Source organism: Sturnus vulgaris, chromosome 1 (genome assembly GCF_052056855.1).
Source record: "Sturnus vulgaris isolate bStuVul1 chromosome 1, bStuVul1.hap1, whole genome shotgun sequence".
NCBI classification, from domain to species: Eukaryota; Metazoa; Chordata; class Aves; order Passeriformes; family Sturnidae; genus Sturnus; species Sturnus vulgaris.
The window spans coordinates 6679318-7832750 of NC_142243.1; the positions used below are offsets into that span (position 1 = coordinate 6679318).

Consider the following 1153433-nt stretch of genomic DNA (forward strand, 5'->3'; position numbering starts at 1 on the left):
ATTGATACAAGGCCAGAAGGATCTGTAGGTGACAGCTGCCCAAACATCAGCCTGGGGACCTGTCTGCAATGTCATGTATTTCAGTATGTGTCTGTAATTCCTGCTACATGTGACAACACCTATTTTGGGATGTTTCTGTCTTTGGATAATAAAAAGAGTTTTCATTTGTGTAGCACTTTACCAAGAGGTGCCAGCAGCAGCTCCAGGGGTGAGTGTCAGGAGGTCCAGCAGAGTGTGAGCAGCTGGCCTGGCGTGTGCTGTCGTGTGCAGCACTTGTTCTCTCCCTGTGCCTTGTGACTTGCTCTGTACCTGAGCAAAAAGCTGAATATCAGGATATTCCAGTACAGCTGGATGGGAAGTCACACAAGTAAAGCACTTGTGATGAACTTTCAGCTAAAACTTCATACCTTTTTTAAAATTCCATTTATTCATCTCCCATCTTTTCTGCCTGCATATTATACACCGCTCTGTTTCTTCACCATCTTTCCCCCCGTTGCTCTGTGCCTTTTTCTTCCCAGATGAAACATCCCTCTTTTTTCCATTGACTGCCCTTTGTAGGTTCTCTCCACATAGCTCATAATTTCTCTCCCTCACCTCCCCCACTCATCCCAACATCTTGGGCAGGAGTGATTGAAGGCATGGAGTCTGAAAGAGCAAACCAGTCTCTAGAGAGAGAAACACTGCAGATCATTATCTTTCTCACTCTGTTAATGGAGAAACAGAAAATATGTGAAGTCAGCTGATAACATAATAAATGTGTGGATGAAAGTCCTTTTGCTGCAAGAGATATCATAAATATAAGGTACCTACAGGTTTTTGATCTGAGCAAAGTCTTCCTTGACTCTCAGTATTCCCATTCTAGGTCCATGTGTAGCTGATGTCTGTAGGAACACGCTGGAAATCCAGATCTGTACATTAATTAAATGAGTGAGGTTTTAGCATGGAAGGTGCAGGAAAGCATCTTTTATCTCTTCCAGAGTGGTGAGCACACAAATTCCAATAGTTTTTGTGGTTATTGATACCATGATAGAACTGATCTGCCCAAGAGCCTTTTTCTGACTCTTCATGGATCAGTTAGTTCAGTCCTCACAGTGAAAAGGGCTTGAACTCTAACGTTACCATTTCAAATCATTTTCTAACCGCTCTCTGAAAATAGAAGAAAAATAAGAATACAACAGTTGAGACCCCTTATAAAATCTTCCTGGAGGAGTCCAAGGATACTCACCATTGGTCTCAATGGAGCTTTCACACATCCTTGAAAGGAATTCATTAAGCTGGAAAAGCTGGCTAGAAACCAGTCTTCCTATAATGTCTTCCATAATTTGCTCCAAGGGACACATTTATAGTCACTCAGCCTTTTTTATAGATCTTGTGCAAGATGAAGGGCTGGGTCACAATTGCAAGACTTTAATGAATAGATGTTTGTTACATGCCACAACCCAAATAATTTTTCAAGCACTGCACAGTCTTTTCAGTCTGGACTTCCCCAAGGATATGGGATAGGATGATAGCTGCAGCCTCTGGAATCACAGGGAGATAGTGACTGGGTTTGTTCCTTCTTCCACATTGACCCATTGAGGTGCAGAGAGAAAACACCCAGCAATTGCAATTTCTACTCTTGATTTTGTTTCCAGAAGATTTGAAGATCTCAGTTATTTCTTTTTATTCATACTAACTTCTCTTTATATAGGCTTGTATGGAAACAGATTACAATAGGAAGGCTCCTCCAATTAGCAAAACTTTACTAAAAATTTAAATATCTATCAGTCATGGCCAGATCTCAGGATAACATTCTGCTTTTCAAAGAGTCCCAAGATCTTCTTCATGAATTCTGTTTAAGAATTGTCTGTCATTTCCATTCCACCAAATGCTGCCATTTTGGGGTGTGAAGCTCACTGGAGTTTTAGAATAGTATGACCTTTGATTACCAAATTCAAATTTAGTCAGAAACTTCTTATCTAAGGAAGCCCATATTAAGAACTAACTCTCTTCCTAATTGTCCTTATCTTTCTGAGAAAACAGGGCACATGGACACTGGACTTTTTTGCTGGACATTTTCCACCTGGCCACAAACACTGGAAGTCATGTCTTAGCATGGTAAATCAAGTAGGTGTTGCACAAAGAAACACTGAATATATTCGTATATTCCACCAGAACCAGCCTTGAGTCACCATATTGATATACAAAGGATCAGATAGTAAACTTTCATTAGCAGCCAGGAATTTCTTTTGAAAATTACTCTTTTTTTGACATGCCTACATATGGCCTGAAGGATGCTGGTACTGTTCTCCTTCTATCAAAATAGGATATAATGTGTGACTGTGTTCTAGAAAAGTGTTACCTTTTTAACAGATTTATAATTTTTTAATGTCAGACCACCACAGAGCTTTCAAGTGATAGCTGCTGGCCAAACCTACATTAGGAGAGTGCACATTCTGCTCCATTTCCCTCAAGGAAGGGGAGGTAAACACGGGCACTCTGGACTGGGAGGGCCAGAGCAGAGGTAAGGAGGCAGCCAGCCCCCCTGGCTCCTACCGTGCTCGTCCTGGGGCAGCTGCTGGATTGATCCGTGGCAGCTTCAAGGAAAGATAACAGAACCTTTCCTGGAATTATCAATCCCCTGCTTTCGTGCCTGTATCCGTATTTAAGAAAAAAGTTGTCTTACTTTAGCTACAGTAGCTGTGCCTGGGCTTTCCAGGGCAGCTGTTGGGCTCTGTGCAGACACACGGAGGCTTCTCAGCAGGAGTGTTGGCTTGGGCACTGAGCCACCTCACACAGCCCCGTGGCCCCTCCACAGGGGCTGGCACTAGTCTGCTGGGCTCGGAGCAGGGGCAGGGTGAGCTCACATCTGTCCGTGCTGACAGAGTTAAAAATGGGGGTGGAAAAAGAAACAGGAGCAAACCGCTGAATCCACCTTGCGCTCCAAGCTGGGGGTGCTGGGCTGGATCCTGCCTCTGCAAGAGACACAGGGACAGGCTCTGAGCCTGCTGCTTCCACACTGCCTGCAGGAACACAGCGGGAGCAACAGCTCTTGCAGAGTTTCTGCCTCTGCAGGCAGCCCATACACCCATTTCTTCCCGAAATGTCAATACAAAAGTAACAATACAAAATACCGAAGGAGGGATATTGTGTTCTGCTGGATCCCAGCTAGTCCGAGAAATGGGAAGCACAGTGGGATTTTGTGCCTCCTGATGGGGAGATGGAGACAATATTTGTGGTGGGGGGAAAACAACATTTATGGTGAATTAGCACTGCTAATATCTGAGAGAGATACCTGGTACACAGGACTGGTGGAGGCTGTTCTTTCCATCTGCAGGGGAAGGCAGTGCACTGTAAAGCTCAGTGGCATTTTGAAAAACTTGTAAAATCCGTGCAGCACAACCTGAAACTATTATTAACCAATTAGTCACAGTGCTGCTAATTGCGAGTCACCTTAAACCAGGGAAGCTGGGTAAGGAACTGAGCTCAGGAAAAATGACCACTTACTTTAGGCCCCCATTAGCTATTGCTGAAATTAGGTGACTTGACTCCAGCAGGATGAGCCAGGTCACCTTGGTTGGATATTTGGGCATCACATGCAGAGAGCAAGGCAAAAAGCCAGTCTGCTTTCCTAGGGAAAGGAGGTGTTGGGGGCATGTAGACAGTGCTAAATGCTGTGTTTGCTTTCACTCTCCTTCCTGAATCCCTGGATCCCTTTGGAATCTTGGCCCTGGAGGAACTTCTGTTGGGCACTAAACTGACCTGGGCCCACTCTTTGTTAAGAAATAGTCAGTGGTGCTGGGCTGAGCAGAGCCTGTAGTGCCCTTTTCTTGCTTCTGTGGGGTGCCCAAACTGCTGTGAAAGAGACGGGCAGAGATTTCATCTCATTACTGTGTTTCTGTTAGCATCTGTCAGTGTTTTCTGAGAGTGCCCTTCCAGTGATCTTTCAAGTTCTGTGTAGGATTTGGCCCAAATCTGGGGTGCAGGAGGTTTTAGGTGGGAGTCTGACCAGGGCCCCTTGGGGATCAGGCAATGATGGTGCTTAGGCAGTGCTCTCTTTGGCACTTCTGGAACGAAGGTCTCTAAATTCTGTCCAAATCCAGAGGTTAAGGAGCAGGGATAAACTCTGAGTGTCCTTCTAAAAAAGCACTCAGTATATAAATTGCTCCTGCCTACAGACAGCTGCATTGTTTGGGTCTGTGGCAGAAGGAAGCAGGGTCAGGTGTTTCTTTTGTGCTTGGTGAAATGATATCTCTGAACCTGAGGAGCTGGAAGGGATATCTGAGGTCACCAAGTTCAGCCCTTCACTACTGCAGACAAATATGATGTAATCCCTTTCATTACATGGGCAAACTTCCATTCTAAAAGTAGTTTTGCTTGTTTCCTTTTTTTTTCTCCCCTTGTTTTGCTCTCCTGTCCTCCTGCAGTAAGTTATACCCAGCCTTACTTTTAGTTTTTGAGCTTGTGTTTATTCCCAGCTAGTTTTCCTGTCATACTCTTATGTTTAGCCCTTGTCTCCACATTTTTGGTATTTCTGGTGAGTGGAAATGGAAGATGATTAAATCCACAGGAAGAGAGTTCAGTATCTCTATTTGTGCTTATTAACTACTCAGCCCACTAGTGCTTGATTAGACAATTTTGAGATACAGGCAAATGATAATTACATTGGTCACAATACATTTAACTGAACATCTGAAGTATCCATTAAAAAGAAAGCCCTTCTAGAACAAGAACTTGTATTTTATTAAACGATTTAGAAATTAGTCATATGGCTCTTGAAGATACTTATAGCTGAATTATAAAGTAGTTTATTTCACTTAGTGTCACTTTACATTTTACCAGTTGGAAGATCTGCAAAGTGTTTCACAAGGCAGACATAGGTCCCCTGGAACCTTCTGATTCCATCTGAAAAACCTGGGTTCCTTTGCTCTCCCTTTGTCATTCCAGCTACCAGCAATGTCCCAGTCAGCCAGAGCCCCCACCAGCAATCTGGCATCACTTTGCTCTTCATCTCTCAAGTCACTTGGGACTTGGGGGATGGTTTGAAGCCAGTTTTGTAATGGAGGTAGAACAGAAAAGCAAAGGCTTGGGAGAAAATGATGAGGGTAGAAAAATGTTCTCTGAGTGTGTGCAGGTGACTGTGGTTAAAAGGAAGTGTGAACATTTGCTGGCTTGCCTAGCACAACAGAACACTGCAAGCCACCTTCCCTTGCGATACATTCAAGGCAATTTTATTCTGAATTTCTTTCCAAGTAAAATTTTAAACTTGTTTTCTGATCAGTTTAACACATTGGTCCCTGGGACATTCTACTCAATGTCTGTAGGGCTGCTTCTTCCTCCCATCCATGCTCAAAGCTTGGCTCTCCCTATCAGCTATAAAATAAAAAAACTTGGATGGATCTAATCAGCATGATGGATATCGATTCACAATAACACAGGACCAGTTGGAATTTCGATCCATGCACTATCAACATATACTGATTCACAGTCACATGAAGCCAATTTAAATTTATATATATGCATCATCAGCACTGCATGTATTGGTCCACAGACACAGAACCAATTTGCAAATACATCCTTAACTCCAAGTGGCACATGGCCATTTGGATGTCTTGACTCCATTTGGATATCTCAGCTCCATTTGGATGTCTCAACTCATAGTTTTGACAGAGTGGTCTCCTCTTTAGGCCAGTTCCTTGAGTGGTTACACAGGTACACACAGACCTGGGTGCACTGACTGCCTCTAAGACCATTTTCTCTCTCTGAAGTTTGGCCAGTGCTTCAGGCCAGCACAGATGTGCTGTGGCTGCAACCTGGGAGCAGGCTGCTGGGAAAAGACCGTGTGGGAGGAGCTGGGAGAAGTCCCACTGGCAGCTGACTCCTTCTTCCAGAGCTGCTCTCCAGCTCCCAGCCCGAGTCTGTGCCTGAGTGATGCTGCAGCTACATCTGAGCCTGGCCTCATCCCTCGGTGACCTTGCTGGATCTGAGAGCAGCCTCATCCCACAGCCACGGTGCTCCCTGACCCCGTGCACAGTGTGGTTCGTGTGCCTGAAGCCAGACAAGTGCTGAAGTGCTCCCCTTGCCTGTTTTGGGGCAGGGAAGGCACGGACACATCTCCCTTGCACTCAGGATGAGCAGTACTGGGCCCCGTTCCTGAGCAGGCACCTGAGTGCTGTGGTCATGTACCTTTCTATAAATAATTACTTCACTTCATCACTTGCAGCCTCTTTTCATCACCTCCTTTCCCTCAGACCGATGACTGTTTTGGGATGGAAGGGTTTTTTTCCTCTCTAGCTGGACCAAGGCCATTCAATGGAGTGAGCAGCAGGAGGTACTGAAAGAGAGATACTGTTAGCACTGTTTCCACATGCCCAAAGACTGATCTTTATGCAGCTGAGACTACAAGGGATATCCCTTAAAATAAAGGCCAGCTTATTACCCATCTTCTCCAACTCCTGTGGAACTAAATATCCTGAAGTTGAGAGAAGCTGCGGCACAAAGCGTCTTTATAGCTCTCAGTGTGCCTTCTTTGCTGGCTCCAGCTGCCCCTACACTCTGTTTTTCCTCAGTCTTTTCTTCAATATTTTTTCCAGTTGACTTAGTTATTACAGTACATGGACCAGACTGAGGAAAATACACTGGAGGTTGGAGCTGGCAGCGCAGGGCGAGCTGCGAGGGAAGCGCTGTTGCCATGCCATGACATCACCCGTGCGATAATTGGTGGCATTCCCGCGGATGGGAGGCACTGCCCGCTGTCCTTGGGCTCACTTCCGTGATACAGAACAGAGACACTGCCTGTCTCCTGCCAGCCTCTTTCATTGCCAGCCTTCTGGCAAAGCTTAGGACATTTATAAAAACAGTACAGTACTTTATTTAGCCTCTAGTGAGAAAAAGTCACTTCACAGCTCCAGTTTAGGCACAAGGCACTAACAAGCAGATTTAAAAAAAATAAATCCTTTACATAAAAACATTTCAAACAAATACATGAAAGTTGATTTGTATTCCAGATGACCTTGCAAACCAGGAGATTGAGCTGTGCCTTTTATCTCCAGAGAAATGGTTTCAAATCCTGATTAGCCCATAGAGGAAATTCCATTTAATGGTGTAATTTTGGTGGGCTGAAAAGCTGTTCCCTGCCTAGAACCACCACCTATTATGGCATGATTGGCAGTCTGTGTTCAAGACAGAACAAGAACTTCACCTCATCTCTACTCTTATTACTTCAGCCTGCCATGAGCTTGCAGTTCCCAACCCTCAGCTCCCACAGAGCCTGAGAAAAGAGGGGATTTATGGCATGAACAGTGTCCCCACAGCTGTGTCCGGGCAGGGCAGAGCCTGCCTGCGGCAAGTGGGGGCTGTGGTGGGGCCAGGAGAATGGAGAGGTGGCACAGGGAGAGCCTGAGAAAACAGGGGAGCTGTTGGAGGGAAGTTTCAATGGAAGGAGATGGAAAGTAGGCGAGAAGAGGAAAAAGAGGAATGAGGATGGACAGGGAAAGGATGCATGGATAAGCAAAGGGTGGGAAGAAGGTATGCCAGAGCTGAAGGCAGTAAAGCAGAATGGGTGTAACTCTGTCTAAACAGCAGAAGGAAAAGTCAGCTGTGGGAGGGAGTCCCACAGGGTCATGATGTCACTGAATGTTCTCACTGTGGCTGGTGGTCCTGGTGTAGAAATGCCCTTAGACCTCACAGAATTGTTGTTTTCCCAAGTCTTCATTCTTCAGAGCACAAGACTGTTTTGCAGGGGAGCAGAAAATCTGCAAGACAGATCAGCAGCCAGCTCAGGCCTCTATCATATCTTTGCAGAAGCCGCAGTTTAAGCAAAGAAAGGCTCATCTTCAGTCTCATCAGTGCAGTATATCCATATTGTCTGGCTGTATTTCTCCTGGCAGTGGGGAAAGCCCATATGGGTCCTTCCAGGTGTTCTCTGTAGGCAGAGCAAGTGGAGGAAAGCAACAGGAATTTTCACTGTGACACTGGTGAGCCTTGTGACCTGTTCAGTGAAGGGCTGTGAGCAGACACCAAACTTTGTCACTCTGAGGTGGTGTAGGAGTGGATGAGGACCTGTAGGTGATGGTTATGAAAATATTGCTGCCACACCAGGACAGCTTTTCAGCCAGACCTCAGTGTTCTCCTCTCTGTCCTCTTCATAACCACCTTGAGTGCGAGAACAAGGGATATGCTCACAAGAGACCTGTTTGGGGTGGTGTTACTCAGGACAACAAAATTGAGTTTACAAGGGCATTGGTAATGAGGAAAAATGTTAAAAAGTCAGAAAGCTACAGCACTCTGGGAGGAGAAATACAAAAAGGATTTCCCAGCTGGGCAGCAGCATCAGGAGGGACTGAGGGTGCAGAGGGGACAAAAGGCTGAGGATAAGGACAATATCAGGTTTCCTTTCCCGGCTGCAGTTTCACTCCAGCTGTGAAAGCCGCTGTCCATCACCCTGTTGCTCATCATCTCCTCCCACCTCAGGTTTCAGCTTTTTCATACCTGTTTATCCTCAGCCTCACCTGGGCCTGCTGAACTGGTGATGAGGAGAGCCTTGGTATTTGAATTATTGCCTCTAACCTGGACTGCTCACCCAGATTGTGTTCAGAGCAATCCCCCGGCAGTTACGCTGCTGACCTGGGAGGGGGAGAGCCTGCAGCTGAGGGGGGGTGATAAGCAGCTGGAGTGGGTGAAAAGAAATAAACTTTTCACCCAGCTCAGCTGCAGGCAGAACAGGATGTGAGACTGCAACCTAAGACATAGGAGATAATTATTCTACTCCACTTGGCACCGGTGAGGCCTCAGCTGGAATAGAGTGTCCAGTTTTGGGTACTGTGCTGTAAAGAAAAATGTAGACAAACTGGAGAGAGTCCAGGAGAGAGACACTAGAAATATCAGAGGCATAGAAGGAACAACCTAGGAGGAAATGTTGAAAGGATTGTTTGTTTAGTCTGGGAACAGCAGAGTCTAAAGAAGAGCTGTGATAAAAATCTTGCAATATGTTAAAGTTTATTGTAAGGAGGATGGTGATAAATCTTTCCCCATGCTTGCTGGGGGATAGGGAAAGGAGGAACCAGATTTATTTGCAGGTAATAAAATTTAGGTTTGACATTAAGAAAAACTTTCTAGATAAGAGGGTGATGCAGTAAAGCCAGGCAGGGAGTGCATGGGTCTTGTTAAAATTCAGAAGGGTGTTTTGTTTTAATAATGAGCATCGAAAGAATAAAGATGTTTCTTGTTTAAATAATTCTCCTGGGCTAACGCCTGGGTTTCCACATGCTGAGAGTCCAACCATGTGGATGCACTTGGAAGGAACAGCTCTTGGTCTGCAAGCTCCAGGGCAGACACTCTCCTTCGTGAGCAGCACATACAAACCCCAGCAGCTTGTGACTGATCTCTTTTTCTGCGTGTTCCTGCAATACAAATAAGCCATCGTGGAATACAAGGATCTGTATAAAATTTTACAAATGCAGGAATAACCTTTCTCTTATGATCCCATTTCTGGCCCCACTGTGTTTCTTCCTTGCAGGTTCATATGCTATATCTCTAATCCCTTGTTTGTAGATTTGGTATGTGTGCACAGCCAGAGATATATCCCCGATTGCTGTTAATCCTTTGAGTGTTTTTACATTATACAGCATATGTCCAGGGAAAGTTCTGTCTTGTGCTTTAATGATACTCCCTGATCCTCCCAGTGACACTCCTGGAAACAGAAAATCACACCACCCTGTTTCCATCCCAGGGAGTTCTAAGGCTGTGAATTGGGTTTTCTTCCATATCACAGAAACAAAGAAACTCTGAATATTTTCAGAAGTTGACTGGTGTGTTTGCAAACCTAGAAAAGAAGGTTGGTCTAGAGGCTGGATGTGGAGGAAGGAAGTCATCACAAAAAGGCCCCACACTGCATCTTTGAACTTGCCTATGACATTGAAGGGACAAAATCCAGGGCTGGAGCTGGTCAAATTTTTTTTTTGGTGGGGGGTTATGATAGAATGTGTTTTTCTCATGAAGTATAAGCTACCAGAGAATAAAAATATTTGCTATTTTGAGGGTGGTGAGGCTCTGGAACAGGTTGCCCTGTTTTTGAAGTTTTTTATGCCCTATTCCTCAAAGTGTTCATGGCCAGGCTGGATGGGGCTTGGAGCACCTGGAAGGCATCTCTGCCCCACAGCTGGGGAACTGGAATGAAGTGATCTTTCAGGTCCCTCCTAATCCAAATATTTCTATGATTCTATGATTCTATATTAATTGGTTTGGATTTTAAGTCTAACTTCAGGAATGAATGCTTTGGATTTTCTGCTGCAGAGTTTTACTTTAGTTGCAAAATCTATCAGACGTGTTTTACTTTATATTCCCAGTATATGTGCTTAACCTTCATTGCACCTTGAGGTAATTTATCTGTAAATGAACACTAATCAAGAAACCTGAAGTCATGTGGGATGCTTCTAATATTTTGAAGATAAGTAATATTAAGCCTAAATCACATTTAAAGAGGATATTAATTGAAGTAGTAGAGCAGGACAAATCAGTAAAACAGAGCAGCCAGTCAAACTGGGTTATAGTTGCTTTGCTTTCCACAAAAGCACGAAGTACCCATGGGGTAATAATTACCATATTAATTACTATTTCTTACAGTTCTTTGCAGAAGATAGATGTCTACAGCATGTGCTGTGCAGAACCAAGAAGTGGCCAGTCTTGCCTATTAAAAATAAACTGGGAAAGGAAACCAGATGCCAGGAACCTCCTCTGCTGGGAGATTGCTGGTTCACAGGAGAGCTGCTGGAGATGGTTTGAGCCCACAGCTCCATGGTGAACCTTCAGCCCCTAACTCTTGGCAGTTCTGCAGGGAATTAGGATCCCCTCTGTGCTCCTAGATCTTCCTATCAGAGCTGTGGCATCATGAAAGGTTTACTGGGATAGAAAGAGAAGACAGGAAAGGGTTGGAGGGAGGAGAGGGAGGACTCATCATCCTTGATGTAGATATTGAACAGCTGGACCTCAAAGACTGCATTAGTCACCCCAGGCTCCACATAGTGTCAGTGGAGAGGAAAGGGAACTCAAGATATTTGTCTCAGGACAGGAAATGCCTGTTTCCCTGCTGCCTTTAGGAGACATTTAGGTACCTGGATGCTGGAGAAGTTAGCTGAGGTCACCTTGCATGGCTTATTAGTCATGGCAGTCTCCTGGGAGGAGAGATCCTGAGCTCTGACCTCTGCTTCAGGGACTTCTGATGAAGTTTGTGCAGATTACAGGTCACCCAGACACAAGCATTAGTGAATGCAGTGTCCCTTCTTCTTCCAGCTGAGGAGAGTGCATTATCCCAGGGATTGAGGGCATTATCCCAGGGATTGAGTGCATTATCTCAGGGACTGAGTGCATTATCCCAGGGGCTGAGGTACGCTGAGGAAAGTGGGAGATGCCTGTTTGAATGTCCTTTTACAGGAGAAGGAACTCGGTCCACGTGCTGCTTCCAGGAGAGTGCTTTGACTGGTAAGCAACTGAAGGTGGGAACCATCTCCTGTACAGCCCCTGCTCTGTGAGGCAGAAGTAGCTGCTGTTACCTTCTGGGAGGACGAAGACCTGCCAGGAGGTCTTGCCATGACCCAGCAGCCTGGACAGACTGGTTGCTTCAGAGGTTTTAAGCTGAAGAGCAATTTCAGAGCCCTGATGGACTTGGCAGTGAGCTGAGTGCTGAAGTTTCAGGCTTGTCAGGCCTGAGGCTCTACCTAGGGAGGAGCATGAGATGTCACAGTTAAAAAGATTGGTCTTCACTGTCCACACCTGACATCTGGGCAGAGCAAACCTGAATCCCTCACAAGGGTATCAAACCCAGCTCCTGTTGGCTTCCCCTGGGTTTCTGGCAGCCCTTGGATGATCCATGGTGGATCACAGGGGTCAGGCACCAGCTGAAGGGCTCTGGGTGACAGCTGCTCCAGGGCACTGCTGTTTTTCCCAAGCCTTGCAGCACACCCCAGTAAAAGCCCTGCAGGCAGAAGGCTGTGCTGCAGACCAGTGGGAGGGAGAGCAGGAGGAGGAATGACACAACACATTACAGCCAGGGAAAAGGATTCTGCATCAGGGATTATGTAACTTTTGACATGTCCTACATATCACAATCCAGTACCAGGGAGCTCACACTGTGGCCTGCCACGTTAGCAGGGCTCACTTTAGACAGCCACTGTTAAATGACATTCCCGTCCTGTCAGAGCTTCTCCAATTTCATGTCTACCACGTCCTTCTGGGGCAGCTCCTCAGATCCCGTGTGCTGCGTGGCACCAGGCTGGAGCTGCACACTGAACGTGCCTGTGCCCGGCCAGTGCCAGGGCAAGCTGCTCTCATCTCCTGCTTCAGCTCCCTGCAGAAGGACAGAGGTTTAGGAAGAGCCCTTCTCCCCACTGCAGGCCAGCACCCATTAGGACGTGGTTTGCATTTAACTGCACCTCAGGAGTAGGAATCCTTCCTTTGGGAAGCAAAATCCTTTGGCACTGTTAGCAGACCAAACCCATCCCTGCTGGCTTTACAGCCCCTGATGGCTTTTCCACATTTCACATGGGACTGAGCTCTCAAATGCATTTTACAAACTTGACCAACTCCCTCCAATGTCTGCTGGGGTTCATTTTCCCACTGATATTTTGCTTATTCCAAATGAACTCCGCACCTTGGTTTCTTTTTCATTAGGTTTTTTTTTCTTTCAGCAGAGAAAATGGGCAAGTGAAAGTGGTGAAAGTGCATCACACGTACAGTCTGAGAAGAGCACAGAGGCAGCCAGGCAGCCATTGCAGGGGTTTGGCACCTTGCTCAGGAATGAGCACATGCAGGTAGAATGTTATTCCGCTGCTCCTGCTGAGCACTCAGCAGTTCAGTCTCTGCTGAATCCCAAAGTCGAGCAAAAAGCAGCTGGTTAAGGTGGAATTTGAAAATCAGTCATAAGATAAACAGGTTGCAACATTAAGCACTCTCCAAGGGAAAAGCAGTATGCAGCATATGTTCTTACTTTGGAAGATATTTAAAAAAAAAAAAAAACAACTTTAATGGACTCTTCACTGGCTTATGGTAGTGGAGCTGTTAATTAATTAAATAACTATATGTGAATGGCATCCATTGGGAAAGAGCCTCACAGCTTCCAGATGCCAGTTATTGGCCCCATTACGGGCCTAAAACTATTACAGTAAATCATTACATGCTCCAAGATGAACTGGCACACGATTGCTGTGAGAAAGGATGGAGCTATTCTCACTTGTGCCATTTTGTGCCAGTTTTTATCTAGTGAGATTAATTAGTACTTTTAGAAGTGCAAGTCAGAGCTATAAAATATTAAAGAATATTCCATCAATGGAGTGGAGACCTGCTTAAGCAGTGCTTTTAAAACTTTTGGATGTTCATGGGTAGATAGGAGTTGGAAGAGATAATGAACAACATCTGATTTTGATTTTTTTTAAAGAAAGGTCAGATTTACAGCTAGTGGGACTGCATGAAGCCTCCTTTGTGTGCTATGGGAATACTCAGAGGAGGACATTAAAGTTTATCACTGAAGTTCAGGTGCCAGGTAAGCAAACAGTTTCTCAGGCCAAAACCAATCCTTTAAGGCAGTTATTCAAAATAGAAAATCAACTAGAAAGTATTAAATAACCTGTTAGCCTGGATCCCCTGCTGGGAGGGGAATATTTTCTGACATTGGATGGCAGCCTAGAATCTATGATCTGACCTAGAAATGGCTTTTTTTTCTTATTCTTTTTAAATTAATAAGCTATAAATTTTCACCCCAAATGACCACTATGGACCTTTCCATATTTTTAGGCTGTGAGAGGGAAAACCACTGAGTCACCTACATCATTGCTTGCCCAGACAGAGCCTCCTTTGAAAATCCTCTTGCCTGCTCTGTTTTGAAGCCCAAAAGCTGAGTACTGAAGAGGCACTCCAGGGACTGTTTATACAGTTTACCCAATAATTAGTTCTTAGAGACATTAATTCATGGATAGACACTTCCTCTGAGAAATTATTCCATAGCTGAAATTCCTCCCACAGCTGGACAAGGCAGGCTGAGCACATGGGGCTGGAGATTTTGCAGTCCATCAGCCAGAGCTGGGGAAGAGCAGTGCCAAGGGATCTGCTGCTGACCCTGTCCTCTTGCTCCAAGCCCCACTCTGAACCACGTGTGAAATCTCTCGCCTGAACCTCAGTTCAAGCAAGGTTCAAGTGGGGCCAGAGGGGCCAAGGGAGCTACAAGGAGCCACATTTTCTGGTGCTGGTAACCAGCCCTCCCACGCAGCCCTGCCGGGGCAGACTGAGAGATGCCAGCACTGATAGGCCTCTCCTGCTTAACACAACAACCTGTTTGTCCAGAAGGACAGACAGGATCTCCCCTGGCTCAGTGGAAAAGTGTCCCAGACTGTTCTGGAACAAAATGCCTCCACACACCCCTGGGACACAGGTCAGGGGTGGCAGTGGGGCTGTGGGTGAAATGCTCTGCTGCTCAGCCATATCCAGGTCAGCCTGGCTTGGAGGACAACATCCTTTCCCTACATCATACTGTACAGGACATAGGGTAGACCACGTGTCCAATAGCTGTTCATCATGGGTAGAAAAATCAGGTGTGTATTGGGTGGGGGGATTCACAAGAGAATGGATATCTCAGGAAAACCAACCTCATCTCATTGCTTTTCCTAAAGCAAAGGTAAGGCCACATTCACATAAATCCTACAGGGAAGTGAGACTTACTGTATGAGAAAAGCATGAGTGAGGGTTTGCTGACTAACCCCTAGTTAAAGGAAACAAATTGATTTATTACATGAGCATGACAAATTGAGGCACCGGTCTTGCAAGTTGGGCTGTGTGAGCAGCTCCCCGTGTCCACGTGGCTCTGATACAGCCCAGTAAGGCTGACAGCTGGGAGTTGTAGTTGCCAAACCGGGAATATTGCTGGCTCGATCGCAAAAGGTTGGAAAGTTTGTGGTTATACTTTTCTGACGCACCCAAGATTTGGGTGGGAGCCATGGGAGCTCCAGCTCCTCTGCTGAGGCACAAGGACAGGCAGCTGCTTTGTCAGCCTTCCCCGGTGTGTGTGATGGTAAGAAAGCACGGCTTTTTTTCCTGTTTTTAAATGAAAACAAATTGCTTTTAGGACCTTGGATCTGAAGAGGGGAGTGTCATCATGTGTCCAACACAAACAAAAAACCGAGCTGAGCCAAGACCAGCCCAGTGCTTCTCTCCCATCCTCTGGCTGTAAACACAAGAGACTCCTCTTGGCTTGTGTGAGAGTGGGAGGGAATGCAATCCCCAAGCAAAAAAATGTTTTTTCTACTTGATAGTTTAACATCATGTATGCAGGAGTTGTGCTCTTCTACTGAGCACACTTTTCTACTCCATGGAGTCTTTGACTGGCCTGTCCTTGTAGTAGAGGAAAATAAACCGAGATAAAATGTAGCAACTTTTTTTCTGCAATACAGATTATTACACTTTGTTGGATTTTTTTCCTGAGTGGAATATACATACCAAAAATACTGGTGTGGTCCTAAGCCATCAACACGATGACTGATGTGTTTGGTGGGAAAAGACTCCAAGTCACCGAGGCATGGAGAATACAGGGGACTGGGGACAGATGTTTAGATGATGGATTTTGATCCAGAACAAGGTGGAAGTGAGTGCCAGTTATCACAGACTGGGAACAAGACACTCCCCTGTGTGCAGTGGATACCTCTACAGGCCTTGGAATCACAATGTGAGACAACAGCCACTGTCAGCATGGCCTGATGTCCTTCTCCAGCCAGCACCACCTGGCTCTGCCTGTGCATGTGCTTTCCTAGCCACCACAGTAATTTTTTTCATGCCCTATGTTATGAGTAATTTGGGAGAGAAGCAGGAAAAAGGAAGAGAGCCATATATAATGATCGTAGAGTTAATGGTGGATTCCAAGTTTCTGGGTGGAGGAATAATGGATTAGTGTTGGAAGTCTGGTTCAGTTATGTATGTTCTGGCAGACGCAGCTGGAGGAAACCTTGAGGTGTAGATGAAAAGTCCATTTTCACTTTGTAAAGATGTATGCACACCCTTAACTTTAAAGGTATAAATTTTCCCGTTGACTTCCCTGGAACTATTCATGCATTAAACATATGCATGAGCCTTTCTAGAAATAGGGAATATAAATGAGGCTACCAAAATAGTTAACCAGAAATACTTTTTGTATAATGGAATAGAAAAATTTACAAGAGGTGTGCATATAGGAGCTCTTAGGAACAGATAAACGTAGGCCACACTGTTAAAGGACAGGGCATCATTGCTTGTGTATGAGAGGGTGTTTTCAGCTACCTATAGAGCAGACTGGAGTGCAGTTTGCTTTCGTTACGTTAATTAAGCAATTTACTGGAATTTAGCATGTGGCAGATTGGCAGGAGGCAAGTTTAACTTGGGTTGTGTGGCTGAGATCCTTTCATTGCGTTGACAGCCTCGAGTCCTGCCAACAGAGCAGCACACTCAGTGCATTTCTGCTGGTGGCTTCTGTGCTAAGTCCAACTTAAACAATTCCATTGGGGCCTGACAAAGGGGATGGATAAAAATGAACAGGATCTACATTACTTGAGCAGTCTGTTGTGGGCAAGATATCCCAAGTCTGTTCATAAGTAATGAATTTTCATTCAAACAGTAGCTTACCTGGGCTAGCAAGAATTCTGTTAGCTATTAGTCCATCATTATTTTTTAATATCCACATGGAAAATGTTTTTATTTTTATTGTCTGGAGTTGTTTCTTCCCATTGTTTTTCTTAATAGGTTTATTGTCTGGGTTATGCTGTAGTCATTAGCATTTAAATCTATAGGTTGTTCTGGAGTTACCATGGCCTGTTTGGGAATGTAAGCTATACAAACTTCCAGCAAATAAGCAAAATTGAGACTCAAACTGGTGATTGGAGAACAACATGAACCCAGCCTACAGCACAATCAAAACCATTAGAGGCCAAAGGCAACTTGTTTGTCAGAGCTGCCCCATACTCAAGCCTTTTAGACCTGTATTTGTTGAAACACCTTAAAACAACATTTAAGCTTTGCTGTTTTATGGTAGAAACCTGGGCAAGTCGCATCCTCGACCATCTTCTATGTTTCCTTTGATGAAATAAAAATGACAATTCAAACAAGACTGTCAACTAAAAGTCTGCAAAAAAGCAATTCCTTATTCAAGAGTACTTAAGGCTTTTATACAGTTTACAGGATTCAGGGGGGTTGGGTCTTTGTATCAAGACTACGCTCTGACCTCTCTTTTCTTCTGCATTCAAAACCAAATGTCACCCTGCCCAGGATTATCCGAATCTGCTTTTCAGTATCAAGACCAATTAACTGGTGAGAAGGAAAGCTGTGGGGAAACAAGGCAAATCCAAAATGAGATGAGGCTTCAGTCTCTACTCTAGTCTCCACTTGTATTTATTCTGGTTTCCAGCAGGCTTCTTTTGGCAAAGAGAGATTTACTGCTTGAGCTTTGGCACAGTGTTTCAGACAGGGAGGAGAGCTGGGACAGGAGACCACACTGTAAGAAAATGTACCTCGCACTCGGTTTTCATTAAACAAAAAGATTTCTCCATTGCCTTTGAATGACCTCTTTCGTGTCATGATGGCTTTGCAAGATGAAATGCCTTCTGTCCTATCTGTGTTGCTGTTGTTCACAAGAATCCTGGAGGCAGATAAATATATGTTTTAGTCTGTGTACGAATTAACATTTTAGTTTTAGTACATCCTACCCCATAATATACTGAATTGGTTTTGGAGAGTCTGAAAGCCTACCTGCTTCCCAAATATAATGGCTTTGGCTTCAAATAAATGACAGGACAACAGTGACACTGAAATCATCCAGAGCAGAGAGCAGCCAGGACCAATTCTACGTATCACCAGGTTTTGAAATTTTGCTCTGGTATTTGATGATTTCTTACCCTAACAGAAAACACTTCTGTTTGTGTCACCTTTATTTTTCTAGAAGCTAAACCTTGCTCTTGGAGAAAACAGGTTGTAGGATCAAAAGATCTAGAAAACCAGCCTTGTTATTCTGTGTCTGCATTTCTATCATCTTCAGGCTCTAATTCAGCTGTGCTGTACATGTAAAACTGCAAATTCAGAAGGAATAGTTCAGTTTGACTTTTGGCTTTCAGATCTGCAGAATTTTCTTCCTAGCCAGCGAGTTCATTTAAACACCTGTCTGCAGCTCCGCCTACTCTGTACTCCTACTTTTCCCATTGTCCATGGTATCTTTGATGAATACATGAGTGCAGCAAGACTGGGTTGAGGAATGCACAGCCTAAACTGGAGTATGGTTTTAGTTCAAAAAAATAAACCCAGAGAATGTCCTGTTCTTGCCTTTGGGGTAGGATACCACACACACTCTGTCTTACCAGAAAAGGAAGTATTGGGAAATTTTGTTTCCTAGAAGAGCTATTAGAAACAGTAATAAAACTCAAACCAACACAAAAAGAAAAGCCTGTTTTGTAACTTTGACACTCTGTTGTGCTGCTCTTTCTCCTTACTATTTGGTTCATAGCCAGCACAGCCATGAGGGTGGGTAAAGTGTCACTGAGACTGGTGGATGCAACCTCTGTCCTTCACTCAGAGCAGGAAAACCACTTGAGCACAAAACAGAAGTGATTTCCACACAAAACACAGGCACGAGATCCCACCAGAGCAGAGCCATGAGCAGAGCTATGGAATTTGATCAGAATGAGAGACTTGGGTTTCCTTTAGCAGTGTCTGTAGTCTGTGACAGTGGTCGAGTCACTGCCAGCACATGTGAGCATTGTGCAGCTCTAGAGAGGAGCAGAGCTGGCTCTCCCTGTGCCAGGAGGGATGCCAGGAGCAGTGCCCTGGTCCAGGAGCTGTGCTGGACCTCCCAGCAGGTGCCCCCAGGTGAGTCTCCTTCAGGCTGTGCTGCGGTGCTTGGTCACAGGGGTGAATTAGTGACATCAGTGTGAGTTGATCTGCAACCAGCAAAGACCTGAGAATGTCAGAAATTCCCATTTCCACCACGGAGAAAGGCTGATTTGCTACCGTGGCATGGTGAAAATCAGGCATATTAGGATTTTCCTTCTCAGTGCAGGGGGATCTCACTGGCTCCTCTGCCATGGTGGGAGATGGAACCTTTCCTGAGCACTTAGCAGCCGGCAGTGGATCACGGGCACTCTCTGGCAGGCACCAGGCAGCTGAGCCCTGCTTGCCTGCAGCTACCACTGACTGCTCCTTGATTTAACCACACCTGTGGGAGCAAAGGAAAGAGCTCAGCCAGTTGTTAGGATACTTAGGGAATCCCATAGGACATTTCCACAAAATTGACAACTGTGCTAGTAAGTACATTTTTGTGTCTGCTTGAGGGACTGAAATGTCTAAGTTATTATCTGCAGTAGGGACTTCAGGCTTAATAGGCTCAGAGTGCTTGTGCAGGCCATACAATCAATGGGAAGGGGCATGTAGTGTCAGCCTGCAAGATTTGTTGTGAACAGGATTGCAGAATAATCATATTTGGAATGCCTCCATGGATTTTAAAGATGGTGAGCCCTTTCCTTTAACTGTGTGGGCTATTCAAATTCCTGGCTTCACTGGCTTCTGTAACTTCATTGCCTATGCAACTGGTCTATAGCATTTGCTTAGAGGATTAATAATATTTTTTTAAAAGCATAATTTTTTTTCTGATGGATGAAAATACAAGCACCTGTATAATTTCACAAAATGTGATTTTATTGTCAGAAAAGTGCCACTGATGCATATGGTAACTGAAATGCAAGCAGTAGCAGTAGTATCACTGCAGAGCCACTAAGTTAAGGCATTAAAATAAAGAATGAGGGAAAGTATAGCCATGACCTTGTAAGTGAATGCTCTTCATCATAGGCAAGATTGCTTAGCAGCCATGGGGGACAGGGTGGCCTCCCACAGCTTCCTGCTTCCCAGAATGGGTTGGAGGGTGTCCCATCTCCAGCTGTGACAGGAGCTTCCAGTGGCACTATGTCCATCAGGACATGCTCACAGGAATTCGGAGGAGCACAACAGCAGCTCTGGTGGTGTCTCCTCTCCAGCCAGGTTTTCTTCTTCATAATGGCTTCAGACTGCCATGAGAGTGTGCTGGTTTTAGCTAAGCCATTCTTTGCTACTGTGGGCATTTTTCTACAAGCTCTGGAGAGAAATGGAGCCCTTTGGCTGCCAACTTTTGATGACCAAATGGCTCTCCTGTTTCCCATACTTCAGCAAAGCCTTGAGGAGTTTCCCAAACAGCCTCCCCTCTTCTCAATCCCCTCCCCTCTCACTTCCCTTCTCACAAAGATATTGGGATGGAGACAGAGCTGTCAGTGCTGGAGCCTGAGATGTGCCTCAGAGACAGCACTGCCCACCACAGGATGGTCTTCTCCATCAGCAGTGTGAGAGCGTGCAGATATTCTAAGTCAAAATTCCTACTCATCCCTTGACAGGAAATGTAGAGTCCAGTCCCTGACCTTTGCCAAGCCACTCTGAGGCCTTGACTTCTGTCTGCTGCTGCAGGAACCTCAGAGCCTTGCTTGGCCTCTTTTAGGAACAATGGCCTAAAATCTTGTCCTTACATTCAAATCCCAAGATTTCTTCTTTCCTATCTCCCCCACAGCTAGGAGGTCTTTAGCACAGGCCCAGCGAGATGTATGAGAAAGAAACCTGGCAAAAGGTTTAAATTAACTCTAGTGGTTGTGCCAACTCCTGCAGAACGAGCGTGCCAAGATCCAAACATGGCTGTTCACCAGCATTTGGCAAGGCAGTGACATCTTGTCACCGCTATCCTGGAGCACTGTGGCCCACACAGGTACAACGACCAGCTGGCTGGGGCACGATGCAAAGCAGGGTGGGAAAGCAGAGGGAAGAGTGCCAGACTTTTCCCAAACGAAGTCAGAGCCCCGTTTCTTCAAATCATCTACTCAAATGTGACATTGCTCCTGATTGCCAACAGAATCAAGCCTCCACAGCTACTTCCCAGTTACACTGATGTGTCACATGGGTTCAAGCTTCCCTGTCTGGGTAGCCCAGTCTGTGCTGGTAAAAAAGAGTGCACATAAACCCTCAGCACCAGAGAGAACGACTCACTTTCAGTGAAGATTGCTCCTGCCACAGAAAGCTGCAAGAGTGCTCTGGAGCTAAGTTCTGACTGTTGGGAAGGTGCCTAAAGCTGGAGGGAAAAACCTCCAACATAAAATAGGAAGTCTGTTTTTACACTTAATTCCTCCTGAGTCCAGAGTTTTACATTTTCATTATAAATAAGCTATAAAACATCTACATAGTGGAATCCATATTCCCAGATGGGAACAACTTACAGGGCCACTCTAGTCAACCTTCTCTTTGAAAGTATTCCCATGCTAGAGAGGTCTGTGAACAGTTCCTGGGCACTTGTGTCACACTCTGTGTTACTCACAGCCCAGTGCCACTCTGCTGTCTTCTCTCACACACAGGGATGGCCAGACCTTTGATTTGAGAAACTGCTGCAGGGCATCAGTTCTCCATCCAGATCATGCACATGCATTGTACTCATGCTCCTTTACCTGTCTGAAATTTTTTTCCATTGCCAAAGATTTCCAAGCCCTTCCAGTGCCTCCCCTTCTTTACGAAATGCAGGGGTCCTGTGCTACTCTGTAGTTGTTGGATACATTGCACCTGTCTGCAGCTTTTACACAGGTGAGAATTCACTGCAACTTCCTACACCAGTTGGAGTTTAGTGCTGTGGCTTAGCTTTATCCCAAGGTTTAAGTTTGGTATCAGGCTTGGTGATGGCAAAATGATGTTGCCCATCGCCCCAGTATGGTATTTGCATATTAAAAGTACATTTGAATAAAGTGGTTCAAGAGACATTTTATTAGAGCAGCCACAGAAAAGTAAAAAGTCATGTTCCTCTTCAGACACAGCCCAAAGCTTCTATGCAGCTGCCATCAAAGTGGTATTTCTTCTTCCTCTGTCCATTACTCTCCAGCAGAAATACAACTGCAGGTATGCTTCCAAAGGAGAACATTTCTATTCTGCCATTTCCAAACTCCAAGGAAAATTATGTTTCCGAGTTTAGTTATATAAGAAAAAGGAAACTTGAATTTTATGTGCAAGTGCAAACTTCAACCAAGCAAACTGTTATTTGTATTTTATTTGCTCTATAAAATGTCTAGGAATACAAAGAACTTTTAACTGAATATAAAATTCAACATTTTCTTTCCAGGTGTCCATAGAAATACTAGTTTAGTAGAAAATAAATATAAAACCTGCAAAATACCTTAATTTGGTTTTGTTAAGAAGACCTCTTGTTATGAAAAAGATGGGGGAAAGGGTGAATGAGTTCCTCTTTATTTCAAGCTTGCTGCTTTAATTCCATGTTGCATATGAAACAACAAACAAAATTCTAAGGAATGTAAAAAGTTCCTGTGCCTACAAAAGCCTTAATAATACCACCCTGAGCTGAAGAATAATGGCACTGACATGAAAGGATTTTCATTTCTAAGAAATACCTGGCTAAATCAGAGTTCAGGAATACATGTATTCCACGCTCTTCTGCAGGGCTGATTTGGCACAGACCTACTAACCTGAAATGTGTTTCCTCCTGGGAGACTGAGCTGCAGCAGCTCAGGGCACCCCAGGTGAGACAGTGGGCTGGAGACAGGGTGGTACTTCAGGTCTAGGTGAAAGAGGAGGATCTGCATTAAAGAGAGAATTCCAGGTGTAATGCTGCATTTCATACACTCTTCCAGGCTCACAAGGATGGACTACAGTCTCCACTAACTACAATCAGGACAAAACCTTGAGAAAATTCTCCACTTAAAAAATGGCCAACCCCATGTTTAATACCCACAGAGCATTAAGGTACAAACCAACTTGCTGCTTCCCAGGTTCTTTATCACTGCATCTTTCTGAGACTTGTATCCTAAAGGTTCATTTTTCCAAATGGCATAATTTTGGCAGAGGATGAGGTCAGTGAACTCCCAGATTATGTACTGCCTATCCCTCCTGCAGCATTACAGGGATATGCAGATGCTCAGCACCTCAGAAATTCAGGCTTGCTATACAGCTAAAGCAAATGTACAGAGCATGAATATTACAATTACCAGAGAATTAAAAAAATCTGTCTGCATTCAAAGTAAAAATAAAACTGGGAAATTTCAAAATTTCCTGAGGTGCTCTTTTTGATCAACTAGAACTCTGGCTTCATTTCAATTTAGACATTTCTTTTATAGTACAATGCAAAATACAAACTACATTGTGAAGAATATAAAAGCTTTTTTTCCAGACGGGAATGCCAGAACATATCCATTGTTTTTTTTTCTCAAGCGTATTCTTTAGCAAGTATGATTTTATGAAGAAGTTAATCATCAGTGGAGCTGTATTGTCCAATGGAAAGGGGGGCTGTTTGGTTTTCATTTTTTTCTAATAGAAATTACATTGTCCTAGAATTTTCCAATTTTAAAATTCTCTAGTTCTACTTGAAATTTCCCATGCTTTTTTACAAAAAATTCAATAATGCCCTTTATCATAATTCATAGTGAATGTGTCTACTCATGGTAAACTATCTAACTTGGGTTCACTCTAGGCTGAATGGTTGTTATATATTTTTTCATGGATTTGTGTACTTAGGCAGGTTTTGAGATGAAATACATATTGGTGCTGATGGATGAAAAACACAAATGAAGTGACATTCTATAAAATTATCAGCTCAGGGGAGATGTTGAAAAGGCAAAGTTTGCTGGTGTGTCAGAGTAAAAGAACTGATGGGTGTGAAGAAGTGATCAGATGGAAGGTTTAAAATGAGAAGGGAAAAAAGAAACTTTTCCCAAAGAAAGAGTAATTAAACTGAACTCATTGTGAACAGCCACAGTGGAACCCAGGGGGGAACTGAACTATACACAGCTGGGATTCCAGACATATATTCAGCTTGAAAAAGCTGCTTCAGAAGTCAGGAAATTCAAAGGTAAGTGTCTCACAACAGAGTTTTTTAGGCATTTTCCTCAAAAAGATACAGAGCTAGATACTTCTTAATGTGCATTTTTGTTAATAATCTCTTCAATCTAAACTATAAAATGTGCTGTGCAACATGACCGAACAAACATCGCTGTGAGAAGTATTTCCCCCTTGTTTGAGTAATTTGAATTTGTAAGCTAATGTAAGTTTTTGTATTAAATAATGTACTGTGTGCAATTTTCTTTCTTGTAAAGTACTTTGAAGCTTTCAAAGGGCACTCTAGGTTCATAAATAATGTGGTGTTCTTTGCCAGAACTGTAGGGCATTTCTCATAAGTTCTGAATCTTCCTTGCCAGAATTGCAACATGTTACATGGCAAATCCTGCACACAAATGTTCTACATGTGGCAAATACATATTGGTAAAAGACCAGAGGCATGGCATTCCTGGATTTCTTAGAGAGAGTGGGGAAGGGAAAGAAGTGGGAAGGAATAATGAGGGAGGGAAGAGAAAAAAGTCTGTGCATCTTTAAAAAATTATAAATAACAACAAAAAAACCCCACCTCCACTCCCAAAACAACCTGTAACTTGCACTTAATTATTTTCAAAAACTAAATTGTTTGCTGCATGCAGCACAAACTCACAGGTATCCAGAGCTGGGTCTTTACTTTTCCTTCAGCTATGGAAACCAGGCCTCTATTTCTTTAATAGCTGAAGATTCTTCAATGGTAGATGTTTGTAAGGGTCAGAATACCTGCAATCCCTGCTCCTCTGAGCACTCACTAAGGTAAGTGGAGAGGCTGAGAGCCAGGAATAGCAGCACAGTCTGGATCACCACTATTTAATAGGCTGTGAAAATGAATCCCCTTCTTCAGGCAAAACCGGCATTTCTTATGCCCAAAGCTACATGGAATTAACCAAGGCCAATGTTTATAAAGAGTGAACTCTGGTCTCTCTGCAACCTCTGCCACAGACAAGGAGGCTCCTACTTCTGGAGCTTGGAAACAAAGGAGTGTAAAGCAGCAATATCCAGAAATTCCAATAGGCATTTGGCCACATAGGTTACACTGCTGAAGGATACTAAGACTTTAATGTGTCTTTGGTTACCATTTTCTTGATTAAGTACAAACAAGTAATGTCAACATTCCTCTATAGTTTGGACTGAATTGCTGAAGTAATTAAAAAATATTACCATTCCCTGCCCTTCACTGAATTTTGAGAAAATGTTGACAACAATTATTAAACACCCAGCAACAACTAGCTAGTTGAAAAGTTACTAAAAGCTACTTAGACCTAATCAGGCCTTAAGCACCAGGATTTGATAAACTTTTATAAAAAGAAACTGGTGTTAAAACTGAACTCCACATTCTGCAATACTAAATGAACGTTTTACTATCTGGTTTCTTTTGAGGTGGCAAGAAACTACAGTAAAACCCTTGCTGTTGCCAGAATTACACTGCTTAGAGAAAAATATCCTGTGGGTTACCATTTGCTGCCATGATTTACAGAGATAAGGCCTGTAGTCTGTGTCAGTTTCATGTGGAAGTTTTGAAGGTAAAAAGCTTTCGGCAGAGCTTGCAAATTTCTGCATTAGTGTCTGTGTTGTTGCAAAGAGGATCAAGTGGTGCTGTGTCACAAGCTTTTCAAGGAAGTTAGCACATTTCTTCAGGTTCATCTCCTGCAAGGTAAGACTCTCCCCTCCGTTGCTTCTGTCTATCCAATAAAAAGCTGATAAACTGTCTAAAAGCAAAACACAAAGTGAGGGGTGAGCACAGAACAGGTTTTCTAGAGAGTAGAGAGTGAGGAGTAACTGAGTGCTACTACTGCAGCTCACAAGGAAAAGCCTTCCCAGGCACTGCTTGATCATTTCTTCTGTCCCTTGTGCCAGTCTGCTCTCAAGAATGGTGACCAGCCGGAGCATATCGAAATGGTAATCTGTGTCAACAAACATGACTTCTACTCCCAGTCCTCCTTCTGCTTTGGGAATGATGCAGCGGGCTATCAGGTGATAAAGCATTTCTGTTTTCCCCGTCCCTTCTGGACCATGGAATTCAATAACATCTCCTGTTCAGAAACAAAGCAGCACGTTGTCAGGTAAGAGCATTTATAGCCTAGAGTTGGTTTTCAGTGTTTTCTGAACCAATACTCACTATTCCAAAAATTGGGGAATGCATTTTATTGACTGTTAAAATTCTGGTTAGCATCTACCAAAAGATATTTCAGTTTTCAAGAAAGGCTCTAAAATGAAGTTAACCAACTGTGAACAAAGGTTGAAAACCTCTGCCAGCACCATCTAGGAGACTTCCATCAATAAAACGTTGGCAACTGGATTTCATCTGTGTCATTAAGGCAGATGGAGGCAGAAGAGGAAGCTGCTATAAAAAAGTGGCTAAGAAACCATCTACATTATGCAGACACAAATAAGAAAAAACAAAGTAGAGAACAAAACCAAGAATCTTTGACATATTAGAGGTCATTTCACATAGATGTCACATGCTGAATGCCACAAGATTCCTCTAGGAATCTGTGACTGAAGAGAAGACCAGAAAGTTTATTTGGCACTTACATTCTACTGTAGTGATAATAATGTGAAACTGCTTCTTTTGACAAGAGAGACTCAGGGATTCCTTCAACTTCAGGCAAAGCCTCTGTCTGAAGCAAAGGATCTCTGTTCATAAAAGGATTCAGCCTAATTACCTCATCCATGTGGGTCATAAAATATATATCATAAAAATTTTAAATGTTAATTAAAAACAGCATTACGCTTCATTAGGAAACCAGTTCTTTTGTTGGATGTGAATGCAAGATACTCTAAAGCCTTATCCAAAGTCTTCTGATGTCTTGTATCAGAGCAAGACTCTAGAAAAAGTTAATTTATTAGCTGCTCTTTATAAATTTCTAATTTTGGGAACTGGATTATTTATTTATTACATTTTGGATTTTATAGGCAGAAGGATAACTACATGCAGTATGGAGAATCACACAACTGTAACTGCAGGAAGGTGAGAGATTTCCACAGCCTTGGCAAGTGCAAATGGCATAACAGCTTTCCATAGGGGGACGTGAGAGTAGAGAATTAACTGCAACTTTCCTTAAACATGTTTGTGCCTGCCTGAGTTAACAGGGTTTTTCAAGTCACTGCTCAACTTCCAGAGGATGTCCTCATTCACAAGTGCCTACAACATCAAGATGCAGTTTGGGATGAGGGGAGGAGAATGGTAGGGAAGAAACCAAGCTCTTCTCCCTTTGCAAGTGTTAAAAGCAATTTACACCTGATGTGCCAAGTCTGTCCATTTCAGTGACACTCAGAAACACCATTTCTATGAATTTCTGATACTTTGAAATTTATTAAAAAGTTTGATTGCCTCTCAAGCCCTTACTAAGCTGTTTTGAATGGCTCCCTCACTTCTGAGATGAAAGATAACTACACTTCCCAAGACATGAGTTTTTATTTTCTCTTCCTGTCCAGAGGTCACAGTGCCCTGCTCTGAGACTTGCAGCCAGTGGCTCTGTTGTCACACAGCCTGTGCCAAAGACATAACCACACCCTGGCAGAGTGAGATACCAGCCTGGAAGAACTCCTAGAAGTGCTGGGTAGGTCATTCCCTCATATTTTGTCTCTTGAAATATTTTAGAACAATTGCGTAAGGCAGCTCTTGATAAGGAACAAAGTTTATCTTTTGCCACTGGCTGTGGCACAAAATTTCTGCCACCCTGATTGGCATTTCTGAATCCAGACCAGTAACTGAGTGGGGCCAACAGGCAATAGACTGCTTCACCTGCCTTTAGAGCAAAGTATGACCTGCTGGATTCAAAAATTATTCTTGGAAATAAATATTTCACTTTTTCCATTTGAAGACATTCTAGCAGGATGTCTGTATGCTACAGAATGAGTAACTGGATGAGTTTTTTTTTTATTGGCAGAACTAATAAAACTAATAAAACTTATTTAAGTAAAAATTCTAAGTTGAATTACAAAAATCATTCTCTGAGGTTTTTGTGGTGGTGGTTTATAAATGTGAATAGCAAGACAGCCAAGCACCCCTCAAAGTTTGTTCAACATTGCTGAAAGAGATACACAGCTGCCTTGTAGTTTGACCAAGACACTTGAGTTAGTCTGAAAACAGTAACAGCTTGGACTGCAAGAAAACCTCAAGAGAGCCGGGGATTTCTGTGCCTTCCTGATTATCCAAGAGGCTGCCCACAAGAAGAACGGGTGCAAAACAGGAGCCATTTATAGCAACATCTATAAATGTAGGGTTTCATTGAATTAACAACCAGGCTGTTACAGTAAGATAAGAGGGCAAATTCATTTCTCTGGATTAGAGAAGACAAACCGTGACACAGCAAAGGAGGAAGTGAGGCCAGCGACATTTTCAAGAAGCCTCTGACACGCTGACAATAGGTCACAGAAGAAACTGAGTGATCAGGACTAGCATCATCCATTAATGTCAAAACAACTTTGAAAGGAGGATTAGTAAAAAGATACTGTCACAGGATGAGAACAGGCTGAGAGGGAGAGCAGGAACAGCAATTTAACATTGAAGAAAGTTAATGGGAATTTTTTCTATTAGAATTGGTGTTGGCAGACATTAAACATATCAGTAGATGAATGTTCCATTAGCTTGGCAAAACATGTAGAAGACAAACTAATTGGGTTAATAAAGACTTAAGTTTGTGAAGATTTAACAGATGGAGATGGATGAGCAGGGTGATTTCACATGAAATTGAGCACTGGTGAATTCAAGAGTTAGGTTTTAAGAATTCCTCCAACACACTGCCTGGCTCAGGGCAGCCTGGACTGGCCCATTGTGGGCAGACTAACAATATTCCAGTCCTATGAACGGGCATGCAGGTTAAACTAAATTATACTGAAGAAATGTGAATGTTTATGTAAGATTAATATATTTTTAACTGAAACACCGTGCTCAGTCCTGGTCATCAGTTTGGTGTTATATCTTGAATGAAAAGAGCTTTATTTTTGTCTGTAATCAATCCACCAGCAAATGCTGGTTAAACTATTTCCTGACACTACAGATACAAACAGGCTATTGGAATACTCTGCAAAAACTTTGTGTGTTTCACATTGTAGGCTACCTTGAAGTTCCTGGGCTGGTAATTTACAACACTGTGCAGAAGCTGTCACTAGTATTTATACCATTTGTAAGTGAAGTAGAAAGGCCTAATATTTATTCCAAGTTAATGTTGGGTGTCATGCAATTGGTGAACATCAGAGACTTCCACTGACACCCACACCTTCATGCCAGTGGCACAGGGGAAATATGACCGGCAATAGCAGAAGATTATTTAATGCTTGTGTCACTTTTGCTCCATTGCAGAAGAGCTTAAATGGTATGCAATTAATGTACTTATGTGCTCTTAAATATGCAAGTCGATCATAATTAGAAGCAGTGGTTAGAATATCACATTAATACCTATATTACCTGTCCCTATTTTACAGTACCCTGACATGCAAGTTATAAACACTCAACTAAAATGCAACCTTTGGAAAGTTTATTGAAACTTCATATTTGTTTGGTTTAAAATCCATCAGAAAAAAAGAGTAATTTAGGTCTTTGCATTGCTTTAATCACAGCATTTTAGATGAAGAGCTGTTCAGTATTGACTTCATGGGCAACATATTAAAGAATTCCACAGTGACACACTAAAAGTCAAGTTCATGACAAATGAAGAGGTAGGCCTTCAACAGGGATTTAAGTCTGAATAATGAGAACACACATCAAAATAACACATGGGCTCACATGAGTACTGTGGTATTAAAAGACAAAGCAAAAACGTAATAAAAGGTGAAGTCCATTTATATATATACAGCTAAAGAGCTGTGCTAATATGTTAGGCAGCTTCATTAATGTCAGCCAAAAAGCATGACCAGTATGGGTAATAATTGATACCATTTGTTCGAAGCAGAAGAAAAATACAAGTGCTTCAAAAGTTCAATGACTCTGTTGGCACAGAGAAACCAGTGATGAATTTGAGAAGGTTTCCAGCCATCTTAAAACTGAGGTTCTGGAATAGTCTTCAGACAGATATGAACAACCTATAAAGCTTTAAGAGCAAAGCAGATAATTTGACATGAAATTATGTAACACTATGGACTGCAGCAGGGGCAGTCAGTGATCCCCAAGAAAACTTCTTAAAATCTGTTTGACAAGTACATAACCAGTTTAGTCTCAAACATTTGTTGTGTGTAAACTTGACTAAAAAAAACCAAACATCCAGACTAAAAGATCATTTAACATTTATGTTTTGAAAAAAAATACAGTAATATCTCATCTTCTTAAAAAAAAAAAAAAAAAAAAGAATTTAAGAGCATTGTGAAGCATACACCAATTTCACTCCTGGCCCTTAATTCTTCTTGTGAGTAACACAACAGTTCAGAAATGAGAGTATTCAAATATTCTTCTGTGCTCTACTTGCACAGGCTTAGCAGTATTTCTCTGCCCTTTATCATTGTTATGTCACATTGGAAACTTTCAGGGCAGGAATCACATACTGCTAAAGCCCACGTGTGCTCTCTAGTGCTGCAGAACAATACATAAAGGGTCTCACAGTGATTGTGTTTGAAGACTAAGCATCATCTCTCATCCAATTATCCTGATTTTTTTTATTGCTCTTTCTGAACCTTCCGTATTTGTGGGAATTCAAACTGCAGACAAGTGTGCTGCTAACCACTGAAGCCACGTACTTGCCCTATGAAATCCACTCACTCATACATAAACTCCACAGCAGTAGTACCTCACTACTGATTTTTACAGTTTGCCACTCATATGCCTTTTTTCATATATATATTTTTAGTCTTGTGTAATCAGTTGTCTCTTCCATCATGAAATTCATGAAATTTCACACCATCTGGAAAATCAGTCTGACTTCCTGAATAGTGTGTTAATTGCTGTTTAGTTCACTAATTTCTTTCATTAAAATATCAAACCTCGATCTTAAAATTTCTTGTACTGGTGTCATTGAAAGGTTACCTCACTTCTCCAATCTGAAATTCTCCTTCATTCACTGAAGGTCTCTATGAGTCATGTTGATCCTGACATTGTGAACTCATTCAACTAATTAGTACCTATGTCCATAATGGAATTGTTTATGAAGTTCTATCTAAGCATACTTAGGATTTTTCAAGACTGAATGGCTTGATGACTTGGCTTCATTGAAAAACACTGTTTGTTCATGCCCCTTTATCCTAACTGACCCAGACAATTCAGTATCACTGAACTCTTTGCTATTTACTGAACCTCATGTTCTTTGCAAATTTCTGCAGTTATGACTTTGTGGTAGTTGTCTAGACCACTGATTAAAAACAAACAAACAAATAGGTTTAATGACAGACTCTAGAACAAATTGCTGGAAAACTACTGACACTGATCAACGTGCTTGGTATTTGCTCACCTACATCTGTGTTTTGATATGCATAAAGTAGATTTTAAGGCCTATTTAATAATGTTTGGAAGGGTGACGTTGCATTATTCCATTTTACCTAGTTTGCATTGAACTATGGCAACAATTAAAATTCTGATCTAGGGAAAATAATTTACTTGTATGCTTATCTCTGAGAAAACTTTTACATGAACATTTTTCCATAAATGGGATAAAGACACATTTTTACCATGAACAGGAGATCCTTCCTCAGCAAACAGATAAGGTTCAAGATTCTTCAGAGAACTTCTGCCCTCAAGGCGTGCAAGCAGCTTTTAAAGACAAGACAAAGAGCCATGCTGTTAACTTAAAATAATGGACCTCAGGAAACAAATTTAAATTAGGATTCTAAGAACTGACAGTTTTCCATGACAGCTCTATTGAAAGATTAGCCTGATTTAAAAAATGTTTTCATAAATACATATGGAAATCTATAGTCTGGACTACAGCAACATAAGGTCCCATCCTTATAAACAATAAGCGCGCAGAACCAGTGGCTATGAGGAGAAATAAAGTTTAAAGAGCAAAGGCTGCTCAGGGACATTAGTGAGAGGAATCACCTCCGGTACACAGCAGTGCTGCCATTCCAAAGAACAAAGGGAAAGAACATCATTTGTAACAACCATCACCTCCAAAAAAAAATACTGGCAGAGAGGTGAAACGTTACCCATCATCAATCCCCTGAGCCAGCCTCTCTGAGCATTTATAAGTAAAACCATGTGCATTTCACTTGAAAACTTACACAGGACTCCTCTGGGCTACAATCCTATTATACCATAGTTACTTGTTCAAACAGAGTATGGATTAAGAATGTTCAAAAGTAATTAGTCACCAGTGACTCTGCAAGAACCTTCCTAAAGCAAGCTTGAATTTGTTAAGCAAGTTCTCCAAAGCCCCTCTTAAACTAAGTCCATTGTAAAACTAATTACTTCAAGGATCAAGGACAGTTTCTTAAATTGAGAGGTATTTGCATAGCAAGCAGACAGGTATTCACAAATCTTGTATTATTAGTAGTTCTGGCACACTGTGTAAAGCAAGAGTGAACATTTTCCCTGGTACTAGAGCTGTTATTCCCTACATGTATTAGCACACATGGGAAAGGAAATTATCAGGATGCTCAGCCAAATACTACATCCTCCAAGACACCCAGCTGTCATTTAAAGATCTGAACAAAACAAATCCTGTTCAGTTTTATCCCATCCTCAAGACCAAAAGAGCAATAAGCACACACCTTCAAACTGCTGCCTTATCTTGTTTTCCTCCTTGTCACATCCATGAGCAACATTTGCTCTGAATGATCTTAAAAGTTCTTTGAACAGCTCTGTGTGTGTTCGCCTTTAACAGTAAAATAAAACTCTATTAAATGGCCCTGAATTTACTTCAAGTGGTCACAATGGGAATCTAAGTGTGACATTTTCATTGACATTTTAAGAGTCCCTTCCATTAACAAAATGTCAATGTGTTTGCCTTGGCCTCTTCACACGTGTCCAGGAGTTTTCTGACTCGTCCTCTGAAGGGCCAAAAAACCACTCAAATTGACCTTGCTCTGGATCAGCAGATCCTCCCATTACACTTCACACATTTGTGCAGCACAGAGAACACACAGCGAACTCCTGGGAACCAGCAGGGTTCCATAATCTGGACAAAGCAAAAATCCAGATGGACATATGTATGTAAGAATACAGGAATGTAACTTGGGGCACATAAACCAGCAGCTCTCAGCTACCAAGAGGGCCTTGGCAGACCCTACATGTGCAGCACTTCTGTGCAAGCATGTGCCAGGTCCACTGGTGAGGAGAGGCTGCACCCACTGGGGAGAAGAACCAGGAATTTCTCATCCCTTCATTGGCAGTGGGAGTTGAGGGAAAGAGGAAAACCACCACAGGCTGCTGCTTTCTGATGCTCTTCACTTCTCAGCAGAGGAAGCACCACTGTGGCACACGGATAACAGGGGCTCAGTGATGGGCACTGCTGCTGGCCTAAGCACATTGCTGCAGCCTCCTGCTCCTAATTGGTACACTAACAAATATATCCTCTGCAGTTTATTTTTGCTGGAGCAGTGAGCCCCTGTCAACTATCAACTCTTTAAGTTTACTGGGAGAGCTCTGGAAACACACAGTAAATGGATTGCTATCATTTAAATACGAATCTGCCGTTATTTAAGTGGCAAGTTTATATATTAATTTTAAATAACTACAGGTGCTTTCTCTGAGCACTGCTCATGTAGGTAATTTATGGTAATTTGCTGATGATAGTGCACCTGTGTTTTTATCAAGCTTGTATTTACTTCCGAGTTCTGAAGCAGAATCTCCAAAGGCACTTGCCTCATTAGTGCCATGCTGGGAGCAACGGGGTTCCTGGCAGAAACAGCCAACAATTTTCCTTCAACTCTCACAAAGGTTTGTCCACACAGCAGCAGAAGTGATGGAAGCAAAGCTGAGATGAGACACTGCACAGGTATCCCTCACCTCTGCCCACGTTACAGACAGAGAGAGCACGAGCTGTTCCAAATAAAGCAAGAGCCACCTTGGCTCTGTTCCAGAAGAGGCATTCCCATTTTGCCTCCTCACATGTTCTTCTGGAAAATGGGAAGGGGGAGAAACCTACAGCATGTAAAGGGTAATCTGGAGGGTGGATGTCAGGTATCCCAAGCTTTATCACAATGCACAGAACACAGCAGTAAAGCACCACTGGAGAGAGCCTTGGACTGGGAAGATCTTAGAAAAAAAATCCCAAGTCAATTTCAAATCCCATATTAGAGACTTCAGATTCTATAATCAAAGTATAGGTGCTCATTTCTTCCTCTATAAGCCTCTCTTCATCTTTTTTTACACAAAACACCACCCTTTAGCAACCTACTAGTGGTAGCTCCTCACTCTTAGGTGTTCTTTGAAAATATAATTATGCCAGCAAGAAACTGCATAAATGTGCAGTTACATGTAGAGAACAAGCTCTACAGCAAAAGTTCAGCAGCAGCTGGGTTAAATGTCATTAATGACAAAGCTGATGGGACTCAAATATTCCAGCTATGCCTTTTATAATTTATTATCCTTTTAATAAACAATATGCATATGGACAGTCCCACTAATACATGACATGCTCGTACTCTGTTAGTTTCAACAGAGCTGTGCATCAATGGAAGCACATGCGTAGGCCTTGTCAGGAATGAGAGATTACTTCATTAAAATGTTAAAGAAATTCAAATTAAATACTCCAGCTCTGGTAGAGGCTGTGAGCTAACCTACAGGCTATTTACACATACAAACCTATCTCGAGTACTAGACAAAATTTAATTCTCAACCACTATAACCGCTCTGACTGAGCTTTTGTAAACTTTGGGCATGAAGACATATATATGCAAGCCATTTATCATTATTTTATTGTGATATACCAAAGGTGTTTTGCAAGAAGTTTTAATTTGTTGTATTAATCACATTCAATAATAAAAGCATAATATTGCGCTCTCAGTATAACTCAGTAAAATCTGACTTTATGCATGAGACTATTTAAAGAAGTATTGTTTTAAATTAAGTGTTTTCTGTTTCAAGTGCTTTTACTATTTTTTGTCTGGACACTGTATTCATACATTGACTTTTCTTAACCCATTGGTTGCCAGCTCCTCCCTTGTTCCAGGTTGGATATCCATCCATTGCAGGCAGTTGATGCCATGTGCATTCCCTGTTGGCACCACTCATGTGGACAAATAAATGCATTTACCCCTTGGACAAAGAGCACAGCTCATCTCCTTAATTCGTGTCCATTTGCCAAGAGTGGACATCTGGTACTATTTTTTTTCTTTAAAGTGTCAAAAGGGCTTAAAAGCACAAGTCCCACTAAAAACCATATAGGGCTCTAACAATAAATATATATTATCACACTTTTCTGTTTTATGTAAACTATTCAGCATATTCTGGTACACTTACACGCAAATCTCCAAGCAATTAAGTTGCTGATTGCAAGTGGAAGTTTCTATCAAATAAAACATCCAGAAATGAAAAATCCCCTAAACTAATGAAACAACACAACAAGATCCTGAAAATCAAACCTCTTTTCTCCTAAAGAGGAGGAAAGCAATTCCATCTTGCATAATGTTAATTTATAGAATCATAAATTTGGAAGAGTCCTTTAAGATCATCAAGTCCGAACCTTTAAATGAAACCTTCCTCACAGGTATTCCTTAGGCATCCCCTCCAACGCTGGGGAGGGGACCGCGAAGGGAGTATTTATAACATTTATAAAGGAATTATCCAAACACCTGAACCAACCTCTCTCCCCGTGCTGCAAGAAGCGCCCACGGCAGGAGCCCACCCGCACCCCGACACAAAGGCAGAACAGAGACCCAGGAGAGCCTCAGCCCTCCCGGATCCGCGGGCAATCCACCGGGAAAGCCTCGGGGGGCGGAACTCCCTCCCTCCCGCACCGCCCCCTCAGGAGGCCCTGCGGGGTTTGCCCCGCGGGGGCGGGAGCCTCGGAGCTCCTCTTGTCCCCCGGCTGCGGCCTCACCCGGCCCTCCCCGCCCGTGTGCCCGGGCCCGGGGCTGAGGGGAGCGGGGCGGGGGCCGCGCCTCACCTGCGTGCCCGACTCCGCCCCGCCGAACGCGTCACCCATGGCGGCCCCGCGCCCGCCGCCGCCACCGCCCCGCAGCGCCCCCGCCCGGCCGCGCCCTCTGCGCCTGCGCGGCTCTGCCCCCCGGCAGCGCGGGGTGGAGCCTGCGGGATGCGGAGCCGCAGGTTCGAGTCTCGCCTCCGGATCCAGTCACGGCCGCTCACCCGTCCGACCCTAGTAAGCGGCTTGGGGTTCCTTGGACGCGGCCGGGAGAATCAAAGGGTGAAATAGGTTGGAAAAGAGCTCTGGGGTCATCGAGTACAATTTATGACGGAACACCACCATGTGAAGCAGACCACAGCTCTGAGTGCCACGTCCAGTCTTTCCTTAAACACCTCCAGGGACGATGACTCCATCACCTCCCTGGGCTGCCCATTCCAGTGTCTGATCGCTCCTTCTGTGAATAAATTCTTCCTAGTGTCCAACCTAAACCTCCTCTGGCACCGTTTTCAACCATGTCCTCTCGTCCTGTCCCGAGTTACCTGAGAGAAGACCCTGACCCCCACCTGGAGACAAGCTGTTAATTTATTTTAAGGACTTGCCTTTCTATAGGTGTGTGTGTGTGTTTTCTGCTCCTGCTGGAAAGGGGCAGGTGGCTGTGCTGGTGTGACTCAGGGGATGCTCCTTGGTGACACTGTGACTCAAGGGAAGCTCGTTCACGTGGCTGGGATTAAACTCTTGACGCCTGTGAAATTGCTCTTTGCCAAAGCCAGCTATCAATTATGGCTTCAATTAAAAGGGGTATAGAGTATTTTTAATAAGTCCCTGGGCTTGCGTGGTGCGATGCTCTGAGGCAGGAGCTGATGGTCGGTGGCTTGGTCACGTCAGCAGCCGTGTGCCCGTGGCCAGCAGCAGGACCTGCTCCTCCCGGACCACGGCCCGTCCACTGCGCTTGTGCAACCTGGGCAGGCGAGAAGGATGGGCACGGGGAGAACACAAACACAGGAGAACCTGTTTGTTCCTTCCACAGGCTAAATGCAAAACCAGCAGGATAAGAATAGCAGCTCCCAGTATCTGCATATCAAAGAGCAGGAATGATATCCTCCCTTCGGGTCTAGCGAGGTTATCGGTGATACTGCACGTCCTTACAGTTAGGGGGAGAAACTGGTGGTGCAGTTCTCTCTTTCTTCAAAGAAATCATGTTTGTCTATAAAAAAGAGTTTCTACTAGCATGTACCACAATAGAAAATCTAACCTCAGATGCAAGGCATTAGGTTTGTTTACTCTTTCAACCTTCTTTCAGCCCAAAATACATAGCTCCACTATAAAACACAGCACACTGTTGCTGCCACTTGACTAACTCTAGATGGATGCCATTAGATAGATTTAACCCAACTCAAACCTCTAGTTTTGGTGTCCAGTACTAATTCTGCTCATTAAAATACAGAAGGGAGATGGTCATGGCACAGCCTGAGTTGTGCTTTTCTTTTTCTGTGTATGGATACACGTGCCAAATTATCAGGAGCATGGTTCTCTGGTGAGAAAGACTTGGATGGGTGTAGGGAGGGCACAAAAATGCAGCCATAATGCTTTTGGTTTCATTGTACTGAAGGAAGTTTCTGCTTTGTATTTTGGAAGAAGTCAACATAAAGGACAGACAACTTTAAGAGCTGTGTGTCTGAGTATTCTTACAGTACCTCAGTGGTCTGGGCCACGTTCCCTGGAAGAGTTTAAAAGCTTTGTTAATTAGTAGTGATTGCCCTTGAAGCTCACTGAGGGTGACCTAACCCAAGAGCAGAGTGGACTTGCTGTGATGACAAAGACACCACTCACTGCATCAACCACATGATTTTTTTAAAAATAATTATAGGTTCTTTGTTGCTCTTGTCCTCTAATTAAAGATGTCGCACTAATTTTTAAAAAGTGATTGCTACTTGAATTTAGAGCCATAAAATATACAGCACAGATAAATGCCAGTCGACTGAAGCCCACTCCTACCTCATCACTTAGCATTGTGAGTGTCCCAGTAGGGTTCTGTGGGAGCTCTTCTACTGCATGGCTGAACACAGCTTTGGCATTACCATCTAATTCAAAATGAAGTATCTCAGTTCAATGGAAATCAAGCAACAAATATTTGTTTGAGAGAGAGGGTAACAACACAGAACTCAGCAGCAAAAAAACCCAACAACCCGATATTAAGGATATTTAATAGCTTGAAATAGTACATAATGATTAGAAGTGTGTAAATCAAATACACTGGTCACCTTGATAGGCAGATTGCACATCAGCAGTCACCATTGCTGGCATCTTAACACATTTTGTAATATTTTATCAAAGCTGTCTATTTAGTTCTCATAGTTCATCTTTATTTTTTTGTTTGTTTATTTTTCTCCCTGCATGTTAAACCTCTTCATTGACCTTGCTTCTTAGGAGAAAAACAGTAACATAGGTAAGGAGAGACATTCTTTACCGTTGGTTTCAGCAGAGCAAGAATTTTAATTGCACCCTTTATTTTTTGGGCTTCTGGTGAGCTTATTTATTTATTTATTTGTCATTCTTTCATATTTTCTGTCACGTTTCTGAGTGATAGTGGGTGATCCAGGAGTACAGCATCCTACCCACCCCTTACTCTTCCTTCTTGAACAGCAGAATCCTCCTTAAAGCACTGCAGGTGTAAGTAGCTCGTAGTGTCCAGGGTCTCCATGCCCCAGCACACCTGTTTCTACCTGCTTCTACAGGCAGAAAATTAGTGTTCCTTTGTTTGGCATGAGGGGAGCCTGAGGGGGCCCCTGGAGCCACAGCACTGCTCGTGTAGCAATTCAACAGCAGGAACGAGGACTTTCCTAATAGCAGAAAGATCAGACTCTAGGGGTGAGCATCTCTGTCTTTATGAAATGTGTATTTTGGAGAAAATTCCTCTTTCCTAATCTTGATTTTGAACATCTCTCACACTGGGATCCTGTATTTTCCACTGCATGTGTTTAAGACCTGCATTGTTGCAAGGAAAAATGACAGTGCAAGAAAGGAAGGTATTTAAAGTGGATTTGCAGCCCTGAGCAAAATTATTTTTTATTGTATTGTTTAAAAAAAATATTTGGTTATTCATACATTCACTATTGTTAATTTCAGCCAACACAAGGAGCCTGGGATGTGTTCTAGAGAATGAAGGACTAGCTCAGGTGGCCCAGGGCTGTTGAGAGTCTACTGTAAATATAAACATTTAATTTATTTTTAAGATGCAAAGCCCTAAATTTAAATTGCCAGTTGGTCTACGGTCGTCCCAAGAATTAGATTATTAGACTTTAGATGGCAGTCTAAAGAACTAACACCCTGTTCTGCAGCAAGGCCTGAGGTAAGAGCTTAAACAAAAGGGGGAAAGCATGAAGAAAACCAATATGTTGACAAGAAAGTTACACTGTGTGAGGATGGTTGCAAAAAAACACATCAAACTTTTATATTTAATTAAGAAATAGCTAATTTAGAAACTGAAATGTATGCTTCCTCCTTTGAACGTTTTTTTTCCCAGTCACAGAGATTTTGCTCCAAAATAAGCTTCATAATTTTCAGTGTATTGTCACTTAAATGTTCCCTCACAAGATTTGTGTGGGTGACATTCCAGCACAGACCAGCTCCAAACATATCTTTTAGCTTGAAAACTGTTTGTTCATATAGTTGAACTAAACTCTTTTGGTAAATTGTTGTCTTCCTAATTAATGACCAGACTCTTAAATACCTTCATTCCAGAGGTGAAAAGTTGACTCTTCCAAAAGTCATTACACAAAAGAATCACTCCCAGAAATAAAACAGAAAGGTTTTGAGTTGAGTCTTACCTTTTGTGTAGTAATGCTCAAACCCCAAAAGGTTTATCAACTAAAGACCATCTCAAAGTTGTAAGCAGACCTAAAAAGGATTAATAATAATAACAACAGAAGTAGTAGTGGTAGTAAGAATTAAGATTTAAAGTATGTGTTGAGTCTCCATGTAGTGAATGCCATCAGATTAGTTGCAACCTCTCTGTTGTGTGACTCCTCCAGTTTCACTGAGGAGCTGATTTCAGCCTCACTGTTCCAAGTTTCTCTCAATGAGTGAAGTGATCTGTCACTGGGTTTTATTAGATTTTTGCTTTTATTTTTTAGAGCAGATGGCCGATTCTTTTTACCTGGAGAGCTGCCACTTTCCTTAGATGCATTTGGGCTTTATGGTAGTCTAATTTATCTGTTTATTTGAGAAATAAATAACCTAAATTGCAAATGTGTTATAATTTCACTGACCTCAGAAAAGCTGATAGATTTGCTGCATAGATTTCCTGAATTTTTATTGAAAAAATAAAAACCACCCCACAAAGAGAAAATAATTTAATCCACTGGTAGCTGGACTGCTAGGCATGAAAAAGCAAGTCCAGGTCTTTATTAATTCTGGCATCTGTGATCATAGAATCATAACATGGTTTGGGTTGGAAGGGACCTTTAAGCTCATCTAGTTCTTGTCCCTTGCCATGGGCAGGGAACCTTCCACCTCTGTTGCTCAGAGCACAATCCAACCTGGCCTGGAATAGTTTCATGGCCAGTTCCTGGATTTTCTGCTTTACCTTTGAGCTTGCAGCCATACATCAGAAATAAACTTGCTCTGTGCAGCTATTCATCTGTATTTCTATCTAGGTTTCTTATTTGCCTTTTGCTTGTATTCCTGAGCTGGAATTACCACATTGTCCTTTCCCTGCAGCCACTTCTGTCCTGCCTGAATGATTCTCCACTGGTCACTGCAAAATTGCCAGATACCCCTTGCTTGGACTGGGTTTGTATTGGTGACCCAGCCAGGGGTATTTTCTGGCTTGTCTGCGGGCACAGTTTCAGGTTAGCAATAAGTAAGTAAGGCTTACAGAGAAGAACATGTGATTTGTAAAGCCACTTTCATAGCCAGCAGGGACTACAGATGAAGTTTCTCTTTGAGTAGTTGAGCTCTGACCTGCAGCCCATGGAGAGAGAGGTCTTGTGTTTGACCTTGTGAACCTCCCTCTCTGCTCATACCCCACTGATGGGAATAAAGCAAATTTTGCCTCAGTCAGATGTGCTTGTCCTCTGCCTTCTACAGTGCTGTTCAACGAAGTATGAATGATCTTTCTAAATTCTACTCCTGTGGCTTACCCTTTGCTTGAGTGTTGATGCCCTTACAAGCCCCAGAGTTTACAAAGAATCCATGCAGGCACTCTGACCCTGCTGAAGAATTCTCACAAATCCTAGGCCTGTCAATAGGAGTGAATCAGTATCTTAATTAATTAGCTGTTTATGATCCCCTAGGCACACTGCTAAAAGGGCATCCTCTAGTAGGGTAGTTGGCACTGAGTTCAAGCTGACTGGTATTTCTTGGTGAAAACAAACCACAATTCGCCCGTGTGGTACAGAGAACTAATGGTACATTTCAAGTGAAATGTGCAAGCAAAATAACTGTATAATCCAGGCCATTTCTTTCCCTTTTTTTTTTCTTTTTTCTTTTCTATTTTTTAACTGACTAGGGAATCCCCATTTTATCCTTTTTACACAAATTTAGCATTAAAGTTTCTGTTTTCTGTAATCCCCATGGACCTCCTGTCAGCATGGAATATACATCTATTTCTTTTCTTTTTGATCTTAACACTTGTAAGTAATAAATAATTGATTGCCCAAGGAATTCTGGGAATATATTCAGCCTTAAATTGAGCACTAAACTATTTGCAAATGTGCTTAGGCACTAGCCCAAAAGATACATCAAAAGAATGTCAATGGATATTAGGAAGTGAAGTGCCATCATATGTTGGAATTAGGAAGCATAAAATATAAGTAGAGAGATAACACTGTCAGATCTGCTGCCAGCAGTAATAGAAAAAGGTATGTTTTTATAGAAGGCTATAAACTGTTGTTCAAGCTATACCAGACTCAAGCTACACCAGACTTTTACCTCACTTCAGACCCTATTCAGGGAATGCCTTGTTTTTGACTGTTGTCTTAAAAGTGGGATTTGACAGTGCTCTCATCCCAAAGATACTTAAAGCTGAGCCTGAACAGCCTGTGAGCTCCATCTGTCAGAAAGACCTGGGGTACGTTTCCTGCAGTGACTGCCCATCTTTGGCACTGCAGACAGGTTTTCTGATTTCACCCTGGCTCCAAGCCCCCACAAAAGCTTGCTCAGTAAAGTCACCAAGTCTGTTCTACTGTGGGTAAACTGTTTGTAGGGTCTGAGCTAACCTCACTACACCTGCACTGCTGTGCTTCCAGCAGAGTCATATCCCAATATCTCGATATCTGTGAATAAATTTGGGTGTTGTGTGATGCTGGCCTTGCCACTACTCCTGAAGCTCAAGTCTGCTCTTCATGGAGCACATCCTTTGGGAAATCCACTTAAACACACAAATGACAAGATGGTAATGACAAGGAAGAGTGAGGATGAATTTATTTACCAATGGTTAATTTTTCTTGACCAATTGGTGGCATTTTATGGTGAAATGTCTGGCTAAAAAGATGAGAGCATGGATGTAATACATTATCTCTTCAGTAAGGCTTCTACAGCATCCTTATCTGGAAGATAAGGAAGTACAGCTTGGATGAACAGACTGTTAGATCAGTTGAAAACTGACTGGACCATGAGGTTTGAAGAACAGTTATCAGCAGCCCAAAACTCAGTAGTTTTGTACCCCAGGATTGGTGGTGTTCAATATTTTCATTGTGTTCAGTGAGAATGCAAATTCTAAAAACTTGTGTGTGATGCTAAACTAAGGGAAATTATTAGCACCCTGAACAACAGATTTTCAGTCCAGAGGGACTGAAAACACCTGTGGATTGGACCTTAAGACATTCAGTAAGGTGTGTGAAGCCGGGTACCAGGAGCAGAATAACCTCATGCAGCAACACAAACTGGAAACTTATTGTGAAATGCTGAAACTCAGAGGAAATTTGAGGGCAAGGGCCACAGTTTTCATCTTGAGAGAATGAAACTGGACATTAGCAGAATTTCTTCAGCAGGAGGACACTACAGCACTGAAATGTATATTTTGGAAGAGTTGAGAAATATTGATCCTTGAAGGTTTTCAAGATTCAGTCAAATAAATCCACAGCTGGTTCGATTTATAGTTGGTGATAGTCTGGCTTTGAGTGGGAGGTTGGTTTAAATGGCCTTCAGCAGTTTATTCCTGTTTCTGAGATTCTGCAGTCCTTGTTTCCACACAGCAGCTAGAGGAATCTCAGGTGAGTTTGTCTCTGACCTGCCTGGGTCTGTCGGGTTTTCCTTGCTTGGAAGTTTCTCGGAAGTTCCAATCTGTACAAACTGGACATCTGTGACCATGGCTACGGATCAAAGATGGCTTTGCAATGGTTTTTTCAGAGCCTTTTCAGTCTCCTGGTACTGTGGAAAGCTGCATTATCCATGGTGGATGTTACATCAGCCTCGGACAGTCTCTTGTGTAAGGCAACTGGCAGTACCTGCTGTGAAGTTGCACATGTGGAGAGTTGCACAGAACATCCTGCACCTTAACATGCTTGTAGTTCTTCTGTCATGACGATGGAAGATGGTCATGGGAGCAACATAGAATTGAGTCAGTTAACAGTTTAACAATCTGTAGTTCTCCTATCAGAGAATGAAGTCTGGCAGAAAACAAAAAAAATTTGTGGACTCTCTTGGCTGAATAAAAACAAGTTGAATGGATATCTCATCTTCAAAATTTCCAGGTAGAAGTGTTATGGAAATTGCTGAGACATCATAGGTTAACAATTCGAGTGTGAAAACTTCCCCATGAAATATTTTTTCTGATCTTAATGTTAAATACACTAAGATATTAGAATGAAAGGAGGCCATAGTTAAAATGAAAGATTTAAAAATTGTTCTTGTTAGCTCAGCTCACTGGTGAATTAGAGTACAAGATTTTGCTCTTTGGGTTTTGAAGTACTGAAACTCCCCTAGGATGGGAAACCTCTTCCTACTGGTTGTTAAATAAAATAGCCATCTAATATTCTGTTAGGTTAGATGGCTTGTTGTGGCCTAGGAATATTATCCTGTGTTTTGATTTCCTATATTCATTGTGTTCTGACACTGCTGCAAAAATTCACTTTGGGATAAGTAGCATTTCCCTAGTTTTTAAATGTATTCACTTTGCTTGTGTTCATACCTGTTTCAATGCTCAATTTTGTCCACGTGCCCTCACAATAAAGTGCTGATAGGAATGTTCACTGCAGCAGAAATTTGTAAGGCATCATTCAAGTATATCTGCAGAAAATTAATTCTCAATAAATAATTCTAAATAAATATATAGAAAATATATAAATCACATTTTTTCCCATCAGCTGTATGTTCTGTGTATGTATGTAAGCAGTGATGGCTTGAATCTTCTGATGATGCACGTTCATAACAAACTTGCTGAGGGATAGGTTACAAAAAGAGTTCCTCTTACAGAAACATTTAGAAAAAAAGTTAGAACTGCAATTTGGTAACAGTAGTCTCTGGGGGGAAGAGTATATGACAACATCCTTCCTCTGCAAATGGGGTTTTCTGACATGCTTTCTCATCTTATGTAGATCATGAAAACATGTGCACCTCTTTCACTGCCATAATCTGTGCTAATCAGTGCAGCAGTGTTCTACTGAAACATTAAGCACTTCACTAAACCACACCTGAGTAATTTAAAATTTTCAATGTGCAGGCTAAGGTGGCAATTGCCTGATTGCTTTAGAACAACATAAACTCAAGCTGCTCCAGGAAGATGTGAACCCTCTCTTGGCTGCACGTTCTTGCTGTCTCCTTTGGGCTGTGCTGGCACTGAACCAGGTCAGCCTTGCAACCCTGCTGGGACGAGATGGAGGTGAGAGGGAGGAGGGTACCCCAGTTTTGGTGCTCAATTCCCCGGTGCAGAGATGGTATCATGAAACCAGAAGTGAGAGAGGCCAGGCTGTGCCTCTGTATTTAGTGTGGTAAAAAGTGACTACAGCTGCAGGGAGATCTCAAAGCACTGTTAAATCTCAGATATTAATTTATCCTTTGTGAGATTTAGTCTCAAAAACAAAGCCTGGAATTCTGAAGCACGCAATGAAGTGTCCAGAAGAAAATACCTTGTTGCCAGACCATCTGGAGGTGAACCAAAATGTTTTTTGTGCCTGACCCAATACAGGGGAGTTTTTATTCTTTCATTTGTGAGAGAGTTGCAATAGATCCTCAGGCTAAAACAATTTCTGGATAAATCCTCTGATGGCAGCAGAATTTCAACAAGAATGATTTCACATATAGCAACAACAGCAACAGGTGTGTTACAGTGCTTCCCCCAAAGACCTGCATTCAAGCACTTGCTTGGATTGATTAAACAGATGGTCAATAAAAAAGGAGATGATCAACCTGGAAGGTTGGGAAGCAGCAGCAGACTTGTGGGAGCTGTACAGCCCATGACCATGGATTTCTGAGAACTTCTCTATGTCCAACAGGTATTTCAGAAGTTAACTGAAATATTAAAAATTACTACAAGGATCCTATGCAATAACAGCAAGCTTTCTGACACCTCTTAGCCATCAAAAAAGGTCCTGGTTCTCTAAGAGATTTTTCTGTGTGTATGTTAACTGGAAAATCTGCTTCTCAGGATGCAGTTGTAGGAGAATGGGACATGGAAACATCTGCAAAATATGTGCATTGCTTAAGTGGAATCTCTGGTCTGACTGGTACTGAGGATGCTGAGAGCAAAGGACTAGGAGAGAATGGGGCTGGTTTGCAACAGAGAGGAAATGGGGGCTGATGTGGTTAGGGCTCTGAGATTAACACCACAGCTTCTAAATGAACATGACAGCTCCTCATATTGCTGGGGTTTTTCCTGAAATTAAGGATAACAAGGATTATTTAGAGAGCAACAGAGTTATGGGAGCCCAAAAAAGCTCTTCTTATCCCATAATGTGAAGTCTTCAGCGACTATTGTGTTTGCCTGCTCTTCTAAAGTGAACCTAATAATTCCTTCAAAAATAAAATAAAATAGCCAGAATCTTTCTCTCTATTCCCTTTTCCCTCTTGGCATTGGCAAAGTCCCAACAAGCCAAAGCTTTCACTAAAGCAATCTCCACAAATTAATGTAAAGGTAGCATGGAGATAAAAAATAAAGGCATGATTTGGTTGATTTTACCCATTATTATAGCTGCAGGAGCAAGTGTTCTCCACACTATCAAGAGATGAGGTGCCTCTGAGAAGTTAAATAAAGTTACCTTAGGAGCAGTGAAAGGGAACACAAATAGGTTGGTTTGCTTGCCTTGGAAGCAACTCTGCTCATATTTTAACACAGACATAAATGAGGGGCCTGGAGAATGATCAGGAAACAGTGCTGATAAGTTGGAGCGATTGGGAAAGTATCTTTTGAAGGTAGAATTCAAAATTTATCTTCAATATTGCTCTTTTTCTGTTGGGATCCTGTCTTGGGAAAAAAATCCCACTTCACATCCAAGGGAATTAGCAAAAAAAAAAATTAAATTGTTAATTACAAGCATCTCTGCTTATATATGACCATGATTGACCTATATATGGGTAAATGAACTGTGCCACTGCTTTGTTTTGCATTTTATCACCTTTTATTTTCAGTCCCTTTTGTCCTTAGGGTGTGCTGTCTCGCTGTGCTTTGCCTGTGGGATATTTCAGTCCAGGTAGCAGCCACATGCTGCCCTCCTCACTGGCAGCTCTTTGACTTGTGTCCTTTCCCACTGCCCACTCATTCCTCAGTGGCAGCAGTGACTTGGCACAGAAAATGATGCTTGGAGGATTACCAGAGCACAGTCTTTGCAGGGGCAGCCAGGTGTTGACCACAGCAGGAGAAATAAATGCCCATTTTCTTTTTCTCAGGCTTGCCCACCCCTTTCAGCTAAACAGGAGGTGAACCAGGCCCAGCCAGGGCTTCAATGCCTGCTGATGTTCTCCAGCTGTGCATTCCTCATCTGCCTCTGTTCTGCATTTTCCCCTCACCTCCGTTTTGAAGGATGGAAGTAATGACAATGTGGGATTCTAAATATAACCCAGCCACTTGCAGGTTCTGTGACTGCACTGTGGGCTGTGTGAAATCCGAGGCAACAGAATGCCTTGCTTACAGTATTGCTTTAGGTGAGAATCTGTTTAGTGCCCTAAGACAAGGCTGGAGACACACAAAAGCCCAAAGGCCAACACACTGAGGGAGATGTTGGAAATGGTTGCCTGAAACCCTCTGTCTGTTCCAGGTAATGTCCCCACTGGAGAATGATGCATTCAGTGGCAGATCTCCATTACAGCAAATTAGGTATTTGCTAGTACATGAAGATTCATCAAGTGGAGCATTTCAGGGAGTGAGCACATCCATCCTCACAAGGGCACCCCAGGAGTACTTGATCCCAGTGAGGGAGTTATTTTTTCAGGCTGCAGGCCTCAGAGCTGAAGAAGTCCCTTCTGCTCCCTCACCTCCTCCTACTTCCAGCCACTTCTTCCCACTCTCTTACTCCTCCTTCTGCTACTCTGGCACAAGCATTTGGGCATGTGGTGAAGTGCAAAGGGAGAGCTAATCTGACTTAAAAAAACTCTGGCTGAAAAAGAAGAGGTGGGGGGTTATCTAGCTCAGCTCCCTGCTCTAATTTATTTGCAGCAACCTAGGAGGTACAAGGAGGAACAACGTAGGAGCAGGGACTCCTTTAGCAGACAAAGCTGCTCAAAATAATGCTCATCAGGCTATGATAGGATTTCCTTTTTGTGATGGCTTCTTCCTGCCACCTGCAAGGAGGCAAGACAGCCCTGTGGCAGTTTGCTTGATAAGGATGGGGAGGAAATAACCTGCTCACAAGTGCTGGGTGCCAAACTGGGCATCAAAGGGGAATTTGGAAGAAACTGTCAAGTGACAGTCAAGATCTATATTCTACTTTGACATATAGTTCAGTTTAAAATAAAAGTTTTTAACTAGTGAAGCTCTTCATGGTTTGAACCTCACCACCTCCAAACAGAGGAACTACCATTTAGTTCAAAGCACTGATAAGAGAAACCGCTGGACCATTAGAGAATCCTCTGCTGAAAAGGAAATACATCCTTGGTTTATATCAAGGAGTTTTTCATCTGTTTCATCCGAAACGTAATGGTTTATGTAATTTGTAAAATACCTTTCTATGAATTTTTCTTGTGATGTTAAATATTATCATTGTGTACACAGATAGATTTATATATATATATCTTTTACCTCCTTTGTTTTTCAGTCTTACTCACCTCTTGTCCTCTGGAGATAACTGGAGGGTGTAGAGTGTTTTCAATGAGTCAGTTTGAAAGTGACTCTGGGGATCTGAGGTTGCACAAGTGCTTTTGAAAACACAACCAAGGACTTGATATACCCAGTAGCTTCAGGCATTAGGTTAAAGTGAAATAATGCTTCAAAACTAATTCCTGGCCATCAGGCAGTGATTCCAAGTGAAGACAGATAGCTCAGAGGCCATGTCAGTGTGCTGGAGGCAATAACTCTCCTTTTGTTTGTAATGAATCTATGGGATGATGAAGCCTGTGGGCTGAGGAAGAAGCTCCTGGGATAGATGATGAGATGAAGATGTGTCTGAGACCAGGTGCCTGATTTGGAACTGCCTGAGGGGTGTCTCTGTCCCTTGCAGATCAAGAATACTGAGCTCTAGGAAGGTAGATAATGATAGGTGGACTCTTAAATGGAAAAATACAAGCAGCCCCAGAGTGGGAACCAGATTCCTGCCTTCCAGAGCTGCTCATAATTAAGAAGTCAGATTGATGCTCAGCTTCTCACTGGCTCTTTGAATGTTGTCACCTTTGCAGCTCCGGGAGCCACTGTCATAGGAGATGCACAGGAAGGGCACTGAGCAGTTTATATTCTGATGGCTGGAAGATCTTGCTGGAGAAGTGGGAGCTGTGGGAAAGAAGAGTCTGGGTCTTTTAACACCCTGGGAGTGTGCAGAGACTGAGTTGTCATCTCCACCCGTGTTCAGCAGTGAACTCCTGTGTAAGGCTCACTTGGATATACTAATATCATGTTTTATTTTACTTTTTTTCCAGGGAGCCTCGCAGAAAGCAAAATTATGAGACAGCCTTTAAGGGCTCACTATGTTTCTTCTTTTTCAGACCTCAAGTAAGATTTATTCCAAAGTGATGACAAAAGTTGATATTGATGTGTACACACACACACATGTATATGTATACAATAAGTTCTTCTGGGAGTTATTTGGTACTGCAGTAAGTGGCCAGAATCACTATTTTGAGTTCCTCAAACTGCCTGATTTGCTGGTACTGTAAATGGGGAGGATCTGACCTCCTGGCTATTCAATCATCAGACCTCTTTTTTTTTTTTATTATTCTTTTTTCTTTTTTTTAAACTTAATTGTATTAGAGAAGTCAGTATAGCACAAGCCCCTCGTATTTCACTTTTATTCAAATCCCAGCAGAAATGCTGGTGTCTGGGGCATGGTGCACAGAGATGACCCATGACATTGTCATTAGAAAGTAAGTAAGGGTTCACAAAGTGATGATAGTAACTGTGTCCCTGCAGTGTGCCCAGCAGACTGTGACTGCTGGATAATCTTTATTGCCTCATTCTATGGAACTCTCAGCTCCTGACTTACATTAGAATCTCATATTTCATCTACAAAACTGTGAAGCAGATACATTTTTCAAACAGTATGAACATTTTTCTTTCCTATTTTTTCAGGCCAATTCCATACCTTTCCTGAGAGAGCCAGAGTGCCTGGCTAAGTGGAAAAGTAATAGTGCATCTGCAAAGAATAGATAAGATAAAAACTTGCTCTATTGTAAAGGGTGCAGCTGCTTGATTGCATCTGCTTATTTTGTCAGTGTGTGATTCCCACTTTCCTCTTGTCAGACTTTGAGATTATTAGTACTGAATCTTCACTTCACTGGTTGCATCTGCTGATACTCTTCCTTACTTTGAACCTCATGGCGTGATAGCCTGGGATGCTGTAATGACAATTTTGTATGCAAAAAAACTCTCCACAAACAACAAAACTAAACCAGCTGAGGAAAGGCATGGCACCCACACAAGTCCCAGAGAAGTACTTCCTTAGCTGCTCTGAAGGGTTGCTACAAGCCTTTCTCAGAGTGGGAGTATAGGCAAGAAGAAATCTGATATGCAAGGATTTACAGCGTAGTGGCTGTGCATGTCTGCCTCAGCTGGGGGTCTGCTTGTAGTGGGGGTAAGTACATTTAATTTAACTTTGATCTACTTTGCTTGGGCAACAAGCAGGGTGAAGAGATCAATGGCAGTGCCACCCACTCGGTTAATCACCCCCAGCCCTCACTGCTGCCCTTAGCTGAGATACAAAGATTACGAATGGTTTGCATATGTTTACAGGTGCTGCAATTGTATTTTTATTTCCAGTTGCAGAACAGACCTGTTGCACTACGGTGTATGTGAAGGTGGTGTGTGAAACCAGGCTTCCACAGACTTGAAAATCTTTGTTTTTGCAAACGCTGATGCCATGATACAGGAGTCTTGGAACAGGGGGTTGGCTCTATACAGCAGTAGTATCAAAACATTTTGTTATTCATTAGCAAAATTCTGTACTTTGTGGAAAAAGCCTAGTTCATCTGCTAGTTGATAAATATGTTGGTGCCTCGAAACAAGTGGAGCTGGATGGAGGGAGGTATGAGTGGAAATTCAGAAGCTGAGGAAGAAGCAGCAGCACAAAGTATTTGAGAAAATTATCTTTGTCCGTATAAGAGAAGGTGAAAATTCTGTTTTGGGAAGATGGATTTCCCTTGATATATTATGTAGGGAAATAATAAGTTTTGAAAGTGACTGAGCTTATATAACTTCAGAATGCTGAGGCTTGCATAAACCTCTATGATGCTTGATATAGAGAAGGAAAAAAAGGTATAAATCAATGGACAATTACCACAGGTCTGAGCACTTTGAAGTGAGTGACAGGTGTTGGATGTTGGACCTGTGAACTCAGAGACAAAACAACACCTCATACTCAGCATTTTTACTACTAAATGGATGAATACTTGCAGGGAGTTAAGTCCAGTTAGAGAGTCTGAGGAATTTTAATATGCAAATGCCCAATAAAGATGTATTTGCTTAAGTTAGCAAAGGTCTAGCTCCAGTTTTTGAGAATATTTTTGTGGGAAGGCCTTGGAGAATGAGGCAGCCCATTTCACTATTGGCACAATGAATATCCCAGGATTTTCATGTAGCTGAAGAGAATTAGCCCCTGGTCTCTGTGGAAGGCTGGGTTTCCACCTCCATGTATGCCAGTACCAGCCTCAGAGCCCTTCTGGTGCGTGACTTGTTGCAACCTGAAAAATTCGCAAGTTTTTCCTCAAAAGCTTTTTTAAAAATAGTTCTGCTGCTTAGGAAAGTTATACACAGACTCAGAGAGATAGCTGATCTGAATAGCAGGAATTTAGGAAATGAGGAATGGCATATTGCTCTTAATGGTGCTTCACACCAGCTAGTGCCCTACTCCAGCAGCAAAGCTTGGTCAAACTCTGTTTTGTGCCTCTGGGGCTGATCCTGTCACATACAGTCTGGATGTCTGTGATTTTTGAACAGCTGTATTCAGCTACAATAAATGTTTTCTTAAAGCCTGACTAGATCAAAACGATGTTTGTGTTGTGTGACAGCACTGTGGTGACTTTGAGAACCAGAGACTTCGTCACAAAGAGGCTTCACTGTATCTCTGGTTTGGCTGATTAACAAATGCATTTAGTAACTGGAAAAATATGTTGTTGCTTTGTTGATGTGTCGACTCATTTGATGTATTTTAAAAGAAAACAAACAACAAACTGCTTGTCCAAACGAGTCTACTGACATGTCTGCAGAGGTAGGCTGGGCTGGAGGATGTCGAGATCGTCTCATCAGATTATTGTGATCTCTTGTTTGCTTCATGGTCTGTATGAAGAAATCACTTCTCTATTACCATCAGTTCTTCTGGGCCTCAGAGGAGGTTTCATATGGCATCATTGTGACAAACACATCTACGCTTTATGAACAGCACGTCATGGGAAACTTAGCAAACCACGAAACTTGAGCAGGTTTGATATTGATAAAAACTACATTGCATAAAAATTATCTGAGTGGTATTTTAATGACTCAGCCAATAACAGGAGAAAATATTCCACTTGGTGCACAAAATGTGCAGCTGTCAATATAAAGTAACAAAGGCTCAGTTCAGTTTGCAGGCGATTTTATTTAAGGATGGAACCATTGGACAGGAGGTTCAGCACACACATACAGGTGATGCACTTCTCAGAGTGGGGGTGGTTCTATATCATGTGGAGCTGGGTTATTGTTTGCATCCTGGACTAGCCCTGCAAGATTTAAGATGAACTTAAATCTCTGTCTTGGTGTTTTTTATTTGGGTGGCCATACATGCTCCAACAGTGACAAAGTCATCACTGTGTTGCTGTGTTCTGTGCCTTTCTGCTGGGTTTCTGTAGCTATTTCAGGCAAAATAAACAAACAGTCCTTTAGACAGTGGCACCTGGGAAGTTGCCTCTGCCATGTTAATTTGTTAATTTGTTGTTGTCTAATAATAGAGCTGTGCTGATGCTGCAGTCTCTCTGTGAGGGAGACATTGGCCTTTCCCTGTAAGATTCTCAGCAATCTTCTTTACACAACTCCTGAAAATCTTTCAGGCCTCTACCCCTGTCACAGCTTTGGTTGAAATTGCCCAGTAAGTGTGTTGGAGGGAGGGAAGAAACAATCAGATAATATAAACTTTTTTCCTAAGAATATCAAACTGAAAACCCAAAGGAGGAATCTGAAAGTGAACACTGCAATTACCATAAAAACTTGACAAATACAACTGACTCTGTGCTATTCCCATGTTCAATACAGGCAGACTTATTGTTTCTTCCTTAAATTTACAATTAATTAGTGCATTGCTGGGATTGTTAAGCAAGATAGGATGATAGAGTAGTTCAGACCTTTCCCAGGTACTGGCTAGACCTTCTGTTGTTTGTCAGAATTCTTAAGAAGTGCAGGTGTAGAATCCCCTGATGTAAAAATATGGCTTCTGATGTACTCTCTTTAAAATTAGAGCTGCAATTTTTTGCAAATTTCATGGTGCAGCATCACAAAGTGCACAGAACTGAGTATATGGAACAAAATTCATTGTTCTGTTTTAAAACCATGTGACACAGTTATATTATTATGTATACATACACACCTCAATGTATATAATTGATATAAGTCTCAATATGCAGACAGACTGTACAGTCAATAATTGGATTTTGAGGTAGATGAGCACATTAACATAGGTGAAAGTGATCATGATTTACTGCAAGTCTCCTGGTTTTGCTCACATTTAAGGAACTGCTGCTTTAATTAATTATGAATGTTCTATATCATAATATTTATCTTTGAATATGAGAACTATCAAAATATAAATATATTATTTACATAGGTGTGAGAGTTGGTGCAGCTGATATTCTCAGCTAACACTGGGTCCCAAGTGCTGGACTGACTTCAAATTACAGATGCAAAGTGCAAAAGGGCAATTTCTCAGCTGGGGTAAGATGAAGTTGTAAGAATTCAATTTTAAAGACAAAGAATCAGGGTGGTTTAAAATAGGCTTTGCATAGCCTCTACCTCAAAGGCACTTTCTAAGGCATTCAGCTACCATGGTGATGAATGTGGTATAAATAGAAAATAGATTAGATAGAATCCAAAACGTTTCTGAGTAGATCTAAATTAACAGTGGCCATTCAGGAAAGGGAAGTAGGAAGTCACTGTGCAAAATTTAAGAAAATACACACCAATAGTAAATCTAGAGTGGCTTATAGAGACAGGAACATATGAAGTAGTTGATTATATCATGGCTGAGAGTACAATATCAACAGGAGCATTGGATTCTGATTCTATTCAACCCTAGCACAGAAAAAGCAGACACAGGAGATGTTTTATAAACCTGAGAAGCACTGAAAAATTTTTAGCTGGGATACAAAAACTTATTTTGAACAGACAGGTGCCAGTAATGGCAATATTCCCCCATGGATCTATGAAACACATGAGATCCCACAACAGTGGGATACACAACTAGGAAAGACACTCAGAAATAAGACACTTATTCTGCAAAATACATCTCTGACCCCTGTCAACCAAACCCTCTTTAACTTGTCTTGTATCATAAGACCCTGATATAATTTAAAGACAGCAAGTACTTTTTTAGACCATTTGCATAAGCAGCTTGTAGTTTTTTGCCACAGCATATTAAGGTCTGTTTGGCAGGAATTAAAGGCCTTGATTTGCAGACTTATTTAAAGGACATAGAATTTCAGGGACATGGATGGTTCTGTTGTTTTCAGTGGGAGTACTCATGGACTTTAAATTGCAGGTGGACTGAAGTACCCTGCTGAAGAATGGTCCCAGAAATAGCTGTGCACAGGTATAAATATGCAATAAGCTAATGTTTGCTTTACATCTTTGTATGAATAGTTCACTCTGCTCTTTTTGGGGGCTTTGCAGCCAAGGGGAAGATTTAGCTTCTTCATCCATTTACTTTCTAGTGATTGAGCAACACTCTGATTGCTGGTGTGCGATCATTACTTGGTGACCTTTCCTAAGTGATTGTATGATGACAACTGTGTAACAGCTGCTCTTAAACCAGTCTCAAGTTCATGATGATCAAGGGATTAAAGACCTGTTTTTTGTGCTGCTGCTGCTTTCTGAGCTTCTGAAGTGAGTCTTTTTTGTTGTCATCGCTTCTGATAGTTAGGAAACAAGGCAGGAATTCAATCATGTATTTGTGACTGAGATGTCAGCACTGATTTTGGCTGGTACGATGAACAAAATCAGAGGGGATAGTTTATCTAACTCAAAAGCAATTCACTGAATATGATAGCAGTTCTTCACATCAAAATTCAAAGTTTAAAGGAAGAATGCTGACTGGACATGTATCTAATGATTGAAATTTTAGATTTGAAAGTAATTTTAAAAAGACCCCAAAACATACTTTGGATGAAGCATGAAGGCTGGACAGCACAGAAACTTCAGGGGACATGTGACAGTGCCCTCATCTTCAAGTTACACAATTCAAGATATTGGTGACCTCTCTGTGAGGAGGTAGAAGTACAGGAGAATGTTCTCAGGGCCTCTATGAAAGTGTCCACTAAATAAGATGTATGTACACCCTTTCAACTAGAATCTACCGTGAACATGTGGCTGCAGGGAGGTTGTTTGGGCAATGTGAGGACCTACGGTGCCAGCAGCACAGTCCTTCAGCAGATCTTAGGTGTTATCAGTACCAGTGAGACAGCAGAGTGCTTTACAGAGCAGTTCAGCAAGGAGGAAAAGCTGACTGAAGCCGATCTCAAGCAGGGGAGAGGTTATGTAAACAAAGAAAACCTTTTCTGTAGTCTCATTTCTTTGAGCGTTTGCAAACACTATTGGTTAGCCTGCTAATTCATTTGGGGATGGCCTTGGACTCTGAGCTGCTACTAATCTTGTGCATCTGTTTTGTTTAAGGACCCCTGTCTCCTCCTGGCAGATTAGAGATGGAACCAAAGCTGGGTTTCCATTACCCCTTCCCTGAAGCAGCAATGGGATATAGCTGTGTATGGTGCTATTACCTTTGGAGATAAATGATCTAGAACACAATGTGCAGTTCATTTTAATACAAAGCATCACAAGCACGCCTCACATACTGGCTTCTAGTAGCTAAGTGCAGATGTGCATTTTCAAAGTTATCTGAGTTTCTTGGGATCTGCTCTGTAAGTGCTGAATAAATTCTCATGGGAGTAAAGTATTATCAAAGCTACACCACCTTCTACTCCCTTAGATTACTTTCTTTGTTGTAAACATACAGTAACATCAACTCTTTAAGATAAAACCTCTAAAATAAAAAATAAACCCCCAACCCTCTCCTGCCTACACAGTTCTGCCTTTGAGTCTGAAATGAAGGAGTGGCAGATATTTAGCCACTCATTAGATAATATCTTTTAGATATTATCACTTAACACACTCCTGGAAGGCATTTGGATCCTGTAGTGAAAAGAGGTATGAAAAAACCAACATAAGACAACAAAGCTCTAATTATGTAACTCGTGGCAGGCACTACAAGAGACCTCCTTGGGCGCCCATTTCCCTTCCAGCACAACTTAAACTCAGCAACTGTGGTGACCTATACAGTGTTGAGAGCAGAAGGAGATAATGATGTCTGTGGGCTTAAAGCATGAAATGAAAATTACAAGGGCTGTGTTCCGAGGGAGAGGTCAGGGTATCCTCCAAATACCACATGATGATGGATTTGGAAGAATCGATAATTCCCTATATCTTAGATCAGGTGTCTCCTTATTCCTTTTCTACCTGAGAAACTAGTTATTGTTATTGCCAGTTAAATAATCATTACATATTGGGTTTCTAATATAGCACCAGAATGAATGAATGTTTTCACATTTCCCATTGCTGTAAGACCATCAACTAGCATATATCATCACAGTTTCATGGCACAATTTCTGTTCCAGGTACTCCATGGACTTGTCTCTATGTTATTTAAACTACAGACAGATGTCATCATCTGAAGGAGCTCAAGATGTTACTATGCCTTACCCCTCCCCTCACTTCTGCTAACAAAGCAACTTATTTGAGTTGCTCCCTAACCCACTTCAGGCACAATCAACACAGTTATAATGTATGGCTCCTATTTAAATTGTTTGAACTCAGCTGATTCTGCTTGAAGTGGGTTAGGGAGCACTCAAACAGCTGGGAGAGCTACCCGGGTAGTAATCAATGCCCAAGGGACTCTATAAACAGCTTGAAAAGAGAACGGCAGGGCACAAATGTTTCAAACCTCTGCAGCTGTGTGCAAATTGAATGTCTACAGAAAGCCTGTAAGCTGCACATGAGCTATTGCAATACCCGCTTTCCAGATGAGGTGTTCTCTCTCCTCAGCTGTAACAGCTAGCAGCTTCTTAAAAAAATAAAATGAAATGAAAGTTTAGAATTATAAGAAAGTTTATGGTGATGTGCCCATATAGCATACGAGCAGATATTCTCTGAGCCCAGCGCAGCATATTGTGCAACAGCATGGGAGAGGGGAAATTTTGGCCAGGAAAGTCAAAGCATATTCTTTCTTTTATCTGTTGGATGCTAAAGCAGCGCCTTCCATGTGCTGTTTGATTTCACTGGCCAGACGAGGGGGGGCAGACAATTTCCATCACGCTCCAATCCCCAGCTCTGGAGGTACTTATTAAGAGTCTGAACATTCGCTGTTCCAACCCACCGATAAGGGAGCCCATCCAACAAGCAAATTGGGCTCCCTTCCATCATGCTCTGTATCTTCCAAAATCTCCAAGGGGAACAGAGTGAACAAATATGTTGAGCGAGTGTGCTCAGTTTGTGGCAAACGGCAGAACAACCCCCCCAGGACATATGCACAGTCTATAGCCATCGCACCAACACTGGGTATGAGGACCAGAGGATGCATCTCATTAATTATCTTCCACCAGCCTTTAGTCAGCACGAGCTGCTGGTAAAGTAACATGGAGCTGGGGGATAGGAAACTGCCCCTTCCTCCTGGGAAACACGCTTGCTCTGTAGTTCATGCTCAGGCCAAGGCATCTGGAGGAGCTATTTCTGGCATCACCACGCACTCACTCGCAGTGTGACCAGGGCTGAGTCACACATCATTATCCCGTATGCAAATTAGATGTCAACAACTTTGCAGGTGATGTTTGTTGCAGCCTATTTTTTTTTGTTTGAAGTGCTCAAGTGTACCAGGATAAGGTATTCTGGGCTGACCTGGTGAATCTGTGGGCTGTAGCGCAGCCACCTGCACCCAAGGAAACAGCGTTTTGTGTTTTTACAAGTGATTGGTTCCACGTTGGTGTTTTTTCCGGGGGCAAACCCCACCTTCACTGAGACGTGAACCGAGGCAGGTCTTGCTCTGAGGGGCAGCAGCTGAGAGATGGTGAGCCTTTTATTCCTCCTGCAACATGCATTGTAGTAGCCCTTGCCATCATATGTGGCTTGGAAGAATCACAGAATATCCTGAGTTAGAAAGGACCCACAGGAATCATTGTAGGAGAGCTCTCTCAGTATTGAGGCTGGGAGAGAAGTTTTGGGCTAACTTCACGGGCTCCAGATTGGGTGGGGCAGTGAGGTTAGTACTTTACAGATACAGATTGGTGAGTTCGACAAAGAAGGGCCACAGGCTGTGGAAGAGCGCTCTCAGTATTGGAGCTGGGGAGGAAATTTTGGGCTTACTTGGCGGCCTCCGGATTGTGTGGGGCAGTGGTCGGGTGCTGTTGGTTGATGGCGACAGGACAAAACAGCTCCGGTAGTAAATACATTCTTTCCACTATTTTCCTGACCTGGGAACACTATTCTCAGTTCTAGATGTTATTTGGGCTCGTTGTTTTCGGGGTTTTTAACTCTGCATAGTGTCCCATGTGCACTTGCAGGTGCATATCGTTTAAATGGGAACCGGGAGAAATAGGGGAGGTGGGCGTGGACACCAAATATAGGTATAGGAACAGGCAAACAACTAGGAGCATTATGGCTGGGCATGGATACAAGGTAGGTACCAGGAAAGGACAAGGACAGTCAACTAGGGACATTTACAGTTTACAAAAACATAAAGCATTAACAAACAAACAACAACCTGGTAGACACAAATTAGGACAAACAAACAAACAGTTATCAATTAACAATTATCCCCAACTCCACCCCAAACATTAAACTCATTTATAACAATCATCAAGTCCAACTCCTAGGTCTGTACAGGATATCTCCAAGAGCCACGCCATGAGCCACATGCCTGAGTGTGTTTTCCAAACATTTCTTGAGCTCTCAACTTTCCTGGAGACCCTGTTCCAGCATCCAACCACCCTATGGGTGAAGAACCTCTGCCTAATATCCAACCTAATTTTTTTAGTATCTAATTTAAGAAGGTTTTAAGCTGATGAAATCCATCATGTCAGGCCATGTAGCAGGGGCCCTGGTTGACGTGGATGAAAAGAAGTGTTCTCACAAGCAGGAGAATGAGTGTGGGACCTGTGCATGATGCCAGTGGTGTAGAGTAATGAGGAGAACGTATTGGCTTCAGCTGGGGTTATTCTCTTCACAGTGTCTAGTGGCTAGCTGGGACTTGTGCTGAGCACAGGGTTCATAATACAGAGATGTCTATTTTGGAAAACAGGAGTTCAGTTCAGAAAGGGCAACCCAGGCAGGTGGTGGAGTCACCATCCCTGGAGATGTTTTAGAAAGACTGGACATGGTGTGGTCGTGCTGGGTGGTAGGCTGGACTCGAGGACGTCCGAGCTCTTTTCCCAACCACATTGACTCGGCAGTGCCGAGTTCATCCCCCAGCCCCGAGCACGAATCTCCGCCACAGACACAGCTCCGCACCGGCCTCTCCCTCACGGCGGCCGCGGGAGGCCCTGACCCGACATGGCGGCCCGGGCGCGGGCGGTGGCGCAGGCGCGGGGGGCGGCGCTGGCGGCGGCCGCTGCGGGCCCGCCCGCATGGAGCCCGCGCCGGGGGAGCCGGCGGCCGCCCGGATGGTGGCGTAGGGCCCGCACTGCCGGCCCCGCAGCATGGCGAGCTGCCTGCCGCCCTGCGTGATCGACGGCGGCACCGGGTGAGTGCGGGCAGGGGCGACCGGCTGCCGGTCCCCGTGCTGGGGACGGGGGGATGTCTGCGCGCCGCGCCCCTCCGCCGTCCCCCGCTGCCGGCGAGCGCTCCTCGCACGGGGCCGCGCTCCTGCCGTGTGTCCCGGTGTTCTCTCGGCTTGCTGAGGGTTTCTGTCCCCTCCGGCCTTCAGCGGGCTGGTGCCCATCGCTCTCGTCCTCCCTTTCCCCCTCCTGCCCTTCCATCCCGCTGGAGCGCGGAGCGGGGCAGCCCTGCCATGTCCCCGCCGTGCGTGTTTCTGTGCGCCCTGATCGCCTCTCGGGACCCGTTTTCGTCTGTGTCCTCTGAAGTATTTCATGATGCAAGTGCTAAAACAGGGGACTCGTTTCAGAAGGGGAGCGGAGCCGGGAGCCCGCAGAGAGCGGTGCAGAGACGAGAGCCGGGAAGGTTCACGGCGATGCCCCGGGCGGGTGCAGCGCTGTCGGTGCCGTGCACGGCCACAGAGCCCGGCGGGCACAGCTCCCCTGGCCCCGGGCCGCTCTCGGTGCGGCTCCTGCCTCCTCTCCCCGTCTGAAACCAGCCGGCCCCAATTTTAGCATTTGCGGCTGAGATGGGAGCGCGCTGCCTTGCTCCAGTGATGCGCTTGGTCATCCCTTCGCCTCTCTCGCATCAGCGTGAGATTTATTCCGTACTTAACCGAACCACAAGTTTTGTAACTCAAGTCTTTGAGGGCAGGAGTGACTCTGAATTGCAGAGGTTGTGCTTGGGAGGCGTTTCAGGTGCGGGTCTGTCCTGCCTCTCTGTGCTAGAGAAGATCCATTCAGCATCCAGTCCTGCTGTGCGTTATGGGGGAGATGTCACAGGGAGCTGTAGTGAAGGTAATGCTGAATCTGTGCTGTGCTTTTGCTAATTAATACCTTTGCTTTGGCCCAGCAGTTACAGACAGCTCTGAGGAGAGGAAGTGAAGCACCGGTCCATGAGTAACTATTCATGCAGTAGCTGTACTTGTCAGACTCGGTATCACTGATTGCATTAATTCAGCCTTTCCTCTGCAGGGAACTTGCAACACTATTTTAATTTCTTTAATACTTGGAAAGTTATCTTTAGAATTTCCTGAGCTGAACAATCTTTAAAAAACCAAACCCCAAACTAATCCAACCAGATGAAACCTCAATCCCTGGGTAACTACAGGAAGCACTTTCCAGTGTTGTGGTGCCACATTGCCTTCTCCTGAAAAAGTGTGTCACATTTTGAAATATGTCTTTATAAAAGTGTTGTGAAATTTTAGAAATCTTTGCCTGTTTCTGCTTATACCTTAGCTTACCAGAAACCAGCTCTGTTCCTTAGTGGGGAATACTGGAGTTCACAGATGGGCACTTTGGAAGTAGAATGGAGACCAAGTTCTACCTTGTGTGTAATTCTGCTTCCTCTTTAGATGCTTCTTGGTAGTTTCCCAGGTTTTTTCTATATATTTGCTGAAGATACTGTAAGTATCGATCATCCACAGATCTGTTAATATTACAGGATTACTACTTGATAGTTTTGAGAGAAATGAAAGGTCTAGGCGGATCCTTTAGAAAGGCTTCAGTAGAAGCTCTTAAACCCAGAAAATACATTAAATGCCAAAGCTGCATTTTTCAGGAGACCCCCTTGGCTTTCAGTTTTTGGAGTAATTCCAGTGTTAAACCAGCAGTAGATATTGCTGGCCAACAGTTATACGAAATAAATAAGGATAGGACATTGCTTATTATGTCTTTTCAAAGAAAAACTAATTGAAGTAGAATTTCTAAGATCTGTTTAGTGCTTGCATGGGTAAAGCTGATGGGTTTTGTGGGGGAGGGACATGTATATTGTTTTGTTTCAGGAAGGGTCTGGATAGTCCCCAAATGATGCACATTTATTTTCCAATGCCTCCAAGTGATGTTGATTCACAGGAGACAACATGATATCTCTGCTGGTGGGACTTGTGCTTGACTTTGCTGTAGGGCACTCAAAAATGGACGACTTTTCTGCAAAGAGACTACTGAATATGAAATAAATTATTTTGCAGAATTCAGGATGGTATGAGTCTGAACAAAAGCAGCCAGAAGAAATAGCTTGACTCATTGATACGCAGTCTCTGGAATTTTCCTCTGTGTGGGCTGAAAACCTTCTCATTGTTAGAATGAATCTACTTCGGGTTACAAGCTTCAAACAATTCATTCAAATTATTCATGAAAGGGCTTTCAGATGAAAAATTTGGAAGAGCATAGCAGGAAGGGAAAGGTGTATGCAGACATGCACTCTGTATATAAAATACACTTTTCTACTTAAATCTCTGGTCATGAATGAGGTGTTCTGTCCAGCCACTAATCCATCTTTTTTCATGTAAAGGGTTTTAAGAAGTTCGTTAAAAGAATGGTTTTGTTGTTGTTTTGTGCATAAGGAGGCTGGTTAAATTACTGTTACTTGCAGCCACATGCCTCAGTCCTGTAAAACGCCAGAATTTCTCAAAAAAAAGAACAGGTATATAAAAAATAATTACAGACCTTCAGTGAGAAACACATTTTTATAGCAGGACAGGATAAAGTTCTTTTAGTCTGTTGGATATAGATGACTTGAATTTCCTTATCCATAAACTGTTCACTATTTATTCACAAATCTTGCAGAAATAGTTAATAATTTGCTATAATCTTTTCCATGAGTATTTGCAAATGACTTGACGTAGTGCAATTTTGATGCACTACATCTTGATTTTCTCTGCATGAGGTTCTCCTCGTGATCAGTTTACACATTGCTGTCACTCTTTGTGGAGAAGGGCATGCTATTTTTAGTTCCTTAGGACTACCAGGCCTTTTTGTGTTGCTGTTTTAAATAGCTTTAAACTTCATAACAAGTTTTATTAATTGGCATTTAACTGTGGGACATCAGAACAGTAGTAGGTGGGTGGGCAAAACAAAGATATCTTAAAATATCTCTCTTTAGTCTATTTGCAGACACTGAGGAGTGCTTCTGGTTTGGGTGTATTTTACTGAAGCCATTCCTTTTTAGTAAAGAAAAAGCACTTTGGCAAAGTCTTGCAGATGAGTTTAGAGGTAAATACTTGATTTCTGGGAGAGGTGAGCTGGACTAGGTCTTAAAACTTGAAGCTTAATGTGTTTTTTGATGATGTTGCTATTAAAGGTAGCTGGAGCCTCAGAACATGCTATGTTTCCCCTCTCTTACTGTATTTCTGATTCCTAGTGAATTGCTTTAGCCAAGTATTACCTCTGCTCTTCTCACGTGAGGCATGTGAACAGGCATTGTAATTGTTGTTCTGGGTCTAAGGAGCTTGAGTTAATTAGTTGTTGTTTATAATCACAGGCTTCAGTCCTGCAAAGTGCTAGACTTCCTCAAGAAACCCAATGGCTCTACTGAACTCTTTATTGTTATAGTCGATGCTGGTGCTCTTGGGTAAATTGTGCAGACAAAATAGATTTTTTTTCTATTTGGTATTTTCTCCTTCATGACTTCTTCATTGCCATTCCTTGATTTCAAAAGTGCTTTTCCCAGTCTTCATTAGGAACTCGTGTTGCAAGTTCCTCAGACATTCTTGTAATAATGATAATAGAGTCTGCTGTGGCAGCCTGGCATCACAGGTGTTCTGGCAGCATTGCCTGGTTATTCAGCCTCTTAGCTGTCAGAGAAAGTGTTCTATTTACAGAGGCTATTTGTTTGTTTACAGGACTTTCTCAAAGCATTCTGCTGTTTTTAATCACATCATATTTATCTTTTCAGAGGTTTTTTTGTGTGAATGTAACACATTGTTTTAAAGATGAGGACCAAAAAAGCAATAGGGAGTGTCCAAATGCTAAAATAGTTGCATTTGGGCATTGCTCTTTTGCATACTTGCACAGACAAAAAAATTGGATGTCTTGTGTTTTCAGATGGATGAAGCAACTGCTTGAGTTTTTGATTTGTTCTCATGCTTTGGGAAGAATTTTCCAAAACATATCTTCTCTCTAAAGTGATTAAGGGTGCAGCATCTGCTTCCAAGTGCAGTCCATTTGTATATCTTTGGAGTCAATTCTTGATGTGAGTTTTTCCATCTTTCCATGTTGTTGGGACTTCAGAAGAGAACAGTGTTAGGGTGACCAATCCTCATGCAAAAGTTTGTGAAACTGGCTTATGTACAAACTCGTCACCTGGTCAAAACAGTATGAAAGAGAGCCACACTATTTTTAGAAATTGCTTGTTTCAACAATATGTAATTTCCAGAGATTTAAAAAGAATGAGTAGTCCTCCAAATCTCCTTGCATGAAATAGCCTTAGTCTATTGGATCAGTTTTCTGCTAATTTTTAGTGCAGTATCCTATATTTTGGCCAGTTTCCAGTAGGTTCCTATCTAACTGGCAACAAATTGCTGCTTTTAATGAAATTAAGTTGGAATACTGATTATCTACACATTCTGCTACAGCTGTCTCTGTAATTTTACAGATCACAAGATGTTGCATTACCATTAGTCTGCTAGGCTGTAACCCAGGAGAAAGAAAACCGTGTTTTAGATGCTTAAATATTCATTGGAGAAGGGGCTGGAGACCAGGTAACTTCTGTAACTGTTTTAAGTGCAGAGCCTTTCTGGTCAGTGAATATTTAAATAGCATGACGTAAAGGGAGTATTTTCTGTAGGAGGTCCTGGAAATGGGTCACCCAAACACTTCAATGTACCCTTGAGAGGTAGAATGGGTTTGGGTCCTGCTGGGCAGAACAGAGATCTGGAACCAAGTCTGCCATGTCCTGAGGCTCCTGGACAGCAAAGAGCAGCACTCCTGCATAATATGTTTTCCTTCTCTTCCTGAATGATCTTGGGAGAACTTGGAGTTTCCCTTCCATTTGGTTTTGTCAAAAATACCTGAAATGTGGCTGCTTGTTCCAGTATGTCTTGTTTCATCCTAAGTAGATTTCTTTTTTAACAGATTTTGTTTTTCTGCTTATTTGCTTAACCACTGAGATGAGAATTTAGTTGTTCTCTTAGTTTTAGTGATAATCTTACATGGATTCATGGCTTGCAAAATAAATCTTTCCATATGTTACCTTCTGTGAGATGAATTCTTTGAAGATTTTTTTTTTCATTATGCTGAGAAATAAACTTATTTGGTAGTTTTTTCACTAGGTGAATTAACCCATCTGTAAAATACTGAGCTGTAGGGGTTTGGTAACTTTATGAGTTACTCTCGTAGGGGGATCTGATCCACTCTGGAGAGAGAAGGTAAAGCTCTTGCAGACTGGTAGCCCAAATTGACTTTTAGATGTTTTCTTTTTTTAATACTGTGAGTGGGAGTGACTTTAGCATGTGTGTTGAGGGGGAAAAGATGGCAAACTAAACTCACCTCTTGGCCAGACTTTAGTTTAAGAAATGAGTTCTGGTTAGACTGCAGGAAGCTTTTAATTTATTCATGCACTCCGATATATAAAAACTGTGTGAAAATTATATGTATATATTTACATGTATGTAGATACTGTCTTTGGGTTTTGTCTCTGAAGCTTGAAGGGTTTTTTTCATTATGTTTCTGCCTAATTGTAATTTCTAAGTCTTGAAAGTAGGTCTTTTAAACAAAAACGTGTTCCCCTTGGTTTTCATTATGTTCGTTTAGTCATGATTCATTTCAGAGAGAGAAATAAGAGGAAGTGGCCTGTACTGGTCTTAAATCCCAGTGGAACTCCTGTTGTTGCTTGTTATGTTTTAACAATATTCCCTAGGTAGGCCTCATTCTGAAATGTGAAGAATCTATGCAATAATAATCATAAAAAGGATTTTTACTAGTAATGTCCTTCTTTACAGTCAGTCTAATTTAACATCCTGATTATGTTTTTCTGAGAGCCACAGCAAGTGTGCATAAACAATTTGGATTAGACTGAAAGCATATGTCTATAATGATGATTAAAAACCCAACAAACCCTTGCCTCCAAAATATAGTCCTTGTCTTTTTAGCCTTGGGGGGAATGGCTTTTTAACTATTGTTTGAAGTCTATTAAAGCTATAGCTTTGAAGAGAAGTTGAAATATAAATATTTAAGTTCCAAGGTCATTGATAATTCAGTTTAGATTAATTCCTTTATCTAAGAAAACTGTGATTTTAATGAGTATTTTTATACTAAATACTCTGTCAAGGGGAGTCTACTTTTCAAGCTGCTAATGAAGATGCAAAGCCTGTGCTTTGGCCATGGAGTGATATTGTTTGCAAATATTAGGATGCAGATAAAGACTTTAAATTCACTTTAGGACCTAGGCTGGGATTGGTCTCATTTAAGAACGTCGTGGCTTTAGGTTTGTTGTGTAAAAATGATGTGAACAATGCTGATTCCCTCAAATCATGCTGCTGTTGTACTTCTGTTTCAAGCTAATGGCAATATTCAAGAATGACATCCGTCTCTGCAAGCATTCAATCAATTTGGTTGGGTTGGTTTTTCTTTTAACAGTTTCTGATGTGGGTTTTGTTATTGTGGGGTTTTTTCTTTTTTTTTTTTTTTTTCCCCCTAGGAAATAGAGCTGTTTTTCATAGTCTGGGATGTTAATTATTTCTAGTTGCTAAAGACCTGGAGTAGCTTGAAGCCACTAGCATCTGTAGAAATTTTTAAGTTTTATGTTAAAATTACTTTGTTTTTCTTCCCCTTCTTTTTTTTCTTGATCCTTTCCTTATTAAAAGAGTTATTATATGTATATTGAAAGAAATGATTGATGCTTTGTACCATCTGCTGCCCATTTCTAAAGCATTTAATCAGTGCAGGCTTGCTTTGGTGTAGTATTTGTCTTTTATCACACACAGATACTATACCTGTGACAAAGTGAGTGGTTTGTTCAAGGCCTGAAAAGGAGTTGTATCAGGATTGTAACAAGAGTTCTCAGCTGTGGTTGATACTTGTGACACTGTATTATTTCTTTTATTCCCCTCTATTTGAGAATATTAAACAAATATGTAAAGTCTAAGGCTCTCTTTGGTCATGGTAACTGAAGGGTAAAATCTGCACAGCCCTAATTTTTACCTAAAGGTGCAGTGTGACCTGCCTATCCTTTGTCATAGCTGGTCAACAAGATGGAAAAAGTAAGAGTTGAGTTCTCATACTCGATAGTTCTGAATAACACTAGAAAAATCCGTGAGCTGAAGTTGAAAAATAAATTAACATGTAAAATATTTACCACTTTGAGTTTTCTTTTCAGCAGGATGATACTTGAAAGCAAAACCCAGAAAATGTTGTCATGGCATGTGATACATGCTTCACCTTTACTTTTAAGGAGTGGAGTGAATTTAAAGTATTTTTTTCTTCATGTTTTCGCATCTAAGTGCATCTAATGACCCGATGATTTTTTTGTTTTTTTTCCTAGGTATACAAAGCTTGGCTATGCAGGAAATACAGAACCTCAGTTCATTATCCCATCATGTGAGTTGATTTTGTTTCAAATTGTAATATACACTGCTGTCACTGAGCACTTTCAGGATGAAATGACGTGCTTCCAGCTCCCAGCTCAGCCGTCACCGTCCCGTGTCCATCTGGGAAGTGATATTCATCGTGTTAGCATCCTTGGCTGGAGTGTAGCTAAACAGAGCTCCTTGTTTGCAGTTAGCTAGGACTGTTGCTCATTAAACCAGCTCTTGGTTGCTATGACAAAGATGAAGAGAACTCCAATCCAATTTCCTTTTTATCTCCATTATTTTTTTGCCAGGACTCTTGAGTAGACAGAATGCAATTTACCTCCTGTCTACCTGACACCATGGTTACAGCCTGGATAATCTGGGGAAGGCTCCCAATCAAATTAAGCACTAAAGTGCAGGTGGTGTCTGCCTTATTTACATTGTCTGGGACTGTAGACAGTTTAATATTCAAAAAAGTTGTTCTTATTAGAAAATGTTCCTTTTGGGTGTGTGTTTACCAATTAAAATGTTCTTGCACGTTTAACATGCTTTTGTTGAACAGATTTACTCTTTAATTTTTTTATGTATTAAAGTTGTTTAAAATGTTACACTTTTCTGGTGTTCTTGATTTGAATTGATATCTTACTAGTTTCTCTGAAATGCTGTATATATTTATTTATAAATAGTAGCACTGACTATGTATTTATAATGTCATCTGCTACCTCCATTTATGTTAAACACTGCTTTTGAGTTTTTGTAAACTTTGCCAATTAACTACTTACTAATGCACCTAGACCACCTTGTAGCTAGTCATGGTAGGAAGTATAAAGATAAGGAAATTATAAAGGTAATTGGTGGCCAAAGAAGTGAAGGGGACACGTTCTTCACCAGGTGTAGCTGCAGTACTGCATACAGTCTCACTGTTTTAAGTATTGTAAGATTTGAAACCTAAACCACTGGTAAAGATTTAAATGTCTTACTTTAAAGAAGTGGGATAGCTGGGATTTCCTGTGAATTTGCTATAAATCCTGTTTTATACAGCTATAAACCTGATGGGGGGTAGATATATTTCCAAAAGAATCGTTTGTCTGTGAGTAATTTTTTTGGTGCTAGTAGTATTTGGTGTGTTTGTGGATGATGCCTGCTTACTCTGCATTTTCTGCTGTATGTTATTTAGATCCTGATTATGACCTATTAAAAGAAAACTATATAAATAAGGTTACGTTTTAGCAGTACTTCATTCCATATTTATTTTTAGCTTGCCCCAGATTTGATTTTTGCTGTCTCATCTTCTTGCCTACAGCAGCCATCATCTAATAATTTTAGTGATAGTTGCAGGCTGCTAATGGGAAGCATAAGTGTCTCCAAAGATTTCTCTGTAGCACTGCAAATTGATTTCTCCCCTCCCTCTTTCCTCTTTCTCACCAACCAGGATAATGACTCCAATGCTTATTTTTGAATACACAGTTTGTCTTCTTCTCTGGTGCTTTTCCTCTTTATTCTAGTGTTAAAACTCAGAAAATCGTGTTGCTTACTGGAATGCTGCACTCGTACAGGATTAGTGACTGCTGTAGTCTGTAACAAAACGCATTTTCAGTATTTTCTGTGAATTATTATGTGCAATAATGAGGGATGGGTGACCAGAATCCTGCAGGATGCACTGAGAATGACTCAGCTCTATTGGCTTGTCAGTAGATCACTTACATGATTTCTACTTTTTATATCCCAATTTTTATTTCTGGAAAAGAATCCTTCAGTAAATAAATATTCATCACTTGGTATTTAGCTGTTTCAATTTTGTTTTGATTTGTTTTTTGGGTCTATTTTAAGGTATTGCAATCCGAGAGTCAGCCAAAGTGGGGGACCAGGCTCAGAGGAGGGTAATGAAAGGTGTTGATGATCTGGACTTTTTCATAGGAGATGAAGCCATAGATAAACCTACCTATGCTACAAAGGTGAGCATTCAGGAGACCTAGACAGCCTTTCCTAAGTCTCACATTTTTATGATGAAATGTTCTAGGACTTCTGGGTAGCCATTCAAAACACGTTTGCTTATTTTGTAAAGTATTTTTATTGCTTTTTAAAAACTGCATGATTTGGTTCATGGCTTTACCCTTTTTTAGATATCTGTTTTACTAGTGCTGTCTTGTGTGGTTGGTGTTTGTGTAAATATTCATTGATACAGTGCAGCTGTTCAGTTTTCAAAATTCTGAGCTATTAAAATAGTCATATACACTGAATATTTAAATTCTTGCTAAAGTGTACCCTTTTAACATGGCATACGAACTAGGAAATGTGTTGGATACTTTTGCTTCAGGGAATGTCACAATTGTTTTGTGAAGGGCTGTCTTCAATCCAGCTTTTCTGTGAATCATATTTTCCATACCCTAGTAAAGGACTTCTTGTACTTACAAAGTGTTACTGGCTTATGAACTATGTGGAAAAAAATCATATTTTATACATCCTTCTGTGTTACTTAAATGTCAGCTGTGTTCTTAACATTGAACAAAATGTAAACATCATTCCTGCCAGAAATTTTCGTTGAAAAATATATAGCCTATATGGTTTTTATTTATTTTTATAATATGGAAAGGCATATTGAAGCCAAGTATGATTCTCAACTTTTTAAGTGATAAAATTTATACAAAAAGAGGTTAAAACACAGTTGTGCAACAGAGTAACAGGAACAGAGTCTGGATTCTGGCTGCTAGTCCTGCATGGTAGAATTGGGCTTGGAAATACCTGGGAGCAGGAGGTAACTTTGAACTGTGCCTCTGAATTCAAGTCAGGATGGAGGGTTTGATAAGATAGCTGTGAGATGAGGTGTCAGACTGTTCCTGCTGTGCGTTTATTTGTCCTTGCATGATCCAGTGCTGACAGGTTTTGCTGTTGCAGTGGCCTATCCGACATGGAATTGTTGAGGACTGGGACCTCATGGAGAGGTTCATGGAGCAGGTTATTTTTAAGTACCTTCGAGCTGAGCCCGAGGATCACTATTTTTTAATGGTGAGTTTGTGAGGCCTGGTAAGGAAATAGTTTTGTAAGAAGAAAACCAAATACCATTCCAAGCACAAGTAGCTCTGCTGGAGGATTTTTCTCTGTATGTTTAATTTCTCTGGCAATGACAGGGTTTGGGTTTGGAGGAGAAAACTAATCTTTAAAGCTGCATTATAACTATATTCTGTTAATTTTGTGATGCAGGCTACTGCAGGTCAGCTGTTGCTTTCGAAAAGGTTCAAATACGGTTTAAATTCTGTTTGAATTTTTTTATTCTGAGTGCACTGAGGATTTTAAAAGTTTGATTACCATACCAAGCTAATCAAGGCAGGATCCTGTTGAGGTGCTTTTTCAAAACTCTTTGTTTTTGCAGACAGAGCCTCCACTGAACACACCAGAAAACAGAGAATACCTTGCAGAAATCATGTTTGAATCATTTAACATCCCAGGACTTTACATTGCTGTGCAGGTGAACAAAATGAATATGCCCTTCTAAAGTACGAAATAACTGCAGTGTTTTGGTCTTTCGTAGGCACGTGTCTAAAATGTTAGAAACAGTGTTTTTTGAGAGTGTAAATTAGAACACTCTGCCTGCTGCTAAATATGAACTCCCTGTGCTGTAGGCAGTGCTGGCCTTAGCTGCCTCCTGGACGTCACGGCAGGTTGGGGAGCGGACTCTGACTGGAATTGTCATCGACAGCGGTGATGGAGTGACCCACGTAATCCCCGTGGTGAGTGGCAGGGTGCACTTGGAAATCAGCAGTGCTTTGGTTACTATAAATCTAAGTAAGCTTCAAATGAAACCTTATTTTTACATTTTTTGTGTCGTTTGGGACTTCTTTCCTTGCAAAAGTATGTATGTCATTATGTGTTAATTTAGCTTGCAGACTACAGGAAGGTCACAGTAAGGAATCATCAGTCCTGCTTTTAAAAGGCTATTTCTGTGTAAAACCTTGCCTTCTGTTACTGTTCTCAGTTCTCTTAAATATCAATGATTCTCATGGTTTTATGTCTCCTGCATGCCAGCAGTGGCTTACAAGAAATGTCCTAACTTTTTTTACGCCCTGCATTTTGACTGTTTAATGTATCTCGTAATATGTACTTTTTATATGGCTTACTTATTTTATTGTTTCCACTCTGCTTATGTGGAAACAGCTACAAATTTATATAAGTACCTGTTTTTATATATAATCAATCTCATCAGTTTAGTTATATGAGGATGGTAAAAATAGAGAGTTACCTGTGCATACTAACATCCATTGGTGGAATTTTGTGTATTTTTGACTCATACTGTGTCCTTGAATGATCAGATATATTAGAAATGAAAATTTTATTCCCTTTAACTTCATCTTGCATTTTGATGTTAACTTGACGATCTCAGTATTTTGTCATATGGGCAATACTGAGAACAAACAGCATTTACTGTGTGAAACTCTGAAAAGTGCAAAAAAAGCAAGGGAAGAACTAATGTGCAACAATACCAGTGTTCTCAGTAAATGCATCCTGAAAAAATTCAGCAAGTAGATTTCTTATTTTTGTTGTGCTTATTGTAAGATCCTACTTCTGTTTGAGTTTTCTGTTCCTATTTGTTTTTTCTTGTCTGAGAAATTTAATTTTATACTATTTTCTATTAATTTTTCACTCTCAAACAGAACACAGTTAGTTTGTTTATGTTGCCTTATGATGATGCCTTAAAGGAACCATTGGATCTGACTAATGTGTACAAGACTGTTTATCACTTGTGTATCTATTAGATAGTCAGTATTTGTTTATATGTGGTAATCAAGGTCTTTAAATAAAAATTATACCCACTTTGCAGTGGGGTGCACATTTTTAGAGTGATTTTACAGTTCCAAGTTTTTAATTTTAATAGAAAATCAGAGTATTACAAAAATGAATGTTAATTACTGTTACACAGTAATTTTTCCCTTAAATATGTCTTTTCTTCTCCTCCTACATAGGCAGAAGGCTATGTAATTGGAAGTTGCATCAAACATATTCCTATTGCAGGTAGAGATATTACTTACTTTATTCAACAGCTTCTAAGGGAAAGGGAGGTAGGAATTCCTCCTGAACAATCTCTGGAGACAGCAAAAGCCATAAAGGTACACTCTTCTTTATCTCCTAATAAATACATAATAAATCTCCATGAGCTAATTTTTTGGCTCTAGCAAGTTGCCAGTGGCTCTCTTAAAAATGCAGATGTAGGCAGTGTAGTATAATTACTCCAACTTCTGGTAGTTTATCCAATCAAGTGTGGGGGAAGGAGAAAGAGGAAGAAAATATTCATACTAGACTGTTTGGAGTATGTTCCACAGATTAAACCAGCATTTAAAGCTCGGAGTTGTTTAAAATTTGCTTTGTAATAGAATTTAAAAAAAACAACCCAAAACAGTAGGGTGATTGTGTGGGCCTGCTCTTGCAGTGAAAGCTTGCCCTTGAAATTCTTTATTGTCACAGACCTGCTTTTGGTGATTCATTTTGAGAGGCAAATGTAGCTGAGCCTTGGGAAGCCAAAGAGCCTCGTGCCTTGTGGGGTTGAGGCTTCAGTAGTGGTTTGGGTGAGAAAGTCCCTTGGGCAGCTCCATCTGTAAAAACTCTCATTTTTTCTTTTCTGATTTTGTTGCACTTTAATTCAGTGCTGCATTAATTATTTCAGCTGTTTTCCATGCCGGGTGTTTGTTAACAGGAGAAATACTGTTACATCTGTCCCGACATCGTGAAGGAATTTGCCAAGTACGACGGAGACTCTCGCAAGTGGATCAAACAATACACGGGCATCAACGCCATCAACAAAACCAAGTTCGTTATAGATGTTGGCTACGAGAGGTTCCTCGGGCCCGAAATCTTCTTCCATCCCGAGGTAAGAGCAGGGAATAGCTGGGTTAAGTTGTGCCATTCCCGGTGCCTGGGCGCCATCCCGTGGCAGCGAGGGGCCAGTGAGGCTCCTGAACACCAGCCAGGTGCACTCACAGGTAACTTCAGAGCAGCAGAAAAGTATTTTTTTCTCCAGTCTAAGGTCTATAACACCTTGTTCTGTTCCTTTCTGAACTTGAGAAGTAATTGTTTGAATTCACAGTTTTTTTTACAGCGTTTCCCTCTTTCTTTCAGCATCACTTTAAGCAAGTCTGCCTTTATATTTTGTATTTGTATGCTTCCAATCCCTTTGGACACACTAAGCATGGCATTGATGATATTCTAAATATTGGGTGCAGACTTTTGATACTGAGTCAATTTGTAAGGCATGGGTGATAAATGTATCCTTGAAGGAAGTCTATTGAAATCTATCTTGATGTGGTCATAAGTAGTATGTACAATTCTGGGAAAGATTACTGTATTTTATCTGTCTGATTTTCGTAGTTCAGTTGAAGTGAGTTTCAGGATATTGTGAGAGGAAGGAGTCAGGTCCTCTCCATTCCTTGAACTTTTGCAGGCACCCATAGTCTAGAATACTGTTAAAAACTTTTATTAGAATCCACATCAAGACTGATGAATTTTCCCTTTTTCTACCCTCCTCCTAGGAAGAATATTAAAAAGATTCTCTCTGCCACCTTTTTGTCTAAATTCCAGCTTTAGTCTTCTGTGGTCCGTTTGTAGCCATCTGATCTTCTGCCAATATTAAATCTCTGGGCTAAATAGTTTTTCTTCCCTGCTGTTTACCAATGTGATGTAACAGAGAAGCATTGAATTCCATGTCAGACATAATTTTAAGAGTTCCTCTTTCCATGGTCTCTAAAACCTGTTAGGAACCAGATGAAGGACTAATAGCCATTTTTTTCATTTCCTGGTAGTTTCTTGAGTCTGTGTTGACAAAACCATGCAAACCTGAACTGACTTTCTAGACAAGAAAAACGTAACAGATGATGTGTTCTGCATCCAAAGAGAACTTCTTGTTGTGTTTCATTAAATCCTCACTTGAAAGGGCAGCAACTTAGCTAGGTAAAAACTGTCTTTGGTAGGGCTGTCTTGTAATCTTTTCCTATTTTCAGTTTACAGAATTTGTTCTGAAGTCTTTAATACTCCTGAAGTTAGGTCTTGGGGTTTGTGGCTATCTCGGTTATCTCTCTACTTTTTAAATTAGGTATTTTATTTGCCATTCTCCAGCCATATCATATTGGCTGGCAGACTGCAATTTTATATTTAGTTCTCTTGTTCCTGTTCTGGGATGATGTTATACCCTACCTCTCATTTCTACTTACTCCTTTTTCCTTGCTGTTTTATCAATATCTTCGTGGAGAGCTCAGGAGTTTTCAGGCTCTAGTTCATTCCGATGAAAACTCAGTGTGCAGCAGTTCCCCTTTTGATTTATGTGGCTTAATATTTTTGCTTCTTGCATGATTAATTGTTACTCTGGAAGGCAGCTTGAGTTCTTCGGGAGTTCCCCCATTAGTCTTAGGGCTCCTGAGCTCTGAGACTACTTCCTTTGCTCATTTTCTCTCAGTTCAGTGTATACTTGTTATGTTTGACTGTTGTTATTTGTTCATCCATGTTGATACCTCATCTTGTTTTGAATGTAAATCCCACGTACTTCTGCACAAAAGCTTTCAATATATCTAGTATAATATATTATTATGTATTGGTAATTAATTTAATCTCTGAAAGGAAAAAAACATGGGCTATTACCAGTTCTCTTATTTAAAGCTTCTGTTTTTAAGTGGAAAATTTCCACTAGACTGTTTTCTAGCATTAGCATCTTTTGACTCTCTAATTTTATAAATGCAGAAATTTACATTAGCACTGTGTTTATGTTTGCACTGATAGGGGTTTTCACTCAAAACATTAGACTATGCTTTTTAACCATTAGATACTTCCTGGACTTGGGAAAAAAAATCTGACTTTGTGGTGGGAGTTTAACTGAAATATTTTAGTAGCATTAAAATATTTTTGCAGGGAAACACTCTGATTTGCAGGGAAACACTCTGATTTGCACACTGGTGTTTTTAATCTCCCTTGAAAAGAAAGGCAGGACCGCAGTCAGTGGTAACAACAGCGTGTTTAATATTGCAGGAGAACTCAAACTCACCTTGCAGGCAATAAAAGTGCATAGTGCATAAATTGTCAACAGTGAATTTATGACCAAAGAAGAGATTCTCAGTTTCTCAGCAGAAAAAGAAATTATCATCTCCCTTGTAGAGAAGTGTTTGTTTTAATGTAGAATAAGTGGTGAGCAAGACTTGAAAGTCCTACTCATCTCCTATTATAAAGTCTCTCCACAGTCTTATTTCTGCCTTTTTATTTCTCTGTTCTTTGGATGAAAACCCTAATGCCTGTTGTGTTTCATTTTAGTTTGCTAACCCTGATTTCATGGAATCCATTTCGGATGTAGTTGATGAAGTTATACAGAACTGTCCCATTGATGTCCGGCGTCCATTATATAAGGTATGGCCTTTCTCCTGCAAGACTCATGTGATTTATTTAAGCACTAAATACCAGCATCATGGCTACCACTTCCTCCACAATGAGAAATGTGAACTTTGGATAGAAATTAAACAAAGTGCCACTTCTGAAGGCCACTAGATATTTGCTGCTTTTTAGTTTTGAAAGAAAAGTTTCTGTAAAGGCTCGATACCAAGGTAAGTATTGTCCCTGATGAGCTGTGGCAGAGGGATGTTGTTTGTATCTAGATTTGTAATGGGAATTCTTGTACATTAAGGACTTTTGGTTTTGCCCATTTTAAGGGTTATTCTGGGGTCTTACCCCTCTCACTACTCTCCTTCACCTGCTTTATTAAGTAGTGGTTTCCAATATTTTTTTATGGTCTTGTCTTGTACCTGCCTGTTGTCTGCAGGTTAGACAGTGCTGCATCACTTATAAAGTACATGAAAACTGAAAATATTTTAGGAGATAATAATTAGGCTAACTTAAACCTGCTTAAACCCAGGTGTAGTCCAGAGAGCACTTTCAGTTCCTGATTCTTTAAGGAGTGAAAAGTGGCATGCATAGTCCATGGCAAGCTCTGTCCGTGTTGACAGCACATCCCACATCCCGTGGTTCCCTTTTTTCTGCTTGTGCAGGAGCAATACAATTTTGGAAATAACAGCATAAAGCTATAGCACACAGAGATTTGTCTGCTCATGTAAAAGGTGGTAGTGTTCCTCACCTGGTAGAATTAGCATTAAGTTCCAACTAAATCATGTCTCAGGATAATTTGTAACTCTTAAAATTTTACAGTCTCTTCTCCTTTACTGGTAAACACCCTCTGTAATCTAGAATGAAATGTAGCACTCCAGAGCAGATCTGTGGGGCAGGATAAAAGGGGAAGTTGAACTACTTAACAGGCTCATATGTCAGTTCTGCAGTAGATATCTTCAGTGACTTCAAGCTCAGGTAGCAGCAGGGTTTAGGAACCCCTTCGTGTGTGGTTGTGCTTGGGGTCTCTGCTTTTCATCTGAAAGACCAAAGCTTCCTCAGCAACAGATTCCTTGCTTTGGTAGAGTAGGGTTTGCTACGGATCAGAAAGTGATGTTTAAAATCTGAGGCTAAGTTACTTTTGTCTCATCATAATCAGTAGACAAATAACTTTCCCTTGGCTTTCCCCTGATTGAGACTTTGTTTTCCCTTTTCCTGTTTTTCATTATGCTTGCTTAATTAAAATAATGTTTCACAATTACATGATGAATGTACTGAGAGATGTCAGGAGTTATTAATGGTAATGGTTGTCGTCTTGTTTAAGCAAGGTCACTTCAAAGGGACGAGCATCTCTTGTTCTCATTATTTGAAATAATGTATGGATGCAGAAATATTCCACTCATACTTTCTCTCTGAGGTTTAGCAGTTTCACTTGCCTGCAGTGCTGAGTGGTGGCCAGCCAAGGCCCTGTGCTTGGAGCTGAATTTCCATCAAATGTATTTGGATTCTTCCTTAGTGTTCCTGCAGAAAATACCTAGCAGTACCCTTAATGCAGGTTTTATGTGGTATGTAGCCTTTGAATCATTGTTCCACAACCCATCTTTTGATGTCCTGTGGTATTTCTGAGCTTTATTGCTGGTATCCCTGTTTCCTAAGCTGATCACCATCTCTCTCACAAGCCCAGTTATCTTACCTTATATTGATGTTTGGAGCAGCAGAACCTTGATAAGACTTCTTCAGCCAGATCTGTGACAACCCAGTCTAAAGGGAAGAAAGCATCTAAGATTTGTAAATGCTCATTGCTCAGAAGAAATGACAAAAATCAGAGAGTCTGAAAGTTTGATTGATAAATTACACACTTGGCATGGAAATTGATCTGTTAGTCTCTGACCTACTATCTAAGCACACAGCTGTAGGTTTTGGGTAAAGGGGTAAGGTGGAGGGAAGAGATGAATTAAAGAAAGAGAGAAAAAGAGAGCACCAGTCGTGGTTTCAGTGTTCATCTAACTGTATCAGTGCAGCCAATGACATGTCCAGGGTCCTGGGGACACACCTGGGCTTGGGGTCAGGGTACCTTTTTATGGACAGGTTTCTCTGCCCCAAATGCAGGTTTCTTCTTTCCATATAAATTAGTTACCACGTGCAGTCTGTTCTTGCAGGCCTTCCTGGAAATGGGATGGAGGGCTTTGGGGGCTTTTGGTGGTAGTAATCCCACCCCATAGTCCATGCCAACTTCATCCCTCTCATTCCTTGTACTGTGTTGTGGTTTGTTCTCATGGACAAAGGTCCTACGTGTGTCTGGCCCCTCTTCTCCAGCCAAATCCTGTTCTTCCTCACAGTGTGTTAATACCAGTGCTCCCTAGTTCCTACCAGCAATTCTTCTCTGCTATTGCCAGCAGTTCTTGGCTGGCTCCACAGTTATTAGGTATTGGTGTTTGAGACATGCACATGGGCCCCTTACTTTCTGGGAATTGAGAGCTCAAAAGGATTTCACTTTGGACTGCTGTTTACAGGACCAGTAGAGAATGGGCTTTAATAATAGTATTTTTCCATCCTGGCCACAATTTGAGTTGGTAAGTTTCTTTGAAAGTGCAATGACAGAAATATTATTTCACTTGAGTTGTTATTTGGGCAAGAAAAAAGTTTTGAAGGCTGTTGGTTAAAAGACAGGTTACACTTAACACCTCTGAGTTCTGGGAACAGACAGTGTTTCTGTTAAGCTGCAGAAGGGCTTAGTCCAAATGCAGTTTGTCAGGGCTGGGGGCTAATGAACATTTCTCAGATCCCACTGGGGCCTGGAGTGGGGGTGATGCACCCCTAGAAATCCATCCCACAGCTGAAGTGAGCCTCCACAAGATCCCATCACCTTCAGCCATTCAATACTGAGCACAAACATCCTTTCACATGTGATGAAGCCTTTTTTAATTGTGTAATGATTGCCAGTAATGCACTCTCTAATTCCCATGATTACATCACCTTAATGTGATTGCTTGGAAAAACTGATTTGTATTCTCTAACACAGAGTTGAGAGATCTGGATTGCTTGGAATTAATTGCTTTCTGCTAAAACAGAAAAAGATAGGTCTGGGTTTGAAACCAGGGGGCTTGCATTGAAATTTGAAGAAATGAGGTGGGTTTTGGTGGTTTGGTTTTTTGGTTTTGTTTTGGGGTTTTTTGTTTGGTTTTTTTTGGTTTTTGTTTGGGTTTTTTTTTCTGAAAACCTAAAGCTTCAGAAAGCAAATGAAATTTAAAATGAGTGCTCAAATGAAATGAGAACTGACAGAGGAGATAATTTTTGGATCGTACCACATGGATGAAACAATTTGGCATCCTGGCTAAGTTGGTCATTCCTGTGTGTTGAATTCCACTGAAGAATGGCCCATCCTGCATGCAGCTAAAAATCCTACATTAGTGGGGCTCAGTGAGATATTCCATCACTCTTGGTGTTCTCTGAGAAGAATGGTGTATGGTTCGTCTACTTCTATTTTTTGAGAATTTCTTTGCTTCCTCTTTCCTTGTTCCACAACCTTTCTTTGTACTTACCTCATAATTACATGAAGACATAATATAACTGATATCTCAGAAATGGAGAGAAATTACAGGGAGAGTGCAGTAGCAATATGGGGGCTGTGGTCTGCACAAAAATGAGACCCTTTCCCAGTTTTCAGGTTTCTGTGAGCACACAAGTGAACTCTGTGTAAATACTGCACACTCAACTTGGATCAGTGATGAACATCTGCTCCTGTGGTACAGCCACAGCAGATGCTGGTGTGGAATGTTTTCAGCACTAGTTGGTATTTAAAAGTCTCTTTTCAACCTGAAAGTGCTCTGAAACTTGTCTTAACATTTGTTAGTTAGGACATGAGTTTTTGGCATTTAATGTCAAAAAAGTCTTCTCCTGAATGTAGTTATAACAACTTCAGAGGTGGACAAAGGGCTTTGAAAAGTTTTTAAAACTGCTTGCTATCCTAATAAACAGTATTTTTTGTTAGTAACAGGTTTAGAAACTATCACTTTTATTCCAGGCTCTACTTCATCTTTCTTTTTCCTTATCCAGAGTCTCTCCCCAGGTACTTCCAGAGTTAAAATGAGATCAGTATTAACAGTTCTGAGGCCTTTGCCTTCTCCCAGTACAAAGGATAGAAGTGTAGGGTCACTGTCTGTCCCAGCAGTTGATTTCTGTCAGCTTTTCTCTACTGTGTTTTTAGCACAAATATCTAAGTGAAAGAGTATAAGATAAATGATATCTGAAGCCAGGTAAATTCTGTCAGAAATACCTCTGAAAGGTCCTAGCCAAACATGCTTAAATATTCATTATTCAGATCATGTTGAATCAAATTACAACATCCTTGACCTCAAACTTCTCAAGCCAACTTCTCAAGTTGAAAATTTTGCATGAGGTAGGGGACTGTGGGATATTGGCAAGTATGGTGTTTTATTTGAGATGAATTACTCAGGTTTTCCATGGAGACACAGGTACACTGTGAGAAGATTTTGACAAATTGGCTCTTTTCCTTAGAGAAGGTGACTTCTTAGCTGGGTGTGCAGCTGTTGTGGACTCAGATTAGTCTCTCTCAAAATGCAAACTTAGTGAAATAGTAAAGTCAAGCTCGTTGCTGCAATTAAGACTTTGCACTGTGCTTGTTGTGTCAGTGTTAACTCTGCAAGTTAAACTGCTGAGCTCACAAGAGCCCATCCTCAAACACTGGAGAGGTCTGGGGTGCAGGAGCTGAGGGGGTGGTAAAAACCCCCTGACATGACTTTTGACTTCAGTTGCTGGTAAATAGAAACATGTGGTGTGAGAGCAGCTCCAGCTGCACTGCATGGTGGGTAGATGGCACTGTTGGACTGGCTTTGCTGCTCTGAGCTCCAGCATCACAGAAATTCATTGTCACTGACCCACAGCAGAGTGGGGAGGCTCTGGGGCTGAGGGAAGGGTGGAGAGATTGCCAGGCCATGGCATCTGCTGGCACCATGACAGGACATGGGAAAGGAGCAGCATTCCTGCTGTATGAGAATGGGAACCCCAAGAGATTAACTCTTGTCAGTGTAGCACAGGAGTACTGAGGAGAAGCCCTGCTTATTCCTATCAGAGCTGTAAATAAATTTCTAAGATTACTCCTCCTAGTTGGTTTAACAATATCTCAGTGCATCTGCAGGATTTTTGGGTTCCTTTTGTGTCTGAGGTGTATTTCTGCTGAATGGCACCACCATAAGTCATGCTGAAATCTTGTGCTATTACTTGAAATGTGAAATGCACATTAAATTCATTATTTTAAGGAAAAAGAAATGGTTTCTTCATTACTAGAAGTAAATGTATTTTTAAAATAGTGTTTTTCACAATAAATTTACTTCTTTGTGCTATATTTATCATTTGGTATGAACAATATTTATCCTTATACATTCCATATTGTGTTGGCAAATATTGCCCCGTTTTAACCAAATTAACAGAGACATGTAGCTTAATTGATTCACTTGATAATGAAGTGCTTGGCTTCAGCTTATGAACCTTCCTGGTTTTACCCATAATAATTTTTATTAACAGTCATATATTGATCATACATGTTTCTGGTGGTCTGGTCATGTCATGTTAATCTAGGGTATCAGCTGGAAAGAAGGGAAAATGGGATATGTTGTTCTTACTTGCCAGAAAAGCAGGGGATACTTTTCAGTTTGGTGCTGCAGAGTCTGATGTGTCCAGCTGAGAGTGTGCTCACACCATGATGCAGTGTGAAGGTGCACAAGCCAGTTCAGCACCTTGTGTTTGGTAGTGCTGAGTTCTTCAGGAGCTAGTTTCACTCTTTGGAATTTTTATGTAAGCCTGATTTAGTCAGAAATTTCTGTTGCAGGAGCTGGGTTGCTTTGTTGGGTAATTTCATATCTCTGCAGCATTACACTGTACAGGCATAGTACCAGAAATGGTACAATGAGAAACTCAGTACCACAGAGCTCATAAGAGAAGCAAAAGGTACAAATGAGAAGGGAGAAATTTTTTGCTGGTCTTCTGAGGTGATCTTGATGATCTTAGAGGTCTTTTCCACCCTTAATGATTCTGTGATTGGTATCCATTCCCCTGGTCTCCTTCCAGAAATAGCCTGCTTCCGTTTATTTGCTTGTTGTGGTTAACTTTTTCAGGTGTGTGGAAGGGTTTAGTTCCTCTCTGCCAAGGCAACACACTCTTTCAAAACAAATGTTCAGCCAGTTACCTATAAAGGTAAAAACCAGCTGGAGGTTCTTTCCATCAGCAGCTATGATAATTGGTGTTAGCTGCAAAACACTTGGGCTGCTTGGAGCTGTTAAACCAGCTGAAGTGTGTTTGAGCAGAGTAAGATCAGAAGAAATCTTCTTTAAAGGAATCAGCTGGAAATAGATACTTAAAGACAAACTTCTCTGATGTCTTTTTCTGGGAGGCCAGAGGATTCCCTGGCAGGCTGAAAACTCAAACATCACTAGTAAGCTTTCTCCACAGGTGTATTTAGCATGCTTTATTTTTATGATTTTTGTTAAGTAGTTATTGGAATTATGCATATTTATTCTAGAGAAGATATTTGAGAGGTCAGGGTGCAGGGAGGTAGGTGGTACCCCCTTGGTTGTTTCCTGGAGTTTGTTTTTGGTTTTTTTTTTAATCTGACCGTATTTTCTCACCTTTATTATGTCCTTTGTAAGTGGTGGGTGTGGTGTTTGAGGGGTTTGGAGTGGATATGGATTCTGCTTGCATGGTGAGGAGTACCTGGCTTCTGACCTGACCTGCTGAGTTGAGAACTTGCTGAAGGCTGTAAGATAAGTCTTCTTCTAAAGAGTTAGCATGGATTTGGTCTGCAGTGGCAAGAAGTTCAGGGAGCAGGAGAGCTGTAACTGTATAATTAACCATCTTTTAAATGCTGTTGGTGTCACCTAGTTACTTATATCCAGAAATTTGTTTAGTCTTGCTGGTCCACATGTGTGATAATGAGGTGTGACTTATCTTTTCAACATTTGTACCTTGGTGTTTCTTTTCTCCTTGGGCAGTCTTATTGTTGAGCTGATTTCAGTGTGTAGAAGTAATTGAATAATCGTAATTTGAAGAAGATGTAACTTAGCCTCTAACCCTGGAATGGTAATTAGGTGGAAAGATCCTCCCAATGACACTGCTAACTCTGTAGTTACATGAATTGGTCTTGGATGTATTAAAAAAATTATTCTTATGTTTCTTCTGGAATCTATTTTTAGTGATAACATTGTCCACTTTATGGAGTATGCTTGAAGTTTAATTTGCTTTGAATAAAATTATTGCTTTCACATTCTTCGCCAACTTCATTATCTCCAGGTAATATTTTCTGATGGCATCTTTTTAATTGCTATTTCATCACTCAGGTTGGTTGTTGTCTCTTTTTGCCCATTAGCAATTTCCTTTTCCCTAGTGCAGTGATGACCACTTTGATGCAGGGGAAGAGATGTTCTTGTGTATGGGGAGAGTAGGGGGAATCCTCCCTCCTGCTTTAACTTTAGGATCAGCTGTGATTTCTGGCTCCTTTCCTCTTCTCTGTCCTCTTTTCCTTTTGGAAATGTTTCAGTAATGTTATGGGGACTAGTGCTTTTTTTTTCTTTAAAGCACATCTGCCTTGTTATGCATTCTTTTATACTGTAGATAATCTGAAGCTGTGAAGAAATGAGTTTTTCCTACTGTAATGGTTTTTATGATGTGCAGGAATTTTTTTCTCATGAATAAACAAACAGCTTTCTTCTCACTTTACAAGGTACAAACAAGATTTCCCTGGTTATCTGTTGCTTAAAATCCAAGTACTTCTGCACCCTTCTGCAAGTGTGAACACTTATTATGCCTGTCTTTGACTCTTCAGATCCACATGCAGGCTGAAAACAGTAGATCAGGGATTCTTTTATTATGTGCACAGTCTTGGTCTGCAATGTCAAAAATTGTTACTGAGATAATCCTTGGACCTGTGTACAATGAACTCCTGATCCAAGTTCCTTGTGGACATGTGCCAAAGGCATGTGAGTGGTTTTAGCACTGTGCAAAGGCACATGTGCAGTTTTGTCACGTTGAGGGGTTTTTTTCTGATCATTAATAGCATTTTTGCTGCCACCAATGTTTTGTTCTTGGGGTCCTGTTTTGAATTCCCCACCTTTGAATTGACTTCTGCCTTAGTCTGGGATGCTGCAACGTTATCAGAATTAGGGATTGGAGATTCTAAAATGTCTGTTTAGAATCCAAGTACACGTCCAGGCTGAAAGGCATTTATTTGGTTCTGCTCTGAAAACTGAGTAATACCAGACAGGCAAGGGAAGAGGCATCATACCTTTCTCTGTGCTGCCGTTCTCTGTGAAGGTGTGGTGCCTTTTTGAAGAACTCTGTAAATTAAAAAAAGAAAATCGAGTTCTAGATAATTTTGTAGCTATGTAATATGAGACTTGAACCTTATTTAGTGTCAGGGCTAAAACTGCTTGCTGTGAACATCCCCAGAGAAACTTCTTGATGGAATGTCTTATTTCTGCTGCTTTGCATATGTAGGGTACTAGCTCATGGGTTTAATGGAATCCTCCTTTGTAATAACCCATTTTACATAAATATATTTAAAGGAGAAAAGTAGGGGAGCCATGAACCTCCTGTGAATTGGGGGTGCTTAAGGTGCTCTACCTACCTTGGCAGCTTCCTAATGACACTGAGATTTAAATAGTCACCTCTGCAGTGCTGGCTGTTGGGAAACTTGCTTGAAGATGGATTTACAGAATGTGTCTTTAATTTCTGCACAGAATGTGGTCCTCTCAGGAGGGTCCACGATGTTCAGGGACTTTGGACGACGACTGCAAAGGGATTTGAAGAGAGTGGTGGATGCGAGATTGCGGCTCAGTGAGGAGCTCAGTGGTGGTCGGATAAAAGTAAGTGAGCATTTCAAGTACATTAATTACATGACTAGTGACAGAAATCATGTTCAAAGTTTTCACCTCACTGGTGAAAATACACTGTGAAGTCAGTAGTATCTGTTCATGTGTTGTTGAAAGCACTGGTAGCCTTGCAGTTTATGACATCTCTTTATAGGAAACTTAAAATTACTGTGAGCAGTTCTGGTTTTCCTTCAAGGAGATGTGTGAGCAGTAGGCAAGAGGGATTTAACTTTGTGTCCTTCATCATAGTTATCATGAACAGATTTAGGACTTGTTCTCCTAGGGGAAGCATGTTTGAGTAATAAGTCTGGTAGTGATGTGAATGGAGGGTTGAAGGTGTCTGGTTCTGACTATGTTAAGTTTGAAAACCAACTAAATGGGAATTGTTGTCCTTAGCCCAAACCAGTGGAAGTTCAAGTGATAACACATCACATGCAGCGTTACGCAGTTTGGTTTGGAGGTTCCATGCTGGCTTCAACAGTAAGTCTTCATTAAAGTTGTTCTTAATTTTTATTGCATGTTGAATTCTGAGTGAGTTTGATCTGAGTACTAAGTTTTAAACTTTTTTATTGTGACAGCCTAAACTGTATCATGTTCTGGAACTCTTACCCAATTTTTATCTCAGTAAAATTTGCACAGGGCAAGTAGGAGCTTTGCTCAAGTAAGGATATCATGAGTTGACATAATTCTGAAGTAGTTTTGCTATGATAGTTCCAATATAGTGCCTTTATTCTTTAAACCAGCACTAGGGATTAGTTAGGACTTCAGGAATATAGAATCCAAGTCAATGGTCTTAAATGCAAGAGAGAAGCAAATACAGGAAAATGGGAGCAATTGCTCTCTGCCAAATGGGATTTCTTACTGCTGTTTTTAAAAGCAGTCTTATGACCAAAATTCTCTTTATTAGTTGTATTCATATCCTAGTATTTCTCATTTTATTATATTTCAAAATGAAATACAATATTGTAAAGCTGCAATCTACAGGAATTCCAAGATGTAATTTATTTGTTGGTTTTTTTTTCTATTTATGTTCTTATGCTTTTGGGGGGATTTGTTTTTTATTTTTATAGCCAGAGTTTTTCCAAGTATGTCACACCAAGAAGGACTATGAAGAGTATGGCCCTAGTATTTGTCGTCATAATCCCGTTTTTGGAGTCATGTCATAATGCTCATCCAATGGAAATAAGATCTCTGGTACTGTGCTGGTGAAGAAACTCATGCAGTGCAGAGGAAGGCAGCAGATACTGTAAATACTGAAGCAAGATGTGGTTAACTCTGAGGCATTTGGATCACCATTGTGCACTAAAGCACAGCTTACAGCCCCAAGTCATTTCAGTACAAGCCATTTCTCTGCTGACTACTCAGAGCCTTTCCTTCTTTCTTCCTAAGTGTGAGGTAATTGAAAAATAGGTAAGTCTTGGTTTAGGAGGTTGTGCAAATACTACTGAAGCTGAATCTAGAAGAATAAGGCAGTGTTTTACTGCTTGTGGAAAGATCTGAACCTTTCCCACTTGTGCCCTGAGTTTGCAATCAAACCTTTAGCAATGGAGCACTAAATACCACATTGCCTTTAGGGGAGTCGAAATGGATACAGGTACCTACCCAAATGGAATAGATTGCAGGATTGGGACAGTACTTTGTAAATGTAGGTTTTCATATAATTTTGTATTTTATGATATTGGTAGGGTGAATTGATGACTAGTTCTAAGCACGAACAGCTGTCAATGTCATGGAGTGATGTTATGCATTTCCAGGTGTGCGGCATGTATTGGGATAGTGCTGGTATATTTTTTTGGGAAAAAATAAGCCATGTATGATAGAAGCTGATCTGTTCATGTTTGGATGATACAAAGTGATTTACAGTATTGTATGGAGTTTATTATAGCCACTGTTCCTTTGTTTTGAAATTTCTGAAACTGTTTTTTAGGAGATGATGTTTTGTTTTGCTGTTGGTGAGTGGTGGATGACACACGGGCCTTGCACCAGTGAAATAAAAGCTGTTAACATCTTTATGAATGTTTGTGGTAGTCCTGATTTACTCCCTCACTTCATCTCATCGGGTTGACTTTGCATTTGTATGTCAGTCTATGTGGCATCACATACATTGGATGTAAAGGGAGCTCTGGAGATTTCTGGTCCAGAAATTCTGCACTCTTGTTTAGTGCAGGGCTCACTTCAAAATCCTCTCTGTTTGCTCAGGGCCAGTCAGGCTTCTGTGAATGGAGGCTCCTGAACACCTGGGCAGGCTGTTCCAGGGCTTAACTCTTCTGTTATGGGTACATGTTCTTGTGTTATGGACAGAGCTTTTATTCTTCTATGGTTTAAATCTAGCAGAGTAGGAAATCTTGCTTGCCCAGTCCTTGCTGATATTTATCCTAACTCTATCATCAGAGGTTTTGTACAGTTTGTGTAGCCCAGTAAGAATTTTATAAGGCAAATCAGTTTGATTTTAGCTTGCATGGATGGATTGAGACCAAGCAATTATTTCTTCAGCATAAATTAGAAATTAAACAAAATGAGACTGCTGGACTCAATCCTGCTTTTCAATGCTTTTCAACTTCAAGCTCAGTACTCAGAGGAAAAACATTGAGGCATAATTTGCTCAATCCTCTCACTAAGAAAGAAATGGATATTCTATTACAATGTTTACTGTTTCAGCTTGTTCCAGTATCACATCAGCTTATCTGTGTTTAAATCTACATTTCAAGTTTGTCAGTGCACTGCTGCTAATTTAGGATTTTGGCCTGTACAGCAGAATCCAGAGCCATAAGCACAGCGTGGCTGCAGGCAGGCTTCAGAGGAAGACTCAACACATTTGATGCACTGAGAAAGTGGTTGCTGAGGCACCAGCACACTCACATGGTGCTACAAAATAGGGAATGCTGGGCAAGTAGTGTGAGAAGTTACATGTGACTTGCAGGCATTAAGGCATCTTGACATTTGTAGGAGGCGAGTAATTTTTGATTAAAATTTCTGACACAAGGCATGGGCACCCATTTTGTCTTGAGGGGGAAAAAATAAAAAGCTTTCAGAAAGTGAGCAAGACTTGCATTGAAAACAAACCAGGAAATGTGCTCCTGCTTGCTCTTCCTGAAAAAATATAGACAGTAGAAATGTTTAGGATGTTTGAATGATCTGAAGCTGAATTTTCCTGTTCTTCAAATTTTTGGAAGGCTGAACTACCTGCCACACTATAGACCCTCTTGAGTCTAAAACAGTCATTGGACTGAAAAAAATCCAAGGTGAGATTAGTCAGGGGACCAGTGGAAATGTGAGTTCATTACCCCTTCTGTTTTTCTGCTGTTGGGATAATTCGAGCTTCAGGGACAGTAAGCTTGCCATTTCAATTACATTTTATGGATGTCCTGCAAATGGTTAATGAATACTGAAAATGATCCCCTCACCTTGTGTTTTGGGTGCTGCCCTAAGAAGGAGCAACTGGTTTGGCTTTGAATTCTATTGGACAGAGAAAGGAATTGAACCCAAGACTTGTAAACAAGAAGGAGCAGCAGGTTCCTAATCCAGTTCCAGGCACGTACACACCAGCATGGTTTCCTAAGGAGTGCTCTCTCTAAACATAATGCATTTCTGGAGCTTTGAGGGTAAAGGTTTGCTGCTCTTACAGCTGTTGTCAAGGAGCTGTGATCCTGCTTTGTCCCTGGTGATCACAGGACACTTCTGTGAGATGATTTGAAGTGTTAACCTTGCAGTCAACTTCACCCCACCCGTTTTCCTGAACATAATGATCTATTAGAATGCTTCACCGTGTTTGTGGGAACTGCAAGTTTATGAATAGAACAATGAACCTGGACCTAAACTGGTCTTGAGCTTTGCTGCTGCTTTTTAAATGAGTCTTGCGAAATTGGGTCTTCTGCTTTGTTTGTTTCTTTGGGTTTATTGTTTGGGTTTTTTAAATTGGTTTGTAGAATTCCTTGAAAGTCTTTTAAAAAGCTCTTCAAAGATCTAGATCAGCATGGCTTAGGTGGAAGGCCATCATGGAAGCAGAGCACAGGAAAACTAAACTGTAGGAGGAAGTTCAGCCTGATCTGCATAGCTGTAACTGGGACTTTTAGCTTTGTTGAAGGTTTATGATCTGTGTTCCCATTAGAAAAAGGGATTACCTGCCCCCCCCTGTAGCCATTAGCAGATCTGTGTTCTACCATTAATTAACTTTGACTTGATTTGAGTCAATGCTCTAGAGCTGGACGGTGTTGTTTCCTGCTATCAATCTTCTGAGCCTTTCCTTTTTTTTCCAGTAGTATGTAAAAACACTTGAAGCTTTTATGAACCTGAAGAGCACTGTGCATATGTTCACTTTCAATTAACTACAATTAATGAAGTCTTGATGTGTACTGGAGTACTGATCTTTCTGTAAATAATTCATTCATTATGATTGCTGGGTTCTCTCTCATCTGGAAAAATTGCTGTTGTGTCAAACAAGTGTTGGAGATGGAACAAGCAAAAACCTTATTTAAAAACATCAGGAATACTGAGCAGAGATACACAGCCTCCAGCCTAATGGGAAAGTGTGTTGCATGATATTAGGAAGTGCTGTGTGGTGCCTTCAGATAGTTACAGAAAATGAAAGCTCAGGTATAACTGTGAAAAAACGACTTACCTCATTTTCATACACTGTCTCTAGCAAGAGCATTTTTGCAAAAGGTAGAGAAAAACAAAGTAGTGAAGGGGGGGAGTGTTTGTATAACTTTCCAGCTTCTTAGGTTTCTTTTCTGCAAGCAAAAGATACGTGATAGAAGCAAGAATCAAAAGGGTATGTATTCATGTCTTGCTTTTGTAGTCACTTTTGTTCTTGCTGTTTCACCTCTGATGATTCTCTGTCAATATCCAGGGCCTGATCCAAAGTCAGTGGAAAAGATTTCTGTTGGGCAATATTGATCCTGTATTGATTTTGATACTATTCTTCATTCTTTTCCATTTATTACAACCACTGGCCATATCAGTCTTGCCCATGCTGCATCACTTCAGGCAGGTCACTTCATTTCTGTGTGCTTTTTCCTGACCTTTCCTAGGGACTCTTAAACAACAATACCTTAGCACCCAGTGTGTGTCCTCTGACATAAATGACAAATCCTTAGGTGCAGATGTCTGACATGGTCACTTGGGCTTCAAAAGTAACATAATTACATTCTGAGGACAAGTCATCTCATCCTAGCATGTAAGCATCCAAAAGAGGTTGGTTCATTCATCCTTTGGCAGTGCTTTTCCATTCAGTTAATAAAATACTATGATATGATGCACAGATGTTGGGTCGAATTCTTAAAGGCTCAAAGTTGGAGAATAAAAAACCCCACCCTGATTTTGGTCTCTGGGCACTGTTGGAGGAAGTGCAGCTGAGGAGGGGCTGCTGCACTTTTCTGCACTACACCCAAGAAAAATGCTGAAGGATGCTGCTCTACTTCTTTGGCTTCATAACAACCTGAGAATTTTTACCTTGATGTTGTTTAAATAAACTACCTGTGTGGTCCTGCTTGTGTGTCCACAGTTTGGGTCTCACTGTGCCAACCTGTGCCAAACGGTGTTAAACTTCCTGCCTGTTTTTATGGAAGGGTAACTCCCGTGAGCTGCAGCTTTCTCTGGTGCAAGGTAAGGGCTACTAGCACAGCTATTCCTGTGTGCCTGGGGACAAACACAGCTGCTGTGGTGTCATGTCACAGCACAGAGCTCTCAGCAGCTTTCTCAGCTGTGCCAGTGCTTGTCACATTGTTCAAGAAGGAGGTTTCATCCACTGTAAGCACTGCTTGTAGAAATGGCATTTGTGCCTTGCAGCTCTCTCCTGCTGGGCAGGTGAAAGGCTCTGGAGGAACCTGAGAGCCCATCTGCTGCCTTCAGCTATTGCTGAAGTAGAGGTCAAGGTAAATCAGGACATTTGGATTATTTTTCAACTTTCCATCAGGTGAAATTGCGAAGAAGAAGGAGAATTTGGTAACTCTTCTAGGTGTTTAAATGAGATTTTATATTTTTACCAATATGTTACAATAAAAGCACATCCTACTGGGGAGAGGCATGGGGTTCATGTAAGTACCTGTAAGTAAACAAGCTTTTCCTGTCACCTCCTGCTTTCCTGGTGCTATTTCCCTTTAAGTCCTCTTGAGTTCAGCTAGTGAATATAACCAAGTCATATTATTAGTAATTGTTTCTTACTTAGGCTTACCTTGAGGTTGGGTGCTGCTTTGCTTCTGATTCTGGGAACCCGTTACATCTTCCCAATTGCTTAGACTATTCTAAAATTAAAGACTTATTTCCCAACAACCATGGTATCTTGTATTATTAATGAATATATGGAAAATCCTGAAGGAATTTCTCCCTCATTTTCAATTCATCTTCCAGTTTAATCCAGGCAAGGAAGTGAAAGAGCTGCCACTCAGGGGAGGTGTTTCTCTACACAGGAAACAAAGAGTGGATGTGGATTTAAAAAGTCAGTAAATAGAGAGTATTTATGAGAATAATTGCCTCCATATATATTGAGTTTATGATGCACTTAAGGAAGTGGTGCCTTGTTATGTGTGTTCCTCTCAGTAAGTAAAGGAGCAGAATGGTGTAACTGGGAGGTTGTTCCTCACAAGCAATTTTTCAGCAGTTTGCTGTGCAGTTGTTTTTTCCAGCACCATGTGGGGTAATGACAAGAGTTGCAGCCATTTTTACAAAGGGAAGATTGTTCACTGCCTTTGACAGGTGGTATGAAGGAGAAATATATTTTTAATGTAAACCTGTATTGCTTGTAATTCTGTTGCTGCTGGTAATCTGCAGTTGGGTGCAGGGTGTAGTTGGGTTAGTTGCAATGAGGATGAGTTAAAACACAATTGAAGATGTGTTGCTGAGGTGGTGGGTACCTCCCTGACCCACAGAGGAGCACAGAACTGACAGCTGGGTGTGTGCTGGCTGATGTGAATGGTTTGTTGTGGTTTCATTCCATTTTGGACTAGGTCAGCATCTGCTGCAGTGTAAGTCCTCATAACTTCTTCCAAAGAATTGCTGGAAATCTATTTCTGCCCTTTTCTGGTGGTCAAGTGACACAAGTGACAATTTATGACAGATTTTTTTCAATAGTTCTGACTTGTGTTTCTAGTCAGGTGCTCTTGGACATCAACTACTGATGCAACAAATCTTCAGAATGAGAGTAGAAATCCTGGTGTTTCTAGGTTGTATATTCTGATGTTTATCAATTGTTCCTTGTTTAACAGCCTGCATCTCTGGCTCTGCTGTTGCTTTTGCTGTGGCTCTTGCACAACTTCTCAGCACATTTGCTCGTGTGGTTGTGTGCTATGTCTGTAATGCATTAGATGATATTGGCAATTAAAGGATTACAGCCAGGATCTAATTATGGCCCTGTGGAATTAAGTTTTCAAATTATTCTGCTGCAGTCTGTAATTACACTGTGTGTGCCCTGATGCCAAGGATTAATAGGGGGATTACAGGCTGTTTTCTTGTAACATGCAGTTCATAGATATGCTCTTCACAACTCACTGGCTTTAAGGAGCTGGTGACCTCTCATGGGGAATATTATTAAAGGATACACTCCAGGAGAATGTTTTGTGTTATGTTATGCTTATTTCCTTCCCTAACCCTGAGTTTATCATGCAGACACTGGTCAGAGTAGCTCAGATTTTCAGTAGACAACCCTGAAATTGAAGTATTAAGGGAGTGAAAGCAGACAAGCTTCAGTAGCCAACCCTGCACTGTTAAACTCACTCCTCTTTTGCACTCTTCCTTCACACTTCAGCAAAAAGCTGTGGATTCCCCATTGCTGTGGGATGGAGAAGAGAGCTTTCATGATAGATTGTTGTGTATTACACAAGTAGTAGGATATAAACGTTTTATTTCTGAATATCTGGAAATTATGTACTCTAAGAACCTCTGCAATCAACACTTCTCTGAAGAACTGCAGTTGTTTAGTTGTGATGAAGATAAACCAATGCTGATGCTACTTGAAATGGATGAGAATGTAACCAAGGATTCTTTGGAGTAGCAGAAGAGTTGAACTGTTGTTTGGAAAGCCTAGTCTTTCCAACACATAAACTAAATGCCATTTGACTTCATGAACTTGGATGACTCTCCTAAAGAGCAGTATCAAACCTTAGATTAATTTTGAAATTTTGAAATCATCTTCCTTCCCATGTCAGTTCTGAGTGGTTGAAGCAATGCCTGTAAACTGAATGTGCTCAAAGCCCTTCTTTGGGGCCCTTCTTTCCACTTTCCTGATCCTACTCAGCTGCCCTGGCTGTGCCAGTGAAGTGACCATGTCTGGGCTGCTTTATGGGCTGGTCTCTGCCCTGTGTTGATTCCTGAGCTGTGCTCTGCCATGACTTGGCTCACTGACAGCTGGCCATGGCCAAAATGGTGCTGTGGATCATGGCTGCAGTTTAATGGTGTGGTTGATGGCACTCCAGCACCTGGGAATGTTCTTTGGCAGTGTTTAATTTACTAACATAAATCAAACCAGTATCTTTTGAGTAGAGGAGTGATGCTAAATATTTCAAACAGGATGTTTTATTTTCCTAAGACCCCATATCTTTGTCATGCTGGTTTTTACATGATTCTGATTTATGTTTTAGGAGAGTGCTTTTACTATAGTTGCTGAAGAAATGTGAACCTTGGTCTGTCTGATAACACTGATGAAAAAAGACTCTCCAGTTTGTTTTAAAAAATCATAGTTTTTAAGACATTGTTACAGTCCTTAATGTCAGAATAGGATTTAAATGTTTAAGTTGTACATATGTAACAATACAGGCCAGTTTATACTCCTGACTTTTTGTAGCTTTTGCAGTTTTTCATGGTTAACAGGATTTTTTATTTCGTCTTTCCATTTCACTGTTTTGCATGAGTTAGCATCGTGTAACCTCATAAAGCTGTCATTACAGAGACGTATCTAGCATCTAATTTGTCTTTGAGAATCTTTCCTCCTGATGGGAACATGTGAGAAAGGAAGAACCATCCTCCCCGACTTTCACATTTCTCTGGATGGCTTTAGAGAACTATCAATTGAACAATTTGTTCTGGAGTATTGCTACAAATAAGGCCTGGCAGCTGGAGCCAGCCTGCTGTGTGCATGGCATGAACATTAAAGCTCTTCTGTCTCCCTCTTCAAGCAGAAACTGCTTTGAAACTGTAGTAAAAATCCTCCTTTTTCCTTTTGAGTCTGTATGGTATTTTCCCTGTTTCCTCTGCCGAAGTTTTCTTCTGTCTTGGTGCTAAGAAATTGCCGTGGATGTTTTGATTAAATTAAATGATTAATCATTAAAATGATTAATTTAATGAAAAAGATTAGCTGTGACAAAATGTGACTTCAGTGGAAAGGGAAAGACCTTTTGGGCAACTCTGCTACAAATAGTAATTTTTGAGAATAGGGAATACAATTCTCTGTATTTGGGAAGATGCAGTCTTTTGAACCTATGCTTTCTCAAATGGGTCCAATTTAATGAAATTGTAAAGCAGAGTTAAATAACACTGCTAGATGCAGTTGCCATTGTGGTTTGCATAGCAGCAGAAGAGCAGTGAAAAATAAACTGTTAATATCAGCAGATGACAAGTTTAGTGGTGTCATTCTTTTCAAAGCTAAGCCTTGTCTTCTCTTTCACAGGTTAGGCTGTATGCTCATAATTAAAGCCCAAGAAAGCAAATCTTTCACAGAATAGTAATTTAAATCCATCCAGTGAGTTAGAGACTCTGGGCCATGAGTACTCCAAAGTCTTAATAACTGAAGGTAACAGTGAAATAAATTCCCCTTTCCTCTCCTGGTGCTGAGTGTAACTGGGCAGCAGCTCAGTAAAACCATCAGTTAAACTGCAAAGCTGTAAACACCTGAAAACATTAAATGAAGTAAACTGCAGCACAGCCAGCTCAGTTCTTTCTGAAGGGAAGGTCTGCTTGTTAAATCGTGATTTGGGCCACAGGCTTTTATAGCAGCACTGCAAAGATCTTATAAAAATTGTATTAAAGATCAGTCACCCTTAAACATAGTAGGCTTCCAGCTGTGAGCAGATTTGTCACAGAAGCCCAATGAAATTTGTGTGAGGTTCCTGATTTTATCTTTCTTTAATTGTGTCTATTATAGTAATAAAGCTATTTCTTGCTCCTGGGTGTGTACAGAGCAACCAGCAACTTGCTATTAAATGCATGTTTGGGTCCTGGCTGTAGCACTTAGTGATTGATGAGGCATCGTGTCTTCAGAGACAAAAAGAAAACTTTCCTCTAGAGAGCACACTTTAATTGTTCAAATAGGTACATTAAACTTTTACACTTGAATAATAAATTACATGGAAGAGGAGCTGCCTCTGCAGCCACTTTTTGCCTGTTCCAGGAATCAGGTCAGGCAGACCAGCAGCTCCCTGAGACCATTCAGATACTTTCTGACCTGGGGGTTGCTGTTCCTTGTTAGGGATTTCTCCCCCATCTGAGGAATGGTCTGTAGCTTCTGAAGGTAGCTGTTACTCTAACCAGACACCCCAAATTAAGTACTAATATTTTTTTGTTGTTTTTTGGTTGGTCGGTTGGGTCTTTTGGGTTTGATTTCAGTTTTTTGTTTTGATTTTGCTTTTTGTTTAAAGGAAGGATTCATGGGGGGCTGCTCAGCATTTTCTCAGCCAGAATAGCTTAATCCAAAACCAGTTTTGATAAAACACGTTTTCGTGAAAGGCATATTTTTTTTTTAAATGAGGAAAATAAATTATTTCTGTCCCCAATCTGACATTGTTCTTTTCCAAATGATGCTAATAAAAGTATTACACATCAAATGATGATTAAGCTGAACTTCTACTATGATTGGCTCTGGTCGGGATTTTCCTTTCCTTTTGGACTACAGGCAAGTGCTTTCAGGATTTCTCAACTTCTTTTTTTTGTTTTATTTTTTTAAACGAGTTTTCTTTTCATTTGAATCCTCTCAGGAGTTTGGTCAAAGTGCTATTTTGTTTTTGTGAGCTCCAATAAATCTAGTGTTTTGATCAATACTGTGTACTGCCAGAGATGCACTCAGCACTCTACCAGGCCTCCACTGTGGTAATTAACAACAGATACTAATTTTCTTCAACCCAGATGATCTCTGATACCATCATGGGAATGGTGAGTGCTGACTAGGAAGGCAAACACATATGGCAGCCTGGCACAAGTGCTCAATATGAGCATCTCTTGCTCCAGATCTCTCAGTTTCTTGGTCTTGTTGACCATTCTGTTGGGTTTTTCAGCTCTGTGAAGGGCAGCAGAGTGGAGCTAGATGTGAGCAAATCCTCCTGGAAGCAGGGAGTATTATGAAACATTTACTTTATAATTTTTCCTCCTCATGAAAATGTCAGCTCTTCTGTGAGGGAAGGCATTCATCACATTTGAGATTCCTGATTCCTCAGTGGATATTCAGGTAACTCACTGTTTTGTTCTGAGCAAACAGGGTTATAATCCTGACATGATGTTTTAGGACAGAGTTCATCTGTTCCACTTTAGGATTCTCAGATACCTGAACCTGGGCTTATCAGTGTTGGGTCTCTGTAATCCAAGGAGGGAGGAGTGTGCTGAGTGCAATTCACACAGGTCTGAAATAGGTCAGAGGAACGACTCCATGGCACTGCCTGTTTCTTTCCAAGACATGAAGGAGAAGGGTTTTCTTCAACTCAAATCTCTGTCACAAGCTTGGGTTTAAATCTTCTGGTGGTATATCCAGTCTCTGACAAGGAGAGACATTTATTTGCTAACCCTTCTTCAGAAACAGCAAGCTTTTTCTGAGTCCTGAGAAGATCAGGTTAGGACTAAAATCTCTGAAAGGCTGAGAAAAGCTGTTTACTTCTAGAAGCAGGGAAAGAAACTGCATTCCCTAATGAAATTTCTGGTGATGTTTTCATGCTGCCCTGAAGTTTGAGTCAATTCAGACATCCATTTACCAATTACCAGCTGGTGATAGCACGAAATTGACTGTAACCGTCATGATCAGATAAACTGTGAGTGTTTATTCTTTCCATGCATCCTTTCTTCATTATTCAGTGGTACTTTTTGATGCTGTATTTTAGCTGCCCGATGTAATTTGTGTGAGTGTGAATATTGCATCTTTTCAAAGGTGTGGGGTTGATGTGCAGTGTCAGAGCTGAGAAGGTTCATTTCACATTGTTGTTGTGACAGTACTGCTTTTGTTTAAAGATCTCCTTTTGATGTCTTTGAAATCATTTTCCTGCTGGACTGTAGCTATTCTTGGGTCCTTCTGTATTTGTGTTTCATGAATCTGTTTTTAATGTTATTTTGCTTCTTATCTTCACTGAGCTGTCAGCATCTCTTCCTTCTAACAAACAGGGCTACAGTGACTTGCTATATTGTGATCTGTCGAGGCCTGGGGACATCAAACAAGGCATTTATTATAGCTTTGGAGTTCAATAATAAGGAGTTCAGACACAGGGATTCAGCCTTCTTATCCTAAAGGCTGCTGTTAGTTCATCAGTGACTGAAATTCCTCTTTCTTGGTCTACATTTCTTGCCACTCAAAAAGAAGAACAAACTCCTAAATAGCTTTATGAATTAATTTCATATGATTTGGGATGGCTTAAACCTTTTCCAGACCATGAATTTGAGCTTCTAAGAAGAAGCAGACAGACGAGGAGGAGGAGAGTAATATGTTAAACTGAGCACACTGAAAGAAGACTGGGACTAAATCCTGGCCACTCCTTGTGGGGAAGGAGGGCAGACAGTGGAGCCTGTTCCTTCAGCATTTGTTTGCTAAATGGATGTTAAGACAGGAGGTGCCAAAGGGATACTGTTACCTTGAACCTAATCTTTTGCTGTTATGATAATCTCAGTGGGAATTTCAAGACCTGAGACAGCCACTCCATAGCTTTGCTACGCCTTTTGAACAGCTGGCCTGCTCCTTTGGACATCTCTGGTTACCTATGGCATTGATGAGGAATGTGACAAGTATTGGCAGGGCTTTGAATGACAATACCCAGCTCAGTGGTCCTTCTCTTGTCCTTCCACAAAGGTGATTGGTGCTAAGGGTCATGGTAAAAAAGCTGTGCTGTGGTTCCTGTGGTGTGGGCTAAAGTCCCTGTGTGATCTATTTGTCCTTGGTGCAGCAGGAGAAGTAAAGAACTTGGAACTCACAAGCATTACCTTCATGTAAAGTTTAAATATATAAAGAGTGCCCAGTCCATTGGCCAGAAGTTCAAATAATCCTTTTTAGCCAGTCTGAAGCATCACTGTGGTCAGTCTAGCATTGCTGTTTAGGACATTTGGACAAGTCCAGCTTGGTGGTGTTTTCATTGGTGCTGTAAAACAGAATGTGATGCTGTTCCCTGCTCTCAGTGCTGTGTGATGGCTGTTATTATACAGTGCCCATCTATCATTCCAGCCATTCAGCTGCACAGTATCCAGCTATTTGTCTTGCACACTGAAAATTACTGTCAAGTGTCCCGTTGTATCAGCCAGGTTTGCTCCTCTGCAGTGAACAACAGCAATTGCCTTTGACATCAGACATTGTGTGTCAACTGCCTCAAAATTTTGAGGTGCACTCCAAGTCCCTCAGATGTGATTCAGCAGGTGAGGGTAAGTTAACCCAATAAGAATGACTTCAAAGAAGCAAAAGGCAGGTGCTGTTACCTTCAATTATTTGTACTGTTCTACCTGCTTTTCAAGCCACATCATGAATTGTAAGGTTAAAAAGGGCAAGCTTATAGTAGAGAACAAATTGTGTGTCACAGGAATGACACCCTCCACTTATATCTGTTTTTTTTTTTTTTTAAGTCAAGAATTGTGCAAGGTGACTAAATTTTGATGGCCTTGGGTTGGGAAGCAAAAGCAGAGGACAGTAAATGACTTGCTGTAGGAAGTACAAAGGGTCACTGGTGGTGGTAAAGTATCAAAGTACCTTCTCCAGTCCCAGACTGGAGCATTTTCCTGCTCACACACAGAGCTGTCAATATTCTCTTGCTCTGGGCTGCCATTTCCTAGGACATTACTCTTAGGACAGCTTTCTAATTAAATTGTTTACAGACAAGTGATTTGCTGGGCTACCTGCACTGTTTTCTGCTGCACTGACTAGGAGTGCTGGGCACATCATAGGGCCTTTAGGTTCTCTGTGAGCACACCAGGGAAAATGCACCAGCTCAGTCTGTGCTGACCTTCCCTGAATCAACAGAAACAACATGAGCAGATCAACTGTTGGTCCTTTTGACTATATAGGGTTGCTTTTCAGGACAGCACCATTTTCTACGTCTGGAAATCCATCACATGGATTTCCCATGTGCTCTAACAGTGTCTTTTGAGTGTGTACAGTGGCTATGGGATGTCAGTGGCTGAAGCAGAGCAATATTTCATGGATGACTGCTCCTGAATAATGTTCATTTATTTGTTTATTTGTTGGCAGCTTTAGAGCAAAGTTTATGAGACAGCAGCCTGCATGCAGAGGCAAATGTCTCTTACCCTTGACTGGGAAGAATCTTGACAATAGATGTTCTGACAGCAAGGCCTGGGATGTTTGGGAAGGAGTCACCTATGGAAAGCATGCACTGTGGAGAAGGGAGCAGCCAGGATCAAGCAATTTGTTTTCTCTCACCTAAAAATGAAGAGCAGCAACAGTGGCTGAAAACAGGATGTCCTGTCCCTCACTGGTACTGGGCAGGGTGTTTCAGCTGATCCTCTTGCTTGGGGAGCACAGCACAATCCTTTTAGTCATGCTCTTATAATAGTCAGGTGTAACTGCAAGGGCTTTCTTAGGGAGTCAAAATCAGTGTTAATTCACTCCAAATGGGTGCATTAGTCTGGATTGTGCTGACTTTTGAACACAAAGGGTTGTGGGGCACAGAGGGATGGGGAGGGTTGTACTGACATTTAATCTAAAGCCCATGACATCTGATGCTGTTTTGGTTGCATGCCTCTGCTCCACAGGTCCATGTGCATGCTCTGCCCATTTTCTTTTAGAGATTGCTAGGTTTGTCATAGCATACCTTGTGTCCTGCTGATTACTGCAGCATTTCTGGTGGTCCTCAGCAAAGAACCTGAGCTGCTGTGCAGATTCATAATGTGGGAGAAGATACACTGATTTATCCTGTGGGATCCATAGAGAAAGTATGTTTATTGCTCTGTAATTTTCTCTAAAGAAGTTGCTAAATGTTCAAATGTTTTTTTAAAGCTGAATTACTCTTTATTGTGCTTAACTTGGATAAGAATGTGAAAACATTTGGTTTTCCTAATTTTGATGAAAAAGAGTTTATATGAAGAATTTCCCAACAGCCATCCACCACTACCATCATGAACAGTCTGCATTAACCTGTTGGCTGCTGCTTTCTAGTCAGTTTTAAATCCTACTTGTAGTGTTAGGATCCTTGATCCTAACTTGATAATGTAAAGAAATTCCAAGCTTTTGGTCAGTTCATTGCATGAAGTTTTAACTGATGCAAATTTATTATTCCTCACCTAACATTTGTATAAGCAAATGGAATTGTACCGCTGTAGTTTGCCTACAGAGTGCAAAGTCAGATACTGATCATCAATTTCCTTCATTACTCTGATTTTTGTGTAAGTAAAGTGCTTCTGGTATATTGCCAAGCATTTTTTTTACCAAGGTCATTTCTGTTTAATGTATCATAGTGCTTAATTCTGCTATAGCTCTGTCCGAGTTGAATTAGGAATCCTTATATGCTGTAACAATTTCTTTTGAAAGGATACCTTAGTAATACTTCTCAGAAGACTGAAATGTCTGGGTATTAATAGGTACACTTTTTCAGGGATTTTGAAGATAGTAAAAGAAAGCTGTCATACACCTCAGTGATCTTTGCTGAAATTTTACTGGGGCACTTGATGGAAGTGTGGAGACAGCCCAAAGTCCTGGACTTGGTTTGCTGTCTCCATTACAGAAGTGAGTGGGAAACAGCAGAACTGAGCTTTCAGGAAATGTCAATAATTGGGAAACTGATGGACAGATGCTGCCATTTTTATATGCCTTTATGGAGTGAAAATATGTCTCCTATCAGTCCTAGCAGGATCCCCAACTCTCAGTAATGATTTCACCTGTCACTGTCCAGTGCTTCCTGTCCCATTAGAGATCAAATACAGAATATAATGTTTGGTAGTGATTTAAACTGGGTCTGGGAGGGCTGCTTGGTCCTCATCTTCTAATTTTGCCATCTTCAGAAGAGCAGGGTTTAGGAGCAGTGATGGGATAAGAGGATTCAGTATCTGAGGGAATCTTGCAGGTTGTCTGGGACAGAGTGGTCTCAGTTCTCTGCTGCCTGTGTAGAATCCTGAACCTGGCAGGTGTTAATCAGCAGCTTGTGGCCAGTGCAATCAGGAGGAGCTGGAACACAACCCAGTGTTTGATGCATAACTACAGTTCACATCCCATTTAGGTCACATATACAATAACACTCTATGCATAGAAATGCTATAGAGCACATAGCCCACTGCACCTTTTCCCAGCCACAACAATGACTGCATAGCTTTGTCTTCTATAATTAATATTTATGTCCTTGGTTAGGACACATCTTTTACACATTTTTTACCTACATCTTTTCTCCTCTAAAAGTACTAGATGTCCTAGATGACAATTGTAATGGGTTTAATTTCATAAGAGAAATATTCCATGTAGCAATGTTTGGCTATCACTGCAACACAATGGTTTACCTAGTTGCCCAGATGCTCATTGGTAGATCTCTGGCTGTGTGAATTAAAATAAACTATCAGCCAGCCCTAGTTAGTTAGTCATGGAAAGGGAATTAAGGTACTAATTGGAAATGGAGTGCATAAATTTGACTGGCATGAGTAGGAAATGCCTGAGGAAGCTGAAAATCCATCTCCACAATGTTGCTCCTCAGAAATTCTAATTAGAGATAGCAATTGGGTCCTTTGAATTTTTTTCCATGTGCACTCTAAGCAACATGAAACCAATTAACTTCCTCATTGCATTGATACATTACTTTATGTACAGAACATAGTGATAGAAGACATTTCCATTTGAATTCTTGCCTTTTGTCCTTTAACAGAAAATCAGATAGTTGCAATTTATTGGACAATTATAGATTATATAGGAACGCCATTTTTTATCTTTTTTCTACCAGAAAGGAAACCCTGGACCTTTCTACTTCTATAAATTTTTTTTTTGCACAGAGCTTGTGATTTCTCAGCAAATTTCTCAAACCTGATAAGGATGCACATTAATTAAGTTTAGATGAAGGAAACTTCTTTGCAGTTAATCTTGAAGTCTGACTGCTATTCTATACAAAAAGCTCTCCTTGGCTGACAGTAGGTATTTAACCAGGATTTTGTTTGGAGGCAAGGCCTGAATGTGGGCACTGTGCACGTTCAGACACAGGATGAGCTATTAACTAAAAATAAGTGTCTTGATCCAGCTTGGATTAATAAATTCAGATTTTCCTGTTATGGCTTTCTTCTGTTTAGGTAGGACTTATTTCTGAGGGAAAGTTCTATAAAGCTAAAAATGAAAGTTTTATGGTGATTCCAATTATATTGCCATAGCAAAGTGAAATACTGAATTGAGGCTGGTGGGGCATTGGGAGGAGGCAGGATCAAATCTACCTCAAGACATTTACTCCAAGTATTACTTCCATTAACTTTCTTTATCAGTCCTTCATTCAAGGCTCATAAATCAAGAGCATGATTTCTGTGAAACAGTGTCTGTCTGGGGAGACTCAACAAAGGTAAAAACTGTCAGAGACTGAAGTACCTGGCACTGTCTAAATGTGGATTTATGGTGTTAGAGACTCTCAGTCACTCCCATCATGGCCTCACATGGTGCTGCCTGTGCTCTGTGATGCAGAAAAGGAGGAAGAGGCTTCCTGCTGCCATTCCTGGAAACTTCCCTGTTGTTACCACAGCTCTGTCCAGCTCTGACAGATATCCAGACCCAGCTTTGTTCAGACAGCACCCCCAGGCAGATGCAGCTGACTGAGAAACCAGTTTTCTATTGCTCAAGAAAGCAGTGCAGGGCAGCTGTACTTTATTTTCTGCATAAGCTGTGCTGAGGTCCTTGGCAGTGAATGAAAGCCCAGCATGAGCCTTCAGCATTTGCAGCAGTGTGGTCCAGCCTTTGTAAGTGCTGGGTGTGGGGAGTGTGGCCCCATCCCTGTGATCTCCAGGGGTGTGACCTGCTTTGCCCTCTGGAAAATAAATTGTTTTCATCTCCTCCTGGTGAACCTGCAGAGCAAAATCAGCTGTATTACATAGATTGGAAAAACGGTATTGAGAGCTGAGATTTTTTTTTTTTGTAAGATTCTGAGAGAGGTGCAAAAAGGGGCAAAAAGTCTTTTAAAGCCAGATTGGATTTAACATTAAGGAAAATGAAAGTCTTGGGAAACTGAACTTGGTGTCTTACTGGTTTGTATTTATTGTTCTCAATCCTATGGGAGTGACGAGAAGTGGATTTCATAGTGCATAGACTCTGTACTGCAGTACTTTTCTGTAAATCCAACTTGCATATGTGCAGCATTGCTCTGTGATGCAAGAAATCGTTCTGTGGCACTGAACACTCTTTGATGAGCTAGAGGGAGCTCTTAGACAAAAATATGTGCTATTTCAGCCTTGTTTTTTCTCTTCAAAACAGTAATTTTAATATCACCTACCTGTCATGACTATTGTTTTCCAAACTTATGACAACACTTAAAGACTTGGAATAGGTTTTCTGCATAAGAAATTGGGTTTTGTTGAGCTTCTTTGCCTATCTGACCTCCAGGAAAAACTTGGGCACCCTGATAGAGGAATATTTCAGCTTCCCTTACAATGACTTCCTGCTACAGTGGAAAAGCAAATATCTGCTTAAAAAAAAAAAATCTCATTTTTAATTCTGAAGTCCGTAGAGCTATATGAGCTATTAGAGGTGTTTTCCAGTGAGAAGCACATTTGCTCATGGGATGCTCCTGTGCTCAAGTGTCTGCTCCTTAACAGCCTGACCCAAAGCTCTTTGCTCTCTGTGAGATGACTTTTATTGACTTCAACAGTTTCACCCCAATTGTTTCCTGCTGGATCTGTGGTTTCACACAGGAAGAATTCTGTTGTCTTGAAAAGTTTGTGAAGTCTCTGTAGGTTTTCTCTTATCAGAACCTCTCCCTTCTCTCACGTCTGGGCTTGGTAAAAAGGTTTTGGTGCTTCATGAATCTTAGAACTATCACTTTCCCATGTTCAGATTGCCTTTCAATACTTAGTGAAATAAACCCTGCAGGATCTGACAAGCCCAGCAGTGCTGCTTTTCTCAGTTTACAGGTGGAAGAACTGAGGTGCACTGTGAGCCATCTGTGTCCATGGAAACATGCAGGATTTCTGTGGCAAAGCCACTGAGCCCCCAGACCTTCCTGCCTTTGCTGTGTGGCTTGGGATATAGGGTTTGCTGGCTTTTAGGTGTTTACACATGTGCCAGTCAAGAAGTTTGCTGTTTTATTTCTGAATATCAGTACTTCCATCAAATTCAATGCCCCATAGCTCAATATCTAGTTTCTGGAACCAGAGCTGTAGTGAGATGTCTCAGCTGGGTGTGATGGATTCATACCTGTATGTTTTTTACAGCGAGCTGGTACCTGGGTACAAAAATGTTATCTCTTGAACCTGGACAATTGGCGTTTGTAATTCAAGACAGGATACATTTTTATGTGTGGAGATAATGGAGAGCAGGTCTCAAAGATTCCTGCACAAAAGCAGCACTAAAATCAAGTGGAGCATGGAGTCCTTTTCAGTACAGATGAAGTCAATGGCTCTTTCAGCTCCAGCTGCCACACGGGATGTCCCAGCCAGGTCTGTCTGTGCAGGAAGCTGGTGATGCTGGGAAGACTTTCACAGACAGAGGGTTAGGTCAAGGATCCGGTTTTGTACCTGGAGGGTCAGGAAGAACTGCCTGTGGAACTTCACTATTGCCATGACCTTTCATTCCCAGGGAACAATCTCTAAGTTTCCATTTCAAAATAAATACATTCAGGGTGAAAAGCAGTGAGAAAAACCCCCACGGTAAATAGTTTTAAAAATACTTTGGTAGCCTTGAAAACTGTCTCACTTTTCCATTTCAGGACGTGTCCATTCAACACCACTCCCTGGGCCTGGCCTTCCAGAGAGTTTTTTACCCAATGAACAGAACACCCATCCACACCAAGGGAAGCCAGTTTCTCCAGGAGAATGCTGTGGGAGACAGTGTCAAGGGCTTTACTATAGTCCAGGCAGACATCCACAGCCTGTCCCTCTCCCACTAAGTGGATCTAAGGTTGGCTGGGCAGGACTTTCCTTTCCTAAACCCCTGCTGGCTGAGTCTGATCCTTATTTGTCCTTAAGTGCTGTGTGATGGCACTCAAGATGATCTTCTCCATGACCTTCCTTGGCACTGAATCTGTAATTCCTCCTCCTGGACCTTCTTGTAGATGAGCGTCACATTTTCTGACTTCAACTGAGACTTCCCCAGTTAGCCAGGACTGCTGGTAAATGATGGAAAGTGTCTCAGTGAGAACTTCTGCAGCTCCCTCAGTATCTGTGGGTGGATCCCATCTGGCCCCATAGAGCTCTGTGTGTGTCTTTAGTGATGTACCAGGTCCCTGAGCTTTTCCCCTTGGATTATGGGGGCTTCATTCTGCTCCCCATCCCGGTCCTCAGGGGAGCTTCAGCTTAAAGCAGGGGATGCTGAACCTCAGCTCTGAGAATCAAAATCACAGTTTGAAATATTTGCTCTGAAGAGCCTGGAGAGGCAAGGTGTGGTTTGCCCTTTCCTGTTCCACAGGTGGCTGTAGCAGGACCTGCTTTTTAGGTGCTCTTTAGGAAAGTCAGTCAGGTGCTTTGGTCTGTAGGGGAGCACAGATGAAAATGAAATTTTCTTATCTGCAGTCAAGGATGCTTCAGTTGGCAGCTGTTGCTGAAGTCACTTCCAATCTCATCTTGCAGAAATATGCCAGTTAGCATGCACTGCCTTGCTTCTCTTCCCATTACAGATGCAGCTGCCAGGAGCTGGGACCAGTCCCAGTGGCTAAACTGGCCATGGAGCCTGCAAGGTAATGTGTGTATAGAACAGGAAAGGGAGAGTGAGGAGATGCAGGAACGTTTTTTCACATGTGCATCTCAGCCCAGCCTGGAGACCCTGGACCTGGCACAGTTTTTCTCTCTTTGTTGCTGCTGAGTCTGTTTTGCCTGTAATGCCTGCCCAGGGTCTGCCCCTCTGTGTGTTTGTGCAAGGCTCTGCATTTCTGCAGCACAGGAAGGGAGGGCAGCAGTCTGGAGGCTGCTCAGGTTCTGTGGGTGACAGCATCCACATAAAACCCTTCCACAGGAGAGAAAAGCTGTGACGTTCCTCAGAAGTTGACATTCCTCAGAGCTTCGTCTGGGGATAAAATTTACAGGGGACAGGCTAAGATCCATTTGGATCAGCACCAGATGCTGAGGCATATTCCCACATTCCCTGATGAGGACACAGTTCTGTAGCTGTATGGTCCTCCTGCTTGTAACACAGTGCATCCGGCCCTGTGGAAAGGTCAGGAGGATTGCCAGTATCACTATAATTGTTTTCAGGCTGGTGGAGCATTGAAACTGCTCCCCAGCCCCAGATGTAATCTTTTCAAAAATTCCTAGGCTGGGGATATGTGCCATTAAAAAATCCATGGCTGAAAAGTTCCTGCTAATTTAGTGTTTTCAGGTCAGTACAGGAATCTTCTGAATTGTTTGTCTGAGCTATAAATAACTAATTATACAACTCTGAGGTGTAAATAACTAATTTTGGGGAAAACTCTTAGAATGCAGTCGTTGATAGATAAAAGCCAAGTGGTGAGGGCTTGAAGTTGCCCCAGAGGCTTGAGTCCACCAGTTGAGTGGATAACAATGAAAATTTTATGGGGATCATTTGATATCTGGTTTAGATTCCTAAGATTTTGTGGCTACAGTGTGAGCATCTGCAGGCAAAACAGATGTCTAAGCTCTTATAGCTGATGAAGATGAAGAGAAAATAGTCACTGGAGATAGCTGCTTTAAGCTGAATAAAATAATTCTCTAAATTCTTGTTTATTGACTGTTAATTATATTGGGATCTTAGACACCTGGATTCCATGTATAGAGCTATAGGTAGGGACTTATATAGGGGTTCGTTCTCTGGAGCTGAATTCTACTGTAAATTAACAGAAAATATAACCTGGAGAGATGGAGATCAACACTTGCTCAGCCTAAATATGAAAAGAATGAGAAGGAGTAGTTCTAATCTTCAAATACACAGAGGTCTGCTACCAAGAATAACTTGTTTTTCAAGTTCCTACAGAATGTGATGAGAAATTATGGATTTTGGCAACAAGGAGGATTTAAAATCGACATCACAAAAAACTTGGTAATGAAACACTGAAAGAGATTCACTGAGAAGGACGTAGAGCTGTTGACACTTGAGGTATTTGTCAACAAATATCTGGCAGAAGAGGTTGGTTTGGATTCCTTACAGTTCAGTAACTGAAATATAAGATCTCTTTGCTATTGTAGTATAATTGGAAGACAATGTATAATAAACTACATAAATCATGGCTTCATTTACAGAAACATTTCCTGCCCTGGAATTGAGGGTGTCACCAGACTGGGACGTTCCCCATATGGAGGTTATTTTCCTGAGGAGTCACTAATGTGGCAGCAAGAACAAAATAGTCTTAACTGGAGCAATTCAAAAGCAGTTTTGTTTTCAAAGGTTTAAGCTACTTGTAAAACAAGTGGTATGAGCATTTCTGCAAGCATTTTGCCTGTTAAAGGTATCCCATCCACCATTTTGAACCTATCAAAATCAACCTTCTGCATGTCCTGCAGAAGCAGCTTCTGAAAGTGCAAGAGTCCTGTAGCAAAACCTGTGTGCTCTAGAACACATGGCACCTTTTCTGCTCTGTATTAAGACTGAGAAATTGCAATAGACACATTATAAATGCTTGAGTACTGGATTTTTCTGGCAAAAAATGGGGAGAAATGAAATCTTCAAAGGCAGTTGACATAAAGTAGTTTAAGCCTTGTGAACTGCTGAAACAGCATGTTTGGGTAGGGCTATCTACTGTAGCTATTATAAATATCAAGCACTACATTACTGTGGCTGTGTTATCTCTGACAAGATTAAGTGCATTCCTGTCAGAGAGAATTTTCCGATAAAGATTTCATTGCCTCTTCCTCACATACAAAATGATAAGTGACCCTGATATTTCTCTGCTCCACTTTATCAATAAAAATTGTTCTGCTTGGATTATTTCTGTTTGTCTCCTAATGAAGTGACGTTTTGTGATGTGTCAGTCAATCCTGGACTTGAGAGAGACATATGAACTCAAACCCACATCCTAGAAGCTGTAACTATGCACCACACCCTGAAATATGCTGTGCTAGGCTTTTAATCTGCTTTGCCCATAAAATCATAAATCACCAATTAAAAATAATTACTGAGGTGAGGAAATAGATTATTTGATGCACCAGATTGCTCACTGTGAATCATTTCATCACTTGCTGAAACAGACATACAGTGGCATGGACTTGGAGACATCGAAACTGATTTAGGAATAGACACCAGCAATGTTAAATCAAAGTTACTGCTTATAGAACAGAATTTATAGTTTGCTGGGTAGACATCCGGAGGACCACATGGAGTCCCATGAATATTAAATATTCCATGCTGAATGTGAAAAGTGCAACACAATGGTCTAAAATGTGCACAGGGACCTGAATTGATGACAGTGCTATCATGTCCTTTTCTTCACTCCCTCATCCTAATACATCCATTTCCAAGGAATCTCAGCTGTGCTGGGGTGAGCCCTCCACACTCAGCTGGGCCCTGCACAACCAAGGAGTTGGGATTTCCATGTTGGCACAGGTGAGCTAACCCTGAATAAAAGTTGTCCTTTGGCACTGTGTCAGGTGGAGAAGGTCGTGATGGCTGAGGCTGCTTTCCAGAGCTTCCTGGGAAGTGTGAATGCCATTTTAAGAATATTTTTATCAATGGAGGTGTCTGTGGGGATGATAGAAGGAGTCAGTGGTTAAATAGGAGTTCAGAATACCTGCCCATTCCTGGCTTGGAGTGTTAGGGAAATGCTGCAGGTGGGGTCTGGTGGAGATTGAAACCAGTTCCACCTACACTGTGAACAGACCAAGGGACATGTTAGTCCCCAGGCATGAGTGAAGAAAGGGGAAGAGCATTTAGGAAAGGCTGAGGTTGGTGAGATTGCATCGCGTTTAGAGTGTGGAATTTGCTATCTGAACTGAGGCAAAGAGCCAAGTGAAGAGCCAGGAAAATGGAGAAAGGAGCTGTGTCTAAAGAACTGACACCGTGTCATGGGTGGATCATTGATTCTCTCCATCCCAACAAAGAACCACTGGTTCTTCTTACACCCATGGCTGTTCTGGTGGCAGAACAGCTGAGTAGCAAGACCAGACACTGGGCAAGCTGATGTGAATCTGCAGCAGTCCGTGCCACTGGTGGTAAAGGATCTGCAGCTGTTTTCATAGGTGACATAGTTTTCATTGCCCATTACGATGTCAAGTGTGTTAAATTTACGAGGCAGTGTGTTTATTTTAATGTGCAGTGTCTGCATCTCACCAGCCACATATATTTCAATCTTTAATGCAGCCATCTCTTTGGATTATAACAGTCTTGCATATTTACTCACAGTCTCTCTGAATGGAGAATTGAACAGTATCTCATGGCATTTTACTAATTAAATAGATTGTGTGTTTTGCTGGCAGTGTGTTGTGAACATTAACTTCTGAAAGCTTTTTCATTTGTCATTGTCTCATTCCTTGGCATTATGATTACTGCAATTTTATATGTGATAAGACTGTACAGCAAGTTAGACTGTACATCAGAAATTCCTGCTTGCAGCAATCTGCTCTGTGAGATAGAAGTGTAATGGGATTCATAATGTTCACTCACACTCTCTTCATCAGCATTTCCTCCCTCCTCTTGGCTGGGTGTTTTATTTGTGTCTCTCCCTGTTCTATTTGGGCTGTGGGTAGGGGGGAAGTGCTCTTTCTTGATTTTCTGCTTTAACCTTGACTGTGAAACACTTTCTTATCAGGAAGCTGTTAGATGGGGTTTCACAAAGGCCAGGATGCTGGAGTAGCATGTGGCTGTGAATAGGATATGTGTTCTCACAGGTACTATCAGCTCCCCTGGCTCTTAGGGTGTGGAAGAAGCTGCTCCATCCCTAAACCTCCAGCTCAGTGGCACTACTCTGGCAGGGTGTGAAGTGTAAAACCCCATTGCTGAGCACTGGCTTGCTACTGGCACTGAATGAGGTTTACAAATCCCTAAATTTCCTTTAGGTTTGGGGTTGCTGTTACAGCACAGTGGTGGTTGTATCTCTTTGGGCCCATTTTCTACTGTAGAAAATCCATGGCCGTCAGTGTGAATGATGTTTCTATCCCATAATTTAAGATGTCTCCAGTAATTTTTCCAGTAAATAGTTTATCTTTGGAAAAAGAGATGGATTCTAGTCCTGATTTCAGAAACTGCTGGTGAGATGCAGACTTAAATTTAGGGATTGTTAAGCTCTCAGATTGAGATGCCTGTGTGTGAGCCATGTGCTCACATTTTATTCCATGAAGAACTTGTTGATGGAGAGAGCAGATTGCAGAGTTGTTCAGCTCTGCATAAATGTAGGATAAGTTTAATACTTCCTAGATTTCACTAAGTGGACAGGGTGGATTTCTTTGAGATATAACGTGAGGTCACCTGCAGATGTCTTTGTGTAGACACTGGCAAGATGTGCCTGGAGGTGACAGTGCTGGATGTCAAAGCTTCTATGATGTCTGTCCCAAGGGATGGCAGGGACCTTGAAAATTGCCTTCTCCAGATTCCTCATCTGAAAGAGACCCCATCTAGAAATGCTGTTGAAGTGATCCCAGACTTGGAAATCTCCTTTCTTTCTTGTTGATGCTTCCAACAGCCACAGGTGCCTCCCACCTGAGCAGTGAATTGCACACAGCAGTGCAAGTGCTGTGCTGCTGCTTCTGCAGGATTATGGTGCTTGGTGCCTCTTCTCAGCTGCATCTCCTGGAGCCATCAGTCTGCTCCAATCTGATGAAGTACATCCACCTTTCTCCATCTCCTGGTGGCCTCATCTCCTGATGACAATGCCTGTTCTTTTGTGGGTGTGTTTTGGAGCTCCTCTAAGCACACTGATCTCAACACTTTTTTAATGCTTGTTAGGCTCTTCTATTTCTTTAAGGTAGGAAGCTGCTCTTGTAAGTTATACCTTTTGAATTGATCTTTTTGCTCAGGCAAAATAAGATCAATCAAATCATATGGCTAATAAAATTGATAAAGAACCAATAAAAGCCCAATGACACACCATCTGGCATGCTGAAGATGAATGAGAAAGCCAAGCCACTGCTCAAATCTTAACCTTCCCAATCACATTAGAAGCTCATTCACACTTCATAATAGCCCAATATTTCATTTCAGCTACTGAGATTAATGCCAAAGAATACATAATCAGACAATAATTCTCTGTATCTTTCCATCCAGATGCATTGAGTGGAGTCATCAAAATAAACAGATCAACTGTTTATTCCTTCCTACCATATTCACTAGCACTGTAACAGCAGCAACCAAAACAGAACCTCTGCAGGAACTGGGGATCCTGCTGTTAAACAAAAGGCAGCTGGAAATAACAGCTTTTCCAAAGCATCAAAATTATTTAGGAGGAGAGTCCCTGTTAAAGTCCACAAAATTTCAGGTTGTAACTCATGGAGCCTCCTGCTGTAGAGCCATCAATGGGCTTTTGAAATTTTTACCTGACCCTGCCAATAAAGGTGTTACCTCAGAATATAAAGTAGAATCTCAGGTGGAGAGCTGAGGTGAGAGTACCACAGTGCAGTCAATGGAATTGTATCTTACCAAGGCCTTTCAAACCTCAGAAAGAAACTGAAATGCCAAATAAGGGTTATTGGAGGACATAGCATTGAACAGCCACATCTATAACACTGAGTGACCTTTTAGAAACTGAACATACCCTTAACATGGATTGTGATCCTGATGCACCCTGAAAATATGGGATATTTTAACAAATATTGACATATTGTCAGTGTAATCATACCAGACAGGGCTGGAGATTTAACTGCATATTTGGAGTACAGATTGCTGAAGGCTCCTGAGCTCCTCCTGCCCCACTGCTGTCCATCCCTCTTGTAATTCAGGGTATCTTGTACACGTCTGCTGCAGCACTGTGAGCTGTTCACAGTCCCAGTGGCAGGCTTTGGTCGTCTATCACCTCAAGTCCTAATCAGAGTGCTGCTCTGCCCGTGATGTGTTGGTGCAATACATCTGCCCAGAGACAGGGCTGGATATTGCAGACCACACATCTGGCAAAGGCACACACCTCGTGTGTTTATGGATGTGTGTAGAGGGAGTTTGGGCACACACACAGAGCCTTTGCTCTCTTTGGTGTTAGATTAAAACTGTATTGATGTTTACAGGGTAGCTCAGGGCTCCCAAAAGAGAGATGTGCATCTCTCAAAATGCTTGTGGGCCAAAGTAATCCTGGTGTATCTGCCCCCGAGGGATGACATGAATCAGGAACATTGGCTTTGGTGGGAGGATTAGAGCAATTGTGCTCGGTGATATTAAATGACCATTAAACCATCTATTAGGTCCCACAATAAAAGGCATACTGAATCATCTGAACCATGCAAAATATCTTAAAGAGCTGACTTACCAGGAGAACTCAGTGGGTAGTTACACACAGGGTGTAGCTCAATACAATACATTTATTAATGATACAAAGGAAAAGATAGGATCATTACTATCAAGGTTTGTGGTTTGGAGCAGCAGCTGGCAGTGGTGAGTAATGGTGAGGGAAGGACAGTTATACAGGGTTCTGTGATGTGGAATGATTTAAAGAACCAGCACTTTTAATGCAGCCAAGTGCCAACATGTTCCTCTGGGACGTGGAGTTGTGCCTGGAGCTGGCAGGATGTGGGGCTGCCTCCTGGAAGTCATGGGCTTGGGGAGGGGATGGGAGGTCGTGGTCAATAAACAGTGTGCAATGGTTGTCTGATATAATTGTGTGGCTCAGAGGGAGCCTCTGAATTAAATCCAGGGGAAAATGGAACAAAAGAAATAAAGTGATATTACTGCTGTTTTCTGCTGTAGTGTGGTCATAATTATTATCTTATGGTCATAATTCATTATCTTGGAGTCTGAATGAAGATCAGATGCAGTCCTTACTACTTACTTACTAAGAATAGGCCACTTACATTAAAAAAATTATCTGAGTTTAGGCAAAAAGCCTAATTATCAGAGGAAGGTTACTCAGAAATAAACACGTATCTTGCTCATAGACTGTAAGCTCCTCTGTGGGACAGAAAATTACTGAAGGCAGAGGGCTGGGGAAATGAGCAGGCAAAGATATGGTTCTGTACCAGAACTTCCAGCTGGATATATCCAGGGTAACGACACAAAACTTTTTACAAGCTAGCAGCCCTGGTAATACTCCATCTAATGATTTTGTGGATTCTGCATCACTGCTGGATTTCTCCTGGTAAGCTTTACTCAGTTCAAGCAGAAATTATGCAGGAATTACCAGGTGAAATGTTATGCCCTGTATTACGGTGCTGTCATACTCACTGATCCTAATGTTCCCTCCTGGCATTACAAATCTGTGAACCTAAGAAACACATGACTGAAGGGCAGCCGTGGTGCAGCTGCTGCATTCTTAAGTGGAGAAGGCAATCTGGGTCATATCTTGGGGAGAGAGATTGTGCTGTGCTGGGGAGACAGGCAGAGGTGAGGACTGACCTTTGGCTTGTTCTCAGTGACAGGAATTGCAAATGCACATTCTTTGCAAAAATACACTTTCCCCTGCCAGTCCTAGGCAGCCTTGCTTCTGCAAAGGTCTGCTACAGACAGAGCCTGGCTGGCTCTGCATGAAGCTTTGGGAGGGGTAAGAGGGGAATATTTTTTCAGAGGGGGCCATACTTAGGGCTTGTTTCTGTGGCCACAGAGTGAGCTGGTATGGTTCTCCCCATTCCAGCAACAATTCAGACCAATATTACCCATGTTTAGCACTGTGCCATCCCCAGCTGTCAGTGCTTCTCACAATGCAGCCCAGGATACCATTTTCCTTCTTGCCTACAGGGGCATATTCCCAAGAAATTACTTGTGCTCGTTTTTTGTGCTCACCAGGAACCCCAGGGCCTCCTCTGCCAAGCTGCTTTCCAGTCAGTCAGCCCCCAGCTTATCCTGGTGCCTGGGGATGCTTCTCCCCAGCTGCAGGACTTGGCACTTGCCTTTGCTGAGTTGTGTGACATTCCTGTTGGCCCATTTCTCCAGTCTGCTGAGGTCTCTCTGGATGGCTTCACTTGCATCAACCACTCTTCCCAGTTCTGCACTGTCTGCAGATTTGCTTGCCAGTCAGCTGGCTTCAGTAGCCAAGCTGCTGCTGGACATTCTGCCACACGAAGCTTCTGTCAGGATTTTCACCAACACAAGGGAGGCATCGTGCCCAGGCAGCCCAGTGTGCCCAGGGCTGGGAGCTGAGTGCCACATTTGGGACACCTCTATACAGAGCAGGTTTGTGTGACAGCACCCCTTCACTTACACCAGTAAGTGACAATCAGGGGCACAGATATCTAGGTTGGGTTTTTAGTAGAGGACTGATGTCCCTTATGCTTCATTTTTCTGTCAAAATTGTCTCTTTATCCCCATGGGTTCCCTGCTAGTGCACAGCTACACTCGGAGACCGTCACTTGATCTCTCCTGCCTCTAGACACATCTGCACCTTACAGCTGATTTCACTGCAAGCATCAGCGAGTTAATGTGGAGTTTTCTGAGGGAGACACAGATCATGTGGGCTATTGAGTCATGCTAGATACTAGATCAGACCCCAATAGCTCTTTGTCACTCTTAGCACAGCAATAAACCCACGCTGGTAATCTCTGTCTCTTAGCAAAACTGATGCACTCAGAGGTGGGGCTAGGCTGCTCTGGAGCCTGGGTGGCCATCAGTTGCTCTGGCATTTCTGCTCATTGTGGTGGGACATAGTCACACTCAGATACTTTTCAGACTCACTAAATCATGGCAGTTTCCAGGAACTGATTGAGAAGTTGTATTCTCAGCTCCCTGGAAAATTATTGCTATTACATTGTCACATCAAGAGTCAGACAGGCATTTTTAGAGGCAAATAATACCAGATCAAGTGGGGAGATTAATAGGTGTAACCAATAAAAAGGACAAAGCAACAGGGATGAAAAATTATTGCAGTGCAGATTAATTGCAAAGCACTTACAGATGTAAAGTGTAAGTCATATAAGTCAGGAAGGGAAGAGAGCTTGATAGACAAGGAATAAAATGCAAAGTACAGGAACAAATGCAATTTCAACAGAAAGTTTATGAGGAATTATTGCTCTGAGGTAAAGAATCTGAGGCTGGAAGAAATAGCTAATAAAGCAGAAGGAAAGTAATTTATTATTTGAAGAGGTTAAGGCTTAGGAGCAAAATCTGTGACAGTCCTTTAATATCAGCAGAGATCTAAATGCCATTATTCCCTTGGATAACCTTGACACCTCTGGAGCTTCTGAAAACTACAGAATGAGACCAGCATTAGCCTGTCCTGTTCATGAAATAATTGTGAGTTCTTTCTCCATTTTTCAGAGGAAAACTCACAGGTAGCAAATGTGAACCTGAAAGCTGAATTAATTTAGTGAACACTTAACTTGTGAAATGCATTGCCCTGGGCTGTCGTGGAGCTCCCCACATTGAGACAATTCATTGAAATAATGGTCACAAGGACAAGGCTGCACTGTGGTGAGAGTTTGGCATCACAGCTGAGCAAGTCTGGCCAAGTGAGCTGGGAGAGGCAGCACACACCAGTTTGTTCAGCTACCAGGCAGCAGCTCCTGCAGCATCCACAGGTGACACTTCTGTCACTGAGGCTGCTTGACAAGTCCCACTACAAACCTGTCATGTTAGGCTGGCATAATTTTGCTGGACATTAACAGTTAAACTTTCTTGTATGGACAGTACCAAGAAGAAGGGATTGATGATCTTTGTCTTCCTCAGCTTCTCTCAGCCATGGCCAGCTCGAGGTTGGGAATGTGACAACAGGCTGGCTCTGGGGTCCCCTTGGAGCAGCCAAGGCCAGTTCTCTTCAGCCATTGGCATTGCCTTCAGCTTTCTTACTAATGTGCTAATTTTCCTCATTGGTGCAAAGGGTTCCAGCACACAGCTCCAGATGCTGTGTGTGAAGTATTTGTGTTTCTAGGGAAAGAAGAATTTGATGTCTTTTCCCCTGGTAATTAATGCAGAAGTTTGAAACCTTTCACCTATCCAAACTTCAGTCTTTTGATGAAAAGTGTTTTAAAGGAAGGTGTTTGAAAAGCCTCTGAAAGATTGTCAGTGTCTTGCAGACTTCATGCTGTCCTATACTAGGTGAAAGTCCCTGGAGAGTTTACCCAACAACTCCATCATTTCCTGTGTAAATGTCTGCCTTATGTACAGAAGGGCTTTCTGGGGAAAAAAATAATTTATAGCATTCTGGTTTGTTAACTTGATCATGTAATAGGAGGAAAGCCACTCAGTCTGAAGGGGGATGAAATCGTTTCTACTGAATGAACAATTCAAAAGAGCATAAGAATGACCATACAAGATGAAATCAAAATCCATCCAAGCCTGTGTTTGGCACAGGCAACAACGTGTCAGAGGGAAAATGTAGAACAGAAGAGCAAGCAGACAATATATCCTCTTTACCACCAGCACTCTAGGGTTTCCTTTTACATATACTTTTTTTTTTTTTTTTTTTTTTTTTTTTGTGATTTATTCTTCTGGCTTCACAAACACAGATCATAATCCTGAAGTTAGTAGCCATGCTATAGATTTGTGTAAATGCCTGGTGCTCTCATCAGGCTGAGATCAGTAATGGAAGTTATGGCAGAGCTGCTGATCCAAAGCCCTTTCTGCTGGAAGAGCCCAGGACTGGAGATCTTGGTGGTTTAAAGACCAGATAGGATTGACTTGATTTCTGGAAACTGAGATTCTCATCTGACATTCTGTAAGAGTGAAGATAGACCTGGGATTGTATTTCACTAATAAATAAACCTTGGTAGTGAATTCCCTCAAATAGCTGTCAAAGGTTCACATTGGTATTTCAGTAAAAATCAGAAGCCTTGATAGTACAGCAAAGCTGATGCACTGAAGAAAATGAAAGTTTTACCAATGAATGCTTGAAGCTTAATTAATCAGTTCTTTAAAGTCATGAACATCTATACTTTTCATTACTGAATTTAGTCATATTATAGCAGTAAATACAAAAATACTGGCTATAAATTTTACTGGCCATGTATGGTCAGATTATTTGTGGGAATAATTGCTACAGGGACTAGAATTGCATTACCTCAGGTTATTGGATTACATATCATGTCCTGCTGAATTGTAATATCATTTTGTTTAAATGCAAATGCTAAAATAAATGATAGCTTCTGCTTTAGGGCTGTGGATTAGTTATTCAAGATGATCTTACTATTAACTCTGCAAGGAAGATAAATCGGTTAAAGGAAAAACTTGACATCTTATCAATTTTTTCCATATAGAGGTTTTAGTGGAAAAAATGCTTGTTGCAGCAGTTTCATTTTAGTTCCTTAATCATGTGTTAAGTAAGCCTTTACTAGGAGTTTATTATGGAATTTTTAAAGTCCTTGGACCTAATGAAACCAGGCACTGACGCTGTGGCAGCAGCAGGATAAGTTGTCTTAGAGTAGGAATAACCCAAATATGTCATATTGATGTTCCTCCTTCCCATAAAAAGTTTACCAAAGCTTTTATGGTGCCTAATGACAACAAATTTGGGTACCAGAGATTCACAAGAGAGGCAGGTTAGAGCTGTGTGCTCCCAGGACCCCTTTCAGTGGCATTTCAGTACTTAAAGGAGACCTATAAGGAAGACACGGGCAAACTACTTAGGAAGCCTCTTGTGATAGGATGAGGGGGAATTGTTTTGAAGTGAAGGAGGGTAGATTCAGACTAGATATAAGAAATAAATGCTTTTACAATGAGGGTGGTGAAACACTGGCACAGATTGACCAGAGAGGTGGTAGATCCCCCATTCCTGGAAACATTCAAGGCTAGGTTGGGTGAGGCTCTGAGACACCTGGTCTAGTGGGAGGTGTCCCTACCTGTGGCAGGCAGGTTGGACTGGATGACCTTTAAAGGTGTCTTCCAACCCAAACTGTTCCATGATTCTGTAACTCTGTACAAAAATTTTGAGACAGAAAACTGGGGAGATGATTGGAAAAAACTAGATGAAAGGCAATTTAAAGAAGAAAAATTCTGCAAAAACTCCAGATTCAGAGGAAGGACCAAGCACATGAGGAGTAGTAGGAAGGGCTGGGAGAGAAACCATGGCTTGGAGCAATGGGATGAGGAGGCAGTGACTTCACTCTGCCCAGGTTGTGGGCCTTTAATCTTCTGGTCTTCCTGAGCAGGTCACAAGTGGGACATACTGATGGACAGGATAGAATTGAAGCACAGGTAATAATAAGGCTGTAGAGCAGGATTTATGGAGAAAAGTTAAGCACAAATGTGCACAGTTTGTCTCTGTGACAGCCTGACATTAGAGCAGTGTAAATACAGATAAAAAGGAAGAGGTGTCATTTACCATAATAGAAGGATGCTGTGAGCAAGGGCTTTGCACACATCCTCACTTCAAGGAAGTCTGCACATTAATGAAGGCAAAACTCAACCCCTTCTGCATGCTTGGCTGCTGAGATTCCCACCCCCTGCAACTCCTCAGCCTGTGCTTTATCCCTCCTCCGTGGAGGGAAATCAGTCACTCCCAGCCACAGCCAGGTGTGATGAAGAGGGATTCACTCTCCTGGGAGTCAGAAAAACTCCCTTCCCTTTTCTCCAGAGGCTCAGAATAAATCCCCTCAGTTGAGGATGTGCTGCACATGGTCCCTGCTCTGCTGACAGCCAGACCTCAGGTTAGGTTGGAGGTGTAGCTGCTGAGGTTCCCTGAGCTCTAATCCAACACTGCTCACTGGGGCACTGGCACACCAACACTTGGCCCTGAGGAAGCACTTAGCCAGTGAAATGGGTTACAAAGCTCCCAAACCTCAGGAGAACTTTGGAGATCATCAAGTTGAAAGAAAGACCAGTCCAGAGGAGCTGTCTGCAGCTCTTTTCTGGTTCCTCACTCAAGGATAGCAGCTGTCTGAAAGCTCCTACAGCCCAGGGCAAGGCAACCAGTGCTCAGCTATCAGAAAAGCATCCAGAAGTAGTAATTTCCCATTATTTCTTAGATTGCATTTTAATTATTGACAGGCAGGCAGCCAGCATTGGATGGCTATGGCTGCCAAGAGCCCAAAGGCCCTCTGTATAAGGGATTAAATTTTGTTAATGATCTGAGTTTCTGCCAAACTCACTGCCACATATCAGGAGTGACACTAAGTAGACTTGGAGGCTGTTTCAGTAAAGTGCTTGTACTTTATTTACACGAGCCATTTCATATACTGCTGCTCAGTAAATACAGAAGGGCACAGAGAAGAAACAGGGATGGGTGAGTACCTCTGGATAGCTGACCAATTTCCTTCTCCACATTGTTATTTTTCTGCAGCTGGGGAAGAAATTGGTCCTTATACTGTCATATTGATTAAAGAAAACTCTTCTTTCCAGTCCTACCTGCCCTTCTGCCTCTCATTCCAGGAAAGAATTTTACTAGGAAGTTTGGAAATTTTTGTACAAGAGGAATGTTGTGATTTTTGGGATCCTTTCTGAAGTGCTAACGTGTCTGTTTTATTTTTCTTAGTGCTCCAGCTCAAGCAGTCACACAGAGAGTTTAGATTCATTACCTTCCTTGAAAAAGTCTTTCATGACCTTCAGCTTCTCTCCTGGCTACCAAATCTGCATGCCCCCATCTTCCCCCTGATTTTCCTTAAGGTTGCAGATCAGCTCATCTGTATTTCACTTTTGTCCTTACCCCTGGTGTATTAAATTCAGAGACTCATCTACCCATTTCAAATTAATTTTCATCCTTTCATGTTCTACTTCCTGACAACCATCTCTCATGCACTACCCAGGGGTTTCCAGGAAACCCTTATGCTATCCCCTCCTCCAAGAACTCTTGTGGCTCCCATGCTATAGAGGATGGTGCTGTTGCCATCAGAGGATTTCACTGCTACCACCAATTTCTTGGCCATGACTTTTCAATATGTTCAGCAGGTGACCTGAATGCACAGGACTGGTATTGCAACAGGAGATGATGCTGACAGGATGGGAATTTCAGCTCTGGTGCCAGGGGCAATGTCAGACTGTTCCCTCCTGTGCCAGCCTTGCTGTTAGAGCTCCTTCCCTGAGCTCTGGACACCTTTGCAATACCTTGTAAAGTGATTGCTTGGAGACTGCAGAACATCTGAAATGTGTGCCCACTGCCTATACTCACACAGCTTCATGACACACACAAAACTTTTAAGCAGGATTTAGGGCTGAGAAGTACACGTTGTGTGATTCCCTACTGTTAAGCCAAGAAAGCAATCACCTGTCAAGGCAATCTATCTTTCCTGAGAAAGAAGAAATGCATGGCTGATAAATTATAGAAATTAACAGAAGCATGTTATTTTAAAGGAAATATTCCCTTCCCTTCCCTTCCCTTCCCTTCCCTTCCCTTCCCTTCCCTTCCCTTCCCTTCCCTTCCCTTCCCTTCCCTTCCCTTCCCTTCCCTTCCCTTCCCTTCCCTTCCCTTCCCTTCCCTTCCCTTCCCTTCCCTTCCCTCTTTTCTGTTTCCATTTCTTATATAAATAAAATTCCAAGTGGAATGCATCTCATTAGTGATTACATTTCATATTAATTTAGGTTCACCAGGAGAGGACATTGTATAAAGCACTCAATGGAGCAATAGGCTGAGTACCTGGATATGTTGGATAAATAGGAAAACAAATTCCCAGAAAGTTCAGTGCTTTGTGTTTAGCTCACTACCCTGCCCAGTTCTTTGTCCTGGCAATGGACTCCCAGTAATGTAAAATAATGCTTAATAAAACTTACACTTGAAAAAGTAATTTACTTGGACTATTGATTTAATTAGATTGAGTCCATTTGTTGGAGCACTGTGTGTTTTAAATGCACAGCACAGAACCCACAGAAGAATGTTCCTCACTGCAGTCAAATACTCTATTCCTTCCTGCAGTGAGGTAAGGGATGGCAAAGGAGTTTCCCTTGGCATGTGCCCTGTTGAAAATCTAAATGTGGAGGGTTAATAATCTATCAGTGACCTGGTGCTGATGTCTGTGGACTGGGAGCCCCTTGTGTCCTTGGTGCAATGGGGTGGGGAGTTACATCCCTGGGGATTTTGTCTGTGATTGATTTTCCTTGTTATTCAACAACAACAAAAAGGCCTTAAAATACCTTAAAACATGTTAGGCTTTGTAAACCTGATATCTATTTTAGCCACTGCCTCTCTTTTTTTTGTAAATTTACTCATCTCTATTATTTTGTAATGCCAATATCCCTCCATTATCCATGGGTCACACGTGGTGAGAGTTGGAAAGGTTCCTTCATATTGGCATTTGTAAAGTGCAGTTATGCTTTTCTACTTGGTTTAGTGCTGGGCAACAGTCTACATGTGGAAGAAACAGCAATGAACAAGTAATATTAGGAAACAACTCTTTTGTGTAAGAGTATATAGATAAATTGCCTTGGATCTATGATTGCTAATAAGGCATGAGAAAATGTCAGGAATTTCATTATTTTGTGTGTTTTTTTAAGGATGAGATGTGGAAAGTGCTACTTTCCACTTACTTATTCTGAATGGGGAGCCAGTAGTGTTCTGCAGAAGTGTCTCTAAGAACTCTAGAACTGATTAAGAATAAGATTTTGAAATATTTGAATTTTTTTTTTCTTGTACAGAATAAAAATGTCTAATTACAACTGCCTATTGAATTCTGTGCATCACTCTTGTGGGCATGAGAATAAGGAATTGCCATTACCCTAATTACTAAACTTTGTACAGAGAACAAAAAGTCAGGAATATCCTCTTCTTCAAGCATTAAAGAACAGGGTATCACAATTCTTTCATCTGGGGACCCTGACAGGGCCCCAAAGAATGGCCACATCACTGAGTTTTTGCCTGGAAGGCTCATCAGCCTTAATTTTCACAAAATCACTTTTCAGGTTCACACTCAGATTTTGAGGAATATGGGTGGTATGAGAACTGAATGGGATGGAATAAAAAAAGAAATCTTTTTATTGTTTTGTGTTTAGTGCACCGTATTCTTCATAAAGCTCAGAACATATATTTGATTTTCTTCTAGCATGATATAATTGTGTATTTTGTCCTGACACTTCATTTCCCTACTCAGCCATGGTGCTGCCATTTTATACCATCCACTAACTGTTCATTATTGCTGAAAAGGGGAGAGGAATTTGACACTCCAGAGAAATCCAGAAGTCACTGGGTGTCTGTGATTGGGCTCCAGCAGCCAAGTGTAACCTCTGCTCCTCTGCTAGTCAAAGGAGACATTCTCCATTAAGCCAAGGAAGTAAAGTAAATAAACACCCTCTCTAGGTTTTGCAGTGAGGGCCTCATCACTTAAGTTACTGATATTTCAATTAATTTGGAGAACTCTCAGGATCCTTGCTGACCTTCAGTCAATTATGCTCAGTTAATTATGAACATGTTAATGCCCAGTTAGTTATAAGCAGGATCATGCTCTTTAAAAACTGCTAAAGTGTTTGCTGTCTGAGAAATGATTAACAGTCAGAAAAGGTATGGACAGGAAGGGCTGTTGGTATTATTCCTCTTCTATATTTAGTTTCTCCTGAGTTTTTAAAGTGTTTTTATTACTTTATTTATCTCCCATTATTAAATATCTCTGTGTCTAAAGAGAAGAAAAGCAGCAAGAAGACATTGTGATTTTTTGTATCTATTTCCTAGCATGAAAGATGTGTCAGAAATTTTTAAGACTGCAAATCCAAATGTAAAGAAATTAGTAAATCACAGCCATAGCTCTCCCTCTGTGTGCATCATTTAGACAGACACATATGGGAAAAAACATATGAAGGTGCAGTTAAAGAATCATAAAACTGTAGAATAGTTTTTGGAAGGAAACTTTAAAAGTCATCCAGTCCAGCCTCCCTGCAACGTGCAGGGATGTCTTCAGATTGCTCAGAGCCCCATCCAGCCTGACTTGAATGATTCCAGGGCTAAATCCTGATGCACAGAAATCTCCTTGCTTTCTGTGGAATTTCACAGGGCTTTCTGATCATAAAGTTCCCTGTACAACCACTGGCATGACATCCATTCTTTCTTCCTCCTGAGCACCTCCCTGTCTTCCTCTGAACCTTGGAAATCCTGGTAGGTGCAGATACTGGGGTTTTGTAGCAGCATAGCAAATATATTGTATGGGCTTTAATAAAAGAGCTGTGTGAGGTGCAATATAACATTACAAATTCCCTCAGCCATTCCATGTTCTGTGATTCCCTCTGCTCCTCACCAGCCCAACTGTGAAAGCACCATTCACAATGCTGTTGAGGGAAGCATCTGTCTTGAAACTGTACCAGTGGGTAATTAAAAAGGGAGCTGGGGGGCTGTTGGAACCATATTGATTGTGTGAAAATCCTTCTCACTGCTTCTCAGTTCTCACTCTTGAGAAGAAAGTAGCAGCTTTTCAAAAGTTATTATTTATTAATATTTATATTAACTAAAATAATATTTATATTAATTAAAGAATATTAAAACTAATGATAGCTCTTTTGTTTTTTGTTTTATTATTTATTAATTTTTAAACAGACTTTATGATCCAGCCATGCAGGATTTTTATGGCTTTAGTGAAAGCAATGATAAAATCCACAATGTGCCCCTTTCTTTCCCATCACCTCCTTGTTGAGCTGTCCAAGAAACACTTGTCCAGCTACTGCAAGAGGCTGATGCTTTTAAATCCAGGCCATCCATCTTGCAATTGCTTACAGTTAGTGATGTCAAGAAAGTTCTGCAGAATCAGCTTTTTTAGTCTCAATACAGGTAAAAAAATTAAAAGCCTGTCGTTTTTAGCTGAAGAATTCATTCAGTATATTCTTCATTTAATCACAATCAAACCAAATTACTGTTAAAACTCACCATGCACTTGACTTCCCATGTAATAGGAACCACAGCAAACAATGAGATATTAATTGTCTTTTTTCCTTTCCTTTTCCTTTGACCCTTGAATCTGTACAATATCCATGGAGTGCAACTAACCACAAACTCCATATTTCATCCTAAAACGTAATTAAAACAAAGAAGTGTGAAATAAAAAGCAATCAGACAGAAAATACAGACTCCAGTCAGAGCACTTCTGTCTGTTTTAGGAATATAAATTGGACTGATTGCATATTTGGATCAGCCTACTCAAAGTAGTACTAGAAACCCAAACCAGCTTTTGAGGAGAAAATACCAGAAATAATTGTTAAATTTTTCAGTCTATAGTATATACATAGTATATTATTTTTATATACAAAATCCAACCAAGATTACAAAAGTCTTGTCCAGCATTGGGTCAGGTCAGGAATACAGGGATGAGCCTGTGCTGGGAGTCCATGGAAAGCCTCTGGTGGTCAGATCCCAGGGGAAGTAACAAGCCCTGCTAGTTTTGGTCATCACTCTGCAATTGCTGAGTCAAAACTGGTAACAGTGGCCATGCACTCCTGGCCAAATGGACAGCAGCAATGCCTGCTTTGGTTTGGCATCTTACTCAGGGCAGTTCTTAGCCTGATCCTCTTTTGTATTTCTACCTTATCTGATTGTCACTGAGGAGGCTTTTCTGCCATTGAACAAATAGTTTAGTGCTTAATCCTGTCTGTGTCAGCATTCCCAGCCTGCAAAACAGAAAAAGAAAGAAGAAAGTGGGAAAAAAAAAAAAAAAAAGAGAAAAGAATTCCTGTATTTGGGAGAGTTTCATCCCACCTCGACTATTTTTATGTCACCAGGATCCATGTAATGAACAGTTTGTGGCCATGCTGTAGATCAGCCCATTTAACCCAAAAATTAAATAATATTAGTATGAATATCAGGTACCAACAGTGAAGATCTTAATCAGTTTATCCAGGGGTGCTTTATGGTGGTGGCCAGGTACAGCAGTAACCAGTCTGCTCTCTTTCTCAAAATTACACCCATTGGTGTCCATTTGTCCTCATCTCTGTCCTTATTATGAATTGGCTGAGATATAAACTGTATTAGTGGCAAATTATTTTTTCATCAAAGTTACCTACTGTTCCACAGTGGGAAAGAATCTCATAATCCTACATAAGCGGTTTTAAAACAAACCTATTCTGTGTCTTCTCAAGAACTTACAGCTTTGTCAGGTTTTGGTCTATTCACTCTGCATTTGGCTCATATCCACCATCAGTCTTTGGCTAAATTAGGATTAGTTCAATTTGCTGTACCTCTTGGGTGGACAGTGCAGGAGAACTATCTTTCTCAAGGGATATTTTATCTCTATTTGAATCAGGATTGTGAAAATTCTCACCAGTGTGTTGTCTTTCCAGGCTGCAAATCTAATTAACATGAGCCCAAGAATCTTGGATATTAATCCTGCATTTAGCCATTTTTAGGAGTTGAAGGTAAAGTACAGAGGGCTGTGCAGCAGCAGGGAGAAGGAAAACTTCCTCACCTTTTTCAGGATGGTACACCTTGGTTCAGAGAGGACCCTGGGAGGGAGAACTGCTCCTTCCCAGCCAGTACCAGACCTCACTTAACTGGGAAACCCTGCAGGAACTGGCAGACTGAAGGAGAGGAGGTGACCAGGAAATTCTGAAGGGAGTGGAAGGAAACAAGGAAGGAAGAAAGGAAACAAGGAGACATTTTCTATGAACTTTGAGGGATTCAGAGTCCATTGATCTCCAGAAGTCACTGAAGGTTGCTCAACTAAGATCCAGTTGGGAAAAATGGATCCAACAAGTGAGGACTGGGACAAATCTTTTTACACCTCCTTATTCTCAGTCATTGCATCTGTAAAACCCAAGTTTCACCCACCTAAATGTTACCTCCTTCTAGAGCATGCTTTGAAAAGTGTAGAACTTGAGTTTTTGATGGGGAAGATTGAGGCAGAGGGCTCCCTAAGCCTGACAGCTCACACAGCACTGGAGAGCCTGGCCAGGCTTGTGTTGGGGCTCAAGCCACACTGCCCAGCAGTGATCCCACCCTCAATCTCCCCTGCACCTTTTTTTTTTTTGAGAACACCACGTGCCTGCAAAGGTTTGGGAAATGGTTTGGTACAGCCAAAGTTCTGACCACAAAGCCAGACTTTCCCCAGGAGCATTGAGTAGAGACAGGGAAGCCCTGAAAATTATTAGTGGTGCTTTCCCGTTATAATTTCCACTGTTTAGCAGGAAGATCACTCTGTCTTTCTTCATGGTTTCAGCATGAAGGGAGGAGAAGAGCAGGAGGAATCCTGTGTTGAATGGAGAGCTGCTCATCAGCAGGGCATGAGCCACTGATAAGAGGAGAGGTGAGGTCTGTGACTACCCACCACTCCAATCTGGCAATAACACAGATGTCCCTCATTCTTCCTGCTTCTGATAGTGCTCTTCTTTCCACTCTTCATTTTCCCCCTCTTTGATACTCCTCTCAAACTTTAATTCTCTCAGTGTTTTCCTCTCTGCACTGCCAGCACTCTCTCCTAATTTCTCCTTTCGTGGCATTTCCCTCTTATCTTCTTTTGAGCCCAAACTACTTTTGTTTTGTACCACCCAGTTTTCTTTCACCAGCTCTATTCTTCCTCTGCACAACCCAAACTCTGTTTTCCCAGGAGGTCTGGCTTATCCCAGCTCTTTGAATTCAATTAATTGATCTTCATCAGCCAGATTGCCATTGGCAAAGAAAACCAGCACGCTGGCTGTCTTTGTGCTTTAACTTCTGTTTTATCCTCATTTAATTTGTGCCCTTTTCAGCTTACTGAGCCCTAATTACCTCTGCTGCCACCTCACTGTATTCAATTATAGCCTTCATCTCACTGACCTGACGTCCCTGTCCTCATCAAATCTCACCTTTCTGACTTTGCCCATTATTTTTGTACTAAGTCAGTACCCTCCATGGGGAGCTCAGTTCTTCCAATCTCACTTCATTTTCTTGACTGCTCCCAAGCACTTTTGCTGCATTCCCCTGTCTTCACTTCTCTAAGCTATTATGGGATTCACCAGAGCACAGACAGACCAGGCACTCAGGCAGTGGTTTCAACCAGGACATCTTGACCTGGCTTGAGGAAAACTGATCTATACACCACATCTCATGGTAAGCACAAAACAAATCTCCACACCCATTGCATAAGCCTTCAGATGCCCATACAAAGCTATTTAATAGATTTTTTGCTAACACTTTTCTGGTGAAAACGATCCCTCTGGTGCCTGGGTACCTCCTCTCCTGCTCCTTTTATTCCTTTTCCTATTATCTCTTCTCCCACCATCCCATCCCGTCCCACCACCAGGTCATGATCCTCAGATATGCCTCTTTCAAATAGCCTAAATGTCCCATATCCTTCACTCCCTGACCTACTTCTGTGCTGCTCCTGCTCTTTTCCTTCTTACAAATCTGACCATAGTGTGGTGCTGACCACAGCAGTCATTCCTTCACTCTTCCTTCACTCTCTCTTCATTCTGCTTTGTTTCTTTATGCCTGATTTTGTTAACTTCTCTGGGAAGGCTATTGCTTTCATCCTTTCCCTTTGCCCTATTCTAATTTTTACCTTTATTTTCCTATTTTCTCTCTCCTATGATGATGATTTCTGAGTGATATATGGGCTGTTGTTTGGAAGTGGGGATGGTTCACCACTTGAAAAACTCTTAGCCACAACACAGAAATGCCCCTGAAAGTCCATTTCTCACTGAGTTGCTCCTTCAAAGTGCCAGAGTTTGACCTTTCCAGCCTTTTTTGCCTCTTGCTGTGAAGTCCCTTCATATGGCTAAGATGGCTCTGGGTGATGTCTGTGATTCTGTCCTTGTCCACCAGCAGGTTTATGGTGAGCGCTTGTATCCCCGTGCCTCACCTGCATCAAACTTCATGTACTGATGGCAATATACCATGCTCCATGATGCCTCTGATATCTCCTAATTCCATTCACCTCACTAGTGCTTCTTGAAAAAAAAAAATTCTGGCAACAGCTGCCATAGTGCCCATGTCAGGGGTGTCATGCAAGAAGGTTCTTGGCATGAGGACTTGCTGCAGGAGCCCCAACCCGTTAAAAAAATGCCCATTTGTGTGATTTCTTTCTGTTTTGTAATCCATCTCATAGGTGGGGAGGATCTGGGCATTTGCCCTTTCTAGGCTGCATGAGTCCCAAACTCATCAGTCAGAGTTCTGATTCCTCCCAATGTTCTGATTCCCATTTCAGCTTTTTCTCAGTTGGATGTTTGACCTCATCATTGATCCCAGAGGCTGCACTGCTCTGGTTTGGCTGAAATTTTGACTGTTTCTCACAGTGCTGGTACTGAGATGTGGCCTTGAGGAAATTTGCAGACCATGGGCATCGAGTTGTACATAAAATATACCTGCCCCAATCCTTTGTTGTTCACAGAGAGACAAGGTCCCCTGTCCTGCAGCTGAGCCCCACTCAGGGAAGGTCTCCAAAAATGACCTTGATCTTTCCTCTCCCACAGTGAGATCTATTGCTCTGGGTTAGGAGGGTGGCTCCTGAAATTATATGCAAATTCCCCATCACTAGTGCTGCCTCAGATGAATATTTCCCTGTGAGAGAACAGGCTGTGAGACTTTCCCTGAGTTATTTTCTCACCTGAGGCTTGCTCCAGAGGTAATGAGCAGAGTTACTGCTCGATCTCTCACTCACAAAAGAGTGAAGCATGGCATGCCAGGTTCCTCCTCTGACCTTATGTTAGAAGAGAAAGTACTTTTTTCTACTTTTTCTTTTTGACATGCCTGTACTCTTTTATCTTCTTCCTATTCTTTCTGAACATTAAACTCCCTTCACAATCCCCTTCCTAACCACTAAGTTCCTTTTTTCCTTCCTCCCTGTTTTACTCTGCTGTGTTACTAGAGAGATACACGAGAATAAAACAAAAGAAAGTATAAATTTGGAAAACCCAGAGCTGTTTCAATTATCTGGTTGCTTTTATGCCATCCTTGAAAATTCTATTTCTTTGTAAGAAATTCTTTTAAAGCAGAGAAGAACTTTCTGCCTTCACTGCTCATTAAGATTTTTTGTGGTACACACAGGTACAATATGACAGCAGATCTTCAGGTATGCTGAATGATTCCCATTTATCCCAAAGCTTTGCACGAAAGCAAATTATTATGAAATCATTGAAGTCTCTTTCTAAGACTCCCAGAGCAGGCAGTCTGAACCCAATCTCTTCCCAAGGTACAATGAAATGAGATCTTCAGCTCTATTGTAATATTTATCCCAAGGCATCTGATGGAACAACAGAGATTAATACTGCAAGGAATTACAGTAGCATTTTTTATCATGTCCAGCTTATATCTCTGCCTTGCTTTCATTTACTTACCCTTAAATTCAGTGTATCTACTCTTCAAATGTGCACTGTGACTGTTTCTGCCTGGTAAAAAAAGATAATGTTTGTGCCTACAGCTTGTTGTAAATGTGTACAGAAGCACATTATGGGGGTCAGATTTCCAGGAAACACAAACCAACACTATTTCTTTAATGTGTTTGTGATATCAGCCAACTTTCACTGCTTAGAACTATTTACAGCTGTTTTCCCCTTTACACAATGCATGGGTTTCAAGGTCACACTTACCAATAAAACGGAAGAATTGGGTCAGACTGGAGTGTCTGCACCTCCTGTAAGACGAATTAACTACTTAAAATTGGTGGTGGTGCTACAGGCCCTGGCTGACATATAAACTGGTGAGTGTGAAGTGTGTGGAGTTGGGAACTTGGTGTCTGGAAGGAGGAATTCAGAGTTTTACGGCCTTATGGGTGGGCTGTAAATGAAGCAGAATGATGTGATGATGACAGCACCGGGTGGGTTACCCAAAGTAACACATCCTTCACCTGGACACACTCTCTCTGCTCACTGGGGTGAAATAAAGGTGCTGCTCCTCTCCTCTGTACTGAGAGCCTCAGAGCAGAGCAGCTTTTATTCTCTAACATAAAGCCCTCATTGAGAAAGACAGGTTGTATCTGTAGGGATGCATTGCCTCTGGAGCTGAGCACTAGAGCTCCTCTGATTTGATGATGGATCATAAACACTCCCAGCATTTTTTGGGTTCCCAGGGCAAGCAGGTAGAGACAAATCTCTATGACTTCCAGGAATACTAGTGTTTTTATGAAATCTGCTCCTTCCCTAGCCTGGCTAAGTGAGGCTCTGCCTTGCTATCATGAGAGACACTTTTATGTGAAAGTGCCTTTTCCCTCCACACTCCTGTCAGTTTCCTTTCAAAGCTGTCTCAGAGTGGTAATTTGGGAAATCAAGCTAAAAGTTTCCAATTCCTCTGTTGACAGACCTCTTTTAGAGTCCAGGTCACTTATTTAGTGGTGATTCACTTTTTGCACCCTGAGCAGTAGGTTTCCTATTTCAGAAATTTAAACTTGTCTCAGAATGAGACCTTCTGTCCTGACATAGTGGTGGAGCTACAGCAGTGAACACAGCAGCAAACCCCAGCCTATCTCCTCTCATTTAGGGTCCCTGCCATCCTTTGGAGCAGGTAGAAGGGCGTTCCTTACTTTTTTTTTACACATCTGCATTTTAGGCATCTGTCATGCCTTTGGACAATTTTCTCTCCTGTTTCCTTTTAGGGTGGATGCAGGGGAGGGGGGTGCAGGTGTGCTGAGCATGGGGTTTTACTGCTGGCATTGAGCTGGGAGCAGTAGCTGCTTGTTTCTCTGGAGCTCAGGCTGCAGTGGAGGCAAGATGGGGAAAGTGGGTGTTTGGAGATGCTAAGGATGAAATGTTAAGGAAGGGAAGGGGTTGTTAATCAAGGAATGTGGTCCCCCATGTAGAGCTTCTCAGGAAGAGCATTGCACAGGGAAACAGACTGTAGGAAATATGAGAAAAATAGCTTTATTTTTGAATAGAAGACTTAAGGAGGATATGAAAGCCACTGATGAGTGAGAAGAAAACACTTTAGTCCATTTTTTGTTATTTGCATTAATTATCTGTGCCTTGTGTCTGCCTAAGGCAAGCATTCTGTCTTGCTTTTGTGCTTGGAAGGCTGCAAGAACCTGAGAGCCAAGACCTCATTACTCAAGATTCCCTGTGGCTGAAGGACAGCTTCATCCATGCAGGCAAGACCTGGGATGAGATTTTTGGGTATCTCATGTTCTGGGTCCAGCTGAGAGGAGTTTGGATGGCATCACCATGTACAGGTGAGTTCCAGGTGCCTACTCTGGTCTCCCTCCCTGGCTTCTCTTTGCAGGTGGCTCAGAACAAAGGGGTTACTGAGCCAGTTTAGAGCTTGTTCGTGCTTTTTCTGTGCTGTTACCAATAATAATTGTACAAATTTAAAAGCTAACATGAAATGGAAGAAGCTCTTCCTGGGAGCTTTGTTCCAGGACCAGAGGTAATTTCTCCGAGGCTGATAATGTTGAAAATTAATAATTCCCCATTTGAATTAATTAATGTATTTCGATTGTCTTAGTATTAGGAATGTAATGAAGAAAAAGTGGATGTGGGGGAGGTGAACCCAATTAAAATGTAATAGTTTCATTCAATTCACAATCTTGCATTAGTGAATCTGTGAAAAGAAGATTTTATAATTAAAAAGAAAAGTAGGTTTGATGATGTCCATCACCACATTTGGAGTCGGTCTATATACAACAAAAAGAAATTCAAGATGTTTGTGTCTGGAAAGAGCATCTGGTATGTAATCCCTCCTTTCTAACTAAGTTTATTAATCATTTACATGAGAATAGAAAAAGGCATTCAAAAGAAGAAAATATATAATGATCCTTTACTGCCACTTCTAATACTGGAAATATGAAACATATCGTAGTGGGACCCTCCTCCAGCATGGTAAGGTTTATAAGCTTGATTAAATTACTACCGACTAACTAAATTCCATCTGTTCCAGATACTCCAGGAAGCACTGTGTTGCACTAGATTTTGGCAAACTGTTATATGAGGTTCAACCCCATATTAGCATTTTAATTGCTGCCTGATTGCTTTTATGTTGCAAAACTCAGTTCGAAACAGTGTGTAAGTTGCAATTAGTTTTTACTGTGTGATTCATTAGTTCCTATAAAGCATGTCGTGCTGCAACATTTGGAAGGTAATTTGCTAGAAACATTAGCACTGGCATTCAAGGGTGGGGAGTGGCCTGGAAATGGAGCAGTCCTGCCTTCACAAACTGAGTCCAGGTTTACTGGCAGGACATCTCTCAAGCGAGATTGAGCTAGCAGCTGCTGGTGAAATTGTCTCACAGAGGCAGCTTTTCCATGCAAACAGCATCTTGGTCCTGCAGCCTGCTCCGAATGGGTTGACATCTGCCTGGAATCTGGACAGAGTGGAATGGACACAGGTGGGAGAGTTCCCTTTCTGGGGGTTTGGCTGCTGGGCTCAGCCTGCTTTGTGATATTCGTCTGGGGGAGTTCCTGACGTCTTCTTCATGCCTCAGGAACCTCACACTGCTTTTGGAGATGCTGTCATGTTCACATTGCTTGTGATGGGGATGTGTGTGTTCAAGTTACATTAATCAGCTTTGCCTCGAGAAAGGGGAAGAAATTCAGCACCATCTTTAAAACTCTGCTGCCTCTATCATTCCTTAGGTTAAAAAAAGGAGGTATTTTGGCTGGATTTAAAACCAGCCAAAACTTCTTAGACCCATTCTTTTAAGAATAGTGGTTCATTTTACCTTCTTCCATCTCTTTTGGAAATTGTTGTCTCTGGCAGAAAAATATCAACAAATAGTGCATGAGGACATGATTAGTGAATTTTCTACTGGTACATGCATGGTGTGACAGCTTTTTTGAGTATCCTGTCAGTCATGTTATCTTCCCTGACTGGATGGAACTATCCTGGAAAGGTTATTCTGCATGTGGCTGCTGGCAGTCCAAATTCTAAATCCTCATTATGAATGACCTGTCTGGGATACACCACACCACACATCACACTTTGCATGTCTCTGAAAGAGTAAAGATCAAAATCGAGTCTATGGTTTTAAAGAGGAATTTAAATTTTTCTCCACTGATGAATAAAAAAATGAATGCAGAAAACAATAGCTAAAACATCTCTCGTCTGAGCAATTTCCCATAGGATGTTCTAGGTTTCCTTTCTTCTGCTTTCACAAGCTCTGAAGATTTGAAGTCAAACTTTTGTGCATCTTGGCTGTCAGGAGTTTTGCATTGGGAGCATTTGACAAGTGAAGAAAAACACTGCTCAACACTGCAGAAATACACTTAAGTCAAATTAAACCGGCACATTTGTAATTATACAACAAATTAGGTAAAATATAAACTTTCAGCACTTCAGCTCAGACTGTAACAACTCACTCAATTTTCTAGCATATGCTTTACACCTGTAGAGCCAGACACACCTGCAGCTGTTTAGGCTTCCCCTTTGGTTTGGTATAAGTGGCAGCTGCCTCCCAGCCTTGGTTTTCATCTCTCACTTGAGGTGTCTTGCTGCTCGCACCAAATTGTAATGCAAAGCGTGGGCTGTGCTGGGAGATTTGAGATGCATGCTCTAGTTGTCTGTTGGTAACTCGGATTATGGAATAGGAGTTTATTCATTTCTTTCAGCTCAAGCTGGACAGCATGTTCTCTGTTGTGCCAGGACATACTGACTGCTGAGAGCATGAGTGCAGAGGTCAGCTGCCAGGTAAAGGTGTGTGACTCCAAAGATTTTATGTTAGGTGTGAGTCAGAAGTGTAGGATTTATGCCTCTTTTTGTGTTTCTGCTGCCTGGCAAGTGAAAACCATGGGAGGCTTACTGACAACAGCAGAGGTAATGTCAAAGTGGGAAAGATGGAAATCTTTCTCCTGCTGCCTTTTCCTATTTATACAGCTCGAAGTGCATGGAGCCCAGCCAGCCAAAATGTTCCCTGAAGGCTTAGTTGGTAGTCACTGTTGGGCTGCTGTGCCAGCACTGCCTATGAATAATTTCTGTTTGAATTTCTGCAGAATGGGAGCAGGTGGAATTTCCCAAATAGAGGAGTTTGCCTTGCTCAGGTTTGAGGACTAAGTCCCACTGACAGGCATCAAGCAGCTGCTCTGAGAGCAGTGAAATATGAGTGACTTTCCTGTGTGCATTGGAAGTCTTGCTCCAAATATAACAAATGTCACCAATTCCTTCTGTGAAGGAAGGGCCAGGGAAATCAGGAGCACCATTTGCTCTGCTCATCCACTGCTGGCCCACAGAGGTGGGCAGTGCAGGGCAGGCAGTGTGTGTAGGGAAGGGAAAGTGATGGGCTGAGCTCTGAATGGTACAAATGCTTATTTGGTGTCTGATGTGCAGGAAAGTGGGCACTGAGTCTCTTGAACTCTACTGAGCCTGTCCAGTTGCCTTGGCTTTAGTCCTGCAGTGTTTCCCAGACTCTCCTGGGGATGGTGATTATTCAGCTCTCAGCAGAGCTGATCTCCAGGAGTGTGGCTAAGACTTGGGTATCATGAGAATGTAACCATGAAAATATAACTCCTCTGTTTCTGTGGAAATATTTTTCTTCAGCCCAACTTAAACTAGTTAACATGATAAGCTGAGCTGGAGGAAAGCCCAAAACTCTGTGTTACACTTGAGTGGGACTGTCTGTGTGGTGTATGTGTATAACTGAGAAATATATGGGGCATTGTAGTGATCAAAATTTACTGCAGAGGCAAATCCTTAAACCAGAGTCAGTAACATCTTTGTTGGACAGTATGGCTGGAATTTTTTTCCACAGGCATTTTTTAAATGTATAAGCTTTAAAGGAAAAGAGTGACTTTTATACATTTATATTCAAGAAATAAGCTAGTAAATTAAGACATTTCTCTAAATGTAGAATTATTAGTTCCACCTTCCCCAAATATTTATTTGGTGAGAAAGGGTGGGATGATAGGGTTGTCAAAATTTTTTTCATCCCAGCACTTTCAGTGTGTGGTGTTTAATTTCAGAGGTTTCCTCCTTCTCTATCTGCTATTAGAGCTGACCTCAGAGACTTCCTTTGCCCCTGCAAAAAAAAAAAAAAAAAAAAGGAAGACTTCTGGAGATAAAGCAATTGCTTTGTGCCTCCAATGGGTAAAAAAGGGAATAAAAGCTGATGACAATATAGGTCTTGGTACATACTTAAAATAAATATATGGCAGCCTAATGCTGTTCAGATTTCCAGCTTTCTTCTCTTATTCACTTTTCTTTTACAAGCACAAGCTGTAGGTGGGAGAAGTTTGAATGAAGTTGGCAGAGGCATTTTGTGCGAGACTGTGCTGCTTTTAACATCCCCATGTACCACTGGCAGCATTAGCCAGCACTGCTGCTTCTGTGAGACTTTTGATGGTGCCATTGTGGTTTGCTGAAAAGGCTCTGAAATCCTGTGGAGAGACTGATTTTCTGTTTCACTGTGTTTTTATAGATTGTCTTTTGCAAATGTGTTTTACTCTGGTGGACAAATATTTAAATCACATGACATTGTGAGGGGTGAGGGTGTGTGTTCCTAGTCCAGCTTTTCAAAAGGAAAGTGGATGCAAAATGTCTATGGGAGAAGATTTGATCCTTGTTTGGATAGCTGTGGGCTGGAGGAGAGGAGATTAAGTCAAGCCTGGAGTCAGGCTGGCATAGGGGTAAGAGAATGCTGATGTCTGCTTTCCTCTGCAGGACCATGCCAGGTGCAAGGAGTGGAGACATCTTCACTATGGCAGCATCATGGGAAAATTCAGTGTAACAGCCAGCCTGATGCTCACGGGGCCAGCAGGAATCTCCTGCTCTCTCAGAGGAAATGGGAGCAAAGGAAATTGTACCTTAAAGGAGAGTTTTCCTGCAGGAGTGACAGATCAGAGATGGCATTGAACAAAGGTGTAAGAAACCCCCCGCATGCACCTGGCTTTGGAGTGAAACCAGCCCTTTTCTTTGAGATGCACACAAGTGCCTAATGATGGCAAAAGCTGATGGTAAGACAAAAATAAAAATATGGTGATCACTTTCAACACATCAAGCTAGCTGACATCAATGCTGCAGCAGATCAATCAATGGCTGATTTATTTATCCATGTCTGGCACACCCAGCCCCTACTTCTGAGAAAAGGCAAACGTTTGTGTGTTTCCATATTGTAGTTGATTTGTCAGTGCAGCTGCTCAGGATGTTGGTTAAGTGAAAAATAATTTTGTGTGTTTTAGTAAATGCAATTCATCAGAAGCTGTGGAGATTAACTAGGTAGAGCTACACTGAACACAATGGCATCTGCAGATAAAAAAAGATAAATTATGATATTACTCCTGCTCTATGATTCATTAGGAAGAATGCAGAAGCCAAGAATTTCCTTCAAAGAAATTAGTCAATGAAGACTGAACAGTGACTATAAAACAACAAAACAACTCCTTTGCAATGGTTTTAAATATTGTTGTACATAAAATCTAATTTATATGGTATTAAAGGCTTTTCTTTGGACTACAAATCATCTTTGAAAAATGTATCTTGTAAACGGTTCATCAGATGCATCTCAAATACTTTTATGATTATTAGTAAATGGAATTAGAGCACCTTGTAGTAGTTTTATTACATTTTGCACAGCTGTAATGGATTACAGAGAGGCTCTCACTGCTGTAGCTCAGGCTGCATAGCAGCTTCTAAGTCAATACACGTTTTTCATAGGTTCTTTGTTTTTTGGGTAGATACACCACTTTGCTCTGAAATGATCCATGCCTGATGCCAGCTGAAAGTGGGAGCAGTCAAATGGAGCTGCCTCTGTTCATTAAGGGAGCCCACGATGTGTGTAAAGGACTGGCCCTTACCACCTGTTTTTGTTTATTGCTTTGTCTGGCAGGTGGAAGGAGATGTGCTGCACCCCATGGAGGGGTGAGAGAGGGAGGGGCTCACCCTGGGTCATGTTGGTGTTAATTGTGGGGTGTTCAGGGTGCCACCAAGCTCCCGTGGCACTCAGTGGTGCTGAGAGAGCCACTCCAGACCAGTGTCATTCTGGGATGGCATTTGGGGACCATCTGTGTTAACACACAGTGCCCAAAGCAGAGCTTGGCCCTGATGTTTATGGGGTTGGATGCAGCCCCCTCTCTGCAGCTGACCGAGTCAGTGTGGGCTGGGCTGGAGAGAAATGAGTGTGTTTAGGGCACGAGTTATTTCAGCTTGGATGCCTGGCTTGTGTCTAGTTAGTGTGCAACATCAATATCTTCATTAGTACAGAGAGGTAGCTTGGGTGGATACTTGAATTTGGGCAGATGAAACTCATGTGTTTAATCTAAATTATTTGTGTGGGTTGATTCATCCTAGCCTTACTGAAAACCTCCACATGGGATGGATTCATAGAATCAGTAAGGCTGGAAAAGACCCCTACTCCTAACCCAGCACCACCATATTCACCCCTAAACCACCTCCAGGTGTCACATTCATGCATTTTATGAACACTTCCAGTGATGGTGACTCAGCCTGGTCCAATGCTTGGCAACCCTTTCAGTGAAGACATTTTCCCTAACATCCAATCCAAACCTCCTCTGGTGCAACCTGAGGCCATTTCCTCTCATCCTTGGTATCCACATGTGCTCTCCACTGATTGCAGGTAAATCCTGGGTGAATTGTTTGGGCAGCAGAGCTTACCTGGGGCCAGCTCAGGTCAAATAAGATAAATATGAGCTTTATAGGCCTGTAAGAAGATTTCTGCTGCCTAAAGTCTGCAAGTTTTATCCAACTGCATACCATACAGTAAAGAATATTAATTCCTCCAGAACTTGTGTAATTTTGTCCTTAACTTGCCTTAGTTACAGCTCTGTGCCAAGGTCCATCTAGAAACTGGTCTTTGCTTCTGATTTATAAAGTTTATTTGAAAAATATAAGCAATTATCCAAATAATACAGTGTCTTAACCCAGTAGTGCCTGGCCCAATAGCACTGGTGAGGTTCTTACTGCTCCCATGCTTTTCCTTGTTCACAAAAGGACCCATGTGCTTGCTAGATGAGTGTTGAAGTAAAGCACCAGCACATAAGTGCTTTGCTGAACAGGGATTGATTAAAATACATACTTTGGGGCCTTACTTAATTATGTGTTGGGGACTGCATAATTGGCACCGTACTGAAGACATTTAATAGCTTTCTTCTTATAAATCTGTACATGCACAGCAGTCCTGAACTGTAATTTAGCATGATAATGCCAGCTTCATCAAGGCCTGTGGAAAAAAGCAGAAAGACGTTTGGCTCTCTGCATGCTTGTGAGAGGTCTGAATTAGTGATTGCAGTCTCTGATCTGATAAAAAGCAGCTTCAGTGCATTTTTCCACTGAAATAGCTTCTTACTTGAGCAGAATGAGGGAGGCACTGCATGATGGCAGAGACTGATCTTCCTAAGGTAGTAAGGAAGATTTTCAGCCACTAGTCAGAGTCAGGCTGACAAACAGTGGCACAAGATAAATTCACTACAGGACTTGAAGAGATTATAATGCCCTCAGTAAGTTTTAAATAGTAGTTCAGTGTCTGATGGGAGATGCTTGATGTGGTAAAAGTCTAAGCCCTCTGCTCTGCATTTTCAGGCTTAATAGAAAGCTACACTACCAAAAGCTTCACAAAATGTGCATATTTAGTAAGTATTTTTCTTTATGAACTTGTGACTGTTTGTTGCTTCTCTTTGTTCGAATAGAGAGAAAAAGACAAATTCTTGTGCTGTCAGAGTGCACACTGCACACAAGCAGAAAGAGACAGGAGAGAGACCCTTGAGGAAGGTGCAAGCTGTGATCTAAAGGCTGCATGGATCCCTCTCCAAATCCACTCCTGGCTGGGGCTGCTGGCTTGTCCCTCCCAGCCATGGTCAGGGCTCACGACTTCTCTTCCCTGCTGTGCCTTTCTTCTCAGTTATCCTGCAGGGCAGCTCCCCTGTGTCTGTGCTGGTGAGATCCTTGCTGAAAAAAAAGCTTGTCAGATGTGTTGTACTGGGAAGAAATATGTTTTTCTTTGCAACAGAGAAGGCATTGAATTTTATGTTGGAGCTTCCCCGTGTGTTTCTGGAGCTCAGGTGTGCTGTGTCGTGCAGGGAAATAAACCTGTGCAATATTGGTACCCCTGTGTGCAGGGCATCCAAGGTGGTTGCAGGGTCCTCTCTATCTCAAAGAGTCTCCAACAAGGAGACAGCTGAAGCAAAAAGTCATGAGATGTTTAAATTTAAGAAAATTGGCAATTTGACAAGCAAAGCTTTGGAAGATGCATCATAGAGCATGAAACATTTGCTCTGAAAGGAAAGTTTCCACCAGCCTGTGCTTCACAGCTCATGGGAAGGTGGGGGTCTGCTTGCCCTGAGGCCCAGCTGTGGATATTTATCATGGAGTTCATCCCACCAGCCCACATCCAAGACCTTGTTAAAAATGATTCTCTCCACTGGGGAGAGCTGATACCTTCAGCAGGTATTTTTTTACTGTTCATTTACCAGAAATGTTAAAAAAAGCCAAGTTCTGCCCCCCTAAAGATTATAGAATTATGCAGTGGAGGATTTTACTACATGCATTTTATTATTCTGCAGCAGTCTTTTCACAAAATGGTCTCTTCCCTCTCTCAAGCTTATACTGAAATATTTGACTTATTTTCAATAAATCTGAAGGCCATTAAGTAGTGAGGTATTTGGTTTATTTTTCTGGTGGCTTCTCCAATGTTATTCTTGCATTGGGTTTGTACATTGGTAGTACCAATGCATTAGAAGAGGTTAAATAGCTTTTATTTATTAACATGCTGCTGACATAAACATTTTGATATCATTAAGTTGCTTCTCCTCTTCACGAGAGTGCTAAATATCCTGCAATACTGAAATAAATGTTACATTGGGGAACTCTAGGGAGCAGTAAGAAAAATAGTCTTTAAAACAGGAGAACTGTAATTTATTTAAACGGATTCTGTTTCCCATGAAATTATCTGGTTTTATAGTCTAAAAAGAGTGATCGTGTCCAAAGGGGAGGCATATTTTACTAAATTTTGTCTTACCTTAAATCAGGCCTTAGAACAGCCTAAAAGAAAAAAATCTCTGGCTGTCCCCTGAAGTTAAGCAAACAGCAAGCAATTGTTGAATGTAAGAAATGGGAAATAATTTTCAAGAGTGGCTTCTTTAGGGGTAACTCCCCCTAACAACGAATAAAAAAACCTCAAGAACAATTTCAGAAGGTTTGGGAAGGTGAAAGCTACAATCAAAAGAGATGTAGGTGTTTTAAGGGTCCTTCTGTGACTTCTTCATAGCCAAGAGAAACTCAGACGTACAGACTCAATCACCATCACAGTATCTACAACAAGAAAGACAGATTGTGTTTGTAAGGTCCTTCCATGGGGGAGGAAAGGGACTTTAGGCTAAGGCCTCAGATCCAGCAAGTTACATCTGTAGATAGATGGGAAGTTTTTGGGCTCTTGAGAGTGTTCTTGGAATAGGAATTGCATGAAGGTGTGTAGGGAAGGCACAGGGATGTCTCCATGTCCTCCTCATCCGACAAAATTTCCCAGGTCCCAGCATTCTGCATTGTTGCATCTCTCAGCAGGAGCACACAAGATGAATGGCAGGCATTTAAATTTAATGAAGGGTGTACTGCAAACAAAGTATGAGGCATATTAATTTGTTGAGAGCTAAGGAGCTATTAGAGAATCAAAAAACTTCTGGGAATAGACAGAAGAGGATTAAAGAGTTGTGAGTTATTAACTTACTGCCATGAGATGAGAGAGGCATGATCCTCTCCACTGCTCCTTCCCTGCTATGTGTGACTTACACCCATCTCAGGTTAGAGATTCTGCCATAAAAATTAAATCACACTGCATCCCAAGGACAAATAAAAAACATTGAAGGATGCTCCCACCCCTGCAGATTCTGGTGCTCCATATATTGACTCAGCAGTTCAGATTTTGCTGCTGCAGGTGGGGACAATCCCATTGTTCCCTTGATCCCTGCATCTCCCTTACAGAGTGTCCCTTCTGATGCATTTCTGTGAGGACAAAAATCTGTGTAAATGAGCACAGCTCCACCAGTATGATGCATTCAGCTGTAGCCAGCCCATGTGAGACATTTACAGCTCTCACACAACCCTTTGGCTGTCCAAATTGTCCAATTGTCCCTCTTCAAGTACCTGGGTGATGTTTCCTTCTTGCCAGCCAGATGGGATGGTTTTGCACAGCTTGGCCATGAGAAGGGACCAGGTGCTGTTGAACAGATTCATCCCCTGCCTTAGCTGCAAGAATTTAGGGTACAAGAGAGCAACGACCCAGACCTGTCTCTGCATCTCAGCTGCCTGCTGTGCTTGTCAGAAGGAGATTTGAATCCATGAATGACATACGACCATTTTATTGCCAGATGAAGTTTCAGCTGTCAGTACATCCTGCTGTAGCCTGACCTGCTGCTCCCAGCCTGGCACTGAAATGCCCAGACAGGTGCTGCAACCCAGGACTCACTTATGGGATATGAGCTTGAGCTTGCATGACTTTGATTTTTCCCCTGGCTCCTGTGCAATACCTTCTCCTTCATGCTTCTGTTACCAAAAAAGAGGAGTCAGGGATTGCTCTTGCAGCAGATTTTGGGCTGAAAACAGCCCATTGATCAATGGTTCACAGTCTCACAGAGCTCATCTGTGTTCTGCTTTGCTCAGCTGTGCTATCAGCTATCAGTTGTTTCTGGTTTCCTCATTATCAGGCTGCTACAGAGACTTTAGCATAAGGGGCAATGCAAATTAAAGACAAAAAGGTGTACCCAATAATTCACTGCCTTTTTCGCTTCTAATTTGGCATCGAGAGAATATCACTTCCGGATACAACATTTGGCACCTGGCCAAACACTAAATTTAGGTATTTGTTGTCCCCTGTTTACCATTTGCATGAGGAAATAAATATTGCTCATTGAGTCACTGTTATTACCTTAGAAGTAGCTCAGCTGCCCTAAAAGCTTACCCCTTAATTGAAATGGGTAAAAGGTGTGTCAAGTACAGAAAGCAAAGCAGCTACCAGAGGCGATGCCATGCCCTTTCCTTGCATAAAACTTGATTAATTCTTGTTGTTTAATGCCTGGAGGAAGCTGTTGCAGATTACTTCTAGGTAAATGTTGTAGGGCATGACTTAATTTTTAATACTGGAGGCTATGACACTGCATTTATTATCACTTTCTTAGCTGTTGCAATTTGTTTTTCCTGACAGGCACAGATCCCAGGGTAGTTTATCTCACAAGGACATTGATAATGGGGAAGCATTTTCTTGGGAATAGGAACTCTTTGTGGGAAGATGAACAAAAGAGCTTCTCCTTAGCACTGTTCCCTTCCCTCACTGACTCTGATAAGACAAAAGCAGGGGTGGATCACAGCTTGTGCACAAGAGGTTGTCTGCAAGGTTCCAGGGAGCTGTGGGGCCAGCAGGAGCCTAGTTGTGCCTGTAACACAGCCAGCTTGACAGGAATATTTGCTCTGGTGCTTCATTCTCTATATCTTCATGTGTTGAATCCCAGAAACCTGTTTTTTTTTAGCTTTCTGTGCTTTCTGGTACTGGCCCCCAGGAGAACACTGCTTTTGACCTGAAGCCTTGGAAAGGCCTCCAAATTTGAGGGATGAAGTTAAAATCACTGGTGTGTAGTTAAATAGAAGTGTGTGCTTTCACATGGTGAAGGGGGTTAAATTTGAGGTTTTTATAACATAGTAATGGGGATGGGACAAGATGGAGGATTTTGGGTGGTGTTTCCTTTCAGTGTTCATCATCTTCTTCCTTCTTCATGGTTTCAGGCAGTAGTTTCTGGTTGAACAGTCAGTGCTGCACTGAGGGTCACAGGAGTTTGGTTATTGGGTTAAAAGTACAAATAATATAGGTGTTAATTCTCTATTGGACTGTTTAGCTTTAAGAGACCTTGTAGCAGCTGGATTCTCCTCCATTTTGCTGACTTTTAGCTGGTGGCTTGAAGTGCTGCAGAACTTTCTGTGCTTTCTGATAAGATTTAATAAACAACTAAACCTGAACGTGAGAAAATTCATTGCCTTTGTGTATTGTTTATAATCCTGGCTCTGAGTGAAGACAGAAGAAACTTCAGACAAATCACTAATCAGGTGGTGCAAAAAACACCACACCATTACATTCATGCACATGTACAGATGTCCCCAGCTTGTGACTAACATTGCAGTATTTATATAATGAGGAAATTGTGGATTGGCCCAAGAAGTCAACACAGTTGTGAGTGAGGTTCATAATGAGCAGCCACTGCCAGTCTTGCTGAATCACTTTGGGTCACTTCTGCCTTGTACTCCTGCATCCATATGTACCATCCCAACTCCACACAGCACACACCCCTTGGAAAAGACTCCTGTATCCCATTGCAAGGGCAGTGTTTTGGTTGTTTCCTTGGTTTTCCTTCAACGTTTTTGCCTGTTTCTGTGCCTCACACTATCTGCCAGGCTGGCATTCCTCCAGCAAACAATGCATCACTTCCCCCAGCACCCTTATTCACAAGATTTACCTCCTGAATTCCTGGTCAAAGCTTTGGGTTTGGGTTTTTTTCCTCTTTGCCCTTCCAGTTTTTCCTCGTTGTAAGGATTATCTTTGCTCTGTGTTTTTGCAGAGCCACAGACAAGGAAGGTTGGTTTGACAGTGATTTTGGGCTCTTCTGCATGTGGGTGAGCCACAAGTGGTCCCTCCTGGAGCCAGAGGAGGTGTCAAAGCCCTGAGCTGGTGTATAAATTCACAGCTGAGGCTGTGCTGTAGCCCTGATATTTCTTTCCCTTGCTGCTAATGTGCAGGAACTCTGCTAGGCAGATAATGCAGCTTTCATATGGGGTTCAGCTTTTCAGTGGTTTGTGCTGCTCAGAGCTGTTGGGAAGCTGAAAAGTGAATTTTGTTTGCAAACCATGTGAGCGTCTTGCTTGTTTTTCTGGCAGGTGCAGGGAAGACACGGGCCACTTGTTTGCTTCCTCTTTTCCATGCAAGAGCATGGTGACATCTGCTCTGCTTGACATTGTCTGTGCTGTGTGCAGGATGCTGAAACATGGATTTTATGACTGCTGCCTCTCAGGGAGCTCCAAGAAAATTAGATATTTGTCTCATGAGGTTCATCTGGTGGGGAAAAACGTTTAAATAACTGCACGAGGCTGCAATGATGCTGTTCTTATCCTTTAAAATGAGAAAGCAGATTGCTTTGCTTTTGTGCCTGGATTTTGTCTCATACCCAGGCTGATGCTTAGCACTGACAAAAAGAGGACAGGCTGATTTCCACAGAGCTCTGAGCAGCATTTATTCCAGTGCATATATACCAGCATGAATACCCAATAAAAGCACTAGATAGAGATACTTAAATTTATATGAGCACCAGGGCTCTTTCTGCACACACCTGTGCTGCTGCACATAGGCCTGGAAATGATTTGCCTGAATTTGACAGAATTGGCTGTGTTTGTGTTAGGAAAGACCATTTAGAGAAGCTGATGTTGAGTACCCCCTTTAGCCTTGTACTATGATAGATTTTATTTCCAACCAAACTTAACCTGTTGCTCTGGAGTGAGTTTTTCCACTTTATGAGTAGCTGGAAGGTGTTCAAAGGAATAGCCCTTGTTTTGGGAGTGGGATTTGTGCTGCTTTTGGTGAACACCTGGGGAAGAGCTTCTGTCATAGTTTTCTCCAGGGGAGATTTATTTCAGACATGCCAACACTGTGCTGCAGACCAAAATAATGGGAATTCACTTGAGAATTTCCTTGCTGCTTTGAGCCAAAATACCCTACTGTAGACCCAACCAGCATGAGTTAGGTGTGACTGGGACTTTTTCCACATGTGCCCTCCCCATACTAACTACAACAAATCCACCTGCTCCCACCTTCCCTGTTCTTTGGCTGCAAATGGGAAAAAGTAAGTTAAGAAAGCTGTGGCACTTAGGAATTGTACTGGAGGTGAGTTGTAAACACTTTCTTTGTGACTGGGCTGGGTGAGCTGTGTTCTTGAGCTGAGTCACCTTGAAGATGCAGGGGATAAGCAGCCAAGTCTGGGATCTGGCCCAAGTACCAGGACAGAAAAAAAAGGCACCAAAATCTGCCCTAGAAATTGCTGAACCACATTAGAACCTGTATTTCTGGGCAGATTTTATATTTCTTTCTCTTTCTCTTTCTTCCCACCCCCATCCCCCTTTTAATTCATAGTGGTTTAGGTTTTTCATTTAAAGTTTGAAATTATCCTAAGAGAATGCTTTGAATGAGTACCATTTTCCAGTAGAAGGCCTTTATTAAACATTTTTGATTAGCCTTTTTGATTTTTGAATTTTAAAAGACTTCCTCTTGGCATGGTAATTCAGGCTTTAAGAAGGAAATTTCTTATGAAAAGACTCAGTGGTTGGTTATGAAAAAATGCAAACAGATGTAGTTAGCAATAAAATCGCACCATGATGTCTTTTAATTCCATATTAATATGTAATTGAGTAATAAAATAGTGGCCTAATGCTTTGCATGCTGCAGTTTTACATACCCAGAATTTATCCTGTAATGTTACCTGGCTTTCTTAATCTCATCACAGTTTAAAATTGGAATTTCATTATTGGAATTAAATTCTATTTCTGCTATACTTTATATCTGAGTCTGCCAGGCAGCACTGAAAACCTTCAGGACAATTTACTAGAAGCTAAAATTGCTGTTATTCCTTCAGCATAAGACACAAATTAGACAAAACTGCATCTTCCAGTAATGTGGCTAATGTACAGAAGCTGAGCTCTATTAAAAAAAAAAAAAAAAGATTTTATTTATAATTAGAGTAGGATAACCACTAAGCCTATAAAGCCATCATCCAGAGTTGATAGTGGGATTTTTATGCCACAGATATTCTGTGTCTTTTAGGAATCTGTAATCACTCAAAAGTCGTGGAAGCTCTCTAGGAGAATTTGCTTACCAATCTATTTTGAATGCATCTGAAACAGATTTAATTTACAGTGATCTTTCAGCAAAGCTTCTCTATAGATTCAGTTCCCTCTGGCTCACTCTTATATCTAAATCTATCTTAGACAGCAATCTTCCTGGCTTTAATGATACCCAAAATAAATATATAATTATACTTGTTCCTGTAAGTCACAACCATTTCCATAGGATGAAACAACACATGTGGGATTTGTTTGGATTTGATGTTAACACAATCACTGTTGCAACTCCAAGTGCTCTGCAGACAGAATGCTTTTGACTTCAGCAAAAAAATTATACCCACAAAATAGAGAGCATCAGATGATTCCAAGGCTCTTTTGTTATCTCTAAGCTGGGCTTTTTTGGAGATGCCTCAGTGGGACACAGGGTTTCTGAACTGTAGATTTTAACCAATTTTCAACAGCACATTGAAAAAAACACAGAGCAAATGTAATATGGACACTTAATTTGTGGATCTAGCAAACCACAAATGTTGCATTTAAAAGCGGAGGTAGATTAGTTTTTTAGCAGGAGCTGGTGTTATCTGAAAAGTTTTACTGGAAAATGAGATTTTCTTTTGAAAATGCTCCTTCAGCAAAGCTGTGCTGGCAGAGGCAAAGGCTTTGGGGAGCACTGTGGGCTCTGTGTGTAGCACCAGGGGATGGATCCTGGTCTGATGTGTCCTCCAGAATTTAACCTGTGACCTCTGGGGCCTCACTGGCTTTTTGCCAACAGAGCATAATGAACATCATAATGAGAAAAGGCCTTAATTTAGACATTCTCCCAGGAAAGCAGCGTTTCCCTTGGTAAATCACGTGTATTTTATCTCAAATGTATTTTTCTGCTGCTTTGAAATGTACTGTCAGTCACCACAGGCCTCAATTTATTGGTGAAAATGCTGTGTGTTATCAGTTTTTATATATTTCAATACATTTTGTTTTTGTAAACCGAGTCATAAAAATCCATACCTCTTCCACTGACAGTTTTAATGGAACTTCAGCCTTAGCAGAATCCGTATTCAGCAAGATGCTACGGCTGCCCTAATCCTTTCATAGAGAAAAATATTCTTTCTGTGGCTGCATTAGAGATAGGAAAGGATGTAATAAATTCCACATGTTTTAAAAAAGTTGGAGGAAACTGATGTTGAAGGTTCTGGAAGATTGTGTGTACTCACTGTACTGAGCCAGTAGGTATAAAAAACCCCAACATATTCAGATCCAACCTTGTATTAAGATTTGGCCTCTCAGAGTTCAGGACCTTAAAAGTCATTTTTTTTTTCTTCCCAGAGAAAAAGACTGATTCAGGGTAAGTTTATCTTATTTGCTATGAGACTGAATGTTCAGGAGTCAGGTCATGCCACAGAATGAAATAATTTTTGAGATTTTTTTTCCCTGAGATGTTTTTAAATAAGTTGCACATCTGACTAAAGAATTTATTCTGTGATTTTGGTTTTGTTTTTTTTTTTTGGTCATAATTTGCTCTTCACTGAATCCTTTGTGTCACAGACTCGAGCACATCCCAGATGAGACTGTTCTACTCCTAAGACAGCACCTTGAAATTTTTAGCATGCAATTTTAGCACATAATTACTATTCAGTCAAAAGTGTCTTTCCACTGTGTTCATCTTTGCCACTGTGAAGGAAATGTAACCCTCACCTTGTCTCTATAGAAAGAGGTAATTTTGGAAAATATTTGAGATCCTTTCGATATATATGTAATTATCTGTGTGGATGTGCCTGAACAGTTTGCTGTGCTGAAGGCTGACAAATGGATTTCCTGTAATTTTGAAATTCCCCTGGCACATGACAAGTGACTGAAAAGTGAAGTTACATAAACTTCCAGATCAAAGGATGCTTCTCTCAGGGTGCTCTGCTGTGTGTCACTGTATGAGAATGAAGCACCTGACTGGAAGCCAATATTTATTCTTGTTTTCCTTTGAACATTAGACATGTTAAAAATACTGGCTCCAAATGAGGCTATATTCTTGAAGTCTCAGCTATTTATTTGACTGTAGTAACCTTTTTACACCTGCAACTATTCTAACTGAAGTTTCACTGCTGCCTGGCAGATCACTACACAATGGATTATTTCCTTTTGAAGCACAAAGGAACAAGCAGTTTTGGGAGACATTTTTTGATATCCATTATGCCAAGGATTGGTGACAGTAGAGAAAGAATAAGCTCTTTTCAGCCATTTATTGTATTGTTTTTTTGGGTTTCTTGGATTAGAAATGGTTTATATACATGTGTAAGGTATATGGAGGAAGAGCTGATAGATTTTGGCACAAAACTGTGAAGATGCATCCTGTCACCTTTGTGTTCTCCAAGGTTCACACTCCACCTTTGCTGCTGCTCTTGGGGTATCCATATGAGTGACTGTGGGTAATCCAAAGGACACTTCTATCCCTTCTGTAGCCCTGCAATTTTCTGTCTCCTCCAAGGACCTTGGCAACAAAGTGTTTCAACTATTTTGCTGTCAAAAACTGTAGAAATTTTTAACATCTGCCCTATTTGCATGCTGCCTTTTGATGATCCACCACAGCACCTGAGAAACTCTGCCTGCCTGAACTGCAATAAGCCTTAAGGCAATTATTGCTTTCCTCAGCGATCCATGGAAAATCATATCTCTGCTCACTTAAGAAAATGCAAAGCTTTTCCTTCTTTCAGGGCTTATGTCTTGCCTTGCTGATGGGATGGTAACACCACTGGTGTTGTTCATAAGCCCTTTAAGGCTCTAATGCAACCAAGTGTAAATACATAAATAATCCACTGACTTGGCTTCATCTGCCTGTGCTCCCTCTGTGTCAGCTTAGAGCTTCCCAGGCACTCTGGACTGGTGCTCACCACGGGCAGTCAGTCCACGGCTGAAATAATTTTTGTAAAGTAAAAGAGCATATGCATATGATAATATTTATGCACTAATCTTCTTTTCTAGCCAGGCTGAGGCTACTCTAAAAAATTGTCTCACAGTTGAGTCTTGTTTTTTTTTTTAACATGTCAGTAGTGGCTGAAATGTCATCAGTTTGAAGTTCCTAGTGAAGTTTATGATCCATTGTTGTTTAAAGTGTTGCATGAATGAATGATTTTGCTTAGAATCTAAAATGGTGAACTTGATATTTGAGCACTAAATTGTCTTAGGGGTAGATTTCAGTCTTCTTTGAAGTCCAACTTTCTATATGTGATAAAATTATCAGATGAGTAATTCCTTCTGATAGTCACCTATGCTGTATCCTTTGTTGTTTATACATCTTATATTTTCAGGTTTTTTTGAAAAGTATCAGTGAGCTTGTTTTGTTGCCTACAATGTATTGAATAAGTCTAGGGCACATGCAGGAGTCATCTGGAGAGGTGGACACTAAAGAAGGAGTCAACAGTGTTCCCTTCCTGGCAAGGCACAATTGCTACTTCAGGAATGTTAACTGCAAATTGAATGTCAGCAGTGGATGCAATCCAAAGGGATATTCTCCTCAGCTCCCCAGATCCACAGATGTTTCCATCTCCTGATGCCACCAAAGGTTTGTTAAGAAGGAAATGCCACAGGTGAAAAATTCTCAGAACTACTGAAGTGGTTTCTTGCTAAAAAATACTTTTGGATGTAATAAAAAACCTGGGCATCAGGAGTCTAATGAGGGAAATTTCATGGAAACTGAGATGAGCTGCAAGTTGGTCTCCAGCAGGTAAGCTGCAGTACTTCTTTCAGAAATAAAATGATTACTTGTAAAGGCAAGCTCTAGTGGACTGTTGGGTAAGTGCAATAGATCAGATGAGGATGGACAAGTGAAAAATAACTTGGTGAAGTTGACGGGTGGAAGGATTCCTACTGTCCCCCATATAAATACTGCAGAAATTTTCTGTCCCAGTAGTTATTAAAATTTTACATTAAAACAAGAAAAATAAAGCCAGAATACTGTTAACATCAGCAATATATACACTGCAACAGAAAATGTTGCATTCATCAGAAATGAGCCCTTTGCTAACGTCTTCCTAACTCCACATCTCCCAGAAGGATGAGTTGAAGCTTCACAGGTGAGAAATGGCATCTAAGATGATCTTGCTTTGAAACATATCACAATTATATCTTCCTTTTGCTAAATTCTCAAGAGACACAAAGTAAAATAGTTCATCAACCATACCAGAAGTACTAATAAATTATTTGATTGATACCATACGTAAGTACAGGTGAAAAAAAAAATCTACTGAAAGAACATCTTCTGCTTTCATTTGCTCTGGTCACTAGTATGGTTTTTCTAAAAACAGTGGAGCCATCATTCTCTGAGTAAATTAATGAATTAACTGTACTGTTCTACAGGATTTAGCTATTGAAACTCAGAATTTGTTTCATAACAAGATGTTGTGTTTACAAAAAACATTAATCTTGTGTGTTTGCTACTCCAGCTCTGAGCAACTTAAGTAGAACAGAGGTGGGTGTGTGTGGGTGTTTATTTTACACTGAGCTGGATAACTCTGTTGGTTTACTTCTTTACCTGCCTGTTAATGCTGGAAAGAGTAAACAGAGAAAAGTCAACATCACAGCACTGTATCTGCAGAACAGCATTTAGAGAAATACTTTTGCATTTCTGCTTTACAGATACCAGAAAAGATTGCAAAAGCTGAGAAGGAGCAAAGGATCTGCATGCTTATATGTATTATTTGATGGTTATGGGTCTGTCCCACTTATTGAACAAGTGTTGTTGAAATAAGTGCTGTCAACAAGGCATTAGGAGAACGGGATGTTTCTGATCATTAGAGCTCCATGAAGACACAGAAAGTCATAGAATTAATGTGGTGCTCAGTATTTACAAGGAAATATCAATTAGAGATGCTGAGAAATGAGAGGGGATAAACATAAACATTTATTTCAAGAACACAGGTGCAAGTTACAAATCTCAACAACAAGTCAAGCCCTGTCATGTTGTAGTTAGAAAAATGGGAGGGGAAATGTTTGGAAAGATGCGGTGTCAACATCCTCTATAGTGCTTGTGAGCCCTTCTGATTCCAGTTAAGGGGGAGTACTGGAAAGAAGGAGAACTTCTACCCTGTGGCCTGAGGACTCGTGCTCCAGTGGTGTTCTCCATGTGCTGTTAACATCTGGACATGGATTCAGGACAGACAATCAGTGCTGGAGAAACAGGCAGGCTCGGGCTCTGCCTTGTGTTCAGCCACTGCCTCGTGTAGTCAAAGTGGAAAGAGACTTGGACAGGATTTATTGATGTTAAAGAATTCCCATTCTATTTTTTTTTTAACATGGAAAATCCTGCTTTTCCTGCTTGGCTTTTCAGGGGACTTAGATAAATGGGACATTAGCATAGACTTTGCTGGTGAGAGAGCTGATAAACTGAAAAACTTTTGCAATGCCAGTGTCAGTGACTGCCTTTACCAACCCTCCTGTGCCAAATGGTGAATGTGACACTGATCACCCTGCTCCTGCCTGTGGGGTGTGCAGACCCAGGCTGTTCCTGGCTGGAGTGGGCATGACACCTGCACTGTGGATGCCAATGGAAATTGCTTGGGTAGGTCAAGGTAGCCGGCTGCAAATCTTCCTTGGATACTCTGAAATGCATCTCTCTCCGTTTTGGACAAATCAGTGATGCAGGTGCACTGGCAAAGCACCTGGGGGTGCAGTGATGCACAGGTATTAGCAATCAAAAGGCTGATGCTGAAGAGGTAAAGAGCTCATTAGATTATTTCAATGAATAAGGTAACACAAGAGGGAGGAAGTGTTTGAAGTGTTTATCAAGTGTCTTACAAGTGCCTTACCATATGTCTGATAGTCTTTTATCAGAAAAAAATACTGGGTTATGCCACTTAAACAAAAGGAGTATATTATGAATTTTTAGTTCTTTGTATGTATTAAACCTCTCATTTTGAGTAATAAGCACTATGTTTTAAGAGCAAAACTAAATTTATTGCAAGATTAAAGGTTATCATTCAAATCACCATACTGCTTCTGAGCTATACTTCAGGGAGGGACATCTTACCTAAATCTTATTTGTGCCCATAGAAAAATCCAAAGAGCATTCTCAGAGTTGGCCTGAACATGTAAAGTCATAGCAACAACTAAGTTTCCTAAAGTGGATTCACTGGTGATCACCAGAGTTTTCTTTCTGTTGCATGGCGTTTCCTTACTGAATTCACAAGTATTTACTGGGAGCAAATCAAATTTTCAGAAGCCTTAGGGGGAAGCTAAACCATTATTTCTTAGTTTATGCTGTCAATTCAATGAAGAATTGTCTAATTGTACAGAATTGCTGAATTCTGTAGAAAAAGAGCTTCCCCTTTTTTCTCCCCATTACCTGCTGTTGGAACATGGAGTATATAAATTTACACATCATTTACACATTTACAGATTGTAAATCTGCTGGGAATGCCATGAACTTTTTTTTTTTTTTTTTAATGTGTGTATGTGTGTGTTTTAAGCATTTCTGGAGTTCAATGCACACTTCCAGGCTTCGGAGGTTTTTTCCTGTCTCACTGGAGTCAGTGGGTGTTGTGCTATTGAATCCCAAGAAGGAAGGCTGAACTGTCCAGAACAGAGCTCTGGGTCAGCCCCTTTGCTCTTTTCCCAGTGCTGGCAGAGGGATGATGTGGATGAGAACAGAGCAGGTGGTGTGAAAGCACCAACTGAGACATTGATTTTAGTTTTAGGTGAAAAATTACTCTTCCCTAGGTATCTAATGAGAAATCCTTATATGATGGCAGGCACTTAGCTGGGGTTTAGAAGACCATCCTCACTGAGGAAAAATACAATGCACTTCATAAAGTGTATTCCCTCTGTAGCTCCTGCTGAGTGAAATGGGATTAAGGCAAATAATTAAAGTTTCTCTTTGTAGCATTTTTTTCATCCTGACCAATGTATTTGGTGGCTACTAAAAGTATTTCTTCTAGCATGGCATCCTAAAAGGTACAACAAGTTTTCATCTCCTTGTACTTCTGAGAGCACCTTTCCCCACTGTACTTCAGATGTGTGTGAGGAAAGCCTCTTTAATTTGGCAAGAGTAAATATCTGCAAAAGTATTTTCAGATGAGTTGTTATGAAGGTTTTGTCCCAGTCTCCTTAGGGGTTTTTTTTAGTTCTTATGGAGACAACATTGTTCTTTTACCTTGAAATGGAGAACAGAAAGTTTTGGACAGAAATAATGAGCTTTTTTTTCTTTTTAGTTTATTTTCTAAGCTTAAATATTATTGTAGTAGATACTTTCCATGGCACTGATAATAGCAATGAAAGATCAGCCACAGATCATAGAATATTGTGAAGTAATGGCTAATGAATTAAATGCAACTGCACTTTCCTTTATTCTGAGTCAAGTTTAAATTACATGTGACATTCAGATCAATGAGAGGATTTTGAATTAAATGTCTCATTATCTCCTAATAGAACAATAAATACTAATGCAGGACTTCCTAAGTATTAACTCTCTTTGGAATATGGTCTGACTGTAGAATGCTTTAGTTCATAATAACATTTAATGTGTTTCTGTATTAACACTGACAGAAACAAAGGTGGGGCAGTCCACAGCTGATGCTGAGGTCTGTGTTAATCCTGGGTTTAGCCTAATGTTAACCCAATCCTCATTTGCTGAATGAGATGGAAGGAACTCAGCTCTGGTCAATCCAGTTAAACCCCTTAGGTATGAAGGGTTTTGTATGTGAGTGTTGCATTGTGACAGCTTTAGTCAACTAAAAAGGAACATATTGTAAAAGCTGTTTGTTCCAGGCAAGCACAAGATTGTCCCTGAGAGTGTGCAGCCTCTGCTGGTGCCTTTAAACCACACTGAGCCACTGGCCAGTGTCACATCTGCTCAAACTTAGCTCAGTTCATATGCTCAGACCTTTGCTTCCCTTGTGCATTAAAAATGTGCCTGGCCTGCTTCAGGCTCTTGTCACAGTTTGATTAATGAGTGCATAAACTCACACCCTGTGAGACAGTGAGAAAGAGAGATAGCAAGAATGAGTGAGTTTCTGTCAAAATGTGTAAAGCAGAGCTAAAGAAAATTTGTATCTAACTCTGAAGTCTTAAATGTTTAAAGAAACATATGCACAACATCTGTTAAGAATCAGTGGGGAAAGCATCAATTTCAGCTGCATGCATGGATCCAAAATGATTTCTCTTAATAAATTAAGGGCTTGGCTTTGCTAAATTGATTCCAAATATACCAGGGTGAAGAACAGCATCTTGCCTAATGAAGTTGTGTAAATGGCTGAAGAAAATTGTCACTGGGACCTTGTTTAAAGAAGTGGAAGAAGAGTTTGACTGAAAATCTAAGTACGCACCGGGATATGTAATTAGGAGAAGATGAGTTAATGTTGTTTCTCTTTTCTTACTTTAATTTGGATTACTTATAGCTAGGGAAAGCGGGGACAATTTGTGTTTTTTGAAAAAACTGGAATGTACCAATGGGAGGTTCTGATTCCACAGAAACAATTATTTTCCATTGGAGCTGGCATTTTGACTGTCTGCTCTGGCTGTCAGTTTGTGCTGCAGCTCTCTATGTTTGCCCTCAGTGCAAGTTTGGTGTTTAGGTGGTCCTGTCTCCTCACTGAGTAGCTCTGAGTGTGTCAACACTGACTTTAATCCACTGTTGTTGAATCGATGGCCATCTTAATCCCCTTTGTGCTCAAATTGAGGCCAATGGATTCTGAAATGAAGAAATCAATGGGCAATTGATGTCTTGGAGGAGATGAAAAATGAAACTTGACTTGTGAAACAGTGTTACAAGATATACATAAATATGATGGTGAAAATGGCCTTAGGCAAAGCAGCTTCAAACAATTTGCTACATCTTTACATGAGAACTGCTTGCATGTTTGCTAGATCAAACCGAATTTGCTGATGGTTTTGCACTATTTCTTAGGTCATAATCTTTGCCAATATTTCTGTCCTCCTTTTCTCAGTTTGATATGTTTTCGTATTTTTTTCCATTAAATTTTATAATTTGCCTGTTTTTGTGAGACTGCATATTGTTCTGAGCCTGCCAACATCTCCCATCTCACAACTTTCTCTTTTTATCTTTATCTTGCTTCTGGCATCCTTCTACCTTTTGTGCAGTACTCTACACTTTTTGAATCATTATCTTGTGTGCTAATCCTTCTTAAAATACTTATCCTTCTTAAAATCTCATATGTTTTCTAAAGGTCTAATAAAAATCCTTTAGGCATTAACCAAACCTTTTAAGATTAGTTGATGACTCTTGTGTTGACAACGGCAGCTTCTGGATGAGTTTTAGCTGCTTTCCCTGAATATTATAATTCATTAAACTTGAAGCTATTGCTGGTGAATACCCTTCTTGTGCTCTAGCCTACAAACCCTAAACATTACTAAAATTGGCTTATGAGTTGGTGTGAGTTAATTCATTAGTGCTGAGCCCACAAGCCTTGAGAAGAGCTGCAGAAATGAGATCCAAGAAGGTTTAAAAATACAGCAGTGTGCTCTGTGACTGAGGAACCCAAAATCTTGGTTTCCTGCAGCTTTATACTGTGTGGTTGGATTATGTTCCAGCAAATTAAGTGCTGAAACTTTTCCTGAATTTCTAACAGTGTTTGTAGCACTCTGCACTCAGGGGGATTCTCTGATGTCTGACTCCATAATTAAAGTAGTGCTGATCTAATTTCTTTCCTCTGCATTGGAACCTCTTTTCACAAAACTTTCAGGATCTAAATGCATCTAAGCCTTCAGTTCCTCTCTTCAAATTTTCACTGAATCTAGCTGAGTGATTCTGGTGTTAAGAGAATGCACAAAGGCAGTGCTATTGCCCAACCCATTTTTGTCTCAAATCAACCTTACAAAAATGGTTGGAGCAGGACTCAAGGTTCAAATCTTTTGAAAACTGATGGCTGTTTCTTAGTTCTGGAAGTGGGTGGAGGTTGTCTACAAAAATCTCTGCTTGTGTTTTGGTGTGAAGAGTGGGTAACTCTCAGTTATCTCAGGAGATACTTTCTGGTAGGCATGCATTTGAAAACACCTTGGTGTGTCAGAAGGTGTAGAGAACAAGGCTTATTCTTTTTTAAGTGTAACATGTTTAGACAGTTTAATTCTAAGCAAAAAATGGGAAATAAAACTTTGTAGCAAAATTAAAATATACCTACCCTTTCCACAGAGACTTACTTTGTAATTCCTATGGAATTATTCCTTATAGAATTAGAAAGCATGGCAAGTTTGTTTATAAATGATGTAAGAAAGCAGGAGCATAATTTTGGAAATTATTGGAGAGAAATCCAGATTTTTAAGCAGCCAGAGGGCACTTGTATATTTGATTTGAAAGAGAATCTGCTTATGTGTGTAGAGTTCACACCTGGCTTTGATAGTTACTGAACAGCACAGAGGGGCCTTCTCACTTTGATTTAGGAGCTTGCTCCAAATGGGGAAACCACAAAAGGGGTTTGGCAGAGTTTGGGCACTGGCAGAGAGTGGGAAGAATTGGGTTGCTCTTGTGTGTAGGTAGGAAATAAAATACTCATGACTGTCCATCTAAGAATGATGACTGTGAAAATAATTTTACACTCTTTGATGAACACAGTGCAAAGTTAAATTTTTCCCTTTCCTGTGTATTGGACTTGAATGGGCTTTGAAGCAAACCTTCCAGTGCTGAAATCCCAGCTGATGGCTAATGCCATGGCTGCTGTGGGGAACCATTTGGAAATCAATTTCTGAGGTGTTTTCTGGACACAGCATTATTTTCCTCTACAGAAACACAGAGAAAAAGAGTGCTTGTAAATGTGCATTGGGATTTGGGCAAACTTGTGTTGCATTAAGCCTCCCTGAATTAATGCCATTTTTCCCATACATTGCATTTTAGGAATATTTTTTACTTGGAAGGGGTAGCCAAAATATTTTGGTAATTTTTAAGCATCATATAGTGATTCATTATTCTCTCCTAAAAATTTGCTTTTATTTCCCGCTGGAATTTGTTTCACTTTGACATTGGACCTTGCAGCCTTTGTCTGCTGACATAAAGATCCTGTAAAGTCAGAAAAATCTCTTTCTTAGAGTAGGTATTTATAGACTAATTCATCACTTAAGCCAAACTGAGTATTTTTAAAACTCTTGGTGGAAAGTTGATTTTACAAACCTTGAATCATTTTTTTCTTATCCTTTGTGAACCCTTGCTTGACCTCTGCACTCTGAGAATGATGACAGAAATGTAATGGACTGATGTCCAGTCATGATGTCTCCATGGTCTCAGAAGCAGGCAGTTGTATATTCCCATGGGATATTTCTATTTTTAGATTTCACAGTTCTACAGTTCTAGATGTTAACCTGAGTTATACAGAGATGTATATTCTTTTTTGGCTTAATAATTCAATGCTTTGGTTCTTAAATTTCACTGGTACTTGAAGGTAAACTAAAGCATTTTGCTTTTCATTCTTGCCTCTTGCTTGTTTATCTGAAAATTTCACGGAAATTAATTTTTAAAGTGAGCAAGTACATGCTTAGAGATAGAAAAATATCCCAAAAGGATTTGCTTTCTACTCTTTGTCCTAAAAGCCAGTGAAGGAGCAGTCTCAGATTCAGAAGAATTCAGCAGACAAATACTCATTATGTCATTATCTCTTCCATATTCTGGTATTATCAGGCAGAAGAGTTGAGACATTTTTTTAATCTTCCTTTTTTTCAGAGCATTCCAGCCCAACACACTCCAAGGAAAGGACCTCAGTAACAGAGTTCAGGGAGCTATCAAGTTTTTCCTCTCTCTGGGTAATAAGCAAATGTATTTTCTCATTATTTCTCTTTGTTGTTTGCACATTAATCTGAAACCAGAAAGAAAAGACCAGCAAGTACTGAGGGTGATAAGGCATTTGCTGATGTTTCATGAAGGCAACTAGATTGCAGCAATACAGCTGGGAAATAGCAATACTAAAGTCTACTCTAAACTCTGTTTTACGATAATGCCTCATAAAATATCAGTTCTTTGCTTTAAGATATTGTGGCCATATAGTAACTATGCATTTCTGCAGAAAGTATCTCTAAGTTGACTACTAAGACTAACTTATCAAATTGAGAGGAAATGAGGGAAAGAGATTATTTTTCTTAAGCTGAAATGTGATTTTTCTGGCCCCAGATTTTTGAGTAAAAATTGAAGATAAATCTTAAGGAAAGAAAAAAGTGTACTATAAATGTAATAACTTGCTAGAGCCTTTTACAAACCCTCAGTACAAACAATATTTCTTGTGATAGCTTTGAAGATGGAATTTGGGTCATATTTCATGTGCTGATGCATACAACAGTGGCTGTAATACATGACAGATAATTCTCTTTTCTTTTTTTTTCTTAGAAAACCTACATCCCATCAGTACAAAAACCTACCACCTAGAACTCCTATTGCACTTTTTCTTGCTCACTGTAAATCTGCAAGTATTTTGTTGAGGGGAAACAAAGAACAGCGGAAAAAAAAAAAGGGATAATAATCTTTCATTTTAATTGGGATCTTTGTTGTACTCATTGCACTCCAAATGGACTCCAGAAATGCTCTTTGTAATGAGGCCATGTCAAAGAGCCTGGCCTTTAATTGGTGGGAGTAGTGATGCTCTGCAGTGCAGCTCCACAGAAGGCAGCAGAGCTGCTCAGACAGCCCCAGAGGAGAATCTGCTTTATCTGTTTGGTGTCAGAACAACTTAACACAGGGTTGGTATCATTCCTCCCAGGTTCAGTCTGCTGTGCAGTTATTAAGGTATTTATCTCTGGATGTCTGTAATCAAGCCATTTGCAGCCAAACCCAGACAACCCATGCTTCTTTTGGTCAATAGGTCAGGTGAGATGGACCCTAAAGCTGTTTGTTCCATGGAGCTGCATGAAGCAGGGCTCTAACCTTTGAAAAAGGGGGCAGAATACAGAAATGTCCAGTCTTTTGTAGATGTCTATCAGCTTGTTTTGCTCTTGATGTAATCTGAAAGAAATGAACTCATGTTAGTGTGAATATATTCTGCTTTTTACCTGAGATATACCTGGTGCAATGTATGGATTGCTGTATTATATTTGGCTATCACCAACCCCACCCCTGCATGGACCCACCATGAACCCGTGGTGAACACAGTGGTGTTGGGTTAATTTTGGACTCAGTCATCTTAGAGGTCTTTTCCAATGATTCTGTATTTTTTCATTCTGTGATTTACATGTGCTGATAAAGCAAGCTGGGTGCATGGCTGAGCCTGCACTGCCCAGGCTGCCCCTGAGCTGTGCAAATGCACAGTTAGGTACTGTGGGATATGAGAAAAGCTGCTGCAAAAGGACATTCTGGCTATTTTGACCCTGCAGAGCACATTTGTGTTTCACAGGCAGAGACTGGCACTGGAGCCATTTGAAGCAGGGATCCAAACGGGGGAAGGGGACGCTCCATGCAGAATGCACAGTCCCCAGGACTATGACAAGGACACAGCACACAAACAGTTTTTATTTACTCCACATCTTTTCCTTTCCCTTTTTTTGCTGCTATGGAAATCCAGCTTAGGGAGGCTGCCTGTGCCTGTTGAGCCTTCACCATCTAGACAGCAAAACTGGATTCGGGTCAGAAAAACATGTTTTGGCTTCTTGTAATTTCTGCAGCCCAGTGAATGGAGATGTAAAAGAAGAGATTACAGGTGACCTGGCCCCTGATAAGTCACAGTTGTACTAATTACCAAAGAAGAGGAACAGCCTTGCCCTTAATGGGTCGCAGCTCTGACTAATAAAGATAAGTGTGATAAAAGGGGTGAGTTGGCTGGTCAGGGGTATCTTGGAGGAGGACCTGGAGGAGGTTAGAGGAGGCCTGGAGAAGCAGAAACAATCCAGAGAGACACAATAAACAAGGAAGAGAGTTGCTGCAGTAAAAGATCTGCTGTGAGGTCAGTCTGGGTCTGATGGGGTCAGAGCTGCTGTTGGAGGCTGCAGTCAGAGCTGAGCCAGGTGAAAGCTGTGTTCAGTCTGCAAACCAATATTTGCAGTCAATAGCCAGCAGTCAGAGTCTGCAGCTGGACCCTGCAGTAGGAGCTTGCTGTAGCATGGTTAGGCTGGCTAAGCTGTAAACAGGAATAAACTGGGACGCTTTTCGTGTTGTTAAATAAGACTCTGTGTCTTGGCTTATTTCTACCCCTAACGAGAGGTCTGCTGCAACAAGTGAAAAGCCAAACAAGCCTGGAATTTGTTGTCAATGTGAGGGGAATATGAGTGAGGTCTGCCAGCTGTCTTACCATTTCTTGTCATTTGTGCTGTTTTATTTTGCTACTCCTCCTAATCCACCTCACAGTGGCTGCCCAGTGAATGTGTGCAAATACAACATAGAGATCTAAAGGAAGGAAAGGAATACCAAAAGTGACTTTGTACAGCAACAAGGAAATTACTGCTGTGGGCCTTCTAACTTTTGATGATGGGCAGCATCAGTGTCCTTAAATTTGACTTCTCCTTCAGAAGGAGATCCTGGGGAGAGGTGACTGCAGAAAGCTTTAAAGGGAATGGGCAGGGTGGCAAATACTCAGCCAGAGAGTGACTTCTGCACAGTTCACCCTGACACCTTCTCTGTCCCTCCCAACACAGCTCAGGAAGGGTATGAAGGAGAAGAAATAGCTGCATTGTGGGGATCTGTGTCCCTGCCAGGGCTGTGGCCTGGGACAGTGATTCCACTGCTGAAGGAGCAATGGGAGGATGATTTTATAGGGACAGGTTTCAGTAAATTATTGCTGGTTCTGCCTGTAGTCTGAGCTACTTTGAAACCTGAAATCAGAAGTGCAGAGGTGCCACAAACACAACCTATCCCCTCCTGTCATCTTCCACCTCATACGGACTCTTTTTCCAAAATTTATCACTTAGAGAAAAAAAAATCCCTTAAAAAGTCTTTATATATATCCAGAGATAGACTAACTTGTGCACTAATAGAATTTCTGCCTTAGGAACTGGACAATAATCTAAATTGGTTCAACATACAGCAGTAAAATAGGGAGGAGAAAAATGTACCTTTTTTTTTTCCTCAGCAAAGACTCCAAGAACTCCAAGGTACTGATAACATTTAACCTTCTCTCCTCTTCTGTAAATATCTGACCCCTGAGGACCCTGGCAATGGCTAAAACCCAATTGTTCAGTCCACCAGAGCTCTAGAGACATCCTGCTGTTCTAAAATTGTAACTGTGAAACAGGATGGCAACGTCTCATTATAAAAATTCTCTCTGATCCCATTTCTAAGGCAAGTTAGTATGCAAGAAGTGTCTTGGAGCAGAAGAGAGGCTTTCCTGTTTTTCACTCCCCTCTGATATTGTCTGTGTGGGAGGCAGCTGTTGGAAGGCCTGCAGGAACTTGAGAATTTGACTGAAAGCCAAGAAATTGTACAAATACATTCAAAAGATTTGTACAGCTTCTATTGACATGTGGGTTGCAAATTTATGGTGAAACCTGAAAAGTTCATCTGCCTATTATCTTTCATGATGTGAAAATTTTGCTATGAATATTTTGGGACATCTAATTTGAAATATTAAAATATATCTGTAAGGAAGAGGTGTAAATACTTTTCTGGAATCGACTCCCATGCAAGAAATTAATTACAGAAAATAATTCTCTTCAACATCTATGTCTGTTTTCATCTGGGGCTGCTGTTCATTGCTATTCAGAGGTGCTTTCCAGCTGTTTTATCATATTGTGTTAATTAAGATGATGTTTTCATTAGTTTCAGTTCACATATTGTTAGAATCTAGATTTTTGAAGGGAGATTTTAGCAGGTAATGGAATGTGGGCAGCACAGTGGAGGCCACAGGGAGCTCATTACCCTTTTCTCAATTCATTGTGGTTTCATCAGTCATTAATTCTGCTCTAAGTTCCCTGTTGTTAGAATGTACATTGTGAGTGGCTTTACTTTTCATATTCAACAACGTGCCACTTTCCACACATAATACAAAGGTAGACAGTAATTACTGGCAGCATTAGAATACTTCAAAAGATTTAGAGACGTGGAAGAAGGCTCCCTGAGGAGGGAGTGTTTGACACAACAACACAACCTTGTAAGGCTGGAGAAAAAGGCAATGAAGGGAAGGGCTGATGTTGAACTTGCTCTTATATCACAAAGTGATAGAGTGAGTTAGGTTCAACTCTCTGGTCTAAGGCTCTGCTTAAACCAGGGCTGACTTCACTGTTGAGTGATATTACTCAGGGCCTTTTCCAATTGTGTTGTAAATGTTTTTGAGGACACTGATTTCAGGCTTGACTACCCTCAAAATGTTGAGTTTTACTTATATTAAATACACCTAGCACCTCTTGTCCTGTTGTGTTTCACCTCTCTGAACATTTTGTGAGTCTTCTGTCTATACCACCCCACTTAGTAGTTAAAGACAGTAATGAGATCCTCCCCTGGACCCTCTTTCTTTTCTGGGCAGAACCAAAATAGCTTTTTCAGCCTCTATGGTACTTTATGTGCTCCAGGCTCTGGAACATCTGCTGTACTTTCTCTTGCATGTCTGTGTCCCTCCCATACACAGGAGCCCCAATGAGACACAGTACTCCATATGCTGTCTTGCAAGTGCCAAACAATGATGAAAAATCACTTCTCTTGACTAATTCTCTATGCTTTTGCCCAGTATTTGGTTGTTTATATTTGCTGCAGTGGTGCACTGCTCACTTGCCCTCAATTAGCCCACCAGCACCAGTGGATCCTTACCTGTGGAGCTGCTTTCCAGCTTCTTGGCCTCCAGCCTGTGCCAGTGTGCAGATATTCCTCCCCATGTACAGAGAATTTCCTGAACTCTGTCAAATTTCTGCCAGCTCATTTCTCCAGTCTGTTAAGCCCCTGCTCCAGCTCCCTCTTGCCATCCTTGAAGATGCAGCTGATGTTTGTCTTGCTCAAGTCATCACAAGCCTCTCCATTCATCATGACCTTTCAAAGACAGAGAACAGATCCTTAATGCATCAACCATCACCCTTGGGTGCATCCTTCCTGCTCTCACATATCTTGGTACAGGCTTGTGTAGTCTCTACTTTGATCTTCTACCACGAGCAGTGCTTCACTGCCCTTGGCTTTGCCTCAGCACAGGGGTGTGAGAGGAGACCTTTCAGTGACCACAAAGGCAATGAAAGCACCAAATACCTCTTGTAATTCTGTGTGGAGGATCAATGTGCATAGCCATTAAAATTTACACACTCATGTGGTTTATATCCATCACACACCCGTTTCACACACATACAAAACCTTGTGCCCTGACATCCCTGTCTCCTTGTACAACCGTGAATGGACCATGTGCACACTAAGGCTTTGCTGGAAGCAAGCTCCCCAGAATGGATTGAGGTGACTTATGGCTGGGCTATTGCCCAGTTAATAGGTTTACTATCCTCTTTTGGTTGCTTACTAGGTGCCACAGCTTGGGCGGATCCAGAAGTGAATGCTCTCCCTAGAAAAGTGAAGTGATGGCTGGTTATAAGTCAGCTCTCAAGCAGATCTATTCAGAGAAAGGTAGGACAGGGAACTACCAACTATCAGGAAAGCTGAGTATAATCCTGGCACAGTCTTATAACTCATAGAACATATTAGGTGCTGAAATTCTTATTCCTCATTTTCTTGACAAATGATGCAACAAGAGCAGAAAATGGCTAAAATGAATCTTGTCTCAAGACTGTGATTACAGTGGTAATAAGGAATGATATAAACTTAACTTTTCCTGTTACACAGTGCTAAGGAGGGTGAATTGGACTGCAAGAGCAGTGTACAACCAGAACAGAAGCTGGCTATGAAATAACTGTTTAATAACCCTTTTTTCATGATTTTTGAATCGGGCAGGGTTCTTGTATGATACTCAAAGCAACAGAAAACAAATGTTTCTTGGGTGTGCCTCTTGACCCCCAAAGACAATTTTATTTCTTTATTATTTTGTATATTTATTTTTATTAAGGTAATGCATTTTGTAAGGAATTCAGGCTTACAGAATGGTTTGGGTTGGAAGAAACCTCTAAAGGTCATGTGGTCCAACCGCTCTGAAATGAGCAGGGACACCTTGAACTCCATTCGATTGCTCAGAGCAACATTCAGCCTGGCCTCAAATGTTTCCAGGGATCATTTCCACCACAGCCTGTTCCTGTGTTTCTATGAAAATTATTGTAAGAAATAAAATTCCAAATTTTTCTTCCTTATATCTACTGTGTATCTACCCATGCAGGACATGAAATACTTCTTCACAAATGCCATCTTCTAGCCAGACTCTGTGTGGGTTTGCTTTACTTGAACATGAAATCTTGCAGAAAACACAATACATGGTACAGAAATCATGACAGAAGGAGGCTTCAGTTCCTGGAAATCTCTATTTACTGGTCTGGCTTTTGACGCCTTTCTATATTTTTGAAATAAACTATCATTAAATTAGCAAGCTCTGATAAATCCAGTAACTGGTACAGCCCTGTAGTTTGCTTTAAGGCAGCAATGACATATCTCAGTGCCTTAGGAGGGTGCACAGTCTTTCCAAGCCACTGTTTTGTAGCACTTTGCTCAGCTGTCAATACATAGATTATCAGATGCCTGCCCCTTTCACTTCCTTCTGTCAAAAGGCTTCTCTCAAAAGCCTGATTCCTTTAAAAGTCTTGTCTTCATCTCTCCTTAGTGACCATGATTGAAACGATTCTTTCTGGAACGTAATAGCTTGGTTTAGGACCATCAATTTTATCAAATTCTTGCTATTTTAAGCTATGAAAACAATTTTCTTCATCTATTTTACTTTGACATCTCTGTTCTTTTGGTACTTTAGTGTTTCTTTAATGCCTCCATTTATCTGGGGCCAAATGAGAGCTATCTCATTTTATTGGGATTTTCTGATTCTGGTATTCATTCTGACATTTTTCTTTTAACTGGTATAGAAGTTGATTTGTTCAGCCCTGAAGAGCATCCCAGGCAACAGTGTTAGAATTTTGATATTAGAAACATGCATGCAGACTGATTCTTTTCTATTTGCAATGTTTCTTCTTCAGTGATCTGTTTCTAGTTCATCTGCAGACTTGCAGATTGGATGCAAAGCTTTTTATCATGTTTGCATGCAGGTTTACTGCTGGTTTCAGATCATTAGCTGCTCCTGCAAGTGTTTGTGGTATTACTAATGGGACCCAAGCTGAACCTTAGTTGTGATTAAGTACTTCCATATTTGCAAAATCCTCTTTGGTGGTATCTGTTAGTTTCTCTTTTGGATCTTACAACCAGTGCTCATTGATTAGTTTCTGCTTTGAAACTGCAACTCCAGGGGAAGCTTGAAAATGTTATTCATAGATACTTGCTTGGGTCAATATAGCAAGTGCACCATCTATTTCACTTTGTGTACACATCTTCAAGTAGCTCCCAAACCTGTGGGTGTGTAAGAGGCTAATAAACAGCCTGCTCTGTGATTCTGCAGCAGTTCTGCTCCCAGCCCTCCCTGCTGCTTCTGTAAAGAGAGTTTGATTTATTTCAATAGGTCAAAAGTTGGTGCTTTCTGCTGATGCCAAGAGGTTTTCCTTTTTTGGTCTCCTCTTGTGCAGTAGCCTCCATGGCAATTTGGTTCCGTGGGCTTTGCAGGGGCTTACATTTTTGTTCTGATTTTTGAACCATATTATTTTGGAATCTTGGCATATGCAATATTACTTGAAAATGAGGTCATGGGGAAAGGCTGTTTTGCCCTTTAAAATAATATGGCTCTTGCTTGAGACTTAAGTCTGGTCTTTTATGGCTTAAGACTCTTTGCTTAAGTCATTCTTAGTGTTTACTACAGCTCATATCCTCAGGCCATCAGCCTGCCCTTTTACATTTTTAGATGATTTGTCTGGCTTGCTGTCTGGTGACATTTTTAATAGTTAATTTTAATATAATATTAATTTCTACTTTACCATCATGAGTTGGAAACAGATGTAAGGGTTTCAGCTCTGCTCATAAATGTAGCACCCTGCTTTACCAGTTTGCTCTGACATGGCACAGAAGATAAAGAAGTGTCATTTTGGATCCTTTGCTACATCCCCTGGCATTGTCATGAGGAAGGAGAATGCTCAACTTCTCATGTCATTAAATTGACACTTCTGCATAATTTTGACCAGCTGCATCTCAGAACCAAAAATTGTGCAATCCAAGATAATGGCCAATTTTCTTCCAAGGTGCAGACAATGGTTCCTACTGCAATAGAAAATGCAGGGGGAATGTCCAGGAAGGCCTCCTCCCTCTGATGGGGTTGTGCAGGTTCCCAGGATATCCACGTGTAACACCTCTCCAGCCTGCCCTCAGAAACTCCTGTGTGAGGAAGGCTCAGTAGATTCTCCAGGAGGTATGGAAAAGAATTCTGTAATTCCAATATAATGTTACCTTTTTCCTTGCTTTACTGGTAACCAAGGATAAATCAGATCCATTAATCGGGTTTTTCTCTGAGTGTTGTTTCCTGCTTTTGGATGACAGATGCCACGTGTTTTTGTGTCTTTTCTGAAGTCCTGTGATTTTACTGGCACATGTTGTTTGGCCATATTTTTATTTTGGGCTCTGTATAGGATACTCTTTTGGTGAAATTTAGTGGTTCCCACTGTATTAATTTGATCATTTTCTTTAGCTACACTTGCTCTTCTGTGTCTGTCTTGTGTGTTTTATTAGGATGCTATTTAATGAACAAGATCTCTTAAGAACAATGATTAAATATTCTTTACTGTGTTTAAAACACACAATCTCACTGGCTTTTTGGTGCACTGGAGCATAAGTTTTACACATCAATACAGCTTTTTTTCCATTGCCTGTGCAGTTGCCTGAACTTTTTTTTCTGTAACATTTTTTTCCCTGCAGTCATGCTGATTGCTGTGTTGTGGCACTGCTTCCTGTTTTGCACCATTTTCAAAATTCATCTCTGTTGCAGTTGCTTCCCAATTTTGCTTACAGATTCTTATCAATATATCTTCTTGGCCTTTCTCTAGAATTCTGTGTAGCCATTTCTTTTACTGTTTGATATATGCACATCTGTATATATCTTGACTATGGTGGTGTGAAATCCATCCCTAGAGCTCACAGACTTGCTTTTTAATAGTTATAACCTGTCAGGTTTTTAATAAGAAAGTCTTTTATGACCTCATCTTCAGAGGAAAGGATCCTTAAATTTGCCTCTTCATTTTGTCTCTTCCACGTTGCAGTTTTTTAATAAGTAAAGGGCAGTGCTCTAGACTTGCTGTGAATTTGTAAATGCATTTCCATCTTTGCTGAGTTTTTGTATTAATGTTCATAAAATATATAGAATTTAGGATGAAGGAAAAAGAGTATGTGAGACTTTCTTCAAACAACAGGCAGAACAAGCCTTGAACCTCATGGTGAACTTAAGCCACGATGGTATGTGCTGGAAAGGCCCAGCAGGACAGGCAATGCAGCAAGTTTCTGATGATAACACTGATCAGAGCTCCTGCTGAGTGGGGAGACATTGCTGGACCTCCTGCTTACAGTGCTGGGCCACGTGAAGTTTGGCAGAGACCTTGATGACACTGACTGCATGAAGGTAAAAGTCAGGATTATGAAAGGAGGCCAAAAAGCAGGATCACAGCCCCAGACTGCAGTAGAACAGACTCTTCTTTAAGGACCTGGGTTTTGTTTTGTCCAGTTTGAAAATCTCTAAAGCCAGTGATTCTCTGAGCATCATTTTCCCTGTGAATGTCTTTTCCCCTCTTCCATTGTCCTGTCTTCTATCCTTTTATGGTGTAACTACTGGATCATCCTGTCTCTGTCCAGCTGCTAAACTCCTTTCACTGAACTGATGAAGTGGATTGATCTGCTGTGGTCAGCCGTGTACACACAGCTTTCTGTTTCACTGACCTGTCCTGGTTTCCTGTCTTGTGGGGTCTTATTCTCTTCAGTGAACATTTCAGTACTGCGGGTCAAAGTGGTCATAAGGCTGCTGAGAAGGGGCAAGGATGAGAGAAGGGCACAGCTGGTGTTATTTTCAGCCCATTCAGTCTGAGATCAGTGTACAGGGAGTGACAACACACATCTTGGAAGTAAATGCATGGCTACATACCTGGAGGTCTTTGTTTTCCTCACCTAAGAATGGTGTTTGATAAAGGGATGAGCACAAATGGAGGCCATGAAGATCTTTGACTTGGAACTAATCAGTCCAGAAGTAGCATAAAAGATGGTGACTTAGGTGCACATAAAAACCAGGCTGGGCTGCTCTTCACAAAGTCATAGGAGTGGAGAGCACTCACTGTAATGCAAGCAGGATGATGAACAAGCAGAAGGAGCTGTAAATCTTAATGCAGGTTCTTAGTTACCCACATATCTGTTGTAAATGAAATATATTTCAGAGAGAGCCTATTCAGCAATCGCTGTGAATGTGTTTCTGATGGACTTTGGTAAAGTTAATTAAGATAAGTAGAATAGAGTGAACTTTGATTAAATACTGACTGATAAAAAAAAAATCTGTAAGACAATATTTAGACAAAGATCATGTTAAATGAAAGTGATCATGAAAGGATACATTTATGATTCACAGAGCTTGAAGGAACATAAGCAACAAAACAGTAACAATGGATTTCAAGTAGGAAGGCTTCAATACTCTCAAAATTGGTAGGTGTTGCCTGGGAGGCAAGCCTGATGGAACATGGAATTTAAGAAAGCTGGCAGTTCCTTAAAGAAGAATATTAATAAGGCTCTCTTATTGTGGAGGAGAGATAAGAAGTCAGTAAGAGATCAACTTGGCTAAATTATGAGCCTTTCATTGACTTCAAACACAGGAGAGAAGGATACAGAAAGTAGAAATTAGGTCAGGTTACTAAGAAGGAGAATGAAGGGAAGGCATTGTGAGAGGTCTCAGTGATCTAATCAAAAAGGCTGAGACATGAAGTGAGATGAAATAGCAAGGCACATTACTTAGGAGAAGTCCAAACGTTGACACTTAATAGACAGAAGATTTGGAGAAGCCTAAACTGATGAGTGTTTTATTCTGTGCTGATCTTCACTTGCCAGCAGGTAGACAGCACTGCTAATACCTGTACACAAAGGAGTGAAATGACAGCCAGAGCAGGAGAGCAAAAGAGCAGAGGGAGTTCTCAAACTGATCATGTAAAGATTTTCTGTCAAAGGAATTTTAGCAGCCCTTAGCAACTTTTTTTTTCCCCATGGGAGTGCCTGGAGTTAAGTGAGGTACCCAGTGGGTGTGGAACGTGGATGGACACTAGGGAAGTGTGGTCTAGAGGAAATGACAGTAGACTGATTAGTCCTCTCAGAAAAACATAACACAGAAGCATTTCACCTTGAAATGAAGGATATAGTCAGTGAAGTCCTTCGAGGTTTCCTCAGGGTTTGGCTGTGACCAGTGTTTTTGTTAGTGACCTGTACAATGGAGAGGATCCCGAGATGAGAATCCACATCAGAGTGATACAGACCATAATTCAAAATGATCTTGACAGAATGGAAATATAACCTGAAAAACAGAACATTATTTAATAGGGAATGATTGCACTTATGAAGGAATAATCAAGTAGATGAGTATAGGATGAGAAGAAAACTCTCTGGACATTCTGAGATAGGGGAAGAGGCTATAGAGAACTGCAAGATAGACAGAGATGAATGGTGGCAAGTTTGCAAAGTACTTTGTGTCACAGGGAAGGTGTGAACAGGAGCACAGGCTGCCCTGTGATGTAATTACTTCTGTGTAGCAAAAGGATGGCCTTAGACAGAGAGTTGTGCCATTTTTAGTGCTGTCCTTCAAGACAGAGATGATCTATTCTCTAACTGAGAACAGTTTGAAACATGACCTACAAGAAAATATTGAAAGAATTTGGCTTGTTCAACTTAAATTAGAACTCTAATAAGAACATACTATCTTCCTTATTTAATTTTCATGTTACTTTTTACTTATTTTCCCCCTATTTTCTCTAGTTAAAGAGAAAAGGAGAGTGTCTTCTCTAAATGAATTTTTAAAATTGAAAAAGGAGAAGACCTTCAGCAAGGAAATTTCTATTTGAACTGTAGAAACTCTGTCATTGGGGCTGACTTTGTTGACAAATATTCATCAGGAATTTCAGGAATACCTTAGGCAGGGAGATGGTAATACCAACTTGGATTTCTTCCAGCCTGATTTTCTGTGGTGTGAGTGAATGAGATTTTTATTTGCATTACTATTTGGAGGCAGTGACCCTTCTCCCTACTAATGCCACACTGGCTTGTGAGCAGAATGACATGAGAATGAATGTGTATTCACTTGTTGTTGCCCCATCTTTGCTTTCAGACCTCTAGTCACCAAAAGGAGGGATAATATCCCATGGCACAGCTGATTTTTCACTTTATGCAGACAGAGAGTGAAATTCATATATAAGCCTTTGATTGAAAACTGTTCATTTCTGTGTGATGTGTAAATACCACATTATCACTTCACAATTGATGAGTGAGCAGAAAAATAAACATCTTTGTGATCATTTGTTTGTAATACAGGCAAATCTGTTCACATTATGAAATGAAATAATTTTGCCAGCTTCTAAATATCTCTTTTTCATTTTCATTGTGGTGCCTCAGAATGGAATAAATCTGCAAGAACATTGTAGAAAGGCAAAATATAATTGCTGAAGAGAGAAATTGGAAAAGAGTTAGGACTTGTCTATCATTTATCATCTATCAGTTGCAGAGGAGGCAAAAATGACTCTTGTTAGACTCTGAGATGGTTTGTATTGAAAGTTTGTTGTGTTTAATGGCATTTAAACCTTTCATAAGACAATGAGTTTCAGCCTTGTGTACTCTCAATTTTAGAAAATAGTTGTAGACAGAATTTCCTAGAAATAAAGGATGCTGTGGGTTGATTGATACATGTGAACCCAAACCCCCCAAAGACTGTTGGCAGCTAAAAAAAAAATCACTGAGGAGACAAGGACGAGAGTAAGACTTCTTAATAAACTTGTTCTCGTGAGCCATAAATAATTCTGATATCTAGGACATTTTTTTCAGGACAGAGAGCATCATGTTTTGGTGTTTGATATGGCTACACTTACATGTCATTTTTTTTCTGTACATAAGAAAAAGCTGTACTGTGTTGAGGGATCTGGCTTCTATACCATCAGAATGTGTAATCAATGGAGTTTTAAATATTCTTTTTTTAAAATTTTTACTTTTGGGATGTTATGCATAATGCAACACGTGAGAATACCTTTAGCACTGCTGCTAATGAAAATCCATTTTTTGAAAATCTCAGGCTTTAATGAATGCAGGAATGTGTTATTCCTTGCAGACATTATTTTGAAGATTATCCCAGGTTATTAGATTTGATTAAAGGATTTTATGCTTGGCTTGCTTGAGAGCTGAGGATTAAGCAGTAAGGAGCTTTCTCCTGTGCTGTATCTTTGGGCTTATCATTTCAGTACCACAGGGCTTTGATTACTTACCCAATTTTGTAAAACATACAGATTTTGTTAATTTACAGCTTTTCAGATCAGTCAGAGCTATTAAACCTGCTGGGTGATATCCTGCCTGACAAGCCCTATTACAGGCTAGGTTTGCTTTGGCTGGCTTGAGCAATGTATGTCCTTTGTCAATACAGAGCACTCAGCCCTTGTAGGGATCCCAATCCCTCCATACAGGGACTCCAGTGTCCTTGGGGATTGAACTTGTCAACTGTTAGCAAAGTTTTGGGGATCAGAAGCTTTTTTAAAAACTTCCATGGGGAGTGTGAGGTTCTTCAGCTTCATTCAGAGAAAAGGACAGATACTAAGATGGTTCAGGGGATGCCTGTCTGCATTGTTTGTCTACTTTACTGTAGAACCATCCCTGATCTGCCTTTGCACAAGACCAGGCTTCATGTGGTGCTTTATCCCAGAGTCTTGGGAGGGAAAGGTGAGGAATCCAGATGCTCACTTCACTGTTACAAGAGGACAAATGCATTTTCACACCATGGATGCTGCAGACAGAGGATATAAGTGTGTGTCTGTATGACCTCTCCTGAAGGCAGTGCAGAGGTGTCAGAAGTGCATGAGCAGGGTCAGATCACCGTGAATTGCTCTCTTAAGGATAAAACCTCATTCTGCTCATGGTTCTGCCTCCCACGTACCAGGAGTTAGGACTATAAGAAGTTTTCTCTGCACCAGGGGTTGTGTCTGGCTGTTGTGCTATGTCTGTGCTCACCCACAGTGCACATCCCCCTGTGCACTGGGGATGTCCAGGTGGGAATGCTGTCACTCACTTCCTCCAGCCAAACTTGCAATAGTTTCAGCAGATGAACTGCTGCAAGTGCCTTTGTAGCCCAGTCTTCCCATATATACACTGTCAAAGAGCAGGTCAAGTTCAAGGATGTGGGTTTGTGTTTTGGGTTGATATTCAATACCAGTAGATGCACCTCACGTAAATATGGTCTTTGTTCATAGCAAAAGACTTTCCTTGTCCCTAAACAGCTGCCTGAAGGATATAGCTTTTATTTCTAACACACTCTGTTTTGCTGGTTCTTCAGCTCATTTCCAGTGTGAGATGAAGAGCCTTGGAATTTAGAACAAAACAAGACCTGTAATTCTTCAACCCAACTTGCCACAGACAGATTGCCAACAGAACAAGTCCAGCAGACTGCCCAGTCTACTTCTTGATACTTCAAGACCCTATATGTGTATAGATTCCTCAGATGTTCTTTGAAATATGTGGGCTGGTGGTCACTTTAGCGTTAAACTTCAGTGTACAGCAGCAGATAAATACAGTTGCTGAGCTTTCACAGCCTCTAATGCATTTAATTGTTACTGCTCCATCTGACTTGATGTTCCCACTTTGGTCTATGATTTTGATTTTTTTTTTCCAGCCTTGACCTCTTTTCCATTATCAAAGAGCTGAAAAACAGACACCATTCCTTTACTTTTTATTCCCCGGGGTCAGTTCATAACTTATTCAGCTTATTAATTGTGTGTTTCACCGTGCTTGGCTTATCTTTCTTCAAACAACTCATTTTCAGAGCTGCAGTTCAATCTGGTTCCAGTTCTTGTTTGAAAGAAATTAAACTTAGATTGAGCAGAAATCAGAGTCTGTAGCTGTTAACCCTTGGGACTTCAAGGAAAGCTCTGTTCTGCATAGCTTTTGTCAACTTTTAATATGTAAGGTGGTCCAGGTGGTGATGAACTCAGAATTCAGTTACAGCAATGCCAGAGGAGAGGTATGAAAGGGAGCCAAGACATTTCTAATTCTGTTGATGATGTATATTCCTTTGCTTTCTTTATTTGCTGTTTCTTGGCAGAACCCTCCTTTTTTACATACTGTCCTTGATTAGAAGCATTTTGGCAGGTGGGATAGTACAAGGGTGAATGGTTCAGAGTAGTCTGCTCAGCTAATTTCCTCTCAGTTGTCCCTTTGAAAGTTTGGGAGGTGTGGACCTGAGCAACATTAGGGAACAGTAAAAAAATTCTAGTGACTAATAATTCAGAAACCCTTCCTGAATGAAACACACCATTTCTGTTTTGCTGTTGTTTTAATCAATCAATTGAACTTACTAAAATATGAGCCATATTCAGATATTAAAAGCCTTTCACCTAAATTAACATTTGATAGGACCATTTTATTAGTGTTCTTAGACCTCCAACATGGAGTAATGATGGTAAATCATTAATATATATGCTGCCATTTTAAAAATTAAATCTGTGCCCTGATGTGTTTTACTGTTTTATAGCTATTATATGAAGCCCCTAGGGATGTTCTCATAAAAGGTGCCCCATAAATTTTATATAGCCTTGTACTGCCTTATATTTTATTGCAATATTCCAGCTTTTCATAAAACCTCCAAGGCATCATTTTTTTTTTTCCTGAAGGCCTTCATGAGAGAAAGACATCAAAATTTGTGTTGGCAATTTCTAGTGAAAACACCTACCATTTGCAATTGTCATCTCTGTTCTCAGTGACATATTGCCTTCTGTAATTTTCAATGGAAAAAGCTTAGATGTAAAAGATACAAATGGAGGTGGATCTGTAGGAATAAGAGGGATCTATTTTGTAGGTACCTCTTCTGTCTCTGATTACATACCAGTTGATTTCTCTTTGATTGTTTTACCCTCCTGCTGAGCTTTCAAAGGCTTTCCTGCAGTTTGGCTACCTCTGTAAAAACAGCCAGGGCCACATCCTGCAGGGGATGGCAGAGGCAGGTGCTGGCTGGGGTCCATATGCTCCCAACTCCTGATGATGTTCCCTGGGGATAAGGAAAGGAACCCTGGGACAGCATCCAAGCTTGGGGACATTGCCCTGTGATGCCCATTGAGAGAGATGCTGATTTTGTCAGACCTCTGGAGACCTGTACAGAGGAGAGAAGGAATGGTCTCCTGCATGGTAGCCTGAAATTTATACATGAGCTTAATTCCCATATGTGCCACAAGACACTGTCAATGCATTGGCATGATATTAGAAGAGAGCAGGTTTTTAAAGTGATTTTGGAGGCCTAAAGATGCAAATCCTCTTTGTATATGGGGATCTGAAATGTTCTGGGGTGCTTAAATGATTAAAAACTGGAGATGGGGGGTGTGGAGAAGACTCTGGGACAGATGTCACCTCACTCTGTGTGCAGTGCCCAAGGCTGTGGTGCCTGAAGGGAAGGAGTCCTTCAGGAAAGCCATACTGCTGTTCCAGAAACAGCAGCTGCTCCATCTCCAAACTCCAGTGAGGAGGGATTGCAGAAACCCAGCAGCTCAAAATAGAGTGTTGCAGACATTGGGGAATACAGAGGAACTTCCTCCACACTGTGGATGTTCTTCAAAATCCCATCAATTGTTTCTTAATGTGGAAATGATTTTGCTGCTACTGCTTTGCTCATGGATTGAATTTAGTCTTTGCTTGAATTGCTTTGGGGCATACAGAAAGGAAGTACTTTCCATGTCTTTGAATTTCTTCAAGGGCCATCAATGCTTTTCCTTCAAGCCTTACTTGCAATGTTTCTCAGTTATCAAATAAAATGCTCTCCTAGATTCCAAATTAAGATAAGAAATACTTAAAACAGAATGCTTAAAGCAAAAGATAATTTCAGACAGGTCCCATGAGTTTTCAGGCTTGTGATGTTTCTGAGGATTTGTCACCCTCTTCAGTTATTTTTGACAGGACCAGTGATGTGCCAACAAATTCTGCCCATCAACAGATCTGACATATCAGAGTTGCTGCCTCTGAGCAAATTACTTGAGAGCTAATACCTCCAAAGTTGTGCCTTTTGGATGATGCATGTATCTTCTATCCCCTTTGATGCCCTCTTCATCTATGATCTAATTGAATGAGTGAACTTAACTGAGAAAAGGAATGAACTTTTTGAAAAATGGTCACTTATAATTTTGCCTACTTTGTTTTCCTCTTGGGGTCAGGTTTTGTTCTTGTATTAGGTGTGCTGCTGGTCCTAATGCCTCTATAAACCCATTTACTGTCTCACTCCTTGCTGTTTGATTCTGTTCATCACTATTATCCACCCTTGTCTGCAATTTTAATCACAGTGATGAAACCAGATTAGAACTACTTAAATATGCTAATATGGTGACAGGCAGTTGAAGGGCTTCTTATAAATGACTGAGAATCAAACATAACTTCCTGTGCTTTGCTGCACCTTATTAGCTGTGATGTTTCTGCTTGTCAAATATGTTATACTGCCACTTACTTTCTTTGTGGTCTGACTTACCCTTTCGATTTCTCTCAGTTTATTTCAAATCCATCCCAAATTGCATTTATGCATTTCTCTCCTCACCAAGGTGGTTTTGTAAAACTGCACCACAAATTGCACCCAATTGCAATGGACCATAACCTACCAGAAAAGCAGGTGGTCAGCCAGGAACAGTTAAACAGTCACTGGAGAACTTCAAAGTCTGAATCAGGAATTCTTTTAAACTATTTTGCAGCTATGAAGGCAGGAGGTTAAATGTAAGCTTTAGAAACCACTGACCAGCACAATGTAGGAATAGAAATGTATCAGAGAGTTGTCAAATTTCCTGGTGAAGGGTTTTCAGCACTGCACTTTCTGCAAGGCACTTTCTGCACGGCAGATAGTCATAGGACAAGGGGGAATAGTTTTAAACTAAAAAGAAGAGATTTAGATGGATGTTAGGAAGAAGTTCTTTATTCAGAGAGTGATGAGACACGGGCACAGGTTGCCCAGGGAAGTTGTGGACACCTCTCACATGGAAAAGTTCAAGACGAGGTTGGACAGGGTTTTGAGCTTCCTGCTCTAGTGGAAGGTGTTCCTGCCCATGGCAGGGGAGTTGGAATTAGATGATCTTTTGTGTCCCTTCCAACTCATACCCTTCTATGATTCTATGATTGCTACACAACTGAATTTATTGCCAAGCTGAATTTGGTCAGCTAGAAGTATAACTTTATTTAATGCTTCTGACTAATCTAATTATGTTAGCAAAACATTGAGATTAGCAGTCTCCAGTGTAACCCTAAACGAAAAAGACAGCCCAGATCCCAGTAGAGATCCTGGCCTGTGTTATAATTCTGGCAGAGTGGGAGGCAGTGGGAATAAAAGAGCAGTGTGTCTGTTTTGTGGTTGCAGCTTGTCCTACACAGTCTTACATGGGAGATAAAGACTTTGCTAGAGGTCTCTAGACAGCTTTCCTCAGGAATATGTGGGTTTTTTCATGTTTACAAACCAAGCTAGTAAAGAAACTGTTTGCAAATTTGAACAGAAAAATTGAATAAATGGAATTTTTTTTTTGGAGAGGTGTCTAAATTGCATGTTAATGAAAACTAATTTATGGCATTCTAAAGGGAAAGTTTTTCCAGATATTAGCATTCCAGAAAAATTAAGAAAGCCTAATTTTATGCATTGTCTTTTTCTCAGATCTTCATGACCTTTGGTGTACTGTGCTGTTGTACACTCACACGTAGGGCTGGGAGATGTATGTGCAGGTGATTATTTGGGAGAGACTGGAGATCCATATATGTTGTAGCCACCAGTGGTGAGATCCAGCTGAGGTTTATAGACAAATATTAGTGAGATGTTTAAAGCAAATCCTGAGCAGCTGTAGAGACCCTGAAAAATGAACTCCAGAAGGAGAGGACTAGAAAATGTAACCTAAGTCTTCAGTTTGCTAAAAATAGAGAATATGAATTTTGCAGTGCCCTGGGAGTTGGATGAGAAGTAGTGAGCTTAACCCCTAGAAAAGAAGGTTCAGGTTAGAATGACACTGAAGTTAGGAAAGATCTGTGGAGCTGTATGGGAGATGTACAATTTCCACCACTGGAGGTCTTTCAGAAGCACTCAGGTCAGCATTGCTTGGGATGATTAAGGCATGGCAAATCCTCAGCTGGGACATAGCTAATAGATCTGCTGGTGTCACTTCCTTTCTATTTACTGCATCAAAAGGAGTAATAAAGAAGTAAAAACCCACAAAATGCCATGATAAAATAATAAATGGACTATCTAAAAGGCTAGAAACTCTTCTACCAAGTGAATTCTCAATTCTAGACTCTGGATAAATGAATGTTAGATGTATCCCAAGGTAAATTTGGAAAGTGCTAGAGAGATTAAATCACATACATGTCATTCTTTTCAAAGCAGTATGTCATTTGCATGTTTTACATCAAAACAAATACTATAAAACTGCAGTGATTTGCAAAGCCTGTCTTCCCTCAGACAAAAAGTCTCTTACTGTCATGTTTTCCCAAGTAAACTCCTTGAGAGGGAGCTGAGGGAGAGTGAGTGACCTTCAGCAGAAGAATGAGGTCACTGAGGATACTTTGGGATGCCTTGTCTTGTTACATCACCACTGCACACAACGAAGAAAGCTGTTCAAGAGGTAACAAAAATTCAGCTCTTACAGGGATTTACAGTCTAACATGATAAATCACGTTTTCTACCCAGGCATGAGAATAGTCTTGATGCTGTTTCTACTACACATAAAATCAGAACTTGCTTTATGTAGGAGCAGGCATTAAAACTGAGCTGATAATTCTGCCCTGATATGCATAAATATAGCAAAAATATTTACGTGTCCAGATTTGTCCCTGAGTTGAAAAAGCTAATGGAAATAAATCAATGTATATAAAAACCAGGAGAGAAATGTAATTAATGCCTCTCAGTGCACTCTTCTCCAAATAAGAATCCCCTGGCAAAAACTTTATCTGCAAGCAACTGGGTAATGAAAAGTGTCACTTACAGCTGTCACTAATGGAGCTCTCAGTACATAAAATGATGAGCTCCCAGCCACAGGGTTTATTGAAGATGTTAAATAGTTCAGAGCACATAAACACAAGCTAAGCTGAACTCTCAGCTCAGCTTTGCCAAGAGATCTACAAGAGGAAGATTGGAATGGGAGATGGCAGAAAGCTGCTGCTCTGGATCCTCTCACCCTCTCCAGCCAGGGCAAGGATCTTCTTTAGAGTCTGTTTTCTCGTGGTTGTCCATAATCTGTGATTGGAAGGGACAGATCTGAAGTTAATTATGTGGTGTTGAGTGCTGAAATGTTGTTTTTCCTTTGTTGAGTTATTGTTGTCATGCTGAGTTGGGGAAGCCAGAGGTTTGCTTCTCTTTGTCACATAGATTTATTCTGCAGTATTCTGTGATTAGAGCAGGGGCAAAGATGCATTTCAAAATCTGCCAGAAATCTTAATGTAAATGGACTTTAAAAACATTATGCCTTTTATCATCATTTTACTGAACTCCCCTGAAATTATCAACTTCAGCTTTGAATTTTTCCACTTCATTTTCACCTATTGATGTTCCAATATGTAGCCTGAGTAAAACAAACCAGTGATATTATTTTTCTTTTTTGTTCTTCTCATTTTGTGCCTCCCCAAAATTTATTGCCAGTGCCCAGCTAGGAAACATGGCCATAGGTGAAAGTTCAGTTCCCTGAAAGATAGAAGGTGGCTGTGATCTCTAAGATCTGCTTCCCTGAGGTTTGGTTTCATATGTTGGAGGAAGCTCTTACTTCTCTAGAAATGAACAGCACTAGCCACAGCAGAGTCTTTAGGATTTTAGTAAAAGTAAATAATAATTAAAAAATGCTAAGAAGAACATAATTACAGAGCTAATAATCAGCATCCACAATCAAGTACTTTCCCTAGCATCATTGTTAACAATGTTCAGCTAATCCTTTGGAAGAGTTTTAACTTATACTCAATGCAATTTATTTTCCATTTTCACTTCTATTTATCTGTTTTTATGATAATGAATGCTTAATCCACCATTCATCACTAGTCTTACTGTGATCCATTTTTGACCATTTAAATCTGATTATACCAGTGATGTATCTCAGGGAATTAGCACAGCAAAGTGTGAGCAGCAGGACATTATCTGGCTTTTTATTTTTGTGTGGGTAACATTTTTCAGGTGGTGTTTCTAAATTTTTGTAACAAAAATAAATGAAATGGCTGTTGAAGGGGAATGTAGGAGAGGGGAGGATTAGGCTTAAGGTTAAAATGAGTTAATAACAGCCAGGAAGAGTAGTTTTGAGTGAGAGCTTATCAGCATCCCTCTCTCCCTGGATGTAAGAAAAAGCCTGGAAGGAGCCTGGATACTGCAACAATTCAGCTGGGGATGGCTCCCCAGTGCTCTGGTGATTCATTTTTACTGGTTCTGTATAAAACCACAGAATTCAGAGAAATTTAAGATGATATGAGTAATGCTGTCAAAAGTGATAAGCAACAGAAGAGACCAGACCTGTTTTTGATGCTACACCAATCCAAAACCCAAGTCTTGTTGATTTCCAGGAAGAGTAAGACCTGAAGGTTGGTGGTTGTTGGCCAAGGTGATGATGGGTATTTGCAGGCAACTTATGCTGGGGAGGAGAGGTTTTTGCTGCCACAGCTTATTCCTTCCCCTTAAACAGCACAGCAGTGGTGTCACATGTGCAGCCACACTGCAAAGCTTTTGTCAGCACAGCTGCTGGTCACAGCTTACCCAGCTGCTGGGTGAAACAAGAATTGTAGCAACAGCTGGTGGCAAAGGTCTCTGCTCCAGGCCCCATCCCTCAAAAAAACCCAAACCCTCCTGCTTTACCAATTCTAGCAAAACAAGAAACTCAGACCTCTGCTTACACCAGTGTTGTTGCTCTTAAAAGGTGTTAGTTAATTACAGAGCTATTTCATTATAAAGTTGCTCCATTAAGTTGTGCTAGGAATGAGTTTGCAAAGTTCCTTTGGACATAGTTGGGTCAGTTCCCGCCAGAAATTTTTAAGCCTTTCCCGAGCCTTTCTTTGCTGTTCATTCTTGATAGTGATGTGAGGTGTCAAGCAATGGAGGTTTATGAGAACAGTATTGCACAATACAAGAACAACACAGGATAATTACCCTGATAATACTAACAAGGTGAGAATAATTACTTGCTACACATGGAAATTAAAATAATGGCCATTTCCCTGAAAAGCATTGTAATTTTCTGCTGCACAACCCAGTTCAAATGCTGCAGGCCTTAAGGAGAAATCTGGGACAGGTGGAAGTTGTGTGGAGTGCAGGAGCATGAGAGAAATAGTAGGGAAAGAGATCACCTTGCAGGCAGATTTATGTAGGACATTTAAAGAAAAAGGTGGAAGGTCTGGACTTGATCTACGAGAGAAGAATATCTGGATTCTACTCTTGGACAAACAGTAGGAGAGGAGATTTATAGACCTCTCTGGGCAATGCTCAAGACCGTGGCTTGTTGTATGTCACTCAACCAGCCTGTTTCCCCTGCCCATTCCATACTGAAATATGGCCCTGCTGGGAAGGAAATGGAGAGTGGCCACAGAGCCTGCAGAGAAGGTGGAGGGCAGCCTGGGTGAGGCTGATGTGAGAGTGGGTAATGGAAGAGGCAATAACAGAGGTGCTGAGATCTTGAGCCAGCTAATCAACACCTTTTTGTAAAGCTAAAAACTCTTCAAAAACAGTCTTCATTTTATAGGCAAAAAGAAAGAATCCTGCAAACTGATTAATCTTTCCAAAAGAGGACTAACAGCTCATACAAAGGCAGAATTATGTCCCAGCTCTTCTGCCACGAGCCATTGAACTTCTAGTGAAATATGAAGGTGCCATTTTTGGCCAGATTGGATTAGTAAAACAACCCCATCTATTAGCAAAACTTAAGGCACTGTGAGATATAGTTATCCTATAGAAAAAAATCTGCTGCAATATAAAAGGTAGGTTCATTTGGTATTCTTGAGACATAAAGTCATTGAAACTGCTTTTGTTAGAACAGCACAGGGAGAGGGAGCTTATGAATAGGAACAAAAATGCTTTTGGCTTATATTAACTGTGAAGTGACTTAGGTATCATACAGAACACAGTTTTTCCTTCCTTTCTTTTCTTATTTCTTCTTTTTTTTTTCCATCCTTCTGAGTGAGCTTCTTCCTTCATTGTGATACTGAGATAAATAGAATGGAAAATAAATGTTAGGTGAATGGACAACTTATATTCCACCTCTGTCTCATTTAATTTTACAGTGACCATATGCCCACCTCGGACAGAGTACAGAGATACCTCAACTCAAATTTTCAGAGTAATTTGGTAGAAATTGAAAAAACCCTTTTTTTTTTAAAAGAACACTATTACAATCTCATATTTTTACATGAACAGGCACAAAAGCATTTTCATCCATACATTAGAGATGGGTACCCAGCTCTGACTGAATTTACCACAGCAGGTGGCTTGCTGGGGTAGGGCAGGGAGAGCTGCCTTGAGCAGGTGGAGAGGCTGGGTCTGCCTGGAAAGCTCCATGGGGAGCCCCAGCAACAGCATTCCCTGTCAGCACATCACAATGGATGCTCAGATCAATACTCCTTTGCTTTGCATACTTGTAGGGCTGAATGATTAATTGAGCAAACAAATGTAGCAGAACGACAATTCCCTACTGGAGATTGTTAGAGGAGCAGCATGATTCCCTTTCCAGTAAATCCAGAGGTTTGTGTGTGTTGTTACCTCTCATTTACAGAGAATGCTGCTTAAGTCTCTGCTTGATCAGCTGAACAAGAGCTGATGGGAGAGGGACTCGTGGTGCTCACACATGAGAGATTTTGTGACCTCTCCAGTCTTGTGTTTCCACTGGATAAGAAAATGGGACAGGGCTTAGCATCTCAGTGCTCTGCCTGCTGAACCCTTCTCTGGATGGTTGGAAGATTAGAAATTCCTGTGCCATATTCATTCTTTGGGCTGATTTTCTCTTTTTGCACAGCTTTAGACACATTAGTCATTGTTCAGCTGTCCTTTGAGATGGTGAGTCCAGAATTTTATGGGTATTTTGTACTCCCCATTCTAAATGAGGTCCATATTTATAGTATGAAATTCACAGAATCATAGAACAATTTGGGTTGGAAGGGACATTTAAAGCTCATCTAGTCTAACCTCCCTGCAATGAGCAGGGTTGCCTTCAAATACATGGGGAACCCTATCCAACCTGACCTTGAATGTTTCCAGGGATGGGGCATCCAGCACCTCTCTGGGCAACTTGTGCCAGTGTTTCACCATCCTCACTGTAAAAAATCTCCTCTTTGTTTCTAGCCTGAATCTATCCTCTTTTAATTTAAAACCATTATTCCTTGTCCCATCACAACAGGCCCTGCTAAAAATTTTGTTTTTCATGTAGTCCCTTTAGCTACTTGAAGATGCTCTAAAGTCTCCCCAGAGCTTTTTCTTCCCAGGCTGATCAAGCCCAACTGTCTCAGCTTTTCCTCACAGCAGAGGTGCTCCATTCCTCTGGTCATCTTCATGGCCACCTCCAGACTCACTCCAGCCTGTCCATGTCCTGCTTCCTTCTGCCTTAAACATCCCATTCTACTGTCAGAAATCCCTTTTCTCTGTGGGATACAAGGCTGACACAGCCACTCTCTATGAACCAAAGTAAACCCACACCAGGATCCCTGAACTAAGTAATTTCAGCTGTGCCCGCAGTTGACCTTGTGAACCTTGGTTCTCAGAGGTGGCAGCTTTGGCTTTTTGGAGCTTTCAGTAGGTGACAAAGTTGAACCTTTCCCTAGAAACCAACTTAGAGCCATTTTCCCTTTTCAGTTTTTTCCATGGGGTGTTGTCTCCCATAACATCTCCTCCCTGGACATGCTGTCCATCTGGCAGAAGCTGCTATCACTCCTTCCCACCACACCTTGCCCTGGGCTGCTCCTCAGCATCTCTGCTGTCAAACCCAGCTGCTCTTAACCTTGCTGTGGACTTTGGAAGTACAGACTGAATACGGCCACACAAAGGCTGTCTGACACTGAGGTGCATAATGAAGTGATGACTGGGGATTTGCATTTGTTGTTGGTTTCATCCTCTGCTCAGGGTGACTGCAACCCTTATGAAATGTAATTCTTGGTGTAGAAATTGTAAATACTTCAGTGGCATGCAGTTTTCAAGAGGAGAAAGGAAAATGGTGGTATTTGAGGTACTTGTTATAGCAAGTTCTGCACTCTGCACAGAAATGAGAACACAGCAATATGCTTGTGTATTTATTTCCTCTGGAGGCTGAATGGAGCTTGTACTTTGGCAGAAATAGGTTCAAATCCCAGCCTTGCCTAGCTGATAACAGTGCTTCCTTGTCCTTGTCATCCTGGATCTAGTAGAATGAGAGCTGGATTTATGTCTTCACCCATCCAACTCTACTAACATCTGTGTTTTCCTCTCCCAGCCTCTGGTGTGAGCTGCAGGAAATGGCAGAACTCGTGGCAAAGCTTCCTTGTGATCAGTTCTGTACAGAGGAAATATTACAGAGACATCATTTCCTAGGCATGTGGAGAAGTGGAAATAGTACTTTCTAATTAAAGATCAAATTGCCACTTTAGTCAGACAGGCTAAGCCATCTTCTGAGCTCAAGGAACTGTCTCCATGTCAGAAAGAAGGCATAAATCCCCTGAGAATATGAGCTTGAAGTGACTTGGTGGATTGGTATATAGAGAACAGCTCTTTTAGCTGTACTTGGTTAAAAAAACCAACATGAATTACTGAAGGGGTGAGACAAACACTATTCAACTTGATGTAGGAGTGTCTTCAATAAAAGCAAGAAAATCTACGTGCAGGTGACACAGGAGGTAAGAGCTGATGTTATAACTGGTCTCAGAGGATGTTACTGCCAGGGAGGGAGAGAAGAATCTACATGAAATTTGTTTTGGGAGACACCAATCCATGAATACCAAAACTTAAGGCAAAAAATCAAGAGTTAAATTCAAAACAGGAAAATCATTTGCATTTGAAATATTGTTCCTTTCCATACTTCTCCTTCTCCAGTTAATTGCTATAACTTTATTGAAAGATTCAGAAATACCACAGGTCACATCTCTCTCACTTTGCTAATAAAAAGACTATTTATTCCAGAAATGCTGCTATCATGAGTCACCACCCAGTGATCTGCTCTGTGGATAAGTCCAAGAGAAATCACAATATACCAGTGGAGGAAAGTAGGAACAGAAATGCCAACAAAATTGGGCTCAAATATCTGAGGGATTATATCACTCATGACCTTAAGTCCCTCACCTTATCCTTGGTGGGCAGTGCCTCCTGTATGTGTGCTCCCAATAAAACCAGAGGTGGTTTGTTTTCCCTTTCTGTAGGCTGTGTGGAACACAATGGCATCTGAAGCAGCTCCTGGGCTCTCCCATGATCAGGCTGAGACAGTAAGATCCTACCTGTATTTTTTTTTTTTTTTGCTCAGTGGTAGAGAATACCTTCTTGCAGGCTGTCCAGAGCCATTAACATTGATTTCAGTTGTATCAGTGCTTCCTTCGTGCAGGTGGTCACAGCCATGGCCACTGCTCCTCCTAGACTTGGTGAGAGGAAGTAATTATCAAAGGGAGAAAGGAGACATCAAGGTCAGGATTATACCTGAGTGCTTTGTATTTCAGACACCAGCAGTGTCACAAACCCTGAGAGCCTCCCCCACCTAAAAATAAATGTTGTGTTGGTGGAGCATGACTACACGTTTCCTTCATATAAGTAGAGGAAGTTCAGACAATGGGGTGAAATGAACCCTTCCAGGAATTTTCTCTGCTCTTTAAACAAATGTGTCTTTCAAGGAATTGGTGGATTTTCTGCAAGTAGGGTTTCACTATGCCCTGTATGGGTTAGTCAGATTAAAACTTGCAATTTGATGTGTATTTCTGTAATTTATATTTCTGTGATTTAAAAGAAATTATCAGGTAAGTAAAATAATGTTTCATTTGTCTTGATTTTCCTGTTTGGGGCTTTGCCCATTTTTTTTATCCTCTGGAAAGTGGAAACAGACTTCATTATTCTAAGAAGCACTTGGCTCTCACTTGCCAGCTGCAGAAAAATGATTTATAGAGGAGGAGAAAATTTATAGCCTTAAACCTAATGTATGGTCATGAAATAGTCTCACTTCCTTCTATGACTGCTGCACAAAAGGGTGTGAGAGCCTGTTTTTCTGTCACCATTAAAACCTCCTCCTTTTTCTATAATGCTTCAGGCTGGACTTTCCCTGGGTGGTTGTCTGTCAATTGCTGTGCCCATTGCCTTTTAGTACATATTTTTCTCTTTATATGTCAGTCAGAGGGATGGGAATTTTCAGAAAAAGCAAATGCTGGAGGAATTTTTTGGTAACTTTTTGTGGACTTTTCCAAGCCAAAGTCTTTATTCGTTCCCTTCATCTGAGAATCAATGAAGGTTGCCGTGAAGATCTGTGGTTGTTTATGGTAACCCTGTGGAATAGCAAGGCTTGAAACTTCACTGGTTTTGCTATCACTGTGCTCCAGGAGATGTGCTGTGAGGATAGGGACTTGACATAACATTTCTTCCCCTGTCATCTCTGATGATGCAGATGCACAAACGAGGTTCTAGTTGTTTACTTGCATGTTAATTTTAAGCTTAATTAGTAACACAAGGGGTGCAGGGAATTAGTATTTGACAAATAGAAGAAGACACATTTGGAAGGAGAATGAAGCAATGTTTGTTTTTAAGCTCCTAAGGGGCTCTTGCAAACTATGAAGAGAAAAGGAAAACAAAGTTGAACTACAGGAAAAGCACTTAAGAGCATGTCCTTTCAAGTACTTCTTCCTCTAATTTAAAGGGCAATGACTGCAAATACAAAGAGAAGAGCAAAATTTGTCCTGTACTTTATATTCTAAAGGAAGAAAAACCAGTATAAACCTGGCTGTTCATTCCCCAGGGAAAACATGGGATTAAGTTACAAAGGAAACGTCGAGTATAGCCCATTTAGTTTTATCCACTGGCCCCTCTGTGATTCCTGCAGCCCTTTAATAGCTTTATTCCAGCCTTGTGTTGGTTAAACAATCAACAGAAGAGACTGTTTTCTCATAATTATCTAGCCATTGTTGAGGCACAGGGAGAATGGCTTTAAGGACCCCTGCCAATTTGCTTTACCCCTAATATTTCCCCTTCCCAGATTTTGTGGAGGATCCCACCTTCTGATATTTCTAAACCCTGTCTTAGAGTGCAAAATGGCACCAAGGGTATGTAAAAACTGTTGGAGAGTCAGGACCAGTTCTGAGGGCTGTGACCTGTATTACAAGCAGCAGCACCAGTAGTTCAGGAGGTAAGATTTACCCCTGGCTCAGGCTGTGCTGCTGTTCCTGGTGTGTTCAGAGGCTGTGTCTCCTCCTTTCCTGCTGTGCCTGCCATCGCTCACCTGGAAACACAGAGCAGCAAGATCAAAGCACACGAAGCAGCTACACTGCTCTTGCAAGGTGCTTTAAAGTCTTGTGCCTCTGTTCTCGGTGTCAGCTGAACAACCTCAGCAAAACACGGTGTCCTGGCTCCACAGCTTTTGATTCTGAGAGTCTCTGGAGGGCGAGAACTCTATTTAGAATTGGAGGAATATCAGTAAGAGCAGGTGGAGGGTGGGAATTACTGTGCAGCTCCTGCATGAGAGCTAAGGGGTCACAGTTCCTGCAGCATATCAGCTTTGAATTATTATCTCTCCAGAACAGTGCTTTGCACAAGAAGCTTGTCCCAGGTCCTCTCAGCAGCTGGAGACTCTTCTGGTTTTGTTTGGTATAAAATGTCTTTTCAGCAGTGCTGATGAGCAAGGGCATATAGAGAGGGCACAAACGCTGTCACCCACGCTGCAGGTCACGAGAAACAGATCAGCACTTCTCACCCCCAGAGAGGATCCATCCCTCCATCCATCCCTCCATCATCCCTCCATCCATCCCTGTCCTCCAAGGGTTCTCTCAGTGCATCTGTGCTGTGGCAGGGGCACCCTGTAGAGTTGCTGTTTCACCTGTTTTGCTGTTTTACCTGGACTGCACTTGGCTTTTTCCTGTAACTGTGCCAACTGTGCAGGGAGAGGGAAGCAGAGCACCTCCTGGTTTTGAGGGTACCATGGAGAATTCTTTAGAGACACTGGGTCCTGCTTCCATTTCCCCCACTCCATCCTGCTCTGCCATCAAAATTCCAGTGGCCATTTATTGCCAACATCTACTAAAAACTTTGGCATTTGGCAAAATTTCTCCTTGCATGTACAAAGAGTTGGAGGGCAAAGTGTGAGTCTCCACCAGGTATGTTGGGTCTTGTAATTGCTTTTTTGTTGTTTTTAGTTTAGTTTAGTTTTTTCTCCCCTAGAAAATTACAACTCTGCCATTGGGCTCTCTTCTGTTCCCTGCTAAATTGGTGAGCATTTAGAGAAATTTCAGTGTGACTGGTAGTAAACTGAATTTACTCTGGGATTTCTGAGCAGAGCAGCTGGCCCTGCATAGATCCATCTTCAATGCCTTGCATGAGCTGGTCTATACAATTTAAATTGTGGTTTTTTACACATCCCACGAGAAACCATTTGCTGTTCCTTGAAATAATGAGTGCAGTGGAAATTGGATTGGTTCCCAAATGCCATAAATCTTTTTCCTGGTTTTAGGAGAGACTTCCAAAATAATTGACTAAACTATAAGCAGAATTAAATATATATTATACACTTACAAGAAATCTACCTTTAATATTTTCACTATGTCAGCTATCTTTTTTTTTAAACAAAAAATCTATTACAACGTTTCTCAGAACTTTGAGTTGTTAGTGAATTCTGTAGTTATTTATGGATAAATGTAGTATATGGTAGATGTAGGGAAATAGCAACCATCAACAGCCCTGTGCTCAGTTGCTTAAAAGGAAAAGGCCTGTTTCACATTTTAAATTTATCAGCTTTGATAAAAGTAAAAGGCATAGAGAGATTTCTTCCTCCTTCAGACTGAGTTGAAGCCAAATATTTTCTGTCTTCCACCAAGGACTAAGTGAAGGATGCTCAGAGCTTCCTCAGCAAGGTTTCCCGAAATCACAGGAGAGGCTCTCCTCGTCAGGAATTCAATTCAAGGCATCAGCAAAAACCCTGGTTCTTAAATCAGCACACAACAATACTTTCCTTTTGTCAGCTTTCTCTAGATCGAAGAGGGATTTTTTCTAGAACTAAGAGGCATACATGTTCTGGTTATATTTTCTATGCACAGATTATCTGAAGTTTTTCCAAAATATTTCTGGACTACTGTTGCAATATTTTTATTGCAGTCTTCTATTTTTCCTTTTCTTAGTACTCTCAATCAACCTGGCTTGTTCAACAAAATATTGAGATGAAAATTATAACTTATTTTCTTCTTCTACCAAAAAAATAAAAAATGGTGGGGTTTGATGTTTAGTTAATCGACTATTTAAAAAATAATTATGTATCAGGATATAACTTCTATTCTGCTGGCAAAGTTTTGGGTTGCATTCATTTTTTGAGTCCATGGCTATCATAACTGAGTTGAACCTGACAACTTTTTGGCAGTCTTCTGCAGCTGAATAATAATTCCATTGAGGTTTATGTAATAATTCAATCCTGCTTCACCTGCATTTGCCAGTCACTCAAAATAAATCTTATTAATAGGACATAATGCTCCAGACCTGTGCTGGCTTTGATCCTGTTCTTCTTTAAGGAAAACTCCTGCCCCTTTCCCTGTGATATCAGTTTCCTGTTCTTTGTGCTACTACAAATAATATACTTCATATTTTTAAGTTTAGTCTTTTGCTGTACTTTGTGTATGTGCTGTTTTTTGTAAAATCATTCTGCCCATCAGAATTCTGCTCATCATTCTGTGATTGAAATTATTCTTGCAAAATTTCTCTGCTTGGGCCTCCATGCATTTTCATGAAAGTTTGTATTGCTCCCCTCAAAGAGACTTTTGTCTCCAATTTACACAATCATTTTCCTATGCACTTAAATTTTTCTCCTAGAAAAGGAATTAATAGACTCTCTTGGCCTATGTGTTAAGATTTTTGTTTTGGTTAATCCATTTTAACTTGGAGAATGAAAAAAACCCCATAATTTAACTTGACCCAGATGGAAAAAGACGAAATATTTGAAATCCAGAGGACATTTCTGTCAAGTTTTTACCAAAAAAATCATATTTATTAATGATGTTCTAGTACCTGAGTACTCATTTAGGGAGTATGTTATGTCCCCATATTTTATAAAATAAGTGGAAACAACTATTAATTCCCTCATTGGTGAATGTTATGCTATATTTAATTTTGTGCATTCATGCCTATTCCTTAGCATCTTTTAAAGTTATTTATGGAACAGGATTTCTACCTACTTTTACTAAAACGAAAGTGATATTTTCTTCTTTCTTTGACAGACTCCTTTGGCACTTGATGGAAGCCTAGATGTTTGCACTACTTTTCCTGCAGGAATTGTTTCCTTTCTCAGTTCTTATTTTAAGGGAGATTTGCTGGTTCTCTTGTCTAACCCAGTAGTTTGGGTGCCTCTTGTTAGGCTGGTTGGCTACATTCCTGTCTCCATATGTGATGTTATAGCAGTGCTTACCAAGATGAGAGATTAAAATCCTGGCCCTGTGGGATTTAATAAAAAATACTAATATGTGGAAGGGAGGATAAACAGACTAAATTCAATTAAAGAAATAACTTCTAGAATAGTGATGTTTCCTGCTCTGCATTCTGTATGATATTGCCCTAATAGTGAAGACATTACTGTCCCATATTTCTCCTCTGATATCCCTCCTTTTCCTCTTCCCACTGAGATGCTGTGTGTCTTTTTCCTGTGAGGCTTCTCACAAAGACCAGGAGCAGTGGGTGTTTTACAGAGTTTTACCTTGCAGAAGGTTGTGAGTGGGCTGAATTCCTCTGTCTGGTTAGAGAGGCTGTGTGTGTGAGAGAAAGGGCTGGCACCAGGGTGGGATAGCAGAGCCTTCCCTTGGGATGAGGTCTTTTGGGAGGGAATGATAAAAAGAGAGCAGAGTCATGCAGCTGGAATTTTAATTCCCTCAGGATAGAAGATGGTCAGAAAGAATGACAAGTTCTATGTTAAAAAATCCATAGAACATAGATCAGGCTGCTTTTTCTATTTTCCCCTGCCCTGACCCACTACAGCACACTCACCATCTTCTGGACCTGCGTACTTTATGGTAATGATCTTGCTTTACCCTTTGGCATCATACCTTCCCTGGGGCAAAGTAAATTTGCATTCACTTTAGCATTGCTGCACTGCTGTTTTTCCTGATCATGGAGGAGCCGTGGTTCTTCTCCAGTGTCTCTTACCTGGGTGTGTTGAGGAGACCTAAACAATGCCACCTCTTCCTAAATCTTCTGCTGTCTCAGGTAGTGCTCCAGAGGCAGGCATAAATCAGGCCTGATGGCTTTTCCTTCTCTGCTGTAATACACCTAGCTCCATTAACTTCTCACATGAGGTCCCATCTTTCAGAAGCCATCACTGCTTTGACATGCTCAGGGCCTGGAGTGAAGAGCCTGGTGCTGAGGAAGGAGGGGAGACACATCCCTCCCAACCTTCACACCCAGTTTTCTTCCCTGAAAACGCTTGTGTTTGCTGATGCTGGACATGGGCACAGGGCAGCTCCAAACAAGGAGCTCAGTATGAGCTGGAAGAAAAGCAATTTCCAGCAAGAGACAATTTAGAGCAATCAGCAGCAGCCCTAACATGAAACTCATGGAGTCAGTGCTCCCTTCCCATGCCATTAGCACCAAGGGCAGCCACCATGTGGAGACAGACACGATGTCACTTTGCTTTCCAGTCTCCCCCCTGTGCATGAGGGCTCCTTCCTGCTTCTCCCCATTTCATAGCCGTGACCTGTCCCAAACAGGCTGGAAAATTAACACAGAACCTCCTGGTTCAAAAGTTGCCACTGAAAAGGCTGCTACTGAAAGGACTGCTGTCCTTTTTGTGTCCTTCTCCAAACGTTGGGTTTGATGTTTTTCTAGGAAATGCTGACTAAGTAAGCATTAAATAATGAAAAAATGCATGCATGTCTTGCTTTGTAGTGCTAAAAGAAATACCTTAGCACGGTAGTTCTTCCTCCTGTTATCCCCCTTCCACCTCTGTTATCTGAGGATGTTGTTATAAGGCAGTTCAGAGGCTGACACACACTTTGCAAATATAGATTGTCTTTCCCTGCAGTGCTGCAGTAAAATGTTCTTTTGGGAGAAATCTCTTGGTTTCCTCTGTGATCTCTCATTTTAATCTTCCCACTCTTCAGCTCTTGTTAGCAACACCTCCAAGCTTCAGAGGGGACTGAATGGCCACCAGAGTTACCTGCTCATATATTCTAAAGTCTTTAGACAGAGATCAGAATTCATTGAGCATTCCAGCATAAAGACTCTTTGCATTTCTGTGCTTTCTCTCAATATTATTTTGGCATTGGGACACAAATAAATGTTTTGAATCCATCTGAGGACTTTCAACTACCATTTGCTGATGAGGACATCTCTGAATAATAGCAGCAGGGCACTTGTATCTGTGCCTTCTTCACTGCATTCCTGTGCATGAGCTACAGCAGCTGAATGAATAGTGACAGAGCATAGATGGAGCAGTGTGATCAGGACACAATAATTTGGGTGCACAGCTGTCCCACGGGGCTGATGTGATGTGGTGTTGAGTAAGAGCAAAAAACTGTCTGATAAACCCTCAAATACTTCTTATGTACTAAAATACCTCTGGTTTTTCAGCCCTAGAAGAAGCATCTCCAAGTCGTTCCAGACTCACTGATGACTGAATCATTTAATTACAGGAGAAGACCACAAGCACATCTCCAGCAGTACTCTCAGCACTTTTGTCAGCAAAAGGACAGCAGTTTCACAGTCAGACCAATTTGCTAACACACAAAAAAAAAAATACTACAAAACTTGAGTGTTTAAAAATGATAGCCTAAAAAAGAGAATTTAATAAAAAGTAAATCGAGTTTAAACAAATGAAATAGGATGGTCTTTTAGTTTTTGACTTCCCAAAATCCTGTTAATTTTGGATCCTGGTCACTTAAGTGTTTTACTTAATGAGATCACTAAAAAACAATGAGGTACATGTTGCTGATGTAAAGGAAGTTCCAGCAGCGATTGTATAGAAACTGATAAGGATTTGCTGCTGGTGGAATTCTTGGAAATAGGAGCTGAAAAGAGGATAATTATTGCAGAAATCTTATTGACTTTAGTCAGTGGTTACATAAAACTGTCTTAATATTTTCCCAAGAAGGGTATTGTTTGGCGTTGCTGTTGCTTTCCATCAAAGAAAAAACATATTCCCTTCATAGGAGAAAATGTAACAGGCTTCCTCTGTACATATGGAGCTATAATTTGGATAGGACTCTGTGTCAGGTAAGATAAAAAGCACCTAAATAATCAAAGCTGGGCTCATGGTTATGTGCAAATTCTTATCTTTTCCTGCAATTATCAATAGTATGAAAAGTGCCTCTCAATTCGTGTCATTTACAATATAGCAAGGGGCTGGTGGCAGATCTATGGGGAGCTCTAGGGTGTGGCCCTGCACAGACAAAAGGCCAATTCTCCATGGTGCCCGGTTTGGGGCCACCACATCCAAAAACCTCAAAAAAAAGATAGATTGGATAAATTTTCCCTGCTAATGTTATTTCAAACAGCTGTCCCAGAGGTTGATTTACCATTATCCTGGACTTTCCTGGGGCTGAGGATGACCCAGGATCACCCTGCATAAGGGCTGGTATCTGTCAGGTGAGCCTCTCCATTCCTCCTGTCCTGCTTAGATGCACAATGAGCTGAGTAGTTTTCCCGGGATTTTTGGTGGAATTTCCAATTAAGGCACGGCTGCTCTGCCTGGGCAGAGGAGCTGGGCAGTAGCAGCTCTGTGAAGGAGACACCTGGAGACTCCATGGGGCAGGAATATCCTCATGGGAATTGTTGTCTCCACGAGAGGGCTCTTCCCTCTGCTCTTGGCTGCTGCCAGCTGCTGATCTTGGTGTGACCCAGAGAGTTCTCAGTTTTTAGAACTGCACAAAGGGCTTTCAGTCCTGCAGTCTGCTGCACAACTGTTTTCCTGTGCTGTCAGCTTTCACACAAACTGGTAACTTCTTGCTGGTTTGAAAGCTGGAGTGCTTGATACTTCAGGAGGCTTAGGTTCACCTTGTAGCAGATAATTGAGTCTCAGTGTCACTGAACTCCAGATTCTTAGGACGATTCAGTTTGATTCAGTGCTCTTCCATGCATTCAATACTATGCTTTTGTTTGTTTCACCTTTGCCCTAAAAGCTTGCACACCTTCAGAAGCAAACTCCAGGTAAAACACTATAGTTAGAGTGGCAAAATGTTCTGTTCAGTGTGGGTGTTAAAAAGATATTGCAAGCAATTCCACTAGCACTAATAAGAGTACCTGGAATTGTTTGGCTTAGAAGATGCATGGTGGGGTTAAAAGCCTAAAAGCTAAAGAATTCTGTGAATAGAGAGATCGTTCTCAATAGGGAATGATTTCATTTATTATAAAGATATAAACTCCTAGTCTGGACAATAAGTGCTGAGAACAGCAGGGTTAGGAATGTTACAGCTTTTAGAATAACTGGCCCAATAATTTGAGTCATAGAAGAGGCTGGACTTTTTGAATCCTGGTCTTCAGAAAAGCTTTGTGCAAATCTTTAAAAAAATTTCTGTTAAGTGTCCAGTTACGCTGAGCTCATGCTTAAAAGGAAAAGAGGAACATGAACTGAAATCTCGATTTTAATAATAATAATATTTTGATTTGCTTAAGAGAGAGAAATTGCTTCTGAGACTTGTCTTGGGAGAAGGGTGATGTGGTTTACAGTTATTCTAAAAAGAGATTTCTTGTGTAAAATTAATACAAACTGTCAAAAATGTCTTTCTAAAAACCAGGGAAAAGGCTATTGGAAACTGGTCTGAATGCTAGTTCATAACTGTGGCATAAAATATTACTCTGTTTATCTGGAAAGACAAGAGAAGAATAGCAGAAACAATCATATTGGGAGCACTCTAAGTCCTGGTAAATATGAGATAATGAGGCTTAAACTTCTTCTACTGAGATTAAAATAAATTGTATTACACTGGACTTACTGTGGGCAGCAGTGCCTGTGGATGGTTATCAAGGCTCAGTTAGCCCATGGTGGCTCTTTCTCAATCACCTGAATGTACAGGTTAAAAGAAAAAAAAAAAAAGGAAATAAAAAAAGAAAAAAACAGGTCTGAACATTTCATAAAGCACCAGAAGTAGTGGGACTGGGATTTTACTTTACCATTATCTGGAAGATCAAAGCTGCTGACTGTCTAGTTTGTGTTTCCCTCTCATACCATGGCAAGCAGCCCATTTACCCCATAGGTACCTAAGAGATGATCAAAAGATTTTTAGGCTTTTTCCGACTACATTAACAGTCTAATAAAAATAAAGTCATCTTTCCCTATATTTCTTTGGATCCTTAAAAGCCTACAGCATAGCCACCACCATATCCTTAACACATTAAAAATGGGGGGAAAACAGATGAGAAATGGGGAGTTAACCCTGTGTCTTTTGTGTCTGATGATAACCCTGTACCATTCCTGCCCAGTCAGCTGGAACAGTCATCTAATAATTCTGCATCTACTTTACTGTTAGGAGTATTCAGGTTTAATTGGGTGAAGTATTGCCTTTTTAATATCTCTTCCTTTGCTCTGGTCTGATCCACAGAAGTCTGAAGCTGACTTTATCATGCCCCAGCTGCTCAGAATTGTCAGCAGTTCAGGTAGGAGACACTCCTGTCTGTAAATATTGACTTTCTCCTTCAAACCCTGCTGTGGCTGACATATGCTGTTCTCTGTTCCCTCTTTAAAGCCCAATTAATAATACTGAGGAGCTCAACATAATCCTGACTCCTTTTGTATTGCTGGGCCAGTGACTCCTTTTCGAATGTTGAGCCAGTTAACCTCTGATCTATTAACATTAAACTGTAAAATTCAATAAGTGAGAGCTGGGCTTTAAATAATTGAGAACAGGCCACAGGGTAATTAGATATTATGAACTGGGGTTGAAGAAGATCTAATAATCTGAGGAGAGATGCAAATCCATAGTGAAAAGTCCTCTGGAAGATTACTACCTTTTCATTTAGGGGCTGGTAGGGAGGCTGGGCAATACATATGCCTGCAAACCAGTTTGTCAATATTGAGTGGGTTCAGGAAGAAAATAAGTATAATGCTGACATGACCAATATGGAATATGTGACAGAGTCTAGGTAAGCTGGATGAATATTTCTTAATTAGTGTAGGAAACATGTTGTAATTCAGATAAATGAACACTCCTAAGCATCTTCATGATTTATTCATGGCTATTCCTAGCTGCTATGGAAGCAAACCATGACATACTGCAGACTTCTGTTGATAATAAAACCAAATCCTCTGGTAAATAACTCTAGAAAGTCCTGGTGTCCCATAGGATTTTTTTCAGGCAGCACTGTGGGAAAAAGGTTCAGATCCCAATGGATCTGATAGAGTTAGAACACTTACTCAGATTTTATAGGATCACTAAAGACCCTAAAATTTAGGGTAGGGACATAAGGTCCCTTGACAGCCACCAAAGAGCTCCTTTTGACGCAACTGGTTTTAAAATGAAGTTTTGTGTTCATGAAAGTCACTGGTGTTTGAACATTTTCAAGAAATCTTGAGGAGTTTTGGGAAGGAAACGCTTCTTAGTATTCCCTCCTGATGCTTGCAAGCCTTGCAAGAGTTGAGTCAGATTGCCTGTGCTGTGGAAATTGCCTATGATCATCCACCAGTTTGCAGCACTAACTCAAAATGTGACAGAATAATATTTCAGTATGACTAAGTCAAAACAGAATCTTACTGGGCTAAGGCATTTTGAACTCAATGGGACTGCTCATGTGGTTAGATTTAAGTTACAGCTCCAAAATTAGTCTGGATTTCACTATCAGTTTATTTACCTCAATTTTTAAGGGCAGGTGCACAAATTTCACCTCTCAATAAGGTGCCATGAAGGGCACACTCAAATAGTAGCTTTGAATCTTTGTCAACACTTCATTAAAAAAAAAGGATTTGAAAAAGGGCTGTTTACTGCTCCTGAAAAAAGCAATTCATCTTCCTGAGTACACACTGTTCCTAAAGTGTAGAGAATATCCTCCAGACAGTTGAATTATTGACATCTATCACTAAACCAGTCATCCTGTGCTCCTACCACAGAGTCTGAGCTGAGGTGCACTGAATATCTCCAGTCTACTTCATGTTTTTGAGGTGCTACAAATGCTCATTCCTATAGCCAGCAGCATCCTGTGAACTGCTTGCAAGGGAAAGCAAAGGAGAATTCAGGCTGATATAATTTCCTGCTTTCCTACAAACCTCTTTCTATCCAGGGTTCCACAAAACAAATGGGGAACTCTTAATTTTCAGCAGAGAAAGCACAGCTTTAATGCCAATATAGCAGTTAGTCTGCTTCAGGTGGGCGATTTGGACAATATTTGTTCACATTCAGAGTGTATTCATGACTGCCTTGGGATCTCAATAACCATCCTGAATCTCCTGGGTAGCACATAGGGCAGAATCTCTTGTCTTAAATTAATTCTATTTGAGGCTTCCTCTGGAGCCCCAAGTAAAATCAGAACGATGCCAAAGTCCCTGGAAAGCATGAAGAGACAGCTTTGGAGGTAAACTCAGGATCTCAGCTCAGCTTTGGCATTTACTCATTATGTGGCAATTCCCAGTGAGGGTCTGAAATTTTCTGCCGGAAATACACGCAAATGGAAATCCTCTGAAAGAGGGAACATAGATGCTGTTTATAGATTAAAAGTAGGTTATCAGGAAATTAAATTATTTTAGTGAAAATTTGGCTGAAAATCATCAAAGTCTCTTGGGTTGAGATAAAAATAGAAAAAAAATTGCACTAAGTTATTTCTATCAGTAGTTTCTGATGACTTCAGTGTCTATAGAATTTTGCCCTCTCTGTCAACAACATTGTTATAGAGATCCAAATGAACACATAGTCCTCACTTTTTGAAAAGCAGACATAAATGCTACAAAAAAAGAAAGAGCACAGAGCATAAAAGAAATCTCCCTCTTTAATCCTCTTTGTATCTATGCTACAAGCTTTGCTGCAAGATGCTTCATAGTGATGATTTATATCCTCCTTTCACTGCTAAAACAGAAAAATGAATAAATGATTCAGCTTTTACTCCCTCTCCAAATACAAAGCTCATCTGCTAGTTTGTGAATCCTTTCTTTGCTCCCTCTTAATTGCATCCTTGTGTATCAGCAATCACTAATGTCTCTAATAATGAGGGAAATCTTGTAAAGGCTGAATGAATGCTGAAAGTGGCAAGTCTAAAGTGTAAGTCTGCTTGTGTTCTTGGTTTTTGTTATGAGGAGGCAGGATTTAGTTTTTGCAGTGTACTGCAGAAGTGGCACCCCTTGGGGATGAAGAAATTGCTTCTTGGAACCCCAGCCAAAAGAAGAACCAGGAGTAAACAAGAGGGCTTTTTCTTTCTATTTAAAAAAAAAATATTATTTCAAAGGTTGATTTTATTTGAAATAAGAAAACTTGCAGTATGTGTTTAATGTTATATTTAAACAGATAAACATGTCAGACGTTGCAGTTTGGGATGATAATAGGTGACAATTTACTTATTTATTCATTCCAAATTTCAACATGCAAATTAATGGAGCATCTCTTCCTGGATGTAGGCAGCTTATCAGATATATAAAAATCCAACAAAATCAAGACAAGAAAGAACACTAACAAACTGAGAGAAGCCTTTTTGGACACAAGAATAGCTGTCTGCAAAACTGATATCCTTCTGATCCATTCTTCTGTCTGATTCCTTCTTCCCACCTTTCCTTCAGATCTTCTCAATCCCTATGTGCAAACAACACCCCCTGAATCTCTGAAACCCTGTAAGGGCCATCCCCAGTGGGATTTTCATGTGCCCTCAAGAGCAGACATGAGGTCCTTTGGAAGCTAAGATAATGAGGATTACAATCTGCAGCATTCTCAGAAAATATATTCCAGCAGTATTTTCCTTTATTTTCCTTTCTGATGTTCAAAGCAGGGTTCAGCACTTCTGTTGGTCTTATTTGTGGTAACATGGGGAGAGGGAATGCACTGGGAGTGCACAGAAAAAGTTGTGAAGAGAAAGTACACTGCTACAGAGATGTAGAAGTGATGCCAAATCCTGAAACAAAATACTTCAGACTATGTAGAATTACAAAAATGCACTCAGGCATCTTAAAATACTTATTGGACATACTTATTTTTTTTCTTTTTCCTTGTTTTTTTTTTTAAATAAGAAACCATTCAGAACTTCCACTTTACTTGTATGCACACACATTTAAAGCTGCTCAGTTTTCAAAATCAATGTCTCAAAAAGTTAAGACATGCCAGTGTAAAAGAATTATATTTAGTCTTTTCATCACTTTGAGCATATGATGCTATGGTATGGACTTTAATAATTTGTAAGCATAGTTGATATTTTAATTTCCACAGGAATTTTACTTCTGTGTTTCAAGATCAACAGCTTTCCCATTACTTTTTCTCCCCTTGTGTCATCTGGCTGAAGAAGGAACAACAAGAGGAAAAGTTCTGCTCAACTCCTGCGATCTTTAGACCCTTCTCGGTACAACCAGTATATTCAGAAATTAGATGCATGTAGATGCCTGCACACCAATTCATGTTCTAATCTCTAACCAGATTCAACCTCTAAATTCCCATGACCATCTGAGGTGGAGTGAAGTAAAAGTGAGTTTTTCACTGACAGTAAGGGGAGGCTTTGGGAAATATGTGCCATAGACGGATATCCTTGGCCGATGCCTGAATTTTTCATGAGAATGGTGATAAGTATACAATGCCATCTGTATGGCTGCTTTCTGAGGCACAGAGCCACTTCCAATCCAGGTGTGATTTACAGCCTGCTCCTGCTTTGTTCCTGACCAATTGCATGAACTCTGTAATAATTTGGGCTAGTGTGTTCTTATATGGTAAAATAATCCCCTGTATTCTTGTTTTCACTTAAAGCAGGTAGCTTTTCTGTGCAGCTCTTTAGTCACAGAGTGAGTGAGAAAGAGGAAAGTGACATGCAGACACACCTGGTGGCCCCATCACAGGGTTTGCTGGTGGCTGGAGAGGGGGTGCAAAGAGCAGCCCCAGTTTGCAGTCACCTAATTAATGACAGCAGAGCCCCATGAGAAGAAAAGCCTGCAGTGGCCCAAGAGATACAAACCTGCAGCTCTCAGCTGATGGTACCGTGGGTGGGCTGCTCCTGGTGCTATCTACAGAATGCCAGCTCCCTGCAGAGATTAAAAACTGGATAGTTTTCTTATTATGGACCTTAAATATCTCTTTGATAGCTGGTCACTGAAGATGATGAACTTTGCACAGGAATTAACAGGGAAAGAGGGATTTAAGGAGATCAAACCTACATGAAGGTGTCGCAGATGGAATTGGATATCAAGCAGAAGTTCTGGCTGGTGTTGTAAAAGTAGCTGGAAAATATGCTGTGGTGGTAGCAATGTCAGTATGAAGAATGCAATGAAACTCATAAAAAAAGAAGCAGAAGATGAAATCACAAATTATCTATCCTGAAATACTCGGAGGTATATGAGTAGCAGACTGTGAGAGTTACCTCTCCAAAGAAAAACAATCTTAAAGGACCACCTCTCCATCAGCTGGACCAGAAAAAATATGTATCAGAACATCCTAACTCAGTTCACCTTGAACCTCTGGTTAAAAAGGTAATTTTGTTTCTAGTTCTCTGCCCTACTACAACCCAACAACTTTCTTCCCCCTGTGATCAATAATTGGATCCTGCAGCTGGAACACTGAGACACCTCATGTGGAGGCTGCTTCCTTTGTCCAGTAAAGACCTGGATTGGGCAAGAGCAGCTGGATACTAATCATGCAGATGACAATCTTAACACGTCTGTGCAACAGAAAGGTGATTTTTTTTCCTATTAATTGCACCTGTGTGACCCCCAGCCCCTACAAAACTGCCCTGGATTTCCAGCACAACTCACAACTCAACCTATTTGGTTTTGTTCTCTTTTGCTTTTCTCTTCGTTCTATCTGCTTTTCTCCATGCTCCAAGCCCACCTTCAATTTAGAGTAACTTGAAGTGTTTCACAAATGCAGATTAATTAGCAGTTTCAGAGCAACCTTTACAAATAGGCAGGAGCCTTTATCTAACACAAGACTGGAGTGGTTTGCTCTGTCTGCTTTGGATCTGAGGGATGATGGCTCTGCTGGACAAAATGGCATGTGCTTATTGAAGTTGAATGATATTTTTTCTCTGGTGCAGGGTGAACCTTAGCTCCCATTTTCTTAAAAATGTCTAATGATGACAGCCCAAACCCCTCCTTACCATCTATTCCAGCTTTTGAATATCTATCTCCTAGCTACAGCAGGCATGAAGAACACCTCATTACTGTCTTTTCTTTTTTTGTGTATCTCTTTTATGTTGTTGTTTGTTTTCTTGGTCTCCTTTTTCCAACTGAACTGAGCCCCAAGTCTTTCCCATAGGTCACATTTTCTAGAGGTCTTGTTGTTTTTCTCTACTCTCTTTGATCCATGCATTCCTTGAACTGTGATGCTCAAAGCAGAAGAGTGTTTTCTTAGTGATTTGGTCAACTTTGAGTTGCAAAGAGGAAATTCTGTTTGTATTTCAGAAGTTATTTTATGTTTTTTTCTTTCTTTCTTTTTTCTCTTTTTAAAGCAGTTTGGCATTGGCTTCTCTTCACTCTGAGATCCTCTAAAAACCCCAAACCCTTTTTGTAGAAGAGCTGCATAATCAGTTGCTTCTTATCTTTTATGCTGTGATTATTCTGTGGAGTTTGTACTTGTGCTCTGCATCACATCCATTACAGGCTGCTTCTCCAAGGGGACAGTCTTATCAATTCTTCTCACTGAAAAGCAGAATATACTTAGTTTATAGATAGGTTAACCTATTCATGGCAATTCTGGCTGGTTTAGTGTCCAGGGAGAGTTTGACTGTATCTGCAACAAATTTGGAAAATCGCATATAATTTTTCTTTTCTTTGGGCATCTTTTATCCCAGTCATGGATAGGACATGTACCTGCTGCTGAGTACTGTCACAGAACTACTTTGGAACAGAGCAAAGTTCAAATCTAAAAAGGATAAGGGATAATGTAGTTCATTGGAGCACTTTTTTTTTTTTTTTTTTTTCTAGGAGAGTTTTATAAAAACATTCAGGATCTGATGTTCTGGTATTTCCTGAGGCTGAAGTCACAGACTGTATTATTTCCCACCAGCTCTGAATCAGAGCTGAGTTACAGCAGGGCTCCTTTCACATGCCAAGTTATATAGGAGATTTAGGAACTTCATGCTGCCTCTTTGCATGAGCCTAAAGATGCTAAATAGTGGTAATTAGTAACTAATGGAAATTAATACTTTACTAATATGGGGGAATAATTTAGGTCCTACTTATATTCTTCTGTAATGAGCAGCATTTGCACTTTCATGGTTGCTATTATCACAGTGTGAGCTCTGACAGAATAAGAGAGCTGGGAGTATAGATCAATTTGCAATAATAATAAAAAAAAATCAGTCTGGAGGAAACCAATTCACTGATTGAATTAATGGAAATGCAGTACTGTTCAGTCAGTGACTTAGCCAAATTGATGCTGTATAAGTCAAATGTCACAGTGATCATTGTCTGCAACTTCTAGGACAAAAACCTTCAAATAAATTGTCCGCCATCTGCGTGGTCTGTTTCTCTCTGAATTTTCACTCAGTTGTGCCCCCTTTCTTGGATGTGGCTTTGTGCTCTGATGTACTGCAGCTGCCCTGAGCTGGTGGTTTCAGCCGGTACAAATCTCTTCTGTGAGCTCACAGGGAGCTGTGTGCTGTCTGCTGGCAAAGAGCAGCATCAGACCGAGTTACTCCAGCTCTCGCTCAGGCGCCAATTAAGAGTGATCCTGAAATGTGTTGTGGTACATAGCCTGAGAAACCTGACAGCTGCGTTATGGAAAGCAGGAAGATTAGCTTTTCCCCCTAAATCACTGGGAAATCCTCAGTGGCACAGTGTTTGTGAACAATAAATATAAATAATATATGCGGTTTTTACGCATGTTTTAAAATAGACAAATGGTTTAGGAGCTGGAATTACATCTCTAAAATCCCAGTGAACTTTGCTTTACTTCTTCCCATCTCAGTAGCATCAATCTTGCCTTGGGGAACCATTTGGAAGCTCAAGCAGGGGATTTCAAGCCTGTGTGAGCACCTCCTGCCCGTATCACAGTGGATCAATCAATACCACAGCAGCACGATAATGCTCTGCATCAAAAATTCTGCAGAAGCCTTATCAACACCTACCAGGGAATGAAACCAGAACATGTTATGTTGAGTGCAAAGGCTGACCACACGTTTTGAGACTGAGGTTGTTCATCTCAGCACTGTCAAAAAGTGCGGCACCTGGGGAAGAAATAAAATAATAGCATCTGCTTACTTTTGTTTGTGTATTTATGGCTGGATAGTGCAGCATTTCCTTTTCTTATTCCTGCTTCTGCCTTTCTCGACAGAATTCCCACCACTGTGAGGTCTGTAGGTCAAGTTAATAACTAAAAATGCCACTTGGTTTGACAAGAAGTTGTCATAATTTTTTTCCTGTCTTTCTGTATATTTTTGCATGTCTGTCCATTTGTGATATTTATCTTTTGCAGATTATCCTGCAGGACTTGGCTCCCGAGGCAGAAGAAGGACAACATTATTATGGAATATTCATATCAGCTATGCACATTTTGAAGCTGACTCTCCAGCATCTTCTTGTGATGCAGCCACTTCTCCCCTGAAAACCAGCTGTAAAGTGCCTACTACAAATGCAAATAGCTGTAAGAGCATGCAAGGCAATACATTATCTTGCACTAGTACTAAAATTTTGAGGGGTAGGAAGAAAAATTGCAATTTAACCCACAAAGCATGGCTTGCTCTTGCTTCTATTTGAGAAGATATCATCATAATCTCTTCCAAAACCACTCATATTAATCTCACAGCATTTATGTTAATCACAGCCATTCATGCAATTTGTGTAAAAATCAAGAACCTATGATGTCTCTTATCACAGCATCAGTGTGATGGGTAATTAAAAGCTAATCAAGTGGTCTCCAGGAGTTCTGGGCCATCATTTACCACTGTAGCCAGCATGATGGATTGAAGCAGTAACTCAGCCTGAAAAGACAGAATCCATGTTATTTTTCCTCATTTTAATTCAAATTGTAGAATTTCATCCTTTTGGTAAGATAGATGATGCCATTTCAGAATATTGTATGTTCATGGGTGGATTTAGGAGAGAGAGTTTAATAATAAAGAAAAAGGAGGATATAATAACAGGAAAAAGAGAAACAAGTTGTTGATTGAGCAATAAAAATACAGACAGCACAGCAAGGTGGGCAAAATAACAATCCTGGAGCTCAACCCCTTTTGAACACAAGCTGCAGATTGGTGCAGTTCAGCCTGTGGATCCTCATGGATGCTCTGAGAGCTTTGCTGAGTTTTTTCTCTTTCTGACAGAAGGATTCCAATATACCTTCTTTCTCTTCACCTCCTAAATTCCTACTTCTTATTTCCTGCTTCCTTTCCTCTGGGAAAATCTTGATCATTTGAAAAGCAAAAGGCCAAAGCTCAGAAACTACAGGCTAGCTGGTGTAAATCATTAAAGCACCTCTGGAGATTTTGTTAGCCATTAATGTGCTCTGTGATGTGTCTGTGAATTGTAAAACTCTCTGGGTTGATGGGGACACACGTGAAGATTTGCACTAATTATTCTCTCCACTCAGTATTAATTTGGTACACATGGCTGTTCTCTATTAACACAATTGGAAAAATAGAGCTAAACCCTTGAGCTCTCACATTCAAGAATCTTCTCCATGAGGTAAAAATCACACAGTGTAGACCAATCATGGGAAGCACAAAGTTTTAAGAATCCTAGTCTCTCGAAGAGCTTTGTGAAGTGCAGTCTCTGACAAGCACATGTGTTTGCTGTCTCTCCACAAAGCTCTGTCGTTGGGCTGGTTGTGTCAGTGAAGGAAAAACCACTTTCTTCTGTCAGACTGTGTCAGTAAAAAAGATGCACAGCACTGACAAGTTCAGGGTGGCATCAGTACTTGTTTTCACTAAGTGGTGTGAGCTTACATTTGCCTCTATGACATTTGTAATCAGTGATAATTTGGTGTGTTCTGCATCCCATAGCTTCCAACTTTTCTTTCCCAACATTTTCCTCTTCATTCTCCTTCACTGACTGATTTTCTGGAGTCCTCCCTAGACCACATTTCACCAGACACACATTATTATTTGTACTCAAACTTCTGCTTGTATCTGATGAAAAATATGAAGCACATTTTTAGCTTAGATTAGACTGAGAATGATCAACTATTAAACAGCTGTAGGCCAGAGCAGAGGTACATCTTGCTCAGTACTCTCTCTGAGTGGGCAATAGTAGAGGCAAGAAATGCAGGATATTTCCCAGCACATTCTTCCAGCCTCTGATATGTGACTCAGCAAACGCCTTAGCCAGAGGTGATAGATCTTTGCATTTAGCACCCCTTTCTCTGCTAATTTGTATTTTTGATTTGAAATGTGTATGCCATGTACAATGATTGATTAAAATTCCAAAGGCTAAACAGCTCCAGGTAGTGTTGGGTGCTGACCCCTGTGCTCTGCATTACTCCAGGAGAAAAGACTATCTCCTATGGACACTGACTATATTAGATTTTGTATTTACAGTGAGGGAATTGAGGGTAGCTTTCTCCCTTCTCCAGTGCTGTGCCAGCTCTGGGCAGCCTTGCATGTTGGTCCCCAAGGGATTGACTGTTCTCAGGCTTTCACCTGTGTGGAAAAAAAAAAAGCTCTGCATTGCTCCAACAAACTGCACACTCCTTTCTCAAATAATTTATTTTCATTTGGTTCAGTGCTGTACTGATTCTGCAGTATAGATGATTTTATGCCCTTCTGTAGCAGTGGCCAGTCTCTTAACAGGCAGCAATACAATCTGACCTATAGCTCATTTTTTTTCCCCAAATAGTGATTATATTTTAATGTGGAAGGAAATGTTCTCATGGAATATATTTCTCAAAAGGAGCAGTAATACAAAAAATAAAAATAAAAAGGAGACCAGAAGGAATGTAAAGAAAATGGGATTTACTCTGCTTATTTGCTCCCTGTGACCTGAAAATAATTTATGTACAGTATTAAGTAGAGGAGAAGTTACCATAAAGTTTCATATTGCCTCTCTCTTAAGGGAAGAATAATTTCAAAATGGCAAAACCCAGACCCCGTTTGCTGTTATAAATGGATTGAATGTATGAATAGCTTCTGGAGGTAAGTGAAGCTGTAGCTTATGAAGGTGTTTATTTTGTATTACTTTTGTGTGCAGGGCAATCAGTCTCCACTTGTTTGTGATTTTTATTAAATATGATGCCCTCTCATGTTTTAAGAGAAATGTTTATGCAAAGTAATCAATTTTATTTTATGAATTTTATTTATTACGAAATTTACCTAATGAATATATATTGCATATGATTAATCTTCTTATATTTCACTGTTCCAAGCATTTAAAAAAAGCAGATATAACCAGAATGGACAGCTTCATGCTATCCAATAAACTGCAAATGAATAGAGGCTTTTAGTAAGGGTGTTTGAACTTGCAGCTCATGGCTGGCTGGCAATGGTTTGCTTTCAGACAAAATGAGTTTTCTCAAAGAATCTTTCTCTTCTTTTTGTTCTGACCTAAACTGAACTGAAATGCCTGACTCGCAGTTTATATGATTTAAGCATTTGAACTATCTAATTAGACAGGGTCTGCAATTTGTTTCCATCCTTCGGTTGTGTTTGTCTCTTCTTGTTCCATCAGATGCTGCAGAGGGAAACAGTATCCTTCTTCATAGTGAAACAGAAAGCACCAAAAATGTTTACAGGTTTTAGCACTTCTAGCAAAGCCCTTTTGATTTTTAATATATTCTTATAAACTAAAATGTCCCAGAAACTGTTTTTTTTTCTGTCTGTTTTTTAGGGAAAATGGTGGACTTCCTTTAATACACACTGGGATTGTCTGTTAATGACTCTGTCCCTGGAGGTTGAATTTTCATAAGCTCTATGGACAACGAGTGATAAGTGACACTTTCTGTGACCCTTGTGCCTTGCAATCAAAGTTGTCTAATGTAGCTTTTGATCTGTTTTCCTTCTACAGCTTTTGATGCAGGTGGCCATTACCACTCAGTGATGGACTGACTGTCACTGATGAAATCACATCTTGGATCTTGGGGTCAGTTTTGTCCCCTCACTACCAGAATGACATGGAGCTGCTGGAGAGTGTCCATAGAGTCAACGGAGCTGGTGAAGGGACTGGAGCACAAATCCAATGAGGAGCAGCTGAGGGCTGGGGCTGTTCAGCCTGGAGAAAAAGGGGCTCAGAGGGACTTTCTCACTCTCTACAACCACCTGAAAGGAGGCTGTGGCCAGGCAGGGGTCAGGCTCTTCTCCCAAGGAACAAATGATAAGACAAGAGGAAATGGCCTCTTGCTATGCCACGGGAGGATTAGGTTGGATATCAGGAAAACTTTTCATCAAAAGTGTTGTCAAGCACTGGACCAGGATGCCCAGGGAAATGGTGGAGTCACCATCCCTGCAGGTGTTTAAAACGTGTAGATGTAGCTTTTAAGGACTTGGTTTAGTGGGGACTTGGTAGTGCTGGGTTAACATTTGGACTTGATGATCTTGAAGGTCTTTTCCAACCTAAATGATTCTATGAGAATTGAAGACCTTAATGATATTTTTAAAACTTAAATAGAGAACAAAAGAAGATGGAACCAAAGGGGACACCAAAGAAGGGGGAGACCAAAGGTAGAAAAAGGAAGGGACAAGGGGACAACCACTTAGAGGCATTTATGAGCTCATATATAATTTATGGGCTCATATATCCTGGGTGCAGGAGCCACCCAACCAGTGACCACCATCCATGCCACATAAGACCCAAACTGCTTTACTGGAAGGAACTGGAAATACTGATTGGGGTGGACGGGAAAGAAGGCAGAAAACCTGACCTGGGAGATCTGCAAGAAAACAATCTTTATTTTAACTTTACCATTCACGAAACAGTTTATGTATTTTGGAGCTGGATTGAGTTTCTGATATGGTTAAGGCCATGCAGTGAATCACTACTGACCAGCAGGGCATTTTTTGTTCATGACCTACAGTCCCTACATTGCCAGGCAAGCTGCCAGCTTGGAACAATTGAGCCTGTGGCAAAGTCAGGGTGATGGGGAAGCAGAGATGCTGATTAAGATATGGATATTATCCCTATGAGTAGGAAAGTGAGGGAAATAATCCCTTTTTCCATAAGCTGGAAATTTGGAGCAGTATGTCCCATTATTCCCACATCTTCCCTAGTTTTCATAGAAATGTATGGCGTTTTGTCTTGCAGTTTGTTTTTCCTCCCCCCCCCCCCCCAAAGTAGGTAAGAATATTGTTATTAAAAATATGAGAATTCTGGGCTAGATTAAAACCAGGTAGGTCCAATCCTCTCTCTGTTTGTAATCAGTGATTTCCCTGGGTGAGGATTAACAGGTTGTATGGGAAGCTATTTTTATCTGGTATATTCTACCAGCTCCTGGCAAGCAGCAGTTCAAGGAATTTCTGATCCACCATTAATCTGCAATGACATATTCTCTATCAGTGAGATTAAACATTTTTTATAAACCAGATTTTGCTTTTATCGCTACAATTTCCTGTGGCAATGAGTTACACAATTTAATTATGAAGTGCATACAAGATAATTTCTGTTGGTTTTGAGTTTTACCTTCCTTCTGATCATTGCATTTCATACTGGCTATTTCTTGGGCATAATGAATAATTATTTGCAGTCTTTCTTGTCTGCACAGTTCCTATACAAACCTCTCTTATCCTTTTTTTCCCCCCTCTCTCCAACTCCTATAACCTATAATTTTGTATGTGTGGAGTTTTTTTTTCCAAATGCATTACTTTGTATTCATTAGTATTGAAATTTAACTGCAATCTTATCACCCTGTCATTCAGCATTGTGAGCTCCTTTTGTGAGTCTTTGAAATCAGCACAGAATTGACTGTTCTGAATAGGTTTTTGCTATTTATTACTTTCACTAAGTCATTTATGAATATGCCAAGCTGAACAAACTCTGGGACAGATCTTTGAGGGACTTCCCTGGTAACTTTGCCTCCCACCCCCCCCCCCCCTCTCTCCAGGTTTTTGTTATTCCTTTTGTTTCCTGTATTTTAAAGTGTGCATTAATCTGTAAGGACATATTTGTTTTGTAGGTCTGTCCAGGCCTGTGGTTCACTATATTATTTCCCACCTGTATACACATGCTCCTCCTCAAATGAAGATTTTTTTCCACAAAGGCAGACCTTCCCCATTGATTACACAGCAGTGAGCTGGGAGCAAGGCCAGTGGAGTTAGGAGCAACACAGCAAGCCTAGAAATCCCACTGATAAAAGAGGCTGGGATGTGTTTCTTTCCTTCATCGCCACTGGAAGGGAAGAAGAGCTCCAGCTACCACACTAAATGCAGCTCAGTGAAGCATCAGGAGAAGGCAAGGGGAGAGCAGCAGACCTGGCTGGCCATTAATTGAACCTAACAAGTGTTTACATGAGGAATCAGACTGGCACTGCCCTAAATACACTGATTTATAAGGCTATTGATTAGCAGTGACCAGCCAGGAAAAGCAGTGGCAAACTGCTGCTTCAGCATTGCCCTTAAGAGCCAAGATCAGTGCAAACAGCCCATGCCTGTGTGTTTATAGCACTCATTGCTATCCCAGGCTTCCATTTACATATTCATATATCACAACATCTGTGCATTCACCAGACCCAACCCATGCTCTGTTATCCTTCATATTGATTAGGTTTTTACACACATATTGAGACAGATGTACTAGATGTACTTGTTTTTAGCTGATACATATTTATAAAGGAATACGACTAAGTATGTGCCTGTGGTCACAGTTTATCTTGTGCTGCTTTCTGAGGGATACAACACAGCTCTCTTCAAGATTACTTCCCTTTTTATTGGTATCTCATCTTCCACACTGAAACAGTCTCTAAAGTCCTTCAAATTATAAATATATCTTAACGCTCCCTGATGTAGTGCATCATATTTATGCATCTCACAACCCAAGTATGAAATAGTCTCTTAGTCTGCTCGGGTTGCTGTACATGGAATATTTTAACATTGTAAAAATCAGCTTTTCTCAGAGAAATATTTTTTCATTGCCTTAATATTGGAGTATGCTTTTCAGATGTATGAATAAAATTTGGTGCCTTAAAATCCTCATTTATAGTAATGCTTTTGAACTTAAGATGCAAATACAATGGAAAATTAAGTTTACCATTTGCCCTTTCTCTGTTAGTACAGAGAAATACTATATATCAAGCCCAGTTTCAAATCCAATGAGCTTTCTCACTCAAATGCCTTCTGTTCTGATGAACTTGCATCTCCTGAGAGGACAGAAGCCTCTAAACAGAAAATTCCCTACCAGTTCTCCTGACATGCTCTGTGACTGAAGCCCTGCAATTTCTTTTCTCCATCTGTGCTGTGTCTATCTACCCACCCAGAAAATGATGAGAAATATTGTGGATGCAGGACCCAAATGCATTGGAGCCCTACGGACCCTTCTCAGTAATATCAACCCTTCTCATTTACAAAGTTCATTCATATCACTTGTTATTAATATTTATTATTTTCCTTCCTCCCTTTGATTAGCTTGGCAATGCTCCACAACCCTGGGCTGGTGGCTGTGGAACCTGGAATAGCCAAAGGGAGCACCAAGAGATGTAACTTCCAGGTTACCCCTGACCATGCCTCACACAGGAACTGCTGCTTCCCATAACTAGGTGAAGGAGTTTTTTCCTTTCTGCTCCTCAGGTGAATCAGAACTGACTTCAAGAGACCAGATTTCCATTGCCATTTTGTTTCTTGGTGTCTCTTGGAGAGATTTAGCTGCTGGCAGGTGCTTCTGGAGAGATGGTGGCTGGAAGTGGTCTAAAATCTCAAGATCTTCCTTTGAGCAGTAGTGTTGTGGATATTGAAGTCATCCAGAGGCAGGGGAATACCCAGTGCAGCACAGGCACACTTTGTTCCCTGGGCAGTTTTGGGAACATCTGCAATTGCAAGCAGCTCACATGTCACCACACTGTCCTTTCAGCTTAGCTGCATCACCTTGAAACTTTGCTTGAGGCACTCAGAGGGATCTGCTGGTTGAGTTTTTTATAGGAGCTTTTGGGATGGGTGCTGCAAACTGCAAAATGAACAATGCCCTTCAGCAAAGAGCTGAGAGTGCAAAGCAGGACAGCCATCAGCACAGTGCCATCAATGCCATCTAGCAAAACCAGCCAAAGTTTAGGTCTCTCTGCTAAATAAATAACTTAGAGCTTTTGGTTACCAAAGGCCTCATCTGCACAGAAATTGTTCTGGCCATTAGCGTGATGTTTGCCTGGGATGTTGCAGAAAGAAGTCATTTAAAAGACTGAACTGTGCAAATGATTTTTAGAAGCAATATTATCTGTATTTGTAGAGATCAATATTACAGCAATACTTGTAGCTGTACCTTCACTGGGCTGCTCAGAGCCCCCGTAACAAACCCCTGCTTTCTTTGTCCTGCTTTGGTCTGTTGTGGCAGCTATCACAGGTCCAGATAATAACATCCATCAGCTGGGTTAGCCACCCCTGTGACCGAGGTAAGACTGACCTGTGAGCTGTTCCTGGGTCCACATCCCTAATTCTCTTCCTCTGGAGAACTAAACGAGCTTTCTAAGGGACTGGCAGGAGCCAGAGTTGCTCATCCACGAGCACAAGGACCCTTTTTCTGCGTTTCACACTTCTGCTACTTCTACAAGAATCTTTGTAGGAAGTTGTGAGTTCTGCAACTCTATAAATTGTCCTAGCAAGAAATCAATAAAGACTAAAGCCTAATGAACTGGGTTTCCGTGAATGATTTCATTAAAAACCCCAAATCAGCCAGGTGCTTAGATAGACTTACCTTTAAGCATCTGATCGGTCTTACTTGTAGTCAGCTCTTTGCTATTTTAGCTCCAGGCATGCGAGCAGCTCAAGTAAAGATGTCTTGATAAAAGAAGTTTATGTGCATGATAAATCACAATAATGAAACATGTGCTTTCTGCTTTTCTGAGCTTAAAAAAAAAAAAGAGAATGACAATTTCTGGTTTGTTTTTGCTTTGAAAATCCTATGTATAATGAGGCCTGCTATCAACTTTCGGTATTATTAAAATTCCCTGGGCTGTATGAAGAGAGTAGTAACTAGATGAATTTTCTAATCCAAATTAACTTTACTGCTGGGTAAAGTTTAGGGACTACAGCGTGGCTCTTCAAGCATCTGTTGTGAATGCTGTTCTGAACACTTGTGATGAATAAGTTTCCTGGGTTTCACCTCTGCTGCCCCTCCAGCTTGAGAGGATGATGGACAGCCATAACTTCTGGTCTTAGAGGTCATTTTACACTTATAATCCTTTCAACCTCCAGTATTATCTAGGAATCACAAATTATATTTCTTATTAGTGCCCTCAGAGTGCCTCAGTTTCCTTGACTGAGACAGAGTGCTGGGAAGAGACAGGATTTAAATGAATAAGATCAACGGAATTGGAATACAAAAACTTTCCTAGTTTGCAAAGTACATTCAGCTGTGACTGTTGTTTTGCATATGTCATTCTTGGTTTGCAGATAAATAGCAGCACAAATGGATTCACATGTAAATTTGTCCTATGATGACAATGTGTAGCAGAAAAGAACATGACTCTCCAGGGCTTATCTGCTTCAGTTCAAGGGGCAGCCAGTTCCTCTGTAAAGCTGGCTGATATGCTCAGGAGTGAGACCAGGGGAAGGAGCTGGAAATTCTCTTTTTGCTGTCAACTTTGTGCAATTGCCAGCAGCAGACACAGCACACATCAGTGTGTGTGAAGGGGTAAAGGGGCAGATTTCTGTTAGGGATTTCCATCAGAGCATCTGCACTTCAGAACCAACACAGTCCCCACCACTGTTTGGTTGCTGGGGTTCATTCCCCAGCGTGCAGAGGGCAGGCACTGTAACACTAATGGGAGCAAAAAGCAACTCCGTGTTTTTAAAACCACACTCAGCTCTCCTGGGCTGAGTGATGACACACTTCTGTCTGCAGGATCATTTAGTCAACTCCCCCTGAAACCAAACTGTTTGTAATGGAAATGCTGATATCTTATCTTCAGTGGCAATAATGGAGGAACCATAAAATATGCCCAGGGAGCCCCTTTATTGGCTTTAAAGTGACAACGGAGGCACATTCACAACTGTAATCTGCTCAGGACAGAAATTTGCTCCTTGTTATCTGTGGGTCCAAATTTAATGTGTTTTTAATTGCCTATTCACTGCACCTACCAATTAAGGCAAAATGATATCTCTTCATTTTAAAAATGTATGAGCTTTACAATTAGAAGTAATTGTCCTTGTTAATTGAAAGTGCAGCTTTATTTTCTGTTGATTGTATTTTATTTTTTTTTTTATTAAAGGATTGTAAAGGCTTTTGAAATCCCATTAAAGGGCAAATGCTATCGTGTTCTTCCACTGCAGTCACAAAGGACAAACTAGGGGGTCAGCTCAGCACTTGGGGGCTCTTTAAACTCTGTGAATATTCAACATAAAGTTAGTGATGTTTAAATATGCTAAACTGTGCCAGAGGGTAACTTTCACACTGGACATCTTTTTCTCACTGCTATCAGTAGCAATAAGATTCTTGCCTCTTGGGACAATGGCCATCACTGCATTATGTGTAAGTGCTATTCCAAGGAAAATAGGGCCAAGCTCTTGTATGCTGCTGTTTGATGAAGGAATGTTAAATATATCTGTACTGCGTGCAGAAGAAGACTCTTGGGGAACACCAAGAATTTTGGAAAGTCCAGAATATTGGATACAGGGTCAGCAAATCCATTGGTGAATCAGAGAACCAGGCAAAAGAGAGCACACAGCACAGGAACCATAGCTGGTGTTCACATCAAGGTTGCAGGAGATTGCTCTGACCAATCTGTATTTCACATGATCATCTCATTCATGGGACAAGGGAAGTCTCCTGTCTTTTGCTCTCATATCTCATGCTGAGAATGTTCAGAGTACAGGAAACCAGAAAAAGTGGTGAGCTCGGATGAAAATGCTGAAGAAAATGTTGGGAATGGAAACACCAGGGCAGTCCCTTTCCATTCTGCACATCTAATTCCATATAGAAGGTTATCTAGCTGCATTATGATTTTGATAATGGCATCACACCTTCAGTAGTGAAATTGGGGCATCTTCAACATCCAGGCTACCCTGCCTGTCAGTAGATGCCAGAATTAAACTTCAGTGCATGAAATCAAGCCTCACTGCTGTGCAAAGATCCTGCCCAGGAGTCTCAGAGTCCCTATTTCCCCTTCAGCTGAGAGCTGGAGCCTGCAGAGATGCCCTGACTGACATACAAAGACATCTTTCATCTTTTCCTGTCCATGCTTTTGCAAATGGAAGCAAGTGGACACAGCCAGCATTTTTTTCTGAAAAACCTCTGTCCTATTCTTCACATCACCTTTAAATTACTGGATTCTGTGTTCCACAGAGCAGCTCAGAAGAAAGACACAAGGCAACTGCTTCATTTAACACTGCTTGACAAAATGATCTCTCATGACCTCCCAGCAGCAACCTTCTCACTCATTTTAAGCACAGTGTAATTGCTGGGTGTCTGACTCACCTCGCTGTTTTTCAAGTGCACATCTATGGCTACATTTTTAGGCATGACTTCAAAATTCACAGTTAAATGCTGTCTGTTCATATTTCTGTATTACTTTGGTCTTCTGGCTGAGATGTGTGTCAGTCAAATGCACATTTAACCTTTTCTTCAGATGGAAGAAAATACTGTGGGATTGATTGGTTTGTGTGAAATGAGCATTTGAAAGCTGCATGCCTCTGTGTATGTATTTGGTTATAATCAGATTTAATGGGACAATGCTTGGATTGCTTCTCCCCAGACCTGGCAAACAGCTCAACCCTTTGATTTGTGGGTTTTTCAGTCAGGGACCAGTTCAGCTGGAGCGTTTCACTGCCTCTCTGACACAGGACTGTGTATTCTCAGCAAGATACTGGAGATATAAACCCACTGGCAAAAGGAAAGCTTGAACCATGGTTATATTCCACATTAAAGCACAAACGTATTGTTTGGGCTGTATTCATGTTCAGAACCTCTCAAAATAATGGTCCTGCTTCCTGCTGAAGCTGGCGGGGAGTGAGAAGCATCCAGAGATATTCCATCCTGTCTGAACAGCAGTGTCTGAGCAAGGGGCATGTGTTACTCTCAAGGCTCACCTCTCTTTCCTTTAACTGTAGTGAAAAGCCAGAACACCAGCAAAGCTAAATAGCTGGTATTAGCTAAAACCAATGCCCATCATTCTCTCTGTATAATCACAGTGTGATTAATATGTTGGAAATACCTTATGTAGATGCCCATATTTATTCTACAAAGGAAATTCATGCTGATTCTTCTGGCATTTATCTTAAGATGGGCTAAAGAGCTCTGCAGAGACCCCCCCTCTCCCACCCTATTCCAAGAGTGGAATTCCAGATACCCAGAGTAGTAAGAGTCCAGCCTGGTGAACCATACTTGGCCACCTATTCCTTAGTTTATAGTCTTCATGTATTGTTTATTTTTCAATTTTTTTTAGAATGCATCTAGAATTTAAATATAATAGTGGAAAACTAGACTTTACTATAACAAAATCTAAAAACACATGGATAATATGCCCTTACTTCAGGGCATTACAGGTTGTGCTACAATTTTGCACTAAAAAGATTAATCTTTAAAATCCATTGTTACTTCTGGATTCTGTTGAGGAAACTGTGGAATTAATTTGGATCTAAGGGACAGAATCTCGATGGGTACAAAAGGGTGCCTGATCCTGTCATCAAGTGTCTGTTGTTTTGTCTTAATCTTGAAACTAAAATGCTTTTCAACCCCAAGAACAAGTAGTCCAATGCACAGGACACTCAAGAGATGTCTTTTCTTCTTGTTTTCACTGGTCTGCTGAGGTTACTTGGATGCTGCACTTTTCTCTTATAGCTCTTCCAGGCAAAATAGACCCATCAAAGGCTTTGCCACTCAGGGTCCTGTGGCTTGTGGGAGCCATGGAAACTAGACCCAGCTTCAGTGGCCCCACAAGCACTGGGTGTGCTGAGTGCCCTCCAGCAGGGAGCTTTTAAAGAGGGCTTGCCTCCTTCCACAGGTCCTTGCTGATCTTGATTTTCCCAGTGTTCCCTCCTTGTATAAATAAGACTTGATCCCTAAAAGCAGAAGAGAGTTTTGCAAGACAGTGATTACCCAAGGTCTTGTTTGCCTTCAGAATTGTTAAAGTATGATGAGAATTTGGAGTGAAACAGTTGTGCTACCTGCTAAGTCTTGGATGGTGTCTCAGGTGAGTTTATATTAGCTCATTCCTATATTCTATAATTCATATGGAATTTTAATTAACCTTCAAGAAACATATCATGATGTGCATTTTTTATCTTATTTGTGTCTCCTGCCATTCCCAAGCTGGTAGGTGGGGAGAAGATCTCTTTGATCCATAGGCTGGCAATTACCACATCTCTGTGTAATTTAGCCATGAGCAGTGGGATGTGTCTGACTCGGTGCACACACTGCAACACAGAGGAACACTTGACTGAAGCTGCCCAGGCTAATGGTGTGTGCTGGTTTAATTTTCCTCACAGTAGCAACATGGGGCTGTGTTTTGGCTTTTAGAGATTGGGATGGAAACATCCCTGCTCTTGAGCCTTTCCCGGTAGAGTTGTGAGGACTAGGGAGAGGTTCATTTATTTTTAAACTATTTCTCGAGAAAGTTTCTTCATGTCTACATTCTTGCTCATTCTCATTATCTTTTACATGCTGAACTTCTTCCACTCCTCTTACATTTCCTTTCTCTGCTTTTCTCTGTGCTACACATCTGTTATTCTGCCTCTTCCTATTTATTTACTCTTCCTACTTTCTAAAATCATTGAAATCACCCCCTCTTTCCTCTTTCTTCTTTTCCAGAAACCCTCAGGCTTTCTGTCTATTGATCCATGATCCTGCACTTTGTCTTGTTTTATTTTGTTGACTTAAAAGGGAAGCTTAGCTGTGCAGGGGACTTGTCATCCAGGAAAGCATTCCCAGTGCTTTCCACTCCAAAGCACAGGACAGTTAAAATGGTATGAGTACGTTTTGCAGTAATAATCACCTATAATATTTATGTTTGCATGGCAAAATATTAACTAGAGTCAAGTTAGAGGCATAAATCCCGAAAATTGCAGAGAGCTCTAATTATGTGGCTACAGCAAAGACTTAAAAATATTGATGACAGTTCTGTTCCTCTTGTGTACGATGTAAGAAAAGAAGTAGGAGAGACCTATTACAGGTTTTGCCTTTTGCCTTACATTACTCTACCCTTACCAGCAGAAGCACCACCAACCAATTCAGCACCAATTGTTTTTATCACAAATTTCTGAGATCAGAGCTGTGCAGCATCTTACAAAGGATGAGTAGGTTTGTAGTCATAGTATCATGTAGCAGAATAGCAATACAAAGGCTAGAGGTAAGAATTCTTTCTGTATATTCACCACGTAGAAAACTTGAGCTCTAAAGGTTTTAAACCAGCATTTTCTTTTATAGCAGGTGCAGGTTGAGCAGCAATGGGTAGATCTCATGTTCTCACTGGGTGACACACATCACTAGTGAGGTTTTTAAATGTGCCTCGGGAATAAATCTTTATGAAAAGCAGACTCATAAACATTCATGTTCTGCTAACATAAAGTCCAGATGAAGTTTGTGTGGACACACATGGAAGCAAAAAATTTAATATCATAATAATTAAAAAGCAATTAATATAATAATAATTTCATTGACACTTGAGTATCTAAACAAATCACTGAGGTGTTTTTTTGCTAACAAACAGTCTCAGCACCCCAGCATAAAAAATTCTGCTCTCATGCATGCACACATGTCTGCCTGCACTGGCATGAACACAGGAGGGAGGAGGGAGAGGATGGAGATGAAGAAGATTCTTTTAGCACCATTACTCTCAAAGATGCTTTGGAGCAAATTCAGGAAGCAGTTAAGCTTTGTCTGCCACATTAAGTCAATGTGTATTAAAGGCACAATAAAGATGCAAAGATGTCAGTGAACACAACAGCCAATGCAGTCAGAACTGTCAGGCTGAGGTCTCTGGAATATGTGATTTCATCCCTTTAAAGGTTTTTTGAAAAGTAGCAGTGAGCATAATTAACTGTCCTAGCAAGATATAAATTGTTTTCTGGGAAAAACACTGAGCTTTTGCTGCCATATTTCATGCAACTGTGATTATAGAAAAGGAGGTTTTGGGAGACTGGCCTCCTCTGATTGCATCCTTGTTATAAACGTGTTCATTTCCTTTTTTTTTGATTTTTAAATTTTTTAATTTTTTTTTTGTTACAGCTGTAGAGGCATTTTGCAATTTAAAAAAAATCGATTAATAATAATTTTTTAATCAAAACAAATGTGTCATAAGAAAGTGATTTATTTTAAACAAGTTTCCTTAAGCAAGTTTTAGAATTTTAATTGTTAATTTTCTCTCTCACCAATGAATCTTGCCCTGATGTTCATGATGGAGGCAGACGTGTCTGCAACATACAGCAAGTGGTAGGGGCTGCTGAAATACGTTCAGATATGGCCAGATGAGTCTGTCTGAAGCCTCTGAGGTCTGCATGTACCTTTCTAAGGGTAAAATTAGGGCTTTGCTATGTTCTGCATGGAGCCAAGGCTGGAAATGGTGTGAGTGGCAAGATGCACAGAGCTTCAGCAAATGAAACACTTATTTTCAGGTCACAGTGTCAAGGATCACAAGTTTACAGCTTACAGCTTGGATACATTAATTTCCTTCTATGGGCCATAAAACTGTTACAGCAGCCATTACTACAAGAGATGCAACACTGTGAAAAAGCCTGGCAGCTTTTGCATCTCTGGGTCAATTGTCAATTGTTTTGCAATCCTCTGCATCCACAGCTGCTTCTTAGGCATGGCTAAAACCCTGTTTAAACCTTTTTTTTTAACTGATAGGTGTGATATTACTATTTTCCTATATTCTCTATAATTATTGATACTTTTTTTAGGATGTGATCCGCAGTTTGTTGCTGATTCTGAAGTTGAAATGAAGACTCATGCTCTACTTAGCAACATTTTCATAACAGTGCCCTTGGATAAGTAATTTAGAGCTGAAAATACACATAGCTCTTCTGTTTTTTCCTAATGGGTTGGGTATTTAGTTACAGTACAGATTCAGGGATCTTTCATTTTGAGATAGCCAATGGGGAAGTCAAGGATATACTTTTTATTATCCCCCAAAAATGGCAAATCTTGAAGCCTTGAAAATAAATTCTTGCTAAAAGAAACATCTATGACATGGAATCTAGGTGCTTTCTTAATCTGAATTCTTAGTAATGTTAGCATAAGGCATCTATTGTGTAGGGAGATATTCAGAAAAAGCGAATCAAACTTTTGCTCCAGACAATCAAAAAACCATTCACAATTCACTCTCTCTGGACAAACTGAGTCATAAAATAAATTCCCAGCTTGCAAGAACTTCCCCAGAGGCAAGGCATCATCTCAATACAATATGGCCAATATGGTCTTTCTTCAACACTTTTGCATTCAGAGAATTTATAAATACAGGTGGGACAGAGTGTTTTAGAGCCTCTCACAGTAAGAGTAGAACAAAGCTGTGTCCTTGCCAGGTAGGTAGACAAAAAATGTACCATTGTTTAACACTATGAAAATTAGAAAAGACTGAACTTGGGGTTTGAGGGATGTTCTTAGCTACTTCTGGCTCTATTCATTTGAGAAATAGCTGTCTTGCAGCTCCTTGATGGGAAAAGGCAAGTCCTTTCTGGAAATGCTCCATAGTCTGAAGAGATTTGGCTGGTTTTTCCAACAGAATGAATGGTAGTGAGCAGATCTGTGCTGAGAAAAGAATGTCTGCTTAACTGTAGTAATTAAAAATTTTGTTCCTTTTAAAAATTTTTCTTTTAAGCTGAAAAATTCATTCATCACAAATATAAAGAAAATATGAGTAGGGAGTGTAAGCCTCTAGCATATTTTTTAGTACACAGCTATACCATGGGGAAATATTGTAAGAAAGGTCCATTTGTGTTCCACTTACTGGCTTTTACTCCTTGGAAAGATCCTTTAATGATAAATGTGTTTAAAAATCCATTACAACTGGTACATTGGGTTGTTTTCAGTTGGAAAGGGAGAAAAATCAGCATAAACAACTTTATATTTCAAATGCATTTTGTGCTGAAACATTCTGCTATGGCAGAATTTAAACTGCAGACAGATTGGAACAAATAATGCAGAACTGCTTTGTTTTAAAATATTGGTACAGATAAAAATGTATTATTCAAGGGAGCTCTTTGGACTAGTTCTGAAATAGCAAAGAGTGAATGCAGATGGTCTTAAATACATATGCAAGAGAGAAATTTGAGGGAGACATAGCACATGGGACCCAGCTGTGATCCCATCACATGCTCTGCAGGGATTCTCTCTGGCTTGTAAAGTTTATTTTTCCTTCTTCTTCCTCCAAAGGCTGTGATAAATACTTTCCATCTTGTATCTTTTAATCTGCCCACCTTATTTAATCTTCCCTTGCCTCTTTCTTCTTAAACATCTTTTATGACAATATGATCACTGATCAGTTTGCTTGTAATTTTATTTCTTCTCTTCATTGTCACTTCCTTTGAGGTCTTCATCTGAAACCTGTCTTGCAAGGCCACAAGGAAGATACCATCTCTGTACCCTACTCTAGCCACGTCTGTGCTTCATTAGAGTTTTTTTAATTGCTTGGAAGGCATTTGGGACAGAGTCTGCTCTGAAGCTCTGCAACACCCTCATGCACTGGGTTGATGGGAAAGGATCCAATCTCCCTCATAATACCATGTAATTCCAAGGTCTCCCTTGTAATACCATGACATTGTTTAAATTTCTCGATGACCAGACAAGACAGGTGGCAGAAAGAGCTTTTGTGTAAGAAACAACCTCAGGCATCTTGTGTTTGCTCTCAGTGAAAAGTCCATCAAACAGGTGAAGAAGGTGGAGTTTCTCCATTCTCAGAGTGGTGTCTTTCAGAGCTGTGGGGATAACTCCTATTGCTCTCACAGACTTCAAAAGTGGTAACTCTACAGCAATGACACCTTATATTTCTACCCTGCAAGCAGCTTGACCTGTTGCACCCCATGATTTTTAAAGCAGGGATCAAACAGTGTTTTATTTTGCAGCATAAACAGATCATACTTTGTGCCCACTCCCAGTAAATTTTTAGCCCAGAGCTGATGGAGAACATGTGTTAGTTGTTGATGAGGAATGCGCCGAGGTCGATGCTGTATGGTCAGAAAACAAGAGCCAGGGTGTCTGAAGGGCTCTGCAGTGCTCATGTCCCACCTCAGGCCAGCCTGCTGCCCAAGAGGCTTCCTGGCATTGCTGGCTGCCAGGGGAATGGCAGTGTGGGGGTTCCAGGCTGGTGAAGCTTCCCTGCATGGCTGAATGCATTCCCTGCCTGGAGCCTGCCACAGCTGAGCCCCTTCTCTGACATCCATCCCCAAGCACGTTCCCCTTCCCATTCCCTGCACATCCTGGGGAGGCAGCTGGGGTTTAATCTTCTCCATCACAGGCATCAGATCACTGCAAACAAACTGTCAGGGCTGCACTGGTGGCTGCCTGTAAAGAAGTTGTGAGGCTGGCATGACAAATGAGGGGGAGTTGGAGACAGACTCAACCCTGGGCATCAGATGCCTCCACAGAGAAAGGCTGAGGTCAATGCTTCAACAAAAAGTGCTGTGTTTTTGCATTCAGACTCCCTCTGGGACATATGGAAGGCGTCTGCCATAAGGCTGGCAGGTATCTTTTCTACACTTTTCATGGCCAGCAGCTGTAGTTGGGCAAAATTATCTCAAAACCTAGAGCTTTCTCTGCCTCCAGCCAATTATTGATCTGTTTGTGAGTAAATCAGCAAGGGGTTACCCTTCAGCAAGTGCCATAGATGCCCTCAGGCAAAAATTATAGTGACCCACCAAGGGAAGGATCAGTCATCACCCTCTGTGGTAATCTGAGTTCTAACTTTTCTATCTCCTGGCAATAAATGGCAGCCAAGGTTTTCTGACCACTTGAGATGCTCAGGACTAAATTAATCCACCTGCCATTACAATCAGTCTTGAGACCAAAAATATAAGGCCCGTCCTTTATCCAGAATAAGAATGGAAGATGCTCTAGTTGTGACTCATACCTGTTGCCATGTACATGGGATGAGGCTTAATTTATTCTGGGCTGGTGTATTCTGCAAACCTGGTATGCACAGGGGGGTCTCTGTCTCCACAGTCAATATTGTCATATTTGTAACTAACTGAGAATCTCGTGGTTCTACTGATGTGAGAAAAAGAGATGATGTGGACTGAAGTACTGGTGATAAAAAAAATCAGTAGGCAACACGACAGGAGGAAAAGAGTATAGTTAACTTTTGTGCTTGAGAGAGCTGGGGATGGGAGGGACACTTGAAAGCAAAGACTGAAAAAGATATTAAATTATTTTATCTCCCTGATGAGTTTTGCTGTACATTTTTCTTCTACCCTTTCAGCCAAGGAAGTTGTATGCCAGATGACATTTAATATAAAAACAGCTAAAATAACCAGATAAGATTGAGGGATATCTTTAATATCAGCAATGTGCATAAGTACATTTAATAAGCATGGCATTAGCTGTAGAAGTGACTGCTCCTTATGAACACCTCAAATTGGCATATTCTGTAGGATCCTTTTGATGTGCAGATCTAATCTGTCTTTGAGCAGTAATTGTGCAGCTCACACAATGGTATTAGAATGTAGACCATGCAGCTCGACTCTGTAAACATGTTCTGCTGCAGCAGATGGAGTAGCAGCTTGTTTTTGAAATTGAGATAAAATATAAAAAACTAGAAGCAATTTTTTCAAAAAAATTTTTTGAGAGGAGGGGTGTGTATGTGCTGTAATTTTGGAAGATGTCAAGATAGCAAGATCAAACACCTGGACCCTCTTTAGCTAAAACTTTTATCACCATGAGATACAAATGTTGATTTATTCTTCATAAATAAATATCAGCATTTTCATTTTCAAAAACAACTAGTTATTTCTGGTGCCCCAGTTTCTAGTTTCCTTTTTTTCCCACCATACAGAGACCTATTTTTGCAAAGTGACACTTCAGAAATCAAGCCTCTTCAATGAGATTTAAATTGGACATGCAATCTCCCTAGTTATTAGGAAATAATTTGAACCCAGATAGTTCTAATGTAAATATCCACCATTTATCCATATCAGAATCAGTTAATATCAGAGAAAGAGTTGAAACTGATATCAATTCATTAATGTTTTCTGTGTATGTGAAAGGAAGGAGTAAACTATACTCCCTGTTCACACAGGGCAGAAAGTGATGGGATTAAAACCAAAAGTTTAGCTTAAATCAGAAGAGCAGCTGCCTATTAGCAAGACAGTCAGCCTTGAACAGTTTATTTGAGAGGCTGAGCAATCTCTGTTGTTTGAAGATTTTGTGAAAACCTTAGATATCTATCAAGAATAATCTGTTAGATCTGGTCCAGCTTTGCAGAAAAATATTCACTGGGTGAGATCACAAGGTCTTTTCCAGCCTCATATTTTTTGTCAATGTATATATCATGATATATGATATATATTTTTTTAAGAACTTCACGTATATGATTTAATAGATACAACTGCTTCTGTCCCCACATACACCCATATACAACATACTAGACCAATATATATTGATAGTTTACAGACATGGCCTGATGATTTATATTTAGATTTCTAATTTTTCACACTGTGGAATGAAAAGCTAATCAGTCTAATAATAATGAAGGCTAGCAAGTGCACAGCAGATGCATAGGTTTTCCTAAGGAGCTCGTTCTTCCTTTTCAGCTCCAAGAAAACTCTGCAGATGGGCCACAAGGTGGCAGATAAGCTGCAAAGATTACTGATTACTAGCTACAAAATAAAAAATAAGATTGCAAATGACAAGTTTTAAAAAAAAGCAACAATTAGGGATGGAGTTGTTGCTGTGCTTTCGGGTGCTTTCCTTGAAATTCAGAGATTATTCTCATTTTCATCACATAACAAAATAAACCAAATATCCCATTCCTATTGCAACAGGTTTGGGTTCTGATTATACTTGATGGTAACAAAGTCAACCACAGTAATTTTTTTGGGCTGGCTCCTTGCCTTGAGCAATATTAAAAAAAAATTACTGATTTTGACCTTTCATCGGTGTTTGTACTGAAGCAGCTCAAGCATGAATTATTTTACACCTGATGGTTTGGAACTGTAGTGAAGAAATTTCCTTGAGACTGGAGCGTAGCAAATGCAACGTGTGTTCGTGCTGGAACCCTCACCTGCTTGTTTAAATGCCTTTGTGTGTCTGCTGAGTGTGGCAGAAGAGAGAGGAGTGATAAAAACCTGGCAGCATCTGTTTTCTGCAGCTCGGAACTGGTGATCAGAAACAGCGAGCAGGGGATCCTGGATCTGGTCTGTGGCTCATCCACTGTCTGGAAGATCATTCTCCTTCTGCTGGCTCACCAGCTTATTATTTTTTCTGAACTACAGTCTCTGTAACAGTTACAACCAATATTAAAAAAAAATCCTCCTGAACTGCTATAATTTTCCTTCTAGGATGGAGTAAATTATAGTTATTGTGTGAATCACTGCCTACCTCAGCAAACATGCAGCAGACAGGAAACAAGTTCTAATTAATTTCATTCTTCATTTCAAGAAAACTCAGTTCTCCTTCAGTTTTGTCTCTGAGGCTGATCTGAACCTGTTCTTGTAAGAGCCATTTGAAGCACAGATTAGCCCTCAGAGAGTGACAGCCCCTCACTAGCAGCAAAAACCCTAATTGAGGTAAAGACATGCTGCTTGTTAATGGAAATAATAATGGCTCCATTGCTTTTGTAGTTTTAAATCGTTTTGCTGGATAATTAAACTGAAATTTATTCTTTTTGTTTTGAAAGCAGTCGTCTCATTTTTCAGCTTGTGTTTGTTATGTTGTTGTTGATTTTCCTGTGTTTGATCTTATGTTTGCTATAAGGATATATACTGGAGTACTTTTAAAATGTAATAAATGAAATTGCTGGCTGTGGTCTTACATAAGGCTTTGAAATTATATGAGTGAATATTTTGTTATAAATAATTCAGCCAGTATTAATCAAACATTCTTGTTTAATAATCGCTTGGTTCCATCTCTTCTATTTATTAGTTTTCTTCTCATTAAAATAGTCTCTCATAAGTTATAGGAACTCTCTGAGTATCCCAGAGAGATCCAGTGACAGTCAGAGTAAGTGGCTGAAAAAAGATTCCTGTCAAAGTTTTTTCGAAGGCTTATTGTATTTCTATTACTTTTCTTACATCATTGTCCTGAGAGCAAGAATGGCCAGATTTTCAGAGTCCCCAAGAAAGATGCTTACAATGTTTTTTGCCTTGTGGTTGGTTATGGTGGCATAATCAATCAAGACTATTTAATCAATCAAGACTATCCAATGATTAAATTAATCATAATTCTGCAAAGTCAAGATTTTTTATTTTCTCTGTTTCAAAGGAAAAGTACAAATTAGCTTCTACTACAAATTCAGCTTATAGTCAGAGAAGGAAGGTAAAAAGGTTTTATGAGATTATCCTGGTTTCGAGTGGGAGAGTTTCTTCCTAATGGCTGGTACAGTTCTTTTCAGTTCTCTACAGTTAATTTTGAATTTAAAATGAGAATGATGCTGATAGCACACTGATATTTTAGCTGCTGCTGAACAGTGTTTACTTTAAATCAAGATCTTTTCAGCTTCTCACACCAGAGGAGGCTCAAGGGGCACAAGAAGCTGGGAGGGGACACTGCCAGGACAGCTGACCCCAACTGGTTAAAGGAATATTCATGGCATCACAGGATATAAAGTGTGGAGAAAGCTGACCAGGGGCTGCTGCTTGGGAACTGGCTGGGCATGGGTTGGTGGGTGGAGAGCAATTGCACTGTGCACCACTTATGTATTACAATTATTATTGATCATTATTATTCTTTCCCCTTCGTTTTCTGTCCTATTAAACTGTCTTTATCTCAACTCAAGAATTTTCTTTTTTTCCGCAGTTCTGTCTCCCATCCCACTGTGAGAGGGAGGGAGGCAGTGCCTGTGTGGTGTTTAACCATGACAGACAGAGTTTTCTGGAATCTCTAAGCTGAACAACATGATTGGTGAATTCCTAATCTCGTGGTTTTGTGAGCATCCTTCACTTTGTCTGGCTTTGGGGGAGCCAAAGGCATTCAGAGCCTCTCAGGTGCGGGCACAAGTCCTGGAAGGATTAGCAGAAGGGTGTAAAAGGCTCCTTGCTGGAACTGGCACAGTTGATTTTCTGATTTGGAAGTGCTGATTTGCTCTCAGCTGTAGCACTTACACTTAATGAGACGAAATAATTTGATTCAGGTAATATTGTTCACTCTTCTCCTTTGCATATCCCGATTTGTCTTGGTTAGTTATTTCTTTCCCTAAACGGTGGTTCCAGCAAAGCCTCATCACTGCAAAGGAAGTGTTTTTTACAACTATCACAAACCTTATACAAAGTGTTCTCTTTTAATCAGGTTTTCTGGTATTTGTCATCAAAAAAAGAACCCACTAGGGTTTGCCATTTAATAAACTCTTTTCTTAGGGGAGAATCACGTATGTTTTTAGCTGTACTGAAAAAATTTAATATTTAAAAGTTTAAACAGGGAAAATGACAGTTAAGACGTTGTGAGGAAGGCGTAGTTTGTTAAGCCTGTTGGACATTTTCAGTCTTTTAAATCATGTTTCAAGTTTTGTCTGATATCCTGGATAAAGTGAATATTCTTTTGGAAAAACTCAAGCAGCAAGATTTTTTTGCACATGGATGACTCCAACTGAATTAATCTTCCTTGGCTTCCTTTACAGGCACCAGAGTCAAAACATGGGACTCATAGGGTGCTATTCTACTCATCCTAAAATAATTTAAGTAAATCACAGGCTTGAATCATCTAATTCTTCCTGATGACCATAAAGAGACACTCAGGTGTTTGCTTGGCAGCTGACATCCTTTCTGTGGATGCTTAAAGTGAGGTGAGGTGAAATCCCACCCACAGAGACTTTGAGATAAGGCAGGAATATTTTGTATAATGTGGCACTGTAAGAGCTGAAATGGTGTAAAGCTGAATTCACTGCATGAGTCAATGATCCAAGGTGTGTGGAACAGCTAAATCCATGCAGTGATAACAGAATCTGACTTTTTGCATATTTTTAGTTACAATACCATTATTATCTATGCTGTTATGCCATAGTTTCAATAGTAATAATATAATTAGGAGTTATTATGCTGTGATGTATTTCCTAGGCCAGGAAAAGGAGGAGAAGCTGTCTCTGGAAAATTGAACTGAAATGATTATTAACTTAAAAGTATATGTCCTTTCTTTATGGATTTAGTTTAAACATAATGTTTATAATTTAAAATGGACACTTATGAATTTTTACTCAGTCCTGTCTGGGGGATGTCAGGTATTTTGTATACTTTTTATAAAGTACTAATACGAGAACTTGAGAACTAAAGTGGAGAAGCTCTCGTTTTGTGGTAGCTGTGGCTGAACATTATCTCTATTTTATAACCTACTTTTTGCTAGTTACACACTGGAGTAAATGAATGTTGTACTTTGAAGGGAAGTTTTTTTCTGCCATTATAGACCTGAGTGTATATAAAAACCTGGTTTGCTGATGGACAGTGGAATAGGGTGGAGAGAATACAGAAGATGGGATTGGAAATAATGGCTCTTGACAATCTTGGTAGAAGATATCTTGAAAATTAGGGTATTGCTAAATCAAGGTAGCATCTGCATTCCTACATCTGCTTACTTAGAAATGAAGGCATAAGTGTAGGAATCTGTGAAAGGAATGGAAAATGTTGTGAGAGACACTTAGTAAAAGGCAAGGTGGAGTTGATGATGGGTTGGGAATATATTCCCACTGATCCTGACAACCTGCACCAGGCAGAATCCATCATTAGAGAGAATTTCTTCCCTCAAACACCCATTTATCTTTCATGTAAGGAGCCTGCAGGAGAATACTCATGGTATATTGCAGCAGATGAAAGATTGCCAAAGTTGATTCGCTGGAGTCAGCCTTCTCAATATAGTTTTTATTGGAGTTCTGAGATTAATTTTATGTCCTTTGGTATTGTTATTTCTGTCTCTTCCAGTGACAGAAAATACAAGGGAGGGTGTTTTCAGAGATGTAGGGTATGTATACTTTTTCTTTGTTATCTTCTTTCTGAATAGTTCCTCCTTGCAGTCAGTAATTTTTCACCCAGGTATGAGCTGGAAAAGCTCTACTTGAGTCATTGTTGTACAATGCTGATAAGATGCTATCAAGAGCTGAAGCAGCAGCATATTGGTTTCTCTTCTCACATTCTATGCTACAGATAAAAGATACATGTCAGTCAAAAACATGTCCATTTGGAGGAAATGTTATTATATAAATCTTTATTATCTGTTCTGTTTTTTTTCTTTTTTCTTTTCTTATTTTTTTATTATCCTTGCATCCAATCCTTTCACCAAAACTTCTTCAGACTGATGTTTATAATACAAGAAATATAGACCAGCAATTGCAATATTTTTCACTCTAGTGCACCTGGCCACTCTTCAAAATGCAGAAATGTTACTTGGAACTGATTTTTATAACAGTTTTCCTCTGGGTTGGATGAAGTTGTGCAGGGAGACAGATTCAGATCCTTTGACTCCAACTGTTTGGCACTGGCACAATGTCCCCGTGACACAAACCAGTCCATGTGCATATTGCCAGGTTCTCTTCTGTTCCAAAGTAATCTACTGGGAGTGGTCAAATCTGGCAAGGAATTTTGCTAGATTCTGGGAGATATTAGTCTAATCTGCCCTTGGAAGCCCTCTGTCAGTGTACCAGGATGAGCAGCATTTCAAAGTCAGGGGATATTGCCTGGCATCTTTCAGTTTAGTAGTAGAGATATGGCTTCTGCAATAATCAGAGTTACATATATTTTGATATCACAAAGGCCAGTACTCAAAAAGCCATCTCTATCAGCAAACTTAGAGTTATGTGCCAGTTACATGTGCTGTCAATAAAAACCTGGGTTTATAGTCTCTGAAGCGAGGGATTAGAGAGAATACATGATTAGAGAATTCAGAAACTATACTTTTCTATTAGATACTATTCCTTTTTGACAAATCCCTCTAAAAGCCAGAATTCACATCATTCCATAGCTGTCTCCATACACAGGCTCAGCTGCCTCTCTTTAAATATTCTGGCTATTGGTGGGAAGTGAATCCATGACTTTGTGGCTATTGGTGGGAAGTGATTACACGGAATCACTTGACCTTTGATACCAAAATGTGTGAGTTAAAGAGTAAACCTTTCAGCTGTAAGAAATCAGTAGATTATTGCAGACACTGAGGCTTGCTCTTAGATGAAGACATGATTATACACTAAGCCAGTGTATTATTACACTTTCATTTTCTCTGCTGAAAGGTCTATTACCCTCTCTGTAGCATGATCTAATATCTGTTGAAGTCAGTGTGAGCTTTCCATTGAGTTTAATCGGCTCTGATTCATGATCTAAATGTGTGAGCCTGTTCATACCAGCTAGAATTAAGCAGGATATAAGAAGTGTGAAGAGGTAATCTTTAAAATCCATGTATTTATCTCTAGATCTGCCTCTCTATATACATCTGTTTTCCATGCAAACACTTAGACATAACAGAATATCTATCTGAAGATGATAACATCGTGTGAAGGAATCCAGTCTAAATTTAATCAAATGGTTTTAAAGGGCAACTTAGGTAAAGCTGATAGGAAGAAAAATGAGATTTGTGAGTGAAAGGAAAAGAAAAGATAGGAGTTCTTGGAGTAATCTTCCCAAAGAAGGGAAACTGAGATGCAGTTTCATGGTGGATGGTTTTCCTCCTGCTGCTCTGAAAAACTCAAATATCCTAGATCTGATAAACACATTCTCTCAGAACAGTTTTTTTTTATAATCGGGTTTTTTATCATCAGTGTATATTTGTTTTATTTGAGATTAATTTCCTACTTTTTCTTACTCTGTGACTGCAATGAATATATTTTTGGAGTTTTTTTTCAATCAGAGTATTTTTCACAGATATTTTGGTCACTGTCATTAAATGTTGGTTCTCCAAAGGCAGAGTGGGCCCAAGTCAAATCCATCAGCAAGGAATCAGCCCTCTGAGACTGTGCAAATAATATAGAAAATATTCCCATATTTTTAATCTTGAAGCATGTGAAATAGGCCCTACAGTCTGAATTTTTAATTATTTGAAATTTTTACTAGAGGAAAATGGACAATGACATTTTGGACAAGGATAAGGACAGGACTGGAGCTTTAGGGCAGTTTCATATTGCAGGAAAGGGCTCTCAGTCATCTTCAAGTACTTGACCTGAATCTGTTAAATGTCCTTTTACTATTTTGCACATGAATGGCCACACTGATCAAACCAAAAGGTCGTCTATCACTTCATCTTTTGGTTGATATTCAGTGGGTGCTGATATTCAGGAAACATTTAGAAGACCAACATAAGCTGAGCACAGAGCTGTCCTGCAGTGTGTAGCCCTCATTTCTTAGTCAGCAGCTCAGCACCTTTCTGAGTTTCATAAGTGCTTAAGTGTATATAAGTGTTCTGTTTTACAGCCACTCTCAGTCCTCCCCTCTGGTGCTCTAGGAAATTTTCTAGCAGAATAGGGGATTTTGTAATATATTTCTTTCTTCACAACTCCAGCTCATTTACATATATTTTAATGGCAATTCATTCATGAGCAGCTAAGTTAGACTCTAAAAAGGATTGTATGTGCTACAGTTCTGCCCACACCTCACATCTCCCCACTGTCACTAACTGGTACTGCTGCAAAATGACAAATCTTCATTGTGACAGCCAAAATTTCCACCAGTGGGAGCTACCTCTATTGGAAAGCAGGCAAAGATATCCTGGAAATTATGGTTGATTGCCATAAGACTGTGGTTGATTGCCATCCAAGTTGTTTGGCTGCAGCAGTAGATGGATCACTTTAAATCTATAGTATAGACAAGGGTAGACTATAAATCAGCAAAAATTCTCAGTGGACAGCTATTTCAGCCACAATTACTTATTGTGGTGGAAATTAAGATACGTTTGATGTGTGTACATATAAGGTGACAGGATACAAGGACTGGGAGAGCACTACATGGGATACGGCTGTGGGCTGCAGACTGCTGGGAGAAAATTCTGCTCCCTGAAAACTCAGGGAGAGACTAACACCACTCAAATCTTCCACAGTTTGTCACTGCCAATAGTGAAATCACCTGGTATTATACTCTCTATAAGCAAAGGAAAACTATCATAAATCAACCACTAACTTTTAAAATAAAAAATATGTATTTTAGTAATAACACAGTGCTGACAACTTTGGGCTCTCTGAAGGGCTCACAGACACTTACATCCAAAACCCTCTGCAGAGAGTAGAAATAACCTAAGGATTTGGGACCAAGCTTACTGAATTTCCCAATCTCCCCGTTTATCTTCCAGTCAACAGGCATCAACATCAATTATTGTGCATCCTGTAGGAAATGAGAATGCTTTTCATATTGTTTTATTGGCCTATAAATCACACTTTGATTCACTTAACCTACAAACTCAAAACGGAGGCTGAATCATGTGTTAGGTAGCAAGAAGGCAGGAGTAGAATGGGGAGCACTGTGGCTTGTGTCTCTATTTTCTCCTGCCAGAGGAAGGGAGTGGTCATGGCACAAACCCAGAAATCTTTCCCCCAGAGGATCCCCATGTTTGCACAGGCACTGCCAGAAAACACGTTTGAGGATGTGGCTCCATCCCACAAATTCCCTCTTTGCCATCTTTCTATCTCATGACTCCTCACCATTTGGTCCAAAGAGGCAGCAGAACAGAAAGCAGTGAAAGGAAGCTGGAAAACAATGTCTGGAGGTCCAGGACATGTTTGTGTGACACAAACTGTGTGCCTTATGGGAACCCTAAGCTGTAGGATTTATCTATGCTCTACATTTGTTGATCTTAGATGTCTTTTCCAACCTAAATGATTCTATGGTTCTCTGTAGCATATTCTGCTTGTCCCACAAACAGCCAGAATAACTGTGATTGTGGCATGGCTAACACTAAACCTCTGGATGAACATTGCTCTTTGGAGAATACCATGAAGTTTTCACTGCAGAGAACCAATTTATTAATTAAAATTTCTCCTGTAACAATGTGACATCTCTAGGGAGCTGGTTCAGACAGGAAATGAGGTGGAAAAGGAAGGAGATAGAATTTAGTGCAACAGTAATTTTTTTTGACATTCCCATTTTGATGCACTTAGCAGGAGTGGGCAGGTTGTCTGATCAAATTTACATTTGACCTAATGACCTCAGTCTGCCATAATATCAGTGGAGACAAGTAGGCACTGCAAAGGCATGACTCACCTCCTGAAAGCAGACATCTGAGTCAAGAGAAGCCCCCAGAAGTGCCTGTTTCATTGATTATATAGGTCAGATATAAGTGCTCACATTACAGGTGTATAAAGATGGGGGTTGTGAAGACATTGTAGAAAAGCACTTTCTACCTGTCCATCCACCAAATATGAAATTAGCCAATCAATGACATGATTAAATTGTTTGGGCAAGAGACATCTTCCTGTCATGCTAGTGCAGGCAAAAGTCTGGGAATAGCAGAAAAAGGCTCTCAGAAATATCAGAAGAGAAAAAATAATCATTTATATGTCTTATTTCACAGGGTGGAAACTCAAGTGCTACACTGAGACCTGTCATGGGATCTATGAAATATGACTGACATTAAAAGAAAGTTTTTTAAAAAGGGTAATTTGGTAACCTCATAACTATTCTGGGTTAAATTAGTTTTTATCATTTCAGAGGATTAGGTTTCCACATAAACTTTTATTGGCTACAACATCTTTATTACTTGACTCAAACAGGGTCTCGTTTTCTGGATCTTATTTTGGTCTTGTAGAGATACTTAATTTTATTAGATTATTTGATCTTGCCTAAGTGCAGCTGTTAATCAGTCTCTTTCTACATCCTCCTTTCTTCCTCTGCCTTTTCTGGTAAATTATTTCTGCCATTAAGACAAAAATCTGCTAGTCTTAGTAGAATTCATTTTGCCTATTGCTATAATAGGAAAACTTAACATGATTTCCAGAAACCCAGGTGCTTTTCAAAGGGCATCTATCAGGTATATCAAGGAATACCTTGGTTGTTTTGGGCAGCCTTGTTTCACTTGCCACTGTGTGTTTTTTAATATTCACTGGTCAATAGTCCCAGACATAATTTGCACTGGATTTCTGAGGATTTGGATCTTCTAGCTTTGATGACATATATAAGAATATCAGATTATCACAATTTTTTTTCATACATTGCACTAAAATATAGGTAAATGCTGTCAACAGGAAAAGTTGTGAGATATTTTCTATTCTTCTCATATAAAGATTCTTTTCTGAGTTTACCTTGTCTCAATTTTGTTGAATCTCAAAGATTTTCTAAATGCTTTTTTCCCCTGCCTTTTTAATGCAGAAATAAAAATAGCCTGCATAAAAAAAAAAGGAAAAAAAAGAAAAAAAAGAAAAAAAAGGAGCAGATATTTGTTCTCTATAAATAGCGAAATAGAAAGTTGTTTTGTTGTTTTCCAGATTGCTAGCTAACCAATTCTACACAGCATAGAAAGATATTGTCAATTTATGCAGAAAATCAAGGAACAAAAATTAACGAGAATGAAAAGAAAACTGGTGTTGGACTGATCTTTTCTTTCAGCATCTACACTCCAATCTTACAAAAGTCTTAATTTATTTTTTCACCACCGAGGGTATAAAAAACTAAAAATGGAGTTAAATTAGCTATTGTATATAGTATAACACACTATGTGCATGTATAGTTTTTAAAAAACACAAATGTTCAGCATATACACAAAGATTGAAAGGTACAGTTGAGAATCTGCTGTCCCAAACTGGATTAGATTCAAAGGAGATAATGAGGTGACACGAAGGATGCTCTAAAGTTGTTTATTTTGTATTTCTTGTGAACCTCTAAGGACCCCCACAGGGCATTGTTAGTGGATAAGCAGTCAGTCCACATCATCATCTGCTTATAATATTGTTCTTTGCATCAGTGAACCCAAAAAGTGACTGCAAATATGTAATGGGTTCAAGAGCTGCTGGAATTCGTGGCGGGGTTATGTAGTGTTTCTTTTCTTTTCTTTTCTTTTCTTTTCTTTTCTTTTCTTTTCTTTTCTTTTCTTTTCTTTTCTTTTCTTTTCTTTTCTTTTCTTTTCTTTTCTTTTCTTTTCTTTTCTTTTCTTTTCTTTTCTTTCCTTCTCTTTTGTTTTCTTCTCTTTTCTTCTCTTTTCTCTTGTGTTTGTCTCATATGATGCAGTTTCAGCAGACAGGACATAAATAGCCAGACTTTCTAGCTTGCCCCTCAATAAAATCAGAGTTTTTCTCTACCACCTCTGTATTGGCCTATGGGAGGTACTGAAATCCTCTTTGTATACCTGGCTATTTCCATGCCTTGTTTGGGGAGGGTTGTGTTGAGCTAAATAACATTAACTGGGTTCACCAGCAACACCCATGCTCTTAAGCTGGTTCATTCACAGCTGTGCACACTTGGGCCCCCTGTGAGTCTGGGACAGCAATTTCCCCCTGATTTTGGCTGTTTGCAGCATGCTGGCTTCTAGGATGGAAGAAGTGATGCTGAGCTGCAGTGACCCAGCACTGTGTGCTCCTCTCTCAGCACTCTGGCAAGTAAATCATCCGAGAGTATCTCTCTCTTCCAGAGTTCATCAGCCCATGGGCTCTTGCAACCCCTGGGTCATATGGTTTGTGCACATAATACACTCTTTGCAGCTAAGAATTGGGCCTGAAAGGAGAAATTGCTGCAGCAGCTCAGTGACATTTCTTCTGTAGCTATATTTTTCTTGTTCTTACCAGTTCATTCCCCTCCAGAAGTTTAACAAGCTGAGCAGGACTTTGAGTTAGAAAATCTCAGTTGTGCAAAATGCGGTTTTACAAACTCCCTACAGCACAGAAACAATATTAACAGTAGATGATAATTAGAGCTATTGGAGCCTGATTGTTAATTGGGTTGTTACAAATGAAACACATGGATCATTAAAAGGACATCTAACATGGTGGCTTGCAGTAGGGACATCAGGCTTTGGCAAAGACAAATTGTTCATTAAGGCCATATGATGACTGTAAGTAGCAGTTGTTAACACCAAACCTCACTCTAATGGGATGCTCTTTGGTGCCTGGCTAATTTCCCTTCTTATCTTCTTGTGCTACTTTAATGGGCTTTTTCTTTGCTGTGTGTTATCTTTGGTTTTGTCACTGTCAGCTGTGTGCACTGGCCCTGACAGAGTCCTGACAGGTTTTCTGTTTGCCTGTTTGTTTGTGCAGCCATTTCTTAACTAAGTCACTGATGTACACCAGACTCATCAGTCCTTTTTAGCTTGGTAGGAGCACTCCAGTGCACATGAGAGTCTCCTAATTTCTCTTTATTATCCTGCTTGTGTCTCTTTTCTGTCCCACTGCTGTTACCAGCACAGCCAATGTGCCAGACTTAGAAATACCTGTTGCTCTTACACCCAAACTGAGTGAGCAGAAGCAATCCCACCAAAATGATAGAATATAATATCAATATATGAAAAAGCTGGAGCAAGGGCTCAGTAAAAAGATCCTCCACATGTGCTGAGATGATATCATAGTGCTCTAAGAGAAAGTTGGTTCTGGAAAAAACTTTCAGCTAGAATATCTTAGGTGTTTTCAGGATAGACTTTTATTTTTCTAGTATTTAATTTGCAGGGGAGTTCTGCACTCAGCAGCATTTGGCATTAGTACTTGGATGGACAACAGGCAGCCTGCTCATTAGTCCTGTATTTAATTGGTTTTTAGTCACACTCTCAAGCTTTCCATCCCCTCAATTGTACAGATACTTTTATTGAATTTCACTTTTTTCCCCAGACCTTTCCAGACTTTTTTAGCCCTTGCTTGGAGAGAGGAAGCCTAAAAAAATTCCTGAGGCCATGGGGCTGGCCAAGAAAAGGGTTAAAAGATGAGGAATTCTCTATTCTTTTAACACAGCTTTGTGTCAATTAAGTGAGGGAGTATCTGAAGGTGCCTACAAGAAAGCTGGAGATGACTTTTTGCAAGGGCAGGTAGAGATAGAACAATGGGGAATGGCTTTAAACAAACAGAGGGCAGGTTTAGATTAGATATTAGGAAGAAACTCTTTACTGTGAGGCACTGGAACAGGTTGCCCTGAGAAATTTTGTATGTCTCATCTGTGGAAGTGTCCAAGGCCAGTCTGGATGGGGATCTGAGCAACCCAAGATAGTGGAAGGTGTCCCTGCATAGACAGGGAGGTTGAAACTAGATAATCTTCAAGGTCTCTTCCAACCCAGATTGTTTTAGGATTCTATTCCATGACTTCTGGGGCTCATGGCAACACGCTTTCAGTTTGATTCACCCTTGGTCAGTATCTTATGCTGTATTTTCACATCCAGTGGGGCCTGGCTGGGTGCAGCCATGCCAGGTGATCACCTGCACACCCAGTGCAGGTAACTGTGAATTGACAAATGCTTTTGTGCTTGTGAAATCCATATGAAGCAAAATAACCAGGTACTGCTCTGGGGAACAGGGCTGCCAGTTTGTCACGCATCTCTGCCTGAAAAATTAGGCTGAATAAAGTCATGCAGATACCCTGTCAATCAGCTGCTGTAGCTGTGTGGTTCTGAGGAGTCTGAGGGTCATTTGTGTCCTTCAGAGACAAGCCTACAGCAGACACATGGAGTAATAATAGCCTACATCTCCACACAGAGCTTGATGCTGCTGCTGATTTTGTCAGCAGGAGGCTTTTCCCAAGAGAAAACCCTCTGACATAAGGATTCCCCAGGCTGGGCAGGGCCATCTGAAGACAGGTATTTGTACCATGGTGACCTGTGGAGCTAGAAATGGGGATAGAAATCTATGGGGATAGAAATCACTTTGATAAGAGACTTACTTTCAATAAAGAAAAAGCCCTCTCTTGTTGGTAAGATTAATGCATCATATGTATTCTAAACACTCTCTCCTAAACTGTCTGGCTTGAATTTTGGGTAATGCAAATGTTATTTTTTTCTTCCTCTGCTTACAGTACCCTTCAGTTGAAGAAATAGCTTTTCAAAGGAGAGATCACACTTTGTAATGCTTTAATCTTTGTAAATGTGGAAATCTGATCTTTATAATCACTTCCAATTATTTCTTATAGCAGACCTTTCTAACCCTAAGAGGTTATTGATGTAATTGTGTTTCCTTCTTGTTAGGCAAATGATATCCTGTAAAGTGTCTTGAGCAAAATTAATGGCTCCATTTTTTATCGATCTGTTTGGCTCATGCAATTGATTTACCTTTCAGTACTGATTGGCTGATGATACTCACAGTCAGAGCTGATAAATAAATGCTTTTCTAGTGCAAAGCATCATGAAAAAAAATTGCCCACTGAAGTCTTTCTCTTTTCAGTAGGTGTTTAAGTGATGCAGAAAGGAGATTTGTCACAATTAAAAAATAAAACAAACAAACAAAAAAACCCCCCAAAAAACTAAAGTTTTTTTTTTTTAATAATGGGAGAAGATAATTCCTGACAATTGAATCTGCTTTTTCTTGTCACAGGGAGATTATTCCCTATAGGAAATACCCTTCTCCCTAGAATATCCTTCCTTTGTAATTTTAACTGATCATCAAGTTCACTCAACCAGTCAAAGATGAAAGATGGGCAGTGGCTGTGTAATGATACAAGATGTGAAGCTTCTCTTTTCTATGGTGTTACCAGCAATACCGTGGTGTCATCCAGCCAGGAGTCCAGTGTGGGACATTTCTAAATCAATCCTTACCCCCACTGAAAGGGACCTACAGCCTGGAAATGCAAAGGCAAATCTTCTTTAAGACATTAGAGAACCACTTGCTCTTTCCTTTTCCTCTCTAATCATCTTCAGGACTATCTTTTAAATGCTGAAGATATCAAATGCATACAGATATGTACAAAGTTTTTCCAAAAGTGTCAAAGACTTAAAAACACAAAAGCAAAGCCTGGAGTGTCATTGTGCAACACGAGTTCAATTGTGAAATGTTCTTGGATCCACTGGCCTGTGCCAGTCCTGTTTTGGGGGCAGAAAAGGCCTGGAGACCATTGCCTCATGAATATTTTAATTGTCTCAAGTAGAGGGTTTGGATAGCATGTTGACAATTTCTAGCACCTCTGAACATAAACAAAAGGTGTTTGTGTTCAGTACTCAAGCTGTTGGCAGTTTTTACACCTGTACAGCATCACAGGGGGTCAGAATCCCAGAGCTAAAGAATTAGGTACCATTGACATGTGATTTTAGGGAGTGTTATTGTAAATCCAGAGACAGTTATACTGTCCCTAGAAACATACTGGGACAATCAGGACCCCAAACCACCTTCCTCACGCTGAAGTTAATAGCATGACACCTTTTTTGGAGGAGCAACACGAGAAATCTGCTTCCACAAGAGCTGCTGAAGGTTGGAAATGATGAGATAATCAGAATTGGGCCCTTTGATTTTCTCTGCTGTTCTGTTCTAACCTTCTAACCTGCTGGTTCTTTCTATCAGAAAGTGCAGAGCAATATTAATTTCTCTCACACAAACCACATGCTCTTGTTAAACAGACTCCTGCACCTGGCTCGTGGCTCCTCGAGAGATCCTTTGCATATCCCACTCTCTAATTGCCAGCCACAGTGACCTTCAAGTGCTTTGTGCAAAATGCTGGAGAATGACCAAGAGGAATGTTTTAATAACTTCACTAGCATGTTAAAATGAAGGGGGAAAAAATCTACTTTATTGTGTAGAACAGCTGGTACTCATTTCAATAAGATTTACCAAAAAACTTTTTTGCTTCTGGGTTTAGGATGACTCATAATTGATCCCATGAGGAGAGCTCAACTAATCTCTGAACAAAACATAATTATGATAAGTATTTTGGAAAATTTAATTATTCTGCCCTTGGGAACTTACAGCCTTTAGAAGAGATCTGCTTCTTACCACATTTATTTGGACTAGTGATTTGTAAAGGGACAAATAGCATTTAACTCCCATCATAAACAGCCTTAAATTTGGCCTCATTAAAAAATTAATCAAGGCACATATAGTTTGCTCTGAATGACATTGGTGTGGCCAAGACCAAGGTCCTCAAAGGTATACAACTGCCCAGATAGGAATTAGCCATCTAATACTCAGTGATTTTGATGGAATTATTTACTTAACAGCCATTGTGGGTCTGAGACTAAATCCTAGTGGGGAACTGGGTACCAGCTGGCATATGTGATGCTGCATAAATGCTGATGTAGCACAGCAGTGACTGAGATACTGAGAGCAGCTCTGACACTGTTGGCTGATAAATGTGGATATGATGGTTTGGAAGCAGAGGGAGAAAGGGAGCAATGTCAATGCCATCAGGCAGACAAAGGAAGTTTCACACAAAGGGAGCAAAGATCCCACTGTTTCAAGCATAGAAAAAATGTTTCATAATTCACTATTGCTTGTCCTCTGATTGAGGTCATATTTTGTGGGTTCAGACATTCTCTGGAGCACCTGCCAAAAATATATCAAGGTAAAAATCAGAGCTAAGGGGTTTCACAATAAGTAAAACAAATTTTTGCAGTCAGATAACATTTGGATTTTGGTTTCTATGACTCCTGTTGGAGAAGATGTGATCTCATCAATTAAAATTTCATTTTACCAGCAAATGGTGACTAGAACAGTAAATTCTTGGGTTTTTTATAAGAGTGAGCTCTCAGAGTTAAATATGGTTTCTGCTCCTAGACTCCAGGAAAGACAGTATAGAAATGTTTTAAGTGAAAAAAAAATGATTACTTGATACAAGAAAAATCTTTAAAATGAAAAAAAAAGCAAAAACCCCCCAAACTTAAGTCCCATAACCAACCAAACCACCAAACAAAACAGAACAACAGCAAGGGGAAAATAAAGACATTTTCTTCTGACTTCGATGAGCATTCATTCCCTCTGTCTGTGATAAAACAGTCAAAATAATTGAAAGAATCAATCTTTGCCCCACAAAAATAATGTCTCCTTTATTTAAAGAGTGTAAATACATTTTTGCTGGCAGGAAAAAATATAATAGTCTAGACTATTTTCTCAATTCTCTGAGATACCCTTAACAGGACCCTGAAGCTAAACAAGTACTTACACTTATCAAATTTATTTTCACTGCATACCTGGCACAGTAATGTTTGAGAGTGGAAATAGGTTGGTGGGTGCCAGCTTGTGCAGTCTAATGAAAAGTGTGCATTTAAGTGTTGCATCACTAATTTCCACCACACAAAACTTCAGGGGCTTATATAAAGGATAACACTGACACCAAAAATATTTGGAGTCAAACTTGGATCCATTTGCATCACTGGTGCTGAAGGGGTGGTGTGTGTGAGGCATCAGCTGCAATCTGCACATTAATGGCAGATCCAGTTCAGGGCTGCTGATGTGGGAAGGGGCAACGTCTTGGTTTGAAAGTCAGGTGTCTGCTAAGAAAGGCAGGAATTGGAAAATGTAAACTCCCCCTCTCCAAATTATTATAATTTTGAAATTAAGGAGCTCTAAGGCAAAGATATGGGAATAGGAATAACAGTCCTTTACTAGGAAAACTGAAAATAAAAAAAAAATACAATAATGCTAAACCCCAAACGTTGACAGAGTCAGAATACAACCTGACATCCTGTCAGTCAGTCAGGGTGTTGGTAGCAGTCCCATTAAATGGTGGCTGCATCCTCCTGCAGTGACAGCTGTGGTTCAGTTGGAGCAGTGCTCCTGTAGAAGGGCACAATTTTCCTCCAAAGGTCCAGTGATGATGTGGAAGGGTCTGGTTTTCCTCTGGAATCCAGTGGAAAGAGGCTGCTCTGATGTTCCAAATCTTAGTTTTTTTACCTAGGTAGGAAAGGCTTGGCTCCTCCCCCTGGGTGGAGCATCTCCCAATGGGATGATGTAATCTTATCAGTCGTGCAGTGGCACCCAATGGCCCATTAACAGAAGATATCTCCTGGAGGAAGGATGGGTTGTGAGAACACTGCCCTACTTGGTTTTAAAAAAAATGACCCATTAAGAGAAGGTATCTCCCAAGGAGATAAGAATCACTGCCCCACTTGGTTTCAACAGATGGTGATAGAATACATACCTTTGGTTACATCCTGCTTTCCAACCCAAGACAGGCAATTTGGGGCCAGATGCAGGAATCTGTCCTCACTCAGAGATAGAAACTGCACCTAGGACACTTTGTCATAATCTAGAGGGTGGAGATAGAAAGGCTCTTCAGAAAACCAGGCAGAACTCTTGATTCCATAAAACATGGAGCCAATGCTCATGGATCCCCCTGGCCTCAGGACTGGGCAAAGCAACAACTGTCTGCATGTGGAGGGCCCTGCAGTATCTATCAGCCGTGGCACTATTTGGGCAGCAGGTGTCCCAAGGAGTTTTCCCAGCAATGTCACTGCTCAGAGCATTTTAGAGATGGTTCACTGGTAAGGTGTGTATGCATAATCTGCTTGTGTGACTTTTTGATATGACTATGCTTTACTGGGGAGGGCTAAACCTTCAAAAGGCTCCATTAAGTACTGCTTGCTGTATTGTGGGGAATACATTATCAGCACTCTGGAGAGCTGGAGAAAGTGTCCTGCAAAATAGAAATCCATGCGTTGGTGCTCACAAACCTCTCAGTGAATTTATTTGTCTTGCAAGTAAAATATTAATCTTATAATTTTTGCCAAATATCAAATCCAAATTCAAACTCAAAACTGGAAGTCAGCTTGAAGACCCCTTCATCTTCATCATCACCAATAACAGAAGATTTTGGGTCAAGATGCCCCTGTACAAACTCATTAGCCTTTAGCTGGACTGTAGGATTTCTGCAGCTGAGCTCAGTGCATTGTTTGCAGACTATAGAGTTATACAATAGCAAATGTACATTCATGTCTGTGACTTCTGCTGTTGATCTACAAGATGATCTTTATTGATGAGCTATCTTTTTTCCTAATGTTTATTTTCTTCATTGTTTATGAGCATTTCAAACAGCTTTCTTTGTTCCTTTCTTTCTCCATCTTTTCCAGAGCTTTTTATTGACACTAATGTTTGGCAGTTGTTTAAATGAATAATTGAGTGTATTCAGGTTTAAATATTGATTAATTTGTAAGGAGTCTGAGTTCAAAGTGGTGGCTGTACAGAGGGCTGGCACACATGAGAAGGGAAATACACCAGGAAGGAAAAGACCATATATATTGTGTGTTTTGTCATAAATTACTAAAAAGCTTAAAAAATTATAGTTTTTTAACTATAATTTAAAAATAAAAATAATTTAAAAATAAAAATAATTTAAAAATGACAAGTTTTTCAGCTCCAGATCTGATCTTGCTGAAAGAAGAGAATAGAATTTTTTACATTACACTGCTATAAAGAAAGAATGTGTGACATGCCCGTGCATACTGGCAGAGAGGCAAAGAAAATCCAGCCACATCCAGATGTTCTTCTAACACCATTGTGGTGCCTGATTGTACTTGAATGCTGGTGGTGTTTGAAATCCAGATCCATTTCCCAAACTGTACATTCCTTACCAGCCAGATTACAGTTCTCCCAAATAATCAAACCATGACTGATTTCTAATATTCATCCTTATTAAAGCTTGGAGTCTTTGAATTTATGGTGCAGTTATGTGGTCCTAATGGCAAATCCTCAGCTGAAGCAAACTGTTCTGTTAAAATCAGGAAAGTCACAGAGATTTAGAACAAAATTGGAATAAATTTTATTAGCAGAAGCAGTTAACAGAAGACAGAAATATCCTGTAGGATGCTGCATCCCAATGGATCACTTATTTTAGGAAGAAGCAGAAATTCTTAATGGCAGATCTCCCCTGCTATCTCCTGCATCTTCGTTTCTTCTATCAGCAGGTGGCAGCTGTGTGACAAGGGCAGTTACACTTCAGAAATCAGGAGATTTGGTTTAGATTTACTATGGCAAAAGTGGGATCAAAATTTGGTTTCCTCTTTCTGTACCTTAGACACGTGTCAGTGTTTGTTAGATCTCTGCCTAGATGGAGACTGTCCAGGGACAGCTGGGTTGAAGAAAAGAGATAAAACCAATTCTGCCAGTAGGCAGGAAGAAAAAGCAACTCTTCTACTTGCTGATCCATACAAAAAAACCCCCATTTTTGTTTCGAAGAAAAACCCAAGGAAGTGATTTGTCATTCTGGGTGAAACTGCAGAAGTGACATGAAAAGTGCTTTTTCCAAGGATTTTTCTCCAAGGCAGATGCACCTCGCATCCCAATGATGGCAGAGGGCTGGTGTGCTGTGCAGCCCCCATGCTCCAGAGGAGGATGGGGTGTATCAGTCCTGAATTACAAGTGAACAAACCATGTCTGAACAAACCATGTCCTCCTGCTACATTCAGACCAGGGTGATCTGTCTGTCCATCAGTCTCACCAATGGCCCATCGTCAGGGTATGTCAGCACTTGTCATGCAAAATTCACTGGCAATAGCAGTTTTTTACTGTTCCATTATAATTCATTTCACTATCAGGCTGCAAAACCCATGTGGCTGAGACACTCAGAGAGAGAATTAAAGGAGCCTTTCTGTGGGAAATAAGCAGTAAATCTCTGAAGTAGTCATCTGGTGTGCAAGCCTGGACATTCTGTTTCTGGTGGCATGAATTTATTCTATCAAGAGCTGTGGTGTCACTATCAGAAACTCCAGATGCTTCTGTGTCTGCATGTGGAAAGTCAAAACAAGGAGGAGATTCTGTCTTTGATTATTTTTTGTTGCACATTTTTGTTGGAAATCGTGATCTGAGGCATGAATTTTAAGAGGAAAAGTGAAGTTGCAGTCACCAGTGCTGTAGAGAATTTCAGCACTGAGTTATACATTTCCACAAGCCAGCACGTTGGCCTCTAAGGGAGGGGAACAAACAGGACTGTAAGGATTTGTTTTTCTTCCAGAGAGCTGTGCTTGCTGCTTTGTAGGCAGGTTTGTAACCCTGTACAGCAGTTTTTATTCCTCACTTGGCTAGTCCACGACTGGTATCAATACCTTGCTTGCTGTAGCTCTGTTCTTTGTGCCATGAAAGATTGGCACTGCTGGGGTGAGAAACAGGCAGCAGGCTGGAGGAGACACAGCTTTGAGGAGGATGACCACAAGGAGATATTTGGTCTTTTCAGCAACCAGACAAAAGCCCTTTGTGTTTGTGCTTTCAGATCGTGTCCCCATGTCTTGTGATTTGATAAATCAATATCTCCAGAAACAATCTGGCCATGCCTGGATTTCAAACATCCCCAAACAGGAAACTACTTCAGAGCTGTGCTGCATAGCAGGGGTGAGTGGAGAGGTCATTTGTTTATATTTCTATGATCAAGAAGATGTGCCTTAGAGCCCTACTGAAAGTCTTAGCACGAATAAACTCTCTAATACCCAGCTGAGAACTAAAAAGCTGCAGTGAAGCTTGACTGGTTTTAAAAGAAGCAGAATCAGACCAGCATTAAGTGCTTCCTAAAACTTTGGCTTCCCTTGAGCTTTTTTGACAATTCAGATTCATTCTTTGATGTGCTACTGGCAGAAATACTTATATCCAGTATTAATTTGAAGAAACAGCAATTTTGCTCTCATGAAAGAAGCACCAAGATAAAGGCTTGGACCTTTGCAGCAGCCAATGCAAGATGTCACAAGAGTGTTAACAACGTGAGAGTGACCATACCAATTGGGATAAAAAGTCTATTAATCCCAGCAGTGCATCCTGCTGCTGTTTATCAAGCCTCAGTGCTCAGGTCCTGCAAATTCCTCAGGTGGAGGGACTGGCTCTGAAAAAGCTGTGTGAGGTCTGTACTGAGAGCACTGAGTTTGAGGGGCTCAGCCAGTTATGTTGTGTTTTCCAGCTCTTCCCTGCCACATGGACAGCAGCCACCTACAGCCACTGATAACTCAACTAAGGTTTAACTATAACAGGAGTCAAATCTGAAACAAATCACACAGTCTAAGATTAATTTGTTTTCTTGTACCTTTTAATTACTTGACTGATGAAACTACCAGGCTTTCATGCTGTTGCTATCCCAGGTCCCCTTGCAGTGCTTTAATTTTCCACCTGTTACATCTTTCTGATCCCAAGAGAGCTTTAAGGCAAAAGTTAAATATCGCCATTGGTATTTTGGCTATTCCATCACTGGGCTCCCTTAGGAGGAGTGGATGGTCTGGTCAGTGGCTGGTATTCACTTTTACCATTGTCCCAGCACCTCTCCTGTGATTATTTAATCTCAGACAGACCTATAGGCTATACAAGACTCCTCTCAGCTTCTTCTACAGCTAACACCTGCATAAAGAATTTATTAACTGCCTTGTCTTTCCTGAGTGATCCTTGTCCACTGCGGTTATCACTTGGCCCTACAGGCTGCCTAGGCAGGCATTTTGCTCCAGGTGTTTTAGAAGAAATTACTATTTGTTTTAATCTTTTAGTCAGTTTCTTGTCAAATAGTTTTTTCCATGAGGCTGATTTTATTTTGTGTTTACTCTAAAGAATTTATGGCACTTCACTAGTATTTTTATTACTATTATTTGTTTTGGGTACAGTTTCAGTTTGTGAAATGATGCCTTCTTAATTCTAATAACCTCTTTTTTTTTGCTGCATCACCATGCTGCTTTCCTGCTATCCTTCCTCAAGGTTTCCTTAATGGTTGGTATTCACTGTGCTTCCAGTTTCACATCCTTCAGTAGCCTTCAAAATTCCTAAAAAGTTTTATTCCCTCAGCTGGTTGATTTAACTTTTTAACAAGCTTCCTCATTTTTACCAAAGTTGTCTATTGGAGTTTAGCTCTACTACATCAGACTTTTGTCGTGGTGGTAGGGATATTGAATCTCAGTTCATTTTAGTCTCTGTTAAAAGTGGAGCTTCCATTGTGTGGGTGTGAATCAGACCTAGTGCATTTCTCAGTGTGAAGGCAGGGGTTGCTTTTCATCTCACCATCTGCTCCAAAGAACTGCTGCAGATAACTAAAATCCCTGAATATATTAAAAAGATAATTCCTATTTCACTGAGATCATTGAAATCACCACTTTAGAGGATCCACTCGGGGAATTTGCCTGCATACAAAGCTGAAACCTGAAAGCTCCTGAAATAATCCATTCACAGCCAACCTTCACCAACATAGTGGAGAACAAATTGATGAATGGGAGCTACCCTCGAAATTTGGACCATAATGTCACACATAATTTCACCTTACACACATTTCAGTTCATCAACCTCCAGTGCTTGGTCCTTGCTTGTAGTGGGAACTCTGATGCTTAATTCACTCATTCACCACTGGTTTGCCAATCCCTTCCAGACTGACTGGACCTGCAGGTGGCTGCAAGGCAGGAGAGGAGGGGATCTTATCAGAGACACAGAAGGAAAATCCCCTCCAACTGCAAGCCAAGCCCAGTCTTTGGAGGTGTGTTTGTACCATATGGCACCACTCAGCTCTGGAAAACAAACCTGACAGAGCAGGCTCTGAACACACAACCTAATGTTGCATCTTGCTGTTATTTCACACCTCTTAGGGACAGCTCTGGGAGGTCTTCAGCATATGCCAGCATAACCCAGATATGTACTCCACTTTGTCTTATTCTATTTTTTTTTTTTTTTGCTAGGATTGGTAGTACTAGGAAGAAGCTTTAGAGTGAGGAACTAACTGACATCAAATATACCTCATTCTCCCCTGATATAATGTAATATACTAAGAAGTCTTTTCCCTATTTTGTATGCATTGCATTCTCTATTGTGTATGCATTTATGTCTGTAATGAATTTACACGTGTTTTTCAGAGGATTACTGAACAGAGCTGGAGTAGTTTTCACAGGAGACAAAGCCACGTTTCTAAATCATGAATGCAGGGATTCACCATCGCAGATGGTGGCTTTTACTCCTTGCTATTAAACCTTGCTACAAAAGTGGATCCACATACAGCTGAGGTGAAAGCAGACTCCTTGATGCCTGTTCAGATTCTGACTTTTTTGTTCTTGCACTGTGAGTATCTTTAGATGAGATGAAAACTTATCAGGGACTAAAGTCTGGCAAAGTCCAGAGCAAGAGGAAGTTATGTAGGTGAAAGGTGATAACTGAGGGCACACATTATTTTTCTCCTGAAAATTATTACTTTTTTTTTTTTTGGAAAGCAAAGGAAAAAAGCCCACACTCCAGGCACAACATAACAATGATGCATCACAAGTTTTCCCAAGATTGTGTAAAGACAATTCCTGTCACTGAGTGCCACTCCTGGTGGTTTTGGATACAGTTTGGCAGTGGTGTCACACTATTGGCAAGATCTCAAATGAAGAGAAAACCATGGAGATACCTAATGACACATTAAACTTCTGATTGTGTTTGTCTAGTATCTTGTGCATTCCTAATTATTTCTCCTGCTCTCCAGATCTCAGCACTGACAGCCTTTGTTGTATCCTTGGCCTCTCAAAGGAGCATAAAGGAGTGCAGAGATCTCTGAAACACAACGAAAACACAGATTGAATTCCCACTGTATTTCCCCGGGCTGTCATATGACAAATATTTAATTGGCTGTAGATCAGTAAAGCACATATCCCACCTGCCAACATCTTTGTTTGGAAAGAAATCATTGAGAAGTTTGGCCACTGCAATGCAACTCTTGCTAAGAGCAGGTAGGACTGGGACAATATGTTATTATGGCAGTCTTATTTGCAGGCTCTTGTAATTTCATTAGGATTTGATTGTTTCTCCTAGACAATTTTATAAGGCTTTTTTTTTTTTTTTTTGACTTGCTATAGATTGTTAGAGAAGATGACACTGCTCCAGCAGGTCTTATGGCAAATGCTCTTATGAAGTCTGGATGCCATGGACACTACTGGGAGCTTTTCCCTTTTACAGTGAATTACAAAGCTGAAATGTGAAAAAAACAAGTTTGCTCCCTTTATTGCTTCTTTGTGATCCATAAGGGCAGTTTCAGCTTCTATTCTGCCACTGGCCTTTCAACACAAATATCAGACTGAGAACCTGGATTTGTTCGGGAGCTCTGGGGAGAGCAGGTTGAACAGGACAGAAATATCACAACAGACAAAGCAGAACCTGTGTTTTATTCCTTATTCCTGAACTGCTGTGTGACTCCAAACTCTACCTTACCTTTTCTGTGTGAGGGTCTACCTCTTTGCCAAGATTGATTTCACCCAACTTTAGGCATCACCCTTCTAGTTAATGGCAAAGAAATATGTATATTTAGGGAGTGGCTCCTCTGACCCATCTTAGATGTCATCTCTAGCTTGAGAAGAATCACATCATTGATCAAGACATGCTTCACCTTGTCATACATAAGAGGTCACATGAATCACTTAAACTTGCAAGAAAAATCACTGACAGGAGAACTTGGTGTCTCCTTATTCTTATTTCCACATAAACACTTCAACTACACAACAGAGAGAGTCATTAAGGCCACAGGGGCCTTCATCTGTTTCCTGTGATCACATACTGAGCAGCACTATCTGATTCTGAGGGCACAGTTCTGCTTTATTTATGAGTCTAGTTATTTTAAGGCAGAAAAAGAAATCAGAGCTTCTGAAGAAATCCTCCAGCTTTTCATCCTAGAGTAAGAGGCTTCTTGTAGGCAAGGAAAAAACAGCTTGGGAGATGGGATATGACAGTACTTTCTGACTATATTTAGGCATAAGGAAAGCAGTTCTGAATGTTGTGTGGATGGAACTGGCTGACAGTACAAGTCATGGTGAGCTTAAGCCCTTACTTGAGTAGAGATAGTGAAAACATCCTAGAAATAAATGATGAGTCTCACATACCACTTGTGTTTCAGTCTATTTTGATTTCCACCAAATAGGCCCAAGGCTAAAAAGAAGCAAACTTACTTATTCCTGGGAGATAACAGGAAAAAAGCCCCAACCCCGTTGTGATTAAAGGACTTGAAGGGACACGGTGACAGGCATGTGAAGAGATTGACCTAACATTTGATCAAACATTTCTAATACGTTAGAAAATATATTCCTTCTGAACACTGATGCTGATATGCCCTTGGGACACATAGCAGGGATCAGACTTGAATATAAATGTGTGCTGGAAAGGTTGTTCACTGAACAGGGGAAAGCTGTGCATGGTGAGTGCCTCCCATGCAGATCATAGCAGCTGCTGGGGGCAATCTGCTGTAGATAATATTAATATATCCCCAAACCAACCTCTTATGCAGACCTATATCTCCACCAGTATTTTATATTCCTCCACTTACTCAGAGAAGGGGAAGAAGTGTTGGAGGGTTGGTGTCATCTTTGTCAGATACCAAGTGTTTGACCAGCTTCAAGTGGCTGGTTATGCTCCCAGTGGCTATCTTTTAAGATAATTGATTCCACCCACAGATAGATCATGTCTCAGTGTGAAGAAAGGCTTGAACATTGTTTAAATTATACAGGTAGAGAGAGATCAGTCTGAGCACTTGAGCTCTTCCTCCCAGAGAGAGAAACCATTTTATCTCACTTTGTTTCCTTTTTCAGTCAATTAACAGAAAGGAGTAATTTAGAGGATGATGTATGCGATTGCTTAGCCATCAGCTTTAGAGTGAGATAATTCATAATACAGATTCTCTTGACTGGGCATGGAGACAAAGGTTGAGTCATGTTTAAGTGAATGTGAGCCAGACCTTACAGAATCATTTCTGCCCTGACTCTTCTTCCTGCTATGCATTTCTTCTTGCCATCTCAAGGGCAGTAGTTAATGCAGTACAGAACAGGGTCAGACTTGGAAAACAAGCAGCAAACCCAGCAGTACTAAGGCATCACCTTCTAATACAAAATTGGCAAGCAAGCCTGAGGAACAGGGCTGTGTGAAAGATACCCATCATACTGAATTTAGGAGGCAGCACTGGAGCATAGCTGCCTTGGAAAAAATAAAATATATGTACTTCAGATTTTAGATTTGGGTTGAAAAGTCAACATATGTATCTGCCTGGAAGTAGTGGCTTCAGTTTACTATGTTCACCTCTGGAAAATTGTTGCTCATCCAACTGTGAATATGACAGAGAGCCAGGCTCCCCTGAGGGAAGCTCAGGAACAGGCAGTTTCAGTGGATAAAGTATATCATTGGCACACACACACACCGAGCAAGGACGTGCTGGGGACACCCACTCCTGAGTGATGGCAAGTAAGTCAGAAATAATATCCTAGGCCAAGGGACTGCAGCTTTGGAGGTTGTTGTGATATGGTTATGTGGACAGAAGGTGAAAGTGAATGGCCTCCAGATGCAAGGACATTTGGGGAGGTATGTGGGGTAAAGAGAGGCAGCACTCCAAAGGCCCAGAGGGATACAAACAGCAGGTACAAACTAACAGGCACCATGGAGATAGGATCAGTGTGCTTGGAGGGGAATTAGACCCGGTTTTGTGGCTCTTTGGTGCTTTTGTGGCTGTTTCATGAGAAAGGTGTCTCTGGACATGCAAGAAGCCAGAAGTGAATGGTCTGTGCCCTGGTGACAGCAAACAGATCAAGTGGAGGAGAACAGAGCTAAAGACCCACTCACAGCAGGAACCCTGACTGGTTGCAGCAGCTGGACCTGGGAGTGAGGTGTCACTGATGCAGAGGTGCCTGTGTTCACCCAGGGAGAGCCACAAAAATGTTCAAAAAGGAGGAGAGCATGACTGGGAGGTGACTGAGCCCCAGGCTGACCCAGCTGCCTGGATGGCTACCATGGGGAGTGACACTCTTTATTCATTTCAGTGGGGCATTTCCTTTCCTTCATTCTTATCTACCCCTTCAAAAGGCTGAATAAAGGCTTGTCCCAGCAGGCAAGTCTGGAAAAGCCAGAGTATAAACCCAAGATTTAGAACTTGCTTTCCCATACTGTTGAAATACTAGTTAAATATTACTTGACCCAGCCCAGCTAGAGTGGCTGTTGGAGAGCCACAGGGGTGATACACTGCCCAGGGACCCTCACAGGGCAAAGCAGAAATTGAATTAATTAATTCAATTAATTAATTGAATTAATTGAATTGAATTAATTGATTAATTCACATCCAGCCCTGACCACAGTCCCAGCCAGCACATCCTAGCATGGACATTATATCCCATTCCAGTGGAGCCAATGAATGAAGCCTCTAATCCCTTTCTGGTACACTTGGCTGCATGTTAGACACCCCATGCTTCTCCAGGCTCCTTCACAGCAGAGGTCCAAGGAACCACAGCTGATGCCCTGCTTTTGTCACTCCCTGCAATACCTGAACAAACTAAATAAAAAACAAAAAAAAATCACCTGTATGTCAGGTGAATTCCAAAGATCACTGTGTGCTGGGAAGGGCCTGAGAGTGGAGGGGAGCAGGCTGCCTTCATACAGACTCATCAGGTCCACAGCAGCCCTTTGTGCCCACAATGAGTTGTGTTCAGCACATAAAACCAGATATCAAATTCATGTGAATCCAATAGGCTAAGCTATAAAATTCTTAATATGATATTGAGGTGTTACTCTGATGTAATAGGCCATTTAGAAAAAAATGGATATAGATTTTCTGTCTTTTACCTGATCCATTTCCTTTCTCACAAAGGAGCAGCTAAGGAGAAAAGTGCTGTTCTCTTGTTTCATAACCATTCCCTCGATGCTTATGGTGATGCTTTAATGGAGATGCTTTGAATCATTTGCTTTATATTGCTGTTACCTGTTATTTTCATATCCGCTTTCCATTACAGTTAAGCCAAGCACCCATTTAGTAATTCTTACCCAAGGCCACGAGCAAACAATAGCAAGATATTTAGTATTACTAAAAAGCCTCAGGAACTCAGTGTGTCCATAAACTGTACAAATATTTCTGTGAACCAAATGAGTCTGCACACATGGCTGGGATTTGTGCTCAGAGCTGTAGATGTTGTAGTTGTGCAGGGTTCTTGGCATCTGTGTTCCAGGAGTGGGAAATTTCAGCAATTTTCTCTAAAAGGCTGCATTGCAAAAAGCTTGAGTGCTTTTTTTACTCAAAAGATGGAGTGCATGTTGCATCCTTTTCTGGCACCTTGTCTGCAGGGAGGTGTGGCTCACAGCAACCACAAGAAGAGGCAAATCCCTTGACGAAGCAGTAAAACTCCTGGATTTGACTCTGTCAGTCCCTAATACCTGTGTCAGAGCCAAGGAGTGATGGGGCTGCTCCCAGAGTTAATTGCAATTCCTGTATTATGATAGTCTCTAAAACATTTGTGAATTTACCCAAATATATATATATATTAAAAGCAAGAACAACAAATATCTATCATCTTCAAAAACATTTTGCTCAAAGCAAATAAAACTCTAAACCTCTCTGTCTCTTCCTGTCACACAGTCTCCCTCTGCCAACCTAAAGAAAGAGAATGAAGGCAGCAAACCATTCTACTTTTTCCATTTTCTGAATGCATAATTTTTCACTGTGAAGTCATTTCATGCCTTAGAATTTGCTAAACCTTTGACATATTATAAAAACCACAACCAACAGCAAACGAACAGCAGCAAAGCAACACCTACTTCACTGGAAACTTTAAATAAAATTGTTTTTTCCCATTTTGTCTTGCAAATCCATTGACTTGATTTGTTCCTCTCTGTTTGCTCTGTAATGCAGGGGGTTTGGGATTTGGGAGAAGAAATGGTTCTATTGGTGATATTTAACTCAATCTTTAATTTTTCAGCTTCTGGTAGGGATGCCTTTAATAATTTAGTTCTTCAGACATGCCATTGTGGATATATGTGTACCATTGTCACTTACCTGCCTCTTACAACCCTGGGGTGTCAGGAGTGGGAGCCTGAACAATAATGGGAAGCTATATAACATTATTTTGTCCAGAATATTGTACAAACCAAGGGACAAGTTCACTGTCAGCCATTCTGAGGGCAGAATCTGTCATCTGGGTGCTGTGGAAATGAATAGGTTGCAATCCCTTGTTTATCTGAATGTACCTTTTCACTTACACTAAATTGAGTGGTGAATGCAGGCCTCTTCCCAAAGTTAGAAAAGAGTAAATTTGACACAGCCAAATGCAACCTGAGCAAGGCAAGGGAACTAATGATTTGTAAAGTCTGTGCTTAGTAAAAGTAACAAAGCAAAAATTAAGGGACCGTCAAAAAGATTTGGTTCTAAAGATCAGTAAAAAGATTTGGTCCTAAAATCAAACTCTTTGTGTTCTGCTTATTGATACTTAACCATGCTTAGTATTCATTAAGTATCCTGTGGTTTTCCCACTACCTTAACTGTTAATTCAGTGAGACAAACCTAGTAGGTGACTGATTTGGTAGTGGTGTCATTAAAACGCCATAAATCATACTGACCCAGTGTTTAACACCTTTTTGCTTTCAGTCCTTTTTGAAAACCTTTTACTGAAGCACTGGGACATGACTCAGTGGAGATGAGGGATTAATCTTCCTTTACTGTTCTTGCTTTAACAAGATTGTGTAAAAAGACAAAAAATATCTGAATCACATTATAGCTAACACACACATTCCACCCCCCCCACCCGCACCAAATGCAAAAAAAAACCCAAACAAGAAAAACGCAAGAAAAACTATTCTCTGTGTAATTGTTGGTGAAATTCCAGTGCTGGAGCCACTCTGTTTCCTGTATAGCAGGAAAACTGTGCTGGAGACCTGAGATACAAAATCCTACTTCCCTTAGCTGTGCCCAGTGAGGATCACAATGTACTTGCTCCCTGATCACTTCTAAAAAGGGTTTTTCAGTCTGATCCTTCAGATACTTCTGAATGGCACAGCCTGGATTTTAGAGTATCCTCCAACAGTTCCATTTCCACCAAAACTTCCCCCTGAATGGGGAAATGTGCTGTTCTCCTGAGCAGGCTGAAGATTGCTCCATACCCCAAACTGAGCACCGATTTAGGCCATATTGAGAAAAGCTCTTTCTTTGGAAGAGTTTGGAGCCAGTGGCAGCTCTGGATGTCCCTGGGACATCCTTGCTCCTGTGGCCTGTGATGGATGGGTGGTACTCCCTCTGACTGAATGCTTCCCTTGTTGCAGCTCCTGAGGAGTTTAAGGATTGTAAAAAAGCAGAGGGGGATAACTTGCTTCCAAGAATTTTAAAGGAGACAGCCAAAGTACTCTTAAATTCTTTAAAACCGATGGTTAGCATGACCATGAAACTGCAGGAAAGTAAATGCTGATGTTTTTAAAGGGTAAATAGTATGACTAGGGTAATTACAGTTCTTTCAGTGTGTCATTGATTTCAGAGAAGATAATGGAACAGTCAATCTGGGATTTGACTGATACAGGATTAAAAGACAGTAATGTAATTAATGCTAATCTACCTAAGATTATTAGCAGTAGATCTTGCCAAACTAAAGTGGATAACTTGATAGCTTTACAAATTATGCTGATAAAGAGAAAAGGATAATAATATCCCTTTGATGGACTTAGGCTTTGCTGAAAAATTTTCCTTAGTCCCACACAGAAAAGCAGAAAACCAACATGGATGGATTGGATTGATTAAAAGCTGCTAATGGGAAGAGCTCAAAACATTCCTGTAAATTAGAGATCATTACCAGACAGGTGACCTGCTACTAAAGACTGCTATTTAACAGTTCTGTCAATGCTTTGAATAAAATCCTATCTGATAAAGCAAGGTGATGGCAGTAATATTGGGGGAGTGAGAAGTAATGAGAGGAAGAGATGGAGGAGGTGATGGAGATGGAATGATCTGCATTGATCAGCAAACTGAGCTTGGCCAAGCAATGTGCCTTTTGTAACAGCAAATGCAAAGTCATAAATTGAACAAAGAACAAAGGAACGGGTGCTGGACAGAGGCTGCTGCTTCCCTGGAAGTTCTGGCCAAGAGATGGATGGAGCTGACTCACAGCAGACTCCTTGTTTGGGGGGTCTCACCAGTGGAGTGGAGAGGTTTTTTAGATTGTCAGCTAGGGGACCATTCAATCAGTTTTGTGAGGTTTGAACATTCTAAATTAAATTGGCTGTTGTAGTAGGATGTTTTTGTTTAATCATATGTCTATACATAACTAAAGTCTTCATTTAGCAACTTACCCAGGACCATTTCTTCCATTAAGTATATGCTTAAATAGTTTGCTGAGCTGGGGACCTTCACCACAAGATACTCTTCCATTATCTTGTGCTTGTTTTTTCCCTTTGTTTTCATAAACTCATTTGGATGCAGTGGTTTTCTGTGGTTTAATTTACTTTCTCTGTGTTATTATTGTCTCCAAACTGTGTATATTTACAAAAGGAATTAAATGAGTACTATTCATTTTACAGCCTGTAATGGTCCTTTTGGAGGGAAGCCATTATGTAGATACTTAGAACATATATCTTTTCGCATTAGAGAGCTCTCATGACATAAATACAAGAAAACAAATATCAGGCTCAGTCCTGGGAACAATTTATCACAAAACAGGCTTTATTTCCAAGAACAGCTCTGTAAAAAAGCTGAACTATTCATTCATCTGGGAGTGTCTCCTTATTTTTCCCCATTAAAGCACAAGTTTTTTTATAGATGTCTGGGTAAAATTGTCATTAAAAAATTAACGTGCTTGTTTGTGAGTAATTGCATGTGCAGAAATCACAACCAGTTTCAGTAGGGCTGTTTCTGTTTCTCCCAGTTTCAGCTCAGTTAAAAGAAGGAGATTTAAAAACCCTTTTGTGTTGCATAGTCAGTACAGAAAACTTAAGCAGAAGCTGAATCTGGACCAGTGTAATGAGTGTTGCACTAGAAAGATGAAAGGGCATATCTGGTAATGGAGAGGAGAGGAGAGGGAGAGGGAGAGGGAGAGGAAGAGGGAAGGGGAAAGGGGAGGGGAAAAGGAAAAGGAAAGGGAAAGGGAAGACACAGGAAAATATTTAACAGACGGAGAGAAATGCATGAACTTGCTGGTAGTGTGTGACTTTCTCCACTGCCTTGTGTCAGGGACAGTGGTGACTTCTTTTAAATTTTGTTCAGGGGTGGTATTATCCCTCTTTTGTCCAAATGTGTCTGCTTCAGCCTGGATGAAATTGTTATTAAAAAATGACTGTACTAGAGAAGTTTTGTGGAGTATCTTCTGCCTACAGTCAGGTTTGAAAATAAATGGTGTGTGCTTAAATGCAATTGGTCTACCATGGCTGAAGCCAAAGAGTCTTGTATTAAACATAAAAATTGTCTGAATGTATTGACCTTAACAGGGCAGCAATGATTTATCCCAGCTGAGAATCTCTCTCTGCATGTTTATTTATTTCCTTTGTTTTCCTTCCCTTCCTCACTGCTCCAATACTTTGATTCTCTCATCCCTCCCTGCTCCTTCTGCATACAGAAAAATATATGCATATAGACTTGATTTTCATTCACTGTCTTTTAAAATTTTGCTATGAAGTTTAAGTCTGATTTCTGAACAGAGCCAGAAGCACTTCAGTTTTTAAGCTTAAGAATTTTTTTTCTCTCTTCATGCTAATCAAATCCAGCAATTTGAAAGAGATAAAGGCAGGCTGTGACTAGCCAGGCTCAAAGATTATTTATTGACAATATATTAATGCCAAAAATCTCAGTTGTTTTCTTCTGGTCTTTGCTGTTCTATGGACACAGGAAAATGGTTTTATTCTTTTTGTATGTCCTAGACAGTCAGCACAATTTTCTTTGAAAGCATCTCTTGCCAGAATGTATCCCTCTGATGCAAAGCCTGGTATGTTGATACTGTGCCTAACTCACAGTTTAGATGAAAGACCTTGACTAAATGACTTCAGAATTTATATTAAACCTCTTTATCACCTATTGAACTGATACTTCTTGGACAACAAACTAAATTTTTTTTTCCTTTTCCAATTTCAACTGAGCAAACCAGAGAATGAGTCAGTGGATAAAAATGTCATATTAGCTGTGGTAAATATTTCTTTGCAGTCATACTGTTGGGAAGCTGTAGCCTTCTGTATTTTGAGCAAAAGACTGAAGTCTACAGCTATAAGATTGTCAGATCTGTGCTTTTGCCCTTCCTCTGAGAAAAACTGCCAGCATAAATAGAAAATAATAATATTTGAAAAACTGCAGTTTGTACCTGTTTCTCATTAGGTTCAGAGATCCAAGGTCATAAGCAGCAGAGTGGAACAAGGATCGAGGGTGATGAAGGGAAAGGGGATGGGAGAGCCAAGGAGTCTGGATGGAGAGGGATCCAGTGATGGGGTAACTGAAATGATTCTTTGTGAGGAAAAGCAGAGGGCAGAACCATAACCATTGCAGTGCACTTGTCAGCTTGCAACCCATCTTGCAGAGAATCAATAATCTCAGCAAACAATTGCCAAATCTAGCATTGAAGTGGGCACCTGAACTGCATTTGATGCTGAGTCCATACAGGTTCATAACTGTTGATTTGGGTAATGCAAAACTCTGTTATCTGACCAGTCACTGGCAAAGGTTTCAGGGGAGATTTTATCTGAGGTCCAAATTGATTGTCCTTAGCAAGCAGAAAGGTAAAAAGGTAGCCAGGAGACTGATGATTTCAGAAAGCACAGATCAGGGAAACTGTTCACTAAATCTGAAATAAAATGTCATAGCAGAAAGCAGTATAAAAAGAGTGAGTGAAATGGAAGAGCCTTTCTGTCATAGTGATAGAAGGCCAGAAGTGAGAGAAAAGCAATAATATTTTAATCACTGCTCTCTATTCCAAGGCCAGCAAGTATTTGATGATGGTTGACAGACCTGTCAAGTTTCCACATGTTATGTGGACCCAGATTATTGCCAAATATTTCTTTTAATGGCACCATTCATTCAAGACTTCTTTGCTTCATGCCCTTCCAGAATGGGAAAAGCAAGGAGATCCAAATTTTGCAAACCCAGGCAAGTTGTAGGCAAGCTGTCATCTTGGAGACAGGAAACAGACCAGAAAATCTAAAGTCTTAAGGGTTTTGTCTTCTTCTATCTGTTTCACCTTCACTTAAATCCTTGTATAAAATATATATAGTCCCCCATGCTTGTAGATATTTCTGGCTTTCATCTTTCTGTCAACAGCACTGACACCTCCATTTCCTTCATGGCCAGACAGATGTGAATCTGGATGATCAAAAAAATTAACAAATATAACAAGTTAACAGGGGAAATGGTGTTTTTGCTGTCTATTACAACTTTCAAATAAACACTGGGAGCTATTGTTCATCTCTCACAAACAATTCCAGTAGCTGTTGATCATCTGCCTGGGAAAGGGCTTCAAGGCTCCCAAATTTATCTCCTGCATACATTTCACTCAGCTTTGAAGTGGAAGAAGGGGTGTCTAAGATGCAGGGATTGGGCTGTGGATTTAACAGGCAAACACAAGGAATGGCCAAATCTAAAGAGAAGGCTTGGCATGAGCTTTGTTAATTATCACCCCTCTTGTTTTGTTTGTGAAGTCCATGCCCAGGTTGTGGTTGCTCTATTGTGCTTTGTAGGGTAAAAAGGTACCTGGCATTTATAAATGCCTGATGGAAAATCAATAGTTACTTTTTATGTTCGAGGCCATGGGACTGGGATGTTGGAACCAACCAGCAGCCAGAAGCGTGCCCTCAGCTGAGGAATTTTGGAAAGCTTTGACAGAAAGGTTGGAATGCCGTTTATAACAATTTCTGGGGGAGCACCCAATCCTCGAGCAATAATAAGAAATGCTTCTGCTGTTTTGTTTTTGTTTTCTTTAATGTATGCACTGCAAATTAGCAGAGCCTTCAGAATTTTAGGGAAAACAGTCATTAAGAGGTAACCACCCCACATTTGTAGGATGGCTCGCTGGCAGCATTTGCTCTAATTAACCCATTCAGGAGAGTTATGTTGGTCGTGTGCACATAATGGACCCACAGCAGATTATTATTTCTGTCACAGTGCTTCTCTGCAGATGTGATAGGAAGTAACTTAGGCAGGAGCTTACGGGCTTCAGAGAATCTCATCAGCCTTCAGCAGTACAAATACTCGCATGCTACTGAGATAAACATGAAATACAACATTCATAAATACCAGGCCCTTGGGCTCAGAATACCTAATGAATGTGGAATGTGTTTCTTATATTATAGTAGATGTGAGGGAATGCTACATAGTAACTGAAAATAGAGTACTATTCATGAAATACTCTTCATAAAAATATTTATTATGTTTATCTTTAATTAATACATTGCAATAACATCTGTTTAGATAAAATTAGGAAAATTGTTGAGTCAAATACAAGTTATTTAAGCAATCATAATTCTCTGACTGACAGCTCGCTGGAAACATTTGAATTTTATACTTGTATCTTACTAGCCCATTAATATTTAACAAAATGTCAAATAATGTCCTTGCTGGAAGATTTTTTTTTATTTTTGTTGTCTATCATATAGAAACTAAACCTAAAATTAAGTGAGACTTCATTCAATTTGCCATTAAAACAGTCTACCTATAAAAAGTGAGCTGTAAATGAAATGTACTGGGGAGATTAATTGAATAACATCTCAGTCTCGGACTTAATTAAGTCCTTTCTGAAATCCTGGTATGCCTATAATCCTGCATTTATGGTGGTGGTGGGGAAATACCTTCAGTGTTACACTACTAACAGATTTTATAGAAGCTGTGGTTGGGCAACAGTTCCTCAAATCCTGATTGTATTCTCTTTCTATCCACCATTAATACATTGCTGGGAGTTTTTTGTATTTAAATTAAAAATTAAAATACATCATATGCAAACTGTAAAGTAAGCTGGCATATGAATCATTTAAATTGCAATATCTACCACTGCAGAAACTAGTTTAGATTCATTTCTGAAAAGAAAATTATTAAAAAACCTGCAGCCTCTTATCCATAGAGTTGTGGTTTCTTATGTTAATTTCAAGGAGGTTGCCTGGTTTTGGTGACAAATGCACTTTTTTACTGTTTTAGCCGGGACAACTGTGCAGCAAGAGGAAACAAACTGTACATTTGATTCTTTGTATGTGTTTGCATCAAATTCTCTTTCTTTAGTCCAAAAATTTGTTCCTGTGCAAAGACACTGAAACCAATGGCTTTAAAAAAAAATGCTCCTGAGAGCATTCAGTTAAGGCTGAAAAGCTTCTGTCCTTTCTACGAAATTAGTTTGAGATTCCCAGCTTTTCCATCAGACCTTGCACACACCAAATCTACAAGATGGAATTTCAAAGAAAACCATGTCTTTATGGAGGTGTCATGGACACACCTGAAATTTTGCCACTGGCAAAAGTTTTAGGCACCAAGTTTTGATGTGAGATGTGAACTATGGCAACATCCAAAGGGGAAAAGGTGAAGTAAAACAGGAAGGGAAAAAGGGAAGGGAGGTAGAATGAAGGCAAGACACATAATTTTGAACAGGTGTACCTTTAGGCCTGGAAGGAAGGGACTGTAAATCTTTGCATTTGCCTGCATATGAGATAAACATGAGATACACATGACACTGAGATATATGAGATATATGAGATGAGAATATGATATATTTATATGAGACAAACATGACACTGCACAGCCAGGCCTCCTGTCTCACCTTTGTCTCACCTTTTCTCAATCCTCCTCAGGCTCCAAGGAATCAACCAAACCCATCCTGGGCCATGTGAGTTGCAGGTGTTTTGGGATGAGGGATGCTTAGCTATGAGAAATGAGCTCTTGGCAAGAACACAGGGGATGATGAAGAGCCTGGTGAGTGCCAGACTTGCCCAGATGCAGCCCCTGGCACCTCCTGACCTGTGAAGGTCACCCAAGCTGTGCTCAGGCACTATCCCCTTCAGCCCCAAAATGCTTCCTAAGAGAACGTGTGTGAACCTCCCTGGGTGGCACCTCTGCACACAAACAGCTGGCTTAGCCAAATCTGTGATGAGCAGGCAAGCATGCAGCATGGAAAGACAAACAGAAACTCTGGGATGTTGGTCTTCAAAACCTCCAGCATTATTTTTGAAGGATTCAATTTCTCTTGCATTTTATTTGATTCTCTCATCAGACTGATACTTACATTTATCTGGACTCCAGAATATTGTACTCATTCTTGGGAGGACTGTTTTAGTTCTGTGGAGTTTGAGGCTCCTGCAGGAGGATCTTTTGAGGTTTAAAGACTTCATTTACATCTGCAGAACGGCACATGACTGCATCAGCTACACACTTTACGGTATTTTGCTTTTATTTTGTCTCCTTCAGGAGAATGTGTTTGACTGGAGTAGTCCCATGTGAAAATTACTCAGTTCCTGAATCCATTTAATTTGGAAACCACTGAGAAGCATTAAACACAGAATTTCACATTGCCATTAATGCAAACCCACTGTTTAGAGCAAAGCTGACATTACCAGGTGCCGACTGATGCCTTGTAAGTGCTACTTGTGGAGACTCTTCAGCATATTAACAGTGTAGAGAGCTAGAAAAAGGGTTGTCTTGTTTTTATCAAGTTATTCAGCATAAAAACATCACTTTTGCTTCTCAAATATTGACTTATTCCTCTTGTTGCTGCTTAACTGGAACAGATTAGGGCAAATTTGTCTATGGTTCAATTTTGACTTGAATTAAGATAAAAGCCACTTTTAATCAAGTACCTCGCTCTCTTTAGCTTCTCAGCCATTCCTTATCTCTTATTGAGCACATAATTCACTCTGTCATTTTGATTTTGTATCAACAATTGTCAAGATTGGTTGTCACTCTCCTCCCTGACCAGCAGATACTTGATCAGAATAGATTTAGGATGGTCAGACTCTTTCAAAAGAAGAAAGCAAAGATACAGAAAATTTTCTTAGTGTTTAAACTGGTCACTAGAGTTTTTTTTGCACATGAACAGAGTTCTGGTTTTTTAGACAAACTTCTAATTTTCCAGTATGTTTTCTATTTCCATATGAGTTCAATGTCTTGGCTGATAAAGTGACAGAATTCTGGAAATGTTTCTCTAGAGAGAGTTGAGAACATTCACAGTTCATCCTTCAGAATACCCAATAGAAGACCCATTTTTTCAGAATGAAACAGAGAAGGGATCAGTCCAGCCAACAGCTAATTAAAAAAAACCAAACCAAACAAAATTAGGCAAAAAGAACCCACAAAGAAAAAAAAAAAAAAAAACAAAGGAAAAAAAGCATCTTAGCAGCTTTGAGCTGTTAGATGTTCCAACCAGTTCTTAATAAATGAAACATTTCTGATTTTGAAGTACAGTATTTAAACTCTCTGATCCCTAAGTTGTTACTTTAGGAACCTGTTTTGTTCTTGACAGGTTTTCAATGCATTTGAAACAGGCTCTGAAAGTTGGAGGGCTTCATTTAGATAGAGAACTATAAAGAGTCTGGGCTGGAGATGCACAGAAATACGTGCACAGCCTGATTTTCAGTCTGTGGTCTCCTGGAGGGAAGATGAGGGTAGGAGGCTAAATGGGAATCTGCTTACTTCTTAGGGATCCTGAAGGAGAAATAAGGAAAAAAAATGCATAGGTTAACTTACTGTCCAGGGGTTCCTGCCTCTGTGGAAATGCCTAAAGGTCTGCCAATTAGAGGAGGGGAAAAAAAGAACAAAAAAAAGAACTGAAAGCTATTAAAATACACTGGAACAGCACAGCATTTCCAGACCTTCCTACGAATTTGCTTGCTTCCAAGGGATGTCGAGTGAACAACGTGTAACAAATAATTTATTTGACCTGTATGGGTTTTTTTTCTTCTTTTAATCCATCTATATATTAATCACAGTTTTCAAACTGTGCCTCTGGGTGTGTTTGCAAAATGAGGGCCCCAATGCTCCCCTACTACAGAAGGGTCTGAGTGTGGCTGGGTGAATTCTTCTGTGTCTGATTGAGCAGCCCCAATGCTGCAGGCTCTTGGAAAATTGAATGAACTTCAGTGTGGAAGAAGCCAAGTGGGATTTTCTTCACAGCCCCACTCCAGGTCTGAAAGGCTTTTGAGAATGTTACAGTGGGCTCTGTGAGTGTAGATCCAGCTTGTACAGACTGAAGGCTCTATGCAAATATTTAGAGCAGCTCTATTTGCTAGGCTTTGTTCATTCACTCTGTGAAGTCCTTTTGAAGGATTAAAGGTGTTACCAGAATGTGTGATGAATTCATAAGAAATGTACCTAATTTTAAGTCTTTTAATACTCTGCACATGAACCTCTTTATGTAGCACCTCTTTATAAAAAAACCCAAAACAACCAAACCCAAAACAATGACTCATGCTTTGTAGACAGGCATATGCATAAAGACTGCATATTATTGTCAAGTCATGTAGAAAGTGTCCCAAGGTTTTCTTCTGTATCTCATATAAATAGGACTCCTGGGCTACTTGCCACGGGGTAACAATTATCATGGCCCATATGTTGTCTGCTTCACTTATTGACAGCTTGAGAATAAGTTTATTTGAATAAGCAGAGCTCTTCCTGATGGGAAACCTATGGCAGGAGGCTTACATTCTAGATCCTAATAGTAGGTTAATCAGGATAGTCCCAAAGGTCTTTGTTCTGGGAGAGTTCATCATCCGATTTGGATGTCCTCCACTGTGCACATGACTGTAGTGGTGCAGAATCACAGAATCACAGAACTGTTTGGGTTTGAAGGGACCTCTGGAGATCATCCAGTCCAACCCCCCTCCCAAGACAGTGTAACCTGGAACAGCAACTCATCCAGGTGTGTTTGGAATTTCTCCAGGGAGACTCCATTACCTCGCTGGGCAGCTGTTCCAGTGCTCTGCCACCCTCAACATGAGGAAGTTCTTTTCATTGAGGTAGAATTTATTATGTTTTAGTTTGTGGCTGTTGCTCCTTGTCCTGTTGCTGAGCACCAGTGAAAGGGGTCTGGCACCATCCTCTGACACCACCTTTGTGATATTTGTATTGATGGGATCCCCTCTCAGTCTCTTCTCTTCTCTTCTCTTCTCTTCTCTTCTCTTCTCTTCTCTTCTCTTCTCTTCTCTTCTCTTCTCTTCTCTTCTCTTCTCTTCTCTTCTCTTCTCTTCTCTCTTCTCTCCCCAGGCCCAGCTCACACAATGTTTCCTCATAACAGAGATGCTCCAGACCCTTTATCACCTTCATGACCCTCTGCTGGACCCTCTTCAGGTACCCCCTGGTCTCTCTTGTGCTGAGGAGCCCAGAACTGGACAGAGCACTCCAGATGTGGCCTCACCAGGGCAGAGTGGAGGGGCAGGATCACCTCCCTTGACCTTCTGACCACACTCCTCCTGAAGACCCCAGGATACCATGAGTCCTCCTGACCAGGGCACTGCTGGCTCATGGCCAGCCTGTCACTCACCAAGGCTCCCAAGTCCTTCTCAGCAGAGCTGCCCTCTAGCAGGTAGGAAGACACAGTGTCACAGCTAATTTTAGTTACCTTTCAAGGGCTTCCTTCTGGAATAAAGCCCTGAACAGCAAATGTACACTTTTTCACTTATAACTAGTTTTATGCAGAAGAGACTTCTATAGGATCAGTCCTCAAGAAGTTACACCAGAAATTTCAGAGGTCTTTTCTGAGAGTTTTGATAAACTTTGGGTCTGCCTAAACTGGCTACATCATGATAACAATCCCTCTGAGAGTGCTTTTTATTTAACCATAGACAAATCAAGGGCTATAATTTAAAAAAGCATGCAAGTCCACATTGGTTTTAGGTCTGGCTTTATTCCTCCTGTTGGATACAGGCCTGGGTGCTTCTTGGCTCTTATCTGAGCTATTGACAGCTACCAGCCAAAGACTGCACTCAGCTGATGGATTGATTTATTAACAGAAATGACAGAGGTCTGCATTTGATCTTATGTCTCAAGTTTAACTTCTCCTGACAATCACTCAACTTTTTTCTCACTGTAAGTGAGCCAGTTCTAGTCAATATGTCTATCTCTCTGAGGAAAAATATTGCAGTTTGTTCTCTGTGAAGGAAATCCTGCTACTATTTTCATTGGGGGAAAAGAAGTCCTGCATAACATAATGTGATTTATCTGGGAGACATATGATGAGGATGCTATTTTTAATGATAGCTCAGCTAAAATATAATGTGCAATGACTCTCAGAGGTTAGCATTTGAGAATCAGAGTCTCACAAAGACAGAAAAAGGACAACATGAAAAATTGATCATAGGAATGCCTAATTTCCACAGAAGGCACTTTCAAAGGGAAACACCTTTCATGCTTTCAAAGGGAGCCTTACCACCTGAAAAGGCATTTATCAGAGACAGGAAACAAGACTCCTGTGAAACTTGCAGTCCAGAACTGGAAACTGCAGTAGAAGGTTCCATATTTTTTTGTGAACTTGCAGTTCTGGCTCTATTCACTGAAAGCTCTGGGTAAATGAGTGACTCTGGGTGTGTTTACAAGTGTCATTGAAGACTAAATAGTGGCAGTAAGAGAATATTCTTGTTTTCTGGATCTTGAAACATCCTCCCCAATTCACAGATCTTCAGAGAAGTCCTGGTCTTAGCCCTGATGTTTGAAAGGGTCTTTGAGAAGTATTGGAAGTACTGCTCCTTCTCTTTTGTGGAATGCTGGGAAGTACTAAAGTGGCTTAATTTTTACATGCTATGCCCACTGAAATCCATAAAAGCAGAAAGCATTTAAGAACCTCAGAAAAGAAGTTTTCTATTATTCACATATTATAAGTCTTCTTTAATTTTGATAAAATAAAAAAGGTAAGATGGACTATACTTCAGATTTCATTCCAAAGCCAAAGACACCCAAGTCTATTGTGCCTCAAGTATTGTTCTGTTCCACTGACCCAAGTTGTTCAAATCTTTTGGTTCAAGCTTGAATTTTTAATCTTTAAAACCCACTTAGATTTTCCTCTCTGAACACATTAGCAGTTCTGCCAGTCTGGGCCCTAAAACTTCCCAGATTTTATAGCATTGCTGCTACATGTGCTGCAAGGTCTCCTGGAGATGCTCCTAGACAGAGGATGTATCTGTGTAGGATTTTAAAGGCTGTTATCAATAATGTTCTGGAGCTTGCTGTGAGCACAGTTGGCTTCTTATGCTTGTACACTCATTCTGTTTTTTCTGTGTGTTTGGTTTGGACTGGTAGACCAACATTTGCTGATTCTGGTGATTTTTTTTGTGTCAGGCTAAAGATGCTGGAACTTGTGTGTATTTCATAAATATCTGAGACTCTTTTGCATTACAGATAGATCAACACTACCTCAGCAAACACCCCAGGGATTCATATCTCTATGCAGAGGACAAGTGCTTTCTTGAGCCAAGCTCACATTCTGACAACTAATAGAATTAATGTTTTTGCTTTGCACACCATTGCCATCATAACTGATGCAGCACACGACAGTGACCTATAAGTTGTTCATTCATCAAACCCTGAACTGCACAAATTTGTGGTGTTCTCTATATGGCTGGATAAATGCCTTGGTCCAAACACCACTGGAGTCAGTGAGAAGATTGTGTTAATGTTGCTGGGATGTAGGCTGAACTTAGAGATTTTAGGGATTTTTGGAGGGCAGGTAATTTTGTATGGCCTTTTGAAATCCGTGGTTTTAGAGAGATATCCTACATAGAGTGTGTGCTAGAGGATTAACAGTACAAATTATCACAACTCATTAGGACCATCATATAGAGATTCATAAACTTCTGTAGGGTTTGCTCAGCAGATCTACATATTTTATAGTTTTTAGATTCTAGATGGGCAGTTTCTAACACCTGTACTGAACAATTAAAAATCCTGTGAAGCTAATGTATTCCATTCAGAGTCCCTGGCAGTCTGCATCCTGCTGAGAAAACAAATGCTTTGCAGTTGTGCCTGTGCCTCTTGCTCACTGCCATGTCGGGAAGTGAATGCAGATGGACTCATTTGTTGACAACCAACAACATGATTTTGATAAAAATTGCAGCTATGACACCAATTTCCTTTTGCATAGCAATCCAAACTTGTTGAATATTTACAAAAGGCTGAATTCACCTCAAGGACAAATTTAGCAAAGCTACAGAAAAAACAGGAGCCAGGATACACGACTCCTATTTATCTTTTTTTTTTTTTTTTTTTTTTTTTTTGGTGCGAAGTCTGCAGATCAATCCAGATCTTCATACAACATACAGAATCTTTGAAATCCCAGAATTTCTCATTATGGAAGTTAGTGTCTTTTATTTTTGTGGTCTCATTCCATTGCTAGAGTTGTTTAGAGGGAAAACATCACCTCATTGTGAGTGACTGACTGAGGGTGACTGCTTCTCTAGTCAGCAGTAGCACCAGAAAAGCCATGTAAACATGGAATGCTGAGAACCAGAGTCAGGAAAATCACTGAAGTTTCTCAAAATCAACCAGGCAGATGACCAAGGGGTTGGGGCAAGGTGAGAGCAAACCAGGTCTCCAAAGCTACAGGAGAGGCAGCAATCAACCTTCAGGCTGTTGGGGCATCTTAAAAACTAATACATCCAGGAAGAACTTTTTCATTCCAAAAAGTTGATAAGGTCAAATATCTATTTATACATACGGCATAGATCAGACATCTGTTTTCTTCTTCACCTGCATCTCAGAGTAAGGTCAGTTTTGGACCTCAGTCTAGTGTTAGACATCCTTCTGGGAGCACAGCTTCAGACTGATGGAAATTGCCTCATTTCATAGATTCCTAAAGGATTTTATTTTTATTCCACCATTGTTTAGCTTTTTATTCTTCCAGCTTCCTTTAATGCATCTGACATAATTTTTCAACTTTATGTGCTTCATTCTAATCTATAGTGACTTCCTCATGTGCATCACTTGCAGCAAGAGTGATGTTTTGTAATTTTGAACTGTATGGAAATGTAGAGAAAAACATAGTGAGAAGAAGCCAGAAGTGTCTGGCTCATGTCAGAAGCCTCCAAAAAAATCTGAGACAATCCTGACTCATTTTTGAAAGTGATTTACACATTTTGGAACTGGAGGATAGCAATGCCAGTGAACAGAAGCCACCTCTCCAGGCTCCTACCAGATGTAAATCCCTGTAATACCAAATTGGAGAAAAGAAGAACTGGTCTTAATCCTTTCTGAAAAGGTAGAGAAGAAAATTGTTTTGCACTTTAAATTTGTTGCTTTCAGGCTGTTAACTGAACAGAGAAATATAGAGTTATTTAAGCAGCATTTTCATTTTATAAATGACTAGACTATGTGTTCATTTCCCCAGAAAGAAAAATGAGATGCTTTCTTCTCCCTTTTTTATCCTTTGGAGAAAAGATGTGTGTGTATGTTGCAGGAAACTTGTTGCCTGTTAGCGTAACAGAGGAGAAAGTAGAAGTGAGGAGAAAGAACAGTTTCAGCCAAAGGTCAGAATTGGAACAACACAAAATTGCTATAAATTTTTCATGAATTAGTTTAGACTGCTCCAATTCACAAAACTACCTTTCAGGTAGTTGAGGAAGGGCAAAGCAACCTGTCGACTCTCAAAGCAGAGCTCAGTTGGCTGGAAGGACAAACTGCATGGCTTGGTGACTGCAATGGGAGTTCTGCAGCAGGGCTGCAGCTGGTGGCATCTGCAGAGATATTCCTGGGATATTATATATATATTATATATATTATATATATCCAGAGATATTCCTGCCTGGCAGGGACAGCCTGCAGCATGATGTGACTGCTGGGCACAGAGTGCTGAACTCCTTTCCCTGGACACTTGTGGCACCAAGCTGCTGCTGCTGCTGTCATTGCCCCTGTGAAAAGTGGCTGGAGACCTGGCTTGTCTGAAAATGTCATTTGTTTCCTTTTCCTGCACACATCATGGGTCAAACACACCCGGGGCCAGCTGAGGTGCCCAAGGATCTCCCACCCAAACATTGTCACTACAGGAGGCAAATTTTCTGTAGGTCCTGTGTCTTGTCTGCCAGACTCATGTCCCAGATTGTCCCAGATGCCCAAGGACATCTTGCAATTACATTTAGAAAACGAATTATGGCCCCACACAGAGGTTTGTCTGAATAAATCTGAGTATCTACAACACTCAATATGTCCATTGACTACACCATGAGTGAATCAATTGATAATTAGTCAGTGTAAGTCACTGGTATCTATGGTGCAATTTATCTCATTCTGAAGCAGACACCTAAAATTAGTCAAATGGTTCTCACCCTAGAAGTGCCAGTTTCTGTCCATTGACTATAATGTGAGCCTGACACAAGATATTCTGATTTAACCCTTCATTTTTTCAGATGTTAAAGGTTAAGTGAGCTCAATTTATTTCTAGTTATATTGGTCATGAGCAAAGCCTGACGAAACCTCCCCAGATCCAAGAGTTTCTGGCTGGAAGGAGGAGAGGTAAAGCTTTAGTAAGTTATGAAGCAGAGTTTTGTCTGAATGATAGAGTCAGCTCAGCCACAGGGATGGTTGGCAGTTCAGTGACTCAGTGCTCAGCTCAGGCCAACTGCAAATGTGATCCCCAAAACAGCTCCTGTCACTGCCCACTTAAACCACCATGGCTCAGGTGGCATTGTCCAGCTTAGAAATCAGAGTGAAGAGAATTATTTACTAAATTGTGCAGGAGCATTATTTTATCTGTTATTAACATTTGTGGTATTTGCAGTGTTAAACACTCTTCAATTTTTTCCCCCTAGGCTATCAGAGGAGAAGAGCTCTGTGGACAGTGCTGTTGCATGTTTTCACCAATTTACCTGAGGACAGAATTAACTGATATAAGCAATTATGAGACTTACAAGATTCATCATTGACCTCCTTTGACTATATGAGATAAATGGATATGATGTCACTAAACTGCCCTCTGATTTTGCTTTAAGATCACAAACTCTCTTGCAGGTAACACTTGGGATGTCATGCAGGAATATAAATGTAAAATTCATTGATGGCGTATTGATTTCATACAGTGACTCAAAGCATTTATCTTAGCTATACTTATTACTTATCATAACTCCAAGAATGGCAGCAGAATCAGCTTCTCACTAATGGAAAACATTGTTCAGGTTTCTCTGAAGAGAGATACAAATTATTTGGTAATAGTGTTTTGCATAATCACCTGTTTAAATAATTACTAACATCCTCCTCCTGCTGATGTTCTATAATAAACCTAATGATTTCTGAAAACATTGTATAGCCTTCTCTAACTGCTGCAGACATGTCAAGGTTTTCTGCTCTAGCAGTCAGCAAGAGGAAGAAATTGTGCTTAGCATGTGTAAGACTTTTCCCTCCAGTGCCAGAGCCAAATGTTCTGCCAAACTTCTTGCTCATGTGCAGTGTTTTCTGCACATATCCAGCTGTCACTGCCCTGTGCCACAGAGCATGTGGGTTTCTTCTCAGATCAAGAAGAGAGCAAAACAGTTTGTCTTTGGGACAAATTTAGTCATTAATCTCCTGAGTTTTCTTTTTTTTTTTCTTTTCCCAGATAGAGTAAATATGGTTACTTGATGCTGCTGTTTGAATTTCTGATATTTATATAGTCTTTTCCTGTTGGGGAATTGGGAAATTGACTCCTCAATAGGGTTGAATGTATGCTTAAGTAAATAGCTGTGTGGAATGCAAAGCATGTTGTGATTTTATTTTGCCATTCCTTTCAAAATGAAAGAAAGTTTGCAAAATACATTTCAGTGGAATAATTTTTTTTCTTTAATTATGGTAACATTTTACCCTGATGCAAGCCAGTAAGTTTCTATAATAACATGCTGAAGACAAGGATGCTGACAATGACATCCCTTGTGTCTTCAACAACATCAAGCCATGGCTCCAGATTTGACATCTTGTGGTGACAGTGGCATTTCCCTTATTGGCTCTGCTTGCTTGTGTTCCAATGTACTGGTACTTGCCCTTTAAATTGAACAAAGATAAGAAAATTTAATTATCTGTCTCAGTTTAGTGGAAGTGAGGTCATTATTTAACTGTTTAATATTTTCCTGCATCAACATCATTATTTTTGCCAATAATGTCTTTATTGTCTCATGTCCTTTCAAATTCCTGAGGAGATCACGGGTCCTTTTAGAATGAACCTTTAAATATATTGACATTAAAACACACAGATACAATGAGCCAGGATTAATACTTAAAACTCAAGGGCTTCCAAATGTCAGTGAAAGGGAGCTGTGCACAGAACTGAGCTGAAAATTCTCATGAAATGTTCCTGTCGAAAAACACCGATTTTCACTTATTCCAGGCAGTTCACTTGAAATTCTCGTTCTCCAAAGTTAATATTTAAAAAGTTAGACATTACTTCAGTTTCTGGGAGGATTTGTTCCACCACTGAGTGCAATTATCATTCCCAACCTGTTGTGAAACAAAGTACTTAATGCAAAAAGCAGCAGGGATGCTGGGCGTCAGGGGCTCTCCGTTAAAAGCACATCGGTCTGTTCACACTGGAGTTAATGCAGCCTGCTTTCCTCCAGGTTACATCTTGTGGTTGGCTGTCTGGTGTCTAATGAAGTGTGTGTTCATGTTGCATCTTTTAGTACTTTACAAGCTCTCTTTGTCAGCCAATTTTCATGAAACATCTCTGTGATTTCTGCTCGTGTTGAATTTGGTTTTGTTATAGCAGGACTGTCACACAGTTGCTTTGGCGTGCATACACACATATAGAAAAGAGCTGCTTAATCTCTATAACCTTAGAAAAAGAGTTTAAGATATCTCGGCTGCAAATAATTAGGCTAATTCTGAATTTGCTTGTGGGGTTTGCTTGTGGGGAAATCACTGTTGCAATGGTCATGCTCTGCATTCACTGGGTGTTGCATGAGTCCATGCCTCAACCTTCCAGTGACCTTCCTGCAGAAGAAAGTTGCCTTGGGATTGTTTGCATCAGCAACATGTTATGGCCATGAATGCTATTGAAAAAAGAATGTAGTGGTTTGAGGGTTTCTTTTGTCAAATGAATGCCAGTGGATAACACTTTGTAGTGTACCTGGTGATTGCAATGAAATTACAGCTCGTGGCAGAAACAGATGATGGCTGTGTCAGAACATTTGAGGTTTTAATGAGGCAGAATATTGTTACCCGACCCTACATCCAGTAGCTTGTCATCTAGTTGTGAGCAGAATAATTACCAGTGATAAGGACTCATTAAAAAGGTAATTCTCTTTTAACAGGAACTGCTGTGTGAAGCTCAGCCTTTGGGCTATCAAACTTCTGAGTGGCATACAGGGGATGGCAAGGAGCTGGCAGTCAGTGTGCAGCTTGGGGGGCTGGGATGGAGCAGAATGCTTTGTAATGTCACCCTCCATTTACAAAAAAAAAAAAAAAAAAAAAAAGCACATTGGCTAGAAGTTAGAAGAATGCCCTTTTGTAAGAACTGCAATAGGACTTATGATTCCCAACCTTTTTAACAATAGAAAATATGAGAAGATCTGCAATATCTGACTACATAGATGAGCACAGCCCTCATGGCAGGGACAAAGGCAGCAAATTCGGTCTAAAATGAATCAGAGAGGAAAAGCCTTTAGAACAACAATGACTCCAGGAACATCAGGCATGAAGAGGATTTTGGGGAGATAGAAAGGAAAAGGAAATCCTTAGTGCCTTTTAGGGACAATATCTTCACAGTTTTTGTACCCTTTGGGCTTGTGAAGGAGTGATTTGGCTGACTAGCAGAAGAGACAGGGCTGTGGAAGTTTGCTGGTTTCCATGTGCCTAAGAGAAGGATCAACATCACATTTTGCCCTCCCATTGAGCTACTTGGTGAGAGACTCACAGCTAAATGCCCTGAGATAGAGTTAAGATCAAGTATGGGAATTTTTGAGACTGGGAATTCATCTTCCTTCTTGGCTGGATGAGACTGATTGGAGGAAGGAGGCTGTCATTTGAAAAGAGGGCAGATTCTCTTCCCCACAGTAGCAAATGGGTAACTCAGGACAATGCTCATGGTCTCACAACCTGGCTGGTTACTGCAGTTAGACTTTTCATTTTGTGATTATTTGCATGCACTCATAAAAGCAGTCAGAGGGGTGGGTTTATCTGACCTTGCTCAACTTGGTTCAGAGATCATTAAAAATTATCTGTTGTGTGACTTCTTGTTCTGATCATTCTTTCCCTTTGTAAATCTCATTTAAGGACCTGTTTTTACTCAGCTTGCCAGTATGTCCACAGAAAGCACGGAGGTTATATTGAGAAGATAATGGAGGAAAAGCTTTGGGGTTTTTAGACACTTTTCTACAAAAAATATCAATTTTCTCAAGCTCAGATTCACAATAGGCATGGAGAAAGACTCAAAAATTGTAATACTATTATTATATACTATGTATTTTTTGTATTAATGTAATTTTACTTTATTAGCAGGTTAAGTGAACGGCTTTTTAGTAATTCTCTAGGAAAAATTCTCTTCTGAGCTCAACATAGTTATGTTCTTTCCTTCTCTCTTTATCTGGACTTTTCATGTAGCTCATTTAGGGAGGAAAAGGGCACCCTGTCATTCTCTGCTCTGGGGGCTTTCCTGCACCTTGGAGTCACAGGGTCTCTTCTGCTGTGTTTACTGCTTTTACATCCCTTTTTATACCCTTCCATGGCATGTGCAGCAAACTGGAGGTGCCCAGAAACAAGGATGACAGATCTTCATTTAAATTTCCTTGTGTGCTGGATTGTCCTACCTGAGACTGCTCAATGCATTTCATTTCTGTTATTTTAACTATTTTGCAGTTAAGGTTGAGCAGTAAAGATGAAATCCCCCCTCTCTCTCTCTCTCTATTTTTTGTGGCACTGCAAAGCATATTTCAAGGCAATTTTTTGTGCTCTGCCTTAAGAACACAGCACTGTCCAGGGGCAAATGGTCCCTGTAGCTCTATTAATGTTAAATGAGGCTTTTCATAAATCATTACTAAATTTCCTGTGTTACATTATGCCAGAAATTATTTTCTAAATGCTCAGTGAAACCAAAGTAGCACACAAGGATTGACATTTAAGTTGCATATATACCTAAAAATATTTTACACACTCCATTAAATGTTGAATATAATTTAAACACAATAATTCATATTAATGCCATTAAGTAGAAAGGAAGTATATTTTCAAGGCTGAAAAAGTTATCTGTCAGATTAATCAAATATTAGAACAAACAGAAAAGTCTGAGGTCTAATTTTTGAATGTTGCTTGGTCATGTTTGAAAATGGCAAATAACCCTGCATCTGTCTGCTTTTCCAAACAAAAAGGTTGTTAGCTACCAGGGATCAGTAGAAGATTTATATGTCTCTTTTTGTCTTTCATCTGCCTAAAGCAAATAAAATTCATGCTGCACCTATAATGATAGAAGTAATAAGGGAAATGGTAATCAAGCAGAATTAAACACTCTGAAATTGTCTAGCAATGGATTACTTTAAGTGAATGTTTAAACTGCATAATCATTTTACTGGAATATTGGAAAATCTTGTCAGGCACTGCAGATAGATGGAGAGCTAAGGATTCTCCTTTCCCATGAGTACAGTCCCTGCTGATGAAAATGCTCCTCCACTTGTTGCTGTGACTTGTCCCCCTCATTCTGCAAGACTCAATCCTTATTTAAATCTTTACATTTGAAGGCTCATCGTGTTCATTCCATTTTGGGACTGATGTCTGCCCAGCCTTTTCCTCTCACTTCAAACACTGGGTTTAGAAAAATTGGTGCAATTGTCCTGGTGCTCTTGTCCTTCCCTGTCCCATGCCATGTGTAAATCCTGGTTCCTCTGTGAAGGAAAGGCAGCACAGAGGTGAGTGCTGGAGAGTTTACAGGTTTTATTTTCTTGGTCTCAGTTGAAAACCTCTGCAAGGGGCAAAGCTGGAGGGTACCTGTGAGAGTGAGTGAGCCAGAACCATTGGATTGAATGGAGGAAAGCTGTGCCTTGATTTTCCTTAGTTCTTTACAGTCATTTGCACATTTATCAGTCAGTATGGGAGGACTCCACAACTCTTCAGCAGAAGATGCTGAAAAGGCCCTTTTGTGTCTTCAGACTGCAAATAGGGCAGGAGTGTGTCTTAGTTAAACCTCCCTGGGTCATTTTGGCTTCTGCCAGTCTGGTGCAAGATAAGGATTAGCCCTGAGGTGTGAGAAGAACAGAGAACTTCTGCAAAACATGGGGGTCTCTGTCCTCCCTTCTGTGACAGCCACTGTAGGAACTCATTTTAGTGAAGGAGAGCAATGTGGCCTTCGAAGAAAAGCAGTTATTAGTAGTTGCTGTCAGCAGAAGTGTTTTCAGTCCTGAGTGTTGGTAATGTTCTCAGCCAGCTCCAGCTGACACGTGGCTGAAACTTCTCCCTGTTCTTTGTGCTGCCTGTTTCTGAGAGCACTGAAGAGCCATCCCTGATGGAAAACTGCTCAGGAACACACAGCTGATTTTGTCTCTTCTTATGGTAGCTGAACATCTCTGAGGGAAAGATGCTAATTGGCAATATCCAATTCCTGTCATATGCATGTGGATCCACAGGACAAAGCTTGCAGCAGAGGCAGGGCTGCTCTGAGCTGTGGCTGCTCTAAATTTTGGCTGACCCAGAATTCTGGCTGACCTGTTGTCATCTGAGACATCTTTGCTCATTTCAGCCATTCACCTTAGGCTGCCAGACACAGAGTGAGCCAGAAGCAGGATCTCATTGTGCCAGACAACAACATCCACGTGTGAACAGCCTCTAATAAAACATGGGGCAAGATTTCTCCAGGAGCACTGGCTCCAAAAGGGAGGTTCATACGTATTCCAGAGTTTCCACACCGTGACAGTGCACCTGCTCCCATGGCACCATCCCAGGCTGTGCAGTGGGGGTGTATTTCTCTGTTTCCAAGCAGTAGATTACTGTTTGGAAAAGCTCAGTGGCCATATAAAGAAATGCTTGGGTGAAATGTCTCTGACCCTCTGTTATTTTTGTACTCACCAGCTTTCCCTGTGTGGGTGAGTCTTTCCTCCCCTCATTCAGAGGCTTAACAAAAGTCATTAAAATGGCCACAAAGTTGTCTGTGAGCAATTCCTGTATGTGAAAGAAAACAGATGGGAGAGTATTGGAAGGATTGTTTAGTTTTTAAAACCTCTTTTCATTTTTCTGATCTCCTTGTCCTCTTCAATCATGTGAAGCAGAAATAAGCATTTAAATAATAAGACATTTTGTAAAATTACTTTTTCCTTGCCCTTGTTTTATATTACATGAATATATCCATTTTCCCTGCATAAACAAACAAGATTAATTATTCTTGGATGTTTGAGAATATTTCTGCCTCTTATCATCAAGCCCACTCAAATGATTAAAAGGAATAATAAAAACAGCATTTCATGTTGAATAAAATGTCTTTTATTTGGTCATTAATGCACTGTGGTCCTTATGTACCAACACCCTAAGCAATTAAATTCTCATGAGGTAGATTAGCCTTTGAAGGCTAATCAGAAACCCAACAGAAGCATATTTGAAGGGGTACATATTTCAGCAACTGGCTGAAGGATGGATATTCAGAGGTAGCTTTGAATGCTGACTGCTCATAGCAGAAAATGGTTTGTGTCATCAGAAGTGAGTGTGAATCCATATTCCTGTCTTGTGAAAAATGTTGAAGCTTTAAAGAGTTCTTTGTGCCAAACCCATGTGCATTGGAGACCTATCAAAATGACTGTGCTTGCTTATATTTTTTTTCCTGAGAAATGAGGAAGGGGAGGTTGAGGAACAGAGCAGTCTTAGGAGAGCAAAGTTTGATAGTCAAGACCCTCTCCTGAACTCCCTGTGGATGCTCTGCTAGGAGGGAAAGGGCATTTTCAGTCTCCCCTCATGGTCTATTACCACTCAGTAGCAACTGCACATGAGCACAGGTGGGAAGAGAGTGATTTGTGTCTCCCTCCTCTACTCAGATACTGATTGGAGATCTTGATTTCTCATCTTCAATAAAAATTAACAGGTTTTGAGGAAGAAAAAAAAAAGACTAAAGGGTCTTGTTGATTCATCAGTTCCTTACAAGGAATATCTTGCTGAACACTTTCCAATCAATTAGCTCTCCTGTTTTATGTATCCAGCTCAGCCCCTAAATTTTTTTCTGACAGAAGTGATTGCCCTGCTGTGGAGCAAAGATAAATGTACTGCTTTGCTTCTTGAGACAAAGTGGGGAGAGACTGAGGCACAAGCAGCAGCAATTTGTTAAATTGGGATGAATATTGAATACCGACTTGGTGTCTTGAGAGAGTGACCACACAGGGAGGCAGAGGACAGATCCTTTGAGTCTTCTGGAGCTGGGCCCAGTGAGCTTAGTCTGTATCAGCACCATTCCTGGCTATGTGAAATATTCTGCTGTACGAACAGGAGGACAACCAGGCTGCCAGCAATGGGAGGAAATCAAGATAAGGCAGAGTCTTCTCTCCCTCTCCAGACCAACCCTGGCTCCACAGCTTGGAGGTCTGAGTCTCTGTTCAGAGGGTGAACCTTCTTGGCAGCAAAGCATCCTTTTGATTAGCTGTGAGAGAAGGTACCAGCAAGTTGATACATGGCTGAGCAATGAACTTCACTGAAAAAGACCACTGTGACCATTTGACCATTAAATAGACAATTTTCTGCTATTGTGAGAACACTCTGTGGATGTCCACATAGTTTGGGACCATCATCCCAGTCAGGCAGGGATGAAAACATGTTGAGATTTATTTATTCCTACGTTTTTCTTCTGTCTTACCCTCCACGTTCAGTATTTTAATACTTCTGGAAACCTGAACTGAAGAACTCACCAGTAAATGCTGCTGACTGCAGTGTCCCAGTGGCACTCTACAGCTCACTTTGATACATTCAGAGCTCAAAACATCTTTGTCCTTTGTCATACTCCTACTGGACTTGGTCTGAGTAACAAAGTTGGTGTCTTTCGCTTTTAATTTATTTCTGACTCTGTCTTTTGGCTTATGGTTATGGAAAATATTTTGAGTTCATCTTCAGTTCAACCTCCACTGATAAACACTACACATGTCATAAATTTACCAAAGAAAACTTATTCTGTCAGCAAAAACATCCACTCAAGTCAGACCTGCTTGGACAGGTGGATGAGGGGAGCATTACGTGACTGACTTCAGAAGGGTTGTTCTGGCAAGTGTCACGGAATTGAATTTAAAATGTCACACACTTGCTCCCGTTATAACTCCTGCTGGGCACCAAAGCCTGTTGAAAAACCCTAAAAGACAGCTGGAAAAGGGAGCATTGTGGCAAATGTCACTGTGTTTTAATTGACTGGTCTGAGCAAGGAAAGCCACAAAGTACTGAGAGGCCAAGTCCTTGCCCTCGGGTAGTTGGCTTCAGGAGAACTTGCAGGTGCCTTCAAAGTGTACGTGGTGCATCCCTGTTGTCTGAGAAGAGAAGAGTCTAATGCAGCTGGTGAAGTTCAGCTTTGAGTTTGAGAGGTGTAGATCTGTGCTCAGCTCCACAGGTCAGGGGTTCAAACCTTGCTAACGACTTTTGAAGAAGCAAATCTCACACGTCTATGTCAGAAAGCAGCCCCAGAAGTTTAACATCTGTGAGTTCTCAGTAATCTATTGAAAAGCAATGATAGGAAGAAGGGAAGCTCTTTGCCTTTGAAAATGCAGTGTCCACACCCTGCTGTACATGAAAATGTGCTTTAGCAGTGGTAAAAATGTCACATTGCCACCAACGTGCATTGGACAGATCTGCTCACAGCAGATAGGGCTCATTTGGCAAAGTGCAGTAATGGTAGATATTCTCAGCATTCAAAAGACTTCAGCTGAGCTAAAGTTGAGCCAACCCATGAGGGAAGGCTGCTCTTATTTTCCTTAGTCATTGCTCTCCTCAAACTTGTTCATGATTTTCTCCTAAGAAAAGTAGAGAGACTGGGGAGGTGACTTTCTCTGCAGGGAGAAAACGGGGGTGAATACATATCTCAGGTGTTAAGACGTGCTCTTAGAGAGCTAAAGCCATAGTCATGGGCATGTGGAACAAGTCAAAACATCTTGACTTGCCTTTCAATCAAAAGAAATGTGAAAACTTCTGGAAAAAAAATCCCTCAGGTATCACCTTATCTAGCATTACAACATCTTTTATATGTAACTAAGTAAAAATAAGGCCAGTGTGCAGTGATTACTTATTGCTCTCATGCTGAGTTTTTGGTCAATTCCACACATAGGAAAAGAAAAGTGCATCTGAGCTTTATTTCTAGTAATGATTTTAGGAAGGACTTTCTAATATCTTTTAGGGCACTAGTAGTTGCCAGAGGATGAGAAACATCAGCATAGGTGCAGCTTCCCAGGAGCTGGGACATGTGTAGCATGTTGTGATGTTCATTGGTAAGACAGACAAAATGGGAAAGGGCAGCATCAGCCAAGGGATTTTGGTAGCAGATTGAAGGGGCTTAAGCAATTTAGAGAGAAGATATGAATACCTCTTCCTTGTGAGAGTGAGAAAAACCTACTCTACTGTAAATCCTCTGGCATGATGCTGAAAGAAGTGGGTGCTGTACCTCAAGGCACAGTCCTTTAAAGAATAAAAAAGATGCTTTTGGTCTGCTGAGGTTTAGTTCAAGTAAAGTTCCAGTTCCAGTTTGGGCTCATGAAGGATCCAGCCACTTTGCTTCTTTGCCCTGCTCCCACCTGTGTCACACACTCCCAGGTGTGCATCTGCTTGTGACAACACTCAGGACAGGAATAGTTCAGCTTTCATGTAGTAGTGGAGGATTAAAACAGAAACAGAACCTGAGTGGGTTGGTATATTTTTTTGTGTTGTGAGAAGCATCAGGCAACAAAAAGAAATGAAAGAAAAATCCACTTCTGTCCTTGGAGATTCAGCAGATTAAAGAGACAAGGTATGAGAGGAAAGGGATGCCTGGAGAGGTGAAAGATTGGCCCGAGGTCACAGAGCCAGGGCAGGGTTTGCTGAGGAGTTAAAGCTTTCCCAGATGCAGTCTATGATTTGTCTATTTGTTGGATGTTCTTAAGATGTCATTTTCAAAGCTGATTTAGCAGCTGTAATTGCACTCCAGACATCTTTATCACTTTCTGATGGTTTATTCAGGCAGCCTCTTAGGCACTGCACTTTATGGGCAGGCAGGTGTGTGCTGTGAGGAGCTCAGTTTAGGCTGCACTCAGCACTGCAAGGTAATGGCAGACAATAAAGCAAAGCAGACAGGTGGGAGGGCTGTAACACTGAATGTGCTGATATATCAAAAGAAAGGTAATGAAATCCTGGGTAGATCATCCCTCATCTGTAAAACAGGACAGTTCTCAGCAAGAGGGAATTACATTTAAATGTAGCTTTGCCTTCCTAACGTTTTTTTGGACATTGTCCCTTCTCTTCTGTCTGTGTTGTGATGACCACTAGACTTTCCCTTGGATCTCAAGTTTAGCATGGACAAGAAAAGAAGAAGGTTGCAATAATATTTAAGGATAAAAAACTTCCATGGATTAAAACTTAATTTTTTTGCTTAGCATCAGCTTTCAAAAACGTGGACAAGGCTGGACCTGGAAGTAAAGGTGTGCTGGCCAGTGAGAATGCATTGATGGAAAAAAAGTGCTAAATGTGAGGTAATAGTGAATACAAGGAGATTAATGTTCTTGGACATTCTGGAGTATCACTGTCCTTCCATACCAAAAGTCAGAAGGGTGAAATTGCACTCACAGCAGTAACTCCATAATGTGTGTTATGACTGTTGGAGAATACTAGTGTCCTTGGAGAAAGAAGGAAAATAAAAAAAAAAGGGGGGCAGGAAAAGTGGTAAAGACAAACATTAATAATCTGATTGTAATTGTATCAAAAGTAGTTGAGTCACTGTGAAAGCAAGGAAGTCAGAGATGTGGAGGTGAGCAGAAAGCAGACTAAAAATCAACACAGGTTTATCAAAGGGACAGCATATCATTCTGCTTGATACCTTTCTCTTATGGAGAGATTTTATCCATGGGATTTACCTAGTACAAAAGAAACCTCAAAAAAACATTTGAGAAAGTTCCATGTGGGAAACTGCAAGTAAAAGCAGAAAACATGAGGACCAGTGCAAGAACTGTACAGTGAAAGAAAGGAAGCTGTAGTAGTGGACAGGAACTTTGTCAGTCTTGGGGAAGTTACTGACAATCTTTTCCAATATTCCCTGCAAGATCACTTAATAGACAAATAAAGGAGAAATGGTGAGAAAAGATAAATATCTTCCTTCACAAGGTGGCTAGGAGCCACCATGGCCATGAAAAGATAAATACCTTGGTAGGCTGCACTGGCACAAGCACACCCAGTAGAGGTGGGTAAGAAATGACATCACTGTGTAGGGCATTGGTCAGGCATCAGGAATTGTAACATTTTTCTATATAAAATGTAAATGTAAAATTCTGGCCATCTACATTCAAGTGAGATGAATAACAAGGAAGCAGGAAAGCAGAGTGGGTAGGAGTAAGAAAATGTCCTTTATGAACAGAGAAATGAAGAGTAAAGCTTCTACAGCCTGGTAAAAGAAAGATAAGCAGGTGTATGGCAACCATCAATAAGTCTGTGATTGATGAGCAAATGCACAGGATGGAGACTCAGCTGAAAAGAGAAAGAAGAGAAGAGAAGAGAAGAGAAGAGAAGAGAAGAGAAGAGAAGAGAAGAGAAGAGAAGAGAAGAGAAGAGAAGAGAAGAGAAGAGAAGAGAAGAGAAGAGAAGAGAAGAGAAGAGAAGAGAAGAGAAGAGAAGAGGAGAATATTAATACAGGTGAAGGAATAGATACACAGACTAGCTGGGGATACTCTTTAGTTAGAAATTTCTAACCATCAGAGGAGCAAGGCTCTGGATGGGGTCAGAATACAAAACCAGACTATTTGGAAGATGTCACATAATTTGCCCGCAACAGGCAGGGTGAAAATACAATGACCTGGGAAATCCCTTCCTGCCCTGCAGTCCTCTACATTAAGGAGGAATGAGTGCATGTAGGGAACTAATCTCCATATGAATTCTTATTCACTCTCCTCAGCTGAGGATTTTTTTGGCTCTCATGGCAGTGTTTGAACACAGGCTGACTGAGTTTTGAAGTAATCTGCAAACCTTTCTCCCCAGCCCTGAAAACATGCCATCCATCAGGAAGTACATCCCTGAGCATCCTAGCCTCAAAGGATATGTCCCAAAGAGGTGAGTGTCAATGGGGGAAGACAATGAATCACTGAGACTGTAGTTGTGAGAGATGCTCTGGTTTATGTGCCTGCTGTGGGGAGGAGGAGGTGTGCAAAGTAGAGAAAATAAACTGTGGGACAAGCACGGCTTTTATGATTACTAAAATCTTCACACTCCATCAATTCTAAGACCTCTGGTCTTTAATCCAATATCTGAGTCTTACAAACAACTTGCTACCATAACTCACTAAACCTTCATGACTCTCTGGGTCAGAAATGCAGCCCTGGTGATTAGAATTCAATAGATCTCCACCTCTTTACACCATGCTTGGGTCTGGCCACTCAATCATCCTGGTGGCCTTTGGCTTGGACTGTGTATTAATTTAGGTACAGCATTTATGCCTGCAGTTCAGCAAAGTTATTGGTTATCTGAATAATATCATATGAAAGGGAAATACAATTTCATTTAGAGATCTACAGGGATAATTCAGTGTTCCAAATAGCTCCTTGGCAGATCTGCAAGTTAAAGGTTACTTTCTTCCTTAGCTTAATATCAGACCTCTCCTCGATGCATCTATCTTAGTAAGGTAATAAAAAAATTCAAAATCTAATTTAGCAACTGCCCACATTGTACTGGGATATTTATAAGCAAATGATATCTGAATTATTTCAGCCTTTAGTAAATCTGTAATTTTCACTTACAGAAGTAGACACTGAGGCTTTTCCTTCTGTGAGCTGAAATCAGTGGCCCATTCAAATGTTCCCAAACATCCCCTAACAGTAGGGCTTCAGAGATCTCACTACAGAGGGAGCTACTAAGGATGGTCAAAGCCAGGTTCATGATTTTAATTTATTTAATTTCCTCAATTTTCATCTTAATTGTTGTGACATAGTTGCATTTGAATGATTTAACCCACCATTGGGCTAAAAAGAAATAATTTGCTCTTAGTTCAGAAGAATACTATGTGGTACTACAGATCAAACCCCTAAAACTTCATTAAGTGTTGCCTTTTTTTTTTCCCTTTAAAGCATATTTCTGTGTATCAGGCATAGTATATTTTTAACCACTTTGCATAAAAGTTGGGATTGGTTAGACTGCCTCAAAACACACTTATTTAAAGACATTTTCATTATCCTAAGTTAATAACATGCTAATTTATTATAGGATACAGCTCTCTGCATTCAGGAAAATGAGGACGGAAACATAGTGCTGCTTCCTGCCTGTGGCATTTCCTTTCCTCCCTGGGATGTGAACTCCTCTGGGTCACTATCAAACTACATTTCTGCACTCTTTTGCTTCTCTGCTTAAAACTGAGTTCCATTCCAGATCCCAGGAAACACTGAACATTTTATATTCCTGTTGAATAGGACATGCACAGTGAGAGTCTTAACACCTACTCAGGTCAGGTACTTCTTTGATTCTGCTACAAAAGATGGAAGCTGTGAGCTTCAGTTCCCACTGAGTTATTCAGTGTTTATCTCCAAAGGGGTACGACATTTGGAGTGTAGTAACAAGCGTTTATCCTCCTAAGAAGACAAAGCTAAATGCAAATTTCACGGCAATGAAAATAGAGAATTTCCATTTCATGCTTGGAAGAAGGGGCAGGCTTTGTATGACCTGATCCAATTACAGAGACTTCCTGAACTGATAGATCTGATCTGATCCAAACTAGCTGCTGCTGCCCTTGAGTGCCTGCAGTCTTTGCTGTCTGTTTCTGTATTTCTTTCCTGAAATTTGCTATTCTGCCCATCCCTGTCCCCCAGCACTGACTCCATTTTAGTGCTTCACAAAGTTCCCACTTTTGTCACATGTGGGTGCATTTAGAAACCCTCATTTCTAGTTTAAACTCCTACATTTGACCACTCCAACCTCTCCAAATTGTCATATCTTCCTATCTACACTATCAACCCCTCTGTTGACCATACCGTGACAAAGTACTTCCCATGGGGACCATCCCTGCTGGCTGGTAGGAATTACCTGGATAGTTGGCTGTAGGAAAGACAGCAGCCATGTAAACTGATTGATTTTTTAAAAAATTGTGGGACCTTTCCACTGTTCTCAGCACAAGCTGCTCCCCTCACTGATGCAGCTGCTCTGTGACACCATCAGTGCTGATCTCTGCAGGGCCAGCAGGAGGCTGTGGGTTTGCCCCTTTGGTTTTGGTGACTAATTTTTTTCCCCAGATAAAATTCCTATCTTGCCTTTCCCTTTCCCTTTCCCTTTCCCTTTCCCTTTCCCTTTCCCTTTCCCTTTCCCTTTCCCTTTCCCTTTCCCTTTCCCTTTCCCTTTCCCTTTCCCTTTCCCTTTCCCTTTCCCTTTCCCTTTCCCTTTCCCTTTCCCTTTCCCTTTCCCTTTCCCTTTCTGCCAGCAGGTACTCACATACAGAATCTGTTGGCTGGGGCAGGTCCCTGATGGTACAGGACAGCTACCCTGGGCACATAGGAAGTCTGTGGTAGAGCAGGAAATCAACCCTCCACCAAAATTACGAGATTTTTTCGTATTCTTTAAACTCAGAGCCCAGGCAAAATACCAGGCCCCATGACTGGTGCTGAGAGGAAAGGAAGGGACTCTTTGCTGATTTCATATAGGTGTTGCTGTCCTTAGAGCAGAGAGTAAGCCTGGGGCTGTCACACAGGGATGGATACAAGTGACCCTCCAAACCTGCAGCTGTAAATTCTTGGGACCCCTTCATCCTCTAACAGGGACACAGAGCTGCTGTATGGAGCAGTGGGGAGCTATCTATCAATGATGTGCACCAAAGTGGGGGATTGAAGCTTTCCCAGCCCCTGATTACCAGTCATGAAAATATGGCAACCCCAATCTCATATTTTCCACATTTTCAGGCAAGGATATGATGTGGAAACTTCCTCCAAGGCAGCACCAGATTCTCCAAACCATGGGTTTGGGATAAGGGAAAGTAGAGGAAGGGTCTGTCCTGCCCAGAGTGGCTCATGTAGAGCAGTGTGAAACTCTTCCCAGACTCTTGCAAACCTCTGCCTTTTCTTTAGGCAGGACAATGCCACAACCTTCAATCAAACACCTCCCCAAGCAGCCATGAGTGCAGCTGGGTCCTCTCACTGCAGTGCATCTGTTCCCACTAAGTGTGAGGTGCTGTCTTGCAAACTATTCCTCTCTTAATAAATTATTGATGAAGCTTCTCCCTGACAGATTGCAAAGCCAGCGAGCCTTGGGCAATTCTGCTCCTCCCCCAAAATGTTCTAACACTTGTACTTATCTGAAGAACATATGCTTGCTGTTCCTGATGACTTTGCAGCTTTTTGAGTTGTTGTCTTCTTCAGGAACACAAATGCTTTGGCTTCCTGCAGACAGGAGAATCATCTTCCCCTCCTCTACACTCAATTTTTCATAGCGTTTTTGGAATTTAATAGGAAAATACTCTACTGGGGATGAGACTAGACAGCTTACTGATGGGTTATGAAGTTTTAACTTTAGATTGACTGTTGGTATTGGTATAAATGCTCAACAAAGAAGCAAGTTAACACAAAACTCTATTTTGTATTTTGTGAGTTTCTGTACAGCTTCACATCTGAGGAGCCAAAGAGCTTTGGATTGTTCAGGTTTTATAAACACAGGAGGCTTTTAGAACAGTAGGAAAACATTATTTCAATTGAGTTTTCAAAAATACAGACTCAAATTGACCACCTTAGAGTCAGCATGGCAGATATGAGCTTCTTGTCACCGTGCCTGGGGGGACTTGTCTGCCCTGAGTCATCCTTGTATATCTTAGACCACTAAAAATTTGAGGCAGAGCCATATCCCTGCTGGAAACTGAGCTCCCCAGGCATGCTCTGACTACAGCAAGTTGCCTTGAGGGTATGTTAGCAGCCAAAACCTGGCTTATCTCTACAAGCAGAGTAGCCTCCAAACGGCAACACAAAATAGATTTTACTGTGGGTAAGCCACATGCAGCCACTGCTGTCCCAGCCACAGCCAAGGCTGAGCTGGGCTCAGGGTTCTCTTCACAGTGCTTGAGCCACACAGGTGTGCTTGGGGCAGGTAGGTCTGCTGGGGTCATGCCCATGCACAGGTCAGGCCATTTTTAAAGGGCTTTGCTGAGTGCTGGAAGTTGGATTGCAGCTTTTAGAAAGTGGGTTAACCATCAAACTTCACTTGCTTCCCAATTCCCCTCAAGTCATCTTTCTAAAACTTGGCACCCTTTTACTGTGCCAAAAATATTTAGAAATATTCCCTTTTAAGTCAGCAGAATCTCCTGCTATTTCCATATTTAACTTCACCATTATTTTTATCTGCTCTGTTTTGTGCTTCTAGAGTCAGGTAGAACTTTTTTGTTCTCTTTGAAAGCTGCAGATGCTCACCTAGCAGTCTGCTTTTGTGTTGGCTGCACTGGCTTAATAGAGAGGGCCCCTCTAAATTCCCCAAGGAAAGGGGTGTAGAAAGGAGGAGGAAGAGTTTGGGCATTGGACAACACTTTTCAACAGTGTTTGTAAGTAGTTACATATATTCTCCTTGGAAGCATTCAGATCTGTCAGTCCCTGCATGGTAAGAGCTTGAATTTTAAGGGATTTTGTTTTTTAAATTTGACATTATTTTTAATTTCCTAAGCTATCAGTTATCATAATCCAATGGCCATTGTTTCCTTGCACCAGAAAAAAATACAAGCTAGTTTTCCTTCAGTACCTTTGTCCCAGTGTGTCAATCCTTGGTTTAGAATATGAAGTATCATAAAGTTTATGTAAGGCTGTTGTTTCCACTCTATTTTTCACAATTACTAATATAAACTTTCAAGAAAAGGACATAAATACTAAAAAAAGTTTTTCTGCTTCTTCTATCTGACCTGGTAGTCTAGCTTATTCTTGATTTGTGGGTAAAACTTAAGGGTACAATCTATCAACCTCATTTTGTTTCTATGTATCTCCTTTGCTGCCTGAGACTTGCATTTAAAACATTCATCCATTGTGAAAAGCAGAAAGGAAAAGCATTGACTGCTGGCTAAAATGGATATTTCTAACCATCAGATAAAATGAATCTCTCTTTCTATGAGATTTCTACATCTTCATCAAAGCTACCCTCAGTCCACCCTCCTTAATCCTAAACTGCAACCATTTTCTAAACACTTGGGAAAGATGGATAACACTGTAAAGAAACTACCTGGAGTGTCCCAGGGCAACATCTGTGGCAGCAATTACCTCCCTGGTGAAGCAATCCCACCTCTCATCTCTCAAAGGTTATAGTTTTCAGTGACAGGATCTTTTAAAGCCTTCTGTCAAGGTTAGGAGTTTTTAGAGGTCTTGCATTCTAATTGGGATCTCTTTATGCAACTTTCTTTTGCATCACCAGGGAATGCTTTTTAAGTCACTTCTGAAATGATCATGTGAAAGGCAATGACAGAAATGGGACCACAGATTCACCTGTTAGAGATCTGGCAAAACACTGTCTCTAACTGTGAACACAATTTCTGGGTCCTGATCTTGGGAACAAGAGGCTTATTTCTGAAACTCATATTGTAAGATTAATCTGAAGTAAATCCTCCAGCCCAAGCATCTCAAAATAAGATATTTTCTCATTTATTGGACAGAGTTTGGAGAAGAGTTTCCAAACTTTCTGGACCACAGGAAGGTCTCAGTCCCAGGTGTACTTCACTCATTCATGCTCCTGGTGGAAAGTTTGCAGAGGCAGGGACGTGGTGTCCAGGACCTGTGGGACCCTACAAACCATAACTGGGGGATATTTGTGGCTGGGCCTCATGGACATGAGCTGAAAAAACTGAATACAAGCAAACATTGAATGACAATCCTGGTCAAGATTTTGCAGCCTGAAACACAGGTGCTCCATTCCAGGAACTTTTTCAAAACTGGAAGAGTGATTTCACTGCTGGTTTTGTGCTTCAATATCCTCAAATTTGGCATGCTAAACTGTGGGATAGGATGGAAGACAAGGGCCAGCAGTGACCCATGCTGGCACCACACATGGCACAAGGCAGCACTGGGGGAGATGCCAGCTGTGCTCTGGCAGCAGTAAAGCTGCTCAGGCTGAGGTCCAGCTGACCTATCTTATATTCCCACAGGATTTATTAACTCCGGTTGTAACAGACCTGCACAATTTCTTTTTTCTGGTACTACTTTGGTCAAACTCAGGGCTTGAGGGGTCACTTGGTGGACAGCACTTTTGAGGATGATGTCCTTGAAGCTCATGCTCTTGTCTGGTAGGTGTGGAGTGTTATTTAGAAAGGATGACAAAGAGGATTTCTAGAAACTTCTAATTCATACAAAAACAGTGCCACTGTGTGTTTAATTTCCACACTGAACTCCGTAACAACTAGTTACAAAAAAAAATTTGGTTGGTTCTGGGTCATCAAGTCCAGACACCTTTTATTTTGTGAACATTTAAAATTCTGTTCATAATCTGACAAACTCTATTTTGACATCATCTAGATTGCCTTTCCTCCATTTCAGCAAGGCATTCAAAATCCTCACTCTACTAACAGAAACTGCCATATGATTCTCTGCCCAAATTTACTGACAGCTAAGTTCTTGTTCCAGCATTTCTTTTAATAGTCCTCCCTCTAGGGTTTATACCCAATCCATCATCTCACATTTTACAGAATGATCATCTCTCTTTCATTTTTTAAACCAAACAAGTTAAACATAAGATAAATGACTTTAGAGTGAGAGGACATCAGAGTTATTGTCTCATAGAATTGCACAGCAATTCTTAAGCACCTCTTTCAAATAATCTTTTTGTTCTAGAGTGCTGTGGTCTGAAGTTATGTAGTGAAGTATTAAAGACAGGAATTTGTTTATTCCTGTGGGAAAATACCTGCCATGCTGTGCCATTATTGGAAATATCACATCCAAAAAGTCCCTGGCTCACAGTGATTATTTTCATGCCGACTTCCCTCTTCTCCCCAGCCATGCTATTTTTCTTGTGGGACTATTCCCAATCCAACAAGCTTTTCATAGTTCCTGCTGTCAAGGTTGGATTTTATGTGCTGGGTTATTTCCCCAGCATTCTGGGCTAGGGATTTTTCAATACCGGGAGTATACTGAGATCCCTGGACTTGGCTTTTACCTGGGATGTGACTTTAATCTTCTACCCATGCTCCATTACTCTGATTGCCTGGACTTTACAAGCAATCCTGCCTCTTTCTTCTTATTAAAAGAAGAAATGTAATGCTTATTTCATATTTTATCTGGAACTTTAATCCCCTCTTAATCCGTTCTGGCTTTGTCCCTTTTCTTCTTCTTCCTTTTGGTAGGTAGGCACCTTTCACCAGGAAGAACTGTTTGACTGCTGGGGTTTCTTATCCTGTTGATTAACAGATCATCCAGCATTAACAGATTGATGTTTTGCTGATGGTTCTGAGATGATGGTCCCCGTTTATTTTTCCTGTTTGGGTTGGGTTATGGGAGACGTTTGGTAAAAGTGAATAAACAAAAACTCTTTACCCGTAAGCAGAATTTAACTGGTAGTGGAATAATTTAGAGATGATATCACAGTACCCTTCTGGCACGGGATGCACCATCACTTTCATGATCATTGATCCAGTTTAGTTCCCATGGCCTGCAGACTGCAGCTTCCACCAGACCTCTGGAGCTCACCATGCACAGGTCACTGTATCTGACACGTGCATTTCATTTAACATCCCTCACAAGTGGCTGTCCCTTGGTTACTCGTTTCCCTGACTCCCACCTTCTGTGACACACAGGCACAATTTGGTGGGTGGACAGAATCCAGCATCCTACCCAGGTGTGCACCTTCCACAGGGCTCTTACATGTCACCATAGCAAAATTAAATGGTGCTGCTTTGATCTGGTTTAATTAGGTGCCTCAATTTTGTGAGCATTAGAACCATTCAAAGTATTTTCATGTAACTCTGACTGACACCTTTTTCTGGGCTTTTTTTTGGTGATTAATGAAAAGAAGTAGGGTGAAATTAAATACCTCTAAAATGTTTTGTCAGTTTCCCCCCTATGTTCCAACTCTGCTTTGCACTGACTGACAAATAAGATGCACATGAAATTAAAATCACCAATGAATAAGGCATTTCTCCAAGAGAGCGTGTAAAGCCAGGAAGATTGTCTTTCCCATTTATGAATTTAAAGCATGAATAATTTAGCAATGTACTGGCACACTAAATATTTATTTGTGGTGCTGCTCTGAGCAGAAAAGATTTAAAAAGGCACAGAAGACAAACTTGACTTTGACCATGAGGATATAAATAGGAGATTTACATGCTGACTTAAGAGGTTTAGGAACATGTACCTCAGTTGCAATAGGATTTATGCTACTAAATCCACATATTTCTTCCAGAAATGTCCTCTAACATCCTCTGTGGTTCCTAGATATTGCCTTGGTTTGTCAGGATGTGCCTTCTACTTCTGGCCCTTTTTGAACACAATATGTCATAATACTCTGGAATCAGCACTTCAGCTGCACTGGTTTTAATTATAAATACACTTCATGCAATTAAAGATTAAATCCCCCATCCCTGACTAGCTTTTCTGAAACTGGGCTAACAATCAGAGCACTTGTTTGTGTGCAAGGCAAATCATGATTGGCCCTCCCTGGAATCAGCCTCTGGAGGGAATATGGGGGTGGAATGAGAGGATAGCAGAATCTGTTTGCTGTAAATAGAGATGAAGGAATCTGGGGATGTGTTTTCCACTGTCCCATTTCCAAAGATGAAAAGCAAGCAACACCTAAAATCCCTCAGGCAACTTGGTGTCTCTGTTTTCCCTCTCTGTTCTCAGCTGTCGATCTTTTGAAATGGTTCTTGGGGTCCTACACCTCTGAGTTACTGTTCTGAATCAATTTACAGCGAGGCATGAAGGGACAGGGTGGAGTGGACAAAATGTGCAGATACAGACCAGCTTTTAGGTACCTGGCTTTGTAGTTCATACACCATGATTTTAAGAAGGAAGCTACATGTATTTTTAGCTGGAGACAAAACACAGCTAAAGCTGTAACGAGACATGATATTTTAAATATGGAAGCAGAGGATCACTGAGCATCCCAGTGTTTGCATTCTGAGTCGTATTAGAAGTGTCTTTCCAAAATACTTTCTTCATATTTTTCGTTTTTGCAGTTTCCTTTTTTTTTTAAGAAGCCAATCATATTGTTTTCCTCTGCAGAGTGGTAAGATGAACATTGCATTTTCAAGCTGGTAAATGAGCTGAAATGCTGCATTTAAAACCACTTACTGCCAAATCTCCCACACAGGAGAAATACCTCGTGAGCCTAATAGTCTGCCCAGAGCAGAGTCTGGGCAACTCAGGCTTCAAATGCAGCTCGTTCCCAGGAGAGGCAAACAAAATGTGAAGTGTCAATGAAATGGCTTTCTGAACGAAGACTCACAGCTAAATGCTGGGCTGTGCATGCAGAAGGCATTGTCTGAAATTCTCAGGTCTGTGGTGCAGCAGATGGTTGGAGTCAGACTGGATAATAACAAAGGTCTGTTGAGGTTGCATAAGTCATAAGCAGGAAGATAGGAATGTGTGTTTGTGCTAACCCTGTGAAAACCTCTTTGAAAACATCAGTAGCATTACAAAATCAGGCAAACAGAGGCTAAGGAAAGCCAGAATTTGGAGAAGACTACTAATTTATGCACAGCCACTGTGATTGCCTTTTGATGTGGTGATTAATGATGCACGTTTCTTTGTGGTGTGAGGATTCAGCAGGAAAAAGAGCTCTCATCTGACCTGTCCTGACCAAGCCAGTGGGACACCAGTGTCATAGGACTGCTTGGAACCCCTGTCCTTGGGTTTGGGAGCCCTGGGAACACTTGGGCATAGGGCTTCCCTCTCACAGTGGGGTACAGAGCAGAACCTCCACACCAAATCAGAGAGAACAGATTTAGGCTTTCTTCTCCAATTACTGTTCCAGCTGGTAATACTCTGAGCTCCATCCCTGCAGACAGGGGTATGGTAACACTCAACCTGCAGTGCCCCAGCCCATCAGTGGACCAGACCTCAATCCTCAGGTCTCAGCTGGAATACAGAGGCAGGAGCATTTCCTTGTTGTGCAGGAATGCTGTGAGCCAGGGAAGGCCATTACTGACAGATTGCAACTTGCTCAGACAGCAGGTTAAATAAATGGAAAATGTCTTGTACGAGCCTGTCAGCTCCTCCACTGATCTTCTCCAGAGCAGAGACTGGTAATTATAGCACTGCACTTTAAATTAAATAGTGAGTTTGTCCAATAAAGCGTAACTTAATTATTTTTTTTTCCTTATTCTCTATAAGATTTGTACTGAACATATGTTCAGTGTTTTCTAGTCTGATTGTTTTGTTTTAGCTACAACCAAACCCGCCTCACACTAAAGCTTATATCTTCCACTGGCCAAATGTGTAAAAGCTGGGTTATTTTCCCCACTTTGCCTAGTGTAGGTGGCCACATATCTGAAATAAGAATCATGGTCTTAGTTTACTATTCTGAGTATAAATTTTTCCTGCTTGAATTCCTGCTTTATTCTTGACAAGACTTCAAGCTCATTAATTATTTGACACAATGAGTAATTTCATCTTTACTCCATAACTCTGTATATTTTAATTTCTTTCGCCTTTAAAAAAAAAAAAAGTGAGTGATCATTTGTTTTGCCCATTTGGAACAAGCAGTCTCCTGGGAGCTTGAGACAGTGCTCATCCTTCACCTTTCATCTGTAGCTGAAAACAGGAGTCTGCCATGACCCACTCAGCAGCACAGTGATGATGCCAGCAGAGTTCACAGTGGCACAGTTTTCCACTCCCCTCCTCTGAAGCCTCATTACTTCCTGCACAGTCATCTCTTCAGCTGGATGAGCTAAAGGCACTTTCCTCAGCATAGCATGGCATTAGCTGGATGTTGTTTATGGATTTCCTTGCAAGGGATGCTGTGGCACACACCAGTGTGGGAAGGTGGCCACAGTCACACACACCAGGGGTTTGGGCAGCTCCTGGAGGGATGGGGTTATGCAGGGTCACAGTCACCTTTTGGGGGAAGAAGTGTTGTCCACACCAGTTTCCCCAGGACCCACCTCCTCCCACTTCCAGCTGTGACCTTTCTCTGCCCCCTCCCATGGCAGCAATAGCCTGGCCCGAGTGATCTCTGTGGGATTAGGGTGGGAAATGCATCCTGTGTTCCCTGTGTTCCCCCTCCTGTGCTCAGCCTGCCACTGTTTCCCGTGCTACAGACAATGCTGAAAATCCAGCCCCTAGCTGCTGCTGGTTTTACTTATTTATCTGTGTTTCCCAAACTCCATGTCTCACAGGAATGACCCTTTTAAGGTAGGATATTCTATTTTGTCAGACTCTGGATCTGGTCTCCAATACGTGCCCAATAACAAAGGAAAATTGGGATGTTTAATACTTAAATATACATGGAGAAGCCAGACTTTACAATGCATTGCTCCTGGTGAGAGATCATTTCCTTTGAGAAAAAGAGTCACCTTTCTGCCTTTTTGGATATATCAATCTTTCTTAAGGGCAACCTGGATTTTGTAGAATGGATGACTATAAACACATGGAAAACTAATATATGCAGTGTTGGGTCAAGGTCCAGTCAAAGTGAATTCAAATGTGAACTTAAACAACAGATCAATTCCTGAGCCACAGTTCATAACTACCTAAACAAAATATAGTTACTCCTGCCTATATAGATAAATGTACTTTCCCCTTTACACTGATTCCCTTTTACACTGATAAAAAATGTATTGCAAATGGTTTATCTACATCAGAGAGGTAATTTTTTTTTTCTGTGGAGGGAGAGAAGTAGTTAATATGCAGATTTTTATGGCTTTCTGGGATTAAAAAATGAGGAGAATGCTCTAAACATTTTAGTGAAAGATGAACCAATGACAAAGATGTAAGAGAAAGCCACAGCCCACAAGCGCCTTTCATCAAATATTGCTCAATAAATAAAATGCTAAACAAAATTAGACAGCTGGGGTAAAAATAACATATACAAGATCAATTTAAAAATTGAACTAAAAATAAAGATTAGGATTTGTCTTGGGATTAAATTGTTTAATCCTTCTTTGTGTTGGATTTTTTTTAAATTGAAGATGGTTTGTTGGTTTTTAGTTGCAGATTGTTCGTGGTCCTCTGTGGGAGTGACATGTTAAAAAAGGTGTTAATAGCAGGGGACCACAGAGGGACAAAGAGATCCCAGCACTGCAAAAACTTCCTCCAGCAAACCTTGCTTAAGGCAACAGGGTCATGCTTTTGGAAAGAGCTGGAGACCTGAATCTTCCAAATGTGATATGTTTTCCATGTGCTGTAAAAGCTGTAACTTTTAAGAGATGTCCAAAAAGCTAAAATTAATCTGGCGATTTAGTCACAAGCTAAAGAAGTAGCTGGGGAAGGTTGGTGGGAAGCAATGGAGTGGATGAACTTGGCTCACTACTTCCTTGTCCATGAACATGGAGGTTGTCTCCTGCTGGATTAGCTCATCAGAAGGAGTTAGAGCAGTAAAAGTGCACTGGTTCTGACCCTTTCCAGTCACCCCTGTTTTGTTGCATCCCAAAATGGATGCATTAGCTAAATCTGATTCTCTTACAGTCCTGAGAGTTGCAATGGGTTGGCTGCTTTAAGGACAGCAGAATTTGATCCTCTGTTGTGGCTCACTACCCTTCTGTGGGTAAATGCTAAAGAAAGTCAACTCTTTTCAAAAAGATTTATGTCTTTTCAACCCACATCCACTAATTGATTGCTTTCTATAAATTGTTGTAGTGTTTGTACTATCTGCTGAGGTTTCTGATTCACTGCTTTATTTGAAGTGGCACTTTCTATTTCAAGACACTCTGATTCAAGCACTTCTGAGCTTATATTTAAAAGGTTATTTTGATCATCACTGCCTTCATGGAAGTCACAGTGCTGAGAAGATGCTGCACAGGTTGGGTTTGTGCTGCTGCTTTCATCACCTGAACCATGTTCAAGCATTCCTATTTGAGAAATGTCTCAAAAGTTCAGAGCATCCAAATGTCTTCCTGTTCCCTACAGCTTCTGGAAGAAAAAGTTGTCTTTGTTTACATGTGGAGGTGGAGAGAGGCTCTCAGCAACTTCTGGCTTCTGCCTTTAGAATGGGGTGGAGGCCCTTGTCTGGAAATACAAAGTGTTCTGTGTGGGCAGTGGAGGATAATGGGCCAGCTGGGGGACAAATGACATTGCTCTGGTGAAAAGTAGGCACTGGGCATGCTGAGAATAGACACTGAAAAAGATAAGAAAGACAGTGAGGATGTTCCTATCTGATGGGGAGAAAAGTAATTGAAAAATGCATAAAGTGAAGAGAAAAACAAACGGTGGGCAAAACGTATTGTCAAGATCTTGTGGGGATTAAGACTGGGCAAAATTATATTTGCAAAGACCAGAGGAAAGGGTGTTGGAAGGACCATGTGGTAAGAAGCAGATATCTGTCACTCCCCTGTAGAAGCTCCTTGGTTCTGATTATTTTTCAGTAACCTTACAACCAAATGTTTCTTGTGACTGAAGTCCTCCTTCTCTTCTGATAGATAGAAGAGTTGTGGCATAGTTACAAACTGTGGTATTACTGAGGAGAAAAAGAGGAGGTGAGTTGCTATTAGAATGGCATTAGGGTGGTGCTAAGGTTTCTCAGCATTAGTGGTGCTCACTTGCACTGTGTGAATTGTGTGCTGCACTTTTACTGTGTCCACAGAGTGAAAGGAAGACAGATGAGTTACAATTTTCTGCAAGGAAATTGAGTGGTAAGGTCTGTCCTAAACTCTCAGGAGGAATCACTGAGAGAAGCCATTTGATTTCTCAAATTCATAGCATTGTGGTATTGGAAAACACCTCCAAAGGTCAGCCAGTACATTCACTGCCCAAGGCAGGACCACCTTTATCAATGTTATTCATGTCAAACTTGCTCTTGAAGATGTCCAGTGCTAAGCACTCTTACACTCCCCAGACATCCCATTCTCATGCTTATAAAGCATCTAGAAATCTTTTTTTCCTGGTTTACACTTTGCTGGCTACTAGTAAAATATTTCAGTTGCATGTTTTGAAAGTCATTTTGTAGACTTGATGAGATGATTTTTCCTCACAACTGCAAGGCACAGCTCTACCTCCTGTTAAAACACATTGCAACAGGGGCTCTGCTGGTTTAGGGGCCAGGGTTTAGCAGTGTGCCCATGGTGGAGTCCAACACCTGCATCTGGCATCATGCTGTTGTTTTACTGCAATCTGGGACCTCAGCAACAACATCCCAGCTCTCATATAAAGACCTGGGATTTTGATTTTTTGTTTCTGATAAAAACAAAGCTTGAGGCTCCATTCCTGCTTTTTTAATGCAGAAAATAAGGATTCAAATGTGATTTTACTTGGGCTGCTGTTGGGTTCCCTGAACCAGCCACATTCTTTAAACTGTTACAAAGAAAAAATCTGGAAGAAAACTCTGTAACTTGAGTCACCTGAACTGTGAGAATAGTTGTTTTGAATTTTTATAGTATATATTTATGGGAGTAGAGTTGATCAAGTCCTCATGCTTCTTTCTTTTTATTTTATAAACAGTACTGTAAAATTTCTTAAATCTTTCTTTATTCTGTTATTTATGCAGAAACAAGACATTAAGTTCAATAGATTCAATAGATCCTGAAAACAGTCTCTTCAGCATAGAAAGAAATTGGAGAAATAATCCTTTTGGATTTGTCCAGTTATAGGAAGACATTACTTGTATGCTTCAAGAAAAAGGGAAAAAAGGCAGGGGACAAATACTGATCTTTAGTTTCCATGTAAGATGTAAGCTCCTTGCATCAAGAACTCTGATTAACTGCTTGTTTCTACAGACATGCTCTCATGCAGAGCAGCATTGCTGTAAATGCATTCTCCTCTCATATTAATAATGTCTAATAGGAACCATAAAATTGCTGTTGTATCTCTCCTCCATGATCCAGTGCAGACACATGAAAGGCAAAATATCAGAGCTATATACATATTTAATAGGCAGCCACTGCTTGTAACCACTGAAAGGTCCTTCAAAAGCATGAAGAACTTAATGAATGTTTCAAACACAACTGGTCCTTACACACTTGCCTTGAAAATTTGACCTCAGTGGAAAAGTTGAAACAGTAAGAACTCCAAGACTGCACTTTGGGTGAATTTTGAATCAAGAAATGATACAAGCACCCAGGTAACAGGCTAAGTATGGCTTATATGATGTCCATGGAAAACCGTTGTCATGCCTCATTTTACCCAAGAATAAACAGAAATATTAATGCTTCCCTTTCTTTTGGCAAACTATGTTGTTTGCTGATGAAAGAACTACATAATATTAGTCCTTTTGGTTGTTATCAATGTTATTACTGAAGATTTCACACGCATTTTAGGGAGCAAGAAAATAAATATATGCCCACCAAAAATCCCAAAGTCTGTCTTTAGGAGCTGGATTGCTGTGAACAGGAGGATGGGGAGCTATCTGAATCTGGTTGAATGGAGCTCTGCCCTCCTCAGGGAGAATTCTCAGCAGAATTCTGTCCTCAGCAGAACCCTGTCTGCTGCCTGTGGCTGGGACAGAATTCTTCTTTCAAATGGACACTGAGCACTACCAAGATATTTCAGAAGTGTACTGAGACAGCTCATCCTGGAAAATGTGATTTCACAGCCAGTAAAACATTAGACATGGTAATAAAAAGGCTTAATATGTGTTGTTTGTTTTTCTGGCAACAGTGATTTTTTTTTTTTTAATTGAGCTTTTGAAGCTGAGCAAAATGAAGCCTCTACAGGATCTTTGGAGCAATTTGGTTCAGATTTTCATCTGGAGGATTATTGTTTCCTTGCAGACAATAACAACAACAAAAAATCCCACAAAAATAACTGCTTCTCTGGGTTTTGGCAACTACAAGCACAAGCCCCAGACACTCCAGTCCTGGGGAAACAATCTCTTCAGGCAAAAAGTGGTGCCTTGGTGCTGGCCTGTAAAATGATCAGATAAGGACTGTAGTTTAATTGCTGGTTTAAGACAGCCTAAACCTGCACTGCTTTCTGCCCCAGCTGCCTGCCATGCCCCGAAAGGAGAGCCAGAGGACCTTGATGCAGCAGACAAATGAGGCTCCTCGCAGAGTGGATTGCACAGCCCAGGGCAGTGGGAGGGGTGGAACCAGCACTTTCCACAGTGATGTCAAACTACATCAGCGTGCTTTCAGGCTTGCAGGCAATTAAGTCAGGTCTGCTGAAGTCCAGGGCATTAATATAAGCTTTAGCTATGGTGATTTACATTAATCTGGGGGCTGTGATTGTGGCAGTTCAGGGGTAGCTCCAAGCTCAGTTTGGATACCTCTGTGAGGAGAGAGACAGAGAGCCTAAACATCAGCAACCCTTAAATGGACTGTGAAATGTGAGTCAGAGCCTTGATTTAATTCTTTATTATGGTGGAGAGGTTCAAAGTAAAGCATTACATTTTACCTTGGAGCTCTCAGCAGTGAAGGCAACAGGTTGGCTACAGCAAAAGGCAAGCACGGGTCAGTGGCATGAGAATGAGTGACTCAAGTTTAAAATTAAACTTTTTGTTCACCTGCAGAGGGCCAGTTATCTTCTATGATGCTTCCTATGTTTTCCAGTGTCTTGTTATTTTCCCTGAACATAGGGGTTCAAAGCTAAGGAGAGTTTTATGCACTGAAACTCTCAGTACTGTGACTGTGTGGAGGCAGCACTGGGGCAGGGGAAGAGACTGCAAGCACAAGGGGCTCTCAGGAGCTGCATATCCCCCTTGTTCTAATGTGTAACATTTGGGATCCAGTCAATGCCATCAGAAATGGGTTGGGCCAAAAATAAAAACAGCAGGTGAGGAATGAAGTGGCCAGAGAAGCAAAGCTGGGCTCACAACCTGCTTCTTTAAAAGCATCCCTGAACAGGTGGATGCCCTTCTTGCAGCTCTGAGAGCATCCAGAAAATGAGGAGGGAGCAAAGCTCTTCAGAACCAGTGGGAAGCAAAAATATCAGAGAAAAAAACCCCAAAGATCCCTTGATCAAGGGCATCAAAGACAGAAGGAATGTCTGAAGGAACGGGAGCAGATGTGTGACCGCAATCCATCACCAAGAAGATGCTGTGACTCTTGGAATGCCATCATCTGGGAAAAGACTGAAGTCTCACCTGTCCAGCAAATTTTAGGAGAAAAAGCAAGAGACTCTGGAATCACAAATGATTTAATCTTTTAATCTTAAACATATTTTAACCTTTATGCTTAATAGCCGTCAGTAGACCTGCCACCCATTAATTCGGCTTATGACTAATTTGTTTTTTAATCCATTTATTCTCCTGGCTTCTATGATATATCATAGCAATGAGTTACAAAATTGAAGTGTGGTAAGGTGTTTGGCAGGCTGCTTATTCTTGTGGCCTATTTGTCATACTGTGAGAAACAGTCAACAGCTCACTCTCTAAGTGCAATAAGCCTTCCTAGCTCTTTTTTACTTGTCACCTCAGGGCTAAAAGAACTTCTGTAGGGTAGGAATTGTGGGAAAGTTGGGATCTTTCACCTGTATTTTCTATTCCTTTGAGGTTTTTTCTGTCCTTCACTGCACTTTCATTTCTTTTGCTGCTATGCACAGCCTTCAGAATACAATAAATCACATTTCATTTATGTTTCTAGCTGGCTTAAATACATTTCAGTACTTCAGACTCTCCTTTAGAGTTTTGATTTTGTTCTCATGTTGTTCATGAGTATTTCCTGTCACAGAGGCTCACAAAATAAATTCAGGTTGATCATTTTTTAACATGCTCTGTGTAAGCAACTCCAGCTGGCTCAGCACACAGTCCCTGAAAAGTCCTGAAGCCGGACACAGTTTTTACGTGGACATGAGAAAATGTGAATAATTTCACTGTTTACCTGCTTGTAACTTATCAGCTTCAGGTGACTTGCCAGTGTATAACTTTGCCACTTCATTTATCTCTCCCAGCTACTGCATATAAAGGTTTCTCTTCGTGCCACCCTGCAAAAGATCTTTATCTGCACCTTTGCAGAAAATATCTTTCTCGGGCATCTCCTTCTTTAAACCAAAGCAAAGCAGTAGATTATTGATTCTCATGAGAAGCATGTCAGCAATACACATTAGGTGAGTGTGGACCTGTTGGAGTGAGCCCAGAGGAGTCCATGGAGATGCTCAGAGGGCTGGAGCACTTCTGCTATGGAGACAGGGAAAGAGAGCTGGGTTTGATCATCTTGGAGGAGAGAAGACTCTTGGGAAACCTTATAGACTTTGTAGTACCTAGAGTGGCTACAAGAGAGCTGGAGAGGGACTTTTGACAAATGTGTGTAGTGATGGGACAATGGGAAATGGCTTTAAACTGAAAGAGAGGAGATGCAAATTCAAGCACTATTCAGATGAAGGTATCAGCTATGGACACAACAGACTGTGCCTCTTCTCTGAGTGATGGCAAAGTCCCTCATTATGGATTGGTAGAAAAGTTGAGAGATTATTTAGAAAGTGTACAATGAAAGTGTAGGTGGCTGTATGCTGATCAAGGCTCAGGCCTATTGCTTTATGACGTTTATAAAAATTGAAATGTTACTTACTCTTCAAAATAATACCCTGAGCAAGCAATACTGCTAATTCTAAGAAATGTACATCTCCTAATCAGATATACTCCTCATATCTACACTTCTTACATAGCTCATGCTTCTTATAAGGCTTATTTACACTCCCTCTAGCCATCAAAGAAAATGCATTAACTTTGAGCTGAAAAGAGCTGAGTTATTATTTCTTGTGTCCTAACTTGGGGAGGCCAAACAGGAAGGGAAGGAAGGCAAATCAGAACTATGTAGTTTCTTGCATTTGTGTCCTCATTGTATTTACAGAGGCAGATCTCTGACAGTGCTGCTGTGTGAACCATCATGGTAGCTAGCAGTACAAACTAAAGTTGCAGATCTGAATATATACTCCTTTAACTGACAGGTCTATCCTAAATAAACTCTCTCTTGGCAGGGAAGTGGGAAAACTGAACCAGGTTAACATTTTTATGAAGAAATCTTAGCTCTGCATCCATTGAAATAAATAGAAGTTTAATGCCTTATTTTTTTAGTTGTTTTTGTGTAACTATGGAAACCTGAGATCAGTTGTTCAATCAGTGCTCTGTAGTCTTTTCAGTCCCAGTGTCAAACAGGAGATAAAAAATACCTCCCAACAGAAATTTAGTCTTTGTGAAAATGGTGATGATGACATTGCGTGTTTAGAAGACCGTCTTGGGAAAGTGCTTTAAGTTATTGCAGGGAAAAATAGTTTAGTCTGGCCCACTGGTGCATTATTTACAATGTGATAACTCTGATGTGCCTGTCCTTCCAAATGCTTAGCAATGGAAAGGTTTGGGCATGTGAATGCTTTACTTGGGAGCACTAAATCACTCTGTGGCAGCTGCTTCACGACCATTAGCCAGGTACAGGCACTCCTCTAAGGGGATCTGACAGTAAATGTGAGGGACCTGGGGTTAAAACGCTTTTAAACTTCTGTTCATTGAGGCCTAAAAGCATAAACGCAGGTCAGTGGCTGAAAAGTAACAGTTAGGTGTTGATTTGTTAAATTAAGAAAATTATTCGTATTTCTGTATCTGTGTTTGTAAAATTATTTTCTAAAAATCAGGGTTTCATCTGAGAGCAACAGTACTCTGCAGTATATAGTAATGCACATCTCAATGTTAGGAAATAGATTTTTTTCCTTAATGATCAAAAGATGTATAATTTTGTCCCTGCTGAACTTTCAGATGGAGAATTGTTGCTCTTTGCCTCTAAGTGTTTATGGGTGTGATCTGTGGCTGTTTTTATGGCTACCATGTCAAAGGTATTTGGTGACTGCTATTTTGATACCCAGCTCTAAAAGCTTCACAGGCTCCTCATCTGCATAGTTTCTTGAAAACCAGACCATTGAAAAATTCGGGGCAGTTTGCCAAAGCTATTAGAAAATGGCAGTGTCTGTAGTGGGCATAATCTCAGAAAATTGATAATACAAGAGTGGAAATGTCAGGGGAGATTGTGACTAAATTAGACACTGAGCTGCCAGGTGTTTAGATGCCAATTTCTTGCCAGCATCAAGGAGATGTCAGAGCAGATGTTTTACACCCAGAGTGGAGCTGTGGTGTGCATCCACTCACTTCAGCCCTCTCTGGCTGGGGAATTGACCATTGGTGGGGAAAAGGAGAAGGCAGCACTACTGAGAAAGCTCCTGCTGCCCAAACCCTGTCAGAAAGAGGTGTCTCTGGGGAAATGGTTGCTAAATCAGGTTTGTTCTGGGAGTGGCAGGCAGTTAGTCAGGTCTCTGCTTACTAAATGTGTTACTGGGATTTCCAATAGAGAAGAGAAGGCTTTTAGTACCTCTCTGTGCTCGTTTCTGCTGCAGTGTAAGGGAGGCACCAGTTGGAGAAGTTTGTTCCTCTTTCTTCCCTCCATGTTACATCTGCACTCTGTTCCCTCAAAACTCCTTTTCTACCACTGGGCTTTTGCTGCCTTTCACCATGCCCAGCCTGACAGCTCTTTGGTTTACTTCCCAGCATAATAGAAGGCTTAAATGTGAAAACCTCAAAGTAATAAAAGGTCACAAGCTGGATGCTAGACATGGCTGCTCTGCCTATGCTATTCTGTGTTGCTTTTTTTCTTAGGACAAGGAGTAATGGATACAAATTAAAAGAGGGGAAATTTAGGTTAAATATTAGGAAGAAATTCTTTCAAATTAATTAGCAGCAAATGCATTTCCAGGAATAGATCACAAAATCTTGATCCAAAGATCACATGGAAAATGCACCTCTTCTCTCTTTTTCACTCTCTTTCCTTAGTTATACTGCAAAAGGAACTAGGAAAATGCAAGGCAGATATATTGAAATGTGATGAGACTAAGAATGTGTTGAAACTATTCCCCTTGGAGATATGAATTCAGAGCACGGAAGGGGTTGAGCCCCTCTGACCTGCACCAGACACCCAGAAACATTTCCTTGGCTGCTTGTGAGAGATGTCTTTTAAAAATATTGCCCCATTTAGAGTTTGTGAGCTCAAACAGTTTCTGAGCATTGAACTCAGTGTAAATTAAGACAAAACATCCCACAGCTCACTTCACTACCAGTAAACTTCCATGCAGATCCCATTACCAGATGCTGTCTACTTTGCTTCTTTTATCAGCCATCACCTGCTTTTATACACTCAGTGATTAATGTAGGCCATCCCCAATCCTCAGGCAGAAGTTTTTGCAACTAAATTAATATTAAATACTTTTGGCTTATTAAAATAATAATTTTGCTTTTGCATAATTAAGATTTTTAAAGGATTATCTATACTTTTTTCCTCTCCATGTGGCAGTCCTAAGAGCTCAGTAGTTATTGATCACCACGAATCCTAATGGAACCACAAGAGTTTGTGATACAGCTCTGATCTGTCTCTGCATTCCTAATGAAGGCACTTTAAGCAAATAAGATTAGCCTCAGCTTTATGTAGCTCATATAGAAGCTTTGAAAATATATGAAATAAAAGTCCTCCTGATAATTTTTACATTACTAGAGATAAAAGTCTTATCATGACCTGAGGTAGCATCCTAATTTTTTTTGAAAGCTGCAAGTGTAAACCTCTGTCTCTCTTCCAAGTCAGCACTCCAGGTTTGTTATATTCTGCAGCAAGGAGAGATCAGCATGAGAAAAAGGACCATGATACCAGCACAGCCCCAGGCTATGGGGCAGTGGAAATAACAGCTAATGATGATCATAGAATCATAGAATATTAAGGAGACACCTTCCACTGACCAGGCTGCTCAGAACCTCATCCAGCCTGGCTTTGATCACTGCCAGGGTTGAGGCATCCACCACCTTCCTGGGAAACCTGCTCTGGTGTCTTAACATCTTCACAGTAAAAAAATTCTTCCTCATATCCAGCCTAAATTTCCCCTCTTTCAATTTGTGTCCGTCACTCCTTGTCCCATCCTATCCCATGAAAACATCTGTGTCAAACTCAGCCCTAGAACATTCTGCATTGTGTGTTCCATTTCTTCCTTTGGGAAATAAAGCACTGTTCACTTCAAAAGTGGATTTTTACTCAGAAAAGTAATACACTTTGTTCTGCTTCTGAGTGGAAGGGAAGATTGGAAATAGTGGCTCGACATATATTAACAGAAAAGGAAAGGAGGGTTTTGCAATTTGCCTTTCTAAGTCACTTCAGGAGGTTCTCTGGAGTGGTAGATACTCAAAAGGAGCCTTTAATTACATTTCCTATTTGGCTATGGTGAGATCAAGCCCAACTGCTCTGCAGACAGGGTCTGGGAGGCCAAACAAGCAAAATTTGTCAGTAGAAGATGCAACAAGGCTTCTTGGATTGACTCCTCTGACAACTGAAACAAATTCCTCAGGCCCCAGATTGGAAAATTGAAGTTGGATAAACATTTCTGACAATGAGAGCTGAGTGATGACCTCTAGTGTGGTGGCAGTTCAGAATCCTCTTGATACTGCACATGATCTCAGAGCCTGTGTTAAGAGCTTGCACAGTCCATGCATTTTTTCTTCAACCATCACTGACTCAAGTCTTGATTTTTCACTACTACATCTCTAGGGCGATAAAAGGCAAAAAAAAAAAATCCTTAATGATTATCTGGTCTTTGGATATTGTGGTAATAGAGCTATATCAGTCACCAGAGAATCTGTCAGTAGTTGGCTGAGGTGATGCAGCGCGAATTGGACGATAATTTATTTCTAGGTAAGATGTTTTTATCCATTTTAGCAACATTTCACACTAGTTCTCTCAACCCTGAAACTCTAACAAGGACCATTTCAGAAATTAAAAATGTATGGCATGAGGCTATTTGATGCTACCATTAACGCACTTCACTGCAGCTTTCCTGGATCATCAGGGGAGGAGGAGGAGGGGTGCCCTTCAAATTAGCAGAAGCTGCACATTGCACAGCTGCATGGAGGAGCCTGAGTGCATTTCACTCAGGGAAAAGAGGCAGTGGTGGCCAGCAAGAATTGCCTTACATAATAGAAATGGCAAACAGCCTTTGGCTGTGCAGTCAAGAGAAGGGAAGAGGAGACAAGCCTCTGGCCATGACATGTCAAAACTCTTAGGAGGTTTTGCCACTGGATCCCAGTCATTCAGAGAGCCCAGTGGCAGCAAAGACATCCCACCACATAAATTTAATTTTCTTTACATGCTTATCCATTCTTTGACTTTGCCTTTTCATTCACATCACTTTGGCTGTGTCCTGGTACTGTACAACCTCTGACTGCCTGAACAGATGGCTTTTCTCTGGCTTTTGTATCATATATGAAGAATAGTGTTGGCAAGGGCTGGGATAATAATACACTGCTGTTGTGTAGGTGTGCTCATCACCTCCTTTAAATTCCTGCTGGCTAAAGGGTTCAAAGCCAGCTGCCTGGAACAAGGGTATTAACCCTGCCTTTAAACACCTAAATGCAAATGGCCTGACTCTTGAGAAAGGGTGGACACCCAAGGAAATTTCCTGTCTTTCTCTGGACACATTTGGGGAATTCTTGTTAAAAAGCTACAGCACTAATTCCCACATCTTCCAGCTGGCTAGCCCTGAGGGCTTGGCTAATTCCAAAGGACTGAGCTCTGTGACCTTTCTGCTGAGTACAGTGGTTATCATATGTGAGCTGGAGCAAAGAGCAAGAGGGTGTCAGGATAAAATTCACTCATTAGAATCACAAACAGAACCGGGAAGAGGAAGAGAACACAGCTGTAAGAATTTTGTTTCTTGCTCTAACTCTCCTTGTGGTAAAACATGGCTGATTATGGGGTTTTGGTGCTTCTTATTGCCATTATTTTACTCTACTTCTGCAAAAACTGCCACATTCATTCTTAGTGTGACTGTCTAGAGGAAGAGAGGTCAGAGACCCAATGTAAGACAAAGTAAATAACCTTTATTTGTCTGCAGGTGCTGGAGCACCTTCTGGAGGAATGTGCAGCTCTGGGTGTCCAAATGTCCCACCTGATGGCAGTGGACTGGCTTCTCTCAGGGTTTTGTAAATATTCCTCAAGACTTCATTTATGAAAATTAAGCTTCTGCAAGTACTACTTGCTGTTGAAATCACATGCTGTTATCAGAGGCATTCCCAAATTAGTACCCTGGGTTTTGACTGAAATGTTCTGAATGGCTTGGCCATTTCCAAGAATGGATTTAGATGAAAGAAGATGAAGTTTGTTATGTAAAAGAAAGACAAGAAAAGTAGCTCTGCTGTAGGTTTCAGTAGGAAGATTCTGATTTCAAGAAGATAAACAAAATATTTCACATATTAAGACCTGACTTCAGTCCATGTTTAAGTGAGGGATACCTCACTATGATATGACACAAAGATCATCTCTTCCCAAATCACTGTTGCCCTGTGATGCTTCATACAAAGTTCCTTAATAACACCTGGTGTGCACATTTGCACCTCAGGCTTGAGCTGGCTTAAGTCCATGAGAAATTCTTCTCATACTTGAATTTGTCCCTGAGATTTGGAGCTGAAACAGCTTTAGATGTTTCCATCTGTGATGAGCAAGACACAGAAGCTGCATTTACTTGGAAACTTGTGATATGGTGCTGCTTAGTCCAGAGAATCCTAGGATGGCTGGGGTTGGAAGGGACCTTAAAGATCTCATTGCAACTTCCTGCAATGAGCAGGGACACCTTCCACTAGATCAGGGTGCTCAGAGCCCCATCCAGCCTGGCCTTGAACACTTCCAGGGATGGAGCATCCAGAGCTTCCCTGGGCAACCTGTGCCAGGACCTCAGCACCCTCACAGGAAAGGGTTTCCTTCTAATACTTAATTCAAGCCTGGCCTCTTTCAGTTTAAAGCCATTTCCCCTTGTTCTAGCACCAGGTACCCTTGCAAAAAAAGTGCCACGAAGCCCTGAAGGATGGGAAGGCAGCAAGGGGTGTGCTGTGACTGCAGAGCTGTTAGCACTGCTGTGACAAGCAGGTCATACTTAGTTAAGCAACCTCTTAATTTTCACTCTGCCTGAACAAGAGGTCAAGAGAAATTCGGTGTAATTAACAGTAAAGAGATACAGGGGATGGAGAAGTATGAGGCAGTGTTTATTTAAAGAGCTATAAGCCTAGTGAAATAAAAAAAATTCCTACCAGAGAGGGAGCTATTAGAATCAGCTTTCGTTAGGGATACTTCTGTAATAAAGAGCTGTGACTCCATAAAAGGGTGTAAAACTGTCTGAATAAATCCAAGGAACAGATTTCTGGAGCCCAGGAGCCACAAGGGTAGGAACATCCAGCTTTGTTCATAGCTCCCATACCTTGAGCTCGGGCATGTGTGGGAAGCTGCATTCCCACAAATGCTTGGTTCATAATGATCCACTATTGTCCAGTGGCTGAATTGGGAATTTAGGAGTCCCAGGGGGAGCTGCTGCTCCTGCAGGGCTTGTGTAAGAAATACTGGAGAGCTTTTACAGCTCCTGGAATACCTCAGCACACTGCCCTTCATCACTTTGCTCTGGCTGCAGATGTGCCCCGTGGTAAGTGTTAATAACTCTAATGCCATGGCTGATAATGGTCTTTGATGTGGGTTTGACTGATAATGGTCCTTGACATGGCTTTCCCAAGATTCAAATGTTTTTTGTACTGTGTGGCTGTCCTGTGCAATGGGCTGTTCCTCCCCTCCTCTCCTGGGAACAGTCTGGAAAGAGGGGAATGAGAAGGGTCAGAGCCACAGAGCTCAGAGCAGCAGAGCTGGGCCAGCACTGAAACCAAAATGGGCCTAAGGGGGGATGCACAGAGACTCAGGGCTTGTGGGGCTGCTGTCAGTGCTTCCCCTGGATCTGACAGATAGGGCAGCAAGCACACAGGAAAGGACAGCACCTAAAATATATTTCCTGCTTTAAAGCACCAGAAACTAAAAGTAGTCATTTAAAAAATGTTGAACTGAAATTATGATTGGAGTAATGTGATAAGTTTGCATGACAATGTTTTGGTAGCAGGGGGACTAAAGGGGTGGCTTCTGTGAGAAGCTGCCAGAAACTCCCCCTATGTCTGATTGAGCCAAAGCCAAGTATCTCAGCTTGTGAAGAACTGCAGCCCATGGAAAAGAAGTTTAGGGATGACTGTCTGCCATGGGAAGAATCTCATGCTGGAGCAGGGAAAGAGGTGAGAGCTTGCCCAAAGGGAGGAAGGAGCAGAAGAAACAACATGTGATGAACAGTGACCCCTTCCCTGTCCCCCTGTGTTGCTGTGGGGACAAGGCAGAGAAAATTGGGAGTGAAGTAGAGCCCAGGAAGGAGGCAGAGGTGGGAAGAAAGAGGTAATTATTTGTAAAAAGTTATTGGTATTAAGTTATTACTAATCAAATGAGAGTAGGATAATGAGAAATAAAAACTAAAGTCACTCCTGTAGCTCCTCCATTACCTAAACCTTGCCCTTCAAACATAACACAAGTAATCATATCTCAAGCATAACATGGGCTGAAAAATCATTAGCCATCATGTAAAGGTGGATCAAAGGTTCTTTCTAGTTAAGGAATTTGTCCTGCCTTTGCTCCTTTGAAAGTGCTTACCGCAAATTTTGTTTCTGTAAAAGTAATAATTATAGCCATCTCAATCAAAGGTCACCCAAATGTAGGAAGTAAAAGTTTTATCTGAAAAAGGACACCTAAAGCTGCAGGTTTGGGCTCACTGACAAGAAACATTTTCTATTTCACATCATTATATGAGCTTTTGGATTTGTGAGGAGAGTACAGATTCTGAAATAAAACCCTTTCTCTCTAAATGCTTAGATTTCACACACTGTTCTTTATCATTATCGCTCAGTGAGATAAATTTCTAGTTAAAGTTTACACAGCATTTTATAAACCTCATAAGGTATTTTCTACATGCCAAAGTCCTCTGATCTAAGGATAAAAGGCAAATCATGTAGTTCAGGGAATATAGGAACCTTGTCACCTGAAAATAGACCTAAAACCCACCTTGCATAGAATCCTGTCCCTGCCACCAACACAGAGACAGTGCTTCAGAGGGAAGCCACAGAACCTGGCAGGATACAGGTGGATTTGCTTCCCCACAACAGCCTCTAATCACAGGTGGCTGCTTTAAGTCCTTGTGGGTGAGGTTCTAAAATCCTTGAAGCTCCCTCGGGATGGAGGAGATGGATGGAAGGGTAGGCTTGAAGCTCACAGGAGTCCTCTGTAGGGGAAGGATCCCCCATCTAAGCAAGCTGGTGGGGAGGTGGATGAGGAGCAGACACCAAGATTTTCTACTAATTCCACACAGACACTGCAGGAAAGACACAAATTTATCATCTCAGGTAGCACTGGGATTCTTTTTTAAAACCAGATGAGATCTTCTGGTGTCCACTTCAAGATATGTCCTCCGTACAGGACAATTATTTTACCCCAGACATGAAACCAAAGGGAAGTCTTGCCCTGCTCTCAGAATCACTTCAGCCTGAGCCTCAGCAGGGAATGCAATCACTGACATGTTTAAGGTAATGAGAATATTTATGTACTTTGGCAGATGAGAGTGAGAGTGCTCAGCACCAGCCAAAACTGGGTGCTTACATGAGCTTACCTTTGTGGCAGGGATTTTTTAAGCTTAAAAACAAAAATTCTCTCAGAGACAGTTAATTACATTTTTTTACCTTGTGGAAATATTTACACAGGTTTACCGTGGGGAGTCACAGTATCCTGGGTTTTGTGTATCTTGTACTCTTTTAAAAAGAAACAGTTTGACTTTGAAAATAACATTTCAGAATGTTCACATCAAATTCTCATTCCTTTGAGGTGCTGCATGAATGGTTGCCAGGTAGGGGTGCAAAGGCTTTAACACTGGTGTGTAAAGAGGAAATCTCAAGTACACTATTTTTTTTTGGAGGAAAAGTTTTCTCCTGTATTATCTTCTTCTGCTGGGTTTTATCCTGGAAAGCAACGACAAGAACCAAAAGCTTTCCATAGCTGAGTTCACACTTCCATTTGTAATTGCAAGATCAGAGGAAGATGGAGCAGAAAAGTTTTAAACCAGAACCATATGGAGAATTTCTATACTAATGGACATGTTCATTCTTCAATATTTGCTTGCATATCAGAATGAAACAAGCTTTTGTTTTAAAATTTCAGAAGTCCTGCAAAAAGCTGATTCAAAAATTCTGGAAAGGAACTCTATGTCATGATTTCTGTAAAAGTAAACTTGCTCTTTAGAAATGTCAATATTGCAAAATATTGATTAATGAGGAAGTACCTACTTTTCAAAGTCTCCACCAGAAAACATAAATTATTCTTATTTTCCCTAGAAAGAACTCTCCTCCTCTGTTGAATCCTCTGCCAGCCTCCCTCTTCTTCTTTCTTCACAGTGTAATTGAAGGAATAAAATTAATTGAAAATTAGTGGTCAGCTCCACTTATTACTGATCACACACACCAAATCACTGCATTTCCAGTGAGCCTGGGGGATGTGTCCTTCTCAGGTGCTTCTGGACTCCACAGAGCTTCCATCCCACAGTGCTGATAGAGCTTCATGGGTGATAAGTGTTTTAAACCTGAGCTCTTCTTTACCTTTTATTTTGCCTCCAATGAGTCAGTGGGAGTTTTACAATGGACGTAAATGCGAGTACCTCCCACTTAACCAGAATTATATTACAGCAGCTCATTGTTTCTTTCATTCTAAAATATATAAATGTACATTTCCCCCACAATTAGGCTATTGTTGTATGATCCTCCAAATAGGCAATAGCTTCTATGACTGTGCTTATGAATGGAATAATTAATATTTATGTAGTTCTCAGCAGACTGTGCAGTTGCTCCTCTGTGGTATAAATGACTTTATATTGGTCATTATAAAGCACACTGTATTTGTGCTTTCTCTAGGAGTCATAACTGTTGTGGAACATCTGAATCACTGTTGCAGAGGGTGTATTACTGGTGATAACTGGATGATTGATCCAAAACTAGCTCATTAAAAAAGAATTTGATGTCTTTTTTAACATTGGCTCCAGTGCTGCTTTCTCTGAAGTCCTGCTTCCTTTGAAGTTTTGTCACTGTCTTCTTCAATATCGTGATCAAACACTTCTTCTGCATAAGTGTTACCATTCAGGGCAGCTCTGTGTGTGACCTGTTTCCTTGATCAAGATTTTCTGGTGACCTATGCAATCAATCTGTGTCTGTTGTGCTACTGAACATCCAGAGCTCAGCCACACAGCCTGCCAGATTTTCATGGGTTTTGGTGTGGGTTTGGCATTTTTAATTCTTTTTCTCTTTTTTGTCTTATCCTGAAATGGTTAGAGAAGTTGGAGTTATAATCTGAATGCAGCTAGAATGGATTTTATGCTTTACATCCTTTATTCTTGTACTGTGCCATCATGACCTCCCAAGAAAATCCCCAAGTGTCTTGATTGCAGTTGACAAAATATAAATCACTTTTATTTCTCTTTGGATTCAAAAAGCAATAAGAATTAGCAGTCTTATTTTCTTCATAGCCTTTTCTCCTTGTCACAGAGATCAACTTCACCTTTATCAGACTCCCTCCAAGTCATCCGTGTTGCTCTGCTGTTTTGCAATTTCATCAGTTTATAACGGAACACTTACATTAGTGTGATTGTTTCTTCAATTTTTCCTTTCTCTGAAAGTATTCCTCTTTTAGATACTTATTATTATTACTGCTATTTTTTCTGCACGTCTCTGTTCAATCCCCTTCTCTGATGAGGGGAGCTCATCACCAGTAGATATGAAAAATACAGGAGATAGATCTGTAGGTGGTAGTAGGAACAAGGAGAATAAATGTGGCAACACTTCAAGTTATGCAAGTCTAGGAACTTACATTCTCAATTTTTTTAAATGCATTTTTGAAAAAAATTCGCAGATTTAAGGATCTGAGTGTTGGAAAACTTCATTCCAGGCACTTTGTCCAAGGTGACATGTAAAGAGTTTGTGTAAGAGCTGGAACCAAATATCTTGAGACCTGATTAGCTGAAGGATTATGAGCCTTTTGCTTATTCCCTCTCCTGTGGTCACTGCAGCATCACACACTCCCCTCAGTCACATTCAGCTAATGGAAAAGTTGTCATCTAATATGCTGAGGATATTGCTTTGTCTCTCATATTTCAAACATCCCAAACTACAAAGCTAAAGAAAAAGACGTCTTCAGCTCCTCATCTATCATTTCTACTCTCACAGGATCTGCTGCTGCAGAATTTGTTTCCAAAGTGAATTAAGGGAAAAATCCCTCCTAATTGCTAAACTTTTCTGGTTTATCTCTTATTAGTTGCAATTAAACACATGAATTACTTAAATGTCTGTTATTCATGGAAGATTATAATGAAGTGTATTTTAAAAACACTTCAAATTTAGTGACATTTTCCTCCTTTCAGATATATTATGATGACAATATAGGAGGAATTTGCCAAAAATGCTTTCTGGGTGAGGTTATATTGATGTACCAACATCAGCTCAAGTGATATGAAAGGCAAAAGCTCTATGGAGTTTTGCCATAGGTAGGTGTGTTCTCCTCATGCATGCTTTGTTTCTACAGCTCTCATATTTCATTGCCAGCACTTTATAACCTAAATCATTTTGAGACAATAAAACCAACAGTCACAGTCATTGCCTCCAAATACTTCACAAATTACTCAATCCATTTTGCCATTTCCTTGGAAAATCAATTCCATGTCTCTATTTTAGCTCTGGTGAGCACAAAGACCACTGTTTGGAAAAGTGCTGGTGTGCCAGAATAATCTGTGGCCAAGTGGGATCAGCACCTGTCAAAAACACGATGTCTTTCCTGCCTTAAGCTTTGTCTGTGAGCACACCTAGCAAGGAAATGCAAGTATTTATTGGTCTTTGAGGCAAAAGATGTGATGAAAACAAAATGTGGTTACTAGTTTGCAGGTCTATGGTTAAAACAGACACTGAAAAATGCACCTTCAAGGCGTGTTTTTTTGTTAGTGTTGTTTTTGTTGTTGTTGCTGTTTTTAATTTTGTTTTGTTTGGTTTTTTTTTAGTAGCAAGAAGTAATTTCCTCTGGGTTGGCACATGGTGACTTGTGCCAGTTCCTGCAGCAATGGCACACAATAAATTACACAACTAACACTTGGCATTTCTTGTCATCTGAAGAACCAAGTTATAGGTTGCAAGATTTGCCTAATTCAATTCTTTACAAATATGCACTTTTTAGCTTCCACCAGACACTGAAATTATTTGTCATAGTTTTAAGGCACAAAAAGAAGCTAAAGAGAATTTTGAGAAATGCTTTTTGCATCCTTGGAGTCCTCTACAAATGTTAGGCAAGTGTTAAAGCTGTACACAACACCTTTAGTATGAACTCATTCTCATTAGGCTTGGGCAGCTCCTGTGCTTTCCAACTGAAAACCTTCTCTGTCCAAGTACAGATTCTGCCAGGAATTTCAGCTGAAGGAGGTAATTTTCTTTCCAACCAACTAAACTCTGTTATCAGCTTCCTTTCTATTTAAAGCAAGGAGTTAGACCCACAGACCAGCAGGAATACTCCAGCAAACAGCAACAGTGACCCTCCTCTGCACACCTTGGGGTGCAGCCAGAACTCAAAACAGTGAGCTATGACCCCCAGTTAAATTCCAGCCACAGCAGTAACAATATTTACGTTGTGGATTTAGGGCTGAAAAAGTGAAATATTTGAGCAGAGGACCTAGAGTTTTCCATCAGGCTGTCTACACTTGTGTCCAGGAGAGGACAGCAGCTCCCAATGCTGCAGAACACCTGGCAGTGTTGAGCAGCATGCAACAAATTCACGGGCACAGGCAGAGATTTAACAGAGCAGAAAGTGGAGAAGGACAAATGGAAATAGAAGATTTCACCCTCATGGCTCCATTGTCCTGAGCATCCCCACAAACACATACTGAAGGCTGTTAGGCTTGGCAGACCTCTTTTTCCTTTCTTTTTGTTGTGATGGAGTCTGGTTTTGTGGGCATCTACTTACACTGTAATCAAAATACTTGTTTTGAAATATTTGGTTTCATTTGGGTGGGCTGTAAAAGCCTCCTGTTTTTCCTCTGCTTCTGAATGGAAAATGAGGCTTCAAAGTGACAAACTCAAGAGCTTCATTTTCGAAGCTGTTAAATTGAAATGTTCCATCATGTTAGAAAGTATTTATTTTTGAAACTTGAAAACAAAACGCCAATATTTCTAAAATTCTTCCTTTTTTTTTTTTTTTCCCTAACAGAAACAATCTGAAACCCAACAAAAAACCCCAAACTATCAACAATCCTGTTCTGGAAATTAGATATGAATCTACTGAAGTTTCACTTGCATAAAGCTGCATACTTATTCCCACTGAAATTCCTTTCTTCATTCCATTTGGTGGTTAAAGGAAAAAAATAAAATAGCCCTCTCCCTGTTGAAGGAGACAAGCAGAAGGAAATGACAGCAGCGTCCCTTGCAGGCTGGGCCAGGGTCTTAGGAAGTGCCAACATTACCAGTCTTTTTTCCATTTCTCAGGGGACTTTGGGACATGGGACTAATGGGATTTCAGCCAGCGGGTTGAGGGGGCCAGAGATATCTTTGAAATAAAACCAGCCTGATTTTCAAAAATACTCAATGCCTGTCTTTTTCTGGCTGCAGAAGAACTTCACTAAACTGAAAGAATGGACATGCTAATGAAGGTGTTTAGCCAGCTGACTCTCAGGTTACTTTATCTATGAAGCACAATTTCTGGTGGTAATACACAGTGATCCCCTATAAACAGTGATGCAAGTGTATTTTGGAAAAGTGGGCAGTCTCTCAGAAAAGAATATGGTATTTTCACATATGCTAAAAAAAGAATATTATTATTCTCTGTGTACAGATCTTGTTCGACTCAGTACTATCCAATCAAATTCTTGTAGAAACTTGACACTGAGGTAATTGTGTTATAATGTTCTTTTTACAGCCAGATGTAACAGTTATTTCTTGTTTTCCTTAATTTGTATTGGTTAATTGCTTTTCAAATGAAAATGAATAGAGGCAGAGCTCCTGTGAGACGCTGGGAGTGTGCTGCATGTTGTGTTACATCTTCTCCCTTCACTTTGAATTGCATCAGATTTTGGAGTGTAACAGACTGTTAGTGGGTGCTGTCACACACACTTTGATGCAACCATATCTCTCCATTCTGAATTTTCAGCCCTAAACTTGACTCCACTGGACTCGAGAAGAGTTTTAGTTCCCTGTTCAGGGATTTCTTTTAAATCCATGCCAATGCATTTTGAAATGTGCTCTCAGACTATTCTATTATTGCATGTCACTGGACAAGACTTTGTCATCATCATAGGCTTGTCCCAAAGATGCCAAAGTCAATGGCATATGAATCCATCTATTTGCAACTGCAGATCCCTGAGTGCTAGTGAAAGACCCAGCTTGCATCCCTGAATTCAAAGACAGTATCACTAACAAACAGCATAATCATGTATGTGATTACAGTGTGTAGGAGCAACCCAAAGACTTAATGAGACACAAGAGGCTTTAGAAGAAATCTTGCAAAGGGAGAGGGTTAGAATAGTGAGTGTGGAGTAAAACAGAGGGAGAAACAGGAAAAAAGGGCACATAGTGTAAGGTTTTGGAGCCTCTGGGTGCTCTCAGGCACCCACACTGTTGGGTTATTTGTGTTCAAAAAGCCAAGCAAATTAATAGTTATTATAAAGTTATTTATTACAGAAGCACATCAGTCTCAAAGGCAAAAACAAAGCAAAGCAATGGCAAAAAGCAATTGCATAAAGCAATAGAAAAATGCAAGTGGCAAAATGCAGTGGCAAAATGCAAGTGGTAAAATGCAATGGCATAAAGCCATGACATAGAGCACCAGCTTTCCCTAATGCATGTTCTTTTATAGAAACTTTCCAACCAGCTGAGACACAAACTCGGACCACTACTCCTTAACCTATTAGAATTCTGGTTTCTTAGCACGCCAGGCTACATATAAACTATGTACATGGCCTGTCTTGTTCTAACTGAAAAATGTAAGCAATATTCTTAACTCTAACTCTATTATGTCTGAAGCTAGGTTCTTGGAGCCTCAAAGAAACACTAGTATGTTTTTCATCTTTTACTAGAACATGTACTACTTCTCAGGCATCTAAGATCTTTTACTTACTAAAACACTTAAAACTTATTCCATTTACTTACTTACTTACTTGCTCCATCTATTCACTTACTCATTCCATCTACTCACTCATTCCATCCACTCACTCATTCCATCCAAAGGCTTTAATTAAATCCCTGCATTCTGATCTCTCTCTGAAGGATTCAGAGAAACTTCTGATTTACTGACTCCAACACACAGGGCTGGAGTGAAGATACAAGGGACATGAGGTGAAGTTCAGTGTGTTCCACAGGAAAAGAGAGAAAGCAGATGGTTCCCAACTATTGCAGCTACTGCAACTGCTCCTGCATGGGGGAGTCACATTGGCAAAGTTGACTCCAAGGTCTTGGGTGATGAGCAATGGAATGGGAGGAAAATGGCAGGAAAGGATCACAGGAATCTTTAGTTCCCCAGGTAGGGAAAGGTCTCCTCTGCCTTTAAGGCTGTTAGTCATAGTAAGGTTTCAAGGATACTGCACCCATTTGCCCTGAGAAATCTTTGCTCTCTGAAGATGTGCATGGATACAAGAGAATACAAGCTGACAACTGAAACCCTCGATTGCATTTAAAAAGTGAATTATCTATTTTAGGGAAGTGAAAGCTATCCTTGGATCAATCCATTCTGGAGAACATTGACCTAGATGTGTAGATCTCCAGGGTGAGATATTTGGTTTGAGCAGAGAGTTGTTCATTCACCCTGAGAGTCGTGCTAGAGATTTACAAAGTATTAAACTTGCATCTAATACTTATGCAGTGAACCAAATTCTTGCCTTCAGCAACATCAATTTCGTATTGGAGTTAGCCAGTGGAGTTGCTCAGAACTCCAGCTAATGGAAATGAGAGGCACATCTAATCTAGAATCTCATGTGGAAACTGGCAATATAGATTGAGACATTATTTAGAAATATTTCATAGTCAATACTGTGACTTCAAAGCTCAATGTGATCTCAAGTCTTCTGGCATGGATACATGACATTTATTAATAGAGGTGCTGAAGGACTGGCATCCAGTTGATGTCATCAGACAAATTACTTCTCTATTACCTATTGATTACTGCTCTGCCTGGCAAAAAGGACGTGCTTACTTCTTATACCAATGGGAAAGAGAAAAATTCAATAGCTGACCACTTTAGGTAATTATCCAGCTCTTGTAATGCTTTAACTATGGACAAATAGAAGCTGTGGCTTTTCCAGCACCCAGGAATCTGTTTTCTCAGCAGAATAATCCAAGAGAACATATTGCTTTTGGGTTACTCACAATTCTCTGATTATTTTCCACTAGATGACAGGCTTAATTCATGCTCCAGTCCTTATTATCCACAAATGGGACACAGTTAGTCAAAGATGACTTTACTATATCTATTTCACAAGATAAAAGAGAATCATTAGTAGGGTTTATGAAAAAGTTTGGATCCAACAGATTGCCACAAAAAAAATCACACTTATTTCAATAGAAATGTGTGTAAGAATGTGTCAGTTTTCACAAAATAGAATGGGAGAAAATCCAAGTGATTTTTGTCTCATTTTATTTTGTTAGGAGTAAAATGCTTTCTTCTGACTCTATTGTCGAGACTCATTTTGTCTAGACTGCTCTGTCCCATGCCAATATGTACTTTTACAGCATTGCAAAGGCATCACATAAATTGATATATTATTTCCTTATCTCTGCAAAACATTTTGGCACTGCTGAAATGAAATACTTCTGTAGTCTCAAAATCAAACAATAGATTCCTGTGTATGAAAAGACTTCTGTTTTCATTTTGTTTTCCCTCTTTTCATGAAACTACCTAATATGACCACAGATGTTGTGTTCTGGTGACAGAACAGTAAAATCTGCTTCCTAGTCACAGTTGAGATTATGGTTAGAAGATCCAGATTGGTTTGTGTTCGAGCTGATTCTTTCAGAAAAAGCCCCCACAACTCTCCTTCCTGTGAAATAAGTCTGGTGTTGTTGTGTTGTTCCATCTCTGCAGAGGTGTTGTGGAGGTGACTGTTCATAGACTTTGTAATAGCATTTGAGATGGGATAGACACAGCACTGAGACTGGAGAGCTCAAGGGGAATTCATCAAGATGGGAACGTGATAGATAAGTTTTCGGAGTGAAGCCCATGAAGAAAGGATGGAAAAGAACCAAATGCCCTTAGAATGGTGATGAAGGAAATGTTTCTCTACTAGCTCCAAGTCAAAAGGGGATTTGTCTTGTTCAGGTCTCCCAACTCATTGCTAAATAATCAAGAAAACTCACCAGGCAATTGTGACTAAACTCAGACATTTCAATCCTGCTGTGAACCACAAGGAGGGTGATTTGGGATGAGCACTTGCACTGGGGTGGGAAAACTGAAATTCATGAGAAATGTGAGCACAGATAGCTTCTTGGTGGCAGATTTCAGCTCAGGAGATCATTATTGTCAGCATTTTAGTCCTTCCAAATATCTCTTTAAGAGTAAGGAAGTGAAGTGTCATTGCTGCTGGAGCTAAGGAACAGCTCCCCAAGAAATCACAGAAACTCCCCCATACCTCAGCAGCAGTGCCAGCACCCCTAGGGTGCTCTACAGCTCTGAGCAAGAGCAGGCAAGCTGTTAAAATCCGTAAAAATTGCATGGAAAAGACTTTGACAAACCTTGCCCTGATTTACATCCCTCACAACTTCAAAGTTTCATCCAGCTTCCACAGAGAGTAAATCAGAAAAGGGTTTATCTCACCAACTGTTTGATCTGTCTGTGGCTGTTTAGCAGCTCTCTAGATTGGCACACCATGGCCAGGGAACTTCAGGAGCCCTTGTGACTTCTTGCAGAACATAAAGTAATTAATAAAAAGTCTTTAATCTACATTCTCAAGGTCAACATGGTTACCTGCTGGAAAAACGGTGAGTGAGATGGATTTCAGGATTTCATCATTAAAAAAAAAAAAAAAAAAGAAAAATGCAGACCCACAGGCTTTGTTTTCTAGATTTCTTGTAACTACAGCTGGGAGAAGATTGAAACCTTGCACTACAACATTTCAAATAAATAAATAAATAAATAAATAGAAATATTAAAACCCCAAATATATTGTTAACGTTTACTTCATAAAGAGGATCTCAGTGTCTCTGATTATCCTGCAGCATTCTCTTTCTCAGACAACAGTGAATCCATGTCCAACTCCTGTTTTGGTGTTTCCCAAAGCAAAGAGAAGAAGTACCTCAGCAGCCTGCAGGGAACATCTTGGTTATTTTGTAGTCTCTGCTATGAAATCCTCACATGGATGTCTGAATGCTGTCATTATTTGTCAGGATTGTGAATGGGAAAACAGCCATAAAAATCTGAATGAACCTGTGTGAGAAGAGGGTGAAGGGGCAATTGCACAGCAATTGCAAAAAGGTGTATGTTTGACAGGGCTGTGCTTTCTTCATTTGTGAGTAGGATCAGGATGTTCTTGCTCTGCTGCCTCCAACCCTTTAAATAGGGTGACTTTTCCTCAGTTAAAAGGACTCAAGTCCTGGCCCTTTCTCATTTGGACAGTGAGCTCTAAATGTCCCTACTGCATTCATGTACAATTGTCAGTAATAAAGAATAATACATGTATTTATTTGTATCTGTGTTTGGGAGTTACTCCTACCTCCCAGTGCTGAGTGAGTTAGCACTCAGTCCATCTTTCAGAAGATAAATAAATGAACAGACATTTGTTTTTTATTACTTCTGTGATATATGTAAGTGCTTTTGGTAAGTGACTGCTTCAGTTTTAACAGCTGGGAGTTAAGCAACCTTTAAAGAGAGTGCAATTTTGTGTTCACTGAGGTAGAAAGGATAACTTTTCTGGCATGATGGAGGTTTTTGAATGTTATTACATGCCCTGTGAGCAAGTGGGGTTTTAAGATTACAGTTCCAGAACTGAAACCTATTGAGTGATACATCAGGGACTTGAGAATGAAACATAAGCCATGGGTAGGTCTGTTATCAAGGGTGAGGAGTGTATGGCATATAATCAGTGTCCAAAACTGAGAGAGAGCATAGCTGGGACAGATGACTTGAACAGTATTCCATACCATAGAATGCATGTCCAGGATATAAACTGGGGAAATTACCTGGAAGCAGAGATTGATATGGGCTGAGGAAGGGGGATCTGGCACCACTCAGTGGGTGGTGTGCAACTGTATTGTTGCACCACTTTTTTTTTTTTTTGGGTTGTTTTCTTTCCCTTTCTATTATCATCATTACTATTATTATTTACTTTTTTTTTTTTTTTTTTTTTTTTTTGTATTTTACTTTGTTTTCAATTATTAAACTGTTCTCATCTCAACCTGCAAGCTGTAGTTTGATTCTCCTCCGCATTCCATGGGGTGGGGAGGGAAGAGAGGAGGGCTGAGCAAGTGCCTTCATGGTGTTTAATTTCTCTAATTCCAGCTGGGTTGAAGCCACAGTAGTGGTCTGTGGCTTCCCATTGCCGTTGGCTTTGTCAGTGTGGTGACACCCACAGGCTGATGCTTCCCAGTTTTTCCTGTTCCTCTTTGGATAGGGTACATTGCACAGACATTCCCACCCTTGTTTAATAGCACTTTCTGCAGATGACTTCCTTGGATTAACATCTTGCCTTTGTTCAGCTGTCAAAAATAATTCATGCAACAGTGCAAAGCATATTTGAGGCAAATAATAGCACAATAAAGAATATAAACCATGTAGCAGTGCAATGCAGATGAAACAAATAGGGAAGGAGATGAAAGAATTAATAACTACAACTACTGGAAACAGATTCTCTTTTTAAAGGTAAACACAGAGAGATAAACATCAGCCTAAAAAGTAAAAGTGTGTGCAACCTGGAAACAAGGTGTAGACAAGCAGAACACAGCCTCCCCTTAAAGCAGCACAAAAATAATCAAAAAATGTCTGGCAAGAGAAGCTAAGTAATCTCTAAAGACTGCCAAAAAGTAATACATAATGCATTTGACTGCCTGCTTTCCTCTTTGCATACCCAGAGCTTTTGGTTGTGTCAGGGAGATCTGGCAAAGTCAAAGAGGTGAAGTCCTGAACAGGAATCCAACACATGTTTTGCCTCTTTTACATCCTTCCCTGCCCTACATAGGCTTATATGATTTCATCCCCTTGTAAATTATCCCATTATCACTGTAACACCTGAAAGCTGATCTCAAACGAACTGATCTGCATAATGTTACATCTGAGCTTTTTTATTTGGAGCAGCATTGCAAGCTTGGTTGATTTTGGGGAGATTTTTTTGTAGTTTGTTTGCTTTATTTTTAACATACATTGAAAATAGATATAGTGTTCACTTTGCAAAAGAGAAAATCTGAAGATTTGTGAAACTCCATGAAAAAGAATTTCACAAAATGAAGACCTGACTTGAGGACATTTATGCAAGTCCTTAAATCCCTCATTGTTTAAATCATCACTGAAGTTTGTGCACAATGCAAAGGATGTTCTTCCAGCCCATTGACCACAAGGTCTAGAAAATGGGTTTACCTAGGGATTTCTCCTGGTGGCACAAAAGTACATTTTATTATGCAAAGTTTCTACTTAAAATACTTACTTTCTACTTTTTTTTTTTTTTCTTAATAAGAAGTTAATACAAGTCAGGAGGAGGAGTAAAGATAGGAACATCAGAATTTATACAAGGGAGGGATCTGCCAGTTGTCATGATCCAGAACAATGATACACCCTTGTCCACATCCACCAGGGAAAGAGGGGAGATGCTCAGACCCTGTTTAATTTCATTGATGGTGATGGTGAAGGCAAGCATGAGGGGGGCAAATCCCATCAGGCTGGTGAAAAACAAATACTTTTTTCTATAGAAGTCTAAGTAGCATGAAAGATTCTCCAAAGGAGGTAGTCCATTTTGCTTACAGAGCATTTTTAAAATAATTGTATTTTAAATGAATGGAAGTAATTTTGACCCAAGAACTTGCTTAGAAAAACAAAGTAAAATCCCATTATTTTTTTTGCTGTCCATGGAGATCGTGTTTATGCCATATTAACCCTTTGATTTGGGACTTCTCCTGGCTGTCTCAGGGAACAGGAAGGATTAATTTTCCGTATTTTTAAGACAAAATTTGTCTGCTAGCAGGGGAGAACAGTGGAGAATTTTAATGTTAGAGATGTCATAAGGAGGATGTACTGAGTATTCCTAGTGGCATCAGGCTTTTTAGCCCCTTTTATTGTGGTTTTTCTGCATCAAGGTTCTAGAAGGGATTTTTCTTTTAGGATTGTTTGTAGGAAACTGGATCACTTTTCTCTGAAACATGCACTGCATTTCCTTTCCTATGGTAGGCAGAACAAAATGAATAGCAAAGGAGAAAATGTACTTCACAAATCCTCTGCTAGAGGAGGTACCTAAAGCAGGGAGGCAGTGGCCACACTCCACTGCTCATTTCTGAGGTGGCACAAAACTGGTTTGGGTTTCCCACTCCATGTCCTTGGACAGCATAGGACGGGAGGAAGGGTGAGAACAGATGTTCTCTGAGCCAGCTAAAGAAAAAATCAGAGTGTGTCATATAGAAAAAGTGGTTTGCCTCTTTTTTCTTCCCACATGTTGTCTTTTGGACTACTGGACCCAAATCCACAGATTTGGGTGGGGAAAGGGAAATGTTGTCCAGTAGTTCATTTATGTCTTCCTGACCCACAGAGCCATTCAGAAACAAGAAGTTCTGACTCTTTTTAGAAGCAGGTGAAAATAATTTTCCACGAAACCATGCCTTTCTCATTTAAAATGATTGCATGTATTTTGTCTCTGTCTAAGACAATATGCAGGGTAGACATTAAAAAGCGTTTTTGCATGCTGGTATTGAATAGGCTTTGTAAACCTTGATGGCTATTTATCTTTCATTTCAATGCATGCCAGGTGATTCAGAAAATTCAGATAACTGCCTCTCTTATCTTTCTATAAATATCTTTAAAATCTCTGACCAGCATGACCCAGATAAAAGCAGACAACACAGCAGCAGTTTGGATGCTTTGTGGATGGTAAATGATCCACATGAATTATCTGGCTCCTCTCCACACCGGAGTGTCTCCTTCCATTGTGGCCCTGAGAAGGACATGACTTTCTAAAGTTAATTCAAGTTATAGGCATGAGTAAGGAAGTGGAACTGCTCAGAGGGAGAGGACAGACTTGTCTGACAAGCAGGAGGAGCCTCCAAATATTGTAGAGGTAACCTTGGAAAATAATTGCACAGGTAACAGTTCTTGGCATCTTCTGGGTCACTTAAACCACAACTGGAAATAGGCAGGGCCAATCTAAGCTTTTCTGGAAGAGGAAATGCTGGGAGTGGGTTTTTTTATCCACATGTCCTGCTCTTATCTCAGACACACTGCTAAATTCAGGCCAGATATTTATTTGTATATGGATTTGCCAAGGTTTCAAACAGTTTCTAACACATCATTTGAGGATGCTCAGTTAATGTAGAGGCTGTCACCACAATGGGATCACATCCTGCTGCAGAGGGAAAGACTGTGCATGCTTCTTCAGTTTTGTTCTACTTTTTGAGACTATCTTAGAGCATAAAAGTTTGGGAGTTCTTGGACTTCGGGGAATTGTGGAACTTAGGAACTCAGATTACAAAATCCTCCTCGAATTCTTTAAACCCGTGTGATTATTTCCTTTGCTATTTGATGTTTTTGGCAAGATTGATAGAAAATACCCTTTGCTCTGTCAAAAGACAGGAAATATCTTAAGGAGGACTGAAAGGGAAATTGCATAAAGAAAACTTTTTTGAGAGGCATCTCCAGTGAAGACACTTTATTTAATGTTGCTTGAAAAAAAAAATACATTTCTCTCAAACTCTTGCTCCTTTTTAACCAAAAAATTACACTTGGGCACTGCCAACTAAATCAGGAGGCTCCTGTCAGGCATTATTAACATTTACATGCCCTTGAATGTTTCAGGGAGTGTTTCCTTGATACCGTGGTGGGTTTTTTTTTCTTGTTTGATGTCCTACCTTGTAAAATTGGTGAGAGCATCCTGGAAGAGGGTGAATGCTTTGCTTTCTTTTTAATTCCTGTCTTCTGTTGTTGTCAGAAGCCATATTGTTGAAAGCCAAATGCCTCAGAACAAAAGTGGAGGTATTTTGCTTCTTCACATTCTTTTTATTCTTCTGCACTGCCAGCTCGTGAGTTGGTCTTTGATAATTGTTCCCTTCAGCACAACTTTTTACAGATCCTCTCAAGATTAAAACTTTTCAAAGACTACCTCTAAATTTTCACTGAACATGCACCAAACTGTACATCAACATATAATTGTTCCTACCATTCTAGCTGTTTTGGAGAGAAAAACTGAAAAAGAAAATGAGGAAAACAGAATAAGGAAAAGGAAAAAAAAAAGAAAAAAAAAGAAAAAGGGAAGAAAAAGATTGCTCACAACTCCTGACAAATCTTTCAGAGATCTGACTTTCTGTCCTTGGACATCCTTATGTCCAAATAATGAGTACTAATTGTGGCTTTTACATATCAGTATGGGAATAGTGAAGCAAAATAGAGATAAACAAGAGAATTAAAGAAGCTGAGTGGAAAAATGTACCATAGGTATGGCTCAGGATGTCAGAAGTGCTCTAGAAATCTTTATGAGCTGGATAATAGGAAAATAAGGCTGATTCAACAGGTAAAGATGTGCTCCAAAAGCCAGTCACAACCCCAGCTATTAGACACCTGGCCCTCCACACCAGATTATCCCCACAGGGATCTGTTTGCATTAATAACCCTCAGTGGATTCAATGCTGAGGTACAGTGGCTGGAGAAGAGAGAGGGTAACTCTGCTGCTTTGAGCCTAGGGTAATCCAAGCAGGCTTGTGTCATTCTCCTGGAGCAGAAGGAAATGGGTCCCAGAGACTGTGGAGCATTAGGAACACTTCTCAGCAAATTAATTCCTATTTTGAATTCTCTATACAGCCCTACAAAATAAAGATTTTCATTGACTCGAAGGGTGGGTACAAATGCCATCAGAGGAGCATTTTACTGTTTCACACAGAGGAAAATCAGTTCTGTATGTGACTTCATAGATGAGTCTGCTTTGGCTTGTGGGAGAGTGCAGCAGGGCTTTTATTTCGGTGCTGTAATAAAATATCTACAATAAACTCTTAATTATCAGTGCTCTGTTTCATCATCAGAAATGCTCAACATACCTGACTTCAAAAGATAAGATTCTTTAACAAGTAGACTAGGTCAGTTATGTCTTGCCAGTAAATACTGCATCTAATATCACATCTATTTTTACTGAAGTTAAAATTATTATTTTAATGCATTATTAGTTGTTAATTTTCACCTGAATGCGTCACATTAAAATTAAACATTTTGGATCCAAACAAGGATGTGAAGAAACACAATTTCACCTGCAAAAATCAGAAGAACAGAACAGGCCCAGGAACTTGCTGACAAAGGCTGCCATGGACAGGGAGCATCCCTTCCCTCTCTGCTGCCCTCACCTGCATGGTTCTTCTCCTCTTCATGGTTCAATAATTTCACTGAGTGAGTGAAATTTTCAACCAGCCCAGTGGAGATGGCTTGTGACACTTAATTTGACATTACCAACCCAGCAGAGCTAGGGCACATCTTCCAGCTCCACGTATTTAGATCTGTGAGCCACAAGGGAGCACAACACACTGTGGTAGATCCCCATCTGGGCACCAGGGCTGCAGAACCCTGATGGGGTGGTCAAGGCACAGAAAAGGAATGCCTGGCTTTCTAAAATGAGGTACACAAACTCTCCAGAGGCACAGCTGGAGGTAATTCTCTTAAATACCAGTCAATAGTATCAGTCACAGGGCCCTGAGATGTCTTTAGCTATTAGCACTGGCCTGAACTCTGTCTGAAAGAGACAGGATTGATATGGCTGTGATGACTTTTATGCCAGTGAGCCAGCTTGGCCAGAGATCAAACTGGCCAGCTGAATATCACTGTTGGTGAGTTATGGTTTCCAGATGTCAATGTCTTTTAACATTCCTACCACAAGAGTAATACTGGAGTGTGTTTTCTATTATCTAATTGGGTGAAGCCCATCCTTGTTTAACATTATTTAGAAGTTTAATGTAGTTTGTCTTTTTTAGGTCACAGGACTCACAAATCAATATATATTGAGTTAAACAACCACAATGAGATAGTTAATTCTCATCCACCATTGAACAGTACCTGCATCGACTAGAGAAGGCAGAGCTGCCTCCTTACACTGAAAAGCAAGGAAAAAAGCACTAATGACATTGCCAGGTACTAACCTTAAGTTATTGAAGTTGGAATTTTTGCTGAATTAAACTATCAGTTCACTGAATAATGACTTTGCCAAGCAAGCTCATAGGTATGCATTTGAAGTTTCTATCTACACTGTAGGTTTTATACTCTATGGCCAATTTCAAACACATTAAAGGTAAAAATGCCACAATCTGACTTAAACTGACACCCAGGTTCTTTCTCTGATGTATAAATCACCTTTTTTTTTGCATTTCAGTAAGAAGCCTCTGTATAAAACCTGGTGCCACCAGTGAAAGTAAATTTACTGCAGGATATTTGGCAAATAGAGAGCACCATTATCCCATCTTTGCAGCTTATTTTTACACATAGACTTTAGCAGCTGGTGGCATGTGGTTCTCCTACCTGTAACAGTATGAAAGGGTTTAACTCTATAAAGCACTTACTGTCAATGACTTTCTTTTTCACAAAGCTCAAAATACTTTGCATTTTTCTTGAAACCCTGGTGTTTAAGTCTCTGTGATCATGCACAGCTCTTCTCTACCTCTGATTGAGTGTAAACACATTAATGGCTTTATGATTAATGAGAAAAGCCTGGAAATGTCATAATTCACAACTTAAAGCTCAGAAGATAAACAGTAATAATCCCAAAGCAATTGGCTTAAAATTAGTAGTTATATGCAAATAATTATAAGTTGAAAAAAACCCCCACAAACAAAAGCAAATTTCATACTGGCAGTTATGAATGGCCTGGAAAGACAATTTTGTGATTCACTGAGAGGGTGGAGGAATGTATTTTTCTCAGGTCCACCATGGCAGGATCCCGAACCCAGGTGATGATTTCTTAACATTGTTAAAATACACACAGATAATAAATTTTTCTAAGGGCAGTGTTCAGAGCCTCAGCATTGTTTAGTAATGCTGAACAGCAGATGATGCCTCAGGGAACTTCCAGTCTCTTGGGGATTAAATGGACTATTGCCCAAAGCCCAGTGAAATCATTTCTTTGAGGATACCCACCAGGTATTTAGAGACTAGAAATAAATCCTGCCCAACCTTGGTGTAACATCCTGTGCCACCCCAGGCAGGGCAGAGCCGAGGTGTGATTGTTTAGCAGTGAAGACACCCAAACCATGGCATGGTCATTCCTGACCTGGGACAGGTCCAGGACCTGCTTTTCCTGCTTTTGGAACCTGCTCCCACGACCAGCACTGATGGAGACATCTGACAAAAGAAGTGTGTGGGTTTTGTTTCAGCTATCTTAAAGCTCCACTCCTTCAATAATTCTTTACAACCTTTTTGATCCAAATTTTCTGTGTTCAGTTTTGCACTAAGTAGTTCTGCTCTTTCAAAAAGCAGAGGTGAGGAATTACCTCAGCCAGCTTCTGCTGAGACAGCTCAATATGTTCAGGTAACTTCCTTTGCAATCTGATTTTTTTTTTACTGCCTTTTAAAATTTTTTTGACAGTCTACAGCCAGGCAAATGCCATGTGCAAAAAGAAATGAAGGTTCCTTACATCTGCCACTTCTCCAGATTTGCTAAATATGTAGTGGTGGAGTATTTCCTGCCTCTCTTTAGGTTTATGAACAAAAAAGCAGTGAAAATCATGTTCCTGTGACATGAGACTTCATCATATTCCTGAGAAACAACATTTGTGATGGAATCAAACCAAAATTATTTCTAATTTTTTTTTCCTCATAAGAATGCTCAGTCAGGGAAGAGTGTAATCTTGCTGCTATTTTTTTTCCAACATCCCAGTATGTCACTATCTTTCTGTCTTTCTCCATTATTATAGTAATTCCAAATGAATTTTGTGTGTCTCAAATATGACTGTAGAACAGTTTTCTGAAAAAAATCTTCTCTCCCTCGTATCAAACTCTCTGAAGAAGATGCTGCACTCACATCTATTCAACCATCTCCTTAGACAGAAAAAAAATAAAGTCTTTCTAACTCTCTAAATAAATGCCTTTAAGGCAAGAAGCTATAAACAACCTGTTGATATTGGTAGTTAGGTTACAGTGACAGCATTAGCACCGTATATATATATGGCTATGGCCGTGTATTAGACTATTTTATTTGTAAAATAAATGTATTATACTATTACAGCATTAAAATACATGTATTATAGTATTTTAGTTACTTTTTGTGCAGAAACAAAAGGTGTGCAAAGACCTCTACCAGCCTTACCTCTCATTAAATATTCTTAATACACTACTTTATGTGAAACTGTCAATACCTGCAGAGAGACCTTTTCAAAAAGAAGTTTCTGAGTTGATCAAAGCTATTCTAAATGTTTGCTCCTTTCTCTTGGATTTGGTACCTCAGTTAATACCCAGGTGTTGCATTTTTGTTTGTTTGTTTGTTTGTTTTGGGGTGGTTTTTTTTTTTTTTTTTTAGGGTTTTGTTTTGTTTTGTTTTGTTTGTTTTGTTTGTTTTGTTTGTTTGTTTTTGGTTTTTGGGGTTTTTTTTTTTTAAGTTACCTTTTTTGCTGTTTTATTTTGTTTCTCTTTGGTTTTTTTCTTTTTAGGCTACAGTTAAATATAATTTAACAGAGCCAATGAAAAAAAAGTTTTAATGTTTTGTGCCTGTCTCTTTTCCTGAATATATTTGTGTCCCTCTCATAATCTTTTTATAATTTTGTAACTAAATCTGCAAAATTTGAAGGTACGTCTTGCACTTCTTCTACTTTCAACAGAAAGTTGTTCTCTTTAATGCATCTGTTTCTTGTTTTAGTTGCAGAGAAGACTGTGTATTTTCCTTAAAAATGCTGAAGACCCTTGCAGTGCTTTTTATCACTCTGCATCTTCAAATTTTTGACAGGAATAGAATCTTTGCTAATGGCTTTCTTTTATTATGCACTGTTCTCTTTGGTGTCAAATATGACTATACCCTTCAGGGAGACTTTAAAAGGGATGGCCCACTCGTTGTCCTAGTTCATAAAGAGCAACTGAAGTGGAAGAAAAATTATCATTAAAGAATTTTCCTGGAGATCTTCCAGGGAAAGCTTCAAGACTGAGCAAATGAGAAAAGCAATCTCCATCAGTTACACCTGATTGTTCAGGGAATTAAGCTTGTTACAGAAATCATAACAAATGCATTTTCTGTCATTGGGAGGTTTGCTGGCAAGGCTAGAGCTGGAGGAAGAACTTTGGGCTGTACCAAAGTTATTAAATTTAGTGATGTTACAGTTCACACCTGCTGCAGCTTATTTTGAGCTGCCATTCATGTTTCTTTTCTGGTGCTGGCACTCCCCTCCACCCACAGAAACAGGGAGTGCAGTTTCCAGGGTCCAGGCTGGTCCAAGCCCACCCAGCAGTTCTGGTCATGTCACTGATCAACTAAATAAGGCAAACCAAGACCTGCCTAAAGGGGACAAAAGCCATTTAGAGACAGTCTTGTCACACTGTGGAGAAGAGAGGGCAGGTGTGTTGTGCAAGGGGCTATAAACAGAGGTAGAAAAGTAGATTTGTATCTGAATAGCACACGATGATTGCAGCCTCTAGTGCTGCTATAATACAGCTGAACCACAAAAGTATCTGAGCACAGCTAATTTTAACCTTCATGGTTATTATATCTGGTTTGATAAACAGCCATAACCAAAGGCAGAGAGCAGCTTTTTATTCCTGTGTCCTGTGGCTGGATAAATCCTGCTGTATTTTGCAAATACTGCAGCTGCATTCTGGGATCAGCTGGCAGAGCTGTGGTGCACCACAGGGTCCCACTGACCCAGGACTGGAGAGCTGCAGGGACAGGTTCACACTGTGGCCTGACATAACCAGAGTTTCCTCTGATAAAGCCCTAACTCTGGATGTTAGAGATAGCAGAGGAAGCCAAAAGAAGGGAGATTGACACTTAGTAAAACTTCTGATCTAGCTACCACTTCTACAGACAAATCATCCAAACTCCAAATGGATGGAATCAGAAACAAGGGCACCAGAGATGGAATTTTTTTCTCTTTCTTTTTTTTTTGGTGTGTTTTCCACCAGTCTCTGCAATAGTTCTTATATCTTCTGTCTCCCTGCTATGTGGGTCACAGACAGACTTGTCTGCTCCTAAAAAGTCATCCTGTTCTTTTATCTGCCATCAGGGCCAGTCAGGCTGCTGCAGATTTACCTGCCCCATGCCTTGCTGTGGCTCACGACTGTGAATTGTTCCAGCTCATAAGATGTGCCAGAAATCCCATTTTCCTACAAAGCAGCATTGTTATAACAGTTATAAAATAACTAGAGGGTAGGCAGTGGAAGCTGCACATGGATGGGCAGAAGGAGGCTGTATCTCATTTTTCCTTCTCAGTAATTGCTCTGTTTCCCCTAAGGGCAAATCTGCCTCCCTCTGCCTGGAGCAGGGCTGGGCTCACCTCTCCTAGGCAGCACCAGCCCAGGTCCAGTCCTCTGCTTTGCTCCCACTGGGAATATTGGTTAAGATTTTTTTCCTAATTATCTCCTAGAAGGGAACAGAGAGTGTGGGAGCTGAATTTTTTAGGGGATGGACACAGGTAAGTGTGTGTATTGGTGCTTCCAAAGAGTGTGCAGTTTACTGTAAGGACCAAGACTACTAGAGATGCCTGCAATTCTGCTTATTCAATTATTAAATCAGTGCTCTTCACTTTTAAAAATACTTGAATGTGCTTGGAAGAGAAAGATGCTTAATTTGCACATTAGCTAGAACAAAAGCTTTTGTTCTGAGTTGATTAAATATGTTGCAATTGCTCCCATCTTTCACATCCCATGTGAGCAATTGCTCACATCTTTCTCCAGGCAAGCACCCTAGAATTTGTGTACTGAAACACATCAGCAGTGGTGATGACTGTGCACAAGAGGATGGGGATAGAGAGGATTTTGCTGCCTGTGTGTCTGGTTCTTTTGCAAGACATTCCTTCTGATTCCTGTCTTCTTCAGCCTGCTTTCCTCCCAGCAGGGGAGAATGCTGGTTGAAGATTTGGGCATTGACCTCCAGCTGGTCCAGATCAGAACCCAGAGGAATTTGCTGAGGAAGAGAAGAAATGACATTGAAGCCTTTCAAAAGCTGTTCATGCCTCCAGGGCTGATCAAAATGTCTGAGAAGTCATTCTGGCATGTCACTAATAAAGAGGAATCCAGTCAATCATGTTGCATTTGGGGTCCTTTGCCTAGACAGGGAGAAAAGGCTGAGAGAAAATGAGCAGTCAGCAGAACCCATCCCAGTGTGCCAGCTCAGCCATTCCTTGGTGCAGCAGAGGTCTGGCCTGTCTGCTGGAGGACAGAGCTGCAAATATTTACACTTTGTATGATCTGTTACATCAAGCAGCTGCAACTCTCACCACCAGTAACTATTAGAAGTTAACATCTACACAAACCACCTGGGTTTGGCAGTGATAGTCAAGGTGAGAGAAGAAAAGTCTTGGCCAATCCGTTCCATGTCCAAAAATCTCCATGGCAATGTGGGTCTAAGAATATCTTCAGTGGCAACAACACACTCTGTAAAATTCTCCTTGCTCCTCTTTATACTCCAGACATCTTTTGAACTAAGCCTGTCAACAGCCTCTGGAGCTATTCAGAACCTTTTCTGTTGGATTTCAAACTTCTTTTTATAGTGCTGTTCACTCTTTCTTCCAATTTGCACAGAGGCAGTAGACACATCTGAACCCTTAGGATATTTTTGGGAAATTAAAAAGAAAAATATTGTGTTTATTTCAAGAAAACAAAGAAGGCAGCCCGCTTTTTGAACAGGGCCAAGGTGGCTGTTTAAAATATTGATGCTGTTACAAAAGGCCTGGTGACAGAATGGTAGTTCAGCTTTGTCAGTGTTTGTCTTTCTCTTTGTTCTCTCATGAGACAAGCCTGTTTATTTATGCTGGGGGCAGCTTGCAGGGTGCAGATGAAGGCAGTGAGAATGAGCAATGAACTCCCTGGACAGGAGAGGAGCTCTCAGTAGCCCTCCTTAGCCTGAGACTTTAATTCAGGATGGTGCATGGGGATCACAAATGCTCAGGGTGGAAGAGCTGGCTCTCGAGCCTGCCATGCTCAGCTGCTTAGGTTCAATAAATCAGCTGGATTCACTCTCACAGAGCTTTAGACACCTCTGGTATCATCCTGGGCTTCCTTTACAATCAGTAAGAGGAATGGGCACCTACAGCAGTGTTACAGATGCTTGTTTCAGAGGAGATGCATTCTCCAGATTCTGCTCACTCTCTTGCTGAATATCCAGTAACTCTGGTGGGATCCTTGTGGGATCAATGTGGGTGAGAATATTTAAGTGCAGGGAGCTACATTTAGCCATCTGAATGAAATCTTTAGTGGGAAAAAAGCTTTTTGTTTCTATCTCGTAGAAGCTTTCTATACTTTAAATATATGTATTCTGACTTTTTATCTGCAACCACTCCCTGGTGGGAGGATGCATGTGTAGCAAATTTAAATCTACTGAAAATAAGCTTGTTTTTCTTATTTACCTTTCTCTGACTCTGTAGGAATAGTTCTCTCACTTGCCAGACTCCATGGATGACAGAGTATAAACCACCAAGTTTTAGGAAGTGTTTTGTGAGTGAAGCTATGAGAATAACCTTAGTGACACTGCTGGTGGCTCATGAACCAGTGAACCACCTTCAGAGAAGGAAATAGCAAATTATGGGGGAATAAGGAATAAAATTATGCTCTCCCTACACTGATAGAAATATGGGAATACTTACCTGGCAGCTCTCATGGTGAGTTTTATCAAAGCAGTTGCTGCTAGCCTAATTCTCCTGCAAAGTAAGCCAGGTTTTGACCTTTGTGACAGCAGAGTTAGGGCAGCCTAAATGTGTGCTACTGTTCCCCACCACCCTGGTCTCTGGCACCAGAAGTGTTGCAGGAGTCCTAGTCCTCATGGACAGTTTTGCTTCCCTTAGACACAGTTCCACTCTCTGCTTGGGAATTATGTTGTCTCCAGGTGCAGCCTCTCATGGTGGAAAAGAGACAGCACAGGTGTTTTCCCTCGTGTTTGGTACTTGTAAAGAAATACTGCTTTGACTGAAAAGTCCACATTTTTTTCTGGGATACTCTGAAATCCCTGCATGGCCTGCTGGAAATGAGGAGCAGCTGCCCATGTGTTTTGCAAAGAGACAGAAGCATTCTGTTGTTGCCCTGTTAAAATAATGACTCACATAAAGGAAAGGTTTTGAAAAATCAAGCAGGAGGAGTGAGAGTGCATGTGACTGTGTGTGCATGATGCATAAAAGTCTGAGTGAGGATTAATATTATATGAGAAATTTAACAACTCTGAATCACTGCAGTTTTCATTTAATGTTTCACCAAATGCCTGTAACCTTAAAAGTCTAATACATGACAGATACACTTAATTACCTCACAGTAAGGAAAATAATGATCAGGACTGTTAAGTAGGAGAAATGAAACATGACTAAGGTGGCATTTGTTACTGTGCCTAGTTTTAGACTTTTCCAAGCCATTTGATGGCAAGGCAAGTCTGTAAGCAGTGGGTGGTTACTAATGCCTTTCCATGGTCAAAGTAACACTTTCTGTGCCACTCTCCACACTGAGCTTCAGGTGGCCTGGGTCCTCCCCAGGATGCTCTGACAGAAGAAACAGAGGGCTAGGATCAATAAAGGGGATAGAGCCTGAGGGTTCCAATCTGCCTGCACCACTGACACCATTGGGACTGGGGGAATCATCTCCTCCAAGCCAAGGCCCAGTGTGCGGTGAAGAAGAAATTAATAATTTTGTGAGCTTTAAACTAAATAGAGTGATTATTAATTTCAAAATTATTTATTATGGCAAAATGCAATAGCCAGTGCTGGGTTCAATATTCAAGTTTCATGAATAAACAGAACATGTTGTTTCAGTGAAGCAGACTTAGCTGTGGGCATAATATGGAGTGCACCACCAGAAAGGAGAGATGATTTTTGACATAAATTGAGTTCATCTTTATCTGTTGAGAGTTAGTTTAATTTTTAAAAAAACCAAACCAACCAAAGTTGATATTAATGATAAATCCAGCCATAGTCTTAAAAAAATATACCTTGTGAATGTCCTTGGGCACCAGTAGACAAAGCTTCTGACTGGAGCCCCTTTTAATATAGTATTTCTTCTTCTTCTTCTTCTTTCTTCAAATTTTTATTCATTACAAAGTCAAAGACTGTTGAGCTGAAAAATGATCACGTTTAAATTTCTTTTATGTTAAACATGTCAGTGAAGCAGTAAAGTGCTTTTTGTATTTTTCCATTGCTTGAGGCATTTCTTAAAGCCTTTTCTCATTATCTACTTCTACCCAAATGCCTCGGAAAAGAAAAAATTCTTCTGAATGAATTGATTTATGAACACAGTTATTGGTTTATAACACACTTTTCATTTTTTTTCCTGTCTTTCTCTCCTGGATGAAAGATCTTTAGTCTATGAATATTATTGGTTCTAAAAATTCTTTCTCATATGTCTCATACAATCACAGAGATTAGAGAGAGAGAGAGGCTTTTTTGGTCTTTTAATTCATCCCCTTAGTATTGCAGGACTGTCATCTAAAGCATATCCAGTACTTTGTTTTTTCCAATTCAAAATCATTTGGTAGATGCGGGCTTTGAAAATGCCCAGAAAACAATTCCAGTGTCTCATCAGCCCCATGTTGATGTGGATCAGTGGAGACAGCCCAGCTGGACCAGCAGTGTCACATCACAGCTGTTTTTTGGGAACAATTTCAATGATCCACTGGTGCATCAGCCACTTGTGGCTGCTTCCCCAGCCCGTCCCTTCCTGCACTGCTCAGGCTGGGGCAGCTTCTGATGTGAGTCCACAGCAATGCTCACTCTGTGTCTTCCACCCTTCCATCTCCTGGGGACAGGAGGGAGGGTTGTAAAACCTTCCTGTCCTAATTTCCAAGGGCTCCCTGCATACCAGCTTCTTCCAATCATGGTGCTTAAAAAGTTCAGAAATGCCTTTCTGGGTGGTATTTTAGGTATGTAGCTCCTCTAATGAGAGTTTCTGGAGACCTGCACCTTTGAATCCCATGGAGCAGTGTGGCAGTGCCTTGTTTGTAGATGGAGGATGCACACCAGGGTATACACACTCTGTGTATCAGGGACTTTGACTCAGTTGCTTGCTTGTGCTAAGAATGTCCTAAATTAAAACTGCTCTTTGCCTTCTATCCTGACTGCATCCTTCAGCCCATGAGCTGGTTTGGAGGGCAGCTGAGATCCAAGTTGGAGCATGTAATTGCTTTATTTTGTGTGAGTGCCTTTGACATATTAAATTAATTTTAATTATTAATTTATTTTTTTAATCAAGAGTGTGTCTAACATCCTGCAAGGGCCAGGTAGGCAATTTCTATTTGGTCATGACCAATTTTATTTATTTCTGAGCAGAAAATATTCCATTACCAAGCAACATAATGCAAGCTAAGGTCATTATATTGAAATTTACATAATTGTTACAATTTTCCAATAGCAAAAAAATTCAAAGATAAGCTTTGAATGTGCTGTGTTCTTGAAGGGACTGGAGCCAGATCCATTTGCTAGGTCTGTCCCTGGACTGTTTTCCATGATCCATGGGGCTGGGGTGCAGGTCTTCTGCAGAACTGCTGTGGTTGTGTTTGAGCTGAGAAGAGGGTTCTTTTTCTACAAGGTGTGGCACCATGCAGTGATTAGAGACCTTACACCAACCCAGGCCATTTGTTCAAATATCAACTAATTTTTAACATTGGAAGAACTCACAGAATCATTTGGGTTGGAAAAGACCTCCAAGATCATTGAGTCCAATCTTGGACTGACCTGCACCTCGCCAACTACACCACAACCCTGAGTGCACATCCAATAGTTTCTGGAACACTTCCAGGGATGGTGAATCCACCACCTCTCTGGGCAGTCCATTCCAACTTTCAAAACCCTTTCCATGAAGAAATTCTTCCTGATGTCTGAACTGAACGTCCTCTGGTGCAGCTTGGGACCATTTCATTTTGTTCTGTTGCTGGTTGCCTGAGAGGAGAGGACAATCCCCGCCTGCTACACCCTTCTTTCAGGGGGTTTTAGAGAGTGATGAGCTCCACCCTGAGCCTCCTTTTCTCCAGGCTAAATTCCTCCAGCTCTCTCAGCTGCTCTTCACAGGACTTGTGCTCCAGACCCTGCTCAGTTTCCCCTCTCAGGACACCTCCAGCCCCCAATGTCCTTCTTGCAGTGAGGAGCCCAGAACAGCACTCGAGGTGTGGCCTCACCACTGCCCAGTACAGAGGACAATCCCTGCCCTGGTCCTCCTGGCCACACTATTGCTGATCCAAGCCAGGATGCCACTGGCTTTCTTGGCCACCTGGGCACTCCTGGCTCGTGTTCAGCTGGCTGTGGACCCAGATCCAACATCACTGGTTGAGGGACAAGAGTAGAAACAAAATCCTTCTGACAAGAGGTCCTTCGGGCAATGTTGTGTTGAGGGTAATGAATGGAGTGCTCAGATTTTCCTGCTTCTCTGTTTGTTTTTGCTTGCTTGTTTGTCAGTAGGAAACAAAAGGCAGCTTCCACATATCTCAGGAAAATCCAGGGGATGCTTTTAAGCAGAAAAGCACTCACTGCTCTTTTTCAGCAGATGCCTTTCACATCCTTTAGTGCTTATTGCAGTAATCAATTAAAGAGACTATGGTGAGCATTTTTTAACTAAAACTCCTAAACACATATCCAGGAACCAAAGTATGTGCCTGGATTTCTATGTGCCAATGCCCAGGAGATCACATGGACACAAGGGCTTTGGTAAAAAAGGAAAAAGAAAGTGAAGAGGAGGAAGAAAAGGAAATGAAAAAGGAAAAGCAGAGAAGGAGGAGGAGAAGGAAATGGAAAAGGAAAAAGAAACTTCAATTTTATAAAGTTGATTGATTTAATTTTGGAAAAATTATGACTTAGAGACATCAATATTTACTTACATACACTCAGGCAGACTTTTAAAGCTAGACATACCTGTAGCTCTGAGCTGTGTGTATTGGGAATGTGCCATCCATTGTGGGGACGGCCAGGTTCCAGAAAAGTTTCTCTTCAAAGGCAGATCCCCCTGAAAGTGATGCTTCTTCATATCTGTTTCTCACCAAGGCATCACTGAACCCTGACCCAAACTCTCCATGATTGTGCAGCAACAACTCCAATTTTTATTATTGTCAGTTAATGGCTCCTCACTGCCCTTGCTGCTCACTCTGTTGAAATTTTGGAGATAGATCCACACCACTTATTTAATTTTTGGTCTAGGAGACAGTGGGTGAGGGTAGGTCCCAGCACAAGCATTTAGTGGCTGACTGTGTTTTTGCTGAGTGCTACTAAAGGGACAACTGCTGGATCCAGACCTTGCTTGATAAAGATATGGTTTGCTTTAATTTTTAAAGAACAGCCTGCAAGGTGCAACACCCACTCATCCTCCTCCTGCAAATCATGCCTTAGAGATAAGCAAATATCTGGAAACAAATTAATTGAAATCTACATTTCTTTCTGGCTTAACACTTGCATTGCTCTGTGACCTGGAAGTGAAGTCATAAATCCAGTCTCTCCATGTGCCAAATGCTATGGCAGGAAAAGGAATTTTGGGGAGTTGTTACTCTTTGCTCGGGTGTGCAGAGTCCCACATCCCTGTTCACCCACCTTTTGGGCAATTTTAGCACTTTCCCAAGCAATTGCTGCTATTTCTTTGGAGGATAGCCTTGGTTGCAATTAATTTTGGCTGTTTTAGATACTAAATTAAAATATCATTATTAGTCTATCTAGGTCTATCAGTGATTAGATCCTTGGTATTGCCCTAAAAATACTGTGTTCTTTGGTCAGCCCTCTCTAAATGAGGGTGGAACAGGGGGTCACCAAGTAGGAAATCAAAGGCAAAATCAGCAGTAAGCAAGATTAACTAAAAGGATGAACTGAATAACAACTAAGCAGCATAAAGCTGATCTCCTGGTAAAGGAAGATAGTCAATACAGTTTTTTCTAATTATCTTCATTGCTTCCTAAGAATTTCCAAAGAGGCTGAGGAAGGAACAAATATTGGAAAAGCAATGTTTTCAATCCTGCTTGAGGGACAACTCAAAATTCTACTCCTTCGTGTAGCTGGTCATCAGTAGAGCACAGAACTCCAAAACTATTTTTGTAATTCAGCCTTTCCAACCTGATTCCAAGTAGGGCTCTGACAATATCTGGGTAATTGCAGACTACTTGGAGATATTCTCTTGTTCCCAGTTTAAGGTCTCTCTCAAAAACAGAAACAACAATAAAATTGCATAGATTGTTACTTCAGAAACAGTCAAAAATCACTGGTCTGCTTTCCATTATGTTCCCTTGAAGCACATTACCATTTTTGTGGGGAAACACAGTGAAAGCCAACAGTAAGTGTTGCGGCACACATCTGTAGTGGCAAAGTTTTGAAGGGAGGTATGGGATGTGGTAGGAAAAAGAGAGAGAATAGTGCTTTCTGTAGCTCTTTGTTGCTGTTGTGAATAGCATCACAATATCTCTTAATGAAGCAGATGTTCAGATAAAGAGTTTCAGGCTACAGGCACCAAAAAATAGAAGTTTCCACACAGCTTGAGTTCCAGCTCTGTTTTCCTTGTTAACCAGTTGTCATGCTCTGCCTGGCAAATCATAAACTCAAAGGCATCTGTTTGATGGAAAATATATCAGAAATATTTCCATTACAGTTTCTTAAGCACATCTTGCTGTGCACTCTTTCATCGTGTTAGATGGAACTTTTTCAGACTTGTGATCCCAATTGCTATTACTCATTTCACTCTCATGTGAGGCACCATGGCCCTAATGCACTGCTGTTTTAAAATGGGAAATAAGTTTACATAAAACAGATGAGTGTTGATTTCATTGCTTTTTACTCTTATTACATGTTAGTACTTGCTAACTGGAACTCTGTCAAATAATCTCCAAAGTCTCATGAGAAAATTGTTATGTTAACATCCACGTTTGGTAATACTCTAACACCTTTGGGACTCTTGCTCATTTTTGGATGTATAAATGAGAAAATTGTAAGGGGAAGGGGAGAAGATGTTTTGGAGGACAGGTCTGGTTCGTATGTTAAGTGTGGGGTAAGAAAGTCACACCTCACTTTGGAAAAACCTGGATCACTGGTGGGTATTACCATTCCCAGAGTGAAAGAGATTGGAAGACTACTTTCAAGCATGAAGTGGCTGCTAAAAAGGCTTGGTGAAGCTAGAATTAGGTGCAGAGCAAAGACAATCAGACTGCTGGGTCAAAACCAGCATTTGCACTTGGAACATCTGCCCTGTGTTTGTGTCCAGCCTCTCATGACCTCCTGCAAACCAGAGGCTGTTGAGTGTCTACTGGGGAATGTCAACCAGAGGATGGACAAAAGAACAAATCCACCCTTTGTACATGGTTTAACAGGATGTGATTATTTTTTAGCTGCCATGGTTGATGTTGAAGTGGCCTGCTTGGCTCCTTGACAAGGAGGGATTTGGCAAGTGGAAGCATAAAGCTGGCTAATGGGAAAGGTGCACAAATCTCTGCAAAAGCAATAGCTGGCTCTGTGCAGGCTGGAGGCCAAGCCAAAGCCATCATGTGTACTGAGGTATAAAATGAACAAAATAAAAAGAAAAATAGAACCATAAAGGGCAACAGCAGTGACTACAGTGTAGTCGTGCTGCTGATGGCCTCCCACAGCCCCTGTTAGACAGCACAGATGCTGTAACCACTGTCTAACCACTCCTCTCATGACTGGGAGACAAATACTGTCCTCATGCTGTGGAAGAGCTGTGTTATGTGATGGTGAAGACCATCTGCCAGGACCTGTGCAACTGCCTCCACCCAGCACACAGAGGGAGAGTGCCTGTCCTTGCTGTGAGAGTGATACAGAAGGACACAAGTCCCCTGGCCACCGAAACTCAACTCAGATTACAAAGTGGTGAAGTCTTGAGTTACAAGAGCCCTGCAGTGAAACCTCAGTGGAGGCAGCTGGAAACAGAGTAAGCCTACAACAACAACAATGGGTGGGAGTTCAGGTTAAAGCTCCTGAATGCAGCAGCATTTGTGCAGACTGCATGAGCACAGCTGTGCTCAACCCACCCGACCCCAAATCTGCTACTCAGTGTGGGTTTGTGTCCATAGTGTGAGTCCCGAGGTGTGGGAATGGCATCTGCCCTACAGGGCATGGAAATGATGAGACAAACAAAGCTCAATTTATCACTCTACAAGACAGAAAGGAACCTGAATGTGCAAGGTGGTGTAGAGGGTAGAAATCACATGTTTGAAGAGCTGGTGTAAGGTTTTCATGTTTGCTAACACATATGGATGCTTGGTGGTCCTATGAAGACAGACTCATGCTGTCATTGTGTTATGGACAAGTTTCTTTTCTCAGTCTCAAGTACAGAGTCGTCTGGAATTCCCAAATTCAGGAAAAGGGATTATCTGGCCTGAAAGTAAATTTTTTCCCTATGGCTTCTGCATCTTCAGGCTTTTTCTTATAAAGATCACGGGCTAATCCTGGGCTATGCTAAGATGCTTCAAGGGAGATGGCTTTCCTATGGGAGTCTCTCTCAAGGACTGCAGCACCATATTCCCTTTGTTTATTTTAGTTAATGGCTTGAAATCACTCCAGAAAAAAGAAGGGATGTGAGTAAAATGGAATTTGTCAGACCTAAGTATGATTACAGGGGAATCAAAATAGCTTTAGCCCTTCAGATGTATCATGAAGATCTGCCTCAATGGGACTCTTTGTTGCCAATGGATTTAAAAAGGTAGTTTAAGAGAGCAGGTCAACTGACCTGTTTCAGAAGTCTCTGGCAGTACGATGGTTTCCCCCCACCTCTGCCCCTGTTCACTGGACCTCCACTGACTTTAAAGGCAGCCTGCAGTGACTGGCTCAACTACAGCCACCTCCATTTAGTCAGCTAAATCCACAAGCTGATACACAGAATCTGGGTCAGAGATGTCAAGTGGAAAACCAGGAAAGCAATGAACAGACACATTCATCAAACTCTTCTATTGGATGAAAAGCTGGTGCAGTAGCAGCAGTTCATAGCTACTTCTTCTCTTTCATTAAAATGTGCTTAACTTGGATTGCTATTCACTTAAACGTTCTCCTTCACATTTCACCTTTTCCCTTAGAATTAGCCTTGGAACTCACAGCATTTTCTCTGAATTTCACAGCCACAGCCCCCAGAGTTAGTTATTTTTTAGCAAAATTTCTCTTGCCTAAGCAATGCTGTATACTAACCAGAACTATGTCAAAACATTAATTCACTTTCCTAATTATTTGGTAAGGGGAGGGCATTTGGGATATTTAAATAATGTTGTAAATCTAATTAAGGAAATCTAAAAGACTCTGGGTTTTCCCAATTGACATAATTTCCTGCATTTCTTCCACTGACACTGATATTCCTCCCAATCACCTCTGGATTCATCAGGAGATGTCAGGATTTGCAGAACAAGTTGTTTACACGGGAAAATTAAAAGTACTCAGTGCCATGCGAGTCTTCTGATTGATAATATGCCCAAAGCACAGTAGATGGGCTTCTTTCCCTTCTGAGGCTGGGTTCTGTGTGCCAAGCACTATGTGAAGTCTGCAGTGATTTATCTGTGCACCTCCCTGCAGTTGCAGGGGGGATGGAAGGATGTTGCCACTGTCAGAGTTGGCAGTGCAATAGCAGACTGCTGTATTACTGTCAGTCCAGGCTCTGTCTGGAAGTGCAAGTTAAGACCTCTTCCAGTAATTTATGAGATGAGTGAGGAGCCAGCAATGTGAAGGAGGCTGCCAGGGAAAATCCTTAATAGCATGAAATGCAGGGCTAAGACAACATGGAGCCCTGGAACAAAGTGACATGTCTTCTTCACTTTTGTCAAAGTACTGCAATTTCCTGAAGGCTGTGAACAGTTTGAGAAGCCACATGAACCACACCAGTCCCAGGGTCAGCTAGCTGTCCAGATCACAGAATGTCACAATGGAACATTTGTTTTCTCTTCAGTGACAATTTCAAGACAGTCAGAGCTGAATGACTCCCAAATTTACTAAACTATTGCTTCTCTTGCTTATCAGCTCAGGTTCCTTCTGACAGGTCATAAATCATAAAGTTGCCCTGAATATTTGTACAGTGCATAGGACAGATGGAGCTGTGACCCATGGTTGAGGTCATTAAGCTCCTATAAAGCCAGCAGTAATAATAATAACAAGAAGTTTGAAGAAGTCTGTGCCTTCCTAGAGGTTCTGGGAAAGACATCTGCTGTAAGCAGTTCCTTCATACAAGATGCAAAGAAGCACTGTGAAAACCATTCTTGTGATCTGTCACTGATTTCTGTGCCATCATTACCCTTTCTCTAACCCAAATATTTGCATCTTCAGTTGTTCCCATATTGTTAATCCTTTTATTGTCATTGTTGTTTTCATGGATACAATTTCTCCTCATAAGTGACTTTTCATTGGTGCAAGCATTGTTTCATTGCTGTATTGTGTTGTACAGCTGTTATTTTTCCTAGAATTGCATTCTTTGCCTGTAATTTCCTGCTTAGTACTTAGCACAAAGACCTGTTGTCCTTTCCTGTAATTTTTGCTTGTTTCCCTCCCTAGTTCAGTTTTGCTATTGTCTGTGATTCAGCCTGCACAGACTTCTTTCATGGAGTGTCCTTTTCCCTCTCTGTAATTTGCATCTTTTGCAATATTATGTATTCCTTTCTTGTTTCAAAGGAAAGCTGTGACACTATTTTTCAGATTCTCTTTTCCTATGTGCTGTTCTGCTTCAGGTTCAGCAGTCCTTTCTTTCCCTCTAATTTTCCACTATCATACTAATATAGTGAATTTCCACTACCTTCCAGAGCAGTCTGTTCTAATGTTTGAGCACCCTTTCAGTGATGAAATATTCCCCAGTATCCAATCTAAACCTCCCTTTCCTTTCTCACAGGAATCTGATGACTGAGCGCTGCTTCTCAACTGCCCCCTTATTCCTCCCTCAATCTTTCTGTCTTTTCCTTCCTTTCCTCCACCTTTCCCTTATTGCTCTCTCATTGAGCTACAATGTGTCTATCTAAGCACTCTGAATAGTAGGATGTAAATAATTATTTTGCTGTCAAATGTTTCATTTTTGTTTCCTTCTCTGGACTATAATTCTTTCATGCGTGGTCACTGCATAGTTAAACTCAATTCATTACATGGCTGTCAGAAATCCCAGCCATAGCTTGATATATTCAATCAGTGCCCTTGGCTTCTGTGCAGTGGGCTTTAGATTAAATTGTTATTGTTTGTTAACAGCTTATGCACCTTCCAGTGCAGTCCTTGCGGGGTCTTGGGTTGTTTGGATGGAGAAAGAACTGCTCCTGACTGTGACTGGAAACAGAACAGCAGCAGTGGCTGAACCAGGACTGGTGGCAGGAATCCACTGCCTGGGAGTTGTCTCCTATATTTTGTGGCCAGGCAGGGCTCAGGGATCTTGGTCCAGCTAAAGCAGATGGCACTGCTTTGAAAAGTCATGGAAATACTCAGTAAGCTTTGAAGCTTGTTAAGTTGAGGCTGTAAGTGAACCAGGTTTTCTGGAGAGAGGTAAAATAGATTTCTGGATTGATTTTTATCCCTGGCTAAAATAGGGAAACTGTTACGTAAACAATCCCTTCTTCCAGGCCAAAGTAAAATCTGTCACCTTCAAAGCTAAATTAACTTGATGGTGCAGCTCAATCTACCTTGCTGCTACTGCCTTGGTCATGATGTACACTGGAATTTCACCCTTGTGGGCAGAACAGCCTGAGCTGGTGCCTACAGCCTGCACTGAGGACTTGTCAGAATAAGGCCAAGCTGTAGGCCAGCCTAAGTGTACTGCCAGCCCAAACACAGTGCCAAGTTCATTTTGTTATAGTCCTTGCCAGCACAGCTCCTCCTGACTGTATGAACAGGAGTGGGCACCAAAGTGTCTCCACACTACAACAGCTTCATGGAGCAATGCTGAAGAGAATCAAAACCCTACAATTTAAAGTCAACTTTAGTCAGCATTTTACCTGAGAAACACAGGTGGTACCTTTGTGGTCTGGGCTGAAATTTTAGAATTTCAGAATTTTAAAATTTTTAAACCTCACTGGTTTCTAAGAAAAATTGAAGACACTTCAGTCTACCATCAAGCTACCCCTTGAATTCTCTTCTAGCAGTATTGAAGTCCAGCAAACCATGGTTATCACAAAAGTTATATCCAAAAAACTGTGCTATATAAAAATGTGCAAGTCACACCCCAGTGAACAGAACCCTGAAGTCATCCAAAACCTACTAAAAAAGAGACAATAGGCTGTCAGGTTTTCACCACCATCACATCTGTTCTAAGGGGATGCACACCCACCTTGACAGTCTGAAGAAGATGCTTGGAAAGTAAATATTTTCCACACAAAGCATTCTTTTCTATTTTATCTGAAGCTTGCTTCAAACCCTTAAGCTGCACCATATACCACCAAACTAATCATTAAAAGGAAAATACCAAAGATGAGTGCATACCAAATGGAATCATATAATTCCTTGAATAATATGTAGGAAAATTGTCAATATGTTCCTCGACTTAAAAATATTCCTGAATCCTTTGCCTAGGGCTCCTCCCAAGGCATAATATACTTCAGCTACTACACAACATCCTCATGGAAGTTTTATGGATGTAACAACCTCCATGAGACAGAAAAAACTCAGAAAAAAAGCAGAATGGCAAAAGCACACAATTATTAGTAGACAAAAAACTTTTTCAATGCAGATACTCAATTACCACTCTCTCAGTCTCTGCCCTCCAGGGGAAGCTACAAAACACTTCCCAAAAGTGGCAATCAAAAGACATTACTCATGGTAAGAAAAAGTCACAGCATCAACAGAAACAAACATTCAGGGCATGTTAAAATTCTCCCCTTTCAGCACCACTCCAAATTGCTTCCCAGTGAAAGTGCCCATGTACCATGAGCTGTAAATTCTTGCTCTCTCCTTTCTCTCTGTCTATCTCTTTCCAGTGGTAGATACTCTCATGGCACCTTTCCCTTTGCAATATCCTTTCTTCTCTACTACAGCTATCAAACCTTTTCCCTTACACTCCCGCCACAACTGATTAAGAGAACATAATTAAATTCCATCCTTTGTTCTCAGCTCATGCTCACCTTTGAATTTTGGCCCACTTATTTCTGGCTCAGCAAAGCGCTTTTAAGCCCTGGTATCTGTCTATTGTTTCGAAGTAAATTCGTTAATGTAACAATAGGTGCTTTCTTCTCCTTACAAAGTTTGCCTAGCTTAATACATAACTTAGATCAATGCTTAGAAAAACAACACTTCCAAATCTATTTTGTTGCACTCATATTATTCAGACTTGATTTCCATGGCTCAAAATGAAATTTTAAGGGATTTTTTTTTTTTTTATTATAGCGTAGGTAGGAGTTTTATTGGTCTACTACTGCCCATCTTAATAGGAATTATATGAACTGACTTAAACTTTAAAAAACTGTGTGTAGATCTATGCAAGTAAATTTATCTCTGCATCAACCAGGATAGTTTGCTGCAGCAACACAGCTCTTCTTGCTCCATTTGTAATGCATATTTAACTGCCTCAGCACCTCCATGTGAAATACCTGGCTTTTAGAGCCCCATGTCTGTGTTGAGCTGTGAGATGTGCTCTGTGCATCACCTGCTAAAGGAGACTCTGAGGCAGGGCTTGGTCCCTGAGGCTTCACTGCCCAGGCAGCTCCGTGCAAGGCTTCATCCTCCCATCCCTGTGGAGTGCTGCCTTGAACTAAAAACTGCAGTGGTGCCAGGCACAATGTGGGGAATACAGGCAGGGCTGGGCTGAGGATCCTTCTGAAGCACAAGGACATGGGTGAGAGCAGCACTGGGGTCCCCATTGTAGCTCATCACAGAGGGAAAGCCCCCAGCTGATTTGCACAGTCTGGTACTTCATGGTGAGCAGCAGCTTTGAAACTGGGAGGGTTCTGCCCTCTCTCCCATTGAGCACAGCTCGTGACATGAGTGCAGGAACACTCCTGCTGCTGTTTAAGGAAGTGGTTTGGTAGTAAAATAGCCAACAGACATGAACGCTTGAATTCAAGTAACTCATTTATACTGCCTTTGAAATTTAAAAATATCTCCTCCTGAATTATTCTTATCACTCCATATGAATCTGTGATTATATTTTAACTTTTTTTTTTAAAACTTGTTTTCTTTCTGTCAGTAAAAGCCTATCAGGGACTATTCTTGTACCCCTTGTGTCCCTAATAATGACATATTATCTCCTAATCTCTGTGCACAAGAATGCACTAGGGAAACTCCCAGGGGCTGAAATTCCAGGGAAATATTTCTCTAGGCGAAGTGAAAAAGTTGGGGTGGCAGATTTTAATGAAACATTTACCATGAGTGACTTTTCAGTTTGGACAATATGTTACTCGGCCTCTCTCTGGGTTACATGCAAGCAACCTGTGTTGCCAACCTGCCTGGTAACACATTCAGTCCTGCTTTCTTTAATATTAAATTCGTCCAACAAAGCCTTTATATGTATGACCCTGTGGCAGAGTCAGTCACCTGCATGCTCCCAAACTGCTGGAAACACAAGGGAAATTTAAATTCTCAAAAATTAATGGTGCTTTGATGTTGGTAATTTTTTAATGTCCTTTTGACATAAAATAGCAACAAAAAAAAAATCCTAAAAGCTGTGAATGCATCTTTGTCAGTTGTTTATGGCGGGACTTGTTCCTCTAAAAGCTACAAAGGGGATGCTGTTGGGAATTATGTATTTATAAAAATAGACTAGGTTCAGTAACTCAGTAAAGGCAAGTACCTGGTTCCAGTTAGATGGAGGTGATCTGCACGAAAACACTGGCTAGGGAGTGTTGGGGTGGGTTTTGGTGCTGCAGAAAAGACTTTGGATGTATGTGCAGGTGCTGTGGTAAATGGGTCAGTGGGGTCATGGAATTAGTTATGGGATCCTTAGAAATGAAACCTTCCATTCCCTGCAGGAAAAATACAGATTCAGCTCAACCACAGCATTCAGTCCAGAGCACACCAGTAATAATGCAGACCACCTGTGGGAGTTTGGAGGAGTTAACTGGAGGTGTTCAGTAAAAGATGAGGGACAGTAACAGCATTCAGAGATGCAAAAAATGTAATTAACATCAAGGAATAAGCTGCTCAGCCTGTTCCTTGTGGGTAGGAGAGAAAGAACCAGCATTAGACAGCAGCAGTGGAGAGTTTTGTTAGGCATTAGGACAAACCTTTTTAGTTGCTGAAGCTCCAGGAGGGCCCAGCATCTCTGCCTTTGTGGGTTGTTAGGAAGAAGCTGTGCAGGCACCTGTCAGCAATGATCTGTTAAGGATTCTGAGCAGAGCTGACCTCTGAAGTCTCATTCCTATGAATGGGAAGCCAGTGGTTTGTGCAGATCCCATATATAATTTAGGAAGCCCACAGCTACTGCCTATAGGCTTCCAAAAACAGCAATGTTCAAAAGTCCTTGGCAGAAGATGCTGTCTTTCTCACTGGTACCCAGGGGTATTTGTGGAGGCAATTTTTTTTTTCTGCCTGAACATCAGTCTTCCATTTACTTGTCCTTGGAAAACACTATGTGACCATTAGTGAGGTAAAAGGAAATAGGTACATTTTAGGAAGTTTGATCACTTGCTTTGTTTCAAACACTGGCTTGGAAAAACAGAATTTTTTCTTCGAACATGGCCAAACTTTGTTTTTTAACAAGATATTTTATCCTGATTATCTTAGCCATCCTGACTTGCCTTTTTTCTTTTTTTCACCTCAAGTTCTATATTTCAAAATAAAATACTTAAAGAACACAAAAGAATTGTACCATGCCATTTTTCCTATTGATCCACATCAGCTTTAGAAGCTGGCTAGAAGGAGAGAAGTCAAAGTATATAACTTCAGCTACTTTAAGGTGCAAGAAAACATCTGAAAATCCCATTCAGAACCTTTTCTGCAAGCTATTGCCTTACACTGCTCATTTCTCATTGATTTTCCTATACAGAAAGTAACTAGGGAAGCAGGGTGCTCAGGCCAGGTCCTGCATCTCTCTTCCTATGAAGAAATTATTAGATTTAGATTTGATTAGAGAAATGCTTTGCTCTGCTTTACTACTGATTCGAGTACTCTCATAACATCTTAATCCATCTTTAACTTGACATCACCAATCTGATGAGCTTGACCATACTTAGCAGAAAACAATACTACAGGACAAGGAATGCATCAGTTTTCTGTCTGATGGAGGGCTAAGAAGTAAACTACTGAAAGACACCTCTAACAAAACTTATTTCTAGAGCCAGCAGTGCTACCTGAAGAGCAGGGTGTCCTTGAAAAATTATATATTCCTTGCTTAGCCCAGTATGTGCAACATTTGCAAGCTCATTGAGTAGTTGCTAAATAATGTATTCAGTTCCTAATTATTCTTGCAGATGGGAACAGCTATAGCACAGCCATCACAGAGCCCAGCTCTGCTTTTCTTATGAGCACTGATGTTTGCTTAGCAGGTTTGCCAACTGTGGGTGCTACATTTCCCTTGTTTTACTTGCAATGAGCATGAACCTGGAAGACCTTATGATCCTTTGGCAAACCATGAGTTTCTCTGCATCCTGACTCATTTCTGGAGCGAGCAGGAGGATGGAGCCCCTCACAGGGTCAGACTTGTGCACAAACAGAAAAATTTAGCATGAAAAATGCTGTTGTATTCAGCAAAATATTTCCCTCTAGGATTAGTGAATGTAAGAGGAAAGCAAAGGAAGTTAGTGTTTGCCAGAAGGGAAATAAGATCTCTCCCCCAGTATGGGGCTCAGCTGAGCAATCAATCTTGAACATGCAGCCCAGCATGCCCAGAGACAAACACCCTACTCCTTCTCCCCTGCAGAAATGTATTAGTTCGAGAAACTTTCCACAGCTTGCTCTCTGTACTCTATTTTCATAGCTTACAAGTGCTCCTGGAGGGCAGGAAACCCAAAAGTGTCTTTTGAGTAATTGTTGCATTGCTCCTTGAGAACAGCAAGGGAGAAGCCACAGACATCCCATTCTCCAGCCAGGGTGGTTGATGTAAAATTCTATTTTTTTCAGCTGAAGAGAAATGCAGCACACAAACCTCTAGCTCTCAGCCTGGTATCCCCTCAGTTTGGAGTTTCTCCCAGTGGCAATGTTGAGTGTGGTGAAGGGATTTTGGGCTACAGACAAGGAGAGACTGGACCAGCACTGCTATTTTAGGCTCATTCTCCCTCATCCCCCTGGATCTATTGCAGACCTGTCAGTAAAAAATCTCAATCTTCCAATACAGCACAGCAGAGATAGGAATTGTTGATAACTGTGTTCACTACTTTCTTTTCACTTGTGAGCAAGGGAATGGTGAACAGGAGTCTGAGGGAAGGACTCATTGCAGTTACAACTTCCTCACGAGGTGGAGAGGAGGGGCAGGCACTGATCTCTGCTCTTCCATGGCCACTGGATAGAACCTGAGGGAATGGCCAGAAGTTATGTCAGAGAAGGCTTAGGTTGGATGTTAAGAAAAGGTTCTTCACCCAGAGGATGGTTGGGCACTGGAACAGGCACTTCAGGTCATAGCACCAGCCTGACAGAGCTCAACAAGTGTTTGGACAATCCTCTCAGGCACATGTTGGGATTCTTGGGGTTTTCCTATGCACAGCCAGGAGCTGGACTTCGGTGATCCTTGTGGGTCCCTTCCAGCTCAGGATATTCTGTGGTTCCCCTGGTCATCTCTGTCTCTGTTGATGGGATGGCAGCCAGTGAGACTTGCATTCACCTCACTGACTGCCTTGGGATCACCTTGCTTGCCTTGCAGTGTCTGCAGTGAAAGCCTGAACCAGTCATTCCCATGGTCAGCATGGGTGGGTAGGCACAGGGAAGATGGAACTCACCGGGTTACAGCTCTTCTATAGGTGACTCACTCAAAAAATGTGTATTTCACCAATGTCTGCAATGGATGTCAAGGCCTCTCCATGACTCCAGGCACCTGTATTTGGTCAGATGCAGCCCCACCTGTCAACTGGTGCCACATCTGGAAGATCTCTGGGGACAGGACACTGTTTCTGCCTGTTATGCAATCCTTAGCCTTCCTTGTGAGGAACTGTATTCCTTACCAAGACCACCAGTTCTGACATAAAAGCTCAATAATTACCATGCTGTTGCTATAAAATTGTGGTCAATAATAAAGATGCTATTTCTATCATCTTGTTTTCCATTTGTTTTCCAAAGAGCTATTCCCAAGGCAGTAGCAAACTGACTAGAGGTCAGATTAGAGACATTATTGACATCCATTTGCAGGTGCCACCACTAAATCTTAAATAGCCATTACGGATAAGACCATGAAATTATTTCTAACAGCTACTGCTTGATTTGAATGATGCTGTCATTTTAAAATCTCATTTGCAGTGAGTGTTCTCATCCTGACATATCTTTATTTTGTGGAGTTGGTTAAAGATTTTGAAGAGCATTTTTCAGGAAGGGATTGCTCTGATGATATACTTTACACATAATACTTGAACAATCCCCATCTGAAAGCTGTGTTGTTAAGATGTCATTTTACTCCTGGAGGAAGCAGGGAAGTGCTGATGGATTGTCTATAAGATACATGAGCAGTGTAGGCAGATTAAACAGCAGGGTCTGAAGGAATAATTATTCTGTGTGTTTATCAGAGGAAATTGATTATCAGACATTCCTGATCAATTCATTTTCCCTACATCTGCTTTTTTACAAGAATGAATGCATTTCACTTTACTAAAATGTCATGGTCTAAGGGAGCTTTTAATACTATAAACCAATACTGCCAATAAGCTGTTAGTACAAACGGTCCAGCCCAGCAGTGATGTGCAAAAACCTCAAATATGGAAGCAAAACAGTTGGGAAAAAGAACAAAACCAGGAACAGCTAAATTAAATGAAAGAATTGTGTGGTAAAATTATCCTTTGCCTTTTCCTCGTCGTGTTTATCCTTCATTAGAGTTTTGTCTGTATCTCTGTCTAGAACTGTCTCTTTTCTCTAAAATATAATGTAAAATATAATATAAAATATAAAATACAATTTTCTGTAAAATAAAATATAGTTCTAGATTACTTCTTCACACATAAGGTGAAGAAGTAATCTAGAAAGTCAATGTTATTTTTGAGACTGGTTTTGCAAAGTTAATGAAATCTCCCAGTGCTCTTACCAAAACTCCGGGCTTTGAAATTTATACCTCAGTGTTTGGAGCCCGTGGAAAGCAGCAATATAAGCCAAGAATTATGTAGGGAGGGCAGGGGACAGACGTCTAGGGCTGCTCAGTGCAGTCAGGAGCCATGAGCTCCTCCATCTACCCATATGCTGTGGTTTACTCTACCTAGAGTGGTGACACAACTCTGCATGAACCTACGGGATTGAATTACCCTCTTATTTTCTTCCTGACCCTTCTTCTCTCTTGTAAGGACCTAAAAAGTCCTTGCTTGGTCCGAGACTCCCCAGCTGCACAGGTGGAACATAACAGGGATTGATGTTCAAGCAGTGAACCAAAGCAGCTGAAACAAAGGGACTGAGTTCACCTCTTGCCACTTTTCATACAAAATATTTATTTATTCACTGTAACTGTCTAGGTAGGAAATTTGAACTGTCCCGATGGCTTCTCATGTGTTGTACCTAGAAAAATTTTTATGCTTCAGAGCATTTTTTTTCATTTTGATGTGTTGATTAGTACCCTGGATGGAGAATCTGAAGTCAGTCAAGTAGTTCTCAGTGCAAAACTAATCCAATTGTATACAGACAACAAACACTAAAAAATTCTCTTGCAGATAGAGTCTCAAAAAGGACAGTTTTTTGTTATTTTGTTTTGTTGTACTCTTTTACTAAGATGGTAAATGTTTATCTATGGTATAAGGCAACTGAGACCTATGGAATAGTGGTCATGTAGGAGCTGGATGTCAGAACTGCACTTTGGGGATTATCATGTAACCCAGATGGATCTCCAGATGGAGATGGGCACCATCCAGGCAGCAACCAGACACTGTTCACAAGCTTTGTTTCCTCATGGATGCCTTACCTTTCACAAAAATGTCAATTTTTGTCAAATATTCTGTTGATGCAATAGTTAAGTGATGGAAGGTAAATGAGACTCTCCTGTCTGAACAGAGAAAAACAATTTCTACTATAGTAAATCATCTAATCAAGAATGCCATATAGTATTTAGGAAAATTTATCAGGAGACTGCAAGACACAGAGCTTTGCTGCTGAAAAGGCCCTCTGTCAGCTCAGAGTTCTGCTTCTAATATTATTTCCTCCTCTAGGAAACACTTTCTGCATCAGTCTCAAAAGTAGGAATGTTTTCTTCATGAGCTGTAGACCAGCTGGTCAAGAGGGAATAACATCAGGGATGAAAGTAATGTCCTTGAATCCTTCATACAAATAATTTAGATTCAATCTGTTTACAGAGGTTAGATGCCAGTACATAATTCAGATCCTATTAGACTAGAATATCAGGAGTGAGATGATATTTAGATAGATCCTACAAACACAAATCTCCTTTTTCTTAATCCAGTTAACCTAACACAACTCACCTCACAATGCAAAATAAGCACTCTGAAGAATCAGAAAAAATCAGTAATTTAAAGTAAAATCACAGTTTCTTTACTAATTTTAGAAACTAGATTACTGTTTGCATCATTACAATTATATTGCATGGTTACAATGGTCAGGACTCATCTGACTTTCCAGGTTAAAATCACAACAATAAAATAAAAGGAAATTCTCTCCACCGTGGACTATGAAGGACAGGAGGGCAATCAAGAGACTTAATTTGAAAATCCTTGTTGACTAGAATATTGCCTCACTGTGATCATTACCGTGGAATTAATCTAACAGAATTTAGACACATAAAATGCAGACTCCTGTGTAGGAGCTGCTAGTTATCCTGGGCTCCCTGTGTGGCCATTGGAAACTCAGCCAGGGAATGTTCAGAGAAGTCAAGATGCATTTAATCTCATCCTAAAGATGCTTACAGTCCTGACTTTGAAATGTTTCTCTCCACAGACTGAAGAAAGCACCTTGGCAGGCTCACAGACTGTAGGAGTGCAATGTCAGCTTAGGTGGAGCACACACCCATTTATAAAGAAGAAGCCAGAGAAGCACATGAGAATCCTGGCTGAAGCTGTGAATGTTAAACTGGCTGCTCTCTTGTTGGCCTAGTTCTGAAGAGAGGGTTCACAGCACCCTGAGCCCATGAAATTCCCGAAGAAACCTCTAGGAATGAGAGCAAGAACATATCCCTGTCTCAGGGAACTCTCATAAAACCTTGGTCTTGCCTCACAGTGTAGGACTATGAGGAGGGGAAATGTCATTCTTATTTTCAAGTTGCTAGAAACAGCAGAGCTGTAAAACATTGTAGGAGAAATTGGAAAACCTCTGAGTCTTTGTTAACCAGTGGGAGCCAGGGAGCAGCCTGACCTTCTGGAAATGGTTCCTTTTGAAAACTGATGAGCTGTACCCATTTTTATGACAGACCTTGTTCAGCAAGTCCCTTTTGCTCAGTTGTAATTTCTGCTGGAGTAAGTAACTAGATTACAATGTTATAGTGTACATATGGTCCTTACAGCCGGTGAATTAAAACTTCCCAGATCCTCCTCAGTTGCTGCAGCTGCCAAAACAAAGGTATTTTGCATTAAACATGAAATCTATGCTTTAAATCTGCCTTGCTCCAACAGCCAGGCTCACTTAAAAAACAATGGCTCAGCCAATGACCAGCCTGTTAATTTGCTGAAGAGGTTATTGAATCTTGCCAAAATGCAAAAAAGGAAAAGAAGAGCTGGGCTTTCCCATCATTGCTGATAAAAAAAAAAAAAAAAGTGAAAGTGATGAGACAAACTGTGTGTACAGGAAATTAAATCTTTGGGACAAAACAACCTGGTTAGCTAGAAAGGGAGCCAAGCAGCCAGGAGACAGTAATACTGCAATCATAAAATATATGCATTTTTGGCTGCCAGGATTTTAATAAATGCCCCCTTTTCTTCAGTATTTTGCTCTCTGCCTTCTGTCTATTAATTTTCTTACCTTGGAATAAAGCTTTCCACTTCAGTTCTGCTTTGTAATTCTGAATTCCAGCTTTCTCAGAATTAATCTGTATTGTGCTGTGCTGTGCTCTCTGTAGGTGCCAAAGTCTCCAACTAAACTACTGCACAAATTTAGGAACAGCACCAACTTCCTCTACCAAATGTTTTCCCAGGAATCACAACAGAGATCCATGGTAGAGCTCCTAGGTCTTGCAGCAGACAGGTCCTGTCTCTTCTCACAGCCAGCCTAATTTGCTGTAAGGTTTTGACTAACAGAGTAAGAACTTCCAAAGTTGGTAGCTGAGATTAAAAATGAAGAAACAAACTAGCAGTAATGAGAAAAAGACATCTTAATCAGGAGGATAGAGTTCAATTTAGATTTTTTGGCTCAATACATAATCTTGCTCCTTGAAGATCACCTTTGGAAAGAAGAAGAGCCCCTGAAGCTTAATTTCATGAAGTCTGACTTAACATTGGCAAGCAGAGATCTGAGAAACTCTTCCAAAGCAGGATGGTGTAGGAATCCTCCAGTCAACGTGATTTCTGGGAAATCGTGTAGTACACAACATGCATGTATGTAATCATGGACCAAAACCTTCCAGGATCACTGCACAATGACAAAAAATCTTCTGAGCATCCAGCTAGCATAGCAAGGCCTGTGACTCTCACAAGATATGGTTTCTAAAACTCAAACATTCACAAATAGTTTGAAGACTGGTCACTGCTGAATGCTCATTGTTACAGTATTTTTAATTATAGGGCTTGTCATGGTGAAATGTTTATGGGCTCCCAGCTTTGACTGACTGTCAAAGAGAACTTAGTCCCTTCACACCACTGGAGAAACTGGCACAGTATAAACCCATCAAGTGGAAACAAAGAATTAAATGTCAGTGGTTTGCCAGAGCTTTGGTGACAGCCTTCTCCTCCCCTCTTTTCATTGCCACGCGAACAGCTGAGAGATGCACAAGAAAAGGCAAAAAGAAAAGAAGCCTTTCAACAGGAGACAAAAATGAATCACTTTAGAATAAACACAATTCCTCAGCCATGAAGGGCAATTAAACTAATTTTACTAGTGAAAAGGAGAGCTTAATAAAGTCATGAGTGTTTTAAAACTCATAAAAGCAATTTTTACATTCCCCCTTCACGGATGAGCTCTCACAAGTCACAAGTTTGTGAGCTCATTATCAGCTGCCATTCAGGGAGCTGCAGGCTGTTAAAGTGCTTTGTCAACTTTCCATCTCCAAGCTTCACCATTAATTCAAGACTAGGTTTTTTCCTTCCATCCGAGGAATTAGAACCCAATAACAATTTTGATTAGAACAAGATAAACAGTACACTCATTTGCCCATATCTTCGTGCCAGCTCTGTAAAATGGTCAGCCAAATAATTGGTAGAGCTTCTGGTTTTTGTTTCTCCTCAAACAGCTGTTGAAAACAGATAGGTGAAAATACATGATAGGAGGAGCAAAGCAAGGCGCTGTGGTGGCTGAAACATAGGAGTGATAAACAAATAGCCAAGTTTAAAGAAGGTATTTGAAAGCCTGGACAATTTAACCCCGGTTCATCCGTGAGCATAATTGTCACCTTCTGTGCAGATCCATATCACTTTGAATGTTTACATCCTCTCTGGGGTTTTCTGCATTATTTGGATTTTTCCTCCCCTACTCTGGATAAACTTATTTTAGTGATTCTGGCTTAGAATTGATTTGGATTTACAGACCGAAATTGCCTTCTCTTTCAGTGCTGATACAATCACATCTACAACAGGGGAGAGGGGTGAGCTGGGAGGATTCTTGATTTGTTTCTGGTTCCTAAGGGCTCACATACAATAGAAATGAACCTTGCTTGTGGTCTGCTGCATTGAAAATTCATGTATCTTCAAATGTTTCAGGAAGTTAAAGCAATTCCTAAAATAATAGTGAATGAAAGCTGTAAGCAAAACTCTTGTCTTTTAACAGCAGCTACTTTGTGCTAAGCAAAATAAAATGAATGGTGAAGGAAATGTAGAGCTTTATTTACATTCCCCCTTTCTGTGGCAAACCAAACAAAATGTACCACCTCAGATGAAATTTCAGGCACTTAATAGCACAAAGCAGTCACACCCCAGGTGGTGTTTTCAGAGGAGTCACCATATGAGCAGATACAAGGAGTCTGCCCAAAACTCACCTTTCACTCAGGCACCTCTGTGAGTGGCCACCTCTTAAAAGTAATCTGCTTTGTTCCTCTGCATAAAACATTGAAAATGTTGAAAAATTCAGATGTTATTTATCAAGGCAACAACAGGGCAGGAAAATCACACTCCCTACAAAGCTCTTGACCTTTTGTTCAATCCCACTCTCCTGCACATTTTAATGCATGATTTTAAATGCTTTGCAATGAAAGGGAAAATAGGCTGCTGTGACAGTAGTGGTGCAGTTATTTACAGTTGTTCATGGAAGCTGATTCAGAAATGTTTTTGCTGGACCATGCACCATCAGGTTTCTTTGAATATTCTCCTCAGAGCTCCCCAGGATCCGGACATTGTACAAGCACAAGTGTGATGCATGCACATGTATATTTTAAGAAGCCACTCCTCTTTGAACCTCAGATGTCAGGATTATGAGTAACATGTTTGATCTCTGGGACAATCACACCATGTGTTTCTTAACATAGGAAACAATTTTTGAAAAAAAGGTGAATAAAAAAGGAAAAATCTATCAATTATAGATTTTGACAACCTTAGCTCTGCTGAAAGAATAAAACTGTATCTAGACCTACCCACATCAATATTCTCTGCAACTGCTGGCAAGGGCATGTAGTGATAGGACAAGAGGGAATGGCTATAAACTGACAGAGGGCAGGTTTAGACTAGATACTATGAAGAAATTCTTTACTATGATGGTGGCAAGGTGCTGAAACAGGTTACCCAGAGAAGCTGTGGATACCCCATCCCTGAAAGTGTTCAAAGTGTTCAAGTCCCGGTTGGACAGGGCTTTGAGCAACCTTCAATGGAAGATGTCCCCTCCCATGGCAGGGGGTAAGAACTGGATGATCTTTAAATTCCCTCCAATACAAACCATTCCAGGAATCTATAATTATAAATTTCATGGACCAAAGAGGAAATATCTGAATATTCACCCCTCTTAAATGGTCATTGCTGAGTAATTTATGGATCAGGATCACTTATAGCACCAAAGTCAGAGAAGTTACTGTAGCACACCAGCTGTGTGCTAGCAGAACAAACTTCTGAAAATAATATTCACTTTTTGCAACTTGCATTGCTCAGGTTTTTAACAAATTTCTCATTCAGACACAAATTTAATAAGCCCTTGGTATTCTGCGGTGTCCAAATATAATATCATTATGTGATACAAACCATTTTACTGTTTTCTAATGTAACAACTCTCCAGTGTGAAATACTGTTAACAACCAGAGTAAAATAGCGATCATTTTAGTACAGGTTATAAATCAAAATTTATTTTGTACCTGACCTGCCATGAGGGTATGATTAACTTTTATAAAATGGGCTGGATTTGGGGAGCCATTTGATTGTCCAATATTAGTTCTAAGCCACAGATATAAATCTTTATGACTAAACAGGTCGAAATTCATTAGTCCCGTGCCCCTCCTTCATCTCATATTGCTGTAAAGTGGCAAGGAAAAAAGTACCAGTGGAAAAAAAATGCTTTTTGTTCATTCACTGATCTATTTTATCCCAGTAGAATGAAAATATACTGTGGATTTTAGGTCCCACCTCGCTGCATGATGATCTCTCTCAGTTACTGCCACAGGCTGGCATCTGTGGACAGCTCTGTGGGGTTGCAGAGCTTGGAGGGGCTTGTGAGAGCCAAAATCCTGCAGAAGGTGCTCACCCCTCTCAGCCAAGTGCTGGAGCCATCCCTTATCCCTTCCTGTGTCCAAGGCCAATGCTGAGAAGTGTGAAGCCACCTGGTGCTGCTTGGAGAGCCAAAACGAGGAGGAAAACATGGCATGGATTAAACAGAAGTCCCTGATGTGATCGACTCTCAGCTCAGTCGTGTCCTCCATGGCCTGGAGAAACCCTCTGTGCAGATTCTATTTAAATGGAGACACTTAATCTCACACTGCTTGTTCATTTTCTTTTTCCCTTCCTCCCAAGGGCACAGACATCAAATTCCACAGGAAACAGGATTTCAGGACTACAGCTCTCTCCTGCAGGTGCTGCTTCCCTGAGCCATCACCCCAGCACAGCTGTGCTGGAAGGGAAGAAGAACCTGCTTTTTGATTACTTTGCTGTTTTCCACCTCCCTGCCCAGGCAGGTGTGGATGCTGAGCCACCTGGTGCACGGGGGTGAAAGAGCCCTGTGAGCAGCTCAGCCCAAAACTGGGGTGGTGAGGAACATGCCAGCACCAGCCACTGTATTTCTCAGAGGCTCTCATGGAGCTGGAAAGTATTTCAGTTCTGTGCCTCCCTCTGGGTAGGCATAGGGAAATAGATCCAAGCCTTGATGGAGATATTTGATTTCCTGCATTAAAAAAATAAGGAAGATATCAGAAGCCTTCAGGTGTGGGCTCTGAAGAGGTTTAATTCTGCTGGAGACCTTTGCAGCTGGGGAACTGTCCCCATTTATCCATCAGACTGGGGAGGGGGCCCCAGGAGGAGCAGCACCACAGGAATGTGTCCCAAGAAGCAAATGCCCACACCTGCAGGGTGTCCATTGGTTCACACAGAGCTCATGGCTAAGTGCAGGTGACAAGGACACACAGAGAGGCTGTGCCAGGCCCAGCCAGCACCTTTGTCACTCCTCTGCACCATATCTCTGGCAATAAATCTATGAAAATTGTCTCCAGACAGTTAATGATGTGTTTATGTACCAGAGTTTCTAACACTTTATAAGCGATTGTTATCATCCCCTTAATCATCTTCCTTCAGCCATTTTAAACTGCTGTTCCCATGAGATCTATAAATGAATATTATTAATCAGTGAACAATGTTAGTGAAGGAATCCAAACAGAATCTGGTGCTTTATATGTGGGAATTAGGCGGCTTTATTATGAAAACTCTTCTGCAATATTAATTACAATGGCTGTTACTTTTGACTGGGCATATTAAAAAAAAAATATTTATCTCTGATAAATGCTTAAATAGTGGCTTCAAATATGACACCAAGAAACCAACAGAAAATACATGGTGAAATATTTATTATTTTGTGTCCTTAAAGCAGTCAGGGCATGACTAGTGCAAGGCAAGATCAGGAAAATAGTAAAACTGCTATTAGATGGGAAAGAGCTTTCTTTGCCTAAAGGAAACTTAAACAGATTTCCCCACTCTTAACAACAAATTTAAAAGGAAGCTTGATCAAAACTGGAAGGACTGTGCATGCAAAACTTATTAAGCAAGGAGGACTCATTTCCCATCTGTATAGTCAGAGATTTATCGAGTCTATGAAGCAAATATCCTCTGCAGCAGATTTTAGCACCTTCCTGACCTGGTGGCCAGAAAGCACAGCCAAGCAGGCAAAAACTGGCTCTTCTCTTTCCAAATGCTCACTGCTTCTTGTTTAGATAAGAAATGAGTCATCTGCAATCTTAGCAGGAGGCACTGCTGGCCTCATTGCACAGATTTTTTTTTACATCAGAGGGTACTTCCCTGTCTCAGACTGTTCCTTCCAAGGCAGGATGCAGTGCCCCATGTCTGGAACAGCATCAGGCATGGCACAACACTTTGGGTACATCTGGGGTTCTTCAGAGCGATTTAGCCTGGTTTGATTTGGTTGCTGTTAAAAGAAAACAAACAGATTAACATCTATGCTGAAATAAAAAAGAGTTCCCCTAACAGAGGAATATTTTGGGGGCAGAAGAGGCTCCTCTTTCTGAGGATGGGACACATTTAGCCTCTGAGATCCAAGGAGCTGCCTCTTAACTGGGACTCATAAAACCACGCCAGTAAGAATTACTTAATCCCCAGCACTTCTTCCAAATGGCGTGTCTTCTCCTTTAAGGCCGATGGCTGATTGCAGGCTGGGCAGACCTTTAAATGTTCTTATTTGACTTGTGCCCTCCACATCCCGGGTTGATTCAGAGTCTTTAGTGCCTCGGTGCAGCCATCTGTTCCCCTGGCCAGCTGCCCGGGGACAACCTGCTCCTGCCCTTCCCTGGACAGCTGGTGCCAGTGCTGAGCAGGGCAGCCTGCACCACCGGGAAATTCTGGGAAATTCTCCTTTCTGTTTAACCCCCACTCAGCCTCTGCTCTGATAGGGGGGAAAAAAGGGGCAAAACCAGGCGGAAAAAACATAGATAAGGAGCCTGAGGGTCTCCTGAGTTTCTCTGGTTGCTTGTGCTGTTCTCAGAAGACCCAGAGCCAGGCTGGGGGAGACAAGGTAGGAGACAACCTTGGAGCAGTTTACCCTGAGGTTCCTCGATAATCTGCAGAGCTTTTCGCATTTCCAGCCATCTGACTTGCTCCAGGCTGTGTTCAGATGAACACAGCGGCTCCAAAGGGAGCTGGGGAGGGCTGGTTCCCGTTAGACACCCTGCCTGCAGACATCTCCCTGCAGGTGAGTAAAGTCCCTGCTTCCCCCAGGCTTCACAGCTCCCACAGGATGCTGCAGGGAAAGGCATTCTTGGGAGGAGCAGAGTCCCAGGGCAGCCACCCTTTAAGGCTGGATTTGCATTTGGCACAGATGGGTGAATGCCATTTTAAGGTCTGGATACCACAGCATCAAAAACACAACTGCAGCTCTCCTGGGTGCAGCTTGTGGAAAGCTGCAAACATCAACAAAAACAACAAAAAAACCCCCAACAACAACAAAAAAATAAAATAAAAAATAAAAAAAAACCCCAAACCCCCAAAAACAACAACAAAAAGCCCCAAATCCAGCCTGCTGCTAACAACAATTGGCAAAAAAAAAAATCTGACTGAGAGTTTCACTACTTGTTTGCAGGTCACTCTCACAACAGGATATCATCGCTGGGATAATGAGCTTTTATCCTTAGGGATGATTAGAGCCATAGAGCTCTCTCAAGGGAGGAGTCATCCGTAGGGGGATAGGACACAGCAGGTCTAAACTGACGGGGCATTAAGTCAGCATTCCTTGCAGAAGATACTCAATTTGCCGTGATTTGTCACGTATGTGCAATTCAAAAATTAATGTGCAGTTCTGCTCCTTCAATAGTGCCTTCTAATGAGTTTTGGAAGGATTTATTTGCTACGGCTTGTTGTGATATTTTATTAATTTTATTTCAACATTTTATTACAGACAACAAAAGATGAGAAAATACTTTGAAATATTGCAACCTCTTATTATATTCATAAACTACCCTTCACTGGAGAGGGAAATACTTGCTATTTTATAAAGGAGTGAAATGAAATTCTTGCTTTGTGGTTCACTACAGGTTTGGAAGACTCCTACACCCAAACTCTGCTTTACTGTTGCAGAGTTGAAAAAGGTGGCTTGAAATGCACCTGCAGTGTTAATTGTAAAGCTAGATGGTATTAACTCAAGCATTCAAATGGTATTCAGATATGAAATTGGGGAATCACTAAGTATTGTCAAATTGAGCCTTCCTGTGTAAGCAATGCAATAAACACAATCTCAGTGGCAAATATATTATTACCCTTTAAAAAAGCTTTAGGAGTAGTGTGAGAATCCAAAGATTAGTGATTCTGCCTTTCACACCAGACCAAAAAAGTGTAAGATACAAGTAAAAAAGAATTAGAAAATAGGGATATGAAACCGTGATATATTGAAAAGAATTAACAGGATTTTAATTAAAAAAAAAGAAAAAGAAATTATGTCCCTCGCATATCTCAGGATTATTTGCAAGGAGCCAATGAGCATGAGGATAATGGTTTTGTCATTGCAAAGGAGCTGAAGTTTAAAAAACTTAAATATCTCGACGAAGACTGTTAAGGAAACTAAATTCTGGAGGGATAAGAAGGAAACTCCTACTCCAGATTAATTACTGAAAGCAATTAATCAGGCATTGCTTAATTAATTAGATAGGAACAAATAGTTTGTTTTCACACTGGACAGCAAGGTCCTACATTAAGGATCTCTGGTAAGGTTGGTGTTGTCTGTGTGTTCAGAAATGATCCAGGAATAGGGGAAGACACTTAACCAAATCAACCCCTGGCTGATGAGCTGTGCCAGAGTCTTGTGCTATTCTGCATCCTCAAGATAAAAAGATGTGCTTAAATAATTTCAGACCTATGTCCCAGCACTCACCAGCAGGTATGTCATGTGGAAAACTCAGACATCTTCTGTCAGTAGTAGCAGGGAGGTCTGATGTCTGTGATGTCTGTCCTGAAGGAGTGCTCCATGGCATGTGGGTGGCTTCTGAAGGAGAGGTGTCTTTGGAAAATCCTGTGCTTTGATCCCAGGCCTCTGGCCAGTGTGTGATGTGTCTGCAAGTGATGTAGTGCAGTTTCCTTGCATAGCCTGTGCCAGAGTGATGCCAGAGGCAGTGGGAAAGAGGAGTAGAGGAAAACACTTGAGTTTATGACTGAGCCTCCCACATGCATCCCACATCGGTAGTAAAATAAGTCAAACTAGATGGAAAAGGTAAAGCAATGTCACTGTGGTGAAAGTGACAATAAGCCAAGATAGAAGTGATATGCATATATCAGAAAGAATATTTGTGAAAGTTGATACTGCAGGTCCTTTTAAATCTATCCCAGTTCTTGATAAAATGGAAATCTGCCCTTTTGGTGGCTCACTGTCTTAGTGCTGCACATAAATCCTCCTGGGAAAGAATTTTGCTTGGCTTTTTTTTTTTTTTCCTTTACTGTGTAACAAAAATAAGTCACTCCCTGTGCTTAATTTGTAAACAAATTTGTAAAGTGTTCCGATTATGAGCTGAAAATTAGACCGCTTGACAGCACACACCATGTAAAGACCAAAGAGAGGAACTTTCAGCCCAGAGGAAGGGGAGGAGGAGGAGGAGGCATCTTCAGTCCTTCACTACCTCATGTTCAATCAATTTTCCCTCAATGCTGAACCAGTTCCTTTTACTGTTTCCTGTCTTTCCCTTATGCAGGGCAAATCAGCCCCATCCAGTATTTATGGCAGCCCTTATTTCATATTGATTATTTTTAGCTCTTGGTATTCAGCAGCAGCAGAATTCTCTATTGAAGTTCAATGTAAATTCTAACTACAGCAGCACTCATGCAATAATTATTTTATTAATTAATTACAAGTAAGTGTCTGTACATAAGGCCAATTGTAATTATCTGCATCACATGGTGAGCTGCAAACAATCACACTTTTGAGCTTGAATATTTTTCCTTTGCCTTTTAAGAATAAGCCCATTGAGTCTAAAAGTGCTCCTTGCACTAGAATTTGGCTGTGTTGATTGAATGTAATATTTATGTCTTAGGTTTGTGGGTTTTTCCCCTGAAGAATCTATTAACAACTTTTTCTTTTCTATATCCTTGTTCAATTGCTGTGTGATGTGAGTTCCAAGGTCAGGCAGCATCACTATGGGCCTTCATTCCAACACCCCTTATTTGGGCAGAAATCTCATAAAAATGAAGCAGGAAAGAGTGTGGAATTTCTAATACTGCTCACTCTTTTCGGGGGGGATTTGGCTGAGCCCTGATTAGTTATGTGGTGTATCATGCCTGCTGCTGAATCTTTCAAGAAGTGTATTAAGACTGAAGCCAAACAATCATGAAATAATACAGATAATAAATTCAGGGCTTACACACATCTCACCTGCTCACTCACAGCAGCATGTCTCAGAAATCTTTATTGCTTGCAAAGGTCAAGAGCAGATGAGCTGGGTGCTGCTGGTCCATGCCAGCAGGAAGAGGTTCCTTCCCCATATCTCCTTAGGGCCAGTGTTGGGACTCAGCTGGGATAATCTACAGGAAACTTCCCTGGCAGGTCCTTAGCTGAAGGTGCCTCCAGTCCAACCTCCTCTTCCTGTAGTGCCACACCAAGCTTGGACATTGTTTACAACTATTTCTCATTCTCAGAGGTACTCAGCAACCTTGACCATTCCTCTTTGCTCCCCACATCCCTTGTTCCTTATCCATTATTGTTCTGGGCAGGATTCCAGAGTCACAGGGGCATTTAAGCACTTAATTCCAGTGTGGAGCACAGAGATACAGCCACCATTGCAGATTTTGGGTGAAGGAAACTCCTTCCCCTCACTGTGAAGATCTGTAGGGAAGACATCAGAGGTCCTTGTGGGTACTCAGAAAACAATACCTTGCACAACCTGTCTGGAGTGTTGGCACAGGTATGGAAAGATTTCAGCTGATCAGATGGGTGCTATCACAGCACTTGGGAGGTGGGCAAGAACATTGCTCTGAGGGCTAAGGGTCCCTTTGCTCTCTCCTTCTCTCATGGGGATGTCTGCACACATTCTGTGTAGCCCACTAAGATCAGCACTGCTAGGAAAATATGTTTGAAATCACAGAAGGTTCTTTGTGTGGGAAGAAGAAAAGATCAAAGACTAATTAACTTTCTTAGGAAAGGAGCCATGGCCCAAACAAGAAAGAAACTAGGAAGATAAGAGAGATCTCAGGCTGCAGAATTCAGTTCTGGAGAGCTGGAGCAGCCTGCCCAGTCTGCAGTGAGACCAACAGGTCTGGAAGCATTTCAATAGCAAAGGTGAGACACGGTTAAAATAGAAACACTTTTCTACAAAATTGTTCACAAAACAGTCAAGGAAAGCTAGCAAAAGCATAACGTCTGCTAAATGATCTCAAAAAAAAATTTTTTTTCCAATTTCAAGATGTAAAATATGAGGAATAGAAGCCACTGCCTCGAAAGTAACTTTGAGACCATTTTGGTTACCATGCTGGAAGGCACCACATATTAATTTCTCTTCAGCCCTTATTCAAGAAGTTCTGAATACCTTCAGAAGGCAGTAGATCTGTAGCTTCTAAACAGCTCCAATTTTATCATGTTTCCTTTTTCTGTCCACTGTAAAGCATTTCCATATAATTTCGGAACTCCCAGAGGAGAAGTAGCTAGTTCACTTACCTTTATCAAGGAAAAACAGTTACACTTTCTTTCTCCCCAAATTCCCCGAGCTGAGCTAAATAAGAGAATTTTTATTAGTAAAATGCACAAGAAGGGGTTAAAAACCAAGCATAGTCTGAAATCTGGCCCTGTTGAATCATATTTAAATATTCCATTGACTTCCATGGGGCAGAAAAACACATCTACTTTGGAGAGGATGAGTTTAATTTTATGATAGCTGCTTTGAAGGAGGCTCACTCAGCCCTAACTGCTTCCAACTTTCTGACAGTTTTGCAGCCCTAATCTTTGATGTTGAAATGGCTCAGAGGGTCAGAAGTCCAGCTCTAGTTCAGATCCCAGCCTTGCTGAGGAGATGAACTTTCATCTATAAGAGAAAAATTAGGAGCTGGATTTACCAGGATGAGGAGACTCTGAGGACAGAGCATTTCCCATTCTTTTTGCAAGAAGTGTTTCAATGGATGTCCCTGCCTGGATGTATGTACTGAGGGAAAAGTGTCCTGAAAGTACCAAGGTGACATTTTTCATGAGCTCTCACAATCTCATGGTCTTGACAAGTCAAAGGGTTTGAGAAAGTCATGCCACAAATAGGCTAAACAGCAGCAATTTCCAAACACCTCAACAGGCTTCTGACATTCTGAAAAATTGGGTTTAGATTCTCTGAAAATGAGGAAGTGAGACTAAAATTCATCTGCAGTGTAGACATCCGTATCTGAGCAGGGTGATGGAGGCTTTGCAGGGCAGGGAACAGCTGAGCAGCCTGGGATTGTGAATAAAGGTGATAAATTATGTCCCCAGAGTGCCTGTGGTCTCCCAGAGACCATGAAGGGTGGCTAGCTTGGTTCTTTAGGTAGGTGAGATGAATCACAACACTAGGGAGCTAGAAAAAGGGGCAGTGACTTTGCTAAGTTGGTCCTCAATAAAAACATAAATTCACAATTTGTCTCCTGTAATTGGTGTAGAGTCAGAACAACTACTGAGTCCAGGCTGGAGGTAGTTCTGCCCTCAGCCCCTAAAGACCTGAACTACTCTAAAAGCACAGATGAATGGTGGTTTCCTGAAGAACCTGAGACAGAAAATAAGGGGACATATCACTTGTCTGTGCCATCAGGAAATGCTGCAACAGTCAGGGACTAAACTGTAGTTGCCCTTGCTCTTCATTTCTGTCTCATGTTTACTCATGAAACCATTCTTTCTACTGTCTAGAATAAGTGACAGGATGCAGACTCCAAAAATGTATTTCAGACTGCTTGCTGATTATAAATCACCTTTTATTGTGAAGGGTGGAGGATTGATAATCTGGTGTGCAGACTTCTTAACCATTTTTTCAAAGAAAATTTCCACAAACTATTTTGAAATGTTTCTTTAAATACTGGAAACAAGTGTCCATGTCCTGGTTTAAGGCTGACATGGACACTCACACAGCTCCTCCCAGTGGGATGGGAGAGACAACTGGAAGGGCAAAAAAAAGAAAACTTTTGGGTTGGGACAAAAACAGTTTAAAGGGTAAAGCAAAAGCCATACAGAAAAGCAAAGCAAAACAAATAATTCATTCCTGGCTTCCCATGGGCAGGCAGGTGCTCAGCCACCCCCAGGAAAGCAGGGGTCCCTCGGGCATAAAGGGGACTTGAGAATACAAAAGTCATCACTCTGAATGTTTTCCTTCTCCTTCTCCCAGCTCTGTGTACTGGGCATGATGCCCTATGGTGTGGAACATCTCTGTGGTCAGTCAGGGTCAGCTGTCCTGGCTGTGTCCCTTCACACCTTGTGCACCCTCAGCCTCCTGTCTGGAGGTGTCAGGTGAAGAGAAATGCCCTTGGCTATGTGTAAGCCCTGACCAGAAATAACTAAAACATTCCTGTGTTATCAATGCTGTTTTCAACACATATCCAAAGCACTGCTCCACGCAAGATAATGCAAAGAAAATTAACTCCATCCTTACTAAAACCAACACGATAATAAAAGATTTATTTACAAAGAAATAAATTTTACTTTTGTCCCTAGACAAACCCATAATCTTGTCTTGTACTATGGTTGAAGCAAAGTTCAAAAGTGATGTGTGGCCAAAGACAGGTTTATGATTGTTTTCCTAGAATCACCTATTTTTTTTTATGAGCTAGATTAGCCTGGTTTAAGCAATATATTTGGCAGCCTCAGTTCTTTTGTCAGGAATATAAAATACTGTGAGTGTTTGAGAAGTTGATTCCTATTAATTCCCAACCCTTCAAAATTCAGTTTTACTGCAGTCCTTTCAGGTCTTCCTCTCTAAGACTGGGTGCTGACTACATCAGGTGAATTTTCTACATCAAAAATGTTCTGTGAATCACCCTGGGAGAAGGCACAATTAATAGTCAGACCATCTCAGATGCTTGGAGATAGACAAAATTACATCTCTTCTACCTCCTTATACTCCTGGGTTTGAGTGACTCCCGTATCTCACCTTAGGTCACCTCTTTACTCAGGATATCATGAGGGGTTCTAGTTGGTGTCCCCACATGATCTTGGGGAAGCCACCTAGTCATTTATGTCTGTAAAACCCACTGCAAAACTGAATTCTGCAGGGACTAAGCAGTATGGGCTGGGGTATCAGCAGAGGCAGAATATGTCTCAAATGTGATTCTTTTACCTGCCCTTTTCCAGGTTTTACACACTCTTGTTAGCAAATCACCTTACACACCAGAGGTTCTTTACAGAGTTGTAAAGTGAAATATCATTCCAAGTTGCCAATTTCTGCTCTGTTATTTCACCTTTCCCTCCACACAGGTGAGCACTAAAGAATCAATTCTCATCTTCAAAGATACTAAAGCAGTTAATGAGATTGATAGGGTTACCTTCATCTCCAGGTAAAACTGTTCAACTTTTACTCATTGCTCTCTTTGTCAAAGATTTTTTACTCCTCCGTTGGAAAAAGAATGTGTAAAATTCATTTTTGACCCATACCCTATAAACATTTGCAATCACAAGGAAGGGACTGGTGACAGAACTAATTTTTCATTGTTTTAAGATTTTTATGAAAAGGGCACCCAGAGTTATAACTTTTGAGGGATTTAAGGCTTCCATGTCTCTCAGTTACAAGATGTGTTTATAGCAGTGAGAGATCTCTGCTGTCAATCTGTATTTCATATTTGACAGTTTGACTTTCCAGTAATGGTCTTTTAATGACAGTTTTGTTCGATATTAAGGCTCCTCCATTCTGATTTGGTTAAAAACCCAAACAGAACTTCATTACCACCCAAGGTAAATCTCAGCATGTGATGTAACACAATTTAGTCCATCTGCCACAACCAGCAGAGCCTTTGGTTGTGGTCATTGGGTCAGTGAATTAGAGCAGGGGTTGGTCACTACTCCCAGTGCAGACTGGCACTGAAGAGCAGGGCATGTGGCTGGCCAGAGGGTTTCATGCTTTTCCATCAGTGGTGGGAGAATCTAATGAGAGTTTGAACCTCTTTTCCTTCCATCATACTCAGAGGTTGCTGCCCAACAACACCAGTGCTCCAGGTGTCTCTCCCCTTCTTGACTGTTTGCTCTCAGTTTTATTTCACTTTCCTTGGCCTCTCTTCTACCTCCCAGTTCTCATCTCTTCATCCAAGCAGTTTCTTCTAACTTCCTTTCCTTATCTCTAATTTAATTACCTTTTTAACCAGACTCTCTCTCTAGCCCTGCAAGTCCCTTCTTCACCATCATAGTAGCAGCAAAGAAGAAAAAGCTGTGTGAAGCCCAGAAAGAAACTGGCCAGCCCTGATATTGAGGAGCTGAAACTTGTTACAAGAACATCTGGGTCTGCCCTAGAGCTGTGAAGAGCAAATTCAGTCACTGTCCCCATGCAAGCAGAGTTCAGGATGAGTAGGAGCTGAAAGGCAGAAAGAATTCCAGTGAAAACCCAAGCCTGGAAGATGTTTGCTGTCAAGCTTTCAGAAGTCTCTACTGATTCAGGAAAAAAGTTGACTTCCAGAAACAACTCAACAAATCTTCTAGGCATTAGCACAGTTATCCTTGGCATAAATGTAACTTTCCAGCCATACTTTCACCTGGGAAAGGGGTACTAAAGCTGCTGAGAAAAGTCTCAAGTGTTGCCTGGCACAAGCAGTGCAGTGGTTGAAATGCCCTGACAGAGGCCCTGAATCAAAAAGTCATGGAAAAGTCACAGCACATAAACCCCACCTTGCTCTACAAGTCTCAAAGCTGTAGGGCTGAATAGGAATTGCTTCAAGGGTTAATTCAGGCAAGCATCCTGACACAGCCAGGATACACGAGTCCTAGCTGATGGGACTCGGAGTGGGAAAGGGGTGGAAACAGGCTCATCTTGCAAACGTTTGTTAGAAAAGCAGTGCCAGTGAGCAGCCATGGAAAAAAATAATAATAAAAAAAAGAGGCAGCAGTAGCAGCCGTTGTCAGGATTTTCATACTCTGCTCAGGCTGCACATTTGATTCGTCACAAAACCCCCAAAGCCACCTGAATGATGCCCTATCTCCTGTGAACAGATCTGGTTTAAAGGAGGAATCTGTTTTTAAAGGACACAAAATGTGATCCAGGCTCATCTTTGGAAAGCCCACGTGATTTCATAAAAATAAAAGGGATTATGCTTCACTGGCTTGTTAGAACATGAGTTTTACTGTCAGTGCAAAGGCTTCTGTAATGAAACCAATCACTACATTGGGTAGGAAATTCATAAAGCTTTTAACCCAATTCTTTGGTTCCTAATTAAAATAACATCTAAGAAGCAGAGTTATACAGGCATGAGATATTAGTGCAGTGCTTAAAATTAGGTTAATTCTAGAAACCACTTCTTTTAAAAGAAAATTTAACAGCCATGAGAGACTCTGCAAAAGCCAGCTGTGGGATGTGAGATTTGTTATTGTTTATATTAACACTGGGTATGATGACACTGAAATAAAGGTTTTCTGGTTTTTAAATTATGCTAAAGACCCACAAATGATAATGGGTTTTGAAATTGGACTCTGAAGTAATATCAAATAGTGAATGTGATTAAATATAGATAAACAGAGCACAATCAGTCATGGAACAAGAAACCAAAAAAGCAGTTGTGAAAATGGAAATACAGTGCTGCAAACTGCCAAGAAAAGAGATTTTTCAAGGAAACAGAAAATGGTTCAGAAAATGTCTTGAGTTTGGGCAGCAACTTTGCTAATGAATGCAAACAGGACTTTGGACTCTAGGGAATATAATAATTTGTAAATTAAAAGGAGAGGTAGTACAGTGTTTCTATACAATGTACTAGTTAAAGACCATCTAGAGTATCTGTCATTGTGTTTCTGAAACAACCTAATTTCTCTTAATTGGGAAAAATAGAGATGAAATCTAATATTATGTATCTCAAATATTCGTAGTATGAAAGAATTTAATATAAAATTAGACTTTTCCTTCAGCGCCTGATAAAAAGGCTGGTTTTGTAAACATTCTCACATCGGATTGGTAACATTGCTCCTAAGAAAAAATACACATGGAGACGTGCAAGAGAGAAGAAATATTGCCACTTCCAGCAATATTTATCCAAATTCCCTCCACCCATGCTGTGCCCTGCCATAGAAGGGGGGTAACTGCAATGATGCTCTCTGAAGGCGCCTGCTGAGGAGGGCTCTGCTCTCTGAGGGGTCCTTGGTGCAGCTCTGGAGGTGACACAGATGTCCTGGACACCCAACCACTCCTGTTTCATTCCATTTATAAGAGCTTTCCATGCCCACAGAGGAAACACAACTGGGGAAACAGAGAGGTTTATAATAATTTAAGTGGTAGGAGTAGAAACAGCATCCCCACACCCCACAGTTTGGTGGGCTTAGAAGTACACCACTGTGTGTCTGAGGTGTAGACCATATTTGCAGTGAAAATTAATTCTCCAAGTATTTTATTTTTGTTTCTGACCCTCAGTTTCTAGATCTGTCTGACCCCCTTTCCTCTGTTGATGCTGCTGTAAACCCGAGCTCTGTAATGCAGTTCCTACATCCACCCTGTACAGCACAGGCTGTTGTCAGGAGCTGAAATAGTTCATGCCTCAGCAGCTGTTCAGCATGGATGTATTGCTGCTTGCTTGCCTCCCTTGTGCTCCCATGACACTGTTGTTGACAGGTTTTGAACACGTCACACACACAGGGGAGGGGAACAAGAAATGAATCAAGCCAAAATCCCAGGCAATGAGATTTCTTGCTTCTAAGACCTTGTTTTCCCCTGTGGCTGATAAGAAAGTTCATTTATTACCCTGTTTTTAAGTGAGTTTCTCATTTTACCTTCAGGATCCTAATTGCTTTTCAGATTGTGTATATCATTTATACTGTATATCTTCATTTACTAGCCTAGGTAATAATTGAGCATTCAGTCATTGTTATACTCACCATTCTGCCAAAATTTATTAAAATGAAGCAATTAACTATTGTCTTAAATGGAGTTTAGAGGTGAGGCTCATTAATTTTTTTAGACCCAATACAATTAAGTGGGATGATAAATGTAAACTTTATCTCAGCTTTGTACGGAACCCTTTTCTTATTATATAGTGTCAGTGTTCACTTTGTGCTCCATATTTTTTAGTTTGTTTGGCCTCATTTTACGAAGACACAAGTCATTACTGCATTTGACACTGGAATTTCTCTGAATCAAACCCAGAGCAACACTATTTGCACCCTCGTGGCTGGTAGGCAGAAGGCAGCACCCTCCTGAACAAGACCTTCAGATGCAGAAATCCACGGCTAAGGGCTGTCACACAGACTGACTTGATTTCAAAAGCTGATTTCTTTCCTGCCCTCAGCTCAGCTATGAACCTTTCAGATGAAGTCCTTTTCTAATTAAGGTCCTTAATGCAGATGAACTTGATGATGTAGCTACATGTTCATGATCAAGGTCAGAGAGATGAGGACTCCTGATGAAATCCAGAAGGAGCACTCAGGAGCATAATGTCAAGGCACACGATTAAGTGCATTGCTGAATGAAAGCCTCAAGATCTAAATATACACAACCAGGCTCCCCAGAGGCTCCACAGCACATCAGTTCAGACCCAAAGATGACACGAAGGTTTAATTCCATTAAATTTTCTTCTTTAACATACAACTTATCCATATTCCTTAGTTGGGCTTATTTCTTCTCTACTAAAGCAATACGAAGGGGAAGAAATATGAATAATAGGTAAGACAGGAGAGTCTGAGGAAAAAAAATCATGGTTATGGTGTTTTCAATTCTCAGAGACTGGGTACTCTTGTCCAGATATCCAAGTATAGTCACCTTGCAGGACATGTCTTCTGTTAGAGATTTTGTGTCATTTGAGATGTAAATTACATCACCACTTTGCTTACATTTATTTTAGAAGAGTGAGGAAAACCATCAAAATAGGGAAGGATCTGGATCTGGCTGTCTCCACATATCACTACCTTCCTCCCTTACCTCCACAATGAGATAAAAGGGGGATAGTTGGTAAATGGCTCTTTGAAAGAGAAAAAGGAAAGCTCTGCCAGGCTTTCCTTTTGGTTCATGACAGCTTTGAGAATCCCTGGGCTGGCTGCAAAAATGCTGCTTTTGTAACCTTCACTCTGATCTGCTCCTAGGGGTAAAGGTACAGCACTAAAATCAAGAGGAGTTTGGCTTCTACCTGCAGGGAGGTTGTGATCAAACACCCAAGAATCATCTATTCCAAATCCCTGGCAATGTGCAGCAACATCTTCAGTTAGATCAGGTTTCTCAGAGCTCCATCCAATTTAAGATAACAAAATGAAATCCACCAATTCCAAGTAAACAGAACGACTTGATCTTCTCAAGAGAAAAATATTTCAGTAAGCACAAGTACCTTATTTGAAACTATTTTTTACTAAAGGAAGAAAAAAAATAATCACAAATAAACAGCACTGAGTTTGTGTTTTCACTGTGGTACCAGATTAAATTTCAAATATGAGAATGTTTCTTGGGTCACAAATTTTGGTTTTCATTTTGTTCTCATTTCCTGGGGGAGTTAGAGAGGTAGCAAAGGAGACTCCAGAGAAGTCACAGATATGTCAAGACCTGTGAGTAATATTTCAGGAAAGGTCCTTTGTGATTTTGTCTGGGTGATAGCACTTCAATGCAATCAACAAGAGAATTTGTGCCTTTCTGAGGATCTTTCACAAAATCAGTTGCAGGCATTTTTTAGTGTCAAATCCTCAGGAGCCAACAGTTCCATACTTTCAGCAAACAAATAAGATCAACACTAAATTATTAGCTTCAGCAGTAACCTTCCAGTAGAAAGCCTCATTTCTCTAGTTTGGATAGGGAATTTAAATTAATAAAATTCAAAGCGTTCAGTTTAGAGTACCAGTCACAAAAGGCCCTTCCTTGAAATCATCCTCAATTCCCACCTTACCAGAGAGGTTCTACTCATGATACACCCACTCTGGCTTTATAAATCTTCTTGCTGCAGTGTGGGAAGCCCAGGTCACCCCCGGGTCACCCATGGCCTGTGTTTAGCCAGAGAACAATGGCAGCAGGGCACTGATGTACCAGATTAGACATGACCCCACTTCCTGAGCTGCACAGAAGAGCCTGCCTGTGATTAGTAGCTATCTGTGAAATGTTCCAAGTGAATTGAGATTTAGCAGCCTCATCTGACTCCCTAAAGGTCTGTAATCCCTCTGCATGGGGGCTCAGATGAGTTGATGTGACGTAATGTGTAATTAGGCAGCTTGAATAGCAGAGAGCCTTTAGGCAGCTGGGTAAAACCTGCTTCCTCCAGGGAGTGTGTTCTACACAGAGAAAGGGGAAAAAAAGCTGCAAGACAAACACACAGCTTCCAGTAAAGCCAAGAAACAGCCACTCATGCTGCCCGTGGCTTCTTGGCTTTTTCCTACAACCAACCTCTCTCCTGGGAGGTTCCCTGTGCTGGGTTGTTTCCAGAAACAGTGGCTGCTGCCTGTATTGGGGATGTGAATATCCCAGTTGTGGCCCTAAAGAAAAGGAAAGCAATACTATAATCATTCAGAACCTCATTTCATGCCTATTTAGATCACCACTGACTTCGGTAACCCTGAAAGTATTCTGTTCCTGTCTGTGGCAGATTTAATGGTTGGTTGTCACTTTATTTTTGACATTAATACTATGTTTTATTTCTATAAATAGAAGACTCAGGTGTTTTCTCAGGATTAAAAGGGCTGGTTTCTTGTCTTCGTTACCTTTAATTTCCTGCTTCAATTCAGAGAGAGCTGGATTCTACAGGCCCTGACTCTAAATCCTTGCTAGAGTACAAGGAGTCTGTGTCAGGGGTCCTGGCAAGGACAGTTTCATATTGCAGGTTCATTTTAAGTCACTCTATTGCATTTTCACTGTTCAGCCTCCAATCCAAGATTATCTTTGCCCATCTGTTATTTATCCTACTGGTTACATGACCTATGGATTACCCAGCTTTTCTTTTAAAATCTCATTCTGCTTATGTCCATTCATTACTTGCTGCTTATTTGTCAAAAAAGTTGCCAGCCTGCAGTTTTACCTGAGACAGTGGTGAGATGCATAATGTACAGCTGAAGGGTTTGTGCACACATCTGTAGCTATCTGTAATAGGGATGGCAGAATTTGGGAGAAGCACACAAGTATCCACTGCACTCTCTGAGGAAATCCAGATGGCCACGAGGGGAGATTTTGCCTGAGTGATGCTTCTTGAGGAAACATGTACTCATCAGTGTGAGCTGAACACTGTCATTTGATATTTCCACTGATTGTTTTTTTCACTGACCTCTGTAATTTTTCACTCACAATCACCAAGTGCTACCTGTGCATGAGCACCAGCCTTGCAGAAGTAATCTTTGGACTCCAGTTGACTTAGGGAGCAGCTTTGCCATCGTTCCTGAATTGCTATACTGCTGCCTTTTTGGGTTCCAGAAGGGTTTTGACAATGCCCATTCTTGCTGAGGCATAGTATGGATGCTCTAGCACTAAGACTGAAGAGAGATGTCTCCTCTCCCAAGTAAATTGGTGCATTGGCTGGGAAATCTCAAACTGGAGACCCAAAACCACTACATGATGCAATCTTTGACCAAAAAGAAAACCCTCTTTCCCCCAAAATAGTTCTAATCCCACTACAGCTACTGCACCTGCATCATGAATTAATACATGTACCCTGGACTCATGCTACACAGAGGTCTAACAAGAACAAGTTGCATGCATTAAGCCCCTACTGATTTAAAAGTTATTCTTCCTATCTGTTTTAATAATAAACAATTTTTCAAGAGGGATACCGGGAATGTGATATTGCTGCTACTGCACTTTGCATCATCCTGCATCTTTAAAGCTTTACTCAGGGCTGTGTTATGTTGGGAGATGGAAAAGCAGAGGGAAAGTCACTGCTCACCTTAGGGAAATCAGCTTTAAATTAATAGCATAAAACAAATAGCTGTGAAAACTTGGAGCTGGCAAGGCCTGGGAGCATGTTGTACAAATAGAGGGGAGAGACTAATGGGAATAGTTCAGACAGGAGGGGAATATATAGGAAGTTAAACCCTGATTTTTTTTTCCATTCTATTGCCTCTCCACTGCAATCCCTTGGTGTGAAAGCAGAATTAGTCTCAGCTGTTTTGTTGCTGTTTTCTTGTAAAATATATTAATTATCAGGTATAAAATGCTTTGAATTCTTTAAATTGTCTGTACTTGTAAAGTTGTTGCTATTACCTGTTGCTACAGCAATCTTCCTAGTCACAGTATGGACGTACAAACTAGTGGCACTGTTTGCAGTGGAGTTGGAACAAAGTGTCTTACACCCAAACTCAGCATGGTTTACACCAGCTGTATCTCCTGTTGCTCCCTCTTATGTTTGTGTACAAGCTTTTGCTACCTAAAGGACAAGTAATAATAGCCATAAGGAAAACACAGAGGTGCCTGGCAGCTTCTTTGCCTTTGAGTGACAAAGGATAGATGTATAGGGGGGAAAAAAAGCTAGGAAATGGTGCTGAGAGCTGTTACTGATGTTACAAGTGGGCTCTGACTGCTGAGCTCAGGGCACATCTTTTTCTATTGCTCATAAGGCCAGTTATGCTCTTGGGAAGGAAGCAGGAGGCCAGGACAGGATGCTGTCTTTTCTCCAGGCATGGTTTCCTCCATGCAAAATATTTCCTCCATGAAAAATATTGTCTGAAAAATCATGGTTTGTATAGGTTTTATTGGGCCACCCATGGAAAAGAAAGTTGAGCTGGCTCTGCTTGTTACATGGTGTGAAGAGAATGGAGATACTTTTTATTCTGAGAAGCCTTGGGATCCTACTGACTGAAAATAAGGAGCTGTGATTTCAACCTCACAGCCAGAGGAGGATCCAGAAAAAGTGACTGCCCTTATGTTCCCTAAACCCTTATTTTCAGGGATGTGTCTTAAAATGCTGATTTATTGCTTGTGGAAAGCAAAGGGACCTCCCATGTTCCCTTGCACTAGTATCACTCATGTCTGGGTTCTGGTTGCCAGGTGCAAAAACTTCTAAATGGAAGAAAAATAGATTTTCCATAATGCCAAACTAAAGGCGAGTTTTTTTTCCTAAATAGAATTTACAAGCCATTACCCATCACATCCAGAATATTACAAGAGCTGTCAAGAGAAAGAAATCAGTGTGGAAACAGCATTCCACTGGGAAATGTGAAATGGCAACAAGCTGGTCCCTCTACAGTATGTCCAGCACTTAATATAAAATGATGTACAACTAATTTGCAATGAGTTCTTCACAGAAACTCACTTCTGGGATGCCAGCTTATGATTTACTTGCTTGCTCAGAAAAATAACTCATAAAAAATATAATTCTTTATTTCCCTTCTTTTTTTTTTTTTTTTTTTGGCACAGACTAATAAAGAAACTGAGTAATTCAGCTGTTCATGTGATCATGAGGGGGATATGTTTCAACAATTATGATAATTCTGTGATTATAGCTCTTACTCAGTTACTTTCCATGCCATGCTCTCTTCAATATGAGCGGCTTCAGGCACTTCTGTGGAGGATTAAGTATTATCTCAGTGATGAAGTCTTCTCCTCTCTCATCTGCTCTCTGGCCTTAATGCTTTATGTAGTTCTCTTCCATTTGCTTTCCCCTCACATGTTTAAGCTCTCCCCCAAAACTTAATTTTGCATTCCAGCTTTGATTAACCTGTACCAGTACATGGTTAATGGGCCAAGTGAGGGCTCAGGGACACTGGAGGAATTTCCTGCAAGCATTTGCCCTGTGCTCCTTCAGTCATGATTTCAGCTCCTAGATATAATCCCTAGACTAACAAACTGCAACAAAGTGGCTCAAAGCTGCAGCCCCTTCCATCTTTCTTCATGATTTTGTCTTTCCTTCCTTCATTGTCCTGTGTTTTTCTCACTCTGACATCTCTGCTTACTCTTTATTCCTAGATCTTTCCTTCATTAATCAATCCTGCATTCCCAGCTATTAGCTGCCTTTATTTCCTTCATAGCTTCCTTTCCTGAAGTGGTCCACTCCTTCACCATGAAACATTTGTGAGAGAAAAAGCACTAGCTAAGGTGATTTTACAAGTCATTACCCATCACACCCAGCACCTTGCCAGGGCTGTACTCACCTGCTTCCCGTTAATCTTCTCACCTCCCTGGTTTCCTTCTCCTCTCAACTAACTGCAAATGCTGATGAAAACCATTAATTCCATTTTATATTTTCTCAGCCATTTTTCTGGCTTGTTTTTCACCCAATTTTAGCTGCTCCCTGAACTCTCACTGACAACTCTTTTTTGGCCGTGTCTCCAGATCTTAGTTCCCTCTCATCTTCCTTGATGCTCAGGCTTCTTCTTATTACTCACTCCTCTTCATCACTTTATGGCTTACTGTCCCCTAAAGTAACAACTATCTTCTAACTGTCCTTGTGTCCATGGGGCTTTTTTCTGCTTCTTTTTCACAGGACTTCCTCTTATTGCTTCTGTTCTGTAAGTGGTGCCAACCCCATTCCTCTTTCCCAGTCCCAGCAGTCATCCACATTTAGCCCTGCAATCAGCTTTCTCTGTTTCTTGTCATCCCAGATGAATCACGGTCACCCTCAATCTCCATACCAAAAAAATCAAACTGATGGCTGAGGAAGATTTTTCCATGGGAGTGCCTTGGTGTTGAGCAGCTTTCTGTGCATTTTGCACTTCCATGTAAATTCAGATGAGTTATGTGTAAATAAATATTGCCCAAAAGGCATTTCATGTGCTATCCAAGCATTTGTAAAAGCTAGGTCATAGGCAAGCACATCTTTACACCATGGCAGAAGTTTTACATGAGGAATTTTCCAGGGCCTCCTAGACACTATGTCCTATTAAAATGATCTGTTGTAACTGCTGTTTCTCCCTTAGGACACAGCAAAGAATCATTCCTTATATATTATTTACACAGAGCTCTAGCCTAGGTAAATACATATGGTAATGCTGACTGTGTCATTTTGCACCTTGTTGTATTCATGCTCTTTTTCTTCCTATGGTAATACACTTGTTTGCAGCAGTTGTTTCATCAGAATATCCTTCAGCAGGGTTACTAGTTTCTCTCAGACTGTGGTGTATACATTTGCTGAGGGATACAGAGAAAATTGAAATAGAAGAGATTATTTTTTAAGCCCCAAGATGTTTGTCACTTAGGCTGTAAATCAGCTGTGCATTATACAGATATGTTACTGCTTTTTAAAGTGTTTGTATTTGAAAATCCACTATGGTTGAAGCTGCAAATTCCCTCTGGACTTTCTGCCATTAGATTATTTTAATTATGCAGCAAGTTCATCCTCATTTGAATACAAAGGGTCTGATTTTCGTTGTGTTAAAGACTCTCAGGCACTTTCTAGCCAGACAAAGGAGTGTGAGCAGGAGCAGCTCAGACCTCTTCACACTTGCTCCCACCAAGCTGCCAGCTGCCCTATGGCTGGGGAGAAGGGCACAGTTCTGGTGACCAGACATCCCCAAGGACAGGGGAGAGAGAGGCTGCACTTCAGGGGGTTCCAGATGAAAGGAGTGGCTGGAAGCTCCTGGGAGCCCAGCCCTGAGGAGGGGCTCACACTCCCCAAGGGTGGGAGCAGCCCGTGGTGACAGCCCTGCTGTGGGCACCTCCCAGGGCTCAGAGAGTGAGCTGGGCAGGGATGTGGGTTTGTCCATGCAGGAGAAGGTGGCAGGGGCTGAGCCTCTGCTCTGGTTTTACTGAGATGTGAGAGGTTTTGCTGAGTTCTTTTCTACTCAGCTTTCCCAGCAAAACTATCTCTCTGACCCAGACAGTAACTGCACAACCTTCCTTCTTTTTGGGGTGATATGAAGAAAGAATTGTGCCTCAGGCAATGCCTTTTATCCTCTCTAAGACACGCAGAAGAATGTATTTGATGCCATTTTTGAGTGCTGCACTCACACAAGTAGAGAGGAGGGTGTGGACAGGCAGCTGCACCCACCCAGCCTTCCCCTGGTCCAGGGGAGCCCTGGGACTTGGCTGACTCCTCTGTCCAGCAACCCTTTTTCTCCCCTGAACTTGTACAATAATTTATTTAAGTCTATGCAAACTTTTAGCATTTACAACGCAGCTTAAATATTCATTTTGCAAATAATTACCCACTCTTTTATTGGTTTTGTTTTAAACTTGTCTCCTCACATCATTTCTTGATGACCTCTAATTCCTATATTATGAGGATGAAGTGCTATCACCACCTTGCCTCCTCCACTCTGACATTCACAGCTTGTATCTTTGCTGGTGGCTCTATTCAGTCTAGTGGCTTATATGGAAATAATTTTTTACCTCTGTTCACCTTTGCAACTTCCTCTGAGTATTATCCAATTGTCTGTATCCTTTTCAAGAGGAAGGATAAAAATTGCATGCATTACTTCAAACGTGGGATTATTTAATGGGTTCATATAATGGCATAATGATGTTTTCTGTTCTATTCTCCCTTTCTTTTGCTTTTCATTTTTTTCATTCTTTGATCGTCAGTGAGCATCCAGCTAATAGAAGCACGAAAGTGGCTTTTCTAACCTGAAGATGTTTTTCATGAGTAGTAATAACTAGCTCACAGCCCACAGTCATGTATGCAAAGTTAAGATTGGGGGTTTCTGGCACTTTTAGAATGAAGTTCATTACTTCATACTTTGGTGTTAAATTTCATCTGCCGTTTAATCATGAAGGCACATAGTACTGTAATTCTTCTGCCATTCTTTTCAGTTCACTTGTCTTTTACTAATCTGAATAATAAAATATCAGCAAGCCTCCTCACTGACAAGGCTCTTCTCCACATCTATTGAGCATAATTTGAAAAGTGTGCATGCTGGAACCCTCTGTAGGATGGCACTGGGAACACCTTACACACTCCTGCCCTTTTATTCCCACCTTCCAGCTGTCTGCTCATCCGTGCAAAGATTTTTCACAATAATATTCCAAAGCAACTAACTTTTTAAGAATTTCTGGTAAAAAATTTTCTCAAAAGCCTTCAGGAAATGTGAGGAAATACTTCATCAGGCTATAGTCTTTTGTGCACAGACAAGTTTCCTTCAAAGTACTCCAACAGACTTGAGGAACATTATATTTCTCTTTTTCTACAAAAGTCTCAGCTTTTCCTAATATATGCCAGATTTGGTCAATGTGTCTAGTTTTTGACATGCTACAGCTTCTACCAATTTAGCCAGTGTGACAGCCATCCTGCCCCAAAGCTTCAATTCCCTGATTGCTCTGCCACCATCCTTTAAACCAGCAGCATAAGGACATTTACTCCTTGGTATTAATACAGTTTTAAGCAAAAGGCTAGATATTAACTTGTAGCTCATTTATTTTATACTTTAGTGTGTACAAATATGTATTCACCTACTTTTTGGTGAATACCTTCTAGTCTATGCTTTTTGTTATATCTCACTTTTTCAGCTGTCTCATCTGGCCTTACTCTTTCTCCCATCTCTTTTTATGCCTGATCATCTTCTGGCACTCAAGCTTTTTTGCAGATGGGGCACCTGGAAAGGATATTCAGAGATTTGAACAATACGAGCCTTGGTTTGCATTCTGCTTGTGCATTTAGTCTGATAGGAAAAATGATCTTTTTTTTCTTTTATGCATAACTTCAGCTACCAAAGAAGTGTTTTTTTCCCCTGCTTCCTCTACCTTGTTCTATAACCACACTTTTTTCTTTTGAAAAAAGCCACAGAAACATGCATTTTATCTGTAGTTGAGTATGTTATTTTTTATTAATTTAAGCATTCTCTGTGCTTGCCAGCTTTTTACCTTTTCAGATGAAACTAAAAGCTAAGGGAGTTAAATACTATAGGTAGATTGAGGATTGAGTATTCACACAGGGTATTGATTAGCTAATTTTCAAAGCATTAATTTTCTAGGTGACTATATGAGGACTCTAAAATCTAGACAGGTTATGAATACAATTGAACAGAATATACTAATTTTTCAATTAAATTTAAAGATCTCTGAGAGAAACTTTTAATCAGTATGAAGTTGCTGAGTGGTCCATCCCTCTGCCTTTAAAGCCTATGCTCAAATCTCTGTTCCATCCCAGCCTTTTTGTACAGATGATGATTGCAGCACATAAAAATTCTGCTCACATGAAAAAGCAGAAACGATCCCTTCCCTCCCATATGTGGCCAGAAAATCAGGTTTTACTCTGAGCTCTAGCAGCTGAGTTCTATCTGCCTCACCAGCACTTCACAACTAAGTCATTCTCTCTCTCTTTTTTTTTTTTTTTTTATCTTCATAGAAAATCTATGCTTGATATCTCTAGGAGTGATGATTTGGGAGAACTAGGCAAGTAATACCATTCCGTGATCTCAGAACTTTCACCAGTTTGCTGATCCATTTAGTAATTTTCCTTTGTACTGCAAAATCCATGTATTGGAAATGAAGGGTACAGCTAAACACTGCTGAACCACAAAATTCCTGAATGCTTCCTAAAATACTCATGCTCCACTAAGATTAAAAGTTAAGTGTTTCATAATAAGCAAATTATCATCTGAAAAATATAGCCTTCACTATGTCAGCCTTCTGGAGGTGTGGAAGATCTGTAGGTAATAACTCAGATAAACTAAGGAGCAACAGGAAAGCTTTGCTGCCTGGTCTCATTGTATAAACACTGGGTGCTTAGTGGGGCTTGTGAAATTAACTTTTGTAATAAGGGCTACATCTGAAGGTCTCCTCTGGTGCAGGGTCACACTGTGCTGAGGACTCTGAATATAAAACCTGTGTAACAATGGAGCAGCAGGAATTAGTAAGATTATAAACTCAGTTATGAAGTACTTATCTTAAACCTTCTTTGAAGTCAGAAGGATTTTAAATGCAACAGTCCCTTGACTTGAAATTCAATCCTTTCAACCCTTATTGCTTGCTTCTTAAAGTTGCTATGGACTATTGGGTCAGGTAGTATTCTTACATATTGGAGACAAAAGAATTTGATTTAGCTGTTCACACAGAGTCCATGCAGGAGCCTGAATTGTAGATAATCCTTAAGCACCTGTGAAGGAGCAGTGTGTTTCTCCTCTGATGCCATTGCTAAAGTTCTTCTGAATAAAGCACTTGGAGGCAATAAACTTACAGCACCAAGTTTCATTCTCTTCCTTCTCAGTCAGCTCAGTAAAAGTCTTCCTATGGCAAAGAAGTTGAGGGAATAAATTTAGAATTTCCAGACAGTTAGGATTAAAAATGGTGAGTTTGACTTCTTTACAGTAGCAAGAATGACTTTGATAATCTGACCTGCAAAGGGATGAGCCATGTTGACACACAAGCATGGCCATGTAGATTGCAGACACCTGTACATCTGCTGAGCTACAGAGGGCTGAGGTGAGCCCAGCCAAAATGTGGAAGCAGGGCTTCAGCAGCAGCTGAGGGTCCATATTTCCATCCAGGTGATGCTGAACAAATACACAGCTTGTTTCTGGTGCAGTAGATGCAATATGCCCAGCACACACCAGAGCCTTTGTACCTGTGCCATGGCACAGCTGATCTCTTACACTTTAGAAAATACCCAAATGTTTTGAAAACATGTTTTTTTTTCCACTAAAGGAATATTTCCCGAAGAGGAAAAGAAAGTAAAAATATGATTATAGATCCCAAGTCAGAAAGCAAATTCCCCATCTACTGAATTTGCTCCTCATAGCTCTTAGTCTGTTTTTCACACTGCATTAATTTTAAAAGGTTTGCAAGTGAAAGGTACAAAAATTGTTTTAGCATTAGAGAAAGATGTCCTAAACCAGGATGCTTTGGTTCACCCATGCAACTAATGGAAGAGATTAGAAGCCACTTGGATTGCTGTTGTGGGAGTAGTAATGTACAGGAAATGTCCCTTCTGAAAGGGTTCTTTAGCATAAAAAAGGATGACAAGAACCAATGTCTGGAAGTGAAGACAAATCTAAAGTTGAAAAAAGGACATGTTTTGTATTAGCATGATGGTAACTGCTGGAAAAATTGCTAAAGGAAAGGATAGATTTTCTACTTGTTTGTCCTTTAAGCCAGCACAACCTTCTGAAAGAAATGTTATGATCAAACACAAGTTTCTGGGCTAAAAACCATCTGTTTGTGAATTGGAATAATGAAGGACACCAAAGAGGACAAAATAGGGGATCAAATGTTTCATTTAGCATTTAAAGTCCTCCAGATTTCTGAAGCTGCTCTTATACCTGGTCTGAGTAGGGCTGTAGGATGCAGGATTCACTCCAATATATTATTTATTGTTACTATATGTTTGCAATTTATTATTATTTATTTGCAATTAGAAACATGATCACTTTCACCTTAATATTCAGCTGCATATTGCATTTTTAGGGAATAGGGTATTACCTTGGAGGGACAATGTATTCTCAGTGCAGTCATGTTTGACCTGGTAATGATATGACCCCAACCAAGGGCTTCAGCTTAAGCTTCCTGAAGAAAAAGGTATCAGAGAAGAATTTCATTCCAGTTTGAACTGAGATTACTCAGGTTCACTTCCAATATGATTGCTTTCTCTTTCTAAAACACATAAATCCTCTAATATTAGGAGTGTTTTCTGCATTAGGAGTCAGGGGTACTGTCAACACAACTTTGCCAAGACTGTTTTCACTTCATCTCGATTTACTTTAACAAGATGCCACGCTGAAATGAGATTCATCCTGGTAATGTAGGATTTTACTATCTAACCCTTTGAATATTCCCTTCCTCAAAAAGCATCCTCTGATTTTCTGAGCGGAAAAGGCATTTCTCCTAGAAATCAATAAACTTTAGAGGAGATAAAAAGTACCATTGCCTTTTTCTTTTTTTCAATTTAAATCTTATGAGAAAACCAAAGCTAAATTATTATTATTATCTATTCTCATGTTTTTTGAAGTTTATTAACAAAAATGTTGTCTAGCTTCTTTCCACTAGGTTGTAGTAGAAAAAAGAATCACAATCCAGTATCAAGAGGGAAATTGGCCCTAATTCAGCACTGTATAAACAACTGCTTATGATAAATTTGCTGAAGAATTATATATATGCTTAAATGTTTAGCTGAATCAGGACTTTTTCATGTCCCGTTATAGATTACATTCAGCCCTTTTTGTCAAGCACAACTAGAGATGTTTCAGCTCATATTTAACCCTTCCTTACATTCAAGATAATTGATTAAGATGCCTAACACTGTTGGTAGCATCTCTCTCCTCTTGGCATGGGCAGCACAGGGGTACAAATGTCCCCAGACTGGCTCACCCCACTGTCCCCAGGCCCCTGGGAGTGTAACCAGCTGTGTGCCAGCACTGGCAGAGAGGCATGAACCCCACTGGGCTGATCCACAAACACCAGCAAACATCCAGTGCTGCTGCTCCTCCTGGCACTCCCAGCACTGCTAACCCTGCCTCTTCCCAAAGGAGGAGTCCTTGGAAACCACTTATCCCAGCCCCTTCCATCATCCTCCTGTCTTATTAAGGAAGTTGCTGTTTTGCCTGTCTTTTGTAAGGATATGTGGTGATAAACTAAGGTTTTCTGTCTTCTTATCTCTCCATCTATCTCCACTAGGATAACAAAGATACAAAAGCTTAATGCTGGGAGATGAAAATTGTGAAAATGAATGGCAACTAAACCCTCTCAATCTAATTTTATCTCACACTCTCCCCTCCTCTTTTCCCTGCTTATTCTTGAGAGTGGAGTTCTGCCAATTATCAGGCATCAGTCAAATCAGAAAATAATCATCGAGGTATGTCTATCTGCAGATTTCCTTGTATTGTTTTCTCTCTTTTCTCTGTGCAAACCACTGGCAATTATTTTTTGCTACTCTTTTCTGCCACTCTCCATTTCTTATTCACCAGTTTCACAATTAATGCATCTGGAAGTCATGCAGGATGCTTCAGCTACCACACAGAGAGCACTGAGCTCTCAAAAGTGAGGGTAGCAAACACAGCACAGGAAAAAATTACAGAATACGATTTCTTCAGTGACAAGCTTTGCTCACACTGTGAAATCAATGACCTTCTTTTTTCATTTTAGATAAAATATTTTATGCTTAGAACTTCCCCACAGGACTTCTCTGCCTGGTTCAGAATTTAGCTTATGGACATTTAATTTCTGTGACATGTAGCTCCATTCAGAGCACATCACTTCCCTTCTTTAACTGTATTTTGAGTTGGCCACAGTGGAGCTGCAACTCTGGTGCTCACTCCATGAGATACAGTGAAGGGGTGAGACACATACAAGGGACCTATTGCCCAGGAGTCCTAAATTTCAGAGACCAAGAATGAATTTCCCACGGGAATGAAATGGAAGAATTCATTTACTTCCCCTTTCATTATCATCAAATTCACAGGAGTGGGGAGAAGGGATGACATCCTTTCTCCTTCTTTCAGTTATCCTCCCATGAAGGTTTTTTGTTCCTGAAGAAAAGAATTTTTTTTTTCCTTTTTTTTCCTTTAAGGACATTCTCACTATTACTTTAAGATCTATGCAAGGAATAGTGCCTAAGAAACATTCCTTTAGCTTCCTCCTCTAACCTATACATGATAAAGGGAATAAAGTGTGAATAAAGACCAAGCTCCATGTAGGAGTATGGAGTAAATACATTTCCTCTGAGTCAGAAAGTCTGAGAGTGGATATTTTCTGAAGAAGCTTGGCTAATATTGCTGCTATAACGTGTAGAAGTAGATGGGTCATAAATCAACTTCATCATAGCTGAGGAAAACTGCCTGGAAAAACAATCTAATGCAACCTCACAAAGGCAAAATTTCATGAAAAACCTCAGGCAGCCCAGCCATAACTTCATAAGAAAATTAGATGTCTGTGTTTTCTAGACCTGGCCCTTTGTCCAAAGTAAAAGTTACTACTTAAATTATTCCTTCAATATGACTTGTAAGCGTAAAAGTGGATGCACACATTTTGATATTTCTTCAACAAGGAAAATTTACTTCTGTGCTGCTTGTATGCAGATGAAGATTTGCTATTGAACATGTTTTTAGTAGAAAATTAATTGATAAAATGTTTTTGCAGTGCACTTGGCTTTGTGAGGCACCTTACTAACAAAATTTATTTAGAAAAATGCAGTAGGCAAAAAGTCCATTGCAAATTTACATTTTTAGACTCTAAAATCTACTCATTTTCCTAACAAAATTAATCTAGAAGGTAGAAAGAGTAAAATGGATGGTATGTTTATCAGAAAAAGCACATTTCTAATCTGCCAGAGATTTACATGTAGTCTACATCGATAGAATCTATCACGTGAATTGCTAAATGTGAAGCTGAAGCAGCATCTATTTATTACTCAGCTTATATTGTAATTAGCAGTGGAGATTTGTGTGGTTACAACCATTATACCTCATTAGCTAGAGTGTCACTATGGCACCACAGTCACCACTCCATCACCCAGAGTGCTGGCACATTGGAATCCTCTGGAAAAGAGCAAATCCCTGGCAGCACCCTGGCATGGATGGTGTCATTCAAGCTTATGTGATGTTTCCTGCTGACCCCAGGCTGTGGCAGGCTGCTGTGTAGGCACTGGCACTGTGTTCTCCATGCTCTCTATTCCTGGGGAAATCAATTCCAAGCCAAGGCACAGTGTAAATATGTGGATTTCTTCAAATCCAGCATCCAATCCACAGCCTGCTGGAACCCTGAGGCCTGGGATTTTTGAGCTTTCTGTGCTTTGTGGCACTGACCCCCTGGAGAACACTGTTTTTGTCCTGAGGCCTTGGAGAAGGCTCCAAATTTGAGTGATGGAGTTAAAGTCACAGGTGTGTAGTTTGAATAAGAGTGTGTAATTTCACATGGTGAAGGGTTTTGAATTTGGGGTCTTAGAATTTAGTAATAGCTATGGGACAAGATGGAGGTTCTTGGGCATTGTCTCTTCTTCTTTCTTCATGACTTCAGGTAGCAGTTTTTGGCTGGACAGAGAATCCCATATTGCAGGTCACTCATAGCCTCAGTGTCCTGCACGGTTATCTTGGAGGTGATCCTGATTTTTCGTCTTGGTGATTTTTTATCTTGGTTGTGATTCTTAGCAGGAACCAGGAAGACATGCCTTGATCTGCCATGTCCAGCCCAACCTGAGTTTGTTGAATGTAGAACTGTACAGGTTGTGGTCCAGATCTCAGCCCAGCCAGTTCTCAGGGGCAGCACCTGTGTCAGCTCTAGATATATAGAGTGACTTTTATTCCAAACAGCTTTTAATTCAAGTTGGCACAGCCTAAAAATGGATGGCCTTATTCTTTCCCTGGAAACAATGGAGCTGAATCTCCATGTGCTTCCTCAAAGAGCTCAGTTAGAGCTGAGTCAGCTCTGAAGTTCTGGCACAACCCAGAGCCCAGGTAGCCAAGAGCCAACTGCCCTCAGCAGTGCTTTATCTTGCACAAGCATTTTTCAGGAGGGCAGGAATTCTGTTAAGTGTTGGCACTGTAAACCTCAGGAGAAGAACACCTTTGATGTCAGCTGAGTAATTAACCAAATGATATCCTCTGGGAGAGCAGACCAGGTAGCTAAAAGCAGCAACACGAGGTGAAACCCAGAAAAGCAATCTTCTTAGATTGAAACAAAAGAAATACAGATATTTTACAGGTACAGCTGTTGAGCTCTGCACACCTACAACTCCTACTGACATCATGGTGCAAATATTTACATATGGGTGGTGGGATTAAGTTTGTGATCATCTGAGATTCTTTAAGGGGGAGCTGGCTGCTTTTCTCAGAGGAAACTGAATAGTGCACAAGTCAGCTACTCTAATGAAAATGTTCATCCTCACATCATTAAAAAAAAAAAAAAATCACTAGAAAATAGTTAATCAAACCCATGTTTCCAGTACAGAAATGTTGACTCCTAAACAGAAGGTATGAAATATTTACCTCTATTTGGAGCAGCCTATATCCCAATGGTCCAAGCTTCTTGCAGTCAAAGAAACCACGGGGGAATGGTACATTGACCCAAGTGGGAAAGTGGGTCACCAATATTCCAGGTTTCTAATTATTCTGAGGTTTCTCTGTTGAATTTTCCTATGTAAGATTATAATAATAATAAAAAAATCTGATCCCGAATAAAACCTTCAAATCCTCTTTTTGTGTGTGTAAAGTGCACTATTTTGTTTCTTTTCTGGCAAGGCTGTCAGTTCTTTTGAGGAGCAGAAAGAGGGAACCCACACAGCATATGGTGATAGTTGCCTGCATTGCTGTTCCCAAAGAAAGCTGTCTGGCTGTCCTGAAAAATAGAGAGCCAAAACATGTGAGGAGAAAAGCTGCAGATTAGCACCTCAGACACCATAGGTTTTTTTCTCAGAATATGTCATAAAGACTCAACAAAACAAAGTATTTAAATATATACTTAAAATAGTAAATATTCTTGTGTGAATCACTGAAATTACTCAATCTAGTGACCTCTCAGATTCTATATGCTAAATAATGCAGTTATACTAGAGATGCTGGTACATTCTCATCCCCAAGATACCTGGGCACTTGTACCACAGCCCTCAGTCTGAGTCCTGACCTGGTTAATGCTCAGGGCACCACCTAGAGCAGTGTCTCAACTTCCCCTAAAACTTTTTTCCTCTTTAGGATCATCATCAGATTTATATGCAGTGCAAATGTACTTGAGCAGGATTGCCCCAAGCAATCTCCTTCAGGTGTGCTCCTTCAAAGGCTGTGCTGAGCTGTGCTGCTTATGAATGGTCCCTGTCAAGAGTATTTACCAGCAGCACTTGTTTCCAGCCTTGCTGGTGGTCAAATTCCTGAGAGGACACCAAGAAACCAAAAGCTCTGCAGCTTTAAATCAAATGCCATTGGAAATTATCAGCAGCCTCCTTACCTCTGGTTATCAAAAGGCCTTGGGAATGAATAGTTTAGTGACAGACAGCAAGACCTGTCAGAAGAGCCTCATTCCCTGCCCTTTCTCTTTGCTATGACTCACATGGTGACCACCGACCCTCTGATTTAAGAGTGGGAGTTGTTAATGTAGCAATTAGTGCAAGAGCTTAGAGCAGGGCGATGTCTCTGCCTAACAGCATGAGTAGGGTACTTGAGAATTTTGCTTATCGTTTAAGTGGATTTCCTCTGAGCCTGGTTTTCTTGGTTCTCAGGCAACCTTAGCTGCAGGTGCAGATTTAGATAAATTGACGGGAACTACAAATTTTCAGAGATGATTCATCTGATATATTTTAGATGTATATTCTACAGTGAGTTTATCATGTCTTAGAGTCCATTGAGTGACAGATGAATTCTGCATTGACAAGGAAGTGGACCTTTAGTGTAACTCACAGGGAGATAACTCCACTGTAGCTACCTCCTGCTAGGCAGACGAGCCTTAGGCTAAATACCTGTCCCAACAAAATCATTCAGTCTGAGTCCCAGGATTTTTGACTCAAGCCAAATATAAAAGGTTAATGTGCCTTAAACCAACATTTTGGGATTCTTCTTACATTTAAGTAATATTGCTGTCAATAGAAAGAGGGCTGTTTCATTTCATTAAGCAATTGAGTAGCTGTTCTGCAGATTTTATACAGGGGGAGAAAAGCAGTTGGGTATCCAAGCACTATAAATCTGTTTAATCACTCTACTTATCTTGGTATATGGAGTGGCTACAACAAAAAATTTGGCTGATCATCTTTCTTCAGCTGTCAGCTGCTCTGAAGCAGCAGAAGATTTCTATCCTTTACAAAGAGCTCTGCAGCCAAACGTCTAAAGCAATTCAGGAACCTGTCATGGGCTTTCCTGTGGCAGCCGTGAGTGAAGTCTCACTGCAGAGGGAAGGAAATGAACTTGCCTTGCTGCTTTAGTATGGATGTAATCAGCATCATTACCCAAGGGAATTGAGCTGTAAATCTAATGTCAACTTCAAGGTTAGTATCATCCAGAGGACTTCCTAGGGAGAGACTGTTGGCTGTGATGAAGTATTTTGACTTACTACTGTGGTGTTGCTTTTGACTGTGCAGCCCTGCAGCTACACAAGCTGTTACCTCAGTGGACATTTCCTGCCTGTGGCCCCTTAGGAAGGTGATTTGGAAGACTAGGACTGTGTGCACTGAAAATCCACATGTCAGAGGAGAGACTGAAATGTAGTGTTGAGGACAGAGTGTTCAACTGCAGTTCTCCTTGGCCTTCATGGTGCCAAATCTGAACAAGAATGTGTCTTCATGGCACAGCAATTTCAGGATGAACCTTGGGGTGGCCCCTTCTGTACCTGCAACACCACCTTCTCCAGGTGGTATTCAATCTCCAATACCAGCTCTCCAGCCCAGCCTGTGCACAGCAGTGAGCCTCATTTCCACATGTCCTTATAATGAGATTTAAGTTACAGTGTCCAGAATGGTGAGAAATGTCAGGGTAATCTGAGCCAGTGAATTCCTTCAGTCTTTCTCCTTTGCTATGCCAGTTCTTTTGAAGAATAACCTTCTTCACCTGGGACTTCTTCAAGTTTCTCCAGGAAGTCTGAAGTCAGAAGTGCCTCCTTCCCATCTCGAGATACTGGTCTGGGAGTGGATGTGTGTTTTCCTTTTTTGTTCCTGCAGTCCTTCAGGGAGTGTTGTGGTCCCTTAGCAGCCCCAGGGCTACAACAGTCTGTCACCAACACCACAGCCAAGCAGGGTTCACCAAAAGACCTCACTCCTTTTGGCTACAATCTTTCCCACTTGACAGAGCCTTCAGCACTCCTCTGCCTTCTCTATCTGCTGCCTGCCAGCACAGTGGCCTGATGACAGATGTCTTGAGCTGACTCTTCCTCAAACAATCCTCAGGATGGGCTCGTACACAGCTCCCAAGAAGGGTTCAACTTTTCTCATAACCTTTAAGCACAGTTTAATGGTGGCAGACAGATAGGAGTTCAAACACCTGTTAAAACTAAGTGGACCTTGCTGCTCCCTGTTATATGATGACTGGTCATGGATTCTACAGGAGTGGTGGTATTTCTGAAAGAAACCAGAGTGATTTCTCCAGAATTGCTACTCCCAAAAGCTGCATTCATTTTTTTTACTTTCTTTCTTATGAGCCTGAAACCACACTTTCAAAATGCCTTTCTGGTGAAGGTAGGAGTTTCAGCACTCAGAGATGTTATGGGCAGTGGCCTCATATTTATCTTAACAAGCACTGAGGCACTCCACTGAGCACAGGCTGAGAGTGGCAACAAATGCAGAGAACACAGGACATGGTGACACTCCCCATGGAACATGGTTTTACATCACAGATCAAAACACAAGAATGAAAAATACAATCACAGCATAACCAAAGGTGCTGTTAAGCAGCAAAACCTCATGAAAGACACATGAGAGGGTTTTGCTTCCTTTCCCAAGACTGCTGAGTGTGTTTCATCTTTAAGTATGAAATCTGGTTTATTTTATTAACAAATCTCAATCTCAAATTGGCTTCAAATGTTCTTTCCCCTTACCAATGTACATTCCCTTTCCTTTCTTTTCTTTCCTCTCTAACTAGAAAGTGAATATTCATATTTAAACACTTGTGATTGAATATTTTTTCTGTCTAACTCAAATGAATTTATTCCCAATGCATTATTTTATAGCCTGCCTTCAAATCTGATGTGGAGTGGACATTATAGAATCCTCTGTTGGAATTTCAGCACATTTTCTAAATTATCAGAATAAATTATCACAGTAATTCCTTTTTAATAATAATAATAATAAAAATAAAAAATTCTAGGAGGACAATTTTTGCCCCTGTTTTATTCCCATGTAAACCGATGGGCAAAATTTCAGTCACAATACTTCAAAGAAAGATCTGGATAACAAATTTTCAATTTTGCAGAGCTCACAAGACCAGATTTCTCTAATCTGAAGCCGGGCCCTAAGGCATATTTATGCACATGGAGGTTCATCCTTGTGCAGTCAAATCATGTAAACTTCAATTTATAAATGATACAATTTACACATGCAATGTAGCCCTTTATAGTTGTTCTTGTAAATAAAAAGCTTGTGAAGGCACTTACAATTATCTACAGGAATAGTGGGTCTCTGTTCTGGCTTGATGGCTTTTTCTACCATATTTAGGTGAGCAATAGATTTCAGCATGACTTTTGTATAACCCTTTTTATCATAGCTGCATGACTCCTACTGTCTTCAGCTGAGATGCTGACTGTGCACTTCGAGATTTTGGACTATTAGCTCTGCTCTCTCTCTCTAAAGGAAGTTTAACATCCTACAGTTAGGCTGAAAAATGGGTAGCATGCATGTTTCACTGTACCCTCCTAAGTTCAATTTCTGCAATATAGATTCAATTTCTACTACATAATGCAAGCCAATAAGACTAGAAACTGCTTTTGTAGAAAACCAGATAATAGCTTCTCCCTAGATTGCTTCTTGGCATAATAACCTTATTTGGTGGCATCTCATCACAAGACTGATGAGGCCATGCCTCTTTGTGGAGAATGGGTAATGAAACACTGCAACAAGGCCCTGACATAGTTTAATTGGGAATAAAATGCATTTTATGCTAAGTCATAACATACAGGACTGGAAAAAGATTTGCAATGTAACACAGCTCCTTCTTTCTTTCCTGTTACTTTTTTTAGCAGAGAAATTAATAATCTGTAACATACAATTATAATAATTGGAATTCTAGTATGTAACAGGCATGAACACAATTTAAAGGAAGCAGAGCTGCACAGTGACAGCATGAAGTCTTGACTTTCATGGCCAAGTATAATTATAACAATCATCATGAGCATGTTTGTGTGAGCTCCTGGAGTCAGCACTATCCTGATATGGCTCGGTATATCTGTATTAATCATTGATGATATTGAGCTAAACAAATATTGATGTGTCTTTTATCAATATAGTTGCCTTTGGAAGGTTTGTGTTGCCTCTTGCACTGAGTCCTTTATGGAGGTTGAATAGTGACAATGCTGACCATGTCCAATTTCTTCCTTTGGAGAGGATGTCTGGAGAGTTTGGAGCAGTCTAACAGTCTCTCAGGCCCACTTGGCCCATGAAGGATCTGAATGCTTGGCCCTTGTACTGCTAAATGGCCTGGCATCATCTCAGTGCCCTGTGCAGTGCCTCAGAAGGAATTTCACAACCCAAGCAGGAAGGTGTTTGCACCAGCTGGTAAGAGACCAGCAGGCAGATGTGTTCCTTAAATCCCTCCCTCCCTATGATCCAGGCTCTTAATGCATCACTTTCCTCCATTCAGTATTAATTCCTAAGCTCTATTCTTTCCTTAAGAAATACAGCAGAGATCTATACTGCCTTCCAAAGGAGACTGCAGTAGGTCCAGGCTTATGTATCATGTCCCCTGTGTTGGATAATTCAGTAACCACAAAGGTTGAGAATATGAAAGCCTTTAGTGTTCACTGTAGATGGTGGGCAAGCCAAAATCCTCCTGCTTCTCCTCAACTACTGCCAGAGAGTGCCTAAACCAAGAGCTGCTTGAGCCATGCTGCTGGATCTAGAGGATTTTGATCCAAATGCTGTGGAGCAGCTGCAACAGGAGCAAATGAGAGTGACTCTCGTGGTTCCCAGCCCTCCCTCCCCTAAAGGAACCCCATACACATCCCAGGTTCACCTTTGGCCTCAGGGTAGGAGAGGCACCCATAACACCTACAGTGAAATAAAGCTGGACCCAGGGCCCCCAGGTCCCTGTGGAATGTATTAAGGAGCTGGTTATTTCTGAAAGATGGAGACCACTTTCCTTCATTTGAAGGAATGCAGCAACCAAAGGTGGTTTTGTGCAGGACAGCCTCAGCAAAGTGCCCATCAGCCCAGGGTGTGAGAGGCAGATGGACAAACACAACCTTCCCCATGTTCTTCAGACACTTCTCCTAACTCTCCCTCCACTGAGAATTGGGATATTTGGGGACTTTTAGCATCCAAATTAAACATATTCATTCTTTACCTTCCTGATGAAGTGAGGGCATCAGTGAGAGCTGAGGCTTTCTTTGGTACTAGTCTTGTGTCTCCCTGTGTAACTAGGGAAAAAAAGCCTTTTTGAGTGTAAACACACTGAAAATTGCAAGAAGCATAGCTAGATGTCATGGTAATTGGAACAATGACTCAGTTGGGCAGAATCAGATTCCAGGAAAATCTCCTTCCCAGAGAAAATCAATCTGAAGCAAAAATCAAATCAAAATCATGAAGAAAACAGAATTACAGTGGAGAAAATTCTAGTCCTCCACTTCCCAGAACCTATAAAAAGAACAAAACCTATTTGACACTGCATTGAAATGGTATTACCTTCTTATCAAACAAACTGAAAGAGAATGAAAAGCCAGCAATTTTACTTTTATAATCTACATTTGTACCTGTTTGGATTTTTTAGTTATTGGGTTTTTTTTTTTTTGATTGTTTTTTATTTTTTCCACAAAGGGTGCAAGCCCAGCAAGAAAAATCTCTCAAATTTAAATTTTTCGCTGACTGAAATAAAACACTGAACCCCTCTACTATTTTACTATTTATTTTTCTATTCAGAGACACTTCTAAGTGATAATTTCTGACTACCTGAGTTGACCTAAATCAGGTTGCTACATGTGTTTAGCTTTGTTTTTCCGTATTCTAATAACCTTTACAGCACAAAGAACTTCCTGTTTAGTCAACAGATTCTTCCCTATTCAATCAAGCTTACTGAGTTCACAGAAATGCTGGACATTGCACTCAAGCTGTCACAGATGACAGCTAAAAACTGCTTAGGTCTAAAATCTAAATTAAAAACTGTTTCAGTAGGAAACTTGAAAACTAGCCAAAGACAAACTGCAGTTCACATTTTCTAATCTATTCCACAATTACAAAGGTATAAGTCAGTAAGACTAAAAGGTTTGATTAGTCTCTGGAGATCAAAATGAGTTGGACTTTGTTATGCAGAGAACAAATACCTCACTAACAACTTAATAGACTGGAGTTAGATCACCCAGTTGTAGGCTCACAATAAATCCATATCATCATCATCATCATCATCATCATCATCATCATAATTCATCTGGCATTAGCGTCTTCAGAAGAAATTAAATAGGTACTGGCAGACGTGAGGTTGATCCTTCAACTCAGTTTGCTAAATATGTAGATAAAAATATAAATATAGATATAGATAGGCATGATTGCACTGTGAATGTCTCTCTTAATGAGTATACATTGATCTGTTTACCTTGTAAACTTTCTGCAGGAACTGGGCATTTTTAAACAGATTGGATGGAGCATTAAGAGTCTCAGAGTTATTATGTGATTCCTGTAAATAGCTGGCCTGGGAGAAGAAGGATCAAGACTGCAGCAATTCCTTATTGAGGAGAGGGATGCAGCATGAAGCCAAATTGTAGTGGAGAACCTAAGTCAAGGACAACTGTTACAAACATACCAGCAGCAGAAAGTGCTTCAGTTGAGCCTTGTCGTGTTCTAGAGATCAGAAAACTCCCTTCCTAAGAGCCCAGTTCCCATTTCCTTAATGTTTCTGTTGTCTCTCACCTGAATCCCCCATATTCTTTTTCCACTAATAAGTTTTGTATCTTGGTTGTGCTGCATAGTATGAGAGAAATAAAAAAATTAATTACAAACAAGGGAAAGAAAAAAGCTCCATCTGGATGTAGATTCATGTTTGAGGTTTTGGAGGTTTGTTTGGGTTTGGTTGGTTTTTTTTGGTTTTTTTTGGTTTTTTTTTTCAGTGAGCATCACTTCTTCTGTTTCAGCATTTTTATTTTTCATAGTGGCATTTTTTTGGACAATTTCTAATGCTTAGTTTGGGATCTCTGTTTCCAAGAACTTGGTGTGGCCCTCAGTGTCAAATGGGTGATTTTATTTATTGTAGTCAATACCTTAGAACAAAAATTAAGAGCAGTTGTGTTGCTGATTGTAACACTGAAGGAATTTATGTGCTGAGTCACTCTTAACAGTCTTTGTCCGTATAACTCAGGTGAGCTGGGCACTCTGCTGACTCAGCTGGGCACTGTCAGCATCTGGATATTGTGAGCTCCTATCTGCTCTGGACAAGGCATAAGAAATTTTGATCCCTCCTCTGCCTTTTACCATCCCATAGACCCATCCTGAGCTGCCTTATCAGAAGTTTTTCTGAGAAGAACCTAAAACCAGACCCAACAACTTTAAAACAACAACTGGAATCTAGTTCCTTTGCAATAAACAAACAAACCTGAACTGGCAGAGATTGCCAGTGCTGGGTGCTGTTTCTGTCTAATTTTTAATGAAGAAAATAAGAGTTTTATATTTTTAATATCTTAACAACATAACTCCCAATCAGTCCTGCACTGGTTAATTCTAAATGTAGCAGGTCAGCAAAAGCACTCCAGTGGCTTAATTTATTTGTCAGATTAAGACTGTATGTGTGTTGTTATGGAACCTCCCATGTGTAGTGCCAGGTCAATGTGTGGGGCTTGACTGTAATGCCTTGGTCAATTGTTTAGTTTTGGTTTTTTTTCATTTTGAATAACTCATCATTAATAAGATCAACTTAACTCCCCCTCCCCTCCCTAGACAGACTGTAATTAACACAGACCACAACACCCCTAAGAGGTTTTACAGCTTTAAGTACAAAAGCCACAATATTTTTTGGTTTACAAGTCTGGATGGTATTCCTCCAATATTAGTTAGAATTAAGTAGTGCCTGCTTGTATTGCAAGCTTTTTCATCTTATTAATTCTTTAGGATGGTATTCCTGTCCTGATTTCAACTAGGAAAGAGTTAGTTTTCTTTCTTCTAGGAGCTGTAGTGTTGTGTTTTGGATTGACTATCTGCTGTATCAACATCATTGCAATAAAATCACCCCAAAAAATCTAAAATTAATTTTGGTGGTAGAACCAGATAAAAACAGTGGTGATGGAACCATAACTATCTTCAGCTGCAACAACCCAACACTCTGTATATCATAAGACGAGAAAGGTGATCGTGATTAATTGGGAGAAACTGGAAAATGTTGGACCTGGGCATGATAGCACAGCATAGAATAAGGGGTGGACACTGGTTGATTCTGGCTGGTTCTGGTTTTGGCTGGGATAGAGTTAATTTTCCTTCTGTGGCTGGTCCAGTGCAGTGTTTTGGAATACTATTGGTAACTGCACTGAATTTGCATGGCAAGGGTTTGGTAGAGGAGACCAGAGATGTGTGGTGAGCAGAACATAACCTTCATTCCCTGTGCCCTTGAGACACTTTGGAGGAGGTGGTAGAGAATTTGAGACTAAAGTTAAACCCAGGAAAAAGGGAAGGGTGGAGGGCAGGTGTTTTAAGATTCATTTTTTATTTCTCATTATTATATTCTCTTTGATTGGTAACCAGTTAATTTCGTCAAGTCTGTTCTGCCTGTGAAGGTAACTGATGATCTCATTTGTTTTGTATATTCTCTTTTATTATTATTATTATTATTATTATTATTATTATTATTATTATTATTATTATTATTATTATTATTATTATCCTTTCTTGTTCTATTATATTAAACTGTATTTTCTTAATCTCACAAGTTTTCTCACTGTTACTCTTCCATCACACTGCTGGGGGAGTGAGAAAGTGGCTGTGTGGTGTTTAGTTGCTGTCTGGGATTTGACTGTGTCATCATCATACTGCAAATTATTCCTCACTGATCTCTTATATGGAGGTGGAGGGAGAGTCAAGACACATTCTGTGTTTCAAAGTAACTGGCTGTTAAATATTGATTCATTTAAGTTAACAAGCACTTTCTTGTCAAGTTTTCTCTAAGCTCCTATGTGATTTTCACTTTTATTTAGAAGTCCTTATAGAAAAACTTATTTCTGTTAAGGGTTTGATAAAGACATCGGGAACAGCATGCAGGAGGAAAGAAAAATAATAAGAAAAGGCACTTACACCTGCACAGCAACGCATGATTAGTTTTTCTGGTAGCTGTTATAGCAATGATTGCTTCATTTGCTGCCCTTGACGCAGAGAGAATCTTTCATCTCAAAGGTTTTCTCCTGCTGTCTATTAATTCTCCTGAATGTATTTGCTGTGGGATATGCCATTTTTTCTTCCCTGGCAACTAAAATTTTTTCCCATGCAATGCCACAATAAATACCCCTAGAGAGATAATATTATCCAACTTAAAAACAAAAAAAAAATCCTGAAACCCTAAAACAAGCTAAAGGTAAGTTCCAGCTATACCATAACGTGTAGGGGCTGGAATGCCCTTTAAATAGAACAGGTTATAATGTGTATTTTCAGGATTTGTACTACCAGGGTACTTTCAGATATAATGGATTTTGTACATGTCTGATGTCCCTTGGCAGGAGGCTTTACAGGCACTATTAACCCAGACTTAATTTGGGGGGCCTGAAAATGCCACCTGATTGAATTGACCTAAGGCACCATCTAAGGTTTAATTGAAGCAGTTTTTTGGGGGCTCACAGACCCGACCCAGCCATCAGGCCTTCCCTGAAGCTCGTTGGGTTGGATGACCTGCTGCAACTTTCTGACCTGTTGTAACTTTCTGACCTGTTGTAACTCTCTGCTCACAGGTGGGAAGCACTGGGGTGAGATGGGATTGCAGCTGAAGAGCAGAGGAGGATCCAGGAAAACAGACTTAGGTGAGCCTGAACTAAGAGTTCTGAGGCTAAGATGAACGAGAAGATGCTCAGAGCCCCATTCAATCTCAATTCAGGCTGTAACTAATATGCTGCTAAAATCAGGCTTCAGTACGAAACTGTGGTTTACAAGATACAGAAGGGTGTTTTGTTCAGTGTATAAAAAGCTAAATCTTGCTGCCAAAACCTGTGCTTGAACTCTTCTGAGGCCAGCCCTGAAACTCTGGAGCTGCAGAGGTTTTGTGAGAAATGAACCAGAAAATGCAAAAAATTGGTGGCTGATGTGAAATTGCCATCTTCATCTGCCTTTCAGAATGCACCTTTGAGATCAAATTTGGCCTCGTAATACAGAGCAGGAGCTGCAGTCCTGTGTTAGAGGATTCCTGATCCCATCTTGTGCTGGCTGCTTTGTCCAGGAGCAGGTGATAAACAAAACTTGCCCCGAACTGAGTATTCAAGGCTAAACGCTGCCTTCTGGTGCTCTGCTGCTGAAGGGGTAAAGAAAACTTGAAAAACCTTCATTTACAAAATTAATGTACCTCATTTACTCCTTGTTTTCTGATATGTATCTTTGAGTACTTGCTGTGTTTGGGTTGTTTTTTTATAAGCAAGGTAAAATGCTTGAGAAGTGGTAGGATGGAAGATGAGATGGATTCCTCCATGGATGGATCACTCCAAACCTTATGTGACAGTTTGAGAATTTCAGTGCCATGGTGCTTCACGTGTCTGCTACAGAGCTCTCTAGAAATGTGGTTTTTTTAGGCTCTTTGACTTCTTCAGAGCTTGTGGTGGCCATGATGGAAACAGGACTCCAATGTGGGGTCCCAGCCCAAGGCTTCAGCCAGTGATTTGGGTTGTTCCAAAGTGTTGAAATGAGGGATAATGGATATTCCAACCCTAGCTTGCCTCTTACCACCCTCATCTGTATCAAACCTCCTCAATCAACCCAGCCTCACTAGAGAGATACCACAAAAAGGGAACACAGATTGATTGCTTCTGTGCAGCTCTTACTATTTAATGTCACCTTCATCAGCTTATTTGTGTTTCTGTACACCTGACTGGAGTTTATTTCAGCATCAAATTACTTTTTGTTTTGGCTTGTAAAAAATGAGGTTTGAATAGTGGGTCTTGCAAGACAACAGGCAGTCTTTACATAGAGTGAATAGGGGGTTTGTAATTGCCCTAACAAATGGGCAGACAGCCATCCATTAAATACATTGTATTGACGTAGTTAAAAGAGAATATTTTGCAGAAAACGGCATTATCTTAGAGTTTGGAGTTGAAAAGGTTTTTGAATAATTTAGTTTTTTTAACCTTCTCTTCCTTGTTGGGAACAGGAGGGTAAAGGGAGGGCAAAGCCCAGCCAGAGGTGTGGGGGGCTGATTACCTGCTGGGGGACTGTGGCACAGAGCACTGCACTCTGGATGGACCTGCTGCAAGCTGATGGGTCATAGGTTTCTCATCCTTTGTCTTGATTTCCACTCCAAGCTGACCAAATAAGCAGCTAAAAATGCAATTCAGAACTCAGAGGCTGCTACGTGAACTCTTCAAGAGCCTAATGCAATTCTTCTTAAAAGCACCCGATTTTAGGGAGTGAAGGCTCATGGCTCAGCACTTTGTGAAAATGAGGAAGGTCTTTTGGGCTTGTTCTTCAGTAACTGAAGCGTTCAGAAGAACTGATCTGGTTTCAAGAATCTTGGCTTAAAACATCTTTTTACTATTCCTTTTCCATCTAAGCTAATGCTTTAGTTGCCTTGGGGATACTGCGTGTCTTTGTTGTGCATCCTCCATGCTAAAAAGTAGTTCACACAGAACAAAAATGAAAACTAAGCCTGCCTGGGAATTTTCCATCAAAACTGACCGTTGAGAAATACTGTGTTTTCATCCCAGGAAGGGCAGTGTGGATTTCATCACCTCCTCAAAGAAAAAAACAATGTTTTTCTTAACTACTGGGGGAAGAGTTTAATATTTTTTGCTGAACAGTTTTAATGTTTTAATTTCAAAATATTATTATCCCTTATTAAAATTCTTATTTGGTGGATCCAAGTCTCGTTATCCTTCTCTGATGTCCATGATCCACTGAAGACCTGCATGCCCCAATCTGTGTTTTTAGTGCTTCTCCAAAAGACAACTGTTCTGCAACATGACAGGTGAAGAGCCACTGAAAAGGCCTGGGAAATGGACTTGGATTACTGCCCCTATGAGCAACTCTGAGACAGCCCTTCCACCTACACTTCATTTATTTTATGAAATGTTGTGGATCTTAAAATTTTAATTTTTTTTCAATTCGATGTTTTTCAATTTTTATTTTTCTTTTTCAAAGATATTCCAAAGCAAAAAAACCTCCCTTCAGTTTTCTCTAGAGAAACTTGTGTAGTATTTAGTAAACTTTTTTTTTTTTTTTTTTTTTTTGCAATTAGTATGGACTTTGTGCATTGTTTGGCAGCTGTCAGAAGTGACCTTAACTTTCAAAACGTGTAAGTGGTGACCAGTGCAAGGGTCAGAGATGCTCTTTGAATGTGTCACCCAACTCAGGCATGGCCAAAATGTTTCACTGTCTCATGGTCAGCAGGATTACAGCACCATTGCCAAAACCCCTCTCATCCATGTGCAGGTGAGCTTTAGCTAGATAGATATCCTTCATTTTCAGTGCACATATACCAATCTTTCATCTGCTTCACACAGCTTGCTTCTTCTGCAAAGGTGAGATTTGAATAAAATTATTTCTCTTTGATTTATTAAATTAAAAGGGCTCATGTAGCCTTAATCTAGCCTGAAGAACATTTGATGGCAGGTTTTATTGGATGATTTTTCTTATGTTTATAATCTATATAAATTATGCAATATTTTTGTAACATGTCATGTATCATGATGTGATTTAATATCCCATATATATTCTGGTGCCTGAAAGTAATGTGGAGAGATGTCTTTGAAAGGCCATTAAGTATAAATAAATTAGAGTGAGAGCTAGAGTACTGCTGATGAATAACATTCCTCGATAAGGAGACCTCATAGACTAAATGGAATGAGTAAATTATTACTTAATAATGCCATGCTTAAAACATTCCTAATAGTTACAGCATTCACCTGGGAGTGTTCATGCATATGGCCAAAGAACTGCTTATCCAGCAGCTGCATAGCATAAAATAAAATGCAGCTCCAGAAGCAGGCACAAACCCCAGAAATACTAAAAAGAAAAAAGCCCTTAGAACCAAAACTGTAGATGTTCACCCTGGACGTGTCTTCTCTGGCTTTGCCAACCCAAATTTTTCCACTGGGCAAGTTCAAAACTTTCAAGGGATGCAGGTTTAGTACCTCAGCTGAGGCTTTCTGGTACTCAGTGAATTTAGAGCCTGTTGGACCTACAAAATACAAAAGTGAGGTTGGCTGTTTTCTAACTCACTTGGGTGTTTTGCTTCCACTGAATTCCTTTACCAAATCGAGCAGGTTGCCTCAAGGTTGTTAGAGCAGCCACTTGGCTGACTTGGATTTGGAATAAAACGTGGATGATCCAAGGAGCTGAAAGGACTCAGTGGATCAACAGCTGAGCCAAATGTAAAGCTTGGATCCCACAACACATGCTTGTGCTCAAGTGTTTGAGAAACCCCTTGCTCATGAATTATGATAGTGGGATGAAATAGGCAGGCAGGAAAAGGCAGGAGGAATATTGTGGGAGAGCAGAGGAGTCCAGCATTGTAGAATTAATTGTCTTTTTCTTTTTAAACTCTCTTTTGCCTTCAAATTTTGGGGGAACAACAGGCCACATCAAAAAATTTGGAAAATAACTGAGGAGACAAAATGGACTTGGTTGAGATGAGAGCTGATGTCAGTACACTGAGAGAAACAAGATCAGAAAAGTGTGGAGTTTTTTGGTTCTCACACCCTTCTGAGATTCTCACTGGGTCATCTTCTTTCAGGGACAATTTTGCCACCAGTCACACCTGCAGGCTGCAGGGGCTGTGGAGATGCCATGAACTGGCTTTGAATGCACAGAACTGAAATCATCCTTCCTGGGGAGAGGATATCGGACCAAGCTGGGCTCTGTGCTGGCAGCAGCAACTTGGGTATTCTCCTTCTCACAGTCAGCATAGATATGTCATAATTAGGGTCTGCTGAGCAAAGATTTCGCTTCATGATCAAGGTTTTGGGGCACTCAAAACACCTCTTCTTCCCTTCCTGTTGACAAATCTGGAAGTCTACAGAGATGTCTCTGTTCTGGGGAGTTTTAGTGTTCCCATCAGTGTTACTCTACACTGGCATTTCCCCCATCATTACCTTCTCTTTGATTAACCTCCGCTGTGGTAGCAATGAAAGGAGAGTGGAGTCTGTCTCTCTGCAGTTCCACAGCAGAGCCACAGAACACAGAACAGAAGGCAGAACAGGTCCAAGTGCTGCTGGGGTCATTCCTGTTTTCCAGAGTTTTGCTGAGTTCACACCAGTCCCAGAAGCACAGCTGCAGTAGGAGGTGCTCTTGTCTGCAGGTATCACTTTTCCATTGTTAGAAGAAAATTTGAGAGTGTGCTCCCTGTGTGTGCTGGTGGGCTTTTACCCATGCTGCTGTAGTGGAGAGTGAAAGCTCCTGTGAGCCTCCTCTGTGTTGCCATCATGAGAAGAACTATCAAACCAAACTCTGCATTAACTCTGTCCACTTGAGTGGATTCAAAAAGCTCAGTCAGGCTCCTGGCTATGACTAAACCATCTAATTATAGCCTTCCCGTGCTGTGCTTTTTGTGTTCGTTCCTGATCCATCATTGCATTGATTTTTGGAATTGTGCTCTTTAGCACTCCGTGGTCTCAATTTTCACATCCTCCTTGTCTCCCGTGCTCTCGATTTCTCTGCCCTTTCTGCATGTTGACTGCTCATCTTTTTATTTTCCTTAAACCAGCCTTTTAACCACATTTCTCTTCTGAGGTGCAGAGCAAGGTGAACCTTGGTGGTTCCTGCAGTACTTTGAACTCTGTACAAGTGCCAGTTCACATTTCAGTTTCTGTGTTCCTGTACTGTGGCTTTGACCTGTACAGAACGGATGTGCTTTTCTGGTTACATCACAAGTGATGTCAAAAAATTACTGAGTGATGAGGTATTGGACTAATCTCAGACAGCTTCCTACTGAAAATATTTGAGAAGGAAATCAGCAGGGTTTTTGTCTTTGCCATGTTATTGAGAAAACCTCCAAGCCCCTGGAGTTCAGAGAGCAGTGTTACCATGCCCCAGACAGCTCAAACTTAGATCAAAACAGGTTCCTGGAAAGAACTTAAAACATTAAGAAATATTTCAAAACTCCTCATCTAAATTTAACCTGGAACTTGAAACTAGATGCATGTAATAGTCTTGGCAGTCCTGTGTTTTTTCTTAGAGTTTTGTGACACTGGATATTTCTTCAAAAGATTCAGCTGTTGGAGTCAGGATAAATATGTAAAACTCTAGATTTCAGTTTTGATTTTCACTCAGCTTTACAGAGTTCATCTGTAAAGTATGAATTTGAAGAACTCAAAAACTCCTCCACACATTATTAAATTCTGTGACATAATTTTGGATTTAAAATTTTGTTTTGTTTTTAAGTCTTATGTCATCATTGCATGGATTTCCTTGCATTCATTTTGCATAGCTTTAGCTCAGCTCCAAAGACAGATTACTAAATGTTCCCAAAAAGTATGACTGAGATTCCTTTTTAATGCTCTTCTCAGCCAAGCTTATGTATAATCCTTTTCAAAGTGTAAAATGCCAAGGGATGTTTATATGCTACAGCTTATATGACAGTATATTGTTGTTCCTTCACATTTCACTAAACAGTCTATGAATACTAATCTATAAATCACTTACTTTTCTCACAGGCACTGGAAAACTGTGCTGTTTGTGGCATTGTCTGTTCTTTTCTAGATATATATAAGCCACTCCAGTTTAAAAAACAACAGGGTGTAATGATTTCACTGTTGGTTTTCTGCAGAAATTAGGGGCCTTCACTGAAACAAGGGCCCAAAATGGTGGTGGACACTGCAGGCTTGCACAGGTATGTCCTGCATTGGGGAATTTGGAAGTAGATTGGCAGAGGGAGGATCTCCCTCAATGCTGGAGCTCTGAGGGGCAAAGAAGGATGGTGGTGTTTTTTTTTTTCTCCCAGGATCATGTAGAGCAGCCTTTGTAGAGTTTGAAATTGAATCAATTTCTCCCAAATTTCAAAGGCTGCATTTCCACCATGCGTTCAGTAGTCTCCTTTCAAGAGCTAGTAAACATCAACATGCTTACTCACATTTTTGAAAGCAAAAGCCTTTTTCTCAGTTGGAAATTGTTCTTTCCTATAAAGAAAGTGCCATAAGTGCCATTCCTTCAGTACCATAAGGTTTATTTTGGTTTTAGGTGAGAATGGAGATGCCCATGAGTGGGACAGGCATTAAGTGGAAAAATGTGAGAGAGCAGGAGACTTTCCTTGTGTCTCTTTTGCTAGAGAATAAGATAAAATGTGTCCTGTAGTGAAAATATACTCCCTGCCTGCTCTGACTGGTTACAGAAGGGAGAGGGGCCTTCTGCTCAGAAAAGGCAGTGAAGTGTCTTCTGCTTTGCTTCAGAACAAAACTGACAAACCCAGTGGGACAACACTCCCACGATCCAGCTGTGTAATGCAAAATATTTTTTGTGAGACAAAGAGAGAGAAGAGTACAGATTTTTCACCTGCTCCATATAGTGGCCAGAAGGGTTTGCCATGGATTTGAAATCTCTTTGGGCAGTTTTCCTTGCCTATTTTCTTTTTTCCCAAATTTCTTCTGCTCACTTGTACAATTGCAAATAAGTCTGGGGACTTCTGCATATCTCTGTGCAACAAATCATGGAGAGAGAGTACAATGATACCAGGCCCCATCAAATATGCAACTCAAAGTCTGTAATTGGATTTATTAGCAGACATTTTGCTTGGGAAGGTGTGAAAACCAAACCACTTGAATGGAGAGGTCAGAATAGGAAACTTCAAATCTTAATTAGTGAAAAAAAAGTAAAAGCCATCATAGCAGGGCATAGTGATGATGTGCTGTCTGGGACTGTGCATGCTTGACAGATGAGCCAGGGTGCCAGCACTCACTGGAGATTGGTGGGACACTTGTCCCTGAGGGAGACTCACTGGCAGCACTCTGAGCTGCAGAAGAGCTGACACTGCAGGATGAAGGAGCAGAGTGGTCATTACGGCAGGACAGCTGCCTGAGGAGGAAACACTGACCCTGACAAGGTGGTTTGTGCCCCGAGGGACTTGTTTCTCTGATAAAACCAGTCCTGAGATGGCCACTTTCATCTCAAAACCAGTGTGCTCTGCTGACAGGGAGGGATGTTTGACCACACAGAGTGGCACTGGGTCCTCTCTCCTGCCTCTGAGCTGAAGCCAGGTGCCTCTAACTAAATTTAACTTTTTAGCTACATTTTATTCTGCTGTCAGCCTCCATGGTGGGTTCCTTACATCTATTTTAGCCGCAGGGCTAAAAGGTGCAGCCAGTCAAAGGTGGGCTAATTGCCCTTCAGAGAAGAGGGAGCTGGGCTTCTCCAAAGTAGCAAGGGCTCTGGGCAGGACAAGCAACTATTTTTGTTCTTTCTGCAACATCCAGAACAGGTTTTATTTGTTTAAAGGTTTTAAAGTATGCTGTAGGAACTTAAAAAATACTTGAAACCATCTATTTGGATAGATTAATCTCAAGACAAAAGAAACCCTTATTTGATAAGAGGAAGTGTGGATCTTTTTAGCCTTGGCTATCCAGATCTTCTTACTCAAACAAACTTTATGTTGGGTTTTTGTTTGTTTTTTTTTCTTTTGCCACTCTGAGAACTGAAATTTGCCATATTTTTGTTGCAATAAAAGAGGAGGTGATGTCTGACCTCATGGGATGAAGTGGAAGGGTGGACTGGGATAGGAAAAATATCCCAATAATAATATCCCAAACATGGATATTTTATGTTTGTTTGTTTAAAAAACCCCACAAACTTCAAGCACCAAATTTTTACCAGCAAAGCAGAGTTGCTTGTGCAGCTCTTATTTCATCAAAACGAAAAACAACAAAAAAGCCAAAACCTAAACCCTGAACTCTAGCACACCTGGAAAAGGAACTGCTCAAAAAAAGTAAGACCCAAACCCTTCAGCATGGTCGTAAGGAAACATCTGCCCAGCATTTCTTTCACTGCGAAGGGCTGGACTCGCTACCCCGAGCACCAGCGGGTCAAACCCCAGCTCTGCGGGAGCCCGTGGCATCTTTAACGCGATTTCGCGCTGCCCACGCCGGGGGGTGGAATAGAATAACGCCGAAGGAGTGAGCGGTGCCCGGGCCCGGGAGTGGGGAGCCGGAGCCGAACCGAGCGGAGCCGAACCGAGCGCAGCCGGGCTCGCCCTCCCCGCTGCCTCGGAGGGCGGGGGGCGGGCAGAGCCGGGCTCGCCTCGCCTCTGCTTCGGAGGGCGGGGGACCAAAGCCGTGCCGGGGCCGGGAGGGTGTTTCGGGTTTGCTTTTGGAGCCGGGAGCGCCGCCGACGCGCAGACCCCGGCGGACGGGGGCAGAGTCGCGGCGCGGGGTGACAATCCCGGCGCAGGGTGACAATCCCGGTGCCGGGTGAGAATCCCGGTGCGGGGTGACAATCCCGGTGCCGGGTGACAATCCCGGTGCGGGGTGACAATCCCGGTGCCGGGTGACAATCCCGGTGCGGGGTGACAGACTCGGTGCGGGGTGACAGCCCCGGTGCGGACACAGCCCGTCCTCCCCTGCCTGCAGCCATCCCCCCTCCGCCGCTCCTCGCCGAGTCGTGCCCGAAGCCCAACTTTGCAGCCCGCCCGCCGGCCCCAGCATGAACCAGACGGCCGGGGTGAGCAACCACGTCCGCTGCTCCGGAAAGGGCTCCAAGGTAGGACCGAGGGGAGCGGGGCTCGCTGGGCTGCGGGGCGGTGGGGATGCCCGGTCCCCCGTGCTCGGCTCCCGGGGATGCTCGGTCCCCAAACCTCCAGCTCCCGGTCCCCAAACCTCCAGCTGCGAGCGTGTCCCCCGGCCCCGGGGAGCAGCCCCTGCGCTCCCTGCTACCCCATCACTTGGCGAAGTTCAGCATCTCTGCCCGGCTCCCGCCGGCTCCGGGCTGTGGAGCCGCCTCCCCGCAGGGTGCTGGGCAGGGATGGCTCTGGATGCTGGATGGCCTCCATCCCTTCGGGCTGGGGTGACCCCTTCGGGCTGCGACCCGGGTGGGTGTGCTCAGGGGCTGCGGCCTCTCAGCATCAAGTGCTGGAAAGGTCGGAACTCGTGCACCTATTTGGAACGGGATAAAATGCTTTGAAGGTAAGGGTTTGTGTGGAGTTGAAGGTGGGATCAGGTACAGGCTTTATCCGCTGCTTTTACTTCTTGCCACGGTGCGTTTGCATAGCCAGCATTAAAAATAGATAACTGAGATAAAACACTTTGTTGTGCACTCTGCTGAATTCAGTAGAAATGTAACTGGGTGCTCGTACCTGATCCAGGTAAAATTTGCATTAACCTTTTTTAGGTAGTGATGAACATAGCCCTTATATCTACACAAGTACTTTATATTGCAGAATATCAGTGCTGTAAAGTCAGATGCATGTGCCCTCTTACCGACAATTCTGTTGATGTTGTTCTTCTGCAACTCTTGGAAGTTTTTCTCTGTTTTTAAGTTTCTCTGTTATGGTGGACACACCACCTTCCCCAAGATTTCACGTGCCTTTTGGAGCTAGTATTTGGTAGAGATAAATGATTCTATAATACCTAATGGGATGCACCTTAAAGAAGTGCAAAACTGACATTTCACCAGATATGGTGCTGTGCCAACTTGTTTTTTTTTAGTTTATTTTACCTCTTAATATTGGCATTCTGTTCCATCCTCCAGACTTGATGTTGTGGTGTTGTTTGAGATGCTGGTGCTCACCTGGTTGTATACTTCATGTCTAGTTAGTGTAGACCTGACTCTACAAACTCTTAGGCACACAGGTTTATTTTATACCTCCCCTTCTGTGAAGTGAATACAGTTGTTTCTCCTTTTCTCATATAGTCTTTTTAGGATTAAACTCACTAATCATAAGGCTATGTGAGTATTAAAAGATGCAACATGATGAGGGCTGTGGAAGTAAACAAACAGATTAGATGAGTCTGCTGAAATTATTTACTTAGCTCCATGACTAATCATATATTTGAAGTTGAACCTGTACCTAAGCTCTTTGCATAATTCAAGGGCCCTAAATTAAATGTCCTCCAGATCTTGCATGTAATTTCAATGTTGGGCCTCCTTCCTTTGCACTTTCTTGTTTTCTTTGAGTTTTGGGTCGAACAGCTAAGGTTATTGCATATCAGTAATAATTTATTGTATCAAGCTGCTGACCTAATACTTTAATGCAGAAGAAAGAGATAGGACTCAAATGTGTATATTCTTAGCACATGATAATTGATACATTTTTATTTGCCTTGAAGGCATTTTCATCTCATTTTCAATGCTGAAGGATCTGGATATTTTTTCCATTGCAAATAAATACTTTTTTTCTTTCAAGTCATAAGATTGAAATGATTGATGATTTCAGGATTTAATTAAAACACAGAAAGCTCCATGCATGACTGATTTAGTTTCAAGGAAGCCTTGAAGAGTTCAGAAATGGGATTTTATCAAATGGGGCTGAAAAATCAAGTAACTGATCGGTGAGTGGTCTCTGATGGAGTAGATAAGAGGTAGAATAGCTAAGTTTTTTGTGACTCTGACTTCTAAAGCATAGAAATTAGAAATGCTGGTGAGATGTTTAATATCTGTGCTTCATTTGTTTGGATTTTCTTTTTTTCTGAACAGCGAACAAAACCTCAATGGAAAATAAAACAACAGAATCACAAACAGGATTTATCTGACTTTCCTAATCTCCTAACTTTTGAACTCGCAGCCAGTTTTAACCAAAATTGACAGAATAAGAGTAATGTTGTGTCAGCTTTCTTCAAGTATCATGGAAATAATATAGAAGGATTATTCAATACCTGAGTAAAGGAAGCAGCAGGGAGAAATCTGTCCCACCCTGTCCCAGTACCTCAGCCAGCACATGGCTGTTGCTACAACAGTCTGTCCTTTGCCCACCACAGGCTGTGCAAAGACTGGGAGGGAATGGGAGAAAGGAAGGAGCACAGAAGGAATTCCAGAAGAACTGGAAGGTTATGGAGATGAAGGGGCAGCCATGGGTGAGGTCTGGGGTCTTCCTAAGAGGGAGTGTGTTGAGCAAATAATTTGTCACAAATCACTTTGTTGTCACAGCTGACGAAAGAATCTGTTAGATTTTTGTTTTGTCCCCTCAAAAAGTTGTTATGTTGTGTCAACTCAAATGCCAGCTCAGTGATGTAAGGTCACTCTTCTTCCTGGCTTCTCCTGAGCTTCCCTCTTGCTGGGCAATGGGCACTTAGACTTCACATTTCTTTTGCAAGATTTACAGCTTTGCTCAGTTGTGGTGAGCAAGGGAGGTAGCATTTCAAAGAAGGGATACAATTAGAGCCCTCAAGTAGATAGGCTTGATTGTAATTCCAAACTCTAGTAATGCATGCCCACTAAAAGGTGTATATATTTTTAACATTTCTATGTAATGTTTTATATCTGTTTCTAACCAATAGCTAGAAGCTCTAAGCCACTTCTGAGTGCTATTGAAAGACTGATTTGTTGTCTAGAGAGAACTATTTTTGAGAAATAGTTTGTGTACATGCAGCTTCTAATGCTCTTTTTTCCTGCCTGTGACTAATCCCTTTGCCTTTCCTAAGATAATTTGAGGGAGGAAAGCAAAAGGATTCACCCCAATGCCGTAACAAAAAGCTATGTCACAGGAAGATTTCTGCTGTGTTGGGGTGGTTAGGGTGATGAGCAGCCTGAATTGTACAAAACCCACCCACCTCTCTTGTGTGGGCTGGGAGCAGGCTTTAACTCTGGCTAAGGAAGTGCACTTCACTGCAAAGTCACTCAGATCCTGCCAAAAGAATTTGGGGGTCAGTTCCAAGCTGTCATATTTTGACAGATTTCTTGAGCAATTAATGAGGGCTAAGTCCATATGGGGATTCAGGATTTTTCAACACTGCATGTTGCAGCTCCTGGCTTTTGGCTTTTAGTCAGCAGTCCAAAGCCCTAGACCAAACAATACATGATACAGAAATTATGTCTTGAATTTAGCTTATTTTCTTATATTAATACCAAGGAAGACACTGTGAGAAGGCACTTTGTTTCATATTTGGACTCCCAAATTCATCTGCCTTCAGGAAGGAAAATCTATAGAAATCATTTGGGGTAATTTCTTTCTTTAGAAACAACTATACTTGGAGTCTTTCATCAATGGACCATCCTCACCTGGTGAGAAAGGAGGTGTCCCATACAGCAGGATTTGTGGATCTGGTGTCCTTTTAAGTGTTGATGAGGATTCAGAGACCCACTAGCTTTCATCCTTCTGGGGACCATTGTACCCATCAGGAGACAGGCTGCTCCACAGCAGGAGCCCTCCCATCTCTCCTTTTGGAGAAGGAGCAGAGCAGAGTTCAGGGCTGTTCTTTGGAGTGGGTAAGATGGAAACTCACTGTGTCTCCTGGGGACAGGGGGATGCACTGTCTCTTCATTTTGGATGAAAATGCCTTTATTCAAACCATTGGCTGACATGTACAATTTGGAGGGCATGGTCTAAACCCCCAGCTCTGTACAGCAACCTCAGCAGCACATTAAGACATGTTGTTTGGCACAACCCTGCTGCTATTCAGTCTCTAATGACATCTCCCTGACTGTATTTTTTGACAATTGAAACTGTTTTAGCTGTTTTGTGTGGAGTCTTGGATATGGTCAGTGCATGTCTTCTGGATCAGGACACCCAAATCTGATTCCTGTTGTCTTGTGAGATGTCAGTCTAGCTCCTTTGCCACCCTCATATGCAGTTTATGGAGCCACAGATGAATACCCAAACTGATTATGTGTTTGGAGGGTTGATTATGTGTTTATTAGGTATTTATATGTTTATTTTGTGCTGCTAGGCTTTAACCTCTTCATTATTCAAGTCCTGATATGTGGGTGGGAGACAAGTGCTTTCCTGCCTCAACAGCAGTGATAAGAGTCTCTGGTGAAACGGAACAAAGCTGCATTAAACCTGAGCAAATGAGGCTTTTTTCCATCATAAATTTTGTTGCTGTCAACACATGTCACATTTTGGACTGTAGCAAATACTAAAAACCACCTTTCCTCTCTCAGTGTTATGTAAGCATTATAAAAAGCTTGGTGAAAGTTTGAAAGTTAGGACATCCACCTGAATATCTGTAACCTCACTTTTAATCAGCAATAATGAATGCTCTAGAATAACAGCAAATCATTTGGATAGACTATTTTTTTCTTTCCTTTTAAAGGAGAAAAAAATTGTCCTAATTAGCAGTATTGGTATGTAAGAATGCGGGTATGAAAACAACTCAATGCAGTAATGTAAAGTGCTTGTTAAAGCAAAGTACACTCAATTAAGCTGAACTGAAAATGCAGTTATGATTGTACCCCTGGTTGCTGTCTCTCATTGTTTTGAAAAGAACAAATTTAACCTACAGGAAAAACAAGCTGGTGATGTAGGATGTTCTGGCTGCCCTGATCTAAAGGGACTCTGCAACGTTCCTACAGCTGTGGGCAAGAGGTCTATAATGTCCTTTTAACAGATTAGGAGGGAATTTGTTTTTATAGTTTATTCCTTAAACGATTAATAAGAGATTATTGCATCTACACTGGGTAAATCTAATTATCTTCTCTTTTACATAAACTATTCCCCTCACGTGAATTCCACTGATTTCAATTGAATTACTGCTTATTTATGTTGGTTTAATTGCAGAGAGATTCAATATCTCCAAAGTTATGGAAGCAATAGAGGCACAGCATTTCTAGCACTCTTGGATGGAGAAAATTAAGATAAGAAAGCTGTGCTGGCTCCTCTGTGTTATTGCTGAAGCGGAAACAAGTTCAGCTTTACTTGCACATTGTGTTTTACTGTGAGTGGTAAGTTACCCTGCATGGGCACAGCTAAGCAGTGTATTTTTGAGTTTCTTAATTTTAATGCTCTAGTGGGAATGCAAGGTCGACTTCCACACCTAATAAGTACTAAAGTAGGACTCGATGTAGCTGCCAGGGCTTTAAAACATGATCAGTCAGCTATCTTCAAAATCCAGCCTTACTCAGAGGGCAGTCCCTTTGAAATTATACTTCCATCTCAAAACATCAACCTTTCAGAGTAGTCTAATATAGCATTGTATGAGAGAAGCAGAAAAGATCAATGCTCCATCCTCATGTGACCTCACACAGGCAGAAATGGCTTGGCCTTCAGTGTATTTATGGTTTAAGTTGATAATAAGAAGAAAAAATCTGAGAGAATGGGAGAATTACTCTGGTTTTGCAGGCAGTGAAGTGCCAGGAGTAAATCACCAAAAAATTTCAGACTAGGTAGAGATGACAGACTAAAGTTGAGCTTTTCTGCCACAGAAAACAAGGAAATGCTAATCATTGTCCATTTAAGAGCCAGCAGGCTCATCAGCATGTGCTCCCCATATCCCAGCAGCACATCCCTCTCTATGAAGCATGTTGTCCCTTGCCCAGGTTAGGTGTCAGCAGGAAAAACCTGTGGGCAAAGAAGGGAGAGAAAACTGTAGACTTGAGTCCTCTGTCCATTAGGGATCTCGATAATAGTTTGGCTCCTTAAAGAACAAGATTTCATGTTGCACAAGCAGTGGAACTGTGTAGTTTTGATTTAGCTCTTTCCCTTGTACCAATTTGTGAAGATCCTCTATCTTCTAAATCCTTTGGGAAGAACTTTCACAGAGCGGCAGAGGCAAAACCCATCAAAACTTAAGTGGTGAACTCTAAATCAAGAAGGTGTGCCAAGGAATTTAAGGGAAAGTGTTTGAAACGATTTTTTATTAAATTCTCTGACTTTCTTGTAAACTATAAGTTTCAGTGGACACTATCTGGTACAGGGGCTGAATTTAGTGAGAGAAGTTCTGCTTCTTTTGATGTAAATGGAAAGATGATTTTAGAAATTTCTATGGCTTTAACCAATGCAGCCCTAAGGATTTTAGGAGTAACAGCTGTGGGAACTTCTTGATTTGATCTTCCTATTATTTCAGACAGTGAAATCTGCTTTCTCTATAATTCTACCTGTAAACCTGATGGCTTTTGGCAGTTAATTCCAGCCATGTTCCCTGGAGCACTTCCTGTGACTGTATGAGTGTCAGCTGTCTCATAAAGGTCCCCTTAACATGAAATTTGGCAAGAAGAATGATGCTGGGTCAGGACCAGAAATTCCAGTGGAAGGCTCAAACACCCCTTTGAAGGATGGGAAGATAAAGGGAGATGGTCAGGCTGATGCTGTAAATGTCCAGAGTGACCAAAAAACCTCCTGGCAGGGCTTGTGCTTTCCCTGACTGGAGGGAATCCATCCACAGGATTCAACCTGAGGAACAGCAGGCTCCTCTAGCCCTGGTGTTGATGGATCATCCTGTCTAGGATATTTTGGGTGATGGGGAGCAAAAGAAGCTGTGTTTTTTTGCAGCCTTGGGCATATATGCACCAGCAAGGGTGTACTTTACCTACAACAGAATGGAGAAAGACCATTCCTTCCCCATTAAATATTTGCCTGGAGCTTTATGGAAGAGCTGTGTGGAGCTCCAGGGGTTCCCAGCAGTGTGTGGGATTTCGTGCTCTGTGTCCCTGCAGTGTCCTCAGGCACAGGAAGCCCAGAGCCCTGAATCTGAATGAGTTCTGGGCATCAGCAGCAACAGAACCATCCCTGTTATTTGTGGGTGCTGCTGTGCCACTGTTTTTCATCTTTAATGAGAGTTGAACACACCATAAAATTTTATTGGGTGTTTATGCTAACAAAATTAACTAACAGTTGGTGCTTTAAAAATGCAGCCAGAGCTCTGAACACTATAACTGGGAATCTGCAATGGCTTTTTAACTGGTGGAGGACAGAGCAAATGTGTAAGTGCCAATGTCATTTAGCAACAAACCACTTTATATTAACTTTTCATTGACCAGAACTGATTAATTGACATTTCCAAAATAAATCTTAGCACGATATGTGCTTAAACAAAATCAGATTTCCAGACATTACGTAGCTAGAAGCTCTGTCAAAATTGTGGGGTTAATTTATAGTACCAAGACTAATGGGCTGATAATCAAAATAAATTAGCTTAGCCACTTCAATACTTCAATGCTTAAATCAAATAATAGGAAGAAGAATTATTTTAGCATTTTGATTATTGTGTTTCCCAATAAAATAGATATAATATCATGCTGTGAATGCTGTATGGATTACTTGAGGCCACAATTTCAATGAGAGTACAAAGGACCCCTAGGCTCCAAAAAAAAAAAAAAAAAAAAAAGGATTATCTTGAGACTCAATTTCTTGCTCAGTATAATGTATTTGGCTTATTTCTATAACAGCACTGTTAAGTAAACCTAGGAAAGGGATTTTTACTGCTTTTCTTTATTTTCATGCAGTTTGTCCATGCCTAGTCTGGAGAGTTTGATGTTTATGATCTTTGCATTATACTGGGGAGTTCTATGCTGGTTTTAAAATAAGCAGGTTGACATGCTAGTATTTTGTTTTATTTTATTTTTTTATCAGTGAAATAGTTTGATTATCAGGTGGCACTGCTTTGTCATGTATTTATCTAGGTATAGTCCAGGAAGATTTGCATTACATGGCATTTACATAAATAAAGTTTGGCTAAAACACATGAGGGGAATGTCCTGATTCCTGCATTAAGCCCTGAGTTACATTAGGATAACACCTGAGTGGTTTAGGGTTTACATTTTCACAGTGCTACATTGTCATAAGTGGTAGCTGATTTTCAAGGTCAGACACTGCTGCCATCAAGAAAAACTTTTCTAACTTGCTTTTAACCCGCCAGTGTAAGCATGGTCTTAGGGATGTGAACTCACAGAAGTCAGCAGTACTTCCACCTCACTGAGACTGGGACAAAGGTTCTGCCCATGCTTTAATTTTTTAGTGAAAGTAAGGATGAGCACTTCCCTTGCATGGTCTGTGAGCTCTTTGGTGGAGGAGGATAACTTGGTAATCTACTAAGAGGGGTTCCCATCTTCATTTTTGGCCTTGTTACTCTGCTTAAAATATGAGAATATAACACATTTTGGTGCCATTCATTCCTTGGAATTAAGGAAAGAAAGGTAGAGGGGGGACAGAGATATATTTATTTGCACAGGCCCTGTTCCAGGTCATCCAAACCTTGCTCTAAAGGACAACCTTGGAGGGAAGTCTATCCAAAAGACAGAGTGGTGTTGCAGGCGTGGAGTACATGGAGGATAAACAGGGACCACATCAATTTTTCAGCTCACTTGAAAGGAAGGCTGTTAAAATTATAAAAAATTGGGTAATTTAAAAAGAGAGAATGTACAGCTCTCCTAGGTGTCATGTCTTCAACTAGGCAGAATAAAATCCACTGCAGCAAAGTCAGGGCTTGTCCTTCCTGAGAGCCCCAGAGAGGAGTTTGGGGTCTGACAAAGATGTTGGGCACTGAGCCCCTCTCAGCTCTGCTGGAAAATGGAAGAAGGGCAGGACACCAACATTTTGAAATCAGCTAATTTTCTTATTTGCAGATGGCATCTAAAATTGGAATGCTAGGAAGAGGCTGAAATTATGGCAGACAGATGTTTGCTGCTGGTAATTTACTGTTACTCAGGACGACAGACACACCATACAATTTCTTTTTTTATACATTAGTTTATGCTCCTAGGCTTTTGCTTTTTCTTGGACTTTCCCTTAGCACCCAAGCCATCCTAGTGTTTGCAGATTTTTAGTGCAGTTTTATATTCAAGTTCGATTTTGCTAGATAATGACCTCACACAGAGCCTTTGCCACTGCTTTAACTACTTCTCCTAAGTGGAGGATCAGAGAGTTTTTCATAGGTACAAGTCCAGGAAAGGGCCAGCAGCAGGGACTAGCATCAGTGTTATTTCTATTGCAGCACTCTATAGGAGCTCTGGTTGCATATTGGGATTTAACTGAACAAGAGGCTCTCCAGCCAGATATCAGAATCCTGCTTCCTACATCAAAGAACTTAGACTTTTAATTTGTTCACTGCTTAATGGTCATCCCTCAAGCTTAGGAACTTTATTCCTCCCTTTTTATTCTGGGTGCTTAGCTGTGATGTGTGTGTGTGAGCTCACTGGTGCTCAGGGGGCTTCCCTTACACTGTCATCACCTCTCAGGCTGCACCTGGAGCCACTGGGAGCAGGCAGTGAAACACATTTCCCTTGTCACGCTGTGCTGCCTCACTGCCAGCCCCCTTGTCTGACCACCCGTGGCACCGTTAATCTGCCAGCAGAGGCCACTGAAGGTTTTCTGTCATTTTCTCCACTTTTAGCCACTCTTTACTGTCAGAGATCTCTCCTCCAGCAGGTCAGGACTATCCTTCAATTTCCCATTTCCTGATCTCTGCATGCTCTGTACATTCACATTTTCCGACTTTTCCCAAATTTAATCATTTGAGTTATCTCAATATTGTTAGAATTCCCTAAGGCTGAAGTGGTATTACAGAACATATCTGTGCCCTGTCTGTATCTTTCTCAATTAGGGTTCATTCCTGCTTCCTTCCTATGCCTGCTCTGCTCCTAATGTTTTGGGTGGGTTTTTTATGGTAGGTGAGGGCACTGACTATTCCATTTTACAAAGTTAATTCACTTTTGGTAAATAAAACCAGCTGGCTTTCCTTTACATTAATTGACAGGGGAAATTTGCCTGTATTTTTGGTGTTAATCTGTGTATATTTTTTTGCCTGTACAGAGCATTTGTAGCACTAAAAATAAACTACCTTGCTGGTTTGTCCAACTCAGGGGCACTAAAGGGCTGATTTGTTGGACTGAAACACAGAAATCTTTAATGAGCCACTGAAAAAGCAGTGGTGGCTCTTATGAAGGTGTTCAATCTGCCATTCAGAAGCTACATCAGGAATTTCTAGCTATTTATGGTCACAGTGGAAGTGGTGAAGGTATTAGCAAAGGAAGGAGGGAGGGAAGAAGTTGTTTATGAACCCTCAAACTCTTTAGTTATGACAGGTTTGTTTCTTTTTTTTTCTCTTTTATCCTTTTTTTTTTTTTTAAGAAAACTTCAGTGCTTTTAATGATTTTATTGGAAAGTGATCAATGTTGTGCACCATCACAGCATTATGATCCAAAAGCTAAAACTATCTTTGGCTGCAGAATATTGTAAGGGACCTCCAACAGTTAGCCTTCCTCACATACTTTCCTGCTGTATCTTCATTATATTTTACAACATGTATTTTTCACCAGAGAAATTCTAATTGGCAGCTAATATGGACTAAATGAAAGAGAGAGAGATTGTCCTGGTTTTCTTTAAGAACAGGAAGGATATCCATGTCTAACTTCTAGTAATGCCAGCAGAAGCAGCATCCCTAAATCTCTTGTGTGCTGATAGAAGAATTGCCTCTAAAGCTTTTCCAACAAAAAAAAAAGTTTATTGAAGAATTGGTAATGAAGAATGATAGTTCCTGGTGCTTAAAGTTTTAGTGATTGTACAAAAATGAGGCCTATAGCACTTTAAATTATAGTTTGTAGAGACATTACTACAAATTACTTATTCTTTCTTGAAAGATCCTTTCTTATTTCCTTGTTAGTATTTGTTAGATTTGGATTTTGATGTGGACATCAGTCAGGGAAAAAATATCAATATTTTATTCAATGGAAATTGTCACTTTTATACTCTCATGGTTTGGAAATAGAAGTTAAAAAGAGTTAGGAAAAGGGAGCACATTGCACTGTGGTCCTACCATTGTCATTACCAGACTTAGCAATTTAACTAAGACTGTAACAACATTCGTATGAACACTGATTGTATTTACCTGAGAAGCAGCTGTACCTTGCAGAGGCTGAAATGCACAGATGCACCCAAATATTGCAATAAAGTAATAAAATATAGATGTTACCAGAGCAAAGGTATATGTTTACATTGTGTGGTAGAAAAGGTATTTACTGTCCTGTTTGTCATTTGAAAACTAGCATGCCTGATCTTGCCAACAGCACCATGGAGTCCAGGTGATAGTGTTTGCCAAACAAAGAGGTTTTTGGTTTTTTTTATGAGTGAGAAGAGTATTCTGGACCATCACTGGAGGGACACTGCCTTTCTGATGTGGAAATATGAACATATCTTCACCTTTTGGCTCTGTGTCTCTGTGTGCTGTAACAGAGCTCCTAAGCACTGCTACAACAGCATTACTAAGTGTGAGATTTCATGGGTTTTCCAAGATGGCCAATTTCATTTAATAAAACAAACAAAAAGCAAGCAAACAAACAACAAATACCCAGAAACAACAACAACAATGGAAAAAAAGAAAAGTAACAAGTTTATAGTCAGTATTGAAGCCGAGATGGAAAATGCCAAAGTGCTGCAAGGGTGTTGACTTGAATGAGTCTTTAGACTGAAATTCCCTCTCTGCACTAATTGGAAAACCAGTGTAAGGTGATCCTTGAAGAATAGGACTCAGTTTAGGATTACAGCACCAATATTTAGAAATTTATTTCTGCTCACATATAACTTAAGAGCAGAATTTTTCTGCACTAGCAATGCGTGAGACGTGCCATGTATTCTTCCATCAGTGGTTCCACGGGGACATGAAGGTACCATAGGTCTTGTCTTGTGTCTGCCAGCACCAACAGTATGTCTTGGAGATGCTGGGATGTCTCAAATGATGCTAGATATCTTCATTTAGGCAGTGGAATTGGACAGGCAATACCTAAGCTCCCATTATAGTCAGTGGGACATAGTGGTGTCTAGGGAGTGATGAAACTCACTGCAAGGTTGCTGTGGGCTGGCTGCTCCCTGACTTGCTGCTTATATTCCATTGATTTCCTTTGACTAGATCCCTGTTGACTCTAATAGAAGTTTAGACACCTGGTACTCATATAAACACCTGAATGTAGACATCCTAATCTCAAATTGCATCCCTCTTGTAGCATCAGCCTCGTCTGCTGTGTTATCAGTTGTCAGTGTGGGTAAGAAAAGCTGGGAAGAATTATGGTATTAAATCCTTGCCTGCCATTTCCCAAGAGCCAGGACATTTCTTGTGTGTCCAGATGGATGGCTGAATACCAGAGTGTAATCGGCAAAGCTGAGAGTGATTTATCTATAAAAATACAAGACACAGTACTGAGAGCTTGGGGAAAAAAGAACGGGTCTGTTTTCCTAAAATTCAGATTTTAGAAAATCTTTGTTTATTCTGATCAGGGTAATTGTGGCAGCAGATTTAGACTGATGTCTGCATTTCAATCTTGATGAACCCTTGGAGAGGCAGCCTGTTGTCTGGACCAACAGACAAAAGCTGCTCATGTGAATTTGAAGATACCAGTTCCCTTGAAATAGGCAAATAAGGATTGCAAAAATTCTGATATCAGTGCACAGAAGATTTATGAATCTCTGCATGGAGCAGGAGGCAGATGTAGATAAAGCAGGCAAGGTTCAGTCATGTTTTGCCAGAAGTTGTGAGCATGATATCAATGTCGGTGTCTCTGACTGCTGGTTCCTTTGAGAACCCTGACAAACATTAGTTAGTCACTTGTTACTCAGGCCCTGCCTTACTTTTCAGATTTTGCTCTAAATAAAAGTAATCAATAATGAGATCTTGTGTTGGAAAATACACTGCATTCTGTTGGTACCGTGTATTTTTTTTCTTTTGCACAGCAGATTGCCCCCCCCTCCACTGCTCCAAGAACTAAAAATGGGGAATTTACTTCAATGTCCAAAGCCAAGGCTCATTCTCCACGCTCTTAATGTGGGTTAAATGCCAGCATGGTGACATTTCCCTCACTCCTCTTGTCATAACCTCAGTGTGCTTAATTCAGCACATGGCTGATGGTAAAGAAAAATCAGGCTGTCTCAGTACTGCCAACAGCTCTCGTTATACCCACAGTCTTAGCACTGTTAAATATCTGCATTTAGTGCTACCCTGGTTCTTTAATATTTAGGAAAGAAGATATAAAATATTTATACCTCTGAGAGAGGCAAATTCGGGAAGGTTATTTTGGGGGAAATATAGTTGGTTGTGATGGGTTGACTGGTAGTCTTTTTTTTTTCTGGTGGGTAGCTCTGACTTATTGCATTTAGAGGGTTTTTAAATTTAGTTGTGTTTTTTAAAGAAGGTATATTTTTCTATTACAAAATAACTTTATGGCCAAGTGACAGAAAAATTTGTAAAAATCTGTGGGGAAAACATCAACTGCTAAGGGAAAACATGCACACGTTAGAAAATAATTTTCAAAACTCTACCAGAATGTAGTGAACTGTGTTTTAGATGCATTATCCTCAGAAGGGAGGAGATAAGGAGTGAAAAAGAGACAGTCATCAGCTAGGATATGTCTGTGGGCTCCATTGCTGTAGTGTTTTAGCTCCTCAAAGCCTCTATTGAGATTTGCTACATATAACTACTGATTGCTGTAGATTGGATTGAATTACATTAGATTAGTATTACTCCAGTTTTACAGACAGTGGAACTGAGAAACAGGGACAGCAGGGACTGGATTTTGAAAGATATTTTTCACTTTTGTATTTAAACATGACATTTGGTAGTCCCTGCACAATTGTCTTCCACTAGGTGGGAGATATTTTAGGGTCTCCTTTTTCCAGCTACCACCTCTCTGGGCAATCTGTGGCAGTGCCTTACCATGCTCACAGTAAACAATTTCTTTCATATATCTAGCCTGAATCTGCCCTCTTTCAGTTTAAAGACATTACCACTTATCCTATCACTACATGCTCTTGTAAAAAATTTCCTCTACAACTTTTCTGTAGGCTCCCTTTAGGCACTGTGAGGGGCCCAGAATTCCTGAGGGATAAATACAGAACACTCCTAATTGTTCATTATTTGTAAGATCACAAGCCTGCAAAGGGAATTTTCTAGGATCTCCTGTTTCATCTGGTCAGTTCTGATGGCTTTCTGCATGATAAACCCATGATATGTATAAACAGAAAAATCCTTCACTTGGCTGGCGGAAAAACTCCTCTATGACATTTAATTAGCCTCAATTTGCAAAGCCCTGAATAGGATTCCCTGAGAACCTCCCTTCTTTGATTTATTCCCATGTTTGTTGCATGCAGAGAGCAGGAGCAGGGGGCTGTGTAGTGACCTGAGTGTTTTAAGTCATGCTTTTTTTTCTGAATGCTACTTAGTACCTTTGCACAGAGGATCTCCATTCCCTAGCACTGTTTATGGGTGGGGAAGCAGAAATACCTCTCTCAAATGGAGCTCTGAGCTCTAAGTTCTCCTCACTCAAACCCTGGTTTTTGTTAATTTGGACTCATACATGCTGTGCTAATCACTCGATTGCTCTGCTGCTCCTTAAAATGCTTTGATCATGAGGTTTTGGCATTTTTTTTCTCTTAGTAACATCCCTGCTTTCCCAATTCCTTCATGACATGAAGGAAAAAGGGCAGTGGAAGTTTTTGGAATACATGCATGCTTAATTTTCTGTAAGCTGACTTGTATCCTCCTTCTTTGCTGTGGCTTGAGGTGAATTTTAGATTTTTAGAGCAGTGATATAAACGATTAAAAAGTTTTGCTGTCTAACCAGGCACAGTGCTTCTACAAAGCTGCCTCTTCCATCAAATAAAGATGAGAAAGAGATCAGACTGAGGAAATCACACTCTTTAGGAACGAAGAGCATGTTTTATTGATCCAGAGCAAGGAGGCTGCAGTGCTGTACTGTTGGTGTGCATCATCTTCACTTGGGCATGGGTTTCACTCATGGATTGATAGCCAGCAATAGCTGGCTGCCAGGTTAAGGTCATAGTCAAGGCCTGTGCTTTACAGCAAAGTTTCAGAAGAAAATGTGAGTGTTACATGGGCAGTTAAAGCATATTTTGACATTGATCTTTTGGCATAGCCAAATATCACAATTGAGGAGAGCATAGAAAACAGAGGTGGCTGTAAGGCTGTTCAAGCAGGCATTAGCTGCCAACATCCCAAGAAAATACTGCAAACAGACAGAGAACAGTGATGGGCCAGTTGGCCAACACTGTTATGGTGCTGAAATGTCTGAGCTATGTTGGAACACAGGGTACTGAACTCTGACATGACATTCCCAGCATAAAGCACCTCCTTTTTCTCCTCTGTGGGGTCACATTGGAGTCAAACCTCGAGGCCAAAGAAGAATTGCAGCACTGTGTTTTTGCAGCCAGTACAGCTGTTTCAGCAGGGCTCTTTCACTCTCTGTGTGGCTGCTGAACATTACAAAGCCCTCATGGCACAGGGCATGTCCACACATTTCCAGCTGAATAAGATCCCTCAGCTCTCTGCCTTTCACAGCACCCCAGTGATGGAGATCCCATTTTCCAGGGGATCAAGCCAAGAGATCCTCACGTGCCAGTGCAAGTACAGGCTGCTTCCTGACACACATTGTTTATCACTCTGTCCACCTTTTGTGCTACTTTAAAGGCTCCTTCTCTCTACCTGCTCTGAACAGCTCTTAGGCCTTGCTGAAAATCAGGATTGTTCTCTGCAATTAGGTTTTATCTTTTGGCAGCACATTAATTATTTTGTAATGAACCCCATATGTAAGTTGCCAACTGAAATCTGTGCCTTTCTCTTCTTAAACTTCTATAACTTTTGTTGTGTTATGGGGAAGTTACATGAATTTTTTTTTCTCTAGGTAAAATAAACATTGTTGGTCCTGACTATTCAATTTTTGCCTGTCCCTTGATTTTTAGACTGTTCTATAGTTTAATTTCAGTTTGTGCTGATCTGTTCAGTGCTTGTGGTGGGTTTTCATGTTTTCAAGATGAGAACCAATATAAAGCTATCCTTTTTTTTTTTTTTTTTAAATTCTCTTCTCTTTCAACTCAGATCTTGGCCTCTGTTTGGCAGGTGAAGAGCCAGGATTTGTACCTGTTGTCTGCTGTCTTGGCATCCGAGGAGTTTTTGTTTCCAACCTGAGATTCTCTCTGTGAGAGGACTGTTTCCAGAAAGGCTTTAGTCCCCAACAGAAGATTAATGAGGCCATTTATTTGGCAAAGTTAGATACCTACATACCACTTTTTAAAAATCCTAACCAAAATATATATAGTGATCTTTTTAAGAGTGGAATTACCAAATTAAATACTTTTTTTTTTTATTTTACCATGGCTTCCAGTACATCTGCCCTTTTCCATCTGAAAATGCTCAAGTTGCGACCTCCTTGGTTTTCAGTTACTTCTGTAATTCTCTTTAAAAGTTCATTTCACAGTGCACTGCAGAAATAAAAAGAAAAAAGACATGGAGAGACTTTATATGCTAAGGAGGCTACTTCAGACAGAGGCAATTAACTGGTGCTGTACAGCTCATACAAGAAAATCAGGAGATGTGAACTGAAGAGCAGTCTTTGAAAATGTGGTTAACAGGCAGAGCTTGAAAGCCTTCCACTGCAGCAGACTGGGCTGAGAGCACTGGGGTTTGATCCTGGGTCCTAAGCAGCTTCCTTACTGCAATCCAAGGTGAGGAACTCGGTTCTTTCTATTCTCAGATTTACAGGGATGAGATAATTTTGCTCCATGCTGGATGAAAGCAGCCCAGAAGGTTATCTGTTATTATTCTTAATTTTCTTTTTTTCTTTTTTTTTTTCCCCAGATCTCATGTATGGAGTAATGTACTTCACTCATAAGAGACAAGCAGCAATATGTTTATTGATATAAACCAACAATTTTATGAAGTTTAATTGTACAAATTCAGTGTCAAGGTACACTTGATTGTTTACTGCATAGAGGATAGAGTTGAACAAAACTGTCAGAGAGACCCTTCCATTAAGTAATGAGATTCAGGAGAGAACCCCTTGCATTCTAAACTCCTCCTCAGAGCTGGGTTTAGGTGCAACTAGATCCAGACTTAGTCTCAGACTTGGTCAATGGTTTATGTCGAAGGGATTATATGTGCATAGTCAAGCCTTTATCTCACTTAGCTCAGATTTCATAGATTCAGGGATCTGATTCCCAGTTTACTACCAAGAGTAACCCTGGCTGTGGTCCAAGTACAGATGGATGGATGGATGGATGGATGGATGGATGGATGGATGGATGGATGGATAATCAGAGGACTTGGCCCTCCCTTCCTTGTCTTAGAGAAATTTTGATCTCCTCTGTTATTTGTATTTTCTCCTTTGAAAATGTCTGATGTTTCAAAAACTCTCTTCTTCTCACTTTACTAATTTTCCTTCCTTCCTTCCTTCCTTCCTTCCTTCCTTCCTTCCTTCCTTCCTTCCTTCCTTCCTTCCTTCCTTCCTTCCTTCCTTCCTTCCTTCCTTCCTTCCTTCCTTCCTTCCTTCCTTCCTTCCTTCCTTCCTTCCTTCCTTCCTTCCTTCCTTCCTTCCTTCCTTCCTTCCTTCCTTCCTTCCTTCCTTCCTTCCTTCCTTCCTTCCTTCCTTCCTTCCTTCCTTCCTTCCTTCCTTCCTTCCTTCCTTCCTTCCTTCCTTCCTTCCTTCCTTCCTTCCTTCCTTCCTTCCTTCCTTCCTTCCCTCCTTCCTTCCTTCCCTCCCTCCCTCCCTCCCTCCCTTTTCTGCCTTTCCTCCCTTTCCTTCCCTGTATTGAGTGTGGATTGCTGACAGGTCCAGATCTGGTGATCACAAGAGCTGCTTCTCTGAACCAAACCTGTTCTCTTTGTTTCTACAGGTGGAATTTGTGGACCAAAGGCTGGGGGTTCAGTCCCTTTTGCAGGAGCTAGTTTCAAGCATGTTTTATTAATGGATTTAGATAGATGTCATTCATAATAGAAAAATTTCAGTATCTGTTTGAAAGCTGCAGGAAGAAATCAGGAACTGCAGGATTTGTACTTGTACCAGAGGCTGCCCATGCATTAGTAAGTCCAATGAAAGGACAGGGGCTCTGTGTCTCTGTAATAATGCAGTGCCTCAGCCTGTGACTCAGGGTTGGCTAAGCTGGAACAGTTTTGTTTCAAGTATTTGCAGGCAGAGCACTGACCATTCTCAAAGTTTTTTCTTCTGTCAGCATTTCCCTTGCTCTAAGCACACTGGCATGTGTGGAATCCCCCATGCCCTGCCATGCTCAGACATTTCATGCAGCAGTAACACAGAGAGGGTTTTTTATTGTCACAACATTGAGAGAGAAACATTTCAAGTCTCATACCACAGAATGCAGAAATGATTAATGGTGTCATTGGACACAGCTCTTTTTTTTGTTCATTCAAAATGTTTTTTTATGTGAGGAGCCAGAATATGTGAAAATCTATAGAGGATGAGGTTTCAGTTCTGCACGGTGTTTGTTCCTGAGTCAACTGCTGAGACTGGAGCTGATAAAAAGTCAGAATTTATCTTTCCTCCAAAATTCTGTCAAAATTTTTGTGATTGCATAAACAGAGCTGGTTTTCTTAATCAGGCTTTTCCTGCTGGAAATCTATTCCAGTGGAAATCCTCTGCCAGATCTTGTTAAAGAACATAAGGATCCTAAAACTACTTTGACTGAGGAATGAGGCAATTGTCTGCTTGTGCATTGAAAGGAAAGAAAGAAAATTCCCCATCAACAATAGGAAATGCTGTTTTGGAACTTAATATTTATCCATCCATCCATCCATCCATCCATCCATCCATCCATCCATCCATCCTCAGTCTCACCTCTTGGTCTGAGCAAAATGCCTCAACATTCCTGATCTTAATTTCTGGTAACAGAGTTTTAGCACACATGTAGCCATGTCTATCTGAAGCAAACAAAGCATTAAACAAAACAAAATTCAAGAAAATAAATACATTTATTGCCTGTGATGGAAAGCTGTAGGTGTGTGGCAGAGGCATATTCAATCTCAAAATGCAAAGCCTGCTATCAGGGAGCTGAATGTGCTGTCAGATAAAGAAAAAACACTGTAGAAGACAGCACACTCATAATAACATTCAGAAAGATAATATACTACAGATAAAAGACAAGCATCCTGATACAGACAGAATTATGCTTCCTTGCAATGAATATGTCTTTTCTAGCAGCAATCCTGAATTTTCTGTTATTTTCACTTGTTCGTGTGAAAGCTATTTCTATCGCAGTTAATTAAGCAGATTAGGATTTGTGGGGTTTTGCCAGGCTCTGTGTTGTTTCTCCCAGCAGAAGTGGTCACTGGCTAAAAATTCTCCAGAGAGTGTCAAGAGTTGGCAGGAAGAAGTCACTGGGGCCTCGAGTTAAAATGGAAATGTCACTGATTTACTGCAGTAAAGAAGCAAAGATGCTTTTTCCCCAGTAGTGACATCCCAGATGTGCTCCCACATTATTTGAAATTCATGGAAATTAGATATTTATAGCACCGTGCTCATTAATTCAAATAGAAATGGGTCCCAAATAGTAAGCAAATGTTTTCAACTTTCATGTGTTAAGCTGCAAGAGCCTATTCTTAGCTTGTTCGTTTCAGGTTGTGATCAAACTGGATTAAGATATGAATTTATACATAGTTTGACACAGTGTTTGAAAGGTGGAAGGAGAGTTTAGTAATTTCCATGGCTATCAAAGTATTTGCTTGTAATTAGCAACCAGAAGCATGAAAGGATTTGTTGCAGCAAGGCTAAATCTTTAAATAATGCCAGAAGTTTTCCCAAACTTCATCTCATTCTGGCCCCTGTGGTTAAGGCAAATGAGCAGGAATAGAGATGAAGCAAAGGAAAAAGTGGTACTGGAGAGAAAGAGGCAAAAATTCAGTATCATTTGAGGAGATGCCTGTCAGAGAACTGCTTTGTGTTTGAATCACAGTAGCCTTGTATTTGAGATGTGTGCTAGACATCTCTACTGCTCATCATACCCCAAAACAAACAACAGATAATGTGTGGAACGTGGGATCAGAGATACAAAATGTTTTGCTCATAATCTCTCTGCAGTGGCAGAAGGAGGGGTAAGGGCTTGTACACCCCAATTCCTACTGCTGGGACAGCACTGGCTGTGCTCAGTGTCTCTTCTCTGGAAGGGCACAGGCAGAGCCCACCTGGCTTTCCCTAGGGGGATTTTGATCTGGAGAGTTCTTGCCAGTGGATGGCTGGGAAGACCCAGATCCTTCCCTCTAGCTGCTGCTGTTGGACTAAGAAATGGCAGGGAGATGCAGCTTGGAACATCCAGGCCTGTTTTAGGAGATGTGCTTGTGCTTGATGCCCTGAAACAGCTTGTTAGGGGAGGTCTTCTACACCTGACTGCCTCTTGTGGTAGGAGGTTTTTCTATGCCAGGAGGGGACTTTTTCCAGCTGATCATAAACTGCAGAGGAAAAAGTCCATCTGAGTGTGCAGAATGGATTTCATCTGTGCTCTGGAGAAACATGCATGCTGCTACCTGGTCCAACTGAGGGTTCTGGCATGAACCAGGGTGGCATGGCCCTGCCTCAAGTCTCCAATGTGCTAGGCAAGATGATGGCCATCAACTTAAATGAGTTCTGATCCGTTCTGGCCCAAGTCTGTTAGCTCTCTGTCAACAGGAGACTGAATAATCTGTTGTGGCCTGAGATCTGGGTGCCAGCAGCTGGCTGGAAGTCCTGTGCTCCTGCAGCACAACTTGTTCCTTTCCTGGCTGCTCTCCTCATGTGAGAGCACTCTTCCAATTGCTACCCTGTAAACTGCCAGAAACAGCCCTTGGATTGAGTGTCAGTGGGACTGATTTTACTGTTCCTGGTGTCCCCAAGCACAGCTCTGCCACTGCTTCCCTTGGTGGAGTCTCTCCTGCAATGCCTGGTGCTCGTGGGGAGGCAGCAGGAGAAGGGAACGTGATGTCCCCGTGCAGAACAGCCTGCACACTTCTGTTCACTGCACTGACACTGATGGGCTGCCTGGATTCCAGCAGATTCAGGGTGCCTGGGACGGTTCTGAGGCACTGAAGCCATCTGGCACGTGCTGCCTGCATCTCCATGCTGAACCTTGAACATTCTGCTCCTCAGAAAGGATGGCAATTGCTTTTTGGCAATGGGCCAGCACCTGTGTTAATTCCCAATGCAGCCAGCAGTGGAGAAGCACTGGTTGTCATGGGCCAAAACCGTGCAGGTGATTGTGTCAACAAATTAAATTTGTAAAGGCCTCAGGACCAGCACCCACGAATGGCCCTTCACTCTGGTTAGTTTATGAACAGAGACATGTGGCTCTTTCCCTTTTCATCTCTAGGGGACCAGTCTCACAGCCATGCCCAGTGCTGCTGGGGGCACAAGGGGCAGGAGAAGCCAGCATTTGTGAGGCCTTAGTGAAGAGAACTATCCTTCTTAAAATCATGACATTTCCTGACTCGTCTATATGGCTCCAAACTAGGACTAAAATCCAGAGGAAAACTCCTGAAGTGTTTTACCGACTCTCACAAGTAAGTAAGTAGTTTCATGGTCTCTTTAGAGAATGGCAAAATGAAAGGACTGAAAATGAGCTCTTTTGTCCCAAAGGCACCCCAGCTTATTTCCAGTGTCTTTTCAAGGTAACCATTCTGTTACTTAGATGTTGCAGGCACTTGGGCAAAGCTTCTTCTTTAAAGACCCATGAATGGATAGACTGTGTGTCAAAATGCAATTTAAAAAGGCACATAATAAAAACAATATCATTCCATAACTCTCAGTACCATTAAGCTAGTCAGCAGGAGATCCAGAAGTCACCCAGGAAAGAAAAAGCATGATAATTTTTCAGAAGAACATAGGCTGCTAAATTACTTTGCAGCTTCCAACCATCTGGGGAGAAAAATAAAGTACATTCATCCCTGCTTGAACTGATGAATAGAAACTGCAGAAAAGACTGGGTTTTTGTATTGCTGGTCTGCATGTTAATTCAGAGCCTGGAGCTGGTGGATTCTGCATTGACTGAGCAGAGAGAACGTGCTGAGAACTTGTCTCTGTGATACAGTGTGAATAATTTCATTCTGTTGGAAGTGTTTTCTCAATGACCTGCACAGAGAGGAAGATCTCTAGTCTGGTTTCCTGTGAAATTTAGGTGTTATGTGACCACAATGTGTGTATGAGTGCACAATTTCTTCTGCTTCTCTCCAGTAGCTTTTTTGATTCAACCGACCAGTATCAGCCAGGTGTGAAGAAAGGTCTGACAAACTTCATGAAAATCAGTGGCTTCATAAAGGAGAGAAACTCTTTTTGTGCCTCCACCATATTAAAGCCTGCAGTATGGATTTACTCACTGAGATACTGGGGGCACTGTACAAAGGAGACATAGGAATGCTCTAGTCAAGGAAGAAGCATCAGCAGGAGCTGATATCTTGTTAGATGTCAGAGAATCTCAGCATGAGCTACAGAAGATAAGACTTCTGTAGTTCCATTGCCTGAGGATCCAATATTTTCCCCTCTAGTTTCTCTCTGCTCTTCCAGACAGTGATATAATGTTATTTCAGGGGCTATGAGTAACTAACAAATAAAGAAGTTATGGCATCCTGCTTCAAACTTCTGGGAAACAGCCCAGCAGAGAAACTGCTAACAAAAAAACTTCCATCTAGACCATTCAGCCTTCCTGAGGCAACAACGTCATGGTGAAGCATCTGCTTCTTTCTTTGAACTTGTGGGCATTCTTTCTTCAAGGAAATGTTGGTTCCTTTTTGGGGTGAGGAGCAGCTATTACTGTGAGGAATGGCTGTGCCATGGCAGGGTTATGGACCTTTTGGATCACAGCCTGTCACTCATCCCTTCAAGACCAGAAAATTAAAGGGAAGTGATTTTATCAGTTTTTTCTCATTTTAGGGTGAGCAGGTAATTTGTAATGTTTCTTGAGTTTCTCTGAGGGCTGGAATTCCTTGGGGAAATGAGCCCTGTACAAAGCTCCAGGTGTGTGAGGATTGTGGTGACCCAAAGGAGGCTGAGCTAACACCCACTAATGACTCCAGTGACAGCACAAGTGGCAGTGGAATAAAAGCAGCTTCAGTAGAAGTTGGGCAGAAAAAAATTTATATCTGGGTTCAGACTTATTGTTCTTCAGTGCCTTTCAATAGTATTGTTGTGTGTGCAAGAATTAGAAGAGAAAGAGCAATGAAAAGAGCTAATGAGCAGTTTGAACCATCCCCACAAGATGTGATTGTACATTTGGGAGCCGTTTACCCTTCAAACAAGTACTTACTTTCTTCCTTTGCATGAGAGGAGCCCCATTTAAGCATTCATGAAACTATTTCACTATCATCCTTTATCATCCTTCAAATTATTTTTCTGTTTGTTCCTTACCATCCTTCATTCCTTTTCCTGTTCCTCTCCTGTCTGTTTGTTCATGTCTGTGTGCTGTCTCCTCTCTGAAATTTGGGATTTCTGGTGCACAAGCTCTTTCTGCTTTTTAAACAGCATGTTGCAAAATGTGTCAGAGCCCATTATTGAGAAAATACTGTATTACTTCTTTAATAATCATACTTTACACACACATAGAGATATTTACTTCTTATTTATTTTTAAATTCAAAGAGAAATGTGAACTCTCTGACATTTTGATAAAGAATATCCTTGGTAGAGTTGCTTATGGATTTTTAATTTTATTTTGTGGTCATTTTTTTCCCCAACTACAAGAGACTTTATCCATAATTTTACAGTCTTTTTCATTTTCCTGGACCCTGGTTGGAGTTTGGCTAGCACTTTATCAGGTCCTGGGTCCTATTCTTGCCTTTTTTCTTGAATCTTTTCTAGAATTTGCACGATTTTTGTCAGTAAGTTTGTCAGCCATATCCATATGACAGAATCCTCTCCCACTTCCAAGAGGTACCTTAATTAACAGCAGCAGCATTTTACCCTTGATGCAAAACCCTGGTTCTCTTTGCTACAGGGAGTTGTGTGCTTGGGTTCATCCAACCTTGCTGACAAATTTAAGTGAGAAGTCTGGTCCCCTCCAGGCTCTCTTTATAGTTGATGGAGTTTCATAAGACGTGCCCAAAAGCAATTTTCCCCATCCAATATATGAAACATTCTTCACAAGCCTCTGTCTCAGAGCTTCCAGCCTTGGCCTGAGCAGTGTGAGTGTTTGGTCATTGTGTTTCTTGTGCTGAGAAGTGTTACAGAATTCTCATGTCATTCCTAATGGAAGATAGACTAGTGACTTCACTGCAGTTTTGATTTCTAATATAACAAGAAACAAGGTAATGCATTTTTATTATTTATAGCTGTGGTTTATGACTGCATTGCTGCAGTTTATGTGGGTAGCTGTATATTTAACAAACTTAGACACGAGGTCAATAGATCAATAAATAGGTGGGCAATGGGGGTACAAGAGTTACAAATGAAGATGCACAACCCCTGGTCTTTGGAGTCACCTGAAGCATGGTGAAAAAGGAAGTTGGTGAGAAATGACAGCCCAGGACAGAGTCTGGCCAGCTGGAACAAGGCACTGATGATGGAGTGGTGTGGTTACAGTGCTGGACAGAAACTCTGTCTTGGCAGGAGGACTGTAGATTGATCTCTTTTGGAAAGGCCATAGCTGAATTCCTTAAGGCAGAGGATTCAGGAACATAGACTGTAGTTAGAGGTATCTTCATTCTCAACTTCGTGCCCTGAGTCAAGAGCCAAAATTCAGGTGGGAAGACACTGCATAATTATTTATCTTTTTCTACACATGAGAAAACTAAGAGATGTGTCCCACGACTTTTACATGAAGCATCCATTCCATATTTTGCATCCATCCAATATTTTTAAAACCTGTCAGAGTATGTCTGGGGTGCAGGGGAGAGAGAATCTGCCAATATGTCTAGAGAAGTAGTGCTTTATTGAAGTTATTCCACTGCTGTTTAATGCATTCTTTGTCATCTTAGTCCTGGAAGGCAGGAAAGTCCTTTCACCTTTCTTTAATTGGAAACCATGTCGTGAAATTCTTTGTCCAAGGTATTTCAGGAGGCCTCTGCTGGAAGCATCAAGGTCCAACACTCACTTCTGAATGTGTATAAGATGAGATCTCACTTGGGATCTTTACTGATGGGTTGGGACTAATTACAAAAGTGGGTTACTCTTGACCAGGACACATTCAGGACTTTGAAAGGGCTTCTGTTCTACCCTCAGGGAGATGGTGGACAGGCATGGATAGGAGGTGTTTGTGCAGCTCATTGATTTCAGGAAGGGGCAAGAATTTAATATCCAAACTTTGGGGCTGACAGACCCAAGCAGATTTTTTTTTTGGTCAATAGTACTCAGTGTTCAGACTCACATCTGTCAGCCTCTGTCTTTTGTTGTTTGTCAGTTTCTCTTGCAAACTCTATCTGTAGTTAATAATTTAAATTTTGCAGGCTGGCTGTTCACTTTGTTTTGCTCTGCACTGCATTCTTTGAAAACGCATGAGAGCTTTCCTCGATATGATAACAAAGACTAGGTATAATACACCCAGAGAGGTCTTATCACTTTCTTCCAGTGTATAGCAATTACAGTAGTGCTTTTGATTTATGTTATATCCTCCTAGCAACCACACATTTTGCTTGCCACCTTCATTTCAGCTGCACATTGAACTAACTGATTTGGGATTTTTTTCCTCACAGTGAAAGTCCTTAATCTCTTAAATAGCTCCAAAACACTTTCCTGGTCTCTGTGCTAAAAATTTTTGTAATTCTTTTTTTTATTAGTATTACTTTTTTCCCCTTTCCTCTAGACCTATTATTTTCTTCATTTTTGCATGAACTTTAAGCTTGACCATTTTATTGATTTAGTACCTGACTATACATTTTTTAGATTTGAGGCATTGATATATAGGTACTCTGTGCCTATTCCAAGCTGGTATTTGCAAAATTATCAATACTATTCAAGTCTTCAGTTCAGAGTGAATGTTGGCACATGGGAAAGTGTTTACTCCATCCACAACCCTTCTAATCTTTGTGCTGCTATTGCATTTTTGCTCTGAATGCCTTCAAGGGAAAAAAACACTTCCCCCTCCAATTATCCACTGGGAAGAGAAGCACCATTCAGAAGAGCTCATTTCTGTTGAGTGGGTGCTAATTTATTATGGTGTTCTAAATTTATATATAAACAAGTGTTAATTTGAGAGCAGGTGGCTTTTATAGTGACAGAGCCATCTGTAGGGGACTGATTCTACTTTCATTTCTTTATTTCAGTTTCTGTTTCTAGAGCACAGCTATCACTCGGTCCATAGCCAGGGTGGAGGCAGGTGGGGACAGCACAGGGAGGATCCACTGGCTGTTGAGATGCAGCTTCACTGGGGCTGATGTGGGAGCAATTTCCTCACATGAACTGCTCCCAAGGGATTTCTCCCAGTCCTGACCTTTCTGTGCCATAGTTAATTCCCACAGACTCAAACTTCAAGGCTCCATCCTAACAAAGTGTATCCAAAGAAGGGCAATGAAGCTGGTGAAGGGTCTGAAGCACAAGTGTGATGGGGAGTGGCTGGGGCTGTGGGTGTTTAGTCTGGAGAAAAGGAGGCTCAGGGGGAACCTTATCACTCTTTACAACTCCCTGAGAGGGAGGCCAGGCACGGGTCAGTCTCTTCTCCCAGGCAGCAGGGAGCAGGGCTAGGGGAAATGACCTCAAGTTGTACCAGGATAGGTTTAGATGGTATAGCTGGAAAAACTTCACTGAAAATGTTGTCCAATGTTGGAAGAGGGTCTCCAGGGAGGAGGTGGAGCCATCATTTCTGGTGGTATTTAAAAGATGTGGCACTGAGGGAGGTGGTTTAGTGCTGGACCTGGCAATGCTCAGTTAACAGTTGAATTTTATGATCTTCAAGGTATTTTCAAATCTAAAACCTAGTTCAAACTTTTCAAACCTAGTTCTTAAAACAAGCAAACAAAAACATTTGAAAGGTTTCAAGCAAATAGGAGATCAAGTCCTCTTGAAAATGCATATTTAATTTGAGAAGCAGTAAAGAATTAAGCATATGGGTACCACTGGCTATTTTAGCACAGCTTACAATCCAAAAACCTGCATCCCTCATCTGGAAGGTTTTGAAAAGTTTTTTTCTTCTAGGGGTCTCTCATGGAGTAGGAATTATCCCTTTACAATGCCATTTGTAGGGTATGCCCCTTGTCTTTTATTTTAAGAACAGTAAAAAATTTGGTAAATTTAGAACAGGACTTTGGAATATGTTGTCTTATTCTGCATGTTTCATTCTGTATTTACTTTTGCAAATGTTTTGGATGGATTCAAATCCATCCAAATTGATGCAAGAAAATAAGGAAGTCAGCAGGTAAAATGTAATGTTAACACTCAGGAAAACACTGATAAATGTCTATGCTCTATGAGAAAGCAAATAGTTTCTGAACTTTACATGTTCATGTGCATGTGGCAAGAGGGCTATAAAAGGTCTAGGCAGACTGATCTCACGTCTTTGGAAATTAATAATTTCCTTTTTATACCTCTCATCTGAGTTTATAATTTTTGGCATTTACACTATCAGGAAGAAGAGCAGCTTTGCAGTAATTATACTGAATTTCAATTAGAATTGAACGCATGTTACACTAAATTCAAAAGAGCAACCATTACCTTTATATTTCATGGGACTATCTTTTCTCCTGTGACCTTGACACCTTAGATAGTGCCCCAAGACATTTTCTCTCATCATCTTGGTTCAAGCAAGATGATTATGGGGATAATTCTTTGATTTACATGAAAAGAAAGGAAAAAGAAAACTGTATAAAAACTTTGGTTTTTTTCTGGCTCAATGCTTATTACTGCTGAAATAAAATGTACTAACAGAGAAGATATTTGTGAAAGATGGGCATGTGAAAGATTCTACCAATTCCACCCCAGCCATGATGCTCTGTATCACAGCTCAAAAACTTACAGAAGGAATCTCAGATGCATTGGAAATTGATTTGGAAATGTTTCCTGTGTTTCTGAACAGAATAAGCTTTGAAACTGTATTATAGGAAGATCAGATGTTGTGAATTTGAAATAAACAGCAGTAGCACAGTTTTGAAGAGACAGAGCAAGAAGCTGACAGAGTGAAGGGTGCTGCAGAACTCACAGCTTTAATTTGTAGATCATTTCCTTGGAGAGAGACCCTTTCCAGTGGGTATTTCTGTGTGCTGCAAGACCTCATGCTTCACTTCTTCCTGCTGTCTGATGGCTGGATTCATTCAGCCCACACAGTTTCAGCATCAGTGCAGAGTAAGACTTAGTATTGTTTCAACACCAGTGGAGTCCTGAAGGAATATTTATCCCACTATCTTTGTTGTTTCCTACTAGAACTGACCCTGAAATTCATAGCCCAGATTAGAGGGGTTAAAAACCAGGATGAAGAGGAACATCAGGTGTTCAGGTGAAAAGATTCTTTTCCCTCTTTCACCCACTCAGCCATTTTTGCTCTGCCCTTTTCTTCTATCAGCAGGAAAAAAGTACAGATTTGTAAAACATTTAGTTGTATTCATCTCCAGGGAAATTGCATGTGTCTAAAGGCCCAGGAGCCCTCAGGGCTTTTTAACTCATGCTGTTTCTTGGTACAGTGGAAGGATGATAACTCAAGATGACATATTTGCAGGGCAGTGATTATTAGTTAACTGAAATGAGTTTGCTTTTGGCAAGAGTCAGGTGACATCAATGGTACATTTGAAAATCCCACCCTCTGTCTGTACCAGGCATAGCCTTCAGGTGTAACTGTCATAGGCAGATAAAAGTCCTGAAAATTTCAAACCACTATAGTAGCATAAGCTTTTAATTTTCACCTTTATAATTTTGATGGTTTCATTACAGTTGAAGTGTTTGTGAGGGTTGTGACTGAAACTGTGGAGGTTCAAGCACATACTGAAGAAAACTTGGATTTGGCCAGAATGAGTTCATAAATTTGCCAGTCTGACCTCAAGCTGGGAGAGACTCTGGAAGGAGCAGTGATGGATGCTGCCCTGTTATTTCTCTTGAAAGGAACAGACTCCCAGTCCCAGGCCTGGACCTTCTGCTGTGCTCAGCAGAGCTGCTGGTGCTGTTCTGCCATCCTGCCAAAGGATGGTGGCAGCACTCCAGGAAAATGTTTTGTGATGATCAATGCTGTTTTCTGAGTCCCCTGGCCCTCTCTGGATTTCCACAGTGCCATAGTCTCACCCTCCTCCTGAAAAGCTCAACTCAGTTGTCCCATGAGGAGGCTGCCCTGTTCCAGTGACAGTCCTGATGTCACCTCTAATCTCTGTCCCTGCAGCTGGGGAGTGAGCTGAACCCAAGTACCAGCTTGGAAAAAATTATATCTGTAGGAAACTTTCTGTTTTCCTTGAGGACTCTTTTATGTTTCACCACTGATTAATTGTCTTCCTTTTCACTTGCCATAGGAGAAACCACCTTTCTCACCCTGAACTCTGCAAAACATCCCCTTCTGCTTCATAAGTGCACGCTGCCTTTTCTCCAAGACAGTCTGATTCAGACAATTAGTAAATTCTGAAGAGCTGTTCTTAGCTTGCACTTGTTTTTGAAGATGGGTGTTTCTGTGCCAGACCTGGAGAAGCTCACTGTGTATCCAAAAACCTGAAAATTTTTCCAACTTTATCAAGCCTTCTACTAAAATATATCCTCTCTCCACAAACAGAGAGGTGGACAGGTAAAATCTGCAGAAGGCTCTCTGACAGAATGCAGTTTCTCCTCCTGGCATACTTCAATGGCCTGCAGTTTTGAATGCCCCTTCCTAAACATTTCACCAACTCTGAATGACACACAGCAAAGGAAAGTGAAAAAATACACACTTTCCAGTTTCTGGGGATCTATGTGCCATCTTTTCCAGAAACAGTGCAGGCTTGATGGTTTGGTTGTACACTAAATGCTTTCAGTACTTCAGTACTTCCCACTTCTACTATTGCAAAATACTTTATCTGACCTTGAAAAGAATTATGCTTTTATGCCCAGACCAAAAAAAAAAAAATCATCTAGTACAGAATGGAGCTGTAAGCCTCCTCAGCTACATGGATTACTGAAATCGCATCACCTCTGTGCTCTGCTCATTGTACTGACTGCCTATATAGAGCAGCAAAAGGATTATGCAACTGTCTAATAGATTGGCTGTCATAATAAGACCCAAAATCAGGTGAGTTTGGTCTAAATTTAGGTTGTTGTGAATGCTTTTCAGATAGCTGTGTGTATGACTCCAGGTGTCTCAGTCTGAGAAAAATAGGGATTCATTAAAACTCAACATCAAGCTTTCTGATCTGTTTTTAATAGTTATATTACACATAATTACATTTAGACTCCAAATCCCTAGAAGTCTCTTTTATAGTTTGTCTTAATTAGTATTGATCTGGACATGCTGAGCAAAAGCCAAAATTTTAGCTTTGCCTTATTCCATTCTTTTCTTTACTAGAGTAGTTTAAAGGATCCACTTGTCAAAAAGAATAAAAGACTCTCTCATATCGAGAGTTCTCATAAAAGGCCCTAAGAGCTTCTATGGAGCCATTACTGTCTATTGTGCACAGCAGATCTGTAAAATACTGGCATGGGGTTATATTTAATGCACTGAACATGGTTAAAATCAGTGGGAATCAGCATGTTTTCCTGTGGAACTGAGCATCTTTTTCCCCTGTCTCCAAAGAAGCCCAGTGGTTTTGCACTTTCTATTAATTTCTTTATTTCTTTGAAACAGGATGCTTTGTGGGGGAAGAAAATAAAAGGTAAAAATATAGGGGAAGGAAGAAATCACTGGCATTATAAGTATGAGTAAGCTTTGTGACGTGACAGTGTATGTATTAAAATGATAGCTGAAGGAAAATTCATTCCTATTAAGAGTGAAAGAACTGAATGTGAAGACCCGAATGAAATGCATAAAATTTCTAGAGACAGAGTAAATAGTGGGTGTCACAAAACTGCATCAGCCTGAAAAAAAAATGCACAGAAGGCAATACTGAAACTTTGAAGAAAGATTGATGTGACAACAGCTGCAGGTAAATACTGTGGGGGAAAAAAGTAATTTCCACCCAAAGTATGGCAACCTCGCCTTTTACATCTGTTTATGATGGCAGCAGTGCATCAGTATGTACAGGAGGGAAAGAAGAACATAGAGGATTTGTGTAAAGGTAATTAAGATAATTAATCATTCTCTTTTGGTAGCCTTGATCACCAAAAACTTTGACATTATAGGAGAAATTATCCTTTGGTATTACTTCTGCAGTATTATATATACAGTCCGTGGAACCCTGACTACCTCAAAAAAGACATAACAAGGCCATCTCCAACATTCTGAAGTCTTGACAGTTTTTGCAAACTGCTCCCCCAGCAATCTATCCATAACTGCAAAAAAAAAAAAAAAAAAAAAGAAAAAGGAAATCAGTGCCATTAAAAAAAAAATTCCTGCATCAAAAAGACATTTTATCAGCAAAAGGAAAGTGGGTAAAAGGCCATTGAGTCCATTAAGAATTTTGCTATTAATGCCAGTAGTTCAAGTCATGTTCCAACACTGTGTGAAACTAAGAAATGTTAAAATATCTAAGTGTAACTAGAGAAGCTCAAAACAAAGATTAGTTTTCATGAGGCTAGTGAAAGTGCCCACTGTTAATATATGAAACGCTACAAGCTCCTTCTCATTTCTTTGCTTGCTTGGAGTGTAATTATTTTCTCCTAACTGAGGGCTGAGAGAACTAATTTCTGTGGGTGAACTATCCACTGAAGGGACAACATTCAGGAAGGGACACCTCTCAAGGACTGCTTTGCACTAGCTGAGACATTTAGATGAAATCTACTGGAAATTCCCATTTCTCTCCATTGGCAATACTGGACATGGATGCCTGAGTGAGGTTGGGGTGTCAGAGGAAATGAGAGAAATACTTATATTGACGTTCATATTTAATCTTAATCATCACAATGTTACACTTGTGGAATTTATAGTGGGCTGTAGTTTGTGCTGCTTTCTGTGGATTTTATTCCAGCCAGGTTCATTTTTGCAAGGGTGTTAACTAAACTTGAGTAACTTGCCTAGAGCATAGTGATGGTGAGAATCAGGTTCAGTGTTTATTGGAAACAAGCAGGGAAAAGACCAACAAAGCAGGATCATGGTTAGAGTCTGTTATAAACCAGGATGAGAAGGCAGATGAAATATTCTATAAGCATCTGGGATAAGTCTTGCTATTGCTGGCTCTTGTTCTTTTGTGGGACTTCAATTACCAGATATCAGCTGGAAATCCAGTACAGCAGAGAGGAAATTAGCTGAGAGAGTACCTTGGGAGACAGTCCTGAAAGGCAAAGGGATCCAGGAAGGCTGGACATTTTTCAAGAAGGAAATTCCCATGTGCTGTAGGACAAGCCAGCAGGGAAGACAGCCTGGCTGAACATGAGGCTTTGGGAGTTTATGACCTTTGGAAGAAGGCTGAGGGAGCTAGGGATGTTGAACCTGTGGTGATTGAGTGGTTGAGGCACCAACCCTGGAGGAATTTAAAAACTGTGTGGGTGTGGCACTGAGGCACCTGGTTTGGTGTTGGGCTTGGCAGTACTGGGTTAATGGTTTGACTCGATGATCATAAAGGTCTCTTCCAAACCTAAATAATTTTATCATTTTAACTTAGTGAACCTTGCCATTCAACCATAAAACTTCTCACATACCTTTCTGATTCCTGTGTCTTTGCTTTGGGTGCCTCTATAGTGCTGTGCTGCTGGTGGAGGACCTCCCTTGGAACAGGAGTTTGCCCTGTGGCAGTGACACAACATATTGCAGATGATGTACGTGCTTCCTGCCTTGCAGCCAAGCTGGCCAAAGTGGGATCCTGATTTAGCAAGGGGTGAACAGGAAGCAGTCAGGCAAAAAGACTGACTGCAGATGCAGGAATCTGGGCCTAGTTGCTGGTTCAGTACCTTCCCAGTGTCCAGAAATAGGCACAGAATAGGGGAAGAGAACTACAGCATGGTCTTAATATAAGCAAAATATTATTTCATATAGGTTTTTGCCAAAAAAGGGAGACTCAGTATTGTTAGCAGAAAAGTCTTGCTTTGAATTCTGTTTCAGGACATTACCTTCTGATGGTGTTCCAGGAAAAAAAAAAAAGGGATTGTGTGAAGTTTTTTTCAGTGAATAAGCAGAATAATATCAGGGAAGTATCTGACTGTCATCTGCCAAAACAGAACATCAAAGGCTGAATCAGCACTTGGATGAAAAAGAACTTTTAATTTCTTTGGGTTTGACCTTAAAACTTTTATAATTGGTTTCTGATGTTTTTGTCTGCTCTTATCTAAATTTCTATCTCCAGTATTGTTGTCTTCATCTCCCAGTATTGTTGAACTTGTAAATCAGATGTTGGCTCCTGTAACAGCTCAGCTTCATTCATTTCATGCATCAGTCACTGTGTTACTGGAAAACAGCTGGAAAAACAGCTTATGCTTTTGCATTATCTAAACGTAGCTGTTTCAGAATGCATGCACCTACAGCATGAAGAATTTGTTCCTTATACTTTTTTTTCCACTATTTGATCAATTTATGTGCATAAACTTGAAATAGCTGGCTGCTCTGTTCAGAAAACTTGGTCTCTTTAGTTCACTCATCCACATAAAAAGTTGTCTTCAGTTTCACTTGTCTTTACCTTGCACCTTGTATTTTTATACTCCAATAGCATATAGTCCATATCCATGAAGATTCAGGACCTTCATCTATTTGCAGAACCTTCTACACACACTGTTACCTTACTAATTTTTTCAGAAGGATAAATATAACAATGTTGGTTGGTTTTTCATAAATAGTCTATCAGGAATGCTTGTCCCTGTGGAGAAGTCCTGTTTTATGAGTGCCCTTTCATGCTACAGGAATTCAAAATCATCTGTGATTGCTTTCAGATTTTTTGGCAGCACTGCTGTCACAATGCTGTAGCCAAAGTAACCTAAATTAATTTACGTCTGCTGGATTTAGGACCAATTTACAGTAATTGATGATCTGTCCTTTATGGTTAATGCTTTTCATATGTGCTTATCTTTACAGGCTGCAATAGCTTGGCACTCAAATCAAAACAGGCAAAGTTGCATAATTATGTCAAACTTGGCCTTTCTATATACTGGTCATTTAACAAACTACTAGATTTGATCTAATCAGCCTGTCATTTGCCTTGTTAATGCATAAATACTTTTTTTCTCTGCTTCCTAGCCTTACTACAGTTATTCTCTTGCTTCAAAGTGTTCCCACTTCTAAGAATGTTACCCCAAAATCTATAAACCAAAATCTTGGTAAAAACCTCTTCCTATCCTCAGTATGTTGAAAAGTGCCACATATTCTTAATGTTTTCTTTTTACCTAGTTTCTAATTTGTGGTATTATTTTCTTTCCCAGCCTTACACAAGCCACTGAAGCTCTTGTGAATATCTTTCTGTTGCTGTTGGAGGGCTTTGGATTAAACCCAGCATTTTTTCCCATAGTGTCTTCTGACAGATTTTCTAAAAAAACCGCAAAAAAACAAAACCAAGCAAACAAAAAAAAAAAAACCCACAAAAACCAAAATTGCTATGATATCATTGTTAATTTCCTTTGTTTTGGTAAAGATGCAAACTTCTGTATGACTACAGAGGTCTCACTCCCCTCTGAAATGCCTGATGATGCTGAGGTGCTGAGCATTTCCGTGCAGTGAACTGCCCAGGGCCAGGGCAGGGTCTGCCAGCTGCCTGTGGTTGTCCATGGTGCCAGTCTGTTTACAGAGTTTCTGGCACAGTTTTCCTCTGTTGGTGCCCTCAGAAGTGTTTGGGCACAGCTCCAGCCACAGCAGAGGCTAAAGAACATTCCCAGTGGGCTGCCAGCATATGCTCCCTGTTTTGGAGGAGCAAGGGACTGCAGCTGGATGGCTGGAGTTCTACTGCTTGGCCTCTGCACAGAAGATGTTCAGTGGGTTGTTTTATCTTTTTACATAGACATAACTGTGCAAACTGGTAGCAAGACAAGCTGTTCTGAGCCATTTTTTTTGTGTATCACACTGGGTTGGTGGAGAAGGCAATGTTGTGGCTGATGCACAAACTGGATGCTGGGAAATTGAATGCCCCTGGAAAGGCTGGCAGGATTTCCACTGATTGTAAGGTCTGAAAAGGTGCAGAAGGAAATGGGAATGAATTTTGATGTCCTGTCTTTCAGTGTTTGTCCCGAGGCTGGCCTCCTACCTAGAGCTCAGTAGGCACAAAGTGTCCTGGGCTGAGGTCATGATGGGGTTGTACTCCAAATGATCTATGCAGGATGTTCAGTGGTGTTTTTAAATCTGGTGATCACCTGTTAAGTTAGTTGGACATTATGTGTAGGCAACTGGCTGCAAGAAAGATTATATCCTTTACATGAATCCTTTAATGATATACCTATTCCACCTCTTTCACAATTTAACTGGAAATATTGAAGTTCACTCTCTAGTGGTTCACATGAATAAAAAACTCACAACCTGAAAAACCCTACTATTTAAAAACTTCAAACTAAAAACATGGCATTGCAGCCAGTTTTCAATTGTACAATTTCACTTTGCAAAACCCAAAGTACCAGGGTGACATTTAGACAACAGACTATCCTTGCCCCAGAATAACCCTGTTTATGAAGTGCAATTTTCTTCTGCCCTTAAACACCTCATCTGTTGATATTTTTGGTAGTACCTTAACTCACAAAATATGAGTTTTCAATTCTCTCTGAAAGGGATTTACCTTTAAACAAAAGCCAAACAGAAATGCCAAATAAAACAAAAGCCAACTAAAAACGAAACAAAACAAAACAAACCTCTCCAAACCAAAAAACTATCCCCCAAAAAACCCTCAACCTCCTCCCCTCAAACCCTGAAAACAGTGAGAGGCTGCACCCTGAAGGCAGGAATGTGCTGGGCATTTACGAATACACAAAATAGCATCATCCTCCTCTTGAAGATTTCTCACCAAACCTGCCTAGATCATTAAATTATTTTCTCTGGAAAGGGATTTGGGAAATGAGAAATTTCAGTTCACCAGAATCAAGTTTTGGTAAAGTAGTCATTCAAGCGACCAAAGTGTGTTTCCATTCCTTAAAATAAAAATAAATTTTAAAAAACCAAATACTGAACGCTGAAAAACAAACTAAGCCTCCCAAATAATTTATAAAATCCCTATTAGTATGTAGGATGAGAAGTTCATGGACTAGGTGTCGCTGTATTCTTCTCCTCTGTACATCTTCACAAAAACATCAGCACTTATCAAGGCAAAGGCTGGTACAGCCAAGGAAAAAATGTCACCAAATGAGAGGCAGGAGGAGACCTGACTTCTCAGGTAGCTGGAAATGATGAACAGCCAGGAATGAGTAATCAAGAACAGCCCCTGTCCTCCAGAGGGCCACTTATCTCCATCTCCTTCACTCAGAAATTTATGAACCACCTTAGTTCACAACTTTGCTTAAATCGGATCGAAACACTCAGTGCTTGGTTTATAAAAGATGAAGCAATGTTAAGATTAAGAGTTGTAGGTCATGGTTTGCTTCCTGCTCTTGCCTTGGCTTACCTTTGTCTACCCCTCCACCCCTTGTGCCCTAAACTTCTGAACACCACTTGCTTGTGCTTAATGTGGTGCACGTCTGAAAAAAGCAAACAAACCAGAACTCCTGCAAACAGGGATATTTTTTGGTGTTTGGAAGGTTATGTGCATGTCAGTGGCATTGCATAATGGAATCACTCAGGAAAAAGAAAAACTTGGATTTAGAAACCGTCATGAGATGCCATTCAATAAGGAACTGGATTAATACCTTAAATTACTTAGAAATTTGGGGCTGTAAAGGGCATCTGGGGCTGGGGCCAACCCCTTGCCATAGTCAGCTTCTGTCAGATAAACCCTTTCATAAACCAATTAGCTGATCCATCTTAGAACAAATTAGGTCATTTACTACCATTACTCCCACAGGGAAATTGTTCAAGAGCCTCACTTCTCTGTTGCTTTGAAACGTTCTTCTAATTTTCAGCCTCAATTTATTCATGGCCAGTTTGTATCCATTTGTTCTTGTGCCAATGTTGTCCTTTAGCTTAAATAGCTCTGTTTCCTCTCTTATTGTATTCCTTGATGTATTTATAGACAACATTCACATCCCCTCTGGGCTTTTGTTTCACTAGGCTGAACAAGGCAAGCCTTCCTTTTCTGCTAGCACAGGCTCTGTGTTGGTGTGATCATCATTCTCCTCAGAACCTGATCTTATTTGGGTTTGTTTCACCTCTGTGTGTATGGTGGCAGCTACAAATAATTGAAAATAATGGCAGTCATCTTTATTCAAGATCCAATAAAGAAGAAATAATCTACATTAAAAATGGGAAATTATACCTCCAGTAGAAGAGGTAGCAGCATTCTCTATTTTTGGTAGCATTTATATAATTCTGAGCTTATTTCAAAAGCGAAAGAAAACTCATTTCATGCTCTAGAAAGTGTTGCTTTCCTCCACTATCAATAAGTATAAGGTTATTTGACACTTGTGGTTGATATTTTCTCCTCCTAAGCAGATTTTTAGGCCACTGTTCACTTTTTAGGGTCTGAGGTAAATTCAGAGGGAGAAATAGGGGAACTTTTGCATCCATGTGGCCACATGGCTTCAGTAGATTTTGAAAGGACATTTCCCCTTTCTGCCCCTACTCCACGTGCAGTTGTGCCAGGGAAGGAGCTGTTTCATAGTTCTGCACTGCCCTGGGTCACTGCACCTGAGGTTCCCCCATCCCAGTGCAGAGGTTGGTGGCCAGAGCCCTGCCCTTGCTCAGGGAGGGTTGGGAAGCTGTGAAAAGGATGTGCCACATGCTTTGGGACATGTGGCATGCCAGCAACAGGGCATGGAGGGCACCTTGGACCCTTGAGTAAAGCCAAGCCTGGGCACTGGCTTCATCTTTTGTCAAACAAAAGGTACAGCTCTCTTCCATGCTTTCACACACTCCCAAAAGCATGTCCCAAAAACTTCATTATTTATTATTGCAGTCTCACACTGTGTTGGATTTAGAGCAAAAACCAAAGATGCTGACAGCAGTGTGTGGGATACATATGAAGATAGTTTCAGGGAGTTTATATTCAGATGCTTCAGTGCTGCAGAGATTTGAGTATCTATTTCATGTCAAAAAATATACATCTTTTTAAAATGAATGTAACATTTAGAAATATACATTCATCTGCTTCAGCTTAAGCAACTGTGAAAGCCTTTGAAAAGCCAGAGCCTAAATGAAACACAGAGCTGAGGTTTTCTGGGAGACACAGAAAAGGTGCTAACACAGATTTATTAATTCAGTTACACAAACTCTCCACGTGCTCATCTCTTTATACTAAGAAATGTGACATTTATGGGCCTCACTGGTAAAGTAAGACTCAAGCAGAGGCCTAAAACCTGGTGCTTTAGGTGAGGGAAATAATTCAATTTGTAGGAGTTAATGAGAAGGAATATAAAATATTTCACAAACATTTCTGAAAACATGTGTTATTCCTCCCTTTCTTCATATTCCTGGCACAGGTTGTCATCAAATGGCCATTTGACATACCTACAGACATCCAGTCACATTTTTCTTTCTCATCTAAAATATTCCCTGTTTTGAGCAGTTTCTAGACTTTTAGAGCTCTCTCAATTAGAGATGATCAAAAACATTTCAAATTTAACAACCGTCAGCAAATACAGCTTAATCAAAGTAGGCACATTTTGCAGGAACAAATTAGTTTCAGTTTTGATGCAAGTTTAAATGGAGAATGAATGTAAATTAATTGTGTCAGGTTTCTTTCACTTAAATATAGTAAATATTTTGATTTTACTTTGCCGTTTTAATTAATTTTATTTCACCTGTCATAGTCAAAACATTTTGTATTTCTGTTCATTATTTATCTATTTATAATTCATATTTCATTAAAATGCTTTAGACTTGAAACTTTCCTGTAATTTGATGGACTTTTTTTTTCCCCTTCAGAGTTTTGTGTTAGTGAGAAATTAAATGGTAGGTTTTTTTTTCAAATTCAGAATTTACTACTTCCGTCAGTAAAATTGGAGTGAACCCCTTTTCTGTATTTCTTATGCTGTGGGGGAATAAGCTTCTCCAGATTTTGATTTTTTTTTAACCACACCAGTTCTTCTCAGCCAGCTTTTGGCACTAGAGGGTCCATCCAGATGCCACTGAGTACCAAAAACTGGCTTGGCAATTAGAGATGTGCCTTTCTTGAGATGATTCCCCTTGTGGAGAACTGCAGAGGCTTTTGGAAAGGGCGGTTCAAAATCTCACTCTAAGAAATGAGGGTACAAAGAGTGGAGGATGACAGCCCAGGTGAGTCACTGGCTATCAGACAGTTCCTTTACTGATAAAAACTGAACTATTGTGGTACACAAGTTTTGTAGTTGAGAACACAGCACAGAAGGCTGAAACAGCATTCATTACCCAGGTCTGGTTGCTTATAATATGGATTTAACTGTCTTTGACATCCAGTGCCCTGTGAGCAGTTTATTATCTGGAAAGTTTTAGAGCCCCGTGTTTCACTGATGGTTATTCATCAAGTGTTGTCTTTGTTCCCAGGCTGTGCTCAGATGTCTTTCAAAATTATGGTAAATATTGATTTAGTGCCCTGCTTAAACATGCATCTCTGGCACAGACTGTTCAGCAAGTGTGCCTGTGTCAAACAGGAGAATTAAATTCACAGCCAGAGTTCACTATAATAGCTGTCTTATTCATCTAGTGCCTGCCTTCTTGGAAAGCATCATCCTGTCATGTGTGTCTCTGAAGCACGTAAATGAAATAAATCTATTAAAATGTTAAGATCTTTGACAGTGAAATATACTCAGACCCTTAATGCTGGAAAAGTCAATTTTGAAAAGTCACTGCAAAAATGTTGTGTTTGGGCTGTGTGTCTCAGCTCCTGCAGGAGAAACTCCCATCATCCCCTCTTCCATTCTCAAGCAGTATTTAGTTTCTAGTGTAGTCCTTCCTTCTTGAGAAGTTGTGCTGTGATGACCATCTCACCTCACCCAGTGTCAGAATTAAAATGGACACCCCTTGAAGAAACTAGCAGGGAGTTTGGGGTTCAGCACTGGAGCAGAGGAGATGAGAATGGGCAGATGGATGTTCTTTTGTGTGTGGTGCCTCCTGTGGAACTTCTTCAAAAGTGGTGGGCTAAGTTTATATCTGTGGGTAGAGATTGACAGAGAACTCTGCAGGGATTTAATTGTCTGCTGATCCTTGTGCAGAGCTTCCCTGTGACCCATTGAGAAGTGCTCCAAATTGGGATCTTTGCCAACTCAGTCTAATATTAAAACGAGGCTCTAATTCCTCAGGATCAGCTTCCTTGACTGTAGTGTTTACAACAACAGAAATTGCTAATGCATGTAAAATGAATACAGCAAAATAGAAAAGGGTTGAGATGATTGTCAGATGCATAGGAAAGGTTAAGTGCACTCAAATAAAAAAAAAAAAGAATAGTGAATTTCTGCCTTATAAGAAACCATGTTAAGTTGTGCAAACCCCATCTAATTTGGTTTTTTCTCTTTAGTGAATACATGAAACCACTAATATTATTCCTTTTGATGTTGCATAAAGCCCAGCCACTAGCAGTATTTAATCGTTAGACTCTCTAGGAATTCATGCTACAGGAGGAATTCCATTTTCTCCATGAGAAATGTACTGTTGGCTGTCCTGGATGTTGTCCCGTTTCTGGCTATGAGGACTTTTGCTCATGACCAACGTTGCCTCAGTCATTAACTGATCCTATCAGCCCCAGGAATTGCTGCAGGAATGGCAGAGCTCTCAGCAGAGCCATGGGGATGTTTAAGTGAAGGTGTCTGCTGCTCTGCTTGCACAGGACCTTTCCTTTTTCCATGTCACCTGTGACCTGCATTTACCTGTCCCTTATTGCTCTTTCCTAGAGCCACATCTTTTGCATTCTACCTACACACAGTCAAGTAAGAGTCAAGCCTTACTTCTTTTTATTTTTAAATGTAAAATGTAAAAATATGAGGTTTTGAGATCCTTCATTCTGCAGAAAACTCACCCATGAGAAAGGGATTGTGTGGCTCCTGCTCTGGTGCAGTATTTTTTCTGGGAAGAAGAGTTTGATTCCATTATTATTTGCATTTTCCTGGAGAGCAGCTGGGTAGATATTGGTCCATTTCTGTGTCTAGGAGGTTAACCTTCTCATCAGTCATTTCTTCTCAGTTAGACTTCACACTGAAAGAGCAGAAAAGAAAACTGGGCTGATACTGAGCCCTGCAGCAGCCTTTTTCTCCTATGGAAAAAGATTTAGATATTTGTGGTGATTACATATCTTTGTCTCTTCTCTTTCCTTTGTGTTCACTTTCTGATTTTTGATGTCTCTGTTAGACATCTTCAGGGGAAAACATCTGTTTTGTGGGAGACATGAGGCAAGGCAGCTGCTGCTAACTCTGGGGAAGGGAGAGGACATAACTCTTAGTGGTGTCAGTTTAAGGTGCTGATGGATTGGATGGCAGATTAGGATGGACAGGTTGGTGTCCCCAGCAAGATCAATGATGTGAAAGGTTAATTAATGACACGTAGCTCATTTAGATTAGGAAGGGCAGCAGCTGGGCAGACCATGAGATGGATTTGCTGAAAGCATCACAACTGAAATGGGTTGTGTAGGGTCTGCTCTTGCTGAAATGAGCTGATTTCAGGTGGACATTCCTGGATTTGCTTGAGAGTAAATGGTGTTTGTGCACGTTTGTACGTGTGCTTTACATACATGAGTGCATCCCCTCTTTAGCTCCCTAAAGGTCCCAGAGGAGATAAGAGACTCCCAGGAGAGGACACCATTGATGGTTTTTGAAGAGCCAACAGAAATCTGATCACACTGAGCACGCTGGCACCAGGCCAGGGTGGTGTTTAATAATGTGCTGACATTTTAGTCTGGGGATAGTCGCTGTAGGTCAGAGTAAAAGCATAAGTGGTTGGCTGGTCTGAGCCAGGTTGCTCAGCTTTCAACAGGAGGGAGACTCTAATGAGTGAGACTGCTCACAGTAATAGTGGCATTCCCCAAAATTCAGGCATGAATTCAGTGCTTTTCATCTCAGCATTTTATATAGGCTGCCAGTTTGCCTTATTGCAGTAACAGAAAAGCCCTTTTACTCAAGATTTACCCATCAGGCCAGTGGCAGCTTTTCAAGTAAAACTCAAGTGTCTTGAGTTGTAAGACTGTTGGGGAGTAAGTTCACCTGAAAGGGAAAGGCACACATGTGAAACAGACTTTCAAAAACAAAAATGGACCATTCAATTCTTCCGGCCAGGACCAGGTAAGGTATTACTGGGAAGGCTGTGGACAAAGTGCATGGCCAGTAACAGCAGCATGATTTTGTACTAGAGGCAAGAGGTTATTCATGAAAATATTCTCCAAAAAATTCTTGTGCTTCTTCACAGCCTAAAACCCCATATTTGAAGCAAGTGTTTCTGTTTTAGACAGCATCTAGCTCAAAACAAATCTGCTTGAAGCAAGTGTTCTGATATGTATGATTAAGAGCATAGAGGTGAATTCTTCATTTATCTGTTGTGTATGTGGGCGAACTCCAGAAAATAGGTGTGTAAGTACTGATTAATCAAATATTGGAGTTAATGGGATAAAACAGCATGTAAATGGAAAATATTCAAAGTATATGTTGTTCCTTATCAGTTTGTTGATTTTGTAATAAACATTGACTTGTCTGAAGAAGCACTGAATTATAGGTATGATTGAAGCAGCTTCATCTTATAAACACTGGTGCTATAGGTTGCTATATATCTTTGTAGGTTATCAAATGAAAGATAAACACGTCTGAACATCAGCTGTGCACTGTTTTAGGAACACTTTGAGAATATATAGGCTAAGTTTGCCCTCTACTGGATTGCAAAATTACATCACTGGTTTTATTACTGGCCAGATACTTCCCAAGTTTCCCATTACACGATATACACACCTCATCCTCAAGACCTGTATCATCTTTCCAATCAGTCATCTTTGCTGTATAAGCTGCTCCCTGAATTATTTTATTAAGAGTTGTTCTTTTTTACAAATGTCTCTACCCAGGGCTACTTTCAAACAGGGCTGTTTTGGTGCATTTTTCTTTGGATGAAAAGTTTCTGCAGTGGGAGCAATTCTGAACATCAGGAATAAACCAAAAACTGATCGACAGGAGCTATCTGCACAAACAGATCTGCTCTTTTCCCTCTGACAGCTTGTTTCTAGCAAGGCCTGGGATCTCCAGCAAGCTGCATTCACAGCCAGGAAACAGCCCCTGAGGGGCTGCAGCTCCTGCTCTTTCTCTGCCAGTCAGGCTCCTTGCCACATATTTACTGAGCACTTCTAGTATGGATGCAGCTACTTGCAGTCAAGGCATGAAGCGATGCTACATCCTAATTCTAAGAATGTACTGGGATTTCAAGGCTCATTTGGTGTGTGCTTGAAATAATAGTTACAAACATATACATCTGTGACAGACTGCATTTGACATCAGCTCTACAAGAGTGATCCCACAGTTAGGAATTCATACCCACGAAAGTTAAATCTGTGAGATGAATCATGAGGTATATGAGGCCAGGTGCTCATGTAATGTAAATCAGGATGAGTTCTCTGACCTGAACAGAATTGTGTTGACTTTTCTGGCTGAAGCACTAGTCAATGTAATTTCTTTGTTTTAATGTGATTTCTCGTTTGTTGTTTTCCTCTGTTCAGGTACACTGGTAAAGAATGTTTCTTGGCCTCACCAAACCACTTCAAATTTCTGTCCTTGCTCATAATTTTTAGGTCTGCCAGGCTCTGTTTATAATCAGAAATACTGTGTCAAAAACACATTAGCTCCAAAAAGTAAATCAGCGTCTGACTGGACATTGCTCAGCAGATCTTTGTTCTGTCTCTGTGTTCAGATTTTATCTGTACTGAAAAAAGACCAGACAGCACGGTGGGGCACTATTGTCTGTCCCTCTGACAGTGCCAAAAGCATGTTAGGATCATCTGATGGCATTTGTAAGGCTCCTGTTACAGCTCTCCTTTATTCTTCCCTGGATCCCCTGGCAGCAGTGTGAACCTGAAAGCTGCTGAGAGCTGTTGAGCTGACAAGGTTCAGGTTTCTTTTGCTATGAAGCTGTGTATCCACACCCTGGTGTGCTGGAAGGTTGTGGTGAAAACCCCTGAAACTCAAAAAGCTCTTTCCAATAGCACTATAGTTTCCCAGAGCCAGCAGGTTGCTGTTTTCATGCTGGTTTTATATACAGATAACCTGAAAGAGGCATGGAGATTGAATATTATCTGAGCTGTTCCACAGTCAAAACTAAATTTGGAGGCAAGGAGGAAACCAGCATCTCTTAGAGCATCAGGTAATAGAATCAGGCATTCAGGGAGATATTTCTGGCTGGGTGATTTATTTGTCTATTTATTTCACCATCAATTTTGGAGTTAAAGTAAGTCCCTGGGAAAATGGGGTAGGCAACAAATGACCAGTGGTGAAAAGTATATGATAAATTACTGTGCCCATGGCTCTACAGTTCATTTCAGGGGCAGCACCTCCAAAAGAGCCGGAGAAGAGTCAGCTGCTTGAGACTGGGAAGAAATTATTTTTAAAAAATGGATATTTGAATGGTATGTAGGCAGAAAAGGAGGACTACTGTACCAGTGGAGAGCCCACGATTGCTCTGACCATGGAGGTTGTTCCTGAAGTCTAGGGAAGTCTACCTCATCAGCTTTTGATTTCAGAATGTCCTTGGGAAAAGTCAAATCCTGGCATTTGTCCCAGTAATTGATGTCTTGTAGGGTCCCAGCCACTCTCAATCTCTGTGGGAAGAGTATGCTATGGTGTCTTAGACTAGACACAGTCTGGTTGCACTGGGAAATGTGTTTGAAGGCAGAAGCTGGTGCAAAACTCCTCAGACAGGAGGTATAATTGCACAGAGAACAGCTCTGCTCAGTAAGGAGTTCCTGTGATTGTAGGTTGAGGGTTTTTTAATAATTCCCAACCAGCCCCTCTGTGCTGAAGTAGAACTGCATCGAAGTCCCATCCTGAATGGGACCCCTAAACCAAGACATTTGAGATTTCAGGATTCCTTGGGTGGCACAGAACTCCTCCACAGAGGAGATGCTACAGCTGTGCTTTGAAAGGGTGAACAAGGCTGGGTGTGGGAGGCAGCTCACTGGACCCTGCCCAGTGGCTGGAGGAGCTGGATGGGGATTGATGGGTGCAAGCAGACCTGCAAATTCTGTTATTTGATTGATGCAATTTTTTACCCATTTAATTAGTGGATATTCAAGAACAAAGTGTGAAGGTTAAGACCTTAACAATTTTAATATTGCTGGCAAAGCTCTTTCCTTGACTGTAACAACTTTTGGCTTTTAAGTGATATTCTTAGGACAAGTCCTGAACATCACAACCTGTTTCCTAATGATAAGCCTATAATAGAGCTAGTAGTGTCCTAATTTTTCCATGGACTGGTGCACAGAGAAGCTGAGATCTGGGTCCTCATAGGTTATTTGTGCTTAACTCCAGTGTTGGAGTGCACCAATAGGCATGAATTGCCCTGACCAGCCTCATCTTACACCCGTATCCACACTCTCTGGCCATGTCCTGGAGCTCTGTTTCAAATTGTTCTCAGGTGTCCAAGCCTGGATTGTATTGCTTGTGTCCCTGAGCCCAGCCCAGGCTTCTGCTGCCCTGGCACTGGCTGGACAGGCACTGCCCTCCCTGGATGTACCCCCAAACCTTCCTGGAAGGTAGCTTGTCTCAGGCTGCTCTCCTGGAGCTCACTGAATAGAGCTGCATCTGATACCCCATTTCACCTGGACAGAGCTCTCATCACCACAGCCCTGCTCAGGTCTGTGGGGTGGTGCCCTGTGTCTCCCTCGAGGAGCAGCTCTGCTTTTGCTGCTCCCTGGCACTCAGCCCTGTGGAAGACATTAAGTCCTTTATAGACATTTCAAGAACTAGCCCATGTCTTGCCTGAGGCCACAGAGCAATATCAGCAGACATGACAAATCTTCATTGAACCATCTTTCTTTGGTGCTGCATCAACCCCCTGTAATTAATACGATTTACAAACTTACATCCATTACTTAATTGCTTCTGTATTCATAAAAATGTCACAGCATTTTAGTTCCTTTTACATTTAAAGACTAGAGCTGTGCAATCTACAGGGCAACATGCAGATTTCCACTTCATTATGACACAAATGGTAAGCAATTGCACAAATGGCTTTGTTGTTGGCTCAGGCCTGAGAACTGAGTTCTAGGCCACTGTAGAGCTACTTTAATAAAAACATACTTTTGATAGAGAACATGGATATAAGCGATGGAAAACAGTTTGGGAAAATGAAGGGAAATATGAAGGGTAGGTTGATTGTCTTAGAAAACAAGCCATTTAAAAGGGTTTGGGAGTAGATGGGGGGAAAAAAAAGAGAAGGGGGCCTGGATCATGAGCACAGGAGGTTGTGCAGCATCTCTCACAGAGGACTCAGACCAAGCCATATTTTCTGTAATGCACATGAAAGAAGAAGAAACACCCACGTCTGTTTTACCTGTGCAGGAGCCAGCCTATGAATTCCATTCTCTAAGCATTACAGAGGTATTCTGTTAACTCAACTGGTAGTCTGCCATTTTTAATTTCAAAAACAATAGCTATGGTGCTAGAACTAATCTGTGGGGGTTATAAGGAAAAGAAAATAATTTCTCTTACGTTCCTTCATCTGAGCTCACATCTAATTTATTCACTTCATAGACGCATAAATTCACACAGAAGTCAGACTCAGCTGAAACCAGAATAGATGGAGTATTTATTGCACAGGCAAGAGCAGCCTGAGGAACATCAGAAAGAAAAGAGAGCACCACAAGACCTATTCCAAACTCCTGTCTCATAAGAATCTTTGATTTCAAATTCTTTTACAAAGGGGTAAATAGTACCAGAGCAACTGCTTTAACAGACTGCATGTGGCTAGGGAGAAGTTGTATCTCTTGTACCAAAATCTGCCTGCTTTTTATTTAATTAAAAAAAAAAATTAAAAAAGCAATTATTTCAAGAGGAAGTAAGGCATAAAAACTGTAATGGCCAATCTCATGCAGCATTTGGAGTTACATCAAATTGCTCCACTCTGACTTTGGCCCAGATTTGTAAGACCTGTTTTGAGTTCACAAGTTATTTTGTTTATATTCTATAAAAACACAGAACACTTGAATTTCAAGGAGGTAGCAAGGATTTGTGTGGAACTGAATGGGAGACAAAAGAGAGTGAGTGGCTATCTGGGGTTAGGATCTCAATCCACTTCTAACTACATCAGCAGACACAGGAATATAAATTTTGTCTCTTAGTAAAATTTTGAGAAAATAATGTCTTTTTTTTTCCATAAAAACTGCTCCCAAGCTCTTCTCCTCAACTTTTAAGGGTAACTGCATGTGTGTTATAGCTCTTGGCCCTAGAGGTGTTGGGGATCCACCTCTTTGCTCATGGAAGGGGCTGAGGAGAGGACACCCTTCCCCAAAGCAGTGGAGTGGGTGCTGGTGTTGGTTTGCAGGCAGCCCAGGCACACAGATGAGCTGAGGAGCATTGTGGCTTCTCAGACTCAGGAACTTGCTTGGGGTAGCCCAGGTCTGTGTGAACCCAGGACAACTGTGCAGGTCACAAACCCCAATGCCAAGGGAGCTGAAAAGGTACCAGAGCGAGGTGTGGGCTCAGCTGAAATTCTTATGATTTCATCTGTAGATCCAAATGTCTGAATTCCACCCACATCTTGCTTTAGTGCTCCAAGTCTTCCACTGGCCTTAATTCCTTTTGTTCCACATATTTCCATTTCAGAGCCACTGTGGTAATGTTATTCTGACTTTTCCCATTTTGCTCTGTGCTTGATCTCTGTGTCCTTTTACAACATGGATTGATCAAAACATGTTATTTACATTTTGCATTTGCAACTAATTCATCCTTGAAATCAGTGATTCCACTTGCTTTTTTTTTTTTTTAACTTTATAAATGACAATTGAGATGGGTTCAGTTGGTAAAACACCCTGCAGATAGGTATTACAGAAGTCAATAACTTATAAATATTCAAGTTTTGGTTACAAAAAGTATTTTTAAAAAGCATATTTTAGACTACTTTGTGAGAAATGGTAGCCTGATTTTTTTCCAGCAGTCTGTAAAACTTCATTTGATGCACCAGTTGTTGGGGGCTTACAGGACTCGGCTTCAATTGATATGAGTGACTTAGTAAATTCTTAATCATCTATTTTAAACCTAAACAGTTTTTAGACACAATTTTCATATTTTGATAGATAAAATTTTCATGTTGAGAATTCCCACAGAAACTTCCACATTTTCTCCTTGCTTGTGTAGGCAGAAGGTTTTGCTGTTTTGTAACCAGGCTTTGCCTTTTCATGCCCTTGTTGTTTCTGGTTAACATTCCTTGTGCAAGGCTGGTTGTCCATATCCATGATGTGCATAAGACACCTGGGAAAAAAATCCAGTAGTTGAAAGCCAAGATCAGTTAACCAAGGATGTATCCTACAGACAGGGTTAATGTCTTATGAACTCCCATGATGTAAAACAGCTGCGTTTCAAAACAAAATCACGAAGAATAGCTTTTCCTTAAAAAATTTTAGCATAAAAATGTATTCTTGTCTGTAAGAGAAGATTGTAATCCTCAAAATGTTTCCTCTTGTTGTATTCCAAACACTGAACTTCATCTCTTCGTTTGTATTGGTGTTTAATAAATTGGTTTTGTTTTTCAGCTGCAACAAGGCAAGATGAATTTTATGGAAAAGGGCAATCTAATGGAGATGTGGTGTGTAATTTGAATGATGAATTATCAGAGCACCAGAGTAGCCTGTGTTGTGGTCATTTTATTGTTCAGTGCAGTAATAGAGTTAAGTTATATTTACATTTTCTAATTATATTCTGTTATGCAAAAGATTATATGTACGTAACCTCTTGCCAAACCAACCACTGAACTCTAATTCTCTCTCAGGAAAAAAAAAAAAAAAAAAGAAAGTGAACAACTGAGACTGAAATAGAAAACAAAATAGATAATGAAAGCCCACTGAAATCACGGAGAGGCTCCACACTGAGTTCCAGACAAGCATCCTGCATTTCATCATGGCCAAGGCTGCAGCTCAAAGTCTCCTCCTGCCAGCAGCCTTGGCCAGCATCCCCTGCTCAGTGCTCCTCTGGAAACACATCTGTGAAACCCCTTGGTTTGGGGATCAGCTGGGGAATGTGCTTGCTGGAGGTGGTGGCACCCAAAAGACTGAAATTATTCTCCCCTGTAAACGTGGCTCCCATCGAAGGAGCTGTAATGGCAACCCAGTGATCAGCACACAGAAAATGGCATTTTTCCCCCAGACTCCAGGCAAAAAGTGTTTTTCTTCAAAGAGATGGCTCAAGTTTGGTTCCCCTTTCATGCAGGGTGGTCACTCAGGAGCCAGGTGAGCTGCCTGGACAGTCACTCCATGGAGAGAGAGATCCCAAAGTTTTGAGCCAGGGTTTTTTTTTCTCACACCTTTCTGTAGAGTATCCAAATAACCTGCTCTCTGCATCCCTGTATTGAACCAAAACAATGTTTTTGTTCATCTCCTTGGACACACTAAGGGCCTGTCTAAGTTTATTGAGAGTCTCCAGAGGTTCCTCTCCCCTCCCCATAATGACCATCAAGAGCTGAATTTCCTGAAAAACCATTTATGTGTTTTCATAAGTAAAGGATGGCATAATCCTTATTTTTTTATAGGACTTCTAGAGCTTTTTGTTTGTTGCTTTCCATGCATTTGTTGCAATGAACACCATTTTCCTTACTTAGCTCTTGTTCTTCTACCTCAAGGCTGGCAACCTGAACTAATACCTAGAAAAATAATAACAACTTTTCCAAAGTTCCTTCTGATTCCATTAAGCAAAGTTCTACCTCCATATTAGGCAGCACTTTCTTTAACTGAAGGTGAAATGATGATGTAAATTATCATTTGCATTCTATATACCTTGATTTGGAGCTGAAAATGGAGAAAAGTAATAAGATACTTGACTATTCTTCCTAAATATTTTAAACATTCAGAGATAACTCTTGGATTCTACCCATCTTACTAACACTGGAAAAACAACAATTCTATGGTAATATTTTATATTATTGGATAGATGTCAGGGCCCTGTTTGCTCCAATATTTTATAAATGTGATAAAGCGAAGGCCCTAATCTAGAGACTTTGCATTTTCATAAACTCAAATAATTAAAATTGAATGATTGTCACAACAGATTAACTAAATCCTCTACTTTGGAGAACTCCAAAACACCGTTCTAGCAATTGTTTCACACCAATAAACAAGAAGATTACTTGTAGGCACGATATCAGTTTCTTCAAAAGGAAGGAAACTTAGATACCTGGCCTCAAAAAATTAAGAAATTAGCTTACAAAGTACACTTAAGAAGAATAAACTTCGTATTAAAATGCCTGTACAGCAATATTTGGTCACCTAATGTAATAAAATTCCACTGAAATTCCACTACAAAGTAGAGAAAAAAGAATCTGCTGGTATTGTAGGAACATCATCCAACAGCAAAAAAACATTATCTTTGCCCTCAAGGTGGAGAAGAGCTCAAAGTGAATTGACAGGCTTATATCAACCTCTCATCATTAAGAACAGGAGTATTGCAATTAAATGCAGTCTTATTTTGCTGAAATATTTTATGTCAGGCACAGGGTGTTCTGAGGTGATGCAGATAATTAGCAGAGAAATTTAATCATCCATATGACAATGAAAGAAAAAAAACCGGGCTCTTTAATCAAAAGATAGACCCACCTGATCTGAAATTAGAATGTTTCAGTATGTCTTCCAGGCTAAGAAGCCTAGTTAAAAATTAATGGAAGTTGGCAAGCATTAAATTATCTACCTAAAAGATCCTATACAGCTTCAAAAATTAAATAGATATCCATTGATATTCACAAAATAAGTTATCTGCAGGATTAATGCATTGGAATACTGAAATTACATATACCAAAGGCAGAATGTCTTCTGAGCAACGTGCCATCACTAGAACTTGTGCTAAACACAAGGTTCATCTGTGGGTCCAGGTTTTCTGCTTGGCTTGAGTGGGAACTGTGCTCTTTTATACCAGTAGAGCCTGACTCATGGTGGTGTAGAAGGAAAAGCTATGGCTAGACCCTGGCTGCAGCTGTGGCTTCAGTGGCAGGACTTGAGTTGATTTCAATGGGATGAGCCTCCTTGGCTCTTAGTGCTTGGCATTTTCTTGGCAAAGTGTGAGATCCTTCTTGGTTCTGGGATTTGTGGTTTTGGTATCTTTCCAACTTGGCTGGAATCACTGTCAGGAGTGAACACTTGAGTGAAGGAGATTTTGATGCTTTTTGCATTCTCAACATAATTGTGATTAAAAAATGTAGACTGTCAGAATGGTATTGAAATAAAATGAAACTTGTTTCAGAGGATAAAATCTGTTGCATAACAAACTTTCAAATGTTTACCACAAGTCTGTCTATATTTTCATTTCAGTGGTAATGAGAAAACCTTAGCACATATGTTGTTTTCAGCATATTATATTCTAGCTTGGCTTTTGTGTGGATTTATGCATTTGTTTTTAAAGCTCTGCAGTCTCCACTTGTACTGGGAGAAGCTTGGTGGCACAGGATACTCTTAATTTAGCAAACACAATGGGATCCATTTGCTAGGCACTGGAATTGAAGTCCAGATGGAAATCCAAAGTACATTTAAGGATGAGGACGCTTGCTAGAAGAGATTAATGAGGAGTATATAATTCTACAGCAGAACTTTTGGTTTTTGAAGTATAAGAAAACTTTAGCTCTGATTAACCAGAAGTGGTACTTGCCTGAAAAACAAAGTTCCATAATGCTTCTTATTAGCATTTTCCTGTTACTACTCATGATTCTAATGATGCTGCCCCTATTTTCCTAGCATCCCCATGCATTTAAATTTCATACTCCCAGACATGATGCAGAAATCATATTCTGAATGCTTTTCCTCCTACTCTGAATCCCTTAGCAACTTCAATTTCATTCATGGAAAATTATTTGAACTCTGTGTACTTTTAGCTTTTATTAATGAAGTTTAGAAGCTGAAAATGTGAAAAAAACGAGAAGCCTTAAGGGAGAATCTATACTTCTAGTATAAATCCTCTAGATTTTGCCCTCCTACAGCTGTCAACATCACTTCCTGCTTGTGCTGCAGTAGAGTTGATCTGCTGCTTGTCTTAGGAGGAAACCTTGTGCTCAGTATGGACTGGTGTTTCCCCTGGGAAACTGGTACACAAGGAATAAACTGTCCAATTATACCCTTGGGAGAATACTTTTCTGTTGGTGTAACAAGAACATATTAGTCTTTTCTCAAAGACAACAGTGCTCAGCTGTTCCACTGGTTCCACTGCAAATTCCCTGAACATGTGAAGTTTTAAAGTCCAACATTAAACTGAAAGGGATGAGAAGTAAATGAACATGCTGTCAAAAAAAAAAAAATAAGGTGGAGAACAGGTTGGTAGTAAGCCGACAAAAATTTAAGAATTAAGGAAAAAATCAATATATATATATATAACTCTAAAATTCAGAGGTTTCTATCATATTCACTTTTTCTCAGGAAACAGAGGATGCTCTCTGAGATAATATAATCTCTTTTTTTTCAGACTCTCCCATTTATGTTAACAAAGATGGCTTAAGCACCCTCTTGCAGTAAGAGCTAGCAAATATTAACTTTTTAACAGCAGCTGCTCCGTGATTATTCTAATCTCTTGAAGAATTAGTGATAGTCAGAAGTAAATTTTAAATTTATTTAACAGTGTATTTACTTTATCTTTCTCTCCAATTTCTTCTCTGGAAGACAAACCAAGACTTCCTTAGAAGACAAGACTAGAAGCTGTAAATACTTGGGCAAAGTTTTAGGATATCAGGAGTGAAGATTTTTCAGAAGAGACATGTATCTTGGCTTGAGCAGTGAGATTCTCAAAATTGATCCACTTAGGAAGAAAAAAATTGTTCCTTGCTGTAATTCTCTGAGGCATTTTTTCAGTGTTGCATTACTCTTATGGAATATATTTACTATTACTTAAGCTGTTTCTGGTTTATTTAGGATTGCACAGTGTAACACAACAATTTCATTTGGGATCCCACCAATCCTGTTCCTCTTGAATATTATAATTTAATAACAAAGCAAGTACTAGAGATGATCTTTGCCTCAGCTGTTGTCTCCTTTTCTTGGCACTCATCAGACCACATCTGTGGTTCAGTTTTGGGGCCTCACTACATGACTGATATAGACTGGAGCAAGTTCAGCAGAAAGCCCCCAGGATGGTCAGGGACTGGAACACTTAACCCTTGCAGAGAGGCTGAGGGAGGTGGACTGGTTCAGCCTGGAGAAGAGATGGGTTTGGGGCACAGCAGCTTTCCAAGTTTTTGGGGAGGTTTTTGAGAAGATGGAACCAAGCTCTTCACAGTGAGTTGTGTCAGAAGGATGAGAAGCAACAGGCACAAGTTGAAACAAGAAAAGTTCAGACTGAGTGTAGGGAAAACCTTTATCCCTGTGAGAACAGTCAGCCACTAGAACAGGATGTCTAGTGAGGCTGTGCAATCCCAATTCCTGCACGGTTTCAAGACATGGCAAAGCTGAGAGCGACCTGGTGTGACCTCAGAGCTTCAGTAGGAGGTTGGAGTGAAGACTTCCTGAGGTCTTTCCATTCTGAGTGATTGTCTGGTCTCAAGCATTTGGGACGGGCTCCCCTCAGCATTTTTCCTGAAAGTCACCAGCTTTCATGGATGCTTGACAGAAAGTGCAAATCAGCCTCTCCCCCTGCTCAGCTCAGACTGCAGCCTCAGTGAAGGGAAGAAGATGTGAATTACATGGAAAAACAGCAAAATGTGCTGGGGGCCTGGTCTGGTGGGATGCAGAGGATGGGGAAAACTCAGAGCAAAAGAGTATTATGGCTTAGCCCAATCTTAGAGAACACAGTCTTGAAATCAGGTTGGACAGAAGCCTGGGCATAGGCTGGTGGCATCAAGCTGACAGGTAGAAGACAGGATCCTCACAAAAGGGTCTGACTGAGAAGAAAAAGCCATTTGTTGTATTTTGAAAACCCAAATACTTTTATTGGAGACAGTAAAAGGTAACCTTAAATTAAGGAGAGGAAGTGGAATCCTGATGCTCTTAGAACCGACTCTTAGAACAACAGCTGCTGTATTTGTCTGTGGTCTTACATCCTTAAAAGATTTTTCTTTCAAAATATTGAAAAAATGAATGTCTGTGCTCTGCAGCCAGCTAATACTTTGTGAAATTAATTCTTTCCTTCTATTCAGAAGGACTGTTCCTAGGCTTGTTTGGAGAGTGAGGAGAGCCAGCATCAAATGCATTGAATGGGTTTTATTTGATAGAATAAATTCTCCTAGTCTCTTATCAACATGGCTTTAAATAAAGTATTGTGAATAGGATGTAAGTATTGTAGCCTGTGTTCCTTCTCAGATAAAGAAAGTCAGCCTCAGAGTACTGAAATCCACAAAGAATAGAATATCTATGAGGCTTTATTTTTTTTCCTAGGTCTCATTCTGTGAGAAATGTAAGAAAAGCACATTTTCTCGAAATGGCCTATAAAAGTATTGGTAGATGAAGATGCCATGTTGGTTTTGTCATAGTACCTGAGGTACAGAGGCGATCTCTAGATCAGATTTAAAATGAAAACTTTCTGATTTCCCAGGGTTTTCCTCCTGTTATGCACCTTAGATACAAATGGACAGATAAATGCAATAAAACCCCTTCTTATACAGGGGTTTTACTTCAGACTTTCTGTTAAGATGCAGCTGAGTCTGGGCCAAACCTTCCCACATTCATATCAAAAGTAAACCTACTGGCAAAGGAGGTGCACTGAGACTAAATCAAGGAATGCAAAAGAAATGAATTTTCACATTTTCCCTCTGAGGAAAACCCTGATATGATGAAGGAATATTTTCATGTTTTATTGAGGTTTAATGGGCTAGATCTCTGGTCTTAAATACAGAGGCTTTTTAGCTACTTAAATCGTACTACTACTTTGGGTCTCAGGGTGATTGTCTCGTCCTTCCACATCATTCAAAGGAAGCAAAAAAAATATGTTCCCTGCAAAAATGTGGAAGAAAGATCAGATCATCTCTCTGCATTCACCATGTCACTTCCAAATCATAAAAACCTTGATTCCTTGTTCAGTGAGAGTATTTGTTGCAGCTCCAGTGAATTTCCATTAAAATGACATGGAGAATATCCATCAAGAAGAAAAGCTCAAAAGGTGTCTGAATGGTGGATGACAGGGAGTCCAGTCAGATTAATGCACTTGAGGGTGGTATCACTTGAAGCTGTGCCAAAAGTCCCAAATCTGAAGGACAGTGTCATTGACTGTTTGCAACGGAATCACCTGGCCACAGCCTGAGGTACAAATCTGCAGCACGGCTTAGTCTCATGCTTATGGATCTGAGACCAAGTCTTAGCTGTTCCATCAGCCAAGCAAAAGCGGCTCAGGAGTGAAAATTACCAGCCAAGGTCACCAAGCATCACCTGAAGTCTCTGGGAACATGAGAGATGCAGTTTTGGAATCATCTTAGAAAGCAACTGACAAGTCATTTGTTAAAGAGACGTTTTGCTGTGTAACTAAAAGGGTCACTCTGTCTGGGGTGCCACGACCCTTCGGGCTGGAAGAGGCCTCAGGAGTCTCTGGCCCAAACTCCTGCTCAGATCATGGTGACCTCTCCCATCAGAACAGGATTACCAGGGCTTTATCCACTCAGCTTTGGAAACTTCCAAGGGCGGACTCTGGTCATAAAACTTAGTAGAGTTTTCACGACATCTTTTCTCAAAGTGTCAAATGAGTCAGAAAATAAGAATTAAAAGCTGTAAACAAGAATTATCTCTCGTAATGTGTTTGGCATTTTTGCCACAACATCATCGGTGTCATTTTACACAACACTTCAAAACACTTTTTTTCCCGTTTCTGGAAGTCTCTGGATTATAGGGTCAGCGTTCAATTGCAGAAGTGGAAACACATTAATGTATAAATTCCAGCCAAATGGACCCTGGTTGGTGTTTAATAAAAGAAAAAGCCCTGGATTTTGTCAGTGGTAAACTAAGAACTTTGCCAGTAATCTCAACTTTAAACAAAGCTGTTTTAATCAAGATAATTGCTACTTTTATGCCAATAGTGCATAAATTAAATATGAAATGAAAATAAGAGATAAACACTGCAACTGCATTATGACAAAGCTGAGGTAAAAATATCCAAAACCCCACTACTGCCAGAGTTCAATGTATGGTAGGTATTTCTATTGGTGTTTGAAGTAATGCAGGAGGCAAATGGAGCTACTAACAGTGAAATACAGGTATATTTTGCATTTGTACATAATTAAAACACCTAAGGATAAAAACTGAGATGGAATGGGAACTACATGATAAAACACTAAAATCAAAGTAAAGAAATCGAGACCAGAGTTTGAGGAACATAATGAAGAACTTCCTGCCCAAAATGCACCTTGTATGAGGTGCAAGCTATTCCCAAATAAAACAAGGGAGAAAGTAGACGAGATCTTCAAGTGAGGGGTGGCATTTTTGTAAAACAAAAGCTCCCACAGGTAATCCTCAAAGGTACCAGCATTAAGTGGCATTGGCACTTCCCACAAGTGTCTTGGAGTCTCACTTCTCCTATTGCCACCATTTCTGGGATACCTGCTTAATGTCTTAGGTGAGATTTTGTATGTAAATCTCTTTCAACAGCTGGGTGACTTAAAGAAAACTAGAGTGTGAACAACACTATGAGATTGCACAAGTTGTGTCCTATTTCTAGTAGACACCCATTGCCTATGAAGTGAAGATGCTGCAAACTGTGAAGGAGCAGAGTTCAAAGTGCTACAGATTGGCATAAAATAAGGACGCATGGATATATCTGCAGTTCCCTTGCCGGAAAAAGAAAAGAAAGAAAGAGAGCTTTTGGTTTAGCCATTGGCTTGGTTAAACCTTGGATGATATGAAGAGTTCCTGCTTTTTCTTCTTGGTTTCCCCTCTCAGATATTAAGCAAATCACTTCTCAGTTTCCTCTCTCCTTTTGAGTGAGCAACACGCAAAGCAGCCCTGTTCCTGTGAAATCGATGGACACCTGATTCTCTTGAAATGTAATTACTTCTGGTGCATCAGGGAGAGACAAAAGACACCACACTCCACAAGGATTTTTTTTTTCTGTGTGTAAACTGAGGTGTAAACCTCTGGGATGTATAGCTCTGTCCCTGGAAAGCTGCACCAAGGCGAGGAGGGACCGCGTTCTCCCAAGGGCTGCAGGATAGCACCGTGTTCCAGCGGCTGCTCCGGCCACCTGTGGGACAGCTTGGGAAACCTCTCACAAGTGTGGGCACCGCTGGGAGGGCACAGAAGCCGCGGCCGGGCTCAGCCGCCCCCGGTGCGGGCAATGCCCTTGGCTTCGCATTTTCCCGTGTGCGGAAAATCCCGTTCTTGCGGCGTGCGGAGGGGCTCGCTCAGATCCCAAACCCCGGCGTTGGGACAAGCGCCTGGAAGAGCCCCATGGCCCGACAGCGTCCTGCGGGCCGGGAGCGGGAGGGTCCGGGGGGCTGCGGGTCCTGCGGGCCGGGGCGCAGCCATGGAAACGCGCCGAGCATCCCCCGCTCCCCGCGGCAGCGCCTGCTATTCCCCACCCTGCCTGCACCAGCCGTGGCCTGGCCGGGGCCGCCTCGGCTCAGCCGGTGAACAGTTAACACCGGAGAGGCGGCTCCTCTCCCCACACCCTCCCTGGCTCCTGTTGTAAAAAGCGTGTGTAACCCCCCCCGGGAGAGCGGCGAGCCTGGCACGGCTAGCGGAGGGGGCGACCGCCCCTCCGCCTACACCAGCTCCCCTCTTTTTTATTTATTGCCCCCGCCGACCCTCCCTTTTTCTGTAACTGGACTGCGGGGTGGGTTCGGCTCGGCGGGACCGCCCGGGCCCGGGGCGGCGGCCGGGCATGGCCGGGGCGGGGGGCGTGTGTGCGGCTCCCTGCTGCCCACCCCGCCCCGCCGGCTCCCGCAGGGCAAAACCTGGAGCCGGGTGGTGACAGGGCTGGGTGCCCCCGCTGCTGCTGCCTCGCCTCGCCCTCTGACAGGGGCTGCTTTATTTTTATTGCCTTCCCCCCCCCCCCCCCCCCCGCCCTTTTCGGTCAAAAGGAAAAATATATATTGAAAAGGGTGGGGAAGGAAAAGATAGAAAGCAGGCACCCACCCCCTCTGCTGCTCGTAGTCCCCTCCACTCCACACCAAAAAGAGCCATCGCAAGTGCACGCCAGCTCTTCACTAAAGTGATCCAGCCGCTGGATTAAGTAACTCTCGGGGAACAGCACACGCACGCACACACACGGCAAAAATGAAGGAAAAGGCAATGTTTCAAACGGCTAAAATGCAAGGAAACATGCTGGTAAGTGGCTGCTGCTGGCGCCTCCAGTGACTGTAAGTAAGTGTCGGGGCTCCCTACTCGGCTCGGCGCTGCCAGACCCCGCTCGCCGCCCTCGGTGCGGAGCCCCCGCTGCGGGGCTGGCTGGCCGGGGACACAGGAGAGGGGCTCTGCTTGCTGTCCTTGCCCCGCTTTGGTGTCTGTTTCCCCGCCGAAGGGGGCCGCGGGGATTTGGGGGAGCTGGGGCATCCCCCTTTGCCGGGGGAATGGGGCTGGCTGGGCACCGCGCCCCGGCACGGCCAACTTCGCCAAGTTGATGACCACGATGTGTGTGCGTGAGCTGGGGGCTGTGCGGGCTGCCTCGCCTTTCCTCCGGCATTACTACTGGAGACATTTGTCTTCATGCCATTAAAAAAAAAAAAAAAAAAAAAAAAAAAAAGAAAGAAAGAAAGAAAGAAAAAACCTACTCGGGGTGCCTTTTCAATAATCCCCCTCCTCTTAAGGAAAAAAATAAAAATCATCCAGCTGCTCTGCCGGAAGAAGTGCTGGTTGCCATTTTGTGCTGATGGAAATTTATCGGTGTGTTTTGCCTGCTGGCTTGACCCGCTGGGGGCGGCGGGGCTGGGGGTGCTGGGGCCCCGCATGCGGCGGCTCCGCAGCCGGGAGGAGCTCGCTGCGGTGGGGCGGGGGATGCTCCGCAGCCCGGGAGAGCGCTTCGCCGAAAAACCAACTCGTTTCAAATAACCTCAGGCTCGTAAAGGGTACCTGTTGGTCTCCTGTCCCCTCTCTGCTGAGGCAGAGCTCTCCTGTGTTTTGTCTCTCCTGTGAAGGGAAATGCTAATATTTAATACAAAGGTAGTATCTGTTTCTCTCATGCCTTCTGTTGACGTGTTCAAGAAGCAGCCAAAGTATTTGCTATCCTTTTAGCAAGTTCTGTAGCAAAATGCTTTGCTGGCTTTTTAAGGAAGTGCCTCCTTTCCCAGCTCCAATAATACTGTTTTTTCCAGCAGTAGTGTTTAAGAGGAAGGTGCAATGCTATGTGACCTGTGAATTCAAGTAAGGGAACTGAACAGGAACTTCTACAAACATTTTTTTTTCAGGAGAATTGCACAGCCTGTGTGATTGCAGTGTGCTCCTTTTATTGTGCTTTTTAAATGCTGGAGAAATATCTGGTGCTGGAACTTTTTTAATGTACGAAAATTTAGACTATTATCTGCTTAAGCTACTCATCCTTGTGGTCATTATAGCCTTTGGTTACGATGTTCTCTATCAGTAAGAAAAAATAATCAACCAGCTGAGATGACATTGTTTGATTCAAGTACAGGGTGAGCCTAATTCACATAGAATGTGTAAAATTACAGAATAAATAAAAAACCTCTTGCATATTTTCCTTGCTGGTCTCTGAAGTCAGAGAATGAGGAGCAGACAGGGATTCCCCACTGCCACTCAGCACAGGGCTGGAGCTTCTGCTGGGATTTCTGGCTGGTGCTTCTGAGTGTGGTAAAATGGATCCACATATCCTCAGCTCTGCGGGATGAGCAAGGGCTGGGTGATGGATCTGCACGCAGGGCTGGGCACCAGGGACTGCCCACAGCTCCCACCTGCAGCCAGAGACAAGAGCTTGTGCCTCTGACTCAGACAGGAGCTGGATCTGGCCCCTCAGGCTGCTAAGTCACAGTTACTTCTGTCACATGGGGCTGTCTCCCTGGACTTGAATGCAAGGTTTTTCTTTGGACATATCATTTTTGAGATGGTGGGAATCAAAGATAGGCAAACTGTTACATTTGATTTTGGTGGGGGGACAGGTAGTTTATTTAGATAAGGTCTGCTTTTATGGGTCACCTAAAGCACACACACCTGGTTTCTGTGTTAGACTGGTCAGTGGTTGCAGCTGGATCTGTAGTTTATTTAAGCAAGAATTAAGTTTAGGTGGATATTTGAGCTCTAAGATACTTGAATAGATTTTGTATTTCTTCAAGATAGTATTTAGCTGACCTAATCCTGAAAACTGAGGTACACTTTGGATGGAAGTTCCAACAAGTTGAGCCTACTACTTTATCCTTTTCCTTAAGCTGTTTTGATATAAAAGCCTTTTGCTTTTATATCACTTTTTGCTACAATTAAAATTAGAATCCTGAACTACTCATGTCAAATCCTATGCTGTGGATGTCCTCCCTCACATATCTTGCAGTGATTGAGAATACAGGGTTAGGGTGTGTGGAATCCCAGGGGGTGCATTACAGTGTACCCTGCATTAAGTGCCTCAGCAGAATTCAAAAGTCATTGAAAATTCAAAGTCCACCATGCTTTTTTTTTTGTTTATTTGTTTTCTGGCAGTTTTGCTGTTGCTTAGAATCCTGACAAGCTTCTAACTATGTATTGATTTTTCTTCTCTTTAAAAATCTTTGTTAAATTGAGCTATTTCATTCCTAAAATGATGTGACAGCAAGTGATAATACTGACACACTGCTCCCTGGCCATGCAGTGGACCCTTTTTAAGTGTGGTAATAGCTCATGGAGTCACTACACCTGTGATTTCTTTATTACCTAATTAGACCAGCAAAAAACGAAGCCATTCTTGTGACACTGAGATAAATGTTTTTATCCCTGTGGCAGTATTTTATCAGGGCTTTGTTTGGTTTTTTTTAAACAACAGCATTTACCTGGAAAGGTGCCTATTTTTATTTTACTGCTGTATTTCCCATTCATCATTTGAGTCAGGGGAATGCAACTTACAGAAATAGCTCAGGCTCTTACAATGGGATTTCTCTTAATTCTACATAAAAGCTGTAGGGAGTGATTAATACACAGTGGTTTCTCCTAGTAAGAACTGATGTACCCTTGAGTTTTCCACAGTTACTTGACGTTAATATGCAACAACACAGTATGGAGATAAATGTTTATCACTTTTGGAGGTAGATTCAGTGCACTTGCATTTTTTCCTAACTTTAGGTATGGCTATATAATTTATTTCATTAAAATATACCATTTCTTACATATCCATTTGTCAGGTCAAGGGAGAATAAAACAACTGCATGTTTTATTCTGCACTTCCCTGTGTCTACCCAGGGACTGATCTGTCATGTACATAGGCTTTTTGTTTGTTTTTGATGGACTTGAAAAAAAAATGTCTCCAAAAGAGCTGTTTGGAAGAGGGCCTTTACTGTAGTGCCAGATTATTCTCTTAGAAGCACTCATGAAAATCCCAGTTTGTTAGAGGTACAATTCTCTGCATTGAGTTGTAGACAGGTGATTGGGAACATTGGGCTTGGGGGAGTACAGAGGGGTCTTGAAGTGAAATTAATGTGTTGTGTGTGAGCAGGCTGTTTCTTTGGCACACTTAGTGGTCAGTGGAAGCAGTGAGCACCCTGCTATATCTGTGTGCTGGAAGGATGTTGCTGTGAAACTCGTGTTCTGAATTTCAGTCTAACCTGCAGATGCTCAATTGTTTGGAAACTGCCAAGAGAAACTGTGGTGGATGTGCCATGTTTCTGCTTTACTCTGATGAAAAATGTATGAATAGGGCAAAAGAGATAGTTTGGGTTCATTGAGAGGAATTGAAGGAGAGTCTGGAGATTTAGATTTTCAGTTTGACCATTTAAGTTCCAACTCTGATAGCTGCAGTTTTAATGTACATATAAAAACCTAAATTATATAATCCCAGTGGCAACTGTTATCTCCTCAGAAATCTGCTAGCACCTCTGAGGCCTCAGAGACCCAAGGGTACAATTGACATGAAGACTAAGCTACTCTGTCATCCCAGGAGTGCTCCTGCTCTTCCTTGAGAAACACAACTCTGGTGCCTCTCAGGAGCAATAAATTCTTACTAAAATAAATAAGACTTTGGTGTTTCACTGCGATTTCCCTTATTTGCCATAATTTACCTACAGCTGTGTTTCTTTCAGTGTTCAATCACGTGGCACTGAAACAGGATGAAATTCTTCTCAGCCAAAAATACAGTTGTCCTAACAAGGGCTGAAGAAGCTGTGTAAAGATTAATTTTTTTTAAACTCCACACTGAAGTAGAGGAGTTTGTGATCCAGTGCAGCTCTCTGCTACTTTAGCCTTCCCTATGTCTCAAATTCAGCTTGACTTAGAAGCCAGATGCAATCCAGATTTTGTGTGCTATTCCTTAGTTCTCTACTACCTGAGCTAAAACACAGGGAGCTCCAGAACCGAAAGCAAGGGAACTGTGGTAGCAGTTCCCAGGTGAGCTATCATGAGTTCAGCTGAAGTTTAAAGCCAGGCAGGAATCCAGTTGCTGATACAACAGCAAGAATTGCAGCAAAAAAATCTTTGAGACTGCGGCTGCTTGGTGAAAGGCAAGTTGTGTTTTGAGGACTGTAACCTTCTCCTATCATTTCTGGGTCAGGCATAAAGGGGGACAAGGGTTCTGCTTTGTTAGGATAATATGTGCAGCAGACATGCAATCCATAGGAGGTGCTGGAATTGCTGCATTGGGGAAAGCTGTAACATATGTTGAGACTGTTCTTGTTTTATGTTGCTAGTTGGTGGACATGAGGAGTCTTTTTTACATTTAAGGTGGGATGGCAGAGAGTTCCACAAGGTTTGTTGGATCCTAATATTGTCCATGTGATGTAGTGTCCTTTTAGATATATCCTTACTTAGGGGATAGAGAAGTTCAAAGCCTGGAATTATAAGGGATCCACTAAAGTTGCAGAAAGTGAGAAATACACGGTGCCAGGCTGTCTCAGAATAACTTTGGGACCTGTGGGAAGCACTCCACATTGCTAGCTTGCTCTTTAGCACTGTGAGATTGAAGGAGGGCATGTGGTCTAACTTTAATTTTCACTGTCAGAATGGTTCAGAATCTTGAATCTGATGGTTCTCCTCACACCTGCATCTTTTTCTTCAATATTCCACAGCAGCCTCTCTGGTTCTTCTTACTTGCAAGGAAAAAGGTGCACTTTGTGTTAATTTCTCCCTTGCTCCTCTGAGTTGTCTGACTTTTCACAGGACAGTCTATCGCCTCCCTCTCTTTCTGAATCTTTCCACTGCTTTCCCAAATAGTAGAAGAGGACAAGTTGAAGGGACTGTTATGATTTTAGTGAATGACAGCTGAGTGGGTGGCTGTAGAGCCCTGTGCAGCAACAGAGCCACAGAGCTGTCTGTGCAGCTGGGAAGACAGCATTTGTATTTGAGAGGTTACATTTATTCATTAATGAAGTCTGGATTTGCTTGTTAAGATAAATGTAAGTTTTGTAGATGTTGATGGCCTGAGGCTTTGTTTGATGGGGAGAATTTCTCTGTCTGCACTGTGGAATGAGTCTTTCAACTGCCAGCAGATACTACACAGCACGTTTAAAGTGTCACTCTCGTATATCTCAGAGGTCTCATTTCTTGGCAGAGCTTTGCACTCTCTCAGTATTGGCCTAACTGATGATGTAAAGGAGAAGGCAATAGAGAATCATGCCCCAGGAACACCTCTGGTTTGTACACAACCATTTATACCAACAGGGTTTTAACACAGCTGACAAAGACAAAACAAGATTCAAAGCTGGAAGTTGGAGTTAGAGCATTCCAAACTAGAAGATAAAGTGCTCGGTTTTTACAGTGAAGGTGATGAACTGCTGGAACAGTCTCTGTGGGAGTGTGGTAATTCTTCATTAGAACAAGATGGGCATAGGATTCCTCTGACTAAACACTGGCTTCTTCAGTATAGACATTTATATCTAAGTTAGTCAGGCTGGGCTCAGTCTACAAATTAGTCAGTGGAGTCTGGGGCATGATTCATCCCATCTTCATGTAGATGTGTAAAATGGACCAGAGTACCTGCACTCCTAAATGCCAGCTTCTCTCCATTGACTCTAGGAATTATGGGGTACAAACTGAACCATAAACATCTACCCTGCAGATATCTAAGTGATGAGTCTGTCTGTTGCTTAAACATAGTCATAGATATTCCAGAGCATCTTAAATGAAACTAAGAAACCTTTCCAGCCTCCTTTGTTACATCAGACAAAAACTGCTCTGCATGTCTGCCCAGGGTTTGTCAACTACATCTGCAATAGCATGTGAAGATAGATGAGCTCCACATTTGGAGCTTTGCTCTTTCCAGGTCTCTGCAAGCTTGTGCAGAAGCAGATCCAATCTCCCAGCAGCACAGCCCAGCTGTAGCAGGAGAGGGGCTCCATCTCAGCAAGATGCCATCCTGTAGCAGAAATCTCTTGGGTGGTAGTTTGTATAAACTGAGCTGTCCTAGAACATTATAATGCACCCTCGGCTTTAAAATTATTTAATCCAAGTGATTTAATGTCATCACAAGTGCAATACGAGGATTTATTCTTCTAGGTCTATGTTTGCATGTGTGCTGTCTGTACAGTATTGTACTACACAGTGACTCACGTGAGATTAACAAGCAAAGCCCATTTATTAAATTGTTTTATGTACTCTAAATCTCATGTAATCCACTAATGCATAATGCTGTCACTTAGTAAGCTTGGCATTCCTTCCCAATGAAACATTGCATTTAGCGAGTTCCCATAGTATTCAGTCCTTGTGAAAAGGCTGCAGTTGAGAATGCAATTTTTAAAATAAATCTAAACCATTAGAGCCTAAATTCTTACAATACACAGAGAACTGGGACCCAGCTGTAGCATACATTCACCTGTAGATTCCATGGATTTTCTATCCTCTTAAGGACACTGTATGAACAGAGCTTGCATTGTAGCAACCAAGTTTGCTTTAGTAGTGTCTTGTTGCCCTTGGAGTGGATTATCAAGATTATGTCCAAATTCTGCAAAAACTGGCTTTGTGTGTCTGTGGAGATATTGGTGAGGTCTTGGGAATTTCTGGAGCACTCATGTTGTAATGTTTATGCTGTGCTCTGGGAAGAAGTGTGTGCCTTGCTGGCGGTTTTTGAGCACAGAATTTTCCCTGTGGGTTCTGTATGCCCAGCCATATCTTTCTCATTGCTATGGAAGTAAAGAGTGGGAGCAGAGACAGTGGAATTGCCTGTCATATCTTGATCAGGGGGAGAATTATTATGTCTGTAACTGGATGTGAGTCTAACCTTCAGTTGTAAATAGGTGGTCCCCCAAGTTGCACACTTGCAAGACACGATAGAAGAATTGCAAACTCTGTGAACCTCCAGCAACTAGTTCAGGATTTTGTTTGTGAGAAGGCCTTTTTCATAGTGTGTCTCTGTTTCTATGAAGTATTCCCACCATCTCATCCCTAATTACTGGGGAATGATGATTTAAGGGGTTATCCTGAGATGCACACAAATGTGCAGTGAAAGCAGGTATGAGAAAACAATTCAAGACAGTGGGATGAGCTGCAGTGGGGAAGATCACTGCATGCCCAGGTCAAGCACTGGATGGCAAACAGACTGGGCAATGCTGTGGAAAACCCCTCTCAAGTCACAGGGAATACCGGCCAGGAGATTTTGTCAACTCAGGCATGTGTAGACAGACTTGGCATGAATTCCAGTCACATACTGCGTAGCCTCATTCTGTAGTCATTATTCAGCACTTACTCAAGCAAAACTTTTGCCAAACTTAATGGGTTTACTACTCCTACTGAAATGAGTAAGACTTTTGTCTGAGGCTCAGGTGCTTTCAGATCTGAGTCTCAACACATAACCCCACCATGTTCTGTGTCACCACGGATTTTCAGTAATTTTTAAAAGGTAACAACAGTGAAATATACTGCAGTTGACAAGAAAGAATTAAAAAAGGTGAACTGCATGGTAAGAAAGCAAGCAGAAGAAAAGCAGAGTGAGGTGGTTAAGACAGGCACTCTGTATATTTTATTTCTTCTCATTTTATAAGTTGTCCCCCATGGAGAGCCCCATGAGCTCCTCCATCAGCTCTTCCCCTGAGCATGCTGTGTGCCTGCACTTCTGTTTATGTTTGTTTTCACTGATGATGTTAAACTGGGAAACATGCTGAAAAAGAAACATTTTTATTTGTTTATCACTTGGGACTGACATTAAAATGTGGAGAAAAATTGAAATTATAGCTTGCCATGTTTTCTGTAAATACTGAGTAGTTCTTCTGCAGCCTATGATATAACCAAAGTAACCTAGAAATAAGCTTGTATTGCTTTTTTTCTAGTGCCTAATTATAAGGATGTAAAAAAATATGCTCATAATAATGCCTTCTCATCTGGCTGTGAGGGGGCTGAAAGTACCACTTATGAAGATCTAGTTTGTAAAGCAAGTGATTGTAATGCAGGAGTATGACTATTCATGAGCTTTGAGTTTATTGACTCTGTTAAAAACTGGATCTGTGGTCTACATGAAGGATGTAAAAAATCCTGTGGGTAGAGCAGTAATTCAGAAATTAATTGCAGTTCATAACAGTATGACTGAGCCTTTCCCGATCTCACTATTTAGAGTTTTTCTCAGGGAAGAGAAGTTAATGTTATATTCTCTGTTGATCATGTGTTATTCTCTGTGTTTTATTTCATTTGAATTAACCATGCACATCTACATTTGTAATGTGTTAAAAATGTCGTTAAGAATGGTCCATTTTGGTTGGATTTGGCCATTCCTGTAGGAAACAAAAATCTGTAAAAGATTCTAGAAAGTTTAAAATGAAAACTTGCTCCTCTCTGTTCCAGTATCTTAAGTTTTACAGCTATACCTTGATTTGTTTTTGGTGGGGTTTTTTTTGTGCCTTTTTTTTTTTTTTTAATAAAGACAGTATTTCTCACTATTTTCATACTCAAATTTTAACAGAATTGCCGTCTTCCTAGGGAAAGGAGGCCGTTGGTAATATCTAAGGGTAGCAAATAAATCCTATGCAACAGCAATTAAAGCAAAAATCATGTCCTCCAGAGCCGTGCTCCTTGTTATGTTCCCTGTTCAGCAGCGTACCTAAGTACCTGTTTAACATTAATGGTAAGCATATGCTTAAATGTTTCTGCTGACTTGGGAGTTATGAGAAGCCTGCCTTGCACACACAGTGGTTGAACAGCCCATTTTCCATCTGTGTGTGAGCCCAGAGCACGGTGCTAGCTGTGCATTTTCCGGGTTAATTAGATTGGCATAACAAGATCCCTGGTGGACTCTGTGCAGTCATCAGCTCTTCTGTGCTCTCTGGCTATCGGGAGCTCTGCTTCGAGTTGTGCATCTTGTGCTGGTAACTGAAACAGAATATTGCTCTCTATTTCACCAGTGTGTTCAAATGGAAACAGAATTGAATGGATTGCAAGTGCACCATAAATACAAATTTGCCTCTATATTGCTAGCATGAATATGGTGCATCCTTCAAATGCACAGTGTCTACCAAGGACTATTTATTCTACCAATAATGGTTATGCTGTCATGAATTATACATGTGTGTGCCCTTAAATCTCACCTGGCTGTGATGTGGAGTGTTTACGATTTGAAGCTGGCTGTATGTATAAATTGCAGATATTTTTCATAAAATACGAAGTCCTTATAGACTTCTTTGTGATATTAGAATCTGCCGTGCCTGTGTCTACAATAAAAAAAATAATAATGCAAAAGAGGAATCAAAAGAATTCTAATTCAGTACAGGAGAAAAAAAGAGAGCTTGATGCTCAAGAGTCTCTCAAGGAAAGGCAAAATTATGTGAAGTCAAAGGTGATCTATTCATCTATTCAATAAAGCAAGCAAGATGAGATGGAGGCAGATAAATCCATCCATGGAAAAATAAGGGGTTATTGTAGAAATAAGGGAGTTGTTATTTACCAAATGTAGGGGTATTCTGACCCCACAGAATGCCTAGAAGCAACTTGTCAAAGTGTAAAAATGTAGCACATCACATTACCTATTCTGGTCTTCTGATGGATTAAAATAAGGAGAAAAGGCACACACTCTCAAGAAGTTGTTAAATAGATGCAGAGGAGTATGATCATTTTACCTGAAGTCAGTGGCACAAAATTTAGCTTTTCAGTATTTTCAGAAAGAGGCTGCCTTGGTTTCTTCTAAAGTTTCCCTTATTCTCACCATTTATACAGTTCTATTGTGTTTGAATTTCTGGTTTCTAGACAGTTTCCTAGTATTTAACTTTCACATTCAGGTGCATTTGTTTGTTTGGTTTTAGCCTAACGCCTTAAGTTCTTAAAGAGTTATATGCCAGTGAAACATTATGTATTAACAGTGCCATCACCAAAAACATTGAGACAAAGTGGACTAATCTGAAGAATAGTGACAAATGGCTGTAGTGCTCTCCTGAGCTCTCTGCTTCCTCTTGTAGTGAAGAAGACACATTATGAATAGATGTGACTGCAGAAAGGCTGAACAATGGAAAGACTGGGAGGCTTTGGGCATTTTGCATTTGTGTAAGGGGAAGCTTTCAATCTTTGAATCCATCCTAAACTGATAGTTATTGATGGCTGCTAACATTCATTGCCTGCTCACTCATTTTTGGGTGCTGTGGGAGGAGCAGAGCTCCAGCTGCATAAGGAATTGCCATGAACCAACCACCTTGTGACCACTCGGGCACTCTCTGGAGGTGACTAATGCATCCACGTTGCACATCACTTGGCAGGAACCTCCCTTGTTCCCAAATGACTTTGTTGTTACTGGAATTGAAATAAATTCCATGGGTTTTTTTCAGCTTGAAGAACAGGATTCAGTCATGAAAGATGATTGTGTTCTGTAATGTGTGAACATATGTTTGTTGCATGCAGTGGTTGAGGCTACAAAGCTGCCTGAGACAAGGCTACAGCAGAGTAGGAAGGAGATGTGTCCTAGTGTGCACCATCTCTGTGGGGAAGGCTCTGGAATGGGCTGTCTTTGTGAACTGTGCCTTTTTCAGGGAGCTAGCAGCATTGCTTTGAAGGCAGCTTGGAGGTGGAATTGCCACGTGGCAGATGCAGATGCTCAAATGCAGGCTCCTGGAGTGAAATAAAGAGCGAGTTAGATTTGTAGTCAGGACACGTGCAGTCTCCATTTGTGGGTAAAGTCCCTATGTCAAGGTATGTTGCAGTTGAAACACATCAAGAGCTTGCAACTCATAGGATTGGAGGATACAAAGTCTACTTCCAAGATGTCTAAAGTAACCCTAGCACAGCATCTTTTTATTGGTGTACACTGGAGAAATTCTGCTTGAGGCCAGGATAGTCTATTGAATCATGCAAGCTAAGCCCAGTAAACACATTTGCTATTTGAAAAGTTAATTCATTTATTTCTCTTGTGCCTTTTAAATGTATCAAACATTGCACATCCACTGGCACATCTACTCTGCTGGATTCTGTATCTTGTGCTTTCTCCTTTTGGAGATTCTCATAGTAAGCTGGTTTGCCTCTCATGTGGATACTTGTAGCAGAAATACTAACATTGGTCTGAATGAAATACAGATGCAAATATGTCTCTGTAAACACTGGAAAAAACAGTGAAATAAGTGTGAGAAGAGTAACATGTGCTGATAATAGAGAACATTGTTACCTACAAGAAAACTGAGCAATGTGCTGTACTGTCAAGCCCAAAAAGTCAAAGTACAGACATGTCTCCACCACAGAACCTCACTTTCTAGGGACACTAAAAGGCCACAAAGCACTACTACATTGTGTGTGTGATGACAATTCTTTCCCTGTTATGCCAACAGGGAGCTACACCAGCCAAACGTTTATTTTTCAGATATACTCCATATATACAAAATCAGCTACTGACCTGCAACCTCACTAAGACTTAGGAATGCCGAAGTAGGTGAGATTTGGAAGCAAAGGACCACCTGTTCTCAACTGTTGACTCATTATATAAAAAATTATAAAAGATATGCCAAAAACTAGCCTGTCATTACCAGTCGAGAAAAAAAAAAAGAGTGTTGTGATGGGAACTTAATAGTTGATACTCCTTGTCCGCTGTGACATGTACAAATCATCTCAGTCAGACTACCTGAACACACATCTTGGTGCACTTGACAGTGTGATGGATGAACTCTGAGAGAGAGAGAATGAGTGAGCAGATAAAACAGCATATTCAAATTTTGCTAGTAAATACCATTTTCTTCCATGTGGTATTGCACTGGAGCTTGTTAGGCACATTTCACACATGCTCAGAAAGAGATGTTGGTCATTTGCTGCATGCTAATGAGGATCTGTACATTGTGATAGGTCACACATGATATGGGAATGGGGGAAGGTCACATCTGATCGCCCCAGCCATGCAATGGCACTTGAACAACTGAAGGATGTGACTGGAAATGATGAGAGCAGGGTGTTTGGGGGCTGTGAAAATCCAGTGATGGAATGTGTTCAAATAATGAAGCCAAGTGCGTTTCCAAATGTCTGAGTCTGTCATGCCTACACCATTACCTTTATCAATCAAATATGTAATTTCATCAAGAAATTAAATTGGATTTGTTTGACAGGACCTATTTTCCAGAAATCTGTATGGAGTAACATTAATTATACTGCTATCCTTTAATTCTTTATTAATTTACTCCCATTTCAGCTCTACTACTTTTCCATTCTTAGGCAGAGTCCTTCTAAAGGGAGGCTAACTAAGCCATATAATTTCTGTGGGTAAATAGGGCATCAATTTTGGAAAGGCTGGTTGTAAATGCTATAAATCATGAGAGTAAAATCAGCAAGGGTGAAGAGGAGATGCAGGGAGACACTTTATGATACGAGGTGAGACAGAGCACCATCAGCAAGAAAGTTCATTTGAGAATCTGCAGCATCAGTTAAATGGAGGCGCGCATCCGTGAGAGGACAGGAGAGTGTGAAGCAGAGAGGATTGTTATTAGTGAAAGTCCTAAACAGTGGTATTTGTTGCACACTGTGTTTGAAAGCAGTAGGAATGTATGGTGAAGGTGTGAGGAAAGGCAAATATGGTATTGGTGATTCTGTAGAGAAACAAATCCATGAACAGAAGAAAAGCATTAACAATTAGCTACAGCAAGGACAGACTGGGGCAAGAAACAAAATAATATTGATGGAGTTCTGTGCTGGTCGTGTATGTCATGCAATGTGACTGAAAAGCCCGTGCCACATTGCTGTGATATGGAGCAACTTAGGAAGTTGTTAATGCAAATGTGTCCTGCCATGGGGAGAAAAGTAAGTCTAGAGATTTGACTATAAACGAGAGTAAGGACTAACCTATGGTAATGAAATGCTAAGTGTCTGATCAAAATTCAGCATGTTAATCTGAACAGTAAATCTTTTATATGAATGTGTCACTTGAGCCCCATAGTCTACACAGTTTTCTTCTCACAGTGTATGTTGCCCTTGATGTCCATTGTGACTGCAGAGTGTGCTAACATTTCACTGTTCCCACTTTGTTCGTCTGCCAAAGCTGCATGGAGTCAAATGGCTTTAGAAGTTTCCTGACTACTAGACGCTCCAGGATGTGCCAAACAACTTGTTGAACTGTAGGGCCTTTGCATGGGATTGAGAGGGTGAGATATTTAAACAGTGGCCAGTGCATTTGATCTAGTCATAAAATAAGAAATTTAAAGGAAACCCCACGTTTGAATGCCAACAGGTGCAGTTCTCTGTGCTGAGCAGGGGCACTGTGGTGTCCTCAGCTTATCTCCTTCACGCAGGCTCTGAGGCATCTCATGGTTTCTGGGGAGAAGTAGTGTCCTGCAATGAATACACTTGGATTGACACACAACAAATTTGAATTTAGAGGAAATATTATAGTGATTTCCTGTGTGACCTTGGACAAATCTCATGCTGCTTCCTTACACAGGATAGCTGTGTCCCTGCAGGGCAGCTCTACCACCTCATTCTGTGAGAACCACATCCTGCCTGCAGCTTCTCCATTTGGAGAATAAAGTTGATAATTCCTTCCATTCCCTGTCTTTCTAAGCTTTTACTGGAGTTTAAACTCCCATAATGTCCATCTGTATTTGTTTAGTACATAAACTGTGTCTTATTATGCTAAATTTAAGTAGTTTTCTATAATTAGCATTGCATTAAATGATACAAATTTCATTGATCTATTGAATATACAGTGTTCAATAAGAGATGATAGGAATCTGTAAATCTGTACAATATCAGTTAGACTACACTTGTAGAACAGAAATTACAAAGAAAACTGAGGATAATGTATTCTATTCATGTCCATGTTTGAGGCTGAATCAGGGTTTTAGTCTGAACCAAAGCAGAATTTATCACAGGGCACAGAAACTAACTATTGTAACTGAATCAGATAATATCCTACATATTAATAAATTGATAATATTTCAGTTGATGAGAAATTTCTGGCAGATAGTGGATTCTAGTGTAAATTTTTCTAATCAAATATTTCTTTCTGTATTTTTGCCATTAACCTCATTTAGGAACTTTATGGTTTTGATAATGCAGTGCTTAGAAAAAGATGAATTAGAGTACTCCATCAAAGTCTGATATCTAAAAAAAACCACTTTGAAATGTAATCCTTGATGGTTGTTTGCTTTTATGTTATATAAATAATATGTGGAAAATTAATTATTTCAGTTTTAATAAAATGAGGGTTTGATTGATGGAAACTGAAATTTTGTTTACTGGGAAGTTCCAACAGTCATTTTTTTCATCTTGCTTTGGAAGGCAAACAAATATTGAAATAATTTTTCTGCTAAATGAAGATTAAATTTCCTCTTCTCACCTCAGTTTTGCTTTTAAGCACATAATTTTCCCATCCATCTACAGCCTATCAATGCCATTAAAAATGTATTGTAAACTGAAAGGACTGAAAAAAGCACATTTAGACATAAACTATTACTCTGTTCTTAATTCATCCTTTGATTATGCAAGACCACAATCTGCATTCACAACCACTTTAATATTCAACATGGTGTTTGTAGCCTGATTTGACTCCTTTCAGGTTGTTGGTAGGGATAAAGTGAGAAGGATTTAGACTGGAGCTCTCTACAGCATGGAAAGTTTTTGAGAGGTGTTTTGAGAGGTGTTTCTCTGTCTTCATCAGAAAGAGATCTGCTGTTTGAGATCTGTAATGGGTGTGTGTAGCTTTCTTTGTGTTGAGGCCCCAGAGAGTAATTACAGCTTTTGCAATAAGAATGTGATAGCTCCTTTGCAACCATGAATATTCCTTTAAAAAACATGCTTTCAAAGTCACTCATTTCAAAGTCACTGATGAGTACTGCAGACATCCCTAAAGTCCTTGGCCTGCATCATGGGTTGGTTTCAAGCAGAGCATTCTAAGATCTCCAAATGGACAAAACTTTCTAACATGCTTGGATGGATCCAAATCCTGTCTGGAGTAATCATTCTGGTACCAGTACCACTCATCTAGATCTTGGTTCTCCATGCATATCATATAGAGTTGTGTCTTTTAAGATGAGTGAAGAGAGGGAAATGATGCCCAAGGTGAAACCAAAGCATATAAAGGCACTCTTTATCCTGTTTTCAGGTAATCAGTGGCAGTGAATCTGGGTCAGGCAACTGCTCTGAGCACCATGCTCCTGTGACTAATCTAATATCATCCCAGACCTGCTTGGATAGATCTACCAGAGCTGCTGTCACGCCCTGACTACATTTAAACTTGACCTTGATCACAGTCCCCACTCTGTTCACTCTTTCTAAATACAGTTTATTCTGTCCTTGTTTGCCTTGTTAAATCTGCTGAGATGTGTTGGCTTTAGACAAACAGCTCGTAAAGAAATGCTATCTCTTAGGGTAATCCTTCCTCCATAGCAGATTTGCCTGGGTGGTGAGGCGTGGTGTGTGTTTGTGGTGAGACATCCCAGTGTCCCAGGGTAGCTGTCAGCAATCTACAAGAATGGTACCAACTGACCCAAAAAAGACTTGTGCACGAAAGTTGGCCTGGAGATTTGCTGTTTTTCATAAAGGACACCCTTCAAAGTTTATGCTATATGTTATGTGAGATCACTCAGAAGGAAGTAAAAGAGAAAAGAAGAAAAATACTGAAGCATAGCACTCAATCAGTTATTTGGAGCTAATATGCAAAGGACTAGTGGTTTAAATACTCTTTCAATTCTTGTAATGCTGTTGCTCTTTACATGGACTGTGTGCTTCTAAATTGTTGTTTAACATAACCCTGTGAAAGCATCAGTAACAAAGTTTTTAGCTGTAGTCCTAACCTGGTTGTTTTTCTCCCCAGCATGGCAGATCTAGCTTCCACACTCTCCTTTCTTCAGGCCTTTTTTGTGATCACAAATGTGGAATGAAAGTCATGCTCTCCTCATGGTTTATCTTTCTGTGTCATTACAGTGCTATGTTATATGTAGGTCATTGGTTTATTTTGGTGGGAGAGGCAGACAGTCTTTTGAACTTCACCAGGAGAGAATTTGGATGTTATACCAAGGTGTTCCCATTTTTTTTATTTTTTTTTTCCCCCTTTCACTCAGCAGTATGGCCAGGAGCACTTCAGCACATATTTTTGCAAAATGCAATTGATAAATATTGAAGCCAAAGCACTGGATTTAGCTGTTGGCAATGTAGATGCATATTTCTGTACACTCTATCAGGAAGTTTGGATGCCAACTGCTATTTGAGAATGAGGTGATGGGGATTTTTTTAAAATCAGAGCTGATACTTTATCGCAAAGCTGCAGTGCATAAGGACCTTGTATTTCTAGCCATGCTGTCTGCCGTCTTCTCTGTTGTAATGACAAGAGTTCCTGGCTATTAGCAGACTGACCCAAATAGACTAAAGGATGGTTTTGTTGCAGAGAAGGCTTTTGTTTCCTTTAGATTTATCCTGCCCCAGAACTGCACAGCACAGACTCATGGGGCTGTGAGTATGGAGGTGTGATCTATAAATGACCCTGATTATCACTTTCATAAATAACTCTGAATTTTCCAACCAAATTGCCAATGAAGTGAAAGGCATTGAACAAGATTTTTAATTATAACAAATTGAATCCATGCTCTCTAATCAGATTGTTGTACAGGTGGCTATTATTCATTGCTAAAAGTTAGAGCAATTAAACTTCAGACAGTCATTGGGCAGATTATATGAAAGAATCACTTCATTTGAAGGTTTGGGTATTGGTTTGGTTTTTTTTAATTACTGTCTCTAGTGGAAACTCACAGTATATTGATTTTTCAAATCTGCCTAAAGGTGAAGTATTAATACTTGTGCCAAAACAGCTACTACAGGCGTTACTGTTATAGACTTGCAAACTTAAACAAAATTAATGTTGTGTCTTGATTTTGTGGGAGAGTAAAAGTAATAAAAGTAAATATGGAGTTTTCTATTATTTTTTTCATCTTAGTGTGTCTTTCTGGATCTGAATTTTCTGTCTACCTCTGAGATGACAATACCATGTCCTTTCTCCTTGTCATATATGTCAAAGCTGACTGCTTGCCTGTAAGACAAGTGTGGAGGGGATATCTATTCTGCCACTTTTGGAAACGAGAGTATTCTGGACCAGCACTGAGGGTAGATATGGCTTCTTGGTTCAGTTTGCAGTTGGCTGCTGATGCAGTATAATCCTGCTTTGAAGAATAAGGTATATGGCTCCTTTGTAACTTATTTGTGGCAGGGATTTGCAGCCACTTTGGCGCAAAAAAAAAAAAAATTCTCTAGTTCTGCAAATTTTCTCTAAGGGGCCTCATTGTGTCTGTGTTCAGCCATTTGCAAAGTGTGCAACTTAATGTTTGTTCTGTAAGCGGCTAGGGAGCTAACTTAAGAAGCATTTAGAGATCTTTGGACGACAGATGCTATAAAAAACACTGATTCTTTGCACTATTTCACTGCTCTTCTTGTCCATTTTAAGTCCATCTCAGCACTTACAGCAAGATGTCAGCACTCTGCTCCTGTACAAAAGCAGGTTTGCTGCCTGTTTTTGTGGAGATATAGTATTTGTATTCATCATGCATGCACAAACAATGATCTTAGAAATTAAGACTAAAGCAACCTAATCCTGGGTATATTTAACAGCAGGGAGCACCAGGAAGGTGCTTCTACATCCAGGTCGAATATTACAAGAATGCCTCCTCAGCCCCTACTTACAGAAGCAAGGAAGAAACCCAAAGCTTTAGTGGTTCCCTTCAGACCTTGGAACATTTGGAATCACAGAATCAACTCATTACTTAAGTGAGCTTTGAGTGATGAGCTTTGAAGGATGAGCATCCTTTTTAAAGGATAACAGTTGCTGCTTAGTGGAACATTTTCCAAAAGCCTTGATGAGATTTGAATGCCTGGTTCTCTGGAAATAGAATAATCCTCCAAGTGGCCTGGAAAAGCCCAGCCTGAACACCACGCCTGCAGAATGACCTGTGCTGTGCTACCTTCCCCACTGAATCTGAATTCAAAGGCATTTGGATGGGCTTTTGGCAAGGCTTAAAGTCCTGTGGGAGGGAGCAGTGAGGGATCGGGCGCTGTCCGCGGTGCTGGGCGCTGTCCGCGGTGCTGGGCGCTGTCCATCCGTGGTGCTGGGCAGCACCTCCTGCAGCGACGAAGGCTGCTTATCCTCAGCACATAGCTGGGCCAGTGCCTGTCCCACTCCCTGGTTTTTCGCCCACAGACCTCAGCCCTGTTCTTGAGAGTCAGCACACGGTGCTTCATTTGACATTACATTAGATTGTAATGAAATACTGTGTGCAAAGAACTACACAGTGGCTTGCTCCAAAAGTACCATGAGAATGGTATCTTCTTAAAACGTGGCCATAATTAGGCATGCAGGAGCCAGGATGAAAACAAAACGCTACTATTCTCTGCCTTGTTCCTTATCAGCATGTTGCAAGCAGGGAGGCACATTTATACAGGACCACCTTCTTATTTTTGCCTCTTCTTATTTTTGTTTGGCCACTGTCAAAGACCATCTATGTGGGGATCTTCAGTAAAGTTCATCTGAGAAGTTGTGAATTCTCTGTCCCTGGAAGTATTCAAGGGAAGGTTGGATGGATCTCTGAGAAACCTGGTCTAGTACAAAGTGTCCCTGCCCATGGCAGGAAGGTTGGAACAAGGTAATCTTTAAGGTCTCTTACACCCCAAGCCATTTTATGATTCTGTGATTCTGTGAATTAAGTAAAAAGTTTTCAGTTGGCTATTTAAACCTCATAGAACTCTCATTCGGAATTAAAGTAGCCTTCATTTCATGTTGTTTATTTTACTCATGAAGTGGATTAAGCTAAATTAAATCAAAGGCATTTAATTCCATAAGGGACTGTCTTAGCAGATTCTTAATGTGTCGTAACTTGTCCAGCTACAAAGTAAATTTACATGTAGCATTCCAAGAATCTCAGGGTAAACAACTCTTTAGCCTTTATATAAAAACTCTTTATTTGCTGTTTAATAATATACTTTGAAAGTGTTTAAACTTATAATGAACAAGGGTACCAACTGCTCACACTGGGGGAATTGACATGGAACAGCAAATGGACTGTGAATTCCTAGTTTAATATGTTGTAGTTTTCCCTCCATATAGACAAAGCAGGTTCTGTTGAGGTCTGTAAGTATTTTCTGTGGAATTCAAGACCCTCAGTTCTGCTCAGAAGCATGATAGTCACAGAAGTGGGAATCTGAGGCCTGATTTAGCAGGAAATACTGTGCACATGCTTAGCTGTAAATGCAGGGGTAGTTTGATTGACTGGTTAAGAATTGCCCTGAATCGGAGCCAAAGTGCTGTGGCTTTTTGTGACATTTATACGGCTTCAGGATATGGATGTTCAATGAAAACTTCAATGACAGTCTTCCTTAATAATTCAGAACTCCCGATTTTTCTTCAGAATTAATATCACTCTGGGTGATACCATCATTCTGAAAATTTGAGTCTTGGCTCTATAAGGATTTGTTTGCAGGAAGTAGCTTACAGATAGCAGCTTTATTACAGGCAGAAGAAACAGATTTTTTTTTTTTTTAATTGAAGTTGCTTGTCTTTTATTAAAGCGATTTTAAAGCTATTTTTTTTAGTTTCCTGGGAAAACAGTGGTGTGCTTTCCAGCAATCTGTATTTTGTAAGGCCTCACCTAGAGTACTGTGTTTAGATCAGATCCTCAGCACAACAGAGATGTGCAGCTGTGTTGTGAGTTCAGAGGAAGCCACAGATGCTCAGAGAGCTGGAGCACCACTCCTGAGAAGACAGGCTAAGAGAGTTGGAATTGTGTTGGAGAAGAGGAGGGTCTGGGCAGACCTTAAAGATCCTTCCTGTACCAGGGCTACGTAACACCTAGAGAGGGACTTTTGATAAAGGCATGCAGCAGTGAGAAAAGAGATGATGGACTTAAACTGGAAAACCACAGGTTTAGATTGGCTATTGGAAAGAAATTATTTACTGTGAGGGTGGTGAGGCACTGGAACTGGTTTCCCAGAGAATCTGTGGGTGCCCCATCCCTGGCCAGGTTGGATGGAGCTCTGAGCAACCTGGTCTACTAGAAGGTGTCCCTGCCCATGGCAGGGGAATTGGAACAAGATGATGATTTTTAGGGTACTTCCAACACAAACAATTTTGTGATTTATGCAGTATTTACTACAGAAAGTCTTTCTTCTTCATTAGATGGTGAAAAACATTAATAGCAACACTATCATGAATAATGCACAGCTGTTGATTTACTTTATTGCAGTCACAGGTTGCTGTTTCCTGGGGAAATAAAGAAACAGAAGGAATCTTTGGGGACAACTGTGGGAAATCAGACAGTACTTCATGATTCCTGTGAAATTCACTGGTTTTTGCCACTGCAAAGAAATCCTCCTCCACTAATCCTCTTATTAGTCTTAAAATGAAAAATAACATTTTTTACTTTTAAAATCATGTTTTGAAATATGAAAAATAACCTAATAACTGTAAGAACTTACCTAGACATTTGAAAATGTCTAGTATGAATGACTGTTTCTCTTGAGAGTCATTGAAAAAGCATAGAAAAAGTCTTGCTTTGTTGTCCCAGTATTCCTGCAGAATAATGGAAAGCAGATACAAAGACCACAATTACCTGAGATATGAGAGTTCCTCCAGCTTGGCTTTAGGAAACATGAAGTGTACCTCAGTACTTTGTTTAATGTATATATATTATTCACTACGGTTATATGCATTCATTTTTCCAAGTGTGTAGACTGAGGTTACAGACATATTTGAATATGCTGAAAAGCATCCAACAGCCTGAAGTTAAAAACCTACAATAAATTTATGTCAATATCTAAATGGGGTGGGAGGAACAGACCACACAAAAATGTGTGTCTTCTTAAGTTCTTGAGAAGAATGAAATTCTGTCCATGTAAAATGCTGTCTCTTGATTGTCTTTGCCAACTGCACTGTGGCATATGTAAAAAGAAAGATTTAGAAAGGAAAATACATTATATGCATATATTAAACCAAAAGTCTATTTTGCAAGATAATATTTGCTTGCTGGAAAGTCAAATATGCAGTTGGAACAGTTTGGCCTTGAGCAACCATAATTTCCCTCATCTGAGGCCTAGGGGGAAGTCAAGGCTTTGAACCTGTAAATGTTTAAGTGCATGAGCAACTTGCATCTGTGTTTTGTACTTGGAACTCCCTGGGGACTGTGTCATGTGCACAGATGCTCATGTGGGTGAGTGTTTGCCAGCCAGGTCTTATCCAATGCTGATGCAGTGAGTGCTGGGAGCTGCACTGGTCCAACCCTGCCCTTTCTCAGCTTCAGGGATTGTGGGTCTCCCACAGCTGCTTGTGTTTGACACAAAGCATGTATCAAATAATTTTTAATTGTTTGTAGCCCTGTAAAAAACGAGCTTCAGGCTTCACTTTTGTGTGTCTGGAATCCAGTCAATAGAGATCTGGTGAAACAGGACCTCAAGGTCTCGAGACAAGTTTGGGATTAATGTCGAGCTATGCCTCTAGATCTTGCTTAAGGCTCTTTATTGTGTAAGATAAACCCTACTCTACAACCTGTTCCAAACTTTCATTGTTAAGCAAATTGATGTAACGTTCATGTCCTTTCTATAAAAAAATTCTACCATGGGAACTATTACAGCTTTTTCTTTTAACTACTCTATTCTGTGTTTTAGTACAGGACTATTTTAAATTAATTATCCTCTAATTTGTAGTTGAGGCACTCAGTGGCTGTAAGTGATAACATCTCCACTGTGCAGTTAGTGTTATGCTTCTCTGTGTATATAAATTCTTCACAAATGCATTTTTCTGTGATGTAAATTGAAATCTAATAGTCTAAACAGAACCATGTCTATATAGTGTTTAACAATTCATTCCAGGTGCTTGAAAGCAATTTCAGAGAGAGTGAAAAAATTTCCACAGATTCTTCATATCTTAAAATTTCTGTCAGCCTCTGCAGTAGACTTCATATCTTGTTAATAGTAAACATTGAAATGTTTTTGAGCGTGGGTTTAGCATGCATGCAAAGATAGTGAAGCAATTTAGATTTTCTGGATTTTTGTTTGAGCTTTTTAATGGGGGTTCAGTGGAGAAATTACAATGAAAAATATATTAAAATTTGAAAAAAGTATGAGGCATAGTTATTTTTATGTTCTAATATACAATCTTTTAAACTCTGATGATGTGAAAGCAAGAAATACAATAGTGATTTCTCTAGGAAGCTTTCATTTTTCTAGTGTTTGAGAACACACATTAAAGATTCTTGGTGAAGGATCTCTGCATTTTTGGATAAAAAAGCCCAGTAAGGGGCAGGTTGCACTGGAGAAAAAAATTATGGTCTTGAATGTCTTGGGTTTTGGAATGACAATCTTCCATTAAAAAAAAAAAAAAAAAAAAGAAATGGGAAAAGGTGTAGCATTTGCTGGGATTCAAAAGACTTGTGAGATAAATGAATAGTACAGAGTAAATGTCATATTGGCACTATTAATACATTGCTTTTATTAATCCATTCACCAGTCAGAAAGAAAAAGAGACATGGTTACTAGGTGGGTTTTTGCTCTTTTAGATAAAGCCTTAAACTTTTAAAATGCTCTCTGATACACTTTTATGCATGTCTTGATTTCTATCTCTCTGTCATTTATGTTATGATGCATTACTGGATGATCTGGAGTAAATTTAATTTCCTTACCAGCTGCAGTCTTTTTCTTTTGGCACAGAGTGATTGTGTTTGGCTGTGTTTAGAATGAGAATAGAAAGAGTTTTTCACAGGGCTTCTTAGACTTGTGGCATTGTAGAGAGATCTGAAGTAGAAACTCAGTTCAGTAGAGACCCTGCAAGAAGAGACTTTCAGCTACAGCAGCACAGCTCCTATTCTCCACTCTGCAAGAACTCTGAAGGAAATCACTTCTTTTTGTCAATACTCAGAATATAAACCATATTAATACTGCAGGCAAGATCACTGAAACTCCAACAGTGAGGGCACAATCTGGGATGTTTTTTTATTAATTTTTCACCCAGGGTGATGTAGTTAAAAGAGAGCAAAAAGCTTGATCAGCAGTTCAGGGACACAGATGTGATTACCAAAAGTGTCAAGCTTAGCAGAGCTCTTGTTGAAGTCAGCATGCATTTTCTCAATGACATTATGGGTATGGGGAGCTCATATGTTTTAAATAAGCAAATATGCAAATGTACATCCCGTGGGTGCATTCCAGAGTCTCCATGGATCATCTTGCTCTTCTCATAATTTCTTTTGATTATACCAAGCTGATGTTCCTATGATGTGTGGGATAGGTACACACCAGTGTTGCTACTGAGTCTGTTCCCTTACCAGTAAGCATTTACCCAAGTCCCCAGTGTGACTGCATCTTCAGGAGTGCACTGAGAACGTTTGTCCTCCTGACCTTTATGCACTGTAAAAAAACCCCTCAGAAAACAGACCAAAAGATAAACACAGCATGATAGCAGTAACAACTCAGCAAGCTTCATTCTTTCCTAAATGCAAATCAGCGTAATTAAATTCTACAGTTAATGACAGACTATACAAGCCTGATTTAGCAGATCTTCTAATGAAACCCTGGGGACTTGAAAAACAGAAGAGTGCTGCCCTCTGAGGTTATTAAGGCACAGCATCCCCCTCACCTAAGGTTCTGGAGCTTCTGCTGTGAGTGGGCGGCCAGAGCCCTTGAGATAGCCAAGCCAGATTTCCCAGAGCAAGTAAGAACTGAAAAAAAAGCAGAAGGAAAGCACAGCACCCTGACATTTCTCCCGTAGTTATTGCTTGCTTACTTGAATTCTTCAAGGAGCAATAGGCAAAGTGTTTGGGCCTTTTCCAGTAGGTTATGTAACAAAAGATTCCTGCTTTTTGTCCATAATCAAAAGGTTAATAATAAATGTGATTTCACGTGCATTTTTGAGCTTTGAACATAGTTTGTATCCTGTTTAGAGAAAAATAACTTGATTTATTTTATTTCGCCATGACAGAATTTGGTGTGATTTGTCAAAGATCTGCAACCAGTGCCATTTTTGGCACTGTACTTCAGTGTGTAGTCAAAGAACATAACTGTGGGGAAAGAACTAGTGTCATTCACTAGGGTAGAATCTGGTGCACACTTCAGCAAAGGCCTTGAACTTTCAATTTGAAGTCAGGGTTGACACTAATATCTGCCAGCTGTGAAATAGCTGTGACACGGAAAAGTCCTTAAGGGATTAACATGCAAATAAGGGCACAAGTCTTGTGGTTTGATTCCAAATTCCCATATTCAGTATACTTTTACAATTGACTTCTGAAAGTAGAGCAGAGTTTGCCCACAGGACAGGTTTATAAGATCACTGAAGAAGCTTATTCACTGCTGTTAGATCTTATAACTCTCATGCACTGATTTGACTTCCATTCTAGGATGTAAATTCTCTTTCAGCTCACCTCCAGTTTTACAGGAAAGCAATGCCAGAACTCTGTGGAGTGTGAGGTTTGGGGCAAAAATGTGGCTGGTTTTGTTAGCTGTGTGTATTTAGAAAAAAAACCAAAAACAAACAGCACCCCCTCCTCCCCAACTTAACAATTGGTTCATTTGCTTCTAAGCAAAGACCATCTGAACTCGGGGTAGACCCTGGTGTCATGTAACCCCTTCATGAATCTACACTGACAGCCTAAGAAGTTTATTTCCTGCCAAGTTTCCATAATCTGCATCTGTGAGGAGGTGAAGTGGGTATGTGCTGATATTCCATTCCTTCATTAGTGCTAAGCATCCCCAAAGGGTCGAAGTAAGTGTTTGTTCACGTTGGCAGTTTTTCACCAGTCTGAAAATTCTCTTAACTGGTGAGCCTGACTAAACAGCTAAGGAAAAGATACTGTGAGATTTGGGACATGATAGAATCATTACCCTTAATTATGAATGACTGAGTCTGACTTTAATGCCTGTGAGGCCTAAGTTACAGAGCAGGGCTCCCATGGTGCTCAGATCAAAATGAAACTAACAGTAATTGGCCCAAAAAACCCCCCATAATTTAAGATTTACAATCCAACTGGTAGAAAAATCTAGTCTCCAAAATGACTATGGTGTCAGATAAAGAATTCAAAAGGACACGGGAAATCATCAGTATGAAGGCGGATAAGAAGTGAGCAAATTTGTGTCTAACAAGGAATCTACAAGCCTGAAAGTAGTCATCTGGGTCTAAATTATTTTTTTGAAGTGTGTTTCATTAATACAGTGGTTGATTAAGTACTCCTCATGTCTGGTCTTAATTTGTTGAAAATACTTCTTTTCTTTTAAGAAGTTTTTTTCCAGGCTAAAACTTATCAAAAAATCTTGCAAGTTCAAAAAATAATCACATCATCCTGTCTATTACCAAAATGAGTAATAATTACTTACATTTGGTGTGTTAGTATCAAGATCTGCTTTCATAAATGGAAAATATCGAGAATTACTTTCCTATCTCTTGAAAAGTTTAAATATTGATTTCTGGGGGTGTATGTACATGGATTCTTTTTTGGTCCATTAAAACCATGAAACCACTTCAGTATTTCAAAACCAGTTTTTCATTTCTCAGTGAACTGAATGATGAGATTAACTTAAGTTTGATGTACATACAATGCTAAAGAAATACATAATTTCTCTAACACAGCATTAATGTCTAATTTTCAGCATTTTCAAGTGACAGTTGAATTTTTTTACAGTGCAATCTGCTTTACAAGGTTGAGCCTCCTGCTGGGGAGTAAAGTGCTGTATCACTGAAGGTAGATGTCAAAGCAAAGTGCTTTTAAGTTTTTTTCTTTCTCCTTCCTTCCTGATAAGGCACAAAGCAGCCTTAAGGGCCTATCCTCCACTGGGAAATCTAAAAGTGTCCCACTTGTTCATCTGCAAGTGATGAACTATCAGCTGACACCAGTGTTTTAATCCTCCATCCTGAGTATCCCTGCTGAGAGCAGGTCTAATGTGCACAGCTGTAATGGCCCAGAGGTGATGGAATTTCCCAGGTGCAGTCAAAACTAAAGGTTAAGTGGTGTTCTCTCATTGTGTTTTTTAGGACTATCAGAAGTTTAGTTTTTCTTTCTTTGGCCTCAAGGGCCTTGTTTATAGTTCAGGTATTAAGTTTGTTCTGTGCTGCAGCCCTCTAAAGATGCTTGCGGCTGTATCCAGAAAGGACTGAATGAGGATCTGATTTTTTCACAAAAATAAATTCCAGCAAACCAGCATTAGCTTTGAAGATGTCTGTTCTAACTGGGAAATGTTATTACTATTCTTTCATAACTTTCTGAAAGTATAAATTGAGATGAGGTAACTTGTGAAGGAGTCTGGAATAAAGGAGACATATAGAACAAAGTAACCAATTCCAAAGCTCAGAATTAATTTCTTGGGCCTGGATTGCCCCAGCTGCACAGGCAATGCTGAGAACTGGCAGTGGAGGAGAAAACATAGAGTTTATTTGCAGAGAGGAGTTAATGCAGACTTCCCACAGGGGTAGATATAAACCTTACTCAATATTATGTAGTGATTCTCCGTGTGGCCAGACCTGTTCCATAATTGAACTGTAATTGTGAGACTTTTAAGAATTAGTGTCAAGGTTCTCTTCACCCAGGAGAGGCTGGGATGGACTTGAGTGAAAAATGACAGGCAAATTCATAAGAATGATGTAGAGAGGGCGTTTCGGAAGCAGGACATTGCTATTTCAACCTGAAATTATTTACCTAAACTGAGGGGAACTTCTTAACAAAAGCTAAACAAGGTGAATAAAACACAGGATTTTTTTTTACTACTCTCCTCTTCTGCTTTGTATGTTTTTCCCTTTTGAGACGCTGATTAAATAATGCTTTGTACTGAGGTTCTAGAGCCACTTTAATAACTGGCTTTTCAGATATTCCTTGGAAGAGCTTGGAGATGATAAATGCAGTTACTCTTATTGAGTGCTGGAAGATGGAGGAGCACAGAGAGGCAATGACTGATCCCAGCCTGGTTGAAGCAGGTGGTTCTGCTCAGTGTGGTGCAGAAATACTGGCCTGTCATCTCAAATATAAATTAAAGGAATATTCCTGGGGCTCTCTGGCAGAGGTCTCCTGGGGGTGTGACACTGTCTCTGTCTAATAAAACCCAGTCCCCAGGAGGACGAGTGACAACTTATTTCTGTATTCTTTATGAACTAGACTTCTAAAACCTGGTACCCTTTCTCATTACAAGATGCAGAGTTTAGAGCAGAAACATAAGCATGGATTTTCTTTCTACATCAGAAATTACTTAAAGGCCATCAAACTTCCATTTGTGATTTCAGCATTCAGATATGGTTTTGAACTTTGTTCCATTTCAACAGGAGTCACTCAGTTCTTACTCTATGTGATTACATGTGAGAAACAACTTAAACGTGCTGTGGGCCAAGGGTCACCAGACTAACAATTTATGAATATAGTTTAAATCATTCCTGTGATGAATTCAGTTTAGATTTCAATACATTATTTTCTTTTAACTCGATACAATTAATTTTTGTCCATTTGGTAAAACAGAAAAAAAATTTCTTAAAGGAATTTAAATTCTGTGATATTTCATGTCCACAGAGATAAAAATTGCTTTTCAAAGGGAAATAAACAACTTCATGCTAGTTATTCAGGAGTGAAACTGAGCCACCAAAGAGGTGATACAAGCAAGACACATACAAAAAAGTCCTCTACAGTGTAGATGTCTTTATTTCTACTGCTTATTCGAGACTTCCTTGATAGTGAGTGCAGAGCAAGTGGAATGTTTAGAGTACAATTCCTTTGACCTATTTGAGATATCTACATTAGGAGGAGAGGAAACCAGCCTCACGTGGGGGTTGTTAGCTATCAAACAAGATGAGAATGGTCAGCCCAGAAGTCAGATAGTCAGAAGCATCTACATTTGATCAGATAATTCCCATCCTTAATAAACATTTCATTTTCTGGAGTAATGCATTGTACTACTTTTCCTTTGTGGACAGTGACCATGTAGCCAAGGCCCTTAAGATTGAAATCTTGTATGGAGGAAGGCTGAAAATAAAATGTGGTAAAAAGCAGAAGCTGCCAAATGAATGATCAGTGAGCCTACCTTGGCAACAGCCAAGGTGAATGCTGACACACATATCAATGGTTAATCGATCATTGTAGCAATGCAGGGTAATAATCAATGCTGCAAGAATTTTCATTTTCCACTAAGAAAAGCAATATAAATAGAAAAGATTAATTGCACTTCCATTTCTATGTAGGTCTTAATTTCATAGTGAATATTATTTCAGAATAAAAATTATTTTATTTAAGATTAGAGTGCATGCAGTAGAACAATATCAATTTATCCATAGCCATGTACTTTTTTCTGCTTTGTAGCCACAGCAGTTAATTTTCCCGTGCAGCTGAGTACTGAAATGGGTTGGCTTTGAAGCCCAAATGCAGCTGTAAGTGAGATGTGATACATTGTGAAAATTGATCTGAATGTCACAGCTTGTAATAAGAGGACACCGGTTCTTGTTAGTACCTGTAATGTCCTACTCCTCAGCCTCCAGCACGATGGAGTAATCACTTTGAAAATTATCCAGAGTAGAGGGCCATCTCAGACAATTTGCTGAAATTCAGTTCCTGTGTAGGTGTTCCTGCTAAGCAAGTACCTCATTTAAGCTTCATGCTGATTAAGGAGGTCTTTCTATTTACAAAGATATTAAAATGAGGTTGTTCATTTTTTTTCCCACGTAGATTTAACAGATATTTTGTCTCTGGGGGAGAACTTCATTATTATCTCTTTCATTTGTTTGCAAGTAATAAAGTTGCATTTATTGCCAAGTAACCAAGGAGAGCTCCCTGGCATCTCAGACACTGCAGAGACCCAGAATAGGCAGCTCTTACCCTAAAAGTGTGTGGTCTGTGTGAGGTACCTTAGTGGGTAAAAGGCTGGGAGTCTTCATTTCAGACCTCATACAAGCACAAAGGCAAATCTTTGTGCACAGAACAGGGCAGGGCACTTTCACATGAGCTGCTGGGACATTTTACTGTGGTTCTGCTTGTTCAGCTGGGACTCAGCTAAAAGCAAAGCAATGAAGCAGCTGTGAAGCCTGGAGGCAGAAGATGAGAAGCAGAGGTGGAGAGAGCTGGAGTGCTCAGTGTATTAGTATAGTGGTGGGAATCCAGGCAGCACTGCAAGTGTTTCTGTGAATAGTCAAAGGCTCCTCATGTTTGTTTCCACAATTGTTTTTATTTTCTGAGGTGTCTGAAAGACTCTCTGCAGCTTTTCCCGATGCTCTTTGCTTGAGTGGAGACACTGGGCGGGCTGCACAGCAGATAAATGATTCTCTGCTCACTTTATAGATCAGAGGAGAGAAAAGCTGTCCTCATTGGTTGTCTCATTATTTTCCCCATCTCTCTCTGATCCACCTCCCCATCTGGTAATATGAAGAAAATCTCAAGTAGAATTGCTACAGGTTTTCTGGTAATACAGAGGTTTTCTCTTTGTTCACTGTAGCACAGTATTTTAGCTTTCACTCTGTGTTGCCAGGTTTCATGTAAAGATGTGGCTATTGTTGACAATAATATTAATTGCATCTAATTTCATGGGGAGCATCCTCCCCATAGGGATAGCAGACAAAAGAAGGAAGTTGGAAAATAGACTTGTGAGTGTTAAGTGGAATGAAGGCAATCACTGAGGTGTCCCAATCAAAAATGACAGCATTCTGTTTTAATTCAGACTGTCACAACACCTTATGCAGCCCTGCTGGCAGCACATGCTGTGAAACGTGCAGCAGGACCAGGGCTGATTCTAGGATGAGATTGTAAAGCAAGAAATATTAATCCTGAGTCCCAGTTCTGAGAGCTGTTCCCAGGAACCTGGAGGGTAATTCCTGACCTGCCACATTTGCTTCCTTCTAGGGCACCTTGTGGCTCCCAATGGCCACACACTGCCCCATACCCCTGGGGAGATCACAACACTTACTGCTGGCAGCTCTAAATAAGAAACTGTTTTACTGGAAGGAAGGGTGTGTTAGGTGTGGCATTTAGTCACCAGCCCAGAAAACGTTGCTTCCTTCACTCCAGTTTAAATCATCTACAGGAAAAAACCCAAGGCATTGTCATTAACCTCTATATCCCTATTCCCACACAGTGGCAGAGGAATAAAAGTGGAGGTTTTTAGACAGGTGTATTGCAGTAATATTTATTACTTCAGGACTCCACTTCAATGCAGATAATAAAATGCATATCGATATTGGCCCACATACAGCTGTGCCTAAGAAAACTCTGCTGTGGGAAAAGGGACAGTTCCTCATTCTTTTCTATAAAATGTCAACGAAATCATGAGGATAGTGAGACCTCATATGTATGGCTGTAGTAAAAATTATAAATGTTAACAATTAGTGCTGTACTTAATTGAGCAGAGTTCCTTTGGTATTTAAGTACAAAGTTGTTCCATGCCAGTGACTGTCACCACAAAGGATCCATCTCGTTTGGTGATATTATTTCTGAATAATAGATCCCTTAGCAATAAAGAAAACTGCAAATATCACTTTAAATCTTTGAAATGGGAGGCAAACCTTAACTGATGTGAGCTTTAATTCTCTCTTCCTATTACAACCCAGGGAACCAATAGGTAATGCCACAACCTACGTGTCAGCTCTCTGTTAAAAGCAGCTTCTGATAGGAATCTAGCAAAAAAATTTTTTATTTTCTGGAGAATATGACATGGAAGAGATGTTCAGTACTACTCTGTATACATGCCTTTCTAAAGTGCATTGGTCTGGGGTTGGATTCCAGCGTTTTTATATGACAAAGAACATCTGGAAAAAAAAACCCCAACAATCACATATTCAGTCTTTTAATGGTTGGATCTCTCAGTGATAAACCTCATTTCTATTTTCAATGCTCTCTTTTAGAAGAGTATATTGAGAAAGAAGCAAAGATTTGATTAACACACTTAAAACACTACCTTAAAATCTCTTGCTGAAGTATCTTATTTCTCTAGAGAAACTCAGGGACAATGAACATGTAAATTTATTGTTATTAATGGAGTTTGGGGTTTGGATAAACATTAGTTGAAAATTTAAAGGGATTGTAACTGAATATGTAGCTTACTTTTACATCTATATTTTGCTCCAAGAGCATGCTTAGAGAAAGTCTGTGCTGAGGAGTCTGCTCAAAAAGTGATTCCTCATCTTTAATGATGATTTTGTTTTTAAACAGTACATATTGTCTAAATCAGGACTGCCTTTGTTTACCTCTACAACTATAAAATAATTGTGCCAATGAAAAATCAGAGAAAACCCTGACTCCATTAATTTTCTTAAGCAAGTTGGGAAATGGGGCTATCTACACCCCCACAATTAGAACTTTTTATAAGCAAAATATTAAATTAATTAATTAATCTCCTTCCTGATACAAGCAGATCATCAGGGTAAAATTGTGCAAAGGTTCCTGTAACAGAGTGCAATGATTGTTAACACACAGACTCCTTGATCTGGCACTCCTGTGGTATTACAACAGAAATTACTTGGAATTGTAGAATTCAACAATTCTACAGCATTATCCTGTCCCTCAGAGTTCCATGTGCTGAAGGGAATAATTAGGTCAGTAATCCAGAGCTGAAACTTTGTTGATGGATAATAATCCACTTTCTGGTAATGGCTGACTCCTGTGAAGAGTTGGCATGAGTTGCATTGATTAATAAGATGAGAGACTGCAGCTTGACAGGAACTTACACTTGTGACTGTAAAACAATAGACTTATTGTAAATTACACAGACTAACAAATAAGACAGCAGGAATAAATTGCTACCTGGGCATTTTGAGATCTCTTGACCGAAATCTCTCTCTAGTGTGAGCAATAAGCTACTCCTCTTCAATTCTGTCTCTTGAGGGAAAGGAAAACAAAGCAGTGTGGCAGAAAAAAGGCAAGGGATGTTCAAGAAATGGTTTGTGATGGCACACATTGGTACCTAAATTATGAGTCTACATAAAGAATTTATGGAGTGGTGACACAAGTCATAAATAATGTGCTTGGTAAAGAACTGAACTGCTAGAACAGATAAGAAATTCAATAAACTGTATCTGGTAAGATCATATATATACTTAACTTATTAAAAGTATATCCAGAAATTCTTTGAGTAAGGCCTGAGAAGCTTCATGCCAGACTTTATGCTTCCACTGTTCTCAGAGGAGGGTAACATCTCTGATACTGTATATTGTAATACTAGCAAAAATGCTTTCAGGAAGTCTAGAACAGACTTTAGAAGCTGTTAGGTTGCTTCCTTGAAGCCTGGGTACCACTCAGCTTTTCCTAGGCAGGACTGGGGTGGCATCCCTGTGTGGATTTAATGCCAGAGGGGATGAGACCACAGTGCCATGATTGTTGCAGTTTTTTGTGTAGACTGTGGAGTGGGTGCCTCATATTTGTAATGATTTAGAGAAAAGAAAAAAAGAAAATATAGAGTTGCTGGAGTTTTTACAGGCTTTATTTCTAGACTGTCATCATAAAGTAAATATCTGTGGCAAAAATAATTAAATATTGATTATGGGAAAAATGTAAGAATTACCCAATTTTGCACTGTTTTGTAACTGGGACAAACTAATTCCAGGAAGAAAAATTGTAATATAAAAGCAAAACAAAATTAGCAATTACAGATGAAAGCAAATAGAAATTTAAAAAGTCACAGAAAAATCCCTAGCAAAGCAAAATGTTGGCATTCATGATAGGAATTTCCTGCTGACTTCAGTGAAACAGGGTTAGGAGCAAAGGTGCAAAGTTTGACAAAAGATGTTACTTAAACTGTCAAAGCAATTCTGATGAGCCTGTCAACACTGTGTGGATGCCTCATCTCACGTGTGATGCCAGGGCCATAAATCTGAGCTAATTTATTCATGGAGAATTAATCTGCCAGCATCAAATATTTATTCTGAGATCTCCTTTACTGATATATGGCCTTAGTACAAAACAAAAATCTACTCAGTGAAAATGTTTTTAACACATTTTGGCAGTAAATGCCCACATTCAATCATAACCATAAAAGCGTCCTCTTGGTCCTGTTGTGAATGCTTGTTATTGATCAGCAGTGCTTCTTCAAAGGTAAGAAATACAGGTTCAGTAGGGGTGAACTTTCTTGATGCTTTCCATGTCCTCTGTAAATCTGCCACGAGCCCTTGGTGAACATGGAGGACTTTGACATTACAAATCATGCTGTGTGTTATGTTGGGCTTTAGGTGGGAGGGCTGTTTAATGAGAAGCTTGATGTGACCTGGCAACGTGCACTGGCAGCCCAGAAAGCCACCTGTGTCCTGGGCTGCACCACAAGCAGCGTGATCAGCCGCTGGAGGGAGGGAATTCTGCCCCTCTCCAGTTGTGTGGGACCCCACCTGCAGTGCTGCATCCAGCTCTGGGCCCCCAACATAAGAAGGACATGGAGCTGTTGGAGGAGTCCAGAGGAGGGTCATGGAGATGGTCCAGGCACTGGAGCACCTCTGCTGTCAAGACAGGCTGGGAGAGCTGGGGTTCAGCCTAGAGAAGAGAAGGATCTGGGGAGACCTTAGAGCACCTTGCAGTACCTAAAGGGGCTACAAAAGAGCTGGAGAGGGACTTTGGACAAGGACATGCAGAGATCAAACAAGATGTAAGAGTTTGAAGTGGAAAAGGGGAAGGTTGGGTTGGATATTGGAAAGAAATTCTTTCCTGTGAGGGTGGTGAGGCACTGCAACAGATTTGCCAGAGAAGTGTGGATGTCCCACCCCTGGAAGTGTTCAAGGCCAGGTTGGATGGGGTTTTGAGTAACCTGGTCTAGTGAAGGTGTCCCTGCCCATGGCAGGGAGTTGGAGCTGGATGGTCTTTAGTGTTGCTTCCAACCCAAACCATTCTGTGGTGATTCTTTGAAAACTGGGAAACAACTTTTTCATTACTCCAAAGAAAGAGTGCAATTAGATCTGATACATCATAAGTCTCTTTTAAACTCTTCTATATCACTTCGGTATGGAGAAACAAATCCCATCATCTGAATCTTTGACAATCAATTTACTGCAAATTCCAGTAGATAATGTTAAATTTTGAAAATGGAGAAACTTAAATCAAGCTTTTATTCCCAAATCAAACAAGTAAATTCAAGTTTGATAAAAAATCATCTATGCCATCATTTCCTCCTTCTACTTTATTAATTTTAACACACAGAAAGAATTAATTGATTCTGTAATAGTAGTTGTTTCCCAGGGATAAGGATTATGGTGAATGTGTTTAGATGAATTTTAGTCAGTCTCATGGGTATCTTTTCCTCCTGCTTCTCCAAATTTATGTTTTGTGAGCAAATCTAGAGAGATTTTGGGTTTCCCTGATCACACACATCCTCTATTGAGTATTGATTTCTTGTCCCATTTAAATATGGCATTCAACATTCAGGTGTTTAATTGGGACGTAAATAAAATGGTTTACTTGGCTAAGCCAAAGGAACTATTTTCCAGGGAGCTGCTGTAGTTTATGGTAAGCTTGGTACCAGCATTAATATCATAAATTCATCATCATAACAAAATGGTGAACCATTTTGGACTCATGGAAGAAGGGTTGTCCCAAAGAATGGAGAGGAGAAATAGGAACTGGTTGGGATGAGGGTTTGAGGCAGCCATGCCCTGAAGTGGCTGTGACTGCATCAGCCCTGCTCACTGCCACTCACAGCTGCAGAAAGGAGGATGGGCTCCTAGAATGGGGATAATCACAGAATATTCTGGGTTGAAAGAGACCCACAGAGATCATCAAAGTCCAGCTCCTGGCCCTGCACAGGACAGCCCCAAGAATAATGGTGGCTTTCATTTTGATGATTGATTTGAGCCCTGAGGAAGGCGATAGGAGGCTGATGAGAAAACTGATGAGGAGACTCCAGGGTGCAGGGACAAGAGGCATCCGCACCTTCAGCTGTAGAAGGGGCTTGACCTATCTGAGGAGGGGGATTTTACTTCCCTTTCTCACTGGCTTTGCCACAACATCAGTGATGATTTCAGCTGAGTGAGTGACCACCACATCCTCCTCCTCCTCCATGGCCTCCACAGCTCTCAGTGAGCTGGCAGATGTCCTGCCCTCACAGCCCAGCCATGAACCCCCCTGGATGCTCACCCCAGCTCTCTGCAGCTCTCCTGGGGCTGGGCATGCCCAGTCTCCCACTGGTTTTTCTCCCATGAGAAAAACCTCCCAGGGCTTTGCCTATAGAAGAGCTTTTCCCCCCAGCTCCATCTCAGTGCCAGGGCAGCTGAGCCACCTTGCTGTGAGGAGCTCCTCAGGGAGCTGGGGAGGGGGTGAGTTATGTTGACCTTTTAAATACAGCAGTAAGAGTGTGTGTTGTAAAACAGAAGCATAAATTCATCTCCACCATGCATTTTCAGTGTTTCAGCAGCCTACCAATTACTATGGAAATTGTATTTCTCAGAAGTGTCCCATCCCCCAGCTCCTGGTTCCCCTCGGGCAGGAAAGCAGAGCTGAGAAACCGGTGAGAAAAGTGTGGGGAGAGGAGAAAGGAGTGGGAAGAGGGAGGGAAAACCCCCACTGATTAGGGCAAATCCCTTCTGGTTTTCAACAGCCTCCCTGTGTTTCCCATGCAGGGGGAGAGGGGCACACAGCAGTGGTTCAGCCTCTCATCTTGCCCAGAAGGGCACCTTCTGTGCCTTTCATGGAGAGAAAAAAGGCTTAAATCTCATCCAGCGTGCTCCTCTAAATCCCTGGGGGGAGGGGGAGTCAGTTTTATTTCCAGAGAGTGATCTGGAGCTGTGCACAATGCCAAACACTCAGGGATGATGTGAGGTCGGCTGGTTATTTATTTGCTTTATGGATTCTTCTTGTGGATACCACTCCCCTCCATCTTTCTGATGCTGCTGCCAGACTTTGTAATTTTTGTAATTACTGTATGTGAATGGCTTTTTATTATTAAACCATTATACTCCATCCCCCATATTTCTTGCTGATGCTTGTCCATGAGACATGTGAAGACAGTGGAACCTAAAGTCAGTCCTAAGATTTAATTTCTCACCTGCACATCTATAAGACCAATCACTTGAATGTCTTTAAAGGAAAGGCAATTTTTTTTTTTTTCAGGATTAACCTAAAAGTAGCCTGGAAACCATTCCCCAGGATAATGTCTCTGTAGTGCTTTGCTCGGGTTAAAATGCTGATGTTTTTCATCCCTTAAGCACTTGGCTAATAGAAGGTAATAATTGGGTTGATTATAATGTTTATTTTATTTTGTTGGTTTATTCTGTTTCCTACTGTGAGAAGCATATTTAAAATGGCTTTGAACTGTTTCATTTTGTGGCCTGAAATCAAAGTTAATCATAAGCCCCTTTTTTCTTCTTAATATAATGAAGTGTTTCAAGTTGTAAGATCCAGCCTGCGTTTTGCACCATCTCATATAAGCTGCATGCTTCACGGAGTTAAATAACAGAGTCAAGGCTTTTAATCATAAGTAACAGCAAAGACAGAAGCATATTAGGAGCTTCAGGCAGGCGTAGAATAATGTGTTCTGGTGAGTTTTGGGAATTGATGGATTATATGCTTATTTATACTGCAGGAGCACCTGTGGTCTTTGTCCATGGAAGAAGGGCCAGGTGTGGTAGGAACAGATTCTGCAGGATGTTCCTGATGGACAACAAGAGGCAAAAATGTGGGTGAAATACAGAGATGGAGAAGGGTGTGATGCAGCAGAAATATGCCCAGTTATGGTTTTAGGAGAATAGGTGTAAGAATAACGTAGCTCTGTGGCAGTTACAGGCACTTGGCAGCAGTCAGGAGTGCAAGAGGTCCAATAATGGCTCCTGAGGGAGTTTGGATGGTGTGTGGAAGCACAAGGATATAGCAGTGTGTAAAAAGCAGTTCCAGAGTGCAAGATCTGCAGAGGAAAAGGTGTTTAAACTCACAGTGTCTGGGTGATATGAAGAGATGGGGAATAACTTCATTCTAGGCAAGCAAAGCTCATTTTGAATGTGACATCATACTTCAAGTTGAATTTTAGCATAATAAATAAATAATGAAGAAATAAAGAAACAAAATTTCTGGCAATATTGCTGAAGGTGCCAGCTCTTACCCATGAGGTGAGCACACAGTTACAAAGCCCTGAGAAGGGACTTGCCAGCTGAACCTTGCTGATATTTGCAGATTTGTGAAAAAATCAATGCACGCAAAACAAATTGATAGAATTTCAAATAGTAAGAATTTATATTAATATTTATTAATGTACACCTCTATCAAAATCTGCTATTTCAGTGCAATTGGTTCATGTTTGGCTGATTTCTTGACTTGTTATCATTTCCAGCCTGCCTCTCTAACGCCTTGTGCTTGAGGCAGTCATTAACAGCCTGGGCAAGGAGGAATAGCCCTCTGCCAAATAAATATTGTCATGATTTACTCTCCCTTTGCATGAGTGGAAATAATTTCACTTGCTGGGAAATAGCCTGAGAGGATTTGGGAGTCCTGAAAGTAAAATGGCCATAGGTTAAGGGATCTTTTTTTACCTGATGTGATAATTTGGGCTCATGTTCACTCCATATAGTCCAGGAATAGAGAAAATTGCTGCTGCTGCTGCTCTAACTTTCCTCCTGCAACCTGTGCTGCACCATGCAAGTCCTATGGAGTGCCCTATGTAGTTCTTGAGGTTGCCAATCTGCAGTACATTTTTGATTTGTCTGTTAATAGCAAGCCCTTTGGTAAACACTGATCAATCATTTCCTGTTATTACTGGTGTTGCAGAGGACTTTGTTGCTGACTGACACTGTAGTGATCCTTAAGCTTGAGTTCTGCCTCTTCAACATAACACAAGCAGAAGTCTTTTTGCTTGCCCTGATCATCCCTTTTGATCCATTTTTTGTGTTTACTGCACAGTTACCTTCTTCACTATTCTGTCCCCACCCCACCTCCCCAAGACCCTAGCTGTGGAGGATGCTGTGTCCCCTACTGCAGTTTAGCTCATTTCCTTTGTGTGGCTGTTTCAGAGCTTGAAGCAGACCAGATATTTTGTTTCCAATGGCTTTGTGCTCTTGGCTTCTTTGCTTCAGTAGGATGCTTCCCTGGTCTAAGTTCTTTCAGCTGTTTTCTTGGCTTCATGGTCATTTTTCTCCTAGGCTGAAATTGCCTATTCTGAAGGGACCAAGCAGAATCCTGACTTTCTGTCTGCTGGAAGGAGATAACTGCAGTGTTTCGATGTTTTTGGAGCCATATTTTCCCCTCTTGCCTTTGCTGCTTAGTCTCTTGGTCACTTGGGCATTTCTATCTTGCTCCATGAATAAATGGGATGAACTGGCACCACAACACTTCTATGTTTCACCACATTTGGATTGTGTCTACTTTTTTTGTGAGTCTGAACTCAACACAAAAAATGTGCTAGTCATGAGAAAGTTTTCTCTTGTGTTAACACTCCATACTTGAACATCTGCAGACCTCTCAGCTTAGAGAAACTGGAGCAGTAACCTGTGAGCAGACACTTCCCCATGCAGTGCTGTAGAAAGTGAATTTAAGTCAAAGTTCTCAATTTTTGTAAGCTCCTTGTTTGCCACTGACAACCTTAATTCCATAATAGTTTTAAACTACTCCCACATATTCTGTATTTCACTCTCTTCCTGAGATATATGACATGTTATTCCTAGTCCATTGCCTGAAAATACATTTTTTAAAAAAATTTACTGCAATGAAGCATAAACTCTGTTGTGGCACTTTCTATGCCTGCATCAGTTCAAATTTTCCTAATGTTTTACTGTGATTAAATCCATAGCCTGTGCTTCCCAGGCCTGTTCAGTTCTGCATGTCAGCTGATGTGAACTTTATGCAGTACTTGCTCTTGGTTTTTTGTGTCTCCTATTGACACCTTGCATTTGGCCATTGGACTCTACATGGTTTTATTGTCTATGGGCAGCTCTTGCTCACAAGTATTATGGTCTGCTGTTAGTGCCTTGTCAGAGCTGTAGGGATAGCATTGCAGCTGGCTATTCAATCCTGCTGGAACAGAATTGGTCATTGACCTAACAGCGTTACTGCCAAGGTGGTGATTGAATTGTTGGCAGTTCTTTCCTATGGAGTCTACACACTGATGGCCCTTGGATTTACTGAAGTGACTTTGTGTGTGACTCTGTTTAATTGGAAATGTCTTCAATAACTGCACACATTGCCTTCTTTCTTCTCTAAATGGTTGTGGTTTTCAAAATTGCAAGATAGTGATTTTCAGCACGTGACCTATCTTTAGCCTCCTGCACCCCCACCCCTTCTGTGTATCTTGGACCCAAATGCCTCTGTACTGGTTCTGTTTCTTGTTTTCTTTTAACCTTCACCTTCAATACTTGTTCTGACTCTTTCTGTTTCAGATTTTTTCCTGTCAGATCACTTACCTTTGCTGTTTGCAACGACTTCTCTAAGATCAGGTGCAATTCAAGCCTTATTCCTACATGATAAAATCAAATGTCCCAAACGTTTCTCTACCTAGGAATCTCTGATGACAACATGCTGGTTGCAGTAAGGCCCCACTTACTGCAGCAATAACCAACCACTCTGTTCCATTTCTTGGTTCTTGCTATAAGAAGAAAGGTGTTTCTCTCTGGTTTATTTTTCCTTTCCTTTTTGCCTTTTCCTTTTGAATGTTGGTACTTGCTAAACACTCTCATTAGCTGTTATTGGATTTGAGGCATTATTCCTGACAAGTCTGTCTCATAGGTCTTTCATTTTTTTCCACAAATGAATTGTAAAAGTTCTCATCATTATTCATGAGGACTGTTAATACAAATTGTTCTTCCTTTCATTGTCTCCAAGTTTGTGCAAAGGTTTTGTGTAGAAAACCACTTTCTTCCAGTTGCCAGCCAGAATCTCCATCTGGCTGCTTTAGTAGATGATGTTCTATCCTATTGCTCTCATTGTTCTTTGCTACATTTCTGTGTTATTTCTATCAATTGTTAGGTCATAATAATTCTCATTTTTAAATCTGTACTTGCTTTTTTTTTTTTTTTTTTTTTTTTTTTTTTTTTTTTTTTTTTCTTCCCCAGGGAAATGCTTGCAATAATATAATATGGTATATGAAAGCCATGTGAAAATTTTCTTACATCTTCACCAAACTCTTTCAAGATCTGCTTTATTCTCTTCTGTCTTCATGGTGTTTGGCTAATGTGGTAAACAAATGTTTCAGTGATATATGAGGTGATGGAAAGCTTTATTCAATTTCTGGATTGAAATTAATTCATTAAGATTGTCATCCACCATTAAATATCTGTATTTTCTGGGTACTTATCTTTCTGGTCTTTTGCAATTGATCATCTCACAGTTTTTCACTCCTTTAATGTTTTCTTTTGTTTTTTTTCATGGTTTGAGTGATAATTTTGTAGTCTGCACTTCTGGTTCTCTTCAGTCCACCCCAGTCTTAATTTTTACACAGACTAGGAGTAAAGTGATGGTACAGACAGGTTTATTGTAGGGAATGAGAACTTAATCAAAAACCAGGATACAGCTGACTAAAGCTGAAGCTGTCAAGAATTTAGTCATGTAAATTAAGATTTATAGTCCTGGAACTCTTGGATTAGCTATAGCCTAAAACTCAGAATATGTACATTGGTTTAATATCTTACTTTTTAATCTTAGCCTGCACTGTCTGTTTTTGTGTGCTGAGGTTTTTCTCTTTTTCACAATGGAACAACCTTCTGCCTGTGCTGGGTCAGGAGAAATTTTCCAGATCCTTACAAGTTTGTTCCAGTAGGTGCTGCTACCCTTAACAGGTGTTCATCAACTCTTACTGAAAAAAACATGCACCTGCTGCTTCAGAAAGAATGGTGGAGGAGGAGGGATAGTTTATATTTTAATAGAGCAGGGATAGTTTACATTTTTTTCTGTAAAACCTCATGGTTAGAGTTTTCACCTAAGCATGAGATCCTTCATCTGCCTAAGTGGCTCAAGCCCATATGTCCCTTCCTAGATGTAGAAGAGCCTTTTCCCTTTAGGTGTTGAAATTTTAAGTTGAATGCAATTTGGGATTCATGGGGCACAGGATACTGTAAGACCCACTGGGCAGTTGATTAAACTACTTATCTTTGACTGGGGAGCCTTGGGTTCTCATTCTTGATCCTAGGCCTGTTTATGCATTTTGAATTAACCAGTTATTGGAATTCAGACTGACACCGCTTGTTTCATTGTATTTTTAAATAGCATACCTGTCCTTAAAAGCCAGGTTATAAACTGTATCTGTCCAATCAAAAATTAAATAAATGTAAATATCCCTTAGGCCAGAGAAATTCACAGTTTACTTTGTTATTTTTGCAGTAATAAAAACACTTACTAAAATCAGCACCTCTGTTTCAAAAGGAGTTTTATCCAGGAGAAAAATGAGCACAGGAGAGATGTGTGGAAAAGACATTGTCTTGCCAGTGGCTCTCTAAAATTCTCCTGTTTAACCTTTATCCACAATATACCTTTAAAAAGTACTCTCTTCACGCCTGATTTAAGAACCCTTAATCAGATCTTTGTCACTTGAGTGTCTAGCAAATAGAAATTGGAGAGAAATCACAAATGCAGTGTTGTCTGAACACAGTAAATAACCTCCAGTGAGGTGCCTTGATTTGACCATGCTGGCACTGACCTCAGTGACCTTAGCTACTCCTGGAGACTTTGTGTGTCTCTTGCTACCTGTAAAATAGAAAGAATATATTTTGTAAAAGGTGTTGAGAGGCATGGAGTAACATAATGAGATACTTTGCTCTGCTGCAATTACTTGCTCTGTTACTAATGCTGGGGTGGGGTTTATTCATCAATGTGCACATTCTGGATTAAGAAGTAATTAACATTTATTTCAATGAAAATGCATTTTCTGTTTATGCCATGGTCTTGTTATTACTTGTTATTATGTTCCTCTCCTATCTTTTTTTATTTGGCTATTACAATCTCATGCACATCAAGGCAATAATAGCCTTTGTATTATCAGTTTTTATGTCTTTGAGAGTATGTCAGTATATAGTGCACTGTCTCCCATCTTACAGCCTTGCAGTCATGTGTTTAATGGAAAATCTAATATTTAATTACAGTATTTATAAAGGCAGTTGTTGTCCATGATGCTTATGAAGGAACTTGCAAATGGAAATCTCTGTCATTTGAAAAGCAAATGGCAAATAAAAGCACTAGGAGCAAATAATTATTAGATTTCATGATTTTTAGACTTCTTGAATTATTTAAGGAAGTTCAGCACTGTAATTAATTCATAACTGCTCAAAACTTGCAGTCTTGGATTTCTGGTCTATGGTTTTATCAGGTATTCTGTGACACCTCTGTGTCCTTCTTGGAAATATAATCATAGAATCATTAAGTTTGGAAAAGACCTCCAAGATCAGGTCTAACCTTTGACTGAACACCACCACATCAACTAAACCCAAACACCAAGTGCCACATGCAGTCATTTCTTGGATATTTCCAGGGATGGTGATTCCACCACCTGCCTGAACAGTCGGTTCCAAAGCTTGAAAACCTTTTCAGTGAAGAAATTCCTCCTATGTCCAATGTGAACTTTCTCTGGTGCAGCTTGAGGCTGTTTCTTCTTGTCCTGCCTCTTGTTACTGCTGAGAAGAGACCAACACTGTCCTTGCTACATCCTCTGAACCACCCCAGCTCCCTCAGCTGCTCTCCATAGGACTCACTCTCTAGACCCTTCACCAGCTTCTTTGCCCTTGCTCCAGCACCTCAAAGTCTTTTTTATGAGTTGCTCAGAGCTGGACACAAGACTCCAGGTATGACCTGACCAGTGCTGAGTACACAGGGACATCCCTTTCCCTGATCCTACTGGTCACACTATTTTTGGTGTAAGCCAGGATGCCATTGGCAGATGTCCAGAACCTTCCTGCCCTCTAGCAGATAAACACTCCCACACAAATTAGTGTCATCTGTAAACTGACTGAGGGTGCATTGATCCCCTCATCCAGATTATTGATAAGGTGTTAAACAGAACTGGCCCAAATCCTGAGCCCTGGTGGACACCATTAGTGACCAGCTGCTCTCCCAGGAGACCTTCTCTGTTTGTAAACATCAGATCTTAAAATATTATCTTGTATTTAGAAAATAATTATTTAAATGCTTATTTTGTTAATTTAATGAACAATAATAGCTTGATAAATCGGGCAAACTATAAAAATATACAAGGATGTCCTATACAAATGATAGGACAAGGAGTAATGAGGACAAATCGAAAGAGGGGAATTCAGGTTAGATTCTAGGAAGGAGTTCTTTACTGTGAGAGTGGTGAGACACTGGAACACGTTGTCCAGGAAGGTTTTGGATGCCCCATCCTTGGCAGTGTTCAGGGTCAAGTTGGATAAGGCATTGAACAACCTGATCAAGTGAGAGTTGTTCCTTCCCTTGGCAGGGGGAGTTGGGACTAGAGAATCTTTAGAGTCCATTCCAACTCCTTAACATCCTATGGTTCTATGATTCTGTGTACACATAGATGGGAGAAAACACTGGTAAATAATTTTTAGGGTTTTCTCCAGTCTCAAAATCCCCATATGAAAACACACTTTATGAAAACATAATAAATCTTCAGTGGAGTTCTGAAACTTGACTGCAGCAGGTGCTACCAAAAAGATAATAGATCCTGAAATATCTTCTCATTAATTCCAGGTTATTGCATATTGCCATATGCACTAGACATATGGCACAACATTAGTAGAATTTTAAAAAGTGCATTTAGGCAGAGAGTGATAGTTTATCTACATTTTCCCATATTTACAAGGAAATGTTCATCCAGCATAAAAAGATACTAATTCAGGTTGAGTAGTACCTATGAGCCCAATTTACAAACCAGACTTTGTCTGGTGCTATGCAAAACCTGCACAGAGTTCTAGTCCAGGTGCTCTGGAATACAAACACATTCAGTGTTGTCCTTCTCTGCTTGGATAACCACATGTATGGGAAAATCCATGCCTGAAATAGGTTCTTTTGTCCAGAAATGAGCCTTGATGGAGTTGCTGAAAATACTGAGGGATCTTCTTGTACATCAGGACCATCTTTAACAGGTGTTATTTTTCTCTCACATCTCCCTGGTTGTCAGATTCCAATTGATGTTTTATTTTAGCCTCTTAAAATACACCCTCAGTTGCAACTCATTTTAAAATCTACCACTGTCATAACGAATAGTATTTCAAAAGTACTTCATAAAGGATGGAGTGCCTGGCTGTCTGCTTGTGTTAGTGAGATGTGGTTTTTTATATAGGGCTGAAGATCAATTTTAGTTTTAGTTAACTGCCAAAGTTCAGATAGTGCAGACTGTCATTTCAGATATCTAAACCTCTTAAAACAGAGTCAAAAGCTACAAATGCTCCTCAGTCTCCTGCTTGTGAAAATACTCCAGGAAAAAAACACCATCCTGATAACAAATCATGTCAGGTTAAGGACATTTTTATTGCCACACAATGATGTAAATGTGACTGTTTTATAGGGTCTGTCTGTGCGATTTCTGCTGATGACTGAGTTATTAAATAGTTTATTATGCTTTTGTTTTAAATATTTTATTTCCCCTCAAAAAATGAGTGCAGCCAACCAACATTTAAAGCTATGCATCATTGACGAGGTAGAAATATTTGAACATTCTGATTTCCTCCAGACTGTGGAGAGCTCAGTTCAGTCTGTATTGAACCCCTGTAGTTTTTTTAAAACTCTCTGTATTTCATGCACTCTCAGAGCATCTTGTGGGTGTGAACAGAAGTGGTGGAGCTGAGTGTCATTGCTGTGCTGGAAATGGAGAAATTCTGCTGGGCCTGCCTTCCAGGAGAGACCTGGTTTCAGACTGCATGCAGCCATACCTATCTTACACCAGTATTTTTGTATGTACTGTCAAAAAACAGTATGATTTTCCAGTTGCAAAACTCATTATTCTTTAAAAGTTTGCATGTGCAGAGATAGAACAGTTTTTTTGCCTCATTGGAAAATGAGACTTTTTCATGGGTATTACCCTCACCAGAAACAGTTGTTTCCTGTCTGAACTCTTAACAATTTTTAACGAACTCTGAAAGCTAACCAATAGCTCAGTCACTCAAAAGCCTCTGAAACAGCAAGGTGGATACTATTTCTAACTCTCCTCTTTTGATTTGTATTTCTGAGGTTCTGTTAGAATTGAACTACCCAGAATTTTTCTGAAACGCTGTAAACAAAGCCATTTTTGTTATTCTGTGCTGTGATCCAGACTTTGTCTTACCCTGTATTGCTGCTGTTTGAGCTTTTCAAACTCAATTAAAGTTTGAGGCCAGTAGAGATCTGTGGGGATAGACAGGCCTATCTGTGCTCTCTGGAGAACACAGAAGCTCTCACTTCAAAACCATCTGTACTCATCTGTGGACTACTGGACCACACAGCAAGATGAGCTGGATCTAATTTGGGCTTTGGCACATGCCCACATTTCTGTCAGCTCCTTTGGCTTCCAAGGCTGCTCTGGAAGGCAAAACTATACTTGATTTCACCAAAAGTCTGCTGGTACAACCTCAACTTGTCCATACTTCTCTAATGGATTTAGACCAGCAGAACAAGCTTCTATTGGACATCCTTGTGTGCCACGTAGCTAGAAATTTTTTTGATCTGCTGCTGTGAGCCTTACAGACAGGTTTTCTGTATTACTGAGCTTTGGTCTGAGTAAAGAAATGTGAGATTTAGAATTTCTTGACTACTTAGCTCTGCTTGTAAATAGAGGGCAAGGACACACTTGTGCAGTTTTTGTTGCAACAGGAATTTTCATAAAACAAGTTCTACTAAAAATTGTCTGGAAAATTTCAGATTTATGTTGATAGATCTGTCTTAGAATTTTCATAAAATAAGTTACATAGAAGGAGAACAATTATTTAAAAAGTAAAATAAATGTGTTTCCTAGAAATAAAGAAGCTAGAGATACAATACATTTTACAATACAATACTAAGATTATGCTTACCCATAGGGATTTTCTTTATCTGTTCCAAGTAAGTCAGCTAAATAACTTCTACCTGACTTGCTTTAGAGACTTCTCAGAGCTGCAGCTTCTCCTTTCTTTTTGGTTTTAAAAATGAACCTGCTTTCTTTATGACAGAAAATAGAATGGTCTAGCCTGGATCAGTCAGACTTTTTAAAGACCACATTTCTTTGCTACTTGTGATTTGACACTGGGACTCACAGATACTATGACAGTGTTGAATTACATCTTTTCCCTGTCCTTCCTATGGCTGATGAATTAATACCTTTATGGCATATCTGGATTGGATTATATTCCTGGTTTTAGGCTTTGAGCAGTCTGCCACATACTACAGCCTTTTTAAAAGATGCTGATATAACTTTGGAAAGTACATTATGGGACATATTAGCAGTGTGCAGTAATCTAAACATTTGTAATATGTAGCTCACCACAGGCTTTTCTCAGGAATATATGGTGTATGTATATATGCACAGGTAAAAATTAGATTTTCAGTGAGTATAGAAGGCTAGAAAACCAAAACTTAGTAATGCTTCACTTTCTTTCACTTGTACTTTGTTAGGTTTGAATTTCCAGAATTTCCATTGCAGGAGTCTAGTGCTATACTGTGTGTTCCTAGGCTTATTTTAGAATCTACTGGGCTATTTTCTGACACAATACCTGACTTTAAATGGAGCAGCTGTGTGTCTGTTGCCTTCTGTTAGCTGTATGTGTCATGCCAATTGCTATTGCTCAGCAAAGATACAATTTTAAGCAGATATTCCTGCTTTGGCTCCCAACTCACCTTAAAGCTAATGCCTGCATTAGATTGCTTCATAAACTTGTGTTCTGTAGCCAATCAATGAGAAAAATAAAGGAAACTGAAATATATTTAAATCCTTAAAGAACACCTCCAAAAACTTTGGTCACTTTGCTTAGGGACAAAAGAAGTTTCATCTCTTTGGATGCAGTTGCACAATTTCAAGCACTGGAAGATTGTGATGAGGTCTCAATGCAACTTTCCCTTCTCCAGGCTGAACAGCCCAATTTTATAGTCTTGTTCTTTTCTATGGTAAAATCTCAAACCACCCCCCTCCTCTTTGATGCTTTGGGTTGGAAAATTGGTGTGCATTAAAACATTTTAAAAGCTGTAATTGTTTTGCAGAGTATTTTCCTCCAATACACCCATCAGTGAGAGAGTTAATCAGGTCTGCTGAGAAGACTCAGCCTGACTGTGAGGTGTTTACTGTGGTTGAGGAGCTGAAGATACCAATTCAGAATTAGGAACACATTTTTCACTAATCCTACACGTTAATAATATATATAATATATAATTATGGGCAAGACAATCAGGTGAATTTCTGGATTTTTTTTCTTCCCCACAAAATTCAGTTATCCAGAAATATCCAGAGCAACATGGGCTATTTTGGAAACTGAGGCTGATTTAATGGCTTGTTTTAGAGCATTCTTGCTGCCCTGTGCCTGTTGCCTTTGCCCTTTTGCAGTGAAGAGCTGGGGCTGGGCTCTGCAGCTTGTGTTGGGCTGGGAGGGGGTCCAGATGCTGTGCCAGTAAATGTGCTGAGAGCAGGCTGTTAGACTGTGACTGATTGCCTAATTTTTACTGCTCCTGTGTACTGATGAGAAGGAGCAAGGAGCTTTAGCTTATCCTTTTCTGCTAGTATATGTTTATTTTTCAGTAGGTGGCTCTTCTTTCCTGGCTCTTTAATTGATGGATGGTGTGGCCAAAAAGCCAGAGCTGTGCAGGATGTGCCTCACCCTCACTTCACTTCCAAGCCTGATGTGATGGAGTGAGTCAAAAGAGATTATCTAAACTTTTTATCCATGATAAGGGTCCTTAGAGATGAATGTGTACATTTAGGACCTCTAAGAATAAAACCCAGAGGAAGATTGAATTACATCATTAAATTAGCTGATAACAGGAATGCGTCAGGGAAAGCTGGTGTCTTGCCAGCTGGGAAGTTTACTGATTTGTTTCCAAAGCAGACTTTCTGGTTCTTTGAAAAGCTATTGAAAAATCTACTCCTGCCCAGGAGGTTTTTAGGGAAGGTTGGTGCTATCAATACATCCTAGAATTTTCCCTTGGATTCATTACTAAAAGCAGTAAGATTTTTAAGAGCAACTGTTAGCTAATGTTAGTTAGGCCAAAGAAACTTCAGAGAAATTCAGAGGACTCTTGTTTGACTAAGCAAATAGACTTGATACTTGCCCTAAGTTCTGCAAATACTACAGTCTGTTACTGATGCACTAGATACACATAAGGACTCTAAGGAATTTATTTTAATGTTCCCAGTATTGATCGAATAGTAATCTGAGTTTCTCTAATGTTGACATCAGTTTACAAAATTATCTCTGATAATGTGCTGGTTCAGAAAAATAGATTTCGTGGCCTAAATCGGATCATTATGATAATCTAATCAGAGCTTCTATGCAACACAAGTCCACAGGGGACCTGGTAGAGCTTCTGTGTTAGTTTGGCTGGCAAATTTTACTTGCAGAGTGTATTGCCTCTTACCTTACATAAGACTGGAATGTTTCCTGAACGTTTTTCCACTCTGTGATAGTACTGGGCACCAGCATATGACAGTGGCTCAAATAATCTGGTGAGGAAGGAGGAATCTGGCAAGGTTTTTTCCTTTTATTTTTGCAAAACCTTGTTCCTGTTTGTTCATTATGCCAGAGAGTTATTTTGACCTCCTACAAGAAGTCAAGTTGATAATCTTAGAGAAGCCTAAGACAGATAAACAATACAGATAAAGAAATTGAAATCTTATCAAAGTGCTTATTGGATAAAACAAGTACTTGAGGTTTGGACTGAGGTTCCTTGTTTAAGAAACTTTGATAAGTAATTTGGAATGGTAGAAAGAACAGTCTTGTTACAGAGGGAAAAAAAAACCCAACCAGAATGGGAAACCTTAGGTTTTGTAATTGGGACACTTCAGAAGACATTGGGCTCTCTCTTAAAAACTCTTGGTAAGAGAGAATATAGGTAATCCATCTTGTGTGATAGTCCACAGTTCCCTTGCAGAAAGAGTTTGCTTTTGATTCAGAGAAGCTTTCCAGGGTCACTGTGTCTTTTTCTTGGGTCTCAAAGGAAAATTGCCCAGAACTGAATGCAATTAGTCCTGCTTGGGAAGCACAGAAAGTTCATGGACTCATGGAATGGTTTGGGTTGGCAGGAACCTATAAAGATCTTGTAGCCCAAACTGTATTCCAATGGCAGGGCCATCTTTCACAGGATCAGGGTGCTCAAAGACCCATTCGACCTGACCTTGAACACTTCTAGGTGTGGGACATCCACAGCTTCTCTGGGCAATCTGTTCCAATGTCTCAACACTCTCACTGTAAAAAAATTTCTTCCCAATTTCCAGTCTAAACTTACCCTCCCTCAGTTTGAAACCATCCCCCATTGTTTTGTCACTACAGACTTTGGTGGGAAGTCTTCCTTTCTTACAAGCCCCCTCTCTTTAAGTATTGAAAGGCTCCAGGAAAATCTCCCTGGAGCTTCTTCTCCAGACTGAACAACTCTTTCAGCCTTTCTTTATAGAAGAGATGTTTCAGTGCTCTGACCTCTCCTCTGGACCTGCTTTAACAGGTCTGACCCCAGACTTTAACAGCTCGGACTCCACAGTGCTCCAGATGGGGTCTCACCAGGGCAGAATAGAGGGGGAGAATCCCCTCCCTTGACCTCTTGACTCTGCTTCTTTTCATGCAGCCCAGGATATGGTTCTGGGCTGTGAGCACACATTACTGGGTCATGTCCAACTTTCCATGTCACTCTCAATCCAGTCACAATCTGTGTGCAGGACCTTGCACTTGCCCTTGTCAAACTTCATGAGATCTGCACAGGCCCACTCCTCAATCCTGTCAAGGTCCTTCTGGATGGCATCAGAGTTACTAAAGGTTATGTCAGAACAAAATCCAGATAAAAAGCTGTATGAATTGTGACCTTTCATCTTAAAATAGAAGCAAACTCCAGGTCTGCTGTTCAGAAAAATTTGAGCATACCCTGATTGCTGCACTCAGGACACAATTTCATTAGTGGTAATAAATGGTGAATGCCTACCAAAGCAAAGCATGCATTGACACTAAGGGAAACTCGAGTTCCCAGATGTAGCCGGGGGAAGTTTTATTTTGTCAGTTGATTTCTCCATGGTTTTGCTCTTGTAGTTTCAGTTCTCTGAGGTTTTTCCTGATTTCCCATGCAGTGCAAGTGTTATGAATTTCTGATTGATGCCACCAGACCTATATTTCACATTATTTCCTGAGTAGCTTCTTGCAAATCTTAACTTTGAAATAGTTTCAGAGATGTAGTTTTGCAATACACACAGATTCACTTAAACTGCTTAAGGCAACACACCGTTCCTGCATTCCCAAACAGCTTCACTCAGCTCCCATTTGTCAACAGCACTTCTCTTCCTCCAGGCTATTTTGGGTAGGAAATGTCATTCAAAAGCAGGACATTCTAGCTATGTGATTATGTGAATAGCTTCAGTCACGTATCACAGCGCCTCCCTATTGATTAGGTCCTTGTTCCTCCAAGGTGATTAACAAACCAATTTATTCTGCTAATTGCCAAAGGACTTGACCCTTGACCTGGAGAATTGCCATAGTTTTGAGGCAGGACAATGCTCAGGATTTCTTCTGCGAGTGGTTTGTTAGAGATCCTCTGAGCTGTTGGCAGCCTGCACAATCAAGGGAGCAGTTCTCTCCTGAAGTGTCTTCCCAGCAATGGTGCTCTGTGTTAGGAACAGCAGGAGCTCTTTGTTAGGGAGCAGAGGAGGAGCCTTTCCTTTGGAGTGCTTGTCTTGATTGATGAGCCACACAATGTTCAAGGCATCCTCGGTTAACCCTGGCTCTGGATTCAACATTGCTTTCCAAGTGCTGGGTTTTATGGGCTTACCTCCATCTCAGGCACTTTATTTTTACATCTTATCCAGGATTCTAGGACCTTCTGCTTATATTATATGCAGAAATCAGAATTTGTCCTCTACAAAAGTCACCATAATGAATTCTTTTATGAGAAAGATGTTAGTAGTGTGGTTAGGTAGGCAGAATTTCTATGCTGTGGAAGTAATGAAACTATTTTCCACCCAAAAACTCTTCTACCTTACCTGTTTTTACCTACAAGGGAAGATAATTTTGGTGATTGTCAGCTCTGTGGATTTCCTCAGGTTCGACTTTCATGGAAGAATTTAGCAAACAAAAAAAATGTCATGACATAACATGGCTCCCTAAAAACCTTCAATTTTCCAGTTATATTCCTGGGTAAAACAGAGTTTGGGAGGGAACTTAAACTAGATTATACTTGAATGAGAATTGGACACTTCAGCCTTTTGATTCTTTAAAAGACAGCTTTGTTTTGAGAATAACAAACTAAAATTTACCTACTGTGACTTTCCTAGAGCCTTTAGAGGTTAAGTATATTCTTGGATGTAAGAACTATTTACTTTTAGAAGAGTATTCTTGGATATCCTTTATCCATGAAGGAGAGTCTCTCAAACTACCTTTGCCAGTCCAGTGTTCTTTGAATAGATATGCCCCTATTTTTGGGTATATGCTCCTTCAGAGTGTACTCCAAGATCAAAAGAGGCAAGTTCTCATTCATTAACTTGTTGTTCAGATCTTACAAGTTCCAGTTTAACTTTGTGAAGCTGGATAAACTTTAGGTCTGAAAAAATGAAATTTGAGTTTGGAAGATGTCCATAGAAGCACTGATGTGGCACTGCTGGAGATCACCAGAGCTTTGATATTGAATGTCATTTTAGAAGACTTAGTAAAATGGAGTTTCAGAGTATTTCCAGTTTAGTTTAACTTGCAGGTCATTGTACTTATTGTTGTGGTAATAATGTGTTTCCTCAACTCCAACCAGTGTGTAAAATATTGAAAGGTATTAAGGCTTTTGTCTACAGGTGGACTGAGATCTAAAAAGAGCACTGGATTCTCAATATTGCTTACTTCATGCTGCTGCATTCATGAACTCAGAAGTGCAGTTTACCAGGAGCTGGAGTCCCAGAAAGTGAGTGGAAAACCCAGCCTTTTGAGGACGCTTGTCTTATCCAGTGAAAATTTTGTTACAATGAGATGAATCTGCTCAGTCACTTCTTGTATTGTTTTTAAACAGACTGCTGCATTCAGCAGCTTGCTGGAGAGCTTTTCATGTTACCTGTATTTAAAAACTGCTGGATTGAGTTACAGATCAATCTCGCCTCAGCTTCAGGGTTCTGCAGGGGTTCATCTGTCTCCCTGTGCTTATGGAAGCAAACACTGTCTTACACAAATACATCCCTGCCACTGCCATCAAAGAGGCAATTTATAGATATAAAGGAACCTGGAGGATAGTAGTAAATGGCAGAAAATACCCAGAACTTTGAAATTGTGTAATGCTAAACCCATTTTATTCATTTAGGGCTGGGTCTACCCTCATTTGGTGTAGTGAGTGTGAAACCAGGAGGAATTATGCTGTTGAAGTCAGTAAAAGTGCTGCCTTTTAAAGTGAGAATAGAATCAGATTATAATCAAGTGAGAAATATGGAGTATAATGAAAATCATCTTTAAAATACCTACTCTGACACATGATGGTTTCAAGGCTCTGAAACTTTATTGTGGAATTTTATCATTTTGAGTGTGGATACTTTCCACAGAATAGAAAGATTTTTTTCTGTATGCTTACACCCTGCAATCTCCTGTCAGGTTCTGAAAGCCAGACTGTGGACATTCTGCCTTGCTCATCCACAGGGTAAACAAAACAAGAAAGAAACAAAGCTCATCAATAAGAAAGAAAGAAGAGCTAAAGTGGAATATAAGGTTTTAGTTATAATGCTCAGCTGCAATCTAGGCTCATGCTGCCTTAGTCACTCTTGGGATGCACCTGTTTAATGTTTAAAAAATTCTAATGGGGTAGGTTTCCCACTCTTCCTGGGTGATGCTACAGCATCCTTGGAAATCTTTTCCCTCTCTTATCTTCTTATACTATCTGTTCTGTCCACTACAGACACAGCAATTTTTGCTCTTTATAATCAGCTCTTACAAAGCTGTTGGGGTCTTACCTTATCCCCTCAGTTACTTTTCCTTCTGCATGTTCCTCCTTGTTTTTCTCCATATTCTCTCCAAACTGATCAGCATTTTGTGTCTCAAAATGGGCACAGAACCCTACATGCTAAATTTAGTAAAAATCTTACTGGAAATGTATTTAAAGCTCTTCTGTCTTTCACTGACTCCATCATAGTACTTGCACTTCCCAAAAGTGTTGTGTTATTGTCTCATATCAAATTTAAGAACTATTTTAGTTGAAAGTTCTTTCCCTCAGAAATTCCATCTATCTGTAAATTCCCCAATCCTTATTTTTATACCTCATTATTCTCGTTGAAATGCAGTTTCTTGTCTTTATTGTATTATTTTTAAAAAATTTCTCCAGCTTAAAATGTGTCTGAATTTTGATACCCTGATGTTGACTAATACTATAATGTGTTGGTCAGCTTTTTCCAAAATCAGACACGACTGCTCACTGTAATGGTCTGGGTTCATTTACGGGTGGGGCACCCACATTTGCTGACTTGGCAGCAGGTAGGGGGAGTGCAGTTGTGTCCATGACAAGAGTAGATGGTGATTGTATAATATAAGTCTGCCTCATCTGGGACATTATGATCCCCTTTCCAAACCAAACCTTAGTGGCTCATTTTATAAACTGCAGAGTTAAGGCAAGCTCTGATATGGAGAAATCCATCACTTTGCAGAATTATACCTAGTTATATTTTATAAATAAAGTGATACTACAGCATTTTCCAAACACCTATGAATATCCAGGAGATACAAGTGCTAGTGATAAAAATCACTGCAGCATTACCAGTTTCTTCACAGGGAGAATGTTGCTGTCATTCTCTGGCTGAAGGCAAAGCAAAAGAAATTCATTTTTTCTGTAATGCTTTTACCCTCCAAAGAAATCAAGGTGAAATTAAACCCATCATAACTGTACTGAAAAGTAAAATTTACACGAGGAGAATACAAATGCAGTTTGTGGGCAGACTGTTTTCTGCCCCTAGGAAATATAATGAAAATACAAACCAGCTGGCTGAAATTGGTTTGTGAGTGTTTTTGTAAGGCTGTAGGCAGGCCTGACGAGCCTCATGCATGAACTACAAGATCACACATTTGGCTTCCACCTCACCCTCTCGAGCCCCTTGGCTTGTGCATCTTGCATTTGAAGCACACGTGGCTTCTCCCCTGTGCTGTGACCCCACAGGATTGTGCTCTCCAGCTGCAGCCTGTCTGCATGGTTCTTCTCTTTCATCCTGATGCCTGTGATGCATGGGGATATATCCACATCTGACAGAAGGGAGACTCCACATCTGAGGATCTCTATAGATTTAATCTTGGCTTCTCCTTGCACTTGATTCTGAGTATAGCAGACACTGCCAAACTGGTTTTTCAGTGGTCTGCCAGTGGGATTTTAAGTACTCTGATGCTTGTCTACAGATGGTGCAGTTTTGGAATTGTTATGCAGACACTGTTCTTCTTTTTTATTTTTTTTTTCATAGTAGCTTAATCCTCTGTGAAAGAGGATTTAACTAGAAAACAGTTCTCTTCCTGTGAAAGAAGTTGATTGTGGTATTACCCTGTCCTCTCCATCACCTCTGTGGCTGGGGCCGGCTCTGTTTGGTTTCCTTCTGCATTCACTGATGAGTGACTTCACACACAAGTAAAGCCAGACTATTCTTTAGGGATCTTTGCAATTTTCACCACCCTCAAGTTAATTGGCTTGCACATCCCAGTGTCACAAAAGAGTTAAGGTTGAAAATCAAAGGCATTTGTGCTCTCAAGTCAGAAAAGGAATTGAGGCCAGGTATCCTAGGTAGCGTGAGGTTTTGCAGACATTTAAAATGTATATTTGTTCATATTCTTAAGTGTTTTCAGTGCCTTTATTTATGGCATTTACATATATACTACAGAAGTGATTATACATGCAATTAAGAAACCATACTTGATTTATTTTGATTTTGGCATACTTTAAAATTATTTAATACACATAGAAATGTTTCACAGTGAGTACTGGATAGATTCAATTTGGATTAGACCCCAAGCATATCCCTTGTTTAGTAGCTGTGGTGTTTCTTTTGTAGTGTCTTAAGGCTGGAAATCTCCCCTTACTTAGGCAAATTCTCCCTAAGAAGGTGTCAGAATATGGGGTTATTGGGGGCCACTCAGTCTCAGCCCTGCCTTGTCCTCTGGCCATGCTGCCTCAGTAGCCACATGGAACAGCCTTAAAGGGCTTTTTCTTTGCAGTACTTTAATGTGAGATCAGCATTACAGCCCACTTAGGAGACTGACAGACACAGGGCAGGACTGGTTCAGGATTCCTGATGGAATGTAGACATGTGAGGGGTGGGCATATTGCATCCCAGCTGGTCATCCCAGTTTCCTACTGAAATTTGTGGAGGTGCAGCGAGTGCTCTTAGCAAGGCTTGCACAGAACTTATCACTGTGAAATAGGTGCTGAAATAGATCAAATGACTCCTGACCTACAGTGGTTATTACTTACAAAGGAAGCTTATGTAATGAGCTTAGCTATAAATATTTAAATTGTCGGTGGTTAAAGGTGTGAAATAAAGCTCAGCTGGTACAGTGAGGGTACAGCATGGCCAAAAGCTCTGATGATTAGGAAATGATGAGTTAACTGTGGAATCCATGCTTTGTTTCTAAGGAAAGTTGGGCACAGTGTTGGCTTGAGATCCTTTTCTGTCACTGTTAGATTTTACTTGTGTGACCTTGCAGACAAAATTGAGGATGCAAGTTGGAAATGGGCAATGCATTGGAGATAATGGCTGTGTTCACCTAAATATCACAAAGGAGAAGTTTCACCGTGCAGGAGCAAATCCATAGAAGTGAATTCATGTTCAGGTAGCACAATTCACACTGGCCTATCTGTCCTGTTGCCACAGCTGAGGACAATCTAGAAGGGGAAAATTTATGCTGTTGTGTTGAAATGCAGGATTTTTTCTCACCTGCTGAATAGTTTACTGCATGCTGTTAGTGAAGTTATATGAAGAAGGAAGACTTACCGTGTCGCTATCTGGAAACTCTGAGGCTGGTGCTCAGTATTGATTTAGCCATTGTCCACAGGAGCAGTAAGAATTATGCCTGCTGTGGTTGTTATGCTTTCATCGTAAAGCCTTTATTGAGCAGCCTTGGCCAGTAATACTAATGGATGGAGCACTATCAAGCTCACTGCTCTTGTAGGTCAAATGAAGTCCCAGAATTTAGTAGTTGCTTGGTGTTTCCTTTCTTAGTGATTCTGCTCACAGTTTTCCTGGAGCAAGTTGTAAAAATTAAGTCATGTGAGAACTCTGGTTTTTCAAACGTCGTGGCTTCAAAGACTCTGCACACATGAGGAACCTGGGCTGGCAGTCACCAGAGGCATTAGGAGCTCTCACATGCACTTTTCTCCTAATCCTCAGAAGCAATGTCCATTCTAGCCCTGGAAACAGCTGAAGTAAGGACTTGAGAAGAGTTTCTGGTATCAGCACTGTGTTATCAGCTATTCTATTGTAAATAGTGTTTTTATCAAAGTTTTGGGTGTGTGGGAAAGCTACTTGTGAGTGGTTGCAAACTGCAAACCTAATGGACCAGATAATTGCATAACTGTGTCATCTGGCATTATTAACAAGTTTTTTAAGAGCTTAAATTTTCCTGTGAATCTAATGAAAGCTCTAGGTCAGCAGACACTACATTAGTATAGTTGCCTTTGATTCCATTGGAATCAGATATCAGCATAGCTAGATACCTAATTCCTCTTGTGAACTTCATTGATTTATTTGCACACAGTGGCTTTCTTGCTTTGGAAGTTGTGTTCTCTGCTTTGTCAAAAGTAAGGAAGAACCATTGATAAAGGATGCCCAGAAAGATGGGCTGCTTTTAGCTGAAAAATGTATCCACATGAAGTGAGTGGGTAGATTCAGAGGAATGTAGATGGTATTTCTGGTGATGGCAGGGTCTGTGGACTTGTGCTTAGTTCCTAAGAAAGGATCTTAAGAGTTGTTGGTCCTGAGGGAAGCAAGTAGGCTTCAAATGTGAGTGAAAATTTGAGATAAGAACATCTTAAAAATTAGAGATTTTTAGTGTGCTCATTTCTGTTTTAATCTTCTGAAGAGATTTTCCTATTCCACATAATTTTATTGCTCATCTTACAGAAAGAGTCTGCCTCCTGCAGAGAAGCAACAGGGGTAATGGGGTTATACCATTAATTTTTTAAGGACATATGTCATTAATCTGTTGTCAGAAGCATCTTCCATAAGATTGGAATGTCAGCATTTCAGTGTGATTATTTAAATGGCCACTGGTGAATCAAGGTCCTTCATGACTCTGGTGAGCACTGTGTTCATGTGCACGTGGGAGCTTGTGTGTGCTGTCTGGTACATTCATAAATAGCTCTGGAATTATAGCATTGGCATCCACCTCTGAATAAAATAGCCACAAGCTTTTCCTTCGCTGCAGACAACCTGAATGCAGGCTCTGCTTTAGTCTATGGGTTTCTTCAATCTTGCCTTGTTTCATGTGGAAGTGTTTCCCAAGAGCAAGCATCTGCTGATAATAACATAATTTTTTGATGGTGTGAACTGAGACCTCTGGAATCAGTACAAACAGAAAACAGTTTAAAAAGATGCAAAAATAAGAATACTGAGGAGAAAAAAAAAGGGCTTGGTTTTATTCTATGAAAAGTCACGTATTAGACACGTCCAGAGTTTAAGTTGTTGAGGATTTTATTTTCTCAAGATCAGCTTATTTAAATGTATTTAAGCATCATATGTGAAGAATCATTGTGACTAAGAGCCCTCTAAGAGGCTGGCAAAGGGCAGTCTATCATGATGCTTGTAAATCATAAATTTAATATAAATGTGTATCTAGGACCAGAGAGGTCTGAGACAGGGAAGTAAAAAAAAACCCACATTAATGGCCTTATGTTAAGTCTAACAAATTAAAATTCTCAAATGAAATTATTCTCTGACCTTTTATCACCCTTGGACCATGCTCAAGTGTTTTAGTGAACAACTTAATGGCAAGAGTTCTTTTGCCTTCACTGAGGGTTTCATCCTGCCTGTGTTTGAGACACGCCACAGAAACCTAACAAAGGCATTTGTCTATTCTTGGAAGTCAATGATGAACCTTGTAGTCATTCTCATACTTCTTTCAGTGGAGAAGATCATGCACACAAAGAGAAATAAATCTCCTTTATGTTTTCATAGTCTTATGGCTTCATACTTTAGGATGACCTACTTAGGAAAAAAAAAAGACAGCAAAAGGGAAGTAAAGGACAAAGGAGCACTAACCTAGTGTAGATTCATGAAGAGTTAAAGCTGATCACTTTTGTTTCTGGGGATGTGATTCAACCTGCTTTCTGCTTGGAGCTCCCCATGGCTTGGCTCACAGAGATCTTGTGGAAAGTGAATGTATTAAAGATGTCAAACTTGTGATTAGCAGGCAGCATGACAGACTGGACAGAGGAGAGGCTTCAGAGCTGGAAAGAGACAGTTTTACTCCTAGCTCTGTGATGGTTTTTATGTGCTTATATTAATTCTCTCTGTTTCTTTTCTCACCTCCTACCTCTCCTGCTTCTGAAGACTGGAATCTCTTCAGAGCCAGAATTGGCTTCCACTGTGTATTTATATGTTGCCTGGCACACTCAGATCTCACTTGTGGTTCCTGTATGATGCTGGAATATAAATAATAAAACTCTATTTTCTTTCACTAATTCTAACTGCATCTTTTGATAGTTCTTTAGTTGTGCTCAGTGATTTTACAAGATCACTGAGACATTTCAGGGAGTGCACGCAGTCCTTGCCTACCAGTTCTCCTACAGATGTCAGAACAGAACCCCAGTGGCTGCTGAGCTTGGGATGGAGCATTATCAGAAATAAAGTAGAAGTGATCCCAGATGGCCTTTCAATAGCAACAGGTGCAGTAGTGGTGAAGGTTTTCCTGTAAGTGTGTGGCAGTTTTGCGACCCTGAACTGATAGGTGAAGCAGGCTTTTTAGTCAAGTGTAGAATCTTTCTCTTGCTGGAACAGTACTCACATCACAACACATCTCCATATTCACAAATATCCCAGAGTATGTGACATGGCTATATGAGAACCATCTCACAAAAGCTCTGAATCTTTGCAATTTTGCCACTTCTTGCTTTTTTTGCCAGCTGTGTTTCAGTATAAACAATGCAGTTGCTTCTCTTCCTAGAAGTCCTTAAGAATGAGCTTCTGCTCATGGAGGAGCTGCTCACAGGCTGTCTCACATCCAGGGGCTATTCAAACTTGACAGAGGAAATTCCCTGGCTTCACTGAGGGAATGTTTTGGGGGATCCACCAGATCCACAGAGTTTGGTCTTCAAAACTGACAACCTGAGAGATTCATTCTCAGCATTCAGTTCAGATCTCTTAGAAAGGAAGTTGGGTCTCTACAGCCAGTGGAGAGGGGATACCCTCCTGGAGAGGGATTTCAGAGCATGTAAGCATTAAGGGTGCTTAATTTCATTGTCTGAAGACCCCAAATGCAGATGACAATACTTTTCTAATGATCCCTCTTGTTTGCTTCTTTTCCAAAGAAGCTTCCAAAGAGGTTGAGTGGTGTTTGGTGTGTTTCTATCTGATTTTGCCTATTTCAATACTTTTATAACCAGCTCTGGAAAAATGCTACAATTTTCTTTAAAAATAGGTGGTTTGGTAAGAAAGACACAATTCATAGGCCTTTAAAGGAAGAATGCTATATAATTTTTTTTCTTATCAAGCACTTGAGACTTTCTTAAAGGAGAGCTTTTATAAAATGCACACCTGCAGGACAAATTCTAGCTGGAGCTGGTACCTCATTAGACACTAGAGGATTTAACCATTTCCTTTGCCTAGCTGGAAAAGTTGTTTGTGTTGTTTTTTTGTTTTTTTTTTTTTTTTTTTTGGTTGTTGGGGTGTTTTGAAGGCTTCAGGAGACAGAAATGCAACTGGAGCAATGGTTTGTGCCATACGTGAGCCCACTGACGGCAGGAGGATTATCTGAAGTTTAAATTAGCATATAACCTGACCTCAGCTGTTTAACATTAAGCAGTGTGGACAAATCTATTTCCATTAATCATGGCTATGGTGGTTGTAAAATGCCTGCATTAAGTCACTGTGATGATTTAAGAAAGCAAAAATTGCTGCTCTAATTTAAGACAGTAAGAAATAGGAAAGAAATTTGCAGTAGGGAAATTGCAAAAGTGAGTGGTATCAAAAATTGCTTTCATGCAACTCATTTTGTGCTGCATTAGATTTTTGCATTGCTTTTCTAAATGGAAACCAGTGTTATTCCAGCCTGAAAAGAAAAGTGCCCACTTCTGTTAAGTTTCTGGCCTGCATTGTGGAGCCTTCTGGCAATTATACGAATAGGCCACTGAATTTAGGGATTCCTCTGCCCTTTTGACACATATAGAAGGTTATTGCATTTCCTGTGCATATTTGCTGTTCAAATAGTAGAAAGAAATGTTATTATTGCAGGTGGTCACTTCATTCAAACTCATAACATTTCTCAGCTTGTAATGTCGGAGCCTAGGCAGGGAAGATAAGCAATGAGAGAGTATTTTGAACTTCTCCCTTTTATGGGTCATCAACAGAAGCAGGTTTTGGAAAGATTAAAATGTATTTTGTAGTTGCAATATGCCATATATTTTACCTCATTGTAGTACACTTGTGAAATGACTGGTGGTGCTTTGAAATGTCTGTGGTACTCATTTCTGTCAGAGTCATGAAAGATGTATAGACAAGGGCATCACAGGTAAAATTCAGAGTGCAGGAGAAGAGTGAAATATTGCCCATTTGTATAAATAGAAAAGCTTACTAAAAGACCAAAATACTGCTCATTTAGACACTATGCTGTGGCTGTACTTTCTTTACAAATAAACAAGAAGCCTGGTTCTCTAGATATAAATAATCCCAGGGAGCAACATAATATCTTATCAATGTTCTACTCCTCTAGCCAGTACCTATCTGGGTTTAATTTGCTGCTCTTGGGAGAATTCAGTTCTTCTTTCAGTACATAGAAACAACTGTAAAAAGCCTCATAGTGGACTTTGGATGGGGCCTGAGTTCCAGCTTTAGACTGCTGAGAGTTCAGAAGCCCTGCATGTTTCCAGTCTGGACTGAGGCTCCAAAATTTGCCAGTGCTTTGTGTGTGTGTGTGCATGTTTGTGTACCCCACTCTACGTCCATACAAGTCCTGAGGTTTTGGGGAGCATTTTCAGAGTGAATCTGGAGTGCTGGAAGTCAGCTTCTCTCCCCAGTCATGTCTCAGAGTGGATTAAAGCAAACTGGCAAATTCATCTACAGCAATATGGAGCTCTTGAGGGTAGGATGAGGAGGTATTTTCTGTGCCTTAGAAAGAAAGAATTGCATTTGATCTCCTTTGGACAATGCCTGTTGACCTTCCTTTTCATCTGCCTTGTCCATGCCTGGTCCTCTGTGAACAGGTCACTGTCCCATTGTCACAGGCCAGCTATGGAGATGCACATCTCCATGTGCCTTTGCAGATGCAAGACTCCTGAGCAAAACATTTTGCTTTGCATGGCCAGCCCAGGCTCTCCACTGGTCATTTTGAGGTCATGGATGGTGCACAAGATGCTAGCTATGATCTATTATGCTGGGAGCTTGTCCAGCACAAAGATCAAACTTGCATCATCAAGCTGAGATCAGAAGGGTGCCTGACCTGTGTGCCCCATTAAGAGCTAAGGCAATTAGAAAAATGTTCTCCAGGACTCTGGAATGAGTTTCTGTTCAAAGGACTGAGATAACCTATATTTAAAGAATTTGAGTACACTGCAAAAGGCAGAATGGACTTCTTCTACCTGCACTGAAGCAAGTGAAAGTGGTTTGCTGCCTGGGTTTCTGTGAAACTGATGGCTTCAAGCTGTTGCAATTCTGTTGAGTGGTTAATGATGTAAGGGCACTGAAACCCATGGAGAGGCAGATGCATGAATTCTTTTAAATCTAAATAAACAAACATTGTCATAGCACATTAAGTATTTCCGTTCTGTTTTCGTGAAACTTCCTCCAGAACTGCTCTCCTCAATGCTGTAGACAGAAAACATCTCCGTGATTTAGTCTGATTATTTTAAGAAATGAATGTGGTCCTTTAGACACTTCCTCAGCCCACCAGTAATCCGAGAAACAGGAAAGTGTCTGGGCATAGAAACACATAGAAACTCCTGTCTTCTCATGGTGTGCTGCCCTGCACTGCAGAGCCCTCTGGCCATCCTGTGTGCACACAGCCTGGAAGCAAGAACTTGTGCTTCTTCTTGTACAAGGGAAGTGATAGAGGGATGTTGCCTGCTGTCAGCTACAAAACCTGCTCATCTGCTGCCTAAAGAAACAGACTCCCCAAGAGAGGGAAGGGGACTTTTACTGATACACAGTAAATGAGAATTGCTGTAAGGGATAAGTACAAGTGTCTTCCTCTGCTATGCCCCAAAGCTTGGCAGAACTCTGGAAGGGGTTCATAAGTGGCAGACTCTGATGAGCAGTGTTTGTTTTTTTTTACATACAGCACCATCAATGCATAATGGGAATCAGGCAATCACGTACTCAAAGCTTGACTGCAGTTGTTTTGAAATGGATATTCCAGTGTAGACCATCCTCTTTCAAGACCAAAAAGGTTTAGTGGTGGCTTGTCCCAGTACAGTGGGTGACTTTCCCTCTCTGTATTTCAGGTCAGAGGGAGCAAGAGTGGCACAGGCTTAGGAACTGACAGTCTGGCAGATAGTCTGGCCAGGACTGTGTTTATGTTTGTGCCATAAAGAAGTACAAATGGTAATGAGGCTTAGGAAGCAAAAGAAGTGGTGTGGTGATAAACATGGGGAGAACTTCCTGTGGCATAGGAAGAGGATTATGGGGAAAATCTCTCTGAAGCAAAACATTGTCTTCTAGAGAAAAATGTGGTAGGGCACACTCACTACCTGGGGTAGCATGAAATTCAGGATGAGTTAGTTGCACCTGTTTTTTCTAGGGGTCCTGAATTAAAACAGAGTTGTTAAGTTTTAATTCTGCTTTGTATGTTTCTCACTTTCCCTGAGGAGCAAAAGAAGTTATGAAGTATTGAGAAGTGGTAAAGCTTTTTTCTTAACAGGAAAGAGAATGGTAGAGCTGGAGAAAGCAAGGAGTGAAAGAAGGATTATAACTCTTGACAGGATAAAGGTGAGGATACTGGGTTATGACTGTACTATAAAGCTGTAGCCCTGATCTTGCACAGATTTCCATGCACACTGAACAACATTTCTTACAGAAGTTGACCATATTGTCACATTATTAGGATCTCCCATTTCCAAGGATAAGTATTTTCAACTTCAAGTGCAATACTGCTATCACTGAACTCAGTGGGGAGTTGTGCAGGTGATTTACTGATGCTGGATAGATGTTTGAATAAATGAATTTTCCTGCGAAAATTGGGTAGCAGATTGGAATTCTGGAGTGTGTTCTAGCTTCTTGCTTTCCCTCCCCTCCAGCTGTTAATTATTCTTCCTGGTTTAGATCTTAAGGGAGGAATTATTTATCTTTTGCTATTTGTGTTTCAGTGAAACATTAACCATCTCTTATTAACTGCCTCTGCTAATTATCTCAACAGTAGCAGTATTCCTGCTCATCAGTGAAGCCATAAAGGAGGAATGTGGAGCAGGAGTAATGAAATCACTTTGTTGTCCCCTTTCTCTGCATGTTGCACACAAATAGAGTAAAAGGATGGTAGATTTTAACCCTGCTATGCACAAAATGCAGTGCTCAAGATCTTCTTGTAGGAGGACAGAAGTTTTGAAATGCTTCTGTGCAGAAGTTTGGGGAGTTTTGCACTGTGCACAGTGTTTGCACATCTGTCTGTCTCTCCTGTGTGTATTGACACAAAACAGCCACATGCTCCTTTGAATTAAATATTTCAGCCCAAAGATTCCAATGTTTTAAAAACATTTGTGGGTGGGAAACCAAAGTGGTTTCATGTGATTGTCAGTGCCCCTCATCTGTAATGAGTGCTTACAGGAGTCCGGTGTGATACCAGTTATTGACAGGAGGAAAATTAGAAATGTTACCCAGCATGTTACTGGTGTAATTAAACTGAACAAAATATAAAGTAGGAGTATTTATTGTGCAATAAATAGTAATATTATTTATTGAAAGAGCTGAGGGCCCCTAACACATATCTACTAGAAAAGATTTTGCAATGGCAGACTTAATAAATAGGCCTTTTGCACAGTGCTGTTTGCCACAAAACATAAATTCTCTTTGTTAAATAAGATGACTGAAAGAAAGCAGTTATGGAAATACATGACTGATGAAGAGAAGGTGATATGAGTTATTCTAATGTGACAGGCTGTCTCCCATCTCTAATGCTGACCTTTTCCCAGTGAAATACATTTACAGTGTTACATGTTACTTTTTAATAGTTTCAACTATTCTCGTGTTTGATCTCATAACTCTTAGCTTGAATATATCTTTTAAAGTAACCATGGCCATTTTCTGAGAGACAAGGGAGTTCTGATCATTTTTCATACCTAGACATAACTAGGACAAATGTCTGTCCTTGGAATCCGGATGCTTCCCTATTATTAATCTTCACAGCCCCCTCTGGGATAGGTGGAGGTTGTTATGAACAAAATTTATTCCTGGGGAAATGAAACAATCAGAGAGGCTTGCCCAAAATTTAATCCTGGTCTGACTGAAGTTAATAGGAGACAAATTCTTTGGTAAAATTTGTTGGAGGCACAATTTTCTATGTAGTAAAGATGCATTTCAATAATCACAAGTTCATGTCTGTGCATCCAACAGCCAAATCACTCTGGTCTGTTTGCTGACACTTCTTGTAGGAGTAGGCCAAGCTGGAGCTCTCACCTGTGTGAGATGGAATTATATTTTAAATGAGGCCAAGATGGTTTTCTACCTTCCTTTCCTATTTTTGTCTTTCAAAAAAGTCCTCACAACAGTCCTTTAACTTGTAAAAATTATACTTTTTTTTTTTTTATTTTCCTCATTGGAAATATTTGTCTGGTATTTGTGACTTTGTCATAGGGAAGCAGATAGGTCTTGGGCTAATGTGAATCATGTATAAAGGCGTTTATAAAGGTATTTAAAAGGATACCATTCTCAGTGGAATAATCAGGGCACTGTCTGCAAAGTAATGAAAATTTAAAAATAACTGGTTGAACAATGCAATGTAGAAGTGAATAGGCTGTAGGAAAACCCACATAGTGTCAAGATTGTCTGCCTATTTCTGACACACTTTTTATAAAGAGAGCGAATATTGACATATAGTGGCTCTAACTTCAGATGCTTTAATAAAACAATGTCTTGCTACATAGCCTCAAAGATTACTCCTGTCTCTGTGAAGTGCTTATAGTAGATTTTGCTCTCTTTTTCTGTTGCTGAGAATTGCAATCTAGGGGCCAAATGGCTCTAGGCTATTAGAGTGCTAAGGCCAGAGAAGAAGCACAGTTTGCAGAATGAATTTCTGGCTCTTCACACCTTCATGCAGTCACCTTCATCTCATTGCTTTCCCTCTGTCATCTTTAGCTGGGAAGGAGAGGCTCAAGCATTTATTGGGCAGTGCATACACACTGCAGAAAGATGTTCATGGGGTTGAAATCAATTTTCTTCAAGAACTGGGCCAGATCCTCCTTTCTGAGAGCACAGCCCTGGGCAGTGCCTGCTGTGGATCCTGGGTGCCCTCCACATCAGCAGCAGCTGTGGTTGGGCAGTGCCCTGAGGGAGAGGATGTGGAAAGAGGGTGAGACTCTCCCTCTCACTGCAAAGAACTATTCCTAGTGCTCACCTGTTTGCACCAGGACACTCCTCTAGCTGATTGCAGTACTTTGACTTCAAGGTCTAAGTCCCAGTAATCATCATCTTTTCCCATAGTTTCAGAAAGGCTTAGGACATAACTGTGTGTTCTAGTGGGCACCCAGCAGGGAGGTCAGAGCTGAGGGAAACTAAGGCTTCAAGGCTTCAGAAACTTTGCTGCTCTGAGCTGGGATGGGTAATAGGTTTTGCAGTTGTCAGCTCTGTGCCAAGCCAAACTAGTTTGGTTCAACTTAAATGATATATTTTAATTTAATTTTTTTTCCATTCTTCATCCAAATTTCAAAATCACTTTATTTTGGGATATAAATTGGTGTTATATTCAGGCTGAAAGTGGTTGATTTATATCTTTTAACTTTAAGCAATAAATCCCCCTCCATCAATGTCTTTGAACAGGGAATTTTCTTTTAAACTAGCTCTTTTACCACCAGCAGTTTTAACTTGGATGGGTCAGCATTTTCCAAAAGTATCATGAAATAGTTCCTGGCCAGCTCTCTTGAGTACCTGATAAGACTCAGATTAAAAAACTGGAATTGGACAAACTTTACAAATGAGAGCTCATTTCAGTCACTATGCTTTCACATATAAAATGATTTCGTACATTTCAAAAGAAACATCATTATCATATTTTTTTCATGTTTTTATATCCTCACAAGCAAATAACTTTTTTTTTAATTATAGAAAGGATTTTTTACATAATAGGAGAATCCTAAATTATGTTTGACACAGGCTCTTCATTTAGGTTGCTGTGGCTTTTTTGAAACATCTATTGTATTTTGGTATTGCTTTGTGTTTTACTGACTATTCAATAGATTTCCCACAGAGACCAGTTCTGTGTGTTTCCTGTAGTGAAGACTATTCAAAGAGCCTATAATCCCGTAATAGTTTATAGCAAAATCAATTTGATATGCCTTGAAAAATACTCGCTTGTATTACAGTCAAAGGAAATGTGAGTGTAGAGCTGAGAATTTATACTTGTAATGAATTTCTTGAAGCTGGAAATTCATGTGCTTGTGTAATTGAGAGCCTTCTTTATGTTTGACTTAATTTTTCCTTTTCCCAGCTCTTTTTAAGGAGAATCCCACTTTATCACTGCAGTTAGTTAGGAAGGTTTTTAGGATTTTAAACCTCTATTTCAGAAGAAGCTCTCCTGTTCAGCAGTATTTTGTGCTAATTTAGCTCCAAATGTTCCGAGTGCCTCCATGGAAGTAATTGGGTGAATTATTGTGGCGTAGTTCTGTGTACAGTACCTGCCTGGCAGCACATCTCTGAGTTAATATTTAAGAACTACTGCAGCACCCTCAAGTGGTGATGATGATCTGTATTTACAGTTGATTTTTTCCCAAATGTTTATTTCTAGGTTTATGGATAATTTCAGTGTTTTGGGCTGGCCTGCTCAGGTATTGTCAGTCCCTGCAGTCCTTACTCAGGTAAAGTGCCCACTAAATACAATTAATCACACTGCAAACTGAACAGCAGTCTCAGGGAAGTATTCCTTGGATTGTCAAATGATTTTATGGAGGGCATAAAGCATTCTCTGTGCCTGCAGTAACTCTGGCTTTTGGCTAGAATAAATAACCTGAGAACCCTATAGAAAGGGAAATCAGCACGTTGGGGTTTTCCTCCAGTCTGTAGTGCAAACATGGAACAACTGTGGCATAACAAACACAATATCTTGAGCACACACACTGACCCCAGTGACATCGATAGCAATGACTTAGGAAGAATGAATGTTATTTCTTAAGGATTTTTTACTATCTTTGTGGTTTAGTTCTTTTTCCATTAGCTGCCTATTTTAAATATGCAGCTGGGCACCAGATCATATGAACAGCCCTGGTTTGGGGTTTTGTTGCTTCCAAAATTAGCAAGTGGCACCTCTCCTGATGTTTCATCTCCTTCTAATTCTGCTGAGCCTTCCCAGTAACAAGAGTCATTACCCTGTAGAACAAAAAGCCATAGGATAAAGAATGTGCAGCCTCCTGCCCCCAGGACAGACCTACATGAACAAATCCCTCAGCTCCACTGCTCTCATCCCTAAAACACTGACGAGAAGTTTCATCAGAAATTTACTGTAAGTCTTAATGGGTGTTGTCTCTACTTTAAGGGCCTTAAGTGAAAACAGATATCAAAATGCCTACTCTCTTGTCACTTAAAACAATGTGTACTGGACACAGTGCAGAGAGTGAGAGGAGTGGAAGTGCTTCCTCACCTCCAGAGCTGCTTTGTGCCCTGTGTGCTAATGCTGTGGGTTAGCAGAATGGCACAGCTGCTTATTTACCACTGCAACTCCTACCATGTCTGGCATCTTTTCTGTATCAAACTCAGAGAACAGGCTTGAAAAACACTATAAAAAACACAGTTTTATTTCTAGAGGATAGAAGGCAGTCCAGACTCTTATTTATAATATTGTATTGATCCAAATTAATTTTCTTCAGATTATTATTAATATTTAATTTCAATTTCTTTTTCTGTTTGCCCTCTCTCAGCTATTTGACATAGAAAATAAAAATCACTAGAATTGTAAGCTTTGTCCTCCTGTCTTTTTTTTTAACCTCTCTTTTGAAAAAAAGATTAATTTTAAATGTGCCATCTAGGTTGCCATCTATATAAGAGACTGCATTGTGTTCAGAAGAGAAGCATGTCAGTAGAGGGCAGGGTCCAACAGTAGTGAGTTTCCAAAGGGATCTGATAAAGAAATGACAACTATTTTCTAGTATGAACTATATAATAGACAGAAACTTTGTGTGATGGAGCATATTTAATTTAAAGTCAGTGCTCTGATCTTAAAGGCCTGCTGTCAGCTTAAAAATCAGAGTGTGATCTTTTTATTGTATTTTTTTTTCTATAGAAAAGCACTACTGGTAGCAAAAAAAAAGAGAGAGAGATTACTTTGTAAACTTGCCTTAGGCTGCTCCTAAAATAAGCAGAAGGGTGCAGTCAGGCTTCTCCCACCATGGCTGCAGTACTAAGCTGGGATATTCAGGCAGCCCACACTGCAGCTGACCCACAAACCTATTTTTTGACATTTTGGGGCACGTGTGGGGCTTGCAAGGTGACAGGGCAGGCAGCTTCTGTCTCCTCTTAAACTAGGTGGCCTGGCTAGAGAATTGTCTGTGGTGGAGAGGGGAGCCAAGCTCAGCATGAGAATCCCAGTCCAGGCTCAGTCATGATGACAGGGAGCCCCTCAGCCTTGGATCAGGAGCTCAGTGAGGTGCATCACAGATACAGGTACATCACAGATAAAGCAGTGCTCCTCTCCAGCTCCCTGGCAAAACCAGGCCAAAAATGAAATGATGGCCAGTGTACTTATTTAGAAATGAGTGAGTGTTCTGAAAGCCACACTATTTCAGGCTTACAAGACTGGGGAATTCCAAAGATTTGAGCCCCTTTCAGGTGTTTCCTTTCCTTTTCCATAGGATCATGTAATCATAATATTGTTTAGTTTGGAAAAGATCATTGATACAGACTGCTAACCCACTGTTAAATCATGTCCCAAGTGCCACATCTACACATCTATTAAATACCTTCAGGCAGTGACTCCACCACTGCTCTGGACAGCCTGGTCCATTGCTAGACATCCCTTCCCAGGGGGAAATTTTTTGTAATATCCAGTCTAAATCTCCCCTGCTCAACTTGAGACTGTTTCCTGTCATCCTGTTTCTTGGAAAAGAGACCAATCTCCACCTGGCTACAACCCGCTCCAAGGGAGCTGTAGAAAGCAATAAGGTCTCCCCTGAGCCTCCTTTCCTCCAGGATGAACACCCTCAGCTCCCTCAAATACTCCTTATAAGACCTGAGCCCTGAGACAAGCCAGTTTCCAACACTTTCTTGCAAACTCTTTAATACGAAGACAGCACTGTGCATTTCGAGACGAGGCAGATGTTTTTTGTAGGAAAATCCCAGGTGATTTAAATTCCTGCCTGTCCTATTCTAGCCAAACACACTTTTGCCCCATTTTGGGGGGAGTGTCCTACTTTCTGGTTATGTCACCTCTGTTATCCAGCAAATGTTTCCACCTCTGACAAGTTGTTGCCTGCATTTGTCATAACGCGCCGCAAATGTCGGTGCCACGTGTGCTTCCTCTTCAAGGACCCGGATGTTTCTGAGTGACACAACTGGGCCATGCTCATTGGTTTTGAAGCATCACCCACTTCCAAAAATACCGGGCAGCACCAAGCAATAGAAGGATAGACTCCTTTGAATGGGGGTACTCTTTTCTCAGTAAAGGAAATTTTTACTAAAATGATCTTACCCAGAATTAGTAGCGCATTCTGTTTTGCAAAGTTACTGGATAGACAGACATACTTAACTTGGTGAATAATGGCTAGAATAAACATACCCCCCAGAAAAATGGTAAAATTCACTCAGCCTCATGAAGCTGAAGAAGGTTACAGTACGGTTGTTTATATGAAATCATTGAGGATGTAGTGTTGAGAAACAATTTAGTGATATAAGAACCGTAAATTCCAGATAAATGGTGATGCTGGTTCCATCTGCCCATTGCTGATAAGGTTCCTGGAGGGCTGGCATCAGCCAGTGCAGCAAGTGATGTTTCATCAGAAGTTACTTCTTTAAGTCATGGTGGCCTCATTTTTCACCTTTTTTTTTTTTTTTTTTTTTTTTTTTTTTTTTTTTTTTTTTTTTTTTTTTTTTTTCTCCCTGTGGTGGTACTTTTGCAAAATGCAGCTCTGGTTGTGCTGCTGAAGTTGTGTTGCAGAAACTATGATGAACTCAACAGCTGGGTTTTGGACCCTGTTGTGACATTTTTAGCTGCCTAGTTGCTGTTTACCTGCTCTTGTGGAGAGGAGCAGGAGGATCTAAATGCTGCTGTGTTCTTGTATAACTTGGAGGGAATTAGATTATTTTTGTATGGAAGAATAAATCTTTTTCAGAGGTTTGAAATTATCAGTTGCAGTCAGAATTTCCCAGGATTGCCTTTGTCACACTCTTATTTAGATCATGATGAAGCAGCTTGTATTTTCTCACTTAGTAGAGTCCTGAATTGCTTTTATCTGTGTGGTGAAATTATTGAACATCTCCAAAATTAGTTTTCATACTTTCTTCAGTTCACTTGACATGCTTTTATGATTCCTTGGCATATGAAAATAAATAAACCTATAGATCTGTCTCTAAGTCAGGAGTGACTAGATGTGTGCCTGGCTTGTTTCACAAAGCATTAGGTTTATTTGTTTTTTAAAGATATTACTTAGCAAGCCAATAAGATCTCTGTCAGTTTAACTAGCAACTAGAAATAAAATGCCCCTAAATTTAAGTACATGCAGTGAATATGTCAAGATTCACATGAATATCCTCTGGAATTTCCAAAGCAGCAGCTCATATTGATTATACCATCACTGATCTGATTTTGATAATTCCAGTACCTCACATTGCTGAATACCCTTGCAAAGCTTAGTGCCTCTGGCATATGTTGAAAGAGTAAAATTTAAAAGAAGCACTTATGTTGATGAGTTTAATCCAGGTACATCCTAAGAGGTATTTAAAATTAAAACCTGTCACTAGCTGGCTTGTTTTTTGACCCTAAACCTCTTTGGTCATAAACTTTTTTTAAACTGGTAAAGATATAATTTGTTAATCTCCTATTTGTTAATCTCCTATATATTTGTTAATAATCCTATTCAATTCTTGTCCTTGTGTGTCCCACCTTTTAGAAAATGAAAGCAGTTTGACTGCCATTTATAATTCTGTATATACATAATGGCAGTTGACCAGAAATGTTTACAAATCTTTAAAATAACTTCTATGAGCCTCAGCCATTTTTTACTTTATGTTACTGAGACAGGTGAATTGGACAAATGGTGTAAATTGTACTTAGAAAACTGTGAGCAAGCCTGGAGGCTTTTTTCCCCTAATCAATTTATGAAGGCAAATAGGCAGGAAAGAACATGCACTAGTACTGAGAGTGAAGAAGCACAAATGTCTACCAATTTAAATTAGTCCCGAATCCAAAATGGGATTATTTACTTTTAGGTGATTTCAGGGGACTTCAGACAACCAATCTCGAGCTGTGCTCCATAAAATCCCTGCTCATAGCCCACTTATCTCCAGATGACTGGAACTCATCAGATTTTTCTGTACAGCCTCAAAACTTCCTAAAGTAATGTGCTGGTTTGATGTGGGGAAAAAAAAAATCTCAGAAAAAAGTGACAATTCTGGACGTTCAAAACTGCACATGAAGACATTCCACAACAGCTCCTCTCCTGTCTGTATTCCCCATGGGAGGCACAAACTGGGATGAATTGTACCTACAGCCTTCAAGATTGCCTGGTCTGGTATTTATTCCTAGAGAATATCCCACGTGCTCCCTCAAGGGAGGGGTTTTAGAAACCTCCGTCGTTGCTCCTTTTTCTGTAAATGCTGCAAGAGAAAAAATATTTATATATGCTGAATCTGTGCCAAACTGGAGGAAGAAACATATGTCTGGCAGGGCCAGAAGGAGAACAAAGGAGTGGGAGGATATTTGGTTAGCCTAAGGTAGCCTTTTGAGATGTCCTCTTCTCTAAATGTACCTTTTTCCCTGAATATTCATATTTCTCTCTAGGGTCTCCTTTCAGCTGGGGGTTTCCAAAACCTAAAATTGTGTCATTACATCCCCTGAGTCTTTTAGTAAATCTAGGTTTTAGTTCTTTTCGAAGCAACAAAAAAAACCTGTGAATTTAATGACGACTAGTCTGAGGACTCAGATCTATTTAATGAAAGTCTTTGTATTATAAAAAAAAAGTCTTTAAATTAAATTATTTTGTCTTGTCTGCTCCCTTTGGATCCTGTGGCATGCATTTGAAATGCTAACTCATTAAATCCCTTCTGCTTCTCCAAGATTCTTCATGCACAAGTTCTTTTTGGCAAGTGGAAATTCAGAATTTCTCCAAGGTATTTTGCTTCTGCGTGCTGCCAGTTTTACAGTGGTGAATTAGGGAGGAATTGCATCAGCTTCTCCCAGCTTGGGCAATTAAGGATGTGCAGATGTGGCTGATGCACACAAATGGAGCAGGAACCTTGTGCATCCCTTTCACATATAGAGCTGAGCGTATCTCTTGCCTTGAGCCAGTCTGTCTGAGGTGACAGAGGGATGCTTTTGCAAGATGGTTGCTTTTCTGATAGACCTGCAACAGCCTACTCTGCCTTTCTGAACACAAATATATTCCCTTTTCTTACTGAAAACCCCCTTGGGAGATCAGATTAATCAGCCAACCTGCTTGTTGTCATGACATATCTGACTTGAGTACCAAACACTGGCAGGTCACAAAACAGAGGGGAATGTGTATAGTGGAGACCTGCTCAGTAATGTTAGCCAAGTCTCACATGGGTGCCAACAGCTTGTGTCATCCAAAGAAAAATGTATTTGTCTGTAATGCTCAACTTCTTGGCTTCTCTTGAAGACACAGAATTGGGATCTCATCCTAACTTCTCTCAGATAAAGCTTCCCAAAGACAGAATGTTAATTAAGACAAGAAAGTCAGTACAAATTTCTATTGGTATGATTGCCAGTACCAGCTACAGGGCTAAGCCAGGACCCTGATGTTGTGTGCAGCTGTACAAACACATGCACATCAGTATTTTCTTTTGCTTAGGCTTTGCATAACCTTTTCAGCACCAGACTTGCACAACCATTGTTCCTGAATTCTCTCTTCTGTGTTGGTTTCTTTTTTTCTTCTGCATTTCATCACCTCTGCACCAACTGCAAAATCATAAAAAACCATATGGGAAAGACCTTCTTGGTCATGTGATCTATAGTTTTGCCAGTTGGCAGGATTATGTCTTACAGTACATTTTCTAATGCCTCATACAGGCTATTTATAGGTGCCCTCAGCATTAGGACTTTCACCCATTTCCTTTGGACTCAGTCCTGCTCACACTAGCGGGAAGAACCTGCTGATATTCAGCTACGTGCTCCTGATTTCATTTAATTAGGGCTTGGTGAGTATAAAGACTTTTGGTGGTTACAATCACCTGTCTTACTGACCACTGAGAGAATATTTATCCACCAGCTGTTGGAATTGCCCTCTGCAGCAGCTGATCTCCCTGGTTTTGAAAATGCTCCCATTGTGTGGCTCCAATTAACCTTGTACCACCCCAGCCTGGCTCCCTGCTCCCCAGGCATGTTGGTGCTTTCCATCTCTGACACTTTTGGTCCATTTCTTCTCTGCCTCTTTGACCTCACTTGTCTTCATCTCCTTTTTCTCTCAGCCATCCTGGTACTTCACTGTTTCCCTGCCACTTCATATGCTTTTGATTTTTTTTCTTCTTGGCTCCCTCTGGGTCCATCTCTTCTCCTGAAGAGCCTTTTCTTCCAGCCTACTTTCTTTTTCCCCCAAAATTTTGTATCCTGTAAAGCCACCATTGTCTATTATTCCCAGTACTCGATATCAATGTTTTCTGTTCCCCACAAAAGCCTTCAATCCACCACTTATGGAAGACTGAATTATTCTTGTGGTGCCCAGAAAACTAATTTTATGAATGTTTCTCTTAGTCCAGCCTGGAGACTTTTCTTGTTTATTTAGTGTCTTTTGTTTGTTTTATTTTTTTAATCATTATAAGGCCTGAAAAATTATTTTCTGAATAGTGTTTGATTCCAGGGAGAAATATGCTTCTCTATATCCTCACTCACTGTCCAGTGCTGCATTTCTACATCACTTGCTCTGAGATGTTTCTAGCACAAATAATGAGCTAAGAAAGTGAACAGCTCAGCATACTAATTCCCCAATATACACTGCCCCTCTGCAGCCCTACTGCCACTTGTCTTGACACAGGGCAATGCTGCCCCCAGCACACCCATTAGATCAAAATGAATGATCAAGTGCATCCTCAGGGACTGCTGAATTGGTGCATTTGACACAGGAAAAGAATTTCCTGTTCTGGTTTGGTTGGGTTTTTAGTTGACACCAGGCAACAGATGTATAGAAGGCATAAGCCTTGGGCCATTTGAGATTCATGAGCTGGATGATTTTATCTTGGCTGATCATGGTAATGCACGTTAAAATATTGTATCTTTGTCCCTCTAGTGCTAAGACAGGTGCTATTATAAAAATCCTAGATGTTTTATATTAATAAATATAGTCTTTTTAGAGAAAATACACACTTGGCCTTCTCAGGAGTGATATAAAAAAAATCAGGAAATTCTAAAATTCCTTTACAAGTTAATTGGAAAATGAAAGTATAATAGTTCAAATAATAAAAAGTGTACTTGAACTGTTGAACAATTACCTTTTGTTTAAAAACCCACTAATCAGCTACTTAATAACTATCATCACTTGAAAACTAGAAACATGTTTAGCTCTGTCTGCAACAAACTCTATATTATTTAGATGGCAAGCTCATAAATTGCTTTGTCAGAATAGAAGAATGGAATATGAATAACAATGCATGAATTCCATGACAGATAGAAGTTATATCTAAATGAAAAATATCCACGAGTAATGTTGCTGGATTGTTTCCTTGCCAGTGTTATTCTGAGCTGATTTGTCTGAAAAAAAATATTTAATGTAAAGTTTTAAAGGCAGTAGGGCTTGGATTTGACCTGCTTTTGATTGTGTTACATTAATAGTGCTGAAATATGGGGACACTGTTTATTTATACAACATGGGGAGAAAAAAAAGTCATTTTTATCTGAATGCTTTAAAAATGTCAGTAAAATACTTTGGTGCTGCAGGGAAAATGTCTTAACTAACACACTTTATTTTGATGGAAATGTCACTTGTTAGGAATCAAACGTCCCTTCAAAACTTTGGATACTGAATTAAATATACAACTAAAAGATTCTTGAGGACACTTTGTTTTGAAGTGCCTTGATTTTTATCTTGGGATCTCCTTGCAGGGTTTAGGGAAAGGATTTTCCTTACATGTAGGATGTGTGTTTAAAGACAAGGACCTTACCTTCATACTTTTGAAATATTCTGCTCCTTTACACATGTTCCATAACGTAAATTGCTCACTTCTCCTCTAATCTTGCCATGGGCTGGAAAGGTGTTTTGCTGCAATGCAAGCCCGGTTCTTGATGTGCAGTTTGTTTGGTGCCATTTTGCTGCCATGTCTCGATGTTTGCTGTGTTTCTTTGTTTTGGCTCCGTGCTTTCCATGCCCCGTTGATGTGCACGTTGTATGCCAGTGCCATACACATCACCAGCACATTGTAGAGGACTCTGGGCTCCCAGTCATGCACAAATGAACTGCAAATTAGCCACAGACTTTCAGGTGGAGGGTAGAGGTGCTTCCAGCACTGAGCAGTGCCTCAGGAGCCCTGTCCCTCCCTAGCAGGCAGGACTACCATAACACGTTTGCAGGACAAGCTACATCCTGAGATAACTTGTGCACAGGCAGGCTGGAGTGCTCTCCAGAGTCCCTAATGCAATCATCTGGGTCTCCTATGACTCAGAAAAATCCTCCTGCTTTCAGCAATGGCATCGACAGACTGATCCTGGTGCATCTTGTTGCAAGGGGTTATTCAAGATATTTCTGCCTCCAGCTGCCTGCTCAGCCCTTCCACACAAGGTCACTCTGGCTGTAGCAGGGTGACAGAAATGTCTTGGTGCAAACCGTCTTCCTTCACCCACCATGATACCCAGAACACGACATTAAATTGTTTCTGCTGCCCCTGGTCTGTCTTGGAGGGGAGAGCTGGAATCAGAAATTACTTTAAATAGCTGTAATTATTTATTTTTGGGTGGATGAATCACAGCCAAAAGCTACATGATCAGGATCTTTTGGTGAATAAGGACCATTTGGCTGTTTGCCTTTTACTGAGCTTTTCAAGTATTTGATTTTGCAATTCTGTGTTCCCTTAATATAATTTTTCCATGAATTGTGTACACACATACATGCCCAATATATGTGTGTGCATGACTAAGCAAACTCAATTATGTGAAATCTTGGTTCGTAAGAATTAGAACAACAAGCAATGTATTTGGATCTGAATTTGTCCTTAGAGGCTCTTTTGGTTTTGAACTGGGCTGTGATGCTGAATGTTTTCTTTTTTCTGTACTTTCTTTGAAACTTTTTAATTCAGACATTTAATCTTTGGTGGTTTTTCCTGCCTAGTGGTTTCGCCTAGCCTTTTTGTGGCTTTCTTTGATTATTCCTGTGTGTCCTAGTTTTTCCTTAGAAGTTAAAAATGTATTATTTCTTTTAATTTTATTCTCTTGCTCCTTTTTTTTTCAGCGCTTGTTGTCACCAACTCCAAATATCATAAAGCCATGCTGTTTCCAAATATCATTAATACATTTCAAGGTGGAATTTAGCTGAGCTATGTGTCCAGATTTTCAGTAGTCAATTTGTGTCTGAAACAGAAATTACAAGGGGTCCAAGTCAGCTCTGGAAAGTTACCTCTGTTATGATCGATGTCACTATGACTTAGAAGCCAGACCTTTGCTTCAGAGCATTGTGCGCTCATCTTGTTTTTTAATTAAATGTCAGGATCTCAGTTGTGAAGATCAAAATGATTCCTTCTTTTAAGTTCCGTCAGGAGATAGAGCAATTGTTTTTGTTTTCTCTCTTGATGAGATAAGGTTCCCTTTTCATCTAAATGTTAAGACTTTTCATGCATGACTTTGAAGACACAAATAAAAAGGAGTGGATTAAACTATTCAGACACAAAGAGATTTTTGATCAGGCAGTTATTGAAATCATGGAGGGGGGAATTGTTGCACTTTAGAATATTGTATACGTGATCTACTGAAGTGTTTTTTTTTTAAGACTGATGGTATTATCAGAGATGGTATTATGGGCAAGATGGTATTATCTTAACAGCTAAAACTTTAAGCAAGAGCAGTGTTTAGAAACAGAATTGTAGCCCCTAAAATCCACTAGTTAAGTTATAATGAAGTTTGTGAGCTCTTCAGCAAGTTTCTCAGTAAGAATGGGCAAACACTGCTTTATGCTTTGTGTGTTGTGATCCAAATATCTCAGGCAAATTTAGAGGTCAAAGGGGAGGATTTTGGAGAGCAGAAGAGGGGACAGCAACTCTGCCACTTTCCTTTAAACCTAAGGATCTGTTACTATGGAAACCCCGGTGTCTGATGCTGGAGCAAGGGGAATTGTCACCCTCTGTCCCGAGCAGCCGTGCCGGGCTGACGGGGCAGGACCACTCTGGCAACTCCGCAGTGCCGACCCGAGCAGTGCCCGGTGTCCCTGCCCCAACAGTACTGGGTGTCCCTGCCCCAGCAGTGCCCGGTGTCCCGGCCCCAGCAGTGCCCGATGTCCCAGTCCCAGCAGTGCCCGGTGTCCCGGCCCCAGCAGTGCCCGGTGTCCCAGTCCCAGCAGTGCTGGGTGTCCCAGCCAGAGCGGTGCCCGGTGTCCCGGCCCCAGCAGTGCCCGGTGTCCCCTCCCGGAGCGGCGGCCGCGGTTCCCGGGCTGGGGGAGCGGGGTCTGGCCGCCCCGAGCAAAGGCTGTGGCGGGGGTTCCCGGTGTGTCCCGGCTCCGGATCCGACCCCGACCTCCACCCCCACCCCAACCCTGCCCCCGACCCCAGCCCCAGCCCCGGCCCCAGCTCCAGCCCCAGCCCACCCCCGGATCCATCCCCGGCGCCGGGATCGCGGTTGTTTATCCCCGGCCAGAGCTGCCGAGAGCAGCTTTGGGCGGATTTCCACTGAGGGGCGCTGAAGCACGTTTTAATGCAGCAAAAAATGAATTAATACAAAAATAGTAAGAGACACGATTTACCGAATTATTTTAAAAGCGACGACGACGACCACCTCCAAAAAACCAGCAAGCCCCCTCTCGTCCCTCCTCTCTCCGGCCGTGGGGGGAAGGAGGACGGGCGGAGGGGACAGGGAGCGGGCAGTGCCCGCTCGCCGGGCTGAGCCGTGCCCGCTGGGGCAGGGCAGGGCAGGGCAGGGCAGTGGGGAGGCTTTGCTCTCCCTCCCTCCCTCGCCCCTTCCTCGGGGCCGAGCCACTCCGCGCACAGCGGCCTCCGAGAGCCCCTCCAGCTGCCGGTCCCGCCTTCCAGCCTCGCCTTCCCCCTCCCCACCTCCTTTTCTCTCTCTCGGCTGGCGATCAGGTGTCTATTGCCTCTTTTTTTTTTTTTTTTTTTTTTTTTTTTAAATTTTTTTTTTTTTTTTGAGTTGTTTCCCCGGGAAAAAAAAATAACCCCCAGAAGGTACCGAAAATGAGATGATCGTAGAAGAGCCCTCCTTCCCAAGAAGAGCAACGTGCTTTGAATGAGGCATCCCAGCCTCTTCCACTCCGTCTCACACACTCTGTCACTCTGCCTCTCGCTTGTGCACACTGTTGGTATGCGACCTCGGAGGCGACTGCTCCGCCACCTCTGCCTGGGGAGCCGCTGACAGCCAGCGATTGAGCCAGCCCCCCTTCCTTTTTTTTTTTTTCCCCCTGCTTTTGCAAACACACACGCACACCCCCAAAGCACATTTAATGCTGATCCACTCAGTCGCCATTATCGGGGGTACGTCTTCGTGGAGTGTTTTGGTTCTCTTTTTTTTCCTCTCTTCTATTTTTTTTCCTTCCCAACACTGGATGGTGCAGCATTCCTGGGGCCTGTGGTACGGCTCGATTGCGTTTTATTATTTATTTATCTGTCTTCTCTCTTCTTCCTCTCATCACTCCCCCGTCTCTGCTCTCTTGAAACCCCCGGCTTCTCTCCGGGTGCCGGTGCAGAGCACCGGGGAGCCGGATCCCTCGCTTTCCCTCCCACTGATGTGGGACTGATCCTCACCCGCGTGTAGCATGCTGTAGCCAAAAAAGAAGAGAGGAGGGGAAGAAAAAAAAGAAGCGGCTCTCTTTCCCTCCCTCTCCCTCGTTTCCCGCGGATTGACTTCATGGCTTCACTGTACCAGCGGTTCAGCGGGAAGATCAACACCTCCCGCTCGTTCCCCGTTCCCCCCGAAGCGAGTCACCTCCTGGGCGCCCAGAGCAGCGAGGAGGACGGCGCTGCCGGCAAGACCCCGCGTCCATTGCAACAGGAAGGCAGCCGGCCCCGCTTCCAGTACCAGTCGCGAAGTGACTGCGAGGAGGAGGATGTAAGCGCCGGTGTCGTTCGCGTGGGGCTGGGTTGGGTTTTGGGTGCCCCCCCATCCCCGCCCCCTGTCCTGCGGGATGGCTGGGTGCCCCTCTAAGCTGGCAGCGATTTCTTGCGGTTTGTCCGCTCTTCCAGGCGGGTCTTGGCGCTCCTCTTCTTCCCCTGAAGTGCCGGGAATTGTACGGGACGGAGCCCGCTGGGAGTGGAGCGGAGCCCGGACTCGCCCGTCCCCGCGCTGTGCCCGCAGCTCTCCCCGTTACCGAGCTCCTTGCACGGCTCTCCGCTCCCGTGGAGCGGGGCTGGGGGGCCCAGGGTCATCACCTTCACAAATGCCAAATGCCAACTCCGTCCGGCTGTTCCCAAGCTGCACGACAAGGCTCCCCACCCCCCCCTTTTCGTTATTTTAATTTTTTTTTATTTTTGTTTTATTTTTATTCCGTGTTTTACCCTTTAACACTGCCGGGGCAGAAATCTTCACCTTGTCCCTCCCTCTTCTCTTTCCTGTCGGCCTTTCCCTAACCTGGCAGCAGGGAAACTTTTTAACCCCTGAGCAGCCGTTTCAGGGTCTCTCTCTCCCCCCCCTCCCCGTTGCCCCCGGGCGAGCCCCGCGGGGAGCCGAAAACTTCGGCCGCGCACCTTCCGAGAGCAGCCACTTCAAAGGGTGCATCTGCATATCGCCTTAGTAACGAGTGACTAATCCAGGCCGCTGGCTGCCTGCTGTGTCCGATGGAGTTAAACTAGTCTGGGTCGATTGCCCCTGGTTCTTTCGGGCTGGCGAGGAGGGGGACAGGGGATTTGGAAAGCAGGAAGGCTGAGAGAACAAGGGCCAGTGATAGATCAAAACATGTGGCTCCGCATGGCTGGCTGGTGTTAGGTTTGCAGAGGGATTTGAGTGTGTTTTGCCTCTGTGGAAGCACACACAAGGGGAAGCAAATGGCTGCAGTTGGGAATAATGTTTGTGCCTGTTAAAAATACTTCTTGCCCGAGTGGGACGCGTTAGCTTTGCAGCAGGGTTTAGCTTTGGCTCTGGGAGCCTTCCCAAGCAAGGCACAGCTTCAAGCCACAAGCAGCAGGGCTGCTTCACTCAGAGGAGAGAGTTGTGTATGCAGAGAAATGTCCTCGGATTATCTCTTAAACCCCTGTCCATTCTCCCGTCCTTTCGTAGAGGCTTTTGTGGTCCATAAAGCAAGTGCACTTCTGTCAGAGATGGGGCCAATCGACCTAAACCTCTCCCCGAGGTGACTGAACGCTGGCAGCCCCGGGGGACAGCAGTGACAGGGACCTGAATTGACTCTTCCCTGTGACCCGCTTACTGGCAACGATCTTGGCACTGCCTCTCCTTGTTCCTGGCCAGCTGCAGGATGACACCGGGCCCCTTTCCCGGGAGCCCGCACCCACTCGTGACACTCTCCCGGAGTGGCTGGGGACACGGGGCCCTTCCCGGCCGTGTGCTGGGCTCTAGATGTCGCTGCGAGCCAGCGCAGTGCCACCTCCAGGGCTGGGCTCAGGCACATTTTTGTTTTTATTTCGCTTTCCTGGATTTGGAGACAGCAGATGTCTGGAGCCGCTTCTCTGGTCACCAGAAGCGCTGAGTCCGGAAGCAGAGGAAAGCCTGCAGTTTAGCATGTGCGAGTGAATTCTGCTGACAGGCTCCAAAATAATATTAATAAGAACATCCTTTATTCTAAAAGGAAAGTTTTTCCATGTTGCTTTTTTTCCCCCCTCTTTCTTTTCTTTTCCCCTCCATCCCCTCAGAGTTGTGTGGGTGAAGAGCGCTGCTGGGCATTGCTGTCTGTTGAGGGACACTGCTGTCTGTGCCTGCCCAGTGTCTTCTGCAACGAAGTGCAAAAAAGCGTGGCCAGAAACAGGGATTTGGGGTGACTTCTAAACGCACGTGGACACTTAGTTTGAATGTTTCTAAAGGGGGCAGCCTGTCTGAGAAATTTCCTGGGGCTGGGTCGGCAGTTCACGGGTGCTCCCTTCCCGCAGAGACCGGGCAGCCTGAGCTGTGGTCTCCGGCAGAGGGTTCAGGTCGAGAGGATGAAGTCATGACAAACCAGTGGGAATGGTCGTGCCATAAACCGTGTTTCATGGAGCCGGGGTCCGGCCCGCGGGGCAAGGCGCGGCAGGAGGGGCCGGGACGGGGGAGCTGTCCGCGGTGCCGAACCCCTCCTGTCCCGGGTCAGATGGAGCTGTCCGCGGTGCCGAACCCCTCCTGTCCCGGGTCAGAAGGAGCTGTCCGTGGTGCCAAACTACTCCTGATCCGGGGAGGAGGAGCTGTTTGTTCTCCCAAACACTCCTAGGACCTGTGCCAAGGTGAGCTGACAGTGATCTGTCACCCTTGTCTGTGGCGAGATCAGCAGAGACAGAGTGTCAGGAGTCAGGATCACTCAGAATGAGCAAATGCAGCCCTGGGCATGAGACCCTCGAGGAAAGGGGGAAAGTGAGGCAGAGAGCTGTCAAAGACAGTGGGAGAAGTACAAGGAGAGTGGTCTGTTTGTGCAAGGTGCCAGGAGTGTGCGCTATTGCTTGTCATGGGGAAAGGCTTAAGGAGACAGCATTGGAAACTCTTTTCTAAGACTGGACTTCTGTTTTCTGTTTCACACAAGTGGGACATTCGTGTCGTCTTTCATCTTCTGACTTCAATGTATTAGGAAAACCCAGAACTTAAACATATAGAAACAAAGAGTTTTTCTCCATTCCCATACTTGGAAATATCAAAACAAAACTGAGGATGAGACTGTTCTGTTCCTAACTTTGTCGTGTGATTAATAATAGGGAAAGAATGGAGAGTATTTTATGGGTTACTGATGATGACTTTTCCTATTGAAATATGTGTGCTGCATTCAGCACTGTATTTTTAAGCACTAGCACAGACCTCAATGCAGAAAAAAACAGAGGGAAAGGCAGAATCTTGCCTTTGAAGGTCACAGTGTTGTAAGTAAGCATTCTGTCCACTGGAAGTACTACTGGTGGAAAAATACTACTTGAAACCTATACAGATTTAAAGAGGAGGTAGTAACTCCCTAACAAAATTCAAATCAAAACCAATAATGATTTTATATGACAGCTGATGACTTACAGACACCACTGAGACACACTTAAGAACATTGTTTTAGTAACATAAAAATATAGCAAAGTAAAAATCACAGCATTCTTCAGAATCTTAAATAGTTTTTACTATGATTCAACTCATGGAAGGTATATGAGAATATATATATATACATATATATATATATATATATGTATATATATATATATATAGTAGACCAAACTACTGAACAAAACCTAGGTAAAGCCCTGCAAACTTTTCATGTTAATTTTTCGTCTGTTGAGACAATAATGTTATGTATGGGAGGAGTAATAAGGAAACTAGGTTTTGTATAAATGACTCCAGAAAAACACTTGCTAGTTGGCCCTGTGGCATTATTGATGTTAAAGTTATTGCAACAGCTCTAAACAAAATTCTGATGCCATATTTACCTTGTTATAAGATTAGCTTTTCACTACATTTATTTAGATGAGGAACATCTGTGACAACTCTTTGTGCAGTTTAGTGTGGTGGTATAGCAGGTTATGAACAATTGTGTTAGCATAATTCTCTCTTTTAGATTGATGAGGTTATCTTTTAAATGATAATTTTGATTGGTTTACCTTTTAGACTGATGAGATAAATGCTTTGCATATTGTACAGTGGAAGGAATTTTCTTCTACACATTGACTTGAGAACTTTTTTCCCATAAAACAGAGCTTCTTCATCTTTTCTAAGCTTCTTTCTTGGCATCACAGTGATTAATGAGTTTAATTTTTGCAGGCAACTGCCAGGAGGTGCTGAGTAAGATGTATCATGCTGATTGTGTGTAATGCCGCTCCTTTTAATTACTGGGATGATAACAATGCATTAATCAAGTGCATAAAAAATTCAACACTTTCCTGTAATGTGGAATATTGATCCATTTTATAAGGCACTGACTGTAAAACAATGATCACAGAAGTACTTTTTAAAGTGAATTTTGTATGATAAGTTATCTGTTAAAAATATTGAATCCTCCAGTGAATCATCATAACATTTTTTATGTGAAAAGCAACATGCTGCATTCTTACAGTTTCACTACTTAGTCAAAACTCTTATTGGCTTTAACAGGAGACTTAAGCATAGAAAAAAAAAGCTAGTCCCACAGTACAAAAGCTTTAATTCCTCTGAATATTCTTTCAATAACTGAATTCCAAATATTTCTTTCTTTTCTGCATTTTCTTAAAACTATATTTTGCCATATATTATACTTTATTAGTTCTGCAATTGATTATTCAGACTTATTTACCTTTTGAGAAGCTTTTCATCCAGATATAAATAGAGATCATTTTGAGATGCCTCAGTGAAACTGTGTTTTGTGCTTGGATAAATTACGGATTTAGTAAATCAAATATCCTTTGTTAACAGAGTGAGTCTGAGAAAGTGAGAATCAAAGCCATCAGTGTAAAAAAAAAAAGTAATTTGGTATGTCAGACTTGCTGTTGCATGTAATTGAAAGTGTTACTTTTCAGTTCATTATTTGTCTAATGGGAAGAGGTATTGCCTACTAGAAATGTGTGTCAAGGACAGAACCCTCAGAAATGTTGAGGCCTGAGCTGCAGGCAACAGGCATTTCAAAAGTGGGATGTTTTTCTCCTAAAGAGATGAATGAATTGATTGCATAGAGGGGTTTGTGGGATTGCAGAAACCCTAACTTTGTTGTAAGCTACAACAAGTTGAATCGTAACCAGAAGTCTGTAGATCTGTACAGATGTGTGTATGGGCAAAACCAACTGTTTAAGTCTGTAAGAATCTCCTGTTCTGCCTCTTGGTGAGTTCCTGGTTGCTGAACTCAGTTATCCTCCAGTCATTAAGATGCAGGGAGCAGGAATGGTAATTTCCATGGAAATAGTTAGGCACTGCTGCCATTCTGTAAGCTCACCTTTTGAAACGAATAAAAATTGCAGCTTACTTCCTTCAAAAGGAATAGTTATAAACCTTATTAAAATCATGGGTTATATTTGCACAGAATCTCATCTTATATTTTGTGATTACTGAATACTGGACACTGATCTGCAGGTGATACACTTTTTATACTTTGCCTTATGGCAATATCTATAATTAAACAAACTTATGATGTTTGCTGCCAGTTTAAAATCCGCCTCTGTTTCTGCAGTCTTCACTAGCTGTGGCGATGATGCACACACTAAAAAATCTGCCAAAGAAAATGTATTTTTAAGTAGTCAGGAATAAATGTGAGAAGAGGCTGAATCATCTCTCTAATAGTAGTGAACTGTGCCATAGGTTGGGATATCTCACATAGAGTACTCAGCTCATGTTATTTCTCTTTCTGAGCTGAGAGCTCGAGTGCAGAAATCAGAGACTGAGCCCAGGGCTGGAGCAGCTCAAGTTGGTTTCCAAGGGGCTTTTAAAGACATAGGAGAAGGGAAAAATAAAAATCTATGTGTGCTGTTCTCCACTCATTTGTATATTTTTGTTTCAAGAAAGGCCAGACTGAAGGCAGTCCTTAGGGTGCATATTGCACCTTGGAAGATGCTCTTTGGGAGTCAGATTTTGTCCCTTGAAATTAAAAGTTTGCATTACTTTGGGCTAATATATTTATGCTTGTGCTGGTGCAACAGAATCTCCCGTTATAGTTTATTAACTGCAGGATGATTTTTCCGGGATTTTTTTGCCTGATGTGCGGGATGATTCCCAGCACGCTGCCGTGAGGTGCGAGCATTTTCATCCCGTGACCAAGGGGTGGCAGCGTGTCGTGATCACACCGTTCCTATGGAGTTTGGCTTTTCCTTGCTTTCACAGGAAATCAGCCACCCACTTGTTTACACGCTCACGCCTACACGTGGGGGCTCTTCAATTCCTTTCTGCTTTCTCTAGGTCTGATGGAAGTGGTGGCAGTTTTATAACTCTCTTTTCACCTTCAGGGAGAAATATTTGTTTTCAAAGTTCACAAGAAATGGTTCAGCAACAGTTTTAAGTGGCCCCGTATTCAGACATGGAGGAAGGAGGGAAGAGAGTAACCTTAGAAAGCAAAAAAAAAAAAAAAAAAGCCAGTGTTTTCCCCAAAGCCTCTTTCACTCAGTGGGTTGTGGAAAGTGTGTCTTTTCAAAAGTACACACAGATAATTTAGATTTGTAGTTTCAAGGTGTTTCAAAAGATTTGTGGTCAAACACAAAAATACATATTGGAATATATTTTCTAGTTTGATGCACAAATACTTATTCTGGATTAGTTTTGTTTTTTTAACTAATATATGCACCTTTGAAAATATTATGTGTATTCATTAAATTGTGGGTGCTTGGTACTGGTAAGATTCAGTGTGGGTGAGTTAACTGAGTTAAAACATATTTTCAGTGTATTCATTCATCTATAGGAATAGATCACTCTGCCATAATCTTTATTGCCAGGATATAACTATAAAAGAGAGTTGGAATGAGCATTGGGCTCATGGATGTTTTGCAGCACAGAGCAGTGCAGAAGGAGAGTGGTGGTACAATCCAAGAAAATGTTCTGAAGGGGGAATGGACAGTGGTTTGTTGGTAGTGGAAAGAGAAGTCCTTCACAGCAACATTTCCACCTGTAGAGTGTTTGGGAAGCTACATTTTCCACATGCAACCAGAGGTTTAATTACATTTTATTTTTTTAAGCACTTTAATTTAGAGATATTTCATAGTTTGCTTTGTTAAAATAGCACTTGAAAGTCTTCCCAAAGATTACAGCAAAGATTAATGCGATTTTTAAGCCTCAGGGAACTTGCAATATGGAGGCAGTGGAAGAGATAGAGAGGGGTCGGGTCCTCAATCACTCTGCAAACATTTAAGTTTACACAGAGGTACTGAAGTGTGTGAGGTAATTTGAAAATGGCCAATTTTGTGACTCTCTGCTGAGGAAAACTGAATATGTTTTTTAATTGCTTATCACTTACGAAGTGTAAATTATTTTACTCTAAACAAGGTGCTTGTTAGTAGAGCTCAGCTGTTACATGGATTCTTCCAGGAGTTGCAACCTCTGTGCCTTTTAAAACTGCACTTATTATTATGTTCACTTTGCAGATGGGAAACTGGAGGCTGAGGTGGCACACGGACAGTTCATCTGAGCTCTGTGGTCTGCTGTGGCTCAGCCTTGTGAGCTACTGCAATTTCTGGTTCTGGGCCCCAGGGGCTTTAGGACTAAAAATTGTTCCCGTTATCACCATGGATATTCTTACAGGTGTAAAACTAATTGTGAAGTCTGGCACATTTAAGTCTTTGCTGTATCTAGCACTCATTTCTGACAGTTTTCCTGTGACATTTCAAATGTCTGATGTTTCCCTCTAGCTCTTCAAGGCTTTGGAGTTTGCTTTGAGAAAAAGAAGATTTAAAGCATCCAAAAGGAAGGACAGGAATGTCTTAATGCTTTCATTATAATATTTCAGGGAGGGGGTGGTTTGGGGCTTTTTATATTTCTTTTCTGTATTTGTCAATAGCATCTTCTCCAGCATTTCAAGCAGATTTCAGTCTAGGCAGACCTCAAAAGCAAATGCAAATTTCTCCCCAGGCTTTCTCTTTTGGATGTACAAAGCTACATGAAATGGAAATGCAGCAGTGGGAAATGCCTGGTAACCTCAGCTCCAGTTATACCACAGTCATTAATTTTAAAGTGTTTATGACAAAAGTATGTTCGTGTTCCTTATTTTCCATTAAAATAAGTTCAACTCTCTATAAAAGAATGTAGCTGTAGTATTTTGGTCAGAGGGGAAATGAAACCCATGCAGATTGAACAATTATGGATGTTGCTGCAGTCTCCAAGCCCTAGATCTGAAGACACCTGGTGAGCAGAACCCACAGGAGGGTTTCACAGGATCCCTGTGCCTGCTGCTTTCCTCCTGTTCTGGCTGGGGCAGAGGGAGGAGTCCAGCAGCAGCAGGAGGCATGATACTGCCTGTTGTCCCTTCTCAAGGATGTAACAGTGGTTTGCAGAGCCCAGTCTGTACAGTTTGTGCCTGTGAAGATGAATTCAAGTGTCCTACAGTGCCTCTGGCTAAGGGAGACTAAAAAAGACTTTTATTTATAAAGCCAGCCTTTGGCAAGAGAAAAAGTATGACCTGCTAACAGTAGCAAAACAGAGACTGATGCTTGTACCAGGGTCACAGAAGAGTAATCTTGTGGCAGCTGCTGCTGCTGGCTGGTAGGGCAGTGTTGGAGATGGCTCTCGGGTGGAGGGCTCCCAAGACTTTATCCCATTTGCTCCCAAGACTTCTGAATCCCTTATAAGCCATAGAGGCAGCAAGCACAGCCCATCTCTTCCTCTCTCCCATCCCTCAGCCCTACCTCATGGGAGAAGAATTCTGTGGGTTTTTTTGCACTGCTGGGAAGCCATGAGTCAGTTCTTCCTCCCTATCTAACAGGTGGCTGCTGGCAGCCTTATCTCTCTATGCCCTGGCACCCAAGGGTGGCCATCCCAGCAAAACCCAGATGGCTCCACTCCAGATACTTCCCAGCAGTATTCCCTCTGGCATTGCAGAGTGCAGCTCCTGCCTGTGTCCCTGCCCTCCTCTCAGGATAGGCAGGCTGGGTTATCTTGTGTTTCAGGGGAAAGCCACAAGCAGACTTGAGCAGAGAGCAAATGGGATGTTGGGATCTGCTTTAAATAGTGTTTGACCTCTTGCATAAGAGACTGATTGTCCCAAGATAAGTTTATTGCATATACAGCTCTGAGATTTGCACAGATTGCTTGTGGGATTATGTTTCATGTGACTGTAGAATCCTATCTTTATTTGTTTGTAATTTATTGCTAAATCTTTCCTCATGTTTCTGTATAACCTGTATTAAATATGATTTGGTTTTGTTTTGTTTTTCTATTTCTATTTCATCTAGGTGCTAGAAAAGAAAAGCAATATTTAAAAGACTGAACTTCTATTACTTTGTTCTCAGGGAAGCTGTAGAAATCAGCAACCATGTTGCCATAGACACATAAATGCTTTATAGTGAACCAAAGATTTCCACTTCCAGTACTCTTACTGCTAGGCATATTGAACCTAAGCACTTTATTGATACAGTTTCTATGCCTGCTCTATATTAACTTCTTATTTTTCATTTTTCCTTTTCTTTTTTAATATTTTTTTTTTGTGTAATCCCAGATACAAGAGGAGACACGTGGAGAAAACATTAAAGATATTGTAGTGCTTCACAATGGTGTCTCTGATAAAGTGGGAGCTGTTGAAGCAGCTTCTTTGTTCTGTTATGAACTGCAGCACAAACACTTGTCAGTGAGTCATTGCAAACAAGAGTAATTAATTAAAACTGACATAGCCAACGTTTAGGATCACAGAAACCCCATCTATTGTATTTGCTTTGTTTATACTCCCTGTGTTTGAGGACGGTGAGATTGAAACAGGCTTCTTCAAGGAGTGGGTAATTCTCCCTGGTTTCTGGGCACATTTAGATACCTTCTCTTTGAGGGGGCATGGATCAATGGTGGAGCACTGGAATAACTATTAGGAAAGTCTTGCAGCTCCTGAGTCTGCTGCATGACCTTCAGCCAGTTGTTCACCCTTGTGAGGCAGGACCTGCATCTGTTGGGCACCATAAAGGAATCAAGGCAGTGACTTCATTTGTGGCGTCCTTGTGGTGGTGGAGAATTAAATAATTTTTGCTTTAGGCCTAAAGCTTCGAGCTAAAAAGTACCCATGGACAGAAACATGAGATTATTAATAATTAGTAGTGCCGTCATTAATTCTGACAGTGGCAACATTTGTAGGAGCATTGCTAATAACCAAAACAGGCCCTGATTGTGCTTGTTTATGGTAGGCTAAAGGTCTCTCTCATTACAATGTTTCACAGGCAGTGCCAGGAACTGATAATCACTATAATGCACATTTTTTCTTTTAGCTAAAGAAAGCTAATAAGCATCTGTAGTTTTGAAAATGTCAGATTGAGCCAAAGTGCATGCAATTAGATAAGGATAATGCAGCAGATAATAAGAAGATACATGATACTGGGTGAGCAGTTATCAGACTGTTGTGCTTTGGCTGCTAAAGTGCTTCGTGTTGTGTAAGAGGAAGCAGTGGCTGGCTGAGGGGAAACATGCCAAGAGTTGTCACCAATGGAAACGTGAGCTCATGTCATGAAGTGACAAGGCTGGTCCTGGGGAAGCATAAACATGGATGTCAGGCCTTTGGTAGATGGAGGGGTTGTCTGGGTTAAAAGTCATGTATTTGGGAGGTGGGAAAGGCCACTGAGGGGAAAAATGGAAGCAAATACGGAAAGGAAGACAGGCAGAATGGTTTGATTTGTGGTCACTGTCTCTAAGGTTTCTTATTTCCTTTCTTTCAAAGATTTTCTGTGTGTGTGTGGTGTCTGGGCTGTTCTGGCAGCTTTAGTGTGCTAAAACCTTTCAGAGGTTTTCTCTGCCCAAAAGGAGACACAGCCATGATACACTCATTAAGAGGCTGTGTGTGAATTTTCAATCGGTGTCCTCAGTTTAATTTGCCTCTGGGGGAAAGAATGAGGCAGACTCTGGGAGCAAGATGTAAAACAAGAGGATGAGAAACAGACAAGGGACAAAGAATGGAAAGAAGGGAAAGAAGAAAGAGGAAAGCCATGAGGCACAGAACTGGAAGCCACCTCTGATACTGGAAGACAAGAAAATTTGCTTCTAATTTTTTTTTTTTTTTTTGCTATAAGGCAAAATATTTCTTGTGGCTGAGACAGAATATTTTATATTTCCCCTTTCCTTCTACTTAGCCTAATCTAGCAGCTAGTTCTTGCCTGGAAGGCAGATTCTCTTTAATCTGTAAGATTTGGCATTTTTGTCTAATGTTTTTTCCTGAAATGTCTCTTCTACTCTTATTCCACCTCTCATGAAGTGTTCTGATGCCTCCAGAGGGAAGAGATTAGAAGCCATTTCTCCTGTATTTTCATTCTATAGTAACTTTTGCTATTTTTTTTTCTCTTTAGAATTCACCAGATATTTAATATCTTTGTAAAATACCTGACAGAAAAACTGTATAGTTCTCGCCATCTCCTCTTCTGTAATGTCTTTAAGAAAGTATTCTATAAATACTTATCTTGTGATTAGATATGCAGTGTATACCTGCAGTCTTAGGAAAAAAAAACCTATTATCCTATGAAATTTTTGAATTGTGAATTACAAATTCAAGGCACATTTGTTCAGAAAACATTGCCCCTTTAAGTTACAGTTTATACTAGAATATATCCTCTTTTTTTGATGTTCTTTCAGCCTTGATTACCTGTGTTCATATTACAAGGTTGTATAGAATTGTGTATGTTTGATGTTTTGAGAGGTCTCTAGGACAGAAATCACATAATTGTTTGGGTTGGAATGGATCTTGAAAATAATTTTTCCCATGAGCAGGGGCACCTTCACTGTCTGCAACGATTTAAACTCGGGGGGGTTGAAATTCTCTTTCCATGAATGTTCAGAGAAGATAACAGCACGTTCAGAGGATGTAAATTCAGATCACGTATAAACATGGCCAAAATAGTTATTTTTGTTGCTGTTTTGTTCTGTTTTATTTTTACAATTCAGTCAGTGGGAAGTTAGATGTTCCTCAGTAAGTCGTTCTTCTCCAGGCAAAGGGCAAACTTGATCTTAGAGCAGAGGGAAAAGAGAGGGAATCCTCTGTCTTCTCTCATGTTGGGTGATGAGGGAACACTTCCTTTCTCCCACAGGCATCAGGGTGCTCCTAACAGCTGCACAGCTCTGTGGTGGCTCTCTGTTTTTTTGGATGAACTGCAGAGAAACACCTGGTGGCACTGGGCAGAGAAGGTGAAGGTGAAGAGCAAAGTTAAAGCCAGTTTAATCACACTCAGGAAATCTGCACGTGAAATCCCTCAAATTATAACAGTGTTCCTTCAGTGTCTCTCGCTGTGTGTGCTGAGCTGGAGCTCTTCTGGAAAAGGGCTTTTGGCAGATAGCACATGGCCATTGGCCTGGAAGGATGCCTGAGAATGCCCCAGTCAGCTTTTTAACTGTGCAGCTCAGTGTAAAATGTGGGGAGCAGCAGTGTGAATCAGAAGATTGAATTTGCTCTAAAAGTTCCACACAAGGCTCCTCTTTTGCTGGAGACAGATTGTGCCAGTCCAACCTGAAAAACTGTAATTTAATTTGAAAGCACCGTTCTGCATTCCTTTCAGCTGATCTCGATTGGTGACAAGCCATAAAATTTCTCTGTGGTCCGCTGCAGTTTAATAGATGAGAATTTCCTAACTTCATAAAATGATTAAAAGCACTCCAAACGTATACTATTAACAAGGCTTCTGTGAGACATCTCAATCAGCAGGCTCCAGGGCCCTTTGAGATAGTTTTGGTGAGCACTGCTTGAAAGGCAGATGGCTGAGATAGGTCATAATTGAGGGAAACACTAATAAACTGCAAGACTGAAAGAAAAAAATGATAAAGGATATGTGTAACAAGGTTTTTCCTGTTTGCCACAATGCTGTGAAGACGAATTGTACAAAGATCAATGTTTCTAGCAGGGGTAAGTGGTAACTGTGGGGATCATTTTGGTAGCAGCCCACTCTTGGGTTTTTCTTTAACCCAGTGCCTTGGACAGCACTGAAAAGCAGAAAGAAACAGTTTGATTTTGTGTGTACAGCCTGTATCTCATCTAGAAAACTCATCTTCTTCCAGCATGTTAGATCATAAACCAAAAGCTGAATCCACTTTCATCAAATGTTTGTAAGTAATGAACCATTTCAGGACTGCTCTGTTCTGCTCAAGGCATTTCTACAAGCAGAAGAAGGATGATTTATTGACTGATTGTAAAATACATGTTGGGCATTAGGGACTGCCTTTCTTCTCTCCCTCTCCCTCCTTTCATATGGGCTGGCTGTGATTTTCCAAACAAGCAAGAAAATGTGACTGTTTTATTTTTCTATTCCATTTGTTTTCATGAATGTGAAGCAGAGGCTAGGCAAGGGGTAAATGGGCAACCAGATATTTGGAAACTGAGCCTCTTAACATCAGTTTAGATACCCCAAATTTCTAAGATTGAATGAAGAAATCTCGTGGATGCTTTTAATCAAATGAGTTATTTGAGAGTTTTTCTACTGACATTGCTGAACTTTCTGATGAAAACTTAAAATAAATCTCATAGTTGGTGCTTACTTATCTTTTCTTCCTCTGGAGCTCAGAGCAGTCCAGCAAGGTACAGCACCAAAACGTGTTCTACACATCACAGTGACACAATCTTCAGAATTTCCAAATGTAAATTTGTGTGCTTACTAAAAGGTGAAGAAGCTTTTTATTCTTAATAGGTCTTATCTCTTATCAAAGCAGGAGATTAGAATTTTCCATGACTTGGCCTCTCTCTTTTGCTGGTAATAGCTGAAATGGAGAACCTGTCCATCCTCAGGATATCCATCTAGGAGAAAATTTCATTGTCAGACCGAGGCATTTCCAGCATTTTTCTTGGTCAGCTTCAATAATCACAGATTCTCATTTATTCAGGTCAATGGGCCCTTCTCTGGAGACAGTACAATTTTTTTAAATGAAGGATATTGCTGGAATAAGAACTGATGGCTCTGATCTGGTCATAAATTGTTTTAGGCAGGAAATAACAAGATTTTTAACATCTTGAACATTGAAGTATTGAAATAGTCTTCCAGAAAGACTGGGTGAAGATAAAAGTTGTATCTAGCTTTAGGCTAGATCTCAGAAACCCTACTTTTATGGGATTATATCTCTGCTCTTGGAAGCAGAGAAAACATAGGGGCCACTTGAAATTTTGCACAAGCCAGTGAAGAGGTCTCTGCCTCCAGCAAGGTAACAGGAATTCAGTTTTGATTATACAAGCTAAACATCTTTTCAAAGAATCTCCAGAAGAGGTAAAGGTTATTAGACTCTGTGTTTGTTTAAAAAAAAAATCACAGTCAAATGGGTTATACAGGGCTGAATCTGTCCTTTGAACATATTTTTAAGATAGTTCAGTCAGGTTTATTTGAGAGTCCCTTGATTGCTGCTTTTCAAACAAAGTTGTGTCAGATGTCTATGGTATTTCTCTAAGCATTTCTAGCTACCTCCCCTGAGGGTCAAACACTTTTTTATTTCCAGAGAGAAGATGACAAGAGGTCTGTCACTAGGAGGGCAGCAACATCTATAGATATTTATGCTGAAAATGTTGTGTGGGAAAATCTAATTCAGAGCAGTTCTTTTTCTCTTATTGTTGCAGAATTGTACATTTTTTTTTTTCTTGGCTTTAGTGTTTCTACACAGAGTCCCAGAGTCCTTCATAGACAGTAGCTTTGCCTATCTCCATAACAAAGACAGTTTGCAAAGAAAAGCCTATGGATAAGAAACTCAGAAGAATATCAGTTTGTTTTCTGTTATAGGACCTCTGCAGTGTATGAACATTATTTCCGGACTATGTGAGTTGTAGATTTTGGTGTCTGAAGAGAATTTAGTAGCTCAATACATTCAAATGTTTGTGAACACTGAGCTGAGTTTGAGCAGCCTTATTGGGTATTTTCTTTTTTTAATACAAATCCCCCCTGGGCCACAGGGGCAGTGCTGCTGATGTGACAGAATTGCCCAGCTGTAAGCACACATAAAATCTCTCAGTGACTCACAAACAGGGAGAGCAAGAGCTCACTTCGTGTAGGAACACACCTGGTGCCCTTCTATGGCTCATTGCACTGTGTGGGCTCAGAGTGGGTTTAATGTGTGTTGGAATGTTTGAGTAGTGAAACACAAATTGTTTTAGAGGCCCCACCTGGAGGAGCAAAACTGCCCATTACTGTGTGGCGTTTTTCTAGTGAGAAGTCTGGAATTTGTTCTCAGCCTTGTTCCAAACCCCATCTCCTGGGCTGAGCTCTTGGCTCTTGCTGCAGACTCAGGAGGGGTCTCCTCTCTCCTGCCCTTTCTCAACACAGAAACACGGGAGAGTTGGAAAGAAAACTGAGAAAAAGGGGCTGGGTGTGGTGGTGGTAAGAGTGCTAGGGTAAAGGGCCCTGCTCCTCAGCAGATGGTGAGTGTAAAAATCCCCCAAGAAGGGGTACCACAGGCAATGCCAGTCAATTCCTGTTAGCTTCTTCCCCTCAGTATCTCTAGTGCTGATTTTTCAAGCTCACAGTGGGCTCTCAATGCTGCCAGTACTGTAGGAATGGTTTGTGAGCAGCTGCCACCTTCGCTGTGTCTGGCCCTGAGCACTTGTGAGAACTTGACCCACGGCACAGACTGGTTTAATGCAGCCACTTCTTCAAATCAAGGGATGACAAGCGTACTTGGGAAGATGTTTAATGTAGCAGGACTGCTCTGAGGCAGCAAATTTCTTACCAATTATTCCGGCACCGGGAGAGGAGGAGGCTACTCTCCTTTTTTGAGCAGTGCAGGAGGGGAACAGCAGAAGTGGTGCTTTCTGGAGTGGGTGCTGAGGGGAAGCAGTGATGGTCGTGCTCTGTCAGTGTGGTTAGAGGCAGAGGATGCAGGTGACAGCTTTGCACAAGTGCAGACGAGTGGATTGGGTGCACAGGACAGCAGTGATGTTGATGGGGTGGAAATTGCCCGAGCAATCTCCAGGTATCTCATCCTAGCAGCAGAGGGAAGGCAAGCTGCACATGAGCAGTAAGTCAGCCAAATCCATGGCTGTGGCTGGGAGTTAGAAAGCTGGCTTCTCTTCCTGTGTGGCATTTAATTTTTCAGGAACATTTAAATCCCTGGGTTGTATTGGGCAGATTTTCCAGAAGATTTTGGTTTTGCAATAAAAGCCATCTGATATTGTTTCTATGCTGCTATTAAGATGAAGTGTTCTTGTTATATCCTCTAATCTTACTTGAGCTTTCTGTTCTTGATAGTTTTTCTAAGCCCTGGGCTAAAAGGCATTGTGTTCGAAATTATTCACCCAACAAAATTTCCAAACTGTGAGGCACTAAAATTCTACTTTTTTTTTTTTCTACTTCTCAAGACAGCAAAGATCAAGCAGTAGAACTCATGCTGCTTGAAAGTGCTAATAAGTGTTGAATACTCAGGGTTTTTATCATTATTTGAGCTGGAATTGCACATGCCACCAAACACACTGATCTAAATCAGTGCCTCCCCAGGGCTGTGTCTGCCCAAGGGATGAGGGTCCCTTGTGCCAATGCTGTGTGTGCAGGGCTCAGTGCAATGCTCTTGTGGAAGGGCTCAGGGTACCACAAGCACTTTGCTGTGCTGATGCAGTGCAAACTTTCAGCTGCTGATCATTCACATTAGTCAGAACTAATTTATTTACTGATTACTCACCCTGCTGTAAACTTTCAGCTGCTGATAGAGGTTTTTCAGGGCTCTTTTAGGTACCTCTGCATGGTATTACAATATACATCACAGGAATCAACACCATGTCAGGCACTCAGAAAATATCAACAGTGCTGGACTTGCTGTTGCTAGTGAATCTCTTCATTCATTTTTCTGGTATTCATTACTATAATTTCCTGGAATGTTTTCTGCATCTTGATTGCATGTCACTGTGGTTGAATTTGGTTTTTTTTGCACAGGACCCCTCTTCCTGTGCACATAGTACTTTAATGAAAAGCTCTTCAACGTTTGATTTTCTGCCCATTGTTTAATGTGTGGCCTTGAGCCTTAGTCTGCACTCTTTTCAGATACTGTTTAATTTTCTCTCATACTCTTTTCTAGCATTTACTGCCACAATTTTTGAAGCTTCTCAAAACCTACTGAATTTGTTTTCATGGTACAGCTGCCGAACATGAGGAGGGGTTTATTCCCCTAAGCTAAGGAACAATTCCTAATGTATCCTAAATACTGAGCTATAAAGACTATTTTTGTGAGAGTCTAAAACACAGATCTGTGACCTCAGTGGCAGTGCTGACCCTCAGCATTTTTCAAATAGTATCAGAAGTCCCAGAGGTGAACATTTGTGAAGCAAGTAACACTGTGGTGCTCACTTAGCAAAATTCAGCTTAAATGCTTTGCCCAGCATCACAGAACCTGGCTGTGTGAGAAACAGGGAAATCATCTGTGTCTTCAGCATGTCTTGCTTAGTCATGAAATTGTCCCTCCTCCATCTTTCCAGCTCAGTACTCCATGTACTGCATGCTGCTGCTTTCCAGTCATGCATGTCACCATGGGCCCCACTGATTCCCTCAGCAGGGATTTGCATTAGAAATCCCTGAGTGCTTGAGGATGAGGCTAAATTAAGGCTGCACTTGACTGTAACAGTTCCACAGAAATCCCCCCTCACCAAAAAATATGCTGTGCTTAGAGTTAAAGCAAGACTTGTCAGGAGAATATCTTTTATTAGGGTAACTGGTCTTATGGGTAGAAAACCTTTCAGGTGCCTGTGCCCTTCAGATTCCTCTCACATGAGCTGAGCTCCTCCTAAAAACTGCACCTCTTTTATGTCCCCAGCTGAGTCTACAGAAACAGCCCCCTCTTACAAAAGCAAGCAGGAAAACAAGAGGTGGCATTACATGTCAGCAAATGGAGTCCCCAGCGGTTCATTAGTGGATTAAATGCAGGAGAGTGACCACAGACCTTTGAGTTAATGGAGTAACTGAAAATAATTTTGTTCTCATCCTCTCTAAGGATCAGCTGTTGTGATGGAAGATGTCCCTTTTCTCTCTAGTGTCACAGCTGTCAGAATGTAGGAAATGTGTGATGAATTGGGAATGCTGAATTCTTTTCTGATACAAAGAGTGTGTTTTAGTAATTTCTACCTGACTCATTAGGAAATTAGATCAACAGCTCTGACACATTTCTATCTGTTCCCCTTTCGTATGCATCTGAAAATCTTCTCTAATATGCATTAACAATAAATTATTTTGGTAGAACTTACCTTTCTGTTGGTATTCATACAGTTTCTGGCACAGAGGGGACCTGGTTCGTGCTGGGGTAATTAGGCAGACTTAGCTGAGCTGTTTTCCAAGTAAACTGATTTATTTCTAAACTCTAATTTCAGTTTACATTAAAGTAACAAGGTTGTCCTGACTTTAGGGACAGTTTTGGCAATGACAATTTAATTTAGACTAAATTAAAATAGAATAAGGGAGTTGTAGCAATCTGTCCAGATGGGTGAAATCATCTTTCAGAGTTTCCTAATCCAAATACACAGGATTTCATGAGTCTGCCTTATAGAACTCCTACCACCTTGTATAAATAATTAAATGGTCCTCAGAGCAGTTTTAAACCCAGGTATCCAACTTTCCAAAAGTGTGTTAGGACCCCATGGTTGAGAATTCTCAGACCTACATAATCATTTAAGCTGATCCATGCAAAGTGGATCAGTTCCCATGGAAAAGAATGACAGTATCCCCTCCAAGCATATTTCCAAAATCTGTAGCCTGGGATATACAAGGGTAAAATTCCAGGAGGTCAACAGTGGAACAAAAACAACTAAGTAAAAAAACCAAAAAACTTTCCACAAAAACATAAAGTACAACTGTATTTCCATGTTCCGTCTTGTACTCATGCACATCATTCTGGAATTTTGTATTATTCTAGCTGTTACCTCACCCAGTTTTCCTCTACTGAATCTATTCAAAAGATGTTTATCTTTTTATATCTTCAGTGTTTTTATTCCTGAAAAAGAATAATTGAAATCTTGTCTCCCATTCATCTTTCTGCTCGGTTTGATACTGTATCTGCACTGAGTTTAGGCAAAACTTCACAGCTGATGTAACATACTTAGAAGATTTTCCTACTTTTAATAAAACAGCATCCTTAGGGCTTTAGAAGAGTTCCTGGAGGAGTCAATAGGAAGAAATGTTCATCATTGCTTAATGGAAAACAGGAGTCCTCCTGCTAAGAGAGAAATACAGCACCACAGGCTGTTTTATTTTATTGCTTTGTATTACAGAAGATCTGCTTCCAAATTCTGAGTTTGGAGAAACTTCTGGTACCTGGAAGATAGAAATTTTCCTTGTCCTGAGTGGCTCAAAGGACTAAATTTGAGGAAGAAAATTAAAAGAAACAGGTTTATGAGTGAATATAGAAGAAATTATTCATGTGTGTGCTCTGAGGATGCAAATGTATTTTGGGAAGATGATTTGCATCGAATTGGCCACAAAGAGGAAAACAAGCTCAAAGTATGATCTGTTTGGAAGTAAGGTTAGTAAGGGTGAGATTCCTGAGACTGTAAAGGATTCTTTCTGTAAAGAAAGTTCAATTTCAGTTTGTAGTCTGTAAATATTTAGTAGTTTGAATTCAGGAACAATAAATTATGGATCTAATATCAAACAGAGCAGTATTTGGTGCTATGTGCTATGCTAAAAGGAGTAGTTTGAACTACTTGGAGATATAGTGTAGATCTGTTCACTGTTTTCCATGATTATGTTCAGTTCATCTGATCCCCTGGTCACAAAAATCTGCTGGATTAGAATTGTGATTTCAGGTTTGGATAATAACCCAGTAAAGAGCTTGTAATTCTAGGAGCAACAGGCAATGTTCAATATTCCCCAGTCACCCTGAACTCCTGTGTTGGAAAGGAGTTTGATACATTGCTGGAAAAGTGCTGGCATATTTATTGCAAACAAGGGCAGCTTGCACACCTAATGTTTGCAATGAGCTTGAATTTACCTGGTAAAGCAGAAATGACAGAGTTCAGGCACTTGAGCTGTTAAGTGGCAGCTCTCAGGCAGTAAGCCCTATAAAGGCTAAACTAATCCAAATTAGCTCACATTTCCATGGATAAGAGTGTGCACAAAGGAAGTTATTGCACATCAGCAGCCAAGTGATGGTTTTATTTCTTGCTGCAGCTTGTCTGTTTGCACCTGAGCCCCAAGGATCAATCCATCCTTTAGAGATCCTGAACCTCGAGGAAAATCCATCCTATAGAGATCCTGAGCCCCAATGAACAATCCATCCTTTAGAGATCCTGAGCCCCAAGAAAAATCCATGCCTTAGCCTGTTTGTGCCTCTCCCAGTGCAGTCTTGATCTGTGAGTGGCACTATGACAGCACAGTGACAGACTGGTCAGTGTGGGTGAGAGCAATCTGCTGTGCTGCCTCAAATCTCAGACTAAACTTGTGATTTTCATTTGAATTTTTAGTTCATAAAGCTTCAGTATCCCTGTCCCTATCCGAGTCATCTTGTTCTATATTTCCTGACTAATGATGACCTATTGCTTTAATATTCCACTAATAATGGTGTATATTTCTGTTCTTCCCTGACACTGGTAGGAACGTCTCATCTCCTCTGCAGATGGACAGCTCTTATGTCTTCTACCCCTTCCCAGAACAAATGCCTGGGTATCCATGTGTTCATTATATCTGCAACACCCCTCCTTCACCCAGAATTCATAAGGAAATGTTCCTGGCATGGCATTTCATCATGTCTGCAATAAATTAAGAAATGGTGCACTTTAGAGAAAGTAAACTTAATTGCAATCATCCAATTGCTTCTGGTTGTTCTGGTATCTCACAGGTCAGATGTGATCCATGTAACACTTCCATCCATCCATCCATCCATCCATCCATCCATCCATCCATCCATCCATCCATCCATCCATCCATCCCTCTCTTTTAGCTTTAGAACAGGAAGGTGCTTGCTCAGGAAATGTTGCACTTCCTTTGCCTATGGAATAAAGGGAGCTGCTGCTGCCAGGGTTGTGTGGCAGGTGCTGGGAGCCAGAGCTGTGCTTCATCCCATCCAGGCATGGTCCAGCAATGCAGGGAATGTTGGTGTGTGTGTGGCTGGAAGGCATCTTCAAAACTGCAAAATGCTACCTGAGGTTGAATGGTTCTGAAACTGTGGACTGGCACCTTCCTTCTGCAGGTCATGAGCTCCCAGGAATTTTCACAGTCAGGAGCTTTTTAAGTGTAATTGTGATCTGACCATGCCCCAGTGACAGAGAATACATCAAGGTGTTTAAGTCACACAGCCATGACTGACTTTGCTCTCAACTATGTGCCTCAGTTTTCACCTCGATTTTTCTGAATTTGTCTGGCTTCAGATTTCAAGCATTGATCTCTGCTGGGAGGCTGAAAACCTTTCTATCATTCAATATATTTTGTAGGGGAAGAAACTAGTGCTTTATAAATGTAGACCTGTGTTAATGTCACTTTTTTTAAACTTCTTTTTCTGCATATGACGTTTAATGCCATTAAAAATGCCTCTTCATTTGCTACTGCAACTGTGGAGGTAGAGCTGCAACTCCTGTAGGTGTAGCCATGCCTGATAAAAGGTTAATTTGACTGGGTGCCATTAGGAAATTATTCTGGCAGCACAAATCTCACTGTGGACTCCTCATGGCTGCCAGAGACGGGAAGTTTGTGTTTGCATGGCCAACCTTGCTGAACTTGTTCCTGCTAAAACAAAGCAATTGTGGGCTGCAGTCTCCTGTCACCGGGTATGAAGATATTCTGTGTTTCTTAGTTTGTTTCTCCCTGATCCCTGTCTCTTGTCATGAAATTCAAATTAATTCTTAGCACTTAGGAGTAAGAAGACTTCCTGTTTGTTGTGTGTATAGGACTGATCAGAATGGAAATTCTGTGGAATGATATTGCTGAATTTTGAGTGGACAAGCTCACTTCTAGTAGTGTTTGCCTGTTGTACTTTGAACAGAAAATGAAAATTTGGAATGTGCCACTTTTTAATTAAAAAAATATTACAAATAATAAGAATAATCAGCTTGAATATTAGAGTCTGTCTGGGAAAGAACTGAACTTTGCTGGGATTTGGCATTTAAGTATCTCTGTGGAGCTGACCTAGAGTCTTCAACCTTGGCCATACAAATGATGGTTTTGTGGCTTCTGTATGCAACCCCAAATGAAATTCAAGGGTAAAAGAAAGAAAATGGAGGAGAAAAGTAAGTAAGGAGGGAACAGCCAGTTCTCTTACAGAAAATGTACTATAGGTGTGTGATCAAACACAACAGCCTATTGACAGGAAAAGCAGAAATAAAAAATACAATAATGGTCACAAAAGCACCAAGGGAATATTCTGGGAATGTGTGCAGAAAAACATTTTGACAGAAGCCACTACTGATGCAGAGAGAGGGATTAATTTCTCTTTCCTGTTAAGGGGGTAAGAGAGTAGATGGTAAACTCACCTGGTTACTTTGGGTATTTTGAAATTGAAACTGAAGCTGCTGGAGAAGCTGATTTTCAGAGATCTGATGATTCACCAGGTACATTTTCAAGTCATCAGCACTGCAGCTGAGTCTGGTTTTCCTGATGTGCTTAGGTCTGATTTTTAAACAGGCACTTCACAGGATGGCCCTAAAGTTACTCTACTGGGAAAAACATTTTCCAGCTGAAGTTCTTAACACAGTTGAAGTGATGAGGAGAGAGATGAGACCACGAAGGTTATCTCCTATCCTTCCAAAACAGGCTTTTCTGCATAATACATTCATGTGTTTGTCCAGTTTGACTTTAAATTATTCAAACTGTGGGCATCCCTGAAGTAACCTGTTTTGTAACCAGAATCTCAATGAGCCCTCAGTTCACAGAACAAACCCCTCTGCATGCCTCTGGAGAGCTGCATGTGCTGATCTGGGATGGGATATGGGCCATGGAATATAAATTGTTCATGGCCAGCCCCGGGGCTGAGAATGACCCTGTGAACTGAGCTGGGGGTGTCAGCTCAAAGCAAACCAGCTGACCATGTGTGCATCAATCTCTCCCAAGTAATTTTGAAATGTCTGTGAGGGCATGAGGGGTGTGGGCTTCAGTGGAGCCTGGGTTATAGCTGCTCTGTTGGGACACCATTAATGGGATGACACATGGTCTGAATTTGGCATTACTCTGCCATTCCTCTTGACTGCCAGTTCCCAGATCAATGCCAAGACTAGTGAACTCCTTACTTTTCAGAAGCAAAGTCAATAGAAATCCCCAAGTAAGCCTTGGACTCCACATTGATCTGTTGGTGGCAGCCAGTCAGCAGGGCTTGTTTTTCAGCTTCATCTGTGCATGTCTGTTTTACCACCTGGAACAGTCCTGGGTAGATTTCTTTCCCTCCTGAGAGGGAACATTGTGCTTTTCTGCTCTCTTGATGCTTCTGGGACGGTGCACAGGATATGGAGGCACTCGAAGGGCTCCCTCCCACCATGATCCCTTTTCCATCACAGGACCAGAAATGCTGCCCATTTGTGTGTCACCTGCAGGATATGCATGTGCTGCTCTATTACACATAGCTCAGACAGGGAGAGGAGCACCCAGAGCAATGCACTGCCCTATTCCTGCTGCCTCCCAGGTTCTTCCTGCCACAGGACAGCAGGAGAAATCATCCTTATGAGTTGATCAGTGCACAGTCTTGGAGAAATAGAGGAGGCAAATATTGAAATGATTGCAAATTCACAGCATCTGTAAAATCAAGCCCACACAATTTAAAATTTGATTAACTTAATCAGGAGATTAAACAATTCTAGGTCCCTTAAGGCCTTTTATGATTTGCTTCTATAATTTCAGGTGTTGAGCTTCTAAAAGAAAACTCAAGTCACCAAGTAAATTCCAGTACTACAACATAGCAGAGTGCATGCTGGATCACTCCAAAGGTCAAAAGAGTTTCTCTTTTCATCTCCTTGACAATTGTCAGTAACAATTGCCTGGAGAAAGAGTATTGGACAAGTATAAACAGACAGTGTAGCTCTCCCAGCGTGTCCTCCCTGCAGCCTGTGGCTGAGGATGTTGCTGTGCTCAAGGCCATGTCACTGGATTTTTCATACAAACACATATAAACTTCTGGCATACACAGAATCCTGGGGCACTGAGCTTCAAAGATTATCTTTCTGCTCTTAGAAAGGAAAAGGAAAGAAAGAAAGGTATTTTGTAAGAAGAGGATAAATTGAAAGAAACATTGTTGTTTCCTGTGCACCTGAGCCCTGAGGTGCCCTTCACTTCTTGCTCCTGCAGTGAAGTCATCAGTTCTGTGTTTCCAAATAGCACCTGGCCAACCCTACCCCTTTTTATTTCTAAGAATCAGTAAGGTAAACTTTTTTTTTTGGGACACAGTGGAATTGTTCCTCTTATGTCCTAACTCAGTATATCAAGGAACAGGGCTCCCCTCTGCAATCTAAGTTACTGCCTAGGAAACAGAGAAACTGGGACAGAGGCTGAGCTTGTGTCTAGTCAGAACAATCCCTGGATGCAGTGCAATAAATTTGCCAAACTACTTTAAGCAAAAAATGTATTCATTCACCAGCGAGGTGAAACACCCATTTGGTTTCCCTAAGCAAGGGTGACCAATGAAGGTCTGGATGTTCTGGAGGTCTCTGGATTGCATTAGCAGTGTGTTTGTGGTGTGGGGAGCAGAGATGGGGAGGGCAGATGAGATTCCTGTGAAGTTAATATGCTGCTTCCCCAGAAAATGTGTGGGAGCCCAGCCTTGGAGTGCTTTTGCCCTCATGCTGCGAGTTTGTGCTGGACAGAAGGCACCAGCCTCTCCTAAGCAGTGTGACTCAGACTTCATTTTGATTTTCAGTGTCCAGGTAAGAATTACGTAAAACTCATGAGTTTCAAACTGCCATGGAAGTTCTCCAAATTTCCAGGAAAAGAGGTGAAGATAAAAGGAAGGGAAGACAAACTGAGAGAGTAAGGGACAATGCACACAAAAAAGAGGAAAGATGTGTGTCATTGCTTTCATCTTAGTGGCTTTTTCACCAAGCTGGCACGCTCATGCATTGTAATGCACTTTTCAAGTTATGGGGTGGGTTGAAGCCATGTCTGGTATCAGAGATGGGAGTGAAAGTATAAAGCTGTCTGCCTCCTGCCCTGAAATTCACTCCTTGCCTTGGCTGCAAGCCACTAAACCACAATTAAAATAGCATGAACGGGATGTGTCACTGAAATGAAGATCACAGTGTTCCCTCAAACCCCCTGGTGGTGCCCTCCCAAGGCCCTGTGACAGAAGGTGAGCTTGGTGTATGGCTTGCATCCCTTGGGCACTGAGGTACTGGAAAAAATCTTTACAAGCACAGCCAGGAATTTATGGCAGGAGCAGATGAGGAGACAAAAACAAGAATATAAAGCAAGCACCAGAACTGGAGACAAGACAATTGCAAGTAAATTGCCTCTTCTCTCCCTCCTTTTCCAGCAATTTAGTACTAAGAACAGGCTCAGCATTGTCAGCAATAAAGAAATGTTCTCTATCTCCAAGCCATTCAGCATGTCTTCAATAAATCAGCAATTTGGCAATCATTGTAACAGCAGAAACCTTCCTTTGCATTGGTACTGTTGTGTGGACTACATGAGCTGATGGAACCACACTGTGGGACTGCAAATCCAGAGCCTAAGCCACTGGCCCTTTCATTGTGCAATTTCAGTCCTAGCACACATAAAAGATTGTGGAAGATCCTTGTTTTTTTGAAACAATCCTTGAAACTTCATGATGTTTTGTCAGCCTCAAGGCACCTGAGTGTGGCACAGCCCATCTTCCTGGCTGGTAAGAGGTCTTATCCTCCTGTTATGGAGCCTTTCTGTGGAAAACTGTGTTGAACACAATTTCCCAAGCTTGCAGTAATGGCCAGTTAGATGGTAGGGTGCTCTGGCTTCTCCCACTGCTCCAAGTTCTAGTTGTGCCCCAGATTTTATGGTTCTTTGGCACCTGTTGACTCTTGACATCTCTTGAGGTCCACAGCAGATCTGAGCTGCTTTAGTGGCAGATTGACTTGAGGTTGTGCCCACGTGTCCCTTAACCATGAGTCAGTTGTGCCCTGACCCTGGAGCCACACATGACCCTTGTGCTGTGCTCCAGCTGCTGAGGTCAGCTTGTCCATGCTGCCTCCCCTCCCTGCTTGAGATCAGGAGCTCCAGCACTCCTCATGGGGCTCCTGGCTCTGCAGGAAACCCATCTTCTCACTCCATGCTGGTTTAAACATGAACTTAACCCCATGCACATGTAAGACCTTTGCTGAGTCACGGTAAGTGACAGCAAACTCCTGTGACATGAATAGCAATGAAAGCCAGAAAAAAATGTAAGGGCACCATTAACTTGAAAATCCCACTCTGCCTGGAAATTGTATCTGTTCTAATTAGAGGTAGCGCTGTGACAGAGTGAAAGTAGCAAGGCATAAAATGTCTCTCCTCTTAGCCTGATAATTGTTCTCTTGATTGTGCTTTGAACTCTGTTGTTCTTACTGCTTTATTTGTTTTTTCATGCCTGCTTTGCCTTTGCCTCATGCATTAGCAAGAGTCATAGGATCCAAAAATCATTAATGTTGGAAAAGACCTGCAAGATCATTGACTCCAACTATTAATCCTGTTCACCACAAAACCATGTCCCCAAGTGCCATAACCACACGTTTTTATAACCCTTCCAGAGATGGCCATTCCACCACTTCTGTGGGCAGCCTGTTCCAATGCTTGAACACACTTTCAGTGAAGAAAATTTTCCAAGTGTCCAATCTAGACCTCCCCTGGTACAGCCTCAGGATGTGGGGTGACTTTGCTGTTTCAAAGGGGCACTTTTGGGGGCACTCTCGTTGCCCTAGGCTGTGCAGGGCACTTCCCTGGAGCTCACACTGCTCTTGCTGGGTTTGGTCTCTCAGCTGTCTTGCTTTCCCAAGGAATCCTCTGCAGGCAGGGGAGCAGCCTTGCTGACTTGCAGGATAGGCCTGGGGAGCCAGCAGGCATCTTCCACTGCTGACCAACAGCACCTTTCCTTCCCTTGCCTATCCACTGGATGAGAGTTAGAAGTATTTTTCAATTTTGGAGTCTCTCATAACAGTGATGGGGAACGGAAATTATTTAACTGCTCACTCCAGTGCTGGGAGCCAAGGGTGAGTTCTGGGGCAGGGTAAAACTTGTCTTTCATCCCTTTGCTGGGGCTTTCTGGCCTCCCCACGGTGTGTCATCATGTGGCACCACAGACTTTTGTGCTCTGGCAGAGGATGGAGAGGGCAGGAAGTTTTCTGGCTGTGGTATCTGTTTAATACCTTCTCAAGGCATCTTTGCAGGGGCTGTAGTGTTTAACACCACGGAGTGAATGGGTCCTGCTGTGGTGAGAGCAATAGAAATGTTCTCAGTTAAACAATTTTCCCAGCTGTTTCCAGTCTTTCAGCTATCCTCCAGTCCCAGCTAAGTGCTCTGTGAGTCACTTGGATCCTGCTTTCAAGGCTTCTCTGCAACTTGGCACCCAACTCTTCCTCCCCTGTGCAGCTCCCAGCCTAGGACCAGAAAAAAACCCACAATATTTTGTGGTGTGCAGCCATTGGACAGGGAATAATTTGTGATTTATGGGCCTCTCCCCTACCTTTCTACCTGCCTGTCCAGGTGTGTCTCAGCATGACAAGCTTTGTGCCAGGCCTCGATGCTGCCTAACAATCTGCAGGAGAAAAAAAATTCCACTGAAAATTCTGGTAACTCCTCAGTTTTGAAAGAGAAGCACAGTGTGTGCACCTGGCAGCCCTCAGAAGAGTTGCCAGGGAATATATAAACTCTGGCAACTGCTCTAAAAATCCAGTGATCTGCTGATCTTTGCTCCTCAACTGCTATTTTGGTTTTGATGAGTGCTTGGATTTTGGTTTATAGCAATTGTAAAAGTGTCTACGCTACAACCACACAAGTTTTTGCAAGATGGGAGGGGGGCATACATGGTTTATGCTGCTCAGAAAGAAGCACAGCTGTTGAAGAAGCTGAGCTGTTTAGTAAAATAGTTTAGCAAATAACTTTAAATAAAACTGTTGAATAGGAATTCTGAAATAGGTTTTTGTCAAAGATAAGTACATATCTGGATTTCACAATTTTCTTATTTTCTGTGAAAGGCTTTGGTTTCTGATTGTACAAATATGATGGACATCCAAAGATGTCCATTATTTATGTATAATAAATCTCTAGCACTGTGTGATCGGGCTGGTTGTTTCCAGAGAATGGGGGTGAATACAATATGAAATGTTTGTGTACATAATAATGAACAGGATAGGTAGCATGAACGTTTCTCTGAAACAGAAGAAAAAACGCAATATTTTTCATTAATATCTGAAGAGGGAACAAATAAAATCCAAGTCATGCCACTGAATGGATATTTGCTTGCATTTTTTGTGGCAATGTATGTGCAAAGAGGCAACCCCCCCCAAATATTTATATATGCACGGCACTAATGGCATTTAGTCACCAGAGGGCAGGGTTTGCTGAGCAGAAATTCTTTCTGCTGAGAGAAATAAGGCTCAGGAAAGAGCTCCTGAGTCCCATTCTCAGTGCTTTAATACTCTTCCAGCACTCTGCTGCCTACCCTCCAGCTTAATTCTCAGTTTCAGCTTTCTTATTGAAATCTCCTTGAATAAAATTTATAACTGTGTGTGTCTACCTACAATGTACCAGTTAAGCTGTTGAGGATATATTTATGAGCTTTGTAGGTTCAGGGACTATATAACTTTGAAAATCATTGTGGGTCATATTCTGTCTTTTGGGAAATGTTAAAAAGTGACAGAGTTCAACGAAGTAAAATTGAAATACAGAGAGAGTCACGGGGAAATTTTTTCTAAGCTGAGGTCAAGAAAAAGCCAAAAACTCTTGCAGGAAGGAGTTTCAATTACAGTGAACAAGAATAAATTCTGGAGTTTCTTGTCCTAGTATGGTAATAACCAGACAAAAAGGCTGGGGAGAATATTAAGTATGTTGGCAATCTTTTACCTGAATTGGTGGTAAAGACATTTGAGGCTTTAAACCTTTCAGACTGTGTGTGGCAAATTATTGCTCTATTTATGTTACCTGATATTGATATGGTATTCCTGTTAACAGCCTTCTAGAAGGGAAGTTTCTTGAACTAAATAAAAGCCCCAATGTATTAATTCTTTGTTAAAAATTAGATTAAATGGTACAGAGCAAGGACTGATAGGGAGTGAATGATGAGAAAGTTGATTCCTCTTAGAAATCCCATGAAAAGCTGATTATATGTAGGAAGACTTAAATCTAAAACCTGTTAGCTTTAGAAGTTTCCCTTTAGCTACTCTCATCTGTGGCTGAATCTTAATCAGGTTTACTTGTGATTGCATGCAAGGTTGTTTGGAGGAAAATGCAGAGGAAAAAAGAAGAGTCACAACAACAACAACCATGAAACTGCTTTTTGTAATCTCTGAAATATTTGAGACAGTTTAATTTTCTGTTAGTTTAATTCTGCTTTCATTAAATTCTGGAGGTCCTGTTGGTTGTTTGATGTGTGTTATTGGAGAGATTTTGTCATTCGGTGGAGCAGATATATACATATATACATATATATACATATATTCTGTAGCAGTCTGAGGAACCTGCCTAATACAAGGGGGGTGAGAGAATTAACTGCTGCAGCTCCTTCAGTTTTTTCTTGTTTGATAAGAGCTGTTTCACTGAAATGCCACTGATCTGTCTCAAATAAATTGTAAGAAATGTGGGAGTAGTCAGATCCTTGGAGGGGAAATAATGTTTCAGAACAGTTATATCCTCAGGGCAGGATTACATCCTCAGGGGGGAATAAGTATTTGGTCTAAGAGAGGAGTCTTTTAAACACTGGCAGAGGTTCTGAAATGATGACCTTTAACCAACAACGTTTTCTTAACCCAATGTAAAATACTGAACCTAATATAAAAAGATTTAGGTAGGAAAGAGTTAATTGATTCATCATTAATACTTATTTAATTTGCTTCTTTGAAAAAAAGGTCAATAAATAGGAGGGACAGTCTGATGTCCAAGCAGAGAAGTGAAAGTTGTAACTCATGGTGAGAGTGTGGAGTCCCCACAGCTCCCACCCTCTGACTGCCCTTATGTGGATTTTGGGCTCAGTGCTCAGGCAATCACTGCTGAATTTAGTCTGTCAAACAGGGAGGGCTTCAATTTCCAATTGGGAATTTCCTATTGGGAATTGCCTCCTATTTACCAGATAGGCACCACCGATTTTATAGGTGGTGAATTGAGGAGAGACCACGAATGTTGCCTGTGCTGGCCAGGGAAGGCTGTGGCTCCATAAGGAATTAACTCCAATTCCAGGCTAAGCAGATCATGGTCCATCCTGCCTTCCTGCACCTTTTACCATTTTTTATAGATAAAGGAAATTTGTTTTTTTTTCTTCCATGTCTGACTCTTACAGAGGCCCACTCTTGGCTTTGCTGTTCACACCTACAATCTTCCACAGAAATATAAGTGGGTAAAGGACAAGCTAAAAAAATATTTTTTTTAACCCCCAAAATTTTCTGGAAAGTTGATTTCAGAAGTAAGTTGTGGATTTGTTGGACATGTTCAGATTAATGTGCACTGCAGTGCAGTGAATATTAAAGGAACTGTCAAGAAGGAAAGTCTGTGTATGGGATAAATTAGGACTCTCTAGGGATTAAAAAGATGTAGGATTTTTATTAAGTAGCTAGCCTACTATTGAAAAATAATGAGTAGTTTCCATAGCAACCTCACTTTCACATGGAGCAGACATACCGTAGCAACATAAAAAAGAACAGTATCAAAGAAGGAATAAAACTGAGCCGTGCTATTTGGATTTTTAAAAATATTCCTCTGTCCTGAACTCTGTTTACAATGCAAAGATCAGTAAATCAGGAGATTTGTTTTTTTCAGAGATTGTAATTGTTATAACTTTCATCCAAACACTTGGTAAAAGGAAATGAAGTGATAAATATGCTGAAAAGACAACTGGAAAAGATTGTGGTTCTTTCCAGTCTGTACTGTAGATTGAACAAAAGCAAGAACATTTCAAGTTATCAGCATCTTGTCATGGCCCCATATCCCTGGGCGAGCTCAGTTTGATTGGGAGGCTGCTGCTGCTGTTTTCTGCACACAGAAATGGTGTGTGACAGTTTGTGTTACACTCGTGTTACTCAACATTTGACCTGTGCAGAATATTTGTGAGAAAAGCCCAGTGAAAGTCAAACTCTCCCAGGTTCAAAATTCATGTTCGAGTTCCTCTGAAGGTTGACTAAGGGTTCAGATTTCTTTAAGCAAGGCTGGGCTCCTTAATAGTTTTTTTGGAGAAATCAAGTAGAAATGGCACAATTGCAGAAGAGAAAGGCAAATCAACAGCTGACAACTTTATCAGAGGTTTGGTGTGTTTTTTTCATATTAAAGTGAGTCCAGAATTCCCAACAAGTGCTGAAGGCCATAAACTTCTGGGAACTAAATCTCAGGAAGGTTTCAGATACACTAACTTTGACAAGAGGGTCTCTGTGTTCTGCTCAGGAACAGTCCTCTAAGTGACCTGACTATGCAGTCTAGAAAGAAAAATTATTGTTTTGCTTTTCTAGCCTATCTTTTTGAGAAAAGATGCAAGAACATTTTTAAATACAGATAGAGAAGGGATTAAAAGTATAAAAATACTAAGTCAGGATGCAAGTAAAGAAAAAGTCATTAGAAATAATGATTATAGTAAATTAAAATATTGAGTTTCTAGAGTAAGAAGAGACAAAGATGATGAAATCCCAGAGATATGAACATTTTCAACATGTGTAGACAGGTTATATTGGTATTTGGCCAATAAATTTATAGCAGTGTAATAGTACATGAAGAACCATCACAGAGTAAATGTGCTAAGTCTTGCATGAGCTGGTTCTTGGTCCACCCTCCCAAAACTTGAGTAATTCACCTGTAAGAATGCAAGAGGCAATGGCAGAACAAGTTTTCTGATTATGTTGCACTGACATTTATGTCAATACTAAAGATAATGTGACAGATGCATGATGGGTTGGATCTGTTGAAAGAACACAAACCCCATCTATTTCAAGTCAGTGACATATGACACCAAAAAATATGGGTCATATTTGAAGGATGAGGGAAGTGATGTCTGTGGAAAAAAAGACTTGGTGTCATTGAGGGATATCAAGTGAAGAACAAGCTCCCTGTGCATGAGTGTGTTCAAAAATGCTCACATTTGACCTTTCAATAAGAAAGAAGTTACAGCAGGTTTTGAGTGATCCTGATGGGATGATTAATTAAAAATTACATGTGTGACAAGTGCCCACGTTCCAAAAAGTGTTAAGCACAACGAAGAGAAGCAAGAGATTTTCTGATGTTGCATAAGAGAAGGAAAAATGTCTCACTTAGTTGAGTGAGTTTGAAATATTTGTTTGTTGAAGTGGAAGTTCTGGGCTATATTGGGTCATCTCTCTGATCTGCTTGAAAGAGATGTAAATAGAGCAGAGTAAAGAAAACTGAAGGCAGGGAAGGATTTCCAAAGGAGGCAGGTAGGTGTAGTCTGCTAGTTGAAAAAAAGCGCCAAGAATTTTGTAATTAACTCCAGTTTGGGATTTTTTTAGTCAGGACTAATGGATTGTCTAATTCAAACAGAACTCAAATTCAGAGAAGACCTGCAACCATCAGGATTTCTGGATAAATTGCTTTAAGCATCCTTTCCAGTTGATGAATGCATTAGCCTTCCTGATTTGTGAAGCTTTGCCATGTGAACCTGTTACTGCACTACAGGATTTGCCTCAGGGCAGCTGATTCAGGGTTGCTGATAGGAACCTGTCTCACTCCACATCAGCTCTGTGAGGCAGCTTTGGCTCCAGGCATCATTCAATCAGCCCAGGCTTGATTAACTCAGCTTACCTTACATTTACCTCTGAGTGCCAGGTCATAAAAGTGCAATTGTGCATAGTTATTGCAGGGAAACTGATATCTAATAATTTCCTGTGCTAAGTCCTTTAGAAATGCCAGCAGGTAATATGCCACAAACTGTATTCTTTTTTTCTGGCCCCAGCTCACAGAAATAGAAAGGAACTATTAATTGCAAACAGGTGAAAAAGGCCATAAAGATCATGAAATTTTGCTCTTGTAGCAGAAGTTCTTACACAGTAAAATGTTGCAAAGTCTGTCCTTTAAAGTGTGGAGAGCAGATTAGATTTTGAAGCATCAAGTGTGGTTCCAAAAAGCTTGTAGCCTTAAAATTAAGAATTTGCTTATGTGGTTTACTGAACTGGGCTATTTATTAACAGAGAAAAGTGCCATTTTCAAGTCAGAATGTTGCAAATTGTTGTTTTTCTTGATTATATTTTCCATCTTTCTTATTCCTTGTACAGAACTTTTCATATGGCTTTAGTTTCATTAATACTAAAACAAAATTTGACTATAATGAAAAGGTTTTGATTTTAGCTCTACAAAGGCAAATTAATAAATAAGACCAATAGTCAACTTTTCATTAATTCTCTCCAACATTTCTGCTTGGGCTACTTATGTCAGCTTTCTCTATTAAATACTTCTTAATGCCAAATGCTAATTATTCAAGGGAATATGGTTTTCTGTAGCCCCAGGTTGTTACAGAAAATGACAGCTTTTGATATTACTAAATAAAATAATGTTTCCCCTGTAGCACTTTATTGTGTAGCACATTTAATGAAATGTAGATTTTTATGGTCATTTCATTAGCAATGAACCCAATAGTGTTCACTTTTGATGTCTGATTGTACTATAGTAGTTTTTTAAAATGTTTCTGAGTAATTTTAATTTTCCATGGAGTTTCCTGGAGTTTCTTGAACTTCCAAAATCTATTTTCTCCACTTGCATTAGGAAAAAAAAATCTGATTGCTAGGAAGAAAGCTATGATGTGAAAAGCTGAGAGATTCCAACTCATTTTGTGTCTGTGAAGATCTGAGGCACATTTCCCCTTCATCAGTTATATGACTTTCCAGCCTACATCACTTACTTTTAATTTTATTAATTAAAAAAATTAATAACTTTTTTCTCCCAAATCCATGCCCTTTGGGGAATAGATTTTTATTATGTCAGGAATCCTCTGCTGCTTTTTACAATTGTTCAGATTATTTTAAATACTTTCCTTGTGAATTATGAAAACCTCCACCTTCTATGACAAGACTGGATGTTCATCAGAGAGTTGTTTTTTTCTGTGCCTGCAGACCTGATTCTGACCCTTAGGAATCAGTGGGGAATTTTGCCTGTAATGCCATGGAGATGTATCCCAGCCACAGGGGTACAGCCTGCAGTGTTTTTGCTGGGGAAAAGGTGGTGCCTGAGCTGTTGTCCATGTAGGAATTTCTTCCCTTTGGAGTCATCCTAAGCTGTTGACCCATGTGATAACTGGTGGTCCTTGATCAGCCTTTACAAAGCCTGTCCACCTTCAGGACTCCCTTGCAGGATGCCTCTGCCTCACTTTCCCCACCTGCCATTGCTCCAGAGGGACACTTGCACTCCCAATGTCTCTTCTAAACCTCACTGTAGTGCTGGAATGGTTAAATTACTGCCCCTTTATAGGTAGCACTACTGATAAAAAACTCCTTCTGGTCTTGTTCCTGCTTCATGCCAAGGCACGCTGCTGGCTGCTGATGGTGTGTCTTCTTCAAAGGATGGCTGCCATCCTTGCTTACTTCTCTGCAGAGAGCAAAGAGCCTTTGAAAATACCTTCTGCCTCACTGGGGTAATGAGTGCTTAAAAAACCTCACCAGTGGTTCAGAATTTTGCTGGGTTCTGTGTAATTAATTAAGATTTTTTTAAGCGTTGGTTCTCTGCCAGCCTGTGTATCTAGGTTGTGCCAGTTTCCAGGATTCCCCTCCACCCCTCTCCCCGCCCCTCGCCCCGGTTCCCGGCACAGACCTGAGCAGCTGCAGCCATGGAAGACTTCTTTGTAGAGGAGGCAGCTCCAGTGAAACAGGTAGGGCTGGGGTGGGCACTCAGAGCCCTGGCTGTGCTGTGCTGTGCTGGCTGGCAGTATTTAAACCCAGCACACCCAGGCTCCAACCAGCTCAGGAGCCCCTGCTACCTGCGAGGCAGCAAGGGTGGTAGGAAAGCTCAGAGACACTCCAGGTGTGGCCGAGAGCAGCCTGTAAGTCTGGATGAAGATGACCTGCTGTCCATTGGAAGAAGGCTAAAAAGTTTCTTGTGCAACTGGAAATCTCTGTGTTTTGCTCATGCGGTGGGTGTTGCTGTGAGCAGACCTCTGTGTCCCAGGGAGGAGGGAATTCAGCAGGAATGATGCTGAGCTGAGTTCTGAAGTCTTGTGGGAGCAGGGAAGGAGAGGAGAAGTCTGGAGCTTTTCTTTGCAGGCCTGGGTGTGATGAGTGTTTCACTGTTCTGTCCTCAGATGGAATTATTGGCTCTGCTGTTGCTTCTCTGACTTTTCCATTTCAGGATGTGTTGGACGCAGATGACTGAGGATGCTGTTGCTGCACAGGTTACATCAGGACTGGATTTGTCCTGTCTGCCTTATATTGACATAAAATGTTTTTTTCCCATGTGATTCCTTTTATTTTGTTGTAGTTTTTATTAATTGATTGTTGCTTGGTTGGGGTTTTTTTGTGAGTTGGTTAGTTTTTAACTTGTTCACACCTCTGCCAACTCTCTTCTTGCTTCAGCCCTGCCTTAGACAAGCATGTCTCTGTGCAAGCAGCACCCTTTGACAAAATTATTTACAGCAATCACTGCGTGAGGCAGAAGTGTGGAGCTGGTTAATGCCATGGAGTTTGACCAAAAGGATGCAGGACAGCAGGTGATTTGTTATTGTTGCAGGCTCTTTAGGCCAAACCTGATTTGGGGAGTGTTTTCTTCATTAGGAAAAATGACAGCTGCAGAAGCTGCCTGTTACACTTCTCTCATTCCACCAGACTGATGCTGCAGTGTTTGAAGAGTTGGGCATTAGCATTGAGCTGGGTTTTCTGTGATGTAACTGTACAAACTGAGATATTCAGGGTGGAAAATAATGTTAAATAAAATCTAATTATTTGAACTGGCTTGTTAACCCATGGGCATATTTTGAAATGAGCTATTCTCTTTGGTCACACCAGGGATGTGAGCTGAGCTTTGAGTAACTCCTGAAAACATCTGCAGCATTAGCAGCAGCAGATCCTGCCACACTTTTCCAGTGACCCTAACCCAGATAAGAGCTGAGAACACACAGTACATACACTGTGCTGGCAGGTAAAGCTGTGAATACAGGAGAAATCTACAACTAGTGAGAACCACGGATCTGATGTTGCTGGTGGCTGCCACAGTGGTACAAAATCTGCTTGCTGAAGCAGGACTTTTTGTTTAAGTGGTGGTTCAACCAAAAATACATTTCTCAGGGGACTCATGAGCAGAATCAGGATGCACCAACTTTGAGACTCATTATCCTGAGCCTAGTGCATGGATGGGCAGCTATCCATCTATTGGGCTTCCAGTCCTTCACTGTTACAGTGGGATAACAACTTTCCTTACCTCCTGGGAAGGTGGTGAGAATAAATACTGCATCAGTCTGCCAGATGCTATGGGACTGTAGCTTCATCAGAGGGCCCTAAATGGGTAGACTGTGTTCACTTCATGTCTGAAATGGTGTTTTGGACCTGATGGGGAAATCTGTGTCTCTGATTAGACAAGTTGAAGAAGAATTCGAGCCTGCTCAGTGAAACTAAATAAATGATCAAGACATTAATCTTACAATAATATTTGGAAATGGAAGATTAATATTGGCAAAATCATGTCATGTTTCACAACTTTTTGTAAAAGCGAAACTCCGTGTTTCCAAACCAATTTGGCAAATAGGTGTACACTGAACTTCGCAATTTTTTTAGTGGATAGCTGACAGTACCTGTGACAGTACCTGTGAGAAGAGTGAGGAGATATATTCCTGTGTTAAATAATGAAGTAGGCACATCAGTAATAGGCTACCACTTCTTTAAGCAGATTTGAGTTATTTAGACATAAGCTTATAGTTCAGTCTGTATGGACAATTTGCATGTGCTGGATGACTTGTTTTCCTCTATATTGATTCAGGTAGAACAGGACCCAACTTAATGTTACTGTCTATCTGGAATTTATGGCTTTGCCCTGTTTAAATGCCAGTTTCCCTTGGGAGTGGTGTTGCAGCATGTTAAGGCCACTGTAGGACCCCTACAAAGTGTTGCTTTCAGCTGTTTCTTTTACAGTCACCCCTAGAAGCAGAAACTGGGGAAAAGTGGCTTTGAATTGTTGAAATTCTGAACTGGGGAATTTTTTTTGTGTGAGTGTGTGTGTGTGTGTTTTTCTTTTAATACAATTAATATATCTTTCTACAAATTTCCACATACTTGCAGTCATTTTTCAAAGGCTGATATTTTAATATGAGTAGGAGAGTTTGTGCACTATATCTGCATATTTGTTCTGTAAGCATTTTGGATAATGGAAGAAGGAGTACAATTAAAGTTTGCAAAATTGGTAATTGCAAGCACTCTCAAAGGGACAGGCATAGAATTTCAGATGATCATGATAAATGTGAGTGACAGTGTGAAATCAATAAGATAAAAGTCAAGAAAAACAAATGCTGAGTACTGTAGTTAGGAAGGAAAGTCATTTGACACCAGGACAAAATGGGGAATAACTGGCTAAGCAGCTCCCTGCAGGAAAGGGAGTTTGTGGCTTTTCTAGATAGTTGCTGACAAGTCAAATATAGATCCAAAATGTGTGCAACTGCAGAAATGGTGGTGCTCCTTCCAGGGTATATTGATGGATGTACTTAAGTTTTGGGAAGTAATTATTCAGTTGTATTTGGTACCAGATAAATCTGAAATTGAATGCTGGGCCTAACTCTTGGAGGGAAATTAGAGAAGCTGGAAGGAGTTCAGGTGAACTCAGAAGCGTTGAGAAGCATGAAAGAAATTCGAAGAACTCTATTCATTTAATTGAAAAAAAAGAGAAAAAAACAAAGAGAAAAGATTTAAGTGTCTTAACTAAGAAAAGACTTTTTTTGTAATGAAGTTTTCTACTGAGAAATTTTAATTTGCAACAATAATATGTTGGTTAGATTTTAGAAGAAACTTTGTAATTATACATGGCTTTAAGAAAAAACATGGAGTACTTTTTGTAAAGAGAACAATTGAGAACAGAGAGGAGAAACATCTGTCAGTGGTAGTTGGGAAACTGTGTTGTAAGGGACTGGAAATTCCCCTGGGCTATCTTCAGCAGAGTTTTTCTGTAGATTTCGTTGCTATGGAAAGTACAGGCTATGTGCTATGCCCAAAAAGGATTTTTTTTACATCCTTCAGAGGAATTTTGTGGTAGCATGGAAGGGAGATGTAGGTACTATCAATAATAACTCCCCAAGGAGTCAGGGGAAGGGTGTGGATGTCAGGGCTGCTTCTCCCAAAGAAAGGAAAGCTGCTCTTGCAGTCCTTTGGGTTAAACACCAAGGAGGCATTCTTAAACACTTGCAGATGAACGCCTTGTTAATAAAACAGGAGTTCATAAATACCTATTTTTGGATGAATTCTGGTTCTTTAAATGAAATGAGTGATCCTACATTGCTCAACGCCATCCTGTAACATCAGGTAACCACCTGTACCTACCACAGAATTACCTACCAATATGTCTGGGATAATTATTTAAGAGTTATCCCACCTTTTAACTAAAAAGATGATATTTCACTGTATTATGTATTGAGTTGGGGGACATGGAAATAAGAGGGTAAGTCAAAGAGAGCTTCAAGGGTAACTCCTATGATTACTTTTTTGGAAAAGGTCCAATTTTACTGCTTGGCTAGCAGGGAAGGAGCTAAACCGAAAATGTTTTCCCCTGGGTTCCATTAAACAAAATCAGGGATTGAGAGTTGTCATTTGACCAGACAGTTTTAGGAAAAGACCTAAAGCTCTTGCATAGCAGGCAAAGAGTTTTTGTTGTGAGTCTAGCAAAATCCTTAAGTGGAAACAAGCACAAATACAGGCTAGGTGGGGAATGGGCTGAGGGCAGCCCTGAGTGGAGGGACTTGGGGGTGTGGGTTGATGAGAAACTCATCAGGCAATGGGTGCTTGCAGCCCAGAAACCCAATCGTGTCCTGGGCCACATCAAAAGCAGCCTTGTCCAGGGATGGGGTTCTGCCCCTCTACTCTCAGGTGATCCCACCTGGGACCCCCCACATGGGAAGGACAAAGACTTGTTGGACCAAGCCCAGAGGAGGCCATAAAAATGCTCAGAGGGCTGGAGCACCTCTGCTATGAAAATAGTCTGAGAGAGTTGAGGTTGTTGAGCTTGGAGAGGAGAAGGCTCTGGGGGAACCTTAGAGCATCTTCCAGTGCCCAAAGGGCGTAAAAGAGAGCTGGAGAGGGAGTTTTTGCAAGAGCATGGAGTGATTGGGCAGGGAGTAAAGGATTTAAAGTGAAAGATGTTATATTTAGATTAGCTATTAGCAAGAAATTCTTTACTGAGAAGGTGGTGAGGCCCTGGCACAGATTGCCCAGAGAAGCTGTGGCTGCCCCATCCTTGGAGGTGTTCAAGGTTGGGTTGGATGAGGCTTGGAGCAACCTGGGATAGTGGAAGGTGTCTCTGCCCATGGCAGGAGGGGTTGGACTAGATGGTCTTTAAGATCCCTTCCAATCCAAACCATTAGGTTTCTATGACATATAAATGAAGGTGCTGCTGGTAGCTTGATATTCTTGGATTTCTAAGCCTGGTGATATTTAGCAAGGTTATAATGCAAAATATGAGCAACTTTTAGAGCTTTCTGCCCAGAAGAGAAGTTTTTAGAGCTTAAAGATGATTTAACAGAGCAAATTGACATTTTAAGAAGCACACTGTTATGTCATATATTTTGATCACTTTGCTGGAGTTCTGGGTTATCTGTTGGTGTGACAATCCAGAACTAAAGTATAAGGCATGACAAGGGCTAAAGCCATTAGAATACAGCTAGCTAACATTTTTTTTTTCTGAAAGAATAAAACAGCCCAACCAACACCTTATTCCCTTGATGATCATGACTCTACATCAGACTGCTTGAGTTTCCACAATAAAGTAAGAGGAAATAAGAGAATGCAGTGCTATGGTATCACTAGAGTTCGATCAGTGAGCAATTAAAATAAATTTATCCAATTAACTTGGCCCTTTGTTCTATTCTCAAGCTGTTTTCAGATCAGCCTCCTCATCTGTGTATTTGCTTTTGCTGTTGAGTACAAAACACATTTCTACATCTAGATCCTCTGCAAATTATGATTGCAGTGTTTTTCCAGTTCAGTGGCTGATTAATAAATTCTTAAAAGAATACTCTAAAAACAACACAGTCTTTTATGATTTGGTTGTTTAGAAATTAACCAAGAATCTTGAAATTCACAGATTTTCAATTTTCCTGAACATGCTCTTAGTTATTTTCAAGTAAATCTTTGTAGCCTCCAACAATTTCATAAGCCAGACCTCTCCATCCTTTTAGCAGTCCTAAATTAATTTTTCTTTTATGAATTTGTCCATTAGCTTTTGAATCCATGTCCCTTTTTAGGGTTATATGCAATGTTGCATAATTATCATATTGGAAGATAGAATAAACAAGCTTTCCCTGCTCACCTTTTGCACTCCACACCTCCTTGTTCAGACCCTTGTCCTGTATGGTTTTTCTGGTCTGTTCCCTGTTTCATGCCTAATGACTTGCAGCATTTGACTTGCATCCTTGACTGATCCTGATCACCAGCTGACATTTTCATAGATCTGTTTGTTTTAACCCAAGCTCTCCCCTCTGAGTGCTAATTACTCAAAACCCATCATTCTCTATGTAAACTTGAGGGTCATTTCTTCTTTGTGCATCATTTTACCTGTGTGTACACTGGGCTCTTGTGAGACATTTCATCATTCCCTCATCCAAGAGGGTTTAGTCTCAAGACATTTGAGAGCCACTTGAGCAAATCCCAGTGTCATTATTTGCCTATCCCCCATACTGCCTGTGACATCTTGGCTCTTCTTTCTACACTTGTTAGATCTGGGTACTGCCATTAATTTTAGCTCCACTGAAGCTGGTGGATAGATTCACTGGGATGGATGGGTGTCCCTCACATGCCATGTTAAATTCCCTTTCCAGGTGGTCTCTAACATATTGGTTTGATTTAGTAATTGATAGTGTTAATTTTCTACCAGCCAGCATGACCAGAGATGCATTCCTTTAGTTCAGGAAGATAATAACTTTGCTACAAGTTAAATAATAAATCATAAAATGAACTGGCATGTTGGCTTCCTTTTTATGATTCCTCCAGTTTTGCCACTAGACCTTGGGAAATTATGCCATCTGAAAAATTTAGTCACTCCATGGAGATACTTTGTCAGTGGTTTAAAAATTGGATATGTGAGATTTATGGCTCTGAAAAACTAATGATCTCTTTTCTCAATGCTTTGTCAAATCCTGCTGGGGCTATGCTGCCCATAAGCCAGTCTAAGCCTTGGTGTCTATAATGGAATGTGTTTTGGTGATTAGCAAGGTGGTGTTTTCATCATATATTTATTACATTGAACCTTGTCAGAAAAGTTCTGATCCAGCACATTTATTAGATTGTATCTCTTCATGCCACTGATGCCACTGTGATAGTTTCCTGTGTCTGGTTGCAACAAAATTAAAAAAAAAAAAACAAAAAACTAACCCAAGGAGCAATGTATATATTTGCATAGATTGCTGGAAGAGGTATTCAATAAAATATTGCTGTGTTTTTATGTTCTGAGAAAGTCTTGAATTGCAGCCTTAAGCCAGATGATAAATTCCCTCAGTCAGGTATGGCTGACTAAGTTCTTACCTTGCTTAGTCAGAATAAAGATGTGTGAGTGGTTGTTTGGAGAATTCATAAGGTGAAAGAAATACGAAAGCTACTGGCTTTAGGAAATGCAGTGAAGGTGGGAGAGTGAATTTGCTTTCAAAGCCTGGGACTGCTCTCACTTGTTCAGGTTGCATCTGTGATGTGATGAGAATGCAGATTCATTCCAAGGTAAGAAGAAATTAAAAAAAACTCCCTTTCTTTTAACAGTAGGACAGTAACTTCAGAGAATATCTCTGTCCCCTTTTCTATGTGTTTGATGGAAATTTCTTCAACACTATCACTCAATTCATCTTGCAATTAATAAATAATTTATGCCTGCAGAACCATAGAATCAGTGAAGTTGGAAAAGATCTCTATGACCACCAAGTGCAACCCAGCATGGACAAGTCCACCACTAAACCATGTGCAGAAACACATTTACAGTCCTGCAGGACTCGGGACCAGCACTTCCCTCCAGCCTGTTCCAGTGCTTGACAACACTTTTGTGAAGAAACTTTTGCTGATATCCAACCTAAACCTCCCTGGCACAACTTGAGGCCATTTCCCCTTGCCCTCTTGCTTTTTATGTGGGAGAAGAGACTGACCCTGACCTCCCCACAACCTTCTTCCAGGGAACTGTAGAGGGTGATAAGGCCTCTCTGAGTCTCCTTTTCTTCAGGTTGGACACCCCAGATCCCTCAGCTACTCCTCATAGGAATGCCTTGCTGTGATTTAGAAATACTTGAAGGGAGGTTTTTCAGGAGCAAGCAGGTGTGCTGATGCTCTTTGAAAGTCAGCAGAAACAGTCACCATTTTTGTCCTATGTAATTAAAAAAACTTACAAAAAAAAATCTTGTTTCTGGGTTTGCACCCCTGTGCTTTGGGAGTAGCACCACTCTACAAAAACAGGTGGGAAAAAAATCATTTTAGCTTCAAATGAAAGGTTCATTTCCTTCCTTGAGCTTTAGTGCCCCATAATGTGCTTTATCTGTCACAACACTGATGTGTAAGCATGTGAGCCAGCGTCTTTATACATTAGTGGGATAGAATTGCAGTTGGTATAAACCACAATTGAATAAAGCTATGGAAAGGGAAGAGAGAATGATAGTAGTGGCCAGAGGATGTTTATTTTATTTTGTTTTCTTTTAGTTATTTTTGCTGTAGACAGGAGTTGGAGCGGCTAAAATTAGTGGTAATTTTCTCCCCAAATAAAATGCTTTACAATTTATGTTTTAAATATTTTCCAAAGAATCCTTTTTCACATACATTCTACTGCATCTATAAATGTCCATTTTAAAAACTAGCTAAATACCTGGATTTTCTATCATATCCTAATCAGGTTTTTTGCTAGGCAGATTTTCTTGCCGTTTTTCAGTGCATCTAATAAAAGTGTTGCACAGTTTTTTTGTCCTTCTCTTTCTCCAGCTACTTTCACACTGCAGGTTTATTTAATAATTAAACAATGCTGCAGCATCCAGTCATTAATAAGGGTGTGAGAAACCTGGCAGTGGTTTCCTGAGTCCTTATTAGCAAAGAACAGAGAAACATGGAGTGCAATGAGAAACATCTTCGAGAACATAAGGGCTATAAGGACTCTGTAACAAACCTCCTGGAAGAGCCCTCCAGAATAAGATACAGCTTCAAATTCACCAAGAGCTTTTTGCCAGCAGCCATCTGACCCTCCTTTATCAGAGGACAGAGAGTCCTTAGGAGGGCACATGGATCTGTTGGTGTAGGAATGTCAGCAGGAGGGGTGGGGAACTCGTAGGGACAAAGGTGCTGACTCCCTCACCTCACCTGGTTGTGCAAACAACCCTTCCCAGAGTGTGCCTCTGCCTCAGTGGAGTGTCCTCTGATGCACAGGGCACAAATGTGACTGTGTAGTTTATTTAAAGCTTTTTTTCAAAGCTTGTGAATGCTGCTGGCAGTGTTGGAAGCTCAGGGCAGACTTCTGCACGGTGGGAAGCTGCTGGAGAACGTGTCTCAGTGAGGGCAGGTACACCTGCAGCAATCAAATTCAGACACCTAATGCCAGCTCTCCCAGCTACTTCGTGCTGCCCCTGCTGTGACACTCCTTCCCTTTCAAGTGTCTGTGTAATCCTAAGAATTGGTCCTTATAACCGTTTCTCAAGCCAAAAATTCGTTTTAGAAAGACTTTTTCTTAAAAGAATTGTGACAGCTAATGCAATCTTCAAGTCTTTTCCCTGCAATCAGCTCCTCACCCATGACCTCTCCTGCCTGTTCTGTGAAAGGTTTGTGTCCTCCATCAGCCTTGCACAGACTCCCTGACGTGTGGCCCAGCTGAGTGCTGGTGTTCAGCCGGGTATTGGGTGCCTGGAACCACCAGCACTGAAATCAGGGAAGAGAGCAGCAGTGATTTGAGAGGCATTTCTGGAGACAAATCAGGGCAGCTTGAGGATATGAGATTGGTGAGATCAAGCCTCGTTTGGGAGTGAAGTAAACAGGAGCTTCAGGTACACAGCAAATACAGTCCTGGTGTGTGTACTCGTGGTATGTTTGTCAGCTTGTGTAGCATTTCAGATAATCACTGCTCCTTATTAAACAGCAGAGACCAAGCAAGACCTTGAGCTGAGCAGGGTCAGTGTTTCTGTAGGATTCCCTCCTGCTGCCTGTTGAAGACACAGAAACACTCTGATTTGGGTAAGGGTTCAGGCTGTGCCTGTAAGTACAGATGTTGTGTCTGTTTGAAAGTGCAGCTACATCCATTCCCTCAGACTTGCAAAACTGTAATGGAAATTCATCAGCTCGGCCACAAAGACTAATCTTCCAGCTTTAGCAGAATGGAAATACTAATGGCAATTTACTCGTCCATCAAAAATAATTACTCATCCCAGCTGAGCAGGCAAGTAAAATTTGCAAGACTCAATTAACTACCTGCACTAAGGAGAGTTTATATGATATTCTTGTTGCCAAGCACTTTGATTCTTACTGGAGCTGTATAAATTAACCACTTCAGTGCTTTCCAGGAAACCCCATGGGTCAGAACTCGGATTCCTTGACACTTTTTGCACTGTTAAGAGTGGCTTACACTGAGGAGAAGGTAATAGAACATGTCTACATCAGGTAATTGGAAATGTCTACAGTAGCTAAGTAATTGCTACCAGATGCATTCGTGGCAAATACATAATGCTAAATGATACATAGTAATAAATGAAGTGACACAGTATAAAAAGGAGCAGCATTTTCTTTCAAATCTTTTGATATTTTAGTGCTCACTTAGCCAGTTGGGAGTCACAGGTGGAACTGAGAGCTGCTGAAGCAAAGCCCAGCAGTGAGGACTGGTGTGGAGCCAGTCCAGAGGTGCTTGTGAAGAGATTAATTCCATGGAGAAGCTATTGTCATATTTGTTACTGTGCCTCCAGAGTGCATGTCCTGTCCTCCCTGCTGCCCAGCACAGGCCAGCCTTGGGGGAGATGCTGACATTCCCTGTGCTTTTGTTCTCCCTTGGAGAGAGCTGGTGAGGTGACACAATGCTGTCCAGAGTGCTGTGGGCAGGAGATGCAGATGGATTTCAGAATTTTAATGGTGTGATCTTCTCATCATCAGGGTTGTGGTGAGGGAAGTCACTGAACCACAGAAAGGCAAAGTTTAAATAAAGCACAAATTTATCCATGTGCCAAGGGCCTTCCTTATCGTTTCTGTGAGCCCATTCCTGGGAAATATGGGACCAGTGGTCACCACCTGTGGGGACACTGCATCCAATGCATTTGTGCCTGTCTTTGTGAGGGAGAAATATTCCTTGAGCTGGTTTCTAGACCCTTCCAAATATCTCAGCAGCTTAAAATTTCATTCCAAGTTGCTGCTTCCTACTGCTGTGATGGTAAATGTTCTCCGGATAGGTAGCTCAGGGTCTAATTTCTGACAAAGAGGAGTTTAGCTCAGGATTTATGTAATGAAGTCTTGGATGCAGGGTAAATTGAATAGCTCCATTTGTTCAGACATAAATCACAAACCACCTGCAGCCTGAGTGACTGTCCCTTAAATGTCATGGGGACATGGGTCGCTGTGGAAATATTGCAGGTTTGAGTCACACACTCAAATAGAAACCTGAAAATCAGGAAGCAAAGGGGGCTGTCAACTCATCAAGCTCATCACTTGTACTGAACATGCCCTAAGACCCAGAGCAGTGTCTGCTGGCTGGGCTGACACTCCACCATCAAATCAGTTCAATGCAAATCTTTAAAGGTACCCGCTAAATATAAATGTGAAAGGCTCTGATGACATAAATGCATTCAAAAATTCCTTTTTCCTTTTTTAATCTATGTCTGGGTAGGGATTCAGAGAGAATATTTCTGAATAGTCTAAGAAAGTAAAATGACTATTACCTGAAAAAGGCCATGGCACAAAGACTTTTGTATGTTCTGACATTTTTTATAGTCAATACTGAGACAGTATGCAAGAAAAAAATAGGCAAATTAATGAAACATTTTCTTCTCAAAACAAAAAAAACCCCTTCCATCTATATTAAAACCCATAGTCCACCCACCAGTTAATTAAGCCTACAGCAACATAATGACCATTCAGCATTAAGCACTCTGAATTAAGTAACACATTTACTCAGCCAGCCACAGGCATTAAATAACCATACATACATAACTTCCACTAGTCAATAAATCAAAGCTACACAAAATCATTACTCACTTTTCTGCACGTCTTTTCTTTGAGATTTCTGCTTTCTTTCCAATAATTGTGCTCATGAAAGGCTTTTCCAGAGTGTGTGTTGAAAGGGCATCGCTGAGATGAGCAAAGGAGAGGGAAGAAGTGCCAAGACTCAAAGGAATGGTTTGCTCAGGTCCTGCAAGAAGGGGCTTACAGCTCCCGTGCCTTTCTTTCTTGCAAATGGACAGAGGTGCTCCTGCAGGTCAGGCAATTGTGAGTAAATTAATCCTTGTGCTCCATTTCAGTGTTTTTACAGTGTTGATCGGTGCACTTAATTTCTCAGTTCCTTTTTTTTTCACCCTTCAAAGAGTAAAAAGGAAAGAAGTTCCTTTCATCTTGGAGAGAATAAATATGCTGCAAATGGTGGGGCAGTCAAACACCAGAGAACTGAAGCTGAACAATACCCTTAAGTTATAGGACAGACTAGATCATGGCTTGTGTGTTACAATCAATCCAAAGTCCTGTTCACAGGGACCCTCAGCTCATCAGTCATCTTCTCCATGAAACACTTGCTGCTCATTGCATCACCCATGAGCAGGTACAAGGTGAGGCTTCCTGGAGAGTACATCCCATTGAGCTCACCTGAGGGTGCTTGGTCTTCTGTCTCATGTCATAGAATGTCATTCTCTCCCATTTGAGCATGGCTGGATTGTCCCTTCAGATTGGGCAATGAAGTTTTATCATGGAAAAGTAACTACTGGGAGGCAAGCTGTGACCTGGAGAACTGTCCTTGCCACCAGGTTTTTCATTTTTCTTAAACCAATTGTTTATTCCTAGGATTTCCCTTGAGCAGATGTTGCTGGATGTTGTCTGTCAATATATGAAGTGCAGGCAAAAATGTGTTTGAATTTTCTTGTAAAAAAAACATGTTTGAAGGTTTTCAGATAGTTCTGTTGAAACTCCAAAATAAACTTCTACCACTTCTACTGCTTTCTATGTCATGCTAAGAAGTTAAGAAATACAAAGAGCTCAGTTTTAATGGTTACATCTAAAGAATTCAAGCAACAAAGAAATATAAACAGGGTAGAGATGCAGGTAGACACCAAGCCAGTGGGCAAGAGGAAGCATAAAAGAGCTGTAAAAAATAGATAGCAAAATACATATCTGTAGTAGGCAGAAAAATAAAATGTAGTGTAGAAATATTTAGAGATAAACTCTTTATGAATATTGATCCATATTATTCATGCTTTCTAAAAATGTGCTGGGAAAAAGAAGAGTCCTGTCTTTTCAAAACCCAATGTTCAGAAGGGGAAATGCAGGATGGAAGAAAAATGCTTGTTGTACACACAGTTGTGTTTCCTGTATTCTATTATGGAATCTAGTATCAAATGATTTCTAGCCCTTAGTTTGCAATTATTGTGTCTTTTGCAATAGGGAAACAACATTTCATCAAGAAGAATCCAAATGCAAAATCAGGTACCTGTAGAAACAGGCTCCAGAAAGCCAGAATTTATGATTCCAGTAAGCTCTGTGTAGCAGTTCTTGTAGATTAGACAAAATGCAGCCATCCAAGACTGCCAGTTTATCAGGTCAATTGGAAAGTGCATCACTTGCCCAAGCCCCATCCAGCACCAGCTGGATCTGAGCCTCTGCCAAATCTCTTCAGACAGTTGTGGTATGTGAGCAAAACCTTGGCTGATGGGGTTTGCAGCACAAACCCAAAATGAGTTTGTCACTCTTTTAAATTCCCACATACACTGGCGGAAAATTGCTGGAAAATGAAATAAAGAAATGACAGAAGCAGTTTAGTTTCCTGTCAGCTAAGAGGTACAGACAGCCTTACACAAATATGATACACAGGCGAGCTCTTGTCAGTGTGTCCTGCTTTCAGCTGTGATGAAGTTCATTTTTTCTCAGTAGCTGATGCAGGGCTGTGTTTTGGATTCAGAATCATGTTGATAACACATTGATGTTTTGGGTTGCCAAGTAGTGCTTACCCTAAGCCAAGGAATTCTCAGTGGCTCATGCTCTGCCATGGAGGAAGTGCAAAAAAAGCTGGGAGGGAGCATGGCCAGAGGGATATTCCATGCCCAGTATATAAACTGGGTGAGTTACCCAGGATAGGGGCTGATCATGGTTCAAGATGGGTTTGGCATGAGTCAGCAGGTGGTGAGCAATTATATAATGCATCATTTATTTCTTTTAGGTTTTACTTCTCTCCGTCCTTCTTCTTCATGTTGTTATTAGTATTCCTACTACTACTATTATTACTAGTCTATTAATATTATGTTTTACTGAATTTTAATTATTAAATTGTTCTTATCTCAACCCATGGGTCTTATTGTTTTCTGATTATCCTCCTCATCTCACCAGGCTGGGGGCTAAACCACAACATGGCATAATCAGGCATGAAAGAGAAGGTGCTCAGATAGGAATGGCCCATGGCTGGTTCTGTTCCCGGGTCTCAGTCTCATCATAGCAAAGAGATTTACCCCCCTCTTGACTTCTCAGGTAGTGTGATCTCAAGCTGATCATCCTACAGCTGCTTATCCCCTATGAGAAGAGTGGGAATCTGCCAGGCTCCTGGCACTTCCTAGGAATGCTTGTCATTGCCATGCTGCAGCTCAAGGCTTATTCTGCTGTGTCTAACGTTGTTTAAATGTGGGCCCAGCACATTGTGGCACTGGCTTCTTCTAGACCTCAGGGCACGGTCCAAGTTCTGTTCATGCACTAAAGACTAAAGATTAAAACTTAAAAAAAAAAATCAGCAAGGTCTTTTTTCTGATTGTTGTAGGGTTCCGTCTTGCTCACTTTTCATGTGAGTGGAAGAACACACAAGTGTGTCCTTGGTACAGGATACTCAAATGTATTCTGTGTTGTTACACCAGTGGGTCCTTGAAACACACTTTGTATATTTATAAGACTGTGCACATAGTGAGTTATTTGGAATAGCTTCTCTTGAACAGTCCTTTCTGCAATAATTTCTGTTTTAAATAAGCCTTGTTACTTGATAGTTTTCATTCTGCCATGTTCCTACCTAAATTTCTTTCAGCCTTTTTCTAGAAGTCACTTACAATTGGAGAGAGTGCAAAAGATGCAGAATCCAATGGATTAGCATTGCAAATACTCAGTTTTAGTACTAAGCTGGGCTTCAGGTGCTCTCTCAGATCTTTGCCCAAGTTTTAGGCACTGGAGAGAAACAGGGAAGCAGAAGGTGTACAGTGTATGTTTTCACATCAGAGCATTGCTCTTGAGAAGTGCTGGGCATTTTATTATTTATTTCCAGGGGATGCATTGAGAGGCAAAGGTGTAAAGTCTCTCAAATGATGGGGGCCCAGTTTGTGGCACAAACTGGAACGGGGTGTGGGGTCACACCTCTCAAACAGCAGCGAGTGACTTACATAAGGAAACCCGGGTCATTACAAACAGGCGTCACATCACTTTTTCTATTAAAGTGATCAAATGGGTTGAAATCCCCAAAGATAAAGTTATTGAGGTTTCTGCTTGAGGCTACATAGCCCAATTGCCTACAGTCTCAGGGGAGGTGGAACTTTGCACAAGAAATGAACTGTGGCCATCTGAATTTTCTTTAATAATTGCCTCAAAGTCTATTATGTGTGCACCGTATCAAATAATTACAGGTCTCTTCTTATTTCTTTCTTTTAAAACTTGTCACCTAGGACTATTTGCTTGGAAAATAAATCTGAGTTGTTTAGTCCTTGAACTGTTTCTTCCCCTACCTCTGCTGTACTTAGGATTTATCACTGGTCAGAGTAAAACCCCATGAAGCAGTAGAAGTCTTAAAAGTGTAGTGATATGTGAATTGGATGAACAAAAGCATGAAGTCAGGCTGTTTCCTGCAGTGTGGATTAGTGGAATAAACCAATTTTTGGTATTCACAGGTTTTGAAAAATGTTCCTTTCAGCTGTCTTCAGGATCATCTTTCATTTTGCATAGGGAAAATGAACATAGGAATAATTTGTTTATTGGAAACAAACCATTTTATTTCCCAGTAATGAATTATCAGTCAGTGAGTTATTTCTATAAACCCAGTGGGTTTGTTTGTAATCTCTTGGAACCATCTTTTACTTCTTCATGCTGTTCTCCCCACTTCTCAACGAGTAGGCTTCATCTCCCTGCATGTGAACGAAGGTCCAGGTTATGTGGTTAATTTTCCTTACTATTTTTCCAAACTGATGGAACCCAGAAGCAGTTTTAAAGGCAGGAGATGCCCTTCCCCCTGCAATATGCCAGTGCCCTTGTCTGACCACCCCGGGTTGTTTGAGAGCCCAGTTTAAAAGCAAATACCTACCCTTGAAAGCAATCCCAGGCAACAGCTCACATTAAGCTGTGGGTGGTAAATGAGGCTCTGATTCACAGCACTGCTGGGTGCTGCTGCATCCCACCAAGGGATGGGAAATAACAGACAAGCACAGGATATTCCCTTGCAATCAAACCCTTTCTGGCTGGCTCTAATGGATCTGTGCAGGTGCACTGGAGCACGTGGGTGCTTTGGATGAGAGCTTTGGATTTCTGTTCCTGTTTCAGGCTGGGGTTGCAGTGTGTGGGTATGTTACACTAAAATCCACCACCCTGTTAAGCAGTCAGAGTGATTGCTTTGCATGTGAAGTAGCAGCATTCACCTTTTTGCACCAGGTAACATCCCAGCTATTCATGAATGCCCGTTCCCAGTTCCCTTGTAATTAAGCTGTTCTGTTTCAGCCATAAGTATGGTCTAATTATGGTATTTTGTAGCACTGCAGCCATCGGACTGCAGTCCTTCTGCAGGTGTGCTGCAGGAAGCCATGGAAATGCAGCTGCCACCAGAGTGTCTGGGAGAGCAGGGCCCAAATTACTCGGGCTGCATAGCAATCAGCCTAAATTGCTGCTGGTTTGATCAGAAGGACAAATAGGCTGACAATAACACACGGCTGTATTGACAGACAGCCGGCCCCCACAGCTGTAAAAGCTGAGTAGGAAAAGGTATCACAGGGCTCCAGTGCAGAGCCCAGCTGTTAGATTGCCAGTTTCTGTTTTATTTCTCCACCAAATGCTATTACACTTGACATTTATGCGTGTTCTCCACTATAATTTTAAATTGTATTATAGAAATAAAGAATGGTATGTGAAAGCCACAAATGATAGCTCATTTAGTTCTTTCCTCCTGGCTTTGGCTCATCGTGTTTTTTGACTTATGAAAGACTTGGCAATTACACAACTGGGCACAGTGAGGGGGGAAATAAAAAAAACAAAACACAATACACTTTTGTATCAGATTTTTAAATTAGTTGAATTTTCTTTGCAGTGGAATTGTGTGGTCTGGTGGAGCAGGTTCCCAGGTGGGAATGTTTCTGTGATCATAAAAATTTGTACATCTGAGCAGATTGCTTGAAACCTGCTGTGGGGGAAACTCTGTGGCATGATGTGGTATTTTCTAGTGTGAGCAAAAATTTACATAAGGTTCAGGTCTCAGAGATCAGACTGTTTCAAAAGATAACGTGAAGGAATGAATACACAGGAATTTGGAAAGAGGGGAGGTTGAGCTGAGGGACAGAATAATTTGCAGCAAGCAAGTCACCTAATGGACAACAAAAAAGCCCACTATTAATACATTAGATGGCAGAGAAAAGGCTAAAATTTATCTTCTTTGTATCAGTCTTCTAAAAGAAATTTGTGATCATTTAATTAAAGCGATTAGATTTAAGAAGGAGACAGATGACCTGGAGAAAAGAGAGAGGAGAAAAATCTATAAAATATGTAGATAAGTAAAACATATTTAGTTTAGCAGTGTCTGGGTAAAATTACCTGTGAGAATGAACCACACTTGGGGAATGAACCATGAGGAAGGAAGAAGAAACCTGAGAGAATAGTCCACCAGTGAAACTGACTCCAATAACCCAAAGGAGAATGGATCTATTAATTAATAACCCTGTGGAGCATAATAAGTAGATAAAAATAGACTCTGTGGATTTGTGAGGTATGAATTGTGTCATCCCTGTAAAAGGATAGGATCTGCCAAGTGGATAAAAAGTGATAGGTGTGACGTATCTTGAATTTCAGCAAGGCTTTTCATACCAATCCAAATAATTTTTCCCAAAAATGTAGAGGTACAATGGTCTCAAAATGAGTGTAGAAATGCCTGAAAAGCAGTGAAGTAACCCATTCATGGTTTTCTGTAACGATAGGAGAGCATTTCACTGCAATGCACCCAGGCATCAAACCTTGGGCCTTGTTGTCCATATTTTCACTGGTATGGATGATGGAGGAAAATCTGCTTTTCTGACATTTCCTATTGATGCCAGCCTAGGATGGGTTACAGACACTGCAGAGTATAGATTAGAACACAGGGTGGCATGGAGCTACTTGTCAAACAGTCTAAAATCATTAAAATAAAGCTAAATAAACAAAAAAAAAATGCTAAACAAAAATCTACAGGGCTGAAGGGAATGAAATGCAGAGATATAAAATGGGGAATATTTCACTGGGCAGCACAGAAAGAACTAGTGTTAGATCATAAATTAAGTAGACATTGTTAATACCGTTGTAAAGATATAAGGAATTTCTTGAGGGAAGTTTTAATAAGAGCAGCATTAATAGGATGTGGGAAATAGTTATTCTGCTATAAATAACTTTTTTGTGATCTGAGTCCAAGTTTCAGAATTATAAGTACAAATCAAAAAGAATCCAGAGGAAAGCAAGAGTGACAAGATTTAAAAACTAAACAAAACTAAACTTAGCTTGTTTGAAGGCTGACTTTGATTTAAAATGAGAAGATTTCAAGGCATCTCCAGTGCACAAGGACTTCTTAGAAAATGGAAAGTAGTGAATCAGGAGGAGAACAAGAGTGAATGGACTTTATTTTGAGTAAGAAACAGATAAGTTTATTAGCAGGGGGAAAAAAAAAGGGTTCTATGAATAATTAAGCTTTTTGACGAGCTTGAAAAACCCTGCAGTTGTTGATGGTCAGTGATTGCTTAATGAAAGATAACTAAAAAAATCAAACCACAATGCAAACATATATGTAATTTTGTATACTACTATTGCACAGGGCAGTTTGCACCACAGGTTTCCAATGGCAATCTGCTCTGTTCTGTGCTGATTTCCTGTGGATGTGTGTGAGTGGAACTGTGTGAATGAAAGATGGTGAATGAAAACTTTATCCTCATGGCATCAGTGATCACTTCTGGTGCCTTCTTTGAAGGGAAGCCAAAAGGAGTAGAGAAAAGAAATGAAATGCAACCAGTTTGAATTTTGCAAATAACAGCAAGTCACAGCAGCTATGCCTGAAGTCTCCAATTCAATACCCAATATAAACACCAGTGTTTGCAAAGCCTGGGGATGCAGGGATGCTCCAGGCTGGGCAATACAGGTGTTTTCCCAGCCACTGGCAGGAGGAGTTAATGCCCTTCACAGCAGGACATGTGAAGGGTGTTGGAGAATGATCAGCACTCACAGTCTTTACCTGCTGGAATGTGTAGGCAATATTTCAGTGAGGCTAAAGCTCTAACCTTCAACTCCACACAGGAGCAGAAGCATTTTTATTTCCTGCCTATACACAAGGAAGGTATGAGACTAGGTTTGAAGAACATTATAATATCTGTCTGCTCTTAGTAGGTGATATACCATTAATAGTTATCAGCAATATCTACAATTTGCATCCTACAGATGTCTTACAAAGAGTGGTTTTGTGGGAAAGGTGCATCACTGGTCCCTGGAGAGTTCAGCAAACACTGAAACACATACATTGTTTCGTGGGGAAAAATAAAGAAAGCTGTTCTGATCCAAAATTGTTTTGAATCTAAAATATTTAATTTTATAAAAGAAAAAAATTCCAATCAGTTCTGTCACTTTTAGTCCTAACTTCAGGCTGCAATATTGTCTAAACTGTGAAAGTAGCATAGCTTATGACATTCTAAAGAAAGAAAACTAATTCCATTTGTAGACTGTCCCTTTCTTAACAAATCTGTTTATGAGAAAACATATGCATAACACAGCATAGATCTTTATATGGTGGAAATTCGGTTTGAAATTGAATTTCATTCCATTTCAGAAACAGTATGTTATTCTGAAGTTTAAATATGAGCTTGGAAAAGTGCAAATAAATTATGCCTTTTCATTCTCTTACTAGTAAACTTTAAAAATAAAGTTTAATATCCTTGAAGGACAAATGATTCAGAGTACTAGAAGGAGAAAACCTCTATGGGTTTGGGTCATGCCCTCAATCATTTCTTCTAAACTTAAGCATAGAGAAACACCCCTGGTTCTTTAAACATTAAAGCCTGGATCTAAACTCCATACTTTTGTCACAACTTGATATTGAGATATAAATCACTCAACAGCAATGTCTGTAAAGTCTCATTATAAGAAGGGACTTGTGTTAGTAGCATTGATTGAGTTGGTGATTTACTGCATCCTCATCACTGAAGTTCTCAGACTACCAAATGTATTCCACATGCATCAAGAGAAGCTGGTATTTATGAAATCAAATATGCTGAAATACACACAATTGGGCCTTTCTCAGATGTAGTTTGATCTTGATAAATCATGGAATTGTAACATGAATTTTTCATCATAAACCCAGCAAAGGGACTCATGTCTGAAGATGGGCTTCTGTCCCTTTGAAAGCCACAGTATTTAAGATCATGCCTTATTCTGTTAATTTGTCCTTTAATTTACCTGCATGCAAGCCATGGTTCAATAGTTGTGTTTTAGTATATTAAAAAGATGCTTGATTTTGTTTGTATTATTTTTTTTTTAATTGTTATTGTGGTTGTTGTTGTTATTCTTTGGAGTCTGACAGATATTTAAACACACGTGTGATCTGAAATATCCAAAACAGACTGAAATGCAGAGGTTGTAATCTCCTTTGGTAGAACAAGCAATAAAGAGTGTTATTTCATAGCTTTGTCACAGAGGGAATTTGATTCCTCTTTTATTATATTTTCTTCATTCAAGGGCATGTTCAGATGAAAGAGGGATTTTATAAAGTTTTTCAGGGCTGTTGATCAAAATAAATGCAGGTATGGGCATTTTTTCCCTAGCTGCAACTAGTCAGAAAAACAAACACGCACCAAATTGGAAGCACTTTGGCCATAGTGATGTTAGTGATAAATAGATTTATTTCTACTCAGGTCTGACTGTTGTTCCTCATACTTTCCATAGAAACAAAGTGAAGAAAACTTAAGAAAAGAAAAATGTTTCAGACTTGCAAGTCCTTACTTCCAACATAAAATTTTAATTGTGGTCTGAACAAGACGAGTACTTTGTGCCTCCTCTAAAATAGGAAGGAATTTCTTTATTTCTGTTTGTAATCTCTTTTATCACTTGAGGTTCTTGATTACTGTGGAGAGCATTCTTAGACCACACTTGTATGACCCTTAATAGTCAGGGTACAGAAATGCACCATTAGAAACATGTGGATCTCACTTTTGATGTTTGCATTCAGAGCATAAGCACAATAAAAAATTCAAAAGTAACTGAAGCACAGATCATGGCAGATACTGAATTTGGAGAGCCATGCTTCATGTCTCATTGTTTGATGGTAAGAAAATATTTTTATAAAAATCTCAACGCAGTCTTGTTACATGAAGAATAAAGAATTCCTTCTGATAGAAAAGAAAAAAAACACAAGGAAAACCACAAGAAACCACAACAGGTTCCACTTCAGAGAAACAGACATCTGAAAAGCTTCTGAAATTCATAGAGCAGGCACTTATAGGGTAAAATGTGAGCAAGACACTGTGCCATAGGCTCATATTCATGCACTGCACACCTATCAGTTTAGTTAACCTCTCTCTGATGAAATAATTACATTGACAGCATGATGATGTGCTGTTTTAAGTCTACCATTGCTGATGGCTTATAATTTTGTCTATTTTGACTTAAAGAGGAGCAAAGAATGTGCAACCAAGTATGCACAAAGCTCTGGTCCCCCTGCAAGAAAGTCTGTTGTACAAGATTTTCTCCAACAGCCTGACTGGAATACCTGAAGAGGAAGCACCAATGTGTCCTGGAAGTAGAACGTGAACCCCAATTTTTGGCCTGTGCAAACTCCTCATTTGAGCTGTGAAATGCTTTTTTCTGTGTATGCCAGAGGAGCCTGGGCTGTTCCTGGACAGCTGCTCAGAGGAGGATCTGTCCCCTCTTGCTCCACACCTGGTCTTGTGACAGATTTGCCAAATTTGAGACTTCTAAACATTTGTATCTGCTTCACCCTGGCAGTTCCACTGCCTATTGACTTAATCTGTTTTTTTTTACCCAACTGAATTTACTCCATTTGAATTAGCTGGCCCTTTCTGCTGTACTTGCTTGCCCTAAAAGCTATAAACCATTTTAAGAAGTAATTTTCACAAGAGCACTTTGTATCTTTCAGCATAATTACTACGTCTTAGCCAAGAATTGTGGTGAAACAAATTCACCCTTGTGCCTTCTGTTAAAGATGTTTTAACCCATGTTTATATTGGTGATCAACACATTTTCCACTTTGTGACTTCCAAAGCCTTGAAGATACTTGCTCATCTTTAAAAACAACATCAAAGATGGCAATTTACAACAGAAGTTGGAACTCTCCCTTGCTTGGGGATTTTAATTATTTTCCAACTCTACTATAGTGCCCATTATTTTTAATATCTTTGGATGGGTTAAGGGCTGGTCAGCATCTGTGTTGATGGGAGGAGATGGAGATAAACCTTACAGCATTTCTGACAGCTGCCTGCTTAAGAAGAGCAATGGCTCATAAATCCACCTTGGGACAGTGGGAGGATTTTTCCTTCCTTCTTTCTTCCTCTGGTAATGAACAGGGCCCTAGTGGGAACTGCACTGAGACAGTCTGACTTGAGTGAAGGGGATGTTTAAGAAACAAAACCTTCAGCCCCAGTTCAGTGTAAATGCTCCGAGTGAACTCATCAAAGAAGCTGGCAGCTAGATAAAGGCATCTCACTCTACACAACACTTCAGTTTTTCTTCTCTGGTTTATGGATGTCAGATGTTGTTTCTTTGATGTTTTTCCTTCTAGTTCTCTCCATCTCTGGTAGTAACAGCTGAGAAGGATGAAATCTGCAATTTTTTCATGCTCAAGCAAGACAGTGGTATTTAATTAGAATTAGAAAAGACAATAACACCATTGTGCTTTGGCTTGTATTCTTACAGAGCATTAAAGTGCCAGCAAATTGGATGTCCTTTGGTTAAGTGCAAATGTTTCTAGAATGGGAAAATCTTATCTGCCAGAACCATGGGCATGGTGTCTAAATAAAGCAGTCAAGGTCATTTTTTACCCATCAGAGTTTCCAAAATACAGCCTCTAAATTACCTTCAGGTAAAAGCCAAGATAATGTTTAAACTTTTTTAACAAAGACCCCACCTGGTTTGGTTCTGTACAAACACAGAGCAGATGGTCCCTGCCCTGGAGAGCTGGACTCTGAGACCTTGCATTTCTCCTGGTGACTTTCTGTCTTTTCTCTGATTAGGACATAAATACTGGCAGGCCAGGAGACCTTGTTAGATCCTCCTTCCCCCAGCTTCCTCCACATGTATGGAATGTTCAGCAGAGGTTTGGGCTTTTAAATTTTTTTGTCCTGTTCTTTCACAGCCCAGTACTGCTTTATAAACTCAGACTCTGAATGGGGCCAAGTCAATGCAATCCTTCCTTGTTATTGCATCCCATAAAAGCTCTATCAATTTTCTGGTGTGTTATTCTTCATCCTTGAACAAGCTGGCCTTTTGGGTGAAGGTAGAAACATTCAATACATAATTCACTGCACAAAATTAGTCTTTGATGTTGAGTAAATTGTAAGATCTGCAACTGCACTGCTTCATGCTATTGAAATACAGATATAATATTAGCAGACTTGCTATCTTTTATTAAAAAATTAGGCCTTATTTTTGTCTCTAAAAATAGACCAATTGTTTGTGTGGGCTGGAAACACATAAAGGAAGTGACTTGCACTTTGTTGTGGAGAAGAAATTCCCTGTCTTTCCCTCCCTTTTTACTTGAGTTGGCCATAAAGTTTTATACGTTTTCCAAACTAAAAACAGCATTTTTCTTCCATTGTCTGGTCTTCTTTCCTTTCTCTCTGCTATCACCTGTCTGGCATTGAAAAAAGGTTGGTTTGTGCCTTTTTCCCTTTTTTTGGAAAAGAAGGAAAGAGAGGAAGAAGGGAAGGCAGAATAAAGGGGGAGATTAAGAAGAGGGTAGAAAAAAGAAACTTTCTAATTCACTATGATTTTTTCTAAAATCTTGATTTTTGTCTGAAATATTAACACAGAAATTATTTTTTTTTAAAAAATCCCCACTACTTATACTGGAAATGTTTTACTGGATTATTTTTTAACTCTCTTGTGAATTTTTTTCTGCGATTTTTCTATTTTTTATATTTTGAGGCATTTCAGGTTTAGTATATTATGTATCTTTCCATCAGACACCACTCTGAATCCTAGTTCCCTACTCACTCTTGGGCTGTTGAGTACCAAAGTGCAGAATGCACTTCTCTTCTACGTGTGTCTGAATTAAATGCAGATTTTCATTTAACTGAGGCAGTCTTCATTATTTGCCTTCTGTTTCTATCATGCATGGTAGGATTCATTAAGGCCAGGAGTGGGCCTGTCAGGCTTCTTTTTAAAGTTTGTTATTCATAATTTCTGTATCTGTAATTGACCCTATTTTCTGCCTGTTTCTCCAAAATAGTGCCCAGTTTTCTGAGTGCTTATTCTTCCGTGGTGGCTGCCATGCTCTTTTGCTGTCCTGATATCCACTCCCTCCTTTGGCTCATCTACCCCCAAAAGTCAAGTTCCTTCCCTTCTTCACCTTCCCTTCTTCCCTTTCAGCCTCCCCGAGTCAGGATCTCCCTGCACTGTGGTGGTTTCCCCAGGGAATGTGATGCCTGGCCATGGTGAGCAAGTCATCAGCACTGGTACACACTGATAATTAAAGGGTTGGTAAAATAATGCACTGCTGAGTGTAAAGGATGTCAGATTAAAGGTTATGCAATGAACTCAATTAAACTGACAGTGGAGAGCTGGGGAGGCAGGAGTTCAACTTCTTATCCCAATTGGCAGCTCTTTTACCTCCCTAGCTATTATTAAAGAGAAAAAAAAAAAGCTAAACCCTAGAGACATCCCTAACTGCCAGTGCAAATATTCTCATGAAAGTACAATAAAATCCTTAGCACGTAGATAGGACTAGGCAGTGCACTTGACAGTCCTTAATCCTGTTGACTTAAGGCATCTCTGAATATTCGTTTTACATTTTGCAAAGAAAGTCTGAGAAGTGGGGCAGGAGATTTGCTGTCAAAAATGGTACATCAGCATCAAATCCATTTTGCAGCTTGCAGATGTAGATTGTACTGAAAGTAAACAGAGGGATTTGGGAAGATAAGAGGAAACACCTTAGATCCAATTATATATAAAAGAAGTAACCTCAAAGTCAAGGGATTTTGTAAGTCAAAGAGTATGTCAACTTTTGGCCTCTTCGTGCTGTAGCTGACCATATGATTCACCATGAATATAATCACATTTATAGATGTTAGGGGCAGAAAGGATTGTACTATCTGAATTCCTGCATGCAAAGGTCATTAAACTTTCACCTGACATCCTTGTATTCATCCCAATGACTTCCAATACGGATTTTAAAACATACTGGGGAAAACAAAACTAAGGAATCAAAATACAGATGCAACAAAACTCCTTTGAAGGAGCCTAAGTGCTAAATTTTTGAAGAAGAAATGCTATGTGGATAATTCTGGTTTGCTGTAAATAGTTGTAAATATAATCATGTATCCTTCCAATGTGGTGACGTGGATGGACAAAAAATGTACTACCCTTTTAAATAAAAATTATTTTTTTCTATTTTCTTACAGAATATTAACAGGGATTGGGGAATAGGGTAGTTCTCTTGTCATTGCAGTCTTCCTGGATACCTGCTCTGAAAGCCACTCCATGCCATATGTGTCAGCTCATTTGGTAATGTTATTAGGTACTAGAGGGGGATTAAATTCACAGATTAAGACACCTAAATATCAGTGACTGCAGGAATGTCTTAACTAACTAAACTGTGCACATCTAGACAATACAGCCAATTGTGCCTAGAGAAATAAAGATTTTTTTTCAGGTTAATATAGTTAATTTTAGTTATTTTAATTTGCAAGTTGAATTCCCCCCTTGGTGTCCCATGACCTTCTGATGACAATCCCTAAGAACTGGGCACAGATTTCCTGGAGATGCTGTGAGATTTTTAGCCTTGTTTCCACCCCCCTGTACCCGCATGTGGGTCTGGGCATTAGCCCTGTCTGTCTCAGGTGCCACATTTGGGGAGCTGCAGGGAAGCCGTGGCTCTGGGAACAGCAGAGCAATCCCATCAGGGACGAGGAGGTGGAGAGCTCAAGGTTTCCCCCTCTTGAAGCTCTGCCTCCATCAGCCACAGAGTTGTTTCTGCCTCTGATATTCCCGGTCATTAATTACCTCTGCCCTCACCAGTGAGTCTGGTCACCTCCCCCAGCCTGTCTCCTCTATGAGTAAACTGTGATTAACTTTGCTCCCCACCCTACAAGAGGTGCAGCAGGACAAGTGACATTGCCAGGAGACCAAGGACAGCATCGTATTAATAACACAACAACTCCCTCTTCACAGAGCAGACGAAAATGAAGAATCAAGCTGTCCTTGCAGCAAATTCAATGTTATTTCATAGCTTCCCAGATCGTGCCAGGAATTTTCTAGCTGTGAAATACTCAGTTTTCACTTCCAGTATCTTCCCATGCAGACCTAACTAAACACTGCACACACGGTTTGTCAGATCAGAGAACATTTCCCTGGGGTTGGGGGGGAGTAGCTGTTACTTCAGTTGCTTTCTCTAAGGAGTTACCACCTCAGCTGAGACTAAAAGGAAAAATAATCCCTGATTAAGTGTTTTATTTGTATTTATTATATATGATTGAGTTGGGTTTTTTAGGCTAGTAGACCTTTAACTTTATTCTTTTCTCATGCTGATTGGATTTTCTTTATAGAAAAGTGCCAACATTACTAGCAATTCTATTTTAAAAGTGCTTTACATATCTGAAGGGTTCATTAAAATCAGTATTTCTAACAATCACTCTTTCTAATATAAAAGCCAATAGATTTCACATACCATCTGGAACTAGGCAGTGAATTCTTTCAATTTTTTAGGCATTTAATTAAACTGAATAGATATAATGGTTTTCCAAAATATTTTTGTGACAGCTATACTTTACTAAGCATAAAAAATTTATGAGAAAGTAAAAGTTGTTTACCGTGCTTTCATCTGCTTTCAGGTGATGCCTTTCTTCTTGATGGCTCTTGATGGGATTGTTAGGATATAGAAAATGCTTCTCTCAAAGAGATTTGCTCCTATAGCTCCTTTCTCTAGTTCCTTTTTCAAAGTGATAACTCTAACAAACCTAAAAGTGGGTTATACTCATTGCACTGCTGGAATTGGAGTGTATTCTGGTGGCATTTCTTTACACAGATACTGATTTACAAGTTTCTAATCTTCCATATTCCTAATGCAATAGAGTGACATTGAACACACTAAACTATTCTGGACCCTACCAACTACAAATTGTGTGAGTTTGCAGCCTGCTTCCACCTAGATGGTAACTTCTGACCCTGGAAATTCCACAGAAGAAGTCAGACACTGCTCAGGACAAAAAAATAATGTACAGACAGCAACCCTTGACAGTAGGTCTGTAAACATAAATCAACCCGATAGCTGGGAAATTTGAATTTTATTAATTTTTTCCCCAGAAGTTTAATTTTTCTCCATGTGTTTTGTTAGAAGAAGATGTGTCTTTCCATTTTTTGTGTATTTGAACTCCACACCTCGATTAAGCAAACAAATGAAAGCACAGCATTACTTGTTCTGTGGTGAGACACCAACAAGTGGCTTTTAAAAGAACCTCTAATTCTGAGGCCCAAGTAACAAGTTCAAATAAAGCCATGGGATACCAAGGAGAAGATCCTTATTTTTCAGGATCATAGGCACTGACTCTTCTGTTTCTTGCAGGAGTTCCTAATGTCTGCCTATGCAATTGTAAAGGATAAACTCCAGGAAACTGGAGTTTATGTGACCATGCATCACTGCAAATGATGTAGTGACATTCCTTTGGCACACCTCCAGACAAAGCAGAGAGATAAAGAGCAACAATGTCATTGCAACCAGATAAAATGTGTTTTATCGACAGACATTTCCAGAAAAAACAGACCAGAGCACTACCTAGAGAATAGAGTTAAAACAGCAAAACTCAGAAAAACTCACCATTCTGTGGGTGTGTACTATTCCTGACAGTCATTCAATAGGTCTTTTGATGAACCTGCCTTTTTTAGCATTCATGAACAGTGAGCTTTTATCCATGAATATTCCCTGAACACCGAGGTTACCATATCACCTAACTCTTTCTTGATGTAAAGCAGTATTTGTAGAAATCCAGATCTTTAATGAAGCCAAATCGTCTTCCTCAGTTACTGGGCAAACATACGAAGACTTTTTTTTTTTTTTTTCATTTTTCTTTATATTCTATAAGAATTAAGAAAGAGCAGCAGTTTCCAAACCTAGTGATCACTGGCAAACCAAACCTCTCTGACAGAAACCTATCAACAACCTTAAATCTGTCAGATTCAGCAATGTTATGGTGAACATAACATTGAACTGTCAGAACACTTGCATGGTTCAGTTGATAGTTTAAGAGTCACTTACATAGATCATCACACAATAAATGTAATTCTGCTCATTGACCTGCCCTGGCATTGGTTTGTGCTTCAGAGACTGACAAGACTGAAAATTTGAGGGCAGAATTTTTGCTTTTACTCCACCAAGTGGAGAACATTTAACTACAGCTCCAAGAGTGATGAAAAAGGGGTTATTTGGTTTGCTTTTTTTTTTTTTTTTAATTAAATTATATAGCAGAGAGATGAGTTTGATACTAATACACTAGGAAGGTCACAAGATATTTAAATAGTGCAATTGAATAGCAAAGGCCATCTTCTAAAAAACAAGCCCTTCTCAGGAGCTGGAGCTCTGCCCTCCTTACAGTTTGTTGGATGATGCCATTACCTGCATTTAGGCAACTGAAACAAACCCTAATGATGAAATCTGAACTTCAGGCATCTCAATGTGATCCAGCCCACTAAGTTCCCATGATAGTGGAGGGCTTTGATGAAATTAGTGGAGTCAGAAGAATTCAGATCACCCTAACACAGAAATCTATGCCTCATCAATTGAACTGTGCCTGGAACTTCATTAACTGCATTGACTGGATCTGCAGGGTCTGCAGTGGGAACTTGGAGATGTGGTTTGTGTGGTCACACTCAGGTATCCCTCTGCAAGGCCAATCTCATCTCAAAACCTGCATAATCCTTTTTACTTTTTTTTGTTTTAACATTGAATGAGACTCTGCAGATGCAGTTCATTACAACCTTGTGGAGGTTGCCATAGTGGAAGTGGCAATAAATAGGGTATTTGGCCTGAAAAATGCCTGTGAGTGATTTGGGTACTGTATGACAATTATACTTGCTGTGTTCACATAGAATTCATCAAAAGTGAAACTGTTAATGAAGTGATTGTCCCGGTTCAGGGTTTAAATTTCACAGCTGAGAATCTGTTGAGGAGACCAGAACAGATATTGCTCTTCCTTTGACTCTGTTGTCTCACAGACATTTACACATTTAGGATGAATTCAGTGGTTTTGCTTGGTTGATATATTTTAGGGTTTTTTACAGCCCTTACAGCTAGAAACAGCACCTCCAAACCAGAGTTGCAATGCTACTTCATGCTAATGAAATAAATGTGACAGCAACCTGAAAACGTCACTAATCACAGCTCTGCCTAGGGACATGAAACAGGAAAGCATTATTTCTGCCCTGTTTGGTGGGCTATTAAATTCTGATTAGACTCCAGTGAAAGTACCAGGTATAACAGGGAAAATGAGCCATCCCTGTTTAAAGCAGCGCCTGCTTTTGTCACAGTGGGTAGCTTAACCTGTTTAGGATGTATTTTTCTAGCTACAAAAATGTCTGCAGATGATTGAGAATTACTGATCCACAGCACGGCTCCCCACTTTTGTAACTCCTAGCCTCCATTAGTCACAGTTCTGCTTCTCCTCAGAAATCCTCTTTCTTTGCCCTTTTTTCCCCACTATTGCAAGCAAGCAGGCACTGCCATCATTGTGGCTGCCTCTCAGATTTTATATCGTGAGGCTTGGATGGCTTTTAGAGAGTGTGGAAACTCCTGCTCATCCTTAAATTGCCCTGAAAAGTGGTGGCTGCCTTTCTGTTGCGTTCACTGCCTCTCTTGCAAGCTCAGTTCAGCCTGAAGAGTGCATGAGGAACTCAAAGGTGGTGGAAGATGCTTTTCAAGTCATTTAGTGTTTAATGAAAAAGTGCAAAATCAAGAAAGAGTGAACCTTCCTGTCTTTCTCAGATCCTTTATAAAGGCCCTGATTTTAATTTAAGTTTAACCTCATTGAACCGTGGTCCTTTCTCTCATTTTTACTGACATTTCCAGGCAATCCATTAAGACTACATCTAGTGATAATTAAGGAAAGTTCAATAGGAACAGATTGTGCTCTGGGCTCCTCAACAGTTACCAGTAATGATGTTAGATTGAAACAACTGCTCAAAATGCAGAGTCTGTATTTACATAGGGTAAGAGGGATGGATGCAGGGAAGATGAAGGTTTGTGGTGCAGGCAGAATGTGCTCTGCAGCTATCTTTGAGAAGTCACTTTTTTCCATGTCTCTTTGTTCTTCTCTAATCTTCTGTCTGTTTCATTTTATTTTAATGGTAGGACTTAATGGCAAGTAGTTCCTCCTGGTAGATATTTACATGACAACTGGTCCACAGGCTCTAATTTCAGAAAAGGCTGTGGGCAAAATTATAACCATCATTAATTATCCCTTCTGTAAGTAATTGCATTTTTTTGGATGAGTAGCTTGTTTGCAGAACTATCGGTCTGCTAAATAATAGCATATTTGCATATTAAAAAATGTAAAGAACAGGAAAAGTGTGTGCCCTGGAGCACCTGAAGGATACAGTAGTTGATGCAGGACCCTACCAGTTCTGTATTGTTTTCTTTACTTTTCTTAGGCACTGTTGATTCAAGGGAGACTATTTCCTGAAGTCAGTTCAGTATAAAACCAGCAACTTTTCTGATGGTGGTTTTGTGGTGGACTGAGCCCCCTCATCCCAATACTCATTGCAGCTCTGCAATGAAGTGGACAATGAGTCTTGTGAGATATAAGGATTCAGGGACACTGAGGTGATGTTAGACACTTTTTTAGTATTTCCCACCCATGGAACTTGAAATTTGATCTCTACAATGCTTAAATGAATTTAAACATTACCATGAGTATCAAAGATGTCTGATTTGCATGTGGCCATTATGAAAAAGAGTTTGATTTTATGCTTTCGAGGTTCTTTGTTGCTCAGCTGTTTGGTCTGCTTTGTGGGCTGTGGCTATTCTTTTCAGACTGTGAGTATTGAGGTCAGTGAGGGACCAAGCTGTTTCTGGTTGTCCTTGAAATGCAGGCAGGAGGAGGGTTTGTGATGTGACACTCACATGTTCCTTCCTCTGGCATCTATTGTCTCCATTCAAAGGGGAAATAAAACTGAATGCTCAGTTTAAATACAATATTTAAACCTGTGAGATTATTTTCTTTCTATGTGAGGTAGGCAGGTGAATTTCTAAAGCCTCTGAGGTAGTTTTGAATACAGGAAAAAAAATTATGAGTGGTTTTATGTCTCACTACCCCATGGTGCTTATGTAAATGGCTATTTGAATTGGTAGGTGCTTGGGAATTCTAGAAATGCACTTTTGAGATATAGAAGCTATTTTTATGCATTATTAGACAATTTCTAAATCCATCCTGAAGTGACACATCCCTTGTTTCAAGCAGGAGGTGGCTGTTGGATCCTGCTGGGGGAGGTATGTTGGGGAGAAGCCAAAGTGGGTTTGCACAGCAGGGGAAAGTCATCCAGGAGCTGGAGAGTCTGGGGTGGGCAGGGCAGAGCAAGGCAAGCAGAGCTGGCCCAGGGATGGCAGCCAGGCTCTGCCAACAGGGTAGGTCTCCTGACACATCTATAGGGTAAATAGGTCCACAGTCAGGGCAGAATTCAAATCAGAAGGTTGGGACAAGCAGGAGCCATGGCCAGGCTCAGGCATGGGGTCAGCATCCCTCAGGCAGGGACCTGGGGCAAGGGCTGGGGCACAGGCATCTCCCAGGTGAAGGGGTCAGCCCCTGATGGAGCCTCTCCCAGATGGTCTCACACAGCCCCTTTCCCTGCAGCCTGGTCCCAGATGGCAGACAGGCCACATCTGAGCTGGCCTGGGCCCAGCCAAACCTTCAGAGTGGGGACGAGGTTTTGCAGGGTCTGCTGATGCACCCAGGTCTGGGACCACTGGCATCTGGGGAGGGAAACCTGCCTTTCCTTGCTGCATTCCCTCTGCATGCCTCCAGTGAGCTACAGGACTGCCTGTGCCTGGCATCCCCACAGCACAACGCTGGGTTTTACAGACTCTCCTGGGGCACCTGCAGTGAATGCCCCCTGCAGTGTCCTTTCTCAGCTATGACTTTTATGTGCAGCTTAAAACTGATGTCTTGGCTCTTGACATCATCTCCAGCCTGTTAAATAAAAGTAGAGATGATCCCTACTCTTTCCTCAGTGTGCTTCAGTATGGAGAACTTGATTGGAGACACACAAGTCACTCCTGTACTTCCTATGGAGAAGAGAACTTTTTGGTGTCTGTTGCTGTAATGGATGGATCAGAGATGATAATGTGTCCTCCGTGGTTCAGGAACACACATGAGTTTGTTGAAGGATGCTCTCTTATGTGGTGATCATGCATCAACTCCAGGGGAGCTTTCAGGTCCTGGATGCTGCAGTTCAGTCTCTGGTGTCAGCCCAAATTGTTTTGGCTTTCTTGTCTCAATGAGCTGAAGTCACATTCAGCTGAAAAGTTCGGCTGGTGTTTGTGCTGTTCTTCTCTGGAAAAGGAACCTTTTGCTTCAAATGCAAACACTTGCTAAGAGAAGAAAAAAACCAACTATAAAATATAACTATAAGCTATAAAATATGTCATTTTTTGTATGAGACACTATACAATGATATTTTTATATTAATCAAAAATATCCAGGGGAAGTCATTTTTACTCCTGACTTCTGCAAAATTATGCAGTTTTGAAGGAAAGGTGACCGCTAACTTTGACTGCTTTTCTGTGTCTTCATGAGACATGCAGAGAACAACCTAGGAGAGCAGAGAGCCCAAAACACCACAGAGCATCCTCCTTCTGCTGTAGCAGAGTTGCAGATCCTATGTCTCCCCCCAGGCCACTCTGGTATCTCCTGAGAGCTGAATGGATGGGCTCAGACTGAGACATGATGTGTTGTGGTTCTAGAGATATTCTGGAGTCTCTGTCAACACCATCTGAGATCAATTCATGTTTCCTGTTCTTTGGCACATCTGAAGAATCAGTTTCCTGCTTAGAATATAGAAAGTTAAAAAACTCCATCCCTCTGTTTTGTTTGTTGAGAGCAATGTGTTGAAAGTTGCTTTGTGGTATGGAGGACTCCAGAGTAAAAAGCAACTCAAGGCTCATGTATTTGTGGGTGAAAAGGAGGGTGAAGATTTATATTGGTATGTTAAACAGTGATGGCCCAGCACATTTGCACCCCTGAATGCTGCAGAATCAATGGTCACATCCATGGTGTGAATGCTGCAGACAATCAGTGGAATGCCATGGCTCCAGACAGCTCTGAAGGTTTGGCACGTCAGATTTTCTCTATTTTCCAAGTAAGGGACTTTAGGAAATCAAAGATGTGCAGAACAAAACTATTCTGGAAGAGCAGACTTATTTTCTAATGAGTTTAAATGAAAATGTTTTCTTCTTTGCTTTGATAGGGAGAAATGGGAGGTAACATCAGATGAAAGTTATTCTTAAGAACTTAAATAGGTACTTCTTCCTTGAAGTTCCCAGTGTTACCTTTGGCTAGAGTGACTGAAGTTAAAATATAAGGCCCTTTTTTGAAAGGTGTTTGAATTAATGAAGACTCTCTGCTGAGCTTTCTTGTTCAAAACAAAACACTGTGTCTGTGCAGGGAAGAAAAGGAGATGGAAGTGGTTAAACACTCAAGGAAAGCAGTGACAATGAATATCAGCAGAAAGTATCTTCCTTGTAACACTGATAAGAAAGAGGAGAAACCTGGTGTGACAGTCTCTGTGGAGCTGGCAGAGCTCCCCTCTTCAGTCTGGAAAAGCAGAGCTTTGAAGAAGTTAAAAATGAACTTGAGTGAGATATTAAACTTCTAGGAAGATGATACTTGCAAGAAGAAGCAGAGATCGTCCAGGGAAAGGCAAACAAAGCAATGCACAGACTCTGCAGCAAGTTCCAAATTTTGAGGAAACGCAAAATCTTTGAACAGTTTTTAATACATGAAGAGATCATACTGTGCTGAAGTTACAAAACAATCTAAATCCATAAGTTTGCCCAATAATTTTAAGAATTTAAATTTGGGTTCAGACAGTGTAGTAGTCAGTGGCTTAATGAGCCAGCTACCAGACAAGATAAGCTGTCTGGCCAGGAGGTGTCTGTCACATTTGTGATCAAAGACTGGGAGTCTTGTCACTGTGTTTTCCACATATGACCCTAGAATAAGCTTAGTAAACCTCATTAAAATATTATCTTCCCTTGCAGGTTATTTATGGTTTCACATATTTTGAGGTGTAGTGCTTTGCAAGTTCCTATTTTTTATAAGATTCATAAAAGACCACAGTATCTTGTAACATTCTTTTCCCTCTTTTATTTCACCTGTCTCTGGGTCAAAGCCTGCAATTCTTGCAATTTGTCATCCAAGAAGACACCCTGTCTTACCTGGAGGTAAAAACACCAGAGAATCTTCCCATCCCCTCAGCAGTGCTGTACACCTGGCTGGAAAATCAGAATCTCTGATATTTCTGATTTGACATACAAGATATTTTGTTTGGCTGAAGGCAAATATCTCAGTGCCCTTAAACCAGATTTATTTTTTTTTTTTATGCTGGAGTGAATGATGATGGGTGCATTCAAACATGTTATTGTAGAGGCTGTGTGTGCTCAATCCCACACCCAGACAAATCCCTGGTGCATCCAGACACACCCGGGGTGCCAGCTGGGTGCTCTGCCAGATCAACCTCAGACAAGACTGTGACACCTGGGAACCAGGTCTGCCATGGAAATGGGGACACCAGGCATCTGACCTGTGACACCTCCACCCTGCTCTGTCCTCATCCCGACAGCTTAACTCAAATGAAGATGTTTGCCTTCATTTTGACAAACCAAAACCTTCTCTTTCAGTAGTGCCGTTATGAAAAGCTGAAATATGTGAGCTGAAAGACCCATGAAAAATGTTATTTTTCTGGAAATTGTGTTTCCTACTGCAAAGAAAAAGTTATCTGAGTGGTGGTTTATTCCCAATTGACTCTAGCACAGATTCTATCTGAATCTTGAATTGCCATCTGGCACCCAGTTGGAGAAGCACAACAGCATATGCTTCTTTTATATTGCTAGCTGATATTTATGAGTAAGATAACTTAGTAATATATTTGGCTAACTACTTTTTAAAATTCCACGTCCAGAAAATTCATTGGAAATGTGGTGCAAAACTTTGTCGAACACAAGTGAGCAGGAAACTGTTTTCAACCTGCAATAAAGAGGAAACATAAAGCAAAGACACAGCACACAATCACACTGCAGCCTGCAGTGGTGATCATGTAAGGCTTCATTGCCCAGCTGGGAAGTGATGAGCAGTCAGATAAAATCTTGAGCTTCCAAATCAGAAACATTGACAATAATGTTCTAGTTAAAAATAATTGCTTTTAAATGTAATGGTATTGTGTTGGCCCCCTCTCTTCCATGCTCCTGAAAAATAAGTCTGTTTTCTTGAGCAAATACAAAATACTGGTCGAGGGGGAGCTATATGAGGAGTGGCTGAGGTCTCTTGGTCTGTTCAGCCTGGAGGAGACTGAGGGGAGACCTCACTGAAGTTAAAATTTCCTTGTGAGGGGAAGAGGGAAGCAGACACTGATCTCTGCTCTCTGGTGAGCAGTGATAGAACTTGAAGGAATGGCCTCATGTTGTGTCAGGGGAGGTTTAGGTTGGATGTTAGAAAAAGGTGTTTTACCCAGAGGGTGGCTGGGCACTGAACAGGTTCCCCAGGGCAGTGGTCACAGCACCAAACCTGACAGAGCTCAGGAAGTGTCTGGACAATGTTCTTGGTCACATGGTGTGGCTCTTGGGGATGTCCTGTACAGGGCCAGGAGTTGGACTTGATGATCCTTGTGGATTCCTTCCCTTGCTGGTGGAGAACAGCTATTAGGAACAGGGATGGACACTTTTGGCCTTTTATGCTGTGCAAAGAGCTCTTCTGGGGGTTGCATGAGCTCCTGATGATTTCAGGTTGTAACTCTGGGAAGTGAGTGCTCAGGACTACGCAGTCCATTGGTTTGGACCTGAGACTAAAATTCTCTTATCACAGCAGAACTAAGAGCTGTGGAATGTGTTACAGTACCATGGGGAAACCCCTGAAGAGTTAACTGGGCTGTTACAGGAATACTGCTACAAGTTGTTATTAATTAATAAATGGAAGACCTTTTTTAAACAATTATTATTAGTAGCAGTCTTGGATGCAAAAGTATAAAACTTACTCCTTAGACTTTAAGCTGAATTAATAGGTATTAAGGAAAGGACATCCACAAAATTTGCTGGAAGGTTGCTCAGATACTGAGAGACTGCATGAATCCATATATTACTTTAATAGAGCCACATTTCACAATGCAACACAATTTAACAGATTTAAATTGCAAAACAATGAATGCACTGTTTTCTAAGAGCAGTATAAAAACTAAAGCTACCTTTGGTAGAGTCTGTGCAGAGGAAATGAGAAAGGAACAGATGGGAAAGCATTTACATAGGAGATGGCAGGCAATTTCATTTTTTCTATTGGCATGCTAATTAATGATCTTTCCAAAGCAGGAATGCTGTATAAATCTCCTAAAGGAAGGATAATAGCAAGGTCAGATGTATCTGCTAAACTATGCAGGAATTTGAATGCACAAGTATTGCAAAATCATGTGTCAGATTAATAACCTGTTATAAAGAAAAATTTGAAGCACTTGGTAAATACAATTTGAAATGCAGATAGGAGATAGAAGGACAATGCACTGGAATTTCAAGCTGCAAAACTTGAACTCCTGAGCTGTCCTGGATCCTCCAAGTTGTTTAAATCTATTGCACAGGGTGAATGTTGAAAAGCAGAGATGGGGCTCAGATCTGTCATTTTTCTCCCCTTTCCTGAGTCCATGGACAGCTTTGAAAGCCTGCATAGTTTAGCTGAGAAATAGGGATTCAAAGACTTCAAAGCATTCTGTTCAGCTGAGATAAACATTTGAAATAGGGGAGGATTTTCTATAGCTTGGAATAATAGTCATCATATTTGCAGTTCTTGATGTGACTAAAAACTGTGTAATGCTACTATCTCTGCTGTGCTGGCAAGTGAGCAAGTCTCCTGTCTGGCCCAGAAGGAGCCCAGCTCACAGCTACCAGGAATTCCCAATTCCATGTCTGGAGTGCTGCTCAGCTGAGTGTCACAGTGTCTTGCCCACACCAAACTCCTGGCAAAGTAGGACTTTTTCCTTTTAAATAAAATAAACAGAAAAATTGTTTAAGGGCACCCTGGTAGGCTGTAGCAGAGCTGTAACCTGGGTCTCCATCCCCAGCTTTGTCTGCTCTGAGGCTGCAGTGCCTGGGTGTGTTTCTGCCACCTCTCCAGCCTCATCTCTCTCCTTATCATCTTTGACATTTTTGGATCTCTTCCTCTATGATGACTTTCTGCTCCTGCAGCCCCCGAGAATCCAGTGTTTCAGTGTGCTGAATTATGTTTTTTAACACGTGGAGATTATAAACCTAAAATTCACTGTGGCTGGAGACCACTTAGAAAACATTTTGGATAGAATGACTGTGAGGAGGGTTAAAATATATATTTTGTGGAAAAGACCACAGGGCCATGCTGTTGGCTCAGGAGTGCAGTTCTGGCGAGAGTCTGATGTGTAATGTCTGTAGGAAATCTCTGTGCTCACTCAGCATCCAAACTGCTGGGTATCAAACTGAGTGAGGAGCTGCTTGGTGCTCCTCACTTTGGATCTGTTCTGCTTGCAAGTAACTCTGGGCTGGATTCACAAGGAAGACTGAGCAAGCTCCCAGGTCTGAATTTAGGGAGAGCAGCCCTGTGACAGCCTCCTGAGATCCCTGCTGCTGGGCTTGGGCAGAGCCAGGGGTGCCTTGGCAGTGTGGAGCTACGTGGTTTGTGTGTCTCACACTGTAGGACTCCTGTCCTCCAGCCATCCCACTCCTTTCCTTCTTATTTTCCATGCTAGCTCAGGCTTTTCTACATAGGGAGCTTTTCATGACTTTTCTCTTCATCAGCCTTTAATGGGAAGCTGAGGATGTGAATTTCATACCTAGAAATTTCCTTTGGAGCAGTAGGGCAAAACTCCAAGTACATCTGCACGTAAACCTTATGTAAACAAAGAAATAAAAAAATAGTAAGGAGTTGGAAATCAAAATGCTGATGAATAGTAGCACAAATGTCATTGTCAGAAGTAGTATTTGACAAAATAATAAAGTCTTCTAGTGAGTATTCACACATCATCAAGTGGAAAACTGTCCCCATCCCAATTTTTAAAATGAAGGGATTTAAACAGAAGAAAATAGCATCATGATATTGTTCTGTACTTTCTGTAGTAGATGAGATGTATTAACCAAATGTGACTTAGAGAACTTGACAAGCAAGTAGGATTCAGATGAGTGAGCCTACACTGAAAAAATGGATGAATACAGCTAGAAATACAACAGGGCAAGCATTAAAAATTAATTTTAACCTTGAGATTGAAGGAAATGTTACCTATTATGTATTGTTATATTTGTATGAAAAGGTGCCAATTCTAACCATTGCATGAGCAAAAGAGACTCAACTCTCCAATAATAAAGTTTCCCAAAGATTCTAAAAAAAATATTTAGAACTAAGTGTGGCTGTTAGCTTAACTGGATTAGCATCTAGCTTAATAGAAAATGAGGTACTGGGAATAAAATAAATAATGCTGTTTAATTACAGTCATGACCTTTAGTAATTGCTGTTTTATTGCTTGATATTGTAAGAGATTTATTGTATTTGCTGTAATAATTGGTATTTTCCCTTTTTCAAAACCATCAGGCATTAGAATTGGAAAATATATATTAGATTATCCTATTGTCCTATCTATTAGATTATAATTTATGTATCCCCTGCTGTGCAATATCTTGTCCAGTTCTATTACAAATATCTTGAAGTGTTGTTTTGTGTGAAATGCACTGCAAGGTTATTCTAGACACTGAAATATAGATTATTCTTACCATGGAAATATTTTTCCCTCTGGTGAGTTGAGGTCCATCCTATTTCTGCTGGTTTCTTCTTTTTTTCCTGCTTCTCTTAGTTTAAAATGGTTTTACCAACCCATTCTTCCTCAGAGTAGTCACTCTTTTCCAAGACTGAAACCCGTATTAAGAGGGTTTACTTTTAACAGCTCGCATGATTGCTTCTCTGATATTGAAGAAAATAGGAGAATGTGCATTTCTTAATCAAATCTGTAGAACATTTGTGCAATTATTAGTGAAAAAAGGCAAAATATAAGCACAGTAGAGATGGTGGCCTTTAAAAATTCAAACTTAAAGAGATTCCCTAATGCCACTGATTTATTAGCATGATAATGGAATTCCTGGGGCAAAATGTAGTAAAAGTTTAAAAACAAAAGTCAAAGCCTCTTTTGTCTATTCAGGCCTAGTGTATAATATTGGAAAGACTTTTAAAAAACTGCACTACAAAGGATAAATATTAACACAAGGAATTGTAGCTAACATTAAAGAAATGTAACCAACAGATTATAGCCTGGCATGTGTAATGAGCTCTCACAATTTTCCCTCACATCAAACTTGTAAGAATCTTTCAAAATCTGCAATGATCTGCCATTGTGCCAATCAATTTATAGCTTTTGGCTTTATTGAGTGGCCAGGTGAACTACATAAGTAACTGGCAATAAGGGACTCCAAGGGATGTGTGTTTGTACCTTCAAAAGTAGATTTTAAAAAAAAATTGCTTGCTAAATGTATCTAACTCATACATCAAGTATACACAGGAAATTAATACCAGAATATCGGGGGGTAAAAAGGAAAATGCAAATCAAGAATTTGCAAAATAATTACCTATTTTTAGGATAAATAAGTGCTCTTAAAGAGTCAGTGTTGAAAGGATGCCAATGGTTATTCTGCTGTCACCCTGTCTGCAGTCCCCTCTGCCTCAGTTTCCCTTTAGAGCTGCTTCTCACTTGTTTCTTCCTGACGTTGACCTGCCTGAGTCAAGAAGGGGTCATTTGTATGGCAGAAGGCCAATCCCAGCCTTGCTGGGAGCTGAACACCATGAAGGGACTCGAAATTAAGTAATTTATCCATATGAATAAAAGACTGAGCACTATTTTTAGAAGCTTGAGTGAGTTCTGACAGACTCAATACTTTATTTCAGCTCATCCCACCGCTGGCCCTCCTGAGCCCAGGGCTATCCTCTGCACTCCAGAGTTCAGAAAGTAACATCATTAATGATTTTGATGGAATTTGCTACCTTTTAGCCAAGCACATCCCACTGGGACCTGGAGACTCACTCATTTCAGAGGCAGTCTCCCATAGATAAGCTGCCTTGGCCAAACTTCCAAAAACTCACTCAGATTATTTAATTGAACCTCTTACTCTCAAAAGCAGGTATTGCTTGTTCTCAAAGACTTAATAGGTCTCCTGGTCTAGACAGTTCCCTCTGATCATTACAAGGGGAAGAGTCATTAATATCAGCTCATCAAGTTTTGCTGCTCTGTCATATTTTCCCTTCTTTTAATTTTACTGAAAGTGTTACATTAACACAGTTCTTCTGAAGAAATGTGAATATTTCTGGCCTGATTTTCCTCTTGACTGACCATATTTTGAAAACAGGTTATTTTTTTCATCAGCCTGTATTAGTTTGAAAAACTTTAATTTCCTTCTTAAAGGATGGGGAAAACACTTCAGATCTGATGGCTGCCTCAGGAGCCAAATGAGGGTCTGATGGATGCAGCCAGACCTGAAAAGCACATATTTTCTTGGCCAATAGTTTGCATGCATTATTTATAAATTTGGGGCTTAAACACAGCACAGATATCCCACGTTTTTTGAGCCATTCTAAAACTCATCCTTTGTGGGGAGAGAGCAGTGTGGGATAGGGTTTCCAATGACAAAACTGATCTCTCTCAGGATCTTCTTTCTCACTGAAAGTTGCCTGGATTGGTGATACCATTTCAGTGTTCTCTCTGATAAACACACAAGAGGCTCCCAAAATCTTGTACTAATTCGCCTAATTCCAGTAGTAACAAAGGAGAGGCATCTTCAAAGAAACAAACAGGCTGGGAAATCCAACAAGGAAGCTCTTTTTAATCATCCTACTTATTTATTGAATAGATTGCATCCAAATTTAGACACCTGTAAAAATCAACAGAAGGGGTAAAAATTGCCAAGCAATGCTTCTGATAGTAATTTTTAGGAAAAATGAAATGTATATCTTTTCAGAGAACTCAGCAGGGTGCTGCCTTTTCTTTCTTTCTTTTATTGTTCATTGTAGTCAGGATGGAATTAATGATTTTCTCAAAGGCTTAGTCCTTTCAGAAATCAGTTCAGAAAAATCATCTGTCCTGACAAAAGAGACAGAACTCCTCCAAAGCAGGCCTTGCTAACTAATACATTGCTCCTTGAACTTTATGACCTTCACGAGCACTTCAGCTCAGAGGACAAATCTCATCTCACACCAGTGTGCAGGGGAAGGCAATGTCACAAATGTGCATTACCCCCCACACAAATGATGAATGCTCCATGGGAATATTAGAACTTGCTTAATGTGATTTCAGATAGTGCAAGGTTTTGATGGAGGCAACAGGGGGAAATAGAGGAAAAAAATGCAGAATTTGTTAAAACATGTCTATAGATAGGAATTGTCATTTCATACTCCAAACGGGGGAGAAGATCATATTCTATTCTGGGAGCTACTCTGCCCCAGATAACACATTTCTTCTGTCTGTCCTCACTTTGTCAGGACCAGGTATCTTTCCTCTTGGCATCTCTCTTTGCCTTTCAACAACCTCCTGCTCCTGTAACCTTCTCTTATTCACATCCTTCTCACCAGGCTGCTTTATCACTGTTTCCTTGAGATTCTCTTTTTCTTTCTTCCCTGGCCTTCAATCTTTTCAGATGTGCTCTAAGAGGATCTTTCTTATCCCATATCTTTCAGCTCCAGGCTTGCCTTCCCATCCCTACTTATAAATTCCTTCTCTCTCAGGCTCCTCACCCTCCCAGCTCTGTGGGATGCCTCAGAAGAGGTGGCTTTGTCATCCTGTGCCTCCAGAAGGAGCCCAGCACATCCCAGCCTGGACTTTGATGTCCCCAGGAGCAGCATCCCTGGCAGGTTGTCTCCTGCCATCAGGCACTGCAGCCTTGTGCTGCTGCCCTGGTTCTACTCCCCTGTGCACTGGCAATGTGTTGGTGCTGCAAGGGTGCTTTTGGGGAGATACAGAGTGACATGATGAGGCAAACAGCAAATTTGTGCCATATTTTGCAGAAAGTCCCAGAACTGAATTTTCCATGCCCCCTGATATGGAAAGAGCCCATTGGGACAGGCTCCCCAGGGAAGTGGTGGAGTCACCATCCCTGGAAGTGTTCAGAACACAAAAGGACACACTTTGTGCTGTGGTTTGGGGATCATGGTGGTATTTGGTCAAAGGTTGGACTTAATGATAACTGCAGATTTTTTCCAGCCTTGATGATCCTGTGACTGTATGAAATACAGGCTCTAAATGTGTTTGCATCCTCTGAGCCTTCTACATCCCCAGGTGCTTCCACTGCTGATGTGGGGGCTTGTTGTGGAATATGTGAACTTAATGTATTCATTCAGGCTTTTATCTCAAGCTGCTTTAATTATTTTTGCGAAAAAATGCAGCCAAAATATTCAATTCAGTGTAAATCAGACTCTTGACTACTCAGGTAACACGAAAAAATTCCCCAAGTGACATTTTTGAGATAAACAGTCTCTCTCTCCCAGGCCATTCCTTTCTCAGAGCTGCCTGTGCAGATGCACTCTCAAAGGAATGGGTTTAGCTCAACTGGTTTCTATTGTGAAGCAGAAAAACAATTCTGGCAAAGGCTTGCTATGGAAGGGAGGCCACACAGATGTGAGGGGTGAGCTGAAAAAGAGGCATTTTAGCAGGAAATTGTGCTCTGTCTGAGCTCTCTGAGCCACAAGTCCCTCTTCCATATGGTGACTAAAAATGGCAGGATCCTCTTGTCCCTAAATCTTGGCTTTTCTAGGCTCTGGTGTTATGAATGAGGGTAGCCTCAGGTTGTCCCAGGGTGCTCTGCTGTACCTCAGGTTGATGGCACCAGTGATGGTGCAGCTTTGTGTCCCCTCTACTCCATGCCATGGTTTGTAGTAATAATGTCCCTTGTTGGTACAAACCCACCCCAGAATAAGTTTGTGCAGAAAACTCCATTTAAGCAGTGGTGAGTGTGTGATTGCTGGTGCAGCCCTGTGAAACTCGTTGGAAAAGTCTCTACTTTGCCATTTCATCACTGTAACTTAAGGGAACACAACCCTGACAAAAATGACTTGAAATTTCCCATTAACCTTTAAGTGCAATCACAGTGTACATTTTAAATGGCCATTCAGAGACAAGGAATCCTTCATGAATGCAACTGGAAAACAACAGATCTATTTTTACTGGATGTTTTCAGGCCTTATTCAGAACATTAAAATTAATGGGCAAAAAATTTCTACATTCCTGCGCTATTAAAAAAGAAAAAATATCCAAAAAACCTCATTCAATTTCTCATCTTGTACAAGCCTGTTCTAACAGGAACTGAGGCAGTTTGCCAAAGGCTAATGATTCAGTTTTATATGATTAGTTTCTTTAGCCAGAACCAGATATTTAGAGGAACTAATAATTTGTTGCACTGCTAATCTCTAAAATGCCTGCAAGGACTCACATCTACCTACACTGAAGTGTAGTCATGAATCTTTTTGTTCATATTTTTGCTCTAGGTTTTTGGAATTAATATATTAATGTATGAAAAGAACAGTGACAGGAGTATATGACCCATATAATTTTTCACAGCTTGGCATCACAAGGATGTATAAGCATAAACAACATAAGGAAGAAGTACCCAGATAGAAGTTGGAGGTTTAATTAGAGAAAATTATGTGGCTATAAAATTGTCAGTATTATTCATAGCTGACCTTGATCAATCAAACTGTCTTTAAGTGGGGGCACAGCATAACCTGACTGTGTTTCTGCAGTTTAGAACAGACTTCTGTATCTCAGAGTGGCATTTTGATGGTGCCTAATAGTTTGGGATGCCTTTATTCTTGAGTGTAACATGGAAAGAACTCTGGTTTTCAGAAATGCGGTGAAAATCAATTCCCTTTATGATCACTTGTGCTGGGTATTTTGGATTCTGATATGCTCAGGATTATTGATCATTTCTAAAAATGTAGCATGTTGTAATCATAGACTTTTTTTCTGTATCCTTCTAAGCCAACACAGCTGGGGTTCATAAGGGAACCTTCAGGCTTCTTTATGATGCTGACTGTAATACCACTAAACACTGCATTTACTGGTGCATATCACACAGTACTTAGCTCCTAAACAGTTGAAAAGACATCTGCCAAATCTGCAGATAACAACTGTAAAAAATGTTCCCCTTTTCATTCTGTATCTGAGGCAGCAGTGGGAGCCCACTTCTTAACTCCTGAAATCTGTAAAGCCTCTTTTTTCTCCCCAGGTGCTGCACTGTGAAAATCAACAATTTAAAAAAAAAAAAAAAAAAAAAAAAAAAAAAAAAAAAAAAAAAGCTTTTCAATAGGAAAGGAAAAGGGGAAAAAATAATTTTCCTATAATAAATTGATGCAGATTGGGCCCTGTGGCCAGTGCCCATCTAAATTGTCATAAAAATTAACATAGGAATTACCAGATCAGAATGTCACAGACTAATGCTCCATCTGGTCCAGCGTTCTGTTTCCAGAAGTGACTTACACCAGATGCTTCAAGGGAGGAATAAAATATTAAACATTTAGAGAATGCTAGAAGTGCCCTCACCAGCCACTAACGTGGCCATTGGGCAGCTGCTTGGAAATCTAGTGGCAGAAGGAGCCTGCCAGCATTTCTGCTTTCCTAGTAAATAGAGCAAAGAAATGCCCTTCCCTGTGGGACATTGGTATCTGCTGGTACCCAGCCCTGGGCACATTTATCATTCCTCCTGTCCTGGTGTGCTCATCCACATGCACACATAAATCCTGCTCCTTTAAGTGCAAAAATCTGCAAGGGTTGCAGCGAGGAGGATTTTATCAGAGGTGGTGAAAAGTTGCTCAGGAGGCTCACAGGGCAGGATTTGTTTTAAAGAAGCAAAGACATTTCCATCTGATCCACTCACCTTAAAATCTCTTTATAATCAAAAGAGTAATAATGGCACTTCCAGGTCCTGCCACTTCTATCTGGGTTTAGGTTTCTCCTTTAGGAGCCCATGACTTCACAGGCTTGAGCTCCATTGCCTTCCAAAGGTGTCCAGGATGGCTTTGCTCAGACCTCATGTCTGTGTTTCCCCAAATGAGTCCCACCTTTGGAGGTAAAGCTAATATTTTTAGAAATATAAGGGGCTTTAAGGAATTAAGATCCAAGACTTTTAAGGCTCTTGAGGACATATTTCAGCTTGTCCCTTTCCTTATCCTCCCTTATCACCCGGTGGTAATTACATCTAACAGAGTCTGGATGATTATGGGAGAGGGATAAGAAGCTTTTTCCCTCTAACTAGCAGCTCAAAATGATCCATCTTCATAATGACCCAAATGTGTTGGCAGTAGATGGCCATGAATGGGCTGATTGCATCGCTAATGGTTGATCACACAAAATGCCCTCTGGATTAACATTAATTGGTCACCTTGGTGGGGACTTCACATGAAAAATCTGTCTGAACAGGGGCAGTGATTGGATTTTGCTTCCCCTGTAGAATTTGTCCTTTAAAGGAGGAAAAGGCCTGAGGGAATGGTGGCACAATCATTGGATATAGAGAGTGGCTTGTCCTCTCCCTGGCTGGCATCTTTGACAATCACTATATCTGAGTCTAATTGCTTTATATTTCATGTTGTTTATAATTCTATATTTGTTTATCTAAAATACAGATAATATTCTTATGGATAAAAAAAAGTTTTCTGTGTATTTTCTTTAAACCTAAATTGTTGACCTTTCATGTTATGTACTTTTGCCTTCAGTGTCTGGGGACAAGCTGACTTTAGGCGGCTCAGCAACTCTAGTGAAAATAATAACAGGGCTGGTAAAGCAGTGCTATTCCTAACAACCCAGGAATACACAGGATAGATAAACAAAAGCAGAAATCTTCAAGGCAGTGTTGTACCAAACAGTGTCAGAGAGCAACACAATTTAGAAAGACAAAACACTCATCCAGAGTGCAATGCACCATTAAATACAATTGTAGACAATTTTATCTGTACTTAAAAAGGGACAGAAACAGAAACTGTCTCTATAAAATAACATCTATTAAGCCTGAGAATGAATCTATACCATAGATGGAAAATTAATTTTTAAAGTGTAAACCCAGGTATTGTTTAATGCCTGATGTCACAGGGACATGCCGGAACATTTTTTATTTATCTCTAGAGTAAAGGCAAAGGGGGAAACTGTCCTTATGTCTTGATGTAGGCATGGTATAGAATAATGAGCTTGGAAATTTAACTTTCCAGCTGTGGCAGCTGGGATAGATTGCCTACAAAGGTCGTCAGATCTCCATCAGTGAAAGTTTCTGAAAGAGGGCTGGAAAAAATATCTGACAGGAACTGCAGAACTCTTTACTCCTACTTTATAAATTGGTTTATTTTAGTTTAATTCCACAGAATCAAGACTTTATTACAACAAGGTGTAATATAATTTACTGTAATTTGTTATATGTAGAAGAGGTTTACAGTGAGCTGTCAAACTGCCAAAATTCGGTGGAGGACAGTTCTGGAAAGTTTCTGCTTAGCTGGGCTGCCCCAGCTGCAGGGTGCCTGGGAAAAGGAGATGCTCAGAGAGATCTGGTAACTCTGACCATCTTCCCATGGATCCCAGACTCTTTATTCATATTTGACAATTTTAACAAATTTGACCTTTGAAGAGGGTTGATCTGACTGGGGTGTTTTTTTGTGTTTCTGTCTGTCCACATCTCTCTGCTGCTCCTTTTCTTAGCCCTCTTGCTCCCAAGCAAGAAGGGGGGTTCATCCAAATGTCCCTTAAAGAGGACAGGAGAGCCCAAAGTCCTTTTTGCTGCAGACCAAATTCCAAGACTTTGGGCTCCTGAATGCCCAGCATGTCACAGATCATCAGTGCTGCTGGTCAAGGGGTCAGAACTTCACAGTGGACCCAGTGGTGCAAAGCAGGAGTAGGTGATGCTGTAAATCTGCCACGTAGGTGAGAATGGAAGTTTTCAGGTAGTTGATTTAGAAATCACAGTTTAAAAAAAACTCTTTAATTTATGTCTGGTTTTACCTTCAATATGAGTAAGAAGATTTTGACTTTTGGCACTGAATTTCCGTGAAGATGTTTGGTATTTTGTATGCCACGGTCTAGACATGCTGGCAGAAATGGGACAATGTTGCTTTTTCTTTTCTACAGCTTTTATACAAGCTGAGACAGAACACATGCAGAGGAGGGAAGGAGAACCTGTTAAACGCCTCATGCTGGGATCCTAAAATCTGTGTAGCTGAGTTTGATGAAGACACTGCTTGCAAGAAGTATAAAATCTATAACAAATGGGGCCTTTTAGTGACAGAGAGTGGAGATGGCAGGTTGTCTCAGATTATCTTGTTCCACCAGGAGCCCACACTGCTTTCCAGCCTTCTCTCTGCCATCTCCTGCAGGCTGGAAATCAGCCACTGAGTGTGACTTGGAACAACTAAGCAGAAATAGGTGCTGCGTTTTGCAAAGGCTCCATGCCTGCCTATGTGCACTTGTATATGAGGAAGGATGTTTTTTTCCCCTTCATATTTGTCTAGCACAGTGCATGGATGTGCCTGAAGTATTCATTTGAGTTAATATATATGCAAATAGTAGAGACCATTAAATAGACATTATTTCCTCCTGCTAATGATCTTCAGTACTGTCACACTGCAGCACTGTGGCTTCTTCCCAGTGCTTTTTGCTTGCAAACAGCTGATTCCTTGCCCTGTGAGGGCTGGTGTTTTCATGAAGCACTGGGCAGGCTCGGGAGTTCAGTGAAACTCCCAGCATGAGGGGCTGGAAGGCAATGCCAGAGAAGGGAGCTGCTTGTCCTCAGCCTGCCAACACAATGGCTTCTACACAATGGCCTGCTGTGAGCCAGATCAATGTGCTGATAACTGAACTGACCTGCCCTGAAAATAACCCGGTAAAAAAAAGATGAATTTTCTCATCCATCTCACCACAACCGAGGTGGCTGCACACTGCAGTGTGCTATGTACTGAAGGGAGGAACTTCATCAAAAGTGTCTCCTGGGTTTGCCTGTTATTGAGATAAAGTCAGCAGGAGTTCATGTTCAGACATCTGTGTGGCTCACACGGGCACCATCTGACAGGGCAGTGTGGGATGGGCAATGGGCATGTTTGTCCTTAGTCTCCTGATAGTGGCAGTCAGCAGGAAAATACTGTTTGGGAGTGACCTGGCATCCAATTCCCTTCTTCTGAGCAGGCAGCAGAATCAGTGCTGTCAGTGGCAGAATGAGTACAAGCAGTCCTGGAGGCAAGGGAGGAATGGAACACATCAGTTTTCTGTATTTTGGCCAAAAGCTGCTGTCATCTTTGGAGGCTACAATGGGCAGCTCAGACTGGAGAGATAGGGGAAAGCTGGAGCTGTGAAAATTCTTCTCTCCAGGCTTCTATCCATGAGTCACAGCTATCCGTGGGCAGAGCTGGGCACAGCATCTTCCTGTCACTGTGGCCTCGTGTGTTTTCACCTGTTTTCATCACAGCTCAGCTATACTGACACATGTCCAAGCCATTATAAGATCTTCATGAAATGAGATGGAGAGCTGGGTGTTTCAGTTCTGCTCCTTTTACTTCTAGCAGTTATTCTCTTGCAATAATACAGGGGGTATTTTTGCTCTGTTTTTTTCTCCATGAGTTTGGAATCTCACTTTCCCTGTTCCTTGGTTTGTGCTGTGGCGCTAAGGTACCATATCCATTTCCAGAGTCAATTAAAGAGCTGTGATGGGAATCAGAGTGTGATTCTACTTCTTTCACTTCTGAGGACATCATAAGCTAACAGGACTGCAGATTGACATATTTTCCTCTTTTGTATCTTTTGTTTGTTAGGTTTTCGTTAGCTTTTGTTTGTTAGCTTGGATTTTTATATTTTCTTTACTTGTCAGAGCATTCTGCATCTGGCTGTTGTGACCAATCCCCAATGCAGGGGTGTGATCAGACCATATCCTGGTGAGCAGGTGATACCTTAGTGCCAAATGGACCCAGGGGCTTGCACAGGTAAATGGAGAAAGTTAGAGCAGTCCTAAGACCACTTCATGGGGCACTGTGCTCTCACTGGGAGCAGAAAAGAGTCACAGCTGCAGCTGAGCATCAGGTCCAACTTGCAAAGATGTTTGCCTAATTCTGTCAGGAGAGTGCTGTGAGGAGTAGGAAATTGGTAGCAGCTTTTCAGGATTTCATAGTGCAAGCACCCTGTCATTCTGTTCCCCTCATAAACCACTCAGCAATGATCTTAGATTCGTGCAACATTTATTCCTTTCTGCTCTTACTAGGAAGATAACCCAGAGTTAGATGGTAACAAACCATTTTCTGTTTTTCAGCTTGCATTTATTCTTTCTGGTTTATACATATCTGCTCTGGGTCAGTGTTAAATTTGGGGTTAAATAGCTTTTCCCCATTTCTGCTTCCTTTCCCAGTATATTTATAGATGGCAGCCTTACTTTAATCAGGCTCCAGTAGTTTCTGTCACGAGACAGTTTCTCCACTGCCCCAGTCATTTGCCAACAATTATTTGCATCTGTTCTGGTTTTGTATTCATTTCTCATGAATATGAGTGACCAAAATTGTACCCACTATCCAAATGAGGTGTCAGCAGTACTCTGTGATTTCCTACTAATATTTCTCAGCCTTTACAGGAAAACAAAGACTTTCCCAGTAACTCCTTGCAGTGCAGATTTTGTTTTCACCGCCTTCCACACTGGTGGTTTACAATCCTGTGATCGATTACTGCAATCAAATCTTCTTCCTCTTCTGTTAATTTGAGAGCTGCTGTTGGAACCAAATTATACTTACAGGAACACACATAGTGTTATTGCACTCAGTAAATGCAGCTGAGGTGGGATTTTGAGCTTGCAGTAAATATTCCGGGATGATTTCACTCCATTATGTTTAACTAAATAGCTGGGTAAAAGCTGAGCATCTCACCTTACTGGAAGCAAAGCAGCAAAACTCACAGCAGCAGCCACTGCTCGATGGCACAAATGTGTAACTCACCAAGGCAGCCAAATGGAGAAAGTTAATACTGAAGTATCAGCTGTAAGAGCTTGTGGGAAATTTGACAATTGCTGTTGCTTTTTTTTTTGGAAACATCAGTGTGACGTTTTTGTACCTGTGTTTGTCCCCATTTATTCACCTGTTTCTTCCAAACTGCAGGTTGTGTAGAAGAAATTTTATGGTTAGGTGAAAAGAGAATGGGAACGTAAGGATGTTTATTAAGAGGTCAGAGTTTATGGAGAAGAGTTGAAGGACATGAGGGAGTGATTTGGTCATTAATGGCTGGGCTCTACTCTGACCTCCTCAAACGCCCTCACCTTGTCAGCAAGACCTGGGAAATGCCAGTGCTTTGTCATTTGTGTGCTTCAGACTTCCTGGTCTCTTAAAGTGCATCTGGCAGAGTAGTATGAACGAACTGTGGCAGTTTATTTCTGAATTAGGATTTTATCATGAAACCATGTTAAAAATGTGCTGAAAGCCACTTTTCAGCACATTAGAATGTCAAAAGCCCTTAACTTGGTGAAAGCGTTTTGAATGACTGCAGTGGCTTTAATTCGGAAGAAATATTTTCCCTCACTCCTACCATAACATGCAAACCACAAAGGAGAAATCCACAAGGCAGAGTCAGGTTTGGCTTACTTTGGCCTCGATGTGCTGTGTTGTTTATAAGCCCTGGTCACAGCAAGCAAAATAATTCTCCTGAACAATTTCACTTCTTAAAGCCTGGAAAGCCAGAAGTTCATTCCTATCTTTTGAGGACAAAGGAATACACAGCACATTCTTCTACTGCTTAGGGGAACCATTTCAGGGAGAGATTCCATTTCATTTTGGGTATCACTGGGGTCCAGGAAAGTGCACTTTGAGCTGTGGGTGTCTGGTGGTGCACAAACAAAGACAGGAAAGAGGAGAACAGCACTGAGGTAGTGTGACCCAGCTCTTAGTGGGCAGGCACATGTCAGCAGCATGAAGCAGTCCCTCTGGGCTGGCTCAGGGGCAGAAGTCACACAGCTGTGCCTGCAGTCAGAGCACAGCTCCCAGAACAGCACTTGTCTGCACTGAGCTTGACTGAAGTGCTTGGAGTCTCAATGCTGATTGCATAATGTCAAGAAGGGTTTCTGCACACTCTCTTACATCTGACTAATCATTAACTAATCTGACTAACAACAAATGCTAAGAAAATTGAAATATTCTTATCCGTCTCTTCAATGCAGTCAGATTAAGGGTGTATTGCCAGAATGACAGAAAAGTAAGTCTGAAAAGGTTTGTAATACTGTCAGATAATTGAGAGGCTGATTACTAAGGGGGTATGAAGAAATTTAATGAAGTATAGCTAGTCCTTTCAGATAAACATGAAATGAATCACTTTTATTCTTTATTGAACACGTTATTGAACCTTTAAGATAAAGGTTCAAGGTATTGAACCTTTATATGAAAGGTCAGATTCCACGGCCATTAAAATAAATGGGTATGTTCCTCATGGAACAACATTAGGACTCTATTATTAAATGTGAGAATAAAATAATCAAGTAGATCCACAGTCTGTCACTTCCATAATTAGGACATTACAGCCCTTGATGTCAACTAAATGTAGTACCTACGTTTGAAATAGATCTTTACATTTAGTGAAACATCTCAGAGACTTTAGGAAGCGTGGGTCAGGTCTCAAATTTCAGGTCAATGCATGTTCCCATGTGGGTTTGCTGTACCCTGTGAATAATGGCACATTGCACAATTAGAACAGTACAGGTTGAGACCCACAACACTCCTGCCTTTCCATGCAGAGTAGGAGAGAAAAGGTTTCATAAGGGCTGTGTGAGTATTGACCAGAATATCAAATGTGGTCTTATATTCAGTGTAATCTGATCAAGTACACACTGCATTGTTGTAAGATGGGGAGAGGAGTCGTGATGCTCTTTCTGTGATGCTGTAGCACAAGGATGAAGATGTAGGGTAGCACAATGTGTCAAACAAAGTGGCATCAGTCACATAAGAATATGGTGGCCACCTCTTTTCTTATTGAGGGAGCCAGTCACAACACCAGATATTTAAAGCAAATATCTTACCTCACTCTACTGGATGAGTTCCTTCCAGCACCTGGGTTACAGCAGCAGGCTTTCAGTCAGAGCTGACACTTCTAAAGAGTGTCCTCTGTGCAGTCACATCTCTGAAGGTGGCTTCTTAGGCTCCCCCACGCTGCAGAAAATCAGCCTGGGAGTTGTGACTGCCAGTAATAAATCAGTGTTTGTCAAACAAACTTATTTTCTCATTCCAGAAATGGATTTGAGGTGTGATAGGGGGTTTTATGTTTTACCAGAGAGGGATATTTCACACTCTTTCTGCTTTCTTTTCCATTTCCTGAAATTATAAAAGGGAACATAAGAAGCCCAGATGTATGAACAATAAAACCAAATGGTCCTTCTCTCTTATAGTGTCCTATGGGCTGGATAGCATGAACTGTGATTTAAATTTTTATGGTTTGGACTTTCTATGGGGTTTCCCTCCTGGAGACGTTCTCTCACTGATGTTCTTCCTTCATAAAAGAATTGGTACAATTTCATGACTAACTGATTGATTTTCAGGGAACTTAAAAATTAAAATCTCTGCATTTTCTATTTTATATGATATTTTAATTTTATTTAAAGAGGGACAAAGAATTAAAAATAATTTAGGAGGAATGAGAGGTCTGTAGATGCCCATAATCACACAAATCTCCCATCCTTAGGAAACCACAGAAATAAAGTAGAAAACACTGAGGTATTTCTCAGCTTCATTCCCTTGCAGCACATTGCAGATATTTTTGTAATATCGTGTGATTTCCATACTGCTTAAGTAGCTTGGTTTTTTGGGGTTTTTTTTTGGTTTTTGTACTGTAGGATTAAAACAATCCCTTTGTAAAGACTCATCATGACGGTGCTTTAAAGTGCCATGACTGTCAGCTCACAAGTCATCTTAAAGTTGGATGGCTGACATAATAGCATCTTTTTTTTTTTTTTTTTTTTCACTGACCTAAATCAAGCATTGGATGGATCAAGACTTCTCCCTATATCATCTCAAAGAAGGGATTTTGGCTTTCTTTTTTTTTGTGCCTATGTTCAGCTATTGGTTACTTTATGCTGAGCTGTGAACTGTGTGGTTGTTGGAAGCAGCATTAAAAGCCAGGGAGTGCCTCTGTTTTCAAGAATATCCATCACTGCTGTTTTAGGCTCCTGACTGTTTGTAAAATATGTCTACAGCCACATAGGATATGTATTTAATCTGCAGACCTCAGAGATGAACAAAACTAAATTGTCCAGAATGAAGAGATTTAAAAAAATATGGAGGGTGAGTGAAAAATATGCATCAATCTATTAGAAAGATTGCAATAGTAGCAAATAAATTGCAAGCAGATGATTCTGGTGTTTGTGGACAAGTTGTCTGGCTGCATGGACATTGCTTGGTGAGACTTTTTATTGCAGGGTTTGATTGTATGCCTTTTTCTTTTTTTTTTGCATATTAGCTGCATCTTCATAAATTTCTCGAGAAATTAAGCATTCAAGTTTATTTGACTTTTGAGAAAAGTTTCAGAGAATTTGCAATAACAACATTTGTACAGTAAGATATCTTGAGGAAACTAAGCTAAACTGATTTCCTCTGTGGCCTTTAAAAATGCTATTTAAGGCTGGATGAATATAAAAAAGACATTACAAAAAAACAAGACTCTTTTCCCCTCAGGCTGTATTTTAGAGCTGAGATATACTGTAGTGCTGAAGTAAAGGGAACATGGTTAAAGCCATTGCAGCATTGGAATCTATCGTGATGGTCAAATTAAATAATAATAGATTGTCATATTTACTTTATAAACAATTGCATGCCTTATAGGTTGGAAATAAGAAAAACTAAACAGATGATTCTTTAAAAAATGTGAAGTTAATGTGGTGCAACAGGTGAAACTGGCATGTCTGATGTTTCATGAACTGGGTTTCCTTGAAAAGTTTGGGTTTTGTTTTTCTCATTTTTAAATTTGCTGCAAAGAGTAGCCCTTTTAAAAGGAATTTAAAAGTCTTTAAATACAATTGTTTGGATGCTTTCAGAAGATGAGGCTCTGATATCAGTTAATTATTTACATTATGTTGCATTATTAGTTAAATAATGTGTATTTTCCCTGATCTGAAGCTCAGTTGACTTGCTTAGTGATAACATTGATTTGACTATTTTAACTTAGCTTTGGTTTTATATTCATTCATTTCATTTGATATTCAATGATGAGAAATGCTTAATTTCCATAATATACAGCAATTTATAGGCTGGGCATTGAGTACTAAAGGACATTCACATTTATAAGTCTGTCTTCAAATAAATGTAACATCTCTATTTATGGTTTTGTTTGTTGAAAAGTGTTATTGCCTGAGTGAAAATTATATTTTAATCATCATACAAGTTTCATTTGTGCAAACAGGCAGTTTCCTTAGAAATTAAAACTGATCCATTAAGCAGAAGTAGATATTATATCATATTAAGTGACATGAGATAATTGCTGTAGTCAAAGCATGGTGCTTAAATGGGCTCCGGGAGTGGTTTAGTTGTAAGAGACAAAATGTCCTTCTTGGATAGAAGTATTTTATTTGCATATAGCCATGTCTGTTGTTGTGCAGCTGAACACTTTGTCCTTTACCTCCCATTTGTGAAAGCTATTTAACTGCAGGCTATTAGGCATCCTTTAATTGATGCGTTTTCTGCTCTTCTCCCTGAAGCGTTTGTCCCTGTTCCATCATTGTGGTACCTGGCATTTCAGGGTAATAGCGCTCAAAATTAAAATTGCTGCAGAATCAGATGTCAGTTTTAAATATTACTCTTTCCCTTTTTTTCCTATTCCAAACTATTCTGGATAGAAGTTCATCGAAATCTTAAAGAGGACTTTTATGGTTGGGATTAAACCAAAAGGGTTAGACCTTATATTGTGCAGAGTTTGCTTTTATAATAATCCATAATATATTTATGCAGGAGATTTTATGTCTATGATATGGCACACAGTCCCTTCCTCCACTTAACTCTCAGCATTAACTTGCTCAGTATTTATGGATATATCAAAATTATGATTTACACTGTACTTATCATTAACATCCCTTGCAATAGCTCTCCGTAGTTCTTGCTATCCTTCAGAATCCAGCCATAAAATGAAGAGATTAACAGATAATTAAATTAAATCCTTAATTATTTGGGGATGATGAATTCACTCTGTGATTCCAGAAAGGTATAGAGAGTCTTTTTCACAAGCAGTATAAATTGAAACCAGTGGAGCTGTGATGATTTATGCCTTCTTGATGATCTGACTCACACTGTTAATTTTCTGCTCCTCTTTTAAAAACATATTAATAAAAAATGGATGTAGGAACTGTTTATTAAAATATGAAGCTTTCAAGATATTTTTTGAAATATTATATACACTCCAAGATAGCACTGCTTGAAAAGTATCTGTCATTTTTCACACCAAATAGAATGTCCTTCAGCAAAAGGCAGGGAAACTTCACTTTTGTTTCTCCAGAGATTTCTGTCATCCATGGGATGCCTCTCATTGTTTTCAAGTAATTCTTGATCTGGCCTGTGTTTCATGCTGATCTCCAAAGGGTTAGAATATATCACTGACAGTTAAATCTTCCAAGGTGTTTGGCAGATAAAAACTCCTGCTGGAGAAGTGGCTGGTTACTAAACACTCCTGAAGATACAGCCAACTCAGCCCAGTAAGGACATAAAGCCAAACTTACCAGTAAAACCACACCAGGGAAATTCATTAAAGAGTCAAAAAAGCAGAAAAAATAAGAAGTCAATTTTTCTGTGCTCAATTCTGAGTACATTTGCTCAAAAAATCTGCCTACAGTCATTATAAAGCAAATTGTGGATTATGGAATTTGATGGGAATGTTGGACTGTGGTGAAGACTGAGGGTTATAATTTTTACCTCAGGTGCTGGGCTTTTTTGAGACCTTGTTAGTAATGGTTCTTCTTGATGCAGAGACTGTTAACACTTGCCCCAAGCTTGGAAAAAACCACCGTGCTGAGTTTTCTTAGCAATAAAAAACAGTAAAGCAATCGTCATGGAAACATGAAAATCGGTATGAAAGTATATAATGGCTACTTCAAAGCCACTGATCCTCTTGTGCAAGCCTTTATTTAGAAAAGAGCTCAGAACAGACATTATTTACTCGATAGGACACTCCATTGTGATCCATCATACCTGCAAGTGTTTAAGCTCCAGGTTTTTTAATGTGTTTTTGACCCAATAGATTATGATGGCTATAAAACCCTATTATGGCCTTTCATGCTAAGTGTTTGAAGGGGTGTTTGGAGTAAATATGCCTTTTTGAAAAATCCCTATAATTTGTTTCAGAAAATGCTTATGGTAGTGGGCTGGAGCAATTTGTTCTCTTCAGGAAGAGCTCCTGGAGCTGTCACCAATTCCATCAGCCAGCTGTACTTTCCTACATCATAATTGTTGTATTTTAAGCTGTAAATTGGTATAAAACACTGATTCTGGAGCAATTTTTAAGTCTCTCTGATTCTTAAATACACATCTTGATAAATATTATTTTGAATAGGTTGTGTTAGCATGTATAGACTGAGATGTAAAAAGAATGTCTTATTTAAGTGCTGTTAAAATACATGATATTTTTTTAAAATTATAGACTGAGCTCCAGCCTTAAAGGCATCAAGGCTGAAGGGTTTTAACCTGTTAACAGAATGTGTGTGAGACTTTTAGGGCTTTCCTTCTCCCTCGAGTGGCAGTGCCCTTTCATTGCTGAGCATAATATGAGTGCAAGTTCCAGATTGTCTATCAGTACGGCGCAGCTTTAAATGTGGAGAATTCCATTTCTTCCTTGCAGTGTGCAGGACAGCTGTTCCTGGGCTGTGCTGTGCCACAGCATCCTGCAGCAGCTCAGCCTAGGCAAGAAATGATGTAAGAGCTGATGGCCCCAGATCTGAATGAGCAAAGATGGATTTAGGAAGGGAACACGCATCTCCGGAAATTTCTTGATGGTTTCTTTTCTGCCTGTCCCTCTGGTAGCTTTTGACAGGAGGCTAATGGTTGCAGCAGCCCATCAATTAGCACTCTCCCCACTTCCCATTTGCATGGCTCCTGCTCCCATCCTCTGTAGCAGGCACTAATGGGGGAAGGATGACTGGGAGAGGAGAGGGAGAGAGGGAGGAGGCGTCTGAAAGCCTGCAAACCACCCTCAGCACAGGCAGGTGGGGAAAGGCTTGGGCTGAGCACATCCTGAAGGAAAGGTCCTGCAGCAGAGGATGAGCCTGCAGCACCCATGGGTGCCTGCCCAGGTGGACGGGGATCAGCCCTCTGGCAACTTGAGCAGCGAGGACCTGCCTGAGGATGATCTGGTTAGTGCTGGCAGGTGGGAATGGGGTCTGAGAGGAGCAAAGATGACAGAGAGCCCCCAGATCTGAGGGGCAGGTGTGGGAGATATCTTGGGGCAGCTGCTTGTCGTGTTGGCATAGGGAAAGGAGGAGTCAGGATTTCTGCTTTTGTGGTTCTCCCTTTGCTTTTTCCTCTCCCTCCTTTGCTGGCTTTGTGAGCATCTGGAGGAAAGGATAGGCTGGAACAGCTCTGCTGGGACCAACTCCAGTCCCTCTGACTCCTTTGTCCTCAGGTAAGGAGAAACAGTCAAAGAAGGTTGTAGAGTAGTGTGGGTCAGCTCTTTTCTCACAGGTAACAAGCAATAGGACAAGAGAAAAAAAGACTAAAGTTATGCTAGGGGAGGTTTAGATTGGATATTAGGAAATATTCTTCACCAAAAGAGCTGTCAGGCTGCCCAGGGAAGTGGTGGAGTCACCATTCCTGAAAGTGTTCCAAAAATACATAGGTGTGGTGTTCAGATACACAGTTTAGTGATGGACTTGGCAGTGTCAGGTTAATTATTGGACTCAATGATCTTTTCCAGTCCAAAGAGGACTTTTCTAAGCTTAAAGATTCTATGATTCTGGGTGAGTTTTATTTCCTGTGATTGTGGAAAGGTTTGGTTGTGTCCACTTCAAGTCCTCTACTTTCAAGGACTTCTCATGGCTGAACAGGAGGCTCCACCATTCTCCCCTCTGGGGATTCTTGCCCTGGCCCAGGACTCAGCCATGCTCTATGGACTCGCCTGGAAAGTGCTCAGACAAGTGAACCAAGAAATGGTTGTTCAAAAATAACCATTTCCACATGAATGTGAATCAATCACTTATAATTTTCTGTTTATGAAACTGAAAAGGTCAAATGTCCACCTTGAGGAGGAATTTGGGCCATTTGCTGCTCTCTGTGAGATGCATTTTGGTAATGAGAGTGGAAGAAAATAAACTTCATTTATTTAAAATAATAAGGAAAAGCATTTTAATATATTCTTGGGCATAGCAATTAGTGCTACAGAGGTCTTCCCTGCAAAGATGAGTTTGCTCAAACTGGTCTAAGTTATTCAGGACCTGTCCTTTGTGTTGTGAAACTAGTGAGAAAAACCCTATAAATCAATAGAAATGTACATTGCTGATTTTGCTGTGTATTGCTCCTTTTAAAACTCTTATAAGTTTTCTAATTATACTTAAATGTAAGTATGTGGTGTATTGGTTCAATAGGGGAACTACTTAATTCACTTCATGCACAAAGGGTAGATCTGCTCAATCCCCGAGGTCAGTAGGGGACTCTCAACTGTGGTAAAGCTCTTAAGTGTAAACTGGATTAGAGAATAATTTACACATGCTTGCAAATCTCAGCGAGCAGCCTTTAAATTGATTGATTTAAGGTTTTAACTGGACTTGGTAAAGCAATCTAGAAATACATCCTACTGCAGCATTAGATACAAATGTAGTACACGCCGTTTTAAAAAGCTGCTTTCTGCTTTCCATTTGAATTTTGCAAACCCCTATGGATAAAAAACTATGTTGAAACTTAACACACTGATTCTGCAAACCCTTATTCAGATGAGCAATTCCACTTGTGACAACAGCTCTTTTGGTTTCTGTGGGGACTGCCTATAAAATAAACATATCTATATCTAATCTATATCTATATCTATATATATATATATATGTAGATATATGTTTACTGCCCTGTCAGAAAAAAATTAATGAACTGTTGACAAATGAATGGCATTGGGTGTTCACTGTCCTGGCAGTGTTGTGAGGTTTTTGGATAGAGCTGATTGGGATGTAGCTGAGCCATAGCTACACAGACCAGGGACTTAAGGGTGGTCCTCTGATGGACTTGGATTCATCTCCCTCTCCTGTGGGATGTAAAACCCTGGCAATAAACTGCAAAGGAGACCCTCCCAGGGTTAAAAACCCTTCACTCCCAACATTTTGGCTGCCATAGCAAGTTCCTTTCAGGTTATTTCGCCTGAAGATATCAGAGAGGCTGCTTGTTTAATACCAGGGATGACATCAAGGTGTCTGTAGCACATTTCTACATCAGCATTTCTACAAAAGAAATTGCACTCTCAGAATATCACACTGCAATTCAAACACTTCAGCAACCTGAAGCTAAAATGGAAAATTGAGCAAGCAAATAATCATGAGTATTTCCAGCTTAACTCATTTTTGTAAATCACTTTTCACCTGTGATCCTCCTTTCACAACAGAACATGTTAAGAAGTTGACTGCACATCTGTTCATAAAACACTGATGTTGTACTGATGGTTGTCTGTAATCACTGCTAGCAGTGACAGCAGGCTGTAGGAAATTCACTTCAGCATTTCTAGCCAGCATTTTCACTGTGAATGATGAGATCTGAGGTTTCTGGAGTAAAATCCTTGTAGTCGTAAGCCGACCTCCAGTAAGTTACAGTAGCTCAAGTCTTAGATGCTGAGGATCTTCTGGATGAATGAATCTGATTTAACAAGCCATGTGGCACAGGGACTAAGCTGTATTGCTTGCACAGAGAAGTGGCTTCAAATTTTCTGTTCTTATTTAAATGAGATGCAACATACCCATAGTTGCTTTAATTTATTTTTAAATTTTTAAGGGAGGGGAAAGGAGGAGGAACAGCATAAGAATTCAGCCTTCCTGTTCAGGGACAACACAAGCAGCTTCTCTGATTTTGCATTTATAGAATCATAATTTGGGTTGGAAAGGACCTTAAAGATCATCATTATTTACCTCCAGGATGGAAGGCTCTCTTCCCACCACTGCTCAGTCTCATATTGCCCTCTTCTCTACATCAGCACATCCTAAAAGCAATGGGGAGCTGGGACTTTTCCTTTGATTCATTTTCTATAGCCACAATGGTCTTCTAGGCAGTCTTGGAGTTTTTGGAAATAAAGGTCTGTGTGCCATGATTGGATGTAGGAGTTAGAGTTTAGTCTTGCTAATTTAAGCTCCTAAATTAGCTCCTAGCCTCTTCCAAGCAGAATAAAGAAAAATCCCTAAACAAACCAGTGAACACGCTTGTCTTCCAAAAAGTTAGGGTTAGTTTCAGTGGGGCAGAAGCTGAATGCAATGTATTTATATTTAGCAAAAAATATCTGTTTATGAAAAAAAATGGGCTTTTATATTGCCTGCATTTAAAGGACTCACAAAATATTGATGTCAAAAGAAAGCTCCCACCTCACACATTTTTAATAAAACCAAAGGCCTCCTTGCTAGAGGGATGTGGAGATCTCTCTGTCTGAGGACAGAGTGACCCTTGACTGGTAATTTCATGATCCCCTGAGGGCAGAGATGGGTTGTCCTGCTCATCCCTGGACCATGGTCCCAGCACAAGGCAGATCTTCCTTGAGGACACCTGCTACCACCCCACCCCCAAAGAGGTGAGGGGTCCCTGTGGGTCTGTGGGAACTGGGCTGTGCTGTGACAGAGCTCACTGGCACAACTGTCCCCTCCCCAATACAAAGAGCTGAGCAAGGACCAGCCCTGTCCCTTTTTCTGAAATCTCCATTGAGAAAGGCCTTTCCTACAGAAAGAAATTTTCTTACCCATCTCAGAGTTTTCCTCCTCTGAGTGGAGGGCAAGTGTTTATTACCCGAGAGCTCTTGCATCTTTTATCCCACAAATAGTTTACATAAGCAAGAAAGCACATGAGCCTGGTCCAGGCTGGCACCTGAGGAACACTGCTGCTGGTTAATTTGCATGTGCCCTGCTAAACTGAATATTTAATCTGAAAATTTCATAGGTTATACTCATGGGAACTAATGTGCAGAATGTAATGGCAAATAACATAGTCGCTAAAGGTCTATGTATAGAAATTTATTATTGGGTGTTGTGTGTGTGTGGTTTTTTGGGGTATTTTTTGTTTGTTTTAAAGGATGTTGAAATTGTCCTGGGGCTCCTCTTGACCCTCTCTCCCTAGAGGGTAGTTGTGACTTCTCCTCCTTTGCCCAGAAACAGCACTGGAGGGTGGGAAGGTGAAAGTATCCTTGAAGCATGGCACAGAATAACTGTTTGGTAGATAATTGCTGCATTTAGAGAGGGTACAGAATTAATGGTGTGGTGTCCTTCTGGCGAAAAAATTGCATGTATTAGAGAAGCAGTGCTAATAATTCAGAATGCCTCTGCAAATGGCAAATGCAGAAGTCTGCATAATTGCACAAATTTGGTGAGTGTAAAAGTAATGATTTCTGATGGCAACGAATAAAATAGCACATCTTTCAGTTCATAAAGAATTTGTTTATGCAAACTCTGGAGTCTACTGAAATCTAAGGACTCACTCCCTTTGGCTTTTACTGGGTGCTCTGTTGTCAAGGTGTTACCAGTTCTTGCCTTCAGGCAGGATGACTGGCTCATCTCATCTCATCTGGATCTCCAGCCTTGGCTGAAGATACCTTAATCTGGAGGACTGGTCAGGAAGATGGTTACTTCTTTCCCCTCCAGTGATTTTTAGACAGTTTTTACACAAGTTAATAACCAAAAGATTTTTCCTCTGCAGTTCACTACCAGAGCAGCTCCTTGATCACTTTTGTCCCCAGTTCAGACATACCATTGTTGAGTTTCTGGCCATTTTTCTCCTGTGATGATTCCTTTTATTACCATTGGCTTCCAAACAGCTCACACATGAGACAAACAGGAAAAATGTTTCTGTGTGTTGACTGCTCTCTTCTAATACCTGCAAGAGGGAAGAAGGGAGGTTTCTTGCACCCTTTTGAGGTCAGTCTTAATTTCATCATTCTTGCTCATTGACAGAAAGGAAATGCTCTTTCCTTTTTCTGCTCAAAGAAAAGGACAACATCTGGAGCTGTGTGGTGCCAGCAGCAACCCTCCTGCAGGTAAAAACACCAAGAGGGCACAGGTATTCAACCATGAGGTTGGATGGAGACCTTATAGGATACATTTGAAAGTATGTAGCTTAATTCTGCAGCCTCAGAGACTGAGGTCTATTTTATTATGTTATCTCAGTCTCCACCATCTGGGAAAGCCATTTTTTTGTCATAGAAATCTCTCTATAATTAAAGGCACCCATTTTTTTTAACATGTCTGTTGTGTTAGTGCATTAGAGTGGCTAAGCTGCATCCCACAGACTTTCTCAGAGGATAAAGATGTGCAGTAACAAAGAGGGGGGCTATTCTGGTGTACCCCACAGTCATATTCTTATCTAGATTTTGGACTTGTACAGAACTGAATCCTTGGAGGGAGGGAGGCTTTAGTGTTTGCTTGGTTATCCCTTTGGGAATATAGCCAGACTCCTGTCTGAAGAGTCAAAAGTGTGATAGAATTTGGGATTATTTGCTTTGAAACAACGATCTGACCTGTACAGATTTTGGAAAGGTTCTAGTGAGCATTTCTTCCCTTTCTTTCTCTTGTCCTGTTGTTGCTCCCCATAAAGCTTGGAGCAATCACTTGCTGGACCACATGAAAGAAACAGTTTTATGTCTACTTCTGAATTTCACTGTTTTTATTGCTTTTGTCAGGCTGTTCCTGAGAACCGAGTATCTCTCAAATAGTAACTTGTTTGACAATAAGGAGATGGGATATTACTCTCCACAACATCTGCCACAGTTTCAGGCTGTGCACAGCAGCTGATGGGGCAAAAAGTCCTCTTGCAGAAGGACAAATCATTACATTGTCTTTCTTTTGGGGAAGAGCAATCCCCCCTGGAGCACATGAACCCTGATAGATGGCTGCAAAAGATACAGTAGGGTGAACTGAAATTTTTTGACATTTAGTTCTTCACAGAGGTGCTTTAAATAGATGTTGCACACAGATTTCCAGCTCTTAGGTGTAGTGGTGCTCCCTGACAAAACTGCCAGAATCATTTGTTTGCTCAGCAAATGAAGCAGTTATGGCATATATTACTTAGAACAAACTGAGGTTATTTTAAAAGCAATCAAATAATAAAATGAAGCTGGTTTTGGTTTTTGAACAGACATGGATATCTTCCCACAGATCATAGGGTTTGTGGTGACACATAAATTCTTTCTGGATTCTTCTTCAATAAATTTTTGCCTTTTGAATGGGAACTAGCTGCTTTGTGCTTTTTCTTGGTTCAGGCTAGCTAATTGCTTCTGTGGAAGGTCCTCCTCCTGTTTCATATCTCCCCGCTACTTCTAATGTTATGAACAGAGAACATTTTTCATATTTCTGTTCCTAAGCACTCTAAAATCACTGGGATGCTCCAAGGGCCGTGTCTGAGCAGCCAGACACGAATCATGAAGGTTTTGCAGAGAGAGGAAGCTCTGTGAAATTCATTATTAAAAGCTCTCAGGCTCTTTCTTTGGCCACTGGGACTGCCCTGGCAGTGATTCTGATCCTGCTGCCCCATCACTGAGTGCTCAGGGGCTCCCACCAGGAGTTTTCAGGGTGCAGCAGGTCTGGGCTCAGCCTGGTGCCCAGGATTTCTGCTTTGCAGGGGATGCTGGGTGGGTGTGTTGCTGCTGGTACCCTTCAGGTATCTAAACTGCACCTGTTTTCCTTCCTCTTTCTCTCCTCATGCAATTTCTTGTCTGCCTGTTGTACACCAGCACAACGTAAAGAGGACTCTACCTTCTGATTTGTGATAAAAGTGATTCTAAAAATACCTTGAAGAGATCCCCTGGCCTCTCTTCCTACTAAATCAAATCCAGAGATCATGTTTGTTTTGCTTTCTGCTGTGAATTATTTTTGTCTCCCCAGTCTTTTATAGAATTACATTCTGAGTGAAAGAAATGATCAAAGGATTTGAACAATTAGTGCAAGAAAGAACATTAGAATATGTATAAAATGCTCTGATTTAATGATAGCTAAAGTGGATGTGAGTTCATAACAGTTTACATATTTATGAAAGATGTAAACATGAGGAAAACAAGAAAATATTTGTCATAACAAGTTGGAGTTTAATTTACATTCATGGAATGAAATTTTAAATGGAATAATGTATGTGGAATATGAAGAAAATTGTACTGCCTGTAACATTTCTTCAGCTATACAATAGTTCACAAAAGATGAAACTAAATCTATCTATATAAATATTATACATTACATATTATATAAAATTATATATTATACATTATATTTAATATATATTTTATATATATATAAAATATATTATATTTAAAATTCCAACAGACCTAGAGGAAACACTAAAATATTGATATAGGAGACCAGTCTTGCATCACTAAAAAGGTGGTCTGAATGATGGAGTGGTTGGGGCTGTTTTCCATCACTAATTCCCAAGATCCAATAGTCTTTGAATTTGGTGAGATGTGCAGAGGGCAAACAATCTCAGAGATGCAGTTTCATTTTTTGTGCTATGCAGTGAGCTGAGCAGCAACTGCTGCAATGGATTCCAGCCTTCATGAGCCTGTGATGGTATTGCATCTAATTGCTTTGCAGATTGTATTATATTTTAGCTTGATAACTCTGAGGAACAAAAAAAAAAAAAAAAAGAAGTTTCTTAATTCCTTTTTGTACCAGAAGTGCTTTGATAAAGAAGTGCTAATGTTGTTCTGGCAGAAGCAGTGTCTGTGCAGAGTGGTTGGTATGGGTCCAGAGACACCAATCTGTTAGACCACCTATGGCAAAATTTATTCCTCAGCCCCTTGTTCAGAAATTTCTCAGGACAGCATAGGCAGTAATTAATTCTGAAGCAGCCCACTGAGGCAAACAGGGCTCATTTTCCAGGTTAGGCTCCTCAGAAAAGATGGTGAAACTCTCCCAGAGTTGTAAATATCCAATGCTTTATCCACTCAGCACCTTTCAAAACCATCTTGTTTGGCAGCACCTACAAATGGTTTACACGCCTTGAATGAGTCTTCTTGATTAGAAAACTGCACCTTTACACTCCAGCCAACAGAACTGAGGGCAAATTCAGCATTTAAACACAAAATACAACCACATCACACCACTGGGGCTGGCCCAGCAGCTCCTGAGAGCCTCAGTGTGTCCCTGCCCAGAGGGCTGGCACTGAAATAATCTGGAGCAGCATTTCACCTGGTGGGGAGATGTGCTGTGATGGAAGGGACAGACCTGTGCAAAAGCTTTCAGAACCTGCCCATGGTTTGCATTCTGAAAGTGCCTTTATCAGGCAAGATAGCACACCAGGATGCAATTTGCTGTGTAGACTCCAGATATGAGTTGGAAACCACGAGATTCTAAGCAAGTGGAGCTCTTGAACTAGCAAATACAAATAATTTTCCTTTGAATTTTACATACTTCCTAGAAGGGCATACAGAGATGATGTGGCAGATACATGCATTACAGTCACACAGAATATATGAATGTGTAATTATGTGGATAGAAAGTGATAAAGAAAATAAATGTAAAAATGAGAATTTGTTAAAATCAGAACAGAAAAAGATCAGTAACAGGCAGGTGACTTATGGTAGAGAAAATCTTTCCTGACTTACCTCAGTCTGTGTTAAGATTCATGAGAGGTTTCAGGCCATCTGCTGATGTAAAGCAGGCTCAATGCTGAGGAACACCATCTTGGTACAAACCAATCTACCTTTTATTTTCTAAAACTGGTATGACATTAGCTTAATTTCTCTAAGGCAACTAAATATGGTATTATTAAATTATCTTAATACGACCATGGTAAACAAATACCCGTACTGCTGATATGATTTTTCTCTCTGTAAGGTAATGAATATATTTATTCACTGATTTGTAACTCAGCTGGATTTCTGACTTCTGCCTATAGAAAGCTCCAGGCCACTTCTTTTGAATCTCTTTGCTTCTAATCTTTTCTGGGAATCTTTATTTTCTATTAGCATAACTAAACAGAGTAAATGAAGCCTACAGCTATTACTTGTCTATGCTAAGCTCCTTCATTTATTGTTGCATTATTCTGGATATCTGATTGTTGTTCCTTGCATTATCTTTTGCTCACTAAGACATACAGTGCTACAGAAAGATTTAAGATTAAATGATAGGAGTGCACTTAGCTCAGTCTTTCTGCTGTAGTTCGGAATTATTTGGGATTTAGGTCAGTCATTTAAGGATTCATCTCCTAACTAGAAGATAGATTTTCTTTGAATCATTAAGTCTCCCAGGTCTCTTCTTCCCACATCTCTGAAGTGGTTCTTTCATTTATAAGCTCTTGGCATGCTCAGATAATTTTCTTACATGGTTTGACACAGTATCAAAGTCCATTACTCACTTACCAACCCTAATCCATCCTCTGGCCTTCCTGCAGTGGAACTGAGCTGAATTTCCATCCTCCCTGGGACTCGGCCAGGCCCTGGCCAAGGCATGGCTCATGCAAAAAGGCTTCTTATAAACAGCAAAATCCCCTCTTGCTAGCCCAGACCTGGGAGCAGGGATTCCTCTTACAGTCACAAACTCAAGAAGGCAGGAGGAGGAATAGAAAAAAGGCAAAGAATTGACACACTTCAATACAAACAGCAGTTTGACATAGGTCTGGAGTTCTTGGTGTCAAGCGTAATTTAGAAGAATTCAGAAGTGGAGTCCCTAAATATTTTAATCCTGTTTATATATATAAATATTTATCTATCCTTACACACTCAGACATGAAAACCCCGTAGTCACACTACACTTGGCTGTGGATGTACAAGTGCAGCAGTCCTCCTCAGGGAGGAGAGGTGTATTGCTTCACCAAAAGGTGGTTAGAGAGAACTTTGAACACTGTAGCAGCAAAGCCATTCCAGCAGTACAAACTTGGGGAAGATGAACCTCTCTTAACTTAAATGAACTCTGTGTAGGTTGAAAAACCCTTTTCAACACTGCCAAATCTTTGAAGTGAAAATCTGCACGTTGTGAGGGAATGATTGAAGTGTGAAAACCACCTGTCCATGGGAACCTTATAAAGGATCCCCACCTGCTCTGATCAGTGTGGATCAGTGCCACACGAGCCATTGCTGTGTGCTGCTCTCTCTTTGTGCTGTGCATTTCTCCAGCCCCTATGTCAGTGTTCAGCTCATGCCATAGCCTGTCAAATTCAATGTCACAAGACCACCCTGACACTGAAAAAGGGCCACAGGACACACAGCTGGGGTGACCAGCTCAGATGGTGGGCTGGCACAGGGTGAGAGAATAAAAAGCTTCATAATCCAGGGATGCAAAGAGAAGTCTTGCAGTGAGCAAAGATCAGATATATGAGTGGTGCTGTTTGGGTTGCATGAGTGTGGCAAAATTCACAGGGAACTTGGAAAGAGAAGTTGACCCAGGTGAAAGTTGCCTCTGTTTTTCAGTTAAAGGAGAGAAATCCTCTTGTTCTCATTATGCAATAGTTCTCACAACAGAGTTGGGTTTCTGCAATCCCTTTGGCCAAGAGGCCAGCACCTTCCTACTCCCATCTCCATAGGCACAAGGCACTTGCAGTGGTCCCGTTCAAAGCCCCAAAATATGCTTGAGACCTAAGGCTACATTTCCCAAGGCTGGGCAAGCCCAGTCTTGTTACCAGGGTTTGTTTCAGGCTGTATCAAGGCTATTCTCCATCACAGTCACAAGCCAGATTTCAGAAAATGTGATCAAAATGAAAAGATGCTGGCAGGCAGCTAAGGTGAAGTGATGCCTGAGCAGGGAGTAAAATGACACTTGTTTAGAGCTACTCTTAGAGGTACTAGTAAGCACTTGTGGGAGGCATTTTTTCTCTGCAAGGACAAAATCACCCTTTATGGTTTGGGGCTTTTAGTTGTCTTTTGGTGTGGTTTTTTGGTTCGGTTTTTTTTTTTTTTTTTTGTTTGTTTGTTTGTTTGTTTGCTTGCATGTTCTTATGGTTTTTAGTTTTTTTTTTCCCAGTATCCTTATTATCAATTGTTACCATACAGCAACTGCTGTGTATTTCTAAACTAGAAGGCACTCTCCAATACCTGTTCAGAGATTTTGACAATGTGATTGGCTGAATGTCCTATAACTCATGAATTGTGAATGCCCTATAAATATTTTAAAACTCCTGTTCCAGCTACAGACTCACTGAAATCCATACTGAGACTTCATTTTCGTGACAGATGCCTTTGTATTTGCAATTCTGTCTGGTCTTGCTGCTGCAAAATCTCATCATGGAAAGCAGGTCACTGCTGGTTTAAGTTTACTCTCAAGGCGTTTGGTTGGGGGTTGCATTGCAGTTGGCACCAGCTTCTTGCACACTCTTGTAATCTCAGACCATTTCCCCAGACCAATGGGCTGCAGGGCCCTCTGCTGAAATAACCCTTCCACACTGCACAAGTGAGCTGGGAAAATAATATCCACTGAGGGAGGAGAAAGGTTTAGACACAGCAGTGATCAGGGTTAGATCGGTGCATAGATCAACGACTGTGAAACACCCTTGAAAAATCTCTGCCTCAAAGCAAAATTTGACTTGCCTAATGTTCTCATTTTGTCTTGTTGGGTGAGGTTATAATGAAAGGTTATGATAATCTCAAGGGATCTTGTAATTCGTCTGCTGAATCACTGTTTGCAATAGGCATAATTTTTGTACATAAACATGGATGAAATCAGAGTTTTAGGACTCAGTGGCTGGAAGAATTTCCATAAAAATTGGGGTATGAAAGGAATACAGAATCTACATCACTGTTATTTCCATTTGGGTCACCAATAGAGGTGTAAATTAACCCCAGCCTATGTGTATCAAGTCAATAATTGCAGGTCTAACAGGAAAAAATGTAGATTTTTAAAAAGTGTATCCTCTAGGATTCAGTATAATTTTATGTTTGGCTTACCCATGGTACTCATGCCTACCAATGCCTTCCAATTATCTACAAATACTTGCTAGAAGGCTCCTACATTGACCAGATATTTAACAACAGATTTTATTATTATTCTGTGATATATATGTCCTTTTTACTTTTAGAGACCTAGAGCCTTCTGCAGTCTTTCAAATCCTGCATTTTTCAAAAAGCCAAAAGCCTTTAGCTGATTATCTCACTGAAATATTTCAGAGTCACTCCAGTTGTGTCTTGTTTTCTGCACTCCATGACAAGCACCAAGCATTTACTCTCTGGTTATGTAATTTATAAAATTCATCTGCTAACTAAAAGTCAGATTCACCAACAAAGAAAAAATAAAGGTAAGCGAGATGTCTTCTGTAAAGGTTAAGTGCATACTTTATTTGCAACAGAGGATTAAGGATCTTGCCCACAAAGTTTTTTTGTATCTGAGTAACCTTGTAAAAAATAATTTTCTTTCTTTGCATGCTGTAGCTTTGTAGTTAGAGAATTTTCTGAATCCTCTCTGCCATAGATGGTCTTTGGGGTGAATTCTCCAGAGCCTCCTAACATGATTGCATTTGTCATCTATCACTTCATTTTGTTTACTCTCATCCGTCTTCCCTACCAGGCTGCCCACTTGCACAAAACTTGTGGGAATTTTAATATATTTGTTGAACTTTATTGTATCGAATTTTTTTGAGTAGCCACAAGTCCAAAATTGATCAGGGCAGACACATACAACATAATAATTTCAGAAAATTGTTAGAAACTGGGTTTAAAAAACTGTACAGAGAGCTGGAAATTGGCAAAGAAAAAGGTAGAGCAAAACTTTTCTGAGCAGGGAACAACTGAAAGATGAGGTGAAGCTGGAGATGCACAAAGTGTTCATTATTTCCCTCTGTGCCTTCTGCATTCTGGGGTCACATGAAGAGAGTACAAGCAAACTTCTTCCCTATATTTGGTTTTATAGGCTTTGGTAACAGATCTGCTTCTCTAAATGACAAATGTGTTGTCTCTGAGGGCACACGGGGCAGAGTTAGTCCCTGTTGTGCTCCCCTTGGTAACCACAGCAAAATTGCATTCAGGAAAGAATGCAGACTTGATTCCTTTGCATAGCAAATATTTCTTGAATATTCAGTGTGAAAATAATTTTTATAACTTCTGTATGTGGCACCTTAGTTTTGCAGCTTGTTCTACTCATTCTACAGGACAAATATCCCTCCCAAGAGATCACAAGATGAAAGTGAAAGCATAAATGTCTAATATTCACAGTCAAAAGGCAATGAGGCTGTATCCTGTGACATTCTACATAAATAGAGATTTGGATCCCATTTTCAGCAGTCTTCAGCCCTTGAATCTACCAAAGGCACTAAATTAAGCAGCACACAACCCTTTCTAGAGCAAGATGAAATGATGTTTAAGCACCCCGCCAGTTAATAGGTGATTAGTGTATGCCTTTGCTCATTACTCCATCAAGGAACTTGCTCTCAAACAAGCAGCATTGAGAAATGCTTTAATTGTTCCTAAATTATTTTGTGGTAATTAGTCAGCTGCAATCCCAAAGAACAAAGTGAGTTGAGGATAATGGCAATATTTCCTGATTACCTAAAAGCATGTTAATGCCCTGCAGTCCTGGTGCCTGTGCCAGAGTCCTCAGCCTTTGCTGTGTGCTGCCTCACTATACAGCTGAGCATAAATACCGAATTTCTGACCCTTTTTACATCTTGAGCCATGATTCACACTCCTTCCAAGAGCTGAATCCTACCAAAAAAAAAAAAAATAAAAAATTATCTAGACTGTGTGACCTCTGTTGTAAGGTCAAATCATGCAACCACAATTGTCCATTTCATTTCCCTCCATTTCCATTGATGACTTGATATGTCTGCCATGGTTTACTGCTGCAGCTTGGTGCTCTCTTGAAGGTTTCTTGGCAAAATTTGAAACCCACAGAAGCAATGCCATGAATTGTGGCTCTTGCATCTTAATTTATCCAGTGGTAATGCGGGGTTGAGTTTCAGTGTGGAAGCAAAAAACACCTCGAAAATTGAATGTGCACAGCTTATTCTGCAAACACATGAAATTTTGTGTTTGTGTATTTGCAGACTTGTAGATGTGGTTTGACGTTATTTTATTATTGATAACCAAAAATTGTTTAGAATCAGAGCACTCCATAATTTCCTGTATAACTTTTTTATTTCTGGGCAAGAAACATGTAATTTCTTCTGTCATCATGGTTTTGAAATACTCCCCAAATCTTCTATGTTAATCTAATAAATGTGTGTTTACTTTACCTACTGCTAAGTACTACGTGAGTCAAAAGTAGGGTTTTTTTTTCTGCCTAAGCTACCAATAAAGCACTGTGTATTCTGCAGTATTCTGGACAGATAATTGAACAGCTGGCAGTAGTCCTGTCAGTGAGTACAAATAATACCACAAAAGGTAGCCCAGCAGCTTTTCCTCTGTTGTTGTAACCTGCACAGTGCATCCATTTTCCCCCTCTGTCTAAACCAGGCAGCTGTACAGCAATTACTGTCAGCATAAATTGAGCAAGCTTGCAAATTTTCTTCAAAGTCATCCAAGAGAGCAACTTTATCCTTTAAGGTAACTGAAATACTATGTTGATATTATATACATTATATATATACAGTTATTCATATAATTTATAGGTTTCCATTGGGACAAGTTAAGTGCACTTTATGTGTTTTATCTGGATGACTCCTAATGCATGGAAATGTGAATTATTCATAAGCTGCCTTTTGGTTATAGGAGTCTTTATATAGCTTTTGTTTGCTAATGCATTTGATAGGCTATTTTGTGCACTAACACATTATATAGAAAATGCTGGCAATAAAATAAATGCTAAATTATACATTCTGTAGTTCTGCATTAAGAGCTGGTACAGTCTGCTTCATCATCTTTACTCTGCTTTGCTTCACAAATCTAAAGATAATTGATACTGTGGAACTATCACTAAGCTCATCAAAAACATGCTGCCACTGAACTATTGCTGTGTATGTTGATGCAGAACTGGCAGGGTTGGCCAATTCCTTAGAGCACTGAAAACCTAAATATATGACATGGAAGCTTTAATATAATACCCAGAGTCCATCTGGGGGCTTCTTAAATTCTTAAATGTGAACAAATAAAATTTATAGTTATCATCCAAACAAAACAATTAATGAAGGTTTTGAGTGCTTGTGTGTGTCTTGCCAAACTGATGACCTAACTCTACGGGAAGGGAAGGGAAAAGAGGATAGAGTGACCTCCATATTTTTTTCACCCAAAAACTTGTTCAGAGTATAAATGAGCCAAGGTGATTTAGGGAGGACCTGCAAGCACAGAGGGTTCTGTATGATGTGGAGGTGGGAGAATACCTGGCTCCAGTTACCTCTGGCCAGATCCTTCGAGTTAGCAGCTCCCTCACACCTTTCCCCACCCAGGCATTGCTATGATAATAATTAACGAGCAGCTTTAACACAGTCTGGAGTTTTAAGTGCCTGTCATCAATTACTAATTGTGTTAATGGCATTCACTCCTGCTCTGGGACCATTTGCACTGTTGGAACTCCTCAGAGATGCCAGCACTATGGCTGTGATGCAGGGCTAATCCCTTTGGATTGTTTGCTTATATCCTTGGAAACAATGGACACCATGTTGGCATTAATCATGGTCATTTTCCATGAGCAGGGTCTTCTTCATAGGCTTTGTCAGTCTCTCAAAATTTTTAAAAAGATTTATATCTCATCTCTACTGGACATCTTGATGTAGGATGGCTCTCAAACTCCTGGTTTGCACAGCCTGATTGGGTGTATCTTTCCCTCAAAGGTCAGCATTAAAGGAGCTGTTGAATGACTTTAAACCTACTGCAGTTTCCTATAGACTCGTCAGTGCTAGCTCTGCCCCGGGTATATCAAGGGGACTTTTGTGGATTTGAACGCTTTGGGACCACAGCATCATTCATCTTACTGAGAGTTCCTATTATCAAAATGTGCCTGCTGTAACAGATCCTTGTCCCTCAGGTACACTGAGGAGATTTTTCACTGGAAATAGGTATTCCAGCCAAGAAAGCAATAAAAGAGTAGCCCTAGAAGGCAAGTATCAGACACAAAGTACCTGAGTTAACAACAGAGGCAGGAGCCATCTTCTAAATCAGTGAGATTGCCTTTTATGTGGAAATTATAATTATTATTCTAGCCTGGTGTCTTGGACATTTTCACAGCCATTTGGATCATTAGGTCACACTCTTCCCCTACCATATGTAACATTTCCTCATCAGTTTTGGTGCCAGCACTCCAGGCTACTTTTACATTATTGTTGAGGAGGACTGGAGTAGATGAGTGACCCATTTCATACCTAGCAATTCAATCACAGGGGAAAATAGTCATCATTTGCAATTTTGTGTTCAGCTTGAGCCAAATCCATGTTCCAAGTCCAACCTGAGTCCCACTTAGTGCCTGATTTGATGGTTCTTGTCAAAAAGGTGTTCATCTATTGGGTTTGTATCTTGCCTTTGGCAATGATCAATGTATAAAGTTTCAGAAAAGGACTAAAGGAAAAAAAAGCCCCAGAACATAATTCACTAAACCAGTTTCACACCACCATTAATTTACTGTCAGTGCCCTATGAGCAGTCTTGTGAGTACTTCAGCCTCAGCTGAGTCTGGTCTTCAATTTTACAAATAAAAAGTAATTACTGTTAATGAACATTTTTAGCATCTGTGTTCAAATTAGCTCATCTCAATTAACTCAGATCTGCTTTTTCTTAGTTTTTGAAAAATGTAGCAGCCTGAAATACAACTAAATCCAAAGACCATTAAAACGTAGTGCACGTTTTCCCATGTTCCTTCAGACCACCAGAATTCTTATTCTTTTGGAATCATTCAGGTTCATTTGTTAATCTTTTACTAAACTTTTCCCATTCCTCTTGTGTGGGTTCACATACCTTCTATTCTGATGTAAACAAAAAGGCTCCCAATAATAGCATTGCACCTTTCTTGAGGATCCCTGGTTACTCTCACATCTGAATTAAGCTTTCAAATAGTTGAAAAACAGGGAGTGTGTTGACATTTAGTGAGTTAGGATTAATGGTTATTACTTGAAAATAATCTTCCTTTTTTTTTTTTTTTTTTAATTTGCTAATGGTTTATCAGTGATGGACTGAAAATGTTCTCCCTTACTGCTGCATTATCTTTTCTTCTGTTACAGATTTTTATTGCTTCTGATAGTTCAGTTGATTTAAACAGATTCATTCAGAGGAGCTGTATTTACCAGAAAAAAATTGTATGAGATATTTCTACTTATGAAAATGTTATAAAATGTTGTTTGCTTTTTTCTTTCTTTCTTTTTTTTTTTTTTTTTAAGATAGTTTCACCTTTGTGTTACCATTTCAATGCTTTTCTTAAGTTCCAGGGGAACTATTGGTTAAAAGTTGTCAGAGTGTAATTATGAAACTCTCTGGAATTAAGTGTATGGATGAGCAACTTTGGAGAGAATCCAAATCTTTGTAAACTTTGTGAATTAAGATATAAGCACCACTTAAAACATTCATTATTCAATTAATCTGTAAGGTAATGGGAGCCTTGCTTCCAAATTATTTAATCTTTCTGCTTGTGAATCTACAAAGTATTTCCAAGTGCAGTAGAATACATTAAGGATTACTGCTTAAGGTCTACCTTAGAAACTTGTTTCTTCATTACCTTGTGGTCTTTTCACACTAGAGAAGATTTAGAATGAAATATTCCTAAATGAGAATTTTTATTTCACTATTCGTTCTATTCGTTTGGGTTTTTGGTGTTTGGTTTGTTGGTTCCTCCCCCCCATTTGCTGCTTCTTTCTTTTCTGCTCTCCTTGCTGGGAAAATATTTTACAGAAAGCAAGAGTTTTAACTCCCCAAGTTATTTTAAAACAGCAGCCAGACTTCTCAAAAAAGAGCAAATCTAATGTCTTCAGAAGTTATTTCCTGTCAAGTTGCAAATTGCAGAATGTTCCAAATATTGTGTGTAGAATCATTGCTAAGGGGATTAGGCCAATTTGTGCAATTGGTTCTAGAATCCCCTAATTTAATAAGAACATGAAGTAAGTGTGGTCATCCTGAGGAAAAGAAAGAATATTAATGAGGCAATCATTACATTTGATCTCCAAAAATAATTTGGTTAGTTTTTATTTTAACAGGGTAATTAGAAAAGATGACTCACATTTTACTGATTTCATTTCCTTTAGTATAAAGGACATAAAATTTAGAAATAAAACATCGATGTGGAACACTGATTTAGGTATATCTTCTTATGCTCCCTACTTAAATTTTGTGTCCACCATTATTCTTCATGTATTGCAGTGCTTTACAGCTGAGATTTCTGAGATAAACTCTTCCCACTGACATTAATGGGAATGGTACATCAAAACCCGCTAGGTGGCTTTGAAAATTTCAGATATATTTTCAGTCTGCTGTGGGAATATTGCTGAATTTATCCTTACACCACCCCTCAGAGACAGGTAAATACCCTTTAAATATATTTTATTGAAGTTGAACTGTGCAGAACAGAGATGTGAGAGACATAATGGGCCTAATCCTATTGACTTATTCTGGCATTGGAGGTGTAATCATGAGCCAAAAGCATTAAGCATTCATCAGCAAAACGAGACTGATATCGTAGTGGCCTAATACTATTTAAAGATATGATTTAGAGAAAATCTGTGGCACTCTGAGTTCTTTTTTTTGGTGTGCAGAGGGCAGGGAGTGCGTTTATGTATTTTGAAGTGAAAACCAAAATATATCTTTATAATTGGAACTATAATACTTCATGGGAGGAATAGCTCTTGAGCTTGATATTCTCTTCCTGGCAGAATCACATGTGGTTTTCTCTTTTGGATTCAAGAGCAAGTCAGGTCATGTCTATCACAAAATAAATTCCTGGCCACTGTGGGCCACAAATAAATAAAATAGGCAACATTACCTTTACTTTCTGAACAATTTCTCTGCTCTTTATACCTAGTTTTTCTCCATTGTCCACCACTTCTGAGACTTCATCTGAGGTGCTGGGGATTCCTAGAAAAAGAAAGACATCAATAAACTGGAGTAAGTGTAGGGGTGGCCACCAGGATGGTCAAGGGCTGGGTCAGGGGCTGTGTCAAGAGAGGCTGGGGGGCTTTATCCAGCCTGCAGGACAGCCAGACTCAACACCTCTTGCAGGTGCACAGCTGAAAGGATGACAGGACAGGGACAAAGGTTACAGCAGTAGAAAATTAATGAGTTGCTGGAGAAGTTGCATTAAATCATTGTGCAATATGTGAGAAAAAATGACTCTGTAAAGAGGCCTCAATGAAAAGTGTTGGAAAGATGTGCTACAAATCGTGTTTGTTGTGATTATGGCAAGAAATGACAGGCTTCAGTAATGGGTGATTCTCATCAGACATCAGGAAATAATGGCAATGTTAAGCAAAGGGGAAATAGAATCAATTTTCAGTAGTGTGAGATCCCCACTACTTAAGGTGTGATAGGACATCCTCGAGGAACTTCTTTCAGGCCTAGGGGGAGTTTATTTAGTTTTTTGGAAGGACAGTCAGAAAAATAACCTCTCTCAGGCTCTTCCACACCTGTTTTATCTGGTTTTGTTGATAAAAGTGTAGAGCAAAAACTTGGGGCCAAAGCTTTGGCTCAGCTGCAATCTTGTGTGACCTTGGGTACATCAGTCAGCTTGGGCTGTGTTTCAACATTCCATCTCCCAAAAGAAGATGATGATGATGATTATTATTATTAGTGTTTAGCATGAGAGGTGCAGAAAAGGTATAATCTGTTAACTTTTAAAGCACTGGCATACTACATTAATGATAAAGATAAATAAATGTTCTGTCCTTGCAGAATTTTTAATCTAAAAAGATGAAAAAATGTGAGAGGAAACATCAATATCCTTGCCTTAGGGACAAATGACACAGCTACAGAAGAAATTATTTGTCAAATGTGATAAAGCGGGACTGAGAGAAAACACACAGATTTGTCATGTATTCCTTAAAGACAAAACTATGTTTCCTCTCTTAGCATGAGTGGTCACAAATATTGTGATTTTGTTTCTTTAAGCTTCTCCATCCATGTTTCTTCACAGGACTCATTCTTGCTGACAGCATCAGTAGGAGCAGTACAACCTGCAGCCATTCAGTTTGATTGTATTTTAAGATGGCAGTGAGAATTACAAAACTAACAGGACTAACCCAGTGGTGTAGCACATCCTTCCATTTTCTGCCCAGCCACAACCTTGTTCACTCTCTCAGCTCTCTCAGAGGATGGCTTACTTTACACAGTGCAGGACTGCTATTAATAATCCATATGTTACTCGTTTTTCATGGATTCTGGCTTCTATTTTCTGCAATCCCTTTGATCTTTTTCACTTCAGGATCTTGGACCAGAAATCCTGCCAGTGGGTTGGACCCAAACCTCACTGGTGCTCAGAGTAGTGTCCTCCAGACTGCCACGAGTGTTGCACCCATCCTGCTCTTATTGTATCAATAAAGATGACCTCTAACACTTTTCTGGGTTTTGTAGAATTTACTGAGGTCTGTGCAAAACCACAGTAACTTACTTATTTAAAAACAAGAATTAATCCAAGAAAACCCATAAAAGGCCTGGAGAATGTTTCACCCTCGGGTGAGATCTGTTTTCTCTGCACTAAGTGGGGGCACACAGACCTGTGACTCATAAGATTATTGTGCTGTTGGAACAGTTTGTCACAGGTTGGTGAATGATGTCAAGGCAGGACACCATCTCCTAGCAACTCCTCCAGCCCAGAGTTGTTGCCTTTACATTTAACTCTTCTGCATTTCCCTGCATGCCAGGATGCCACCAGGATGTGTTTGCACTCCAGCTTCTGCTGGAGTTTTATCAATATTTCTCTTCCACTGCTCTTTGAACAGTGGGCAGGGCAGGGCAGAGGGCTCCAGCACCTTGACTTGGCTAAATGGAGTGGATCAATCTGTGATGCCAATGTGATTTTCCCCTTCTTTTGCCTTTCTATTTCTTTTCCTTCTGCTTTTTAGGCATGGGATTGTTTCTGCTTTATCATGTATCCAATAATCCCTATGGTTTCATTGAAGTCTGCTTTAAAACATGCTTCTCTGCATGGCTCTGAATTCATGATCTCCAAAATAAGTAATTTTTAAATGATCAAATGGTTTAAATAATGCAGGGTAAAATCCAGCAGCAATCTGAACTTCAAGACTTTCCCTTTGTTTTAGCCTGGTAGATGGATGATGCCTCTCCAGGATGCAGCAGCTCTTCTTTGGTTCCTAGTTCCTACCACATGTGATGCATGTGCCTGGTGACAGCAGGAAAAATGTTTCCTTGCTGAGAGGAAAATTGGTAACAAAACTCTCTGCAAATCCTTTTACTACACTTTTCTAAAAAAAAAAAAAGGATAATAGGTGGTTTTATGGAACTAATTCAATCCCAGCAAGCTAAGTAGAGGAAGTCATAGTGTCATTGATTTAGAGATCCATAAGAGTTACAAGGCAAAGGAAAGCATTTATCAGTTGTGTAAGGGATGGCTTGTGCCCAAGCTGCTGTGATTGGTAAACTGACTTTTGTCTCAGATCACGGCAGAAAAGACCTTGAGTCTTTGCTTAACTCTTCTCGATGTCTGTGCATTGTCTTCAAGAGCACTTATCTGAATGGAATGAAAGCTCTTCATACTCTGCCTCAGTTTTAATCTTTGAATTGATGAGACATTTGTGCAAATGGCATCAGTCCAGTTGCTGCTGGAATTGTGCTGTTCACCCCAGTCTGGTGTATGAACTGATATTATTCCCATGCTTTGGCCATAAGAGCTCACGTGCTTGTTGGCAGCCTCATCTCAAACCATGCACAGCATTTAGAATTTTCACACCCAAGCCAGTGGGAGCTGAGCAGCTGGCACTTTTGAGCACGTGCAACTTGAAGAATTAGTTTGAAATTCGAATGTTACAGCCAAATGGAGTCCTCACCCCTCATGGAGTCTCTCCATTCCCAGACTGAGTTGAGAATAACCAAGAATACCAAGTTTGGGGATACAGGGTTCCCACACTGCCTGTCTTCCCAACATAACCTCACAAAGTTCCCTCAATGAAAGGTCCTTCATTTATCTGTGCTTACCTGCACTAAAATCCCTGCTACAAATCCCTTCAGCAGTAGCTGCCAATTTATTTTTGTGAATCACCTCGTTGCAGCAGCCCCGCTGCTGAGTGGCAGCACTTTGCTGTAGTGCAATCTGTGTTCATTACAGAAAAAAAGTTTGAGCCTCTTCACAAGTTTGGGTAATATTGCAAATCCTTCAGCATCTATTAGAGCTGGAGCTTGAGGCTTGAATGCTAATGATACTGAAACATAACACCGAGGTGATCTGACAAAGTCGCCTAAGGAGGTTTTCATAAACCTTTTGTACAATTTCTCTGCTTCTTTGCCAGTGAAAATTAACCTCTACTTGCAAAAAAATGAAACTTCACCTAACTCATTTAGAAATTGCAGAGGGAAAGAGAAAATCAATCCATAATGAACAGTATCACATTAAGAAAATCTAATTAGAAATGGCTTCTCTTTTATTGCACTGATAATGGTAAGCTCTGAGAATGACATCATTACAAAATTCAGTAGCTTATAACAGAGTGAATTTTTTAAAAAGTGTTTAAACTACCAGATCAATAACTTCACATACCACATAATTAAATTGTACAGAAATTCTCGATAAATACTAATGTTAGAAATGTAGTGCTCTATTTTAAAATAAAGTATATCTTATCTTGTGCTGCACATACTTCTAAAAATGGTCTTGATATTACTGAAGAGTGAAATTCTCTCTACGTGGCATGGAGGACAAAGTCTTCCCTACTTTGTCTTACTTATTTGTCTTCAGCTGGAGCTGGGTAATTTTTTTTTTTGAGTCTACATGCCAGCTTTTTCCTAGAAATGTTATTTGAATATGGATGGAGGTTTTTAAGGCAGGGACTTGAACAAAATGTAAAGCTTTCCAATGTAACGTCCAATATTTTCTTTTCAAATTATTTTAAATTTCTTCAGAAAGAAAGAAAACTAAGAAAGTTCCTACTACCTGGAAACAGGCCCGAATTGTAAAATTTATCCAGGGTTCCTTCTATTGCACAGTCTTTAACTTCAGTTAAAGCTTTATGTTTTAAACTTCAGTTTTACAAAAGTAAAACAGCTACTAATGAGTTTTTAATCAATCACTGCATCATTTGATATTTGAGATAATTCATCAATTCTGGATACAGCTAAAATACAATGATGTGCTGCACGCATATTGTATCCTATGGCCTAAGGTGTAATTTACTGGTGGTAAAATTATTTTGTTCTAAATGCACTCAGATAATCCTCACTCACACTGAGGGAACAGCATATCTAATGTGTAATCTTTTTGTAATGAGCCTATTACTCTGGTTTCTAGATAGAGTTCCACCAGGCATGTCTGTGGGCAGTTTTGTTCATACTCTCATTAAAAACGTCTTAGTAAGATGAGCTGCTGTTTGGCAATTTACATGCCTAGATATATTTGTTTTTAACAAGAGTAAGAGATAATTAATACACTTTATGCAGAAAGCTTCAGCCATGGAAATAAAGAGGAACAAGATAAAATCAGTTTTGCTTTCTTTTCAAACAGTCAACAGTTGCAGGAGTTTCAAAAAGTTTAGGAAAAGCATTCAAGGTTACACAACAAAAGAATTTCTCTAGTGTGGACCTTGAAGATAAGAAACAATGTGCTGCATATAATACTTCTGAGATTTGAATTAAAACTGCCAGGGCTATTGGCAGTGGAGATGAGCACTGTAATGCACTGTTCTGCAAAAGGAGTTCATCACTGCTAACAGAATTTGAACGATGCTTTACTAGATTTCCTGCATATGTCAAAAATAAGTAATTGCCAATTATCCTGCTCAAAAGAGCTGGTGGGATACAATCATTTAACTTAAGCATAAGTGCAGAGCTGCAGAGCTCTGAGGAAAAGCTCTGCAGAGGAAAAGCTTCAAGAAGTAGCTGCTCATAAATCGCGATAACTTCAACTGAAGCAAAGGCTAATTTTAACTTCCTCCTAGCATGCAGGTTTTCAATACTACTTAATACTCTGCAGCAATGCACCAGCTAAAGCTATGGGTTAATTCCAACTGGCTCAATAAGGCAATACTTTTATTCCTCAGGAAAGAAACTGCTGCAGAGACTGTGGCTTGCTTGGAATAAATGTGCAAGACCAAGAATGAGCCTGGGTCTCCTAAGCTCACCACCCTATCCAGTGGAGTCTGCTTTCTCTGGATGACCAGCAGGGAACTAATGAGAAAATATGATTCCTTATGTAGTAGGCTCTTTTTTAATTTTTCTTTCTTTCTGCAAAGGTTATTGAATCCATATAGGAGGCAGAATTTTTAATGGTTAGATCAGAGATAAGAGCTAGAGTTCCAAATTTCTATTCCAGGTTCTGCTGCTACTTCATTTTAGACAGGTCTCTTGTTAGCTTCCCCAGTGGATGAAGTAGAAATAATTACATGGAGTTTATGGTGGTGGTATGAGACATACTTGTTGGTTTAGATTGCCTTGGGATCTTTGAGAGAGAGGTGATAGAGAAATGTCAAGTGTTAAAGTACTGAAATCTTTCCAGTGTCAGGAAAGGCACACTGAGAAACTGTGCACAGAGTAGTAAAAAAACTACAGAACACAAAATATGACCATATCATAACTGTAGAGGTTTGTCTACAAATATAATCACCTTATAAAATGCTTGGAATGACTAAACTCTGTGTGACACAGGCAAAACTGAGTTTGACTCTAATCATCAAACAATTCTAGTTTTTTGCATATTCTTGGGTTTCTGCATATATTTGTGTGCTAATGCATTAGATTAAGGAGAGATTTTGTAAATAGAGTTCTGTCAGTCAGGCTTCATGTCAGTTTAAAATTGTCGGGAAGTCTCTAAAATGTATCCTGCCGGTTTTAGGTGCCTACACATAAATTCTTGAGACCTGAAGATAGCAAACGGGACTGTTAATATTTGTGTGGGAGACAGGCAGAGAATTACCTAGGAGCAAAGCAAACAGCCCAATAGTCCCCTGCACTAGCAAAGCAAGTGTTCTTAGCTGCCTTGAATAGGAGAAATGATCACCTAAACCTCCCAAGCCCAGCCTGCTGGAGTGATATAATCAAATTATATGCAATTAAATACTGTAAGTAGCACACCTGCAAAGAGAATGGGCAGGTCTGCATTGCAAGGTCCTGGGGTAGCTCTTTCTCCCCATCAAGTTAGTAGATTATGCTGGGGCCTCCAGGTTCACAGGATATTGTTATGGGATCTTGTGGAAACCTGTCAGGTTCCTGGAGCTTCCAGGATCTGCCCAGCACAGGGTGTTTTGGGGACTGGAGGACCAAAAGAGCTGAGAAGTTCTTATGTAAGCTGCACATTCTGGAGTCACAGCCGAGGGTTTGATCTCTGTGATTCCCTGGTTCTGGGGTTGGGTTTCTGAAATAATGAACCAAATTTGCTAATGGCAGCACAGCAAGTGGTGAACTTCACCCCTAAAGTTACATGGGTCTTGGATTGCCATTTAAATTAATCTGTGATTTTTGGCCTGACCCCTTCAAGCTGTTTACCTGACCTGATAGATCTGGCAGCCAGAAATCAAGGGAGTGCAAAGATTTCTTGCTCAGAAATTTAGGAGAGAAACTATATAAGGCAGTTGCCTCTGAAAAATAAAAATCTTATTATCTTCTTAGTTAGTCAGAATCCTAAACAGTGAGAATGAGAATTGAGGGGGAAGAAGCTGATAAATTTATACACCTGAAGCCCCAGCAAGATCTGAAATGAATTCTGTGATTGTGCCATCCACTCTGGGCTTTACAAGGTAGAATGTGTCTTGTGAGCTGCAGTGTGATCTGGTGGCTGTACCTGTCACTGGGGCAGTGTGGTTCCCTCTGCCTGCCCCAAACCCATGTAAAATAGCATCAGCACATACAGCGAGGTCACTGCAGCCTATTCTTTTCATCAGATTTGTGCTCACCTTAAAGGACTAGGTCAGAAAAAAGTGATCTTTTTGATGAAAGCAGGAATAAACAGGCAAAACTGTTTTTGACAGGTTTTTAAAGTTTATGTTTTCCTCTTCAAATAAATAACATGCACAAAACTTGTTACTCAGCTTGCCTGGAAAGGTGGTAACTCCTGAGATACACTGACCTATCTGAGTGAATTCATACTCTTCTCTTTCCATAGGAATTGTGGCCTTGGCAAGATTCAATGTGGAATGAAAATCCAGCCATGTTCACAGCACTGCCTTCCATGGGGAAGCAGCTGCTGCATTTTAACGTTTGACTGGAGAAAAAAGTAGGTTAGAAGGTTTTGGTGTCCTCCCTGGAGCTTCATCCTTGGCTGAACAGATAATAACTCTCTAGGAAAACACTCCAGCAGTCTGGAGTTTTCATCCTCTATCCCTGCAAAACCCACTCGCTGCTTTTCTCTAAGGAGGTGAGGAGGGTAAACGTCTGCAATTAGCAGATGGCTCTGCATTGAGGAGCTTGAGAAGATTCAATTCACATTTTGGGTATGTGGTACTTTTGAAACCCCCTAATCCTCCCCTGACATCCCTTGTAGCTGTTGTGCTCCAAGCAGGACCCTGCTTGGCTGTGGATCTGGTCTGTAGTTTTGGCATGTTCCCTGCAGGTTTGATACACATCTTCAGAGGGGAAAAACAAGAATGGTGCCTTAAAGGCATGAAGTAAGGCTGTACAGGATATGTCTCTCTGAAGTACAAAAGACAGAAAAATTCGTATCTGGGTATGTATTTGACCTGGTCATTCCAGGCTCTCTTTATAGGCATAGGAGAAAAAATTGGCACATTAATAGTATAATTTTTGACCTAGGTTTCCCCAGACTTTCTGTGGGATATATTGATGGATATATCTTGATTAAGAAGCCACAGTTCTTGTGGAGAGCTCAGGTGTGAGTACATTCCTTTGGCTCATGAAGCTGGAGCCACTCTCTGGTTTTAGGACTCTGCCATCACCCTGCAGGGTGCCAAATTACTGCACAGGTAATATTGTGCTGCCTTTCCTAAAGTGACAGAAGTCCATTCCACTCCATTCCTGGATTATTACTTAATACCACCCTGAGGACTCTGGAATGACTTTTTGGGAGTCTACTGTTATTCTTCAGCTTTTTTTGTTATGTCTCTCTGGAGATGGAGTAGCATGCTTAGTGGCTTGACCTCAGCTTCCCCTTCTCATCTTATTTGGCTCAATTGCTCTGGCAAAAGCTACAGTGGTTTGTGGGTTTGCCCATATCTGCTCATTCTCTATAGTAAGCACAGCAGTGCTTTTACCCATGCTTTCTGTTCTCATTCAGTGTCCCCTCTGCCCTTCCCTGTTACTGAGGCAAGACAAGGTAATGCAAAGCTCCCATCCCTATCCCACTCTCTGGCATCCTTTTTAATAAACAGACATTGCTTTAGGCACCTCCTCCCCCTTCGGAGCTGTGATTCAAATGGTTTAATACTAAAATACACGTTTATGTTGTCACTCACCTTCATTTCTTCTACACTCTTGGAGTGATACCAACCAGCCTGAGTGATATATTGCATTTTAATTTATTGAACTGTTCTTTCACCTCTTTTCTTGATACATCTGCCTTTGTGAGTACCTTGGCTTCATTACCTGTAAAGTGTCACCTTGGGATGGATATTTCCCATTCACCTTCTGAAGTGGCAGAGAAATGAAAAGAAATTCATTTAGTTTCTCAGCACTTGGACTGAATCATTTACCTTCTCATTCTCTTTGATTGCCACTTTTACACCACAGGATTGCTGCTAACAAACTTTCCTGTGGGTTTCCTGCTGCTGGGGAACTGGGTTTATTTCTCACCTTCATAAGTAGTGGTTAATTCATCTTCACCTCTGTACCAGCCCGTTTTCAGTAGGAGGTTTGCAGTAGAGACAGAAAGTAGAAGTGCACATGAGGAAATGACTTTATTACTTGCCTCTCTTTGCCTGAAGGTTTTTCTGGCCTGACCTCATGCATCCTGCTGGTTAGTAATCTGGGGAAAAGCTCTCTGGTAGTTTTCTGGACTGTCCTGGGTTCTTACCAATTATGACTTGTCAGATGATTTTGTAACACTTTTTTTCCCCCAATGGTGCCCTGAGGGGGAAAAAAAAAAAAAAGGATTGCTCATAATTTACTGTGACTTTCTAGATTACTTAGAAACTTCCTAAAAGGAAAATTTAAGAGAACATCTAAAAGAATCTTAAATCAGCAAGGCAGTAGGTAACAACCACCTTGCTGTGCCTCCTGGAGGATTGTCAAGTCTGAAAACAAAAACAGATGTTGTGCATATGAAGAAATGACCCATCCCCTGGAGTCTGAAAGCACTCAAAGAGGAAGGGAATTACTGCTGGACCTGCAGGGCTTTCCCTCTCCTGGGCAATGGGTGAAGGGCTCTCAAATTCCCACCTCTCTGCCCCGGGGCTGGTTGTTCGTCCTCTGTTTACCCAGATACAGGAGAGGGTTATATCAGGACAAATCTTTCTTCTGCTTCTGGTAGAATTTAACTTCAAGATGAATCTGTTCAAAATGTGGCTGCTTAAACTTGTTGACTCAGTCAGCACTAATTACAGAGGCAGTGATTGTGTGATGCTAGAATTATGTAATTCTCTCATTCTTCCTTCCCTGATTTTATTTATTCTCATTCTACATTCTATTCTTGGCATCAAAAGTCTTACTCTTTCTACTTTTTTTTTCTTTTCAGTTCAGCAGAAATAGAAATTTATAGACATGGACCAATTTCTGATTAAAAACTGACTTTTTTTTCCCCCAAAATTTAGGCTTTAGGGTGGATTACATAGTATTATCAGCACTGAGGTTAATTTTTCTCTCAAGCTTTTTGTATTTATTCTTGTTGGACTATTCTTTCTTACCCTGCCTGACAACAACCAAAACACAGTTATTTGATCCCCATAAATACATAGTTCTGCTCTTTGTAGGATTAATCATCTGACATGATTCTTCCAAAGCACATTTTGGCATACTTCCCTCACTTACCAAATCTCTTCTACCAGTTGCTCAGATATTATTTATTTTCATCAACAAAGAGATGAATATTTTTTTCTTTTTCTTTTTTTTTTCTCTTTGTCTGGTGGGTAAATCAAGCCTTCTTAATTGGCTCCAAAAATTCCCTGGTGCATTTAAGGTAATAGTTAACCACAATTCTTCTACTTCATCAGGGCCTTAACACATGAAGACAATGAAATCGTGAGTGGCTTTTGGTTGGTTGGATTGGGGTTTTGTTTATTTTTAAAATTTAATTTGCACCTCTGTAAAACACAAGAGTTGTCAGTTTATCCTTCCATTGGAGCAATTGGAATACATCCCTGTGCTCTTCAATTCCAGAACATGTTTGTAGCCTGGATTAAGCATCACTTAAAAGACAAATTAAAACAGTTAGACTCACTGTGCTTTATTTTAAATGGAATAAGTTATTTTTGACCAGCACCTCTTTGTATCCCTAGGGAAGGGTTACCTAGGAAAGTTCATCATTCTTTGATTTTCTATCCTTACTTTTTAACAGAGATTCTGATATGATACATTTAGCAACTCCAATGCTGAACATTTCTATTGTACTCTTTTGTGACTATATGCTTTGTACTGAACTTCATATTTCATTCATGGGAGATTTTATAATTTATTAGATTCTGCTTCATTAGAAGCATCCTTTAGATTACATTTTCATTAAAAAATTCTGTATTCATTAAGACTAGACCCTTCTCTTTCATTAGCCCAGAGATTACAATTCCTGACCCACATGAAAAGCAGCTATTGTCCAGTTTTCAAGCCTTAAAAAACATCTTCTCTATCCAGCTCATCCTGTAGAGGAACCAGGAGAACCATCAGCAGCCATCTCTAAACTTTCCTGTCACTACCCAAACCTGTCCAGCACTACTGAAGGAGCATGGAAACCCACAGAAACACATTTATGAGGAATCCAGCATTTGACTGAGTGGACTCACTGTGGAGAGAAATTTAAAGAAGTTTCCATGTACCCTGTAGATAGTAAATGAAATTGTCCAGCTGGTCAAGATGCTCACCTAATCAACACACACAGGCACTTAGCAAAAGATAAAGTTTCCAATAGGAAGGCTGTTTGGCCTTTTTTTTCTCATTCTGGAAATTCTTTATCCAGCCACTTTTTATTAATAAAAAAGGAAAAGGTATTTCTGAATCACCTAGATGTCCAGAGTTCCTTGAGAATGAAAAGAATGTAATGAAAAGAAGATAATGAATAGAACTTGCTTGAGCAAAGTTACCAGTTTAAAAGAGTACAGGAAAGGAAAGGTCAGGTCTAGGTCTACACAGAAAGTCTTCTGCAGAGCTGTAGTTAATTTAAAAAAAAATCAACATTCAATGCCTCCTCTTTGCCTAAGCATGAGTATCTAAATCAGCAGATAAATAAATAACCAGAGCAAAGCCAACTGTTGCAACTCTAAGAAATCCACAACAGAGAATTAAACACTAGAGATGGGGATGAGGGGAGGTAATGAAAACAAATTAGAAATCTTAATAAGTAGAAATAAAAAATGGAGAACTTTTTATCTATGAGTAATCTTGATTGCAAAAGTTGCTGCAGATGGCTTTCAGCCTTGGAGGATTTCAGCTGGGAGGTTCTTCAGCAGCACAATGAGCTCTGGAGTGCTGACCCTTTGTAAGTACCTAAACTAATCTTCATTTGAAATATCTGGGGAATTGGGAAACAACTGACACTTAGCCCAGCTTTTCTCAGGTGTGTTTCCTAAAAGGTTCCCTGCAGACCTGATGGAGCTGTTCACAAAGACATCAGTAATCTTCCCAACCTTCTCTCTTCTTCTACTTGTGTTAAAAATGAAAATGCCCTGGTGAAATTAACACAAAATACAATCGGGAGCATAATGAAAACCCTTTTCTGATAGTCTTTACACTGCTGCAAGCATCCCTCACTTCTCTCTTTCAAAAAGGATATAATAGTTCTTTTTACTATTTTATTCTATGTGAAAGAGGGACATGTAAGTGTTTTCTACGTCTTTTTTTTTTTTTTTTTTTAATTATTATTATTATTTTTAGTGACCTAAAATGCAAATGGGATGAGGACAACATATAATCTCCTGGCTTATTTTTTCTTTTTTTCCTGCAGAAAAGATATGCTCAATGTTTTAATAGCACCATCTGTCACAGTAGCAAGTGCCAAGCTGCAATATTGATCTTGTCACTTTGGGGAATGGTATGGTATTTAGGATTATAAATAACATTTTTCTTTGCTCTGTTCATGTGTTAGTTTTTATATGGAATCCAAACTCAAGAAACCACTCTTGCCATCTAATAAGACAAGCACTTTCTTAGAATCCACAGCAGAGTGTCATTAGGACCCAAAGCAGTATTTATATTATTACCTGTCACTGCTCAGTAGAGTGAGTAACCAATTGGTCTATGAGATTTATACAGTGCCAAGCATAGCCACAACTAAGCAAAGATAATATCTTCTGGTGGCCATAAGTCATCACTAGGCACTGGTTTCCTCTCTTGAGAAGAGAGAAGAATGTGCTGATGAGATTTTAAATTAAGAGCACTCAAGCTGAGGTTACAAGAAAAGCAAGGTCTGCATTTTTTGCAATTTTATGTGTTGAACAACAATCTTGCTTGTTTTTTTTTTCTTTGTTTGTTTGTTTTTTTAAAGGCTCTGTCCCTTCAGATCACTTGGATTTTGGTTAAAATTTTAATTTCGTTTGCCATGGGAAAGAGAACATGCAGTATTGTAGCCAGTCCAAAAGGACTCTCTAGAGATGTCAGGGTGGTGGTGTCAGGTTTGAGGTTATTGTGAGCCTGGAGAGGTCTCAGTAGATGCATTTTTCAGTGCACTAGGCAAAACTCTGATGCTTCTGGATGGTTGAAGAAAAAGATGCTGGACAGATGTAAGGGGTAATTAAATTTTTGGAGTGGTAATGATGTTTTCCAGGATTCACAGGGCTGAGTATTTCTCTCTGTAATACTCTGTTAGACAATCAACGTTTTGATAATATGCCAACATTTTTTTCTGCTCCACAAGTTACTTTGCTTTGGGTTGGGTATTTGGGTTGGGTATTACATGAATTTTGTGCCTCATAATGTAAGATTTTACCTGGGACTTGAAGTGTTAAAGTGTTAGAAGTACTTTAATGCTGTTTTTTCTGTTAGGAGTTCTCCTGCTGCTGAATATATATTTATCCTCTGCATGCTATTTCACTCACAACTTCAAGGCAGCTCCATGGTGCTCCAAAGTACTGCATTTTATAGATTTTCAGCAGTTGTCATTAAACATCTCTCTTGAGGAACAAAAATACCAAAACATTTACACAAAACATCAAAAGCTTGTACTAAAATAATCCATTATAATCCCATTCTTCATTTTTCACAGTCTGTGCAAATTGATTTCATCTAAGATATTACCCAGCTATATTCAAGGTTGGGTCTGCTTCTTTCATTTGTTTCATTTCCTGTAACTCAAGTAATTTTATGAAGTGCAGTATTTTTACTGCAGAAAAATAAAATCTAGTAAATAGTCTGCAGTATGTTGGGATCTGGATAATCCATTCTCTACCTCATTGCTTGCTTCTGTTGCCTGGTTGTTCAGACACTTGCTCAACCATTTCTGAGTATTAGCATTTAATTCAAGTAATACCTGTTGTAGAGGACAGCCAGGCTGCTGTACATAGGGGAACAAATATTCTGTAGCATAAGTCAACAGAACTACACAAAAGGTCACATATGAAAGGTGTGTATGTATATATATGTGCATTTATAAATGTGTACACACATATATAATGTTTATATATTTATGTTTATATGGGATAAGGGCAGTTGCCAAAATCTCCACAGTGGTCTTAGCCTTATCTTTGAATACCAAATGTGATTTCTTTCCTGATGTTTCCTGTGGTACAAAATGTGAGCCCTGGGTAGCTCATAAGCATTGTGTGAGGCTCTGGCAGGGATTGATCATCATCATTTGCAGCCATGGGAAGTCTGTTTGGGCAGTGCTCAGTCCATGATTTGTGGGAACTCATCCTGCTCTCCATGGACCTTAACATGATGGCAATGCTGTGGTGTGGCAGTCCAGGATCCTGCTTCTCCAGCAGGGAACGATGTTTTAGAAAAGGAATAGGCATTATTTTGCATATTATTGGGTAGAAAAAAAACCAAAAAAAATTCTTTTTTTCCCTATTTTTAATCCTACTTTTTTTCAAGCAAAAGGAAGTATCTGTCTCGCCTTCTACTTGCAAAATTGGCACAGGGTACTCCTGCATCCATTGCCTTATGTCTGTAATTATTCAATGCTAGTGCTTTCCTATATGTGGGTCGCTTCTCACAGGTGGTAGTTGCTAATGTAACCTCCTTTACTGATGCTCCACTAGCTCAGAGCCAGCAATGCCTGGCTGCAGGTGGGAAAGGAGACAACAAGAAACATTGCTCTGTTTGAGGCTTGACACAATCAGCTTTTCATTTATACTCCTCTCCTCTGTCTTTTGGTGGTGGAGGGAGCTGTACTGTCATTAGCAGCCAGCAGAGTGTTGTAAGGGATGTATTTTTGCAGTGAATTCAACTCCCCTGCTGCCTTATGAGCCTGTCTGCCTTCCCAGCTGCAGAAAGTGGGGGAGGCTCTGGGCTGTCTGGGTCAGCAGGAAACAAACTGCTGGGGAGAATGGGAAACCGGCAATAATCTCAGCTTTTCCTTTCCAATGTGAGGTGATGTGCCTGGCCTGGGGACACAGAGGGAATGAGGTTCTGCATAGAGCCAGGGCAGCAGGAGAGCTGCAAGGAGCTGAAGGGTGTGGGGCGAGAGCGTGTGTTGTAGGTAAATGGGCAGAGGGAATGGAGGGAAAATGTTTACATGAACCTCTGTGATCAAAGAAAAGATTCTCTGTGTTTCACCAAGAGTTTCATCTGCCCTCTGGGCTGTGTTGCACAACCAGCAGTCAAACAGAGCTTTTTTTATAGAAAACACAGGTAGCTTTTCTCTTTTGATGATCAAAGGAGAGATGAATAAAGTTACCCAAAGTGCCTGATTAAAACCATATATCCCTCCTTCCAAATGCCTGCGCTGACAATTGTTTCTAAATGTGAGAAGTTTTGTCCAGCTGTATGCAGGCTACGCCTGGGAAAAAGGAGCAATTAATAACCCCAGGGAAGCAGAGGAGGATGTGGTGAGTGCAGCAGGGAGCACAAACCAGAGCAGAAGCATTGGTCAGAGGGAAGGAGACACAGGCACTCTGAGTGCAAATTAACTAAGCAGCAGATTTAATCTGCAGTCTGTGGGCATGAAAGAAAACATGTCATCCTTATTACAGTTAAAGTATCTATATTTGTAAATAGATTGTGCAAATTCACGGATGAAGGAGAGCATAAACAGCAGCTGTTTAGGACATGGGGATGGATGTAGGAACCTACATGTTCACTCAGCTGCATTTTGGGAGTGGCTGGGAAGGGTTTGTGGAGACCAAGTGTGATGGTTAAGAAGTGATAAATGGGAAAGGATTCATGTCCTTATTTGTTAAGCAAGAGAAGAACAGAGGGAAAATATTTTTCTCTAAGTATTGTCAGAAATAAAGACTAGAGACAAGTGCTTTGACACAAGTGGTCTCTTGTAATAAATTGTGCTGAGTATCTCTTCATTAGAAAGGCCAAGAGGGTGGTTAAAAGTGTGAAAAATGCCAATAAGAAAACTGCAGCAGGACTTGAGGGATATCCTGTTTCAGGGAAGGGCAGACTGGATGGTGCCACAGACAGCAGCACTGCCAGCAGCCTCCCTGCCTTTACTGGGCCACCAGACCTGTCTTCCCAAAGTGAGTGGTGGGTGTCTTCCTTCCATGGTGTGGGCGTCCAGGGGAGCATCCAGAGCTGAGATCTTCTCTGATGCACCGTGGGAGGCTTTCCCCATGACCTTGGTGTCCTGAAGTGCAGCAGCTCCAGTGTTTACCTTTAATACATCCCTCGCTGAATTTCCTACCCTTGAAATGAAGATTTGGCAGGACATTGAGCATCCAATGCCTCAGCCATGGGGTGATGCAATCCTGGAGCAGCTGTGGATGCATTTGGGGTGTAGAATGCAAGGCTCAGGGCTGCAGGGCTTCTGGCTGTGATGGCTGATGTCTGTAAGAGAAATTTGGGCAGACACAACCCACGCAATCAAGACATCAGAGAAAACAGGAATGCAAAGGATCTCTAAAGGTCATCTAGTTCACCCTTTTGTCCGAAGGCAAGTTTAATTATACCCACACCATTCCTGAGAGATGTTACATCTCCTCAGCAGCTGCCTCTCTAAATTAAACCATCCGAATTCTTTCAAGTTTTTCCTCAGATATGACGCGTTTTTGGAAAATTGTGAGCCTCTTCTGCTCTCTTTCCAATGGCTGTGCGTCCTTCAGCAGCCCAGGGCTGACTGTGGCTGGTGCCCTGCACAGTTTCTCCAAATGAAGAGAACCACACATTTCCAGTTTTGTGTCAGGACTCCATAGATGTATTTTCATAATGCTTTGGAGAAAGACATCAGTTTAATGTCTTGAAGAACTCTTGCTTGAGTTAAGGGCCTTTTTTTACTAACTTTTGTCAGGGTAAAATAACGAGTCAAGTCTGAATTTGAAAACTTTTAGAAATTGCCTCAATATAAACAACTTTGTGTGGACTGAAAATTATTACAAAGTTTGTGATAAATGGCAAAGTCTCTGTTTACAAGGAAATGCTTAGTGCAGCTGTGTTAGGTCAGGTCTCATTTAGCATCTCCATTTAATGATCCTGAAGAGGGAGTAAACAGTCTGTTAATGAATTTGTGTGGGGTTCTGTATAGGGAGGAACTGCGAGTAATAGGCAGGAAAGAAAAAGACTACAAAGGGACATAGAGATTATAAACACTCACAGATAATGAAGTTAACTTCATCTCTGCAGAACACAAATTAATGTGTTTGGGTGGAGGGGAGGAAGAGAATATGCTTAAATAAACATGGCCTACTTGAGAGCATTTTATGAGAGAAGTAGACTTGGATGCCATGTACCTAAAGGGGGCCTGCAGGAGAGCTGTAGAGGAACCTTTTAAAAGGGCAAAGCACAATGGGGGGATGGCTTTATGCTGAAGGAGGGTAGATTTGGATTAGATATGAAGAAGAAATTCACATCTCTGAAAGTGTCCAAGGCCAGGCTGGATGGGGCTTTGAGCAATCTGGTCTAGTGGAAGGTGTCCCTGCCATGGCAGGGGGTGGAACCAGATGATCTTTATGGTCCCTTCCAAAGCAAGCCATTGTATGCTTCTGTGTGATATTACTCCTAAAAAGATGAATGCCTGTTTGGACTGTTCAGTGAAATGCTCAGACACATGTGGGACACAGGAATCATTCCTCTCTGTTTGACTGCTACTGGTCTGTGTCCTTTACTGCCAAGGAGATGTTTGAATATACACAAAACCTGTGGTGAAGATGAAGGAGGAGCAGTTAATGAGACTTTATTGAAATATGGAAAGTAACCTCAGGGACAGAAAAGTCTATGGGTATAGGTTTCAGCAGAGAAAACAAAGGTACCACATGGCAAAAGGGAAGATGTGTGAGAAAATGCATTTGAGAATGGGGAAATTGTCACCAGCCATAAGATGTTTGAGCTGATCACATGTGGGGAATAGTTCAGCCTGGTGCTTAGAAAAGTGTGTAGTATGTGGGGGAAAAATACCAGGGAAAAGCTGAATTTCTGGGAAAGACAGCATAGAGGATGAGGGGTGTCATCCTCATTTTAATTTATTTTACCTCCCCTTACATTGTTCTGACAAAACTAGCACGGGAGGAAGCTTAACAGGAAGGAGAGTCTGGCCCTAAGGGTCTCTGCAGAGACCAGGTTCCCTCCAGTGTTTTATCCCCTCTGCAAACAGAGGTGATTCAGGGATCAGATATATCAAATCCTCAAAGATTTGGATGTAAAAACTTGAAGGTGATTTTTTCAAATTATTTCTTCTCTTCCTTTTGTGAGTGTCCCCAATGTGCTGGAGGTTTAAATAAAGAAAGTTACCTATCTAAACTAGAATGCATCTAAAACATATTCCCAAATGCATATTAGTGTGCATGTATATAAAGAGATTGAGGGAATGTTTAATTATGACTTTCCTTTAAAAAGACTGCATAGGAAATAGAAAAAAGGCATTGAAAAATTAAACTGGGGCTGCTAGACAGTAACTGGCTCATGGGTAAACAGCAATGTCCTTAAATATCACAAAAATAATGTAGGAATGCTGAGGTCAATGAGGGCATTAGGAGACATGAGCAGGGAATAACAAATGAGATTGTCATTGCAAAAAGCCTCCATGAGTTCTGTGCCATTAGTATTTAGAGAAAAAGCTAAAGGTCATATCAGAGACTAGAATACATTTTCCTGGGGGCAATAAGAAATGCTAAAAGGTTTTATGATTATGCCAGAGCAGATAGTTAGGCAATTAGTGCTGTTAAAAATTGTCATGGAGTGGGATCCAGATGAGTTACATCTGAGGACTGAGATGGAAGCAGCAAGTGGAATTGAAAGCTTTGGCAGATATTTTTTTGATCCATCTCCAGGGGTGGGTGGTTGGAGAGGACTGGGCAGCATGGCTAATGTAGCTGCTATATATAAGCAATGCTCATGAAAAATCCAGTGCCAAAGCAACACTTTGGTAAGAATATGACTGATAGGGGATATTTTTCTTGGACTTAGGGAAAGGGAGTTCTTGGCTTATAAATTCACTTGACTTTCTGAAACACGTTATTGCGCTAGAAGACAAATGTCAAGCAAAGTCCATAATTTATCTGACTTTTCTGAAAGCATAGCATGCAAAATATCGATCTGCTTAATAAATGCACATTATCTCCTGAAAATGACTAAAAATTAGCTCAGGGAGAACAAATAGTGTCAGTAACACTGCAGAGGGATAACAGAGACCCAAAGAGCAAACATGCATTGTGCACGATCTGTTTGCATCATCTTGTGCAATATTTTTCTTGCTTTGAGCTTTAGACTTAAAATGTAGAGGAAAAAGGGGAAAATCTTGTGCTTCCTTGTGCCAAAGTAAAGGTACAGTGAGGGGCAGAACAACCACAAACCATTCACGGCTGTGCAAATCTTCGGACTGTACAAAGCTTCCTGTCCACTCTTGGCAGGAGCTGCCCCTCAGGCACGATTCTGATTCAAAGGAGCTCAGCTCTGTCAGGAGTGATGATTGGCCTCACAAAGTATTTATGATGGCAAACTAGATTATTTCCAGCACAGCTGAATGGGATGTCAGCAAATATTTGTTAGAAGATGAAGAATGCAGTGTGCTGGTTTTAATGCTCCCCTCCGTGCTGGGCTCCTTCCCCAAAGACAATTCCTGCTCCTGGTTGGAGATGGGAACTCCCAAAGCAACAGCAATGGGCAGCTGTGCATCCCTGTTGAATGATGTTTTCTTTGTCTTTTCACCCTTCAGAGTGATATTAAATTAAGCAGGTCAGTCTTAAATTGACCCTGTGGGTCCCTGTGAGACAGTAGATAAGCAAAGGGGCAATGTTTTTTCTCTTCACTCTAGGGGTGCATTTATTTCTAGGGGTGTCCTATCTTCTTTTGGAGACTGAAAAAGCAATAGCAGGTCTCTTGCAGGTGAGATTTTTATTCAAAGTGGGATCTGTCCCATGGTGTAGAGGGAGCACACCTCTCATATATACCTGTGCTGCATTCTACCCTGCCAGACAGCCTTCTTGCACTGACCCAGCAGGAGTGCAAATAGGAATTGTAAGTACTCAGCACCTTCAGGGATCCAGAGTTGTGGTAATCTCCTCCTCCAGCTTAATCTTCATAGCTGAACCACTGTTAATGTGTTTGCTATTCATCTGTTGTAGCATTTAAATAGTAATTATTAGTGCATATTCTTTTGGGTGATCAGCCCAAAGCTGCAGTGCAAGAGTGTGACCTTGAGTTTTCCTACAGACAATGGAAATTAATTGATAATGGACAACAGTAATTGCTTGGATGACAGTGCACCTCTGGAGCTACATCACCACAATACATCACTGAGGCCAGGAGCTTAGAAGGACTCAGGGAAAAAAAGGGAATTAACAAAATGGAAACAAGATGTTGAAATGCATTAAAAATGGGACAGAGGATAACACAGAGGGTAATTATAATGTAATTATATAAATATAATTATATAAGTAAGCACTGTGGTTGCACTGGGAATGTTGCATGCATGCTGGGCTCAGAGGTGCCTGATGAGTATGTTTAGAGGCTGGAGTAAATCTTACTCATTGGAGAATTCTTAAACAGTGGTGTTATATAGTTTTGGAAAGGAGACCACAAGGAGAACATCAAAGGTGTCCTGCCAGGAATCCTCAATTTTTGAGCCCTTTTCCCTCACATTAGAAGAGGATGAAGGAAGGGAATGGGACTAAACAGAATATCTAACAGAACATCTTTTCCCTTTCCTCACATGCACATGGTCATGGTCATTGATGAGCAGATGCACAAGAAGCTAGAGGAAGAGAGGAAGAAACCAGATTAGCAGAAACCAGAGCAATGAGATTTCCCACCCAGATTCCTGTTAAATAGTTGTCCTTACCTACTTCCCCAAATATTTCCCTGTATCTCTTGGTCCTGCTGCAAGGCAGCAGGAAAGAGAAAACAAAAGCCTCTGAACAAGCAATAAGTCTGATGTTTCTAATATTTGAATTAAAATTAAATACACAGACTTGTTTTTCACACATGAAACCTGTTGCCACAAAAGGAGATGAGAGATGAATTCTCACAGGTTTGGGAAGAATATGGAAACATCAAAATTAAGAGTACTGCTCTTGTTCTGATTAGCAGTAGCACCTTTTAGGAGGGATAGTCAAACTCCACAACTAAAGTTAAAATTTAAGTATTGGGGATGAAGATAAAAGCTAAACTGGAAGCACAGCATCTTTCCTGGTTTTTACACTTTCTGGAATTAATTATGTTTTCTACACATGGAATTCATCCACTTGTATTTCTAGTCAAGTCTTCTGTGTGCTCCTGTGTTTATATGAACAAAAACATTCTCAGTTATCAGCATAAAGATTAGAAATTTATAAAAAGAGCTTTAGGAAGGAATACTAATAATTTAAGAGAAAATTTTTGCCTTTAAGCACATTTGTGAAAGTATTTTTGCACTTTAATCTGGCTGAGTCTGGCTGTCATAATACAAGCTTTATTAAACTTTATTAATCATTAGCTTGATCCAATGTAATGTGTTTTGTGGTTTTGATCTTGCTTGCTGCTGCAAATATATCCTTCATTCAGAAATGGCCTCACATATAAGGTGGCTGCACTTGCAGGATCCAATTTTATTAAAACATTTACCAGACTGATGCACTCAGGCCATTTAGTATCACTTTATCACAGATAGCAACAGCACAACTAACTACAAAAACACAAAAAGCCTTTACATTTTACATTTTGGAAACTAGTTAAAATTCACTTTTGACCAGGGGTTCTTCTTCAAGCTGAGAAGAAAATGTAAAATGTATAATTTCATTACCCTGCATTAAACTTCTATTTTTCCTTTAGAGTTTCACTAGCTAAATCAGCATGACCAAAATCCTCTCCACTTGCTATTCTTTCTTTTTTTTTTTTTAGTGGGACTTGGAAATGGGTAATATTTCCATGATTTTTCCATTCTGTGGTTTTACTGCTGGGACAATATTGTTTCTGTTATGGCTTGTGAGCAGTACTTTGTATCTGCTCTTAAACGGATCTGATGCATGAAATGATGATGTTCCTGTGCTTTTTCAGGCTTTGAAGTTATTAGAGCTAAATATTGTCAAGTTTGCTAAATGTTTAGGTGAACGAGCTGCTGTACTGTCAGACCTGAATGTGCAAGAAGTAATAATCCATACTCAATAGAAAAATATATCAGCATTTAAAATAAAGAGAAAGAGTACTGGCATTTTAAAAGGAAATATATTTTCAGGCTCTCTTTGTCTCTCTACTGGGTTTTGCATTTTGTGTTAATGAAGTCAAGCCTTCCCCTTTCTTCAGGAAAGCCAGAAATTGATTTTCTTCTTCTTTTTTAATGGAATTTGGGTTTCTCACATGCCTCACTCTGTGAGGACTTTAAAGAAATCTCCACATATCAGTCTTTCCTGAAGATTTAGTTGTACCTTCTAGCAACCTCTCCAAACATGCTTGTCTGCACTATCCTTTATCATAAATACTTCCTCTCTGTGCAAATGTGGTTTAGTCCTGAATAAGGGATCGATAGCTGAAGGGAATCCTGGAAAAAACAGACTGGTGCTATTCCTTAGTGTCTGACTAACATATTATTAAGGTTTGCTGTGCCTCACATCACCCCAGCACCGATGGAGCTTCCATAGTGGGGAAAGCAATTATTACCAGTTTGCCTTGTAAATGTTGAAAGGCATCTGCTGTTCCTCTGAGGTGCCTGGAGAAATGGAAATTGATGCTGATAATAAACATGATTATAAAGAAGGTTGCAGCAAAGCCTCCTGGTCTGTAAGGGAAAAGTGACATTTTAAGGGCTGTGCTGTGGATATAATGAGAATTGGTATTGGCTTTTAAACCATCATACTGAGGCTGGGGTGGATGTTTGATAAAGTCTCACTCATTATGAGACACTATATTGCAAAAAGTTTGTGTTTATCAAAGTCCATGATGGCACAAGGAGTTAGATTGGAAATTCTTTATTCCTATATCTCATTGCAAACCTCTGGATCTGAGTTTTCACTGGGGCTTGTTGAATTTTGAATGAAGAAAGGAGAGGTGTCAAAGACCTTCCCTTTGTAAAATCTCCTAAGCCCAGTAAGGTTCCAGCCTGGCCAGTCCAGGTCATGATCAGGGAGCTGCTGGGTTGCAAAAGACAAAGAAAAATGAATGTCTGGGTTTGGTGCAAAGGTTCTGGCTTGATGTGCCTGCACAATCAAATCTTGAAAGCAGTAATGTCGAGGAGGAATAGGATAAGAACACATTCAATAATATTTGTGCTACCTGATAGTTTATGTGCCAGGTATTTAGACCGAGGTCACGAAATACCAGCTTTTAAATTAGAGACTTGGTACAAATGCCAGTGATGAAAGAGTCAAGCTGAAAATAACATTAAATAATGACTGTGTAATAAAATGACTATTTTGAAGTTGTAATTGAGTTTGATGTGTCATGATTATGGTTATTGGTAGCAGTTCATGGCTCATCCAACATTATTATTGCAGAATCAATGTTTTCATTTAATGTTTTCTGGATCGTTGTTGTCATCTGTGGTGCTTAATTGAATAAAACACAAGATTCTCTTGGAATAGATGCAGATACAAAGTACTAAATTTCTCAGAGGCAGAATGTTTTTACTTTGTTTAACCCAAATCATTAGTTTATTTGCAAATATAATTGATACTGGCTTGAAGAGCACTCCTGGAGTACATTAAGCAGGACAGCCATAACAACCCTATTAGATTTATGGCAGATGAGTGTAAATAGAGCAGTATTAATTGTAATGGATGCTGGACTATAAATCCACTACCACATCCCACTGGGTAGGATCAGGAGTCTTATTCATGAATGACTCTTTAGACGTGCATTGTATGAAAGGAAATAAGCCCTGTACTTGGAATAACCTCTTCATACTTAGCACAAAGTTGCACATTTTAGTAATTCTGAGCTACAGGGTAAATCCCAGGTCTCAGCCCCCAGTAAGGTTGTGGTCTTGAGGTCCAAGCCCAGCACTGAGATTGGAAAGAGACTGCTGAGTTTGGTGGAGGTTCCATCAAATCTCACCTGCAAATGAGCTACACCTGTACAGGGAACTGCACATTTTAAATCTTTGCTCAACCCAAACTGAGGTGTAACATCACCAAAAACTACTGAATGTGAACCATTCAATCTTTCTATATGCAGGGAGGGTACAGAGATGCAATGCTGCACACATGGAAAGAGTCTTCTAACAGGGTGCTCAGGGGTGAGTTCAGGGAAAAGAAATATCTGTCCTAGGTGGAGAGAGAAAGTCACTGATAGTAGAAATAGTCTCTTCAGGAGCAGGCAGCAGTGTGCTGTGCAGGTGGCAGGCAGAATATTCTTATTGGAACTGTAAGGTATTTCCTGCAGGGTCTGTTGTTGTGTTGAAAACTCCTCCAGCCCAAAGCACAGGGAACCCCCATCTGTGCAGCTCCTTGGTGCTGCTGTAATACAAAAACTGCATAAAAAGAAAAAGGTTCTTTTCGTTCAGTTTCATTACAATGATCTTATATGGGGCTGTATTGATACTATGCAACTATACTACAGGACTACTCTATGGATAGATGCTTTTTCACTTTTGACTTCAGCACACAAAAAATGAGTGTTCATTTTTACTGTGTCGGCATTGCTCTTCTCTGACTATGTAAGGAGGCTTCAAAATTGATGTGCCTTGCACTTACAGCCACTCAGAGCCACTTCACAGAGCCAGAGTAACATCAAGGAGCTTCAGTGCCTAGGAGAAGAAGATGCACAGGATTTGGCAAAGGTGGAAGCTCTATCAGACTTTAATGCAATCCATTATCTCTGATTATAGAAATTTAAACCTCATTTACAGTGCAAAATCTGATGAATATACTTGAGTTTCTGTATCCCAAAAAAGTATTCATCCCAAAGAAATTAACTACCCCTTTTCCTCATGGAAGGAAGTCAAAGCAAAGAGATGTTCTGGTATCATGTTCTACAATTCTGTGTGAGCTCTACTATTTCAGCAAAGGCCTACCTGCATCATAAGGGCTTATTCTACCATTTGTGTTTGCTCAAACTTCTGTTAACAAGCCATACTGTTACTGGGGAGAAAACGAAATCTGTAGAACAGGCTTCTGTACGGGGGCTATCTGAATCCTCTCTGCTGCTGGAGAATTTTTCTATATCAAGGAATGTGAGACTGCAGAGTTTATTTAACAGTGAGATACAAAAGAGTTGTTTATTTTATTTCAATTCACACCATCCTAATGAACCACTTGATAAGAAAGTATTAAAATGTGGTGCTGGATGGACTGTAAGTGAATATTTACTTGCCTTCTACTGCTACCACATAGATGAATCAACAGTCTCAGGCTGGTACTTAATGGTTAAGATGAACTGTTTAATCAGGTCTATGGCATTCTGCTGCCAATATTATCTGAAGTGAAATCAGTTGAAAGAAAACACCAATTGAAAGCATCTTTCCAAGACTGTAACTGCTATTTTTCTAGCTTTTAATCACATGCAGCCTGTCTCTGGCAGCTGTGAAGGGAGGAAAAATGTTGAAAATAGATTTATCTATTTTGGAAAGCTTGTCTCTTCATTTCTGGACATAATTAAGAGCCTGATCTGTTGGCTAGAATTTTCCCATGTACTTTGACTTTTCTATGACTCCTGGAAGGGGCAAAGTGATCAGTCCAGGTACTTTTGAAGAATGATGTCAGTTCAAGCTTTGTTCAACAGTTTCCCTTTCATGCTGAGCTCAGATACATCAATCTCATCATTTTCTGCTCGTGTTGATCATTTCAGAGTAGCTATTGCTTGTTCTGGTGTCACCAAACTGCAACTCAAGGTGAGAATTTGTTAACTTGGTGCTCTGGATTGTTCCATAAGGCAGATGGACTAGGTGGAGTTGTTTTTTTGTTTTTGTTTATTTTTTTAGTCTTTTTTTTCAGGTTCTTGCAGATTAAGCCTCTAAACACCCCATCCTGCAGTCACTTCCTACACCAGTAGAAGTCTTGATCTACAGAGATGAACAATAGAAATGAAAAGACTGATGATTCCATTAATAAATATAAGCCCTAAGCTGCCTTATTATCCCTGGATAATATGTCCAAAAAGCTGGTTTTGGGTAATATTTGCAATAAAATGCTGGTAGTGTTCTCAGGACTGATTAAATCTGCCCCTTCTTGTTTCAAAAATTCTGATTTGCTCAACGGAGAATGCAGTGATGGGTGATGCAACTTTTTTGTAGTGTGAGTTCATGTATGAATGTGAAACTTTGTGAGCTTTCCAAACGTAACACATTGCAGATACTTCACAGGTAGAGCTGGGCACTGACCCAGGGCTTTTCAGAGCACATTGCTACAGCAAAGCCTGATCTGAGCACATTTTATTCATCTTACTGCCCACCTTGGTGGGTGGGTTCCAAATGTTTCTGCATCTGCTCTTGTAACCAGGGTAGGATAACAGCAAGCTGCAAGAGGAGTGGGCTCAGTTTTTGTCTCTTTGTGAACTTTGGTGCTGTATTACAGCATATGCAGGCAGTCACATGAACCACCTGTATCTGATTTTTATGTGTGTACACATAAAAAATAATATGGGCATATTTCATATGTGCAGTTACATGAAATTTGAGAAGTATGGAAATGAGGCATGCATTAATTATCTGTGACAAGGAAATGGCTCAGTCTGGTTTACTCTCTCACACTCTAGCTCACATTTCATTCTTGTGTGATTTCCTAAGGGTTTTATATTCGGGGTGAAAAGTCCACATTCCTGAATAGTTTTGTGTAAACATGCTATGGAACTTTCTGTTAGTCTCAAAGTATGTCAAATCCCCTTCTTTGTGCTATTTTCTAAACTAAATGAAATCACAGATTTTTATATCTTTTTGTGCAAGAATTCAGAGGCTCACAGCTGTAGGCTACTTTGAAATGTTTGTGTCATTATTTCTACTTTGCTGGCTTCAGAATACGGTAAAATCAAAAGGTCAGAGATACCAAATCAAGCAATAATGTAGGGAAAACTGTGTTGGAGACAAGCTTACTAGTGAGTGTTATAGAAAAGATACATTTGCTGTTTTGGGTTGAGTGTGGGAGCTCATGATTAAGTACATCAGAGTGCCTGTGCAATGTTTTAGGGAGGCTGTACTGTATTTTATTTATATTCTTAAAAAAGAGTGAAGCTCTGTAAACTGTGTTGGGGCAATTTCAAAGTAATACTGAGTCACTGTGTGTTAAACAGAGGTCCTCAGCCCCTCAGTGAATGCTGCTCAGCACTCCCAGGACCCTTCAGCAACACTCAGACATCCAGAGCCATTCCTTGTGCCTCAGCCTGGCTGCCAGACCCCAAAGGAGCAAACATCTCAGATGGGAAGGCACTGGGAGAGTCTTGGCAAGAGACTTTTCTATGCCCTCTGTGCATTTTGGATGTCCCCTCTCTGCTGCCGCTGATCTTGTGCCACTGGCAGTCACAGCCTTTGAAGACTCGTCCCTGTTTCCAGCAGGGACAGTGTGGGCAGGGTTAGGCACCCTCTGTCATTTCGAGTTGTGAGGATTTCCCACCCCCTGTGCCTGCAGGGCACCAGGGGCTGTGAATCTGCCCTGCTCCAGCTTCACCTGAGTGCCCAAGGTGGCATTGCTGAATACGTGCTAAGTCTCTGTAATTAATGAACGTTAGCAATGCTAAATAAAGGATATCTTATCTCCTTTTAGAGGTCTTTTGCTGTGCTCAGAGCCCTGCTGTTCTGTAAGATGTATAGGATATACAGATGTTATGCATCTCTTCGGTGTTAATTTTCTTGTGTTACAGGTAGATCAAATAAATACATGAGAACAGAACTTCACCACCACATTACTTGAATTATTTATTAATTATTTATTATTAAAATTTATTATTTATAATATATTATTAATATATTATATTATATTATTCAATATTTATTAATATTTCATTATTACTTGAATATTTATTCTATTTAGGTTTGTATTCCGGCAGTTATGTATTGTATGTATTTGTACATCATGCTGTAAAGTTTCTACTTTCTTTTCTGTGTCATCTGGCTACAAGTGAGTTGGGAATCTGGTTTGGTGCAGTATCCTTAGAGGTGAGGATACCTCTCTGAGGCATATAAACAGCGACATATTACTGCCATGCTTCTGGAAATGAAAGTTCTCCAAGGTGGTACAAATGGTACATAAAAACTGCCGGTCAATTTAAAAAAAAATTAGGGCAAGGCATTGTTCTTGTTTCTGTTATTTTCATCACAACACAAGAAACTCTTGAGGTTATAGTAGTAATAAGCCAATTCTGTTCACCTCTTTTATCTATTTTAGTAAATACACACTTTTACCTCTGTTTCAGGGGTTCTGAGTAGACCTTTCTAGTTGGCCCATTTTCCATAAATTGCATTTCCACTAGAGGGCATTCAACATACCTTGATATATTGTCTTGTCACACATTGTCTGCCTCTGGGATAGGTGCATGTACTGTTCAAGACCTTCAGTCCAGAAAGGTGAATGCAGGTGGGCACTGAGGCACAGAGGGGAAAGTTGAGTGAGGTGACATGAATCTCTGCATTACTTGTTTTATCTTCTCAGTAGAGTTTTGCCCAAGTGTTGTTTTCTGCCTCTTCCTTCCACCTTCAGACTTGAGAACAGCAATCTGAAAACATTGTGGGTTTGCCTTCTCCAAAAATAAAGACATGAAGCAGACAGGAAGGTCCCTTTGTGACTCTTTTAGAGAAGACAAGTGTTGGCAATGTTTTCATTGTTCAGACTCTTGAGGAGGTTATTTTAGGTTGGTGGAAAAGCTTATCTGCCACAGAACTAGCAGGAATGCAGCAACATATGCTTACCACAACAGATTTAATCCCAAGAGATCTAGAAATACTTGATAAAAAACACACCAGCATACAAACCCTCACAGCCATCACAGTCCCCATCAGAAACTGAGGGCAGTGATCACCACAACCCATCCAGCTCCCCTGGGAGCTGTTGGGGAGGCAGTGAACTCCAGAGGAAACACCAGTGCAGGTGGCAGAGGTGGCATCTTTGCACCTCTATCTCAAATATTCTTGGGAATATTTGAGAAAAGTTATGAGGCTAACATGATGTTCACTCCTCAGGGCCCAGTGGTCACACCCTCTGCTGCAGGTGAGCAGTCCCAGGAGATCTTCTCCAAAGCCCAAAGTTGGGATCAGCCTGCCCAGCCTGCAGGATCCACATGTCGGGTTTCATGTTCAGAAGCTGAGCTTGTTTGGTCTCCATCACCTGTGAGACCTCAGAGGTTGTCATGGTATAACTTTCAGATGTGAGGTATCTATAAGATGAATCTATGTCTTACACATCCATTTAACGGTGTAGTTACTTTGCTTTACCTCACTATTAAAAGTGTGTGGCTCGTGTTGTGAGTTCAAGTATTTTTTGCTTTTTTTTTCTTTTTGTTAAAGCTGATGTAAAAGTAAATGAAAAATAACAACCATTGCAATGAAAAGTGTACTTCATAAAACAAATACTTAAAAAGCCACTTGCTCCAGCTGCAGCTTTTATGTATGAGGATCTCTCAGGCAATGTATTGCTTATATAGGAAGTCTTTCACAACATTTACATTTAAACCAGTCATCATCTTATATGCAGATCATTTATTCATCCTATAAATCACTTCTGAGCTAAAAATGAAGATGAGGCTCTCTCTTTTCCAAGCAGTAGGCTGCTAAACAGCCTAATATGTTTGCAGCTGTTGTGGAGATGGGGATTCTCTGTTTGACAGTGATTGGGGGGTTATTTTCTCATCTCTGGTAATGTCTTTTACATTTTCTGACATGGATATTTCATTTGCAAAATATAAATATAAAATATAAATTAGTTGTGGCTATTGAGTAAAACAAGGAAGGAAGGAAGGAAGGAAGGAAGGAAGGAAGGAAGGAAGGCAATAAATAAATTCTTCCATTTCTAAAATAACAGTTTAAAGAACACATACTGAGTCAATAAGGAAGGAATTCAGCTGCTACCTAGAAATAACCAGGAGTGTGGGGGGAAAATGTCAGTGAATATTGATCCCTAAGAGCATGGGGAGCAGGAACACTAAGCCAGACTGTGAGGAGGTAAACTTTGAAAAAGCAATTTGGAGACTGTTCACAGCTGTCACTGAAGTTAGGGCCACTGAAGTCTCTCTCACGTGAATAAACAAGTGAGAAAGAAGCATCTGTTGCATTGCAGCTGCCAAGGTCACACCAGCAGGAGCAGGCAGAGGGGCAGAGAAAAGCCAGCGACAGGGTCTGTATTCCTTGCAGGGATAACACAGCGTCAAACAATTGTGGCACTGCTCATCCCCTGCCTTTGAGACTGAGATGGTGTATTAGAATATACATACTGACTCGAAAAATAACCCCACAGTGGATTGATTAAAAGTAATGTTTTTGAACGGTAACTACTTCAATAGAAAAGTCTGACTGTCAGTACACACGCTTGATCTTTAGGGTAGGCAAAGTGGGTGCAGAATCCAGAAGTGAGAAAGGCACAAGTACCTGCTGTGCTCCCCAGAGTCACGCTCCAATTCAGGCAGGAAAGTGCTATGCAAAACAGCTCTAGCTGTGCATGGAGGAGCAGACTTCTTCACAGCTTGCATGCCCGTGTTGTCTTATTTGTTTACCATGAACTGAGGGGTCCTGGAGCTCTGAGCGGCAGTGAGAATTGGGAAGCAGAAGAATACAGTGCTTCAACCTATTATAGTAATTTTAAACCACTTCCTCCTGATCAAGATTTTTTAAAAAAAAGCAACTTAGTGAGGCTTTTGTAATGGACAAATAGAAACAGCACCACGGGACTATTATGCAGGCACACAAGTCGTTCTTGCAATGCCCATTGTCTCAGTGTCCCCTGCTGCCACATACCTGCTGTCTCAGATAGCAGGAGTTCTCATGCTTGTGGGAACATTTTGAAGTGTATCCCCTGTAGGAACAGATATTCATGCAAATGGCTAATTAATGGCATTGACTGAATAAACTGGATTTGATCTGTTAAATGAAAATAGCACACCAGATTGCTTTCTTAATGATTTTGGTCATGCGTAGTGGATATGTGATGTATTTTTAACTGTAAGTATATTCATAATCTGCTATTGCCTCTAGTCCTTTCATAGAATCTTTGAAATCTGGAAAATTGTCCATCTGAGTGGATCTCCAAGACAGAGAGGTCCTCAGTGAAGCCTCTGAAAATTCCTCTGGACGTAGAGACTCCTGTGACTAATCCTTGGTAGAACCAACATGTTGGAGACAACCAGAGAGGGGCAACAGTAGCAGGGATGATGCAAGATAAAGCTAATTAGTGCATATTCTTAAAGGCCAAAGATTTTCTTTCTTTTATAATAAAATTAGTTTTGGGATGCCTGTTGACAAACTGAGAAATCTTGCCAAGGCTAGGGATGAACTTGGAACAAGACTAGAGTGGTTTTTTGGTCTTCTAATAGGAGCTATTATGAGAAGCAGTGCTGGGGATGATGTGTAGGCAATAGAGATGCTCCGCAGCCTTTGTAGGAGTAGGGCTGATGTCAGCTGATCTCCCATCCAATTCCAAATTCCAGCTGGGGACGTTGCTGTGCAATAATGTGATATTAGTGTTGTCACATTCTTGGAGAGGGGCAGGGCACAAACTGTGCTTTCTGAACAAAACAAAATTAAATTCTCCCTCTCCAAAGCTTATTCAGACGAGCACAGAACAGAAATCTCCAGAATGAACAGCCAGAATGCCTGCCTGTTTCTAAAGCATCTAAAGCATAAACTCCTGTAAAAAGAGTTTCTAACCATGCAGCCCTTATGCATTTACAGCTTTTTGCTCTTCTCTGGCCTCTTCTGTATGAGGAACCCTTGGCTTCCAGAGGGATCTGCAGAGGAGGACACAGCCCCCTCTGACTCACTGCATCTGAGCCATACAGGTCCAGGAGAGGGGCTGTGCCACTGCTTTTTGTGTGGATGAGATGTTGGCACTGGGACTGAGGAGGGGTAACTGGTCACCAGCATGCCCTGGCATTTCTTTGGACCATGGACATCTTGATTTTTATGGACCCTTCCCTCTTGTTCCTCTTTGAATTTCTCTATGAAAATTGGAACGGTGGTGCAACGGGACACTAAAAGTATTTTATTATTGCAAAGGTATTTTATCAGTCTTGAGGATTGAGTGGGTTTACCTTTTCTGGAGTGTGCTGCTGGTCTTAGAAGAACATTGTTCCCTTCTCACACCATTGCTGAAGGAGCTGCCAGCCTTGTGTCCTCACCCTGCTGCCTCCTTGGAAAGCAACATTAATACACACTGAGCAGTGTTCCCCTTGCATCCTGTGCACCTGTTTTGACCAACTTTTCAATGACTGAAGGCTAAAATCCATGGCTGCAACATTTTTAAAGGCTTATCTTACCTTTCTCATAGTGGATGCCTGTGCTGGAAGAGTCTGTCTCTCTTCCTGAGTTGTCTTTAAAACATCTACTGCCTATATAACTGTCCTAAAGACTGTAGCCCTTACACTTTTTCCTTTGTGTCTCTGAGTAGATTTTTCACTTGCCATGTGCTTTCCTGGGCCTTGTGTCCTTCCTGAACCAAGAGAAAATCAGCCAAACCAGTGGGAGCTGTCTGCAAGTGTGAAGCTCAGAGGGGCTGGATGTACAAAACCACATTGTGTGTTGTGTTCTGCTGGAGGTAACACATTACTGCACCCCAAATACTAATGGTACTAATGGCTTAACCTCCCCCCTCCGATTTCAGATATGTAGCTCTCCATGGGATCTGGTCATTATCTGGAGAAGGGAGTACATTAGCAGACAGTTCAAATGCATAGTTAATCAAATAGAATTAATTTCTACCCTCTTTGCCCACTGGCTTCAACTTCCTTGATGTGGCAATGAAAGGGGAATAAACAACCCAGTGTGGTACAGCTAAAACCCCAGGTTTCAATGGAGCAGAAGGGTTCTGCATCCAATAACTGTACCTGCTGCTGCAGGCTTATCACTGCTCTTAGTCTGTGCTCCCTGGAACAGATGTGTGCAGCTGGAGGGCTCACTGAGAGCACAGGCTGCTGGTGGGTCTGGCCTTTGTAACACACAGGGAATAGGAATGCTCTGCACTGACTCCTGAGAGCCCATTGCTGCTTCCCAGGATGAGCTGCTCTGTATCCAGACACATCTACCCCCATGGAAGGGCAGAATCAAGGATGGCCTTGCACCCTGGTCTGCTTAAAAATGTTTGGGAGCAGAAACAAACTGCTCCTTTTGCTATCATGAGTTGCTGTAATGGCTCATAGAAAAAGGTGGCTGTGCTTTAGCTCCTAGGACTTCACAAGTGTTTGTGATGATGACAGTTTGGGCTTTTATTCCACCTTATCCTCCAGAGCCACTGGAACATTAATTCCTCTATGCAGTGTTCAAGGTTTTCAACAATCTTTGAGCAGGAAGAAGCTTTGTGGTGACTTTGTGAACTCCAAGGAGAATTTTAAGAATGATCCCAGACCACAATCTTGTTCCTGCCAGTCTCGGGAGAATGAAGCACTTTCCTTCTAACAGAAAATGCTCTAGGACATGTGTGACTAATTTGTTACAAGGTAATTAAAAATTATCTGTATTACTGCAGTGCTGCATGATTTTGTTGAAACAAGCACTCTGGGTGAAGATGAGTTGAGAAGCTGGAACAGCTCCTTTTACCTGTTGCTGGTTGCTGTCCTGGTTCCAGGGATTTGGCTGTCTGTCCTGCTGTGGGGCCTGAGGAGGTAATTGCTGTAACTCATTTGGATGGCATTCATGGTTGTAGCTGGCATTTTGAACGTGCACCTTGGTTAACAAGGAGTCTGTCTGCGCTCACAGTGGGCTCCTGAGCTGTCCCACTGGTGGCACAGTGTGGATTGCATGGATTGATGGAGGATGCTCATGATAGGGATGCAGTTTGTGTGGGCAGGGAGTGAGTCTGGAGACTGACACCCTCACATGGCGTGGGCAGGGAGTGGACACAACCATGCTTCCAGTTATGGGTAGTAGAGATTGAACAGCCTGTTGTATTTTTGACCCTGGCAGGGAGGAAAAACCTGCTCCCTATATCCTTGTGATCAGCTGGGATGCTGTGGAGAGGGAAGGTCGTACTCCCAGGGTCCTTGTCTGCCAATGCCTCCTGCCAAGCCCCAAGTGGGACTGTCAGGGACCCATCCTTCTGCCTGCTGGGTTTGGCAGATACAGATTCTTGTCCTTTGATAGGGGTGTATTAATCTTTGACTGTCTTTGACTCAGCCAAGGGATAGCATTGGTACCCTAACATAGCTCAGAGGTCAGGAGGGACAGCCTCAGCCCTGCTAATGTGTGAGATTATTCTCTGCCTGTGACTAATGAGCATTTCTGAATGGCAGTGGCCACTGCTTGCTCCTCCAGTGTCTCCCCAGGAGGTGTTTGGCAACCTCAGAGCCCCTTTGATCAAGGCAGGAGGGTGACAGAGAGCTTGAGGATGTCACTGCCCCTGCTGCCACATCCTCAGGCAGAGAGCAGCTGGTGGCCATCTGAGGGGATGGGACACCCTGCCCTGGTCAAGGGTGACAAGGAGCTACTGCCAGGCAGAGAGATCAAGGCATTTCAGAAACACTGGGGTAGCTGTGCCAAGCACTGGGAGCTGCATTAAGAACAGCAGCCTCCTAATGCATCCATGAAATGAGGCTCAACCACAGGCATTTGCATAGCTAACTGTTGGACTAATTAGCACAATTAACTTCTTATGTGTCCAACAACAAGCTTAGTAGGAAAAAAAATCTACATTGTAAGGGAGAGTGGCCATTTTCAGAAAAACAGTGAAAGCTGCCTGAGTTGTTAACTGTGAAAGAATTGAATCTGCATGGGGAGGGCATGCAGTGCAATTAAGTTTAGGGGCTGCCAGTGTAGGTACTGAGGGGTGAGGGACGCAGTGAACGGCCCATGTTTTAAAAAGGGATCTGTTTTGCAGAAATTTCCAGCATGTGTGGTGGGGGAGTAAAAGAAAAAAACACAACCAAATAAACAAGAAAAATCCCACAACCAAAAACAAACCTCAAAACCAACACATCGATTCCAAATACAGTTTTGCTTCATTTGAATTCCTCTTGGAAAGAAAAATAGCAGAAGTGTGGAGTAAAGTAAGCCTTCATTACCACTCACAACAGGTAGAAAAGTAGACCAAGCCAATTGGAAAATTCAAACTGATCCACTTATATAAAACCTTGAAAACAATTCTGTTCTGATGGCTGGGGAAAAATGTGTGAACAATAACCTCACTATAAACATTTAGAAAATATTGAGACTTAAACTACAGAGACTAAAGAGATGGAATTGCAATGTAAGCTAGGACTGTGTCAGAGTATAACACAGCAAGAAATCAACCCAGGCTGTTAGATTTGAATGCAAATTATTGTTTCTTGTTAGAGGTATGCTATTCATTTTTTTTTTTTTTTTTAATGAGCTGTTGCCTGGATCGTGGCACGTGGGAAAAGGCAAAGTTGTCCAGTTTACTCCCAGCACAATTCCGTGTTGCAGGTCTTTTACACCATGGTTCCCATGAACTCCTGTGAATATAATGGTGAAAATGCAGAAATACTTAGGGAGTTTGAATGGTGGCTTGTAGATATCTTTAGGCAAACTTGGCCTGCTGTTGATCTGTTCCTGAATCAAAGATCAAAATTATCCCAGGTTTAAGGAGACATTGACTGTATTGGCGTTGGTGAATGTGACCTTGTATAACAAATCCGTGCTGTAAACTTGAGGATCAAATGAGGCATAATCAGTTCCCTGTCAGATAAACACTCTGATGTTCCCCTTCCTTAGCAGACTCAGCAGAGATCTCAGTAGCAGGGGAGTGAGAGAACATTTAGCTTTACACAGCACTGGAGCACTGAGGACAGCTCTGTGCTCCATCCTGGGTGTGCCGGGTAGGAGGTGAGGATGGGAGAAGCAGCAACGTGGCATTTTCGTGTCACCTGATGTTGGGGTGAGTGGCTCGCATCAGTCCCAAGAAAATACTGAACAACTTCCATGCTGCTCCGAGTTTTGTCCAGTCATGTGAGGGTCCCTTTCTGGAGCGTGTCACTGTGCCCCGTGCTCAGGCACTCCCCGTGTCACCCCGTGCTGACAGCAAGGCGGGCGAGCGGGCTCGGAAGGCTCCTTTGACAGCCCTGATGTGGTGGAGAGATCTCTGTTCCTGCAGAGAAGCTGCAGGGAGCGAGCTCCAGCAGCGCGGAGCGGAGCAGGGAACGCGTGCTCCTGTGTCACCCTGCAACGTGACCTACATGGCAGCGGACATCGGGGTGACCCCGTCACATCAGGGACACGGAGGGGGCTGCCGAGGGCTGGGGGCACGTTTCACCCTTCGGCAGTGAGGGGGCAGCTCCCCGGAGAGCGCCGGTGCTCCCTGCGCCCCATCGCTGGGAACTGCTCCCCTGGCAGCATCCTCCAAAGCCGCGCTGGCAGCGGGACAGTGCTGCCTTTGACACAGCTCTGACACACAGCCGGGCACTGAAAACACAGCTCTGACACACAGCCGGGTACTGAACACAGCTCTGACACACGGCTGGGCACTGAAAACACAGCTCTGACACACAGCCGGGTACTGAAAACACAGCTCTGACACACAGCCGGGCACTGAACACAGCTCTGACACACAGCCGGGTACTGAAAACACAGTTCTGACACACAGCAGGGCACTGAACACACAGCTCTGACACACAGCCGGGCACTGAACACACAGCTCTGACACACAGCCGGGCACTGAACACACAGCCGGGCACTGAACACAGCTCTGACACAGAGCTGGGCACTGAAAACACAGCTTTGACACACGGCTGGGCACTGAAAACACAGCTTTGACACACAGCCGGGCACTGAAAACACAGCTCTGACACACAGCCGGGCACGGACGGCGCCGGAGCCTCCGCAAGTTGGGAGAAGGCAAGAGCGCGCCTGCCAGAAACTCCGCATGGGCGCGGAGATGCGGGATGGCACAGGGGGATGCGGGATGGGGCAGGAGGATGCGGGGATTGCGGGATGGGGCAGCTGGATGCGGGATGGAGCAGCGGCCCCGTGGGGATGCAGGATGGGGCAGGAGGATGCAGTATGGGACAGTGGCCCCGCCGGCCGCTGCTCTGGGAGGGGGATGGCTGAGTGCCGGCCGTGCACATCCCGGCGAGCGCCCAGGCAGCCCCGGTGCATGCGCAAGGCGCGGGCGGCCGCCGTGGAGGTGGGGAGGGAGCGAGGACCACATCGCTGCCTCCGGCTCCGAGCTGCCAGTTGCTGGTTGCCAAGCAGTTATCATTGTTTCTGTGACGATTGCAGAGGCTGTTGCTAATTGAAGAAGCCCCCACAGCATCCTTCTCTCTGCTCCTGCTTCTGCTTTTATTTTAGAGGCTCAAGGGGGAAGACAGCCAGACTAGTGCTTTTTTACATTGCATTTTTATTTATTTCTTTTTGTGGGGGTGGGAAATTTCTCAGCTGGTGATTAAGTGATGGACTAGTTACTCATCCGTATCCCTTCAGTCCTTGTGTGTGTGTGTGTGTGTGCGCGTGTATGTCTGAACACACAGACAAGCTTACACACACACAGAGTAAAATCCTGTTTGCCACTGCAGTGGGCACAAATAGGTGAGCATGACTACAGCCAAGGAGCAAAATGCATCAGGGAAACAAGCCCAACAGCAAGACCAGGTAATGCTTATTTTCCTCAATTTCAAACAGATACAGATTTGCAATGTGTAGCTTTGTGTTTCTTGTATGATCATTATGATTTTTTTTTTTGATCTTTTTGGCTTGTGTTCTGAAAATTGCCAACTGAGTCACCAGCCAGTGGCAGGAGGAAAGTGCTGTGTAGCTGGTTCAAGGTCTGCTTTCTTGGTGTGTGTGGAGACTTGGGGGGGAAGCTGAAATCGTGCTATTTTTAACAGCCCGTACCTCTTGCTGAAGGCTACAGAGGTTTGTTCTGTAACTTGTTCCTTACATATGTGCTGGGAGGGGGGGAGTATGTTGGAATGGAGGCCCTTTCTCACTGGAGGAAGGAGGCAAGGGTATTTAAAAGCCCCTCTGCAGATAGATATAAAATTGTAAAAGTCGGGTTCAGCTTCTGACTTTGTCATGCACTTTCAGTGAATTTTTTCTTGCCTGGCATTGTCTTGGAGGGGCACTTCGGGATACAGCGTGTGCCCAGGCTGTGCATGAGCAAGCAGGGGTGACAGGGGGGGCAAAAAGCAGCTGCAAGTAGGTAAAACTCCTACTGGCTTTGGGGGAAATTGCTGTGCTCACAGCATATCTGAACTCGGGTAATTTATTTCTCTTGGTAGGTGCTTTATGCGTTTCTGTAGAGGTTGAAAGTTAAAGACTTCATTTTCTCTGTCAAACCTGTATTTTGGAGGATATTCCTCTCTGCCTGCACTTACCAGGACAGATTGAAGTCAAAACTTTCCATGTCTAAAAAGCAGCGGGTGGCAGAAAAAAAGAGATGTATCCTCAGCCGTAAAGGATGGGCAGAGTTAAAAAGTGGTGGCAGAAGGGAAAAGTCTGGTTGTGATCTCGGAGCTCCAGCTGAGGCTGGTGAAGGCTCCTGGGTTCCAGGGGCACTGGCAGATCCACATTTCCATTCTCCCCATCCCCACCTTCCCCTCCCCATGCTCGGGCCGTGCCTGGGGCACCGCGGTGCAGCCCGGACGCTCCAGTTCTTCAGTTTTTCCTCATCTCCTTAAGACATTGGAAGTTCTCCACTTTAATCTTTGGTTAGGACAGCACAGGAGGATAATTTAAACAGATCTCTCAGGGCACAAATTAATTCTTAAAATAGTTCTTCCTGGCGTGATAAGCTGAGAGCCTCACATATTGTTTTTCTTTTTTTTTTTTTCTGTGGTACAGTATTTTAGGGAAGGGAAGGGAAGAGCATGGGAAGACACTAAGCACCACAAATAGCATCATATAATCTGCATTTTCAGGGTGACATTATACAAAACAGGCAGGCTCAATGGTTCAGAGAAAACAAGAGGAAAACAACTTTGATATTTGGGGTTGAGAAACTCTGCCTTCATCTAACCCTGCAGTTGTTGGACTTTTCTTGTCTCTTCAATGCTTTTGGAATATATGTATTTATCACTGTTTGCTGCAGGTTAAAACAAGTCTACCTGTGTTTCTGGGAGGCAGGGGTTTACAAGTGTCTTTTCTGAACAAAGAGGGCTATCCCTCCTTCTTAAAGCTGTGTAAAAGTGCTGGGTTTTGTAAGCTGGGTTGTTACAAAGCAGTGGTGATCTTGTTTCAAGTAGTGTTACCTGCCTAATGCCATTTTGCTGTTGGCATGCCATGTCTTTGCTACTTTGGTCTTCCTACATGAAGTACAAAATTCTCAGAATAGGTCTTTAGTATATGCAGAATCTTGATTGAGTATATTCTATAACTGGCTGAATTGCAATTATACCCATATGGTACACTTAAATATTCTGGAAGTACGTGCTCTCTCAGCTCTGCCCTAGTGTGAGCATGAAATAGAAATATCAAGAATATATAAATATCAATCATATTGATGAATATTAATGTCTGAGTCTGTGAGCAACTTTGCTCACTCCCATCATTTCTTTTATTGTTTTCACAATACATTATTAGTAAGATGGCTTGACAGCGGGGGGCTGAATCCAATCTCTGTCTATTGATTTGAGTGCACTTTTATCTTCCAACACCAAAAGCAGATCTAAACCCTTACTTTATCTAAAACTGCTCATAACTGAAAAAAGGCTCTATTCAAATTCTATTTCTAGCTGAAATTCTATTTCCAGGCTTATGCATATCAAGAATTACTGAGAATTTTTTCCTTGCTTAAAAGTGATCAAGAAATTGAAAAATGTATCTTTGAGAAAAATTGAAGGCAAAGTGCTGGTCTGGCTGTAGAGGACTGAGTCTTTTTCAGTAGCAGCTGCTGCTGTCGTAAGAGATTTTGACCATCCCTTTTCTGTGTTCCTTGCTGTGACATTCCCTGGATCCAGAGGCAAGCAAGTGTCACAGTTGGCTTAAATCTGTGCTGTGTCCTACCATACTAACCCAAAGAGAAGCTGGTCATGAAAAGACACTGCAGGAACAGGGTGGGGAAAGTTTGAAAACATCTGCAGAAGCTTTGCAGTCATAAAAATTTAAAAATCTACTTTAGACTCATGTGTCTATATGCAAATGAAGTCATGTTCTGTCTTAAGATTTACAAAAATGATAATTCGAAAATGATTAGGATGTGGAGATAAGCAAAGCACTGCTTTAGCTGCTGAAGGCAGGCAATCCCTTTCTTCCTTAGGTAATTAAAAATGTTTCTATACAATTTCTTTCTGATAAGCAATGCTGCTCACCTCCATGCCAGTTAAACTGCTCAGCATTCCAATCATTTATCTCCTTGCTTATCTGTCTCATGGGTCTGAACTCTAAGTCTTTTGGACATCATGTACAGAAAACATTCTGTAAGTGATAAGTAATGCTGTCTGTTACTGTCAAGTTGTGATTGCTTGATCAAGATGTGAGTTGGACGTGGTTGCCTCTGTGCACTCAGCTGCTCCTGACACAGCTGTGGTTTCTTGTTCAGAGGGCTGGACGTGGACACGTGCAGTGCACCATTATCACACTTGGCTTTCTGCTAGACCCAGTGCTCAGAAGTCCGTGGCAAAGCCTGCAGACACTGAGAGACTCAGCATCTGGCTCAAGAGGACTAGAGAATCCTCTTCTCCCCCTCGGGGTTTGTTAGCTGGATGTGTGGATATGCCATTAAGGCACTTTCCCATTGAAAAGGGGAAGAAAATAGTAACAGTGGGTCAAGTACTCTGACAAGCTTTAGCTGTTTACACAGGATAATGATCTCTGTGTTTTAACATAAGCCTATAAATTTGTTATCTTAGTTTAGCCCAATTCTTGCTACTTTAATGGCCTTTGGGAATGCAAATAGCTCTGCAGTCATATATAAAGATAAGGAGGCTGATTTTTTAATGAAAATGTGGTAACAGGCATCGGGCTAAAATGAGACTTTTAAATATTTTAAAAAGTGAGTCAGCATATCAAGTATAACAGGATCACAGATTCTCAAAGAACAATTTTTATAAAACATATTTAAAGGGTTGATTGGTTAATTGGGTATTTGAACACTGAGGATAAGGATTGTTCTCATTTCTTTTGCTATGTAGAGAAGAACTGTCACGGGCTTATGGGAAGCAAGATCCTGTTCTTAAATGTGCTTGTGTCCTAGACAAGGTTGTTAATGACTGCATGGAATCCATGTAAAAGACCAAAAAATTAGTGAGGAGACAAAATAGCTTGAGGGCTTCCCTATTGAAGTGGGCTCCATGGAGGAGTGGAATCAGATCAATACAACAATTCTGCCTATTAGCTGTCATTAAGGTAATCAATTCTGAATTTTACAGAACAGCTGGAATTCCAAATAAGAGGTGTGGCGTCTTCAAGTGGAAAGAGAACACATTTTACTTGGAAAGCCTAGTCTGGACTCAGGAACAAAATGATGGAAAGATTAATATTTCATGCTGCTAATGTTCTCCTGCCACTCTACTTCACAGAAATAGCCTGTAGTATCTTGAAGAGGGAGTACAGTTGGAGTATCTAATATACTATGCTGGAATGTGCCTCTACTTGTGTAACTTTATCCAAATAAGAAAAGAAGTGTGTACTTCAGCTGTATTATGCAGGCATTCCCCCTGTGTTGTTTTAATTCAGGCAATTCTGGGATTCCTGTACCAGGGGATATCAATCCCTGTGTGCCCTGCTGTCTGCCTGCAAGGTCATAAATATTCTCTGTCATTGTGAGCTGAGTCCTGTGCTGTTACTTCATTCCCAGAGTAGATTAAATGAAAAATTATGGGTGTGCTCACATTGTGGACCCACCCTGTGAGAATCATAGAGACAATACTGAGATCCCAAACTCATATTTTTGATTGGGGGGATTATTTCAAACAAATTACAGATGGGCGTGCATGTTCTTTAGTAGCAGTTCAGCATCTTCTCTCTAAGCATCATCTGAAATGAAGCCAGTTTCTGTACTCTGAGTCTACTATAGAATGTGAGTGAGAGCATGGTAGATGTGTACAGCTGAGAGATTTGGTCAGTAGTGCAAGTAGTGCAGTTCTGAAATGAACAAAAGGACTAGAAGTCAAACAAATGTAACTTCATGTTAGCTATGTTCTTGTATCCAAAGATATTCTTATATATATATATATTTTTCTTTTTTTTTTCCCTCTGAGGGTGACTTAAAATCATTCCAGATCTTCTCTGCTCACTCGGCTGCTATCCAGAAAATCACTGCCCCTGGGTACCAAATGTCTTGGTTGGTTCTACATGCTTTGCATGAAAGAATGCAAGGATCTTGATTCTCTGTGACAACAAAGCCTCCCTACAGCACATGAGCAATACAAATTATGTCCAAAGAGTGCAGGATCCCTTTGCATTGTAAACAGGCACTGGTGTACAGCAGATTCAGGCATAGATTAAAAGTTGTGAATTTTATATCTTGAAACAGGGAAGGGACTTTGCCCTTTTGTTTGTCAATATATTTCTGTTGTATGTTAGATCACAAAGAGCCACTGGTGCATCCTCTCTCTTTTTTAGCAAGGTTTGAAGTTCCACATTGTAACTGAGTGTTTGTAAGCAGACTCAGCTGTGAATTCACAAGAAAGCTCTGATTCACAGAGCCATTATCTGGCACAGTCAGACTTCCCACTGCAGCATCCCAGTGGCAGAGAATCCGTGCAGAGGAATGGAACAGCACCATGAAAAATACCTCTGAGGTGCCCAGATCCAGCACTGGGCTGAAAGGAGCCTGGCCTGGAGCTTTGAACAGGTGGGAGTGAGTCTCCTGGGAGATGAGCTAATTTAGTGTGTTATCTCAGTGACTTGTGACAGCAGAGCTCCTACGTTCCTGGCTGGAGCAGAAAACTGTCACATCCCAAAGGTGAGGCCCTGCTTGTGAGAATCCCTCATTCTGGCTGCAGTATTCTGACTCAGGTTATTACAGCTCTGCAGAAATCAGGGGCAGTGCCCACTTTGGGAATGTGTCTGCCAAAAAGGGAAAAAGGAGAAAGCTCTGCTTTGCACAGAAAACAATAGATTTATTTAGTTTTAATGGAACTGTTCAGTACTTGCCGTTTGAGGGCATAAGTTTTTTAAAAATAAAATTCTTCATATGAAGGAATACTTTTTTTTCTTGATAGCAACTCTTTAAATTACATGTCTCATTGTAGACCCAACACAGGCTTTCTCCAGGAATCATAGAGAACATTTGTTCATTCTGTTAATGGTATCTAATCTATTCCTCAAGAGATTAAATTTCTGTAATAGCGCTCCTGAGAACACAGTATTCAAGAACATGGAATTGCATCAAACTGGCAGTCTTTTCTAGCTTCAATTTGCCACAAGGAATGCAGTCAGCTGAGTGATGGGGAGGGGGAGACAGATGTGGAAAGAAGCATGTTTGATGTCAAACTGGAGTCTCAAAAGGAAGAGACTGCAGAAAAGCCTCTTCAGTATCCAGTACCAAAGCCTCTAAAATTCATATATTTCTATAGAATGCTGCTTGAAATTGTGTAAATTTTACATGTTTTTTAAGTGGGATGTGCTCTGCCACTGTCCTTGGTACTGCTGCTCCCTCCATTCCTGACAGAGGTGACTTGTGTTGCATTCTTTTACATTAAATCTAATTTTTTTGCTGTTGGATAAGGGCAGAATGATATGTCTCTGAAGGTCATCAGTTATCTGGGGTCATGAGGGTCTGTTTGAATGCCACAAGACTCTTACAGAATTCGATGTGTCATTCCAGTTGTGGTCCATTAGCAGTGCTGTGCATTGCTACAGGCATTTCATGAACAGTGGTTGTACCTGCTTTCAGTTCTTATGCCTTTAATGCTGTTTCTTTGTGATCTTTATCAGGCATTAAGTTGTGGTGAATCATGGTCACTTTGGATGATGTGAGAGAAGGTAGCACTTTTAAAATTATGTAGAGTACAGTAATTTCTATTTTTAACATGTTATATTCTGTATGTTTTACCTTCACAGTTTTTGATATTTTGTCTGGCTTTTTTTTCCCCTTTCATCTTTTCTTTCACCTTTCTGTTCAGCCCACTCTGATTCTTAAGTGAGATTTAAGTAAAGGAAATAGAATCAGAGAAAGGAGAGTGCCAGCAGCAATGGACCAGGAAAGCTGTGCACACTCCTTCAAAGTGCAGATGTGAAGAACTGTGAAGAACTGTGAGACGAGTGCATTCATAAAGTTTGAAACCCTGGTTAAACATAAATTTGGAGAGGGACCTGTATTTGAAATCAGTGAAGGTGGTCAAGAGTGGGAAACAAGTAAATATTAATTTCTGACTTAATGACAGATTTTGTGTGGGATTATTGGTTGGCTTTGAATGACTATTCAGTGGTGGAGTATGGAACTTAGTCCTTCTTGTGTGCAGACATCCACTGTGGCTTTGAGCAAGTGTGCTAGGTTCTTAGTGGCAGTCAGCAGTTTCTTTTCTGCTGAGATAGTCCATGTTGCCTAAAATCGGGAGGAACAAGAATATCTGGGAGTCTCCTGAGGACTGCTCTGTGAAATATGGAGTTCTGAGATGCTGTAGTAACTCAGGCTGCACAAGTAGCTGAGATATCAGAGAGATGCACTCCTCGATGTTTGGAGAATGCAGGGAAAGGGTCACAGGACAAAACCTGAAAGTTAAAACTCATTCTGAAGGTTTAGATATTAATAAGAATTTCAGCAAAAAAATATCAAGATGAAGGTAAATGCTGTCAGGACTTGAGACAGTTATAAGCAAACTTGCAAATGAGAGAGAGATAATGCACAGAATCCAAGGATTGTATGATTCTAAGATTTTGAGAACTTGAAGCAATTTTATACTTCAGGGTAAGATGGAGATGCATCTTTCAGCTCTTCTTTGCATAATACAGAGACCTTTTCTGAGCAGGAGTAATTAATAGCTTTTTCAGTAGAAATACTGCAGTATAATTAGGAGCCAGAGAGGTTAAATAGAAATGTAAATGCGGGGATGATGAGCCAAGGATATGCGTGGTCATAGGTTAAACCAAAACCTTTCAGAAATGGAAGCCAGAAGCTGAAGTTTGGTGCTTGGCAGGCTGATGGAGAGCATCTTCCAGAAAGTCAGGATGAGGGGATGTGACAAGGCTGAAGCCCAGGGTCTGGTACTTGTAGAGAGAAAGCTCTAACAAAAGTTGTGGAAGTTGCTGGAAGCTCTTAAGTGTGATGGTAGCAGAGAGGACATAGCTACTTCTTACCTCCATTAGTGAAAATTCTTCATTACATAAAATCCTTTACTATATAAAATTTAGGAAACGTCTGATCTTCAGAGGTCCCTTTCAACCCTAACTTTTCTGTGATCCATGAGAGAGGAGAGGTTGAGTGGGCTAGAGAGTGACTATTAATTCTCTGGACTAGTGATGGGAGTTACAGCAGAAGCAGGATTGGATTTGGTGGTGAAAGATGCTTGTGGAGGAAGGAACTCCAGGCACCTGTTCACCTGCCTGCCTTGAGCAGAGCAGCAAAGAGGTGTTTCTTTTGGCTAGCTCTCAATACCCTGTTCCCCTTCAGAAACACCCTGCCTTCAAAATAAGTACCTAAATAACCAGACACATGGCCTGCTTTTCTGCATGGGGGGTATGGTGGGGGAAAGGCAGCAGCTGTCTTTGTCAGGGAAAAAGATTCCCAAAACTACAAGAGGAATAAAAATGGTTAAGGTCCCCCTCTTGCTCAGGGAAAGGGCTCTGCTTCTCTCATTTTCCCTTGTATTCTCCATCCCTGAGTGCTCTGATTGCCTCTGCCCTTACTGCTGCTGGACTAAAGCTTTTTGTTGAGAGACAACTTGTGTGCTGTCTGCATGATAAATGGTCAGTGGCAAGCAATGTAGGGCTATTACTATTATGAGATACTATTTTGTGAAAGAAACTGCAGGTGAAAAGTGCAGATGGACCATTATTTCTCAGAGCAGGTTTTGTCCTAGACTGCTGAACAGCATCTGCTCACAAGGGCATAACAGGGGCTCTGCTTTGGGATCGTGTCCTGTCAAACAGCCCTGCAGTGCCAGCACCATGGCTGTGCCTCTGGGATAATGGTCTTGGCAGGAGAGGCTGGAGAAAGGATGGAGCAACCCCCTTGCTTTACTGGTGAGTGAGGAGCCCTGCTGGAAGGCATTTCCCTGTCTCGAAGAACCACCTGTAAAAAGCTGAACTGCAGATGTTCACGGGCAGAGGACAGGCCAGTTTTGTTGGAGTTGGTGTGTGCTGGGATGGAGAAGAGTGAGTGGTGGGATCCTGGTGAGCCACCAAGGGAGCAGGAGCACCCAGACATCATCTCTGCTGCTCCCTCAGTCTTGGTGTGTCCCTTTCAGCCCTTTGGTGGAATCCACCACCCGCCCCAGGCTGGCAAAGCCTCGTGCCCTCACTGCACCTCTGTAAATACACGAGCCTAGGCTGAGCAGGGGACCAGATGTGTCTCATGGTGAAGGAGGGTGAGAGAGACTGAAGAGAACACTCATGAAGAGTTAAGCTGAGCTCACAAATTAAAAGAACATGCAAAAAGCCAATAGAAAGGGGAAGAGAATGAGTTTGAATGAAACAGCAAAACAAAGAAGATCTGGAAGGTGAATTTTGGTCTTTTTTTTTTTAACCCTTCAGCTTACATCCTTTTTCAGTCTGAAAACAAATGTCTGTTCCCTTTATTGTTTATAGCATCATAAGACATATAAAATAAAAGCAAATTTTATGTAAAGTTTCACAATGCTTTGGCTAAAGTAGTTTCTATTGCTGCTTAACTGCTGCTGAGTTTGAAATTGGAGAGATAATAAGGCTTCATCTGAAGCAATTAGTCTGCAGTTTTTGACTCTATTACCTTTGGTTATGTCTCTAGCCAAATAGTTACATGGAGATATTTAAGACTTAGTTGTAGTAAGATATTGTCAAAAGTGAAATCACAACTTAGACTTTAATTTATTGTTAATTTAGACTGTCAGAGATACTGTAATAAACATATAATAGCATATTATGTGGAATGCATTTTGGGTCATTAATTTAGCTTAATCACACTGTGACCAACCTCTCAACTCTTTTTGTGTCAGGTTTAAAGGGGTCTGATACTTAATCTTAATGTGGTTGTAAGAATTAACAAATGGTACATTAAGTTGTAACTGCACTAAAGTGTGCTGAGAGCCAAACACTTTCATGTTTTTGTTTTCATGGCCAGGAGCAAACAGGTTATTTTCAAATGCATTTGCAGAATTTTGTGCCTGCTGATAGAAAGAAATTCTGGATGGACAGGAAAGACATATTGCAACTTAGCCCATATTAAATGAGAGAGAGAAGAGGCATGGGATGATACATGGAAAAACAGATGATACAGCTTGAAGGATAAAAGTAAGGAAAAACTTCATGGTTGTTATTATTCTGAGATACAGTGGTGATTGAGAAAAATGAGCACTTACTCAAGGTGGGGGAAGCATCATGAAACTTCTTTTTTAAATTACCTAAATTTGAGATTCTACAGATGTCATTGCAGTGCATGTAATAAGCATTGACTAGTCCTCAAAGCAGGAAATCTGTTTCTCAATTTTTCTTCTTCTTAAGAATCCCTGGCACGTCGCAGTTTAGTTGAATCTAATATACTAACAACCTTCCTTTTTCTAATTTTAATGTCCCAATATCTGTGATTTAAAAGTTAATTTACAAACGTTGCTGAGAATGCTGATACATTTAATCTAACAAGAATTTGAGATTAATCTTTGTAAGCTTCATCATTGGAGGGTGCAGTTGCATTAAATTGATTTATTTTCCATGATGTTTTCCTCATAAGGTTTTACACATGGTTTTACATGGATTATATTGGTGGTTGACTTTTCCATTGCAAGTCATGGTATAATTAGAAGTTTTATTCCAACAAGCTAAACAAGCCAGATAAAGAGCAGTTATAAAAATATGGGACAGAAAAATCCAAGGAGAAATTGATTGAAACAGCCCTGGAAAGTACTTAGCACATGAAGTTTGTGCATTAGGGAGATTATATTGATTGGGAAACGTTTTGACTTTGGTTGCTGAGGATTGTTCAGTGCTCACTTGTCCAAATCAGTATCTCTTGGCAGGACCAGCAAACCTCAATAACTCCTCCTCTGCTTGAGAAATGTTGCCTTCCCACCTCTGAGGGTGATAATAAGTAAATAGATGATGTCTTCTTTTGGTTTTGTGCCTTGTTTACAAACTGGGCTTTCCAAACCCTTCTGGGAGAATACAAGAGTGAGTTGTTGTGTACGAGGCATCTTTTGCTCAAATGTGTTAAGGAATTCAGTGTTGATACTGGGCTGTGTGATGACAGAGCATCCCTGTGCAAAACAGAGCTTTAAGGAATTCTGGAAACCGTATGTATTTGAAATTTGAGATATTTTCATGAGTGTCTACACTGAGAATAAATCTGCTGACTTCATCAAGCCATGAGCTGGTCTGTATACTACCTTTCCCTATCTTGAAAACCCTTATGAAGAAAATCGAGGCCTTTAATCTACAAGAGCAACAAACATGTAACTAACAGACTTATTTCAGCTGGCTCATTCTTTTTCATATGTCTTTTATTATAGAAATGGCTGATATTGTAAACAGTTCTCTACTGTTCTGCCATGGTGGAGAGAATTGCATCTTCCAGAAATCAGATTTCTCTTATGCTCTTGGAGGTATGGAAATCTGATGGAGCTCTGTCTGAGAATGGACTTCAGGATTAGGACCACAATATAAATAGGCCTTGTATACACACTGGAAAAAGGTTGTGGGTCTGTTTTCCTCATTATTTGTTTCAGAAGATTTATTTTATCACCAATTGGCTCCCATGCTCTTGCTTGTGAGGAAATACTGTCCACACTGGTCTTCTCCTGACCTTGAGGTGGGAGGTGTCTAAAATGAACTTGGGAACTACATAGCTTCCCTGCCAAGTCTCCAGTCTAGATAGTGTGCTTCCTATAAATCCCTGTAGGTTCCTAAATTTCCTATAAATTTTAGGCCTTCTCCAGTTGGTTATAATGCTCTGAGCATCTAGGTAGTAAATCAGTGTTATCAGTAAATAAATTGTCATCTTGTCTGTCATGCCAAAAGAGAGCAATTTTTATTATTTTTTTTGTTCTTCAGCATCCTGCTGTGAATTCCAGAGAGAGTTTGGTGATCAATATCACACAGCCACTGTCACAGGCTAAGCCCAGGTTTTAAGTCTTCAGTGATCTCTCTGCTGTAAATTACAGCTGTTTGAAACTATGATGCATAGTGGTTTTTCTGTAAAATGCAGTTCATTTGTGCAAGGATATTCCCATTAAATCATCCACACAAAATATATTAGGGAAACCTTTCAAATCTCCATGGAGCTCTGCCTGGGGATGGGTGTTGAGCTGGATAAAAGCTTGTGGCTCAGGACTGAAAGGAGGGCAGGGATAGGTTGTTGGATCCCAGAAACCTGGGAGTTTTGAACTTTCTGTGCTTTCTGGTACTAACCCCCAGGAGAACACTGCTTTTGACCTGAGGCCTTGGAGAAGGCTCCAAATTTGAGTGATGGAGTTAAAGTCACAGGTGTGTAGTTAAATAGAAGTGTGTGATTTCACATGGTGAAGGGGTTTAAATTTGAGGTTTTTATAATATAGTAATATGTATGGGACAAAATTAAGGATGTGGGGTGTTTCCTCCTTTTTCATGCTTTCAGGTAGTAATTTCTGGTTGGACAGTTAGTGCTGCACTGTGGGTCACAGGAGTTTAGTTATTGGATCAAAAGTACAAATAATAGAGGTGTTATTTCTCTACTGGACTGTTTAGCTTTAAAAGACCTTGTAACTAGCTAGATTTGCCTCCATTTTGCTGGCTTTTAGCTAGTAGCTAGAAGTCTTGCAGAACTCTCTGTACTTTAGATAAAATTTAATAAACAGCCAAGTCCAAACATGAGAAAATTCTTCTCCTTTGTGCTTTTAATCTTTGTGTTTTGACTCTGAGTGAAGACAGAAAAAAATGAAGACAAACCACTAATAAAGTGGTGCAGTTACCCCATGTACACAGGTGACTTTGAGAGCAGCCCTGAGGAAAAGAACCTGGGGGTGTTGGTTGATGAGAAGCTCAACACGACCCAGCAAAGTGAGCTGGCAGCCCAGACACCCAACCACATCCTGGGCTGCATCCCAAGAAACGTGGCCAGCAGGTGGAGGGAGGTGATTGTCCCCTTTCACCCTGCTCTGGTGAGGCCAGCCTGGAGCACCAGGGTCTGGGGTCCTTGATGAAAGAAGGACAGAGGAGGCCACAAAGGTGTTTGGAGGGCTGGAGCACTTCTCTGATGGAGACAGGCTGAGAGAGTTGGGATTGTTAACCCTGGAGAGACCTTAGAGAGCCTTCCAGTGCCTAAATGGGGCTGTGAGAGAGCTGGGAAGGGGATTTCTGCAGGTGCATGTAGTGATGGGGCAAGGGATAATGGCTTTAAACTGAAAGAATAGGGTTAGATTAGATATCAGAAACAAAGTCTTCACTGTGAGTGTGGTGAGGCATTGAGAGGTTGCCCAGAGAAGCTGTGGATGCCCCATCCCTGGAAGTGCTCAAGGCCAGGTTGGATGGGGCTTGGAGCAACCTGGGACAGTGTAAGATTTCCCTGCCCATGGCAGGGGGTTGGAATGAGATGGTCTAGTCCTAAGTTCCTTCCAACCCAAACCATTCTGTGATTCTATGATTCCATATTGAGAATGTTTGGGCCATAAACCTAATTTTACCTAAGAATTTTTACATTACATTAAAATGAAAAACCAAAAAAGACTTACATCAGATTTAACGAGATGTGGAATTACCAAATAAAAAAAAATTCATTGTTCTAAAAATGTTTCTGCTGCCCAAATATGCAATAAACTTCTGAGTTTATTCTCAAAGGTTTAAAATATCTGAAAACTTAAAACGTTTTTTCCCAATTTGATACAATTGGAGTTAATGACACACACCCCCAAACAATTAACATCATAAATCTCCCATCTTGCTCTAGGAAAGTAAAGAGGACTTGGCTGGTTGCTATTTCTGTAAAAAAGCATTCTAGAAATGCTGCTTTATGTACACAAAGATATGAAGTAATTGAGCTCAACAGGCCATGTAAAATACACATGAGAAATAAAGTATGTACTTGAGGCTAAAAATATAATCCTAAATGAATCCTATTGGGATGATCTGTGCTCATGCTACTTCTAGTCCTCTCTCTGCAAGTGGAGCTTATTTCTCTTTGCTTTTGTTTCCCAAATAGCATTTTTTGTCATTTTTTCTTTGGTCTCTATGAAAGAAGTTGCAGAAAGAATCAATTCTTTCTTCTTGTAAATTGCTACAGTAAGGTCTACTGTAATACACAAATTGTGTATAATCCCACAGAGAAGAAGAATAGATGTAGCAGAGGTTTGGGGAAGAAGTTAATGAGAGATAATAATGAATCTACATGAGTTTGCTCTTTCTCTGTTCGGGGAGTCACTGTTCAGGGAGACTGTGATACACATTTTTCAAACCATCTTCTAGATTATTTTTCCTTCAGTTCTAAACAGGCACTTACATTTTTGCTCACAAATGCCTATTTGGAACACAGCCTCCAATACCCACTTGAGCCTTTGTTTCATTTTTCCTTGGCCCATTCCTTGAGTAATGGTTTATGCTGTTCAAAGAGAAAAAATCAGGAATTCACTTGTTGCAAGCTACTCACCAAATACTGTTTGTACTTTCATGTGTGGTTTGATACTTGTCAGGTGTAATGCATAACTTTTATTTATTTTTATTGCTGAAACTGCTGTTAAAACAAGAGATGACAGTTGCTCCAAGGAGACTGAATTGAGGTGACACTCAGATGTTTATACTTCATTACTTTTCATTGCCTTGACAGTTTCTGTAGAGTTTCTTTCAATCAAAGAAACCTTCAATTATGATTAGTCCATGGCTCCCATGCCAAAAAATCTATTGAAGTGCATTTTGTATAGTATTCATCAACATGGATAACACAACTAAATCAAGAATAGATCAACTTCAGTTAAGGGATTTTTCAAGACTTGTTGTGTTGGCAGTATGCAAATGTAAAGATCTGTCTGAAAAAGATGTGGCATTCTCTTGTCCATTTTTTGCTGATTGTCTTTGCAAATATGAGCTATCATTACATTATACTTTTGCTTTCATATTCTGTGAGGGAGGAGAGGATACTCAAAAAAAATTGTAATAAGCCAGACCGTTAGCTCAAGACTGCTAAAAATCACTCCCATCATTTTGTGAAATTCCAGTGAACAAGAGAAGACTAGGAGCTTTTTAAAATATAAATAAATAGACAAATAAATAAACAAATAAAACACACCTGTGACTCTTGCCTGCCAGAATGGACTGAAAGGAAGGGAGATTTTTGCAGAATCAGCTGCTGCTGTTGCTAGTCTCTCAGATGCCCTCTCTGTGCCTGGGAGGTGTTTGCAGGGGGCTCTGGCTGTTGTTTGCCACTGCCTGGCTGCAGCATCCCTGCTCCCACCCCGACACTGTGGCACAGGCAGATGGCTGAGGGGGGCACAGAAGGCTCCCATCCATTTTTAGCAGCAGATTTCAATGCCTGCTAGCCACTTACTCTTTTTGTCATTTGGGCAATGAGTCAAACTCTGGCCACATTATTTAGCTTTTAATAATATGGGGTAGCTTCTCTCTCTCTTTTTTTTTTTTTTTTTTTTTTTTTAAACACTTGGGACAAATATCCTCCTGAGTTTTGTCTTGGTCATGCTGCTGAATGATGGGATTCTGCTTGTCGTGAAATGCACTCTGAATGCATAAAACACAGCTAGAACTACTCAACGAGCTCCAGAGGCTTATTTAGCTAGCTGGGATTTGGCAGGAGATGACCAGTTAACATGAAAACCCAGGAAGAAAATCAAATAGTTGTGGGAGATGTTGAAAGTAACAGATGAGAAGAGATTGCTTGCAGAATTTTAATTCTACACAATAAATTATTGCTGGCAAATTGAACTGCTGCTTGTTTTTCAGGGATATTAGAGAGCTGGAAATAATGCCTATTTTAGCCAAGCAATCATCTACTGCCTTTTGTTGACAGACAACTAAAACCTGAGCAGGGAAAAAGTCTAATTAATCATTACTTTATGTAACCTTTACCAGCATGAAATAGCATTTGCATTTGAGTCCTAGTGTGCAGTGTTCAAATTAAGTCTGGTTTTCTTTTCTTTTATTTTCTTTATTTTTTTTTTAATTTTTTAAAAATTTTATTATTGCTGTAAGATCCAGGAATAAAATAAAAAAATCTCCGACTCAACTGTCTCCACTTTCTATACACCACATTGTTGGTAAATGATGCCCAGGGGAGAAATTGTTGAGTTGTGATAAATTGTTGAGCATCCAAAAGCTATTGTTGGTCTCGCTGGGGACCACTGAAAGCTCAGTGCTCTTGAAAACCCAGCCAATTATGCAGGTGCTTATGCATGGGCTCTGAAGGCTCAGTTTTCTTGCTTATTAAAAGGGATGTTTTTTTAAAAGCTTTCTGTCGTTACTGGTCATTTATTTTCCCTCCGTTTTCTTTTGAAAATATCTAAAAAATAGCACATTTGAAACAAACTCATTTGAACTCCTGTGTAGTCAAATGATGGCATTTCATTCAGGAAACTGAGGGTGGTCTTTTGGTGAGTATTAAGAAGGAAAAGGCAGCAGTTTCTCAGATTTCAGAGAGTTAGACAGCCCTGTTGAGTTTTGTCTTTTCATTTGCATCCAAGAGATAATAATGGAGCTGAAGTGTCATTTTAGTTATAGAATATAGTTTGTTTTCTTTTATTTATTTGGAATATAACAGCCTCTGAAAGACATCAGGACAAGATATGGTCTTCAATAACTGTTTATTTTATTAATGAAAATTAATTTTAATTATAGGGTTATGTTATTTAAATATATCTTCCTTGCAGAAGGGTGTGTGTTGCTAAAATGGCTCTTTCGACATATAATACTAATAATACTGAACACATCCTTCATGTTTTATGTCTTTGAATTGCTTTCAAAAATATTCTTTCTGACATCTCAGTGATGTAGGTAAACTGCATTACCCACACTTGGCAGAAAGGGAAGCTTAATACAGGATTAAGTGGCTTGCCCAAGGCTATGTTACTCCTGTATTTCAGACTCCAAGCCCAGGAATTGCAGTGATGATCACTGCTGTGGGGACAAACAGTTTGGGTCAGCACTGGCTTCAGGCAGTTTGTAGACATCTCCCACATTGCTTCAGCATTTTGAGAATGTTAGCAATTTTTTATTCATCCATTCATTCCACTACTCACATTTGGATTCTTTCAAATGAGATCAGGCACACTTGGGTCTTTGGATCTTTATGGGCACTTTTAGAGATTTGACAGTCATTTAAAGAATCTCCTCCTAAACCAGACTGTAGAAAGCAACCATGGATGTAAATAGTCCATCTGGAGAATATGTACACACTGATTACATGTGCTCATGTGTGCACACACAGATACACAGACATACAGCCCACCATGAAAATCACCAAATGAATCCTCGTGCCTGGCATCATTCAATGAACTCTGACCCTGAGAGCAAGAAATCACTGTTACAAATCTAAAATGCTTCCAGAAAGGTATTTGGCATTATATCTTCCCTTGGAGATGCAGCATTTTCCAGCTTTCACTGGATTTCTACTGGCCTAAGTAATAACTGACCAGGGAAATAAAAGCAGACTGGTTCACCACTCTCAAAAAATGTCTCATCCCTACAGTAGAAAATAGTGCCTTTCCCCTGCAGATGGTTCTAAATTTGAAGTGGTTTGTTATTTGCTCCTGAAGGAAGAGGAATTTCATGATATCTGCTGCTTTGTGTCAAAAAAATATCCAAGTGCCGTGGGTCAGTGCTTTGTAGTGACAGGACAAAATGAGCCCCAGAAATCCCTGTCAGCTCCACTGGCATTGCCTCCTCCTGCAGCCCAGTGCCTCACTACTGGAATGAATTTAACCTCCGTGGCTGGGATGCTGGCACAGCTCATGAAGCCTGAGATGACTTTTTTGGCTGCCTGCTTAATCTTCCTAACTGTAAGGAGCTGCACTCTTACCTTTAATTCCTGCTTCCTCTTCCACAGGGAGAGGATAGAGGCACGAACCGATGATCCAGCTCTGTCTCGGACCCAGAGCTCAACCCTTGCCTCCCATGCCTTCAATGCTTTCCTCACTGAATCAGCCTTTCTCCCAGAAAATCCAGTGTCTCCTGTCACAGCGACAGGAGTTATTTTATAATCTGCAAACGTGTTTGCTTCCCTTGAGCAGCAGAGTATATGTCATTCCTTAGGGGGCAAATAGGAATGCATGAGGGACAGGTGAACAGTGCTGCTTTTAGCTGTCCCCCCAGACAGATGGTTCTGTGGCCATGGGTTGCTGGCTTGAGAAGAAGAAATATGATGAGGTTTTCAGGAAAATCCCTGAAATTTCTCTCTTTCTGCTTTTCATAGCATGGCAAAGTGACAGCACTTTCTCTAAGCTACAACTAATGAGGGCAAGAGGACCTAGAGAAAGTGTGGAGGCTGGAGGAGAGAGAGCCTTCCCTTGAAAAAAGATGTAGTGTGTTAAAAATATATATGTGGGGATGAGGAATAATGACTAGTAAAATAAATCATCATCACCCTCTGCTTCTTGCCTTTCTGGAAATTCTGCATCTGAAGCTATAGATAGTTTCTGTCCTGAAGTACTCCAAGTGGTCTTTCCCCTTCCCTTTGGCTCTAGAAATGTTAGTGGCACAAGGCTAGCTGAACAGCCCTGTATTTTGCAAAAGAAAAGGATTCTGGCCCTTGATTAACTCCAATAAATGATGTTTTTTAAGAGGTATTTTTCAATGAAGTACCATAGCCCTTTAATGAACTACTCAAGATACTACTTTTATTTTCATAATGTTCACATATTATCAATCAATAAATGCAGACGTGCCCATCTAAGTAGAAATACTCACTCAAAACTAACCTCTCCTATCCAAAGAAAAAAGCAAGTAAATTTTGACCCAAATGTTGGGAAGCTTGAAAGAAGCCAAAATGCCTTATTTAAAGAGTTTCAAAAGAGCAGTCTTTGATATTAAGAGTGATTTTTGGAGTCTTAACACTGATGTGTTACTATCTAGGACTTGAGGTTCAGTTGTTGAAGGTATCAGATGGAGTATAAGGATCAAGAAAGATGTTCTGATAGCTGAGGAGGTTAAATGCTGTCATGGGGCCCCTCACACCCTTGTGCTGTAATTTCTATATCATTCTGAGTGATCCCTGTGGCCAAATTTTTCACAGGTTTAGTTCTTCCCCATTTGTCTCTTTTTTTTTTTTTTTCCAATGCTCAGCTGGATATAGTTGTTAAATAAGAGGCTGGATTCTAAACTTTCTTTTTACTGACTTTCAGAAATGCTAGACAGTTCTAGCTACAATTGAACTAGATAGGAGCTATACTAAACTATATAAAGTTATGATAATTGCTCTGAATAAAATCAGATCCCAGGCATCTGAAATTAAACACCCTAAATTAGCAAAATGTTTGACCTTAATCATTCTCTGACTCAGCTCCCCATCTGAGTGATGGGATAACATCTTCCCTTCATGTAGAGGTGCTGTGGAAAGAAAGTGATGAATATTTGAAGCCCTCACGTATTGTAGTGATGAGCTCCACAGAAACTGCTGTGAGAAAATTGATAACTCTGCCTCTAGAGCAGGTTGGGATTGTGGGCTGCAAATGCAGTGAGGATCAAATGAAATATTGAAGAGACCTCATTATGTGTGAGCACTACCCACTTGGTGCAGTGTCTGAGGCAGCTGAAGGTATGTGGGATATAAAATTGGACTTCTGCACAATACATATGTACAGGGGGCTGAATTACAGCTCAAGAACCTTGAGGTTTGAATTTGATATTGCCCAACTTATTGCCTACGTTGTCTTAACCTTAAGGTAGATTTAGTCTCTTGCTGTTGATTACAGGTGAGATTTTCAAAAGCTCTTTCCCTGTTGCCAATAGAGATAACACGACTTTATGGATGGCTTTAATGAGAGCAGAGCTAAACCAGCATTGAGTATTTTCAAGTCAGAAGCAAGGATTTATGTTGCACGTTGCCTGAAAAATACACTGAAAAAAATTTGCAGTGTTTGATGCTTGAACTCAGTGAAGTTCTTGTCGTTCCTAAGGGCTGTTAGCTTTTTCTATTAAGAACAACCTTGTATGTGAGATGCTAAAATTAGGTATTGGCAGTGTTTCTTGTTGTTTGCCAGTGCATAACATGAGTAGGCACAATTTCTCTTATTAACCTTGACTGCAGAATTCTATTGACCCGGTTCTGAACATCACAAACCTTGTGGTAACCTCCAGAGGCTTTTATCTGACATGCACTGGGTGGTATTTAAATGACCCAGAGTCGAGTTTTATCATTATTTATATTGCAGAAAGCAGCAGAGATCAAAACCTCATTGTGTCAGGTTCTTATCAGACTCTGCCATGAAAATCTGGCAGTACAAATTGACAAATGGAGTTTTCTTGTTCCTGTTCTACACACAGAGGAGGCAGAATCTGGCCTGCAGTGAGCAGAATTTGTTTTATGCTCATTGAAGAAGAGGGCAGGCTTCCTCAAAGTCAGGCACAGAATCCTTAGTACAGTCACTAGCAGTATCCAGAGCTGTTGGGTCAGAACTGTAATTTTAGCAGTATTAATTCCTTTCTCATCTCCTTTGCAAATACAGTCTTCCAGCCTGCATGCTGAGATTTTGCTTTTTTTTCCCTACCCATTTAAGACTCTTTCTGTCCCTTTTACATAAGCAATGTCTTATATTATTAGCAAATAATTGTCTTGTTCTGCAAAAAGATTTTTTTATCATAGCTTTTCTCATGGCACTTACCATGTCTCTTTTGAACTTTGGAAGTCAGAGTGTACTGAATTGATGGTACAGTGCATTCTTCCCACATCCAGCACAATTTTCTACCATACCCTTGGCATAGACTCCCTGATCCTGCACATTTTCTTAGCAGTAAAAAAAGACCCATTTGAATTGCTACAATTTATGTGATCTCACAGGGAAAAAAAACATTATTTCCTTAGAAGCAGCAAAAGCAAATCGAAGTGTTACTCACCATGAGAGTAGGAATTGGATTGAAATATCTGTCTTAACCACAGGAAGCTTTCCACTCTCACAAAAAAATGGAATATTTTGGAAAACATCTGTCAGCTCCCATGGAAACCCACTGGTTCAGCACCCTGTCTTTTTTCCATTGTTTCATCTACTGTGGTGAGCTGTGGTAGCAAAGAGCAATAATAATCTTTCAGTAGCACAGGTAGACCCATGTACAAACTGAGATACTCATCACAAGAGAATATTTCTTTGCCATGCTGGAAAGGGCCTGTCATGCTGAATTCTGGCTCAGAGATGACCACATCTAGGTGTGGCAAGAGTAGATGAAGATACTGTCCTTTCTGTGAAATCATTGTTCACATTTTCATTTAATTTTTCTAATTCAATTGACTTTCCAAAACCCTTCATTTTCTCTTAGTCACAAATATAACTCCTATTTTTAGGTTAGCTTGTATTTATTCCTATTTTAATAATATCTGGTAGCTCTGGTCATTATAATGGTTTCTGTTTCCAAGGAAATGAGGAACTAAGTGTAGAACAAGAGATCCTGTTGTTGATGAGCACAAACAGTGAAACAGAAAGAAATAAGATAATAAAAAGGCCACTTTCCTCCTAGGGTTTAATAAGGGTCCTAAAGTGCAGTGTTATACATTGAGAGCATTACAATACTGAGGATCAGTGATTAATGAATAATGTGCTCATCCCAAAGGAATGTGACTTTTTGAAAATCAGTGTTTTCTTCAGTGGGACTCTGAAAAGGAGGAAAAGTGCACTTGCAGGTGGATTCTCTTCTGTCATTGTTGTATTCAGGAGGGAAGCTCAACATGCAGCTCAGCAAGGCTGACTGGATGGTGGCACAAAAGAGAGGCTCTGCTTTTTGCCTGCAGTGATTCTGGCAACACAGCTCTCAGGGGAATTTGAACCAAGTGATTTCATTATTCCCTCTCTCCTAGTATCTCATCTCTCTGTTTTATGACTACCAAACTCTCAGTTTTAAATCCCATTTCTGTATTGTTTCATTTTTTAATTGTCTTTATTATTAAAAATAAAACATCTAACATCCTAATAAAATAGCAGCAGTCTATCTGATGATGAGATTTTAAATGTTAGATATAAATTAGTCTTAGGAATAACAAGGCTTTGTTCTCTTACCCAACAGGAAATACCACTAAATCTCTAATATTATGTGTTAAATAACACATAAGAGCAGTGGGGATTTCCCATGGTGTGCACTCAGGAATGCCCATCTGTAAGAGATGGAAGCCTCTGTTATTTCGTGGCTTGAAATCTCACTCTATCCACTCCAGTTTAGGATTGATTCTTACATGGAGCAAGATCATTGCTGAATGACCAAGACCAAACTCTGTGTGCCAGAGCACAACCCAGAGGTTGGGTGGGCATCTCTGAGGTTTCTGTCTCTACCTCTGAAGGAAAATAAAGGAAAAAAAAATCAGTCCCTTGTTCCAGTTTAGCTGATTTAGCAAGAGAGAGAATAAAAACTTGCATCCCAGAAAATTTCTGTAAGATAAAGAAAACATGAACATGAGATTTCACCAACAATGGAATCATGGTGAACACTGCAAAGCTGCATTTAATGTATTTTCATATTGAATTGCCTCCAAGACTTCAGCTGTTTTTCTAGAACTGGGTGAAGTTACTCCTCAGCTGGATGGGAAGAGTGTTCATCACTACTGTGGCAGGAAAATTCTTGGGAGGAGTTTATAGGAAATAATTTTGTAAGCTGTAGGAAGGTTTCTGCAGCTCTTGAGCTGCTCTATTTCTGCAGGTTGATCCACTGGAGGACCTGGACCACCCCAATCTTTGCAGAGCACCTGCTCACCTGCACAAGCCATTGCAAATGTCTCCACTGTTGGGATTATTTTGTTAAAGTGAACAAGATGTGGTCTGCCATATTTATAGAAAGCTGTTTAAATATTCCAGTTTCAATCTTCTCCAAATCATGACAGAAAACATTAATGAAAAATAAAAGCATTTAAACCTTAAAACCAAATCAAATTCATAATTCTGGGAACTGGGAACTTCTATTTATAAATAGGAAGAGAATGCAGTGTAGCCAGGAATTGCTCTCAAAAGGCTTCCTGAAATGTTAGTATTATTTTAAAAGTACCTCCAAAGCAAGTGTTATTTGGAGACACAAAGCCCTACTACTAGAAACACTGTTTTCCTTTTAGTTCTATTGATTTCTTTTGTGACTCTTGGTCGCATTCCCAGGAACTTACAGTGCCTGCTAAAAGCTCATGTTATTTATCTTCCATGAACTCTTGTATATCTATGATTCTTCAGTAAAATTCCATTTCTTAGCAATTTGCTTTAGATGACTTATATTTTCCAGAATTTAAGGGTTGATTTCTTTTTTTCATCTGATATCCAAATTATTCAGGACATGATGCTTAAGAAATATGATGGACAATAAAAGGGAAGGATTCTGGAATTTTTTGGATGCAAAGGCAGTCAAAATCAGGACTTTTTTACTATTTCTCTGAGCTTTCTTTCAGCACAGCTCTGATTTAATATTATTCCATGCTTTCATCCCTCCTTGCTTCTCTCTTGAGTTCAGGGTGCCAGTCATATCAATGTTGGAAAATGTCTTCAATCTGCCTACAGATGTGTACCAGGAAAGAATTGGGGGCTCACTTTTGCTGGAAGTACCCTTGAATTGCAGGAGCTATTCAATAAATCTTAAATTGCACATTTACTACTGCTGCATCTCTGCTGTCTGATCTGTCAGTAGCTTTTTAATGGTGAATTTGGGTGAGACATCCTCTCTGTGTCCACGAGGGCAATGTCTATTCCTGAGAAAAAGCAAGTTCAGTTATTGTACATATTCTTCTATTGGCACATGGGCAGAAAAGAGCCCTTTGGAAGCTTTTTCTCTGGTGTAGTTCTAAGAAAACACTTCTTTGTGTCCCTCTTTCAGCTTACACACATCAAAGATACAATAGATATCTCTTGATAAGCAGACTTCTAGTTATGCTTCGTGGCTGCCTTTTTTTATAATACCTTGCAACTTTTTGTGTGGCATTATTATGAGTAGCTCGCTGCATTCCGTTGTGATATTTCAGTTTTATTACTAATATTAGAAAAATGTGTGGTATTTAATGCTTTTATTTGATACCTGTAAACAGAGAAATGGCTGCTCAGGACAGCATGAACCCTGAGAGGTGTTCTCAGATTAACATTATTGCACAGGAGAAGCCATTGTTACACGAAGCATGAATTTGCTTGAGTTAACAATAGGATGTTGGAAGTTCCTTTAGGAATAGTCTGGCAGTGACGAGCACGTTCTTTGAAGTGCTGTGTTGGAAGTAATGCTTTATTTCTGATAAAGGTATTCTATTTGAAATGGTATGAAACAATCATTACTCACTTCAGCCCCTTTGACCAATGAACCAGAAATCATCCTCAGGCAGTAAACTTGCATTTTTCTCAACAATTCTACCTTACCAGAGCAAAGATAATATTGAGAAATTTCATTACTCCTTATAAGTGGGGATATCATTAGTCATCAGAGTCATTATTAAATTATATTATTTGTTTAATGGACCTACAGTATACTTGAATTGCTTAAAAATCAATTGTATTTTTTTCTAGGAATTATAGTAGAGGGTCTGCAAGCACACATAAATAGTAATTTATGTGAGACTGTTCTAGTAGGAACCAGACTGAAGTCTGAATTGCTGTGATAACTGCTAAAAAAAAAGCCTTTCTTATTTCTAAGAGCTGGAAGTTGGTGCCATTGGCAGATTGAAGTTAGGCCAAAACAACATTACACATAAGGAGCCATTACATCACAGTCATTCATTGTCTGCAAATGACTTCAGATAGGATTATGTGTTTTGTTGTTTTTTGGGGTTTTTTTTTTCCCCCTGGCATTAAGAATGGCATTCAAGTATTTGAATTCAAATGCTTGGTGCCATTTCATGTCACAGACAGAGAACTAAAGACCTGCATCTTTTTGGAGTGGCAGGGGGAAGCCAAGCAGGGTATACCAAGACATTTAAAATAGCACATGGCATCTGTGATTAGGAATCAGAATCCTACTGTTTTAGTGATATTCATTTTTTTAGTGACTTTAAATTTCTTTCTGGTTTCCTGCAATACTCTCTAACAGCTGATGTTTTTTGCCTTCCACGCAATCCTGCAGAGCCATGATATTTAGTTCCTTAAGAGAGTGCTCCAGCTAAAGCTCTGCTTAAAGATCCTGCATGAGTTGTCATTCTTCCAGTGTCTTTTGTACCCCATAAGAGTTTCATAGTAAGTTCTTTATACCTCATCTCAGATAACAGTTATATACATTTATGAATGACTAAAAGATAAATGTTTTTTACAAAACATATAGAGATATTATTTTGACTTTCACTGACATGAAAGAAATTTGCTTGGATTTTATAGAATATTTCTCTTCTCAAAAGAGTTACAGCTGGGATTACCTCCTCTGGCTGAGTTTCTAGCATACAAAATTGATTCCCTCTTCTGTATTTATCATGAGATAAACTTCACATATATGAACCACAGAATCTGAAATCTATTGGTTCAAGAGGGTTGTTATGGAATAATAAATTAAATGATTATGAACTGATCTGCTTGCTGGAATTCATACAGCAGAAATGTCTCAGTTGCTTACACTGAAACCAGATCTAAGACAGCATGCAACCAGAGTGGATCATGAAGGTAGTTCTGGTGTAATTTTAAAACCAAAAGATCTGAAATTACTCTTTATTAGGTAATGCAGCAGGAAATATAGAAAGTGATAGTGGCTGCAGAGGAATGAGAAAAAGAATATCTGCATCACTCACACAGACAGCTTGCAATATGAAGAAAAAAGAAAAGTGGAATAAAGTGATTTGCAAGATTAGTTTATACCTAAAACTACACATTCTGGTAGGATACAGTCTTTGCTTATTGATACCAACCACTTTTCCTTGAAGAAACACCTCTAGGCTTGATTCAGGAGGATATGCCCAACCATATTCTCTGTCTGTGCCTTCACCTTTCTGCCCATCTCTGCCAATAACCCAGCAGCTGATTTCAGTCAAATGTGGTGGAGCAGGAAGTGATTTCAATCGTATTCAATCCCAATGTGAAAATTAGTGGGTGAACAGGAATAAAGAAACTCAGATTAATGCCTCTGAAGGGGGGATGGATGGAACATGAACCCAGCAATTGCATAGGCTGGCTGACCTGCCCTTCCATGGCCAATTTTCTGACTTGGGCTGTAACTCTGTCCAGATCACAGCTGTAAAGCTTCCTGACACTTTTTGTGTGTATTGGAAGAGATCTGAGACTCTCTTTTCAGCAACACGAACTTTCAGGGAAATAAGAGAACCAGAATTCATGAATACTACACAGGGAAATGTAGAGTTAAAGAAGAGTCTGTCTAGAAAGTGAAGCTTGAGCTTCTGAGCAAAAAAGCATTGGAAATTGTTCATTTTGGCTCCCATTTCTCAGGATTCCTATAGTTTTTAGCACTTGTCCCACAAGTTTTCCTCAAGCAAAGAAATTCAGATTTCTTAGTGCTTAGTGACAGGAATATTGCAGCTTGGGAGTGGGCTGTAAATCCTGGGTGGCTGTAGTAATTCACAAGGGAATAGCATATGTCACCACAAATGAAGTGTGAAGATGATGGTTTTTCTGTCTCAGATACATCAGAGGGAAAACTCATTTAGTAAAGACTCAACAGCTTTGTAAACCTCTACCTGAAAAAAATGCTGTTTGCTTGAAGGAGTCCAGGCAGACTAATGGCTTCCAGCTGGAATTGCATGCATGTGTGGGATTTGTGTGTTGAACACTTACATTAGCATAAGTAATGGGTTTGTTTTCTGTGAAGGTCTGAATAGGGAAACGGTTTTAGAGCTTTGGAATTTATTAATCTCCACACAGAATATAACCACTGGAGATTTATAGCTGTAATGTTTGGCTTTCGTTAATTTCCATAATTTTCTGTGTTTCTTCTCCATCCGTCTGCTGATCTCCATGCATTCTTGTAATAGACATTCACCAGCTTTCTTAAGTTTTTGGTTTTGTTTTTTTCCTGTCATAAACTCTTTGATGTTGTTTGATTCTGCTATTTTATTTTTTTTTAATAAATTGCAGCCTTTTTTTTTGGTTGCTGTTGTTGTTTTTCTCTTGATATATAAAGTTTTGGTGAGATGTCAGCCTTGCTTGTACCATCCACACCAAGTTTCAAACTGTGCCAGTTTAAAAGGTTTCCAGCCAAAACGAGGTAGATCAACATGAGCCTTTTAAATGAGTGTGCAGAAGTCAGTGTGCCATTCCCTTTTCTCTTGAAAATTCAGGACTTCCCTGATGCCCAGAGCCAGCAAGTCAATAACCAGTCCTCAGCAGAGTTCATGGCCCCAGACCTTTGTGTCTGTAGCAGAACATTTGTGCCCACACAGCCCTGCAGGGAGGGAATGCCCCTGAGCAAAGGCTGCTGCCAGAGGCACCAACCCTCCTTCGTGATTCATGTGTACCCTCGGGATGTGCTCAGGCAGATGAGGCTGCCAAACTGGAATTTGGAGCCAGAATTTGAATCAGACTCAGTTCAGGAGAGGCTCTGACATTGTGTTGATTTCTGCCAAGTGCCCAGAGTACTCCCAGCCCACACAGATGTTTTATTATTCTATATTAATATGCATTATTGAAATACCACTGCAAGGCCAGGAACAATTTAGGCTGTATTGTGCTGACATGAATAAAAATTACAGTAAGCAACAGATATGGCCCCCCAGGGACTGTTGCCAAAAAACCAATATGGACCATACAAGAGAAATGGGCAGAAGTAAGAGGTAGAGAGGGGAAAAGGAAACAAGAAACTACTAATGCAAGCTCGTATCAGGTGTGAAATAATTCCAATTAAAGACAGTATTGAATAGCAATTGTTATCTTAGTGAGCTGCTCTCACCAAGAAGACAAACGTGGGAGTGAGGGTATCAGTGTTCATATGCATCACTGAGATTCCACATGCATGGCAATGCTTTTGGCTTCCTCCAAATCCAGGTGAGACAACAAAAAACTTCAGCTACTTTGGAGACAGATGAAAATGTCACCAGGAAGTTTAATTTCTCAAGATGTGTTACAAATATAAATGATCTAAATTGTAGCCCACTGTGCTTATTAAATTCCAGGCTGTTCTATGCCTCCCTTTTCACTCACAGTTTTTGCACTCCTTTCTTTCTCTAGTTACATGAGCATATTAGTTATGTATCTGCAAGGAAAAAAGTAAAAGTTGTTATTGCAGTTATTGCTTTCTCAAGCCTTTATATTACTGCTTGTGCCATATTTATGGGCAAATCCTGCACACCTGACTCAGGCAAGTAGATCTATTAGTGTAGAGGAGATACCTTTTTTTTTAAATTTTTTACTCATAATGACAGATCAAACAATGACATTCAGCTGGGAATTTGTATGTCAATGCTAATTTTAGAAGTACCCATGGAAATGCATTTTGTTTTCTTTGATTCTCTTCCCTTTATGAAGAGCTGAAGAGAGAACCATAAAAGTTGCAGTGATGGGGCTTTGACTTCTGCATCACTGTTGGGGTATCACAGTTTGCATGCTTTTGTACAAGGTTCTCCTGCTGTCTCCAACCCAAGAGAAACAATCCACTGCAGGAAGCATTTTAAATGGTTGTATACATACAGAATAAAATTCCATTTATTTTTTTATATAGGTATTTTATACTTGCATTTAAAAAAAAAATATTTGAAAATCAATGATTCCAGCTTTTGATTTCTTTTTTTCAAGGACTAAAAAAAGTTGCTCATGCTGTCTCTTATTTTATTAAAAGGCATTCCAGGCTGCTTGATCTTTTCCAAAGATCTTCCTTTACTGAAAATTTTAGGTGATCATTGAAACATGGTATAATACAAGCAATTAAATAAAGCTTAATATTTTCATGGGTTGTTTATTTTAGCCACCATGCAGCAGAATGACCTGTATCAAGTAGGTGAGACAGGATAATGGAATAGGAAGCAACCACTTTTCATCTTTCCTTTTTACAAAAGGGCATGATAAAGTGTGGAGATAAAATTAAAGTGCCTTGGGGTGTGAAATGGTTAAAGATAATATATATGTCTATGTGTGGGCTTGTGCATTCATTTATTTATGTGTATTTCATGCAATATTATAGACGTAATAGCTCTAATTTCCTGTTTCCTATATATTATTCACAAGATTTCTGCATAGATAATCATAATTCTTAATAGTGTAGATTATTATTTAAACTTGTTCTCAGGTTTTTGCTACCATCTATTTTAAATACTCTGCTGGCTACTTACTGTGTGTTGATAGTTTATTTCAGGTGTAAGGTGGCTTTACAAGATGTATTTTGATTCAAGAGGGAAGCTCTTACTATGGTAGTGTGGATTTCAGAGGCAGCAGTTGCTGGCCCCAGGGCACTCATTGAGCTGGCAGTTCTGAACCAGTTGTGATTAGGTGCATGTGAGAATGATATTTTGCATCTCTGTGTACAGAATTTAGTTGAAGATTATTTCTTCCCCCCCAGCATATTTTAGATAAGAGAGTTCTTTTTTTTTTCCCTCACTCAGTGATGCTCTCAGTTTTAAGTGCTGGCATTTTATTCTTTCCTTCTGAAAAACAGTTAGGACTATTCTATGTCATCTCTCAGTAAAAAAATAATTTGGTGTTGCTATCTGTTGATGGATTATTTCTTGATCAAGCAAGTCAGCATTATGAAGGCTGAAATTTTATCCTAGTTTACTAAGAGCAAACAAGAGGACACCTCTTAACCTTAAATGAAAGTACTCTTAACCTTACTACCCAAAAATAAATACACATTCCCCCCCTTCCCAGGTAGCAGATGAATAAATACACCTCTCTGAACTGAGATTAGTCCTTGAATTTCATCATAAAATCACATTTGAAATTATGTACACTTCACAAGAACATAAATATACTGAAATATTCCTTTGGTGAGCCTGCAGTATCTACTTTTTATTGAGGTAAATAATGTTACTAAATCGTTTGAAGTACTCATTCAGTTTGGGAGTTTTAAACTGTTCCATACAGGGCCAGGTTTTCCGCTTATCTAATCCTGCCTGCTCTCTCAGGCAGAGCTCTTTATCCTGAAATGTGCTGCTATCAAAGAGTTCTGCCTGTTCTGGGCTCCTCCTACTTGTCTGTGGAGCACAAATGCATCTCTCTGAGGTTAAAAGTGTTAGTGTGAGTTGGAAATAGGGTACCCACTCAGCTAGAGCATTGTTCTGATCCTCAATATAGAAACTAAGGCCCACTTTGTTGTATTGTTCAGTTTGATTTCACTTCACTGGAGTTTGAAAGTACTAGGGGAATTTTGTCAGTGCCCTATTTCAAGGAAATCTTATTAATCACTTTCAGTCATGCTGCATAGTCTCCTGCTGTGTATTGTTGCTGAAGAAGGAAATTCCAGACTGATGTTTTCATTAATGATTGCAGAAAGTCGGACTGGTACTACTTGCAAATATTCAGTCAAGAGGGGTTATATTAATCCTTTTCATAATGTGCACTTCGTTGTAAGAGAAAAGTTATTCCATGTTCATATTCTGTCTGCACTAAGCGTTGTATCACACGAAAGCAGCAGCTCAGGAAGTTACCTGCAGAGAATAGTAGCCTTAAGAAAACACTGTAGGTATTTTTTGCTGTCTCATAATATTTTGGAAACTTGCAAAATATAGGGAGTCAAGTTCTCAGTTGTTTCTTGTAAATTTTGACTTTTTAAATGTGATTAATGAATGAAAACCAAGGTACATCAGCACCATGAGAGCACACCCTCTGTACATGATCTCTGCATTTCCATCATTGCCTTCACCCTTTGACATCCAGATCTCTGTCTTCTCCCTTCCTTATTCACAGGCTATATATTCTTTAAAAAGAATATGAAAAAATCTTCTTGTGCAGGATAGCATTAGAAAATAGTTGAGTTAAAACTTTGACTTTTTCATTCCAGGTGGGAATTGTGTTACCTTTTGAGGGGGCTGTTTTGTGGTGTGCATTGTGGACCAGTAGTGGCCCAAAGACTACAGACTGAGGATAAATTTCCCACAGTTTGGGAATCCACGAGCCAAGCTTTAATTTAATGACTCAGACTCATTAAAAGCTTTTTCCTCTAATGTTACAGGAGGAGACTTCTCAAAATCTTCTGAAAATGTAGTTCAGACTTAGATGCCTGCCATCACTTAGGATAGCTAGCTTGCTTTCCTATTCATCTAAATGACATGAAAGACAGGGATTTTGTGTCAACTTATAGCTGGCTATGTATTTGCAGTCTCCTGATTCATTGCTCATATTGATACATGACATGAGTTGATCGTTGGAATGTATTTTAAATCCTATTTTATTTGCAATATATTCTAAGTATAGCACTTAATGCAGTGTTTCACAGTGATTCAGAATAGAGGCGAGTGACTCAGAATCAGAGAGAAGTGACTAAATTTTTTTGACTGCTCTTGAAGACAATTCTGTCATAAGGAGATACTGGGAAAGAATGCAAACATTGCATGAGAAGAGCACAAATTAAGTCAGAGGAAGAAAATGGAGTGCTGCAATGGAAAGTAATGATACTCTGGATTGGATAGAAGATAAGAAGCCTGTAGAAGAGATAAAAGTTGGTGTTGGCATGCTCTAACATGATGCTTGGAGAAATATAAACTACAGCCTCCGGGATTTTAAAGAATAAAGAATTTAGAGAGCAGTAGTTACAGAGCAGTATTGAAAGGGAAAAGAATTAAAAGTTTCTTGGTGAAGACTGATATAACTATTTTTTTCTAAATTCTTGCTGATTTTAAAGTTTATGTAGCACTTATCAAGAACTTCTTTGATGTAAGTTGGGTTTTGTGTCCTTGTTTAGCATTTGAAATACTGCATAAACTACAGTACTTTTGACTGTCTTATATAACTACTGAAAGTTATCTCAGTTTTTAAGTTCCTCTTGGAAAACAGTTTGCTTAGCTTGTTGAGGCAGAACTTTTTTTATTGAAATCTCATGGAAGCTTCTAGAATTCTTACACATGAATGAAATATAAAGTCTCGCTTAATTTGTCTTGTGTTTCTTTTTCCACTGTCTACTGAGTTCACTTTGCTTCCTGACTGAGTTTAATGAACTTCCTGTCCTTAGGGAACATTGCTATTAATGCTGTGTACTGCTCAAGGGCCCCAGGCAGGACTGGTGCATGGTGCTGTGCAAACACTCAGATGTCATCGTGACCCCCAGTGCCATCTTGCCAAATTTATTACTTTAGCTTCACACATGCAGCAACTTCAGCTAAAACCTGTTTTATTTGAAGCCTTGTTGTGGTAGTCTAATTACTGCTCAGCAGCAATAAGGGTGGTCCCTTGAACCCTACAGAGCTGTGTTCAAGGAACAGAATAGCTGGGACCATTAAAAATATTATGCCAGGTCTATCCCTGTCCTTGAGTTATGCAGAATTGTGCAGAAATAAAAGAAACGGCTCCTCCTCTATTGGCCTTGACAGCTCAGCTTTCTGGAGTGCAGGGGGTAGATTTAGTTTTTCCATGTCACCTGATTCGCTGCTGTGTTACTGCAAGGATCACCACGTTGTGTGATGAAGGGGACAGAAAAAATATCCTCCTAATATCAGATACCAAAGCCTTGCCAGAGCTGCCACTCTCCAGTTTAATAAAAGGGTAACGTGGAGCACAGAAGTGCTGGGAGGGAAAAGCCATTTCTGTACACACACCTGCTTCAGTGGGAGAAGAGGAATTTTACAGAGGGATGGGTGCAGAGCTGTGTGACCCCTGCCCTACACTCACAGCAGTCTGGCCCAGCCATGGGGACTCCAAAATTCTGTGCCTGGCAGGGCACCACGGTGCTGGGACCCTCACAGACTCACAGCCCTTGCAGAGCTCAGCGTGGACCTGGACAACTGCTCTGGTGCCTGAGAGTGACAGTGACATTCTGTCTGGCATTCTCCTGATGCAGGATTGATAAACAAAAGAGCCTGAGGGCCCTAATCAGGAGAACACAGAGATGAAACTGACGTGCAGGCAGAATTAATTTTCATTAATTTAAATTCATTCTTTAAATTTTAAATTAATTAATTTTAATACTGTTGTTTCTATTAGGAGATCAGACTGCTGCAAGCAATCATTGTGATCACCTCTGCAACACAGTTGTACTCTTCCAGGATTAATATATGAAAATTGGATTGTGACCATTTCCATTCCTGTTTCCAATTTTATTGCTGATTATTAGAGTAGCCTTGATAAGATCACTTGTTCACCCTGGACATTCTTTCACTTTTTCCCCTAAAAAAAATCTATAAGGTAGCTTTTAGTTCCATGGGGTGCTGTAGGTTCAGCTTTACCAAGTAAATGTGTTTTGAAATCACTAGATTAAAACAGGTTACCAGTGCAGGGTATTGTTAAACTATTTCACTGCGAAATGACTCACCTGAGAAGTTAAAAATAGACTGCCAATGGGGTTTTGTTGTTCAGCTGTACTGTGACTTTAGAATTATCTCACCACTGTTGCATGGCCCACTCAAAGGCCATGTGTCCCTACTGCCCTGTCCCTGCTGACAAACCCCCCCTGCTCTGAGGGTCTCCAGGCATTTGAGTTGTTCTTATCTGGGGCAGATGTTCACAAGAGACTTTTCACTTGAGCAGGAGGGAATTGGTAGAATGGAATAGTTTTCCATGCTGTGTTGAAGGAAAAATTTCCTCGAACTCTAGTCTTACACTCAGAAATGAGTTTTGTGGTTTTGGTAACTGCAGCTGGAAGGTTTGCAGTGAGCACACCTTGAGTGTGTGTTTCTGCTTTCCTGCCTCAAGTGAGCTTGATGAAATATTCCCCATTATTCACCTCCTGATCAGATCTATTTCCTCATTCAGGCTAAGCAGTGTTCAGAGTGTTCCACTGTCAGATATAGTGAGCAGTCATGGTTCAGTATATATCCATTTCTTCAGTTTTGGTTCATATACTTCTGTATTTTTCTTGGTTTTGTTTCACTAAAGTCAACAAGAAGAAGGCAATGGAAAAACAGAAGAGGAAAATGTCTGTGTGATGATTTCTGTCCATTTGTTTTTGTTTGTCTGAGATCAGACTATGACATTTAAGCCTCTTTTGGTTTAGAGAGGAATATTAAAATCCATCAATGAGTGTTTTCTCACTTGACACCAGCACAAAGTTAGCACAAGATGCATTTGACAGGAGGAGAGATCAGTTCAGCATTTCCCTGCCCTTACCTCCTCCACCTGACTATGACACTGAGTCCCCAGATTCACAGTTTTGGTGTCACCACATCCCAGAGATTTCCATGCCTGTAAAGATTCGGGGGCAGGAAGAAAAGAAGCCCTGTGTGTGGGACCTGAGTGAGATCAAGCCTGTGATGCTCCACAGGGGATCTGTTCTTTCACAGAGATCAGTGAGTTTTGCTCAGGGCCACCCTTTCCATTTGTGCAGTCACTGGCTCTCCTGGAAACTGGTTATTGATACTTTCTGTCTTTCAGCTGCTGTCTTTTGTTTTATAGACCTTTTCTCTCTTCCAAACAGATGAGGTCTACCCAAAACACCATTTTCAAATGCCCTGTCCCAGGATGTAGGATCTTTAAAGTGTAATACTTTCTGAGATGCTGGAGCCCATAAGCCTCCCTTGAGTTTTGTGTCTGACCTTTACAGCTCACTTTCTGAGCAGGTATTCAGAAGATGTGGTTTTTTATAGTCTGCAGTGTCAGTAGCAGCTCTGATTGCTGATTATTGTGATGAGACCTAAAAACCATTTCTTTTGCTCTTCATTTTCATATTCCTGAACAATGGCAGGTCAGGGGGTGCTTTGATTCTCTAGAGAATTACTTCTATAATGTGAGCTCAATTATTTGACAGGGTACTTCACACATCCCTAGAAAGTGGCCTGGGAAGGGGGATGGAAAAGGTGACTCTAATAATTTAGGAGTCAGTTTGGTGAATCAGGTTCATTCACCCAGGGAGGACCTGCCCCTCAGGCAGTGAATCTCCTGTATGATATTCCTGAGTAGCTACAGCACATGGATTGCAACAGGAGAGGGGAAAGGAAACCACAATTATAGACTTACTGAAGTTAGGGACACGGAAAGAGCATCTTGGCATGGTGCAACCTTGTTCCAAGTCAAGAATATCAACCTGCTAAGGCTCTTGAATTTTTACAAAGCAAATTTTTAATTATTTCAAGTTTTCTATGATCTTTCCCAGAGCCAGATTTGGCCATAAATCTGCAGGCTGGCTTTGGATTCTGGTGTCTCTGTAAGATGTTTCAACACCTCTTGCCTGGGACAAATCCTTTTTCTCCATGGTGTGAGGGGCTTTGGGTGCAGGGTTCTGCTTTACTGGGAGGACTGGAAATGCTTGGATACAACTGGAGAGCCCACCAGGGAGCTGAGCTCATGTGGGGCATGTTGTCCTCAGTGCAGTTCAGCTCCCCAGCAGCTGAAGGGCTGATCAGAGGCTGCATCTGGCACTGGGGAAGGGAGAGTGAGAGAGGCTGCAGAGCTGCACGGATCTGGCTGCAAGGGTGGCTGCAGGAGCGTGGTCTCACACTGAATGGATTGAACTTAATTCTGGAAATTTTTGGTCACAGCTGAATTATGTGGCAGTCTGGTTGGGTGGAACACCTTGCAGCTTTACAGCAGTTTTGGTGTGCCTGGGTCTCTTGTGTGCCTCTCTGGAGACCCACTCTTGTAAAAGCGTATTTCTAGCACAACTAAGAGGGGTGCAGTGAGCTAAAAAAAAATGTTTGCATAACCTTGATATGTCTAGGTAAGAATTAGCTTTTACATCTGGTAAATAAAATACTGTGTAAACTTTCTGTGACCAAAAGATGACATTAACGCAAAATGAATTGTAATTAATCTTAGTTAACTGCTAATTACCTGTAAAATCTGATTAAAGGGAAAACTAAATTTGCCTGCAGTAATTAGTGTTTCAATATGAAGTCTATGTCCATGTAAATATGTCTAGTTCTCTGTGTTAATTTATCACCACTGTTATTTATGAGCTTTTTTTTTTTTCCTTTCTGCAAAGGTTACAGAGAATGAAGGACAAAATTAGAATAATGAATCCTTGTTTATTAGCACAGCAACAGAACAATTATTGTATAGACACTTTATAAACGCCAAAATTATGATATTGTCAGAGAAACATAGTGTTTCAAACATATTAGCATAGAAATAGGCTTGTTTCTTATTATTTCAAATAGCTCTGCTTGCACTGGTTTGTCATTCAGCTGTCAGTAGAAAGGCAACAAACATTCAGTAAGAACTGACCCCAAGAAAGGACTGGCCCTTCTGCTATCCATTGACAAATGGATTTTGAAATATTCACATAATGAAATCGCCAGAGCAAATGGACTTTAATAGCTGATAGGGTTTTGTAAAGCAACATCAAATCACAGATGGACGTCCAGAGTGAATTTTCAGTGGGGATAGCAGGGAAGTATATAACCAGTTAGAATGTGATTGAAAGGAGTAGGACATGTAATTCTTCAGTCTGACAGGTAGCAAGTCTTTTCTCTGTCTTTTTAGCACAAATACATTAACTACCTTGTCCTCCATCAAATTGTCTTAAGAATATTCCTATGCCAGGAAAAGTTGGTTGGTATCATGTTCAACAGCAAAAAAGAGCAATCTGTAAAGTGTTCCTTATAGGAAACTCACAAGCCTACACACTTCCACACAGCGAGCTTGTACTCAGAACAGCCCCCATGCCCATGATGGAGTCAGATATTGCTGCATCTGCATCCACACTGAGGGAAAAATGCACTCAGCCTGTCCCAGCCATCTCAGGACAACTTCCATGCAGCAGGACGCTTTTCCATGGAAATAATTTCACCCTTGAAAAAAGGACATGAACAACACTCTTAGGCATTCAAATAGAAAATGTCCAGGGGTTTTATGCTACTGTCCCATAGGGGATACAGAAAATCACTCTGTGACTACCTCCTGAATGAAAAATAACACATGCTGACCCTCACCCTTCTAGCCTTTAAACAGCTCTCCTGAACCCTACCAAACTGATTATCAGAAGCTTTATAGAGTAAGGTGGTGTGAGAACAACAAATAGAAAAACTACCAAAATATCTCCAAAGCAACGACAAAAAAACCCCCACAACTTCTTGACAACCAAATAACCAGCAAACTCCACTCATTAAAATGTTACAGTATGATGTACTTTCTCTAGGTGCTCCAAATACCTTCCTGGAGTTATGTGAGTGAAACAGTGAATTTCCACCAAAATACTTCTCTGCTGATAATTGGAAAAAGACAGAAAAGTTGCTCCTCAGAGATGTAGCAAACAGCTACTTTGTCTTGCTGAGTCAGGTTCTCAAGGGAGATGGATAAAATACCTTTGAGGAAGGCAATTTGGGATAAAGTGCATAACTTTGCAGGATATTAGAAATACAGACACAACAGCTTCGTTTTTATTTTGAATTACAATTTTTTTCTAAGCCTTTCTTCTTGAGAAACCCTTTCTGTTCCATTTTCTGTCCAACTAGATAAGGAAATGAGCCTTATCACCTATTCCCTTGATTATCCTTCATGATGCTTTTCTCTCAAGTTGTTCAGCCGATTAACATAACTAAACGAAATTCAGAACAGTGTGTCCTGCTTTGTTCTGAGATTGAAGTTTGCTGCCTCTGTTTCAGCCAAAATGCTATCAATTGCTCCATGAAGGATATTAAAATCTTCAAATCTTGCCGGTTTTATGCAGATAAAACATGGGATTTAGATGTTTACAGCAAGGCTACTGGTACCTCCCTCTTGAAATTGCTCTCCCATGAGATCAAGGGAGCAAAAGTCGAGAGAGGTTTTGTCATTCAGGTAGGAACTGGAAGGATATCAAAGCAACATTCTGGATGTTTCTCTGTTTCTCCTTGGATTAAAGGCATATGGATGTTCTCCTAGAAGATATGTACCTTCATTCTCTGCTTATACAAGATTTAGTAAGAAAATTGTCAAAGTTGTCAGCAAGATCTCCAAAAAAAGCAGTTCTGAATTAGGCCTTTAACACTTTCCTAACGTGCCCAAAGTTTATTTTATCTGTGGTTAATTCCTGAATCATCTCATGACACAAACTATTACATCATCTGTGTGATCCTCTGAAAATTTGTAGTGACACATAAATCAAGGCAGAACAAGATTTTTTCCCTACATAGAAATTGGTAAACCATTTATGTAACTTAAGTGTGATGATATCCTTGATTATTTATATGCAGTTTCATAATTTTCAAGATCTAGCCATTTGTTACAGAGGGCCAAATTTCTTAGAAAGAGAACTAGGCAATATGCACACAAAAACCCCCAAAGAAACAAGGAAAAAAAGCCAGGAAAAATCGTCTGGTAAATCTCGGGGCCTGTAATTTCTAGAAAATGTTTTATTGCTATAAAAACTGGACAGTGCACAGTAAACAGTATGTCACACATTGACTCCTCAGTGCTTTGTGTAATTCTTGACTGGGCCAATGTCCTCAAGGATTTGAGTCCAACTGTTAAGCCACCACTAAACCATGTTCCCTTGTGCCACATCCAGACATTTTTTTAACAATTCCAAGTATAGCAACTCTACAACTTCCCTGGACAGCCTATTCCAATGTCTGACCACTCTTTCAGGGAAAAACCTTTTCCCAATATCTAATTTAGACCTCCCTGGTGCAACTTGTGGCCATTTCCACTTTTCTGAACACTTCTTGCTTGGGAGAAAGCCCGACCCACCATGGCTACAGCCTCCTTCCAGGAGGTTGTAGAGAGTGATAAGTTCCCCCTGAGCCTCCTTTTCTCCAGGCTAAACAACCCCAGCTCCCTCAGCTGCTCCTCCTCTCTGCTCCAGACCCTTCCCCAGCTCTGTTTCTCCTCTCTGGACACGGACCAGCATCTCAATGTCTTTCCTGTAGTGAGGGGTCCTGTACTGAGCAAATATAACTAAGTCTTTATCTTTTTTCTTTCCATTAATGTTAATTTAGCCAAAAAAGAAGGGACTCAATCTTACAAACTGATGACTTGACTATTCATTTCTGTGATAGTATTGACACTCAGTTGAAGATGGTCAGGTTGTGCATTTATGGGACTGTGTTATTCTATTCCTGTCATCTTTGTCCTTTCTTAATTTCTTTTCCATATCCAGTCATTCCATGAAATTCAAATAAAACTCTGCTTGTCTTTAAGCAGGGCTGATGCATCAATCTCATTGCCTGAAACCATGAAAGCAACTTCAACCAGAACCTTTTGCAATAGAATAATATTGCAGTGGAAACTGTTCTTACAAGTACAAAACATTGCAAGGGCATTGTAACAGACCCTTGTGACAGATTTTCAGGCTACTGTGCTTGTTCTCGTTTTGGGATGAAAAGGCATCTCATTCATTTTGTTGAGGGGAGCAGGAGGTGAGCTCAATATCCTTTAAAGAAATATTCTGTTTGTTTAGGGGATTTTTTTTTTCTCAGGTGTATTTCTCTGCAGTGATTTCCTTTGGTATTTGATCATATTTAAAATTCACTCATTTGATTGTAGTTGTCAGAAACTGTTGCAGCAGTAGCTCATATTCAGCAGACTGAAGCCCAAATTATTTTAGTCATTAGTTAGCAAAGAAACTCTTCTACTCTTCCCTTGTGTCTTATACAGAAACAGTTGCAAAATTGCATTTATGCTTTTTCTGCTCTATAGATAATAATTGGTAATTCTGAGAGGCTGAAACACTGATGCTTCCTTTGGCAGTGCAGCTCAACAGAAAGGCCTACAGAGGTTTTTGGCTATTTAGAGGGCAGGGAGTGTGTCTGTATTTCATTCCTGTAGTGCAGCTCAGTTTCTCTCTAGAAATCCACGAAGAATACATGAATTGATGCTTTCATGCCTGCTTGGTTTTGTTCCAGTACTGCTAATACAACCTAGGTTCTCTGAAAATAGGAGTTATACAATAATAGTTTACCACTTTGGCAAATTTCAACTACTAGAAATTGATTGCCACTGATTACTCTTGTAATGAAATCTGTGTACCAGATTGACACTTCCAGCCAAAATTGTCTAGAAACCTGACATTCAGAAGAAGGGTAAAAAATCCATTACTTGCATAACACCTTTTTCTTGCTCTGTCTTGCAGAACTTTTAAATTTTTTTTTTTCTGAAACCCTTAATATTTTTTTCTGAAACCATCCAGTCTTCCAGGTGAGTTCATTTGGTAGGAATTTGTTATATCCTGGAGTAACAAATACTTATTTTCTCAGACAATCTAATTCCAGCTTGAGTGGATGGAAGATGTAGAAAACTGTTGTGCCAGAGTCCTGAACTGGACCATTGGCTTGCTGCCATCTTTCATGCCTGGCCTTGCATCCTTGTAGCTTAAATTCTAACCTGATTGAATGTACTAAAATCACTTTGAGTACCCCCAGGACATGAGGAAAACTTAGATCATCTCCATGAACAGCAACAGCTTGCCTGGCCAGGAACAGCTGAACTTTTCACTTGTGGTAGGAAGTCTTGATCCCATTTTACCTTTGACTAACATTGAGAGCTCTATCCATTAATTTTGAAGCAGTCTGCTTTAATTTCCCTTCTTTTCCTGAATATTCCATGCAGCAATGATTTCAGAAATTATTGTCCCAAGTTTTAGAGAATAGGAGCCTTCACTAAAAGAAACAGCCACCCCAAGGAGCAGATGGTGTTTCCTCTCCACACTGGGCTAAATCTGTGTCCTTCCCTAAGCCTTGCCGCTGAGCTTTAGCATTTCACACAGCAGGATGATCCTTTGAGATGTATTTGAGAGGTAAGATTCGTGAACCTGGCTCTCCTACAGAATATTTTGCACCAGAGTGATACACAGAAGTGGACAAATCTATCTGTCAAGGGGAAATATGTCTTGTAATGCCAATGCAATTAAAACACAGCAAAACTGTCATTTATAGGTAAAACTTCTAATCTGAATATGGAAAAGCATAGATTTGAGAAAAGGGCAAACCTGCAGGCAAACCATTTTTTTTTAGCACCTTGCAATAATCAGAAAAGGGAATTTATAGTATCAGGTGAAAAATTTGTCTCATGGGATAACCTGTACATGAACATTTTTAGATGGTAAAAGGTAAAAGATGAGAAATTACTGAAACTCTCAGGTGAATTTTCCTATGGAAAATTTAGGGGCAGTTCCATGGTAATTGAATCGGGTGAAATGTGTTGGTTTTCTGATCATCATTATCAAAGAACTGGTCGAATCTCCAACCAGATCAAAAGATCTTTGGTTAGTAGGCATTGGCTAAGGGGCTCTAACAGTGCTCTCTTTATGCAGTAAGCATGTGGGGGTTTTGGCACCGGGAAGCAGAGTCGGGTTTGCTTTTTTTCTTCCTAGTGTTGAGATTTAGCTCTGATTACTGAGGCTGATTCTTCTTTTATGTAAGAGACAAAAGCAGCCAACGACTCGGTCCCTTAAAGCCAAACTGTATCGGAATGACTAGTGATTCTGTGCTGGAAATCAGCAATGGGCTACTGCTTGCTTTAGAACGAAAAAAAAAATCCTAATAGCATCATTGATGGAAGGTGATCCCGTCTACAATTTTAAAATTCACAAGAAAAACAAAGGCAGACTTAACTGCTGAATTAATCAACACAGGCTGAACTTCTTTCCAGCAAACAGCTTATCTTCAAAAGAAAAAAAAGGAAGGAAAAGAATAAAAGAAAAAGGGAAAAAAGAAAAAAAACGAGCAAGCAAGTAAGGATGATGTATGACAGGAGTGTAAAAAGGAAGTTACAGAAAACAACAGACCCTCAGCAATCTTTATAGACTTCTGGTGCAAGTAAACAGATAAGATTAAATCCCTCAGCTTCATAAGAAAAGAGTAGAACAATCTGCTGTGGGCTATTACAACACCAGAAGGATGTGTGAGGGTCTGAGACAAGCTTGAATATCTTTCAATGTTCATTTCCAACTGCCTTTTTGGCTCCTAATTCCTCTAGGCTTCTAGTTTGTCTGTTACTTTGACTCAGCCTGAGGGCTAATTACGTGCTTGAAGAATCCATTAGAAAATAAATGTGTAGAAAGGCAGCCCAGCAAGATGTGCTGAACGGATGCTGAAGGCAGAAATAACAAGTGTCTTCACAAAATCTGAGCAGGGGAAGGTGAAAGCAGGAGCCCTTGCAGCAACAGCCTGGCTCAGTCTGTGCCAGCTGCTGCCCTTCCTCCTCCCACTCCCCACAGGAGCCTGAGCCCTGAAAGGACTGATGATGGTTTTCACTGCTTGAGGTTTCTGGAAGTTTATTCAGTATAAAATGTTGCTCTCAGCTGTTCTAAGTCTCTAAAGGATGTGTGATCAAGGACAAGTCAGGGTGAGTGACAGGGTTCCTAATTCAGATGGTGTTCTGTAGTGGATGTTGTATTAACTAGTCCATATGAACTCTGATCTGACCTAGGTTTCCCTTTCATTTAAAGCACATAGGTAATGTTAAAAATGGAGCATATTTAACTGAAGTTAATGATTTTGGGCCAGATTCTCAATGAGAGCCAAACAGCTCTGACTTTCTGTGGAGATGCTGAGCTGTCAGAGCTGACAGACACACCCAGAAGGGACAGCAGTTTGTTTTGTGAACTGTCTCACACTTCTGGTCCAGCTGGGATTATCATACTGCCTAGGCGAATTAGGCAACTTTCTTAGTTCCCTAATTTATTTTTCGGTGTTTTGAAAATACTGGATGTAATTAGTGTGTTTTCTCCTAATGTGGACTGCATGCAGTTTCCTTTTCCCAGATGAATTTTCAGGGTATGGGAATGCCAGAGGATCATGGATCTGCTCCTGCTCCTTCCCATTCCAAAGCCTGTCACATCCACAGTGCTGTGAAAATGATGACTTTTTCTCTCTACAACAGTCCCAAAGCAAAAATGAAAAATGGTTCTTTCCCAAGGGCTGGGGAAAAGTTAATAGCTTTGAACCAAATGAAAAAGGTTATTGTCTGTCTTGGTTTGTGCTGAGTATACCTTTGAAAAGAGACAGGAGCAGACTCATTTTGAAAACATCAGAAGTGAAAAAATCAACTTTCTATTAATCAAATGCTTTGGCAGAAACCTTTTGTCAGAACGCTTTTTGTTGTTGCTCTTATTAATGTAGTGTTCTGTCTCTGAAGCTTTGGCTGGTCTAGCTCTGCTCTGCCCCTTGGGACTGGAGTTCTGGCCCACTTAAGGCAATGTCAAAGCTGCTTTGCAGTCTCAGTCCTTCACTGAGAGCCCACAAGTGTTTGTCTGTGCCTTCACCAGTGCAGGAGGCTAGGAAAAGCTGCCTTATTTATTTTCCCACCACAGCCTGCAATTAAAAGATATTTAGGCTGTTTGTCACTAGCAAAGGTGTCCTGCTGTCCTCCATGGCATTATTCCAGCTGCAGCTTCATAAACTGATGTTCTGGCTTAGAAAAAAGAATTTATGTGGAGTCAGATATCTGAGATTAAAGCTAAAATGCTGTTTGACTGCTTTTGTGTGGTGTCATGAATATAGATCAGCTGAAACACTCCATGTTGTCTGTCTAATCATATACCTACTTCTTGAATCAATAAAGTTAAGCACATGGAAATCTATTTGAAATACAAATCCAGACAAAAGACACTTGCTTTCTTTAATGTTGGACCAATACTTGGCTATTTCATTAATATATTATCTCTGAAAGGTAACTGGGTTTGTTAGAGTTGAAATAAGATTAAATGAATCAGCTATTGCAGTTCATCTGTTAAATCACAGCACTTTGCTCTCAGTTTGTAAAATACTCTCCAGACTAATGAAGTAGGGTCAATCACATGCATTTTCACTGGAACCAAATTGCCATTAATTGTGTCATCAATTGTATGCATAGGTCAATAAATGTTGCCACTGCAGAGCCAGAGGATGAGCCATTTTCTCATGATGTGGTGCAGATTTAGACTCTGCACAGATCAGTGCCTGATTTCTGCAGTGTAGCAGCTCCCAACATAGCTGGTGGCTTCCTGCAGGAATATCCCTGGCTGTGTGACCTGCAGGTGCCCCTTGGCTGGAGTGGCTGACTTAGCCATGGGCAGCTGGTATTAAGCACAGTGGGAGGTGTGGGAATCACTCATTTCCCACAGATCCCTTTTGAAACTTCAACGTATTGGAGCAACTTCTGAAGCAGCATTCATTATTCACAGTGGTGCTGCTTGGGTTTGCAGCCTCACTGACGGACGAGATCAGCAGGAGGAACATTTGTGATAAGCAATGCAGGCCATGTGTTGAGTGGCTGCTGCAGTGATTGCATCAGGGCACACATTGGGTTTTAATTCGCCAATAAAAATCACCCAGCAATGGGGGGGAAAGGAGGGACTGTGCTGCTGGTAGTGTCACATCCTGCCTGAGGATTCCAGGGATATCAGAGCATCTGCTCTGACACTCTGCAGAGGGGTTTTAACCAGGCTGAGAAGACACAGACAGTGACCTTGGGAGGGATTTCAAAGGGGCAGGTGAGAGGAGGTGAAAAGGAGAGAGGGAAAGAACTGCTCCATCTCAGAGGGGGTGGAGTAGAAGTGATCTGCATAAAAGGCTTGATATCACAAGATATCACCATTTTTTTTTCTGTATTAAAGAAAATATTCTGTAATCTGTATTTTATTTTTTTAATTCAGTTTTTTATATTAGTTTCTTCTGTTAAGATTTGATAATCTTTGACCAATCTGATCACTTCTACTAGTCTTGGGTTTCAGTCCTCAAAGAGAAAAATGTCACTGTCAAAACCAGCAGGGTTCTGGGTATAAGTGCTACTGGAGAAGAATCTGCTGTGAAATGTCTTTAAAAGAGGGGGAATAAGTGGATCTTTTGCTGAAGAGCAGACGTGTGGAGAGTCTCATCAGGTCTGAGAGTCCATAAGGGACCAAAGTTACACTGCACTTTTGTGGATATCTGTGGAAGAAATATTTCTGTCTAGCAAAAAGACTCAAATTTTTATTTGTTTGGGTATTTTTGTTTGCTTGTATGGAGGTTATTGGCTTTTTAGTTTTTGTGGCTTTTTTTCAAATATGCTCTTTTTTCCTGTTTTGTGTGGGTAAAAACCCAAGAACTGAGAAATTCTTGGCAAAAAAAAGTAGAGCTTCTAAGCAAACTGCGGAGAGATGAGAGCATTTTCCATTCTCCCACTTCCCCAAGGAATGTGCTAACCAGGCAGCAGTTAGCTGCTCTGGGCTGGATTTCTCTCAGCCTTTCTTGTTGCAGCTGCATAAACAATTAAATATTAATTGGACTCGGAAAACAGATTGGCCATGTGCAGAATAAAGACATTCACCTGGGACATGAGTGGCCAAGTTCAGCTCTCAACTCTGAAACTGGTAAATTTTTCTGACCTACCTCGGAGTTGTTGGTCTCAGTCACCTGAATCTATTTACCTCTCTTTGTTGTTCTTGCCTGTGGTATCTCTCATGTTCAGACAATTCTAAGCACAAAACACCTTTTCTAAAGATTTCATCAAACTTAGCACATTCCCAGCAGAAGTGTTACTTTCTGGGACTAGATTGTGGCAGGTTCAACACTTTTGTTTCAAAAAATTTGACAAGCTCCAAAGTGTTAGAAATATTTATTTAAATACACCTTCTGCCACAGTTCGTTTGTTTTGGTTTTTTGTTTTGTTTTTTTTTTTTTCCCAGATGAACTTTGGAAGATGAAGGATGAAAAACATGTGCCTGTTAACTTATTCTGTCCCTTTTACTGGGAGGATAAATATTCTGTTACCTTTTGCAAGTAGCAAAAGCAGAAGGCAGAGCACGTGCTATTTCTCTGCCCACATATAATAGTTTCTGGATATTCAAATACTGCATTTGTTGTCTCAAAAGTGCTCACAGTCCCCTCTATTTTATCAGCACATGAAGTGCAAAAAAATGGCCAAAGTGAGAAATTTAGTGTGATGAAAATGTCATACTTAATTAAAAAAGCAAGCAAAGACCAGATGTCAAAAATAGGCCCCAGAGATGGTTGTACGTTATGGTTACATAACAGGATGGAACAAAGTTCTGGTTTTGTACCATGTACCAAAACACAATTATGCCATAACTTTTTATGTATATTCAGGCTGTCCTGTACTTTGCATTCCCAGTGGAGTGGAAACTGCATTAAGAATATTGCTCAAAGAGAACTTTTAGCTAATATAATTATTTTTAAGGGTTTTTTTTCTTCAGCTTTGAATTTGATCTCTTTTGGTCTCAGAAAGGTTAATTACCAAATGTCCCTTATCTGCTTCTCCTAAGTCTCTCAAAATTTCTGTAACTGAGATTATACACTAGCTATTGGACAAAATTTAGCAATGATGCTCTGTTTTGAGTCAGAATGTTCTGAAAACCCATCTTAATTGTTCTCTGTACCCTGTGAATCTCCTTTGAAGTTAGCAGGGCTGGTGTGGGAAGATCATTTGACTACTGCTTTTGCTGCCTGCTGCAGCTCCTCTTAAAATGTTAAACTGGGTAAGGCACAAAGGGATTTCTCTGGAGATCTCTGTTTGTCAAATGGCCAGTAATTCCCAGAGAAGAGCTTGGGTTCTTGTTGTCATCATTTTTAACACTGTTGTAACAAGTGTGTTCTCTATTTGTCAGCAGTGCAGCAGCTTAGTGTGCTGGTAAATTCAGATGGGTCATAACACTTCCCAAAGCTATCCACTGAGGGAAATAGATAAAAATACATGGGGTTTTTTGTTTTCTTGGTTTTTTCTTTCTTGTTAAATGAAATTATTAGAGGCCAAGTCATACAGACTTTTCTTTGAGCTGTTTTAATCAGTAAACCTGCAGTAGCACGTATATTATAGGGGAATGTTATGGAAGGAGGAAAATGATCATAAATGGGTTTGAGACATGTAAGTAGGAATTTTAGGGGAAGGGAAAATGTATTTCTTAATGGAGTCTGGGTTCAAAGTTGCTCCCCTAAGCCATCTCCAGCTTTTGTCACTTCAGGTGCAGTAAAGGGCAAGGAGGCAAGCTGTATTAATCAGAGGTCTGTTCTGGTTTTGTCATTTCTGGTGGTCTTCTGCTTTAGAAGAGTGTGACTTTGCCACCAGCACAATGTTAAGGACAAAGCCTCCAAGATCTCCAAGTCATTGAACTGCACACTTGTTCCTCCCTTGTCCAACCTGTGCTATGGGCAGTGCATTACAATTCCTGGAGGGCTCCTGAGAAATCCAGCTGCTGGGGCAGGGACCAGAGCAGGGACCAGAGAAATGTCTCAGCTGAGTGGAACAATATCCCTTGGACCACACTCAGCACACTGCTAGATTGCAGCAACCCCGCAGGGAAATAATATCATTGCATGCAATGTTTGTTTTTCACATTTCTTTGCCCCTCCAAAGAAATCCCAGCTGCCAGGAGAGCATTCACTGGTGTTTGCCTTGAGATACCAACATGTGTTCACTGTGCTGCATCAGAGAGGGTTCAGGCATTGCAGAGATGTTGGCCTCAGGCATTTATAAATCACAGCCAGGGACACCTTCCAATAAACCAGGCTGCTCAGAGCCCCATCCAACCTGGCCTTGAACACTTCCAGGGATGGGACATCCACAGCTTCTCTGGGCAACCTGTGCCAGTGCCTCATGATTTGAGTTCTCAATAAATTACTGTTTGCCCTAGAAATCTGGAAATTTAAACAGTTTTGCTGTCTTGAATTACTGCTTGGCTTTCTGAATCTCTAAGGGATCACTCAAATCATGTTAATAAACTCCCTGGACCATAAAAGCCCTTTTTTTAATTTTTTTTTTCCTAAAAAGAAGTATTTTTTATTCATCACAAGGCTAAAGGAAGCAGAGTTTCCCAATACTGCTGAGTAAATCTGCGTGCTCACAGCTCTTATTAAGCTAAATAAGAGTTCTGGGAATTGGAAGACTCTGGAAAGGAAGTTTTAAGTCATTAAATAATTCTGGTATCTCTATGAGGGCCTGCATTTTCTAGCTATTTTATTTACAGCTCTCTGGCCCCTTTACACATCACAGGTTTTCACATGTTGCTTGATATCACACCAAACCAAGACACCCATGCCCCTGGCTGGGCACTGGACCCCTAAAACTGCTTTTAGGGTAGAAGTGAAAAGCAGACTTTTCCAGCATGTCCTAATTCCCATTTCACTGCACAGCTCCCGTGGGATGGGAAATTTCTTCTGCTGAGGGAGACACAGATAAAATAAACACTTTTTGATTTAAAAAATACACCTATAGCATGTTTGGATTGGACATCACAGGGAATTGAAGGTCTGCAGGAGAAAGATTTAACCTCTGTAGCAGTTGGTCTTTTTGCAGTGTGGGCTGTGTTTGTGAGCTCTCAGCCAAAGATATTCCCCCTGTCCTGTCCTGGCTGACCAGAAATTGGGGAAACCCTCCAAGTGTGAGCAGGATTTCTGATCATCCTTCAGCTTTGGGGTCACTAACAGACAAGAGGGTGGCAGGATTGGTGACAATCTGCTTTTCTAGGAGACTTGCTGCCCTAGCTGGCATGTAAAATGTGCACTGAGTAATAAATCCTTTTTCCACAAGGTGAGGGAGGCTGTATCTGGTGGCTGTGACACTGACTGCAGACCTGGGTGCTGTGCTGGGAGGCACTGGGGAGTTGGGCAGGTTAGACCCTTCCTTAGTCTCTGTACCTTGAGCCTCCTTCAAGCAAAGTAAACCCAGGAGTACCTTAGCGTTTCACAGGAACAAAGAGCAGGCAATTCCTTATGATTTCCTAGAGTGAAGCTAGTACAGTTCTGCCTGGCTAATGATTTAAAAATCAAATCAGACACTAAATCAAATAAATGAAGTTATTAACTTTGTTTTCTTTTGTCACGAATTTCTTCTATAAAGCATTCCTAGAAGCAAGGAACCCTTCCACTGATCAGTCTTAGCAGGGGTAAACAAGGACACACCCCCAGCATTTCACACAATCCTACAAGGCTGAACTGACACAAACTAGTTTGTTCCACCACTTCAAAAGACAGATGAAGTAGAAAATTAATTATAATATTGATTCCAGATTAGCCAAGTTAAATTAAATGGTTTGTTCAATACCAGGTGATTTTTAAAATGTATTATACAGTGCATTATTTACGATCTCCACTTAAACAAAAAGACCCAAACATCTTATGCCATTAAAGAAATGGGTTCTGAGGTATAGCTCTACAGGCTAAATGAGTAGGCTAGATGCACTCCTGGAGATATTTGCTCTACAAAGGACATAGGAATGACCCGAGGAGAGCAGACAGAGGACTCATCTAATCTACTGCTTTGTTTCAGGCAGTGCTCACTCACAGATAGTTGTAGAAAATTTAAAAAAAGGGGAAATGCACAACAGTATTTTCTCAAAACAAATTATCCTGGTTTCCAGTTATAGATGGAGAAGGGCTTGCACTATCAAATAGAGCTCTCTCTAGATTCACCACGTTATGTCACTGATATCAGTGGTATTGCAATAGATTTACACTGCTGAAACAAATATAAGATCTAGCTTCTGGCTTCCCACTTGGAAAATGTCATTGAGTCCCTCATTGGCTCCAAAAGAAATAAACAGGAAAAGGTGATTTTATTGCATTATCTCTCCATAAAACCAAATGGACACCTTTAACAAGAGTCAGACTACAATAAAAGCCAGGGGTGGAGTCGTATGTCAGTGATAAGAATCACACAGGAAGATTATGAAGATGAATTTTACAGTGGTTTGCTGTTTGTTTGACTCTGAAGATTTCTCTAGAGAATTTGAGGTTTAGATATAAAGTGTTTCTGGCTGATAGAGCTACTCATATGGTTGCTATATCTTGCTGATGTTTTCCCCTAAACTGATATATTTAAATGACATCTAAGGTTTGTGTCCTGCAGTCCTATCATCACTGACACTCCTTAAGCAGCAGAAAATGAGAGGAGATTAGTATCTCTGAGCTGAGGAGACTTGGTTTGACATTACAAATTCCAGGGGTAGCCAGCATCTCATGACTGTCATTATAACCATGATCCATGATCCAAAATTTTGTCTTTGGCACTGATGAGTCAATAGCTCAGTGCTGTGTTCCCGGGGATGGAAAAGCAATAAAAAGTTGTTTTCTCAGCAGTCCCTGTGTGGCCTGTTTCTCATCAATTCCCCAGTGCTTGTGTTCCTGACTCATGTCACTAAAATCCTGGTCACACACTGCTACTACAAAGGATGCAGCCTTCTCTCCCACTTTCAGGGATGCTCTGTAGCCACCAAAATAGCCACAAGTTTCCCATCAGAATTGGAGTGTGGCAGATCTGGGGCTCATCTGTCTCCCTCTGGCAAAACATGAGTGGAGGAAGAGGCTTAGCTGGGTTGTGAGCCACAGCTTTTATCACAGTTCTTCACAATATTTGGCATTTCTCCTCATGTCCCCACTGCAGGAGGTAAGTGGCTACAGGAAGACCTCAACTTAGAGCAATTAGCCAGGTGAACAAAAAATTCCCTTGAAATGAATGTGTTGGAAAGATCAAATCCAGAAAGCTAATGATACATTTTATGTTTTGTGTTTGAAAATATCCGTGCCTTTGTGAGTAATATCATAATTTGGTTTGTGTTTGAGTCTGACTGATGATCTTAATGATGGAAAAGTCAGCAGATATCAGTTAGCAAAAAAAAGCTGAGAATGGTTCTTGTCTATCTATCTTTGACATGATATTGGCATTTGAGTTTCCTGTGCAGAGCAGAGGGGTTCAATGTACGAGATTTGCAAGTCAGAGCCCTGGTTTGCAGCATGTTTTTCTTTGATGTGGGAGAACTTGCTAAGAGAAAAATGTCAAAAGTGTGCTTACAGAGGGTTTATGTGCAGCAAGGCAGGGAAAATATCTGCAGTCATACAAGGCAGCTGTGTCATGGAAAGAAGGCATAGCAGAGCTTTTCCCCTACCTGTATATTTCTATTTTCTTAGCTGTTTTCTGGATGAAATCCCAGCCAAATCTCTTCTCCGTGGTGGTGAATCAGTGGGAATGCTCTGTGCATACTCATTAGACTTCAAAATCCTCATGCATAAAGACGGGCTCACAGTCAGGGCAAGTGACAGTGTTCAACCAACTGCATTCCTATTGAATCTCTTTCATGTCCACTGCTAAGAATTGCCACACTTTAAATTGTAGTTTGGTTGTGGGGTTTGGGGGTTTTTTTCCCTCTTAGCATGTGTTTTCCCATTTGGGAAATACTGTTCTGTTTGGTAGATGTTAAGCAATTAATAAACGGGCATATTTTGCATCCCATTATGTGGAAAGAATGACAGAGCTCTTCTTGTGTGTGCAGATAAAGGCAGAAACATTTAATTCCCTCTGCACTGCTGAAACATGTCTGGTCTGTGCTAGACTTGTACTGCTGCTGCAGGATTGGGGTTTTTTAATGCCACATATATTGGAGTATCTTACACTGTGTGTTATTTTAAAGGAATTTTTGTTTCATTATTCAAAGCTGTCAGGAAATTATTTGTGCATAATTTATCTTATCCTTTCTTTCTAGTATTAGTAATCCTATATGGTGGGTCAGTTTTGTCATTTGCTTGGGACAAAAAAGATTTGATTTCATCCTCTGCTGCCAAATATGTTGTATGACTTTGGGTGCTGAGTATTTGTAAGAGCCTTTTGCTATAAACAGGGCACAGGCAAGTAAGGATTGCTCTAGAACCTTGATTACCATGCAAAATCTGTGTTTGAAATTTATGTGACATTTATTTACAGAATTTTGGGGGAAAAACCCCAACCAAATAACCCGAATCCTGTAGGCATTAATTTAAGGCCACGTATCCTTCACAGAACTCTCTACAGAACAATTTTCAAGTCTGGATTGAGATCTCTTATATGGGTCTCAGTGCAGGCATGGCCAGATCCTCCTCTGGAATCATCTGCCCAGGACTTCTGCTGCACAGTTTACCAATAATCAGGGAACCATATGCTGTATTTCATAGTTAAATTGAAACAGCCTTCATTTCCACCAATAAGAGTAGTAGGAATAATTTCATATTTTGCATTTAATTAGGAAAAATGAGTAGAGATTGTGTCATTTTCTTTTATATGACAATTAGAAGTGTGCCAAAAAATCCAGTCTGGAATTTATGTGCAGCTATCCTTTGCAATTAGTCATCGTATTTACTGCCAAATAACTGTGTTTTTTAGCAGAATTTCTGTGAAACTGCAATTACAACTAGGGAATGAGTAGATTAATCCCATCTGCATGTTTCGTATGGATCTTCCCACAGACACTCTGCATCCCCTCCCCACATGCTCTATTCATGGCTGACTTACTGAATCCAGTATAATTGGGTGAAGGAAATTCTCTACAAGGAAATTCTCTTCAAATGAAACCTGAATTAATAACTTAACCTTATTTACAAAAAAGGGGAAAAAAATACATTTTGATATGCTGCCTACTATGATAGCAATTTGAGCAGGCAGAATGCATCACTTTCCTCTGAGTAGAATATTGGTTTGAGTTCAGGACCTAATCCTTCAGACCTTTCTCCCTTTGCTAAATCAGGATGATTTAGATGAGAAAGGACTAAGGGATCAGACCATGACACAGAGAACAATTGAAGTATTGCATAAGGTGAAAGGGGTAATAAATCATGTCAGGATTAACTTCTTGGATTTCATTTTTTTTGAGACAGTATGTGCTTCCAGAAACTCCTCTCCTTTAAAATAAGTATGGTCCAGAGGTTTCTTTTTTGAGAACTAATTGGGATTATTTGTTGTAAGAGTTGTTGGGTGATAAATTCATATGATGCTTTGTGAACGTCAAAAATCATGTTTTCCACTGGTGCACAATGCACAAAACCCTGCCAAATATAAATAACACTGTGCACTGGCGAGGTCTTTGTGCAGCAGGAAAAATGTCTCCAGGCATATTCATAAACCCCCACACTGACATGAATTAATGATGTCAATAATTAATTGATATCAGGGCTGGACAGAGAACTTACTGCCCCCCTTGGCTGCTCCTCAGCACTTTTTTGGCTCATGGGAGCCAGTGCTCTCCCAGGAACACAAGAGGAACAGTTTGGGGCACACAGGGGCTATGACCCTTCCAAAAATCATCATGCTTTGGCCTCTGAAATGGAGAATAAGTTCTGGCCTCTTTTCAACATCATTTACTGAGGCACGTGTTGTTTTTCATAAGACTCAGCTGTCTCAGAGAAGAGTTGTTTCAAACTAAGGATGTTGAAGTCAGCTTGACATATTCATTATTACTAATGGTAAATCTGTTAATGATGTGGTCATCTTTCAGTTCTTTGTTAAATCACTTTTTGAAAGCGAAAGATATCCAAAGGAAATACCTTCTGAAATTTTACTGAAATGTTTCACTGAACCTACTCAGTCAGAAGGTTCTGTTCACACTTTCAGGTTGATATTTCTGCAAATATTTCTCTTTTAACACGTCTTAGGGAATTAAACTGTACCCATATGATGATTACAGTCATTTGCTGGACCATCTGTCTTTCAGGACTATCAGAAAGTCTAGATGGATGATACTATGATTTGGAACGAGGTATTTCATTCCCTTGAATTTACTAATGTCAGACAATATATAGCTCAGTTCTATTTCTGGTAATGATGATCTAATTGCCTCAGCCAGACTGTGTCACCTCATGGGGAGTGCAGATTTGTGTGATGCCTGCTCTGTCATGGGGAGCCCTAGAAGGGGTCATGCCTAAATAACCAATCCCATGCTTGTACAAATGGTCTCTTCAAAATGAAATGGGTCACAAGAGTGATCCATTTATTGCCTTCTCATCTGAGCCATGAGCAGGTCCATAGAACAGGGGGACAGTGCCCCCCACTATGCAGCACAAGTGTATGGGGACACCACAGGACAGCCACAGAAAACCTCAGGTTTAGAGGTTCTGCTGCAGAAAGGTGGCCCAAACCCACTCCAAGCAGGGCAGAATTGCAGTTACATCATGCTACTCATGCAGTGCAGCTGTGACACTCCTCAAGGGTGGGGATGACAGCCTCTCTAGCCCTTGTTGCAAAGATTTACCACTCCTATTATGACGATTTTTTTCGTATCTTATTAGAATTTCCCATATTACAGCTTGTGACCTTTGCTCTTGGACTTTGCTGTCCATGAGAGGACTGCCAAGAAATCTTTCTCTGTTCAACAAAGGTCCATAAAAGCAAAGAAAAGAAGACTCAGGAGTGTGAGAGACACTCCCATTCATTAGCAGTGTTCACTTAAAAGCTGCCTGTGCATTGATCAGCATGCAAGGATAAAGGGTCCCTTACACACACAGGTATCCTTGCACGGTCCTTAATATTCACCCAGATTGTTTTTTCACTGGCTCCTCTATCCTAGTAATTCTCTAAGCTTGATGACTTCAGAGATTAAGCAGAGCTTGTGTAGTGAAGTTTTCTTCAAGATTGGTTGCAGAAGGTGAGACTGACATACTGAATTTTGGATCAGTCATCTCAGATTAGAGGTAAATTTGGACATTCATCTGTCTAGCCTTAATTATGCATTTGTAAAACAAGGACGATAATTCTTACTTCTTGAAAAACAGTTGTTTGGAAGAAAGATTCCATAAGAGACTGCAAGTCTCAGGAGAGGTGGTGTCCAGGAAGGCTGGTGACAGAGCCATGCCCAGTCCTTCCAGGCAGGAATGGGAGCTTGAAGCAGTGCTGAAGGGCTGAGTTTGTCCTGGAGGATGCTGCAGAGGATGTGCAAATCCACCATGTGAACAGTGGGAGAGCCCAGACTTCATAAAGTACTCAGACCTCATCTGAGTCTGTAGAAATGTTAATGAAAAACTTTCAAGGGAGTTAATAACCTTTAAATGTAATGAGATTTGAGTGGTGAGTTATGAAAAGATGAGATATACAAATAGAATAAAAATAATAATTTAAATAGTAGCATTGAGCATGCCCACAGTGTGAAACAAATTTTTGTGAAATAAATGAGTTTTAGGCAAGGATACACTAAACCCAGGACATGGTAGTGTATCCAAATGTTTACAGTCTGAAGAGAGAGTGTAAGTCTTGGCTTTTTCTAATTCCTGAGACCTGACTTTGCAACCTGGATCATTTAGCATGTTTTCTTTTAAGCATTTAACAGTATTGGTATTAAAGCATCCAAACCTGGACAAGCATTTTTGCAGACCAAATATATTAGCACTCATCTGTAACAAACCTGCTGCATATTCAGATTATTCGTGTGGTGCTTTGGAGAATCAGCTGGTAATGGGTGTTTTGCTGGACATGTGGAGATGTGATTTGTGGTGAAGGACAGCCCAGCCGTGGATCTGAGCAGATGGTGGTCATTACTTGTGCCAACATGCGACTGCATTTAATTACAACAGAAGTGCTGAGGCAGATTATTCCGCTGGGCTCTTCACATATATCTTCCTAGCAAAGTGAGTAACTATTCAAGGAAACATTGCATGCAAGGATCAGAGCTGAAACAGACTCACTGTAATCACTGCTGTATGACACAGTGTCTAATATTCAGAAATTCCTATTCTCATATACATTTGCAGATAGTTCTGCCTATTGAGAGCAACAGAATATCTTCTTCTCAATGTTCAGTGACCACTTAATGCAATTCAATTTGATGGAAGCTACATTTTTCCTTGAGTTCACAAAGCAATAGAGTAAACTGGCTGCTCGTAATAAATATGTCTGCACACCTTAAAACACAAATGCACTTTGCCATTTTGAACCACATTACATGGAATTATCTGTAATGCAATATGATTTCATCTTGGGAACCTCACTGTTTTATGTTTATATGCTCTCACTAAGTCATATTTTCAATTTTTATGGGTTATTTTATTATTGTTTTGCTAATGACACTTAAACCTCTTTGTTTCTCCCTCATAATGCATCTTCAGTGACAGATATTGTGGTCTCTTGGCTGTGAGTTTGTGGTTGTGGAATAATTTTTAGCAATTAAGCATGTTATTGATTAAACTGTTCCTTCTGTTCCATGATTCATGCCACCAGACACTACACAGGAGGAAAAAAAAAACCAAAAAACAGCTGCAAAGAGAACAAAGTGTAGAAAAGGAGGGTTGTGTCAGATTCTTCCTCATCAACCCCAGCTTTCACAGACAACTCTCAGCCTCAGCAGCATCTTGTAGCCAGCAGCTCGTGGTGAAATGCTCCAGTAGAAAACCACATACCACCTGCAGAATTAGCACAACAAGTGAGTGCTGCTGGTAGCAGTGCTGACATTTCCTACGTGCTTTGAGGTATGGACTGGAGAAGGGGCAAAATGTTACAGGCTTAGCAGTCTCTGACACTGCCTGGCCTCACCTGCCTCATAGGGCTGGGGGATAGGCTGGCAGAAGCAGCTCTGTCTGGGATTTAGGGACTGCTTTGTACTTAGAGAAGGTACAGTCAGCATTCCTGGAAGTGTTCAATAAAAAGAGCAGAATTGATACTTCACCACATGGTTTAGTGGGCACGGTGGTGTTTGGATGAAGGTTGGACTTGATGATCTTAAAGATCTTTTCCAACCTTGATGATTCTCTGATTCTAAAGGCCTTTCTAGTTATTTCAGAGATTCATCTGTCTGCCTTTATTCTAGGTCCCATGCTGTCTGCATTATGTCCTGTAGCTTGGATGTCCATGGGCCAGCACATAATTTTAATATCAAGGGAATTATGATGAAACCATCTGAAAGCATTTGTTCCTTTATGAATGTAAAAAGCAGTGAAAAAAAATCCTTTCTTTAGTAATAAAATCTGATGCTTGTGGCCATATGGCTGATTTTGCTGCCCACAGTTGCTGGATCATTTCCTAAACCTGGCTCCCTAGCCTAGGCTGGGGAAAGGCATGTTCCCCTGCTGAGGAGGAGCTAGAGGCAACACAAACTCTTACAATTTATTCTCTGAAGCTTTGCATGCAACTGACCTCCACATAAGCATTTTGTACTCTATAAATATTTGAAGTGAGCCATGAATCAAGATTAATTTGTTAGGTGACTACCAAATCATTAGCAGTGCAGGATGTAATAAACTTGATGCTGGGGTTTTATTAAACAGGATACGTTGGTCATTAAGGCAAAGTAATGGTGTTGTGTAAATGTGAGAGCAAAACCAAATTTCCTCTGGGTGCCTCATCTCAAATAGGCAGTGTTGGTAGGAATGGCAAAGTAGCGAGGCAGGAAGTCAGGCATGGTTAAAATTGCTATAGTGACTGAATTCTGATTAACAGATTTTCTGCATCCCTTCTCACAGGGAAGATGATGCCAAACCTTATTTTCTGTTAGGCCTCAAAATAATAATTTGGTTAGTGCTAGGAGAGCTGATTTGTCAGAGTCAAAACCAAACTGAGAAGAACACAGAGCAGGGGAGCAAGGCAAAACTCAGGGTTTGCAGCAAGTACACAAATATCTAGTCTTCTTTTTCATGTTAGTAACAGAATAAGAACAGTCAACAAAACATTTATAATTCATTGTCAAAATAGACTTTTAAAGAACAAATAGGAAAAACCCCAGAATCTGCTAATTCTTTTTGTGCTTGGAATTTCCCTGTTTTATAATCATCATCCACTTAATTTATTCCTTTTGGTTGTGCCTCCACATAGTCTGAGTTTGTGCTATGAACTAGATTAAAAACAAAAGCAAAAAAAGAAAAAAACCAAACCAAAACAAAAAACTACACTTGCAAAGAATTAAGAGCTGAAAAGTTCAGTATGCTGGCATTTTCCTTTGTGTGCATTCCTGTGAATTCCAACGATGAGAACGAGCCTGTTTAACAAATGCAGCCAGGATTTGTATTCAAGGAAGAATTCCTGCTCTTGCCCCACTCCTACTGTCATGTTTTCTGCTGAAAATACTGCTTTTATCATCTTTACATCCCTTTTAGCATTTGATTCATCACTGGCTTTTCTTACCCCTTCACAAAAATGTATTTCAGGGATCCATTCAAATGATGGATCCAACACACCTCTGGCTGCAGTAATTATCTATCTAGGATGAGAGCTTTCTTTCTTTAATACTTTTTCCTCTTTTTCACTTAAAAAACAAATTCTGACGATTTAAGATTTTTATCTGTTACTTGCTAGGGGAAGCATTTTTTGTTCATCAGTTTCTCACCCCCAGCATTCTTCTTGAAATATCATCCACCCTCTTCTTCAGATTATTTCCTTCTTTGCAGTCTGGAGCCTTTATAAATATACTAATTACAGGTGAAATGCCAACATAACATTCTCCAACAGCTAAATTTTGCAAACCAGAATTATATCGTTTTTTTTGGGGGGGGAAGTCCATTATGACTTTGGAAACTGATAGATAAGATTAAAATGTTTTACTGAAGAATTTAACTTTATGCAAGTGTGTGTTTTAGCTGATGGTTTTGCCCTGTGTTTTGTAATACATGGTCCTTAGCTGAAGTTAACATATTTTTTGCATTGTTTATTTTTGTGAGCAGTAACTAACTTGTGATTTAAATGACCAATTTATAACTCTCTGAGGTTTCTCCCTTATTTTATGGTGATTTATTTTTGTGTAGAATGTACTTTTACTGCAAGTGACATTTCAAGAGTGTATTGCAGTCTCTGGAGTCCTTGAACTATTTCCAAGCAATGAGCCTGCTGAGGTTTAAGCCAGTTTGGAAATCTGTCTGTTGGGTTGATGGATTACAGTCCATGTAGTGAGCACTCAGCCTCCACAAGGTTCATGGCATCTTCACCTTTAAGTATCTAATTTATGTAGAAATGCCAATAAATTATTTAGAAGGGCATGCTTGCTGATATCAGCACTTCTGGAGCAACTAAAAACGCTATGACTTTGAAAATCATTGGAAATGTTGGCAGATCTTCAACAATTCTTTACAGGTTCCAGGTATTAAATATCTTAGAAGAAAAAAAAGCTTTTTTTTATTCTTTTCCCCAAGATTTTCTTGTCAGTTTTTTAGGAATTTATCAGATTGCTCTTGGAGTAAAGTTCACATTGATTCTGGAAATGCAAGAATCCCAGAAACATGTGAGAGGAGAGCAAACATTGAACAAAATAGAAATATAAAAGAGCTTCTTCCTTACTTCCTTTCTCATTATGGATTTTTTCCTGAGTATGCAGTAACTTCACATCTCTCCCAACAAACTTCATATAGGTACATGTATAGGGCCAGGCACGGAGCCAGGTTTGCACCACATGCAGAGCAGTTGACCATGGAGAAATTTGCCCCGAAAGCCCAGGTAATCCTGCTGGAGAACTGCAAATGTTGACTCTTCAGGTTAAATACCTAAATCTGTCTGAAGGTGTCTATCGAAACAGCAGTGTTTTTGCAAGTGCTGAACACCTAAGTTCTTTACTAAATCAACAGGAATTTGAAAATCACCTTGTAGACACAGTCTGATAAAATTAACATTTATTAACATACAGGCTTTAGAAGAGAGAGAAAAACCCAGTTGTGCCTCCTCTGCACTTGGGGTTTGTAAGATATCACCAGTCAGAGGAGTCAGGATATCATCATTTGCAACTCTTCCCTTCCCCCACACTGAGGTACCCCTGAAAGCAGGAAAAACAGACAAAGGAAATACAGAAAGTGAAAATGTAGCTTGGATAATTTTTATTTGATTGCAAATGCAAATTGTCATTGCACTACTATGCTAGATTAATAAAAGGCAGGTGCTACTGGGCTGCCTCCCCATTGGGTGGCTGTTCAGAACCAGGGCTTCTGCCTCCTGTGTCAGTCTAAAGGTCAGGGCATTACTTGGCCACCTATTCTAAAAAGAAACATGCAGGTATAGAAGGTGATTGTCCTTTTACTATTTTAATTAATATTTGTAGCAAATATGCAGCCACTGAAAACTGGACTTAAATTTTAAATTCGTGCACAAATGAGAAAACAAGTGGTACTGCAGATGATACTTTACAGGAATATGACACAGTATATTGATTTTCTTTAATGCTGAAATTCACAGGAGTAGTGATGCAGATTTGTCCTTAGCTGGGATCTGTTTATCTAAAACTTTAGTGACTAATCTTTTTTTTTTTTTTTTTTTCTTTGCAAAGTCTAATTGAATTTTGCAGACAGGATTAGATCTTTAAACTCTGAGGCATTGATGGGAACGATTATGGAGGACCAAACTAAAGCAATTGTCTGTTATTCGCAGTGACAGCACAGCAAGCTCCTTCCTAAGGGTGTCATGCAAACAGCTATTAACTTAGCATGGATCTGGCTTTGGGCTTCCCAGCAGTTTGAAAAGCTCGTGGGTTTTCACCTGAAAGAGTGACTGTGGGACACAGAGCCCAGTTTTTGTGTGTGAACACACATTGCTAGGGAGGGCAGCAAAGGGAGGTTGTGCCACCTGCTTGGAGTTGGGTGCTGTACTGCTTGCTACCAACTTCTGCATCCCTGTGGTAACTCCCTGCCTGTTCCAAAGGACAGATCCATCACGTGTGTGCAAGGATCTTATTTTAACCAGTAAGCATATGGTGAGCATAGCTGCTTTTTGCTGTGGCCAGAATATTGGATTTTTAGGTGTGAATCTGCTGCAGGGCATTGCCTTGAGGCTGGATGAGGTAGCAGAAGACAGAGCTTCCTGAAATAGATCCTAATTCAGATGGATTTGATTCATATTAACAAATTAACTCTTTGACATTGTGGAAATGTGTAGAGGTAGAGGAAGACTCCAAAAGCCCTTTCATATGTGCAAGGTTGGTAGAATCACCTTAAAAAATTCAGAGAATGTCATGGGTTTTGTCTTCTGGCTGTGTCAGAGGTGCACTAATGATGCTAAAACATTTCAGGTTGTCAGCAGTGACTTGCTTAACAGGGGCTTTAGGGTCGACATTGCCTCTTCTAATTAAACCCTTTACAAGTAATGTCAGGACAATTTATAACACACGGAGGTCATAGTTATGATGAAAACATTTACTGCCCACTGCCAAGACTGAAGAGAATTTGAAAATCTGGTCATTAAGCAGAGTGATCGTCACTAGTGGTAAATTCTCTTTTATTTGTGGTGGGTATATGAGTATATCTAATGCCTGCATCTCACCCTCTCAAGGCAATGCAAACCCAAGCATCACCATCATCTTTGGGAGCTGCAGCAAATCCTGGTAATTGCTAATTTATCCAATCATCCCATTACCTCACTGGGAGGCTGGCTGAATTTAGAGGAATCCGTAAATGAATGAATAGTCTGAGGAGAAATAATATCTGATTAAAGGAGTAAAGAAGTGATGTTAGTATAGGAAATATCCTTTTTGAATAGTTATGTTTCTGCTGTGGTCAATTGTGGTCAGTTATTACATTTTGTTCCCACATATGCTTCTTGGCTGCTTCAGGAATGCTTTCACTTTTGCATTTATTTTCAAGCATTTTTCGAATTATTTGATGTGTGCTGGGCTTTCCCTTTTAGCTCTCTCTGAAAACATTCCTCAAAGACAAGTAAGGACCCCCCTGCCTATCTCAGGCACTGTATCTCTGATAGCTGCCTTGATGAGGAAGGAACCATCTGTCTGAGAGCAGCTGGCATTCAAGTAGGGGGAAAGACAATTTAGAGCTACAAACCAAAATAAAACTAATGGTTGTATCCTACAATGTATTACAGCATTGTCCAGAAGAGCCTTGTTAGTCAAGCTGAATGAGCTGCCTCTTGAAATGCTTAATCCTCTCTGAGCACTCCCAATCTAAACAGAGGCAGCAGTAGAGAATGTCATATGTTATCCTCCCTGAATACCTTTAAGAAGGGTGTAGGTATTTGAAACTGCAGTTATATAAATGGTTCTGAAACAAGAAAAATTCTGTATGAAAAGCGGTGAAAAGGGCAGTAAGGATGAAGATGGAAGTATAAGATCTATATTTCCAGTTTAGTTCTTTATCACTATCAAGTCTACTGGAGAAGTGAAAACACAGTATGAGCAATTGATATAGAAGTATTTTTTCCAAATATGTTAATGTCTTTATTATAAAGTAGCACCTGCTACTGCATCGGAAGTTATTAGATTGTGTGTGCATGAAGCAATACCCTTAGAAGAATTTAGATTAATAACCCATAATAAATCATATATCACAAGTGCACACAGTTAATATCAAGATTAATTATGCAGTGACTTGTAAGTCATTATATCATAGACATCAACATTGAGGTTTAATTTTTCTCTAAAAACTGATGAATTCTGATATAACTGTTTAACTATTTATAAGCCCTCTTGAGATGCAGGCTAAAGCAAGGCAAGGAAACTGTGACATTGGTTTGCTTCTGTAATGGAGTGGTTAAATCTACACCATCAATCAGATGGAAATGTAATAGTAATTTTTGTTTTCTGTCCCAACCTTGTAAACACCTTGTTGTGTTTTGTCTTCTAAAGTTTGTGGTAGCACCCTGTTTTTCTCATTTCTACACTCCTGATAATCTTCTCTTGTAATGGTATATTGTGGCATAATTTTTATCTGATTTATTAGAATTACTAAAAAGCAGGAAAACACAGGGTGCATTCTGCCATGTTCATGAAGTTTTATGAGCTCTTTAATATATTGTGTCTAATGCAATTTATATTCTTGAGCCATTAGCGTGTTGTGGTAGGTTTGAGAGGCCAGGTTTTGTTCGTGGGGGGTTGCAGGCATGTTTTCTGTTCCCCCATGTCCAGCAGAGCCAATGCCAGGCAGCTCCAGGACAGACCCAGCACTGGTCAAGCACCTCCCTGAGCTGCCTGTGGGGGGGAGGTGGAGCTCAGGAAGGGGGAAAGTGGTTTTAAGATTTAAGGATTTATTTTACTTCTTATTATCCTGCTCTGATTTTATTGGTTATAAATTCAATTTATATCCTCAAACTGAGTCTGTTTTGCCCACGATGGTGTTTGGTGAGTGACCTCTCCCTATCCATCTCAAACTCATTAACCCTTTGTTATATTTTCTCTCCCCTGGCCAGCTGTGGAGGGGAATGATAGAGTTGCTTTGGTGGGTGCCTGGCATCCAGCCAGGATCAATACACCACACATGTTAAACACCATAATACTTAATTTCCTTTCCTAACTAAGGGCCAGATCCACTCTGAGACAGACCCCAAGAGCTGGGCTCATCTCCCCACAATGTGCAGAGAGGGCTGGGTGCTGCAGGGACGTGGTGCAGGGGTTTGTGCACAGGGCAGGCGTCTCCCTGCCAGGGAAAGGATATCCTTGTTTAGACACCTATGTTGGATCTTGGGTCTTTCTCTGCAGAGCAACTATTTATATTGGGAAGTCATACACCAAAACATCTAAGTGCTGAAATACTCATATCTGCATCCCACTGAAGTACATGGGATTTGAGCACAACTCTATATGGTTACAGAAAAGTATCCTGTTAAATGCTTTTCGTGAATTCATCTACAGCTGAGCCTGTGGGCATGTGGTGCCAAAGGAAATCACTGCCCTTTCCTGGCAATAATTTCCTTGTAGATGTCGGAGAGCATCCTATGAGAAAGGAGAGAGAAAAGCCATAGTGCAGGATCATTAATGCATGATGATTAACTGACAACAGCATTTCTCTATTTGTACCAAAAAGATTTAGTCAAGTAACAAATACAGTTAGTGATTTTAGGAGCAGTCCATAATGTACAGTGTTAAATTTGTATTTGGATGAAGAAATCAGCAATATTCTGAGGCACATTGTACAGTTACTTAGTGAAACACTGATTGACAAGAAAAGCCTAATTATGATAGTCACATTTTACTTTTTCTGGAAGTTACCTATTTTCTATTCCTTTGCTTAATTCCCTTAAAATACATATATATATATATTTTTAAAATCGCCTACATGCACACATGGCTGATACTTGCAGTTTAGAACTGAACACATCATCTCCATCCCTCTGAGCTCAGCTTAACTGGTGCACAAAGGGTGATGAGTGCCATCTGGACTAAGGTAAATGCCATCCCTAATGGACATGGGAAGCATTTTTCCAGAGGCTGATTCCAAGTGTGCTCCCCATTAGCAGGCAAACCAAGCATCCCCACCTCTTGTTGATCCCCTGGCTGCCCAGGGCAGCGTTCTCTGCCAAATCAGGCTCTGTGAAAGATGCTCAGGCAGTTTGCTGTGAGGGAAATGGGATTCTTCTTCCCTCTGCATCAGATGTTTTAGTAATTTTAAGTGAAAGCAGGAATCTGAAACTACGTGTGGTATCCATTCATGCAGCATAACAGGAGTTAATAAAATACACAGGGATCACCTTTGCCTGTGCAGGGCAGCAGGGAACAGACAGCACACCCGATGCTGTTCTCTAAGCCACGTTCAAATGCTCCTGTGCTGACCAGGCAATGGAAACAGCTGACTAGATGTTACCTCCTGCTTCTCCCACTCGGAATTCTGCCCTTACATCCCCCCTTGCTGGTCACACCACAGATGTGCTGCCCCTGGGCACGGATGCAAGACCAGCTGCAGCTCAGGGATGTGTTTTGTTAGCTGGCACAGCTTCAGAGAGGGTGTTGCTGTCAAGGGAGGGCTGAGCAAGCAGCACAGAGCTCTGGCCTGTCCTGCTGAGCACAAATAAGAGGAGCTGAACCCTTCTGTGTGCCCTGCCCAGCCAACCTCTTGTGTGTTAGGCTGCTCCCCCACCTCAAAACTGTCGTGGGGGATTATTTGTTGGTTTTTTTTCTCTATGTGAAGAAAGAAGGATGTTTTTTAAATGATACTCAAATGGAGAGGTGCTTAGGCACTGGGCATCAATCTTCAAAGATGTTTGGGGGCCTTGCCTGCAGGAAAACTAAGAGCAGACAAGAACCTAAATGACTTTTAACAACCTAACCCTGCCTTCAATCCAATTGCCCAAATAACTTGCATAGATGACCTAGTAAACCCTCCATATTACCCAAAAACTCTCTTCTGAGAGTGAGGGTGTCTCATCTCCTCCTACTATGGAAGGGAAAATTATTGGCCAAACAGTGGCAGCAAAAGCCACAAAGCAGTCAGGAAGCAGGAAGATGCAGATTTGGGAATCAGCATCCATACTGAGGGAAGTTAATTATTTTAATCCATTACTGGATCAAAAACTGGATCCACACCATAGGTCCCACCCTGCATGGTTCACTTCTACCATGGAGTGACCAACTGATAGGGAGAGGGATTAGTTCAAAATAAAAAAAAATTAACTGGTGCAAGCATGAAGCAATCTGTAAAAATTAAACTTTTTTCAACCATTTCTCTCATTTGCTCTTTCCTCTTTTTTTTTTTTTTTTTCAGGAGATGCATTTTCTGGTTCAGGAATTTTAATTTTTATTATAAGGCTTAATGTAAGTGAAAATGTAGTTGTGTTATAATTAAGAGATATGAAAGTGTGGATGCTATAGAATATGAGAGGCTCTTATGAAGTCCACACTGAGAATGAAACCAAGCACAGAAGTTTCATAGACCCATCTTTTGAGATTTTCTGACTTCAGAATTCTTGTTGTTAAAGGATCAGGATTATATCAAGATGTCTTTCATTCCCATGGGAGATAATTACTTCCTGTCTGGATGGCAAACGTTCTCATTTCCCATGAGAAGTTATAGGACAAATGTTAATACTTCCTGTAATTTCAGAAAGAAATTTGATAGAAGCCTCCAACTATTTTTTTTTTCTGCTTGTGTTGGGCATTTGTTGTTCTAGAAGCTGATGGCAAGGTACAGGCTGTAGCACAGGGGCTCATTAGGGCCTTGGAAGATTGATTATTTTGCAGTCCACGTCTTCAGCCTGCCAAGGGGATGGGCTGTGAGTGGTGGAACTTGCACTCAGAGCACCTCCTCACGTGGCACTTGCAGCTGGACTTGGCATTTCTGGAATTGTGTCACCAGACCCCAGGGAAAAAAAAAAAATAGAACTGGGCTTATTCCCTGTAAAGGAATTTTTTAAAATGTATTTTTACAGAAGCACAACAGAAGCAAACAGCTTCCAACCCTTTGTCCTATTACCCAGGAGAGGTTATTCTCTCTCACAAGAGGGGAACAAAAATACCAAAATCACAAATAAATGGTGATGAAGCCATTAAACAAAATGGAAATTAAGAGGAACGTGGGAATGAGATGCTGTTGATGTGAATTTTAAGAGTCCTTCACAAAGGGTTATGTAAGAGAATGAACTAGATTCTGATTATGTTTTTGAATTCATTCCAATAAAATGAGGAAAAAAAGAACAATCCTAGATTTGTAGTGCCTCATTACTTAGCTGTGAGTTTTCCTGTACATAAGATGACTTTTTCATTTTACATTATAAAGCAATATTTTAAAAGGCAAAATACTTTATACAAAAAAAAGCAGTGCTGCTTCTTTGCTATTCCAGTAACCCAGCTGGGCACTAAGGCACAGTCTTATCATATTTCTTATTAAAAAGGAGAGGTCATAAAACATAATTTTTTTCTCCTCTATCCTACTACTAAGAAGTAAATGAAAGCTTTGCAGTGACTGTCATAGCTCTAAACTATCTTGCTGGGGTCCCAGGACCATGTGGCTGCACTGACTGCCCCAGCCCCTCTCCCAGCTCTCAGACAGGTCCCTGTTCTAAACCCAGCTCAGCTCCAGGTGCCCTCGTGAGCTTTGGGAGGCACAGGGCAGGTAAATGACACCAGCAGCCACCAGCTGTCAGGAGCACAAATGGGGATGGGAGAGCTTTCAGATTTAGAATATGGTTTGGGTTGGGAGGGACTTTAAAGACCATCCTGTTCCAAAACCTCTTCCATGGGCAGGAGAACCTTCCACTCGGCCAAATTACTCAGAGCCCCATCCAACCTGGTCTTGAACACCTCCAGGGACTTGGAATACACCACCTCTAAGGGAGTTTTTATTCCCTGTGAACACAATGAAGACCATGGCAAAAAAAAAAGAAAGAAAATGGGAAGAAAAATAAAAACAAGCCATTGGCTTTTACTTCAATTCCTCTGATTCTTTTGAACTTGTGATCAGACATATTTTAATTAATTATTCACTATCATAGTCCCCGACCATATGGGAATGGGAATAGGTGAGGTGTTGAAAATGCTGCTGCTCTGCACTGCTGCCTGTCCCACCTGATGGGGAGGAGGCTGCAGCTATTGACTTGTGAGCTGTTCCTTCAGAAAAGCCAAAGCCCAGCTCCACTCAGCATATGGAAGGACAGTTCATTTCACATTTCAAAGGAGATAAAAAATAATGAGTGAAAGAGAAATTACTTCTTGCACAAAGCTAAAGGCTGTAAAAGGTGTAAAGGATGAGTCTCATGACAAGACATGGAGAGAAAAAAGTTGTCCCTTTGTGTAGATATATATATATATATGTATATATATCTACATCTACATACATATTCATATATGCATATATACTTCACTGCTGTAGCAATACAAAGCAGTGAATGAATCTGTGCAAGCCAAGTTGGTTTTGGTTAGGTTTCTTTGATCCTCACTCCTTCACTCCTTGTCTGAATTAATGTAATAAAAATGATTGCAATTTTTCTAGTACCATGGCTCACTTCCTTTTCTAAGTTCAATTTTTAGGTGAAATGTTTGCTTTAACCTTGTGTTTTATCTTGGCAACCAACAGTACCACTTGGCAGTCCCTTCACTGATAGATCAAACCAGCTGTGAGAGTAGGAATAAATGGTCCATAGCAACCTCATCAGACATAAAAGCTACAATTATGTATGGTCATATAGTCTTGCCATTATTTCCCAAGAATTTCTGGAAGCAGAGGTAGAAAATCCCATGGTACTGTGAAGACACGGGCAGAGAAATGTGGAGTCTAATACTCAACATGGGGGACACTCCAGGGGTGAAAAATGCCAAGAGCAAAACAGCCATGGCCTCTGTTCCTCATTTGGCAATGCATGAAGATCAAATAACTGAGATTCTCTAAATCAACCAATATCTGCTCTCTACAGAGGGAAGTTTCAGTGGTGGAAAGCTGTTGAATACACGGGGGGAACAAAGCAGATATTTATGCCAATGCCATGGAAGGAAAAGAATGCAGCTGATTTATCCTGAGCAGCCCATGGGATGTGTCTGTTCCTTCACTGTGCTGTGGTATCTTTTGGCAGGCAGCACAGCAGCCAACACAAGAGCACAGATCAGTTGTGTCATGCTCTCTCTTCATTCATGACACAGAACATAAAAATCTTGCAATCCTCAGGGCCGCCTTTCAATTCCTGAGCTTGGTGACAGCAAATGTCACTTGAGAAAAGCACAAGGGCTGTGATGGGTGATAATTTTGGGAAACACAGTGTGGGGCTGTGTCACTTCAAAGACACGTTCTGATTGCGGTTTTGAGAGTGAATGTCACTGTCCTGCTCTGTGTCCTCTCCATGTAGAGAAGGTACCCTGTGTAAAGTTGTGACAGGGAGAGGAGTCCACAGCTCTCAGTCAGATGATGGGGAGTGGAGAGCCTGTGGCAGTGCCATGAAGTTAAAGGAACTGTTTTGGGTCTCTTGAAAAAATAGGATTTCAGCTAAGGTTTGCTCTTCTGCCAGTTAAAATTAGTGGAAACCTGAAAACTGTTTCAGATCTTCTAGACAGATGCCATGAGTCCAGTGAAGCTTCACACCTTCAGCTGCAGCAAGGCCAACATCAGGTCTTGATGAATGGGAAGTCCGGAATTCAGAAGCCAAACCCTTTTTCTTTTCTGAGATTTTTCTGGGATTACAGAAGTGTGTGCAAGAGGAGGTGGAGGGGTCACAGTCTGGTGAATGTGAGGAGAGCTGACAAATGGGTTTCCTAACCAAAATGACTTTATATTGCATTACAGAAAGTGTTGTGCTTTGCAGGCTTGTAGGAGGGAGAGTCCTGCTTTTAATTATGATTCAACATTATTTTTCACTGATAATAGCCTTTTTCTAATCAAAGGAGGTAAAAATGAAATGCATGTTGCTGACGTTTTTGTGTGCACCAATGAGCAATACAATCATAATGTAGTTTTAGATTAAATTCTTTTGTTCCTTTTGTTAATTTGAGTTTGATGGCTTTCCCTGGTGCCAGAGCATAATTTACAGCAGACAAAATTCCCTTAAATTGATTTTTAAAAATGCTCTCACATACACTACATTAACCTTTTCATTCCCTTATGGTGTGTGTCAAAGAAAAATGATCCCTGTAACTCTGCTTATTGAAGAGATACATCTGTGAAGTGTATTAATTGGTGGAGTTCCCATTCTGTTCTGAATAGATTTTTCACATGGTAAATTAATTCCTGGCTGTGCTAATGCTCATTCATCTTTGAAAATACCAGTATAAAATACAGGAGTATATGTATGTGTGTGTCTATATACACATATACATACCCCTGTCATTTACTGTCTCACTGCTCCATGTCTGATCACTTCTGAACTCTTTAATTAGTTATGGAGGAATTTTATCTTTTAACTTAGATCAGGTGAAGAGAGGCAAAGGTCCTCAGGAGTATTCTTGTGCCTGGATCCTGGTGAAGCCTCAGGGAATTAAGGCCTGAGCAGCTCAGAGGAGGTGCACGGTACAATTGCTGTTTGCAGCACCACATCAGAGGGCTCAGACTGGCTGCTGGGTAGGGAGGTCTGTGCTGGAAGGTTCATTGCAGCATCACCAGTTCAGGATGTCTTTAAGTCTTGTAAAAGGAGTGGGATGGACAGGGAGATGAAGACAGAGGTCATTTATAACTTGTGCTTAGATGTCAAATTGATACGAAGCTGATCTCTGTAGGGAAATGTGGCCATGGCTCTGCTTGCTGGGTTTGATAAACCCTTCAATTTCAGAGCCCAAACCCTGCTTCCTGTGAGAATAACAGGTTGGTAAGGAGCGTAGAAGAAACTTCTTTCTTGGACACTTTTTTCCTTACCATCTCTGGGGCATTTGCCATGGGATGCAATGAACCTGTCAAACATCAATCATTGAGTCTGCATGAGTAATTTTTCTATTTTTGAACCCTGCAGCAAGTTTATTTCAGTATAATATCCCTGTATTTTGGAATAAACCACCTTCATGATTCAGGAGAAGTCTTTTAGTCAGTGTGAGATGGTAACATGAATTGTTCAGGGAGATTAGAAGTGATGATGCTAATGCAGTGTTTTTACTGCTGGTGGCTCTGGTGGTAGTGACCCTTGTAAAATGATAGAGGAACAAGAGGGGAAAAAAATTGCATTTTGTGTCTCAACCAGTTTTGCTTCTTTTTATTTAATTTCTGTTTTGAGTGGGAATGTGGATGTTTCCATTTCATTCTGTAATTTACTTACTGAATCTCAGAATTGTGTTGAATTAAGGATAACTCCTTCAAATGAAAAATGAGCAACAAAAGTGTGCTTTTTATCCAAGGAGTCACGCTGCTGTGGTGTTGTGCCACAGTTAACACAACTCAGTATGGGAAATTTGGCATCTTGCTTTCCTGAGGAAAAATGACTTAATGTTTGTTGGTTGTGTTTCCTGTCAACCAGAAAGTTTTGAGAATTAAAATAAACGACTTTGCAAAGCCTTGTAGTGTTCTGTGAGAGCCCTAGCAAAAACACAAATCAATTAAAACAGACCAAGCATAAGAATCACAAACCTTTGGAGACCTTGGAGTTGCTTTTCCTGACAGCAGCATTGGTGCTGAGCCAGCTGCTGGCATTTCATGCCAAGAGCCCCAGCACCCTTCAAAGAGCAGTAATTCTTCAAACCACTGGACAAGGGCCTGGGGACATTAAAACTTAAAAAAAAAAGAAAACTTCATGAACATCAAATCAGGACATCCATAAAGTGGTTTCTGGTTCAAGAATATCTGAGAAATGCCTTTGCAAATCCCAATGGGAGAAGTGAGATGTTTCACAGCTATTTTGAGGATGGTTTCACAGCCTGTGGACTCTCCCCCCTGCCCCATTGTCCAAGTGATGCCCATGGATGTCAGCACAGAAAAAAATAGTCAGCATTATAAAAATATGAAAACTATCTGTTCTTTTGCTATTGTGTCCCTTTCACTTTACTTCTGTGTCAGTAACAATGTGGGCTCAAGCAAATGATTTTCCTTAAGTGTAAGAATTACACAGCTCAGGGAGGGTTGGGCACTAATGCTAAGGGTTTGGATTTGGGATACTGATGGAGTTTAGGGCTGCATTTCTATGATGGAGTAACCTGTAGAGGTGGAGGGGACCAAGCACAGGTGATCACTGCTGTGGTTTGTCAGTGTGCACCCAGGTGTGGTTTTTATTATAGCAGGACTATGACAGGGATGCTGCAGAAAAGGAACTATTTTGCTAAAGAAGTTGTGGTGGGGTTGTGCTGCACTCCAATATCAGAGGGTTTGGCTTCTAATGTCTTTTCATCTAAAATAATTGTGTAAAATGCAGGCCCACACTTACACATTCTTCTTCCATTGTTTGATTCAGTTAAATTTTGTATCAGAGAATATTATTTCCATAATTTTATTTAAAATCTTGGCTAAATACTGCAACATTAGAGACCTACATAGCAAAAATGACCTGATCCTAGAAACCATAGAAAATTAAAGGTAAAATTATCCCTTAAAGGAAAATTATAAAATAAGTATCATTTTCATATAAATATTAGTACAATGATGAATTATGCAATTGCATTGTCTTTGAAACATCCCTGCATGAAACAATTTGTCTTTTTCAAAACTGTAAATGAGTGGTGCTGGAATATAATTGTTTGAAATCCATTTTCTCTCTCCCCACTCTTCATATGGATTTCATATTCCTCTTCCCACTGTCTCTGCAGCACACTGACCTCAAACCTTGGCTGTCTTCATAGCTCTTCCTCACGTTGCTCCCAAGCAAATGATTTAGGAATTAAACCTTGTTTGCCTCATTTCTTCCTTCCTGTACCATTTAGAAACAAATTATTTGTAAACTAAATTATAAAAAAACCTAGGAATTTATAAAATATAACGTTGAACAAAATTTTTAATGCTGTCTTTCTACCTAGGGAGATTAAACACCTCACTATTTCCCTTATCAGAAATTCTTTCTTGGTGTTCAGAGTGATAAATTGAATGATTTTTTTTTTTTTTTTTACTGAAATACAGGCTCACTAAAAATTGCAATTGCCTTTTTACAAATGTAAGCAGAATGCCATTTTTTTAGAATTAGAGGAGACAAAAAAGCTGAGAGATTGTTTCGCCAAGCTCTCAAATATCCCAGGAAAGTTTATTTTCCTGTTTCTTTTGATCATAATTCTTCAAGAAACAGAGTGGGGAGATGCCATCCTGGCATGCCTTGGCAGCACCACTCTTTGCAGATGCTTTCTGCACAGCTCTGGAGTCTCAGGGCTCGTGTGTGTTGTGGCTCACTGTGGAGGCTGTCAGGCTGTCAGAGCATTGTAGTGGAAAAACTGGAGCTAGGCAGGTGCTGTGGCATAGAGCAGTCCTGGGATCAGTGATATAATCTATGGCATTTGGGCTTTTCATGGATTTGATGAACACACAGACTCCTCTAGAATAAAATCCTAAGCATCAAACCAAGTTTTACTGGTGCTGTGGAAGATATTTCACTCCAGGAGATGATTTGCTTCTGTTTTAGAGGGTGAATGTGTGCTTATATCAAACACTGAAATAAAATCAAAGAAGTGCTGTTGATTTTATGGGCTCTGTCATTATTGGGAATGGATCTTTAATTATGAAATTTTATGACTTGAATTACAGTAGCAGCTAAGGGCCCCTGAGAGGATTCACAGTCCCACTGTGCCAGGTGCTATAAAAACATCTGGGTTACAGCACCATAATGAACCAAACTAATGGGGGGAAGTGAAGGAGATTAATAAAATGACATTAAATCAAGGCCAAGACAGTTCTTGGCTAAAAGTGTCTGTTGTCACATATGTCCTGTGCCATACACAGGTACAGCATTGCCATCTCCTTTCTCCTGGTTGTGGTCAGAACATGACTGTGCCTTTGGCTGGAGCCACTCGTAGTGCAACAGGTCCAGATGGTGTTTGCAGCTTGAATTTTGTCACCTTGAGAAAAGGCTTCTGACAGGATTTCAGAGTCCACATTCCAAGGTTCTAATTTATTTTGAAAGTTCCATGGAGTCACTCTGTCCCTAAGCACTAGGAATAATTTGGGAGTGTTTCAAATGGCAGTGATGTTTATTTACATATGCTGTAAGGGAATAGGAGGGTGCTGCAGTGTGCTTACTCTGCTTGGGTACAAAAGTCATGTGAAATGCCAGTTCAAAACACAGAGATGCTAAATTAATCTTTTAATACTTCTGGGTCTGGAGGTGATCCAAAACCATTTCATCATAATGCCTATAAAAATGATGGGAAGCTATTAAATATCCATTTCTGCAATCCAGAACAGCTAGGAATTCCTGATATTACTGTATTTCAATCGTTTTACCAATTTATTTTTCTTTTAACGGAGTAGCAGCACTGGGTTTCTTTTGTGGCTGGCACAGACTGGCTTGGCTCCAGTGGAGCCAGTGATCTGTGTCAGTCAATGCTAACTGAGGATCTGGTGCCTTCTGCTCTGAACTGTGGAAGTCTTGTCATCTGTTAGAGCTACACTTAGGTGAGTGGGATGCAGATGGCATTCATTTTCTCCTATTGGCTTTGTAATAGAAACATGTGAGGCTGGAAGCTCTACCAAGGCATGAAAACATGCAAGGTTTATTTTTATGGGGAGCTGAGTGCTGTGGGTACAGCCTCTTCTTCACTCCCTTTCAAACACACCCTTAGCGCCCAGCCTCTGAACTTGGCCTGTGTGCACTTTGCAGATAATGGTGGGAGGAGATGGAACCAAGCTGAATGGCTCTAGGGCATCCATAAAAGAGCCTCCCAGAAATGCAGGGCAGGAGGATGTGCTGCATTGTGTGCAGGGTAAAGGGGTTGTCTCACAGTGCTGGGGAGTAGGCAGCAAAGATGCTCCCTGTTACTTAAGTCATTGCTTCCTATTAGTAAAAGCATCAACAGAAGATGAAGAAAAACATAACATAGTTGTCTTTCATCACCACAACAGGCAGATGGTTTTATGCCTCTTATTTCTGTTGGGGTTTTGCAGGAAAGCCCACGTACATGCCATGCCTCATTTGTAAAAACAGAACAAGTTTTTATTCCTCTCACTCTGAAGTGGCACCTTTAGCACCTGAACAACTGAGTTTGCAGTAGCCTCGGGCTCAGGCTCTGTGTCTGTCTGGAAACTGGTTGTTATTCAGCATCACACTCCAGCTGGAGCACAGCTCAGGGTGGTCTGCAGCAGCACAGGGGAGGGAGGCGAGTAGGGAGGACAAGGAAAGAAAATAAATAAAATATCCCCAAGCAAAAGTAACTCAGCTTGACTTCAAAGGTGAGAATGATGCAGCTACATGCTTGTTATTGTTTATCTGTGTTATGATACTTCCCAAATTCTGTAGTGACTGAGGTTTCCTCTGTGCCAAGCAGGGTATCAAAAATTATTCCTGCCCACGAAGAACCTCCATCCCAGGTTTAAGTCAGGGGAGCAGTGGAGGGTCCAGGCAGGAGGATTGTGATGAGATACTAATGCAGCATCAATCAGCAGAATAACCAGGAGCCTCAGTGAACCTCCTGCTGTAACCACTGCAATTCATCTAGTTTACTGCCATTACCATCACAATTAGTGTTTCTTCTTTTGCAACATAAGGTTAATAATCTAATAACTGCATGAGTTACCCACTCCTCAGCTCATTTGTTGTACTATTCAGCAGGTATAATTTGCTGCACTTTTGTATTGTAAAGAACTAATTAGCAGCAAGATTATTTTTCCACTGAACTTCACAGGATTTTTTGTCTTGGACAACAGTGTTCCCATACCTTTTTATTCTGTGCCATGTTCTGGACTTGGTAAGCTGAGTTGTCAGAGACACCACATTCACCCACATTCCATCAGGCAGAAGTCCTAATTCAAAACCAGGTGGCATGAGTGAAAGGTATAATACACACTTTTCAATTAACAGAGTTAACAAGCTTGTTAGAAGAATTTTTTTCTTTGCTGTGTTTATAAGTGTAATATTTAAGGTCAAAAATTAGAAATAAATCAAAAACAGGCAAGAAAGAGAGCTTGCAAGAGTAGTGAGTATGGAAGCTACAAAATCAGTGCTATAAATCCCCATCCTGACACCTGAGGCCAACAAAACATCTAGCACCTGCTTTTATTTCATGCCATTAATTTCTTGGATTTGCTTTTGTCTTTTGCTTCAGATTTACACCAGTGTAACTGAGTCCAGAGCTCAGTCTCCATGGCCCAATGTCACCTGCTTCTGCAAGGAACCTCTAAATACAGCACCTGTATCTGGAATGTATATATTTCATATAACACACCTGGGATTTATTGTTATTGCACAAAAGTGGCAGCTCTGTGTTGAAAAAGACTGAGAGGCCAACCATGACTATTGTACTGCTGATACTTCAAAGATTTTGGTCCAAGATGTATAAGTTTTATTATATAATACCTATACTTGACAAGTGATATCTATATTGTCCTTCAGCCATATAGACACGGTTATTAAAAAAAGAAAAAATAAGTTGTGCTTGATGAGCTGTTTTAAGAAGCTATTATATTATTGTATTATGACCACTGTGCTGGCAGGCATTTGGCAGGTTTCAAATAAACATGCCAGAAATAATTTTGTTGACAGCATCTTGGGTTGGAGCACATCCAGCCTTCATCTATAACATGTCAACACACTGATTCTTTCACAGGCAGAAAAATGTGTCACCTTATATCTGTATTTTAGAGTCTTAAAATACTGTAGATGTCTAGATTAATGGCTCCAAAACCAACTTCACAGGTGGCTAGTGACGTTTTTCAATCAGAAATGAAGACGTAAGTGATAACATTTGTAGTTTTTAATATGCAGCATCAATGAAGTGTGCTTATTGAAAAACCCGTGGAAACATCTGGTTTACTTTCCAAATCCAGAATCAATTTAGTTTTCATGTAATAGGAAGAAGGAGGTGGAAAACAAGCAGCAAAGGAAAAGAAGGAGAAAACCAGGCTGAAGGGCTTTAGCTTGCTTGCAGGGGTCATGAGGATGCTGTGCTAGGGCTTCATGTGAGGCAGAGAGGAGGTGGCTCCTTATGATGAGTGACTTCGGGGTTTTCTTTCATACTCTCTTCATCAGAGCAGAAACCGTATGTGCTTGGTTTATTTCCCTTTGTGTCATGTGCTTGGTTTACTTCCCTTTGTGTCATGTGCTCAGATTTCAGCATGAAGCCCAAATTTGGTGTCTTTAGGATTGACACAAAGGGCATCTGCTTGCTGCTTGGTTTAGCTCTCCATGTTTATCTCTGCAACCTGGATCTTTCAGGAACAGGAAAATTCCAGCTCTGAGCTCTGTGCTGGATGCACCCTTTGAGCTGCCACTTCAAGAACATCATTTGTGTGCTTGAATCAGGACCTGCCTAGGGCTGAATTAAACACTTTCCTGGCTCCAGTCCCAAGTGCAGAGGCTCCCCTGAGCAGTGTGAGCAGGCAGGAAATCCCAGTGAAGGGTGGGGGTTTGCTGCCAAGGACAGGGGGTATCACAGGCTGGTGGGGCTGTAATTCCCCTGGAGGTAAAAGATGGTCACAGGGACACAGCAGCATCCTTCTGGAATGAACAGAAATACAGACAGGAATAATCTGAGGTGGCAGTGCTATCATGAATATGGTGTGATGTGTCTGCAGTTTTGCTGTAAGTGATTCTATCAAAAGAGATTTCAAATGACTGAGAACAAAGGAGCAGCTTTCCAAACCTGTGCTGAATAAAGCTGTTTGTCTTCCTTTGAAAAGTCATTTATCTCTCCTTGCTTTTTACCAGGGGAAATTTCCTGATGGAATTTTGAAAAGAAAGTGAAAATGCTATTTTCTACTTCCTTGTGGTATATTAAACCCCAATATTTTGCTTATGAATAGTTTTCCTCTTGATATACTAGATATTCACAGTCTTTTTTCTGTTGAGATTTTGCTCAAATATTGATTGAATGCCTGGAGAATTAATGGGATTGACTTGATAATGGATTCAGTGCAAGTACAGCTGTCCTGAATGCTCAAGTATGTGTGTGTATTTCTATCACTCTGGGACTCATGGATGGGGAAATCACACTTAATGCAAGGTGTTATTAAGCTCTTGAACTACATCTGGGTTTTTAGATGTTATTCAAGTCCATGAGCTAATTTTTTCTTCAATTTTAAAACTTCTGACCATTTGTAGTGAGAGTGTTGTTAGTTTATTTTCAGGATTGTGACTGTTGCCATCAGTTCTGTAACACTGCCAGTGTTTTACCTCTGTCCCAAGACACTCTGAGGGCTTGGCTGGGTTTCTCACCTGCTTCTCCACAGTTCTGTTTCTTTCTAGACTCCCCTGTACCCTGATGTGAAAGAAAAATTATTTCTGTCACTTACTAAGAAGCTCTGCATTATTTACCTGGCTTATTCATAAATTTCCTTCCCTTGGAAAGCTGCAGAATCTTTTGTGCCTTTCTGCATCACCTGAAAACTGGAGACCATAACAGTTTCCCAGAAGTGATATTAGAAGACTAAATTGATTAACACTTGTATACATATTTAGGGTAAACAATCTGTAGAAATGGAAGTGTTTATTCTGCTTGCTTGTTGCCAAAATTACGTTTCTCAAAGCTCCTGACCTACTTTTCAAATTTTTCTCCAGTAATGACAGTAAACTATAAATTTTGTCCTTCTAATTATTTTTCATTTCAAATAGAAAGCCAAGTGAAAACAAGGAGGAGACAAGGAGAGGAGGGTGTGGCCATCTCTACCACACTTTGCCAGAAGGAAGAGAAGCCTCATATATTTTCCAGATTTAGAATAAATGATGGAGTGCATCAGGTGTTTAATGCCTTAAACTTGGCTTTCTCTTGCAGATTTATAGATTTTGTAGTGGCTAGATCCCCAAACATACAGAAAGTGAGTCTAGACATTATCTTTTTCTGTAAAATGAATTCTAGGGAAAGGTTGAAAAAATATTTCCCAGCATCTTCTGCAAAAAAAACCTGTGAGGTTTGCCTGACTTGCCTCTTCCAGTCTTATTGCAGTGTATAAGAAACAGAAGTAAAGCAAACTCTGAATAACAGAAGAACTTAGTCTACTATAAAGCTTTTTGTTTTCATAAAACATTTGAAATCGAAAAAAAAATAGTCTTTTAAAGAAGTTCCAGCAGCTCTGTTTTAGATACACCATCCCTCATTATAAAGGAAATGAGGCAAAAACCCTAAATAGATGAGTTTCACAAGGAGAAGGAGCATCCAGAGTTGTTCTGGCTGTGAGACCAGATCCCTTGAGTGAATTCAGCCTCCCGGGGAAGCAGAGTGCACTAATATTTCATACAGTTCCTGTGGGTGCAGGATTTCAATGTGTGCATGAAATCACATATAGTGCAAAATGCTAAGAGGAATCCAGCAAAATGCATGAAAGTGCAATAAATTTTTAAGATCTTGCGAATGTGAGCACAGCACTTCATAAAAACCTCAGTCCTGAGAGCAGGGGTGCTGTATATACATGGTAGGCAGAACATATGGTGCAAGCACAGTGCAGTCAGAGCTAATCAGTGCGTGGTGATGGAGCTTTTATTCAGAAGTTTTAAGGACGTGATTAAATTTAATGTATATGCTAGACGAGAAGTCTTCAATTGCTTAGACCTACCAACCTAGGAGTGCACGCAGCATGCCCCGAGGAGATGTCATGTTTTCTGGAAAGGCAGGAAACTTCACCTGGGGGATATCCTTATTGATTTTTATCTCTGTGCATGCCCCTGTGAATTATTTATCTTCCTGTATGCTTCTCTGACATCTTATTATGAAAGTCTCTTGAAGGTTACTGTAAAGCTCCTCATTCCCAGACTTAATGAGGGCTGGTAGGAAACTGGCATTGATGAGTGAGTTTGGATGAGTGCTGGGATGGGGCCGGTGCCCGTGTGCCAGGAGGTAATGGAGAGTGTGGGTTCCACTGCTGAGCCACCAGTGGGTGCACTGCATTTATTCACTGTGTAATTATTTGGGAAGAATTCAATTAATGCCACCGTGAATTACAGCAGCGTGATCTGTATTTGGCTCAAGGGCCGTGGTCGCAGGGTGCAGTTCTGCAGACTTACATTGCTGTCTGGATTCTGTGCTTGTTTCCTTGTCTAAGTGCCCTTTTCTAAATGTTCGTCTTCTTTTGATGTTTCTAGGAGCTGGTGGGGAGTAATCCTCCTCAAAGAAACTGGAAAGGAATTGCAATTGCCTTACTTGTTATTCTCGTTATCTGCTCGCTGATTGTCACCTCTGTCATACTCCTGACACCAGGTATTTATAACCTTTAACTCACTTCCAGTCTGTTTTCCTTCGGTAATTTTACACTTCCAAGAGTAAAGGGGTTGCAAAATAACTGCAAAGTCGACATCAAAGGAATCCTCCCTCCTCACTTTATCTCAGTCTGATGCTGAGTTCAAGGCCATTCTTAGGTAGATTGTTTTAGAGTTTTACATTTCAATTCAGAGATCAGGGCTGCTGACCTGAGGGCACAAGCCTTGAACATAAACATTTTCTAAACATGGGTGGGGAATGTCATTTTAGATATGCCAGGGTAGGAGAGGAACCCACATGGGCAGTCAGTGAGGACACAGGAATTCCTGAAATTCATGTCCACATGGAGCAGTAGTTGCCAGTTGAGTGTCATATCTGGATCATTGGAAATTACATTAATGCCTATACCTTGGCACCTAAATCCCATCCCATTCAGCTGGGTTGGTTTTTAGTTCAGACCACAGTGTTTACAAAGCAATTTCAGATAATGATATACCAGGTAGTACTTATCCACACCAATTAGTAACTTCCCAATAAGGAATTCTTTAAGTTAATCCCTTTACCAAGTTTCAGCAAGGTTCTGAGCATGTAACCTCTGTAAATTACTTCTCTTACAGTAACTGCTGAGGTTGTAGGCTTGAATTTTAATGTGGTGTCATTATGATTATTGATTATTATGTATTTATACAGCCCTGTAAATTTCCATGCCTACTTAGGGAGTAGAAATAAAGCGCTTTTGCAGCACTGACAAGACTGTGAACTGAATATGAAAAGACAAACAAAATGAGAGACAAGACATGGAAAAAAGAATTCAGTGTTAGAGAGGGTGAGGAGCTACAAAACACAGGGGGAGGCAAAGGTCCCCTGCTTCGGGATGTAGAGGAGAAGAACAGGGACTCCTTGGATGAGAATCTAGGGAGAAGCAGGAGAGAGAGCACAGAGCTGAGGAGCAGAATGGAGGCAAGAGAGAAATGAAGCCTCAGAAAGTGGAAGAGCACAGGGTAGTGAAGTGGAAAAATGAGACAGAAGTTGTGGGGCAAAAATTTCCAGCTCATTACATGCAAAATCCATTCAATCCAACAAGTCTAGGCCACCTTCCCTGACAAATTTCTTATCCCACAGTCTTGCTGTGTGAGCAGCTGGAGACAATGACAAACTAAGACATACAGGAGTGCATTGAGTTAATTTGAAAATGAGTGAAGTAATCACTGCATTATTTTTTTAGTTATTTATTGTCATGCCATATTCAGTTTATTTCAGAAGTTTTCAATGCATATTTAAGTACCATGTGGTCATGCCAGGATTATTATGTAATTAAATTAATTAAGGTTAAACTTAATTAAAGTTCATTTATTAAATTAATTTTGCTGGTGTTCAGATTCAACATCTATGGACAATGCTGTTCATCTCTGAGATGTTTTGGGGCATGGTGTGTGGAATACACTTACCTCAGGCATAACTCATTAGGCTGTGATTTTTCAAAGATGAACATGAAAGCCTAGATTAGTAAATCCATACCCATGAGCCTCAACAAGTTCTCTTGAAGCTGAGCACTGCCTAGATGGGACTATGGGTGTCACTTACACCAAAATCCAAGAGCACTAAATCCACTGCTCCCCTTGATCAGCAGTGTGGGTTACCCAGTCATGATAAGAAATCAGGTTTGATAAGCAAGACTCTGCTCTCATGAGGCTGTGGAAAGGGGACAAGCCCAAAGGAGAGGCCATTAGGCTTCATCAGTAAAGAAGGATACAAGGGAGCTGGAGAGGGGATTTTGACAAGAGCATGAAGAGACAGGACAAGGGGCAATGCCTTTAAACTGGCAGAGGGGAGGTTTAGATGAGGTGTCAGGTGGAAATCCATCCCTGTGAGGGTGGGGAGGCCCTGGCACAGGCTGCCCAGAGCAGTTGTGGCTGCCACATCCCTGGAAGTGTCCAAGGCCAGGTTGGGCAGGGCTTGGAGCACCCTGGGATAGTGGAAGGTGTCCCTGCCATGGCAGGGAGTGGAATGAGATGATTTTAAGGTTCTTTCCAACCCAAACCATTCCATGATTTTATGATCATTGCTCCCTTGATCCCCTAATGAACTGACAAATACTGGAGACAGAAGAGGCTGTTTTGGACACATCTTTGCATTCCAAACCAAGCTTTAATGGCTGAGTGTCTCTTTGCCCTTTCATGCACATATACAGGGTAGAGGGCAGCATGCAGGTGTATAGTCCATGCTCAGACAAAGAGAAGTGGTTACCTGGACCCATAACTTGGTCTAATACTGGGAGAGCTTGGGTAATCTCTCAGGTAGTCTCCTGCAAAGTCAAGAACAACAGGTAGAGTGGAAAGTGGGGAAGATTTGCTTAGCAGGGCAGATAATGATTAAGGTATTTAATAATCGGGTAAAAGGAGGATTTGTATGTCTCTTCCAGATTATTTTTCAAATCAACCCAAATCTTTAAAGGTTTTAACTCTGGATTCAGATGAGCTGAAATCCCTTCTGGTTTGGGTTTCTCAGGGGCACGTCACTCACCCTGCTCCAAGATGAGCACAAAAACTGGGAGCAGTGGACTCTGAATTCAGCAGATACTGCAATTACAGTGACAATGCTCTATTACTAGCTAATGCTTATGTATCATTTTAAAAAACCCTAAAAAAAAATCAACATTTCTATGATTTGTATATCCTTTTGTATTCTAGAACAACATTCTCAAAAGAAGCAGTAATTGGTGGAAGTTTACATTAAATTACACTATAGGACACCACACACCATTGCCTATGCTGAGCTTCTCCAGTTTCAGGGTGTGTGAGTCCTGCCATTTCACCCACCTCTGAAAAATGTTAAACTCTTTTTACAAATGACAGCAGTGTTGTCCTGAGACTTTCCTAATGGGCAGCTCCCCACTTGTCACAGCATGTGGCACTTATGCAGGTCCCATTCCATTGTTTGTATATTTATATAAAAACATGCAAATCTTTCTAGGAGTCTGCCTGTGCACACACACACAGAGCAAAGCTGAAAAGGGGACCCAGTCCTACAGAAATTTTGAGTAAAATGAGGCCTTTCCAAATTCCATTAGACATTGTGCTTAGGAGCAGGCTTATTTTTCATACATCTGTTCCTGATATTTAAAGCTTTCTGGAGATATACATCACATTTGCTCCTTTCAAATCTGACCTTTTAGCTGAAAAAAAAAGAAAGTACACCCTAATCCATATTAAAATTTTTGCAAAATCCATAAGAAACATTTCTCAGAAGTGATACTGGGCTAGCCATTGCATAGCATTTATTCACAGCATGCTGTTTGACAGTCAAAGGCATTGCCTAGAAAGCTTTGTAGCTCTTGTGATACTCAGAGCAAGGCACTATCCTTTGACCAGCTGTGCAGGAGAGCAATTTGTTAACCACAGTTATATATAAATGTGTATTTTACACCATTGGAAGCAGGTGGGATATTACAGAAGGGAAAAAGGTTGCCTGTTTGCCTTGTGTGGCCACTGCCTTTTGGGTACAGAGAGGTCACCTGGGGGAAAAGAGGGGTCAGGTCTGCCCAGGGATCAAGCAGGTATGCTGAGGTGGGAATGGAGCTCCTGGTGTGCTGGCCACAGGGGGATGGAGACACTGTCCCCCACATGCAATTCCCAACTGGCCAGGAGGTGTGTGAGGAAAGCATCTGACACCAGCCTGTGGCTGAGCACCAGCGGTGATGGAAAGAAAGGTGGGCACCCAAAGGTGGCTGTCACCTTCTGACCTATCAAGCAGCCTCTGAGCATGGCTGGAGCTGAGAAAAAAGCTTGGAAGAGAAGAAGCAAAACAGGCAGTGAGGTCAGCACCTTGCTCCTTTTTTGTTTGGATTTGTGGAGGATCTTTGTTGGTTTTGTGTTCTGGAGAGCTGTGTGATGTCAGTTCAGCCCAGGCTGGTTTGGGTGTGCTGACTGCAAGGATGGAGAGCAGGCAGAGGAACCCAAACACAGGGTTCCTGTCATGCCTCTACTATTGAATCAGAACCAATATGGACAAGTTTCCACTTGGTTCTCTCAGCACCTAGCTGTGATGTTTGGGTGCTGGGTTTGTGACTTGGCACTCAGATCTCAAGTCCCTGTGCCACTTGCCTGGCTGCCATGCTGCCATCTGATCTGCTGGGCTGGGGGAAGTGAATCCAAAAAAAAAAAGGACCAGGCACATGCTTAGTCCTGTCCTTCCATAAGTACAGAGCGGCCCCCAGGTCCCTGCAGTGTGGACAACACAAAACACAACCTGTCCACCAGCTGGTTTAGAGGTTTAGACACCCTGAGGCACACTTAGGATCTGCTGCTCAGGACAGAGTGGGTGGCCTGAGATGCCACAATTGCATTTCTTCCTCCATAAATGTCTCCATTAGGGCCAGAGGAATTCTTTAAAAATCTTAAAAAGCGCTCTGACCTACCTGTCTGTTAGAGGAGAGGTCAGTAAATATATTTTCTTCTTTTTTTTATTTTATTACTGAAATTCATTGATGGATTTATTTAGTTTGTTTTCTCCCCAGCTCTGTGGCTGAGCTGAATGTAGTCCATTGCTCTTACAGCCCAAGGCAGGGGGCAGAAAGGGAATCTCACCTGATGCCTTAGAGAGGCTCCTAAGTGTGCAGGTGCTGCCTCTCTCTCTTCCTGCTGTCCCTCACAAGGAGCTGGAGTGCTGTGGGGGAACAGAGATAGTGCAGCTCCCAAACCAGCTGTCCCCATCTCCCAAACCAGCTGTCCCCATCCTGCTTCTTCCCAAATCTCCCTCACAGAGGTTTGCTTGCGCCTGTCCCTATGGAGGGAGGAGAGCTCCTGGGGAAGCATCTCCTGGAACAGGCACAAGCCCAGGGCTGTGTGTGGGCTCCTGCCCCACCTGACCTCCCTGGGTATTCAGTTCTGGGGACTTGCACCACGGCGAAATTAATTGGAACGATTTCCTGGGGTCCTTGTCACCTATGTTTTCTATTTTAATAAATAAGATTATGCAGAATAACTTGGCATAGCTCTGTCACACAGAGGGATTTGGCTGAGGACTTGTATTAATGTGTTCTGGTATTTGGAAGCCACAGTGAACAGTGTGGTTGAAGTCTCAGCCAGACTAGGGAAAAATATGAACATAGAAGAATATAATTTAATTTGGTGAAAGTGAAAGTTTGTTCTGAAACATCTTTTAGTGGAACAAAACCCTGTTCATAAGTACTTTTCTGTCATCTCAGGTAGCTCAGGGGCTTCAATTTAGTACAGCAAAGACTTTTTTACCCCACAAATAAGTGCCTTCAGGGTCTGATTCCACTTTTCTAATCATAAATGTTCAGTGTAAGTTTAGCACTAAACAATATTAAAGATATCTAAGGCTCCCAATAAACCTCAGGCATGAGGATACTGTCATGAGGAAAGATGCTGAAACACACATTCCTGCTGTGGAAATACTCAAAAAGTGGCCTCCTCTTTTCTTTAAAAGAGCAAATGTATTTAAAGCTGACTGAAATGTTTCCATGAAAATATTATTTCAGCAAAAAACTGAATGTTGACAACAAATTATTCATAGAGGGTGACTGCTTGTCAAAACAAAAAAAATGTTACATTTGATGGGAGAAAATAAAAGAGGGAACATATTAATCAAAATTGTTGGGTTTTCAGAGTTGTTGGTTTTTCTCTAAAATTTTCAGCTTTGATATTGCCATGTTTACAAATGGAACTGTATATCCTTTCACTAAAAATTAAAATTAGCATGGGCCAGCTATTCAACACCTGGGCATTAAGGGTTATGTCTCATAGAATTTTCAAAAATATTTCTGCAACCAAATGTCTGATTCCCATGGAATATCTTTTGTGAATTTCTGAAGTAATCTGTGTGATTATAAGTTTAAATACCTTTTCAACTATGGTTTATGTTAAAATTTTTAAGGAAATGAAAATATAATCTGTAAAAAATTGGTCCTTTTAACTAATTTTAAAAATTTTCTCATAATTTCAGAAATATTTTAATGTTTAGCTGTTGAATATTAAGCATTATCTATCACAATGACACCTATAGGTGTGTTTGCATGACTTAGATTCTTTTTTGATCATGTTATGTTGGAAAATGTGTGGTTTGGCCTATTTCTTGGTCTTTTTGTAGTTGCTTAGACCAGGTTTATATAGCAAGGAGAGTTCTGTTAGTGAGCCATTGGGTGGTCTTTTTATAATGCCAGCAATGGGAAGGGATTTGTGTGTGACACAAAGCTTAATGTGGACTATTTCCAAATGAGATATGTCACTATTCACAGTTTCTGTGATTTCAGATGCATTTCAAAGTTGAATTGATGGTAGTTTATTTTTGAATGTTTTACAGTTGAAGATAACAGCTTGTCTCAGAAGAAGAAGATAACAGTGGAAGATCTCTTTAGTGATGATTTCAAGATTCATGACCCAGAGGCTAAATGGATAACTGGTGAGTTCTGAGCACTTTGTAGCATCTTTGCTTTGCTTCCTTTCTCCCTGGCCATTGCTTTTTTATGTACTTCTTAATTCCTCCAGCTGTTTTTGTTGCTCCTGAAATTACAGGATCAAGGACTGATTGAGGTTGGAAGGGACCTCTGGAGATCATCTTGGCCAACTCTTAGCTCTAGCAGTGAGAGCTGTTTGTCCAGAATCATGCCCTCAAATTCCTATTTTCAACCTTCAAATTCCTATTCCAGTTTTCCTCCTGTTAAACCTGCAAACACCACTTTTTATCTAGGGCTTCCCAGTGGGCTCATAGATAGGCATGGAAAACTACAGCCTTTTTCTCCAAGAGCATCCAAGACTTAGTAAGGGATGTAACACATGGCTGGAAGAAGTGACTGGAGCACCATCAGTGATTATTTTACCATAAACAAAACTGGAGATTAATATTCCCTCATCAAATCAGATTTTTTTTTCCTGGCAGAGAGGTGAAGCAATGCAAACAGTGGTCCAGCAGCAGCTGGGCTGGGGCTTGCACACAAGCCATGTGCTCTTTTATCCTCTGCTGCCTTACATTTTCCAGTCAGGGGAAAACCAAATAATACTAGAATCAATGCATGCTGGATTTGCTGGAGTGGAGCTTATTTGGGGGATGTAGATTCCAGCTCTCACCGGAAATTGCTGCAGTCAGAACAAGCTTTGGCGAGAATAAAATGATTTGTGGTGTGCTGTTCATGTGATTCTAGTCCAGCTCCTATTATCACGGAAGTTATTAGCTTTTCTTTTGAATTTAATGGGGAACTGGATCAAGTCCTTCCTCATGTTTAGCTTTCCTTGTCTCCTGTGCCTGTGTCTTCTGTTGGGAACAGAATTTTAATACCTGTAATGAAAAGTGAGAGTGTTAAAGGGTGGTGCTGAATTAACACATTCCCCAGCTGCAGGTTCTGCCACCCACTCAAGTAGAGGGGAAAGCTGTTGCAGACAATAAACACCTTCACAAACACACCTGCCAGAGTGCAGGAGCTCTTTTCCAGGCTGTGTTCTCCGTGGGAATGGTGCTCCCCATAAGCACTTTCTGGGAATGATGATGATGATGGAAATAGTAGCTGCATTGAAGTTAAGGGTTTTTTGTCTGGCGTCCTTTTCCTTTTATCACAGATGTCCTGATGGCCCTAATGAAGGAAAAAGTGTTTTACAGAGACTTTGACTGCTATTTTTTTATTTGCTAGAGTATAGCAAATAGAGCATAGTGGAGGGAATGATAATGAATTAACTAAACTTTGCAGGAACAGAGAATGAAGTATTGCCATAGTGTGGTATAATATCCCCCCACTGATGAGTATCACTTTTTGTGGACACAAGGCTTGTTTTCTACAACTGCATTCTGCTTTGAAAAAACAGCATTTCCCTTGCTCTTTCAATTATGGTCAAATACTAAAGTAATATAAACTTTTATTAAGATTAGGATTCTGATCTTCTGTGTTTTAAAATCCACCTCTGTCCTCTCATGTACCCTTAATGACTCCAGTGCCACCTTGCCTCTGAAATTACTAAAATGTTGTTTCTGTAAGAGACAAAACACAAAGACATATTGTGAAAACATACACAGAAATTTTAGAATTACTTACTCTATTGTTTTGATATGGAAAAACACTGACACTGATTTTAATACATCTAAAGGAACTTTATGAAGCCAATAGATACCCTGCAGATTTACCCAAGGTGACTTTGCAGTTAAGGGTAAAATGCTGATCTACAGTGTCATTCATCCAAGGACCAAGAGCCATTTTACAACATTAATTGCTTTTCTGTATTATAGTTGGATTTTTCACAGCTTTCTCTAGTTGGCTAAGTGGTGAAATTGTGATTAAGATGAAAGACCAGTAGCCAGATTCCTAAGCACATGTTGTTATTGGTCTCTTATTTTTCAGTATGCAAATGAAAGACTCCAAAAATGCCAAAGCCAAACTAATTAACTTAGTATAACAAGATTGCTGGAATGCCTTAGCAAAAGAAAAAAATGCATATTTTAAAATAGCATATTAAAATTGGATGACCGCTTACAAATCTAGCTGATGCTTTGTGGGGATCCACACAGTTGTTAAAATAGAAGTATATAATTATAAAATAAATGGGTAGCTGTTGTGGCTCCTTCTTCCCTTTCCTCTCCTGTTAATCATACAGCAAAATATCACAGCCATTCAGAGCTCTTCAAAATTCAGTCCTTCTGGTTCATCAAAGCTCTATTTCCTTCCTTTCCCCCTGCATTATTGCAGAAGAGAGGAGGTTGGTGGCCAGAGATGAAGCATGCTGCATGTTTAGGAGTATTTGAATCATCCGAGGGATTTGCTCCCAAAATAATTCAGTCAGTAAAATATCTGTGTTCTTCCCAGTAAGCAAGGGGCTGGTTCAAACACTGAATGAGGAAGGTCTTTCCTGTATCTAGAATGAGTCTTAGAGCAAGTGTTTCAATAAATAAAAGATTCATATTCAAGGTCACACTAAAAAATATGCTGAAAGTTGCACGAAATTGATGTGATGAGATCATGTTTTAGTATTTTCTTGATTATCATTGGGCATGTGGAAAAACAACATATTTCTAATCAATAGCTTTGTGTCATTCTATTGATTTTAAAGGACTCAGGAAAAAAAGAAAAGAACCAGTCTCAAAGCTGACATAAAAACGCTTTCAGTGCAAAGATTACAGGCTTTGTCTCAGCTTTCAATCACAGCTTGTGGCTCAGTTGTGGGTATATTTGCATTGTTTTTAATTGGAATTGCAATTAAATTTACTTGCACAAAATGAGAGTTGTGGCAAAGTTATAAACTTGAACATTTTACAAGTTTTGTGATGCCACAGTAATTTCAAATTCCACTTTGCATTTTTATCCACTGGTCTAGGGACAGGAAAGAATACTTTGCTGAATTAGGATCTGTCTTCTGCTGTTCTACTGCCCTGACCACTCTGTTAAGAGTGATCCAGAGAGGAGTGTGCATAGAGCACATGGTGACAGGCCAAGGGGAATGGCTTCAAACTGACTGACAGCAGGCTTAGACTGGATACTAGGAATAAATTCTTTACTGTGAGGCTGGTGAGGCACTGGCACAGGTTGCCCAGAGAAGCTGTGGATGCCCCATCCCTGGAAGTGTTCCAGGCCAGGCTGGATGAGCTCTGGGCAGCCTGGGATAGTGGAAGGTGTCCCTGCCACAGGCAGGGGATTGAAACTGGATGATCTTTAGATCTCTTCTAACCCAGGCCATTCTGTGATTCTATGATTCTGTGACTAGAATGGACTGCTCCAGAGTTTATTTCTAGATCCACTTCCAGGTACTGCTATTGGTTAGGTTTTCTCTGTAGTGTAAGTGCTGACTTTATTGTGAAGGTTTCCTTTTTCAGGACAACGTAGCACATATATTGTACTATAGTAGGTGTAAAGCAGTGAAGAACAGGAAGGTTGGGGTTCTGCTGGTGATTAATTGGCATTCCCCCTATCCAGTAGTCCAAGTGGAAATAATCTGAGCTGTGTCTGCTCCAGCCCCATTCATCCCACACCTCCTGTGCTCTTCTCCTCATCACTCCATCCCTCACACTCTGCACTGAACTTCCTTTTCCTGCACAACTATAACTATATTGTCTATACACTTAACAAGCATATGAGCTCCAATCAGTGGGTCTTTTCATACTGTGCATGTTAAATGTAGTATTTGAGCGTTTCCTTGTCTTCATATCCCCCTCCATAGCCTGTCAGGAGTGTCCTGTGCCAGCCCTTTGTCAGCCCTCTCCCAGCTGACAGGTGGCTTGCTCATTAGTCTAGTCCCTAATTGTTCAGCAGTTCTGCTCATGAGCACCACATTACCTTGTAATTAGGCTTCACAATTACTGGGCTTTTCCTGTAATTTCTCTCACACACAGTTTAGCTCAGGTTTCTGAAAAGCTTTGATGGGATGGTGCAATGTTCTTGTAATGTTCGACAAAAAATGGAATAAAGAAATTTGTTGTCATTTTGTGCTGAAGAGCAGCTTGATCATCTGATTTCTTCTTTAAACAATAATTCATAGTCGTTATTTAGACCTGACCTGAGAAGCCAGTTGAGTCATGCATTCTGGTTTTGTGGCCCTTTTGAGCTGCAGTGATTCCTGCCAGCTGTGAATCTGCCCCCCAGCATCCTGAGAGCACTCCTTCCTCCTGGGGAAGGAGCATCATGTAAAAGAAAGCAGTGGAGACTGAATTGTACATGCCACCTGTGGAGACTTACACTAATCTTCTGTCTTTGTACTTAAATGGCAAATAGATTTTGTCCACTCTGAAAGTACTTGGATGCTGTTTCAGTTAGAAAAACATCAGAGCAGCCTCTAATATCCTGACAGAGGTTATTGCAATGGATTGGGTGCAATGTGTCAGTCCTTACTTTTTAGAGGGTGTTTTTCCAGCCTTGATGTAGGCATCTTGCAAGACAGTGTATTTAGCAGTGGCTCTTGTCAGGATTTTGGGCTGTAGGTAAGTGACTGGAGGTTTCAATTAGGAGAGCATTTTCCTTGGGCTAGACACTGGGGAGGCAATCCTTGCAGAAGGATTGTAGCCAGATGGGAAGAATAAAGGTTGAAATGAAGAGCACGATATATTCAAGAGGTGAAGAACACTGAGGTACAGGACTACAAAGGACATGTTTAGAGTCATAGGACCTTAAAATACGTGAAAATCAAGCCCTTCTCTCCAAGGTCCCTGCCCATTCACTTCACCTGCAATATTGGAAAATAACATTTATTCTTATGAGGAGAGGAATAATGAGTAAATTAGCAAGAGGCTTCAAATGACATTTTCAGAAATGTCTCAGTTATTTGGAAACCTGCCACTCAGTGAGAGCCAGGATCATGGTGTGCCCAGCTCGCCTCTGAGAAAGGCAGCTGGGCTTTTATTTCAAAAGTCCCTTTGAAAAATGCACTAATAACTAATATCTAGATATAATGAAGTAATTCTTTTATCTTTAATACTGAAGCACATATGTTTTGGTGTATGTTTCTCTAATAACATCATAGAATTTCTGGGCTCTTTTAAGTCTAATATTGAATTTAATGACCTAGAACTAATAGGTTTTATTTACCATGCTGAAAAAAGCACAGTGTGGTGACTGAGGTAATTTATTTCAGTTTACCTTTGGTAATAATGCTCAGATCAACAATACTTAGACAGCCCAAATGCCCTCAAGCCTCTTCTCTGCAGTGTAAATCCATTGCACTGTATTGATAAAGGCACTGATGCATTTCAAATGATCGTGTGGAGTAAATGAATTATTTATAGGTTGCTTTGCATAGATATTAAGAACTTTGTAAGTGCTAATATTTTTCATTATGAAGAAGGCTTGTGCTAAGGTGCTGCTTTGACAGCTCTTTAGACTACAACTGCCCTCCTAGAAGCTGCAGCATGTTGACTGGAGTGCAGGTTTCTCTGGGCTGCTTCTCCATGGGCCAAAAGGATTCATAGAATCATTAAGGTTGGAAAAGACCTCTGAGTCCAACCATTAACCCAACACTGCCAAGTCCACCACTGAACCATGTCCTTAGGCTCCACATTGACATGAGTTTTGGGCACTTCCAAGGATGGTGATTCCAGCACTTCCTGAGCAGCCAGTTCCAGTCTTTGACCAGTGAAAAATTTTTTCCTAAATCTGGCACAATTCAGTCATTTCCTCTAGTTCTATCACTTGTTGCTTGGGAGAAGAGCCCAACTGCCCCATGCTGCAGCCTTTTGTCAGGTATTTGCAGAGAGCAACTGACAGCTTGCACTTGATGTCCATCCAAACTGAAAGGCAGCAGGAGCCTTTCTCTTGGCAAGGTTGGGCTGCCAGCAGGAAAGGAAAACTCATCTTTCTGTTTGCCATCCAAGGGACAAAGTTGCCTTCCTTGGGCCCTGCATGTTGCAGTCTTGTGCACATTTGGGATCTGTGAGGAAGGAGTTCCCCATGCAGGAATCCTTGAGCCCCAGTGCCATCCCAGTTCCTGTCTTATGTTAAATGAATGTAAGTTAGAAAATGCTCACAGCTGGTTTTGTTAGTGTAAATCTGGAGAAAGCATAATTAGAAATATTAGCTCATTAATTTCCATGTGTTTTAAGTGTGTGTTAAAAAGACAAATGATTTGGTTTACTGGTCTTAATGGTTCAAAGAAAACTTTCTCTACTCTCAGTTCAAACCTTATATCCAAACTAAGGGAAGCTTCTTTCTGCAGTATTTTTATGAGTGTTTTGGCTTTGGAAATGTTTTTAAAATACTTTCTGAAACACACAGCAAGATACCTGGTGCACAGCACATTGGTTTGTGGTGTCTAAGGTTTAGTGAACTTCCAGGCCCCATTACAAAGAACCCCACAGCCTATAAGGATGACCTTATGCTGAGGTAAAGACACCCTCACTAAAGGAAAATGCTGTGTGGGCCAGAAGAAGATACAGGGGAAGGACTAAGAAGGCTCTTCTGGTCTAACATTGCATGGTTTTGCTGGGGATGGCCTTCAGAAACCCCCTGTTATGATTCATAAATATATGGATGTTTGTTAAATGAACTTTTGGGTAGTGTTGGTGCCAGTGGAAGTGTCCATGCACTTTAGAGCTGGTTGGTCACTATTCTTATTCTAAATGCCTTCATGAAGTGACATCCTGTGTTGCCAAAGCAGAGCTGGTAAGAGATTTTGCTCTGTCACTACTGCCACATTGAGGAAGAAGTGAGGAATATGTTAAACCATTTGAACCATAATTTTGATTTTAGAGCTCATCCTGGATCATCTTCTTCAGAGATTTCTGGGGATCTGTGATCTGAGAACACTGGAGAGAATTTGTCCTACTCCTGCCTTTCAGCTTCTGGGCAGCTGCCCGAGTTCAGCAGTGACAGTAACCTGTTCACTAAAGACAGGAAACTTAGGAATTAATGGTTTTTTAAGAGACTATAATAGGCTGTCGGGGAGAGCATTCCTGCCATGTAGCTGTTTTGTTCATTACTGCTAGAGAGAATGAAATGGGAAATCAATTTGGCTCTTTCAAAAATTAATACAGCCTGCAGGAGCAAGCTGGGGAGGAGTATGGTGCCAAGGACTGGGCAGTGCCTCAGTGCACTCTTCTCTGCAGTGCTTGAGTGCTGGTGGGACACATGTGCTGCTTCTGGACTGAGAAAATAATTCTTTGGTGTTTACAGCAACTTCTGAATTTAGAAGGAGAAATGTGTTGCATAAAATCATGTTTGGGAAAAATATCGCACCCTGGAAAAGCAGAAGTAACACAATAATGGCCAAATAGGGGTTTTGTGTGTGGTGTTTTTGAGTAGTTTGATGTCTTGAGGAGGACAAAATTTCCATAAGAGCCTAAGCCTACATTTAGAAGCCTCCATAGGTAACCTAATTTCTCCAAAGCCTGCTGAACTCTAATCATTCCCCTGCTTGTCATGATTGCTGTTGAGCCTCTGAGTCAAATGTCTTCCTGAGGTATCAACATATGGATTTAGTTAGAGAACATCTGAAAACCCACATGCATTAAAACGTGGCCCCAGGCATTCAGTGCCATAGGTTTCTATTTGTTATGTCTCTGCATCTTGCCAGGCTGAGTGAAGGGTGTGGCCCAGGGACAGGGCTGGTGGCATGAAGGTCACCTGGGAGAAGTGAGATGCAAGGAATGAGTGATGAGGAGGGTAGGGACAATGTGATGCTGCACAGTCACTCAGGGGAGAAGCAGGGAGGATCTTGGGTGTGTTCCAAGGTGGAGCAGGAGCTGGAGTTGTGTGAAGAGTGAAATTGAGTCTGGAAGTCAGTACTGCTGAGAAGTGGCTTAGTGGCCTATGATGAAGAGCTGGAAAATACATTCAGTTGCTATGGCAGTATCAAAAAGAACAATTAGTGAATCAAAGATGATTGGAAGAGGCAGGAGAATTCTTTGGACTTCATTTCTTCTTAACGCCTACTGCCCATAACTGCCTAATTCTGTTCCCACCAACTTTTTTTTTTAAAACAAAAGAGGAAAAATAGACTTCCCCCAACAGGCAACATCCTGCTCTCACATGTTGGACCGGCAGGCTTCCCCAGATTTTCTATAACCATTAACAAAAACAGATTCTCCATTTCAATTTCTAGCCCTATTCCACTAAAATTAGTGCTTTTCCCTCAAAGTAGCTCAGAAGCAAGGCAATGCCTCCTGTCGTGACTCTGTCTGCCAGCAAGAAGCAGCTTCAGGGAATAATTTGAAGTTTTAAAGGTGTGTGAAAGCTGGAACAATTTAGGCTCCTTTGTGTGTTAAATTTGTTTGTATATTTGAGGTAGAAATCCCTGGGAATTATGTAGAAGCTGCCTCCCTTTGCTCCTCCCCATCAGCTGTGTGTTGCTCTAAGGTGCACTGCAGCGTTTCTAGCTCAGTGCTCCTGGTGGTGAATGCAAAGCTGATAAATTCAGTGCTGGGTCCTTTTACCTGCCAGCCAGGCAGACGTACTGCAATGACACTGGATTCACAGTGGGGAACCTTTTGATTAAAAATTAAATAAATTATAAAAAGGAGAACAGCAGGGATGGAAGCGGGAAGGAAACGCTGCCACAGGGAGCAGCAGCATCTGTTGGGGACTTTGAAGAAGGTGGCTCACAGCAGAGGTGTCTCTGAACCACAGACACACGGCCACATGCACAGTCCTGCCTTTGTGCTGAACAGTTTAAATCCAGCCAGGAAGAGGATCAGGATTTTTTCATCCTGTTCAAAGTGGCTTGAAATCAAAACCCTGCTGCTCTCAGAGCCAAAGGAAAGGCACTGGTTTGTCAAGAGTTTAACTGGGAGAGGGATTAGGTGTTCTCTCAGTGGGTGTTAGTTAAAAATCCATGTGAATAGCTACGAGTGTGACACCAAGAGATGCTCTTCCCCAGGTGACACCTGTGAGCCAGGTAAGGGTGAGCTCCCAGCTGTGTCCTGCCCTTGGGGAAGGGGGCACTGCAGTGACAAGAATTGTCTGTAATAAGTCTTAAAAAGGATGGCCATAACTGCATTCCTGCTGGTTGAATTTGTATTAAAATTAAGTTTCTGAGGTTTTTTTCCTTTGACTCTTCAGAGGAATGTAACACAAGGAAGAGGAGGGAGAGAAACAAGAGCTGGGCCCTACTCCTGGTGATGGAACAAGCTGGGCACAGATGGGTGATGGTCTCCCTTCCCCAGGAGCTTGGCTGCAGGAGAGGGAGACCTGGTATTTTCATGGCAATTTCACCATGAGGAGGATTGCTTTTGGAGGGAGTAAGAAATTTTATTTTCCTTGGATCCAGCACTGCTTAGAAGATGTGGGCAGATAGAAAAGAGACTCAGTTTTGAACTGCAGGAAAAGAAGGTCAAGAAAGAGGATTTGCATGAACTTGCTGAAGGTTTTCCTAACAGCCAGGCTGATTTAAGGATGGAAAAAAATTTAGGAAAGAGGCACTTCAGAGATAAGCACCCAGGAAAGCACAGATGGAAGAAATGAGGTGCATAATTACAGGATACACTGAGCAAAAAGCACATTCAAGGAAGGACTCTAAAAAGGTGATGGAGAAAGGAAAACTCTTTGGTGTGTTCAGGCCTCTTGTTAAGCCATTGATCCTAATTACTGCACACTGCTGATACCTTCAGTAGTGATTTCCAGAAATGTCCTTTGATACAGTCCATCCCTAGGAACCTTTTGTTGTCTAGGATGTAATTTGCTTACCTTTTTTTTTTTTTTAAATATATTTTAATCAAGGGAATTTTCTGTTTTTCATGCTGCCCTGCCCAACTTTTATTCCTTCTTGGAGAATTTTACTTGGTGCAAAGAACATTTTCCTGACTCAATAGCTTTCCTGGAGCTTGCTCCACTGCTCATGGACATTTGTTGAATATGGAATGTTTAGCAAGTATTAATTAGAGCAGTATGTATTCTTCTTGTTCCCTTTAATGAAGATTAAATAAATATATGCTGAGATACCATAATTAAATAATTTGAAGACAGGAAATACTGTATTTCTGGTGATTAAACTTTATATCAAGTCTTTGTAACTGAAAATTTAGCAGGCAAAGATTTACTTACCTAAGAAAAAAATCCCCGGTGAGTTTGGATCTCCTGACTGGATTAAGGGCTGAATGTATGAAAAGTACTTTTTTTTTTTTTTTTTAAACAGGAAATAGAACCAGACTTATATAATTCATTAAAAGAAATTTAGAATGAGATAATTATCATTGATCAAGGGAATGTAATTATACTTTAAAACCTCACATCAGTGGAAATTAAATTAAGAGCACAGGAGACCAAAGGTTTACCCAACCCAAAATCCTGTTTCCATGAGAGGTGGGATGTGTGTGCACAAGGATGAGCAAGAGGGCAGTGAACCTCTCTCACTTTTTAGCTCAGAGAATTCTCAGATCCTCTTGTATATTTTCTGTTTAGTTGCCCAAAACATTTTTCTCTTCTAAGATGCTTTCCAAGCACCCTCCAGAGCCCTTTGCATCCTGCATTTCATTCATCGATGTGTTTCACTGACCTAAGACCTGTTGCAAGAGGAAAGATTCTTGGGAGTTTGTTCCTGTTTGCTTTGCTTGGTCAGCCTTAGATAAGGACTTTGGACAAATGTTTTCCACCTCTAGTATATAATTTTAGAGAGGATGTGATGGGAACTACACACAAGGAGTGCACAGAAGTGTCTGGGTTAACTTCTCAAAAATGTTGAAATTATTTGATTTTCATGACACTTGAAGACAAATGTATGCATGCACTATAATTTGTTTGACCTTAAAGAAAAGCCAGATGATTTTGCTGTGTGTTAGAGTTAAAATCTTTAGGTGCCTATACCAAATCGTGCCCTACAAAGTAATCATGATGTCATAAAATTGTGTGATCCAGGTCCCCAGCAGGGCTTCATAGCTTCATGTGAAATCTGCACTGGGTCTGCTGCAAAGATTTCATCTTGCTACTTGACTTAAAGTCCCAGCCTCTGGGGACAGGTAACACACAAAAAATACTCTAGTTTGATTCACAAAAGAAATGTAATAAATAAAAACATTTTTAGTACTCAGAGATATTATCATAATTATTTCTAAATGGTCCTTCAAATGTTAAACTTATCTGGAGAAAAATGGAGACAAATCCATTCAATTGCATTTGAAAATATGTTCTTTAAAATATCAGGTTCTTTTGAAGGCTTATACCTGTCTTCTAATGCTTAGGTTTCATAATAATTGACAAAATCTGGGTAATTATCTTCAAAGCATTTTAGCTTTCCAGGGAAGGCAGAACGGCAGGGGTGGGAAAAAATGTAAACAAAGTCTAGTAAGAAGGAAGAGGGAAATGTCAAAGTTCAAGCCAAGAAAAGTGAAAAAAGTATCAGTTCAGAAGCATTTACTCCATAATGGGCAAAAGTCTGGATCTATTAGATAAATGATTATTATATTGTCATGTGACTCTATAAAAATTGACTCCACAACGAATGGTGGTGAATTCAGCTGTTCAGAGAGATTTTGGTCTTGCTGCAGGGATGTTCCATGGGGTCATTTATTCCAGACTCTGGCTGGAAGTCTTGGCCTTGCCATGCATCCACTGTGGGGATATCTGAGTAACCTGGTACCTTCAGGCAGACCGAGAAGAACCTTCAGGACTTGGATAAACATCTAAAATCCACCAATTCTGTCCGGACAGCCTCCAGAAATTTTTTTCCAATACTCCGATTTGTTCCCACGCTAATAAACACTTATTCTCTGCTCAGCAGGCAATTTTCCCATTTCCTGGTGGGCAGGAGCCCATCCCCAGGGCTGCTCCTGCAGCTGGCTCTGGGAGCTGAGCCGCTGGCAGCACCAGCAGGGAGTGGAGCCAGCAGGGCTGGGCTGCCCCTCAGAGGGGTTCGTGCACATATGCTGGGCCATGTGCAGCAGTTTCCACTGTCTGCCACTGCCTCGGCTGATGGACTGGCTCATTTCACGAGACAAATTGCTTGGAATGCTCATGCATGAGCCAAGATGCTTATTAATAATTTGGAGGTAACTTTTCCTTCCTTGTTCTCCTTCCCCAGGGGAGCAGGCTGTGAACTGTGACGTAAAAAAAAATGTGTTAAAACACTTATTTAAAACATGCCCAAGAGAATGTATTTATTTATTTATTTATTTATTTATTTATTTATTCCATGTGCTTCATATTTTCTTTCTTCCTGGTGTCAGGGGCAGCCTTTGCAAGAGTTTGCCATTACCTTTTGCCTTGAAGCCGATACCAAACACAGCAGCAGGCATAAGATATGGCCTTAAACTAAATTAGCTTTTAACATAAAAGAGTGATCTTTATTTATTTTCTAATTTTAATGCTTCGCAAATGAAGGTATTTTTAAAAATATACACCAATAATTATAATATTCTTGATTTTTTTCCTTAATTGGCACAGAGTGGGTAATATAGCTAAACTATCAAGCCAGAAGACTATGAATAAGAAAACAGGAGAGGAATTATTAGAATTCCATAGTTAATATTTGCTTTTCTTCTTCTAAGGCAGGAAACTGAAAACATAATCAATTTTCTGTTGCAATCAACTTTTTTAGCAGAAACAATATACTTGGGAGAGAAAAATAATATAAACAGCCTGTTTATATCCAGTTTGAGGGACATCATCACCTTGATCACTGCAGTGAGCTTGGGATGCTCTATCCAAAAAAGATAGATTGTAATGGGAATAGAAATGGTCCAGAGAAAGATTAAGACCATGACAGAAGCATGCAAATGCATGATAAAAGAATTGCCCTGAGTTATAAAGAAATTATGTAAGGATAGAAAATAAAGAAAAAATATGAAGGAATCAAGCGCTTTCCGTTTAATAAGGGTGTTCTTTGGATTTAATCTCATCTGCTGAAAGTTCTTAACCACTGAGAAGGTATTATTGGATAGAAGGATGATGAGGATTGGAAGGAAGGAGCAGTCATTCTTTAGGTGTAACTATTTTTCACCCCTTGCACTTAAGCCAGGTTTTCATATCAGCCCTTTTGTTTCTGCCCCAGCATCAGTACAGTTGTGTTCTTAGCAGCTGCTCGTGCTTCAAGACCAACAGAACAGGCAATACCAGGTGGATGATGTTGGTTCCATGGCAGAGAGAGGAAAAGGAGCAAGAAGTGAAATAAAGAATTCAGGAATCTTTTCTGGGGTTTGGTGAAGATTCTGTGTGGGAGCTGACCCAGTCACTGCAGGCAAACCAAACCAATGTGCAGTGCTAAGGAAAAGCTCCTCACTCATCATGGAATCACAGAATGGCTTGGGTTGGAGGGGAACTGAAAGATCATCCATTTCCAACCCCCCTGCCATGGGCAGGGACATATTCACTAAACCAAGTTCCTCAGAGCCTCAACCAACCCAGCCTTAAACACATCCAGGGATGGGGCATCCACAGCTTCTCTGGGCAGCCTCTTCTATTGCCAGCTACTCAGCTGACATGAACTTTTTCATTCCATCATCAGTTGATTTAAAAACAACGGGATTTTACACATAATTGCAAAATGTTTCTCCACTACTGTCTCTCTTGCAGCTGGATGCATGACGACTGTTCTCACTCAGGTGCCATTTCCTTCCCTCAGTGCCATCTCACTCAGGACACCAGTCTCCTGCCCAGCATTGGAGCTAATTATTTATTAATGGTTCTTTGCAAGTGTTGAAAATGTTTCCATTGGCTCTGTTGCAGGGTGCCCTCTTGTGACCACTCCAAAACCAGTAATGGTGCACTGGTAACCAAAACGTGTCTTGGGGTCTTGGATTTCATCTCTTGTCTGCCTTGATTTTCCAAAGCCTGAGGTCAGGGTGATGGCCATGACTCTGACAGACTCCTCACAGAGTTAGACTTCATCTCAATTGTACCTCACCAGACACATCTGAAATGACAGGGTGACATAAGAGGGATTGTGAAATATTGCACCCAAAGATAATTAAAACTTTACCAGAAGCTGCACACAAAGCATATTTTCTTGTTGATATACAACAGTCTCATTCAGTCTGTATTGAAATTTAGGTAATCTTCCCATGATAATAATAATGAAAAGCAAGAAAAAAAACACTTTATGTTTTCTTTCTGCCCATCGTGGCCATTAACAAGTGCAATTTGGTTAGGGTCAAAGAGAAGGAGGCAAGGGAATGCACAGAGAAATTAAATAAGTGAGATGTGGGGTCACATTTTAATGAAAATTTATTCATGGATTCCTTTTTTTCCTCAGTGTCAAATGGATTATTGCATTTAGGTGTAACACTTTGGATTATGCACTCCCCTGTGTGAAGCCAAACCAGATGAGGCAGATAAGACCCAGTGCATTTGGCAGAGAGGGAGGTCACTGAGGGATGCTGCCCTGGCCAGGGGCACAACCAGGGAGTGTTTGGAGCAGGGCTCCTGCATGGAACAGACAAGCTTGGGTTGCCACCAGGCAGGAGGGGTAACCTGGGCTCTCATCTGAGCTAACAACTACGGTGGAAAATGCCCTGTGTTGCCTTGTGTTTCAGCCTTCTGATTGTTGACACATTCTTTTTACAGTTTCTCACACTCTTTCTTGTAAATAATGATTGTTTTGCATCCCTCTTTGGAGGAGGAGAAAATTGATAAACCATTAAGAGGACCTGTGAGGTCAAGAAGAATTATCCTCACTGTCTAATCCATGGTCATTGATGGAATTCTATAAATAAACATGTAATGTAAATAAAGTAGTGCTTTTCCTACTTGATTCCTCAGAGTGTGAGTTCTTTCCTTTTGTGCCATTAAGCCCCAAGCCCTGGAAATTTTATATTCCCAGTGAAATCTCTGCCATTGTGTATTTGGGGCTGTGCACCCATCTCAGTTGTCCAGGCTCTGCATCCCTTTCATGGAGCTGGGATAAGCTGATTCCTGCTACCTGTTGGCTGCACTTTTTTTTCCTCCTCAGTTGCATGATGTGACTGTGAAAAATATGTAGGGTCTGGATAAAAGCATCAAGGACCATTTTCTGGGAAAATGGTTGTCTGGGCTTAAATTTCTTCTGGTCTGTATTGAACGTGAAGTGTTTCCAGCAGGGAATCAAAGGGATGAGTGTAATCTGCTGTGTCCAGCTGTCCAGTAACCCAGGACACTTCCCCTCCCAGAACATCCAGGATTTGAAGAGCCCATGGCACAAGCACAGCTGAACAAGAGAGTAAGATAGCAGAGAAGTTTTGAGAAAGATTTCTTGGCTCTGGAATGCACCAAAATCATCTCAGAGTGATGCACTCCCCTCTGCCCCCTAGTCATTAGAAAGATAAATTGAGGGCAGCAAGTAACAAGGTGTGAGGTTTCACTGCTGTTTGGGTCTTGCAGCAGGTTTGTAATCAAGATAGTTTGCCCTAGATGCAATAAAAATTGATTTAGACCAGAGAATTTCTTCTTCTTCTTCTTCTTCTTCTTCTTCTTCTTATTATTATTATTATTATTATTATTATTATTATTATTATTATTATTATTAATAATAATAATAATAATAATAATAATAATAATAATAATAATTTTTCACCTAATTGTAGTGTCTCTCTTTCCCCCCCTCCACATGCTATAAAAGCAGATAGAAGCTGGGAAGGGAGTAATTTGAAGTTGAAGCAAGTTCTCAGTTTCTCACATGCATTTCAGCTTTTCATGCCTGTGCCAGTGAGTCGTGATCCAAGAGTCCCACAGAGTTCCCAGCCTGGGGCTCTTTGAGGAGGAGTTCAGCTCACAAATGAGGCAGAAGCAGAATTTTACCTGGTTTCAAATTTGGGACCCAAATTGTAAAGGTGTGCTCTGCCTGTATTTCCTGTATTTCAGGCTTGATGCTGAAATGATCTTTTGTTTTTTTTGTATTGAATCTTGAAAGAGTTGGAATTAGATAAAAAAGAGAAAAACACCAGCATTGCTGATTTTTATAGTTTTAAGTTTTCCCAAGACTCAATCTTCTTCCAGTTTTTGACAAGTTAATTTACAAGCCTGCTAGAGGTGCACGTTGATGTGGGAATTTTCCTGGGCTATAATTGTGTTTTATTTTACTGGTACTACTGTAAAAGCACTATATTGGTGCACCAAGTGCAACTGCATTGAGATGATGAGCAATTAAAACCACTTCTTGCATAATAAAGCACATTCTATCATGTTGCACTTAATATACCAATGCAATGTGTTATACAGCATTTAGCTAAATTACAGTAAATCACCTATTTAAAGAAGTTTTTCTTTCAGCAGTGCATGTGGGGAAAAAAACTGCTGGGAACAGTAAAAGGATAATGACCCATAATGGCTGAAAGCTAAAAATGGGATTCCAGTTGTCTCCTGGAATTAAAGGTTGCAGCAATGTTGTTAAAGGCAAGCTGTTCTCTGTCCCCTGTTGCTCCTTGTATCAGCACCACAAAGTCTAAGAAAATCTTACTTATTTTTGCCAGGCAAAGTAGCGAGGCAGAAGAAAAAGGAGTCACTGATGGCGGTAGGTGGGCTGAAACAGAGGCAGGGTGGTGGCAGGGGCTGTGGAAAATTGCAAATGCCAAAGTCTACAGGAGCAGCTGTAAGATTGTCCCATCCCCAAGGAGCAGCTCACCGAGGGCATGATGAAGCTGTGGGTATGAAAATGGGGTTTTGCTGCTATTCCCTATTCGTGATCCTTGCCTCCCACTTCCTCAGTTCTCCCAGCCTGCTGCAGGCACCAGGGGACAGGGGATGGGAAACCTTCCCTGCATTTTCCCTTTGGGAAGCAGCTCAGTATCAAATCAGTCTTTGCCCTGCCGTGGGGAGGGAATTTCAGAGTCAGTTGTTTGTTGGGTACATGCTTTAAATATTAAATAGATGCACTGCAACATGTCTTGAAAGAACAACAGATCACAGTACTAAATGCATCATCACAACAGCCTTATTTCCACCAGAGTTTGTGATTGCATCTCTCTGGACCCCTGAATGGGCTTCCATTGGGGACTGATTGTGCTTTTATTCTGCATTATGATCTATGTGGTGAAGTTTTGCAGCAGTTAGTGAGCATGCACAGTCCTGGCACTTGTTCAGCTTCTATTCTTAGTAGTTTTCTGAGGAGTAAATTCTACCTGCCCCAAGGGCTGTAGGTATTGGGGCCATTCCCTGACTCCTGACAGGCAGATACTGTCCTAGGAGAGTCAATAATCCTGCAGGCCTGGTAAACGAGATGTGATTTCCCCTTTCATGAAAGCAAAGTAAAATGAGCATTTCCATAAACCTGCCTATGTTCATCCTTCTCCCTGCTCACACCGTGCTGCACTTTATTCCTCTTGTTTGGTCCTTCTTAATATTTGCTGTTTGGGGGATTTTTTTCTGATAATTTCTATTTCCTATGTGAATTTACCCTTTTCTGTTGTTTTCCACTCTGTTTCCATTATGTCCAAGAGCCTCAGGCTCCCTCTCTCTCAAAACCAGTCCCTGAAGACAGCAGGCTGTCTCTGAAGGTAGATGCTTCTGCTGCATCTGGCAGGATTAAGGTGTTTTTTAGGGTCTTGACCCCTCGCACAGCAACATGTTAACCACAGCCATTCCCTCACCTGTGACACTCAGCACGTTTTTACAGGAATTTCAGAGTCCCCCCAGTGTACTTTCCCTGTGAGCAACTCACCTGAGCTGTGGGGATGGCTGTACTGAACATCCATGCCTGGTGGTGCTGCTGATGAACTGCTCTCTCCCCTTGGGCTCTGCTGGGTGCCTGGGTTGAGAGTGTGAATTTTGGGAGTCCCAGCTGAGCCCCAGCCTGCCTGGGTACCCGGTTCAGTCAGGCTGCTGTTCCCACACTATTGCAGTGTGAGCTGCCAGCCTCCCCCAGTCCTGCAATCACAGGCAGTCACTGCAAGCCAGAGGGTTTGTCCTGTGTGCTGCAGGTCACCTGTGGAGAGTCTGGGTTTGCCTTCTCCAGCTGGACCCTTCTCTTTGGCCCTGGTGTGTGTCTGTGTGTGTGCTGGGATGAGAGCTGTCACATGCCCAAGTCACAGGGCACAGCCACTTCTTTCCCCACTCTGGTCTCCAGCCACTGTTCTGGGGCTCACCTGGCCCTTCAGAAAATTTGCTGGGATGCTAAACAAGCAGAAGATTTTTAAAAAAATTTAACTCCACTGCCTTATCCTCCTGTATCTTTCCAAAGGAATATAACTGTACTACTTCCTGCTGAAAATACCAATTGTCTTAAGAAACATCTGCCCTACAATTGCAATCTTCCTGCCTGTTATCTTGCTAGATGGTGAGTGCTATCCAGGTGTGTCTGACCAATATCTGCCTGGGAGGACTCCAAGAAACCCTTGGCTGGTTCAGGTTGCTGTCACCTCAGCGAGGGTGGGCTCAGCCTGGCCAAGGGCTGAGTGATGCTGTGCACCACAGTGGGCAGTGCTGCAGGGCTCCTGCAGGCTCATCCTTCAGATGTGACATGAAACACCAAAGATCTGACTGCTTGGGGTCGTTAAAACCCCCACAACAGCTTTTCTTTTTCTCCCATGAGGAATAACAGAAGGGTGCCAGTGTTCTCTTGGTGGCCCTGTGACATTTTCTGTGCCACTGCAGAGCTCCATCCCTGCAGGTGGCCTGGGGCAAAGTGACCTCTGTCCCTTGGGAGGGATGAGGGCTCATCCCACAGGACCTGCTGCTGTCTGCTCTCCTGACACACTGTAAGATGTTTGCCATCCTGCTGGTGTCTGGAGGCTCATTTATCTGAAATGGCTTAGAACAACTTCAGGACTTAAATTTCCTTTTATACACCAATTTTCCTAAATCTTAGAGATTGAAAATGATAATTCCCTCGATGCTGGCTTTCATCAGACTGAGTCTCATTCAATTATCTTTCATGTCTGTTGATCAGGACTTAAGAAGTTGCTTTCTCCTCCAAATCTGTGGCTCTAAAAGACTGGAGTGGCCCTAACAGTCCTGACTCTACCTTCTCTCTTTCAATGTCTCTTGCTGCTGACTTGCTGCATGTGAATTTCATAACCTTTTTTGTCTACTTTTCATTTGCCGGTTATTAAAATGATAGAAAATTACCATTTCATTAAAATATTTTCTAGAGCTGGATTTTTTTTTTTTTTTTTTTTTTTTTTCTCATATTTTACCACTCAGTTTTGCTGTCTGCTTTCCATAACCTCTGACAAATAATGAAAGTTCCCCTCACTGACATGGTCCTGCCTCTCCTCTCTGGTAATGTGGACTTCAGAGAAGCTTTACTGCACTAAATTTTTGGTCACTGATGCTGTGTTCCTGTCAATGGATGTAGTTCCTTCAAATTCTTTGCACTGCCAGCACTCAAACTTCCTCCTTCTAGAAGTAAAGCTCTCCCAAACCTTCTTGTCCACTGTGGTGAGCTGTTTTGTCTGGTGCCCAGTCTATTCCTGGTGAGGTCCCAGTGACTTCAAGGGACATGAGCTCCCTCTCACTGGGTCTGTTTTCTCTGCCTCTGCATTTTCTGACTGAATTCAAGACAGAGAAGCAGATGGGGTTTATGATTTCTGTTCTGCTTAGCAGGTTTTTAAAAGTTTCTCCCCAGGCCTCCCCATTCCTCTGCACTGACAGTACAGCCCCAAGGCTGATCCATTCTTTCTGGTAATTGGGTTTTATTTTTTCAATCAGTCACCTTTTTTCAAGTGTGACTACGTATCTGTGTCTATATTCACAGTCAGAAAATGTAATCTACCACCCACATCACAACTTCCTGGAAGTTGAAAGAGGAGTGAGGAGTTGGAAAAGTGAACTTTGCTATAGAATCATTAAATTTGAGAGAGGTTTGGATTGAGGGCACCTTAATGACCTCCCAGTTCCAGCCCCGCTGGACACCTTTCACTAGACCAGGCTGCTCAGAGCTCCAACCATACTGGCCTTGAACACGTCCAGGGATGAGGCATCCACAACTTCTTTGGTGAAGAACAGATGGAAAAATTGCATGAAAGATTGAAGAAATGGAATAAATGGCTTCATGCATGAAAATTATAGTTTTTGGTATCATTTATACTGAACACCAGCCCCAAAGAAAGGCAGACATAAAAAATGAGATTCAGCGATGACCTTTATCAGCTCTGGTGACAACTATAAATCAGGCTGCAAATTCTCATCAGCCTGCTGGACAGAATTCATTATAGACAGAGGCCACTGCATTGCTTTCTGGCTTTGATTGAGGTATGTCCCATTTAAATAAGTGCTCTTGCACTGGAACAAATCACACATTTCAAAACAGAAGTCCAGGAATATTAGTCATCCTTTGAGGACTAAGACCCAGCTAAACCTCACAGTGTTTTGTTTGGAATATAACACGGATCAAATTGTTCTTCTCTTAAGCAGACCAATTTTTTGTTCATTAACTTAGGCAGTGGTATTGAGTATAATGGCAAGATTTACAGCCCTAAGAAATCAGCACTGCTTCATTTATTCTTTTTTTTTTTTTTTTTTTGCATTCTAAAAGCACATGTGTTGGATTAGCACCTGATTTTAAATGCGTTACGGTTTAACAAATAATGGGAAAGTCTGTTATCTCCTACTTCCAACCATGGAGCAAATTTTATGTAATCTTGAAGTTTCATAGTTTATTAAAATGTTGTGGGAGTTTTTGGAGCATAAGGAGCAATAAAATTTGGTAGCAATGTCATTATGGGCAGTAACGTGACTTCCATCAGTTCCTGCAATGTTCAAGAAACAGCTTCACAGACTCGTTAGATTTATAAGCGACTTTACCTATATTCTGAACTTGGAGTGAATTTCATTGGTTTTTTTGTTTTTTTTTCTGTAATTAGGAAATATCCTGAGAGCCTTACAATTATCCAAATGTTTTGCTGGCCATATAAAACATGATTTTTCTGCCTGGAACTTATTGTGTGATTGGAAAGCATTCTGTGTTGTTGACAGAGGGTTATTATTAAAGCAGTAATATTTTTCAACATATCTGATGATTAGGTAATAGTCTGTCTCTCAGTTTAGTTTTTCCTGATATTTCTGGAATGCCTGAAATATTTTTGGAAAATAAAAATTTAGACTGCATACTTTCCTCTTATAACAAATAACACTTCAGACTTTGTGGCTTGAATATATAAAGACCAGGTGTTTACACAGCATTAAATCTTTTATTGCCTTACTTCCTAAATTGTTGGCATAAACACTTTTCTTAAGGATCTGGACACAGAAGCTAGAAGTTAGAGGTGTAAATAATTTGCTGCTGAATCAGACTCCAGGGATTGTCTCTTCTGGCTTACGGCCCAGGCCAAGGGCAAATACTCAGGGAAGATTCTAAAATGAAGGAAAATTTCTCAAATTGAGGATTCAGGATATTCCCTTAGTCCTTCACAATGGCTGATTCATGGCCTTCCTGAAAAGCATTCACCTTCGAGACATACAATCTTTGATGGATTTTTCTTCCATTTTTCTAATTGTAGTTTGGACCCACCTCCAGCCCTGGCACCTGCTCTGTTCTGGGACTGTGACTTCCACAGTTTGTTTGCCTTCAGCATGAAGAAATAATCCCTTTTATTTGTGTTGAACCTCACACTGACTGGTTGTCATCTGGTGCCTTCCAGTATTTATTTTGGAACAGGCAGGAAATAAACATCCCTTATTTATCTTCTGCATACTGCTTATGACTTTTTTTGACTTCTGTCCTAGCTCTGTTCAGTCAGTTCTTTCGCAAGTTTAAGTTCCTTAGTTTGTTCAGTCATAAATTGTATGAAGGAATACTTTAAAGATAAATGCAAGTCAATCTAATTCAGATATTTTTTTATATATATATATCCAAGATAGAAGTTGCTGATAAAATGTATTCCATCATTAAAAAAGAAAGTTATGCTTTGAGAATTTTGCATGCAAGTCTGAAGGGCTGCTGCTCTGATTTGGACTCTGAGAATCTTAAAGTCTCTAAAACCATGTGGTTTTGAGAGGATCAACTGTGTTGCAGCAACCATTTGCTCTTACAGAATCTGATTCATCCCAATCTCAGAGAAGATTTCTTCTTCTTCTTCCACTTATGTGTAAATCTGTGATATGGAGGAGGAGATTTTTTTATTGACAGCAATAAGTAGAGTGTAGAAGCTTTTCATCTGCACCTTTATAAAGCTGGTTGGTGACTGTGATGAGGATTATCATCACCAGGTTGGAAATAAAAGACTGAAACGTGGATAAGGAGTATGCTAGGTCTGTACATCGAAGTTTTGAAAGAACCAAGTCTCAAAACCCAGTGTTGCCTTTAGCAGTCACCCCAGCTGGGCAGTGAACACCTCTGTAGTTACAGTGAGCTGCGTTTGTGCTTTTAAGTACCCTAGAGGATATAAACTCATTCCAGGGCAGCCCATGGATAATGTTAAACCATCCACATGTCCATAGCCCTTGTTGCATCATGGTAACACTGGGGTAGTCACTGTGGTAGGTGATGAGGAATTGTTTCCTTAACTGAATCTGGAAGCAGAGGTTTGGTTTTGGTAGGATCCATCAGTTCTCAGTCTCAGTTCAACCAAGTTGCAAAACAAACATCACCCTAGTCCTGTGCCAAGAAAAACTGCTGGTTCCTTTTAATGGCAGAATGCTCGGGGCTTTTGTTTTATATTTTATCTGCAGGGCAGTGAATGTAAGCACTGATCAGACTTGAACTTCAGTTTATGACATCCCTTTATTGTTGTGATGGTTTTTTATCCTGAACTTTTGACCTGCTACCTAACCCTCATTTGGATTCCCTTTCATATATCTGCCCTAGCCTTTCTGTCAGGCAGGTTGTGTGCTTTGAGAGCTGGACACTGTCTCCAGCATTTTTGTCCTTGTCCACTTGTCTTGAGAGCTGGAGTAGTCCCAAAGTGCACAGAGACAAGCTGCTTTGCCTTGTTTCATGTGAAAATAGTGATTTCTCTGCATGTTTCTCCTTCTGGTATAAGTCTGCAGAACAAATGTCAGAGTTGGAGCACAATATTAGGTTCCAGAATCTGCTTTGTTAGAGGGTCATTTGCTTTTCACTTTCAGAGACTTTCCAGGCTTATTAAACTCCTACAGAGACTGTGGAACTCAGAAACCTTTAATCATAAGGAATGATTATTTAATCATAAGGAATCTTGTTTTCTACACTAACTATATAGCTAGCTGTGTACATACATTCAAAACAGGTCACTCTTGCATTCATCTAAGGGAAGGTGTGGCACAACAAACATGTGACAAACACTGACCACGTCGTTTTATGGCTGTCCTCAAAGCCACTTTTAGCAGTGGCTATGTTAAAAAATGATCTGTGTTCTTCAGAAAGAAGTTCCCAGCAGTACTTTTGGTTTAAGTCCATAATTAGGTTCCACACAAACAGACAATTTCAGGTTTCCTTAATGATCTTTTGTTTTCCTCCTTGCAGATAATGAATTCATTTATAGAAACCAGAATGGCACTGTGATTCTGAGGAATGTCGAAACCAACAGTTCAACAATATTAATAGAAAACAAAAAAATTGTAAGTATTTTCTATGGCAAGTAGCTGAATTTCACAGCTCTCTTGCAGTTGGATCAGTAAAGCAGAAAATGACTTGAGTTTCAACTTCATGTATTGTCAAGGAGAAGCAATTCACTGGTAATACAATGGGCTATGCAGTGATGGATAATGTGAGATTGAACTCCAGCTTTTGTTATTATTCTGCAAGCTCAGTTTCTCTCATACTTCTGGAAAGTATCATATAGAGATTTGCAGCTAGTCTTGCATATCATATATAATTGAAAGATGCACAATTCTCATCTCTGCATGCTTAATAAAAAGGACAATTGATATAATTTACTGACTGTTGTCATTCTCTACATTCCTCCACTCAAATGCTTGTTTTTAATTTGTGAATTTGCTGATTTTTCTTGTCTAATGGTTGAAATGCAACTTCAGTGTATTTTATGAGTAGTGTTGAGGAATAGGAGTGGAGTTGTAACTGAGAGAAATCCTAAGAAATTGTTGTGGGAAGTTAGTAAGTGACTGTTATAATGAATGCAAAGAAAACGAACTCACATCTGATACAGAGTATTGCTTATAGTGATAAAAGTGTTTTGTAGCATTGGTTTTTGTAGTAGATGAAACCAGCATTGTGGCAGAAGTTCGTACATCAATTGTATTAATTATTTTTAGTGAGACAAAGAATTTATCACTGAATTATTATGGCAGGGCCCAGACTTAAATTTCACATACTGCATTTAACCTTCATGCTGTGTCACATAAGCAATCCTCTTTTACCAGAGTTTAACTCCTTTCTTTCCAGTTCTAAGGGCATGGGCTGGCTTCCTTTAATGTCAAGGTCTGATGAAGTCAAATTGCTTCCATTTGGCCTCCGTTTATTCCACCAGTTTTTAATTTTTGCCATTTGTAAGAAAAGCACAGTGCTACAAGATAATCCTACATTTTCATGCCATTCCCACCCTACTGCCTGTTCTACCTCTGTTCCTCTGCCCTCTCAGTAAATACATCTGCAGGTCACCTCCACATTAACCCAGTGCAAGGCTTGCCATTACATTTCACTCAGACACGTTGTCTTTTTCCTCTTCCTTCCCAGCCCTGAGGCAGAAAATTTTTGCTACTTGGTCATGTTTTCCCTTCCCCATGTTATTAACATAAAATCTGTCTTCATGCTGACACTGCTGCTTCCCAGGCTCCCCCATCCTGATGTACACTGGGCCATCAGCCCCTTAGAGAGGTGGTGAGTGCCTCCTCCCTGGAAACCTGGGAATGCTCAGGATCAGCTTGGATGAGACTCTGAGGGGTCTGGGTGAGGATGTCCCTGCTCACTGCAGGGGGTTGGACTGGACAGCCTTTAAAGGTCCCTTCCAACCCAAATCATTCTGTGATGGGGTGACCTGTCCCCTCTGCTTCTGGCTGTCCCTTGGGCTTCCCCCACAGCAAATCCATCCTCACTGGCCTTGGGGAGGACCCTCCCCAGTGGGATGCTCTGTTTTTCCCAATTCCTCTTCCAATTTTGCTCTGTGGGACTCTCTCAAGGACTTACATCTCATTTGTTAGGTGAGAGTGTGAGATTTAAAAGGCAGTGGATGAGTGATGTGTTAGTGGCACCTCTCTTTGACCTTGGTGCCATCTGTGCCAGAAATGCATTATATTGAAACATATTGGGAAGGAGAAACTGCTTCACTACACAAATGAAAAGTGGAGCTGGAAAAAGGTAATTCCTGGCAAGTCGGAGATATTCTGGCATTTCTTCTTGTTAGCAAGATTTACAGTGCTGATTTTTGCACCCAGGTCAGGGTGCACTGGATCATTGCAGCATCCCAAAGACTTCTAACTGGGGAAAACAGAATAGTGTTCCTCTGGGTTATCTTAATTGGGGGCTGTAGTGGTGTCTCTATTACTAATTTGCTCCAGAAGCTATTTACAGTTTTTGATCTCCTGCACCGGCCAATGAATACAGATAATGAGGGGGAATTAATAAATTGCCATTTATCAGAGTTTTCTAACAACCACTGCCTACATCTGCCACCTCACCAGCCACTGTGCAGTAAGATTGTAAGGAAAAGTCTGTGTTTTTTTATATAGCTGCCTGCTCTGAGTCACAATGCATTTATTCTTTCTCTTATGGGTGCCCACATAACATTTCTGGTGTTTGGAAAAAAAAGATATTATATTTTTCAAGACACTTAATTCTGGCAGTATTCTTCATCCTTAGAGAGATGATCATAACAATTAGTTCTAGGTGTTATTAGCTTGAAACCTGAAGCACATTTGTTTCAAAACTGTATTTCTTTTCCAGGTCTCCTTAAAGGCTATCCGGTATGAAGTGTCACCTGACAGGGAATATGCACTATTTGCCTTTGATGTTGAACCTGTAAGTAAACAGATTTGATTTCAAAATACACAGCTAGTCGAAAACTTTTTTTTTTCCCACTTTTATGCCAGCAAGATGATATTTTAAATTAATTGCTTCCTATGAAACAAAGCAAGAAACCCCCTCACTTAGCAATTCTGAGAGCATGTCACACTGCCATCTAGTAGAGGAGAAAGGTATAAATTAGACCACAGAGGAAACACTGTCATTGCCAGGATTTTATAGCCTTTGGGAGAGGGATTGTAAGGACATGTCTTTGCTACTAGGATTTCTATTCCTCTTCTGTGATTTTTTTTCCACAGTGCCTTTTTCTGTCACCCTATAAATTTCTTCCCCAGAACAAAAAGCTACTGTCAGTGTCTCCCACAACTGAAATAATACATTAATTATGGTGTCACCATTCCCAGTGCTGCAGTTAGGCTTGAGCTATCACTTTCATTATAAATCCTTTTCTTCAGAGAGTTAGGTATAAATCATTTGTAAAAAATCACCATTAGGTTGCTACTAAGTTCTGGATTACAGCAATTTTTTTATCAAACTTCAAAATGGAAAAGTGTAATGAGTCATTTTTAAATGATGACCAAAGAATCAAACATGGGGGAAGCAATTCTTCTGCATGAATAATATTTTTGTCTCTCTCAATTCTGCTGGTATAAGGCCTGAAATATTTGAGTGATAGCTATGCTGTACAACTTGGGTGAACTATAAGCCCTATATATTTTGTTTCCATAGTCTAGAATATCACAAATTCTTCAAAATGAAAATAATTAATTGTCTGACAGTTGTAATTGTTTTTTCATAATGTAAATAACGTTTCAGCTGCTAACCAATGGACATTTGTGGGTCCTTTAGGCAGTGGAGATTTTAGCTCTGCTGCTCATCTGATTTCTCTGCTATCATCTTTGGAGTTATTCCTGACTTGGTGCTCTGAAAGTCAGAACAAGCATGCCTGGATTTTAGAAGAAGGGAAAACAAAACTGTATCAGAAACTTTAGGAGTAATTCATAATGATTTTTCCTGGGAAATTACGGGTGGTGTGATTTCACTCACCTGAAGCTTAGCTGAGTTCTAGACAGAGATGGATGGGGAAGTGTTATTTCTACACATGGGAAAGACAGCCCAAAGGTCACTGAGCAAGAAAAGCCTTTCTCTCAAATTTCCCTGCCTTGTGAGCCAGAGATGTTTTGTAAAATTCAGCTCTTTTAGTGGAAATCAGCCTTTGTCTGTGGAAGCCCTGTGCCAACTCTGCTCAGATGCACTGTGCAAGCTGGAAGAGCCCTGAGGAGGGAAGGCTTCCTCAGTTTCACTGAGAAAAAAAAGAAAAAAAAAAACAACAAAAAACCCTCAAAAAAAAACCTCAAACAAAAAAAAAAAAAAAAAAAAAGGAGGAGAAAAAGTTTAATTTCTGAAAAATAGTAAGGAGAAATTAACATTTTATTCTCAGCCTTTGTCCACTGAAAGGACTCTGAAGATCTGAAAGAAGTGGAGTTAAGGGGGCTTTTACAGCCCGGACTTTGTGTTCAGGCTGTGGAGGAATGCTTGATGTGGGCAGTGTGGCAGGAGGGGCATGGGGATGGAAAGGGATGGGCTGGATGGGCTGGATGTGCTTCCTCTTCATCCTCCTCTCTGCATGTCAGAGCTTGCAGACCTGTGAGTTTGAGGTACAGGCAAAACAATGAGTTTGTGTTTCTCAAGATGCCTCTCTGGAGAAGAGAGAGCAGCACACAGCCAGGTGCTCCCTGCATCACACCACACCTTCTTCTAGAAAGGAAAACCCAGGGTGGAAGGCTGGGAACATGGCCTTTGGGAATATTTCAGGATGTGGCTCTCACTGTAAGAGACCATTGCAAATTGTTCAGGTATTCATATATGGCAAGAGTTCCTGAAGCAAAATAAAACAAAACAAATTCCCCTCTTTTATTCCTTTAAGATCCATGTCTATGGAGAAAAGAAATTTTGTTGGGTTTGTTTTGTTTTGGGTTTTGTTTTGTTCTCTTTTGAAGCGTGCTAATAGAGGGGTAGTTGGGTTCAGTCTTGGTTATTGCAGCCTTAAGCAATGATGGGTGGCTCTGTGTATTAAAATGGCAATAACTGTTAAATTACTTCTTCAGCTTTCTTCTCCCTTGGTATGCAGACTGTGGCTACAAATAATTGCATGTTAGTTAGCTCTTCACATTTCTGCATTTCAAACTGTATTCTTGGACAAAATTCAAATTATGCTGTTTTCTGCAACACAAGAAATTGATTAGCAAAGCCTTGGGCAGTTGTCCTTGTTGCAAAGTCAAAAGGAAATTTCAGGAGATCTATTGGCAGAGGACATGTCTTTAAAGTTTAATTCTACAATTTCAAAAAAGGAGCTTTTTTGGAATTATTGCATACTTACTTTGTAGCCATCAGAAATCGTTTCCTTTTTTTTGGCATTTGAAAGTGTGATGCGTTGCCTTTTAATTGTTTGTGAGTATAGATATTTTTATCTTTTTTTTTACACAGTACATTTGTGCTGCTTTTAAATATGTGTATAATATTTTAATATGCACAGTATGAATTAATCATTTGTCTGAATTCTGAAATGAATGGATTCAGCCTCTATGTTCAATACCAGCCAGGAATAAACATCAAAATAGAAGAGCACAATGTGCCACTCCAATGAAGCGGAATATTTTTAAGAAAAGTGCCACAAAGTCATTTCCTTCCAGTAATAGCTGCTTCTGTATTTTCCTATTTATTTGCACAGAAGCATCTCTGCTCAGTGTTGGTCTGGGTGACAGCACTGACACCCACACTGGAATAACAGCTCTGAACTGCCAGACACCTCTTTTGCAAAGACACTGAGGCAGCTAATGTGTGTTTTCCTGTTGTATCACTTCATCGTTTTAAAGGATAATGAATTAAAGCACGTTCCTTAAAATAAATTTCTCCCAGGAAGTTTGGCAGACAGCTGTGAGGCTGCTGTGGGTACACTGTGGCTAGTCTGGCTGTCAGCTTTCATTGTAAATGCTTTTTTTGCAGTGCTTATATTTACAGAAGTTTAATCTTTCAGGCAGCAATATTCTGGGTAAGCCTTGTGCTAATAGGGAGCTTTTCTAACCTTGAACACAGAAGATTTGTTCTTTTTCTGGAAAGGTCACAGGAAAGGCACCAGGCTTCTTTGTCTTAAAATACTCCCACAGTTTTTCTGCTGTTTGTTTTCAGTTTCTTTACACCAAAACAAGGTGCAAGGTGAGGCTGAAACAGCAGAGTGAAATTTCAGGAGAGCACTGTGGAATAAACACCTCCATAGAGAAACTTTGATTTCAAATCATCCTTCACCAAAACAAGAGTGTGGGGCTCTGACAGAGGGTTTCATGACCCCAAAACGTGCATGTTAATGGGGTTTGGCCACAGCAGCTCAGCACAGGGGGTGCAGAGGCTCACAGCTCGTGGCTCCACCAGCACTGATGGGCAAGCTCTGGCTCCCCATGGGCCTCCTGGGGAGACACGTGGGGTTTTGGGCTGGAAGCACCTCTGTGACTACCCCTGCTCTCCAAAAGGGGTTTCCTGAATAGCCAAGTGACAAAGCAACCCTTAAATCTTGTGGCACATCTGTTATTGAGGTAAGAGTAGAGACAAGTAACGAAGGCTTGTGCAGCTTTCTCCACAGTTACCAGTTTGTGTAATGGAATAAAAGAAAGAGGAAATATGTGAGAAGAAAACTTATTTTCTGGAGTGTCATAATGAGATGTTAAATAGTGAATATTTAATTGCCTTTATTAGGAATCAGTGTTGTCGTCATGCAGCGTTGTCATCATTAAAGCTGCCAAAATTCTTAAAACTTTTGCTCTTTGTCTCCAATATCACCAGCCCATTACCGGCTGTTTGTGTCTGTGATTTTGTTTGTGCCAGTTAAAGGCAATTACACTTAGAAATCCTGGTTGATTAGCATGAACCGAACCCCAAAGGCTTCTGAACAAAGTTAGGGCTCAGAGGCTTTTGCAGCTGATACAACACATGCTGTTACCTATCTTGCAGTAAAATAAATGCTCTTTTTTAATCCCAAAAGCTGGAAAGAATTAATCATTGTTGTAATTAGAGCACACTCAATTATTATTTTTTCGCCTGGTTCATGTGGTGAGTTCAGTATTTCTCTTTTCCCTGCCTGTATCTCTAACACGAGTGGTGGGACCAAAGAGAGCTCAGAAAGACCCAGACCAAATCTTAGACTTGGTATTTAGAGTGTAAATGTAGTAAAAAAGCATTATTTATAAAAAGCAACTTATTACTAATGTTTTTGTTACTATTTTTTATTATTTCTCCAAGTCTGGTTATTATTATGTGGAATGAATAGGTTTTGGGCTTATGGTCCAATTACAACCTCATACTAATTTAATTAGTTGTGTAAAATTTAAAATAACATAATGCTTGTTATTTCCAAAACACTAATGGGCATAAATATTAATGAATCCTCCTCACAACATCCTTTTGAGCTAGGTGATAAACATTATTATGATAAATATACCTCTGAAAATTGAACACTGTCATAACTATCATCAGTAATACTGCTCAGATTGTAGTCATGATATTTATTGCTTAATTGAAATGGATTTACTAGGCCTAGAAATAGGCTTACATAAATCTGTTTTTTCTATGGCAATAAATATATTTCAAATTTCTTTTTTTTTCATTCTCACCTAATGTTGTTTTCAGGAACACTGAAAATGTTTAGTGATTTCATGACAAAGTGAGCACAGATAGAATATTTCTTTCATAAAATAATGCTATCTGTTTTATTGATTGTTGTTTAATTTTTGGTGTTTGTTGTAAATTATTAGTTTTTGAGGGAGCTATTTTGAGGTTAAAAGCTTATGTTTATGGTTTTTCATATCCTCTTTTTAATGTGAATACAGTTTTGAATCATTGTTGTTCATAAATCAGAAGGACTCCTCTATTGGAAAGCTGCATAATATAAGGACATTGTTCACTTATATCAAAAGCTGGTGGCTAAAATTAATTTTTCCAACATTTTCAAGCCTAAAGCACTGTGACTTCTACACCTGTGAGAAACAGTTACTGTTATTAGGATAAATAATGGATTAGGATAAAGCACTTACTAAATAAAAAAGAAGAAAAGGACTCAATCCAAATACTGTTTATATTAGTTAAAATATTTCTGTTATTACATTTGTGCATGTGTGTATCTTCAAGCAGACTATCTTCTCTTTTCTCAATTCACCAACTGTATGAATGTAGTTGTGAATGAAGAATGAGCTGTATGACTGTAGTCATGCAGTGGTTTTTTTTAATGAGTAAAGTTATTAATTAATTAATTTTCAGGAAAGCAACATCTTCAGTTACTTCCCATAGAAATAAATATTATTAATACCATTCAACTAATCTTTAATATTTCATTAAAATGCTCTCAGCTTCTGAAAATGGCAGCATTTTTAATGTGTGTGCCTGTGTGGGCTTTCAGTGAGGTTGTTCTGGGGTTTCAGGGCTGAAGGTGGGGACCACTTTCCTTTCTCCTTCTTCTTACAGATCCTGCTTTGAGTGATATTATTTTAACAGCCAAGATCAGTAGTGTGAATAACCTTGTTTGATAAGTGCTGTTTAACCCCTTTGTGGCAGAAGAGCAGTGCTCCAGCTGCATGTGCATAACTAAAGCTGAGGCTTGTGTGTCCACAAGTGTTGCACGAACAAGAATGTGCTAAGAGTACAGCAGAGGTTAATTTTGTGGGTGATAGTTTATTTTGGATTTGAAGCTGAAGCAGCAGCTTTTGTTTGACAACACTTAGAGGCAATATTTTCTTTTAAAAGGAAATTGTTGTGGTAATTTTTAATTATGAATCTGGTCTTTCTGAAAGACAGCCTATCTTTTCCAATCTCAAACCCACCCTGAACAAATTCTGTCATCTTGTTTTTTACAAGAAAAACAAATCAGAATTTTCTAAGGCATCAGAGAAGGTTGATTCAAGAACATTCCACACTCCCATTTGCTATTTCTGTTCAACCTGAGGGAATCTATCTAAGCCAGGAGATCAGCTCTTCATGGTCACCTTTCATTGAATAATCCAAAGCTGCTCATTCATGAAACCCCAGCAGCTGGGAGGTTTCCCTACCAGTGAATCTCAGCACAAGCAGGAGCAGCAATATCTCTGTCAGACGTACCAATGTTGCATGTTGCTATCAGTAATTGTTTCAGGCTAATTAATATTTGATATCTGCAGTGGCACAGAGAGAGAGGGAGGTTTGCCACACCACTCTCGAGGGATTCATGGGTTTTCAAAACTCTATTACAGAGCTGTGCAAACATTGCCTTCTCAGGTGTCCTCAGTCGTGCCTTCAGCAGCAGGGCCCTTCTGATGCCAAATATTCCTGGCTGTACATGCTTATAAAATTAAAAGTTATTACCATAGGAGGGTGGATACCCACTTTAATTGAATAAACATGTTATTAAATGGTGAGAGTATTTGTTTTTCCTGCTCAGCAGTCAACACTCCACCAATTTCTGTCCCATTGTTTGTTTTGAATAGAAATTTTTGGACACAGTTACAGGCTAGTGGAACAATAATTACTGACAAGTTTAATCCCAGAGTTTTCTTTTGAGGAAGAAACTACAGAAACTAATTTCACGTTGCTAAATTTCAGGGCCAATTTTGGACTAACACAGGGGAAGAAAACCAGTCAAACCTATTCTTTATTTGGTTTGGAAGACCCTCATGGTTTATTTGAAATCCTGACAAAGCACATAAACTGTGCTCTTTTATGTAGCCTGAATGTTCTTTGCTTTTGACAACAATTCTTCTGCTTTGGAACAGTTTGATTTAATGAGAAAAAAAAATAGTTTAAACAAGAAGATAGAGGGGAGTTAGGAAAAAACCAAATATACTGTAGGGACATTTTGGTTGTTAGGATCCTTGAGCCATGGAGTAATGGGTTCTTATTTAAAATTACGGGTCTGTCGTTGTAACTCAGTAGAAACTGGAATTAAAAAAAAAAAAAGAAGTGGAATGAAAAGACACATCCTGAGTCTGCATACTTTGTCTTTGCTTTCCTCTCTTAATAAAAGGGAAAGGACAGACACTGAGTGTCTGCAAGGAGGAATGGCTGGGTGGGGGCTGCTTGTGTCTATTATCTGTGGAAAATACGTTTGCACCCCTAAAATGCAAAGAATGTGCACTCTCCTCATCCTCAACAGGTATTTTTGGAGTGAGATCATCTCAACATTGAAGGAACCTGATCTAGTAGAAGGTGTTCCTGCCCATAGCAGAGAGGTTGGAGCTGGATGATCTCCAAACCCAAACCATTCTATGGTTTCTCATTGGCAGCCACCATGGTGACTCAGGACCTGCAGCTCTTTAATGGCCCAACAATAAAACCACTTTGGATACCAGATCTTTAGCTCTATTGTTTTTGAGGGATGTTTCCAGGGGGAAGTCTGTGCTTCTGAAATGATGGTCTGGGTGCATTCATAAAACACAACAGGATGTGTTTGCCTGAGCTGGGAAGCAAAGCTCAGCACAGCTTGCAGTGCTCCATCCCAACACTCCAGTTTTGCTGGTTCCTGCTCCCTGTGTAGCAATGATTTTGGTAAAACTGCACCAAACCCCAATTTCTTACCAAGTCTCCATTCTCTCCACTCCAGGGACTGCTTAGTCTGGTCATTGCAACAAAATACTCTGCATGAAATGTAGAGCATTAAAAATTTGAAATGCAGAGTGTTAAAAGCTGAGTCTGCGGACTTCAGCTTTCCTATTAAAACAATGAATTCCTATTAAAAACAATGGCTTAAACCCTTGCTGTTCTCCTAATAATGCAGATAAATTTAATTAGAAGTAAATCCAAAGCCTCCTGAATTGAGCTGGGAGATTTCAACAGAAATTGCACAAACGTGACTGAATGCAAAATTGTTTTTCAGACTAAGTTGGACAGCCTTGCTTATGTAGCAAAGGCCAATAAACTGTATCCTGCATTTATTCACAGGCACAGATACACATCAGTAAACTGAAAAGCAAATCCACAGTTCCAGGGAAGACTAGAGGAGCATCAAAACTCAGAAAAAATTAGCCTGTCATGCAAAAGAACATAGGTGTGTTATGTATCAGTATCAGCTATCTGCAGTCTTCCTCTGTAAATATTTTCTTTAGTAAATGAGATTTTCATCAAGCAGGGAAGAAAAATAAAAAAGCCTCAAGGCAAAACACTGATACAAAAAGAATCCATTTTTCTTAGCTTGCATAAGGTTATATTTCTCATTCTGCTTCCTTTTCTGAAGGAAAGAAAGTAGAAGAAATATAAGTTGTATAGATGAGCTAACTCGAACAAACTGGTAGAGATTAATGTCCTAATAAGATTCACAAAATGTCTTCAAAATAAATTTCAATTTGTTTTTTAATAAAGCCTTCATTAGATAATGTACAAGGTTTCCTAGATAGTCAAATTCAGATGGACATCAGTAAAATATTCACAGTTTTCTTTCTTGCACTTGTATGGGAATCTATCTTGGTGAAACTTGGGGTAACTTTGCTTTACAAGGAATGAAATAAATACCAGTATGAAAATTTTTTAAAAAAAGAAATCTAACAAATAATTAGATTCCTTGCAACATAGAGAGACTTCTGAATTACATTAGAGATGAGCTCCTGCTTTTTAGCTTAAATTAGCTTCCTATGTTTTTAGGGATAATGAACATCCTGGTTTGTGCTGGATTGTAATAAGTATAGAAAATGTTAAGGAAGAAATATATTAGGAAGAGCATACAAAATGAGAAAACAACAGTGAGTTTAAAAGCTTCAGAAAGCAAAACTAGAAGGAATTTGATTCAGTGTCTCTGCAGAAACGTAGGAAGCAGTCTATAATCTGATTTTTCTAATTTCCAGTCCTTTTAATTTTTAGATCACTGAAATAGTAAAAAAAACATATATTTAGTGCCCTCTTCTGGAAAAACAGCTCTTGCTATGCAGGGCACCCAGTGAAGTTTCTGTACTCAGAAATGCAAATCTTCTGAGGTAAATGCTCTCCTTTTTAGCCAAGTTACATGCCTAAATCCAAGGAGTGTGTGGCTCTCTGTATTTACCCTGAGCAAGTGCCTTTTATCTCTTTAACTTCCTGCAGAACTCTGCTTTTACCAGCTTGATGTTAAAACCAATAATTAAAGTTCCTCCTTGGGCAGCCAATGACCCAGATTTGAAAATGGAATCTTCTATTCTTTTTTCTTCTCTTCTCTGCTCAAAAGAAGCTCTTTCTTAAAAAGGGAGAGGAATCAAAGGGCTTTAGCCATGTCTTTAAATGCAGAAGTCCTCATATTTTTGCATGCAGGAGTGGAAGAGTGGTGCTGTTGCTGGCAGTGCTGTGAAGGGTCCTGCAGCAGGCAAGGAGCAGGGCAGGTTCTGGGCTCCTTCCTGTGCCCTGTGCTCTCCCCCTGCTTTCCAGAGGGATGCTCAGCATCACCACAGACTGTTCACCCCATGGAGGTTGCCCACAGCATCACAAAGATAACACAAAAAATGTCTTCCTGCCTTCTATGTGGTTTCAGTTTGTTGTCTTTATGTCAGAATATAGAATTGTATCCTCCAATGAATTAAATCTGTGTCTACATTGAGATACAGCTCTGAGTCTTCTGATCTCATATGGAACTGGAAAACGAATCTTTCACTGAACAGGGAGAGGATTTTTGACCAAGGTTCCTTGCATACATCTGAGTATTTTAATTTCTTTCACATCACAACATTTTAAACTGTTGCTCTCTAATGCTTTCTGATGGGCTCATCTTTCTTGTTTCAGATTATTTTCTTTGAGTCTTCTAAAAGTGCCCTGAGCCTAGGACCAACTTTAAAAATTTCAATGCCAGTGGTAACTTCTTTATAGTATTCACATTCTCAGCTGCTACAGTAGAAAAAAGCAATTTTTTCATGCTAAGAGTAAATCTTAGTAAAAATAACATATGCATTTGTTCTGTAGTTGTTAATTTCTGCCTGTAAAGTGAATTATTTAAAAATGAATAAATTAATTAGATATACTAAGCATTCAGCACATTTTCATGGCTTGCTTCTCACATAATTGCTACAAAGCTTTACCATTTGCATTGTAAACTTCAAAAAACAGAGGCTTTTAGAATATTTCCACAGTGTCCTCACAGCTCAAGAAATGTTTATTTGAAAGAAGGCATTATCTAATGTTTCATTAAAATCTGTATTAAGCACTGATTTCTCATGCTGTCCTTCAGCCCTCAGACTTGCAACAAAGACAATGAAGGTGAGAGTCAGTCGAGTGAATGTGGATGTGAGCCCTGTAAATTCCCACCTCCACCAGCTATCCCAGGCTGCCTCTATAAACAGTATAATTCAGGGTGTAATTCCAAGGCTCAAATAAACATCAACGGCTGCTGAGAGGGATCATACCTCACACAAGCTTTTGGCACCATTGTTTGGGAAAAGGGAGCTGCTGCATGGGTTTGTAGGTGCAAAAAGGGTAAATGCTCATAAAGAATGACTGGAGAGGTCAGGGGCAGGGACATCCCTCAAGGCAGACAGCTTGAGAGAGGCACTCCAAGTGACAAAGTGCAAGAGCTTGGGAAAGTATTCTGGGAAAGGATGTCTGTAAATCAGATAACTGCAGTCTTCTGTCTGAATTGGCCAGGGTCTGGCCCAACACAGTGATTATTATGATCCCAAATATTCCTAGAGATTCATGGTTGTGTGTTTCTGTGGGTGTGTTTGTATGGATGTGAAGGTGTTCTATGTTTCCTGGATTTGGGATAATTGCTATCTCCTTTTAAAACTTGTATTTGGCCTCAAGCTGCTTTTGTACTTGTAATACATAATAATGTTTGTTGAACTTTTTCTTCTTTTCCTTAGATATATTGTTTGGTGTGTTAGAATAACAACTGCATACTACATAATTTCATTCTCATTTCCAAGTTTCTGAATAGAGGATGGGAGGGGAAACCTGGGAGTTTACATCTGTGATGTGAATATTGATAAAAGTTTAAAAATATCATCAAGAGATGAGCTCCTTATTGATAACACCCATTCATAATTCTTTGTAACTTCATCGCAGCTACTTCCCAACAAGCTGGGCATCAACAAGTGCACAAAGGCTGGTACAAAAACCCTACAGAGTGCTTTGCAGCTCCCATTTTATTTACCAGTTAAAAAGGGAGCAGTCGTCCTTTAAGGCAGTGTCTGCAAGGGCTTTGTGGTGCCAGGGAAGCGCTGTGAGGGACAGGTGGCTCGGGAGCAAAAGGAGGCTTTTGTAATTGCTTGGCAGGGCAGAGCTGTATTAGAGAGCAGCAGCAGTTGGCAGATTGGATTAACGCTCTCCGAGGGGTGAGAGCTGGCACACGAGCTGGATGTTAATACCTGCAGCCTGAGCTGCTCCTGGAGCTGCATTAGTAACAAAAAGGAGCATCCACTCCACTCCACTCTGTCACACAGTCATAAATCCTCAAACCGGCCTTCAAATTCCCTTCTGGCCTTGTCAGCAGTATAAGACTCTCAGAAGTGTAATTTGCAAACTAATCTTTTAATAAAGAATTATTATCATGAAGCAACTGAGATGGATAATCAGTTTGTGGAAGGTGAATTAGCAGCATTCTCTTACAGCACGGCAGTCCATCCATTACTGTGGAGGATGTTGCCATCACACTTTATTTACGGTTGTTTTGCAAACCTGAGATGGGATTATTTGAGAAGGAATAACTCCTTGGCTTTGATGTTTCAGAGACCTTTGGCTTGGTGCTTGGAAAATCAGTTTCTAATCCCAGCCCAGCCTCTGTATGTTTGTGGGAGAGATTTACATATTAACCGTGCATGCTGCCTGTGGTGCATGGCCCTGCCACAATCAGCTTGTATTAGAAATGCTTCCAAAATGCAAGTCCCCATGGCAGGAATCTGCTGTCCCTCCCTGGTGTCACCTTGGTGTGAGATTGCTGTCCAAGAAAGCTTCTCTGGTGTGGGTAGCAGGGTATTCACAGCCCTGCATGGCTGGAGAAACTCTCCTGGTTGTCCTTTAAACAACAAGGACAATGATTTAATTTTCAGTCTTAAGAGATTAAATTGTGAAAAGATCTGCAAAATAGAGACATGTCCTGGTGATCCACTGCTTCTTATATTATTTCCTTCTTCCAAATCAAATGCTGAAGTTTCTTCCTGGCTCTGGAGACATGCAGTTGCTGATTTCCTATGGCACTGGGTATGAGGGGAGCAGTTCCTGTCCCTCCCTGGTGTGATTGAGATGAGGCACAGACTCACTGGCTGTCTCTGAGGCACTGACAGGTTGGTGTTGGCTGTGTCACCCCAGCCAGGCACAGTTACACTGCTGAGTCAGGATCCTTCCCTCCTCTTTGCAATAAAAAGGTTTACTTCCCTTAACAACTCTAATACATGCATTCCCCAAGTATTTATATTCCTCCTTTTGCACAAACGTTAAATTAATTCCTCTGGAATACAGAGACAAATACAGCACAGTCATCCAGTTACCAAATTCTCTGTATGTTGATTGATTCAGAGACCCCCTTCTTCTCGTCACCTTCCTTGCTCAAACCCATTTCCCCCATCCTGAGCTCCCCAGACTGTCCTGGAGTGTCCCAGCAGTGCCAGAGTGCCCTTTCTGTGGCTGTGAGAAATCACACATGTGGCTGATCAGCTGGATAAGGCACAGTGGGTAAGAGCATCCCAAATCAGGTGTTTGATGACAGCTGTGGGTTTTTGGCTGCCAGCTGAACCAATGCTCAGGAAATGCATAGCATTTCATTATGGGTTTTCTAATTTATCAGAAACACGAAGAGAAATGGGCAGAGTTCCTTAGAGGGCTGTACAAGCAGGTTGACACACAGCATGAGACTGTACTGGAGGAATGATAAAGTATAAAGGGATAATTCAATGCAGGGACAAAAGAAAATATCCTGTCTCAGAAGAAAGCAAAATAGGTCAGTATCACAATGAATCTGAAAGGTGAGAATGTTGAAGACACCTCAAATTATACAGCTTTATTGATTTGTTTTGTTCTTGTTAGCAATCGAGATTCAGTGAGTGCAGGGTACAAAATACCAGTATGGATTTCGGTAGTTTTTCTTTTTTTTTTATTGCAGTGACACAAAAGGAAAAGACAGCATGATGTTTCTGAGAGAATCTAATTCCAAGCTGGTTACTATGGAGTGCCTATTAGCAGTAAAATAAAATCCTTTGCAAAAATAGTTGGGCTGAGGAGAGTGCTGCTGACCATTCTGTCTCCACTGAGGGAAAAAATGAAAATATCATTAACCAACCATGCCTCAGCCAGACGTAACCCCTTGTGCTCTAAATCACAAATAGAGGAGAGAATTAAAGTACAAAATCTGAACAAAACATTACACAGAAGTTGGTGGTCAGGTACAGGAATGGAGTTTTCATCCCTTTGGAGAGCCAGTTCAACATGGAATGGCAAAAGAAGGATTCAAGAGAAGGGTTCAATGAAATGGTATCATAAAAATTTTTGATCAAGGCAAATGATGTTGACACATTAAGTGAAAATTCAGTTTTTAATGTTGACTTTCATAAAAGATACATAATACTCTTCAAAAAGGTGCAGCAGCCTGCTTTAATCCTCCATGGACTACCATAACAGATTATGGCACTGAGGTATTTTTAGTCAAATAATTATCCTTTTCTCTCCTGGAAGATCTGTATGAACAACACAGTTACCCTGTGAAGTGAACATCAGATTTGCCCATTGATGACTGACCAATAGAAGAACCCATGTGACAGTGTGGTACCCTTTACACACGTGGTATGTCCATGCAGGATGAGGAAACACAATCTCTGGCTAATATTTGCTTGGTATTTTCCTCCTGAACTTGTTTTCCCCTCCCTTTCACACCATTGTCAGAAAACAAGGTACAAAATACATGAGCTATTTGCCAATGCACAGCAGCAGCCTTCCTGCATTCTATTTTATTCTCTTTTCCCTGTTAATCTGTCAGCTCCAGAGCCTGGTTAAATATCACAGATACTAAAGGTCAAATGGCAAATCATATTTTACCTGCATATTTTGCATCACAGTGTTAGTTACTGTTTAAGGGCGCCAAGACCATTTTGAAAGGTGGAATATGTAATTATGTCAAATGTTTGGGATTGTTCAATTGGTTTGGCATCCGTATGTGCATTTGAGGATTTTTCTGCTTATAGCAGAAGTAGGAAAATGGGCTGTATAATCTATTTCCAGCAAATGTCTTTTTAGAGACTCTTTGTGGGAAGCCCTTTTAATGGATCTGCCAGTTCCTGTTTCACCAACCACTTGTGATATATTTTTACTGTCTTACTACACAGTGTAAAAGCAGATACATTCTCGAGACAACCTGGGTCTGTTAAGAATCCTGAGCGATCTATTATTTGTTGATATACTTTATTGTTACAGAATAAAAAATTAGTCATTTTACCCAGATAAATCCTGAGTGCTTTATGATTAATTACATTAAAATATATTCTTGCTATTTTCAGGCTTTACCAAACTGTTGTACACTTTTCTTTCTGATAACTATTTGCTGTATTCATTTTTATTTGGGAGCGCTGGGATGGCTTTTTGGATTAAATGTGTAATTCCTGAAAAAGAAAGACACTAAACACTGGAAATTTTGTATTTAGACTTGCAAGCTGCAAACAGCTTGCACTTCTGCTGTGTCCTGTACTGGTCCCTTAGGAGCTGTAAGCTTTATGGGATTTTTTTGTGAGTTTCCTGGGTAATTCTTTAATATAAATAACACTACTGTACAAAGGGCCAGGTGGCTCTATGGAGCCATTTAGAAAATGAATGCAAAGCATGCTTTATTCCTGTATTTATCAAGTAAGTAACAATCATGAGCTCATGGCAGCCAGTCCACCTGGGTCTAATCCCAGATCCACGAGCTGTTTTATACTCTGGGTAGTAAGACTCTAAATCAGCTGTTTTGGTAGAAAAGCCTGCTGGAAGATGAGTGGATTGGGCTGATTTGGGGAGCCTTCTTTCAAGGGCTTTTCCCCCCCTTTCTTTGTTTGTAAACCTCCTTGAAATGAGGTGCCTCTTTTTAGTATTGATTCAGCACCCTGTCATGCAGACATTAAAGAAAGACTTCCATAAATGCTGATTGTTGCTGGTGCTGGCCTGGTATCAGCCCACAAAGTGAGACAGGAACTGGCAGACAGAGGAGATGGAAATGTAAACCAAACTCTTTCTTATTTTCTGATGCTTGTGATAAACCCTCAGCAGGTAGTGCAGTCTTTCATACCAGAGCCATAAGGTGCTGAAAATCCATTTCACACATTTCTTGGATATATATTACATATTTCTGCAGTTACTGTGGGGCAGAAATAAGAGCTATAGGTTTTAATTTAAAGTATATGAAGAGTTGCAATGAATAAATGAATCCAAATCCACTCTATGCTTAAATAGCATACAGTTTCTATTTCAGTAAGCCCTGCTGGACAAGGGCCTGTAGGATACTTGTTAATATACTTTATTGTTAGAGAATAAGAACCTGTAGGAAACAGCCCTTACACAAGTGCTTCCAAGGAGACATTCCCATTCACGACCTACCTTGGTCTGTAGTGACAGAGCACAGAAATTGCTTCTTCCATTTTGTTTCTGTGCCTTGCTGGAACCACAATTTCCCTGTTCCTTTGGAATTTGGTGGTGTGGGAGAGGCACATGCTGCTGCTCCATGTGCTGCAGTCAGTATTTCCATTTCTGCTGTCATCTGACCAGGTCCAGGTTTCTTCTGTTGTTTGCATAAAACAAGGTCAGTGGCTTCACAACAAGGTGTTGTCACATATAATCAGCCCTGCATTCTTCTGAATTTCAGAGAGATAATTGCCTTTCCAAGACTTCAATGGAACAGACAGATCCGTCTCTCAGTCCCTTTATGATTTCAGTGTAAACATGCACGTGTTGCAGAGCATAATTTACATTGAAAGTAAACGAGATCTGTGCTGTGACCTGGGATGAGAAGCCCAGTGGGAGAGCGTTTCTGGCCCAATGGTTTTGTGATAATGACTTTTACAGCACTTGTTGGTGACAGCTGGCATGGGAGCTTCTGTGACCTGCTTGTGGTGATACCCAGAGCCCTTCAGAGCACCCTCAGACCTGTTCTGTGTTAGTGGGATGGCTTGACACACAGAGTCTACAGAGCAAAACAATTGCCAAAACCTCTGCTACCCCCAAATATGCCTCTCTGCTGACAGGAGCTGTAATTCTTCTGGAACCCAGCTAAAAATCAGGGCTGAGAGCATCAAATCAGCCAATGGCTTTTACCACACTCTTTGAGAGAAAAAGGGAACACAGAGCTTACACATCTTTTTTTTGTTGGTCAAGCCTCAAACACAGATGAGTTTCTTGAAGTGAATACTAACTTTTAACTGGTTAATGGAGCTAATGGATTAGCTTTCCATTCTCTGAGGCTTAGTTTCGATTTTGGAATACTCATCTTTTCCCTGCAGTTTTCTTTGCTGTGGGGTTTTCCTCCTAAATAAATAGCTAAATTCATCTTGACCGCAGCAGAAATTTAGTAGAGATAATAAGTAGACATAGCCATCCTCTCAAAAAGTTCAGTTAACTTCATTTAGTTTGTATATCCAAGAGAAAAGCCGCCATTTAATTTCTCAAAAAGACATAAAGTGATTTTTCTCTTGGATTCTTGTCTGCTTAGTACCATTGCTGTCAGAGTATTTTCTAAATAGGTTTGAAATAATTGGGCTGAGAGAGATTTTTGAGCTGCATGTGCTTATGTCCGTAGCAACTTTAATATTAATAATAAATATCTGATCCTGAAATCTTTGCTCATACAAATAGTTCTTTCTTATGTAAGCAAACCTATGTATTGTAAGGATTTATCTGAGAAAATTTTACTCCTGTGAGTGAACTCTGCCAGCTGCAAGCCTTTGAAGTCTTCATTCTATAGCACAGCTGATGTGAGATATTTTAGAGTCTGGCCAAAGACCCAAGATGATGACAAATGACATTCAGAAAATAAAAGAGCTCTTTGAGTGTCCTGCAACTTTTGTTTTCCTCGGTCATAAGCTCTCTCAGAAAAGAAAATGTTGTGCCTCAGTCTCCATTAATGCCTCTAAGGCAGCTCTGAACTCTCCAGCAGGGCTGTAGGACTCTGCACCACAAGCAAGGACATCAGCAGTTGTCCTGCTCAAAACTTCCCTGGCTGTTTCTTTTCCCTCCAGCCTGCCACGTTTTTCAGTTTTCCCCTGAAGGCATCTGTTCATACTCATTTTGAGGGGCTTATGCCTCTGTTACCTGACAACACAGCATGGTTTATAATCTTGAACCATCCCAGATCAGAATTTATATATCTACATCATTTTCTCCAACCTACTGTCAGGATTTTGGAAGACAAAAGCATCTCAGGATTTAATGACAATGGATTACCAGGTTTTTCAGCTCTGTAGGCAGATTCAGTCTTCTAGTGTTTTTTCTTTAAGGAATTATATCCATTTTAGGACTTCATCAAAGCTGGAATAAACTGTAAGGCTGCATGCATCAGCCAGGTCTCAGGTATCAACATCAGAAGATTCAAGAGCTCTTTGGTATGATTGGGTAAGGATGAGAAAATGGTAATTTGTTTGACATCATCTGACACAGGTGGATCTAAAGAGGACACTTGTACTAAAATAAATACTGGCTTGTGGTGAATTCACTTGTCTTCCAATATCCTGATACCAACACACCAGAGAATCACCTTGCATGAAGAGTCCTTATGGAGCTGAATGCCTGAAAGGAGATAGGATTTGGGGATGTGACCTCATGATGTCCTTGTAATGCGGGGAGTGAATTGCACAGGGAAGAAGGAAATCACATCAATCCAGCATCAGTCTCTGCATTTCATAGGTAGAAATCCAGTGCTTTCACCTCTGTGCCTGTTTTTCAGGGAGCTCATGCAGTACTGTAAGGATTCAGTGTTTGGTTTCAAATTGTAACAGAGAAGTTTGATTTGGTGTTTACAGGATGATGTACCTCTTGTTTATTGATGTGCCTCGTGTTTATCTGCCTCTTCACTCAGACCCCCGAAGCTGCAGGGCTGTTCTAGACACCACTGTGCAGGTTTGCCCTCCAGAGGGGCAGGGAGTGAGTCATGCTTGCTTGTGATACTAATGATGTGTCTGGCATGGCCCCTGCTGGGGCTGGCAGCACCACCCAGGACATCTCATGCTTTCTTGGCATAAGCATAAAAAAAAAAAATACTTGTGCAAAAACAGAGTAGCCTAGGAAAAAATAAAAATGATCAAACTTGCTTGGTGAAGCAAGTATTCAATTTCTCCTTTGTCCTCTGGGACAGGATGCTTTCTGAGAGCTGCTGAACAGCCAAAATGGTTTTTAAGATTTAAGTAGAATCCAAATGAAATGATTGCTAGGAGATTTGATTAGTTGCATATAGTAACAGGACAGAATTTCAAAAAGTGACGCCCTGTATAAATGTGCATAAAATGATTCATATTTAGACCTTTCATGCTGGTCCTGACTCCTGATCGCTGTAAGGGACTGCTGTCACCAGTGGAAAATCACCACCTCTTAAATCACTGGCATTGACTCTGGTGTTATTATTTACTACTTAGAAAATAAGTAATAAACTGTCTCCCTGTGAGATGAGCTGCTGTGCAAGCTGGCCAGCTCCTCCCCAGGGCCCACAGAGAACAGATTAGTATGAAGATGCAACTTAGCAGGTCATGGAAACATGAGGTCAACTTTATGCTTTGACTTAATACAGTTTTATTTCCTGACTGACAGGGGCTTGACAACCTGCTCTGATATCGCCCAGCACTGCTCCCTGTTTTATTTATGTGGAAATAAAGCAAAAAAAAAATCCATGCCTTGTGTCTAGTTCTAATGATGGAGAATGTCTCCAGCTGACCAAGGTGTCCTCATTAATGGCTGTTCTATATTTAGCCTTTGCAGAGCCCCGTGCCCCCAGTTTAATCAAAGACCTGGTAGCCATGGTAACAACACCGAGCATCTGGGTGTGTGCGATCTGCCAAACACCGAAATAAAGCACAGGATGGAAAACACACAACAGCTTTAAGTGGATTAATGCATTGTTCTTTTCTACTACAGATTTTGAAGTGTTTAGAAGAGCTTCTCAGCCACAAATGCTAGACTATTTTTGCAAAAAAACAATCCCTATTAACACAGGTGACAATTACTAATCTCTTTTTTTGTTGTTGTCTTTTTCTTAATTTTGTTTTGCAGGTGTATCAGCATTCATATACAGCATATTATGTCCTCAGCAAAATACCTCATGGGTAAGCAATTTTTCAATGACTTCATTTAAAAACTCAGCCATTAAGAATCCTGGAAAATAATGTGTATTGTGACAAATGGTTTCCTGTGACAGCCCTTTGCAATGGCCTGGCTTTCAGCTGCAGCATCCACTGTGCTGTGTGCTGTGCAAAAGATGACGAGGTCTGGAAACAGAAGCACTCGGCTTCCCCCAGAGAGTCAGACTACATGAATTTCATATTCCAGATTTCAGGGTTTTTGTGTAGAATATAGATGTGGTGGTGTCTGGCTGAGAGCCATGGTTGGCCACTCACCAGAGCACGGGAGAGGAGAAGGCTCTGGGCACACCTTAATGCAGCCTCTCAGTGCCTGAAGTGAGCTGGAGAGAGACTTGCTACAAGGGCATGGAGTGTTAGGACAAGGCTTCAAACTGAAAAAGGGCAGGTTTAGACTGTGCATTGGGAATAAATTCTTTCCTCTGAGTGTTAAGCAGCCTGGCACAGGATGCCCAGGTCTTGGCTGCCCCATCCCTGGTCCAAAGTAAGGCTGGATGGGGCTTTGAGCAACCTGGTCTGGTGGAAGGAGTCCCTACCCAGGGCAGGGGGATTGGAAATGGATGACTTAAGGTCCCTTCCAACCCAAACCATTCAATCATTCTATGATTCTTTAGCTTTGATTAGTGGCAGGGGTTTTTTAATCCTTCTTTTTACTCTTTGTCTTCGTGGTGCCTGTGGTTCCAACTCCATCACCCAACCACTCATCACCTGCCTTGCTTTTTTTAGAATTTAGGGTTAGAGTTTCTCTTAGGGTCTACCTTCTTTTCCCTTAAAAGATGAGTTCTTTTCCTATATGCAATCCAGGCAGGGGCCCAGCTGGTCAGGAAGGGGATACCACCATACCAGAGTCACATGTAGGCATATGCTGGACCAGAGCATTTCCATAGCACCAATGGAAATGTATAACTTACACAGCAAAATTCCTCAATTCATTGTTACTAAATATGAAGCTAAAAGCCAGGAATCTGCTGCCAGGTTGTGTGTTTTAAGGTGATAACTGTGCAGAAATGATTAAAAGGATCAATGTAGCTGTCCTCTGCCCTTTCTGTACTGCACTGCACACGACTCTCTTAAATACTTGCCAAGAGTCTTCAAGGTGCCATTACTATACATTATGGCCAAACAGACAGTAGGTGTTTTGGATCTTTGAAATAGCTGGAAAACAGGCAAGATTTTAAAAGCTATTTCTGGTTTGTATGCAAGGTGATTACAGGATCACCAGGCAACTCAGGCTGAAAACATTCTTCCAGGGTCCATCCTCCTGCTCAAACCAGGTTACTGAGAGGTTTATCCAGCTGAATTTTAAAAACTTGCAGGGGTGGGGACTTTAAAATCCTTTTTTTTTTTTTTTTTTTTTTTTGGTACAGTAACCAGTGGGTTTAACAATGGAGAAGTACAGATATTAAGACATCTCTCGTTTTTTCTGCATAAAAATCCTCAAGGATTTTTCTCAGCAATACTATTCCACACACATCCACACACAAAACAAAAAATTAACAGGAGAAAACAAACAAACCACAAACCCACAAAAAAACTGCAACTCCCAAACCCCCTCAAACAATAACAACAATAAAGCTAAAATAACTTCTTTGTCTTATACTTAATGACAGACAAACAGTACTTTGCACAAAAAAAGTGGGTACTAGAGACATACATGATTTAAAATCTTTGAACCTTGGAGCTTGTGCAGCCTGCTTCCCTCCAGCTTGCATCTTGTGATCCACTCACCACAAAAAGTCATGAGCTTGATGTTAAATTGTTTATATGTATGGTTAGAACATGGAAATTAGGAGATTTCTCACCATCAGCCCTGTCAAACCTGTAGTGTCCATGTGACACACTCCGGAGTTCTTCAGTCTCTTCTCTTCCCTGCCACAATCTGCTCTTTGCTTTTTGCTTCCCTTTTCTGGGGGCAGGGTAGTTTTGTGTGTATGTGTGTGATTGATTGTTTGTTTGTTTGTTTGTTTTTGTTCTGGTTGGTTTTGTTTGGCAATGTTTTGGTTTGTGTTTGTTGGTTGGTAGGTCGGTTGGTTGGGCTGGGTTTTTTTCCAGGACTTTACTCAATATGCTTAGTTTTTGAAAACTCCATCTTTCTGGCAATGTAGCTGAGTAGTAGCTTGTGGGCTGAAAGTGTTCAGCAACAGGATGAAGACACAGCATGAGCACATAAGCTTTGTGTCTGCAGCAAACCTGGCTAAGAGCAAAAAAGGCTTGACTGACAGCACAGTTCTATTCCAGACAAAACAAAGGTGGAAAAAATAGAAGTATCATGTGTAACATGTATTAGAAATGCTAAAAAATAACAAAACAGTAGTCCAAGTAGTTTTCTACTGCTGCATGATCTTTCTTTGTCCCTCACAACCAGCTCCTTGTCCCCCCAGCTTTAACTCTATAGTGCACCCAGCTGTGGTTCCCCTTGCTCTGTGTGTGGTTGGGCAGTGTTGCAGGAAACTGAAGGGTTGGATGTGCCAGACGAGAAGTTTCCAACATGAAGGGGAAATCTGGAAAGTGAGAGCACACCAGAGGGCACACAGGTGTGTCAGGCATTGGTGTCCCCACAGCATGATGTGATGGTGGATCAGACCACAAGCTGAAGAAGGGCTGGAAGGAGGATCACTGAATTTCATGTTGGTAAAGGTGTGGTTTGCAGAGTTTAGGCTTTTAGACACATGCACAGGCATTGTAAACTATATTGTGCAGTGACAATTTCATTGACCTCCCAGGTGATCATGGTGCATGTGAGCGGTAGAAAGGGGAGCACACTGCCATTTCCATGGAACATGGGCATTTATCCTTCCTGTGGAGCTCTGTGTATATTTTAGGGTGGTGCACGAACAGAGAGAACAGGTCTAGGAGGTGGACAGTGAACCTAATGTAACAGGTAGTGAAATACATCAGCTGAAAGTAGAGCCTCTGTTGGATGAAGGGATAGAAACCTCTTCCTCACCTATTTAGTATTTAACACAGGAATATTGCTCTGATGGATATCTGTGGAGCACAAGGTTCAGCTCAGTTTGACATTCCAGGTTCTTTGGTGATGACTGAATTTGCCATCCACAAGCAGCCATTCTTGTCCTCCACCTGTCAACAACGGGAGCGACAAAATTCTGCACTGAGCAATGACCCCTTTGCCATTTTTACAAACTGTTTTCAGATTTTCATCTTCTGCAAGCAGGCACAGCTTTACACCCTGTTGGTGTGTGCCCCTGGCCCTCGGCATCTCTCCAGCTCAGTGACCAAGGCAGTGACAGCTGGGAACAAACTCACTCGCCTCCAGTGTCCCCCTGCTCAGCAGACTATCCCTCCTGGAAGCAGGCTGTGTCACTTTCCCTGTGCTCCCTCCCTCTATCCTGTTCCCCATCCTCAGCCATGATCTGCCTCATCAGGAAGGCCAGGCAATTTGGAATTTGCACCCTCTCATGCCCTTGCTACTCCCCTGCTGAGCCTAACTAATAAGGAAGCCAATTAACCTAATCTCTGGCATCACTTTTTAAATAACATGCCATTAATCTGCCAGCATAAATTGTTTTTTAAAGGGAATTTTCTAATTATTTTTGCCACGTTCTGCAGGCTCTCCAGATTCAGGCTGTGCCTGATGTCAAAAGGAGCTCATACCAATGTTTTCCAGATTTCATTTTGAGCTCTCAATAAGTTTGACAAACCAATTTGGGAATGGTCTCAGTTCGTATGTTCCCAAATGGTATTTTATACAGGAGTGCAACATTTTTTCCACAAGAGCTGTTGACAAAGTAAACTCTTTACACTGGGTGTGTATAGGACAACTAATAGACGCCACTGACATAGACTCAAAGGATCTGATTTAAAAATTAAAATAAGCCCAAGGCAGAAGAAAGAGATCACCCAGATTTAGTACCTCCCTTCTGTTATTTCAGCTTTCTCACAGCCTCTTGTTAAATTCGGGGTCATTTGCCTTCTGCTTTTATGGTTTGCACGGGAGGAGATCCACAGGGCTGAGATGCGCAGTTTTCCTGGGAAGAGATGTGCAGGGCGTTCTGCTCCATCCCGCTTTCCTTCAAATCCCCGGCTCTGCTCCTGCTGCTCGCCCAAAATCGCGATGCTGGAGCCGGGTGCCATCTAGTGGAACCAGCCCCGTGTTCCCTGGGATGAGCATCTCCATCCTGTCCCACCTGCTCCCCTCCCAGCGCTGCTGCTTTTCAGATGTGTCTGCTGGGAACCGCTTGCGGCTGTCTCCATTATAAATGTTTCTCCTCATGACCCCACTGTTGCACTTGCAGCACTGCAGTTGCCAACCACTTGTAATTTATAGGTACTGAGAGAACATCTGCAGGCCCAGATGTGGAACAGGGAGCTCTCCTGCAAGGTGCTGGGGGAATGTGGAACTCCAGTACCATATACAGTTACTTCCAAAGAGTATTTTTTCTAATTCTGGAAAATAAAAATTTAGGTGTGCAGGCAACAGCCTACTTAGGAAAACTCGGCACTGATAATTGCTTTATTCTTTTGTGGGTCCAATATGAATTATCTTAGTCATTCACATCCTTCACTGAAATAAGAGAAAAAACTTCAGAGTTTTTATAGTCAGAGTGTTCCCCTAACCCAGCTGGAGGATTTCCCTCACCAGTGTTGTTTCCACACCAGTGCATGCTGCTGGACCACTCGTGTTATGTGGCACTGCAGGTCCTAAGAGCAAGAGCTAATTTTGGATAGGATATCCAAGGGGTTAATTCTGTATTTAATCTTTTGCTGTGGCCAGCAGAAATGTTACACTTTTTTACAGTTGTGTTTACATTCCCCCAAATAAAGCATAAAACATGTTTTTTCAGACCTCCCAGTGCCCACCTAAATCTGCATGAACCATTTCCCTCTGGACACAGCCAAGTGTCAGGGATTAGTGCTCACCCCCCTTGTAGGAGCTCTTAGCACATCCAGCTGGGACATGTCAGTGGGAGCTTCCAAAAGTTCTTACCAGGATCAGGGAGAAAATCAGCAATTATTCCCACTCCTCACTGATTCTGCATCTGAGAAGGAGGGAATTGTGCAGAGTTGCTCCATATTTCTTACTGGATTTATGTGCTGTACTCAGAGGAAGATGGTGAGCACATGCCAGGAGTGCTCTTGGAGCTGAATTCAGCTCCTCCTGCTGCCCTGCCAGGGATTTTACAGGTCTGTAAAACCCTGCACGAGTGCCCCACGCTGAGCCCAGTAACTTCAAGAGAAGCCCCAGGAGTGCAGTGAGTGCACAGAACGTGCTGGAGATCCACAGAAGTGATAACAGGGAGAGGAACTGAGCCAGTGCTTCACTGTGAGTAAATTTTCAAAGTGATGTCTATAGATCTCTCTGCAGAGCTCTCACTATTCTTCCTAACTCTTTTTTTTTTTTTTTTTTTTTTTTTTCCATGAGTCCCTGGCAGGAAAGAAATGGACTTTAATTAGAGAAAACGTAATCAGTTTTGTATGTATCCTGTTGTATATTTCAAAAGACAAGAAGTTTGCACATGTTCCTATTTCCATGTTCACAGAAAAAGAAATTGTGATTAATTTTTTTAAATTATAGATAAAAGAACTTCAGGGAACTGAATCTACTTCAGAAACCTGCCCATTTGATCAAGTCTGTTCTATTTTATTTTGATCTGGCCTATTACACATCATGTCTGTAGCATTAAAAATCCTGTGCCTCAGTGTCCCCATCTGCAAAGCAAAAAGACAAATTACACCTACCCAATGGAGGCAAAATGTGATAATTGTTGTACAGACTGCTGCACAATTTCTCTATAACATTTATAAACTTGTACTAGTGTCCAAAGTTTATTTTAAGGGGAAAAACTACAGTATTTCATAAAACCCATTTTCAGCTAATTAAATTTTACTTAGAGCAGATTAATATTTTCCCCCAAGAATGATCTGTAGAGGTTGAAGTAAAATCTTTATGAAAAGGTATGTAAAACCAAATGAAAATGTGAAATTTGTTAAATAAGTAAAAAAATGTATTCTGCAATTCATGAAGAACCTGCTATTTCTACTCCTCTCTCCTCCCTCTGTAACAATTATCATTCTATAGATTTTATCACATTTTGAGATAATTTATATAGTTAATTAAGGCACTTCTGCACAGTGTGGTGGCTTTTATGCCAGACTATAAATAACAGTATCCTCATGATGTCAGATGCTTTTTCAGTTGAATTTTCACAACAGAAAGCTGGCCCTTGGAATGGATACATTTGGTAGCTTGATCATGGAGCTTGACCTTTCATCCTTTGATGTGGACAGGAATTTTTCATCTGAGTTTGCTGGCATTTGGCTCAAGCCCTGATGGAGCTGTTTGGCTTCTTGCTTTTTATAATCTTCTGAATTAAACACTCTGTTAATCACTGGAATAGTGGTTAAATCACATACCAGCTTATTGCTTATGAATACATTTTGGGCCTCTTTGAAAAGAAAGAACCAGCATTTCATTAAGCAAAGCTGCTATTTGAGCATCACTCACTTCCAAGCTGTGGCAGGTTGAAAGCAGCTCAGCCTGGAAGGCAGTTCAGGAAGGACTCTTGGCTGTGCTGGTGGGAGGAAATCCACTTCAGCAGCTCAGCACCATATCATTTCCCCAGGGGATTTGCCACCCTCTCACCCATGTTGGTCACTGCACAGTATTTTTTTTTTAATTAATGTGAAATGTTCCTTCCTTGTGTAGGCAAAGCAATTCCTACCACACACTTCTTTCTTCCAGAATCAGTTGTGATGTGGGTGGACATCTTAGAAACCATGTATAGCGATAATAATAAGGAATGGTCCCCTGAGGGGAGCATTTGATATTAAGAATTAGAGTAATGACTAAAAAAAAAAAAAAAGCACTTGGGTAATTAACAGTTAGACACAAATGTTACCACTTTAACAGAGAAAAGCCCAGCAACCAACCTCCTTATGTTACAGAAAAGGTCAATAGCTTATGGCTCATCAAAAAGAAAAAAAAAGAAGAAAGGTTTGAAGCAAACTCTCCCATTGTGTTTTTCTTAGACAGCACCCCCTGAAATGGAGGCAGGGTTCCTATTAAAGTCTAAATCGTGAATAAAATGTGCTTCACTGGTGAGGAACATCTGCCCTTGGAAATGTTTTCGTGCCTCAGGATGAATGAACCCCTTCTGGACCCCAGGCTGTGGTCAGCCTCCAAACCACAGTCACTGCTGGAGGGCTCATGCACTTCCTGACTGCCACCACCAAAAATCAGCTCCTTGGCATGGGCATTCCTCCTCCTTCATACTCAGTAATGTTGAGTTAGTACCGAGTTTTGACAGAAAAGGCAAATAAAGGTGGATGAAAGAGAATTTATAAAATGATGGTGCATAGCACTGCCTAAGCACAGCCTGCACAATTGCTGCTTCCATGCATCACCCTCCCAGGAATAAAATTGCAGGTGGATTTTCATAGTGGGAATCAGGAATTTTTGTTTGTATTTTTGCCCTAATGTCCAGGGTCCTGGATGGGGTTTCCACTGGGGTATGAACAGGAAGCACAGGTTTTCACAGGGAACTCTTTTTTCTCCACTGCTGTGGGACTGCAGAGACACCCTGCAGGGTGAGCCTTGATTAGTCCTGGCTGTGGTTAGGAGTTAAACTTTTGATAAACTTTCAGCCCATTAAACTCTAGTGCACTGCTGTTTGATTACACAGCACAGAGAGTGATCATCCTACAAAAAAGCAGACTTGTTTTGTTTGTGGACATGTAAAAAAAAGTCAGTTTTGAAGACCCAAACCTGCGAGATTATGGGCATTTCTTCACTGTTGTGGGGTCTAATGGGTCCTGGCCTCAGGTCATTTACTGAGGGCTATACAGGGACCTGTGCCAGCCACTGAGGACTGTACATTGCCCCAGCTCTGAGAAATATGTAGCAATCCATGCCACAGCTTGCACCCCAGTCGAGTCCTGGGGCTTCCTTTTATCCTTGCTACTTGGTGCTGTGACCCCTCCACAGGTAATCACTAACCAAATTTAGTAGTCTAAAAAAGCCTTTTTATCTCCAAATGGACATCCTGAACCTCTGTGGAGCTCGAAACATATGGAGAAGAAGGGTATAGGGATATTTTGGAAAGCAAGAGAGAATCTCTGGGTGGAAAATGGATGCTACAGGCAGAGTTTTCATTGGCACAGTGACCATTGGGAAAGTCTCTTTATGGCAAAGGTGATAAAACACCTGGCTGATAGCCCAGACTGTGTCACTGGTGCCTCTTCACCCCTTACCCTAACATTACTGAAAGCTCCACTTAGAAATCCGAGGAGATAAAGCTGGAATAGAAAAAGTTGCTTTCCCATGTCACACATGAGAAGGAGATGAGAGGAATGAAAGGACCTTCCATAAGCAGAGCCCTGAGGGCAGATGTTACCTCCCATTTCAAATGCAAGCATTCCCTCTCGTGTGGGAACTTCAGGTTTACACACCTCTGTTTTGGGGCAGAAGTGCAGAGTGGGGATTGTGTCCTTTGAATAAGGAGGGTGTTTCAAACAACACCCCAAACCAGGCCAATTGTGGTGGTGTTTCAAGTGATCACATCAGTGCTGATAAAAAATGGAAATAATGGCACAAATAAATGTATGCCTTGTTAATTTTAACTGATGATGACACAGTCTGTGTGGGGAGAAGCTGTTTAGAAAGGTGTTTCAATACTCCTCAGAACCTACACACAAACCTCCAGGATCTCCTTATCCTGCTGACATGAGAAGAAATAAGATTTGCTCAAAAAACTTCGTTTTCAAAAAGAAAACTAAGAGAACACTGAGTCATTCTGGTTTGGTTTGAAACCAAGTAACACAGGCTGTTAAATTATTTTAGAGCACAAGCCCAAGAATCAATCTCTTGCCCAATTAGAGGTGTGACCTAGCAGCCAGTGAAGTCATTGTAACGAGGCATTTCTGCTGTCTCTGGTGGTGGGAGATCATTTCTGTATCTCATTTTATGTACTAATAATCCCATATTGCTCTCTGCAGGCATCACATCACGGTGCCATATTTTTATTAGCATTTGAAAGTCAGACAAGGTCAGCTGGATGGAAAATGCTCAGGTTTCATCACAAACATCCTTTCCTGTAGATTGGCAGAGCTGCTCAGAACCACACTCAACCCAGGCTCATCCAGAAGATCTTCCCAGTTCATTCTTAAACATCTCAGTGCTTATCAAGTTGCTTCTCTTCAACCTGCATTTTCCCCCCATATTTTGAATAGCTGATGGTTGGCTAGTGGCAATTCTGATTAGCCTTCTTTACAGCACTCAAATATTTAGATTTTCATTTTTTCATGTCTCTGTTGTAGATAAATACTAATGAAACCCTGGTAAATCCAGTGCCTTACCTCATGCCTTGCATAGTGCTGAGGTCAAAGCTGGCTGAGAAAGATCTACAAAGTAAAAGAAAAATTACGTGAGGAAGAGAAAATTGCTTTTAAGTGATTGTGTTTATCACCTGAGTGCTGTCGCCTCTCATTGTCTCTTTAGGAGACAAAATATGACTCCAGGAACAAAAGTTCCATTTTAAAATACTGTAAAAATTCACTCTGTCTTCTGTGATTTAGAGGGGTCACATGAGGAACATGATAATGTCATCATTTTAAAGCAATGTTACCAGTATCCAAGGTCCATTTCCACTGTGATTACTTGGGGAAATAAAGAGGTTTTGATCAATGTTTTGCAGCCCTTCAGCCTGCAACCCAGGGCTCTGAGCCAGTCTCTGATGTGCTTTCAAATCTTCTTTTGCTAGACCAGAAAGGCAGGTCCCTACCAGCATTTTATGCCATTACCAATGGAAGTTGGTGGCTCCTTTTCTGACAAGTGATTGATTTTTGTGTCACTGTCCGAAACAGGGGGGCTGGAACTAAATGATTTTTAAAGTCCCCTCCAACCCAAACCATTCTGTGATTCTCTGATTTTAAGGTGGTATTGGTAAAATGGAAGATTTTGCAGGCTCAGTACCAAATATTCCATTGATGGGGGTTCCAAACACAGGTAGACTATAACAAAAAAGACCTCCAAGCTCATGTTGTTGGCCTGAATCTAAAACAGTTGTCAAATTAGAGACAAATGTTTTAGATACCCTTGCTTTTTAGCTTTTATATGCTAAGTCCATGGAATTCATTCATCTTGGAAAAATTGGTTGGTGAGCACTGATGTTTTCAAGAGCAGCTGAATGAACTGATGTGCATCTGCAGTTGAAATTAATAAGTTCAAATTGCTTTCATCACTTCCTTCTACTTTTGTTCATTGAAAAGTGCTGCAAGGAAAATATGTCTGTTTGTGTGAGTGAGAATCAAATATTTAATAGTGGATGAGCCTAGATGAATGAAAGAACCTTTCCCATCTAATTAAGCACTTTTATTAGAATTCCAGGAGGGTTGTTTTAGTTGCATCTTCTAACAGTTTGATTTCTTGATTATCTATTCTGGCAAGTCTTTATTCCCATTTGTATGATATTTTATTTTATCTCACTGTGAGTCTCAGCAGGGCTCTGTATCTCCTGGGGAGAAATTTTCTTAATGGCACCTGTCTTCTCCTTGGTGAATTTTGAAGTAAACAAGTAATTTAATTGTGTCAAGTCATTGAAAACAACTCATTAAAATTGTGTGTTTGCTACTCAAGGAATTGAATTCCTGCCTCTTAAAAATCTTTCTCTCTTCCTCCACATCCTTATTATGGTTCCTTGTACATTTATTAAATAACCTGTATGTTTTACATGCTTTTATTTGGTTTTGCAGATTTTCTCCAGTTTGCTTTTTTTCCCCCATCATCAAACATCAAAAATTCTTAAATATTAAGAAGTTTCCAGTTCTTACTTGCCCTTCTGAATTTGTTCTTTATTTTATTCTCTATTTTCTTTCGCTCTTTCTAAGGAAGAAGAAATCTGTCTTAGTGCTGTCTGATTTTATGTTATTAGAGGTAGATGTGAAGACATTGAGTTGTGGTGCTGAGACAGATAGTTTGGGTAGGTAGGTAGGTAGGTAGGTAGATAGATAGATAGATAGATAGATAGATAGATAGATAGATAGATAGATAGATAGTTTTTTATACTTAACCATAAAAAATGCTTAAAGTACTGTGAGCTGATGTCCTTAGGACTGCTGTGTTTCAAAATATTCAGTGCTGGCTTGAATGCAAATAACAAGAGGAGATATTTCTGCCTTCCCCACATGTTTTTGTAGCTGTCTTTATTTCTTCAACTTTTACAAACTACTGACATTTGGCATACTAATTACACAGTAAATGTTTTCCAAAATTATGACATAGCAAAATAATGAGTTCAAATTTTTTCCCTAGTAAAGCATATATAGTTTATATTATTTATATTATATTATTATTTATATTTATATTATTTCTTCAGACAATGGCCATATCAGAGCACCCTGTGGTGAAAATTGTTGCATTTTTATTCACAGTGGCAGCAAATTCAAAGAATTCAAAGAATTTCCATACCAATCCTGTTGTTCTGTATTTGAAATATTTGAAATTAAAATTGAGTTATGAAAACAGACCTTATAACAACAGCTTATACCATAGCCCAGAATTTGACTGCTTTTATCATTTTCAGTCTGGCATTGTAAAATATTCTTCTTGAAGCACAGGGAGCCACTCCCTCAATTACAGTGGAAAATTTCTGGGTATTTTTAAGTCACTTTTGAAGAACTTTATATAGAAGAGGTAATCATGTTTATGCTCAGAAGGAGAGCCACGAATTCTCTGAGGGAAATTTATGTTCTTTAGGAGAAAATGTCAGAAGAGGGAACACACAGATATAAAAATTTCAGCTAGAAGCAGGACAAACTCTTTCAAACAAGTTCCTCATTAATCACAGTAATTTTTAAAGTCAAATGCAGGTAACACATGATTGATTAGTTTGTTTTATTTTACATCTTGTTCTGAGCTCAATTGTAAGCAAAGATTACTTGGCAATCAGCACTCTGCTTGCACTCAGGAACTTTCCTTGTTTGGAAATTTTGAGGGGAGACTTTCTTGCAAAAAAACTTTACTTAAATGGGCAAATTTCTCAATTTATTACTTCAGTAATGTTTTTTGAACGTGGTGCTGAAGTCACGCCTGTGTCTGGAGCAATTTAACAGCCTCTGGTGGAGACAATGTCACTTTAATGTGGAAGAGTTTATGTAGCACCTGCTCCATCTTCTGTCTGGTCTAAAATGTATTATTGCCTTCCTTCTCAGCTATAAGATCAATCATTTTAAAAGATGGAAGGAATAATGACAACAGTTTAATAAGGCCTTGCCATTTCTTTGGCTGGAAATTAAGATCCTTTTTTGTGAGGAAATAGTGAAAAATATTGTGAGGACACAGTGAACCTGTTTCTTCATCCAAACCAGGAGCCAGAGATGTACAGACTGCCTTCAGAATTGCCCATTTCCAAGCCAGCATCCTGCACAAATGAGCTCACAAGGGACAGGCTCAAATCCAAACAAGCCCTAATTATGAGGCTCTGTGAGGAGCACTGGCTCTTTGGAAAAGCTGAGATGACCCATAATATTGATTGATTCGGGGAAAAAAGTACAGAGGAATTTTAAGCAGGCTGTTTTGGAGGAGAAGGAAGGGTGTAGCTATGGAGTTCTATAGCTTAATCGGAATAATGTATTTCCCAGAAGAAGTTGACTGGCATGAGATCCCATTTATGTAACTATAAAATAGAAGAGTGCTCCTGAGACACAGGTGTGCTTTTGGCCTGACTCCCCTACAGGAATTTAACAAAGGAGAGTTAAATGCCCAGAGTAGCTCGAGTTAATTAGAAACGTGTTTGATAAATGCTCTCCAAAGGGCTTTTCAGTTGGAGGATCACTAAGAGCTTTCTCAAAGAGAGTGTCACAGAGTTGTGGCCATTCTGCCCAGAGCAGCTGTGTAGACAACTCTCCCTCCTCCTCCTTCTCTCTCTAGCTGATATAATAGCCCAGAGAAGTTAACTTACAGTTAGTTAGGACACAATTTGCCCAAAGAATACCCTGTCCCTGGAAGTGTTCAAGGCCAGGCTGGATGGGGCTTGAAGAAACCTAACACAGTGGGAAGCATCCCTGCCCATGGCAGGGGGCTTGGAATGAGATGATCTTTAAGGTCCTTTCCAACCCAAAGGTATCTGTGAGTCTTTGATAATGGGTTTGTTTTTGAGTTGTCTAGGGCTTCCAGAGCAGGAGTCCATGAATATTCCACCGTGGACCATGCACCAAATGTAGCCCAAATAGTTGTGTGGGAATCTGATCCTTCACAGTGAGGTTCACAAGGGAGTGAGCTCCATTTCCATGGCACCTTTGGGCTTGCTGACAGCACAGGTTCCCCTGGCCACTGCTGGTGCAGCCCAGCTCCAGGTAACCCCTGCAGTGTCTCTGAAGCCTGAGAGATCAGGCTTGGCAAGGAGAATTCATCTCAACCTCCCTGCACATGGTATTGAAGTTTGCCTCAGGTGGATGAGTGAGTGTGGCTACTTCAGGGAAAAAGATTCTCCTCAAAAGATGAGAAACAAGGCAAAAGATAACAAGATAAATATGTCCATCTCTCAGGAGCATCTGTGGAGGAAAGCTAGGATCTTATTCTGCTTTTATAGCTTGTGGTTGAAAGGAATAGCTCACAGCATGAGGATGGATGCAAGCAAGACTTTGCTACAAAAGAAGCATCCCAACCATACCAAACAGCTTAAGAAAGAACTCAGGAGATGCCATTCTGTTATTCCTTGGCTATACCCAGAGATGAGAAGATGACTTTGCTTTTTTTTTTTTTTGTGTACAGCACAGTTTTTCGCTTTTCCTTCTCCCTTATCAGCTACCAAAGCTGGTTTATGCAGCATTTCTCATTGCACGAGAGTTTTCCTCTTCTGAAAGATGATACAGCGAGCAGAACTGACAGGACTTGTCTGTGCTCTGGTCTGAATTATTTGCTGTAATTGGCATGTCTGTCCCTTAGCTCCACCTGTGTTATCTGAAACATTACAGCTTTAAATTCTTACCATTTGTATAATCTGTTTATTTAGGGATGATATTTCCCCTTCTATTTGTAATTTCTTGCTCTTCCCACTATGGGTAAAATAACCCAAGAACTAGATGGTTCATTTGACAAATAGAGAAGTGCTATTTTTTTCTCCCAAAAGGGGTTTTGATTTGAGTCACTGTTTTTCTTTTTTCCTACTCACTCAGAGGTTACTGTCTGTTAAGATAGCTGACTGGAAATTAAAGTAGCTAATGCACACAAGCCAGAACAAGTTGTGTGGCTCATCTTTCTACAGGAAAGGGAATTGTGTGGCTGTTCTCAGTTTGAGCATTATGTGTCCTCTTATCCATATCTTACAAAAATTACTTTAGGCTCCTCACAAAGACACCTTCTGGGTAAAAAAAATGGACTAAAAGATACAATTTTGCTCTACAGGCAGCAGCTGTGGATGACATTTTGCATGTAGAAACAAAAGCTATCTGAGCACCTTATGATACACTCAGACCTGAAGTGTCAGTGCCTCAACAACCCCTTCTTCCCCCTCCACATTTCAGTTCATCCCATCTCCATCAAACCTGTCAGCTTTACTGTGCGAGTTCCACCTGCAGGATTAATGGGACCTGTGGCCATCAGGGTCCTCACCTCGGCTCTGCCCTGATTCTGGCTGGCCTTTGAACAATTCAGAGGAAATGAGAGACTTTTTCACAGCAGAAAGATTGCACAAAGTCAGTTCTGAGCATTCCTCCTGGTGCTGTGCTTGTGCTTGCTCCAGCAGCAGCAGTGCAGAGGGAATGTGCAGCCCAGGGAGTGACAGAGCACAGCTGGAGGAGCTGTGGAACTGCAGTGGCCCCAAACAGGCAATAAAGAGAATTCACTTAGTGCTGATTATTGCATTCAGTTTTGTTCTGTTTTGAAAACATGGTCTGGAAAACACTGTGCCAAAAGGCCTTTTGCTTAAAGGCCAGGCAGGGTTTGGCTCTTTTCTCTGGTTTTCAGTGATGTTGGCCTCAAATTGCCTTGTTATTCCTGTCTGTAGACCAGTGATGATAATACCCTTACTTTTTCAAGCAGTTTGAGATCTTCTAATGAGGCATATTTTATACAGGCTTTATTAGAGTTCTTGTTTGCAGCATATTACGATACACAGGGTTGTTGCAATGTGACTTCAGAATATGTAATGTAATTATTTGTACTGAGTATAAATACAGTTAAGGCAATGCTATCTGTGCTGGGAGAAAATGACATTATGCTACTTTGACATTTACCAAAAAACCCTCCTTTTTCTATATTACATTTGTTGTGTGTCACCTGTGTTCTGCTATGAAGGAAATATGAAAGAACTAGAAAAGCATTTTGTTTTATTTCCTAAAAAATATATATATATTGTGTTAATAGGAGCTTTCCCCTTTGAAGCCAGGCTTCGAATCAGTTCTCATACAGTTGCTAATCTTTTCTGCCATCGTATTCAAAGGAAATTTATCAGGCAAAAAAGCTATTGGATGCAGAAGACGAAATTTTATTTTTCTTGTGGCAGTAGGATTAAAAGATATAATTATTGGTTATCCTTTGTGGACATCATCAGTGTTGATAAATACAGTTACACTGTTTACCATCCCTGAACTAATTCTTAAGGCTTGGGCAAGTCAGCAGTGAAACTAATACGTTTAGCTTCTTATTAATAAGAAACAGAAATTGTCACTTAAATGCTTGATCTTAACAACACTTTGCAAGTGTTTACCTCACTGTTAAAAAAGTCTACTGAAACCTGGCTGAAAGGCATCTTATAAGTTCAAGGTGTATTTCCGAAGCAGGTGTGCAGCAGCTTAAACAAGGACATTTCTGAAGCTGAAATCTTATTTTTCTCTTTTCACAGGGATCCCCAGAATTTGTATCCCCCTGAGGTCAGCAATGCAAAGCTTCAGTATGCTGGTTGGGGTCCAAAAGGGCAACAGCTGGTAAGAGAAAAAAAAAAAAAAGTATGCAAATGAATTTAGAGACCATGCTGCTATTGCTTGGCAGTAAAGCAATAATAATTCCTTTTTTGAATAGTTTCTTGAAGCCTGTGTGGTAGCTTCTAGCATTTGTTTATGATTGTTTCATCATGTAATTTATTTATAAAATTCCCATATATATCCGTTCTCTGCAAAGTAATCGTGTCTAAAAATGCAGAGAAAGAACACTTCATGAAAGCTTTTTGAGAGGATGCACCTGCTTCTCCCAATGTTGGACACAGGACAGATTATCGAGATAATAGTTTGATTTATTTAGCATCTCATTGCTTCACAAGGGCATCTTCAGACTTGCAAACTTGGCACTGGGGATATGTTAATATTAGCAGCCCCATTTGGAGACTGCTTCTCTCTAGAACAGAGCTGCCCTGAATTTGCCCTGTGGTTGTTTGCAAAATAGACAGAATTAGAAGTGGATCCTGGAAAGTTTTCAGAGCTGCTTAAAAAGAAAACAACCACACCACTTGTCAGGGATTCATTATATTTCATGGAGCTATTCATACTGCAAAAAAATTTAAAATCCCCAGTATTTTACCCCTCAGCCACTGCCATCCTGGATGTGCCCATTTTTCAGAGCATGTATTTCCTGGCTAGATCCCCTGGCTTCATTTCCTGGTGCAAATCCAATATTAAGTTTTTCCATATTCCAAACATTCTCTTTCTACTATAACAAGAAATGAATAAGCGGCAACATCTTTTTTGATATGGAAGTTTTATATCAAGAAATGAGCTTTGAAAGCTCATTATAAGAGAAAATCTGGCATATATCTCCTGTTCCAAATCCTCTCTTGGGGACTGTTTGTCTGTGTCATTAACTAGATTGCTTTAAATTCTGTGATTTTAATAAACAGCAATAGGAGTTATTATAATTGCAAGGCTGAAAATCAGGTTGAAGAAAACATAACAGATACAGAAAGAGGAAATTCTTTCCTCTGCTCCATCAGGAAAATTGTGTTTGAGAGTCATTGACCTCAAGTCTGATCAGAGGGGAGAGTCAGCAGCCTTTACCTCTATACAAAATATCTTCTGAGGAGCTCTTTGCTTTCATGGCACACAGCTGGGAGGGACCTCACACATCACTGTTCAATACTCCCACCATGTGCAGGGAATACCTTTGGGACATAGCAAAGAAAGCCAAATCTTTTTTTTTCCTTCACTGCTCCCTAGCTCTATTTTAAGTCTAACAGAATTTCATCATGTGCAACGAAAACTACATTTGCTAATTAAGAGCTAATATTAAGTGGCATTAGTCACATTCTCCACCCCAAAAATGAACCTTCCTTTAATAGAGTTTTCTGTGAATTGTGTGCCCTCAGCACCAGTGGTCACAGCTCTCTGCTGACACATCCATGCTCATTTCACCAAGCTCAAGGACTGCACCTAATTTCCACCTTGGAAAGAAGATCTAAGGAGATCTTACACCAAAGCCGAGATGACCAATTATTGCCTCCATTGCCTTCTGTACCAAAGTAAAACAACTACACAGAAAGGAAAAATGTTCCTACAAAATAGACAAATTGTATCTGCAACAGGAGAGTACACACAGTCCAGGAGAAGAAAAGTCTTCTTTACTCTTAACATTATCATTTAATGTTGAAGAGGCTGATACCAATTTCCACCATATTTTTTAAGCAATTTACAGTGAAAGCTCAAAGTCCCAAGAATTCCTCAAGACATCAAGTTTAATGCATGTTCCTTCTGTGAGGTACATGCTATATTTATTTATTTTTGGCACCTTTAAAAATCCCTGTGGTTGTTGCATTCCATATGAATCTTGGGAAAATCTTGCTACTGCAAATTTGTTCTGCATGCTTTTTTTTAAAACTATTTTTTGTCTTTTTTACTTTGAAATATGTAAAATTATTGTCCTGTGATTGAGCTCTATTTCCTGTTCTTGCATTTAGAATCAGGGAAAGTGAGGAGCAAGTCACTGGTAGTTTAAGCATTATTTTTTCATACTTCTAACATGTGTGCCTTTTTGCCCTTTTCTTTGCCAGTCATTTACCTTGAAATAAAATTATAGCTGTAGTTTATAAAATAAACATGCTTTTACGTACATCAATATAATTTTTTTATATCTAATAATCAGCAGAGAATTGTCAAAGGGGGGAAAAAAAAAAGAATCTTTTCAAATTAAAAAAAACCCTAAAACAATAATAAATGTGATCTAGAAACTCACCATGTTCACTGTTCTGTATTTCAGGACTAATTGGGTTACTCGGAATATAATTGCCAGAGAAATCCGTGTCACCTTCTGTGGAGATGCAAAGACAGAGAAAAGAATTAAAGTCTATTAAAATTTGATAGTGGGAATGTGTTTGCTAAATGTGCACTGAGTTGTGTTGCAGGAGAAGGAGGGAAAATATGTTGAGTGGGAGGGGAGGGAGTAACTGAGAACCTCAAGCCAGCTCCAGGTTCCAGGAGGTTCCTGAGAGAGTTGGAGGGGGAGCAGCAGCAGTGAGCATCCCCAGCCCTGTGTGCACACAGCTGGGCACGGGCTCAATCCCATTTCATCCTGCATCTCCCAGGAAAGGCGGGAGCCAAGGGAAAGTGTGCTCTGCATCACCTTGAAGATACCCTGATTTTCAGGAAATAAAAAAAAAGCTTTCCCCTTGAAATCTCCTGGTTTGTTCTTTTTTGGCAACATAAAGGAAAGGAAGGGCAGGAGAGTAAGAGGGCTTGGTTCCAAAATTTTTATTCTCTTTGTAGCTTCTATTTCATCCTTCCTAGGGGAACTTTGGGTTGCTGTGCCTGACCTCTTTCTCTCTTGCATGTCGAATCATTCAAAAAAGAAACAAATCTGAAATAGAAGGAGCCTGAATGATCTGCATTCTCTGCAATTAAAAATATAGTGGAATATTCCCATGAGCTATTTTCTGTTTATCTTGCTTTATTTTGTCCTTTCTCATTAAATTATATGCCAATTTTTGGATGATTAAGTCCTCAGAGCATGGTTCTTGACTTCTTACTAGCCTGCAGAATGCCACACATGCCAACTGAGCTGTTTAAATAATGGCAGATATTGGATCAGGGAAAATCTGTCAGAAGATCAGAATGCAAAAAAGCTCTCACTTCTGGCATCTCAGAAAAATGCTTCAGCTTTTCTCTGATCTCAGCCAGAGTCTTGAAAAATTAAGTCTTAAGCTCACTAGTGTGAGCTCCAGTCATCAGAGAGAGCCACCAATTTCAATGCAAGAGGGAACACATTCCCTAAATCTGGCTGCTAATAAAGGGCTCACTCCTCTCATTTGTCTACAGCATGAGTCATCATTTATGCCTTTACAGAATAAGTGAAAAACAATGTTAACTTGGAATAGCCGTGTGATATATTCACTATTTGTGGGTGTAAATGACTATGCAAAATGCCTATGGGAAAAATCCATCCTTTCCATGGTGCACTGCCAGCCCAAAGCCACACTTAGCATTCCATTTCATCAGCCCACTGGCCTTCAGCATGGTGCCTTGGTGGTTTTTTAGTGAACAGACTGTACTATCCTCAGTTCGTGTGATACTTTCCAGCAATATGAGGCTGTGGGTGGCATGACAGGACTGCAAAAAAGTGTGATTCTGTACCTTTGTCCTGTTCTGGGTGTGCTTATCTGCACAAGAATCTTCACTCCTTGGATGTCTTTGCTTTTTCTGATCATGCCATCTATGACTCAACAGCTACCCACTTCTGCACTTCTGCTTTTGCCACCAAAAAAAAGAAAAACCTTCTGTTAATTGATCATATTGGAATATTTTACCAGTTTCATCATGTTCCATCTCATGTTCCAAGGCTCTGCCCACATGCAGAGAGCTCAAGTAATGTTCCCGTGGTACATTTGCCCCAACAGTATCAAAGAAAAATGTTAATAATGTCTGTGATCCTGAACTCAGCTTCATAAAAGTTGTGTGGCTGACAGGCCTGGACCTGTCTATTCATCAAGAAAAGTAAATGCAGTGTGAAGAGGTTTCCTTTGCTGTTTTTCCTGGCAGCACAGTGTGTGCTTCAGGAGTAAGAAACTGTCCAGTGCATGGCTGTGACCGAGGTGCCCAAGGAATCCAATAAACCCAAAGCTTTCATGAGGATTTTATCTAAGTTATCCCAAAATGAGCACATCCACGTTCAAAGTATGTGTACTAAGGACAAGCTAGGAATGTCCATGGGCCCTGCTGCCAAAAAGAAGGAGAAAGCAGGAGGTCTGCTCTAATAAACTGCAGTGAATATCTGTCTGCATTGACAGCACTAAATACAGTTCACAGGAGCTGTTAAACTCCAATATCCAAAGCAGAAGCACTTCTGTTGTGTTTCTATTTTCTTGTTTTTTTCGAAATCAGAATCTGTAACCATCCTGACAGATATTAATGGTAATGGTGACATATCAGATGCTGGGAGAAGCAGTTTTGCACAACTTGAGGCAGCAGTTATAATTCTAAAATCATCTTTCTCACAGATCATATTATTTATGCTGCTACAAAGAGAAACATTCTTTTTTTAATATTCTTCTGACCAGTCTGTCTATTACTGTTTACACAGTACCAAAAACATACAGAAAGCAGATTGGGGTTGCTGGAAGTTTTGTATGTCCTTGCATTTACTGCAGCCCCACAGAAGGGTCAAAACAGGTTTTTTCTGAATTCATAGAAAATAAGCCTTTTTCAGTGTCAACTCGTTTTGGAGCAGGAACCATCTCTTATTCTTGTCGATTGTGCTGCAATCGAGTTTATAATTGGTTCTAAGGCAACAGAAGTTAAGTTTCACAGCAGGTGCAGAAGATGCAATAAGAAATCTCTATTTCAGGGAAATGCAAATGCCAGGGGAAAAAATGGAGTGATTCTTTCAGCCTGTACCATGTTAGGGGTTTGCAGGTGCCTTCAAACAGTGAATGCTGATTCTGGTAAACAGCTTATTGTCGTAAATAGTGCTATTTTAAAAAGTGCAATACAATTAAGAGAACCATTGGATTTTTTTAATATATAGAATATTTGAATGATAGATCCTGCTGCACATGACCAGAACCTACCCATCTCCCTTATCATTTTTTTTAATGCTGTAGTACAATGTTTTTCCAACTAGAATATCTAGATGCAAAAAAAAAAAAACTGGTTAAGTGATGACACCTGGAACTAAACTGGAGTGACTCCTCTAATTAGGAGTTTTTTTCCCTGCCTGAATTTGTGCCTGTCATGCCAGCTTAGTTCCAGGCAGAAGGGCTGCACTGATATCAAGGGAAAAGGATCATTTTCACAGGAGGCACTGAATCATCTGCTGTTGTTCCTATTCCAGCAGGGCTTTTGAACTGCTTTGTATATAATTGCTGTAGATCTATTTGTCTCTACCATTCTTTCATAGATTTCTGCATCATTATTTTCAAGCTGTTGTTCCCTCACCTTTTCTTTTTGCAATGACAACTAAATCAATATTTAGTTGTGTTCTACTGTATGTAATTATTCTGGCTTGCTTATCTTGCTAGCTGCAAGAAAAAAGACTTCTGCCCTCTCTCCCTCTCCCCCACATCCCCAAAGTCTATGTGAACCCTATTTAACCATAGTGAGGGACATTCAGACCAATTTCAATGTGGTCCCTGCATTCTGAAAAAGCAAGAATTTCAGCAGAATAATAATGTGTCATCTCCTCATCACCTTCTCGAGTGTCAGAATATGATTATTTTAAGGAAATGTCAGTAAGCTATATTGCATATACACTGAACACCTGGACAGGTTGCTCCTTTCCCCTCTCCCATCACTTTATTCAAATAATTCCACTGGAAAAGTGTTGTGTTTAGGTTTTCTTTTTTCTTTTCTCTTTTCTTTTCTTTTCTTTTCTTTTCTTTTCTTTTCTTTTCTTTTCTTTTCTTTTCTTTTCTTTTCTTTTCTTTCCTTTCCTTTCCTTTCCTTTCCTTTTCTTTCTTTTTCTTTTCTCTTTTCTTTCTTCTTTCTTCTTTTTTCATTTCTTTTCTTTTTTGGGATTTTATTCCTTTAATGCTCTCTCTTTGGTTAGAGTGGCAACAGTGTCCTGTGTTTAACTTTGCTCATCCTTGTCACTGCTTTGTCGCCCCTGGGCTTGGTGTTGGGTCCTTGTTCCCCAAAGGGAGGCTTTGGCACAGTCAGTGTTATGTTCTTTGCTGAGAAATGGTCACATCTCTTCCTCTCCCAGCATCCTTGGTACTGCATCTCCACAGGTGGCAAAAGATATTTGGGATAACTGAAGCTGCTGCAGTCAATGTTACTTAAGGAAGATGTAGGTAATTTTATTTAAAATAAGATGTTGCTCTTTTTGTGGGCATGAAAGATTTCAGAGGACAAAATGAAATTGATTATTTGCCATAGAAGTTTCACCAATAAGTCAGAAAGTAATTGCCCTTACACCCAAACATGAGACATAGGATGATGCAGGCATTTCCCCTGGGGGTGAGATACTGCCATAGGCTTCCTCTGTGATTTCTTATATGTCACTTTGTTTTCTGGTGAAGTTAGCAGAAGGTAGCAGTAGATTCCTACCTTTAAAATGGACTTACAGAATTGATGCATTAAATGTCACTGACATTCACAGTCTGCATTAAGGAAACTGAGTGTGTTCTTACATGAAATGCAAATATCCATAGATTTACTAGCTTAGAGGAACTCACTATCTTGTTCCTCTACAAGGAAAGTACTGAATTCCCTTTTAGGTTAACAGATCTCCTCATTGCTACAGTAAATATCCCTAGCAGGAAAACCCTCCAGCATTGGGTCACTACCACTGAAAGTAATTCCCTCCTTTGATAGAAGTTTCTTGAATTTCAGTTGAGATTTATGGGATATTGCCCTTTTTTGTTAAGGGCAGTTTCCATTTCAGAGATCTAACTGCCAGAAGTATCTTGTCTGTCCATAAGGGTTCCTGGCATCTTACAAATCAATGGTTGGTGGATGATGGCCTTTGAAATATGTGCTTATGACAAGTGTTGTTCTTGAAAACTGCTGTGAAAATATTGACTTTTTACTTTAGATAGCAGCAGTCATTGCTGAGAGCATGGTGAAGTACCAGACCTTGGGAAGCCACAAGCAGGACTGAGCAGTGCCACCCAGGGGACCGTGGAGTGTCCCACCTCGGCTTGTGGTGCTGGTCTCTCTTTCCCCAGAAGCTGCCATGAGGAAACTTCATGGAAAATCCTGTTAGCTCTCCTCCTCACCTGCTGGAATAGGTGTTGAGTGTTTCTACAACCAAGCTTTTAATTCAAGAGTATTGCACTGACTGGCTCGCTGTCCAAGGTCGGATGTGCACCTGCAGGATTCCTAAATCCCAGTTGCCAGTTTCTTTATGCTGACACAAACAATCTTTGTGCTCTTCTTGGTCAGGTGTTCTTTCTGTAACACAATAAAGTATCTTAAATGGAACACTGTATCATCTCACATTAAATAATCTAATTTATAGTCATGCCCTACATAACCATCAGAGATATTAGGTTATAGAATACACGATAATCCATCAAGCAGAACTTAAAAGCAGAAGCAGAGTTCCATACTAAATGGTACACTTACTATTACATTCTTTTATATAACAAGGCAGTTATAAATTAAAATAACCCCATTAGAATACAGGGCAATCAAATACAGGCAGACATGGTTCTTTCTCTTTGTTGAGGTGAAACAAACCCTCTTTACATCCCTGAAGAACAGAAAATAGGACAGCACGTCTTTCCTGAGACATGCATTTTTAAATCTCCAGAATTGTGAGAAACTGTTTATTTGGCTGTACTTTGGCAGATTGTAGGTGTGATTAGAATCCATGCATGTTGTGGTCTACCCTGCTCACAGAATACAGATGGAAATGCACAGCATCTGTAACAATGCAATGTCAAAAATATTTAAAAACTTGTAGAAAACCGAGAAGAATATTACTGCACTGAAGGACTTAAGCTGGGAGAATCAAGAAGAAAAATCCTCTGACATACCCCGTTTAAAAGGAAAAATTTGGGGAATGTGTCTCAATGTATCTCCATGTATCATAGAAATCTGCCATTATTTCTCTAGTCTATTATGTGGGATTTCATCTCGAGCATTAGTTTTGACAATTTTGGATTGTCAAAAGACATTTAAACCTAGAAGGTCTAAAAAACTCTAAGAGAGAATCCAAATGGGGTAGTTCCAAGCAAGTTTCTGAATAGGCCAAAGTCTGCTTTCCTAAATTCCAGGGCTTTATTCCTTTCTTGCCTTTTTTCCTCTTGTGATCCTGAATTTCATCACCTCTTGTGATGAACTTCATCACCTCATCACATTACCTTCATGGTGTGTGCAGCATCAGCTGCTCTCAGCTTTCACGTTGCCCTGCAATTTCTCCTGGTTTGAAAGTGTGAGGTCCAGCAGAGCATCTCCCTTCAACAGCTCCTTCATCACCTGTGTCAGGACAAATGCTTTCCAGAGACCCCCTGGGTTATTGTGCCTGTGTTGCTGACCCTGCAGGGGATAAAAGTTAAGGTCCCCCCTGAGGATCAGGGTAATTGAATGTGAGGCTTCTTCCATTTATATGAAGAAGGGAACATCTTTTTGACCAGAAATCTGGTAAAGGATGCTCCCACTGCTCCTTTCCTTCCTCCACACACACCCACGTCCTGCAAGGTGCTCACCTGCCCCAGCCCCAGAGACAAATCACCTTCAGAGCTGGAGAGCCACATCCTCCCTGGGGAACCCTAAAGACTCTGCTCTAGAGCTCTGGACACTCTTCACATAGATAGGAAATGTTTCTTTATTTGAACACATGAAGGAATGCTTTTTCCCTTCTCTCTGACAGCTTGGTCGCTTTCTTGATCACATGCAATGAGAGCAAAATTAAGTTCTTAATGTTTATTTTACAAGGTATATCGGCAGTTTCCAAGTTATGTGGCTAAAATCAGATTCCCATGATTTACTAGTGGTGACTCTTCTACACTTCCTTTCCCAAATATACAATCAAGGCCTCTGGAGGCAGCAGATTTTTTGTTTGACTTTTGCAGTGGCTCTGGTGGTTTCCCTTGCAACAAGCAGTTGCATTTCTTTTCATTGCACTGATTTCCATGCAGCTGAGCTCTTACATCACTGGAATCAGATGTGTTCAAGCCTTCCATCCCCAGTGATGAGCCAAGAATATTGGTTTTGATGTGTTCATCATGATGTGTTCAATCAGCATGACTCTTACATGCATCAATCTCCACTTCTGGCTGTAGTGGTCCCCTGGGGTTTTTTCTGTCCTGAAAGCTTCCCTGCAGAATTATTCTGAGCAGGTGTAGTCCTCACTTCGATGTAAACATTACCTTTGCCTATTTCTGGGCAAGGCAAATTTGAATTAAACTAAGCTTTTTCTTTTTGTGGCATACCTTCAGAAACTGCTGCCTTCTAAATCTCTGGTGTCTTAAGGTGTTAGCTTCTTACTTTGAATTAAAACAAAGACAAACTCTAGTGTGAAAAACTGCACCTGTAGCCTTTTCTGTCAATTATTTATTAAGATGTGATTTTCTGCAATGTTCTGATTGGGTGGAATAGTTTAATTGTGTAATTAAACTAGACTTAATAATGACATTTTCATTTTGTGAAGAAAAAAAGTTGATTTAAAAATTCTTTATCTCACTCCTCCATCATAATTGTTATCTGTCTCTTTCCTAAATTATGAACGTGAATCAATTGATGGAGAGAATGAAAATATTTTAAAGCTTTTTGTCTTGTATTTTTTATCACCTGCTATCAAACTACATTTAAATGACAACAAGAAAAGTCTAATTAAAATACTAGATCTTATTATGCAAGCTCACTGGTGAGGAGCAGTTCATGGTTTTATCACCCTTTTGAAGAACTGATAAGAGCTGCTGTAATCACATCATATGCATTAGGAAAAACACTAATGACAGAATACATTAATGACAGCTATTTGAACATCAAAGTTTGCAATTTATGAGGCTCAAAAGAAATTGGCAGAGTATTCATTAAATAATGCATAATCAATCAGCAACAAGCTGTAGAACTGATTTTGAATTGATCACACATTTTTCTGCTGAAGTTGATGTAAGAGCAGTAATTGCAAAATGCCAAGACCTTTCTGGTACAATGCTTGTCACACGTCCTTAATATCACAAAATGAAAACGCAATTATTGTATCTGCTTGAAGATGCTACATGGATGAGGAGAGGCTCAGGCTAATTCTGGGTGGTACAGATAGGTTTTAACTCAAACAAGCAGCAGGGAATCTCTCTCTTTGCAGCTTTTCACTTTCACAGTTCTCAGCTTCCAGGTTTCATATGCCAGTGTAAAACCAAAATCAGCTTAAGAAGGGATATCTCCAAAATATTTGGATGGAATTAGAGAGCACTAGAAATGGTGGAGAGAAGGGAGGGGTCTTTCTGTATGTACATTTCCAGGAAGGATTTGATCATGATGAAAACTCCTTGTGTCCATGATCTGACATTTCCAAACCCCATTTACAAGCTGTGCTTCTGTTACAGACCTCAGCCAGCTCCTTAGCACGTAAATAAAGACATCATACTTTTACACTTCCTGAACATATTAAAGGGATTTAAATCCCCTTGTGGGATTATTGTGGTGGGTTGCCCACCAAGCTGCTCCATCATTCCCCCTCCCCAGTGGGCCTGGGGGAGAAAATTCTGTGAAAATCTCATGGTGGAGCTAAGGACAGGGGGATCACTTGCCAGTTGCCATCAGGGAAAAAGAGACTTGGTCTAGGGGAATCAGTTTGATAATTTTCTATTAATCGTAAGAGTCAGAAATAAAGCAAAAATAACCACACCTTCCCTTCCTACCCCCTCCTCATCCACTGACCACAGTGTCTGCAAGGCTGTTTCTCTCACATTTTCTCACTCCTCTCACATACATACAAGCCCAAGCTTTTTTCCCTTTTATAAATACTTTTTCACAGATGCACTAGCAGTGGCCCTGATGGGCTCAGCTTGTGGCAGGTCTGTAACTTTTCACAGATTTTTTTTGTTTACTGATTCTGCAAAATAAATACAAGTGCTTCTGAGAGGTGGAAAAAGTTTTAAAATTATTCTGTTTCTTTTTTTTACTATTCAGAATATTCTCTCAGGTAAACTGGTTTTCCAACAAAAGAGCAGAAAGAGGAAAAAATAAAGGTTTAACATTAAAACCAAGAAACAATTAAATACATCATGTTGGACGAGGAGAGAATATTGTCTTTATTTGTAGTTCTATTTCCCCACTCACTGTGTCTTCCTTTTTGCGCCTGGTCTTCTTAAGCCTCAAAGGAAGATTGAACTGATTTTGAATTTAGAACAAGGTTTTGTGGTTTAACCCCAGCCAGCAACCAAGCCCCACACAGCTGCTTGCTCCAGTGGGATCAGGGAGAGAACCAGAAGAGTAAAACCCAGAGCACTTATGGGTGGAGATAAAGACATTTTAATAGGGAAAGAGAAAGCTGTGCACACAAGCAAAGAAAAACAAGGAATTAATTCCCTGCTCCCCATGGCTGGGCAGGTGCTCAGCCATCTCCAGGAGAGAGCAGGGCTCCATCACATGTATCAGTGACTTGGGAAGACAAACACCATCACTCCAAAAGTTCCCCTCTTCCTTCTTCTTCCCCCACTTTATACACTGACCATGATGCTCAGTGTCTGGGATAACCCTTGGGTCAGTTTGGGTCATCTGTCCTGGCTCTGTCTCCTCCCATCTTCCCAGCACCCTATTCTGGGGTGCTGGGAAGCACAAAAAGCAGAAAAAGCACCAAAAAAAGCACGAAAAGCAGAAAATTCTGTGTAAGCCCTGCTCAGCAATAACAAAAATATCTCTGTATTATCTACACTGTGCTCAGCACAAACCCAAAACACAGCCCTGTACCAGCCACTGGGAAGAGAATTAACTCTACCCCAGCCAAACCCAGCACTCGGTGTCAAGGAAAGTTTTGGTGCCTGTCTGTGCATGAAAGCCAGTTCTTGTTAATCAAACCTTCCATGTCCAAGTGCCAACCTTTCCATGTTACCTATTCTGTCCCAGATAAATCCTGTGGGCTCTCCTGGCAGTGTGGAAAGGTGCCTTTTAACGTGTAGGAAACATTTACACTTCTCAACGTGCTAATAACTGAAAGTAACAAGCATCCAGGCATTAAATTTAAGAGAAATTTGAGTGATACAGCTCATTCAGTTGACAAGTTATGCATTAGAAATTGTGGAGTAAAGAGAACATAAACTTAGAATGCCACCCTACAGATGGAAAATAATTAGGAGCAGTGAAAATGCAGATTAGTGTGCATGGATTTGTTTTCTTTTGATCTATGGAGAAGTAGGAATTTCACTCAGCTCTTTGGCTGGAGGGAAAGTGGGTTGACCAACTGTAAAAGGAGGTGTAGTGTTCACCTACTCAGAATAGTTGGTCACTGGGACTTTCTAAGTCTTAAGGAGTTTTTAAAATTATATTCCTGAAAAGATACATAAATTTATGCATTTCAAAGTACCAATATTTTAATTAATGCAGCATAATTGCTGAATACCTCTCTGGGTCACTTTGGTAGAGAGTATTATTTTAGAAACCCCTAAGCAGTTGCAAAAAGATTTTAAATAAATCCTTGAATCAATCAGTGTCGTTAAGGCTCTTGTATGTTTGAAGTGAATTAAGTTTAATTTGTTGTTAGATCAAATATTTACCCTACTGTATAAATTTATCTTACTGGATATTTAAGCTTTGGCTTTTTTTCCTGTCTCATGCTTGTGCTCCAAGCAGCCTCATCTTTTTTTTCTCCAGTTTTAGTTGTGTCGTGCAAGGATGTCAAGTGGTTTGGGGTAATGAATTCTAACACCAGTTGCAAACGGGCAGAGATTTCTTCCCAGACCACAGGAGTTAGTGGTGTGCTGATACCTGAGGCTCAAGGGGTTATAGCTGAAAGTTACATCCTGAGCCACATAAAGCCAACAGCAAAATCTCCATTGATTTTTATTATCCTGGGATTAAGTGAATGCATTTGAAAAACCCCAAACTTTTCCTTAATCCCCTCAGATGTTCCAGTTATTTTTGTTAAGTGTTTAATCTTTTGGGCATCTGTTAAAACACCCAGCAGAGAGAAAGGTCTTCTGCTAGAACCAGTGGCAAGAAGTTCCATATGTTAATTCTGATTTCATTAGGAAAAATATTCTCGTTTCATTGGTTTGCCTGTTGTTTTGGAGAAATATAATGGTGAAAATACATTTTTTCTTGTATTCTGTGTCTGTCCATTATCTTGTAGAACTTACGTCGTCCTTGATTTTTCTGTAGAGTTAGCAATTTCTGTTTCTTCAATCTATGTATGGATATTTCCATTCTTACTTCTTTCAGAATATCTTCTCTTTCCTCTGTGTTGAATGTGTCATGATGAAAAGGGATATGGTATTCAACACAGGGCTCTTCCTGACTCAGCACAGCTTGGTTTTCCATGCCAGTAGTTGTGTTCAGTGTTGGATTTTAAGGCACATATATTGCAAGAATGTCTGAGTTAAAATCTTACTCAAATATGCACACCAAAAGAAAAGACACCAGAAATTTATGTTCTGCTTTTTATCTCCTGAACAGAGAGGCATAAAACTGAGCTTTATCCCTTCTGTCATCATTGTAAATTTGTCTAGGAGTGCTATGCACTGCTGGCATAAAGTAATGTAAAAGTGATGTCTGTATATATTTTTACTATTTTTCTTTGCTAAAATTTCTTATTCTCTAATTAGCTGACAGGATTGATCATTTGATAGAAAGCACTGCTTTGATGCCATGAAAACAAAGCAGTAAACATTGTTACACAGGTATTTCACAATAACTTCAAATACGTTTCTAACAAGGGATGTGAGGTAATCCAAAGACATTTCTTTCTTGATGAATAACAGAAGTCCAAATGCTTTTTCTTAATTTATAAGATACATTACACAGAAATCTTCCTTGTGCTGCTTCAGTTATCTTTTATCGTGATTATGGTTGACATTTTTAGGGTACAAGGCACTGTAGTTAGGAGGATAATTTTTAAATCTCCATGAGGTGCTGCAGTTTGGCTCTGAATTATCTGAGAGACAGTTTGAAGTCAGAGCAGTATATTATTTTTCCACTGCAGCTACCAGATATCTCACACAGCCTGATGAGTGCAATGAAGCTTTGAAAGACCAGACAGTGAAGATGGAAATGTTGCAATACTTTAAAAGGGAAGGGTGGGAACAGGTTGTCAATCCACTTTCTTTATTTTCCCTGTAAACTCATAAAACATTGACTGTAGTACAAAATATTGCAAACCTTATTTTGCTGGAAAAATCTGGGCAAGGGGAGGGTTCCATCATTTGAATAAATCCACTTGATTCTGTGCCTGTCACAGAAGAGCTCTTACCCAAGTACCCCTTAGCACATTTAGTACTCAGACACAGAGATTTGGATTTATTTGGACCCTGAGTATCTTATTCTGCTTAGTCTTCACAATTTTTATGCACATTTAAACTCCAACAACCTCCCTATATGCAGATTAGCTAATACATAGAATTCTTTACTTGGAATCCCTTATCTGGCTGTTCTGTTTACTAAAATTCAAGGTAGGAAAGAGAATGTAGTATCTTTCACAATGTATTTTTGCATTCCAAATCTATTCAATGAATGCAGCTTTTCCTAGTTTAAAAGGAAGAAGAGCAATCTACAGTTTCAGTAATAATTTTTACTTTCAGGCAAACCTGCTATAACTCCTGCCAAAATTAAATTAAGATCTATGCTTTCTTCTGGAATGTTTCCAGCTTATCTTTGGGTGAAACATATACCGTAATAGGATGTGAAACAGAAGATGAAAGCAAATATTTTTCCCGATTCTGTCTTTTCATAATGTGAGAAATTGCTTTCTAGTATCACAATAAAGATACATAGCATTTATTCCAGTATCTTCAAGTGTATAAAAACCCATCTATAAATGTCTACTAAATTATATTAACATTTTGCATTTCAGTCTAAATAGCTTGTTTGTTCAGTAGATCTTTTCAGTTTGAATAGAGTTTAAAAATACGTTCAAGATGAGGATGGGGAGCAGAATAAATGTCCCACGAGGTGAAAGTGTCAGTGACCTGCCACAGCTCTTAGTCACACACAAATCTACAGGAATGCATGGGATCCCTCCAAGGCTAATGGGAGCTGGCAGAAGTGCTCCCTGAGCCACTTTCCACCCTTCACCAGCCATCCTGGCTAACTGGGGAGGGCCCAGGTGACTGGAGGACAGGAAATGTGATGCTATCTACAAGAAGAGCCAGAGGTGTGAGTTTTAACAGGGCCAAGTGCTGGGTCCTGAATTTGGGTCACAACAATCACAGGCAGTGCCACAGCCTGGGGACAGAATGGCTGGAGAGTGGCCCTGTGAGAAAGGACCTCGTGGTGCTGGTTGACAGCAGCTGAACATGAGCCAGGTGTGCCCAGGTGGATAAGAAAGCCAAAGGCATCCTGGCCTGCATCATAAATGGTGTGGCCAGCAGGACCAGGGCAATCACTGTCCCCCTGTATTGGGCACTGGGGAGGCCTCAGCTCAAATCCTGTGTTCAGTTCCCTCACAACAAGAAAGAGGTGCTGGATCCAGAGAAGGAACAGAGCTGGGGATGGGTCTGGAGCTCCAGCCTTGTGAGGAGTGGCTGAGGGAGCTGGGGTTTAGCTGGAGAAAAGGAGGCTCAGGGGGAACCTCATCACTCCCCACAATTCCCTGAAAGGAGGCTGGGCTTGGCAGTGCTGGGTTAATGCTTGGACTCAGTGATCTTAAAATCATAGAATGGTTTGGGTTGGAAGGGACCTTAAAGACTTTAAGGGTGTTTTACAAGCAAGTGGTTCTGTGATTCTGTGACTCTACTTGGAGCAAGATGTGTTTCACTTCAGGGTGAGGGGACAGGAATGTGCTATCAGTGACAGAGGAACACAGAACAATTTAACCACATGATATATAGACTGATGCCATGGAACAATATTTTTATTATTGGCTGGCTAAAGCTTTACTTCCTGATCAGCATTTCAACACATAAATAAAGAGCCTGATTCACAGGAGCATTTCACAGCAATAGCTCTAACAACTCTCAAAACCTGAGCAATGGCATTCTTCATCTCACGCCCTCTAACTGAACTGTTCAATTTCTGAAATTAAGACAGGAGTGAGAGAAATAAAGTTTGTATCAAAACACCAAAGCTTCAGTTTGTTGTAAATTAGCATCTTTCTATTAACGGGTAGCATTGGAAGCAAGCTGTGGAAATCCTTTTTTTTGCAAAAGATGCCATAAAATTGTGATGTGTGATTTTGTACTGCCAATTATTGTCAAAGCAAAATGCAACATTTTATGCTGGAGCCACTTCTTAATGCTGTTCTCTTTTTCTTTCTTTCTTTTTTTTTTTTTTTTTCCCTTCAAATCAGATATTTATCTTTGAGAATAACATCTATTACTGTGCCCATGTGGGGAAACAAGCCATCCGAGTGGTCTCCACAGGAAAGGAAGGTGTTATTTTCAATGGGCTCAGCGACTGGCTCTATGAAGGTAGGACACAACATTTAGGCCAGCAGTTAGTTATGAGTTTAAGTTACACTCTAGAATTACAGAGCTTGCTGGAATTAGACACCCGGCATCTCATTTCTGGGCACTGGTGGACCATGGAGCTGAAAACCTGCTATTCTAACAGTGCCTGATGTGCTGGACTGGAAATGATGTGAAATGGTGTAAGAATTCTGTTTTCAGGCTGTTTTCTTTCCCTTAGTCCCAAGGTAATCAATCACTAGGCTTTAATGAACAGAACTGCTTCATTATTTAATGGCACCTTCAATCACTCATGGCCGTGCCAGTTCTGAAACCACAGAAAAGGACAGAAATGGGGAGGGAAAGGGGTTCTATCTTAAAGGAGAAAGTAAGGAAACAATTTCACTTGATTAGCTGTTTTCCACAGAAATAAGCGGGCCTTGGAAGCTGCCCAGATCTTGCCACCTAAAAAAAATTTCTAAAAGCAGACCCCAGTAATTGGCTTCTTCCCTGTGAAAATGGGCCTGACAGGGTGGAGGGTCATCTCTGGAGCACTGCTTTTCTTTGATCCTTTCAGCTGGCAAATGGCCATTTAGGTGTCTGGGAGCAGCTGCTTCAAAAGTTATCTCAGCAGCTCATTAGCTTAGGAGAGGATCCTCACCACCCCCTGTTCTTTTGGAGGTTGCTGTAGGCTTTTAAACTTCTAAACTAATATATCAGGATAAAAATTGTAATACATACACACACACATAAATGTATATATATAAAAACCAGGTATGTATCATGCATCCCTCTCTCTCTGTTGCTGACTAATGCTGCTGTTCCAGCAGTTCCTTCTTTTGGAGCTGGCAGTGTCTCTTTCCTGTGACACAGCTTCCCTCTAAAGTCACACTTTCTCCCACAGGTCCCAGCATAGTCCCAAGGTTTTCTTACCTCTGCAGAGATAAAGTTTCCAGATACATCTATTAACTGTGTCCTGTTGGCTGCTCCCAGGTTTTTCTGAGGCTTAATAGAACAGAATAGGTTACAACTTGCCGTTAACAGTTAATTGGTGTAAAAATAGGAATCACTACTTAAATTGGTCTTTATCACAGATAAACCCGTGCCCTTGGACTCAGAAATGAGGGAATTAAAATAAATGAGTTTGTTTTCCCCTCCCAAATATGCGGATCCCATAAATCAGTGTACAAACTCATCAAACACATCAGTGGAAAAATCTGATAGGGGTTTATTTTTTTATATGTATTTAAATACGTGTTTTACTATAATACAGTATATTTGCAAGTAAATGTCCTCCTTGTGCTGTGAAAGCACTTTGTAACCAGAGAAGTGACTAAGAAGTTATCAAATTTTCTTTCACTTTATTTATTAATTTGGTGGTGAAGTTGTGGGCAGGCTGTTTGACTCTGTAGGTCAAATGTGCCTACTACTACTACCCATATTTGGCTGATAAACATCATTTAGTACATCAGGTCTCCTTGCAGAGTCTCACACACAGCACCACACTGAGAGGAGTTTGTCAAGCCCGTGAACTCAGAGCACACCAGCAAGCCCAGGATGACACTTGTTTTGCTGACACATATTTTTATTCAATTACAGGATTGCTCAAGCAATTTCTTGGCTGACATTGACTTTCAGGTTTGCCCTCTGTAATGAATTTGCTTGTTAACTTTATGTTAATGTGCTAGGGTAAGAAATGAATGTTTGATCGAGTAGTCTGTTTATCCCAAGCCAGGTTCTGTAACCTGTGGGGCACGAAGCAGATTAGGACCACTGAACCTGCTGTTCACTGGGAGCATGTCTGAAAGAAATTAGGATTTGGAAATGTCACTTCGTGTCCTAATGCAGTTAATATTGAACTAAATATTCTCTTATTTCACAAGCAAGGTGTAGAAGATCCCACAGGAGAGCCTGATTTAAACATTCCCAGCTAATGGGAATCCAAAATCAAATCCAGAGCTGAACTGTGTGAGCTGAGCTCCTTCTCTTGTCATCACTTGTGTAATCCTCATGGAGGGGAAGCTGGGACTGGTGTCAGGACTGAGGACTTGTGCCAGGTGCTGGAACAAGCTGTGGGACCATGGTGTTGTTGGGTCTGCAGAGCTCAAACACCAGCTCTCTTCATGCATGGATGGATGGAGCAGGATCCAGGAGAAGCTGGATATTCATGGATCATAAATGGATAAGGACAATTGAGAAATGAGAGACACCTCCCCAGTGGGGACCAAGAGAATCCAGTTATGGTTGCCAGCGAGCTTTAACTTGGGATATTCTGCCAACACACTATCACCTTTGTTCTTCCTTTTCTTGGATGCCACCTCTTCAGTGGAATAAACTTGGACAACATTTTACATCCAAATTTACCTGACTGGAAATGCTTGAAAACTTGACAAGGACTGAACTGTGCCACCTCAAGACTATTTTTTTTGCCCTTCACCCATTGCTGCTGTGGATTGTAGCCGTGCCTTCCCCACCTCCCCAGCCGAGCTGGGTGGGATGCTCAGCCCGTGTTTGTTTGCAGCGCCGCCGTCTCAGCGAGCTACCAGGATGAGCTCTGAGCATATGCAGGAATCTGCCTCCATCTGTGCAGCCAGCTCCAGCAGACAGGCTGCAAGGGAGCTGTGACAATCAGGATCGCAGAGAGCTCAGCACACTCCTCTTCCCTCCCATGCTCTTTTTGTTGCTGAAGTTCTGCGACCCCTGGGCAGCCACAGCAGAGCCTCCTCGCTGGGTCACTGTGGCAGATCACAACCTTCCTCTCACTTCCCCTAAATGCAGCACAGAAAATAAAACTCGGTGTTTTCTATTTGAGGAAGATGACTTTTAACTACTTTTATCTACGTAGCAGGAGCACACCAACAGCAATGCCCCCTTCCCTTTCTAGAGCTGTTTGCACAGTGAGCTCTGCAGGTGGGAACCCAGCAGTGCCACCCTTTGGGGTGACCCCTGGCACTTCACAGGCATGGCAGGCCCAGGGGGACACTTTTCTTCACAACGTCATCACTCTTGTTACGACAAGAGCCACAGGTTTTTTTCCAGAGTCCAGAAGCACGGCAGATCTAGAGTAAATTTGACAGGCTTTTTGCCCTGGAAAAATGCAGAAGTTCATTTCAATTCAAGTTAAGCTCTGCTTTTGTAAATCTGCCAAAGGAGAAAAAATTTCTTCGAGGTATTTATGCTGATCTGTAGACTTTTGATAATATAGTGAAAAACATTTCAAATCAATCAGATCTTAATCTGCTTAGTGCATTTAGCTGGAAGGTTATAGATTGATACATAGATTACTGTAACATGAAAGCATAGATTAAGCATGGGGTTTATTACTAAAAAAAGCACTGACAATGTTTTCATAGTCTGACTTAACATTTTCAGAGCTGTGCCTGATAAATGCTTGTACTAAAATCGAGTGATATCCTATAAAAAAGAGTTTAAAGTTCCGCCACTGAAATCAGCTACACATTTAAATGCATAACAGCAGCAGAGTGGTTTTTATTTCAGTTTGCTGTATGATCATTGTTGGTTTGAGAATATGTTTTAGCAATGATAAGTCTTACAGATAATTTTAAAGCAAGTCCTGGTGTAGCAAAAAGGACTTCCAAAGCAATAAGATAAGAATATTTATATGTTCTGTATATAAGTAGTAATATCTTAAAAATAACGTGCATTTATAAAGTAAATTGCAGGTAAAATTAATTTCATTTATATATGCTTTTTTTAGAGCACTCTTCCACAGAAGTTAATTCTGTCATGGTGTAATTAAAGTGTTTTAATTTACTCCCAAGCACTTGGAAAGGCTGTTCAGCTGTTGTGAAGAAGGGTGGCAGCAAGGCACTCTGATGGAGGTCACCTCCACGAGTATATTAAGTGACAAAAGAAGGTTGAGATGTGTTGCAGTTTGGAAATTTGTTGATTTTGGGATTATGTGATGCTGAATCCTGGGGAATGGGGCAGGAGGATTTCCCTCCATGCTGGCATGTTGCTGCCAGACCAGGAGCAGCCCAGCAAGGGTGAGGACAGGAGCCTCCTCTGGGCTGCACTGCTAGAAATTCCTGGCGTGGTCTCCTTTGTGTCCACAGAAAAAGTTGGATAACTTCTGGTGTTATGCTCTAAGTGCATGCTTGGAAATCAAGGATGTGACATAGTGGTGTGTGCTTCTGCCACTGCTGGGAGGGGAAGGAAGGATTTTCACCTGTAGATGGTCCTATGCCATGCATGAAGTGTGACATGAGGAGTTTGCATATATCAGATATTGGAGTAGGAAGTAGAAAAACAAAGGAACAATTTTGCAGCTTGTTCTGTGGGACATATCTGTGGTTATTAGGGACTTTGGTAAGAATAGCACATGAGTTAAAAAGTAAGAACTGAGTTAAAAAATAAGAATTGCTAGTGAGTTACTCCCTTATCTCGTGTCACTGTCAGAGGATCAGAAGATCAGAGGTAGTCTCTAAATCTGGAAGTCTCTACATCTCAAGATCATCTCAAAGTGAGAATCCCCATTCCAGACTTTGTCCTGACACCGTGGTTGGGATGTCTCATCTGGATATCACCTCATCCTCAGACATCAATAGGGAACCTCTCCTGGCAGCCAAACCCCAGCCCCAGCTCCCACAGCACACATTTAAATATCTTGAGTAGTATGAGCTTTACACCGTCATCCTTTAAAACAGATACTCTGCTTTGTTGAGCTTAACACACAGCGGTGTTGCTGTGTTTCTTTTTTGGCTAGGAACCAAGAGGAGGAGGAGAAGAAAAAGAGTCTTTTTCAGAGATGCCTTATTAATCTTCATTTTGTCTGCATCTTGTGTGATCACCAGCAGATCCTCTTGTGTGACTTCGCAGTGACACCTGGTGGGAGAGGCCAGGATGTCATCATCATTAAGACAATGAAACTGCAGAATTTTTTGCTGCAAGATCTAGGAAAGGCTCCCGATTTCCCCTCACATACATTTCCCTGAAACTCTCTCTGAGCTTATGGGAACTCCACATCCAAAGCCGCTGGCTGATTCATGTTAATAGTGCTTCTGTTCCTTTTGCACACTTTATAAAGAGAGGAAAGAGAACACAGTAATAAAGAAAAATCCTTTCCATAATTTAATCAGCATCCCACAAAAAATATCAGAGGGTATATTTAGAACATGTATGACTGGTCTCGGAAGTGCAGCGCCTGGCAGGAGCTGCCAAATCAAATATCAGTTATTTTGAGCAGTATCTTTTATGCCTATAGCATTTCAAGCAAGTGAAGTAGACATGTTTCCTATGTTTAGAAATATTAATTCTGGGACTCTGGAAGTGGTCTTAGTACTGGGAAACCAGTCAGTAAGTCTGCTGAAGCAGTGCCTTAACTAATTTGTCTGTGTGCTGAGTTTTTCATTGTATAACATGAGAAAGCTGAACTTCTGCTTGGAAGCAGGAACTTTGATGATCAAATTATGCCTGAATGTGAAAAGAAACATTCATAATTAGCCTGAAAGCAAGTATGTCCTAAAGTTCTTGTTTAGTGCCACCAGAGAAGGAGATGACATATCCTCATATTTCACAGGCAGGGCTAACCTTTGCCAGTAATTAGAAGCTCCAAAGCCTGGTGAGGGAGAATGAGATGAAGAATTAGACTGACTCATCAGTGCATTTTTTAAGATACTCTGGATAAATAGATGTCTTGTCATACAAAAGCCATTGCTGCAGACAGTGAAAGAAACCAGCCTTAATGGGACTACAAATTATTCTATTTTGACAAGACACGTGAAGAATCATTGGGACAGAGAATACAGATTTTTCTTTAAGAACTTTCATCTTTTCAGTCACAAAGAAAATATTCCATGGACATGGGTAAATTTGCAGTTCCACACAGCTGCTCTGGGATAAAGGTAATTTGGGAAACAGAAATACAACTCTAAAAACCATTCGTTTTCTCTCAAGTACGGGCTGATGTTTTTCATGGGTTTTGGGGAAAGCTGCATGGAATTTGTACCCTCATTTGTGTGCTCGCTCAGGTGAGGCAGCAAAAGCAGTGTGGTGCTTTGGTGACATTGTCCCCATTGTAAAATAGGAAGTTTTCCTCTGTTTTGCATTTGGGACGTCACTCAGTGCTGCCCATTCAGTACATGCACTGGGGGCCACCCAAGGCTCAGTTAGCCACTGTTTAGCTGCCTATTGTAGGTGACTAGATTTTTGTGCACTGTTATGTGCACACTGATTTATACTAAATGTGCATAAAATCTGCCCAGTTTAGCTGCAAAGGATGAAGAGCAGCTCTTGACCTCAGCGTTTGAAGTGAATATTTCGACCATAAAAAATTCTGTTGCAAGGAAGATGAACTAGATGTAACATAATTTTGCCTTATGCATGTTAAAGCAGGGGAAAACAGAGTCTTAAATTTCACCAGATGACGTTATGAGAGGTTCTGTAGAAGTTCCATCACCTCCTGGCTTTGTTGGAGGTCCCCCTGTCCCAAGGAAGCTCCCATTACAGATTGTATCATCAGGAATAATCTTCTGGCCCTTCTCAGATGGCAGAGGTCAGGGAAAATTGAACCATTTACAGTGCACATTGTGAATGCCTGCCTAGAAATCAGCAGAAAATTTTAAAATGTGCTGTTACCTGGACTGGCTTCAAAATCCAGCACTGCACCATGAGAAACCCTGCCAGCTCTAGCCCAATCCTTAACCTTCCCTTTCTGCAGAAGGTTGTTTGGAAGGAGGATGCCAGCCAAAAACAACACCTGTCACCATCTAATTTTTGGATCACCATCACTCAGGCTTCAGGATGGCTTTTGGAAGGAAAAGAGAATATTATTTACTGTGGTCAGTGATCTCCTTGAGGCAGTGGAAGGAAGCCAGGTGTTCATCCTGATGTCTCAGCTCAGCCAGCACTGCCAGTACCTTAAGAGATGTTCAGTGAGAGAAGTTGTTTTTGTTTGCCCTGAAGCCCTGGTAGGTATCACAAAATAGGTGTTGTATCACTAGAGTCAAATATTTCCAAAACATGGTGTATTGTGAGTTGTATAACAGAGTTATTGTGGTTTTCTGCTTGCACACAAGTTCTGCACCAATTTTATTACAGAGGCCTTGGGTTAAATTGCCTATTGGAGGACTCGTGTCCTCATTTTCTGATTATGCTGGTATTTTTAATAACTAATTAGTATATCAGCACTTTAGATATTGCAGAACAGATTTTGACCTCTGCCATGCTAAGTTGAAGTCTGGAATAATTCCATGGAAGCTAATGGTGATGCCCTGGATCTGCACCAGGAGGGTCTTGCTGTAATATCCATGCTTTATGTCCACTATCAAAGTTTCAGAGGAAATATCTCAAAACACTGTTATTCCTAGAAAATAAAGTGGCATGTTAGAGACTGTTTTCAGATTCAGTCAAATTTAAAAGCCATGCTTTTCCTTCATAGAATAATTTCTGTGGTTTGATAGTATAAAACACAAAAAATGTATTTAGGTCATCAGGTTCACTGCATTTAAACAAAAATGCATCATTTCTATGTTGGTAGAATTGAGCTGAGGGGCTGTGACACGTGTAAGAGTCTTCCAGGCTACAGAATGTTGTAAGAGATTAAAAGAATTTAATTAATTCGTACAAAAATTTTGTACAGTATTATAGGGTGGAAATATAGCTGTTAGGGCATGTTTCCCAGGGATACTGCAGGGATCTCTGTCCTGGGGGATTTTTAAGAGTGAATTAAACAGATTTTTGTCATGGGCTGTTGAGATAAACATCAATCCTATTTCAGTGCAAGGAGGGGATTAGGACTTCTTTGGGCTTCTTCTAGAGCTAAAATTTTATGACCTTATGGTATAGTTTTGATGTCTTTTTCTGATATCTTTGCAGTTAGACGTTTTGGCTCTGAGAATACAAAGAATGCCTGTTTTTATGTACAACAGGGTCAATACACATAAACTGCTTGTACATGATGGTTGTAGGGAATGGAGCTCTTTATCATGATAAATTTATATATGCCTTGATATTTCCCTGAGGAAAATTGGTCATTTTCTTCTTCTGAGGGTGCCCATGAACTTTTATTTGAAAAACATATTATAAAGAAAGAAAGCTCAATGTTTTTAAAGTACTGCAATCAAGAAGTGATTACAGAAAGAACAAAGAAATTGAAAGATAGTCGTAGAAATTCTATGTTAGTGTGTAATTCCATCAATTTGACCTAAAAAGTAATTTCCTGTAGGTTTTTTTCTTGGTACAGCCCTTGCTTGGAAATTAAGGGGCCAGTGCAAAATCTACAGGCTGTTTAAATAGCTTTCCTATTTTTCTCACTGCTCTCTGGCCTGAATAAAGAGTCTCTGGCCTTAAGAAATGAAAATAAAAAAGCAAAAATGAATGTATTCGGTCCGAATTAGAATGAGAGAAAGCTACATGAAAGAGATGAAAATTCTGCTGAGTTATGTGATTGTCACTAGAGAGTTGGCTGTCTGTTGTTGTATAATAGCAGGGGAATCAAAAGAATATCCAAAATTATGACAAAATTCGTCTTATAATTTGTGCACATCAGCTTCCCTAATTTAAAGAGGAAAAAAAAAAAAACAGCAACAAAAAAAGGACCAAATTGAAATGCAGTTTAAAATACACAACTCCAAATCCTAATGCCATCTGGAAGCAATCAGAGGTCAGAGTGGGTCTGTGACTGGAAGAGCAGGGGACTAATGATGTGAAATGCAAGTGCATCACTGCTAAGGGCAGGCTGGGGACCTGGGAGGCTCAAGTCCACGCTTTCCTCCAGCAGAGATTAAATCTTTGTGTGTGAAAAACAACCTTCCAAGCTGCCTGTGCTTGGCACTGTGTGAGGTGTGATGACAACGTGCTCAGATCCTGGTACTGGGAAAACAAGACTGATTTTTTTCAGCAGTGCTCCCAGCTACCAGCTGTCCACAGGACCTCAGACCTTGAAGACACGAGGGATGTGGGTGATACAGTGCAGGTTATCTTTCAGTTTGTGCCAAAGAAGCCCAGTGGTGACTGCAATGTTGACACCAGCCAGGACATGGAGCTGACTCTGGCTGGGTTCCGCTCTGTGTCAGGAGAACTGAAGAGCTAGAGCAGATCCTTGAGGCTATCAATGGCACACCAGCAGCTCCTGAGAGATAAAGCAGGCAGGGATTATATCACCCTCCACACTCAATTAGTTTACATTGCTATAAGTAACTACCATATGGTGCAGCTTCTGCACCAGCTGCTTTCCAGTCTTCAACAAGTACAGGTCTAAGGGGAAACTAAGCCATGGAGTTAACAGTAATTAGAAAAGTAGGGGGAAATGGCAGATTTTAAAGATGATCCTAAAGCTTTTGGATGGGTTAAGCAGTAAAATATAAGTGGCCAGGGATGCCTTGGCTGCTGTGTGCCAGGCTGGGGATGCCAGGTGCCTGCAAATGCCACACACAGGTGCACAGCAGCCAGTGTGGGACAGCAGAGACCAACTCCAGAAGGATGGCAGAAGCCTTCATTCCTCTCCTGGGGTGAGGACTGCAGAGACCAAGCAGTGCAGTAACAGGTAGGAGACGTTTTCCTTCAAATCCATGGCAAACAGCAGCAGGCACTGCTCAGACCTGCACTGTTCTCTGGATCCCTGCAGCCCCTGCCCACATCCACCAGGATTTCTGAGTCTGGAGGTGGAGGGATAGATATTGAGCCAGGTTTCATGGCCCACTGAGGCAAAGCCAGGCACTGCAGGGAGGTAAAACCAAAATAAACCCATGTTGAGGTGTCTGCTCAGCTTCACAGCCTCCAGGGAGAACAGCCCCAACCATTTCTGTTCCTCAACCTCTTTGCCTGCTTTCCTCTCTTTCCATTGAAAACAGAGTTTCTTACTTTGAGATCCATCTCCACAGCACATCTGAGCCTTGTAGAGCTGGATTTGCTGCCATTCTTCCCAGTTCTTTTCTTCTAAAGGGATCGTGGTCGTTTCTGTGTTTGCCTGTGTCATTCTGGCGCCTCTCTCAGCCACTTTGTGCTACTGTTTTCATACCAGAAAATTGTGATTAGAATACCTTGCTTATTTTTTTAATATTATTTTTATTTTATTTTTAATGACTGAAAAACTGCTGTGCCATATTCTCCAACCATAAGAAGTTTTAACACCATGAAAGTCCTTGCATGTCACTCTGCCCTGGAAAAATTTATTCTATTGCTTTGAGTCACATCAAACAGCACAGGAACAAAAAGTGCTGCTAGGAGCTAAATACTGTTTTATTTATAGTTATTTAAAAGACTTCTTCTTAGCAAGTTCCTTAACTGTAGGTTTTGAAGGGATGTCATTTAACTTTTAAAGTATTTTTCAGATTTTAATGAAAATTGAAGTATGATATAGTAACAAAGCAAACTATTAAGTCTCTGTGGTTTTATTCATATAATTTCCTGTGATGTAATGAAGTGTCCTAGATGTTTTTGCAACTGGACTGGCCATATGGATAAAAGCTACACCAAGAAATTATTTACTCTTCATCTCACCTGGTACTGATTACACAGCAGAGGTTGACCACTGCAAATACTCTGTTGGGCAGATTATTTGAATTTCAAACTCTTAGCTGAGAAATATTTCCCTTTGTTCGGACAAATTTGCCAGAAATTTAGATATAAAATTCCCAATTACAATCTCATTCAGTATGTACAATGCCCTGATTCATATATTAGATCCAGATCAGAATTATACAGTTAAGCAGAAGTTGATACTTTTAACTGATGTACATATTCCTTAAAGTTCTCTGGGTTTTGCCTCAAGACTTTTTGAGTGTTTTCACTGACATATATAGTGTTGTATTCTTGGCTATCATCGATTAAGCCTTAAATCTGTGGTGCCTGGCCAGTGAACCAGAGAATAAAACCTTTCTCATGAGATCTAGTATAGTTATATATTATATTTATATATGAGAAGTATCCACATTTTTCAAAGGTGCAGAAAAAATGTTTACATTGTAGTTTAAATGTAGACTTTTGATGCATACTGATTTTAAAAGTAGTAATATAAATCTTGGTTTTACATTTTCTCAGTATCACAGTTACTTAAAATGAAGACTACAAATTTACTCCTTAGTGATTTTAAAAGCATGTTTTCTCATGGATCACCTTTTCTTCTGCACCTGAAATTCCTTTCCAGGCTGAATATTTTACTGTTTTCTATTGTTGTTATTCTTTTGTACATATCTCTAATTTTTCCTTTTTTTTTTTTTTTCTTTTTGTGTTTCATGCATTCTTTTTCAGCTGCTTTTAAATAATTTGAGACTTTTCTCAATTCCAACGAGGCAACAAAAGCGACATAGTCTAAAAAGAACTCCTATCTTGAAAGCAGAGGGTTAATACTGAAGGGCACATTAATGTTTGTTGGCAAAAGGGTTCCAGAGTGGTCCTCAAAACTTCATTAGAGATCAGAGAAACATGCAATATTGCATTAACTGGAAGAAAAACTCTCATACTACAGGGTTAATGTCCTTAGAAATGTTGCAGAGTTTATTTGAAAAATAAACCAAACAAGCCTCTATTAAATTTATTGAGGAAATGGAAAGCAGAAACTCAGAAGACTGTAATTGCCACCTACAAATATGATAATTAGAGTGAATAAGAAGTAATGAAGGAGGAAATCAGAGACAACTCACCTCCTGAGCAGGAAGGTGGAGGTTGCATTGCCACCATGTGGTAAAACTGAGGAGAGCTGGAGCAGCTCCTCTCTCCATCAGGATTCGAGAGGAGAGCTGCAAACAGCCAGAAATCTGCATGATTTGCTGGAAAAAATATAGTATGCAAATAGCATCCTGATTGGAAAGAAGCAATGTGAGATTAAATCCTACTTTGCTTTTGATTAGCCTGTGCAGTTGGGCTTTTGGTGGTGTGTTTGTGGGGGTTTTGACTTGAATTTTAATACAAAATGCTGTTACATAAAATATTCAGTGGAAAAGTGAGCAGAGTGCAGAAAAGAATAGAAGAAGTTCTCTTTTTAAAATGATGTCATTTATAAGCTTTTTTGAGTACAAAAATCCATCATTCTGTTGCATGTCTTCTTCAAATCATGTCCGAAGTTTCTCCATGAATTTTGATTTTTTTCAAATTCTTCTGATAATCCTGGGATACTTCCCAGTTCTGTAACATTCAGAAACATGAGCCTTAGTGTTTCAGAAAATACTTTTTAGAACAGACTATATGGAAATGTAATTTTTTTTTTTTAATGGAAGTTCTGCCTACAGCAGAATTTGGGATTCACAAAAGTGTGTCAGCTTGCTGTGTCTCCCCCACCCCCCAACTTCAGCTCGTAATTCCTCATCGCGTGACAACTGCTTGCTGTAGAAATTATTAGGATTCAAGAGCATGATTTCACAGTGTGAGTCGGATGAGCTTTTCCCAATCCCCTTTTTGATCAGATTAGTGCTGACCCCTGAGCTGACCCTCAGCCAAGGAGAGCTGGGTGAGCCTCTCCTCCCAAGGCGGGGATTGCTGGTGGCTTTCCCTGCACGCAGCTCTGTCCTGCTCCACTGCCAGCTCTGTTTCTTGTCTTCCCTTCAGCAGTCTCCACTTGTGCACGATACCCCTTGCACAGGCTTGTTTTGGGTTTATAAAAGGCTTGAATTCATGCTAAATGCAGTGCCTGCCTCTGTATTTAAAAGCAGCTCCCCGTCCAGCACCCCTGCACTTGTAGCTGAAGTGCAAGAGAAAGATTAAATGACCATCACAGATGACTCTCAGATGTATCTCTTGGTACAAGTCTAATTATGACCTCCACTGAGGCAATTATTCTGTCTTGATCTTAATGCCTTTTGCAAGCATCAATTAATAAAACTTCACATAATGTCCTGGTAGAACACGAATCATTGCCATCTTTTTAGAAACAGGCAAACTGAGGCACAATTATTGACCTGGTTTTAGATGAGATGAGAGAAACTAGGACACAAAACTGAAGCGAGAGTTTCACCTTAGTCTGTAGAAACCAAATAAAGTGCAGAGCATTGCGTGCAAACCCAGATCTGGCTGTTCTCAGCACGTCCCTGGGCTCACCTGCAGCACAGACACGGTGGGTGCCCTTCAGTTTTGGTCACAGGATATGAGGGAGGCACAGCTGGAGAGCCGTGTCTGTGAGGGTCACTCTGCAGGAAGGCTGGGCTAGTCCCGAGTGATTTCCACAGGAATAAGAACCTTCCCAACCCACAGGGCACCCTGTGAGCAGAAGGCAAATGCCTGTTGTTAAAGCTGCCCCAGCTCTCTCAGACTGTTCTGCATCCTAAGGGGACTGATGGACTCTTACCTGCCTTTCAAATCCCAGAAAAAAAGGAGCAAATCACTTTAGCCCTTCCCTTTTTATACAAATGACTCACAAGCATTTGCCTCCTACATTAATTTTGCTTTTGCTGGAAGTTGAGTCATTGTCTTGTATTTGATTTAACAATAGCAGGAGAAAAAAAAAAAATAGCCATCAGTAGCTACTGCATAAGACTCGATCAAAAGCAATTCCTTAAAGGAGACTTTCACCATAGCTAGATTAAAGATTTGAGAAACTGGTAAGAAATAGAGCTGAAGAAAAACAGCTCCTAAAACCAAATCATTATGTTTTCATGCTATTGTGCTTTTAAAATTGAAGGCAACAGTCTGAAAACAGGCATCAAAATAAATCTTACTTGAAGGGAATTATCTGGAGATCATTGTATTTATTGCATTTGTTTTGATTTTCCAGCCTTTGACTCAGACTGTAGGCATGGACATGACTTAAAAGATGCAATATCTCATTTAAAAAATTAAACTTCACTTGTGTATTGAACTGACCCATCCTAACCCTTAAATTATCACGTATTATTTTGGAGTATTACCAGCAGGCTAGAAATGGTGAGAATAGGACAGGAGACAAGAGCTGTGTCCCCAGCAGCTGATGGATTTCAGATGCAATAGCTGAGGCTGTGCTGCCCCTTGGAGGCACAGCACAAAGTTGCATAAGTCCATGAGGAGGGAAAGGATTAGTTATTGTGCTTTGAAATGACATTTGAAATTTGAAATTTGAAATTTGAAATTTGAAATTTGAAATTTGAAATTTGAAATTTGAAATGAAATTAAATTGGTTTTTACCTCTGCCTTCTCTCTACCCTTCTCCCCCAACACCCTGTGAATTGCCCAAAGGGCTGCATGTCTGAAGGCACTCCTTACCCAGATTGTATTGTGTCTGATAATACATTGGATAAATATTTTTCCAGGTAAATGTTGGTCTTTTAGAATCATTTTGTGCTTCTCATTCCTTTTCCTTAACCTGCTACAACTGTGGATATCTCAGCCACTCTTGAGGATGAGCAGTGGTGGGATGGGAAGGTCCAGAGGTGCAGGGAGTTGATGTGATTATTGATATGATTATTGTCTGCCTCTGTGGAGCAGGGAGTAGATGTGGGGATTTCCTTCCCTGTAAGCTTCCCCATTTCAGCAGTCCACGGAGCTGTGAATCTGGCTTGTGAGCACTGCTGATAAACACCAGACCTGGAGCCAAAGTGGGAGAAGTTGTCACCCTGCCCAGTGCCAACACACTGGCCAGCTCACTTCTGCCCACTCAGGATCCTTTAAAAAACTCTCTCTGGGGAATGACCCAGCTAAAATATTATGTTGTTTGAGAAACAACAACACAAATCTGCTTATGGAACATCTCTTGTTTAAAAGCTTGACTATGAATTTTGGGCATCTGATTTTGACCTTGCAACTGAGAGTGATTTAAACTGGAGGCTGACCTGGCAAGTAGTGAACCAGGAAAGCTGGGCATGCATCAGGAATGTTTCAGTGCTTTCGTGAGATTTAAAATTACTCAAGACAGAATAATAAACCCCAAAAGGAGAAATGGTAACTTTAGAAACAGTGAGTGACTTTTAGTGGTGTTGTTCTGGCTATGTTAACAGAGAGCCTGCAGCTCCAGGTGAGAGGTGGGAATGGCACGAGAGAAGTGCAGTCCTAACAACAGCTGAGCTGCCATTTGGAAGGGTTGTAGTACAGGATCTCCCAATTTCTGAGGTCCAAGTTTATCCCTTATGAGCAGATCTCACAGCACAGCAGTGCAGAATGGCTCTGCAGCTGAAGGAAGTTGCAGGAAATGTGGAGAAGCCAATAGATTTGTTTTCCTTCATTCCACTGAGACTTCAGAATCCAGCCCTGGCAGAGCTTCTTTCCCTGGGAGAGGAAAAAGGCAGCAACATGATGGTTCTAGACACATTGTTTGAAGCCCAGTCTCTGACTGAGCAAACTGGGTGTAAACCAGCCAGCCTTCTGTTCTCTCCCAGAACTGATGTTCACCTGCATGAATTACTTGCTTGGACTTCGTAGAAATTACAAATGCAAGTCCACTGAGTGCAGTAAGCACCAGATCACAAAGAATTTGGTTGTTGTTCCAGCACAATAACTTTCCTGGGACATCCAGAGATGGTTCCTGAGCTGCCCTGCCCCATGTTTGACCTGACCTTTTCCTGTAAGAGAAAACACACATCTGAAAGCACAGCTGAGATAGGGTTTAGAGGGGAAAGAGCCCTTTGTTATTTTACACAACAGCTAAATTGTGCCTAAAGATGGAGAGTGACTTCTACCGTCTTGCTTTACTTCTTTTCAAGCTATTAGTTTAACATAGTGGAAAGACTGTGTACTTTGCTGACCACTTGAAAAAGGAAAGAATGCATAAAATGGTTGCTTGGCTGCACAGTTTTCCTAAGTAAATGTATATTTTTAATTTCAAAGGGGAAAAAAATGAACCATTAATGCATTCACAGAAATTAATGGAGTGGATTTGGCTTTTTCAAACATATCAGTCCTTAGTGGACAAACCTGACAGTTACATTTCTTTATACATTTTATAAAGAAATTATAAAATAAGGACTGGATCCTTAGTAAGTATGTATTACTATTTTTACCAGTTACAAATTTGGACTTAAAACCACATTAAACAATCTCTCTATGTGCAGGAGGCACAGAAAGGTAATTTACAGCCAATTAGTCAGCCAGGTGGTTGTGTTTGTAGCAGTGTATCATGGTCCCATTTTCAGTCTGGGAACATAAATCTTCAAAAGACAAACCAGATGTCCGGTTAGCAGTCCTTAAAGAAAAGTTCTTCACACCAAAGAAAAAGAAAAATCTGTGTAATCATGAGGTAACCATGCTTTGAGTATTTTCATAACCTGGTGGAATCCTGCTAAGCCTGATGAAGATGAAACCTTCCACCCAACATGTCAACAACATAATTGGGATTTATGGCTGCAGGTGGAGCACACAGTCTTTAGGGACTGGAGGGCATGACAGAGAAATATCACTTGGAAGCAGCCTGCAGAGCAAGTCACAGCCTCTGTCCCTGACCAGCCCTCCCACACAGGAGACTTTGTGCTGCACCCACAGGGCTGAGCACCCACTGCCCATGGCATCAGCAGGAAGGTGTTCAGCCAGCCCAGAACTGCTGGGCTTTCCAGGAGGAAAGTTACCAAGAAAGGATGAAAGGCAGCCAAGGAAGTCTTAGAAAGAAAGGACAATGTATGTATCAAAATTGGCACCTCTAAGTGTAACCCGCATCCAAATATTCCAGGAATAACCTGACTTTGAAAACTGGGTTTTAGTGATAAGTAATGAATGGCAAAGAGTGCAAATCACCATTTCTGGTCCCACTCAGCAAGGACAATGGCATTTTCTTTGCAGTTTCATCATGTTTGCCATCAGAACATTTTGAGGCATTTCAAAACCTACATTTCATAGTCTGGCAGTGGGAAAGTTCTCACCAGCTTGCTATGGTCTGTGGCCTGGCTGTGCCTACAAACACCTCACAAACCAGGGCAAGCCCCCAGACACTGCAGGGAATAGTGAAATATTGTTCAGCCATGGCCTCAACACAGCAGCACTGCTAATGTCATGGATGTCAAGGTAAATATATACTGGTGGAAAAGGAGCTGCTATAATCAGACTTTTTTAATTTTTAAATTTCTTTTTTATGTGAGAATTGTCCTCAGTAATAAATAGGAACTTTTTTTAAGGGTAAAGCAGGCCATGATGGCCTTGGAAATTAAGATTATGCTACGTTAGGTATTGTGATCTGTTGGGTAGATAAAAATGGAGCCATCTCCATCCTACCAATAAGTGCAACAGATAAGGAGGGGAAAGAAGGGTATTTCTTTCCAAAGCCACCTTTAATCAGCAAAAAACAGCAGACAAAATTATCTTTGGTAGATGGGGATTTGTGCAGTATGGGTTACATTTATTATCTGGTAGGTTATAAGCTGTATTTTAATTTCCGGTATTTTCCTGCTACATCTGAAGGAACAATACGAGCTGGATCCACTGCATGTCATTTATAAGTCTGTGCATGTCATTTATATGGTAATGGGGGAGTTCACCCTCATCCCCAGTGATTTCTGCAAAATTCTGCATGCTGGTTCTCAGCATATTTAGCTTTCTCCAGCATAAATTAAAATGCACATTCATGATCTTTGAACAAAGCGGCCAGGGATAATTGGTAATTTGAGCCTGTTCTGTACAATGCAATTCAAAGTAATACTTATAATTTGCAGTTAATTAATCAGGGCTTTTTTTTCCTTAAAATTCTTAATTGCCTTTCTATTATATTGATTTTTAATAAGTTTTACTCCTACCAGTTTTAGTTCCAATTATACAGGCAATTTCTTGTCACTGTTACTGCATGGCCCTGTGTGTGTTTATATGTATATTTCCGTATATTTTGGGATATTTTTTTCAGAAATTTTTATATGCTGGTTTATGGATAGAGTTTTTATTGGCTGAAATTAAAAAGTTGAAAATAATGGAGTCATTGTACGGCCAAGAGAAACAAGATACAACAGGGAATAGAAAACTCAAATCAATGCAATGAAATTTTTAAAGAATTTTAAATATCTGGAATTCCATTGACACTATGAACAGTCAACATGATTTGGTATTTCATTCACTCTCCAATTAAAACTCTCTGTAGAAGACTCTAATTGTTGTAGCTTTAAAGAAAAATCAGCTATCATTAGAGATACAAACTTTGGGCTCTCCAAGGAAATTCAGATGCTCATAAATTCAAAACTTATAATATTATCAAATACAGATGTTCGTGGGGGTGGTGCCTGTGATGGGAAATATGTGGGCACTGAGCACCCCATGCCTGACCAAGCCCAGCCCTGTGCAGACCTTGAATGAGCACAGGTGAGGCACCCACCACCTCTTTGAGCAACCTGTGCCAGAGCTTCACCACACTCATTGTAAAAATATGCTTTCATATATCTTATCTACCCTTCTTCAATTTAAAATCACCACCTCCTTTCCTATCACAACTGGTTTTGTAAAAAGTGTCCCCATCTTTCTTACAGGCTCAAAGTACTGAAAGGCTGCAATAAATTCTGCCTGGAGCCTTCTTCTCTTCTCTTCTCTCTCTTCTCTTCTCTTCTCTTCTCTTCTCTTCTCTTCTCTTCTCTTCTCTTCTCTTCTCTTCTCTTCTCTTCTCTTCTCTTCTCTTCTCTTCTCTTCTCTTTTCTCTTCTCTTCTCTTCTCTTCTCTTCTTCTCTCGAGGCTGAACACCCCCAGCTCTCAGCCTCCATAGCAGAGGTGCTCCAGCCTTCTGATCCTCTTCCTGGCCCCCTCTGGACCCACTGGAAATTCCCCATTGGGCATTCTGCACACCAAACCCACGGGGGTTTATTTCCTATCTCATTTATGGGAGTCTCTGGGCTGTCACTGACAACCAGAGCTGCACAGACCTGGTTGGTGCCCCTGCCCCGGGGGCACAGCTTTCCCTTTATTTTGTCAGTAGATTTAGGATTACTGCACTGGAGTCTATGGATCAAAAATATTGATAAAAGAAAGTATTTCCTGTAGCAAGGATAAAAGAGATTTTGATATGTGGACGTTATCCTGCAGGGATGTTTGTCTTTTCTTTATGCTTACCTGGGTTTAGAGTGGACAATCTTCAAGACACACACCTAGGAAAGAACAGAATTCTGCTCAACATACAAGTGCCACAACAAACACAGTCAAACCCCACTGATCTATCAGTGGCATAACCTGGTTACATACCATTACCTTCATTAATAATAAATGTACCTGTTATTTGATAAGAACATCTTTTTCTGAAATTTTGCTGTAAGCTAATTTGAATTCTGTTTTTATGCAGCTCTCTTTTCTTTATTATTCCTTGGTGATTCTATTGATCTCAGTAGTTCCTCTTATTATTCAGTCCTGTAAAATCAGATTCATCCTCTGAGTCATTATTGAGCTAAATCTCTCAGTTAGCCAGGTCCTGAGTCACTGCTTGAGCTGAAACCTCTGGGAATATTGCCATAACAGGGCAATATATACCCTGAGAGGTTTTTTAATGGCTGTTCAATGACTTTAGCTGTTTAAACCAGGGAAGGAATTAGGAGCTAGACTAAATTCAGTCAATGTGCTCTAGTTCCCATTTCATAAAGCAGGGCTGTATTTTGCAATATTAACTGACATTTATTAGCACTCAGACTAGGTGACTAGCAGGTGCTGCTCAGGGTGAATAAATCATGCAAGCAATTCACATGAAAGACAGCTTTTGCAAGTGCTGATAAAAGTCCATGGGGTTGAAGAATCAAGTTCTTTAATAGCAATGTCAGGCTTTTCAGTCTTCTTATCTCTCATATTTTTTTAGAAACATTAAAAGAGATTGCTTTTGGGCACTTGTGTTCTTGAACTATTGCAATCGTCTAATGAATTTTTGATTGAGAGGGTTTTGTGATCACTAACTTTCTTGATACATCTGTAGCTATTGAAATGGATCCCCAGTGTCAAGGCTGGCTGTCCATCTTCCTCCTATCATAAACCCCACAGATTCGTTAGACAGAACCTGTAACTTCTAATTTAAAGGAAAGGTGAAGTTGAAGCTGCTTGAGCGTGTTTGAATAGAGAAATATTCAGCATATAATGAAAGCCCTGATTTGTCTCACTGCATTGCACAGATAAGCAAATTGCATTTCCAGCCATAGCAACCTGTTCAGAGGCACCAGAGGGGTGGGGAAGAAAAGGATTTGTCTGTAAGAAACCCTGAGTATTTGGGCCATGTGAATTCTGTCTGGTCTGGGAAGGCACAACAGGACCTTGCAGTGAGTGTTTACCCACGTCAGTGAGCTCCACTGCAAATTTCTCAGAAGACTTCTGCCAGGAAACGTTTCTACAGATTTAGTGCCTTTAGCTAACAGACTTTCATGAAGAGCTGACAACAGGCTGTGGGTTCAGGTTTGTGCCAGGTGATGGAAAAACACATTCTTCTTATACATTAGTGGCAGACAGCAGTTTGCCACTGCAGATGGGCTTCCTAGATGCATTTGCTCTTTGGAGTGAGTGCCAGAAACAGGAATAGCTGAGGATAGGATCGCTAATATTTCTATTTTCATAAATCAAACCGCATTTTCATTATTACATCTGGACATCCTGACAGACCTGGTGGAGTTGATGAAAATGTCTGCATGTCAGTCTTGTCATCGTGGCCCAAAGGTTGTTACTGACACTGAGACTGACTCACACAACTTACTAATTGTTAGGAGCAGTTGTGAGCATTAATCATTAATGCTTTTGAAAATTAAGGATTCCTAAGGATGGGGTACAGGTGATGAAAACCCAAAAGCACAGAAGAAGAAACTTCTAAAAAAGAGGAGAGAGAGGATGTGGAGCCAACTCAACCTTTTTCTGGTGTGTTTATTTGAAAGAGGACAGCTTTTATTACAAATCAGGCCCCAAAATACTGATGTGCCAACAGGACAGTATGGCTTTGTGTATGACACATGGTAACCCTGCCTGCCTGCCGTGATTGCTCTGGAGATGCCCTGACCTTCTGGGGAGTTGCTCCTGCTGGACACCCAGGATCCATGTGAAACCTGGATGACAGCTCCTCTCCATGGCTTTTTGCACCTCAAGTGGGATTTGCAGAGCTAAGTGCACTCAGTGTGTCACAATGTGAAGGTGGCCTGGAGAAGACACTCTATTTTCAAATAGCTGAATTCTCTTATCTGTAAGAATCCACCTGTATGTCTCAGATGACATCTCATACTTGTGTATATCTGTTTTGTGGTTGGTTGGGCCTTTGTTCCAACAAATCCATTTGTATGATTGAGGGAGATTTTAAACATTCATGATTTCTTAGTTATTACCATCTGAGCTTGGCCTCCTGTGTTTATTCTGGAGAGGTTGTAGAGGTGTCCCTGAAGATAGGATCAGGCTGGTGTTCAATAAATCCAGCTTTTGAAGCCCTCAAGCATTCAAACAGTAAAGAAGATCTGGCAGCTACTTGCCAATAATCTTATAAACAACACTCCTAATGCCCTGACTCATACGGAAAACATAGAATCCTTTAGTGTTGGAAACAAAACAAATTAGAAGAATCGATGGGTCAGGGAACAACAACAACACGCAAACCACATTAAATTGACAGTTTCTAAATAGGGTGAAATTAGTAGGCTCAGAAAATCTCTTCTGTCTGTCAGGAGCTTGGTCCCATGCTAACATGATCTCATCCTGCTTCTTGGGGATCGTTGTCCTAAACATTGTCCTAGAGAAACACTGGTGGTTGTTGCTGGTAGTTGGGAGTATGGATGAGAGGCCAGGTTGGAGTGGCCAAGATTTGGCCAGGCTGACTGGCAGGTTTGCCTCTGATGAGCTTCTGATGGCTTTGCTGGACACTTTGCTCCTCATTCCCATGTGTTCCTCAAGCACCCTTGCCAGGTATCAGCAAGCATCCCACAGTGACTTATCTGCTTCCAGAGCACTGAAACTTGTGGTGTTGTCACCCAGAGCCACCTCCGTCTCACAGAAGTGAAGGTGGATCCCAGCCCATATGTGCCCACATTTAGTGGGGTTTGCCTGTTTGCCAAGCCTGGGCTTGGCTCAGGCTGTGCAGCAGCTCACACATGAGAGCTGTGGAGGCAAGACATGATCTTTAATAGATCAGTTTAATGCTAGAAAATGACAATACTTGTACTATGCAGCAGGTATGGAATGTTTGGGAGTTTTTGCCACAGGAAGTTTATGGACACAGCTGGTATCAGTAAGTGCAAAAAGGGATTGAACAAATTCATGTTTCATTACTACATCTTAAAGAATATGGGTATAGTCTCAAATGTTTGTAATCTTTCTGTTGTAGATGATAGAGAAATATGAGAAAATTATGCCACCAACTACTTCAGCTTTATTGGAAAAGAGAAGGTAAAGGGAGGCTGCTGGAGGGCTCTGAACCTCCTGGAGGGTTCAGTGCTGGAGCTCAGAGCTGCACAACTCAACTGAGTGTATCTGCAAATGATCAGGAGAAGAAAACAAGGCCTCAGGGGCTTATCCCAAATTTGGCAGAATCAGGATGGGTGAGGGGACAATGCTAAATGCAGTCTGTGCTTCTGTAGAGCCTAGAGAGGAGCACAAAGTCCTGGTGTAAAGAATAACAATTAAAAAGAAAAAGGTGGAGTGCATTCAACTGTGTTTGGAGAGGGATCACTGAGAATCACTGGATCTGCTGCCACCTGAGGAAGGCTCCTCTGATAAAACAAGGGAAGATAAGGTGCCTGCAGGATGGTGGGCAGTGCACAAGAGTCTCTGACCTGGAGGATTTGCATCATCAAACATGCACCAGGACAAATGTTTGAAAGAGAAATTATCTGATTAATGTTGAGTTGGAATTGATGAAAGATGAGTGGACACAGAAGTACAGCTCCACCAAAACCACCCACACATTACCATGGGTCAAACAATTATCATATTTCAGCACCACATGAAGAGTGGTTTTCCCCAGGGCCCAGCATGAACCACCCTGCTGAAATGAGCTTCTCTCCTGGCCCTCAGCATCTGGCAACAGGGAGGCAAAAGCAAATGGCCAAACCCTTGCCTGCTGTCTCTACACGATGTTCTGCAGCAGCCAGACTGCATGAGCAGAAAACAACCTGTGTTCAAGCCATTAAACCAGGAATAACAGGAACTAATGACACTTGCAGCCCTCACCTGCACCTTGCCTGTGCTTGAGGAGATGCAGAGCTCCTGGCTGTGCTCCTGTCCCTGAGATGAGGGGCTGCCACCTTCTCAGGTGCCAAACACATGGGGGCTGCTCGCCCTCCACGATGAGATTTTGGATCAAGGGTTTGGTGTTTGTAAAGTGCTCTCTAAAGCACATCCTCAAGAATGCCATAAAAGCAAGTAGCAGTTTATTCTTCCTAAGCTTGCTGCCTGTGAGTGGCAGAGGAGACTCTGTGTTCCAAGTAGCAATAAATGGTCACAGGGGTGAGCATTGCAGCTTGTTTTTCCTAAGGATCTCTGGGAGCATTGCAGCTCATTTTTCTTAAGGATCCCTCGGCCAAGAGCACAAGCAGCTTGAGAAGAGTTGTTGTTTGCATACAGATTCACAGAATACTCTGAGTTGGAAGGGAGCCACAAGGATCATCGAGTTCAAATCTTCAGTGAATGGCCTGCACAGGGATCAAACCCACACCCTTGGTGTTATCAGCACCATGCTCTGACCAGCTAAGCTAATCTCCATGCCAGGAACTGTGGAATTGGGCTGAGCCCATAGTTTGACCTCAGCCACATAAATTTTTATGTTTTCTACGAAAGGTTTTTGAATTGTTCAGCAGCCCTGCAAAATTGCATTTTTTCCCCACCTGACTCAATTAGACAACTGTGAAAGAGGATTAATTGCTCTGAAATCAATAATGCTACAGAGCTATTGCTGACATCAGCACAAAATAATGTCAACACGGGACAATGTAGATTGGGTATGATAATCTAAAACATTTTTGTACTATTTGCATACACATAACTACTTTTTTACACTCATTTTATACCTATTACAATGATTTAATGGGAGTCAGTGTAGACCTACACTACAGCAACTGAGAGAAAAATTTGGTTTTAGAATAAAAATAGATTAAAGATAATTTTCCACAGCCATCCCTGAAACACGTGTCAATAAAGGTGAATATGAACAATGAGTTTTCTCTAACTGGCTAAAAATACTTGCTTTCACACTCTACAATAGTAATCAATTTGGACATGTGGTTGGTGCTTTGAGATGATTTAGTAATTGATTTTAAAACAGATGGCAGCTGTCAAATAAGCATTTGTATTTATTTGATGTTTCTATGAGAACCCTTGGGGTTTCACCATCTCAGTAGTCTTTGTTTTCTCCTTTCCTAGACCCTCTTGCTGTTCTCTGATCTCTCTTCCTCTCATGTTCTTTTGATGCATCCTTACTGACAATTTCTTTTGAGCTTTCTTTCCCAATGTAAGCCACGGCCTTTATGTCAGGCTTTAATTTCTTTTGCTTAAAATTCCTTTTTATTAACAGTTTTAATAAAACAGCAAAATGTCTTCAGCACACCAAATACTTCATGATCTGAGCATCAGCTACAATACATCACACAAACAGAACCATTGGTTATGCTCCCCAGAATTGCTGTACTTTACCAAATCAGCAATAAATGACCTTGGTCCTGAGAACTTTTGAACTTTAAATTGCTGCTGCCTCCAATTTGTTTTGTTTTGTTTTGTTTTGTTTTGTTTTGTGATAGAAAGAGCTGCAATGGTACAGGTCAAACCAGAGGACTGGTCTTTGTCTTCTTGTGCAAGTCTCTCTTTCTGTTAACTACACTTGAAAATTGCAAGTTATTTGTGTCTTCTAACAAGAAGGCCCAGGAAAAGGTGGGGTTTTTTTCACTTGAATTTTTTTTCTCAGTTTTTTCTCCTGATATCACTGGAAGTCATCTCTAAGCTACCAATGGATTTCTCAGTCAGTCACTGGTGAAGACTTCATTTTTTCCAAACAGCAAGCCAGAACTTTGCCACCTTCAGCAAAATTCACAAATATGACTCAGGATAGACAAAGGCTGCAGAATTAGTTGGATTTTAGAAAAGCATGAAGAAACCTCCATGGCCACGGCATTTACCTGTTTGTTCCCTGAAGTGAGATAAAAGTCTCCCATTTCACTGCTCTGTTAAGTGCTGCTGGAATTAAATTGCAGTTTGAAACAATCTGGTGGCTGCTTACCTTTATACATGCTGGGCTAATTTTTGATGACAGACCTACTAGAAATGTCCACCCAACTTCTGATCCACTGTTCAGTCTTTCCAGGGATTACCCACATGGTATCATAGCCAAATGCTACATCCAATCCCATATTAACCACAGGCTGTCTCTTGGCAGCTGAGAACCACTGCAAGGGATTTCTCATTCTGCTCCCTGATGGTGAGCAGGAGAGCTTCTGTCAGGAAACACATCCTTCAGAAAATATGGCATTCCCACTTTGGGAATGGCCCATCTGAATGCTGCTCAGGATTCCAAAGACATCTACCCACATAATGCACAAACCTTGAATTCAGCTCAGGGAACCTTCCTCTCATCACACCTCTGTTATTTCCTCCAGTTTCTTTTCTCCTCCAATGATGTTGAAGTCTCTAAGAAGGATATATATACAGAGTTGTCAATGAATAATCTCTGACCTAGGACTTCAAATTCTCTCCCTGAGGGTCTGTTAATTTAGAGGACTCTTTCTGTTAATTTAGAGGACTCTTTGTTTCACTCAGCTTTGAAATGATCATTCAACTGGGCCCTACTCAGCAGAAAAAAGGATTAAAATACACATCCTGTAAAATTCCCTGAGCACAAACATGTTACTGGCTAATACATGTCCCCTCTGCAGAGTCACTCCTCATGAGCAGAGTCATCCAGCTGTTTCAGAGTGATTCCTTGCTGAATGTGCTGAGATGGAATAAGCACTGACTTGTCTCAAACCCCGTGCTTGAAGCCAGCCAGCAGCTCTGAACAGCCCTTGTTCAGATAAGGCAGCCACACACTTTATTCTCACTATTTTTCAAGTTTGCATGCCCCTGTTGGAGCTGGTAAGCAAAACTGTGTAGAAAGATGGAGCACAAAGCCACCAGGATCTGATTGAGGAATTTCAGCTGCTCACTCACAGCGTCCTGACATGGAGCATTCAGAGACTGCAAGCTCTGGGGAGGAGGGCAAAAGTTTTGATCAATTATCACTTTATGCTCTCAGTCAGAAGGTCATGATCCAAATATGTAGGGAGCCTTTAGTGTATAAGGAGAATCTGTTTTTTCATACACGAGGCAGGATCTGAACCAACTTTAGAAAGACTCAGCAGTATTGAACGCAGGTGATTTTCAGAGCATGTGCTAAATGCAAACACAAAGAATAAATTGTGTCCAAGAACAAATTGCAAATAATTTTTTCTTTCAGCTGAAAGAACTTTCTGGTACTAATCCATTCTATAGTCCACAAGAATATTCTCTGGCTTGCTAAAACCAACTGATCTCTCTAATGGCAGCAAGGTCCTGGCTTTGTTTCAAGGCAAAGGTTCACTCAATTAAATCTCATTAACAGAGGACCACAAAACCTGCACTAAAACCTTTCTGGGTATGTGACCTTCAGCAGAACTGCTTCATTAAGTCTGGGATCCTGGAGAAAATGTTTGCTGAATAAAGTCATTCCTAATTAATGTTAAAATGTCAAGGATTCATCTGCCATCCATCTTTACTCCTTTTCCTTTATGCTCTTCATTATCCCTTTAATGGGTAACCAATATAAAAGTCAAAAGCAGCATCTTTTAAATGTCCATATAACAGGTGTGACAATGCAGCAAAGCAAATTTGCCAGATGTGCTTTCCTATGAAACATTTGTAACTTCCTAAATATCTTTCCAAAACCCAACTTGCATGCTGCCATTAAGCATTGATTAATTAATTTGCTATTTCTGGATAAAATCATAAATATTGAAGGTGAATTTTCCCTTGCACCTTTTCTGATGTTACCTCAAGTTTTATTCCAAGCCATATGCAAGTCTTGATTAACAAAGTGTTTATTTACCCTGTGATGAATATAATTGTCTGTTCTCCAAGGATTGTTCAGCCAATTTTTATTTTTTTAATTAAACAGTGTCTGGTGAGTTTCTACTCTTCAGACCAGAGGGATATCCTGGTTGGACTGGGGATTCATCAGAGGGTGGTGTACAAACCTGGTGGGTCTGGACTCAGAAAATCCTCATCTATTTTTCCAATAATCAGTGATGGCAGCAGACATTGGAGCTGCTTGGACCTGTGTAGCAGGTTTCTTTTTTCCTTCATGGTGAAGGCTTTGAAACACTCTGTAGCCTCTTTAATTTTTATTCTCACATTAAAGTAATGGGACCCATCTTCCTGCCCATCAATCTGTACAGCATATGCAAGCCCTTCTGGTGGTTTAAAAAGGAATGACTCACATGATACTAAGCCTCTTAATGAAAATGTATTACATTATTGTCTCTCACAAAATGGGAGGTTTAAGAAGCCAAGTTAATGTCTTCCAAATGTCAGTAACTGGAAACACTTTGGACCAAGAGTGAATTTTGTAGCTTTTCTGCAGATCTATGAGATGAACTCATTTTAACAATGAAGGATATTAGATTATATGAAAAGTATGGGAAATTAGAAGTTATTTGAATTTGAATTCAATGAGAACTAGGTTTTGCCAGTATTAAAAAGAATTTCATATGATGGCTATATTGTTTTCTCCTTACATACTTGAACTCTGGGATGTTTGCATTGGCATCTTTCTGAGCACCTCTTCAGTGGCAATTATATTACTGAAATCTCAAGAATCCCCAAATTCAGTGATATAAACAATCAGGCTCTAATTTTGGCTACTGCTGGCAAATTGCCTTGCAAAAGTGATTTTAAAAATGTAATAGTGATAAAAGTCAAGATGGTATCCAAGGCACAGACTCTAAGCCTGGTATCTTGTTTTGAAGTTCCAGCCTTTCAAAAGTTACAGAAAATTTCTATATTTATTTATTCCCAACTGGCAACAGAACTTAGGGATATTTAAATTGTTGCTGAAGCACTTGTATAAACACAATTTGAATTGACTGACATGTGTCTGGTCTGATGTTGTGAACCCTAGTCATGTGCAGGGCACATGGCAGGAGCAGCAGGGCCTTTATGCTGTCATGAGTGTGTGTACTAATATGAATAATTTTATGTTTCTTCAGCAAAGGTAATTAAGCCTAATAACCTATAAATACACAGTAATTGTTATCAATTGTGTTCATTTGTGTATATGGCATAATTTGATGAGTATATTTGATTGATATTCCTGTGGCATCCTCCCTGTGCTGTGATTAGTCTGAGATTTTCATATCTGCACTGCTTCATTTATTGCTAACTAGTAATTTACTTCTAATAGCCTTTTTTTTTGTGTTCTCTCTCTCTCTCTTTTTTTTTTTTTAATATAATTAGAGGAGATCTTGAAGACTCACATTGCTCACTGGTGGTCTCCTGATGGCACCAGGCTGGCATATGCAACAATCAATGCCTCCAGAGTCCCCACCATGGAGATCCCCATATATACAGGCACCCTTTACCCTACTGTTAAAACTTACCATTATCCAAAGGTAAGGGAAAATAAAATAATCAATCCTGCTGCTCTATCAGAAATAAATAATTGTTTAATTCCAGTAGGCTCAGACAGGAGACTAATAGTGCACACTCATAAGCAATGAAAATAAACAGATCCAAGGGAAGATGAGCTGTTCTCCAGTGAATGTGGTCACCTCTCTTCTTTAGCTGCATTCGTAAAATTGCACTTTTCTGGTTCTGTGTGAATTAGTGGCCCTGTATACAATGAAAATAAAATTAAAAATCCTTGCTTTTTACATGCACAAAGCAACTGTGCTTCCATGCTGGAACGGGTGGAAGTCAGATGGTGTCTGAGTGTTTGGATTTTCTATAATTCTATGTTTGGATATGCTTCTATATTTAGACATGTTTCTATATTTAGATTTTGGATAGCTAGATAGACAGATAGATAGATAGATAGATAGATAGATAGATAAACACATACACACATACACACATACATATATTCTGTATTTAGATTGATTCGCTTTTGTATAGAAGGAAAATGTAGTATTTGGGCATCCTTAGAATATCCAGGATGGCCTAATGTCACAGGATACATTGGTTTTAGAGGTTTGCTGTGCCTGAAAGACAGAAAAGACTTGAGAGCCAATGTCCCCTTGTCTGCAGAGACCTGCAGTGAGTGCACAGTTCTCCACCAGCACAGGCTCACTGCTGCTCTTATTGCTGCAATTTCCTGCTCTAAAGCAGTACAGGGGTGTCTGCTGCAGTCATTCCTTCTGGGTTTCTTGCTTTGAGCACTGATTGTCTAAGACCTTACATGCTGGTCCAAACTGAACCATAATATAACAGGAGAGATACCTGCATATATGCAGGTTTTGTGGAATTCACAATGGTTCAGCAGGGGATGCCCTTTCCTACAGTACAAAACGAATCAGTATTTTACTATATCAACCATCATCCTATTCGACAACCTTTTGTCAAAAGGGGCAGGAAATAACAAAATGTCTAGTTACCATGAAAAGTAGGATTTTTTTACCAAGGTTAGAAGCATCCTGAGTAAAATTTCCCCTTGTTTGTGCCTACCAACCTCTCCACACCTCTGTACCACATCCCTAGATCTGCAGTCTCCCTGTGAAAGACCACAGCAGTCCAATCCTTATCTTGTTCAGTGGGAATGCTTTTTAGAATTCCTGGGGATAAAATAAATCAAAACCATTCTGTGTTGTATATGATATGGTAATTTATTCTTTTCTAAAATCCAGGCTGGAATGGAAAATCCAACTATTTCTTTGCATGTGATTGGACTGAATGGACCCACTCATGACCTGGAAATGACTCCCCCAGATGATCAGAGAATGAGGTAGGCGCTTTCTCACCCTTGAATGCTGGCCCCAGTTCCCTTGGGGTTTTTCAAGACAATTTTGCAGTTTTTAATACTGGACCTTTCTTTGCTGCTATGAAAAAGTTTCATTTTATGTAAATCTGCTTATTTTTTTTTTCAAATTACTTGTCTTTTACCTGTATTTTATAGACTATTATATTAGAACAGGTTTACAATTCAAAACTCTAAAATAATCCAAATCCGTTTATGCAAAAGAAGATATATGGCCTGTGGCCAAACCAAATGGACATTTGCCTTTCAAAAATACAACTTCAGACCTGTGTACAGCAGGTGGGAATTCAGGATTACAGTATTCCCATCACAGTATCAGAATGGTGGCTCCTGAACAAGATAATTTCTCTTTGGTAGCATTTTCTGTAAACAGAGAGACTCAGAAAGGTTTTAATTACAGCAATAACTTCCAACTGCGGGATCCAAGTGTTGTTCATAAATTTTTTCTATATGGTTATGGGTGGCCATAATTTATTTGGTTGCAATCAATATTGCAAAATGATGCAAAATATATCATAAGTAATTAATGCCTGCATATTTCATCAAAACCATGGCAATTGCCATCTCTAGGGATGATAGAAGCAGTGCTGCCACAGCAATAGGGGTGTCTTTTCATTATGCATATGTTTTCTGAAATGAGAGGATTAGTATGATAAAATTTTATTAAAATAGGCAAGAGGGATGTGCTGTACATTCAGTTACAGAAGAGAGTTTCAAGAAAGCAGGGCAAGGTGGTGATAAGGATCTTCCAGCAGACACATCCTATCCGAGGCATTTCAGTGTTCTCAGTGCAGATGATATATGGACAGAATGGTATTTCATGTTCTTTTTATCTGCAGCAAAGTAATTTAGTACAATTAATAAAGCTGATAATAAAGTGAAGATATGCCACGGCCTTTTTTCTTTCAAAATTGAAAGAAGCCAGAAATTTTCCACAGGAATTGGATATTTTTCAGTAAAAAGAAAAAAAAACAAACCAACAAAACAAAACAAACAAAACAAAGCCAATGATGAGAAAACATACTTGGGGGTGAAATGTACAATATTGATCACTTGTCCTTTTAAAAAATCTTTCATTCTAAACATTTTGGTCAAGTTTTCTCCAATGCCATGCTCTTCTGTGAAAAAAAAAAAAAAGAAAGTGAATTAAAGGGGTTAAAATTGAAGGGGGGAAAGTAGTACTTAAAATTAATACGTGATAGGCATTTTTTATTTTGGTGAAAACTGCTGGACCTCAAGAGTTTCATCTGCAGATGGATGAATTGGATCATCACCCACCTTATTTCTCATATTTGCATCTCAGGTGGCAAATTGAGGGATGATGTTATCTCCCTCAAGTACAGAAATCATCACTGCCCCTTTCATGGGGCAGTAATAATGGAAAATAATCATAAAATAAATAATGGAAAAACTCAGCTCCAGTCTGGATCTGAGGAGCTGTGTGTGCCCCAGGGACCATGGGCTGGGCTGCTGCCTGTCCCTTGGCCTGTAATAAGTCACTGTCTGTTCTGTGTGGTGTTTGTGGCTTTATTACCATGGTATTCATGTTGTAGACTCACACCTCATGTTTGGGATTCCTGGCTCCAGGAAGCAGCCATGGAAAGCTGGGGCACAATAGGAACAACATGAACACACATGAACAACAACACACAATGATCTCAGTCCCAGATGATTGCAAACCAAACCAACAATGTCTTTGCTGGGACGTGGAAATCCATTGCAAAACTCAGGATGGCTTCACCCTTCCTGACAGGGCTCACACAGGGTGTCCCTTCCCTTTTGCTCTGATGTGGATGTCTGTAAATGCAGTGCTTAAGGACCTGCTGGTGTAGATTTGGTTGTGTGGAAGAAACAGGCTCTCCCTTAAATGAGCTCCATGTAAATGTGGGGCAGGTCAGGCAGAGAGGCCTTGGCAATTGCACTCATTTCCCATTTCTCTCCACTGGCTGCCCAACCAGTGCAGCTGCAGAAGCAGCAGATGTTTAAAATAAGCAGAGTTGAATCACAACTTCTTGTCTCATTTTCCTCTGCAAAATGGGAGCCATAAAACTTGGGTGTCCTATAGAAGAGATGTGAAGGGAAGTAAATGAAATTAAAGACTCCACACTACTCAAAAACTAGACTAATGACTATCCAGGTATCTGCAGTTATCTATGGGCTGGGTTATCCATGGTCTTGATGGCTGGAAGAGGATTCAGAGAGAAATTGAGACTCCAAGTCCTTCTCTAGGGTGGTAGGGAAAACCATGATTCACCTGAAATAATAATTAAAAGTTCCTGAGAAAGAACTGTGGCTTCTGTGTTCAAACAGTGAGAGAGATGTAAAAACTGAATATATGTACTTGAAACTTTAAATGGAATTTATGGAAAAAATGCTCAAAGCCACAATAAGTGCTAAAATCATATTCCTTTTTCTGGGGAGACTGAATCTGCTCTGTTCATTTTGGAGAGAAAGAAGGGGTACTTATACAGTTTAATTTTGCTGTGTTTGTTTTGCTGTGTTTTTTCCTCTTAGGGCCTACACTGTTGCTGATAAAGAGTAAAATTACAATTTTATTTCAGGCTCTAAATTTTCAGACTGCTGTTGTCTCACCTGGGCATATCCTTCCTTTGCAGTGCAGCGGATGCAAGAATTGAGGCCTTTTGTTCCTTTTGCCCACAGCCAATTTCAGGCACTAAATATTACTGAAAAGTACAAAATCAATTTCCAGCTTGTTATTTTTCTAGACAAACAGACCTTTGTGCTTTTGCCCTTTCTCTTCAGTATATGCAGGAGCTCTTGCCAGAACACATAGGACTCTCCAGTGACACAGTGCTTTATTTCCAATGAGAGCAACAATTCCTTATACATATTTTATAGCAAACAAATGAACTAATAAATTTTTTATAGACTGTATGCTGTAAAAAGTCATATTATACTTTAAGGATACCTTGGCCCACATGGCCCAGCAGTATATTATAACATCACCAGCTTTGGCAGTTCAGCCAGAGCTGTGTCCTACAAATGAAGTGGTGGAGCCCTGAATTTCTGCACAGGTGAGCACCATGTCCTGGCTCTGAGAACCATCAGTGAATTTTTTCCTGTATTTTCTAGCCCAGCCTAAGTGGTTGCAGCCCTCACTATTGCATGGGACCTTTCCTGAAGATATTGATTGCAGGACTGTGCAGCCCACACCCATGATTTACTCCAAGTATCATCACAAGCTGAGTATGTCCAGCACTAAGATGGTGCAGGGAGTGTAGGAGGGTGGTTTTGCTCATGCAAACTCTCTCTGCTGATACCTTTATGGCAAGCAGCTGCATCTGCTTTACAGAAACCCTGTGTCACTCCAAACTCCATCCTGCTTGCAATTTGTCTTTTAATGCAACACTCCTGGATACTTTAGTGTGTAGCAGGCATACTCAGAGGCCATCCACTTTTCATAAGCATCAAGAACTCAGCCATTGATAGTGATTGGTCTGAGACAGCTCAGGTTAATGTGCTCAGAATGGAAATGGTTTGCAATTTCTTTTCCACCTGTGCATAAATTTGTAGCTCCAGGCAGTTCAATCCTTCTCGGAAGACAGAATAGCTTGAAAGATTCTTTATCTCTATATTTGTCTCTTCTTTGAAAATAACTTCCAGAAGTGGCAGATAAAACACCTGCACAGCCCTAAAAATGTCATTTTTAGGCGTTGAAATCCATACATAAAGCAGCCTGGAGACATCAGCACACGATGTTCTTTAAAGCCACAGCTCTCTCCTGGACCGTGTGCCTGCAGCAGCCCCTGACTGCTCTGCCACGGGGCAATTCATTAGGATGGCAGCGTTGTGATCTGGTCTGTGTGTGCCTGTGTTTGCAGGGACTACTACATCACCATGGTGAAATGGGCCACCAGCACCAAGGTGGCAGTGAACTGGCTGAACAGGGCCCAGAACGTGTCCATCCTGACGCTCTGCGACGCCACCACCGGGGTCTGCACCAAGGTACGGGAGATGGGCACAGCCAAAAAATGTCACTTCCCACCAGAGCTCATAACCCATGCCAGGGGAAACTATTTAACTAATTTTACATGATGAAAAGTCGGCTGGAACACATTAATTTAGGCAGACAGAATATAAACAATGTTCGCATTTTAAAATTCTTTTCTAACACCTAGAAATCCAAGAACACTCTGTGTGCATTTGAGGAACAGTGATTACCTGTCTTGAAATACCTTTATCCACACACAATTTGCAACCTAAGTATCTTTGCAACATTCTAGCTGCATTATATGTATTTAATGGCATTAAAACCAGATCACGCTTATCTACACATACCTTAATTATAGTTAACTAATCCCTTCTATAAATGCACCAATAAAAATGGTGTATTGATATAAGATCATCAGATTCCATTAGCAGACTCCATAGTTTAAACTGGCATGTGTTTCCACTGTATAAAATTGTTCTAATACACCCATCCCTTGAAAAAGACGATGCAATTCTGTGCATAGAGCATGGCGAGAAGTTTTTTATTAATAACTTTCATTTCAGCCTTTATTTATTTCTTTAGAAGATTTATTTCTTTGGGGAATAATACATCTTGTGGATTTATGTGTTTTGTCAGTATATGTAAAATGCTTTCCTAGTGGATGCTTATCCATCAGGGAGGAAAGTCAAGAGAAGCAGCCACTGGGTTCCACTCCAGAAGCACATATTTAAACAGTTTCTTTGTATTTCTGAGCACCCTTTCAACTCCAATCCAACAGCTTCCTGCACTGATAGGCAAAATATAATATGTGACAAGTATGGTATTAAAGATCTTTTTGTGTTTTAGAAACATGAAGATGAGAGCGATGCCTGGCTGCACAGACAGGTAAGAGTGATCTTCTCCTTGTGGCCAAGTTTTTGGTAGGATAATTTTTCCCCCAAAGAGAAAAACTGATTTCCAGATTTGAGAGAGATACTTGGAAAAGGGCATGATGTGTATAACAGAAAAGAGCTTCTCAGTAAAGAAAAAGTTCTTAGTAAAAATGCCATCCACTCTGGTAGGTCCCATAGCCCTGAGCCTGAAATTTACTTGTATTTAAAAGAGATGAAAAGCTGATGTGGGTGGAAAATCACTCACTGGCAGTATCTGTATAGGACTCATCAGCCTCAGAGGCAACCCTTCATACCCTGCCCTGACACTGATGACCATGGTTTAAATACCATGGTTGTTTTCTGGTCATTTTATTGGGGGGATCTCTGCCCATTCAGAGACAAAATCATGCAAATAGAGTGCTGAGTCACTTAAATATCATATATAACACCTGCCCAGAGTCAGTTTGTGAAGGGATCTCAGATTATATGGAGCTGTTCTTGAGAGAGAAGCTGTGATCTCGATTCAGCCACAGCACTGAACTGGGTTTCAAGCCTGGTGTGAACTCCAGGCAGGGAGCAGCATGGCATAAATACCTTGTTCAATATATTTTTCCAAGTCCAGATTTAAAGTGTTTCAAATTTTTGTCAGAGCCAAATTTTGTTCAGAGGAGCCAAGACCTTTTAGAAATGGCACTATGAACAATGCTCTCCTCTGTTCCAGTGGCTGTCCTGCAGCAATGGGCTGTGTGTGATCCAGACGAAAATTTATTGTATGGGGAAATAGATTTTGTGCTCCAAGCATTTCAAGTAATCTTTTGCTGATATACAGTAGAAATGGTGCTGAAATATTCTTTACATTCATAAGGACTGTATTGGCTTGAGTAGGAAACAAAAGCTTAAAAGACAAGCAAAATCACGGGGAAATTAAATTGTCCAGATATTGTATATTAAAAATAAAATAGCTAAAAAAGCTTAACTGACTTATTTATTTTATAAGTTTGAAGGCAACAGCAGTAAAAAAATCCATTTATTGCTATTTACTGCAGTATAGTAGAGGTTGTGTTTTATGCTATTAATACAGTATAGTGGAACTTGTGTTTTTACACTGCTGTGGTTCTTTAGTCACCTACCACGTGGACAGGCATTAAAAGATGATGTTTTATCCTCAATATCTGAAGTAAATGATCTGCCAGTTTCTAATGGGGCCGCTCCAGGGAAATACATTTTGTTTTACTACATTTCCAAAAAGCATATACTTAGTTTGAGAGCACACACTCAGTTTGATGTTAGGGAAGGATGTCCATTACAGCCAAATGAGTCAGACATCTCCGTGCTAAACTAAAATAACATTTTCTATGGACTTTGGGGACATTTGATAGCATCCTTCAAAAGCTTTTGTAGGAGTCTGAAGAATTATATGGCTCTTTTGCCTGTATTTCTGACAACAAAATTACCTAAAATTCTAGTTTTGACTGAATATGATTACTAGGACAATTGTATTTTCTATATTTGCCTTTTATACTATGACACATTAATCTAGATAACTGGAAAGCTATTTTCATGGCATGTGTGCCTGACTGTGAGGATGATGTGAAAATGTTAAATGCTAGTTTGGGTCCACTGACCTCTTCAAGAAGGAGATGAATTGCACATCTGGCAGCTGCTGAAGGAGCTCAGGAGTGTGGCTCGGCTCAGGATGAGGGCTCCTTGGTTGAGACATTTTAATATAGAGTATTTTGAAATGAGCCAGGTGCCCTGTCCCCCCTGGAGACAGCCAGGGTGGTGGCAGTGGGGTCACACAGTCAAGGGACCCTGGGCAGGTTCAGCCCACCCCAAAGTCCTCCTTTTGAGAAGTGTCCCAACTCTAAATCGGTAGGACCAAGGAACCCAGCTGCTTGCCTCGTTCTTTAAAATTCTCCTTCAAAATTCTCCATAGGCATGGTTGGAAAAGCATGCACGGGTTTTACCTTCTTCCTGGGAATTTAAGTGGATCCTTGAATAGGGACAAACAGTCAATAGGAGACAAGGAGATCCTACTGGGAGAAGGAGACAAGAAGATACTCACCAGGGACATGAGAGGGTCTCCAAGGATGACAGGGTTGGCTTTTTTTAGCTGTCTGAAATCCTAGGAGCTCTGAGATAAAGCATACAAGCCATGAATTTTAATTTTGTTGTTGTAGTAGTTTGGTGACTCAGTGGCATTTAAAAGTCTGTGTATGGAAGGTTACAGTAAACAATCTCATATTTCCTTCTGGGCTTAAGTTCATGAATACATTTTATACAAGTCCAAAATCTTTGGAGAGCCTCTCTCCAACACAGGCAAAGAGAAATAATACAGCCACTCCCTGTGCAGCTAAAAGATAGGATAAGCTACTTACATATAATGAGGAATAGCCAGTATTTACACAGGATTTGCTAGAAAATATCTGTCACTCTTTGTCAGAGGAGGTGGCACATGTTCACTGAAACTGTCCAGGGACTCTGGAAGTTTATTTTTCTTCTATTTATATACTTGCCTGTGCACTTCTGAGCACGAGAGCCAGACTGAACTTCACTCATATTTTTGCTTAAATACACAAACTGTTTGAAACACTTATTATAGCTGTAAGCAATTTTGTTTCCGTTTTTGTGAAGAAGCCCTTTCCAATAGTTCAGGGGATGGTCATATACAGGCAATGAGTCAGCAAGGGAGAAATCAGGCAATTTCTGAGCACCTGCTGAAGATAAACTTTACTGGCATTTTAATTGGTTTATTTATTTAATTGTGAATATGGCCTGAAAAAGATTTAATTATAAACCAAGGTGCAATTGCAACTCCACCAAAGGCTGCAGTCTTTGTCATTGACATTGGCAGGACCAGGAGATTACCATAAAATTGTTTAGAAACCTATAACCACCAAGACTGCTTCTGTGGGCTGCCTGCCCTCCCCTGACAACAATTTCTTTGGGTTGCATTTTTCTTTCCAGTCCTATTTCCCCAGTGTTTCAGATGACCTCAGTCTGAAGTTAAGTCTCACTCTCTTAAAAAAGCAGAGATGTTGAAAACCTGGCACTAATTTTCTTTTACTACTCCCTTGCTTTAATCCTGCATGATGACCCAGTAATGATTCTTACATGTAGTTAATAGGAGGTATGAAAAGAGATTTTTAAAATAAAAGCAGAGTTCAGAGGAACTTACAAACAGGACCCACTTTTTCCCTCTGTAAAGCCCTTTTGCCATGCAATTACCCCATAACTGACCTCATTTTGGCCTGAAGACAAAGGATGCACCAGAAATAGGACCCAGAATTCCATAACTCAAATACCCAAATTCATCTATCAGAGATGAAAAAGCAGCTCCTGGCTACAAACAATCTTTTTGGTGCTTAAATGAAGAGTTCCCGTTTCACCCAGTGGAGGGGATCTGTAGAGACATGGGAACCTCTCCAGATGTTGACCCCGATTTTGGTGCAGCTGCCCTGGCTTCAGAGATGGCCAAAGGTGTGGTGCACCCAGCCAAGGAGGAGGATGAGGACAGGGATGAGGATGAAGCTCAGCATTGTCCCAGGGGCTGAGTGTCAGGAGATGGAAGGAGATTTTTCCCTGTGCCCTAAAGAGGTGACAGCATTATCCCATTAGAGTCAATGCACACTGGGTGTTTTCTTTGTTGGATTTAAACAATGTGTTTAGCAATATCCAAGGGATTCAAAAAATTCATGTCACACCCATCTGTTCAGCAGAGCTATGTGGCCTGTGACACAGAAAGTATTGGGGCATTTCACTGAAAGAATAATTGCCAACACAGCAAAATCATTAATTCTGGGATCTGGGCAAAGGTGGATCAGACAGAGAGGGCAGGGGACTGCTGAGGAAGGGAAAATGCATCAGAGAATCAACTGGAAGGGATTCAGTTATTCAGATTAATTTGTTTCCTTTTTAAAACCTGAGGATGAACCAGAAAATCATAATTCTTATGGCAGTATAACTCTCAGTCAGTAATAAAACCAATATGCAAAGAACCTGATTTACCACTGATTTCTGTGAGGAAATGTGTGGAGTCCAGCCAAGAGCAAGTCAGGCACTGTAGAAGAACAGAGGCTGGGAGTGTGTTGAGCTCAGACAAACCAGTTTGGAGCTGCAATGTGTGGTGCTGAAATATGATAATTGTTTGACCCATGGTAATGTGTGGGTGGTTTTGGTGGAGCTGTACTTCTGTGTCCACTCATCTTTCATCAATTCCAACTCACCATTAATCAGATAATTTCTCTCAAACATTTGTCCTGGTGCATGTTTGATGATGCAAATCCTCCAGATCAGAGACTCTTGTGCACTGCCCACCATCCTGCAGGCACCTTATCTTCCCTTGTTTTATCAGAGGAGCCTTCCTCAGGTGGCTGCTGATCCAGTGATTCTCAGTGATCCCTCTCCAAACACAGTTGAATGCACTCCACCTTTTTCTTTTTAATTGTTATTCTTTACACCAGGACTTTGTGCTCCTCTCTAGGCTCTACAGAAGCACAGACTGCATTTAGCATTGTCCCCTCACCCATCCTGATTCTGCCAAACTTGGGATAAGCCCCTGAGGCCTTGTTTTCTTCTCCTGACCATTTGCAGATACACTGAGTTGAGTTGTGCAGCTCTGAGCTCCAGCACTGAACCCTCCAGGAGGTTCAGAGCCCTCCAGCAGCCTCCCTTTACCTTCTCTTTTCCAATAAAGCTGAAGTAGTTGGTGGCATAACTTTCTCCTATTTCACTATCATCTACAACAGAAAGATTACAAACATTTGAGACTATACCCATATTCTTTAAGATGTAGTAATGAAACATGAATTTGTTCAATCCCTTTTTGCACTTACTGATACCAGCTGTGTCCATAAACTTCCTGTGGCAAAAACTCCCAAACATTCCATACCTGCTGCATAGTACAAGTATTGCCTTTTTCTAGCATTAAACTTATCTATTATTTTCAAGGAGGGCTCTGCTATTATTATGGGATTCAGTCAACAATAGTTGACAAAAGGCTTGGGCAGTTCATATCACATGTCCAGTGTAGCTCCCTAAATTATAAAATCCTGTTGCAAGAGAATTTCAGTCTGTGTCCCCATTTACCACCTGGGTAAGTCATCACTGTGTCACAAAGTTCTGACTGCATTCATGTGTTGCCTTTCCAGCAATGGAACATGCAAACAGACTGTCTTGTACCATCAGCCCAGTGCTAAAACCTCACATCTGTCACCTGTGCCATGAGCCTCCCTCCCCGTAGCTCTGAATGAACCTCAAACTCATCAGTCCAATGCCTGCTCTGGCTGGCAGAGACATATTGCTGGAATGTATAATGCAGGAGGCACAGATATAGAAATGGAGGGTGAACTCATTGCTACCTACCTCAGGAAAGGAAAACCTGTCGAGCAGAAGGTTTGCCTGAGCTATCACAGTCATTATTCAATGAGGTTTCTCCTGTCATGAAAGACATTTGGAAATAATATAGAGTTTCGTGTTTCAGCTTCCAGAACAATGTCAGAAACAAATGAAACCATTATTTCATAGACCTGCAACAAGCTGCAAATAGGCACATTTTAAAATACACTGGAAACCTAAGCAGGGGAAAATAAAAGGCAAAAAGAACAGTTTGAACACCTAATAGAGCAGTGACAAATCTGATAAATAGCAAAAAAGAATTAATCAGTAAAGAACAAAGGAGCAAAGGAACACAGAGTAAGAATAATGTGTTAGCTTATGGGAAATAAAAAAGTTGATTCCTTTTCTGTGCCATAAGTCTCCCTGTACAATCAGGTTCCTGCTGGTTCAGTGTGATGTCTTGGCATGTGCCAAGCAGAAAGTTCAAGGGGTTTGATTAACACTGAACTGAAGAGGACCCAGGAGAGGCTGGCAACAATCTCCTTGTTGATTGCCCTGGATAAAGAAGGGTTCACAAAGCCCAGCCGAGGAAGGGCTCATCCAGCCACAGAAAATCCTGATATCACAGGACAGCTTCAGCAGAGGTTCAGCTTTTTATTCACTCCCAACTAGTTGAGACTTAGAGTTAGCTTCATGTAGCCAGTCCTGTTGGTACAGTGCTCCTGTGTCCCACCACATGGACCCACTGCCTCCCCTGGTAATCTGCTGTTCAACCATTTCATGTAGTGGAGACTTCTCCTGTGCCTCAGGGTTCTTGTTCACAAAAAGAACACTCCCTTCCAGGAGATGCTTGCTTGCCACATGTGGTGTTTGATTTTCTTTCTGCTGAGTCTCTGCTATCTCTGAGTGAAAGTCCCAGTCACCCAATAAAAGTCAATCACTACATTCACCCGGGAGCTCTGTGTCAAAGGGAGTTCTGCAGAAGTTCCTTTCCTTCATCAATAATTCAGTGAGATAAGCATTTGCAAGACAGTAGAAAAAGACAGCAGTTAGATGCTGTTAAGTTGTGTTTCCTCCAGACAGGAACAGAGAGGTTCTTCCAGCAGGGTTTGTCACACTGGTTCTAAAGGCTCCAAGTGCCCCGAGCAGTCAGCTGTGTGTGTGCACTTTGGCTTTGCAAATGGGAATTGACTTTATAGCCAAGGAACTCGCCTTGCTGCCTGTCCTCCCATAGCTGAAAGGTGTCTGCTTTCCCAAGAGCAAGAAGCAATAATGCTCAAAACTTTCTCCAGTTTTCAGTGAGCTCTTTGTTTGCCTCAGGCTGCTGTCAAAGAGCACTTTCTGCTTTGCTGTGAATTAATTTTACAGGGCTTTGGAGTGCTGAGCCATTCTAAATACAACCAATCAAGACTAATGCACCCCTTAATTTTGCTGCTCATACAGAATGAAGAGCCCGTGTTCTCCAGGGATGGTCGGAAGTTTTTCTTCGTGCGCGCCATTCCCCAGGGAGGCCGTGGGCACTTCTACCACATCGCCATGTCATCGTCACAGGTGATGCCTTACGTTTTAAGCTTTTCTGTTCTCCTTGAGTGTGCTTTTCTGTTGTGCTTGGGTGATGAAGGAAAAACAGTTCCTATTCCAGCTAAGAACTCAAGGACAATTTCTTCAAACTTCAGGCCCTAAGCATAAACAATGTGAAAAGAGGAGGGAGGGCAACCAAGCAAGCGAGGAGGATGACATTTCATTATTTGAGGCTATTAACTGGACAGTTGACTCCTGCATGCAAATGGACTAAAACCTATAAAGATGTGAGCTCTCATAACCAAGCTCTCTTTTGCTTCCATTTTGGAGCCATCCAGGCAGGGCCACAATTGGTACTGGCAGGGTGTGGCCTTGAAGAACTCTCAATAAATATCCATTTTATTCCCCTTAACTCTGTAGGCTCTGTTCCAGCTCCTCTAGGCATCAAGGTGACTCACTCACTGCTACTGCTCTGGCTCTCACCTGAGGCAAAAGCAATAAAAACTGCTGTCTGTGCTTGTAGCAGTGAGATGGGGAGGTTCAGATGCAAAAAAAAAGTCTTGTGCATAAAAGAAAACCTCCAACGATGCTTTATTTGGGCATAAGAATGTGAATTTCCAAATGAAATGCTTAGAAGAAAAAGGCCAGTCAACTGTCTCTTTCCAAATATTATTATTGCTTTGTTTTGGTTTGGTTTTTTAATGCCACCTTAGCTGTAGATAAGTAAATATCCACCCTGCCATAAAGGATTAAATAGAAACATGTGGGCACGTTGGATTAGAGGAAGGGATTTGAAATTGCTCTGTGCTGAATTCACCTCATTATCTTCAGTAGAGTCATGGTTAAGATGATTGACTGACTGTTATTTCTATGCCTGCAGATTCACAGAAATGGCAGGTGTAGTGATGGAAATTGCAGACTTTTGGTTTATTTTTAATTGGCAACAGAGCCAGAAGAGCTCCCTTTTTCAGAAGTTTTAACAATAAAGAAATCTACTTCTCTTTTCTTCCTGGCAGCCCAACAGCAGCAATGATGACTTACAGGCTATTACATCTGGAGACTGGGATGTGACAAAGATACTGGCATATGATGAAAAGAGGCAGAAAATGTAAGTAAACTTTGTCCTGACAAATCAGAGTTCCTTTGTTTAGCCCTGGGCTCTGGGTCAGTTACAAAGGTGTTGTGTATTCACTGAAACCTGTGAGCATGAGGAAATGGGGATGAGAAAGCAGGAGAAGCTGTCTCCGTTTTGGCTTAACCTCTCACACCATTACACATATCTTGTGTTATTTTTGTTTATCTCTACTGTTCAAACCTCTCTTTCTATGACTATTAAATAAATTTGTGCAGAGGAGTAATTTCTCCTGCTGCAACTTCTGATATTAGCCTCTGCAGGAAAGCAGCCTGTTTTCATCAACCACCTAGTCAGTTTTGGAAAGAATCCTTTGTCAAACTGCAAAAATACCAATGCAGTGGGAAAAAAAAAAAAAAATTTAGTCAGAATTAGAAAAAAAGGAAAAAAAAAACCCAAAATAAAAAAACCCCAAACCCACCCTTCTTCACACTTGCTCTTTATGCTTGTTAAACATCTTTTGTAAATATTCACTTTTTCAAATACACTTCAAGAAATTACATAAGAAAATACTTAGACAACTTTCTGAAATCAAATAACAGATTCCTTTCCAGAAAATTTTTCAAGTGGATACAAGGTTGTCACTGCTCACTTACTTAAGGTCACTGAACAGCTTAGTAAATAGTCTCTGAAATATAATAAACTTTGAGTGATCATTAAGAGCTCAGTGCTTCTTCAAGCTTTTGAATGCTCTCAAGTATCAATAACTTCAGAATAATATAAAATTATAGAAATATAGAATCATAAAATGGCTTGGGCTGGAAGATAAAGACCATCCAGCTCCAGGTCCCTGCCAATGGGCAGGGACACCTTCCAGTGGACCAGGTTGCCCATCACACCTGGCCTTGAACACTTCCAGGGGTGGTCTAAGTAGCAAACCAGCACCAAAGTCTTATTGGCATTTTGACTGGCCAGTCAAGCAGAAAATGCTACACACGATTTGTGCAATCAATGTGTGCCTAGGCAGCTTGTTGGGAGCAGATCAGCAGGGATGAAAATCCTTGCTGGCATTCTTCACCCCGTGGATGCTACATTTGCTCCTGTGTTCTAGCCTTACCCACACAAAATAATGCATCTGGGGGATTAATTCAGACTTCCCAGGTGGGACTGAGGTTGGCCACCTCCTGCAGCATCACTATCTCACCTCCAGAAGCTGCCACTGTACAACAGAGCCTGTTGTTGTTGTTTATCCAGAATGGAGCTCACCACAGTCCCAGCACAAAACAAGTACAACAAAATGTTCTTCAGATTCATGCTCTGCCTTCCCATCTAACCCTGATTAGCTGTCTAACTAGGCAAAGAAAAACTGTGGCCAGAGGAGTAAAAAACTTCCTCTAGAGAAGAAGAAAGGTCTTTAAAAGAAATTCTGAGCCATGAATCTTGAAGTAAAAAGGTGGATGTCTTCCAATTAACCACTTGATCCTTTTTGACCCACTGACATGACCAGTGTAGGACCCACAGTTTTCCATGCTTGTTTTAATTTCAATGCAGTCTGCAATGTACTGCTATTTACTTGAGCCTCTCAGTGGTGTCCCTCTGTATCCTTTTCTAGTTCAGTTTAAGCTTTCCTTGCTTTCACCAGATTGTGAAAATGGCAATATGAGTGAAGATGTTGTACGAGACGCTTCAAAACACCCTTCTAATGGTGCAATTCACTTTTGTTTTCCTCCTCCAGTTATTTCCACAGCACAGAAGATTCACCAAGAAGGAGACATTTATACAGGTATGTGCTTTAATAACCTCATATAAAGAATTTCCCATTTCTTCAGTTTTACACAAATCATAAGCAACTGCAGTAGAAGCAGTTTCTAAATTTTTTTTCTTTAATGGCATTGCAAGAGCTTTCAGTGTGTCACTGGAAGAGACAGAACAGTGTAACCATAGCAAAAACAAATGCTTGACACTTGGAAATGTTTTACGTTTAGTTATTTTCTCATATTAATGCAAATTTCAAATTGGTGTCAAGATTAACTATCACAAAACTTTCCAACAGAACTGCTTAGCACTTGAAGGAATTCAGAAATACATAAACTAATGGCATAAACTGTCTTAATACCTTCCAACAGAGATTTTGAGAGATTTGATAGTAGCTCACCTCTTCATGAAACGGAAAAGAATTAACAATATTTTGTGTCTACACACCGTTTTTCTGCAGTTCCAGAAGATTTTAGTCTTCCCTAAGTATATGATGAGTAAAAGGCTGGGTTTGCAGCAAACTATTGGTAGTGTTGCCATTGTGAAATATTGTGGAAGCAGATTACAAAGTGGAAGAAACACAAACTATATGGAATCATTATTCTATTTTTCCTTTTTTACTTCTCAGTCAGCCTGCTGCCATCACAACATCTGCAGTGAAGGGCAGAGTTGGTGAAGGCATCAGAGGATAAGGGACAGTCAGTGCATTTTCCTTCTTTCACATGACATCATACCTTTTTTTTTTCTCAGTGGGAAAGAAGCTAGATCAAAGTAAATTACATGTGATTGAATATTTTTTTTCCTTTCAAGACCTATATGCCTGTTCTCTGCAATCCACAATTTATTGAGACTGTTTATTTCCTTGAAAAAATTTGTAAAATTATATTAACCCTTCATTTATATTGAAATTAGAAGAAAACCTCACTTCAAAAACAGAGTCCAGGCACAGTTCAAGAGCTGCTGGCATGTGTGAAAGCACTCCCCACTCTTCCTTGTCAGCATCCATCTCTCCCTGGTGCCTCATCAGCCTCATGTCCCCACTCAGACAACAGAGAAAGAGCAGATGAAAACCTGTTTAGGGCTTTATTCCCTCCTTTTTGTGTTTTATTTAGTAGATTTAATTAGGACTGTAGTCAGAGATAAAATCTGAGCCTAAACAAGAGCCCATGATCTACTCATTTCAGTCTGTGATCCTAAAAACATTGCTCAGCCTCATCTCTTGAAGTGGTAGCAAAAAAACCATTCATCTGCTTTACAGTAATACTGAAAAATCTCTGGGTTATTATTCTTGAAGTTTCAAAATGCTGTAGTGGGGCAAAATGCTTTCTATTAATATTTGCTAATAATCTGCAATTCTTCAACTTTCAGTGGACTCTCAGCAGCAAACTTGTGAGGACAGGCCACGTTTCCTCCTTCAACAACAGATCCCTATATACAATCTTTGTCCTTGAGGGTTATAAGAGCAGCTATTTAAACCTGTAAAAAGGGCTTTGGCCTCTGAGGCAGCAGCTAGCAAATCAGACCAGTGATGCAACCAATAAGAAACTTAAAGAAAGCAATTCCAGCTCTTTATTGTCTGTTATAATATAAATAAGTGTTGAAATTTTGCTCCTTTGTTTCATGCCTTCATCCACCAAATTATGACTTCCTCCTGGGGAATTGCAACCATCATTTTCTTTTAAAAACTGTACCTTTCTTCATAACCACCTGACCTTGCAAAATGACATCAGTATCCATTTATATATTCTCTATTCAAGCAGGAGGGGAAAAAAAATCCATTACTGCTATTTAAACTCAACCAAATGGAAATACTTTGTCTCTTACTAATGTTGGACACATTAGATTTATATTCTTGTTCTAAAGAAAGGTTCAAGTAATGTTGCTTTCAAATAACATTTGCTCAGTGACCTTCATGGAATTGTATTAACTTTTTCAGTGCAAGCACAAATGGGAACTTCAACAGGAGGTGCCTGTCCTGTGATCTGATTGAAAACTGTACTTATTTCAGTGCATCCTTCAGCCACAATCTGGAATACTTCCTCCTGACATGTGAAGGTATGTTGGGTTCTGCTACTGCAGTTGTTGTGCCTCGGGGGCAGGATTTAGAGCCAGCACTGATCTCTTCAGACATCCTGTGTACCTGTGGTCAGCTTTGAAAGATTGGCCACGAATATCTGGGTCACATTGCTTTTAAAGCTTTACTCTTGACATTTTTCTTTTCTTTTGTGTTTTTACTTGTAGCTAGAAAGGAAATATTTACAACCTTTTGCTGTGCATACATGCACAGAAGGTAGAGGGAGATTCCCTTAGCCACCACAAGCATCCTTAAAGGAAAATAACAGCAAAACCTGGAGGATATAAAACATCAGAAAATTTATGAGAGAGAAGCCAGCAAGGGGGGGTTGACTGTGGGTGACTGGAGCTAAGCTCCAGATACATCAAGCAATACTGTGAGCAGAGGGATTTAAAGTAAGTTACAACAAAAATTAGACAATTTGCCACGGAAAAGCAGGAGAAATGTGCCCAATGGACAGCGTGAGTACAGAATATCTGGAGCTTCCCCACTCATTCATCATAGACCTACTTTAACTTGCTAAAGTTAATAATCTGCAGGTCCAACAGGGATTTCCTGCTTTGAAAATGCCTGAGAGTATCCAAGAGGCTAAGGATGCATTTCAGGAGAAGGGTCATTTTCTCCAGCTCTGTTAAGACTAAATGCAGAACTCCACAAAACTTAAGCCTATATAATTTAATTCTGCTTCATTATCCAAAATTGCACACCAGTCATCTCCTCCCAGGATCGAAGCTGCTTAAATGGCTGCATGTCCTCTGAAAAAAGGCTTGAAAAGCATCAAGCAAACAAGAAATTCCTGATTTTCAACAGCTCAGGAGGGAAGTGAGTAGGTTTTGAAGGGGTTTGAGGAAGGAATTCATTACTGTGAGCATGATGATGCCCTGGAACATGTTGCCCAGAAAAGTTATGGATGCCCCATCCCTGGAAGTGTTCAAGGCCAGGTTGGATGGGGCTCTGAGAAACCTGGGACAGTGGTGCCCATGGCAGGGGGACATCAGGTGTCTCTGTGCTGATGCAGGGGCTGCCCCTTCTCTGACTGCCAAGCTGCCCCCAACTGTTTGTGGTGAACACAAGGGTAAAGAAGAAATATTTGAGATGGCAACATGGGAAATAATCAATATAAAATGGAGAAGTAGAATGGTTACCACAGTATAAAATACAATACCTGGTCTAAATTGTAAATACATGGTTTTCCCCTGGAAGGGAATTATAGGCTGAATGTCAGAGGCATTTGGGGGTATTAAAAAATATATCTGGCAACACAGTACAGAAAAATAGCATTAATAGGGCAACACACTAATTAATTTAATGGACTCATTAACTTAATGGACTTGTAAATCTGAATTTATAGTTATGGCAGACATATGCAGAGAAGTGTCAATAAACATTCGGTTCTGTAGTAAATATTATATTTAGGAAGTTCCTCCCTTTAAAAGAAAAAAAAACTCATTTATTTTTCTTCTTCTTTTCATTTCAAGAACAGCTGTCAGGACCTACCAGAGATAGTGTCCATTTCTTTTGCACCAAGATAATTGTTTTACTGTAGTTAGAAGCATTTGTGAATAACGAGATTAGGGTTTCTAAAGGGCCTTATCAACAGTTATGAGGTGATTTGTTTTTGATTACATGATATCTTATCCACAAAAACCTGCAGTGATACCCGAAGAGATTAATGAGTTTTATTAGTATGCACATTAATCCAGTACACAAGATAATGATTTTGCATAATAAACTGTGGACCTGTTTTCAGCTGCTGTAAACAATAACTCAATTAGAAGGTCATTAGAGTTAGATATATTTACATCTGCTGAATATATCTTTGTCTGAATTTTCATTATTCAGGACTAAATCTTCAAATCTCACTGTAGCACAAATACAGCACAGCTTCATCTGCAGAGCTTGTCTCAGTATCTCCATTCAGATACCTTTAAAAGATATGCATACATGAGAAATCTTGGTAGAATTTCCATTTTCATTGATTTTACAAAAATATCAGTCCATTTGCACTTGGTGGAGTTAATCCTTATTTACATGACTCAAAGTGAGAGGTCTTTCAACCTATTTGCTTTCAAGCAGTTTGCAGGAACCACATTTCTTTTTGGCGTTTTTCATGTAGGATCCATCTAAGCTCAGATGTGTGCTATGGGTGCACTTGCAGCAGGGACAGCTCCCTTTGGTTCCTGTTGCAGCTGATGTGAGCCAGGTCAGTGGAAACCTCTGTTCTGGATGAAGTACAGATTTCTGCATAAAACTATCAGCCTTTGGACATAGAAATAGGTGTTGTGGTTTCATGGAGAATCACCTGGATCCACTAACAGAACAATTCCTTTTCCACAGCTCCTCAGACTGTTTGGCCACAGCTTGGCCGTGCCTCAGCTCCTCAGGGTGTTGGGTTATGGCTCACAAGCATTCATGCTCTAGTATAGTTTAGATTAACAGAAAATCTTATTTATTGATATGCACATAGAACACATAAAAGGAAAAGCTTCTTGAATAAGGATATATCAAGGCACCCTGCAGATCCTGTAGTTGATCAAGCAGATGGAGCAAGCCCACCAGGGTAAACAAGAGTTTGTCTTACAATGTCTGCTCCCCAAAGGCTTCTGCCCAGAGTTCCTATCTCTGTTTGCCTCCCAAAAAATCCCCACAGTTGGAGCCAACGTTCAAGACCAGACAGTGGCAGACAGTACCTGTGGCTGTTTAGTGCTTTCTTCTCCATAATATGTCTAACATGCATAAATTTGTATCCAAATATGTATAAAATACATAAATCTCCATAATATGTATGAAATGCATCAATATGTAAAAAAGCACCCTGAGCTCAGGTCTTGCTGTCTGCTCTGTGACTGTGACATTAAAATGTGTGTTCACAGTGATCACTGGTGTACCCTATGTCAGCCTCACATGTATCTTTGGGAGGTAGCTAAATTAAATGATTTTATTGTAATCAAGCCTGTAATAGGTTTAAAAATTGTATTTTCTCAGCTGTCCACAGAAAAAAAAGCATGGGCAAATGTCTATGGCTTGAAAACAATTTCTGTACTGACAGAGAATAACCTCCACCATACCTCAGTTTCACTCTGTCCTTTCCTTTGTGACCTTCTGCTGCAAATTTCATTGAGTTTAGAGCCACAGACATGACTGTGGCTCAGCTGAACTTCTCTGTAATGGATGGAAATGTTTGTAAGATTTGAGCAATCAATCAGTGCTTATAAAACACCCTGTGATACTTGAATGACAGACAAGGGAAAGGGAAAATATGTATCCTAAAAGAAGCCCAAAAAACCAGGAAAGGTCTGGCATCACTCATTTGATCCCAAAGGTCAAGAGCTGGAAATTTTCTATTCGTTTTTTTTTTTTTTTGGTACTTTAAGAGCAACATATGATTTCCTTAAAAGATTTTTTTGCTGTCCTGCAGAATACATTTAACAGCTTTGCTACCTGGCTGTAATAGAAGGTTACCTCTCTTGAAAGAGGACAGTGTAATGCTTACTGTCAGGAGGCAACATTTATTGCAATCAGCCAGTCCCAGAAGGCTAGTTACCTTATTTTTCATCTAATTTTATATGCTCATGATTGAATTACTGTAGCAGGATCTAAGGAAACATGATGCTTTGCAGGCTGCTGTTAGATTATCTCCTCTAGACACGGTTGAAAAAGCAATAACTGCTCGACCAAGGTCACTCCTACTGTCATTTTCACCATAAAATATGGGTTTACACTTCTGCCTCTTCTCATAAACCAGCACAGGCACCTCCACTGATTCCCTCTAAGATAAACAGAAATAAAATCTGGATGGAAGTGGTTTGCTATTTCATACATAAATTTAATGGATTTTTCTCAACTGAAATGGGATGTAAATTTCAAGTTCATTGAGAAAGGGATAGGAAATTGCAAATTTTGGCTACAGGAAGCAATTTATTCCTGTTTCTTGAATGGGACTCAGACACACAGGGTGCAAGGCTGAATGATACAAGCCAATAACTCACTAAACACCATTTTTAGGTGATAGCTCCTTCTCTGAAGGATGAAGCCCTATCAGTTACTACCACTGTAGTCAACTGTGCAGTGTTTTAGTATTTCCATTGTACATGGGTGAACTTTGTCTCCACTGACTCCTTCAGTCTCTCACCAGTGTAACCCACCAGGAAAACTCAACTCCTGATGAGGTTGTTCACAGGGAAAGCAAGGGAAGCAGCCCTTTATGTCACAGGACAATTGATACTCTGACACTCAGGTGCTTTGGCTGCAGTGTCTTCACTCTCATAAAAAAAAAAAAATCTGTGAAATCACAGAGAGTTTCAGTTGGACTCACAGAACTGGCAAATGTTTCCTGGAATCTGGAGTTCAAGTCCCTAATGTTGCAGACCTTGGGATTGTAGCATTCTTTATGTAAGTTGGTCCTTCTCCATCAACTGACCTCATCCATAAGCTCATCCTGGCCCTAGGGAGGTGTGATTTTCCCCAAAAAGGGTTAATGCCTTCTGGCTCTGAGGCAAGAGAAATAGAGGGGAAGACCCTGGCCTGTGCATACCTGTCTGCAATTAATGGCATTTAATACACAATGAAAATGGTGAGAGGAGGGCAGTGTTGTTCATGGGATGCCTACCAGCCTGCTAATTAAAGTTCTCAATAATCATGTGTTATCTAAAAGGGATTAATCATTTTTAGGGATGTCAAAAAGAAAATTGGAGGGGAGAGGACTGTAACGAGGGCTAAGGGAAGATTTTTGTCTCATTCTTGGCATGGCTGCTGGTGATAGAGAAGTGCCGTGACCATACACTGTGTATTATTCTTCATTCAGGGACCAATTAGGGGAGAAAGAGCTTTCACTTTGAGGAGGGACAGCAGTGTAACTGACCAGGGAGCTATCTTCTTCTATAGCCTTCCCTCCTCTTCCCAGACACAGTAAGATTGTTTTGTTCCAAAATTCCATAAAACCACTGTTGTTTATCCTGTCTCTTTGAAGATTATCTCTGCTGGAAGCTGTGTCTGTGGCTGACTGGTAGCCTTTATTGTCAGTTTTGTGCAGGCCAAATGACTTTAAAGCTGTCTCACTCTTTGGAGAAAAGAAAGCAGATTATTGTAAGAAAAATGTTAAAATATTGTCACTGGATTTTGCTCCTCTCTGGCACTGTCCTCTCTGGTATTGTGGTTCTCAGCAGCTTAGCCTAGATGCTGTAGATCAGTAATGACAGGTAACAGAAGTTAAATAATTTTTGCCTTTCCTAGCAGGCAACTCTGCAGCTGTGGAGCAAAATGTTATGTTGTAACTGAGTTGTGCTTGATAAAATACCTACAGAACAAGTACAAAAGGAATTTATGTGAGTATATCTGCTTTTCCCCATATGTGTCCTCTGAGCCAGTGAAGACAACAACTCTGTAACTGCACTGCTGGCCCTGAGGCACTGAGGGGTGCCTATAGGCCTGGGAAATCTTTAAAAATAGGATTTATTGCTCTTACTTCCTGCCAGACAAAAATCGTGTTTTAATCCCATTCACAGATAACAAGTGGTACAAAAGCACTGATTAGAAAAAACTTTGCAGTTTAAGGATCTCCTTTGAGAGTGATTCATACAAATGAAGGAGCAGCACAACCAAATTAGCCATGATCTGAGTCAGGTTTCTCATGCCATTGGACATTCATTCATTCTGGCTGTGGTTTTATGAGTTTTAAAGACAAGTGCTGCAAGTTTTTTTCTTTATAGAGGCAGCAGGTAGCTATAAACTTCTCAGCTCCTTAAACTGTTCCTTGAGAATTTAATTATCTTCTTTCCTTCCTCTTGGAGACAATTGGAAATACCATCTGGAGATGGGAACAGGAACATCACTTGCTGCTTTTGCTTAATAGGTTTATGCTGAGCCTTGAAAAGCCCTTTTGTTCTTCCACATTTGTTTTATTTTCCAGAATTTTGCTGGGGTCAGTAAAGATTTTCACTACCAAGGTTCATCAAATGATCTGGCTCTGCTTTGTGGCAGGTTGTCCTGACTTTGCTTTTGAACACATTTTAACACCACAGAGCCCAGAGCACGATTTAACAAGGTTCAGCCTTCCACTGTGGGGAAGTCTAAACCCCTGGTTTGGAATCCTTTTAGGCATCCAGCTGGTTCTGCCCACTGATGTGGACACAGCACAAGCTCCTGCCCACACAGATGGCAGAGGCCTGAAATGTTTGGTGCTTCTGGAGTTTACCACAGACAGAGAAATTTTTAGTGTAGATGAGTCTAAGTCATGAAAGCCACTGAGTGAAATCAGTGTTTTATGGTGAGGGCTGCTTTAGGAGAAGCATTTGTGTTTGTTGTGAGCAGGATCCAAACCCAGGCTCGTGTCCTTGATCAGTGCCATCTCTCTAAACCCAGTCTGTGATTGCTCCCTAGCCTTTCTCCAACTTTCTTTTAATAACATGGGAGGGGCATTTTACTAAAAATCACAGACCAGCACTCTGGGCAAGGAGTGGAGGCTGGAAGTGATCAGAAAAGTGGGAAAAGTGGGTCATTTATGCTGCCTCATGTGCTGCATTTCCCATGAAGAGTGTGAGATAAACTGAGCCAGCAGCTGGGTGGGTGGAAAACCCTTTGAAGCACCAGCTTCCAGCATCCAGCATCACTGGCATAGCTCAGCTACAGATTTAAACCCAGCAAACATAAAATTCTGAGCAATATTTCTAGTATTGTGGCTACATTTCATGTCATTACTGAAAAAAGACATTGACTCTTTTTGGGGAGATACATATTTTGGAAAATCTAGTGTTTTGTTCTATCATGGGATTATCAGCTGATTTAGAGAGACGTGAATGAGTGCTATATGAAAAGCTAAGTTAAAATCAATAAATCACATGGATTTATTGATGAATTTCACTAACAAAGTAACATTTTGCTTTGTTTTGCCCATCTACTTATGGATTCAGTCTCTTTCATCTGCACTTGTAAGTGGCTTTGGGAAATCTTTTTCCATGAAAATCGCTTAAAACGTCACTCTTGTGAAAATTTTGAATTTAACATTCATCAAAAAAACCAGGGGTTCTACTCATAAAGACTTACTTTGTGAATAAAAGTGTCTGAAAGCTTTCTGCCTCAGGATAGAAGACCGTGACATTTGTCTTTCATTGTGAATTAATCCAATCACATTTTTCTTCAGTTTCTCCATCAAAATCACAGGGCCATGTCACAGAGATATATTTAGCAGTAATTTTTACATTTATGGCTCCTTCAACAGAAAAAGTTTAATATTATTTAGTATCTTGGGAAAACCTATACTGATATTTATCAGGATACAGGAAGAGGGAGTAGAAATTTTATTGTTGGCAAAATAAATACTGCACTAAGTTTTAAATTTGAATTAGGGAGAGGTATGAAAATACTTTTGCAACCTTTCTCCAGATGATCATTTTCATGCTCTTACCAAGGGGCAGCAGAGGTATAGAGAGAATTAGTGGCTTGCCTATGGACACATCTGGAGTCAGGTATCATGACCCCCATTTCCTTCCTCATATTGCAAGACAGTACTCCAAGGAAAAGCAGCACTGACTCCTGGAACAGACCAGAAATATGACTCCTTCTGCAGCCTGTCTCCATCCTAGATGGTGGATAATTAACCCTCTTCAGGATTTTTGCAATAATGTACCCATCAGGGACGTGTCTGCCCAGCTCCTGCAATAAGAGGTTGGTTCATGCCTTCAGGCAGGAGAATAATGAACCTCTTTCTACATCTTCCTCAGTCCCTTCATTTAATCAGACCTTTTAACCTGTGCCATTTGGGCCAGACCTGCCATCCCAGGAAAGCAATGGAAAATCTGGAGACAGGATATTTTTACTAATCATGGACAAGCAGATGTAACTCAATGATTCACAAAGCACAAGTGTATAAAGCAGTGTTTTAAATCTCTCTACATTGCCCAGATATTGCCTTAAATATCACGTAGAAATGTTGGGTGTCACAGTCTCATCAACAACATTCCTGGAACCAGATTGTAATTAGCAGTTGTTATGCTCAGGTAAACATCAATGCAAGCCATAATGGAAGTATACAGCTTAGCTCTTCCCTGAATATATTGGGCTATTTATGAACTATAAACAGCTCCATATTTGGGCAAATATATATGCAAAAAGCAGATAGATTGCTTTCTTTGTTCCTTTTTCTATTGCAAAATAATCATGGTTTTTGTACAGTACTATTGGATTCTCTAAATCTTGAGTTAGATGTGGATGCTTATGACACATATACTTACAAATAGGTGGTTTTTACAATAGTTACCTTAATTTGTTGACCCACATCCAAACATGGAGAATTCAAAGACACATTTGGTAACAGTGCTCTGAGAAGTCCTAACCAGTTAGGTTAGGACACATGGATTTGTATTTTTTTCTGCTGTCACGAGCTCCTTTAGACAACTCAAGCAGCTCTTGTAATTCCAGCTTCCTAGAGGTGTTGTGAAAATGAAATCCATTCCTGACTGCAATGCCCAGATGTGCAGTGACAATAAGGGGCACAGAGGCTCCTAGACGGATAAATTTCCAGAATGGTTTTGAAAGCTTCAGTGAATCTTCAGTCTATTCACTGCAGAGAAACCTTCCTAGCACAGAAACCCAGCCATCAGTGTGCAGGAGAGCAGTCCTGTGACAGAAGCAGCATGCAAAGTGATTAACTGGTGCTGGAGTGAGGAGTTAACCAGGCATGGCTGCAGACTTTTACAGTGCCACGTCTCCACCACAATCCAATTACGAGCCTGTAATTACACCACGGGCATTAATAAGTGCAGGGCCAGTCCTCCCAGGTGCTGGGTGCTCCTAACTCCCTCCAGCCACATCTGGAGGCACCCACAGCAGCAGAGGAGCCCTGGGTGTGTTGTGGATGGGGCTCCAGCCAGCCCAGCCTCCCGTGCCCCCACAGCATCACTCAGGGCCTTTAGAGATAGGCAGGGATCTCTGGAACCAGGCACTGGGGTTTGAGTTGTGGCAGCACTCAAGCAGTTATGGAAAATGTAACACCCCATTTTGGCTTAAAGCATGTCATTATGTGTTGTGTGTTTTCACAGAACTGTGAGTGTGTCAGGATCTGGGAGATCCAGTGCAGCTGCAAGGGGAAATATCTTCCTGTGGCTTTTTGTCACTTGGAGGGTCCTCAGACATGTACGTGTGTGCTGCTTGCTTCTTGTGGGTGATATGGAACTGCTGAGCTCCTTAGAAGGATTTGAACAGAGAAACAATTTGCTTCTCAAATGCTACTGGGGTAGCATTAGGTATTAGGTATTAGGTATTAGTATTCCATTAGGAGAGTTTTCTGTCCATAATGCCCAAATTAAAATAATAGAAACTCATTTTCTTGCTTTTGAGAGATGAAGAAGCTGAAAGTCCTATTTAACCTCCCCAGGTAACCACTCCAAGGTGACTTGGAGCACCTCTGGCAGATAATCAGGGAAAGCTTGTGGTTGTGGGTACAAATATCTCACTCCAGGGCCTGAAAATAATATTAAATGCACAGGAAGGAAATACCTTCATTTAATCCCTACTTAAATTTAGTTAGGTAGAAAGCCTGCTGCCTAGCAAGATTTCTGAAGCATATGGATTTAGTGCCAACTAAAAGTGTCATAAAACTGCCCATCATGGTAAAGGCAAAGCATCTTAGAAAGGCTCACTTCCTACTGGAATTCAAATAAATGCTTTCTAAGTGCAGCTGGTCCTGCTAAGAGGGCCAGAGTTTGGCAGGTGACCTTTGGCAAATATCATAATAAATTAACTTGTTGAGATCTAAAGAGACTTAATTGGATGCTGAAATAACTATTAGCACTGAAAATGGGTTTTATTAACCAAGTCAAGAGCCTGTGGATATAAAAGTGCAGTAGGCACACCTCAGTTTAAACAAATGTGAAATGCTGATATCTGGATTTTATTACTGGGATATGCAGCAGCTGGAGGCTACAGCTCCATGTAGCCACCCAGTAGCTCTGAGGACTTCAGGCAAGGCTGAGAGCCCACTTTAAATACTTCCTTTACTGCTGACACCATAAGCAATAACTGCCAGGTGGGAGGAGGAAACTCAGGTTGTTTCCACCTGCTGTCCCAACAGGTTGTGCCTCCCTGGGCCCCACCTCACCTTACTGTGAAATTTAATAACTCCCTGTTTAGCTCCTTATTGTATTTTTCTCAGTACATCTCAGAGGAACACAGCACTGCCTGTCCACAAGGAAGACAAAGTCAGTGCAGATCCATTCTCTGTTCACCTCAGGGGCTTTTTCACCAATCTGCTGCCTGTGCCACAAACAGTCTCACACTGAGCTGAGCCCAGGAACTGAACTAAATTAAAATTAAATAGAATTTTTTTTTTCTGATGAGATCAGAATTTCTAGAAGCTGTTGTGCTGCTTTACTGGATGATTTTACAAACATTTCTGATCTTGCAAGGGAGTGGGAGATGCTGCCATGGAACCAAGTGGCTGAGGTGGGGATGGAAATAGACAATTCTAAATTCAGTGTCTTAGGGAACCTCAGTGAGGATTTCATCGCCATAGAAATATACAATACCCTGAGTTGGAAGGGACCCACAAGGATCATCAAAGTCAGACCCTGTCCCTGCACAGGACCACCCCAAGCATCATTTGGAAGTTTTTTATGGGCCACCAAATGACTGCAGCCTATTACTGCTGCACTCCAGACTAGAATGGCATCTGTATTCTATATCATTCAAAAATAAAATATGGTTTTCATCAGTTCACCCAGATGTAATGGATTTGGTTTTTTAATCCCACCAAGTACTATAATATACTTCAATATAAATTTTTGCTACTTGGCTCTTGATGTGCAGGTCTTGGGGGTTTGGGTTTTCTGAACTGTCTGAGCTGCTCTTGGCTGGGTTCTGGGTGTACAGCAAAGGCCAGAAAACCAATATTTGTCAGTGTGTGCTCTGGAGGTCTGAACACAGGGGTGTCTGTCCAGGTAGAGCAGGGTAGGCAACCCCCAAGAGATTCTATCCTTGTGCGACCACACAAGGCAGGTATCCTGGCCAAAATACCCAAAATACCTGTCTAACAAAAGCCAGGACACATCAGAAACTCAGAGATAATGTTAAAGCACAGCTGAATGTCCTGCAATGTGCTCAGGACCCGCAGGAACCAGGCTGGTGCCCCAGCCATGTGCCTGCAGGTTCCCACCTGCTGGGATGCTAAACGGGCACGGCAGCATGCTGGGGCCTGGGAGGCATTCCCGGGGCCTGGGAGGCATTCCCGGGGTCTGGGAGGCATTCCCGGGGCCTGGGAGCATTCCCAGGGCTCACTCACATCCCAGGTCACCGGGTGAGCGTTATCTGCTGTGTCCAGAAGGGTTTCCCACACAAGGATGATTACCACAACCTCGGGTTCCCGTGTTCGCAGTAGCGGGGGGCTGTAATTAGCGCTTCCAGGCAAACTGTGACCTTCTGCAACTTTTCCTGAGGCTTATGAAGCCTTAATTAGTTTCTGCTGTTTTAAAGCATGCCCAGACTTAATCTCTGGGCCCTATTTATATTATAATTACTATATAATTCGCATTTGCATTCACTTGACTCCTTTTCTTACTTAACAGCCAAGGTTGGCTCTCGCCCCTCAAGTCCTTTGTGCGCAGTTCATGGGTCACAAATCCCATGGCTGGAGGCAGGGTAGGGGATGCTCATTCTCACTCCCTCACATGCTGTACAACTGAAAAACAGCAGGCTGGCATGAAAACCCCCTTCTGCACAAACAGAAGGTATCACCAGAGCTTTTTCTGCAGGGAAAGAAAGGATGGTATTCTTGGTTTGGACGTTGGATGAGAACTTCTTTTCTGTCTCCTGTTAACAACATAGTTACGACTATAGTTTGAGACTAATTAAAATGATGGCTTTAGTTGTTTCTTTGGTCTGAGATTAAATAAAATAGTGACTTTTGTGGATATTCCAGAACATTTTTTCTTCCTTTAAGCAGATTTCTCATTTATATTATAAACTATTTCACTCTATTCTTATATAACTTTAATGCGTTGTAAAATCCCCATAAATACTGACTGGCATAAAAAACAGGTGAAAAAAACCCCAAACTAATATGCATGAATATATAACAATAAAATTAATAGAAAATGTCTGCAATTTCAGTGCCTGAGAAAATATTGTGGAATTAAAAGGAAACTCCTCTCCCCTTTGAAATTGCCTCATTCTGCAAAGCAATATGTATTCTTTGCTTTGGATGTTTTGATCCTGTTTTCATTTTCTTGCTTGTAAATATGAGCTGCTTGGCATTGCCCAGAGGAAGGTGATCTATCATCTGCTTCCAGCCAGGGTTCTTGTCACTTGGTCATTCTGTACATATAAAATTTTATCTGAGCTCCACTCACAGGAGATAAATGACCATGACAACAGGCTTCCTCTGATGCCTCAAATAATGAAGCTTCACAAATCAGGCAGAAACCTCCTGCATGTCAAGACCAGGGTGCATGTGCGTTATTTCCAGCTATATGAGCAACCTTGGATGAACTCATTATTCTGCAGAGGGTAGTACAGATGTTACCATCCCACAAGATTTAAAGCTTCCTCTGAGGAAAACTGCTTCTTTCACCTTGTTTGCAAGCTGGACCAGCTGTAAGGTTTATTGCTGGCTTTTGTTTTCTGTTTGCATGGTGCTTGTTAAGCACCTTATTAATGCAGTCAGTACATTAAGGGTATATTAAAACCTGAGAACTCATGAGAGGAAAACAGGTTCATAACCAGACAATTTGAAGCAATTGTATTTATGGGTTGTTGGTGGTGTTTTTTAAGTTAATATCCAGCACCAGTTATGACTTAATTAGCTAGGAAATCATTATTTGGTTGCATGAGAATTTTACTTATGGAAAAGAATAAATTAAGATTATCTAAATCAATTTATACTAGGTTCTTAATGAAATAAACAGAAAATATGAAATGGAGTTTTATTTAGTCTGTTAATGAGGTGTAAATGGCACTGAGACAGAGTATTTTCTTTCATGCTGCAATTATAAGGAATTATCCTTTTTTTCCTTGAATATCATAAAATCATAGAATGGTTTGTATTGGAAGGGACCATGTACTAATCCAATAAGAAACCAATACTTTAAAAATAAGGACAAATGTTAACTTTCGGTTTCATCCCTTTCCAGAAATTGCAGAAAGTCTGAATTAAAACTGAATTGAAAGAGGTTAAATTGAGGTATTCAAATAGAACAGAACCTGGAAAAAAGAGGGAGTTGAGTATGGGGCATTCTCTGTTCAGATTCCATAGCTTGGACCAGCATACTACAATAAAATACCCTGGGCTTGGGGAAGTCAGTTACCCCCATGTGAACTGGAGTTTTCCTCTCCTGCCTCTGATACTTGCAACTCAAGGGGTGCATTCAGATTCATGAACTCTGAAAAGAAATTCTCCTAAATCTACCTCCTTTTCACATTTGATCTTATCACTGCAGTGGTTCTGATCTTCTCATTACCTGCTCCATGCCCTGGAGTTTGCCTGTTTTCCACCTTCCTCTTTGGATCCCTCCACATGCATTATTGCATTATGCTTTTTAAAACCTTAGCCAAAGCCTCGTGAAGGGGAGGAAATGCTCAGCCCACTCAATGTGACACCTCATTGGCTGATATTAATTAAGAAGGAGAAGAGGGAGATTAGTGAAAGGATTGTGAGCGAAGGTTAAGTACCAGCAAAAACAAACAGGAAGTAGATTATGATGAAGAGGAATAAGAGGCTAATTGGAGAATCAGCAGCAGGATTCATTAGGAGCTGATGTGGGGAATGACCTTACCCAGATTGTTCCCTGGCAGCCTGGGAACCCAAAGCTGGATGAAGCTGGTGGGATTTGTTAAGACACAAAGCTGATAAGCATCATCAGAAGGCAGAGATAAATGTTAGAGAAGCTGGATGTCTTGCAGGGCTGGACTGGGAGAAATTAATTGTACAAAGAGCAAAATTAGGCACATGGCGACTCAGGACAAGAATTTCTCTTGTGTGTTTGAAGCTCAAAAGTTACAAATGCCTCAGCAGAGCAGATGGGTGCCTGGGCACACTAGGCTGACTGCAAACTGCCTACCTGCTGTGGGGTCATGGAAAAGGTGAATGCTCTTTTAGGATGGATCAGGCAAGGAATTTTCCATAGAATAGGCAAGTAGCAGTTTCACTGTAAAAGCATCCTCAACATCCTCAACAGCAGCAGTAGAGTTCTAGTCATTTCTGTTCAGGAAGGAGGAATTGAATGTAAACCACTTTTGCATCAAAGAATAAGATGAAAAGAAACTTTGTCCTAGAAAAGAGAGTTAAAATAATCTAATTTATCTGACTGGATGAGAGATTTTGGGGAGACATGACTACTCTGATTAAAATGGAAATGCTCATGTTTAGCAGAAAACAGATTGTTGGAACAGCCCCAGAAAGGTGAAAATGGGAGTGACAGCCAGTACAGCTTCAAGTTGGAAGCAGCTTCTACCAGAAGAGCAGGACCCCAGAAGGAATTACATCAGCAAACCAAATGATATTTAGAGGGTGTTTGTCAATCCTTTAGTAACACACGGTTTCCTGAAGCAGCAAGGGATCTTCTCAGACCCAAAGATCCCATGTCCTTCAGTCCCATAGGACAGAGAGTGGGATGAGCTGGTCAGTGCCAGCCCAGCCTCCCACACTGCTGCTGGCAGGCACCTCTCAAAATCCCATGGAATGCACTGAGGTCCTGACCACGCTTATTCATTCCCCCAACCTTTTGAAGAACCCATCAGGCCTGTTCTGTGTAGTGGAATTAAGAACAAATATCTTGTTCATTTTCCCTCTAGTCACTGCTAAGTGATGCCTCAGAGCAACCAGATTTATTTCTGCTCCACATAAAGCAAGCATGAAATTTATTAGCACTATCACACAGGGCAGAGACAAGCAGTACCATCAGAGTGGTTGGCCGAGAACAAGCCAGGATTGATTATTTTACAAGACAAGTTACATTTGAGGAAGTAAAGATTTGATTAAAAAATTAAATGCCTTGGGGAGGGTGAATAGCAGCATAAATCTGTTTGATGTTTATGTCAGCAAGGTTGCCAAAGCAAACAGCACAAACATCTGTCCATAGCATCGGCTGGAAAACACCACAAATGGAGAAATATTTTAATTGTGAGCAGTGGCTCACAGAACTCCCCATGTCTTTATTTATTAGGCTGATAATATCACCCCAACATATGAACTTTATGCAGCACATATAAATAATTCATGGATTAGCAAATAAAGAGATCTGGAATCTGTACACAGAGATGGCTGTTGCCAATTATCTCACTTGTGCAGAGCCAGACCCTTTCAGCTCCCATCGCTTGCAGCTGCTCTTTTAAATCATTCATCAGTGCTTAAGAGATATGCTGGTGGCACTGGCAGAGAGTATTTGAATTTTCATTGTTTACACACTGTAAATTTAGCTTCTGGTCTGAAATTATCTGCAACATTGAAGCCTTTGAGAATATAGATGAGAAGAATAAGACAGCTCCTCCTTTTATCCTGTTTTAATACTTTTATAATTTTGATTTTCTTCAATTTTATTTCATATTCTTTTTATAATCGCTACTTTCATTTTAAAGTTATATTACCTGCTATAATTCCCTATGCTGTTTAGATCATGAAGACATCAGGAACACTCTGGAATATAAAAAGTATTACAAAACAAGTGCCTGGCAAATATTTTCTTCAAGGTGCTAAAATGATTTTCCTTTTTTTTTTTTTTTTTAGAAATCTATACTTTATCACCTAAATATCTAGAATTGCTTCTTTCCATTCATGTTTAAGCAAAACCCTCTTGGAAATAATAATAAAAGCTGCTTAAAAATTTATGAAAAACCATGACCAGTGCTCTTTCTTATCAAATTACTGAGGCACTGAGTTTCTGTGCCCATTCAGATGACGATGGGTAGCACTTCCTGGGTGATAAATTTGCCTGTTGTCATTATAGTGATATAGCTCAATTTATTTCTTGCATGGATAATTACAGTAATGGTTTTAAAGTCAGAGGTCTTATGATAAACCCAGAATTTCAGCTGTATTAATTGAAAATCTAATTCATGTAACTAGAGTCTTGTGCAGCATTATTAACCATGCAGCTATCTGTGACATACAGAGTGTGTCTATACACAGAAGTTCTGTCAACAGTTTTGCTCCTTTCTCTTAAGCTATAAATAAAGAAACAACATTTAAACTTCTGTCAGGACGCTGGAGTTGGTTGGTGCAATGCTGGAGGCAGGAGAGGGCAGTGGAGCCTGCAATGGCATTCAAGCACACCCCACCCCACTGCTGGCACAGGGATGCAGAGAGGGATAACAGGGGCCTGTAGGGTGCCACCTCTAAAAATTCTGGTCCCACACCCTGGGGAGTGTCACAGCCCTGCTTGTACCTACCCCTCTGGGGCGAGAAATCCAACAGCATCATCTTCACCCTGCACAGAGTGGCCTGCCTGTGATTTTGGGAACAGTCCTGAGGTTAGAAGGTGTGAGCTGGGTCTCTCTTACCTTTGGCAAAGGTAAGGGCAAAGCAGCTCATTATCTGCTTTATTTTCCTAAAGTGGAGCACTTTGTGTTTTATCCTTCAAGGAGCACTAGTGAGTTTTCTCCTTCGAGGATCCCGGCGCTCCCACACTCTCAGGAGCTCTGGGAGCAAGAGGCAGAGATTTCACAAGGTTCCTGAGAGGGACAGGGGACACAGGGGGTCACCAGTGCAGATTAAAGAGCAGAAGCAGCAGGATGGGCTGAGGAGCCCCCATCAAAGCCCGTTTGGAGGCAGGAGCCACGAGCAGGGGATGTCCTCGCCCTGCTCCTGTCAGCTCCCAGCAGCTCACTGAGCAAATTGGGTTTCCCTCTCAGATCCACTCATGACAGTGGATGGCATTTAGCAGATGGCATGTGTAATGGGACTGTCACACCAACACAGGTTTAAAAATAAAGCTGAGGAGGCAGTTAATGAATATACAATACCCCTTTCAAGGAATTCTTTCTATCCCTGTCAGGCATTAGGCACTCAGCTTGTGAGTGTTGAAAGACTTCTGATGTGTGTGCATTAAAAGACACGGTCTAGCATGTAACTGGGTTGGTTTACTTTAAAAACTGACATTGAAATAAGCAATTTATGCCATCCCTAAAGAGTGACTTTTTCTTCTTGATGACTTTCAGCCTACTCACAAGTTCTTTAACTGGGGTATTATCATTGAGAACATTTAATATTAAGAGTAATCCTTCTCACAAAGATGATTCTACTCTGTAGTTTTCTGTCTTTACTATTTTTCTTGTTTGTTAAAAAATATAAATTAGGCAAGTCAAAAATCTGCTTTGTCAATGACACTTAGTAATTTTCAATAATTTTTTTAAAATCATGTATTTACTATAAATATATAATAAATAAATGTATTATTAAATATTAAAAATAGGGTATTTCATATTACCTCACATTGAATATCTTTATATAGGACTTTGATTAAAAGCATTGATTTGGGGAGATAACAGAGTTACAGTAGTTAGTAGTGAGACACTAACACAATATATAATACATGTTATTTTCTAAACTACACATTTGAATTTCTCTTTATTTATTAGTTTGTCACAGCTTTTTCAATGTCAACCCAAAAAAAAAAAAAAAAGGAAAAATAAATTAGAAAATAAAGGGATTCTATGCATTGTATTTCTATCTTTATCCCTTTCTTTTTGTTGGCATTTTGATGTTAATTAAAGGACTACTCCAGTGCCAACTGAAACCATTTGGGAGGATTCCTTTTATTTTCAGTGATGATTTTATCATGCCCGTGTTTATTAGGATTGTTGCTTTTCCAGCAGTCTGGCTTCTGGGACTGCAGGAAAAAAGCAGGGCAGATTTATAAATAAATATGGTCAGCATATCAATGTATATCAGTAGGAGAAAGGAAAAGTCAGCTAAATCCTGGTGAGTAAACCAGTTTTCCTTAGTGCATTATAATCCACCTTCATGCATTCTAAAAAATGGTGCTAACAAAAGAATTGAATTGTCAGGGGAGGAGATTCTCAATTACAAGGAAATAAAATCAGGCTGCCATATTAGTCAGCTTAATTATAAATAAAATCTTTTTCTGCCTTTTCTCTGTATAGGTGAGGTCTGGATGAAACACTCTTGACTGTCTGCAATGGGATGTGGGTTCTTGGCAGCACAGAGAAAATCACTGACACAATTATAGCACCTTAAAGCTTTTCTTGCTCTCAAGAACTTATTTCAAACCAGTATGAATGGCTCACATGCCATTTGTGTGCACACTCCCATTTACAGCATTTCAGGGGAATTTTTTCAGCCAGCCCTTCACAAATTGCCATTGCACAAGTGATGATCCCACAGGATTTGCTTGTAGGTTGAAGGGCTTCAGAAGGCAACCTAAAAGGGTTGAAATCTCAGTGAGTATCAGTCTCTTAAAGCTGTCTTACTTTGGAAGCTTAAAGAACATTGCTTTTTTTTGGTATTCAGTGTTCAGTTGTGGATCCTCACAACAGAAACATTGAGGGGCTGGAGTCTGTCCAGGGAGGGGAATGGAGCTGGGGAAGGATCTGGAGCACAAATCCTGTGAAGAGCAGCTGAGGGAGCTGGGGATGTTTAGCCTGGAGAAGAAGAAACTCCAGGAGATCCTATCACTCTACAGCCTCCTGAAAGGAAGGTACAGCCAGGTGGGGTTGATCTCTCCCCACAAGGAATAAGGGAAATGGCCTCAAGTTTCACCTGGGGAGGTTTAGATTGGATATTAGGAAAGATTTCTCTTCCAAAGAGCCACCACCCCTGGAGGTATTTAAAATACAAGCAAATGTGGCACTGAGGGACATGGTTTAGGGGTGGGCCTGGCAGTGCTGGGTTAATGGTTGAATTCAGTGATCTTAGAGGTGTTTTCCAACCCAGGTGATTCCTTCATACTCTGATTCTGGGATCTTCCCACACACACAGCGTGGGAGCCTCCTGGCCCTGCTCTTGGGATCTTTGCTGGGCACACAGATAAGCCCAGCTGTTCACACTTGCTGCTGTTGTGCCACGTTACACTGGGGAAAGGGAAGGAAAGTAAGATATCCACTGTCTGTGAGGTGAAGAATTCACCATTCATCACTGCAGGGCTACTTCCACCATCCTGAGCAATACTGTCAGGCTCAAAGAAAAATCTACAAACTGGTATGGGTGCATATGGCAACATGTGGGTGGCTGTCCTGGGTCAGCCCAGCTTGGCCCAGTGTCCTTTCTCCAAGAGCAGTCACCAGATTACAACAGGGAGAAAGAAGCTGACAATCATAATATGAACTTGATCTCATGTTCCATCCCATTTTTCTATCAGTCAGCCACCTGATGGCTTTCTGAACAAGAAGAACCCAGATCACTGAGCTAGGGACTAAAGCACCCTACAGCATCCTGTGGTAAAAACTGTGGCATCCTGAGTGCTGCAGCATCCTGTGCCACTGGATTGTGTGGTTCACTCGTGTACACTGCATAGTAATGATAATCCTCTTTGTATAACACTGACTCATTTCAATACCCAAATGTTGCATTTTACAACAGAATATGTGACCTTTTTCAGTGTGAGAGCCAAGCTTGTGTTTAATTCATTAAAAAAAACCAACCTACAAAACAGCAATATTTATCCATGGCATACAAAATGTAAATGCTTTGTGCTGTGATGTTTGGGTGTCATTAGAATAATTTTAAAGGCAAGTGATTTAATTGTGTTTGTGCTAATTATAATGTTTACAAATTAGGGAAGGATGCATTTAGTGGTCTGTTGGGAAAGAGCTTTGAAACCTCATATGTCTTCGAGTCTACAGTACTGTCATTTAGTCATAAACTCTTTCTAACACCGGGGTGATTTGCTTTTTAGATTACTCTTGCATGAAAAGCGAGTCTCAAGAGCCTTCAGCTCCATGGAATTCAAAACCAGGTTCACGTGTGTCTGTGTGTGCTTTGACAGAAATGTAACCAAGTTCTTTTCTTCTCTTTCTCAAGGTCCCCGTGTCCCGATGGTGACTGTTCACAACACAACAGATGCACAGAGTAAGAACGGGCTTGAGCTTTGCAACTCTTCAGAGAAAAGCAGCCAGGCAGGACAGTGAGATGTAGCTGCTCTTTGCTAAACTCACACTCCTGGGGACCCCGGGCTCTGCCTAAATGCAAGTTTTCTGCAAGGCAAAGGGACTTATAGATTGTACTGCCATCACAATGGCTGCTGTTTGGGGGGAAAACACACCAGTTGATGTTTGTTATCCTCGTTCTCAAAAAAATGCATAGTTCAAATCTCTCTCTTCTTGTTAGTCTTTCACTGATTTTGTTCTGTATCCCATATGCAAGAAAAAAAGATAACAAAATAAGATAAATACAAGAAATATTTAGCCTAATCTGTGGTTTTAATAAAATCACTCTGCTCTGAATTATCAGAGATAATGCAGAGGAGTGAGCCCCACAAGTGGTGCCTCTGCCTGGTTCCCTGATCTGTCCATGGAGATTGCAGCACTTTTTGTTTGATAAAGCTTTGTCATGCTAATGATTTGCATCTACATCACTGCAAAGCTGGAATTATTCCAAAAACAGGTTTCTTCCCTCAAAATATTTGGCTCTCTTTAAAGCCCTTACCAGACTGGCAATGTAGAGTCCAAAAAGCCATGGAGTTTCTGGGGTTCCACTCTGGCAGAGTGTGGCACTGAGTCTCACATGAAACCAAGATTTATCTGCTCCCATCATTTTGAGGGGAAAGCATCACCTTTCATTTTAACAAAGAATTTAACCCAGCCTTAACTGCAGTTAGGGACTTCAGGCACTGATGTGACCCCAGTACTAAGCAACACCTTTATTCTATTTTCTTTATACACAATTGATACCAGTTTATCAAGTATCAGTTTTACTTATCTGGATTTGCAAACCAAGAAACTTGGCACTCCTACTAAAGACTTACTGTGAAATGTTGACCTGCTTCATTTCCCACTGGAAGCAGTGAGTGTCACAGGAAAGGCTCTTTGCACAAGGGAGTGTCAGGTCCTTTTTTGTCCCAGCAGAGCCTGAGGTTGGCAGTGCCCTCCCCAAGGATAACCCAGAGCAGCCCACAAGGCCCTTCAGCCAGGAGAGTTTCTTCACCCTGACCTGCTGCTCCAAAGTCACTTTCTTTCTCCTCTCCTTTAAATAAAATACCTTCATTTTACCATAGACATGGAGGTGTCTGACTGGCTATGCCAGCATGGGACAGTGCTCTCATGAGTGGTGTTATACCCTCCTGGACAGTTTTATAAAATACTTTTAGGTGAATAAAATGACAGACAATATAAAACAGAAACAGTAAATGAAAGGCTTTAAGAACTAAAAAAACCACACCAGGACTAGTTTTACTTTGACAGATGAAGCATCTGTTACACAGAGAACTCAATCTACTCATGTGCAGAACACATCTTCTACTGAAATTCATGATCTTCTGCATACGATTACCATTTCCCCTGGTTCTTTTCTTTTTCCCCCCTCATTCTTTTGCTTTTGAATAATGGGCAGCTGACAGTTGCATGTTACTGAATTTACTTATTTAATATGAGCCCATCACTCTATAAAAGGGAGTTTGCCTTCGTATTCTGCAATAATCTGATAATAGTGAGTTGCACTGAATATTAGAGAATGCTTACATTTAATTAAGCAATGACCATTTGTACTCTACAGACTCAAGCTCCCTGTGGTCCTAAAGCAAAAAGGAAAGTCCTTTAGGAGATATGCCAATCTTTTTTATTTCCTTCACAGTCTTCCTGGCTTTCTGTGAATGCAATTATATGAACAAATAAAAAGGCTTGACTAAATTCCCCTACGTGACAAGCCACTTTCTGCTGATAAAGCTACTTGTGTGTGCCATAATTAAATGAGAATCTTAATATTTAACTAAATGTAATAGGCTGTTGCTTTGCCACTTTTGTGGGGGTTGTGGCTTTGATGAAGAGCCAGGCTTTGCAGAAGCAGGGTGAATAGTCACTGAATGAATAACTACTGATCTCTGAAATATATTAACTGGGAAGGGCAAGCTTTTGTGGGCCTGCCCAGCAGAGATGGGCAGTGAGAGCAGGATAATCAGGTACCAGAAGTGTTATTTGAGGAGCTGGGGTTACATATCTATTTATCGGTGTGTCTGGAAAGGGAAATTACAGCCAGTGACACACACAGTGTGGTGTGAAATCTCACACCCTCCTTGGGTTCACATGGCAGAGAAAATGCTCTGGATCCCCCTGGTTCACAGCCAGACTGATGCCAGGTGGATGAGCACTGCAACAGAGCAGGGTTCACTCACCCCAGCCCTTGAATACCCCCTCCATGGGGCTCAGGATCTTTGCCCTCACATGGGGACATTTCCCACCATGTAAGACACACAACCCAAAGTGTCTCCTAAAGAGGGGCCCTTTCCCTATCAGCTGGGAAGGACTTATTCTTTCTGGTGCTGGAGGTGGCTGCTTTTTCTAGAAGAGGCTCAGCAGGCAGAGCACATGGCCAGGATGAGGGAATGAAGGTTCAATCTCAGGAAGAAGAAGAATTCTCTATTTCTGACCCAGAGAGTTCTTGGGTAAGGCATACAAGCAAAAATGAAAACTTTTTTAAATACTCCAAAAATCAAGACTGCTCCAAAACCTGACGTTTCAGGTTTGTATGAGCTTTGTCCACTCTCCTCTCCCCATGGCTTTCCTTCCCATGGATTCTATCTTGCACAGCAGTACAGCTTTGGCTGAAGCCCTCATGGTCTCCTCCCCTTTTTATTTGTGATGTGTAACTTGGACACAGACTTGAGGACCTCTCCATGTGAGATCTACCTGTGCATGGTGGGTGGATGTCTGGCCCATGGTAGTGTCCCAACACAGCACCACCTCCTAAAAATCAGCTGGATGTCACTGATTTCAGGAATATAGCCTTTTTGCCTATGCAGAACTTGGAAGGGGTTTCAAAGGTTTAACTGAATTAGACATCTGTGAGGACTAGAAGGAAATTTGTTTGGAAGGAAGCTTTTTTTATATACATCAAGGTGATCATAAAATGTATTTTCACAAACTGTGTCAAAAGTTTTTGTGATCTTGTCCTTCTTTCAGAAATTTTTGAGCTGGAGGTAAATGAAAATGTGCAGCTGGCTGTAAATGACAGGCAAATGCCTAAGGTAGAATACATGGAAATCAAGATAGATGATTACAGTAAGTAGCACCTTTCTTCTCACTTATTTTTCTCTCTTTCACTGCTATAGCTGTGAAATGATACAGCCATCCTGGGTAGACTGGCAGGAGGAAAAATTACTTTGAATCTCAATAAACTCACACAGTTTACAAAGCACTCTCTTGGAATGTGCTACATAAGGAGGTTATTACAGAGGCAGAATTTGATGAGAATTCAGCTAAAGAAAGGCAAAATGATAGGGTTGGAGATTTTTTTTCCTCCTAAAACTTTCTTTGTGAAGAAAAAGCCACTCTAGGAAATGACACAGTAGGGTGCCCCATTGTTGGAAGCATTTGCCCTGGGTGTGTGTGTGTGTCATTTGAAATGGGTTTGGAGTGGGATAATGTGTGTGCTTGCTGGCTACAGCTGTGGCTGCCTCTCAGTGCCCAATCTGCAATGAATGAAGATGGCTCTCCCATGACTGGCCATTGGAGTCACTCAAGATTCTTCAAAAAGCCATATGAACTGGGGGAGTTTAAAAAAAAATAAAAGCTTAATGAGAAAAGGCAAAGGAGATATCCTGGAGTAAAGGAAGCAAATGATTGGAGCAGTTTGCACCTGCAGCTGGTGTGTTATTTCTATCACTTGTATAATCATTCATACATTTATATATAAGAGAGAGAGAGAAAGAGAGAGACAAGAAAAGAGAGGCAGAAAAGCCTGGTGGCAAACAGCCAAAGTCTAATACTATCTCTGTAGTTGTACCTGAAACAACCTAAAAAAAAATCTCCTCTGGATGTAAGCAGATATGTGGGGAAAATCCACATGCTCAGAGATGCACAAAGGCTCCCCAAAATCCCAGCCTACATGTATGGAGGCAACCCTAGGAAAAACCCCAAAGACTGTGAGTTGAAAGCATGGCCCATAATGTTCCCCATGCCAGGAAGGGGTGTATTTCTCAGGCCACAGGCAGTGAAGTCAAAGCAGTGAGCTGTGCTGGGGCCAGGTTACAGATTTCAGCCATTTCCAGATGTTATAAAATGTGAAGCAAAAGCTGAGAGATGGTTGCCATTTGAAAAGGATAACAATGGCCCTAAAATGTTCTGTTTGCCACATGGGCATAAGGAACATAAACCAGTGCATAAAATAACAGGAACAGACGTGCACTTCCAGGTTTTATGGACAGGAAAGGATGGGTAAAGAGCCCATATTTCTCTCCATGATCCAGCTCATGTGAGACTGGCAGTTTATTAGGGATAACTCAGCTTGATACTAAATTTTTTAAATGCAGGCTTCATTGCAATTCTGCTCATTTAATCAAAAATATACTTGTGTGTAGTAAACACAAACTGGCCACAGACACATGGCCATTCTGCTATGCCATCCCTGTGTTTCCAAAGCTTTAGGCTGAGCAGCCTTAGGAACACTGCACATAGCACTCAGCAATATTTACAGTCAAGCAAGGGCCTTTTTGGCTGTCCCTGGGCCATTGATCCAATTTGCAGCTATTAGCATTCAGATGGAATAACTAATTAGGCAGAGTGTCAGGCAACGATTGCAAAGCAAACCACTTAAACCGTGCTGCTAATCTGTGTATTAATCTGCTGAAAATGCTCCTAATACCGATTTAATTGCTGGGCCTTTGCTAATCTAGATTGTAGTTAGCATTTCAAAAATAAATGTGCTGTCGTTGATGCAGAGAGTGTTTGTATGGAGGCAGTTTTGGATACTGAAACAAAGCCACAGAAATGACATTCAGTTAAAAGAAGCTTTAGTGATCACATCCCTTCCTCACATGGGTTCTGTACCAGTATAACAACTTGGGCTTCAGTACCTTTGCCTCCTATTTATGACAAAATTTAACCCTTTGGAAATGAGGATTAAAATACTTGTTTCTCCCTTTTCTTCACACCATTATAGCAAAATAATTCTATTTCTCTACCCCAGCCACCATACTTAATTGGGTTTTAAATTACCATTTTCATTGCCAATTTTCCTCCTTCTCTGCTGCCCTGAAATATTGATTTTTGTCTACGTCACTCATCTAGCTGCCAAAAAAGCAAAATTATAGCTATTGACAGATGTTAATTGAATGCTGTAAAAGTAATGCATGACTGAGCAGCTCACACTGTACTCCCCATTTACATTTCTCGTCACCTCAGCTATCACAATATGGGCCTTTTCTTTGGCAACATCTGTGTTTCTAAGGTGGTTTTTGCCACAGTCTCTGAAGAAACACCATTTTGCTCCTACTCATTTGTGGCCAAAACACCAGAAAAATCGATAGGAATCATGTCAGCATTCCCACATTGAAGACATGTTGTTATTTGTTCTTTTTTTTTGGTTAGGATTGCCAATGCAGATCTTGAAGCCGGCGACCTTTGCGGACACCGCGCACTATCCTTTGCTTTTGGTTGTGTAAGTTCTTGTCTTTTCTTCCTATTCACATTATCAGGGCAGCTTGGAAACCTTGGCCATGATCAGGAACTTTTAAGATATGTTTTGTATAAGGAATTCCAGAGTGCAGCACATTGGTCCCTACCCTGTCTCACTTCACAGCTGGGAGAGGCCGGATGCACATCCCTTCTTTCCCGTGTTTGACCAAGGTTTTCAGCTCCCAGGAGGGCACCCAGTTGAAATCCTGCAAAGTAAATGGTGGATTTTGTGAAGGTGTTTCAGGTACACTTCAATCATTTGTGGGGCAGAAACAGAAGGAGGAGAAATACAAGATGTATTTTGGCTTTCTGTCCCAGTGCTTAGAGCACCCACCTTGTGATTAACAAGTAATTTTAGAGTGGAATACAGTCAGCCTTACTAGAGCTTAAATTTTAGGTGCCCTCATGCAGAAATCATTCCCTTGTAAGTGCTGGTGTTCGCTGAAGTGACAGTAAAGAGAGAGCTGGAAACCTTTGAATATCTCCACGAAGTTAGCATTTCTATTAGATAGGTAGGTTTTCCTCCTGGCGGGCAGAGCAGATGGGAATTTCTTTATGCAACATTTAGTAATAATAATATACATTACTGAGGGGTTTTTTTGGCTATTTGGAAAGAAACTGTGTGAGGGAATTCACTGACCTTGAAAGAACCTGTTTGGCCCTGGCTGCATCCCAGTGCATCCATTGCTGCCTGCCAGGGAACATCCCATGAGAGAAAATCAGGGATGAATGCCTGGTGAATGCCTGTGCCACCCTGCACAGCTCTCCATGAGGGGCAAAGCCACTGCAGGGAGCTGTTGTTACATCATGGAATTACAGTGGAGAAAATGTGATTCATTATCCAAGTGCTCGAGGAAGACTGGCTCTCATCACTTGATTAATCTGCCTCTGGAGCTGGGTGGGCCAGGGTCTGGCTTGGGTAAATGCACATGATTGGAGTCACATGTGCATTAAAGTCCTGCAGTGAAGTGCCTGGTGTCTCTAAGAGCCCCCAAAACGACAAAAAAGTGGACAGAAATGCCAGTGGCTCTACAGTAATCCCAGCCCTAAATTATTGCTTAAAGTTATCATCATCATGCCTTATTTTTTCTGAGCTGCCTGGCTGAAGTAGAGTCTGTATTTCTCAAGACAGTTCCCCTGTACAGGATCAGACCCTAAGCAGAAGGGTGAAGAGGAGGTCTTGCCCACTCCTTTCCCCTTCTCACCAACTTTGGGCCAAACTGGGCATTATTAAGGTGTTTTTTGTAACTTTAGAGGAGTCCTTTCCCTCTGTACTTGCGTGAAGCAGTGATGACAGAACCACTACAGCAGAAAATAAAAAAGAGCTTTGGGAAACATAGAAAATAGATGTACATTAGAGCAGGCATAAAAAAGGGAAAACTTTACTGATGCCTGTGTCACTGCCCTGGTTACTCACAGGAGGAATCCTGGCCAGTTAGAGATGTGCTTGCTGGTGGGGTTCAAACCTCAGCTTAGAGGCTGCTGTGCACAGAGGCAGGCAGAAACCAACCTGCAGCTTCCACCCAGCCCCAAAACCCATCCCACACAATCATCCTCCTGCATTCCATCTTTGCAGGGACTGGTGTCTCCTTCCAGAAATCTGCCTTCCCTTACCCTGCAGGATGGGGCTGTGGGTCCCCATCTGTTGGAACCCTGGTCACTGAGAATTTTAGACTTTCTGTGCTGACAGACACTGACCCCCTGGAGAACACTGCATTTGACTTGAGGCTGTGGAGAAGGCTTCCAAAATTGAATGATAGAACTGAGATTATGGGTCTGTAGTTTGAATAGAAGTGTGTAATATCACATGGTGGAAAAATTAGAGTTTAAGGTTTTAGAATATAGTAGTATAAATATAAAGCAAGATGGAAGTTTTAGGGTGGAGGTTTCCTTCTTTTTAACCTTCTTCATGGGTCTAGGTGGTATTTTGTAATTGGATAGAAAATTCCGCATTGTGGGCCATGGGTGGTTGGTTATCAGGTTAAAAGTAAAAATAATTTAGGTGTAATTTCTTAATTGGACAGTTTATCCTTAAAAGGCCTTGTAGAGAGAGAGATAGAAGCCATTTTTTATCTCGTTAGCTTGAAATTCTGTAGAATTCACTGTAATATAGATAAGAATTAATAAACATCTGAGAAATACCGTCTCGCGCACTTAATCCCGACCCTGGCAAAAAGAAGATAAAACGTGACAGCCATCCCACAGCAATCCCCCAGCCGTGGGGAGGATGTTTGGTGCCATTGCCCATCCTTGATGCCCGTTTCTGTGGCAGGGATGGGACACCTGGCAGCCAGATCGTGACGGAGAGGTTTGAGGTGACGTGGGAGAGCGTCATGGTCAGCTCCCACAGCGCCATCGTGCTCAAGTTCGACGGCCGCGGCAGCGGCTTCCAGGGAGCCAAGTTACTGCACGAGGTCAGGAGGAGACTGGGCCTTTTGGAGGAGAAGGATCAGCTGGAAGCTGTCCGGTGAGTGGCACTGCTACTGGAGGAATTAATTCATTACGATAATTAACCCGAGACTCATTAGTGATGGTTGCTGTAATGGTGTGCGGGGTAGAGCAAGGAGATGGGAGAGACAATGGAGCTGTGCAATTGTAACTGCTTGTGACAGGGAGCTCGTGTCAACCAGAGCAGAGGGAGAAAAACAAGCCTTAAACAGAGCTAAATTAGAGCACACTTATCTGTATCACATGTTCAAAGCCTATTTATTTTTAGCTCTGTACAGTCATACAGCTACAAACAAGCAAGCTTGAATTTCTGTTCCTACATTAATCTTTTGCTTGCCTGGTAGTTGGAAAAAATCCATCTTTAAATCCTTAAACTTTTTAACAGAATAGCCAGGGCAAAACCCTAAATGTCGAGTCCTGTCATATTGTTAGATTTATTCTGCACATAATCATGTTAAAACCACTATCAGAGTATTGCAATAGCTGTGCAATAGCTTATTATGGCTTCCAGAGGTAGTGCAGGTTATTTGTTGCCATTGCTTGGTCAAATCCAACACATGAGGTTGCAAGATTAAATCAGACAGATCTGTGTGAAAGCAGCCTGGACCAGTGTGATTTAGATTGCCTGCATCAAGGGGAAAGGCTCTAAACTGAAAAAGAGCAGGTTTAGATTAGATATTGGGAAGAAATTCTTAACTGTGAAGGTATGAGAACTGGCACAGGTTGCCCAGAGAAGCTGTGGATGCCCCATCCCTGGAAATGTCCAAGGCCAGGTTGGATGGGGCTTGGAGCAACCTGGGATAGTGGAAGATGTCTCTGACCATGGCAGAGAGGTCAGAACTGGATGATCTTTAAGGTCCCTTTCACCTCAAACCATTCTGTGAATTTTTCTGGGGCCAGTTTAATGTAAAGCTGATGAAAATCACACTGGTTTTGCTATTGAAGAGAAAAATATTTTTAACCCATGCTTTTCCTCTCTCATGTTCTAGGACAATGCTGCAGGAGCATTTCATTGATAAAACAAGAGTCGGTGTGTTTGGGAAGGTAATGTTTGGCCATTGCTCCTCTGTGCTGTCCCAGCTGGCTGAAATGGCTAAACAGCTGTGCTTCAATAAGCTAACTTATTGAATATGTCAGTGATTACTTTTTTATTATTATTTTTTTTGGAGATAGACTGTACCTTGCTCAATGATGTTAAAGGTGTAAGCTTTCATTTCACCAATGTATTAGTCAATTATATTTTTAAATTAACTTCCAAGTGCAAAAAGTGACTGTTGCTCAGAAAATGCCATCAGATAGTTCATTATTTTCTCCCATTGCAAACTTTCATTCCATTTTCACCTTGTCCCCTAAAGCCTATGGGAACATGGGTACATCTAACTCATGTGTACAACAACGCTGTGGATTTCTGAGGCTGATTTGCCACGTGTGCCTGGCTGGGAAACAGCCACTGTAAAGTACACACAGTTTGAAATGAGAGTGGGACTGTAAGTAGAAATTGTTTGCTGTGGGAGACAAAGGCTTGGAGTGAGTGTGAAGAGATCTGCACGTACAGCAGCATCTCTGCAGGGAATTGTTAACAGGCTGGCAGCAGATGCTGCAGAAATTGTGATCCTCCTTTTAAACACACAAAGTCTGGGGTAAACATTTTGGAGAGGTAGCATATCTGGTTAGGGCTATAGCCATTAAGGGAGATGAAAAAGGCCAGCTCTTGGGTACACAACCCTCCTGCCTTCTGAAGGATGCCAGCCATGTGGAGATGTCCCTTGTTTTGTGTTTTTCCACGGCAAGGTGTTAAAGGCTCTGTAATGGCCAAGCATTTGCTGCGAGGTCTCAGCTGCCCTGGTTCTGTACCCAAAAGCAGCAGTGCCTCCCAGCAGGAGCCCTGACACCCCTGTCCCCTCTCTGTTCCAGGATTATGGTGGTTACCTGAGCACTTACATGCTGCCAGCTGGTGAAGACAACCAGGTGTTCACCTGTGGAGCTGCTCTTTCCCCAGTGACAGACTTCAGACTATATGGTAAACCCCATTCCTCCTACTGACCACAAATGATGTTTCTTCCCTATCCTTTTCCACTTGCCATCTTTCTTTCCCAACATCTTGCCTGGTTTATACTCTGTGTCTTTCTAGAAGTAGCCATAAACCCTTTTTCCCCACTAAAGCATTTTAGCTGGCACCAGTGGGACCAGCCATGGTAGTCAGAGTAATCAAATCACTTTATTACTCCTGTTAAATAAAGGGGAATTGTCTTTAAACCCCTCCAGCCTTTGCCACCAATCACCCCCACTGCCCTGAACGTGCTTCCTTCCTTCCTGCACCCATCCAGGCAAGCTGTGGTCCTGTCTGCCTGGCCCATCCTGCCTCTGGAACAGCATTACCCTGCACATGCTGGTCCTTTCAGGGACAGCACTTCCCTTGGCACTTAGTGCCAGTGAAAATCATAGAGCTCTTCTATCTCACGTGCATTAACAAAAAAAAACACCCCCCCAAAAAAAAAAAAGTTTTTCTGTGACTTGTTTAAAGACCAGAAGTACATGGTGATGATGACAGACTGTGGTATCACACATATCCTTAATGCATTTTCAAAAAATTTTAGAAATACATCCTCTGTAATTAAGGCCATGTTAGAAAATAAGGTGTTTTTTTAGCATTTGCAATATTTAACTCAGAAGCACCAGTGTATTCATAACTGAAAGTGATATTTTCATTTTTTCTCTTCAAGCTTCGGCCTTTTCTGAAAGATACCTGGGCTTGCACGGGGTTGATAACAGAGCATACGAGGTAACTGCATGGACACTGCATTTCCCTGATAAAATGTGAACTGAACCCTCCCTCCATGTGTTCTCCTTTGGGGAGGAAGCAAGGATCTGCAAGAGGGACTCACTAGTGAAGCTCTGAAGGTGTCCTTCAGCCTGCTTACTGCTTTTCTGTCTTAATAGTAATCATGGATAAAGTTTTTTATTGATTGGCCCTCGTGTCTGCCTCTCTAAATTGGGTAAATACAGTTTTAGAGATTGAAAGATCTGAGTGACTCAGATGTGCCCAAGAGGACACGGTGTCACGACCTGCTTGAAAGTTCTTGCCCTTGGTCTTGCCACTTTGATTCTCTCTGAGATTAACAAATTCAAGTGAAACTCAGCTTGACTTTCTCAAACTTTGTGATATTTCAGATAGGCAGGACTGTGCCAGAACTGAGGACATGGAAAAGGAAACACAGCACCAGTTAATAGACATTGTTTAATACACATGATGGGATCAGTTGGATCCTGTGCTGAAATTACTTGGAGACAAAATCTGATAAAGAATAGTCACATTAAAAAAAACAAAAACTGTTATAAAGAAAATCTAGTTCAGCTTCTAAGCCATGTCTCCAGCCAGAAGGCATGAAGGCAGCAGAAGTCTGGCACTGTTCTCACAGAGAAAGCAGATATCACCCTGTGCCCTCGCAAGGGAAGATTTATCCTGGTTACCTAAACTCTGAGTTCATTGTCTCTCAAATTTTGCACTCATAATCTCTACATTAGTGCAAAAGCTTTTTGTTCTCTTAGAAATTGTTTGTATTTATATTCTGCATCTGAAAGACAGATGGGGCAAAGTTGTTCTCAGCAGTGGACACTTGAATTTCAGATAATCCCTCAAGCTGTCAAAACTCATTGAGGTTGGCTTTGAAACCACACCAAAGTCCCTCCAGATCCATGAATTGTTCTTGGGCATAGGCACCTGGGCACACTTTTCATCAGTGTTTTTTATTCACATCGATATTTCCCATGTATTCTGCAGTTCAGGCTTTTATTGAACATTATCAGAACAGAGGGTCTGTGACATGTTCCTGCTGCTGACACTGTCCTGCCAGCACAGAGTGAGGGTCTGTTTTACCTCTAGATTTATATAAGTAGCCAGGAGAATATGCTGTGCTGGTGTCTGCTTGTTATCCTGGTGATAAAGTAGTCAATGGAAATAAGCACTTCTATTGCCTCCATATAAATTGCTAATTTCTAGCAAGTTTTTTAATCTTATTGCAACCTTTACCTTCACAGATCAGCAAATTATCACACAGAGTCTCATTACTAAAGGAACAGACATTTTTGATCATTCATGCTACTGCTGATGGTAAGTTAGCCCATCATTTGAGCTCATTATGTTTGTGATAGCTTTGATTTTTGTTAATTAAATTTGTCTCTTTAATGATTGCAATCTGTTTTTACAGAAAAAATCCATTTTCAGCATACTACGGACCTTATCACACACCTAATTAGAGCAAAGGCTAATTACAGCTTGCAGGTACAGTATATGTTTCTTTTTTTTTCTATTTGAACAGTTATTTCCCTATTTGAACTCAAACTGCTGTTATGAAGCAAGGTTTGAAAAGCCACTTGCAAACTCAGCCTGGCAGTAGAAATAGCACCAGCATATAGCATGTTTCTATTAGTCCCATGCTTATGTGACATCAGTATTTTGGTCTGGACATTTGTAGAAAAATTACTGGATTACAGAAAATTAGTTTGTGAGAGAAATGTCTCTAAGGAATTTATGCCTGTTGACTCTCTTTGGGAACAACAGAACAAATTCAAGATGAATTTCGGGGAAACAGGGTTCTAAATTAAATCAAACAGAAAAGCTACAAAGATATGTGTCACTTAAATCTGGCATCCTACTGTGAATGGCACAGCTCCAGTTTCCACCAAATTATATCTCTGTTTTCCTGAATGGTCCATGTCCAAGCTATTAAGTCTTTCAAAATAAACCCACCCTAGCATCCCTGCCTAGAAAACCCATTATGATCCTCCTACATTTCTTCAAGTTACCAGCTCCATTTAAATGAAAAGTTGAGTTTAAGCTATTTCATTTTTGGCTTCACAATTTTTTTTTTTCAATTTAATTACTTCTCCAGCAATATTTATTAATTAACTTAATGACATTTTTTCTTTAAAGCCCTAACTTTAGTCAGTATAACCTGATGCCATTTCTCTCCAAAACTGTGCTTTTTTTGGTTTCCACAAGGAGTGTGAGCTGGTTCTTCTTAGACTGAACCTGTTCAGAATGGAATTAAATGGAAAATCCTCTGCCCCAAGAAATAATTTGTGAAGGAAGTGCAAGTCTGCACTCAGAGCCCTGTGGTGCCCAAATTACCCTGGAGCATCCATGGGAAGCCCTATGATGCTGAGGAGATGCAGTGGCTTTGCAGCTCAAGCTGCTGGTGTGGGTGGTCAGTCCTGAGACTTTAAGCTCTAAAAGGTGTGTGTTTACCTGTTTGTCTTTTTTTTTGCAGATTTACCCTGATCAAAGCCATTACTTCAGCAATGCAGCATTTGAGCAGCACTTGTACCAGTCCATTGTCAACTTCTTTGTGGAGTGTTTCCAGGTTCCAGACAAACTCCCTCTAGCCCCACTGAAAGAGGAGGAGGAGGATGATTAACACTACTTGTCCGTGCTAAGCACAAGGCAGATCTCTCTGACAATATGCAACTGGATCATTTTCCTGAAGAAAGATATGTTGTTAGCATGTATTTAAAAAAAAAGAAAAAAAAAAAAGAAAAAAAAACAACAACAACAACAAAAAAAACCAACAAAAACTGAAAGCAGCTCCTCTGCTTTACTTGACAGCAACTCCTTCCTAAATGGAAGAACATTAAGCATGGTGAACTCAGCAGAAACTGCTATCTGAAATAAATCCATCACAACCAACATCTTATTTTTCTTTAGGTTTTTTGTGGGTTTTTTCTGTTTTTTCTTTTTATTTTGTTTGTTTGCCACAAAACGACTTCGAGAGTGAAAATGGTAAGACGTTGAACTTGAAGGAGCACCCCAAGAAACCACTTTGAGGACTGGAAGATTTAATGTCTCTGCAGTCAAGCAGTCAAGCAGTAGCAGTGAAATCCATCATCCACATTAAGGTTACTATAGTTAGCATCACACTGTGTCAGAAAAAAAAATCTAATCTAATACATGGAGAAGATTATAGCACAATTATTTTAAAGGATACAGATTCATACACTTGCCTGCTCTTTTCCATCTTCAGGAGGTTTGTCATTGCTGAAGGATACACAAATCCAATTGTGCAAAATATCACTATAGTTACACCGATCTTTACCTTCCTGTAATTATTTTGTTAATTCTGTATGGCTTTTGCTTCTGTTGTTCATTGGGTCTCATGCTTACTTTATTAGCTTCTCAGCTTGTTCTGGATGGGGAAGAAACATAAAACAAATTAACCAACTCACTTTAGACTTCAGGGGTCTAATGAGGCAATGGGACTTGAGCTACCCAGATATTAAAAAATCTATTGAAATAAAGCAAAGAAAAACTCACTCTTGAGTTCCCAAAATAGCTCTTGCCAGCAGGATTGAGTATTTTCTTTGGCAGCCTTGAAAAATATGCACATAAATAAGCTAAATCAGCTTACATTGAAATATTTTTTATTGCGATGTAGAAAGATATGCGACAGTCATGATTATTCTTTCTTTTGTGTTGGAACAAATGGTTGGTAACCTGCTAGGGAACAGCTAGGTGAGACTGTGGTACAGGAATTTGTACCAGAGACCTCACAGATCATCTTATAAAGCCATTTAAACAGAAGCAATGTGCAGAGAGTCATTGCACATGCTGTCTGTGGCTTAGTTTTATTCCAGGTCAATGATTAGCATATTCCAAACACATTTAATTATCTCTTCTGTTTACGCTAATTTTGACAACCATAAAAGAAAAAAAAAAACAAAAGGAGGATTTTTTTGCTTTAAAAGGTCTAACTGTTCATTTTAGCAGTGGAAAGCAACTTTTAAAACTTCTGAAAACATTCAGCTCTCAGAAAGGAATCCAACCTCCATCCATTTCCACGTTCTGCGTCATAAGAATTTTGACAGTGTCGCTCCTTGTAAAATATTCTGACCAAATGTACAGCCAGTATTAATACTGTATATTTCATTTTGTTGTATATAAAGGAATGTAAGTCAGCTCTTTGTCAGATCCCCAATCCAATATTAGTCTTGTGTTCGACATGCATGCAGTAACACTTCTTTGCTGATCAGGACTCCTTAGAAGCACTAGCTTGGAAATATAACAATTAATGTAATTTCTTTTCTTGTTTTAACAGCTTGAATGTCAATGCCGGTTCCTACCTTTTACATAGTACAGTGGGTAAACTCACACCCTGACAGCAATGATGATGTTTCCATTGTGTTCTTTAGTGTGTCTTTTTTCTTACCTTTATTTTAAGCTTTGAATGTTGGTTGTACTTTGACCATCATGAAAAAAGATATATTGATAAACCACAGAAATTACCTGGTTTGGTTGGGATTATCTCCTTTAATTTGCAGTGCATCGGCATTGTGTGAACAAGAACTACGGTGTAAATCTGCTTTACCTGGCAAAATGCCAAATAGACCATGAGAATGCTGCGTGTCCAGATTTTGCTACGCTGAACAGGCTCGAGAGCCTGAAATGAACTTGAACTGAGAAATGTAAAAATCTGCTCTGTCCACAATCTTTTTGTAGAAAGAACTTTAGGATGTGGCATGGTAGTGTTTGTTCATTCATGGAATAAAACATTATTTTACCACCCTGGTTGCTACTGCTGTTATTTTGTGTTAAGTTATTAAATAAGCATCAAGTTGCTGGAAGTGCAATTTCTGGTTGAATTGAGCCAAATCTGCCATGTGCTGACTTGCTGCACATCATCAGTGCCAGGGTGTTGTCCCATCAGCTGACACCCACTAGACCAAACCAGATTTAGAGGAAGAGAAATTTAATAATTCAAAGTAAAACCAAGAAATTATTGAGGACACTTACTCCAATCTTTGTTTCCAGCAGATGGAAAAACAAGAAAATGGAGCACTGGGACAAGGAAGGGCAGATTGCAACAGTACAAAATAGCTTTGCTGTTATTTTGTTTAATTATCTAAATGCAACTAGCATTTTTTTATTGTCCAAACAAATCAAGCTTATACTCTCAGCTCACTGGCATATCTGGATGCCATAATGTTCAACTGTGGCATCCCAAAGAGGAAGAGAACTAATGAGCAGTGCCCTACTAATTCAGAAGGAAACCACAGAGGGGAAAATGAAGCATTGCTGGTAGCTAATTAACAAAGCCAGGCAGCCAGCCATGTTTTAATTGTCTGTGGGTTCAGGCATAGAGTTCATAAACCCATCCAAGCTCTGCTTACAACCAAAGCCAAATAAATGCTGCTTTTTTGAAGGGTGGGAAGGAAAAAATTGTGTGAACGGGAAAGGGTATGTGGGATGTTCCCATGGGAAGACGAGTGGAGTCTGCTGTTTGCAATGGGGAGAAATTACATTTACTGGGGGAGGCTGAAGGTACAAGGCCAGTGCTGGTACCTGGGACGTGCTCCTGCATTTGCTCTCCTGCCCATGTTGTCCCAAACCTCACTTGGGTGGCAGTGACCAGGCTCTGGATGTTTTAACTTTGTGTGTTGGGTCTCAGGGCACCTCTGCCCTGCAGCCTTTCCTGGGGCTGGCACAGAGCTGCCAGACCTGCCTGGCTGGGGGCTGGGCTGAGGACAACTTTCTTCCTTGACCTGAGGCTCCCTGGGGTGCTCACTCCCCTCTGGACTTCTTACATGCTTTCCACTAGCAAATGAAGAGTAAATGGCAGAAATAAAAAAGATAACAAAAATCTCAAGATGTCAGTTGCCAATTCTTTAATCACGTTCCCTTACTGAGCCCAGTGTTCAGTTATTTTTATTCTGCTCTCTAAAGTGAAGCTCCCAGCTGGAGGCTCAGAGTGGAGCTTAAGGCACGTGCTAAGATTTGCCTCCTCTTCATCTTTCCATCCTCTCCCCATTCAACGTGATTACAGTCTGAAAGCAAACCCAGCACCCCTTTGGAAACCAGGAAGAGACAAACATAAAACCAGGAATGGTGAGCCCCCTCAATAAGCCATAATCAAAATAAATTCTTTAGTCTAATAGCTAACTCATGGAGAATTTATTTTTTCTTTTTGCTTTGAGATATTCATGAAAAGTCTCAGATTAAATGATGCTGCATTCTGCCTCCTCACTGGAAGAACAGCTTTAATCAAGATGTCCATTTCCATGACTGAGAGCAAAGAAGAGTAAAAAGCAAATACTGATGGAACAAGGCCCCAGGAAATAACAAAAGTAAACCGTGCTCCAGAATTCCTGTGGAATAGCAAGATTCCCTGCAGGCTGTTTTTTTATTTTTTCCTTCCTTCACTTTAAATCTACCTTTTGGGTCATTTTAAAGCAAGAAACAACTCTCTGAGCTGCTGTGAATGCTCTCATCCTTGCTGGGAAAGGAATCCTTACAGTGTCTTTGCAACAGCTGATGTCAATGTCCTGAGCTGCAGTTTGTGCTGAGCAGTTCCAGTAACTCGAACTGACATGTAATTTCCAGTGAGTATTTGGAACCTGCCTGCAGAAGATCCTGAGCACCTGCTCCCCATCCCCTTGTTTGGGAGCACTCAAGGTGAGGTTTAGTCTTTTACCCAAGAAACCAAACCCAGAGCAAAGCATGAACAAGGCAAATCCTCTGCTCCACGTTCTGCTCTGAAACACCACAGGAGAAGAGTGCAGAGAGTCAGGAGCCAGGATCCTGGCTGTGACAGTTCCTGGTTGACTTTTGTTCCCTGTAAATTCCCATTTGGATGTACAGAAAGCAGGGAATTGAGGAGGTTGTTTTGCCTGTACTCTGCTCCTTCATCATCAGAGCAATGCTGCCATCACATGAGCCGTGGCACACATGAGCAAACGTGGCCATCACAGGAGTCTGGCATGTGATGCCAAAAGTTTGTCATCTATTAAAAAGTGTTGCAGAGCAAGGGGGAAAGAAGCCCAGAGGTGGGATAGCCCATCCTGAGACACAGTCCCTCCTCTGACATGCTTAGGGCCATGCCCATGAGAAACAGAGAGACTCTACACACGTTTCCAGTCTGTCCACTAAGGCAGGTGACAAAAGGCAGATGAGAAAAGCAAGACTAACACAGTCAGCATAAATTCCTAGCTATCAAGCCTCTGTGGGAAATCTGTAGGAGTCTAGAAATCAGTGTGAGCTGAAGACAGCTGAGATCTGGCTCCCAGCTCTTCCTTGGAGCTGCTCGTCACAGCCAGCACCCTCGGAAACAAGAAGCACATGCACCCATGAGGATGTTGAGAGTGCTGAGAGGAAACAGATATCGAGACATTCTCACCCAAAAGCCACCGGCTGTGCCTCCAATTTTATCCTGCATCTTGTGCTCGTGGAAGTTAATGGTCACCGAGGAAATTAGCACTGAAATGTGAGCAGTAAGCAGACGTGTGCTGAAAGGTGTGCTGACACAAAGAGGGGCTGATGTGATGACAGGAGCAGAAATCACTGCTGCAGGACTATCAGTAGCAGAGCTGGTGATAAATTTTTTGTCAGATGATGATGATGATGAAGGTGTTGAAAGGGACAGGAGCAAACAATGTCCCAGCTCTCAGTGGAAAAAAAAGCTGGAGCTATGGAATCAGTTTTAATCCTTATTGTCTCTGCACAGTGGGCTGCAGTTCTTCTTGAAGAGGCATTTTTTTGAAAGTAGAAGCCCTATAAACATTAAATTCAAACCTCATGTCTCTGTGATCCAGTAGACTTTTGGTTTTGCTGTGATGATTCTGATAATTTATATCATTTACAAGGAAATTGGGATAGGAGAAACTTTTCTCAATTGTCTCTATTGACAGGCTGCAAACAATTTATCTGCAACAGCAACAGCAGCCACAAACTCAGCCCAAATTTCCTTTAAAACATCTGCAACTTTGCCTCAACCAATAGCAGTTGAAAAAGTCTTTACCTACATCAAGATGAGAAAATATCCTTCATCCCCTCTCTCAGCATCTTCAGGAAAGAAAGTAAAGAAGAGGAATTAATCTCCCCTTCATTGGATACAAATACTTCCCCTACCTGGGTTACCTCATCTGGGAACTCCTATAGAAAGTCGTTTTTAGGAAAAAGTTACAGTGCCACAGTTTTTTTCAGGACAGATGTCAGCCAGTTTTGTGGAGGGGTGTAGCAAAACGCAGATGGAACATCTCTGCAGCCAAGACAGTCATTCTAAACTTTATAACTTTTTATTCAGGCTAATAGACACTTTATAGCACAATTTCATAGAATCATGGTTTGGATTGTGTCCTGGGGTGACTTTATGATGCTTGTATCCCCATGTCTGCTCTGTTTATGCTGGATATTAAGTTCTGCATCCTAAAGACTGGTTCTAAGAGTGAAGGGGGAGAGAAGAAGCGTGCAATTTGTTATCAGAAACTGCCCTTGCTCCCCTGCATCCTTCACACAGACTGTGTTGTCTGCAGCACGGGCAGTGGGGGAGAGCTCTCCTTTGCTTTTTGTTAGTTTTTTAGCCAGCTGAAGCAGAGAAGTTCCCTGGACTGTGACTTTTCTTTTTCTTGGAACTGTTGAGCCCTGCTCTGGACTGAAAACCCAGAACACCTGGAGCTGGCACCTGTGGCCCATCCAGACCGGGATGTGGCATTTCCCAGCACAGGAGGGACCAATAAGAGACAGAGAGCCAAGCTACACCACACAACAAGGACTTTATCAATTTGCCATCTCTTCACAACAGTGAGAGGATTTATTGCTTAATATTATTCAAATTTTATGCTTGTGAATATTTTGCTTGTTAAATAAACAGTTTTTTCCACTTTTCTCCAAGGAAATCTTTCCCTGAACCAGTAGGGGGAGGGACCACTTGAATCTGCTTTCTAGAGGCACCACTTTGAAAATTTCCTCCCAGATTTGCCCTGAACCAGGACAGGATGTAAGGGACCTTAAAGATGACCTAGTTCCAACCCAAATTTATCCAGCCAGCTCCCTATGCCCACTTGGTGAGGGACCCTCTGTGGGCTGCAAGGACCAGGCGGATCTGGGTGAGCAGACCAGCTGCAGATGTCTCTTTCCATCCCAGAAAACAGGGACAGCAAACAGAGAAAGTGTCGGATTTGTAAAGGAGTGACTCCTAACCCCTCCGTTTTCTACCAAGTTGCTGAGTGCAGCTATGAGCAGAGCACAGGCATTTGCTATTATATATTTATTACACTTTCCAGCTCCGGGAAGCTTTAGAGTGGTAGGATGCCATCTGCTGCTCCAAAGGGTTACTTGCTCCCTCCTTATCCCTTCCCAGCGGGCAGCTCCCACTGATGGGGAGAAATTTGGAAGACATTCGGAGCATTTGTGAAGGGAAAATCTTTTCATCCATAAAAAAATAATACATTCTCAGATAATAGAAAATAGAGTGAAGAGTTTAATCTCACAAGCGCTGGCTCAGTTATGAAGAAAAGTTTGTGCAATGAAGAAGGCATCCTAGAGAACACACACAATATTTCCCCACAGACCAGCTTGCCAAGATGATTGGATTTTGTATAATTTCCAGTTTGATGCCAGGAACTGCTGCTAATTCTGCCAGCACCCGTCCCCATTTCCACAGAAACAATCACCTCCACATCTGTGAGCCCATGCCATGGCCTGTGACCCTGAGATATGGGCCCAGCAAGCCTTCCTAAAGCCTGTAGAGTGAAGAACAAATTAAAACACCCCATCAGCTCTCAGGGACTGGAACTTAAACCTGCAAGCAAGCTCTATTAAGTCCAGTAATAGACACCAGTCATACTCAGCCACACAATGGAAGTAAAAGGGGATGAATAGCACTCCATCAGCTCCGGCACTCCAGAAGTAATAAGCATCGTGCTGGGCTCACTGCACTGACTAATCCATAATTTATTTGGCTTCATAAATATCAAAACATACCACAGCTGTTAGTACTTCAGTGCAAACCCTGCAAATATTGCTTCAATTATTCAAGAGCTCATCGCAGGAGCCAGTTGACTGCTTCGAAGGTGCAATTATAGAAGGTATCTATTGCTTGGGAGTTTCAGCAGAGCAGTTGCCACCCAGGCCCCTGAGGCAGTTGTTACAGAGAGTGCTGGGAGCACCAACAATAAGAGGACAAAATTGCTTTTCCCTCAAAAATAGCCTAAAGCCTTGAGCCCCACACAGGAAGGGAGGCAGGCACTTGGTGGCAGGGCTCACAGGGGTTGTGTGTGGTCCCTGAGAGCCTTCAGAGACCTGCCTGCTTCAGCAGCCCCTCTGAGGGGCTGCCCAAATGGTCATTAAATCAATAATTCCAAAGCTTGCACTCCTAAATTTACCCTTCATGCAGGACAGAACCCTCTCTGCAGACAGACCCAGACTTGCTTGAATGACAAAATCCAGCAGACCAAGTCACATCTCCACCAAGGAGCCCCTACCTGAAGCCACCCTAGGCTTTTCCTCCTGAAGAAATCTCCCTCTCCCAATGGTATTTGAGTGCCAGAGACAAGACTGCTAGTTGGTTTGAGGTCAGGGTTACAGTGACCAGATGGGACAGTGGCATCAGCTCCCAGACACATCATCCCTGTCCATGCTCCCCCTCCACTGGGGTTCATACATCAAACCCCCTCTGTTTAAAGCCAGGTTTCGAGGTTGGACCATGCTCCTGCTTGTATTTTGTGGCCCAATGCATTTCTCCACTGAAAAGAGAAAATAAACTATCAGTTTAATTTTTATTTCTTTCCTGTTCCTTCTTCCTGTAAAGAAATGGGGAAAGGGAAGTCCCAGGGGCCAGGAGCCATCAGAGGCTCAGCCCAGGACAGAGCAGCACACAGCCTGGATGCATACATGGGTTTGGGATCCCCACATCCTTCATGAAACAACACGAAGGATATAATCTGGATTTGATAATAGATAGCCTGGCCAATGCCTGTAATACCTTTAGTTAAGCAAGCAGGACAAAGTCAGAATGCAAGTATGACTAAACTTACATTTGAAGATATGAATCCTGACTTCTAAAATAAACTCAAGTTTAATTTTATGTTCAGAGTCGTCCTGGCCCAGTTTGGTCTACCCCTTTGCTCCAGAACTGGGAAGCTGCTTTCCTGCATGTCCAAAGTTTTTAAAAGTTTTTCTGATCTTTAATGGGAGCAGAGCAAACTTCTGATGTTTCAACATGGCCAGAGCTGTCAAAAAGCCACCCAGGACTCCAAAGTCCAACTTGTTTTTTTTTTTAACAGACAACTTCCTGGTTCCGTGACTTTTTCGAAACAACAACAACTACAGAAAAACCCCCTTTGAATTCAGTATTTCTATTAAAGGGATTGCTGGAGCACAGCAGGACCTTTTCCTGCAGTGAGGGGAAGGGCAGCACAGCAGGGAAGGGCTCCTGCAAGTGAACAGCATGAAATTTTCATGCAAATTTCCCACCAGGGCCTCTGGAATAAAGCTCCAGGTTTCCCTGCCCTTAATGAATAAATCACTCAGCTCGTTAGTGGAGTCTCTGGCAAGAGGGCAGCAAGCATCACCTTTGTTGCTGAGATGACCAAAGGATTGACATGACCAGGAATAAATATTGCTCTTAAACTGGTGCTGATGAAGCCATGAAGGCCGTGTTAGCTCATAATCTCACACACAGAGAAGCAATGTGCAGATAATTGAGATATAAGTGCTGCTCAGGCACCAACTTCAGAGATGTTTTTTCCTCCCTTAGTAGGCAAACAAGCCATTTTGAAAGCAGTGAAGCTCTTTAATGTATGTCTGGAGGGGGCTTTTGCATAGCAGCAGAAATAAAGGGGCTCTGAAAAGGGTCCCTTTATAGAAATATATATATATAAATCTATCAGCTGCTGGGACAGATGTGCTGCAAGAGAGGTGTTTTGGTCAGTGTCCTGTGCACAGATGTGTCCTGGGGGTTGTGCAAGGTCAGTGGCTCAAGCATTCCCCATAAAACATGTCCCAAGAATGCCACACAGCCCCGTCCTGCAGGAGTCTGAGCTGGAGCCATGCTGCAGGAAGCTCCACAAACAGAGCCAGTGATGCTGCACAGAGCAAGAGTGCATCACTGAGAGGGGAATTTACAATCCCCTCTGATGCTCATTAGTGGTACCCAGCAAGGTACCCAATTACTTCCAGCTCTGCCTTCTCCCTCCTTCCTCTTTAATAAAATAAAAAGTAAACTTTCTGAAGCTCACCCACATTACACAGCATCTGTCTTATTCTCCTAATCAGGCAATTTGGATGTGGAAGCAAGATTTCCAGCTCCAAATCCGGCCTCAACTCCACACATGCCAAGTGAGCTCAGTCCTTGCATGGGTCTGCTAAGTGAGAGAGGAGCAGCATCAAAACCTGCTGGTTCAAAACCAGAGTCCTGGTGTTCCTGGATATGAATGTGCCTGGCTCTCCCAAAGAGTGGGAAGACATATGAAGTGTCCAAGAAACCACCCAGCATATTCCCAGGCAAAAAGGAAGCATCAGTGTTGAAGCCAAAGTCTTCTTGTGCAGCCTTCCCTTCCCCACACACTCCAGGGAAAGGCAGGTCAGCATTTCATTTGCACAGCACACCAGCCTGCTTTAAGGCATGGGTAATGCCAGGGAAATCCCTGCTGGAATTTCAAATCCTCCAATTGAAACTCACTGTCACTTAGAGGACAGCTTTAAATTTTCTCCTGTTTTGTATTCTGAGCACCCTCAGGCTAAAAGGCCTTAAGGTTTGGTGTCCACAGAAGCCACGAGGCAGAGTCTTGTTGTATTTGTGCTGTAGGTTATTTAACTTACCAGGAATAATGTTCTTGGAAAACATGGATAAACAGGCCCACCTGTCTGTGTCTCCACCCTTGCTCACATTTCCAGGACATTCACTGGCACCTGCCACGCTGTCTCTGCCACACACTTTAAACCCCACAAATTTGAGCCAGAGGTTCTCAGCACCTTCTTTACTGCACAAGCTTGGTAAATTCAATGCATATCCACTAGCTGCTGTTGAGGAAAATGTAACTGTGGAAAGCCTGCTACAAGAAACACAGGCTGTCAGTTCCCAGGCTTCCAGTCAGATGTTGGAGTCAGTAAGTCAGGAGTCTCTCTGATTTCTCTCTGAAGAGAGAAATCAGAGAGACTCCTGACTTACTGACTCCAACAGTCAGTATATATGAACATATGGCAGGGCCTGCTTTTTAAACTTCATAACTTTCTCACTCTGCAGAGTGGTATAAACAGACACCTTTCTGTGCACACCTCTGACAGCTTTAACTTCAACAGGATACAGAAGGAAAGAGGCTGATCCCTGGCTGCTGGACTGCCCTTGTTCCACAGTTCAGCTCCCGTGGATATCTGGGGATGTGTCCCTGTGCTGGGACAAGCCTTGTTCAGCATTCCCAGCCCCACGGTGCTGCTGCACTTTGTGCTGCTAATGCCCTGCTTTCCAACATCTCCCAACAATGCTTTCTTCAAGACAGGAACATTTGGAGTTAGCAAAAAATCCCCAAAATATTACAGATTCGGGCACTGCTACCGTTTTTGCAAAAGCACCACTCTAACTTATCGTGCTGTGCTGCAGAAACTCATGACTGGACACTGGAAAAAGTTGAGTTTGTGAGAACAGTTTCTCAAATAGCTGATGGAGCCCTCTGGAGCTGCTGAAGAGGAACACTGGATATTTAGATGGACACTGAGTTTATTAAAAAGACAGGGGAAGGACAGATGTCAGCTCTGCCTGCTTTCATGTGGTTTCACCCCTGGAATTACTTTCTCCAGGACCTTAAATCCTGAAAAGCCACAAACATTAGGACCCCAAAACATTGCATAGGGAGATCTGGCTCTGCCAGGGAAAAAAAAGGAATGCTAAAGTTGTCTCCTGCATTTTGCACTTTCCCCGTGTACACTTCCACCAGCCTGCAGAGATGGCACACAGAGATGTGGCCCATGAGGTCCTGGGGACATTTGCATGGGGACAGAAACCAAATCCAGCTCCATTTGCAGTGGGAGATGGTGTTCTGGCCATCCTGTCCTCCCAGCAAAACAACTTCACCTTGGTTTCCATCAGAGGAATTGAATGAGATGTTCAAGAAGCTAAAGAACATTTTAGAGCTGTGAATCACAATTGTGTGAGACAGATAATTAGGCAATTAAAACAATTAGACATTAAAAAGATGCTATGTCTAGAAATGAGGGTGAAGAACAAGGAAAGACAGGAAAATTTTTGCTGGAAGTTTTACAAATGGCAATGATGCAGAGATACTGGAGAGAAGAGAAGGGAAGAAGGCAGAGGGCAAGGTAAGTTGTCTTGGGCAGGGCATACAAAAATTAATACTTGACCCAGGGAATTCGTGGGATTCCTGAGGTGGTTGCATTTGTTTATCAGAATCAACAATCAAAAACCTATAGAGGACACCAATTATGCATTATTTGGGCTTTGGGGCCATTAAAACTTTTTGAAATCTTTACATTTTGATGCTGTGGAAAGCCAGACACAGGACTTGGAGAACAGTCCTGCCTCCAGGCTTCTCCCTGGAGAGCCACATTTCCTATCAGGCTGAACCAGCCTGTTCTTCTGCTGGGGATTACAATTTGCTTTGTCTGCCTGGGACTTTTGAGTCTCTCGTGTGTTACACAGGGCTGACCACAACTGGGTAAAACTGATTGCAGAGTCTTTGCTTTTTCCAGGCTGTCAATTTGGTCATTTGTTCAGGATCTTCAAGGTGAACCATGGTCTGGAACAAAGCTCAGAGCCCTGGCTGTCCCCACCTCTGGACATTATTTGTGTGGCTCTGGCTGTGCTGGTGGAGATTTCAGAAAGGGCCCTCTGGAAACAAGAAAAAATCCCTTCTTCCTTAGGGAGAAGTCAATATCTTGGGTGCACCAGGCAAGAGAAAGGGCATTCATGAATTCAAGAATTCCTGAAGATTAACACAGCAAACCCCACACAGCTTTTCCCCTGTGCTGCCAGGAGCTGCTCTGCTTCTCATCACAGGGAGCAGATCTGGACCCAGGGTGGAGAAGGGACAATGGCTCTCCAGGTGGGACTGGGACTTTGACAGGTGCTCAAAGTTTGCCCCATTTCTCTGCTTGGGAAAAGGGTTTGTCTGACTTGCTGCCTGAAAAGATCTAAAAAAAAAAATGCAGCAAAAAGTTGGGTGTGGATTTTTTGGACTGTAATTCAGGTAACCAGGTCAAGCTTATAGCTTTGCTCCTGAATTTTTGGGGTTCCATGACCACTTTCTGGCTTGTCCAGGTACTGCTGCCCACAGATATGGAGAGCAGTACTGATTCTCCTTGTCAAAGCCCACCTTGTAAAACCACTTTGGCACAGGTAGAGTTTCCTCCCCTCCTGTAGCAACGCACAGGAAAGCTCAAATTTCTGATTGAGACATCCAAGGGGTTTTTTCAGCATTTATTCCTGCCTCACATGGGGCTCTCCAGCACAAAAAAGCATACATTTTAAGTGCAAAAGGCATATTCTGGATTTCACTGGCTGTGCTTTGCCCTGATGTTCGGGAAGGGGCTGGGTACAGCATATCCCTGCTGAGGTGCAAGGTGCCATGGCATTTTTCTGTCCTACCATCACATCAGCCTATGTGCTCAGCTGAAACAATCCCTTCTTAACCCAGCAGGCAGCTGGAAAACCATTATAAAGATTTTCTTCCCACTTCCTACACACACCAACAGTGCAAAGGGAACACACAGAGTGACTCTTCTCATCTCCCCCTGTGCCTGCCTCACAGCCCCTCCTGTGACTGGCATTGTTTTATATTTTACCCACTCTCTCTTGCATTTGTTTTCTATTTCACCTTCACTCTCTTGCATTTATCCCAGCCAAAAATCACTTTCAGCTCTGATTTCCAAAAATTCCTCAATGCCTTTTTGTCAGTGCTTTTTTTTTTTTTGCTTGCTTGCCAGCATTTCAGGGCTGTAGCATCTTCCCAGGCACATCTGTTCACCCCTTTCTCTGTCTCACATGATCCTGTCCAAATCTCAGCACACAGGATTAGGCACACACCCCTATTCACCACATGCCCTTTTGCTGCTGTTGCTGGGCATGAGTGCCAGCTATGTCCAAGTTTTTTGGGAGGTTTGTTGCCACAGTCAGGTTTCACAATGAAGTTACATTTTCTCACCAGCCCAGTGACACTCTTCTTTAAGTGGCTGAGGTACCTGTGTTTTGAAACACTTTAAAATGCAACTTTAACTATTTAAAGGAAGCATGTGATGGCACTAAAATAAAAAAAAAATTAAAAATAAATTAAAAAAAAAAAAAGTGGATTAAATATCGAACTTATTGAAGCAAATGGGAGTTTTGTCCCTGACGTCAGCCAAACTGGAGTTTCACCCAGAATCTGAGTGAGCACAGATGAGCAGATAATAGAAAGGAGCCAGCTGTGAAAGCTGGATCTGCAATCTCAGCCTGAACTCCCCTGGCCCACATGAGGGTTACAGCATGGCTCTGCCTCTAAATGCTGTAGGAATTTCCATCCTATTGCATTTTCTGCTGTTCCATCACTAAAAGAAGGAATGTACTTCTGATACAAATGACAGGGGGGAAAAAAAAACAACGAACCAAAAGCAAAGCACCCAAACCAATAGGTATTATCCTGCCTGATGCACTTATGAAATGAGAGGGTTATTACCACAGAGAGAAATTAAAACTACAATGCTGATGCTCTGTCTCACTGAGGGTTTACAGAGTGGTAATTAAGAGAAGCACTTTCTGCATAAGAGAGCTCTTCTGCTGCAGAGGAAGAAAAAAACATTTCTGCCGGTTTTAATCAGGCATTGATGGACGGTGTTACTCAGCTAGGATAACGTGTCAGTGTCTCCCCTGTCCTCTGCAGAGCTCCTGGAGCTGCTGGATAACCCCAGTTCCTGGCTGGACCACAGCCCACAGTGCTGGGGAAGCACTCAGAGGCTGGATCTATCAGGACAAGGAAAACACCAACCCTGCTGTTTGTTTGTTTGTTTCAACGTTTCCAGCATGGTTTTGGAACACCTGCAGCTTCACAGACACCAAAATCCCTTTGCCTGTGTGAATGAAAAGCCCCTTTCCCAGGTCAGGCTGCTCCTGGCCATGGGCATAAATCACTGGAATGAGTTCCAGAGACAGTGACACGAGATGGACACATCTCTGGGGCAGGGGTGGACTTTATGTGAGTGCCTCTTTCCCAGCTGGTCCTCATTAACCTCCACGAGCAGCAGGTTTGGGAGGCTGCAGGAGGATGTTTTGAGTCCTGGGAGGTCTCTCTGCACACACATCCCACAGCACTGGGAGCTCCCATCCCTGGAGGCTGGGGAATCTCCCTCTTATGGGCAGGGAAGGAGCAAGGCAAGGTTAAAATCCCCTATACTATGTTCAAAGCCAGGAATACCAGTTGCACTAAGCTGAGCCGACCTGGGAAGTTTGGGATGAGCAGGACCATGTTCCAAACAGCCTCCAGTGTCCCAGCCCATGATGGGCACCAGGGCTCAACCCAAAACCTGTTCAAGGTCATTGAATCCTTTCCATCTGCTTGGCAGCCTTTGAGAGGGAGTGATAAAACAGAAGTGCAGCAGGAATGTAAATGTGGCTGATAGGAATGATCTCCACTGTGCTGGGGAGCAAGTGGTGAGAGAGGGGAGAGAACAGTAAAAATGCAGGAGCCTGAAACCCACACACAGCGTTGCTCCTCTGTCTATCCACTGTCCTTGCCAGGTCTGAGGGGTTTTGATCCAAGGGAAGCTGTGAAGATGTGCAGGCTGTGAGAGGAAGCTGAGCCTCCCTCCTCAGAAAATTCTTCTTTTGAATCTTTTGCTTCTGGAAAAAATGGAAACAATTTTTCATGTCCTCCTGCTTGCCCAAAATCAGCAGGGGACTTTCTCCAGCATCTGTCTCCCTGGAACATCACAGGCAGCGTTCATTTTCTTTTCAACCACATCTTTAAAGGGCAGGGAGAGAGAACAGCCCCTGGAAGTGCCTCAGCAGAGGGTCAAGCTGTGTGCCAGAGGCAGAGCATCAGGCTTGGTGCCAGGGGGTGCAAACACTCGTGCCTGTGGTCCTGCTCAGTCCTGCAGCTGCCAGAGCTCAGAGCCACAGCTGTGGGGGAGCAAAAGAGGATAAAATGGTGTTCCTTTGAGTGAGAAAGAGCCTTCCAAGGGCACAGCTGTTATTTCGAAAAGCAGAGCAGGAAAAGCCATGGGAGTCTTGCTTTAGTGTGCTGCTCATTGCCAAGGGCACTGTCTGAAGGAAAAGACCATTGGGAAGCACAGGTAGGGCAGCCCTGGCCCCAGGTGAGCACCAGAGCTCTCTGTGTTGTCTCCCTGTGCAAGACAAGGGCTTGATCACGAGTTAAGGGAGTGCACAAATGCCTGGGCAGTGTGTGGAGCAGCCCAGGAGCCTGTTCCTGCAGAGGCAGTGTCCAGCTGGAACTCCATGGAGGAACTACAGCAATTTCAGGAGCAAGATTTGGAAGCAAGACCCTGGTACTGAGCCCACCACGGGATTCCGGTCCCACTGGAGTAGGGGAAGGTGATGGACAGAGACATCCCCTAAATCTCCCTGAACAGAAAGGGACCCCTCCAGCACATGGCTACAACCATGGCCTCGACAGCATTGTGATGGTTGCTGGGACTGGAAAAATGCAGATAAACAGCAGAGTTGGTGTCTCAGAGGGGATGGATTTGTGACTCCTTGGTCAGACTTCCTAAGCAGAAGTCAAGCAGAGAGACACAAGGGTAAGGAAAAATGCCAGTGCTCATGCAAGTTGGGTTTTGGTTAGTCCAGACCTGTCTTTGATGGAGTGGATTCTAATTACCATGAAGAAAAAGGAAAAAAAAAAATTCACAAACCCCATTGTGGTTTTGGCTTTTAACCAGGTCTTAGTGCAACCATTGGCCACACCTTCATCATGTTGTCTCTTACAAGCCCACAAGGACTTGCAGATGGCTTCTCCCACTGCAGCAGGGGCTGCAGCTCCTGTCTGTTTCCCCAGGAGATCATCCAAAGCCCTGGGACAGAGAAGGCTGACTCTAAAAACACCCACAAGGACTTTCTGTCCAACCCCTGTTGTGTACTGGGGGTGACAAAGGAGCCAGCACTGTCCCAGCCTGCGGCTGCACAGCAAAATGCAGATTTTTTGAGAGGGGCTGAACTGTCAGCACCAAGTGACAGAACTGCACATCTCCTTCCCAGGGATAGGGATGAGAGGAAGAGGGACTCACATTTCCCAGATTTTCAATCATTTGCTGTAAATTGCTCCAATGCTAAAGCTACAGAGACTACAACCTTGGAGCATGGGAATAACTGAGAATTGCATTTGCTGTAAAGTGCAAATAAACAAAAACTTCAAAAAAGCAAAAGCAAACAAGTCCAAGGTTACTGGCCTATACCTGTGATTTCAAAGGCTGAATTTCTTTTCTTAAATACAAGGTTGACTCTCTTAGAGTTATTGTTTGGATCACAGTCTTGCTCTAAAAGAGGATGAATCTGCCTCTCTGTGCCAGCAACGAAAAATGTTGCTATTCACATCTCACTGGAGGTGCCAGACAAAAGTAAGCACTGCCTGTAAATAAGCTGCCTTAATAATTGATTGCCAACACAGACAGCACAATAGAAAAGCTCCAGAAATAAGTTATTGCAAGTACAATTTCAAACTAACAGTGCATGAACAGCTTCTGAAAAAGCCTCCAAAAAGCAGACCCTGAGTTTCAGAGAGAGGTAAAACACCACCTATCAACTTGTCTCTGCTCTCTGAGTAAGAGACCACTTATTCCACTTCAAGTGAGGAAGCACATAGCCCACAAATGAGCCCCCATCAGCAGTCCCTGGTTGCCAAACAGGAAAATAAAAAAGGTTTCAAAGTAGCAGGGATGAGTAAGCAGTGGCGTGGAGCAGGGAAGAGGAGGAAGGAAGAAATGGAGAAGGAGGGGAGATGGATGGATGGATGGATGGATGGATGGATGGATGGATGGATGGATGGAGGTGGTCTGTGAACATGGTCAATAAGAAATATCATCATATGGAGAGAGCAGCCACATGACAACCACAGGCATCCTCTGCTCAGGGAAGTTTCATCCAGCAGCAATGGGAAGAGAGGAAGGTGAGGAAGGCAGGACCTCTTTAGGCTCTGTCAGGGAGCACAGATTTTATCTGCACCCTTCTCTGAAAAACGCAAGGTATGAGGCACATGGAGAGGACAAGTGTTATCAAAATAAGGGAAGAATATGAAGTGATCCATGCCCCAAGAGGGTCAGTGCTTTGAGGATAATGCCATTAATAACATGCTTTAAGCCCTTAATAAGTTCGCTTCTCTTCTCTTCTCTTCTCTTCTCTTCTCTTCTCTTCTCTTCTCTTCTCTTCTCATTCTATCCTATCCTACCCTATCTTATCCTATCATATGATTTATTACAATTCAAAGCCCACTTTAAGCCATCATTTGCAAGTAAGGGAGAGATGGCAGTGACAGAAAGGAGGGAGAACTTGTAAATAGAAAAAAAAAAAAAACAAAAACAAACACATCCAAGCAGAATTTATAATTCCCATACAAAGGAAAGAAGTGATAATGATGCACATCAAGCCAAGGAAATGATCCTGCAGACTGACTACTGGCTAATTAAATTTCTTGCTTAGCATACATTAACTGAGCTGCAACTGGCACCTCACTGCATTGGCATTAGCCAAACCTCTGTCCCTCAGCAGTGAGAGAAATGCCACAGGAGAAGAGCAAGGCAGCTTCATCAGCTTCATTTTACACCACACCCACCCTGAAGGGCAGCAGAGTCAGAGGATGGCAGAGACACAGGCTCAGCTGCACATGGGGCTTGGCTCAGCTCTGAGTGACCCCTGTGCAGGGTCCCAGCCCTGGCACAGAGCTGCAGCATGTGCAGCCCTCAGGAAAAAGGTCACAGTCTGCCCGTGACAGGACAGGGGGCCACACTGGTGGCTTTTCAGTGGCTGTGGGTCAGCTGTGCTCTGACTGTGAACCAGCAGAGTGTTCTGATCTGACAACCCTGCCCATGAGAGCTCGGCCACAGGGGTCAAATCAGATTTCTTCTGGTTCACAGGTCTGTTTTGTGGCTGCAGATTCATTATTTAGCAATTTTGCTGAGGACGGGGGGGCTGTACTTGGACACAGTGACTGTGTGCTAATGACACAGCTCTGGGACAAGAGATCAATACACCCACACACTCCCACACCCTTAAAGTCTAATGGGCTTCAGGTGAAAAGTTCAGGTACTTCAGGTTTTAAACAGCTACAAGTGGGTTGCTTTTTTTCTGGAAACACAGTGGCATCACCAGCAAAGCTCAGTAAAGACCCCCCCTAAGAGTCTGAGCCGGGAAAAGAAAAGCAGCCAAGCACATTGGGTATCCCAAAGATCAGATGGGAAATCTGTCCTGTCACCCTTCCATGTTTACAGCCTGCCAGTGCAGCCCCGATCTCCCACTCCACTAAAATCAAAAGTGCTGAGTGGAGACACAGCTGTGTTCTCACCTTTCTGGGGCATTTCACAGCCTCTGTCACTCAGCATCTCCATGGGCACAGCCAATGGCACCAGCCACAGCCTGACACCATGGGGTGGGCAGAGGAGCATTCATTCCTAAGGCTTCCAGAGAGCAGCCCCCAGCTGGCATTACTGCTTTTAGAAGGGGAATAGTGGGTGGTGGTAGGAAAATGCCCACATGGGAGCTGGCAGCTGCTTTTATGGAAAACTCTCCCTCTTGGTTTGCTTCAGTTCAGTTTCTGGGAGCCTTTGGGAGCAGGATGCTGTCATGATGCTGGAGTTCAGGCTTAGATAAATGCTCAATCACAGCAAACATTTCACTTAAAAGCGAACTTCATTCTAAATGTAACAGAGAGATAGGATTATTTGTGTCTGAGTTTTAGACAGATAATATGCACATTCCCTTATTAAACCATATAATTCTTAATCAATACTTAAATCTTTAAAGCATGTAAATTTATTGCAATATTTTGGGGGTTTTTTTCCCCCATCCTTTGCAGCCAAATGACCAGAAAACTTGGCTGCAAAACTCTCCATCCTGCATTTTCACTCCCTGCGTTAGGATTAAAGGTAAAACACAGCAAAGTTCAGCTGGGTCTGCAACCCAGTGACAGTAATGGATCAATCCAGGAGGGTTCAGAGGGTGTATCTCCAGAAGAGATGGCAGAAAAGATCCCACCATGAACCACAGGAAGGGTCATCCCTGTACCCCAGGAATGTCCTTCCATCTGTCTGCGCTGCCTGACAGTCTTTCTTGCCAGAATGATCTCTGGTTTGTTACACTATCTTTACTGAATAATTACCCCAAACCTATTGTGATTTCTTGGTGGGTAAAACAATTCCCACCCCTAACACCCATGAAAGTCTTTGGGACAAGAAGGGCCATCAAACTGAAAGGCCCTTGAGTCAAGCTCTGTGATGATCAGCTGAAGCCTTTCAGATCGAGAGAATCAGTTGCCATTTCTCACAGATTAGTGTTCCTCCGACCCCAAACTTGAAGGTCAGTTAAAGTTTTCAGATGTGCTTGGCCAAAGTTGTGCAGGGCTCACGTGGAGAGCAGCTGTGTCTCCAGAGCCCAGCTCGAATGGAGAGCGTGTCATAACCTTCAGCCTGTCTGCATGTCTGATTCCCTGCTTGCATCCTCTTATCATCACTCACTGGGGACTCCAGGTATGTTTGAAGGAAGCCAAGCCTCTCAGATTATCAGTTCTGAGATATGTTGCCTGAGGCTGCCCAGGCTGTGGTTATTCCTTATTCTGTGTGTGGGCTAAGGGTTCCTGCAGCTCTCACCCTCTTTGCTGCTCACGTGGATTTATCCTTGGACTGCTGCCATTTGCAAAGAGGGGAGAGTTGCCTGCAGCATCAGCCAGGAACAGCCTTTGCCCTTATGAAACACAACATTACCTGGAATTGCAGTGCCCAAAAGGACAGAGGTTCCAGAGCCCAGTGAAATCCAGCAGTGAGTACAGCCCAGGCTGGCTGCTGGTCTGCAGCTGGAAATGCCTCTCTGATTCCCCTGCAGCTCGTGTACTTCTCACCTTTTGTCATCCATGTGCCACTCTCTGCCTATTTCCTCCTACAGAGCATCATCTCTAAGGAAGGAGGGCTTGCTGTCAGATGGAAGCATCCCCACCCACAGCCTCCCCCTAGGACAGCACCCACCCTCCTGGCACAGGACTCAGCATCTCTGCCACAGCCCAATTCCCTGCAGGAACACCCAGAACTGCAGCTCCTGGACCATATGTCTGCACCACAGGATGCCTGGGAGCGTGGGCAGGGCTTCAGAGCACCATTCCAAATGCAGCCAGAGGCAGGCCAGGGAGATGCAGTCAGGATCCTGCACAGGGCACCCTCCTGCAGAGCTGCTGGAATTGGGCATCCCAAAAGGGATAGTAAGGGAGAGGAGAGACCCCAGCAGGGACAGACACATCCTGGCACCCCTGACCAGCAGAGTGGGGCCATGCAGGACAGAGACACGTGTGGTCACTGCTCTCTCAGTGGCATTCAGTGGCAGTGAGGCTGGGAAAGGAGGGGCTCCCTGACCCAGGGAAGCAGCACCCCAAACACCAGAGCATGGCTGCTCTTCCACATCCAGGTACACATCCTGGCTGTGGCCAGGAGCTTTGGGTGCTGCCACTCTCTCCACACTAGTGTGGGCTCAAGGAGGAGCAGCATTTGGACACCTGAGCTCCAGGTTTCCTGTCATGGGCCCCGTGTGCCACATGGTCCAGGCTTCCCCAGGCTGCCTCGGAGTGCAAGAGGGTGAAATCCATTTGTACTGTAACTTGGAGGAAGCCACTCAAGCTGAAGTGAGCTCCCAGGTGGTGGTGGGGGGCTCTGGTGAACATCCAGGTGCCAAGAGCCAAGGCAGGCCCAGAGATGCTGCACTGCTCTGAGGATGGTCACAGGAGCTGTGCATCAGGATGGGGCCCTGCCATGGCAGGGACAGAGAGAGGGGCACTGGGGACTGGGGTTTCTGTGAGAGTGAGCACCAGGGACGTGGTACAAGGGTGTGACAGCCCTGTGACACAGACCAGCAGTGCCTGGGGACAGCTGCTCCTTCCTCAGCAGGAGCTGCCAGGAGGACACTTCATTCCAGGTTACAGAAGAAAGCTGCATTTCCATGCTGTGAAGCAGAACTCTTCCTCACAAACCTCAGCTTGGAAACTTTCCTTTAATAGAGAAATGTTGGGAAAAAAAAACCTTTTACGTTCAGCGGCAGTTTCCCCTGTGAAAGCCCTTCCAAGCCTTTCCACGGGTTTGCTGCGGCTCAGCCATCGCTCCATCTAGTGGGAATCTGCTGTACAGAGCTGAGACACCGGCGTGGACACAGAGAGGCTCAGGGATGGGACACCGGAGGGAGCAGCCAAGCCCCGACCTCCTCTTGTGCTGCAATACCCGAGGGGATCTGGGCAGGAGGGAGGATCTCAGCAGAGCCAGCAAAAACAGAGCAAGGATTCAGATCTTACAGCTCACATGGCACTGGGTGCACAAAGCACTGAACTCGAGGAGTGAGTGCTCCTGGTACACCCCGATGGAGTTCAAGCCAGGATTTGAGTGGAGAGTTCTCCACCTTCCTCTGCTCCATTCCACCCCTTCCCTCTTCTCCCATTCTGGGGATGCACCTCCCGACTTAACTTTATCCCTTAATTTTCAAACTTCCTTTCATTCCTGTTAAAAAACATCCTACATTAGATCAGGAAGCCCAGAATCACTGGATGCTCTAGAACTCCCACCACAACACTGACAGTCAAACAAACAGGTTAAAGGTCAGTTCAGCCACGGAACCAGAAAAAAATTGCCTATTTCTCTAAAGATGAAAGAGAAAACTGGAAGGATAAGGAGAGGGATGAGAAGGAGAGGGATGGCAGGATGGAGTGTTACAATTTTAGCTAAACAGCTCTTATGCAATGTTCTCTGCAGGTGCAGGTGCTAATTTTCCTGCCTGTCCTCCCTCTTCAAGCCCTGAAAGTCCCTATCCACTGCTCAGTGTCAGCAGAGATAACAGGCCCAAAAATACTGAGCTCTGAGTGAAAACAGGTGCCTGCACTGAATGATAACCTTAAATATCCTCACGGAAAGTCAGTGATATTCCTGCACATCTGTGAAGTTGCACAGGAGAAAGTCCCCTGAAAGCAAGTGGTGTTTGTTCTGCCATTCTAGAATCCATTTATTTCTCGTGGAGTGTGGAGAGAGATGAGATGAGATGAGATGAGATTGGCTTTTACCTGGCTCAGTACCATCACTGCAGTTTTAAATAGGAAGGGAAAAGTCAGAGGAGCAAATCAAATTCATGGACACAAATTCCCACTGGTGTAGGACTGACATTGCTGTTTTGGTTCATAAACTCTCCACATTCCAGGGCCTGACACAGAATCAAGAGCTGCTGCTTCACAGTCACAGCGAGCCCAGAATTAGCATAAAATGCCCAAATTCAGTGGCACAGCTCATGTGGTATGAGCACCCTCGGGACAATCACAGAGAGGCACGAACTGAGGTTTGGGCAGGGATGTGCAGAGGGATGGGGATGGGATTGGAGCCCCAGGCTCCAGCACACTCACATGCTCACAGGCAGGTGCCAGCAGCTCTCAGAAGGCAGCTCAGACACTCAGGGCTCAGCAGTTCAGTGGGGACCCTCTCTCCAAACCCATCTGCTTCTCCAAGTGCTCCCCAAGAAAATTCTAACTGGGAACAATATCTGTGGGTGGAGACATCAGCGGGACTTTTTTATGCAGCCTTAGAAGTGGCCTGGGCTGTTGTGGTTGATGGCAGAGAAAAGCCTCACACTGCCCAAGTTCCCTTGGGGTGAGCAAAGTGAGGACGAGGTGCCCAAGGATGGGCAGAGGTGTCACTCCTGCATGTCAGTGGCAGCTCCATATCTCAGCTCTCTCTTGGAAAGTAAGTCCCTGGAAATAAACTCCTGAAAGCTGTGGCAGCATTGAGGTGGGGAAATAATAATTTTTTGTCATATTTAAAAGAGGAAAAAGTCAACTATCTCCACTTGTATCAATAACAGTGTGAGCAGCAGGACCAGGGCAGTGATCATCCCCCCTGTATTCACCACTGGTGACACCACACATCAAATCCTGGGCTCAGTTTTGGGCCCTCACTACAAGAAACACATTGAGGCAGCAGAGCTGGTGAAGGGGCTGAAGCACGAGTCCTATGGGGACAGGCTGGGGCAGCTGGGGTGCCAGCCTGGAGAAAGGGAGCTCTGGGACCTTCTCTCTTTCTGCAACCACCTGAAAGGAGGGTGCAGCTACGAAGGGATCAGTCTCTCCTCCCGAGCAGCAAGCTATCGACAAGACAAAATGACCTCAAGCTGTGCCAAGGGAAGTTTAGACTGGATATTAGGAAAATAATCCAAAGGGCTGCCAAGCACTGGAACAGGCTGCCCAGGGCAGTGGTGGAGTCGCCATCCCTGGAGGTGGCTCTGAGGGACACGGCTGAGTGAAGCGCTGGCGGTAAGAGCGGACCGGGCATCCCGAGGGGCTTTTCCAGGCGGAGCGGTCCCGGCTGGAGCGAGGAGCGCGCGGTGCCCGCAGTGCCGAGAGACGGGCGGGAGAGGGCGACAGAGGAGCGCGCTGGGAGCGGGGACAGACACACCGACACCGACACGGGGACACGGACACGGACACACGGACACGGACACGGACACACGGACACGGACACACGGACACGGACACACGGACAGACACACCGACACCGACACGGACACACGGACACGGACACGGACACGGACACGGACACGGACACGGACACGGACACGGACAGACACACGGACACGGACACAGACACGGACACACGGACAGACACACGGACACCGACACGGACACACGGACACGGACAGACACACAGACACGGACACAGACACACGGACAGACACACGGACAGGGACACCGACGTGGCCAGAGACACGGACATGGACAGAGACTCGGACAGAGACACGGACAGACACATGGACAGGGACACTGACAGACACACGGACAGAGACATGGACATGATCGTGGACAGACCCACGGACACCGCGGGAGCTCCGGGCCGCGCCGTGTCCCTCCCGGCCCGCGGTGTCCCCGGGCACGCCGGCACCGAGCACCCGCCCTGGGCTTTGTCACCTCCTGGCTTTGTCACCTCCTGGCTTTGTCACCTCCTGGCTTTCCCCTTGCGGGCTCGGAGCGCCGGAGCCCGGAGGGACAGCGGCTACAGAGGGTTGTCCCTGTGCCACATCCCGGCTCAAAACCCCCAGCAGTGACATAAATTGCGCACTTTCACCTCTCCCTGTCCCGTCACACGTTGTTTCGTGTTACAGGAGCACTGCACGGGAATTGCAGCGTTCAGGCTCTGGGCTCTGTGTCCCCCCGTGCCGCTGCAGAGAAGTTGGCCTCAGTTCTTCCAGCCCAGATCTGTGGATGCTGAGGATCGCCCCTGGGGAGGGGCTCGGGATCTGGATCCAGGGGTCAGCTCAGTGCTGTGATTTGCTGCCCCTACTGCGCAGCGTTGTCTTTTTGAGAACTGAGATCCAAATTAATTTCTTGTTTCTGTGACTCTTCCGATCTTCTCTCATAAAATAAAAAGTAGAAAACCCATCTCAGTCAAGAGAGGGGGAACAAAAGAAGGAACTTTCATAGGAGTCTGTGAAAGAAACTCCAAAGGCACGGAGTGCCAAGCACAAATCCAGACGTCTCCAATGAAAATTTCATGGAGATGATCACGTACCTCAGTGACCATTTCAATGGAAAATTGCTGACTTAATAATTCCTTTTACTGTTACTTTTCTTCCCAAGAAGCAGGTTTGATTCCAGTGTTGGAGTCACTGTTAAACCCAACTCCATTTGCTTCTTCAGGGCTGATTTTGGAATGGATCCTTTCCTCCTGTGGGGAATCAGGGAATCATCTCCAGCAGCCTCTGTGCACTTCCTGACTCATCAGAGTGACCCCACCTGTACCAAATCCAGCCTGTGTTTTGAGTACTAACCTACTACTTCAGTTAATAAAAAACAACTCTGGATGACTCTGAAAACAGAAGAGTCTCTATTCTCTACCAACAGGATGACTAATAAGGGGCAAGATACTTGCAGATAATATTTTTAATTTTCTTTTTTAGGTTGAATGTGTACAATCAGCTTTTAAATTTATTTTCATATGGAGAATTCAGATGAGTCTGGATTCAGATAGTCAGAAGTTTTATGGAAGCCAGACTGTCTCTGAATCCCAAATAAAAGCAAACCATTCCAGTGACCCAGATTCTGGGTCAGAAGTGCAGGGATCACTTAGAGACTCCAGATGTGATGTTCTGCAAAAATGCTTTTTATCCCAAGCAGGATGAATCCACAACTTTCTGAAGCCACCAGTGCCAGCTATTTCCACCAGTCCTGGAATGATTCATTCATTGTGGTGCTTGTGAAAGTTGATCCTGTTGCTTGAGTAAGCCTAATTTATGGCATTAGCTATAAATTGCAACTCCCTTTATTTTCATTTTCTTCTCTCCCATTTTCATTTCATGCATATATTTTGTTAGCAGACACTGCTCTTGTGGCTCCCAGCATCCTCACAGCTACAAAACTGCTTATTGAATCAGAACTCCTTAAAGTTATGAAAACACAGTTTAAGGAAACCATGATATGATCTACAGTATCTTCATAAAAGCCTAAGAGCAATCTGTGAAGCCCATGAACAGTACATTTGTATGGGTAAAATTACATATGAATATGTTTTTAATGTTTTATTCATAGCTGCATCACACTGATAAATTATAGGGTACAAACCGTGTGACAAGACATAATTAGGAGCACTATTTATTTTAATTAAGGTGTATTATTAGATATAGTATTCCAGCTCCCCAGAGGTGCAGCAATAGTTCTCTGAAGGGACGTATGCAAAACATCCTCTCATCATACAAGAAATCTTCATGTGCTGTAATTCCTGTGCAAAACACACAGAGGAAAGCAGCTACCTCTTGTAAGAGCTTAGGAAATCTGCTTTGCTGGTGAACATGAGAAATGGAGTTTCAAGGGGAAAGTATTGCTGCAACTCGGGGACTGAACAAGCAGCAGAAGAGACTCTCAGCTTCTGACAAGATCCACATGGATGGTGAAAAAGTTTTGCTGCTTGGTATTGTGGGGACATCCATTGCTGGCTGCAGATGTTTTGTCTGCGTTGGCATCAGGCATCCCTTCAAATGCACATTCCCTCTAGATGAACAGGGGAGTTTTCCAGTGTTTATTTTCTAACTTTAAAGGACAGAGTTGTGTCTGTTCATCTTTTACAGGTATCAGACAGAACTTCTGCCCAACACAGGCTGAGCTCAGAGCTGTCACCTGGGGAGGCCAGGCACTCTGAGTGGTGCTTTTGTTTCCTGTTGTTGAACAAGTAAAGAAGCAGGTAAAGGGAAAACTTCACACTCAAAAAATTCCCAGACAGACAGGTCTGGCTGTCTGCCTTCCCTGGGTGCTGCTCCCTGCATCCTTGTCTGGATTGCAGCAGCATTCCTGGGGTTGGCAGCTGCAGCCCTGCCTTCACCCCGTGCCCAAGCTGCTCCTGGGACAAGGAACCACAAGGCATTCCCTCAGGCAACACCCCTTTGATATGAAATTATACCAGGCCAGCTTAGGTAAAATGTCATTTACAGGGAGAGGGAATAGTTAAAAATTGAGTAGTAATACCAAATGCTGAACTGGGACAATCTTTCTTCCCTCAACACAGATTGCTATATCCACATCTAGAAATCCTAAAGCCACAAAATGGATCTTGGAAGCAGGGATTGAGAGGAGATGGCACTGGGCAAACAGGCTGAATCAGGACAGGCAGCACCCTCCTGCTGTTTCTGCAGAAGAGCTGGATCTTTTCCTGCTTTCTGCCCATCATCAGTTGACTTTGAGATGTCACACTGGGATGATGAGACTTCTCCTGGAGTGGCCAAGGACTTAGGGGACAATATTTCAAACAGCCTGTCACTTTAAGCCACTTTGGGAAAGTTGCAGGGGTTAATCACCATTTCCATGAGTGGAAAAAAGATGACAAGAACTATCTCTAGAGAAAGCTTCCATCCCTGAAGGCCAGAAACACTGATTCCTCTCTCTTTGCAAGAAACATCAGAAGGAAGGAGATCTCTGAATTTTAATGCATGTTTCTGATTAAGCCCATGTGAGAAGATGGCAGCAGTGTCTGTATGGACCACTGAAAATTCGTGTTGGCAGGGGAAGGACAGGGCAGACAAAGGTGACAGCAACATCCAGGATGTTCTTTACCTTTTGCTTTCAGCACACACAGAAGCAGAACTGCCTGAGCTCCACTCTGGGTTATTACAGCAACACAGCCAGTGCAATCCCACCCCAGCAGCACTGCTCCAGCCCCTTTGCCATGATTTTTGTGGTTGATTTATGAGTGAGGGAGAAGGAGCTGCCAAGAGCAGCCATCAAGTTGCCATCTTTATTCCACTTTCATGTCTATAGTTACTGTTTTCATACCAATGTGGGTACTGAGGGGCCAGGCTGACCAGCCTAGTGTGAAGGCTCCCCACACCAGACACATTATCTCATATTATCTTTTCTCCTCACCTTTAAAACTGCTCTGATCGATTAGGCTCCAAAAGCACAGATATCTGCCAGGTAGGTGCTGGTACCTAAGAGGGAGCCTTGGCTGGATGGAGGTTGAGGCAAGGTGATCTCTGGAGTCATTCTTAAGGGAAATAAACAGCAAAAAAGGGGTGGGGGTGGCTGAGCTGTACTCCAGGTGTGCAGCCACAGCCCAGCCTGGGCAGTGTCTCATGGTGTGACAGGCTGCAAAAGGTCAACAAACAAAAAAGGGTCAGCACCAGGGCACAGGCAGGTGGGAGCAGGGATTCATCCCTTGGACTATCTGAAGGTAGGAATTGGGCCTAAGAAAAGTGTTCTGGTAAACAGGAATAACTTTCTGTGCTATGCTGACACCACATCTACTCCAACTTTCAGCTCGTTCCACTTCTAATAACACTAAACCAGGGGTAAATGTGTGCAAGTGGCTTTCACAAAATGCCACCTAGAATATTAAGATCAGAGCTGTAAAATGTGAGCATCTGTCCCTACTTTTATCCTGAAGTTCCTCCAGGGCAAGGGGAATCCCACAGATCCATGAGAGGATGCTCAGCTCCCACACCTCTGGTGGGAGCACATGGCCTTCCTGGCTCCATCTCCTCCTCTAACAAAGGGACTATAATCAATGGTATTGGAAAAGGGAAGTCAAATGAAGGCAGTCCATATTAATGTGCTGCTTATTAAATGGAGAGGAAAGACTTTTCACAGCCACCTACGCAGATGCACACATCCGCAATTATCTTTATAAATTCTAAATCAAAGCAAATTAGCAGCCTGGCGCCGAGAAATAAACATGATTTGATTAGGTATTCCATACCCAGGGCACAACAGGATTTTATTTTTTTAATAAGTACTCAGTTTCCATCATGACCCTGCGTTCTGTGTGTTATAAAGAGCTCAGTGCCCTGTGTGACAGCTCAATACACAGGGGCAGTTTTCAAAGCTCTCCTTTTGCCCTGGAACACTGAGTAGATCACAAGAGCTGGCAGCTCTGCAGCTCACTGTGCTTTGGGTGGCACTGCCTCTGTCAGCTCCTGGAGTCACCAAGGGCAAGGTCCTGCTCCTGAGCCAGGGAAACCCCCAGAACCAATACAGAACCAATGAAGGGACTGAGAGCAGCTCTGCCAAGAAGGACCTGGGCACAAGGGGGGGATGAAAAATTGGACATGGCAATGTGCACTGGCAGCCCAGAAAGTCAACACATCCTGGGCTACACCACAAGCAGTGTGGCCAGCACGCTGAGGGAGGGGATTCTCCCTCTCTGCTCTGTCCTTGTAAGATCCCATCTGCAGTGCTGCATCCAGCTCTGGGGCTCCCAGCACAAGACCTGGACCTGTTGGGGCTCTCCTACCCATCCTTGGGAATGCTCAAGATCAGGTTGGATGCAGTTTGGAGCAACCTGGTCCCTTCCAACTCAAACCATTCTATGACTCACAAAATGCTTAGTTCTCCATTCCTTATATGAAAACATGTTTCTATACCTGTGGCTGATGAGAAAAGCTTGAAAGTACAATTAAAGCTTATGCCCTCCAAAATTAGATGGCAAAAAATACATTTTAAATGTCCTAAATCTCAAATCATGCTGGACCCCAAGCTCTCTGGGGTGGCAATGGCAAGTGCTGATGCTCACATTACTCAAGTGATACACGTAATTTCAGAAGTCTTTGCGCAGACAACCCCTCCTCTGTGATGCTGCCAGATCAGCAGAGAGGACAAAGGGTCCAGAAGAACTTTGCTGTGATTTTCTCCATCACTAAGGTCTTGGCTTTGTGCTCAAAAGCTGTATAATTGGTGAAATCAAACATGAGAGACAAGGATGTCTATTTGGGAGACTCAGCACACAAATGTCTCAACAGTAAAATATGCAACATTAGATAAATGCTTAATGATCATCAGTATTAAATAATGTATTCTTACAGGAGGGATATCGTGTCAAGAAAACATCACACACCTAAAGCTGTTGTGATGGTGGATATTTAAACAGTAAATCTGCTACAAACCTGTCTGTAAAGGACTTGCTTCTCACCAGCTTTCAAATCACACCAAAAATAATGCAGGAGGTGAACAGCAAGAACACAAGGTTCTGCCAGGCTGCAGAGCCCAGGAAAATCAACAAACCAAACAAACCAGCAATAGCAGACTCATTACAGCCATGCCAGAGCAATTCCATGACACAATCCAGTCCCTCCAAGCACTTTTTTTCCATGAGGTCCTAAAGAAAAACCCTCTTGTGCTCAGTGCTGCCTTTAACAGTGTTTGGTCACACTTGTGCATGAGGAGCACCAAGCCAAATACGATGAGCACAGCTGGGAGGAAAGGTGGGGTGTAGACAACAGATGTGCTGCAATTCCCACCCTCATTCCAGAAGGTCCTTGCCCTTGCCAGGACCACAAAGCACAAATTATCCTGTTTTCCCTGTTAGGAGCCACAGGAGCCTGAGACTGCAGCCCATTTTGCTGAGAAAGCAGCACTCTGATGTGCCTGTGACATGTACTTGGTGACACTTTCTTGCCTCTGCTTATTGTCGCCTGTTTGTAAAAGGGTCCATCAGTGCCTATTTGTGCAGGAGGAGCTGCAAGGAATTATTATGATGGAAATCTCTGCCAAATGTGTGTTGACTGGTGCTTTTCAGACCCCAGGAATGTGTTTGGAAAAGGAGCAGGTGGCAAACACTCAGTCACGACTTGCAGAACAGCAGCAGGCCACACGGATAAGGTTGTATTTCCTTCTTCCTTTCTTCAATATTTCTTTCTATGCAGACACAATAACTGGCACTGTCACACAGATTCTCTGTCACATTAAAGAAGTTGCGTGTCCTGTGCATTTTAGAGACAAAAGTGGGGTAGATGTTGTTAAGTCACTAGGATGAGTTTTCATCCTTGCTGAAACCAGGACTCACTGCAAACTGGCAGAGCACGACATTTCAAGAGATGTCAGTAATGAAACCAGAGGTCTGGCTCTGCACTTGCAGCCACAAAACACACATTTTGGAAGAAAATTGCCATGATGGGTAAAAATTAATTGAGACTAGTGAGTGTAGTCAAAGCAGGAGACTGGGAGCAGGTGGCTGTGTCTCTGCCTGGGTTGCTTGTTTTCAGCCTGTGTCTGATGCTTTAAGGGTGGGTGTAAATTTGGTGATAATACAAGAGGTCAGTACAGCTACTCCCATGCTTTATGTTTAACATGTGTTTTCATTCCCCAGGGAAAATCCATTACCTGGACTTTCTTCACTGGATTCAGCAGCTAAAGGGCAGAAACCAGAGACAGCAACTCAGTCTTTGCTGATGTGTTAAATTCTCACCATAGGGCACAAAGGCATGTTATTATTTTCCTAAAAATCCAGGGAGCCGTACTCACCACAGCAAAGCAAACCAGACTTTCTGCAGGAAAAAAAAGTAAAGTGGCACTGGCTGCAACAGCTCCTTCAACCTCCTTTGTCATTTCCAAATTTGAAAAGCAGAGAAGCCCAGGAATCATGTTTTTTCCACTATGAAATATAACCCAATGCCAGCTGGTGTTTGGTACAGTCCTTTCTCAAAGGAGAAGAAATTAATTTAAATTTTTATAGGTAAAAAAAGAGCAGTTTCTGCCCTTATATTTCCCGTGCTGAGCTTAAAAAATTTACGGGATGGTGCTATCAAACCTGTAATTTTCCTGACAGTCCTTTGAAGGACATACTTCTCCTTCCACTTCTGTCCTTCTTTTTTCTTATTCCTTAGAGGATGCTTAGGACAGAAACTTCACCTGTGTGCAGTAAGGGCTCCATGGCTGCGTGCAGCTTGTTTGTGTGATGAATTCTGGAGGTCTGTGAAACTGAAGGTTAAACAATTAATAACAGATCAGCCAAACAAAGGACTGAACCACCCTGAAGTGCTGCATGATGTGCTCGTGTTGTTAAGAGGTGCTACGAGGAGGAGGAGGTAAGTTAGCACTTATGCCTAGTGTGGTGTTTGAGGAAAAGATAAACTCCAAAGGCTTCTCTCATTTGTTCAGAGTTTGGATAAACTGCATGACTTAATGTTTCAGCACTTACTGCTGCAAAACTGGAAATGAGAATTCCCATTTCAGTTTCCCCACACTGAGAATGTTTGATTATAGTGGTTTTGCTTCTGCTTCGTTTTCTCAATTAGTTTCATATCAGTTACTTTATTATTTGATACTTTAATAATTCAGTTTTGCCTTCCTAGTCAAAAAGCCCCGAACTAGTTTCATTAAAACTGAGTTTCTTGCAACATACTTCAATTTAAATGGAATAATTTACTAATTTGTCATGTCCCAGAGGCTCCTATTCTTACAAAATTACACACACACCCCGTTTTTTGGGCAGAGTACATTTTCTTTCATTGTCCAGAGGCACTAACATGAAGTTTCCACTCTTGCTTGCTATTACCCCTGCATCTTTCAAAGCAAGACCACGCTCGCATGGGATGCTCAGCTCCCATCGCATCTCCTGCCTTCCCTTGCCCTTGCCATTGAGTTCAGCATTTCATTTAGCTCTTATAACTTTCCTGGTTTTGAGAAAGCCCCTGTGTCTCACATCAGTGTGAGAACGGGGTTTAAAATGGCTCTGTAAATAGTTCATCATTCAAAACGATCTGCAGAGAGAGGCACAGCAGCTCCAGCCCCCGGGCTGGGTTTGTTCTCTCGCTGAATTGCTGAGGAGTGACTGATGCTCCCAGGGCTTCGCACAGCCCCCAGCTCGCCCTGTGCTGAGAGGGATGATGGCACTTAATCAGATGATGTCACCAGATAAAATAGACGAGTTTCCAATCACAAAACCTTTCCTCCAGGTAAACACGTTACTCAGAGCTTGGCCACTTTGATCAACTCTTCTAGGAATATATTCACTCTCCTTGTAAAGCATTTTACAAACATTCTTCTACCAAGATGAAGAGAGATACTTCTTTAATAACTGTTCTTTATTATATTGTCTGTTCCGTGGAAGTAGAAATGCAATTCACAACACAAAACTTCTTGTGATGGTAAGGGAGGAAATGAAGCTGTATTGGTCACTGTGGATCAAGAGGAAAAGGCTTTACAAAACCAGCACGTTGAGATATTAATTGCAAAGAAAGTCTGGAGAATCTGTTCGTGAGCAAACTGCTCACACTCACTCCAGAGTCCTGCTGTGACCCCATGTTCACGTGAGGAATAGCCAAGTTGAAAAGTACAGGTGGAAATGAGAGCTGCTGCTCATGCTGCAGACAGCAGCCTGGAGGGGTTAGACTGTTCAGAGAGCAAGGACACAAAATATATTGCTTTTAATGCCCCAAGTAGCACTTTTAATATGCTGGATAGCTTTTACACTGTGCCGGGTGCTGTGTCAGAAATATGGTGGCACTGGGGAGGCCAAGTAAAGGAGTCTAGAGCCCAGCAGCAGCTAGAGAATCTGGGAAGTTAAATTCATGGCTACTGCAGCCTTCTCTAGGCAAAGAGGGAAAAGGAGCAAGGGGCAAAAGCAGTGTGAAATGTGAGAGAAGGAAGCACGGACTGACCCACACACTCACTTTATGAGAAGCAAGGTGCTGGTTTTGGCAGGCAGGTGGGAGTCTCACTCTGTCCAGGTAGAGTTGCATGGGTTTGTTGTGTTTGAAACATTGCTGGAGAGGTGACTTGAATATTCCTGGGATCACAGCTCCTCTGAACTCTCCCCTTAGGTGGTGTGAGCTGTAACTGTTCAGCCCCTCAGCTAAAGGACGCTGGAAGAAAGATGTGCCTGTGTTTTGATCCCTCCCTTTTTCTTCCAGGGCATTTCAGTCACATCTGCAGAGTGTCTCCACAAACATGCACCTGTCTGCAGGGTCTGTGTGGCTACAGCAACATCCAGGTTTGAACGCTGGTGAGTCACCACGGAAGGCTCTGGATGCCCTTTCCCAGGTGAGCAGCAGAACGTCACCGCAGGCAGAATGAAGCTGGTTTATGTCACATCTGTCACAGCCTTGCAGCTCCCAGCCCAGACAGAGCTCGGTAACTTTTTAACCCCTCCTGACTCATCTGCAATTCAGATTTCTCCAGGCTGGCCTGGTGGCTCATCTGCCTCTCTCCACGCTGGGCTGGAAGCCACAATTGTCACGTGAAAATTTCACTCTTCTCTCCCTTTCTCCTTTGAAAATATTCCATTGCTTTAACAGAACACAGAAAATTCTGAGCTGCTTTGAAGTACATTTTTTTTTTCAGAGGGCTCCTCTAGGGAAGGCTGACTGACTTTGCCTGCTCTTATCACTGAGCTCCTCTTCCTTCCCTCTGCTCCAGCCTGGCCTCTGGAAGGCTGGTGGGCTCCATTCTTTTGGGCCCCAGGGGTTAATCCAGCCTTCACAAATACAGTTCCTTTTTATTTTTTTTTTCTGACAAAGACATTTCTCTATCTTCTCTTGTAAAGTCAGGAAGCGACTGTATAACATAGTTATTGTCAATAAAGAGCTGTGAGTTTATCAAGTTTAAGTATCAAATACCAAAAGCCATGAAAATGGTGAGGATGTCTATTTAGTTATTAAGATGTTTGCAGTGTCTGTAAGAGAAAATTCTTGTCACCAGGAAGGGCTACGTAATTGCCCACAACACTCCAAGTTAATGGAATTAAGTGATGATCTGTCTTATAAAGACACAAAAAGCAGGGAGGGAAAATTCTGTTCCATCTCTTTGATAGAGCTGCCTCATTTAAAAGTCCTTTGGTTGACATACTAATAAAATTTGGCCTCTTGAGCTTAAAATACTCTTTTTCTTTCTGGTGTAGCTTGCTACAAGGACAAACCCATTCAAAGCTGTGTCTGATCTGGAGTGCTCCCTGTTACTGATGCTTCCTCCGTGGCAGACCCAGCCTGGTCTCTTTCTGACAAAACACTGCTCAAGGATCAGAAAAATTAACCCTCTTGGTGAAGGTGGGAGTATTTTCCCAAGCATCTCTCAGTCTTCACACTTGTCTGCATACATACTATGCAGGTTAAAATTCCCTCTGAGGAGCTCATCTCCTGAGGGCTCAGTCCTCCAGGGAAAGCTGCTCTATCCCACTGTTGAAGAAACTTCTCAACCATGCCTGTCCCTTGGGAGGAGCCTCTGGTACTTCAGGAAAAGAACGTAAGGAGCCAGACTCTGCTGGGGGTGAGTGGGGATGAAATGAGCATCACCAGCTACTTGTGGAACAATAGATTTTCTGACTAAATACAAAGATTATTTATTTATTTATTTTCTCGAGGGTAGCAAAATGTAGAAAAAAAAATGTGGCACCTCCATCCTTTGAGATACTGAGCACTTAACCTTCAGAGGTCTTCCAGATGTATTTCTGGAAATCTGTTCCACAATTCTGCTTGATGACCCACAGCAAAGAAAGCTGCATAGTAGCAGGTGGAGACCACGTGTGCTTGACTTCCAATACATCCCTAACGGAATGCTTTTGCTATTAGACATATTCTATTTTTACCTTTAAATAATTACTTTATCAGAATAGGTTTTTTTACAAAACACAAGTTTTGTACCTGGCATTATGGACATTTTGCAACAATATGAAAAAGTACTTTTTTTTCTCCCTGATACAGAGCACAGGATCAAATAGACACTTAAGTATTACAACCCTCTTCTAAGGCAAAAGCATGCTCGTAACAGCAACGCTGTACCAGAATACTCCATCAAACCCCTTCTCTATCACTAATCACACACACAGTAACATCTGTGCAAGCCAGTTGGCTCTGGACAGCTCCTGTGGCTCTTGAAAGACTATTTCTTGGCAGGTTGTGTTTTTCACTCTAATTGAAAGGTTAATCAAATCAGTCATACTTGTATGTTGGTTAAATAAACACACTGTCTTCACTGATGATGAAACAGATGCATTATCACTCATGTTTCCCATGGGGTTCATTTGTTCCATGATCACATTTGGTTTTCTTCAAGCTTCTCTATGCAGTATCTGACAGCATTTTGGATATTTTTGTAAGGAAGTTTACCTTACAGATCCTACTGCATTCACATGTCTTAACTCCTAGCAGTTTTTGGCAAAGGTAAAGGTATCATTGTAAAAAATGTGGAGGAAGCCAATCCTACAAAAGGCTCAGAACTCGTTGTGAGCATAAATGCATTATGGAGTGGAGCAGTCTATGCTGCTGAGGGTGAAACTGCCAACACACCCAAACCTGTTTTCCCTCTGCCTCTCCCATCTTGCACCAGGCTGTTGTAGGTCTCGAGCTTCTAGGACCCTGTGGGGCAATGCCACGTACCTCGAGTCTGATTTTGTGCACAAATGAGCTGACTCCTGACACGTGTGTCTCTCTGAAAGCAGCATTTACACTTGGTAGGACAACACATTGTTGGGAAGGCAAGCAGAAGACTTGCTGAATGCACAACAGGTACAAAGTATGCATGCAAGTTAAGTTCTGTGTACCACAAAACTGCCAAGCATTCAAAAGCTGCAACAGCCGATAATTGTTTTAAAGGAAAAGGCACTCAAAACCTTCCTGCCACTTAGTAATGGGTACAATGAAGAAAATCTCAAGCCATACAAAGATTAACACAGGTTTAGATCATTTCAGTATTACATTCTTAGGAGGGAAAATATTTATTTCTCCAGTAAAAAACAGTATTCATGCAATGTATTACAACGTTTTTTAGGGTGGGATTAACTTCAGTAATTTTCTGTGTTCTGAAAGATTTAGATTAACTAAACGACTTTGTTGTTGAACTGTTGAGAGATGTGTCTCTGCAGGGCTCTTGAAGTCAGGTTTCAGAGATGTTCTCTCCCTCCACTGACAGACCAGATTTGCAAGGTCCATGTTTGAATAATTTAAGTAATTTGTACCACAACTCATCAACCAACAACTCCCACTGCAGTATCCTCTTCCTTTTTTACTATTTTTAAAAGTTAAAATCATATCATCAATTTCCAACCTTAAGTCTCCACATTACAGACTTTTCCTTCATCTGTCTCACAATGAAAAGCTGCACCTCAATGAGCTGAACACCACACTAAGAGTAAACACAGAACCCTGACATAAATAAATGGCATTTGTGAAAAAGTGCAATTTCCTCCCATCCTTACCACATCTTTTTAACCTTTCATTCACTTAAAACCCTCGTGACCCAAGTGCAACATTCTCCTTTATCCCACTTGTGCCACCTTACCAAAAGGCACGCTGGTAGAAATTTTACCATTCCTGTGCTCCTCAGGTAGCCCCCTATTGCTCCCAAAAGAAAAGCCAAGCACAGCAGCAGGTCAGGACATGGATACAGCTGAGGAACCAGAGCCAGCAATAAAAGGCAACAGGCACACAGTGACCTCTGTGGGACCTCACTCATCTCGACATTTACTACCACTGTGTTCTTACAGCAGCAATTTGTCATTCACTTAAGCACTTTGCTCAACTGAGGTATTGGGAGAAAGGCAAAGAATCAGTAAATCCAAGCACCAGCTGGATTTACACTTTAAGCCACAGCAGAAGAGAGACTTGAAATCAGCAATTTCCCTGCTGGGGGAGTGCAGATACTCCCTTGTCTGTACAGCATCAGAGCTGAACTGTCTTGCTGATCAGAAAGAAATGCCTTTTAGAATCACTTTTTAATCTACTGGAATCTAAACTGATAAAATGCTCTAATTAGATTATTAGAACTGTGTGTGTTTTAGGAAATACAACTGAATATAGATTCAGGAGACTTTTTTTAATATTTATTTAGTAAAACTCACTATACAAACAAAAAGTTATCACAACAGTGGAATATGCAGGGTTGTAGTTTCTGCTTCAAGCTGCTTCTCTGCTTCAGTAAAAACACATATATACATTTACAACGATTTCCCTTTAAAGCACTGGGATTCATATATTAAAACATACCTGGTAAAATAAGCTTAAAATAATTTCACATTGCTTGGAAAAAGATTTGAGTAATTTACTCTTACCAGAGTGCCATTGTTGCACAGTATTCAAAAAAATGAACGACCACTAAAATATAGAGTAAAACATTTAAAAGTACATTTATTTCAAATATGGGCAAAGTATCAATATAAAAGAAAATAGAGTATAAGAAATAAAAATAAAGTACAAAACATTTTCATCTTCAACATCCATAATTTAATAGATAGCAAGCCCTTTTATTTTTACATCCAAATTACACTTTTGGCTGAAGTACCATAATTTATTTTAAAATGCTTAAAAATGGGCTCAACATGATACCTAAAGTGGGCTCTTTTAAAATGGTAGTATAATACAAAACATAGTAAATTATGTTTCAGCATAATAAAATCACACATCCTAAAAAAGATGCAGTTTATTTTTGCTTTCCTGCTTTAAACTGCTCATCATCCCTAGGAAAACAGCTGGAAAACAGCATCCACAGGAACTTCTAGTTGCTTTGTACAATGGCTGAACAGCTAGATATAATGCTCCAGGGATCCTGGAGCAGTAAGGCATTTTACTATGCATCAAGTAAATTTATATGTAAGCTTGTTAAGAAAGAACAACTGTAAGAAATGACAGCAAAATACAAGTTCTATAAAAATCATAAAGACACAGAGGCCTTACTGGTCCCCCCACTGCATTTATCAAACAGGGTCTATAATCCTCAGTAAAAAGCTGTTTTCCTCATCTGAAAGTAACCTGTGCCAAATATTTCCCTTAGTGGCAAGTTCCTTTCCCATTGCCTAATATTCTATTATTTACTAATCTATTCTACTATTTACTAATATTTACTAGTCCTTTGTGACCACCCTGCCTTCTTCCTCTCTTGAAGTATTTCCCATCAAAAAATAATTCCATTTTGAATTTAAGCTACCTTCTTCAGGGTTAAACCACCCTCCTACCAAGTAAACATTACATACCCTTACATACCCTAAAAAATTACAATTATTTAGTTCCCAATTAAGAAAAACTTTTAGTAAATCATACTCCCCTGAGCAGCAGAACATCTTTACACAAAAGGATATGATTCATAATCCAGTGTTTGAGTAAGTACTCCAGTCAGGACAAACTCAGCATTGTGGACATCTGGAAATACCAAAATTCATACAGTTCACACCCTACAGTACACAGAGATTCTGCCTCATGCTGCAGGTTGTTCTGGACCTTTGTGGCCACCACTACCAGAGCCCTACCATCAGCCCTCACACCTGACACTGTTATTAAATTCAGCACTTCTTCGGGCTCTACATTAAAATATAAATAACTAAAGTGAAACCCCTAACTCACTTGATGAGTACTGAGATGGTGCCCTGGTTCCAGTTAATTTTCTTCTTAGGAGCTGGTACAGAGTTGTGTTTCAGTTTAGGATGAGAATAATGTTGGTAACACACTTATGTTTCAATTGTTGCTAAATTCAAAAATTCATGGTGATCTGCCTATAGAATAACTGTTAGACATATCCAATAAACAGCTGGATTCGATTTCTCCACGGTTTGCAGGACAGTCCATGTACTACTCTATTAGTATCTGAACTCTTCAAAAGATCTATTTGCATAATAATAATAATAATAATTGGAAAATAGAAAAAAAAATCAAAGTAACAGTTATACTGTTAAATCACAACAAAAGCTTATACATACCTATGCCTCGTGCGAAATACTCTCGACATAAATGCAGGTCATTTTCACAGGAAATCAAGATTATCTCTGGCAAACTCTAAAGGAAAGAACATAATGGTAAGCTCAGAAGAACATGGTAAGGCATTATAAATAGATTTTAGAAAGCAACACTCAACACACTTTATTCTGCTTATGCTCCATGAGTTTTCGAAAAGAAGGTTGTTTAGATAATACTTTTCCTCCTGCACACTCCACAATTGCTTTCATGGTGGAAAGACTGGGACAAATTCCAGGTGTAATGTAAAAATATTTTCCCTAAAAAGAGAAAAAGAAGAACAAGAAAAAGCATTATTATGTTAACTGATTTCTCCAACACATGAAGTTTTAATGTCATGTGACACTTCTTTTATACAACAGGGCAGAGATTCATCAGCTGATGAGCTGTCCTTAATTACTGCTGATGTTTCCCATAGAGGGGCAAATGTACAATTCTGATACATTTGAACAGTTCAGGTGTGCCAATTTCCACACCTCTGAAGTAACAACTGCAGCCTGGTAAGACACATAAGAACAATGCTCCTGACTTCTTTGAGCACAGGGACATCTCAAGTGTTACAAAAGAACTTTTACACTGTAATTAACAGCCAATTTATTATTCTGACAAAAATTATTCTACTACTTAACTCAGATAGGTGATCAGATCAGAAAGCAGATTATCTGTTTATCAGCTAGGAATAAAAACCAGAAAATACCTTGCTATTTAATCTGTAAAACTGAGAACAAAATGTAGCATTTAGAAATAATAGAACACACACATGCTTATTCATTACAGGTCAAAGAACCACCTGTTTTAGGTGGTTTACCTCCATAAACAGTCTGTAATCTAGTTAGGCTGAAGAATCTTTAGTAAGATCAGATCTCCAGATACCTCTCAGGACTGTAATGTCATTTTAACCAGAGGCATGAAAACATCTTGCACCCTCCTAGCAAACAGCCTGGTGAAAAGTGCAGTCTCCAAGGAAATTTGCACTACAACTCCCCCAGGCTGAAGGGCAAACTCACTCTCAGACTCCCATTTTGATGGGCAAGTGCTCTGACTATGAGGCTAGTGTAAAAAAAAGAGAAAAATAAAATGAAGTCTTTTCCATAAGTCCCTTCCGTTTTACAAGTTACAGAGCAATGTTCTAAATTTTGGAAGGAACAAATATCCTGAGACTGTTCGGTTAACATCTACAGGATCCAGTCATTCAGAGGGTTTATATCCACCCCAATGATGCTGAGGCAGAAAATGGGCATAAAGTCAAAACAAAAATTTATAACAAATGTTTCATGTTATTTGCTAGCCTGCTCTACTGCTTAAAAAAATGCTATAAAATCTGTGGTCCCAATGCTGAAAAAAATAGGTTGAGAACCTCCCAAGTATTGAAATGCTGTGGTAAACTGCATACCTTGAACAGTGGAGCTACTTGTGCTCTCTTTAGAGACTCCTCTAAACTAAAGCAGAAAAGCACCTCAGCTTCAGCATCTCTGAGCACAAAGTTCTGCTCATCTGAAAAAGAAAGACTGATGATGTGGCACACAAAACACAAACATCTCCATGGCTCAGCATGGAAGCTGAGCAGAACATCTTGGTGGCAGAGTGGCTCTGAAAGGCAGACACCTATTAGAATTAAAATTAATAAAATACCCTCTTCATTAGGCTTCTTACAAAGATGACTACCAAATCCTTGGAGAATTAAACTATGTTTCACACTTGCATACCTAACAACAATCACTGCCCTATCATGTCCCTTTTTCTAAGTTATTGGAGGTACTTGCAAACTTTTATTTTTTTTTATTCTCTGCAAAGGAGAATGATCAAGCAGAAGGATTAAGTTTAAATTCAAATTACTGTGACCACCTATGGGAGCCCAGAAACTGTCTTCAAGTCCTCACACAGTCTTAACAGAAAGAACTGTTTTGTTTGTCCTTCTATTCACCCAATTTTTCATTTTTTATGAGGGATGGAATTTCAGTCTTTATCTTTCCACAAAAGCTCTGTCAAACGCATTTCTAAATCAAATTTAATCTAAAACCTCTAAGTCTAAAAACCAAAAGCAAAAAATTAGACAGAGAACAAATGGGTCATTCCAAGGACAATTCTGACAACTTGCAAGAGACAGTGTTAATACTCTTCCAAAAGATAAAATAAACAATTCAGACAATTTTTGTAAACAATTGCCATATTTTCCATCATTATAGCAGGTACAAAACTGGAACCAGCCCATTAGCTACAAATCAACCTAATTTCAGTAAACAAGTAAAGTACTTCAAGTACTAGATCACAAGAGCCATCCTAAATCCCCCGACTTTCTTCATCTTCTAAGAGTTTTCAAATTAATCAGTTTCTCAGTTCACTGAGGCTGAAGTAAGCAAATTGCCTCCTTGAGATTTATAAAAATATTTCCTGGTTTATTAGTTAATTATCCATAGATTCAAGTCCTTATGGTGGTTAGCCATTGGTGTTATACATTGTCTCCTTACAAACCACTTATAAAAAAAGCACAAAACAATCATAAACTAAATAATCACCTTTTCAGAAAGGATGAATTAAAAAATAATGCAGCCACAGGTAAAAATCTACAAAATGGCTACACAAGAAAGAAATACAATATTTAACAATATCCAATCATTTAATCATCCTAAAGCAAACGTTGTAAGTGGGTTTTTCTTTCATTTAAGGGGAAGAAATTGTATTAGAACAAATGAAAACTAAATGAAGCAAAATGTTCTGCTGAAAGACAACTTGATTATTAAAAAAAATAAAAAAAACCGTAATTCTTGTGACAGCTCAGCTTAACCATACTAACATAACCTTCTAACTCAAGTGGAATATAAACTAGCTGCTAATATCATTATTTTAAAACTTTGCAAATTATTCTTCAAGAGGTGTGAATAATGACAATCAGACTTGCTGCAGAATTAAAATTTCTGCTTTCAAAAGCTGAACACTTTAGAAAACCGGTAAGAAACACTGAAGTCAAAAGACAAATCAACAAAGTGTATTTAAATATGCTTGTCAATGAAGCTTCATTTTCCTATAGGAATTGATATTAATTTAACTTACCAACAAATTTCTGGCATTTGAAACACTCTTCTAACCACTCTGGAGTTACTATGTGCTTGACTACAGAAATCGCTGTCAGGAACTTGACAGTTCGGGTCACTTTACTGGCAATTAAATGGGTACATTTCTGGGCAGAGTCTGCTACTTCACCTCCAAGGATATACAGTTTCTGAAAGTTGTACAAAACACAAATCAGAATGGAATAAAAAACGGAGGAAAAAAAGAAACTAAATATTGTATCATCACATCAAATAAAACTAAGCTCCTAATGAAACAGTAAATATAGATTTCTGTGTTACAGTGATTCCTTTACTCAAGCTGACTAATTTTGACAGATTTTACAGCCACTGAAAATCTAGATATTTCCAGACCCAATATCACCTGGCAAGATTGGAAACTATTTCTTGCTTCTGCAGTTTTTTTGATTTTGGGTTGTGCTTTTTTTAAACAAGGAACTAACTGTAAGATACAAATTAAAATATTTTTCAGTGAAACAGGATATTAAATTTTAAGTAAGGAATAATAATATATAAATAATTTTGTTCTTTTCTAGTGAAGGTGCAGTACACACTTTGGCTACAGCAAACTTAATTTTGCTAGGCTTTTCTTTAAAGAGAAAAGCACCTCATGAAAAACACATATTCCACATGCATTTTTGATGATACTGAGCAACTATTCCTTTTTCCTTGGTTTAAGCCACCAAACTCAAACTAGCTCCTCACAGTTGCTATTTTATCAATTAAGCCACTCATTATCTGAAGGAATGAGTAACGCAGTGAATGAGCTGGTGAGGCACATCAGATTACCACAGGTGTTAAGGAGTGCTCCCCTCATAAAAATTTCAAGGATGAAAAAGTATTTGGACATCTTTAGCAACTATGCACCCTGGATTTCTGATTAAGACAAACATTTTGCACACATAAATAAAACACACACCAATATCTATAAGCATAAATATTTAACAGACTAGGGTTTTTTATTGCATGAATGCTTGGGAGTCCCAAAGCAAGAAGGCCTGAGGGTGTTAGAAGGCCTAGGAGGTCTCTGGCAGCCCTGTGCACTCTACTGCTCTGATAATGATGAGCACATGGCATAGACAGGGACAGCTCTTTTAGCTCTTCTTTACCACACTCTGATGGTTTGCATAAAGATGACTCACAAAAGTATTATTCAATGACACTGAACCTCTCCACTCTTTACTTCCTGGTAATAAACACCCTGTGAACAGTACATTGTACCCCTCTGAAAGGCAAAGGCTGCTTTTCCATGTTCACCTCAAGCACTTCTACCTGTGAGTGCAGATCTTACAAGATTTCCACTCTGATGGAAGGGACCCTTTGGCCATACAGGTACAAAGATTATCCCTCCATCTCAAGAAGATGAGGAGTATCCAGCCCCAGTTAGCTTTCCAAACTCTGCAGTTTTGAGAGCATCAGTGCTGCCAGGTTTACATTCAACTTCACAAGCTTTGAGCCTGAAGTTGATTTTTGACATTTGTGAGCCATAGCTGTTAACAAAACAGATTCTCTATATAATTAACCTGGTATCAACATGACAGAAAATGAGAAGTTCATATTGGAACTTTATAGGATACCCTGAAAAACATTCTATGTCCCAAAATATTTAATATCAAGCTTCAAATGCATACATTCCAAAGGAAAAAAAAAATCTCCGAAGCTGAACCACTTTAAAAGCAAATATAGGTTTAATAAAGAAAATACTTTATATTTTTGAGGACACCAAAGTGCATATTTCTAAAAAAAGCAGACTCAAACTAGGCCTCATTTACTTCTCATTATCTGAACGTTATAAATTATTTACAGTTAAGTTTTAGTACAGCTTTATTAGGGAACAGAACAAAACCTCTATAGGAACTTATCTCACACCTGTCATAAGCTTTGTCATCAGCTGTCTTTGAAGCATTTGGCACTACAGACAGCAACCCTACTAGAAGAATCTTGGGTCTTATCCAGTACAACCATCACTATTTTTCTCACCTAAATTTGGTCATGAAATTTGCTGATCTAAAAAAAAAAATGTGGAAAGGGCTTTCTTGATTTTTAAAGCAGTCCTACAGAAAGAAAAACCAAGTAGCACAGTAGTGCAAAGTAGTCCACTAAAGGAGAAACTTACCAAATAAAACTCATTTCATATAAACCCACTCCAACCTCAGGGCAAGTAAGTACTGGTTTTATCCACTAGATATATGCTAATCAAGTCTTAGCAAAAATTCAACACCCATAAAAAAGTTGTCAGATGTTTCAATGTAGTTCACAAGAGAAAAGCCTGAAAGTCACCTTAATATACTGTTGCACTTGCATAGGTTCAAATCCTGTGAAGAGCACCATGGGTGTCAGCTCAGGGGTGAGTTTTTTAGTAGGTGGCGGCAGGTCTTCAATCCTACAAGAATATGGGAAATACAGCAGATTGTGACTTTGGGGCCAAGGCTGTAGAACTGCAATTTTGAAATTAGACATGCACATTTCTGCAAGTTTCACCGATGGAATGACCCAGATAAATGAGAATTAGGCACAACATTTTCTGAAGAAAAAAATCACCACGCAGAGAACACGACATACTCGACTCTCTCTGCATTCTCCCAACTCTCTTACTATTTCCTTCTCTCTGTTATTGTTTTATTCCTGCCAACTGGGTAACTGGCAACATCCAAAAGCCACTGACAGTTATCTCACTGAGCAGGGCACAGGATGGTGCAGGCTGATGGGCAGCTGGCACATCTGAGGAACAGAAGTCAATTAAGGACCACAGGCATTGACTGCTCGCTGTTCTTACCTTGCTCTTTTGGAAGACGGCTGAAGACTGGATTCATTTTGCTTTGGTTTCAAAGGCAACCTCACACCCTGAAATCAGACCAGTTACATGTTTAGGTCTGAACTAAGCAAGGAAACCAACTTCTATCCTGAATTAATCACAAATGAAAATTACATTCTGCTGAATACATGGGGCACCTACTACTTACATAATGAACTCAAGAGCAAAGCTGAGCATCAGCCAAAGTTTCTCCACAAACTTATGTAACCCAGAAAGTACACACCAAATAAAATAATGTGGGACTTTTTTCCTTTAAATAACAGTGCTTATTATCAATGGAAAAGCCAATTAATTAAATGAGAAAGAGACTGAAAAGCCTGTCCATTTGTTAAGTACAAAAAGACCACAATATTCTTTCTGGTGCTAAATTTCATGGAATGGTAACATCCCAGAAAATACCATTTTAAACTCAAGTTCCCTAACTACATAAGAAGAAGCTGGATAGAAAATGCCACCTCCCCACCACCAGATCAGCCTCTGGAGCATGTGCCCAGAGGTGATTAAATGTAGCTTTTAGGCTCTCCTTGGTCTGAGTAACTTGAAACCAGAACTCTCAATTTCAGGAAGTGTGTGACATTTCTTTCTTTTCAACCTTCAAATCGATACCAGAAATTTAACGAAGAATGCTAAAAGGCATATGACCAGAACGATAGGCAGCATTGTCCCAGCCTTGCTGTGAGACTGCTCCTTTGGGAGGAACAAGCCACAGGGCTTTGTTCCCTGCTCCCAGACCAGGAATTTTTATGCTAGATAGCCCATAGTATGAGCAGCTGGAAAGAAAAGTGCACACATTCCCATTTTGATAGACATTTCAACTACAACAATGAAAGCCCTTTCTAAAGGTCTGATGTAGAAATTCAAGAGTGACACATCTAGCTCAAGGTGTGTCAACAGCAACATCATTCTGTATATCCCACTAAAATTCCTTAATTCTGCAAAGGATTATTTCTCAGATTCCTCAAAATAAAACACAACATTAGCAAAATGTACAACCAGGAGCTCCAGCACAGGCAAGGAGCGGTCCTATCAAAACAGCTGTATATATACAATAATTCAACATACCATTAGAAGTTCTGGTGACACCTTTAATGGGATTCTCCAAGCATCTAGGGAACGGAGAACAGAACAAAAATGACACCATTGCCAAAGTTACTTATACCAGAAGAAATACGCTCCTACTGACGAAACAGGCACATGAAAGGTCTGTGACTCTTACCCAGCAGGTTGAGCACGAGGTGCTGGCTGGGAGAGAGCGGGTCCTGCAGGTTGAACACGGTGTAGCGGCTGTGCTGGATCTGCCGCAGCGCCTCGAAGTTGCCCAGCAGGATGTCACAGAGCCACTGCGCGTTCACGCACGGGATCCGCCACTCCTTGGCCTTCTCGTACTTCAACCCACTGGCCCTGGGGGGCACAGAAGAAAAAAATAATTTGTATTGGAAAGAAATTGGGAAAAATAGCAATTTCTAATAATAAGCCTATATCCTGGGTTGCAATACAGGACGTGATCAAAAGTATGTATTCTATCACTATCTGTTAACACCAGGGGGGGCAGTGATCCTTATGTCTGTGGGAGATATTCTCTGCTAATGGACCATCTGTTAAAACCAAGCAGGGCAGTGTTCTTTATCTTTTCTACAACCCATCCTTCCTCCAGGAAGATATCTTCTGTTAATGAGCCACCGGGTCCCACTGCACGACTGATAAAATCACATCAATCCCACTGGGTCCCACTGCACGACTGATAAAATTACATCATCCCATTGGGAGATGCTCCAGCCAGGGGGAGGAGCCAAGCCTTTCCCACCTAGAAAATCTGCGATTTGGAACATCAAGACAGCCTTTTTCTACTCCATTCCAGAGCAAAACTGGACCTTTGCACATCATCACTGGACCTTTGGAGGAAAATTGCACGCTTCTACAGGAGCACTGCTTCAACTGATCCACATCTGTCACTGCAGGAGGATGCAGCCACCATTTAATGGGACTGCTACCAACACCCTGACTGACTGACAGGATGCCAGGTTGTATTCTGACTCTGTCAGTGTTTTGGGTTTGTTCTTTGTAATACTGTATTTCGATTTTAATTTTTCCTAGTAAAGAACTCTTACTCCTATTCCCCTATCTTTGCCTGAGAGCCCCTTAATTTCAAAATTGTAGTAATTTGGAAGAAGGGGGTTTACATTTTCCATTTCTTACCAGACATGTCTTTCAAACCAAGACAACCTAAAATACCAGTATTTCTTCATTGGTCTACTTTTTAACTGTGACAGAGGAGATACTCCCAAAAATGCTTTTGTTCGACATGTCAGAACAAGCCAGTCAAGGGAGAGTTTCTGCTGTAAATGGCTTGGAATCTTTAGATCTGGATTTAAATTTTCCCTCCTCCAACATTTTAGAACAGCTATTAAAAAAAGGTATTTTATTTATGGGTGATCTAAGAGTCAGCATCACTTAAGAATATTATAAAATAGGAAAGTTAGAAGTTATTTTTGTTTTGCCTGTGTTCAGAAGGCCAAATTTATCACTTAATATGTGCCGTAATTTAGTTCAAGAAACAACATCACTACGTTTATTGTTATCAAACCACAGAACTGCTTACAATTAACACTCTCATAATGAGCCATACATAGCACCTCACTAACAGAGAGGCACTCCCTGGCAGGAGGCTGCTGAGAAAGCAGGGACTGTGGAGTGCAGGACTTACTCTTTACAGATGAGAACTGTATTGCTGCGACACAGGTAGCCCGTGTATTTGGCACCTGCTAGGTAGGCCATGAGCTTGAGGTCATCTCTGTCACTATCAACAAATCCTGTCACAGAGATTATCTGCAGATAGAAAGACACAGTTGTAAATAACTGAACAATGATGGCACTTACAAAACACTTCCATGAAAAGTATTTTTCCACGACTAACTTTTTACATTACAATGAAATGTACACCATGGTGTATAAGCATTTAATTAACATGTAGCTTGTAGGATACAAACAGTACAATTTAAAAGTGATTTGTTCATACATAAAAATTTCAGGTTTCTAGCAGTAGCTCTGACTTGTGAAGAACAATTTTCATTCTTCTGGTCAGCTTTTTTTTTATTTACAGAGACCACAGCGTAATTATGAAAGAGCTCAGAGCTAATTTGCTTCTCACAGGTCTGTCATCTTCCTTCTGCTGCTATTTACATAAAGGCACACACAAAAAAAATGCTTACACTTACTTGCTATACTCTAAAAATCTGAAAACTGTGCTGTACTCTGTCATGAAGCAAAAAAACTGTGCCAGCTGATCATAAGTGCTGAACTGTAATTCCACATCTTCTATTATCATCTATTAATCATCTTTAATCCTGTCAGGTTTTAGTTTTTGCCATTCTCATATTTTCTTTAGAGAAAGTCAACAGTACTTTTGTTTAAAACTGTGTTTATTACACTGTATATTACATTTACTACTAACCACTGAGTATGCATGCATGCTGTTATACTCTGATTTTTCCAAATCTGTATTTCTTTTTATGTTGGTCAGGACAGGCTATTAGCAAGGCTATCATCCCATATGTCTGCATCCAGCACAAAGAAACCCAGTGCCAAGACATACTTTGGCATCTTAGTTTATACAGCACAGTACATCCTAAGATGCCTCTGAATTAACTGAAGTTTTTCAATTTCACAAAATTCCACTTTCACAGCTCCTCATTGCACAGGCAATGGAACGGTGCTCTCCTACCCTCTGATTAGCAGCACAGGCTTCCTTTTTAGGTATTTGCTAAGCACTGACTAAGAAAAACCCTCAAAAATCCTCTCCAAAATCCTGAGCTGTGGTAAGGAAGCACACGCTGTTAATGTGCTGCTCTGCTGCTGTGCAGCCGGGATTGCTGCTACCTTGCTGTGTTTAAGTCAGGCAATCCTTGCCTCTCAGTGTCTGAGACAGTAACTCACAAAGGCAGGTGTTACTCCTCACCACTCTGAACTCAGGAAGAAACACCCAGCAGCAGCACTACATCAGCACAGCACCTTAAGATTAACAAAAGCTTTTCTTCCTAGGCAAAAGAAATGTGTATTTTCCTCTGAGTAGGCACTTTCCAGCTCTGTTTTAATACTGCTCATGGAATGAAGTAAGCAATGAAGCAAGCATTCTTTCAAAGTAAGCTTTTCCTTCTTACATGTTGAGAGCATGGCTTCCCTCCTGGTGGAAATGCCACTGGAAAATGAAGGGCTCGATGAGGTGGGACCATCTTCTTCTTCTTCAAGATTGCATTCAGCCAGTGTGCTGTAATACATCTCTTCCTTTCTCTTAAAGCCTAGGAAATACAGGCACAAACAGCTTTTAAAACCCAAAATACACATTTATTTTATTTTACACTTTTTCTACAAATCAAACCTTCGATTTTAATTGGTTTTCTCTACTTTTTAGACTCCTTTCTCACAGCATCTTCCCTAATGCTCTCTGGAACAAATCTACTACACGCACTATGTACCCCAAAAAAACACAAATAAAAAAACAAGTAATGAGAAACTTTTTATTTGCTATCTAAGCATGAAGCACACAGTGCAAAGGCCTGCCTTTCCAGTGATAAAATGAAAGCATGCACCAGTGCAGGCTCCCAGCTGGCTTACCTGAGCATACATGTTACTGACTTGGCTTTCACAGAGAAGGTGAGTACATCTGCTCGTGAGGGTAGGGTCCACTGTCCCACCATGTGCTTGAATGATCTGGTAAGAGAGCAAACCCAGAACTTCTAGGATATAACAATTTTTACATCACATGAAGAAAAAGAAAGTCTGAAATGAAAGTCCACCCTTTAGGACACTGCCACCATTAGCACCACTTCACTGAAGAGTTACCCCCCAAAATCAGGTTTGTTATCTAGCTTTAGAACAACTTTGAAAACAAAAAACAAAATTAAATATGCAGCTTTCCACTGAACAAAAAGTCTATCTTTTAGAAGAAATGTAAAAAAAAAAAACCAAAATAAAATAAAGATATATAAACAAAAATAACCCTTCACATGTTTTTTATTTTTCGCAGTATAACTATTAAACAATTTTTCATGAACTATTCAATTCTATCTCAGCAATAAACACAAGTGCTGTTAAAAATGTCAACAGCTTACTTGATTATGCAAAATTGTAGGGAAAATTCAACTATAAAATCCATCAGAAGTTTCTGAAGAACATCAAAGTCCTCTTATTTAGGAAAGGATACAGATTTTTCTGAAAAATAGAAGTTGGCAAAAAAATAGAAACACTCTATTCTTCCATCTTATTCACTCAGGTGGATACCTCACAGGCTACTAAATGCCAAAATTATATGCAAAAAAGAATGTTTTTATACAATCAAGTTAAAGATAGACAGCGATGCTATATTACATTTGCTGTACTACAGCTGCCTGATTAAAAGCACAAATAACTGGGAAACAGTTAAGGCTGCAACTTATTTAGCTCATGTTCTGACTGAAGATTTAATTCAACCAGGCTGCACACCTAAAGTATTTCTATTACTTTTTCTGGTCAGCAGCAGTTGAATAATTTTTTTAGGTTGTAACAGAAGAATTACACAAAAGGATGCCTAAAGAAAAGTGAACAGTGCTGAAGTAGTTCCAATGTTTTCTTTTTGAATTTAGGGACTATGACATTATGTTACAGTTTTTTAGAAATACTGCAGAATCTTACCCGTTTCCAGGTTGCTAACAGCTGCTTGTCAGACATCTGCTCTGGGTAATCAGCAATTGCAAAGACACAGCCCAGTAGGAAATACTCTTCTGGAACTGAAATAGTTTGGCACATAAAGAACAAACAATTAAATACTTTAAAGCCTGAAGAGTTCATTTCAGAACATATTTGCTACGCTGATCTCTTCCTATTACCAGGTTATAAACTTCCTAAGTGTACTTCCTTTGAAAAAGTAGGATCCAAAATTTCAAAGCTGAAAGCCTTTAAGGCACAGCTCAGCCCAGAGTCTGATTTTGTAAAGACTGTCTTTTTTTCCTGGATGAAGAGGGGCTAAAGGGGCAAAATAAAGGAAAATGTAAGAAAACTTCTACTTTTACAAAGATCAGCTTTGAACAGCCAAAACAATCAAAAAGCTTTCAGTTCTACTAGAATTCAAAGCAAGGTGTGACAACTTTCCAACACTGAATCTTCAATAATTTGCTGGTGTTTCCAAAATTGTAGCTGTCCTTCCAGATCTTACACTGTTTGAAAGCTTTCCCCTACCCCTCTTCCAAAGGAAAAACATAATTTAAAACAATTGTGCTATGCATTTACTAACACTGTTCTGAAACTATCAGTTGTGTGCTAGTGGTATCAAGTGTATATTTGAAAAGAGAACGTTCTCAGCACTCTCATGCTTTTCAGATTGCTGGATCATCATTAACTATTATTTAAGAATTTGCCTAAAAATCAGTAAAACCAGTTCTGTGGCATGAGTAGCGTTTCTTACAATCCCATCCTGAAAACACAGCATTCTACCCCACTTCATGTCATTAGCTACTTTTTTTCAGGATCAGAAGGCAATAATTACTAACTCTCCACTGCTGGATCGTGCCCAAAGAGTGGCTGCTGCTGCAGTTGCTGCTGTTGCTGCTGGTGGTGTTGTGGCTGCTGGGCTGCAACTGGAAGCTGTAGTGCTTGAGGTGTCTGAGTTATGTGCTGTGCTGCCTGATTCTGCATTTGCTGTTGCTGATGCTGCTGGTGCAGTCGCTGTAAGTGCTGCTGCTGCAGTTGTTGCTGCTGATGTTGCAGCTGTTGCTGTTGCAGCTGTTGCTGTTGCAGGTTCTGCTGCTGCAGCTGTTGCAGTTGTTGCTGTTGCTGCTGCAGCTGTTGCAGCTGCTGTTGCAGCACATGCTGCTGCTGGAACTGGAGCGGCTGCGGAGGGCGGTGCAGCTGCTGCTGCGCGTGGAGCGGCTGCTGCGGGAACTGGAGCTGCTGCTGGGAGAACTGGTGCTGCTGATGGACTTGCTGCTGCTGCTGCTGGGGAAACTGGTGAGGCTGCTGCTGTTGGAAAGACTGCTGGGAGATCTGGGGTTGCTGCTGCTGCTGCTGCTGCTGGAGCTGCATAAGTTGCTGAGGTTGAAGGTGTAAAAGAGGATGGTGCTGTTGCTGCTGTGCTTGATGTGACTGCTGCAATAAATGTGTCTCTGGTGTTAGTTTCACTTGACTAAACAGCACCACATTTGGATGTCCCTGTTGGCTATGATTTACTTGCTGTTCTAAACTTTTTGTAGGTGCTGAAAGTGATTGTAATATCTAGAAAACAAAGATTATTTTTGTGACCTTTTGGTTGTCATTTGGTTTTTAAAATATTTAAAGAACTACTGGGAAAATACAATTCCTAAAGGAAAAGAACCCTACACCTAAATACCTTATGAGCTAAACAAAAATCTTTAACTGCCTAATAGCAAAATTAAAAGACAGAACTAACACAAAGAGAAGTGTGGAGCTGCATGTGACTCCTAATAAACAGCAATGCACATTTTAGTTAAATTTATGATTAAAGCCCATAATATTAGTAATTTCTCCAACAGCATTATAACTATTAACACTATATTAATAATTACATTGATCAACTGCAATATTAATTTTAAAATCCCATTGGCCCATTAATTCAGAGCTTTGTTCCATAGTCCTATTTTCACTTAAAATTGCTAATGATAATTAATTAGTGCTGTTTGAAACATGGGAATCTTGTTCTCTTTTGAACCAATTCAGTAATATATAGCCTGTTTTTTAATCTCAATACCAAAAAACAAAGAAAAACATTGATCTGCTGAGCAGTAAGGGTTTCTTGGGGAAAAAACCCAAAACAACCTAACCTCTCTACCTAAGAATATTAGAGTTTTGGTTTATAGAGAGTGCTGAAATAATCTGGATTTTAATTTTATTTTTAGATGTATAACTCATTCTTAAGAGAAAAATCATTTCACAATAAGAAGACACAAGTTAGGAAGCAAATTTTTATGCATCAGAAAAGGGAAAATTAGGCAAAGTTCTTATAGATTAGGATGAGTTCTACATATTTATTAAAATATTTTAATATAAACTACCTATTGGAAATGAAGAGCAATAGGATATTCTAGACTTGCCATTCATAAAGTATTTAAACATGAAATCAGCTTTGATGAATCCTGTAAAGCTTGTTTCCTTCACCCTCACTACTTCAACACACAGTGTCACCTTCAGCAACGTGCGTGTGCGAGAGAGGAATCAAAGCCCATCACTAGAGCACAAAGCCAATTACTGTATCCTCTCAACCACACATCCATCAACTCTCCATCAGAGGTGGCTCAAGTGTTTTCACAATGCACATCAAAACATCTCAGGTGTCATCTAAGTAATTCTGATGTGGTTGCTATCACACACATGTGCAGCCATGATTATCAATGCATCACCCATCACTCATGTCTCGGCAGCATCACAGTAGAAACATTCAATAACGAAAAATAACACACACAAAAAATGTCTCCGTGGCTCGGTGTGAGCAGCTACTCTCCACAAGTACCAAAAGCCAAAATTACAAAAGCTTCAAGACATGTATTTCAAAATAAAGGGATAAAACTTTCAAAAGTATTCCAGGGCTATATTCAGAAAGTATGTATCTGCAAACACCTGATGATAACAGATCTTGTTACTTGGCAGAAATCTGAGGTTCAAACTAAACACTAACTTTCTAAGAATGTTCACTAAGACTTGCACTCATCATTCAGGGTCAAAGTAAAAAGAGAAGCTACAGGGGGAAAAGGTAGAACTAGTATTCCTCCCTCTAAGGAAGCAGATTCACAATTCTAAGATGCAAAGCCTTTCTGCACATGCTGGAGCTGGCCCAGCAGCCTGAGAGGTTACTTGGTAGAGCCCCTGCACACCATAACACAGCCCCTGCTCCAGCAGACTTTGGGTGAACAGAGACAAGCCAAAGCACACAACCACCAGTGCCTGTAGCTCTGCAAATATTGGTGACAGAGAAATACTTCCACAGGGACACCACTCGTGTATTTGACAGCACAGTGACTGGGCTGGAGAGAATGTGGTGGCCAACTTACCCATGCTGGCCAACTGAGCAAATGGTTGGCAGTTCTGCTTGGGCTTTGCCCAGAAGTCTCAGCCCTTTAACAATTCAAGGCACTGAGAAGAGGAATCTAAGACTCAGATTTAAAACAAAGCCTGCATTTCTATTTTGTATTCAGATGTAATATAAACAGCACAGGATCAACATTTCTGAGTGACTCCACATTCTGTGTTTAAGTATGTGGAAGCCTCTATACTACTCAGGCACCTTTCGAATTTTAACCATAAGATGAACATCTGAAGAAAGGCAGCAATGCAGTTATTAAAGTAAAATATTTGTCTAACCTTTATCAGCATCTACTTTACTCATGTTCCCTTCCCACAAACATCTAAGAATTTCAATGCTGCAGTGCAGCATGCTCACTTGCTTTTTATTTTCTTGTAGAAACACATTCAACACAAGAGCTGCAATTATTTCAACTACACAAGTGGCATAAGAAAGTGTCAAGTTAGGACTTCTCCATCATAATATGTATACTATATAACAACCTAACAATGCCCAGCAGAACAATGCAGTATAGAACTGAACCTACTGTGGGAACAATCAATTTCACAATTTCATGTGTTTAGGGCATAAATAACTCCTTGCACTGACTGAGAAGCTAGAAGGATAAGAAACCAGGTTTCCTGAACTAGCAAAATAATTCTAAATTAATGTTTTTCCTTTCTTATCAAGAATTCCTTACTGAAAATCTAAACCATGCTGTAGTTATACATAGCTTTACTCTTCCAAATGTTTTTTTTAAATGCATTCTGAGAACCTGCTAGAAATTAAGTTACTTATTATGGGAAAATTACTAATTTGGCCACAATTTTAAGTAATAAGGGGAAGTATTAACTTAGGGTATTTTAAGAACAGCAAAAGGAAACTGACGTTCTTGGACACTATAGTTCCTAAGAAAAAGTCCAATAGCTTATAAATTAAAAATCCAACACTTACATGTGCTACATTTGATGGTCTATTAATCTGCTGAATATCAGCACTATTAGTAATATTCCTTAACGTCCGCACGGCTGGATTCCACGTGGCCATCATTTCCTGGCGGTCAGAACTTTGGGCACCTTGTACTGAAGCCATGAGGTTGCCTCTCATATCAGGAGGCAAAATGTTACCTGGCACTGGTGGGACATTGGCACACAAATTAATCAACCCGGAGTCCTTCCCTTGAGGCAACCTACGCTTTGCTGCAGATGCCTGTGGGACTTCAGCTGGTGTCCAATTCAAATTCCTTTCTTGCTTTTCTGGAGAGGAATCGGAAGAGTCATCGAACATCAGTTCCCCTTTTGCCTTATCAGCAGTAGTAGATTTTGGTGAAAAAGCTTGATCACCCAAAGGTGATCCTTCTCGAGAAGATGCTGGGCTTGATAATTTTTCATCAGTACTAGCCTCATTCTGTGAATCTTGTTCTTCATTTTCAGCTTCTTCCTCCTCTTCCTCCTCCTCCTCTTCTTCCTCCTCGTATATAATTAAACGAGGATGATAAGGAGTCTCTTCTTTTCTACTTTTATCAGCTATAGAATCCAGTACCCAGTCTGGAGTCACAATTTTAATGCTGTCCCGTTTATAAGCACATTCATATTTTTCCTGGGGGAAAAAAAAATTATTTAAAGATAAAACAATCACAAATAAGTTCTTTGAGATGAGGGCTAAAGCATGGAGAGGGAGATTACAAGGAGGTTGTCAAATACTAGAGAATGATCTCACCCAGATCCAACAGGACTTAATACTATGTAGAACCACAAGTTCCAAGAGATTAAAACAAAAAAATCCAAGTTCTCAATATTTACTCTATAAAGGACTCAGAAGGCACAACTGCAGAAGATTAATGCCTTCACTTGCAAAATTCTTCTCTAACCCAATCATCAAAATATTCCAACCCAGCAGTGAGGAACATCATGGTCAATACTAAAATCCACGTGATGTTAGGAAGACATTACGGCAAGTCTAAATATAGTTTATGTTTTATCAACTATAAAAAAAAACAATAAAAGTAAAAAAACCCAGCTCCACTATGAAAAAGCATTTGGGGAAAAAGTCAGAATTTCATAATAAAGTAGAGATAAATATTTAAAAGTTGATGACTGAATAAAAGCATTTCAGCAGGAATACAGCTTAAATCTTAAAGCTTCACCATTTCCTAATAAATACTCACAGAATCAGTGTCCTATTTATCTGAATATCCTCTTTAATGGAAACCCCTCACATACATCAAAACACTACAGAAAAAAAACTTTCTTTCAAAAATTTGAAATTTATTTGAGGATCTAACATTTAGAAATGATTGAGCTGGTATTTTCTTTTATGTCAAACAACATAAATTAACAACAAGCACATTCAGAGGAAATTAATATAGTGATTTTCTGGAATTATTTCCTACAATGAAACTGTCATTCATACACAATAAAGAGATTGGAAATGAAATCGAGTTTATTTGCTGACACAAGATTTTATTCTTTCATTCTGGTGAGAATTATTAACAACCTTGTTTTATCATCCTGTGTCTAGTCAGAGCAATCATGTAAGTTTTCCTAGTGACAGAATCATTCTCATTACAAACTGCTGCAGTTTCCCTTGTAGTGTTCAGAGCAGTAGGACTGGAAGCAAAAAGTAATAATCCCATAAAATTGTTCCCATTCAATGATTATTTGTACCCTACAGAAAGGGAATGCTAATACCTCTTTAAGTTTCTTGACTGGCAAGCTAAAGACAACATCCTTTGTTCTAAAAAGCTTATTATTTATGCTTTTAAGTGAGTCATTAAAGTATGATTCTTATATGTATTTCACTGCCTCTTACAAACAGAATTTTAGGTAATAAAGCCTTGTCTAAGCATTATATTTTATTATGATGGAAGGGATAACTAGAAAGGTGTTCAATACATCCTTCTAAAAAGTACAAAGAAGAAATATTAAGCACTTCATAAAAAGAAAATAATAAAATCAACACACATACATATTCACCAAAAAAACTCAGCCATACAAAGGTCCCTATATTTTAAAGAAGGAAAAGCATTCATTTCCCACAGCCACACTTTCTCTTCTCCCAGTGCCAGCCCATGTTTTATTCAATATTTCAGTTTTGTCCCTCGTTTTTCTTCACTTGATTCTGTATCTGTGATTTATAAATCACAATCACTAATGACTGTGACATATCAAAATTTGGCTAAGACAAACAAGATGAAGAATAAAATTATTTATTCAAACAGGAATTCAAATACCAGTGTGAAATTGGACATCTTTTCAATTAATCAGGCTTAAAGACATGCAGAAAATAAGTACAAACTGAATAGCTGCAATGCCTAATTTTGCTGAATTTAGTTGTTAATGAACAGTCTTAAGAATTCTAACTTCAGGCAGACGGAAATTTTTTGACTATTTGAAAGCAAATGAGAGCTACAACAAGAAGAATTGTACATGTAATAAACTCTTACCCCCTTTGGCTCAGGCACAATCAAATGAGTACATTTCTTATTGAGGCTCAGCTGGCAATTCCCTCCATAAAAAGTAATCAAAGCCCACAGCGTACTTCGGTCTTCAGATGAAACCTAAAAGGAAGGCAGAAAAGCCTTTTAGTTCTGTGCACCCAGCTGTCTTTAGCTGCAAGAATCTTAGTAATCCACAATATACCATTTACAAGGCTGGCTGATGTATTACCTATCACTTTTAAATACCAAATTAGCAAGAAAGTTAGAGGAAAAAAAAGGGTAACAAAAGGCACATAACAAGAAAAACCACTAAAGAGCAATTTTTAACCTGCACAGAGACAGAGAAAACAAAGAGAAAAAAAAGTCATAGTACAACAGAAAAACTGGTATCTCTCCTCAAAAAAGCAAACATTCCACATATAATGGACATTGGACACTGAAATATGGTTCACTTCTTACCTGAGAGAGACAAGCAGTGACTCCAAAAAAGATCTGACATGATTCTGGAGAAAAGCCATTTACACTGGAAAGCAGGTGTCAAGGATGCAAAATAATTACATGAGTTTTCTGAGGGACATTAGAAGGAAATTAAACAGTCTATGTAGTACTTCTCATATAATACCAAGAATTTGACCATTCAAAAACTTTCATCTTTGAAAGCACATTGTCTGTTTGCAATTAAACTTCATGCATCAAGAAAAAAAACTGATGTACAAACTGAATCAGGACACCTGCAATATTATGATCAATTTTGGTAACACTCTAAACCAGAGCTGACCTGGGAAAGACAGATGGACCATCGGACTTCTGCAACCTCCCCCACTTCTCCACACTTTCATATGATCTTGTGTTTGAGATCCATGCACATTTGTCAGAGAAAAATGACTACAGAAACAGGTACACATTGTGTCACATGCAGACACTGAGACTTTTAAAATGAAACAAAATTATTTTCCCTGTGATGTTGACAGATGCACCAGCAACACTCACGTTTTGAGGCCCAGAAGAGACAGCACACAGCAAGCTGATGACAAAGCCGAGAGCACTTTAAAACTTAAGAATAAATTACTGCCATAACTCAGAACATCTCAAGAAGTTCAAGCCTGATGAACATCCTGAATAGTTCTTCATTTCAACCAAGACAGAAATTCAGTTCTGGATCTTTCAAAAGTGTACATGCGTCTACTCCCTGCCTGACTACCTACTGCGAGCACATAAAGCAGAAACAGTAGTTAACTTTTAAGAGGTCCATCAGTTTGCCTGGAGCTTGGATTCTCTGAAGAACAAAAGTGAAAGAGACTCTTTTAAAAAAGTTATAAGCAGCATAACAATAAAAGAAAACAGAGGGAATACAACAAAACTCACTTTTCTTCCTGCCATCAACAAAAGTTCAGAAGTGTTCTCTCTTTTATCTATACAAGACCACTGAAAAATACACCCTCCTCATTCCTGCTTTTGCTGCAAAAGAAATTGCCAGCGTTCTTTATGGCATTATAGTCAAGGTTTTCATACATGAAACTCTTTTTCCTTCTTCACCACATCTGCTTCCAGCTTCATTTTTCTGCTACTTCCCTTCCACTGCAGGTTAGTCAGACTTTGCACACATCAGTGTGCAAGGCACGGGAGAACAGTCTGCTGTCTTAAGCTCCCTCCAGTGAAAACAACCTCCACTAAGAAACAGACAAAATCACTGTGCTTTTACACTGTATTAAATCTTTCTATATTAAACTTTACCTTTAGCAACTGACAGGCAAATGCCATCAAATAAGCAGAATTGGTAAGGCAACATAAAATCCTTAAGGCTCTTATTAGATCCATCTGTCTAACTGACACAAGATGTTTCTAGGACTTGGTTCTTCAGAAATTCAATGACCACTTTGAGCATTACCAAATTAAAACATAAACTAAACACAAAAACGCAGAATCTCACAGTTTCTGTATAAATTGGGTCCAAAACCAATCCAAAAGCTGGAAAAACTAAGCTATTCCTATTAACGACTATTTATTTCATTACGGCAGTACCCAAATCCCTAATGAAAAGGCCAGATGTCACTGCACTAGAAGTCATAAAGAGACTGAAACAGGATAAAATGAAGTAAAGACTTAACAACCCATTTTAGTGAGCACAATAAGGCTCAGAGTAAAATCTAAAACCACCATGTTCTAAGGACATGAAGTGCTAGAAAGTCAAAGGTCCAAGGACACATTTATTGCTGACAGGTGTACAAAACTTCCTTCTTCCATGACACGGAAGAACAAGACACTACTGAGACTTGGTCTTTTCACTTGGCCATTCCAATGCTCCCACAATAAAGACTTCCTGAGCAACAGCCATTGAGAGCTACATTCCCACATTTATAGCTACAATTTAGTTATGGACTGCATCATTCTGTTGTTTCATCTGTTTATTTCTCTTCTGGGTATCCAATAACGTCAGCTCTTGGAGTACTCTTTTAAAAAACCCTGATTGCAGATAGAAGACAATTTTTTTAATAGTGCAACTTCTTCATGTGAAATAACATCAATAATGAAATGTTAGGCTACTTAAGCCTGAAAATGAAGCTAATTCCAAGCTTTTTTTATGTGAACACTCCTCATGGACTGGGAGAAGGTTTAGAGATGTGTAGCATAAGCAACTAAACACTCATCCTGATGATGAAAGCACAATAAATACATTTATTACGTCCAGACACAAATCACCAAGATCACTAGCCTAGACTACAGAACAGAAAGACAGCAAGTTGCAAAGGCACACACCTTAAACTATTGGGTATAAAACAGGAATTCTGAATCTCTGAAGCAAACTGAGGTCTGAATTCCTAACACTGAATTCTTATACCTACCAGCTCTTGTTTACCATTTGATAACAGTTGTCCTCTAAGCGCCTGTGAAGTACAAAATAGGCAAAGGGACAGGAAAACTGAAGGCAAATTAGTTCCAAGCAAACTGCACCCTTGTCAGGCAAAACACGAGATCATTTCAGAAGTTTAAGCAGTACCTATTTGAAACAATCTTCAATCCTTCAATGGTATCCATTTTAACATGCTTTCTACAGAATTTTGAACTTAGAAAGGATACGGCAGAAGAGCTCCACAGCGAACAGACAAGATCACCCAGGAAGGCTGAAAAAAACAAAAACCACTAGACATTAAAATCCTTGGTCTACATGCACAAAATATGAATTACCTTCCAAGTTCATGCTAGTTTTAATATATGCTTCCCAGCTTTGGGAATATAAGACATCGCATTTAGTCTGCAAAAAAGACTTTTCATTTATTTGCAAGAGTTCACATAAAGACAGCTCAAAGGTTGTGCAGCAACCTCCTTCTCTCATGCCATTTTCAGTATTTATCCATCCTCTCCCTTTCTGCAGTTCTTGCTTGTAGGAAAAAATAATTCAGACAATCCCGTCCTACACTCATCACCAAGGGGTGAAGAATCACAGCCTTACATAGAATGAGTCTTCTAAAGACAGAACAACGCTGGCTGCTGAGCAGTGATGGCCCCTACCCGACAGTATTCTGGGACAGAAGGGCTCAAAGGGACATAGGGAGGTGGCAGCAAATGGAAGAGATGTGGGACACCAGTCCCAGTGCAGCACATAAGGAAGAATGGGCAAAGAGTGGCATCATATTCAGTATGAAATTACTTTTTCCTAAAAGACAACGAAAAGAATATATTGTGGCAACTATGTTTATGGTGTCCCAGTTCTTGTTATTCTCCTTCCCTTATAAGGCATAATACAAAAAATAGCTAAAAACACTTAAGTTCTAACTCCTCAATCATCAGGGAAAAAAAAAAAAAAAAAAAAGGATATTTTCCTCCCGTAAGTTTTTATCTTCCTTCTTCCCTACAACCAGCCACCTTTGCCTCAGACTTCTAGCCCCTTTAATACTTAGTCTGATCTTCTTGATTACAGATCATGCTGTGATGTTTTCAGGTCAAGCCAAGTGACATTAGTGAAAGATTTGCTCTCATCTGGCAAATGAGTTGGCAGTTATGAAGCAAATTAAATTATTTGAGTGGCATTAGAAAGCAGGAAGTGTTCTCTACCGTGTTGATGTCCTTCTTTCTCATGAAAATGGCAGCAGTTTCCTTGTTTATAAAGTTAAAATTACACCAAAAAACCACTTCAGAAAAAGGAACTAAATATTAACCAGCACACCCACTATAACCATAAGGGTTCCAAGCCAAGTAGCTTTCATTTTTTACAGTTAATTCACAGTTCTACATTGTCAGGTGAACTTTTATGGCAAAATCTATCAAAATTCTCTACTGCCACCTGTACCTCTATGGAAAAAATAACTCCAAATCATGTACCCAAAGGTATCAGCAGTGAAATTCTAGTGTTATTTCTTCCAATCTCTCTCACGACTTCCAGAGTGACAAGTTCACATATTCAAAGATGAAGCCCATAATTTTTCACTGAAAAATACCCCGCTATTGTAAGGTACTAACAAAATACTGGTAATTCCAGTGTAAAAAAGGAAAAAAAGACTAAAGAAACGCTTAAAAAACTAAAATAAGGAGGAAAAAACCACCTAATTTTCTACAAGTTCCTCTAGTCCATAATTAGCATAGTGCATACATGCAAAATCAACAAAATCATTTTGCACTTTGCCAATTATATGTCTTCAAAAAAACCTTCAGCAATCTACTACTTATTCTAAATTGAGATTTTCCACTGCCAAAAGCTTGTAAGAACTTTTCCTTCAGAAATATTTCTAAAGTAGAACTAACAGGACACCATCTCATAGATGACTGAAAGAAAAATCTGAAAAAAATCAAAGCAGAGCACTAAAAAATACCCACATCACTGATAGATCCAGAGCAACAAGAAGGAGAGAACAGAATCGTAACAGAAGTCTGCAAGTCAGGGTAAAAGTTTGTGTAACAAGAATGTAAGTTTTACAATGACATGTTTTATTTGGCCATCATCCAAAGATGAATATTTTGTTGTAACAATGAAGCATCTATGTCAGTACTTTGACAATATCATGGATAAGTCACTCACTTTTACCACAGGGAGATCAAAAACTTCTCGAGATTCCCCAACTTCTGGATTGTCCCCATCTTCTGAAATAATATGTGAGGCCAGTGCATTGTAAGAAACTTCCTTTGCTTTCCCAGCTTTCAGAAGTTGGATAACCTAAACTCAAAAGAGAACAGGGAGATATCAACAATTTTTAGCAACTTTTATTTGAGAAAAACATTACTTCAAGAAGACACTAACACTGGCTGGATGAATGAATATGACCTTCTCTTTGGCTGTCCTCCTGTAGGTGGCCAGAACTTTTCCTGAAGTTGCAAAACACATTTAAAACCTGACTGCCAAAAGTTTACACCTCTTCTATATTTTCATCATTGCATCTAAAGAGCTGCTTTTCAAAATAATTGATGATGGGGTAGGAATTGGGGAAATGCCAAGGTATTTCCAAAATACATATTCCTCAAAAAACATATTAAAACAATTTTCCCTCAGGGAGGGAAAGTCAGTTCTTCTTAGTGCTTGTTTTTGCATAGGGGAGCTCTGGAAGCCTTTGAATACACTTTAAGAGGTTGAATTCTAGGGATTAAGTGATTTCACCAAATACAGAAGAAAAAAAAAAAACAAAACAAGTAGGACTCATGCTTCCTAAATTAATACTTTCAGGAGCGGGAACTGAAGTGCCTCACTCCACTGCTCTGTCCTGAGAATGCAAAACACCTCCCAGCTACCAAGCCCATCTCACTCCCAGTTTTGCAAGGCCCAAACAGCAGATGCTGCTTCATGAGTTCAGTGTTCTCTCAGCTCTGCTGCAGAGACCTGTGTGATGAATCCAGCCCTGTGTCCCAAAAACCACAACTTTCATTTGATCTGAGAAGGCAACAGAGAAGTACTGGGGTGTAGAGGGCAAGAAAAGAAAAATATTTTAAAACATTATGGTCTAAAAGAGTTCAAAAGTTAAAAATGCCATTTAAGATGATTGTTTAATTTCCCTTTTATTATTCAGAAATAATGATTTAGAACAAAACTGGTGTGATGTTCATCTTCCAAAACCTGCCAGGGACAGACGCCTATCCCTGCAAACCTGCTAGGGACATTCCCTTCAAAACATGATGCTCTGTCCACAGCAGTGAACAGCAGAGAGTAAGGCAATACAGTCATCAAACGAAATATTAATTAATTAATTGGTCCTTAAGCAATTACTCTTTACCATGTACACTCACCAGGACAAAGAAGCACTGAAAAAGAGACTCTCAAAACACAGCATCAAGCTATTTTATAAAGCATTTCTGCCAAGCAGAAAAACAGGGATAGAAAAATCACCACTCATTGAGGAGGCAATTTTGGCAGTTCCTGACTGAAGTACCCTACTTTAAAATTCCATTTAAGAAAACAAAAGTCAACTTTTTTTTCTGCAATGGATGAATATTACCAAAAGAATTACTCTCAAATATCCAAGAAAATTTATCATGAGCTTGCTGTTCTTGTCACCACTGCCACAAACAGGAGTCAATGTTTCCATTTTGCACACCAATCCCCTAAATCATGATATACCTTCCTGCATGAAATCCAGTTAACTGTAGAGCAAGCCAGGATGCCATCGTTCTAAAGGGAGAAGCTAAATCCAAACCAAGCACTTCTGAGAACAGAAGGTATTTCAGAACAGTCTCAGCACACGAGCTCCTTGTCTCACACAGCACTCCCTGAGTTATAATCCCATTCAACTGCTCATTTAGGGGAAAGCTAAAAAAAGGAGTGAACGTCATGAAAACTGAGAACCAAATCTGACAGCATCCAAAAGAAGCTATAAATAATGTGCTAAAAGTATGATTTTTTACATCAAAACAATGTTGCATTATAGAACTTGTGCAAAGTGTCTGCTTATACAAAAGGTTACACTGGTTTTATGTAGTAGTTTAAACACTATGATACGTAATAATGCATTTGATTATTTTATGTGTCATGAAAAAGAGTCTTCCTAATTGAGATCACGTCAACTTCAAAACTCCTCTCAGAATACTCAACTTCTCCAGATTAAGTAGTGCCTGGACTGAAAAGTTATATTGGCACAATTAAAGAACTCACACTGATATCAATCATATATACCTGTAACTAGAAAACAGAATGTTGAAAAGTCTTAATATTAACACTGTAAAAATCCTGCATTTTAAGTATTGGTTTATACTCATTAAATGAAATTTCCTTTTTGGCGGGGAATAAAAATTTTATCTTGGTCTCTCCCACTAAAATCTGTGTTGGAAGAAACAAGAGGAATAGTTCAAAATTAAGAAGTAAGACAAGAAGCATAAAAAAAAAAAAAAAAAAGCAAGATAACCAAAACCCAAATATCCTGTTTAAAGACCTTGTGCTGCATTACATTACTTTTTATCTCTTTCTGAAGTAAATACAGATTTTAACTGGTGGTTCCAAAATATGATGGTTTGGGTTTTTGTTTGAGGAAAATAGGAAGAGCATTTATTAAAAGAAAAAGAGTAGCTGACATCTACCCATCACCCTGAGTAAGGTGTGAGGAACAAAATGCACCCAATGGAATGGAATGGATCTCAAGTTAAGAGCCAGCCTAACTGTCCCTCATTTGCCAAAGAACACCTCGACACAATTCCAGAATTTTGTTTTGCTTCCAATTTATGCTGTACATGCTTTAATAAGCAGTGGGTATGAAGTTATTCACCTGAATAAATTACTTTTTTCCCCTTACTCTTGGATTTGTTTTGATTAGTGTACTCTCTTGTGCCAGGCCTGTTTTAATATTAGGTAACTGGTTTTCTGTGAAACAATTTAGAAATTTAAGCTGATCAAAGTGTGCTCCTACCCAGAAGATGAAGGAGGAAACTCTTTGCAAAATCAAGCTGGCATCCACATGTATATGAAGTAGTAAAAAGCGCCAAATATATTTGCAATTTTTGTATCAGTAATGGGACAAATTTCACTCCAAGAACTGTTTGAGTTTGATTTACAATTCGTGCATTCTATCTTGGCTCAAAACATAACTGATAAATACTCCTCACACTCAGGTGCCCTAGGGTACCACAGAGGACACCCACAGGAGGGTGTCCTGGTCTCAGAAAGCATAAAGAGTTAATTTATTTTCAGCAGCTGCTACGGTTCCATGTTTTGGATTCAGAAAGGGAATAATGTTGATAACACACTGATGTTTTGGTTTTTGCTAAGTTGTTTTCATCCTAAGTCAAGGACTATTTTTTCGTGTCTCATGCTCTGCCAGTGAGGAGGCACAAAAAAAGCTGAGAGGGAGCACAGCCTGGACAGGTGACCCAAACTTCCAAAGGACTATTCCACACCAAAGCATGCCATGCCCAGTATATAAACTGGGGGAGTTACCCATAAGAAGGACTGATCTGGGGTCAGGAATGAAGTCTAGCATCAGTCAGAGGAGGGTGAGCAACTGTATTGCACATCACGTGCTTGGGGTTTTCTCTTTCCTTTTATCTTACCTTTATTATTTACTATTACCATTGTACCTTACCTGGTTTTCAATTTTTATATCTCAACCTGCAAGTTTAATTTCTGAATCCCGTCCCCATTACACTGAGTAGGGGTGGGGGTGAGAGAGCAGCTGTGTTGTGCTTAGCTGCCAGCTGGGCTTAAGCCTGGGTTCTCCCAAGAGCTGGCCCTGAGCTCAGCTCAGCTCAGCTCCTCACTCTCACCCAGCTCTGCCTCCCAAGCCAGGCAGAGGAAAATTCAGTGCATGGAACTTGGAGCAAATCAAAGCCCTATGACAATGACTCTGACTGCAAAGAGGAACAAATTTTAACGTGAGAAAGCAAACCAGTTTAAGAGAGTGCTTGTCTACCTGCTCTATGGAAAATCTGCTCGCTGTCCTCCCACATCAACACATAACTAAGAACAGGCCTTTCAGGACACTACTTCTATGCCAAATTATGTACAAGAGTGCTACACGATTTTTGCACTCATCCTCATACACATAATACTAAAATTGCTGCTGTAGGGTCTTTTGGTAAGTACGGGAATTTGTTATTTGAGCGCTAAGTCACTACTAAAAATTTTATGTCTAAAGATCTAAAGAACTAAATTTTATATCTAGAGACCTGTCTAAAGAAGTTCTCATCCTGATCTTTAACTGTATTCTTCTTAGATTGTATTTCTTTTAGCACAATAGGAATGAAAACCATCTGAACAGGCCGGTGCATGTGTCTCCAGGTCATCTGCAGGCATACCAGGCTCGGTGAGTGCCAGAACAGCAGACTAAAAGAACTCAGCGCTGAACTAAGACTTTACTGCAGCAAATACCAGAGAGGCAGCGACTTTAACTTCAGTGTGATGCACGCAGTAACCTGCTTGCAGGAAGCTGCTGTCCGAAAGCTCAGTATGGGGCACTTCAAACACCTGTCTAATTGGACATGCCACCGAAACTTTGTTTTAACCACCTTCGCCCACCGCGGGTGGTATTCACTGCAAGGCCACCTGCATTACCCAGGGCTCTGCTCCCGGGCACGGCGAGAGGGTCGGGCGGCCCCTGGCCTAAACTACACCAGCACCACACCGGGCGGCTCCGGGGCGGTACCAGTTCCGTGCTCGGGGCCGCGCCAAGGCGGGAAGGTTGTGTGGGAGGGAAGACGCAGTCCGGCCCCCCGTGACGAACCTTCCCCATGGCCTGTCCCTGTGGACCCACACGGAACCGAGCACACAGGGAGGGGCCGGGCCTACGGAGCGCTCGAGTCGGAGGAGCGGCGGCCGCTGCCCCCTCTGCCCGCCCGGCCCGGCACAGGAAGTCCCTCCGCCCGCTCCTCCTCCGCTCAGGCGGCTCCGGCGGGGCCTGCGCGGCGGGGCCGCGGCTCCCATGGCGGCGGCGGCGGCGCTTCCCGCGGGCACGGCCGGGATCGGGGCCAGGATCGGGACCGGGATCTGGACCGGCCGCCTCCCCTCCCCCCCAGCCAGCCCTCACGGTCCCGCAGGCGCGCGCTCCCCCCCGCTCCCGCCCTTTCCCCGTGAGGCGGCGCGAGCCTCGAGCCCGCGCGTGGTAGCCGGACGATTCCACAGTGCCCCCCCCCGCTTGGGGGGGGGGAGGGAGGGAGACGAAGGGGAAGGCGGGAATGATCTGATGGGATGACCCGGTACCTTGGGGTCGATGTCTCCCACCACGAAGAACTTGACGTCTTTGAACATCTCCTCCGGGACTTTCAGCTCTTCCTCGTCGTCCGCCAACATGGTCCCGGACGGCAGCAGCGGGCGCTTCCCCCCTGCCCGCTATTTCCCCGCGCTCACTGTAGAAAACCCGCCGGGGCCCGGGTCCCTCTCGTCCCCCTCCCCCCGCGGAGCCGCCGAACCGCGCGAGCAAGGCGCGCGCTGCGGGACACACCATCCCCCGCCGGGATGTAGGGGGGGTGGAAGCGGGAGGTAAGAGCCGCCCCCACAAAGCGTCTCCCCTCGCCCGATCAACCACCACGGCTGCTGCAGGGCCGCGCCCGCTTCTGATCCACAGGCGCTATCCCTGCTCCTCCCTCTTTCCTCGAACCGAACCGGCAGCCAGCTCCGAGTCAGGAGCTCCCCCCGCGCGGGATGCAATGGACTCGCCCCGAACGACAGAGGCGGGCAGCGGGGATACCCGGCCCCGCCCATTGGCGGGGAGAGCGAAGGGAGGAGGGAAGGGAACCGCCCAGGCCCCGCCCCCTCAGGCTCCGCCCCTTCAGGCACCGCCCCCTCGGCCCCGCCGTGAGGGGACGCGGGCCATGGCGGCGGGGCCCTTCAGCCGCCAGCGCCAGCCAATAGTTTTGGCGTGTATTCCAGCACCCAGCTCATCAGTGATCATGCCGACTGCTCCCGAAATCATAGCATACAACCGCTAAGGTTGGAAAAGACCTACAAGTCACGGAGTCCCACCGCAATAAGGCATTTTCCCTCAGAAATTGCAAAGCATCCATCTACATAGACAGTGAACCGTTCCCGCCGAGGGGGATGTATCTTACCTAACTATTTTAGATAACAGAAAACAAAAATTACCACTTTGTATAAGTTACGGTCAACAGAAAGAAACGAGCTCTTTCAGAGCCTGCTTCATGTCGTGTATTTTAAACATTGCTGCATTGACAAGGATGTTTAAAATATAAATATTAGATAATATAATTGTATCTATAGAATAAGCACTCTGCTTTCCAAAGGAGTTTGGGAACCCCTCATAATACTTCGATGTGGACAATATTTCCCTCCCATACTCGGAGCAATGTTAAGAGATGGCATTGCAAGACTTACTGAAATAAAAATAAAAATACAGGGCACCTACTGATTCCCTCCTGCCTGCAAGACCTGTCTCACTTTCCCAGGAGGAAACTGTATTTTTTTTACCTCTGTTATTCTTGAAACTATGGTAGAAATTATCGGTTTACAAGTAATTTATTTGTCCAGTCATCTACTGGATAAAATTTTACTGGATAAAGGCTTCACCCAGGTCCCCTGGATCTACACATGACATCGTCCCCTTTCTGCTCCAACTGTGTAAGAAATACCCAACCTATCACCTGTTCATTTTCCATTCCAGAAGGAACATTTGGTTGAAGGTTTTACTTTTTTGCCCACCCTCTCAATGAAATTTACTTTTTAAAAGTGAAAATCAAGTCCTAAAAAGGTCTAAAAAGTCCTTTTCTATAGTACACTTTTTTGTGTGGCAGGAAAAAAAGTAGAAATAATAACCATCTGCTTTTAAATCCATTTATCCATTTCTTTCAACAATTCATATTCTCATCTCACTTTCTGTCTTTTCTAATAATTCTTGTTTAGGGTAATTTTCTTCTGTGCCATGAATTTCCTGGACTGTCTTTGAAAAGATTTCTCTGAGCTCTGCTTCCCTTTATAGCTACTCTCCAGGCTGCCATGTCCAGCCTTTGCTTTCTTAGATCCCTAATTTTCACTCTTTCCAACTCCATCTTTGATCCATTTTGACTTCTTCACACTAAACTAAACTACTTTGACCAATATCTTCCTTCACCTGCAGCGAAATATTTTTCATATTCTTCTTGATCTATCAGATTTCATTAACACCACTGCTTCCTGAGCTTCCTTTCCTGTTCGATTTCATTGCCTCTGTAATCATCTGCATCTTCCAGCACTGGTAATTTTCACTTCTTTTCTTTGATAAATATAGCTATCTCTCAGGTTTCTATTCCACATTATTCTCTGTGTTCTTTTCTCTTCCTGAAGTCATTCATTATTTAGATGCATCTTTCTCAGTGTGATCACTAAATTGCCCTTTCCCACAGGAATACTTTCCTTATTTGTAAGCCCCTACACTATCACATATTCCCACTCTACAAGAAGAAAACCAAAGTTTTGTCCTTCAAGGGTTTGTCCTCTTGATTCCCCTTCTCTGCCTATTTTCTTGTTACCCTAATGAGTTCTTCCGGCCTTCCTATCCTTTGGATTTTCCAGTCACATAATTTTTGGTTCTCTGTACAACTCCAAGACAACAAGTATGTCAAAACAGGTGCTATGCTAATACTGGCAAAAAGCATAATGCAAACAACCTGCACACATTTTTCATAGCATTGCCCCTTCCAAAACTTTCAGCTGGAGTTGCAGCTATTGCATCTTGGATCTTCCATTAGTCAAATCAGAAGAATATGAGATGAATTTGCTACTTTAAATCACAACAATTTTTAAATTCTCTAGACTTAGAAGGTCAGATTACAGTGTCGAATCATTGAAATTCACTGCAAAATTACTTTTTCACAAATAAAAAATACCCATGCATAAGGCTAATTGTAATTATCCTTAAGGGTAAATTATTGTTTTTAACTAATTATGACAAAAATCCAAGAATAAAGTGTAGTTCCACCCACAGTATGGAAGTGTAAAAAAAAAAAAAAAAAAAAAAAAAAGAAAAAACAAAAAGAAATGTTAAGAATTAACTATAATAGGTTTTCCAGAAGAAAACTGTTTTATAAATTTGGTATTTGGTCCTGTATAGCAAAGAGAATGTTGTTGTTGCCTTGACCTGGGATGTGGGACATGGACTTTTAGGTCTGTCCTCCTCTTCCTGAATGGAGTAAAAGCAGCTTCACTGAGGCACAGGCAGGGATGGCCACTGGGTGCCTAAATCCTCTGGATGTTCTTTAACCACAGAGCTTGCAATAGAAATGGGAAGAATGAAACCCTCCCACCCTCCCTCCCCCCAAATGAATAAGCAGCTCCTGGACAGAGCCCCAGAGCTGTGCTTGGTGAAAGCAGGAGGACTTGGAAAATCCTGCCCAACTCAGCAAATGCCAGGCAGGTGAGCAGCTGTGCAGCACAGCCACAACAGGAGTGTTTCTGTTATGTGCCATGAAAATGCACAGCAGCAACTCTACAAAAACCTGCCTGGTAGCAGCTTAAACCCCTGGCACTTCTAATGGCCCCGATAAGAAATTCTGTAGATCTCAGTACTGGATTGAACAGAGAGGCTGTTGTATTATCAGCAGTGTTACTAATCTTCTCACACAGAAATAGCTTTCTTTATTCACTTTTTTTTTTGTCTTCAAAATGACCACTCCCAGAAGAAAAGACTACTCCCATGAGTCACAATTTTTTCCCCTTGATTACCTTCTAAATAAGCAGTGGAATTAAATTAATGAACATTTTTTTTATTTCTTTATGTATTTCATGAGTCACCTGTCAAGAAATTACTTAAATTCTAGTAATTAGACTATTTCTAACAAAAATGAATAATTCCAGTTTTTGTGTGATCTTCTTTCTGGACCATAAGAGTAGAAAACTAGATGGAAAAAGTAGGTTTTTGAACAAGAAAAATACGTTATTGAACAAGAAAAATATCCCCTGAATCTGCCAGAAATAAATTCTGGCTTCTGCTCACGGGTCAGCACACAGAACAAAGTTAAATCAGTGGGCTGGTCTCACTGCTCAGGTGTAGAGCAAAGTGCTCACCTGTATTTAGCCTCAATATAGATTTGTCAGGTTTTGAGGTAAAGCTCACCTGCACGAGCTGAGCGACAATGGGAGGAGGGGGAGCCCAACTAATCCTCTGCAAGCTGCTTCAGCCCCGTCCCAGGGACCACCAGCCCCATCCCAGGGACCACCAGCCCATCAAAGGTCCAAATCTGCAAGCCAGAGGAGGATCTTACCTACGAGAGCTCTGTACAGAGAACTCCATGAGCATGTTTCCAGAAGAACTGTGAAGTCATCTGAATTTTCTATTGGGTGTTGCTTGCACGAGGTGAAAGCCCACCAAGCTGACAAGATTTGTGCAGACAATTAGTCTTTGCTTATATAAATGCCTTATTTGTGTGCACAAATGATTATATGAAAAATTCATACGCACCTACAATATCATATTTAGGCGTAATTGCTTGTGAAAAAACAACAGCTTGGGTTTTTTTTTATCTTGTAGTTAATTAAATTCGGAGCTTAGATTAAATTGTATATTTGTTTTACTCCAGTGAGCAGAAGGCTTTCTGAGTCCTTTGTTAATAATACATACTTGTTTGGTAGCAGCTGGCTCTCTAGATGTTACTTTTCCAACAAAATATATCTTCACAAAGTACCCGGTGTTTTACAGAAGCTGATGTTAGTTTCAATATGCCTGGGAAGTTGTTGAAAATCCCAAAAGGCAGGCTGCCTGCATTATCTCCATTCCCACTGCTTAACGTGAATAAGATCTGCTTTTTAATCTGAATCAAAATGTGCAAAACAGGTACACAGAGGGCTCTGTTTTGGCTTGAGCTGTCTATGCATTTTTCCTCTTTTCTTCAGTGGGACTGCTTGCAATGGCAAATATGATTTATAATTAAAAACTTTCTTATTATCTGTACAGCAACACTGAATCCTAAAAGGCTCCCTTGGAACATGGTAGTTTCATTTTCGATTCTATTCTAATTCCAGAACTGCACTGAGAATCTCTTGTCATTTGCTTGACAGTTTTCTTTTTTAATATAGTAGTTACTAGGTTGGGGGTTTTTTTGGTGGTTTGGTTTTTTGGGTTTTTTTTGTTTGTTTGCAAGTGCCAAGTAGCAAGTTCTACCTTTACTATAACTGTGCATAAAGGAACACGGGGGAAAATGTTCTGATTAGCACATCTTAATGTAATGATATTTTTTGTCAGAAATGAGACATAGTGGTAAAAGAGGGGATATATTCCTTTGTTTTACCTGCTAAGGAATGTGAACAGTTCATTCACCTTTAGTAATAAATTATTTTTATCTTTCCCTCAGACTGCCAATAACCACCTCTATATAAATTACATACTTACTTATATATACATATATAAAGACATATAAAACGTTATAACACTATCTTAATCAGTTTTGGACCTGATTGTATTGCACCAGGAAAGAAGAATGCAAATCTCCCCAGTGCTCTGGGAAAGAATAAATAATTTGTCAGAAATAAAATGTGATATTATAATTTATAGACTCCATTCTTTGCACCTCAAGAGAAGTCCTTGCTTCTGCTCCAACTACAGTACCTATCAATTTCTGTGTATTTTCTGAGTTTCAGAAAAAATATTTGCGAAATATGGTGGATAATTATCCCTGTAGCCTTTCTTTGTAGCTTGTCAAGATTTGCATCATTTACAGGCTTTCCACTGGGGTAAATTACTATCAGAAAAACAACAGAGAATTTGCACAAATGCAAATTTTTCTTTGAGCCTGGTCTTTCATTCATGCAGGCTTGAAAAAAAGCTAATGAAACACTAAGTAACCAAAATTAATTTTTCTAGAAATTAGCAAATTTGGCATTATTTGTGCCAAATCCTTTTCATGTTATTCAAATAACACTAACACTGGTATTTATTTTTTACATTATTAATGCATAAATACAGAAAAAGGCAACTAAAGTTGGTGGCATTGCAGAGCATGTTACAGAACAGTGTGAAGAGTGAGTCTGGGTCCTGCTCTGAGATGATCTCCAGTATTCATTTATGGCTTTGTGCTTTTGAGTAGAGTGAAAACCCTAAATTAGTGCTGATAAAAAAATGGGCAAACACATTGACATCACATCACTCTCTTTCTGTATGTTGCCCAGCTAGTTAAATATTTCCTTTACTCATCCAGAAAGAGGAATGGACAGAACACACTTGCCTGAGGATGCATCATTATGCTCACACTGAAGCTCCAGTGTCTCGGGGTGACCTGTGCTGATCTTTCTGGGAACATCTATTCAAAGTGGCTGGTTTTACACAGGTTCTCCCGACTCAGTGAAGCCCGTGCTGGCTCAGTGCAGGCAGTGACTCAGGGCTCCTGTTCTGGAGCAGAGGCAGAGGGCAGCAGCTACACGAGCCCACCTGTGCCACCAGGGAAATTCATATGTAGCCATGGGGTCTTAGTGCTAAAATCTATTGAAAAATATTTCATTGCTGATGCATTTTCACAGCAACTGTATCATCTTCAGAGCAGTTCCTCCAACTTACTGAGTGTAAGGCCAGAAGGATTGGATTAATCTTCCACATGGAGCACTGAGAGCAGAATTGATCATTCTGCTGTTTGTCCCTAAAAGCAGCCTCAGCCTGGGAACACATTTCTGCTTTATGGCCTTCCCAATTGCTGCTGCTTAGAGAAGCATTTTCAGGGTGGCTGAAAGACAGGTGCCTGAACATCCTAAAATGCAGACAAAGGTAGACAAAGTTATCTGCCTGAGATAGGGGACAGAGAAGCTGAATGTGTTTGTCACATGTTTGTGGCTGCAGCTTTGGGAATCTCTCAGTGCTTAGACATAGATGTGACTGCACTATGCAGACAACTAGTTATTGTTGCTGGATTGAACTTCCACTTTCTTTTTCTGTAGAAGGAATCTGATTTCTATTTCTCACGTATTTTCAAATGAAATTAAGAACTTACACTGACATTCTTGAAAATGTGTTCTGACAGCATTCTTATAACAGCCAGAAGAAAACAGTAGATCTTCCAGTCAGTTTTTCTTATAATTTGCCCTTAAATTTCACCCCAAATACTCCTTCTCTGAGCTAAGGTAATTTTGAGTCCTAATCCTAAGACATCAAGAGATGACTCCACCGCTGCTCTTAACTGATCAATCTTAACAGGACCTTGGAGCCACCTTAATTAATTACAGATTGAGTATGCCCCGCAGGAAACATTATGAAATGAGACATTTGTTACTTAAGTACCTGTCTGCCACTCTTGAATGAAAAGAAGTTACTGATTTGATATCTAGAGTATGTCTAGTTTATTGATTTCAACTATTGAGTAGTAAGCAGGAGTTGAGATTCAGACAAACAGATGTCACTGTCAGGACTTTCTCATTAGAGCCTAAGTTCAGGACAAATGCAGGTAAAGTGCTTGTACTCTTAGGCCAGTTCTGGCTCTGATTTGTTTTTGGTTTTGTTTTTTTTTTTCTTACAGGAAGCTTTCAGGGAAATAAAGTCTCTGTAAGTCCCCAGATGTTTTGGTTAATTGAAAGATATGCTCTATGATATGCTAGAGCTCCCACAATAGGAGCAGATAGATCTCTAAACCAGGAAAGCCTACAATCCATTTATGTCTCCAGGTCTAACTCCTCTGTGAACTGGCTGAGGCCAAGGAAAGTTTAAGTTCAGTGTGGCTCCTTCAGTGTCTGGTAAGGTCTTTCACCTCTACCATATCCCTGATACCTCTACAGCCCAGTCAGATATGGTTAAAAATGCCAGGAATTGGGAAAACGGGACAAGTGCCATACCACACACAAGAAACTGTGATCACATTGAACCAGGCTACAACGAAGTGGTTTCTTTTTATTTTGGCCTATTACAGCCAAACTTGTTATTTCTCCTGTTTGCCTAAAGGACCATCCTCCTCCTCCTCCATCACTGAGGCTTCTGCCACATCCATGTCAATATTGGTAATTTTTAATCTTTGACACTGTAGCAAATACTCACAGATACCTGTTTAACCTTTGAAGAAGCCACCTAAAATGTCTCTGGGTTTATTTAGAGCTGGCTCTATTGCCTACATAATTTAGAGCAGCCTCAGGATCCCAGGACTTCCCACATCTGAATTCTCAGTGTTGCAAATGGAAGAAGAAATCGTGGCGTGAGGCAGCAAGCACCAAAGCTGTAATGATCTTCCCTCAGGGAGTCAATTACATTTGCTGTTTGCCTTATGGCACACGTAGGTGATTACTGTGTGAGGGCCAGGGTGCATTTGTTTAATGTATCCTTGAACTCTTATTACATTTTCCACTCATCTTGCTAGAGCCTTATCTTCAATTACACTCCTTTCCATATGCCTGGAGCTATTATTTGTTATAGGACCAACCTGACCCTCTTGTATCCAAAATGTCACTGAATTAAATCAAAATTTTATACTTTTCAACTTGAACAGTTATCTCTTGATGCACATAACAAACAGATAATGAGATCTGCATTTTATTAGACACAGTGGAGCTCACTGATGTTTAACTATTAGGCAGAACCATTTTGCTGCTCAGTTACAATTACATTATTTTTCTCTGTGGCTGGATAGCTGTCAATTGATTTAATTCATTCTAAATGTGTATTATAGTGTTTTCCTTAGTGTTGTCTACATTCAGAGAACTGGACACATTTCTACACATTTTTCCTTAAAGGGAGGGTATTTCTCTGTAGTTACATTTCTCTACAGTCTAATCTTTTTGCCTTAAAATGTTGTGACAATCTTCCCATGCTTTGCCTCTGAGTCAGGGATACTTCAAAATCCCAATCTAAGCTTTAAGCATATCCTCAAACCTGCTCATTTGGATAGGACTAAAGAACATGCTTGAAATGAAACAGTCATGAATGAGGATGGGTTCCTGAAATCAGTCCAACTTAAAAAGGATCCACTGGCCATATTCCAAAGGCTGACATGCCCACCATCAAGCTGTAGTGCCCTGCATATCCTGTGCTTTATAGTACATGCTCATAATTTATGATTCACACGGTGCTCATAACGATGAAACGATAACACCATCAAAGTGAGATCTAATCAATGTAAATATTTAGGTCCATCACAGGCCACGAGAAGATCTGCTCTCCCCAGAAGGGCTCAGCTACCACGTGATTCTCCTGTGTGCTGGGAGCCAACTCACACAGTCATAAATAATCCAGTAGGCAAATATCAGAAGGTTACATACCCTCTCTGGCTCTGTGTGCAGACCCCTGCTCTGGCTCAGTGCAAAAAAGGAAGAGAGACACGCACAGAGTGGGTCTAACCCCCTTTGCATTTTAAGCCAACAAGAATAGAAGGATTTATGTCATAATTTCCTGTATCTAAATATGTGGAGGGTAATTTCTCATAATAGGCTGCCTTGATTGCTTTCTGAACATACCTTGGAGAGTGGTGTTGCTTTTGTACAGCAAAAGCATGTCTCTCTTCACTTGAAATGATAAAGGATATAAAAGATAGTAGAGGAGTTTTATTATTCAGATAAAAAAAATAAAGCTTGTTTCAGATAGGGATGTCTTTCTGAGATTTACTAAGCAGTCCACAGGATTTAGATATCTACATTTTAGACATCTCAGTTTAATATAGAAAAAAATCTTATTACATTTCAGAATAATAATTCTTCTTGGAATGAATGGGAGAAATTCATCTAGAGCCATAGATTACTTCAGAAAATCTATCTCCTCACCTATTTCACTGACATTCTCAGAAAGCAGCTGCCATAAATTTCTATCATAAATGCTAGGCATATGGATGGCTAACTCTGTTTGCAGAGCCTCAGCCTGTACAGTAAACCTCACCTCTGCAGCACAGTCCAGCTGGTTGGTTATTGGTAACTGTTTGCAAGATGCACCCTTAGGAAGCTGCTGTGGTTCTCCATGGCCTGTGGGGCTCTTTTGGAACATTTGTCATTAATGTGAGGCTGTAATGTGGTGTTTAATTGGGCAGGAGGGCTTGCTTACCTGGGACAAGGACATCAGGATTTATGGTTCCTTACAGTCACAGCTGTCATAAAACCAGAAAACCTCCCTGAAATGAAGAACAGGCACTGTGGAGAGACCATTTGTCTTTGTGCAACTTCCTCATAACGTGTCAAGCCCAGGACTCCACTTGCAGCCTCCCATCAAGATGTGGCTGTACTGCAGAAGGGATGATGGCAGGAGAAGATGATGGCAGCCAGACTGGCTGGAGTGATCCCAAAACTGGAGGGATGGGAAGCACATGTCTGTGTGGGCAGCTCTGCAAGACTGAGACTACTGCTAGGAGTCAAACAAGGGACAGGAGATGTCATATGTGTCAATGTTGGATGGAAGGCTTTAAAACATGAAAATGTTGGTTATTCTATTGAATTCTTGGTTGTGGTTATGCAGTTTGCATTTATAATCCTAGCCGAGTCAGTTGCTAGTGGAGATGTAGTAAAAGCTGCCTATATTAACTACTCTAGTGCTCAGGAAAACAGAGAAGAATGGAGAGACAGGAGCATGCAATGAAGATGCTGAAATGTGGAGAGGAGGAAGGACACTGAGACTCTGCCCAGAAAGTTCTGAAGTTGTATCAGATCAGATGAGGAGCCCTGTTAAAAAACAGGGATTTCTTTATTTCCAGAATGAGATTCAGTTTTTAATTACATAATCCACCTTCTGTGCAGATGACTTTAATGAAGATACCCCATTAAGTGTGCTCATATCAGACCCTGAATAATTCAGTAGTGTCAACATGGAAGATTTTTTACTAAATTTACACCAAAATCCTGATAAAATCAGAAAAAAAGCTTCAGTCAAAATCTGAAACCACAAAATAACCAGAGAAGAGGTGGGAAAATTAACTACAAAAGGTGAGCTTACAGGAGCCATCAGCTCACACACCACTGGGCCACCACCTCTGAGCTACCATCTACCAACCTTGACTCACAGATCAGCAGCCAGGAAAAAAAAATCCATCATTTTTAATAAAATGCAGTGCTAGACAATTAAGAAAGGTCTGGCAACATTTTGCTGTTATAGCAGTGAATACTGTTTGTTAAAAATAATGATGCTACTAATAAAAAACCTTGTGAAAAACAGAGAGACATTTAGACAAATTTATACAACCACTTCCATCCCATGGGTTCAGAAAATTTTATAGGAGGAGCAAGCAGACTGCTTGATCAGGTGCTTGCTGTGGTAGAAGGGACCAAAACAAGATATTTTTGACATGATACTGTCAAATTCTACAAAAGAAATTATGTTTGGGGACCATTAAAAATGGTTGTCTTTGTTCAAATAGCTGGAAAAGTTTGCTGTCGTGTCCATGATCCAGGGCCAAGCTCTTTATCAGCCTACAGGAGACATCTGCAAGTACTTTTCTTGCAAAGACATGGGAGCAGACTCATTTTAGCTGCAGACAGAAAGCATGTGGTCACAACCTACCATTTGACTTTCTCTAACTTGTAAATAGTTCCTCTCATTTATATTAATCTCTCACTCATACTGCAACACAGATATAAAATATAAATAAGCAAAATTCCACAGCTTTTGTATTTTCTCTAATGGCCTGCCATGCTGTATGGCTTGAAAATACCGGGAATTGATCTTATTTAAATTAAGACCCATTCTGCTGACCTGCATGACCTGGGCAGGCTGGGGCAGGGAAACATCCAGCTACACTGAATAATCAGGGGGAAGAAAAGATCCCACAGCTGGAAGGAAACATAATGTGGATATGAATCTGAGACACTCAGATGGTACCTTAGCTGAGAAAGCTCTACAGCCATGCCAGTGCTTCCTTTGGCAGGTAGGGATGTGGCTGTGGCTGTTCAGAGATCTCTAGGGAAGAAGGCAGCAACCTATGAAGGTCTATAAGGAAATCAGGCTGTGGGAATGGAAGAAAAGACATCCCTTGAGGATGGCATAAGTGGTTTAATTTTTGCACCTACTACCAACTAGTTACAATAATAAAACTAGTCTTGAATGTTAAAGAGGGGCTTTGGGAATAAGGTACTCCAGCCAATGCCCCGTGGGCATGGAAACACACTGACAAGGAGTCCAGGGGAATGTAACAGGGATGAAAGTAGGTATATGAAAAAAGTTGAAGAACTTCTGGCTCAGAAAATAGCTGAGATGATTTCTGTTCTTAATGTGGTAAACAGATCATAAAACATTTTGCCTCTTAGCTCGAAAGAACATTTCTAGACTATGGATGGATTTATGTAAATAAAGGTTCAGAAACCTGCCACCTGCAAGGCAGCAGAAAGGTAACCTGGAAAACACCACACAACAGAAAAGCTCATGTTCAGCCTCACACTATAACAGCCTTCCCTATAGCTTCACACCTATGCAAATTATCTGTCACAATGCATAAAGCTCAAGATAAACAAACCTCTTCCACAACTTGGCATACGGAAAAAGGGTCTGAACTGAAATGGTAATTGAGTTTTAGAGACCCATCCATTTGCTGTCATTGTGCCATCTGTCTCCCTGGCATAGTCCTGACAGCTTGCATTGGCAGCTTTGATTGCCAAAGCTCATGTATTAAGTTAGATTTACCTAGTCTGCCCACGCACAGTTTCTTATTTTTCTATGGCCCTGCTATTCTAGATGATTCACAGAACTGCAGGATACCCTGTACTCCCAGAAGCATAATATATTTTGGTATTTTAAAACCTTTTTTTTTTTTAATCAGAAATATGAATAATTTTCTGTTGTGGTTTGTGAGCCACCTGTAGACACCAAGTCCAGTAGAGTCAAGAGAGAGAGAGACTTACTTCTCAGGGACTGACCACGGGTAATAGAGATCACAAGTGCTGGTATATGTATGTGTGAAGTATTTGCTACCATCAGAGTAATAAATGAAAACTGCAGATGCCATATGAGGGCAGGACCCCCTGAGGCAGGCTCCAAGTTATTGCATTACTGTCATAACTGTTCACTGCAAAGCACTTTTGACTAAAAGCCAATATGATGCCTAGCATAACTCTGCTGACTCCCCTGAAATTATACAGATGAATAATGTTGCCCCTTAAGGTATGAAAGAAGAAATAAAATTATTTACATTTAATTTCTTTACCCAAAATGGAGCTTTAACTGCGGCAGTGAATGATGTGGGAGTTGCCCTCAGACTTTATTAAGTTATGTTCCAGCTGGCCCTCCAACCATGAACATGTTTTTCACTATGCAAGAACAAAGGGTTTAATTCCAGCAGGAGTTAATTCATGTTGGGCAGAAGACAGATAAGCACTCCTGGCAGTCCATTTACTGAGACATACACAGCAGTGCAAGGTACCAGAGTCCATCCTGCCTTTAGGCCAAGGGAATTGTGGCCACATTCAAAAGACACAAGCACTGAGACACCACTGACTTTACCTAATGAGAGGACCATGCTCCAGGCAAGGCAAGAGGCTGCTCTGTTGAACAGCTTTTGTTCTTGTTCTGCTTTGCTCCTGTTGCAGAATTAAACAACACCTTAGTTATGTCACTGAAATCATTGTCCTGGCTTTGACTCGACACAGTAATTTTCTTTTTAGTAGTTGGTACAGGGCTGTGTTTTGAATTTTGGATGAGAATAACGTTGGAAACACACTGATGCTTTGGTTGTTGCTAAGCAGTGCTTACCCTAAGTCAAGGACTTTTCAGCTTCCCATGTTCTGCCATCAAACAAGTGCACAAGGAGATGGGAGGGACCACAGCCAGGACAGCTGATCCCAACAGGCCAGAGGGGTATTCCACACCACAGATCCAGTATATAAACTGGAGGGAGCTGGCTGAGGGCACTGACTGCTGCTCAGGGATGGGCTGGGCATCCATCAGCAGGTGTTGAGCAATTGTGTTGTGCATCCTGTGTGTCTCTTGGATTTCATTCCCAAACTCTTCCTCTTTTTTTTTTTTTCATTTGTACTAGCAGCAGTATCATTATTATTGTTTCAGTTATTAAATTGTTCTCATTTCAATCCATGAGGTCCACTTTTTTTCATAGTTCTCCTCCCCACTTGGGAGGGGAGCAAGTGGCTTCATGGGATGACAGTCATTCAGTTGGTGGCTTCCTAAAGGAAAGCTTACATGCCTTAAACTGGATTAGACCTGCCTGAAGAATAGTTTTCCAGTCATACAAATAAAAAGCCAACAGGATTGCAACTCATTATTTTAATTTCTTTCCCAAGACAGAGAGACTTTTCAAAGTTCTTTATAAGCATCCAAACCAAGGGAACCCAATTTGGTAAACAGGTCACTTAGTGGGACACTGTGGGGGTGTGGGCCACTCAGGTCCCCCTTGTTCTTGCTCCAAGGTACTCCCACAATCCTACTGAGTCTCCTAGTAACACACAACAGGATTAATCTCTGCTTCTCAGTCAGAGAATTGTTCTACTTTGAAGTAAGTAATTTACACATGTTACTGGGAGAGAAAGGCTGACTTACTGTGGCCCTTGGCTGGCATGTGAGAAAACCTCAAGTAAGTCCAAGCTCCAGTAAATATGTGATTATTAACCAGCTACAACACCAGAAACCTCAGAGAGAGCTACCCAGAGCAGCCAGCTGTGGAAATGCTTACATGAGCTATGAAGCATCATGATCCAAGCTCATAGCCTGAGTTTTGATGCTTTGAACCTTGGTTGCCTTCGTTGGAACTAAATGACCTTTAATGTCCTTTCCAACCCAAACCACTGTTTGATTCTATGATCTTGGTTTTGCAAGACTAGAGTGACATCAGAACTGAGCATGGGCTCTGATGATATGAGAACATCCTCACAGTCTGTGCATTTTCACTGTGGTCATGTTTGACCATTTTGCAATAGGAGAGGAGTGGGTGGTCTGCAAGTGTGTTCAAAAAGCATGTCTGGATGTGCTGTGAAGCTGGACTGAGGCTGGTTGAAAGTTAAATGAAATTCAAGTGATGAATACCTGAGGTTTAGAAATTGCTGTGACAGGATGCACACTTACTGAGCAGTCTGGCTGGCAACTGAGCACAGCTTTCAGTAGTGGTGTATATACACAGTGAAAATATGTGCTCCTCTAATCCTTGTATAACCTAGCAGCTCCACCTACCCTGGAGACTGAAATTCTCACTGATTCATTGAGCATGCCCAGCAAAACTCCTCCTAAGCCTTCTCCTCTCCCTTTTCTGCCAGTTATAAGGGCAGAGGTTCAAAAGATCTCCATAGAGATTGACAATATAAATCCATTCACCCTTTTCCCAGATGATACTTGGATACGCATTTAGGCAGTGGCACTGATTACACTGTGAATTCCCTCCTAAACTCCAACCATCAGGTACTTATTTTGAACTGGAAGGTACCTCCAGTAAATGGCATTTAGTAGCAAGCATTATTTAATGTCTTTACTGGTGGGGATGCTGCTAAACCCAGGGAAGTCCTGTCACTTTTAATTCTTCTGGCTCCATCAGCAAAGATGTGAAATAATCCTGACTTTGTAACATAGATCTTTTTCTCAGAGACCTTCACAGACGTGATCATTCCACAAGCATTATCCTCTCACTAAAGATCCCAGCCTTCTGCGCACTTAATACCAACAGTTCTGAGAATATGAATGATCTTACTAATCTGTGTAAAGTAAACAGCATTTTGTCCTTAAAAATAACAGTATTTAGTCACCTCTGTAATCTGGTGCATTCAGCCAATGCACCCAAAGAATGCAGAATCAGAACTGTGGAATGATGCAGGTTGGAAGGGAGCTCTGGAGATCCCTGGGTCCAACCCCCATTGAAGAAGGGATAACGTCAAAGTCAGATCAGGTCATTCACAGCGATGTCCAGCTGAATATTGGACATCACTAAGGATGGAGATTTCACAGCTACTTTAACTGATTTCAGATCGCTCTCCAGGTGAATATTTATTTCTTAATTTATAATTGGAATGTAGAATCATACAATGGTTTAGACAGAAAGGAACCTGAGACATCACCTAGTTCCAACCACTTTGCCATGGGCAGGGACACTTTCCACTTGTCCAGAGCCCCATCCAACCTGTCCTTGAACACTTTCAGGGATGGGGCATCCACAACTTCTCTGAGCAACCTGTTCCAGTGTCTCACCACCCTCACAGGAAAGAACTTCTTCCAATTTAATGATACCTTAATCCAATCTAAACCTACCCCCTATCATCCTAATGCTCTTACCTCTTGTTCTAGAATTCCATGCCCTTTTAAAAAGTCCCTCTCCAGCTCTTTTGTAGCCCCTTTAGGTACTGCGAGGTGCTCTAAGGTCTCCCCAGATCCTTCTCTTCTCTAGGCTGAACCCCAGCTCTCCCAGCCTGTCTTGACAGCAGAGGTGCTCCAGTGCCTGGACCATCTCCATGACCCTCCTCTGGACTCCTCCAACAGCTCCATGTCCTTCTTATGTTGGGGGCCCAGAGCTGGATGCAGCACTGCAGGTGGGGTCCCACACAACTGGAGAGGGGCAGAATTCCCTCCCTCCAGCTGCTGGTCACGCTGCTTGTGGTGCAGCCCAGGACACAGGTGGCTTTCTGGGCTGCCAGTGCACGTTGCCAGCTCATGTTGAGCTCCTCATCAACCAACACATCCAAGTCAGCACATCATATTGTGACTCTCACTCATTGCATCCCATCCGATCGCTCTGCACCTCTAAGGAGAGTTTGCTTTTACCCTTTCTATGCCCACCCCTGAGGTAAGTGGGGACAGCAGTAAGATTTTCCCCTTAAACGTATTTTTTTAGGAGTGATAAACTCAGTTCTTCTTCCTGTCTTTACACATGATACATGAGTCTCTTCATCACCTTGATTACCTTTGACTAGACTTCCTCTGGTGAGGAACCCCAAATGGACATAGAATTCCAAGGTTTGTTGGACAGAGGGAAATAGTTATAACCCCAAAGCTGATGGACACAATCTTGCTCATATAGGCCAGGATGCTCCTGCTCATCAGGTCCTCCTCTCAATAAGGTTGTCTGCCCAGTCAGTCTCCAGCCTGTACTCTTGTACAGGTCTGTTCCATCCCAGCTGCAGACCTTCGCATTCCCATGTACATACAGATATACATATACTCACACACATAAATATATATATGTATTTGTCTACTTTCTGTATTTCCCTTTACTTCTCAACTGACCCATTCAGCTCCAGCCTCTGCCAATATATATTTTTTAAAGTTGAGTAAGTAAGATAATGAAAGTATTAATGATTTTTCATGAGAACGTAATCTAGTTTTGCTTCTTTAGATTTAATACATTTTATTTTCATTTCCCTTTAAATGTAACTTTTGTTTATTTGTTCCTGAAACAAAAAATAATTATATATTTTTAGCAGCATATATTTTTAATTTGTGGTTGATTCTATTAATTCTGGGTCATAGGTTTTTCTGGGAAGAGCCCACGCAAGAAAAAGCTCTCAGCCTTGGAGCTGCTAAGTGTTTTGATCACTATAATGACAATCAAGGATGTTTTGCACCTTACAAACCAGGAATTTTAAATCAAGAGGCTTTATGAAAGGCTGAAAACACCATTTGTCCTTTGAGTTGTAAGTAAAAAACCTACTCATTCCAAAACTGTCAGTATTCTTGTGTATAAAAGATAAAATAATAATTTCTCCCCCCAAAAGATGGCAGTTTACTTCCAAAAGGATGATATAGTCTCTAAGGCTGCATTTGTTCCAGTACTACACTAGGATCCCTGGTTCTGAGAATGAGTAGCACAGCACTGAATGAATTCATAAGGGGGAGATCCCATCCCACCAAAACAAGGTCCTGGACCTGTTTTGGATATGCTGCTTTGCATTTCCCTTGGTAGCACGGAGGAACAAGCAGCAGCAATGGAAAACATCTTGTTCATTACCCTTTGTTATTGTTACTTGCTGTTTTCATTAAAATTCCAGAGAGATTCAGGAGAGGCAGGAAGAAGCGTCAGTTTGGCTTTACCCTCCGTATACCACGAGCATGGAAAGCATGGGGCACTCCCTGAACATCTCTGTTTGTGTCTTCTCCCCAACTCTCTCAAACTGATCTTAACACAGATGCCCTTCCTTCCTTCTCCCCCAGGAGATGCAAACTGTGAGCCCCACGTTAGTGTCTGCTGGCTTCTCCCCTCACGTGTCTGACCCTAAAGCTCTTTGGACCTGTTATCCCAGGACTGTCTGGAGAAGCAGAGTGCCAGCACCAGCGCAGCCCTGCCTGGATGCCATCCAAGCCTTGTGGGCCGGACCTGGCTGGCATCCCTGCATGGAGCTGGGGCACAGGGAATCCTGCTCGGTGGGGTTAGATTCTGTCTCCTGCTACGAAGTCCAGAATCCCACAGCTCATCACAGTTAGCATGCTAAAAGCCAGGGGAAATGCTCAAGCATTTCATTAATGGTTAATGTTATTAAATAGACAATTAATAAGAGCAGTCAAGTGAATGATTATTTCTAATAAAAGGCCCGACAATTGCTAACAAGTTAGGAAATGCCAGCACAGAAGTTCTCAAAGAAATTATCCCCTGCCACATTGCCCCTACACAGAATAACCAGGGTTACTAACAGGTTTCCTGGGTGCAGACTGCAGCTTGTCTGGGAGCAAGGAAATTCCCGTGGCGCCTCACTAACACATATTTAGAGGAGCCCAGGGACAATTTCACAAGGATGCTAACTTTCTGCGGCTGGCACGGAACACGCCCCGAGGGGGCGAAGCCAGCCCGAGACAAAGCCGGGGCTGATCCCCGCACGGTGCGGGCAGGGCAAGGACAGCGGGCAGCGGGCTGGGCTAGGGGCAGGGGACGGGCAGGGGCGGCACGAACCGGGCAGGGACAGCCGGCTGGGGCAGGGGCAGGCGGTTCTGCCGTCCCGCTCGGCCCGGCGCCGGTTCCGACCCGCGCACGGACATGACTAAGCAGCACCTCTCCCTCCGCGGCCGCTCCCGCTCCCGCCGGGGCTGCCCGGCCGGCACCGCGCACGGTGGGGACTCACCTGCCCGCACCGGCCCCGCCAGGCTCCTCCGCAGGGGCCGCCGCTCCGCTCCTCCGCCCCGCTCCTCCGCCGCCAGCGCCGCCCGCTCCCGCCGCTCCTCCGCCCCGCTCCAGCCGCGCACCCCCCGCGCCCGCGGAGCCGCCGCCTCTCGCCGCCGGGGCGGGCCGGGGGCTGCCGTCACCCGCGGCTGACGCAGGGCTCTGACAGCCGGGGATGAAGCCCCCGGCGGCCGCCAGCCGGGACCCCCCGCGCCCGGCGGCGCTCGGGGCGGCCGGGGACCCCCCGTGCCCGCGCTAGGGCGGCGCTTCCCCCGCTCCCGCTCCCGTTCCCGTTCCCGCTCCCTCCCGCCGCCGCAGCAGCCCGGAGCAGCCCGGCATGGAGCGCCCGCTCAACCTCAGCTGCCTCGCCGATACGACGCCGGACAGCGGCAACAGGAGCGGGTCCTCCGCCGGCCCCGAGGGCGGCCAGGCCCATCTCTCCGTCTTCAGCGTGTTGGTCCTCACCCTGTTGGCCATGCTGGTGGTGGCCACGTTCCTTTGGAACGGGCTGGTCCTGGCCACCATCCTCCGCGTGCGCAGTTTCCACCGGGTGCCCCACAACCTGGTGGCCTCCATGGCCATCTCTGACGTGATGGTGGCAGCCCTCGTCATGCCCCTCAGCTTGGTGCACGAGTTGTCCGGGCGGCGGTGGCGGCTGGGCCGGTCGCTCTGCCAGGTGTGGATCTCTTTCGATGTGCTGTGCTGCACTGCCAGCATCTGGAATGTCACGGCCATTGCCCTCGACCGCTACTGGTCCATCACTCGCCACCTGGAGTACACGCTCCGCACCCGGCGCCGCATCTCCAACATCATGATTGCTCTGACCTGGGCACTCTCCGCCTTTATCTCTCTGGCCCCACTGCTCTTTGGCTGGGGAGAGACTTACTCAGAGGACAGCGAAGAGTGCCAAGTCAGCCGAGAGCCTTCCTACACCATCTTCTCCACCTTTGGGGCCTTTTACCTGCCCCTCTGCGTGGTGCTCTTTGTGTACTGGAAGATCTACAAGGCTGCCAAGTTTCGAATCGGGTCTCACAAGAGCAACTCCATCACCCCCATTACACCAGAAGCACTGGAGGTAAGTCAGCTCAGTTGTGTTTTCTCTGGTCAAGCACTGGCAGCAGGCAAGTCTTTATAGTAGAAGTGGGGGAAACTTAAACCAAAAGTGTGCAAGTGAACAGTGATCCACCAAAGCCCTGTGGATCCTGGAGGCTTCCAAGGGAAAGCTGACTGCAAAGCTTGCAAACCCAGTCTGTTGGCTCCTTCCAAGCCCCCAGCTGTGAGCACTCAAGGTGTAGCCAAAGCAACTTTGGGACATATTGCAGGCCTGAGCTCCACGTGGGCGAGCGGTGACTCACAGGTGTCCCCCCATGGGATGCTGAACCTGTGATCACTGGCATGAGTAAGGGGTCACTGTCCCTCCCCTGGGGAGGCAAGGGGATGCTGGATGGATGGGCTGCTGTGTCTGCTGGGGACAGTACCCTGGCAACCAGCTGTGTCTTTGGGGACACTGTGAATTTACTCAGACAGAAAACACACGTGCAGAATGTCCTTGGAAATCTTTCCTAATCATGACTGCATCGTGTCAGTTCATCCCAGGCACAGTGACTCTGCACTGTAAAGATTTCTTGCAGAGAGGAAGCAAATGTGTGCTAATTTTCTTCCCTCTCCTACCAAGAACTCTTAAACTCAATGGGTTTAGAGAAAGCAAGCAGATTTCTGTGCACGGCATGTGTGTGTGCTGATCAGATTGTAAGTGGGAACGTAATCTTATTGTGCTGCTATGTGAGCATGTACCCTCAGTACTCTCTAGTTTCTAATCTCACTTAAAATAGTCTCCATCACCCAGAAGAGGTCACACAGCCACCGTCCCCTCAGTCAGAGTGTGATGTGGGTGGCCTGTGTTTCCCCTGGAGCCCTGGCTCTCTCTTGCATTGTTGGGCTCTGTACCTGCTGTGTGGGACCACCTAACTGGGGTACCTATGGTGCAATTTGTGCTTGTGTTTGGCAGGTAAAAGAAGCTGCCCAGCAGCCACAGATGGTCTTCACTGTCCGTCACGCCACTGTTACGTTCCAGACAGAGGGAGACACGTGGAGAGAGCAGAAGGAAAAGAAAGCTGCTCTCATGGTGGGCATCCTTATCGGGGTCTTTGTGCTCTGCTGGATCCCCTTCTTCATCACAGAGCTCATCAACCCGCTCTGCTCATGTGACATCCCACCCGTTTGGAAGAGCATTTTTCTATGGCTGGGCTATTCAAATTCCTTTTTTAATCCACTCATCTACACTGCTTTCAACAAAAACTACAACAATGCCTTCAGGAACCTATTCTTTAGGCAGCAGTGAGCAGAAAAGGCTTTCCTGCTGCCCCAGAAGCTGATTTCAAGTGTCAATGATTCTGGCCAAATTCCTGAGGAAGTTCAAAGCCACAGATACTGAGGTGATGCTAAAAATGCACCGCCATGGGTCATATGTCCCAGGAACGGTCCCAGTCCCTAGGCAGGCTCTCCATCCCAGCCTCTTAGCTGCTATTTTTCCTGCAAGTAGCATGTAAGGGCTTCTCCTGCCAGCAGCCTGGCATCCTCGCTCCAGTGCCCTGCTGTGTTCCTCCTGCCTCCCCAGTGATGCTCTGTTTGGTGGCACCAAAGATGCAGAGGAGTCCACTGGCAAAGAAATGTTGGTTTGGCCACTGCTGGTATCTCCCAGCATTAATCACCTATGTCCCATGTGCAAAGCTGGGACCCTATAACATCAGGAGGTTTTGTGATTACATATTTTATGGCTTGGCTGAAAACATAGTTCGTTTCGTCTTTCACTGGTAAAGACTGCAAAGTGTTTGGTTTTTTGGGGAATAAAACCCTTGGTAAGGGTTAAGAGCAGACTACAAGTACCAAGCTTTTTCTCACATACTTTGGGAACAGCAAATTGTGTCTGTTTGCTTTTGGATTATAGTAACAGGTTTTTAGAAAACAAAACAAAACAACTTACTATGAAAGCTTAATGCATGGTGTGCCCTGGAATGAGAGAGAATGCATGGGAAACTCACCTCTCATTCCCCAACTGCTGCGTGTGAGCATCTGCCTCAGACCTTTATGTTCAGAAATACCAGCTGTAAATGCTAATCTTCATGCCTGTTGTTTCCCATTGTAAAACATAAATGTATTTTGAGCAGCTGTGGGCAGATTTCCTGTGGTTTCAGAGGATGCAAAGGGTGTATTTCGAGTTGCATTTCAATGAGGAGCTGTGTTTTACTACTTCTGAGTGCGATCCAGAACTTGAAACCGAAGCAAAAACTCCACTTTTTTTCCATGAGCACTGGGTTGCAGGCAAAGGGCAGTTAATGACAGGTGATATTTCTTCCTGGAAGCATAAATAAACCATGGGGCTTCTCTTCTGCAAGGACCAGACATGAATATTTCTTTTTTTGCTCACCTGTCCTTCTCTTCCCTCCCCTCCCCTCTAAGGCTCCATCCCACGTGGTTATTACTGCTCTGTTTCGTCCTTGCCTTTCCACATTGCCAACTTAATTATAGTAGTTGGCATTTCACTCCTAGAATTAGAGTTACACACGTTATACTGTGCTGCTGAAAAACTGACGGGTCTGCAGATAAAGGAAAGCGTTAGTTTAACTTGGTTCTGGGGCAGCCACTGAAATCAGACCACAACTAAAAGGGTGGAAGAAATGACAGGATGGAAATCAGAATAACCTGATTTCATGTCAGATATCTCAAGAAGAGATAAAAGGGAAAGATGTCAATTAATGATGGTAAAGCTCCCTGGCGTAGAGTAGTATTAATTTCTATCTGTAGTAGATCGTGAGACATCAGAAGTTAAAACTATCACTGGTCTTTTAAATCAGTCAAAAATGTTGGCAGAGTTGGCAATAAAAGCCCTTTTTCTTTTACTGTCTCTGGATAGGTGAAAATGGAAGCAGAGGTCAAGGTGCTATTAAAGTGTTGCAGCCCTTTCATGACCAGTTAGACAAACATCCATCAGCACTGACATAGCTGATCCTGCCTTTTGGCAAGAAGAGAAATAGTCCTTGAGATCTTCCTTAACACCATCTTATAAAAGCCTGTTAGAAATATTGGGTAAAACCCTGCCCTTATTGAAAGCAATGGACAATTTTTCAGTGATTTCAAATGAATCAGATTTTTATGTGGCATGTCTTGTCTCGTAAAAGCATAGTTTCAATGTTAATTAATTCAAGGAGAAGTTGGGTGGGATGGGAGTAATCTTCTAACTCCTGTGAAAGAAGCTCTGACCTGACCCCTAACCATGGGCCAATCTTTACAACTAGTAAAGAGCATTTTCTTTCTTTGTTACATATTTTAAAATATTATTGGTGACATCTCTGATGTATCAAAAATTGTAATAAACTCTTGAGCTGCTTTTTTTTACAGAGTATATAAAGGCTGTGCTGCTTTCTCTTGACAATCCATCACTGATGCTGAGTTGTTCCATTTGGGAATCGCTGCTTTTGTTGTGCCAAGGGTTGTTTAGCCAAAAAAATGAAAAAAAAGCTTCCTTATTCAAGCCAGAACTTCAGCTAAGCTTGGTGCCTGAAAGTAGGAGACTACTTCTTAGGTCCCTAGAGTGACACTTTGAACACTTTAAAGCATGGATTACCTGGGAAGTTGGACCTTAGTTCTCCATTTTCACACCTAACACCATGTCTGCACAACCAGCTGTGTCCATGCCATTTTTATTTGCTCTTTGATGAGTATTACAGATTCTCTTGTCTCAGTTGTGTGGGGTCCTTGTGCAGGCTGTGGAATTAACTGCAAAGTCAAATTAATGTGCACTGTAAACAGACAAAAGTTAAACAGAAATCAGTGGGAAATTCCCTACTTTTGTTGCAGTTTGGTGCTGGGGTAAAGCTCCCTTTCATTACACCCTGTTTATTCATGCTGTGCCTTAAACAGTGACAGGGAGACAGGAGATAATTTTAAAAGGACACTAGATAATTCTAATTTGCTTGTAGTCATGAGTATTCCACCATCTTGGTGTAAATTACACTCACATTTATTTGACAGGCCACATCTGATACAATCATTTTCAGAAGAAAAACAACTTCCAGTTAGTCGTAAGATTTGTTCTTTTAAATCTTGACAAAATTAGCAGCTTTTCTACTGGCCAATTCCTGCAGCTCATACTTGAGACCTAACACCGTGGGCTTTTCTTCTGAAGATCATTCCTGCAATGCAATATGACCAGGCAGGGAAAATATCATTATTCTGGAGGTTGCACTGTAGAATCATACTGAAGCATGTCACAATGATCTCAGCACAGGGAAGTGGCACAAAGAGACCTGGACATTTATCCAGGCTCTGAGGCTTTTTACAAACCTCATTATTCAAACACAGATGCTGAGTGGGCTCCCAGAGATGCAAATCATGTTTGAAGACATAGACAACCACAGCTTCAAAGGAGGCATCTTGTACCTTCTTGTTCCCATTTATACACAGAATCAGTGGTGTGAAGAGATCTGCCTCACCGAGGCTTTGTGAGGATTAATTACTAAATGTTTATCATGTACCAGGAAGGTGGAACACTCTGGTTTGAATGCCGAGCAGCATTATAAATTGAACTTCTATTTAATTCCTAGGAAGAACGTTATTACCCATTATTATTGAGTTTTGCACGCAATTTAATGGCTATATAATACTTCCAGAATAGATTTAACTAACCTGCTCCCACTTACAATTAATTTAGTTCCCTCTCAATGCCCTGACAACCCAGTGAACATCTGTATGGGAGCTGGGGAGCAAGGGCAGCGTGTGCTGAATTCCAGCTGCTGCTGAGCTCTTGCTGCCAGGGTTCGAGGAGCAGCAGCTCCCTAGGCAGTCTGCTCTGGGTTTCTTTTACTTTTTAGGGAAGAAGGAAAAGGTCATTGAAGAATGCTCGTGGATTACATGACAGATTAGCTAACCATCTTCCTCCTTCACCCCCAGCCTGCTGGGCTCTCTTCTCAGTGCAGGCAGGCCAGGCAGGTGACTCCAGGACTCGTACCAGCCCTACGCAGCCAGAGGTGAGCCACACATGACTCCATCCCCTGGTAATTTTACAGGGCTTTTCATAAAAATTACTGCTAGGAGATGAGTCCTTTGGACTGTCAGCAGCAGCTGAACGTGAGAGTTTCCTGGAAGTAAAGTTGCAGGTAATTAGAGAAATTTCACCTGACAAAGGTAATTAATGACTGTTCCTTCCAGCGATCGAAGTGGTGAGATGCGACTGACAAAGTGTCAAAGTGATTTTTGCAAGGCAGTGGTTTGAGCTGCTTTATTCATTGTGTTTTACTCTTGGACCCTTATTTTACCATCATTGGTAGAGCATCCCCTTGGGACTCCATGATACAGGCACCATGAATATCCCAAGTAAGAGCAGTGGGATGAAACTTCCATGACAAAATTAGCATCGCCATTACAATACATCCTGGCATGAAAATCATGGCATTGCCAACATTTCATCTAATTTAACACATGGCCAAAGAGCTCTTTAAATCCTTATTATTTTTAGTTACACCGAGGTGCTGAGGAAGTTGCAGAAGACTAGAAGAGAGCTGGAGCTGTGCCAGTATTTTAAAAAGGCAAATTTGGAGAGCCAAGTATTTCTAAGACAAATGCTGTTACTGACTTACAGCTTGAAATTGATCCTTGGCAAAAAAAGTGGAAGAGCTGATAAAGGACCCGGTGAATTAAAAAATTACAGGAAATAAATATAATGAAAATAAATCACATTGATATTTTTGCTTGCAGCACATGGTTCATTGCTGATGGTGATATAAAGTATTCACTCAATAATGAACTCGGACTTGACAACATTCAATGCCTCCATGAAAAATTGAAGAAGAAAGTAATATGAGATTCAAACTGTCCAATAATTGCTAATGACTTATGGACTGGGAAAGGTGTAAATACAGAAAATAAGGTCACTTCTACAGAGAAGCAAGGATGAAAACTGGTAGGGAGCATTTCAATCTGGCGTGAGGGAAAGGCACATGTCCAGGAGCAGCAGGATGGGGCCCTGGTTGCAGGAGGAGAGGCAAGGCTGTGATGGGGTGCATCAGGAGCTGAACATAGGGGACTTTTCAGCATTTCAGGAACAAGCAGACTTATTTCATGCCTGTGCATGGGCTGTGTCCAGCTGTGGGTTTTATTCTGGTCACTGGAGGAGAGGCTGCGATTTCAGTTCATCGTCTTTTTCCTCCTCCCTGCCACTGCCAGGCAATCAGCCTCAGCATTGCCATTCTGTGTTCCTATGCTAGCCAAGTCAAATACTGTCCCTAATCATCCTCAAAAGCAAGGCAGATGGGCCCTTTCCCTGGATCCCCCAGTGTACAATTGTTGTTCTCTGTTTATCCATTTCAGCAGTGGGAACAGCAGCTTCTGCCATGCTGAAGCCTCACTGCTGATGGTGGATGGGACCAAACAGGGCTGGGTGCAGCTCCAGGGGTTATCCCTGGAGCAGGCACTGCCCCACCAATGCTTTCTGATAGGAACTAGGATGGGGAAGGATAAAACTGGAGCTATACCCTCTCCTTGGTTTTCTGCTGGAGCCATTCCCAGCAAAACAGTTCCTAATCCTGCTTCTAGTCCCTGCCTTGCTTCTGGTGAGACAAAAATGTGGCCAGGCAGCCTTTACCACGGGTCTGGTCATCTCTGCCAGGAGGAGAAAGAGCGGGGTGAAAAAACTTCCATTGCAGCTCTAACTGCAGGAAAAAAGTTCCCCCAGCCCTCACTGCCCTCCTAGGAGAGGACACAAAGTCCAGGTGGCTGAGATATCCACTCTGCCCAGTTCAGTCCCTTCCCACTGGACACCTCTGTATCATTCCAAACTGCCTGCTGCTCACCAGATCCTGAGTCTGTGCAAGCGCTGGACTGAAACATTGCATTTTTCTTCAGTTCAGGGTTGCAGCCTGAGGTCAGTGCTTCTTCCTTGTCCTTTTCAATCCCCAAATCGTGGTTAAGGACAGGTCCCACCAGCCTCCGTTGGTGGTACAGAGGAGGGCAACCTTTCAAAATTAGCATCTCTGTTAGTGAAGAAAACCTCCTTGTCTCTGGGCTCAAGATGCCAAACCAATAGCTGAGGTTCCAAAACCCCAAGATATGCTTCTTTGTGCCTGATTCAATGTTTGGATCACCTGGTTGTTCACAAAACTCCTGGTTAGGCAGTCTCAGAGCTTAAACCATGCCTGGTCACATTCACCTTGCTAAGGTCTATCACATGTCCCACTTTTTTACTGCTCCCCTGTAGTGCAGTTCTGGAGCTCTGGCTATCAGGAAACTGTTCACACATTGGTCAGGGTGCTGCCCCAGCAACATCTCCCCGGCATGGCACAGCTGGACCAAACAGGGCTGTTTCCAGCCCAAAAGAGCCTGTGTCACATAGACCATGGAGAAAATTAATGTGATCACCTTCTTGATCTGCTAACATCCTGATATCCTGCCCCACAAGCTACCTGTGCTGCTGTCAGGCAGACTTTAGAGTGGAAAAGCAGAGCTCATGGTCACGTATTTTCACAGTTTGAGTGGAGACTGCCTTTGAGGAGGGGGAGGAATAATTTTGATGCATTGCCAAATGGCTCTTTCGGTGAGCACCGGAGCATATGGAGCCTCTCGCACAATTGCCCAGGAGCTGCACTTCTGTGATGTTTTTTTCTCTCCTCAGCTGCTCACCTGATGCCAAAGTTTCCAGGTGCATTAAGGCAGGATGATCCTGCTGTGCATCTTGGACCTTCCACCTGCCCATCACGGCGCTGGGGTGAATATTAAACAGACAGCAGATGCAAAGTGCAAGCACACTTTTTGGCTCAAGGGGTTACTCAATATCTGGAATTTGAATGGAAAAAGAAACAGAGAACCCATGGTATTAAGTAATTAAGCTTTTCTGAGACTTTTAAAAAGGAGGTAGGTAGATGCTGAGGAGAAGTGATGCAACACGCAGCCACTCTCCCTCTGCTTCCCGCAGCTTTGCAGCACAAAGCTCAGCCTTACAGGGGATTTCAGAACACTCTGATTAAAGCCCTCGGGCTACTTTATAAGCTGTTAATAGTTGCCAACCAAAATGAGTGTCAGAGCTGTTTCTTATTAAAATGAGCATTTAGGGCACCTGGAGAACACTGTAAGTAGCATAAACCCTATAAATTCTTTCTGAAACCATCGAACTGACCAGTGCTCGCATGCAGAACTTAGCAAATAACTTCTAAATGAAATGTATTTGATAGCAAATCTGCTGCTGCTCATCAGATCAGCTTCTCCACCACTGTTACTCACACATCCCAAGAGACCACGTACCCACCCACTGCGTGTGCACTACAGCACCTTCTCCTGGTGATTCCACAGGTGGCTGTCCTGCAGGGATTTTGTCCTGGATTCCCCAGCATGAGGAAGGTGCAAGGCAGCAGCTTCTGCCCCTCCCTGGTCACCTGGCCTTCAGGGTACACTGGATGTGGACATGGTATGTGTGGGTGTGGAGTGGCTGGGCTGCTTTTCAGACCCCTGTTCCTCATGCTTCTGTCTGGCAGCCCCAGCTGAGCAGCAGCTCCCACTCCACACCGCTTCTCCTGGCTCCCTTCTTGTTCTTGGAGATGCCCCGGGGAGTTCTTCCATGGCTTGGTGGAGCCTATTCCCCTCTGCAGAGTCATGGTGGTGCTCCCAGAGCCAGAGCTGCTCCTCAAGGGCCCATGGAGAAGGTAAACGTGATAGACTGAATGAGTCATGAAGCCCCAGATCAAATGGGGTGATACAATGGTGATGGGCTGCACTGGTGCGGGGCTTGGAACACAAACCCTGTGAGGAACGGCTGGGGCAGCTGGGGTTGTTCAGCCTGGAGAAAAGGAGACTCAGGGGTGACCTTGTCACTCTCTACAACTCCCTGAAAGGTGGCTGTGGTCAGGTGGGGTTGGTCTCTTTCTCCAGGCAGCAAGTAACAGAACGAGAGGATACAATCTCAAGCTGCATCAAGGGAAAATTAGGTTGGATATTAGGAAAAAGTTTTTCACAGAAAGAGTGATAAAGCACTGGAATGGTCTGCCGGGGAGGTGCTGGAGTCACCATCCCTGGATGTGTTTAAAAAAAGACTGCATGTGGCACTTGGTGCCATGGTCTAGTTGAGGTGTTGAGGCATGGGTTGGACTTGGTGATCTTGAAGGTCTCTTCCAGCCTGGTGATTCTGCGAATTCTGTGAATTCTGTGTCCCTCTGGAATTGCAGTGGGCTTGGGCACTTCAAAACCATAAAGTAGGCGTGATCCTCACTGAGGGGGATGCTGAGGGAAAAAAGGAATTGTCTCAGCCGCGGTCTCTCCATCGCTGTGAATGGGAGAGGCATTAATTTCTCCAGGACCCCCATCCTTAGGGCGGGGCTCGCACTCGCCCCGGCCACCCGGCCACCCGGGCCCGGGGACACCGAGGGGATGGAGAGCGCTGTGCTGCCAGTCCAGAGCCTGCCGGACACACGGGGGGTGGCTCTGGAGGCACAGCAGAAAGGCGAGGAGAGAGCCCCGAGGAGAGAGCCCCGGGGCCAGCGGGGCAGCCGGAGCCGCGGGCGACAGACAGAGCGCTCCGCTCGCCCCAGCGCCAGCCTTGGCAGCAGCACGGCGAGCTGGCTGCTCCTCACAGCAGGGCAAAAAGCTCCGTCTGGGCCGCTCACCTTCCCAAGGAGGCGAGATCGGTCTGTTCTGCAAGGCGTCAGCTGGGTGCGCTCGGATCCGCAGCGCAGGACGGACAGACTGACTCGATTGATTCTGCCAGCTGCCGTGCAGGGGGGAAACGGAGCAATAGCCCTTTGGTTGGTCCCTGAGAGATGGCAGCATGCTTCGACTTTTTAAAAAATTGTTATTTGAATGGTAATGAAGCAGCTAAATAACCTGCATAACGCAAACCTTAGTGCTGGCAGTGGAAGGAAAGGAAAAATGCACTCTATTGCTGAGCCAGTCCCCTCCAGCTCTCAGTACTGAGCAAAATGAGCAGCGTGTTCATGTTGGTCAGTATTTGGATGCTCGGCTTCATACAGCCCCTTGTAAATTGAAAACATCTTTCTTGCTTACCATATGCAGCTGCTATGAAAGCTCTCTAAACCACACCAGTGGTCACAAGCCTGACAGAGTTCAAGAAGTGTTTGGACAATACTCCCAGGCATGTGGTGTGACTCTTGCAAGGTTCTTTGCGAGGCTGAGAGCTGGACTCGATGATCCTTGAGGGTCCCTTCCAACTCAGCATATTCTGTGATTCTGTGAGATCCACTGGCCTCCTTCCTCTGCCCCTTCTGATTGCCTTGAATTTTGAGATGCCTCAGAGTAAAATCAGCACTGCACATTTCCAGACTTCTTTCTTTATTCAACTTTGCATCCTCTAACACTCCTACTCCTCACAAAGACACAGCTACCCAGCCTGGCTCTGGCTGCTGAGTCCCAAGTGGGGTGTGTCTTCAGCAAAAAGACATGAAAACGAGAATTACCCACATGGTAGGGTGATGTTATTTCTGAAGAATGACTGTTTATTTTATGGGGCCAGGATGCAACTTTTGTATGCACAAATGTCCTTAGGAGACTTTATAGACACAGGTGAGTATGGGAGCCTTTATTTTTCCTTTGCCCTCCAAGCTGAGCAGAACAGGGGACATGTGAGAACATACACACAGCAATTTCCCAGACTAATTGCTCTGAGTTTTCCCACCAAGCATAGAGCTCTGCATACCTAAACATACCAGGAAAACATATTCTCTTTGGGCACAACGATCAGCCCCCACTCACTGGAAAATATCAACATAAAACATTTTCCTGCAAAACATACACACACAAAACCACTTGTGCATTTCTTTTTAGAATCACAGAATCATAGGATGGTTTGAGTTGGAAGAGACTTTAAGGATCATCTAGTTCCAAGCTCCCTACTACTGGCAGGGACACTTTCCACTGTGCCCCATCCAGCCTGGCTTTAAAAACCTCCAGGGATGGGGAAGTAGTCACTGCATCCACCATTTTAGCTGTTTTTTGGTTATTTTGCTCTTGATTAGAAATACTGAATGAATGTGTGAAAGACAAAAAGCCTGTCTCAGCAAAATGTTAATTACTAAAGCCTCTCTCTGATCAAGGATAAAAGGAAGGGTGAATCAAAGGTAGACTGATTTTCACCAAGGAAAATTCTGATAGCTTGTTGAATTTTTCTATTGCATCTATTATAAGTGATTTGAGGAGATAAAATTGAGCTCTTCCTGGAGGAGATTAGCAGAATGTTTTGGTAATCCCTCTGATCCTTCATGAATGAATGCTATTTTATTAACCATTATGCATGAAGGGTTGCTGTTACAGACAGAGGCTGCTACAGACAGAGTTAAGAAATGGAACCAAGAGTTCACAGCGTGGCTGAGGTTGAGTGGAAGTCACCACCCTCCTGCTCAGGCAGGGCCACCTAGAGCTGGTTGCCCAGGATCATGTCCAGATGGTTTTTAGGTGTCTCCAAGGGTGGAGACTCCACACCTGCCCTGGGCAACCTGTGCAAGTGCTCAAGCACCCTCAACAAGAACATGTTTGTTTCCTGATGTTCAGAGAGAACTACCTGTGTTTTCGTTTGTCCCCATTGCCTCTGACCCTGTCACTGGGCACCACTGGACCTTTTTGAATGGTCTTTAGCTTTGGACTAACAGGACAGAAAAGCTTGCAGGGGCTCCATTCATTTGGACTGCAATGTGACAGACAGCTTCATCTCTTCACATTCATATCCTCTCCTGCAATTAGATGAAGTGTATTGTTCCTGTGTCTGATTGCATGTGGGAGGCAGGGATGTAGTCTGTACTCTGACTTACAGTGTTCTAGGAATTAATGAAAAAAAATTCTCTCTTTTTAAATAGAGAAAAAATGTTATTGTCTCCTTTTTCTTACTGCCTTGAGGGATCATCAGGAGAATTCTTGTAGCTACATGTCTCACAAGTATTTAAAGCAGTAAAGCATGTAATAGCCTCTTTTTCTTTCTTCTTTTTCTTCCTTTACAAAAAATAAACAACTGTGTGATTTGCGTGGAAGTTGTTTGGTGATGTGTGGGTGTATTATGTGTGTGTCTGAGTCGCCGGGGGTAGCTAATGAAGAATGAGGAGTTTTGCCTACAACTTAAACATCTCTCCTGCAATCACTCATTTGACTGGCATTTCGGGGGAAAGACAGTGGTTTGAGGATTAAAGAGAAGTCAGGAGAGAGGAGGTGACAGACAGTGACGTTCAGCTGGGCTGATGTGGCAGCGCATCTCTGCAGTTTCTGCTCATCTGTCTGGGGAGGTGACAAGCCGCCAGTTTGCTGCTCTGTACTCAGACTCCTCTTCCTCTACATGCCTTGTGGGGATCAAAAATGCCCAACCACCCCCCTGCACTGTCAAGGAGGCAGCCCCATGTGCCTGGCAGCTGTGGGGCACCTTTGCTCACAGATGTGTGGGTCTTGGACTGGCTCCTGGAAGTGAAGGGAGATTTGGTCAGACAGAAAGAGTTTTTTGGCAGTCCTTTGCTGTTCTTGTTGCTTGGTGCTTCTGCTCGAGTCAGGTAAAATGGGCTTTGCAAAGAGGCAGAGCCCAGGTGTGTGAACAGGGGTTATCACTTGAGGATAATCCAGCACATCATGGGTGTGAAAAGCACTCCACAAACCTGTTAGTGAGAGGGTCTGGGAAATACAAGCATCTCTTCATTTAAGACGAGACTTAGATGATATAAACCACAGTTCTGAGGAAAGCTCAGGAATTAATTATGTGGGTTTCTTTTTATTTGGTGAGATGAGAGAGAGCACAGTGGGACTTTCCTCTTTAGCTCAATATCTTGTTACCCAAATACCTCCTTGGAGCTGGTTCATAACATCCAGATCTACTACAGCTACATTGCCAGAAAACGTTTTTTTTAACAGGTTGAAACACTGTTTCTTTGACTACTGGCCATTCTTTGTAAACAAGAACATGAATGTCCAAAGGCAAAAGTATCGATGCCATTTCAAGTACTGGCTCCTGTGGTGTCCACAGGAAATCACTCTCTTGCAGTTGGGTGTTACACACCAAAAGCTTTACCACTGGCAACTGGAAGAGTTACATGTATTTTCAACCCTGGAGACAAAGCATCAGGCTGAACTTCTAACCCAGAGTTTCATTTTAAAAGCACCCACCCTAAACATGCCAGAGCCACTGCTTTTTAGCCCTTCAATATTCAGTGCAGATGGATGTTGGATTTGCCAGTTGAATTTTTGGGAATGTGCTTCAGAAGTGAAACATGAATGCACCTGGCTCATGGGTAGGAACAGAGCTTCAAAACATACCTGTTACTGATAAATTTTAAACAGGTCCCATGTTGTTTTCATTTGTTTTTTCAAAATCCTTCAGGCAAACAGCAACAAGTCACCACCCAGATGAGTGTTGTTCTGTTGGTAACATTTTGCATTTCTTAGTTGCTGTCAGGTTATTCCCAAGCAATTCTGCACTGCAAGGAGGTAGAAGATGCCTGGCTTGAGCAAGGACCACCTTATTGTCCATGCTGTGGTCTGAAGGCATGGCACTGTCTTTGGGTTGGTGCCGTTCTCGTGGTGCTGCCCTGCTTTTGCCTGTCCATAGCTCCATATGGGTCCTCACCCCAACCCTGACCCACCTGGCCTTGGCTCATCCCTGTCCCCATTCCCACAGAGGTGCCCAGCATCACTGAGCTGCTGCTGAAGGCACTTGCTTGAAAAAGGGGAGAGGTTGTTTCTCACTTTCCATCAGGTTAATACATAAAATATTTATATGTTGCTTCAAGTGCCAGGTTTCTGACCATGACTTGCTCTTCAGAAGGTTCCTGGAGGCTCCCCTGAGCTCCCTTCCACTGCTGCTGAACCAGACATGGATACCCCAGAAAATCTTAGGCTCCAGCCCATGTTTAAGCATTGCAGATAGATGCCCAAGGCACGCAGACAGGCAGCGTGGATCTTGCCTTTGATCTGTACAAACACACCCCATCCCCTTTATCTTTTACTACCTGCTGTAAAAATCCTTCCCTCCGAAGGGCTGTGATCCCAGCTTGGGTTTTTTGCTGCTCCCCTGCTGCAGATTCCAAAAGGATTTATGGGAGGTGGGAGATGAAAGGAAGGCTGAGAGGAAGAGCTCTCAGTGCAGGCAGTTTCTGGGGACTGGCAGTGCCGGAGAATAAAACACTGCTGGCATTTGCAGCTCAGGTTTCCAGAAAGGGAGAGCAGGGAGCTCCTCTCCAGCACTCTCAGTGCTGTGACCTCCCCTCGGTGCTGCCCCAGACCTGTCTCTGAGTCACACCTGCAGGGAAGGGGCACAGCAACACCACATAATGATGGGAGAGGTGAGTTCCTGTGCCCAGGGGTCACAGTCGGCACTCTGTGCCTCCCTGCAGCACACACTGACACTGAGCAGCGATGTCCTGGTTACAGGGCAGGGTCACTCTTGCAGGATATTTTCTGTCCTGCGCTTTGGAAGCTGGAAGTGATGCTCCAGCAAGCTCTGCAGTCTTACACAATATGAATTGTCCTCTTTTGACTCACGTATCAGATGACTTTTTGTTTTTTCTGAAGGCAATTTTTGCCTCGTAGCTATGTTGCTCATCTGCATGGAAAGCACTGCTTGGCTGAAATAAAAGCACCAAAACAAGAAGAGCTCTGAGCGTGGCTGGTCCCACACTCCTACTCCATGGGCTGCTCTGGGGTCATCATTCCACATTTTATTTTATGTATTCTCTTGGAACTCACTCATCCCCAAAGCCTTTTGAAGTGGGGAAAAGTGGCAAAAGGTGGCAGGGGGCAGAAGAAAGAGTGAAGCTGTAAGGGTTGACAAGATTTGCCCTTTGAAACACAGAGGAGGGCAGTGAATCCATCCCAGGGAGGGAAGTGGTGGCTTTGTGGGATGCAAATAACTTGTCAGTGGGTGATCCCAGCTTGGACACTCACCCTGGTCCTACCCACACCTCAGAAAGAAACAGCAGACACAGAGTGAGTGAGTCCAAGTGCCAGGGCACCTTACTGCTTAGAGATGTAGGAGCTCCTATCCAAGCCTGGAAACATTTGTTTTGGACCCATATATACACTGTGAGGGGGCACAGCCCTGCAGGCAGCCCTGCAACATGGTCATGGTGGAGGAGAGGTGAGAGCTTTGCTCAGGTGCTGTGCCAGACTCCCTTAAAATCAGCACTTGGCTGCACACCACAAAATGCTTTGAAAATGCTGTGAAAAGTCAGAGAAATGTAATCAGAGCTCCTGGAATGGTCTCCTGGTTTCTGAGGCTAAATCAGTGGAATATAAATATGGGCAACAGTGACAGGAGCACTAGAAAGTTGTTCTGAGCTCAGTATTTACATTTACAAAAAGCAGTAAAAGACAGAATTGGGAGGGACCTGAACACTTGGGCTCATATTTTCAAAGCATCCTAGAAAGGAAATTTCAAGACATTGAAATTCTTTAATTTCTCTGAGATCACAAAACTTTCTCCAGATATCAGAGATATGGGTGCAAAGAAAAACATCTCCTGCCATTTTATAAGTCCAACTGGAAAAGTGCTGGGAAAAGAAAACAGCCCTGTGTGGGCAGTCATAGCAGGGCAGATTTGCAGCAGGTAAAACAACTGTGGACATTGCTTGTGCAAGATCCTTCAGGCTGAACCTTTGGGCTGAGTGGAAAAGAAAGCCACCATAACTGAGCAGGCTCATGAAAAGAGATTTTCTTAGGAGAATGTTTTGAGAGGTTAAGTGAGTTTGCAGCAGTTTAAGGTTCTGAGTTCAGAATTCAGTGCTGAGTTTATCTTTGTTGCTGCTCTGGGCTGGTGCTGGGTTTCAGTGGGAAACAAGCTGAAGTCTTGGTCTGGAGACAAATCACAGTGCATGTGCTGTTGTGGTAGAGATGAACTGTTTACATCTCCTCAGATTATACAAAGTGGAACCACTAAACTCCCAATTTCATCCCAGCAAGTAATGCTCAAGTGTAGCACCATGGAGCAGCTCATTCCCTGCCTCCTGGGTACCTGTTCTGCCCTCCCTGGTGTGTCTCCCACGATTGTTTGCAAGCCATAAGATCTGGGTTTGAATGCATGATTCACTGCTGTGCTGTCATTTGGAAGCTGTGTTTGCCTGTCAAGAAATGAAGGGGGTAGAGGAAAAAAATCACCTCCCTGAAGAACACCATGGAGCTTCATGAGGCTCTTGCCATCACTTTCCTGTGGAAACCATGGATCAGAGCTTGTCCCACTGCCTGCTTTCCATCCTGCTGTTCCCTCTCTCACATGGACACTTTGAAATAGGGACCTTCCTCAGCAGGGAACAAAGTGAAATTCAACCACATACAAAGAAGGTAAATTTTTCCAAAGCTGTTAACTGTGAGAAGAGCTGACCAAGCACATTACCATTACTTGGAAGCAAAAAACTGTTTTTTTTTTTTATTTTTTTAAGATTCTGACCAGAAGAAGCAGAAGGCCTGAGAATGATGAACACAACAAGGGTGGAACCTACAGAAGCAATGATAAGAGGGCACCTTGTGCTCTGATACCAATAGTCACTCAGGGATCTGGAATTATTTCTCCAGCTTCTGCCTGAGTTCTCAATTTAGCTGCTAAATACTTCGATCCTCCCTCTTCCTCCTGTTTAAAAATTACTGCCCTGAAGCCAAAATCTGAGATGCTCTCATTAACATTAATGCAGACCCAGACTCCCGGCCTGCTAATCCAAAAAAAAAAAACCCACAGTAATCCACTGTCTGGATCCAAATGGTTGATGATAGGCACTGAGAAAACTGCAGTGACTGCAAAAAGTGCCCAGAGGCATGTAAATGGCAGGAGGAAAAAAACCCCACATTACACTAATATTTGGATTTGGGCAGTGCTTGAGCCTGGTGTTAAAGACCTGAAGACTGCCAGGATCTCACCCACCCTTGGAACATCACTTCAAGGCCCAGAGCAAACCCTCCTTGGTCCAGGAACTGTTCCTCATCCTGGGAGGAAAGTTACAGAAGTGATGCTAATCTAAATCCGGATGTCAGAATGCAGATTGCTGTCAAAATTTAGCTATGGTTAAGAAAATTACCAGAAAAAATCCAATTCAAAGATTTGAGGGTGCTCATTGCAGAGCAGGAGCCAAGGAAACTTGTTTACAGCTTGCTCTCCATTTAGAACAATTAATCACTGAGCCTTGGCTGCATTTCCCACAAATTACCCAAAGGATGCCTGTCTGGTTGGATTAAGTCAAAGTGCCCTGATAGAGTCAGTAACTACCTGGGATATGGATGAGAACTGGCAGGTCAACTCGCTGATTTATCAAAAAAAAAAAAATTAACAAAATAAAGAGAGAAACTATCTATTGAGGTAACAGGGACCACCTCTTTCCCCCCTTCACTGCTTTCTGATACCAGGATTGAATTAATAACCAAGGAGGTGTTTCTGAGATGCTCCTGGACCTTCCCTGTTGTGGAGTCTTTCTGGCCATAAAGTCATAAAATGCACTAAGAAATGGACTAAAGATGTAACTAATGAGAGAGGAAAAGTGAAGTTTTGGAAAAAGTAATAATTCCTTCCACTATTCTTTGGAAGAGCTACTCTCCTGAGGAAGCAGCAGCAGGTGTGGCCTTAACAATAGATACAAATCTGGACACCACCAGGAAATATGAGTTTTTGTGGGAGACACATCCCTGAGGTGAGTCTGCATTTGGAAATCAGCTTTTCCCTGGCCAGGGCCTCAGTGGGGGACAGAGGAGCTGCAGTTTCCTCTCCAACCACAGCTGTTATCCCAGGCTGACCCTCACCTTGCCATGGTTTGGTCATGGACCTGCCTGGACACTGGGAATGTGCCTGGAGATCTGGCTGGTGGCCATAATTTTATCTGCATGCAGGGTCTGTGTGGCTGGTTCAGGCTGCTGGAAGTTGTCACCAGTTAGAAAAGAGGCAAAAATTATAAATATCTCACTTATCAGACATTAGGTAAGTTACACAGTAAAGGAACCAGAAGCTGAATTTTATGTGAAAGCAAGAAAGTATCTTGATCTGAAATATTTTTTTGTTTAAATGAAGGGAAAAGTCAAGATGGATGTGTGCTATGTTCCTAGACTGTCCCTGAAGAAGCATGAACTTTACAGATTCATAGGCCTGTCTGGAAATATTCAGCAGCATTCACATTATCAGACCTAACTCATACCAGCTATAGATTTCTAATTACTTTTACAAATAGTAAAGTATCTAGAAGATAATTTCTTGGCATTTTCAATTGCATTTTTCCTATATTCTGCAGATATCTGTGATCACTGATGCCTAAGAAGCACCAATGAAAATAGAGACATCAGATATTAGGAAGTCTCTTATTTATACACTATATCTACAAAAAGAATGCTTTGCTTCAGTTGAGTTGCTGTTTTAGTCTGGGTCTCCAGGTCTCCTTTCCTGTTCCAATATAAAATCTTCATCAAGAGTTTTCCATTTAGAAGATCCTGTCTATACCATCTTTCTCAATACACTTGCAATTATTTTGTATCCATTTTGTAATGGATTCTAATTCCACGATGTATTTCAGAAAAATTAAACACCAAAGAGATATTCCAGAGTACATTTCAGCTGACTTTTCCTTAAAGTACTAGTTATTAATGGTAAAAAATTATTCTTTCTTGAATTATCATGCTCTAAAATTAACAGCAATAAGCAACCATTTGAGGTGTAAAATGCTGCAAATCAGATTGAAATTAAAGAACCAAATTATTTAGTTGAATAGTCAGGGAAGTCAGCTTAGAAAGTCAGTCTGGGCTGAGTGGATGCTGGTTACAGACCTGCTCCTCAGGTACCTACCCTGAGCCAGTAATGGAGCAGTAGTGGTGCTAAGGAACATTTCAAAATCTGCATTTCTTCTTTTTTCTTTCTTAATCTGAGCTTTCAGATCACCACTGTAATGTTGTAGACAATGGCAAGGCTATCTCAAGATCTCTGTGAGGAGAGCAGCAACCTTGGAGTTATGCAAGTGCATTCATTAGAGTCTGCAAAGGATGAAGAGGATGAAGAGGATGAAGAGGAACGAGGGGCAGAGTATCTCTGGGGCAGGACAGAGAACCCTGGTTCATACCTTACTCTCCTGTGAAAGGTGAGCTGTGGAAATGCAATAGACTTGATGTTAGGAAACATTTCTGTACTGAGAGGGTGGCTGAGCAGTGGAACAGGCTCTTAGAGAGATGGTCAGCTCCCCCAGCCTGTCAGTGTTTAAATGCCTTTAACAATTTCCTTCCAGCTGGTGAGCCCTGGAAGGGTGGGACTGGAGATCTGCAGACAGCACCATGCCCTTGGTGCTGTCCTTAGGACCAGCACATTGGCAAACAAAACATAGCCCATGATTTGTTCTCAACCAGCCTGTTCCTTACAGGACTGCCCAGGAATGGGACTTCCCTGCTTGCAAAGTGTCCCAAGATCCAGACTCTGCTGCTTTGACTTTTCGTAGCAGCAATTCCCAACACACAACCAGCAATTCTGGGGCCATAACATTTACTGGGATTTTATCCAATTCATGTGAAAAATGTTGTTTTTTAAAAAAAAAAGGAAAGTGGGCTAACAAATCAGTTTTAACACAAACATGACCAAGCAGTGCAAACTGGAGCAGAGTAGCTTGTCAGTGCTGGGGTTTTCAGTCCAAATCCCAGTGCTGGCAGAGGTAGGAAAGGCTCTTCAGAGACACCTCTTGCCTTTCAAGTTGTTTGGTGTTTCTCAGCTGCACTCTGCTTTTTCAAAGCGGCTTCCTCACAGCAACAATCAAATTTGTTGCCTGAGGAGGGACAGAAGCAATTCCCACTACCCATTCTCCTAAAGAGTGATCTTTTTCTAAACACATTTATGATGTCTCTCCACGGCGAGAAATGTGCAGGGTAAGAACAGCACAAAGCTGTTTATGGTGCCTTGGCTGAGCTCTCAGAGGAAGGCAGCAGAGTTCCTCTGCCTCCATCCCACAAGGAAAAGCAGCTCCTGTGGCCCCTGTGAGCAAAGACTGACCACAACACGTTTGTGTGTCACAAACACAGTGAGGCCAGGGCTCTGGCTGTCCCCACACCCACAGAAGATGTGCCAGGCAGTTCTGCCTCCTGCTCTGCAGGACAATTCTCCAGGGAAACCCTGGGATGCAGCAGCTCCTGCTGCAGCAGCAGGGAGGCAGAAGCAGGGCTGCTTCAGATGGAAGGAGCCTCGTGGGCTGAGCTTGTGGCCCCGTGTGTAAATTGCCTGGCTCTGAGAGCAAGGAAATCTGCATACACCTGCAACTGAGTTTTCATACTGGCTTGCTCATATATTTTCAGCCTACATACACAAGCTCTAGGAAAATGAAGCATTTTTTCCTTTTTTCCCCCTAGCATCTAAGCTGTATTCCTGCTTGCAAATGGCACATCACACAGCAAGGGTCCATATTGTTCATCCTCCTCTAGCCCAGCTGGTGAATGAGAGGTATCACTGCAGGAGGGGATTGCTGAGAGCACCTTCCCAGGCACATGGAATAGCCTCTGTACACCAGGGCAGCCCCTTTAACAGGTTCAGTCAGTCCCCATGAAGCGTTTTGGATAGGTGTCACAAAGTGAGATCACTCCTCACATTACACTCAACTTGTCCTGGTATCCCACTGCTTGCTTCAGGGCTGTGATTTCTTGTCCAGAACTGCTCATAGTAGTAGTTATCTTTTGACAGAAAAGGCATGAAATCCTCTGTAGTAAGGAATGTGTGGGTTTTCACATGCTGTCTCCACTTTGTTCACAGTTTGCAGGCAATTTAAAAGCAGCTATTGAAGATACCAGGGCAGGCTCTGCCTGTTATGTGAAAAGCTTTTGCAAAAAAAACCTTGGATAAGATTGGCTTTGGGGTATTTCATAGTGCTGAATATCCATATTTTTAACCAACTATACTTTAAATAATACCTTTTTTAACCTGTCATACGAAGCAGTGCCTGAGAATATTCCCAGCACTTCAGAAACCTGGTGCAGCATTTAACTCCTCTCTTCCGAATGGCTCTTTCAGCACAGATTGATTCTCCAAATCTGCTTTTTGACAGGAGGGCTGCCTTGAAAGCAGTGCAAAGTACATAAACCTCAGAACAAGATATATGGTAATGCTCATTAATGCTTCCATGCAGCAGTTCCCAGCTGCTGTGGGAGCTCTTCACTTTGTGGTTTAGAAAACACTTGCATGCTATTGACGCTTGTAAATAATAGAAAGCAGCCTGTTTGTAGCCTGGTGATGTGCAGATAGGCTTTTGTCTGGACTTTGAGGTTCCAAATTCAACTGTTTTCGAAGAAGTGAAGGAGCCATTAAAAAGCAGCAAAGTTTAATTTGAGAAAACAAGCCAAATTTCAAGCTTACAGCCAGTGAAGGGATGGATGGATGATGCTTCTGGCTGTGAATGTTTGCATCTGTCCTAGTGCAAGAATCAAACCCACCCAAGAGAGCCTGGACACGTGGCCTTTCAAGAACTGGGAACACAAGATATGGCTTGAGAAGGATAAAAAATGCTAATTACATATGAAAATGTGGAGTCACAGAATAGCTCGGGTTAGAAGGAACTCCAGACCATCTATTTCCAACACCTCTGCTGTGGGCAGGGACACCTTCCACTAGACCAGGGTACTCAGAGCCCCATCCAGCCTGGCCTTGAACACTGCCAGGGGTGGGGCATCCACAACTTCTCTGGGAAATCTGGTGGTGCCAGGGCCTCACCACCCTCTGATTGAAGAATTTCTTCTGAACATCTAATCTAAATCCCTTCTCTTTTGTTTTAAAACCATCCCCCCTTGTCCTATCGCTCTCTGCCCGTGTAAAATCAATGAACAGAATAAAGGTCTGATTTGTTAAACCAAGCAGACAGTGATCACTTAGAAAATACCCATCATTTAAGCTCAAATCTCCACTTTGGGGAATACTTTTGGATTATACCCATTGTATCTGTGACTGTCTTAGTGTCACTGTTATCTCTCTATCGAAATTTCTATTTGCATTGCCTCTCAGCTGATCCTGTCAGGTATATCTGTGCTGGTTTTGCATGTTGAGGCACTTATTCAATCCCCTCCAAAGCACTCAAATCCTGCACATCAAAGCATCCAACAGGCAAACCCAGTTACTTCCAACCAGTCTTTCTATAACTAGGTTCTGAAGAGGGTTCAGTATGCAGAAAAGGTAGAAGATATTTTCAATGAATAAATTGAGAAGGGTTTACGTGCTTTATATTTATTTGAAATTCAATAGGCGTGCTTTGCTATGCTTTCTCCACGAGCTTCCTAAATGTGCCAAGAACAAGGCACAGGCTCAAACCATCATTTCAAGGCACTGCAGGCTTTGTTCTGCTCCAAAGGCAGTTTCCCCTCATCCTCTGGATTTACTTCTACTTGCAATGCTTAAAATTTAATACAGAAAAGCCAAAACCCAACGTTCTACAGTCTCCAGGGGGTTATATGTCTGTGCTAATGGATAAGAATCTTTAGAGTGACTTAGTTTTGTTTGATGCCATCTGCTTCCCCCCAGCATGATTTTTTTGGCTGAACCAACGCAGTACAACTTGTATTGAACAAAGTTGTATCCACATCAAAGAGCATCTCCAATATTCTGATCAAAATGTGTCTTGAACCTGAGGATCCTTAGCAAATTCTGGACAACATTTCAAGTCTTTAATGGTAACAGGGGGAGCTCAGCTTCATCTTTACCCCATTTCTTCTCCCACCAACCTGATTTCACTCACAATCAACACTGAGATCATGATCTCTGCCGTGCTTCACATACAGATCCAAACACATCTTCTCTTCCCAAAATGCAGCTTCAGGCTGTTGCATCTTCTGCAAAAAACTTCCCTGCAAACCAGCCAGGCCACATCTCAAAATGCAAATGCCACAGACAAACCTTCAGGGCACCTCTCAAATCTCCCACATTGTCCTGAATGAAATCCCCAGAGAAGACTTGCCCAGCCATTTTGCAGAGCCAGGGCCCTTGATGAATCCCCACATCTTTTGGGGTGATAGACCTGTCCCTCAATCACCTGTGGACACCACAGAGGTGGCTGCCCACTGGATCTGTTCACTGACCTCCTCATCTCATCTCATCTCATCTCATCTCATCTCATCTCAGAGATGGCTCATCTGGGATCCACCATACATCTGATTATGAAAGGAACCAAATTTCTGTTGTTGTTAACCCACACAGATGGAAATGAGATGTGGAGAGGGGATATTTCTACCCCCACCATCAGCCCCTTCAGTTCAGTGTCCATCTTTCAGAGACTGGAGGAGCAATTTCTGCTTTTCATTAAATGTTTAATTTATCCTGAGTAGTCTTATATTCGTGGTAGCCCTTTTGCTTGCCAGTTTTTTCATTGTGCCTGCAGTTAACAAAACTGCCTCTCTCCGTTTTGGTTTTTTTTTTTTCCATAATCACTTATTTCCCTGGTCTTGCAGGTTGGATTTATGACTTTTACTCAGAATCCCATAATGTCATGAGGCAGCTGAGGATCAATTTTTTCCTCATTCATATTAAACCCAGCTGCACAGGGAGCTCACACTCTACCAATCTCTTTCTTTTTAGCAAAGGTCAAAGTAAGAAAATGGAAAGAAACACCTCCTGCTGTGCTTCCTCCAAACTCTGGAAGATCCTGCATTATCCAAATGGGAGTGGGGAGAAGTTGAAAGAAACCTGACCTGACTTTCAATTGCTGGAAGTCCTTTCCAACCCCAAGTTTTCTCCAGCCCCACAGAACTGCTGTGAGTGTCACACCTCTGCCAACTACATCACCTGGCCCAACTGCATTGCCCAGCCCCTGGCTCACACTGAGTCTTTTCTGATGATGCTTTTTTGCCTTCTGTGCTGCCCTGCACATCTGCCAGCAAGTCCCAGGTTAGCCAAAATTTCCACACTTTCCTCTGTTTCATGGGGAATGTCTACAGCAGGTTGTGTGTAATTTTTTTTAATCTAGTTTGCTGTTTCAAAAAGTGAGATTTGCTGGTGGGCTCCCAACTTGTGCAGATGTTCAGCATTTCTGTCCATGGAAAGATGCTGCCCAGACGTTTTGTGTTTAAAGGACAAATGTCTCCTCTTGACAGAGACCTGGTTTTATCTCCTTTGGCGAATCCTTTAAATTCTTTTTAGCCACATCCAAGTTTGTGACCTTTTCTATTTCATGCTCTGCCTTGGCTAGCTCACAATTCTCCTTAAAAAGCTGGCTACTTCTGCTGTCTTACTCTCTTTATTTAGTGATAACTGAGGGGTCCTGCATGGGGTGCATAGCAGAAGGAGAGGCACAGTCCCTGCTGTCACCACGTTTATGCACAGAGCACAATTTGCTGAGTGTAGGAGTGAACCAGCAACCACAAAAATCTTCATTGCTTCCTGTTCAGCCAGCACTTGGTCCCAAAGCCCAGTCTCTGAGGCACACAGGATGGCAGGGCACATTAAAGCTTTCTTTACTACCTGAATTGCTTCCCATCACCCACTCATGCTCCCTCCTGTACCATGCTCTGCAAATCTCCTCCCAAACTGCTGGCACTCCTGAGTAATTTCACATTTGCTTTTATGAACACAAGCTCCTGCTTAATCATCTGTAGCATTGCCTGGCATTAAAGGTGCTGATTAAACATCTCACTTCTAAGGAAGTTTAACTCACCTCAGAGAAAATCACCCCCCAGCCTGTGCTGTACCATTGGTACTGTCAGTACCAGTGCTTGGCTTTCCTCCCCAGAGAAGTCCATCATATCTGTAACAACCTGCCTGGATTTATTCTTTATTGAGCAGCCTTCTTCCACTGGATTCCTTCAGCCACTCTGACACCAGGAGATAAATGCCAACAACATGAGCAGAAATCAGCAAGGGACAGAATTGGGGTACGGCTGGAATATTTTATGGTGTAACATCTGTAACAGCTGTAGCAACTCAAACTTCTCATGGTGATTCTTTCGATATTAGGAGTCCTGCAAGGGAATATCTAGCAAAAAATTAATACTTGGGCAAAATCTGATCGTTTTCTTCCTCACAAAAACCATGGACATAGAAGCGAAGTTTCCAACCCCCTCTGCAGTGATTCTTTCAAACACAATTCCACAGCAAGGGAGATCTGTTTGCCACCTTACACTGCCCATGGGATGCCCAAAGTAACAAGTGACAGCATGAGAGAAAACAGTCTCAAGTTGCACCAGGGGAGGTTTAGGTTGGAAGTTAAGAAAAATTTCTTCACCAAGAAGGTTGTCAAGCGTTGGAACAGGCTGCTCAGGGCAGTGGTGGAGTCACCAACTCTGCAAGTGTTCCAAAAATGTCTTAGGGACACTAAGGGACAAAGTTTGGTGGTGGACTTGGCAGAGTTAGAGGTTGGACTCAATAATCTTAAAGGTCTTTTCCAGCCTAAACAATTCTATGAGTCTGACTTCACTTACAATTCAATTCAAAATACTTGTATCACTTCTGACAGGAGTTTTCTGTCCTACCCTTCAGCTCTGGCTGAAGCTAAGAGCACTATTGCTACACAAAATGCAGAGTTTGGGAGTCTCAGAGACATCGTGTCACACCACTTTTCTATCATGGTTATTCCCTTGCACGGTTGCCCCCATGGTTCTCACTTCACTGTCAGAAATCCACAAAACAGTGGGTCAAAGGATAAAAAATTTAATTTCCTGCCCTTCACAAAACAACTTTCCCACGTACACTTGTGAAAAAAACTGATATTTTTTTAAATTGTAAATTGAAAATAGAATTGGTAAGTCTTATTTTTCCCTCTGTCTGATCGTCCTAGTACCATCAGCTCTTGTTGAAGTATTTGACCAGCTGACCTCTCACACTGCTGTGATGAAGAAGAGCCCTTCCCTTCCTGGCAGCCTCTGATCACAGAAGCCCAAGATGTGATTTTTATGCCTGGGTTGCTTTTAAATGGTTTCCTTTTCTTTGATGTTGGAAGAGCAGCTCCACCACCTGTTGTGCTGATAAGGGAAACAGGGTCTGGACAATCAACAGGGAAAAGAAATTTCTGGAGCAAGGAGTTGGAGGATTTGGGTGGCATTTTACTAGGCAGCCCCAAATGAATCCTAACCCATAAATATTTCTTGTGAAGGCCTGTGTGCTTCAGAGAAGGCTGAGGGTGGCTCACCAGAGCTGGCAGTGCCACTGCTGTTGACACCTGAACCTGCCACCTCCTGCCCACTCACAGGGGAGGTGGCTTTTGCACATGATGGGGTGAAGGGGGAGGCCAGACAATTGTGAGGTTTTTGTTTCACACTGAGGATCCCCACCTCTATGCACAGGACTATAAATCACCACCACATCCCACAGCACCAGGACTGGCTCCAGGGTCAGGGCTGGAGGGGGTGGCAACGTTTTGTGATCAGCTGTTGAGGCTGGAGAGTGAATTGGCAGGGAAAACCTTCATTTTGTAAAGCAGAGAGACAAATTTCTCTGCTTTGCAGTGTTCAAAATATCACCTTTGTATTTTGAAGCTCTAAATGGTATTTCTAAATTTTACTTCAGCTTCATTATAAAAACCCCAATAAGTTCATGGAGCTGTTATTTTTCTTCCCTCTGCAGACATTTTTCACTGTTTCCATTCAACTTTAAATGATTTTTCCCTCAAACCCTTGGTGCATCTAATGAACTAGCACACCAAATAGAGGTTTGAAGCTGTTCACCACCTGCTCTCTGGGCTTTTGTCATGGCAGATCTCAGTGTGAGATCTCAGGATATCAAGCTCAGGACTTTCAGGTGTCAGCAACAGCCCAGTTCCCCTCTGGATACAAGAATCACCCTTCATAACTATCTCAAGAAGCCAAAAATCATAGCATCAACTTAAAATAAGTTTTGAAATAAAAACCAGTACAAAATGTTTTGTGCCAAGGACCATGTTTATATCCTGCACATGGTGGTTCATGATAGGAGACTTAAGCCCAGTGTAATGCTACACACAGGCACTGCAATTTACAGAACTGCAACAGCTATGCATTAACTTTTATCCATTTTGGCTGTAGGTAGTTTCTCCTTTTTGAATTTTAGGCTGTATTTTGGCCTCTGAAGCTTTTCTGTACGTCTATTAAGGTGTGATTTTTCCAGCTGAGAGAGCACACTGCCACTACTCCAAAATCTGGCACTTAAGGAACATTAAATGTAGTGGGACTTGCAGAAAAAATGCCAGCTCTGGACACTGGCTGGGATCTCCTCCCACGGATTGCTAACACTGCATCTTTTCCAACCTTAATGATTCTGTGATGTACTGACTGAGAGCCAAGCACTCTGTAACTCTGTCAGAAAGCACACAGTGTGTTCAGTTGTGCAGGAAACTCATTCAGCTGAAATGTATCCAGCCACTAGTACAAATTTCATCAAGATGGATTTTTTTAACCTCTTAAATCCCTTCTGATGTGTTTTAGGAAACTGAAAAGATATTGTGATAATGAGCTGTCTGTAAGGAGGTGATGTCTCTATGCCTGTATGGAGAACACCTTGCAGAAGAAAGGGACACATCTCCAGAATCCAGACAACCTGTGGAAGAACAAATACAAACTCATCAGGGTCTGTCGTTCTTGCACTCACAGGTAGAGATCCAGCTCTCTACAATCTCAATGGGGAAATTCAGAATAATAACCCAGGCCAGCCTCCTCCTCTGTAAACCATGGAAACCAAACTGTGTTTGTGACCACAATGTCCTAGGGATGCTCCATAGCTGCACACATCCCATAGACTTGGTAATATGAGTTGCAACCCTGCAAAGCTCTGATGCAGCACAGACAATGCTGCAGAGGGTTAGGCAATCAAAAAGCTCTCAGAGCTGGAGAAGTTGCCTGGGTTACAGCTCAAAATCACACAAGTGCAAAAATAAAATGTAGCAAAGAACTCATCGGGTCCAGAAGTTTACAGAATTGGGAAGAAATGGGGATCAAATGCTAAAAGTATGGGATAAAAAAAGCAGTGTTTCAGTTTCCTGCTGTAGAAATGAAGGGATGAGAGATGCCTCAGGCAAAGCAGGCAGAGCACAGTCTTGCTCTGGCCAGGCAGCCTGTGGCAAAGGGATGGAGACACCCAGATTCTGGTGGTCACATTCATGGCATGGCCAGGGAGGACAGTCCAGCAACACGGTAACTCACACACTCCTGGATTTTTTTCAGCAGCTCCTTCATTTTTCCCTTTTTCCAGGAAGTGCAAGGCTCACCCATCCTGCATCCCCAGCTGTGGGACTCACTCAGCTGAGAGGGCTGCATTCAGCACTGACCCCTTCTGCTGCTGCTCTCTCCACCCAGCAAGGAAAACACCTCCCTGTGGGAGCTCCTGGGGAGCTAAGGCTGGTCCATCCCAGCTCCTGAGATCTTTGTGCAGCCACCAAGAGGAAGGTGGGTCACAGTGACCTGGAGGTTTTCTGCAGAGAGCTGCAGGGGGCCGAGCTGTGCATGGAAGATGGAAATGCTGCACAAGTCTGGAAGACATCAAAACTGAATTCTCCTGTTAATCAACACCTGCTCTTCTACCAACACATAAAATGCAACTGAAAATAGCATGAGAGCTGCTTCTCACAAAAATACCCCAAGCTGTCCAATGAACCATGGCTCTGTGCCATGCTGGCATGTGCTAAATGCCTGGGGATGGGATGGAGACAATAATCTCAGTAAGCCATTAAAAAACACCAGTCTCTAAAGTAAATCCCCAAGGTGAAGCCTTGTCAAAGATTATCATTTTTATGTGAATCCAAGTTTCCCACATCTCTGAGCCTCCAAACTATGAATTCTCTCTTTCTTAATTCAGGTAAAAACAAGCAAGAGATCTGAAATGGTTTTTTGAGTGGACTTCGGGCCATAACGTGATAACCTGAAGAAGACCCTCCCTTAGTTTTTTTGAGTTTAACTCTGCAATATCCCAAATACACAGAGGCACTCCTTCCAACTCCCATCACTGTCTTGAGATCAGGAATTCAGCTATGGACAGTGACAATCATTTTGGAGAGAGCTCCTCTTCTGAGAGCTGCTTCTCAGCCTAGAGAACACCCTTCTTGTTCCTCCTACCAGCCCTGTCTGGAAGGATCTGCAGGTCTGGAGGGTGAAGCTACAGCTGCAATCCCCAAAATACCAGAAAAAATCACATGACATTGGATGCCATGCAGACCCAAGCGTGTCTTCACTAACTCTGCAAAAGGAAAAGGCTGTGAAAAGCCTTGATAGCTCTAAAATGGAAAAAATGAGGACTCTCACCACAGAGGAAATGCCTTGGTCCTCTTCTGCATTCAGCAGAACTCTGCCCATGACTGTGGTCCTAAAGAAAAGGGAAAAGCCTCAGTCATCTGCACATCATTCTGTTAATCCTCATCCACATTCTGCTGCAAACATGAAGGGGTACAAGGCCTGTGCTCATCAATCCAGCTCCTGTTGCTAAATTTGTGCTGGTACCCGACAGATGCCATAAACAATTGTGTCTGATAGCACCCAAGCCAGCTCAGATGCAGGGCTGGGATTTGCATTACAGTTTTTAGCAGTTGTTCCAAAGCTGAGCTGGTGCTTTTGGCTGATAATCACTGCACAGCTCTACCTGTTTAACAGGGATCCTGTTTGGGGAAACCTCCCTGCTCAAAGAGCACAGGAGAGGTGTCATGTTTATTAATGCCCAGTGGCTGCCACAGTAAGGGCTTCTGCAGACAATATCCACATTGGCTCTGCAAGAATGTATAACTAATGCATTTCTGAAGGGGATCTCATGAAGCAGAAACCGTGAAGCCAAGAACAGATGGGAATCAAACTTTCACTCACGGCTGCATTTTGAAATTGAGAACAATTCCTAAAATAGAACAAAGAGCTTGCAGAAGTAGAAATGCACAGTTTGTGGTTCTCCTGGTCATTAGTTTGGAACATTCAAGACTTCCCAGAATTGCATTCAATTTCAGTGATTGCTTGTCTTTTTTCTTCTCTTTTTTTTTAATGAAAAGTGTGTAATTGTGAGAAAATAATTACAGCAGAGTTAATGTGAAGTGCTCAGTGAATCTTCTGTGTACCATCAAATATGCTGAAGCAAAATCTAAGTTTTTATCAATTACAAATGGGAGGAGTTTAGCCACAGTGCACCAGTACAGACAGCTCAAGGAGCAAGAGGAAGAGTTTACTCCTGGGAAGCATGGACCATCTTTTCCACATCCTGTTAGGTTCAACCAAAGAAGAAAATGTTGGAAGGAAACTCATCACACACAGGAGGGAAGGCGAAGGTGGATGGAAGGGTGACAAGAAAACAGGGCAATGATTCTGGAGAAATAATGAACAAGAAATGAGCACGGTGGGAGGACGAAGGGAACCAGTTGTGAGTCTGATGAATCTGTAGAAAGCAGGCAGGATGGTTTTGTTTGTATTTTTTAACATCTGAGAAATCACTTTGTGGTTAGTTTAGTTCCTCTCCTTCCTTGTGAACTTTTCCTGCTTGTAGAACAAGAAGCAAAATTTTAAAAATAAGGTTCAAGCCTTGAATTTCACCCTACAGATGTGCCATGTGCATGATCAATGAACAGTGGCTCACACAGCTGATGTCCAAGCACAGATTTGGACAGGGAAGAGATTGCCTTAGCACCAGTGTCTCCCCTGTGTGCTGCTTGAGGAGCATGAAAACACCCTGGGAGAGAAATAAAAAGCATGCCTAGGGCTGGAACAAGTTGGAAGGATCATCCTGCTGATAAAAATTACATCTTAAATTGCCATTTCTGATGGCTTAAGCAAAGAGATGTTGAAAAGTGCATGAGAAGACCCCTTTGGGCAGTTCTGTGCCACCTGCCTGGGGGGTGACCCTGCCCTCAGGATGGACCATGGTCACTCTGGCTTCTGCACTGGCACTGCTGAGCTGCTGCTAAAACCATGAGCAGGGGAGAGAGAGCCAGGAGAGGGAATGCTGGAGAATGTCACAGTGATGGAAAATCACTGCCTGAGCAGGAGTCTGCTCCTTATGCAAACCTGGAGAGGAAAAGGCCATTTCAGTACATCCCATATGCACTACAGAGCAATAAAGCTGCCTGGGCTCTAAGAGGAGATAAGAGCTCATCTTCTGGCTGATAACAGAATGATTGTGGGCTAATAGAGGGAAAATAATGGTAAAGGAATCAAAGAGAATGTGGGTTAAGTAACCAGGTAACACATCTAATGGAGATAAAAATGATGGAGACTAAAAGGGTTCATTGGCTGGGGGTTTTTAATATGCTCTTCATTAAAAATACAAAGATGAAAGACAGGCAGTACCTTTAACAAATGTGTGGCTGGAGTGCAAGAAACACAAGTTACACAACACCTTCTTTGGAGAGAAGGGATTTCTGTGCAGAGGAACACTCATGTTTCATCTTCCTGGCCCCTCTGAGGTCCTGCCTGCACCTCTCTGACATCTCTCTTGGAGGCAGCAGAAGCAGACTCCTGCCTGCTATTAACCCTTTTGAACAGATTTAGACCGGTTGCTGGGCTTTGGATCTGTCTGTACCTGTAGCTCTTCAGAAAGAGTAGGCAGAAGCCTGCATTATCCTGTTCTTTATCTCTGGTCTTTAATTCTTCTTCTGTCTTTATCTCTAAGACCTTCTGAAGTTCCTGGGAGCAGGTCTCTGAAACAACTCTGATCTTTCACAGACTGTGACAAAAACACCTCTTCCCTGACATGGTTTAGAGGTGAATTGGCAATGCTGGGTTAATGGTTGGACCCTAAGATCAGCCCAAACAATTCTGTGATTCTATGGAAAGAAAGGAGATCCTGATGGTTGAAAGCTCAGCTCCAACCTACTTCAGATCCACACACTTGTTGTGCAAATATTTTTCTAATGAGTTCACACTGGTACAAACCCCTCAACATCCAAATCTTTCATCCTGCACCATCAGGGATAGGTTAAAGAGAGCACAGGGTCACAAGATGTTACAGGATGAACTGTTTTCTGTCATCTCTTCCTTGTCAGAAGGGAAAATTGCAAATTCTGATTAAAAGAAATACATTGGACAAAATGCACTGGAGAGGGATGCCATGAGCCCACTCAAGCTGCTCCATCAGCCCCCTCAAATGGACATGGAGGGAGAAAAATATAGCTAAATATATAGCCATATATAGCTAAAGAATGGAGCTAAGTACAGGGAGCCATGTCTGTCATGGACAAAACAGACTGCTTGGAGAAATCAATTTAATTTGTGACAATCAGAGTGTGATAACAGGAAGTAAAGAAAAATCTAAAAGCACCTTCCCTTCACCAGTCCTTTCTACCTGGACTCAGCTTCACTCTCCAGTCTTCAAACTCCTGCCCCTAAGCAGCACAGGGGACCAGGGGTTGGGGATTGTGCCCTGCTCACATCTCCACTGCTCCTTGCTCCTCTCACCATCCACCTGCTGTAGCACAGGGTCCCCCCTTGGCAGAGAGTCCTTCAGGAGCTCCACAGTGACTCCTTCCCATGGGCTGCAGCTCTCCATGGCCTCATGGGGTCAGTCCTTCAGGCACAGCCTGCCCCGGCCTGGGTCACCCACAGGGTCACAAAATCCTGCCAGCAAACCTGCTCCACCCTCCACAGGGCTCCTCTCTCCAGGAGCCTGCTCCAGCATCCGCTTCCCACAGAGTCACAGCCCCCTTCCACACCCATGTGCTCTGGTTTGGGGGTCTCCAGGGGGATCTCTGCTCTCCCATAGACCTCCATGGGCTGCAGGGGCACAGCTGCCTCACCACAGGCTGCAGAGAAATCTCCTGCCTGTCCTTCTGCACTGATGGACTTTGCAGAGCTGCTGCTCTCACTTATTCTCACTCCTCTCTCCCAGCTGTTGTTGCACAGCAGTTTTTTTCCCCTCCTTTAATATGTTCTCACAGAGGCACAAGCACTGCCACTGATTGCCTCAGCCTTGGCCAGTGGGGGTGAGAAGGGGCAGATGTGAGAGAGGAGAGATGGAAAAGCAAAGGAAGATGAGAGGCACTGGCTCAATGCAAATGAGGAGGGGGAAATACCCCTGATATTGAATAACAATCACAATATGAGGAGAGACAAAATACTACCTGTTACTGTAATCTGTGGATTTGTTTGCTTTCTACTTTGCATTGATTTTGGATTGTGTGAATCCAGTGACTTTAATATAGTAGTTTTGATTTGTAGTGGTGAAAGAAAGCAAAGAATCTGACCACATCTGCCAGAAACAAGCAAGGATCCTTTGGGGTTTACAGAAAAGATTTTGTTTCAGCTTAATTATAAACAAAACTACAAGTTCCAATCCAGGTTTGGAATGCAGATTTTTTTCAGGTAGTGAAAAAGGCTGTTCAGCTACTGCACAGTAGCATCAAGGAAACTGGAAAGTCACTTCCAAGAGGCAGAGGAGTTGTTTCATTGAATCATAGAATAGTTGGAAGGTCCTTTAGAGCTCCTCTGGTCCAACCCCCCTGAAATAAGCAGGGGCATCTCCAATGAGATCAGGTTGCTCAGCATGTTTATTTGCAGCATGGCTGCACTTCTGTTCCTTGTGGTTGTGGCAGGGATCAGAAGATGACCTCCAAACAAAGCCCCTGAGCTCTGTTCTGTCCCACAAACTCAGCCTGCAGCACTCACACCCCAGTAGCTGCAGTGGCTCAGCCTCCACTGCCCTGTCCCTGCCCCTCCTGATCCTGCCTGGACCCATTTCTGCCTCCTCAGTGCCCTCTGTACCTCCAGTGCCCCACCTGGGGAGCACCACGGTCATTCCTGCAGGTGAGGGAAGGCAGGTGTGCAGCCCAGCCAGGAGCCAGCTGCACTCTGCTCTGCCCAGACAGCACCAGCATCTAACATCTACCTTCAGACACTTCATTAACCTTCCCCATCTAATCCCAGCTAAGCGGATTTCCCCTGATTCCCTGCCAGTCAATCAGCAGTTGGGTTTGTTGACAGCCATAATGGCAGAAATGCCCATCTCTGTGCTTCAGACACCATGGCTGATCATTCCTTCCTCCTGGATGTTTTTCCTTTTGGCTTGTCCTGGTGCAATTTGGAGCTAGTGAAATATTCCCTAGGTAATAAGACCCGGGACTGTCACCATCAAACCTGAGCTGATAAAAATGCCCCTCAGTCTGCAGGGGAATGTGAGTCATTTGGAGGTTTGAGGTTGTGATTCTGTCCTCAGTTGACATCACTTACTAAGCCTCTCACTGAAGCCCACAGCAGCTCTTAGGAAGCCCATTACCTTCCCATGATCCTGGAATCACTCAAAAACGAGCAAGGCTTGTGGAGCCTGGGAGCATTATGAGCATCTGTGAGGATCTCCAGCTGGAGCTGAGTTATCCTAAATAGCTGAAATACCCAAACTAATCCCCAGGAAAAGAGCAAGATGACAGTGTGACTCTCGATTTTGGAGAGAAGTCCAAGCAACCAGCAGCTGCCTGGGGACTGCAGCATCCCTCATTTAGGGACTTCTCCCATGGCAAGATGATTGTCCTGTAACTAAGCAGCCAGAGCCAGCCTGAGCTATGGAACTGCTCTGAACTTTTCAGGTGTGACACCAAAAATAAAACCTGGCTGTGCCTCCATGCCAATCCCTGCTGGCAGCTGTGTCAGCCCGTGATTGAGCCTCTGTGTCCCCATCAACACCAATAGGCCTGGGAAAGGTGCTGGTGATGGAGGAGAATGCACCAAAAAAATTCTACTCCCTGGGATGTGACTTCTCTCCCTGGTGAATGAAGCTTTTCCTGTGCCTGCATAAAACATAGCCCTGTGAATTGTCGTGTGCCCTTTGCAGGTACAAAGCTGCACAAACCAGCTGAGGGAGGTGTTAGGAGCAGAGTAGCCCCAGTGTAAGCAGCAGGAGGGAGAGTTTTCTGTGTTATGTGTAGCTGAGGTCATTTATCACATTGGAAGTGCCACACAAACGGGAGCAAATGAGTGGCTTGTTCAGTCTCTCGTGAAAAGGAGAAACCATTTCCAAACAAAGCAGCTGTGAAGCTTTTTTGTCTCCAGAAAGCTCATGGTGGGATGTAAATATCACTGTCAGTGTTTCTATGGTGCACAGGAATTGTGGTGGGGGAGAATACAGAGTTCCTATAAAACAAGATCTCGGGAAAAGCCTGAACACAGAAGCTGAACATTGAGGAATGATTTGGCTCCTCACAGCAAAGAGGAAATTATGGAATTTGTCTCTCACCTGCCTTCTCAGGTGGATGGTGCAAAACAATGCCACTGCCTGCACATCCTTGAAGCTCAAGCTGATGTTGAAGAACAGACTTTAGCATGGCTGCCCCCATGGGCTGCTGTGTTACAGGGACATTCCAGGGGAGATAGATGGTTAAGGAAGAAGAAAATGGGTTTAATCTCAATGTAGGATAGCTGAAATGTGCTTTGGTAAGACATTGACTCAGCTACATCCAGGAACAGATCTGTCAGCCCAAAACACTTGTGCTGCTGACCAGGAATTACCTTCTGTACTGATGCCTGGAAAAACACTAGTCCATTTATGTCCCATGGTTCTTGAGGACTTCTGATTGATTGAGTAAATTAAAGCTGGCTGAATAATTCATTAAATAAACCATTTATTTGAAGAATTTCTCTCCCGTTTCGTTTGCAGATTGGAGTGTGGCACAAACAGCATCACACTGATTTGACATTATTTCTCAGCTACTTCCTACCCGTAATTGTAGCTCAGTCAGCAGTGCTGACAGCCCATTCCCATGCTCAATAGCTGCAGTGCTGTCAGCAGGGAGCATTTCTGGCTGGTTCCTGACAGCCTCAGCCCAAATGGAAGAGGAATTAAGGTTTTATCCAAGCTAAAGTCAATAGGATGACATAAGGAGCAGAGGAGATGGATGAGTACAACAGCACCAGGTTCCCCACTGTGTGGGGTAAAGAAACCCTGTGACAGCTCTGTCTTTTGAAGCAAAGTTTTTCAGGGTCTTGATTTCATTATAGAAATCCACCCTGGGCTTCTGAACCCAAATATGTTGTTCACAGGGAGGGCAGCCTGCAAAGCCCTCACTCACCTTCCTCCTGTGTCTGCACAGACCAGATTTATGGGTCACTGCCTGGACAACTGGGGACTAAAGTCAGTCCCTGTCCACTTCCCCTCCAGCCCTGACTCATTTTCAGGTGGAAAACCATGGAAAACCATGGAAAACCATCCTCCTTACTATAGTCCTTGAGGAACAGTGAGCCACTCTTGTCATGGCCAAGGAGAAATTGGGTTTCCCATGGAAATCATTGCACATATTCACTTAAAACAACTGTTTCCAAATATAGTCCTGTTTATTTGTAAATACTCCTGGCTCATGAGCATTCCTGTGAGCTGTCACTGCCTGAGACAGCCATGCAAAAGGTAACAACACAACCTGCTTTAGAACAACGCACATTTGTTCAAGTCTTTGACTCTGCAGCATTTTCTAGGGTTTTTTCCATCTAGAATTAAGATGGGAAGGGAACAAAGCAGGTAGAAATGGAAAAAGAAAACCCATCCCCAAATTCAGGATGTCTTCTGATTGTTGGTCCCTCCTGTTGCTTTGCTCCTTTGTGAAAACACTAAGAAAGGAAATTAGGTGCCCACTTAATAAACATTTCTTTGGCCTTTCTATCTGAAAAGGACCATGATTTTTTTTACAATATGGGATATATGTTGAATAAATCTGCCATCATTTGTGTACCATGTCTTGGAGGTTTTATTACTTGGAGCATCCAACTTGCACTGAAATAAAGGTCAGGATCCTTTCAGTTCCATGTTCCCAATAGCACACAGCAAAGTCTTCAGCTCATCAGTGGTTTTAACTTCCTTTGCATACTTATTGTTATATCTTTTTATTTAAAGAGAAGAAAAATCCACTTTCAAAAGAATGTTTCAATATTGATAGAACCTCAGGTACAGCTTTGTTGAGCTAGCTTCTGCCTAAGAATATTCAGTGTATTTTTTCAAGAATTAACTTGATGGATTTTTTTTCTCCCATTGGTTTAGCAATCCTGAAATCAATGGGATCACAGAACTGGAAAGCAAACTTCAAGATAATGAAGAATATTTGGCATCTTTGTTAAGAACACAGACTTGCCAGCCACAAAAGGCTCATTCTGAAATTCAAAGCATTGGGTTTGCTGGCTAGCAGTGGAAGGAATATTGGAATATTGACTCTGTTTACTTATACATGAAGATCACCTGCACTGCAGGATAAAAGCACAGAAGATAGCATGGGAGCTAATCTCTAGAATTACCCAGATTCTCTTGAAAATGTACTTAGACTTTCCCAATATGGAGTTTCTATGGGTGGGACTGAAATTTGACTTGTGAGAGCACAAGAAAGGTGAAATAGAATCCTATGTTTTGGGGGGGAAAATCTTAGGTCGAGTGTAGATGTGAAGGAGTTGAAAGCCCATCCTAACAAAAGCTTCTTGAAATCCAGATATTTTCTTTCATCTCACCATAAACTCATTTACTCTATTTTAGGAGCTGGGACATGTTACTGGTACATAGCTTTCCTCTCAACACACAAAGTGAACATTCCCAGAAATCTACCTAAGCATTAATCAACCATTCAGTGGGACAGATGTGTTTTCTAATAATAATAGTAATTACCTCTAAAAGTCCTTGAAAGTTGGACTGTTGCTTACCAGGAATAAACAGAAACAGGAGTTTTTTCAGGTTATAAAGCCAGGCTGCTGCTGTGCTCACAGAACCAGCAAAGTTCTGCAAAGGTCTCTTATTGGTCAGAGCTCCAAAAAAGATTATTTAACTGAGGGTATTTCTACAAGACACAGGAAAGAAGAAGGATGGCAGGTGTAGAAATATAAGCCAGCCTTTGAAATGTGGATCAACTAATAACAAATCATTGCAAATTAGTTCATGGTTATTTAGATTTTGTTACTAGGGTAGAGAAATAACTTAGACTTTGTCAACCCTGATGGCCTTGGGGAATAAACTACCAATGTATCCATAAATTAACCCAGAATGAGTTATGCAGCAACAGCATAACCATATTTTCCTCCCTCTCAGGCATGAAGACACAAACGTGGTCTGACACCTCCATCCTCTCACCCACTAACCTGGTATGTATAAATACAGAAAATGGGTGCTCCAAAGCAGGGTACAAAGCTGATCTAAACCTCAATCATTACCAGAAATGTGTACTAAGCTTTCTTTAATTCAAATGAAGCAAAGGAATGTTTTCAGGGGAGCTGCAGATATACCATGACAGGTCTTCCCAATGCAAATCCTCAGTGTGGCTGAAATCTCAGCACAGCTCAGATTTATAACCAAAAAGGGTTGCTTACACTCCAGGCTCAGGAGAAGTTTGTTGAAGAAAGTCAATCTTTGTTACATCTGAGCCACTCAGTTACTCAGTCTTTAGGATTCCAAGGGCAAAATAGAAATAAACTTCTTCAATCATCCTCAAACCCAGACCTGCTTCTGTGTGGGGCACACAGCGAAGTTCCCTAAACCTTAAATCCCAAAGCCACCCTTCCCTTTCTTCTATATTACCTGGTTTTAGTCACTCTGGTCCCTCCAAGAAGCACCCTCATCCATCCCAGACACCATCCTACCAAGTGCTTTATACACACAAACAGGAATGGGGAAAAGAAATGTCATCTAGGGTAAAAAATCCCAAACCCAGTAACAAAAGAAATTATTAAGAACTACACAAATAAATTAACATGTAAATAGACAGTGTTAAGACCCACAATATAAAAATGTACAGTTCAATCCAGGTCACTTGAAACCAGTAGAACTTTTGTCACTGGTGTGCATTGGATACAAAGGTTCTGTTTCTGACATTGTTCTGCTGCCCTGAAGACAGTGGTAAAATCTTCATTAACCTTTTGGTGGGCTCTCAGTTGGGCTGTAGTCATTGCTGCAAATAATTTGTCATATAAATGTTAAAAAAAAAAAAAGAGCCTTTTTTGTTCAAGTCTTTTGGACATCTGAAAACTACAACCAATGTTTCTAATCTCTGGCAATGGGTGCCAGGGGTAAAATAAGCACAAATCTGAGTTACAGCATAGCATCTGCCTTGGCTGCTCCACCACCAGACTAAGTCCACTCTCAGAAAGAAAAGCAGGTGAGAGAAGTGAAAATGAGGGCTCCAGACTGGGGCTGTGCATCCCTTGGAGTTCAGCTCTGCTGGAAAACTTGCCCCAGTTTGTTGTGCAAAACCTCCTCCTACCCCCCAGTTATTTTCCATTTGATTCCCAGCAACACTCAACTGCAATAATCCATTCCATGGGGAGAAAAAGAAAAAGAGAATAATTTTAAAAATGCAGCCCTTGTGCCTTGTCTTTGTCTGAAAACTCCTCTATTTGAGTGGCCCTTTGGCAGTGCCACAGCTTTGTGCATCTCCTGCCAAAGACAGCTCTGTTCGGGAAGCACTGGGATGTCAGGTTGGGGATATTAAGTGGAGATTTGCACGTCACTGTGAATTTGCACTTTTCTGGGCTTGCAGGCACCTTCAGGTGGCTGTGGGAGGAATTTTTTTTTTCCAGTGAGAAGTAAGCACAGAGGTGTTGGCCTCTCTGGGAGATGGAAAGCAGTTAACTTCGGAGCTAATTACAGGGAGGCTGATGGATGCTGACAGATGTATTGTCCTGGCCAAGGGCCTGTGATGGTTCTGCCACGAGACAGGGAGCAAAGCCTCTCTCCTCCTCTCAGCAGGCCCATGGCACCAGGGAGGAAGGAGACAAGGATGTCAGGACTTCTAATTATACACCAGGAACCTGCGAAATTGGAGCATTAGAAGTGTTAGTTACAAATGATGCCCTGAGGTGCTGCAGTGGAGCAGCAGGAGAAGGAAGAGCTCAGTGATGGGAGAGAGGGGCTGGAGAGGAGAGCTCCTGCTCATCCTCATGCAGGGGCTTCTTTCCAGGGATGCACAGAACACATGTGCAGTTATAAATCTACAAAAACCCTGCCTGCATTGTAATCTGAGGTGTGTTTCCAAAAGCAGTTTTAAACCCAGTTTAAATCCACTTCTGTTGAAAACGCTGTCAGTGTGGTCTGTCCATCAGTCATCCTCCAGCCTGGAGAAAGCTGCTTTCCTATAAAAAATGGAATAGACATTTTTGTTGTTTCCTAACTCTGCACACACACTGCATCCACACACAGGCAAGAGCAATCACCAGGATGTGCCCAGCTTCAGGAACATGAGATACAGCCATGCTCATGCTCTGCCCATGTAGCAGAAGGACTTGTTCCAGCAGTCTCAGAGTTGCAGGGTGAAATAGGGCCTTGTAATAAAATTGTCATTATGCATGGAAGGACAGAGGATGAGAAATCACAATAAAAATTGTCTATTCTAATGAGAAAAGGGTTGTATGGTGATGAGAAAGGAAAGGTATTTCAAAGGAAGGAAAACAATACCTTGTGCAAATTGCATGAAGCTGATGTTTGCTTTAGAGGGAGCAGAGGCCAAGGCCTGACAGTTTCATCAGAGAAATTGCTTAGGAAATGACCAGGGGAACATAATTCATTGTTCAAATGTCAAGCTGCTCATATCTAGAGAGAGAAGAGTGTGCATTTATCAGCAGCAGTAGCACACACCTCAAAAGAGTATAAGAGAAACCAAAAAATTCATCACAGATCTGCCATGACTCAGATACCCCTGGTGCTCAGGCTGAAGATGCACAGGAGAGGAAGATTCCTACCACATTTCCCAGGAAAGTGCAGTGATGGGCAAGTACTGAGTGTGATATAAGCCTGACAGAAGAGAAAACAAAGCTTTTCCCAGCTATTGGGCTGTGCATGATCTCAGCACAGCAATAAGCAAGAGATGCATCTGTAGTAACTGGAGATATTGAATTGGGGCAGCCACGAGCAGACAGGAGGATTCAATCTAAGGGGTCAAGGGAATACTGCTAAAGTAGTTTATTTTGCAGGCAACAATAGATTAAGACAGATTTGCAGGGAAAAAATTCTATTGAAAGCATCTTTTCTTTAAAAGAACAAGTGCTAGCTTTTAGGTAGAAAACAAACACAGCTAAGGGAACAGTGGGAAAATATATACTGTGTCAAAAATAAACATGGTTTTTGTGATTTGTCTAGAGGAAAGTAGAAGAGGAAGGGAATTCCTGCAGCAGAATTGCACACAAGGTTTTTTGGAAAAATTTTGTGTAAGAAAAGACTCCTTCCATGGCCTTTTGGTTCAAGTCTCTTGTTGTTTCATATTATTGTCTAAAAGCCACATGTTGATCACAGAGGTCTTGTTCACATCAAGGGATTCTGAAGTTGAAGCACAAAACTAGAATGTCAGAGGAGAGCTACAAATCTTAGATTTGGAGGCTTCCTATTTTTGCTTTGAATCAGTGTAAGTGGTGAACAGACCCATCCTGCTTTATCAGACCTGCCACATCCAGGCTGAACTGCTTTGAGTATTTATGAATTGAACCTTAGGAAGTCAATCCAGGTCCAAATTCAAATTCAGGCTAGTATAGATGAGTTAACTGAAAAATTGCAAAAGCACTGTGTGCCACTAGGTGTCCAAACAATGAACTATCCTGTGGAGATTAACATAAAGTGATGTACATGGAAAATAATCCTAGTTTTGCTTATATAATGATGGGCTGTGACCTATTATCAACCAGGAGGAAAATGCTGGGTTTATAATATGAGGTTATATGAGAATATCAGCTTGGTACAAAGAGTATGTTGATAAGGGTTAGAAAAGGAGCAAAGAACACAAACAAGCTATGCTAGTACATCAAAAACAGATCTGATCTTCTGGCACTACTGAAACACAGTATCAAAAATTTAATATTGTAGAAATTGAAGAATTAAAGAGAAGAGTGATGGGATGATCAAATATGTAGTAAGGTTCCTGTAGAAAAATTTTCTTAATAGAAAAGGACTCTTCAGTCAGGGAGAGGAACGACTGAGAGGATCCATGACCATCATCTCAAACATAATGAGCAATATTCATTAAGGTCATTAGCTCTGGTCCACCAGTTCCATGAGGCACAAGTAACTGGAGTCTAGGATAGCATCCTGGGGGAACCTTACTGCAGTTCCTGAGGTGTTCACTATTGGCCTCTGTTGGAGATAAATTTCTGGGCTGGGTGGTCTATCTTAGCTTTCCTTCCATTTTTAGGATCCTTAGGCCATGAATAGATATTGTTAACTCACACAACGTCAAGCAGCACTAGCATTTATCTCCCCTAATGCCTTCTGAATAAACCACACAGCTCCTCTCCCTCCTCTGTGCTATGATCAGCAGTCTGAAGGGTTCCCAAATGCCCTGATTTTTTATGTTACTTCCAGGTGGAAGGTGGTGCCCTGGGTGTTACAGTGTGAACAAACTCCTGCAAATGCCTGTGGCACAGCAGATTCCAAACCACCTGTCTCCTTGCTCCTTCTCATATGCCACCCCCAGCATGCTCTAGAAGGTTCATCCACACTGGGAAATGCTGATTCCAAACCCACCTGGACGTGCCCCTGTGTCACCTGCTCCAGGTGACCCTGCCCTGGCAGGGGTATTGGAGTGGATGATCTCCAGAGATCCCTTCCAACCTCAAAAATTCTGTGATTCTGTGACATAGCCCAGCCAATTCTGTACTAGAGACATATACAGGGTACAGAATAACTGGCTGGACCCAAACAGCTCAGCACTGTGGTTTTGTTTGACCCAGAGGCTACAAAAATGAGAGCTGCTCTGCTTGCTGGTGGTAATTTTGTTTGGATTCTGTAAACCAAGACACATGGAGCTCACAGTTCAGCCTGCAGTGAAAAGGCAGCAACTCTCCTCCTGCCACTGTCAGAATGTACTTGCCTATTCTACACACTGCTCTGACCAGCCTTTTGTTCATGCATGCAAATATTCAATCATCTTTTGGCCCTTCAAGCTTTCAGGTCAATGGGGGGAAAAAGTCAATAAGTCAACACGGATTAATTTAATTTATGCACCCTGCAGGTGAAGAATAGAGGAGTGCAACAGGTTCTGAGCAGGAATGAAGATTGAGAGAGGAAAATGACAGCAAAGCATTTGAGATGTACAGAGTTTTGTGTTTATGGCCACTCAAAATGCAGCCAGGAAGGTAAGTTCTGAACAGGAACCAAGGAGAGCTGCTCCATGCAGCTGCTGGGGGCTGATAAAATGGTGCCATGAGTCACATCAGAAAATATCTCATACATAAAACCCATAGAACTTTTGTTGGATCCCAGAGACCTGGGATTTTTGAGCTTTCTGTGCTTTCTGACACTGACCCCCTGCAGAACACTACTTTCGACCTGAGGCCTTGGAGAAGGCTTCCAAATTTGAGTGATGGAGTTAAAGTCACAGGTGTGTAGTTAAATAGAAGTGTGTGATTTCACATGGTGAAGGGTTTTAAATTTAAGGTTTTTATAACATAGTAATAGGTATGGGACAAAATGGAGAATTTTGGGTGTTTCCTTTCTGTCTTCTTCTTCCTTCTTCATGATTTCAAGTAGTAGTTTCTGGTTGGACAGTTAGTGCTGCACTGAGGGTCACAGGAGTTTGGTTATTGGGTCAAAAGTAGAAATAATACAGGTGTTAATTCTCTGTTGGACTGTTGAGCTTTAGAAGACCTTGTAACTAGCTAAGTTCATCTCCATTTTGCTGACTCTTAGCTGGAAGCTAGAAGTGTTGCTGAACTCTCTGTACTTTAGATAAGATTTAATAAACAACCAAGCCCAAACACGAGAAAATTCATCTCCTTTGTGTTTTTAATCCTGACTCTGAGTGAAGACAGAAGAAAATAAAGACAAGCCACTAATAAATTAGTGCAGATACCACCGTTTGCAAACTTTCACCTCCTTTGCCTCTCACTGTTTCAACACCCTCAGTGCCCTGCCTGAGCTGCCCTGGAAGGGCCCAGGATTCCTGCAGGACCTGCAGCTCCATCTGCATTCCTGGCCTTGAACACTTCCAGGGATGGGGATGCCCAGTCAGGCTGGAAGGGCTCTGCAAACCTGTGCCTTTGGGTTCAAAGCAAACTTAATTAGTGGCCTGTTTACTTGAAAGAAGACAATGTGCCCAAGAGTTCCTGTCTCCTACTGTAAACAAAGAATTATTAAAATGTTCTCAAGGATTTGAGATGGTAATTAAAAGATGAGTGATTGTCACAAGCTGGAGCCCGGCTGCTTTCCAAATGTGTGTGGGGAAGCTCCTTGGCTGGGATGAGGCTGTGATTGCAAATTAACATCTCTAAAGCTAAAGATACAACAGGATTCTCACGCATCCCTCTCGGAGGCAGCTGCAGGTTTCCATGCACAGGGAATGGAGCTGTGACGTGACAGACTCTGCGCTTGGAGCCTGCAGAGGGGTCAGCAGCAAATTGTGAACAGTGTCTGGGTCCAGAGTGAAAAATAGGGTGCAGATGGACCTGTCAAACCTAATATAGCAGGAATGGGGTGTTTTCTGCAGATCCCACTGGTGAAATGCAGAATTCCCCACGGATGGAATGGATATCAAGTTTTCTTAGGGAGGAAGGAGATGTGGGGAGCAGCCAGGTATGTGCAGTTCCAGAGGCTGTTCATTGACAACAACCAAGTTAACAAGAAAGTCCATCTTTAAAACACTGGAAAAGTCCTCTGCTCTTTCTTAAACGAAATCTGTTGTGTCTTTAGTCTGTTTAGTGCAAGATTATTCCTCGGCTCATTTGTAAGGAAAATACTGGTATAAATGGATAAAGCTCTCAAGATAGCTGCTAACAATCATGTTCCAAGCCAGTTTTCTGCTTCACTAATACTCTGAAGCTAATCAGCATTTTTCTAAATGATCTCTGCATAATACTTGATTTTTCTTCCCCCAAAATATTTACTCAAAAAATTTATGCCGCTCACACATCTTGTTATTTACTTGTACTTATCAATTAAAATAATATTTTGTAGAAATAATTCCAAGAGCTGCAGATCTCAAAGATGAGTGACCTTCTTCCAGACCAGGCGTTTCCCTGGCATCCAAAGCTGAAGATGTCTGTGTGTGAGGTGAAGGATGGAAGCAAGGTGGAAGAAGAGTGCCAGGCTGGATGTTGATGCTGTAGGTGGAAAAGGGCAGCAGATGGCCAAGAGCTGAGCAGGTGGAGCTTCACCAGCATCCTGATATTGCAGGCAAACTGAGGGGCTCGGGCTTGTGTTCTTCCTGGAATCCAGAATAAGATCTGCAGGTGGCTCTGAAAAGATACACAGGTGATGTTCCTGCCTTTCAGGGCACATTGGGCATGGGCTGCCAGAAACTCTGAGCTTCTATTAAATTTCACCAAGATTTAAACTTCCTATTGCACTGCCCTCCCCAACCACTTTTATAGAAGTTGGTAGTAAATTCAGCACCTCTCTGTTTTCTGATAATGCCACTGGTAATGGTTCAGCTGATTCTTCCTTGCCTTCATTATGATAAATAGCACCCAGTCCTGAGTGCAAATCTTCATTTTCTAGACTTCTTCCAAATTTTCATTTTCTAGACTTTTTTATAAGATGTTGTAACAGCCCTTCATTTTGGCATGAAGCTTCTTTTGAGTCCCAAGTAAAGATGCTCCCCAGGATACATTAAAGTGAACATTTACAAAAAAAACTATTCCAGTTTTTCTCCTATGACTTCATCCCAGTTCTTCTATATCTCAGTCTTCTATGGGCTTTATAACTTTTGGGCAAGCCTCCTATCTTGAAATATTTTTTTAAATGTTATCCTGTATTGTTATTTTAGTGCATTTTGCAAGCTGTTGACCAAACTCTTTTTAGCCTTCTCTCATTTTTTAAAGAAGTAAAGTTTCAGCTGACCACCACATGGAGAAAGATGAGGTTTCCAGGTCCTTGCAGGATACCCAGCACAAGTCATCTCTAAACATGCATCTCCTGTTGCTCCCAAAATGTTCTGTGATCTCAGGAGAGCAAGACTGAGACATGAAGACCACAGAAATAGTAGGTGGGGTTTCTGAAAAAATAAAAACCAAAAAACAGAGATAGTTAAAGCTATGGGCCCTTGCTTTTTCTGAGATGTTGATAATTTTTAGTTGAATTTTGGTTTGAACAATATATAATTTTTTTCATACCTCCATGTGAAAAAAATATATGAACCTATTTCTGCAATCAGCACAGGACTATTGCTTATCTGGAGTCTGTCTGAAGGTGATGACTCCATTAAACAGCACCTTTTGCTACTAAATGTTCTTGAAATACTGAAAAGTATCAGGGAAATTAATGATGACTATTTCCTAAGAAACTTGCAAGGAGGAAAACCACGTAGGCTGTGATAATTCCATAGGAATCAAACAGGAAAGGGTTCAAAAAGCTCTATGATAGGCAAGATATGGAAATAATATTGAAAATTGCAGTTAGTTCAATATAAGAAAAGTATTTGTGAATATAACTGAAGCATTTGCTATTCAAATCTTCCCATTGACAGTAGAATTCGTAATTTTCACAGAATTTGTTCAACCCCATTATTTCCTTTTCTTCCAGCTTCAATTCTATTCTCATCTGAATGAGATGCACTCCCACAAACTGAAATCCATGAAAGCCTGTACAACCCCCTGCAAATGGATGTCATTTGTCAGGTGCTTCCCACTGTGCTCACTTCAACAAATCCTTCCCAAGTATTTCTGTGACACCACGGAAGACTCACAAGTTCTATGAGCCACAAAAAGAACTGATTTATTTTATGCATTCAGCTTATTTTCATTAAACTTATTATTATGTTTTACTCACTGGAGCAGAGAAGTATCAAGTAGATGTATAAGAACAAGTGAAACGATTGCTCACTTATTTATGCTTACAGCCTGAGAGAGTTAAAGATTAGATTTTCTCTTGCATAAAAAAGTTGTAACTTCTAATTTTTTTTTATTCATAAGCAGATTAATTTTCAATTCAATTTTTATCTGGATAGAAGATTATAAAAAAAAAAGTTCAAATAAAGAAACAAACAAACAACAACAGCAAGAAAACAACCAAAAAAACCACCCCAAGGAATGCCAGATCATTTTTACCGTTATGAAGCAAAGAAACAACTTTGACCTGTGGATTCTCCAGGCTGCCCTGTGGAACACAGATCTTACAAGTCCTGTGTGTCCCACTTTGCAGAGACAATGAGGAGCCTTCCTCCATCGTGAAGCTTTTTCACCCAGAGTCATGGCAGCCTTGTCTTGAGATCAGTTTAGCAAACTAATCTATCTCAAAAGCACTTGGTACTGTTCTGCTGGGAATGCTGTGGGAGCACTACAGTCCTGATAATTAGAAACTTCCAATTAATTTGCAGGTTAAAATGTACTTGTGGTCGTTTGATACCCATTTGTTCTCCTGCCAGCCTTGCCTGTAGCTGAGAGCTGGGCACCCTGTGAGCCCCAGGATGCCAGGCACAGCTCTGCTGCTGCTTGCCTCAGCTGCATTTCAGCACAAGTGCACCAAAATCAGCATGTGCCATAGTAACTGCCTTGCTAGCTCCAGCTGCAAACATCTGCTGATCCACCACTAATGCAAACCAGAGGGCTTCACATCTGGGAGATTTTGGGGGAGATTCAGCTGAACAAAGAGAGGGAATTGAGTTGTCTGGATGTGAGCATTTGCTGCCATTTCAGGCTCCTGTGAGGTGTGGATGGTGCAGGCACAGTGGAACAGGATCTGAGAGGGTCTTATTGCTCTCTGGAGGCCAGGCAGGGCGTGTTAGAGCACCCAAAACCTTCAGACAACTCTGTGAGAAACCTGAATGTTGGATCCCAGAAATCTGGGATTTTTGAGCTTTCTGTGCTTTCTGACACTGACCCCCTGGAGAACACTGCTTTTGACCTGAGGCCTTGGAGAAGGCTTCCAAATTTGAGTGATGGAGTTAAAATCATGGGTGTGTAGTTAAACAGAAGTGTGTGATTTCACATGGTGAAGGGGTTTAATTTAAGGTTTTTATAATTTAGTAATAGGTATGGGACAAGATGTAGGATTTTGGTGTTGCTTCCTTTCAGTGTTCATCTTCCTCCTTCTTCTTCACAGTTTCAGGCAGTAGTTTCTGGTTGGACAGTCAGTGCTGCACTGAGGGTCACAGGAGTTGGGTTATTGGACCAAAAGTACAAATAATATAGGTGTTGACTGTTTAGCTTTAGAAGACCTTGTAACTAGCTAGGTTCATCTCCATTTTGCTGGCTTTTAGCTGGTGGCTAGAAGAGTTGCTGAACTCTCTGTACTTTAGATAAGATTTAATAAACAACCAAGCCCAAACATGAGAAAATTCATCTCCTTTGTGTTTTTAATCCTGTCTCCGAGTGAAGACAGAAGAAACTTCAGACAAGCCACTAATTAAGTGGTGCAAACACCACCCTTTACACCTGAATCCCAGCTGAGTGTTGAGCACAATGTGAGCTGGAGAGCTCTCTGGGATCTGTTGATTCCATTTCCTGCCATGGGATCTCAGCCATGGTGCTCACAAAGGAATATAGACATGTAGACACCTGAGTATAGGTGCCTTAGCTTTTGACCTGAATCCCATTTGATCTTAAAATATTATCTGGAGAAATACTATTTTTCTGTGCATAAATGTTATTGAAGATTTTCTGGATTGCACATATTGGGGGCAGCATTAGAGAATTCAACATATTAATAGGAGTTATTATTAATAGGCAAAGGGGGCTAAAGAAAAAATGGAGCATGGACACACATTGTCCTCTTGCTTTCCTTAAAGGGGTCACAGTGGTACAAGAGAACTCCTAAATTTATTGTGGATAAAGCCTAGATTTTCAAAGTCAGAGAATTCAATTTTTCATAGTTGGATTTTATGCTCACCTAAGTTGAAAGAATAAAAATCACAAGGAGTCTATTAGAAAACCTGGTTTGACCTAATTCGAATTATCCTTAGAAGGTGTTTGTTAGAAAAGATGACGCTGTAAGAAATATTGTGTACTCTAGAACTGAGATTTATTAATACTGAAGCACAGGAGAGCACTGCAATGGTTTGTGCTGGTTTTGGCTGGGGCAGAGTCACTTTTCTTCCCAGTGGCTGGTGTAGGGCTGGGCTTTGGGGTTGTGCTGAGCACAGGGTTGATAATATTAAGATACTTTTGCTATTGCTAAGCAGGGCTTATACAGAGGGATAAGGCAGAAGAAGATTGAAGCTGTATTTCATTATTTCCAGAGGACATCTCTAAAAAGTTAGGATGGGTTGCTCAGAGAAGTGAAAGGAGCCTCTGAGACAGTTTTAATATGGTGAAGAGGATGAACATGGAAACAAGAGAAGGAGTCAGACTGACCCTAAGCTCCAGGAGTTTCACATTCACCAGACTGAAGGATCATCTTCCCCTCCTGAAACCCATGTGACACCTCTGGGCAGCAACAAACCTTTTAAGCTCATCTGTCTAGCCAAAAATGTCATCACATGACTGAAAACAGCAAGTTTAAAGGGAAGAGAAGAAAGGAAAAGAGTAAAATCAATCTCCAGTGTGACCGTAAAGATGTGTAGGATTTAAGATAAAATTTTTAAGAAAAACATAATGGAGACAAATGATATAACAAGCAGTATGGACTCATCAAAGTTAACTCAGGAACATAATTTTTTCATAAGGCTTTCTAGATGCAGAGAGTGCAGTAGAGCTAATCCACAGTGTCTGGGAGAAAGAACTTGATTAAACAGCATCTGAGGCATTAGCTCAGATGGGAAAGGTGGAAACAAACTGCAAATGTGCTGCAGCATGAAGGGGAGATAGAAACATGCACTGCTGTAAAGGTTGGGATAAGAAAGGAGGGAGATTTTTACTAAAGTTCTTTAAAAGACAGTTTTGACACCAATATTTTTGTTAATTACTTGGGCACAGAAAATGCCAAACAAAATCTACTAATGGCAAAATTTAGAGGCAATGTCAATATGCAAGCAGAGAGAGAATAAAACAGAAGCTCATGATCCTGAAGACTGAGGTAAGCAGGGAGAGATAAAAATTCATTAGTGTGAAATGCAAGGTAATGAATCTGGAAACCCAATAAAAATGCAGCTTTCTGATACCTGTGCACCTCACCTCCTGGAAATGACTGAGGAGTACCAGCTGATTGGAGAGTGATGAGCATGATGAAGTTATGAAAATGAGAAATGTGGTCACGATCTCAGGAGGGGCTGGGCAGGGGAGGGTGTCTGCAGCACACACAGGAAACACAGCACTGGTACCCCCTCACCTGAGTGCTGTTCACATCTGCCACCACCCAGGCTCAGTGACAGGCAGGGGTGGGGGTGGACAAGGGACAGTAGGACAAGAGCAACTGGGAGGCAATCACATAAAAAGAGATGATGTCCTGCTGGTGTGGGGGTCCCAGAGACATTGTGGGCAAGACAAGCCCTTCCCCTGGTGAGCCTGGTGTTGCCTCGCCTCCTCCTGGGGTTCTTGGCAAGCAGCTCCATCTGCTGCTGGTGAGCCAAGAGGTGCTCAGGAGAGTCCAAGCCAGCACAACATCATCCCCAGGTATCCCTTAGGACTGGGAAGGACAAGTTTCCCTCTTCTGCACAGTGAGATCTGATTAGGACAGTGTCTTCCAGGGAGACAGTTTCTGTTTAGGGGCATTTACCCTCCAGAACCAGCCATGGGTCTCTGTCTCACCTCAGAGGGAAAAAGGAACCAAAGTTACAAGAAGTCCGTAGAGATGCCAGGAGTCAACCCAAGCTCTCAAGAGAAGCACATAAATGCTTCCTCTGCAAGACTCTCCTTCCCTGGGGGGGAAAAACCCCAAACAAACAAAAACACAACTAAAATTCACACTCACAAGCGTTTGTAACAATTATCCAGACTTTCTGAAACTTATCAAAATTCTGGATCTCATGCAGAAAACTGGGCAGGGATGTCCTAAGAAAGAGGAAAAACATACACCCTCTGCTTGGATGTACTGCCACATAGCTCTGTCAGGTGTAATTTAGGCTCCCATTCTTCTTCTACCACTGTTTCTATATATTATGTTCCATTCTAATTTAACTATCCTTATTGCAGCATTTCTTAATTCAGAACAGACAGCTCCTGGGAATGGTGCTTCCAGGGGAACACAGTGGGCTGGGGATGGTTTTTTGGCACTGGCAATTGGCATCTGCAGTAAGCATAGGGAAATCCCAATTCCCAGTGCCTTGGGGAAGATAATGAAGTTTGCTCAGTTCTGAGACATCAGAAAGGAACTGGAGGTGCAAAACAACTTTTACAAAAGAAAAACAGTAAACATGTTAGTTTATGTTACAGGCAGTAGACAGGAGGCTCACAGACAAGCTAAACCCTTATAAAGTAATTAATTTCCCATGTTAATGTTATTTATGGGCCACACAGCAGCAGCAGAAGACTCCATCCAAGCCTGGGACCCCGTTGCTCTAGTACTGTTCAGCAGTAAATCATCCACACCACCTATAATCCATTACAAGAGCTCCATGAAAATTGCCCCTAGGACCATTCTTTTCTGATAGAAATTGAAATGTCCATAAATCATCTGGTTTAACCCAGCTCTGATTATTGCAGATGAGGGATGAGCCCAGACAGTTTGTGCTCTGTGCACACCTGCCCTCCAGCTTCTGGGGAATGGCCTCTGGTTTGGATTTAAGGGCTCTGTGGATTTCCCTGGAGATTCTGAATGTATTTGCAGTGCAAGGACAGTGGCTGATGCCTCTGAAACCTGCTGGACCTGCTGCAGCCTTCAAAGAATCCAACATGCATCCACAAACTCCTGTGTGCAGAGTTTCTGGGTAGCACATGGACAAAGACATTTCATTTCTGATAGGAAAAGCCAGTGTGGCACATCTTGGGGTACAACCCCTTCTCAAGCATTTTGCCAAAGCATGTTGAAATACAGAGCAAGTAATGCAGCAGTTTCCAGAAGGGGACACAGAATAAATGTGCCTGAAGCACTTCAGAAGTGATTAAGTCAAGATTATAGAGATGATAGAAAAACCAAGAAACATCCAACTGAAAGCTCAGCCTTGGGTTTTTTCTTCTATAAGAATACAAATTTTTTCAGATTCTGTACATATCATTAATTTTTGATCTAAAGACTTACTGGATAACATGAGCAAACTGGGAGGAAAAAAGCCAAAGGACAGTGTTCTTGGGAAACTCAAGCCCAAGCACATTTTGTTCTCAATCCTAAAATTTAAAGCTACTAATTACTTTGTTGTTTCCCTTATAGACATCCATGTAGATTATTTGTTGAAATTTGATGTTTCCCACTTCTTTTAACAGATTTTAGTTCAGCAGCCAAAAACCATGGTACACAGATCTCCAGCTGCTTTTGGAAACTGAATATTTTGCATAAAGACCAAAAACTTCCCACCATTCTCTCCAGATTTTTTTTTCCCCCAAAGCAGGTGTGGTGAATTCTCTCTTAACACAACCTTTTTTTCAATGTCTTTAATGCTTTATATTACCCAAGGAACTTGGCAAAGGAGCTCATGCCACAGTGCTTTGTGCTTACACCTTCTGGGCTACTTGAATTTGAGACTGTGTCACACCAGCACCTTCCAGAGAGATGGTTGGGGTTCAGACCCCCAGTTCAGCTGATTTTACTACTGAAATAACTTCTAAGAGTAGTGGTTATATTTTGTTATCCACACAAGGAACAGCAAAAGCTGGTTCCTCAGTCTCTGTCCCTGAATGCTGCTGGCATTCCCCAGCCATGAACTCCATCAGCATCCTGCTAAGCCACATTCCCGTCATGTGGAGTACAGGAACACATCCAGTTACTGCTATTTCCTCCAATATTATCCAGCCTCTTGACAATATAATCCATCAGGAGAGTGGAAATAGATCATTTTTTGGAAGCACACTGCATTCCTGTATTTTCTTTCCTTTCTGGTTAAGCCCACTTGCTGGTCCCATTGCATTGCTGCCTGTAATTTGAATTTCCATCTTTAATCACATTGTGCACAACTAACTCTTTCATAAAGGTTTCAACAATAGCAATATACAGTCAAATGCACATAATTGCTTCGACAAAAGGAAAACAAATCACACCAAGGAACATAAACCTCAGCCACTGTGTACTGCAGTTTGAAATGGATTGTGCCCTATGGCTGATAATGTATTTCAGTTATAATCATTGTGAGTCTACTAAATAACTGACCAATTATTGTTCTATCAAGGCATTCATTGGTCATCTGGACAGAGATGATGTAGATGGTAAAGGCTGGAAGTGCAAAGGAAAGCAGGAGAGGGAAGGATGAAGGCACAGGTGCAATAAATACAGCTGCAGCCCTTTTCCAGGACCTGGCTTTAATTAGGGAGAACAGCAACCTGCTATCAGCAGTGCGTGCTCCATCCTGCTGGCTTTCTGATGAGTGCTGTGCTTTCCCAAGCCTTTAATGTGGGAGGAAAACAAATATCACAGCTCCAGAAAAGCCACTGCTGTGGCCAGCGTGACCTGGGCTCTGCCCTCCTGTCCAGACATGCCTCAGCTATTGGCACTTGGGCAAGTGTAGGCTGTGCTAGGAAATGAGCTCTGTGTGAATTTGGGACAGGCCATCTGAGGATCACTGCAGCATGGATGCACCCAGGGAGCTCCATGGAGGAAATTCCCTCATTAGGTCCTGCTTTTATTGCTTCTGCTCAGGCCAGGAACATAAAGTTTGGCATAAGGTAGGAGAGAAATTCTCTCTCTGGGGCTGCTGTGTTAGGGCAAAGCTCTCCAGCAAGCAGGTGCTGCTCTTAAGATGCCTTCAAGTAAAGAGAAATCTCTGTGCCACTGTCATGTGGGTGACAGTGGCACTGACACCTGAGTCATCATGGAAGTCATCATTGGTCAACGAGGGTAAGGCTGAAAAGGGGCAGAAAAGCAAGTTCCAGTGGGGCTTTTAGAGAGGGATGGGTGGAAAGCCCTGACCTCAGCCAGCCAAGAGGGATGGTCTTTGCCTGGACTGCACCATGTGCTCACAGTGACCACCTCCAGGGGCAGAGGGACACAGCCACACCTTGGCACCATCTCCACCAGGTGCAGGATGCACGTCAGGCCATCACAAAGGCTGTCCCAAGGCTCCCCGGGCCTGGTGAGGCTGTGATTGTGGCTCAGATGAGTGAAGGCTCTGTGGTGGAAATTGAGGGTAGCAGAGGATTGACCACATGTGTTTCCTGACCTCAGTAATGCATCTCTGCTTGATGCTCCTGTTCTCTCCCATTCCCAGGGCAGTGGCTCCTGTGCCAGCAGTGAAACCCGTGTCCTGAAGGAACCATTAAAGGGGAAAGGTCTCCTCTGTGTAACAGCTGGCACACCAACATATTGATGTCAATGTCAAACACTCCTCTCCGGGCTTTATTTCACATGTAACAGTTCTATCTTCACACTGTTAGGGAAGAGAAGGGGGAAGAGAAAGGGAAGGGGAAAGGGAAAGTGCAGAGGATGGATGCCCGAAGATGCAGAGCAGAGGATACTCTGCAGAGCTTTGGTATGCCCTTAAGCCTGTGTCTCACTTTCCCCACAGACTGACCCAGAGCTCAGCATCCCCCTTTGCCAGATTTGCTATTTGTGGAGTTTCTGGAGACGAAGGGTTCCACATCAGTGCAGACTTGCCTCAAGGTGGCTGATTTTTAAATTTACTCTTTCCTCATCACTTCAAGACATTGTCTTGGGAGTCAATCAAGCTTCTTTCCTTCCCAACATGCCTAAGTGCTCATCTGCAACCAAGACTTGCTCTCCTGCTGCAGCTGAGGTGAGGCTGACCTCTCACTCTGGATGCAGTTTATTCCTGCTGAAAAACCTTATTTTCTTGAAGGGAGGATAAATTCCGAGTGGTAACAAAGCACCTTTGCACACACACTGCTGCATGAGGAACTACCAGAGCAGGGGCTACAGCACACACCAACTCCAAGGTGCATGGGCAGCCACTGGCTTTGTCTGTGCAGGAAAATCTGCTTCATTTCCTGCAGCACACCCCACACCAAAGCAAAACCATGATTTCTACAAGTACTCTGGCCACGTGCTATGACAGGACTCAGTATCTCTGACCTGGTTGCTATTGTTATCCCTGGGTGTGAGGGAGAAGGAAACTGAGGCAGGACAGGCAAAGAAGTCTCCAAAGTCCCTCAGAAGGCAGCAATAGGGTCCCTGGAGTTGTGCAATGAGTTGGGGTCACACAGCTACCAGCAGTGGCTGCTTCAAAGTACCAACAACAACCAGGCAAGGGACCCAGCTTTGGCAGGAGACGGACTTGAAGAAGTCCAGGCTTTAAAAAAATTCCTTGTAAGTCTTGAATTCTCTGATTTTCATCAGCTTTTTTTCAGGTGTGGGTGTGGGTATTTCTATACAAGCTCAGCCCCGAGGTATGAGGTGGGAAAAACACCCAGAGGCAAAATTCACAGTCACTGAGGCTGGTAGATCTGGGCCTTTTGCCTGAATATTTGTATTTCACCCACTTTGGGAGTACAAGATCTCATAGCCCAGCTGGCAAGTGAGTGTGACAAAAGAGGTGTAGACAACTGGGTCTTTTCATCACAAACCCAGTAAATGGCAGCTGCAGGGCAAAAAATATTTTTACTCCTGCATCCCTCCTGAAGGCACATCTCATAAACATCTTTATGGCTCCCATAATTATTTTACTTGCCTATAATTAATGCCCCTGTGCTCTCTGCAAGCAGGGTAAGATGTCCCTTACTACCCACAGCAATGTGGCTGTGCCTCCTGTCTAAGGCTCTGCAGAGCCACTGCCCTGGCTGGGATTTGGTGTCCCTGCCAGAAAACCCAGGAGGGCTGGTGGGATCTCAGCCATGAGCAAATGGCAACAAGCTCCCTTCAACCCATTATTTCTTGATTGACTGCATCTTTTTAAGCACTTAGCTCAGTCTGTCACCACTGGTGTGAGTGCTGAGACCTGGCCATGCTCAGAGACCTCTTTATGGTTGGCTGGATGGGGAGATGAGGCAGAATTTGGCTGAGCCCTGCTGGAGCTGTAGCCAGTCCTGGTATGTTTTTCCTTCCATTATAGAGAGTTCAGCTGGGCATATCCAGCTGTTTGTGTTTAATTGACACGAAAAAGTGACTTTGTCACCATGGAGACAGTGATGATTTGCATCTTAACTAAGCAATGGCAGATGCCCTACTGATAATCTTTAGCTTTGGATACCCATCGACTTCCAGTTCCAGCATTCACATTTATTAGCAGGTGCTTCTGAAATCAAAATTTTACCAGTTGATTAATACTTTTGCTGTGTTGATATTCTGATGGGAACAAATATTCATCACTGAGGAAATGGTCAAATACTTTGGGATAAAGAAGAGTGGGACTAGCAGGACAGGGACCTCTTCTGTACATCATAAACCCCACTGCCCAAAGAAGGGGGATCCAGGGAGACACAAAGTGATCAGCAAAAGAATGGCCATGGAAATATGTGACAGTGCACCACCAAGCTGCCCCAAAGGGCTTCAAAGCCTGGAGAGTTGGACACTCACAGGGAAGGCAATGCCCATAATGGATTTCCAGCCCTGGCAACTTTTTTTCCTGTTGTTGGATGCTGAAATTTCATTTCCACCTCCTCTGTGCTGAAGGGATGTTGCTGCTGGCCTGTGCACATGGTATAAAACAGGGGGCCAGGAGCAAGGGTGTAAGGAGCTGGTCAGGTCATTGGGCAGGGAGGAGCAGAGCAACCCCAGTGAGATGGAGCTAACCCAGGAACAGAGGTGTCCCAGGGATTTGGCACAGCCCATGCCACTGCACAAACCCTGCTCTGACTGAAAACTGCTCTTGGCTCAGGGCTGTGTCCACAACCCTCTCGGAACTGCCATTATTGGAATCAACAACCCAGCACTCATCACCTTCAGCAGTTTTATCATCCTCTTCTTGTGCATGGAGCACTGGGGCAGAGAGAGATTCTATAACTACAAGCAGTACCCACTAATTTGGAGTGCCTGAGGAATGGAAAATCCAGTCGAGCTGGAAAAACATGATCCCAACCTGTTCTTGTTCAATGACCACAGGCTGGTTTCAGAGAGCACATGGTTCAGGGGCAAGCCAGGCAGAGCAGATCTTTAGAAATGAGGCTGGTGGAACATCTCCTCCTGGTGTAGAGCATCAACTAAACACAGGGACACACAAACCCTCACAACAGGAGGTAATTTAGTCACAGGGAGGGCAGAGGTGGGTTCCTGTCCTTTAGGTGAGAATTAACTTTTCCTTGAGAGGTGTGAAGGTGAGCACCAGAGCTTCCAGAGCCACAAGCCTTTTGGGTTTTATCCCATTGCTGGTTTGCTGGCTCTAGAGAAGGAGTGAGCTTAAATCCAAGCTCATCACACTTCAGTGGGCTTCATTCACATTTCATTCACAAATACAAGGGCTTTTTGCCATGTGAATTTGCTGGCACTTGGTATGGTCTCATCACACGTTGCCACTTTCTCTTTGGCAAAGGTCTGCAGTGCATCTTTCTCCTCTCTCTGGCCACCCATTTTCATTTAGCCCAATTCAGACAAATTTATCTTTACAACTTCTTCTCACCTGCAGAAGCCTGATCAAAGCCTCAGGAGGAACAGTGAAAGTGAGGATAATCAAGTAGAGACTGACAACTGTGCAAGTTATAGGAAACCCATACAAGTCAAAAATTGCTTATGGAATTTCCATCCAAATGGTTATTTCTTTGCAGACATATTTTGGGAATACTGAATGCAGTGTTCTGTCCTACAAAAAGATGGTACTCCTACATCAGGGGCATGGATTAGGCCAAGAAGATAACAGAGCTGGGAAAGGATGAAAGTGCAGCTGATGACAGAAAATGGAGCTGCTTCACTCTAGTGATAGCTCTGCCTTTTTGGCAGAAAGTAGTGAGAGCATTTCTCCTTCTGGCACGTAAAAGCAGAGTTAGCAGTCAGGTCAGGTTCCTCTCAGGAGGATTGTTTAGCCTCCTGTGCTCCTCTGAGCTCTATGGCATGCTGAGCATCTCCCACGCTTGAAGGGCAGAAGACCCCTGGCTGAGAACACCAAAAAGTTAATTGGAAATAGCAGCCATGAAAAAGGCCTGACCTTTTCCTGAATCACAGCCCAGTGCTGGGTAGCAGAGGTCATCCAATTAATGGGGAGAAGGATGTTGGAAAAAAACTTTCAGCCTTGAAGGAGTGATGTTTTTAGCGAGCTCGGTGTCCAGCCTTCACAATGAGAAATCAGAGGTTCCAGCCCTCGGATGTGGAGAGTTGTCACCAGCAAGGACATGGTCCTGTGGGTGCCAGCAGCATTGCCAGAGGTTGGCCATGGTCCCAAAAGCCTGCTAAAATCATGCTCCTGGCTCCAGAGGGTTTTGCTGTTGGTGAAGTTGAACTCGGTTCCAAGGCCAGGCAAGAGGAAGATTTCACACTTGGATATTCTCCATGCTAACAGGAAGGAGAGAAGATTGTTTCAGTATCTCGTGCTCTTATCACATCTAAACCCTAGCAGGTTTCCTGCTCTCCATGGATCCCACTAAATTGAAAAAGAAACTTCTCCCTTGTCACTTTTTTACAGCATTCCAAGGTTATTCTCCAGGCTCCAGCAGACTGGATCCACAGGACTCCTTTGGGCTGCTCTGATGGACCATGCCACCAACTCACATCCATTGGGATGTCTCTCATTTCCCTGGCTAACAAAGATGTTCCTCCTCTGTTTTCTGATGAAGGAAAGCAGTCACTGCTCAGTGCCACAGGATATCAGCCAGCAGTGTCACTGCCTTATGCAGATAAACTCCACTCCTTTGGGCTTCAAAACTCTGAGAAATCATGTCAGTTTGGAACAACGTGCTGTAAGCAGTTTTTTCAGGTGCATATTAAAAGCAGGTGAATTAGGATACTGATCTTTCCTCCACACTGACTTTCTGTATAGAAATAAAACCTTAGAGCCAGCCTGATGCCCAGGCCTGGGGCTTGTCTGTGGGTGTGATGTGATGTCTGATACTCAGGTCATTCTCCACACTGTACTCACCAGACAGTCCTAAAAAGTCAGGAGAAGTACAAGGGAGAGAAACAATTCAACTTTTTCACCTTCTACAACCCCATTAAAGTGTCAAAGACAAGGCTAATAGAAGGAAATCAGATGGATCTGACTGCATGTTCTCTGGATCAGAACAGACTTTTTCTTAGTCAGAGGTTCAAAAGAAAGCAGACAGAAAAAGCTGAAACTCCAAAAATATAAAGACCTGTTAACTTGTCAGTGATTTCCCCACCAGTCATTACCAGCCACTCCAGAAAATATGAAACCTGGTGTAAAAACCCTCCAAAACTCATTGGTGCTGACTGACAGCACTTAAGAGGAGCATCAGGAAAAGTGTGTAAAAAAAAGAAGTATTAGATGAACTAAGAGATGGAAGCAAATGAGAACAGGCAAATGGACAGCTGTTCAGGGGGCTGTGGAAAAACCAAACAACTGGAATTTCAGATCACAGAAACATAATTGAAATAATACTTCTTGCAGTGCTTTCTCCAAAGAGGTCTGCTATTGTCTCACCAATTTTATTTACTGTGGTCATAAAGGGTAAAACTAATTCATGGAAAAATAAAAATCAATCAGGTATTACCAGAACAGTGCATCAGAGACGTGTCAGATTTACTACAGCACCTGCTTAGCAAGCTTAAAATAAATTTTAAAAATTTGTCATATATAATTGTCATATATTTTTAATAAGTCATCAATTACAGCTATTTGCTCTGAGAAGAAATACAAGCAGGTGTTACCAAGAGATTTACTCCCTTTGGCAAGGGTTTTACCTGCTTCTCTAATAGCAGTGTATGAGCCCTGTGTGAGGAAAGCACAGGGTGTCCTCTCTTCCAGTTTAAAGCAGGAGAGATATGTGTAAATAAATGCTGTAATTAAAACTGACATCTTTTTGCTTGACTGCTAACAGTGACCACAAGGATGAAAAATGACATTAGTTCCACCAGGGGCAGGGACAGCTCTCATTGTAAGAGATTAGGGAGAGCATTAAAGGGATGATGAAGTGGCTTGTAAGGTCTTTCCCAGGGATGCTGGATGGTTCCAGTGATCCACAGTGCCATTCCCAGCATGATGACAGGCACTGGTGGAGAGGAGAGGTGCCAGCTTTCAGGAGAGCCGTTGTTTGCAAATATTCTCCATGCCTGAGGTGTAGAGGGAAAAAATTCTGTTCTCAGCCAAGGCAGAGAGGGGTGGTGTGACAGTGAGAGGGTGGTGAGGACAGTTGGTTTAAAGGGACAAACAAATCAGCAATTCAAATACTTTTGGTGTAGAAACTCCATTACCAAATATTCTGTGTTCATTGTAGACCTAGGGACAGGGCAAACACAGAAAAGTCAGAGGCTGCAGTTGGGTGACACACCCAGATTTTTCAGGAACACCTTTGGGCACTCACCTTCCATCACAACTTCCCAAGGGCTGCACAAGCTTCCCCCAGGCCAGGTTCCTGGGGCCAAGAGGGTGACAGGGCACAGAGAGGAGGTCTGTGGACTCCTGGGGAGCTCTGGTGATGTGTAACCTCAGGGCAGGTGACACCAAGATGTGATGGCTGCTCAGGTGCCTGGGACATTCAGTTTTCTACCCACCAGTGCACCCTGAGCTCTGGGAGGAGAGAGAGGCAAGGCAGGGACCTCAGCTGACCTTGTCAGTGCCCCTGGTGTCCAGGGCCATCCCCAGGATCCTGCTCAGAGCTCCTCTCCTCCAGACAGGGAGCCTGAGACACTGGCCTTGGCAGCCACGCTGCTGCTCATTTGCAGAGGAATTAAAAAAAAAAAAAAAAAAAGATGTGGCAATTTTACAACGGTGTGACATCAATCAGAATCCATAAACAGCTTCCTGAAACATCACACTTGGTAACTATGCTGTGTCTTGCCAGTAATTAGGTGCCAATGATTAATAAAGTGTGGCTGATTCAGCGTCTCTGGCTTTGTGGTTTGTTTTTTTTTTTCCTTCTGCTCTTGTTGCCTCTTGAAGTGCAAATTTAGCTAATTTATTCTGGCCAACACGGCAGCATAAGAGCTTGGGTGTAACTGTTGCATTTCTTTCTGAAAGGAGGTTCAGGTGGCTCACATCCAACACTACCTATTAAACAACCAGGTATCTTTGCTTCAGCTTCTGCATCAACTTTGTGAGTGTCACCTCTCACTTGATAGACACCTCTGTGCTCTTCCTTTCCTCTGAAATGAAACACAGAGTTTAAATCATATTTGCACACAGTCAGCTCTATGAATGGCACCCTAGAAACTGGTGAGGGCCACTCCACGAGGAGTAAAATGACATGAATGCAGCCAGCACCAGCCCACAGCTTGTAAAAATCACATTTTACTCTCTCTAAAAAATTAGCTAGGAGTGCCTTAAAATACATGCTCAGCAGAGGGTTGATCAAAACAACTTAATTAGAGGCGTGAGGTTATTTACACTGGCTTTTGCTTTTTTAATTTAGCCTTAATTTTCATGCTTGAGAGTAAGCAAGCAAAACAAAACTCACGTGGCTTCTCATAATGGCATGGAAACTCATGTCATTAATGAAAGCAGCTCTCACTCTGTGCAGGAAAATAGCAGAAGAGATGAGCAGGAAACAGCAATCCAGGTGCTGATCTAGGTTTTGAAATGCCACAGGTGTGTGGACACCACCAGGTGTCCCTTGCTCTCTGAAGCAGTGCCTGGTCTTTGCTCCAGCACGGGGAATTCCTGTCCATGCCCTTCCTGGAGATGCTCAGAGCAGGTCCCAGACCCCCCCAGTGACATCCCCTGGTGTCCCCATTCCCTGTCCCCTACCTGTGCATGCAGCAGCAAAGGTGGCCTCTGCCACCAAGCACCCAGTGGAGCCATGAGGGGTCCAGCAGCCCTGCCCAGACCTCAGGTGAGATTCAAGGTTGGGCTTGACCTAATTCCTCATGGAAGCACATTCTGCAACCTCCCAAAATGCCTGTGCTTTACTTCTGATGGTGCTGGCTGAGAAATGGCTTTACACTATAGAAAAACATTTTCATCCCTCTAAACCAATTTTCTCCTCCACCAGCAGGTTCCTCTATTGCTTGGAAGGGATGTAAAATACAGAAATATACATAGGAACATGTCATCTGGACAAGCAGAAAACACAGAATGAAGTGTCCAGAATGACTTAAAAGTTCCAGACAGGTGCAAAACTTCCAGAAAGATTTTAAAACTTGACTGGTCAGTTTGTCACTGCCAGAGGCTCAATCCACAGTGGAAGCTCTGCTCAGCAGCAGCACACAGCTGTGGGATATCCCACTGCTTTCACTGCCTGTGCAGCACGGGCTGGCTGGCACCTCTGGGCTTTACAGCCATAGAAATTTAAAAATATTTATTTTTTTTAAAAATGGCTTTTATTTTCTGGCAGAGATATTCCACATTACAGCACTGGACTGAGAGTCTGGGTAACAAGGCAGGCACCAGAGTTCAGTGGGAGATGAAAGGAGCAGACTCTCCTGAGAATCTGAAGGTGCATCCCACCCATCCTCACCATGCAGCTCTGGGATAACTTGGGATGCCAGAAGAAAATTGAAAACCCCAGAGGTTTTCTTCCACCTGCAGTAAAAAAAAAAAAAAAAAAAAAAAAAAAACAGAGGAAAAGATGGGTCAAGGGCCATTCCCCTCAGTGACCAATTCTTTCCAGATAAGTTCAATATAAATGAAACTATGTGGCTGGCTTGGAAAGAAGAAAGAGAAGGAAATGAGCTGGCCAGGATCCAGCTAGCAGAGCACAGATAGCAGGGCATTCAAAAGTCCTAGATATCCAAACAAGATGGGTAGTCTGATTATGTTAGAATATTACAATTTTAAATTATCTGACCTTATTTTTTAAGAATGGCCAAAATACTAAAACTGGAACTGCACAAGGGCGAAACTCTCCCATTTCCTGGGACAGTTAGTGGGGTTTTTTTCCTTCCTTCCTTCCTTCCTTCCTTCCTTCCTTCCTTCCTTCCTTCCTTCCTTCCTTCCTTCCTTCCTTCCTTCCTTCCTTCCTTCCTTCCTTCCTTCCTTCCTTCCTTCCTTCCTTCCTTCCTTCCTTCCTTCCTTCCTTCCTTCCTTCCTTCCTTCCTTCCTTCCTTCCTTCCTTCCTTCCTTCCTTCCTTCCTTCCTTCCTTCCTTCCTTCCTTCCTCCCTCCCTCCCTCCCTCCCTCCCTCCCTCCCTCCCTCCCTCCCACATCCTTTGAGCCTGGAGGGCAGATGGGAAACCTGCATTTACAATACACAATAAATATGACTGAGAGCATTTCAGGTTGATGCAAAGAACAAAAGGAAGGCAGGGATGCAACGCTACATCAGCATGAGCATGGCACAAGTGAGCAGAGAGGGACTAATAAAGTGGAGATTGGAAACAAAATCTTATTAGATGGGCAACTTGGAGCTAGAAAATGTCTTTCTCAATGAAATGAAGAGTCCTCGCTTCTTGTTTCAAGTGTTACCTATAAAAGGTTGCACCTACAGTGCCTTTAGTTCTGTTACCAAGTCTATGTGCTCTTTCATTTTTTATTCCTGCCTCTGCATTCCATAATTTTCTTGCTTCTAAGGATGAAAAATACACGTAATCTATTTCTGAATTTCTGGTGCCTTTTACTGACAACAGACTTTGTCAGAAAAATGAAAGAAAGTAACAAAAAGGAGGTTTTGAGCAATTATTTTAAGAATTTCTTCTGTTCAGGGTCTGATTAACACTTGGCAATCAAACCAGCAGGGTTTGCAAAGACCTGACTGCATGACCTGCCACTAGGAGGAAAATGCAAGCATCATAAAAGTTTATTGGAAACACTTCCAGCTTTCCCAGGGTGGGCAGCCAGCTCTGCCTGCCCCTTCCACCCCACACCCCACTCTCAGGGAGGATGGGAAGGAGCTGGCCAGGATGTGGAGATGATCAGAGCCTGCTCTTGTGGAGGTGTCTGAAGTCACCTGGATGTGTCCCTTCACACCAAGGGCAGACTTGGAGCTTTGGCCACACCCTGAGCTGCTGAGCTCCGTGTGCTTTTTGGGGCTGTGCTGTAACACCTCATCGAGCATCCAGGTCCAGAGATCCCTCGACTTCTTTTGCAAATGCCTCCTACACACTTCCTTATCACTTTAATGGTGTCACAGTTATTTAATTTAGCTCCTTGGAGTTTCATTTTCATTTTAATTTCCCTAAGGTTCTCTAACTTATTTCTTCCTTTTTACTGTCTCTATTTCAGTGTCTGCACTCAGCTCTAACTGAGGTTCTTTCTGGTCCGAGCCAAGATGTGTAGCTGGAGAGCATTAGTCTAAATCTGCTTTTTTAATTCTGCAATTAAAGATACTGCATTATTTGAAGCATTTTCTGGAGATTTCTTGATGGCAGAGATTAAGGCATAAATAGCAACACGAGTGTTGTGTAGCCACTGACTCCAGGAGTGGTCACAGGCATGTCTGTGCAGCCATTTGTGTTAAGTTTTACAAGATCCCAGCTGCTCACCCTTGGCTGATTTTGTTGTGACAAAGCCTGGAGGAAAATGCACAAGGGGTTATGACCCAAAATATGCAGTCAATGACTCAGACCAGAAGTTTTTCTTGGGCACCACAGGGCAAACTCCAGAAACCCTGGTGGATCTGAGACATTTTCTCTCTGGAAATTATTAAGCCCCAGAGAACCAAGATAATGCTAAAGCAAAATATGATCTGTTATCTTTGAAGCGTTGTTTCTAATTTAATTTTAATGATGCTTATGAGAAATGTGACGCCTGTGTGTCTGCTTTATAATTGCTGCATATTCTATCTCCGAGGCTCTAATGTCATTTTGCAGGGGTCTTGTTGATTTCCTGTTGTGTATATTACAATGCAGCTTCAGACTATTTGGTAGATTTTCTGGAAATTACAAATTATAACTTTCCTCCTCAGACATGGGTTATGTGGCAAACCTGAGTTTATTAGTTCTGTCATAAAAGGCAGCAGTTTTTTCTGCTTTAGTGGAGGCTGAATTATGGATCTGAAAGTATTAGATCTCTTATGAAAGTGTATAAAGAAATGTTATGCCAATAAGATATCCAAAATTAATGGAAAAAATGGAACTCTTGAGAGGTTCTGACTTTTTCGCATTCATTGTCCCAGCAGTCATATTATCTGTACTTAATTTGAGATTGCTGGATTAATTCACCATTTTTATTTCCTGTGGGTTGCCAGGCAATCAAATCTCTCTTTTGCCATTTCATCCTGTCTTGCTCTCTGAAGGAACCAGGACCTTGCAGCACATTTTAAGAGATTATTTATTACTCCCTTCTGTTCCAGTAGTGTCTCTTTCCAGACAAGAGGACTTGCTGATTTTAGCCTTCATCTCTCCACCTCCTTGGACACACCAAGGAATTTACTACAACAGTTTTTTTCAAGCACCACAAGTGCTCATTGAAAACATTTCTCAATGTTTTTGGAGCCACTTCCAACAACTATTGCATTTCCTAATTTCAGGTGCTCTTCTCAGCCTTGACTGCTGATCTCTCTCCTTACCTGTGCAGGTATAGCTACAAAAGAACCAAAGGAACATGGTAGAACTTTGCATTCAAGTTCAGATCTGAGGGTTTTGCAGCCAGGTGTTCATCTTGAAATGACATGGGAGCAGGATCACAGAATCCCAGAACTGATAGGGTTGGGAGGGACCTCTGGAGGTCATTTAGTCCAATCCCCTGCCAGTGCAGGGTCACCTGGAGCAGCTGACACAGAAACACATCCAGGTGGAATGTCTCCAGAGAGGGAGACTCCATGACCTCCCGGGCATCCTGCTCCAGATCTTCTGTATTGTCTGAAATGGAATGTGGGAAATCTTGAGCAGATATGAAGGGAAAAAGAGTTCTTGATGGAGATATGAAAAAGAATCTTGACATCACAAAGCAAGCCACCTGACCCAGGTGTATCCTGGAGCTAGATGACCTCCAGAGGTCCCTTCCAACTCTGATCCTACGCCTTCCCTGTCTTCCCTGACCAAACAAACCAGTGTGACTGACAAAACAGCAAACACAAGGCAGCTGGTTTTCATTCCATAGGTACACCAGTATAATATACACCTAACACCTCTTTGTACTGGAAATGAGCTGACAAGCAGTTTTATGCCCATCAAACACCAGGAAAAAAAAAAAACTCTTATTGGTCCCATTTCTCACTGCTCTGTTCAAACTAACATTTTCAGCTATTAGGGCTGTAATACATAACTAATGCTTTCTTATTTGGCAGCCTTATTAAACCCTGGAGACTAACTTAAGCTCCTAGTTTGTTACACTATTAAGCTTGTCATTCATTATTAGATCAGTCTGAGTTTATTGCAGCTCTGAGCTACAGACTATTAAATGCCAAAATCAGCATTTATACAGCATTAAGAGAGCACAGGCCCACAGAAAGTTAGGGAAGGCAAATTTTTAAGCTGGCGCCTCATAATTCATGTTTATCAGAGAGGGAGAAGCATTCCAGGGAGAATTACAATGACAGAGCCTGGTTCTTCATGGCCTTCCTCCCATGAGGAGGGGCTGCAGCACAGCATCTGCCTTTGGGGTGATGGATGAGGTTGTGTTTGCTGCCTGGGGTACCCCAGGTCCTGAGGGAGGTGGTGGCCACAGAGCAGCTGGGCTGTCCAAGGGGAGCTGGATCAGTTTCTGTCTTCTTGGCAGGAGCAGCTTCATTCTCTTTTTTCTTAGGGAGTTTCCTGTCTGGCTCCTGTCTGCTGCAGTTTCAGATGTTAACCTTGCAACAGGAAGAAAGTTATGGCAACCAATCCAAATTACATTGTTTAAGGTGAAGCTTAACCAGTCTTTCAGCTTCATCATGGTGTTGGTATCTCCTGAAGGACAGACAGGAGGTGTCCAACCAACACCCAGCATTTGTTTCGTGCTTGGCAGGGTCTGGTGTGCAGATAATGTGGGCACAGAGCACTCATGTCTCTCTGCTGGTGGACTGTACCTCATTTTAGGAGGTTACTTGGTTTGTGGGCAAATAATTAGTCAATTCTTGAATTTTTGTTGTGTAACTTCAAGTTTTATAACAGGAAAAACAGTTTCTGTCTCTCTCTTGAAATACTGTCCTTCCAGGGTACATATTCTTGCATATTTCCTTTTGGATCTTACAAATTTCTTTTCTCATCCATTATAATTCTAAATTCTCTGGTGCATTTCTCAAAAGGGTCCTGCAAACACTGAAATCCCCACTTGTAAGGGAGCAGATATTTATGTAATACAGGTGGGGATTTTTCTGCAGAACACACCTTTGATCTGTCATCCATATTTCATTTCCTTGCCATGACAAGGATTTCCTATTTGATGTTAATGAGGAATATTTTTCCATTCTTTTCATAAACTGTTTTTCTTTACAGTTTATCAGGATCAAAGAGCAAACATTATAGCTTCTGATCGAACATGCACTCGTTTTGTGGCTCTCATCTTCTCCTTTAATTATCTGGCCATTAAGAGAACATGTCTGATGTGCTCCTGGTGGGTTTTCAGTTGCTTCATCCCCCTGTTCAGTCCTTCTGTGATCGTCCTATTCTTTAATTCCTCTAATGGTCTGAGAAAGAGAAAAGGTGTGTGAATAAATCCCTGTGTGAGGGGAAGTTCCACATACCCTTTAGGAGGCCAAGGAGGCTCAGAAATCTGGTAAGCCTGTACAGCAGTGATTCAGCCTCTGAGTGAGCACACGAACAACAAAAACACCTTTTGTTCAGCCTCTCAGGGCTCATTCACAGTCCTATCAGCTTTTCCTGGCAGGAGGTCCCAACAGGACCATTTTGGCTGCTGACTGCATCTAAAGGTCAAGTCCCTGTTTGTGAGCACTGCTTCATCCATTTCCCAGGGAATGGGACCTGGGACTTCAGTCACCCATTTTCCCCTGTTGTGGAACAGTTATGAAGTATTGGGTGACCATGTGCTTTTTTTCTGCTGTTTTAGCAACAGGTGACATTGAAGCCACCAGCATTTGTATTCAGAAATTCTCCTGTCAGCCCTCGTGCTCAGGTTGGAACTGAATTGACTCCCCAGGGTTTTGTTTGGTGTCTTCCCAATCTTTATTCCCAGATTGCTCTGGAATTGACAAGGCTGTACCAGATGAAGGAATGAGCCAGGCTCACATTTGCTTTTCACTAGGTGCCAGGAGATTTGAACAGAGAACAAAAATCAATGACATATAACTGAGATACTTTTGAGACAAGTGACTCTAAATAAAAAATCAAAGCTGGGCCCTTGTGGAGATTCTCAAAACCCAAGCTGTGTGTGGAAAAACACCCTGGGTTTCAACAAGACAGTTGCTAGAGGGGTTTCTCAGGTTTAGCACCACATCCCAAGGACATTAGACATTTTGCTAACACCCAGATGACCTCTGTTCAAATCCATCATGCATCTCAATGTATATGACAGCACTGTTGCCATAGCTGTCAGCTGTGCAGGTTACTGCTTTATTTCTTATTTGATGTACAGTCTGCACCTGAGATTTTTTTGGTTTTCAACACCTTTTTCCCTTGGTCTGAACTTAATGTGCCTTGTCATATTTGAAAGGCCTTGGGCTCACCCTGACAGAAAACAGCTCGACCCTGTAGTGAAATATCACACTCTCCTTTCAGCTTTCTCTGTCAAAAACAAGAGTCCTTAAAAACACCCAGGAGAAGTTTATTGGCACAACTGCAGCTCAAGCAGCTTGTTTGGTGTTTCTTCAACCATCCTCCATGTGATTCTCTGAAACACACTTTCCCTGTTAATATTTCAGCCTATGAGGGAACCATCTCAACAAATAATTCTGGGTATTGAACATCTTTAGGTATTTGCACATCTTCTCTTCAGTAGAAAGGAACCTTTCTTGAAAACATGCACTACATCACTAGGCAAAGAGAAGTGCTTGATAAACATGAGCCCCTTAAATGTATCTTGAGTGTTGTCCTGACTTGGAGTAACGAATTTTGTTAATGAGGAGTTTAAACCTGACTGTTCATGAATAGTTGCTGTCAGTGCTTTTAGCAATTCCTGTCACTACACTTTATTAAAAATTTTAGCACTTGAAGTCTATTTAGAACTATGCTTAGAGTTTAAACATTCAAAATCTCAACACAAAAAAACCAAGGAGAATTACAGAATTGTTAACTTTCACATACTTTCTCATTTGGCAGTCTGACTGCAAGAAAGACAACAATAAAAAAAACAGTGTTATTTGATAGCAAGTCAGCTATGTGGCAGGAGAACAGCAGGTCCAGCTGACAGAAACATCACTGTTTATTTTCTGCATTTTCCAAATAATACATTCTCTTCTAATTTTATGTCATTCTTCATGTTCCTGGCTTGAAAATGTTTATATGCACGATCATATCCACTTCATTTCAAGGTGGGCATCTAATTATTTTTACCAACCTTAGTGACACTTTCCTACTAGGAAAATCTTTAGGCAAAAGCATTAAAAATTAAAAGGTATATACAGAAAAGAAAAGGAAAAAAAAGGCTGAAAATATGTCTCATATAATTAAACAACGATACTCATTTATTTTCCCAACTGCCTCTCCAGATCATGTTGACACATTGCTCAAGGCATTTTCCCCTTGCTTGTTCCTCTCAAGTGCATGACTTTCAGAAACTTTCTAATTTTAATCACATCCTGCAATGAAGCTCTGAATGGAAAATGAGAAGCTCTACAAGAGACAATGTCACTGAAAAGTGACAGAACTGAAAGACCTTGCTGTGAAATTCAGGAGACAGAAGAGTTGATGTCACCAGACCCACAGAGTTCTTGCTCGTCCAGCCCATGGTTATCAAAAACATTGTCCCACAACACACCTCAAGATGTTCTTGTGCATCCTTATGGACTTCACAGAGGTAAATGTGCTCTGAGCTGCTTCATGACCCAGCACCAGAGACTGTGAGTGCTCTGAGCTTCCCAGGCTGCCCCTTCTCACTTCCACAGTGCCACTACACAAGTGGGCTCCTACCTCAAGTGACTTCGGAAGAGCTGCTTTGAGACCTTCAGCTTCTCCAGCATTCCCCATGGAGGGTGGATGCTCCTGGAGAGCACATGTTGGGTTGGACATGTCCCCAAGGGCCACATGCCTCCTGTGTGCCTTTCCTGGGGTGACAGGCACTGGGGGGCTGCAGTGGTGGGTGTCCTGCAGGAACCCCTGCAGCAAGGAAAGGCAGAAGCTCGTGTATCTTGCTCCTGCACCATGCAGTGACCTGGATATGAAATATTAGCACAGTTGTTGAGCAGAGCACATTCAGAGGTTCAGTGATGAGGGCTATCCCATGAGCCAGGCACTGGGAATCCTGCACACCAGGGTGGAGTGGAGAGATGTCAGGAAGGATTTTTGTGAGGAGACCTTGGCTGGGTGAAGGGTTTGAGCACGGGGCCCAGGGTGGAGGTGAAGGATGGAAGCTGGAAGCTGGAGCTTGGTTTTCCATTGCTGTTGGTAGGTCCAGCACTAGAGGGAGACCAAGATCTTCCCTATGGCTGGTGGGGCTCCACCTCACCTCAGAATAGAATACAGCAAGGAAACTTTGACTTACCATTTCTGCTTTCCCCAGAAATGTTTGGGATCCAGCTCAGGGAAATAGTTTGGTATGATTGTTACCATCAAACAGCACAGTCTGCATGGATGGTGCATTGTACCCTCAGGATTCCCTCCCATTTTAATGCCATGAACCTGGTTCAGACTTACCAAGATTACTATTTGCCTGGTTTTATTATATTTAGAGAGGAGGATTTGGTCTGGTGTCAGGGGAGAAATATCCACACCTGAAGTACATCTGAAGTCTACATCTGAAATTAGGCTTCAAACACTGTCTGAGGTTTTGCCACTGGGAAAACTCTGTTGTTGCTCTGCTTTAAACAAAGTGCAATTCAAAATTTTACACAACAGGCTTGAATTTCTCGTGGTGGTCAAGAGGATATTTACTCTTGAAAGTTTATCTTTTGCTTTTATGCCAGCAGTGAGCTGGAGAAGAGAATCTGCTGAAACTTGGTGGAGGTGTGGGCCAGGGTGGGGGCTTGGCCAGTGCTCTGCCCCTCTGCACCCTCAGCCCTGGGGACACTGGAGAGGGGCTGTGGTCCCCCCTCACAAGCCTCACCCACACTTCTCACCCAAAGAAGGTGTCCATGTAACTGCAGTCCGTTTTAACCAGAGCAGGATGACCACACCTGTGCAGCAGGTAACACAAGCTCTTTGTTCCTGAGTAACAAGCCCGTGGGGAAGGATATCAGACAAAATCTCATGCTAGCTGGTTGGTTCCCTTTCCTAAGTGAGGTGCTACTTTTTCTACAGGAGCAGTAGAAACACTGCCTAGTTTGAAGCCTATATTATTATAATAGACAAGATATTCTAGTTGTAGAACTTTCTTGCCAAAGTCTTCAAGCTTCTTCGTCTATTTCCTGACACAATTATGTTTTCTGACTCCTTTGTAGAGCATGTGTGTGAACTGAATGCAGAACTGAAACAAATGTTTGCAGCTTGTGTTTGCTGGATGTTCATGGCCTCTCCACCACATCCCTCTTCTGGGAGCAGCTGATGCAGAAACATTTGCATTGCAACCTGATGAGGCTCATCAAACACTGTTAGTGTAAACACGATCAGATTTACAAAACAGTTTGTGTCCAACAGCAACTGGGTCTGCTATCGCTGGAGACAGTGACAGTCACCATCAGTCATCTGGGAGAAGGGCACAGCTCGTGTCTCAGCCCAGCCCTCATTCTCATGCAGCTGGTGGGATGTCTGTCCTGCTGGGATGCAGCCAAAGCTGCAGGGGAGAGGGCTGCAGAGATGCCAGCCAGCCGTGCTGCTCTGGTGTAGGCAGGGGAAGCAGCAGAGCATGGTGTGGGGCTGGGGCAGGAAAGCACTGCCTTGGCCCTGTCTTCACTCCAGTGTGCCAGACACTGGGGAGAAAAGTTATTACTGATTAGCTTCTGCATCAGATTTCAGTGCTGCAGCTGGTCTCTGCTCCCGAGTTCCCTGAGGTCTGTCCTGCCATGCACTCGGAGCTGCTGAAGGTTTGTGTCCCTCACTTTTTCACACTTTGGCTGTTCTGTCATTTTCTATCCTGGTGCTGCAATATGTTTCCTGTCAGATGGGATTCACAGGCACACAGCTCTGCCTGCCAGGTGGGGTGTGCCCAAAGACCTCTGCACTGATGCTGTTGTCTCCTGCATAAAGTACCCAGGAACCCAACCCAGTGTAATCTTTTCTATCATCACCACCTAAAACTGAAGTGTTGGCTCATTAATCAATCTACTGTGCAGGACGTGTTTTCAAGGGAAAGAGTAGAGAATTAAAGGTTTAAAACAGTATCAGGATTCCTGCACAGTGGTTTTAAAATGTACCCTACAAATCACACTCTTTCTGGCTCCCAACAAAATCTAATCAGTTTGTTGTGTGACAAGGTAGCTTCATCAGCCAAGGAAACTTGTGATGCATTCATTTGGTCACAATATTAGTTCATCCAAACAGAGTCTCACTGCACACCAACCTGCTCCTGAGCCCCAAAAGGAGTCACAGAGACAACACCCATCTCCTTCCAGCCTCACTGGGGTTCTGGAAATACCTACTCAATATGACAGCAGCCAGTCCAACCATCTACCTACCCCACCTGTATGCCCTGGGCTGAACAGCCCCCTGGGAGAAGAGCAGGTAATGCTGGGGAGGTTTATTTCAAATAGCTCCTTCATTTAATTTTCTTCTTTGGTGTGCAGAGCAAACTCTTTTGCGTTAGTTCATGGTTGGGTTCTGCCAAATATGTTGGTCATCACTGCTGGCCTGCACTTCTCAAGCTCGAGGTGCTCCTGGAGCATAATTTTGATATCAAGAATGTCTCCCAGCAGAGCTCCTGGCTCTTTGGATGGTCCTTGAGGGATTTTATCTCCTTAGTCCTCCCCACAAGCCATGTGGAAAGCCAGAGTCCCCCTGCCATGGTAGTAAGTGCCTTCTGCTTTTAGGGCTGTGGGGATCTTCAAGGTCTCACAGGGTGCTCCTTTGAGCCAGCCTGAGTCTCCTCTGCTGAACCAGGGAGGGATTTCCTTTCTCTGAAGAGCAAAACCCCCCTAAGCCAAAGCATTGTACATGGAATCAGGGAGGTATGAAAGAGCAGATCTGAAAAATATTTTTCAATTAAGAGAAAGGCATTTATGAAGGACCTGAGTGAAGAAAAAACACCCTTAGGAACCAGTCAGAATGAGACAGGAGCCAGCCCAGGGATGGCTCAGTTGCTGCATCCCAGTGGGACAGCTCACCATGCAAAGTTTGTTTCTTGTCTACATGTGCTGTCAGGCCAGGTAACCCACACCACATCACACCTGGCTTTTCTGGATGTTTAAAAATGCCCGAGGAGGTTCATGCCACTCAATTCAGAGGTATACTTGCTAGCTCAGACCTACATCAGTCTACATCAAATAGCTGGCATGTATGGACAAAACTCCCTTGGAAATTAATTTATCACTTAAAATAAATAACAGTTTGTTTTATTAATGCTTAAAATAAATGACAGTCAGATTTAGCTTAGCAATAATGTCCATGGAAGTCCAACTCCAAGCTTCAGTTCCTTTGAATTTTATCTGCATGTTGCTGCTACAGCAAAATTGCAGGAGCTGCTGATGGAGCAGTGCTGTACTGCTGTCAACCAAAACAAGAGCTCTAACATGCTTCTTGCTGCCCTGTTTGTAACAATCAAGTTGATACATCAAAGCTACCTAAATACTGCTGTGGTCTGCCTCAAAGAACGATACCTTTCCCTGCCTGCTTTGAAATGAAAATATAGCCCAGCAGCACTATTTATTGTCATTTTAAATCTACACAGACAATGCTGCTTTATCTAGTAGGCAGGTGGGGATGAAGAACAACAGCCAGACTAATAAGCAGCAGAGCTGTTTGCCTGTTCCCTGTGCATGCTTGAGAAGAAGCTGTTGACATCAGTCAATTGTGCTTGAAGGACATCCCAGAGAAATGAACCCTTGTTAGCAGAAAGCCATTCTGCAAGGCCTCCCTTAGAACATTTGCTCCTGCTCAGGGTCCACTCAAAGCTCATCCTTGGCCTGGTTAACCACAAATGCCATCTTTGCCCTTCTTTCACACCATGGTGCTCACAGCAAAATCCCCCTTACTGCTGTTGAAGTTGCTACCAGCACCCACCCCAGAGCCTTTCTGGCCATGCTGAGCAGAAATCCTCAAGGAATCACTTCCCTGTGGGCATCATGGGCTAAGTGCAGTTTGTGTGCTTCACTCTTTATTGACTCTCCTCAGCTCTGGCAGTGTCCAAGGCCAGGTTGGATGGGGCTTTAAACAGCCTGGTCTAGTGGGTGAGGATTAGATCATGTCTAAGGTCCCTTCCAACCCAAACAATCCTGTGATGAATGCCAACAGCAGGACTGTAGGTGACACCAGACGAGAGGGAAGGTACAGGTCTGAGCACACATGGGGCCAGAACAACTCCTCCCATGCAAGAACTGTGACTGGTTGAACTAAACCAGCAGACAGCAGGCTGTTATTTAGGGAGGTTGTTATTTGTGCAGAAAGTCATTAAGCTGTGGGTGCCCACAGGATGTGGAAGTCACCAGAAGGTTCCAAGGGCGAGCAGGCACAAGCATGGCAGAAAACACTGAACAGATTTTTTGACACAAAGACCCTCATAGCCTGGGAGGGTCTCAAATCACAGATCACTGCAAGGTTGAGAGTACTTTGGGAAAGTGTCACTGGAGGTATCTCCACTGGACATGAGGTACAGGCTTGGGGGATGATTTGGCTGACACATTTGATTTTCTATTGTCACATTACAACAGTTCTTTTAAGACAAAAAGTAAAGAACTTCAGAAGTTACCAAACTGCTGCTCACCTAAATGCTGAGGAGGGCAGTCAGAGCTGCAGTTTCCTACTCAGAGACCTAAATTATTTCTGTGTCAAACCTGAAGCACTTGCACTGCCTCTTGATTCCCTGGAGACTTCACCTGCTCTCTTATGTTTGTGGGAACCTGTCTTCTCCAGGATTGTCCTTCATTTTGATAACATGATATGCATTCCTTAATCCTAAATTTATGAGCTTGCTTTTATTACCTTAAAATATCTTCTTAATTATGGTCAAGCTATTGAGTGATTAAGGTCATGCTGTGTAAATGATATGTCTGCTCCACCCTCATGCCAACAATCACTACATCATCTGGGTGTTTTTCACCCCTCACTCATATTTTCCCCTCAATTTATGACAGACCTATGATCCTACAGTAAATACATAGATCTCTCTTGGGCAAAACAATCATTCCTGATAGGAAAAATTGTCTAATAATTCCTAACTTAAAATAGTAATTTAATATTAATATTAATTTACTTATTTTTGAGATTAGCCAGTTTTTAATCCATGTAATGTGTTGTATTTTTATGCAAAGTTTTCACAAAGTTAGATCACACCACAGGTTGAAAACCCTTTAAAAAGTATAACTTCAGTGCATTCAATTGACCTGTATCAGCTAAACTTGTCAGCTCACTGAAGAAGTCAATCAAAATAATTTAAGAAAGAACTATTCTTTATATAAGCATCTTGACTGTTGACAGCATCTTTCAGCTCATAAATTCAAATCAGCTCAAATTCAAGAGAGACATGAAGAGTTTCTGCTGCTGGGAAATGAGGGAGGAATGCAACAGCAGCTACAATTCTAACAGCATGTGGAGGTGTCAGGATTTCTCAGCAAGGTGTATCCATTTATAAAAAAAACCCTGCTTTATATAAGTACAAATAAATAAAAAAAAAATAAGTGTATAAAGATTGGAACACAGCTATCAGCAAATCTAAAGACTAGGTGATTGTATCTGTAAAACTGCAACTTGCTGTGAATAAATAGCTCAACATTATATTTTCTTAAGCAGTGTGGAAAAAATACTCACAAAAGGATTGGAAAATGTTGTAATAAAACACCAGAGAGGTAATTTTTACCTGTATAAGTATACCACTGGTGAGATTAGATAGGGAAACTAAAATACTGAATGCAGTTCTAACTGGCAACATTTTAGAACAGATTTTTAATGATAGAATAGGTTTTAGTAAGAAACCACAGAAAGATCTGAGAAGTAAAAAAGATGCCTAACAAACACAAAAACTGAGTACTTCCATCTGCTTGACTTCATCAGAAAATATAAAAAATTTTATTTGATCACAGAGCATAAATACCTTTAAAGAAAGGAATTCCCCAGAAGACAGAAAACCAGAACCAGTGGCTGGCAAGTACAGCCAAACAACTATCAATGAACCATAGAACACTTTTTTTTTTTTTTTTTTTTTCATGTGAAAGATGATTAGCCACCAAGGCAAACTAATGAAGGAAACCGTTTTTTGAGGAGTGAGAACCATCACCACCATTTCCTGCAGCCAATGTGATAATCATGGGGATTCCAGTTCAGAAACTCGTTTTTCTACCCTCTGAGTATTCCAAAGCAAGGACCCATCTGTGCCTTCTCTCTAAAAGCAATGGAGGAATGTTACCTTGGCATCACTGGCCCTGCTGCCTCTTCTGGCACCTCTAAAAAGGAGCTGGGGTTTGCAGCCACCAACAGCAGAGCAATTCCAGCCCTGGAGCTGCAGGAGCTGTGCAAGGAGGCTCTGGGAGATGCTCACCAGGAACCCAGGCAGGACTCTGCAGCTGTGCTGGGATTCAGCAAAAACATCTCCACAGAGGAAAATGAAACTCCTCATGCTCAAAGAACCAGGGCTGTGTCTTGCAACATTATTTGAGGTCTTGCCAAGCAGCCCTAGTGAGCAGCACAAGGGGATGGGTTACTGGGCCCGTGCACCACATGAGAAATGAGTGATGCACTTCCATGTGAGAAGCATGGCTGGTGGTTTTTATATTAGTTCCACTGAGACATATTCCCCCACCTTCTTCCCCCTCTTCTCCTTGTACCTAGGAATTCACATGGCATCCTGCCTTTTTTCCCATAACAAATCCTATTATTTTTGGTATACAAAGCAAAAATGTATAGAGCTTTCAGAGATCCCTACACTCTATCTTCACAGCTGCCAAATCTACTGTCTGCAAAGCAGGTGTTATTTTTACCACATGCTCTCAAGGAAACAGCTTCCCCGAGCTACGATTTTCAAGAAAGCAGCCATAATATTTCAAATATGTGTACTATCACCATGACAAGTCTGTCAGTCAGTCTGTCTTGGGAGCAGCTTTATTTTTCCTGCATTAGCTGTGCTGTGATCAGACCTGAGAGCCTCAATGTGGCAGACGCTGAGTTAAAAAAAAAAAAAAAGCAGTGAAGCCCAGTTCTTGCCAAGTTTCCTTGCATTCATCACACTCCTTTGGGAAGAGGAGCTCTCACAAAAAATCTGTTATTGTGATTAGAGAGGCTTCATTACCATGGTAGCCCCTGCATAAGATCTTCTTTAGTGTATAGGTAAGGGAAGAAAAGGTTTTTTGCATGGGTAGGATGGGATGTGCATGCAGGGGCACAAAACTTGTAAGGATAAAACATCAGCCTCCCTGGTGAAGTCATCTGTGCCCATGCAAAGAAAACATAGGCTGCTACTGAATGAAAACACTCCTAATTTTCATCCATTTGTTCATTTTACAATTCAAAGCCTGACACAGAGGACAGCAAGTCCCGTTTCACATTGAAGTGAAACCTGAGATCTTGCAGCAGCCAGGACTTTCCTCCCTCCACAATGCCACGAGGAGAAACATCCAGCCTGCAAATTGGTGGAAAACTGGCAAGAAAAGTCTGCAGCCACCTTCCAGCCTGCCCCCACTAGTCAGGAGCCTGTATCACGGAGGAAGAGGGAAACCCTAGCAGAGATTAACAGATTCCTTCTCCATGCAGGCACTTTTAAAGAAAGATCCTTCCTGAAAATCCCAAGAAAAACAGGTTATGGATTGTTTCAGATGCTGGGAGATTGATACAGCCTCTGTTCAGAATTGAAAGGCACAATAAGCCTGTTGCTGTTCCCACTTGTCCCCTGACATGTGCAGGATGTAGTAGTCCATTTATTCTGCTCATCTGCAGCATTTGTATCCAGAATTAACACTCCTCACTGTTCTCTGCTGGTGCCACCTTGGAGTAACCCCAGTAGTGTCACTCATCATGTAACCAGGATGCAACACTGGTTCTTAACACAAAAAACACAAATATATTCGTGTTGACAGGAAGGAAAAGCTACACTCACACTATGCAGTGTCCATGTGGGACTGGGGAATGCTGAGTGCTCAGCTCTGGCTGAATGGGGAAGGACACAGCCCATGGCTGATCTCACAGCTCTGACAGCACACGGATTAGGGCAAAGCAGAACTCAATTAGGGGCTGCAGTAGCCCTTGTCACTCTCAAGAGAACAAACTGTGACTCTGATCCACAGTGTCTCACGGGGACCTGGAGACATGGACAGCTCACTGGCAAACACCTCAGTTGTGATGGAGGCTGTCAGGTGTGTCAGACAACTCCCTCTGGCTGCCTGCAGGCACAGAGGAGCTGTGCTGCCCCTGCAGCAAACCACTTTTTATCCCATTAAACTCTCCCACAGAGGCATCGGCTCACCAGACACAGCAGCTGTGCCAGAGAGTTCTCAGGCAGCTGTAAGGAATGCAGAGTAACAAACACTGCACCTCTGAGCTCAGAGCAGATGTTGTCCTGGCTTTGGCTCGGATAGAGTTAATTTTCTTCCTAATACCTGGTGCAAATCTATGTTTTGGGTGTAATGTGAAAATAAAGTTGGTAACACACTGATGTTTTAGCTGATGCTAAGGAGTGCTCGTCAAGGCAAGGAATTTTCAGTTCCCCATAGTCTGACAAGAGCTGGGAGGGAACAAAGGTAGGACAGCTGACCTCAACTGCTCAGGGGGATATTCCAGACCACACATCATCATGCCCAGTTTATAAGCTGGAGGTGTTGGCTAGGAGCCACCAATTGCTGCTCAGGGACAGGATGGGATCAGTCAGCAGGAGGTGAGGAACTGGGCTGTGCATCTCGTTTGTCTTAGGGCTGACTCTTCTCTCTCTCCCCTTTCCATTACAATTACTATTATTATTGTTGCTATTATTAAAATATTATATTCTATTTGGTTTCAATTATTTACCTTTTTTCATCTCAACCCAAAATTTTTACTTTTTCTTCTAAAAATGGTGCAAGAGAAAAGGAAGACCAGGAGCAAACTAAATTGCCAGCTGGGGTTAATTCACAACAGATGTCTGAATGGGAAAAAAAAAACAACTTTGGTCCTTGTATGTGGAGCACATGTTACATCACACTATGAGCAGCTGGAATGAAGATGTTCTTTGGTATCCACATGTGTGGCTGACAAAAATGGCCTCATCAAAGCCTGCTGCATCAAAAAGCAGAATGATGACCCAGGTCACCTTTTTATTTTTGGGACACAAAACCAAGCCAAAGACAGGGGGGCAAATGCCAAGCCACTCAATTCGGCTTCCACTTGGATTCATTTCTATTGGCTCCAAGTAGCAAAATCCAGATGTGAATGTTGCCTCAACAATCACCTCAAGCTAATATTTTTACCTGTGCAGAAGCAAAGTTTAGTTTTGTGATTCAACTTTGTGAAAAGGTTGAGGGATGAGCAGCAGAGCCAGGAAGCCCCTTCCAGTGCTTTTATGGGAGCTGTGCAATGAGGGAAGGCTTCACCCACCTGCCCACAGGTGGACAGGGCTGTTACCTCCCCAGCACTTCTTGACCAACATCTCCACTTCACCTCCTCCCTCCTTAATCGTGTCACACCTCCTTCCAGAGGAAGAAGCAATCAATCACTGCAGCAGGAGTGTGTGTTACCATCTCATTACTCCACCAAACCTACAGACTGCCTTCCCCCACCTGCCCAGCTCTCCCCAGACCGTGCCAGGTTGCCTCAGTGGGTGTTCTGGCACCAAGCTGGGCCAGCCACAAGGACCAAAAGGAGACAAAATACAAAACACGACCCTCGACTGTAAAGGCACATAAATTCCAGGCAATGACCATCGAGCAGAGCACAATATGGAGATGTCAGAAGAACTGGAGACTTGTAACAGAGGTGGGAGTTTGCACCATTTAATTAATGGTTTGTCTCAGTCTCTTCTGCCTTCACTCAGAGCCAGGATTAAAAAATACACGAAGGAAACAGATTTTCTCGTGTTCGGGCTTGGTTGTTTATTAAATCTTGTCAGAGAGTTCAGCAGCACTTCCAGCTACCTGCTAGAAGCAAGGAAAATGGAGCCAGATCCTGCTGCTACAAGGTCTCTTAAAGCTAAACAGTCCAATAGAGAATTAACACCTATATTATTTGTACTTTTAACCCAATAACCAAATTCCCATGACCCTCAGTGCAGCACTGACTGTCCAACCAGAAACCACTACCTGAAACCATGAAGAAGGAAGAAGAAGATGAACACTGAAAGGAAACACCACCCAAAATCCTCCATCTTGTCCCATACCCATTACTATGTTATAAAAACCTCAAATTTAAACCCCTTCATCACGTGAAAGCACACACTTCTATTTAACTACACACCCGTGATTTTGACTCCATCACTCAAATTTGGAAGCCTTCTCAAGGCCTCAGGTGAAAAGCAGTGTTCTCCAGGGGGTCAGTGCCAGAAAGCACAGAAAGCTCAAAAATCCCAGATTTCTGGGATACAGCAGAGACTGAGGTGCCCTTGCAGAGGAGCGATGGTGAGGGCAGACAGAGGAGGTGTCTGTGAATAATCACGTTTTTATTCTTTCCCCGCAGACCCAGAGTGTCACACAATAACGCAGACAGTGGACAGCTTTATCTACCTTTCGCAGCTGGCAGGCAGAGTGTGTAGCAACATTACCCCCTACAGTTCAACACGAGGCTCCCACCTTCTCCGAGCTCGGCAAGCACCGAGCTTGGTTTTTATTTTAAGCCACTGAGGAAACTTCTTGCTTTAGTTTTTGCATCCATTAAACCTGTGCGTGTGTGGGGAGCTCCTGGAGGAGGTAAAAGGAGCAGGCAAGTCAGCAAAGATTAATTACTGCAAGTAAATCCTGAAAAAACACACTGCATTGATAGCTGAAGTGACTTCCCACTTGCACTTTCTCCTTACTTACAGATTTTTGTTCACACATTTCCTAGAAAAATGGTGATTTTTTTTCCCCCACCTGACCTAATGTTTTCATCTGCTATTTGGCAAAGACAAAATATGTCTTATAAGATGAAAAAAAATATTTGAAATTTCAGATTTGGGAACTTTATTGAGAAAGAGGTACATTCTTATACAGAAAGTTGTCTCAAACTATTTTTTGGTTTGTTTTTTTTTTTTAATTAAGCACAAACTTTAAAAGAGAAGCTACAGTGTTGCTGGCTGATGGGGATGATGCCCCACACTTTTTGCAAGTCTCAGGGCTTCCATTCCTGTGTCCTTGCAAGGCTTGAGGTATTCCAGAGTGGCTATTCTTGTCTTGTTTTCCTTTTTCTACATTTTCTTAAACATGAGGAAACACAATAGAGACTTTTTTTTTTTTTAAATACCATAAACCTTGTGAAAACCAAAGCACCTCTAGAAGGGGGTGGAAATACCTTTAAATGTTAATGGGTATTAAATTTCAGGCAATACTTCAGGCAGTGGTGCCTTTAAACATGGATGATGCAGCACAGACACCTGACTCCAAAATCTGAATTTGACTTTTTTGGTAGTCATTTGCACCTCAGGGTAGAATTACAGCAAAGCAATGACAGCCAGGGCACACACAGTTATCTTTGCACACCTCACAGTTTATCATTTACCACTGTAAAATGCTTGAGCTTATTTATTATCTATAAAATTGCAAGAGATTTTGAAAGGTTCAGTGCCCAGGCACCAGTCCTAGAGTGGCACAAAGGTGCAGAGGGGGAGGAGGAGGAGGAGGATGCTGAGTCTTTAACCCCTGTTCCCAAAAGCCTGCCCTGATGCCCCAGTGATGTGACTGGGTGCATCCCTGCCCATCCCATGGAAACCTGCACTGCTGAAGATCTTTCCTTCCCATCCTGAGCGGGTAAGTGACTCCATCATCTCCCCTGTGATGATGGAGAAGGGAAGCAGCTCTGTATAAATACACCCAGGGGTTTGTGGCAGCACCAGAGAGGGGCCAGTGTTGCATTTAGCAGAGTATCACACACAAATTGCAGCTCATATGAATAGCAGGCAAGAGGTTTCCCCAGCCAAGTGTGACACCTTCATACATACCTCCCACAAAAAACAGGTTTGGAAAATTATTAAGCAGAACCCGTGAAATTGCAATCAGAAATCTGAATGCATGCTAGGTCAAGAGTAGTAAATTTAGCACTGATCACTCTGTGGTTTCCCTTTGCTGCTATTAAAAGTGTATTTAAGAATCCCAAAGAAGTCAGTTTCTGGAATAATTTCTTGTGTCCTGCCCCCATAACCATACTTAGATTCAATCAGCACGGACCAGATGACACATGTGAGCATTTTCTTGGGAGTGGAAAGCTACGGGCAAAGCCTCTGCAGACACAGCTTTTAATGGATCTTCTTAGATCACTGCAGCCCTCTGCTCGAGGCTGATTTTTGGTTTGAAAGTACCTTATCTTGACTTAGCAGCAAGGAATCAATTTTGGCTGCAGGTTGCTTTCAGCCATGGCATCAAATTCTGTGGTATTTTGTTTGGAAGGAAGGACAGATTCTTTGTCCAAAATAGGAGCACATTTTCAGCAAGGTGCTGCATTTGGAGGTTCATGGGACAGATACAGCATTTGCTGTGCAAATAGCACTGCTTAAAGCAAGTATTCTGTTTCAAAAAAAAATATTAAGGTAATAGATCAGAATTCAAAAAGTTTAAACTCATCCGGTTTTCTCTTCTATTACAGAATGGCTGGTAGCAATGCCCAGTTGCAATTAATCTGAACATAAGGTTGCAAGGGTTCCCACGTTTCTCCATCATGCTTTTGACTTACCTGCAGAGCAGAGCTGGAAGGAGGAGCACAGAGTTAAGACCTGTAGAGGCACATCTGTGCATTCACAGATTAATCCTTTAAGAAAGGCTCAGGGCCAAAAGAGCCAAACACTGTATCAGAAACCAGGATTCCAGTCCCAGCAGCGGTTCCGTAGCTCAGGATGCAACGGCCTCACTTCCTGGATTGGGGTAAGCATCAAGATATTCACATCCCAGGAACAGCAAAAATAAAGCTTTGAACACTTTTAATTTGAGCTTGAGGGACTTTTTCTTGGGTTTGTTGTTGTTACTGCTATTTATATTTTCTTTTCCACTTAAACTGCCATAATTCTGATTATTACTGTGATAAAGTGAAGGTGGAAATGCCAGCATCCCCCAGGGCTGACACAGAGGTTTTCACACAGCTGTTGTAACGCTGGATACCTGGACTGGGCTCTTCTGGCTCAGCACTTGAGGATCAAAAAAATTTGGATTGAACTCTGTGTGGGTTCATAATGTCCCAACAGACCAACGAGGAGCAAGCTGTCCCTCAGTGTTCAGCGGATCCTCAAATTACTTCCATTTCCACCTGCTTGCTTCCCTGTGCAGAGGGTGTGAGCTCAAGCAATGGTTTCTGAGCAGTGCTAGAGCATTCCAGACACTCAGAGTCATGTTACATATCAACACTAACTATTAATGCTAAAAATGAGGTCTTGGGGCAGCAATGACAGTAAGAAATGAATCTTGCTACAAACCCTTACCAAAGAAATCCAAAACTGTGTTTTAAAGAAATAAAAGCTTCACAGCTCTGAAATCCTGCTCAGCTTCACTATACCTACATAAAAAGAGCACAGAATCACAGATTATGATAGGATAGAAGGGACCCACAAGGACCATCACAGTCCAGCTCCTGGCCCTGCACAGGACACCCCAGAGTCACACCCTGTGCCTGAGAGCATTGTTCAAACACTCCTTGAGCTCTGTCAGCCTTGGTGCTGTGACCACTGCCCTGGGGAGCCCGTTCAGTGCCCAACCACCCTCTGGGTGAAAAACCTTTTCCTAATATCTGACCTAAATCTCGCCTGACACAGCTCCATGTCATTCCCTTCAAAACCAATTTCATATGCTAAAGCAATGCCAAGTAATTATCGTAAGGCACAGCGGCACAGCTGCCTCGAGTTCCTGTGTGATCAGCATATTTTAAGGAGAGTTTTGCAGTGCTGTTTCTGGATGTTGCAATCACGAGAGAGCCCTGGAGACCCATAGCACACCTCCTGCCTCAGCTGGGCTCCACTATCTCCCTCTCCATGAGGGAGCTCCTCACTTGCAGCAGCCTCTGGGATCCTTTGGGATCTGTGCCCTGCCTGTTCTCACTCCACCTGACATCAGGAACCCCACAGTGGCAGTTCTTCTGTAGAATATGGGCAAATAGGGTCAGATTCCATTCATGCTTGTGCTGGGGGTGGGCACTTCCATCAATGAGTACCCAAACCCAGAGCTGCAGTCATGTGGATCAACCCCCTGGCCATAACCAGTTTCAGTGGAGCCTGAAGGCAACTGCTCAGATGTGCAGAACAGGAGGCAGCTGCCAAAGCAAAGGGCTGTGGAGCCCTTTGAGAGACCCTAGGGTACCCAAGACATTTTCTTTGGGCTTTTTAATGGAACCCTGTAAGAGCCCTGAAATTTTCTGGGTCAACACCTAGAAGCTGGGCAAAGTACCTTAGGGCCCCTCAAATGCATGGCCAGGTTTAGGTGAGCTAATCCTTCATGAAGGATGAGATTGATCCTGAAGATCAAGAGACCTGAGTCAATGAATCTTCATGCAGGTGCTGAGATGGGTGGGATGTCTCATTCCCACCACTGTCAGTGGACATCAGGGGTGTGTCTGCACTGCCCAAATGCAGGAATCTGGTGTACTCTGAAATGCTGCAGGGTGTCCCTTCTGGATTTCAGCTGACACCCAGAAGCTCATGGCTCTCACATGGGTTATATGTGGGTGTCTCAGATATCCTGGGATGTACTGGATGGTAATAGATGCCTGCATAAGGACACAGGATTGAGTGCTGGATCCCCCTCGTGTAACAGCACCTCAGCATTTTCCTCCTCCACACATAGATACCAAGGTGAGCGTGCCTTAATTCACATGCCAGATCTCATCCTGACGTTTTTTTGTTGTTCTGCAGATCACAAGTAACGTTCCTTTGCTGCTCATGTAGCTGCTCATGCCATGATTTCCCTGCACTGTACTTACGAGTGCACAGTGGGCTGCACCTTAGCCTGATGGAGGTTTCACACTGATATAACAGGATCAGGAACATGGCCCGTGCAAATAGAGAATATAAGCCTCTGACCTCTGCACCCAGAGGCAAAACAGCATTAATCACTTTAGAAATCCACATAAATTCTATACTGTCAAGTAAACAATATAGAAAAAAGGATAGTTTTGTTTCCTATTATTTTGAATTTATAGAAGACATTGCACGGATCACCATAAAACACTGACAACTAATTATGTCTAAAATATGTGCTTGGAATTTTTAATAACCCATCTAAATACAAGAACAAAAAGGCTTTTCTTCCTCAAAACAAACATAAAATGCTATCTAGTGTTGACTCTTTGCTACTGCAGTCTCGCATAACTATTTCTGAATTAAACAAAACAAGCTGAGAAGCTTTAAGGGTCTCAGCAGCACCTCAAACTCAGGATACAGGAGCTTTGTCCTGTTTCAATGTCCACTCTGAATTTCAAAGACCATAAAGATGGCATATTGCTGGATTTCCTCCTTGAAGAGGAAAAGTGGAGCAGGGAAGTAAGACTGGGAAGACAGATGCAGAATGAAAGGTCCAACCAGCTGCTGAGCCAGGAACCCGTACTGGCTTAGCTGCACTCACTCTTTTGACTTAGCACAGGACCATCTCTAGCTAGAAAACATCTATCATTGTTAATATATTCTAGCTGTGTTCGTTGTAACATTGAATTGCATGAGCTGTTTATATTAAAGCACCGAAATACATATTTAACAAGAAATGTCTGATTTTAAAGCAGAAGGGATTGGATGGCAATGGGCTGAAGAGCTATGGGGTTCCGATCAATACTTATTTATCTTATGTGTTTATTTCTTTAAAAAAATCCTCTTGCAATTATTTGTGCTTTCCATTCTGATGTCTGAGGTAATTAAAGATCAGATGCTGCCTCCACAGCCTCTCTTGCAAGAGAGCTCCTACATGAGGCTGCTTTTCCACCAGCAGTTTTCCTGCCCATCAGCCCAGGATTGTGGCATCTCTGCACGTACAAAAACACTTTCTCTAAATTGCCATCAGCCTTGCCTAAGACGGATCAAAACACCTCAGATGCGTCTCAGAAATGTCACTTTTATCTTCAGCAGGTGACGCCCCAGCTAACAGTAGCCATGTCCTTCCAGGGGGAGGGAGCAGAGGGAGTGAAGGGGGAGATGAGATGGCAGCAGCATTAACATGACTGCTCACTGCTGAATTTGCTTTCTGATGCCAAATTTTCCTTTGCTGACTCTGAGACACGCCCTGCCGGTGGCACAAATAGCTGCCACTGCCCTGCCCGTGAGCTCAGAAGGGCTCACAGGATTTGGGGTCCTTGGACTAGAGAGAATCAGCTCAAGCTTTGGTTATAACACTCTCATTAATGAGTTTTTAATGTGCCTCATGGAAGTGTATTTGTTTTCAGTCAGACACCTGCAAGTGAAGGCTCAGAAACACTTTTCTTCTGAAATCCAGTTTTCTTCCTGATGTAAAGGCAGAGTGGACTGTGCAGAGCAGACCTTGGTCAGGTTTCTTTTGCTATACTGAAGACACAAATGTGTGGTGGGAAGTGTAAACACCTGTGGGTCCAAGAGCCCTCTCCTATCCCAGAAATGGATCAGTGAAAGAGCCAGTGGATCCTAACAGAGAAAATATCCCATTCCACAGCTGCAGGGGGGGAAATATTCAAAGCTCTTGGAGAAGACCAAAGGGTTTGGGAAGAGTTCCTGGCCAACAGGAGGGAACACAAGCATGCAGCAGGAGCCTGCCAGGGCACACAACAGCCAGCCCTGGTGTGCCAGCAGCACACAGTGTCCAGCATCTCTCACTTCAGAGAATTGATTCTTCACCAGGACTTGGTGTTCTGTAAGCTTTGGGCATGGATGCCACACCACAGACAGAGAGCAAGGATAACCCACAGGCTGGGCTGGGGCTGTGGTACCAGCACAGGAGCAAAAGGGGAGGTATTGTTTCACTTCTGTCTGAAAGAAGGAGATTAACTGGGATAACCAGGATATATTTTGTTCCTGTGTCAGAGGGGTAAAGTGGCAGCAGCCAGTCTTCAAATTGTGATTTCACTGCTACTTGTTCCAGATTCCGGGGTCATGCAGTTTTGGACAAATGTCAGCTACTGCTAAAAAATGAGCTCCAAGATCTATCTCCAGAATCTAGCAGAAAACAGTCTTTTAAAGGCTAACCCTGAAAGGCTGTAAAACCAAAAGCAAATAAAAACTGTTGTGCAAGCCATAGCACTCATCCTCTCTCTTTTGTCTTGGTCTCCAAAGGTGAGATCCATAACATTTTAACTCTATAGGTTGGCACTGTGAGACAAAAAGCCATTGGGGCTGTGAAAGCTGGCTGGGGAAAAATGTTACAAACCTTTGCTCTGGAACCCCATTTAGAAGCTCTGGTTGAAGACATGCTCCAGCATTAGGTAAAAAGACACATTACAGTGAAAGGTTATCATCTAATAAAAATACATATGATAGTCAGCTCTGCATGAAAAGCCAGAGAAGTGCAGGAACACTTCAAAGGATCCTTCACTGCCATGGCATGTTCCTGGCTCTTGGAAGTTGATGCAAAGGCAACAAACTGTCTTGTCACAGGATGTGATCTCCCACTGGGAATCCCTGGGGTGAATATGAGAAAGGAAATATCCTGAGCTATAATAATACAGTGCCAGAACAGGCACTGCTTCAATGTGTGTGAACTGATCCCCTGGCCTGTGATTCTGAGCCTTTACAGTACAGAAAGGCACCATGGAAAAAGTCTCTTTGAGCTGCAGGCTTGCACATCTTCTAAGGGGAGGGAGGCAGTGAAAATGAAGGTTGGTGCCAAGGTCTCAGTCTTCCCCTCATCAGTGTGGTGCCAGTTTGTGGTGGGTCTGTGCAGCACACAGACACTCATTCTGGTTCCCAGGGATAGAACCAAAGGATCAGGGAATTGTTAAGGTTGGAAAAGAGCTTTAAGATCAGCAAGTCCAGCCATTAACCCAGCACTGTCTTGTTACCACTAAATCATGACCCTGAGTGCCACAGTCACATAATTTTTGCATGTTTCAGGGCATGGTGCATCCACCACTTCTCTGAGGAACTTATTCCAATGCCTGACCACCTTTTCAGTGAAGAAATATTTCCTAATATCTAATCTAAACCTCATCTGGTGCTATTTGAGGCTATTTGAGATGCTTTGCAAAGAAATAGTAATCTGGAGCATGCCCATCATGGGCAAGCACTGACTTCTTTAACTCCTGAGCTTCTACTGAGTCTGTACCACGCACAGTGACTGCTGCTGGTGCAGATTCAGGTCTCACCTGGTGGATACAGTCCAATATTTAACCTACACCAGGAATTTTCCATCTTAGGTCAATTAAATATATGATGTCTTTAATTAGTGAAGGTATGGTGGCAAACATGGGCCAAAGTGACCTTAGAAGATGTTCTGAATTGCCCACTGACAAGATGAACCTCTCCAGCCAATATCCTCCAGCCCTTTGCCTACTTTTGTGCTTTTTCTCCATTCATTAACTGTTCTCCTCCTTCTCTTTCATTTCTGAGAAATCCCAAAGGTCTAGCAACAAACCTGGTGCTCCTGGGAGCTTCACTTTTCCTGCATTTCTGCCACCAGGGAAGCTCATCCTATCTGGGTGAAAGTTAAAATATTGACACATGAAATGCTCTAAAGGAACTACCTCAAATGCCTGTGGGAAGTACCCTGAGCTCAAGAGCTTTATTCTGAGAGATGTTTTCCAACACTTTTAAACCCTCCCTTGCTGACATAAAGGTCAAAAAGCCAAACTGAAAATACTTTTCTGCAGAGGTAACACAACCTGAGGGTGATTCATATCACCTTGAGACCAGAGCACAGTTCCCAATCCCCTTCACTGGGAGTTAAGGTCTTTACCTGGGCCTTGGGTACCTCACTCACAGCATGTCAAGACAAAGAGAAGACACTGGGTCTGGAACAGCTCTTCCTCATCCCAGGCTGACACTGCACAATGGTGCCGAGATCCTGACTCCTCAGTTTCACAAGACACTGGTTTTCTGCTAATTTTAGAGCATTTTTGCACCTTTCCCCCTTAGGAAACCCTTTCTTCTGACTGCTTTTTTGCCATATAATTGGGTTTTTTTAAGGTTCTCACTGATACACTGCATTGGAGGAGAACCAAAAAATGATGCTCATTGTGGAAGGTTTAGGAGGAGGGAACGACAACAAAGGTATGATCCTGCCCAGGAATTTTCACTCCTTATTACCCACCCAATCTGCAGTGGCCTGGAGGCAGAAACTGGCTGCTCACAGCTCGCATCCCGCTGCTCTTTGGGTGCAGCTTTTATAACGGAAAAATCCTGCAAAAAACAAAACCTTGGGAAGGCAGCTACTTACTGCAAGAGAATGAGTCACTGTGTTTACCCTGCAGACTGTGATGTGAAAGACAAGAAGCCACAAAAGGTCACAGAGGAGCTGTCTCCTTGCCACTTATTTTGTCTGTTCCCCCAACAAAGGCAAAGCCATCTGCGGTACAAGCAATGAAGCAGTGATGACCAAAAGATTTCAAAAGGACATATGAAGAGTGCCAAACACTCTGGATAAAAAAGCAGAGTGAACAAGGGGAGTCACACAGCTCTTTGTGTAACCTTTACTCTGCTGTTAAGTGTGCCAGTTTATAGCAATTATGGAAAAGCCACTGATTGTATTATAAATGTAATGACATTAGCAGGACTGTCACTGTGTTTGTAGCAACAGTTGTGAAATTAATTTTTTTCTTCATTAAGGAGATCCTTATTTGCATGATTAAAATGTCAGCCCAGATAAATGCATGTGCTGGAGAATGAATCACTGAGCAAAAATGCCACCTGCCAAGCCCAGAGAATAGGACAAATAAACAAGCAGTGAGGAGCAGCCCAAAACTTGGTCCAGCTCCCAGTGGGAGCCATTCCATCATCCTCGGGAGCAGCAACAGCTCCAAGCGAGCGCCAGGGCCAGGGGGCTCAGCCAAGAAACTGCTCAAATGCTTGGGATTTTTGCTTTGGCCACACTCAGCTATTACAGGAGGGAAAACTAAAGCCTAATAAAAACCAGACAGCCTCTGCTGTGGTTTAGACAGCACAAAAATTTACTCCCATGAAAGAGGGCAAAATAGATGCTGTCCAAACTCACTCCTTTCCTACTGTTTGCTAAGTCAAAAGCCCAGCCATGACCCTTCTAATGTGGCTGAGACCCATCAACTCTGCCTGCTACTGCAAATCGACAACATTTCCTATTTATCTTCAAGCTCCACTCAAATACTTCCTAAATGAGATAAATCCACACCAAAATATGTGCCTTTGTAAGAAGTTCCATGCTTGGAAACCGACTTACAGCTGTCCCCAAAAGTGCTGGACCCCAAAAGACAAAATTGAGAATAACTGTGTGAAGATCACTAAGTTGTTTTCCTTTTTGCCTGAAGTTGAGAAGGGAAGCTGAAAAGATAACAGAGTGTCAAGGAGATAAAAGATTTTATCTGGTTTAAATAGTTCCTGATCCTGCAAGAGTATTTTCACTGATAATCAATGCAAAGAGAAAAAAAAGGGATAAGGAAAAGGTACTATTTTACACTGAGTTACTCCTTTCAACGTTCATAGACACTCTTAATATCTGTTTTTCTCTGTTTCTTAAGGCAAATTGCATGATTTGGCCTTTCATCCATTTTAGAAAATACAACAAAGAAAGTAAATTTGGTATTTCCTTAAAATTCCAAGGAAATGTGTTTGTTATTCAAAATGCTAGTCTTTGATACAGTGAAAAAATCCAAATTGGCTTTATATTTTGTTTTATGCATTTGAAAATATTAAAACCTGAAATGTAAAATCATATAGAAAAACAGAACCTTTCACTCTGGAAAGGTAAGAACAAAAACCTTTGGAGGCAATGCAAGGCTATGTCCTTGAGGAGCCACGGGCATAGCCCAAAAGAAAACTCCTTAAACCAGTGCATTTCAGTGAATTTCTATTTGAAAATTAACACCTCCTTCAAAATAACCTGTCCAACATCACCTGAGCAGCCCAGCATCAGGCCATCACACCACCCTGGGGAGCAGAACTGCCCTGCAGGGTGACTCAGTGGCAGGACAGGCAGGACAGGCAGGACAGGCAGATGCCAGCTCAAGGTGAGCTGCCAGCTGATCACAGTTGAGCTGAGGAGGCACCAGTGCCCTGAAATCTGTATTGTCCCCTCAGCCTCCTCATTTTCCTGAGCAGATCGATACTGCTGGCATAAAATCCTTCTCCTGATCTTCTTCAGAGCAGGATATTCTCATCAATACCAGTCTATACTGTGTTTGACTTAAAAAGAACATGCTCCAAATGTACTTTAATACAGAAACCTTTTTGTTTTTAATTACTCCACTGAATCAAGTCTTTGTATGCTAGAAAAATGCTAAGGATATTTCTAATATACCTCAGCCTATATGACCCATGCAAATCATCTGAACCAGGTATCTCTTAAGCTCTCATAATAAAACTGGCTATTTTTGTAAAAGTTAGGAAAGAACTGGCAATTTTGAGTTCTGAATACTGATGTTCATGTACCAATTTACTTATAAAAATATAAATTCAGTCCACCACCATGCAACACCACTCATGGGGTGGAATAAAAATAAGGCAGAAGGCTCTAACCAGGGGACACAAACCACAGAATATAGCTCATATCTCAGGCTTTCATGAGGATGAAATGCAATAGGTGGACTGGGAGGAGACAAGGGTTTTGCCAGCAGCTCAGTCTTGCAGAGAATGAGATGATTCAGGGTCAGAGGCAAAATAATGGTTCTCATTTCCAGGAAAACAGAGACTCCTGTCAGCCTCATCAGGCTTTTGTAAACATCTGTTGCAGAAAAAGGAGTGAACAGGAAACATAAAGTGCCTGTAAAACCAAGACTGACTTGGCTTTATCCAAGACCTTTATCCTGTATAACTTCTGCTGCCCTTGCTGTCCATGAGGAATGGGTGGGGAAGGGTCAGCTTTCACAAACACATCTCCCATTGACTTGCTACCCAGGAGCTCTACAGGTCAAACACAGCCCAATTCAGCACATTTGTGGATCATGGACAGTCTTCCCTGTAATTTCATGAAGCCTTTAGATGAGACCCTGTGCATAGGGGTGTAGCAGAGGCAAAGTAAGGTATGTTATGGGAAAAGGAAAAATGGCACATTTTTTTGCCAGACTTTTGGAGTTTCATATTGAATTTCACATACTCCCATCACTGCAGCAGAGCCCCAGCTGCTGCCCCAAGAGCCTCTCCCATGGGACCCGGGGCATGGGGCTGGCACAGGAGGGAGAGGAGGTAGGATGGAAGGTGCACGATCAAATTTCATCCCCTGATGGAGTCATCACATCACCGAGGAGCACCATCACAAAGGAAAGCCTTTTTGGCCCAAATGCCCAATACAGAGAAAACCCTGCTTCACACAAGGCAAAGCAGAGAGGCCTTTGCTCTGAATCAGTTCTTTACATATGGGCAAGGTCTTGGCTGTGGAGCTAAACAGCCTTTCCACAAAGACTCCAGGGATTTTGGGGAGCTGTTGCCTTTCCAGGTGCAGTGGCTCTCACTGAGTTTTTGTGGGGTTTTGACTGAAGCTCTGCAGTGGTGCTGCCAGGGCTGAATGGAAAATACAAGAACCAGCCCATCTTGCCACATGGCCTGAAGTGCTAACCAAGAGGGCTTTGCCAGCTTCTCCATCATCTTCTGCAACATCATGGCTTTGCACTCTGAACTCCTGCTGGGTCCAGTTTTCAACCTCTGCTTCTTCCTCTGCTTCAAGCCCTGCTCCTGCTGCTGCTGCTGCTGAAACAACTGATGCTGCAGCCAGGATCTCACTGCTTGATAAAGAGAAGTTTTTGCCTCTGCAGGAAATAGAAAGAGCTCCAGATGTGGATTTCACCAGTGTTAGACTCTGTGCTACTCAACATCAGCACAGGGCCTCTGGAAGGGTCTACCCTTGACCTACCAACGTGAGCTTCTCTCAGCAAAATCTGATTGCAAAACTCACCACAGAGAGCACGAGGAAAAATTCCTGAGTCTGAGGAAAGACTACTGACAACATGAGCTGCATAAATGGCTTGCTCTCTCTTTCCTCTGCCCTCCCCAGAAAAATTTGATTCCTGGCTTTGGATCTTTGGTGTTCCCTGCCAAAGACAACGTCTGAATCCTTGTGTGCCCTGTGGCTCCTCCTGGCATCCTGGATCACGGGCTTGCCTGCTGGAGAGACATGAGCTCATCCTCCTCTCCTGCCTTCACAATGGGATTCTGATAGCTGCAGACCAGTTTGCATCATCTTACACTGAGATGACTCTGACAGACATCCAGGGAACTGCTCTGCACTCTCAGGGGCTCCAAGTCCAGTTCCCAGCTCTGCAGGATCCTGGATGTACCTTTAACCACTACCAGTTGCTTTTGCCCTGAATGTTATTTTTAACAGAGTGTTTCAGGATGTGAGATTTGATACTATCTTCTGCTGTCATACAAAGTGGTACGAAAGCCAATAAATCCTTATTACTTATTGGTTTTCAGCTAAGTTCAAATCAATTTGTATTACAGAATGCTGGATATATATTTAATTATTGCATCCTTCCTGACACTAGAGAGATGGAGGGATTTTTTATTAGTATTGTGGCATTTATGCTGAAAAGATTTGCAGGAACTTTGCAAAGGAAGGAAGAATGATGGAGTGATATGCAGAACATTAGATGATGCAAAAGAAAGCAACGGTGCATTCTGCAAAAACAATTGGTTGAACTGCGTGATATAAAAAGGAAAAAAGGAATAATTAAACACTCAATTTGCAAGTTATTACCACAGCCAGCCCTGGGTCTCTGGGCAGATGGCCCCAAGCTGTGAAGTTATCTGCAAAACTTTAGTGAAGTTGGATAAGGCAAAAGCAGCATCTGTCCCAGGTGCAGCTCTGCTGCCTGGGCTACTTGGGAACTCTCTGTTTCATTCACATCTCCTATTTCTCCTGGATCCCAGTAAGTGCCTTTTCTGCATTTTAAATTGTGCACTTTGCAGTCACAGAGTTTTTCCTCCACTGTAGCCACAACATGAGGCCCATGAGCACATTCTCTAAAATTAGTTATGTTAGGGGGAAAAAAACTAATAACATAAAAGCTTTCCTTGACCTTGCTGAATACTTGGATCAACATCTAATTGCTAAATGTTGCATGTTTCCCTAGAGACAAAACAAACAGGAAGAAAAGCCACTGGGTTGTGAAGGCTGGCAAAGCTATCTGCCATCTGCAGAAATTCAGCTGGGCCTCCAGCAGATAACAACAGAAGACAATGCCTTGATTTTCCTTGTTTTTCTCTCCTCTTACACAATGGAATACCTTCTCCACTTAGAACTTGGGTCCCTGTTAGTCTGACTGAGGATGTATTTTCCGGGGACCCTGCTATTGTGAAATGCTGAAACCAATCTCTTCTGTGTATTTGTGGTAAAAGTCAACACCATCTTGAAATTCCAGACTAGAATAATTGCCTCTGGTGCTAAGAATGATCCTCCTGCTACTTCAACTGGAAAAAGTGTTTGCAAAGCTCATGCTGCAAGCACACACAGTGGAGGTCAGGTATAGGTTGACTGTCTATGGTTTTGTAAAATCTCTTGATTTTGGACTCTTTAAATGAATGAATCCCAGAGTGGAAGGCAAGGCCATTTCTCACCTGGTCCATGTGTGAGAGTTGCAAGGCTCAGGATGAAGAAGATCTCTACAGGAATGACTTTGCTTTTGCATTTCAAGAACAAGCTCAGAGCCCTTTCTGTGCCTCGTGCTGGGATAGATTCAGGCATTTCCACTCTGGAAATAAAAGTCACAGCTAGAAGCATGGCCATGCGTCCCAGGGACCTCAGTGGGATTCAGCACTGTGCTGCAGGAGCCTCTCACAGGCTCCTTCCCCCATCAGGGGGTTTAGACCACTTAGATCTTCCTGCTTTGCTACAAATAAAACCAACTGCCAAAAGATCACATTAGTCCTTGGGTTCCCAGGCCTTCTCCATCAGTAAATGAGTGGCCTCACTTCATCCACACAGCAGATGCTGCTATGACATGACTCTCATTCAGCTGGTGGCAGTGCCCAGCATCCCCAGTCATGGAGCAGAGCTCCCTGATGTTCACCATATGACACCACTGGTAGCTACTCTCAAAGTGACTTGCTTTGCTTTTTTAATTTATGCCTCTAATTTGCTATCTAAATTTAAGCTTGTCCCCTGAATATTTCCTCTCTACAGTCAACTGCTGATATTTAGTTTCTAAAACAAGTGGCTAAAGTCAGGTTGATACTGTTATAATTACATGAGTTTGTACTATGCAGACTCGATTTCCTTTATGTCATGCTCTAGACTGTGGCAGATGATGGCAATGGAGTATATGCTGCTGTATTATATCCTATAATTTCAGTTTCCTGTTTTGGATTCTCACATGTCTCATGTGTTCCCTTTTGGTAAATCGCAGTGCTCTGGGGAACTGCTCCCTGGCCCATGTGCTAATGAGTACTTGCTATCATCAGACCCAGCAATCATCACTGACTAATCAGAACAGGTTACAGAGCAATTAAGAGGGAAATAAAGCTCTTAAGGAGAATGCTGATGGTGCTCAGAAGCAGGTCCCACTTTCCAGCTGCCACCTGACATGGGGCTGATAGGGGAAAACATGCAAAGCCTGCCCTTCTGTCATGCCTGTCTCCCAGCCTGGGAAGGCCAGGGACTCACCCTATCCCACAGACCTCTAGGTCTCTGTTGAAGTCAGCAAACTTTAGCTGAAATTTTATCCTCACTTTAAAGTTTTAAAGCTGTTTGGAGGATAATGGCGGAACTGAGAATTTTATATTTTTTTTGCTTCCTTCCTTTCCTCACTGAGGCATTATTTTAGTGGTAAATCTGCCACTAACCCAGGGAAATATCAATAAACAAATTAGCTAAACCCTTTACCCCAGAGCTAATAGGAATGAGGTTCCCACAATGCTTCACTGTACTATGAAGTACTTAATATCAGCCATGCATTTATTCTTACAGAAATACCCTCTGAGCAGGGTGTTTGTTCACATGTATCTGATTTATGGAGCTGAGGGACAACCATAAGGGGTAAGATATTTGGGTAAGAGTCTCAGTTCACTGCTAATCTACACCAGCATCCCTGGGAGCAGATTCTGTGGTTGTTCAGACTAGGAACAGTGCTTGGGGCTTCTCTAATCAGAAACCAAGAGATGTGGTTTAAGTACAGCCAGGAAAACAGCCAGGATTTCAAGTGACTTGCTCTAGGCCAGAAAATTTGGACTGAAACCTCGAGTATCTCAGTTTTGCATATAAACCACCACCACCAAGCAATTCTGTTCCTTCTCCTCAGCCAGGGTGAATGCATAAACCAGCATTGGATCCAAGCTGTCCTGTGGCTCAAGCAAGTCCTGTGCCTGTAGCTGGAAGCCAGCCCTGCCTGTGCCCCCACTCTGGCAGCTCTCACCAGGAACCTGCATGTGCCTCGAGACAAAGAACATGGGTTTAATATGCACAGGACACATGGCATGATTCATCCTTCCACACTGACCTACATAGTCATTTCTGCCAGAGTGGGATGGGAACAAAGCACTTCTGGTCCTAATTTGGGGGTAAGGGCCAGCTTCTTTCTCAGTCTTATTGCTGGTGCATGCCACGAGGCAGGGCCAGGCACATGGGCATCCACACACAGCATCCTTCCCTTTGCCTGCTGCTCTAAACTGCAGAGAATTTCCCTGGACTTGAAGTCAAAATGCCAGTGTTTAAAAGAGAAAAGCAGAGGAGCAGCTTAAAGCCATAAGAGCACAGCAGAGAGAGGGCCCTGTGCTGGAGGAACATCAGTGCTGGAGGGCACCCCTGGAAGCAGAGATTTGTGAGGATGCTGGCAGAAACACTCCCATCACATATGACGCTGTCAAGGTTCCAGCCTCCTGTTTAACGATGATTATATGGAGAATTTTCTGAAATCTCACTGAAGTTCCACCAGCACCAGCAGTGCTTCCTTATTAATCCTGCTTGAGCAAAGTTATACAAAAATTTGGTATGATCAGAGGAACTAAAGCATACACTGTTTTATTAAACCAATGCCTTTTATTAGATATTCCTGGACGGAAAAAGGATAAAAGCTGTAAGAGACAAAAAGTCATCAATTAAACTTATTAAACTAACGAATCCAAGTTTAGCCTCTGTATAAACTGGCTGAAGTGAGGAATGTCATTCTCTAGGCAGCCAAGTAGAAGGAAAAACCTTAGAAAGATGTAAAAGCCCATGAGGACTTTGTTGAAGAAGGCTGTCCCCTTACCAACAGAGGTAGTGTGGAGTGGCATTTTGAATGGAGAAGCTGCTCCCACAAGGTGCCAAACATCCCTCAAGTCCTGCTCTAAAGCACTAAGCCTTGGTGTGCCAGAGTCACAACCTGGGAAAACAGTGGAAAGCTTCCTGATTTATTGGTGTGCTGGCAGACAGGGCAGGGGGCCAAGTGATGGAAAGCAGACAGTCCTGCAGCAAGATGCTGAGTCCCAGACAGAATCCAAATAAGTGTACACGTGGAGAAGAGATTCATCACTGCCAGTAGCTGATTATTGATCATGTCCTCTGGGAGTATTCAATGCTGCCACATTGCACAGGGACAACACTGATGGAGCAACATCACTGTGCAGTGGTGCTGCTGTTTGAGGGGTGAGGCAGCTCTGCCCAGCACACTGTCACACTCTGCATGTGTCACAGCACCTGGGCCACAGCAAACCCTCACGTCTGGCACACTGCCCTCCTTGAAAGCTGAAAGGGTAAAAGGTTTGATTTTATGATTTATAGCTAGGAGCTTTCTGGCCACCAGCTTGTCTGTAAGGTGATAGTTTTAACTCTGCCTTTTTAGCTGATTGCTGCTGGCATGTTTTAATGTGTGTGTTAAGAAAACACCCACTGTTCAGGCTGCAGCTCTTTCCCAAACTGAAAAAACACTCTCTAAAATCTTCTCATGGAGTTCTTTCTCTGAATATGACTCAAAATGAGCAAACAGTTGTAGTTTTACCAGAAAAGGAGCAAAATTCCTGCAAGTAACAGCTTATTGGCAGTATTAAATGTGCTTCAGCACTGGCAGCACTGCTCTGCTAACAGCACCAGGCTCTGCAAATGACTACACTGGAATACAAGTTATCACCACTCTGAAATGAGAATTAAATGGGGCTGCTCTAGCAAATGTCAAGTTAATGTGATGTTGGGAAATATGCTCCAACTGATATGCCAAGTCCTCCTCTCCCCATGTGAAATCCCCTTTTTAATATGTATTTCACCTAGGTTGAGCAGAGATCACACCTCCCTGTGGGTGAGCAGCACCTGCCTCTCCTTGTGAGCTCTGTGCCACACTGCCAGACATGGGATTGCTTTCACCCATATGTGCTGCCAGGAGAAAGAGGTTTAGTGGGATTTTGCTGTCATATTTTCCTCTCAAAAGATCCACTTCCTCAGTAATTTTCACTTCTCCTCAACTTTTGCATAACCTTTGCTTTTTCTAAAGTTAGCAAGGGAGCTTGGCCTGTGGCTTAACTCTTTCCATCCCTCAACCAAATGTGTGAGATAAAGGTTTATGAAGCTAAAGTAGTGGATGCCCCATCCCTGGAAGTGCTCAAGACCAGGCTGGATGGGGCTCAGAACAACCTGGTCTAGAGGAAGGTGTCCCTGCCCATGGCAGGGGGTTGGAACTGGATGATCTTTAAGGTCCCTTCCAACCCCAAACCATTCTGTGGTTCTGTGATTCTAGGTTTTAACATCAGTACAAACACAAGGAAACTCATCTCGTTTTGACAGCTAAGTTTCAATGGATCTTAACAAACAACCTAGGATACTTCTTCTAAGGGTTTTCTATATGCTTAAAAGCATATTGCAAGAAATAAAATAATCTTAGAGCTAACAAATCAATAAGAAGTAATTGAAACCACACCAGCTCTCACCCTGCATATGCAGACACCAGAAGCATTTGCCTTCATCCATGTAACTGAAAGATGCTGTGTCACTTATTCCAGGGTTTTCACTTTTAAATGCCCATGATAAATGGTGCCAGTGAAAAACTGGGCAAGGGACTGTGGAGAACTTTGGGATGTGTCAGGAATACAGCTTGAGTCTTCTGACTGATTTTAAAAATCTTAAGCAACACAGACAGGAATTTCAGCTGTGCTAGAAACTTCACTCCAATACCAGAAGAAATCTGTGGTACCAATAACATTTTTGAAAGCTTGTAAAATCATTTTCTTAGTTTTTAATTAGCTTCTGCAAGAGGTTGTGGCTCAGACCGTGGAACAGAGAGCTAGGAGCAACAACATCCAAAGTGTATTCCCAGCTGTGGAAGTGCCAGGAGAGGTGGCTCTGGGCCACTGGCTGCAGCCTCCCTGCCCAAATTCCACAGCTGTAAAATGGGTAAAATCACACTTACTGCTCAGGGACAGTGTGAGACCTAATTAGAAGTTTGCAAGGAGCCCACTGCTCCTCCAATGAATTGTGTGGGGGAAATGAACAGTATTATCATATGGGTAATGAGCTCTCACAAGACAGGGACTCCTTTGTTCAAAGAAACCAGCTTTTGGAGCAGCAGCCAGGATCCAGCAGAAGTTTATTAGAGAAATGGAAGTGTTGTTCATCTCTGTGTAACTGAGAATTTATTGCTTTATATTAGGAGGATTTATCTGCAACATATTGCATTCCTCAGAGTTTTTACCTTTAGGGAATGACTTAGGAATAACTCCTTAATGCCTAGTTTTGTAATGAAAATTAACTTTAGCTATCTTATGAATTGTTTATCTTAAGGCTGCACAATCAGTCATTATAAAAGTCTAGTGTTATTCAAAAGACTGCAGAATCTCAGGTGAGTAGATGAATATTGAAAAGATACCAGGGACATTCTGCTTTTCTGATTCTGTCCCACTCATGTGCCCATTTCTCATATGAAGAAGAACAAGAGTGTAATTGTATTGCAACTTATTATTGTCTTACAGAAGAAGCAATTACTATATGTATACAAAAAGATCATTAAATATTTCCACTGGTAACTATGAATCATGCCAGAAATATATTACCATCATGCTGTATTTTCATTACATTCCCCATAAGAAACTTGGTCAACAATTAATTCCAGCAACAGCATAAGGAAATAGCAAATAGAAGAAAAAATTTTTGGTCATCCTTACTTGCAGACTGAAATGAAAAATGATGTGACAAGAAGCAAAAAGATTGGAATTTGTTAGTTAGCAGAATAATCTATGCAGAGCTGAGTGACTATAGGGGTGCAGCCACCTGAGTGAAATGTGGGGCTGTGTTGGTGCAGCAGTGAGTCCCTGCAGGCTGAAAAGGTGAAGCAATCAGCCCAACCCTCTGGTTCTCACTGCTGGGAAAGAAAATAAACACTGGCATCCCTTCTCCCACCCACACATTGCCACCAGTACCAGCAGTTCAAGGCAAAAACTCCAACAGCTCCAGCACTTGAGGTAGAGCCCTGTGTGCTCACAGTCCTGACCAGGACACAGATGTCCCTGAAATATTTGGGGGTGGTAGTAAATGCTTCAGCCACTCACTGCTTTGTTTCTCTCCACTTAAACTGTATTTTCCCTATTTTTTATACCTTCACCAGCGATGACAGGTAATACCAACAGGTTTTCTGTGTAACAAGAGGCTACACGCAGCATTCCAACACCATCCCAGCCATAAGAGAGCAAATTGCACACACAGTGCCAATGTCTGACATTTATGAATTATGTATGAACTTTATATTGCCACGGGGACATGGCAGCCACCAGATCAGCCTCGTGCCCTTCCTGCAGCACCTTGCATCACCTCGCTGTTCTGGACTGCCCTGTCTGCCCACTCCTGCAGCCTCTGCCCACACGGCTCCACCACCGTGGCCACGGACAGCAGGGAGGCTGGAAAGAAACCACTGTGGCCATGGAGAGGCTGGAAAGCAGCCACACTCTGCCTCAGTTCCTTTCCCAGGCAGGCAGAGCATCTTGTCTTCCCAGAAAAGTGAAGAACAAAATGTCCATGTGGTCAGTGGCTGCACCAGATGAGTGGGAGGGGGGATGGGAGGCAAAGAAAGTCCCTAATTCCAAGGTGGGTGGTAGAGTAAAACAGGAGACAATGGCACCAGAGAAGAAACTCCTGAGCCTCAGAAGGAGAGGAGGATCATGAACAGACCCAGAACAACGTCTTGTGCTGCAGCATCCAAGAGGCAGCAATGTCTCCCAGGCCCAACCTGCCAGAGAGGGCTGCTGTGGCTCAGGGGAGAGGCAAACAGCAGGAGAGGCACTCAGGACATTTAGGAGAGAAGCTGTTGTAGTTTTTAAGTGAAAACTTTAAATTATCACACCCAGTGACAGTGCCCACTTGATTGCAAGAGGTAAATCTACCATTTTTGTAGCAGAGAATGGTAAAACACTACATATTTTCTCCTCTAAAATGTTAAGCTTTTAACTCTTATAACCAGATTTCTTAACAAGAAACTCCAGGCAGCTATGAAAAAGGTATAAAACAGTGTGCCAGGGCACCTGAGGTTCCACATGCATTAAACAAAGACAATTCAGAACGATGATAACACCAGAGCCATCGAGTGAGCTTTGCTTGTAGCTCAAAACACACGTGGCAGAAAAGTCTTCCCTTTCCACTGTTTCTTTCCAGCTGTTTTCCAGTTTGCCATAACTATAAAGCTTGTGGCCTTTCTCTGCTCTTCCAGGTTATGTAATCACTCCAACATAATGATTAACACGAGGCCAGTTTTGCATTAGCATTTCAGCAGAGTTCAGCTGTGATCTTCCTTGTTTTTCTGCCACTGCAATGTGGATAACGCATCACTGCCTAGTCAATGGAACACCTTTCTAAGTGAGTTGTAGAAACTGGAGGTGAAAAGTTCTGGATTTGCCTCCTATTTTTATCATTCATTAATGACAAGTGTCCTGTTTGTCCCAAAATTAAGATAGCAATATCCACTTAGTGTAGCAGAGAATGCAGCACAACTCTCCAGTATGACCAATACTTAAATTTCATGTAATCTTGTTTAAGTTCAGATCAACGTAATGGGATCTATTCCAGATTAACACAGGCATAAGCACAGAACTGGAGCTTAAGATGACGGCCTCAGGGTCCTTCTTTCTACAGCTGGTCTACACCTCAATTTGGAGGATGTGATGAAAATCACCTATATAGCCAAAAAAATGTTATGTCTCTGCGAGCAGGTACTGCAAACACTTCAGCAGGCAAATATTGAGTAATCCCTATGACTCTGCTGATGTTCTGGCACATCTCTGCTTGGAAAACAGACAAGTCAGCATCAGAATGATATCTGCTCTAACAAAAAAAAAAAAAAAAGAAACCAGATTATTTGCAGAGCAGTTCTTGTAACACATGTTTTAAAGAAAAGGTTAGCAAATCAACACATGAAAATGTGAGAAAATTATTTTACAGCATTTTCTAGTATTCCAGTTAGTCTGCTTTTGAAAATTAATGGTATTCATCCCTGAAGATCTTCCTTACTACATTCTAGATCTTGAGAAATACGTATGTTCTGTTACTAATAATTTTTGCCTTTCCTTGAACTTCCACCCTCTGTTCTTCTGCCATTAATCATGTCCTCATGCAGTGTTTACCTGGTGCTTTTTTTAATTACATATTTTTGGGATAGTCTGGGACACCCACTGTCTGTTCTTCTAATCTGATGGAACTGCTTGTGGTGTTCAGAGAACTCACCATGGTGAGCGCTGACGACAGCCACCCTAGATCAAATCAATGCTCCTGCCACGCCAGGGGTGACATTGGCCAACGGCTTTAGAACAGCACAAGCTTGCATGGTTTGCCCTCTGGAATATTTTCCCAGCTTCTAACAACATCTGGTTTAGGAATTTCATGAGCAGAAATGTTGTTTTCCTATTTTGGGTGTACGTTTCTTCTAGCTATTTGTTCTATCCTTTTCTCACTCCTTATAAACAACACACTGCAATAGATTGTAGCTTTCAGATTCTGGGGTAGAAAACTAAAACAAGTAATATTTTTATTATTATGTAAGTGGAGTCTCATAATCTGTTATTTCATGCCTAATGAAAAGAAAAAGACTATGCTTAATTATATTCAGATTTACAGAAAGCAAAGGGTTCTTCAGGTTTGGATACTGGTGATTCAGTAGACAGCTTCTTCCCCTGAGTCATTAAAAACATTGCCTCAGCATGTGAACATTGCTGGAATTATCAGCCTTAACACTGAATAAAAACACAAAGTTCTCAGCACTTTGAGACTTTAAAAAATAACTAACCCAGCTGGAGTGTTGCCAGCTTTAATTTCCTTGGCCTGCACTGCTGAACTGATCTTATTGATGGTCACTTAAATGCTCGAGTTTTGTCCTCAGCTGCCACATGGACCTGCCCTGTTTGGTGACTGCACTGTTCCATCCAAGGGGAAGCCATTTATGAGGAAGCTCTACAGAGCTGTACTTGCAGACAAATTACTATGCTCATTAAGACCTCACTCCATGCTCAGTTTTATGACTTCAGCACCGGCTCTAATTACTGAATGGATTGAACAAGCTAAGCACTCTAGCAACCTGTTATTAAGATTACCTGAAAACACAGCTGAGTCTGGCTATTAGAGGTGTGACCAACTTTGTTATAAAAAAAAAAAATCCAAGCCAGAGCAACTCCTCCCCCTCTCTCCAGTCTCACCTGACCTCTGCTGATCTGTCACACCCTTAAAATTTTTAGCTGAGGAAGATGAAACTATAGAGGAAACCATGAGTTATATGTGATTCAGTCCCAGGTCAGTAGGACAAGAGGAGGGTGTCCAGGTTCCTTTAGCAGCGTGTTCTGCACAGAAACTCCTCATTGCTGTCACCACACGGCCCATGCTCACCAGATAGCCTTGGAGTTGGTTCTGTCAATGGAAAACACGTCTTTATGAGCACATCCTCTCCTGCTAGTAAGTGATTGACATAAAAGCTGCTGCAAAGCTGGCAGGAAATGAGTTTGCTCAGCCAGGACTTGCAGTGTCACTGACCACGAGCACTCTCACTGCAGTGGTGTCAGCCCAGCAAGGGCCAATAAAATGCTGCTGCCACGGGCATTTGATTCCTGCAAAAATAGGTCATCCAGGAATACAGGCTGCCAGAAGCACACACGGGCAAGTAAACAACTTGTGGATGTGCGTAGCAGAGTGAGGAAATATCCTGAGAACCAGGGCCAGTTATTCAGTGGGACAAATAACCCTGCTACACCAGAATTCCCGTTGCTAGACTGAAGTCAATGTGAATATGACCAATGACCTCAATACAGGGCTGGACTACTGGGGCTTAATTCTGCAAGGCATCGAGCACTCACGTACACTGCTGAGAGTGCTGGCCTTCCTGAGGAAGCTCAGAAGTTTTGAAGAGTCTGAAATTAAAAAAAAACAAAACCTGCTAGTGCAGGTACTTAGTGAAAATGAAAGGCCCGCAAAGACAAGGATGCAATACGTGAGTTAATTACTTCTCACCTCCTTTCAACAGAAACATAAATTACTGGTTTGACGAATTGCAAGATTGCAAGAGCACAGCTAAAGATGAGATAACATCTCTATTCAGAATCTCTTTGGAATAATGAAAGATAGAGATAACAAGGCAAATAAAAATCTGCAATGGTTTTTTTTTTCCAATTAAACAAAACAAATTAGATCCTTTTTGTTGATATCACTATAACATGGAGTCTATTATTTAAGCCCCTAAACATTTAAAATTTAACTGATGACCTGCATTAAGACCTAAACTCACCACATTCTAATTATTTAAAATAAATACAAGTTCAAGCAGTCCGTGTTTGCTGCTGAAGGTGAAAAGGAAAACCCTTTTGCTGGGAAACACATGGAACAAAATCTTGCTCTAGCCATCACAAGGTTTTTGGAAAGAGCAGCTTTGCTACAAGCACAGTTCATCAATCTCCTCCAGTTCCCTACTAACTAAATTAAACTAGCTAGTAAAAAAAACTAGTTTATTTGAAGTTGGAAATCTCTCTTCTGTTGGTGGTCTAAGGAGCAAAGATTGTTTCCTCAGCTTCTGACAGCTGAGGGGCTGCCACTATCGGTCCAGGAGCATAAATAAACTCAGTTTATGCCAAGTCATTGTGGAAAGAAGTGTTGTATCTCTGCTGCTGCAGGAGCTGGCCATGGCAGCTGACTCCACCTCACTGCCACAGCCACAGAGGCTGTGAAGAGCCTCCACACAGCTGTGAGTGACACAGATAATCTGCTGATGAGCTGGAGGCAGCCCTGGAACTGACAGCTGTGCACGTAGCACTGCTGGGATCAATAAAGTCTTCTGGTCCAAAGTCAACTCTGCACGTGGGGAATGAACTGAGGTCAGTGCATCCCCAGCCTGGTTAATCCACAAGCCAGACCAGCCATGCGTAGATAACTGAGAATTGATTTCCCCATTGAAGCGACAGACAAATGACTACAGGCTCTCCATTCAGTTTATGATCTGCCAGGAAAAGTATATCTTCTAATTATTTATTATCAGTGGTAAAGAATTATTTATATTTTTGTTAGGAAAAAAAACCAAAACCAATCCACAAAAGTAACGAACACAAAAGATAATGAAGTGGCCTGTTTGGGACATGGCTTCTTGTTTGCTGATTTGAAAAGCAAAGCAGTGCTACTATGACAGATAAAGAAGCTTGAGCTGCCTCTCAGAATAACATATCCAGCATAACTTGACACAGATTAACAGATAAGCAGAGAAAAGTGAATTTACACCGGCTTTGAATCCTCCCTCTTTCAGTCTTCTCAGGAGATGAAATAATATCAGATGGACTAGATGAGGAAAGGAAATAGGAAATAAGTTTGGAAAAACTATGGCTCAGGCAGTTTAGGGGAAAAAAATTTGTGCTTACCAGCAAACTAGGTCACTAGTGACATTGATACTGATATTAGGGTTTGTTGTATTTGCTCTTGGTCTTTAGATATATGTTGAAAACCTATTGCATGGAACTGTGGACTGAGGAAGAAGAGAAGTTTTATGCGTGTTAGTTTGGAATAAAATACCCAATTTTGGGGGTTGTTCTCTTGAGCAGCTGAGTCAGTGGATCTGTCCCTAACAGCTGTCCAGAGGAAGATAAAGCTTTGTTTGCCTTCCTTGAAGTACTACACAACAAACTGTGAAGCAACTGCAGGAGACAAATCAAACAGGATTTTGGCTATTGGGACCAAATCTTTGTAAAATATCTAATCTACAAATTTTATACCTCAGTAAAAATACAGGTTTTCCCAAAAGAGAGGATTGATCAACCATGCAATTATGGGTTTGCACTCAGCACACCCTAAGCTCATTCATTCAGGTCAGTATCAGTCTGGGCAGTAAAAAAGCCTTTGCAGCCGCTTTGCCAAGCATCATCACCTCAAGCCTAGGTCCAAATTATTTTATTAATGCTTGGTTTAAGCAGAAGATCTTCTCATCCAGTCATTTCTCTAGGGCAAAAGGCCAGCCATGTTTCCACTGGCCATAAATACTCCCTGTTCCTGCACCTCTGCCAGTCTTTATTCCATGCTGCAGAGCAGCCTTTCCAAAAGATTGAGTAAAGTTCTTTGATGGACAGTATTACAGAAAATTAAGTTTTTAATTATTTTTCAGCCAGTCTATATCTATTCCTGAGGAATGGTTTATTGCAAAAGCAATGACACGCTCCACTGCTTGGGAAGAGTCAAAGACAAGCTGCTGTGCAGGTTTGCTCCTCACAGGGAGTGTGTGTGCCAAACCACCCTCTCCCAAGCCTTGTTCTCTCTATTCCCCTGGGAAAGACATTGATGGACACACTTCACCTCCAACATGAAATAACAGCAGGCTTTATTTCTGCAGAGAATCCAGGCAAGAACATTAAAGACATGCCACTAATCCTTACATTATTTATTATAGTGCTACATCAGTTGAATTAAAATTGAGTTGAATTATCTGTAAAATGTACAGTTAGTCTAGACGAAAACATTCATACCAGATAGAGGAAGTCTTTAAAACAAAATGTAGATTTCCTTTTTCATTCAGCAGAACTTTTCATGAATGAATCTTGGTAGAAGCCCAAGTCTTTGCTTTTCCCATTGACATTTATTGGTAAAGAGTATTTCCTAACACATAGCTAAATGTTAATGACCTCTCTGAGCAAATTAGGTTGTGGACTTTACACACTACTGAAAAGTTCAAGTGCAAATTTACCTTTTTCTTGTGGGGAAAGTCATTGGGCAGTTTCTGACTGGCTGCCAGTCCTAACACCAGACATTCGTGAAAGAATTTCTCTTGTGAATGGACAACACTTTGCTCTAGAAAAGGATCCAGGCAGATGAGCAGAAGCACAAAATGACACATTCCTTCCCCGGCCTCATGAAAGCTTCTCTGCTACATTAATGAGTCTTCAGGAACATCCCAAGACCAAACAACAGAACAAGTTCTTCCTGTCCAGCTCAGATAAGCATTTACAGTGCAGTCAAGGAAATACATATTTAATTCAGGTTAGAAAGCTTTGTCCAAACTTCAAGCAAAGCCATATGCAAGTATTCAGAAAACATGGTGTTGGGCTGATAAAGGTCTGATGGAGAGTGAGAAATGTCCTGGGATAATCACACAGAGATCACCAGTTTCATTAAGTGCAGAACCCAGGGAAAAGCAAGACTTGAAGGAGGAAGTAATTTCCACGGGAGGCTGCCAGAAGATGAGACTGGGTGTCATGGTACTGTGATTACAGTTTGTTTATACACAAGGAACAGGAAAAACACCGTGGAGAAATAGAACTGATAATCACAACATCACAAGGTAGACTGTCTGTATATGTTTGGTTTGCTCACCAGTATCAAATTGGGGAAGTGATACCGTTTTTTGCCTGTTTTCTTAATGAAGGGGGACTTATTCAGCCTTGATATCTTGACTAGTATTCACTTTCCTATTTGTCCCATACATTTCAAACCATGGGATAATTTTAAAAAAATTTTAGAGCTGGATAAAGGTCACTATGAAATAAAGTTCAAGATGTTTTCAGAATGAAGATGATAGCAAGGAAAAACACAGAATCATTTGTGCTGCTTTTATGAATTCCAGTTACGAGTGACTGAGGGAAATACTCAACATGAGCTTACAAGAATCCACAACAGCACTTGGAAAGATGCCAACAACATGAAAAATTATATTCAGTTTGCCATTAGCTGACAACAAAACAGGGTGAATGAGCTCATAGGAAACCACTGAGCAGATCCCTGGTGGAATGGCTGGGTGGTGAGCTCAGTGAGCCACGCTTTCCATGCAGGGAGGGCAGAACGGGCAGTGGCACAACTGACCTCAGCTGGCTCCACACCTCTCCAGCTGCTTTTCCTCACTCACCACACTGTTCATAGGGATGGATGGGAGGGATTAGACAAGAGAATGGATGCAGCCAAAACTGTAAGGCAACCTGTGCTGCCTGGGTCACAGCGTCCTGCTTCCCAGAACGATGACACGGGGAGATCCATGAGCACGCTGCAGGGACTGGCAATGGCATTAACTCTGCAGGGCTGAATACCTGGTCAATGAATGCTTGCTCAGAGCCAACCTGAGCTTCAACACTCACGTCATAAAGGCAGACAAAAATCTGTGACTTGCAGCAAAGGACAGGGAGGAGGGGAGGAGTGGATGGCTGCACTCTGGTAATCAAAGGCTTTTGCAGCACAGCTGGTATCAGTGAACCCAGTGGAATTAATGACTGAGCAAGATACCAGGTGGTGTAAGAGCATCAGAGCTTGGCCTTATGGAGGTGAAACTAAATTATCCTTACTTGTTTTTTGAAGACAAGAGTAAATAGTTGAACCTTGAAGAAACATAGTGAGAACTTCAAACAAGACAAATAATTGTTAATAAAATAAAACCTTCATATACTAAAGTTTTTTCTTAGTCCTACAGACAGACAGGTTTTGTTCAGGTATGTGTGAAGCAATGGCTCTATGAGACTGTGCAAGTCTTTCAAGACTAGCCAGGGTAAATCCATTCCCAATAAGGTCCAGGCTGTGACAGCTACAGATAAACAGAAGCTGAACTAGTTTCACCTCAACTACTGGAGTTCAATTTCCCTTCCCCTTATGTCACAAGCATTTTTAACAAACAACCTTTGTTCAAAGAAAGGTTCAATTACTGACTAACAGCATCATCAATGATAAATCTTTAGAATCTGCTTATATGTGTGTGGGTACTATTTATAGTGTACTTTGGAGCTAATGATAACATATGCAATAGTCAGCCCATAGGGTTTATGCAAGGTATTTATTTTACATATACAAACACACCTTCCATGAGCACCACAAGCTTGCAATTTTCAAAACACCTTTAGATATTTGGACCTACTAATGCTCACTTAGGCAATTTCTACATCTGTGGAAAATCCATCCTAGATATCCAAAGGTACTCTTGTAAATAAATATCATTTTATTAACAGGGCTAGTCCCAGTGGAAGTCCAACAGTTTTGAACTTGAATCCGTGAATAAGGCAGAGTGAATAACCCCTTCATGGCTGTAATAATGTTGGAAAATATAGTCCATCTGTAATTAGATGTAAATATGGCCATGACAGTTAAATTAAATCCACTTTATATGGTCTGACCATAAGCAGCAGCCTCGTACTTATCAATTTTATTTAAGCCTTTACATTGTTGGGCTGTTGTAAAAGGCCCTTTATGTCAACAGGAGTCCAGCCCTCTCTGTCTTCTGTACATGCAAGTATAGCATTGCAAATATTTACCCAATTAGACAGTTAGCTCCACCCGAGTACGAACAAACAAAAACAACTGCTCATAGCATTCCAGAGAAACAACACAGCACAAGAACAAAGATTTCAGCATGCAAACACAGGCAATCAGCTAACCATGGAACAGCAAAACCAGCTGATTCTTAAAAAGGTTAAAACTTAGGGGCGGAAATCTTCATGCTGCTGATTCAGACACAGGGGAAGTTGTCTGGCTGATTTTTCCAGCTGAGATTCCTCCAGTGCATGTGAGAAAATTAAATACATATTCAGTTGAATAGATGCCCAGGCTGGCTGATGAGAATAGCTTCTCAGATGGGATGCATAGACTTTCTGGCTTCTCAGACAGGACACAGAGCCATTCATCTAGAGATGTTTTGTATTGGTTATTTTTTTCTCTGACAGAGTTATTGGAGTTCATTCCTGGTGTTTTTTCTCTCTTGCCGGATGTGGGACATTATTAACCAGTAACACCCAAGAGGTTAATGCCTGTCTGCCCTGAGATCTTTCTGCAATCACAGTTTCCAGCCTCTGCAACAGACCTGAAGGCACCAACCTCATCTTTACAAATGTCACAACCACCTGACTTTGTGAGGCAATTCCCAAACAAACCTGGACAAACAGTGAAACCTGGGTGAGTGCTGCACCAACAAACCATTCTGTACGATAACAGGTAGACCTAACAGCTTGAATATCTCCTTCCTTCCCTCTAAATAAAGAAAGCAGAAGCTTTTGCTATAGTCACAGGACAGAAATGAGCACCTCCCAAGGCCAGCCCAGACAAACTGGGACCTCAGCAGCCTCTGGAGGTAATTTCCCCCTGCTCTCTCCAAGGGCAACCAAAAACAACAGCTTCTAACTTCAGCACCATTACAGGCATTAATCTGAGCAGAGTGGGCACAGTGCATGATCCTGAACCAAGGATATTGTTACCTGATGTGTTCTGAACTTCTTCATCACTCTGCATAAGCAACATCCCAAAATATGCCCGTATAAGCAAGTGAAGCTGGCAGCATCCAGCTCAGATCATTAAAGAGGTTATGTCTGCCTAGCACTTGAATTGATCTGTTAGTAGTACCTGTAAAAACAGTAAAATTTACAGTGGTGTATTTGTAGCTGCTGTGTAAGGTCCAATGCAAAGATTGCAAGAATTACATTAGCGTATAGCTAGAACAACTTAGCTCTTAATTCGTCCTTTGAGTTTGCATGCAAGTGGCCTGATCTCATTATTGCAAGTGTGTCCTTTTATGAGTAAAAGCTGAAGGGTTTGGCTTTACATAAATACACTTTTCAGCATAACCTAGCTTCAGCAGTTTCTAAAGTATCACTCCAGGCAAAGTTGTAGGCTTCCCATATGCTGCACATTTTTAACTTAAAGTTCAGCTTGGCAATCTGAAACCACATCTGACAGCAAATTTTTCCACCAAGGTATAGTGAGCTGCATAAGAGCACTGATGTAATCACTGACATGGGAATCTTAAGATTTTGCCTGAAAAGCAGCAATATTTACAGTACAAATCATGAAGCAACATGTAAGCCACCCTTCCACACCACATTATGCACTAGCACACGTGCACGTTCTCTCTCTGATGCTTTTCCTTTGCACTGGTCTTCCTGGCTTTATGGGGAGCTTTACACTGGAAAGCTTTTCCCATTATCCTGCTCAAACCCAAGACAGCTCTCTGAATACATATCTCAACAGAATGATGGGGGAAAAAAATCATAGGTAGGTTAGCTCCACATTTCCACATTTTCAGGATGGTAGCCTGGAAGAGGCACTGGCAGTACTTGGGCACCTCCACTGACCTCTTTCATGTAGTCATAATGTTGTCCTTGCAGATATTTTAAAAACTTCTTTTCTTTTTCCTTTTTTTTTCTTTTTTTTTAAAGTAGTGTGATTTAGGCAGAATCATTCTATGTGAAAAGCTCTGGAAGAAAGTGTTTTCCATATGAGAGGAACAGCTCTAAAGCTCTTGGCTCTTGTGCTCCTGAGTGGAAGGGACATGAGGATGTACAGACATAACCAGAGTGTGTGACACTGAGTCTATTCCTGGTAGCCACAGCTCTGCTATTTATAGTTATTGCCATGGTAGGGATGGGAAAGCAAGGGGAAGGGCCAAGGATTTCTGATGTGATTTAGACCTTGACCATCTCATCAGACATCGAGGCTGCAGCCAGCTCTGCTGGGTGGGAACAGTCCTTCTGCCCAACAAAGTGAGGAGAGTTTGGAAAATGAGGATGCTGCAGAGCTCCTTCCTGCCCTCTGGAACTACTCATTCCAAACTGAGTACCTACAGTGTCACTGCATGTCTCCCCCACTGCAACACAATGAAATCTAAAATTTTAAGTAAGCTGGAGTACCACCTTTGTGAGGGTTTCATGCTTGACCCTACAAACTAGCATATGAACTCCAGAAGCATCTTCCTCAGGCACATATGGCAAGACTAACTGGGAGGGTTGCCTACCTTAGAGAAAAAGTGCTGGAATTAAGTGTCATAAGAAAAAGGATATAAAAGGAAGACAGTTCACAATGCAATCCTTTTTATCCTATGTGAGAATGACCAAATCCAGAGTCACCAAACAAGTGGAAATCATTTAATCTTAAATCAACCATGGACATGTTTGCCTGAACACACACCTTGGAGGTGCATTTTTGCAAAGGGCTGATGTTATGTAAGGATTGGTGACAGAAATGTATCTAGTTTTCTTCTTTATACGAGCAATATTTCCATCAAGAAATAAATGCATTTAAAAGAAAATATTCCTCTTGTTTGGTGGTTTATCATGATATTTGTTTATTTCACCCATTTAGTCTTTAGTCTATCATGACTTGGACTACTATAATAAGACACAGGCCACCCCCTCAGATGACACTTGACTAGCTACTCATGTAAAAAGTCATTACAGTCAATATTTTTACCCTCAAGGAAACCTGGTCCATAGTGCCCTGCTTTTTATGTCCCAGCTAATGTTAAAAAAAAGGAAAAAAAAAAAGATGGAAGCATCACTTCTAATCAGTATCTTTAAAGGTGTGGGTATCTTATAAATAAATGTATTAATGCACATATAGAAAGATTAGAATATCAACAATTTTAACCACACCTGGATAGAACAGCTTGCCTCAGTAATGATGCTCATGCCAGCCTCACAAACCTACTGTCATCACCAAAGAAGTAACTTTTCCAGCAATATAACCAACAAACACTATTTTTTCATAATGAAGTTTAGATTAAATCACCATTTCGAATACCAAGTATGAACTCACTGAACTCTCTGCTACATAAATATGCATAACTGTGATGATGAATGAAGTCAAAAGCGAGGCAAAGGCACTGCCTTTGTGTCAGGACAGAGGTTCATTGACAGGGAGTCAGTGCCCACAGCTGCATGTGGGATGTTGGCTGGCTAATTATACGATAGCTGTTACACTGATTTACAGACATTTGAAGACTGCAGCCTGCATAGAATTGTTCTTTCTGTTTTGTTCTGGTAAAAGAAAAAGCAGTTAGAGAAACATCGGCAACTAAACAAAAAACCTTCAATTAACATTTGTCATATGCCCACTACAATATTATTAACTACACAAAGATAGGGCTTTGTTCAGATATCTTAGGGTTTAATTTCCATGTTCAAACTCCAATTATTGTTCCTCACCCTCAGATTATGTAAAAGCAGCCAAGTTTTTAAGCTGTGCTCACTGTGGATGACTCACGTTATTATACACTAACCACCAACACACTTTGTTTTTCCCCTTTGTTTTACATGCCTGAAGTGTTCTGGCTGCAGTTTGCCGTGTTCAGAGCTTGTACGTTCTGCATCCTGCCTATCATACCCTGTAATCGCTCCCTGTCCTTCTCCTTTCAGCTTTTAATGAGCTCCTGCACTGGGCCTTGGGCAATCTCACAGAACTACCCTGCAGAACTCAGCACACACCATTTACCTCTCAGGTGTTCTGAGAAGGAACCAGGACATCAAGTGATGTCCTCCAGGATCCTCATTGGCACCAGTGATATTTCATGTCTCCATTAATGACAAACACAAAGGGATTGGGGGCAGCCTCAGCAGGTTTACAGATGACACCAAGCTGAGTGCTGCAGTGGCCACACCTGAAGGACCTGGATGAACTTGAGAAGTGGCCCAAGGCAATCTCCTGTGGTTTAACAAAGCCAAGTGCAAGGTGCTGCATCTGGGTTGGGGCCCCACCAGTAACAAATGAGGGGTGCTGGTGGTTGAGAAGCTGGACATGAGCTGGCCATGTGCACTCACAGCCATGTCCTGGGCTGCATCCAAAGCACCGAGGGGAGCAGGGAGAGGGAGGGGATTCTGTCTCTCTGTTCTGGTGACACCCCACCTGCAGTGCTGCATCCAGCTCTGGGGTTCCCAACAAAGGAAGGACATGGACCTGGAGGAGGCCACCAAGATGATCAGAGGGATGGAGCACCTCTCTTACAAGGAAAGGCTGAGAGAATTGGGATTGCTCAGCCTGCCAAAGAGAAGTCTTCAAGGTGACCTAATTTTGACCTGCCAGTACCTGAAGGGAGCCCACAAGAAAAATGGAGAGAGACTTCTTACAAGAGCCTGGAGTGACAGGACAAGGGGGAATGGCTTCACCTTGAGAGTAGGCTCAGATTAGATATCAGGAAGAAATGCTTTATTATGAGTGTGGTGTGACACTGGCACAGGTTGTCAAGGGAATTTGTGGATGTCCCATGCCTGAAAGTGTTCAAGGACAGGTTGGATGGAGCTTTGAACAACCTGGTCTAGTGGAAGGTGTCCCTGCCCATGGCAGGGGGGTTGGAAAAAGATGATCTTTAAGGTTCCTTCCAACCCACGGCATTCTATGATTCTGTGATCTGCAGGCTTTGCTGCAGGCTCCTGAGAATTCACACAACTACACTGGAGACCTCTGATAAAGCAAAGAACTCAGGATGACAGACTGCTGCTGAGGCTGAAAGATTTTTTGAACTCTTGTACGTAGGATTGGCATGGGGAATCAAGCAATGACTGTCATTAAATCCTTTTATGAAGACACAGGAGATTAAGGCTGAGCATATGACTGGGAAGGTTTTTTATTCTGTGTATCAATAGGAGAAACTCTTGAAGGTGAATAAAGTTAAAAAAAAAATCTCCAGTGAAGCAGAGGGAGAGGAGTTTTACACATAAAACGTGCCTTGCTCTGTGATTCTCCACCACTGCCTTTTCAGCTTTTATCAGCAGACAGCTCATATTTTGATCTGGTTTAAGTAGGGAGAAAAATAAATTGTCCAAGTATCCTAAGCTTCCCACATAAGAGGCCCACATGAGACAGTCCTCGTGAGGCAAACACATTGTCAGATTCCAGAACATCACAGAGTTTAATACAGAAAGTGTGAAAGAACAGGTGAAATTATTTATTTATGTAATGAGTAGCAATGCTGAGTACTTAGAGATTCTGCTGCCTTTGCTAAGGGATGAGATAAAAATAACGATGTCATTAATCTTACAAAGACATGTGAGCTCTTCTTTCCAGAAATAACTGTTAAGCATAAAATTTCAGGCATTAATCAAAGTATGCTGAGGCCTAACCTTCTTTAGGATTCAAAAAAGAAATGTAAAGCAACAGGACTGTAAAGCAACATGAACAGAAGGGGCATTTAACCTTCATTCTAAGTGGGTAACTTCAGTGAAAATATGCTCAGGGACAGGTTATTGACTAGTGTAGATTTGCACTAATTCAGCTGGTTTTAGCAAAGCTGCAGCAAGTTTTACCCTCTCAGAAGTTGGTCTCTGCTGCCTGAAAAAAAGCAGGAAGAAAGAAGGGCACCACCACATGATATCATGAATATGAAAAAAAATTATATAAAATATTCAAATAAAATATTCTGCAGGAAGTAGCAAAAGAGACATACCCATGAGGAAAGGAAAAAACACAGGATGAAAAAAAATGCTTAAGAGTTTCTTTCAGGAAGGAAAACCAGCAGATGCAGCACAAGGGAATGTAAACTCTGTCCAAACACTGAGAATATGGGCAAGATTCAGGGGGAGAATTTAAATACAGAAAGATATTTTTTCAAATAAAGTAGAGATGCAGCACAAGCAATGTTGAATTATATTTGTTTCCCATAGGCCAAGTCCAGGAAGAGATTTCCTACAAAGATGAATCATTTTATCTCAGATGCACAGTCCTGTTGATAAATCTCAAATTGATTCACCAGGAAAGAGTATTTCCCAGGGAATGAGTTCTAGCCCTTATTTAGAGCTGCCCAAGGTGTTGCTTAGTGGTCTGGGGTTGCAGATAAATTGTCTGTGTCAATTCAAAGCTCGTACAGAGTTGCCATGAGAGGAAATGTTATGACTGCATGCGATTTCCTCAAACAATTCAAACATTTCTGCAGAGGAACCCATAAAAAGCTGACAATATATGAAGGCTGTTTTCTCTCAAAATAGTTGACTCAAACTTTTTGTGCAGATCCAATTGGGTCAGAAAAAACCCAAAAACAAATGAAGAAAGAGAAATCTATCGTGTCTTAAAGAATCTGACAGAAGAATCCAAACAATTTCAGCTTATGAAACCAAAACCAAAAGCTGTTTCAGCACAATAAAATTGTGTTTCAGCACAATTCCACATGCAAAAGACACATATACCTTGGTTCAGCAGTAAAGTCTGCAAGACATTACTGGGGTGATCCCAGTTGGCATTAAGAGAAAAATACTGGGCTCATGTGTCCCTTCCAAACGTGGCACTAACAACCTGTCCAGTACATTTTGCAAAGGCACTTTGTTCAGCAGGATCAGCTATGCTAACTCTTTCCATCCCAGCTAGAAATGAGCAGAGACCAGAAGGGATAGCCATATCCCAGGTTAATTTTTTCTTCATTATATGCAGAGAAGACCTGCCTCTTTCGATATCTTTGACTGATTGCATGTATTTTATTTGCTATGTTTAACACATCAGTGAAAGACAACTGGAATCATCACTGAACCACCACTGAGCACTGATCCTGGACCATTGTTCTGTCCATCACAGACATGGCTAACAGCTGTTCTTAAATCCTCAGTGCCATCACTTGGGAAGCCCTTGGGTCCTATATTCCTTCCAGGTGTGATGATGGCACACCTCATGTGAAACGAAGATTTGCTGGCTCCAGTGAGGCCAGCTCATAAACAAGAAGCCCAGCTATTCTTACTGCATACACCAGCCTGCCATGTGTCCTGGAGAACCAGCATCCTAAAGAGGAAGCCTGGGAGCTGAGTCCTGCTCTGTGTACTCATTTTTTGGTGCTGAACTCTACCACAATGTACAGCTCACACTTCACTATCCCTGACAGGCCTCTTCCCAAACCCTTGCAGAGCCCAGAGGGTGAACTTGTATTTAACTGGTTTTCTGATATTTTAGTCCGGGAGGATTGTGACCCGAGCTTTGCCAGTGCTGGCAGAGCAGCTGCTCAGGCTGTCAGGGAGCAGACCGGAGCCTGGGATCCTCCAGTCACCCCATGGCCGGTCGCTGACACAGCACCTGCCTCTGGCACCATCATCTTACGGAGTCACGGGCTTGGCAGGATCCCCTCACACCATTTTAGACAGAGATCACTGATCCCTTCGCCTTCAGGAGACGCCACAGCAGATGCCTTCAACCTTCCCTTTACTAACTGCCATCGCTGCCATCTCCTCAAGGGACACGCAGCAGCCTGGGCAAGCACACAGGGGTTGGGCTGCAAAGACCACCGATGCATGGCTTTAAGACGAGACTGGGGAGATTCAAATTGGATAGTAAAAAAAAAAAACAACAAAAAAAAAAAAAAAAAAAAAAACAAAAAAAAAAAAAAACAAACACTTTTAGGGTGGTCGGGCATTGGGATAAGTTGCCCAGGGAGGTGGTGGGGTCACCCTGGAGGTCTTCAAGAGGCTTCTAGACCTGGCGCTGGGCGATGTGGCTTAGTGCTTTAAGGGCTGCAGTGGTGGCACGGAGTCGACAGCCGGACCCGGTGACCTTAAAGGTCTCTTCCAACCTTGACCCTTCTCGGATTCTAAGAAAGCGTCACCACCGCCACCACCTCCATCCCTCCACCGCCCTCCCCGTCCCGCCAGGGGCGGCGCGCACCCCCGGCGCGCTCCCGCGGCCCCGCGCGGTGCTTTCCGCCGCCGCCGCGCCGTGCGGGCGGAGCGGCGGGCCCGGGAGGCGGGTGGTGTGTCCCGCACGTCATATCAGCCGCCCGCCCGCCATTGGCTGCGCCGCCTCACCCGACCGGGGCCGCGGCCGCCCGGGGCTGGCGCGGCGGCTCCCGCGCCCGGCGCTCGCCCCGCCCGGCGGGGAGGGGACGGGCGGGGACCGGCGCGGAGCGGAGCGGCGGGCCCGGCGCTGCCTGCGGCCGCGGGTAGGTCGGAGGCGGGTAACGTGACATCCGCGGCTCGGGGTTTATAAACCTTACCCGGGGCGCGGGCTGGCGGCGCGCAGCCGGTAGGGAGGCGGCGGAGCCGAGGTGAGCGGGACCCGCGCCCCGGATGCCCGGGGACAGACGGACGGGCCCGGGTAGGGGAGTGAACCCCGTCCCCGCGGGGATCCGTGTCCTCCCGTGGGGACGAGGCGGCGCAGCCCCGGGGTGGTTCGGCTGGGTCGGGTCACGCCGCATCCCCCGGAGCCCGGTGGGTGCTGGAGGGAGGCGGCGGGGTTTGTGTCGGTGCAGGGGACGCGCCGGCCTGACCCGTTGCTCGGGGCTTTACTAGCTTGTGCCTGGGTGTGTGTTTCAGGACTCCGGAGAAGCCAATGCCCAGGTTGGAGAGCTGCGCTTGGAGCTGTTCCTGCACGGCCAGAGGAAGGCACAGGAGCCAGCTGGGGGGCACGGCGGCGGAGCTGGCCGCCAAGGTGGGCGAGATGCTGAGCTCCTCCGTGTCCAGCCCCTCGCTGCCGCTGGTGGGTCGCGGAGCTCGCAGCCCCAGCACCTCCAGCGCCAGCAGCACCGCCAGCACCGCCAGCAGCACCAGCAGCACCTTGAACTGGAGTCAGCACCTGGTGCAGAGGAGCGTGGTGCTCTTCGTCGTGGGTGCTTTCATGGCCCTGGTGCTGAACTTGCTGCAGATCCAGCGGAATGTGACTTTGTTCCCTGACGAAGTGATTTCTACTCTCTTCTCCTCCGCCTGGTGGGTGCCCCCGTGCTGCGGCACAGCAGCAGGTGAGTCGCTGACCTCCACGAGTGATTTTTGGTTTTTCCTCATCCTCTCGTGGAGGAAGAGAGGCGGTGGGGCTGAGTGCGTGACCCCTGCGCGTGGGAACCCCGCACTTCCATCACCCAGCGAGTGATGCGAACTCGGGCTTTTGGGAGGATGCGCGCCCAGCGTTATCCCCGCGCAGTCCCGCGTGTCCGAGGGCTGTTGTTGAGCCGGTGCGCTCTGAACTCAGGTGGAGCGGAGGGATTTTCCTGGGCTGGCAGCGCGGGTGCGGGGCCCGGGGCGCGGGGGTGACCGCGGGGTTCCCGCGCGTCCCCGGTGCCCCCGCCCCGCGCGGCCGGGGGGAGGCGTGTCGGCCCCGCCCCCTGCCGCCCATTGGCTGCCGCCGAACTGGTGAGTGGCGGGCGGCGCTCGCCATTGGCTGCGACCGCGACAGGCCACGGGCTGGGCCACAACAAGGAAGTCACGTGCGGCCGTGAGCGCGGCCCTGTCACCGGCCTGGCCCTGTCACCGGCCCTGTCCTGTCGCCGGCCTGGCCCTGTCACTGCCCTGTCACCGGCCCGGGCACTGTTACTGGCCTGGCACCATCCTGGCTCCCGGCCCGTTCACCGGCCCGGCCTCCAACCCTGTTACTGCCCCGAGCACTGGCACTGGTCTGGCACCTGGCACCATCCTGACCCCTGTCAGCGGCCCGGGCCCTGGCACGGGCCTGGCACTTGGCACCATCCTGACCCCCACCCCTGTCACCTGCCTGGCCCCCTCCCGGTGCCCCTTGCCCACTGCCCCTGTCAGCTGTCTTCTTGCTGCCTGCAAGGTGCCTGCAGGTGCTGACTGCACCTGTCACCTGTCTGTCCTTGTCACCTGCCTGCCCCTTGCCCGCTGCCCCCATCACCTGCTTGCTCTCAGCACCTTGCCTGCTGCTCCTGTCACCTAAGGGTGCCCTGTCTGCTGCCCCGTCACCTTCCTGGTCCCTGACCACTGCCCCTGCCTGTCCCTTGCCCCCTGCCCACCCCTACCCGCTGCTGGGCAAATACCACAGTAGGCTCAGGCCACGGTGTGGTTGTCACAGCAGCTGGCACATACCTCGTGCCTTATCATTCATAACCCCCCCCAGTCTGTATCTAGACAAAAACAAGGTTTTGGTGAACGATTGGAGGATTAAAAAGGAGTTAAATTTTAGGAAGTAAACCCACTGTAATAGTTTTTAATTTGCATTGAAAGCACTTCAAACAGCTCTTGCCTGTTTTTGTTTAATGCAGTTGTGTGATTTCTGTTTGATCACACAGTGAAAGGGATATGAATGATAAACCATAAACTTGAATGAATAATGAGCTGGGTAATAAAAAGGATGGCCTGGGATATTCTCCAGTGAGAGTTCTCACAGTCTTGTCACAGTTGAATTAAACTTTGGAATTTAGCTGTTGTCATAAGCCAAAAGTCCTGGTAGCTGGCATAAGCTGTTTCAGAACATATCTGTCTTGGAATAATATGTTCTGTAGCTACTTAACATAGAATTTATTACTCTTAGGAGTTTAAGGGATAAAAAGAAAAAGGTAGGAGGAAAGGAAACTAATAAACACAGAAGTTGCACTCAGTAAAAGCAGCATGTCTATCCCTGGGGACAACAGAGGGAGTTGCAGTCTTTAGAAGAATGGAACTCTGGTGTTTGTGCTAGCAACTGAGCTAACACTAGCCTGTCTTTTTCTTCTGCAGCCAACTTTCAGACAGATAAGGCTGAAAAATGCTTTATGGAGATAAAAACTTTGTCTGGTTAATTGTATGAGTAGTTCTTTTTCCCTGATATAAATAGACTGTTGGCAGCTGCTTGTATAAGTTCAGCTCTACTTCTCTTTGGTATCAAAATTCATCTGACATGGACAGGAGCACTGGGCTGACTTACAGCCCAGCAGAAGGAGAGAAAGCAGCTCTGCTAATAAACTTTTAAGTCCAGGGAAATATTTAATTCAGGGCCTGATTCACAGCTGATGAATCACGTTCATAAAGCTGTCAGCCCTGCACGTGAGCAATGAACACAGATTCCACTCCTCACAAAGCTTTTATTATGCTTTGCTTTTATTGGTACAAGCATTTGCTCAAGATGTCAAATGACAAATCTCTTTAAACAAAAGGAGCTTCAAGTCAGATACCTTAACAATGCAATGTATATTTAAATGTTCAAAGAGAATACCTCTTGTTAGAGCGGGGTTTTTACTTCTCTAAAGTAGAAAAGGCGGGTAATAATTGTGTTTTCTTCATCAGGCTTACAGTGGTGTGATGAGCACCTCGCTGCTTTCCCAAGCGCTTACATGCCAAGCTAATATTTAATATGGAGTAATCATTGCCTAGCAGCTGGTCCAAGTGGTGTTCCTTGTCTTGCAGCTGTGGTTGGCCTGCTGTACCCCTGCATCGACAGCCACCTCGGGGAGCCCCACAAGTTCAAGCGGGAGTGGGCCAGCGTCATGCGCTGCATCGCCGTCTTCGTGGGCATCAACCACGCCAGTGCTGTATCCTTCAGCTCGTGTTTGCTGCCTGTGCTTACTCTGTGCTCATCGAACTGTCTGCCACTCGGGTCTGGGCGAGGTTGGGAACGTAAGGGTGATGCTTCTGGCAGAGGAGTTCTGTGAGACCTGCTGTGCACCACAGTGGCTGCTGTAAGATGTGTAACAGCTCACTGAAGGTGTTGTGGGAGGGAAGAGGGATTGACATCGTGGCGTGTCTTGTATAACTGCTAGGATGGCAGTGTAAGTTGTGTTATTTTAATCTATGTCTTGTCTACATGTAAAAGTTAACACAACTAACAGGTGACATGCTAGTGAGAAGCACAAAATAAGAGTGTTCTTTATGTTAAAATGTTGTGGCTTGAGCAGAAAACCTAAGTCAGCTGGATTACCCAGGTTACTTGAGACAAAAATCTGTCAAAGTTAAATGTTTTAAAATATAGCATGTTCTCTAGATGCTCTGTGTGACAAAAAATAACGTTGATTTTGCAGTCATGCTCCAGTCAGAGTTAACAAGCGCTATGATTGCTTGGCAGGTCTGAAAACCAAATCCTAAATGTATATAAAAACAGAGAATTGTGCTCACTTTCAGTATGAGTTCTCCCGTGTTCAATTTCAGCAACAGGATGCCTGCAGACTTAAAAAGGACTGTCCTTAACATCTTTTTCCAGAAACTAGACTTTGCAAACAACGTCCAGCTGTCCCTGACTCTGGCAGCCCTGTCACTGGGGCTTTGGTGGACATTTGATCGTTCAAGAAGTGGTCTCGGACTTGGAATAACAATAGCCTTTGTAGCAACACTGATAACCCAGTTTCTTGTATATAATGGCGTTTATCAGTAAGTTATGCTTTAAAATACTATTTCAATTCTCTTGTGTTAACTAAAAGCAGGGGTGCACATGAACTGTAATTTAGTTGTTAACATATTTGGCACATTCTTATAAGAAGATGCTTAGTTTGCCTAAGGTAGTGGTCCTGTTCTTCCAAAAGCCCAGACTGAGAACTGCAGGTGGAAGGTGGGGAGCAGATGAATTGGGATGAGTGTTAAAATGGTAATCAGAAAACTGAACTTCTGCTGGCTCTCAGCAGAGTGAATTTCTAAACTTTACTGGCTAGGACGTGGGCGTTTAGAAGCTTATGAAGTTTCCAGACTTAATTTGGTCTCCCATTTTCAATCTCCTCTGTTGCTGCTTTTGTTTGTTTGTTTGTTTCAGCCCAGGGAAAGAATTCTGTATCATCTTGTTAGCAATATGTAAGATGATGAAAGTTACTTGTTTTTAACTTTCTAACTTATTTCTCTTTTCTTTACTAGGTATACATCCCCAGATTTCCTTTACATCCGTTCTTGGCTTCCATGTATATTTTTCTCAGGAGGTGTGACTGTAGGAAACATAGGACGCCAGCTGGCTATGGTAATTATTGCATAATTAGTAGTTTCCTTAACAATCCAAATGCCTTCCATTGTTGTTAGTCCAAGAACAAACTATGCCTTGAAGGGTATGACTCACAAACTGACAGAGTTAAATAGATGTATTCCTGAGAGCTGAACTGTAAGCAGACAACCTGTGTTGCCAGTAGAGTGGGTATTGTCTTACTAAGTGTTTGAATAGCTTTTGTATTTAACTTTTTCCAGCAGCAGCCTAAATAAGACTGGAATCAGTGCATTGTTCCTGCTCCATCAGTATTTATAATTAACATCTAGGGTAGCTGGAGAACTGAGACACTGCTGGGCTTTCTCTAATTATTCATGCACAAAAGTATATATAGGGAAATGTCCCTATATAGCATCAAATTCCACTGCTCCAGAATCAAATATTCTCTTGCTGGTTACTTAAGACATGATTCAAGTATCACTCCATATATGGGATAATAGAAATTGCTGTCTTGTTTGCCAGGTTCTTAAGGAATTATTTCCTTGTGGCACACTGGAGAGTAAACCTGGCTGTGTGTTTGCACATCAGCCCAAGGCTTGCTTGTGAAAAATGTTCTGTCACTGATGGATATAATCATTAATTTTGTGTTGATTTAACTTCTGTCTTCTTTGCTATGTAAGTCCTGTATCCTGGAAAACATCCTTCAAGTATTTAAATTTCCTGAGGCTGCTGTGGTTTAGGTGTCTTCAATTTGTACTGGAGGAAGGGCATTTGAGGTTCTTTAAAGCACAAGTTCACTCCTTCTCCTTCAAATCCCACTGATGCATACAATCTGCATTTGAGTTTTTTTAGGACTACTTGTATGGGGGAAAGAGGAAGCATAATTTCTCATCTTAAATTTTCCACTCACATCAAGTGAAAATCATACATGAACTGAATTCTATTTAAGCTTTGGTATTGCAGAAGAGTTTCAAAATAAAATTATAGTTGGTTTTATGCTACAATTCTGTATTTCACACCGTGCTTCCAGTTGTTCTGCTGCTCTTGTTAGAAAGCAAAGGAAGGGAGCCTTAAACTAGAAAGAGCTAAAATGAATTTAGACACAGAGACCTTTTTTCCTTTCATATCATTTCACCTGGCATCTTACTTGAATGTAGTTAAAATCAGCCTAGATCCTTTCTGCAGCTTTTCTGTCAATCTTGTCATCTTCCTTATGAAGAAAGGGGAAAGTTGGCAATGCAGAACTTTTTATTCTGGTTATTTAGAGCTTTCTTCTCATGTGTTTTACATTGCTATTACTTAGTCAAGAAAAACTTGTAGTAGTGCAACATTTTCATAGGAACACTTCTGCAAGTCTTTGTGAAGCATACTGTGCTGGAAATCCAAAGAAGTAGAGTCTGTAATTCAGTCAACCACATCTTTCTTCTATATTGGTAATTCAAAAGTACCAGTGTGTTTTGTCAGCCATTGTGGATGTGGCAGGAAGATGGAAATGTAGCATTTTTTAATCCATACTTGAATAAAACAGTTATTTCTCTAGCTATATTAGATATATTAGCTGCATGCAACACATATTTTCTGGGCTTGTCCAGAGTAGAAGGTGGCACCTGTGGAAATTAGTGGAGTTAAGTTGCTTTGCTTCTTCCTCAGCCCCTGTCTAGCTTTTCCAGTTAGAAATGAAAAGTGAAGTGAAGTGTCCCTGAGACATCTCTTCCCATGCTGATAAATGTTAGCTGGGAGATGTTTGCAGCTTTCTAGTCTTACTGGATTTCAAGGGAGCTCCCATGTACAAACAAAGTGCAGTGTGACCTTTCAGCAAACCTGCTGTTAGCAGAGACTTTGAGGTTTTGTTTGGCTTGTTGGCTTTTTTGCTACCAGCTTGAGGGTGAAATCCAATGGTTTCTTTTAGCAAGTTTTATAGCAAAAGAAAAAGTGAAGGTGCTGCTGCCACCACTTCTTTCTACTCGTTATGACACCCAAAATTGCTCAGTCAATGCTCATCAGCTGGGTTATGTGGGTGGCAACACTTCATTTTGAGTTGTGACCATCATTCCCAGCATCTGACAAATTAGGGTGTTATTCAGAACTTGGGCCTCACAAATATCTATTGTGTACTAGTGCTAGAGGCTGGAGAACTGAGAATGCATTCAGTACTTGAAAATGTATTTGTATTTTGACCTTAGAAGGAGAACATGTTGCAAGCTTTGTTTCAAAGAAAAGTTGTTTAAATTTCTTACAGTGACATATGACCATGCTAGAAAAGGGACTTAGGAAGAAATGAGTAAGTCTCTGATACCAGGCTTTGACTGAAAAATAAAGTAACTTGTGGTTAAAGGCAGTTTGAAAAAGTGCTGTTGAAACTGAGCTAATGCCCACTAAGTGAAGCATTGTGTACCTTCTGCTAAGAAATAAACTGAGACAGAGAGGAAAGATAACAAACTCTTATAAAAAGCAGTGCAATTGGCTAATGGATTTTTGGATGCACTGATTGAGGCAACAAACACCCATAGTGATTTTTTTTTTTTTTTTTTTTGTCCACAGTTAGGGAGCACATCCTCATTAAGCTTTTATAAGAAATCATGCTCACTAGGTCATTGTCAGCCTAACTGGAGTTACTTGACTATTTAATAATTGAAAATACTGCATAATGTAGCCACTTATCAGGTGGCATTAAAACCTAACATGTGTTTGATGTTTTTTATCCATAGGGTATTCCAGAGAAACCACACAATGACTAAGCCTTTGAAGAAGAACACCTGGTGCCAGTGTGAAAGCAACATTATGAAGATGTGTTCCTTTTTAAAACTGAAGATTATTTAGAAGAAATAATCTCTTTATGGGCTCACTGCACAAATGACTTGTGGGGAAAAAAATATTAATCCACTCTTAGAATAGCCAAGTGAAATTAACTGCTTATCTTGAAATCTTACCCTGATTTACCACATAAGCATTTGCATATGGCTGTTCTCTGGAAGAGTTTAACACCAAGTGCATACAACTGTTGAGGCTAAGTGGCAGTTTTCCAAGTATTAGATTCCACTGTAAGTTATTGAATCAGCTGCCGTGTTTTAAAGCCTTGAAACTGAAATTTAATTACAAGCTCTTGTATCAGTGCCCAAAGGAAGTAGATCGATGGTGCTTAACAATGATGAAGTATGGTTTAATAGGAATAGTATTTATCCAAATCTTTAAAAAATAGGGTTATGTAAAAAATAAGAGTGATCGAAACAGATTAAAGGCATTGCACTAATGGTTTTAGGAGTCTTATGAAGGAATCATGCCCTTACTTGTAATGCTGCATTAAGTTTCTGTCTTTGACAGTGGAGAAGGTTTGAGGGATGAGAGGCTGGAAGCCTTAGTTTGGAATTTCTAAATTACTTGAGTATGAGAAGTGAACACTGGAGACAATCTTGTTCAAACGTGAACCTTTATCAAGAGATTCCAACTGGAAATTTCATTACTCCTGAGGCTTGCAGTTAGATTTGCAAGAATCAAGTTCTGGCCACAGTTCAGTAAGAAATCTAAGTGTGTGTGACTACCCTTGCTTAATATTAGACACCTGCTTCAGTGTCTCACCAAAGGACATCTTAAGTATCTCACATGTCTGGTGTCACTGAAAAAACATGCATTGCATGTCATTGCTTGGCCATCAACTTCTTTGATTTGTCATTTCCTCCTAGAGCTGTCCTTTGACTTTGTCCTTTTCTTTCTTAGAAACAGAATTGGGCCTCAAATGTGATTTAAACTGTATGTGAAGAATAGCAAACAGCTTGTTTTCTCAGTTCAGTTTCTGAAAGAGATCACTACTTGTTTTTACACAACCCTATAGAACTTGCAATCTGTGATTGCCTTCTTAAAAACAAAAAGTGCTTATGTCACTACATTAAATATTTGGTGTTTCTTAATACATAGTTCTGGTGAGCACAACATATTCATTTGATAGCTTAGACCACAGGAGACCTAAATAGCAAGTATTAGGTCTTAAAAGTTGAAGTGCAATGTACAGTAAGTCTGAGCCTCAAGTTCTCTTCAATATCGATCATTTCTTTTGAGAGATTAAAGAGAAAAGGGTTCTGAGTTCATTTCAATGCTGCATGGAGTCAAATGGAGCAATAATTTATTTAACTAGTAAAGCTAGTTTTGTTGTATCTTACATTGAACCCAAATTTTTAGAAATACTCCAGTTTTGTGGTTATGGTGTACTTGTAAACTTTTATGGATTTGCCTTTTTGTATTAAGTTTGGGTTTTTTTGTTTTTTTTTTTTCTTGTATTCTTTTCCAATCTTATATGGCTTGAGTTATAGTTAGAGGCATCAGTTAAAGGTTGAACCATCAAAGCAGAAGTTGAGGCCAGGTCTCTGTTCTGGCTGTTTTTGCTCTTCTAAGGGAATGCTAGCAACAAAAGTTTACCACAAAGTCTATACTACAGAGCAGACCCCAATTCTAACCTTGCTTCGGTGTAAATCAAGAGTAATTTCATTGGGATAAGATCCTTCTTCAAATGTTAAAAACCTAAATAATCAAATTTTATATCTACTTGAAGAGATCAGGATGGATTCAGCTCAGCTGTTTAAGAAGCTGCCACCTTGCTGGAGATACAGCTTTGTAACCATCTTGAAACCCATTTCAAAATGTTATGAAACCAGATGTAAGTAAAGCTGGCAGTGATCTCTATGGATATTTGATAGAGAAGTATCTAAGATTTATTTGTAAAGACTGAAACTAAGTCTGTACCTGTTAGAAATAATGCAGCCAAAAATGTAAGTCAAAAGTTCATTTTTTGCCAATACTTCTGAGTATCTTAACCAAAGTGATTTAAGTTTGGAAGAGGTGGGGAGGGGAGTGAAGAAAATTTGCACTATTCTGAATTTGAACACTTAAATTCTCATTCTTACTGATAAGTTTTCAGCGGTGTGTTTGGTTTTACACTTTTTTTACTATTAAAGTTTTAAGATCAAAACATGTTTGTCTTGGATTCTCTGTGCTCGCATTATGCAGGAATCTTTATTGAAAAGGACAGTTGTTATGGTTGCATAACAAATATTCAGTCATGCATATGCAGTGGTTTAAAAAAAAAAAAAATCCTAAACTGAACTTGGCAAGATCAGCTTCAGCATGGGTTGTACAGTTGGAGAAAAACAGCCTTGCTATTGTACCAGGAAAGCAGAGTAAGTGTGTCGTGGTTTTGTGGGTTAAAGTACAGAATCTTCCTGCCATTGTCTTCCAAAATGCTGAAATTCATAATCTGAAACAAAATATGGAGGGGGCAGGGTAAGCATCCAAAGTCCTGTTGTGGTTTGGTTGTCTGCAGCAGTGATTACTAAAGTCTGAAGCATCTTGAGGAATGCAAGCTAAGAACGACCTGCTAAGTAACTCTAATAGCAGCTCTCAGATTTAGACCAAAAGTCTTCAATTTTACTGCACTTAAGTGTCTATTTTGGACTTCTAGAAGTTGCTGCATTTTCAGTGGAAACAGTAGAATGACTTTCTGGTCAATTTTCAGTTGGCTTAGCTGAAGAAAGCTTCATTAGAAATTTCTTAACTACTTTAGCTTAAATAGCCTGTGTTTGTTTAACTTCAGTGTAGCAGCTGAGGAGGTGTTAACAGCTCCAGTCTGATGGCCCAGGTACATTGATTTCCCTGAAACTGCACTCAAATGTTGTGAAAAGGAGTTAAATACATATTTTTATTTATACACACATATATATATATATAAAAGGTTGTGAGACTCAGCCTAGTCTTGGAGAACTAAAATATGATGGTCTCCTTTTGAGTCAGGAACAGGTGTACAAAGTTATAAAGGAAAAAAACTGAAATACCCTTCCCAGCAAGTGGGATGATTTGACGTGTGCATATTCCTGCAGATCCATCCTGTGGCTCTGCAGCCTTTGGCTTTAATCATGGGGATTTGCAGGTGCTAAATTAGCCACAGGAGGGCCCATAGTCTGTTCTCTGAATGCAGCAGGAACATATTGAGATGAATAATGAAATTAGGTCTCAATTGCCTTTACTGCACATCAGAGCAGCTCCAAAATTCATGAGAACAAAGCATTACATGCTGGACTAATTGAACAAAGCATTTATGTGAGAGTTTATTGAGGGTCCTGTCTTGGAAACAGGTGAAAGGTGTGAGTGATAGTGAGTTCTTTCAGCTAAAAGGCCAAGAAAGTCTCCTATAGATAGATAATGGTGATTTCTCTGGGCAGTGAAATACCACAGGAGTTGCCCCTTGCATAGTTTGGAGTCATCTCCCTGTGTTTAAATCCTTACATTGAGCAGTGATAAAGTTCTGCCTTCATGGGCTGCAACTGGGGACAGATGAATTGCAAATTCCATAAAGCCACAGTCTTCGTGCCTGTTTGTGATAAGAGAGTCTGTAAACTGTGATGATGCTTCTGGCCTGCTCTAGTTGACTTTCAGACACAGAATTCAAAGTACATATAATAATTCCTATAAATAATGCATTACTACCCAAAACCACTGAGCTTTACTCAGTTTTACTCAGTGACATTTTGTATTCAGCTGCAAATTATGCCTTCTCTATTTCATTAAGTCTTGTTCGTGTGTTAAGTAGCTGGAGTGCTGTTATACTTTTATTAAATATCAGAGAAGTGCTACAGAAATTACAAAAACTTGTTGTATTTCCTAAGAATTAAAACATCAGCTACAAATCAGCAGAAATTAAACACAGCTACAGCATTTTCTCCCAGCTCAGTAGGTGGTATGGGGCTCCCTCTGGCAGCCAGGTGAGTGTCCCTTGGGTGTCCTGCCATGGTTTGGGGCTGGGAAGGGGAGGCTGTGTGTCTCTTACTCATATGAAAGGAATTAATCCTTTTCAAGGTATCTTAAGAGTAGGGGCCAAAAAAATTAAAATAAGTTAACCTGGACTCAGCAGTGAGTTGAGATCCCATCCAGTAAGGGGCTGTGACAGAAAGGCTCACTGAGATGCTCCTGGGGAAATCTAAGTTGTTCACATGTGATCATGGAGTTCTTTAATACAGATCTGCTGGCTGTTCTGGCTGCATTTTGAGTTGATGATACTGGAGAAATCATAAAAATGTTCAGGGTGGGACCTTAAGGACCATCTGGTTCTAACCCCCCTGCCATGGGCAGAGACACCCACTGGCCCAGGCAGCTCCAAGCCCCATCCAACCTTGCCTTGAACACTGCCAGGGATGGAGCATTCACAGCTTCTCTGGGCAACCCGTGCTAGATAAATCACCAAGCACAAAGTCTGGGTCAGCTGGAACACTTGTTACCACCTTGACATGCACTGGTTTGATTCTGACCTTTGAAAAATGGTCTTTGTGACCTTTGAAAAGTTGTCTGACAGTGCAATGCTTCACCTCTCAAAAAGCTAAACCACTCTTTTTTCTAAAAATGAAATGAGCAATTTCAATTTCCAAACATTCCTCCTGGTTGTTCTTAATGTTGCAGAAGTGAATGTGTTGGTTTAGGAATTATCTTTTGTTTTGATAAATCAGCCTTTTTTGGCAAAAAAAAAAAAAAGGGGGGTTTAAAAAATAATTCTGACCACTTTTGATAAGTATCACCTTGCTTAGGTACCACACTCATTGATCTTTTATTTTCTGGCCCAGGGTAATCACTTTCTTCTTCCTTCTTGTCCTTTGTTGTTTAAGCAGCCTCCTCTGGGCTTTATACAAGCCTTCATCACCTTTCAGAGCTCATCTTCCTCTCTGCCACCCCCACAGGGGCTTGAAAGGCAGCAGGTGCCTGTGCTGGATCTGCAGCCTGCACTGTCTGCACCTTTTCGTTCTCAGACGTTACTCAGAGCTTGTTCAAGGTTGTTTTTTTCCTGTTTTCTTGCCTGTTTCTGTCAGAAACTCTTTCTACAATAAAAAGTCAGCCTCCTGGAAGGACCAGCATCCCCCCATTTCGGCACCTGGGGGAGCAAACAAGGAGCTGTGTTGTTCTGCAGAATCTCTGCCTTGTTCTGACAATTGCGTTTGGGAAGATGAAGTTTTGTGTTTAAAACAAACAAAACAACCCAAACAAACCCCAAGTTTTTCTCACCTGCCCTGGCTCAGAAGAGCAGCTTTGCAGTGCCAGCTGTGTCACTGTCATGTGGTTCTGGAGGCTGCTGGGGTTTCAAACGGCAGCACCTGGAGATGGGATACCTCAGGCTGTGTTAACTCTGGGTCCTACAAGCCATCACTCAGATTTTAATACCAGCACCTCTCTTGCTGATGCTGTGTCCAAAAACCAGCTGCTGTTGAGTTTAATGCTAGGTATCATTTGAATAGATGTCATCCAAAAGCAGGAGAAGCTGTCTATGATCCCTGGTCACTCCTGGTGTGCAGATGACAGCCCAGGCTGGAGGGTCCTTCTGGAGGGGTCTGTGCTGTTGAGCTCCTGCACCAGGACCCTGTAGCACAGAGCCTGGGCCATGTGCAGGGATGAGCAACCAGCTCTGATTTCTCCAGGAAATCTGCTGCTCCTGAGCTGCTGGAAGATGTGACACGAGCTGATGGAGGAAGAAGGTACAACACATCCCCACCAGCATGAATCAAGCCCACTCCAAATTTTGCCCTGCAAGAATTAAACTGCATAGTCTAGAAATCTCTGGAGGTGCAGGGTTTGGGATAAGGAAAAACCCCCCAGGAATACATACCCTGCTGACACACCCAGCTCTAGCAAAATAAACAGGGCAAAAATCAAAACTCCAGGGGCTCTTTCGTGCAGCAGAGACCTTGTCCAGACAAGGAGAGCTGATTTATTTCCATGCAGAGCTCTGCAGAAGGGAAATTCTTTGCAACCTCTGGCTTAAATATTTTTCCTAGCTTGGCTGAAGCACACAGACAGTGCAGTTACTGATGCCCTCACCCCAGAAAGGATCCGAACACAGCCGACCTGAGGTGTAGCACAGGTGAAGTCAGTGGGGCTGGAGATGTGCTGAGCATCAGGAGCAGCTCCAGGTTTGGAGTTCTGCTCCCAGCCATAGCAGAGCAGCAGCGACTGCCACTGCTAAGGGCTGGAGGTCAGACATGAATAATCCTCCTACCAAGCCTCCCACAGCTCACCTTCCAAGCACCTTGCTTGAGGCTATTTTGGAACAGTGGGGTAAGAGGGAATAAGAACATCAGCAGAAGAGCCACTCTCAGTAGTAACGACCTGAGTTATCAGCTCAGGTGTCTAACAGCATAACCAATCCTGATGATTTTACTCAGAATTTTAGCGAGCTTTTTGTCTTTTTATGCAAAGAAAACCCCTGGTATCACCAGGGCAGGTCCTGCTGCCACTGTTTAACTTTTACTTCACCTTTATTCCCACAGCTTTGTGGTGCTGCTGGGATGAGAGTCCTACCACAGTACAAAAGAGTCTGTACTGAGCACAGATTGAAGGTACGACCTGGGGACTTGTGATTCTCTTGGTGGAGCTCAGCTGCAAAGGATAAACATTCCCATAATTGTAGGCACCCCAGGGTATTCAAAGGCACCCCTATAGGCTGGTGGATTTGGCACAGGAGACACAGAGCCTCCAAAACTGGCAGCTGAGGACTACAGAGAGGATGTGAGACATCTCAGAATCATAGAATCACTTACACTGGAAGAAAATTTAAGGTCATCGAGTCCTGCTGGTAACCCAGCACTGCCAAGTCCCTCACTTAAATCGTGTCCCTAAGTGCCTCATCTACACATGTCATAGAGACCTGCAGGGGTGGTGATTCCATTACTGCTTGGCAACCCTTAAGGAGAAGAAATTTTCCTAATATCCAATCTAAGCTTTCCCTGGCTCAACTTGAAGCTGTTTCCTTTCATCTCAAACCAAAACAGCAGGAGGCTCAAGGTTTGAACCTCACCTTCAATGTCCACTAATATGTGAACCAAAGACTGAACAGTCTTTGAACAGTGCTTATAATGAGAAAAACGAGGGGTTTGGGGGTTT

The 1153433-nt window shown here is 41.4% G+C and overlaps 6 protein-coding genes and 1 long non-coding RNA gene across 16 annotated transcripts; 4 read left to right on the forward strand and 3 right to left on the reverse strand.

The window, feature by feature from the left end:
• Positions 1-21772: 21772 nt before the first annotated feature.
• Positions 21773-35966, reverse strand: XRCC2 (X-ray repair cross complementing 2). 2 transcript variants are annotated; one of them, XM_088158847.1, is made up of 4 exons: positions 35886-35966; positions 31507-31588; positions 25711-25940; positions 25477-25616 (listed from the first exon to the last, which is right to left on the reverse strand). In XM_088158847.1, exons 1-4 carry the CDS (start codon positions 35922-35924, stop codon positions 25590-25592), a joined length of 378 nt encoding a protein of 125 aa, XP_088014973.1. In that variant the 5' UTR covers positions 35925-35966; the 3' UTR covers positions 25477-25589. The 2 variants fall into 2 exon arrangements, with proteins under 2 accessions (XP_014727706.1, XP_088014973.1); XM_014872220.2 differs by having other exon boundaries at positions 21773-25940.
• Positions 35967-59267: 23301 nt separating this feature from the next.
• Positions 59268-86010, forward strand: ACTR3B (actin related protein 3B). The gene is made up of 12 exons (XM_014872221.2): positions 59268-59407; positions 66739-66794; positions 68597-68721; positions 69662-69772; positions 70137-70232; positions 70387-70494; positions 71725-71868; positions 72453-72626; positions 75050-75142; positions 83863-83988; positions 84391-84474; positions 85065-86010. Exons 1-12 carry the CDS (start codon positions 59364-59366, stop codon positions 85158-85160), a joined length of 1257 nt encoding a protein of 418 aa, XP_014727707.1. The 5' UTR covers positions 59268-59363; the 3' UTR covers positions 85161-86010.
• A 319295-nt stretch (positions 86011-405305) lies between these two features.
• DPP6 (dipeptidyl peptidase like 6) lies at positions 405306-935521 on the forward strand. Of its 5 annotated transcripts, none has more exons than XM_088158874.1 (26): positions 405306-405377; positions 769769-769883; positions 776208-776306; positions 799586-799680; positions 801962-802036; positions 821216-821268; positions 837102-837183; positions 853565-853685; positions 881874-882028; positions 883259-883356; positions 887232-887355; positions 888188-888226; positions 894994-895101; positions 896088-896179; positions 897879-897926; positions 899835-899953; positions 919933-919980; positions 923025-923123; positions 925431-925500; positions 927790-927984; positions 928955-929009; positions 929880-929985; positions 930689-930747; positions 932004-932076; positions 932174-932247; positions 933236-935521. In XM_088158874.1, exons 1-26 carry the CDS (start codon positions 405321-405323, stop codon positions 933380-933382), a joined length of 2406 nt encoding a protein of 801 aa, XP_088015000.1. In that variant the 5' UTR covers positions 405306-405320; the 3' UTR covers positions 933383-935521. The 5 variants fall into 5 exon arrangements, with proteins under 5 accessions (XP_088015000.1, XP_088015005.1, XP_014727708.1 ...); XM_088158879.1 differs by lacking the exon at positions 405306-405377 and adding an exon at positions 463426-463608; XM_014872222.2 differs by lacking the exon at positions 405306-405377 and adding an exon at positions 542484-543439.
• A 35419-nt stretch (positions 935522-970940) lies between these two features.
• On the reverse strand, positions 970941-1011086 carry PAXIP1 (PAX interacting protein 1). Of its 3 annotated transcripts, none has more exons than XM_088158900.1 (21): positions 1011057-1011086; positions 996242-996376; positions 994306-994349; positions 991687-991750; positions 991234-991347; positions 988743-989387; positions 985267-985987; positions 984413-984507; positions 983357-983452; positions 982903-983040; positions 981450-981571; positions 979962-980146; positions 979808-979851; positions 978707-978774; positions 978211-978313; positions 975914-976082; positions 974256-974356; positions 972988-973122; positions 972829-972904; positions 972210-972274; positions 970941-971724 (listed from the first exon to the last, which is right to left on the reverse strand). In XM_088158900.1, the coding sequence occupies exons 1-21, from the start codon at positions 1011069-1011071 to the stop codon at positions 971713-971715; spliced, it is 3147 nt and encodes a 1048-aa protein (XP_088015026.1). In that variant the 5' UTR covers positions 1011072-1011086; the 3' UTR covers positions 970941-971712. The 3 variants fall into 3 exon arrangements, with proteins under 3 accessions (XP_088015026.1, XP_088015031.1, XP_088015021.1); XM_088158905.1 differs by lacking the exon at positions 1011057-1011086 and adding an exon at positions 1001333-1001539 and having other exon boundaries at positions 985267-985861; XM_088158895.1 differs by lacking the exon at positions 1011057-1011086 and adding an exon at positions 1001333-1001537.
• A 9263-nt stretch (positions 1011087-1020349) lies between these two features.
• Positions 1020350-1024407, forward strand: HTR5A (5-hydroxytryptamine receptor 5A). The gene is made up of 2 exons (XM_014872273.2): positions 1020350-1021087; positions 1022021-1024407. The coding sequence occupies exons 1-2, from the start codon at positions 1020350-1020352 to the stop codon at positions 1022351-1022353; spliced, it is 1071 nt and encodes a 356-aa protein (XP_014727759.1). The 3' UTR covers positions 1022354-1024407.
• Positions 1024408-1122087: 97680 nt separating this feature from the next.
• On the reverse strand, positions 1122088-1124840 carry LOC148225059 (uncharacterized). 2 transcript variants are annotated; one of them, XR_015798817.1, is made up of 2 exons: positions 1124459-1124840; positions 1122088-1123094 (listed from the first exon to the last, which is right to left on the reverse strand). It is a non-coding gene; the product is annotated as an uncharacterized LOC148225059 (long non-coding RNA). The 2 variants fall into 2 exon arrangements; XR_015798816.1 differs by having other exon boundaries at positions 1124646-1124805.
• Positions 1124841-1138808: 13968 nt separating this feature from the next.
• INSIG1 (insulin induced gene 1) lies at positions 1138809-1148487 on the forward strand. Of its 2 annotated transcripts, none has more exons than XM_088158927.1 (6): positions 1138809-1138866; positions 1139240-1139661; positions 1142036-1142160; positions 1142826-1142992; positions 1143467-1143566; positions 1146236-1148487. In XM_088158927.1, the coding sequence occupies exons 2-6, from the start codon at positions 1139256-1139258 to the stop codon at positions 1146263-1146265; spliced, it is 828 nt and encodes a 275-aa protein (XP_088015053.1). In that variant the 5' UTR covers positions 1138809-1138866; positions 1139240-1139255; the 3' UTR covers positions 1146266-1148487. The 2 variants fall into 2 exon arrangements, with proteins under 2 accessions (XP_088015053.1, XP_014727711.2); XM_014872225.2 differs by having other exon boundaries at positions 1138847-1138971.
• The last annotated feature ends 4946 nt before the right edge of the window (positions 1148488-1153433 follow it).

Excerpts from the sequence above, each read along its gene's own strand:
- HTR5A (XM_014872273.2), top strand. The coding sequence starts at position 1,020,350 with ATGGAGCGCCCGCTCAACCTCAGCTGCCTCGCCGATACGACGCCGGAC. Across the intron at positions 1,021,088-1,022,020 it reads TTACACCAGAAGCACTGGAG|GTAAAAGAAGCTGCCCAGCA; the intron begins GTAAGTCAGCTC and ends TGTGTTTGGCAG.
- PAXIP1 (XM_088158895.1), bottom strand. The coding sequence starts at position 1,001,422 with ATGTTGGCGGACGACGAGGAAGAGCTGAAAGTCCCGGAGGAGATGTTC. Across the intron at positions 983,041-983,356 it reads TCAGTAACATGTATGCTCAG|GCTTTAAGAGAAAGGAAGAG; the intron begins GTAAGCCAGCTG and ends TGTATTTCCTAG. Across the intron at positions 972,905-972,987 it reads TGGAGCATAAGCAGAATAAA|AGTTTGCCAGAGATAATCTT; the intron begins GTGTGTTGAGTG and ends TCTTTCCTTTAG.
- DPP6 (XM_014872222.2), top strand. The coding sequence starts at position 543,239 with ATGGCTTCACTGTACCAGCGGTTCAGCGGGAAGATCAACACCTCCCGC. Across the intron at positions 802,037-821,215 it reads TTGCCTTTGATGTTGAACCT|GTGTATCAGCATTCATATAC; the intron begins GTAAGTAAACAG and ends TTTGTTTTGCAG. Across the intron at positions 821,269-837,101 it reads CTCAGCAAAATACCTCATGG|GGATCCCCAGAATTTGTATC; the intron begins GTAAGCAATTTT and ends CTCTTTTCACAG.
- ACTR3B (XM_014872221.2), top strand. The coding sequence starts at position 59,364 with ATGGCGAGCTGCCTGCCGCCCTGCGTGATCGACGGCGGCACCGG. Across the intron at positions 69,773-70,136 it reads AGGATCACTATTTTTTAATG|ACAGAGCCTCCACTGAACAC; the intron begins GTGAGTTTGTGA and ends TTGTTTTTGCAG. Across the intron at positions 83,989-84,390 it reads TCAGTGGTGGTCGGATAAAA|CCCAAACCAGTGGAAGTTCA; the intron begins GTAAGTGAGCAT and ends TGTTGTCCTTAG.
- XRCC2 (XM_014872220.2), bottom strand. The coding sequence starts at position 35,924 with ATGGGTGACGCGTTCGGCGGGGCGGAGTCGGGCACGCAG. Across the intron at positions 31,589-35,885 it reads GGGCGGAGTCGGGCACGCAG|CTGCTTGCACGCCTTGAGGG; the intron begins GTGAGGCGCGGC and ends TGTCTTTAAAAG. Across the intron at positions 25,941-31,506 it reads GGAAGGATCTCCTGTTCATG|GAGATGTTATTGAATTCCAT; the intron begins GTAAAAATGTGT and ends GTTTCTGAACAG.
- INSIG1 (XM_088158927.1), top strand. The coding sequence starts at position 1,139,256 with ATGCCCAGGTTGGAGAGCTGCGCTTGGAGCTGTTCCTGCACGGCCAGA. Across the intron at positions 1,139,662-1,142,035 it reads GTGCTGCGGCACAGCAGCAG|CTGTGGTTGGCCTGCTGTAC; the intron begins GTGAGTCGCTGA and ends CTTGTCTTGCAG. Across the intron at positions 1,142,161-1,142,825 it reads GCATCAACCACGCCAGTGCT|AAACTAGACTTTGCAAACAA; the intron begins GTATCCTTCAGC and ends ATCTTTTTCCAG.